Raw genomic sequence first — 1,128,668 nt, 5'->3', positions numbered from 1 at the left:
CTAACCCTAACCCTAACCCTAACCCTAACCCTAACCCTAACCCTAACCCTAACCCTAACCCTAACCCTAACCCTAACCCTAACCCTAACCCTAACCCTAACCCTAACCCTAACCCTAACCCTAACCCTAACCCTAACCCTAACCCTAACCCTAACCCTAACCCTAACCCTAACCCTAACCCTAACCCTAACCCTAACCCTAACCCTAACCCTAACCCTAACCCTAACCCTAACCCTAACCCTAACCCTAACCCTAACCCTAACCCTAACCCTAACCCTAACCCTAACCCTAACCCTAACCCTAACCCTAACCCTAACCCTAACCCTAACCCTAACCCTAACCCTAACCCTAACCCTAACCCTAACCCTAACCCTAACCCTAACCCTAACCCTAACCCTAACCCTAACCCTAACCCTAACCCTAACCCTAACCCTAACCCTAACCCTAACCCTAACCCTAACCCTAACCCTAACCCTAACCCTAACCCTAACCCTAACCCTAACCCTAACCCTAACCCTAACCCTAACCCTAACCCTAACCCTAACCCTAACCCTAACCCTAACCCTAACCCTAACCCTAACCCTAACCCTAACCCTAACCCTAACCCTAACCCTAACCCTAACCCTAACCCTAACCCTAACCCTAACCCTAACCCTAACCCTAACCCTAACCCTAACCCTAACCCTAACCCTAACCCTAACCCTAACCCTAACCCTAACCCTAACCCTAACCCTAACCCTAACCCTAACCCTAACCCTAACCCTAACCCTAACCCTAACCCTAACCCTAACCCTAACCCTAACCCTAACCCTAACCCTAACCCTAACCCTAACCCTAACCCTAACCCTAACCCTAACCCTAACCCTAACCCTAACCCTAACCCTAACCCTAACCCTAACCCTAACCCTAACCCTAACCCTAACCCTAACCCTAACCCTAACCCTAACCCTAACCCTAACCCTAACCCTAACCCTAACCCTAACCCTAACCCTAACCCTAACCCTAACCCTAACCCTAACCCTAACCCTAACCCTAACCCTAACCCTAACCCTAACCCTAACCCTAACCCTAACCCTAACCCTAACCCTAACCCTAACCCTAACCCTAACCCTAACCCTAACCCTAACCCTAACCCTAACCCTAACCCTAACCCTAACCCTAACCCTAACCCTAACCCTAACCCTAACCCTAACCCTAACCCTAACCCTAACCCTAACCCTAACCCTAACCCTAACCCTAACCCTAACCCTAACCCTAACCCTAACCCTAACCCTAACCCTAACCCTAACCCTAACCCTAACCCTAACCCTAACCCTAACCCTAACCCTAACCCTAACCCTAACCCTAACCCTAACCCTAACCCTAACCCTAACCCTAACCCTAACCCTAACCCTAACCCTAACCCTAACCCTAACCCTAACCCTAACCCTAACCCTAACCCTAACCCTAACCCTAACCCTAACCCTAACCCTAACCCTAACCCTAACCCTAACCCTAACCCTAACCCTAACCCTAACCCTAACCCTAACCCTAACCCTAACCCTAACCCTAACCCTAACCCTAACCCTAACCCTAACCCTAACCCTAACCCTAACCCTAACCCTAACCCTAACCCTAACCCTAACCCTAACCCTAACCCTAACCCTAACCCTAACCCTAACCCTAACCCTAACCCTAACCCTAACCCTAACCCTAACCCTAACCCTAACCCTAACCCTAACCCTAACCCTAACCCTAACCCTAACCCTAACCCTAACCCTAACCCTAACCCTAACCCTAACCCTAACCCTAACCCTAACCCTAACCCTAACCCTAACCCTAACCCTAACCCTAACCCTAACCCTAACCCTAACCCTAACCCTAACCCTAACCCTAACCCTAACCCTAACCCTAACCCTAACCCTAACCCTAACCCTAACCCTAACCCTAACCCTAACCCTAACCCTAACCCTAACCCTAACCCTAACCCTAACCCTAACCCTAACCCTAACCCTAACCCTAACCCTAACCCTAACCCTAACCCTAACCCTAACCCTAACCCTAACCCTAACCCTAACCCTAACCCTAACCCTAACCCTAACCCTAACCCTAACCCTAACCCTAACCCTAACCCTAACCCTAACCCTAACCCTAACCCTAACCCTAACCCTAACCCTAACCCTAACCCTAACCCTAACCCTAACCCTAACCCTAACCCTAACCCTAACCCTAACCCTAACCCTAACCCTAACCCTAACCCTAACCCTAACCCTAACCCTAACCCTAACCCTAACCCTAACCCTAACCCTAACCCTAACCCTAACCCTAACCCTAACCCTAACCCTAACCCTAACCCTAACCCTAACCCTAACCCTAACCCTAACCCTAACCCTAACCCTAACCCTAACCCTAACCCTAACCCTAACCCTAACCCTAACCCTAACCCTAACCCTAACCCTAACCCTAACCCTAACCCTAACCCTAACCCTAACCCTAACCCTAACCCTAACCCTAACCCTAACCCTAACCCTAACCCTAACCCTAACCCTAACCCTAACCCTAACCCTAACCCTAACCCTAACCCTAACCCTAACCCTAACCCTAACCCTAACCCTAACCCTAACCCTAACCCTAACCCTAACCCTAACCCTAACCCTAACCCTAACCCTAACCCTAACCCTAACCCTAACCCTAACCCTAACCCTAACCCTAACCCTAACCCTAACCCTAACCCTAACCCTAACCCTAACCCTAACCCTAACCCTAACCCTAACCCTAACCCTAACCCTAACCCTAACCCTAACCCTAACCCTAACCCTAACCCTAACCCTAACCCTAACCCTAACCCTAACCCTAACCCTAACCCTAACCCTAACCCTAACCCTAACCCTAACCCTAACCCTAACCCTAACCCTAACCCTAACCCTAACCCTAACCCTAACCCTAACCCTAACCCTAACCCTAACCCTAACCCTAACCCTAACCCTAACCCTAACCCTAACCCTAACCCTAACCCTAACCCTAACCCTAACCCTAACCCTAACCCTAACCCTAACCCTAACCCTAACCCTAACCCTAACCCTAACCCTAACCCTAACCCTAACCCTAACCCTAACCCTAACCCTAACCCTAACCCTAACCCTAACCCTAACCCTAACCCTAACCCTAACCCTAACCCTAACCCTAACCCTAACCCTAACCCTAACCCTAACCCTAACCCTAACCCTAACCCTAACCCTAACCCTAACCCTAACCCTAACCCTAACCCTAACCCTAACCCTAACCCTAACCCTAACCCTAACCCTAACCCTAACCCTAACCCTAACCCTAACCCTAACCCTAACCCTAACCCTAACCCTAACCCTAACCCTAACCCTAACCCTAACCCTAACCCTAACCCTAACCCTAACCCTAACCCTAACCCTAACCCTAACCCTAACCCTAACCCTAACCCTAACCCTAACCCTAACCCTAACCCTAACCCTAACCCTAACCCTAACCCTAACCCTAACCCTAACCCTAACCCTAACCCTAACCCTAACCCTAACCCTAACCCTAACCCTAACCCTAACCCTAACCCTAACCCTAACCCTAACCCTAACCCTAACCCTAACCCTAACCCTAACCCTAACCCTAACCCTAACCCTAACCCTAACCCTAACCCTAACCCTAACCCTAACCCTAACCCTAACCCTAACCCTAACCCTAACCCTAACCCTAACCCTAACCCTAACCCTAACCCTAACCCTAACCCTAACCCTAACCCTAACCCTAACCCTAACCCTAACCCTAACCCTAACCCTAACCCTAACCCTAACCCTAACCCTAACCCTAACCCTAACCCTAACCCTAACCCTAACCCTAACCCTAACCCTAACCCTAACCCTAACCCTAACCCTAACCCTAACCCTAACCCTAACCCTAACCCTAACCCTAACCCTAACCCTAACCCTAACCCTAACCCTAACCCTAACCCTAACCCTAACCCTAACCCTAACCCTAACCCTAACCCTAACCCTAACCCTAACCCTAACCCTAACCCTAACCCTAACCCTAACCCTAACCCTAACCCTAACCCTAACCCTAACCCTAACCCTAACCCTAACCCTAACCCTAACCCTAACCCTAACCCTAACCCTAACCCTAACCCTAACCCTAACCCTAACCCTAACCCTAACCCTAACCCTAACCCTAACCCTAACCCTAACCCTAACCCTAACCCTAACCCTAACCCTAACCCTAACCCTAACCCTAACCCTAACCCTAACCCTAACCCTAACCCTAACCCTAACCCTAACCCCTAACCCTAACCCTAACCCTAACCCTAACCCTAACCCTAACCCTAACCCTAACCCTAACCCTAACCCTAACCCTAACCCTAACCCTAACCCTAACCCTAACCCTAACCCTAACCCTAACCCTAACCCTAACCCTAACCCTAACCCTAACCCTAACCCTAACCCTAACCCTAACCCTAACCCTAACCCTAACCCTAACCCTAACCCTAACCCTAACCCTAACCCTAACCCTAACCCTAACCCTAACCCTAACCCTAACCCTAACCCTAACCCTAACCCTAACCCTAACCCTAACCCTAACCCTAACCCTAACCCTAACCCTAACCCTAACCCTAACCCTAACCCTAACCCTAACCCTAACCCTAACCCTAACCCTAACCCTAACCCTAACCCTAACCCTAACCCTAACCCTAACCCTAACCCTAACCCTAACCCTAACCCTAACCCTAACCCTAACCCTAACCCTAACCCTAACCCTAACCCTAACCCTAACCCTAACCCTAACCCTAACCCTAACCCTAACCCTAACCCTAACCCTAACCCTAACCCTAACCCTAACCCTAACCCTAACCCTAACCCTAACCCTAACCCTAACCCTAACCCTAACCCTAACCCTAACCCTAACCCTAACCCTAACCCTAACCCTAACCCTAACCCTAACCCTAACCCTAACCCTAACCCTAACCCTAACCCTAACCCTAACCCTAACCCTAACCCTAACCCTAACCCTAACCCTAACCCTAACCCTAACCCTAACCCTAACCCTAACCCTAACCCTAACCCTAACCCTAACCCTAACCCTAACCCTAACCCTAACCCTAACCCTAACCCTAACCCTAACCCTAACCCTAACCCTAACCCTAACCCTAACCCTAACCCTAACCCTAACCCTAACCCTAACCCTAACCCTAACCCTAACCCTAACCCTAACCCTAACCCTAACCCTAACCCTAACCCTAACCCTAACCCTAACCCTAACCCTAACCCTAACCCTAACCCTAACCCTAACCCTAACCCTAACCCTAACCCTAACCCTAACCCTAACCCTAACCCTAACCCTAACCCTAACCCTAACCCTAACCCTAACCCTAACCCTAACCCTAACCCTAACCCTAACCCTAACCCTAACCCTAACCCTAACCCTAACCCTAACCCTAACCCTAACCCTAACCCTAACCCTAACCCTAACCCTAACCCTAACCCTAACCCTAACCCTAACCCTAACCCTAACCCTAACCCTAACCCTAACCCTAACCCTAACCCTAACCCTAACCCTAACCCTAACCCTAACCCTAACCCTAACCCTAACCCTAACCCTAACCCTAACCCTAACCCTAACCCTAACCCTAACCCTAACCCTAACCCTAACCCTAACCCTAACCCTAACCCTAACCCTAACCCTAACCCTAACCCTAACCCTAACCCTAACCCTAACCCTAACCCTAACCCTAACCCTAACCCTAACCCTAACCCTAACCCTAACCCTAACCCTAACCCTAACCCTAACCCTAACCCTAACCCTAACCCTAACCCTAACCCTAACCCTAACCCTAACCCTAACCCTAACCCTAACCCTAACCCTAACCCTAACCCTAACCCTAACCCTAACCCTAACCCTAACCCTAACCCTAACCCTAACCCTAACCCTAACCCTAACCCTAACCCTAACCCTAACCCTAACCCTAACCCTAACCCTAACCCTAACCCTAACCCTAACCCTAACCCTAACCCTAACCCTAACCCTAACCCTAACCCTAACCCTAACCCTAACCCTAACCCTAACCCTAACCCTAACCCTAACCCTAACCCTAACCCTAACCCTAACCCTAACCCTAACCCTAACCCTAACCCTAACCCTAACCCTAACCCTAACCCTAACCCTAACCCTAACCCTAACCCTAACCCTAACCCTAACCCTAACCCTAACCCTAACCCTAACCCTAACCCTAACCCTAACCCTAACCCTAACCCTAACCCTAACCCTAACCCTAACCCTAACCCTAACCCTAACCCTAACCCTAACCCTAACCCTAACCCTAACCCTAACCCTAACCCTAACCCTAACCCTAACCCTAACCCTAACCCTAACCCTAACCCTAACCCTAACCCTAACCCTAACCCTAACCCTAACCCTAACCCTAACCCTAACCCTAACCCTAACCCTAACCCTAACCCTAACCCTAACCCTAACCCTAACCCTAACCCTAACCCTAACCCTAACCCTAACCCTAACCCTAACCCTAACCCTAACCCTAACCCTAACCCTAACCCTAACCCTAACCCTAACCCTAACCCTAACCCTAACCCTAACCCTAACCCTAACCCTAACCCTAACCCTAACCCTAACCCTAACCCTAACCCTAACCCTAACCCTAACCCTAACCCTAACCCTAACCCTAACCCTAACCCTAACCCTAACCCTAACCCTAACCCTAACCCTAACCCTAACCCTAACCCTAACCCTAACCCTAACCCTAACCCTAACCCTAACCCTAACCCTAACCCTAACCCTAACCCTAACCCTAACCCTAACCCTAACCCTAACCCTAACCCTAACCCTAACCCTAACCCTAACCCTAACCCTAACCCTAACCCTAACCCTAACCCTAACCCTAACCCTAACCCTAACCCTAACCCTAACCCTAACCCTAACCCTAACCCTAACCCTAACCCTAACCCTAACCCTAACCCTAACCCTAACCCTAACCCTAACCCTAACCCTAACCCTAACCCTAACCCTAACCCTAACCCTAACCCTAACCCTAACCCTAACCCTAACCCTAACCCTAACCCTAACCCTAACCCTAACCCTAACCCTAACCCTAACCCTAACCCTAACCCTAACCCTAACCCTAACCCTAACCCTAACCCTAACCCTAACCCTAACCCTAACCCTAACCCTAACCCTAACCCTAACCCTAACCCTAACCCTAACCCTAACCCTAACCCTAACCCTAACCCTAACCCTAACCCTAACCCTAACCCTAACCCTAACCCTAACCCTAACCCTAACCCTAACCCTAACCCTAACCCTAACCCTAACCCTAACCCTAACCCTAACCCTAACCCTAACCCTAACCCTAACCCTAACCCTAACCCTAACCCTAACCCTAACCCTAACCCTAACCCTAACCCTAACCCTAACCCTAACCCTAACCCTAACCCTAACCCTAACCCTAACCCTAACCCTAACCCTAACCCTAACCCTAACCCTAACCCTAACCCTAACCCTAACCCTAACCCTAACCCTAACCCTAACCCTAACCCTAACCCTAACCCTAACCCTAACCCTAACCCTAACCCTAACCCTAACCCTAACCCTAACCCTAACCCTAACCCTAACCCTAACCCTAACCCTAACCCTAACCCTAACCCTAACCCTAACCCTAACCCTAACCCTAACCCTAACCCTAACCCTAACCCTAACCCTAACCCTAACCCTAACCCTAACCCTAACCCTAACCCTAACCCTAACCCTAACCCTAACCCTAACCCTAACCCTAACCCTAACCCTAACCCTAACCCTAACCCTAACCCTAACCCTAACCCTAACCCTAACCCTAACCCTAACCCTAACCCTAACCCTAACCCTAACCCTAACCCTAACCCTAACCCTAACCCTAACCCTAACCCTAACCCTAACCCTAACCCTAACCCTAACCCTAACCCTAACCCTAACCCTAACCCTAACCCTAACCCTAACCCTAACCCTAACCCTAACCCTAACCCTAACCCTAACCCTAACCCTAACCCTAACCCTAACCCTAACCCTAACCCTAACCCTAACCCTAACCCTAACCCTAACCCTAACCCTAACCCTAACCCTAACCCTAACCCTAACCCTAACCCTAACCCTAACCCTAACCCTAACCCTAACCCTAACCCTAACCCTAACCCTAACCCTAACCCTAACCCTAACCCTAACCCTAACCCTAACCCTAACCCTAACCCTAACCCTAACCCTAACCCTAACCCTAACCCTAACCCTAACCCTAACCCTAACCCTAACCCTAACCCTAACCCTAACCCTAACCCTAACCCTAACCCTAACCCTAACCCTAACCCTAACCCTAACCCTAACCCTAACCCTAACCCTAACCCTAACCCTAACCCTAACCCTAACCCTAACCCTAACCCTAACCCTAACCCTAACCCTAACCCTAACCCTAACCCTAACCCTAACCCTAACCCTAACCCTAACCCTAACCCTAACCCTAACCCTAACCCTAACCCTAACCCTAACCCTAACCCTAACCCTAACCCTAACCCTAACCCTAACCCTAACCCTAACCCTAACCCTAACCCTAACCCTAACCCTAACCCTAACCCTAACCCTAACCCTAACCCTAACCCTAACCCTAACCCTAACCCTAACCCTAACCCTAACCCTAACCCTAACCCTAACCCTAACCCTAACCCTAACCCTAACCCTAACCCTAACCCTAACCCTAACCCTAACCCTAACCCTAACCCTAACCCTAACCCTAACCCTAACCCTAACCCTAACCCTAACCCTAACCCTAACCCTAACCCTAACCCTAACCCTAACCCTAACCCTAACCCTAACCCTAACCCTAACCCTAACCCTAACCCTAACCCTAACCCTAACCCTAACCCTAACCCTAACCCTAACCCTAACCCTAACCCTAACCCTAACCCTAACCCTAACCCTAACCCTAACCCTAACCCTAACCCTAACCCTAACCCTAACCCTAACCCTAACCCTAACCCTAACCCTAACCCTAACCCTAACCCTAACCCTAACCCTAACCCTAACCCTAACCCTAACCCTAACCCTAACCCTAACCCTAACCCTAACCCTAACCCTAACCCTAACCCTAACCCTAACCCTAACCCTAACCCTAACCCTAACCCTAACCCTAACCCTAACCCTAACCCTAACCCTAACCCTAACCCTAACCCTAACCCTAACCCTAACCCTAACCCTAACCCTAACCCTAACCCTAACCCTAACCCTAACCCTAACCCTAACCCTAACCCTAACCCTAACCCTAACCCTAACCCTAACCCTAACCCTAACCCTAACCCTAACCCTAACCCTAACCCTAACCCTAACCCTAACCCTAACCCTAACCCTAACCCTAACCCTAACCCTAACCCTAACCCTAACCCTAACCCTAACCCTAACCCTAACCCTAACCCTAACCCTAACCCTAACCCTAACCCTAACCCTAACCCTAACCCTAACCCTAACCCTAACCCTAACCCTAACCCTAACCCTAACCCTAACCCTAACCCTAACCCTAACCCTAACCCTAACCCTAACCCTAACCCTAACCCTAACCCTAACCCTAACCCTAACCCTAACCCTAACCCTAACCCTAACCCTAACCCTAACCCTAACCCTAACCCTAACCCTAACCCTAACCCTAACCCTAACCCTAACCCTAACCCTAACCCTAACCCTAACCCTAACCCTAACCCTAACCCTAACCCTAACCCTAACCCTAACCCTAACCCTAACCCTAACCCTAACCCTAACCCTAACCCTAACCCTAACCCTAACCCTAACCCTAACCCTAACCCTAACCCTAACCCTAACCCTAACCCTAACCCTAACCCTAACCCTAACCCTAACCCTAACCCTAACCCTAACCCTAACCCTAACCCTAACCCTAACCCTAACCCTAACCCTAACCCTAACCCTAACCCTAACCCTAACCCTAACCCTAACCCTAACCCTAACCCTAACCCTAACCCTAACCCTAACCCTAACCCTAACCCTAACCCTAACCCTAACCCTAACCCTAACCCTAACCCTAACCCTAACCCTAACCCTAACCCTAACCCTAACCCTAACCCTAACCCTAACCCTAACCCTAACCCTAACCCTAACCCTAACCCTAACCCTAACCCTAACCCTAACCCTAACCCTAACCCTAACCCTAACCCTAACCCTAACCCTAACCCTAACCCTAACCCTAACCCTAACCCTAACCCTAACCCTAACCCTAACCCTAACCCTAACCCTAACCCTAACCCTAACCCTAACCCTAACCCTAACCCTAACCCTAACCCTAACCCTAACCCTAACCCTAACCCTAACCCTAACCCTAACCCTAACCCTAACCCTAACCCTAACCCTAACCCTAACCCTAACCCTAACCCTAACCCTAACCCTAACCCTAACCCTAACCCTAACCCTAACCCTAACCCTAACCCTAACCCTAACCCTAACCCTAACCCTAACCCTAACCCTAACCCTAACCCTAACCCTAACCCTAACCCTAACCCTAACCCTAACCCTAACCCTAACCCTAACCCTAACCCTAACCCTAACCCTAACCCTAACCCTAACCCTAACCCTAACCCTAACCCTAACCCTAACCCTAACCCTAACCCTAACCCTAACCCTAACCCTAACCCTAACCCTAACCCTAACCCTAACCCTAACCCTAACCCTAACCCTAACCCTAACCCTAACCCTAACCCTAACCCTAACCCTAACCCTAACCCTAACCCTAACCCTAACCCTAACCCTAACCCTAACCCTAACCCTAACCCTAACCCTAACCCTAACCCTAACCCTAACCCTAACCCTAACCCTAACCCTAACCCTAACCCTAACCCTAACCCTAACCCTAACCCTAACCCTAACCCTAACCCTAACCCTAACCCTAACCCTAACCCTAACCCTAACCCTAACCCTAACCCTAACCCTAACCCTAACCCTAACCCTAACCCTAACCCTAACCCTAACCCTAACCCTAACCCTAACCCTAACCCTAACCCTAACCCTAACCCTAACCCTAACCCTAACCCTAACCCTAACCCTAACCCTAACCCTAACCCTAACCCTAACCCTAACCCTAACCCTAACCCTAACCCTAACCCTAACCCTAACCCTAACCCTAACCCTAACCCTAACCCTAACCCTAACCCTAACCCTAACCCTAACCCTAACCCTAACCCTAACCCTAACCCTAACCCTAACCCTAGCCCTAGCCCTAGCCCTAACCCTAACCCTAACCCTAACCCTAACCCTAACCCTAACCCTAACCCTAACCCTAACCCTAACCCTAACCCTAACCCTAACCCTAACCCTAACCCTAACCCTAACCCTAACCCTAACCCTAACCCTAACCCTAACCCTAACCCTAACCCTCTAACCCTAACCCTAACCCTAACCCTAACCCTAACCCTAACCCTAACCCTAACCCTAACCCTAACCCTAACCCTAACCCTAACCCTAACCCTAACCCTAACCCTAACCCTAACCCTAACCCTAACCCTAACCCTAACCCTAACCCCTAACCCTAACCCCTAACCCTAACCCTAACCCTAACCCTAACCCTAACCCTAACCCCTAACCCTAACCCCTAACCCTAACCCTAACCCTAACCCTAACCCTAACCCTAACCCTAACCCTAACCCTAACCCTAACCCTAACCCTAACCCCTAACCCTAACCCTAACCCTAACCCTAACCCTAACCCTGAGTCTAACCCTGAGTCTAACCCTAACCCTAACCCTAACCCTGAGTCTAACCCTGAGTCTAACCCTAACCCTAACCCTAACCCTAACCCTAACCCTGAGTCTAACCCTGAGTCTAACCCTAACCCTAACCCTAACCCTAACCCTAACCCTAACCCTAACCCTGAGTCTAACCCTGAGTCTAACCCTAACCCTAACCCTAACCCTAACCCTAACCCTGAGTCTAACCCTGAGTCTAACCCTAACCCTAACCCCTAACCCTAACCCTAACCCTAACCCTAACCCTAACCCTAACCCTAACCCTAACCCTGAGTCTAACCCTGAGTCTAACCCTGAGTCTAACCCTAACCCTAACCCTAACCCTAACCCTAACCCTAACCCTAACCCTAACCCTGAGTCTAACCCTGAGTCTAACCCTAACCCTAACCCTAACCCTAACCCTAACCCTAACCCTGAGTCTAACCCTGAGTCTAACCCTAACCCTGAGTCTAACCCTGAGTCTAACCCTAACCCTAACCCTGAGTCTAACCCTAACCCTGAGTCTAACCCTGAGTCTAACCCTGAGTCTAACCCTAACCCTAACCCTGAGTCTAACCCTAACCCTAACCCTGAGTCTAACCCTAACCCTGAGTCTAACCCTAACCCTGAGTCTAACCCTAACCCTGAGTCTAACCCTGAGTCTAACCCTAACCCTGAGTCTAACCCTAACCCTGAGTCTAACCCTGAGTCTAACCCTGAGCCTAACCCTGAGTCTAACCCTAACCCTAACCCTGAGTCTAACCCTAACTCTGAGTCTAACCCTGAGTCTAACCCTAACACTAACCCTAACCCTGAGTCTAACCCTAACACTAACCCTAACCCTGAGTCTAACCCTAACACTAACCCTAACCCTAACCCTAAGCCTGAGTCTAACCCTAACCCTGAGTCTAACCCTGAGTCTAACCCTAACCCTAACCCTAACCCTAATCCTGAGTCTAACCCCTAACCCTAACCCTGAGTCTAACCCTAACCCTGAGTCTAACCCTAACCCTGAGTCTAACCCTGAGTCTAACCCTAACCCTAACCCTAACCCCTAACCCTGAGTCTAACCCTAACCCTGAGTCTAACCCTAATCCTAACCGTAACCCTAACCCTGAGTCTAACCCTAACCCTAACCCCTAACCCTGAGTCTGACAATAACCCCTAACCCTAACCCTAACCCTGAGTCTAACAATAACCCTAACCCTGATTGTAACGCTGAGTCTAACCCTAACCCTAACCCTGACTCTGACCCTGACCCTTACCCTGAGTCTAACCCTGAATCTAACCCTGAGTCTAACAATAACCCTAACACTGAGTCTAACCCTGAGTCTAACCCCTAACCCTAACCCTAGCCTCTATCCTGTCCCGAATCCGGAACCCTGATTCCAACACCAACTCCTAATCCGAATCCTAACTCTGACCCTAAAACCCTTACCCTGACCCTGACTCTGACACTAAAGCCCTAACCCTGATCATGACCCTTTGCTCCTGATCCCTGACCCCTAGCCCTTGACCTTGTTCTGGTTCTAACCCTAGCCCTAATCCTAACCTGTTTCATAACCCATAACCTTACTTGTACCTTAAACCGTACATAACCCATACCCTAAACTTTACCTTTACCCTAATTCCTGCTCTTACCCATACTCTAATCCTATCCTGTACCCTAACCTCACACCTAAGCCATTCCCTAACCCTCAACCATACTCTGACACTGTCCCTAACACTAACCCGTTCCTTTACCCTACCCCTAATTTTGACCCTGACCCTAATCCTTAATCCCAGTTTCTTGTAACAACCTAGTACTATTCTGATGGTCAAATCCCATGAAGACATAAGAAAAACACATCAACTAACCTTAAAATAGAATCCTCCACTTACCTGTATATTACTACTTACCTGAAATTAACAGCACAATAGAAATGTGTGTGCACCTCCTGCAAATGTCTCCAAAGCAGATAATCCAATATTTTAACAATGTAAGCCAAGCAATGTCATAAATTATTACATAAAGCTAAGCAATGTGATAAACAGCAATTGTACAATACAGAAAACTCACATCATCCCATCCACTTGATTCACCACAAGCTTTAAACAAATTCCAATCCTACTTCATGGCATAAACACTCGTGAAAATAGGACTAGGAACAAATTATTCAGTTGATACAAAGCATTATAAAAATCTCATAGTAAATGTCAATCATCTGGAACAAGGCCCAGAGAATTCCTTTCACCTCTGTTATTCACTATTGTACAGGAAATTCCAGGCAAATCCAGGATGAAAGAGAATAAAGATAAAATTGTTACATATAAAAGGATGTCTATTCACAGACACAGTTGACATCATTTTACATACACATCTTGAAAGCATGAGCAATTCATTGACTAGCTCAATTTTTAAAATGTGAGCAAGTAGACAATACAAAATATCAATGTATCAAAATTTGTTTACATGGACACATTGACAATGAATAATCTCAAGAATTTAAGAGAATTGTATTTTACATGATGTCAATATTACTAAAATTAAGAATTAACTTAATCCAGGTACAAGACTAATAAATTGAAGTGTAAAAGATATCACTAAAAGAAATGAAATAAAACCTTAAAAAAGGAAGACATCCCATGTTGATAACAAAACTAAACATGGCACAAGTGCCCAAAGCAGTTTAGGGAGTCAACGTAATTTCTATGACAATTTTGGAATAAACACAGAAGTTGATTTTAGCATTTGTATATCATTTTAGGAACCCCAAAAGACGAAACAAACTTGAAAAAAGAAAACCAAAGATAGAGCTTTGTGTTTTCAAATTTCATGTCAGTACAAAGCAATATAAAAAATATGATATTTTCATAAAAATGTATAGATAAATGACAATCCACAATTAGCCCACACATAATCCCATTCACTTAGGATCAATACATTTTTGACAAGCACAGATATTTAGGGTTTTTTTTTTAATAGTCTTTTCCACAAATGGTGCTGGGTAACTAGCTAACCACAAGTGTGGGAATAAAACTGGACCCTTACCTCTCACCACATATACAATTAACTCAAACTACATACATTGGGATATGGCTGATGGTTTTATATTACTGATTGTAGTTAAAAAAATTAAAACCACCAAGAATGAAAGAGACACCTACTAAATACATGGAGGGCATGGATAGGTTGGCAGAGTCTCCTACGTGGCCAGATTGCCAGCTAGAGGTGGATATACACATGGTTCAACAAGTGCTGGCACCCACTTCTACTTTTGATGATACGAGTAGGTGTAAGAATGATGGGAGGAATTGTGATAAGCTGCTATCATTCAGTCAGAGCAATGCTGTATTGAATGCCCCAATTATCAGTGGAACAAGTCAGTTTCTGGGTCCTCCAACTGTCCTTAGTATAACTAATAAACACATGCACAGGGTATGCATACTACAAATGCATATGCTGTTATGACTACATCGCAGATTTCCTCATCTCTAAGGAGTGTTCCAGGTCTCTGTCTCAGCAGGGATTAATGAACTTACTGCAGTGCCTACTATTTCAGCTCAAATAATATTGTAGTGATACAAAATGCCAATCTTTGTGACTTGTTGAAAGTTGTCAGTGGTTTGTGAATATAGGTGAAGTGGTTGAGCAAGGCTTATACTATAAATCTAAAGATAGAGGTTTTGCCCCTTTGGGGTCAACCCCCATGGTGACTCAACATATTTAAATGCAAATTCTAAAAAAATCAGCTTCAATTTTGCTAGAGCTTCTCCTGCAAAATTTTTCTAGATGGCTGGAGAAATACCTAGAAGACAATTTACTGGAAGATTTACCTGTTAACTAAAATGTCCTGTGGTGGAAGCCCACCGATCTACTAAGTATTTACCTTAATTAAAGTGTTTCTTTTGCATTCAACTGATGTAGTTCAATCTCTTATTATCCATATTTTTAGAAATTAAATTGGACTTCCTTGAACATTTGAAAGCCCTGGGTGTATATTAAGCTGAACTCCTACTCCAGCTCTGATACAATGGGCGTTAAGGACAGTAATGGTGTGACTATCAGGATTAGTGATCATCAGATGGTTGTTTTCTATGTTTAAAATCTCATTTTTTAAATTTATTCATAAAAATAGAGGAAGTGATATGGAGAATTTTAGCCAGATGTACAAATCTATGTTGAACGGCGCTGTGAGGATGGTTAGTGCTGGTGGGTTGATGTTACTGGGTTTTGTTGTATCTCAAATGATTGCTCATTTCAGGAAAAACCCTGATCCTGGTGAGAGGCCTCCTAATAAAATACGATGCCAGGGATGAGGATCGTGATGGGAAGGTTTATTCCATGTGTGTGATAACGACAGAGTTGTGGTCCACGAGCAGAGCATGGATAGCAAGACGACACTGTGGACTGATATAAGTTAGTACATTCAGGCTTGTCATGGTTGGACTACACACTGGAATAGCTGTCATCCGTCCTCTAGGGATGACTGACGAGCAGGCTATACATGTGGTAGTGGAGTTTTGTTAGTCTGCCTCGGCTGCTGACGATAATTCATAATACGCCTGTGAATAATAGTATGCTTGGGGGGCGGGTGCTGAGATTTGCTGTAACACTTGGGGGTACACATTCATCACATTAATTGCATTGGCCCTGCTGTGTGGGGGATGCCCTGTGTAGCTTCAGTCACTCAGGAAAGACATGTGAGAAGCCCAACTTTGTGACTAGGGCTGTTGTTTAAATGGTGGATCCTGTTGGATAAAAAAATTTTGTACTTGTCCATGGTTGGAGTATATTAGATTAAAAGTAAAATCCCACATGAATAGTATGGATGTGGTGGGGTTTGTTGGAGAACAGTTGTTGGGTGCTTCTATAACTTGTGCATTCAATTTTCTTATTAGAATGGAAATACTTGTACAATGTCAGCTTGCTAATAAAATCATGGAATGGTCAGTAGAATGATAGTGAAAATAGGGTTTATTAGCATAGTAAGGATATCAAACAACACTGATAGCAGAATGTGGTGTAATGTGGCAGCATGAACACTTTTAAGTTCTTAACGGAACGATCAATTCCTGTGATTCTAGGAATAAGAGTTCTTAAACCTCTTTTATTTACCGTTAAGATAACTCTTTTGTCAAACTTATCAATGTTTTGGTGGGATGACCGATGCACAGATGGGTAGTGAAACATACACAGGGCTACTGTTAGTGTTAATTTTTTTTCATAGGAGATGTATAAGTTGATCATCTCAAAATTGTGGGTAGGCTATTCAAAGCCCTAGGAAGGAGGTTGTTAGGAGGAGTGTTTGAATGACAACATGGGCTGCATGTAATTGGCCTGTATATAATTCTGTTATCTAGGGATTTGAGATGCTCCTAAAAAGATTATGAAAATATTTATTATCATGATATAGACCTAACCTGCTATAAAGGCCAGAGAAAATACATACTACATATGTAAGCTACATACTCTACATTGAAGCTGGATACAACTTTTGAGTCTCCTTCTGTTAAGTCTAATGGAGCTCCGTAGATTTTTGCTACAGTAGAGGTAAATAAAAATCTGACTAGGAGTTGGGAGGGGACAATTAATCAGATATTCATGTGTAATAACTGAGAGTACAAATGATCTATTTATCAGTAGGAATGATAAACCAATAACTGCTAGTTTACTTCACATGAGATTGTCTGTGCTGCTGCCCACAGAGCTCCAGTGAGTGTGTATTTTTAATATGAAGGTAATGCAGATCAGGGGGTGGAATACATGGCTAGGCTTCATACAGCCAGTATGAGAAGTGTGCCTAGGTTCACATGAGCAGACAGTGGATAAGGAATGGGAAGAGGAGCTCCTAATGTGGAAGCCATGGTTAAGGCCAGCATTGGTGCAACTATATATATATAATGTACATTGATGTATTATATATAATTTAACACTGTGTGTGTGTGTGTGTGTATATATGTGTGTGTGTGTGTATATATATATATATATATATATATATATATATATATATATATATGATGATTGGGCCTCTCCAAATTTCCAGAACCTAGGACTTCCCTTCAAATAATATGAGAAGTGAAACATGGATTAAAACTGTAATCATTAGTAAAGGAATGGAGGTTATAACCCTATTCTTAGGAAGAAGACTTAGACTTCAGGAAATAAAGGTTTTGTTTTCATGCAAATGCTGAGATCTGCTACCCTAACAAACCATGTTCTACTGTAGAGTATGTAGAAATTATTTAAATTGTACTGTATCACCAATTAATTTGAAGGTGTTTTTGTAAAGCGACCCTTAACTCTGCTGTCCTCTCATACTGGGACAAATGTATAAAACAGAAACCAATCGAGATTACTCCAGTCTGAACTCACATCTCACAGAACTCTAATCATTGAATAAATCATTTACAGCAGTTGCAACATTGGGATATTCCGATCCAGTTCTGAGGCTATAAACCCTATTGCTGAAATGAACTGTAAATTTGGATTGAACGGTTATCCCTAGAGCACCTCGTTCTGTTAATCAATGTACTGGATCAACACATGCCACAGCATTTTCAATAGCTGGTCTAAATGTTAGTCACTTGCAGTTTGGAGTTTGTTTTATTCACTGGGGCCTCCACAACCAAATATTTTAAGCCATTAAAAGCTGTGTTATTCCTTAATATTCAGTTACTTACTTTATAGGTTAAGTGCCTAAAGCACCATAGGATCTTCTCATTTTATATGGCTCCCACCTCTTATTGGGAAGGTCAATTTCACTGATGAAAAGAGATACTATAACCTTGTGGGGCCTTCCTCCCAACTCCTTATGTGGAAAACAAATGATCATGCTACCTTGGCAGGGTTGGGGAACCACAGCCACTAACCATGCCCGTGGTCAGGCAGTGCCTCTAAGACCAGAAGTGCTAGAGGAAATCTTCCTGGTAAACAGGCAGGACTTGTGATCACCATGTTCCTTTTACTTTTTTTTTAATCTTTCCTAGAGATTCATACCTGTGTTAGATTAAGAATTGCTTTTATAAATAATTAAATATTGATTAGCATTTTTTACTGTAAACTATCAGTAACTTACTCATTCTGATATAAGCTTATGCAAGGAGAAATAGTTCTCACTGCCTATATGAAGAGTATTGCTTTTACTAATAGATTAGTCCAGTATTAAATTATAAGGGTTTTCTCTTTTTTTTCCTTCTTTTCTTTCCTTTTTTTTTTTTTTTTTTTTTTTTTTTGCTTTTGGTGTTGTGAATACTTTCTTAATGTGTGGCTGTTCTTAAGCCAGCTGCAACATTGTTTATACTGATTCTCTAGAGGTTTTATCCTGTAACTAAAAACCTGTATCTTTTAAAAAAACATTAAAAATTATATTAAAAGTTATATTCTTAATAATTAAAACTGAACTAAAGTCTTTTCTGAACAACCTGCTGTCAGCAGCCTTATTAGGTATATTACCTCTACTCATAAATCTTCTATTTTACATATAGATGAGTCTGTTCCACTGAACTGTTCATAATTACCTCTTCTGGGTTCAAGATACTTAACTTATTTCATCATTCCCTAGTGGTGCTTTATACAACCAGATTTAAATGTCTCTCTTCTATACTTTAGATGTTAAATGAATCTTTAATTATGACAGTTAAATTTGGTAGGAAGCCTCGGCTAGTTTTAGTTCAAATCTTTCATAAATTATGGAATCGACTGGGTGTAAATCAGGTGCTTTTCTTTAAACTACACTTTGATGTACCCAAGCACACTTTCCAGTGTGCCCACCTTGTAATGACTCCTCTCCTCTTTAATGTCTACTACTTCTTAATGGGTTATGAAAATTTATCGCTATTTGAGGAGGGTGACAGACTGAGTGTGCCTGCTTCATGGCCTGACTGTATTAGGCACTCTTAAGTTACAGCTAAGTTCTCCTTTGGTATTTCATCACAATTTTGTATATATTATTTTGTACTCAAGGTAGAAAATGAAACACTTATCTTCCCATCCCGTAGATTACACCTAGAGCTAATTTTTTTATATCTGGTCATTATGATCACTATTCCTCCTTTTGGGGGTTTGCTGAAGATGCTGGTACATAGACATACAGACTGTGTTCATGAGAGTGGTGAGGTTTATCAGGTTTTGTGGATTATAAACACCATTGGAAGCACCACAAATCCTTTTAGTTTTTTTGGATTATGCTAGTATTCATTTGGCCAATAATTTTGTTATAATCATTTTATTTTGATCTAAAGATATGTATAGTTGGATATCTATCCCCTTACTGACACACAGATACGACTTTGAATCTTTACTGACCTGTAACAAGGAATGTTAAAGTCATTTTAGTAGCTCATTTTCACTTTAGCTATGGCTTTGCACACCATAGCTAGGACTTACCTTTATTTTGCAATACTCTTTAGCACACGTCACACTGACTTTCTATTATTTGAGGTTCATGTTATGACAGTGGTACCTGGTGAGACAATTTACCAACCCTAATTAGTTATGATAACCTAGTCAAACTTTCATTTATGGCTTAATTTTTATCACTGCCACTTCCCATAGGGGCATGGGTCAGTGAGGCATTGAAAGATGCATCCAGGGTGCTTGATATCTGCTGATTTTACTCTTTTAAAATATTTAAAGGGTGTTCTCACGGGAATGCAGAAACTTGCATGTGTAATTTTATTACAAGTTATTAGAAAGGCTGGAATGAAATCTATATGTTTATGGAGTTAGTAAATTCATCCAGGCATTTTCACTGCCTTGCTTTAATTATTGAAGCTACATCAACAGGTTGAGTAGGATTTTCGACATGAGATTTCTGTATTTGTCTGAAATCTTGGTATTTGGTATAGTACTCCACATTGTGTTAAAATTAGTATTAAATATATAATATTTATTTTGGAAACTGTTACAGTGCACTGTGTTTTTAGTTTTGTTCAAAGTAAACAGCAGATCTAGGGGTATGCCTATCGATATAAGCCTTATATATCTAAGCAGTTGGCGGATACAGCTAAAAGGCTACTTTGTAGTTATAGTAACTGGGTGGGTGAAGTAAGGGCAGTATGTTTGTTAGGTGAGTCAGTTGAATCTTACATAGTTACATCCTTTGCCTTGTTTGGAGGGGGTTGGCAAGGTGATAAGGACAGACAAAGTATGAGATTAAGCAGTAAGCAGGGGGTTGATACAGCAAGCTATGTATTGATTTGCATGTGGACGCGGATGTGTAATTTCTGAATGTCCTGTGACCACTGACTCAACACATTATGATGGTCGATGACGTTGGTAAATACTATTCAATTTAAGCTGAGCTACAGGTTACTTGGCTGTGTTAAGGTCTCTGATGATCATAACTGAGTCACAGCTTTCCCCCAACGACTATCACTTGGTTCAGCAACTTCCCTCTTATACATATACATATATGGCAAAAAATTTAACACAGGTGTCCAAACAAAAAATGCTGCACTACACTAATAGTCATGGCAGCATGATTTGAAACAGCTCAAAGGTAGAAACTATTCAAATGTCCATCAATGGATGAAAGGATATGCAAACTACAGTGCATCAATAAACTGTCATATAATTCTGCCATTGAAAGGAATAAAGTAAAATGGTGCAGCCACTGTGGAAAACATCTATCACCTGTTGATTCAACTTCAGAGTATAAACCCAAAAGATTTGAAAGCAGGGACTGAAAAACACATTTCTACAGCCATGTTCATACCAGCCCTATTCACACTGGCCAACAGACATAAGCAACCCAAGTGTCCATGGATGGATGATTCCATACACAAAATGTAGTATATACACATTGAAATAGGATTCAGCCTTTAAAACAAAGGTAATTCTGACACATGCTACAACGTGGATGAACCTTGCAGTCATTCAAGGGAAACAAACCAAATCAAACCAAAAAAGGACAAACGTTCTATGATTCTAAGATGAGGTATCCACATAAGTCTAATTCAATAACAAAACATACAATGTACTTGCCAGGAGATTAGGAATTCATGTCTGATGGATACAGTTTCACTTGGGGAAACTGAAAAAGTAGTGGAGATGAGTGCTGAGAATATTTCTACAACAATGTAAATGTAGTTAATATCCAAAAACAACGTGACATGAATGTAATGAAACTATATACTTAAAGCAGTTTAAATGGTACATGTTATATGGAATAGATTTAATCACAATGAAAAACATGAAGTACTGATATTTGTTACAACATGGATGAACAATGAAAACATCCTAAGAAAAAGAAGCCACCCAGATCACACTCATCGTGTGCCCTTTAATTCAATCAAAGCTGGGGAAATAAGGGAAAGTCTCGAGAACAGTTCCAGGAAACAAAAAAAACACTGGATCGGATTCAGAAAACCCATTGCCATACAGTTGGAGCAGGTGCCGACAGTGGAACTGAGCCTGTGGACTGCATTATGAAGTGAGAACCATAATGAATCCTCATTTGGGTGTTATGTGGTGACACAGAGAGAGTGTCTCTACTCAAGTTTAGAACACACTAGAGACTGTCATGAGAAGTGGCATACGTGCTACATCAGTGATGAGTGAGAAACCTGAGCTTACAGATGAAGAGGACATTGTACTACTTCTGCACATTTTCTGTACGGTTAACATTATAGGAAAGTAAATAATTTTCTAAATCAACCATGTCAAAATCAATACAGGAAAGCAGAGAAAACATCAAACTTCACTGTAGAGCCCAAGCCTTCTCCAGTTCCAGTTGATCCAAAATGGTTCAGCTGATCACCCTTGCAGGAATCTACATATTATTGAGAGACACCATAAGATAATATCATAACCCACTGTGTCTTGGTTGTTGTGAACGACTTGGATGTGATTTAAAAAAAAAAAAAGCGGCAATTTTGAATTCTACTTTTCCACATCAGAATACAAAAAAAAAACTGTTAAAAAATAATAAATAACTTTAATAAAGCTACATGATATAATATCTATACACAAAAATTGATTGCTTTCTATACACTAATACAGAAGTTTCAAAAAGAGAAATTAATATAGCAATCCCATTTAACAATTGCACCAAGAGAAGAAAAAAACCTAGGAATAAAATTAACCAAGAATGTGAAAAACCTGCACATGGAAAGTTAGAAAACACTGATAAAGAAATTGAAGAGGACGCACACAAAACAAAAGCTGTGCTCGTGCACTAGAAGAACATCACTGCAACATTCACAAAGCCTAAGCAGTGCACACATCAACTGCAAACTCTACCAAACTCAAGTGGCATTTTTTTCACAGAAACAGGAAACAAGAAATCCTACCATTTGTGTAGAACAAAAAGGAACCTGGAATAGCCTGAGCAACCTCGAGAAGGGAGAACTCAGTTGGAGGCGTCTCCCTCCCTGGCTTCACACGACGTTAGGAAGCCACCGTCCCCAGCAGAGATACAGTAAGACATTGGCACAAAAACAGGCACATGGGCCAGAGGAACAGAACAGGGAGCACAGGAATAGACCCGCCTTTAGGGTGCCAGTTAGTCCACGGCAACGGAGCCCAGAATACAAAGTGGGACAAGGACAGTCCCCTCCATAAAGGTGCCAAGAACATGGGACACCATACCCCCAAAAATGACACCAGACACAAGTAAATTTGAAAATTTTCCACATCAAGCCCCTGCTGGATCCTCTGAAAATGGACCTCCTCAGTTGCAATCACACACAGGAGGCCTCCCCCAACTTTTTCCTCACCTTTTACTCCCACAGTGATGCCTCCTGGTGATCCTTGGAGACGTCTGGCTCCTGGCTGGGTGGACTTGGTTGGTCGAGTGTTGTCCTGAAGCTGAGACCACGGCAGGTCCTGAGGAGACCCAGCCTCCACCAGCACTGCAGGAGCCAAGTTCCCACAGGAGCCAACCCCCACAGTGAGACACGTGCACCTTGAGGGTCAGAGAACAGGCGTGGTGCCACCCGCTCGCCAGCTGGGAACTGCAGGCCACAACCACTCAGGTTTTACCACTCACACCAAAATGTACTCTAAATTGTCCACAGACAATTATATAATGCACATCTGGAATTATTCTAAAAGAAAACATGTAAGAAAATCTATATAACCTTGTCTAAGAGATGAACTTTTACAAAAATCCCCAAGTCTATCCACAGAAGTAAAATTTATATCATAGAATTTTTAAAAAATTTAAAATTTAAACTCTGTTAATGACCTTATTCAGAAAACCTAAAAACAAGTCACATACTGAGAAGCATTAATTTACAAAACACGTAACTGATTAAGGATTTGGACTCAAATTACACCAAGAAGTTTACAACAAACAGCCCCAATAAAAATAGGTAAAGATCTTAACAAACACCTCTCCAAAGAAAACACACAGATAGTAAATACGCATATAAAAATGTGCTCAAAAATCATACACCAGTAGGAAATTGCAAATTAAAACAACGATGATGTAACACTGCACACTCATTAGAACCACTAAACTCCAAAAAGTGACATTACTTGTGATTGATGGAAGATGAAGAAAAAGAGGAACTCTCCCTCACTGCAGGTGGAATGCGTGTGTGGCTACTTTGAAAGACAGTTTGGTAGTTTTTTCCAAAGCTAGTCAATGCTCACCTGAGAATCCAACATTGCGCCTCTAGTATTTAGACAATTGCTTTGAAAAAACATCCAAACAAAAACTAGCACGCAATTATGCACAGCAACTCAACTCATAATGGCTTAAAACTTTAAAATATGAGGATGTCCTTCCATGCATGAATATATAAGCAAGTTGGGGTACACCCATGTGAAAGAGGGCAAATGACACCCTAAAATATATCTCTTTGGCAAGAAGATTACAATGGGCAGATTTCTTAAAAAATAAGACACATAAGACTCTATGAAACCCGATTCAAAATTGCCTTTTGTGAGGCAAATTTACATTTATAAGGGAAATCTACATTTGAAAAGTAATCTCCCTTTCTGTACCAGGAATAAAAGAAAGACTAAATCTCAAAAAACTGATCAATAGAAAAGGCTAAGATTTAAATCTATATGATGAACATAACCTTCCTTTCTTTTGGTGTTACAGAAAGACGGTATTTCAGGTGATGTCTTGGCCATTTCAGGGAATTACTCAATTTCCTGGGCATCTTCCATGCTTAAAGTAGGCACACAAGTTCTTGAACTTGTTTGTACAATTATATAAACGTAGTTAATACCACAGAAATGTGTACCTGAAATGATTTCAATTAAAAACTGTCTTATGTATTTTTAATCACAGTGAAAATCATGTAGGGATGTAGAACTGATACAACTTACACCATTAAAAAACATTGAAAAGATCCCTAGTGAAAAGAGCTGTAAAGAAAAGTTCTCCCAGATCACATGGTCATCGTGTGTGCTTCACATCCATCAAGGTTGTCACAGTGAGAGTCTCAGTAGCAAACCCAGAAACAGAGAACAAGCAGCTGGACCAAACGGTGGCAGCTGAAGGGGCCGGCGGGTCACACAGTGATGCAGAAGCCACACGGCTTCTTCACTGGTGGGTATGTGATGGCTCCTCAGGAGACTGCCCCTGTTTGGGGTAAAGCACTCTATGGTATTTTGTATAAAGGGACAACTGTGGGTAGTTTTTACCATCATAGAAATTACTGGAAAGTCCACTACTTTTCAAAACAACCATATCAATACCACGGCAGAGAAGCTGATAAGACAGACTTCCAACCTTGTTCTAGAAGCCAAGACTCACCCAGACCGAGGTCAGCCAGAGGTGTGATGCTCATCGCTCTTGTAGGAGTCCACTTGTTATTAAGAGGCACTGTGGGAGGAGTACACCCGTAGCCAGCAAGTCTTGGATCCTGTGCACAACCTGGGATGAGGAGAAACAGTGAGATTTTAAAATTACAAATTTCCACAACACTTAACACACAGTTGGTAAAATAAATAAATTCAGTAAAGTTCAATATGAAACCAATGTACAAAAATCAGTTGCATTTCTATACAGTAATAATAACCTATCAGAAGGAAAATTCAAGGAAACAATCACATTTATAATTGTAACAAAAAGAACAAAATATCCAGGAACAAATTTAACCAAGGATGTGAAAGACCTGTACTCAAAAAATTATATAGCATTGAGTAAGAAGTTAAGGAAGACACAAATATACAGGAAAATATTCTGTACTCATGGATTGGAAGAATTACTGGTATTAAATTATTGCTTCTACCCAAAGCTATCAACAAATTCACTGCAACAACAATATAATATTCAATGATATGCTTCATTGAAATATAAAGAACAACCCTACTATTATTATAGAACAACTAAGGACCCTGAACAGCCAGAGAAGTTCTAAGAAAGAAGGACACAACCAAAGGCATCTCCCTCCCTAGCATCAAACTGTATCACGGAGCTGTAGTAACCACAACAGTGAGGAACTGGCACAAACACAGACACACGGACCAGAGTAACAGCATAAAGAGCCCAGAGATAAACCCACATGGCTGTGGTCAGTTAATTCAGGAAAATGGGACCAAGGAAATACAAAAGGGGAGGAGCACTCCCCTCAATAAACATCGCCAGGAAAATGGGACACCATGCACCAAAGAACATCACTGGTCACCATCTCCACTGCACACAAAACCAACTAAAACCCCACAGTTTTCCACATCAACCTCTTTCTGAGGTTCCTCTGAAGACAGAACTTCCCCCGAACAGTCAGCTGCACACAGGAAGCTTCTCCCCACTTTGTCTTTTTTCCTCTTATGATGCCTTTTCACAGTGATGCCCAAGAAAACTCAGCCCATGTTAGCATGGACACAGCCCCACTGTCTAGAAGACGAAGCCCTGACAGTCCTGAAGAGACCAAGCCCCTGTCGGCTGTGCAAGGGGCCAAGTCCATGGGCAGAATGCACCTGTGCCCTGCTGGTCAGAGGTGGGTTGGGCGCCCCCCTGTGGACCATAAGAAAAGTTCAGGGGACGCTGAGTTCACAAAGCCCAGGGACCTCATCCTGAATGCAGTTCTGCTCTACGAAGTGCCTTTGGAAATCCAAAATGAAACACAGCCAAATAGCTCACTATGCTGTCTCAAAAACTGGCTAAGGATCAATTAATTAAAAAACGTATAGAATGAAGAGAATATAGACACAAACTTTGCAACTGATAGCCAAGTTCACTCAAGATTACCCATAGACAAATTTAAATGACAAAACTATAAAAATCTTAAAAGGAAAAGGGAGAAAATCTGTAAGACCTTGGGTCTGGTGATGAGTTTTAACTCACAACAACAAATACCTATCTACAGATCAACACAAAATTAATGACGTGGACTTTATAGAACTATAGAGTCTACTCTGTGAAAGGTCTTATTCATAAAAGCAAAAGAGAAATCACAAACTAGGAGAAAGTATTTGCAAAATGCGCATCTGATAAAGGATTTGTACTCAAGTTATACCAATAAAATGTAAAACAAACAACCCCATTAAAAGTGGGTAAAGATAGAAACAAACATCTGGCTAAAGAAGGTATACAGATAGAAAATAACCATACAAGACTGTATTCAAGATCCTAGGGGAAGACAGGTGCGGCCAACTTTGGAAGACAGTGTGGCAGTTTCTTCCAAAGCCAAACAGTCTCAACTTAGAATCCAAAACAAAATCATCTCTTAAATTTAGACAACCTCTTTGAAAAACTGTTCAAACAAAAACTAACATCAAGTAATGCACAGGAGGTCTATTCATAATGGCTTAGAAACTCAGGTGATCAGTATGTCCTGAATTATTTGAGGCCAAGAGTGCAATAAATAGATAATTTCTGGCAGATAGACAAGTTTCTGGCAGATGTTCTGGGTGGCTTCATCAGGTCAAAACTCAGGATTTGATTCAGGCTGAGAACTGATAAGGTAGGTCACAATTTCTGAATGGGCTCCTGGCTCCATTGGACAGAGCTCTCTTCTCAATACCAACTCCGCATTGATTTTCCTTTGACAAGTGAAAGAATCAGTCTGAAGGGGCTACATATGCACTATGTGACCCAATTTATATGAAATTCGGGGAAAGAGAAAACTAAGAGGTGATAAACAGCTCATGGAGAGGTTTTGAAATATTCCATACAATACTTAGTGATGGACATTTGCCATTATGCACTTGCCTAAACCCATAGGTTTTTATGACCCAACAAGTCAGTTTAAGTGATCGAATAAGTGGTAGTGTCACAGGATGGAGTACAAGATGTAACACAGGATCTGTATTAGAAATGTGTGAAAACACTCACTGCTGCTGGTGGAGAAGGGGCCAGCCTCAGTAACTGCAGGAATGAACAGACTGTGTAGCCTACAGGGAAAACATCCTGCACATAAACAGTGGGATCTGTATGATCCATCCCACAGGGGCAGGAGCTAAGAACGCTGAAACCACTCATCTGTAGTAGAATCAGAAATGAACTGAATGGGTGAAAGCTGGTGGGAACCAGGATTCTACTGTCTGACTGGGAGTTACAGATAAGCGGGGGGAGGGGGTACACTGTCCATATGATAATGGATCAAGTTGGAGGCATCAGTATAAACCCGTCTTCTGCTTCATATGAATACAGACATTTCCACATAGAAATCCTTATAATTAGGAGTGTATACTATTGGGGAGGGGGAAATTTCACTCTCTCTCCCTCTTGACTTCTTGTGGCTGGACTAATAATAAAACTAACAAAAGACAGAGCCACAGGAGGAAAAGACATTTTAACTCCTACACACACAAGTCTCATAGAAATGGGAAGTGAGAGGTAGTGAAGACAGGCCAATTTTATACATCTAGAAAACTATAAATTTGTTAGGAATTGACAGCCCAAAGAAATGCAGCTTTTGGGAATTCAATGAAGAATCTAAACAGAGTCTGGGCTTGGGGTGGGAAATTAAAGGAGCTACAAGTTATGTTTATATGCACCTCTGAACCTTTCATGTGAGACTTATTTCTGCTTTTAGGGAGATAGAGCAGGGGTCAGAGCGTCCCTCTTGCTTTGGCCATTTCTCAGTAACTTTAATTTAAAACACTATGTGGTTGTGGCAGATGGATGGGGGATGGTGGTCCCTGAGCAACAACAATACACTGAGGTGGGAACACATGTCCACATTTCCTTGCATTGTCAGCTGAGAACATTTTCCTTCCATACGTAAGTTTTTAATACCATTCTCTAATTAATGGAATCAGGACTCTTTGAAGAAAAGGACTGAGACAGTCAATATATGAGCCAGGATCATGCTGAATCTTGTATCAGAAAGTAAGGAAGTTCCAGGGCAGAAAAAACCCAAAATATGGAATGATCTCAAAGGAAACAGGAGCCAATGAGAGAGTTCTCAGTAGCCAAAGCAGGAATAAACTGAGCAACCAAACCTGTAGTGCTGGATTATAACCAAAAGATTGAAATAACTATCCAGATGTCCACAATGGTGAAGTTAAATGATGACTTTTTTAAATTTTAATAAGTGGGATTGACTAGAAATCTATGCAGAAGAATTCCTAATAATCCATGACATCCATCAAAGAGGTGGAGCTAAAGCCCCCTCCCCTGAAGATCCCACTGCTGTGCACGTATCCAGAGCAACACTCTGATGTGAAAAGACACATGCACTGACTGATTTTTTTTTTTTTTTACCACAGTGGGCAACATTAGATTGGGGGGAAAATTCTGTTTTCAACAAACGGTGCCAGGCAATTGTCTATCCAGTGAAACTTTTTTCATTTCCAAGAGAAATGAAATTGGACCCTTCCTTCATACCACTTGCAAAATTAACTCAAGATACATAAAAAGCTTACATTTAAAGAGTGGTAAAGTGACAATCAGCCCTTATCTGCTGACCCCACATTTGCAGAATCAGTCACCTTCAGATTAAAAAAAATAATAATTTGAGAAATTTCCATAAAGAAAAACTTGAATTTGTGGCATGCCAGAAACTAAATAACATTACATTTTCTTCACAATTATTTACGTATCATTTACATTGTATTATTTATTATAAGTGATCTAGAGATGATTTTAAGTATACAGGAAGCTGTGCTTAGATTATTTGCAAATACTACACCATGTTATATAGTGGGCTTGAGCACCGACAGATATTTAGTATCCATGGGGCATCCTGGAACCAATACCTCACAGATAGGGAGGGAAGCTGCATAAACTCTCAAAGAAATAATGGGGATGAGTCATCACGACCTTGGATTTAGCAATTTCTTTAGATCTGATAGCAAACACAAGTAAGGAAAGAAAAAAATAAGTTGCCTTTCCTCAAAATTAAAGACTTTGTACATCAAAGATGCTATCCAGAAACTGAAACAACAGCACACAAAATCAAATAAAACATTTGCACATTATATACTTGACAAAAATTTATCAAGAATATATCAAGAAATTTCATAACTCATAAAAAGACAAAACAAATCCATTTTTTAACATGGTAAAAGGGCTTAAATGGGCCCTTCTCTATATGTAACCAAAAAAAAAGTACAGTATATTGTATATATATATTTACATGCAATGTAATTTATATGTGCAAACAGTAATAATTCTACCTAATAAAATGGCAAAGAAAAACACCAATAGATTTAAAAATTAAATTTATTTTTTAAATAGACCCTTCTCCAAACAAGACAAATAGTCAACAAGCACATGAAAGGATGTTAAAAATCAGCCGTGATGGAAATGTAAATGAATACCACAATGCCGTCCCTCCCAAGCACACTGGAAGCCCTGCAGTCAAGACAACTAAAACAACAAATATTGGCCAAAATGTAGAGAAACTGAAACTTTTAAGAATTACTTGAAAAATTGGAAAATTGTGTAGCCCATGTTTCCAGTTTGTCATTTCCTCAAAAAGACAAAAACATACAGTTACCTTATGATTCAACAACTCCACTCCTAGATATAGACCCCAAAACATAAAAAGCAGGTGTTCAAACAAAAAAAGGCACACAAATATTCACAGCAGCACTATGCGCAATGACCCCGAAGGTAGAACAATTGAAATGTCCATCAAAGGCTAAAGAGATAAACAAACAGGGTACATCCATAAACTGCCATGTTATTCTCCCATATAAAGGACTAAAATGGTGCAGCCACGGTGGAGAACCAGACAGGAGTTCCTCAAAACCTTACACATGGGGTTGACGTGTGATCCATCAATGCCACTTCAGGATATATGTTCAAAATTGTTGAAAGCAGGAACTGGAATAGAAATGGGTACTCCCGTATCCATGGCAGCACTAATCACAACAGCAAAAGGTGGAAAAAACTCACCTCTCCATCAGCGGATGAATGGATAAAGTACATGTGGTGTACACACAATGGGGTACTGCACAGCCTTAAAAACTAAGGAGATTATGACACATGCTGTAACGTGGATAAATCTTGAAGTCACTATGCTAAGTGAAATAAGCCAGACACAGAAGGACAAATATTACAGGATTCCCCTTATACAAGGCATCCAGAGAAGTCCAATGCGGAGACAGAAAGAGTGTCACTGCCAGCGGCTGAGATGAGTTCGTGTTTACTGGATACAGGGCTTCACTTGGGGAAAATGAGTAACTTCTGGAGATGGATGGTGAGGCATCTGTCCAACAACATGGATTTAGTTAGTACATACAACTGCATAAATGGGTTAAATGGTAAATGCTATGTTCTGTATTTTTAATGACAATGAAAAATGTGAATGAATCACTAATGATTCAACTTGGATAAAGATTGAAAACATTCTAAGTGAAAGGAGACACACAGAAGAGGCCACTCGGATCGTATTCATCTTGTGCACTTTAAATCCATTAAGGGATGAAAAAGAGGGAAACTCTCAGTAATAGTTTCAGAAAAAGAAAAGTGGCACAGAATGGAAAAAGGATTTCCATAAGCTGGGGCAAAGGGGAAGGCTGAAGCGGGCCTGTGGCTGGGGTTACAAGGTGAGCCATACAATCTCCTCACCTGGGGTTTATGTGCTGGGTCCCTGGGGGAGTACCCCAGGGTTAGGCAAGACCCACTGGAGTGTTCCATGTGAGGGGGCAAATGTGAGTACTACGAAATGCTATTTAAAGTATTTTATATGCAACTTTATGACAAAGCTTTATAAGAAACTTTGTTAGAAACTATATTACTTTTGAAAACAACCATGTCAACACCACACCAAAAAAACAGAGAAGACATCAGATTTCCTCATAGAGGCCCACCCTTAACGTGATCCAGTTCACCCCAAGTGCTGATGCTCGTCGCCCTTGCAGGAGTCCACATGTAACTTAGAGGCACTGTGGGAAGATTAGGAGCCGCTGTGTCTTAGGTGCTGTGGATGACCTGGATGGAGTCCAGAGTGATTTCTGATTTCTAGTTTTCCACATCAAACCATCAAAAAACTGTTAGAACTAATGAATCATTTCAGTAAAGCTACAAGGGACAAAATCAATACACAAAAATCAGTTGTCTTTCTATACATTAATAATGAAACATCAGAAAGAGACTTTTTTTTAAATCCCATTTACAAGTGCATCCAAAAAACACCTAGGAATACATTTAATCAAGGCTGTGAAAGACCTGCACACTGAAAATTCTAAGACACTGAGGAAAGAAACTGAGCAGACGCAAATAAATGGAAGAATACCCTGTGCTCGTGGACAGAAAGCATTAATGTTGTTAAAATGTCCATTCTACCCAAAGCAGGGTTCAAATTCAAAGCAAGCCTCGTCAAATCACTGTGCCCCACACCAGAAAATAACAGAAAATCGTGAATTGACTGCACTTCAATAAAATAAAATAAACTTCAGTGGTATTTTTCACAGAAACAGAACAAACATTCCTAACTTTCACGTGGAAACACAAAGGACCCTGAACAGCCAAAGAGATTCTACAAAAGGGAAACCGGCTGGAGGCCTCTCCCTCCCTGGCTTCACAGGGCATTACAAAAGCACAGTCACCAAAAAGGTGTGGAACTGGCACAACGACAGGGACGAGGACCAGAGAGAGTCTGCAAACAAACCTACGGGGATGTGGCCAGTTAACTCACAAGAAAGGAGCCAGGAAATGGCAGTGGGGGAAGGACAGTCGATGAATGGTGCTGGGGAAACTGGACACCACACGCCAGAGAAGGACACGGCACACTCTCTGCCCACAAACAAAACCTGACTAAACCCCACCGCATCCCACATCCGGCCCTTCCTCTCCCGGGGCCTCTGAGGAGGGCCTCCCCTCAGCCGTCAGCCCCTCACGGGAAGCTTCTCCTCACTTTCCCTCACTTTTCCTTCCTCCTCACCTTCTCTTCAGTGCAGCACCTCCTGTTGGGTCCTGAGGAGACTGGGCTCCTGTCAGCGGGGACATGACCCCCTGTTGTCCCGAAGCCCCGGCAGGTCCTCAGGAGACGCGGTTCCAGGCAGCTGCGCAGGACGCCAGATCCTCAGGCAGAACGCACCTGAGTTCCCGCTGCAGGTGGGGGAGGTGGGCTCTGGGCCCGGCCAGCCAATGGGAAAGGGCAGACCCAGCCGCCCTCACAGCCAGCGGAGGCCCCGCCCCGACAGCGGCTCTGCTCAGTCCTTTAAACTGGAAATTCAAACTGAAATAGAGCCCAATATCTGTAACTTCTCCAAATACTTACGAAACAATCAACTGGAAGCCATATGGAATGAAGTGAACGGAGACAAACTTTAAGCCTGACACCCTTGTTTGCTGAGCTTTCATGATAATCTGCCATCAATGACTTCCTCCCTCCCTGAGGCCTCGCTTTTGTTTTTAGCTGAAGGTGATACTTCAGGTGATGCCTCTGGCCATTTCAGGGAGTGAGTCAGTGTTCCTGGGTGTCTCCCCTGTATACAGGAGGTATACATGTTATTAAACTTGCTTCTTTTTCTCCCTGTAATCTGTCTTCTGGGGGGGTGTTAACCAAGAACCTAGAAGGGGAGAGGGAGAACTGGTTTTCCTCCCCCACACACGCGGTGGAATACTCCTCAGCAAAAGAAATTAAACCGTCAACCCGCGGAAAGACACGGGTAAATCTTACTTGCATGTTACTAAGTGAAAGAATCCAGTCTGAGGAGGCTGCACACAGTAGGACCCTATTTATGACAATTCTGGAAAAGGCAAAACTACATGCATAAGCAGATCGTGGGGTGTGGGTGGCGGGTTGAAGTATTCCATGTGAAACTTTAGGTTGGTGTCACTATGATTGTGTCTAACCCCATACTTTTGCACAGCCCAAAGGTCAATCACAGTCTATTCAAGTTTAGTTATTTAGGGTGTAGCAGCATCACAGGATGGAACACACAATGTGACAGAATCTAACCATATTAGAAATGGGTGTAAAAACTCACAGCCGGTGGTGGGCAAGAGGTGCTGATCTAAGTTAACTTTGGAAATGCACAGAATCGTTCTGCAAAGGCAGAACGGACAACTGTTAACCTGTGGGCTTTGTATTATAAAGTTCTTTCCGGGGTGTAGTGGCTAACAATTCTGAAACCACTGTGAATGTAACCTGGAAAAGAGAAATGAGTTGATAAAGGGCAGGTGGTGGGAGCCAGGCCCCTCGCTGTGGGAATAGGAAGTCACAAATGAGCAAGGGGAGAGCCTTGGCCCTCGTACTCCTGGATCTGAGTTTCCTAGGTGGGTGATGTGGGGAGTGGACTGGCCAGGGGAAGGCACAGCTCTTCACCCTGTGAAGGTCCTGCAGATGTGGGAACCTCACACCCCTTCCTTCCCCCCATTCCTGCTGGAAACACTCCGTACCTGGATCTCTGACCGGCATGTCAGAGCAAGGAAGAAGACCAGTCCTGAGGGCAGGGGCCTCCTGAAGTCTGTGAGCCTGGTACTTTGATGGGGTTCATTCCCTTTGGGGATGTGGGCGGGGCCTGCAATGATTCTGTTTCCCACCTAAGCCCCTTGGATGGAATCAGGGCAGAACTGGACTCAGGGATCCCCTGGCAGTTTCTTAAACTCTGACACAGTGGCTTTATAAAGGAACAGGAGAGTGATGCTGAGCACCTGACAGCCAATTCTCTCTGGCTCTGAGCTGCTTCCATCAGGACCACAGCATGGAGTCTCTTGTAACCCACCTGCCCCCAACTGGGCTCTCCCCTTCCTCCATGGACTCCACTCTGAGGCCAGATACATCTATCCAAACACTGTGTCCCCCTCTCACTTTGGGGATAACATGTCTGCTGTAACCCACCAGCCCCCACCCAGCCTCTCCTCTTCCTCCCTGGACCCCACTCCCAGGCCAGATGCATCTGTCTAACCACTTTATCCCCCTCTCACCTTGAGGCTGACAGGCCCCTCACAAGGGTGTGATCCTGCCACTCCCCACACCCCAGGAGGCAGCCCCACCTTCCCTGGTTGCTGAGTCCCCCACTTTCCTTGTGCCCTAGTGACTGTCAGCTCTTCCTCCCAAAATCCCAGGTGGTGTTTTGCAGAAATTGACAACCAATCTAAAATTCATGTGGAAAAGGCAAGGGGCTAAAAATAGATCAAGGAATCCTGAAAAAGAGGAACAAAGTTGGAGGTATGGAAATCCAGGTAGAACCCTATAGTTGGTATAAAGACACTTTAAGCTGAAGCTACCTGAGTTGTAATAGATGCAGAAAAAAGCCTCCTTGGAGCTCCCCTTATCTGAATAAAAGCAGAAAATTCTGAAGAATGACTATAGTTACCAATTACTTAGAGTGGCTTCGATTCCCAGGAGAGAGACCAAGAGTCAATCAGTTGAGTGAAGGTAGATTTATTCAGAGAGATACATTGAAAGGCAAGAGAAAGGCCATCAGGTGTGGGGTTTGGGTGCTAGATGAAAAGTAGGTACACACTCCACAGACAGAATGCGGGCAGTCTCCAAAGAGGGAGAGAGAGGGGCGGCCTGCGGTGCTGTGTTGCTGGTTTTTATGGGCTTGGTGGCTTCACATGCTAATAAGTGGAAGGACCAGTCTAAGCAGCCTGGGGAAGGGGCTAGGATTCCCAGGAAGTTGGCCATTTCCCACTCTTTGATCTTTTGTGGCCAGCCTCGGGACTGCCATGGCGCCTGTGGGTCTGTTATTCACCAAGTTAATATATTACAATGAGCATATAATGAAGCTCAAGCTCTGCTAGAAGTTAAATCTCCCACCATCTTGAGCCTCAAGGCCTACTAGGAGTTGAATCTTTCAACATTTTGATGTTAATCGCTGTAGCATTCCTTGAACGGCTGTGTCTTGCCCCCTTCTTGTCTCATTTCCCCTTTACTATTACTTGAATTTCTAAAATAATTATATATAATACTATGTAAGTAAATTCATATAACATGAAGCAAATTAGTTGATTTCACTTCCCATAGTAAGCATTTCATATGACTTCTTATTTTCTTAATTTCATGTACAAGTAACTTACATCTGTGCGTATTATGTACACAAAACGTAATTCTAAGAACTCTCCAAAGTTATCTATTAATGTACTTAATGAGGAAATAAAGAATACTGTGTCACTTAACGTAACGACACCGGAGCTCTGAAGGTGAAATTATCAGTTCTTTAATCAGGCTTCTCTCAATTGAAAAATAAAAAAGCAAAGAAATGGACAAAAGAACCCACCACATCCCCCCCCCAAATAACAACCCAGAAGGAAGAGAGCACACAGAGATTTATACACCAGGCAGAGAGTAGTCATTCTGGACCCTTTTGGACAACAGAAAGACCTCTAGAAATCGTGGGGCACAACTGGGATTATGATCTAAGTGGCCAGACAATTTACAGTCTAGTGCCTCTGCGAGCTCAACAACCCTCCCCCCTGCAATCTGTGCTACTTTGTTGATGGGTCTCATGGCAAAGTTCCTGGGAAACTCCTTGGAGGGTCAGAGTTTCCTCCTGGGAGGAATGGTCAGAACAAATAGTTTCTCCCTTCAGAACTCTCATCTCCCCAAGGTGTTCCTCTGCAGCTTCCCTTCCCCGGGCCTACATACAGATTTGGTGGCTGAATGGACGCTGTGAGGGAGAACAGTTAACTTGGTTAACCTGGTGACACTGTTTGAGCCACACATCATTTCAGGGGACGGGAACAACGACATTTGTTTTGTCATTGTGGGGCTTCTTTCAAGCACAGAAACATTGCATTATTGGAGTTTCTGTAGTGTTGTTCCATCATCACAGTCTTTAAAATACTGAAATGCCAAATTGCAATGATTCTATGTCTCTTTGAATTCTAATAAATAAACTCTTTATAAGACACAGGCTGATTATAATTGATCAGAGCAACAATGCCCAGCAGGTCTTAAAGGAAGACAGGCAAGAGAGAAGAGAAACAGTAGGGAAAGTCTGTTAACTCATCAAGAATTGAGGGAGTATGAAATATGTGCATTATCTCACCAAACTACTGAGCTAGCAAGTTCTAAAAGCCATACACAAAATAAATAATAGATTAACTAGGCAGATTACTTTTTATTTATAATAAATATCAGTAATGTCAAGATACAACAGTTCTATTATGGTATCATAATAATGGTGATTAAATCTCTTTTACCTCAAGGTATATTTTATCGAATACATATTCCCTTGAAAATTTTCTGTTTCTCATGATCATACTTAGGCTTCAGAATCACTTAAAGTTCTTAAGTCTACATCAAGATATTAAACTATAGAAAGATTAAGTGTAAAATTTATTATATTGTAATTACTGCCCAGGTTATTTTTCTTAGTTGGAGGACAAGAATTACAATCTTCCAAACAGTGTCTGAGGAGAACAAATATTTCCTTAACTAGCCAGAGGCAAACAATTGTAAGGCTATATTATCCAAATGGCAGTCACTAGCCACTAAAATAAAATTAAAAAATTAAAATAAGTGAAATTTGACCTTCAGTCCATTGCATGTACCGGCCTTATATCAAGTGCTCAAAAGCCACATGCGTCTGGCTACCATATAGGACAGCGTGGATACAGAACATTTCCATCATCACAGACAGTTCTCCTGGCCCTCGCTACTCTAAGGAGAAGCCTCTGAAAAAGAGGATACAGTAGATTAGTGGGGAGGGAAAAGAGTTCAGTGAGTATGTCTCCTCGATGTGCAGCTATGCCTTTTTAACATCAGTTTCACCTCATTGTTTAGGAAGAGATCGATGAATGTTTCTCTCTCTTTCAGTGTTTGGAAAAAGTGTTGCTTGCCCTGTACTGAGCGCTATCAGAAAACCTGAATCATGACGATTCATGAACAAGATGTGGTCATACAAGACTCAAACAAATGCAGTTTTTAGGTATTCTAAACAACCAGTTTAAAACTAACAGCTAATGAGGACATGAGGAATCTAGATTATCAGAGAAAAATATGCCCTTGACAAACCGGGAGAAGGAGAAGTTTTCTTCAGCATTTTAGTGATCTCCTAAACATCTATGATCTCTTCCAACAAAAAGCATCAGTAAGATTTATGAGCCTTCAAAGGTCTCTCCATGACAAACGCAGGCCATTTTTAACTGCTGCTGTGCAGGTTCAAATAGGCACAACAGTTCTGGAACAGAGATGGCTTAAAAAAAGAAAAACAAGTTTCAGCTGAAAACTTTAGGACCTAAAGGAGACAAATGTATTTACACTAAAACATAGCCAGAACACAGAGGAAAAAACCCACCTATTTCAGAGGAATTGATATTGAATCTTTAATGATTTTATGAAGAAGAATTTGTACCTAGGCCAGAAGATTATGTTTCTTCTCCTGCCGCTGCTAGATAAACTAGGGGTGTGTGTTTTCATTACAAAAGTACTCCTTCAATTAAAAAAGTACTCAAGTCAGTGTACCTAAATGGAAAATACCCATAAAGTGCTTGTGTTTGTGTATGTCTTTAAATGTGAATGAAACTGTTCAGAGAAGGCAAACTTAAGTGAAAGTCTACAGAGTTATTGATAAATGCTCTAGCCTACATCACTTCACCTCTAGAAAGATTCAACAGCCAGGTGAAAATTGCAGAGCCACAGTTGCTGACTGGCTTTAAGAAGAAGTGAGAACAAAGTAACAAAGTGAAAAAAACAGAAATCAACTATGTGAACCTGGAGGGAAGTTGAGAATAACCAGGTCCATACAGCAAGAATGAAATTTTAAAAAAAAATTTCTGGATGAAAAACAAAAAGGGAAATAAATATGAAATCACATTTCTAATCCCTTCTACCTTAACCAAAAATAAATAATAATAAAAGAAGATGTAATCCTTTTAATTCCCTCTGGAAATTGGCATAGTTCCTTATACATAAATATAGAATTAACTTTCTACTTTATATTGATATAATCAGTGTGGTGCGTTTTAAATTGAACATACACTCCCTTTAGCTTAAAAAAGAAATTCACCCCACTCCCAATATCTCTGTGAAAATCCTCATATGGAAGCAGGGGAAGATGATTGAGGTAATTCTTTACTAGAATTGGTAGTATGGGCATTTTAACTACGCCAGCTACTAATTTTCCTCAGTGATTTCTTTTTTTTTTTTTTTTTTTTCCCTCGGTGATTTCTGACTCCTCCCTCTATCTAATCTGGCAGAAGTGTATTGTCTTGAGATTTAATTCAAAATTGGTTTCTTCTTCCATGACGTGGTTACAGACCTTTACACAAATCTCAGTCTGAGAAGGCCACCCTCATAACCACTTTAAGTAATACAGACCCAGCTAGAAATTCATTCCCCACTTCCTGGGTTCCTCCACCCTGGCCTGAGCGGGGCTGATTCCTGCACCAGGTTCTCAGGACCTCTGACACTGAAATCTCCCACTCCAGGGTCCTGGCATATCCACACACCCTTCCCTGCCCATTTCCCTGACTGGCCCCAGATTGTTCAGAGAATATACTCATTTCTACTAAAGGCAACCAGCTGGGTGAAGAGGCTTCAGGCAAATACTTTCTGTGAGTAAGACACTGAGCACAAAATTCAGAGTCAGCTGGTCTCAGTGATCCTTAACCTTCTGATGGAGACTGCTCATGTAAACTAGTTGGTCTGATTTTCCTGGAGATGTGACAGGAATGGAACAGCATGAAGGCTTGTGGACATGCTTCTCTTCTTTCAAAAGATAGAAGGAGGAAATGAAGCAAGAAAGACAGGCTTATTCTCTGAGTGCTGCTCCCAGATCTGTTCATTTTTGATAAAGAAACTTAATTCCATTGGAATATAGGGTGTTTGTAAGGGTGAGCCACCAGTTCCATAAATGCGCCACCTAAGAAACTATTTTGGCTCCATGGCTTGCCAGGGGGTATATTCATTCAAAAGCCAAAGCAGGCATAGCTAATCCACTCTCCCAGCAACCACACAGCAGGCTGCAGGGGCCGCAGGGCCATTATTCCCTCCAGCCAGGCACAAAAATGCAGGCTGAGTATACAAGGAGGTTTGTTTAACGTGTGACCAAGGCCCACAGGGACCCAAAAGAGGGAATTCTTTACACTATGTGGAGAGAGCTCCTTCTGAGAGATGAAGCTCTTTAATGCACTATCAGTCGTTGAAGAATTTTGTTTCTTCAGTTTTTGGTGAATCCATCGCGTTCATGTTCAGGGTTAAGCAGATCTGTGACACACTGCTTTAACAGTGATTACTTTCAAATGAAGAACTTGAAATTTAACTTTACACTAATTTTATCAATATACACGATAAATACATTTATTTCCTTCTAAAACACATTGTTTGACAGGAATATATTTTAGTAGAGAAAAGCTTTCCAATTCTCCTTGGTAAGCATTGCACCTTGTGTGAAATGAGCACAAGATGCAAGAGCTCGAGGTAACCTTTGCCTCCCTGCGCAGGGTCTGGAAGAGGGGCTCACTGGCCCTGCAAGGATCTAAGCCACATACTCGGGTAAAAGGATTGTAACGCATCACAATCATACAAAATGAGTGAAGGAAGGCTTCTGATTAGGGCGATGCAGTGAGTAGGTGGCTGCCACTCATGAGTCAGCTCAAAAGGCAGCTACTTACTCGGTCTCTAATGACCTAGCAATAAGAGAAACCCTTTATCAGAATAGAAGCAGTTCAAATGTGGGAATTTATTTCTGTTTCATGTAATTACCTTGTCTGAATGTTGGAAAATATTCCCTGGAATAAAACAAAAATGTTTATTTCATAACGAGTGGGGTTTTTGGCACCAGCACTTCACTCTGTGAAAATGACATACGTGAAATGTTCCTCAATTGAAATAGGGTTTTGCGTGCTGGATGGGAAAAGTGTTCACCTTTCTGAAATTAGTAAAAAAAAAAAATACTGTATAAACCTTATATTAGCTTTGATGCTTCATCAGACACACTATTCTAACTTGTTTCTCAGTAATCTAAGTTCAGTGATTAGAATTATTATGTTATAGAAAAAGCTTGTTTTATTTTTAAACTTGTTGAACTTTGTATTTGCACACACTGGATTTAAAAATTTTGTAGTGATATCTGCTAACACCACTTTTTAGAAGTCCTAGGACCAGTTACTGTTCTTTTTCTGTGGAAAATGAAACTCCGCATTCCCTAGGGAAGGAAACAAGCGCTGAAATATTTCACTGACTTGAGTGACCATGTGAAATAGGGGTTGTACTATTTCTAAAGTACTTTTTAAAATACTTCCTCTGAAAGTGTTATATAGATGTGAAACTCTGATACTCAGTTTCTAAATTACCAATAAATTGCCTTGGTGAAAATTAAGAGACATGCATCTCATACCTGAACACGGGTTTCATGTTGTGAGGTCTCTTCAGAGCTAGGTGAGGACAAGACTGCTGACACGAGGGCGAAGGCCCTCCCTGCTGTGAGCTGGGGTCACATCTCTCTTCTCAGGGGGCTCTCCTTTTGGCCATAGGAATGTGCTGCTCAGACTTTCTCATCTGGGAAATGGGGTCTGAAGGAAGGGCTGAGAGCAGGGTAGTTGTTCCATAGAACCCAGACCTTCAGTGGCCAAATGCAGAGGGAACAGTAGTGAGTGTGGAACCAGATATCCGTCTCACTCCTGGTCATATTCTGTAGTTTTCACATCAGTAGCATAATTATGAGGACTTCTATTCGGTGTGATGTTCTCTAAAACTGGGATTATGTGTGTGAGCTGTCTTAGTTACATTAAAGAAAAGGTGAACAGGAAGATAGTTTAAAGAAAAAATATTTTCTCCTCTCTCATTTTACACAAAGGAAGCCGCATAGAATTCTACATAATTTTGTTGCTTAGGTTTTAATAGCACTTTGTGTACTTCCTCAGATCGAGGTGAAGGAAACCTGATGCCAAGGGCACTCTGAGCAAGCCTCCTGAGAAGCGGGGTCCAGATAGACGCTGGTCATTGCTGGGCACCGGGCACAGCATGGACTCATGTGCATGTCTCCTCTGACCCAGTAAACCACCTTGGACATGCACACACCATCTCTGCCCACCCCACCTAGACAAGCCCTTCACAAACCACGCCCCCCCATACAGGATCTTGTTCTAAATGAAAACTGCCAACAAAGGGAATGAGATCAAAAAAGTAACTTGTCTATTAAATTTCAAGCTTGTTTTTATGAAATTATACATTAAAAACACACATTCTAAACAATTTAACTTTTAGAAATTTCAATATCTTTTGTAAACCTCCAAAATCTAACTAAATTCTAGAACACCTTTTTGCTTTCTCATTAGTCTCTCACCAAACCATAGCATACTTTGTAGGCTGACATGTGACGTGGTAGAAATTGCTGAAGAGATAAATATAGGTAGTTAAGAATTTAAAAGGCACAATATTGTACGGAATCCCTTTCCCATGTGTTCATTGCATCAAGCAGTTTTATTCATGAACTGCATCTGCTTAACATAAATTTGTATTAACTAAAGTCCTATTTAGTTTCTACCCAAAATCACTTTTCCAGTTCCCTCCATTAACAAAAAGACAATGGTTTCAAGTTGTTCCCCTGGATGTTCTATAACTGAGCTGTGCTGAATTGTGGCCATTGCTGTCCCAAAGACCATGACAGACACTACTCAAAAAAAAAAAAAAATCCAGCAAATAGAAAAAATAGAAATACAAGCCAAGTTTGCTGGTTTAAGACTCTACTTCAACCACTGGTAGAAGAATAAATTAAAATGAATAAATTGAAAACACGTTTTTTTCCCTATCTGCAACAATATCTGGAGGCAAGGAATTTCCACTATGTCAGTTGTTGAAAGACGACGCATTGCTGATTTGGAATGTCCCTGCAACGAAGTGGACAAGTAAGTCAGTATGAAAGTAAAGCCTAAAAACTGGACAGGGATTCCCTGATTAACTTAACTGAGTCCAATAGTAAACTGAAACTTATATTGTTTGTTACATTTAACAATACTTAAATGCAATGTTAGGTTCAGAATACAGTCTCTAAGGCAGGATATCAGAAGGGATATAGGACACTAGAAAAAGTCCTTCATCACATGTTTCTCCTAGTGCACTGCCACTACCCATGGTGGAAACCCAGGAAAGCATGTGTGAGCACATTTCTGGCATCTCTCTGATGCTTGCATAAACACAGAATAAATAGTCAGCATTCTACCCTCGACACTGATTAATTTCTTCAACACCACTGTTACCATTTTTGGGTCAACTTAACACTGAAATGAACCTCTAAGGTTTATGAGATCCTTCTACCATAGTCACTGTCTGTGAGGTTAGAGTCCTTAAGTATAAGATGGGTATTTCTCTGCACTTCTGTTATGAGGCACATACATTTTATATATTTTTTGGTTTTACTGAGATGTAGGAGGAAGCTACCAGATATATTAAGAACTTAAATCAGAAATCCAGAAAGGAAGATGCCATGGTTAGGGCAGCTGGAACTTGCCCCACCCCTCTGCCATTTTGTTTAATTTAGTGGAAACGTGGCTCCTGTGTCATATGAGGCACTTGTGTGCCTTTTTACATGAGTGCCAAAGCACCTTGGGAATGATGCTTCTCAAAGTAAGAGAGATTAAACACTGATGACCCCTTCCTCATGCTCTCATTTACAACAAGCCAAAAAACTAGAAATCCCTGCTGAGTGCTTGTTCTGCACAGGAGAAAAAGAAGGATGCAAAAGAAAAAAAAACTCACTTATGTTGTGTTTTTAATTAATTTAAGCAAGGCCAAAAATTGCATTTCGCTGTGTCTGGTATATTAATGTTTAAGTATGATGCCTTGCTTTGCTTGGTACCTTAATTCTGAAACTTTGTTAAAATATCCCACTCAGGGAATCTGAAAACCAATACCATTAGGTTGAACAATACAGAAGTGTCAGTATTCAATTCCTTTGACTTAGAAAAATATCTTATTTTCAGAGCAACTTTTAAAATAAATTTTTTATAATTGTGAAATGAAAACAGGATCAAGAAAATAAAAATATAAAAAATAAAAAGTAAACTACACATAATTTTACTTGCAGAGATTAATATATTTAGTATTTTATCATATTTCCTTGTCTTTTTTCTATTAATATGTATTTTATATGGTTGTGATCATTTCCTCTAATAAATATCATACTTTTTCACATAACTTAGAAAAATAATCTTTATCAAGAGCTTCTTTAATGGTTACATAAATCATATCTATGAATAAATCACAATTTATTTAGACACGCTGCTATTGTGTGTATGTATGTCTGTGTGTGGGTGAGAACTTGCTGACATAATATGCTGTTTACATAAAGGATTCCAAAATGTGTTTAACACGTAACAACTAAGCACCTCTAATAGAAACTCTTGGTTAAATATCAACTAGAAATAAATATGTATCCATGTAAAACAGACAGCAACTTTTTATTTCAGTGATAGACTTATCTAGATTGGAGGCATACACAAAAGAGTATTATAATTAGCATTCAGTACATTAGCAACTATATAAGAAACTCTATAGTTATCCCTAAATCTTGTTCTTATCTGTACATTCAATCAGCTTCTCTTTCAGCAACTATCCTTTACAAGCTAATTACTAATAAAAAACCAAAACTGTGCTGAGTTTCACTTTCTTTCCTCATATTCTGGAGGAGTTTTTGAAATAGCAATAAGAAAAAGAGAAACCAGTACGAAGAAAGACACTTCAACTCAAGTGACGTGTGTGAAAGTTAACACAGAGCTTCCCCAGTGAAGAGGGAGGCAGAAAAAGTTTCAGCTGCGAGAGGGGCCTGTTGGACTGACTCTGGGCAGAAACAGAAGGAGACATGTTAGTTTCTGCACGATGCTGTCGAGGAAGCAGAACTTCCTGTGCTTGAAATTCTGTGTCTGCAGTTAAATAAAAAGAGAAAAAGGAAGTACATAGTGCTCTCTGAAGCATTTCTCCAAATGTATCTAAATACTACATACGAGCAAAAGAGACCATCAAACTGCAGGTGTAGAGGCAATGGCCAACTGATTCAGGAAATATTTTTGGACTGTAATAATTTTTAAGAAAGTTTAATTTAGCACTACAATTACTTACTTTTCGTGTTACTATTCCCCTAGATTTTTACTTCCTACACATTCCCCATGCGAGACTGAAAATATACATTTTCTTCAGTTCTTTACAGGATTCATCACTGGGCAATTCAGGGAGATATTTTCCTTCAAATACTAGAGAGAAGAACACAGAAGAACATTTTATATTTCACTACTCCTAGAAAACAATTTTCTCGTGAACTATTTCTTTAGAATTGTTATCTCTAGTGTTCCTGTCCCCTAAGGCTTTTAAAATTTTCTCTCTTTTGACACAACATTGTAAAATAACTATAACTCAATAAAGAAAGTTAAAAAAAAATTTCTCTCAACTCTGTTGTAAACCTGAAACATACATAAAGATAACATCACTTTTAATATTGTGTCAATTATCCAAATCTGAAAGAAAGTTTCTCTAAATTTAAAGAAAAGGAGGAGTCTTCAGAACAAGATATAATTCTAAGGTCACCAACAGAAAATACTCTGACATTTTCTTAAATATGAGTTTGTGTGGGAAGCAATGGAACTGTCCAATCACAACTATCATGAAGCTGAAGGGATAGAGTGGAAAAAAAAATCAAGGAAATCTTAAATACTATACACCTCGCATTACTGGATTTTAAAGAAAATGAATATTTCCCACAGGTTCTCCCTTGTCAGGCAGCAATGAGCAAAAGGAATTTCTGTAAAATGCACTGAAAGGACCTTCTGTTCATAGTTCCATTTGATCAAACGTGTTCATCTGCTATTACCGAGTGTGAAACCCTTAGTGATAACAGGTACGTGCGGGCGATCCTATTTTAGCATAAACTCACTACAAAATTCTTCATAAGATGATGGTATAGAATGGGACTAAATTCTGTCCTCCCTAAAAAGTGAGATGATATTGGGAAGGAATCCCTGAAGAGAGACTGGACGAGGTACTTAAGGGTGTAGGTGTGCGTTTCGGGTGTTTTCTGTGTGTAGATGAAGAAGGAGGAGAGAGGCTTCCACCCAGAGCCCATAGATCTAATGGTGTCTGTGCAGAGGCCAAGTATCATTTTACAACCCCCCCCAAAAAACAACCAGAATGGAGGAAAAAAGAAGAAAAACCAGGGGTGACGAGAATAAGGGTGCACCAACAGAAAGAGTGTCTGATAAACAAGGTTTCCTGGGGGTCCTCAGAACAGCAGAGACAGCAGGACTTCCAGGAACAGATGCGAGGGTGGCACTGGAGATCCCAGGGCCGGAACCTTCTTGCCAATGAAAACCCGAAAAGGCAGCGAGTAAACCACCCTCATGTACAAGGGAGAAAACTGAGGCCTGGAGAAGTTGCAGCCAGCCCTCTGTAACTAGATGGAGGAAACGCTAGGGGAAGTGGCTGCTGGGGTCTATGCAGGCCGGATTTAACCTTCTGCTTCTGTGTGGCTGTTAGGGTGGACTTGGGAGATCAGAAACACAGGACCCCTTCTGGGGCTTGGTCGGTAGACCTGCAGGGCCGGTGAGGCCAAGGGTGGAAGGGGGGCGGCATCTGTCATTTACCCTGCTGATGCCCTTTGGTACTCGGGTTTCCTCGCTTTTATTGTCCTCTGTGCCCAGCTCTGGGGTCATGGCGAAAGGGAGCACGTTTTACATTTTTCAGCTCACTTAATATCTGTCTTCACCCTGTGAAGTGGGTATAATTTTCCCCAGTTTATGGACGACAATAACAACAATGTCTATAAATTATGAAGCAGTTATTCCACTCAGGCACTGTTAGGAGAACCATACATGCATTTTCTCATTCAATCCTCACAATGACTCTAAGAAATAGGATAATAGTATCATCCCTATTTTACACATGAAGAAAATGAGACATAAATTGGTAAATAAAGTGCCCAAGGCCAACAGCTAGAAAACGTTGGAGCCAGGATTCCAATCCAAGCAATCTGAGGTCAAAAACCCATGCATCTGACAGACAGGGAAATTGAGCCTCAGAGGGTGAAACCCCTTCCTCAGACTTTCATGATGAGTTGGAATTTGAACTCAGGTGCTCAGATAACAGAGCCCATGCTCTTCCTGTTATGTCATGCTAGAGAAGAGAGACAAAGGTCTAGGATTCCAGCTTTGGAGAGAAAAAGGAAACACACATAGACAAACACTCTTTCATCTTGTATGATGAGCTGCCTGAGAAAGACAGGACCCTGCTTTCCTTTGAATGTCCTGAAGCGTGTTAGCCAGCTTGTGGAAGGACCCACTGTGAGCAGGTGCTCCTCTTTCACGGACAGGAGAGGAGTTTCAGGAGCCACATGCAGGGACCCCTGACGGAATGCCTGAGCCTGGCGCTCAGACCCAGGGCTGGGAGTGGAAGGCGCGACCTGCGCTGTCCCAAGCAGCCACTCATTTGGTGGGGAACTGTGCTTTCCATAGAAACGGAGCTCTTATTTTATACTGGAAGCTTCTCAAGTTAAAATACGCACAGTGCCTGCTTCAGGCCGAGCACCAGAGGATGGTGACTTCAAGGGGTGGTAGTTGCCATTCCAAGGTTTGGGCCACAACTTTCTAGTTTCAAAAATGTGATTTTTATTCAACCAGAATTCAAGCAATTAGGCAACACTAACTAAACTCATTTTATAGTAATTTATACCAGAATGCTAATTTACCTTTAGAGAAGGTAGAAACTATGTTCATATCCAAAATATCAATATGTAATACAAAAGACTATGGAAAAATCCAATCAGAAGTCAGAAAGGTATGGAATGAAATCAAAGGAAGTCTGTAAAAGCAAAGTTCAGTCTTAGAAAACACGTTATTGACCCCTGAGATACTGCCACTCAGTTCCAAGGCCACCAGCCTCACTTTTCTTCTTTTATTCGTTAATGGTTCTTACCCTCTTTTTGTGTGTGCTTAGGGGGTGCCGGGGTGGGGGTGCTGTAGCACATGCAAGAGATGACACTCACCTAGGCCACACATTCCCATGGATGCGAGTTCTCGCTCCATACTTTTCTCTCCCACCAGGAAGCATCTCTAAAGGCAAATGGATTAACCAGGAATAAACTTCAGTTTACACTCATATATAGTCATTTGCAACAGTTCACACTTCATTACTAGCAACTGACTGCTTGTGGTAATATCTCACATTGCAAACCTATGTTTTATACTACTGAACACAGACTAATCCTCACTCCTTGATTCTCCTTTTTTGGGTTGGTGTTTTTCAAAATGGGTGCTACTGAGCCCTGGGGTTTCTCAGAGATCTCAGAGGTGCTGTCTTTGAGGTCACCTCTCCACTGCTCTTTGTCTGCTTTCTACAGTGAGTATCCAGGTAGGCTTCCATGCCTTGTGATTGTGACAATATAAAGAGTGTGCAGTAATAATTACTTATACTCATTTTAAATAAGATAGGATTTAGTCTCATTGATAACACCTTTTCTTAAGGTGATCTGCTTCTGTGATAACTACCCACATATTTTAACATTCGTTTTTATTAGCTTCAGTTGTCCGATAGTTATATTTTGGGGGTTTTTTTATAAATTTTGAGATGTGAGCTATGGCTAGATTGTAGCCACAAAAATCTCTCTATACGCTAACTAAAGAAATCAATGCAAAACAAGATTTTATGCAACTTAATTTTACAGTTAGACTTCTGAAAATATATATTATTTCAAGTAAGGAAGACACAGTGTTGTTCAATACACGCAGAACAAGCAGTCTTTTAGGTTACTATTATTAGTAAGGTTTTTCATAATTATGAAAAAAATTTTTTAAAAAAATATTTGTAACCCAACGAAATATGCATTGTTAACATTTTCTTCCACAGTATTTCCATCATTTAAGAAAATGGAACTCAATTAGCATACGTGTTTTTATATTCCTTTCCAATTAACAGTTTCTAATGCTGGATTTTTATCTTATTTTCACTTAATTTTATTGATATTACAAAAACAATGTGATATATTTCATTCATTAATTCATCAAATAATTTTGAGTGACAAATATTTTTGACTTCAAAATATTTGGGAAAAAAATGCCTAACCCTGGACAGTTATACACCTCACTACCAACTTCCTGCCTCCTCCCACTCCCAATTTCATCCCAGCCCTGACCCTGGATGGTGGAGTTCAGGTCTGCTATGCGACTTGTTTCTAAAAATGTTAAAGAAGGAGAAAAAGTGATTTAGAGAATTGTGCTATCCCTTAACAAAGCCTTGCTTGCAGCCCTTCGTCCTGCTGCAGATTCGCATGTCTTGTTTGGGGTGTCAGCCACTTGACATCAATTTTCCATATAAATTCTTGCTGTGCCAATCCTAATGTCCTCCATGATACGTGGATTCTTTGGGCTAAGTAGGGATCTTGTGCGTGGAAATGCAAAGAGAAAAGCGTATTAATCTGCTTCAGAAACATCACCTCAGGTATGTATACATCTTCTGTTTCACACAAACACTCACATGCACTCGGGCATACATGGCCAGAGAGGACGTCACTCGGCTCTCCCTGGGGCTTGAGAGACCTGCATTTACAAGATCATTTACCCCACAGCCTTGAGTTATTAACCTAAGTATAACATGATCTAAATGACATGTAATTTTGATTAATATGCATTGAGAAGGACTACAATACTTGAGTGAGAGACACTGGTCTTATGCTATTTAAAAGCAAAGTACATATATCTTGATAGATCCTCACGAGTGCTATGACACTACCAATTTGTTTGTGGCATTTTCCCATTTAACCATATTTATCGGGTATCTGGGTGTGCTATGGAGAACAAATCCTCTTGTTAGTCTATAAACACTAAGGTAAATACATCATTACAAATAACCTTGTTTTACGGAGGAAAATAGTGAGGGACAATTTAGATTGGGGCTCAGGACGGTCCTTTTGGAAGAAGTGACAACTGAACAGACACCTGAAGAGTGAGCAGGATTACCCCCAGGGAAGTAGGGGAGAACGTTCCAGGAGGCAACAGAACTTGCGCCATCCTGAGATGGGACAAAGGCCAGTGAGGCAGGAGCGAGATGTGTGATGAAGTTAGAGTTAGAAGGTAGGCAGGGGCCTTGTAAACCAAAGGTCAGGGTTTGATATGATACAAGATGCAGCAGAAAACCATTGAAGTTTTCTAAGCTGGGAGGAACTGTCTGTGCATACATTTTTGTCCATCTTTCAGATGATATCCTTAGGAGAGGTTTTGCAATATGGATGTCTGGGCTTCAAGATATAAATGGTTTTAAGACTCTGAAGTTTCAAGAGCATTCGTACCAGTTCAATTTCCTATCAACAGTGTATGAAAGTGACCATCTCGCTGACCCTCAATAGCAGTGTCACTGAAGAAGAATTCTGCCCTCCAAGAAAAGCAGTGTTGTGCTATTTTGTCATTTTATTACTAGGGAATTTGAACATTCGTCAATATTCATGAGTAATTTAATCTCTTCCTTTGTAAGTTATCCATGGCTTTGGGTTCCCTTTTTTGGTGGTGTCTGTAGTACTTATGTTACTGATGTGACGTAGCTTTTTATATTTAAAGACTGTACCCTCGTTCTTATGTCTTGTGTACATGAATTATACATATATAATACATGTTCCCCCGGCTTGTTTGCCTTTTAATTTCACTTGTACAGTCTTCATCACCTTATAAGGGTAATTTGTTATAGAAAAACCATTCTTGTAAGTTGAAAATGCAGGTACTATCACTTTAAATTAGAAAAGTGACATATATTCCTGAGTCCCCGTAAATGAAAAACACCAAATGTCATTGAAATGGACCTATTTTACTTCACTAGTTCACATTAGTTATGATAACACAACATTACAATTTCTATTCACTGATGCCTGTATAATGCATTGTTCATCTGCATCCCTGAAGGTTTTTCATAGGTATGCTGTAGGTTTTCAAACAGAGCATACATACAGTACTCAATGTTTATGTAATTCAACCCTTAATGCAAAACAGAAAGATAAAATCTAACTAACAGCAAATGCAACAAATAAAAGCAAAGCCTTTCAGGAGCACACCCGTGGGCTTATTATTGCTACATACTAGTGAACCAGGAACACTCTGAGATGGGAATTTAGCACGAGACCCTAAACTGTATGCAGCTGTGAAGTGGCCCTCTCTAAGCCGGTCCTAAAAAAGTCTGAATTGGTCCTCATTATGTAAGAAATGGGAAAAGGCAGATTTGAAGAAACTGTGCAATAAAGTGTAAAAGTTATAACCCCAATGGGCATATTTTGAAATAGGTCTATATTTGTTTTTGACATACAGGATTTATGAGTTTTTATACAGTTGAATTTATCACTTTTTTATTTTCTGATACAAATTATTGCTTTAGAGCTTAGGATATCTTCCCCCATCCTAATCTTAACAAATATTCACCTATATTTTCTTCAACCTTTAGACAAATGATTTTCGGTTTCTAAAATTGCATTATTTAAGTCATTTGGATTATTTTAAAGTGTGGAGTGTAAGGTAAGAATATGATTTTTTTTTGAGAGACAAATATTCGACACTGATTTGTTGAATAATCCATGCCTTCTCTATTTACATAGTATTTTTAAAGCAGGATCTGGAATATGTAATATGCTGATCCAATCAGGAATTAAGTGTCCAGTGTTGGCTGGGGTTAGGGAAGAATTAGGGATGCTGTGTGGGTTCTTCTTTGGGTGGTGCTAAACCTCTGAAACATGGCCAAGTGGGTGCAAACCATTCCTCACTGCCCACCACTCTTCCTTTTCCCTCTATCCTTGGCACCTCAGTTCCTTGCCCTCTCTCTACAGTTTGGCAGAATAATTCATGGTATAATCTAAGTTGTATGGAAATAAACTTCTGGGTCTTCTGAATCTCCCCTCAGCTCCCAATCCCAAATTACTGGGCGCCAGACCATACCTTCCCTGCCCCATATTCACTCTGCTGAGGGGAAAACGAGGTAAATAAAACTGTTCTGAAGGGAAAATAGAGCCAAAGGTTAAAGTCTAGGCAAATCCAAGGTAGAATGAGAGAGGGTTTCTGGGTACAAAAATTAAAGCGATGCCTAAAACAGTTAATTGGAGAAAAGTGTAGTTATGCAGTCACTTCTTTCCTAAAATGTAAGTTTATTTTTATACGTATATGATGTCTTGCTTGAGTGGTCTCCGTGAAATATATACAATCATGCAATCTTTTTTATAGATGACTTCAAAAAAGATGATTCATTATTAGAATTCCTGGTTCAGCATTTAAACCAGGCATGGCTGGATTTTTTCTGACATCCTTTAACCCCTTTGCTGGATTTCAATGGCATATATTTAACCACAAAATTAACGTGAGTTACAATTATTTTGTGATTTCTCTTGAGATAACCAAAGCTTCTCTAGGATGTATCAGAACCAGGGCCGTGAAAGACTTTCTTTGACCCGTGTAAATCGTAGACTCCAATTCAAGTACCACCCATTTCTAAATTCTAACTTAGTCTTAGAGAATAGTTATGAAAGATTGATGAATTGGATTAGAATCCCCAAATTTCTTGGACAGGTGTCTTCGCACTGATTTTCAGGTATACGTGTCCAATGAAACTTAGGGTAACAAATTTTGGCTGATAGGTCTTCCTTCCAAACTCTCAGTGGAGAAAGGTCATTAGGGAATACACGTGAAATGTATAGAAGTATGTTCACCTCTGAGACGTTCCTAAACCACATATTGAGATCTTCTCTGGTTAGATCTCGAATTATAAACTAAAAAAGATAACTCCCTTCGCCTTACACAAATTGGTAGTGTTTTTGCCAAAACGATAGTGGGTGGTCCGTTCTTTCTGAAGTCCTATTTGTTGTGTATGGACTGAGGAATTCATGTTCCCTCAGTGCTTTCTGAAGACAGAATTAATAAGGTACTAACACCATTTCCCCGATTTTGCTTATTTACAACCTAATGCCTGTCCAAGACTTGGGCATCCGGCGGTGACTCTCGGCAGGCGCAACGCGCGCGGCGGCAGGCGTCGGCCGGGCAGCGCCCGCAGCCGCGGGTCCGAGCGGACGATGCTGCGGGCGCCGGATCTTTGTGCGCTCGGCTCCCGGCTCCCGCGTGCCCGCACGTACGTAGCCTTCACGTGTGTGTTGATATGAAGTGCATGTGTGGATATGTGAGAATATGCTCAAATTTGGGGAGAGGCGCGGAGCACAGAGCGGAGGGAAGGTGGGTGTGGGCGTGCACGGCGGGCCGGGCCGGGAGGGAGCCCGCGCCGAGCCCGGGCCCGAGCCCGAGCCCGCAGCGCGGCGGGCCCGGAGGGCCACACAATAAAGCCCGGGGGCGGCGGGCGGCGAGGAGGCCGGGCCGGCGAGCGGCCGCCCCGCGCAGCCCGGCATGTGAGCGGCGCCGCGGCCTCGCAGGACGCAAACTTTCCCGGTGGCGGCGCCCCAACTCCGCCCCTGGCCCCAGCCCCGGCCCGCCAGTCGGCGAGGAGACCCCGTAAGTGCGGCGGCGGGGCTACCGCGCTTCCCTCGGCCGGCGCTCGCGAGTTTCTGTGGTGGAGGCTTGTAAACATGGCGCCCCTGAGGCGCCGAGCCGGGGCGGGTGGCAGGGAGGAGGCCAGGCCCGCGGAGCCGGAGGCGGGGAGGCCGGGGTGCCGGGGCGGGCGGCGGGGAGGAGGCCCGGCCCGCGTAACCGGAGGCGGGGAGGCCGGGCAGCCGGGGCGGGCGGCGGGGAGGCCGGGAGACGGCAGCCCCCCCGCGCCCCGCCGGCCCAGGTCCGGAGGAGGCGGCGGCGGCGGCGGCGGCGGCGGGAAGGAGGCGGCGCGGGCGGCGGGCCGGGAGCGGAGGGGGAGGGCCGGGCGCGGCGGCGGCGGCGGCGACAGCGAAGACCGGAGCATAATGGTGGGAGAAGCTCGGCCGCGGTGGCGGGGCGGGGGCGCGGGCGTCCGAGGCGTGGGCACCGCCGCTTTGTGGCGCCCGGGCCCGGCTGCAGCCTCTCGGGCCGCGGGCGTGACCGCGGCTCGCCCTCCTGCGAACGGCGCCCAGTGGCCGGCGGAGCTTTGTTTGCGGCGGGCCGGGGCCTGCGGGGCTCGGGGGTCCCGCTGCGCCCCCCGCCTTTGGCCGGCCCGTGAACAGAGGCCCCGCAGGCGGAGGAGGCCTCGCAGTGGGAGGACCGCGCGGGGCCTGCTCGGGCTGTGAAGCCGCGGAGTCGCGTGAGCGCCGCCCGCCGGGCCGGCCCTCCACGCGCGGCCAGGCCTCGGGGCCCGCGGTCGGGGTCGGGGTCCGCCGGAGCGCGGCCCTGTGAGTGTCCGGGTTGTGGGGGCGTCTGCAGTGGCAGCTCGTTGTTGGGGGCGATGACCGCGGCCGGGCAGGGCGGTCCCCAAGAGCCCAGGCGAGGCTCGGTCCCCGGGGCCGAGCGGCAGCGAGGCCTTTGCCTCCTCGGCGGGTCCTCCCAGACCCCCAGGACCGCCTGCGTGTCCGTCACCGGTCCCGTCGGAGCTGTTAAGTTGGGGCCCAGTAGGCCGGCCAGGGACCCTAACTTCCGCGTGTACTGCCCCCTTAACGCCTTTCTGGCCCAGCTGTGGAGGCGCTCATGGTGTGTCGGTGGTGCCCCATGTTATGAACGATGGGGGCGTGATAGCCGGTGTGTCCCTGGTGCTCAGGGTTATATACCGTGTGGGCATGGTGCCCGGTGTGTGGATGGTGTTCGATGCTGTGTGTCCGTGGTGCCCAGTGTGCACCTGGTGTGACCATAGTGCCTCGTGTTAGCTACCGTGGGAGCGTGCATGATACCTGGTGTGTTTTTGGTGCTTGGAGCTGTATATGGTAGCGGTATGATGCTTGGTGTGCGCGTGGTACCTGGTTGTCTGTAGTGCCTGGTGTGTGGGCACGTGATGCGGTGTTCCATACTGCGTGTCCATGGTGCCCCGTGTGTGCTTATGGGGTGTGTACATAGTACCCTGGGTCCCATGTGTCTGTGAGCTCAAGCAGGTACGCTGTTAAGGAATGAGTGCCTGAAGGTTGGAGGTGCCTGCTTGGGTCAGATTTTTAGAGGCCCACTGGACTCCCTGAGGGTTCTGGGGCCTCTGGTCTGCCTCACCCTGGTGTTCTGCACCCTACAGTAAGCAGTGTCCTGTGGAGGCAAGAGGCTGCTTAAAAATGATTTAGTCTCTTTGTTTAAAGGCAGAAAGTAAGATGTTTATTTTTTTTTTTAACACGAAATGTAGTAGTTGTAGCTTTGTAATTATGGGATGCATAACCTCAGATTTTGGGGTCATTGACTCTAATTAATGGTTTGAGGTTATCAGGGAGAGAGTCTTGATTGTACTTTAAAAGTTTGAGTGTTTTTTGGTAAGCTAGGTCATCTTTGTGACTTTTCTGAATTCTAACTTGTACCAGCAGGAAATAAAATATTAATTTTGTACATTCATGTTATTTTCCTTGTCTTTGGTTTTGGTTTTTATTTTGATGGACTCTTCTGTATAATATGACCAGGTTAGAGAATCAGAAAACGTGGGATGCGATAATGACAGAATCAATAAAATAGTTTTCTTGCTTAATTCCATATATGGTTCACAAAGGATCTCTGTCGTTTATGTGATACATTCCCCCCAGAGATGTTCATATGAAAACCGAATCTCTTTTACATTATGTGAATAGAGCAGTTTATTTTTTGCAGTTACCTGCTGCAAATTGTTTCAATAAACATACATGTAACTGCTCCCACCTTTACAAAGAAAAGTCAATTAAAATGTTGAAATTATCTCCTTAGTTCATAGGAAGTATTCCTAGGATATTATTATGTTGGTACTTTGAGTCGATGTCATCTTGTGTGTTTCCATGAATTGACGTGTTTATTTCAACTCTCATTCGTTTGTAAAAGTACCCCCTTTTTCCTTTGAGTGTTATTCAGGTAGTGTACAATAATAACATGTGTACCCTTTTAGCATACCTAAATGAAGACAGTAATTGAAGCTGATTAAGGATTTTAACATTTGTAATAAAGTATCAAATGCTGTCCTACTACTGCTTAAAGCCCTAAACCGCTGGTGTCAGCTTTTGTTTACCTACCTTTACCATCCTTCAGTCAAATTCTCCTAGTAGAGAACAACACTTAAGCAAAGAAGATGTATCTGGAAAAAAGTTAAGGAGAAAAGTCAGACTTAAACTTTTCACTGTTTGAAACCTTAACTTGGATTTAACATTGAGGTTTTTTTACAGGATGATTAGATTTTGAAATTCTATTAGAGGGATAGCATAGCAACTTGAGTTTAAGGCCAGGTGCTTTGGGTCTGACTCTTGCCTCTGTCTTTTACTAGCAAAGTGACTTGGGGCAAATTCTTTAAACTTCTCATCCTTGGTCTCAGTGTCCCCATCTGAAAAAGGAGGTGATAGTACTTGTGCCTATCTCGTAAGGTTTTTGACTCATAAACCATTAGGCTACTTCAGTTCAGTTGAGTCAAATTCAGTTTGGGTTAAACGAGCGTGGAAAGAGATGAAGCTCTGAAATAGCAGCGTGCCGTGTCTCACTAGTTGCTGTTTACCTGTTGTAACATACCTCTGAATCTCTTTTTCCACTTTAGTTAACTCAGAAGTTTGGGAAATAAGTATTTGTTATATTCCTCAATATTACTTGATGCAATATTAAGGATCTTTTTATCATTACTTTTTAAAAATAGTGGTTGAATATACATAGCATAAAATACACCGATCTTAAGGGTATGGGTCAGTGGTATTAAATACATCTACACTGTTAATGCAACCACCCACCTCCATAGCTCTTTTCTTGTAAACCTGGAACTTCATGCCTATTAAACACTGAACTCTCTACCTCCCCCTCCCCCAGCCCTGGCAACTGCTCGCTGTTATTTATCTTTGATGAAGAATATAGGTAACTGAAGTACGCAGTGTAAGAGGTCTTGTTTTAACCATTGGTTTTAAGTTAATATTTCTCTCTTTTCCCACATCTGTCACCCTGTCTGTAACCCTGAAACATATGTTTTGTATTTGCTTGAAGCAGATAGACTTTCTGAATGAAGAAACACTGCTTGTCACCTCTTCATTTGATCATTGTGGAGCTAATCCCTAACCAACATTCTTACTAGGAATTTTGACAAGAAGTAAAAAATAACTGATGGGAGTTTAGTTTCTACCTGTATCTCTCATTTGATAACTTTCAGTTACTTTGAGTGGCATTGTCAAAATTCCAAAGCAATTTAAATCTGCTTTGGTATAGTGATTCTGTGAAGGTCAGTAGTGGTGAAGGTACTTCTCATCATCAGTGGTCTGTCCTTTGGTCTTGATTTTTGAAATGTTTTGATTTTTACAAGTTTATAACATAAATGAGTACCATGATAAAAAGATAAAATTTATTGTATGTTTACCAAGTCTCAGCCATTGTGCAGAGTTCTTTGTATGTGCTGTTCCACTGTAAAAAAAAAAATCCTACACATGATCATCTTAAAAGCACAATTGCCCTCTTTTTTTCCTTTTAATTATGGAAGTTTCCACCTCCTAGTAGCACACCCCAGTCCCCCAACATTCTCTAGCGAGAAGTAGATGAACTAGGAGTTTTTTGAGAAACTGTGATCCATATAACATAAAAGTTTAAGAAGCCCTGTGATAAAGGGGAAAGTGATAGAAGTGAACATAATGGGAGGGAAATAAAAATTCAAATCTAAATAGCCAGCAGTATGATGTAATATCTTAAACATATGCACTGCCTTAAGGAAAGATCTTTCTGTTCGTGTGTGAACTTGCTGTTGCTGATTCTCCACTTAGAAAATTCGTAGAAAGCTATTTTCAGGCATACCTCAGAGACACTACAGGTTCTGTTCCAGACCACCACAGGTAAAGCAGATGTCACATTAAGCAAGTCATGTGAGGTTTTTGATTTCTCAGTGTATATAAAAGTTATGTTTACACTATACTGTGTGTAGTCTGTTAACTGTACAACAGCATTATGTCTAAAAAAAATAAAGTACATACCTTAATTAAAAAATACTTTATTGCTAGGAAAATGCTAACCATCTGAGCTTTAGGGAGTTGTAATAGTAAGATCAAAGATCACTGATGGCAGATCACCATAACAAACATAGTAATAATGAAATTGCAAGAATTACCAAGATGTGACACAGAAACACAAAGTGAGCAGATGCTGTTGGAAAAATGGCACCAATGGACTTGCTTGATTCAGGGTTGCCACAAACCTTCGATTTGTAAAAAGTATTTGTGAAGGGTTATAACATGAAGAACAATAAAACTAGGTGTGCATGTAGCTTGTATTGTGAAAATGCTGTACAATATTTAATATCAAAATACTTACAAATTCAAATAAATAGCATTTAAACCAAAAAAAATTACTTGGAAAATAAGAAAATATTTGTATAGTCCATTATGTATTTAGTAGGGAAATTTAGCAACTTGTTAGGCTAAAGTATTTAACTCAGTTTTACAAAGAATCTAATTTATGTGGAACTAGTAAATATTTAGACATTTAGCTAATCTTTCATTGTAATTATTGGCTATGTTTTCTATTCAATCAATAAATAAATGGCTGATTGTTTGCCTAACTTTATGTGAAATTTAAGAAATACACAAAGATTAATAGAAATGTCAAAGGTAATTGAATACTGTTTCATGCTAGCACTTTTAAAGGATCTTATTGACTCATCTGTTCTTCAGAGATGAGAAGAATATATGTAGCCTCTTATATAGTAGTTGGAATAAATGTGTGTTGCTGCAGACTTATACACAGTTTTTAATTTTTTTGTAAACTCAGTAATATTTAAATATAGTAAACTTGTTTTAAATAAATGCTTTTTATAGTTCAAGTTAGTTCATAATTATTTCATAAGATCATATTAAAATATATTTTCTTATAATATAGATTTTAAATATTGAGTTCATTAATTAACATTGTTATTTATTGAAACTGCTATGTAATGGATACTTGCTAGGTAACGATTACTGAAGCAAGTACAATAAAGTGTAACATAAGAAATTAAGTACATGTGCTATGGAACAATATATGTGAGTTGATCTATTTGAGCTGAGATAGCTTTAGAAGTCTTAACACTGATGATTTAAAATTCATTCTATTTTGGGACTTTATGATTTTACTATATTAACTACTTGAGGATTTTTGAAAACAACATTGTTTTAATATGCGTATGGAGTACCTTTTCATGTACTTGCTGTCTATCTGTATGTCATCTTTGGAAAAATGCCTATTGAGATCATCTGCCCATTTTTAAATTAGATACATACTGTTGAGTTGTATGAGTTTTTGTGTATTTTTGATATTAAACCCCTATTAGAAAAATCATTTGCAGATATTTTTCTCTCATTCTGTAGGCTGCCTTTCTGTTTTGTTGATGGTTTTGTTTCATGTGCAGAAACTTTTTAGTTTGATGTAGTCTCACTTTTCCTTTGTTGCCTTTGTTTTTGGTGTCAGAAAAAATCCTTGCCAAGACAGATGTCTGTTGAGCTTACTTCCTATATTTTCTTCAGGTTTTATGGTTTCAGGTCTTATGTTCGTCTTTATCCATTTTGAGTTAATTTTTGTGTATGATGTAAGATAGTGGTCCAGTTTCATTCTTTTGCATGTGGCTGTCCAGTTTCTGAGACTGTGCTTTCCCCATTGTATAAATTATGTTTTAATTTTCACTGTCCTAATGATCTCTGTTTGTAAACAATTAATTTTAATATAGTTCTATTTAGCAATTTAGTATTTGTATGTATGCTGTGTAAGAAATCTTTTTCTATTTTGAGGTCAGGAAAATGGTCCACTATATTCTCTTCTAGAAGCTTATGTTTGTATCTGTAACCTATGGAGAATTCATTTCGTTGTGTGTAGTAAGGGTTGACTGACCCCCCCCCCCCTTAGGGATATCTAATTTCCAAGCATTGTTTATGGAGTTATCTTAAATCCATTTCTCTGCAGTGCCATCTTTGTCACGTAAATCAGGTGTCCATATATGCATGAGTCTATTTCTAAATTCTCTGTTCCTTGCCATGAATTTATGACTGTTCTTGTCCCTGTTGGACGCTGTCTTATTAATTACTGTAGCTTTACAATAAATCTTGAAATCTTGCATCAGATCTTCCAATTATATCTTGTTACTTATTATTCATATTTTATTTGTTCCTGGCTGTTTACATTTCCATATCAACTTCAGAATCAGTTTGTTAATTTATACCCCCAAAAAATCCACTAAGATATTGATTAGAATTGATCTGAATTTATAAATCAGTTTGGGTGATAATTGACACTTTTACAATATTAACCTTCTAGTCTATGAATATGATATATTCTTCTATTAATGAGTTTTAAAAATTTTTTCTCAATGTTTTAAGGCCTGTTTTAAGGCTTTCTGGATAGAGATCTTGCATATCTTTTGTAAGATTTATGACTAGATCTGACTTCTTTGTGTGACATTGTAAATAATACCTTAAACAAATTTTAAATTTACTCATTGTCACTACTGTTCAGAAACAAGTATTCTATATAGACCTTCTATCCTCTAATATTATTGAAGTCACTTACTAATTTTAATAATTGATCTGTAGATTTGGGGAGATTTTCTATAGATAGAAGCATATCATCTCTGAATATAGATAGTTTTAATTTTTCTTTTCCAGTTTGTATGTGTCTTATTTTTCTTGCTTTATTGTACTGACTAGGTCCTCTTGTACAATGTTGAATAGAAGTGGCGATTATGGGTATGCTGTTAGGCTATTGTGGTCACATACTTAAATTCTGTATGTTACTTTAAACCTAGAAGACGTCATCGTTACTGTCTTACAAGAGGAATATTTACCCATAAATTGGGAATAGATTTACCGGTATATCTACCCTTTTCATTGCTCTTCGGTTCCTTTTTGCTGTTTCACTTTTAATAGGGAATTCTTTTACTGTTGCCTGAGGAATATCTTTAGTTTTTATATTGTGGAACTACTGGTGATAAAGTATTGGTTTATATAAACTGTATCTTACTCATTTTACTTTTTTGTGGGCAGAGTTTTTGATTGGAAGTTGTAGTCTTTGAGTACTTTGAAGATACCATTTTGTTATCTTTTGCTTCTGTTTTCTTGAGAAGTCAACTTGCAGTTTGTATTATATTGTTCCCTTGAAGACATTATGACTTATCTTCTGGTTTCTTAAAATATTTTTCCGTTTTGTCTTTGTTTATCAGTAGTTTTACTGTGATGTGCTGAGGTGTGGTTTTCTTTTATTAACCTAGTGTTGCTTTCTGATAATGATTCTTGAATCTGTGGCTTGATGTCTTTTGTCAGTAATGGAAAATTATCAGCCACTGTCTCTTTGAGAGTTAATTCTGCTGTTTTTTCTTTACTCTCTTCTTGGGGTTGTAGTGAAATGTAAGTTACGCCTTATTATATCCATATGTCTCTTACGCTCTTCTTTTCTCCAGGCTTTCTTCTGGATACTTTCTTATGAAAAGAATCCTTAGGGTCACTCATTCTCTTTCCATCTGCATCTAATCTGATGTCAGCTTCATCCACTGCATGCTTTAGTAATTGTAGTTTTTTGGTTTTGTACTTCCCATTTAGCTTCTTTTTATTGTTTGTTGTCTCCTGGAATTAACTTTTAATTTCTTGAACATATCAAGCATAATTATTTTAAAGTCTGTGTCTAATAATTGCATCATCTAGAACTCCCTCCTGTAAGTTTGTTTCTCTGTTTGTCACATACGGAAAGTGGGCAGCACAGATGGTTTTGGAGGTTCTTGAGGGAGTGTAAGTCGTCTTAAGACCTAGTAGTCAACCATTTACCATTATTATAGACTAGCTTTATTCCTTTTCCCCCTACTATTATTATTTTTGTTTTCCCTCGAGATTTATTGGGGAGTGGATTCGATCAATAACTGTTTGTTTAGTGTATAGTTTATTGTAGAAGTTGTTGAGGACATAAGGAAGGATTAAATGTTGGGCAGGTAATACATATGAGATAATTATATAGCAATCAGTGACAACATGGAATTGATTAAAATTACAGTTTTTATATATGTGATTTGTTATAATAAATAAGCTACAATGAGTAATAAATCAATACAACTTGGTAATTATAACTAACTTAAGAATAACTAAGAAGACAAGTGATAATCAAATTGTGGGATATTAATAGAAGACCAAACTCATCAGAGACACTAATGATAGTGTAGATAAGAATTTATTGTATGATTTAGGAATATGTCACATTTCATTAGAGAAGAAAGGAATCTTTCAGGAAATTGTGCTGGTAAAATTGATTGCCTCTTTGGAAAAAACCTGTATTTTCATCTAATTTCATATTCTAAAAGTAATTCCACAGTTCCTGATTGGGCATATAAGATGCTTAGAAGCCGCCACTCTATCCTAATGACAAGTAAGGAACCAAACAGCTGTAAGATCAGCAGATCTACTGGGATCCATGAGAGAAGTGAGGCCACAGGACAGATGACTGCCACAAAAGTTGGAGCGACAGAAAAGGCAGATACAATGACAGCTTACTTGAACAAAAACCCACCAGCGGAAACCTCCACAGGAACCAGTGCTGGGATAAGAAACCCTGGATACAACAGGCAAATTGCCAGAGCCTCAGGGTAGACAAGACTGAGTTAAAAATCTGGGGGGACCCAGTCATTGGGGCCCCCCTCCCACTTTTGTGAGAGTTTCCTCCTGGAGCTCCACCAGGTTCTCAGGGGAGTATCGGAGAAAAATCACCTCATGAAAAGGAACCAGTTTAAAATGTGCCAGAGCACTCTGTTCTTAACAAGGCCTGCTCCCTTGAGAAACTATTTTACAGGAGCCTAACTGTCTGGCGAAGGCAAATACTCAACTCCGGCCCAGTGCTAAAGGCCTCCTTGCTGCAGTTCTTTCTACCCAGTGCATCATGTCTTGCTTTCCAGAGAAAAATACTAGCCATACTCAAAGGCAAAAACAGGTGGAAGAGACTGAATAAGCATCCAAACCTGGATCCATGCGGCAGGGATGTTGGAATGGAATGATAGGAACGGAAATTTTTTGATTCATATGCCAGGAGTTTTAATGGAAAAAGTAGACAACATGTAATAAAGTAATGTAATAATGAAACAAATGGAAACTCCAAGAAAGATCAAAAAGAAATGCTACAGAGCAAACTTACTGTCATGGAAATGGAGAGTGCTTTTGGTGGGATCGTTGACAGGCTGGAGACAGCCAAGGAAAGAACGTCTGAGCCTGAGGGGATGACAGCAGGAACCTCTAAAACTGACGTTTAAAGAAACAATCCTGAAGAAGCCAGTAGAAAAGAACACCTTACCTATGGAGAAGCAAAGATAAAAATTACATCTGACTTCCGAGAAACCATGGAAGCATGAGATATTTAGTATTGAAGGGAAAAAAACTCACCAACCTAGAATTGTGTACCCTGTGAAATTATCCTTCAAAAGTGAAGGGGAAGTACTTTCTCAGACAAACATTGATGGAATTTGTTGCTAGAAGAAATGTTCAAGTTTTGCAACTGCCTTACAGCAGATGTTAGTTTTTTAGAAGGAAAATGATACGTCAGATACTCAGGTCTATAAAAGAAAAAAGAAGTGATGAAGAATGAATAAGTGAAGATAAAATAAACTTATTTTTCTTATTCTTAATTGATCTAAAAGATAATAGTTCAAAATAATAGCAACAAATATTTTCAATTTTGTGTGTTTATAAGCAAGTACAGTTGATTCTTGAACAATGTGGGGGTTAGGGGCACCAGGCCCCACACAGTGGAAAATCTGCATATAACTTTACAATTGGTCCTCTGTATCTGTGTTTCCATATCTGTGGATTCAACCATTTGTTTGTCATGTGGTACTGTATTTACTGTACAGTAAATCCATGTACAGAAAAAATCCATGTATAAGTGGACCTGCACAGTTCAAACCCATGATGTTCAAGGGTCAGCTGTATACCCTTATGTGTGCTTATGCATAAGTGAAAGGAATGACAACAATGATACAAAGATTGGAAGAGAGGAGTTAGGAATATTTTGTATTATGAGATAACTTGCACTACCTGTGAGTCAGAAAAATAAACATGAGTTAGTTGTAAATGTATATTGCAATCTCTAGGGCAAACACTACAAAATATATATATGCTGAGAAAGAAAAAATGGACATATAAAAATGATACGAGACAGATCGTGTGGAAGACTAAGAACAAAAGTAACAGTACAAAACAGTAACAAACATGAGAGAGATTAATCCATCTATATCAGTTACCTTAAAGATTAGTGGTCTGAAACACCAATTAAAAGATGAGATTCAGAGTGGATCAAAGAACAAGACCCAGCTATGTGCTGTCTATAGGAAACCCCTTTTAAATATGAAAACACACATAGATGATAAGAAATGGGATACAGAAAGATATGCCTGATCACATAGGTATACTAGCTTACATACTAACACTAATCCAAAGAAAGTAGGAGCAGCTCTACTCATTTTAGACAAATCAGACTTCAATGCAAGGAATGTTATCAGGGATAAAGAGAGGCTCAGTACTCTAAAGATACAACAGTCCTTAATGTGCCTGACAACAGAGCATCAAAATATGTGAGGAAAAACTGATAGAACTGCATGGAGAAATAGATGAATATACTGTTATAATTGGAGGTTTTTCACCTCCTATCAGAAGTGGATAGATCCAGCAGGCAGAAGATGAGTAAGGACATAGTTGAATTCTAACAGTAATATCAGTGAACTGGATATAGTTGATATCTGTAGACTGCTTCATTCTGTGACAGCAGAGTACACATTCTTTGCAAGCTCACATGGAATGGTCACATTCTGGGTCATAAAACACAACTTAATAAATTTAAAAGAATAGAAATCAGAGGAGCGGGTACAGCTCAGTGGTAGAGCGCATGCTTAGCATGCACAAGGTCCTGGGTTCAACCCCAGTACCTCTGTTAAAAAAAAAAAAATCACTTAATGTCTGTTGTTAAACCACAGTGGAATTTAACCAGAAATCGTAACAGAAAGAGCTCAAAATCCTGAAATACTTGAAAGTTAACACACAGGTCAGAGAAGACATCTCAAGAGAAGTTTTTTTTAAACTTTTCTACTAAGTGATAATGAAAATACATCTTATCACAGTTTGTGGGATGCAGTGAAAGTAGTGCTTTGTGAGAAATGTATAGCATTGAATATTACAGAAAATAAGAAAGATCTAAAATCAGTAATCTAAGCTTCCATCTTTAGAATGCAAGAAAAAGAACAGGACATTAAACTCATAGTAAGCAAAAGAAAAGAAATAAGAATTAGAGCAGAAGGCAGTGAAATTGTAGACAGGAACTCAACAGAAAAAATAGTAAGTCCAAAAGCTAGTTCTTTGAAAAGATCAGTAAAATCAGTAAGTCTCTAGAAATAGAAGAGAGGCAGTCACTACTGATCTTCTGGACAATAAAAGGATAATAAAGAAATACTAGGAAAAATTCTGTGGCCACAAATTTGATAACTGAGATGAATGGACCAATTCCTTGAAAGGCAGAATCTGCCAAAACTCATGCAAGAAGCAGACAATTTGATGAGGCATATATTTTTTAAAGAAATTGAATCAGTAATTAATAATCTTCAATAACAGACAGAACCATGCCTAGACATGTTCACTGCAAATTCTGCCAAACATTTATGGAAGAAATTATGCCTGTTCTGTGCAGTCTCTTCTGGGAAGTAGAAGCAGAGGGAATGCTTCCTAACTCATTCTTTGAGGACAGCACTACCCTAATACCCAGACCAGACAAAGACACCACAAGAAGAAAACACCACCACCAAAACAGACCAATATCTCTCATGAGTGCAAATGTGAAGATCTTCAGCAAAGTGTTAGCAAATTGAATCCAGTATCGTATAAAAAGCAATATACGCCGTGACTAAGTGGGATTTATCCAGGTGCACAAGCCTGCTTCAGCATCTGAAAACCAATGTAATCTATCACATCAGTAGGCTAAAGAAGAAAAATCACATGATTATTTCAATAGATGCAGAAAAAGCATTTGACAAAATTCAAAACCCATTTGTAATAAAAACTTACAGAACACTCGGAATAGAGGGGAATTCCCTCAACTTGATCATCTACAAAAAACTCTGCATTAACATTACACTTAATGGTGAGAAACTCAGGTTTCCCACTAAGGTCAAGTACAAGGCAGGGTATCCCCTCACCATTCTTTTTCAGCTTTGCCCTGGAATTCCTAGCTTGGATGAGAAAAGGAAATAAAAGTATACAGATTTGGAGGGAAGAAATAAAGCTGTCTCTGTTTGCAGATGACATGATTGTTTATGAAGAAAATGTGAAAGAATTGACAGAAATCTCTTGGAAATAATAAGCAATTAAAGCAAAGTTGTGGGAACAAAGTTAATAAAATAGAAGTCTATCTATCACTTTCCTATGTACCAGCAGTGAACAAGTTGAATTAGAAATTAAAAACACATTGCCATTTACATTAGAACCCCCAAATGAAATACTTAGGTATAAATCTAACAAAAATTTTACAAGGTTTATATGAGGAAAACTACAAGATTTGATGAACAATATCAAAGAACTAAATAAGGGGAGAGACAACTCTTGTTCATAGGTAGGAAGACTAATGTCAAGTTGTCAGTTCTTCCCAACTTGATCTGTATATTCAGTATTATCCCATCAGAATCCCAGGAAGTCATTTTTTGAATTTTGATGGATATTTGTGGGTTCTGAAGTTTGTATGGAGAGCCAGAAGGCCCAGAACATCCTGCTCGGTATTGAAGCGGAAGAACAAAGTCAGGGGAGTGATACTGCCCAACTTCAAGACTTACTATAGAGCTACAGTGATTACGGCAGTGTGATGTTGGTGAAGTACAAGCAGGTCAATGGAACAGAATAGAGAGCCCAGAAATAGACATATATATTAGCAATATATATTAATATAGGTCAGCTGACTTTTGACAGGCAATGCAATTAAGCAGGGATAGTCTTTTCATCAAATGCTGCTGGAACAACTGGGGAGACACACACACACGCACGCACGCACGCACGCACGCACGCAAATGAATCTAAATACAGACCTTATGCCCTCAGCAGCATTAAACCCAAAATGGGTCATAGACCTAAATGAAAAATGCAAACTGTAAAACTAGAAGAAAACAGGAGAAAACCTAGATGGCCTTGGGTATGGCAATGACTCTAGATGCAGTACCAAGACAACACCAATGAAAGACATAATTGATAAGCTGGACTTCATTAAAATTAAAAAAAACTTCTCTGTGAAAGACAGTGTCAAGAGAATGAGAAGAGAACCCATAGACTGGTAGAAATAAAGAACTCTTCAAACTCAACATTAAGAAAATGAACAAGCTGATTAAAAATGAGCAAAAGACTTGAACTGACACCTCACCAGAGATGACATACAGATGGAAAATAAGCATATCAAAAGATGTTCAACATCATATGTCATCAGAGAATTGGAAATTAAAACTACGTTGATTTACCACTACAAATCTATTACAATGGCTAAAATCCAAAACACTGTAGCACTGATTGCTGACAAGGATGTGGAGCAGTAGGGATACACATTTATTTCTGGTGAGAATGCAAAATGGTACAGCCACTTTGAAAGACAATTTAGGACTTTCTTACAAAACTAAATATACTCTTACTGTACTTCAGCAGTCCCACTTAGTGGTATTTACCCAAAAGAGCTGAAAACTTGCACACAGAAACCTGCACAAGGGATGTTTATGGCAGCTTTAATCATAATTGTCTAAACATGGAAGTAACTAAGGTGTCCTTCAAGGTGAGTGGGTAGATAAACTGAGGGGTGTCTAGACAGTGGAACATTATTTAGCACTAAAAAGAAGAGTTGTCAAGCCCTGAAAAGGCATGGAGAAATGTTAAACACATTACTAAGTGAAAGAAGCCAATCTGAAAAGGTTACATCCTATATGATGCCAACTATTCGACATTCTGGAAAACGTTAAACAGTGGAGAGGTAAGATTAATGGTTGCTAGAAAACTGGGGCGAGCACAGGGAAGGATGAATAGAGGGGGCATAGTGAAACTGTTCTGCATCTTACTTCAGTGGTGGATACTTGTCTTTATGCATATGTGAACACCCATAGTATGTACACCACCAGCAGTCAGCTGTGGACTTCGGGTGATGATAATGGTGTGTCAGTATGTGTTCGTTGATTGTAACAAGTGTGCCCTCTGCTTTGGGATGTTGACAATTGAGGAGGTTGTGGATGTGTGGAAAAATGGGATTCTATTTTCGGCTGACTTTTGCTGTGAAACTAACACTGCTCTAAAAAATAAAGCTTATTAATAGCAATACTTTAATAAAAGTTATTCCCAGATGTATTAAGAAGTCAATATTTTTTAAAATTATTTTCAAAAAACCTGCAGGAAAATACTGTTGACTTTTTCTGACCCAAGTGTGGAAGGACATCTAATCACAAAGGCAATCATGAGGGAGTACATAGCTAGATTTCAGTATAATTTTCATTTAATGTTCATTAAAAGACAGACAAGTTTTTTGAATAACTTTAACATATAAAGAAGGTAATATGTAAATAGGAAAATCGTATGAATAGACTATCAGTAAAAAGTAATTTCAAATTGCTAATAGACTTTAGGGAAATGTTAACCTAAGTCACAAAGAAATGCACGTTATACAATGAGATTAATTTTTAAATTTTATGCAGTATTTTATTTAAATACTTCAAAATATCTATATATTTATGTTAGGTAATGTAATAATAAAACAAGAACTGGAACCCCTCCACCAGAAGTAAAAATCAGCACATCCTTGACTCTGGCGGTGGCTTTTCCTCGATGCAGTCTCTGCTGTGCCCTCAGCCGTGCTCACCCTCCTGGCACGCTTGTCATTCCCTTGCAGTAGAAAGTTTTCCCACGTATGTATGTGTCACCAAGTAACGCACCGTCTAATTTTGCATGTTTTTAGGTCTCCCTGACTTGTTTTCTCTTTTGTTCTCTCCCCTCCGTAGCGTTCGTGTGAGAGGAGTAACAGGCGCTCACGTGGGTGTAAAGGCTGTGTTAATTTGGGCTTGTAGGGTTGGGGAGTGGCAGCACTGTGTGAGGGCTTTTGCCAAGGTTGCTTGGACCAGCTCACTCCCATCAGGGCAGCTAGAGTCAAAAAAACGAAATTTTAAGTGTTGAGAATGTGGAGACACTGGAACCTTTGTGCCCTATTGGTGGGAGTATAAAATGACGCCGCTGCTGTAGAAGACAGTATGGTGGCTCCTTAAAAAATTGGAAATAGAATTACCACGTGATGCAGCAATTCCACTTCTGAGTCTATGCCGAAAATAGTTGAAAGCAAGATCTCAGAATGTTTGTATACACATGTTCATGGCAGCATTATTCACACAACCTGTCCATCCACAGATGAATGGATTAGCAAAATGCGATGTACACGTGCAGGCAATATTATTCAGCCCTAAAAGGGAGAAAATGCTGCAGTACAATACGACATGGGTGGGTCTCAGTGAAATAAGCCAGTCACAGATGGACACATACTGTGTGATTCCAGTTCCTTGAGGTATTTAGAGTCGTCACAGTCGTAAAGACAGAAAATAGTGCCAGGGGCTGGTGGTAGGTAGTGGAGTGTTAGCGTTTAGTGGGTATAGAATTTCAGTTTTGCAAGATGGATGGTGGTGACAGTTGCACAGCAGTGTGACTATATTAACGCCACTGAATTGTACACTTAAAAATGGTTATGATGTAAATTTTATGTTATGTGCATTTTACCACAAGAAAAGAAATTAGGAAAATTCTTCAGAAATTTTTGGTTTTGTGTATTTGTTTTTTCAACTATAGGACTATTGAGAATCACCACCCTAAGCAGCTATTCTTCCTGAAGGGAGTCTGTCATATTCCTCAGATGTATTGGAGCAAAAAAAAGATTGAGGACTATATTAAATACCTGTACAAGTTTTCTGATCTTTCTTTTTAGTATCTTAATCTTTGGTAAAACCTAAATGAAGGCTTTCTCTGGGACTTGTTTGTATAACATAACTGGGAAAGTTGAATTTTGTAATTCCATATCAAAAATTTATCATGTTCATAAGTATGCTGGGCACCTTGGAAGACAGGTGGAAAATAAACATGTCCTTCCTTCCTTACTTGTAATTTTTTTTGGAATTTTAAATTAATTTTACAAGGCAAAAAATTTGTAAGAGATGTATAAGGAAATTACAGTTAGAATACACATGAGAATTGAGTTTGATTCTGGGGGAAAGGGTTGAGCGGGAGCATTTGCGTCGTGGAAAGCCCTCCACGGAACAAAGGGAGTTTTAGTAGTTAGTACAGAGGCAGAGAGAACTACTAAGAGCTACTGAAGCAAAGTTAGAGTTACAGAGTTTTAGGACATACTTAGGAATTTTGAGTAGTTCCGTTAGGTGGTAGCATATAATATACATTTAGGAGAAAACAGACAAGTTTGGTTTGGCCTAATCAATGAAGACCTTAAATTATAAGCTGTCTGCGTAGAACCTAGGAAATTTGTTTTCTAAGATTTTCTTCTTATTGATAAACACCTAAATTGCTATTCTTGTCTTCTATCTGGCCATGTTACTCATCAAATTTACTAGATAATGTAAGGGTTTTGTCTGTTTACCTTATTGCTGTATTCCCAGAGCATAGAATAACGCCAGACACACAACAGGCATGCCTGCAATGAATGATGTTAGATTTCATAAGAACAGAGAATTTCAGTGGTTGTACCTTAAAGGGATCTTGTCCTGATAGGTCAGGCTGTTCTGGTACTTTTATAACCTGCCTCAGGCTTCGCTGTGTTCAGCTGATTTGGGTTTGCACCTTTGCGGTGTTCCTGCGTTCCTGAAACTACATGCGTCTTCCTCATGCTGCACCTTCATTGCAGGGCATGTCTGCCTGTGTGACTTGATGTAGGTAGATCTCAGTAACCTTTGGGTTTAACTTTACATACGTTTTCCTGAAGTGTAGCATTGCTTAATTCTTTAATCTTGATTTTAACCATTTCTAGGAATCAAGTGACATCATTTTCAGAGTTTCTGCTACTAGTCTGTACTATGTTCTCCTGGTTGTTGTGTGAATAGTTATATTTACTGTATATTTTAGTTTTATTTTTAAATGTTAGCTTTGTTCTATATTTTCTGTGGTTCTGAATAAATTATTCTTGATTTTACCTATACGTATTTTGAAAAGCATCTTTAAGTTGACTGTATGTCAGCTGTACCTGTTTGTATTCTTTAGTGTTTATTCCAGGGATTATAATCTGCATCCTCAATTTACTATACTTCACCTTGAATCAATATGATAAATAACACTTCACATAAAATGTAAGAATTTATAATGTTATAATTACTCTCTACCCCTTCCCTCCTTTGTACTATTGTTGTCACCTGTATTTTATTGCTACACGTTGTGAGTCTAATGATACCTTACTGATACTGTTTTCATTGTAGCTGTAAACAATTATCTTTTCCAAGAAATTAAATTTTATTTTATATTTTCCCATATATTAACCATTTTGTGGTGTTACCTAAGCTACAAGTAGTGTCTCTCTTGTCTGAATTCTCACGGCATATATTTTGGACCATCCATGTCATATATGACATTACAATTAGTAGTTCCATGTATATGTCAAATTTCCTCTGCCAGTTTTATGTTGTTTTCTGTCAAGGATTAGAATTTGTACATTTTAAAATTCTTCATTATGTTTATTAGCACATTGCCTTACAAAAAATAGGCAACTATTTGGGTTTTTTTTTAAGTTTTTTCTAAAGTATTTTTTTTTAAAGAATGCCTGAAGTTTTGTTATTTTATCTGAGTATTTGCATAATTTGACAAGTTGCATTATTACAGTTCACCATTAGATGACACTTGCTAACATTTTATTTTCCTGCCAATAAGTTCCTTACTATAGTGCTCATCAGGTTTGGAAAGTAGACACTCCTATACAAGTGCACTTAAACTGAGAAGTTTCTGTACATTTTGAAGTGGTTGCTTTCTAGAAGAGGTATATTCATAAATTACAATTTTAAAGTCTTTGAATTTTATGGCTGAGTCTATCCTGGACCAACTAATTTTCCTTAAGTTTTCTTTAAAACTTGAATGCTGGCATTATATTTTGATCCTGAATTGATTTTGTAATTCTGAAAAACACCTTCTTAATTCCAGGAGCCTAACTGATCATAGACTCACCAAAAGTAAGTCTCCAGTTAACCTTTGATAGGAGCTGCTGGTTTTATTTGGGTTTGTTGGAGGAAGGAGAACCGATTTAGCTATGAGAAGAAACAGAGGTGAAGAAAAAGAGATTCATAAGGCACTGCTGGCCAGTCGTGGAACACAGTAGAGTGCTAAGAATGAGTTTTCCCCATGTATCTCTTCCCTTAGAAGGTAGGAGAGGTCAGGTCAAGGAGATTGCAGCCATCCCCAAAGCTCTGATGTTTACTTCATGCCCGAGGGCATCAGCGTCATAACCTGTGTGATTCAGGGGTCAGGTGCCTCAGTGGCCTGACAGGGCCCCCTGTGCCCAGCGCAAGGGGGTCCAGGTGTGTGGCCTCTTTCTGCAGTACCACTGCTCATCAGACATCCAGGCTGTGGCCCCGTTTTTTCCTCATCTTGCCAGGACACAGCTGGTGGCCGTTTTCCTCAGTTTATTCAGAATATTGAAATTTGAATAAATCAGCAGTGTTGTTTCCTAATAACATAATGAACAACCAACACTTACTCCAAGCATGTGAACGTTTCTAATAATGTGGGTCCACCCATGCCATCTTCTGGTATACTGACCCCCCCAGCCTTTCACACCTCAGCCAGCAATGACTAGTCTGTGTTTTCTGTTTATGATTTATTTTTTTAAGGAATGTTTTCATTTATCAGTATGGTTGTATTACATTGAGATATTTAAATTATGAGTGTAATAAAGTACCTAATAATTGGGACATTTAAAATTCCATTTTGCACTGATCTGTCAAATTACACATAATATAATATCAAAAAAATGAATTTTATGTTTTAACATTTTTGGTTTAGAATACATTGTAAAAGTGTATTCTTTGGCATATTGGTATAAGGTGGCCACTTTCTTGGGAAGACCTTTTTAACTGGTCTTACAGTGTCATTCTCGTGAAGTGAAAATTTTTATGGAGTAATTGGTGAGACGGATGGTAGAAGGCACAATTGAGAGTTGGCTATACTCCATACATAGGTGCTGGGTAGTGTTACTCGCTTATGCTGATGACAGTTCCTTTTGTAATCTGTGCTTTCCCTTACATTTGTGTATTGCTGCAGCTAAAGGAGCACACAGGTCATGGCACGCTTAACAAAGAGGCGGCAGGCGGATACAAAAGCTATCCAGCACCTTTGGGCAGCCATTGAGATTATACGGAATCAGAAGCAGATTGCCAACATTGACCGTATTACAAAGTAAGTAATTTATACAAAAAAAACCTGTAAAATTTTATAGTAAGTCTTTGGGGAGAAAAGTTCCAAAGATAATTTATTATAATAGCCAACATATACTACAGTCACTTTTTGCCTTGCAGGAGTATGTTTTTAGGGGAACAAATATCGAAACACAAGCTACTTTGGTTTAGAAGTGTATAAATGTATATCAGATAAGTACATATCAATGTGTGCTGTTTCTAGTAGTACACTAATGGATTTTTTGTTATCAAAATTTTTTCAACTCTTGAAAACAAGTCTCTGTCTTTTATTAAAAAGGCTTTTAATTAATCACTTGCTTTTATGGAAACTGTCTCCTGTTCATCATTCACTGCAGCATGGTAGGTCTAGTAAATGATATCTAAGTGGTTTGTAACACACTAACCAAGAATTTTTAACAATTTAATCCTATATGTTATTAGTTATATTAAATAAATCTTCATTTAAAAGAAGAAAGTTTTGTTTTCTTGTTCCCAATGCTACTTAGCTTGGTAGCCCAAGATGCAGAGGAAAAAAATAGATTACTTTATGAATACTTTTTTAGTGTCATATGCTAATTATAGTGGAGTCTTCAGATAACCCTTGATTTTGTTTTGTTTCTCTGGTATTTCTAAAGGAATGAAGCTAAATTCATCTTTTAAAAACGTTTGAATGATAGCTTTTGGTAATTTAGATCAAATTTCTTCATACTTATTCCATGCATTCTTTAGATGCTAACCTATAAAAATGGAAAACAAATGACTTACCAGAGCTCATTTAATTAAGTGCTTATTTTTATCCTTATTAATAAGTAACAAAATTAAGTACCATATGTTTTTTGTCCCTTAGCCATATCGTGGTGAAGAAGATTATAAAGGTCACTTAAGAGGGAAGGGACGGGAGAAAGAGGAGAGTTGTTGCTATATGTTGCTCTAGCTCCGTGTTTCCCCTTGGAAAATTTCGAAATTGCCTATGTACAACTCCTAGCTCCTATAGGTGAATAGAAGGGGGAAAAAATAGGTAACAGCTATGTGGAAAATAAGAATGAAATAAGCAGTACATAATAATTAAATGACTTTTAATATTGGTGATAATTGGTATGAAAACATTTTTTTTAAAACCTCAAAGAATAAAAAGCCTTAAGTATTTTCCTATGGTTGGGATTTAAAAACAAACAAACAAACAAACAAACAAGCAAACATAGTTTATGTGTATCACAAATTACAGAAGAATGTGGAAATAAGATACTCTATGTACTTAATTTTTAAAAATTTAAGTCGTTTAAGCTTGGCTGAACTTCTTCAACTTTTCAGGCTATTACTTCTTTTTGAATCTGTGACATCTTTCTCTAAAAGCTCTAGGGACATTCTCTGGGAAGCTATGGGAATCTCCCAGGTGAGATGTACATGGTGTGGCCAACAGAGTTGTTGACGTGGGTGTCAGTGGTCTTTGGATGATGATGACGGGTGTTTGTACATGTGTAACATGTTGGATTGTGAGAGACACAGAGGCTGTTGACAGAATTGCACGCCTCTTCTTGGTGTACACGATGAATTGTCCACACGCATGCTCTCCTTTCCTCATCAGTGCAGCCTTAAGGGTGCCGAGGCTTATTTTCCTTCATGTCCTAAGGTCCATCCATATATCTTAAGATAAATAGGAATAAATTCATTCACCTGCCAAATAGTCATCGTTTTGTCAGTCTTATCTAAAGATAAAAAAATACTAAGAAAATCAGAGGGTGAGAGTTTGAGTGTTTCCCAGTGTTTTCTTCTGCCTCATCTCATCTGAGAATATGCCATATTCCTCTTTATCACTGGGGTGTATTCATAGCATCTTGTGCTGCTTTCATAACATTACTCACGTGTGTAATTATTTCCCTGCCAGACCATCAGCCCCAGGAAGGAGCTGTCTAGATAATTGCCTAGTCCGGTGCCTTGGCTTCTCAGCAGTGTTAATTTCCTTGCTCGTAACCCTTGCCAAGGTAAGTTAGGAAGAAGCATTGGACCATGACAGGAAGTGAGATCTTTTGCTGTAAAACCTAATAATCTTATTCTGTATTCTAAGTAGGTAAATACTTTTCAAGCCTTACATTAATTTTAAATAAAGTTGTTCTGCTAAATTACAGCCAAGTCTGAACACAGAAGTATCTTTTAATCTTTCCGAATATCTTAAGTCACTGAAGGCTTTGGTAGAGTTATTGTAAAGAATGTATATACAGTCGTTAAGTTTCATTCTATATTTGACTGATGAGTGACTCCCTTATAAAATTAAAAGCTATACAGCTTCAGTCACTTAGTAAAAGTTTTGGGCTTTGGGGTCATGTCAAAGCCTGATATACCCTAAACACTATAATTTACTTCTGTATGATGTTTTAATTCTGCTTGTTCTTGTTTGAAATGTCTTTGAAGTCACTTTCAGTCCATAGGTTTCTCATTCATCTTTCTGTTGTTGTTGTTTTCCTTTGCAATTTGTGTATTTAAGGAACTGGTTCGTTTACTCCGGTTTCTCATAGTCTGCCTTTGCTGATTGTATCCTTGTGATGTTCTTTAGCCTGCTGCTCATTCCTCTGCATCTCCTGGAAACTGATAGTTTATGCTAGAGGCGTGGGGGAAAGGGTGAGACTTCTTCATGGGTGTTCTGCCTCTTCTTATCCAGTGAAGTTGGTACTAAGGCTGGTGCACAGTGGCTCAATCCAATAATTCAGTAAAAATTGCGGAATAGTGATAATGTAATCTTATCTTTTCTTTTTTAACTGGAATACTTCTGTAAGGACATAAACTTCCCATCATATACTGTTTGGTTACCACGTGGTATGGTTCGTATCAGAAAAGTGGAATTAACTGATTTTTTTTACTTAAGCTTTCAAAATAGCAACCTCTAATGGTAAGCAATTAGTTTTGTTGTTGTTGTTACTTGGAATTCATGCATTTAAATACATTTGGTATATTTCAGTCCATTTCTAACGTAATCCCTTCTGGTGCTCAAGTTTTCCTTTCTTTGACTAATTGGAGCTTCTTCACATTGGGTTCTAAAGTTCCTCTCTGCTTTCTGATACAACAGAATTTTTGCAGGCTCATCTAGGATACACTGTGCCCCAGTGCTGGCACCACTGATTTCTCTAAGGGACTCTGGTTTCTCTCAGTTAGAAATTGTGTTCCATTAGCACTTTCTGGCCCTCAGTGTGCTCAGTGCCACCAGGTCGGTCTCTGTTTTTCGACCTGTGTTTTTCAGAGGTCAGTTGTAAATGTATAATTTATAAATTACTATCATCTTGTTTAGTTATTTATTGGGGCCTTCTTTTATGCTCTGTTGGTTTCTTTTCCTGTCTTCTATATTTGTAATTTTCAGTTTTAGCAGTTAGGAATAAAGCTGCTGTCTATTTTTAGTTTTTAATGTTTTCTTTCTTTACGACTACTGTTCATGACATTTTCTGCCAGGTACTCACTTTTGTGTGCCTTCGAGTTTAGACTTCACTTCTGAAGTGGTTTTTTCCATTTATTTCTCGTGTTTAGGTCATTTCTGAGCTTATCTAATTCTGACTTATACTTTCCTGTATCTTATTTCACTGTCTTACTGTCTTTTCGTGTGTTTGACACAGTAGTTCCAGGTTTCATCTCTTGTGGGCACATCTCTCAGGCATGCTTTCATTCCTAAGGAAATTCTGCTCCTTCAGCCACAGCCCTTTTGTGTTGGTCATTCTCACGTGAAATCAATTTTTCTGAACTTGCATCAAGGAAAGGTGGCTGAGAACGGTTTTTCTACATACGGCTTTAAAGCACCTTTAGTCATTTTTATGAAGTGCTGAAAATATGGCCTCGTATTTTCCATGATTTCCTGCTTTTTCTGTAGCTTTTTCCAGAACCACAGTTTCTTCTGTACCTATTGTCCTTACACTGGAGATCTTTCTGATCTGACTTAGTAATGTTTGATACTTTTATTACAACAATTTCTCTACACTGTGGGGCTCTGTATCAAAAGAAAGCTTTGGCTGATTAATTTTGAGTGTTCATAGGGCTCATTATGCTCCAGCCCCTTAAAGCTTTAACATGAATTTATGAATTATCATCCCTTACATGCAGATGGGAGTGTGTAAACCCTATCTGGTTTCAACTGCTGCTCTCAAATTGACCCACTTTCTTTCCAGTGACTACCTGTTGGTTATTTTAGCCTCCTGTACTCAGTTCCATCAGGGAATCTGTTACGTCCCGCTGCTTTCTCCCTCACAGGTGTCAGTATCGGTTGGGATTGTAGCTTTTGGAGATTTGTCCTGCCCTGCTCAGACTTTGGGATTCATGGAGATTCTCATCATGTAATTTTTTTTGTTTTATGTTGTCCAGAGGTGGGACTGTCTCTTTGTCTTTCTCTACCTTTTCCAGTAACTTTGTCTAGGAGGTTTGGGAGACATTAAAAATCATGTTACTGTTAGCATCTTTCAGCTCACAGCAGTCTTGTCACTTTTCTTAAAAAAAAAAAAATGATAAAGGCACTGTATGTTTTCTAAAGTCCTAAAGCAGAGCTAACAGCAATAAAAATTCCATCTAGCAGAGGCAAATCCAAGGAACATTCTTCATGTTTGTATATAACATTAGAGACATCAAAATCTGCAGCTGTATCCTCTTCAGTGGATCATTAAAATGTTAAGACTTGTATTGAAATTTAAAAGGATATTTCCTGAGTAGAAGCCTTAGAACCGCAAAGTTAACTGAACGGTTAGGGATTAGTAACAATTTCTGGAACAAAATCGGAAAACTTTTCTGTGTTGGAGATGTTTCTTCCATGTGACCTGATGCTATGTAACCTTCAGGGCTCATGGCAGTTTCCTCCTAGTAGTTGTCTCTTCACCTCTCTTGGAGAGAGTCCTCAGCCTTCATTTTAATTTCTTTTAATTTTACTTTTTTTTTTTTAACTGTTAGTGTTCTGTTCAAAAAGGAGTAGAAAGGTACTATAAGTTAGAGAATCGTTGAGATTTACGGAATATTTCAAGTATTTAAAACATTTAATTCAGGGAAACTTCTTTACAAATTCTATTATATGGGGATGGAAAGTATTTTTACAAGAAAGAGTCCATTTGAAATCAAAATATATATATATATATATTTGGGTTGAAATTTTATTTTATTTTTTTTAATTAATGGTTAGTGGCATGGGAGTTATAGCTCAGTGGTAGAGCAACTGCTTGGCCTTCACATGGTCCTGGGTTCAATCCCCAGTACCTCTGTTAAAGGAAAAAAGAAAATTAAAAAAACAAACAAACATAAATTAATGGTTAACCTGGGCCTCTGATTGAGAAGCTCGTGTTTATCAGTTTGATTTAATGATAACATAAAATCCCATACATGTCTTCCCTTGGAAGCTATATAAGCACAAAGAAATTTTGGCACCTCATTTTTAGAAACTGAATGTTGTTTTCTGATGTTTAATCATAAAATTGAAACAAATGAGTCATTTTATCATAAAAATAAAATGCATTAGTCAGTATAGATGAAGATATGCATAGGCAAGAGTAGCTTCTCTCTTAGTCTAAAGGTCTGTAAATGCTAAATTATAAGTAGCATGTGAATTCATCAATTTTATGGAATTTGGATAGATGTCATGAAATTAAAGCTTTGAAATATTTCATTACTTAGCATTTATATAAAACAAGTATTTGTAACGTATTTTTATGCTTAAAGTCATGACATTAGCCCTTGTTTAGTTTTTAAATGAAGGAGCAGAGATGGAGTCATATGACAACAGAATGAATAACAGAAATGCAATTTAAACTTTAAACCTCTACGATTCCCATTATGATTCATAACTCGTGTTGTTTTTCTAAATGTCACCTATATTTTAATATCCAGTAAAAATAAATTGCATATGTCATTTTTTTCCACTTTAATCCAAACAAATTATTCCAAACACCTAGTTTGGATAATTATAGCATTAGAGTTTCAGTATTCTAGGTAATCGTTCTAAGATAATTTAAAGACATGCTTTTGAAATAATTATGAACTTTATATTAGTCTCTGCCAGCATTGTTGGCTAGCACTATTGGTGTCATTGGGAGAGGTCAGTTGGCTCACATAGTAATATGTATAAAATTGAATTTTATTATTTGTTACAGCCTCTTACGATCTTTATCAGTATTTCTGCTTCCTTTGCTGATTGTGACGTCTTGAGGGTAGGGCATACATCTTTCCTATCTTTGGATCTTAGTGTGAAGTGTAGTAGCTGAGACAGGGCACTGAGAAAAGGCTTCTTAATTGTAATATTCAGTTGCATTAACTGAAGAAGTAGTTTCAAGGAGGATTATAATAATTGAGAACATTGAGCCATTATTTTGTGACAAACACAATACTTCATATGATTTCTCATGTAGTTTTCACACGGGAGCTCCATGAGGTCTGTTGTCATGATTCTTATCTGAGTGACGTGGATGAGGAAGCCTAGGCAGGTGACATAAAGTACATAAAGCCACACAGGTTATTGGTGGCAGAAGTGAGATTTGAATGTATATCATAGTCCAAATTGTTAACCATTAAATGTTTTCTTTTGATATTTAACAAATTTATATTTGTATCCTTGCAAACTCTGAAGTTTTTAAGCCACTGTCATCTACTTGGTGCTTCCTCATTATCTCATTTCACCCTGACAGCTACTCAGACGTTCAGATTAGCCCACTTTATGGGTGAAGGGCATGAGGCTATCTGAGTAAATTGTTTGTCACAGGTTAGGTGTTAGAATTAGGGAGAACTGAGTTCTTCAGAATATAATCTGTGTTTTAAAATGAATTATTGATGATGCTGTTTAGGTTTTGAAGTTTATTACCTTTTTGTTCAGTGCAGTTTTAAAATAAAATACTTGTTGTATACCTGTCCATCTATAAAGCACCTCGTGGCAGATCATTATTATCTTTATTTTTTATTGTGGTAAAACACATAATACAAAATTTACCATCTTAGCCATTTTTAAGTGTACATACGGTTCAGTGGTTTGGGATACACTGATGGTGCTGTGGTGCTGTCACCACCATCCATCTTGCCAGCTCTTCTCATGCTGTGAACTGAAACTTGTCACCTATTAAGTAGTAACTCCTCCTTCCCCCTAGACCCAGGAAACCACTATTCTACTTTCTGTCCCTATGACTGTGACTACTCTAAGTACCTCACGTAAGTGGGATCACACAGTATTAGTCTTCCTGTGAGTGGCTTATTTCACTTAGCGTAATGGCCTCAAGGGTCATCCATGTTGTAGCATATTGCAGAATTTTCTTCCTTTTTAAGAATGAGTAATATTCCATTGTGTGTATAGGCCACATTTTGCTTAACCATTCACCCATCGATGGACACTTGGGTTGTTTCCACATTTTAGCTATTGTGATCAATGCTGCTATAAACTTGGGCTATGAATATCTCTTTGAGACTCTGCTTTCAGTTCTTTTGGGTATATACACAGAAGTGGGATTGCTGGATCATATGATAATTCTATTTTTATTTTTGGAAAACCATAATGTTTTCCACAGCAGTTGTACCGTTTTACTTTCCATAGTGCACAAGAGTTCCAAATTTTATGCATCCTCATCAACACTTGTAATTTTCTATTATCTTGATAGTAGCCATCCTGGTGGGTGTGAATTGTATCTCATTGTGTTTTGATTTAACGTTTCTCTAATGATTAGTGATGTTGAGCATTTTTTCATGTGTTTATTGACCATATAAATATCTTCTTTGGAGAAATGTCTGTTCAAGTCCTCAGCTCATTTTTGAATTTGGTTGCTTGTTGTTGAGTTTTAGGAGTTCTCTGTGTATTCTGGACACTAATCCCTTACAAGATGTACGCTTTTTGAATATTTTCTCCCATTTGTGGGTTGCCTTTGTACTCTGGATAGTGTTTCTTGATGTAAAAAATTTTTAAATTTTCATGAGTCCAATTTGACTCTATTTTGTTTTCTGTGCCTTTGATGCCATATCTAAGAAATCATTGCCAAATCCAGTGTCGTAAAGCTTTTGTGCTGTATTTTCTTCAGAGAGTTTTATTGGTTTTGGTTTTACATTCAGGTCTTTGATCCGTTTTGAGTTAATTTTTGTGTATGCTGTTAGGCGAAAGTCCTCCTTTATTCTTTTGCATATGGGTACCCAGTTTTTACGGTACCATTTGTTGAAAAGACTCTTCCCCACTGAGTAGTCTAGGCACTCTTATCAAAAATCGTTTGGTGGTTTGATGCAAGGGTTTATTTCTGGGCTGTCTGTTATTCCATTGGTCTGTATGTCTGTCTTTAGGCCAGTACCATACTGTTTTGATTATGGCAGCTTTGTAGTAGGTTCTGAAATCAGGAAGCATGAGTCCTCTAGTTTTTTCTTGTTCTTTCAAGATTGTTTTGGCTGTTTGGGGTCTGTTGAAATTCCATATGAATTTTATGGTGACTCTCTTTGGTTAATACTTTTATGGTTAATAATTTTATGATGATTCTCTATGGTTAATAAGACTATTTGGGTAATACTGACATTTTAGTAATATTAGTACTTCTAATCCATGAACATGGAGGTGTTTCCATTCACAGTTGACCCTTGAACAACACAAGTTTGAACTGTGCAGATCCACTTACATGCAAATTTTTTTCAATAAATATGTACTACAGTACTACATGGTCTGCAGTTGTTTGAATCCATGGATTTGGAACCTCAGATACGGAGGGCTGACTGTAAGGTTATATGTGGATTTTCAACTGTATGGGAGTAGGCGCCCCTAACCCCCACCACGTTCAAGGGTCAGCTGTATTTGTGTCTTTAACTTAAGCAGTGTTTTGTAGTTTTCATTGTATGAGTCTTTCACCTCATTGGTTAATTTAATTCCTAAGTTGCAGGAATGCTGTTGTAAATGGAGTTATTGTCATGATTTCCTTTTCAGATAGTATCTGCAGTGATCTTTCTACTTTTTCCTTTCCAACTTAAATGCCTTTTGTATCTTTTCTTGTCCAATTGATCTCGCTAGAACTTCCAGTACTGTGTTGCAGTGGTGAAAGCAGACATCCTTGCCTTATTCCTGATCTTAGAGGAAAAGCTTTCAGTATTTCTCCCTTTCACCATTAAATGATGATTTCTGGGGGTTTCTCATATATGGCTTTTGTTATGGTGAGGTAGTTTCCTTCTATTCCCCATTTGTTGAGTTTTTTTTTTTTTTTAATCATGAAAGGATGTTGTATGTTGTCAAATGCTTTATCTGTATCTCCTGAGGTAATCATAGGATTTTTATCTTTCATTCTGTTAATGTGTATCATGTTTATTGATTTACATAGTTTGAAGCATTCTTGTGTCAATAAAGCACCTGCTAGTGGAGCATTACTGTTAACCATTTTAAAAAAAATTTCTGCAAGTACCATGACCATATTGTAGGATACTTGCAAAATAAAAGACAGACAGATAATCACCAGTCGTTTCTTTACCTAAATTCCAGCAAGGGACCCATTTTGGTTGATTTCTTTCCAGTCGTTTTCCACACGCTTGTTATCTTCTCGACATTATTGAGCCTTTTTCCTTGTTGTTATCAGGCCATCATAAGTTATCACTGGTAATGGCCGTGTAGTATTCCATCTGGGGAGCCTGTTCTGTGGGGAGGAGGGATGAGTAGTAACATAAACATTTACTGTAAGGTTACATCATGTTACCATGCTCACCTTCAGAACAACCACAGGGGTGGATGCTGTTAATTTTACTGCGGAGAAGTTAAGTCCCTTGTGCAGGGTCGGGCAGCTAATAAGTTGTAGAGCTGGCATTTGAACTGAGATCTGGTGACTTAAGAGACCATGCTTTTTCCTCTTTACTTTTGTGTTGCCTCCATATGCCATTTATTTAATTCTTATGAAAACTCTTAAGTGTTTTAATTATACAGATAGTCAGTAATGTAAGTAATGAAGGTGGAAGCTTAGAGGATAAACAGTGGCTGGTAGAGGAACCATTTGTGTAGATTGGGCTAAGTTCTGGGCACTGGGCTAATAGCTTTACATTCATTACCTCATTCAGCTTTTATTACAACCCTGTGAGTACATATTATCATCATGCTGCCCTTGCTTAGGTAACTTGGGTGTTTTCAGTTTTTTTTTCACCAGTCTCCAGGCGTTATATCCTCTCCTTGTGCTTTGAAGTATTTCCTTACGATGGATGCTCAGATTGTCTCCACTTCCCCTCCACATTACAAATAACCACACATTGCTCCAACTCTCCACTATGAAAAGCAGATACCAGTTTGCTTTTTGACCTATACGAGGAACTTGTTGGTGTGTGTATCCAGGAACAGAATTCCTCCTTGACTATAGGATATACATCTACTTAACCTGACCAAGATCTGGAGAGAGGATGCCCATATGCATGCTTCTTGGTGCACAGGACCCAGTTTCTGCGTCTGCACATACTTGACGTCCAGTTGCACGACTTTTGTTACTGAGATAATTAGTATGTGTTTCTGTCTTTATGGATGAGAACACCAGTTCCTGATGTTCATACAGGTTTTGGCCTTTTCTGTGGATGCCTGTGCTTATCCTCTGCCCGCTTTCCGGTTGGGGTTGTCTTTTCCTGTTGATTTGCAGAAGCTCTTGTTGTTAATTCTCGGGTACACTTCCTGCTTTGTAAACATCGTTTCTTATTCTCTCATCTGTTTATTAAATTTTCCCGTATTGTTCTTTGTTGAACAGAAACTTTAAATTTTTTTTTTAATTTTTATTTATCTGTTGTAGGGGGAGGTAATTAGGTCTATTTATTTATGTATTTTTAGAGGAGGTACCAGGGATTGAACCCAGGACCTTATGCATGCTAAGCATGTGCTCTACCACTTAAGCTATACCCTCCCCCAGAAACTTTAAATTTTGATGTGCTCAAATTCAGTATTTTTTGCTTAATGTTGTGTGCTTTTGAAATCTTATTTAAGGATTCCTTCTTCTTTATTAACCCGCAATAATATTCTCCTACATTTTCTTTTATTAACTTTATAGTTCTACCTTTCACAGTTAGGTCTTTATCTGTAGTTCTCTCTTTATGTGGTGGTAGAAAAGGATCCATTTAAAAAAATTTTCCCCTCTATAGTGAGCGAGTCTTCATTCTTTAGAATTTATGCTCTTGTGGGAGCGATTTTAGGGGCCCTTACAGCACCCCATGTAGCTTACTTTTACATACTTAGCAGTACCATTTTTGTTTGCCCTCGGCCCCTGCAGCCTCTTCCCACCAATATGTAAGCTTCAGAGGTAGGGATCTTTTTCTGCTTTGTGTATTGGAATGTGCCAAGCCCCAAAAAATTGACTCACGCATAACAGGCACTCAGCCGTCTCGGCTGCACTTGTGAGTGTAAGTGTACGTCACTCTTCCACGCGGCCAGCTGTCCTTGCCACAGAAAGCTTGAAATCTCTACTAGAACCAGGCTGTTTCTGTGGTACAGAAGATGTCCTATTAAGTAGGCATGTTTTCTTGGGGAAGTCGCTTTCCTTTCCTCATCTGCAAATTGATGCCCCTGTGTAACCAACCGCCATCTCAGTCAAGACACAGAAGGTTGTCGTCACCCCCAGAAGTTCCCTTGTGCTGCTTTATGGTTAGTACTCCTGCTCCCCAGCCCCAGGCAGTCCCTGACTGACTTTCTGTCGCAGTGATTGGTTGATCTTTGCTTGTTCCAGAATTTTACGTAAATAGAATCATACAGTATATTCTTTTTCATGATCACCTTTTCTTGGTCAGCATGTTTTGAGATGCATTTGCTACATATATTGGTAGTTTATTCATTTTTGGTTGCTAAGTCATCGTCCATTGTATGGATATATGGCAGTGTTTAGAAGCATTCACTTGCTGCGGGCGTTTGGGATGATGACAGAGCTCCAGTGTGCTTTGGGCACTGGTGTAGATGATGTGTGTTCAGGTCCATCCCTAAGAGTAGAATACCTGTAACTGGGGCAATAAAAAAGGATGGAAGGTGGATGGGTTTATTTTGTTTGTTTGTTTGTGTTTTTGCAGTTGAGTTTTTTTTAATTGAAGTACAGTCAGTTTACAATGTTGTGTCAATTTCTGGTGTACAGCATAATAGTTCAGCCATACATTTACATACATATATTCACTTTCATACTTTTTCATTATAGGTTACTACAAGATATTGAATGTAGTTCCTTGTGCTATGCAGTATAAACTTGTTGTTTATCTATTTTATATACAGTGGTTAGTATCTGCAAATCTCAAACTCTCAATTTATCCCTTCCCACCCCGCTCTCCCCCTCTGGTAACCATAGTTTGTTTTCTATGTCTGGGAGTCTGATTCCGCTTTGTAAATAAGTTCATTTGTCTTTTTTCTTTTTTTTTTTTTTTAGATTCCACATGTAAATGATATCATGTGGTATTTTTCTTTCTCTTTATGGCTTACTTGCTTAGAATGACAACCTCCAGGTCCATCCATGTTACTGCAAATGGCATTATTTTATTCTTTTTTATGACTTAGTAGTATTCCAACATCCATCTGTCTATCTGTCTATCTATCTATCTCACTTCTTTATCCAGGCATCTGTCAGTGGGCATTTACGGTGCTTCTATGTCTTGGCTATTGTATATGGTGCTGCTGTGAACATTGAGATGCATGTATCTTTTTGAATTAAGGTTCCCCCAGGATTAGGATTGCTGGATCATATGGTAAGTCTGATTTTAGTTTATGAGGAATCTCCATACTGTTTTCCGTAATAACTGCACCAAACTGCCTTCCCACCAACAGTGTAGGAGGGTTCCCTTTTCTCCACACTCTCTCCAGCATTTATCTTTAGGTGGATAGTCTTTAATTTGTGTGTGTATATTGTATTCATTTGTGTATCAAATAAATGTATACAGTGCATTTTATAAAACTTCATTTTGTTCCAAAAATATTTTGGAGACGATTAGAGAAAGAGTTAAGTAGAGTAGGTAGAATAAGGTAGTATATATCCAAAGGAGATGAGAAGGATGAGGAAAAGAGAATGAAGTTTAGGACACAAAATAGAGCTAGGAATAAAGCTGTTTTCCATGAAACCCCACAACTTGTTAAGGGTGGATTACAAATCTTGGCTTGCAGTTTTCTGGTAGCTTCTCCTAAGCTGCAGTATTTTAATCACGTCCATTAGAAAACTGTTTGCTGAGGTGAACCACAGCTATTTCCAGTAATACTAAAAGCAGAAAGACATTTATTCCTAGGGTTTTCAGCGAGGTAACCGTTTTATATTTTTTGCAAAGCTCATGTCAGATGGCAGAGTCTAGTCCTGGGTCTGAGTAGTTAGGCTGAGGTCTCAGAGGCAGTTTTAATTAAAAAGTTGTTGTTATGTAAGAGTGTGCCAAAATGGTACTCTGCTGTTGCCTGTGCTCTTTCTTCCAGCTACCAAGGAAATTAAAACATAAAACTTGGAATATACTTTAATTTCAGATATGAAATAACAGCAGTCTTAAACCCGTGGTGGTTTTTGCGTCATTACACAGATAATGTATTTTCGTTAGTTGTGTCATTGGTATAAACTGATCAGCAACGTTTTTAAAAGTTGGTAAAATTGTGAGTTAGGTCTGATTTAATAATGTAAAAAGAAGGAGCAAGCTGTTAAATGTATTATTTATCATTACTGAAATGGGGACTTACTGAATTAAAAATTACTCTCTTTTTGTAAAATGGAACCAATTTAACAATGAAATAAGTAGTATATGTGTCACAGGATAAATTATTTTTCCCCGAAGTGAAAATTTTGCCTGCTATGGAAGTGATGTCTTAGTTTCTACCAAACTTTGAAATAACTGAAGGTTCTGCTTCAGTGATTTTAATTAGAGTCACTGCCCCAGTAGCAGAGCCCTAGGTCTGAGGTGACAGTTCACAGTGTGCCGTTTGGGGCAGTCAGTCAGGATGGAGCAGCTTTTCAAAGAAAAAGTATTTTTAATGTCTTTACTGTTAGTGAGAAAACAACAGAAAGATTCTTGCTGCTGTTGCTGCTGCTTTATGGTTGTTGGTAATTAATCCCTGAACATCTTCAGGGTGTGTCTGTATTCAGACCACTGTGAACGGTTTTTAACTAGTTCAGAAATGAGGGAAATTAAGACTTGGCAGTTAGGATTAAACAGGACTTATGAAAATGGTGTTGACAACTACTAGCACACTTCACCTCTCTTTGATGGCTTTTTCCCTAGTTAGTCACCATGGAGGTCTGTGATGAATAAGTAGTTCTGTGCCTAGTATTTATTAGTAAGAGGGCAGAACTATGTAAGAAGGATTATTACATTCTGGCCTACCACCTGCAAAACAAGTAGGTACTTGCCTGTTGCGTGTTCTTGCTACTCCTACGTGCCTGGTCTTGCTGTGTGCCGGGTGTTGGGGTGGCGCGTCGCGGAGGGGAGAGAGGAGGAGGCAGACGCCCAGGTTCTCGGGTGATGCTGTCTTCCTCGAGACACTCGTGCTAGCTTCCGATAGGTGCAGCCATGAGTTCAGATCGCCTCGGCCTGACTGGGAATGGCTGTGAGCTAGCGCCTGGTGCTGAGCATCGACGCTCGGGCACAGCTGAGTCTGGGTTTTCACCAGGCTCCCTCTTCCCAGGGAGTCTGAACTGGAGTTCTTGTCTCCCTGGCCCTGCGATGTTATCTGCTTAGCTTCTGAGGTTCTCGGTGGCTTCTTCAGAACTGGCAGACCCTCCTAAGTTAAATGAATTGTTTTTCAGCGTTTGATTTGTTTCCTCTAGTTTTCAGTGGAAGAATTGATCTGAATAACCTAGTCAGCCATTGTTGGTAGCAGAACTCTCTCTCCCCTGTGTGTATATACTTGTATATATTTTAAAATCTTGTCCTTTTTATCTTTAATATTGTGAGCATTTTCTCACACTTTTGTTTTTTAAAGCATTAATTTTATTAAGTGCATTGTGTTCTATTGGTTGGATATACAACATTTTATATCCATAATTTATTTTACTATTACGGACATTCAAATCCTTTTTTTTTCCTATAAAAATTCATGCTGTGAGGAACATTTTTTTACATAAATCCTGTGTCCTATTCAGGTTGTTTCTATAGAAGTGGAATTACTGAATCAGTGAATGAGGGTCACTTACAAAGTGTTAATACATGATGCGAAAATGCTTTCCAGAAGGTATTTTCAGCAACTCTGTGTGGAAAGTGGCTGTCTTAATGCATCTTTACCAGCACTGAGAATAATTCTGAGTGTCTTGCTCACTTGACAGTGAAATAGTTTTCTTATTGTTGTGGTTTTGCGTTGTTGTAGTCTTTGTCATATTTGTGATAAATATATTCCATTTTACTGTTTGCTTTTCATTTGCAGAATGGAAGTTAGCGGTAATTGCTCCATAGGCTAGAAAAAAACCGAGTTTGTGATGTTTCATGTCATGGAGAAATTCCACATTTCTTAGCTAGTCAGATATTTTGGATCTTTTGTGTTTTTCCCCTAGCTTTTATACTCAGAATGTCCTTTGACATCAAGAGATTAGTGCAATTATTCACTTAAATTTTTATCTCAGATTTTATGATTCTAATATTTTTGGCTGTGTCTTTTTTAAGCCTCTGAGCCAGTTCCCAGAGGCCAGTTGGTAGCCATTAGGTACTAAAATTATGGAGCAGTACTAACTTTATCCAGATCATCCAGAATACACTTAAAATACGTTTGTTATGTTTCCATTAGAGTGGAGGCCTCTAGCCTCGATGACGGTGCGAAGCTGCTGGTAGGGGACGGGAGGACGGCACGAGGTGTCGTGATGCTTCCCCTGCACAGACAACATGGCGGTGCACTTTGTGGTGGTCCTTCTTACACTGCTGTGGTCACACTTACCCTGTTTTCTTTAGTGTGCTCATTTCAAACTGCATGACACCAGTTTCTGAGATTGAGTCATTATTAGAAGGGTTAAAGATAATTAATTTCAGGAATTATGACACAAGATTTCTTACTTCTGTAAAAATGTTAAATTAGCGGTGGCTGCTACCATTAACTGTTTTTTTTTTTTTTTTTTTGGTCTTGGAACCTGCAGAATTATCTCAGGGGAGGTGACACATCCTAGCTTCTGCAGCCTGTTGCTGGGGCACGTGTCAGTGCTCAGCAGCCATTGGAAAGTAGCATCCTAGGAGAGACACTGGGAGGAAAATCACAGGAAAGGAAATGGATGGGATGGGAGGAATTTTAAAAGCTGTTGGTAAAGTTCAGAGAAATTGAATGTAACTTTTAAGTAGTGACATTTGCATACTATTTCATGGTTTGTACTATGTGAAATTAAAGTAGGAGACTAGATGGCCACTGTAAATGCATCTCAAAGCCAAACTGTTTTTACCTCCTCATTTGAGGAAGATCAGCCCCTGGAATGGATACGCAGCATGTGAGAAAACAAGAGCTGGCGTGCCCCTAACCTGAATTGTTAGCGGAAGTATTTTCACATGAACTAAACCTCGCTGAGTACTTGACGATCTAAGAGAAGGAAAATGTGTTGAGACCCCTCATTATATTTAAGGTATTTTGTACGTCACTCAGTCCTTCAGGATATATTTGTAGGTAACTCGGGATGGTCTTGAGGCTTATCAGACATACTTGTAATGCTCAGTGAGGTGATATTAACTCCTCATTTGTTTAACGTCTAGAGCACTCTGGTTCAGTTCTACCTTTTAAGAAAAATGGGAGAGAATGAGTATTTTTATTTAAGGAAAAATAGGGGAAAAGTAAGGTGTTGCTCAAGTTTTGCTTTGTGAGTTTGTGCTTGTTGCCTTTTCATTGGTGATTTCTATCACAGTAACTGTTAAACCAAATGTCTTACATTGCTCAAGTAAGTTTTGGGTTTATTGCATAGGCCACATACACAAAAAGAAACCTCTAGAACATTACATGTGCTGATAGGTACATATTTAACCTTTTGTCATATTGATGTCTTTTTGTTAATTATTTGTTTCCTGTTCTAGTTTTTTTAGTCTTATATTTTGCAGTCTTAATTTTATGGGTTCATATCTGTCTTTTCCTGTATTTCTTCCATTGTTCTAATACATAATTGGTTCCCCAAATAGATGAGGAATACTTTGTTCTAAATTATTCTTATTTTTCTGTCATATTTAACTATTTAAGTCATCCAACTGTAAATATAAATTGGATCTAAATTATTTTTATCCAGATTGCATTTAATTATTCCACTATCACTTGCTAAAAACTGTTATGTTTTCCCTTCTTTTGTAATGCTTACCATAGACTTTTGTGTATTTGGACCTGTTTCTGTGTATTCTGATCTTCTGTGTTGTTCTTTTTTTTGAGTCTTTGTTTCTACTACATTGTTCTAAATTGTCAGCACTATGGCAGACTTCATGCCAGCCTTGTTACTGCCGCTGCCATGATAGAGTGCTTCATAGTAATTTCTTTTGGGCAGGGTTAGTCATCACTCACTTTTCTTCATTATAAGAACATTTTTTAATGATAATTATTTCTTTAATATTTGGATGTTTCTTAAGCTCATAAAATCACATGTTGAGAGATCCTGAATTGATCCCTGGGACAGGAAAAGAACAGTTGAAAAGTGGTGAAGCCTGAATAAAGTCAATAGTTTAAAGTACCAGTGTACTATCTTTACTATCATCGATTAAAAAACTGAGAAATGTTCGGATGTTACCTAGACTTACTGTGGTGATCATTTTGCAGTGTATACAAATACTGAATCATTATGCTGTACACCTACTCTAATATAATATGTCAGTTATACCAAATAAATGCATAAACTTAAAATAGAAATTAAGAATCTTTGATAATTGTATTGTTTTCTGTAAGATGTTAACATTAGGAGAAGCTGGATAAAGGGTATGTGGGAACTCTACTATTTTTGCAACTCTTCTGCAAGTCTGAAATTAAAAGATTAAAAGATCACATTGAAATTATTTCATACTCATTTATATATTCAACAAGCATCTTCTGAGTGCCCCTTTATAAGAGACACACTCTGAAACGACTTGTCTGCCCCCTCAGCTCTTCTCGCTGCAGCTGCAGGTAGGTCAGCACGTGGGTCCTGTGATTCTACGGCCCTGAAGGGAACAAATTCAGATACAAATATAACAGCTGTTTTAAATAGTGAACACATGTTCTTAGCCTTTAGACTGTACTTTTAAACCCACATCGATCACCCACTGTGGATCGGGGGCCCCTGGGGAAACGCAGCTGTCACCCAGATTTGAGTGATGTGGCGACCAGCGCGTTAATGCGTCTTAGGTCACTTGCTCTTCATCCCAATAAGCCTAAACCCCCTTTTCATTCAGGAAGCAGAGCCCTCCCTCAGCGCTGTTCTGCTCCCAGGCTGTAACAGTGTGAGGAGGAGGTGCTTCTTTGTAACGCTGCAGTTCCTATGTTCTAGTTAGAAATAATCCTTCATCCATTCCCTCTTGTGATCATCCTGCCCTGTGAAAAGGGCTCCCTGAGTCCTTGCTCCTGTACACATCTGTGGTCCCTCAGGACTGGATAAATGGCTTTAGCTGACTTTTTTTCTCTTTGAACTAAGGAGGATGCGCCCACCATGCTGTCACTACAGAGAAAGGCCAACTTCTCTCTACTGTGCCTTCGTCCGTGCCCCACTGCTGCTGGAGTACACGGTGGCCAGGAAGACCTATTTGTGTGGTGAAGTTCAGGGGATTAAAATATATCAAGGAATAATAACAGTAATGCCTTTCTTGTTAAGAAAACAAAACGGCAGACTGGGACTGGAAAGGTCTTTTCTTTATGAAAGCTACCAGTATCCTTCAGCAAGCATCATGTTTATATTTACATTTATCACTTAAATTGATAAAATTTATCTACTGTAATGGTGAGCTATTCTAAGAACCCCTTGCAAGATCTCAAACAAGGATACACATATTACTACCTAAGGTGTACACTGTACTGGAAGTCCTAATTAGAGCAATAAGAAAAGACAAGTTCAATGGGGTTACTTAAACAGACAGATCTAAAACTAATGAGGGTTTATTAAGGTTCCTCAACCTTGCTCTACCAGCAGCTGCCGACCAGGAAATATTATATTATATAAAGTTCTCTTTTCAGAAGAAACCAAAAGCATGCAGTATCTAGGAAAAACCCAAAAGGTACTCAAGAAATTTATGGAGAAAAATTATAAAACCTTATTTAGGACATAGAAAAAGTTATAAATAAATATAGATGTACAAATTTCATCAGTGAAAATAGTTAATGTATAATGGTATTTATTCTCCTCTAATTAATCTGAATCTCAGCAATGTTTTTCTTTGATCTTGGCCAACTGATTGTAAAATTATTGTGGGTGTTAAGGACCAGGTAGAGCTAAGAATAGCTAAGATGAGTTTGAAAAGGAAGGAGGGGACCTGCCCAGGATTGGTGAACTTGTGTGGGAGAAGGGAGCTTTTGTACATTTGGAGGGATGGTAAATGGTACCTACTTTTTTTTGTAAAATTAGTTTTTAGCTGATAGATATGTGAACAAAATTCAAAAGGGAGTACCGTGAAAAAACGCCTTCTTCCTGTTCCTGCCTGCTGACCACTGTTCTCGGAAGTAACCTCTTTTGACAGTTCCTGGAACATACCTCTAGAACTCTTGTACATATACAGAAATAATTTTATAAGGTCTTTGAGAAATTGTCCCATTTTATACCATGATTTTTTCACTGATTCTCTTTTTTTAATTGAGGTCTAAGTGAAAAATAAGATTGTACTAGTTCCAGGTGTACGGCATGATGATTCGGTATCTGTATGCACTGCAGACTGAGCACCATGACAAGTCTAGTCAGCATCCATCGCTGTGTATAGTTAACAGAACAGTTTTTTTCTTGGGATGAGGAATTTTAAGATCTGCTCTCTAAGCAACTTTCAAATGTGCAGTACAGTGTAATTAATCACCATGTGGTACATTGTATCTCCAGGAGTTACTGATCTAATAGCTGGAAGTTTGTACCTTTTAACTACTATCACCCCTTTTGCCTACTGCCCTCCCCACCCCCCACCTCTGGCAACCACCAGTCTGTTCTTCACATTTTTTTTTAACTTCACATACAAGTGAAATCATACATTGTTTATCTTTCATATATATATATATATATAATCACGTTTTCTTTATCCATTCATCTTTCCACGGATACTTAGGTTGCTTCCATATCTTGGCTATTGTAAATAATGCTTCAGGAAACATGGTGCAGACATCTTTTCAAATTAATGTTTTATTTTCTTCAGCTAAATACTCAGAAGTGGAATTTCTGGATCATGTGGTAGTTGTATTTTCAATTTTTGGTGGAACCTTCATATTGTTTTCCATTGTGGCTAAACCAGTTTACAGTCCCACTAACACTGTACAAAGGTTCCGTTTTCTCCATATCTTGCCAACACTTGTTATCTCTTACCTTTTTGATGGCCATTCTGATGGGTGTGAGGTGATAACTCACTGTGATTTTGATCCGCATTTCCCTGATGATTACTGATGTTGAGCATCTTTTCATGTACCTGTTGGCCAACTGTGTGTCTTCTTTGCAGACTGTCTGTTCAGATTCCTGTGCCTGGTTTTTGGGGGTGTTTTTAGTTGTTTGGGTTTTTTTTGCTATTGAATTGAATGAGTCTTTATATATTTTGGATATTATCCTCTATACCATGATTTTAAAACATAATATATCTTAGAACTTACATCATCTTAATGTCTGTGACACTGCTTCATGTATTTTAATGATTATATAATAATCCTTGGCATGGTTATGGTTATGTATTATACATTAGCCAGTATTTCTTGGATGTATGTTTAGATGTTTCTGATCTTCTTGCTGTCAACAGTGCTAAAATGAATTTCCTTCCTTGTGTGTATATTATGTCACATGTGTCTAATTACGTCCATAGGATGAATAGCTAGATGTGGAGTCACTGGGAAGTTCGTTTAATTCTCCGTGAAACTTCAGAATCAACTTGCCTACATTGTGGTGGTGGTTAGTTAAATGATCTTAGAGGCAATTTGGATTTTGTCGTCTTTCATCTAAATAATTGGCATGTCTTTCCATTAGCTCTTTTTTTTTTTTACATTAGAAACTTTTCAAAATTTTCTTCATACAGATCTTGTCATTTCTTCTATTTATTACGAGGCATTTTTCTTCTTGTTGTTATAAATAATTGGGGTCTTTTAAATCTGCTGGGTTTTTTTGGTATTTATGTATGAATGCTATTAATTTGTGTATTAGTTTATATCCAAACAAATAATTGATTAAATTATTTTGATTAAAAATAGCACATCAGCTGATTTTGGGGTCTTTAGGTATATGATCTGCAATAATGGTCATTTTAACTCCTTATCAACTTTTATACTTTATCTCTTTCTCTGTTTCAGCTGTGCTGGTTATTACCTTCGGCAGAGTGTCAGAGACATCTTTGAATATTCCCAATCAAGTTGAGGAAGTGTTTGCTCATTCCTATTTTGTTAGGGGCTGGATGTTAAATTTTAGTAAATTTTACTAAAAAATGTTTGGAAAGCTTTATTATTTCTCACTTTCGATCTATTAATTGGGTGAATTATATTTCTAGATTTCGTAATGATAAATCTTCCTGGAAGTCCTGAAATTAAATACCTAGTTATGGTATATTATTCTTTTTATATTTGAATATATTACTATATTAACATGAATTTATGTTAATATTTAAGATTATGCTGCATATTTGAATATTTTATTTAGGAGTTTACACCAGTGTTCTTTTGGGAGAGTAGTTTTCTTGTTCTGTGCTATTTTTGTGAGGTCTTGTTACCGTTATTTTGCTGGATTCCTTGCTTTCCTCTATTATGTAGTGGGAGAGTCTAAATCACATTGGAGTTACGTGGTCATTAAAAGTTGATAGAATTACCTTGTGAGTATGTCCCTGTCTGGTGTTTTCCTGGGCAAGCTCTTTGCCAACTTGTTTTATTTCTTTGGAAATTGTCCTTTTTTAAGTATTCTCTTTTTGCTGTGGTCAACTTTTGATCATTTATATTTTCCTAGAATATCATAGTGTTTATGTTATATTTTTGCACAGAAATGTCAAAGCAGTTGCTTACAACTGTTCTAGTTTCCCTTTCACATGTGGCTATGTCCCTGTAGGCGTTTCTTAGTCTGTGTTTTCCGCACTCTGCGTCTTCATTGTTCGCTACATTAATGCTGCCTTCATTTTATGTTTCCTGATAAGGAGCCTTGGATTAATATTGTTCTACAATTTTTTTTTAACTGGCACTGTTTTAGCATTTTAATTATTATTTTTAGATTTTTTGCAGTTTTCAGGTTAACCTTTTTGATTCAGTGGTTTATGAGTATTTTAGTTTTGTTATTAGTAATCTGGTTTAATTTCACTGCAACCAGCAAATGTCTGTTTAACTTTTGGACTTTATTGTCATTTTGGTTACCGACTTCATGCTCAATTTTAATGAATGTTTCTTGAACCTGTTGATGGGCTTTGGGGGTTTTCAGAATAAACTCAACTGAATCTGTCTTATAAATTAGGTCTTCTGTATCCGTACTTAATTTTGTTCACTAGACATTTTTATGGACTGAGAAAAGTGAATTAAAGTCTCACGATTCTGTATTCCTGTCAGTATTTCCTTTATTTCTTACAGTTTCTGCTTTATAACAACCTGTGCCACATCTGTCTTTTTTAAAAATGATTTTTGCCTTGGATTCCAAATTCTAGCCATTGCAGTGTCGATCCCTGCTTCATTTGGACTGCGTTGTTATATGTCTTTGCCCATTTTGTTTTCAGTCTGAGTCCACTTTAAGTGTGTTTCTTGTAGACAGCATATTTTTGGTTTTGTGAGTCAATCTTTCCTTTTAATTGTCGAGTTCAGCCAATCTATATGTATTAGAAGGACGAATTTGTTTCATTTTGGTCTTATTAAATTCAATATGCTTTCTTTTGTTCTTCTTATATTTCACTTTTGCTGTTTTTGTCTTAGTACATAATGTGTTTTTTTTTGAGTTTCTTCAGATAACTTAGAAGTTTTGTATTTTTCTTCTAAGGGTACCTTTATAAACGTAAATGCAGTGATGTGCTTAATTCCTAAGAAAATTTCTATTGGCTCCCTATTGTGGCCAGACCAAATTAGTACATTTTCACTTTTGCCCATTTTCCTTCCCCACATTCCAAACTTCAGTTGATTATTTTTGTTGGTATTGACTTTTACATGTGAAAATATATTTGTACCTCTGCTACGTGGTTTGGCGGCCTTCACTGTCAGTCTGTGGACTAACTCCCTTGTCCTCTCTCACATCTGTCAGTCTCCATCACTTCCTTCTTAGCCCTTCAGTTACTGCATTGGCAGAGAAAATAGAAACTTTTTAAAGTTCCGTATCTCCTAAACAGCAGTTCTCTTCCACAAATGTAGATACAGAAGAAGGGAAGGTCTGCAGTCTCCTGCCAGAGTTTACTCTTTATCTTGGTTGAAATTCATCCCATAAGTTTAGAAGATTTTTCTGTGATGAGTTCTTGCATTTTCAAAGTGATTTGTTTTGAATGCTTTGATACTTAAATGAAAGATTAGTTGGATGCGGAATTCTTGCCTTGCACTGAATCTCTGTGCTAATCGTCGGGTACTGCTGCCCTGTCTGCTAGTGCAGAATGTTTCTTGGGAGAGACTGAGGCTAGCCTAATTTGTCCCGTAATATGTTTTTGTGTCAGGATACCCTAGTACTGGTACCAGTACCTACTGGTGGAGGGTGTTGGGGTTTGATTGGAGGGGAATGGAAAATGGCACAAATTCAGCTGTATCCATAACATTTTATTTCCTTAAAAACCGAAAAAAGATGTGAAGCTGCTGTGCCAGGATGTTAACATGAGTTCAGTACAACTGGTGAATACAAGAGAATCTGCAGTATTATTCTCTGTGGTTGAAATACACTTTCTTAAATTAAGAAACGTGCCATATAACTGTAAATCAAGGAGTGCGCTTACATGCTTTAGTGATCCAATTCAAAATATGTTTTACTGAAAATCACATTTTTGCCTTATTGATCACAGCATGCTTTCTTGTTTTCTTTTTATTTTGATAACCACTCATGTAATTCCTATATTTGGTGTCATTTCTGAAGTTTTGAGTGGAAGTTTTTTGTAGTCTAATGTCCTATGGCTGGAGATTACAAAATTCTAGATTCAGAATCTGCGGAGTGGACGTTAATGGTACTTGCTGCAGAGGCTAGAACTAGACGAGGAGTTTGACTAAAATCTGTGAAGTGATTTATATTTGCTGGTTTGGGACTGTTTTGAACAAATATTCCCCTAAATATACAAAATAGACTTGAGGTTTAAAATATCATGATACTGAAAGAGTTAAGTATTCAGGGTTCTTTTTTTCCAGCAGGGCTCTCATAAGTACAAGTCACAATAAAAAGAGAAGTAAATCACCTCTGTTTTCTTACTTTTATTTTTCAGTACTGAGGGATTTTAAATTTGTTTTTCCTTTGTATTCAGGTATATGTCTCGAGTCCACGGTATGCATCCAAAAGAGACCACCCGTCAGCTGAGCTTAGCTGTGAAAGATGGTCTCATTGTGGAAACGCTAACAGTGGGCTGCAAAGGTTCAAAAGCTGGTATCGAACAGGAAGGATATTGGTTGCCAGGAGATGAGATTGTAAGTTTATTTTATTTTATAAAGTTGGAGATGCTGACTCTAAGTTTTTTAACACTATTTAAATACAACCTATAGAAATTCACTTTGAGAAGCTGAGTAATATTTTACTTTGACAGTTTTATTCACATTAAGGACCTACGTTGGTAGGATGGATACTTTCCTTCTTGATTCTTTAGGAGAAAACTCACTTTTACTGTTTTTACTGCTTTTTCTGTCTACGTTACCTTGAGTCTGAAAAATAGAACAAAGAAAAGCTCTTTTAATGTTCACACGATGGTATTCCTAAGTGTTTTCTTCAGTAAATAGTAGTAAAAAAAGAGTTTCAATTCAGGATAACGTTAATGCTGTCCAGGCAGATTGAAGAGGATGTATACTGTTATACTCAAGGGCACGAATAGTAGAAGTACATTTTCTTCATGTAAAGATGGGTTTAGTGTGTAATATTTCTGTCTTCCTACCTTTCTTGCTTTTGCTTTTTCTGATACCTTCATCAGAAGTCTTACTTTTTGGAAAGGGAAGGTTTCCAATATAATAAGCATTAATTTTGTTTTAGTTCTGAAAGGAATAGATTTAGTAATTAGGTGTGTTGTAATTTAGTAATTGAGAGTGTTTTGTCATGAATTCTCTAAAATCTAAAATTATAAATATGACACATAATCTTAAAATTGGTTATTTGTGGGACCATTTCCCCAAAACTTTGCACTGTCTTTCCCTTTCTGGCTCTGTAGCAATTGAGCCAGTGCACACATGCACTCCCCTGTCAGTTCTGAGAGTAGTAGTGAGCTAACAACATGTTTTCTGTGGGGAGCTGGTCCACAGAGGCAGCTGTAAGTTCTGTAATTAGAGAAGTTATTCAGTTTTAACACTCTTTGTCAGTTTAATCTGTGCCTTCAAAGTTTCAGGAAAGAAAATTCACATTTTCTACAAACAGAAAACATGGAAGAAAAAATGTTAACTTTCATTGGTATCATTTGATTTGTACACTAGAAGTATTCTTGAAAACTTCAGTGAAAATGTTTATATCAGCATACTTTTTTATTGACGTCCTTACAGAAAAGTAAAGCTTGGGGGTGGGTATATAGCTCAGTGGTAGAGTGCGTGCTTAACATGCACGAAGTCCTGAGTTCAATCCCCATTACCTCCATTAAAATACATACATACATACAACTAATTACCCCCCCAAAGGAAAATAAAAAAGAAAAGTAAAGCTTTTTGATGATCAAAAAAAAAAAAATTTGGGTTGCCAAGCCATAATAATAATGTCAAGTGACATAAATCTGTCTACAACAGAACACTGATCATTGATAGATTATTGTACGTCCGAAATAATCCAGATAATATAAAAGTTCTAATCCCCAGGCATTTAGAGACTCACAGATTTGGTATGGAAGGCTCTACTGATCATTTCTGAGACTTATATAGTAATTAACCAATAGTAAATGCAATTTAATCCATAGGACTTTGGTTTGTGGGTCATGTGTACATTTTTTCATTAAAGTGATTTTATTTCTCCTTTTTTGATTTTTAGGTTTGTGCTTTTCCGTATGCTTTCTTTCCTCTTCAAGTTGAAGTTTCTTTGTTCAGTTTAATTCAGGAAGCAGTTAATGAGTTTTATTATGTGTTCACCACTACATTAGGTTCTATATTCTATTTTTTATTTTTACACGTTCTTACTGCATGTATTTTTATAGCATCATCCTTTCTTTTTCTTTTTTCTTTTTTTCTAGATGAATTCTTATATGTAAATCTAACAACCAGTATACAGATTTTATTAATTCTGGTTTGTTCTTATTCACAAACATTTTATACCAAGTATGCATGTATGACTCAAGTATAACTGAGTATATAAAAATTGTGCCTAGCTTGTGAAGTATGCAAATGTTAAAAATGCATAGGCATTGTAATGTAGTAGGAAGAGGTAAGGTCATACATGTTATAGGTGATGGGGCTTTGAAGCCCATCTCAGACACTTACTTAGTTGTGTGACCTAAAGGAAATTTCTTCATCTTGACCCTCATTCCTCAGTTGTAATCTGGGCATGCTAGTATTGCTTTCATTTGATTGTTTTGAGGATTAAATGAGATTATCTATATAAAGCATAAGACTATGTACCAAAGCAATTTTTTGACCAGTGAATAAATATGCTTAAGACAAGAAATGTCTCTATATAGTGTAGCAAAAGCATGCAGATTTCTTACTAAACAGCAAGCAAAAATTCTCATCATGGTCTTTTTACTTTTAACCTATAACCTCAAACATAAGATTTGTAAAGAGGTTTTTCCTTTAAGACGCTGGATCTGTATATAAGGTGTAGGTATAAATGATGAGACTAATTAGATGTGTATCTTATGGCTGTGGCTGGTGGACCACCTGGCTACCCAGGGGCTGTCTGTGTGCTATGATTTTCATGCCCTAAGAACACTGTAGAAGGACACGTAACTGCCACGTGTCGCACTTGGCACAGCGCAGGCTTCTCCCAGTGGCCAGCTCTGTGTGTTTGCAGGGACCGTGTGGCCTGTGCATGAGGGCTGCTGTGTGTGGGGGCCAGCTGTGAACTGCCCAGCTTAGGAAGTACCATCTACTCCCCAGACATCAGGTACTCAAGTGTTCATTCAGCAGTTCTCTAGCACATGGCAGAAAAGTGTCTTGTTCTAACAAGATCAGTCTTAGGAAAGAGGACTTTCTGATGGGCACAAAGGTACTCTGTGGGCTGGTGCCAGCCCTGCATGCTGGCGTTTGAGTCTGGGACGCTCCTTTATAGTTTCTCCACCTTGTGTATAATATGGTGCCTCTAAAAGCTTGAGTTTTTAGATTGAAAGGTATACATTATTCATCTTGTTGACTTTCTACTCAGTATCAAGAGAAGAAAAAGTGAAGTAGGTGTATATGACCTTGGGAAGGAAAGGGATAGGATTGTTTTTGGTCATTAATTTTTTAACCTTTGTTCAAAATTACAAACATTCTTTACTCAGCAAGTTCTGTCAGTTTAAAAATGGGTCTTCTTTTCCTTCTATAGCCTCTATAGTAGTTGATTTCTCTTGGTGAGTCCCACAAGTTACGTCCCCTGAGATACCTTGTATTAGCAGAGAGGCTGGACTCTCCTTATGTTCACTTCCACGATTGTGATGAGGAGGAGGAGGGAGCAGGCAAGTGTGTCGTTTCTTTGGGCCACTCAACCATCATTGAGCAAAGTCTGTTGTGTCATGTTTTTATTCCACCTCACTACCTTTTTTTCCAATGCTTATTTTTAAAAATTGATACAATTGAAAAACATGCAGATCTTCACCAATATTATTTTTATTAAATCCAGCAATCATGTGATAAAAGCCTGACTCTGACACTATTTCAGGACCTGAGTATACACGCTCTGTCTAGGAGGAAGCCTGTGTGAGTCAGAGACGACAAGGCTTTACTTTCTACTAGGACTGGAGTGATTTTTAGATGTTTTGAGATGCTGATCTCAGCTACCTTTTGTAGTTCCAGTGAAGTGATAGCTCATTTGGAGAAAGTATGATAACAGTTTGGCAGTAGATGAGAATCTTCATGGTGACATTTTAAATATGTCCATTTGAGATAGTAGCATGAAAAATATAACTATTAAAAATAAAGCATCTCTCAATTTTAAGTGGCTAGCTTAAATATTAGTAAACAAGTGAAAGTACATGTACAAAAACTTTTTAACACGACAGGCTTGCTGAACCTGGGCACCATTTCTGTAAGTTTCCATGGTAATCTTACATTTTAAGATTTGTGTCATTGATACTCCCTCATATGATCCAAATAAATCTTTTACAGATCACTTTTAAAGCTTTTGAAATTATATTCGCAAAAGGCACAGAGTGAACCTTTTGTGTTATATCAAGGACTGTTTCTTTTGATTTTATAGAGAAAGAATACACATTTGCATAGATTGCTTCATCTGCTTGCTCGAAACTCATGTGCATGGATACATTCAATCCATATTTGATCACAGAATTTCATGTCCTCTATTCTAACAACTTGAGCAATATATTTCTTGGGCAGAATTTTACAATTGCTCAGCTGAGTTGAGTTTGGTATTTAGTAGCTCCCTTTGCAATAAATACCAGTTAATTTCTTAAGAGTTAAACTTTTAACTCACTAAAGATAGGAAGGTCTTAAAAAGGTATTTAATGTAATGCAGGCGCACCTCATTTTACTGTGATTTATTGAGCGTTTTTACAAATTGAAGTTTTATGGCAACCTTGTGTTGTCAGATGATGGTTAGCATTTTCTTTTTTGCAATAAATTAAGGTCTGTACCTTTTTTTAGACAATGCTATTGCACACTTAATAGATGGACAGTGTAGTTTACACAACTTTTATAGGCACTAAGAAACCAAAAAAATCCCTGTGACTCCCTTTATTGCACTAACTGCTTTACTGTGGTGGTCTGGAACTGCATCTGCAGTGTTTCTGAGGTGTGCCTGTGCAGTAGGGTGGGGAACCCTGAGTTGTGGATCATGCAGATAAAACTTATCAAATATGTGTTTTGATACTGAGGCAGTTGATACTGTTTGTTTGGTGACTTTCAACTTGATTCACAGTCCCTGACAGAAAGCTACAACTTCCCTATTGTTTGACAGATACTTTTTATCTGACATTAAATAAATAATTTGGTCAGTAGTATAGAGGATGACTTAAAAGTGTAAAAAAGTGATGTTTGATATGAAATTACATCTCTCTTTTTTGACCTACCAGATCTGGACTCAGGGTCTTATTTCTTCTTGCACAATTCTTGCCAGCTCAGAAGTGAAGTACCAGCTTAGGAAACATTCCAGTTAGCGTCATGCTACCAGTCTTGCCGCTTATGGTTCGAGAGCAGCTGCAAACGTGACCTCAGGTCTTGGCTGGGAGATCTGGCTTCAATTTCAGTACCTTTTACATAATCCAGTTTGTCCTGCTGATAAGAAGGACCTCATACTAGTTTTAAGGAGACCTAAGTGAAAAGGTCAAATTCTTTTCTTCTTTTTTTTTTACTTTTTCTCACTTATTTAAGGTTGATACCTTTTAAGAAGCAGTAATTAATGAAAGTCCAAATTTTGTGGTTTCTTGAAGAGATTAAAATGTTTTGGGGATGAATGGATTTAGCCTTAATCTACAGAGGGGCAAAGATAGGCAATTTTCCCCCTCTCCCGATTCAGAAGGACCAGTCTGAAAGAAACTATGGTTAATATACCTCTTGAAACTTAGCTAAGCTCACGTCTCTTGTGTAAGAGGTGGTACGGGGTCTGTGTCTTGTCTTCAGGAATCACCTCTTTGAACAGCCGTGGCAAGTGGTGCTCCCCTGCTTTGTTCTTGACGAAGTATTGAGAGGCCTGCCGAGTTCCAATCCCGTGGCTCTCCTGGCCCACTTCATGAATGTAGCTTAGTGAAGGAAGAATTTCTTTTAAGTTTGACTCTGCATTTTTCTTGTTATAGTTGTCAAATTCATCAGTCATATGTTTTACATACCCTAAATGCAAAACTTTATGCCCCTTGAATTCCATTGATTTTTTTTAAAAAATGTGTAGTACATTTTACTATATTTATGTTAATTATGTGCAGAACTACACATTTCTTCCCAAAGTCCATTACCTGTCTCAGATACAAAAATACAAAACAGTTCTTTTCTTTACTAAGTACAGTATTCAGTAGTACCTAAATTATTGGTGACTGTTAATTAGGAACCAATTATACTATGGTTCTGTGTGCAAAACAGACTGTAATGTAGTTAAACTTAGAAGTTATTCTTGCTTTGGTGAAGATTTTCCATTTTATTTAATAGAGTATTTTGGGTCATGCTATCCTGTTATATTCTTAACAGCTTGTGTGTGTGTGTGTTTGTGTATGTGAGAGTTCTTTTCATTTTTCGCCCCCTTCCAAATCTTATTTCACTAAGCAGTGTTTTAGTATTTTAATTTTAAAATAATATTTAAAATTACTGAAAATATTTAATCATCAAATTCTTACCTCAATGATTAACTGAATTTATTAACAGAATTAGACTAAACCTAGAGTTGTAGAGAATTAATTTTACATTGTGTCTATGTTAAAAGACCACATCAAACACATATTTGATAATGTAAGCTTTATCTGCACACCATGTAGAAATAGGGAATTGACTTAAAAGCTGGAGTCTTTTGACTGATGAGGGTGGATAGTTTTGGAGGCCCTATTCAGGCACAGTTTTTCCACTGAGCCCTCTTGCTTCAGTGTTATCTCTAAACCAAGTTAACAGCTTTTCTTGCTCCATCTGGCTTACAGAAATGTTGGGAGAGCAGATGTCATAACAAACTTAAAGTCCTGAAGACATCTGCACGTGCACAATCACAAGGATCACGTCATTTTGTGACATGTCAGTTCCTGATTGTGCACTGTAGCAAACAGACCGTCTAAATGGCACCAGCTACCAGGTACCAAGCATAGTAACTCGTTTGGTCCTTAACAAAAACCCTGTGAACCAGGCACTGTTATTTTGTTCACTTTCGTGGTGGAAAATGATACACAGAGAAACTAAGTGTTCTGCCCCAGATCACACAGCCCGTGAGCGCAGGAGCTCGGGTTTGAGCCAGTCTGGCTCCAGAATCTTAACAAAATGCTATAAATGGTGACAGAGACGTGAATATGCAGGCTGCTTCTTGCTGGTAGAATGTTTTCTAATAGGTTCTGAGGAAGCCTGCATAACCTTCACACCATAGTCACATTCATCACTCCCAGTTTATAAGAAAAATCCAGCTTGAACCAGTTTCAGATCCGTGAGACACACATTCATGGTCTTGTGCAAATTCTTAATGACATTGAATTTGTTAGTAACATGTTTTTCTAACATCTTTATAGGTTTCATGGCACATGAATTCCTAGAGAGAGATTTTCTCTATGTCCATTTGTAGCTTTCATGTTAGTTTCTGAAGTTTCCTGTTAAACCAGTGATGACTCTTGAGTTTGCATGCTACTGTCTTTTCATTAATGATTAGAACATTCATAGATTATCAGTTGACATCATCTGCTAAATAATGTGTCGTATAGCAAGTAATAAACAGTTTGGCCATGTACAAAATCCCTTTAGCTCTGTGTATTGCCTGATACTGAGAAAAGTTACAGTAGAGAGATCAAGATTATTTTGTTTTTATTTTGAAAGGCCTACAGTATGTAGCCTTTCTCCAGGACAGCAACCCCAAACAAGGTGAACTAATTTTGTACTATGTCATTTTTACTTTAATTCTGCTTTTTTTTTTTGTACTACATTTCTATCTTTCTTTAGGCTAGCTTAGTTAACTCTTGCTAGAATTGTTCATTAAAACCATACTATCTTTACATTGCTTCTAGTTTGGGATTTTGTGCTAGTAGGTCTGCTTTTTAAAAACTTTATCCTATTGAAGTGGCATTTCACATATCATGATGTTGTTCAGGCTGCAGGTAGAGTAGTTGCTGACCTCTGGTGAAATCCAGTGAAAATACAAGCGTAGCTTTTTGGTGCACATTGGTCAAAAGCACTATATGAGTGAATTCTGTTTACTAAAAGACAGTCTGTAGGCAACTCTGCCTATAATAAACATGTTTGTATCATTTATACCTCAGAAAAATGTTTCCTGGATTCAGAATGTAGTAACTTTTGAACTTGACTTCTATATGTTTTGTGTATTCTAAACAGCTTTTGCAAAGATTGAAAGAATGGACAGCACATATGCTCCCAGCCAGCACTTTCTTTTATATCAGATGACCGTTAGTTGTATGCCATTATATAAACATACAGTCAAATACTTCTCTACTTTTACTTCATTTGAATTACACTTTCATTTCTATAATTTTCATGAAAACCTAGGTCTAGCATTAAACACCCATTGAAGAAAGATCCGTTTCCATCTTCCTTTCATAGGTGGATGGGAGAAGGTGGTATGGGGAGGCTGGAGCTGTGCACCACAATTGCCCTCTCTTGCTTCCTTTTCTTAGTTAACCTAATAATTACCATTTTGAGAATCACAGGAAGATGAATTAATGTAAAAAAAATCAAATGATGCAGAATGGCAGTTTCTTTTGTTAATAATGAGTAACATATAAGCCACCAAAAGCCTTAAAGATGTTTCTGAACAGCTGTGAGGAAAATATTCAGAAATATTTTGTTTTAAGCTTGGAAAGAGCTCTGTTAATTAAAAATAGAACAAAATGTCTCTTCTGAAAGCTAATTTATCAATGATTTTTGATAGAAACATTGAAATAGCTAAAATACAGTTTACTTCTGAGCTGTGTGCAGTGGTGCACCAGTCATTATCATTTCAGCACAGCCAGGCACCCCACGCTCACTGTGTCCCTGTGGCACTGCCGTGCCACACTTGGGGGTAGGTTTTTTTCTACCATGTGCAGAGAGGGTTGTATGTCAAATCAGTATCTTAATGAATGTTTAAGCAGTCTGACTGAAATTACTTCTCCACAGTAAGTTAGAGACTTTGTACATGTGCAGCAGACAATGAAAAATGGTTGTGCTTTTTTATTATTTGGTTGGTAAAGACCAGCAGTTTCTTACTAAAAAGCAAACCAGTAAGTTTACAGTTTTGCAGAACTTACTAATGTACTGTAGCCATGACTCTGAATATGGATTGGAAGATGTGAATTTCAGAACATTAGTAACTGTCTTCCCTTTTGAAGGAGAGGATAGTACCCTCTCATGTGGTCTAGCAGTAACACATTTTAACTGTAGGTGCCACGGAGTCGGTGCTTCTTAGACGAGTGCTGTGTTAAAGCCCGTTTACTGGGGGCGTCACTGACATAAGAAGGAATGAAAAAGCTGCTCGCCCTGGGAAGCAGAGTGTAGACAGTGGTTTGTAAAAAGAAAAATGATGGCAGAGCCCACGTTTGGAATTTCAGGATCCCATTGGAAGTGACCTTGGTTACGCTAAATCTGGGTTTAACCCTTGTTCGCGTAGCTACCACATCTACAGAAGAAGACTGAGAATTATCTGTCACTCTTAACATAGGTGTTTTTTGATAAAAGCTAAGAGTGATATTTAGAAGAATGAATTTTAAATTAAGAGAACTTACACTGTCTTCCTGATTGTGTTTAACCGGCTGTACAAAAAGAATGAACAAAAAAGAAAATGTTGAGGAACACCTATATACCTGCAGTTATGTTCTTTTATTTCCAGGAATAGTTCCAATAAGAAAATAAGCCTGCTTCCTTTTTTGTTTCTCTATGGTGATGTCCTTTGGAGAATGTGATTAAAGCTTTAGTTTCACATTTTCAATTTATTTTTCCAAATTCAACAGACCCTGAAAATTTGACAGCCTATCAGAACATGGACATTCTGATTAATGGTTATTTTCAATAAGGCATCCAAACCATGGATGAGAAGATAAGAATAGTGAGCATCACCACTTATTGCTCCTCTCTGCTCCCAAAGTGTGCTAAGTACCTAATGATATCTTTTAAAAATCAGAACAAAACAGAGGTTTGTTTATTTGAAATACTAAGTTATAGATGTTGCTTTGGGGTGTTCCATTTACTGAAGACATTATTCCATAGATTGTGTAAACACTGAAAGATAATGTCAGAACTGGGAGTGGCTTTGGACTTACTTCATTTTGGACTGGTTTTGTTATCAGATCATCTTAAGATATTTCTGAATATTAATATGTTTAGGAGAGAATTAAAAATTTAAAGAAGCAAATTTCTAGGTATTTTTCCCTCTTATTTTAATACAGTAAATGTCTAAAATTGTTTATAATGCCTAACCTCTGATGGACTTTAGTTTCAATTTTGTTCTTAGTCATTGCAGATATTGACAAACTGTCATACGAAATTATTTTGTATTTTTTGTAGGACTGGGAAACAGAAAATCATGACTGGTATTGTTTTGAATGCCATTTGCCTGGAGAGGTGTTGATATGTGACCTGTGTTTTCGTGTGTATCATTCCAAGTGTTTGTCTGATGAGTACAGGCTTAGAGACAGCAGTAGTCACTGGCAGTGCCCAGTTTGCAGGGTGAGTACCTACGAGCTTTAACGTGCTGGTCAGAGGGTTGGAATTCGTTTCTAATAGCTGCGCACAGATATCCCAGGTGGTCTTGCCAGGTTAATGGATGAAGCCCTGGAGGGTGGGGGTTATCTACTGAAATGGTGGTAAATGGACATAGAACACTGATAAACGGATGTCACAGAACCCATATCATGTTCAGGTATGGATTTTAGAAAGTTTTAATCATGTGAAAATATATTCTCTTCTCTTACTTTACAATTCCCTCTGGATTGTGTGACTTCTTTAATGGATAGCCTTTGGGAATCAAGAACCACTCTCCCGTACCAAGGTCTGTTCAGTCAGTCTCTCTCCTGCTCAGAAAACACAGGTAGCAGAAGGCACCTTGTTGGAGACATTCTGTATTTACTTCCCATTGTATATCCATGTAATGTTCCCCTATTTTTTGTCATATGATGGGTTTAGTTTCTTTCTTTTATTTGGAGGGTGGAGGGATGGAACAGTTGTGTATAAAGAATTCTAATTATTTAAAGCAAAGTGAAATAGTCTGGTAGGTAAAATAGGTATTTCCCACAAGGGTTGTCATTTGTGTATATCCCCACTGAAAAGTTTACCTGGCTGTGGTTGTTGGTTGCAGATGCGGGGTTTGTATGTGTGTGTGAGTGATGTGTGTTGCCTAAATTCTACATTACATATGGCATTGATGGTGATTATTGGTAAGCAGTTATTTGATTGCAACTGTTGTTCTGTACTTAAAATTGTTAAGATACTTACTTGGAACCATGCAGTTTGCCTAGATTACTCATGTGTCCTGTTTGTGAATATGTTTCGTAATACTTGAATAACTTAAATATTCATTTAGTCTTCCAAGAAATGTTTTGTCTTCATGATTATCCCCTCTTTGATATCAGCCAAAAATTTCCGGGCTCATTTGCCAGTATGATGAGCAAAATACAGGATCCATTCTAGTCTCCCCTTGGTGACTGTGGCTTTGTGTTACCTGAGGACACTACTGTCCATCTCCTGTACACACAAAGAGGACAGTGGGATAGCATGGGAGGAATGTGTGGTGATGACTTAAAATTACATGCTACATAAGTAGTAATAAATCCTTACATCTGCATAGATCCTTATCAAGCCTTAAGGTATAGACCCACTCTTTGAGATCTGCCAGAATTTATGATGGCTACAAGAAATCTGTGTAATTGGTTGTGTGGGAACTGCATTAATACTCATATTTTACTCTCATGGATTTGGATTTTAAAATTCAATATTTATCTCCTGTTGTTTTCGGTAACAATTTATACTAGAGGAAGTGAAGAATTAATGAGATCTAAAGAACTAAAACATTAAGGTAGTGAAAATATGAAAGAGGTGTGGTCACTGATCAAATAATAGGGACTCAGGGACTTAGGAAATAAAATTCTCAGCACACCCACTTGTGTCTTTACAGCCATAGCTTTTTAATATCTAATACTTAGTTCATATTTTCATAGTAAAACATTTAAACAAAAACATGGGATTTTTGAGGATGGATTAGACTTTATGGCAGCTGTTTTATATTCCTTTTATTAAGTATGGAAATTGAATGATTATATCTTTGAAGAAAATGTGAATACTTTCTCCATCAGTATTCACTATCAAGTTGTCAGTGTCCATTTTCTAGACATGTTTACTCTTTACTGATAGGATGAAATTTTAAGAATTTCGGTGAGTTGCTAGCTCACGCAGAAACGTGGTGGCCAAAGCAGAGTGTAGCTGATTCCACCCTGCCTTTCTTTTCTCCCCTTTGGTTTTGGTTTTGTCTCTGTCAGCCTACATGCTCTCACACTGTGGTGTGATTGTGCTTCTGAAAGGGTGCTGTGACCCACACATTCGTGTCCTAGACTGTGAGCTTCTCTCTCTTCAGACTCAAAGAGCCTCTGTCTGGGTTGGGGATGGTGAGTTTTGCCTTGAGCTTTATAACTTCCAAAGAAATAGTTATTTCTGTGTTAGATCTGTCCTATTTTTTAAATTGTTACATTCAAGAAAAAGATAAGTGCTAACAATTTCTTTCCTGTGAGAACAGGCAATGATAACCTTGAATTCTAACAGGATTTTAAGTATCTTTTTTGGTTGGTGTTTGGTTGATTTTTTTTTTTTAAACAATGTGTCAAAACTTCAAGTAAAGCTTTTTTATTATGAGTGACCAACTAGATTTAAATATTCTTGTACTAAGAAGACTGAGTTTATACACTGAAACTTAAGAATTATGGTTCCAAATCAGCATAATGATCTCTAGTTTTCTCTTTAACTAGTGTTTGGAAAGATACATGTATATATATTAATTAGATATGCTAATGAGGAATTTTAAAGCTAAGATGCCAGAGCCACATTTTAATACAGGTAAAAATAGTGGACGGAAGTCAGTCACTACTATCTAAAATTGAAGATGAAAACATTTCTAATGTTTTATAGTGATAAGAAGACTATTTTGATTTTACATGACCTCTGTCGCTTACAGTACTGAGCCGGTGTCTCTCACCCAGCTGTCAGCCCTGTTACTAAATTTACTTCAACTCAAGCAACTTTATCTCATGTATCTGACTAAATCCAAAATATTTTAAGAGGGCAGTGATGGGAATTTTCCCCAATTTAAAATAATGCAATCAACTTTCATGGTAAGTCTCAAGAATCTCAGAACCCTGAGGACATTTCTTTGGAATGTCTGCCTTTCCAAACAATAATTAAACTATTACTTTACAGATATAATAGATTGTTAATGAAAAGTAGCCTTTGAATATCAGGTTAGTATTTTGCTCCAAAAAAAATGTTCAAGTAATATCCTGTTTCCCACTCTTGTTACTGAGATCTCTTATTAATTTTTTTTAAAAAAAGGAATTTTAAATTAATTCTTAAAGTAAAAACTTCAAATAATTTAGAGGAAGATAAAGCAAAAAAAAAAAGAGAGAGAGAGAAATCCCAGAAATGCTGTCACGTGGCAGGTGAATGTTTTCACAGACCTCTCCTACGTGCACACACTCTCCAGTTCATTTGTATCCATCTGTGTAGCTCGATGGAGCAATGGCTACGTAAATGACTGGGTGCAGCCAGTTTGCTTCCACTCAGCAGCGTCCCAGACATCTCTCTTCTACGTGTCACACTGTGAAGGGGCTCCCCTGATGTACATTTACGTTGTTTCCCTGTCCCGTCTGACCAGCAACATTGCACTGAAACTCCCCTGCTGGATGGGACACTCACGTAGCCATGTCCAGAGCAGTGCCGCGCTTCCCACCTGGAAGGGCAGTCTTCTCATTATAACTAACTTCTGTATGAAACTGAAGCTTATATTTTGTTGTATTTAGACATATTTGAATTTTATATTCCTGAAATAGCCATGAATTTTCCAGGGGAAAAAAAGAAAACCATAACTTTTAAGTGATGACTGCTTCAAGGATTTTATTTGCCAAAAGGATCTACCTTTAAAATAAAATGTAATCAATTATATTTTTTAAAAAGAAAGAAAATTAATTTTCACACATCTACATAATTCTGATCACCTTCACAGGATAAATTCATTGAAGTGGAATTCTTAAATTTAAATAATAAGCACATTTCAACTTGTGACAAAAGTTACCGAGTTGTCCTCCAGAAGATTATACTGATTTATACCAACATTGAAAGTATTTTCCAGTTTTTTTGTTACCAGTATGATAGGCTACAAATGGATGTCTCGTTCTGATGTTCCTTCATTTTCATTTATATAGTTGACGGGTTACACAGGCATTTTATCCTTTGATGCTGTGGTTACAGAAGGCAGGCCTGTGTGTGTGCACAAGAGCATATGCGTGTGTGTGTGCCTGTGAGCTCGTAAGTGTGTGTGCATGTCTGTGTGAGAACGTGCATGTGTGCATGCATGTCTGCACTGTGCACATGTGTGCGTGTGCACGCACTGCACACTTGCTGGCCTCCACCCTTGCTGGTGAGCATCATGGTACTATTTAAATGATACGTACTTGGGTTTTTAATACATGGGCAAGGTGATCTGTTACAAAAACCCCCAGGATCATCCCCGAGGCTGGCACCATGTTGCCTTTTAGATTATGCTGTCTGATAGGTCTTTCTGTGGAGATGGGAGTGTTCTGTCTGTGCTGTCCAGTAGGCCAGCCAGGGGCCACTGGGCATCTGGCTTGGCGATCCAGGAGCTGGGTTTCAGCCTGGCACATGTGCCTTATGGCTACTTACTGTGTATAAGACAGTGCAGTGTTATAACTGCACATCTAAATGCCTGTACTACTCCAAGAGAAGCACGTTTGGTATCAGATGTCAACCTCATAGGTGGCTTGGCATTTGTTCTCCCCCTCAAGCCATAGCTATGACTTGGAAGAATTCTAAAGGCAGGGTGCAAATCGGGTTGCCGCTGCTGCCTTCCTGTTCCTCGTGTGCACGGCTGATTGTATAGCACGCGCTACACCGCGGCTGTGTGAGCCCCAGTGAGATGCGGTGCGATGTGCAGAGCGCAGGTTACTGGCTTTAGTATCCAGCAGTGCTGTGTTTGCTCCTAAAAATCAAAAGATTAAATGCAGGGAGAAGAAACTGTACAGGAAAGCAAAATAGTGGGCACTTTCCAGCTTAACAATTCTGAGACGACAGTATTTTGAAAGTGGGCCCCTATTTCCTCCACTCTTTTAGTATGTTCGTGCTCCTTACATAGGTGAATTTTGTTTTCATAACTTTGAGGAATTTTAGACTCATGTAATTGCTCCTTTTAAATTCAGATAAGTGGAAATTTTATATTTGGACTCCCGTGTGTCATTAGGGAGCAGAAGCTGGGCTCTGAACTGTGCACACATAGAAAGTACTAGGATGGGAAGATGCACTGACCTCCTTGCCTCCGTTGCCGGACGTGGGTTCCAGTGAAATCCACCCAAAGATTTTTTTTTTTAAGTTGGGGTGTCTTTTTTTTAAATTATTGAGGTATAGTTGATATACAGTATTATGTAAGTTTCAGGTGTAAAACATAGTGATTCACAGTTTTTAAAGATTATGTTCCATTTAGTCACTATAAAATACTGGCTTTCTTCCCTGTGTTGTGCTGTGTCTCCTGTAGCTTATTTATTATACATTGTAGTTTGCACCTCTTACTTCCCTGCCCCTGTCTCAGCTTTTTATGGTTGTCTTCTAATAATATGAAAATGTTATATTACTATTCATACTCTTTAAGTCATAAAAGAGAAAGTACCATTCTAGGTATTGGACAGGGGATATATTATTCCAGTATGTCTTTAAAAGCTATAAAATATTCATCTGCCCACAGATGTTTCAGATGGCATTTTTCTGTTTAAGGATCCCAAATTTAAAATTTTATGTTATATAAATTATATGGTAAATCAACTTGACCCACTAATAAAATACAGAAACACAAGAAAATGAAGATACGAAAATGAAGAAGAATTTATATGGGAGAATTTTATGTATTTAAGAACACTTTGGTTCTACATCTAATCTGAAAAGCTCTCCCAAGTTTGAAGCTCCTGATTCTCTGATCCCTGATTATTAGGCATCTAAGGAGAAGGGGGAAGAGAGCCGCACTCATAGGAATTACTCCTAAAGTCTCCCTTCTGTTGAAAGTTCTCTTTATAATGTTTAGAATGATGTTACCTATTTTACAGGAAATTTAACAGATACACAGAAAGAAGTCTATAGAAAGCATTAAAAGTTAACTGCACTGGCTGTAGAGCCCCAGGTACTATGTTTTTTTTCACGTGGGGAACAGTATACTCATTAGGCAGCTCTGAAAACGAAGGAATTTAACTGGTTAACTAAACTAAACCAAGGCTAAGTTGCCTTTAGGAGGTCACCACAGGTACATACTGACTTGTCAACGTCAACTTAGTTCTCGGTAAGTTAGAATTGAGTCATTTGCATTGTTACTCATGATGAAAGGTGTTTTTTGAAACTGGAGGTGAAAATTTACTTCTAAATCCATTTTTCTTTCTTTAAGTATGTAGGCAGTACATTTTTAAATTTCAAAATTAGGGAGAAGTCTCATTTACTGTTCAGAATGAAATGGGACAAAATGCTAAATGAAAATATTTTTAACATGTATTCTATGTTACAGGTCTACTGTGAAACTATTCTTGCTTTCTGATTAGTCTTCCTTTTTTGGTGTGGTAAATTTATTAATATTTTCATTCTGAAAGTTAAGTACCTTTACCTTCAAGATTCACATTAACAAATCGGGAGTGAAGATTTGATTTTTAAATAAGCTAGAAGGAGAAGCATTTTTTTTTAATGTAGACAATCATAGTATTGAAAACTTCAAATGAACATTCATGAAATGCTTTTTACAGTTTTTAAAGACAACTGGATCATATCATTTTTATACTCACAAAAGTAGAAAGTTAATTTTTAAAAAACATCTTTGAACCAAGTATTTCATAAAGCAGATTTGCTATTCATATCAGGCTTTACTAGAGGAAAAGTAATGGGAAGATCGATAAAGAATTTTTTAAATTGGATCTAAGCTATAAAACTGTAAAATCTCATATATTATTATCTCATCTCTTCATAAAACTGCCTCGATCCAAACAAGCAAGAAAAAAATCCATGTACTTCCCACATTGCCTTCCCATGATGAGTTTGACAGGTTATGGTCAGAAAGGCTTATACATGAGTATTACGTGTTCTGGGTGTATTTTGTCCTCACGATGCATCTTTTTATGGCTTATTTAGAATCTTAATTGAACTCTCTTTTATTTTCAACTCTAAGAGGTTAAAGAGGTAATAGTTGGGCTGGTTCCTATATCAAGATGGTTACACCTTAATATAAACATACAGAAATCTCACTGGTATTTCCAATATTGATGAACTGAAAATCCGTAAGAGTGCACACGGTGTCCTTTTGCCTCCACAGATGCACAGGGTGGGAGGGGAGAGACTGGGGCGGGTGGGCAGATGGTGTTCTCATTGGCGGTTGTCGGCTTCGTTAGGCAGAGAACACGTGATGCTCATTCCATGACCCAACACACCTACGTTATTTTCAGAAAAGAATGGAAAGTCTTACTCCATTGAAGAATCCATCCCTGCTCTGCCTGTGGAATCTTGTTTTTCTTTAAAGACTAGTGTTGGCAGAAGAGGGAAGGAGCAAGTCCATACAACCTGTGTCACACAGACTTGTTCTGAGTGCCCCTTTCATGTTCTTGGGTCCCTGTAACATGCTGCAAAAGAGCTTCAGGTCACCCCCAAAACTACGATGAATCTTGACGATAGAAGTCCTGACGCATCAGGGCGAACGTAACACCCTCTTCCTGTAGCTGCATTTTAGCAGTTTCTTTGTGACTGTGTCGATGTAGTGCTTACAGGAGTAGATAAAGAAATGCTACATGTTTTCACGTTACCAGTCAGTTGTGTGGCCTGTAGAATTAATCTGAGACTATACTTTAATACTTTATAAATCACCGTAGACTGGCTGATGGAAACCTGGTTATGTCATCAGAGCCTCCCGACCTCGGAGAGCAGAGTTGACCTTGTAAAGATTAGTAAATACAGATACAGCTGAAGTGGCATTCAGCGCTGTTTTGTAAATCTGTGAATGAGTCTGGAAACCTGTATGTTAGTGACAACGCAGGACCAGCGTCTCAGGTAGGGAGTGCACGAGGGTGCAGTCATGTTTGCAGCACACTCCAGAAACCTGCCTCGAGACATTCTTTGTGATTTAAATTATCCTCCAAGTTCAACTTTTACCTGTGAGTAAGAAGGCATGTTCGTGACAGTTTAAGGGAGGTTTTAAAAGTTGCTCTAAGTTAAAAAAAAACAAAACAAAACATTGCCAGAAACCACAGTGTGAATGGCTGTTGCTGGGCTGGCCATGGGACATTCAGGCTGGAGCTGGAGGTGTCGTGTGCTCCAGTGTGACGCACCCCCAACGCAGAGCGAGTTGTCCACCCTCAGCGCTGACCACCGGTGTGCCACTCTGCTCTTCCCTGGTGGAGGAGAGTTAACTTCAGTGTGTTGGTCCTGGTGGTGGACAGGCCTGAACTTAGGTATATTTTTAGAAAACTGCCTGAGAAGAAATTGTCACTACTGGGCTGCTGGGGTCCCTGTGGTGCAGAGGAGAAATGGCAGGGCTTGCGGCCACGCCCAGCCGACCAGCTCTGCTGCTAAAGCCTCGGATGTTGGGTTTCTTATAAAAATTTCTTTGATTCCTTTGTATGTCATCGTTACAGGTCGTAGAGAACTCTGTAGAGCCCCCGACTTCCGTGACAACACAGGCAGTTTATGTGCAGCTAAAATTGATTGTGATTCTTTTCTGTGGTTACCGACAGACATGGAGGAGGGCTTGGAGCTTCCTGATTCCCCAGACAGTGTAGGTAACTTACAAGGAGATTTGTGTTTCTGCAGTGAGCACCTGAGGCCATCAGTACCAGAGGCACCCGGTGTGGTTGTTGAGAGCACATCCTGGGGCTGAGGCTCAGGAGTCTGCTTTCCCGCAAGTGCCCCAGAGGACTGTGAGCCCAGTGGTGCTCCGGTGAGCCTCTGGCTGTTAGAGGCCAGCAGCCATGTTTCTGCGTCATCTGGCTTGAAGTGGTGCACACACCAGAAGTAAACAGAATGGTTTATGGTGGCCTGGATGTGCTAACGTGGCTTAGATGTAAATAAATGTTTCACGTTTTGGAAGGATCTCGTACTGGTGGAATGCTTTTCTAACAGGCAGTGAAGTCGGTTAGTGATGACTGCCGTCAGTTCAGTTCCGACAGTATTTACTGAGCATTGACTGTGTGGTAGATGCCGTATGGGCCCCAAAAGGGACACAGGACTCGCCATCGTGGGCCCTGCTCTCACAGAGCATACAGCCCAGGGGTTGGCAAACTGTGACCCACAGACCGAGTCAAGCCCACCACGTATTTTTGTACTTCTCAGGAGCTGAGACTTGGTTTTGTACTCTTTAAGTGGTTGAAGAAAAGGCAAAAGAGGAAGAGTATTTTTGTGGTGTAAAAATTGCAAGACATTTACAGTGTCAGTATCCGCCAGTTTTACTGGAGCACAGCTGCTCAGGGAAGAGTTACGTCACTCACAGTGCGCTCGCGCCACAGTCGCAGAGCTGAGTAGTTGAGACAGTCACTAACCAAGTGTCCTCAGAGCCTAAGGTAATCACCATCCAGCCTTCACAGAAGTTTGCCCACCTCTGGTCAGGCCCGCTGTGGGAAGAACATTCTGGGTACTGGGAGTCCCAAGACAGGACGAGGCCCTTGTTCATAACAGACTTGGAGGCTCGGCTTTGGTGAGGTGAGCAGCATGGGTTTCCTTCATCTGAGGAAAAGACAGCTGGATTTCTGATTTCATGTGTCTTTCTTTCTTTTGAGTACTCGGTGTACTGAAGTAGTACTTCCACAAGTAAATTCTTCGCTAAAATAGGTTTCTACAACTGAAGAGCAAGGCCACTGGGCACATTGAGAGCTCCAGGCTGTTCAGCCCTGAACGTCCCTTCGAGTGACGGTGCTCGAGCGTCGTCGCCAGTGCTCAGCTGTGGAGAAGCCTCCTCGCGCCCCAGGCTTGCTCCTGCCTTCTTTCGCCAAAGCCACTGCGAGGCCCTGCGTGCGGCCGAGTTTCTCCACTCACGTTTTGTCTGTGGTGTCCACCTAGACTCGTGTGATTTGCTGTTATCCAGCAGCTGTCGTTACTGGCTTCAGAATCCCTTACTCAAGAAGATATTCGAGACTTTCTGTTGTTTTTCTCTTGAAGGGAAGCAGCCTCTCAGTTCTCTGCAGTGTCCCTAAGAGCATCTCACGTCAGCCGACGTCTTGCCCACCCTCGCAACAAGGCTTCAGCCGTGTGATTGTTGTTGTCTAAAAATGGCCGCAACAACTTTGTGGCGTAGGCGTGTCCTAGGGAGTGTCTCTCTTTATTCCTTGTAGATACTGACCAGAGTCACTGCTGTGTGCTGCCAGGCGACATGAGCAGTGACCAGAACTGACTCTGGACCCTGAGCTATGTGTGCACTGTTACAGAAGGGCCTTCACTGCGGAGTCCTGAGTGCAGGTGGGGGGCGGGTACAGCTCTTCAAAGCCTGAGAGAGAATTGAGCTGAAATAATCCACAGATTTTATACAGCATTATCTTCGGTTTTTCTGACCTTGTTTGCAAGAGCTGTCTGCTTAGTTACGTTACAGACAACATGGTTTACCTTAGAAGCTACCCTAATTTCTAATCATTACAGTGGCTTTTTCTCAAGCCATCTAAATGTCCTGGTTTGCCTAGCAGACACGAACTCCACTGGGAACGTCAGGTAGGGAAGGTCACAACACGTCGCCTGAGAAGTCCCCAGAAGTCAGGGTGCAGCCCTGGACAGAGCTGTGTGCTCTTTTGTGAATTACCAGATCTCTGAATTATAACCGGGAAGTGTCAGAAGGCAAGCCCACAGGTGTGGCAGACGTGAAAGCGTCTTACAGCAGATGCTCTGTCCCTGCAGATTGTTGGAGGAGATGGTGCATCTGCTCGGGGTTTTCTCCTTTGTTTGCTCCCCTTCCCTGAGCAGGCACCTAAGCCTGCACGTGGCAGGCGGGCTCCCCAGCCGCCAGCACACACCAGGGGGTCCAGGCGGCCGCTGTCCTACCAGCCCGCGTGTCCCTGTGCAGTTCTTGTTGGGCATTTCCAGTCGATCCCAGATTTGTCACCAGAAAAGATGTATTGGGAAACAAGTTTAAAAAAAAAACTAACATAAAGGCTTTCAACAAAATAATCCTTCTTGGCCGTGAGACTTCTTTTGGTGACTCCTGTAGCACCAACATCATTGAGGTTTTCAGTGTATTAGCTGAGAAGAACCAACAAATAGTCACGACCTAGGAGAGGCACCTTTCTGTTTGAGCTGTGGAGGGAGGGACTGACAGAGCCCGTGTCACTGCTGAGCAGTTCCTGCAGCTGTGCCTCTGGACTCTGCTCGCCCGGCGGAGGTTAGCTGGGCCACGGCATGTGCTTGTGTAAGGGAACAGCCCGCGGTGGTTCTCATCAGGACCGCCCGCGAGGAACGCCTGGGGTGCTTGGACTGCCAGGGCCCAGCCCCCTCCATGAACCAGTGTCGGCGCGGCGCCGTCTCCCCGCAGCACTGGACGGTGCTGGCTCTCCTCTGAGGGAGAGTCTGCATTGCAGCGATTTGCACAGGGCTTTGCGTGTGCCACGTGAGGGAGGGACGGATGCACACAGCTGTGCATCCAGGCCCCCCCACGCCTCCCCTAGCTGGGCATCGCTCTCGTCCGTTCCCATCAGATATGGTGCGCCTGTCTGGGAACTTCATATAAACCGACACGGGTGCTTTTTAAAGGCTTTCCTCGGTGGTTCTGATGCACACCCAGAGTGGGTCAGCCCTGGAGTAGGATGTCTAAACCTGAGTGGCACTTTATTAAGCGGGTAGAAGACTTTCTGGGGTAGTAACATTTTGCCGGAGTTGGAGCTGTGAAGGGTGGAGGGTGGGTCACATCTGTTTGGCCCCAGAAGTCGTCCATCCCCTTTGTTTCCTTTTCCTTTTGCTGAAATAGTCATTTTTTCCCAAGCTCATATCACCACTTCTGATTGCACATTGAAGAGGGGGAACACTCTAGCACCTTACGCTAAGCAAATTTAAGCATGATACAAAATCTAATTTTCATCCTCTTTTTTTTTTATCATTTAGTGTAAAATTAAGGCCCTGGGCCTGACCTCTGTGCATTTAGTTTTCCCACAAAGAAAGAAATGTTGTTGCACATGGTTATGCTAAGTTAGCAATTCACCTAAAAATGTCTAAACAGATGGAACCAAAGTCAGAGTCTTGTGAGAGCCTGCAGTAACCACGCATTTCGGGGATTCTCTGTGGGGAGGAAGTGGGAACTGGAAATAGACCTTCTTTATTTAAACTGGGGAATTGTGTGAACAATGTAATACACAGGTGCCTAAATTTAAGCCAAGTAAAATAGGGTTTTCCCTACTGTTTCGAAGAAAGCATGATCTAGTTAGGGTGTGTGAGCTCTACAGGCATACCTCGGAGATGTTGCAGGTTTGGTTCTAGACCGTGACAAAGCAAGTATCACAATCAAACAAGTCACAGAAATGTGTTGGCTTCCCAGTGCATATGAAAGTTGTATTTACAGTGTACTGTGGTCTATTAAGTGTGCAGTAGCATTATGTGTAAAAAATGTATATACCTTAATTAAAAAATATTTTATCACTAAAAAATGCTAACCATCACCTGAGCCTTCAACGAGGCATAGTCCTTTCCAAGCAGTAACATCAAAGATTGCTGATGACAGATCTCCCTAACAAATACAATAATCATGAAAAAGTCAAAAACAGTGTGAGAGTTAACCAGATGTGACGTTTAGACACAAAGTGAGCAGATGCTGTTGGAAAAAGGGCGCCGACAGACTTGCTCGACGCAGGGTTGCCACAAACCTTTAATTTGTAAAAACAAAACAAAACAGAAACACAGTGTCTGCAAAATGCAATAAAACCAGGTATGCCTGTACAGATACTCTGATTCTAGCATTGCATGAATTTCAGCCAGATAGAAACACTGGATTGCTTTATTTTCTACGACTCTAAATCCAGACGGGGTTGGAATTCCCGTAACCGTGAAGTACTTCATAGGTTGGTGTTGAGAGCACAGAAAGGAGAGAAACACACTCCTGTGCGTGTGTGGAGGCAGAGCAGCGCGCAGCAGAGCCCCTGTCTCCACCGTTGCCTCTCAGGTGGCGGCAGACGCCCCAGCACCAGTGGGGTGTCTTACTGCCCCCGTCGAGCTTGAGGTCCTCATTCAGTGGGAGGCCCAGAGAGGAAACTGCACCCCCCCCCCCCCGCGTAGCTGGCCGGACATGGAGTGGGCGTGGCAGTGACGCGTCAGCCCTGCTGCTGGTGGTGGTGGTTTCCCCTGAGTAGTGCGTCCCCCCACAGGTAGTACTGCGAGACTTCTGACCCGATGTGGGTTGCTGACATGCCTGATTTTACATGCATGTACGATTTAATGATCAGATTGATACTTGGGATATCAGTCTTAACAGCACACCCAAAGTACTTCAACGTTGGCACGACAGAGCACGTAGCTGGAAGCATTTGTTTTCATTCTCTTCTTAAGGGAACATAGGTTTCCCAAGAGCTGAGAAGAAAGCAGCCTTCTTGGCCCTCCTACCCTTTCTCTTCCGTGTACTCGACAGATCACCAGGCTCTTCATTTAGCATAGGAAGCGGTGCACGGAAGGATGCCCTCGCTAGAACGTCCATGCAGGAGCGTTTGCACGAAAGCGTTAGCAGTTGATTGTGTTTCAGAGCCACTGAGAGTGTCCTCTGTTTTACTCTGACATACGGGGAGCAGGCAGCTAACAGTTCTCACAAGTCTGTGTGCCTGGGACTCACTGGGGATTTTGTTAAAAATGAGAATTTACAGCTACATCAAAGTCCCTTTCCCCAAAGATTAGAAACCTGGGGTCCAGAAAATATGATTGCATTTTAAACTCCACGTCTGCACCATCAGTACTTCGTCTTGCCATGTGCCACAACCACCTGAGGAATTAACAGATAAATGAATGAACAGACAGATGCAGAACACAGGACGACCTCCCCTTAGAAATTCCAAACGCCCCCACCCCTGCATTTTACAAGAGTCAACCAGTGTCCTGGGGTGCGGCCAGGGTTGAGAAAGGCTGCTTCTGTTGTAAGCGTGCACAGGTCCTGGGATCCAGCCGGGTGAGAAGAGCACAGACCGTGCCCTGCCAAAGAGTCCAGGTGTGGAGGGAGGGCGAGGGCTAGGGTGAGTCCTCAGCTCAGGTATTTTACTGTTGTGTACGTGTAATTAGTTTGCTTAAGCCATCGCGGGGATTTCTCAGTTACGTAAAAAATGTTTGCTCCTCCCTCCAGCTGTACTTAACATACTGAGTTGACTTCCTGTGTATACAGTTCTTTGGGGAGTAAGAAGTAACACCACGGGGTAGAGAATCGTAATCTAGTGGCCTAAGGAAGTTAAAGCACCCATTAAATAGTGGCCCAAACGTCCCCACTTGGCTGCAGGGTCCAGTGTCTGCTCAGGTCCAGGCTCTGCCCTGGAGCACTGCTCCTTGTCTCCTAGCTGTCTAGAAATGATGTAAAAGCAAGAATCCTGTCCCTTTTTCTTCATGTGAAGTTAAATTTTCTGAGAGGTAAATTGATGAGCCTCTAATTAGCTTTTAGGCCAGACCAACGGAAATTGAAATTGTCACTGAACAGATCCGTAACACTTTAAAACAGATACATAGGTGTGTGCAGCTGAGAGAACATCACTCCTTAAGTGACACAGACTTTTAATAACCTTTTTAACAAAGAATAAAGTGATGTTGACGTTCCCACTCAATAGTGAATGCTCCCTATGGGATTTCAGCCATTGATTATTTTTATAAAATAAGTGATTCTACTTTATATTGTTACTGTACCATCATTATTTTGTTATTGTCATTATTTTCATGTGAAAATTGGTTGAAGTTTCAAACACCAATAAAAGAAAAAATGTGTACTTCTCTAAGGTATTAGGCACAACGTAATATTTTCCAGTTCCTACCTTGTTGCATTCAGTGCTATTTTTGTGATGTAAATTTCAGAGATTTCTCTGTATCAAATGTGTTAGAAATAGTGCATCCTTTAAGAAAATCTTTGCATACTGTGATCTGTTTTATATATAAGTCTTTTATGTGGCGATAGACTTATACATGACCAGATTTTAAATCGGCCTTCTCTGTTTCTAACAGAGCATCAAGAAGAAACACACAAACAAGCAGGAGATGAGCACATACCTGCGGTTCATCGTCTCCCGCATGAAGGAGAGGGTGAGTCCTGGAGGCGGCTGCCAGAGTCTCACCAAGTGGACTTCACTCGGTTTATTCTTTCAGAGTTAATGACTGACAGGTGACAGGCATGTGTTGTGCAGCGTGAAGGGTGGAGGCCACTGCTGTCACACTTCTTTTGTGCAGTAAATACTTCCGTAAAACACTTCTAGATTTTTTTGTCTTTGTTTTTGACACAGGCATTTCTTAAGCTGCATGAGATAAGCAGCGTTTACATTTTTTTAAGTTCCAGTCATCAGAATGAACATTGTCATTGATAATGTGTTTAAAGTGAAATTGAATTTTTCAAAATAACTGTTCTATCAAAACCGCAGTGCCACGTTAAAGTATGTAGTGCATGTGCATTTTTCATTAAGTTCTAAGTACTTGTTTAGAAATCAATGCTTCATCCCTGTCTCTAGCAACATTTAAACGGCTGTTTCATGACCTTTCAGGCTATCGACCTGAATAAAAAGGGGAAGGACAGCAAACACCCCATGTACCGGCGGCTGGTGCACTCGGCGGTGGACGTCCCCGCCATACAGGAGGTAACCCCAGCCGCACAGCCCTGGTTGTGCACCCACTGCTCTTGTGAACGTCACGTGCTCCCTCTAGTGTTCACCAGGGATCATCTTTTGTTTTGTTTGTGTTTTTTGGGAGGTGGGGGAGGTAATTAGGTTGGTTGGTTGGTTGGTTTATTTAATGGCAGTACGGAGGATTGTGCACGCTAGGCACGCACTTTACCACCGAGCTCACCCTCACCCCATCAGGGGTCATCTAGTTGATTAAAGAAAAAGTACGGCCGCCTGGTCAGAGTGATGTTTGGGGTGGAGGCAGTTAACACCTGGTCTTGGTTTCCTAGTTTTAGCAGCAGCGCTGAGGGGTTCCTTTCAAGGGAGGATGAGAGCCTAGACCTGATCTGAATCTTGGGAAACAATGACACAAGCTCTAGGAAACAGATTTTTAACTAGAAAGCTCAAGTTTTTAGTTTCACCTGTTCTAACTGAGGATTGTTAATGGGCTTGTTAATATTTAACTGTGGATTACAGTAAAACCCAGCGAACATGTTGACCCGTCTCCAGTCAGGGCTGCAGCTTCACCAGCTCTGTACCCACGTGTCCTTCTGAGGCTTTAAAACCTTACAGTTGTGGCTGTAACAGGGAGACCACAACAATAGACTGGAAGTGTGAAGAGAGGGATAAATGAAGCTTGTTCATAAACACAAGCAATTTTAATTCTGCCTCCTACCCCCAGACTGCACGGCTTCAGGCATGGCCTCTTCTCCTGACTCTGGGCCTCTGAGGACGAGGCCCGGCCCAGCTGCCCCTCTTGCCCTCTCCCTGCATGGCCCTCCCCACATCCCCCGGTGGGTCCCTTTGGGTCCATGGAGCACACTAGCTAGGTTGATGGTGCCTTGTTAGCAAGTGCTGACCATGAGCAAAAGCTTGTAAAGAAAATAAAGAGGAAGGCACGATTTTTATGCTTTGAGGAGGTTGCAGTCCAGACCAAAACACAAGCTGTGACGGTGCATCCGCAAACCGCAGAGGTGCCCGGGGGCTGGGGTGCGGGCACGGTTGTCCCCGCCTGGGTGTGGCCAGGTGGCCCAGAGCGCCCCGAGCCCAGGACAGCATGTCCAGGGCGGAGTAAATACCTGTAATTCATAGAAGAGCCTGCGACCCTCGGTGCTGGGCAGGAGGCAGCTGTTGCCTCGCGCGTAGAGCACCTGGGACCTGATTTTAAATGATTCATAAGTCAACACTTAGTCCCAGCTGAGAATTAAAACCGTATCTTCTCTGTGGCAATGGTTAATTGTCACCGAGGCTAACAGCTCTTTCTTTTTTCAACCTTTATTCTTCTGAGTTACAAAAATGGTAGGTGTTGTAGGTAGGGTCTCACCAGCCCCACCGACCAAAGCCTAACTTACTTACAGCGCTTAGCAGCCGCTTTCATTGTTGTTACAGAATGAGATGGAGGCTGCGGAGTTCACGCTAGTGAATGGACACGAGTACAGCAGTGGTCGCAGGCAGGACTGGGGTCCGCCTCAGCCCTGGAACGGTCCAGCTGCAGAGGCGGCTATGGGCTGCTTTAACCCGCGTTCTGTCAGCTCCTTGGGACACGGGCGAGGTGGTGGTGTCATTCTGGAAAGTTCTGCTGCTTCCACACTCCGCCGTTGAGAACATAATGCAGACAAGCGTTTTCACTGTTAACCCTTTGCCATTTTGTGTTTTGCTCTTGGCAGAAGGTGAATGAAGGGAAATACCGAAGTTACGAAGAGTTCAAAGCTGATGCTCAGCTGCTTCTCCACAACACCGTGATCTTCTATGGAGGTTGAATATTTTTTGTTTTCTCTTGTGTACTTTTTTAAAATACCGGTTTCATTCCTTGTCAAGAAATATCTTTTTTAAAACATTACATTAAAATAATACCAGTGGTGGGGGGAGGGTATAGCTTAAGTGGTAGAGCACATGCTTAGATGCACAAGGTCCTCGGTTCAATTCCCAGTACCTCCCCTAAACATAAATAAATAAATAAACCTAATTACCCACCCCCCAAAATAGAATTTTTTTAAAATAATTAATACCTTAATGATTTGTAAGTAAACAGTTAGGGTTTAAACTTAAAAATATTTGGTAATGTAGTTACAGCTTATAGAACTGACTGGCCAAAAGCAAAACTCGTATACTAAATGATAAAGATACTATTATTACTCATAATTTTATGTATAAACTTATCTACTTAGTTGAAAGGCTTTTTATAAACACTTTGATTAAGTCTGAGTTTTCCCGTCATTCAGAGTTACTGAGAGAGGCCAGCCTATACCTGAAGTACTATGTCACGTTGGATGTAAAATTCAGCTGCCTGTGGAATTTCATTTTACTACTTGGATTGTATTTAAAGTGCGCGTTTTTGTTAAGTGGCGTATGTCCACTCGTGTTAACCTGGAGGAAACTGAAACGGCAGCATGAGTTTCCAGGCTGCTGTGATAGGTGGCTTGTCTTTCATTGCAGCAGACAGCGAGCAGGCTGACATCGCGAGGATGCTCTACAAAGACACGTGTCACGAGGTACTGTCCTGCCTGGTAGCTCAGCTCTCGCTGACTCCAAGTGGATGCACTTTAGAATTCCACTCTTCTTACGTACATTTTAATTTTGACATTCCCTTTAAATTTAATTTTAATTTCCCAGGGAATTAATGCAAATAGGCGGGAATATTCTAGCAGAACTGTCCTCGGGGAGGTCCTGGGAGCTAGACTTAGTCACTGAGTAACTTCTGCAAGGGGACTGTCTGTAACCACCCTTTCGAGTATTAGGTATGTAAGAGCACGTGACTGTGTTGCACTGGGCAGGCTCTCAACGACTGTTCTTTTTGAGGGAAAGACTCAGATTTGAGTTCTTAGGAGACGATGCAGGCAAAAAAGCAGCCAAATAATGCATTCATATTTGTACAGTAAATGAGACACGTGTTCAGGGAGGGTTTCTGTTGGGCTTACTTGAAACACTCACCTGTAACCATACTGTGTTTGCAGAAGTGTCTCGACGTATAGGAAAAAGTTCTGTTTCTTGATTCTATTTCTAATTTAACTTTAAAAAGAAATCCATCAAACATACACTCATTGAGTGTCTGCTGTGTTAGGGGGAATACAGCGGCTTCCTTGCGGGGGTCTGTGTTCTGAAGAGGGAGACCCACAAAAGGATGAGGCAGAATAGGTTTCCTTACCAGTTGTGACAGAGCGTTGTGAAAGGAAGCAGGACTGAAACGGAGAGTGAGGCAAAGTCAAGGCTGCTTTCCCTGGCAGTGGGGGTTGTGCACGGGCCGATCAGGAAGACGTGGCTGAGGAAATGCCTTTGACCTGAGTGCAGACTGGAGCAGTGCCAGGGAGGCGGGAAGGTGGCGGTCGGGTGCGCTGGGCGCCACGTGCTGTCTGGGACCTCAGGGAGGCTCCAGCAGGAGCGCGGCAGGCCCTCCCGGTGCCACTCACTGGAAACTTACAGTTTTAAGCCCAAGACTGTACACGTGACAGGACGTCACTTTGTGTGGACTTGATTTGGGTAGGCTGAGGCGCGCGTGTGTTCTGTGTAGGCTGAAACAGCCGCTTTTCTTTTCCAGCTGGATGAGCTACAGCTTTGCAAGAACTGCTTCTATTTGTCAAACGCCCGTCCTGACAACTGGTTCTGCTATCCCTGTGTATGTGACATTTCGAGATTTCTGGTTTTTTACCTCTTCGGTGTCTGATGTACTGCTCTATGAAATTGTATTTCCAGTTTGCTTTGAAGAGCATACTCCTTCTAAGTATTTTTCTTTGTATCGTAGTATGTAGGGTTTTAATGAGTGTAAACCTGAAACACAGGAAAAACATCTTGGGAACATTACCCATTTCCGGCCTTTTAACATGAGGTCCTTAAGAATGGGAATAAACCCTGAGTCCCTCTATACAAATGACGACTTGCTTTTCCTCTCCCTCTTGCATAAGAAATCTGAGTCTTTATACATATTTATAGCTGTGTGACTTCCCCTGGGATGGCCTGGTTTAGGGAGGGTGCTGACCAGAAGCCTGTGAGCCTCCCAGGGGCAGCCCCCCCAACACAGGCCAAGAGCCCGCCTGGGAGGCCCCTAGTCCCTGAGACTTTACGGTGTTTCTCAGTCACTCCAGGATCTCTGACGTGGTGGGTCTGGAGAATGGCCTGAACTTCTCCTGTTTCCTGCGGGCTTCCAGGGTCAGACTGTACTCGTGAAGCCAAGTCAGGGCGTTCTGTCTGCCACTCCAACTCACCGTGGCCCTTGACTTCATTCAGAGGCCACCGGCTGACAAAAGATTATTTTCACTGTCTCTCCTGAGAAGTGGAGGGCCACATTGCTATGCAAATTTCAATCTTTTCGGTGTTTTTCTTGGAGGCAAAAATCATTCAGTCCTAGGGTGGAGGTGGGGTAGATCTGTGTGTTCAGGAGTTAGAAAAGAAATATTTTCGAGATAATGTATTATACTTGTATTTCATACTTTAAAAGTAATATGACAAGGTGAAACATTTTATTTCCAGATTCCTAATCATGAACTGGTTTGGGCTAAAATGAAAGGTTTTGGATTCTGGCCAGCCAAAGTCATGCAGAAAGAGGACAATCAGGTTGACGTCCGCTTTTTCGGTCACCACCACCAAAGGTAATCACGGCCTGTGTGCAGCCGTCACCTGGGCCTCTGAGAGTCCCGGGGCCGGCACAGGCCTGCTGTTCCCAGTGCTCTGGGGGCTTCGCCGTCAGAAACAGCGTGAAGTGTACTTTAAATTGAGGAAACAAATCAGCGTGTGACTTGACGGGGCACCTGACAGTGCTTCCTGTACGTGCTGTTCCTGGGTGTGTGTCAGTCACTCAGCAGGACGAGGTCAGTCGTTGGCACTGCTGAACTCGGACGCATGTTAATGCTGGTGTTGAGTGCATGGTGGCGGTGGAGCGGAAGGCGTCTTAGGGTGTGTGTCCCTTTTGTGGCACTGTGATGTCAGTGCAGTCGTTTTAACCATCTTTTCAAGGCTCTGTCAAAGCCGCAGACAAAAATAATCAACTCAGGAGTACAGGAGATCTTGTGATCTAAGAATGTGTATGAGGGGAAAGTTTGATTCAGTTTTTTGAATTTCATTAAATAAAAGTTAATTTAGAAAAATGAAGAATTCAATTATTTTTTTTAAAACTACACTACCAGGTGAGAACAGTCTGATAGAATTTTTTACCTGTATTGTCTTCTTTGTCAGTGATTTTAAAACAACGTGATGGTATCTTCAGCCACGAGTGGTCTCTGATTAGCAGTGTGAGTGGGTTTGCTTCACACCGCCCAGCGCACTGCACAGGCAGGGGAGCAGGGGCGCGCTGTGGGCTCCTTGGCCTCCAGCTCGCTGAGCCGCTTCTGCCCTGCACGTTTCCAAGTGCTCAGGGCTGGCGGGTGGGTGGGCGGCCAGATTCGAGTCTGCCTCTGTTTGTTAGGGTTACTCCAGACTGTCAGGTGCTTTCTGTTTGCCTTTTTGTTTTTTGTGTGTGGATCTCAGATTTCATACCCAGTGTTACTCCTTCAAACTGAAATCTGATTATCTGTGGTAACGGAAAGGATTAAAGGAGAACAGGAATGTATTTATGAATTGCCTTGAGACTTCATTAAGTCTCATGCTGAGAACAGATGTGGATCAGTTTTACCATATCCACGTGGTAAATAGATGAGGAAAAAATACTCTCCTGAGTCACAGGTTTGTTCCACATAGTCAGCAGTGTTTATAACTGAAATCTCTCTCAAAACACACTGCATTTAAAAAGTGCTTTAATGCTTTTATTGATTGACTGATACCTAATAGCGCTCAGTAAATGTTTGTTGACTGGAAGAGTAAATACAAATACAAGGTTTAATGGCAAGGAACTCTTCCACAGGCAAAATTTCATCTGCACTCTTTCAAAGTGCGTTTACTTAGGTCTCTAGTAAAGCACTGTCAGGTGAGACACGTTGATGTGATATTTATAAATATTCACATGGCGGTTAAAATTTAACATTTCAGCTATCACTACATGTAACTAGGTTATTATATGTTTAAGTTGTGCTTTTAAATTCTGGAGCAGATGGCTTAGTTTGTACAAGCGAGCTAGAAGTCGACATCTATGGCTTAGGCTCACGTGCCAGGGTCTCTAAGATTCCTTCAGAACAGTAAGATCTAGTACTTCTAAAACCCCGCAGTTAACAGGCCAGGAGTGAGGACCGGGGCGTCGTGTACATCTGAGCAGAAGACTGAGACTTAGAGCTGCACCCCAGCTTGTATCCTCTGCTCCAGGAGACGTCTCGCTCACTGTGGCTCGTGCATCCTCACAGCTCCTGTCTCACCTGTGACTTTCTTTTTGTTGGAAGTCCTCCCCTCATAAGGTCCCATCAAAACCAAGCCCGAATGAAACCTTGTGACCACTCACAACCAAATGAAACCTGCTTCCTCTCCGGATTCACCGACTGTACGCTGCACTGTCTTATCACTGGGTCTTGGTTGGGCAGTGGCCGTATTCATGGAAATGCCAGCCTAATAATTAGGCACAGCGAGTGCCATCACTGGGTTCCAGCTACTAGTTCATAGCTTACGTAATCCCATCAGCTGCCACCTGGACACGGCAACGTCTCCTCCAGCTGTCACGTGAGGCAGGAAAAGTCGTAGGTCCCCTGCACTGTTGTGCTTTGCATTGCCATTGGTCGAACAATAGGCACACGGTCAGCCTCAGTCTGGTTGGTGCAGCCTTCCAGCTGGAGGCTAACCTAAGGCAGTCAGGTGATGAGCACCCAGGAGAGTTCTCTTGAATTTCTGGCTTCTCCCCAGTAGAACCAAATACAGTTTTAGATCAACCGTGTGCTCCTGCTTGATCACTGAATGGAACAAACACGTTTCCATTCGTTAACCGCGGCTCGTCAGATGAACAGGGCTGTAACGTAAACACAGTCACTGCGTGGTGGTCAGGGGCCCTTGTTGTACCTGTAAGGATCTCATGAAAATTTCTGGGCGTTTTCTAATGATTCTGTGGTTCTAACATGCAAATAGCTAGATCTTGAATAGCTGACAGAGTTCAAAACAATAAGAGAGATTAAACACTTTTTAAAGGACTTGTGAATTACTCCAATTCTGAGAACTTTGCTTTGATGCGTGAAAAACAAAAGTCACCTCACCTCTTTTCTACTTGGTAAGTTTTTATTCAGACCACAAGTTGTACTTTACAATAGGTAGGGTTTCTGCCATTTTGGAAGTTTCTAACTACCCCTTTCAACGCTGCTCACAGGGCCTGGATTCCTTCTGAAAACATACAGGACATCACGGTCAACGTTCACCGGCTGCACGTGAAGCGCAGCATGGGCTGGAAGAAGGCTTGTGACGAGCTGGAGCTGCACCAGCGTTTCCTCCGTGAAGGGAGGTTCTGGAAGTCCAAGAACGAGGACCGAGGGGAGGAGGAGGCGGAGTCCAGTATCTCCTCCACCAGTAACGAGCAGGTGAGTGGTGCCCTGCAAACCACCTGTCAGGCGCTGTCCTGCAGGAGCCCACGTCAGCTCACGCGCCTTGCTTTATTCTTCCTTTCACGTAACATTTGTGAAGTGCTCTGCGAAAGAGACCAAACCAGCTCCAGTAAACAGACGAGCCTCCCCCGACCCTGACCCCGGCCCTGCTGGCTCGTGAGCTCTCCCGAGCCCTCGGCCTGAGGACTCATCCCGTGAAGGCCAAGCACGTGGTCTTGAAGGAGCTAATGCAGAGGGCACAGCGCTCGCTCCTCACCCGGGGGCGAAGCAGTGTTTCATAGGCTCTGGAGTAACGTGCTGTCACCTTTGTCATGCCCACAGCTGAAGGTCACTCAAGAACCGAGAGCAAAGAAAGGACGGCGTAATCAGAGTGTGGAGCCCAAAAAAGAAGTGAGTCGGCCGCCTTGACACGTCCAGGTGGCAGTTGACCAGGAAGTGTTTTCACAGCTGTGGTCAAGGCAGCGCTCCTGACAGGTGCTTTCGGAGCGCGTTGCCATTGGTCGAACAGTAGCAGCCAAGCTGGGCGCAGCGCTGTCGCATCACCAGAGTAACGCGCGTGGGGGGAGGGGTCTCCTTATCAGCGAAGCAGCACGGACCTCGTCTGGCTAAAGGGGAGGGCACTTGGCCGCGTTTCCTCCAACTCTGGTATTTTCTCATAGCATTATTAAAAAATAAAGTCTTTATCCAATAAATCAATTAGGCCAGCATTTAAAAACTGAAAGAAACTATGACTAAGCTCAGCCTTTTAAAATTATATAATCCCTGCATATTTTAAAGCCAGGTGTGAATTTGTGCGTGGTCCAGACACATACTCGGCGAGAAGCGGTTTAGGATATTTGTTAATGAATCTACTCCAAAGAAGTGACGATAAATTGATGATGATTTCATATGATAAATTTTTTCCTCTGGTCTATATTAAAAGAAAAAACCATAGTATTAGTATGTAATGAAATTGTAAATGAAGTTCCTGTTTAGAATTATTATACCTAATAGCTGCATGTTTAAAAATTTTTTAATTTATTTTTAATTGTAAAACACACAGAACAATTTTCCATTCTCTAACATGGTTTGTGAACAGCAGTTTGCTGTGTGGCTGTCTACGTGTATCAGTCCATCCTTCTCCTAACAGAGCTTGCTCTTGAACTAGGAAATTCTGTGGCACTTTCTTTACCCTTCAGGAACCAGAGCCTGAAACGGAAGCAGTAAGTTCCAGCCAGGAAATCCCCACGATGCCTCAGCCCATCGAAAAAGTTTCCGTGTCAACTCAGACCAAGAAGTTAAGTGCCTCATCACCAAGAATGCTGCATCGAAGCACGCAGACCACCAGTGACGGAGTGTGTCAGAGCATGTGCCACGACAAATACACCAAAATTTTCAATGACTTTAAAGACCGAATGAAGTCTGATCACAAGCGGGAAACGGAACGAGTTGTACGAGAGGCCCTGGAGAAGGTAACGCAGCCCCGCGGCCAGCGCCGCCTCGTGTGCCGGCCCGATGAGTGGGAGGGCCTCCAGCTCTCTAAAACCGGACAGGCAATAAAGTGTCTCTGTTTTCATCAGTAGCCATACTTTGCTCACCTATTTTTATAGCCCTTAATGAAATGGAGGGAAGAGGTTTCTACCGTTCAGGTAGAAACTGCGTATGAAGGCTTTTGCTTGGTGGTCTGTGTAAATTATGAGCTGACATTGTGGGTTAATTTTTCTTCATTTCAGCTGCGTTCCGAAATGGAAGAAGAAAAAAGACAAGCTGTAAATAAAGCTGTAGCCAATATGCAGGGTGAGATGGACAGAAAATGTAAGCAAGTAAAGGAAAAGTGTAAAGAAGAATTTGTAGAAGAAATCAAGAAGCTAGCCACACAGCACAAACAGCTGATTTCTCAGACCAAGAAGAAGCAGTGGGTAAGCAACACTGTTTCCTTAGGATCTGATTTCTGACACAGTAACATGGGTGTGATGAAAATTAACTCAGAAAGATACATATGGCGTGTGCAGAAATTATTCCTGAAATAAGATCTAATGTGAAATTGTCAACTGTCACTAACTTTTAAAAATTTTATCGAAGGTCTGTAATCTCTCGTCTCCAGGTCCCACATGACAAGTATCGCTCGGGATTATTTTGTTACATTAAGGTGCTGATACTTCAGGACAGAACATACTTAGTACCACTGATCTGTGTCTTCCCTTCTACACAAGTGTTTTATTTGGAAAAGCTGGTTGGCCCTGACTTCTGCTAGTAACTCCTGGTGGTGATATCTAACTTGTAAAATCGTAAATGTTAAGTATCGTAATAGCAAATTAAGCATTTTTCAGATTTTTACTGCGTTTAACATTTATGCATTAGATTCTGTTAAAGAAATCAATTACTTTTACTTCATAGCAGTAACATCTTACTGGTCTTTAACTTCACTTAAACACTGACAAATAGTTCGTTTTTTATTACATTCTGTTTGTGACTCTTGTCTCCCACCTGTTTTAGCAGCTTCTGAGTAGACATTCTCCGCAGATCTCAGTTAATTGGCAGGGAAAAAAGTTTTCTTCCCCAAAGCTCTTAACTTGGTTTTAATTTTAATGAATTACTGTATGAACTTTTGTGAGTCTTCATTTGATCCAGACTACTTTCTGAAATATCTTTAAATACATGTGAAGTCAATGTTTTGTGAGGGAAGTAAACATAAAGATTGTGATAAAGATTTGACAAGGAGGAAAGAGAAACTTAGATATAATTTAGAATAAGAAAACTTAGAAGGAGAAACAGATGAGTAATGAAATATAAATACCGCTGGATGGGAATTAATGTGTTCTCGAGGTGGTAACCAGCAGCGCCGTGACACCAAGTCTGTAATTCTGCCATCCCACAAAGGTAAGAGGAATTGTAACAGCTGGACTTCAAGAAGTGGCCGTAAATTTACTAACGAATCAAGGAAATGGGAAGAGGGGGCTGTGATAATTACGCTGCTTTTTGTAATGTCTTTCCATTTGTGAAATAGCTGAAGTTGGTATTATTATACGTGTCTGTTTGATTCCACACATAAATGATACCATGTGGTTTTGGTCTTTCTCTGACCTGCCTCACCCAGCATGATTCCTCAGGGTCCATCCACGGTGTCACACACGGCAGGATTTCCTTCCACCGCGTGACTGAATAACCGTCCATCGTTATCGTCACACGTCCATGTGGCGTGTCTGTGTGTGTGTAGTAATGAATACACGTACACACACAGACACGCCACATCTTAATCCATTCATCCACTGATGGACACTCAGGTTGTGTTTGCTTGTCTTGGCTGTTGTAAATATGCTGCAGTGAACCGGAGGGTCCCTGTTCCCATTTCCTTTGGGCAAATACCCAGAAGTGGAATTGCTGGATCGTACATGGGCGTTCTATTTTTAATGTTTTGAGGAATCTCCACACTGGTTTCCATAGTGGCTGCACAAATTTACATTCCCACCAACAGTGTAGGAGGCTCCGTTCCCTTCACATCCTCGCCAACACTTGTCTTTGATGGTGTTCATTCTGACAGGTGTGAGGTGTCTCATTGGGATTTTGGTGTGTGTTTCCCTGATTGTTAGTGGTGTTGAGCCGTTCATGTGTGTCTGTTGACATTCTTTGGAAAAATATTTAGGTCCTTTGCCTGTTTTTAAAAAATTTTATTGAAGTATAGTTGATTTACAATACTGTGTTAGTTTCAGTTGCACAAAAAAGTGATTCGGGGGTGTGTGTGTGTGTGTGTTTCATTATAGGTTACTACAAGATACTGAGTATAGTCCCCTGTGCTCTACAGTAGACCCTTCTTGTTTATCTGTCTTCGATACAGTAGCGTGTGCGTGTTAACCCTATGCTCCTAATCTATCCTGCCCCCCACCCACTTACTTATTTTTAATTGTGTTGTTTGGCTTTTTTTCTCTTGAGTTGTCTGAGTTCGTTATGTATTTTGGTATTAACTCCTTACTGGATGTGTGGTTTGCAACTATTTTTTCCCATTCGTAGGTTGTCTTTTTATTTTGTTGATGGTTTTCTTTGCTGTGCAGAAGCTTTTTAGTTTGATATAATTCCACTTGTTTACTTTTAACTTTTGTGGCCTTTGCGTTTGGTGTCAAATAAAAAGAACATCGTTGCCAAGACCAGTGTCTAGGAGCTCATCTACTGTTTTCTTCTAGGCGTTTGAGAGTCTCGGGTCTGTAATCTGCTTTGAGTTGATTCTGTCTGTGGTGTAAGACAGTGGTCCCGCCTCACTCCCTTGCATGTCACTGCCCAGGTTTTCCCAGCGTCACTCACTGGAGAGACTGCCCTTCCCCCACGGCATATTCTTGGCTCCTTTGTCATGAAGTCATTGACCGTATCCGTGTGGGTGTATTTCTGGGCTCTCTATTCCGTTCCATTGATCTTGGTATCTGTTTTGAAGCCAAACTATACTGCTTGATTTATATCCCGGTTTTTTAGATGAGGAATTTGAGGCTAATGAGATGAAACAGAGTGACTAGAAACCCACTTGGCAGAGCTGGGACTCACCCTCCTAAGCTACTTCTGCTCTCATTTCCAGGAGACTAGTGACAGATTTAGAATTATTCGTGTATTATAATTAAACCTTGCACTATTGTAAGAAATAGCACGGTACTGAAGGACAGAGTGTGTGTAGCTATGTCAGATGCCAAAAAAATAGATGTTAAGATGGCATACAGCCAAGAGGAACATAGGAAGAAAGACACACCCTTTAAATACATCCACAAAGAAAGGAAGAAATACAGAGCAAACGCGTAAGTAACAGGATAGTGCTGCCCAAAGTGTTACTTAAAAGTAGGGAAACTAAGAAGCCACGTAAGCTTGGTCTAAACTCACAGGACCGACTAACGCAAGCCCAGATCCAAACCCAGGTCGGACTCATTCCAGTTATTTCCAGAATTAAAACGGGCCATCCACACTTTGTAAATAGTAACTTTACTGAAGCTGCAGTTGTTGACAGAAGATCACAAGAAATACAAAAGTAATTTCAACAGGTTAGAAAGCACAGCACGTGCACTTAGAGGGTAGAATTTTAGGTACGAAACGTAGGCGGTTTCCCCGGGTCCCACGCCCAGGACTCTTACCCTCAGCCGTCAGGTCTAGGTCTGTCGTCTGCAGAACTCACCTGTCTGAACAGACCCATTCTGAGGGCTCACATCCAGACGGCCTCACCCTCCTTGCCTGTGCATCCTCGCTGCGGTGTCTTTCTGATCCCATCACTCTTGTGCCAGCTCGGCTTGAAACCTCAGCTTTTACCCTCTTACCTTGTCCTCCCCAGATTCACATGTGTCCCCCCTGTTAGCCAGCATGTCCTCGATGTGTGTCTGTGTCTGGAGAGTTTGGTCTGTAAGTTCGCAGTAGTCACTGGCCAGGGGCTGACTGCTGTCGTCGCGGTTTTTGTCCTCCACACGCCCTGCACCATTTGTGTCCCTCGTCTCATACGTTCTAGTCTTCTTTTGTGTTTAGTTGACTTTTTGGTAGTGAAATGTTTAACTTCCTTTCCTTTTGTTTATATTCTGTTGCTGTTTCCTTTGTGGTTACCATGGGGACTATATTTAACATCCTAAATTTATGAGACTAATTTGAATTTATAGCCGTTTAACGTCAGCAACACATAAAATCTCTGCTCCTTTACTGGTGATGCCGTGAAATTACGTCGTCATTCACTGTGTACCCAAAAACATAAATTAAAAATTACTTTCTGTGTAGAAAAAAAGATTTGGGATTACAAGCTACTTTACAGTAATAGTATAAAAGCTAGTAACGACTTTTTCCTTTAAATCTATTAGTTTCTCAAATCATGCAAAAAACTGAACGTGCAGTTACAAGCCCTTGTTGGCATGACACCGGCTCTGTAACTGCCCACGTGCGCGCCTTGACCGAGCTCCTTCTTGCTCCGCCTCCGCCTCCCCTGCACGACCGCCTCGAGCACTTCCTCTGTGGCAGGTCCAGTGGTCCTGCAAGCTTTGTTTATCTGGGATTTTAAAGTTTTCTTCCTCATTTTTGATTTTCCAAGGCCAAGAGCTTCCTTTTCCTTTTAGCACTTCGGCTGCATCGGCCCTCTGACGTCTGCCCCCGAGTCAGTCTCTGACATGCGCTGATGGTTACTGACGGCCCTGTGTGCGTGGCCGCTCCCATGAGTCCTGGTGGTTTGTAGACAGCACGTCTCGGGGGGGGGCTCTCTCTGAGTTTATCTTGCTCAGAGTTTTTTGAGCCTCTTGAGTGTTTATAGTCGTCGTGTTCTCTCTGCTCTTTGCTCGCGTCTCCTGCTGGGGCTCCCTCGGAGCACAGCTTGGTCCTTGGGATGGTGTCCCACAGGTCCCTTTAGCTGTTGGCTTTTCTCCAGTCTTTTTCCTGACGTGTTGAATTTCATTGTCCTGTCTTGTGCCTGCTCAAACCTGCCTTTGAATCCCTGCAGTTTTTCACCTCAGTTAACAGGTTTTCTTTTTGGTTTCTGCTTCTTACTGGCATTTCCATTTTGTTCATAACATTGTTTTCTTGACTCTCTCCACATCATCCTTTATTTCTCTGAGCTTCTTCAATAGTTGTTTAAAAGTCTTCATCTAGTATATCGGCCAGGATGTCTTTTTCATGGACAGATTCTGCTGATTTTTTTCCCTTTGAGTGGTCATGCCTTCCTGTCTCTGTGTGCCTTGTGATGTTTTTGACGTTGAACACTGGACGTTTGATTCTAATAACAGGGTTACTACAGCTCATTTTCTCCCCCTTTGCCTAGTTTGCTCGTTTGTTTTTCTTTATGGTGTGAATCAAATGCCGTCTTAGATCTTCTCTGAGCCTTTCCTTGGGCATTCACATTTCACTTCCGAATTTTCCCCATATGTGCAGTTGGTTTTGAATGTCTGGCTTGCAGAAGGGGCCCTAGAAGGGCCCTGGGCCTTTAACTCTTCTGGACGTCACTTTGGCTGGAGGAAGAGGGGCTTGCGGCCGTGAGGGAGGTGCAACAGCAGTGGCTGCCCCTGCGTGTGGTCAGAAGCAGCCGGCAGCAGGACAGAATCCTTGCTGCCCACCGGGCGCATTGCACCACGCAGGAGCCTGGGGCTAAGCGTGAGGATGGGTGGCTGTCCCTGTCCTCAGAGCTGGAACTGACCAAAATTAACCATAATTTACTGTTCAAGCCTCCTGCTGAAAGTTGCAAGCCTTCAATAGACTTCAGAGTTCCAAAATAGTTATTTCAGACAGATTCTACAATAGAGTTGTTGTCCAGGTGGGAAGACAGATTCCTGGTGCTTCCTGCTCTGCCATCTTCTCTATTTTAATAAAATAGAAGTTACTTGTGTGTGCTGATGGGAATGACCCAGTAGAGATGAAAAAAGTTGATGTGGTACCACGTTTGCTCACCAGTGGCTGTGTGCTGTTTCCTGCCATCCGTAGTCCGGTGTCTTGGTGATATGAGTTTAAGGTTAAGCCAGAACGATCTGTAAACACACAACATCCAAAAAGTCCACGATTGTAGCCCGTTTCCTGTGCGTTTCCTCCCATCTAACGCGGGTCACGGTTTCTCGTCTGCAGTGCTACAACTGTGAGGAGGAGGCCATGTACCACTGCTGCTGGAACACGTCCTACTGCTCCATCAAGTGCCAGCAGGAGCACTGGCACGCGGAACACAAGCGCACCTGTCGCCGGAAAAGATGAAGGCTGGTTCTTCCTGGAGAATCACTGACGGTTATTCTTCTCAGACACAGCGGTTTTTGTTTCCAAGAAGCCAAAATTGTTTAGAATTTGCTTCCCATTTTGCACCAGCCTTTAAACACTTTTCGTGAAGAAATTTTGCACAGTAGTTTAAATCTTTTGTTAATGCTCCTCTGGAGTTTTTCAGGGGGTAAAAGTAACATCAGTGGAGGGTATTATTTTAAATAAATTTTAATTGAGAGTTTGTTGCATTTTCAGCAAATTTTAAAACATTTTTAGGTTTTACAGAGATTTTAACCTTTAAACAACAGATCTTTAAAAAAACAGGTGAACACAAGTGAGTTTAACAAAGAAACATTTAAAATAGATCTGAATGTAAGAACTACAGAACTGTTTCAGAAATAAAACATACTACCTTGATGTGAAATTTATTTCTTAACCTTGTTGAGCTGGTTTTGTTCAGCTTATGTTGCTGTTTAAAGGCATTATCTGTTGGTTATGCCAGTGGGTATGTGATTGAATTTAGGGAACAGGGTTGACACAGCAGGTGCTAGTCCTGCATATTTTTTCTGAAATATTTCCCAATTGTGTTTTTCATTATTTCTTTTCAATATATAACTTTTATAACAAATTATTAGCTTTGATCTTGTAGTTTTAAATTGCAGGGAACTGGGGTAATCTTTTACTGAGCTGGATCTTAGAGAAAAAATATTTAAATTTTAAAGTTTGCACATTTCATCTTTGTCCTAACATGAGTGCTTGTAACAGAATAAACAACAAAAATAAAAAAGCCAAAAGCCACCTTTATCCATACGTGAAATTATCGATGAGGCAAACAAATTTCTTCAGTGCTCCCCTTCCCTCCCCGAGTGTCGTCTGATCGCCTGTTATCTGGTGTCACCTCACATATTCTAAGTTAATACTAAGAGGAAAGAAAGCACTTAAGTTTCACAGAAGCCGTTGTTTGTAGTAATGGATCATTGCCTACTAATGGACTCCATCACTGTACACAGAATGAAGAATAATGCATGTTAATTTTCTTGTATTAAAGATGCCGTGATTTGTAAAAAGTCTGTATTTTGCGGAATGTCTGGATTAAGAAGCATTACCAATAGGAATGGATCGATAGTTGAATAATTTTTTTTATACATAGATATATAAAATACAGCCAGGAAAACTTAAATTACTTTTTTTAAAAGAAAAACTCACAATTTATGTTCTTTCAAAGACTGATCTTAGACCAAGTCAAATTCCCATTTATCATTTAGTTATTTTTTAAGGTTAGAGAAATAATTTGTAAATATTTATTTAGACCTTTGATATTTATTAAAGCAATTACACACAGTGGAAGTGAAAGAATCAGGAGAAAAACCTTTTAAAAAGTTTTCTCCAGGTTTGTCAGGGTCACTCTAAAGATAAAATGTAACTAGGTCTTCTGTGAAATGATCACCCACCCAGTTCCGATGCTGTTGCAGATGATGGTGACACAAGTTAACCGACAAGCTGCCGCCGGTGGCTGCAGGGACTGCGCGGCAGCCCCACATCACACCCGCCCTGAGTCACACAGGGACTTGGCGTTCTCACTCCCGCCTGGTCGCCCTGTGATTAGTCAGTGTTGCCATGGTGCCGTGGTCTGATTGAGACGTCGTAACCAAGAACACTTACCTTCTCTGATTGTTTTCCAAGTTTTAAAACTTCGATCCACCCCTATGAGAGCAAGTTATTGTGGAAATATTTTTGGTGTAAAATCATTCCAGAGTGTGTACTATTTACCGATAGCTGCATGAAAGTAAGATTCGTGTTACTTTGGCTTTTTTTGTCTCCGTTGACACGGTTGCACATTTCCAAGTTACTACAGCGTGAAAACTGTGTGTTAAAAAAAAAAACAAAATTAAAAAAAGATTGTGGCCTGGTTTTGTAAAAGTTTTAGGTAAAATTACAATTGATTGTTTTAGGAATCATTATTATAAATTTTCTGCAAATCATAAAGCGATACCAACGTGTTGAGCTTAGCCACTCTGCACATTGTAATTACTCATTGTGGCTGTCCAGTGCTACGATGCATTCTGGCATTTTGTAAGCTGCTCTGACTAGCAATATATAGATTCATTTAATGTGTTAACATTGGTTAATAAATGTATTTAAAAAAAAACTGGCTTTAAAAAACTGTTGATTTAGTCCATTTCTCTAGACCAAACCAAACACAACTCTCTTACACAGTGACCGCACACTTCCTGTGGCCTGTCCCACTGGCGACTGCTCATATAAAACCAGTGTGTTGAATAATTCAGTGAAAATAACTCATTCACTTAAACAGTTATTTAAGTTGAATTTACTTTTACCAGTCGTCAAAAAAATCAGGTTTGTTTGAACTACAAAGACTGTTTTCTTAACCCTTATGCTAAGCTGAACATACAGACAAAATTACTCAATAAACATTTGAAATTCATCAGTATCATCAATTTCAGTACATCATCCCTCCCTGTGTCACTCACTTGCCCAGCCAGTTCACGTGATGCCAACCAACCTTGATTCAGGCCAGTGTCACCCTCCTGACCAGGCCACAGCGCAATAGCGACTTCTTCTCTGCCTTCACCCCTGAGCCAGTGGCCCGCACACGTCCGACGTCAGGACCTCCGGAGAGCTTGTGAGGACCCTGCTGCATCCCACCCCCAGGACTTTTCATTGCTAACAAGTTCCCAAGTGTTGCTGTGAGGCCATCCTTTCAAAGGAAAAACAACAGACCCTTTCTTAAGAAACACATAGACATGCATAAAGTGTAAGTGTTTGACAGGTTCCTGGGGCCCACCTGTAGACTTCGCACCCCCAGAAGGATCCAGGCCCCTCAGGTTAAGGCCCCCTGATCCAGCGGAATTAGAGAAGCAAAAATAAGATAGATAAGGAAAGTCCTGTCACTGTGACCTGATCAGAGCCTCAAACGTTCATGTGCACACAGGTCGCCTGGGATCTACTTAAAATGCATGATCTGACTTGGAAGGTCTGGGCCAGATGGAACTGGTGATTCTGCAGTTTCTCATAAAGTCAAGTCCTGCTGGACAGGGGTTACACCTGAGGCAAGGTCTTAAAGGATATGTTAATCACAGAAGAATAATTCCTACCACACTAAATTATAAACTAAACAGTGCTATTGGGTGACTATATATGAGAGGCATATACATTATTTAAGATTTTTCTAGTCACCATATTAAATATTAAACCACTAAATATCTAATAAACATTTAATGCTAAACAGAACAAAATCAAATAAGCTAGATAAAATTACATAAAAACCATTAAATACTATCTAGTAAAAACATAGAAAGTAGTAAGTCATATTAAAAAGGGACCAATTAAATCAATTATAATAATATATCCTACTTAACCTAATATATCGAGAATATTATTTCAATATTTAAAGAAATATTTTACATTCTTGTTTTGTAATAAGTCTTCAAATCCAGTGTGTGCTTCCTGCTTTCTGCACGTCTCCATTTGGACTTTTCGTTTACGTGTGGCTGATGACACCCACACTGGACAGAGCAACCTGAAGATGAGCTTTGTCCAAGTAAGTGCCCCCACCAGCATCCCACCTGCAGTCAGGACTCATTCATCACATGTGTATTAGAGGGCCAGCTGATACCTAGGAGCTGATAAGAAAAAAACAAACCATTTTTTTTTGCCAGAATTTGACATCTCTGAGGGTAGGCTCTTGTTCTGTTTCAGAGTCTGAGATTTGAGGGCTTCAAGTCAGCAAGCTCTAAACTGACATTTCAATTGTGCAGCCCTGGGAAGGGGCCCTAAGGATCCCTGTGGCTCCACAGGGCAGTTTTAAAACTTCGACCCAGTCCAACTGCATAACCTCACACTGGGGAGAAAGCTGAGACCCAGAGCTACTCAGAGTCAAGAGCCAGGTCCCTGACATCACACGTCCTCTTCCGCAGCCCCATGAAGACCGTCAGTGGCTTACTGAGGTCCTGCAGTGGTAAGAAACAATCCCTACCCTCCAGGGGCAGGACAGTGTCACTGAAGGTATCGACAGCTAAGTAAATTTAGAAGGCACAGTGTGAGCATTAACTTACTCATTCATTTAACAAACACTTGAGCTCCCACAGCATGTTAGGTGCTGAGTGCATGAAAATGAGAACAGACACACTTCCTGTGTCTTCCTGTAGCTTACAGTCTAGTGAGGGCGCCAATCAAGTCAGTGCAACTTTAGTTATAACCCAGAAGTGGTGCAATGAAGGAAAAATACAGGACTGTAGGATACAGAGAAAGCATACACCGGAGGGGAAAGATTAGGGAAGGCTTAAAAACCTGTATGGAAGCTGAACCTTGAAAGGTGAGCAGGAGTCAGCTAGAGAAGGGCAATCCAGTGGACCCAATGCCGATTTGGGACGATTGATTTTTCTCGTTTATATTTTTACTATGAACATAACTTTTAAAACCAGGAAAAGGAGTTATAAAAGAAACAAGTCTCGGCTAGAGAGGTCTGTAGGGTTAAGGGCTACAGGAGAGCAGTTCTTCCCAAGCACGGAGAGAGCTCTGACGTGGGTAAGGAAGCAGGAATGGGGTGATGCCGGGAGAGCACGAGGGTAACTGGCACCAGGGCTGAGGGGACAAGGCTCGGTGCACACGACAGATGATGAAGAAGTGAAGGCTGAAGGAGACTTCTCTTGAGAGCCGTGTCAGTGAACGGGAGAAGGGAAACACTGAGGGAAATCACTTTTAGGCCAAGAGGGACATACAAGTGATGGTGGAACACACCAGCATCATGGCGGCGTGAGGTTTTCCCCCTCTTGTCCTTTTTCAACAAGGAATCGGCCTGCCATCCATGAACAAAAGTGCCTCTGTGGTTGCTGCCATGTGCCCAGAGCCTGTGAGGGGTCTTGCCCACTTCTGCGTCCGGTAATGGTCAGGCAGACCTTGATACAGGCTGTGGAACCCAGGGGGCAATGAACTTGCCCAGCCCTCTGGCTGCGGCTGAAAAACCTGGAGAGTGCTGACCTGGGCAGAAACCCACAGAAGACAGAGAGATGGCAGAAATCCAGCCTCCCCCGGGGGATATTCCAGAGTGAACCTTCTGGAGAGGGAAAAGGTTTGCATACAGTGGAGACGGTCAGGAGGACTCCCAGGGCTACACCTCCCCAACCCGGCCCCCTGAGCCAGGAGTCACCGCGTACCCCGGATCTATCTGGCAGCGGTGACCTCTTTCACAGGAGACAGGAGAACAGTGAGCGAGCCCCTAGCCACACAGTGGTGTGGGAAGCAGCCGGAGAACCAGTTTCCCTTCAGGAGCACTGAGTACTGAAGCAGGACCTCCATGACTGACAAGAGGGAAGCGATCAGAAAGAGGCAGATAAAAATACTGAAGGTCATTGCAGGGTAATGTAGTTCCTGCTAACTGCACCCAGCAAGAAGTCCCCCCAGGAGCCTCCGGGAGTGCCACCCCTGGGACCAGGTCCCCGGGCATCCCAGTGCCCTGAGAGCGAAGCTCACACCTCCTTCCACCCCGCAGTCCGCGTCTTGTGCGTGCTGCCGAGTGCACAGCAAGAGAAAGCTGCAGCAGACAGTGTGATCAGAGAACCGGTCAGGGCCTGTGAGGGAGGGAGAAATGGGAAACTAGATCTGTAGCACCCCCTTCTGGAAAACACAGAAGTGGCTTCCAGTAGCCCGTCCGGTGAGCCTGCAGGAACCAGAAAGGACAGATGTGCTTTAAAAGTCTACCACAAGAGGAACAAGAAGAGTGCAACAAGTGTACCCAGACAAAGGCAGAGTTAGTAACAATACCCACAAACAGAAGACCCCAGCTGAAGGCAACCGGCAAAGATTCAGGGACAAATGCAACTGCAGAACACAAAACTACAGGGAACGCGAAAAATCAAGGAGCCATGTCATCATCCAAAGATGGTAATAATTCTCCAGTAGCCAAACGTAATGGCATGGATTTTGCAATCTAGTTGATAAAGAATTCAAAATAGCTGTTTTGAAGAAACGCAACAAGCTGCAAGAAACTCAGAAAGACAATTCCATGAAATCATGAAAAGAAAAATACTGGTTCAAACTGAGACATTTACCAAAGAAACAGAAATCATAAACCAGAACCAAGCAGAAATTCTGGAGCTGAAAAACTCAATGAGTGAAATGGAAAACCAGCAGAGTAGAGCACGTGGAGACAGAGCGCGTGCGTCAGAGGACAGAGACTCTGAGGCAGCCCAGCTTAGGGGAGGACCAAGAGGAAGAGTGAAGAAGCCCCTGTGATCCACAGGGTTCCAGCGAAAGGACAGGTAGGATAATCAGGGCTCCAGAAGGTGGGGAGAGAGAAGGGGCAGAAAGTTTATTTACAGAAACAATAGCGGAGGATTTCTCAAACCTGGGGGGCAGGTGCTGGATACCCAAATTCACAAAGCTAGTACATCACCCTATTATCCCCACGTAGAAAGGCCTCTCCAAGACACGTTATTTAAAAACTGTCAGAAATCAAAGAAGAAACACTTCCAAGAGCAGCCAAAGGGAAAAAAGATGGTAGCCTACAAAGGGATCCCCATCAGTCTATCAGCAAACTCCTCGGCAGAAACCCTGCCGGCCAGGAGGGAGTGCAATGGCACAGTCAGAGCACTGGGGGGAGGAGCCTCCCGGCTGAAAAACGCTCGCTCAGGCAAAGTTATCCCTCAGATATGAAGGAAAGTAAGTATCTTCCTAGACGAACAAAGGCAGAGGGAGTTCATTACCCTAGACCTGCCTTTCAGGAAACGCTGAAAGGAGTACTTCAAGCTGAAATGAAAGGACACTAATCATGTGACATGACAATATACAACACACTGGGTAAGGCAAATACATAGTCGGACTCACAAAACTCTAATTTGTAATAGGGAGGCATGCCAATCATTTAACTACAGAGTAAGAGTCAGAGGGAAGGTATCAGGAACGACCGCAGCTACTACAATTCGCTGCTGCCTGCGCAGTATAGAGAGAGGTGAGTAACGGCTCACAGAACAAACAGGGGGAGGCCAACAGGCACAGATTCTGTCGATGATCGAAGTCAAGCTGCTGTGAGCTTAAAGAGGACTGTTTCATCTATGAGAAGTCTTATGTAAGGCTCATGGTCACCGCAAAGCAAAAACCTAGAGCACGTGACAAGCAGGGAGGCGAGGCAGAGAGCACTATCACAAAAAAATCACAGATTTACAGATCTCTGTACGGAGAAACAGGGGGAAAAGGAATAATAATAATAAATAATAATAATAATAATAATAATAATAATAATAATAATAAAGAAATGCAAAACAACCATAAAAAACTAACAAGGTGGCATTAAGTATCAGTAATGATGCTAAAAGTAAATGATTGGATTCACCAATCAAAAGTTACAGACTGGCTGACTGGATTGAAAAAAAAAAAAAAGACCAGACTATATACTGCCTAAAAGAGCCACATAAACTCAAAGTGAAAGGTGGGAAAAGACACTGCAAGCAAGTGGGAAGCAGAAGAGATCAGGGATTGCTGTGCTTCTACCAGACACAATAGACTTCAGGCCAAAACAACAGTAGGAAACAAAGACAGTCATACTTTAATGATAAGGGGGTCAAGTCATCAGGAGGATAAAAACAGCTGTGGAATACAGGTGCTCCCAACATCAGAGCACCTGCATATATTAAGCAAATAGCAGCAGATCTGCAGGAAGAAGATAGAAAACAATACAGTAATAGCAGGGGGATCCAATACCCCGCTGTCGGCAATTGATAGATACTCCACACAGAAAATCAACCAGAAGACATCGAGCTTAAACCATACATTAGGCCAAACTGGACTAACAGACACGTACAGACATTCCGTCCAGCAGAAGCAGAGCACACGTTCTTCTCAACTGCATGCCGAGCGTTCCCCAGGACGGATCACGAGATAGGACCCAAAACAAGCCTTAGCAGATTTAAGCCTGAAACCCTGCCGAGTTAGCTTTTCCAAGCACAATGGTATGGAACTAGACGCCAGCAACAGAGCAGAGCAGACACATCTATAGATGTGCGGAAGTTCACACACTCCAGCATCACCAGCGGGTCGAAGAAGAAATCAGAAGAGAAGTGAGAAGGTACCCCCAAGTAAATGAAAATGGAGACAAAACACCAAACCCTGCGGGATGCTGCAAATACATTTCTGAGAGGAAATTCTCCACCAATAAATGTGTATAGCGAAAAGACAGGACGCTCTCAAATAAACAACTTAACTTTGCACCTCAAGGAACTAGAAAACAAAAATAATAGAGCCCAAATTTAGCAGAAGGAAGGCAACAACAAGAATCAGAGCAGTAATAAATGAAACAGAAAGAAGAAAAATAAATGAAAAAAATCAATGAAACCAAGAGCTGGTTTTCTGAAAAGATAAAATTTACAAATCTTCAGTGAGATTAAGAAAAAAGAAAAAAATACTCAAATAAATAAAAGATGAAAGAGGAGAGGTTACAACTGATAAGGATCGTGAAGCTATCACGAACAACTGTATGCCAACAAATGGGGTAACCTAAAGGTCCTCTGTGCTCTTTCCAGTCATCTCTCCCCACCACCACTGGCAACCACTAATCTTTTCATTGTCTCCACAGTCTTGCCTTTTCCAGAGTGTCTTATTGGTGGAGTCACACAGTAGTTAGCTTTTTCTGACTGGCTTCTTCCCCTCGGCAATGGAGCACTTAAGGTTCCTCCACGATTCTCATGCTTTGATGGCTTATTTCTTTAGCCTGAATAATAGTCCATTGTCTGGATATACCTCAGTTTATTTATCCACTCACCTACTGAAGGACATCTTGGTTGATTCAAAGTTTTGGCAACTGTGCTACCAACATCTGTGTGTAGGTTTCTGCGTGGACATACTTTTTCCTTTGGATAAACACCAAGGAATGTGACTGTTGAATTGTATGGTAACAGTACTTTTTGTTTTGTAAGAAAATGCCAAAATGTCTTCCAAAGTGGTTGCATCATTTTGCATCCCCACCAGCAACATATGAGAAGTTTTGCTGCCCTGCATTCTCGCTGATATTTCGTGTTATCAGTGCTTTGGATATTGGCCATTCTCGTTAAGGTGCGTAGTGTTACCTCATTGCTGTTTTAATTTGCATTTCCCTGATGACATACGATGTGGAGAACCTTTCTAAGTGCTTCACTGCCATCTGCACGACTTCTTTGGTGGGAAATCTAATCAGTTCTCTGGCCTGTTTTTTAATTGGATTGTTCATTTTCTTATTGTTGATTTTTAAAAAATCTTTGTATACTTTGGATAACAGCCCTTTGCCAGATGTGTCTTTTGCAAATATTTCCTCCCTGTCTGTGGCTTGTCGTCTCATTCTCTTGACAAAGTCTTTCACGGAGCAGATACTTCTAGTTTTAATGAAGTCCAGCTTATCGATTACTTTTTTCATGGATCATGTCTTTAATGTTGTATCTAAGTGTATCGTCTACGTCTTCTCCTATGTCACTTTTAGGATTTCACAGTTTTGTATTTCACGCTCTGCTGTGAGAGCATTTTGAGCTTATTTTAAAGACGAGTGTGGAGTCTGTGTCTAGATCTCTTTCTTGCATGTGGGTGCCCAGTTGTTTCTGCATCACAGCTGCAGAGAATGTCTTTGCTCCCCTGTGCTGCTTTCGTTCCTTTGTAAAACGTCACTTGGCTACATCTACGAGGACCTATTCTGCTCCACTGACCTACTGTCTGTTCTTTTGCCAGTACCACACCACATGCTTTATAGTAAATCTCGAAGTTATGGTGCATCAGTCCTTCAGATTTGCTCTCCTCCTTCAATGCTGCGTTGGTTCTTCTGGGTCTTTTGCTTCTCCATGGAAACTTTGGAATCAGTTTGTCAGTATCTACAAAATAATTTGCTGGGATTTTATTGGTATTGCATTGAGTCTTTTTTTGGATCAAGGTGTGAAGAGCTGACATCTTGACATTATTGTCTTCCGACCCGTGTCATGGAATATCTTTCCACTTACTTACTTCTTTGATTCTGTCCGTCAGCGTTTTGCGGTTTCCCTCATATGGCTCTTCTGCGTGTTTCAGGCTTAAATCTATTTCGTTTGGGGTGTGCTACAGTAAATGACACTGTGGTTTTAATTTCAAGTTCCGCTTGTTTATTGCTGGTGTATAAGAAACTGACTGACTTTTGTATGTCAACCTTGTATCCTGCAGACCTGCAATAATCACTTATTAGATCCAGGAGTTGTTTCATTGATTCTTTTGGATTTTATACATAGATGATTATGTCATCTCTGAACAAAGCAGTTTTATGTCTTCCTTCCTAATCTATACTTTTATTTCCTTTTCTTGCCACAGTGCATCAGCAAGGACTTCGAATACAGTGTTGAAAAGGAGTGGTGAGAGAGGATATCTCTGCATGTGCCTAATCTTAGTGGCAAAGATTTGAGTTTCTCACTATGAAGTATGATTTTAGCTGTAGGGTTTTTGTAAGTGTTCTCTATCAAGTTGAAGAAATTATCCTCTGCTCTTAGTTTCCTAAGAGTTTTTATAATGAATGGATGTTGAATTTTGCTGTAAGCTTTCTGTGCATCTAACGACAGGATATGATCTTTTCTTTTTCGTTCTGCTGATGGAATGCATTGCACTGATTTTTAAGCACTGAGGCAGTCTTGCCTACGTGGGATAACCCTCGCTTGGCCGTGGTGTAGGGTTCTTCTGTACTGTTTCAGATTTGACTTGCTAGGGTTTTCTTAAGGATTTTTGCATCGATGTTCATGAGAGATACTGGTTTGTAGTTTTCTTTCCCAATAAAGTCTTCGTATGATTTTGGCACGAGGGGAACACGGGCTTCATACCAGTACTGGGAAGAATGAGTTAGGAAGTACTCCTTTCACTTCTGTCCTCTGAGAGATATTATAGAGAATGTGTGTAACTTCTTCCTTGGACATGCCTAGTGGAATCCAACAGCAACCTCGTCTGAGCCCGGTGCTTTCTATTTTGAAAAGATATTAGTTGTTGATTCAAATTCTTTAACAGATACAGGTCAACTCAGACCATCTGATTCTTCTTGGGTGACTTCTGGCAGATGGTAACTTCCAAAGGACTGGTCCATTTTGTCTAGGTTATCAAATTTGTGGGCATAAAGTTGTTCACAGTATTCCTTTATTATGCTTTTATGATCCATGAGGTCTGTGGTCCTCTTTTACTTCTGATATTGGTAGTTTATGTCTTCTCACTTTCTTCCTTAATTAGAGGAAAAGGCTAGAGGCTTAAGGATCTGACTGATCAAATTTTCAAAGAACCAGCTTTTTGTTTCATTGTTTTTCTCTTCTTCAGTTTTAAAACTGATACAGAAGTCAAACAGTTAAAAAGGTGACGCACTGAGAACAATCCAGCCATTTAGTTCTCATTATCAGAGACAACCACTGCCACCAGTTTCCCTAGGATATCATTGCACAGAAATGCACAGATAAGCATTCACCACCACACTGGCATCTGAGAAAAGTCTAGCTCACATCTTAAACACATTTTAATGCGAATCACATGTGTGTGTATATGTAATATACATGTATGCACACGTGTACATGTGCGTATACCAAACATCAATCTTTCAAACTTTAAAAAAGTAAAGTGTAACCAGAATGTACAATAAATTAAAAGAAAGAGAATTCTAGGAAGATGGCAGAACAGAAAGCATCATAAAACTGTCTCCCCTCCTAGACCACAACTGCACTGACAGAATCTGCCTAACGTACCCGTCGTGCTCCCTGAAGTCTACTGAAGGCTTGCAACTTCGAAGGGAAGGTCTGAGTGGTAACCTGCATGTAATCTCAGTCCACCTCTGCTGTTAGCGCAGTAACAGCTACTCCTCTAGCCATGTGGCAGGCGGCTGCACACACGTTCTAGAACTTTAAGTCGAAAATGGTTAAAAGAGACAAAACAGGACACTATATTTTAATAAAAGGTTCAATACAGCAGGAATATACAACAATTATGAACACGTACGCACCCAGTTACAGACCATAAAGGTATATGAAGAAACACTGACAGAAATGAAAGGAGAAACAGACAGCTCTGCAGTGACAGCTGGAGACGCCAGCACCCCACTCACAGCCATGGAGAGAGCAACTAGATGGAACCTAAGTCAGGAAACGGCGCCCTTGAGCTACACAATAAAGCAACCAGGTCTAACAGTCACATACAGAGCACTCCACCAGCAACAAGAGCATCGCCACCTCAGCAGTGCTGCCTTTGGCCCGATGAACAGGCAGCATTTCTGTTTAGCTTCTTTCAGGAATGTTTTATGGTTTTCACTGTGCTCAAAGTGATCTAGAGATCCAGTGCAATACCTATCCAAAATCCAAAGATATGAATCCTAAAATTTTTTAAATCTGAAGGGACCCCAGATAGCAAAAACAATCTTGAAAAAGAGGATTAAAGGTGAAGGATGAATACTTCCTGATTTTAAAACTTACTACAAAGTTACAATAATCAAAACAACATCGCACTGGCATAGGAATAGAATAGAGGGCCCAGAAACATCCTCCAGCATATACTTTCAAATGATTTTTGAAAAGGGTTCCAAGACCACTGAATGCAGAAAGGATAGCTTTTTTTTTTTTTTTAACAAATGGTGCTAGAAAACGATTTCCACACTGCAAAAGAATGAAGCTGGAGCGTTATCAAAATCATATACAAAAATTAACTTAAAATGGATCAGATCCTCAATGTAAGCCTTAGAGGAAAACACAGGGCAAAAAGCTTCATGACATTGGATTTGGAAGTGATTTCTTGGATATGACACCAAAGGCACAGGCAACAAAAGAAAAAATAGAAAAACTTAGCTCCATGAAAATTATTAAATTTTGTGCATTGAGAGATACTACCTACAGAGTAAAAAGGCAGCGGAACCCACAGGAGGGGGAACATGTTTGTAAACCAGGTATCTGGTAAAGGGTTAATATTCAGAACACACAGAGAGCTCCTAAAGCCCGACGGTAAAAAACCAGACAGCCCAATTCAAAACTGGGCAAAGTCCTTGAACAGGCCCTTCTCCAGTGAAGACACACAACTATCCAAATCACATGAAAAGATGCTCAACATCATTAATTGCTGGGGAAACGCATCTCAAAACTGAGATACAACCTTTCACCCAACAGAACGGCTACCATCACAACAGAAAACATGTTGGTGAGGACATGGGAAAACTGGAACCCTTGTGCGCTGTTTGTAGGAACGTAAAATGGTGCAGCTGCTGTGCAAAACGGTACGGTGGTTCCCCAAAAAAGTGAAAAACAGAATTTTCAAATGACCCAGAAATTCCCCTTTGGGGCATATACCCAAAAGAATTGAAAGCAGAGTTTTGAAGAGATATTTGTATACCCATGGTCACCAAACATGTAAGCAACCCAAATGCCCATCGGCAATTGAATAAATAAAAACATGTGGTCAGACGCCAGAGGCATCTGACGTGGCACCAGTCACGAGAGAGAAACGCCACGAGAACAGACCCTGAGTTCCTGTCGCTCAAAACTCTGAGCTGGAAGTCCCGGGGGTCATCCAGAGACCAGGCAACAAGGAACCCCGCCGAGAGGCCTGAAGACAAAGGTCACTGCGTGGATCCCAGGACCCCCTCACCTTTATCCACCTTTATCCACCTGCAGAAGACACGCTCCCCATGCTCTAGAAACTCTGCAGAGGACGAGCAGGAGGGGCAGGGGTTAGATCAAAGACGCCGTATGCTTGTCCAGGAGAGACTGCACGTGACCTGGATGGACTGATTCTGTAACTGGCTTGGACCAAGCTCTCCTTCGAACCAAGTCTTCTCAGTGAGTGAGGTCTCGGAAGTGGGCCAGATGAGGTTCAGACAAAACAACTGTACATTCTCTGCTTAACAACAACAACAGAAAGACAACCCACCCTCTTCTAGCTCACTTTCAAAAAGATCATAAACACTAAGATTAAGCTATAATTCTTACAATTTCTTAGTAATTCCAGCAACCACATATCTGCTGTCGGACTAGGAAGACAAGACATACCTTCTCCGTTTGTTTGCTTCCAGACTAAATCTTGTGATCTCTGCTCAGTCCGTCCACCAGGAACCACGTCCACAGGCCTCGGAATGTGGGACATGCTGTAGTGAAGCCAGGAGCGACCTTCAGACTCGGCTCTGACACGTCTGCACTTGGCGATACTTCTCTTCCCACATCCTTTCTCCCCGAAGAATTCTGCTTGAGACGGTCCCATGAGACTTTTTTTTAAAACAAATAGTTTTACGCACAATCAGAGGTCAAAGCAGAATCTTCCCTGGGCTGGCACTATTAAGTAGGACAAGGAAAGTGCCAGAACCCAGTGTGACACACACACCAGAATGACGCTCTCAGGCCCTCACTCGTCTCAGGCCCCGGAAATCTGCTGAGAGACGGAAAGCTCGGCTAAGCAAGAAAAGCCACGTGTGCCCAAACCAGGCAGTCTCGAGAGCCACACAAGGGGGATAAATTCAGCCACGTGAAAATGAAAACGCTCGCAAGAGCTCAGCACGGCAAACAAGCAAGTGTGAGGAAGAGGGGCAGAACGGGAAGACACACCTCAGCGCGTCGCAAAGGGCCGATCTCCCTCACCAGCAGTCACAGCCGTCAAGAGGGAGCGGACAAAGCCAGAGGCACAGCCACCACGACTCCCAGACAGACACACAGCAGACACGCACCGAAGCGCACACTCCGCCCCCAGGGAGGAGGCAGGGCGTCACGGCTGGTGCAGAGGAGGGTTCTAAGAACACCCCAGACACAGAGAACAAGGAACTCTGAGGCGAAGTTACCAGCGGAGGGAAAGAGGTCTGCCCACAGGGGGACAACCCGCAGTCCTGCGGGCAAGAACAACTCGTATTACTGTCAGCTTTCTGCAGCTGACAGGTTGCAAAGTAGCTCGAAGCCAGTGAAAGGCAGAGAACCCGGACAGGTGAGCTGGACAGGACATCCGATAATTTTTTTTTTTGTCTTTTAAAAATCATTCACAGTATTTCCTGACAAGTTCATAGTTTAAGGGGCAAGTGAAAGATGGACGTGGACGCCCTGGCCACACCTGCGAGTGACGGACACGGCTCCCGACTCACCAGCCCACGTCCGGAAGGCTGTGCATCAGACACGCCTGCCCACACAGGGAATGCACTGCTTTGGTTGTAACAAAACGCGACTGGAAAAAGGCCAAGTTCCACCAACAGGAATGGAGTCAGGGCAGAAGGAAGACTGTGCTGCCTTTTTGAAAACAGCCACTCTCTGTGATAACCGTTGAAGAACCGAGCACACGGCAGGCTTCCTTTGGGTTAGAAGGAGGGGAAGGTCCGAACTGGCTTGTGTCCACACAGAGACACAGCAGCAACCGGCAGAAGTGGTGGCCTGGCACGGATGGGGCTGGGGGCAGGGACAAGACTGGAAGCGTGACGTCCGTGCTGGGACCACGTGACTGGATCACCTGTTCCAAACGTGACATCTTCTTCAAAATGCCGATTTGGGTTTTCCCAGCAGCCCAGACCATCAGCGGTGGGGGGCGTGCGCAAGTGGCTGGGATGCTTCCTCCCTCCTCCAGGCGTGACGCTCCTGACGGCACCAGACCCCGCGCTGTCTACCACCAGCTCCATCAGGCCCCGTGCCTCCTGGACCCTGCCCCTCCCCAGTCACGTGCTGCCAACACAGCGGGCGCTCCTTAAAGGTCACCAAATGGACTTGTCATCCTTGTTCCGCGGACAAACAGGTGCTAGGATGTTTCCTGGAACAGAGACGTCTGGAAAACAGAGGTGGCCACGGGGAGAAGGCCCTCCCTGCGGCAAACCGTCCTCCGCAGGCCGTCCTGTCACACGACGAACGAAACATCTATTAACATGTTGACACCTGAATATTTGACTTGGACTCTAAACAGACCAAATGGAGGGTTTAATCACTCACATTACAGAGAACTAGGGGTTCTCTAAATAGCTGCTGCAGTGTTTTTCCTCACATCTCGCAGCTTTTGCTAGTTAGAAACTAAGAGCAAACGTGCTGGCCTCTCCTGATGGATGATCAGTCAGGCACTAAGGACAATTCTGTTTAAAAAGAATCCGGGCATCCTGGGGACTTTGGTGTCGACTTCAGGAAATTGGAGCACCGGGTTATCCTGTTTGGGCCAGGACGCCAGAAACCCCTCCTCTGACGTCACACGGGGAGGAGGGAGAGGCTGCGCCTGTCGCCTTGACTTTTTGAGACCCCAGCAGCCTGACAGGGTAGATGGCAGAGCGACGCCCTGACCCCCGAGGCGCCCCCGCCCCCACCCCGTGAGGGGCACACAAGCTGGTCCTACCCGCACAGCCCGCTGCTGCGCCTGGAGGCAGGCTGGTCACGGCAGGTAAACGGGTTGCTGGCCTCACAGTCACATTCTGCCGGAAGGTTAGTCTGGAGAACAGTGTGCGCAGGGAAGTGAGGTCTTTGGGGTCGCCTTGTCTCAACCCCTCTTCACGGGGACAGGAAAGCTGACGTGAGACCAGGACTAAGCCCCAGCCTCTGGCTCGGAGCCGGAGGCCTGCTCAGGCCTCACTGCCCTTGCTGGACACGAACCCAGACGAGGAGTGGACGCCTCGCCCAGTTCATCCCAGCAACTACCCAGGTTGGTGCTCAAATACTTGTTGACTGAATAAACGGACGAGACAGAAGTTGAAAAATTTAAAAATTTAAAGCTCAAACTATCAGACTCAAACCAATTCTTTTTGAAAAGAAAGTCAGCGTCAGAAGTTAATTCTCCAAAGTTTGCCTTTCTCCTTGTGTGTCTCAGAACAGGAGCCAGCAAACTACAAGCCCAGATCTGGCCAAATCCAGCTACTACCTATTTTTATAGAGCCCGCAAGCTAAAAATAGCATTTACACTTCCAAACTGTTTGAGAAATCCATAGAATGACATTTCACAAGGGGAAAATTACACGAAGCTCCCACTTCTGTGCCCACAAGTAAGGTTCTACACGACCAGATCCTTGCTCACTTATCTGAGGGCTGCGCCTGCGTCACAGCAACAGAACTGAGTGATTCAGACAGAAGCCACCTGGCCCTTCATACACATCTGTCACCCTGGCCTCAGCAGGCTGGTGATGATCTGGTTGAGCCCTCACACGCCCTGTTACCTGCCCTCATGCACTCTTAACCGAACGAACCCCAAAGCCCATCACCCAGCCCCCGTCCCACCTCCAGGAACAGTGGGCTGGTGGCGCACGGCCCCGGTTTCCATCCAGGACACCCCGCAGTGATCACACAAGTCGCACGGGTCTGACAAGCGGGGAGAGCTCTTGTCTCAGAGAGGCTGCTGCTGGCTTGCACCAGCCGGAGGTGCACAGCTGGCGCATGCTCTCCAGCTCCAACACCCTTGATGCCGCCGGCCCTGCGGGAGGCCTGTCTGACGGTGGGCAGGGCAGGGTCCCTGTCCCCTCCCTGTGAGTCTACGTCAGTCTCCTGAGGGTGACCCGACGAGGCGCAGGTGCGTCTGGCCACTGGACAACGTTCCTCCGGCAGGCAGGGTCACGCCAGCTCTGGGTCCATTCGTCCTTCCTTGGGCACCAGCTGGGGTGCGGGCTCTGACCACATCCTCCGGGGCTCGGCCCGGGGAGAGCTATGGGGACCATGGTGCTCGGGGGACACCTGCCCTCTGGTCCCAGCGCCCCAGGTCCCTTACTTGCATCTCCTGAACGCCCGCCCTGGGCCAGGCACCATGTGAGGCAGGCAGATAACACACACCCTGTTCCCCACCGGTCCCCCAGCCCCCGGCCAGAGGCCAGACGGTGCAGGGACGGTCACCACACGTCAGCATGACATCAGAGAACAGAGCAACCCAGCAGCAGGGCCAAGACCAGGCCTCCCTCCCTGTGCATAGGCCGCCAGCACCGCCTGCCTTCTCGCTTCACTTTCTACTCTTCTCCTGAGCCCTGCCAGCCCCTCCTGGGTCTCCGGCTCCTCCAGGCCTGCCTTCCAGCACGATGGCCACTGGGGAGGCCACTGGCCCAGCTGCAGAGGGGGCCAGCTGTGTGCCAGCCCAGGTGCAGGCCACACCCCTCCACCCTCGAGGGTCCCAGCCCGGTGGGGAGGAACCAAGGGGTCACCGAGACCACAGCAACCGGGGGAGCCAACCGGGGTGAGCACTGCCCAGAACGGCACAGCCGCCCAGGTCTCTCCGTCTCTCCGAGTTTCTTCGTTTACAGATTAACCTTAAAAACTGAAAGACAGTAAGAGGTAGACTGCTGGACGGGACCCAGTGTGCCCGCCTGAGGGAGGGAGAAAGCACGGGGTAAACCCATCCGTGGGGGCCGGGGGTGTGGGTTCTGCCGAGAAGATGTTAAGTAGAGGCCACAAGTCACAGAATACGTGGGTGTTAAGGGAGCAGGACTTCTCTCCTCAGGAGCAGAGTCACCAGGTCCCTCGCGGTGGGCAGACCACCCGGCTCAGGGCACCAAGACGTCAGCGAGGACAGTAAGACCCAGAATGATGATCGACCAGCCCACCGACTCCTGACTGTGCCCCAAGACCTCAGCGCCAGGGAAGAAACCACACACGCGCACACACACACACGCTGCCCAAAGCACGCCACGCGGGGCAGTCCTATGTCCGCAGTGTTCTGAGTCACTCAGTGACCCCCCTTTCACACCCCTAATTGGTGTGGGACAGGCCGGGACAGGAGTCGGGGGCAGGGGACAAGAGGAGTTTGAATACAAGCACTTAGGTTAGGCCTGGTGATCTGTGCACAGAACTTCGGTTCTACCAGTTTTCATGTGTACAAAACGTCCTTTTCTAACCATTAGGCTGGAAGTCCGTTAACCCCGTTAAATGCTTTCCAAAAGACGAAGCCAAGACAAAACCAAAGACAATCTGGGTGGGAACAGTCAGCGAGACCTATGTCCCGACACGGGAGCTTCTTGCCAAGAGCTGACAGAAAGGATTTGCACACCGGACTCACACTTACTCTTTGTCCCTACAAGTCACCAATAAGCTGTACACTTGCAGCAAATGTGAACAAATATATTTAGATATATTTAAAAGAATTAAAAAAAAACATTTCACAAAACATTTGTTGCCATAGGAATTTTTTTAGCAATAAATGCCCACATCAAAATTTAAACATTGTTCAAAGTGTGATCATCTGTACTGATAAGTAACGCAACAGATTATGTAAACAGAGTCAGGTACATTTCCCGGGAGGAGTCGCCTCCTTCCTGGGATGGAAGCTGCCCAGTTTTCCAGGGGACCAATTAAGAAACCGCTATTTTCAGAGCAACAAAAATAAAAGCTTTTATTTGTTCATCTGAATATAAAACAGGCGTCATCACAGATGCACAAAGCTCACTGGCGTTTAACACACGAGAAGGCTGCTGTCCTTCGCACATGGGGGTTCTGTTTGAGACTGCGATTGGCTGAGTGCATGAACCTCTCTGACCAGGCACCACGCTCTATGCAGCAACGCTGCCAGCCTGCCCCTGGTAAAGGGAGTTCCCCTCCGGTAAAGTGTCGAGCAGGATTAGATACAGTAAACAAGCACCATGAGGAAACCGCCTGTCGGGCTGGTCGGAGCTTCCAAGATCACTGTCCACCCTCTCCTGTGCAGGCCGACGGCACGGCTCTGTCTGACATCAGAAGCACAAGGTCACAAGACAAACACTGGTGACGCTCCCTCGAGTGGCTGGTCCACGGCACAACTGCCACACAGACGGTCCTCCTTTATTGCTGAAGCGGGTGGTACTCAGCGTCTCCTTCCCTTTTTCTCGCACAACAGAACTCGAATCCCAGTAACCCCAGAACTTGAGGCCCTCTGGACCTCAGCGCTGACAGGATGACAGGACGTCACCAACGGCCCTCACGCCACCTCGCTGGACTGCGGGGTCCCCCGCGGCTGTGTTTCCTCATCGGTGTCTGATCCGAAACCTCGACCCTCCCCTCTCGCTCGGTGGGCGTGTGAACGTGTCTCGTCTGTGTGTGGCGGGGCACCCTCTTGGGAAACAGAGCCTTTAGGAATGTGTATCTGAAGCATGTGGAGAAATATTCACACACAGCAATGAAGCCCAACAACGTCTTAAAACTCAAATGCTTTGTGGAGATGGAGGGGTGCGCCCCACATGCAGACAAATTAAAAAAAAAATGTCACTTAAACTTCCAACAACAACTAGCCTTGGGTCTCAGAAGTCAAACAAAACTCGTCGCAACAAAGGGCTCGCTGCCAGCACACAGAGCAAAGGCCGACAGAGACCACCGCACGGCCCACTGCCACCATGCGGCCCGCCGTCACGCCGGGACAGCCGGAGGGTCAGGCTTGCTCGGACTGCAGATTCCTCTCCTCGGCGGGACACAGATGCCAGTTGCATCCAGAGCGAGGGGCTCTGACAGCCGTGTGAGGCGGCGGCGGCAGCAGCAAGAGGAGCGTGTCTCGGCGGAGGTGAGGGGGCGGCGGGGCCCTCCGGCTCCTGCCAGTGGCTCCCCGGCAGTCACACTGGCTCGGGAGCTGCGGAGACCTGGCCGTGCGGACACTGTCCACTCCACACAGAGGCCATCTGAGGGAATCAACACACACCAGCGCAGGGTGACATTCCTTTCCATACCGAGGACCAGAAGGGCGACAGTAACAGGAGTGACGGAAACATCGTACAACGGAGTCTTGCAGCCGAGAACGTGCTGTTCGCCACCCGCCTCCCAGGCCAGCGCGGAGGGAAGGTGCACAGTCAGCGCCAGTCCCCACCGGGAGAGGTGGCCCCTTCACCGGCGGGGCTCTGGCTCTGCGAGGAGCGCACAGGCTGGGCCCCGGCCGCAGGACCGCTCTCGCGCTCCCATCAGCCAGGGGGGCGAGTCTCTGGATCTACAGTGCAGTGAGGGACACCATGCAAGTGACAGGCTCTGCGTTTTAAACTTTAAAATCTCCTTTGTTCTTAGTGAATTTATATTTCATATATATCTGCTGGGATGCTATCCACGCAAGATAATACAACACTTTTTATATTAGCAAACATTACAAGACTTTAATATTCTTGAATGTTTTCTCTGTTATACTTCTAAAGAGATCAAAATAAATTAAACGTTTTGTACATAATTACATATGAAGTTAACTTATTTTATCTTTTTAGTTTAGTACAAAGATATCTGCAAGGTAACTGCCGAAATTCACCGTATTTATAACGTCTCACTCTATGCTAACTTCACAGGCCGCGTATCAGCCTGTTTCCTCAGCACGTTTCTGACAGGAAGCTGCTAAAAGCTAATTGGAAGGTGTACTCGTACCTCAACAGACTTTCCTAGAAGGATGAGCTCTAGCAATGGCTTAAATAGTAGCAGGTCCATGTCATTAAGATATTATGACCATTAAAACAGAGAAAACAATTCTTTGTCACACTACATAAACTGCTTAAAAGAACCCATCGGGAGGGCAGAATGTTTTAATTGCTATTTTGGCTTAACAAAATACCACGTTTACGAAGAAAGCACTTATTATCCAATAATTAAAAAAAAAAAGGAAAAAAAGTTTTGAAATGGGCTTTTCCAACAAACTGAAGGCAGCAACGCAAAGTCCTTCTGCGCCAACTTCACGTCCCATGTCTCATCCCGGTGCCCACCAGGGCGCTAGGAGCTCCCAGCGCGAGGCTGAGGCTCCGGTCCAGGAGCCTGCGTGCGTCTCGGGAGTCTACATGTTGTAGGCCACGTAGATGGGGTCCAGCTGGTCGGCCAGGAAGCCGTCCCGCAGGTGCATGCGCTGCTTCTCCCCCCGGGAGTTGATGGGGATGACGCCGATGTCCACCACCACCACCACCCCCACCACCAGGTAGTGCTCCTCCAGCACCACGTTGGTCACCAGGGGCACCAGGTCCAGGGCTTCCTGCTCGGACCCGTCCAGCTCCACCACCACCACCAGCAGGTTCGTCCAGGTGAACACAGCACTGGAAGAGAGAAAGAAGCCATCACTGTGCAGGGGGGCTCGCAACCACCTGGCTCTTTGCGGACCTGCCTGAGCACTGGGCCTCCTCAGGCCTGCTGGCCCCCGACCGTCTCCACACCCCCTACCAGCCGGCTCGGGCATCACCCTGGCACAGCCCCGCCCCGCCCTCCCGGGTCCGCACGCAAGTAGTCTGTCCTGTGCCCTGGTTGGCAGGATGGGGGGACGGCTGGGGCTGGGGCTGGGGCTGACTCGCCTGTGCCACAAGAGAAGACAGCAGGAGGTGAACGCTGGCCCTCAGGCCGGCCACGCCAGCTCAGACCGCTCAGCCGTCACCACAAGCACAGAGCATGGAACCGATCACTGCTTGAAGCACTGAATTAAGGACGAGGCAAGCTGCACGTGGGGGATAGCTCCTAGAAGACGTCAGAGACGCACCCAGAAGTGTCCTCCCTGGGTCTTTCAGTGGGAGGGCCACGGCAGTATCGTGTCTGCTGTTTGTAGAAGCCTGGACCTGCGCTTCACATTGCAAAGCCACGGAACCTCACAGAGGCCCTGCCCCGCACCCCACAGGGGCGCTGGGACCCCACAGGGGCACTGGGACTTGCTTTCACTCGCCAGACACATAGGAGGTTCCTCCTCACGGGCAGGAAGCACTTGGGAAAGCACTTCTGAAGCGTGCAAGGACGTCTACTAGGAGAAGACACGTATTTTGTTCAGCCTGGCCCCTACACACAGGTAAACGCTGCAGAACGTGTCCAACAGACCCCTCGCTCTGGGCTTAGCTTTGGGACGTGCGTGTACACCCGAGGGAAGGACCTGCTGAGAGCTGCTCCAGCACCGTCCCAGGACACGAGCCCCGGGCATGGGGACGCCCTCGAGCGCCCACACGTGTCACTCTCAGCCCCCCGGGCAGCCTTATTCTGGCACGTGAATCCATCGCACCACATCTGGATGGGCTTGGATTCCGTGGTGCAGAGGAGGAGGTCTGCCAAGAAGCCAAAGGCTGTCACTGCCACTTTCTTTCCACGCGAGCTGACAAGCTGACGCAGACATCACTGGCGGGGTGGGAGGGAAATGTCAACAGAGCAGCTCTGCTGCACAGAAACCAACGAACGGATTGAAGCCTGTCGCAACAAAACCATGGCTCTCCGTTCCTCCTGGGGCCACAGGGGAACAGATGAGGCAGAGGCCTCACGGCAGGGACAGCAGTGACACTCAGAACAGACACAAGGAACCCACGAGGGGTGCCTCTGCCGCACACTTTTAAACTGGAAATAACACTTTTACAACTAGACAGAAAGTACCTGAGGGAGGAATGCAAGCCAGTCAGGCTTATTTTCCTAAAAACACAGCACACGAGGCTGTGACTGGTATTTGCAGCTACCGGGACAGGTACCGAGGCGGCGGGCCCTCGCCTTGCCCGTTTCTGGGCTGGGCTCCCATTGTCTCCGCGTTCACTCAGGTGGACAGGCTGCTTTGGCAGCTGGGAGCTCATGTTTCAAACCAGCCCCGGCCTGCCTGTTCTGAAAAACAGGTCGCCGCCAGCTCTGAAGCTTGCCCATTCCCCTCGGACCCCTGTCCAACAAGGCCTGTGCGCAGCTCAGTGTGGCCACAGGCACCCGCCTGCATTCAGTGACGAGATGCTGCCCCCGCTCCTGGACCAGCCCACCCACTAGGAAGGCTGCTTCCGAGATTCAGACGGTGCCCTGCCGGGATCCTGCCCTGGTGTGCAGACCGTCTCCACCAGGCCTCTGCCGGCTCAGGGACCACGGGAGCAAACAGGCCTGTACCCAACAACCGCAGCCACCTTTCATCCTCAAACGTTGCATAAGAGGGACCCGAGAAGGTGGTCACACTGTAGCCTTCAGGCCGGCCCACAGTCTGGGCCCACGTGCACATCACAGCCAGCCAAATGGCCGGGGAAGGGGAGGAACAGAGCCCAGCCCAGGGGTGAACCAGGCCCCCCAGACCTCTTGCCCCCAGGGGAGGCTGAGATGGGCGACTTGTCACCCACGGCCCGTGACGCCAGGGAACACGGCCTCTCCTGGGGCCTCAGGCTCGCTGGGGCTATGCTCCCCACATGGGCAGTCTCATGTGGCATTTCCCGTGCCTGTCATGTATGAATGCAGTCTGTTTTCCCCTACAGAATGCTTTCCTTAACAGAAAACCAAGTAAACGCCAACATGGCTTCCTGGAAACGCTGCCCGGCCGGAAAAGCACCGAATGACCAGGAGGGCTCCTTCCAGCTGCTCCTGACCCCTCGAGGTGTGGCTCCCCCTGGGAAGCCTGACCCCCAGGACCCCGTGCCTTGGGCCAGCTGCCGCGCCTCACCATTCTGTGACGCTCTTGTGTGCTCTGATGACCGAGGTCTCGATGTCTATCGGGTGGTACCTCATGCCGCGCAGCTCCATGGCCTCATCCAGGGCCCCCACCACATAGAGGGCGTCGTGGCGCTCTGCTCAGGGGACAGAAACCACGTGAGCATCACCACAGTGCCGCTCAAGCCACTTAAAAAGAAAAAGATGAACACTTGCCCCAAACGCAAAAGAGACGCAAAGAGAAGACGGCTGAGCTCGGACACGGCGTCCCCCCACCAGGGCCCCTACAGCCTGAGGCTTGCAGGAGCAGGCCCTGGGCCCTGGCTCCACCTGCACGTCCCCGTCCCCCGTGCTGCTGTCGGCTGCCACCAGCCACCCCTCAGTGGCCCCGCACCCCAGGGTCACAGGCTGAAGACACGGTGCAGCCAAGACTCCGCCCACCCCTCTGCTTCCGTCACACGAGGCCTTAAGTCTGAGCGGGAAAAGAGCGCGCAGTCCCCAAGAATGTGCGAGCACAAAGCTTCCCTGAGCTCGTGCGGCTGTCACGCTGATTCTCATCAGTCGTTCAGACTTGGGGTAATGACAACATGCAGTCTGAACGTCTTTCCTTACTCTTCACGGTGGTGAGTGTGGCAGGGCGGGGCTGGGAGAAGTGACCGGCATAGAAAACACCAGAAAATAAATATTTTCCAGTTGAAGTCAGATGAGATGGAAGCGTTTACTTGCTGGCTTCTGACCAGGGTGGCGGCGGGGAGCCCACCGGTCCAGCCACTGGGCTCTGCAGGACGAGACCTGCCCTGTCTCCTGGGGGGTCTGGGTGTCTCCAAGCTTGGTTCTTCAAGGAGCTGTGACAGCAACCTCAAATAAAACAGTCCACGACTTTCCCAGATTGGAAATGCCTGAATGTTTCTGTACCTTTCCCCTAAATTCATGCCGGTTCGGCCAGGTTAGTGCAGCCGCCCCCTCGCAGGTGGGTCAGGGGGCCTCTCTGACGTCTAGAAGCTCGTCTCCTGGGGTTCGGGTATGGCGGGTCTCACCAAGAAACCTCAGCCCCCATTCCTGTCAAATACCCAAGTCTTGCCTCTGCTTTTGGTAGAATAAGGAGCGGAGAAGGGATTCCAGAATCAGCAAAGACTTTCTGCTCCAAGTACCACCTGTGCCTGGTGCCAGCTCCTCCGAGCTGCCGCTCCTCCGTGGACACGGGCCGGGCCCAGAGCTTGGGAAGGGAACCCCAAACCCCAGATGGATTACCAGGGTCTGGGGACCTTTCTGCAGCCTGTCTGGACTCTCACCTCCATTTGCATCAGTGAGTTCAGTTCTCCGCAGGAACCCCAAATAGCCTGTTCGTGCCCAGACTGTCTGTGTGTCTCCAAAACTTAATCTTGAGTTGAAGTGATCTGACTGGAGGGATTCATCTCCATAAATAGTGAAATAACCACTGGCGTTGTGGGCACTGTGAACCCAGATCTGTTGAGGAAGCAAAACACAACTGGATAAGGTAACTCGAGTGGTGGCCAGGGCAGGAACGACTAGTATAGCTCAGCAGACCACGTCCCGAGCTACTGAAAGTGCCCTGGCCTGCGATAACGAGGCATTCGGGTTTCTAGGGGACACTGGAGCCACAGAGTTTACTGAAAAGAAGGCGGGAGAGCAAGCTCATGGCTGAGCAAACAACTAAGCACGGCCTATGGAGAGCTCCATTAGAGCAGACTGCCTGGGGGCTTTCAAACCGAACACAGCCAACGGACAGAGCTGTGTGAGCTTCCTTGTATTTATTCAAATGAAGTGACTGTTTCTAAAAAGCAGCCTCGAAAAATGTTGAAGAGTTTTATGATTTATTTTTCCCTTTCACCTGGTCTGCATACTTTTGTAAATACGTTGTAATAAAACAACACGACAGAAACAAACCAGGAGGGAAAGCACGTAACATCAAAAAACAGGGAACCCGCCCACACTGCTGGTAGGAATGCAGTTTGGTGCAGCCATTATGGAAAACAGTATGGAGATTTCTCAAAAGACTAAATTGGACTTACCATATGACCCAGCAATCCCACTCCTGGGAGAGGAACTCCTAATTCAAAAAGACACCTGCACCCCAATGTTCACAGCAGCACTACTTACAGTAGCCAAGACATGGAAACAGCCTAAATGTTCATCAATAGATGACTGGATAAAGAAGTTGTGGTATATTTATACAATGGAATACTACTCAGCCATAAAAATGATAAAACAATGCTATTTGCAGCAACATGGATGGCCCTGGAGAATGTCATTCTAAATGAAGTAATAAGCCAGAAAGAGAAAGAAAAATACCGTCTCACTCATATGTGCAGTCTAAAAAAAAAAAAAAGACAAATGAACTTATACATAAAACAGAAACAGACTCACAGACATAGAATACAGACTTATGGTTGCCAGAGGGGAGGGGGTTGGAAAGGGATAAACTGGGAGTTCGAGATTTGCAGATACTGACTGGTATATAAAATAGATAAACAAGGTTATACTGCAGAGCACAGGCAAATATATTCAATATCTTGTAACCGCTTACAGTGAAAAAGAATATGAAAATGAATATATGTATATCCATGTACGATACTGTGTTGTACACCAAGAATTTACACAACATTGTAAGCTGACTACACCTCAATAAAAAAAAAAACTAAAAAACAAGCAAAAATGAAACAAAACAAAAAAAAACATTAAAAAAAAAAACCAAACAGGGAACCACAATGCCCAAGTGTGGTATTTGAGGAAACAAGAAGGAAACATGCTGACACTGAGTGCCGACCGAGGCACCAGCTACGCCGCCTCGCCCCTGAAACGCCCTACAGCCGCCGTGTGTGCAGTGTGGTCAGAGGGGCCGGTCTGGACTGTGCACCCCATGCCCCGCGGAGCAGAGTCAACAGGAAGGAAGCCCTGCATCCAACAAGGAGGGTGAACACTGTCTCTGCTCTCAGACACAAGGTCTCCCATTGAGTGAAGGGGATTCCCCAGCACATGGCTCTCAGGCCCCGGCGAGGCTGCCCACCGTGAGGACAGCAGGGGCTACAGCCCATTTTCACTCTTAGGAAGGGGTTTAGAGGAAAAACTCTGTACAGACCTCATTTAGGAATTATCATCTCAGTTCTGCTTGTCACATGGGCAGAGTCGAGTCAAGTGAGAGCCCAGAATCAGCCCAAGAAGACAGGGTGTGGAGAGGGTGCGGCGGGCAGAACCCGGCCCCCTCACGTCCTCACTCCTCCACCCACTGCGCCCGGCGCCCACGGCAGCGGGGCTGCTGTTCGGGAAGACAGTGGGATGCCAGCTGCGGCTGCGTTTTGTGTGTGGCGGCAAGGGGTCAAGGAGGGGGAAGCTGGCCACACAGCGGGTGGCCCTGGGAGGAGGTCTGGCAGGAGGGTCGCTGTGTGCTTGGCCTTGGAGGGGAAAACGGAGGGGAAGGCAGATGTGTTGGAAGAAGCAAGTTAACCAGGGAGAGTGGAGAACCTTGGAGAAGGCAGAAGCATGACATGGCTGGCTGGAGACGGGAAGGCGAGCGGAAGTGACCTTCTGACCCAAATAAACCCCTGCTGTCGCCCGCCTGCCACTGCTGTGGACACGGCTGTGACCCTAGGTGGTGGCCCGACCCCCTCCACACACTACTCCGCCGTGTTCCCGAGGAGGCTGTCACAGCAGAGGAGGCAAACCTCAGTCCACACGCTGTCTTCTCTTCTCTCAAGTCTTTGAAGGGAATTATACCCCTCAAGAAGCTTCTGCCCCGTAACCCGGAAAGCTCACGGGCCCCTCACTCACCTCACCCAGGTGCGAGTCTCCCAACGGCCCTTTCGTTTCCGGGTTGGCAATTATGATCCGAACACCCGGCAGGATCTGCGTGGGAGAACGTTCTCGTCAGTGGAAGGACAGATGGGGATGTCTTCATGCCACGTGCCTGTTTGCCTTTCTAAAACGGTTTGGAAGGTAGATGGCTCTAAATCACATACACAGCATGACGGAATCACACAAAACACTTACAATGAGAGAGCCTGTGTTAAAGTGATCCTAAAATTAAGAATTTGAACAAAAACATGACAAATGATATAATTTAACACAGCTCGATGCTTGCAGACCAGGACTCAGAGGCGTCACTGCCACGTGGCCTGGGGCACCACGTCCAGCTCCGTCTCTTCACCACACCACCCACTTCTCCCGCCGTGAATGTCTTCCAGCGTGATGTTGACATTAAGCACCGCCTTCTTAAAGGAAAGTTAGCTTGGAAGTGCTCTGAATTCTATTGAAACCATATTTCGCAGGAAGTGAGAGCTGCTTCTGGAAATTCAGAACACAAGCCGTCTCGGTTTGGCAAAGTAACGCCGCGTGGTCGAGGTCCACGGAGACATCTGCGGAGAAAGCCCTGGGAACCTGTCTGACTAGCGGCCCACCAGGCTGAGCTCTACCCTAGAGCCAACTCAGAACCAAGAATTCTGATGGGTGGTCAGGCAGACAGACTATAAAAGGTCCAGAACAGCAGAAGACGCTTTCAGAACCATGTCAAGTGGAGAAGTCGGACAACTGGCTCCAAAAGAGTCTTCACTGAGGCTTAGGTCTGCTCCTTGCCCTTTAGTTCTGCACACGATGCCACCACTGCGGCAGGACTACTGGCTGTCCCTGGTAACCCCCACCCCCGGTCTTCACTGTGCTTCCACAGGGAGCCACACCCTGAATTTCAGCCAGGCCCCCGGGTGTTCAGAACCGGCACAGGACCCCCAGCCTTCCTGCCAGCTGGGCGTGACCATGCCCAGTGGTACTTAAGTGTGAGGGAACTTCCTGACAGCCTGCCCCTCCTGCTCCTCCTTTTCCTGCCCCTCTTGCTGCAGGACCGTGGGAAGGAAGCCAGGCCACTTCAGACCCCGAGGCTCCCTTGGGTGGAGTGGCCACGTGGAGCAGAATAAGATAGAGGTGCCAGCCCGGTGATGTCCTTCACACGAAGGAAAACTGACTCATTTAAAACATTGTAATTCTGAATTTCTGTGCTCATGGCCAAAATCAGTCCTGAGATATTACATTAAAGAAAACTTTTTGGGAAAAAAATTCCGTAATATTTTTCTTAAATTTTTAAAGCTCAGAAATTAAGACTCATGTTTCTGTGAAAATATATATGCTTCCTTCAATACTTACTTTTCCCGATTCCATTAGCGGCAAACTATGAGGGGATCCTCTTTCTACTAAGCGGACTCTACAAAGGGAAACAGAGGGCGTTACTGAGTGTGTCTCTGCGCCGGTGCAGCCCCGTCCTCCACGCTCAGCTCCAGGCCGAAGCCTGGCAGCTGCACGGGGAACATAAATCTGTGGGCGAGCACAACTCAACCCAAAGACAGGCCAGGAGTCAGAGAACAAGCAGGGACAGCAGAGAGCAACTGTGCTCTGGCAGGAAACGGCCACTGTACAGGCCACGGAGAACAGAGCCTCATTCACCAACCCTCAGAAAGGCTGTATCTGCGGGAGAAAAAAACAAGGACACAGAACGAACTGTGGTCCTGAAAGAGCCGCCACCCCTGGTGATAGTGACTCCTGGTCCTGAAGCACTCACAGCCTACAGCCCTGCCACCACAGGCCACGGGAGGGGCCCCAGGCCACAGCCCTGCCTCTGCAGGCCACGGGAGGAGCCACACGTCATAGCCCTGCCACCACAAGCCACAGGAGGGGCCTCAGAGGCAGCAGCATAGAATCCACCTCCTAAACCGGGCTCAGTGGGGCCCAGCGGGGAGAGGACAGGCCAATTCAGACAGCAAAATCTACCTTCAAAAAATAACCTCTTCTCAATTAAAAAACTACTCAATGTTAATTTTAAGAACTCTAGAGGACGCTGGTGCCAGTCACAACCTGAGGTGGCCAAGTCCTTCCCAGCTGCATTATGCCAGGTGTTCTGTGGCCTCCAGGGCTGGTTTTACATCTCTGCCATGCTGTGTTGAGACTGTGATGTGATCCTTCACCGACAGGCCGCAACGTCCGGCTGCAGAGGGCGGAGGGCAGGGCTGTCAATGCACCACCGTGACCTGGTCTTCGTATCAGCACAGATCTGCCCCCGTAACTGACAAGTGCTGCTGAAGGGGGGGCCCCCGAGAGTCAGGGCTTGGTGGCCACGCAACATGAGGCCCCAGGGTGTGGGTGACCACGTCGGCATGAGGCAGGCAGGCAGACAAGGTGCTGACAGAGGGCCGCTGTGGGGCTCCCAGCTCTCAGCAGCTAGAAAGGTCTTACTTCCAGGCAGAGGACGCCCTGCCTCCCACCTAGGCTTTCGTGCGGTGCCTCGTGTTGCTGAGACAAGAGCAGCGGAGGAAGCCTGGCAGGCGGCTGCAGCAGTGATGCGACGGGGCGGAAGAGCTTCCTGCAGCAAATCTGGCGGTCTGATAACCACTGAGCCCCCGGTGTTTGTCCCAAGGAAGACCCAGCTGCAGACAGCGGGAGGGGAGGGCTCTCGAGGGAAAACGACCTGCGTCTGCTCCACTTAAGCCCAGACACAGGCGCCCCTCGTCCCCCGCGTTTGGGTCAGCGTGCTTTGCAGGTACCGTTCTTTCACGAGTCGCAGGTTTGCAACAACCCCACGCTGATCAAGTCTATAGGCGCCATTTTTCCAAAAGCATTTGCTCACTTCTTTTCTCTGTAGCATTTTGGTAGTAATTCTTGGCAATATTTCAAACTTTTCATTATCATATGTATTTGTTATGGGGATCTGCAATCAGTGCTCTTTGATGTCACTACTGTAATTGGGGCTCCACGAACTTGCCCACGTAAGATGGTGAACTTAACAAAAGTCATCTGCTCTGACTGTTCCACTGGTCGGCTGTTCTGCTGTCTCTCCCTGCACGGCCTCCCTATTCCCTGAAACGCGATGATCTCGAAATCAGGCCGCTTAATAACCCGTAATGTCCTCGGAGTGTTCAAGTGACGCTCTTCTCAAGGAAAAGCCACATGCTTCTCATTTTAAATGAAAAGCCAGAAATGATTAAGCTCAGTGAGGAAGGCACGCTGAAAGCCGAGATGAGCTGAAAGCTCGGTCTCTTGCACCAGTTAGCCTAGTTGTGAATGCAAAGGAAAAGTACTCAAAGGAAATTAAAAGTGAACACACGAATGGTAACAAAGCCAAGCACGCTTACTGCTGAGATGGGCAGAAGACCAAGCCAGCCGCCACAGCCCCTCAGCCAAAGCCTCGCCCAGAGCCAGGCCCCGGCTCTCCAACCCCATGGAGGCCGAGGGAGGGGAGGGCGCTGCGGAAGGAGGCTGACGCCAGCAGAGGCTGTCCCTGAGGTCAAGGAGAGAGGCCGTCTCCACAACACACGAGCGCAGGTGAGGCAGCCAGAGCCGAGGCAGACGCCGCAGCGCTGCCCTAGGTCCCGCCCAGGTCTCACGATGGTGCTGCACTAAACCACACATCTTCAAGGCAGATGAAACAGCCTTACGTGGGAAGGAGATGCCATCTAGGACTTCCACAGCTGCAGAGAAGTCTGTGTCTGGCCTCGAAGCTTCACAGGTCAGACTGACCCTCCTGCTAGGAGCCAACGCTCCTGGCCATTCCAAAAGCCCTAGGGCCCTTGAGAATGAAGCTACGTCTGCTCTGCCTATGCCCTCCAAATGAACCACAAAGCCTGGATGACAGCACATTTGTTTACAACATGGTTTACAGAATGTTTTAAGCCAACTGTTGAGACCTACTGCTCACAGAAAAAAAATCCTTTCAAAATATTACTGTTCACCGACAACATGCCTGGTCACCCAAGAGCTCTGATGCAGAGGGACAGTGACATAAATGTTGTTTTTGTGCCTGTAACACAATATTCTTTCTGTAGTCCACGAGCAAGCGGTCATTTCAACTTCAAGTCTCATTATTTACAAAATATATTTTGTGAGGCTCCAGCTGCCACAGACAGTGATTCCGCTGATGGATCCGGGCAAAGTCAGTGGAGAACCTTCTGGGGAGAGCTTACAATCCTAGGTGCCACTACGGACATTCATGATTCCTGGGAAGAGGTCACAGCATCAGCATTCACAGGGGTTTGCAAGAAGTTCATCGGAGCCGCTGTGGACGACCTGCAGGGGCTGAGGACTTCAGCGGAGAAAGTTACCGCAGATGTGGCGGAAGCAGCATGAGAACCGGGCGCAGAGCCTGAAGATGTGACCGAACTGCTCTGATCTCAGGACACAACTTGAGTGGGCGAGGAGCTGCTTCTTATGGATGAGCAAAGACAGTGTTTTCCTGAGAGGAAAGCTACTCCTTGTGGAGATTGTTGGAATGACAACAAAAGATTGAGAATATTACAAAAACTAAGTCGATGAAACAGCAGCAAAGGTTGAGAGAATGGACTCAAATTTGGAAGAAGCTCTGTGGTGAAACGCTATCAGGCATGCTGCACGCTACAGAGAAACTGTTCTTGAAAGGGAGAGTCACTTACGGTGGCAAACAGCCACCGCAGCCTTCAGCTACCGCCATCCTGATCCGTCAGGCAAACACCAACACTGAGGCAAGACCCTCCACTAGCAGAAAGATTACTCCTCCCTGAAGGCTCAAATGATAATTAGCATCTTTTAGCAGTAAGATATTTTAAAATTAAGGGGTGTGCCTTTTTTTTTAAAGACATAATGCTATCACACACTTAATAGACTATCATATAGTGTAAACGTAACTTACATGCACTGGGGAACCAAAACATTCGAGTGACTCACGTTTGTGTGTTTTTGGGGGGAGGTAACTAGGTTTATTTGCTTATTTAATGGAGGCACCAAGGACTGAACCCAGGGCCTCGTGCCTGCTAACCATGTGCTCTACCCTCCCCACCACGTGACCCGCTTTACTGCGGTGCTTGCTTTACTGCGGTGCTTGCTTTACTGTGGTGGCCTGGAACCAAGCCCACAGTATCTCTGAGGTCTGCCTGTGTGCTGATAGGCTTAAAGGTGTTACCTGCAAAAGTAGATCACTGGCTGCACTAAGACAGAATTAAAAGGAACTTAAACTCCTCTATGCCCCAGGTAGCGTAATGCAGTTTAGGGCAGGTTACCACTCACAATGACCACCTGAACAGTACTTAGGATCTACGGAGCTTCACCCGTAGCGGCTTTCAGACAGACGTGATGCTCGCAGGAAAAGGCAATGCTGGGAACGATGACTTCCATAGCCTGTGGGGTCAGGAGGCCCTGTCTGTCACACTGAAATAAAACTAGGCTGATCTGAGCAGTCAGATTAAGTGAAGAAGCCTGTGTCCAAGGGCTGGCTGGCCAACTGGGGATTCTGGACATTGGCAATTGGCTGCAGACGGAGAAGCAACAGAGAAACAAGGCCAAGCTGGCTGGGCAGGTGGTGGGCAGGCAGGGGCAGGAGCGAGGGAAGAGGGGAGAAGGAAAGAGGAAGGGGCAGTAACGGCTGGCTAGGCCCCCAAGCGGGGCTGCTGTCCTCTGGGGGGTGGGCAGTCAGCCAGCGTGTGGGCCAGGCGTCCTGCAGAGGCCAGGCGGTCAGGCCAGGGAGCAAAAACTGTCAAAAATGAGGGCCATTCTGGACAAGCTCCACTCTGCTGGCTGTCCACTCACTGACACTACTCCCTGAGGACATTCCAAACCCCTGCCAGGTAGCTCTGGTGGCCGCGTTATGATGGGGACGGCTTCTGAGTGGGCACCTGGTGTCAGGAATGGAACCAGACCACTCAGGCCACAACGGTGGGAGTGAACCCCCAGGGCTGCGACCCGCACCCACACCCACGCCCCTCCCTTCAAGGTTCTTGTCAGCACTGGGGTGAGCCCACGGCCCGGGCTCCTTCAGCAGGGGAGCTGCTGGCCCCGTGTGCTGGCCAGCCTCTGCTGCTCTGACCAGCAGGCCTCCCTGCCCTCTTCCTGCCCTTCCCTGCTGACCCTGGCCTCCGACGCAGGCAGGCGCACGGAGTCTCAGCTGCAGAGCTCATCTGAAGTGTGGGAAACCAGGAGCATCTATGGCAGGAATCTCCCGGCTGGGCTGCTGAGGGGCCGGGGCAAGGGTGGAGGGCAGATGTGAAAAAAGAAAAAGAAATTTCTTCTCTGGTCAGTACGCAAACGGTGCAGTGCGTCAGCAGTCCTGGGAGAGCAGGGGCGGGGGTGCCGGACTCACTCAGAGGCGGCCCTGCATCCACTCGAGAAGACAGACGTCCACAGCGAGAAAACCACTCCAACAGAAAGAGGCAGAGACGCGTCTCCCGAAAGAGCCGGCGACACGCACAAGCAGCAGGCAGGCGGGGCGCTCAGAAGCACGGGCCGCACTGAGGGAGACAGGGTGGCTGGGGCCTCTGGGCTAGGAGTGCAGCTCGCCCCTCCGGGCAGCCGGTTCTTGGCAAAGGGGGTGAGCGCTCCCGCCTCCCGGGGCCGCCAGCCCCTCAGCGGATTGTCACCATCGAGGGCACATCACCTGCTCCGCAGCAGTGCTGGCCCTCGCCACAGTGGCTTCAGAATCATGGACAAACCCAGTGCGGGCATGTCCTGGCAGCGACACCTCTGGGGGTCAGTAAGACCTGGGGGATGAGCCCTATCTGCACGGCACAGGCAGGGGGCCGTCCACCGTCACAGAGGGGCCCAGGCAGCGCAGACGCGCTGCTGAGGGGCCAGCGGGCTTCGTTTCTTCTGCTCAGGACGAGTGTTCGCTGCCGGGTGGCAGGGGGACGGGTCTGACGCGGCACGGCTCAGCAGGGACATGACCTGTGCAGCGGCAGGAACGCAGCATGTCCCGGGAGGTGGGGGGCAGTTATTCCTTCAAGTATGACACTGACTTCAGGTTTTTCTCTCTCAGTTCCCAGGCGTAGATGACACCAGCTCAGTGACTACAAAGAACGTCCATAGAAATTCTGAGGAACGGCTTATTATTCAGTAATTCTAGAGCTAAACAGGGACGCTGTTCACAGCATTCGATTTCTGCTTCTTCTGAGCACGTTATTTTCCTTTTTCCTCAAACGGCAAACGTGTATTCAGTGCTAACTCTGAGCCAGCCACTGCCCGAAAGATCCTCCCGCGCACGCGCTCACAGCGGGACAGGCTGCAGTGCTGCGGCTCCGGGCTGGGGCCAGCGCTCCATCCCCGCCACACGGCCTCCCCGAGCCCGCGCTGCCCTCCACCCACCCGGGGTTTTGCTCCCAGCGCTTCTGTCTTTTGTCTTCTTTCTCTTCCATTTTTAAGAACTGAGGTGTAACAGCAGTGTCAGGTGCACGTGACAAGGACCCGGTGTGTGCAGCCCCCCCGAGTGGTCCCCACGGTGAGCCTGGTCACCTCCTGCCGTCACACGTTCATAAACGTTCTTCTTTTCCTCCTGTGACGAGGACGCTGCCCTCTTCTTAGCAGCCGGCAGACATGTCGCACGGTGCTGTTAAGGCTTGGTTATCTCATAACCAGGGGCTTCCTCCTTTCGACCCTGTCACCCATTTCATTCACATCCCCCACCGAGAGTCTCAATTACACATTTAAACTACATCTTCTTCCCAAAATAACCTGAAGCATCCAAGAGATCCAACATAACAAGTACATCTGAACACATTTAAAAAATCCCAAGAGATGGGATGTATTGGAGTATTTCAAAGACTGAGGTCAGTTAATCCAGCTGCTGAGACTGAATTTAATTCTCAGCTTCATGACAGCTAAGGCAAAGAGAGAAGAGGAATGAGATACATTTTACTGTCAAAGTCTGGACTTTAACATCTGGCTATTTCCTTTGCTGCTAGTCAAACATATAAAAGAAAAAAATCGCTAGAAACATAAGGAAAAAAATCCTACTTAAATACCATCCCAAACTGGAGCAAGACAACAAAACACACCGCAGGGCACTGCAGTTTCCAAGGGAGGCGCTGAGCAAAAGCTGCCGTCACGTGCCGCCCAAAGCAGCGAGGAGAGCCCGCAGCGGCGCTGGCCGGCCGGACGCCCGCGCGCTCACGCGGCCTTCTCCTCCCGAGCCACAAACCAGCAGCTTCTTCCCCACCACCCCCTCAAGTCCAGACTCTGTGAGCCTTTTCTCCTTTCCTTCCTCCGGCTGAAGGGGACCCTGTTGGTGGATGCCCTGGGGCGCAGCCACGTCCAGGACTGCCCAGGCTGCCCTCTCCTCACGCCTCTTCTGGACGTGCCCACAGGCTCCCAGCCAGGACCACGCAGCCCGGCGGCCCTCGGGTCCCTGAGGGCGAGTCCCGACGAAGATGTGACCCGAGGTCCTACTCCCGCAGCAATAGTGGGGTCAACTCTTCACGCTTCCCATCCATTAGTAAGCTTGTGATGGGAAATTCACTCACAGTAAACTCAGAAAAAGCTTCCGTTTTCAGACCTCCTTGGCTTTTCCTTCCCATCAACAGACCATTTTTGGAAGCGTGTGAGGCTCACAGAAGACCTGTTCAGACAGTGAGGACTCCCTGCATGTGGCGTTAACTGCATCTCACAGCACTACCCCACAGGGTCAACGTGGGGCGGTCCTCACGGCCCACGGGTCAGGGTCAGTCCTGTTTCTCAGCTTTTGCCTCAGGACCATGTGTCCTCCTCTCCCCCCAAGAGACCTCCTCAGCTGACGCCCCTTTTTGACAACCTTGACGGTTTTGAGGCAACATGTCCTGTAGGTGCCCCGGGTCAGATCACGTGACGCTCTTCCTAGGTCCGTGTGCCCCGATGTCCCTCCCACACTGTCCTCTCAGGAAGGAGGCTGCTTTGCACGCCCACACGGGCCTCGTGGGGTTCTGGGAGGCCCAGGTCACGTCCCAGGACGTGGTCATCACAGGGGACTCAGGCCCATCGCAGAGCACGCCAGCTGGGCTGGCCGGGGTCTACCGGTTTCCCCACCGCAGCTCACGACCACTCTCCCCCACCCTCTTGTGCTGGGAGGCACCACGTGAGGAAGTGTGGACGGAAGCACGGAGTCTGGCCGTCCAAATGTCCACCAGCACCTCCACCCTCGCCAGTCGTGCCACAGAAACGTCAGTGGAGGGACATCTCCACATCCACACCAGAGAAGTGGCCTCATCAGTGGGGCGTCTGTAGGAAAATGCAGGATTTTCTCTGCCCTTCAGGAACCAGGGGGAGCCCCTTGCTGGGGCAGAAGCTCCTCGGAAGAGCCCTCACCCTCCCAACTTCCCTTCCTTGAGGTGAAACTGACACACACCCACCAGCAACATCCCCTCAGGCTGCTGAGGAAGCTGCACAGAAAGGCACCCTGACCTGCATTGTGGTTTTTCGTGGAAATACCTTGACAGAACATTTCAATTCACACAAAGAAACGTGGGCTGAGTGTTGGTATTTCATGAGGTGCAAAGCGATGCCTGACTGAAATGCTGAAGAGAAGGACAGTCTCCCGGGCAGACCGTGAGGACACGCGGCCTGGGTGTGGCGGCTCTGGGCCGACCCTTCCATCCACCCTCAGAGCAGGGCGGGTGCCCCCCGGGGCGTGAGCGCCGGGGAAGCCCACTCCCCGGACCACCCAGCCTGGAGCAGACCGTCCCGCACTCCTCTCTGATGCTGGGGCCACAAACACAAAACCACAGTACCTGTCGTGTCTCAGAGCGCGCATGTCCACGTAGACGGTGGTCGGGTCGGGCCCCGAGGTCCCCTGCAAGCAAGGACACGGTGCGGTTAACCCACGTTTGCCCTGAGAGCTGTGTCTGCACGTTCCCCTGGCTGGGGAGCATTTCTCCGGTAACGTCTGAAACCGAACCAAACCCAAAGCAGTAAAACCGCACCTCTCAACGGATAACCTAACTGACAGGAGCGTGTTATTAATGCTGGCCTTTCCCACAGCTTGCCTCTCAGTCACGTCTACGAAAATCGGAAAGGGGCATCTTGCCTAATAAAAGGCTGGCACTGCTGAGGCAGCGTCTGGCAAAAGCAGGCCGCTGAGGACACGAGGCCTCACGGCTGAGAGGTGCTTCACCACACGCGTCCTGAAAGGTGAACGCTTAGACCTCGACACGTTGGAGCAGAACTCGTGACGTGAGCCGACAGGATAAGGAGGGAGAGAAAGTACTGCCGGTCCTCCTGGTTCTCCGTGTGCCTCAGCTTGCCTCCAGCGAGGGGGCAGGTCAGGGAGACTGTGTTCACCACTGGCTGCCTCGGCCGCGCCCTGTGGTCCGAGCCCCTACTTATTTAACAAGGAGTCCAGAACCTCACCTTGGCGCTGCAAACCCCTTCAAAACACAGGACGGGCTGACTTCTGGACAGTGATCTCTATTCACGAAGAACCATGGCTTTAAAGCTACATTACCAACCAAAATTCTATGTGAATTTCTTGGGCAGGTAACGCCAAACCTTGGGTAGAAAAAGATGGAAGCTAACAAAACTGTGCCAAAAAATAACGGAGACTGAGAGTTTATTTGAAGGACTACACTAAAGTTCCTCAGGAGAGAATCTTAATCTTGTACCAAAGGCATGTTTAAATATAAGAAAAACATAAAAATAAAGACGCCTTCATCACAACATACTAGGCCACCCAGGAGTCCCCCCCCCGAGAAAGCACATGCAGTCAGCCTGGAGGACGGGGCTGCCCTGCAGTGAGGCCACCGCGTCCTCGCTGACCTGTGCCTGTCAGTGGAGCTGTGCTGCAGACCAGCTCTGAGTGCGGAGTGATGCAAAGTGCATACCCAAAGAGGCCAATCAAAAACACAAACCAGGAAGCGGGTCACTAGAAGTGGAAAATGGAGTGAAACAGAGATGACTGCAAACTGGCCAAGACACCACTGATCGTGTACAACAGAAGCACAGCGTTTGCCACAGATGCGAGGCGTCAGACGAAGTCTGAGAGTGGACATCACGCTGGCCGTCAGCCCTCCTGGCTGCAGGTGGGGAAGCCCAGCCAGTCTCTGCACTCACTCCCGGGGCCAGGGTCGGAGCCGGTGGTGGGCAGGCACCGGTGTGGGTGAGCGGAAATCCCTACCTGCTCAGCCAGCGTCCACAGCCGGTGGGGCTACAGCGGCAGGAGGAGGGAGCCGGGAAGGGAGAGAACACCAGACCGACGAACACGGAAAATCAGGGACACACAGACACACAAACACACACCCGACAATCAAAGTGGGGTGAAGAAGGGGGGTGGGGGGAGAATGCAAAAAGCAGGGAACAAAGTAAAAAGAAGATCAAAAACAATGCCAAATATGGGAATTGTTAAAATCAATCACTGTACCACTAAAGGCTAAAAAAAATCTGAAAAGATGTCCACATGTCCACAGAGCGACAGGAGAGAGAAACGGATGGCCAGGCAGGGACACGTGGACCTGAGCGAATGTCTCTGACACACACGGTCAGTGGGGCTGGTCCTGTGGTACTTTCCTTTAGTTTCTTTTCTGAGAAAGTGGTGAGCATGACTTTCATTGGCTAAATCTGCTGAGTGGTCCTCATTGAGAAGGTTTCAAGTTTCTCAGCACAGTAACGAAGGGGAGCCTGGAAACTTGTGGACCTGAAATCGGGGTGTCTAGCCCTACTCGTCCACAAGACTAGGACAAGAAAAGAGGCCAAAGGCTGTGTGAAGCACGATCCAAACCCCGCTCAGAGACGGCCCAGCTCAGCAGTGTGCAGAGGGAGTGTCACCCCACCACTCTGTCCCCAAGACCCTCTCTCCTCTCCTCTCCTCTCCCACCGTCCTGGTGCCCACCTCTACCTGCCGAACCGTCTACAGGGGCACAGTGGGAAGACTCCAGAAAGCAACCTGGGTGAGCTCCTCTGATGCGGTGTACTGTCCCCAGGTGACTAGGTATCTTTCCCAGGTGCTCCTAGGAACCTAGAACCAGCTGGAGGCGCTGCACGGGCACAGTCCTGTGAGTACAGCCCTGTGCTGCCCCACCCTGCAATCGCAGTCACCAGGTGGGCTCCAGAGATGACAGTGGCAGCAACGAAAAAGGAGTCTTAACTTGGTTTCCCAAGGCTGCAGTTTGGGAATAAACACGGCCAGACTGAAAAACTACCATCACTCAACTTGGAGGCACTATGAAAGCTACGACTCGCCCCCCTCTCTGTGACACCCCTTCCCCATGGTTAACCACGGCCACTGCTCTCGGCATCTGTGGGTTTGGGAAACTGAGGCAGGTCTCCAGGAAAGAGAACAACGGGGCCAGGAAAGGTGTGTGCACCTCAGAGGCACACAGGACTTTCACTGGGCCTCTTCAAGCTGAATGCAGTGATTGACATAATTTCCCTCACTAGTCCTTGAATCCCAAATGTTAACTGGAGCAAAATTAATCCATGTTCTCTCTAAATTATCTTAATTCACAAATTTACTATAATGACTCAAGGCAGTATCAAGAAAAAATACACGTGATTGGGAACGCATCTCCCATCTTGCAGACGCACGGAGGAGCTGCACCTGTAAGGGAATGCGAACAGCTGATGCACAAGGTGTTTCCAAGTTTCAAAAATCCAAGGTACAAAAATCTGAGATTTCAAGGCACATAGCAGGGAGCACACATTTAATAAAATCTTCACTTTGCCAAAGAATGTAAGCTGGAATTTCTTTAAATAAGGAGATCCATAATGCTCCCCAGTACTTGCAGAAACGATGAGCAGGAAAGCAAAGACACCTGTTCCAACCAAAGCTTATCAGAAATGAAGACAAACATGTTTGATACTGCAAATCATATTAACTAGAAAAGAGGATTAACTTTTGAAGTTCAACTGTATAATAAAAACGTTGCACATGGACACACAGTAAAAGTCATTTTTTTTCTTACTGTTATAAAAGAGTTAGGTACCGAGGACTTAGTAAACAAACGAGTTATGTTTAACCTCCAGCTGTAGATACGTGGACTCATGTCCCGAACACAGCATGGACAACCCAGCGCAGTTCTTGTTTGAACCCTTCAGCTGAGTGGTGCTCTTCCACCCAGCAGTTCGCCCACCACAGCATCAGCACGATCGGGCGTCAGCACCTGACTCTCTGAACCTAAGTAGCACGTGCCAAGTGGAAACGTGCGATGTCGAGACAAGTCCGAAGCACTGATGTCGTGCTGGGTGTCTGAGGAGTCGAGGTGGTTCCCCACAACTCGGGCCACAGGAGGCAGCTCTGCAGCACTGGACTCCGGGGAGCTACGCTCAGAGTGGGCACGGCAACGGGGTTCAGCGATGGGCCTCTTCGGCAGCTGAACTTCAACCAGTGTTTCTGCCTACAGGGCCCCAAGCCACATCCGTCAGTCTTCCTAGCAGATGTGTGTGTTAATAATACTCTTTTCAATATTTTAACTGAGGCTTAACTTACGCACAATACACAGGCTTTAAGTGTTCACTTAGATGCATTTTGACACCTGTATACTTACATGTAACTACCACTCCAAACAGCATATAAAAACTCCTTCACCCTGGTAGTGAGTGGGTCAGTCCATCCCCACATCCCCTGATTTCTAGCACAAGAGTTCAACCTACTCTCAGGCTTCACGTAGATGCAGCAGTACAAGGCGTGTCTGTCTTCGCTCACCGAACACAGTGCTTTCACTATTCATCCACGTTCCTGTTTGCAGCAGCAGCAGGTCCCTTTAGGTTCTGACAAGTACCTGTTACACTTGCACATCACAGTCTGTTCATCCCTACTGCTGGTGTTGGACATCAATCTGCATTACTTCCGGGTTGAGGCCATTATAAAAAAGCTTCTATCAACAGCTTCTTCTTTTGTAACTGCAACAAATATGCCTGTAGACATGTTTTAATTTGAGTACATGCCTAGACATGTAGGTTCACAGGGCTGGGTCACAGCACACTGAACTATGAGAAACTGAACTGCTCTCCCATCACAACGCGTAAGGGTTCGTGCTGCTCATACCCTCATTTGTATTTAGTTTTGTCAGCCTTTTTGATTTTAGTTGCTCTAGAAAGTGAGAAACGGAATCACCATGTATTTTTTGGAGTGAAGATCACTGTCTCAACACTGGGTACCACACGCTGTGCTCTGACGCACGTCATTCCCGTGGAACTAACCGGCAGAGTGGAAGGACCTTAGGGAACTGCTCAGATTGTGAACTCTCAGGAACCTGCGTGCATCCTTGCTCTGGGGCCACGTGTGCCCCCTCCGCCTCGCTCAGTGTGGGTGTGCGTGCTGCTGAAGCGAGCACCCCACGTGGCTGTACTTACCATTTTCCTGATGAGTCACGATGCCGGGCAGCACTTCACGCACTTACTGGTCGTCTGTGTCTCTTCTGTGCAACGTCCATCCAAGTCTTTCATCCATATTTTTTCATTAGGTTTTCCTTCTATTGTAGTTCTTTATATATTCTGGATAGAAGTCCTCTGTCAGATATAGTATGACAAATATATTTTCCCAGTCTGTAATTTTCCTATTAATCTTAGGTACATTAAAATTAATTTTAACTTTGACGAAGTCTAACTTTTGTTTTTCTTCTATGGTGCTTTTCTGTATCCTAAGAGATTTTTGCCTAACCAAGGTCACATATATTCCTCTTATAGTTTTTTCTATGAGCTTTATTCTGGAATTTTTGTCATAGACACTTAGGTCTACAGTCCATCTAGAATTAATTTTTGTGTACTGAATGAGGAAGGGATTGAGGTTACTTATTTCCCCTTTAATCTTCAGTTGTTTCAAAACTATTTGTCAAAAAACCTTTTCTTCAGCTACTGAATGAACTTGGTGTCATGATGTGTCTATCTCTGGATTCTTTTTTTCCTTCAGTTTTGCTGTTTTTCTGTATTGGTCTCTCTTCATATTGTCTCGATGACCAGAGCTTATACTGAGTGTGGAAATCAGGTGTCTAAGTTCTTCAACGTTCTTTTTCAAAATTGGTTATTCTATTTCCTTTGAAATTCCATTAAGAACTTCAGAATTCTCTCACCCACTTTTACAGGAAAGCCTGCTGTAATTCTGACTGGGACTGCACGGTAACTACTGATCTGTAGTCAGGCTGACAATCTATGCCTTTTAACTGGTGTGCTTATTAGCACATTTACTTTTAATGTAATTAATGACACGCTTGACTGTTTTTTATTTATCCCTTTTGTTTTTGTTCTTCACTTCTGCATATTTTTTCAGGAACAGAATATTTTCAGTATAACATTTTATCTCCTCTATTAACCTTCTTTGCGTGCATTTTTTAGTGGCTGACACAGAATTTGCATCATTTAACACATTCCACCTTTAAGTAACATTGTGCTTTATGAACAATGGGAAAATCTTACAGCAGAGTATTTCCATCTGCTTCCCCCTCCTGCTCTTTAAAGTTGTCATTTCATGTTACTTCTATATACGCTATAAACGCCTCAACTATTACTGTTTTTGCTTTCAGTAGGTAACAGTCCTTAAAGAAACTTTTAAGTATTCACTTATCTATACTCCTCATCTCTTCCTACGAACTGTAGCCCCATCCCACCATCATTCCTCACAGTGCACGTCTGCTGACGGTGAATTCTCTCAGCTTTGCTCTGTCTACAAATACCTGGTTTTGTCTTCCTTTTTGAAGATATTTCTGCTTGATAAGCAGTTCTTTCAGTGTCCTGAACACACCATCCCACTGTGTTCTGGCTCCCACGACATCTGCTGTCAGCTCAGCGTCGTTTTTATTACTGCCCCCCGTATGTAATGCATCTTTATTTGTAGCTGCTTTAAGACTGCCTCTTGGTGGCTCTCAGCCTTTGGTGACATGTCTATTGGTGTGTTTTTAGCTCCTCTGCCTGGAGTTCACTGAGATTCTTGAATCCGTGGGTTGGTCTCTCTCATCAGTCTTGGCTGCTGTGTCTTCCGCCCCATCTTCTCTCACCCTCCTTCTGGGACTCCTGTTCATGCACGTGAGCAAACTGATGCTGTCTCACAGATCCCAGAGACAGCCTATTTTATTTTCATTCTTGCTCTTGTGCTTCAGTTTAGGTAATTTCTGTTGATTGGACTTCAAGTTCACTCACTGATCTTTTTTCTTTTTGCATTCAATCTGCTATTAAACCATGAAGAATTTTTATCCCTAACACTGTGGTTTTCATTTCTAGCCTTTCCACTTGGTTCTTTTTACGGTTTCTGTCTTTCTCGGGTATTCCTCATCTCTCTACGCGAGGTGTACATCTTTCCAACTAGAGCACTTAACGTGTTTATCCCCGCTACTTTAAAGCCCCTGACAATTCCCGTGTCTCTTCTACCAACTCTGTTGACCCCTCCTCTCATGGCCATGGATCACCCTTTCTTTCTTCTTTGCATGTCTTTTAGGGTTTGATTTAAAAGCACAGTAGAGACGGAAGTAAAGACGACTTCAGAGTCGTCTGGAAAAGGGCACCCTTCCTTCTGTCAGGCCCCTGTGTGGGTCTGAGGGAGCCTGTGCTCTGGGTGAGCTTGGTCTGGGCTTGGTGGCGACATTACTTGGACTTCACTCACGCGGGCCTCCCGTCCCTGCGGGCGCGGTCAGGACTCTGGATCCCTCTCTGTGCTTCACAGCCTGGAGACCTGCTTTCCAAACCGTGTGAAGCCCCTTTCTGCTCGTCAGACTGGCCGCCAGCTCTCTGCATGGCTGGCTGCTTCTCCTTCTCTCCGTTCTGCTGCCTGACCTCCTTGGAAGGCAGACACCGCCCTTGGTGAAGGCCCTGGGGCCTCAGAGAGATGTACTCAGCCTTCCTGTCCCCCTCCATCTCTGGAGTGCGAGGACGGTGCGCCCAGCGATCCGGGGCTGCCTGGAGAGGGGTCTCAGCTTCCTTCCAGTCACTGAGGAAGTGCTTCCACTTCCTCAGCCTGCCGACAGAATCCCTCAGCTCCCCTGGCCTGCTTCTGGCTCCCGGTGCTGCCCTCCAGAGCAGGGGAGGCCCGTGGAGAGTCAGGGGTGGGTCGCAGAACGGCTGCGCCGGGGACCCCTGGGATCCTCACCCTCCCCACCAAGCTGGGCACCACCGTTCAGGTTCTCCAGGAAGTGTGGTTGGTTCCTGCACCCCTGGAGAGTGAAAACAATTGCTTTTCCCTGGAGGAGAATTTAGTTCTCTGAGATTTCTTTGAATCTTAGCTTTCTGATGGATTTTAAAAACTATGATTTTGTGTATTAACCAGATTGCTTCAATAGTTTGGATTGGAAAAATAGTCTCTTATGACTTATGCATCCTAATCAAAACTAGAAGTCCAGAATCTTTTTTAATAAAAGCATTTCTTGCTAAAATCAAACTAAGCTGGTTTCTGTGGTTGGCACCTCGACTGATTTAGAAATTGGTAGCAGGAGTGGCTGCAGCACATGTTGTCAGGGAAACAGGGATCTGAAACTGACGAGTCGGTTTGCTTGGAGCCACAGGCGGAGGAAACCCAGCCCGTTCGCTGAACTAGACTCTGCAGAGGTCCAGGCCATGCCCTAGCAAAACGGTTAATTAATCACTTTCACAGAGGTTTCTATGAAGTCTTCCGGGAACACAACCTCGTGCGTTCATTTACACGCTGTCTGTTTCTGCTTCAACAGAGCCGAGTCCCTGTGAAGAGACCATACGCTGCAGGCCCAGCTCTTCACTCTCTGACCCATCAAGAAAGAGGCCCCGAAGGCTTGTTTCTGGGTCCACTGACCCGCAGGACAACATGAAAGCCTGAAGAGTGGCACAACCCAAAGCAAAGGAACATCTGACTAAGAGACTTGTGAGTTCAGCACCCCAGTCCACTAGCGGCCCAAACTCTCCGTGGTTGTTTCTGAAGTTCCTGAATATTCAGATGCAGAGATGTGCGTCACCCCGGGCAGGCCTGGCACGTGACACACGCCTGGTCTCCGGCTTACACGTCAGTGACGGAAACCCTGGCCCTGGCTCTGGTCATGGTGGCTGCAGAGGCCTCAGCTAGCCTCTTCTGGACACAGGGAGGGCACAGTGTTGGCAGTAAGAGTCTGAAAGCGGCACTGTGGTGGGGTCCCCGTGGGGGAGGCAGGGCAGCGTGTGAGAATTGGGTGAGGAGCATGTGCTGGTGTCGGCAGCCAAACGGATGGGCTAAAGTGGCCACTGGCCACTCCTTTTTGGCCACCAGGCGTCAGAACCCTTTTCCTGTATTTGGGGACGTCCTCCACTTCTGGGGCCTGGTGGATACAAAATCCCTGTGCCCCGGAGAAACTGACAACGCCCGCCTCTCTCCTGTCCAGCTTTCCTGGCGGCCAGTGTGTGGGTTACCAGCCTGCCAGGGACCTGTGTCCATTCATGGCACAAGGAAGCAAAGTGCTCTCGCCCTTGGCGGTGGACGTATCTGCAGCAGGGTCTAGGCTGGGACGTGGAGTCAGTGGAGGGGCCCGGGGCCAGCTGGGTCGGCACAGTGGTGCAGACTCCCACGTGCTGGCGTCTGTCCTCGGGAGGGCAAGCTGGGCCCAGGCTGCTCCCTGCTGCGGTCTCCTCCACTTGGTCCCCAAGCCCCTCCGTGCTTCTGGGAACAAACCGATGACGTCTTAATGAATGCCTTTCCATAATCGCCAAGGAAGGCTTCTGCTGCCTGCACATTAGGACTCTGACTGACATGTGGGTCACTGAGAAGACAGGCCCCACGCTATGGAAGCCGCAGCAGGAAGGAGTCTAAGGTAGAGAATGTCCTTCAGTGTGAAACTGCCCAGAGGGGAGTGAGAGATGCTCCAGGCTGGAGAAGACCCATCGATGAAGAGTATTCTGGGAAGTGAAAACAAACTCTGTATTTATCTCCGTGTAACTGCACAACCTCATGCATCGGACACGTTTCAGTGCAGTCACAACCACCTGCCGCCTGTGTGACCTGCGCTTCCCCAAAGACCAGGGACCACTCCCAGAGCAGTACCCACGGACGCCACGAAACACGGCCCTTAGAGTGCAGCCTGGAAGCTGCACGCCGCTGGGCCGAAGTCCACTCCTCGTTGGACAGCGTCATCCCTTGCGCACCTGCCTGCCTTCTCTGAGCAGTGGGCTCAGCGTCCAGTCAAGGGCCCCGAGTGAGGATGTCAGACAGCCCTGCTGGGAAAGCATCCTCAGGCAACAGCAAATCAGCTAAAGCAAACAGGCCGCTCGCTGACTCCACACACACTGGTAGTTCTGGTGTTCCACGAGGACACGGTGTCAACTTCTCAGTGCCTTTAAACACTTAGGTACAGGGTTTGGAATTTAGGGAGTATCTCAGCATTTTTATTTTTGATTTTTTTTACATCAAGGGATTAATGGTGATGATCCCTGGACAGATGGAATTATGGGGGCTATTTACTTACTGGCTAGTCTGTATTTTCTGATTTTTGTATCCTAAACTTTCCTGTGTGAAAAATTCAATCTACAAAAAATTCATAACTTTTCAGGTTATCTTATTTCTTTGTCTAAACATTCTTAAAAATTCAGTTTTAGTACATTTAACAAACACACGTCAGGCCCTGTAGAAATACAGCGGGAATATGAGACATCGATTTCTGTCCTCAGACCTCAAGCCGTGCCTGCTGTTTGTTTGGGACCATAATCACAAATTTTTAAATTTTGGCAGAATTAATAGTTTTGTAATTCTTTCACTTCACAGGGCACTGTGCCGAAATGCCACCCCAGAGAGGCCTTTCTTGGACGCCCTACCTAGTACCGCCTCCTGCGTGTCCAGCTCACTCTTTACCCTCTACTTCGTGTTACAAAGAATATTCACTTGCTCACTGAAAAAGCCACCTACACGTTTACTGTCCATCTTGTTGATTTACAAGGTCACGTTTCATGAGGGCCGCAACCGTGTCTTGAATTTATTTTGAGTAAAATTTGACTTAGGCTGACATGAGGCCACTCAAGGGACTGAACGTCCCCCGAGACGCGACGCGTGGGACTGTGGGGCGCCCCCACAGCTGCCGGGACGCTGCATCCGTGGCGCGCGCTGCTCCAGCCCTGCGTGGGAGGATGTGAGCCTGCACTCCTCTGGACGACGCACTTTAACTTACTTGATTTGTCTCTACTATCAGACACATTGATAGTTCCAGCTGTTTTCTTATATTGACCATTTGGAAAAAGAGAAACTGGCTGAAAATCAGTTGAGAATAAAGCACACAAGTACAAAAACTTGAAATATACAAACATACTTAAAGGTACTGCCAAGATCCCAAAACAGCAGCGTGACCCGTGACTGCAATGTCAGCTTCGGTCTGGGCCTCATATGATAAAACCGTTTTCTATAAAAAAATGTATTACTTCTCGTTCAGAATACAGAACTTCATTTACTCAACACACATTTATGAAGTACTTCCAAAGACGGGCCCTGCTGCAGGTGTTAAGGACGCAGTAACAGTGGAGTTTGTATTTGAGGCCACACACGTGGCAAACAACCATGTGCTGAGCTCATTCTTGGCTTCTTAGGCCTTCTTTTTGTGCCACTTCTATCTTTTCAATTATCTTAGTGTATTTTACTTTGCCTTCTTAATCTATTCCCTCTTTATAAACCTGAAAACATTTTGGACCAGGTTGATGGAAATAAATAAAAACCGTAAATAAAGAGGTAAATAACCAAAGTGCCCCACTCTAGTATCTACAGATTCTCCGCTTTGTGCAACAGTGTTGTAGGACCTGTCCTGCTGCCTGTACCAGCGGCCAAGCGCTGACTGTTGCGTTAACGTGGGGTCTGCTCCATGCCCTCTCCCTTCACCTGTCAACCTTCTGAGAGAGAGAGAAAACGCAGCAGCACCACTGTGGCCAAGAGCCCGTCTCTAATGGACCAGGGTTTCCCCACTGCTGGGAGGAGAAGCGAGTGCTGCATCACCCACGGCTGAATTCGCTTCAGAAGTGGATTTCTGCATTTCCATTTCTCCCCATGGAACAGACAGCTAGAAACGTTTAGGCAGAACAGATAAAAGATGAATGGGGGGAAAAGTCAGTATCTAAAGGACCAGTTTGGCGTGGTAAATCCAGTCCTTCAGATTACCTCTCGGAAAAAGGAATTCACTTCAACCAGAGAGCAAGGTTCAACTGACTCTTGAGAGGACCCCGATAGTTCACAAAGTTTTAAAAATGGAGCCAATTCAAAGAAAAGAAAGATAGCAGCAAGGCACAGCCAAAGAAAATCATAGAAACGCTTCCTATAGCTAATCTTTCTGAAAGGATCTCGTCAGACTGGTCCCATGGAGGCCCTCCCTCTGCCAAGGCCACCGAGTCCACGAGCCTGGGGCACTCCCGAGGTCCCCCGAGGAGACCTGCAAGCAGCATCCTTGGGCCCTAAACGCGCAGAGATGGGAGCTGGGAGCTGGGCGCTGGCTCATGTCGATCACCCTCCTCCAGCACCTGCTGTGAGTCAAGGTTTTGTCCTCCGAACACGCGTGAAGACAAAGCCTGCAGCTGAGCCCCGAGCGGGCTGTTCTGGGTGAAGCTGCGCAAAGGGCACCGAGGAGAGACTCCTACCGGGCTTTCCCTTCCGCGTGGCCTGGGTCCCATGTCAGGAGCTCAGAGCAGGAAAGAAACAGGGAAGATGGTCAGAAGGGGGCTAATGAAGAGGAGAAAGGAAGCACGTGTAACACAAGCTCTCTTGCAAGGGCAGCCTCGCTCACACGCACACCCTGGGAACGCAGCAGTAAGTCCCACGTCTACACTGCAGCCACAGCAGCAGACTCCTGAACCTGCTTAACGTCCTGGATTCCTCCTGCAGAGCCCACTGTCTGTACACAAAAGACCACAGGTTTCTCGCCACAGTGAGGAATTTGTCTAGTGTCTAGTCTTTAAAGGGCCTGACTTCAGAGGTCTGGACAAACTGCTACTTGTGTTCTAACACTTAGAATGTCCCAGGACAGAATAAGCTCGTGACTGCTAATTATGAATGACGGTTATTGACAAAAATACAGGCTGTAATTAAAAAAGAAAAGAAAAGAAAGTGTGCACCAATCACCTGCATTTGATTGAAAGCTATCCTCTCAATGAGGTGAGCACCAGTGGAGGAGCCATTTGGAGCCATGGGCCCGTCTGCAAAGGCCACTCTGACTCGAGCACGCCTGGCACCAAGGAGACTCACCTGCAAGCAAATGGCCAGGTTCACCCGACAGCCAAACGAGGTGCTAACGGCCCGTGGGTGGAGGCCCAGGTCCTTGAACAGCTTTGAGAAGGACTGGGTGAGTGCTATCCGGGGCCGCTCTTCCGCCACCACCACGCAGGTCCGCACGCGGGACAAGTCCAGTCCTCGGGCCTAGGAACAGTGACAGCAGGTCAGCCTTGCCAGCGCTGGGGTGCGACCAGCAGACCCGCACAGCAACAGAAACGCCACTCAGATACTCACTCCCAGGGCTCTCGTGTCCATGCCATCAACTGAAGGCTCTAGGACATCTGTGTAAACAAGCCCACCCACACTGGATTGTCAGGGATGCCGTTAAAAACTTGTTTTAAACAATACAAGAGCACGAGGAGGAGAAGGATGCAGGAAGGCAAGGTCCTGGATAGCGTCACTCAAGGACAGGGTTTGGGGAAGAGCGGAAGCAGCGGCAGACACCCGCGAGCACGGACGAACAGGAGCACGCGCCGGAGGGGGTGAGAACCCTGCTTTCAACACAGGAACGAGGAACTAAGGTGTCTGGCGCTCCTGAACACAGCTCTCTTTTCTTGTCCTGAGATGAAGGACACCTCAGTTCTGCACCAAATGCCATCAAGTGGGCAAAATGGCCAGACTCAGAGGAGGGGAGCTGAGTGCGTGAAGCACAGCACCGCCTGGGCGGCACCGAGGGAGAGTGAAGAGGCCGCGGCCTCCAGCTTCACGCAGGACCGTCGCCCGGCGGGGCGTCAGGCAGCCCGGAGCGGACGAGGGCTCCTGGGCTGAGCAAGGACCCAAGTTGAGGTAACGACGACACTGAAACTTGAAACAGGTATGAGCTCCTACGTGCACAGCTACACGGGAAAACTGAAGTCCCAGAGCACAAACGGTCCCTTACACACGAGTGCGTCTTGGGGCCGACGAGCCTGGGCTCCGGGATGGTGGACCTGGGGCCAGGGATCAAAATTTGGGTCCAAAGCTCAGCAAATGTAAGGACCCGGAAAGGGTGCTTCATTTCTCTGTGACCCAAGCTTCCTCATCTCTGAAGTGCACACAGCAGTGGTTTCTGTTTCAGAGAGCTGCTGTCACGTCTAAGTCAGTCAGCACGCGAAGTGCTCAGACATCTTAGTTCACTGGGTTCCTTACAGATGCACAGGCAGGGAGAGTTCATGAAACGTACTCAACCATTTCATAACATAATACAGGTGGACGTGAGTAATGATAATGTTTTATGTATTCCTTTCTCTGTATAAGTATGTAACTTCAACTAATTATACACTTACTCATGTAGCTTAATATCAAAGTTATCGTGCATTTTGCTTTCTTGTTCAAGCTCAATGCATTAGGTCTGGATAGGAGAACAAACCTCAGAAGAGATAAATACACTGCTTTGCTGACGGCATGTTCACAGATAATGTGTGCGTGTGTGTCAGACAGGTGACACGTACCTAATCACATGAACAGTGAACAGCTGGAATGCAAACCCGAGTGGGCTGTATGGTTACTTTCTCCTGGTTACTTGGACAAGAACCCCCTAATTTACCATGAAAATAAGTCTATCGAAGTGTGTTTGGTTTAAACGAGGGAAGTGAGATCGCTGTCGCACACGGGGACTACAGACTAAGAAACAAAGCGGGCGCTGCTCGCTGAGCCCGGCCTCCCAGTCGGGGTCTCCAAGGAGGATGCAATCAGCGGTGAATGCAGACCTACAGCTCGAGCCCAGCCTTGGAACAGGACCAACAGTGCTCAGGAACTGACTCCACCAACAAACGAAAAAGCAATCAGGGCCCTCTGAGGGGCTCCAGCAGAACTGAACATACCAAAACCAGACACTCAGACCTGTAACTCTGTGGCAGCGAGAAAGTATTCATGTTACAGAACGAGGTTTTCACGTGAAAACAATGTTGTAAACTTCAGGTGACAGAGGATCCCAGTCTGCTTCCCTGAAGGACCAAGTAACCTCAACACCCTGCTGACCCCCCGACACTGCACTTTCCCAGGATGCTGGCAAGTGCCCCGGGCACTCTGAGGGCTGCTTACCTTGAGGGATTCTGTCTGCGAGCCCAGCCCCTTGGTACAAAGTTCCATCACTGAATAGGAGCAAAACGTATCCCGGACCTTGTACTGACTCACGGCAAGAAGCCACAAGGCAGGGTTGGTCTCCAGCTCTGCAGGCGGGATGAGGATGGACTGGTGCCCAGAGTACACGCTGCAGAGAGAGACGCGAGGGCTTGTGAGGATGGAGATGGGACCAGCCTGCACTGTCCATCTGCAGGAGGGGGACAGTCACGCCAACTCTACTCTCAGGTATTTGTAAATACAGTGTGTTTACAAAAACATTCTGAAAAGCTCAAAAGACTATGGGGCTGTGACCTACAGCCGCCGCCACTCCGAGCACTCACTGAAACACCCCAGAGCTGCGATGCTGTGAGGCGTCTCTTAGAGCTGCTGCGTTTACAGACTGGGCTCTCTCCCAGTGGGAACCAGGACTGACTCTTGATAAAAAGGTCTGGAAGTTCAGAATAGGAGTCACACTAGGTGCTGCCTGGTTTTGTAAATAACGTTTTACTGGGATGTGGCCCTCTATTCCTTCAAACACCACCTGCGGCGGCTTCCCCACCAATGGACAGAGCTGACCGGTCCCAACAGAGAGCACGGAGCCCGAGCATTTATCAAACTGCCACATGAGGGAAAGCGTGCCCAACCCTGGTTCAGAAACCTGACTTCCAGAGTAAATAAAAGGAAACTAAAACAATCAGAAGAATTAGGTTTGTAATTCTACTTCAGAATGATTCAAACAGATCACCAAATGGAACTAAGGAAAACAAAATCATTCTTTAATCTTGCCTTTAGAGAGCACACTGAGAGAACCCAGCGGCTATGTATTTTGATCCACCACTAATTGATGAGGCAAGTGTGGTTCCAAAATAATGAAGTATTTGCCAAACTATATTCTTAATGGTTTTAATTGTGTATGGTTTACGACTACAAATCGACGTGAATAAAGGTCATGTGCTAATAACAGAATATCCTGCATAAGCCACCTTCTAAGATTTAAGTAAAGGGAACTTTCTAGCTATAAAAACTCTCATGGATGAAACAGCACATTAAGCCCCTTGACTGCTATGCTCTGACCCTAAAGCCAATTCTTCTCTAATAAGGCCAATCTCATTTTTTAAATTTCAAAATTGTTTATTAACAAGTGAATCCAACTGGTTAAAAGAAGGAATGAAATTAAGTTGGCTTACAAAATCTGCTTTAAACAGAGCCCTTAGAAGGAAAACTATCCTTCAGGGAATGTGACAAAAAGCATTTTGGGGCAAATTTCCATTTCTTTCTTTATTCCTCTGTTCCAAAGTTCTGTTTATTTTTGTCAGGAAGAAAGACAGCAAATGTTGGCTTTTTCTGTGATCTTTTCATAGAGCAACATTATTTGAAGACCAGGAGATGAGTCACTAAGGGAGGTGTCCATCCTCAAGTATTACTCTACTGCACGAGCGGCTTGTTTTTGGTCTTCGTTTTAAAAATCCTGCTGTGACAGGGAACTATACTCAGTATCTTGCAGTAGCTCACAGTGAAAAAGAATATGAAAAAAATGTATATTCATGTATGACTGAAGCACTGTGCTGTACACCAGAAACTGACACACATTGTAAACTGACTCTACTTCAATAAAAGAAAGATTTAAAAAATCCTATTGTGGTAAAATACACACAAGATTTACCATCTGACCATCTTAAACGTGTGCTTCAGTGGCGTTAATTATATTCACGATGTTGTGCAACCACCACGGTATTTACGTCCAGAACTTTGCATCATCACAAGCAGAAGTTCTGTGCCCATTAAAACAAACTCCCATCACCACACCCATCTCTGGAGACCTCCCATCTACTCTGCTTCCGAATTTGCCTATTCCGGATATTTAGGGGAAGCACAATCTCTGTCCTCTTCTGACTGGACCGTTTCACTCAGCGTGGTCTTCAAGGTTCTTCCACGTTGCAGCCTGTGTCAGAGTGTCCGTCCTCTCCAAGGCTGAGTGACGCCCCAAGGAGTGCAGACGCCACGTTTTGTTTATCCGTTCATTCCTCAGTGGACACCTGGGTGGCTTCCACCTTTTGGCCGTTGTGAATAACGCCATGAACATGAGTGCACAAGTATCTGTTTAAGTCCCTGTTTTTAATTCTTCGGGGTATATGCCCAAAAGATCATACAGTAATTCCACATTTAAGTTTTTGAGGAACTGCACCATTTTACATTCCTGCCGGCAATTACAAAGATCCCAGTCTCTCCACATCCTACCCGACCTGCCAGTTTCTGTTTCCTGAGTTTCGCCGTCCCAGCTGGGGTGACGTGGCTCCTCCCTGTGGGTCTGACTTGCACTCCCCTGAATGACCCGTGATGCTGAGCACCCTGTCGTGTGCTTATTGGCCACCTGTACGTTGTCTCCGGAGGGATCTCTAATCAACTCCTCCGCCCATTTAAAAATACAATTGGCTTTCATTGTATCACTGAGGAATCTTAAGGCATCTGTTGAAAACGAAGATTCAGAAGTGTAAAAATCCACCCGCAGCGGGTGGTTGGCCCTGAGAGCTGGTGCTGTCGTGCTGCTCTGGTCCTCCCTTGAGTCATTACTTGAAGTTGTGTAGGCTGCACACGCCGGGAATGCTCATTATTCTGCTCTCATCTGAAGGGACGACAGAGTAAGTCAAAGAAGATGTTGCCACGTCACTTCAACAACTCTGTGCTGGAGAGCATCCACCGCACGGGCTCACCGAGTCTGTTCAGGCGTCTCGGCACACTCACATGCCACGGGTACGGCAGAGCAACAGAAGCCCGTTTACACCGCTGTCTCCCCTGAAAGGAGAGGCTTCTTCAAGGGAGGGGCGAGTAAGGGGCGCAGAGCAATCACACGCCTGCAGCTGAAGGTTTTCTGAGGTTCTGCCCACCTTCCCGCCACCACCCTGGGGATCCCAGCCGAGCAAGTGAAGATCACAAGCAAGAACTGCGAAAAGCAGGTTCTCAGACTACGTCTGTACATACAAGTAACTGACATGCTCTTTGGATACATCAGAATAAGTACCATGTTTTCCCTTCATACAAACGCCTTAGCTGAGGAGGGGCGGGAGAGCCCCTCAGGTGTCCCTTCAGGAAGGAACAGCCTGTGATGCGAGGTGGGGGCTTGAGGCCTGGCCGGCAGACCCCCTACCCAACCCGTGGTCCTCACTCCCTCGCTCAGAAGCTCTGCATGGGGCTGGCTCCCGGGCGCACCCTGTCCAATCCTCTGCTCCTTTTCACCTCCACAGGTGTGACCCCGACAAACCTCTCCCGCCAACCCCACCTCACGAGGACCTTTCTGGTTCGCAAATGGAAACACTGGCTTTCCAGGGGTGCTACGCTCCCCGTCTGGAGCACTGTGAACAATGCAGTCCTTTCAGGGAATGAAAGGGATTTACTGGCAGACATGTTCTAACTTGGGTTCTAAAGACGGGTTCCACAAAACTTAAATCCAAGAAGCATGTCTAAAAGCTTCCCATTTCTAGTATTAAAAGGAGAAGGCAAGATGTGGAACCACACACAAACTACGACCACAGCTGTGAAGCAGGAAGTGCACAGGAGCAAACACACCAGGAGGCTAACAGGGGTGGGGCAGGCACAGGACACAGGCATCCCTCCCCCCGCCTGCCAGTTCTCACAACACTCGCTCCCACAGAATGTCACACACACACACTCCTGTCCTGGAAAACCTAAGTCATACATTTGCTTTAGATTCTCCTACTGGAGTTTAATATATCAAAACATCAGACGACCAACCACCAATGTGTGGGGATGAAACGTAAGTGTTATTCTAGGAAGCATGCTGGATAATCAGGTGGAAATTCTGTCAGTGGGGATTTGGGGATTTTTTGGATTTTACTTAATCCTTCTGAGTAATAAAATTTGATAATCTGAAAACAGGGACGCCTATATTTAAAGAACTAAGTGAAACTCTAGAAGAGAGTAAGAACTGGGTCTCAATCGAGTTCAGACGCACTTCAAAGAGCTCTGAGGACGTACTGACTGCTCTCAGTAATCAGGAGAAGGGATTATCACGCCCCAGACTTCCACATTTCCTGAGAAATCCTGCTGATGTGAAAGTTTTGTTAGGCACATAATATACAAAACTGCACACTCCAATGGAGCCCCATGGAAAGGCATAAAAATTATTTGTACGGTCAATGTATAAAAGTCAGTAAGATCCTACTCCAATAACTGTAACTCAAAATTCTGTCAACTTTTCTCTAAGATTCGTCCTTGGGAAACTAATTTAGGCCTTTAAAGATCACTTACTCAAGAGAGCAAATAATAGTACAACAAATACATCTACGTTTCAAAATACTGACACTCTGGTCAAACAACTGCTTACTGAAAGTAACACCCTATCGAACACACTTGCATACACGTTCAGCTTAGCCCTCGCAGCTTGTGAAAACAAACTTTCATCCGCAAGTCCTTGTGTTCCACACTGAGGGGCTTTAAAATCAGAGCTGCCATCTAATTGAGAAAGCCAGATGAACACCAGCACACTGCTCTCAACCTTCCAAGAACACACCTCGGGCCCTGAAGACAAACTGACACCCTTCAGCCCCGACAGTGCATCCGGGGCTGCCCCTCACATAGAGGTCCTGCGGGCCATGTCTGGACACGTCGTCTTTTTCCAGGGGCCATGAGAGCTAAGAGGGACCCAGCACTCTCCCTTCGGTCGCAAAGACCCCTGCCTCGAGAACCCTGGTGCAAGCACCGGTGTCCCCGTGAGGACGGCTCCCCGGAGGCTGTGCTCTGCTCTGCTCCACAGGGGCAGTCTGACCCTCTGCCCTTGGCAGCACGGTCCTCAGGAATCAGTCTGCACACCACATCTGCATGACCCCAAGTTAGAGCAAACTGCAATCAGAAGCCTCGAGGCAGCATTAAGCAGGAAGAAATAAAAATAATGGAAAATTTACCTCTGCGGAATGGTTATTGAAAGAACATCCTGAGTCAAAAATGGGATCGTAACACCAGGTTAACAGCCCAAAATCTAACAAACCTGAGCATCACATGACATATAAATCGTAATTATCCACCGGGAAACATGCCTTTTACCGCTGGCAAGTGTTGGGGCACGGTTTTCTGTCAGCATCAAGTGTTACTCAACCCGTTCATGAATCAGGGTTAACAGTAACACCTGAATTGCATTTCCCTGCATGACTTTTATTGCAGTGCCAATTTACATAGCTACTCTGTCATCCAGGATTTTACAGTTTCAGGCTGGGACCAAATCCAGTTAATGACATTGGAGCCCCGTATCTCAGGGAGTCAACAGTGCTAACAGTCTTCTTCATTATGACTGCCTATCACTTTCATGTGATTCCCAGCGTTTTACTTTGTAAATACCATCATGAGGAGGTCCAAGATGAAGAAAGCGAAATACAGATCACCCACTGCCAGCTTTCTCAAGAACATACATCAGGGTAAGTGACGTCCTTGATCAGACCGTCAGCACATGAGAGGGCTGGAGCTCACGGCTGGAGAACAGAAGCACACCTGTGAAAATCAGACACAGCTTCACCTCCTTCCTCACGCTCCTAAGGAGGATGGAAGTCAACGTTAAAAAAAAATCATTAAATCCTAATAATTGAGGACAAACAGAAAATCTGACTCATCAGTTTTCTACTTGCCTGTTTTTGGCTTAATCCAACAGAAATTGACTCGTTGTTTCCTTTATTAACCAACACTGATCTCTTGGCAACGAACACCCCCCCACACACACTTAACGGCCGGCTGCGCACAGTGAAGAGTATCTCCTGTGACTTTCTGGAACCTGAGCTATCCTAGTTTAGCTCTTAACTTCAAAAGCAGTAAAATAATTTAAAGAGCTCTTTGGAAACGCTTTCTCCAGGCTGTGGCCTGCCTTTCTGTTCTCTCAACAGGGTCTTGAACAGAAACGTGTCATTTTAGCGATGTCCTGCCTGTCAGCTCCTTCTTTCGTGGGCCATGCCTTTGGTGTCATGTATAAGAGGGCACTGCTGAGCCCAAGCTCGCTGAGACCTCTCCTAGGTGACCTTCCAGGAGCTGCATAGCTTCATGCTTCACATTCAGGTCTATGGTCCATTCTGAGCTGACTTTTGTGAAGGCTGTAACATCTGCATCTAGATTCATTTTTTTCCATGTGGATGTCCAGTTGTTCCAGCAACACGTGTTGACAAGATCATCTTTGTTCCACTGTACTGCCTTTGAGCTTCTGTGAAGACCAGTTGACTGTTCACACATGGGTCTATTTCTGGGCTCTGTGCAACCCCAAGCGTGAACCCCGATGTAAATTATGGACTCTGGGATGGTAATGCGTCAATGTAGGTTCCTAGATTGTAGAAAATGTACCGCTCTGGCGGGAGATGTCGATAATGGGGAAAGCTGTTGGGGGCAGGGCATGTATGGGAAATCTCTGTACCTTCCACTTAGTTTTGTTGGGAACCTAATACTGTTCTGAAGAATACAGTCTAGATGAAAAAAGAAAAATAAAACACGGTTGACCAGGAGAGGAAAAAAGACATTTTGGTAACTAACATAAATTTGCACATTTGGAACGATTCAATGATTTCAGAGTGTTAGCCTAATGAAACATACAAAGATAGGTACTACTGCAGCTTGGGCACCCTGAGCAAGGCAGTCGTGTGACTCACGATCACACGTCACCCTGCGGGTGTCACGTGGGTCAGCCTCCTGAATTGGCAGGCTCGTGTGGGCACCCTGCACTCCAGCTACCGCAAGGAAAGGTGTTTTCTTTTTAAAAATTCTTTTACTTAGATGTAATCTGCGTAACATAAACCTGCCCATTTTCAGCAGAGAACTGAAAGAACTTGGTCCCCACAGCCACCGCAACGCAGCTGTGAAACACTCCGTCCCCCTAAGGTGCGCCTCGATTCCCTGCAGTCAGCCCCGCGTTCAGCTCTGGCCAGTCAGCCGGCCTGCTCTCCATCTCTACGGATCTGCCTTTTCTGAACATTTCCATCAACGGCACCATGTGATACAATCACATCATACGCGCTTCACGTGGCACAATGCTTCTGAAGTCCATCCATGCTGTAGCTGAATCCCACTGTGTGGGTACGACAAACCCATCCACCAGCTGGTGGATATTTGGATTGTTTCCTTTTGTTTTTTTTTTAATGAAGGCTGTTATTAACATTTCAAGCCTCTAGCCTGTATGGACATACGTTTTCCCTTCTCTTTGGTAGATACCCAGGAGAGGAACTTTTTGGTCATGTGGTAGATTTGTTTAATTTTTAAGGACATGCTAAACTGTGGTTTCACTATTTTCTATTCCCATGACAATGTGTGAGAACTGCAGCTTCTGCACACCCCTGGTTACCATGCTTTACAGCACAGTTTTGAAAGCGTGGAATCTGAGTCTTCTAACTTCATTACTTTTTGTCTTTCTGGTTACAGCCTTCAGTGGGTGTGAAGTTGTATCTCACTGGCTTTAGTCTGCCTTTCCTAGTAAGCGTTAAGAATCTTTTCAAGTAATTATTGGTTTTTGCTATTTTTGATAAACTATCTCCTGACGGATTCCCCACAGACAGCTTCTGGGAATGGGTGCAGACTGCATCTCTGCTGGCCTCAGCAGCTCCACGGAGGACATGGAGACCACAGCCAGCGCTCCCCGGCACCCTGGGAGCAGGGCTGAGGGGAGGCCCCATTGCAAGCAGCCCCTCCTGCAGGCGGCGGCCCTCCCCAGACACTAGCATTCCTCCACAAGTGGTGTGGAAAAGGTTGTGTGGTGTGTTTATCACTGTAAAGACCCACAAGAGGAAACTCACCTGCAGAGGCACCAGAGCACAAACCCGAGTCCACAGTAAGGGTCCAAGCAGATGGCCACTTCCCTAGAGGGGTAGAGCTCACACTGCAGCTTAATGGAACGGCAGAAGGCACTGGTGGCTGCGTGCGACATCTGCAAGACAGCAAGGCCGCATCAGTGCACAGACACCCACTCAGGGACACCTGGAACAGAACAGGCCACACCAGGTGCACAGGACCTGGCGTCCGACGCCCACAGGTGACTCCAGAACAGAGGGCCACTGTGGCCAAGCTTTGGCTCTGTTAGCAGAGAGCGGGCTGCTGGCATTCTCATTAGTCTTCTCACTTTCAACCAGCAAACCACAAGCAAACCTTCCGGGTCCCTCGGCACCTAGAAACCCTAGGAAGCGAAGTGAGGACGTCTTGCACTTGAGTGGCGGTCCTGCTGCAACGGCCCCTGCACCCCATGAAGTCGGGGGTGCACGAGCGTTTGCATCCCTCTCCGCGGCCCACCAGCACCGCACCCGCTGTGCCACAGGGGCGCCAGCAGAGCGCACTGCACGTCCGACTCCCGTCTCAAGGATCAGGAAACGAGGCTCAAAAGGTAAAGGTCTGCTGCAGACCACACACGCCTGTGCACTGAGGCGTGCCGGCCATCCGACGGCAGCAAGACCCAACCTCACTCCCTCTCCGTGAGGCCACAGGAAAGAGCCTCTCCGATCCCAAGAACCAGTCCCACTACAGTCAGTATGTGATGGGAATTCTGTTAGAGCACTGTAAAATGAAGCCAATGAAAACCAGCTTTCTCACAGAGGCTTTCTAGTCAGTAGGATCCGGGGAGGTGGGGAGAGTCAAGGTAGCGCAAGTTCACGGTCCTGAACACGCTCCCACCAGTGCGGCGTGCGCCCCCCGCCCCCAGGGCTGGGCTGCGGAAGGGACCAAGGTGGGGCAGCACAGAGTCCCGGGAATCCAGCCACAGGCATGGGAGAGCGCTCACCAGCCACTGCAGGGAAAGAGAAGAGAGACCCAGAGCTGCGGAGAGACATGCATCCTCGCTTGTCGGGTCGCTGTGCGAAGCCCTGCCCAGAAGACAGCTTCGTCGTGGATATTTTACTGAGTTCATACAAGGCAATGTAAGATTACTCTACAATCTAACACATGAGCAGTTCTTTTCAGTTTGTTTTCAAAGCCACAACACTTGTTTAAAGAAGAAATGAGGCTAGGTTTATCAAACATTCCTCCAACCTACTGCCTGCAGCATCAGGAGGAGTCAGTAAGATCCCAACTGCCAGAACGATCCACATTCTCAGATCAGCATCTGAAACAGACCTTCAGTGAACCCTGCTCGGTGCAGGTGCCACTCACAGCTTGAGAAATGAACTCCAGCTCAGCTCAGCAGGCACTAACATGCTGCCAGAGCACTTGTGTGCGTCGGGCACCGGGTCAGCGACTGGGATGTGGAAAGGAGGACGTGGCCTCTGCCCTCAGGAGCTTGCCATCTACTGGGAAGTTGGGAGACCTGACAACTGCAGGGCCGGCGAGTACCAGGTCAGAGACAACAGAGGGCCATCCTCACCCCCCGGGGGTGGGGCTCAGAGGTGTCTGGGCTCTCAGGGGCAAGGATTTCAGTGTAGTGACCAGAAAGCTAACAGGTTAAGAAAAAAGCAACTAGGAAAGGTGAATGTTGATCCCTGAGTTCATTCCAATCTTGGACCTGTCAACATCACAGAGCCCAAGCTGGAATGCCTTTCCAGAATCTTTTAGTAAGAGAGACTCCCACAACCTTGTACTTGGATAAAGAATTAGTTTTCCAAAAGCCCAAAACAACAAACTCTAACACTGCTCTGAAGGAGACACTGAGAGCAGACACATCCCTGAGAGCAGGTGGAGGAGTCAGGGATGAAGCCAGGATATTTATTTTAAGGATGTGTCTGTGACGCTTTTAGCAGGTTTCCCTGCCACCACGGTCCTGCTTTGGCTGGCGTGGAGTGCCCACGCCTGGGGCACACATCGGCTCACACTAGCTGCCGTGAGCAGGAGCGTGCTCCAGAAGCAGACCTGGGAAGCACTAGGACATCCTGCAGGGATACTTGTAAATCGTTTATCTGACAAGGGAGTGATGCCCATAATACATAGGGAATTTATAAAACTCAACAAGGAAACAATGCATTCAAAATGGCAAAGGACTTGAACAGAAATTTCTCAAAGAAAAGATACAAATGGCAAATAATCACATGAAAGGATGCTCAGCATCACCAATCTTCAGTGAAATGCAAATCAAAATCACAATGTGATGCTATTTCACATCCATTAGGATGACCACTACTGAAAAAAACAACAGAAAATAAGTTAAGTGCTGACAAGGATGTGGAGAAACTGCAACTGTGCACTGCTGGTGAGGCAGTAAAATGGGACGGCTACAGTGAGAAACAGTATGGCAACCCCCCCAAATGAAAAACATAACTACCCTCTGACCCAACAACTCCACTTCTGGGAATGCATGTAAACGAACTGCGCAAGGTCTTGAAGAGACGTCTGTGCACCCACGTTCACAGCAGCATCACTCACAACAGCTAAAATGTGGGAGCAACTCAAGTGTCTGTTGACGGGTGAACGGATAGCAAAATGTGGTCTGTATGTACCGTGAAATAGGAACGCAGCCTTAAAAAGGAGTTGATATATACTTCAATGTGGATGAAACTTGAAGATACCACACTCGGTGAAATAAGCAGATGTGAGAAGACATGTATGAGTCCACATACGTATGGTGCCCAGAACAACCAAAAACAGACAAAAAACAGAGCGGATGTTGCTGAGGGAAGAGTCAGTGTTTAGTGGGAAAGAGATTCAGCTCCATAAGATGAAATGGCTTGTGGGAATGAGTGGTGGTGACAGCATTCTGAACGTATTTAGCACCACTGAACAGTTCGCTTAAGTGGGTTAAGTGGTAAATTTATGTTACGCGTATTCTGCTGCAATTTAAAAATTGGGGAAATGTCAATGAAGTAAGAGAACTAAATGAGGAAAACTATGCGAACTCAGCAGTCAGAACTCGGAGCCGGGTAATAGGGAAGGGATTCCTGAGGGCAGAGAACTTGTTGACGGTCCCTTGACAAGGACATCGCCTGAGCTGTCAGGGCCCTAGTTCTGGTGGCACACACAGCGGGTTCCAGCTTCACCAGGAAGAAGGATCACTGCGGCCGCAACGAGCAGCATCCTGGCGAGTTACCATGAGATCCGCGTTAAAAAGGCAAGGACTCCAAGCGTACAGAGTTTTGTAATAGACAGGATAGTGGGATTTGAGAACCAGCAAGAAAGAAAAACATAAGCAGTTTTTCTTATCAGGGACTAGTGAGGCTGTGTTCACAAAGCAGTTGGAGCATTTAGAAGGAACCAGTCAGCCTCGCTAACTACTGAAACAGTCATGCATTTCATGGCTCAAACAAAACGCACAAGTGTGCCTCTCTCCATATTTTGCTGCCAGGCCCCACCAGAGCCCCATGTGTGTAAGAATGAAAACTGACCATCACCGTGTGGTCTGCTAACTACACGTGATGCAGACTGCATTTCTCACCTTCACTCCAGCTAGCATCCCAGTTGTGGACACACTAAAATCAAGATAGGCTAGCGTGTCTGGGTTGGAAGGTTTGTAGATCTGGGCGGGCCGCTTCTTTGGCAAATCATCTGGAGAGCAAAACAAAGCTGTTAGCATCTCTGACTTAACAGAAAAACATTTAAGCAAACAAACAACTGGGCTAGTTCGAGGACCAACCTGTGTCCAGTATGGGGGGCCACGCCCTGACATCTACGGCTGCAGCTGCCTCCCTGGACCGCAACAATTTACAGATCAGTTGTGTTGTCATCAAACAGGCAGAGCGGCTCACCTGAGGGTCAGAGAGCAAAGAGCGGAGAGGTGGGGGTAAAGGGCGGGGTGGGTACAGCTCCAGATGGAGGCCGGGCAGCTTGGAGGGGGCTCGGCCCGGCACCCAGCTGCCGCACAAGGGCTGGTGTCGGCCACCAGAGGTACACGCGGCCAGGAGCTGGACCACCAAGCACACGAGCAGGGCTGGTGGGGGCCGAGCCCCTGCGGTTCCCAGACCTGAGCGGTGTCCACACTCAGAAAGCAGCACCCACACTCGCTGCTCTCACCGCCAGCTCTGTCCCACCAGAAGTGACACATTTCCATGTACACCCTCAACACTTTCTATGGGGAGTAACGGCCACAATGCTCCTCCCACACAACTACAAAGAAGAATCTGCCGTGACGTCCCTCGTGGTTCCTCCTTCAAGGGGAAAAACATCTAACCCTCTTTAGCTTCCCTAGGCCAAAAACATTAAAACAAACCTGTACTTTCAAAAAGGCACAGGACACTTCTAAATCTTGAGCAAAGAGCTTTCTAAAACATATGGCTTCTCCACCTGGTTTGGTTTGGTCTGTTCCTTGGGTCTGGTGGGGAAACTCCCAGCACCCACAGGGATGCCCTGTCTGGGGAGCTGCCTCGATTCCGCAGCACCATGGCAAAGCTGCCCGCTAGTTCTCACTTCCAGGCACAAGTCTCAGTCTTGCTCACAGAACTAGATGGTGAGCTCCTTGAGGGAAGGAGCTGTGACTGCAGGCTCTCATGTGACCCCACACCCGCGCCTGGCCCTGCCGTGAGAGCCCAGGCTGTGACCTGCAGGCCCACACTCAGGCCACGTTACCTCCACGATCATCTTCACTGTAGGCAGCGTGGTTGCGATGTTCTGCGGGTGTGGAGGACGGACGGTTATCGGCACACACCCTGCGTACAGGCAGCCATAAAATGCAGCAATGAGGTCTATTCCTACATGGGGGGAAAAGCAAAAGTTCTCACTTGAAACAAATCCAGCTGTTTAATGGCTGTTGTGCCCGTCAGCAGAACCACCGTCCTGGAAAAAGCCAGACGGCTCACGGGTAACGGAGGCCTTTAACAGACCCTTTCCTCACCTCGCAGGTTTGTTAAACTGCGGGGACGACTTCCGCTCGGTCCTTTTCTTTTTAGGCACAAGATGCCAAAGCAGCCAAGAAGCTACTTGCTGTCATTTCTCTCAGGACTACTCAACTCTGAACTACGGGTTAAACGAACTCCCTCAAGTATCTAATAAAACAAATCTAGATAGAAAAATCTGTGTAAAATTACTGCTTTACCTGTGCCCCCGTTACCAGTCGTACAGCGCGCAGCACAGTCCCAACTGACAGTGAGCAGACACAGGGAGCCAGGCAGGAGCCGGCGCCCACTTCTGGTGCTAACACGGCAGCGGCACCCAGCACTAGCAGGGGCCTGCTTCTTACCGGGTGGGTAGACCAGAGCAACGTGGTCCCCGTCCTGCAGGTGTCCCCTCTCCATCAGCATCACGGCTATCTTCTCAGCCCGTTTATGCAGCTGGACACAAGTCAGCGAGTTTGCTATCGTTCCCTGAGTAGCACAAGAACAAGGAGGGAGGACTTTAGAAACAGACCAGCTTTGTTAAGATATAGTTCATATACCATACAACCCGCTTGTTTAAAATGTACAGTTAAATGGGTGCTAGTGTCTGAACCGAGTCGTGACCACCGCCACAGTCAGCTTTATAAGGTTTTTTGTCACCCCCTCAAGAGACACCATCCCATTAGCATTCACTCTCCTTTCCCTCCCACCAGCTAAGAAGCACAACACTGAAGAGGCATCTAGAAATACTTGTATTAACAGGACATTTAAAGAAATAATTATTTGACCTCAAAAATAGCTAAAACTTCCAAAGGAAAAATCAACCTAGTCATTCTGGGACTTAAGTGTACCTGTCATGGGCAATACAAATTAGCAGTAAATCTGTAGGACTCATACTATGAAAAATAATAATAATAAAAATATTTTTAAGAAGGACCACATCAAAAGTCAGGGAGGTCAGAAAACAGACAAACCTCCAAACAAGCAACAGGCAAAACAAAACGAAACGAAAAAAAACTACGAAAGAAAAAAATGAATCGTCAAGTTTATCTAACGTAGACTTTTCAAACATGCAGAAGCAATTGTAAAGCACACTTAGATTGAAAGGCACTAATAGGGAAAATCAGTAGCAAAATCGGTACTAAGAGATACCAAAATACATATACTTATTCTTTATACCAAAAAGAAAAGCATGAATAAGCTGCAAGTTATAAACACGTTAAGTAGCCAGAGAAAGTTCCTCCTAAGGACGAGGCTTTCATTTGCGCACATTCCCGGGAAGAAGAGGGCACTGTCCAAGCTGTTTAAAACTGCTCTTCATAATCACATCCCACTTCACAGGGATGGACAGGGTGAACGACCTTTCCTTAAGCAGCGGGCGAACTGGCCGGGAGCGTCAGGTCAGCAAGCCCAGGCCAGACACTTTTATTAGGTGGGGAGCTTCCAAGGAGCGTGAGTGAGCCAGTGGGGAGCTGTGGAAAACACTGTCCCATGTGCAGAAAGGAGCCTCAAGGAGCAGCTGGTCATGCGGGAGGAGAACATGTGGACAGAAGAGCCCAGAACCTTCAGGGCCATTAAGGAACACCGGGGACCCGGTGGCGACGTGTGGGAAGATACAGAACTCCCACCCAAACGGAACACTTGCCTGGCGGGAGGGACCCGGAGGGAGGGAGAGCCGGTCACAAGGCATTGGGACAGAATTACCAGTGCCTGGTGTTACTCCCAGGGTCCCGGGTGGCCGCAACCACCCTGGGAATCAACATGCGGGGCCCTCGCTGAGGGAGGCTGCCAGGCGGCTGTCCGGCTGGCTCCAGCCCTGTCCTGCTGTGCCAGGACCGGGCCCTCATGTGGTGGACAGGCTGAGCTTACACATCTCGTCCCTTAACTGTGTTCCTTCTGAGTAAGGTCTAAAAATAATAGCAAGAGATACATGAAGTGGAAGAGCCAGAGAGGAGAATGCGACAAAGCTGGGTCAATACAGAGAGACCTCCAAGACTGGTGTCTAGAAATCTAGCCCAAACGCTGGAACACGGCACCTTTCACCTCGGGAGAAATGCCACTGCTTTTCAGCTACACACTTTGTATTTTCCACTCGCTGTCACGACAAACATGAATGTCACAGGGGTCCATGAAGTAGTGGGATTTATCCTTAGGTTACTGGTTGCCTTGCACCCTCAACATTCCTGGGAGAAGTCGGATGTCCCACGGGGAAGCCCACTGCCTAAGGAGGTGGCTCTACGGAAAAGTACCTCACAGGAAATTAGGGCTGCATCTTCCCAAAAGAGGTCTTGGTTGGTGCCATGACAGGGTGGCAGTGCAGGGTCATCTACCACGTGACCCCTGTTCTGACGACAACAGCTTTCAGCGTCAACGACTGCCAATTTAGCACCATTTACAAGTTTTATATTAAATTAAATAATGACAACTGAAAATATAACCAAGAATGAAGAAAAAGCCAAGTTAAGGTTTACATTTTAAAATCCCAAAGAAGAAAAAAAGGTTTAGAGTTGGCTGGTGTTTCTCTTCAAAAAAATAACAGATGCTCCTTTGTATGAACTAAGTTCCCAGGATGCAAGCCTTCCATGATTTGCCATGAATCACGTCCCCACCCCTACTGCAAATCTCACACAACTCTTACCCCCCCGACTGCATTGCCAGGGAGGAAACCAATGCGTGCTACCGTCTGCAACAGGCAAGAACCAAATGGGTCCCCGTTTTAGGTGAGCCATGACCAAGCTGGGGAATTCACAATCGACGGAAGGAGCTGTCCGGGGCAGCGGAAGCCTGGAAGAGCTCTGGGGCCACATGCTGGGGGGACAGTGTCTGAGTTTACTGACTTAAGTATAACATTTCAGAATGAATATCACTTATTTCTTTTCGCCTTTTTAAAATATTGCTTTTAGAAAACATTACACTGGGGTGCGGCTTGTGTTTTATTTCTGTTGGACAGTCCTGAACTAGAGGGTTAAGTGGAAACCACACTGTAACGACCATGGACGTGATGCTCCTGACCTTCGGTTCCGGCTGGACATTTGCTGTAAGCGCACACAGCGGGTCAGAGAGGGTGGGAGTGAACACAGATGTCTGGCTCTGATCTGACCCTTCCAGGTGGTCAGGCTGTGGCCGCCTCCACGTCAGGAAAGCCTCCGGAGACAGAGGCCACTGTGGGCCACACGATCTCGGTGCTGACCTGAAGCAGATGTTCTCACAGCCTTGAGCTCCACAGCTCACCCCGCTGATCCGCGGATGAAGCGCTCTTCAGAATACGAGTTGTTCCCAGTGACCACGTTTCCCCTAACAAGCAGTGCCCAGCTGGAGCAAAGGACCATGAACACAGGGTCTGGGAATGGGGACACAGGCCCCACAGGTCACACCTGCTGACAACAAGCCGGGTGTGCCTGCATCACCCTACCGGCAATCTGAGGTCTGCCCCGCTGACGGCAGATCCCCAGGAGAGACACAGTCAGAGGAGCTCTGTCGCCCTCGTTCCCTCCCACTGACGGGATGTAGTGTGTGAACCTGCCTGAGTCACTTTCGGGTCTCTGTGTCCTGGGTGGGGCAGTGGCTACTATTTCCTAAGCGATCGCTTACACTCCAGAGTATCTGGGGCAGGCACGGCGGCCTTCCCCTCGCCCAGCCTGAAATATGGCAGTGACCCCAGCCTGACTCTCGCTGCTTGCAGGTTCCAGAGGCGGCACGCCGTGTGTCCGGGCCCGTGTTGCCGGGCAGCGCCACTGCACCGCTCAGGGAGCTGAGAGGAGGCCATCTGAGCAGGCGTCCTTCCCAGGGACTGGGGTCAGGCTGGAGTGCGGCTCCAGCTGCCACCCTGCAAGTGCTGCTGGAAGCCTCCCGAGGCCACGAGAAGCTCTGGAAGAAGAAGGCAAAGCCACGAGCAGCCTCCAGGGGTAGTGCTTCGTGCAGAGGACGGAGGAGTCAGAAAGGGCGACGCGAGAGAAACACAGGAAGTGTCAGAGCTGAGGGCCAGCTGGGCAGCAGAGCCAGGGAAGTGGTCTTGTCCATGTTCACAGGCTGAGGAAGGGGCGGAGGAAAGACAAGGAAAGCGGGCGTGTTTCAGACACAGGGCTCCTAGCAACCACGTGGTCCTCGGGGTTCCTGCCGTGCACCTGCGAGCCCGAGGGACAGCGGGAGCCTTAATCCTGGGAAGAGGGTCCATGAAGCCCCAGGGTAGGCACCAAAAGGTGGGGTACCAAACTCTCCTCACGGGGGCCAGGGTGCAGGAGTGCTTTCTAAGACCCTCCAGGGGGGTCGCCCTGAACAGACACAGCGAACAAGGACCTGCTGGGATCAACTCAGCTTGCAGGGCAACTCAAGACAAGCTGTGACAGAGGAGGATGGGGTTACTTCTGTGAACTAAATCACACAAACTGGTCAGAAAGCTGGATATCCGAACTAGGGATTTGGGGAGTAACTTATATTATTAGCATTTCTTTTTACTTGACTTTAATCTATTGCTTTAAAAGGCAACAGATGCCTTGGTGCACTGAGACTTTGATATTAAGAGACTGATTAGCCATCACTTCCTAAAGTTGCAAGTAGCCTTACTGGTCAAGAAGACCTACATTTTAAACCCATTTTCCAGGCTTTATTTCCAAAGTAAATGAAAAGTTAACAAGCATATTAAGATTTTTGCATTTAAATTTCTTGTTGATACTATCTGCTTGTATGTTTAAGGCCTCCTTCTTGAACACTATTATGCAACAAACACCTGGTGAGTTTGCTTCTTTAATCTGAAACGTGAACACATAAACCTCAAGGATAAAATAGAAATGATTTTCATTCCTAAGAATGAAAGCCTGTAATTAAAACATGACATCTTACTTATAAAAATGTAGTTTAGTAAAAAAATAAATAAATAAAAAATAAAGACATTAATACCTCATAAGTCTGCAACTGTTCTCTGTTGTAGGCATTCAGCAACTCACTTTGGGGGGAAAACATTGCAAAAAAAATTGCTAAAATACACTATACACATACGTCCAGATGCTCAAGCCCTTATATTTAGAAGCAACCTTCCCTAGGTGAAGAGATCTCAGTCAAAACAGCAACAAACAAACACATAAATAACAGGAGTCAGGGAAGGCTGCGGTGGAAGGTGTGGCCCGAGAAAGAGACACAGAAGCTCAGGCACGTGCTCCCACGGGGACGCCCAGGGCCTCACCCTGCAGTTCAGCAGCGTGTACAGCACGTGGTCAGGGGTGGTCTGCGCCCTCCACTGCAGGACCTCCGAGAGGAACAGGAACTGGAACAGAGCACAGCCGTTAGGTCCAGACTGTCCCGAGAGCCGGGCTGACCTCAACATTTAAACAGGCGTGGTCTGCCTGAGTGCTTTCAGGGTGCCTTCACACAGCGAGGGGATCATCCCTGACGAATATAATCGGCAGAACCAGCAGGTGCTTACGATGCTTTCCTGGCAGCGACCTGAACTCACCGTGCCTGATTCAGACTCACAGGCCAGAGGGCTGGTGCCCTGCCTCCATTACGGAAGAGTTCTGAAATCTCCCCATGGACGGGAAGACTCCGTTCACTCCCCTCACAGACAGGATAACTGACACAGAAAACCCCTTCCCCTGGGCTTCCAGAAGATGCAACAGTGATGTCTGGGGGCTGCAATGACAGAATCAGATCGACCCTGCTTCAAGAATGGAATCTCTTAAATTTGTTTTTCAATGGTCATCCCTGAAGTCGTTCAACAGCACTGCAAAGCACACAGCTTGTAGGCACCAGGCTGACAGTCTGGTGACAAGGATGGCCCTATTTCACGCCAGGACACAGCACTAGGGTCAGGATACAGCAAATACCCACATATTCACCTTAATCCACGACTGAAAGAAATGCACTACGAGCTGGGGAACATGGTGATCCAGTGCTTTCACTGAACATGTTATCATGTGTTACCCAATTGGCATTATCTTAAGTGACTGCTTTGTCACATTTCCTGGGAGCCCCCCCACAGCAGGACTACCTTTGGGAGAGCGGGAGGAGTTCTGGGGCTGAATGGTCATCATGGGGACTCGCAGCCACACGGGACCAGTTTTCATGTTTACATGGAGTTTCTCCCACAGATCCCAAGGCTGCTTTAAGAATGTCTGCCTCCCAGACCTGGGTTCTGAACTGATATTTTCTTGAATTCCGACAATCAAAGGACTGTAGCTTCGCAATAATGTGGCTGTGAGGCAGCCTGGGTGTCACATCAGGGCTGTGGGAGAACCAGGAACAAGTGCTCAGGGGATAAAAGGACAGGAAGGGACCCACACTGGCCGCAAGCCTGCCAGTCCTGGGACTGTGCTACTGTCAAGCGTCCCCCAACACTGCATCTCCCAACAAATGCGCTTTCCTTATAGAGCCACATGGTGTCGCTTGCGGGACCAGGAGGGCAGGTGGAAGGTAGGAACACAGACTGGGCTGGCAGAGAGGGAGTGGGAGTCGATGACGTCTGTGGTCCGGCCCTTGGGCGCCAGGTGGAGAGGAACTGGCGAGGTCTGGCTCTCCATGCTCACCTTCCGGGCCTGGTCGTTGTCTTCTATCTGGCCCAGGTCTCTGCCGCTGGCCTGTGCAATCCGCTTCCCAGACACCAGGTTCCCCACCATCACGGAGGCAGGGCCGATTTCTGGAAAGAAGCAGCGGCACACACGTGAGGAAAATGTGATGAAGTTCCTGAAAACACGACCTCCCGCTTCGGTACAGAGCTCACTCTGGAGAACCCTCCCGAAGCCCCAGCTTTGAAAAGTCTCACGAGAACAGGGCTTCAAGTCAGCCACTGCGACGACAATGACAGCAAATGTGAACCAGCCCTGACAAGGGTCCACAGAGCCACGCTCCTGCAAAACTTCCCGGGCTCTACAGAGTCGCTGCCTTTGGTTTCCAGCTGGGGGGCTGCTAAGACCTACTCATTCCAGTGACGATGAAAATACCGCAGAAGACAAGTTCAGAACTTAGCACGTGACGTGTCTCAAAGTAGGTAAAGATGTGCGTCTTGCTCCTGTTGTTATCACGTCAGCGAGAGCTGACCATCAACAGCAACAAAATACCGTGTGTGTTTAGTAAGTGCTTCTTTGGATGAATTCAAGGAGTAACACGGCAGAAGGGGGAGGACACAGTCACTCACTCATCACTGTGAAGGCTTCGGGGTCTCCGGGCAATAGCAAACCAACCCGCGCCCGCACGGCCCACACCCCTCCTAGTCGCTGTTACTGACTTGACCACCAACGCTCACTCCAGTCTAAGAAGCATTTCAAGAGGGAAAAGCAGATACAATCCATCCTGGCAGCTTTTCTTTTTTAATGAAAGAAGTTTCTTAAAGAACTATAGAAACTCTTTCAAAATTTCTGATTGCAAGAAACCGTAGATACCTTTCTCATATTACCATTCATACATTTTCATTACACACATGCATAGAAACCAAGACCTCAGGAGGAGGTCAGACGCTGCAGAGTACAGGGCCGGTGTGTGAGTGTGGGTCAGTGAGGGGTGGGGGGGAGCAGGAGAGGAGGCTGGGAGAGCTTCACTGAAAGAGCCGCAGTATAAGATCACAAAGATCACGCGGTCAACTTGGGTTTCATCCCTGGCTTGATTAAATCCATGCCGAGAGCCACCTTGTGTCAGTCCCAGTGCTGTTCACACCCAGAGGCCAGAGGAGACAAAAGAGGCTATTTTTCATCCACTTCCTAGGCTCACGAAGGACAAGCTGTGTCTTTCAGTGGCTTTGCCACTTGAAGCAATTGCCCGTAGAATAAAGAAATGGACGGTTCGGTCAGACGTGACTCTGGTCTACACGACACTCACACAAGCCAGGGACTGAGAGGGTGCAACAGAGGTGAGAGCAAAGAAGTGGAGGAGGAACATTAGTTAAGGAGTCAGAACACAAGAGAATAATTTAAGAGGAAGAGCAGTGTTTATCACTGTAAACACAAACCCAAGGTGCCAGGAAAGCAGGCATGCTGTGACTGTCTAGGTCTTGCGCCGGGAGAGGATCACAACCACCCCATGGACGCTGTGCTCAGAGGGCACAGCAGCGAGCGGCCTGGAGTCAGAGCCCCGGTGCCCACGCTCCTCCTCACCTGAACCCTGGCGGGGCCGCCCACCCCATCTCAGCCAAGCTCCCTTCCCGGGGGTGGGCTGGTTCCTACAGCCACCACCAACTGCACTGGGACCCGTGCCCCCTGACCACCTCTAGCTGACTCGCCCCTAAACCTGGCCCCACTGCCACCCTATCGGGGGAGCAGACAGCCGTCAGGTCTGGTTCTGTCTCTCCTGAACTCTGGCCCCACAGCCTTGGGTCAGCTCCTGACCTTGCTGTGGCATAGCTTCCTCGTTTCCTTGTAAAATCTGTGCCATGTACGCATTGTCTGTTGTCCTAGCACCCTGGCCTGAGGGCGCCCTGCCTGCCTGAGGTTGGCACGTCAAGCTGGAGGCCGGGACCCCGTTCCTGCACTGGCGGAGGGGCTGCTCCCCCACCACCCATGTTCTTGCAATAAATTCCTCTCCACTGACAGCCACGTGCAGCCCGAAGCGCAGGATGATGAGCTGTGTGGAGGATGACTCGGAGGTGGTGCCCACGCACCCCAAGTGGCAGAGCAGCGCAACTCCTCACAGGCTTCCACGTGCTTCCCGCGTGTCGACTGCTCGACTCACAGAACATGGAAGGAAGCCTCATGCTCATCTGGGCACGAGGGAGCTGTGACCCTGAGAGGTTCTGTGCCAAGGGCCACCCAGGAGATCGAGGTCTGAGCCCCAGCTGCACCCAGAAGAGATGCCACATCCCACCGCACCCTGGGGAGAAGGGCTGCGTGGGAGGGAGCTGAGTTCCCCGGGAGCGTGTGATGGGAGGCCGGAGGGGAGGCTGAGGCCTTGCTGGCGGGGACCCGGGCCTGCACGACCTCTGGACATACCTGGCTGCTTCTGCCGAGGCTTAGGCAGGTTGGTGACGCACGTGTGGGGGCACATCAGGACGTTGCAGGGGTGAAGCGAGCCCTCCAGGAAAAGCTGCTTCGTTTCGGACAAATGGATCCCCCCGAGTGGGGTTTTGGGGAGGGTGTTGGCCGGAACCAAGGCCAGACAGTAAACCCCAACTTGATGTATGCTGTCGATCGCCTGCAAAGTCACAGAGAGGAAACTGTGTGAAACCAGGTGTGACGGACAGCCCTGGAGCAGATCCTCAGATGTGCAAACCCAGCACACAGAAGCTGACACAGCACAAGGGGGGCCCCTGGCTCACCACACCTCACTGAGCAGAATGCACCGCAGGACATGTGGAACAGCACGCACGTGCTCCAGGTCATAACAGAAACGTCCCCTCGAGACTCCACAAGCAAGTGGGAGCCAGTTCTGCAAATCCCCGAACCCTGACCCGAATCTCAGTCTGTACAGCCACCTCCCTAGGACGCAACTGTGAGTTCACGGTCAATACAGCTGCTGGGTGAGTGCGGGGATGACCAGAGAGCACAGCAGCCACACCCCCAGAGGTTAGGGGCGCAGGGTGGGGGGTGCCAGGAGGACTACCTGCAGCACCCTGCTCATCCACTGGAAGCTGTCCTCCTCCGTGGAGTCTGGCCTCTGCTCGGCCACAATCACTATCCTCTCGTCGTGCAGGACAGTCACCGAAAACACGGCGATCCTGTGGGGACAGACAGGATAGCGCAGTGAGCACGTGCTGCAGATGCTCACGGAAGCACCAGCCCTGCTGGAAGGAGCTTCGCAGCTGGCTCCCAGGGCGACAGCGGCCTCTGGAAGGAAACCGCAGCTTCAACTCCCATGCGCTCAGCAAGGTAAGCACAGCTCTGGGGGAGGCCTGGGGGCGCCAAGGGGCAGAACCGCTCACATTTCCCGTGGAGCCCGCCTGTGGCTCTGGGCACCGGCCTCTGCCTCTCAGTAGACAGAAGGAGCCGTTGTCAGAACAGCTGAAACTTGGCAAGCCGTGCAATTCACATCTTGAGTTTGCACCTGTGAAGCAACTCTCTCCCATCAGCAGGAAGCTGTCGTCTGGGAGCTAATGTGCCAGTTTTCCACTAGACGTGTCTGCCTCTCAGAGGAAGTGTGGGCCGTGGCAACCGGACCTCTGGGGTGCCCTCTGCACATCCAACACTCAGCTTCAGCTCCTCCCACACCCATTTCCTTGGCAACCTGAGTAAGATCCACAGCAGCGATCATGCCCTCCAAGTGAGCAACCCCTCAGGAGCCGTGGACAGTGGGTCAGTGCTGACCATGTGCCAAGGTGGGCGGGGGCACCGCTGGGTCGGGGGGAAGCCCAAGAGCCACTTTCTAGGCAGCTGGGGCTCAACCATCACCTCTGGGTCATTTGAAATGAGCTGCAGCAAGAAATGCTAGGCTCTTTCCTGTGTAGCTACTTACGAAAAGTACGTTTCTCAAACGGATATTCTTATTTTACTCGGAAGGGAAGTTGCTGGAAATATATTTATGGGCTCAGGAAAGTTCCGTAAAACTGGACATTCAGAACCTCGTGGAATCTCAGAAGTCATAGACTCCAGTGGCTTCACGTCAAAGAGGACAGGTCGTCCCGTTAGAGCAATTTATGAGCGTTATCTAGAAAGTGTGGTCTGCGGAGAAGTGCGCTCACCTTCCTCGGTAGACGAACTTCATGGGCTCCACGGCCAGCGCGGTGGCCACGATGTCGTCGGCGTTGTGTCTGCGCCCGCTGACCACCATCAGCCCGTCCATCTTGCCCACCGCGAAGACAAGCCCCCCAGGGCCAACGAAGCCCAGCAGGCCTGTCCTCACGAAGGGGTACTCGCTGACCGGGGCCCCCGAGCTCGTCACCGGGAACACCTGGGGACAGGCGGCTGAGTGCCGGGGGGGCCCACCCACCCTACCCACCCTACCCTCCACCCTCCTCCAGGGGGGCTCCTCACCTGGACCCAAGGAGGAGCCCCAGCCCCTCTTAAGAGGACTGTGGTGGTCTAAAACCAACTAATTCTTTTGCTAATAAAACCACAGCATTAAAGTAGTGAGTGGAGAAAAAAAGTGCCTTTTAAACAACATCTGTCAGTTGTGAAATGCTCCCTATTCATTAAAATCCTATTTTCCCTTATTGAAATGCACTGGAAAGAAACACACAGAGGAAGCAAGCCCCACCACAAGTTCAGACTCGAACCCAGTTTCCTCCAACCCGACAAGTAAGTCACACAGAAAAGACCAGTTTTGGTTAGACCGTGTCTCGCTCAGTTTCAGGGGCGTTTTAGAAACTTAAATCCACGTTCAGCAACGCTGCATGGACCAGACACCATATTGCACGTGTTCACATCCAAAATCTGCATGTTTAGAAATTTATCCCCAAACAATTCTCATTTTCTCACACACGACTTAGTCAGAATGCGCTCCTCCCAGGGTCGCGAATCACATACCTTCTGAGGAAACTGGGTGCAGCGCTGAGGCTGAGCCCACTGGCCTTACCCCCTAGCCTCCCACCACCACGCTAACCATGCGCCACACCTGTGCGCACACATGCACGCACGCTCGGGTGGTGCAGGCAGTCACCTGTGCAGTGTGTGTGTCTGTTCACACCCGGCCAAGTCTGGCTCCGGATGACAGCCCTGAGGGGCCGCTGCTCCCGGCCCTGCAAGACCAAGCCTGCACTGCAGGCGCCCAGCCACCCACCTGTCTGTCAGCTGTGCTCGTACTAAACGGGCAAGGAGAGCAGTTTTAAAAAGGCCCCTTTCAAAGAAACTGTACTTGCTTTTTCCAACTCAGCCACGTTTACTGAAAACCATAAAAAATGGCAGGAGAAAGTGCAGCTATTTAAATGACTGTGAATGTGTTTTATGTTTCTCTCTCACATGTTTCATGCACCTGGTAGTGGCCATTTGTCACCTTCCACCTACCTCGAAGGTGTTCTTGGTCATCCCCGAGAGGCCGTAATAGGATGTGCCTGTAGCAACTGCACACACGCAGAGCTCCCCGACCTCGTCCGTCCGGCACAGCTGAGGAATCCCATCCGGCTTCACCGAACACATGATGGCTGAGCACAGACAGGCAGTACGGGGAATGTCAGGGAGGCAGTGGGGAGGAAGGGAGGCAGAGAGAAGAAACAAAAGGATTCAAAAGAGAATGCAAGTGCACAGAGCAGCGTTTACAGCAAAACATCAGATCTCACAGTTGTAACATCAGGAAATAATTCCAACCGCTTTAATTTTAGTGTGTAAATCGTATTTAAGGGAGTAACCCTTTCTGCCATCCAGATACGAGGGTGACACTTAGAGTAAGCCTGACGGTCACTGCCACACACTGCATTTCATTATCAAGTGCACAGCCCCCGGGACGCAGCCTGAACTCTGAGACCGGAGAGCACAGAGCACCTCTCCAGCTCTTCTAAGCAGACCACCTCCCAATGGCCATGGGCAGCCTAGTCTTCTCTCAAATTCCCGCAGCACACACTGCGCCCATGGTGACCCGCAGAGCACGGGCGTGTTGGGACGCAGCTCAGGGAGGCGGCATGAATGCTGCGAAGGCTGAGCTGCAGGAAGAGCTAACAAGGCTTCCTGTGACCCCGTGGTTGGCACCGAGGGGAAAGGACGTTCTGCGTCAAAACCAGCCAGCTGAAACGCAGGGAGACAGATACTCAGCTCACTCCTGCTAAGAGAAGTTCCAGGAAACATGACACTGAAATATCCTTCATCCCTCAGGTTGGTGAAAGTCAGAAAGTCTGAAAGTGTGCCAGGGACGAGGGAGCGGATGCAGAAGGAGGGTACCCCTACCAGTGGCAGGAATGTGAATCCCGCAGCCGGCCTGGGGACACCAGGGGTTGACAGCTCCGTGGGCGTGTGCCCATCCACTCTTGGCTCACCCGTCTAGAGACAGGAGCACAGACGAGCTATACCCTGCGTCAAACACCCTGCAGCTGCAAAAAGTGGGAAACTGCCCAACAGGGAGGGTTTGGATAAACTATTACATGTTCAGACAGTGTAACACTACTCGGCCTGGAAAGGAGCCTGCGAGCTCTTCACATGCTGCTGACAAATGAGCTTTAAGATGCAGGACCTAAGGACACACAGGGCTCGATCATCACATTAAATTAAAAAAAGAAACAGGAAAAAGAATATGCGAGTGTGTGCATGTCTGCACATGTATGTGCACACCTGCACGTGTGTGCATGTCTGTACGTGTATGTGCATGCCTGTATGTGCATGTACACGTCTACAGTGTCTGCGTATCCATAAGTCTGTACACGTCCACACGTGTCTCCGCTGCGGTTGCCTCCTGTTGGAAAGGAGGCTTTTTATATTTTATAATCATCTCATCTTTTGAGGCTGGAAACCTGGGGAACTATTATTTATTTGAAAAACAAGTGTTTTTTAAAGCAAGAAAGGAATGGAGGCCAGAGGCCTGGCCAAGGCAGCAGCAGTGCGGGCACGTGGCCGGCTGCAGGGGGTTGCATGTGGATGCAAGCCCCTCTTCCCCCGAAAGGTGAGACCACACCTGAGAGCACGAGGACCCTCAAGAGGGGAAGGCCCAGATCCTGGAGGAACTGCCCCAGGAACACCAAGTGGGGAGCATGGGACAGGTCAGGGCCCCTTCAAACCAAACCGGGCTCTGTCTCCCACCAGCAAGTTGCAGGAGGTGCCCCAGCACAGGGTAGGGGAAGGCAGAAGGGGTTCAGCAAGGAAGGCCCTTCTCCCGGAGCCTCACCTCTGCTCAACAAGCAAATGGTCTGTGACTTTTTAAAAAGGGCTCTCGTGCTGAAGGCAAACCCGGCGAAGGATCCAGGTGCCCAATGTGCCAGGATGACCAGTGGGAGCCTGACCTTTGCTCAGGGGCCAGCCGCCCAGGTGCCACTGCGAGTGCAGGGCAGCACCGGTGCCTCCAGGGGTCCCAGGGCGCACGCGGCATAGAGGCCCTTCCTCAGTTTCGCGAACATTCTGGGTTTTCTTCTGTCAGGTGAGGTAGTGTTATGGAGCAGCTTAGGAAACACTTGAGAAGACTCCAGGTCAGGCTGGGGGCTGACCTGCATGCACACACCGCCTGCGCCTGGGGCCACACTCACCTCCAGGCATCACGAGGCCGACGTCCTGCACAGTGAGTACAGACAGCTTCTCTTCCGAGTCCACTCGGATGACCCCGTAGGTCAGGCCATGCATGGAGAGGACGCCTCGGCCCGGGGGCTGGTTGCTGTCGTCTGTGGGCCTGTAACAGCAGTTTGCATCTGATTAGAAGCGCGCCAGCTGTCAGAGCACAGACACGTGTGTAAACATGCTTCACGCAGACCGGGGCTGCACCCTTGGTCTTGAAGGCCTCTGAAAGCCAGCATGGCTGCCACGTGTCCCCGTACTGTTCTTAGCACCTACTCTCTGGGGGACACTAACGTCGACTCATCTACATCCAAGTGCCTCAAGCATGAAGACCCTGCAGTGCTCTCTCACCACCCTGCCTCCACCGCAGACAGCCCATTCTCCATTCCCCACTCCCTCTCTCTGCAAGGTCGGATTTTCCAAGTTTGAGAAGTGCTAGGAAGGGGGAGTCCCGTCCCCACGAAAGAGGGTAGCAGTGAGGAGAAACGGCGGCTCAGTGCATCCAGCCTCCAGGCCCGATGCACACTGTGTAGGCACGTGCTCTGTTGTACCTGTGAGAATTGGGAATTGTCTGATGAGACGAGCTGTGAGTGTTGGGGAAAGCACAGTCCCGCCACTCCCAGGCTCTGCCTTCTCTGCTGTCCCGGCCTCGCCTCCACCCTGTTCCTCCTATGGCCACGTGGCATCCGGCCTTGCTCTCCCTTCAAGCCCCTTGCTCTTGCCTCTGTGGAATCTTCTTCTGGCAGGTGGCCAACTGGCTTTCTACCTCACTGTCCTCCAAGGTGACCCCAATATTTCACTGCTCATCACCCCACCAAAATAGCTCTGCCCACTGCTGTCTCCACAGCAAGCATCATCTAACCATCCGTGCAGGCCGCCTCCATCAGGGTCTGAACTCCCTGCGGGCAGCAGGGTTTCCTTTTGGTCACTGCTGGACCCCACCCCTGGCATAGTATATCGCAATAAACGTCTGCTGACAGTCAGTGAATAAATAACACATTTCCAAGAGCATGGACTTTATCCCTGCAAACTAAGGTTTCTTCAATGTGAGCAAGGTTAGAGTGCAATTCAGGTAAACATCACATTTCTTTCTGTAATTTTCCACATACAAGTCCGTAATGTAGTTTCAGGATGTAAAATATGGACTTAAAATAGAAGTTTCCTATTTGGCCTTAAAATATCAGCAAGGTTTATAATGAAATGAAAAACATAAATGGGAAACATAAAAGTTAAAATTTCCAAAAAGACCTCATTTGAATCAAGTAACTGGTGCATTTTAGAAAGAAGTGTGTGTCCAATGTCAATTACACCTCAATTAAAAAGCAAAGAAGCATAAGAAAGTCTGAAAATAGAGCTTTTCTGTCTGTCACAATCAAAAAGAACAGCGCTGACGGGATATAAAAGAAGTCTTCTGAAACAGTAAGACCCACGTGAAAATACCTGGAAATGTGCCCCAAACACTGGAATCGATACTGATCCCCTCTTTGGCTTTTTCTTTTCTAAAGACCCCAACAAATCGACACTTTGAGATGGAAGACAGAGGAGCCAGGCAGGAACCCTCTGCTGCCAGGACTCCCTCACCCCCGTTCTCAGTCAGGACTCCACGTCAGAGTCAGAAACCTTAACCCTCAGTGTCTGCCGTGGGTTGGCTTGTGTCCCTCGCAAAGGCGTGTCCCAGTCCTGACCTTGCGAACCTTAAGTGTGACCCTCCTGGGAAACGGGGCCCTTGCAGGTGCGATGAGTTAAGATGAGGGGCCCTAAATCCAATGACTGGCGTCCCTCTAAGAAGAGACAAGGGAGACAGACTTGGGGAGAAGGCAGGCTGGTGGAGGCAGAGCCCAGGCGGTGCACTCGCGGCAGTGGGAGAGGCTCCTGGAACAGAGTCTCTCTCTCTCAGAGCCCCGGAGGGAGCCACTCTGCGACACCTTCACCTCAGACTTCCAGACTCCAGAACCAGGGCAGTGAACTTCTACTGTTTAAAGGCTCCTAGCAAACGAATACTCCAAGTAATAATTTAAAAGTACACCTGTTTTTATTTGTAAAAAGCCACATGAAAGCAAAATGCTGGACTAGCCATGACACACGCCAGGTATGGGAAGATTTAAGAACTTAGGTTGCACCTGAGACGCCAGGAGGGGAAGTTTTTTTAAGACCCAGCACCGCACAGTCTGCTGGCTTAGTCACGAGGTCCACTTTCCTGCGTTGGTGATAGTAAGAAGCAATGTTTAACCCACAGCAGAGCCTCTGCCCAGCCATCCGCCCCCTTTCTCAGCACTGCCCCTGCCTCTAGCCTAGACGACCAAGCACTTCTTAGTTTCCTGGGAGCTTTCTTTTCAAGATATTTTAAAGTAAGTGACATGAGTAACACGTGAGCACAGCAAAGCTATGGACAAGCCACACGCTGCAGGAGGACACCGCAAAGGCCAAAGCCCCTGCTCACTCCCCCGCCCTCCTTCCTCCTCTAGGCAGCCCGACCCACACGTTAAACCTAAAGCTCCAGCCTCTTTAATATGCATTTCTATAAGAAATGTGCACACACACGTATTTACATCCCAAGAAAAGCAGAATCACATGCACATGCTTCTGCAACTTGCTTTTCTCACCAAACAGCTTGCAGATCCTCCCACGTAAGTGTGTGCATGTGAGCATGTAAGGCGTGTGTCCTGGACACACCTGTGAATTGACCCATTTTAATTGTTACATGGTATTCAGCGATATGAATGTTTATTTCATTTAGTTTCTAAGCATTTGGAAACATTTCGGTTAAGATACATACCTAGAAAGCGAATGGAAGACTCAAAAAGCACATGCATTTAAAATTTTAATAAAGCCCAAGTACCTTCCCAAAAGACTGTCACGTTGCAGTCCCACTGCGAATGTACGCATAGTATTACTTTTTCACTCACTAGACGCACGTACCGCACCATGTACTCAGAATGCTGCTCCAGCATTTTGTTAGCGAACCCACTGCTCACGGGAACCCCCGGGGACAGGCACCACACTTTCCCCTGCAGACAGGAAGTGCCCCGCCCAGGCTCCAAGTGCGGCTCCGCATGCCTTCAGACCCCACGCCCCCACCTCAGGGCTAGGCTGCCCTGCAGCAGTACCCATTTCTGCAGGCTCATGCTGACGCTGACCACCAGCCTTACAACTGCTCCTAATGTGATGAGTAAGATGCATTTAATCTGTCCTTCTGTCATTATTAACCAAATCAGATGATCTCTATCTCTGTTAACAACTTCCCAGGAAATAAAAAGTCCAAGTAGTAGATTCTGGTTCCTGGTGCCATATTTCCTCATCAATTTAAATTGTTATAGACTTTAAATTTCTCATTCAATCAAAGTAAAAAGTTGCTTCTGATACTTTAAAGATTTTCAATTTCTCAGTCTGTTAGTCAGGAGGTCTGATTAATGTCACATCAATAAACATCTGAAAGCATCAGAAGGCGTCTCTTTTAAGGACAATTTTCCAGTGAATTTTTGGGAAGCCAAATCTTTTAGTAAAGAGAGCAGAACTCATGGACTTTGTGCACAGAAAGGTCTGTTGTCCGTTCTTACAACGGAGCACCCTGGTATGACATGAACCAAACCCTACTGAGACATAGAACCCAAGGTGCTGAAGAGTAAGTTGTGCACAGGCTGCAGGCATCCCTCCCCACGTTAGTGTGGGTACCTGGGAGCTGCCGACAGTCAAAGCGCCTGTCCAGCCCTCTCACCCCAGGAGAGGTGCGCTCCCACAGGTCATAACCACGGATCGGCCCTGACTGTCCCCAAGGGCTCTGAAGCAGGTGGTGATACCACAGCAACCTAGGGGCCAAGGGCACTGAGCTTGCTGGCCTTGGCAAGAGCACCCCAAAGCCCAACCCCACGGGGCCTGAGATTCCAGGCCCAAGAGCCCTGAGGTGCTGCCAAGCGGCTCAGAAGCTCAGAAAACCAGTTTTAGAAGTGCAACATGTGCAGTACTGTAGAAGGCAGACGATGAAGAAGACAACGTGAAAACCATGTGGCAAAGGGCATGGGGTGGCCACAGAAATTTTGCTTCATCTAACATTTACTCTGCTCCACACTTGAGTTAAACCTGGGCCTGATAAAAAGCAAATGAGGACACAGGTGACCAGCCAGGACAGATGTACTGCTCCTTGGGCCTCGGACAGACTCCCACGCACTCGGGAATTACTGCAAATCTCGAGAGCGAGACGTGTCCCTGTAACTAACGTGTCTCGACTACTTCAGAGAGCCCACTCTAGCACATACGAGAGCAACCTCATCTCGAAAAGCTGTGCCCTGCTCGCACTCATGCTGAGACAGCTGTGATGACTGCCGGGCCTCTGCCAGCTGCTGAAAGACACCGCCCCCAGGCCACCCCCTTGGAGCAAGGTAGCCAGTACCTCCGGATGGCCACAGTGAGAGCCTCTGGTGAGCTGGCACAGGGACAGATGACTTCCTGGCGTAGGCCTTTACTCTGGAAGACATTGAGAAATGCGTCGCAGGATGAGATAGACCCTAGAGTGAAAGAGGGGACGGTCATCAGACGGTGGAAGTGTGTGACTGGTTAAAAATATCCTGTAATACAAAGTGCTTTTAAAGTTAGGGTTTGGGCACATGAGGAGTTAGGCAGCATGGAAAATACTTCATTTAACATAATCTATCATTTATGTTACAATGAAAGATAGCACTCTCAAACACAGAGCTCAAGAATTTAAAAAACGCAAAATTCTACACTTAATCAAAACCGTTTTGCTGACGGATGAAGTTCAGTAACTTTTCTGAGACTTACTCTACCATTTTCAATATGCATGTTTGTTCCAAGAGATGGGTAAGTCTTAACTCAGCTAAATGGAAACATACTCTTCCACGTTAATGTGAGGGATGAGATGAAGGAGTGATTAGTAGGAACCGATCAGCTGGACTACTTCCTGATACTGTCTTCTTGATTCCTGCAAGACACACTACTCTGCAGAATTACAGGTAAAACCAACTGTGCAATAAATAGCCCACAATTTATGGACTTATTCTGTAAATGGGAGAATCACTTACAAAACTAACACGTAATTACCTGTTTGTAAGTCAGCTTCTCCCTGTGAGGTGTGAAGTGGATGCTGCTTTAACTTACAAATACACACGCTGCAGGGTTTACACATGTGGTCAAAACCAAACAATTTCTCATTCAGTTCACTGTCCTCATTCACGCTGCGTGTGGCTTGTGTTCTTCTCATTAATAAGCTAGCTGCGTTTTTGTTCCGACTGAGTGAAACAGTTCTCAAGGTATATTAATAGCTTTCTGTGGAACTGCTCATTTATTTTACCTACGTAATTTCTGCTACAAGATTTGATAATCAAATTACATTAAAAAGGACAAGCTAACTTCCTGGTCAACACTGCTATAGACCATAAAATAATAATAGTGTTTCTTGAGCACCTGTTATACCGCAAGGGGCTGTACATGGGCCCTGCTTCACTTAAACCTCACAGAATGTGAAGATCTGAGTACCACCTTGCAGCTGACAGAGAAGAGCTGTAACAAGTGAGTTACGTTCTCTTCAGAATCAGGAGGTGCAAGAGGCAGGACTCAACCCCAGGGCTGTCTGGACCTTCAGGCCCTGGTGCCCAGAGGCTACGGTGAGCGATACTACTTGGTTAATATCTCACGACAACTTCCTAACTAAGGTAAAGACTAGAAAAGGGGAAATTAAAGCACAGAGAACGAAACCTGGAGAGTGAGGCCCTCTCCTGCCTGCTGGCACCGTCACTTACAGGGGTTTGCGCCATCGGCCACGATCAGCATCCGGAGAGAGGAGAGGTTGATGTCTCTCTGGTCTCTATGCGCCACCAATGCCCAGTGCATGTCCCTGGATTTGACACAGGCCACTTTTGCTGAAGGAGAAGTAGGCGGAAGTGAGTTGCCAGGTGCCCTGGCAGACGGTGCGAGGTAAAGGGGCATCCCTGCAACACACCTTTGTACTGGCAGACCTTCTGAATCCAGGACAGCGGGTTCACCTTCATCAGCGAGTAGGGGATGCTGATCACGTGCATCATGTTCATGACGCTCTGCAAGCACGACAGGCAGAGGTGAGTGGGGAGGGGCTCCGCCCGGACGCGGGGGTGGGGGGACCCAAGTAGGCCTCTCGCTCAGAATTGCCCTTTAAGAGGCTGTGGGAGTGGAGGTGACTTCTCAAAGGATGTCTAATCCTCCCGACTCCTGCCTCTGCTGAAACAACTAAAGAACCTAAGCCTAAATCCTTTTCTTATAAAAACTTTAGTTGAATGATCATTTTTTAATGGCCTTTCATAGTCTCGAGGCTTAATTCTCCCTTGTGTATTCTACTAATTTTTATGTCACAAAATTAATTTCCTTCATTAAACGTTACACTGAGACACCAGGAGCAGTGGAAAGTTGTCTTGCGAATGTAGACCAGTACCCTTCAACGGTTTATTTCTTTAAAATGGAGGATCAAAGCTGTTTACGTAATGGTCATCCTCGCACGCTGCAGCTGGGACTCATACACCTGCTTGGCTGCACTCACAGAGCTGGCAGGTGAGGGGCCACAACTGGGGAAGCTGCGGACAAAGTTCCCCTGTCAGCCCTGCCCCTGCTGTGGGTGGAGGGGGAGTGAGAGGGCGCAGATGCGCTGGGGGGCGCCCATCCAGCTCAGAAGCTCCACAGGAGACGACCACAGGCACCCGATCCCCAGGCGTGAGCCTGCCGACCGCCAGCCTGTGCCCTCAGCTCAGGCTTGCTCCCCATTCAGGCTGGGGGTGGGAGCATCTTTCACCGTAAAGAAGACGCCCTGGAAGGGTGGGCGCTGTCTAGCCAGAGACCTGCCTTGCTCTAGAAGGTGCAGCAAGAGAGACTCAGAAACTGCCAGTTTTGGGGCAGAATCCAGGGCAACGGTGATCAGGCGGGTGACAGTGTCAGTAAGGTCTACCCCAGAGCCCTCAAAACCAAGACGGTCACAGGGTAACTCTGATGGCAGTGGTGACACCAGCTCTGTCAGTTACGGAGCAGGTGGATGGGCTACGTGCTCATTAAACATCAGGTCACCTAGTTCTCACAATGGGTCATCCTTTCCCCTGGACAGATAGGGAAACTGAGGTGCAGAGCAACTTGGGCAGCAGACGATTCTTGGGCACAGGCGACCTGCCTGGAGCGACAAGCTACAGAAGGAGGGACCGAGTTCCAGCCAGGGTGCGCGGTGCCACGCTCTCTCCCCGACGCCAGCCGGCTCCAGAGTGCGCGTGCGGGCTGTGCTTGTGTCTCACTGACCAGCGTCCAGATGGTCACAGGGAAAGAAGCCGGCTGGGCCGGAGCCCCAGCTTCTGCCTGTGCGATGCCTGCGTGCTCTTATTCTAACAAATTCTGGTTTATCAGGAAATAACAAATCCCACTTTCTGTATTTATGTTCCTATCACTCACATAAAACAACTAGAATTTTTTCCTTCAGAAGAGATACTTTCAGCATAAGAAACTTAAAAAGAAAAGTGGGTGAGTGGAAATTATCACGTATAGATCAGACACAGTGAGCGTCTCGGCAGCTACGCCACACGCTTCCTGAGCTCCGAGCGTGTGGTAAGTAATAAGGTCGCCCCTCCATCAAAGATGCCTGCGGCTCTGAGTGGTCATCACTGCACAAGTGACACTGGCGACAGCGAGACACATTCCACACAGCTCGTGCTGACGTTGCGGCCAAGGGGAAATCGTGTGAGGTGCTTTTCCCCTGCAGCGTAAGGAACAGCAGACTACTGACATGTTCATTTATCGATGACTCACAGGCAATACAAACAAGAACATGGCAGCCAAAGCAGATGTACGGGAAGAGTGACCCACGTGCAAGACGTCAGCAGCACTGCTGTGCAGTCTTCAGTGCAACCTTGGGGAGAAAGACGCTGAACTTCCAGAGGCTGAGAAAGGCCCTTGCGGCCACAACCTCAGAGTGCGTGCCCAAGACTCAGGCGAGGAGCTACTGACTCACCGGTTTGCTGTGCTTCTGGGAGTTGTGTCAGCTGACAACTTAACACTTCTAACAATGGCGGCTTTTCTTTATAACGGGGGAGGAAGGGGCTTCCTCAGGACGCAGCGCACACAGGTCAGAACTCTAACCCCGACACTGAGCACATTCAAAGGTAAACAGGACACAGCGGGGCAGGCGCCACACTTACTGTTAGGATTCCATGCCAGAGCCCAACGTCTTTCTTGAAATCCAACACATTCACAATCGTTTCAGCTATACAAATAAAAAGAGTCAAAGATTTTTACTCACAGAAGATGAGCGCAGACCAAAGAACAAAGAAAACCCAGCACCACATCAGCGGGAAATAATGGGTTTTGGGAAAATACCATTTCACTCTGTCTTTGCATAAATGCCACAGCCTCCCGTCAGAGCCGTTTAAAAACGCTGGCCTGGCTGGAAAGTGCTTCCAGGTGAAATTCTGACACGTAACCTAACAGCAAGGGCTCGTCACACCATCACTTAAACACCCTGCTCCTTCTCTTTTTGCATATTTGCTTTCCTCCTCTCTGCCCGTTCTTTTTTAAAAGATTCTTTTCATTTCCATCACACGTGCAGGAAGGAGAAGGAAACGCTGAGTACTCGCAGGAACTGGTGATTTCCAGCAAACGCTCGCCAGAACGCTCACCAAAGCTTCAGTCCCGAGTGCCTCACCCCCCTTGGAGAGAGACGTTCAAAACACACAGCCTGTGTCCTATTTTATGTGAGGTTTTTTAAAGTGGAGAAACAGAGTAAATACATGTATCTTTCCTCCCCGGCCCTTCAAGAGTGACAGCCCTGGATCTTCAAGAAATTAGGGCAAGGAATACAGGTCGTGAGCTTATAAGAAAAGCTGGGGCTAAAACTGAATACACTGACACAAGGGTGTGATGATTAGAGGAGCCATGTCTCGACGTGTTGAAAGCATCTGGGAAACTAGTCCAGAGAACAAACATCAGGAGAACATCTCTGCGAGACAAGTGAACTGTCCCTAAAAGGGGAGATGACAGAGGGATGGAGGGAGCGAGAGAAAGAGAACAGCAAAAAGAGGGAAGCCTCTCCTTCCACAGCGTGTGACAGATGCCACACCAGCTTCCTCTGCACCGCAAAGCTTCCAGCACGGTGGGCGCCTGCGACGTGGCTCAGGCGGCGCCCTGATCCCAGACGCTCCAGCAGAAGGAGCGGAGGGTACATGGCCTGGCCCTTCCTTCCATGAGCCCGTCAGCGTTGTCAACCTGGTTACCTCTGGTCACCCTAGCTCTGGGCCCGCAGGACCATCCCAAACAGGGCAAAAAAAGCACATCAAGAAACCAATTCTCTGACCGTGGAACCCAGCCCCAGAATCCCCAACTCAGCTGGTAGAGGGCGGTGGCTGAAGCGTGGGCACTTTTTTTAAAACTCCCGAAGACATTCTAACCTGCACCCAGGCATTAACACATACCAATGGTGTCAACTGTCTATTAGAGCCTCAACTGTTTTCTCCCAAATTCCCACATTGAAGCCCCAACCCCAAGTATGTCTGTGTCTGGAGATGGGGCTCTAAGGAAAGAATTGAAGTCACAGGGTGGGGGCTGATCCAAGAGGACCAGGCTCCTTCCAAGAAGAGGAGCAGACATCAGAGCTCTCTGCGCGCACACACAGCAGAGGCCGTGTGAGGACACAGCGAGGAGGCACTGTCTGCAGACCAGGAACCAACCCTCCAGCCCTGGATCTCGGACTTCGGCCTCCAGACTGTGAAACAGCCGTGTCGGTTGTTTAAGCCCCGGTCTGCAGTGTCCGTTACCCACCAGAGCAAAGATGCTAGCTGAATAATCCGACAAACTGACTTTCCGTGCAGCCGGGTGCAAACTCATCACAACTCCCCATTTGTAACCAGTGGGAACAATGCACATCCCACGGGGCTGGGGTCAGGGTCCCACAGGAGGGGTCCGCCCGTACCTTCCGTGTAGCCACAGGCCTGGGTGAGGGCCTGGCAGTGGGTGAGAAGCGCGATCCTGGTCACAGTCACCCCGAGCACGCTTCCGTCCTTGCACGTCTTGTACTGCAATGAGAAGATGGTGGCGGTAGCGTCCGGGGGTGAAGCGAGGGCTCACACCACCGGTGACCCTGGGCCCTGACCCGTAAGAGTACTTGTTGCTCAGTTCCTCAACCTCATCCAGACCCAGCAACTCACCTCGATATATGCAGTGTCATTATTTGCATCCTTAATGTGCGGGAACCAATCTCGAGGAGGTTTAGAGAGATGTTTTGACTCTGTGACAAACCATAAGAGCTTTGGCCAACCTTGGGAATAAAGGACAAATTCCTGTCAGACAAGCATCTCCAGAAGACAGGTGTGACCACCACCTTCCTGCTGGCTGCCCGCTTCACAATGCACAGCCAGGCTGACCCCCGGGGTTTCCACTAAGTCTAAGACCATGCCCACGGGCTGCAGCCCCGGCAGCAGGATCTCAGGGCTCGGGCTGAACGCACACAGGATGCTGGCAGAGAACTCGTGCGGGGGTGGGGGGCGCGGGGCCGAGGCTCACCTTTGAACTGTGGGATCTCCCCAGTCGGGCTTTTTGGCAGCCCCTTGTGGCAGGCGTCACTCGTCAAGGCTACCGTCACCCCACAGCTTCCCAGCAAGAACCCGATCTGCTGGCTGCCCGCGTCCTGGGAGGGCGGCAAGGGGGGAAGGGTAACAAGCAGCGGTGGAGCTGCTCTCCCAGCAAACCCGGCTTGCTCTTGGGCCCTGGGATGCACAAACCTCCCTGACGACAGGGACGCACCTGCCAGCTGTGACCTGCGTGAACAGGGCACTAGCTTGGCCCTGGCTCCTCGTCTGTGCCGTGAGGGTAAAGCACAGCCATCTCCTGAGCCTGCTGGGAGGGACACGCCAGGAGAGCCCACAGGTGCGCGGTACAGGCTGGTGCTCCCTCCAGCTGTGCAACATTATGACTGCGGGACAGAGAAAGTCCAAGAACATGCCTCTGCACCCCAGAAGGTCTTTGACCACATCTGGCCTGGTGGGCTGGACACCCACGTGGACCACAGACGTGAAGAGCACGCCCATCCTGTGGAGTGAGGGCTCTGGGGCACAAGCCTTGGGGCCTCTGCGTGGCCAGCATGTCTCGGGGCGGGTGCTGTGGGAACCAAGTGTGCTGGGGCTGATGGAGCACAGCCGCCCACAAGCCAGCTCAACGCACTCTCCTCGCTTCCAGCACTCCCAGCGGCTATTCTCCCAGAGTCGGAGAATAAGATGAAGCAGGAAGCAGCCAGCACTCTTAGAACAGAGGCGTCAGGACTCTGAGCTGACACCGTCTTCCCCTCACGTGAGACGGCGGTTCTCACCTGCGTGAAACCGGCAGCCTCAACATCAACCGCTCGTCCAAGGGGCTGCTTCCCACCAGTCTCACCGACCACTTAAAAGCCACGTCTCTCCACGTGGAATTATCACAGCCAGCCCCCCACGCCCTTGCAGCCCTGGCACTTGGCGGGCGGGGACTGTGCCACTTCCGGGGCCCCTGGAGCACTTTTCCTTCAAGCAGTACTTTTTCAGTCACTCCAGCGTGAATTTGGAAATCACATCGCCAAACGCCATGACCTCAAAAAGGGGCAGGGAGACAAGTTCTGAAGCCAGGGTCAGCGGCAGGAGGGCGCTCCTCCGTGACTGTGAATTTCCGGGACAGTCAAGGAAAGACCACTCGGAGTGGCTCAGGAGAGGGAGCACAGGGGTGGCTGCCAGGGCTCACGTGGAGGCCTGCTGTCCCCTGGGCCTGTCTTCCTAATGTCTGCCCCAAAGACCCTCAATTACAGAGGAAGGGATGAGAGCAGCGGCGCCCAGACCCGCAGGTTCTGGGAACCTCATCTTCCACGCCTGCTCCTCCCCGTCCTCTTGGTCTGGAAACTCCCACTTGGAGCCCCAGTCAGTCACCAGCTTTGCAGAAACAGCCCCACCCACCCACCCCCGTCGGGCTGAGATGAGACCCCGCCCTGGCTCTCAGAGTGGCCGGAGTGTCTCCTGCCTGTACTGGGATCCCTGAAATTTAACCCAGCTTGACCCCAGAACCTGAAGCAGAGCCCCCGTCCCAGAAGGGACCTGGGGACAGGGCCCTGAGCCACGATACGCGAGGGCCCATGCCACCGTGGGAAAGACTCCCTCCTGGGAAGAACAGGAACAGCCCCTCCCGGCTGGAGCTCTCGGGCCCTGACACTTCCCGCTGCGTTTCCTGGGTGCCTTTCCCGGGAATGGCTTGTTTCTGGCCTGGGCTGGGGGCCGGCCCTTCCTCTGAAGAGCTGAGCCGTCAAGGACCACAAGTTCTCACGAAGGACTCTTTTGTTGTTCACAAAGAGCTGGACCACACCTGAGTTCAAAGCCTTCTCTCTCTTCCAATCGTTCTCCAGTACAGGAGCTGCGTCAGTAGGTCCCTTGCCAGGCAGTCTCTCTGCACCCGCAGGCTCTGCAGGTAACTTCTGGGGCACTCCACTGTCACCCCTGCCCCTGGCTCCGTCTGTCTCCCAGACAGAAAGCATCAATCCTACTGTGAAAAGGATTCTCTCCCTAATAAACGTGAGGTGAGTTCATGGACAGTCTCGGTCAAGAACTCGTGGCCCCACGACTACCAACTGGTGCTCGCTCAGTTTCGACCCCTGTCCGCCCAGATCCCCGACCTATCAGCTGGCAGCCTCAGGGGGTGGGGGAAGACAGCAACACAGAGACGAAACGGAGAGCTGAACTCCAGACGCACTGCCCTGCAGGGTCTGCACAGGGCAGGCTGGAGACCAGTCAGTCTGAAGATCATTATGGTCACACAGCCAAGTGGATCAAAGAAATCTGACACCAGGAATTTTCTTTATCAATACCAACACAAGCATGCCATTAATGTATTTTTTGCCAACTAACTTAAAACTTTTTATTTATAATGGAAATTTCCAAGCACACACAAAGGTAGAGAAAAGGAGAAAGAATCCTATGTATCCATCACTGGCTTCAACAGTGATCAACGTCTGGCACACCAGGTCTCCTCTCTTACCCCAAACACAGGCACATATGCAGACCGGAGACTTCTAAGATAGATCCCACAAGCACATTCAGCTGGGCGGACCTTCCCCGCCGGCTGCCCCATTCCCTTCCCTCCCCGCCGACTCCCTCTGATTTCCTGCAGGAAAACGCGCTCCTCAGGGAGGGCTCATGGGCTGCTTCTCGTGAGGTTGTAAGTATGGGACAAGACGTCACTGTTCCTCCCTCCAGAGATGTTCCACTCCAACAGGGTATGTGAAACCCTTATTAAAGCAAACAAGTGGGCCGTGTGCTAGAATCTAGGGAAGACGATCTCCACCGGTGCAGGATGGTGAGCCTCCCAGAGGCGGTGCCTCTCAAAGGAGACTCCCCTGAGCAGAGGCGTCCTGCTGCTACAGCCACACAGAGGCCAGCGCTGATGGGCCAGGCCCTGCCCGGCTGGACGACTGTGGCCTCAGGGCCCCCGTGTCTCTGGTCCTACTGCACTCAGAATACGCACGACCGCAGCCCCTGACGGCCTTGCTCCTCCCTGGGGGGTGGGGGCAGAGGGAAATCTGCTTGGCCAGCTCAAGAGGACTGGCTGGCCCTGTCCAGATCTGCCCATCATGGCACTGACGTCTGCTGGCGCCTCTCTCGGCCCTGCCGACTACACAGCTCAACTGTTGGAGGACCCCTGACTTCTCCTGCTATGAACTCCTCTCACCCCAAGAATCAGAACAGGGAAGAACTACACGTACGTGGGGCTGGAGACTTTGGTGAGGGTCACTAAGCGACAGTTAGGACTTGGAAAATTTGGTTAATTTTAGGCCCTTTATTTTGAGACAGGCCTGCTGGGCACAGGACAGGCAGACAGAGGAGCCATATACTTCTTCACCTGTGCTCAAGTGCACACCTTAGCCCAGGCTGAACGGTACCCACACCCACGGATTCTTTTATTTAAAAATATGAAAAGTTTTCTAAGAATGAACGTCGTCTCTGACGCCATTTCTAAGAACGAATGTTGTCTCTGACATCACAGACCGAGGCCCAACGCACAGCCTCCGGTTCCCTGAGAATCTGGCGCCTCTTGCTCTGTCCCAGCACAACGTTAGGGAGAGGGGGCCGGGGGGAACCGCCGTTTCTTCCAAGAGGGGTTTTTTGGTCCTGAGGTCCAGAGTGACACAGTGAAGGTGTGAGTGGACCTGGGAGGAGAATGAGACAGAGCCAGCTGGCAGGTCACAGCCTGAGATGCCAGAGACGGCTGGCAGGCAAGTCTCAGAAGCCTAGGAAGCACCTGTGAGACATACCGGGCCTGCCCCCAGGACGCTAGGCAGGTGAGGTGCTGGAGGCAAAGCTCGCAGATACCAGCGCCTCCCCCTCAGGGCACTGGAAGGGTTCTGGGGTCCAGGGCTGCAGGGCTCACTCTCCCCGCTTCGGGGGCCACCCGCAGCCCCGCCTGATACTTGCACACGCCCAGGAGGCCACGCACGGAATGTGCAGATTTCGTACCCAGGAAGCTGATACAGCAACCGTTCCATAACCACTTTCTACAGGAAAGTGGCAGCAGGAGGCGTGCCATTCACAGGGACAAAGACACACGCACTGTTGTGCAGGATGTGCACAAAGTTCGTTCCTGACACTGCCTATACTGTAACAGCAAGATTAGTCATTTATTCTAGTTACAGAATAAGATCTGACAAATCACAGGTGAGCCTGGGACTTGACGATGTCTGAACACCTAAACAAATGCAACAACCGTCACCCCTGAAATAAAAGTAAGTGAAAAATCCCTCGTTTACCCAGGTTTCAGTGGAGTGACATGGAGGAACGAGATCCTGGAACCCGTGCTCACTGGCGGATCACTTAGCTCAGGCAAGGCAGGCCCACCTCTGCTCGCCTGGCAGCTGAGCTACGCCATGGTGTCAGTGCTGCCCCTCTGCTGAGAACCAGTGAGACACCCTAGGTGTCTGACCCCACAACAGAACGTTCCGGCACAGCTGAGCGGACATCCAGTTCTTTACCTTTCGAGTGAGGGGCACTTCGATGGGCACGGGAACAACTTCAGCCAGCAGGCAGCCATAGAAAGCCACCATGGAGGCTGCAGGGTCGTTGTTGGGGAATACCAGCGCCACCTGGAGCGACAAAGCAGGAGAGATTAACCACGGACATGGTGCCACTGGAACAAAAATTAGGGTCATTGATAAAATACGTGTTTTAGTAAGTAGCAGACGCTCCTCCTCTGACTTATGTGGGAGGCACACACCTCACCCAGGGCTATCTCTGACACACACTAGGCCGCAACTGCCCTTGCTGTTTGCACGTGATCCTCCACAATGACACGTTATTTCCACAGATAACACTACCCTGCTGCACACACTTGGTTTTTCGCTGTTCCCACTGGGCGCTATGCGTGTCCTTGCACTTCCACAGAGCCTTGGCGATCGTGACTGAATGCCGCACACTTCCTTATTGATGTGCGGGCTGGTAGCTGACTCTACTCCGATCCCCAAGCCTTGGTTTTCTTACCTGAAAAGCGAGAATACTGGTAGAACCTACATCCTAGTGTTGCAGTAAAGGTCCAACGAGAAAACGTGTGTAAGTGCTCATGCCACGCCTGGCACACAGCGCGCAGCCGTGAACCCCACCGCCAGCCCGGCTCAGCCTCCTGGCGCTGACAGGTGGGGCTTGTCAGTCTGCATCCGCAGCACCCTGGCTTCCCGCCCTCCCAGGGGAGGCTTCAGTCAACACCTGCCCTCGCATCTTCCAGCCGGGCATCGCCTCTCCAGCTCAGCTCTGAAGAATGAGGAGTACTCACGGAGTTCTAGAAGGTTCACTTAAATTACCATCCAAATAACCAAATAATGGATAGTATGATTTTTTAAATGTTCTCTGTAAGTCCTTAAGAATATCTTAATGAAGAACAATTTTCCATCAGATGGTTTATATTCCTTCTTCCTTGTATGAACTGTTTCTCATTTCCTTGGCCTATGTATTTGCTCGTGTTTTGACATTTCCCCTAAAATCTGGGTGAATTTTAAATATATTTCATAGTATTAACTCTTACATTTGATGCAAAGACTTCTTGATATGTTTTCTGTTTCACTTTGTGCATCCAGTGTCATATGTAAATTTGTCAAGCTTTTCCCCTATGTTGTCACCTACTGTTTGGCGAATACTTTATCCAATTTAAGTCATGTGGCGCTCACGTTGGTGTCCGCAGCGGAGCTACCGTAACTCAGGTCCACTTGCTATCCTGCCGGAGCAGTCCCTCCAGCTCTCCAGCTTTAGAAGCACCCTCCAGGAAGTAAGAGCAGCCCTGCTTCCAGATTCCCCCTGAAGCTCCGCAGGCCTGCTGCTCCTCTCACACGGGCTCCTCCCATGTGCCGCTGTGGATCGGCGTTCCTCTTCCGTGTTGATCGTCAAGTACGTAAATCCCATGATTTAGCATATGCATATCATTTTTACATTACTTTATTCAGGAATTTAATCCATTTTTTTCTTTAAATATGCCCTAACTAGACGTTACTAACCTTGTCACGAACAGTTGGGTAAGACATCCTCATCACCTCAACATCTAAATATGCAGGTTGCGTAAAGGACTCAGATGGCAGCTGAGGACAGAGTGACTGTGTCTCAAACTGGGCCCTGTTGGTGCCTTACCAAAACAAGATACTTGGTGGAAACAAAATTAAGTCTGGGATCACGTGAAGATTGTCTTTCGACGTGGCACTCCCACCGTTCACTCAAATCAGCTAAAGGAGAGAGAAATGAAACTGGGAGGCCAACAAAAAGCCATTCAGCACTGCTGCAGAGTTTTGAGAAACCCAGAGTTGATTCTGAAAAAGCCTTTAGGTATTTGACCCTATTCACTACTTCTATATTCTTGAGAGCATGTAATGTACAATTTTATACTCTGCTTTTATTCATTTAAACATAACATTTCATCGTGTTTTAACCCAACTCTGCAAGGCTCAGTGATGTGGCTTTATCAGCACGAACCTGAGTGATCAAGTAGTGGGAATTTTAAATCCTGCTTTAAGTTGCCCTTCCTTTGAGCAGAACTGGGCTAGGAGCCCAAGTGGAATCTCCTCTTGGAAATAGATTGACCCGTGCACTGTCTGGCTCTTGATGAAGACGCCTGCCTGTAGGATGGATATTCTGGGAGGGCTAACAAGTCAGTAGTTAACTAGTCCTCTGTTGGCCATCAGTTTTGGATGGAACTGCAACATCTTCTGCATTTTCTCAGCGCCTTCTGCTTTGGTCTGCTTCAGGGAAGGAAGATCTGCAGCAGTGGTGCCCTGGCCCCTTACAGACATTTAATTGAATATTGTGGCTTCATCAGATCCAGATTTAAAAGCAAAGCTGTCAGATCTCCAGCCACCAGTTGAAGGGAGAGCACCTGAGGCCAGTGCAAACTCAGATCATCTTTTAAATAACTGGTTGTGGTTCATATGCACAGACAGACAAATACATCTTTTCATTCTTCCTTGAAAGTCCTACTATTCGTCCTGTTCATAACTGGCTTATTTCACTGAGCATGTCCCCAGGGTCCACGCACATTATAGCCAGTGTCAGAGTCTCCTTTCTTTTTAAAGCTGAGTAATGCCACACCACATGAATACACCACACACCACATTCTATTTGTCCATTCATCCGTCCATGGAGGGCTGGCTGCTTCCACGTTTCGGTTTTTGTGAACAGTGCTGCATGGCCATTGTTGCAGACATACCTATTCAAGTCCCTGTTTTCAATTCTTCTGATACTGAAGTGGAATTGTTTGATCAAATGTTTACTTTTTTAAGACACCATCACACTTTTTTCCACTGTGGCTACACCTGTAATTCCTACCAGCAATGCACAAGGGTTCCAAGGTCTTCACATTCTTGCCAATACTCCTTAGTTTGTTTTTTGATAGCAGCCATCCGAGTGGGTACGACGTGTTATCTCACTGTGGTTTTGATACATATTTCCCTAATGATTAGTGATGTTGAGCACCTTTTCATGGGCTTATTTAGCTATTTGTCAGTCTTCCCTGTGAAAAGATCTATTCAAGTCCTTTGCCCATTTTTTAAATGTTTTTTTCTTTTTGGTTCGTGTTGAGTTGTAGAAGTTCTTTATGTATTCTGGATACTAATCCTTTATTACATATATAATTTGCAAACATGTTCTCCCATTCTGTATGTTGCCTTTTCATTCTCAACAGTGGTCTTTGGTGCAAAAAAGGTTTTAATTTTAAATCCAATTTATCAATTTTCTTTGTTCCCTGTCCTTTTGGTGTCATATCCAAGAAATCAATGCCAAATCCAATGTTAAGAAACTTTTCCCCTATATTTTATTCTAGGAGTTTAGGTCTTTGATCCATTTTGAGTTAATTTTTTTATATATGGTATAAAGATTCAATTTTGTTCTTCTGCTTGTGGAAATTCAATTTTCCCAGCACCATCTGTTGAGCAGACTATCCTTTTCTCCCATTTAATGTCTTAGCATCCTTTCTAAAAGCCATGTGCAGATTTATTTCTGGGCTCTCTACTCCTTTGGTCTAGGTCTGTCTTTGTATAAATACCACACTGTTATGATTACTGTGACTTTATAGTAAGTTTCATAATGAGGAAGCGTGAGACCGACAATTGACTTAAAAGCCAGAGGTCAAACTTGTTCATTAAAAAAATCAGAAAGAATTATAGCCCACCACAGAATCCTGGGGCTGCAGTTATCTTATTAAAAATTCCCCATAATGGGCCCATGTCTTTACATTTCTTAAGTACATCACAGCTTGTGCTCTTGTTGGTTTATGGTGCACTACAATGATATTTTTATGAAATTCATTTGGAGTCCTTTGGGGGCAGGCAGGATAACCCAGTCTTGGGGAATCTAAGGTACACAGCAATATATAGGGGGAAAAAATCACTACAATTAAGGCAATAAAACTGGGTCCTATACCCAGATCACATCTAAATCAGGTATAAAGCTTGCAAGATTATTAATTGCTCTGGGGTGTAACATTAAAAAAGAAATAGTAGTGTCTGTTCTCAGTAACTTAGCAGATTACAGTGAGAATAAAATTCTGTCTTTCAGTGAAAGACAGTGGCCTATATCAAGAAATTTAGCAAAATGGAAAAGGGAAGTATCAGCAGGGCTACCCGAGCTGTCAGTTTCACTAACACTAAGAAGTTCTAAACACACTGCCCTGCCTGCTCAGCGAGACAGCGCAGCACATTTCCAACTAGGAGACCACGTACCTCTGGGGTTAGGAACACAGGCTTTGGGTTCATACAGAAATGGCTGCGAGCGCTGGCCACACCACTTACTACGTATGTACCTCCATCTGATACGATTCCTACACTCTCAAGTTCTAGGGTCCTCATGGATAAAATGTGAGAAATACTACAGTTAAGCTCACTGAGTCACTGTGAAGATTAAACGTCACACTGCATAACTGCTCCTGGTTCATAGTAAATGTCAAGAAAGCCTGATTTAGTAGTGTGAGTATTAGAAGACACTGAACTCTGCAACCTTAAAACAGTAGGTGTCTTTTCCACATAAGGCCGTGTATCTTGCAGACGCGGTAATTTAAATTGCACTTACCCTATCTCCAGGTCGCACCATAGGTTCCTGTTTTGTACCTAATTTGTGCAGAATGTTGTAAGCAACCTTCATACTTCTTGTCCACAGTTTGCCTGTCAATACAAATGATAAAGACACGACTAATTGGACATATGCACTCTCTGTTATGTACCTGTGTGCACATTAGCCTATTAGAGAGTACTGTATTTTTTCATTTTAAGTCTTCAAGTTATTCTGAGTCCCTGGAATCAAGATGGGAAGCAAAGCCAGAAACTTTGACTCATAAAATCTGAGAAGCCTGAACACTAGAATAAGGTCCTAAACACAGAGACTCCTAGGGGGCTAAGAAGGTACAGCAAACCACAGGAACGTTCCCTGCCATCACAGACGCAGTGGGGGGGTTTCTCGGGAGTTCAGTCGGGCAGGGACCACGGCAACAGTGAGTCACTACCACTTCACGTTGTGCACAACAACACGTATTCCTCTGCTAACGGGTCCTGCCCTGCATGACTGCAGTGAACGTGAAGGGTACTTAGGACAGGCTCGATCCCTTGTGCTCCCCAAGCCCTGAGTTTCTCAACTTCAACTTTTCCTAACTTCAGAGTTCTAGGATTTTTTTTTTTAGTGGAATCCTTAAATTCAGACAAAGATTATGGTAAAACTTTCGAGTTTCCCATTTCTGTCCATGAGATGCTTAGGGCCCCATTTCTGTCCACGTGCCTCCTGGACCCACACCCACCAAAAGGCAGGACTACATATTTTAACGTAACACTGGGCTCTTGACTTCCACTGACGATGGAGAAATCGAATTCTTTCCTACCTGCAGTTAGAGAAGTATTATTGTCAAAAAAAAAAAAAAAACTGAAAGTTAGAAATCAGTAATCTCACCTCATACACGCAGATACAATTGGGGCCATTTTGGTCTTTTAGTTACGAAGCTGGTTTCCTTGCAAAACTGCAGCAGGGAGTGTGAAAATGACCTGCCAATCTGCTTTCTCGATGGCCCCTTATCCACAGAGCAGAGAATAAGGAATCTCTCTTGGTACAGTTAACTATTTCCAAAAGTTTACAGACAACATTAATAGTACTGAATAAGGAATTAAAGGAAACCTTGTTTCTCTTGCTTTTTGAAAAAGCCCTTTGGAACAGATTTTTTTTTCTGAGTGATGTAGGTCAATGAGTTCTGATATATTTTAACTACTGACCCTTCTTGAAAGCATTTAATGTTAAGACTATCACAATACCTTCCAAGAGGTAAAATCCAACATCTTACCAGAGTTACAATCTAATTTTTTGTATCACTTTCTGGATTTTATTCAAAAACATTTAACAAATAGCTTTTCATGCAAACCAAACAATTTCCCAAAAATATTTCCTTTCAGATTCCATTTATTTCCTTACTGGAAACACAGGGCAGAGCAAATATGAAAGTGGCAGTTGTGTGCAGGCCCAAGGAGACACAAGGTGGATGATTCCCCAGGAAGGAGACCTGAGGCAGGTGACCCCACAGGAAGGAGACGTGAGGCGGGTGACCCCACAGGAAGAAGACAGGAGGCAGATGACCCACAGGAAGGAGACGTGAGGTGGGCGACCCCACAGGAAGGAGACACGAGGCGGATGACCCAGGAGAAGGAGATACGAGGCGGAGGACCACCAGGATTACCGTAAGTGAGGATGTACAGAGGCTTCCCGTTCGTGTCCATTGTGGTCAAGCATGGGGCCTTCGGAGAGATGGTCCCCCACCGCTGTAACGCAGCTTCTAAGGATGGGGGCCAGTTTGTAACCACACCCAGCTGCTCCCCACGCATCGCCAACATCTGGGCTCCCTCCGGCTTTGGCTGGTTTGGATCTGGCTGTTGAACTGAATACATTTGAACACAAAAGGTTTTCAAGAAAAAGACATCCGTATTAGCACAATCACTTTTTTATCCTTTTTAAAGAAGCCAGGAGACTTATACTTAAGGTATAAACAATTTATTAGTGGGCAGAAAACATGCACATATGCTTTCCTGGATTATGGCTATGACCTACATACAAGCCTCATGGATGTAACAAAAGCAATTAATTCTTACAATTTCCAAGGCAACGTCTGGATGGGCAACCTAGGGAGACCCGAGCGCACTTACAAACTGACAAGTAAAGCTATGCGTTTTAACATGCCTGGAGTCTAGGACTGCAATAGCCACATTTAATACATCAATTATCAACATACAGTAGTAATTTTAGATTTCAAAAGGCTCAAAACTCACTGAATTTTATTTTGCCCTTAAATGCTGAGATATAAACAAATTTGATGTAACTACTATGAATAACTGGCACAGTGCATATTTTCTTCAGTAAAACGAAAATAAATGCCTCCAATAAAAAAACAATTTGTCCCACTCTTTAGATAGGTGAGAATCTGAGATTACTCTTCTGACTTCTGGGGAAGGTTTCTCTCATGATTCATGACTGACAGTTTTCCTGGCTGGCTAGAAAATCAACTATGTCTTACTCACTTGTGGTATAAAGAACAAGAAAGTAAAGACTTTGGGTTTGACACGATAAGCGGTACTTTATCTCAACTTTAAATTATTTGTGTTAAAAGGCTCATGAGTGTTCAGGGGTTGAGACACCAGTTTCTGAATCTATAAAGAGAGTCAGGAAGGCTGCCAGCTCACCTCACATCCCTCTTGAGTTTGTCAGAGAGAAGGTGCTGCTGTGAGCTAAGGTTTCGTGATTTACTTGTGTTCCTATAACATCGTGGCATCCTTACAAAGAGGCCTGGCTCATGGGACAAAATCACATGCTGCTGAGGGTGACACATCAGTGGTCCATTTGGGAAAATACCCAGCTGTGTGGGGACTGAGCACAGGACAAGGGGGGACCAGGGGCCTTGGGGAACAGTACCTACAATCTCTAGATAGTATTTCTTCTTCTAGTGAACACCAAGAGTATTGTTCTTAAGAAGTAAAAACAAGGTCACAGAAACACTGGGCAAAGAGGGTAGGACCGAGCTCTCTCACCTTCGAGCAGTTCTTCAAAGTCATCAACAAAGAATTCCCGTAATGGTGGTCGTTTGGGTCTTTTGAGGGTATTGACAAGCTGTTGGATTTTTGCTGACACCCGGCTACTTACTGGCACTCCTGAAAAACAGAACCATGGGGCAGATGGTCTGACTGCCAGCACATCCCAGCGTGAACGAGCAGTGTCAGTAGTACCGGCCGTCACACCTGCACGCCCGCCCCATCTCAGCGTCACCTAAGACGACAGCTGCTCTGGGAGAGCACTCCGAGCATCCCGCAGGCGGGCAGGCCCAGTGCGTGACCTTGCTGGGAAGCCTCGAGAGAGGGCAGAAGAGTAGCAGAAATGATTCTCTTTCGCACCCTAAGAGTTGTCCTCCTCTGGTGACACTGGGAAGAGCCCCAGACTGCAGACTGAGCTCCGGGTTACCTCTATTCTAAAACAGGGTTACCTCTATTCTAAATCTGTCATCTCCGCATTCATAGTGTCTTGGGGTTCCCTCTGTCTACAGGGATCAGAGAGCTGATAGAGCAGCAAGACCCTCCCCAAATCCCAGTCTCTCCTGAGACCACCTGTGCTCAGCCCCTAGCTGCCGTCCCCACACTTCCTGATGAAAGCAAGGGGACTGGGGTCTCCAAGTGCTGCCAGAAGGCCCTGTCCTCCTGCAGGTGACAGCCGGGTCAGATCCCCCATGTGTCTCTCAGCCACATTCTTCACAGTGAACATTTAGGCAATGCATTCTAGAAGCATAGCAGTTAAAAGTCCCTAAGTATTATGTCTGTAATAACACAGAACTAACACATATTTATCCACATGTTCTAAGAAAAATAAACCCCATTTTATAACAATACACTTCCTACAACAATAAATGTGACATCGTTTAGAAAAATGAGTAAGTGAAATGATCACTGAGAAAGGCATGAAGTTTAAAATTTTTCAGTGAGTATCTCAAATGAGTGAACAAAAGGAGCATCAAGGTGCTGAATCTCTCACTGGATCAAATGCACCCTACGTGGGCAAACCTCACTCCTGCTGAAAGGCGCTAGGTACCCTACACCTGGTGACTATGGGTTTGGAAACCTTGCAGCTCACAGCCTGCAGAGCCACGACCCACGGGGTCTTTTCCGCAGTGACCCAGGTGGGGCCCTTTTCTGCAAGGCACAGTGTCACAGAAACAGGACTCAGCTTTTGGAATGAATGCGAGAGAATTCAAGGAAATTTTTCTATCAAATAAAAACCATTTTATTGGGTAGTCTCAAAATACCCTATGGGCATTTTCAGAATTGAGACATCAAATATTTTACAGTCTTAAAAATATATAAAAATAGACAACCCAGAATTCCCAATATATGAACACATTATTTCCCCACTAAACAGTCTCACTCAATTTGGTTCAGATGACTTAGAGATCATTTCACAGGGCCACCGGTTCTCCAGCTCAGTTTCGACAGAAATGAATCATCGCAGGACCCAGCCCAGAGTTTCTGACATGCTAGGTCTGAGGTGTGGCCCAGAATCTAACAAGTTCCCCGCGTGGTTCCGATACGAGGCCATCGCACCACTGGACTGGACATCATGCGAATTTACCTGGCGGAGCAGGTGAAGATGATGAACTTCAAAGACAACAAAGCTACTAAACGGGGATGACAACAGTAATGACCAGCTCAGCAAACAATGAATTTAATACAGAACTAAATCAAACACTGAGACTGAGAGCATTTCAGGGAAACCAGTCATACGGAAACTGGAGGGACTTCAAATGTACTGACGGAGGACCCAGGACAGGCACCTCTGCGCTCTGCCCACATGCAGCGGCGTCTGCCTGAGAGGCTGGTCCAGGCCTCATCACCTCTGCATCATAGTGGCATGGATGGCACGCTAGGCTATTCTGGTCGTCTTCCAAGAAAACAACATTTTATGTCATCGGGTTCTAGTCTAAGCTTCGTGACCCTGGGAGATTAAGGAAAGCATAATAAAGCCTGAGGTTCAAGCTCAAGTCCATTACTCTAGGTTGGGTAATAGAAATGGCCACTGTAGTCACAGCAGACATATTAAGACGAAAGTTTTGAGGAATAACAGAGAACCCTAACGGGTGTATTTACCAAATCACTGAGACTTTGACCCTCTTTCTTCCCAAGTCTGAAGCATCACTGCCTGTCTCTGTCAGTTATTTTGGTTGCATTTAATTAAGCTCTATCTTGCCCTTCCAAGTAACTGTTCACAGTCTTAACATTTGCACAAATTTCGTAACTGTGGCACCAACAGGAGTCATTCATTAGGAAAAAACCCAGCAGAATCTTGCAAAATCTTTTTCTTCTCATGACTAACGTCCTACGACGTGGACACTTTTCCCACAAGGAGTAACTCTTGGCCCGTGGGGAGACAGTCTGCACTTCCTGTGACTGCCCCCTTCTAGGGAGGCTCCTAAGGACCATGGAGAGCTAATGAGCTGACGGTGCCCCCAGGGGCAGTGCGGTGGCGCTCACGGCGGCGGAGGGAGCACTCGCGGGAAGACATACCGTCGCCGGTCTCCATGAGCTCAGCGTTGCCGTACTTCGGGGCTGTCCTGGATGTCGTGGAGCCCTGCGGCCTTTCTACCGGTACCGCGTGTTCTGAGGTGTAAGTGGTTACGTCAGGGGGCGCAGAGTGATTTTCTGTGAAAAAGCAAACAGTCCGTTTTCTGACTATCATGACAGAGTTACTCTGAAGGCTAAGCAAGCAACAGGGTTTCAAAACTGCCACATCCTAAGAAGCCAAGATTGTGAATCACAGACAACCACAGAAGTCTCAGCATGGCACCACGGCGCTGCACGCCAGAGACTGACACAACGCTGTAAACTGACTGCACTTTGGTAAAGTACAAAGTACATTCAAAAAGAGGGTCTTTATAATAACTTCTACTACTCAACATGGAACAAAGGTAAGTAAAGCTTCAGACATAGTATCGTAACAGAAGTCATAACAATGAATCACTGCAGCATCTTTATTAAAATAATGTCTTCAAGCGGCCAGTGGAAAAAGAGATATTGCAAGTCATGTGTTCACCAAAGAGTAACCTTGTCTGTCACAGAGGCAGTTAGGAGCTCAAGCTTTAGAGGCAGAGAGCTTGGGGTTTGAATCCCAGTTCTGCAAAACTGTTAAGATCTTGGGAAGTGTTTTGACCTCTCTCTGCCTCAATCTCTTCATCCATCAAATAGGAACAACAGTGACTACTTTCTTGTAAGGTAGACAAAGTGAGTCAACGTGTAAAGTTGGAGCATTTCTTAATGGAAGCTGAACATGCAGGAACAGAACTAGTCTATCACCTGTTTCAGCATGAGTAACACTTAACTGTCCAATCATTTCCAAAACACATGTTTAACCTAATGGGTATGGGGTGCCGTGTTCTGCACAATCAGACGACAGCAGTCCTTCCCCACAACATTCCTTGACGATAAAGTTAAGCACTTAAACGGTTAAACAGGAACAGCACGCTTTTGTGTTTATTAAATAAGGCACGAAGGAAAGTATGTCAAGTGAGACTACCGGTGGCACTTTCTAGGTGCTAAGCTCTAGTAACGGGTAGTACACTGCTAGTTTTGGCTTGTTAATCCTCGCTAGATAGAAAGCTGTCGAGATCCCACAGTTCCACGCGACAGAAGCACATTACCTCGTGCTGCTGAAGGGGGAGCAGGCACTGGAGGCCTTCTTCCTCTGAACGCTGGCCCCCTCAGCACTCCACACGAGGGCTGTTCTAAGCTGGCATCAAAGAAAAGGACAAGAGGAGGGACACAGGGGCCTCGTGTAAAGGACACGTTTATGGGCTGTGCTGAACAAGAAGCCAGAGGGTCGCCCTGCTGACTCTGCTGGGAACCCGCACGTCAGGGACTCAGATTTTAGTCATTGTGCAAATGTCTGGAAACGACCTGGAGAAGGCCCACGGGTACTAAGTTTAGGCTGAAAATAATTTTAACAAGTAGGCGGGCTGGCAAGTACGGAATCTGCCAGGAGAGACGACTGCCTTCCGTGGCAGTGAGCCCGCGTGTGCTGAGGGGCCCACACGAAGGAGACATGAGGCCGCAGAAGAGCAGTCGGTGATCCCAGGCAAGTTTCAAACGCAGCAACCCAGCGTGACCAGTGCATCCCGGGTGCTTGGACTCGGGAGTCCCCTGACGCCAGGCACCCTGATCAGCAGGTGTGTAAAAGTGTGCACAGGCTGCGGCCGTCAGGAGTTGCCCAGTTGGTCCTCAGATCCAACGCTCAGAGCTGATCACCGGGGGCAGTTCCCTGTCCTGTGAAAGGAGGTGATTAGGGGACAGTGGCAATTACGCAGATAAACAGACACTGGCACTGCTGTCACTAGGCACAGAGATGTGAGAGGAGAGAATACAGGCCTGGGCCGCTCTCCACGCTAGAAGCTATCTTTCCAGGTCTGAACTGCAGATCTCTGTAAAGATAACAACCCAAACACGGCCCATCAGTGGGGAGCCAAGGTCCCCACCTCACATCTCCTTTTCCAACAGTGTCCAGCCTGCTATGGACGGAACTGTGTCCCCTCACAATTCACATGTTGCAGTCCTAACCCCGGGCTCTCAGAAGGTGACTGTGTTTGGAGATGCGGTTTTTAAAGAGGCAATTAAGGTACAGCGAGGTCATTAGGATGGGCCCTACTTCAACCCGCTGGTGTCCTTAGAAGAAATGAGGACACAGACACGCACAGAGGAGACGGCCGTCTACACGCCTAGGTGAGAGGCCACAGAAGAAATGGCCGACACCGTGCTCTCAGACTTCTGGCCTCCAGAACTGTGAGCCTATGAACGTGTGTTGTGTAAGCTGTGTTTAAGGTGCTTTGTTGTGGCCACCTGAGCCAACTGACACATACCCTTAGGGGCAATTTCTTAGCTCTTAACCCAGAAAAAGAGCACCTGTCGGAGGGAGGAGGGTGAGGCTGGGACTCTATCAGACCACTGAGGGAAGAGTAAGAGGGAGAGAGGAGGACCTCGCAAATCACCTCTTTAATCAAGTTTCAGGCACTGAATCCATCCTTTTCATCACCCCTACCAGTGCTTTCACCTAACATTTTGCCACGTGTTTCAAAATAATCTAAGTCTCTAGGGCTGAGCAGCAACTCACTGGGGGCTCGTATTTCAAATGAAAACATAAAAATGCCAACGTGTGATGAGCAAAATGTCAGATCAGTCACACAAAACCAGGGCAGCTAACACACCCGCTCGCAGTGTCTCTTCTGTTCCACTCAGATTTACTTGTATTTGTGCTGTGCTGGAGCCACGTCGACGGTGAGTCTGTGTCAGGTGGCAGAAGTACTGCGGTGTTTCTACTCTGAAGTTGGGAAGAATAGTAATTCCAACATATCTGGTGATTAACAAATAGGAACAGTGATGGCTGCGTGACTTCAAAGTGCTCTCCCAGCTTATTTATATGCCAGCCCGCCCCTCAGACTCCCTGTGTATGCTGTCACTACAGGACTACAAACCCAGCAGCTAGCTGGCCTCTGTCGGAAGTCCCACGGCACCGGTACACGGTGCCCTAATTCACTCCAAGCATTTAACTCAGTTACCTGTCTGTGGGAGTATTTAAAGGACATCTGCATGTAACAGATGTTCAAGAAACACCTGTTGATGGGTAAGGAAAAGGTAGGGTGGGGCTGGCAGTGCAGGTTCAAGGTCTAAGTGCTCACCAGTCCCAGGCCCGAGGCCAGCCAGGCCCACGCACACCAGGAACATTCTGAAGATACCTTCTGTGCCAGGGGACCCACTGTCCCTTAGATCAATCTCCCAGTGCTTTTAAAATCAACAAAAGAATGGCAGCATCCTTCCGGCCACCTGTCAAGTGTCACCTCCACTGTGACCGCCCCTGAGCTACTGGTGACACCTTTGCATCTGCTCCCACGTGGGTGGATCCCATCTCATCCACCCCTGCATGGCTTTTGCTCCCAGCAGCTGACACGGGATCCTTAAGAATCGGGAATAAAGGCACAGGGTCTTGGCGCCATCAGTACCAGGGGTCCCACTCACGCACCGCACCCCGCCCACTCTGCGTTTTGGTCTGTTACTCTTATCTTCGATCTGCCTCTTGCTGACAGCTGTTTCCGGCCATGATTGTTTCAGGACACTGGTTGGTCTCCCTGCTCAACTCTGCCTTGGAAATTCTCTGCTTCCCTGAACTAACCCTTCCTAGACCCCTGCTCTTGTGGGCGTCCGCTCAGTCCAGCCTACTGTGTCCCACGCAGACGCTGCCGGTGCACAACACACAGCCCACATTTGCGTGTGCCGAGCAAGCGCTGGAGGAGCAATTCAAAGAATGAACACGTTAGAGAGCACTTGCCGACCAGAGGTAACATGCTTCTGTTCCAACGCCGGCTGAAGAGCAGCTTTCTTTAATTCCAGCTGTACAACAGGGAATCTCGGGGGTCAGTGATCACAGAGACCCTACTTTTCACAGCCTGTTATTATTAGTCCCCAGATGACTTCAGTGGAGAGAAGGCAAACAGGAAATCTGGTTTTCACGTGAAGAAAGCAACGTGCTTATGGTGGGCTGACGGTGGCTGAGGAGGGACGTGCTGGCGGGAACCCAGCCTTCCACACGCCAGCAAGGGCCCACCCAAGGCTCCCAGTCAACCCTACCTCCACTGTCTGAGCCGGAAGTGACACAGGCCCTAAGACCACCTGCCCGCCGAGCTTCCTCGACGATGGGGCTGCGCCCTCCACGCAGCAGCGGCAAACTGGGCTCCTCAGTGAAAACGGGGAGGTGACACAACGCTGAGGGAGGGAGGAGCCTCGCAGAGCAAGACCGCTCAGGCCCACCCAGCCCACCTCCCACGCGCAGCTCGCCAGACGAGCGGGCCTCCGCCTCGGCGTCACCAGGACCGCCTCCTCTCGTGGCTCCAAGAGGGAAGCGCTGCTGGAGTCTCCCCCAGGAGTGACGTGCGACGATGCTGGAGTGAGGGTCTATCTTGAAAGCGTCTGTAATCACTCGGGGAGAGAGTCGCACAGCCCGTCACCTGCGAGAGTGGGAGTGGGAGTGTGCAGCGCTGCTAATGGCGACTCACAGCTGCTCTTCAGGTTTGCCGGCAATCGTGTGCAGACCAAACCTGGAGATGGTCAGGCGGGCTGGCTGGCTCTACGTTCAAACGTCTCTCCGGCCGAAGCTCTGAGAGGTTGACTTGAGCAGGATTACACGGGTCTCAGACCTGGAACTGCCTCCCTCCCACATTTATGCCACAAAAATCCCATAAAGGTGGATGGTGACCATCAGACAATCTTCGGACGTTCAGTATCAGAATAGGAACCTCCAGCTGCAGACAACAGCATCCTGGTTTTCATGTCCACAAACTCCAGTTCATGACGAAGGGCTTTAATCTTCACAGGCCTGCACAGACCAGACTCAGCGGGACTGTGACAGGGACACTGAAGTTTTTATTGCTTATGCAAAGTCTAACTGCCCTTTGGTCTGAAATGATCTCTGTTTTTAACAAGCAGGGCCAAGGCTGACCAAAGGCGCCAAGGAGGGAGTGAAACTGGAGTGTCTCAAGCAGGAAGGAGTCCTCCATCGGGCAGGTCTGTGTATGCTTCCTGCTGACCGCTCACTGGCCAGGTGCCCTGGGCATCACCTCCACCTTCTGAAGGCACAAGAATGCCGCCGCTAACTTCTCACCATGGCCGAGGGCACAAGTGACACCGCGCCCTGACACCCTGCAGTGTGGGGACCCTTTCCTCTCCCGAGTTCCAGGAAAGAATCTGTGAAACTCACAGCATAAAGCGTGAAGGACTGTGTCGCTACTTTCTGAGTCAAGTGCACTTGAACACTGGGAAAGAGAAGGACTGAACAGGCGTCTCTCTGTTGTGTGCACCAAGGTGCTGCAGCCCAACAAAGTCTCCTGCAGCACGGGACACACACCATACCCAATGTCAAGGTACTTGAGGGTGCAGAAATCATTACTTTGATTCTAAGTATGAAATCCCAATTAGCAAAATCAGTTTTGAGCAGCAAAAATTTCAAAGCAGTTTTTGGGAAAAGAGGAGCAGATCTGTCCTCTAATAGCAAGAAGGTACAGGACATCGTGAAAGGGACAGATACGAGGCTGGAAGGGGCTGCAGCAGTCCAGGTGGGAGGTGAAGTGCCTGGACCCAGGAGCAGTGATGGAGGGGAAGAAGGCTTGCAAGACACGTGGCAGCCACACGCCCAGAACAGGGACATGGCTGGTAGGTGGGAGCAAAAGCCAAGGATGGCTGAGGGCTCCTCATCAGATGAGCTGACCTCAGGGTATGGGGGGCTGACGTGCAGGGGCAAGAAGCAGTCTGAAGTGTGGACTGGTGAAAACAGGGCAGACCTGGAAGTCCTGAAAGAGCAGGCAGCCCTGAAACCTGTGGGCGTGGATGAGACCAGCAAGCAGAGACGGTGGGGGGAGGAGCCACCAGAAGGAGAGGCAGGACTGGGGGCGGGGGACCAGGCTGTGGGGCAGGCAGGCGATCCAAAGCTCCGGTTCACCAATGGGGGAATGAAGACACAGAAGAGAAAAGAGGTGAGCTGGCAGATGCGGGAGGAGCTGGGACCCAGGATGAGGATGAGAAGGTGACCCCTGGAAAAGGAGCTTTCTTCTCTGCAGAAGAAAGCAGCACAACATGAATGGAGAGAGACGCGGAAACATCGGAGTCAGACAAGGATCGGTGGTCAGAGACGTCTGACGAGCGGACGGGAAAGACCCACGGGCGTTCATTCAGCTTCAGCCGAGTGTACCCGTGCAGCCCTCGGCTGTCCTACCAACCGACCAAGACGAGGCAGGGTTCCGAGCCAGACAGAGACCTAACCAGACATTCCCAGTCACGCCGGCCGATGAGAAAGCCAGGCTCCTCCGAGTACTGAAATCACCCAAGGAGCCCGAAGAAACGCGCAGGAGGAATTCACGGACAAGTCTCCAGTCGGCCACGTGTTGTCAAATGCACTTTTTCCCACTTACTTTCTCAGCAGTGTGGCTTCACAGTCTCTAGAAAATGAGACGGCAAACTGTGGATCCTGGGGTGGCCTGCTACCTGCTTTGATACAGTTCTGCGGGTGCACAGCCAAGCCCCCTGCTCACTGTCTACAGCTGCTCTTGGCTAGAAAGCAGAGCTACAAAGCCTAAAATATTCTCTGGCCTTCACTGAAGAAATTCACCCACCTGCCTTAAGAATTATGAAGCTCTAGCTGCAGGGACGCCCGGCTGGGAGGGGAGGGGAGAGGGTGTGGCATGGAGACCCCAGCCCCAAGTGTGCAGGCCTTGCTGATATAATATCACCATCCTCGATGTGTATTTAATCCTTTAAGACTGTAAATGTGTGAAAAGTACTGGAAGAGAGTTTATAAAAGAATTCTCTGGTGCTCTGGATGATTACAGATAAATAAGTTAGGGAAATCTATCACAGTGGTAGCTATTCAAGTCCTCTGAACAAATTCCCTGGAAAACTGGAATCCAGACTCAGGCGCAACTGCCAGGCTCCATGACGATCACGCGTCAGGCACGGGCGCACATCCATCAGCCCAGCAGGATTGGATGCAAGCGACCTGAGGAGAATGTCCCTGCTGATGCAAACAGCACACACCAAAAGCAGCATTCACGCCGATAAGTTCTGTAATATTCTGGGAACGGCAGTTACTTCTACAAATATCTGGTTAATGACAATAAACCCCCAACACATGCAGATGAAACCCTATGACGTCTCAGATGTGTCAGTGACAAAGGATGACAGAGACCTTACCAACACATCTGTAACCACAAAACAAGAACAGCTCACGCAGAAGTCTCTTTAATTTTCTGAATATACACACTTTGATCCTGAATGTAGGTTATCTATTCTGATTTGTTCTTATTTCTCAGTCTCGAAATGTATTAAGAGTTTTGCTGCAACTTCTCCACTTTTATGTAGCTAATTCCTATAATATTTTACTCTCATGCCTGCTACAAATATGCCTCCTGAAGTTTCAAAGTATTGCTATAATTCTCCTGGTTATTCTCAATTGTGCTCCTCAACTTTTGATAATGATAAAATATTTTAGAGGTATTAATCCTTTCTTTTCAAATTGTCTGAAGAACGTGCCATGCACAGAGGTTCTGAGTAAACACTTTCTGGTTCTCGCTGTGGGGCAAGGGCCTTGGATGAGCGAGGGCAGTCCTGTCTGAGCTGCAGGGAGCCGCCGTCTTGCAGACAAATCCGCGGTTTCAGGCCTCGGCATCTCAGGGAGGAACGTCTTGAGCCATCGTCGTCAACGTCTTTGGTGTGAAAAACATCACGCAGAGCCAGAGACAGAAAGACCGCCCGGCAAGGGCCGCGTGGCCCGGCAACCAGCCTGGCTGGAGGTGCGCATGGAGATGCCCGGCCGTGTCGTCACGAAGACCCCACAGCAACGGCAGAGAACAGCCCCGAGTGGCAGACGCATCGTGGTCTTTACCCGCTTGTCTTCCTCCCTCACTGGGAAGAAGTGTCTACAGACTCTTCCCAAGTACCTCACCTCGAGGGACCAGACCCACAGGCGGTGGTTTACTGACCCTGAACCTCTTCACACACACACACACACACACTCCCTCACGTGTACGCTCTCAATGACCGCGACCAAAGGTTGGATTATTGCCAGTTCTGACTTTGTACTTCTTCTGCTTTGCCACAGGAGTAACGTATTTTAATTCTCCTTTCCTTCCTTTATTAGTTTGCCACTGCTTTCTTTCAAAATTTCTTTCACATTTATAGAAAATTTCCAGATATTCTAGGAACTTATGTTTGTGCCAAATTAGAAATTACTGAACTGTCATACACTCAGAAGCTATATTGAGGTTACTCTGAGACTTCACGCACACGAGCAAGGCAGCCTTTTGGTCTGGATAAATTTAATTCTCTGTGCTATAATTTCCTCCAGTATTCCACGTGTAAATTCACAAAAGGGGATCCAAAGGCAGAGAGTAATTTGCTTAAAATTATGTGTTTCTCTTGGTAAGATTCTCATATTTCCTTAAAAGTTAACTGACTCAGGCTCCAAAACACACACAGGAAGAAATTTTAGTACCTAAAAACGTTTAATGGTCACACATTTCTGTTTTTATTATGTACATAGTAAGATTCTTACTGTGATTTCAAGCAGAAGTTCTCAGTGCACATTAACCAGTGCCTGGTACCGAAAGCATTTTAAGTTGAAATTTAATAGTACCACTTTGCACGTGAGTGGTACTTTAAGAACTGTGAAGAATCTTCTTCTTTTTACTCATAATGGAGAGGTACAAAGGAAAAAATCACCTTCTCTTTCCACCAGAAAACCAAGGCAGGAAGAAGTGACTTCCGAAGAAGCCAACAGCCGTTAGCGTGCGAGCAGGGACCAGACCCAGCTCTCCTGACCGGCTGCCCGTGTCCTGCAGGTGGACAACCGGTCTCCTCGGTGATTCTGAAAAACCTCAACTTCATTCTGAGCGAGTGCTGTTGAGGCCAAGTCCTAAGAAGTCGGTCTGGAATTCCTGACTCTGTCAAGTAGCCAATAATCTAGAAGTAAGTACTCTGTGAGTCTGAGACGTTCACAAAGTATTTAACACATTCATCTCACTTACCCGTTTTCTACAGTGGATTTTTCGGATATGAATTCAGATGTGAGAGGACAGTGTGCCCCTGTCCTGTGCTCAGTTATCAACCACTGACCCTAGTCCACGCCGTTTGAATAGAGAGCATACTGAACCATCTTGGCACCACATTCAAAGCAAGTAATTTATGACTATTTTTATTATTGAAATATTTAAAAATCTTAATCCACAGCTGGAAATGGGCCACAACAGATGTGGACTGCACACCTGATGAGCGTGGCACACTGAGCTGCAGGCCTCAAGCAGAGGCAGAGAACCCTGGGCGGTACTCACCCCATCTCACAAGGCCCACTGCCATCCAACAGGCCTCTCCTCTAGTGTTTCTTACCTAGTCTCACTTTCACACTATTTCCAAACGTGGTGCCAATGCTAACTCTGCTTTTTCAATACAGAGGATCTCACTCATCAGGGACGTCACACACGAAGTAGCATGAACAGCCCCAGAAATCCCCACACCCACAGCAGAAGACCGCACAGGCAGCAGTGATGAAAGCTTCCCCTTCCTCAGTGACCCCCACAGTGAGGGCAGGCTCACTCTGAAGTCCCCCACCTTGTTTACCAGCACAATTAAATTTTCACTTAAGAGCGTATTTTAGCATAGGTGAGTCTAAGAAAACATACAACCAGATACGGCTGCAAGTTTCCCTAGTGAACAAGAATGCATTCTTCTACTAGCAGAAAACTCCTGAAATTACAGTGGTAGCACGTCTGGGCCCAAAAAGTGGTAAAACCAAGGGTTTCACACAACAGAAAACCGCCCGAAGGCAGCAAAGCAGCCCAGGAGAGTGAGCGGGGCTGAGCTGCCTTCGGGCGATTCCACGGCCATGATGCACAGACAGGGAAATCCCAGAGAAAGGGCCCAGCTGCCCCGTAGCGCCCAGACCTAAAAGGATGAGAAGACTGCGGACAAGGAGCCCCGCAGGGCACTCACCTATGTGCGTCTGGGCCATGACGTCAGCCAGCCTGTGGGCGGCGCCGCTGCCCCCGCTCTGGGTGGAGGACGACGAGGTGGTGGAGGTGGTGGAGCCGTGGATGGCCTGGCTGATCCAGTGCTCCATGTTGATGCTGCCCTGGCTGGAGGTGGGGGTGCCCTGGGAGTCACCCTGCACTGAGCCTTCGTCTTCCGAGCCGGAGGAGGTGTCTGTCGAAGGAGAAGTGATCTGCTGTGCGTCGCGGAGAGAAGCATGCCCGGGCCAGGCCCTCTCCAAACGCCCAAACGCAGGCCCACCTCACACTCCAACTGGTCAACAGCTTCTGCTCCGAACACACCTGAAAACTTACACTGCTTTTCAGACGACAAAAGATTTTTTTAGTATACTCAAGTCTTCATCCAAAACGTCTTAAATATTCTATAAAAAGTTTTTACACTCTTGGACAAAGACATACTCACCAATTTTCTCCACTCAAGAGTTTGGGGAGAAACCAAATGTTTTCTGTGCACCTTAAAAAGTCTTTGCCTCATCCTTTGGGAAGGACAGTAACTCATTCCATTACACAGACTACACTCTGTGATCAAACTAAATGCATTCATTTTTACTTTCATTTCCTACACAAAATTTTCATTATTTATTTGATTTTGCTATCTATGAAAACTGTATATTTTGGATTGAGAAAAATATGTCACTTTTTTCATTAAAATTAATGGAGGTAGTATTCATTTGATAACTTCTCACCTAGAAGGTTTTCGAGACTAAATTACTGGTGTACTTGTTTTTTAAACTTCAGTGTAAGAATAACACTCAGGACCCTACATATAGGTGAGTTACGTGAGATGCCAGGAGGAAGAACCGATGGGAGTCGGTCTAGAACACTTAATGAGAATAAGAGAGATGGTAATTTGTCTTAAATCAAGACACACAACTTTTTCTTTAACACAACAATGTTTGTAAAGGATACTTAAACCAGTATTTTGTTATCACAGTGATGTGGCCTATGCCGCCCAGAACTTTTTAAAGTTTATTTGTGAGAAATCTGTTAGAGGGGCAACAACAACATTAGGAGAGTAACCAATTCTCTCCCCTTGCCCTGCTTTTTACAATAACTTAGAATTATAATTTACATAAGAAGAAAATGTATACTTTTTGTATTCAACCTAAGACTTTTTTCAATTTTTTAAATAATTGTGGTAAAATACATTTAACATAAATTTTTACCATTTTTAAGTATACAGTTCATTGGTATTAAATACATTCACACTGCTGTACAACCTCCCCATAACTCATTTCATCACCATCCATCCACGTTAACTCATTTCATCTTGCAAAACTGAAACATTTAACAATTAAACAGTGACTTTCCAGTGCCACCTCCCCCACCCATGACAAGCAACCTTCTACTTACTATGCAACGTTGACGACTCTAAGCACCTCATGCAAGTGGAATCCCACACTATTTGTCTTTCTGTGACTGGCTTATTTCACTTGGCATAATGTTCTCAGGTTCATTCATTGGTAGCATGTGTCAGAACTTCCTTCCTCCTTAAGGCTGAATAATATTCCATGGTGTGTACAGACCACATTCTGACATTCATTCATCTGCCGTGGACACTTGGGTTGTTTCCATGTTTTAGCTGTTGTGAATAATGCTGCTGTGAACATAGGTATATAAGTATCTCTTCAAGATCCTCCTTTAAATTCTTTTGAGTATGTACTCAGAAGTGGAATTACTGGATCATATGGTAAATTTATTTTTAATTTTTTGAAGAACTGCCATATTGTTTCCACAGAGGCTGCACCATCTCTCATTTCTACCAACAGTGCACAAGGGTTCCAGTTTCTTTATGTACTTACCAACGCTTGTAATTTTCTGGTGTTTTGATCATCACCGTACTCGTGGGTGTGAAGCTATATCTCACTGCAGTGCTGATCTGCATTTCCCTAGTGATCAGTGATCTTATGTATTTCTTCATGTGATTACTGGTCACTTGTGAATCTTCTTTGGAAAAATATCTATTCAACTCCTCAGATTTAAGACTCTTGAGAAATGTACATAACCACGTATCCACACTTCACATCACCACCACCCCCAAAGTTTCCTCACGTTCCCTTACGAATCAGTCTTTCATTCATCACCCCTTCTTTTCATAAGAAAACTACGGAACAGTATCACTCATGATACAGACACAAAAATTCTCAAAAATACTAGCAAACAGAACTGAGCAACATATAAAATGTACAGGACACCGTGACCAAGTGGTGACCAGGATTATACATATGAGAGTGAATTAAGGTTGATTTGACACTCAAAAGTGAATTAATGCCATATACCATGTTAGTAGAATAAAGAGAGGAAAACGGTAAGTTACGCTTAAGTCACAGAAAGAATATTTCCTAAAACTTAACACGCACTCGTGATAAAGCCTCTTAACAAGGCAGGAACAGAAGGGAACGTCGTCAGCCCCGTGAAAGGCATCGTGAGGACCCGCAGTTGACACTGCACGTAAAGGGAAATGACTACACACATTTCCCCTCAGGTAAGAATAAGGCAAGAAGCCCCCTCTTGCTACTTCTGTTCAACGTTATCCAGCAGGTTCTGGCCAGAAAAATACAGAAGAAAGAAAAAATTAAAAGCATCCGGATTGGAAAGGAAGTGGTAAAACCATCGTTATTCACAGATGGAACACACTGAAAAATTACTGAATTACTAGATGAGCTAGCCCTTCTGCCATGTAAAGACTCAGTGAGAATATGGCCAACCACCAGGAAGAGAGCTCTCACCAGACACCGAATGCCAACACCTTGATCTTGGACTCCTCAGTCTCCAGAACTGCCTTTACATTGCCAGAGTCATCAACATGCCCAGCGAATTTTCCAGTCCTCTTTAAAGACAGAGGTGGGCTGTAATGAAAAGCTCTGTGGAGCTCCCAAGAAAGTTCCTTAATGGGGGCTGCCTCCACTGAGAAGACTTAGGGACGGTGGGACAAGGTGAACCTCTGCAGTGGGACAAGCACACACAGTGAGAACACCAAGGCGTCACTTATCAAAGCAGACACACGTCAACACCCTCAAACACACACTCCCTTTTCTGGCTGGACAGATTGCAAATTATTCCCATCTCCCAGAGAAAAAGCACATTTTGATCTAGTGGCCAGAAGTCAAAACCCAGCCATCCAACCAGTCAGCATGAGCTGTCACTACGTCAGGTGAAAAGAGCTGCATGGTTATTGGTTATACATCTGACTTCTTAAATTCACAGGACCACCAAACAAAGAAACAGAATATCTCTGTACAGATACCAGCACTGAACAATAAGGGAATAAAAATAAGAAAACAATTCCAGCCCCAACAGTATCTGAAAGAATGAAACACTTAGCAACATATCTAACCAAAAACACAAAGACAGTACCTAGTGAAATCCTGGGAGACTTTGTGTTTTAGGAAATTGAAAGCTTATTCTAAAATTTATTTGGAAATGCAAAGGACCGAGAAGAGCCAACATAATTTTGAGAAAGACGGAGAACTTCACTACCTGAAATTAAAACTTACCATAAAGTTACAGTACTCAAGATAGTGATACCAAAACATAAACAAGCATGTGTATCAATGGGACAGAACTGAACCCAGAAATAAAGTTCTACATTTGCAGTCGTGGTCAGTTTATTTTTGACCAAGGTCCCAAGATAATTCAGTGAGAAAAAGATTATCTTTTCAACAAATGTTGCTGGTCAACTAGCTGTTCACTTACCGAAAACCAAACCAAGCAAACAAAAAAACACAGACCCTTACCTACCCTCACAAACAAAAATTAATTCAAAGTGGATCAGAGAGACCTAACTGAAAGAACTATGAAACGTCTAAAACTTCCCCTAGCACAATCCATAAAATAACTGATGAACTGAACTTCATCAAAATAAAAGACCCTTAAGCTTCAAAAGATGCAATTATTTTCCTAGGGGATAACAGAACAAGTCACCACAAACTCGGTGGCTTACAATAGCGCATGTATTTATTACCTTACAGTTCCAGAAGCCAGAAGTCTAAGATCAAAGTGTCGGCAGGGACACATTCTTCCCGGAGGCTTTAGGGAGAACTGCCTACTCAAGGCCGCCTGCGTCACCTGCATCCCTGGCCCACGGCCCTTCATCTGTTCTTAGTGTATCGCTCCCACCTTGGGTTCACCGTCTTTTTCTTTTCTTTTCTTTTCTTTTTTTTTGGACTCTGACATTCTTCCCTCTCTAAGGATCTTTTTCCCCTCTAGTTTTATTGAAATATACTTGGCCTACACCACTGTGAGTTTAAGATGTACAGCATAATAGCTTGACTTACGTATATTATGAAATAATTACCACAGTAAGTTTAGTTAGCACCCCTCATCTCATATAAAATGGTGAGAACTCTTGGATTTTATTAACAGCTTTCATATGTACCAGACAGCAGCATTAGCTACAGGTGCCACACTGCACATCACACCCCTCATACTTACACCTGGAAATCTTTACCTTCTGCCTACCTTCCTCCAATTCCCCCTCCCACCACCTCCTGCCTCTGGTAACCACAAATCTGATCCCTCTTCCCATGAGTTTTTTTTTTTTTAGATTCTTCATATTAGGCAAAATCATATAGTACTTGTCTTTCTCTGTATGAATAAGGACCTCTTTGACTGTAGTGGACCCACCTGGTTAATCCAGGATAACCACCCTATTTCAAGACCCTTCACTTAATCTTATCTGCCAAATCCTTTTTACAATGTAGGGTGATATGTTCACAAATTCTAGGAATTAGGACATGGATATCTTTGGAGGGGGCCTTAATTTTGTCTATCACAGACAACATTAAGAAAAGACAAACCACAGTTTGCAATCTGTGTATCTGAGAAAGCACTTGTATTCAGATTACATAAAGAACCCTTAACCAGTGAGAGGACAGACAACTCGTTTTAAAAATGGGTCAAAAATTTGAACAGACACTTCACCAATGACTATATGCAAGTGGCTAATAAGCAGATGAAAAGATGCTAATTGTCATCAGTCATTAGGGAAACAAGAACCACATGAAATAGTACTTCATATCCATTAGAATGGCTATTAAAAAAGTAAGGGCAACGCCAGGTACCGGCAAGGACGCTGACACGCTGGAATCTTCATGCGTTGCTGGTGGGAATATAAAATGGTGCAGTCATTATGGAAACAACTGAGCAGTTTCTTACAGGTTAAACATAAACTTACCATAAGACTCATTACTTCCACTCCTAGGAATCTGCCCAAGATAAATAAAATTACATGTATACACAAATATACGCACATAAATGTTAACAGCAGCATTATTCATAATAGCCAAAAACTGGAAACAAGCTAAATATCCACCAACTAGTGAACGGATAAACAAAACGTGGTGTATCTGTTATAATTCAACAAGAAGAAGGAAGGAGCTACCAATGCTACAGAATGGATGCTCAAAAACATGCTAAAGAAGATACAGAAGGACCTATTTTATGAATTCATTTACAAAACGTCTAGAATATTCACAGAGGCGTGTAAATCAGATCAAATGCCCCCTAGTGCTGGGTGAGAGGATGAGAATTAACTGCAAATGGGCGCAAGGAAACTTTTGGGGGGTGTGGAACTGCTTTAAAACTGCATTGCAGGAATGACTGCACAATCTATTTATTTACTAAAAATCATTAAATTACACACTTACAAGGTGCTAAGTTTTATGAGATGTAAATTATACCCCAAGAAAGGTATTCAAAAGGACTGTACGGTTGCAATAGTTGGGTGTAACACTCTGTGAGCATCAACTGCATCAAGTTGGTTGATAGTGTTGTTTTGGTAAATTTACGATTATTTAAGAAGGGTATTTTGTGTTTAAAATTTTATGTATGATGTACTGTTGTTACGTAAGAGTGTCCATTTTAAGGAGACAGATGACAAAGTATTTAGATGTGAAGTGTCAGGATGATTGCAACAGTGTGTGTGTTTGTGTGTGTGTGTAAAAGAGCACAGATATGGCCAAATTGTTATAATTGTTTAATTTGGGTGAAAAGTATACCTGTGTCAATTTTACTTTCAAGTTTTCTGAAGGCTTAAAATTTTTAAAAATAAAAAGTTGGAAAAAGAAACACACAAAAAAAGGCTATTTTTAAATCTCCAACTATTAGCTCTGATTCTTCTATTTTCCCTTCATTGTGCCAGTTGCTGCTTTGTAAACTGTAACGCTCTATTTTTAGGTATATGAGTATTTATTGTTATGTCTTCCTGGTGAACTGCTCGCTTTCCACTGTGCAACAGTCCTCTTTGCATCTTGTACTGCGTCTTGTTGTCTACCTTGTCTGATGCCAATACAGCTTTGTTCACTTTCTTATGCTTGATGTTTCCAGTGCGTATTTTTTCATAATTTTTAAAACTATCCTTGTTTTTATACTTAAATTTGTCTCTTGTGGACAACATACAGCTGTAGCTTCCTGTTTTTTTCATCCAGTCTGACAAACTCTATCTTTTAATGTGGGCATTTGGTCCATTTACATTTATTGTAATCACTGATGAGTGGCTTTAAACCTAACATTTTGCTACTTGTTGTCTATTCATTCCTCTGATTTTTATCTTTTTCTGTTGATTTTTCCTTCCTTTTGTTTTTTTTTAACATTTTTTAACGAATTTCATTTTATGTCCTCTATTAAAGTCTTATCTCTACCTCTTTTCATTTTTGTAATGGTTGTTCTAGGGCGAAGAATATGAATCTCTGATGAGTCTACATGGGGTCAATAATGTAACTGCTCTTCAAATCTGACATTACAAACTTTTTCCCCACTTGTACTCACATCACACCTAACACTATTCATTTCCTTCTTTCCACATTCTGCTTCCTACTTCAAAAACATAGTAACTATACAACAGTATAATTCCATTTGCCTGGCCTTGTCTTCTGTGCAGTTGTTGTTATAAAGAAAATTACAAGGGAAAAACAGAGTGTTTTATGTTTCCCCAGCTATTTACTGCTTCCAGTGTTCCTTCCTTTCCACAGATGCAGCTTTTACCTGCCATGACCTCCCATTGCCTGAATGGCATCTGGTTTGCAGTTCTGGGGGCAGCACATCCTCCCAGCTCTCAGGCGTCTCATTGTGCCTCTGTTTCACCTTCATGCATGAAGGATACCTTCACTGAGTATGAGTGGACAGTTTTGGTTTTTTCCTTTTAGCACTTTTAAAATGTCTTTCCATCATCTTCCAGCCTTTACTGTATCTTCACATAAGTATGTATACTTCATACGATTGTTCTCCTGTAGGCAACGTGTCTGTTTTCCTTTGATTACTTTCAAGGTTTCCTCTTAATCTTCGGATTTCAGCACTTGGACTGTTATGAACTTAGGGATGGTTCTTTCTGTACTTCATTTGTATGGGATTCACCAAACTGGTATTTGTGAGGTGGAGTCTTACATCAATCTGAGAAGTTTTTGACCCTTATTTCTGTAAATAGTTTTTCTTCCCTTTTCTCACTCTCTTTTCCTTCTTGGATTCCAATTACAAGTATGTTGACATATCACAGATGCTGGAGGTTCTGTTAAGTTTTCTTTAATCTTTGGTCTCCCTGTTCTTCAGTTTAATTAATTTCTTCTGATCACTCTTCAAGTTCACAGACTCTTTTATTCCACTTCTCCAATTTGATTTTAAACTGATCCAGTGAATCAATCCAGAGAATTTCATTTTTTTATTATATTTTTTCATTTCTGTAGTTTCTATTGTTAAAAAATTTTTTTTCCTTTCTCTGCTCAGTTCAAGTATTAAGACTACATTTTTATTTAGTTCTTTGACATATTTTCATTTGATTCCATGAATGAGGTCCACAGTGTACAAACAGTCGTCTGATTTGTGCAGTTTTATAGTTATTTATGGTGTATGGGTTAGTCTGGTTATCAGTTATTTCTTTATGGCTGGAAGCAAAAGTGCTGACATATTCTTCTATTTTATATGTGAAAAACTACAGCAAAGTTTCCCCTATAAAAGAATAGCACTGCAATAATCCTAATTGTGTCTTTCCCAGAAACCATGATGCTAATCAGCAACCAGTCACTTCATAAAGAGAATATAAACTTCAGGAATATTCTCTGAAGAGAACTGGACACGAGATGAGTTCTAACAAATGTTATCAGCAACCAAGGAAAACAGAATGAGAGAAAAGGAAGCTAAGCCAAGATTTTGTTCATGCAAGCACAGTCACAAGTATGTAGACCACTGCTAAGCACAAAATGGGCTGAGTAAAAGTGCTTATGATGGTGTTGGCATTTATGACCGTACAAACCTACCCCGTGTGGTACTGTCACTAGGACTCCCGAATGACAGCTTACAAAATGTATTATACGGTGTGCATGAAAATAGTCAAATGCAGATGTTTCACTGAAAACGTTTCCAATAATGTTCTTCTATATTTTGCAAAGACATTTGTACAAAGTTTGTTCTCCTGAATGTTTTGTCTTTCATCATGCATGACACAGTCACATCGCTGAGGATGAACACGTGCGGAAAAAACACATTGCACCTTGTACTTTAGATGCAGCACTTCCTATAGGAAGTGGCTCAGAAGAATGTCCACCTCCCTGAATATTGTTTAGTTCCAAAGATTTGGTTAGAATATTTTAAGTGGCTTTGTTTTCCTTGTTAAGTCCATTCTACTTGTTATACAAAATACATACAAAATTAAAATTTTCACATTATAAATTTTGGCAAATTATAACCATAAACTAAACAAATAGGATTAAGCATATTAATTATGCTGATTTTAAAACAGTCCAAATTACATTTTGTGGCTCAGTATAAAGAAAGGAAAGAGAGTAAGGAAATTGGCAAAAGGACTCTCTTTCTTATTAGATTATTATATTCTTGAGATGAAGAACATTTGTTGTATTATGTACTAATAAAAAACAAAACAACTAAGCTTTGTACTATTTAAGTTCTGTCTTACAAAGCTCAGGCCTTTCCCTTTTAATGCTTGTAAGGTTGAAGACTTAGGGGTTGTCTGAAGCAGTGCTGAATATACTTGACCACATTCCGAGTTGAAGTGTGTGCTTCTATTGCTCTCACTGGCTCGCAAATACTCAGGTCTAAACTTCAAAAGACTCCAAGAAGTGTCATATATTCAACTATTCTTACTGCACCTTAGGTTTCTCTTGTGAACAAAAGTGGTGTGCCAGGTAACTTAGGTCTGCAGAAAAGACAGAGTGGCAACAACAACATGAACAATGTTGGAACCAGAATAACACACAAAACCCATCAAGTTAATTAGGCTCAATCCTTCGTATTTCTCATAGATACCTGAACAATTTAACTGTGGGCTTCACTTCAGTTTTGAAGATCATATAGGTTATAATTATTTGGGCAGAGTTAAGCAGAGATCTTAGGTAGCTGTATAAAATTCAAAATTAAACAAAAAGCAGAAATCTAAATGAGATATTACCTTCAATCATTTAGATCAGAGTTTGGCAGGTCTGTGGACCAAACACTCTGCCTGTTTTTGTGAATAAAGTTTTACTGGCACACTGCCACGCCTTTAACTGACGTGCTACCATGGCCGCTCTTATACCACAGTGGCAGAGCCAGCAGCTGTGACACCTCAAAAAACCACCTGCACTTTACAGGGAAAATTGTTTACCCCAGATTTGGGTAACTGTCTACACTTTCCAATTCATTCAGCTTATTAATACAACATTACAACTTACTGACATTTTTAAGACTTGAGAATATGAATGTATCAGTCAGTCTAAGCAGAAGAGAAGTCCAACTTCAGTTAGTACAACGGATGTACAAACTCTTCTCTTGCTATGTGAAAAATAAGATAAAATTTTACAGGATTTTAAAAGTCTGTATCGTATTTCTAAGTCTAAAGAAAAGTTTAAAACACATATATATAGACATATACATAAATGATGTAAATTTTCTGTCCAAATTTAATTCAGAGCATTTATGTTTCTGGACTTCTGGTTCTCAAAATCTGTACTACAGCACCACGATTTTGAAAGCTAAGAAGACTGCTGTTGCTGGCAGTGGCTTAATTCTAAGGCAGGCTGGTCACGTCACTTCATGAAGCAGACAGGCCTGCTGCTCACCTGGGGGTGTGTAGGCATCCATCGAGGTCTGCACCACCAAGGACCTGCGTTTGGAAGGCATAGGCACTGCCATCTTCCTCTCTTTGTGTTTAGCAAGCGCAGCCTGAACAGCTTCTGTGTGGACATCTGAAACAAAGAGCGAGCTCAATCACACCACTGCTCAGGGACACCCTGAAGGCCCCAAGCTCTTGTACTTTCCTTCTGGCCCTGTGAGACAGTTTGCCTCCCAACAGGAGCTGTCGCCAGTGGACGGGCAGAGAAGGGAGGAAAGTGAGTGCAAACCTGCTAGTTTGAAAGCTTCAGGAAAAAGGCATTTGAATTCATTTGCAGACTATAACTATTCAGTTATTACCCTAGAATCTGTATAAATAATCAAACACTGGATGTAAATTGCTGTGAATTTTTCGTTTCTTAGAGTGAATGGACCTCGATCTTCAAATATTTCTTCACAGGCCACATGTTTAAGCTTCATAATTCATTTCAAAGTTCTATCAAGGGAAGTTATGTATACCCACTGGTTGTTAGGTCATGATTTAAGCTAACACTTTCCAAGCATCAGTTATGGGGTAGTCGCCGTTTTAAGCACCCTGTACACATAAACCTGTTACACTAACTCCACTAACGTTTAATACCCACTTTGTGAGGTAGAGCCCTCAGGCTGCAGACTCAGGTAGACAAGGTACTGTGTCTCTCGCAGCTTCCTCTCTAACTGGTTGAAGACAGACAACAGACAACCAAATGGGGCAGGAATGACAATAGGACAAAAAGACTGAGTGGCTCCTTGACTGTGAAGCTAGGGAAGAGCTCCACAGGGTAAACTAACTCTGGAAGCAAACGCGATTTCTGTACTTATGCCTCATCTGTAGTGCGTAGCAGAGTGCTCAGTATACAAAACTATTCACACATTTGCTGAATGAATGAATACTAGGATACAAGGCCCTATTCTCAGACACTGATCACTGCTATGAATCAGACTTTAAACTGTCACCAGCATAAAGTCAGCTTCAAGGATGGGTTCAGAAGGTGAAGTTTCTAGTTCATACTTTCTCTCAATTCTTTATTTAAAAAATTACATTTTTCAATTCTCATAGGAATGGTTCTCAAACTCTTTGACCCAAAGAACACCTTAAACTCAAAAACTGCTGAAAACCTTCACAAGTTTCACTTATGGGATTAATACTCTGATATTTACTGCACTAGAAAGGAAACTGTAAAACTTTTTTAAACACAAGACTTCACAATCACAGATTCCACTGGCTGTCAGAATGATAACATCATCACGTGTCAGGCAGCCTCTGGAAGAACCCACTGTTCATTCACAAACGAATGAGAATGAAAAAGGCAAGTAACGTGTGAGTGTTACTCTGAAAATGGTCTGACCTCATAGACATACCAGAAAGGGTCTTGAATCCCCCACAGGTCCCTCAACTCTCTTGAGCTCACTGTCCCAGGGAAGACAGTCTCCCTGAGATGAGCACAGGCGAGACCAGGATGCCTGAGCTGAGAGGCAGGTGCTCCTGTCCAGGCACAACACAAAGTATGAGATGTAGGTTTTCAAACTGTTCCTAACCTCAACCAAACAAAGCAATCACTTAAAACACAGGAAATCATATGTCGCATTTTAGTTTTAATAGTCTTTCTTGTCATAGTCAGTCTTAGCTGGAATAGAAACAACACGAGTCTCAACGTTTTCTTTTCTAAGGTTTTTGCTCGAGAGGAGAAGGTGTTAAAAATAGTTAGAATTTTTTAAAGCTCAAACTAGACTTTATCAAGTAAAAGTAATAAAGTGCCTAATACAGAGTTTGACATTTTCGAGGTACTCAGTAAATGCCTGTTCATTTATTCATTCACGTTCCAAATCAAATTTAAGTTTCCAAATTAAGTTATTTAAAAGGAAGAGAGGTGCACACTACTCTGAAGAATTCTCGTGCAAGGTCATTACAATGTAAAGCCAGGGTTTTAGAAATGAAATGAAAACATATAGCCATGAGATATTAAATTTGAGGCTGTATCGTTGACAAGACTATTAATTAGGTCAATTATCTGAAAGATAATAGAATCACTTCTTGGCTGATACAATTTGGTCACTGAAGCAACTACGTAATTCCACTGGTCAAAGAATCTTAGAAAGCAAATCTCCCAAGGGCCACAAAAGTTCTTCTCTTGAATGTCTTAAATCTTCCATGGTGGCTTGGGAGAAAAAAACCCCAGAAAATCCTGAAACACGTACACCAGCACAGACCAAAACAAGCTTTTAAGATTTAATACATTTTAAAAAATGACACACGAGCATCAACACTAAGAGAAAGCGACTTAACAGTACGTCAGTGAAATGTCTAAAAGAAGAAAACTGACTAGAATATCTTAAACACAGGAAACAGCAGGTAAACACAGTGAGCAAGGTACCGAATGAGCCCCAGCAACGTCCCACAGACCCCCCCTTCTGGGAGGCCGCCGGGCTACACGAGGGGCGGTGTTCTGATTCGGCTCAGAAAATGAGAAGCCAGTCGAGCTTTCACAAGCATATGAAGGATCTTCTGAATATGCTTGCTCCTTATGTAAATTAACCCGGCATCATTTATTCAAAGTCAAGAAGCATAAATTTTAAAAAATTACCACAGTATATACAGAATAATATTTTTCACATCTTACATGACACTTCAAGGAACGTCTACACAATTTCTCAGAGTATTCTCTGTACGGTAAGTGAACAGCTGAGGCCAGTTTCACCACCTTTAACCTTCAGGCGGAAACCTTAATTCTCTAAACAGAGGCAGACCCAGAGACCATCGTCTGCAGAGCGATACAAGCTAGACGTCAGGAGTCACCCCAATCCCCTCTCCCACACCCCCGCCCTCATGTCCTAGAGCTATTCTGTACCATCTCAAGAGTCACTGGCACTGACTCAGCTCCTAAACATGTATCGATCTCAGGTTTTCAGGTCCTTCCAACTCCTCCATTTCTACTCCATTCTCCTCAATGCTACCAAAGTAATCTCCACATGGTGCCCTATCATCTTCAGGATAAAGCCCAAATGCCAAGCACAGCATATAAAAGACCTTAAAATCTGGCCCCTCCTACCTAATTTCTTGCTTTTCCCCAGATGTGCCCTCCTCCCTCATCAGCCTCCTTTCATTCAAAAGCCATTAACGGGGCAGTATTTTAGATGCCTGGCATACACAAATGAACAAAACAAAGATCCTTGTCTCTGTGGGCCTGACATTCTTATGGTAGGTAGTACACATGAAGGCAGACAAATGACGGGAGGTGGATGGACAGACAGAGTGGAGAGAGACAGACGACTGGTAGATGACAGACAGATAACAGGTGACTGACAGACAAATCGGGGGATAATGACACTCATGAGAAGCTAAGTGACTCCAACGTAGGGCCTGAGGTGGGCCAGACACGACAGGTCCAGTCCCCTGCTCAGAGGGCTGTGCTGGCCGTGTCTCTGCTGACCGGTGATGGTCAGTCCCCTGAAGTCACCCTCCACTCTGCTCCACAGCCACCCGACTCAGTGCCTCTGCCCACGTCTCCTCCGCCCACGAAGGGGCGGCACAGGCAAGGGGATCCGTGCCTGGGCACAGAGAGCTCCACCTCCGCCTGCACGCTGGCGGCCTCTCTCAAGGTTTGTACTCGGAAAGAAAAACACCTGTCTGACCTATTTCCTAAAAGGACGAGGAGGATTTGGAGAAGACAGCACACCTTACCAAGGATCACACAGACTAGAAGGGCCTATCGTCCCCTACCCTCATTGTCAGGAAAGATATCTAACGTAGAAAACAGATGGTACCATGATTTAATTTACATCTAATTAAAAATTAACACTGAAAGTTACAGGTCAGAAATGAATACAAGACATAATCTTCTATGAAGTAAGAAGTCAGATTACAGAGCTAGACAAAGCTAGATTTGCATCCTGTTTGATGAGTTAATTATCATTAACAATCACATACTTCACTGAACTTCAATTTTCTCATTTACAACACGGAAATAAAAACACCTGACTAGTTTCTGTGAGAACTGAAGATACGGATGACAGTAAACATGCATCTACCTGTGTGTCTAAATGCATGTCTACATACATGTCTGTGTGTGTCTACTGTGTCTACGTGTGTGCTGCCTGTGTGTGTCCCAGTGTGTGCACGTGTGTGTGATATGGAAGCATTCCCCAGCACGTTTACAGCATGTGTGTGCGCCTCTACTCTCCTAATGATTTGAAAGGGGCCTGCGAGACATTTGAATAAGATGGGGTCTTGTAATGTGCTAGGTGTTAAAATACCTCTGAAGAAAACGGAAGGTGGATTTGGGAACCAACTCCTGCCTTCATTCCACCCTCACATGCTGTCCCAGGCACCAGGCCTCCTGGGAGGGCCAAGAAGGTAGAAGGAGCAGCAGCGAGGCTGCTCTGGGCCTCTTCCTAGCGTCTCGAGTCCATTCTCTTGCTTCAGCAGATAAAGATTCCCGACGCCATGGACATCTGTCTTGCCCCTTCTTCCCTCCCAGAAAGGAGAGCAGGGCCATGAAGTCAGGCACACACCTCCTTGGTGGAGACCGTGGTGGTGTATCTTGGAAGCATCCATTAATGGAAAGATCCACAAAACACGGTACTGAGAGGTTTAAAGGGCTGACCCATCCAGCCCTGGTGAGAGCTGACTGAGCCATTTCACCTCCTGTAGCCTCAGCTTCCTCTTCTGCAACATGAAACTGTCAGAAGCACCTCACCTTTCTGTTATAAAAACTACGTGAGATAAGGTCCTTGCAAGTGCTTTGCAAAATGTGAAGTGACACAGAAATGCTATGCTTTGGATTGTCATCGTCCGCAATCCACACATGCCCTGAACTGCTGCATGCCAGCAACATTTACCGCGATCTTCTCTTAAAGATTGTAGTAGGGGGGCAGAAAAAAGCAACTTTAATCTAGATGCTGGGAAAAAAAATACCTCAGACAGCAGTAACACAATACAAGTTTTCTGATGCCAAATTAGTGAAAGAAATTTAAGCCAGGTGATGACTGCAATAAAGCGGAACAGCAAGACAGCATTCTTACTCACATCATAAAACGCAAAGGAAATAAACAGAGAACATACAAAATATTAAGGATTTTATTTCTTTTTTGAAAATTGCACTTTAAAACCAGAAATCACTGAGATTAAAAGAAAGGGAAAAATTACTAGCAACCAAGTTTATACAAAGTAAATCCAAACTTTTCAAGTGACACCTAAAAAATGAGCAAAATTTTGCTTATAAGAGACTTATTTCAAAATTGTAGAATAGATAAACAAGATTACACTGTATAGCACAGGGAAATATACACAAAATGTTATGATAAATCACAGAGAAAAAAATGTGACAATGAGTGTGTATATGTCCATGAATGACTGAAAAATTGTGCTGAACACTGGAATTTGACACAACATTGTAAAATGATTATAAATCAATAAAAAATGTTAAAAAAAAGAGACTTGTACTGTTTAAATTACTGTGAAATTCTAAATAATGGACATCACTATCTTTAAAAATATTTTAAAAAGTCACGGATTTACTGAATTTTCCTGTACTCTAGAGGGTGTATTTCTGTCTGAGGTAAGGTGTCATCTGTCAATCACACCACCACCAAGACATCCAAATTCACTGCACTGTGATCACACAGCTTCCGCAGATGTGCACCCACTCATCCACTCCACCAGTACCACGTCACAGACCAGCGTCAGTGGCTTCCCACCCACATCTGGCGCCTTACCCGACCGGTAGCGCTCATCTCGTGACCCTGAGGACCGTCGGCGGTGATAGCGAGAGGAAGAGGCAGGAGTGACAGGAGCCCGGCGCTCTGGAGGCAAAGCCTGATCCACCCCTGGGTGAAGGGAAACAGCAAAGTCAGGTGAGGTTCACTGGCAGCAGGAGTCAATTCACTTCGCGAAGCCAATCACTCGGCAGAAGAAAGGCCTGACCCGCTGCTTTCCCACAGCCAAGCTGGAGCCTGCCTGGGAGCGGGCACGGAGGCTGCACAGCAGGGATGCCGGACAGGAAGGCAGAGAAGCGTGCAGGGCAGGCCGTGGCTCACGCCCAGACACCACAGCCTTTAGAGACCCAGTGCGGGCTCCTTCATGCCCCAAATGTCTGTTACGTCATATGAGGACATGCAGAGTCAGCCACAAGCAACAAGTTTTTAAAATTACATTTATCATTAAAGGTACTGTAAAATATGTCGCATAGGATACTTTGACGATATAACTCAGGTAACCAGGATTGAGCATGAACTTCCATCTTTTTTCATTCAAAATGTCAAACTCTGGACTCTTACTTCATTTGATGCTAAGTTATCAAACAAATTATATTTCGATATGGTTTTGAAGAATTACCAAAACTGTTAACACAGTCAGATAAAAATGATTCAGTGGTGTCGGTCAAAAGCTGACAGAACGCCGGAGAGCGTGATACTAACGCAGAACCAGGGCAGCCAAGAGCACCTGTAGACACAACAGGGGACTATGGGAAAGATTTCATCACTATAGTGTAGAAATCTAGTAATTCTGAGCAATGAGCATGAAACATTAACTGTTGCTTTATCCGAAAAGGGCCGATGGTGCTGGATAGAAAGTAAACCAGAGATAGCAGTTTAAACAGAAAACCGTCCAGTCCCCGGTTTTCCAGGACGCTCTGTGGGAGTCGGCCGCTCACCCCTGAGACGTGCTCCTCCTCCTATGCTGGTGGCTTCTGCACCTCACTTACCGATGGAATGCCTGTGGGCCCCACTTAGCAGGTTAGCTATGTTGGAACTGCACCAAAGACACCCACCCTGCAGCCTTATGTTGGGTTCCATGAGTTCTTCATCTAGCAAGCATGTTAACATTGTTCATGGTTTTTGTCACTGAACTGTTTACAGCGCCAAGCCTCCTCGTTATGTCTACAAATGATCTTTTAAAAAATTACTCTGTATTGTTATCAAATAGATGCACAAAGTTTATGAGATTTGAGTACTGGCAAGTCTTACAATGAAAATACTAGTTACATGGTATTTGCATGTATATTTATAAACTGGACCTTAGAATTCTAAGAAAAATTACTTGTAAACTTAAACATTTTTTAATTTGTATAAACACATTTATTTGAAATCTGTGTTTGTTGCCTTCCATGTCAGTTACTATTGCTGAGAAGTTAAATTATTAAATGTCATCCTGATGCTATAATCTTTATATAAAGTCTGTTTTTTTTCTTTTCTCCTCTGTCAACTTTTACAACTTTTTCTTTGTTCCCACTGAAGGAGCTGCAAGTATCTCTTCCTACGGCAGAGGCATCACTAGCTCTACGTTCCAGTAGGCCCTTTTTCACCCGGGCTATTCCATTTGCTCAAAGGGCCCTCCAGTCCTGTCTTATGACTAAACACAGGGTCATCGCTGGGGCTGGAGCTGTTCTCAGCCTCCAGCGTGTGTGCTCTGATTTACTGCCCTGGGGCACAGTACTGCCCACTGTCCTGGCCCCGGAAGCTCTTCATTCCATTTCTACAGAGAGCAAACACGGGTCAAGGGGACGATGTGCCTCACCATTTCCTAGAGGCCGCACCCACCCCTGTGGTTTCGTCAGCACTGTCTTCTGTCACCTTTCTCTCCTTGGCTCAGTGAGGTGCCTCTAATCATCCACCTCACAACATAGCTACACTTCACTGTTTCTCCCGTTCTCCTGTCCTGGGGATTCATACTTCCTCCATCTGCTGACATCGCAGTGCAGCTCTGGGAAGAAGCAGAGCTAAACTAAGCACACACTTTCGAGCTGCCGTGGGTAAACAGTGCCTGTACATACAGACACTCGCGTTTATCTTTCAATCTCAATCCTGTTACCCATCCCTTTTTTTCAAATATGCTTCCTGGAATTAATCTCAGCCTTAACCCCTTCCAGGCCCCTGGGTGGCCGCGTACTTCCTCTGGGAAGCGTAGTCACAGCACTCACATACGGCCCAGCGACACGGAGCTGCAGGCAGTGCCCACCTGTTACAGACCCCTCACTCCTTTCCCCAGAAAACTGTTTACACACAAACATTGTGCACATTTACTCTCACAGGCTGAAAGACAGACTTTACAACCCAAGTTTTCAATAGTTTTAAAAGGAATGAATCAATTCAATAAAAGGAGAATAGCTTCAAACAACAGAACATTACAAGAGACTAAAATACAAGTGTGCATATTTCAATCATTAGTTTCTATCTAACGTCACTGTGAATGAAATTTGAGGTAGCTTAAAGGTATGTTCCAGTAACAAAAAGCCATCAATAAAATATGCAACTGCAAGTTAGCATGACCTGGTACCACAGGAGAAGCCAGGGTAGTGGCCAAGGCGTCCTGCTCGTGACCCACAGGCCCACTGGAAGCACAGCCTGCTGCTGCTGGAACGGGCTCCTTCTTGGTGCGGATAATCACAGGCAGTTAGAGAAACACACAGCGACACTCAGTGCTGGCACTGCTGAGGTCCCACGTCTGCAGGACCGAAAACCAGCTCTCACAAAAGCCAGAAGACAGCCAGTGTCCAGACGGAGCATGTGGGCGGGTTCACAGCAGTCAGCAGGAAGGTGGGTAAAGGTCCAGAGACATTCAAAGCAGGAAACAAAGATGAACTCTCCTTAGGCAAGAACAGGACAGAGATCAAGACTGGATCTCTTCCCCAACATTTATTAAGCACCACTAGCTTCAGATCCACGTGAACTGAGGGGAAATGCACTGGGGACACTGCCACCCTCTGGAGCTGGAGATGGAGCCATCACCATCTGAGACCCTGGGCCTCAGCTTCCCATCTTCGGGCAGGACTGGTAAGATCAGCCAACGCTTTAGAGCACTGGTATAAGCACTTTATTCCCATTAATTAGCATAACCATATGAGACAGAGTTCTGCTGTCCCACTGAGAGAAAACACAGGCCCAGGACTGGGGCTTGCACTCAAGCTGTCCGAGTCGCTCTCGGCAGTGCCCTTCCACCTGTGATGGGCGACCTCTCCTGGTGCCCCCAGGCACCCTGCTGTCACTCGGAGCCCAAACAGAGGCCAGCCCTTCAGGCAAAGGCCCTGTGTGGATTACTGCTGCACTCTGGGTACAGCGATCACCTGTCACACGGACAAAATCCAGCTGGTACTCTGAATCCATGAGGAGGTCTTTCTGTGACCTCATCACGAAACTGCTCTTCAACAGCAATCTTACAAGCAGAGACGGAAACTGGGACAATTCCAGGCTGCTCCTGGGAACAAACTCAGATCAGCTGCAAGCTGCTGAGGCCTTTAACAGGACGGTGTGTGCATCAATCCCTGCTTAGGACACAGCACGTGAAACGCCCAGATCGGGCAAAGACTGGCTGTCTCCCCTGGGCCAAAAGGCTCGTGGGAGGGGTTCAGGAGGTACTGCCGAGACAGTAAGTGAAAACCTCAAGGCTCGTGCAGAGGGCTGTAACACGTCCATTTATAAACGACACTCCTGCTGACTTTCTGTTTCTGCTAGAACTGCAACGGGACTGTAAACAGAACCCTTCACCAGGGGAAGGAGACCGGAGACGTGCACGAGGAAAAGAGGAAACAAAAGGGGACTAGAGCAGAGAGTGAAACACCTCGTCCGCCGCCGGGTGCACCCTCCAGGGACTCCACTCTTCTGCAAGGGGCACCCACGCCCCACATCCCTGGACACCTTCACCCCCGTGACTCCTCTCTTCCCCACCCGACACTTTGTCCTCAAGGTTAGAGGAGCCACCAGGCTGCACGCTCAGCCTGCCCAGGCCCCTGCCCACCACCGGGGCCATCACAACTCCCGAAGTTCAGGTTCTCTTCAGGCTGAGCAGGGCTCTGACTGGTTCACGTCTGCATCCTGTGGACCACAGAACAAAGCCCTGACTCCCTCACCTGGTCCTCAGCCTCCCTCATCACACCCACCTTCTCCAGCCCCCTTCCACTCGTGCCCCCAGGTTTCAGGCAGACACAGTCACTGTTCCCAGGTCTTGGCCCTATCCCATCACTACTCACTCCTCCAAATGCCTTTTCCCCTCCAGATGTGAAAACTTCCTTTAAGCTCAAGGGGGAGAAAGCAGAGAAATAAGCCATTTTTATTAGAACTTCAAATAATTACTTTCAACACATTTCAGAAAGGGTCCCCCAAACTAACGTAATACTTGTAAATCAACTATACTTCAATAAGAAAAGAAAGGTTCCCCAAAGAGAATTCCTAACAAGATGTTTCTGGCACCTACACAATCCATCAGTTTCAGATTATGAAGTAAACGCAGTCATTTCATTAACGCTATGGTAAACCAGACACTAGAAATCACAATAATCCTCCTACGTTAATCTAAGAACAAGGTCCACGGGTGCCAGTCTACCACTCTGACACAGTAGTGTGCTACACGCCAGGAGACCTGCAGTGCAGGAAACATGGTTTACTCAGAACGTTAAATATTCTGGAAAAAGTAAGAATATCTCAATTCAGACAGTAAGAGAAATACACTGAAAAACTTTGGCTTTCAACATATTTTTGAAAGAAATCATAAAGGATATGTAAAAGATACCTTGAATAAAAATGCATGTGACAGTTAAAACCAAAAGATCTTGGTCCAAATTCTGGTATTATTCTCAGTAATTGTGGAGCTGGACAAATCACTCAGCCTCTGAACCTCGCTCCCACATCTCTGGGGTGTGGGTGTGGACACGGTACTGCACGAGGGGCTCTGCTCCAAGGACCTCACTCTAGGTCAAGTCTGTCTGTCTGTCCCTGTGCACAGCAGTCTGTGGATCTCACGTCAGTGAGAACAAGCATCGGGTAGTTCGTGAACCTGTCGAGGCTGTTTCCATATTTCAAGTTCGTACAAAAACAATTTCTGAATTGTCCCCTTCTCTTCTAGTACCTGATTACACTCTCTCACACAGCAGCTCTTACTTCTAAAATAAGTGCAATCAAGGATTTTGCCAGAAAATAAACAGTACCACTGTGTATGGATAAGAAACTTGCTACATTCGTTTTGCACTGACGCAGATGAGAACAGCACAAAACCGACAGGCATTCCACCAGCAGCACGGTACCATCGACTTAGGTCCATGCTAGCCTGCCTCAGCCTCCGCTAGCATAAAGCCTTGCCATAAATCAGTATAAATCTGCTAGCCGTTTTCCTCTTCATGTCTGACTTTTTTCAGGTACTCACGCCTGGAAAAGTGTTGATGAGCTGGAGCTTCAGGGTTTCATGGGAGCCCCATATGCCGCTGCATTTGTGTCTGATTCCCACATCCCAGCCACCAGGCTTCGTTCACCAGGTAACGTAAGTTTACAGGCAATGGGAGTACATGTAGGATTGAGGCTTCAAATGTCTGCATCTTTCTCACACTTCCCACAAAAACCTGTATGAGCCAGTCCCAAGCAGACACCACTCCCGCTGTCCAGGTGGACACTCAGCAATCCCACGCCCAGCTCTGCCAGCTGCAGGAGCGGCTCAGCTGTTCCCAGTTAACTACTGCTGCCTGGGGAGGGACGCCTGATTGGTTCAAGGACACTGAAAGGAACAAGACACTCATGCATCAAACCAGGAGCTGTGACTGACAAAATAAAAGACTTCTTAGACACCTGAGAGCAGCAAGTTGTGTATCAGGATCGTGACCACGGCTGATGAAAGTGCATTTCCCATAGCAACTCAGTCTGGAAAGGACTCATGCAGACACAGGGCACCCTGATTTAAGTACTCGTATTTCTCTTCTTCCGGCATTTAACCCTGCGCCTCACAGCCCACCCATGACGAACAGATGGCACGGCATGGCTCCTGACCTGAGGAAGTCCCCTGGGACCAGCTCTGTGTCCCTACTGCCCCAGTCAGGGTGGGCATCATGCTTTTGTGCCCAGGGAAGGGAGGCTGCACTCTGGGAGATCAAAACTCCAGGGCAGGATACAAACACGAACCAAACTGTGCCCCTGGCACCAGAGAAGCAGTGCTTAATATGCAGAACCAGAGGCAACAAACCACAGCAGTGCCAGCAAGCTTCATTTTCTGAGGAATATAGAACACAGTGGCCTTGGACTCAGGTTTATGTCCTTAAATATAAAACAGTTCATCTTGCATGAGACCGAAAGTGCAAAATTCACAAGCTATACTCTGCCAACTCCCCCATAACCCTCAAACAGGAGAGTCTGCACCCAGGTTGCAGATACAGCTCTCTCCATGCGGGCCATTCCCAGGAACAGAACTACATCAGGACAGTGTTTCCTCATTTACAGCAATAAATACCAGGGTTTTCAAGCTGAACTCCCAAATTAGTAATAAAATAAAACTCAACTGACTGGAATATGCTGAGGTCCAAAATCACATTATCCTTTGACTTTTCAGATATGGAAAAATGATCAGCACTTACATGTTACCACTGCATTTTATCAAAATCAGAAATCAAAATAAAACTGATCACATTGTACAACACATTGTACAACGCAGGGAATATACAGCCAATATTTTGCAATAACTGTAAATGGAAAGTAATCTTCAAAAATTGTATAAAAATGTTTTTAAATTAAAAAAAAAAGTTGTGATCACAGACAGAAGATGCCCGAGGCAGTAAAAGGTCTGTTTGCCTGAATGCGCAAGGCAGACCTGAGCACCACACAGCCCCTCTGCATGTACCCTCCGCTGGACTGGCTCTAGGAAAGATCCCCCGCTCTCTCAGAGTGAACATGGCACCTGGATGGACACACTGGCCTCTGCACACATGGGGCCTGTGGGAGGATGTGAGTGGGCAGGTAATTCGGGAGAGCTGCCAGATGGCCCCCCACCACAGGCACTGGCGTAGGTGGCCTACACTCCAGCCACTGGTCTGTACGTGCAGACCATTCCCAGTTCATCCCTCAGTTAATGTCTGGGAGTTGTCACTTGCTGTGGAAAGGACACTGGGGCTCCGACTGCGGGTCAGGGTAGGGCAGAGATATCAAATATTCCACAGCTCCATACACCTGCAACTGTGCATTTCAGAAGTAGGATGCCATAAGACCAGGACAGGAGGGCCTGTCCTAACCCCAGGGATCAGGGAAGGAACCCCTGGGGAAGTGACACTTGCACCGAGCTTTAGCCAATCCACGGGTACAGGCGGAGGGGCAAGCACATGCAGAATGCCTTGTGTGCAAACAGCGTGAACATCAGATAAAGGCTGGAGGAGCCGAAGAGAGGCCAGGCTGCTGCGTGTGCGGCCCTTCTGATGCAGATGGGTCTACGCTCCCGGCGAGGCCACCTGCCATCTCCAGCCAGAGCAAATGGGGACAACAGACGTGCCCTAACCAGGAGAGGCTCCTTCTCTGAGGAGGCTGTTCCCCTGGATCCCACAGCCGATTCCCAGAGAGTAGGAAGGAAACAGAGACTGCCCTCTGGTCACCATAGCCAAATTCACCAAGATTTTCACAATGACTCCATCCCTGTAAATCCCTTTAACTGAGCACAAGCCACCTGCTGCTGGGGGAGAGCCGAGCTGGACTTGGAGAAGACTGGGTCTACATAACTCCCCCCATTCAGCAGCGTCTGATGCCAGCCATGTGGAAAGCAAGGCCTGGCCAACACACACCACTTGAGAGGGAGGGACTATATTTGGTCAAGGAAAGCTTTGCTGTTTACGGTGAGGCTGAAATTTTACCACCTCACCTCAGCACGGCCTTGTGATAAAAGCACTGAAGACTCAGTCACAGAGGCTAACATCGTTCATTAAGATGACCCTCAAGACACTGCTGCTGAGTGGGTTTTATCTCCTACTTTCACCAGTGTGGTCAGGCTAAGAGATCAGTGCAAGAACTTACAGCCAAAACACTGCAGGAGAACCAGCATCAAAGAACGCAGTTCTCCCGAAGAGCATTTTCTCTTTGCAGAGGACTTTCGGTATATTCTTTCTGACCCCTCCTTCACTGAATACAGCACCTTCATTGTTCTGTCCAGCTCGGCACTCTGTTCCTCATTCAGACTTAGGTGAGCACTCGGCGCTGCGCTCCCTAAGACAGCGTGTCTTTGACTGGGTTCCCCAGGCACCCACCCCTGCACAGAGAGGAAGGCCAGGAAACAGCCGGCTTCCCCAGGGCCTTCCCGAGGATGGTTAATGCTTGACATCTCCAACTCGGGGCTGAGCTGTTGCCGAAGGCTGTACAGGGCATCCTAATTCATAATCGTGTGTCCCAAAGAAATCCCAAAAGTTCCTTTGAAATATTTCAAAAATACTTTTTAGAGAAATCATAGTATTTCCTCTAAATAAAAATAATATGAAATAAGAAGTTCATCAAAACACAAACCCCTTTTAGACAAATTTATGGCAGAATAAGGTGACTGAAAAGGAAACAAGAAGTTTCTCAGGAAGATCCTACACCAAAAGAATCATTTCTAAGACCGAGCTAGTCCAGAAAGCTCTCTCAGATTCACAGCCGTGGGCCCTCCTTACTGCTTCCCAGGGGCAGTTTTACGTAACGAGTGACTGTTCACCCAGGCAACTCCTCAGAAATAAAAGATCAGTGATAAGAACTGCAGAACCGCCTGGGCATGTGGTCTCCCCATCCCCAAACCACAGGTGAGCCTGCCTTCTCCTTCCCATGGGGATGGCGCGGCCCACGAGGCCCACAGAGCACAGCAGCCCTCTTGGCCTCACACTTCAACAGGTGCATGAGGCTCACAGAATGGTGACGGGGACCCAGAGCTAAGGCCCGACTCCACTGCCCGCCCGTCAGCCCTCCGTCCTACCCACAAGGACACACATCACCTCCGTCATCAAGCTGTCCCGGGGAGGGGAACAGAGCCACGGCTGAGAGACCAGGCCGAGGGCCCTGTTCTGAGATCCTGGGGGCTGACAGTAACACCAGAGCTTACCCACCACCTGCGCATGATTCTCACGCAGTGTCTTTTATGTGAGGTAAAACCCTGAAGCTTCTACATGCTTATTTCCTTACTGTACTACAAGTTGCACTGAACACATCTTTTTGGGCATCTTACATTCAAAATCTGCTCCCAAATAATTCTGACCTCTTAAGAGGATCATGACCTCAAAGAATACACTCTTTGATTAACTGGTTCAATGTTTGTATTTCAAAACGCCACAACTGCCCTTTGGAGAATGCCCCTAGGAACATGACGAAGGTGCAGACCCTTCTCTCTGAAGCATATCACAGAGGCCAGGATTCATTAGAGTTCATCCTTCACCTAGGTCTCTGGCTATGAGACAAAGGTTAGTGGAAGACCAGCAGTTTTTAAGAAAAACTGTATAATTTGTTATGTATTCCTTTTTCTTAAGTGTTTTGAAAGTGGTGCTCCAACAGTGAAAAGAGGGTAGTAAAAACAGAGTATTATATTTTAATAGGAAAGACTCAGAAATGGGCCCTGAGTCAGTGGGACAATCATGATCCAGGGTCTGTGACAAGCTCTGTGACCGAGGAGCACTGTGGCCTCAGTAAGTCACATGAGCTCGAATGGAGAACAGGGGCTCAGAAACAGGACCTTCTGGGTGCCACCAAGGCTAAGCCCTACAACGCTGCTTAGAATGGCATTAGCTGGACAGTCCATTTCAAACGCGTGCCTGTCTTGGGGTCTCTCTCTCATCTCAGTTAAGTGCGCTCACCGAAGCGAAAGTAAAACAGCGGCCGGTTTCCTGCGGTGCTGGCCACCCGCTCTCTGACCGCGGCGTCCCGGATGTCACACACCCCGATGTTGCCCGCCTGCAGCATTCTTCTCGGGGCTCCTTCACTGTGCTGCCGTCTACACCGGACCACGGCAGCTCCATTCGCTGCTGTAACAAGTTGAAAAAAAACTAATTAATTCAAACTTTAGTTTTTTTTAAATTTGTTACAGCGCCGAGCAGAGCTGCCGACCCCATGCAGAACAGCACACAGAACACCAAAGGGACCATGCCACACAGGGCCACCCTCAGCGCCCAGCCGACGCGGATCAACTGTGTCCTCAGCCCTGCAGCGGCTCCAGGCCCATCTTCCGGAAACGCACAGAGCTGCTTCAGTTTCACCTTTGTTTGCTAAGGCCCAGAAATTAAAATCCAGCAACACGAGCGCCTACTGTCTCCCTGCCAGCCTTCCTCTGAGACCAGGGGGGCCACCTGCAGACAGAAATGCACGATAATGGGCCATGCGGACGGCCGTCCCCACAGCAGTCCTGCTTGAGGTCGAGAAGGGAGGTGGGAGACCACCTTCGAACGTCTGCCCATGTGTGCTCAGGGTCAGCCGGCCAACACACTGACTTTTCGTTCACTCAGACAGCGCGGCTTCTTCCTTTTATAAACCAGAGAGCAGGAAACTCAGGCCGTCATCAGGGCAGCCCACACAGCGGGCCCACCTCCATGTTAACTTTCTCAAGTACCGAGGAGAGAAAGAAATCACATGAAGTCAAACAAAGCTACACAACAGCAGAAACTCAACACCCAAGTTCAATGCCCTGGAACGTGAGCACCGGCGAGGACGCACCTTCTGTGCCAGCGCAGCACTGGAGGGGCGCAGCCTGGAGGGCACGGCCTGCACTGTGCAGGCGTGTGTAGACCTAAACCTCGTCCAGCAGAGCCTCGCAGCTCTAACTGTGCCCCAATGTGATCACTGCAGAGTCCCTTTCTGCCGCTGTCCTCCCTCCTCCTGGAGGGCCTGTGTTAGCTCTGAGCCTTTCTTAACCCAGAAAATTCTCAAGGTCGCCCTCAGACTGCACTAAGCTTCCCCCAGAACAGAGGTGCGACAGCTGCAGCCCGTATCCTCTTTCTTCCCCTAAAATGTACAGAACCCAGCTGAGCGCAGAGAGTCTACAAATCTGCACATGTGAAAACACTGGAATTTAATAGAATGTGTACTTGGGAAGAAACCATAACATGGACAATCACATTTCAAAATACAACCAATCTTTACGATTTCATAATCCCAGGCAGGATGTTACACTGTTTTCTAGAACTGCCCCCACCAATGACATCAACAAAAACCTTGGACTGATTAAGCCATTATCAATCATTTTAGCTCACGAAGCCAAAAGTCATGTTTAAATCACAAATGCTCATATTTTTTATGATTATAGCATTTCAAAGTAATCAAACATACTACTGCCCCCTACAGATGAAACATCTATTAAATTTATTAGGCAGATTTATAGAAAACCTCTATGTTTCTTCTCCATTCACAGAACACCCTGCAATCACAGGAGGGAGCTGGATGTGGCTCACGCCACCTCAACATCGTGATCTACATGCAGACCAGGGACCGCAGAAGGACCTGTGCTCAGCTGTTCTCCTGCATGTGGCAGTTAACTTTCAAAGCTGACGCTTCATGCTATTCATCAAGGTTTACGTACTCGGAGGCTGGGGCAGATAGGCGCCAATCAATTTCGATCTCTTCTTTTCATATCCTTTTTGTGTGATGTCACCTGTAAGAGAAGGAAAGGACAGTTCAGAATGGTTCCAAGGGTAGAGCTGATCACTCAACTAAGAAGAAACAGTCACATCTATGTGTCTTCTGTTTCCTTATGACTGTAATTTAAGAAGACTTCACCTTGACTTTTCCTCTGCCCACAAACACACACTCATAAAATCCTCTGCTAGGCACACACTCGTCCCAGCCCTTCCTCTCAGGGTTTCAGCTCTCATGGGGTCCAAAATTAGATTCTTGCAATCTCACTCGCATCTGCAGGGCAGGAAACCTCCCCGATCCACACAGCTCTCATTAACTTAACCAACAACAGACTTTTGTAGACATCTACCCCAGTAAGAGCGGGCCCAAACCGCCACTGGTTAGCATGTTCCCTATCAGGTGTGTCAGTCCCACGGACTATACACTGCTATGCTATTTCTGAAAGTAAATGACTAACGCTGAATAAAACAATAGATAAAAGAAAAGCAAGAGAACATAGGACCTATGGAATCCAAATATGAGAAAGGTATTTATCATTAAAACAGGAATTAAATTGCTAAAGCCAGAGATTCGAGGGCCACAGCTAGGCTGACGTTTCTTCCTGAATGCCAAGTTCCCGGGACAAACCATCTCTATAATGTGCAACAGCCTTTCCCAATTACAAACTCGAACACACCCCAAATGCTGATTTGCATCCTTGAATTTTCTGTAGTCTGTTCATTTTCCCCCTAATATACTGATCAAATCATCAAAGTACTAAACTCAAGCTTTAATAAAAACATAGCAAACAAGTGGAAAGTTTTATGGGTCTTACACAAGTCGGTAAATCTTTCCCTAGTGACGATGCTCACTATGTCTGATCAAACCACAGGGCACCCGACCCGACCAGCTCACGGCTCACTGCACAGTCTCGACAGTCTTGAAAGGCATGACGAGTGTGTGCCGCTGCAGCCGTAGACAACACGGACACATGAAAACGCTTCTGCCATTGACTGTTGAGCATTCGGGGTGCTAAACAGACTGACCGCTCTTTGAAGATAATGAACCATGGAGAAAACTAGTTTTTGTGTTAATTGTTTTGCTGCTCAGCAATTTAGAAATTCAAAACCAGTTTGCTTCCTGCAGCTGAGGACGCCCAGACCAAAATGAAAGCAAGCAACAGGGAAAGGAGCGCATGTGTGAGGGTGTGCTGGTGGGAACGTGATCCATAAGCACAGGGTAGACACCCACTGTTTACCGGGTATTTCCCTCCGGTGCCCACCCCTTCCCCGCCGGCCCCATGGCTGCTCTGCACAACCCTGCACCGAGTCCCAGCCCTGGTGAACCAGCCCTTCCAGCTGTGCTTCACCAGAATCTCAGCTCAGCTTCTAAGGAGACCACGATGGCACTGCATCCCATGAGCAAATCAAAAATACCTCTGCACGTGGAACAATTCTCACTGAAAAATGACTGGAAACTGGCAGAAAGAGTCCTGCCTGACCAGGTTGGGGGGGGGAGACCCACAGAGAATCGGGCAGGAAAGGAAGAGAAGTGGGGAGGTCGGAGCCTGTACCCCTGGGAGGAGACTCAGAAAAAAAGGGAGAGCCTGGGCAGAGCTCCTCCCTGGGGAGTGAGTGTATCGAGCCACAGCCTGGGCACCCTGGTCCTGGGGTCAGACACAGTGAAGGGACGAACCCTCCTGAGTGGTGCGCCTGCTCCCAGCTACCCTGGCTCACACACAGCCAAAGCCGAGCCGCTTCAGCCCATCGGCTTCACAGTGGGAGGGCCCGTGCATCAGTAGCCCTGCACAGACAACTCTGGGAGGGGATCCTGGTGTCAGGAGGGGGAAGAACATACACTTAAAGGGAATGGAGCAGGCTTGACCTGACCCTCAGGGATTCTGCTCCTGCAACTTGGGACCCGACCCTGTGATGGCCACTGGGCAGCAGGGGGCCCAGCTCCCACCTGGCTCAGCCCCTCCTCCTACCAAGATGACCACTGCCAGCACACCCCGGGGGAAGACATGACCTGGGCTCACAATAAATAATAAAACAAAAATTAACAACTTACCAGATAAAGAATTCAAAGCATTAATAGTAAGAATACTAACTGAACTTGGGAAAACAGATGAACACAGTGAGAATTGTAACAAGGAAGTAGAAAATTAAATGAAAAAAATGAAACAAAAACCACTCAGAACTGAAGAATATGATAACTGAAATGAAAAACACACTAGAAGGAATGCAAAGCAGACCAGATGATACAGAAGAATGCATCCGCAATCCGCAAGACAGAACAATGGAAATCATGCAGTAAGAGCAAAAAGAAAAAATTTTAAAATGAGAACAGTGTAGGAGATTCCTGGACAACATCAGCTGTACTAACACTCACAATCCAGGCGCCCCAGAAGAAGAGAGAAGGGGTCAAATATGCATTTGATGAAATCATGGCTGAAAACTTGCCACTGTCAAGGAAGAAAGATATCCAGGTACAGGAAGCACAGAGGGTCCTAAACAGGATGAACCCTGAGACACCCACCCCAAGGCACATCGTAATTAAAATGGCAAAAATTACAGACAGAGAACTGTAGAGGCAGCAAGAGAAAAACAGTCAGTTCCAGGGAACCCTCCCAAGGCCGTCAGCTGGTTTTCCTGCAGGGACTTTGCGGCCAGAAGCAAGCGACCCAATATATTCAAAGTGCTGAGAGGGAAAAACCTGCAGCCTAGGATTCGCTGCCCAGCCAAGGCATCAATCACCCAGAACTGAAGGAGAAAGAACTTCGCAGACAAGCAGAAACTAAAAGACTTCATCAGTACCCAGCCTACCCTAGAAGAAATGTTGAAGGGTCTTCTCTAAGTGGAAAAGAAATGCCTACAACAAGAAGGAAGAATCTGTAGGAAACACAGAGTAAAGGCTCAGAATCACCTGCTTAAATAAGCTGGTACGAAAATTAAAAGACTAAAGTTCAGTCAAGTTTTAAAAATTCCTCAGATGAGCATTAAACTAACGTTGGGGGTGGGGGGGACAGTTCCCTTGAAGCCACCCTCAAAGGATACCCACTCCTCCCTCTCACTTAGAATCTGGTCTTTCTTTGGAATGCTCCAGTTAAGACCTGGACTAAAGGGAAACAGGCACTTCCCCCTGAAACCATGGCTCCTCTTAGAAGGGTGGTGTCACCGTGAGCCGCATGGGGTGTCCACTCTAGTTCCTGACGCCGGGACCCAGGAGGGGCTGGTGGGGTCGGAGCCAGCACCCCACATGGGCGACACAGGTGCTCAGTGCAGCTCCACTGCCAGCTCTGCCACTGAGCAGTCAGCCCGGAGAACCTCCGGATGCCACTCGGAAATCCAGGCTTGCATCCTCTCTCGAAACCCAGAAGAGGGGAGATGCTACTGAGTAACTTCTGTGCCTCCCAAACTCCATCTGAATCGGGGGCTGGCAGACTGCATACCCAGCCTGTGGGCTATTCCTGCAAATACAGTTTTACCAGCAGACACACAGCCGTGTACCTCGTAAGCACCACACACACTGTACGGCCTGCAAAGCCAGAAGCATTTACTCCCAGGCCCCATCCTACGTGTCCTAAGTCATCTCTTTTCATTCTTATAAAAACTGCTACTTTGGTAGGAAACTGAGGCACAGACAGTAATTACGCTTCTCACCCAGGGCCCCGAGTCTGAGAAGAAAACAGTCTCTGTCCAAGTCCTAGTCTGTTACCGTGGAAGCCACACCTGGAGTCTCCACTCCAGCCTCCACCACACAGTCAGCTTCTCGCCACCTGGGTGTCCTGCTCAGCACGCGCTCCCCAGGGACACCCTCGCAGCCCACTGCCTGCTTTCAGCCCCCCAGACCCTGTCCCATCTTACTACCATCCCTGCCCTGAGCTCAGGCCACACGGAGTCTCGCTGGTGGTTTCCTCGTGAGGCCTCAGACAGCTGCTTCCAGTTTACTTCCGTAACATGTATGAGTGGCTTATTTTCAGAGACAGGTGTGACACCTTCATGAGTAGGTGCACTACAGAACCAAGTGACCCCTCTGTTTTACAGACCAGGACTGTGTGCTGAGGGAGTTAGTCACAAAGGAGTAAAGGACACAACCATACGGAGGGACTTCAAGGAAGTCACTGGGCAGGAGCTGCTTTCCTCACCAGGGCCCCCACCTGGTGGTCATTTAAATGTTCAGGGGCCACGTGGGGAAAGGGCAGAGGGGAAGCCAACGTCGGTTCCATCACTAAAGTGCTTGTGTGTTACCCAGAGCACCCCTGTTCCTTAGGGGCCGGAGCATCGGGGCTACCGTGGTGCCCTTGCTGCGTCTCCTTCTCCGGTCACTCTAACTCCGGGGCTACCTTAGCGTCTTGTCGACAGAGACCCAGCAGATTACAGCAAACTCATCGTGAAGTGGTACAAGTAGGGGTCTTATGTTCTGAAGCAACCAGCGAGGACTTGGGGAAAGCACAGCAGTGAAGACTGACAGGTTAGACACATGTAGAAAGACGACGTAAACTGAAAGGACAATGACTGATGGACGGAAGGAAGAGGGATGGGAGACGGAAGCTGCCTGGCTGGCTTCAGGCACAACTCTATCCACCCAGGGCGCCTCCTTGGTTTCTGTCTGAGGCTGGCTGGCATCAATGCCATGCTGTCGCCATGGAAACAACAGTGTTTCTCCTTTGCTTCCCGTCAGTTCAGGCTAAAGGATCGGCCGGTTGTGCCTCCCCCTGCTCCTCACTCTGGGTCTGGAAAGAGCAGTCTTCAGGGTGAAATGCTGTAAACTCAAGGAGAGGAACCCTCCTCCACATCTCACATTTCTAAGAAAGGTTTTACCAAAACCCATCCATCTGCAAAGGCTGCTCCATGGTTTAGAGCGGTTAATCAGTATTCTTTCAACCTGGAAGCCAAAAGAACATGTCAAGGAGACATGCGGATCGCTTCCCCCATGCTGCATCCACACAATTCCGCTCCTTGAAGAGCAGATGTTGCTGATGTTGAAGGACCACAGGACCCCTTGTTCAAGAATTCCCCACACAAAAGTCCGAAGAGTGTACTTTCCATGCTTCAATACTCAAGATATTCACTTAGCTCTCTTAATTTTAGGAATAAGAATGTATAACAGAAAAGTAAAACGCAAGATGGTTTGTAGCCTCAGTGAGGGGAAAATGTAAGTGGTCTTTTGAAACATTTTCTCCTTTATCAAGATGTTATTCATATCATTATCCTCGGACAAAGAAGTTCCTTAAGACTTAGAATTTCAACAGTAGAAATTAAAGTTCTCATGTGTTCTGTAACAAAGAAAGAGATTTACAGACAAGTCATAAATTTAGGCTGAAAATGCAAGTCAAGTGAAACCCCCAGACACCAATGAATCTCACTGAGATGGAGACCTCCACTCCTCCTCCCCCAAGGAAGAATTCTTCTCTCACTCATACTGTAGTCCAGAGCTTCCGGGCAAACCCCGAGTCTTAGAAAAGTGAAGGAAAAACAGGCCCAGGAGATGCAAAAGGGGAGGTGACACTGCAGCTCCTCTGTTTTTCCTTCCTGGCCTCACGCTGGCAAACTCGGACCCCACGGGAAACTGCACAGAGCCCTGTGGGTGTCTGGTCAGAATGGGAAGTTCGCAGAGCCGGAGTGCCCAGGAGTGGGGTATGTGCCCCAGAGCCACCTCCACAGCTGGCTCAGCACAGAGTGAAAGACAGCCTCGCGGGGACGGTTTCCATTCTTGGTGTCGGGAGTTTATTTTATTATTCAAGGCTGGAATGAATGCTTTACATAACAAAGCAATCATTTCCATGTTTGGAGTTTCATGGCTGTCAGGAACCTTCGGAACACTTCTCTCTATGCCAATGGCTTTATAAGGCTCAGGGAGCACCACCGACGGCCCTCTCGGCTGCTGAGGTGCGTTAGTCATCTCTGGGACAAGGTTTCTTCTCTGCAGAAAGAAACTTGCTGTCCTGGCAAGAACCCACCTGTCCAGGGGAGAAGAAGCAGGCAGACCAGGGATCTCTCCCTGCCTGAACACTGGGTGGGAGCCCACGTGTCAGCTAACTTCTTGGGTTTCATCTTTCTTGGAGATAAAACAGATAGTAACACCTGTTACCTTCTGCCGTAGTTGAAAAGATCACACACATGGAGGGTGAGATGTCTCAGAAAGCATGAAGCAGGTAAGGAAATGCAGTTTAAAAACCCAGTACTCATGTGGCATCCATTACACGCTTAAATCTGTGCATGGCTCCAGCTCCAGAGTGCCTCCCGGCTGGGCCAGCAAACAGGAGAGAGGAGGAAACGCTGAGCACCCACCTCTCGGGCGTCCACCCGAGTCTCTTATCCTCAGGGCCCCTGACCCCAGGTGCCATCAGCTCTGGATCTCCGTCTCCTCCATCTGCCACCCTCTGGGCGGCCAGGCTGAACTCTCGCTAAGAGGGCAACCAGGCCAAGTGACTCACTCCCCAGAGCCTGTCCAGGGCGGCTCACTGCTTTCAAGGTGGGGCACAAAGCCAGCAGCAGGGCCTAGAGTCTTTCCAGAGCCTGGGCCCACATCGCACCGGCATCACCCCACTTCACAATTACTGTTTTCCTTCGTCACTGTCTGTACTGCCGCATTTATGGTGCTGTCATTTTCCTTGGGTTTATGCTGCATTTCCAATGTAAAAATTTAGACATTTGAATTTCATAAGGATGTTTTAAATAAGGGAATCAGGATAAATATAGACCTTTCTCTAGGATTATAAAATCACCAACATTTACTCAACTACTTAGTATGATGGGAAAAAATTCCAAAGAACTACAAGTTAACATGAGTGGGATTTTTATGTTTACGTGAATGACCATAAAGTTCCTTAAAATATTTAGTTAATGGCATGATTAGAAAGAGAAATGTATATATTTTAAACATGCCCTGTGTTGAAATCTTGACTGCAGCCACTAAGGTCCGGGTACTGTCACTTCACTCTGACCCCTGTGAGAGTCAGGAAGAGCGAGTGCAGGGCCACGCCTCCTGCCTCTCTCACCTGCAGTTCGCTTTTTCAGACCCATTTGAGATGGTGCCCTGAGGGCCTGCAGCAGCTCTGGCCTTTGCTCCCCTGCTTTTATTCCAGCACCAAGGAGTCAGAGTCCCAGGATGCAGCCTCAGAGCGCGGTGCTCGGGGGAGACAGGCAGGAGCCGGGGTCCCAGGCGATGAGGAAGCCCAGACCCCAGCAGTCCCTGCAGACAGTGCGTCTGCATCTTCGCCAGGGTCTGGTGTCACTGCTGCTCTCACTTCTGCCAATCTGACAGGTGCACAGGGACTCTCAGCAGTTTTAATCTGCTTTTCCCTAAACCCTCCCTAACCACGTGGAGCTTGTCCTCACGTTGTCTCCACCTGCACGTCCTCTTTGGTAAGATGTCTGCACGTGACTGTGGCCTGTTTTCTGCCTGGATTTTTGGCAACACTGTTGAGTTCTGGGAGCTCTTTGCACACCGTGCATACAAGTCCTCTGCTGGGTGTGTGGGCTTCCAGCTGCTGCATCTTTTCATCCTCTTCCAGGGGCTTTCCCAGAGAAAAACCTTTCATCTTGATAAAGTCCAATTCGATCTTCCCTTTGAGGGATTGTGCTTTTAGTTTCGATTTAAGAACTCTTCACCTGGTCCTCAGACGAAGATCTGTTTCTTGTTAGATGTGTTGTAGTTTTACATTTTACACTGAGATCTCTGATCCTTAAGTTAATTCTGTATATAAGGTGTGGGATCCAGGTCTAAATTCTTCTTCTTCTTCTTTTTTGGTCTATGGATATCCAATTGCTCCAACATGATTTATGGAAAAGGTCATCCCTCCTTCATTGAATTGCTTTTGTTTCTTGGTCAAAAATTAACCGGGCATTTTGTGTAGATCTGAGTTCCCCACCCCATTCACTCAACTGTGGGTCTATCCCTCCCACACTCTGGACGACTGTGGCTACACTGTAAGCCTCAGCCCTGGGGGAGAGACTTCTCCCACTTTAATCTTCTTTGTCAAAGTTGCTTTAGCTATTCCACGGCTCTTCCCTTTCCATATAAATTTTAGGAAAAGCTATTTCTACCAAAGACTTTGCTGAGCACTTGACAGGAGTTGCCTTAATTCTGTAGGTCAGTTTAGGGAGAACTGACATCGATACACATTGGGTCTCCTGATCTATGAACATGGTATTTAACTCTGATCTCTTTCACCAGCGTTTCGTGATTTTTGTCATCCTGACCCGCAGATAAAGCACATGTCCACGTGGAACCTCGATTCTTAGGTTCCCAAAGAAAACAGTAACTCCACATCAGCTCCAGAAAGCATGTGCCTGGTTCATCCCCTTTTGGTCGTTTCAATGACACCCTCTGAGCCACCAGCTGGGATGGAGAAGGGAGGGCCCGCCCCTGACCCCAGGTAATCCTACAGGAAGGGCCACCATGGCACAAGCAGCACAACCCTGTGTCGTGGAGAAGACACCAGGGGTGGGTTTGGGAGGTGGGAGCTTGGTTCCAGAGGTCACTTCCCTGTCGGTGAGCCTGCCTGGATCACAACCTCCCCAGCCCTCAGTTTTCCCACTCGTGCAGTGAGGATCCCGACTCAGATCTGCAACGTCCCAACATGCTCGGCAGTGAGAGCAGGGGTGCAGAGCAGACCCAGAGGGGAGGGGCTGACCACGAGGGCTCCCCACTGAGAGGTGAGACTACAGAGACATGACATGAAGGAGAGGAAAGCACACACGAGAAGGGACAGAAGAAGCGCCAGCAAGATGGCCCAGGAGCAGGTGGGGTCCAGTCCTGCTGAGACTGGCAAGGCTGGGGTGAGGAGGGGAGAAAGGGAATGCTGAGAGGACCGGGGATTCAACATGAGGACGCAGGGGGTTCACCACCAGATCATGAGAGAATGGGAGGGAGAAAGACAAGAAAACGCAGCTTACGGAAATAAGATCATTTTAATTAACCCTAAAATTATAGGAACAAGCACAGTGAAAAAGAATGTGAAAATGAATACAAGTATATTCATGTATGATTGAAAAATTGTGCTGTACACCAGAAATTAACACAACATTGCAAACTGACTACAACTCAATTAAAAAATAAGTAAATAAAAATAGGAAACAAAAAAATATATATAGGAGCAAAGCATGGTTTAAGACTCCCCTTTGGGTGTGTGGCAGTAGGTTGGTGACTAGGGTGTCCAGCCCACAGTGAGGGGTGCTTTCCTGACGTCCGGGAGGGGCTGCCATCCCTGCCCGGCATCCAGGAAGATCCCCCCACCCCACCTCAGGCCACCAAATCCTCTTCTTAATCAGAAGTCCAGTCTCCTCCCTGTGCCCACTGTGGGGTGGTCTCACTGCCCCCACCAGGAGCCCGCAGTCCCGTAAGGCCACGGCACGCCAGGTGAGCCCAGGCCCAGGTTCTATGCACCAGCTTCCTGGCCCGAGGCAATCACACTGCCCTTTTACACTTCTACTTTCTTGTCCCCCCATAATCAGCAGACATCACAGAGTGAACACAACCACCACACAGAGCCTCGACAGTGGGGACCACCCCTGGCCTGCCCCTTGTGGGTGGTAGAGGAAGGGCGCCCCCGCAAAAATCAGACAACCCTTTTATTTAAAGGCAGAACAAGGGCGAAAACTGTGCTTCTTTTGAGCAGAGACAAGGCACTGTTACCACAAGATTTAAAGAGCAGCTGCATAAATTGTGTCACCAGAACTCACATGGACTACATGCAGGAGGACATCGAGCCACTGCACTAGCTGGACATCAGGCCACTACACCAGATGGACATCGAGCCACTGCACCACTGGGTAAACCCCAAAGACCCCCTTCCTTTGTGAGTAAGTACTTAAATGCACACTCACACACACTTACTTTCTCATTTATGGCACAATGAGCTTAAGTGTTTAAGCGGAAGTAAATGGGGGAGAAAAAAGCCCCCAAACAACAATCCACCGTGTGAATCCTTCCCTCCCCACCCCTAGAAACTGTTCATAAATTTTGAATATCGATCCAGTGGAAACAATTCTGTATTTTTTCAAGTAAATGAATCTTTCACTGAAGAAAAAAAACAAAAGATACTCAAGTGTATCTTGCAGATTTCTTTTAAAGCTTCGCAGGCAAGGAGACAACACACATTTTGTCTCTTCCAGTCCTTTCCGGTCGTTCCTCTCTGGCAGCTACTTTTCTTTTTACAGACTTCAGTGCAAGTCCTCACCAACAGCCATCTCAGCTTGTAAACCCTGTTTGGTGCTGCGGTCAGCTGACTACTCTGTCTTCTCCCCAGTGCTTACACGCTACAGACTTACACGTGATCAACCCTGGAATGCACATCGATTACGTGGGTCTCGGTAAACCTGGTTTGTGGAAGCCAGATGCCCAACACCCCTCTAGCGGTCACAGTGGTAAGACGAGCTTTGCTATGACAGTCCTCGGGGAGGGGTTTACACCATCCAGGGAACATGGAAGGAGGCAGAGATGGTATTTCTTGCGGCAACTATCGTATATTGGGAAGTGGAATCTCAGAAGTGCCACAAAATTAGTTATTTTGGAACAGGCTAGGAGAGGGAAGATAACTGTGAAGACTTTTACACACCCTTAGGTTTTCTGACGTCCCACTGTCCAGGTGACTGACTTCCCAGCAATCTTTTCTGTACCCTTCAGGCCAATATCCCTTCTTCCTTCACTGAAGGCAGGGAAAGGAACAAGACATCTACAAAACGTTGTGTCCAAGAAAGGATTCTTGGTCTGAACACGAGATAATCAACTGAAGGAAAGTCTCTGCAGCATTTCCTCTGAACCCCACTGTTGTAGGCAGGGGACTTCTGTTGCCGGCTGGGTAACTCACTCTCTGACAGCCTGCCAGTCCCCATTCTCGGCCACCTCCTACTCCTGCAGGATGTGGTAACCAGCCAGAAAGGCACTTTCTGTCCATCAATAACTGTTTGACTTACATTTTATTTACCTGAAATTCAATTTCTGCCCATTTCTTCTCAGCTCAATAAAACTCTTCAAGTAGGAAGTCAGCTCACCTTCCGCCGTATCTTCCCGAGTGTTTAATCTTCCATCAGCAGCTCAGTGCCAACTCACACTTTACCCCAGGGACAGGTGAAGCCAAAAAAAACTATCACTGTGCCACTGAGTTAAGGAGCCTGTGAGAATTTGTTGAAATCTACTGGCTAATAATTGACAAAAATTTTTGAAACTCCATGAACGATTATTAAGTTTCTCTGTACTGTATGATTTACTTGCAAACTGATTACTTCTCATGAAGGCTACCCAAGCTCACAAAGAACTGTGGACACATGGAGAATGACTTCCTACTTTCATGGAAGGCATTAATTCTGGAAAAGTCAGTGTAAACAATTTCCTCCTTTCAGTGAGCCTGAGACACTGGTCAGCATCCAGCCTGTCCCAGGCACAGGAAGCCTGGCTTTCCTCCTTGAAATGAGGCTTCTTCTAACAGAGGGGACAGAACACTGCATCAGAGGTGGCACTGTGACCTGGGAATCCAGGATCGGAGGAGCACACTGCTGCTGCCCAACAATGAATCACATATGAAACGGTTACAAACACACTTTCACTCAGCCTTGCTGAAAAAGCTTCACTCATTCCTAAGCTTTATCTCAAAATTCCTGAACACCATGGAAGGAATCCTGACTTTTACATTCATTCATTCTCTCATCCAACAGATACTTATGAATACCTACTATGTGCCAGAAACAGACACAGACCCTATCACTGAACATTTGCTGAACGAAAGATTAAATAGGTTATATTCTTACTTTTAAAACATTTTTTAAAGGTTGACATAAGTTGGTGCCTAAATTAATGATTGCAGTGACTTTCTTAAACAAATTGCTCCATCCAGGCAAGTAATGGGAATAAAATGGAGACAAAGACTTTATCAGAAAGGTAATAATGACTGAATATTATATCCATCTTATAGCTTTCAAGATGCAGAATATACTAGGGTTTTTATATCATTTTATCTTCAAGTTATATATGTATTTAAATACTTACATACACATACACTTAAAAATCTTGCTTACTTTCTAAAATAATGGTTCTGTCCTAAAAAGGCTTGCAGTCAAAGAGGGTTTTGTTTTTTGTGGTTTTTTTTGGAGAGGGGAGGGTGGGAGGGCAAATAATACACTAGAATTCACGTGCAGCAGACCAGTTATTTTGAATGAGTTTGTACAATGGTTATTTCCCTGTGAGACCAATGAGCTGCAGGAATTCTTCCAGCACACACCCTGAGGCCTCCTGTGCAAAAACCACTTTCAAGGTCAAAATTACCCTGAGCTATTGGGAATAGAATACCTGGACAATCCTGGCACGTAACATGTGATAAAATTTTGACGAATCTGCTACCTAATTAAATAATAACAACCATGATAGCACAAATCTCTATCTTATGGAAACACTGTGCTTTCTAAATATCTTGCCCAACATTGATCAAGTGGCAATTATTAATAATACCTTTTATTCAAAAGGTAAACAATACAGCGTAATGTATACAATCCTCTAACCACTGATGCTTTATTAGAGGCGGAACGCACTGTAAACAAAGCTCTCTCCTTTACTGCTGGAACCAACAATCTCTGCTGGGTATTCAAGTATATGTGTGTTTAGAGGAAACCTTTACAAAGCACCATGTGTATCACAATATATGCACCGCACAGCCAGAGAATAAGGAGGACAGGGGAAAACTTTTCATTTAAAATAAGGAAAAACCATGAGTCATCAAAGCCTAAACCAACGTACAAAGACAGCCTGAAAATGTGGTGTTGCAAACTGGCCTGGACAGCAAAGCAGTTCAGACAAGCCAAGGATGAGGTGGAAAAGAACACCGCCTCAGGACGGACAACAGGTTTCGCCCACTGAGTCCACAGTATCTCTTCCACACCTACTGTGTGTCCAGCACTGTTCCCAGTACTTGGCACTTAAGTTCAAATTCCCACACAGCAGTAACTTTCATGTCATCACATACCAGACATCAACCATATGCCTGATAAACTCAGCTACTCTTATTTACTGGTCAAGGCACAGAATGTGAAAATGTTACGGAGCAAATGCAGAAAACAAACCTACACAAATTTTAATCTTGATCAGTAGCTAAAATGAAATTTGGAAAAACCACAAAAATCTGCCCTCAAAAATCTACACTCAAAAAGCAAACTGGTATCACTAGCAGAGCAGTGATCTAGAAGAAATCTGGGTCCCTGCACAACCTAGTGGGGCCAGTCAGCAGCCTTGCGTGAGGGAGAAGCACTTCTTGGTCCTTTAAGCTGCTGTATTATGGAGCTTCTCTGTCCCAACAGCCCCACTTCACCCTAGTGCACCCACTGTTTGTGCCCTTGTTTAATAACACCATTATTAAGTAAGAACAAACTACTAAAACATGCCTGTGTACTATGAATGCATCTTTACAAAAACCCACTGTACATGACCCAGCACTCCCACATGGGGGTGTACACCCAGGGGAGCTGAAAGCAGGGAGGAGCAGACCTCAAGCACTTCTGGCTACTCCCACCCCGTGTCCATTCTCTTCTCTGTGGAGTAACAGAAATCGCACACCTCAAATTCCAGCCCAGTCTACCACTACTCGGCCACATGACCTCAGACACTTATTTCATCTCTCAGTATTTCTCATCTGCTGGGTGATCTGCGATTTTAAATTACAATCATTCTCAAAAGCCAAATCTATAAGAACAGTAAGAAGCTAGTTTTGGGTCGTGGGGAGGAGGGAACCTTGCCCACTGTTCTGTTCCACACCCACTTCCAGGACAATGCGAAGCCGCCTCAGAATCCTGGGGTCCACAGAGCAGGCCACAGGATCAGAGCACCTTTCAAGCCTGCAGTATAGGCAGCGAACTGCACGGGTTCGGGGAAAAAGGCAGCACAGCTCAAAAGGGACCGTGTGCCTGAGGGAGTGCTTCTCACGAGCCTCCTGGCCCCCCAGTAAAGCGTTCTGCCCCCAGAGCCGTCCCCCTTCCCTGCCCACCCCCGATCAGAGGCAGGCCTAGAGAGAAGGGAAACAAATGCTGGTATGAGAAAGGAGCTGAGAAAGTCACTGACGCTGACGTGAACCATCAGCTACGCCAACGTGCCTGCCAAACCCAAACTTCTCACTGGCCACCTGACCTGAATTCCTCACGGGCATTTAAGCTCAGCACTAAACCAGCATCGTCCAGAATTCCTCGCAGCACACACACTTCCCAAGGAGGCCAGCACTTGGTGGTAGTATCCTCTGCGTTCCCTGGGCCTTCTCTTACATATTTCATCCTGAACTACAAGTGGTCAGTGTGCTAATGTTCTGCCACTGACGTGCTGAGAGTCAGTGTGACCTGACGACAATCTTAATTGCTGATCTTAATGCTCAACATAAAATGATTCAGTCTGACAACACAAACATTGGTGCCTACAGGGGCTGTGGTCCGAGTCACAAACTCCCACTCAAACCTTCTCCCTCCATGGCTGAGGAGAGCATGTGGGCTCACACAGGCGTTTCCTGCACTAACTCAGGAGGTGTGACACCGTGTATGTCCATGCATATGCACAAGCACACGTGTACGTTCTGTGCCTCATGTGAACTTCCGTCCTGAGCACTGATGGTATGCAAACAGCATTCTCAGACAGACGCTGTGCTAGTTTCCTAGGGCACCATGACAATTACCACAAACTGTGGCTTAAACGATTAAAGCGTATCTTCCCAGTTCTAGAGGCCAGCAGCCCAAAATGAAGGTGCGGGCAGGGCCGGGCTCCCTCCAGATGCCCTGTCGGAGGAGCCTCCCTGACTCTCCCAGCTTCTGGCTTCACTGGGCTTACAGCCACATCCTTCCCGTCCCTGCCTTGTCTTCACGTGGCCTTTTTCTCTGTGTTTCTGTCTCAAAACTCCCCCTCCTTCCTCTTAGAAAGACACCAGTCATCGCACAGAGGCCCCTTCTCAGGATACTCGCATTGGGAGACTTCCACCTGTGAAGACCATGTTTCCCAGTAAGTTACATGCACAGGTAACAGGATTCAAGCCTATCTTTGGGGAAGACACAGTTTAACCTACTACAGATGCTGAAACAGCCAAAGGGATTGCAAACTCTTTCATTCTAATCCCAGGGAGCTGTGGAGGGGAAGCCACTGGGAGAGGGTGCTAAGGCAGAGGCAGCCATGAGTTATTTCTGGAAGTCTAACCAGTTTCCACTGATTAATCCCTCCTCCCAGCACATCGTTTCTATGTGGACAGAAAAGAAGAAGAGTGAAATTCAAAGCAGGAAGGTAAAGATCTGAAACCACTTTCTTTTTCTTTAGTAACCATTTTCCATTTTGAAGTATTCCAAAGGCCTCATTTAAAAATCATCAGATAACACATCAATCTTTCACCCTTCCCCCCCGGAATGGATTACCGTGCCATTATAACACCACTCCTTCTGTGCTAACGGAGATAAACCGACAACGCTCAGGACCCAGGTACCAGCCCTGAAAGCGCCCGCCTGGCCTTAGGAACGTGCCCTGCTGAGGGGCTTCCCTTGCTGCGTGTGATTTACCCAGGGGGTGGGGCAGGCCTACAAGTGAGCTGATGACCCAGATCACACTGAACGTAAGGCCACACGGAGGATGTAACAGGGAGTCAGGCTCCCATGGCTGCCCTTGAGCCCAGTTTGGAGCAGACTTTCTGAGAGGTCTGGAAAATTTACATCAGAATCTCGCAGGTACACTCTCTCCACTGACAGGACCCTGCAAAACCTCTCTAAAAGCCCCCATCATTAACGAGCAGGAACTATCGCCCTGGCACAGACTTCTGGTCCTTTCGGGGCCAGCATATTCTCTGCTAATGGCCAGGGAAGCAGCATGCCTGGCTCGGGGCAGCAGGCAGCCTGTTCTAAGCACTCGGCTCACACAGTGCCTGTGTGGCCCACTGGCCTGGGCATCATCCCCATCCAACCAGGTTCCCTGTTTCGCCCTCAAATATGACTCCCCAAGACACAGACAGGCCCAGCAGAGCCGTACCTCTCAGTCTCCCTTAAGGAGCGAGCAGGCCTCCAAACCGTGAAGTAGTTCCAAATTCTAAGCTCTCTCTGTCCCCTGTCTGAGGGTCCTCTGGGGTTCAGATGTGGCCACAATCACAGGGTCCCTTCCAAAGAGTGAAGGGGGATGATTCCTGAGGAGCGTCGAAGCTAAGAAATCTCTAGGTGGAAATGATCGGGACGGGCAGCCTGCGCTCTCAGATCTAGGTCTGGCTGACCTAGTGGAGGGGTCTGGCCCAGTGCTGGGTGCGTCACCCGCACTGCTTTCCCATCCTGTCCGCGGCTCTCCACACGTTCAGGTCTTCACCATCAAACTCAGCATCTGTGAGTAAACTAGATCGCTAACACAAGCCACAGATGGACAGACACACAGAAGCATATGCTGTTCAAGAAAGGAGCCCATTACCAAACTTAACACCACGACATCATCCACACACAGGTCTGTCCTCCAGAACCGTGCTGTCCCACACAGAAGCCACTGGCAACACACGGCTAGATGAAGTTCATTACAATTAAACAAGAGCAAAAGTTCGGTTTCTCCTCTGCACTAATCCCATTTCAGATGCTACGTACCACGTCAGGCCAGCTCAGTGACAGTTTTCCATCTTACAGAAAGTCCTACTGGACAGTGCTGTTCTGGACCCTCTCAGTACCAATGTATGGAAGCTGATGATATTTGTGTACTGTAGATCTTAGCCTTCTTCCCACAAGAGATAATCAGGGCTATGACAGCATCGCCTCCGTACTGACTCTGTCCCTTGAAGTCTTTCCTCCTCCTGCAAGACGAGCATCTGCAGAGCATCCGCACTCCACCCCACACTTACGGACGACAGGAACCTGGAGTTCTAGAAAATCAGAGCAAATCAAATCCCTAGGCCCCTCCACCTGTAATTTGCTAAAAACTCCTTTAACATTCAGGATAGTCACCACAGCAGCAGTAAACAAACTTCTGCAGGACACCTGGCGCCAGGGAAGGAAGACAACCGGGCTCCCTGACTCTAACCCACCGTGGCTTCTACCCTCCTCAGCAACAGTCACGGCTCAGGTGCTGCTCCTTCCTCTGCCCTCCCTTCCTTTACCTCTGGGAAGAGCTTCCCTGTCTCTTCTCGACATCGATCAGCACCACTGCAGGGCTCACTGCCCTTCCCTGTCCACAGCCCAGTGCTCAGCAGTGCCCCTGACCCATGGTTCCCAAACACTACCCGGAATACTGTTCACAAGGGCTGGTTCATGCCTCCAGCTGCAACACCACAACATTCTGCAGCCAGGGGTCTGGCCTCCTAACTCGAGTAAGCATGAGCAGATCCTGAGTTCCCTGTGAACTTCTCTCTTTAAGGGAAGGCAGCCTTGGTTCACGACCCTACACCTGGAGCTCCTGCCTCCTGTTGGACTGAATCAGGTCAAGCTCTGATGAACGTTTACTTCGAGGAAGCCCTCCAGCCTCCCAGGGACAACGCAGACCCACAGAGAGTGATTAGCTCGACATCCACACAGCAGCAGCTGCTGAGCCCAGATCGTGTTGAATCATGTTGCGTATCATGCCCTACCGAGCATCTGCTGCATGACTATCAAACATTTCTAGAACATTCCAAGTGCTAAAGTTCAGTCTCAACTGATCAGGAGCATCTTCTGGGAAAACGCATGCATGTGGGCTGCAGGGAGAAGTTCCTGTGTGTTCACCACCTAGCACGACACTCAGCAAAAAACGTGAACAGACTCGAGATCCCAACGGCTGTCCCGACATACACCCATTGTCCCCCCGCCACGAAATGGTCAAGTATAGACATATAGCCACCGCTCAACTATCAGAGGCAGAATTAACCCCAAAGTTCTCTCAAGGAGCAGTTTTCTTTGGTCCCAGGTTTTGGGTTCACCTGAAGTGCCCCTTCACCCAGATATGATGACACCACCCAGGAACACCCACCCTCCACACGCCTCCAGGAAGGGTGGGCCCTCCCGACCCCTCCAAGGTGTGTGCAGCTGCTTCTGTCCCAGGACAGCCATGTCTGGGAATGAGGGAATCTCTCTCTACAGAGAACAAACAGCTGCTGCTTCTACAACTTTGGGAAGGTGCCCTGAGTCTTTGTGCCCCAGGTTCAGTGCAACCTAGTGACAGCTGCAATGGTGACACGTCGTTTTGTGACCGATGGAGGCTGTCAATGGCAGTTCTATAGAGATAATTTGAGATTTATTCTCCAGACCTTCTATTGAGCTTTCAGAAAGACACTACCATGAAGTTCTAGTAAAAGAAAAAAAAATCCTCTGCAATCTGTCACACTGAGACAGTAGAAATTTAGCTGGATTTTAACAGGGTCGGTCTATTCCGAGGAACAGATGGGACTATTTTAGGAGCAGTGCTTGCTGGCTTTTTGGAAACATAGTAAAGTCTCTGCCAAGTAAAAGGATGGTTTATGATACTGCTTTGGAAACAAAGAGTTTGGAAAAGTCCTTCCTTATTATTGTGATATATTAAGTATTTATGTATTCTGGTATACTAAATATATTAATTATTCAAAAATAAACAATTACATTTGGTTTACTTCATTCTTGAAATGCAATTTCAAGACAGAGGACCCAGCATCCTGAATCGGTTTGGCTCCTGCTGCTCTGTGAGCTGACAAAGGTCACAGGGTCCAGCCTTTGTTCCACAGCGGCCATACACACTGCCATCACTGAGGGGGGAAGCCCACGTTGGCTACTTCATGGATGATGCTCAGAGGACATTACATTTTGCCTCCAACTCAGAGCCAGGAACCATCTTCCAGAAGAGGGCTCAGTGCTACTAAAAGCCCTTTCCACCAAGTTCCTCGCTCCCAATCCTTTGATCCAGGGGCACATAACAGGCCTGGCCAGGGGTCTCCTTCCACAGGATGCCCAGGCTATCAAAGCCCCTCTGAGGGGCACCAGGAGCCCCTGCCTTTCTTCTCCCTTCTGTTCTGCTCCTGGATCCTTGTGGGTGCCAAGTGGTGCCAGCAAGATACACGGTCAGTTCACATGAAGCCTCTCCCATGCAGGAATGGTCCACAAAGCAACGCACTGTGTGTTCACGACAGGGGCCTAATGTGCATGGACTTGGAGACACTTAACAATGTAGGTGCTCTGTTTATGTAGTGAACCCAAACTACAAACCACTCACTTTAGTTGTTCAATTCTTCACCCACCCTGTGCGAAAGCCTAGTTTACCCAGAGGACTGCAAAAGTTCGAGTTCAAAATTTTAAGTTTAGCATGATGCATTCAGAATTCACATAAAATATCCAGCTACCACTTGAATTTCTCATTTGTCTGTTCATTCACTGAACCAGTGTCTAGAGCACGTACAAGGAATGCTGTGGAATTGAAGAGTAAGATTTAGCTCATACCTTCAAGAAATATACAGCACACACACAAAACTACATATACACACACTTGTAATGACAATATTATGCAGAACCAAAGAGAACCTCAAAAGGGTCACAGATAAAGAGCGCCAGGATGAAGGGGAAGTGGTCATTTCCATCCGTGACAGATGAACACTGTTTCTACAATGATGCTTGCTTTTTGCTGTTTAAATTTTGGCCTTATCAGACACTGAATTACTGTGTTCCAATATCATCTACATAAAATGCACCATTGTGTTAGTTACCATTAAATGTAATGTTACCATTAATGTAAGTTACCATTAAATAATGTACATGCTTCTTGCCACCTTAAGTGACACGCAAGGGGTGAGGAGGGCAGGGACGGGCATCTCCACTGCTATTGTCCTGGAAACAGGAGGGCATGGGCCCCCAGGCATCCTTCCCTTCCAGCTCTCACCCTGCAAGGCAAGGCAACAGAGGAAGTGTCGCCAGAAATAGTGCCAGTAGCAGGGTTCCCGGTGCCCAGGCCAGATTCTTTCCATCCCATGAAGGGAAGAAAGGTTTGTGGAGAGACCACCATGGACTGCAGTGGGTAGAGAGTTTCTTCCCTGAAGAGCCTGTGCCTCCAGAAGCAGGACAAAGGAGGAACCACTAGGAAATCATCTGGGTGATTCCTGAAAACTGGGCACAGAGGGGTGGCAGTGGAGGGAAGCACAGACAACATGAGAGTCCAGGACAAAGAGCAAGCAGGGCTGGAGCACCGGCTGCAGCTCTTCCTAACTGGACAACCGGGACAACTACTTCAGGCCTTAAAGCTGGAACACACAACCCGGCAGGGTTGTGGTGAGGAAGCTGACATCGTACCTGGATACCACACCCCTGAGGCGACTGGGAATGACGTCCACACAGATGTTCTCTTGTTACCACACAGGAAGGCGGTCCTTACGTGTTAAAGACTTGTGTTCTGGGCTTCCCACTTAAAATACGCAGCTTCAAGGTGCAGAAATGTCACAAAGAGACTATATGTAAATATCTCCAGGATCATACATAGTATGTTCAGCCTGGGTGATTTTTCTGCATGTTTCTCAAAGATGATGTGACTTCAATCAACTAATGCAAATTCAACAAAGAAAAGATAAATGTGAAAATACATGCCTACAAAACGTAAACTATGACCTCTTTACCCACAGGATACCCGAACTTCAGCTTACATTTCGTTACTAATTCATTGCTGCTCACACCCTCTCATTTGCTACGTCCCAGACTGCTCTCTCTTCCCTCCCCTGCGATGAACCCAGCTACTCCTCGAAGGCCCTTGCTTTCCTGTGGTCTCTCACGTCTTAATAGCACCACTACTTCCCAGTTATGTTTACGTTTCCCTGGAGAGGGGTATCGCTGTGCGTCAAAAAATCAAGTAACTGAACATTATGAAAAGTGAGGAGGAGGGAATGCTGGGCAGAGAGATTCTCAGCCACTAGATCTCTAGCCATGGGCACAGAAGTCGGCTCAATCACTATTTTAAAGTGTGGCCCTTCATGTACTTTACATGACCAAGAAACCGTGCAAGTGTCCACAGGCCAGAGGAGGGACTGACAGCAGCAGTCGAGCCAGAGGGGCAGGTCCCCTATCGGTGGACACCACAAAAACACTGGCCACTTGGCTCTCTCCACTTGGGAGGGACCCTCGAGAAGACACATTTACACCCTGCTTTGTTAAACTAGCCCATGACACAGACAGTTGACTTGCACAGAACTTCCTTTTACCAAATATTACCTTACTTATCCATTTCTCTCATTCAGTTGGAACAGAAGTACTGATTTTCCTTTTGTTAATCAACTAACCCACAAGCCAAAGAGGCAGGCCCTACCCTTCCCACCTTGCTCCGTACAGGTCAGAGGGAGCCCTTCTTCACCCTAGCCCTCGGACCTCCATAGAGAGTACACGGGGATCAGCCCAGGGAGAGAAGTCACCTTTAAATGCATCTGTCTCGGTGTACTGGAGCTCAGGTATCACAGGGTCTGCTTTCTCCAGAAAACCTCACTGGGCCACTCCGTCTTCCCTGAACCCGACAGGCCCCAAGGTCTCTGCATGTCTCCCCACATAACTTGCTCCCAGGCTTCCATCAGCTCTGCGCTCAGCCACTGTCAGGATGCCTTTCCGAGTATGTCACGTGAAGCCGGGATGCTCCCACTCTCAGCACGTCCATCTTCCCCCACTGGCTCCCCCAGCCCGTTTGCTTGTGGAGACGATGTACTCACACCCCAGCACACCAGACACAGAGAGGCTCCCACATGCACCCCCGCGCTCAGCCAGCTTCTCAGCAACAGCCAGACAGGAGCCCCTGAAAGTGGAACTTCACCTTCTCCATCTCTGCAGCCCAGGATCCAGCAGAGTACCTGACACAAAATTAGGTCCCTAGTAAAAATGTCTCAGAAAGAGAAAAAGCACACTGTTGTTACAACTGCTGACAGAGGCTCTGTAACAGGCCGTGCTCTGGACCTCTGTGAATCACTGCTGAGGTCAAAACCCTCACTTTCACACACAAGGAGTCCCAGACCCAGGGAGGTGAGGCTGTCTGCCCAGGTTGCAGCCCAGTGAGAGGAACTGGTACCGGTTCCCGCCTCGTGCCCGTGTCTGGCCGAGAACCACTTCTCAGGCAAACAATGACTGAACGGCTGGCATTTCCTACCACTTGGCCACATTCATGTGATTCTACTGTCCAGCTGAGTAGAATGACTTGGAGCAGAGGCTACTCCCCTGGGACTGGTCCTCCAGGATGGGGGTAGGGGGCAGCCTGGCCTCCCCACCACAAGCCGAGGACACCACAGGGCCATGTGGACGATGCGCTCCAGAACTGCAACAACGCGACTGAGGACACCAGGCAGCCCTCCTTCCCACACCCCAGTGCCCTCCTGCTTCACGGGCCCTGGCCACCGTCACTGCACCCGCCAGCCCAGGGTCCTCACACTGTGAAGCCATCAGCCTGGGAGGGTGGCTGCCCTTGGGGAGCTTCCTCAGAAACCCAGTCAAGAGCAGGAAACACTTGCCTGACTCCAGACTCCAGCTGCCACCCAAGGTGGGCAAGTTGAGAGCCCCAGCTTCCCGCTCAGGATAAAACCAGGCAAGTCCACACAGAGGCAGCCAGGAAACAGGACAGTGGGCACACTGCTCTCCCCTCCCTTTAGCTCCATCTTCCATCCCTTCATCTCCCAAATCCTCCTCAGAGGACTGTCATAGGTCTGACCTGGGAACAATTTTCCTCAAATTCAACATTCTCGTTATTTTTTCCAGGCAGCTTCCCCCCACCCCCTCTGGCTGCTTCTCTGTCCCTGTCCCTTCTGCTTCCCTCTCCCCCATCTCCAGCCCCGTCCATGTCCTCACCCCAGCCCAGTCCTTCCCTGAGAAAAAGATCCCTATCATCAACCAGCCACTGCACATCTCTGCAGGGAAACCTTCAGGAACTTGAAAGCCCTCAGTCTGCCCAGGCTGAGCTCAACCTTGTGCCCCCAAAACCACCTCGGAAATGATACCACCATCCACCTGGCGACTCCCTGCTGTCCCTCTATCAGGCAAGTGGACAAATCTGCCCACCCCACAGCCCTCCTCTCTGAGTCCTGCCCCTCCACTGCAGTCACATGGTGGTGACTGCCCTTCAGGACACCCCACTCCTCCTAGGGTCACTGGGACATCCCCTAACCAATCCCCTACTCCCACTTTATTAAAAATCATCTTTTTACTGTAACATCAAACAAAATAAAGAAGACTACGCAAAAACAAATGCACGCCTTAATGAACTACTTAAAGGTGAATCTTTTAACCATCACCAACAGAACTGTGACCCACCCCAGAAACCAGTCCACAGCCTGCCCTAGTCACAGCACCTTCCCTCCCCGAGAAAGCACCCAACGCCCGCCCACTTTCCCTCTTTCATTCTCCATACTGCAGCCAGATTATATCAATTTCCTCTTTAAAATCCTTTAAGATAATGTCCAGAGTCCTACATGGTCTGGGAGCCAGCACCAAGAAGGCCCCAGTGACCACCCCCTGCCACCCCTCGGTGCTCACACTCTTGCATACTCCCTCCCACACTGTGACCTCCAAGACTCGATATAAAGACTAGCTCTCTCTCGCATCTCAGCTCTGGGGAGCCCACTGCCACGTGGCTGGGGAAGGGTCAGCTGTGAGGCCCTGAGGCCTCCTGCCAACAGCCCTGCGAGGGGGCCGTCCTGGAAGCAGAATCTCCAGCCCTAGTCGAGCCTTTAGATGAGTGCCGCATGGCCAGTATCTCGACCACAATGAGACAAGCAGAGGCAGACTGCTCAGCAAAGCTGCCCTGAGCCCGTGACCCACAGAAACTAGATGATAATAAATATTGGTTTGGAGGTATTTTGTCACATAACTATACATGGGCACCAGCCCCTGTGTGACAAGCCTCTGCCTGCCTTCCTGGTCTCATCTAGAATCACCCTTCAGGCTCCCTACCCACCAGCACTGAACTCATCTTAGCACCACAAAGGCTGTCAGATTCTTTTTTTCACAGAGTACTTAAAGACATGAGAAAATATTCAAAATACAATACTAAGTGAGAAAAAGCAGTATGCAAAGTACATCGCATGACCCAACGCAGGCAGGAAGGCACTGGTGTGCACACACGTGTGGGTGAATTCTCCAAATGCTGACCCTTACCTGGGTGCCCAGCCTATCAAGACTGGGCTGGTCCCCCAGCACCACACACGCCATCCCACGCACCAGCCCTTCTCCACCTGCCTCTCCGGACAGGGGCTGCTGCCAGCGCACAGGCTGTGCCTTCTCTCCACCATGCTTCCAGCAACCAGCAGAGACTGGCAATAAATACTCATTAACCAAGACTTGTTATTAAACAGGATTCTGGAATTTTTATCAGAGACCATGTTATTGTTTCCTGTAATCATCCTGTGGTACTTCTAAATGCTTGGTGGGAGAGCTGCCAAGAATATCGATGTGCTCAGGCCAAGACCCTTGCAACTAGAGAGCTCTGACAGAGGCTCCAGACTCAGATCAGGCAGAGAGAGTAATTAACATTGATTCTGTTTTGACACTTGCTTTTTATACTTAGATTAAAAGGAGAAACAAGATGCAAAAGTAGCTCACATTCTATTTCAACTCCCTGTATTTCTGTAGTAACTGGACCCTTTCCCTCTGGATTCTCAGCCAAGTGTTAAGAAGGGCCAGCTGGGAAGTGTTAGAGTCTGGGCCTGTGTTGTAGTAGGAGGGGGACAGAGAGATACTGCGATGGAGAGGGGGAAGAGACAGAGAAAAGACGAGACAAAGAGGGAGAGGGAGAGATAGAGACACAGAGGGAGAGAGACAGAGACCGAGAAAGAGCTGAAGAGGGAGAGAGGAAGACAGAGGGAGAGAGGGAGACATGGAGAGAGGGAGTGCGGAGAGACAGACAGATGGAGGGGGAGAGAGTGCAGAGAGTCATGAAGAGAGGGAGAGATGGAGAGAGAGATGGAGAGGAAGGCGGACAGACAGAGAGGGAGAGGTAGGAGCAGCCCAAGGAGGGCAGGGAAGAGCTCCCGAGCGACACAACGACATCTCCACTCGGCTGGGCAGTGCAGACCAGCATCACGGCCACCACAGCTGCACTATGTTGATACGCAGCAGGACCGAAGTAATGAAGGTGCTTAAAGAAGCACTTTAGCCTAGTTTTTGTTTAGGGGGTTTTTTTAGGTTAGGGTTCTTCCTGATTTACTCTTTCCCTCATACAATTTCCTATAAATTGTAAAGATACTGCATGTTGTTGTGAGACACACAGTTACCAAAACACTACATGTAACGCAAGCTAGACTGCACTTGAGGAGTTGGTGTCGGCTGCTGTGTCCCTGACAACAGCCCTCTCGGCTGGGAAAACCTCCCCTCGTTTTCTCCATCAAGAGACAGGTTCAGACAGAGTAAGCTCCCAGGGTGCAGAGCCAACACAAAACCCTGCACCTTCCCCTTCTCACCTGAAACAAGACCTGAGCCATCTGTGTAAGTCATCTGAACAGCTATGCTTTGCAGAATTCCAGAAATTCACCCCCAAATCTAAAAATCTCTATTGCTCAGAAATACATAAGGGAAGATACAATTACGTGTTCATAAACTACCATATTACTCTTGGTCTATATTTAATTTAATTTCAAAGAGCTGACCCTCCACAGCCCTCCCAGCTGTAGAAATCCAAGGTGGCTTCAGGCCCCTCTACTCAGGACCACACTGCCATGGGCAGGCTGTGGAGGCGTGGCCTGCTAGGTCGACTGGAGTCTAGATTTGGCCCCTGGGGATAAACGTGTCAGTAGGACATGGGTGACCACAAGATGGGTATCTGCCAGCACTAAAATCTGTCAACCTTTGGGTGGAAGACTTGCATCAGGTGGTAGCAAGGGGAGCTACAAAACGGAAAAGAGTCTGTCGTCTCTTGAAGCTGCACGCCTTCATTACTGAGCTCCACTCCACCAGAACCTCGTCCATTCTGAGTCAAAGAGCACCTCCGTCTGCACCCACTCACGGGGCCTGACCAGGGACAAGGCCTTTCCCACCTCATCCATAAAGAGGCTCAGGCAGGTATACAACACTCACCTGGACACGCCTCAAAGTTGGGGACTAATCGCAAATCTATCCGAAGTAAGATCAGAAATGGTAATAAATGTCTGCATGTAAATTACGCCGTTTGTCACTGCTGGATGAATGACAATGGGAAGTGACAGATGCTGATTTCATGAAATAAATTAGTTCTTCAATGTGGCTTTTCAAGGGAATCTCATTCTCCAGCTATTTATAAAACTGGAGTAAACTATTAGTGCTTTGCGAAACGAGCCTTATGCAAAGGTCCCCAGTACTGTTTTTCATTTTACACTTAATTCCATCAACTGCTCAATGTTTGATTTGGCTTTTTATGAAAACATTTGTTTTGAGTAACATTTGTTTACTCTAAATATCCTCTGCAAGGGGTCAATATGGCAACTTTTTCTATGAAACAGTTTCTTCCATCTTCTATCAACCACATTATTCCACAAGTGAGTGTTTCTTTTAGATACACTCATGTACATAACACACATGCATTTAAAGTCCTCAGTTCATAACTCAGTTACTTACAAGCCGGCAGAAAACAGGGCGAATAAAGCCTGTGCTCACACAAGGAATTCTGGAGAACAAGTTTTCTTCCTGACTTAAAAATGACAACATCATTCAGTCGCTTGTAAATGTTTACCAATGCCCCAATAAACCAGTCGCTGTTCATAGGCTAGAGGCCAGCTCTCAGGAAGCCACTATTCTGGTGGAAGGAAGGAGCCAGGAGGAGGGAGGAAAAGGCAGGAAACAATACAAGATCAAGGCTGGTAACTGCTAGGGTTGAGGTGGTGAGGCCCTGGAGTTGCTACTTTAGATCAAGTCCTCAAGAGAAGTCTTGAGTCGGCAAAATCTAAAGATCACCACCCAGAGGTTCAGATGGAGGGCAGAGGCAGGAACAAGCCTGGCTGGGCCAAGGCCATCTTCTGCCAGACCACCATGGTCAAGGAGAGTCGCTCTTCCTCAACGTGAATCTGAAAGCTTAATGTGTGTCCCTGATACAGGTAAGCACAAGTTAACATTTCAGAAGTTGATCATTTGTCGGACAGTTATGTGTACAGCATGAAGGCTGTTAAGTCTTTCCCAGCTCTGAAACCCTGTGAGCTTCCTCTGCCAACAACAGTCACTCTTTAGAAAGCATTTTAGGCACAAAGAATTCCACTGGAATACAAAGGTGGGGCCCTAAATTTATCTGTGTCTGATAGATATTATTTTTCTAAGTTAATTGAGGCAACACTGGAACAAAATAATGAGAAATGTCAGTCAATCCACTTGGCCAGTTTAACAGTTCAATATGTGTAACAATGCTCCCCCCAAGACTGTGTCATTAATGATGTAAAGGGAAGAATCTGTGGGAAGGAGCAGAGCCCCAGCCCTGCCAGGAGCCTTCACTGTGACCCTGAAGAAGTCAGTTACCTCTTTCTTCAACTTCCTCCTGGGAAGGAGAGTAAAGTAGAGAGATCAGATCTGAGATTCCAACAAAGAGCCTGAAAGAGACTTCCAAGATTTTGAAAGTTTAGCAGGAATTATATGTTTCCATCTATGATATCACACAAGCTAAGAGTATAATTTCTCCTTCTCCCAATATTATACTCAACTGGATGTGATAGCACTGGCTGTATTTTATGCTGAGCATAAGTTCTGAGGCAGTTCTGTGTTTCAGATGAATAATTTTAACAATGAAGTGCCTGGGCACTTGGTCCCAGATTGCCAGACACTGAAGACGATATGTAACTGGGAAAAAAGCCTGGCCTAGAATGTCTGGTCTTTACTGAGGAACTTCAGAGGACAGAGCCAGAAAAGGGCCGCAGTAAACCCAGAGCAAGTACTGCACTCCCATATAAAGGTAATCAGCACTGAAGGGCAGCAGAACATGCCACCCCAAAACACAACTGCAGGAGTTCAAGACACACCACCCTGAAATGAGCCACTTTGCTGGATTATCCTGAGCTGAAGGCACTGGCAGGGCAGCAGATCCAGGGAGCACATCCTTTGAAGTCACCTCACCTGCCTGAACACAGAGCCTCCACAGGAACTCGGGTGTCACAGGTCCCCTCCACGGGAGCTTCACCACCAGGAAGACTGACTCTGGTCACAGAAGAGGAGCCTAGAAGTGGACCCCACACCCAGACTGTCACAAACTGCCATCCTCCCATCCGTCCTCTGAGGGCCCACTCAGCTTCCCTAAGAATCCTTCCTTTCCCCTAGGAGCTGCCTTCCGCCTCCCCTTCACCTGTCAGCCTGAATTCTAAGCCACTCTGAGAGTTACTCATTTTCCTGGGCATCTCCCATGTGTACATGAGATACACATGTTAATAAACTTCTGTTTTTCTCCTGTTAATCTGTCTTTTATTATAGGAGTCTCAGCTAAGAACTCAGAATGGTAGAGGGAAAATTACTTTTCCTCTCCCATACAGCATCAGCCACAGAATTTTTTTTTTAACTCAGGAAGGAACACGTTAGCCCCAAATAAGTGCTACTACCTGAGAGCCCCTAATCCCCAGAGCCTCCACGACATGGCCAGGTTAACTCGCACCCTTCATACCAACAGCAGCAAAGCCTATACACACTTGCAGGTGCAGGTAAAAACCAAGATTCCTCTTTGCCCTTTGAGGAAAGTTCCAGCAGGGGAAAGTCTCCAACTACGATGAGCTCACAACTCTGCCCAAGAAGAGGCTTCTGACACCCTCTGGTCCCTGTGCCCTCCTGTACTCAGGCCCTCCTACCTGTTCACCCAACCTTATGAGATTCCCCCACAACCTGCAGAAGGGAGGCAGCGGAGGAGCAGGTATGGCTACAAACCCCTACAGGAGTTGGGACCCGGGTGTGCCACGTGGCAGTCTGGCCACACCAGAGGAAACATCTAGTCATCTGACCAATTAGTCTGTTAAGTGGAGACAGAAAACCTGAGGCTCTTACTTCTGCCCTTAACTAAATTCTCCTGTCTCAGTCTCAGTCCACCCAGCACCCCGCCTCTGCTGTGCCCACGGCTTTTAGAATCAGATTATGATTTTAGAAGCTGGGCATTACAAACAAAAAGAGTCATACCAAGTAAGTGGTTACTGAGCACCTACGGTATACATGACACAGGTATGGGCTTCCTTGAGACCCTGAAATCTGTGGGGGAAAGACACACGTGCACAAAGGAAGGCTATTCCCTTGGAGGGAATGCCAGGAGACAGAGCAGGGATTCAGGAAAGGGAGAGGTGACTGGAGGACAAAGTTAAGGGTTCAGTGGCTGGAACTGGATACAAATAGAAACAAAAACCCACAGTGACATGTGAGCTCTATAAACACTGGTATTTGCAAGGAGATACCTACCTCACCGTTAATTAAGAGTCAATCAAGACTTAAGTTCTCACACCACTGGACGTACCAGCAGGCAGGCTTCTCGAATGTCTCGCTCCCTGGCAATAAGCCCTTGAATCAGTCTTACTGAAGAAGTGCCACTGTTTCCTTGAAACACCACTGGTTCTCAGGCTGGTTTCAAAGTAAACTTCCCTTTTGCTAATAAACTCAATAACTGACATTCTTAAACACCCAATGACTTCCAAAAAGATGAGCTGACTTAAGAATACAGTAATTAACTATCACACTGGTCACTGTCAACATCAATAACCATCACCTTCTGGTGTCTTTTCATAAGTGTGTGTCCATGTTTTTGGAGCTAGGGAAGGCTCACAATTGACAGAAGGAGGTAACCGTCCTGCTGGACAAATGCCTCCCAAAGCAGGACTGACGGTCAGCCTCTGGCCGGGGGATTCCAACCCCCTGAAAGAGATGTCCTTTCACCTGAGTGTGCGCACACGCTCTTGTCTACTGGTAGATCTGTACCTGGTAGGGCTTCTTACTTCCAAATCTCAATAATAAAACTCTTAAACTTGATAAACATCACAAAATATCTGTCAAGGCTTATTCTGTATTCTTTTTCTTTAGCTTCTGCTGGAGTTTATTCCTCTAACAGTCACAATGGGAGCACTCTGACACTGGGAGGATGAGTTGGTGGCCCAGCATTTCCTTTAAATCTCCCCAGGTCTTGTACCCAGAGCCTTGGCTCAGTTCCTGACAGTGTTCTTGGAGTCTCACTGGACTTGAAGGCCATCTCCCTGAGAAGGGCATCTCTTCAATCAAGTGACCACAATACCTACTTTTGGTCCCTTCTAGAGCTTTCTGCTGCAAAGAGAGGACTCCTCATTCCAGAGATAAGAAGAGGTTCCACAGAAACAGGGTTGTAACCACTGTGAAATTGATGAACACTCTTCCTTCCTTAGAGACTCTCTAGTTTATTCTCTTCTAGAGATTAACAAGGTCATCCACCCACATATCACCACGGACATGGAAGCCATGTCGCCAGGCTCTGTAGCCACCATGACCTTCTTCATCTGTGGAACTGCCTCCTCATGGTCTCCCACACCTCCTTAGGTACCACGGATACTTCTTCCTGCTGCCTGTGTACCTGCCCACTTGCTAGGTCATGTGCTCCAACTGCCGCTTTCAATGGCCTGCAGGCAGAGAAACCAGTAACCAAGGTTACTACAATTCAAAACTAAGCTGAAAGTTTGGTTCACAAGAACATTTCTTTAACAAAAATGCGGAAGTTTTACTGCATGCAATCTGCCTCATCTTTTGAACTCAAAAGCCTTCTTGTGCTTTCCCAAGGTTGTCAACAACGATCCTAACAGTTAACCCCCAATTACAAAAGAAGGGTCAGCAGGCTACTTTCTAATGTTTAAAAAACTGTATGGAGGCATCTGTATTAGAGAATCTGCCCCTGGTCACCAGTATCACCAAGATAAATTTTTAAAAGTGACAATTCCCCGTCCAGAAAATTGGGCTCACTTGATAACTAACACAATGCGTGCTCTTGACAAAGATCCATATGAGTATTTTTGTAAATGAGTTATTCTAAGAAGAACAAGAGCTCACAATTTAAAGAAAACAAATAACTTTTTTGTAAAGAAACGTGATTTACCATTTTTTAAAATTTGTTTCTTCTATGGGAAACACGAAGCCGGGGACTTCTACTTGATATAAAATCTCTACCAAATAGACAAAATTCCCTTTTTAACTGACAGTCACACTCATTCTTTCACTCCATATATGTATACTATGGCCATAATTTAAAACTGACATCCCAGAGGATTTCTACATTAAAGTGCTTTCCATTTTAAACATTTATAACAGGATTTGTATGAACAGTTTTGCAGATATTTTTCCTCACTGAAAATAAATATATTCCAAACCATATTCTCTGCTTCAACCAGCTTTTCATATTTTCATCAATAAATAATTCACTCTGGAATATTCTAAGAACTGAAAAATAAGTTTGAAAAGTAAATACACTCGTGACAGACCAGAAGCATTGTAACAACAGGTCAGAATCAGCAGTGATGAAGAAAGGAGAAGCCACTTAGTAATTTAAAAATGAAACAGAACAAAACAACCTGACTGCTTAAAAGGAATAAATACAGGTCAAGACTGACACATGAACTTTGATTTGCACACAGCCTCAGGAAACCCTACCACCTGGTAGGGTCCCTGCCAGCCTGTGGGCGGCTCCCACCAAGGCCCTTCTCCCCTGCTGCCCACGCACCACTTGACCCCAGGACCCACTGGACAACCACACAGCACTGCCTCCACACCAACTGTGTCTACACTTGGGGAATCCCTCCAGGATGCAGATGTCCTTGCAGCACCCCAAATTCTAAGTCAAACCCCTTATTATAATTCAGCACACACATCACTCAGGGCTCAAAGGCCAATGACAGTGTCCAGACTGCTCTTCCAGAGCATCCTTGAGGCCAGCTATCTTTAGGTGTGCTGTGGGGCTGTTATGCTTTCTTCTTCCCCATCACAGATGAACACAAGCATTAAGATTGAAAGCAGTGCCTACTTCTATATTTGTTCCTTAATGGGAGTAAGAGGAGCACTTTTCAAATTTCCTGAATCCTAAAAAAAACCTCTTGCCAATAGCAGCTGTATTTCTAATCCTCAGCACCCGCCAAAAAATAATTAATAATAGAACTTGCCAAACTGGGTTAAGTCAATCCCCAGGAGAAAATGATCATACAAGTAGATTAAAACTCACTTTCTCAAAAGTCAGTCTAAGTGTAGGGTTAGCAAACCACAGCCTGTGGCCAGAGAACCCAGTCTACCTCTCGTTCTTCTTGCACAGCCCATGAGCTGAGAACACTGTACATTTTTAAATGGTGGAAAGAAACTCAAATTAAGTGTCCATAAAGAACCTTCTATTGGAACACAGCCAGGTGCCTTCACTGTGTCTCATGTGACCACCCTTACTCCAGGGTGGCAGAGCTGAACAGTCGTGAACACTGGATGTGCCTCATTATGTCACAGGGCACCTGGCAAACCATCAACCATGGTGATGCAGCCATACTGGACAGTGCTTTGAGTGACAGGTGAATCCCCTGCAGTGACTATCTTATTCTATCATGTCAAATTAAACAAGAGAAAGGTAGACTCTGAATGCCCACTTTCAAGCACAGTAGCATGCAGTTTAGTTACTGAACCAAGGGCAAAGCAGTGTGCTCATTAGGCAGTGAGCTTGGTAGCTCTGCGGAAAGAACCCAAGATACGTAAACGTCACCCAAGCAAACACTCACCACAGTGTTTCCAACTCACAGGACAGCAAGTTAAAAAAACTAGAAAATTTAAAATTTAACATTCCATCACAGTGGAATTTCACAAAAGTAAAAATGAAGAGAATGCACCCCAAGTTTCTGAGGTTCATTAGCCAGAGACAACTGTTTACTGATGTTAAGATAATTCAGCTGTATCTGATCACAGCAGCTGAAGACATGTATCCAGAGGAAACGAAGTATTTCAAAGAGTAAGCAGCCTTTCGGCCAGAACAGGTACTAGAAAAGCTGAGAACACAGGACAACATCAACAGCCAATTAAACAACAAGGACTGAGTACGATTCCATTGTATAAACATACCACAGCTTTTTTTATCCAGTCACTCAGCCATAAAAAATAACAAAATAATGCCATTTTCAGCAACGTGGATGAACACGGAGAATGTCATTCTAAGTAAGACAAAAAGAAAAATACCATATAATATCACTTATATGTGGAATCTAAAAAAAAAAAAAAAAGCACTTATTTACAAAACAAAAACAGACTCACAGACATAGAAAACAAACTTATGGTTACCAGGGGAGGAAGGGAGTGGGAAGGGATAAATTGGGAGTTCAAGATTTGCAGATACTAATATATATAAAATAAACAACAAGTTTATACTGCACAGCACAGGGAACCATATTCAGTATTAGCCTCAGTTTCCACCTCTGTAAAACAAGGGCAATAATAGTATTTGCTTCCTGGGACTTTTGTGAGGATTCTTTGAGTCACTACATCTAAGTGCTTAGAACACTGCCTGACACATGCTATTTGGACCAAACACTGGTGGATTTCACTGTCTGCTTTGGTATCTCACAAGCACACAGTTAGAAAACAACATTTTCCAGCCTGACTTACTGGAAATATAATAAAATTCTCATTTGAAGGTCACAGATATTAACTGATGTTTTCAAGTAGCAGCAATAATTAACACTAATTCAAACTGCACAAACTTCCTGGGCTGATCAAGACAGACTTGTTTTAAAAAAGGAAAGGAATGGTAAGTTTTATATGTGCTCTTTACCATAAAAAAAGGAAGGAGACCATGAGGGAGGGAACTAGGACCAGTGACTACCTGTGCTCAAGACTCTTCTAGGGTTCCAGGTCCCTCTCTTTACAAAACAGAAGACTACAGCAATTTAAAGTCTCCTTAAGAGACATTCAGATTTTACAGCAGCGAGGATCTCAGCAGGTCAATGCTCTTTCCCAGGAGCATGTGTGATCCTTGCAATGACACAGTTCTCTCAGAAAGAGAGTACAGGCCTCAGTGCCCTGAAATCTGAGAGCAGGAGGAGGATCCCAGAGGAATGATGTATGAAGGACAATCCATTGGGGCAAGAAACAGCAGCTGTCAGAACATGGAGTGAAGGGCACACTTATCCTTTCCTACCAGTAAGCACTGCCACACAGAGACCATGCCCTCTCCAGGCTGAGGGGAGGCTCATGGGTGCAGGCACCACAGGGCATATTTCCCTTCAGCCTGATAACAGAATGAGAATGTGCACCGAGCAGGTTCTCCGTGCTGGGAGAACTCAGGCTGGGGGAACAAACACACCGAATGCCAACACCATTTTCAGAAACACACAACAGTGAGACACAGTCTTCTCCTATCCATTCCTCCTCCCTACCGCAGTTAAGAGCGGAGTTAGCATTTTTATCAGGCGCACCTCAGACTTTGAATCATCTCGCATTTTCATCATGTCAAGCATTCCCCTCTCCTAACACAGATCCTAGTTCTGGAAGCAGATGTGTTCATTCCTACAGGGCTCACGAGCCATGTGCCCAGCTGCCATCGGCTGTGACGACTTCAGAATGCACATTTGTCTAACACAAAAGTAATGGAAATTTTTTAAAATTAAACTGCTATATACATTTGCTGGCCCATATTCTAACTACACTACTCTATTCTAAATACGCTAAGACCCAGCAGTGTTCAACACTGTTCAACACTTGAAATATCCAATAAATGTCTGTGAAATGGACTCAGTATACTACACAATGAAGGTTTTAATTCATAATTACAATCATTAGCCATGACAATGCTGTAAAGCAAATGCAGACTTACCACAGATTAAATCATATTTTAGTATTAACTGTATTTAATCATAAAAGACTTTCACAATTGTTTGCTCCTGTTTTGAAAGGCAATGTTAAAAAGTGGCTGGGACAGTCCACAAATTCCTACTCTCTCTAACCTCAGTTTTGTCATCTATAGTTTCTTCAATAATAATGCTTCTTAGGAAAAAAAAGTTTATATCGTATAGCTCAGGGAAATATATTCAAGATCTTGTAGTACCTCACAGTGGAAAAGAATATGAAAATGAATATATGTATATTCATGTATGACTGAAAAATTGTGCTGTACACCAGAAATTGACACACTGTAAACTGACTTTAACTCAATAAAAAATAAAATAAAATAAAATGGAGTTTAAAAAATAATACTTCTGCCTCATAAGGCTGCTCTGAGAATTAAATGAGCTAGCATGTAAATTAGCCAACACTGATAATGTTCCAGATAAATGTTTACTTCAGTTTACTTTCTTTCCAGTTTAATGAAGCCAGATGCTATTAGAGACCAAAAAACAACAAATATGTTAGAATACAATGTCACAGAGATCCACCTTCATTCAGTTCATGTCCATGTTCCATTTGTGTAAGAGTAAAAAAAGTGTTAACTGGCACATGATCTATATATAATCTATATATATTTTCACTGATTGTGATCTTGTATATACTTCGGGCATTGCTCAAAACATTTAAGTTGGAACTAATCACTCTTGCACCACAAGTGCACCAGAAGCAAAAGATGAAATGTTTCCATTTCATAGAGGAGCAAATTCCAGTAGTATTTGGATGCACCCAGTAGTACTTCATAACCCTTCGACAATGTGAAATTGAACCATCTTTTGACAAACCACTGGCACCTATCAAGGAGAATGGCCTCCAGTTAAACGAAAACATCACTAGACTGAGTTTCTCACCAATTCATCAGTGAATAGCAACAATTTTTCTAAGTTAAAAAAATCATCAGGATTATAAGTAAAAATTAATAAAGGCAAAAGTAAATATGAAAAGTTTATCGCATCACGTCAACTCCATTTTCTATGTGCCCATAATAGTGTGCACACCTGTTTTTCACACTTTGTCACCCCAGCTACCAATGTGCTCTCTAAGTGTGGTGAGAGCTCCACCAGTTAAAGGAGGTAGGATTCATCTCTGTGGCCTCAGGAGCTAATACTAAGCTTGGCACATAACTGTGAATGTCTGTCAAGGAATAAATGGCCAGAGGAAGGATTTGCAACCATTAGCCCAGCAGTTACAAAAAGTAAAAGCCAAGCTCTTGCCTTCCAGGTACTTACATTAACTAGTATGAGATTTTACGTGATTTATTATAGTAATTAGTAAGGTAAACTTGGCTGACACTAAACCCAAAGATTTCTTTTTAACCACTGAAGAGAGAAAAACTGAAAAAATACCTTTTAAGAAGTTGCAAGCAACACCTATTCCTTCAAAAGTAGAACGTACAGTTTACCTTTGAGACAGCCTTTTTTTCCCTGAAAAATCAGATTATTATAGCAATAGTCCAACAAAAATGAAATTTCCTAAGAAATGGCAAACAAATTACTTAAAAATCCAAAACTACAGACAACCTAAGATTTGAGGCATCTTACTCTCAAACCCCACATCTGGACATGCTTTGCACAAAGTTCTTATTTTCATTGTTCCCTTAAACACTCTATCCTTTTTCCATCTTAAATGTCTTCTTTTTTATCCTTCCAAACAATACCTAAAAATGAACTCAAACATCACTTTCAATTTTATGCTACTGTGATATCACTGTGAAACACTATGATACTGTGTTTGTTTTGAACTGTATATATTGGCAACAGTAAAAGGATTCTGCTCTGTAGCGACAAGACCACCCTGCAGTCACTACTCTATGAAGATAAACAGCTGAAAGATGAACACATATTTCCTGATCGATGGCAACGTCCAATTTATGAACTAAGTGGTAACAAAGGCTGTGATAAGGAAGTAAATGAAAGAAAGACAGTTAATATGATGGTAATGTTATTTTGAAGTTTCCTTTCCTTACACAAGTCACCAGTAAATCTGTGTTCTCATCTGGGGATAAAACCTACTTTACAGAGCTGTTGTGATGATTAAGTGCACATGCATGTCAATGAAATGTTTAGTTCCTACTTTACTGCAAAGGTCCAATAACTTGCCAAATTTCACATACTATGCAACCACGAACAAATGTTTTCACCCTATACTCTCTCCATGTTAGCCAAATGGTCCTTCACTGGAAGCCTATTGAAGCTGGATTCTTGATACTACACACTGTACAGCTATATCTCCACATACAGACACACATACACAGTGTATGCACATATATAGTGTATGCATATAGTGTCCATACACATATGGTTTATACAAAATATACCTATATATCTCCATACAGTGCACAGTTTACATACATACATTGTCCATACATATACACATGTAGTGTATACACATTTATAGTATGTACATATACAATGTCCACACACATATACACATATAGAGCGTATGTGCTTATGTGTACATATATACAAAAGGACATATGTGATCCATGTGATGCATATATATAGCATGTGTACATACAGTGTACATATATTCATGCAGTGTGCATACGTACAGCATAGTGTATATGCATGCATATACAGTGCATGTGTACACAGGTACCATATAATGTACATATAATGTTCAATGTACACAGCATACATGTACATAGTGTATATGCATACAATGTACATAGTGTACATATATATACACATAAAATGTATGTAATACATAGCCATATGGTACATATACAGTGTACTTATATAGCATATATACAGTATACATGCACACAATGTGCACAAACAAGTGTACAATATGCATGTAGTATATGTGCATACATACAACACACATGTATAAACACATATAATGTACAGACCATGCTATACAGTGTACTTCTGGTACACATGCACGCATACAATGTTCACACATATGTACCATATTGATTCTTCTGATCCATGAACTCAGGATATCTTCCCATTTCGTCTTCCTAAAATTTCCTTCTTCAAAGTCTTACACTTTTCATTGTCAGTTATTTTCCTTTCTTGGTTAAATGCGCATGTATGTACAACACACATCATACACATGATCATATATACAATGTATGTGCGTGCAGGTGAACATACAATATGCCCATATGTACAATATACATGTGGTACACATGCATACATACAACGCCCACACACAAAGTGTACAAACACTAAAACCCTAACAGGGCCTTGTGGAACCTCGTCTTTTAACGCTCCAGGAGTGCTGCCAGTTCCACCTGACTGATTTTTTTTTTCAAACTACAATTCAGCATTTAAAAAATAATTTTAATGAATACAGCTAGTGACAAAAAGACAGTAAAAACTGTAAAGCCACTTTCCTTAGAAATGTGACTTGATGACAGAGATCAGCCATCTCCTAGTGAAGTGCATATAACAGGCCGATTAGCAACAAAGTTATCCTTTAAAAAACTAGAAAAGTGTGGACCTTCTCCAGCCACCACGTCGCCACGTCACGCAGTGCAGCCCAATGCCAGCAGATTCTCTGCTGCAAAACGTATCTACCACCCAGCCAACAGAACCTTTCCAGTGTAATAGTTGTGCTATTCTATTTACATTTTTCTTTTTTTTAAAGGTAAGCTGAAAAAAGAAATAGCCCATGTGTTTGTTTAATTAAAATGACTTTCTAAATGAAAGACTGTTATTTGTCAACAGCACACCAAAAATCCAACATTCAGTGAAGATGTGGCCCCTGGGGAATACATAAAGGCACAAGATTCTGTGATACAGAATCAAGGACATCTACCTAAGGAAAATATAATCAAACTGCTAAAGCTACTCAAACAGATACTTACAGATTATTTTAAAAGATTTTTTAATAGTAAGATATCCTATGGGGGAAAAAATTAGGAATGAAAATACCAGTACCTGGAAGATATATACAAAATGATCTTAACGTCTCTTCAATAAGGTTAAATAAAACTGTATTAAGTAATGTACTCCGTTATTCTTTATCTGAAGCTGTGGGTAGAATTAATAACCAAGAGGCGGTAAGTGAATAAATAGTAGGGTCATGTTAAAGGATAAGAAGAGTAAGTCAGTGGCTAAATCTAAGTAGAACTAAGTTCAGGGTCAGTTCTATCCCCAGTCCCCACCATACTGCAGAAGAAATGAGGACCTGTCTTTAGAAGCCCTCAATTTCCCACCTGCCTTACTTAATCCTTTCCAATTTAGCTGTTCCATGTGAAACTGAGCCCAAAAGTCTACTGACATCTTACGGTTATTAAAGTGTCCATAGTTAAACAACAACCTCAAAGGAAGAGGTCTAGACTTCATGTTCTACCAAGATGCACGCAAGCCCAACAAACCCCAGCACACCATACCCCAAAGGATGCTGTTACCCACGTGGTCAGAAGCAACCTGAGGCAGAGCTCACTGTCTTGCTAATTCTCTTTGGACCTGATCCAATTCAAGATAATACATAAAATTCTCTTTTAAAAAACCCACAGTACATTCACTACAAAAAGATAATGAAACCTGGTGACATTCGGGCAAAGGAAAATACCAATGTTAGATGACTTCTATCTGGAAGAATGTGCTTCCAAATCAAGTCTGTAACCATCTGGCCACAGAATGCTGCCCTGTCCTTGCAAACCACTAACTAGACCACATGTTTTACACCTGTTCTTGTCTTTTATACAATAGAGCCCAACGCTGTAATGACAAAAAAGAGCTACGAAAAAAGACTTTCTAATTACCAAAAAGCAATTATTGTATATGTAAGTGCTTGTGATTTATTTGTAAAGCAATGAAAGAAGGTTCTACTTTGCAGAAGAAAACTTCTGATGTGTATCGCAACTCTCAGCTTTTGGGAAAAGTATGACTTTTCTTTGTAAACAAAACAATATGTCCATAAGACCATTTTGCCACATATAATTAAAGGCATGTATGATATTTTATCAGTCGCCCTGTCTTCACAGACATTATCATCTGGCTGTCTTACAGATTTGCAAAGTCTTGTAGACTTACAAAACTGTGTGAGGGACCATTTTCATCCCCCACAAAAGTAACATACACCACACAGAAACGCACAATCATACTGCCTCCAAAGGAACGCTCGGCCATTTAAGTGCATTAATAAGAGTAGAACTGTATTAAAAGTGTACCACAAACACAGTATTTATTTGCTTCTGAAAAGCCAAAACATACACTTCCTCCAGACCCTTTCAGTATTTTCCAGAGGCTATTTTGCACATCCAGTTTTGCCCATGACACAAGGAGCAACACAGGATTCAGGGATTCATTAGGAACCCATGAAATGTGAGGCAGGGAGGAAAATGTGCACACCATATCCTCTGAGGAGGAATTCGGTGTCTGTACCAAAAGGACTGAAAATCTGCATACTTTCCAGGCCAGTAATTACTCTCATTTTTATCAAATACATCTACAATCATATACAGTATAGGAAAAAAGCAATTTTGATTACATGCTGTTAATATAAGTAAAACACTCACTGCAACGTCCACTCCAGGACAAAGAACTAAGTCATCTTTTTTTTTTTTTTTTAACTTAGGAGGAATGAAGGAACTTCTGCCAGAGGTGGCTACACTTCATGAGCCAATGACAAGAGCTGGACTTGGCCAGGCCATCCACTGCTCTTGTAGGGAAGGTCTTGTTCTGTGTTCTGCTTCCCAGAGGTGTCCAAAACTCAGAAAATAGGAAGATGGGCAAGAGAGGACCTGGGGAGTTGAGATAACCCACCCAGAGCTCAGCACTGACCAGGCCACTGGATGTGCACTGCTGTAGGCAGTGAGGAGCCGCCTCGAGAAAACTCATCCAAGTGACCATCCCAGGGGATGGCTGGGCACCATCGACTGCTCTCCCCAATACCTGCCACCTCCCCAGAGCCCACTTCTCCAAAGGACACAAACAACTCTTGTTCCAGGCCTTCAGGTCCATGGTAACTGCTTTGGGGCCCTGATTCAGGATTTTTTCAGAATCAAGAATACACCAAACTGTCAAGAAGCCAGGACTGCAGAAATGATGTGAGTATAAGGTAGATGCTGAGCTAAGAAAGCTGGCAACTGGCCAGACACCCAGATGCCAGGGTGGCAGTCAGACAGCCACCAGAGTTAGCCAGGTGCCTGTCTCAGAAAGCCATCAGAGGGGCTCCTGTGTGCATGTTTGTGCACCCCACATGTGTGCACATGCCCTCACACACCACACACATACCCTCAAATACTTGCACACACAGCCACACATCCAAAGCACAACCACACACATGCACACATATCTGACACATGCCAGCCTAGAAACTGTCACTCCTCAACCACAAGTGTCGCATTTTTCTCATGTCATTTCTCTTCCTGTGTTACACCAACATACAGATTCCCAACTTGGTAACATCTGACACCAGGAAGCCTCCTTCTCTTAAACAGAACTGCGGTCCAAAGTCAGTTTCATTTAGGCGTTTTTCAGTCTCCGCCTCATGGTCCATCAGTCTACACTGACAAAGGTCTGCAATCCAACACAACTACCAGGTCTCAAAGCTGGAGAAGAAAACAGGAAGGCTTCTCAGGACACGTGGAACATGTGTTTCTCTTACACCCATGGTCCTGCTTATCGTGAGGAAGAAGGCAGAGGTTGGATGTTTCCGGGAGGAAAAATGTCTTTCAATCAAAGGGCAAAGTACTTGAAATCTTACCTTTTGAATGAAACAAACCTAACAATGGTGGCCTGTATCACTTCTGCACCAGGGACAGCGAGGACACTCAGCTGCCCAATTCCCGTGACAGTCCAATGAGGGGGATGCTAGTAGCTATGTCCTACAGCTGAAACACCTGAGACCACAGCGGTTCCAGGGAGGAGTAAGTGAGGAGTCAGTACTGAACCCCACCCACCTCCAACGGAGTCCTGACATTAAACAGGCAACTTATTGCTGCTCTGTCCTTAGCTTTAAACCATATTGCAGAGAAAGAAGCAAGATGGTGGAGTAGAACAATGCTTGTAGCTCACCCTTTCCCACAAATACACCAAAACTCACATCTACGGACCCACTCAGCCAATCAGAGCACCTGCGGAACTCCGACAGAACATCGCCCTCTTCAAAAGACAAAGGCGCCAAAAATCTGGTACGAGAAAAGGAAAAAAAGGCAAAACAGTGCAGGATCGGTCCCACGGGGAGGGAGCGGCAAAGGAGGAATAGCACTCATTCTCTGAACCTCCCCCTCTCCAACGGAGAGGCCAGCGGGACCAAGGGGAAGACTCCGAGGCTCAGATCTGCCCCAAGCACCTCTTGACAGACAGAACTAAGTTAAACAGGCACAAAGAGTCCCCATGACACCCAGCCCGAGATGCTAGCTGGCAGCTGGGGGCTGGGACAGGCTACCAGAGCCAGGTAGAGGACTGGGGCAGCAGCACTGATGCAGCCCCAGGGGGACTGCAGAGTGCTACGAGCCGTGGCTGGGAGGAGATATGGAACAGAACAACTTCGGTCCCCCATAAATTGCGAAAAAAGCAAAGCAACACAGCTGGTGTGCCCTGAGGGGAGGGGCACCGTAGCCTTTCTCACCTCAGACCCACAGCGCCATTACTGGAGCTTCTCGCGAGAAGAGAGGCTGTTGCCATATCCTCCTGTGGGCAGCACCCAGGCAGGCGTGGGGCCAAGACCTGAATCTGCATTCCCAGGGGGCTCCACGACCTCCTAGGCAGGACTGAGATTTGTTTACAGCCCAAGGCAGATAGGATCCTTCTGCCCTGGCACCTCAGAGAACTTGCACTGCCAAGACAAACAAGGAGCTAAGATTTGGCACAGAGCAGGGGCGGGGCTGTTTCGCGGTCTTCCCCGAGCCTACCTACAGAGCACCAACCAGAGGTGGAGTGGGCAGCTGCACAGAGCAGCAGAGCAACCCACACTGGGAGAGGCGGGTGGCCACCCGCCTTCCTGGCAGGAACGCAGCACCTGACCTCAGTGCTGGGAGGGGGCGCAATCCGCCCACCTGTCTCATCCGAGCGCAGCATCTAACTGTGACATTGGGAGGGGGAGTGACCCACCTGCCCACCGGTGCCAGAGAGCTATGAGCAATATGAAGAAGCAGAGGGACCAGTCCCAATTAAAAGATCAAGAAAAATCCCCTGAAAGCACGATCAAGGAAATAGACATTGACAGCCTACTAGATCAAGATTTCAAAAAAGAAGTGATCAAAGTACCGAAGGAACTAAAAGAAACTGTGTTTAGAGATGTCAAATATGTCAAAAATGAAATAGAAGCTATAATGAAAAACCAATTAGAACTGGTAAACTCATTGGCTGAGATGAGAGCTGATCTAAAGGCTGTACAAAGCAGGCTAGATAATGCAAAGGAACAGAAAGCACCCAATCAGAACAGCTGAGAGAAAAACAAATAAAAACCAATGAAAACAATATAAGGGACCTGTGGGATAATATAAAGCATGACAATCTATGCATAATAGGGGTTCCAGAAGGGGAAGAAAGAACAAAAGGGATTGAAAAGGTATTTGAGGAAATCATGACTGAAAACTTCCCAAACCTAAAGAAGGAATCAGATACCCAAGTATAGGAGGCTCAGAGGGTCCCAAACAGGAAGAACCCAAACAGACCCACACTAAGACATATCATAATCAAGATGGCCAGAGTCAAGGATAAAGAAATGATCCTAAAGGCAGCAAGAGAAAAACAGTGAGTTACAAGGGAACCCCCAATAAGGCTCTCAGCTGATTTCTCTACACAAACACTATAGGCCAGAAGGGAATGGCAAGATATATTCAAAGTCCTGAATGAAAAACAGATGCATCCTAGGATACTCTATCCAGCAAGGCTACCCTTTAGAATATAAGGAGAGATAAAGAACTTCACAGACTAGCAAAAACTAAGAGTTTAGCAACACTAAACCCATGCTAAAAGAAATATTGACAGGTCAACTCTAAATAAAAAAGAAGCAAGATGCTACAAAAATGAGAAACTTATAACTGGAAAGGTGATAACTACCATGAATTAAAAATAGAATAAACACAAAATTGTAAAAGAAGGTGTCTTAATCACTAAGAGTGGGAGAGGGAAGCAAGGAAAGCCACTGTGGAAAACAGTATGGAGATTCCCCAAAAGACTAGGAATAGACTTACCATATGACCCAGGAATCCCGCTCCTGGGCATATATCCAGAAGGAACCCTACTTCAAAATGACACCTGCACCTCAGTGTTCATAGCAGCACTATTTACAGTAGCCAAGACATGGAAACAGCCTAAATGTCCATCAACAGATGACTGGATAAAGAAGAAGTGGTATATTTATACAATGGAATACTATTCAGCCACAAAAACCGACAACATAAAGCCATTTGCAGCAACATGGATGTTCCTGGAGATTGTCATTCTAAGTGAAGTGAGCCAGAAAGAGAAATAAAAATACCATATGAGATCACTCATATGTGGAATCTGAAAAAAAAAAGAACATAAATACAAAACAGACTCATAGACATAGAATACAAACTTGTGGCTGCCAAGTGGGTGGGGGGTGGGAAGGGACAGACTGGGATTTTAAAATGTAGACTAGATAAACAAGATTATACTGTATAGCACAGGGAAATATATACAAGATCTTGTGGTAGTTCACAGCCAAAAAAAAAAAATTACAATGAATATATGTATGTTCACGTATAACTGAAAAATTGTGCTCTACATTGGAATTTGACACAACATTGTAAAATGACTATTACTCAATAAAAAAAAGTTTTTAAAAAAGCATACTGCAATTATCAGCAATCTTCTTGAATACTGTTCCTTTGGACTTCATAGCAGGTAATGTGAATAATCAAACAATCTTTCAGAAATATTTTGCCAAGTCTTCTTTCAGATATAACTGTCATGAAATTAATGAAAAACTGAGCTATGAAATAAACCTAAGTTCATACTGAAATGAATCACAAAGGAATTCTTAATTTGAAGAACAGAAGTGAAAAAACAGTATTCTCTAAATCGCACCAGCCAGAAGAGCCATCATCTTAAACTACAACTGGCTCTGTATGCTTAACAATGAATTGTACAGAATAACCTCAGATGCGACCATGAGCTGAACGTTCATCTTCATCACCTGAGAGCTCTCCTGCTACAGTAGGAAGAAAGAAAGGCATCCTTGTAGACAGTTTTAACTGGGACTTGCAACACTGCAGATCTCAGCCGGAAGTTTACTGGGCGGTATTCTGCAAGATGCAATGAATAGAAAAACACTACCAACCTGAGTACAAGCGACTGCTTCTTTGCAACAAGGAGACAACAGCAGGAGAAGACCACAGGTAGAACACTGCAAATGTTCAAAAGGAAGGATACAACGGAACAGAAGAATCTTCTGTTATCAGTCACAGTTTATTTAAACTATTAAAAAATACATAAAATAACTGCATACATATTTCTGGAGATTTTTCTTCTGAATTTTCTCACAATTATGTCAGTACTCAGAAAAGGAGAAGGAACAATTTAGAAGAATAAACTTGATGAGGCAGTATGTTGATGTGAAAACAAAACAGTAACAATTAGGTTAACTACTTTAAACACTTCCTAGGAGTTCAAATAAAAAATTTTTGTCCCACTGGCTTTGTACCACTTTAAGTTAAAAAAAGGTTATTACCATAGCATAGAAAGCAAGCTGATATAGCTCAAATCAGATTTCACGAAAGAGTCCAACAGGTTCCTTCATTTTGTTTACTCTAGTTTTAAAAAAAAAAAAAATAAGTTATACCAACTGCTCTTTTGCAGTTTTGCTGGTAGAGACCCAATATGAACAAGAACTATCACTGTGGAAGTAAGCCTGGGGTGAGGGTGGGAAACCCTGTACACACAGAGGGTTTTAAAATAAGTATTTCACCTAAGTTTATTTTTCATTACGTAATAAAGAACTTTCAGATAGACTGTTCTATCTCCACGAAAAATGTAAAGTGGACTTCATCCTAGTATTCTATGAAAAGGCACAAGAACGAATGGAAGCAGAGAAATAGCAAAGTACAAAGTCAGTCAGACCAGACGCTAACAGACATGTTTAGACCAGGGGACTCGGAGAGCCAGGAGAGCATGGCTTTCCACAAACTGAGCTGTCCATGTGGTGAGGGCACCCATCACTATAATGACGCTGGCCGTGATTCAGGAGGAAGCGTACTAAGCGCCAGCCCACTTCACATTCACAAACCCACCTGCTTTGAAACCTACACAACCTGAGTTCACTCGGTGAGGAAGAGCCACAGTCAGTCTCTCCTGTTGGTGGTCAGTGTAAACACACCAGGCTTTGTCGGGAAAGAGAGGCTGCAGCCAGAGAGTGGTAAACGGGTTTCAATGAAACTATTTCCACCTATTTTACAGTGGAGAACAATGGGGCCTGCCTCGAGGACTGGGGTCAGTTAAGCACAGGTCAGACCAGCGTACAAGGTCCCTCGTCGTGGCTGTTGTCTCACCACTCTCATAGTTGGGGCTCCCTGGACTGACCCTCATGAATGAAGGAGCCTGCCTCTCCAGAACAGAAAAGTGCCACCTCCTCCCTCTCCTCAACCCTTAACTGACCCATTCCCGAGGCCTACTGTCCTCAGCGGCTGCCAGCAGAGTTAGCAGCCCCAGGAGATGGGGGTTGGGGGCAGGCTCCTGCCCAGCTCCCCAGCCACTGCTGCAGGACAAGCGTTGGTCAGCTTCCCTTTCTTCTTCTCTCTGGTCTCTACACATCCACAAGCAACCCAGGCTGCCGCGTGCACCAGTGACAAACACAATGACACACGCACTTCTGAGAAAGTCACTGCCCTAAACTAAGCTCTGCTTCATAACCCGAAAACCCGCTCTCTGGGAACCTCTCATTTCCTTAATTCAGGAATAACCACAAGTCATGCAGGCTCCAACACAACCAAAGAAGGGAGTTCTGGTACCCCTACAGACTGGACAAAATTTAACTGCAAGTTCTTACCTAGTAATTTGAACATAAAGTCATTTCTCAAAACATGCCTGTTTTAATGAGCTACATTATAGGCTGAAAGCATACACACACAAACTATCTGAAGAAAACAGAACACACACAAACCATCTAAGGAAAACTCTGTGCTTTATTTCTTTTTCCCTGTGAATAAAAACAACTTGGATTCGTCATCCATCTCCTTCTTCTGATAAGGGAGAAAACAAAGAGAAATATTTTCTGTTGAAACACATCAAACACTCATTTTAAGACAACGAGAGGTTTTCCCCTAGTCTTCCTGGAACTTGATATCCGTAATGGCTTTTTCAAATCAATGCATAAGAATTTAGAAATATGTTATTTCTTTGCACCTCTATTTTTTGTTTCCATACAGGTAGACACCAGAGCCCTTAAAACAAGTATTTTTCAGTTGTGAAATGTGATTTTTCTGTTCCTAAATCATAAAACGCTGCATCTACTAAGATGGTAACAGAAGGGCAGCTGTGGTGGTAACTAAAGGATTGTTTACTGTCTAAACAAGAAAATAAAATAAATAAATAAAAATATAATTTATAATTAAATTGTAATAATAAAATTTTTCCCATTTATTCCAAAGCTCTTTACTAGAGTGAAGGATTACAGAAAGTGCTGCCAGCCTGATTTCATTAACATGTTCATCTCACTGCATTATACGTGGTAAACTTGACAGATATGTGAAAGCACAGTTGTGACTAAATTAAAACAGATTTTAAAAAAATAAAAAATAAACTGGGCCAAGAACTTTACCTACAGTATCTCATTTAACCCTCACAACAGTACATGATTGTCATCATCCCCATTTACATATGGGTAAACTGAGGCTCAGAAGAGAAACGTCCTTGCCTGAGTTCCCTCCGTGTTATCGGCAGAATAGGTCTCTGGACCCTATGCTCCTATTTCATCTTCTCAAGTCTGAGCAATAAATTAGATATTAAAGGATGCTCTGTGCTGCTTTTTCATTATGTCTTATCATGGGGTGAAAAAAATAGTTAAGTCTTACTGTTATTATTTATTAATTGATTCTAATACCAGCCCAAATCAGGAAGGGGTATATGACAGTACTTTCCTTCACTAAGAGACCCTAAACAATTCCAAATAGAACACAGCATGAACAAAGATTTACTTTGCCCTGACTTTAAACCATTATAAAGGGATACTTTTTTAAACGCGAACTCTTTCTGCTAGTGTCTTGCTCTACTCCAGCCTATTTAAAGAGCACAAAAATGAAGGAGAGGGTTACCATCCTCTGGAAGTAGTAAAGCTATACAGAACAATGTTCTTTACTTCCTGTCTGGCATGTAAACCCGTGTCTCCAAAGGCAAACAATTACGTGCTGCAATGCTTTGAGTACCTTAACATGTGTCAGAGACACTGTCATCTAAACCAAAATCTGAGTCGCACAAATCTAAGAAATCAACAATTCTGAATGTGGCCTGGTGACGCCATCCCCAACAAGACCTGGAAACTATCCCGCATCCCTTCAACTTCGGGGTGAGCCCTCCAACATCCAACAGTGGCGACAATTCCTACTTTACACCTGTATGCTGTTAACACAGTGCTGAAGGCAGGGGCACACTTCAAAGACTCCTGAGGAGGAGACTTGTGTGCAGTTCTCAGCTCTGTGCAAACCTTTCACTCTCCACCAAGACCATCCCCACCTAACAGAGCAGGGGGACCTGATGCCCCTGATGACGATTTACTGAGGAGAAAGCAAAACACCAACAAAGTGAGAAAAAGTTTCATCCACTTAATGTTTTCTATTCTTAATTCGTTAATTCTGTTTACCTTCCATTAAAAGCAGTAGGTGTAGGTGTGTACTTGCATGGAGGTATCAGGATCCAGCCTCCAAGCTCCATGAGCTTCAGAGCCGTGACAAGAAAGGGTCCCGGGCTTACTTCCGCTGAATCAGCTCATGACAGACCAGGTCAGAGGGCCTGCTAGACACCTTCCGCCCACACAACATGAGTCTGCAAGTCTGGGAACACAAGGCCAGTGACAACCATCCTGGCCCCCCTAGAATCAGAGACAGGAACACACGGCACTAAACACAGGGCAAGAGGCAGACAGAGGAACGAAAAGCTAACCCATCTGTGATCCCCTGAAACCCGATCCAGCTTCTTGGCAAAAGGGAAGCAGAAACGGCGTTGAACGTGTATCCCTCCAAGAGCTGGTCTCCTTTTCTGCTCAGGAGTCACACAGACCTTATGCTTACAGGCAAGACTACTTCACTACGTGCACAAAGTACTTTCCGAATTTCACTTTAAATTCTCAGAATGGGGACTACATCTAGCTATCTCTCTTAAAGCGCCCCCTCTCTTGTGGGGAGAAGAAAAATCCATTGAGAAAGAGGTATCAAACAAAGGCCATAACACACAGCCCCCAATTTAAACATTAAAAATTAATAATGCACTTTAAGTTGAAGACGAATAGTTACATCCTAAACACTTAAAAGCCATGCAGCCTCTGGTGGGAGAGGAGTGTGCAGCACAAAAGGCTAGTTCTGTGATTACCCAGCTCAAATAATGGCTTCAGGTCCAAACCCAGTGCTTCCTTGCCCAGAAGCTGCCGGCTCATTTCGGCAAGGGACGGAGCAGGGGCCCTTGTGTGGGCTGCGGCCAGCAGCCCCATGCCCCCCACACCCCACGACGTACCAGCAGCCCCATGCCCCCCACACCCCACGACGTACCAGAGCACCCCGAGAACCCCGCACACTTGCACACCCCTACACCGCGTGCCCCCACACCCCGAGCCCCAGAGCCCTGTGCCCCCCGCACTCCAAGCCCCCCCACACACCTGCTCCCCCTCACATCCCACAGCCCCCACATGGCCCCCCCACACACACACCCGGAGCCCGAGCCCCGCGGCCCCACACTCCGAGCCCCCCACACCTGCTCCTCCTCACACCCCACACCCCAAGCCCCTAGAGCCCCGCCCACCCCGCGACATACCAGAGCGCCCCCCAGAACCCCGTACACTGGCACTCCCCCACACACACCTGCTCCCCCTCACACCCCACACTCTCCACCCCCGAGCCCCACACACGGCGGAGACAGAGGCGGCAGGCGGGAAGCCGCGTGCGTGCGTGCTCACCGGGACGAAGGCCCAGACGACGCCGACTCTCAGGCACCGTCAGGCCGGAGGGCAGATGCCGGCCCACGCGCGCCGAGGCAGCCCTGGCGAGGGAACTGCCGATGGGTCTCCTCAGCGGCCACTGGGTCTGCGGCCCTCAGCCCGCCTCGTCCCTCCCGGGCCAGAGGCTGGGCGCGCGAACCCCAGCCGACGGACGTGGTCCCGCAGACGCCCACCGCCCTGAGGAAAGCGGCGGGCCTCCCCACGCGGGGCTCTAGTGCGCGGGCCTTGTTCTTTCACCTCCGGAGAGACCGGAAGGCTCGTCACACGTCCTTTCACGGTGGTTAGGACCCTACTTTCTCTCACAGTAACCCCGCGGTGTTGCAAACCCGGGGGACGCAATCCCGCCAGTTCATCGAGCAGCGGCCAGGGCGCACGCTCCGTGGGGCGGGGGTAGGGGTGGGGCAGTGCGCGTGAGACCTAGAGCGCATGCTCAGCGGGGCGGGGGTAGGGGCGGTGCACGTGAGACCTAGAGCGCATGCTCAGGGGGCGGGGGGAGGGGCGGTGCACGTGCGGCCCAGCGGGCATGCTCCAGATAAATGCACGTCAGAGGCAGGGGCTTGCTGGGAATAGTGGGAACAGGTGTGAGGGAGGCTTAGGTGGGGAGGGTATTGGGAACACGTGCGAGGTGGGTGGTCAGCTGCAGGCAATCAGGCCCGTGGAGTCCAGCTCACATGAGGAAAGGCCTCAGGCAGTATGGATATTGAGGACTGAATGTGTCCCCCAAATTCAGATGTTGAATCCTAACTTCTAAGGTACTAGGTATTAGATGGTAGGGCCTTGGGAGGTGATGCAGTCATGAGGGTGGAGCCCCCTGATGGGATTAGTGCCCTGATAAAAAGAGACCCCCACAGAGCTCCCTCCATGTATCAAGATGCAGAAATGCCATCTGTGAACCAAGAAGTGGGTCCTACTCAAACAGAGAATTTGCTGGTGCCTTGAACCTGGACTTCCAGCCTCCAGAACCCTGAGAAACCAACCTCTGTTACACCCCCAGTCTGTGGTGGTGTTATAGCAGCCCAAATAGACTGAGAAAATAGCCTGAAAGGGGAAGGATGAGAATAAAAATTCTTATGGCTTCAGACAAAACCAGAATTTGGGCAAAGACTGACAAGACCAACCTACAAATTTCCAATCTACATGTAGACAGAACTAAATATAGCACATATGCAGAAAATGACAGGTAACCTGTCACCTCAGAAATGATCCTGAAGAACCAAACATAGATCAGGTTCAGCATCCCAAAGTCTCTCAGGCACTTTTATTTTCAATAATCCTTGAGTGCATAATTCTATAAAACCAAGAATCACAGCCTTACTAGCTCCACAGACCAGAGATTCAGCATAAGGTGATGCACACCCTAAAATTCTGATCATAGGTTAAAGCAGAGGCAGTGAAAATCAAGTGCAGTCCACAGGGATGCACAAAGACTGAGTAAACTAGATACTTCTAAACCAGCAACACCCTAACTTCCGCTGGGCTTACACAATGACTTTCCAAGGCACAACTAGAAGAATGCCATTCAAACCTGAGGGGTAATTACAAATAGTAAATGCAAGGCCAGTGATAACACTTGTGGCCCTTAGAGAGAACTTGATCTACACCTAAGTACACTAATCGCCATACAAAAATGTAGGGGAGAAGGGCTCTTGTTTCTTTGCTTTGCATTAAACATTCCTAACTGCCACATGAAGGGGAAAACAACTTGCTCAACCAGGAAACAAAGCTCTTTAAGAGACCCAGAAAGCCCCAGGGAGACAATACCCTCAAAGAAGGGTTATGAAATAAAAAGCAAAACAAAACAAAACATTGATACCACGATAGAAATGGCCCCACCACTTGAGAAAGGCTAGTGTTTCTACTACAACTACAAGAGTAAAATAGGCCCGAGGTCCAGCACAGCACCCTAACCCTATGTGGGGTCTTTCTTCAATTTTTTTCTAAGTTTCTACCTAATTAATTCTCAGAATGTCTCTGGGAGAGAAAAGAATTCAATTGTATTGCACTTCTTTTAACAAGTACAGAAAATGAATGTACAGAGGTAAATTTCCACAAAGAGGTTAAAGATAGGGGTCAAGTACAGTACTGTATTGTTACAACTGTGAACTTTCTTCCAAATTCATCTAAACTGGCATGAGATTAGAGTGCAAGAATGTATTACACCTATGAAAGTAAGTCATGTCCAAAATGGCGAACTCTTTACCCAGAACCTGCACAGCCAGAGCTCTGAAAGCCTGTATTGGAAGCTGCCGGTGTGACCAGCACTACAATGATCTGCTCAGGGTCATGCCCCAGCCACTTGAAGAACCCAACCACATGAGAGAGGCTCAGGACGGACTAGCTCTCCAGTGAAGTATGTTCTGTCGTCATCTGTATCCAGGCAAACTTCCAACACCTACGTGATCTCAACTGCTCATCACAAACTCATCCACTTGTGCTGAACCGGCCAGGCTATGGGCTAATGTTTGCAACTCATACACTTGTGTGGTTCTAAAAAAATTTTGGAACAAGAACCCCCAAGATCAGTTTCTGTTTACATAATATTTAGTAAACAAATTTTCACAAGTAAAATTTTTGCTGTGAAACATGAATTTTCAGGAGCCCTGATGAAATACAAAATGCATGCAAATCCACAGAAAACTTGTATTTAGCTTGGTTCCACATTCCAGCCACTCCAGTTCCCAGGAACGTGTAGGTCTCAAAATAATAATAAGGTCCCATACACTAATAGTAAGCCTTTGGTCCCATTTCACAAACCATAAAACACTGCCTTGAAGCAGAAAAAATCCACACCCCCGGGGGCTGGAGGATGGTTAAGAGCATGAATTCTAAAGCCAGACTGCCCAGATCTGCCTCCCTGCTAACTTGAGACAAGTGACCTTAAACTCTCTCAACTCTAATTTCCTCACTAGTACAACGTGGATGATGACAGTACCTCCCTCCTGGAGTAACGGGGGATAAAATGCTGTCAGCGTGGAACTCACCGGGGAATGCACAGTAAGAGTGCCAGCCATGTGATTAAGTACACAAAATCCACATCAAGGATTTACCAAAAAACAAACAAAAGACTTACCCTTCTATAAAGATCACTGCTCTTACTCACCTTTGAGGTATTTAAACAACAAACACTGTTGAGTAGGCATGTGCAAAGGATTTGGTCTGTGACTCTCCAACTTCTCAGGAGAACCCCCCTCATCAAGCCTTCTCCACGTGACCCCTCCAGTCTCCAACCCTAGCCATGCAAGATGATGATGGACTAAGGGCTAGGGCTGCATGTCCAGGATTCAAATTACACATATTAAGTCAGGGAAATTAGTGCTGCTCAAACCTCACTGTGCAGGTGACTCACCAATGATCTTGTCAAATGAAGATTCTGTCTTCATGGGTCAAGAGCAAGATCTGAGGAACTGCATTTCCAACAAGCTTGCCTAATGCTGCTTTGGGGTGAGGATGGGGGCTTGAGTGAAAACATCACAGGAACTAAAACTAAATTCAGGGTTGGGGAAATGGGTTGCCTGAGCTCAGGCTCCCAGACCCTCTCCTCAGAGAAATCTATGCCTAGACCCCCTCAGGAAAGATCCTACATACAGAAACTGCCCTACAGGTAAGGTCCCCCGGGAGGCAGATCCAGACACACAGGTTTCATGACCCCAAATCCTGGCCACTGCAAAGGAGGAGGCCAAGGCACTGACAATCTTGAGCAGACAGGTGTGTCTGTCGTTAATACCCCCAAGCTGCTGGTCGGAAGCCTTCTCATTAAAAAAAAGACCAGTGCCTACCAGTCCCTCCAAAGCCACAGGCTCACATGCAGCCCGAGGCTGAGGCTCCCACCCACATCACTGACAAGAGCCCCTCCCAGCTACAAAGCTGTGTTTGCATCACACTCCAGAGCGTGGGGCCAGCTGCATGCCCCTAGACTGCCCAGTTCACAGTCCCACTATTTGTTTTCGGCTTTTCTTTCAATTCAACACATCAAAACATAAGAATAAAATTCAACACAAAGTTATACTAAGGAAATCAATTTTTTCAGAAAGTAATTTAGGATAAATTTTCCTGGAATTCTGCTGTTTCTGTTTAGAATGATTTTTTTTAATTTGTGTTTTAAAATTAGCTTTTATTATGCTGTCTTTCCAATCTACTAAGACTCCAGAAGAAAAATAAAATAAAATCATTACGAAATCCAATTCCATTTTAGGTCAAGTCAGAAATATGTTTCCTGAACATTATAAAACCCTGATAAAAGAAACTGAAGACAAATAAGTGGACAGATATTTCATGTTAATGTATCAGAAGTAATATTGGTAAAATGTTCATACTACCCAAAGTCATCTATTTAATGCAATTACTATCAAAATTCTAATGCACTTTTCATAGATGTTGAAAAAATAATCTCACAAAACCACAGAAGACCCCAAATAGCCAAAGTAATCCTGAGAAGGAAGAACAAAGCTGGAAGCATCCTGCTTCCTAATTTGAAGCTATATTACAAACTTCTAGTAATCAAAACAGTATGTTTTTTGGCATAAACTCAGACGATTGACAAATGGAACAGAACTGAGAGCCCAGAAATATACTGAGGCATCAACTAATATTTGACAAAGCAGCCAAGAACACTCAATGGGGAAAAGATAGTCTCTTCAACAAATGGTGCTGCAAAAGCTGGAAATCTACACACATAAAAATGAAACTAGACCCCATCTTGCCCCACTCACAAAAATGAACTCAAACAGCTAAAAGACTTAAATGTAAGAACTGCAACTATAAAACACTTAGAAGAAAACACGGGAAAAGCTCCTTGATGTTGGTCTTGGCAACAAATTTTTGGATAAGACACCAAAAGCACAAGCAACAAAAGCAAAAACAAACAAACAGGACTGTATCAAATAAAAAGCTTCTGCACAACAAAGGGAGCAGTCAGCAAAATGAAAAGGTAACCTATGGAATGGGAGAAGACATTTGCAAACCATCTATCTGGTAAGGGGCTAACATCCAAAATATGTAAGGAACTCATACAACTCAATAGCAAAAATAAATAAATAATCCAACTAAAAGTTGGGCAAAGGACTTGAACAGACATTTTCCTAAAAAGACATACAGATGGCCAACAAATACATGAAAAGTTGCTCAACATCACTAATCATCAGGGAAATGCAAATTAAACCCACAATGAGACATCACCTCACACTTGTTAGATGCCTATCAGTAAAAAAAAAAAAAGTGTTGACAAGGATGTGGAGAAAAGAGAACCCTTATGCACTGCTGGTGCAAATGTAAATTGGTGGAGCCACTATGAAGATTCCTTGAAAAAGCTAAAAATACAACTACAATATGATCCAGAAATTCCACTTCTAGGTATTTAACTGAAAAAAATGAAATCACTTTCTCAAAGAGATATCTGTACCCCCGTGTTCATTACTGCATTATTTACAATCACTGAGACGTGGAAATAACCTAAATGTTCACTGAGAGCTGAACAGATACAGAAGATGTGGTGTATATACACAATGAAATGTTACTTAGTCATAGCAAAAAAGGAAATCCTGTCTTTTGCAACAACATAGATGAAAACTTTCACTTATGCTAAGTGAAATAAGCCAACAGAGAAAGACAAATACTGGATAGTCTCACTTAGATATGCAGTTTAAAAAGGCAAACCTCATAGAAATAGAGTAGAACGATGACTGCCAGAGGCAGCCACTGATCTGTTCTCCATTCCTATGGTTTTGTCTTTCCCCAGAGCATCACGTGGTGGCACTATACAGAAAGCATTGTTTTGAGACTGGCTACATTTACTCGCCCGGTGCCACCATGGGGGGGTCATCCAGGCTGCCATGTGCATCAATAACTTGCTTGTTTTTACTGCTGAGCAGTATTCCGTGGTATCGATGTGCCACAGTTTATCTAGTCATCTTTTAGGGGAAAGTAAATAGAGCTGCTATAAACATTCAAGTACAGGTTTTTGTTGATCATCAGTTTTCACTTTTCTAGGGTAAGTATCCGGGACTGGGGACTGCTGGGTCAAGTGTTAAGGGCATGTCTTCTTTTCTAAGAAACTGCCAAGCTGATTTCCAGAGTGGCTGCACCATTCCACACCCGCCAGCAATGCACAAGCGTTCCGGTGGCCCCCACCTCCCCAGCACTTGGTGTTGTCACTGTTACCTTATGCCACTCAAGTGGGCATCTCATCATGGTTGTAATCTGCATCTCAGTAGGACTAGTCACACTGATATATCATGTCATACTTATTTGCCAACCTGATATCCTTTGCAATGAAGCATCTGTTCAGGTCTTCCGTCCACTTAAATTGTTTGTTTTCTTAGTATTGAATTTGGGGAGTCCTTTATATATTCTGGATATAAGTCCTTTGTAGAATATGTGATTTGTAAATATTTTCTCCCCATGTGTAGTTTGTGTCTGCATTTTCCTTAACTATCTTTTGCAGAGCAGTTTTTTCATTTTGATGAACTCCACTTATGTTTTTTTTTATGAATCATAATATCATGTCTAAGAACTCTTTGGCTAACCTAAGGTAAGAGTTTCTGAAAGTTTCAGAGTTTTACATTTAGAGCTCTGATCCATTGCGTTAACTTTTGTATAAGGTGTGTTTCTGTTTTACTCATCTGGATGCTTGATGCTTCCATCACCATCTGTTGAAAAGACTGTACGTTTTTCACTGAACCACTTTTGCACCTTGTCAAAAATCAACGGCCATCTTTATGTGCTTCTATTTATGCACTCTTCTGTCTATTGACCTATGTTGATCCTGAGCAAATTATAACTTACTACTTACTTTAGTAACTGTTTCTTTGTGGAAAAAAATTTGTCTGGAAGCAAAAACAAACCAGTGATACTTTGTATGATGTTATTCTTCTTGTAAGGAAGGTATGAGGCAGCGCAGCCCCAAGACAGATCAATGCTTTAACAGCTCCCAGGCAAGTATACATATAAAACTTGAACATGTCTAAGGGGAGAGCAATTGTTTTCAAAATAGCTTCCAAAGGCTATCAGTGTGACACCAATTTCTCCATAAAAACTCCAACAATTTAACAACAGAACAACATTCATAAAGAACTACTGAATATACTTTAATTAAACTTATAACACAAATGCATCCTCAGGTTAAGATGGTTGGATCAACACTGACCAGACAGTAAGTGCCTTCAAGGTGCAGCACAAACAGGTGAAAAACTGGGGCTAGTTTCCAGCAGGGAGACCCCACACAAGGATCTAATCTGCTGGAAAGGCAGACACTTTAAGCGGCAGATCATGAGAATGATGCTATGACCACAGTGAGATGGGCTAAGCTTAGGACAAGACTGGTGGCCCAGGGCCTGCACATGGAGGCTTCAGACCAGATGGCTCTAGCGTCCATTAACGAGGGGGCCCCATGCTGGGACCAGAGCAAAAAGGTACGTAATTGTTGGGGGGAAGCATAGCATTAGTGCACGGTGCAAAGCAAGCATCTAAATATCACAGTGCCTCGTGGGCCACACTGACCCAACAGACAGGTTCCTGCAGACACCCAGGCTCAGTTATGCAGCCCTGGAAAGGCTGGAATTACTAACTCCCACACTGAGCGGCCTCTCCCGGGGACAACCCTCAGGGGACTCAAGGCCCCACAGCTCCTTTCCCCCAAGAGGTGCTGTGAAGAACTTGGATGCCGACTCCCTCTCGTGGCATATGCCCCCTTCAACCCAGTTCACCATAAACAACACACGCTCCAGCTTTGATTCATTCAGCTCTAGGTTAAAGAAGACAACCCACGCTCTGACCAGCGAAGAGAAGGGTCCACTGCAGCCTGTAAACAAACACAGAGAAGAAAGACGCTACTGTCTAGTCTATGAGGCACACAGCCCCTGCGAGTTAGATGGGTTTTATCTTCCATTTCTTTGCCTTCAGAGTACTAGAAATCAAACTAAAAATAGAAGGAGAAGGAACCTGGAAACTCGACAAAACAAATGAGAATCAAATATCTGGCAGCAGTCATCTTGATGAAGTATTTATTAGAGGGGGAACATTCCTACCTTAAGGCAGAAATATACACACATCAGCACACACCAGCTAACATGATCAAAATGTTAGTTTGCTGAATCCTCTTCACTGCACCACCACAAACTAGCACAGAATGAAATGCTGACCATACGGTGCAAAACCCCACAGGACGGCCGCGTTTGGTAACAAACACACAGAAGGTATATATTCAAAGTGCTGTCCCTTTTGAAAGGGCCCAACAGAAAATTCTCCTTTCATTCCAATGAATTAATGGCATGGCACCAAACATTTCTGGAATGTTCTTTATGCAACTTTTCCTTCCATCTAAAGTGGCCTAACAAAATTCACAAAATTCTTTGAGCTGGGAAAGACTTCAGAGATCTCCTTATTTAACCATAAATCCTCTCTGCTCAGGTAGGAGGTAAAATAAATGATTCCCAAGCCAATGGTCTTTTGACATGTTGTACCTTGTGTCTAATAATGGTACATCCTCATCTATGAAGGGTTAAATTTTGTAAGTAGTCCAGGGTGAGAGAGAACTCTTTCTGGAATTAAACACCAGGTATGAATACAAATTAACGTCCCTGGCTTTCCATTTATGGTGGATAAACTAGGCAAAAGGAATGACAGATGGGAGGAAACTGACTCCTGTGACTCAAGAATCTGACTCCTCTGGGAAACTGGACTTAAAAAGGGAGCAAACTTTGGGTGTCATGGGAGGGGCCGGAGCTCGGCCAGCACTGCTCGTCTCCCCAGGGCTGGAAGCACAGACCTGGTGCCCGAGAGACCAGCTGCAGCAGTGGGCTCCTCGTCACCCCTTGGACCCTAGGGGAGGGGAGGTGGTGTAAAACCAGTGCCTTCCTGTTCCTCCTGCTCATCCTCATCTGTACAGCAGCCCCCCCCCAAAACTCCCTGGTTCCCAGGAGCAAAGGCAGCTGCCTTCGGTGCCCCGGCCCTCGCAGGTCCTATTCTGGGGGCTCAGTAAACAGCAAGAGCTCCCTGCTCGCTGCCCCTCAGGCCACGCCCACTTCCGAGATCATCTGCAGGCATCTGAGGAGGGTCAGCCTACACGCAGAACCTGGGCAGCCAGAAGAAAACATCCTCTCCTCCAGCTGGATCCACCTGGACCTGCAGCCATTCTCCCTGCTTCACTACCTGCTAACTACACCTCAGTCACAGAATTCCTGCTCTGTCTTCAAAGGGACCCACAAAAACCATCTACAAATGGTATGACTCAAGCTGAAAAAAGTGTCCATTTGAATCTTTCACTGGTAAAGATCAACACTGCAACAGGGACTCCATGCACATCACCATGAAAAATGAAATAATTAGTTTACCACCGATGATGCGGGTGCCTTTCCATTTTTTTTTAAATTGAAGTATAGTTGATTTACAGTGCAGTGTTAGTTTCCAGTGTCCATCATAGTGATTCAATTTATATGTTTTTGTGTGTGTATATATATATACACACATATATACACATACATATACACACACACACATACATATGTATTCTCTTTCATTATAGGTTATTACAAGCTATTGCATATAATTCCCTGTGCTCTACAGTAGGGCCTTTTGGTTTTGCTTTTCCATTCTTGGTATAATTTGTAAGCTGACAGCAGCCGCCTGCAACCATCCAGCCCTTGCTCAGAATCCAAACTTCAAGAGTGATCGATCATTACTAGCAGTTGGTAAAGGCTTCCCCTCAGCCCTGAGACACACCCTCCTGGGCCACGTGTAGAATTCCAGCAGGAGACACCGAATGACCAGGACGCACAGAGACAAAATGGCACCAGTTACAGGAATGAGAACCATCTTACGAAGTATCAGCCAATAAACAATGTTTGCCACGAAAACTGATAATAGTAAATATATTTTTTAAATTTAATTGAATTTGTCCCATGATTTGCAAATGACACAGGAGACATCATAAAAATAGGCCTATTGATGATTATGTAAGTCTTTAAACGCCCTTGAACTATTTCTGTCCCTTCATATTTTTATACCAAATACGCCTAAGGTTAGAGAAGTATAAATAATATCCCTGACAACAGCTGGGATGTCACAAGGACAGAACTTACACCCATAGGGACTGACTGACCCCAGTTTCCCTCCTTTCTCTGTATGAAGACACGGAAGGAACTGTGAGCGAGGCCTGAGTGTGCACCTGCCCAGTGTCCCCGAGGGTCCCTGCTGATTCCCTACACACGCCCTGCAGGGCAAGGATGCCCCTCCTTCAGCCTCACCCTGCAGCTCCAGAGAGCCAATGTCACCCCACGGGCCACAGCAGGCCTCCTCCCCGGACCCCTCTGCACCCACGGTCAAGGCAAGGCTGGAAGAAGCTGACCTAACAGGCAGTCACCCCCAAGGAAAACTCCACGTGTCCTTCCAGACAAGGGGCCAAGGCTGCCCGGTGAATCAGCTCAGGGGTAGTGTTTTGTTTCTACATGAAAACAAGACAGTGGTGTTTGAGCAGCACTGACTCAGGGATGCCCCAGGTGGTCTCCCATCTCGCCCCGACAAGGGCAGCTGGAGCAGGGTCCCTGCCTCCCAAGATGCCAAGAGACCCTAAATTGAGCATAAGCCTTTGGTTCAGGCCTTAAATCAATGAGCATCACAATACGGACTTTCTCTTCCTTGATACAAAGGGCCACCCTGCAAAGCACACGCACGATTATGACACGCATTTCCCCTGGATGATGATCAAATCCTGTCAGGCACCATGGGGACACAGTCAGCGGAACCTGGGTTCCTCGTCCCCTCCTGCCCCCGCCCCTGCTGTGCCTGGAACCGCCCGCACCCCCGCATCCTGATCCTCTGCTCTGGTCTCACAGGCTCCTTCCTCAAACTCAAAGGGGCTTGTGTTTCACTTTCTTAAGTGTGAGAATACCCAGGGGAGAATCTTCACTGCTATCCAAACGTGACAGCACGTAAACCGAGCAACGTGCCTGCAGTCAGGCAGGGAGTGGCTGCAGGCATCCTTGGCATGGCTAGTGGGTTTGCAGTTTATCTCAAACTGTCACTGGCAAAACACCAGCCCAGGGATGTCTGCCTTTCTCTCAGGGCAGGCCTCCCCCATGGGCACTTTGCAACGCCTTCAAAGTTTCTGCATCAGAGGCAAGCATGATCCCATGTCCCTGCTTCTTAAAACAAAGTGACAAGGCCCTGTGAAACCAGGACCCCAGAAATGAAGTAACTGAAGGAAGGACAAGCCAGCCCAAATCAGGCTCCACAGAGCACTGCCTCTCCTGGTAATAAACTGGGTTCAGAGAGCAGAAGCTGACTTCTCCCCGTGGCAGGGCTAACCCTGGCTCTGGGATTCCAGCAGAAGTGACGCTTCACTGAAATGGTTAGAATTAGCAGCCACGCACACAGAACAGGCAAGGACTTACCAAGACACCCTGTCTGAACATAATACGTGGCAAAAGCAGAAGTTAAAGCAATTCATGGAAGGATCAGCTTACTCGAGAGGGAGCCCCCCAGTATCTACGAGATCCTCGAAACCAGTCTCCTGGCCAGCTCCTGGGCTCACGAGGAACGTCCCACACCATAGGACAGCAAGACCAGGATGGCAGAAGAGGGACAAAGCCACGTCAAGGCAGTCTCACCACCCTCTTCAGAGCTGGAGGGAGGACCGCACACCAGCTGACCGCCAATGGCTGCTCACCAGCAGGTCACCCAGGGCCACACAGAAGTGCCATCCTGAAAGGGCTGAACGGACCTCCAGGTCATGTAATCCAGCTGCCTCATTTGACAACCGCGGGCCCATGAAACCCAAAGTCCAGCGTGAAGACCTCTAACCTACATGCCCTACCTCCTCCCTACCCACCTCCCACAGTGTGCATGAACACTGAAGAAATATGAATGCCATGAACTTCCAAACAACACATTTAGATTCCAAGCATAAGATGCAAGCTAAAAACGTAAAGATAAATGGTAAGAAACTTTGGGAATTAACCTAAAGACTGTTCACTGAATACCCAAAGGCAAACGTCATCTTCTAAAAGGAGATCAGATGAATTCAGCCTCAACTATTTCTGAAATTTCACTGAGTATCTGGTGGGATCTACTTCCTTCTTCTCTTTTAACACGATTAACCCAACAACTAGTTATTTTATTTCAAGGAAAAGGCTAAAATCATTTTTAAAGGCCCTACCACAAAACACTTATTGTTCATCTGTTGTATAATAAAAGGGGTATTCAGCTTCAAGTGTCTACAACACAGGTTTTGTTAAACAGCGTTTGTGTGAACAGACACGAGAACATGAAGAGACCCTTGGCCAGAGCTCTCAGAACCCGCAGAACACGTTTCAGCAGCAAGAGGAAAAGACACTACAGTGCGGGTCACCTGGAGATTCCTTGTCCTCATTGAGAAAAAGCCAAGTAAATGCCCTGTGTTCACCAGAAAACAAGGGAACGTATCCCTCAGAAGAGCCGTGGTTTCTGCTTCTCTCTCATCGCCACCGACCAACAAAAGTCTGCAGGTAATCCCAACGCGTTCAGCCTGTGACGCCCCAGAAATTAGGCTGAAGACTTTACCAACTTGGAGATGTTGTTTCTACAATCCAGGCGTGGGCTCTGATAGAAGAAAACACCTTTCATTACTGTGAGTGAGGACGCTAACCCCTTCCAGAATTTTCTTTAGGGGGTAAAACCATAGTTTGTGGCAGTTAATCGCACCCTTAAAACTTCACCGTCACTGCAGAAACTGGGCAGAGACGCACGCCCAAGTTCTCCTCTCAGAGACCAGCCTCTTCTTAGGGCTCAGATGTGAGTATGGTGGTTGTCTGGTTTTTGAGATGAGAAGAAGGGACATTTTCAAAGCATAATCAAACATCTTTTTCATGCAAAAACAACACTTGTAAATGGACAGTGCTACAAACTTGCCTCACACAGGTCAGCCCCAAAGCCAAACCCGCAGAGGCAGCGGTACAAGCCCCGCTCAGGGCGCTGCGAGAGTCCACGTGCGCCTGCGCTCCCCAGGCTCCGATGGACGGGCAGATCCAGCCTGTGACCCACTCCCAGCGGCAAAGGGGTGTGGACCCCTGCTCTCAGAGGAATGTTTTGAGACACAGCCCGCCGTGGTGACGTAGGACCAGAGGAGGGAGGCGGAACTGAGAGGGGGCCATTTCATCACATGCAGTGACCTGAGGGCAAGAGAAGCAGCGAGCTGGCAGCCAATCTGGAGACCTTCTGTGTGTGAGCAGGGCTGGCAGCTCTGAAGACCACTTCCAAACCCAAGTGTCCACAACGCCTACACCTGCTGGTCTCAGACTCCACTGACCCCAACATCCAGGAGGAAGGGCTGGACTAGGAAAACAACATTCTCCGAGGGCAGAGGTGGAGGGAGCAGTTTCAGTACAGAGCAGGCAGTCCCAGGGGAGACGGACCAGAGCCAAGTGCCTGCCAGGGAGCCTGAGGCTGACCAAGGGAGGAGAACGTGCTCGTGGGGGCAGGCGGCCAGAAATCCCTGAAACCCACCCCTCTGGCGTCACCCGGGAACTGAAGGTCTTGGTAACCCCGGGGCTTGGTCGTGTCACTTCTACCTAGTGCTTTTGGTCCTTGGCAAACGCAGCTCAGAGGACCCAGGGTGTTGGGTTCAGAGCCAACACTCCAGGTAGCTGCACTTCGAGTATCTGAATAATGAGCAGAATGTCGCAACTTGATGGCACGGCAGGAATATTCAACACTGAAGGGTTTTAGGCAGGAGTCAGGGTCGGGTGGCTTTCAGGGACCTCACTTCTGCCCAGCACGTGGAGGTGACAAGACGCTGTCACAACAGTCCTATGCAGGGACGATGGACAGGATCTGGTCCACCTCCCGGGACACGTGTGATGAGGGCCAGGCAGCAGCTGAGACTGACGGGGCTTCTCGAAGTACTGGGCGGACGCCACTGCTATTCCAAGAGGTGGAGAGGCGCGAGGAGCAGGCGGGAGCATCTCGTGTCCCGGCTCAGATGTGAGCTGAGACCCTGGGTTCCAGCCTCACTGTGCCATGTGACCCCTCCACCCCAGACTCGCACAGTCCCCAGGGCCACGTGGCTGCTGCTCCCAAGCAGAATTTTACTCTTTATTTAAATTTCACTAACTTGCATTTGAATGGTCATGCTGGCTGGTGGACTGCCGGTCCCACTTGGCCTACCCTCCCAAGGCCAGTTTCTCTCCTATCAATGGGTGAAGGGCACCAGCCCCCGTGTCCAGAGGATCAAGAAGGTACAGTGGGCTAGCAGTTGGAGACAAGCACGTGCCTGTGCTGCTCTGGGCCCCACATTGCTGTGCTTCCATGAGCCGGGCTGGGGGTCGGGCAGTGCCCCCCTCCACGGCTCTCAGTGCCTCCTCTCCCTCCCCTCTCTCATATGGCCAAGGACACACTCCTCTCCAGGACTCAGGAGATCTGCCCCCTTTACCCAAGACCTGCCATGATGGAAGAGAGTTTTCAGGGTCACAGGACAACAGCCATGAAAACAGGGAAAGTTCCCAAACTGCTGTCCCTGAAGTGCTGCACCCTGAGGAGCAGCTGACGTGACGGGAGGTCACCTGAGGCAGGTGGAGCAGACCACAGGCCAGGCTTCCTTCTCAGCCACCCAGAGGAGGTGCCTGTGCTGCGGACTGAATGCTGTGTCCCCTAAAATCCACATGTGGAAGCCCCAGCCCCAGTGTGATGGAGTCAGGAGGCGGGGCCTCTGGGAAGCAATGAGGTCATGAGGGTGGAGCCCCACGATCGGATCAGTGCCCTTGTAAGAGGAGGCCAGAGAGCCGACTTCAGTCTGTCTGTCTTGGTCTGTCTGTCCCTCCCTCCTCACCATGTGAGGACACCACGCGCAGGCGGCTACCCATGGACCAGGAGAGCCCTCACCAGAACTGACCACACCAGGGCCCTGACCTCCAGAACAATGAGAAATGCCTGCTGTGTGGGGTACTTTGTTATGGCAGCTGAGCTGTGACGCCTGGAGGGCCCTGTGAGTGGGGAGGCCCCTGATCCCAGTGACGCCTCCTCCCCGGCTGGCCACGGCACCGCCACACCAGGAGCCCCAGCTGACCACAGACTCCTCCTGGGTCCTCTTCCTCCTTCTCCGACGACACTCTCCTGGGAGCAGGGAGGTTACTTCTTAGGCAGGTTCTGTCATAATCTCCCTTCTTCCATTCTCTCCAGCCCCAGAGAAGTGCTGCTAACAAGATAAAACAGCTGGAGGCCTGGCAATGGCTCAGGGCGGAGACACCCCGCACCTGGGGCCGCTCACACCTGCAAGGGCTGAGCTACACAGCCTGGTCTTGTGACTACTCAGCAAAGCCTGGAGGATAAAAACCAGTGCGGACGGGCAGACGCCAACCGGCACACAGGAAAGCGATTCCCCAGACCGAGTCTGGATCGGATCCCTCCCTATAGCAAAGGTGGGTAACGACTGTGAACTTCGGTTCTCCAAGGCTCATTAAAAGGTCTCCCAGGTGTGACCTTCCTGTATGACAAACAGCATCTCAGGCAGCAGCTTTACCAAAACGCAGGCACGATTCAGATTAACATGTGAGGCTGGGCTCTGTGGGAAGCATTTGCAACCTCTCATGTGCCCCCAAATGAAGTTACCACTTTGCTTTACTTCATGTGCCTGAAAAGAAAAGAAAACAAAACGGCTGGCTTTTTTCAGCCAATCACCTACTTTATGCTTACATATTTTAAATTATAACAGTTGATTGTTTCCCAGACAAACGCTACACAAATATAACTGATATCATTATTACCACTCCAAATATTCAGTCCATTTCCAGATAATCAGGCAACAATAAAAAATAAAGCTATATTAAGGTTTACAACACTCAAGAATAATTTAAAAATACACTCATGCTTCAAAAATCACTATTCCTATTTTAGATGCCAAAATGCATATGAGAGAAGTAGAAACACTCTTGATTTTTAAAAAAACTTACATGGAGATGACCACTTTTTTTTTAAATTTTAAGAACCAACTGCTTTTAGAACTACAACAGCTTATGGTTCCAGACCAACGCTGAGGATTGGCCCACTCCGTGTCTCTTCCATGTGAAGCTGGAAAACTAGAAATACGCTTTCCAGACACAAGGGTTCCCCATGGGCTCAAACACGTCCGAACGCAGTGGGCAGAGGAGTCCCTCCTGCCCACTCTGGCTGGTCTCCGCTGAAGCCACATGTCACGTGGAAAACAAATGTGAGCTTGGAAAGGAGAGACTTTATTTGAAGCCTTACTGCAGCGGGGAGAGGACACTCCTGCCACCGGGGGACAGAACACTGTGACCCCAAGGCCTGTCGGCTTCTGGGGAGGAGGGAAGGAGTCAGCAGGGCCGGGAAGGAGGCATGTGGGGGTGAGACAGAAGGAGGTGGGTCAGACACGGGTCAGGGGTGTCACCAAGGCCAGCCTGCTCCAGGGGGACCATGAGGAGGGGCCGCACGGCCGGGGCAAGGACCTGGGGAAGGAGAGGAGCTAACATCCTGCTCCCTCCCACCAGTCAGTGCAGATCATCGCAACTTCCCCTGAGGCACAGACGTGACTGGGAGGGCCTCACGGGCCTGTGCCGGGTTCCCCGGGGCAGCAGGGCCTCGTCCAGCTCTCACGGAAAGGGGGTCCCCTGTGGTGAGTGAAGGGGGTAGGGGGACCCTCAGTCATCCTGCCTTGCGGACTCAGGGTGCAGGAGGGGCACACATCCCGACAGCCCTGGGTCCCAGGCCTCCCGCTGAAGTTCCCGGAGGGTTCTGCATGAACCCCGCCCGTGACTCTCCACACTTGCCCTCACAGCACACAGAGGCGGCCGCGGTTCGGCCACACACACACACACACACACACACACCAGCCCCGACGCTGCCACAGAAACATCACCCCACTGGTGGCCCCTCGACGGGCCACAGGGCTTCCCGGACTCCCCACGGGGTGCTCGCAGAATTCCCTGGAAGGCGGAGGAGTGTGGGTGGTGCTCTGGAGACTTCCTCAGCCCACTTGCCACCCCACGGTGACAGCGGTGGTGGCGAAACCCACCAGGCAGGCTATGGGCGTTCACAGTGCTGACGTGAGGGTGGTTTACTCAGGAGCAACCAGCCGGGGCTCGCCCTGCCCCCTACATAACGAAGCAACAGCAAGCAAAACAGACCTGCCCCAGGGTGCCCCACACACCAGTCTGCTTGGGAAATGCTTCATGTTCACACTCTAAGCTCCGCCATGTCAATTAATGTATGAAATCTATGCAAACGTCATTTGTTACAAAGCACATAAAATCACAAAAGAAGAACACGCGGCAAAGGATGCAATGTTACTGCTCCAAACAGTAAAGTGGGGGAATTCTGTGTCTCAAACCTCAAACATGGATTAATGCTGATCTAGGACTTTCTTCTATGTCTGAGATTACTTTAATTCCTTATCCTCACAAGCAATGCATAATAATTCCCCAGAGAGATGTGAGCAAGTGTTTCCAACACAATATACATTATTAACAAGGCCAGACTATGTGACTGTAATGTCATTTTTTTAAAAGGCCCAAATAACAGATCCAAAGAAGACATACTACTTCTGTCTAATTTTCTCTTCCACCACAGTTTATAAATACCTATCATCTCCTAGAAACACTTCTCACTATAATTTAAGGCATTTGAAAGGCTGATACAACGTGGTCATTTCTAAAAGCTCAGAGACAATGAACAGAAACGCTGTATTAATTTCCTACTCCTGCTGCTGTAATAAGTTTACAAATTTAGTGGCTTCAGACACCACAAATTTATCTCCTACAGTTCTGGAGGTTAGAAGTCTCCCTGGGTGAAGGTGAGGCAGGGCTGCCTACTGAGGCTCCAGGGAGAGTCTGTCCCTCATTCTTTCCCAGCTCCTGGAGGTATCACACCACCCTGACCCCTGCCCCCAGCACATCCCCTTCTTTGACGTGGACCCTCCTCCTCCCTCCAGTAAGAACCCTTGTGATGACTCAGTTCCACCCACATAACCCAGATCACCTCCCCATGTTGAGATCCTTAATTTAGTCACATCTGCAAGGTCCCCTCTGCCACGGAAGGTGATATATTCTCACCAGTTCTGGGAATCAGGACATGGACATCTTGGGGGGGGCATTATCCTGCCAATCACAAATGCTGACAAGTAAAAATTACTTATAGAATGTCTGTGATTAATTTTCTACTTAACTTTCAAATTTAAGACCCAAATATTACATCACATGACAACCACATTAATCATTAACCAGTCACAGGATGTCAACCAACATGACTTAAAAAAAATCCACCAACCTATAAGTACTGAGGGCCCAGTGTATTTCCAGAGCTACGTGGTGTAACAGAGAAAATGTGGGCGCACGCACACACACACACACCCACACCCACAGGCACGCACGTAGACCCAGACACACACACAATCGCATTCCCCTAACAATCCCAGCATTCACAACAGAAAACCAACCCTTGTGTCATGGGCCTAACTCCCCTATCATCGGGCTCTGCTGTCAGAGTCACATCCACAAAGCGATGTTGCGTCACAAGAGGAAACAGTAAGGACACGTCCAGCTGTTCTGACTCACTGTTCTAAATTTAACATAGAGCAGCTAAAAATATCAAAAGACAAATAATGATTAGAACAAATTTAACAGCCTCCCCCTAACTTCAGGTTTCTATTCAAGCACTTGAGCTTTTGTCTCATTATACGAACTTTTCAAAAGCAAACTCCAGAATTCACAAGATGGTAACGTCTTCTGGTGGTGGAATCAGTAAGAAATGGGTGGAAGGCTGCTCCCTCAGCTGTCAGGAGCTCTTCTTCTGCAAAATGCCCAGAGGGAGAAGGGGCCCAGGCTCTTTAAGGTCACTTCCAGTCTGGCCAGCAGTCCCGAGGCCCGAGGTACACTGCGCCAAAGCCATTTCCCCAGGGAACTAAGCACCCACAGCAGCTTTTCAGAATTGCTTCGTACCACCTGCTGCTGAATTCAGAAACAGCGTAAGTTGTACTTTCATCTTTGAAGTAAGAGGATCGTTTTTCCCCCAAAACAGTTTCCCTTTCTCTGAGATGACATGGTGTCGTCTGAGCGTATTGAACACGATATCCTCCGTCCCTTGACTCATCAGAAGATGACATCCACACCTCTCCACTACCAAAACCTTACCTGATAATCCCACAGTTTAGCCGGGCTCAAAAGCATCTAAAAGGGAGTAAAAATCCAGCTGCAGGTTTGGGTGTGACACAGCCCTGTGCTGTTTCCACCTGGGCTGCTGCTGGCTCAGGTGCAGCCAGTGCCCGAGGGAAAGACAGAAGCCCACCGGCTTGTCCCTACAGCTGCCCGGGCACTCCCAGAGGGGACCAGGGCCCACGCGTTCCCACTCACACTCCCCAAACAGAACACAAACAGCAAACGGGGCGGGGGGGCATGCAGGGGGAGGGGCATTGGGCCCCGGATCGACAGACGTCAGCTCAGTCGGTTCCGCCTGCTTTCTAAGCCCTTGGCCAGAATCCCCGGCTTTCTGCCTGCCACGTGTCAGGCAGAACGGTCTGTCCCCTCACTGGCCCAGCACAGCCTTTCCCAAAGGGGCCCTGGAGCCCCCCCATCACAGTCCCTAACACGTCCCCTCCACAGAGCCTCTTCGGATTCAGCAGCAGAAGAGCTGAGCACTTCCTTTAATGTCACTTATTCTCAACAAGAATACATTTTATGCTTTCTATTCAGTAAAAGGAACACAAGCAAGGCACCTGAGGGCAGGGACGAACCCTGCCTCCTCCTGCAGGGCCCGGCCCCTCCAGCCCCTCCGTTCTCAGCAAACGCCCATCTGGTCGGTTTACTGTTCCTGATACTACGTCCAGAGGCTGAAGTGACTTCAAACAGCCCGGATCCGCCCACACGGCCAGCCTCACTCCTCCTCACCCACACCAGGGGCCCCACTGAGAGACCCCTGCCCATCCTCAGCACAAAGGATTATGACTCACACGCCTGCTCACTGCTTGGAACACAGGGGCAACTTCCAGGAACTTCCAGAAACAGAAGAGATGCTAGTGCTCCAGGGAGCCAGGTATCTGCTCTGCAAAGTCAAAAAGGGCCGCTTTCACGAGGTACATGGTTTAGTTACTGAAGGAAATGCTTCCATGCTGGTTTCAAACTTAAATAAATTCAGAATTTTAAAGGACTGCGCTCTCAGCAGGTGTGCACTTGGAGTTGGTGGCCGGAGGGACAGGGTTTAGCCACATGCTTTCCCTAGTCTTGCCTAAAATGCAACACACCACACCTGTGCATTGGGGTCAAAGGACAGGGCTCTGGAGGGTCAACAGCAGAGTGGTGGCTCTCTCATCTGGGCAAGAACACTGCTCCCACTTTCTACAGGAAATGGATGCAAAATTTCCAACAAATGAGTTAAGGGCTCACAAGAGATTTCTAATTCTGTTCTGTAAGAACTTGAAAGAGCAGGTGTGCGGGAAATAAGTGCACCTGCTCCCTGCCAGTACCTGGGCGGATAGGGGTGTGGGCAGAGCCAGGACAGGTGGGCAGGCACCAGCGTCTCTGAGCTGGAAACTGGCACCTCAGGGCCCACCCAAACCCAGGGACTCAGAACTGGGCCCACGGGCGAGTCTCAAACATTCAGGTTTCCAACTGACCGGCGTCAGGGCCTAGGGACTCCCAGGAGCAAATAACAAGAAAATACCCCATTCAACATCTCCCTCCATGGTTCTGCTCAAGCTGCACCAGGAATGGGCACTCAGTTCCTGAAAAGTGTCCCCAGACAGGACACATCCCAGCATGGCGCCGGCTGAAAAGCCAGAAAGAAACCTTAGCTTTCCCACCAAGTAAAGTTATGAAATGACTCCTGTAAAGGATGCCATCCACCCCCCAGATGGCCCACGTCTGCACATTTTGCCTCAAGTGAAAGAGGCCACGAAGGGAAAATGCATCAGTGGGGAGGCCCATGGCCTCCTTACTAAACTCTCCGGGCAAGGCCCCCAGACCAGCCAGCAAGGGACAGCCTGCTTGTCCTGTGACTTGAGTGAGGTCTGTGCACGCCACTCCTGCAGGAGGTGCACACCTCTCCCTCATGGAGAAGATTAAAAACAGCGCTCAACCTCAGCTTCCACACCCACAAAGCACCAGCTCAACAGACACAACACTGTGGTGTAACCTGTGTGAGCAGTCTCTCATCCTGGCATCGGAGTTACATGCCCACCAGACCAGGAGAGGTCGGCACCGTCTGGCCCGGGAACTGACTTGGAGGAAATCAAGGCACCGAATGGTCCCACGGGGCTATGTTCTTGGCAGAGCCAGATCAGCAAACAGCTGCGTCAGCATCCACCTCGATAGCTTTGATTTCTGCTTCTTTTAATAAATGCCACTGTTTCCAACTCAGGATCATTCGAAGAGGAACGTAACAGCAGGTACTCAGAGCAACCACACCATCTGCTACTGAATTACAATGCCACACATTCCTAATAAAAGTGGACTTTACACCAAGCACTGTGGCCTGGAAATGGGGCCCACCAGACCCCTTCCCGTGGCTGCCTCAGGTCACAGCCCCTGGAGGGGAGCGGCCTGGACCCTGGCTCGGTGATGCCTTCACGTCTGCCCTTCACCCACCCAAACCAGCCCCCTGTCCCTGGCTAACTCCAGCCTAAGATGCTCAGGGCTTTTTTTCCTGCATAGACAGCCAGGAAGCCTGGGTCATCCCAAATCAACGACTGCATTCTGAGCTGTCCAGCCCATGGCACCCTGACGGTCACCGGGGACCAGGAAAGCTAACTCAGGAGCTCTCACTTCAAAATGCACGTAGGTCTGAATTCAGATTAGAAACCACACATCTTTTTCCACACAAATAGCACAGACAACTATTCAGCTTCCACATCTGGCCAGGAATCAAAGCTGAGTCCCACCTGTGCCCACAATTCAAGATCAATTCGACAGGGAATTCTGCCATTTTCCCTCAGTGTGCAGTGTGCACGGTGGGACACAAAGTATCCTGGAGACTCGCCGAGACGGGGCCTGGCCAGGGACCCACGGGGCACCCATCGCCCTGAGGCCACGTGCACCAGCTGTGAGGTGCTGGCACAGGGCCACACCCGCTGGCGCCCCCAGCCCCTGTGAGGGCCCCACGTGGCCTTCTGCGCCAGCCCTTCCCCTGGGACAGCCCACCAGGAGCACTTCCACGATGACAGAAATGTCCCCGATCTTCTCGGTCCCAACAGAAGCCAATGGTCACCCGAGGCTGCTGAGCACCTGAAAGGGGCAGGTGTGACCTGGGGACAGAAGTTCCTGTTAATAAACTCATTCTCCAGATGTATTTAATTCATGTAACTCAACTTTAATTAAATTTACATTTGAAACAGCCATGACTACTGGCTACCAGAGTGCACACCGTAGGTTGAGGGAGAACGTGCGCCCAGAAGCTTCTGCGGGCTCTTAAAGGCACTGGACACATCGTTGTGCAGAAAATCACTGGGGGAACCTGGACAGCAGGTGCACGAGATGCACTTGGTCTCCAGGGCTGGACAGACCTGTCTTTGACCCCAGCCCTGACGTGCGTGACTTCCGACGTCTGTTCCCTCCACTGGAAGTGGTGACAGCCCCCCCGGACAGGCAGCAGGATGGGGTGACAGACTGGCCCAGCTAGCCAGGCGTCACCCTCAGGAAAGAGGGGTGATGAGGGGAGGTGAATGGAAACCCAATGGCGGGAGCGCATGGGGCTGGAGCAGCTGCTGGGGGCCCTTCACACACTGCTTCTGACAACAGTCCGGGGACAAAAACACAAGTCGTGTGAGCATTATTTGCATTTTCTTTCAGGAGAAATCACTGCACAGCTGTTAAAAAGAAGATATCGGATGGTGTCTGTCTTTAATCTGACCCCAGGGCCACCGTGGCTACCTCTGCAGGACCTGGACACGTGCAGGTGTTCTCACGGGGGCGGGTTGTGTACAATGGAGAACAGGTCGCTGTGCTGAGGGCTGTGTCTCCTCGGGTACATTGAGCTCATCCAACTTTCACCCCTGAGACACTGAGGTCATTTATAGTCAATAACCTACAACTGCAGGTGGGAAACAGGAAGACGGTGTCACCAAACGTCATCTCCCTAAGACATGCCCCCCCCATCAAACGTATAAATGTTCATAAAAGGTCCCTTTACTTGGGATCCTGGGAGAGACACCGCTCACAGCACCTGTCCTTGGCATTTCCTTCACTGGAACTTTTGACTCATCTGGAACAACGTCATCGACAGGTGTTGTCACAGACGGAAACATCCACTTGGAAGAGTTCTGGGCTTTGGTGCTGAAAACTCGTCATGCCCTGGGTCACAGGACCCTCCAAGCAACAGGAGCTGTGATTCACGTCATAGCGTCCAAAAGCGCTCTTGGGCAGGAGCCCCCCAAGCACCACCGCTCGTTCTGTCTCCCAGCTGAGACGTCTCGTGTGCGGGTGGGCTGTGCTGCTCACTGCGTCATGTTCCACGACCGCCCGAGAGGTTCGGGGCCTGAGGGGAGGAGATGGCGGTGGAGTCTGTGCACACCCAGCGGTCTTTCCTCCCCGCGCCATCGTGGGGGCCGCTGGCACTGGTGCAGGGCCCCTCCTCCTCCGGTTAACAACTCAGGCTTGAGTCCCCACCACTGTGTCCACCCCTCGATGACAGGCTACTGTGGGAAAATCTGTTCTTTTAACTTTGGGCTCCAAAACAAGTACAAAATTTCTAACAATTTTGTCAATTAAATTAACAAGCAGCAGCTTGTAATCTGGACCACAATGTGATGCAAAATTCACAAGTAATTTGGGCGGCAAAAATAGCTCCTATTATGTTACAGACAAACACAGATGACAACGTCAACTAATCTGTATCTACTGTTTGTGGGGCCAGTCTCGTAAACAAACCAGCTATTCAAGCAATGAGAGTGTCTTCAGTCAAATCCAAATTAATTTGCTTCCCTCATAAAAGATTTTTCTTTTCCAGTACGAACTTTGAAACCTATGGTCGCAGGGGAAATGTCCTAAGTCTGCGCTGCCCCTGAGCAGGTCTGTGTCCTTGCCCCTCAGGTGGGCCACAGTGAGACCCCGCTAAGCCTCCCGTCAGTGAGCCCACTGATCACAGCAAAGCGGCACAGAAACCACACACCAGACCAGGGGACAGGCCTGGAATCAAGCCTGCAGCACAGACACAGTCTGGCCCAAGGGTCCCACCGACGCAGGCACCCCTCAGGGTGGAGGTGAGACTGATGTGATTGTGCACATGAAGGGCCCACCAGAGTGGACACGTGGCCAACAGGGCTCCTCCTGTGACGGAGCAGCTCACCACCACGGGGACAGGTCAGAACCACTTCCCTGGCTTCTCCAAAGTATTCAGGCCCAGGGATGCTGCAGGGTTGCCTGGAATTTGCATTTTACTGTGATTCTATGGGCACGAAATTTGGAGCCATTGATAAAAGGTGCCACAGCCTCCGACTGGCTTCACTCATCTTCACAGGCTGGAAGGACACTGATTCTCACATAGACCAGATGGGCAGGGCCGGGAGGCAAAGGTGAGGGGAGACAAGGTGTGCACCGAAGTCCCCACACGCTGAGGCTCCAAAGAGAGGCAGAGCCTGAGGGGAAAAATGCACCTGCCCGGCGGGGAGTCAGAAGGTCCCCCGAAACTGAGTAACTGCTGAAGGCCAAGGGTGGGCAGCCTGAGCACAGACCCTTCACAGTCCATCCTGCACACTCGGGATGGGGCGCTGGGAGACATGGGCCTGGGGAGGGGCGGCCACTCCCACAGGACAGTGTGATGAGGAGAGGCAGGACCCTCACCCCAGCAGAACGGCACCTTCAGCCACTGGCGGGGGGACAGCTGCCCCCCATGGGTCCCCAGGGCACAGGGGAAGCCCACCACCCCTGGAGGAAGGGGAAGAAAAGCACCTCCATTCCCGCAGGAGAGGCAGGAAACGTCTCCTGCCAACAGAACCAGGCAGAGCCCGGACGGCATGACGGAGAGGGCTGATGCCACCCCACAGCCCCACAAGCCCTGGACTGGGCGCCGAGGGCGGGTCAGGCCGGGAATGGCCCCCTCCATGACCACTGGGTCTCCCAGGGCCAGCGCCGGGCATGGAGAGACACCCCAGCTCTGACCTGAGGCGGGGTCAGGAGTGCTGAGAAAGACTGGCAACCCCAGCCCAGGCACGAGGTGGGGCTGGGGTCTGAGGGCAATGTGACCACAAACCCAGTCCCACTCACAGCCTGACCACAGGGACTCAGCCTCCCACACCGGGGGCCAGCAGAGGAGCAGGGCCATTTCTGGCACAGATACCCTTTACCTCAATCTCCGCTCTCCTACACTGGGGTCAGGTGTCCAAGCAAAACATACCACACACAAAGAAAGAGAGAAAAAAATCCACTGTCAACAGACAAAGCAAACCACAGAACCAGACTCAGAGATGACTCAGATGTAAGAACTATCAGGCTGCAAAATTTTCAAAACAATGACTAACATGTTACAGGCTATAACAGAAAATGTAGAAACAATGAGGAACTTCAGCAAAGAGAAGGAAGCTATGAGAAAACATCGTCAAATGTAAATTCAAAAAAAAATAAAAACACAGCAACAGATGAAGAATGCCTTCAACGGGCTCATCAGCAAACTCAACCCAAGTGAAGGAGAAAAAAAAATCAATGAACTTGAAGATAAATCAACAATTACCCAAAGTGAAACATAAAGAGGACAAGGGGGGGGGATCAGAGCACAGGGTCCAGGAGCTGTCAGTCTAAAAGAAGGAAAAGGAGGGAATGGGGACAGGAAACTCTGAAGAGATGATGACCAAGAATTTCCAAAATTAATGAAAGACATAAAACCACAGAGTCCAGAAGCTCAGAGAATCCTGATCAAGATAAGCTGACCCTTACTGTGCAGATTCTCAACACCAAGACTCTCCCTCCAGGAAAACACATCGGGATTATCCAGAGAGCTTTTTAAAACTATACTCACCCTAGATTCCCTTTGCAAACTAACTAAAAGCAACATCTATGTCCTTCAAATATGTTGGAGGAGGGGAAATGGGTAAAAATCACTTATTTTGATCCATTCAAATCCAAGCATTTTGAAGCAGGAGTTGCAGAAGGACACACAGCTGTGACCCATCACAGGCAGAGGCACCTGGACACACACATGTGTTCCATGCCTCTATCCACAGAGGACTCTGTGATGGACACTTTTTTTAAATCTAAGATGGCAGTCACTTCCCCCAGTAAATTATTTTTAAGAGCCATCAGCTACCTGTGTGAGAGCAGGTTTTAAGGACCTCACTTCACAGAAAGGTGTGACACCAGGCTCACACACCTGTGTGTGGTTTGTTCATCTTGACTGATAAGCAGTCATTCTGATCATTTTGAATGACAGCTGAACAACTGACTGCTGGTGACCAGAGACATTCACTCCCGAGTGAACGCTGACGCAGCCTCAGCAGGGCCGCCCGTGGCACCTCGGTGGCTGCGGCAACAGACGTTTTCAACCTTAGTCTCCCCCCCGACCTCCCCGTCTCCTCGGTGGGTGCCTGGCCCACCCTAAGCGTGCATTTCCACACTTCCCTCCTGGACTCTCCAGCCCCATGCAGACACTTCCTGCGGGTGTCAGCTGTCCCGTGCACATGCGTGCCCTGAGAAACAAGCAGACGCCAGCTGCACGTCTCTCCTGGGAGGTGCTCCTGTCCAGAAACACCCACAGTCCTCCCTGCCTCCTGTCTTCCCTCCCATCCAAACCAAAAATCCATGTCTCGCCCTAGACGCGCTCGAGGCAGCCGCCGGGTATGGTCTGCTTGCCTTCCTCATGCTCACAGACGTCTCTTCCATCCATCCCCACAACTTCCAGCCACTTTAGTTACTTCCCTGACCTGCAGTCGTGAGGAGCCCCAGCCTGGCACCTCCCGCCCCAGCTCTGGGGTCACCCTGCTCCGAGATACAAGTCCTAGCTACCACTAAGCAGCAGGGGGACCTTAAAGACGTGCTCTAACTCGCCTCAGTTTCTCAAATGTAAAATGGGAGCAAGAATCAAGCCCACCTCAGGGGGTTTTGTGACGGTTAAATGGGGTCACAGGCAGCTGCTGGTCACTTGTAACACAGGGAGCTGGGGTGTGCAGGCTCCCGCCCACACTGAAACATCGCCAGCCACGGTATGTCACAGGTCACGTGGTTCACGCTACGGTGCAGCTGATTCTAATACCATAAATTACATGTACTTACAGCCATGCCTACTGAGTAGTAATTTTTAAATCATTACAGTCTGTTTGCTGTTTTGCAGCTAAGCTAGAAGACTATCACTCAGTTACAGACTTTGAAACCACAGAATAACACGTGATTTGGGAATAAAGCCTCTTTCGATAATTATCCCAGTGGCTGCCTGGGGACAAACAGCCACGTCCACGTCCGTCAGGAGGAACAGCTCAGAGCCTGCGGACGTGCACGTGGACGTGCACACGGACGTGCACACGGCCGCACACCCACTGAGCACTGTCCTTCGTGGAAGTTTGGGCCAGCTTTTCACTTTTTCCAGAACTTGAAGTCTAAAAGGAGGGGCATATGTAAAAATCACCAATATCACAAGGACGTCCAGTATTTTCCTCAGTTCAGAATCCAACAAGGGCACAACCTTAACCGTGTTCTCATGATGGCCCCTTTTCCACGAAATGGAGCAAAATCAGAACTCTAGTGGGTGCCTCCCGGGCTACGTGGAGACGCACCCTCTCTAACAGCTACACTTCAGTTAGTAAGAAAGACACACAGTGACTCTTCACTAAATAAGACAACTCCAGAGTTATCACACGATCTGATTATGTTGTTTACCCATCTGTACTCTGCACCATTAGGCAAATTTATTTCAGCACGTGTGGCTCAGTGTACTCGTTTCCTAGTGGCTGTAAGAGATCACCGCAAACCTAGCAGCTTAGACCACACAGACTTACCTACAATTCTGGGGGTCAGAAGCCCGGAGGGGATCAAGGGGCGAAAGTCAGGTGTTGCAGGGCTGCTTCCCCTGCGGCTCCAGGCCTCTTCCGTCCTGGAGACGCCTGCTCCCTGATCTGCAGAGCCAGTGACGGCCGGAGTCCTGGCCCACCCGGGTCACATCTCCTCCGTCTGACGCCTCCCTCTCTCATCTTCAAGGGCGCTTGTCCCAGGCCAGCAGGGCCAGCCTGCTTTGGTTACCTGATTACCCCCGCCAGGACCCCGGCACACCGGCAGGGCCCTGGGGTTGGACGTCGACATTTGGGGGCCACCATCCTGCCGTTCTCAGTGACAGACTTCCAGCAGGGGCTGCCCTTCAAGGACTGCTGTGTGCCGAGCAGACATGTCCTGGCGCTCTCCAGATGGAGGGCTCTCCCACAGGGTTCTGGCCGCCAAAGGGGTGGGACCAGGAGCACGAGGAGGGAGGACAGCTGGGTGACCCCAGGCACCTCCCGAGGGGTCAGAGCAGGACACTGTGTGCGTGTGTGTGAGACATCTACCCAAATCACATCCAAGGGCACTCACGGTGGACACATCTCTGTCTGACGGCTGCACCCAAGACGGCTTCAGTCTCTACTGGCAAAACCCCAAACTGAACAGAAGAGACCACCCGAGGACTCTGGAAATTGACCAGCCACGGGAGACTCTGCACGTGTGCCACAGCAACCGGGGCAGCCCGAGGTCGCCAGCAGTCCCACCCTAGCCCCAGGATCCGGAGCTAAGCGGCGTTCCTGGAAAAACCTACGACATTCCCGACCCAGCAGACAGGGCAGGCCGGAGCTCCTCCGTGGCACGCAGGGACAGAAGAGCAGGCCATGAGCCAAACAGCAAGCCCAGCACAGCCACCCGCCACCCACTCCCGCCCCGGTGTGGAGCCTGAGCCACAGTGCTGGCGGGTGGGCCCCCTGGGCCGGCCCTGTCCCTGCAGCAGACGGCCCTGGTCAAAGAGGCAACTTCAGCGTCAGCCGAGCATCCACTCACTGACGGCGCGGCTGCGCTCAACACCGACTGGGTGGAGGGGCAACACACTAGAAGTAACCCTCTGCCCTCATGTTCATGACGTGGACGCCTCCATCCATCAGCTTAGGTGGCACTGCTTTAAATAAATCACCTCAGCCATGCACAACTGATGTGTCTGCTTGTCCAAGCTCAGCACAGCTCCACGATGAGTACTTCCAATCAAATGTAAATCAGCGTCCTTTATTCTCAGGGTCACGCCTGGCCAAAACCTACTTACGTGAGGGTTCGAAAGTCGATCTGGTCAGACTGGATGTATTTTCTGCTGTCTGTTTTTATACACCATTTACCTGAGTGTTACTAAGTGTTTACGGCGTTTCCCTCCTGTCTGTGCCGCGGGGGCGTTTCCTGCTCTTCCGACTGTAGTGGTGCGGCAGCCACAGGCTGCTGACGTCCGTGTGCATGTGTGCTTCATGGCCACACACTCGCACACGAGCAGGGCAAAGACACACCAAACCAGGCTGAACTTGAAAACAGCACACGGAGTTCCGATTTCCAGGGGCCCTCCTGGGTGGGCCGCAGCGTCTTTACGCTTTACACCGTGTAACTCTGTGCAGCAGACTGAGAGACTAACTAAACCATGAAGGAAACCACTAACTTCCGTTTCTCCAACACAAGCCTGGAATCTCTCTCGACTGAACGGGTAACTGGGGGTGATGAGCAGATATGAAAAGAATAAAAAGTAATCTGCACGTGTGGAGAGAAAAAATGGCCTTTTATGTTCTCCTCTGCTTTTTACAAGTCTCCTATCATAAACGTGAATTTAGAAGTTTTACTGCTTTTGACGGATAGTGATTCTCAAACCCTGGCCTTTAAGCAGAGTAGAAAGGCTCAATCGTGTCAAAGTTTAACAACTGAATCCTCCAACTCTCAAAACCACTCTGCTCGGTTTGAATTTAAAATAAATATGTCTTACACTGACTCAGTTTATTCACTGGCTTATCCAATAATTAATTGACTGGTTTATCTCACGGTTTAATTATTCAGTCATGCTGGCAAACTGTTTCAGTTTTTGTTTTGTTTTTCCCATTGAATACGTATGTGACCGTTATTGTAGTTTGCAGTTAACTGGTTCTGACATTTGGTTCTGAGGAGGCCCAGGTCCTTAGAGATGAAGAATCAAATTCAAAATTCAGCTTTGGGGAAAGAGAGAGAGACACAGGGGCCAGTGGGCCAACGGTCCAAAACCAGAGCAGGACCAACCTGAGTATTAGCTGCTATGAACAGCGCAGACACGCCCTTGTGCACACACTAAGCACAGACGCTCGTGCACCACCACAGCCAGGGACACAGGATGAGTGAGAGAGACCCTGTCGAGTCCCCGCCCCACCCTCACCACCGGTAACGAGACCCACTTGTCACGTTATCTGCCCTTCCTGGGCCTCAACTTTCTGTCTGTAGAAATGTGGATAATGATGAAGCTGCCCCAGCATTGCAGGGAGGCCACACAAGTGAAGCCCAGAGCCGGGGTGGGGGGCACATCCAGACTGTGACCAGGCTGGTGCAGCCAAGAGGATGTCCCTCGTCCACACCCGAAAACCAGGAACTTCTAGCCTAAGAACAAGCAGAGAGAATGGTTTCTTTTTTTAATGCCATATTCTGGTTGTTTTTAAAAATGATTTATCTTCTTCAGCATAATTCAGAAAACACATTTTCTTTTGATCAGAAAAAGCCCAATAAACAGACAAAATCAAAGAACTACACGCGCAGGTGTCTATTTCAGCTCTGCGTGTCCTCCAGGCTTCCGGCACGCTCTAAGACACTATTTTAGGGTCACACTTCCTGAGACACCTGCTGGGGCTGGAAAAGCAGCTGCCGATTCCGGCTCTGGGATCGAGTGTGTGGATTCCTGGAGGGTCACCTCCTCCCCACTTCCTTCCGCTCAAGAAAAGAAAACAGAAAGATAATGCTCTCCAGCCAAAAGCAGTAATGCTGCAACCACTGGTCCACAACGGCTCTAAGCTTGAGGTCCTTTCGATTAAACACTCAGTGCCGACTGGAATTACAATGTTCAGAAACCTCTCACCACGTTCAGACAAGCGGTCATGTTCTGACCGCTCAGCGTTGCTCGGTGACTGGCCTTCTGGTTCCATGCGGGGACACTGCGTTGGGTTAAGTTCAACAACACGATGTCAACAAGAAACCGTGGGGCCGGGAGCGCACCGCTGGGCACCAGGAATTGTAAATGTCCTCACCTTAAACTCCAGGACAGGTTTCTACAGTCCTGAAGATGATCACCTGACTTCTGCCCAACAATTATGGTTCTCAAATTCATTGTTACTCTACTCCAATTCAAATTTCAAAGCACCAACATTCCTCAAGTAATTATTCTATTTGGAATATGAGCAGCCAAGAGGAAAGGCTCCAGTAAGAACGGGACACAGGGACCGGCCACCCCGTGGGGCCAGCAGAGCCTGGGAACAGACGGAGCGGTGATGATGCAGTCAGGGCGTCACCCAGACACGTGCGACTGCAGTGGAGCAGGGCTGTCATGGGGGCTGCCTGTGAGGGGCAGGGGCAGGGCAGACGTGGTAGGGTCCCTTAGGCTGGCGGGGGGGTGTGGGGGACTCACAGCCGCACAGACCAGAGAGGACAAGCCATCCGCCGCCTCCTCTTGCCCAGAGAGAGTTCCAATGGATAAAAGCAGCGCGCAGGGCAAAGGGACTTTACATGAATGCATCACAGAACCAGGAAGAGCACTTCTGAGTTCCTCTGGTTTCTGACTCAACCTTCAGGGGGCAGATCCCAGAGATGAAGCCCGACAGCGCCCAGACCCCGGCCCCCATACTGGGGGCCCCTCACAGCTCCCTGTGGCCAGGCAGGAGGGTCGAGGGCCTGGAGGACCTGGTCCTCGGCGAGTCATCACATGACAAACTGACGTGACTGTAGTGTCACAGATCCTGGCACCTAGGACTGAAGAGGCCTCTGAGACTCACTCTGAAGCTCTGTCCCCTCCCTGTCACCAGACCACAAAGGAGAGGCTCTAAACTGAGTCAGAAGATCAGGCCAAAGATGGGAGCCTTATCTGCTTCACTCACCGGGCACTTCCTGGTCGCTGCAGGGGGCCCAGTCTCAGGATCAGGCGCCAGGGGTCTGAACGGGATGCCAAACTCAAATGCCTTCAGGAGCAGCAGGTGGACAAACGCGGGGGTCTGCCGTGGATAAACTCCTTATGACACAAACTCAGAAGTTTCTTTTCACCTTTACTGAGATGTCCTGGAGACGTGACAGATGTTGTGTGGGTTTAAGGTTCACAATCTGAGACCTGATACGTTTACATACCGTCATACAGTTACACGATTACCACCACAAGGTCACAACACTGCCACCACCTCACACTCTTTCTCTTTTTTCTTTTTTTTTTTAGCCACAAGGACATTTAACATCTATTCTCCTAGCAACTTCCAAGCATATGACACAGCCCTGTCAACTACAGCCCCTGCACTCCGTCCCCAGAGCTTACTCACCGGACAACGGGAAGTCTGCACCCTCTGACCAGCGTCTGCCCATTTCCCTCCCGCAGCCCCGGGCAGCCACCACGCCACTCTTAGTTCTGTGAGTTTGGCATCTTTAGGTTCCACATATGAGTGGAATTATGCTGTATCTGCCTTTCTCTCACCTACTTCACTTAGCATAACATCCTTCAGGCTCCTCCACGTTGTTGCAAATGGCAGGGTTTTCTTCCTTTTACGGCCGCACGATGTTCCATTACACACACACACACGGTATTGTCTTTATCCACTAACCACCCGATTTCACACCTAGGTCGCTTCCATGTCTTGGCTCTTGTAAATAATGCAACAAGGAACATGGATATCTCTTCAAGATCTTGATTTCATTTCCTCTGAATAAATACCCCGAAGTGAAACTGCTGGATCACGTGGTAGTTTCACTTCACACGTTTTGAGGAACCTCCGCACTGTTTTCCAGGGGCTGCATCAACCTACGTTCCCACCAGCAGCGCACGAGGGTCCCCTTTCTCCGCGCCCACACTGGCACTTGCTACCTCTTGTCCTCTTGACAGTGGTCATTCCAACAGGTGTGCGGCGGCGTCTCACTGTGGTTACGACCTGCGTCTCCCTGACGAGCAGAGACGCTGAGCACCTCTTCATGTGCCTATCGGCCATCTGTATGTTTCTTCAGAAAGACGTCTGTTCGGATCCTCTGTCCATGTTTTAAATAGACTGTGTGTGGGTTTGGTCTTGTGTTTTTGCTGTTGTATTGTATGAGTTCCTTATTTATTCAAAAGTTTTAAAATCCCATGTTGACCAAACAAAACCCAGGACCGACTCCAGGTCTGAAATCCCACGGCTTGCACCTGGCTGCCTGTGCTGAGTGAGTGAAAGGAGACAGAAAAGGGCCACTCTCTCGTGTTCCTGGTTGACGCCACATTCCAACTGTTTTGGGATGAAACACCTCCTGATAAGGAAATGGCTCAAAGCCGACACATTCTTCTTTAATTATTAAAGCCTAATTTTAAGGCTGTATCATTTTAGTCTAAATCTCCAGCACAGCACCTTCTACATAGCAGGTAGTAATTACGTCTTGGTTCGTTTGGCTGGACAGATCTAGACCCAAAGCCCAGAAGCCCTCTCACTGGACATCTGGCCTGGCTCAGGCTCGTGTGGGGTTACCACGTACTGTTACCCACCTTCCTGGGTTCATGCCCTGTGTTCCCAACTCTCCTGACCACGTGGCAAGCTCTCTGAAAGGGTCGGGGCCTCTGTGCGTGCCGAGCTCCTGATACCAGGCTCTGCGACACGGCCCTTTTACCCAAGACTGTATCCTCTGGGAGGCTGGCCCTGACCAGCCTAACCCTACGGCAGGGGTTCTCAAGCCTCATCCTGCATCAGGACCCTGAGGAGCCTTGAGGAAACACAGGTGTGAGGGTCCCCCCACCAACAGTTTCTGATTCAGCAGGGCTGGGCTGGGGCCCCACATCTGCATTTGTGACCATTTCCCCCTTGACAATGACACTGCTGACCCCCGACCCGCTCCCTAGAGCACCCCTCCCTTGGCACCGCGTCAGGGACGAAACTAGGGCTTTAATTCAGCCACTTCCTGCTCCTCCTTGTGCCCTCCTGGGTCTGCACAGGGAGCACCAACTGTGTGACAAGGCTCCCTCACTCCTTCCAACAGCGTGGCCCCACCTGCCCAATCTAAAACAGACGTGCTCGTGACTCAGATGTGCTGCACAGCACACAGCCATTAAAAACGACATTTGGTAAGAATACTTGTTAACACGGGGATTTTGCATGATATATTACTACCAGAAAAAACAGTAATAGAGCTGTATTTCAAAATATGGTACAGATTAAAGTACAGATGGGTGGACGGACGGATGGGTGGTGGATGGAGGGGTGGATGGTTGGATGCATGAATGGGTAGTTGGATGGGCAACTGGATGGATGGGTGGAGTGGATGGTTGGATGCACGAATGGGCAGTTAGATGGATGGATGCACGAATGGGTAGCTGGATGGGCAGTTGGATGGGTGGGTGGATGCTTAGCTGGGTGGTGAACAGGTACTGAGAAATCCCTGGAAGGATGTATGCTATAATATTAAGAGTTTATTTCTGGTGGTGAGATTACTTGTGTTTTTTGCCAAATAATTTTCAACCAACACTGCTTAACAACAGTGAAAAAAACTAGCTGCTTTTAGTCTGTTTGAAAATGTTTTAGGAAAAGTATGCTTTCTTAATGCTTCTGCTTGGATTGCTTTTACTGGTTATGTTCATTCTCCTCTATCCCAGAGTCAGGGTAAGACAGAGGGAAGGTGTGTCCTCCGAGTCCACAGCCCTAGTCGCACCTTCACGTCTGTAAAGTGGAGGCCGCACCCCCTTCCTACTCCCACAGGCCATAAACAGCACATGCATCATACAGCCGAGGAGTTCCCGGAGCCTCGAGCACTAACACGAGGTGAGGACAGGCGTCAATTTGGCTCCCGCTGGAGACTCGGCTGCTCCCCACTTAGTGTGTACCTCCTTCAAAACGCACAAGAAATGCTGTGTTAAACTTTAAAATAGCTGCATTTTTATAGAGCATGAAGGCAAGAGGAGTGAGACCCTGAGGGTCTGGAATCCACTCCAACCAACAGCAGGTAGGTGCACGGCTCCTGCCAGCCAGCGAAGATCAAAGCCCCGCACGCACAGCTCGGCAAGGCCGCCCTCCAGGCTCGGCTGGAAGCCTTGACCAGCCCGTCCACAAGGACTTGACACATCCAAACTAAGGAACACACTCATTCAGGAAGGACTCAGAGAGCAGACCCCAAGCAGGCGTCGCTCTAGTGGGTATGTGAGAAATGACAACACGGCCTCACCGGTGCTGAGACGGAGCCGTGGGCACATCGCCACGACAACCTGGAGACAGGCGGGTGGGAGGGTGGCCCGGGGAGCCCATGAAGCCTGGAGGCCCTCCAGCCCCTGCGTATTCTCTGGGTGCACAGGCTGCACCCACTTCACCCTCTGAGGTTTCCAAGAGCACAGCCAGCCCCAGAAAGGCCTACTGCCTGTCTGACAGCAGACACCCAGGCAGGGTCACCTTGGGCTGTGCCTGTGCTCGGTAACCTCCTGCATTTTAGATCCAGGGGCCCGACATCGACTCTGAAAATGAAAACACGTCAACCCGCACTCCAGGCGCTTCTTCAGCAGGTCACTGTTTACACTGACGATAACAAACCGCTTGAGCTCCACTGCGACTGGCAGACAACAAATCCTCTGTTACCCGGGCCAACTGCCATGGGAGGCTCCGGGCGGCGCCCCTACCTCTGCCAGCTCCGGTCAAACTGACACGAGTCCCATGACGATGACTAAGAGGCAGTCGCACATCAGCTTCGGCCCAGAGGAAAAGCCATGGAAAAAGTCAAACTCGTCACAACAGCGGGCAGCTGGCAGGGCCGGCTCCCAGACTCAGCACCGCTCAGAGCAGAGGGCGCCCTGGGCCAGCGTGGCTCCGCGGGGAGGAGACCGTGCAGCCGGGCTCTGCCGGGCCTGAGGGCTGACTGGCTGCCGGAGCTGGGGAGGCCAGAGGAGTTAGAACAGCATGGGAAGGCCTGGGGGGAGGGGGGGAGACTCCTAAACTCACAGACGGCGTGCAGCCAGGCAGGGCCTCACGCACGCCTGCCACAGCCGTCGGTGAGGGCCGCCAGTAGCTCTGAATGTGTCCAAATGAATAAAGACCTCCTTTTCAAGGTGTATTGAATCTTCTTCATTACTTACAAGAGGAGAACAGTTGCCTGAAGTCCTCCCCCCAAAAGAAAGGAAGTTAACCTGAAATTGTATGTAGTAAAGTTTATTTTAAGATGACAATGCTTCAATTTAAAAGAATTAAATGCTGAAGGATATTTCATCAGATGGGAATAGAATAAAACAGAGAGGATTCTCACAAAGGCCCCTTGAAAAGGGCCACTGAGTGTTGAGATTTCCATAAACTGGAAACGAGGAAAACCACGTGTAATGACACACACGATAAGCTGCTAGATTCAGTCTAAAGTAGCAAACAATTTAAATTATATTCAAAAGTGAAGCAAGCTGGGGGGAGGGTGTAGCTCAGTGGTAGAGTGCCTGCTTAGCATGCTTGAGGCCATGGGTTCGATCCCCAGCACCTCTGTTAAACAAACAGCAACTAATACTAAGTAAACCTAGTCACCTCCTTCCCCCCAAAAAATAGAGCAAGCTGATAAACTGAGCAAACGAGGAACCAGGGTTTCGGTGGGATGCTATTTCCAAACTCCAGCCATGTAACCCTCAACGCTGCCAGCCTGGACAGTAACTAATGGGCGCCACCATTCACTGACTGCCCAGGACACGCAAGGCTCTGTTTTAAGCATGCAAGTGTGCCTTGTGACTGAGGTAGAGCCATAGTCCCCCTCCTTTACAGACGAGAAAATGAGGGAGGCAGGGAGCGGTCACACAATCCGCCCGAGGCCACACAGCTGGTGAAGGACATCAGGTGACAGCACCAGAACCTGGGCCCATGCATCACCCTCAACCCGAGCGCTGCCCCCAACAGCTCTGGTTCAGCCCCCAGCGCCAGGCACTCTACAGAGGGGCCAGGGTGGAGGCCCCCATCAGCAGCACCTGGGTCCCCGTGTGCCCTCCCCCATCTCCACTCCACACACTTCATTCTCCTTCCCTTCATACATAGGCCCCTCGAGTGGTCCAGCACTGCCCCCTGGTCAGTCAAGACCGGACACGTGCGGGAAAGCGCCCGAGCAGGGCAGGAGCCCGAAGACCACCTACTGGGCCTCCACAGCCCTGAGTCCGGCTGAACCCGTTCGTGCCCCTTCATGGCAACCCCCATCCTTGACCATTCGAGAGCCAGTTTGATGACCACCGCCAAGAACCATTCCCCCACTCCTCGGGTCACAGACACCATCCTCCTCCTGTGAACAACCCACAAGAAATGCGATCATAGCCTTATACCCTGTAGGAAACGCACCTCTGTCCTCCTGTCACTGAATGCAGCTCTAGTCATGTCGTTCACTGCGCTGGATCTCTGTGCTGAACCAGGAACTCCAGCCCTGCCCTGTGGGCAGCGCCCCTCAGGGGCCCACACAGTACCCTGCCCCGGTCCTCCTGTGGCCTTCCTCCTCACACAAGAAGCCGCTCTGACACCAGACATCACAGCCATGTCCCGGGCAAGAAGAGAGAATAAGAGGGCCCAGAGCTGTTTGGGTTCTATCCAAAAAGGGACCAAAAAGGGACTCCCTCCCCAGGAATCCTCACCATCTCATTCTCCAGAGCCTGTCTCCCAGCCGCTGCTCGCTGCAGAAGTGAGTTTTAAGCTGGGCCCACTGCTTCCCAGAGCAAAACTGGGGATTCCTTAGTGAAGAACAAGGGAAAACAGGTATCTTCCTGGCTCATCACAGCACGAAGTCGCACCCTCCACCCAACGGTCCCGGGGGCACTGGCTGCCACCTCCCGACGGCACCCAAGAAGAGTGGGTTTGCCTCAGGAATTAGACGTGATCTGTGTTGAGGGAAGTCCTCAGCCTACTCAAAGACCAGGTGAGCCGGGAATGAGGTCACCCACCTGCCAGCTGGCCTGGCCCAGCCTCAGCGTGGCTACCGCCCAGCACAGACACCACGGCATCTCTCAACCACCAGTTACTAACCTTCGCAGGAATGTCTCCTGGGCTCACCACGCACACGGGTGACCGCAGTCCCACCCGGACACAGCCGGGCACCAGGCTCCCCTCATCTCAGCCGTCGTTCTCATCTCAATGTGTGCTGTGTGCGCAGCTCTTCCTTTTTCATGTTTCGGGCTGTACCAGACACTAATGCGCAGTCGGAAACCTGATCACCACCAACCACCTTCCAGGTACTGTGCTGAGCACCTCACAGGCAACAACTTGTTCCCACATGATCGACGAGGAAACCAAGGCACAGAAAGGTTTCAGTAATTGCGGAAACTGTACAACTGCGAAGTAGAAGACCTGGGGTTCAGGACAACGTTAACCACGTGCTGACCTACCCCCGTAAGCTGAAACAACACCCAAAATTTACGAGATAGAGCATCACCACGGAAACTAGCCAACGTTGGCCTCCACAGAGTCTGGCCCTGGGCGGTTTACGTCACCGCAGGCTGAGACCCGACAGCTCAAAAGCCTGCTAGCTCCAAACTCAAACTTTCCCACATCCGGTAATTTTTAAACAGCCCAAACAAGCACATTCTAGCCACAGAGAGCCTGCCGCTTTGGCAACAATCAGACCTCTGCCCTGCGGACAGCCAGCCTGCAGGAGCCCCAAAGGATGGAAAACACTAACCAGCGAAGACAGGAGGAGAAGGGAGCCTGTCAGAGAAAAGGACAGTGTGACTGGGGTGGGGGGCAGGAAGCACTGCAAGTGTCCGGGAGCCGTCACTGGTGCTCTTCAGCCCAGCTGCCGCTTTGGTCACTGCCACCTCGGTCACTGCTGCCTCGGTCGCTGCCGTGGGGGCGTCCTCTGCACTCCAGGGTGTGTGGCAGCATCTCTCTCTCCCCGACAGATGCCAGCATCACCCAACCACAGTCCCAATCATCAACAGTACCTCCAGAAATGCCATGCATCCCCTGTCCTGGGGCTCAGGATTGCCGAGGCGGGGAACCACGGAGCCAAGCAGGTGGACGAGGTGGATGCGTGGGGTGTGGGCTTGGAGGGCTCTGATCAGATAAACAAGAAATTTCTTTCCTGCCTCTGTGCGTTTTGACCCCAGGAATGGCTTGATCAGGGCTCTCCTTGGAAGAACTGATCTGAGGCAGAGGGTGGAACAGACGACAGAAGAGGGTGACCAGCTGGAGCCTCAGCTGGGGTCCGCAGAAAAGGAGATGGAGGCTTGACGTGTGAGGCAGCGGGGATGTGGGGAAGAAATGGGTCACACATTGGCTGCTCTCAGTTACCTGGCGCAGGGATTTCTCCATGAGCTGAGAAGTAGTTGTGACTGTCCCTTCCTCCCGTGCAAGAAACTGGTCCAAGATCCACAGGATCATTAATCCCCAAGTCTGGGTCCTCCAGAGGATCAAATGTCGGGGTGAGGATGGCTGCTGGACACATGGACAACTTGTAGATGGACTCTGTGCTCAAAGGATGACGCTCACGCCTGATGATGTGGGAAAGGGGCCCCCATGCAGTGAGGCCAGCCACCACGTTGCCCTTCAGCCTCGGTCTTGTGCTGGGCTACAGCCTGGAGGTCCTGGGGGTATCCTCAAGGAGGGGCTGAGACACAGCACTTTATGGAAAACAAAGCACCAGTTCTGCGTTGTCCATTCTTGCCAGATCTGGAAAAATCCTCCCCAATGTATAGTCTGCTGGGGAGAGCCCTGAGCAGAGAGGAGGAGCTGGTTTTGGGCCAGCAGAGCTGCCACCGGGAGCTGCCCTGACCCCGTGCGCCCCCGGGACGGCCCCCGCTCCCCTCGGGCAGCTGCGTGCTAGCGTTCTCATCCACAAAGCAGCCCAGCTGGGCCCAGCCATCCCTGGGCTCTAAGGCTCGGCTGTAAAATCAGAGGTGCTCAGAGACTCAGACCACATCTCTAACCCAAGAAACAACACAAGGTTACCAGGACTTCACAAGGACCAGCTGTCAGAACATCACCGACCGCTTCGCTTTTCTAGTTTCTCTCGTTGTTTAAACAATCAGACACCTGTACACCTCGAAAAACTGCACTATGGAACCGAACCAAAAAAAAAAAGACAACAATTTTCTTTCTAATTAAAGACTTTAAAATTCTTCCATATACTTTTTTTAATAGTTGTAATTATAGCCCTATTTAATGTTAAGCAAGTCATCCAAATGAGAGGTTAATTATACAGACTCAGGTAATTATGAAAAGTAAGATAACATATGAAATGTCATAATGAATAATTAATGAGACCCCTGATCCGCTTCAGACCGGGGGTGCGGTGCTAACAGGCTCGCGGTGTCTCCTTGCTATGGGGACTGTCTGAATAAGTCAGATACCTGGTTCCAAAAGCAGGAGTTCATAACAAGCATTTAACCTTGTCTTAAAAACAAAGGTGACACAGGCATAGTAATCAATCTTACGGTTATGGGGGAAGGGAGTGGGAGGGGAAAAACTGAGAGTTCAACATTTGCTAGTATTAACTACTATACATAAAATAGATTTAAAAAGCACATTTCTGCTGGATAGCACAGGAAACTATATTCACTATCTTGCAGTAGCGTCTGATGAAAAAGCATATGAAAAAGAATAAATACATATATATACATATATATATTATGACTGAAACTTTATGCTGTGCACCAGAAACTGACACATTGTAATTGACTATACTTCAGTAGAAAAATAAAGTATCCAAAAAAAGGTGAAAATCTCTGATCAGTTTCATACTGAAACAGACACCCCAACAGGGCGGCATGGTGCTGACACACCTGAGCGACAGGACACGGACGACATACTTGTGGCAAACGCTCTGGAATTCTCCCCTACACCCTGTGAGACTGTGTTCAGGGTTGTCACATCACATCAAACAGGCACAGGTAAACACCAAAGCAGGGAGGGACCTTCCCTCAAAGACCATTAAGTCTTCTTAGAGGGTAAAATAATTAATCATGTAATTCAAAGTGATCGTTAAAGTTATTTTCTATGTTATTAATTTAAATAAAATAACTAAAATGAATTCAAACAATTCATATAGTTAAAATTATTTCAATGATGAATCTACTTAAAATAATTAAAATTAATGCAAAAAAGTTGTTTAAATTATTAACTTAATTCATACAGTAAAATACCTCAGTGTTTTAAGTACCATCAGGTTTGGCACTTTCTATTCACTGTATTTTCCAGTTTCTAGGGGAAGCCATAGTGAGTTCTCCAGGATCCTGCTCTCCCAGGTTTTTCATCTGTCCCTCAGGACATTCAGAGTTTTGGCACAACCTCCATTTTGCTTTAACCTGCACAAGAACGCATCAGCAGCAGGGACTCAGATTTGCCTCAGGAGGAGTGGCACCTGGGATCATCGGATACGCAGTTAGCTACCTGCACCAGTACTGCCTAGGTGTGTCACCCAGCAACTATACCCACAGCAGGACAGCCCCGGGAAGGTCCCGAAACACTTCCACAAGAGACTTCCTTAACAAGCGGGCCTTTAGCGGGCGGGCTGAGGAATTTTTAGAACTAGTTTCACGCTAGGACAAACCTTCATCTGTCACTCAGTGCTAAACACCCCTCCCCAGCCATCCTCTAAGAGAAATCCAAAATTCAGGAGAGGAGCAACCGCTTCCAGCGCATCCCTCAGTGACGCATTCCCAGGTCGGGGCCTCTACACCTCCACGTTGCTAAGTATGAAGTTCCTGAAGGCATTTTAGTACTTTCATCCGGTCCACACTAGACACCAAGGCATCGCTTCCACTCTAACACCCCACTGAAGGCGTAATTTTCCAAGGAGTAAACCGCCAGTATTCCGTGGACTTCTGAGACCTTTGGAAATTAGTACGTATCATCAAAGGTCATTTCTAGTTTCTGAGGGGAAGAACCTGTATCGGGGAACAGAACAGAGAGTGAAGCATGAAAGCACAGCATTTAATTAAAAGAATAATGGGATTAATAAGAGAGATCGCATAATTCTAGAAAGCAACACAGAAGCAGGTTTCAGAAGAGGCAGAGGGAGGTCATAAAAACACGGAGGGTCCCTTCTCTATCCAGGTCTGATACAGGATAAACTATCACAATGAAGAATGCAGAGGGCAGGGCGAGTTATGACTCTAATGTCAGTAAGGTAGTAATGACCAGCCCTTTAACTTGGGCACCATGAAGGGCAGGGAGGAACGCAGTTCTGGGCGGCTTCTGTCTGTGAGCTGCTCCAACGAGAACCCCAAACACTGAGAACCCCAAACACTGCAGAAACAGTCCTGGAGAAGCACCTCCGCATGGCCAAGCCCACAGCCCGCCCACTTCCGAGGAGAGCTAGCTCGTGATGGTCTCGTTATCTGGACACTTTTAATAAAATGCTTCATTCTGAGATGCCCCTACCCTGCTTCGCGTTCCCTCAGAGTCTGGTACACACCCCGTCCCTGCTCTGGGTGCCCGTGTTCAAGACCTGGGTCCACGTGGGCTCTGGGACGCAGACACCAGGCAGGAGGAGGGAACACGGATGACAGCGTCTCCCACAACGTTTGGTGAAAAGAAAGGAGAGGACATTCTGACAACAGTCAACTCCCAAAACAGAGACCTGTGAATCAGCTCCTTTCCTTAAAGCTTTCTTTCTCCTTCTATTTTTAAAGACTCACTCCTGGCTTCGCCTTTTGGAAGGACATCCCCATGGTCCCGGCAGACCGACCTCCTTCCAGAAAGCCTCCCCCGTCTTCACTACCTCAGACTCCCTAGGGTTTGCCTGGCCTGAGTTCACTGGTGACCAGACTTTTACTTATAAACTCTGGGAATCAAAGAACTTGCAGCCTTCCTATCTGGGCAGTCTTATCTCAGCAGCCAAGTTCACAACCGTTTATCAGAGGAAACACTGACAGCTACCAGCATCTCCACGCTGCTGCCTTTCAGACACTCAGACTTCACACTGACAGCAGGTACAGGGAGCTGCCTCGTCCCCTTATTTCTCCTGCCTCTCCCAACGTCGTGCGGCTCTGAGCATCACGGTTCGCCCCGTTCCACCTGCCCGCAGGAGCAGCAGCACTAAGCTGCCTCTGCTCACAGTGGAATCAGCTCATGAAAGCCCACGGTGGCACAGAGAGGGGAAGGTGGCAGTTGGAGGTGTCCCCCTCCCCTTCCTCCAGGGGTGCCAGGTGAGGCCTGACATGACCCTAATCTGCGTTTCTCCAGGACTTAGGGATGTTTTTCTGGACCTATTTCCTACATCACTAACATGCTGAGCTTCCTGCAGAAGGCAATCACCTGATTGGTAAACGTTCCCTTCTCGCTACAAAACTTGCCTGGAGAGAGAGCAGAGCCAAGGCTGCGGGGCCCCCTCCCCCATTCATGGGACGCACAACCACAAAGGCTGACACGGGCGAGCCGCAAACAGCGGGTCTTCGGGTCTTCGCTCTCCACAAGGTCTTTTCCCCCCGGGGATTTGCAAGATCTCCTTCCAGCCTTCAACAAAAGGGTCTCAGTGTGTGGCTACGGTCAGATTTCATCCACATTGTGTCTCAAAACACTTCCATATTCCTACTCCAGTATTACCTTTGCTCCGTGACACATTACATGATGCTCATCGTAATAAGTGTCAAGTTTAAAACATGGGGCAAGAACCACGTCAGGTCCCACTGGTTCACAGACTCCAGACCAATTCCCGTCCAGGGAAGGAAGGGGCAGATTCCTCCTGGACGTCCGAGGCAACAACACGAGGCAGCAGAGGTCATCACCCAAAGAGAAAGGCCCTCAGTTCACCAAGGACGAGGCCTGTGCTTCTGAGACGTCTCAGGACGACAGGGAAGGAAAGGGGCTTCCCGGAGGGCACCCACCACTCCCATCCAAGACTGCCCAGGGCGCCTTGTTAGCTAATCATAAATTCCTGGGTTCCCGTTTCACTGCTCAGAAGGCCAAAAACCACTGTTCAGTTCATTTCCTCCCTTTTCCAAAACTTAACAAGGGAGATTCACTAGCAGAGGTAGTAACCGAACTAGCAGGAAATAACCAAAACTCTCGCCCAAGGACTAACCCCCCTGCGTTCCGAGAAACCGCGGGCACACGGCCCAGGCTCGGGCAGAAGGACAGGTGTGTGTGCCGGGCAGGAAGGGCCTGCCACCACCTGTGTGCCAAGTCTGAAGAACGTTTTCTAGTAAAAATAAAACAGAACTGCTGTGCCAAAGCATCTTGCTCAGTTGTCTCTAAGCCAAATCCAAGCGCATTCTTACTTCAGAGCCAGAGGCAAGTAGCTCTTCAAAAATATGTACGAACAGGGGCTGGGGAACCAGGACCGAAACATTCAACCCATGATTGATGGATAAATGAACTTCAAAATTTACGAGAAGAGCATGTGCTATTTAGGAAAATGCTATACAATTTGACATCCTAAACATACAGCTGCTGCTTCACACTGACAACAGATTTTGCTTCAGTTAAGAAAAGGTAAAAACTTCTAATGAGAAACCAAAAGTCTTCACAAAGAGCAAAATCTCAGTGCAACTCAATTGCGCACGACAATTTAGCCTAAATATTTAGATTCCCAAAGCATAGCTCTTGCAAAACAAGACATTAACAGGTATAAACATATCACCTTTAGCAACACAAGAAAATACAGCTCTAGAAGGGCCAGAGCTGGACTGTGAGCCACAAGACAGAGCCCTTCCAGGCAGAGGCCACCTGGGGAACAACGTCCACAGCAAGGGCACCTGGACTGGGTGTTTCTAGCACTTACCCTCCCAGGAAACTGGGGGTCGGAGGCCGGCAGGGTGTGCAAGTGAAAAATCACGAGCCTCCCACGCTCGCCCGCGGGAAGTGCCACCCGGGCTACCGAGCAGATTCTGACTCAGTCTCTGGGTTATTTTGCAAAATGTACTTGTTACAGACCAAGGGCTCCAATGTTGTTTCGCTTCCTGCTTCAGAAATGCTTCTGTCTCCTCAGGCATCACCTGCTGCGGGAAGCTTGGCTGGAAACGAAGGGTGACCAGGCCATGATGTGGCCACTGCTGTGGGTCACAACAAAACACGGAGAAGCTAGCTTAGTCTCATTATTGTTTCTAAGGTAGGTTTTAAAGAAGCGATAACGGTGTTGGCCCCACTGCCTGCTCGGCACATGGCCACCCTCAGCCACAGAGCGTCCCTCCCCCACGGCCTGGGGACCTTGCAGCAGAGGCCTGGCCCGCCCAGCTGGGGCACCAGGCCTTTGGAGCCCCACGGTCTTCGCCTCGATCCTGCATCTCCACAGAGGGAGACAGGCCTCCACACGGGCGCACAAAGCCATCTCTGGAAGCCCTGGCAAAGGAACACACCTCAACCAGCCCGCCTCACCTCAGAAAGTCAGCTGGTGGGAGTGAGTGATGACCTTGACCCGCTGACCCAAGAGGGGGCGGTGGCAGGAAGACAGAACTGACAAGGCCTGACTCGGACAGCGGCCCCGCCGGCCACAGGCCACAGACCACAGACGCCGAAGTGCCGGCGTCAGCGCACAGAGAGCACGGGGCCACCAGGTGCCCCGCCTTACCTGCCAGCAGGGCCGTGGCACGTGTGTGAGACTAAGTTCCAGCCAACAGGCAGCGTCATGTAATCCCGTGACTCCATTTACTACGTCCCAACTGGCACATCGAGACTTTCTAAAGATAAGGCATCCTTCCTCCCTTCCTACAAAAAAGGAGGTTAACGGGCCCAAGACCCTTCCTGGCAAATCACTGTTAGTTGTACTTGAAAACTCTGTTCTAACCTGGAAGGATCTCAGGGTCACATCTCACCCCTCTAGGTCAGGCCCACGACAAGCCCTCACCTACCCGACACCTCCGGCCCTGTGTGATCGCGGAGGACTCACTTGGAAGGATGGTTTGCAGGAGCACCTGAGGCTTGTCTGTGCTCTGGGGGCACCTGGGCTGGGGCAGGGCGGCCACCCAGCAGTTGTCTGTCCTGCTCACCGGGGTCCACGCACTTCCGGCCTCTGTCCGCAGACGGATCCCAGGCACCCTGCAGACGGCACCCTCCTACCAGCTCTCAGTGCCTCCTCTCCTGCTGGGCTCCCGGGAGACTGTCAGTGGCAGACACTCTGAACGACAGACCCACGTTCTGACCTGACGTCCTGCTGGCGGAGCTCAGCCGCGGTAGCGGCCTTGCTGGTGTGGAGTCCCGCTGGACTACTCGTGGGGAAGGCAGCGTGCACTTGAACTGCCCAGGGTGAGCAGCTCCACAGCCGGCTCCAACGAGCAGAGACAGGAGGTACAGAGTTCACTAGTTCCACATGGTGCCCACAAATTTGAAATCTTTCCTAAACGTGAGAAAGGAAACCATTTTTCCTACCGTGCCTGTTTTAAGAAAACGTCTCTAGTTTTCTGCTGCACAAAACTGTAACTAGCTATTTCAAAACTGCCTCTTTGTGTTGGAAATTCAGCACGCCGGGATCCCTGGCAGCCAGTGAACCATGGTTTCTGAAACGTGAGCTTCACCAGAAGCACCCGGAGGGTGTGTTAAAGGCTGGCGAGGGGCTCCCTCCCCAGAATTTCTGATTCTGAAGGTCTGGGTGGGGCCGGAGTTTGCATTTCTAACAAGATCCCAGGAACCACGCAGTAAAGGAGGCAGCACGCCTACAGGGCACACCCCAAACACCTGCCCCCAGCGCCAACTTCAATACAAAAGCAACGAGCAGGCCTCCCTGATGGGGCTCACGTCCCTTGTGATCTGCACGCCTCCCTCCACCTTTAACGTCTTCTCACTTTGGACCTCTGCTCCTCCTCTGTCCAGAACAAAAGCCCCAGGCCCAGCACTGACCGAACGGTCCCCGGGCGGGGCGCGCACACTACGTAGGGATCCCAGAGGGCCCCCTGAGTTCCTGCAAGACAGGACAGTCGCTCCGCCTCTGCGCTCGGGGCTGCAGCTGGTATTCACCGGGGCTAATTTAGGAAAAGAATGTAATACAGACACATGTGAATTCACTGTCTCCACACTCAGCATGGTTTCCAGGGGAGGAAAGTAAAAAGGATTTAACAACCCAACAGGGGAGCCACGGAATAAACCGCCCAGCCGTCCCGGTTGGTTACGCGACACGTCCGTGCCGCGGAAGGGCCTCAGACCGAGCTCACCAGACTCTTACCGTTCTGACCACAGAATATTCGAACTGGGGGGACCGGTTCATCGTGACCCTTCGGTCAAGTCCACTTCGGTCAACCAATATGCACTGGGCCCCCAAGGTGCAAAGGGAATCCCACACCCCAATGCTGTCCACTCGGTACGTCAGAAATTGTGTTGAATTTTGGCTGCTTTGTAATGTTACACGTATCAATACTTCTTACTGTTTATCCTCCAGTTTTTAAAAAAATCTCTTTTGATTCTTTTGCTTTATTAAGCCTCCTGCATGCTTTTAAGTTGAGGGGACATAAGAAGCAGAATGCTCCATTTGGGGAGGGGCCAACTGGGAGCTGCTCCCAGCAGCAGCATCCCCACCCGGGGGCGCAGGGCCCCTGGCGCCACTCACGCCGGTGAGTCTGCGCAGGGCTCAGCCAGAACAGCGTCCAGCTGGCACCCCCAGTAAAGCTCCCCACGTCTCAAAGCCTCAGCTGGAAGCCGGTAAGCGAGGCGCTGCTGTGGAGAGCCAGGCTGCCAGAGCCCACGCCACACGAGCCTGGCAGCCGAGAAACAGAATCCAGTGCACCTGGAAAGGGGGCACCAAATATGAATGGCAGTGAGGTGACAACAGGGACAGACAAGGAAGGGCTTCAAGGACACAACGTGGGGCTGAAGCCTGAGGGGGCCTGTGAACAAGGAAGGCCACGCCCAAGTCACTCTCACCACCAAGAGAGAAGCCCAGCGCTCTCGCTCTCGGGAGGAAAGCAGGCGTCTCCCACCGCGAGGCAAGAGCAGGCCGCCCCAGGCGGACTCTCCAGGACGCCGAGTTCCCAGGGAAGCAATAGGGCGGGGTCTGAAGCACGGCTTGGGGGAGTGGTCAGCGGCCCCCTCCTGAAAAACTGTGATCGACATGGAAATCAGAGCCCAGGGCTGGCAGGGGTACGGTGCAAAGGGGGGTAAGGTCTCCACTCACCGGGACCCCAGACTCAGGGATTAGCTCACACAGACTGATCCAGGGTCTTTTCCCTGCGGGCCTGCGGCCGGCCCCACCCCCAAATCCAAGCGCTTAGGAAATCATTTACACTTCAGGGATACAAGAAGACCAGTGACATGTTACAAAACATCAGTGACTCTGAGTTACAGGTAATTCTTAAGCAAAAAGATCTCAAGCTTCCACAACAGACACCACCCAACAGCTGAAGAGCTCTCTGAAGCACACACCTGCCAAACGACCACCATACACTAAAATGGGGCAGCCAACGCTAGACACACACCACCACCCTGACGACGCTTCTCTCGGTGGAGGACGCTTTCCCCCGCTTTCCTGTGGCGACAAGTCCGCTGCTTTTGAAACGCAGAAGTGCAACAAACTCACCGTTTAGGAAACACCGTCAATCACCCGCACGTGAGCCCCCCTCCTTCAAAATGCTACCCCACCCGTCACTCTGATTTTATTTTTTAAATCAACTGGGCTTTTTCCCTAGAAAGTAGCACAGAGCGTAATAATTTTTTTAATTAAAGTGAACTAACACTCGTGCTGACTTGAATACATCCTAGAAAGGGGATGGGCTGAACGTAAGTCCAGGGAGAGGAGCCCACCCCACCCTCCCAGCTCTGACGGACACCCCAGCAGCACTGAGGCCGCCGTCCCACGAGCACCCGGGGCACACACAACCCGCCACCCCTGCCCCGCGCTGACCCGCCCCCCAATAATCACGAGGCAGCGACTCTCCACCCACACCCACCTCCTCGCCCAGGAGGGAAGGACCCCGAGACTCTCCCCAGCGGCCCAACTGAGGGTGGTGGGTGCCCCCCCTGCGAGCACTCAGAGGTGTGCTAAGAAAAGGCAACCTCATTACAAAAGAAATGTGTGCAATTTTATCTCTGCTGGTAATTTTACAATACGTGGTTATAACACACAATTTTTGTAGCAGTAACTAAAACAATTCACGATGCATTCTCCACATTAAGCCTAGTAACTGAAAAAACAAAGTGCACAAGTGGAATTTTACAGGGTTGTAACACTGTATACTAGACTGTCAAGTTATTTTCAGCCAGAAATTAAGCTAATTAAATCTGATTCTCAAGGTGGGGGCACACACTAGGGAAGAAGTTTAAAACCTCTGTTTTACTTCCGAACTTCGCACAGACTCTCAGTTGAGAATTTCCATGGCTGGAATTACGTCCTACCCCTTGGGCTGAAAACCACTTTGTTAACACTTACAAAGCTTCTGTTTTTCATAAGCAAACCTGAACACAAGCAGCGGTGTCACAGGTGGGGAAGGACAGGGAAAGGGTGAGCAAAAGTGCTTTTTAATTAAAATACATGCACTTCCAAGTGTGTCAGCTATGCTTTTATGAATTTTCAGGTAAGCTTACATCTGATAAGGAAATAATTCTTACTGGAAAAGGAGAAAATTAAATGAACATAAAATAATGTACTCCCTTAAAGCAAAACACCACAGAACCAACTTTTCCTTTTCTCATGTTGCCCAGTAACGCTCAGATTCAGAGTCTTGTCATGTTGCAGCAAAGGCCACGAATCAGCAGGAAGTCAGGCACCAGAGAATCCCGTGTGTAAGTGCCACTCGAATTCTCAGCGAGTAATGAAGTCAAAGATCGCGCTCAGAGTGCTGTGGGATGAAATCACTTCACTTTCAGTTTAAACCAAAATCCCAGCTCACTCGCCGAACGACCCTCTATTCTAAATGAAGGACAGGTTCTTTCTGGCAGAAAATCACTGCACTTTACCTGAGGTTAGAGAAAGCCTTCTCACGTCAAACGCGCTCACGGCCCTCGTAGGCGACCACCTGCCCGATACTCAAGTGCGGCTCTGCTGTGTTAACACACCATTAACATGTCAAAATGGAGAAGTTTAGCTGTGCGGGACACACACCAGGAGCCACAGCCACCCTGCCCACGACCGAGGACCCGACTTCCTCAAGGCTGCTCCACACGCACAACTGCCCGCCCCACAGCCAGGCCGGCCCACCCCTCAAATCTAACTCTACCATTCACTTTGAAAAATAAAGTTGCATAAAAGTAACACACAAGTGCCCCTCCACGCACTCCCGAACCCCCTTCCCCTCCCAGCATCTTTCTGTACATTTTCCACATTTACAAGAGCACAGAACCCATGGCAGGAGGACGTGCCTTTTTTTAAAAAAAAAAAAAAAACCAACAGAAATGGGATCATGAGAGATGATCCTTTTGCTCTGTTTCTTCACATTCTCGGGCACTTTTCCATGCCAGCAAATACACACCCTGCTCTTTTTCCCTCAACAGCTCCAGGTGGGACCAGGCTGCACTGCGATTTTTGTGCTGCTAAACTCCGAGGATGCCCTGGGTGCCTCGGACCCTTGCTCTGTAGCAGGTCACGGCCCTGGCAGCCCCCTGCTGCCAGCTGTGGCATCCAGACCTCTCCGGCCACAGGGGGAAGCCCCAAGGCCCCCAGAGCCCTGCGAGGCCTGGACAGCGAGTCACAGCGCCGAGGGGCATAGAGTTGACATTCCTTAGGAGGGAACAAGAGGGTACAGGTGTGAGGTCACGTCCACAACGTCTCCGCATGCTGGAGGGCCTTCATCTGTCACATTGCATCCATGGGCAGCAGGCTGCATGGGGCATGAGGAGGAGACCCACGGCCAGCCCTGCCACAACCCCGGGTGGTAACGTGGCCCGTCCACCCCATGGGCTCCCCTGCAGGACTCACAGTCCATCATTCACAGTCTGGGGCCACTCATCCTCTTCTTCTAACACAAGTGGTTAATCCTGCCCTCCCGCACAGGGTATGAGCTGAACCCCCACGTGCTGCCGCCAGACTCGGCTCCCTCTGATAGGGTCTCACAGCAACGGGTGGGGATGTGGCCCGGCACTGCCGCTCAACACGGAAGACTTCCAGCTTCGGGCTGTAAGCACGTCGCTGACAACCATCGTTCATGTTTCCTCATGTCAGGAACCACTCATTCTGCTTAGAAAGCCACGTCTGGATTCTAGAGGCTGAAATTTTCCAGGAAAAATGTTGCTTAGACTCGAAATGCCAAGACCAGGCTGGGGGCTGGGGAGTATGCGGACCCGTGGTTTTGTGCCTCGGGCCCAGAGAGAGCGCAGCCAAGACGCTCCTGCCGTCCCGCAGGCTTACCCCAGCTGGCTCGGCCGGGACTGCGTCGGCCACAAGTCACATCTGGTTACTGATGGAGGGTCCCTCGCTGATGCACATCGGAGATCCCAGGTCCCCTCTGACCCCAGCAGGTGCGACGCCATCTCCCTGGGCCTCGGCCACGCAGAGGAGAAGGGGCAGAGGCCCTCCCTCCGTGACCCCACGGTTCTTCCCCTTCTGGCGAGCTCTCGGTGCCTGGAGCTCAGGAGACCCACCCCTGAGCTCCCTCCAGCCGCACCGGGCAGCCCACTCTCCCCGGGGGCACCAGAAAGGGGCACATTTCCCTACATCTGGGCCTCCCGTCCTCCCCGGCCTGCCTCCCTGTGCACACACCCCCAGTGCCACAGCCTGAGAGGTGCCCCGGTCGCTTCCATGGTGTTTCAAGGATGGTGCTTTGAGACCTGTCGGCCAACCACCGTGGCAGGAGCCTCCCTACTGACTAGTTAACAGACAAGCAAGGTAATGTGTACAACCTGCGAGGGACACCTGAGGAAAGAGGGAAGAAGATGCATTCAATGTTTTTATTGGGGGCACCAAGATGGGGTGTCAGGTCGAGCTCTGGACTGAAGTACATCCCTTAAGCCAAAGGCCCCAGGAATTCCACGGGGCCCCAGCCACTTCCTCTCCTGATCCGGCTTCCTCCCAGGCCCTGCAGAAGCAACAGGGCTTCCCACAAAGAGAGCTGCACAGAACCCCAAAGAAACCCCGAGATGAGCAAGCAAGACTGGGGTGCCGAGAGCCGCCCTGGATGCCAGACAGCAACGGGAGTCCCACCCCAGGGTCCTGGCTCCTGCCACGTGAGGACAAAAGTCACGGAAAACTCGAGTCCATTCTGTGACCTGAGAGGACTTGGGGAGGGGGGCCTCTGGGGAACACGTGGGATTTAAGGTAAAGCATATCTACTCCCCGCCCCTCAGTCACAACGGGCCTTGCACATCAGTCGTGTCACAGCCGACGCTCAAGCTTGCTAGAGTCGTCGTGAGTCACAGTTCTCCCCATCACTGAACTCCCTGGCTCAGAAGTGCCAAGAGATTATTTCTTTGGATGAGAGTCTTACACCAGGATGGGGACGCAGATGTAACAGTCTACCTGGACAGTGTTCCCAGCAAGGCCAGCAACTCAAAAAGGACATTAAACTGTTCTTTGATTAATTCTTAAGCCTGAGAAATCAAAGTTCTCTTTGCGAAGGACTTGAGAAAGGGCAACACCAGAAATGGCTCAGAGGAGAGGGTCCTGGCTGCCCCCGGAAGGGCCCGGCCAGTGTGTCTGGGCCCGCGGACACCGGCAGGCGGGTCTCTTCAGACAGGGTCACGGCCGCCAGCTGCACGTCTCACGATCCTCGCGGGCCGTCCCACTTGCTCTGTCCAAGGAGGGCTCCGGCCAGTGTCCAGTGAAGGAGCCGCAGCCAAGGGACCAGCCAGGGACAACGGCAGTCCCCGTGTGGCAGCCAGAGAACATATCCTGCAGCCCGACGGCCAGCGGAGCTGAGCGCCCCCGACGTCACCACTGATCACGTGCTAACTGGCGCATCTCCAACAGCAAAGGGCTTCCCTGAAAGGACAACCAGAGGCGAGAGGGGAGGAAGGACCAGACAATCGGAAACCCCTTCCAGGCAGCTGGGCAGGCACAACCACTCAGGGGGGAATGTCCAGAGGGCCCTGTGCCCCGAGTCGGGGCTGGTGTGGGGGTTTCCAATGTATTTCTGCTTTTGTTAAAATGAAACCACTGGCCTTTAAGTGACACAAACACTTCCAGTTCTTGCAGAGGGGGCTGCAGGGCCGGGGAGAGGCTGTCCAGTGATGTGCCCCAGAGAGGGCCTCACCGACAGATCCACACATGCCTGCCCACATGTGTGTGTACACACTACACACACCCCACACACACACACATTCACATACTTAGGAGTCCCAGCCCTTCACTCCCATAAGCACTGGCCCACTCCCCCAAATGCACCTTCTTGAGACTTAACAAGCCCGCCTGGCTGCAGCTTCCCCTCTGGATTGACGAGGCCTCCCAGAGCCGCCCCCTCCGTGTTCTGAAACTCAAATTGAGATAATTCTGCTGATCACGCTCAGACTCCCAGAGGGGAGATTCCAGCCTCAGACCAAACGTGCTCGCTGTCCCGTCCCCGGGCGACCAGCCACATGGGGAGCACAGGGCCACCTGCTGCCACCTGTTCGCAGGATGCCCAGGTCTGATCCACTCAGGTGTCCTCTGTTTGAGAGAGCGCCTCCTCCCTAGACCACGAGCTGCCCCTGCCTTCCTGCCCCTCCTCTCCACACCCTTCTCACCACCCTTTCATCATCGGGGAAACGAAATCACAGTTGTCAAAACTGAAGGCAAAGAGCGAGCCTTGAGAAATAAAACCACAGCAGAGTGAGCCAGAGAGCAAGGCCTGGTCCCGCAAGCCAGAAAGCACAGATGCGGCCAAAACGTCACTCGGCGTGGACCTCGGTGTCTGAATGAAGACTCCATGTTTCTGGGTCACCATGTTCTGTCTCATGCAGCTGTGGCCAAGGGACATGGAAGAATCACAGGCAGAGGAAAAGGAAGCAGGTAACCCGTAAATGCAGGTCTGCTCCACAGACGGGACACGAGAGCCGGAGAGCTGGGGCAGGACACAGGCTGCAAAGAGCTGGCGAGCCCGCACCTGGAGGACACGGCAAGGGTCAGGCGTCCTGCAGACATGAGCGTGGCCAGGGTCGCCCCCGGGTGCACAGACACCACCCACGCAGTGTGGAAGAGGCGCCACAGCCCGATTTCTAGGAATCTAATTTTACATACCTCACAGCGAACAAGTCGCAAAAATAGTGTTCCAAATGCTGTAACACAAGTGCTAAAAAGCACCCAACCAAAAATAAAAGTGGCATTTCAGGCAAAACCCCAGAACCAGAAGAAGAGAAGCTATATCCTGAATTTATCCCAAGCCTTTTTCCTTTCTTCAGCCACATTCACCCCAGTTCCCATACAGTGATGACAATCACGGCCACAGTCACAGTATTTAAATAACTCGGCGAAGAGTCCATGACTCGCCTTTCCCTGAGGACCTACTGTCCCCACCGTGAAAACTGCACATTTCTCCCCCTGGGCCAGGGGTCACGTCCCCCTCGTCCCCCCGGGGTCAGCTCCCGCCCTCCCTGCACCTCGTCCTCCACTTCTCGTCCGGGGCATCACCCGCTAACGCCCATGTGTCCCGTCAGCAGAGAGGAGGGGACGAGCAGGGCAGGGCACCAGGTGCACCCTCCCTGTGACGCTGCTGCCCCGGAAACGGACACCGATGACTTGGGATCACATCCCAAGGGAACTGCAGATCTCTGCTGCCTCCTTCCGAAGGCAGAGCCGGCAGGACCGCCAAGAGCAGGCGTTGCGAGGGCACTGGGCTGCTCCGGAGACACCAACAGAAGACTCGGCCACCGAGCGCAAACCCAGCCAACAGCACGGTCCTGAGAAGCCCAGCCAGTCCTCAGTTCCATGTGACGCGGTCACTGCGACCCTGGACACAGACAACCATCCACAGCCGGGGAGACCGCATCTGTCTGCAGGCACCTCGGCCCCCACCAGCCTCTTCCCCCCGGAGGTGCCGTCACCCTCAGACTGCCCCCTCCAACCTGATTGCTCTTCTCATGAATCCGCTGCCCCACCCGGCACCTCCCCGTGCCCGACTCCCCTTCTAAACATCCAGACGGGCACCTCCTCGGCCCCTCGCCTTCCACCGCTGTTCATCCACTCCAGCCACCTGCCTGAAGTCCTGTGTCAGCGTCGCCCGGACCACCCCAGGCAGATGTCCCCCAAAGTTCCCAGCCTCTCTGCTCATGTGGTATCAGAGTCTCAATGTCATGTCCAAGCTGAACTCGTCACCACCTCCCGCACTGTTTCCCACAAGACCACCGACCTCTGCTCCTAAACTCCAGTCTCTTCCTGCCTCCCTCTGCTCCCTCCTCTTCAGCTCACGTGTTCCCACGCCCCCTCTCCCAGTCCCCTGTGCTCACCCGTCACACGTGCAGCGTGCAGCTGGATCAGCTGGGACTCCGCAGGACCCTTCCTGGCTCCCAGGAACCCGACAGCTGAGGACTTCACATTCTGGCACCCCTGCCAGGCTGTATGCACCACACCTGCATTCACTCCTAGGCCCTCAGGTCTCTCTACAAGTGCTGCATGGAACACCTAAAACTCTTACATTTTAGGTGAACATTGCTCTTTAAAATACCTCTTCTGATAATTTTGTGACATTGCGAGAAACAGTGAACAGCCACGAAACAAGAGCTCAGGACCACGAGTGCAAAGAGCCTGCCATGACCAGCTCAGCCCTGCCATGAGCTGCATCCCCCCATCCCGGCCACAGGCCCCCCCAGGCCACAGCCACGGGGCCTCCCACTCACATCACAGTAGCTGAGTGGCCGCAGACCGTGGAACAGGTGCATCTGCTCCTAATCTGTAACTACAGGTCACGTCACCCAATAAAATAGGGCTCTGAGAAAAGAGTGGCTGATTCCATGAAATCTAAGTGGGGCGACTTGCAAAGACTTGATATAGAAAACAAACAAGAAGTTGCCTTCAAATTAGGTGTGGGCAAAACAATGATAAAAATACTATGGGAACTAATAAACGTTTTAAAGCTAAGACTCTAAAGTGAGATTGTCTCTCAAACATTTGCTTGTTCTTTCAGAGAAATCACACCGGCAGCAAGAGGCACTGTCACAGCCACAGTCACGCAGGAAAGTCACCCAAACCAGGGCAGCTGCTCAGAGGCACCTGCCCGACGTCCAAGGACGGGACCCCACGTCTCTGCTCTGAGCTGAGGCGTCCACGTACCATCCTGGAGTCTGAGTTAAGGCCTCTTGGGTTACCTCAGCAAAGGGACTCTGCTCACATCAGACAAGTGGGCTTCTACCGTCTAGGGCAGACTTTAAACACCCTGAACCCTACTGGGGGCAGGGCGGTGATCACCACTAGGCGGCATGCTCTCCAAGGGACAAGCGTGGTCTGATGGGAACTTTGGGGTGAGCCCCCCACTGCCCTGCATGGGCTGAGTTTTTGCTGTAATTCTAGAAAAATGAAATTAGATTTTCAAAAACCAGAAACCGTTATTAAACAACTAACGCACACCTGCATATCTAAGCAGGCCGCGGGGAGCGGGGACCCTCGACCGGGGCGATGTGCTGGGTAGGTTGCTGATGAGCCACTGGGCAGAGGCGGAGACGACACCAAACATCTCACGACACAAGGACGGCCCCACACAAGGAACTTCAGGCCCAAGACGTCAGCCGTGCCAAGGCTGAGAAACCTGATCTAAAGGGTCACGTTCCCCAATTTTATTGAGGCATAATTGACAAATATAATTGCATATATTTAATCTGCACAACGTGATGACTTGTCATACACATACGCTGTGGAGTGACCACCAAGATCAAGATAATTAACACGCCCAGCGTCTCACACTGTTAACTCTGGGCCTGGTGCTGAGAACGCCAAAGACCGCTCTCAGAAACTTCCAGGTACAGCCGCCACGCTGCACGCCAGGCCCCTGTTCATCCCACCCCAGAAGGCCGCTGTCTCTGACCAGCACCTCCCCATCTCCCTCAGCAACCACCATTCCACTTTGTTTTTATGAAATCAGCTCTTTTCTTTTTTTTAAGTTTTCACATATAAAAGATACCATGCAGTATTTATCTTTGGCTAATTTCGCTTAGCATAATGCCCTCAAGGTCCGCCCACGTCGTCGCAAGTGGCAGGGGCTGTACTCCGTCGCACACACACTGCGGCTTCTCTGCCCAGTCGTCTGCTGAAGGACACTTAGGTTGCGTCCACATCTGGGCTGTTACAGATAATGCTGCTATGAGCACGAGGGTGAAGGTATCTTTTCAAGTTAGTGTTTTGGGGATTTTATTTTTCAAGTTCGTGTTTTCATTTTCTTCAGCTACATACCCAGGAGTGGGATTGTGGGGTCACAGGATGGTTCTAGTTTTAATTTTTAAGGAACCTCCATACTGTTTTCCACAGCGGCTGCACCAATTTACATTCCCACCAACAGTTCACACAAGGGCTCCCTTCTCTCCACATGCTGACCAACATGTTATCGCTTGTCTTTTTGAAAACAGCCATTCTGGCAGGTGTGCAGTGGTGTCTCACTGTGGTTTTGACCCGCGTCTCCCTGATGATTAGTGATGCTGAGCACCTCTTCGAGCACCTGTTGGCCATTTGTAGGTTTTCTTTGGGCGGAAAAATGTCTGTTCAGGTCTCTTGCCCATTTTTCAATCGGCTTATTTGCTTTTTTGCTCTTGAGTTCTATGAATACAATGGGGAAAGAATGGCTTCTTCTATAAGCAGTATTTGGAAAACTGGGAAACTACAAGCAGAAGAATGGAACTGGACCCCACCTTGCAGCACCCACGAAAACTACCTTGAAATGGATTATTGATCTAAATGTGAGGCCCAAAGTATAAATCTCCTAAAAGAAACATAGAAAAAAAAGATCCCTGGCCTAGGTCTTGGCAGTGGTTTCTTGGATAAGACACCAAAGGCACAGGCAATAAGCCAAACTCCAGCGGGAATACGGCGACCGAAGAGCCCCTGCGCAGCAAAGGAAAACCGTCTACGCACTGGAAAGGCACCCTGCAGAGCAGGGGCACGCACCCGCAACCCTCTTGCCTGACAAGGGGTTAACAACCAAAGTAGAAGGAATTAAGTTTTTACGTTTTCAACATCGTTCAATTCAGAGGCATCTTACCACACAAGCTTTCTTCTGCCCCACCACCAACGTTTTTTAAAAAACAAAGTGTGGTACTTGCAAGAGACAAGCTTTTATAAAGCACAATATAAGACCCTAGCAATTTTATTTTGCTCCAGGAGGGAGAAAAGGACTGGTCTGGGGAGGTCCACTGAACTGTTGTGAGTTTTTGACTGGCAATTACCCAGCTGGCAGTCCTGGGTGTGGGTCCCCACCCACTGTCACCACCAGACCTGGGCCAGATGTTTAACCTCGAACCCTGCTTTTGTTTAGAAAAAAACAAAGACCTGCTTCATGTGGTTAATGAGCCCTGCAATAGAACAATATGACACATGTGAAACCTTGTTATAAACCAAGGGCATCAACACTGTTTCATCATTGTTACACTTCTGGCCCGATTAACTTTAAAATGGCATGGAGAAATAAAATGTATCCATACTACTTTGAACTGTAAGTTCACAGATTGTTTTTCAAATCTTTGTCCCAATTTTATAGTGCTACTAATAACTTTAAAATGTTAACTTATATTCTAAAATAATATTTGTGATGTTTTAAAGTCATAATGTATCAAGCATTTGAAACTGTACCAAACATATATCTGAAAATATATAGGGCATATTTTCATAAAAGTTAAGGCAGAAAGAATTACAACTCCTAATTCAACACATTATAGCTCAGGGTAGCAGAAAAGTCAGTTCTCACAGAGAAACACACAGTAATAAAACTCAGAGAAGTATGTTAGCAAGTTTTTATAACTGTGATACTTTAAGTTATCAATTAATGAGAAAATATCTGTTGAATTATGGCTGGCAAATGCCAAAATCATCTTTCTAGCACATACACGTTTTACCCTGGGGCTGGTGAAGACAGACGTGGCTGGAAGTTGACCTTGAAAAAGTAAACACAGAGCTTTGAAGACTTAGGTTTCCTGGATACAAAAGAAAATCTTCGTTACATTTCTGGACCAGTGGGTTCCCTCAATCTTTTTCTTTTACTTTTTTTTCTTTTGAAGACATATAAAGTATGTGTATATATTTTAACTGTGTTTTTTAATGTTGCTTATCTGTGCCCTTTATTTCGTTACTAACTTCATTCTATAACTAAATGGTACCTTTTTCCAGGAAGAAAAAAGGGAAGGGGTAGATAGTAACTACGCAACCTAGAACAGTATTTTTAGTTGCACAAGTCCACTAGTGGTATCACCTAGAAGGGAAAACGGTCATTTTTAACAGTTTCAGAAAACTTCACATGAGAGGAACCAAGTAAGCTTTTCAGAAGAAAGACATACATAGGCATTCAGAAGATTCTGGGTTTTCTCTGAAAAGTCTGTGAGATCTATGTTTTGACCGTTCTGACCACCCGTGACAAGGTCTGGGAAGATGGGCGTCGCCCCTGCCCACCCCCCTGGGAAACAGCCCTGAGCAAGGTCCTCACACCGCTTCCCTGGAAACCCCTCACCACGGGAGCCAGGTGGCACCAGGGGAGAGCAAAGTAAAGCAAGAATGAGCTTCTCCCCTCCAGGATGTGACGCCGGGACAGGCCACGGCCCTCACCCCGGACTCGGCGCCCTGAACAACCTGCTGGGACAGGTGAGCAGTCAGGGGTCCCACACGGAAGCCCCTTCCTCCCCATGCGGAGGCTCGGGCTCCACCTCCGCTTTCCCAGCCCTGCCACGGTCGTGCACCTGTGACGGAGGAGGGCTGCCCAGCTCTCAGCACCTCCCCCTCTGCACTAATGGGGTTTGGGGGGTGATACACATTTGAGATAAAAGTTCACATAACGCAATTTCAGATTTCAGTGTCCTGCAAATCAGCCATCTACAAACACTGAATCCCACCGTACCTACCAGGAAAGTTGAAAATAAAGCCAGGACACCATTACCTGCCCCCAAATGCTTGCAGAGTCAAGACTCAACTAGAATTGCCTGCCACCTACTTCTTTTCCTTCCACTCTGATAATCTTGTACCAAGAAACGTATGACTAGTTTCAAGTAGGTGGGCGAGGCCCCACCAGCCGGCACTGCACTTGCCTGGGGACCCACGCCCCTGCCCCCAGCACTGACCGCCATCGATGTAGGAGCTGGGGCCAGACTCAAGCTCCCCGGTGACCGTAGTGAATGCCAGCTTCCTGCAGGAGGGAGTAAACAAGCGGTAAAACACGGCCTGGACGTCAGCACAGTGGCTGACGGCTTGCCACACCTGTGCAAGTCTGAGAGGTAGTGACAGTCACTGGCCGAACAGGCCTCCTGCAGGCAGTTGCCAGCCTCAGGTGCCAGGACACCAGCCAACTGGTGTTGGGGGCTGGGAAAAGGTGCTGGAGCTGAGGCACACGGTCAGAGCTAGGGGACCAGACAAGGGGAGCCCCCCAGGAACTGCACCCCAGGCGCGCCCGCCCAGGAAGCACTGCGCTCCCATGCTGCAGGCAGCTGGGGGCTCGGCCCCAGGACTGCAGGAAAGGACACCAAGCGGAAACAGGTGGGAAGGAGCAGGGGCTGCTTCAGTCATCTTCCTCGTGGGAAGAAGGAAATTTGTTTGGAAATTTGTGCAACTAGGAAAGTTGCACTTCGTTCCTAGTGATCAACTATTGTTTTGGTTTATACTGCCAACAATTCCATTATTACTTCAGCAGATGTTATACCATAAATCACAATTTTCATTCTCCTGGAATACAGAGGTTCTTCATTTAAAAATACGTATGGAAATGTGTCAAGGGGGAAATGCTCCCCAGCACCCCCCACACAGGCCCCAGGAGCAGCTTCCAGACTCCTCCCAGGCAAAGTCAAACTTCCTGCTGACAGGGGTGGGGTTGTGATGCGCACGGGGTTCTGCAGGAAGCAGGTTTCTCACGAAGGACACTGTCTGGTTATCACATTCGACAAAATGAGGTCTTTTGTGGTGCGAGGCAGGTAGCTGACACCTGCACTGGGATCCACTTTTACTTTGTGTTGATCCCAGTGAGAAGCACACGGGCATTTAGAAAGAGGCCTCAGCAAGGTGTCCTCAGGAAGGGGAGGCTGAGAGGAGTAGGGGATGGCATGGGGCGGGGGTCTGGCCCAGAGGGCGGCAACGCCTGGAGGTTTGGCCACAGCTGCTCCATCGTCCTCCGAGACTCGGGACCAAGACAGAGGCCACACCACTAACCGCCCTTTTCATTTTAGAGACTTCAGTGTTCACACACCAACTATTTCTAAGCTGAAGCCCCACCTGTCGGGGCCAACGTTCATCCCTGCAAGTCAGCACTGCTCATCTGAACCCTGCAGCCTTGACCGTAGGCCCAGCAGCCACAAGGAGGCCGCCCACAGACCCCCACCCACAGATGACACAGCACATGGGCAGCAATGCCTCGAGACAACACTTTAGCTCTGACCCAGAAAAAGTGAAACCTAAGACGTAAAGCATGGATATTCCTAAAAGGAAACAGAAGAGATTGTCTCTGATCTTAAAAAATAGAAAGTCTTTCTGTCACAGCCTAGATCATGGAAAGTTTACACCCTCTCATGGTCACAGGAGCCACTGCCACCCGGGTGGTCCAGGATTGGGGGGTGAGGCCAGGCCACCTCAGGCACCAAAATCCATCTACAGCTCCCCATCGAGAGACCTGCATCACAGCAACGAGCAAGCATGCAGCTGGGGAGGACGTTTACACTTCCCTCTCCACCCTAAGTGCGGCCTGGCACCCGGGCAGAGGGGCAGGAGGGTTCCCAGAAAAGGAGCAGGGGCTGGAAGCCAATAACCAACGCAGCCGCTGCCTGACGCCCGCAAGCTCGGTGCCCCTGCGGGGACCTCCGCACACACACACAGCACACGACACACCACATGCACTGAACCTGAGATGCGGGCGACGGCCCTGCGGTGGGTGATGTCCACCCACCCCACACCCCTGGCTCCTGTGGAAGCCCAGTCACTGGGGTGTGAGGACCCCTGTGGCGAGGAGACTGCAGGCCAGCAACCTCCCGAGTCCCCGGGTGCACGTGACTGTGCTAGCTGGACGTATGTGCGAATGCTCCCATCTACACACACACTCTTCCCCCTAAACACACACCAGCAAGGGGGTGGGGCACGTTCAGCCATTTAAAACTCCACTCTACTTGGTACTAAGTAGTAAACAAGAAAAATGGCAAACCTAGTCCATCTAAATCCCCAGAGAGCGTTATTACTGTAAAGTAATTTACCCCCTTAAACAAGCAAGTCTCTCCTTTAGGAACTGCAGGAATTCTAAGCGCAAAACAGAAAACAGCGTAAGCACAGCTTTCAAGGGATGACGAAAGCCAGACGCCTTTTTCAAAAAGGTCACCCAACATCCAAACCAAACGCGTCCAACTTTCAGCTGCCGTTCGGATGAAAGCGCCTTTGTCATCCACTCTGAGTGACGGGAATACTGTGATCAGCTTCACTGCTCACATCCACTCCAACGTGAGGTGCTTCGGAACAAAGGCCAGGATCCTAGGGTCACTCACAGGAGCGGAAACAATCCACGCTCAAATTCCAGGAAACATTCTTACATAGCAACATGTGGCTGCTCATTTCTAGAGCTCTGTTAGTTTGCACATAACCTGTGTTGAAACAGGCATGCAGAGCTTGAGCGCACGTGACCAAGGCGGGGTAACTGGTGGGGCGGAGGAAGGCCAGCCAAACCCCATAAGAAAACAATTAAAAGTTTCCACAGACAATCCACAGAATGGGTGATATTTAAGCAACTAAAGGTTCATTCAGAGATGTAGAGGTGTCTGGCTCAAAAAAAATCCTTTCCACAGGTAATAACCAAAGATTCAGAGCAGTCAGGACCCCCCACACACACACACACCAGAAAGTGAGGGTCTGTGGGTCAGAAAGACCATAAAACAGAGGAAAGGGTGGAGGGCGAGGTGAGAACACCACTGGAAGGGGCGACCAGGAGGGCCTTGAACTGGGAACAGAGTGGGGAACGAGGACTAAATGTCCGGCTGTGTGGTTCTCTCAGAGAAACGGAAGTCAGTCGAAGTCACAAGCAACGATGTTGACACTTTCGCCAACAGGTCCTGCCTGCAGGTCCATCTTCTGCATCGACTCCACGTTACACAGAAACTAAGGACAGTTAATTCACAACACAGTGGAAGGATTCAGCCTTAGATAACCAAATTAATACAACCCACCAAAAACAAACTGTGTCATGCTCTGAGATTGGGTTACTATGCAGAAAAGGAGTGGCTCAGGATTTAAAACAAACTGGAAACTATCTTGTTTCCCTTAGTTCTACAAGCACGGCCCCAGCTCAGCAGAGGCTGAGGGGCTTTCTCAGCTAATAGAAGAGGCACAACCATAAACACACAGAAACAACCTGAAGACAGAATACTCCACATTCTCTGTTTCAACTAATCAAGCAATTTTTAACAAGTGGGTGAAGATTCACAATTTTTACAGGAAAATCACAGTGAATACACAGTACACAAAACCATCTTTGTTCTGGGATTTGTTTACCGTAACACGAAAAGTTCAGGGCTTCCTGATAAATTTACATTTGTTAGGAGTTTCGAGAATGGAAGTTGTCACTGTCCAAAAGCACTATTCAAATGGCCCATATCACAGCAGAAAGGCATGATACATGCACACACGTGTAATTACCGTCTTGGACACACGGACTCGAAATTCTGGTGCAAATGGGAATAATCGGGGGGGGTGGGGAGGGTGTAACCAAGTGAGAGCAAAGATGGCTGTTCTAGGGTATTCCCTGAGATGGTCGCCCGGGAAACCACGCCACACAAACCTCATCTGCTTCAAACACGGTCATTCCTGCCAACATCCACCTGGATTAAGTTTTTTGGTTGTTTTTTGTTTCCTTGTTTGTTTTACATAAAAGGAAGGAAGACACAGATTTGTTCCAGCAAGATTTCTCTGATCACTAGATTATTCTCATAATTGTGAGTAATCACTAAATAGCTTCCACTCAAGGATCTAAAGGAAACAAAAGGAAGCCACAATCTTGACAACTTTATCAGGCATATTACAGTTGTGAAAATAAAGGATCTTTTTTTGAGACTGCAAGCTCCTTCATGGTACTATGTATTAGTAAGGGCTGGTGACTAAGTTGATTGTTATATTAGGTGGAAAAAAACATATCATTTAGGGTTTGTGAAGATAGTATGTAAAAAGGAAAGCTCACCACACCTGCCGTGAAACTTGGTATCTCTTTAAACACCCTGTTTCCTACTTGGGATCCCCAACTCACCGCACGAGGGTGGCCTCCAGCGAGTGAGGAGAGCTGGTGTCCGGTGCAAACCAGGCAGACTTGTACCTCCTGCTCAGCCACATGGACTCGGCAAGCTAACACGCTCCCCTTTTTGTGAGAAATGCCCTTTACAAAGGGTAGTCTGTGTAAGACCTAACACAGTGCTCGGCACGTGGGCACAGCCAGGGAATGCTGGCCTGTGATGTGAAAGCGTCCTCCCTGTAACAGACAACAGATTTCGTTCCCACCAAAAAAAGACATCAATTTGCAACATCTGATTTAAAAGTCCGAGTTACGCACTGTCCACTCCTACTGACACGACTGTGGTTCTCTGGGGACCAGGGATGAGCGTGATTCACGTCCATTAGACATGGCCCCCACCCCTGCAAGGCCTGGAGATCAGTCAGGCTCTCCATTTGGAATAAAAGCACTCTGCATAAGAGACCTAAGATTGATTGCCGCGTCAGTGACTGGTGGCGGCTTAAACACGATCGCCATCATCCTGGTTAGTAATAGCAAGCTTTGAGAGAGGGCACTCTTGTAGAGGCACTGAAGAGGTTATTTCTGGAACCTCGTTTAGAATATATTTCCCGGAAATGACACAGGAATTAGCAGCATCATTGTTTGACTGAAATGATTAAGATCGCTGATAAATCAAACCATATCCAGCCTCCTGATTCTAAAGGATGCTGTTTATCTTCCATGAGAAACAGGGAAACTTCAAACACACAGAAAATACACAGCTGTACAGTGAAAACCCACACATCCGTCCCCACAATGACAGACTGGGTCTTAAACGTAAAGTTTAGAGGCAGCCGGCTAAGAAAGTGAGCAGCACACCCCTCCACCCACCACAGCCAAGTGCAAGGGCAGTGCGACTGCTGGGAGAGACTGCGGGGAGGGGCGCCCCCTGCTTCCCCACCAAGGGCACCCAGGACTCCACGAGCTCCCTCATGCCGGTCTCAAGGGGAGAAGCCAGGATCCCCAAGTGTGGTTTAAAAGGAAGGCAGGCTCTTGAAAGCCACCCAGCCTATCAGTTCACTCGTGAAAGCGCTAATGTGTCAGGAATCCAAGATTCCAGTGCTTGATGGGTTTCTAATTATTTGCAATCTAGTATCCTCATCTGTACAAAGAAACTTCCCCAGAAAATATTTTTAAAGAACTAAGAGATCAATACGAATGCCACTGAAAGCTCTAAGGCATCCTGTGATTTATAAGGTTTATTTCATACCTTTTTGTTTCAAGGAATGCTGGTGTTTAAATATGCTCCCATCACTCTTCCAAGAACAACAAATAAGTGATAGTTATCAAACCTGCCCTATGATCCCACTGATGCAATCGCCAGCAAGCTTCCCATCGCAGTGAGAACCCCAAGAGCAGACCTCCGTCTCCTGCGGAACAGCAGCCCGTCCCAGGAGCTTGTGCCCACATTCCTTCCCCAAGCCCTTGCTGCTCTGTATCTGGGGGAGGTGGAGTACAACACTTTCCATAAAGGGCAGATTTCAACCAGAATCCTAGTCATGTCAACCGCAACAAGTCGTGAAGGAAACAATGTCAAGGCTCCTTCCTGCCCCGTGTATAGGACCAGATCTCCCTGATGACAGAGAAGCAATCCTAGAATGCCAGGAGGCATTATAAAATCCCTTACTGTGTGACAGCTGAGTGAGATAATTCAGCACCATCGCAGGTGCGGGGAGAATTCCACTTCCTTTTCCTTGACTTGTGCACCAGTACCTGAGATATTCTCCAAGTCCAGACTCTAAGATCAGTAACAAAATAACCCCAAGTGCTATTTCTCCTTTGGCCCCCATCAGTGTTGTGCTGGTGGCGGAAGCCTACCTTCCCGGCAGCATGCAGTAAGACTACATTCATCCGAGCTAAAAGCAAGTGAAACAACAAAACCCACTCGCACACCAAGCCTCACCTTTACAGACCTTCCCTCCAGGACACGGCGCTGCAACTGTAACTTGTGGGCAGGAGGTACATCGCAAGGTATATTAGCAACAAAGTTCCACCTGGCAAGTTGATACACTTTTCCCCTGGTTTTAAATAGGTGTATCTTAATGACATAAGTTTAGCCAAAGTTCACCCTTGTTTAAATAGCTCCTTGAAGATTATATTAGCAAATCTCAACAGCCTTCAAGCCCCCAATACATTCATCAAAATAAGTAAAAACAAAAGATGTTTTGAAGCCTGATGGCATTCACTTGAGAATCTAGCATGAGTGGAACTGCTTTGCTGTACACCTGAAACTAATATTGTAAATCACATACGCTTCCATAAAAAATAAAATTAAAAAAAGAATCTAGCATGAAATACAGCTTCACCTTATTACTTCATGTCACACAGTTATTATGCGTAATTGAAGCCATAACTTTCGATACTATTAACTTCATGGTGGGGGGGAGGTCAAACTGTCTCTGGTTTTCATTTTAAAAGAAGCAGCTCATGCAAGTCGGTAAGAAAAAGATCCCACTCACACTCACAAAATCCAGACGGAACTCAGCCCACGTAACTGCCAGGGTGATCAGGGGACAGAATTCCAGGACCTTTCACGAGTGCCGGGCAGGTGGGCACGGAGCCTCGGGTCCACTGCCGCAGCGAGCCTGGCTCTGACCTGGCCTTGCAGAGCCACCCCGCCCATGCGGCCGGTCCAGCGGCATCCACGTGCACATCACCAGACAGAGGGGCACAAGAGGGGTGCCAGCTTCCAGGAGGAAGATTCCCGGAGTCACAGCTGGCGGACCCTGGGCTTCGTCTCCAGCAGAGAGCGGAGGGTAAGGCTGGAGACATCCAGGCAGCTCTCCCAGGAAGCTTCGGGACTGACGCTGCCAGGAAGCTTCGGGACTGATGCTGCCAGGAAGGCCCACGTGGTCCCGAGAAACATGATCACAAGATTCGACATTCAGAACCTAATAGGATGGCCTTCTCAGCCACACCTGGATCAGAACCTAACAGGACGGCCTTCCCAGCTACACCTGGACTTGAATCTGAGCTAGGGCATCCTTCCCCCACTTTCCTATTAAAAATTAAAGGGGCTGAAAACGGGGCTTCCAAGAATATAGACTTCCAAGAATATAGATGCTGCCGGAAAGAATGTTTTGTCTTTAAAAAAAAAAAAAAGGCATCGCAATGCTGAAGCTAACCCCGTGCCCGGGTGGCATCTGCTGAGAAGTGTGCCCTCCAAGCAGAAGTGAAACCCCTCCCCTCCACAGCTCTCCTCCCAAGGCCACTCCCAGGACCACTGTGACCTCAAATCACCCGGATGAACTGGGGCGGGGAGGGACAGGGAGGGCAGGAGACTTGTCCCAGCAGAGCTGGATGCTGACCAAGCAGACACTGTGACACCGCCACCTTGATCCTCGCTACAACCCTGGGGTGGGTTATCAACCCCCCCGACAGCCGAGGAAGCTGAGGCTGGGAGGGACCAGCCAGCTCAGCAGAGGTGATGCCAGGACGGCAGTGGACGAAAATCAGCCTGGAGGAAGGTGTCTCAGTGGACATTCATGAGAAATCTCAAGATCCTCACACAAATCTCTGCAAACAGGATTTAGAGAAAGACCCAAGGAGATTCAGGAAGCACAGAAGAAGGTCACCCACAAGTTACAAATGGATTCTTGAGCTTTAAGTTCCCGCAGCACCAAAATCCAGACCCTCAGACTGATGATGGCTCCTAAGTGAGCCTGCCCTTCCTAAGGCGCTGGGCCGACTCCAGATGTCACCTGCTCCTGTCCTCCGATGACACCCAGCCCGGCGGCCACTCTTCTCCCCCGAGGGTTTATAAGCTCATGTCATCAGACACGAGGAGCTGTAACATGACGTCCTGGGCCTGTGGTGTCTGCATTCTAACACACGCTCTCCACCCGCATTACTTCACTCGCAAAGACCCAGAATCTGCTGATATGGTTAACTAGTAACACCGTCTACATTTCCATTTCCATCCCAGGTAAACTGGCCAACAAATTCCACTGTGCGCAGGAAGCACTTCCTCGGCGAGGTGGTCACACAGATTCACGCCACCTCCGTCTTCAGCTTGGAGAGAAAGGCGAGGAGGTAAGACCGGGATCCCACGTGAATGTGCGTGTTTTTCTGGGAGTGAAGAGGTCCAGACACGTGCTCCATCCTCACGGGGGCACAGCCAGAACGAGGCCGCAAGTGCGGGGGACCCAGCATCTGACCAAGGAAACCAGGCTGCGAGGGCCTCTCCCAGCCAAGACCTTACATGTTCTGTAAACTCCTGACACAAGGAGTAGCCTCACGCCTGCAGCTCCGGAAGACGGCTCCTCTCTGCCCAGGACTGAGTGAACAGGGCTCAGACCTGAGGCTGGTGGGTGTGAAACAGCCCGTGTTGAAGAGGGGACGTATTTACATGTTGTTTGTTTGGTTTTTTTTCATAATTTTAAAATGTTATAGTTTCTCTAGCAAATAAAATAGAAAAATATGTGACTTGACTAACCAGATAATTCAATAAAATAAATAAATAGATTATGCATAACTGTGGAGAGGCGTGCAAGGAATCACTCTCTGGGGCTGAAGGAATTAGTCTGCATCCAGCCCACAGCCTTCAATCTTTTCATTATGACACAGAGTTTCCTACCTAATAAGCAAAAAAAATTATTTAAAACCAGCAGCCCAGAAGGAGGTCTATTTAACCCACCAGCAATCGCAGAACCCCTCTGTCCCTCCCTGTCTTGGACAGCTCTTTTTCCTGATTTTTCATACCTGTTGTCCAAAGCACTTCAGTAAAGAAGTACCTCAGAGTGCAGTTGTCACAGCACAGAGAGCACGTTTTAGTCTCCAAGACACTCAGCAGCAGCAGAACCAAACAGCATCCCCTCCCACCCCCACCAAACAGGCTGCTCGCTGAGGTGCTGACGTCTGCAGCTCAGTATTTCAGCATTTTCCCACTTTACTGCCTCAAGGGCTTATTAGCATTAACATCCCGTTGGTTCCTGAAGGAAGTGCCTAGACGCAGAGCACTCGCTCCTCTGGCAAGCCGACTCCTGCGTTCTCACCCCACGCCAGCTGGGGTTCCCGATTAGAGCCTCCCCTTTGAGAGCACTGGTTTTTATCATCACAAACAAATGGATGCAACTGCTTCTTCCGAGAGTGACAAGTTTTCGACCTTCTCAGCAGAAAGAGCAGAGCACTGGCAATACCAGTAGGTGACCTCTGCAGGGCACACAGAAAGATCATGAAAGAAGGAAAACCAACGCTGGCAACCTTGAAAGTGGGTGTGTACAGGAGGAGAGACTGGAGGACGACAATGGTGAAACCCAAGGTGACACAGGGTCCCCTGCTCCCAGGACAAACACCAAAGTTCGAAATGAAGCCAATAACCAAGCATCCACATCTATGAAGGTGCTTGAGTAACGACGAGAACTGGAAATGATCTTGATACGACCAGGCTTTGAACTGGTGAGTCAGCCCATACACACGACATCAAAACCAAGATTATCCAATACATTCTCTTTGCAATTCAGAAGAATGGTACAGCTCATCCGATAAATCACTGCTTTAAAAAAAAAATCAGTTCTAAAAAAAGGGACAACCCATCTGAAAAAGGCTGGGAGGAGGAAGGCAAGACGTGACTCATAACGTCCAACAGCACAAGAGTATAAAGCCCGCGGGCCCAGCATGAAGCCAAACAGTCGCCGTCACAGCTGTGACCTCGCAACACTGGAGCCGAGCGAGACTTCAGCACCACACACGCCTCGTGTGCACCGGGAACAATCTTACACGTCAGAGCCTTTAATGTGTATGTGTTTCCCTCCGTAGTTTCCTGACTCAATTTGACATCTATATTTATTCATCGAGAAAAGATCATTCAAGTCTTGCTATTTTCATAACTGAAAAACTGTTAAAATTCAGGTCCACACATTCAAATCCCACACACATCCATGCTGCCATTTTGCAGATTTTTTAATACAGGTAACAATCGTCCAGGTCTATCAAGCCAAGTACTCCACTCCACTCACCACAATACCTACAGCGACGTGGGACAGCGCTGGGGCGGACGCCACAGGGTAAAGAGGTTTTGCTGACAACAGGGAGGTCCGGTTCCAGGTGGAGAGGCTCAGATATTATTCCCTGAATCTGCTGACCCCTTCAGCTTCCCCTCCCAATTACAACAAATTATCAGTGCGACTGTGGAAGAAAACACTTTTTCACATATTTGTTTTCCAGAGTCCACTTCCTCCCTGCAGTGAGGAGAGTGTGTGGGTTGTGTTAGAGACGGCGGGTCTCCTCTTGCCAACCCTGGAAGGTGGTCCCAGGCTCTGCGGCTGCAGGGACCTCCAAGAAAAGCACAGGGGCTGCGGGGACACAATGCAAGTTCTGGAGCTACGTGCACCTGCTACCTGAAAATTCCACCCCTCCCAAATCTACACACCTTCCAACTGGCCATCTCTCAGGTTTTACTCTGGTGACGGTTATGCCAGCTGCGTGTGAACTGCTCAGCCGCAATTGAAGAAATTATTGGTTCCTTGAGCAGCACTAAGAACTGATATTTAAGTTAGCATCTACCTCCTTCCTTGGGCAGCTTCACACTCACTAGAAAATGTTAATCTGGACGCGATTACGGAACATAGCTAATACCTGCAGTCATTTGGTACGTTGCAGGCTAACTCCTGTGAGCAAAAGGCCGGTACTCAGTAGTCACGCGGACAACTAAAAAGCCACAAAGTGTAAAGCTAACAGACTTCTGCAAACACCAAACAGCTTTCCCAGGCCAGATCACAAGGCAATTTCTCTACGTTCTACCAAAATAGGAACGTAACCACTCCCAAGAGAGCAGGGTGTGAGCTTCTGGAGTGCAAGTCCAGTGTGTGCACTGCCTGGGATGCAAGGCATTGGTTAACAGAAATTATTGCTGAATTTCAATCAACAACTCAATTTTTTCTTTTCTTTTTTTTAACAACTGATTTTTTTTAGTAAGACATGAGTCTGTCTCTATTGAGAACTTTTCTGTTTCCTCATTGCTTTGCTGGCATTTCCATTTAAAGTTTTTCCTCCAGCCAAGTAATGTTTATTCACGTATTCATGAAACTACTTTGGGGCCCTCCTAAAGTCAAATAGAAAACTGCAGGATTCCAAAAGGCAAGAATGTAGGGAAAGGAAGAAGAAACTGATTCAGGGGAAAGTGTGTGGAGAAACCGCTCCCCCCGGCACGTAGCAGCCCTGCTCCCTGGTGTGGAGGCCCCTCCGTCTCACGTTCCATCCCAAGGAGTCACCAGAGCGACAACCCCTGGCCCCACACCAACCGCGTCACCCAGACACGCGGCCTGGAGGCTGTCAGTGCCCCACCTCCCACTCTTTGCTGGCATCGTGGTTCTGCAGGGACAGGGAAGTACTGGTTATAAACAGACAAGTGGAGAGAAGAGGCAGCCACCAGCCAGGCAACACAGTGGAAACCTGAGTTCTGCAGCCAAGAAGTCAATCTGCAATCCTGACCAAACAGAGACCCGTAAAATGGAGCAACGTTAGTGTCTGCAACAGCCCCGGCAGACAGTGCAACCAAAACTGCTCCAGTGCCTTCAAATCTAGATAATACACCACCATTAAGCACTGGCAGACCACAGAGGAACTTGGAGAGAAAAGACTACTCTGTTTTTTCAACCTACCTTATGTGCTTAAAATGGAATTGTTTTTCCATCCTCCTCTGTAGGAACTGAGCACTGGCAAGTCCACCCATGTTTCCACGATACTTTCTGACATTTTAATAAAATGATGAGGACTAGTGTAAAGAATTATCTCCACCTGAACCTTGACTGAAGGGAAAATATGAAAGCAACACACTTAAATAACTTGGAATTAAAAGTTGTTTGAACTTTTCGGTTTGAAAGTTGGTATGTTGGGGGATTTTTTTTAAGTCCCAAAATGTAAAGAGACAAGATTTCTGATCCAACCATTTTTTGGTTTCTATTAAGCAATACTGGAAAACAAGTTGATTCACCTAACTTAAGCCAGTAAAACTACTTTATGTGGTCACAAGACACAAAATTCCAAATGACCTTAAAGAGAAACCCAATCGACTCAGCACGGACAAAGCAAGTCAAAGAAGACACAGCTAATGGGCGAGCCCTCTGACTCTTACTCTGCTGCGTTCCGACAGGCCTGGCAAGGTTGAGAGAGAGAGAGAAAAACAAGAATGCGCTTCCCGCATGCAAACACATACCTCTTTCCCTGCCCAGACACTCAACAAGAAAGGCATTAAGCCCTTTTTAAAAACCTATAGGGACAAAGGTGTTTGCAGAGATCTGGGTGGAGCACATCGTGGTCTAAAGCGGTTTGCCATCCTCTAAGCAACAGGCACACATTCCAGGAGCGACTGATGGTGACAGGTGAGTGCCACCTAGCAGGTGAGCGTGCCTAAGTCCATGTTCACGAGTGGCCACTCCCACCAGGGGCCAGGAACTGCCCAGATGCACAGAAGCAACAGTGAGCCCATCCCAGGCTGAGGGGGAAGTGGGCTCAGAGGGCCCCTCACTTTGCTAACACAGACGAGCGCTGACACTCAACATTAGAGTAACAAAGAGGTAGCAGAGTGCTTGTTCTGAGATGATGCGTGAATGATGAGGAGCTGTAAATAATACAACAGTGGTGCAGAGCTACAAGGAGCTGTGAGGTGAAGGGAAACCATCTGAACATCGACAAAATCAGAGAACTTGGGCAAACGTGTTCTGATGGAGACTTCATCCTTCCCAGCAACCTGTCCACGCGGCACACTCACGCACAGGTGTAGACCTGAGTACTGCCCCCAGCAGAGCACAGCACTCTCGTTCTCAAGCCTGCAGAACAGTGTCTGCTGAGCACAGAGCCCAACAGACAGTCCCCTCCTGGGGGACTGCTGGACATTACAGAACGCTGTGGAGCCCACATGTGAGGCAGAAGCATCTCTCCCGTCTCTGGACGTCTGAAAAGGCACCCCAGGCCAGGCTCCCACCTGCACCCCCTCTTCACCCTGAAAGTGTTAAGGAAAACAAACTTACGGTCAGCAGCAGCTCCTCCCTGCTGATGAAAACTGGCACGAGCGAATCCACTTTCTGGCTGCCAGCCCCGCAAACCGTTACACACACACACACACACACACACACACACACACATACACAAGTCACCACTAAACTGCTCCAAATAGAAATCCGAGAGCGCCGGCCCATCCCCACCCCCACAGCGTATGAGTGGCCTTCCCAGGGTGAGCCGGGGGAATTCTCAATCCATATTAAACATTCAACATTTCGGAACTTTAGTGGCTATTTTTTTTAGGACGTAGCAAAACCCGATCTAAAACTTATGACAGTCGAGCACATGATTCCACCATTAAGAGCAAATAGGAAACCGTAGATAACACCCCATGAAATCACTGTGGCAAATCTGTCACAAATCTAAGTACGAGCCGATGGGAACCCGCACGAGCCCGGCCTGAGGGAGGAGGCTCTCCGTTTCAGCAGCCTTCACGTCCCAGCCCACAGGAACAAAGGTAGCTCTATCCCCGTCCAGCCAGGACGGGCCTCGGACCCCGGCGAGCAAGCCCTCAAGTCCAACGACAAGTTTCGCATTAGAACGAGGCCCGCGGCGCATCAGGCCGCGCAACGCGGAGCCGCCCCCGGCCCGGCCGCGGTGGGCAGCGCTCGGACGCGCACCAAGGACACGGCCCCGTCCGCCAGGCCGCGCGCAAGGCCGCCCCGTCCTGCGCCCCGGCTGCGCCCCAGGCCCGGCGGCCCCGTCCTGCGCGCCCGGCCCCGCGGCCCCGTCCGGCTCCCCAGGCCCCCGGCGCGGGGCCCGCGGCCGACCGCGCAGAGCCGCAGGGCGGGGGCCGCGCTCGCACCGGCGCCGGGACCCCCGCCCGCCCTCCCGCCCGCGCCCCGGCCCCCGTGACAGCGCGGCCGGCCGAGCGCGGGGCCTGTTACCTTCCGACAGCTCCAGCTCCAGCTCGGCCAGCCGGGCCCGCACCTCCAGGGGCAGCGCCATGCCTTCCAGGCTGCGGTCCGCCATGCTCGCGACGCCCCCGCCCCAGCCGGCCTCCCTTTGTTCCAGGCCGCGGTCTCGCCGCTCCTCGCGCCCCGCGGACCCGCACCGAGCGGCGGCAGGCCGGGCGGCGGCGCAGCGCGCTCCTCCCCGGCGCCTCCTCCGCGCGGCCCCGGCACCGCGGCCTCGCGCCCGCGCCCCCGTCCCCCCGGAGCGCGCCCGCCGCCGCTCCACCGGGCAGCTCCGCCGAGCGCGCGTGACGGCGAGGGGCGCGCACGGGGTGGGGGCGGGGGCGCGATGGGGACGCGCACCGGGAACCTGGGCGCGCAGCAGCCACGGAGGGCGGGCCGGCGCAGCGCGCGCTCCCGGGGCACGGGGGGCGCGCACCGGCCCCGCGGGGCCTCCCCGCCCAGCCCAGCCCTCGGCTTCCCCGGGCCTAAGGCAGAAAAATACCTGCTGGAGCCCGGATCTAAGTGTTCTGGGTCTTCGAGGGCTGATTTTTGTCCTTTTTGAATAAATACGTGTGGGGGTGGGGAGTGTAAAAGACAGCGTGGGCCACGGGAAGAGGACTAGGTTTGGAAGTTCCTAATTTTGAATCTGTAGCCTGCTAGCCGGTGCCCTGAGGCTGTCATCAGTGCCTCTGCCTCGGCTCACTTTCCCACCCTTGAAGGAGAGAGGAGACACGGGTCACCTATCTGCACATTCCCAGGCAGCCCAAGCGCCCACGCGCAATCACCCAGCCCCCGGCCCTGTGTGCTCTGCAGGTCTTCCTTCCCTCTAGCGGACATGGCCCTGTGGCTCCGCCTGCGCCCACTTCTCTTCTGCAACAGAGTCACCTCTGCGGGGGTCGCCAAACCTGGGCCTCTAGTCCTGACAGTTTGGAGGGGGCTATGTCACACCTGCACCTGTCCAACTGAATAACCTCACCCAGATGCCCCCACCCCAAGCCCCGAATTCCACAAACCCCGAATTAAGTCAGCTCCTCCTGGCTTCCAGTGACTTGCACCATTTTCTTAATAGTCCAGTCTGGAAAGAGCTCTGGGCGACTTCTCTGTCTCCCTGGGTCTCACACACCCTCTGCTTCCCTAACTCCTCAAGGCCCCACACAGTCTTGGTCATCTCACTTACTTTCATTCAGGAACCACTCTTCCCAGTTCAGCGACTGCTGCAGACCTGGGGCATTCTGATGACCTCCTGGTTGGTTCCCTGCCACCATCTACTCGACCCTGTGGTGGGAGTGGCCAAGGTTGGCTCCCCAGAACAGAGTGGCACTTATTCCCTTTTCAAAAATAGGCAATATAATACTTACTGCATGGTCCACTGAATACAAGTCCAACTTCTTAGCCAGGTACTCCAGACCCTTCACCACCTGGCTGTAACCCGCAGTCCCACCCCATGCCCCACAGGCTCCTGTTCCTGAAGACCTGGTGTGCCTTCATCCCACAGTGCCTGCCCTGCTTCTCTGCCGACAATCATCGCTAATATCAACTCCAGAAAAACCTCTCCTCCTCCCTGTCTGTGCTCGCACTACTGGCTGCACTAACCTACTTGAGCTGCTGTCTATCTTTCTCATTAGCCTGGGGTCAAAGACCACGTCGTCTTTGTCTTTGTACTTCCGGGCGACCCCAGAGCTGGAGGCATTTCTCATACAGACCTCGTGATCTCATGTGGATCAATGACGAATCTGAAATGGCGAACCCCAAACTCCTGTGCTTTGTGTTCTCAGGTGTAAATCTCTTAGACTCCGGGGTCACACCTGTGTGGCCCCACCACGGACCCCTTTCCCACCATACACAGACCACTGAGGTAGAGAGCCCTCGAGGGCAGCTGGTCCAGCCCCTTCATGCTACAGGTGAAGGCCTTGGAGAGATAAAATGCCACATAACCAGGGTTCACATTCCAGTCCCCAGAGCAAAGCTCCAGGCTCACTTTATTACTGCCTTTCCCACACAACAAGTGTATCAAGTCAGTCTAGGGCCAGACAGTGTAAGAGTAAACGCACAAATTCCCTTTTAACTCGTAGGCGGGACTTGACCGCTGTGCCTGACGCTGTAACTGAGGCTGGTTCCAAAGAAGACCACCATTTTGCATTAGATACCTCGATAGTTACTCACATTCTGAGCTGGGGTGTCTTCATTTCAGTCCTGTATAAGGACTAAGCACACAGGGAGAGGGATCCTGGCGTCACCAGTGGCCTGAGAGACAGCTTTATCTGAAAATCCTGCCAAGTCCTCGAAACATGTCATGTCCAAAATCAAACTCCACTTGCCTGCCGGTCCCCACTGTGGTTGTTGCTCTGGAGTAGATGCCCTTTCTCCTGGCTTCCCTGCTTTGAGTCATGCCTGTGGTCCAGCTTCAGCAACATCCACCTCCAGCATTTCCCTCACACCTCCCTCCTTCCCTGCAGTCCCACTGACTCAGGCCTCTGAGCCCCCCACCCTGTTCCTTTCCTTCTAGTCTTTCCCACCGTGGCTGCCAGCCACTCGGGCTGGGTTACAGCCGCCTTGCTCTGCAACCTGTAGTGATTCTCTGCCTACAAACCAATGAGCTCCTTGATTTGACATCAAGGGCTTCACAGGCGCAAAGCTTTCTTCCCTACTTGCTATCCCGCAGCTCCGGGTCGTAAGGTGGGGAATGCTTACTTGTCTGTGGGAGCCTCCCCCTTCCTATGTCTCTTTGCTGATGTGTCCCCCTCCCGACTCGTGGTCACAAGTTGGATCAACTGTTCAAGTCCGGGTTCAAATGCCCCTTCTTCCATGAAGCCTTCCTTCTGAGTCTCCTGGTTAGACCCCCCGACCTCTGCAATGACACCCTTCTTTTCCCACCTGTTCTTCCTGGGGCTGTAGTTCACATGTGCCTCTCACTGGACAGCTCGTTTACCTGTGGCTCTCCCGCTGTGCTGACTGACACAGAAACAGCATATTGTCTCTCAAAGTGCAGCCCAGCTCCCGTCCTGGCTCCCAGAGAGAAAGGCTCCCAGCCAGCCCCCGGCCTGCACGAAGGTGGCCAGCCAGAGGCCGGTGGCCTGGAGGGACGCCCACACAGGACACAGAGCTGGCTCTGCTCCTCCACAGTTTCACCCAGATGAGTCCTGAGGACAGTGTCTTGAGTTCCATGGAGGGGCAGCTGCCTGACGATAATGAATTAATTAATCACTGCGCCGGGCAGCACCTGAGCGCCTCTGCACTCTCGTGCTTGACCGTCTGCTGTGGGTAATTTGTCACCACTATTTGCCTACCTGCAGCACCGCACCTCTATTTTTTTTTCTGTTTCACCAAATCCCAAGTCAATTCTGAACGAAAACCTGATGACACACATGTGACTGGGCTCCAGACGTCAGAAAATCTGGTTAGGGTAGAAGAAAGTGGTAAAGAAAGGTTCTAAATCAGGTGTGCTGATGGTGTCGGTGCAGCAGGCGGGCTGGCTTATTAATGAGGAAGCACCCGGGAAGGAAGCAGGGTCCGCGGGGGGACCGCGCCCTGCAGAAGCCCTCTCAGGTCGCACCTACACGCCCCGAGTCTCATTGCTGATACGAGTTGATCTTCTCCCTCCTTACCAGGTTCTGTAGAATTTGTTCATGCTGTGCTCTCTCCGATGAACCCCAACTCTGTGAGATTCCTACCTTTCCCAAAGTGGCCAGGAAGAGCTGGTTGTAAAATACAGCTCTCGGATCCTCCACATGCTGACATCATAACCCCACGGCCCTGCTACGACAGGACCTTTGTAAGCTGACACTTCCCTGCAGCACCATGGCTGACAATTAATGTTTTTGGTTAAGTTTCATGTTGGTCTTACCATATTACTGGAAATCCAGCTTGGGTGGAGCAATAGAGAAACAACAGAAGTGAACAATCTGACACGAGAAGTTTGGGTTTAATTAATTAGTATTAAGAAAGCAGCTTAAACCCTTGAATGAAGCCAGTCTATGCATGCAAGAGGTCATTAACACTTTCATGACTTTTCCCCATATCATTATAGAGTTAATTAAAGAATGCAAATGTGGCTGAATTTGGTGAACCGCATATGCATTTGCATTCATGTGCACGGTCATTACCTTCCTCTGGATATAAGAGCTGTCCAACCTATTCACCCAAGAGCAAGTGTACCCACAAAAGAGAAGAAGCAGGAAGCAACCCTGCAGAAGTGCTGAGAACTTAACAGTGAGTCAGAGACATCATGATGGAAAAGTAAGTGTATGAAATTTATCCTGGACAAATGATAGCCTGAGTGTCTCTTTGTCCATATTATTATAGATCAATTTGCAATTACCAATAATGTAATTACTTTTGATCATCCTAGCGAATTTTTAATCACACGTGCTAACAGTGATATGGAAAGCACAAAACACACTACCCAAAAATTAATACTGTTTCGTCTTAAATTGCATCATATCTTTATAGCACATTTCCTTTGCAAGTATGACTGACTACTGACTAGCTTAATTAAGCTAATGTTAAAATTAATTGTCACTCCCAGAACATGTATCAATTAATGGCTGAGACAAATGACACATAGACTTCTTTTCCCAAAGATTGTTCAAAGTGTTCTAAGATATAAGACTTTAATGGATGTTTAAAGCATAAGCATTTGAAGTAGAAGAAAAAGGAATGAGTGGTTGAGGACTGAAGTTTTGCCATCACAAATCCACACTGTGGAACAGCATCATAAAAGAAAGTCATAAAACTGACCTCATGCCTTCAAAATGGAAACACAGAGAGAGAGGGAGAGTCGGGCACATTCCTAAAGGGCCTCTGCTGCCAGGAGGCGCCCCACTGCAAAGTCCATAAAGTTCACTTGTGTGAAATGCAGAACCTTGTTCCTGGGAAGGTAATTAGAAGCAGTGCTGTCAGTCCACGCAAGCTCACAGACACTGAGTGTACGTACATCAAAATAAAGATGGAGAGGCTGACACTGTCCCCCACGGACCACATGCTGGTCTGAGCGTCCCAACAACCCCAGGCCTTGGGTTCCCAGCCAGCACCCTTCCCCAAATCAGAGGAGAAGCTCGCTGCTTTGAGGGTGAGACTGGGCGGGCCAGGAGAGCCTGGGTGACCACAGAGCAGCCAGAGCCGGGCTGACTCAGTCGGGGCTGGTGCTTCAGGTCCTGGCCGTGATCCCAGGCGTGTAAACGGACGATGTGATCAGGCGGGTTCCCAGGGAGCAGAGCTGAGACGAGGGTCCAGTGGCACGTGCTTTACTGAGGATGTGCTCTTAAAAGGTAGAACCTGTCAGGGGTGAGCACATTGGGGCAGGAGGGAAAGGGCGGGCCTCAGCAGCCTGATCCGTAGGTCGGTGGGTGCTTGGCTCTCCAGCAGGAGCGCACAGAACCGATGGCCACCTTGGTACCACTGCACCTCCACCATCAACTTGTCCCTCCAGGGAAGTGAGAGGCAGTGATCCATTAGCACCAATACTCCCAGCAGCCAAGGGATGGCACACCCAGCCTGTACAGGGCTCAGGCGGCACCATGTCCCTGCCTGCATGTCCATGGGGCAGACACTTGGGCCACCCACCATGAAGCTGGTCTGTGCAGACAGGTCATGGAAAGTCAGGAACCTGCAAAGTCTCAGGTGGGAAAATTGGGCTTAGGCGATTGAGTGTTTTGGATTTATTTTGTGTTAATATTTGGATAATTTTGTATGTTAATATTCCTTGGGGTTTTCTATTTTTATTTTTAATAAGCCGAAGAATTATTCAAAATGACTTTGTTGATTTTGCACGGGCTCAGAGTTTCAGATGATGCCAGTGATTCACGTAAAGCTTTACGATGTGATTGGTGTGAAGCTCGGTGCGGGGCCACGTAGATTTGACTCAGCCTTCCAGGGGCGAGTCCTGTGGCACGTGGCCCAAGTCAGAGGCACCGATGGAGACCGTCTCTGCGAAGCCTGGAAGGTATCCCATGTTGTCCATAGACCAGACTCATGGGAGACTTGCCCGTCTGTACTGCGAGTGCCTCGGCCTCCAGAGCACAAAGCAGGCCCCTCTCTGGCCCTTCTCCAGCCTCTCTCTGGCCCTCTGGGGCAGCTGCAGACCTGGTGCCCCGTCTCCCCTTCCGAGAGGCTGTGCAGCTGGCATTTGCCTCCTCGTTAGACCTCAGGTGTTGGCGTGGGGAGACCCTGGGCCGGGGCGGGACTGGAGCATCCTGCTCTCTCCGCAGGCTCCCGGGAGATGGATCCGCTCCTGTGCTCTCAGCCCCCACCCTGGCCCGGAGCCCCCAGTTCTAGATGCAAGAATAGGAAAACCTCACCACTGCCCCCTCACACAGCAGCCCCGTCCAGGCCAGGGCCTCCTGAGGGTCTGGCCTGAGGTGGGAAAACCATGACCGTGCACATAGTTCACAAAGTTCTAGACTCACCATTGGCGGTGGTCACCTCCAAACACCCACACTTCCTGGGCAGAACCGGGGGGCTCTGTCCCCACCTGACTGCCCCAGACCTCTGGTTCCTCCCAGCACCCTCTCCATCCCAAGCAGGCATCCCCACTGAAGGATTCACGAAGTCCCTCAGCGGTTTCAGACCTCAGGAAGAAGAGGATACGCATGCAAATCACTGCAGAACAAAGAATTTAATAAGTGCAACATGGGCAATGTGTTTCTGAAGAAGATACTTCAGGAAGTTTCACTAAATCTCCCTGGGTGGCTTTGATCCCCACCTCACGGAAGCTGTGTACCCCGGGGACCCTGCTCCCTCCCTCAGATGTACTGCCATCCTTCCTCTCTGACCCCGATGCCCACAAAACCAAGTGAGCCAGAAAAGGAAGATAATGAAAGACAGAGGATACAAACAAGGGGTGGAGGATGCGGCCAGCAAGGGACGGAGGTGAACATACAGACCAGCTAATTGTTCAAGGAAAATGCATCCGAGGAAAAAGAACAGCATTAAAACAGAAAAGAGGTTTCATGGAAAAAAACACAAACACAGGCAGACAAAAAACTCATGATTTTCCAGATATGATAAACCAGATAAAAGTTTTTAAAATAGAGAAGCAAAACACCACGCTGAGCTGCAGGCTTGGAAGGCGGATGCATGTCAGACCCTCAGGGCCGCTGCCACGACGTGGCACAAACTCACGGGCTTGGGTGGGAGAAGGTGCTGTCTCACCATCTGGAGGCTGAAGTCTGAGCCCAGGGTGTGTGCTGGGGAAGAAGCCCCCACCACGGCCTCTTCCTGGCCCCTGGCAGCTCTCAGCCTGTCCTGCGGCCTCTGACTCTGTGGTCACCTTGCATGTCTACATCATCTCCCGTCTGCCTCCAACCTCCGTGCTTTAGGACACCAGCCATTGGACCAGGGCCACTTGGGTGACTCTGCAAAGACCCCATTTCCACAGGAACCTCCTCTTTCTGAGGTATGGGGCTGGGACGTCAACATACGTTCTTTTGGGGGCCACGGTTCAACTGAACATGACAGCTGTTGCCATGGGAGAGAACAGGTCTAGATAAAAATTTTACGTCTTGAACTCCAGAGAACTACAAAGAGCTAAGCTAAGGGAAAATTATGAAATAAACAAACCAGAATCACGAAGTGAAATTGAAGCAGTGAAAGAAATCATTAGGAACAGGTATATATATATATATATATATATACAACTTAAAAATATTTTGAATAACAAAAAATACTAAACTAAAACAAGAGCAATGAAAGATGATTGTGAAGAGATTAGTTTTACTTCTAGCACATGAGAAATGGACAGCACTCAACAACTGTCGTCAGATGACTGGTAAACTTCTTTGTCATCTAAGTGTTTCATTTTATATCAGCATATTTTAAATCACCTGCTCTGATACAGCCTCTGATTCTACAGTATTTTAGGGGACCAGACATTCACTTTTATTATAACAACACTGTTACTGGTGAATGTGTCTCACTTACATCTGCAGACCCTGGGAGTCCCAGAACTGGGCCATACAAGTGCCCTAGTGCAGGCAGCGTGGGGCTGGGCAGCCAGAGTGCCCCCTGGTGAGCAGCGTGCGATGTGTGTTCTCTCCACACAGCACCCACCTGACCCCAAGAGGAACAGAAGAAGCGCCTGGGCCCTGCTGTGTCTTCTTCATTCTCACTAGTCAGACAGGACACTTCACCTTCTCTAGGGCAGAACATGTGCACAGGCATGTGTGCACGTGTGTGTGCCTGTGTGCGTCTGAGTTTATCAACGCAGAAAGCCTAGGAGTGTCCCACTAACAGAGTTCCCACCACATGGAGGAAACATGAGGTGTGGGGAGAAGTCTTCCTGCAAAAAGTTAATCATGGAATTTATTAACAAAAAGTTAATAATGGAATTGACAGATTAATCGATGTGATTGCTATTGCATAAAATTTTACGAGAGACTGTTGTAAAAAATGGGAAAAATTACCAATGGTTCCCCAAAAAGCTAGTCTAATAGAAAAACATTAGGCAGTTAATTTTAGGAAAAGCAAAAAGAAAGGCTCTGGGTTCGGAGCACACCATAATGCTCAACTGTGAACAGCACTTGCTGGTGATGGAGCGTTAGTGCAGCTGGATTTCAGTCTGCCGTTCTGCGGTTTGTTTTCTGTCTTTTGTTTCTCTGTTCCTCCTTTCCTGACTTCTTTTGGATGAATCAAATGTTTCCTTAGTATCCATTTTAACTCCTTCACAGACATTTCTCTGTGCATCTTTGCATTGTTCTGGTATTACTGTCATACATGCATATTACAAATACATATACTACAAATGCCATAAAGCAATGGGATAATATTTTCTTTGCCAGTCATGTGTCTTCTTAAAAATTAGGAGAAGAAAATAAAAAGATGTGTAGTCTTTTGTGTTTATCAGTTTGATGCAATTTGTTTATTCTTGCAGATCGGAATTTCTATCTAGAGTCATGAAGAACTTCCTTTGGAAATCCTGTAGTGCAATTGTGCTGGCAATGAAATCTCTTCACTGCGTTTTCAATTTTGAATGGTGTTTGAGAATTCGCTGGAGTTAGAATCTTGGGTTGATAGGTTTGTTGTTTTTTTTTTTCTTTTGTCACTTTGCAGTCTTGTTCCATTGTCTTCTGGCCTCCATTGTTTCTGATAAGAAATCAACTGTAATTCATACTGTCACTCACTCGTACAGAATTGTCTTTCTCCTCTGGCTGCCTTCAAGTTCTTCTCTTTACCTTTGGTTCCAATACTGTGACCGCGATGTGCCTGGTGGTGTTCTCTTATGTTTATCCTGCCTGGGAGTTTACTGAGCTTTTTTGATCTGCAAGTTTATACTTTCTACAAAATTTGGGTAATTTTTGTCTGTTCTTCTGGATTCCTCTACACGTACGTTACACTGATCAGTACTGTCCTACCGGTCAATGTGACTCTGCCCATGTTTTGTTTTGTTTTGTTTCCATATTTCTTCTTTCTGTTTTTCAGATTGAATGGCTCATTGATACTTCCTTCTAACACCTGTAATCTATTCTTAAGCTTATCCTATTAATTTCTCATTTCATATATTACACTGTATTTTGGATCTTCAATTCCAGAAACATGGCCTGTTTCTACATTTGTGCAGGTTTTTGATAATGTCTTTCAGTAAAGTTGTATAATTTTCCTCCTAAAAGTCTTTCGTGTCATTCTTTTATATTTATCTTCATTACTATTTTTGGATGCTTTGTAAGTGGTATATCTTAAAATTACATTTTCTACCTGTTGCCCTTATATAGAACTACAATTGAGTTTTTATACTGATTTCATTTTTGGTAACCTTTTATAAACTTTCTTATTAGTTCTAGTATTTTATCTATAAAAATGTTTTATTTAATATTTATACAATCATTTTATTTGAAAACAATAATAGTTTGGTTTCTTCTTTTCCAAAATTAATAGTGTTGTTTTTTTTATCTTATTTTAACAGCCAGGACCTCCTATTCAGTACTGAGCCACAGTGCTGGTAGTGGTGTATGAGGTGTCTTTTCTTGTTCATCATCTCAAAGGGATATTTTTCAAGCCTTTTAAAACATATTTGTTAAATATGGTGTTTATTGTAAATTCTTGTACCCTCTCTTTATCTGATTAAGAAAGCCCTAGTTTACTGAGCTTTTAAGCTAATGCTGAATTTTATCTTGCGTCTACTGGGATGGTTATGCAATTTTTCCTGTATTAACCTGCTAATATGGAAAATAATTGACTGATTTGTTAAATGCTAAATCAACCTTGCTTTCCTTGCACAAATCTGACTTAGCCAAAAATGTGTTATGCTTTAACTACATTGCTGAATTAGTTTTACTATGTCATTAAAACTCATCAATGTTTCCCCCCAAATAACCTGAAGTTGAGTGACAATTTACTCTGTCTTTTCTCAGACAGAGGCTGATGAAAGTTCTTAACCTCTCCAGGGCTGGTGGGGGGACCAGGGCAGCTGCAGGTAACTGGCTACTTCTTGGGAGCTGGAGCAGTGGAGGGCAGGCCCCTGCACCTGGTCAGTGGGTTTCTAACATCTAAGGCAGTGTCTTTGACAGCCAGTCAGAGTCCATAGTGACGGCACCAGTTTACACTCCCACCAGCAGTGTAGGAGGGCTCCCTTCTCTCCACATTCTCTCCAGCATTCATTACTTGCAGACTTCTTGATGATGGCCATTCTTACTGGTGTGAGGTGATACCTCATGGTAGTTTTGATTTGCATTTCTCTAATAATTAGCAATGTTGAGCATCTTTTCATGTGCTTGTTGGCCATCTGCCTGTCTTCTTTGGAGAAATGTCTTTTTAGGTCTTCTGCCCATTTTTTGATTGGGTTGTTTGCTTTTTTATATTGAGCTGTATGAGCTATTTGTATTTTTGGAAATTAATCCTTTGTCAGTCACATCATTTGCAAATGTTTTCTCCCATTTCATAGGTTGTCTTTTCATTTCGTTTATAGCTTCCTTTGCTGCGCAAAAGCTTTTACGTGTAATCAGGTTGCATTTGTTTATTTTTGCTTTTGTTTCCGTTACTCTAGACAGATCCAAAAAGGTGTTGCTGTAATTTAAGTCAAAGAGTGTCTGGTTACGTTTTCCTCTAGCAGTTTTAGACTATCTGATCTTGCATTTGGGTCTTTAATATATTTTTGGTTTATTTTCATACATGGTGTCAGAGAATGTTCTAACTTTGTCTGTGACATGTAGCTGTCCAGTTTCCCAGAGCCACTTATTGAAGAGACTGTCTTTTCTCCATCGTACGTTCTTGTCTCCTTTGTCATAGCTGGAGACCTAACCTCACTACTTTAGTCTGCTGTTTCTGGAAACCAGAAACCACCATTTAACTTCAAAGTATTTTTATTCATTACCTTTATTAAATGAAACTAAAGTGAAAGAAAGACATGAACAGATGTCAAAAACATGGGGACTGCAGAAAAATCCCGTACGAGATGGACATGGAGCAGAGAGTGACTCTATCGAGAGTGTGAAGTGAGGTGTCACAAAGAAGATATTCCAGCTGAATCTTGAACAGTTAGAAGAGAAGTCCAGACAAAGACAAAAGACGTGGGCACAGCAGGCCGTGGAAGTGGCAAGTGCAGAAGCCAGAGGATGACAGGGCTCTGTGCTCTGCTCAGGGAGGTGTCACGGTGGCTGTCACCATGCATCCCCCGGCCGAGGGCGAGGTGCCAGCGCTGCAGCCCTGGTGCCTGTCCAGCTTCCCTCCCGCTCTGTCCTCCTGAGGTCCACCTCTGCCCTGCCCACCACTGATGGAGGACCCAGCTTCCACGGCAGTCCTGAGCCTCTGTGATTTTCACTCACTGCCTGGCTCTTTCTGGTCCTGAGTCCTTAGTTGGTTTCCAAACTAAATTTAAAGCCCTGGTTCCAACCAGTCTGCATCACTGTGACCCCTCCTGTGACTACCGATGGTGCTAACCACCAAGATCCAGAAGAAACTAGGAGAAGTGGGTTTCTGAGACATGATACGTTAAATCTGAAGCATGGAGAGTTTGAGAAACCAAACATTTCAGCAGGTTGTGGAGATACAAATCCAGCATTAGATGCTGGCCCTTAGAAGTAGAGATAAAAGCTTAAGAGCAATTAGCATCTAAGTGGTAACCGAAGCCTCGGGAAGGACGGGTTACTCTGCTGGTTCCCACAGAGAGAGCAGACCAGTGATCCAGGAGTGAATCTGGAGGGAACACTTAACAGCTGGTGAGCAGAGGGGGATGAAGATCACACGGCCAGCAGCACGGAGCTTCGAATTGTCACTTCAGTTTGCTCTGGATTACGGACTGTGGGGGTTAACACAGTTTCTTACATGCCTAACTTATTACCAGGATGATATCTTGGGCTCTGCAAGAATCCATTTCAACAGCTATTAAAATACATTCTTCTCTTTGAATAAACACCATTAGAAAAGTGAAAAGGATTGTTTCATAGGTCTCCAGATCCTAGCTGGCTTTTTTTTATTTCTCTATTTTTAAATAGTTGGTGGAATTAGGATATAGCAGTTTAGATGCACAGCCACTGAATTGCATTTTGCCAAATTTCTGAAGCTGTGGAGCATCTTCACGGCGAACATGGAAACTGGAATGCCGTACGGGCAGAGAGCTGGAAGGACCTTAGAGTCTTTCTAAACCAACAAACCGATGACGTTTTAAAGAAACAGAAGAACGTCAGGTCAGGTGACATGCCTGCCAGGCAGTCTGCAGCGAAACGGCAGAGCATCCCGTGCAGCTCGGCCCCTCCACCCAGGCCGCTGTCTCAGAGCAGCTGGGAAGCTCATCAGGTTTGTTGAGAAAACTCAGACCACGCCGTTTCTCTGTCTGATCCCCACGCCCCCGAAGCCCAGAGGTGGCACACGTGGCCCAGCGGCGGCTTAGCAATGCCTCAGGGACCAACTGCTGCCTCCCCGCTTGCTGAGGCCCATGGGGGAGACAGTCCACAGGTGCTCTCCTTACCACCTCTGAACTAAACGCTCGATAATTCTGCCCCCGACTTTAACACTGGAACATAACGTCCTTGCTTTCTTTCAGTGTTATCACGGTGACATTCGCAAGGGTATACTGACGACTGTGTGTGCAGTGTAACCTGTCGTGGTGAATCCGGCCCCTGTGACCGCCACCTGGAGCAGGAGGGAGAAGGTTCCCACCTGCCCCCTTCCCACACCTCCCCCCTGGTGTATCTGACTCACTTCAGTGATCGCGTCTTGCTTTTCCTTAGAGTTTTACGACACGTGCGTGCCTCCCAGAGCACGTGCAGTTTAGTGTTGTCTGCCTTTGAATTTTATGTAAATTGAATCACACTGTATGTATGTTTTTGGGACTTGGTTTCTCTCCTCGATACGGTGTTTGTATGATTCACCCTTGTTGTTATCTGTATCTAGCATTCATTTATTTTCATGGCAGAATAGAATCGCACTGAGTAGATAATCTTCAGTTCATTTTTCCATCCTGCTATGGTGGGACCCTGCGGGGTGAGCTCCCTTCCCCCGGGGAGGACAGCTACAACCTGATGCACCACAAGAGCAAGAAGCAGCTACCTGAAGGGACCAGAGGGAGGCCAGAGGGAGGAGGGGATGGAGAGCTACGTGATCAGCGCCTCTTCCCAGCGCTTTCAGCCTGGGACATGGTGTGCTCTGCACAGCAAGTGCAGTGAAACGTGTGGAGAGCATCCCCAGGGAATAACTTGGAGTCTTTTTGGCATGAGGACCAGAGACATGAAGCTGAGATGCGGTCTGGATGCTGAAGAGAGTGGTGAAACCCCACGTGAGAGAGAGACAGACCACGGGTCCCACATGCTGCCCCCCTCGTGACGGGCTGCCCACCAACCACACGCGCGACATCTGAAGTCCCCTGAAGACAAGAGATCTGAATGGACTGAGACTGTCCGCGCTCCATCCCAGCCAAGAAAACATTTACCACGCAAAGGAAACACCACCAAGGAGAGAAATAGAGAACTCTGGCTGGGAGAGGCTACTTTCCACTCGACCAGGATACAATCTCAAACCACTCAGCACGTGAGGAGCCAGGGAAATAGGACACGTTCTTAAGGGGAAAGAAATCCATCGTCTGACTCCAGGTTCCGTTCCAGATGTTGAAATTTACATTTCAGTCTTCTGCTTCTCTATTAATTTTTGTGTATGTTGTTCGTAAGGGGTCTGATTCCTTTCCTCCCTTCCTTCCTCCTCCACTTCCTTTCTCCTCCTCCTCCACTGTTTGGTTACTCAACTGTCCCAACCCCATTTATGGAGAAATCCTGTCCCTGCCCACTGAGCTGGGCGCAGCCTCCCCTAAGCTTTACCCGCTGCGCGTCCGGGACACGGGAACCCATTTCCAGGTTTTCTGTCCTGACACACTGTGGTGACTCAGCGGCAGGGGTGATGCTGACACAGCAATCTTCCCGCCTCATTCAAGGGGGTCCCAGCCTCTTGCGTGCTTTGTAGTCCCACCCATATCCTAGAGGAAGCTTATCAAGCTACACTAAAGAATAAAGTGAACAGAAACCTGATGCAAGAGTGACTGAGGCTACTTGGAAACAGGCATCAAAGTGGGAGACTCTGGACTACGGTGTTGTGGCTACCAGCTCACGGGTGTTCTTACTTCGCCATTTCTTTTGACTCTTAAAATGTCTCACGGTAAAGCTTTGACGTTCTCCCTGTAGAGGTCTACTACGAGACTTCTGAGTGATGTTTATGGGGCTACTTTAATGGTATATTTTACAAATGTTCATTTTTCGTTTCTTTCTTGACTATAGAAATACAATGCAACACAATATGCAACATGTAGTATATTCAACAAGGCAAAGCTCACTCCCTAGTTCTAGTGACTTGTCCACAGATTGCTTTGGCTTTTCTATGTGCACAGTCACCTGTGAATAACCATAACTTAATTTCACACTCTTCATGATGTTTGTTTCTTTCAGTACTTACTGCCCTGGCTGAGACTCCCAGCGGGGGGGGGGGGGTGTTGCCCGTCCTCTGTCCACTGTCCGGCAAACTCTGTGCATCTCACCACGGAGTACAGTGCTCGCCGCAAGCCTTCCAGGGCTCCTTCATCAGATAAGGGATTCCTGTCTGTTCTTAGTTTGCTAAGAAGTGCGCTTTCTTAAAAATTACAAATGCAGGGTGAGCTCCACCAAACGCTTTTCGTGAGCCTCAAGGTGGTTGTACTGTTTTCCTCATTTGGTTGTCAACACAGTAAATTTATTGACTGATTTTCTGCTGATAATCTACTTCTAAAGCAAACCCACCCTGATGAGGAGGCGCTTTCTCTTCCTTCACTGAGTCCAGTTAGCTAACATCTTGGGGTAGGTTCTGTGTCCACGGTCATCATGGAATCTTCCTTTCTGGTTACATCCTCGTCTGGTTTCCGTATCAAGTTTGTGCCAGTCTCATACAACGAGCCAGGACGTGTCTCTTCCTTTCCTGGTTTCTGAGCTCGTTTGTGTGAGACCAGCGTTAATCCTGGAAGGCTTCCGAGACCTCAGCAGGCCCAGCGCCCCTCAGAGCAAGTCGTCGGCAGACTCCGGGGGACAGCCTGTCTCCCTGCCTCCTCTGCTTGGTGCGCAGCCGCGGTGCTCTCCTGGGGGCCCGCAGGGGTTCAGCAGGCGAGGGGCTCATCTTGACGCGGGCACGTCCCCCACAAGGCTGACCTCACGGCTCCAGGACAGTCGGCTGTGTTGCTCTGCCTCCCCCGAACCTTCCCGTTTTCCGCCAGTAACTGACCCCGGAGGTCCTGCTGCCACAGACCCTTGGTGCCTTTGTGGCACTTTCTTCCCCCAAACACAGTCTTTTCATTCCATTTCCCTTCAGCAGGAACATTCAGCCCAAGGACATCCTCAGACAACAGAAACTCAGCTACCCTTCTCCGTCGCGTCAGATAATCCTCGCGGGGTGGCGGGGTGGGGGGGGCTTTCTTCCTTCTCTACCGAACAAATCAGCTGTACCCTAGAGGAAGGGGCGGCTTCACAGTCGGTCGCACATTCCACCCAGGTGGGCCTCAGCCACGAAGCAAACTCAAGCTCACATTTAAACACTTCTCGAGTGAGCACAAGACTCAGTGTGCTTTTTAAATGAGTGAAATGGAAACTTCGTTCTCCATCTGTCTGACCCGAGGCAAGTCTTACAACAAATGTCTTCGAGATGCACATCTCAGAGGAACAGGGCAAGAATCAGAGCCCTGCCGAGCAAGCCGGAAGCACCAGCAAAGCCTGTGACCGCACACACGCTCACGTGCTGCAAGGGGAGCAAGAACTTCCGGCTCTGCCTGGTTTTGGTCAACGTGCCTGCCAAATTTTAGCTCTTTCCAATTTCAGGGTTTAGTGTCTATAACATTTGCGATTGTCAGTGTTCTTTGAATAAAGAAGGACAAGACCTGAACCTCTGCTGCGTTTTGTGGCTGCACGTGTCAGCTGCGGTAAAGCACCACTCTTTCCACTACAGGGGAAGATGGACCTTCTTCAGTCTGGGCCCAAAGTCATTATTACTTTAACAGAGAGAGAGAGGAAGGAGACTCTCTGAAGTACATGCAGTGGGTTGTGGCACTCAAAACCCCATCTGCGGAGAGCCTCTGGGTGAGCAGTTTACACCCCAGACGACACACCGTCCACCAACTGCACCAACACCTAAGCGTTAGCCAGCAGGGACACCAGAACAACTCATTCCAGTCTCCAAACTTCCCAGGAAGTGGACAGGCGAGACTCCAGAACGTCTTGGCAGCTTTGACCATCACTGTCACCGGTAATTGCACGTCTGGAAGCGGCTGCAGAGATCTGGCCTACATCCTGTCTCGGTGGTGCTCCCCTTAGCTGCCTGGGAAGCAGAGGGCAAAAGGACCAGGCTGTAGAAGTGAAATTCAGGACTACCTTTTTGTCACTGGCTCACAGACCTGCAAGTCTAAGTGGAGAAATTATCAGACAGCGCAGATGGAGGACGCTCGCTGGTGGGTCAAGAAGACGTGGGCTGGACCCTGTCTGTCCATGGCACCAGCATCAGCAGTCACTGAAAGAGATTATCTTCACCCATAAGTTTACAGAGGCTTGAATTCATTCTCTGAACTTCCACTCAAAGGTCACAATCATTTTTATGTTAAAAAGCAGGGGAAGCTTTTCTATTGTGATCAGAAATAAACTTCTTTTAAGTATTTCACCCTCGGTACCACAGAAGTAAGAGTGGCATTTTGTGGAAACAAATAAAGAGGTGGAAATACAAAGAGCCCTCAAGTGTAGCCCAGTGGGCACCCGTGTGCAGATCACGGAAGGGCTGAGCCCCGTCTGCCACTGGGCAGGGCCACCTCGTCCCCTGTTGCTGGGCCACCTCCTCACTGGCCCTGACTCCATAACGGGTAATCTGAGCTTCGGTCTGTTCCTGGCCTGAGGTTGGCTCTGGCTGTCGTGGACCCACATGTCTCTGGAAGACCAGCCTGGGCTTCTCCCCACATGTCTGGACACCAGAAGTCCAAGATGGAGCATGAGCCCTGCCCCAGGTCAGGGGTCCCACTGGCTTGTTCCGACGTGGGCAGGAGGGGTCCCACAGGACAGGGGTGCAGGTGGGAGTGGCTCACTGAGATGGGTCTTTTCCTGAAGATCCCATCCCTGCGGTGCAGAGAAGGGCTCAGTGTGCTGCTTTGACTAGACCAGGACCCTCTGTAATTTTCTGGGACATTGTCACAAACTGCGACGTCCACGGGGAGTGGAGCGGACAGATGACTGGACAGAGATGTGGTAGATACATGCAATGGAATATTATTTGGTCATGAAAGGAGCCAAATCTTGCCATTTGTGACAACACAGACGGACCTTGAGGGTATTATGCTCAGTGAAGTAAGTCAGACAGAGAAAGGCAAATACTGCATGATCTCACTTATATGTGGAAGTAAAAAAGCTTATAGAAGCAGAAATCGGATTTGTGGTTATCAGAGGTGGAGGCTGGGGGCAAGGGGAGTTTGGAGGAAGTTGGTCAAAATGTACAAATATCCAGTAATAAGGTGAATTAAATACAAGGAATGTAGTGCACAGTGTGGTGTGTTATATATGAAAGATGTTTAAAGAGAAGATCCTAAACGTTCTCATCACAAGGGTGTTTGTAACTATACGAGGAAATGCATGTTGAATAAATTAACTGTGATAACCATTTCGTAACATATTTGTGTCAAGTCATTGTGCTGTACATCGTAAACTTACACAGTGCTGGAGGTCAACTATATTCAGTAAGATTGGAAATAAACTTACAAATCAACTGAAAAAAAATAGTTATTTGTCTTATTTGCTTTTAAGTGTAATAGTAACTCATGGTCATTATTAAAAGTCACTCCCCTAAACACAGCTTCTCAGAATTTACGAATGTTTTTTTCTTTCCATTTCTCTATAATTTTACAACTGTATTTTTTATATGTTATTATATTATTCTTACTTCTTGGCAACATTTTTTTACTTAAGATATTAAACATTTTTCCATACCAACTTATATAAATCCACTTTATTCTTCTGAATAGCTACATGATATTCTCTTAATAAGACATAATTTATTTAATCATTTCCTACTGATAAAAATTTAGAATATTTAAACAATTTTTCTACAACAAATAATGCCTTCATGGACGTCTTGCAAAGCCACTAGTTCTTCTGTTTTTTCCCAGAAATATAATTGCTGGGTTGAGGGTTATGCATTTTAAAAATCTTGATGTGCTAGGCCTATTGCCTTCTGATTCAGTTATTTCCTTCTCCAGTAATGCTGCATAACCAAACCCCACTATCCTTACATTTAATAATCTAATAGCAAGTGCCTCTTGATCCTGTGACCCCTCCTTGCACTGCTGGTCTTGGCTGGCCCACCTGTGTGTCTGCAGTCAGGCTGAGTGGGGGATGTGGCAGCCCTGGCTGGGAGGTAGGGTCCTCTGCTCTGCTCAGACATGTCCTGTCCTCCAGCAGAGCAGCCCGGCACGTTCTCCTGGTACATTCCCCCGGTACGGGGAGGGGGCAGAGAGAGAGGCACATGCCTTTCATGTCCCTGCTTGCACTCTGCGAACACCCCAGGGGCTGCTGCAAGTCTCACCACCAGGTCATGAGGCAAGGGGCTGATTTAGGGAGGGGTGCAGAACTGAAGACGTCTGAGCTACCCACCAGCTACACCCTCCAAAGAGTGGGAGCTCACTGACCGTCCTTCCAACATCAGATGAGAACCCTTATTTCACCACAGGCTTACTAACATTGGATGTTATCAATTTTAAAACTCTATGCTAACCTGGGAGGCAAAATACTACATTAATCATGGCTTTCATTTTATTTCCTGTGCCAGCAGTGGGGTGTGTCCATTTCCATACATACACTGGCTATTTGCATTTCTTCTGTGAATTGCCTCTGCATATGCTTTTTCCATTTCTCCATTGGTCTCATTTTAAGAAAATATTTTAATATTTTCTTCAAAAAAGCAAAGTCTCATTTTTCCTTTCCTAGACCACTATTTTATTCATAAAGTTGAACTGGAGGCTAAAACAGGTAATTCAAGCAAATAAAATCTTTATTTTGCACTCAATTATCTGGATATTCCCAGGGAAAATTTTGATATGAATAATCTTCATAATTTCTTTAATTCTCTGCTTTACTTTCCAGTTTCAGCCAAGAAAAAATTAGATTATTTCTACTGTACTTTGGAGAATTAAAAAATGAAACACTGTTCCACTTTGTCCTTAACAAAACAAAAAAATCTAATACTAGAAATCAACCCCACCTTTCTAGACTCAGCAGGTGTTTTTAACAAAGCCTTTCCTATTGTTTTTTGCCTAAAATCTTCCAAAGATTTCTATTGGGCACACACTCTTTTTGGTCATTTTGGTTGAACTGATGAGTCCAGTTGTGGAAGAAAAGAGGGCTCTCAGGTCAGCTCTGTTCAGCCTCCTCCAAACATCGCCCCATCCTCAGGAAGGTCGGCAGGACCCCGGGACGGGCAGTGGGATGCCAGCCAAGGGTTCAGCCAAGAAGACAGGCTATTCCAATAAGAGGAATAAAAATGATAACGGTACAATCATTATTTACAGAAGCTACAATTACCCCTCTGGAAATTAAAAAGAAATAAAATTAAAGTTATATTCTTGGAAAAGTGGCTGCATGTAAATTCAAGTTTTAGATTTCAGTAACAGGCCTACATACACTAGCAACAGTGACAAATTAGAAAACATGGAAAGAGAGCGATATGTGTGCTACCATTTTTGACAGGATCTAAAAGAATGAAAGTCTTTGAAAAGTTTAAAGAAAAGGGTGAATGGCATATGTGACAACTACACAGTATTTTTATGAGATAAGGAAGGTTCTCCATTTCTAATAATGACTAAAAATACTAATATTCATGACTGCTGGACCACTCACTTGCAGGGAACAACTACAACATCCAGACATCACACAAAGGCAGCTGCCTGCAGGTCCAGAGAAGCCCATGGATTCAGGGGTGTCCACCCCAGAGAAGGGCACTTGTATAGGTCAGTGCCTATCTCTGTAGCTCTTAGACAGGACCAGACACGATGGCCCTTGTGCACAGGGGCCCACAGGGGCTGGTGGTGAAGGCGTGGAGAACCAGACAGCAGAATCCAGAGACCATGACCTCCAGAGGGAGCAAGGGAGAAACTCCTATAAGGGAAATCCAGAGAGGGGATCCCCAAGTCCTGTCTGTCTCTGAGCTACACACATGCGGGGCAGACTCTGAGAACAACCACTCAGGAGCAAAGATCTGAGCGAGGCAGGTTCTGCAGCCCCACAGGACAGCTGTCTTCTAAACCTGAGAACCAGCAGAGGAAAGCAGCAGAAGCCTGAGTCTTCACAGCTTAATGTTTTGAATGTCCACAATTTCCAAAATTATCTTACAAACAAACAGAAAACCCAGGGAAGTGGAACTCATCCTCCAGAGAACAGAAAATAAATTGATATCAAGCCTGAGATGACTCAGATTTGTAACTAACAGGTAAAGATTTTAAAGTAGATATTATAACTATCACCAGTGAAATAAAACATGTTCACTGAGAAATGGAAATGACAAAAAAGGAACCGAAAGAAAATTTCTAGAACTGAAAAAACTTAAATAAAAAATTCACTGGACGGACTTAACAGCCAAACGGAGTTGACAGGAGAAAGAATAAGCAAAACTCAATCAATAAACAGAAATGACACAGTGACAAGAACCAAGAGCATAAGGATTCATTTAAAAAATATGGAATCCTGAGGGACCTATTAGGTGAGATCAAACAATCTTGCACATGTACAACTGAAGACCAAGAAGGAGAGGAGAAAGAATGGGACGGGGAAAGTATTTGAGGGAACAATGGCTGAATTTTTTCATCTTATAAAAGACATAACTTTACAGATTTAAGATGTTCAGTACAGCCAAGCTGGACAAATATAAGAAGGTCGTCCTGAGGCTCTTCACAGTCAAACTACTGAAGCTGAACTGGAGACTAACTTGTGAAAGGATGGAAAAACATAACACATTAAATATGGGGATGATAATTCAGTTAGTGGCTGATGTTTCCTCAAATGTGAATGAGGCCAGGAAAAAGGAAGCTGTTGACCCAGAATTCTCTAGTGAAAATATCCTTCAAGAATCAAGGCAAAGTTAAGTTTATTTTTGCAAATAGGCAGCTGGGAACTTCCGATTTCAAGCTCCACTTCAAATTCGCCACTCTGTCTTAACAAAAAGTAAAACACCAAACAGAATGAAAAATCAGCAACTGTTCTTGAATCTGAAAGAGAGGAAATAACACCGGGCAAACCGCTGCCCCCAAGACTGGAGAGACGTACCGGCACAGAGAATCACAGTTACCGAGCAGGAACCTGGGGCAGACAACACCATGGGGAACAATGAGGGGAGGAAAACCTGAATGTAATTGATGAATTCCTGGAGGCTCTGTGGGGACCCAACCATAGGGACTCCACACTTTGTGTGCTTTATCCCCAGGATCTCTACCAGCCTCCCATGGTGAGTATCTGAGGGAGCTCCCCTCAGGTCTCCAGCAGAGAAAGGGGGAAAGAACCACTTTAAAATACTCCAGAGCACCATGTTCCCTTAACAAGGCCCACTCTCAGGGAAAACTAGTTAACCTGAGACTAAACTGCTGGAGTATCATCAGAGGCTAACTGACCTAGGGAAGGGGAAATGCACTCCAGTCTACTCTACCCATCCTGTCCCACCTACAGGAGGACAAAGAGGGAGAAACACTTGTGAAGTTCACAGCCCAGAGGCACAGGCTTCACTAAAGGATCTAGACCCAAGCATAGGACTACAGAACACTTCCTCTCCCCCCACGCTTCACCACCACATCACCAGCAGCCCATCTGCAGCAGTTCCTGTTAATCAGTACAATTTGTTCAGACACCAAGAAAGCACCATGAGACAAAGGCCAAAACTCACAATTGGAAGAAACAGAGCAAACATCAGAACCAGACATGGCAGGATGTTAGAATTATCAGACTGGGAATTTAAAATAACTATGATTAACATGCCATGGGGTTCAAATTGGATAAAGTAGACAGCATGCAAGAACTGATGGGCAACGTAAACAGAGAGGTGGGAATCCTAAGAAAGAGCCAAAAAGAAACACTAGAGATCAGAAACACTGGAATGAAGAATGCCTTTGATGTTCTCATTAGTGTGTGTGTGTTTGTGTGGGTGTGGGTGTGTGTGTGAGATAGATGCAAAATCCTCAACAAAATGTTAGCAAATTGAATAAAAACATGATTTAAAAAATTATATACCACAACCCAGTGGGATTTATCTCAGGTATGCAAGACTGGTCCACTACTCACAAATCAATTAATGTAATCTAGCACGTGAATAGTCTTAAAAAGAAAAATCATTGGTCAGATCAATGGATACAGGAAAAGAATTTGACAAAATCCAACACCCATTCATGATAAAAACTCTCAGTAAACTAAGAATAGAGGGAAACTTTCTTAACTTGATACAGGCTCTCTATTATAAAAACCTATGGCTAATGTCATAGTTAATGGTGAGAAACTTGAAGCTTTCCCACTAAGCTCAGGTACAAGGCAAGGATGTCCCCTTCCACTACTCTTCTACATCATACTGAAAATCCTTGCAAATGTAGCAAGTCGAGAAAAGGAAAGGAAAGGAAAGATACACAGTTTGGGAAGGAAAAAATAAAACTGCCTTTGTTTGCAGATGGCATGACTGTCTACATAGAAAGACAGTCCAAAAGGATCAACAACAATGAAGAATCTCCTGGAAGTAATACGTGATTGTAGCAACACTGTAAGATACAAGGCTAATATACAAAAGTCAGTTGTAGGGGGAAGGGTGTAGCTCAAGTGGTAGAGCATGTGCTTAGCATGCACAAGGTCCTGGGTTCAATCCCCAGTACCTCCACTAAAAGTAAACAAACCTAATTACCTCCCCCTACCAAAATAAAATAATTAAATGATAAATAAATATTTTTTTAAAAAGTCAATTGTTTTCCTGTATGCCAACAATGAACAAGTGAAAACTGAAATTAAAAAAAAAATTTACATTAGAAACACCCAAACTGAAATGCTTAGGTACAAATACAATGAAATTTATAACTATAACACTCTGATGAATAAATCAAAGAACTAAGGAGAAAATATTTCATGTTCATGGGTAGGAAGATGCAATATTGCCAGGATGTCAGTTTTCCCCAGCTTGATCTACAGATTCAATCAATCCCAATCAAAATACCAGCAGGTTATTTTGTGAATATCAACAAACTAATTCTAAATTTTATAGAGACCCAGAAAGGACAGCACATTGCTGAAGGAGAAGAACAAAGTTGTAGGACTGACGTCACCAGACTTCAAGATTTATTATAAAGCTACAATAATCAAAACAGTGTAATGTTGGTGAAAGAGTAGACAAACAGGTCGATGGAGCAGAACAGAGAGCCCAGAAGTAGACCCACATGAATACAGTCAATCCATCTTTGATGAAGGAGCAAGGCGACATGATGCAGTGAAGACAGTGTCTTCAACAAGTGGTGCTGAAATACTGTGGACATACACACTCAAAAATTTTAATCTAGACACCAGTCTTACACCTTTCATTAAAAAATAACTCAAAGGGATCATAGACCTACATGTAAAAGGCAAAACTATAAAACTCCCAGAAGGTAACAAGGGAGAGAACCTAGGTGACCCTGGGGATGGTGATGCCTTTTTCGAAGGTGATGCCTTTTTTGATACAACACCAACGACACGATATATCAAAGCAAGAATTGATAAGCTGGACTTCACTGAAACTTAAAACTTCTGCTTTGTGAAAGACAATAACAAGAGAATCAGAAGACGAGCCACAGACTGGGAGAATATATTTGTGAAAGACGTATCTAATAAAGGACTATTGTTCAAAATATACAAGAACCCTTAAAACTCAACAATTAGAAAACAAACAGAAGTGGGTCAAAGACCTGAGGAGACATCTCATCAAAGAAGATACTCAAACAGCAAAAAGCATATGAAAATATGCTCCACATCATACGTCATCAGAGAAATGCAAATTAAACTGACATAACACTATGTACCTTTTAGAACGTCCCAAAACCCAGAACACTGACAACACCAAATGCTGACAAGTACGGGGAGCAACACAACCGTCACTTGTTGCTGGTGGGAATGCAAAATGGTGCAGCCACTTTGGAAGACAATTTGGCGGTTTCTTACAAAACTAAACATACTCTTTCTTACCATACAATCCAGCAATTGTGCTCCCGGGTATTTACCCAGATCAGTTGAAAACTTATGTCCTCACAAAAACCTGCACGTGGATCTTTATTTATCTGCAGCTTTATTCATAATTGCCAAAACTCGTACAGCCACTTTGGAAGACAATTTGGCGGTTTCTTACAAAACTGCACACACTCTTGCCATGTGATCCAGCAATTACACCCCATGGTATTTATCCAAAGGAGTTGAAAATATATGTCCACACAAAAACCTGCACATGGATTTGTAGCAGCTTTGTTTATAACAGCCCAAACTTGGAAGCCACCAAGATGTCCTATAGCAGGTGAGTGGATAAATAAACCATGGCACATACAGACATTGAATACTATTGAGTGCTAAAAACAAATGTGCTGTCCAGCCATGAAAAGACCTCAGGACACTGTAAGTGTATATTACTAAGTGAAAGAAGCCAACCTGGAAAATTACGGACGGTATGGTTTCAAATTTATGACATTCGGGAAAAGGTATAACTATGGAGAAAGTAAAAATATCAGTGGTTTCCAAGGACTGGGCACGGACAGGGATGAGTAGGTGGAACAGAAGGGACTTTTAGGGCAGTGACACTACTCTGTAAGATACTATAATTGTGGACACACCTCACAATGCATCTGTCCAAACACATAGAACATACGACACCAGAGTGAACCCCAACGTAAACTTTGACCTCTGGGTGATTGTGACGTGTCTGTGGAGGTGCATCCTTGGTAAACACACACATGCATTAAAAGTCCCACTCTGGTAAGTGGTGTTTGTAATGGGAGGGACCATGCAGGTGTGGCATCAGGGGGTATGTGGAAATTTCTGTACCTTCCTCTCAACTTTAATGTAAACCTTGAACTACTCTAAAATATAAAGTGTTAAAAAAGAATCAAAACAAAATACCTTCTCATATAACAGAAAATACTTTGTTACCAGCAAACTAATACCACAAGGAATGTGAAAGCAAGTGCTTCAGAATGAAAGGAGTTGATGTCAGATGGAAACTTGGACTGTCAGAAGTGAATGAAGAGCATAAGAAATGGTACATATCTGGCCAAATACAAATATGTTTTATTTGCCTTTAATTTATTTATACTACATATGACTATTTAAAGCAAACACTATAACATACTCTGTGGAGTTCATAATGTGTATAGATAAAATATATTTTACATCTATAGCATAAAGAATGTGGGGTGGGAGAAGTATGGACCTATAATTGCAAGATTTCTACATTTTATGTGAATTATTAAAATAGCAACTGTAATAAGAATGTGAAAAGTTACAAGTGTAAAATACAGGTTTCTCTTTTAATGGAGTAAGCACATTGCTCCTTGTCTCTCCACTAAATGCAGCCTTATGTATAAAAAACAAAACCTGAATACAATGCATGGGGCAAATAATTGAGGTCCCTGAAGATAAACAGTAGCAGGCAGGCTGGAGAAGAAGAGCAGAGTTTGAAATGTCACCAAACTAGCAGTGAGTTTACCATATTTTTCCTTCAGTGTGATCTAGCCTGGACGCAGTGTAGTGTAAAATCCTGAGCACACAGTACGGGATAGAGGCTCCAGAAGAGGCTGCCCAGTTATGGGCTGAGTGATGGGAAAGGATCTCCTAACACTCAGAAATCTCCCATTTTTCCTTCCATCCATTCATGCACATCCCAGTCTCTAAGCTACATTGTAGTAGCAGCACGTGCAACAGCAATGACCAAGGTCTGCCCACAGGAGCTTGAAACTGGAGGCAGCAGAACCACCCTCTCCACTTGGAGGAGCTGTGGTGGAAAGAGGGAAGCATGTATCACTGCTTGCTTTCTCTCTCCTCTGGTCGGTTGGGCCTGGACACCTGATCAGCTGCATGAAGTGTAAGCAGAGGAAGGTAGGTGAAGCCCCAGTTTCTGGCTGAGGAACTGAAGTGGGGAGCTTCAGGGAGCTTGAAAAGTACCAGGGAACTTGTGGAGAAGTAGGATCTCAGGAAAGTGAATCCATAAAGTTGTTTATGAACATCTGGGATCACCCTTGAAGTGTGCATGCATAGATCTGACCTTAAACATATATACAACTTCCATAGGATTTAAATAGGACCTAGAGTCCCATAACATGATATTCAAATTATCCAGGATACAATCCAAAATTACTGGACATAAGAATCAGTAAAATCTCAAGTTGGATGAGGGGGTGACAATCAACACACGATGATGCTGAGATGACACAGGTGTTGGTATTACTTGACAAGACTTTAAAGCAATAAAAATGCTCCAGGAAGTAAGAGTTAATGCTCTTGAAAGAAAATATAGAAAGTGAGAGAAAAGAAGTAGAAGACATAGTTAAAAACTAAATGGAAAATTTATAACTGAAAAGTACAGTCATGGAAAATTTAAGACAGTCTCAACAGCAGAGTGGAAATGATGGGAGGAAGAAGACAGAGCCGCTGAAGAAGGATCAATAGAAACTATTCAATATGAACAATGGAGTGAAGAGATTGAAAAGAAAATGACATTTCCAGGGACTTACATGGCAACATCAAAATGTCTAACATTTATGCTACCAGAGTCCCAGGAGAGATGAAAGAGTGTGGTGCAGAAAAGGCATTTGAAGAACAGTGGCTGGAAAATTCTGACATTTGACAAAAGACAAAAACTTCCATGTCTTTTGAGTTTTAAGAGACTCAGTGAACACCAAATAAGAGAAGTCTAAAGAAACACACACTCAACCACAGCATAATTACACAGCTGAAAACTAAAGACAAAAAAAACTTTGAAAGCAACCAAAGTAAAATGACACATTACTCACAGGGGAACACAGATTCAAATGAGTGCAGATTTCTCATCAGAAACCATGGAGGCCTGAAGAAAGTGAAGCATTTTTTTAAATGCTGGAAGAAAAGAACAGTCAACTCAGAATTCTATATCCAGTGAAAAATATCCTTCAAGAACCAAGATGAAATAACCATATTCCCAGATGAAGCAAAATTAAGAGAATTCATTGCCAATAGGTCTGTTACGAAATAAATTCTAAAGGGAGTTTCTTTAGACAGAAGGAAAATGAAACCATAAAGAACCTTGGAACATCTGGGCAAATATTACAGACTGTTCTCCTCTTGAGTCCTTGGCAGTATGTTTGGCAGTTGAAAGCAAAAATTAAAACATTGATTGGTTTCTCAGTGTATAGATGTAATATATAAAACAACTGCAACATAAAGGGTGGAAGGGGTAAAGAAACCTACGTGATGATGAGGGTTCCACATTCCATTTGAAGTGGTAAAACGGTGGTTATAGCTTGACTGTGAAAGTTAAATATGTGTATTCTAGTCCCTAGAGCATTTCTTAAGGAGAGAAAACTATACAAAGAGATAAAACCACATTGGATAAAATAAATACTAAAATGTTCAAATAAGAAATAAGAAAGCAGGGAAGGGGAAAACAGGAACAGAAACCAGAAGGAACAAGCAGAAAACAACTAATAAAATCTTGACCTAAATCCAAGCATATCAATAATGACATTAAACATAAATCCCCTAAGTGCACCAATTAAAAGACAGACATTTTTAGAATATAGGAAAAAACGACCTAATCATATGCTGCCTACAAGAAATTAACTTCCAATATATTGATATAGTAAGTTTAAGGGTAGAAGAATGGAAAACATATGGTATGAAAATGCCAATCAAAATAAAGCTGGAAAGTGACATCAGTAAAATGGTGGAGTAGGCAGAACCAAGTTTGCATCCTCCCGAAGAAACACTGAAAAACCAGCAGATACTGCTTGAAAACACTACAAGTCGGACTACCAACACACAGACATTTGGGGTAATTCCTCATTCAATGTCCTCATTCAAGTGCAGCTGTGCATACTGAGGAATTTAGAACACAGTGCAAATGCTCAGGCAAGATGCATGCTCAGAAGAGACCTGAGGAGACCCTAAATGTTCACCTTGGGCTTGTTCTTTACAAGCACAGCTAATAGTTGAACGAGAGTCCTGGCACAGAACCAATTTTCAAAGATTGTTAGAGGTCTGTCTGTCTGTCTCTGCATCTCTTTGACTCTCTATCTCTCTGTCTCTGTCTCTGTCACTTTTTCTGTATCTCCCTCCTCCACCTCTGTTTTTGTTCATGTTCTTAGTTCCTGGAATTCCAGGAAATCTCTGTCAAAACACTAGTTGAACACAGCTGAGGATCAAAGACTTCAGCATACACATTAGCAGGGAATACAGTCTTTGAAATAACAGTTTGGGAAAGTCTTAAAACAAATAGACAATGTCTAACAACCAAAAACCTAGCAAGCCCTAGGAAAATCAGGGAGCCTGACTTCCAGGGTAATCACTTTATAATACTCCAATGTCATTTTTAGTAGCAGCAGTGAAAACAAAAGGCATACAAAGACACAGGAGAGCATGGCCCATTCAAATGAACAAAATAATCAACAGAAATAATCTCTATGGAAGCCCAGAAATCAGATTTACCTGATAAATATTTTTAAATAACTGTTTTAAATATTTTCAATGACCTAAAGGAAAACATAGACAAATAACTAAAGAAAATTAGGAAAGTGATGTGTAAACAAAATGAGAATACCAATAAAAAGATTGAAGAAACATAAAAAGGAACCGAAAAAAATTCTGGAGCAGTATACAATAATAAAAATGAAAATTTACTAGGGAGGTTCAAGACCAGGTTTGAGCAGACAGAAGAATCAGCAAACTCAAGACAGAACAAAGAAAATCATTCAGCATAAAAAAGTAGAAAGAAAAAAGAATAAAGAAAAGTGAACATAGCCCAGGGGACTTGGGGCAACACTGTCAAGTGAACCGGCATACACATATGGAAGTCCCAGAAGGAGAGAGAAAGTGAGGAAAGAATATTTGAAGAAATAACAGTAAAAAAAAAAAAAAAAAAAGTCCCAAATTTGATGAAAGACATGAAGCTACAAATCCAGGATGTTCAATGAACTCCAACTAGGTTGAATTTAGAGACCTATGTGAGACACATTATAATCAAACTGTCAAAAGACAAAGAGAAAATGCTGAAAGTAACAAAGGAAGAGTGGCTCATCAAGTACGTGGAATCTTCAATAAGATTAACAGCCAATTTATCATCAGAAACCTCGGGAGCCAAAAGAGAGAGGGTTGACATTTTTAAAGTGTTGAAAAAAACCAAACTGTCAACAGAAAATTCTATATTTGGCAGAGCTGGCCATTAAAAATGAGGTATAGACAAGACATTCCCTGAAAAACAAAATCTGAGGGAACTCATTACCACTAGACATGCCCTATGAGAAATGTTAAAGGTAGTCCTTCAGATAGAAATGAAAGGACAGCAGGTAGCAACTCAAAGCTGTATAAAGAAATGAAGACTTCCAGTGAATGTAAATACATGTACAAATATAAAAACAAGTATTTCTGTATTTTGGTTTGTATTTCTACTTTTTTTCCATTAAATTAAAATATATATTTATGAATCTATATTATTGGGCATAAATGTATAAAGATGTAATTTTGTGACAACAATAATATAAACCGGGGAGAACAGAATTGTATAGGAGTAGTTTTGTATGCTTTTAAATATAAATTGGTAAGAACTCAAAATAGATTACTTTAAATTTAGGATGTTAAACATAATCTCCATGGTAACCACAAAGAAAACCTCTTTAAAAATAAGATACACACAAAAGGCAATGAAAAGAGGATCAAATGGTTTACTATTTTAAAAAAAATCAACTAAACACAAAAGAAGACAGTAGTGGAGGAAATGAGGGCCAAAAAAGATGTAAGACATACAGAAGACAAAGAGCAAGATGGCAGAAGTAAATTATTTCTTATCAGTAATTGCTTTAACTCTTCAGTCAAAAGGCAGATGTAGAATGGATGAAAATCCTCATGATTCAACTATATGCTGCCTACAAGAGACTCACTTGAAGTTCAAAAACACAAACAGACCGAAAGTAGAAAGATTGAAAAGACATTTCATACAAATAGTAAGCAAAAGGGAACTAGGGTGGTTATATCAGACAAAATAACCTTGAAATAAAAAACTGTTAAGAGAGACAAAAAAAATACATTACATACTAATAAATGCATTGAACAAAAGAGCCCCCAATATATGAAGTAAACAATTGATACAACTGAAGGGAGAGATGAACAGTTACAAATAAGAGCTGGAGACTTAAATACGCAAGTGCAATAATGGATAGATACGTATACAGAAGTTAACAATGAGACAGAGAACTTGAACGACACTCTAAACCAACTATGGGGAACAGACAATATGGAACACTCTACCGAACAACAGAATACACACTTCTCTCAAGTGCACTGGAACATGCTCCAGGATAGAGCATATGTTAGGCCACAAAACAAGTCTCAATAAATTTAGAACAACTGAAATCAAAGTATCTTTTCTGATCACAGTGAAATGAAGCTAGAAACAATAACAAAGGGAAACTGGAAAGTTCACAAATACGTGGCAATTAAACAACATAGTCTCACAACCAGTGCATCAAAAGAGAAGTCACAAGGGAAATGACAAAATACTCAGGGATGAATGAAAAATAATACAACACACCAGAACTTACGGGCTGCAGCAAAGCCAGTGCTCAGAGCAAAATTTATAGTTGTAAATGTCTAAAATTAAAAGGAATATCTCAGATCAATAGTCTAAGTTTACTTTTGAGGAACTAGTAAAAGAAGAGGAAGCCAAACTGAAAGCTAGCAGAAGAAAGGAACTAATAAAGATCAGAGAGAATACAGATAGACAGCAAAACCATAAAATCAATAAAACCAAAAGATGGTTCTCTGAAAAGATCGACAAAGTTGACAAATCTGGATTGACAAAGGAAAAAGAAAGAGAAAATGCAAATCAACCAAAATCAGACATGAGAGTGGGACATCACTGTTGATCTTACAGAAATAGAAAGGACTGTAATAAACTGTAATAAAAGAACACTATAAGCACTTGTATGCCAACAAATGGAATTGCCTTAATGAAATGGACAAACTCCTATAAACACACAAATTACCTAACCAGACTCATTATGAAATGTTCATGAAAATCTCAACAGACCTATAACAAGTAGAGATTGAATCAGTAATCAAATATCTGCTAACAAAGAAAGTCCAGGACCAGATGGCTCCACTGTAAATTCTACCAAACATTTAAAGAAAAACTCATCAATCTTTCTCGAACTCTTCCAGAAAATAAAAAAGGAGAGAACACTTCCTAACTCATTCAATGAACCTCACATTACCCTGATACCAAAACCATACAAGGACATCACAAGAGAAAATAAACAACTACAGACCAATATCCCTTATGAATATTGATTTTTAGAAACTCAATAAAATATCAACAAAATAAATCCAAGAGCATATTAAAAAGATTATACACCACATAACCAAGTGGGATTTATACCAGAAATGCAACAGTGGTTCAACATAAGAAAATCAATCGATATAGTACATCTCATCAATAGAACAAAGGAAATAAGCCAAAGGATCATCTAAATTGATATAAAAATGCATTTGAAAAAATTTAACACACTTTCATGATAAAAATGTTCACAAAACTAGGAACATAAGAGAACTTCCTCAACATATAAAGGACATTTACTAAAAACCCAAGCTAATATTATACTCAATAGTGAAAAATCAAACTATTTCCCCCTAAGACTGAAAACAAGACAAAGATGATCACTTTTAATTTTTCAGCTCAGTATTATACTGGTAATCCTAGCCAGAGCAGTAAGAAAAGGGTAAGAAACAAAAGGCATCTCAAATGGAAAAGGAAGAATTACCTCCATTTGCAGATAACATAGTCCTATATACAGAAAACCCCCCCAAATCCACAGTACAGTTACTAAACCTCACAAGGGAACTCAGCAAAGTTGCAGGGCATAAGATCAATACACAAGAGCCAGCTGTATTTCCGTACGCATGCAATGAACAGTCTGCAAAGGAAATTAAGAAAGCAATTCAATATGTAATAGCATTTAAAAGAATAAAATACACAGCAATAAACTTAACCAAGGTGGGGAAAGGCCTGTACACTGAAAACTACAGAGTATTGCTGAAATAAATTAAAGAAAACCTCCATAAATGGAAAGGCATCCCTTGTTCATGGACAGAAAGACAATATTGTTAAGATGTCAATAGTACTTGAAGTGGTCTGCAGAGTCAATGCAATCCCTATAAAACTCCAACAGACTTTTTTGCAGAAATGAGAAAGCTGATCCTCAAATTCATGTGGAATTGCAACAGGCCCTGAAAGGCCAAAACAACCTTGAAAAAGAACAAAGCTGGATGGCTCATCCTTCCTGTGTTTTTATACACTGAGCCTGTAAGAATTATCAATTTATTGCAATCAAGCTTGACGTAAGGAAACCAGCAAAGATCTTGAAGCTTTCTCATTACCAAAAGACTCCAAATATTCTTGTAGACAAGTGAGTTACAGAAAATGTAGTTTCCCTAGACAAGTTATTAGTTTGTATAGCCCCCAAACCGTTACATTCCACAGGAGATTAAGTATTTGAAATTAAATATTTACAATCCAGATGACACAAAACGGCACAAAGTGGAATTTCTAGGGAATAAATTCTCCAAGTCATGAGGATAAGATCTAGAATGGGTATTAATGTCGACACAAAAGGACCCTGACCCAACTTGGGTTAAGATTTACTCTCTTACAGATTCAATGCAATTGCTGCCAAAATTCCAATGACATTTTTTGCAGAAGCAGAGAAGTCTACCCTAAAATTTATATGCAATGTCAAGGGACGCAGAAGACCCAAAACAATCTCAAAAAAGAACAAAGCTGAAAGTCTCAAACTTCCTCATTTCAGAAATTACTGCAAAGCTACAGTAATTGAAACAGTGCAGTACTGGCAAAAAGACCAGTAAAACAGTGGAAGACAACGGACAGCCCAGAAATAAAGCCTCGCATATGGAGCCAAACGAGTTTCAACAAGGGTGCCACGACCACTAAGCAGGCGCAAGAACAGTCTTTTCAACAAACGGTGTTGAGAAAACTGGATATCCACAAATGAAAGAGTGACATTGGACCCTAAAATATTACACACAAAAATTAATTCCAAATGGCTCAAAGACCTAACTGAAAGAGTTAAAACTATAAAAACTCTTAGAAGAAAGCACAAAGGAAATTCTCATGATTTTTAATTTGGAAATGATTTCTGTATATGACACCAAAAGCACAGGCAACAAATGGGAAAAAAAGATAAACTGGACTACATCACAATTTAAAACTTCTGTGCATCAAGAGACACAATCAACAGAGCAAAAAGGCAACCCCTGGATTGGAAGAAAGTATTTGGAAATTATGTATCTGATAAGGAGTTAATACCCAGAACGTATAAAGAACTCCTACAACTCAGTAACAATGACAAAAAACAACCCAATTTAAAAATGGGCAAAGTCTTGAATAGACGTTTCCCCAAAGAAGATATATAAATGGCCAAAAAGCACATGAAAAGGTGCTCAGTGTTACTGGTTATTAGGTGAGTGCAAATCAGAACCACAATGAGATACCACCTCACACCCATTAGGATGGCTACCATCACAAAAACAGAAAATAAGTCATGTTGGCGAGGATGCAGAGAAATTGGAATCCTTGTGCACCGTTGATGGGAACGTAAAATGATGCAGCTGCTGTGGAAAACAGTATGGCGGTTTCTCAAAACAAGTTTTAGTATCAGCATATGATCCAGCAATTCCATTTTTGTGTATGTACCTAAAAGAATTGAAAGCAGAGATTCAAACAGATGTCTGTTCATTCATGTTTATAACATTATTCACAACAGTCGGAAGTTGAAAGCAACCCAAGTGTCCATCAGTGGATGGATGGATAAACAAAACGTGATATTATATGTGTAACGGAACATCATTCAGCCTTAAAAAGGAACAAAATTCTGACACAGGCTCCAACACAGATAAACTTTGATGACATTATGGTAAGTGAAATAAGTCAGCCCCTAAAGGACCGATGTTGCATGATTCCGTTATATGAGGTAGCTGATGTAGTCAGGTTCATGGAGACAGTAGAATGGTGATCGCCAGAGCCTGAGGGCAGGGGAGAATGGAGAATTACTGTTTAACGGGGACAGAGTTTCAGTTTTGCAAGATGAAAAGTTGTAGATGTGGATGGTGGTGATGATGCACAACTACGTGAATGTATCTAATGTGAGCAAACTGTACAGTCAAAAGTAGTTAAGATGATACATTTTAGGCAGGAGGGTATATTTAGCTCAGTGGCAGAGCGCATGCTTAGCAAGCATGAGGCTCTGGCTTCAATCCCCAGTACCTCCATTAAAAATAAATACATAAACCTAGCTACCTTCCCCCCATAAATAAATAAACTTCATGGTATGTATATTTCACCACAATTTAGAAAAAAAACAAAGATGTACGTTCTTGGGATCTTTACATGCTCTACAAGTGTTTGCAAACTTTATCCTTGATTTCTTTTCCTACCTGAGTCAACAATCCTTATCTTCCCAAGTTTCTTGCTCATAAACGCTGATAAAAGGTTCTCAATCTCTGGTATAGGCTTGATTTTTTTTTTGAGCCAGGCTAAATGTAAGTTTATGGAACTTATTGAATATGTGACTTCTTGAATCAAAGAATGTACGGTTTACAGTTTTGTTTCCATAGTATTTCTGGATAAACTCAGCAAACGTCATAATGAATGAAGTAGTGTTGAAAAGCGTTCTCTTTAAGAATCAGAAACAAGACAGATCCCTGCTCACTCTGCTTCTATTCAGTGCTGTTGAGGCCCTTGCACTAAAGAAAAAGCAATACAAGGAGTAATGCTGTAAAAGAAAAGACGAATGATCCCTACGCACAGCTGGGATGGCACGCTTCAAGATGACCCCCAAAACACACAGACAAAGCGTTAAAATTAAGGTGAAAACTTGTCAGAGTTGCTAGATTTAAGATCAATATGCAAACCTCAACAATTAAATTTATATATATAATAATAATATACAGGAAATACAACTTGTTAAAAACACTTACAACAGCAATTAAGAAAAAGTTATCTAGTACTATTGTCACTGAAGCTGATCTTCACCCTCTGTTTTTGGCCCAGATTTGCTACTTGGTGTTGGCTTTGGATGTGAAAAGGTCAGATGTCTACTTTCACGTCGTTTCTTGGATACCTGAACCTGTGTGTGACCACAAGACCATGCGGGTTACCACTAGTAATACAGACAAAGCATGCTATTAGATTTTATTGCTAATATTAGTCTTTAATTTACGAATATAGGCGAGCATTCTGCATATAACTTGGAGGGAAAAATCAGGTTCTTCCCATGTTGAAATGTTGGTTGTAATGTAACTGTGTATTTATTATTGTAGGAGTAAAATTCCACAACCATTAATGATGATTGTGAAAGTTAATTTTACGCAGAAAAACAATGATACAGAGCTTCCAAATAGCTAAATAAATAAGGGAAAGACTACAGGTTAATAAGAATATTAAGAGAATGCATTAGTGAGATTGACTTAGGATGAATTATAACATTTTTGAACTAGGAAATGTTCCTAAAACTTTTGCAGTTATACAAGCACAGAGCTAAGGATTAGATCGTGTAATTATTCTAGTTATCATAGAAGTGTTTGACATACCAGCACTCATTACACTAAACAAAATAATCTTTAACCTGCATTTAATTTTCAGTTACTTAATTTCACTTAAAACATGAGATCTTTGAGAAAAATTATTGTTTGGTAATCCTTCACACCTCATGAAGATAAATTTAAAATACATTGTTATGTTTGCCCCTTCAGATTTTCTCTAGGAAAAAAATATCTAGCCAATAAAGCATAAAAAAATGAAGATAAAAGTCTTAGAGAAGAAACTGACATTCCTCAAAAACGTCTTGCTTTTCCCTGCATCTCACTTGGAAGTGAGGGCACTGCCAGCGGGCCGTTTGTGAGCTGTGGGAGCAGTCTAACAGTTGTCGGCTCTGCGAACTGACTGTTACTGCTTTATAGTATCAAACTTAAACTTTCTGTACCAAAGTTTTATTATAAAATTGAAATATTTTTTCATAACATGAATTTCCTGATAAAATTTTATATTTATGCATGTGTTTCAGAGATTTAGTTTTAGTTTACTTTATTCAGTTTTCTGAAATCAGATTTTTTCCATGGCTTTGGCCAAATATCTGTTTTGGCATTTGGTTATTCAGCATTTGGCAAAAATGTACTTGACACACTTCTAGTAATGAAAAAATTATTTGTAAGACCATTATGGAGAAAATGTTGACATTTATTTGAAGACCATTCAAGAATACCTTAAAGAAATATATTTATGAATAGAAAAACCCAAGATTATACAGATTTTATTTTCCTCTATTGATATATAGATTCAATGCAATTTTTAGTAAGAATCCCTAGAGGTGTTTTTGTGGAACTTGATGAGTTACTTATACAATTTCTATGGAAAGGCAAAGAACCATGAACAGCCAAGACATTCCTGAAGAGAACACAGTGGGGGACTTGCCAAATATCAAGACTTACAAAGTTACAGGGATCAATCCAGTGTGGTGGTTCTGGTTCATGGATGGACCAATGGAACAGAAAGAGAGCTCAGAAACAGAACTGCACATATCTGCAATTTTCAGTGTTTATAGTTTGTGAATATGAATACCTATTGATGACTAGGATAAAGATATGAAATTACCTGAGTCATAAAAAATGGAAATTTAATAGGCACAATAAAAAATATGCCTCAAGGAAAGAAGATGTCTAAATATTAGCCCTCACTTTACCTTACCTCCCACATAATTCGGAGGTTGATTCCTGTTATAATGAATTTACCCTCTATGATTACCAGACCAGAAGCAAGTCTCACGTTCACTCTTTCAGGAGTCCTAATAGCTATGTTACCAAAATACTACAGTAACAGGATCGACTGTCTTCTGCCAGGTGTCTTAAGTGAATGAGCTACCGGTAGGGATTCTGAGTTTGTTCAGGCTCACCTTAGCAGCAGGACCAGGGCAGAGTTTGATGTTCAAGTTAGGCAAAGCAACCTTTCAACAAAGAGAGTCGAAGCTTTAAAAACCCCAGAAGCCTGGTGACTCATCACATCACTCCAGCCCTGTGGGATCTCTGGGAGGTAAATCTCGAGAGAGCACAGAGTTCAATTCTTCTTGGTCTGTGATTCTACTTTTTAAAAAACCATCTTTTCCATTTCTGTACGTGTTCTGCGTGCAGACGGCTAACCCCACTCGGTGGACTGCTTGTCTGCACCTGGCTTTGCCACCACCCTCCTGACAGGCACAGCACTTCTCTCTCCTCCCTCAAGCACCGCTGCTTCTTTTGTGCACATTGCAATGTCTAGGGTGGTGTTAGCAGTGCGATAGGCTTGACAGAGTTTTGAGGAAGAGGAAGAGTTGGAGGAAAGGACAGAAGTAGGGAAGGAAGGCAGGTGCAGAGGGGTGTGTGTATGAGTGACAGTCTCAAGGCTGCAGTGAAATGGGAGAAGACTTGTGATATAATATTAAATGAAAAAATCAGGTTATAAAACAGTACATGCACCATCATTCTATTTTTGTAAGAAACAAGCAGTGTGTATGCAGGTGCACTCACATTCACACACACGTACTCAGGACTCTACAGAAGGTCACGCAACCACAACGATGGTCATTTTTTGTGGTGAGTGATTTCTATTTTCACTTTTGTGGCTACTTGTAATTTCAAATTTTCTAAAATGAACACGTGTCATTTTCATAATTAAGAAAAAATTATTTTTTAATATAAAACCAAATTTTCCACTTCTGGCTGTAAGGGAGTAACAATGTCAGTCTTATCTTTCCACTGAATATTGGACATAATATGTTAAACAAACCATCTGCAAAATAGCCACGGGACATAAAGTTGTCTTCAGATGTTAAACAACAGGCAGTGAAGGAGTGTGATCCCTAGGAGAGGGGACCAGCAGGGATGGGCCCTTCAAGCAGCCTCGATCTTGGCCTGGAGGCACCTCGCGATCTTGGCACAGGTAGGGAAACAGGGACAGGTGGTTCATGGAGTTGAGGAGGCTGAGGCTGGAGCCTGGGGAGGCTGCGGCAGCTAAAACCTGTGGGGCAGAGCACTGGAGAGGGGGAAGGAAGTCTCGCAGGCAAAGAGCTCAGAAATCTGCATGGGGGTTCTCTTGAGTCTTCAGTTGGAAACCATTTGTTCACGATCAAGGAACATCTCCTTGGTTTGCAAGAGCAAGTCCCAGGGAAAGGGGAGGAGCCGGGAGCTACAAGCAGAGCAATTTCCAGAGCTCACACGGGCCAGGAAGTGTCCATACTCCCTACACCCAGACCTGGAGGAATACAGGGGCAATCAGAAACTCCTCAGTAGTGCGGCTAAGGCAACTCTGTAGGAAAGCCTAACCTGTCTTAAAAGAGCTTTGAAACAAACCTTAAAAGAGCAAAGCAGAACTGGCAATAGCTCCCATACTCTTTAAAGGCATACAACAAAATGTGGTATTTACAGTCTAAAGTTCACAGTGACTGGCATCACTAATGCAAGAAAGCGTGAAGTATGAGCAGAAGAAAAATCAGTCAATAGTAACAGACCTAGAAATAATGGAGATTCTCCACAATGAAAGAGGTCAGAATTTATCCTCAAAAGGGCCACACGTAAGTCCTCACCGAGACTTTCTAATGATGCACTTTTCCAAGTCCTGAGACATGCTTGCAGTGAGAAAGGCACAGAGAGGGGGACAGAGAATTTAGAGCCTCTTTCACAGCCATGTCAAAGTCAAAAGTTGGAATTTCACCTGAGATTTTTGTACCTCCCTTCCTTTCCCTGTAACGCGGACATTTCTTTTTTAAATTTCTTGAAAATGTCATCGTAGTGGGAGCACTTAACACTGGATCTACCCTCTTAGGTCTCAAGTGTTCAAGCCCGTGCTGTTACCAGCGTTTCTTACGGATTAGGACTGGAAACCGATCGAACTCTCTCTCACTGTGGAAGGCATCCTCTGACATGTGCGTGTGCATTCTGAACAGTCCTCCTGGTGGCTGCCTGGGGGGTTGCTGTGGAAGGAGAGAGGCAGAGAAACGGAGGGGGCTGCCCCCGACCCTGACTGGCTGCCCATCCCCGTGGGTTACAGGCACCTGAGACGCAAGTCTCCTGGCAGCTCCACAGGCCCTGGTCCACGCCAGGCATGCTCTGCCCAGGTGTCAGGTGACCAGCAGCCCTGGGCTCTGCTGCAGACGGGAGGACCAACAAAGCCCACCATCACTCAGGCACCTGCTGCCCGCAGGGCCGGGCCCCACAGACCCCACCTCTTGGGGCAGGCGTGGCCACGTGAGGTACCTGCCTGGGGCTCTGGCCAACCTCACCTGGCACCTGTCCTCAAATACGTGGGCAGGGGAGGAAGACGCTGGGAGACTGCACTGGAGGGGTGGCAGGGACGGTGCTCTGGCCCTGGCCCTGTTACGGGAGAGGAGGGGCTGGGTGACAGACTCTGGGGCCAGGACGCAGGGACTGTAGGTGATACAGCCAAGACGAGGTGGGACGGGCTGTCCACGTAAAACACGAGGTGGTACGAAGAGAGGGACACTGTGATCTGTCTCAATAATAATTTTTATATCACCAGAAATTGACACATTGTAACTGAACATACCTCCATTAAAAAAATAATCGTTTTATACTGATTTCATGTTGAAACGATATCGTGGATATGGTATTTAAATATTATCAGAGTGAATTTTACCTGCTTCTTTTGACTTCCTAAATGTGGACACGTGGAACTTTTGAACGCCCATCTGCGTCCACGTGCCAGGCTGCACAGAGGACGCAGGTTGACTGGTGATTAAAGGCTGCAGCAGCCTGGGCAGCCCTGGGCCCTGCGCCAGGTGAGCTCAGGTGACTGTGTCTGAGCCAGGTGACCCGAGGACATCCCCCGGGGCCTGTCAGGCGGAAACTGAGGTGGATCAGCCTGCTCAGGTGACACAATCCCTGAAAAGATCCTGAACCTGGCGAGATTTAATAAAGGGACATAGGCTAGTTTCCACACAGAGCTGGCCAAGATGGCACAGACGTGGGGAGGAAGGCGCAGCTCCTGCGACAGGAAAGAACCTGGGGCTCGTCGTGCAGCAGCCGAAGTATCATATTTGCTGCTCTTTCACTCCTTCGACCACCAGTTGCTGGGCCCCTGCCTGTGCCTGGGGGTCAGGAGTGACGGGCCTGGGCCTGGCTCTCAGCAAAGACGGCACGTGGAGGTGGGTAAGGAAAGTGGTGCAGGAGGGGACAGAGAGGGAGGACGGGTCGGGGTGACTCTGAGTGGGGGGGAAGCTGCGAGACCAGCTGGGGCTGAGGGGAGGGGGAGAGGCTGGGAAGGGAGCACACAGGAGTGGGGGACGCCCTCTGTGCTGTCGGGTGGTGAGCTATGTAGGTGGAGGGCAGGCTGGCCCAGAGCAACCCTCAGGAGTCGGTGTTTCTCCAAAAACCCATCCAGAAGTGGCAGGAGACCTAGACAAGCAGTTCTCCAGTGAAGACATACAAATGGCCAATAGACACAGGAAAAAATGCTCAGTATCGCTAATTATCAGAGAAATGCAAATCAAAACTACAGTGAGGTGTCATCCCACATCAGACAGAATGGCCATCATTGAAAAGTCCATGAATGATAAATGCTGGAGAGGCTGTGGAGAAAAGGGACCCTCCTACTCTGCTGGTGGGAATGCAGTTTGGTGCAGACATTGTGGAAAACAGTATGGAGATTCCTCAACAAACTCAAAGTAGACTTACTTTATGATCCAGCAACCCCACTCTGGGGCATATATCTGGAGGGAACTCTAATTAGAAAAAATACATGTACCCAAATTTTCACAGCAGCAATATTTACAATAGCTAAGACATGGAAACAACCTAAATGTCCATCGACAGATGACTGATTAAAGAAGTTGTGGTATATTTATACAGTGGAACACTACTCAGCCATAAAAAAAGAATAGAATAATGCCATTTGCAGCAACATGGATGGACCTAGAGATCATCATTCTAAGTGAAATATGCCAAAAAGAGAAAGAAAAATACCATATGATACTACTCATATATGGAATCTAAAAAAAGAAAAAAAAGAGGACACTAATGAACTCATCTACAAAATAGAAACAGACTTGCAGGCATAGTAAACAATCTTATGGTTACCTGGGAAAGGGGGTATGGGAAGGGATAAATTTGGAAGTTTGAGATTTGCTAATATTAGCCACTATATATAAAAATAGATTTAAAAAAACAAATTTCTTCTGTAGAGCACAGGGAACTATCTATATTCAATATCTTTTAATAACCTTTAATGAAAAAGAATATGATAACGAATATATGTACGTATATGCATGACTGGGACGTTGTGCTGCACATCAGAAACTGACACATTGTACCTGACTGTACTTCAATTAAAAATAAATAAAATAATAATAAAAAAGAATTACTCTTAAATAAGAGCCATCCTCTTAGAGACTCAGATGTGAATTTTCTCCAAAAAGAAGTCAAGAACTTGTAATGCTCTATTTTCAAAATTCAGATCATTTCCAAATGCTTCTAAAAGAAAAGAAACCTCTTTTCTATCATGCCTCATAAAATAAAGCTAATTCACTAAGACTTTAACAACAACAACAAAGAGTCGTCTGTGTTTCTGTGAAGGGGGAGGCGGACGGAGGCAGAGGGCAGGGGCTGCGTGAGCTCTCCCGGGTGGCACCCAAGGGGCCTGCGTCCCCACGGGGCAGGCGGCCCCTCGAGGCCCCTCACACTCGGTCTCTGTGAATTCAGGGCGCTGGCCTGAGAGTCCACCCCACCGCAGCTCAATCCACGCTCTGGCCCAGCAGTCAGGCTGGGCGTCCCTGCGGGTCAGAGGTAACCACAGTGGGGCTGGGGGGCCTTCTCCAGGTGGCGGTGGCCTGGGGACCCTGGGGACCTAGGGCCCTGGATCCTGCCCCAGCCCCTCAGAAGGGACCAGAGGAGGGACTTACAGCAGAGGAGGTTGAGACCGAGGTGGGCCCAGCCAGGCCAGCGGTGCGTCTGTGGCCAGAGGCTGGCCTCTCGTGCTGGCTGCGCCCGGCTGGAAGCGTTAGGCTGCTTCATGGGGGAGGGCAGCTGCAGGCGAAGCAACGGGAAGCGCACGACCTTCACGCCCTGCACCTGTGGCCGAGGTGGCCAAGGACTCGGGCATCGACGTGGCTGGAGGCATGTGTGTGTGATTTGGGTGGTTTCCTCGGTGGACAACAGCCCATCTGCCACCCCTTAATTTCAGAAGGTTGCTTTTTCCTCTGGGACCTGATTATTCATTGTTTTGGAAGTAGAACAGGGACTGCCTGACATCATGAGGGTTTGGGATACTGAAGTATGGAGGGTGGAGGGGAAAGATGAATGGAGCTGTCGCTGAGTGGAGGAGTTACTGCTGCGCAGGAGGCGAGGCCAGTGAGGAGGAGAGAGGTGAGTTCTTTGACGTAAAGCAGAAGGCAGAGCCCCCGGTGCCCCAATCAGGCAGGAAGGGAGGGAGGGGGAGGAAGAGGGGGAGGGGACAGAAGGGGAACCAGCCCCCTGCCTCCAGCCAGCCCACCTCAAACTCTACTGGGCTGGCAGATCACCTGGAGACCTGGCTAAACTGCAGATTCTTACCTGGCAGCTGGGGTGGGGCCTGAGAGTCTGCACTTCTGACAAACCATCTCTAGGCGTTTGCTGGGGACCCGAATCGAAAGGATGCTCCTGCCTGGGCGGATGGTGGGGGTGGCCCAACAACGGGTATGTTTCTTATCCACGTGGGGCTCCCGCAGAAGCAAGTCTGACGGTGGAGAGGAATAAAAATTAACTAGTCACACAAACAAATGTAAAAGGTGATTGCATTAATCACATGAAAGAGCAGCAAAGAAAGTAGAGATTTCCCTAGTCAGAGAAGTCAGGGAAGGCTTCCTGTAAGAAGCAACATTTGTGATGAAATCCAAAAACAGCAAAGAGGGTTGCAAGCAGAGGAAACAGCAGTGCAAAGGCCCTGAGGTCAGGGAGCTCAGTGAGCAGAGGGAGCAGGAAGCAGGAAGGCAGTGGTCTGAGGTTGGGGTGGGGCATGGAGAACACAGGGAGGCCCTCAGGGCACTAAACAAGGTGGTGACAGCATCATGTTTAGTGCAGGGGGCGGGGAGGGGGGGCTCAAGGCTTAGCAGCTGGTGGGGCCTCTTGGGACAAGAGATGCTGAAATGAAACCCACTCACAGCAACTCCTGAGCCTGCAAGGCCCCCACCACGGGGCAGAGAGTATCCCCTGGGCGGGCCTGAGGTCAGTTAGGGTTGGGGTTAGGGTTAGCGCTGTAAAGGAGGGCGGCAGACACTCCCCGCCCCGACGCCCTTCCGCTGCTGCCCTGACACATCTGGACCCCACGCCCCAGAGGCTGCTGTGTCAGTCGACCCCCCCCCCGTGCCGTGACGGCTTTGGATAGCCCACCTGTCACCCCTACCTGCACGGGGCCATGGGGACGTCTCCGGAGTGGCCTCGTGCTCAGGTCCGAGTCGGCCAGTGCCCGCTCGCTCGGCGCCCTCGGAGAGCGCGGGAGCATCCGGTGTGGTGGGGGAGCCGGGACTCGGGCGACCCTCCGCCCAGCAGCTCGCGAGGCGCCTCGCACGCGGGCGTGAGGCCTGGCGGTTGCGCAGGCCGCTGGCGGGGCCTCAGTTGGCCGCCCACCTGTAACTGGGCCTGTCCCTCCGGAACCCCAGGTGAGGGCGCCAGGAAGGCGTCGGGGGCCCGAGGGTGATGGCGCGGGCCGGGGCGCTCCTGCGGCGCCGGGGGCGGCCCGGGCAGCTAGCCTGCCCCTCTCGGGGCCCTGACGGATCGGCGCTCCCTCCCGGCCTGGGGGTTCGGCGGGAGCCCCCCGGAGCAGGGCCCGGGCGCCGACCGCGAGCCGGCCGGGGCTCGGCTCCTCAGAGGAGGGTCCGCGGCCCCGGCCCCGGGCGCCCGGCCGTCAGGCCCGCAGAGCTGCGCCCCGGACACGCGCCCAGGGAGCTTCTGGCGGATTCCGCCGCGCCGTCGGAGAGGGGCCCCGGCCGGCCCGGCAGCAGCGCTCGGCCTCCAGCCTGGTCAGTGCAGCCCCGGCGGCAGGCCCCTTGACGGCGTCCCCGAGGCCGGGGAGCTCGGCCCTGCACTCGGGGCCCGCCCGCCCGGGGGAGCGCGCCCCTGGGGGACTTATGAGGCAGGTGCTGAGCCTCCAGCAGCTCCCTCCAGGCCGGGCAGGCAGCCCGCCGGCACCCCCGGGGGCTGGAGGCCGGGCGCGCTTCCCCCTGGGGCGGGGCGCCCGCGGAGCCGGCCTCGCGGCAGCGCGGCACACCTGCGGCTGGGCGCCTCAGGGCCGGTCTCTCCCCTCCCTGCCCCACCGCACGTCTGTTCCCGTGTCCATCTTCCAGCGTGGCCCGTGGCATTTCCCGAGCGTCCTGTGAGGACGCTGTCAGCGCGCCCTCCTGTTGCCTTGACGGGAAGAGGAGGATGGTCTGACTGAGGCTGGCGGACGGCTGAGGCACAGGAGGGGGCCCTGCGGCCGGCCGGCATCTCCCTGCGCTGCAGGAGTGGCCCCCAGGCGGAGCTGTGGGTAACACCCCAGATTGCACCTCCGGGGACCCCAGACCTGCCCACGCCAGCCCAACGGCGGGATGAGGTTCCTGGGTCTGCCGGCCCCCTGCCCGTCTCCCCAGCGGGCTCTTCTGTGACCACCTCGCAAATGGACCACATGCTTGCGGAGAGGCCCCAGCCCGAGTCACGCGCACGCGGACTCCTGTGTGGACACCGAGGGGAGAGAAGACGGAGAGGAATGAGTGGGGCCGGAACCCCAGAAACGTAAGCATATTTGTTCTGGGCCTGGGATTTGCCCTGACTGCCGGGCCCAGGCGGCACCCTCTCTCCGCATCAGTCCAGAGGTATCATAGCCCTTGGCGGCCGGAGGGTCTCTTGCAGACCCGCCAGCTGCCACACTCACTGGGAAGCCCCTCCTAGCTGGGAGAAGTGAAGAGCTCTCCTCCCTCCCGGACAGGGCACCCTCCTACACTCGGACCTGCGGGGGCTTCCCTGCCCTTGCCTGGGTCGGGACCAGCCCAGACTTGGCATTGGACTCCTGAGCTGGGTCAAAGGCGCTTCCTAGTCCCCCGTGCAGGGAGAATGAGTCATTCCTCTTCCATGGCAGGGATGAACCTTCCAGATGCCTCCTAACCACCGGCTCAGTGCTCGGAAATGCCGTTTTTAGAGCCTCACCGAGGGCTCGGTGCCAGTGAATCAGAACTTCCACTATTGAAATATAATTTGCAGAAAAGCTATTTCCCAGCAGGCAGGGCAGGAAGTGAAGGCTCGAGCCCACGCTGTGGGATGAGGCCTCCCACACAGGCCCTGTGACCCAGCCTCTCCCAGGGGTCAGTATACGAAGGAGAGTCCACATGGGGAGGGGGCCCAGGTCTGCACAGATAATGGGTTGGGCCTTTTGTGAGCATCTGAAGGAAGCTGTGGGCCAGGCCTGCTGGACTGTAGTGAGCAGAGTAGGTGGCCATGGTCAGCCACTGTCCTGGGCACCAGCTCAACACCCCAGGTGACGCCAGCACCCACCTGCCCTGACTCCCTCCTGCTGGGGCAGGTGCACCACCGTGTCTCTTCTCTGACTGCTGCTTCACGGGGCTGTGGCTGCAGCTGGGCAGGGAAAGTACTGCTGTCCTGGGAGGAAAGCCAAGGGTCAAGCCCAGGGTCTGAGTCCAGTTGAACGGGTTGCCCTCAGAAGTCACACTCAGCTGAGGAGCACACACAGTGAGGGTTGTAGCGGCAATCCACAGCCATGTAACAAATGGGCCTTGCTTAGCAGATCAAAAACCCAGCCAATTATTACCTACACGTCCAGCTTAGGAGTCCCGGCGTGGCTTAGCCAGGGACACCATCTCTCTGTGACCTGATTTTGGAAGTGACCGTCCTGCATAAACATTTCCCATGTTTACTTTCTACTCAGGACTCGGAAGAGTCACTGGTCCAGCCTGTGCGGGGAGCGGGGCTGCAGCACGAGATGCAACAGCCAAGCCCTGTTCCCCGGCACCAGCACAGGCTCTTCACCACACTGAGGGGCTGACTTCCCCAAGCAGATGCTCGGCTAGCGGCTTGCCCGTAGGGAAGCACTCAGACCAGGGGGGCTGGCAGCAGCCTTCCTGTTTCAGACAGACGGATGTGCTGAGCCTGGATGGGAGGACAGGCCAACCAGAGTCAGGTGGAGCGGGGCATGGGGGGCGGTGCCTGCTGAGGTCCTTGTGGGGCAGGCAGGGTCCCAGAGTGCTGGGCAGAGGTGGGAGCCTGGGCTCCCCACCATACTAGAGCTAGACTGTGGGCCCCATGCCCCCAGGCTGCAGGAACAGCTGTGGGTCCCTGGGCCAGCCCCAGGCACTGTAGCCAGCACAGCATGGGGGCCCCGCTGGGCTGGGGCCTCAGGGAGAGCTCAGCCCTTCCATGATGGGACGGCACGTTGGGCTGCAGCCCTGTCCCACCCCTGCTCATCCAGCCTCACTTCACCAAGGACCAGGGACCATTCCCGCTGAGGCAGGAAGGGTAGGGGTACCGCCAGGCCTCACAATGGGGCACGACCCAGGACAGACCATTAGGGACACAGGCCAGACTCCCTGCCCAGCACGCTCCTGACTCTGTCTCTGTCTCTCTCTGTCTCTCTCAGAGAATTAGTCTGTGTAGGAGGTGGGTTGAAGCTATGGGGCACAGGGCAGGAGGAGTGGCCAGGCCTGGGACTGGGTGGTCCTGGGGGAACAGGTACTCCTTGTGGGGTGGAGAGGGGAGGGGAGGGGGGTAACCTGCTGGGGTTCCCCTTGCTCCTGATCTCAGCATTTTCATGCCATCTCTGTCAATGCTCTCAGATGACCCCACAGGTTGGTTCTGTTTCCCTCATTTTTGAGGTGAGTAAAAGGGGGCTCAGAGAGGGTAGGTGACATGCCCGAGGTCACACAGCTATTAAACAATGGAGCAGAACTCGGACTTCCTTGGGCCACTTGGGAGCTGGTGGACACCGGAGCCCCCAGAGCTGGGCACAGTCCAGGGCTTGTCCCTTGTAAGAGGGGCTGGGGCACCTGCAGCTTCGTTGTCCCCGCCTCAGCCAAGGAAAGTGGCTCCAGGGCCCGACCCCATGCGCTCCACGCCTTGAGCGTTCTGGATGGGAGAGCCCAGGCCAGTGCATTGCGGTGGGTCCTCAGCTCCAAGGGGCATCTGGCCTGAAACCGCAGAGACAAAGGGGTCTCGCTTCCCAGATGAGCCCCAGAGACCCTCCAGGGAGGGGGACAGGCCCAAAGCAGCTTCACTCAGTTCAACGCCTTACCCGAAGCAGCTCACTGGAAAATGAGCAGTGCTCTGAACACCGGTCCCCTCACACTTCATCTCCCTCACTCATCCACGCACACATACATGCACATGCAGATCACATGCGTGCACGCGCATACATGCACATGCACAGCTTTACCTACAAAGAAACCGCTTCCGCCCACCACCCACCCGTCACCTGCACACGCTTGCTTTTTATGTCCCCCTCAGGCATTTCTTCTCAGGTTGGCCCTGCTCTGGCTGCTGAAAGCCAAGGTGGCTCTGCTGACCTGCGGGGCCCTCAGCAGCCCCCACTGCCTCGGCCCTGCTCTCGGTGGAGCCACTCCTGGCCTCGGGAGGGGGCAGGTCCATGAGCTGCAGGACCTGTGGTTTTAGACCCTCCCAGGCCGACGAGACCTGTGTTGTCCAAGGGTGGCCACTGGCCCTGGGCTGCTGGTGCGGGTGTGAAGCACATCCACCCTCCAAGGTGAGCGTGAGCTTGCGTGGGTAATTGTTGATTCTTGTTACCTGTCGAAGTGGCAGTGCTTTGCACGTAGTAAGTGAATAAAATACATGAAAATCGAGGTAGCCTGGCCACTAGGCAACTTAAAGCCACATCAGTTTCTCACGTTACACTTCTGCTGACGGCGCTCCCAGCTATGGGAGGCTGACCTGCTTCTCTCCGTGTTGGCGGGAGGACCTGCCCCAGCCGCCTGGGGTGCATTTGTGCAGGAAGCCGGGCTCTGGGACACTCATGGCCCTCCCCGCCGACCCCGCACAGGCCCAAAGCCCGTTCAGCCTGTCCCTGGTTCTCAGACTGGAATCCAATCCATCTTTGTCGCTGAAAGGAACGTTAGAGGCTCTGAGATGCTGGAGCCAGGCCGTGGGTCCCCCTCCTTTACGCAGAGGCTCAGCAGCCTGGAAAGGGGAGGCCGCCACTGCCCACTCACTGCCCCCAAAAGCCAGCCCAGGAACCCTCCTCCCTCACCCGGTGTGGGCACCGAGCGGAGCCCTGCAGGCACAGGTACATCGCCAGGAACCTGCCCTGGGCCAGAGGCACAGGGAAGGGACTGAGTCATTACACCCCCCTCAACACCCCTCACCCCCCCCGCCCACGTTGCAGAGAGAAGGGCTGCAGCCCTCAGGGTCAGAGGCGCGGCCGAGCCTCCTGCAACGGCACGCGGGTCCAGCCAGCCCCACGTGACCTCCATGCCCCGCTCCCCTCCCATCCCCTCCTGCTGCTGCGCCTGCGCCTGCGCTGTGTTCTGAGCTTCCGGAATCACTGCTCCTGCGTTTTCATTTGTCAGCTTCTGCTGCAGGACTGGGGCTGGAATCTCCGCACTTGTGTCCTCACTGCTCTCCCGGCTCCACTCACCTTGCAGCGCTGTGTACGCAGCTGCACTCCCTTCCTCTCTTGGAAACCAATCCTCAATCATTTCAGGTTTGCAATAAATTGTGCGACTTATGGAACGAGGCTGTTTTCTTCCCCTAGAGCTAATGCGTGTGTTCAAAGAGCAGAGAACAACGCAATTATAACCGTGCACCGAAGCAGTTATTTTTTAGTGTTTCGAGGCCGATCTCTTTTCTCCTCATTCTGTATTGTATACTCAGCTGATTAGCTCTAATGAGCTCCAGAGAGTAACTGGCAAAACATTAGAGGAATTCATCGCCCATAAATGGGGGGGAAGATGCTGTCTGTGCTTGGAAGCGGCTGCACTCAGGTGGCGCACGTCCAGGAAACACACCTGATGCTTCTGAGCACAGAGCCCGGATGGAACCGGATGGAATGTGCAGGCTCCTCACCCTAACAACCGAGCGTTTCCCATTATGGAAACCGGAGCCCCTCCCAGCTCCGCGAGGACCTGCCGCAGAGGAGGCAGGCTGTGCCAGCCGTGGGGCACCTGCTCCAGGCTGTCATTTCTGCTGTCAGAGGCCCGGGTTTAGTTAGGGCAGCATTCCCAAGTTCACCCGCAGCTCACCCTATCCTGCCAACCTTCTCCACACATACATCACTGGTCCCGATCAGAGAGAAAGCAGGGGATTTCATCCACGGATGTAGACAAACGCAGCAATTTAACGTGAGCAGATGTGCACATGCCACGGGATGTGCACATGCCACGGGATGCAGTGCAGACCCTTCAGTTCCTGAGGTGGGGGGACAGTCGGGGTTCTCGGATTCAGCTCCTGTGCAACACCCATGGTGTGGAAGAGCACGCCCTGGCTGGCCCACTGACGAGACGCGCTGGCAGTGAGTGGTGTGTCCCAGAACCCAGTGCCTGCCCACCAGCAGAGGCATACACCTGCTTGCAGGTGCAGCTGGCCTCCAAGCTGAGCGTAAGCCTCAGCGGACCCTGACGTGTGTCATTTGAAGCTAGAGTTTGGGGATGGTCACATGGAAAGTGCAAATCAAAGCTTCACCCATTTCCCCCCAAATTTCTAAGGCCCATGCCATGCGTGGAGAACAGTCGACAGACACCTCCCCAAGCCAACAGGTGTTCACTGAGCATCGACTGTGCTGCAGGCAGAGTGCCGAGACTGAGCCGGGCTGACCCCCACTTTCAGGGAGCACGTTCCCCCATCTTTGTGGGGAGTCCTAGGAAGGAAACCCGTAGGAGTTTAGACTGATGGGTGAATGCGAGTCCACGTTGTCAGCAGAGATTGACCGACACGCAGAGTGGAAGAGAGTGCCTAGAAAAGGCTGATCTGCAAAGGGGAGAAGTCCGGAAGTAATGAGGGTGGGGCTCACGACCATGTGATACGAAACTTCCTACGTGATGAAGAGGACACCTGCGCCCTCACCTCAGACCACACAGGCACGAACACGTCAGCCAACCCCAGGGGACCACACAGGAGACTGTCTTTGTGACCCTGGAGGAGGGAGGCTTCATAAACAAGATCAAGACACTCGAACCACAAAAGAGATCCATGTTTTACTACGTAATTAAAAACTGTAAGATAAAATTCGCTAAATAAGGTTAAGACAGCTGGTAGGGACTGAGAGGATACGTAACAAAGGATGAACAGCTGGAGACAAAGAACATGGAGCAGAAAAGCGGGAGAGGCTTGCAGACCAGCTGCCCCAGCGTGCCTGGCCCCGTGTCACCTGCGCTCAGGGCTGAGTCAGCCACCCTGCTCTGGAGGCTCACCCAGGGTTGGACACCGCGCCCACCACCCCCACCCCACTCTCATGACACAGATGGGAATAAAGTATCTTTTAAAAAGACGCATTCTTGGAGAAAATTTTAATTTAAAAAAATCAAAAGAAAAACCAGTGCCTAAATCTTTATTTTTCATAACCTACATTTTTTCAAATTAGACAGTTTTACACTGAATTGACACAAAAGGAAACTTAAATTACCAATAGTTTACACGTAAGCTTGATTCCAGTCTCAATGAAAAGAAGCAGAACAAAAACAAAAGCTCTCGGCCAAGCATCCAGCCCCTGGGGAGCTGGGCTCCGGCCCCTCCTCCAGCTGCGATTGTCACTGCTCCCCGCGGACACTTGCCCGCCCCGCTGCGGCCTCCCCACGGCCACGGCAGCCACCCCGGCACGGCCACAGAAGGCGCTCCTGCCGCTGGAGTGACCAGCAGTGATGCCATCACAGGAGGCCTGGTCAGAACAGCATGGCACTGACTGCTAAAAAGCAACTACGCTGCTTGAAATTCATGTCTGGTGAGGCGCCAGGTTCTCACCCTTACACTTCCAGGTGGTGCGGGTCGTCACACAGCTGAACAGGTGAGAGCGCCGTTGTGACTGCAGTACCTCTGACTCTGCACCTCGAGGCACTACGGCGGGAGGAAGAGCCACGCAGGCAGCTGCGCGTGGCGGAGCCGCCCTCCCAGCTTCCTGCCCTGCACCTTCCGTTCTTTTCTGAGGAGGATCAGAAAAGTGGGGGCCGTCGGGCAGGCGCCCTGGCTTAATTAGAAAGGATGCTGCAAAAATCACCCCCGAGTGGGGTCTACTCTAGAAGCCAGAACTGCAGAGGGGGCAGTGAAGGCCACGGCCGCCACAGGCCACCTCCGCCCATCCTCCAACGGCAGCAGCACGGGGCCAAGCACATGCCTCCAGGGCTTCGGGCTCCAAGAGGGTGTGGATCCAGGCGGTGACATTCGGGGGTGACGGTGGCTGGCGACATCCACCCCCTCCTCCAGCACAGACTGCGGCGTCAGGGGATCCTAGCACTGGGAGCTGGCCTTTCCGACTCCTTCTACAGCACTCACCAGTTTGGGTGCCGGAGGCCAGTTATTTCTGATCTTTCAGCCAGCAGTCTCACAACCACAAAGAAGCAAGGTCCCCCGTTCCTTCCTGGGGCACCGGCAGCACGGCGCTGTGCGGGCCTCGCGCTAGGACAGAGGCGCTGCTCGAGGGAGATGCCGTTTCCTCCGGCGGGCGGGTCGCGCGAGCCACCTGTGATTCTAGGTAGACTCATTTCTTACTTTCACTTGAGATCCTGCCAGTTTCTACCTTCTGGATTATACCTCGAAACCCTTTCACACTGGCTGTGATTAGTACATATTTACATACTTTTAAGAAGAGCATAAAGACATTCGAAGGTTTAATAAGACTTTTCATCTCCCTTTCGCAGCAGCAAAGAGGCAGAGTCAGCCCAACACACCAGTACAAGAGAAAAAGAAAAAACCTCAACGAATTAAAATAATGTTCAAACCACAACACTGAGTTTATCTACATCCAGCTCAATAGCAACATTTATAATATATCAGCTTTTATCAGATTTTTCTCTGTAGGGTACCTTTTTAATATGTTCTGATTATTTACAACTGTACAAGCAAACCACACACTCCCAAGTGCACATATTTAATACAGTATCAACTATTTGCATTTACAGGATTTCTCAACAATCTGAAGACCAACTGCTTAGGACCTCCCAGGTGTCACAGCACTGCCGCCAGGTCCTGTCCTGCAGCACGCTCACTCAGCAGCCCGAGCGACACAGAGCCCACGCGGCTGAGCAGCGGCAACCACTCGCGCCAACCCAGGGGCCGGTCTCATGGACTCTAAGCTGTCCTATACAAAAGTTAAGGCAAAGTCATTTTCAAGTTTAAATAAAATTCAAGTCTTTAAATATTGGATGGAAATCATCTTTAAAAAAAAAACCTCAGGCTTGTTAAATAACATTTTGTGGAATAAACTGTATGGTTACATTTAGCAGGAAATAATCTTATTTTAACGTCTGCTGCTTAGAACACTTAAAGGAAAAATTTAGGTATTTTAAAACAAAATAACTTATGTTTATTATCAACTGCTAGCTTTAGTGCATGCGTGTTCTTCTGAGAGCAGCACTTCCAGAAGGGTCCACGAGACCCTCGTCTTGGGAAGAGAGCGGGAACCTGGTCGTCCACCACCAGACGGGCACCACAAACACCTTCTCTCACGATTCAGGAACGTTCCGAGCCGCGCGCTGGTGCGGAGGGACGGGGAGGCGCCCCGGCAACGGGCCGATGTGGGAGCGGGCTCCACACCCTCCCCGCCAGCTCGCGGGAGCAAGACAACATCAGGGTACAATTTCGCGATAACATGTCAGTGGGCAACAAAGTTTATGTTCTCATGTAGGTTCTATTCACAATGTGCTTTGAGTTTATCTTACATAACAGCCACTTGAGACTGGAGTGAGAAGCTGGTTACTTGCTGGCAGGACAGGAGGGCTCTCGGGGCGCTCTGCAGGGCCACTCTGCCCAGGAGATCAAAACGGGCTAGACTTAAAAAAATGCTAGAACCCTTGTCAAGATTCTGAATGGAAGGACAACTCCAGGCCAGCGTGCGGCGCCCTCTGACCCATCCCTCCTCCGGGCTACACTCAGCATTGCCCCGCGCCTCAGTCCCACTGTCCTCAGCCTCATCTGTCGGTCTGGACATCTTAAGAGATACGCACTTGCTAACCAGTTATTTTAAAAAATGAAGTAGCATAGTTCTGCTTAATTTAGAAAAACTCACTATATATATAGCTTGCATTCATAGCCACATGGAGGCTTAATAAAAAATATCAATTTGTTAGGATAAATGCATTTTCTATCCTGAAAAAAATCAGACTTATGCATCACCTCCAGTTAAGCACCAACCTAAAATAAGGTTTATATTAATTAAATCCTGAAAAATAGATTTTTTTCAAGAGAGGGGAATCCGACTCAGAAGAAAAATAACTTGCAGGCACCTCGGGGGCCTTGTCTACACTGCAAGCTCCTAACCAGCGGCTCACTCCTGTCCCGAGAGGGACAGTGCTTCGTTGTGGCGACCCCAGCTCCTTGCAGCCCGCCAGACCTTGGCGCTCACTGAGGGGACCTGGGGGGGGTGCTCTGTTCTCTGTGCGGACGCCGCCCTGCAGCTGGGGGCGAGGGCCGGCGCCCCGGCGGCCTCCTCTGGTCTCTGGGTGGTCCCGGGCTGGACTTGGGGGCGGGGGGCTCCCTCTCGGCGAGCTTCCTCTCCTCCTTCCCACAGCCGACAGTGTTTGGCTTCTGCTCTTTTGGGGGCTGCAATGGGGACGGCGGCGGCTCCCTACTTATCCTCTGACAGATCTCTGCGTAGCTGGGTTTCCGCAGTTCCTGGGAAGCAGACACAGCTCTGGGGTTACAGGACAGTACACGAAGGTCAAGGTCACTTGAGGTAAAGGTCAAAGAGGTTCAACTGTAACTAAATCTCCACACTCAAAAGTACTGTTACTTTTAAATAAAAGGTTCCCACATTTCAACAATGAGTTTCCGCTGTGGCTCATCTTTCCCTTCAAGATAGTCTAGAAACATCTGGTAAAAACAGGTAGAACTGGAAAAAGTGTGGGGATGCAAAAGTGCCGACTCAACTCCTTCCAGCCTCTGGCCTTCTAGTGTGTCTGAGCCACATTCCAGCCCGAAAGGAGGCGAAGACACCAGACGCCCAGAGAAATACAGAGGCAGCACGTGCTTCCGCGCCAGACACCCTGTGCAGCCCAGCGCGAGCCTCGGGGATGCGAGGCGGGTGAACTGCAACACAGCTCCAGGGCATCTGGCAATGACCACGGGCTGGGGCTCAGGCAAGAGCTAAAAAGGTTTAAAAAGTGAGCGGGGCTTGCAGGTAAGTGGAGGATGAAGGCTAAGACAAAAGAGAACATTTAAAGCTACGTCACCTCCATCAACTGCTTATTAACTTAAAAACAACTGTAACTTATGAGAAAACCTAGTGGACAAGAAGCGCTTAACTTCCAAATCCAGGTGATTAAGGCCCACCCAGCATCAAGCTGAGGACAACGCAGATCAGACAGAAAAAGAGTCGGGACCGGCACCCAGGGGAGGAGACAAGAGGAGGGGCCTGTGGCCTGGGGCGGGGCTGGGCCAGCGGCCCTGGTCCCAACATGCTCAGGTGGCCGGAAGCCCCGCGGAGCCCGGAGCTGCAAGCGCCGGGCCACTCAGGAAGGCAGCCCCGCTCTGGAGCCCGAGGCCGGGAGACCCTTGGCCATGGCAGGAGAAATGAGCAGAGCGGGCAGTCACGAGTGCCAGCACCCTGCAGGGCGCCCTGGACAGAGCACAGCGCCCAGCGGGGCACCTACCGTGGCGGCGCCGTTCACCTGCACCGATTTGCTGGAGGTTGTACTCAGGGCAGGAGGAAGTCTGTCCACATTCGGGGTGTCCCTCTGCTTCTCCGCCACCTTGGGATCCCTGCAAAAGTGCCACCCCACAGGCCCATGAGTGCCCCGCCCACAGGCAGCCCAGTGGGGACCATGGGGATGGGGACAGGGTGGCACTTACTCGGGTGGGCGGGCGGGGGAGGGGGCGCGCTCGAAGGTGGCAGGGGTGGCGCAGGGGGCCGGCAACGAGGGTTCTCGGGGGACTACCGTGGGAAGAGTGTTCGTGCTGGCATCTGCGTTTAGGCTCTGAAAACCATCGGAAAAACAGCTTACAACCAGTAGACAAGCGTCTGTGAGATCTCAGTCGTAATGATAAATAGGTGGCTGTCGGTGCTGGGAGCCCAGGTGTGGTCCTGCCCTGAGGACAGGTGGGCTTGGCCCAGACCAGAGCTGGAAACACAGCCAGGCCGCAGCCGCCCCCATCCTCTTGCAGCCGTCGACGTATCTCGTCCCAGGCCCTCTTCTGTGGTCCAGCACCACCAGCTGCAGCCCTCCTCCCCACTGAACAGGCATCAGAAATCCTCGGCTCACCCTGACAGCAAAGTGCCCAGCACAGCCCGGCATATAACGAGCTTCCTGTGCATGTGGAAGCGAGCAGGTGAGCAGAGAGCCCACGTAGGTGCTGGGCAGGTGTCAGCGAGTGGAGGGTGGGAGCTGGGTCTTACCCTTTCTTTGGACGATCCCGTGAGCAATCCAGACAGCCTGTTCTCAAACAAATCCTCTGTCTTCAGATGCCCTGCTGCCCCGGGCAGCGGGGGGAAGCTGGACAGCCCTAATTCAAAGCTAGGGGACGGAGGCCTGGGTGGTGTTGGAGACTGAGTCTGACTCCTCTGAAAGAGAAGAACACCGTGAAGTTGCCTGGGGTGGACGGGCAGGAAGGTGCTGAGAAACACAGCAGGTGAGGGAGGCCCACGCTTGGTCCCCAGTCTCCTGGAGTCCACACCTGCCTGCCAAATGGACAGCTAGTCCAACCATGCCAAGCCCTGGTCACCTGACTAGAGCTCGTCTGTTAGGCAAGAGCTCTTCAAGGGCAGAGCTGAGAAGATGAAACCTCAGGGCTGTTGCAGCCACGGTCAGAGATGGGGGTTAAGAGCCGCATCTGTACGGCCACTAAGACCCTCTGGCAGCCGACACAGACCAGCAGGACACAGCAAAGTGCCAGATGCAGAAGAGCCCGAGTCCAGCCTTCACCTTCCTCACTCCTGACAAGTTCCGTGTTATCACAGCAGAGTCTGGAATCTAAGTCACAAAGGAAACAGTAAAAGAAAAACAGAGGCCACTCTCTCAGCTCCCTACAACTTTTATAAGAAATGTTAGAGAGATTTCCTTTAAAAGAAACAGTTTAACAGAAAAAGGGAGGGGGCTTCAGTTATCTGAAAACTAACTTACTGAAATGCCCTGTATTTTAATCAGTAAGTAGAAGCATGGTATTTGCCAAGAGTCTCATCACGTCCCCTGACTGCAAGACAGTGACTCAGCACAGTGATATCTGAGCATGATTTATAAGCCCAAGATCTCAGGAGAAAGGCAGTGACGTATTTTTACTGAAACACTGTTAGTCATCCTGCTGGATGCTGTTCTGTAAGCACCCCGCTCCTTGGCTGAAAGGGACAAGGAGCAGACAGAGAACCGCGTCTGTATGCAGTAGAGCAGGGGCGTTCGCGGTGAGCAGTGGGCCGTGGGCCCTTTGCGCTCTCACAGGGCCCACAGAGCCTGAAAGGGACAAGGAGCAGACAGGGAACCGCATTCGTATTCAGTAGAGCAGGGGCGTTCGCGGCGAGCAGTGAGCCGTGGGCCCCGTGGGCTCTCACGGGGCCCACGGAGCCTGAAAGGGCCAACCTGTCCCAGAAACTTACACCAACAGGAAGACCATCCCCGCAGAAGGAAAATCTGGAGGAGACTCTGTTAGCACTCAGGGGAGAGCAGGTGAGGAGGAAAGCGGACCCAAGCTGACGAAGCCCTGTCTTCCGGGCCCCCTGCCTGCATCCCCTCAGTGCCACTGGGGCCCGCGGCAGCCCGACTCGGGCAGGCACGAGCCCTCGGAACGAGGCTGCTGCACACTCTGAGTTTCGGCAAGCTCGTGCTCAGACCCCACCGGCTCAGAGCAATTTTTAGAGGCTTTATTTTAAACATCTGCATGTTTCTGAGGTGAACTCAGCTTTTTAGAAAATACACATTTTTAGGAAAAAATACTTGAAAAAAATTTACTAAGTCTCAATTTCCAGGAACGAAGGAGATGTGTGTAGCATTTTCAGGGTCTCAACAGCGTTAGGAGAGACACAGCGCTGCCCCTGGTGCCACGGGCCGGGCTGGGCCTCGCCTCCCGCTCACACAGTCTGGGACCCATCGCTGGTTTCTCAGGCCCTCAGACCACCCAGCGCAACAAGAGGCCCACTCTTGAACACACACATCTGCGCCACGTGCTGGGCTTCTAAGTGGCTCCAGGTCCAAACATGGGACCGGAACGCAAAACAGAATGAAATGGAAATGGCAATGGAAAATTAGTGTCACCTTTGAAGGTGATGTAGCGACTGAAAGGTAACGAGTGTCTGAGGAGACATCAGACACAGACTTGTTCATCCAAATGTTACAGGAATTCATTGGTTCCAACGAGAACCAAGACATGAACTGCCTTACCAAAGGGTTCACCGAAAACTGGCCTGAACTGACCAATGTGATAGAATTAGGGGTGTTCATTTTCTACCAATTTGCCCTTTCCAAGCTCCAGGCAAATACCTGGTACCTTCTGTGTGGAGAAGGCACATGCTCAGTGGCTCGGGGTGAGACCAAGAATCTCCCCAAGGTCCTTCCCTGCCCTCTACAACCAGCGTCCAAATTCATGTACCCCGTCTGGCCATGTGGTGATGCACGCACCCACCCCAGAGCCCTGCAGAGTGTCCCCCACGGAAGGAGCCGTTCAACTACCCCCAGCAGACACGCCCACGCCTCAGGTACCCACCACCTGCATAAATCATCACTCATTTCTGGGTCTGTCGCGACCCAGAGTTATGGCAGGAGGCAACTATGCTCCCTACATGGTGGGGACAGAGTAAGCTACTGTGAATCAAAAACACTGATGAGCTAATTCCTACGGGGGGGCAGTCTGTTCTGCGTGTCCAAACTCGTAACTCCAGGGATTTCAAAGTAGGCAACCTGGTTACCACACAGAAAGAACCCAGCTAGACACCTGTGGACGGACCCCACTGTGCCCACACCGCGCCCTGGCTGCGCCTGTGACCTGCACAGGACACGCGGGCACCGGGGGCTCCTCAGGAAACCAGCCACCACCGCCTTCTCTTCAGAGCATCAATACCGTCCATTATCATCTGGCAGACGTCGTAATATGAGGAAACGGCTTTTGAAAAGCTCCTTCTCGTGCCTTAATTGACTGAACTGCACTTCAAGTCTGTTCAGTGTAAACCAGGCTCAGTGTCCCGAATGCGGCACGATGTACTCACTGTGAACTTCTCCTCTCTCTTCTTCCGGAAACCAAAGGAGTTTTTCCTAGGGAAGAGGAAAGCACAGGACTGTTAGATTTTTCCCCTTGAAACACATTTCACTGAGCACATAGGCAGTGCACGTATATTCAGCCTTTATACAGATGATGTCTGATTCTGAATTCCCAACCCTAACGAGTGTAAGCAAAACAGGTATCTTACAGTAACGGACTAAACCTGAGGTCTAGCAAGGTAAGTAAAACACACACTGAAAGGATTTTCCCATTAGGAATTCTGTTAGTGTGTAAATACTCGAGTATCCGTCAAGTTGTAGAAGACGTGTAAGATCTGATCCTGAGCTACAAAGAAAAACCATTAAAGAGCGGTGATGAACGCCCATCCGCGTGCTCGTCACCAAGACCCCAAGCAGCCGCGGGCGCTCACTGCCCCGGCCTTCATGCTCTGGGCCAACAGCCTTCACTGGCTGAACCAACCACGCAGGTCGCGGAGCCCCTGTGCTTTCTACACCTGTCTGCCATCCTTACACCCCCATTCTGGGCTCCCAGGTTGCAGAGTCACACCCGCAGGCAGCAGAGCCGTCCCACACGCCGCAGCCAAAACCGCAGCAACGAACACCTACTGGGTGGTGCCCGGGCTTCCACGGCCTGACAAGCCACATACTAATTCCAGTTCATAATTTTACTTTTATTTACTTATCCATTGTCATTTCACTGAAAGCAAAGGCTCCCTAAGGGCCGTATTACATAAACTATAAAGGAATTTAGAAATAATCTCGACTAATTCCTTTATTTCTCAGAGAACCTCCCAGCAGCCTTGCCCAAGATGGCCTAAGGTGTCAGAGTGTGACCCCTGTGCTGAGCAGGGACAGCCTGGCCGCCCCGCTAGGGGAAGCACGGTGCAGGCCTCCAGGACTCTGGCCCAAAGCCACACCCTCCTGTAGAAACTAGTCCAGAAATAGCCCCCGGTTTTCAAGGGGCTCCCAGCAGACGGAGACTACATGCCTGCCCACAAGCCGCCGCAGGACTGAGGAACATTATGCCCGTGGTGCCCGGGCACAAAGTCACAGACGGGCGTGACTGTGAGACCCCCACCCCGACCGTGACAGAAGCAGCATGTCTCCGCCTGGGCTGCCCCCCTGCCCTCGTCCACATCTGTGGCCTTGGGGTAGTCCCTCTGCGTCTGAACGACACTCCACCGGAAAAGCCCTGAAGAGCCCAAGGCCTGGTCTGGAAACAAGGACCATGAGGGCGTCCTGACCAGCCCCTCCCCGCCGGCTTCACGTCCCGGGGCACCTCAGCTGACCGTTCCCCCTTCCTGATGTCTGGCTGGTGGTGGATGAAGTCCTGGGGTAGACTCTTTGCGGGGAGCTCGATCCCCCACTGGAGGGGGTCTCCACAAGTTAGACAAACCGCATGCATCTTGCTGTGGTCTGAAGCCGGAAGTGGTGGCAGGACTGCCTGAGATGCGTGGACAGAGCAGGCCTGCTCCCACTGTGGAGATGCTGGGAAGAGGCTCTGCACCTGAGGGCCCCGCTCCACGCCCAGGAAGACGGCGAGGCCCGGGAATGGGTCTTCCTGGTGGCACTTTTCCTGCACCATCTCCAACCAGCCCTGACTGCGCCCGGGGACCACCTTTCTGAGGGCCTAGCCTCAGCTCTGCAGGCCCTGCTCCAGGCCCCTCAGTCTAACAACCCACACCGTTTCCTCGGCAGCAGCTGCTTCCTGAGGTCGCTGCGTCTGCACTTCCTTGGTGTCCCCTCTGCCCCTCAGCCCTCCAATGCCTGTCCAGCCAACTTCATGTCCAACTTCCTGATGCTACGCAGCCCCGGCCACGCCAACTCCACCTGGCCATGGCGAATGGGGCATCCACACTGCCCTGGGTGCACAGTGGGTGCCTGACGGAGGGGCTTCTGTGTGTCAGACATGGTCCTGTCTGCTCTGTACAGAACACACTAAGAAATTGTTCTTAAAGTTTTCCAAGTGGGTAAAAAAAAAAAACCTTAGGCAGGTTGAACACGTGCTGGTTGTGGCTTTGGGTCAGAGGGCAAGTCCTTCCTGGCAGCCCGTTTGGAATTAACCGCTGAGGGAAGTAAATGGATAAAGCCAGCCTCCACCTGTCAAGACCGTGCCGGACATCACTGATGAACCCTTGCACCCCTCCCCGTTCCCATCTTGTCCCCCAGTGAAGGGTGAGTGGCAGAGGGCGAGACAGGGAGTGGCACCCATGGAAGTGAGCGGGGAGAGGGCACGAGGGGCAGGCTGTGCAGGACCTGCCAGAGCCATGGAGGGGCAGGCGAGACCTCCCCTAAATGTGGCCAGCGGCACCACGTAACTGGAACAGCTCTTGTTTATAAGTAAGCTCAATATGAATTTAAACTCTGTTCTGCCCGCCCACACAACTCACTGCCTGCCTGCCATGTGACTCTGCACTGGGAGAGGAGTGAGGCGGGGCGACCACAGGCTCACAGAACATGGAGTCTGATCAATTCTCCACAAAGGACGACTGGGACCTAACACGGTTCAGCCCACCCCCAGTCCTCACAGGACGCTGTCCTATCACCAAAAAGAGGGAACCAGCAAGTCTCTGCTCTGAAAGTTACCCTCTGAGGAATCACACAAAACCTCTGGTGGCTACAGCCTTCAATGTGATTTTCTGTGATGGATTTGAAAATAATGATTGCAGAACACACCTAAATGAATGGAACCTGAAACTACAAACAGTTTATAGAACACCAGGTGCCTGCCCAGCAAAGACTAAGCACTCACCTTCCTCTACCTAAGCCAGGGGAGGGCTCCAGACTGCTCGGCTCCACGCGCCCCAGCCCTGCGTCTCTCTTGGCGAAGGTTGGAGGGTTCTGTGCCCGTGCTCGAGGCTGACCTGCCGGCCTCGTCTGCGGGCTCCGGACACCATTAATCAGCTGATCCGCAGTAAAGGTAAACATGGAAGGACTTTCCAGAAGCCCAGGCCCCCTCTCTGCACTGGGGATGGCGTGGCGCGGATGAGACTTACTAGGATTCCTATAAATAAAAGTGTTTATGCAGCTCAGCTCTAGAACGGTCACAGCGTCACAAAATGAGCATGCTAATACACAAATGTCTAGGCAAAAGTGTTCTTTCTATTTAGGAAAAAATACAAAAAGCGTTATTTAGCATTGTTAACTCATAGTATGTCTGATAATGCCAATCTGAACACAACATCAATGCTCTGCTTGGCTGTGGTCTGGGTCCCCAGAAGCCTTTGTCTCCCATGAGCCTGTCCTTCCCGCAGCCACCACAGCACACATTTGAGGGTCTAATCCTCAGACAGCGTGATCCCACACTTCTGGGTGTTTCACATCTGATGGACATTAACGCTAGTCAAATCTATCATCAGCGAGTGTCAGGGGGACTCGAGCATGTGGTGAGGACTGCCAAGGTTTTCCACGTGTCATGTTTCTGCTCTGCTCTGAAAGCACACAGTATGGCAGTGACCTCATATTACTTGCCTGCTTCTTGGAGGGTACTGTCTGAGGGAGGCCAGAGGAGACGCTGCAGGTTTGAAGGTGGGAGACGTGAACCCATTTATAAATCCAGCATTTGGAAATGGAGTTACCTAGGTTCATTAAGAACAAAGAGACTTCAGTTGGTTAGTGCTGCACCTTGTGGCAACCTGGGTCACTTCTGTTCCACGTTCTGCAAGGAACGTCCACTCCGAGAAAGGCACAGCAGGGTGAGGCCCGCTGGAGTGTCCTCTCCTCGGCTGCACTGCTGGGAGCCCACTGCAAAACCCTTCTCAGATGCACCCCCTTGCACTCCTCATGCTCGGAAGTGCCCCAGCTCTCCTTGAACGTGGAGTCACATTCTGCATTGTACGAGGGACTACGCAGCTTAGGGAACGCCAGACAGGAGGGAGGCAACCTGGGCAAAGGGCTGGACCACATCACACAAAACGCTTTCAGTGTGTGCAGCCAGCCCCCGCGCCTCCCAATAAACTGACCATGAGGGCTGCTGCGCTGGGGCAGGTGTCCCTGCCTGAGCCCCACGTGAAGCTGGACTCACCAGGGGCGGGTCGAGATAGCTGTGTGTGGCTGACCAGGCCTGGGGGGCGACCAGGCTGTAGAGAGGGAAGTGCTGCTGGGCGCTGTAGACCGGAGGCAAGTAGAACGAGGCCGCGTAGCGCTGCTGCGTGTAGAGGCTGACGTCCAGGGGTCGGAAGCCGTTCTTTGGCAAAAACGTGTTTATAGCTATTGCCTTTGCTTTTATCCGCGCCTGCGTGAAAACAGTAAGCTTCTGGGAGAATACTAAGGAACACTGACTCGCACACAAAGTACAGCCAAAGGTCCCGCTTACCTTAATTGGTTTTCCTTGGAAAGTTTTGACTTCTTCTCGCAGATATTTGTACGCCTGAGGGCAAGAACCATCCGTGATACCAACGTGTTAATCTTACGAATAAGACGAACTGACAACTCAGTGCCTCGAATAAGGAGCTGTGTACTTAACACACGGTGGACGTGACCAAGAACAGTACCCCTTGACCTTTTTGGGTCACACTCCTCAAAAGAACCTGACAGAGGCTACCGAACTGTCAAAAACTCTCACGAACAATATCTGTATACAGCTTTCTAAGCATTAACAGAAACCACAACAGCATCCCACAGATCACAGGCTAAGAATCCTCACCCAGGGAAACAATGACCCAACGTGCACCTGGAATTACACAGACTGGGAAAGAAAGAGTGAAGATCACAGTGTTCAAGTCATTATTTACGAACCTCCTCCTTCTCCGCACGTGCCCCACGACCCCGAGGGCCCTGAGCCGCCCCACGTGGGAAGGAGGGCTCGTGCTGCTCCAGCCAGGCTCTCCCCACTCCCACCTCTCTGTTCCTGTGAGGCCCTCTTCCCTTCACCCAGTTAAAACCCAGCTTTCAGACCCTGGCTTCTCTGCCCGAGCCCCAGCAGTCTCGCTGACAACATCTGGTATCACATACAGGGCGCTCCCTACGCGGGTACACGTCTCCCTGAGGAAGTCTTCCTTTACGGGAAGGGAACCCCCTGAACTCCTTGTTTCCCACAGAGAGCCTCTCGATGCTTTTTCAAGGATGTTGCAATGCGACATTGCCCTGCAAAGTTAGGGTTAGGTTCAAAACCCCCAAACATTCTTCTAAATATTCAAACCTTTTTCTGCACAGATGAAAGAGCAGAACCAGTTTTCCTACGCTGTCAGCCTCCCACGTCCTTAGGAAGTCATGCCTGCACTTTCCATGTTGCTACAGAACTGTCTGCACACACACCTGCTCTGGTTTGCTCTGCACCTATGTTCAAAGCCAGCACCGTGGCACGAGAGCGGCCCGCAGGCGCAGAGTCCCACTGTGTACTAACGGCTAGAGTGCTCCAAGGGAAGGGGTGGGGTGGGGGGAGGGAGCTCACCTGTTGTGCGTCTGCCTCTGTCTCAAATGTAATAAACCAATTATCGTTATAGGCGAATTCACAGTTTATGAACTTCGGTAAGTTGTCTCCTTTAAATAGTGCTTCTACTTCCTACAGGAAAGAGGTCAGAAGTTAATTAAATTCCCAGCTGTGCCACCGTTTGTCCTCCCCAAACAGAAATGACACACCCCGAGGGACAGATGCTTAGAAGACAAGCCAAACACACCGATGTGTAGAACCCTCCCAAAGTGGCTAGGCGTTCAGTGTGGCTTCCAGAGTGAGGATCCCACTGCCACAGGAAACAAGCTCACAACCTACCGACCTCCAATGTACCACTGACTCAATTACCGTGAAAATACCCTTTTATCTTACCAGGAGGCCAATAACCACACAACTGGGGGAGGAGGGGAGGAAGGTAATTCAAGACACTTAAACATTGGCTGGGCTTTCGGTTCCAGCTAAGATGGACCCAACTTACTCTCCCACAGGAAACAAAGACACAATATAAGAGAGAATGGTTTCTGAGGCCACACAGGAGCACAATCCCTGGGGGACAGGTGTAAGTGAGCCCGAGTGCCCAATGAGGGCCTGGGGTTCCCAGGCCATGGTGCCAGGAGAGTGAGCACAGGCCAGCCCAAAGCTGCAAGCTCAGGGGCACCCCAGGACCCAGCGTGCAGGAAATAGCCACCTGACGAGAGGGACCCCTGAGCTCTCTGGGACACATGACTGTCCCTCCCACCAGCCTCCGCCGGGAAGTGTCTGGTGCATCTGCCCTGCTCTGCTCCCCTGCCACTGACTGAACCTCAACACAGAGCCCAGGAAAACACCACCACTCAGTATAAAGTGAACTCCAAAGTGCCCGGCATGCATTCAAAATTTACCAGGCAACACAAAGAAACAGAAAGATATGATGCATAATGAGAAAAAAATCATTGTTCAAATTGGCCCCAGAAAGGCGCTGAGGCCACACATTGGCTCGAACCAGCACATGCACACTGGCGCCCGTGGCGGCCCTCTCCTCAAAAAAGCGTTTGATCCAAAAAATTATTTAGCGTAAAAATATGTTTTGTCTCAACTTGTGGGTTTATTATTCTTATTTTAAAATGAATAAATATTTAAGCCTTTCTCCTTTTAATTTCTAAAAATGGAAGTTACCATAAACTGTTCTTTTTTAATGTCAAGAGTGTACTGGAAGTCCCAAGACCAGAAAGTTTGAGAACCACTCTCACTCTGAGTGTGTAAATCCTGGGGAAAAGTGTTACTTTACCTACTCATTCTTTAAAATACGTCCTCCAAAACCCACAGAAGCAAGCAGAAAAGCCACACAGAGAAGTGCAAGTACCCTTCGGAGCAGAAACGACTTACCTCTACAGGGGTGGACTCAGAGACCTCGCGCAGGATGACTATGCAGCGGTTCTGGTTTGGCCTCACTTTTTCTCCCTTCTCGTCCACTTGGACTAAAGGTAAAGCTGTGCCGAGAAGGGAAAAGGACGGTGCATAAAATTAAAACAAGTCAGCCATCTGTATTTCATTACGACCACACAGATACCCCAGGGGGACGTGTTAGACTGTACTACTAACTGCGCTGAAGAAAGCTGTGCGACAGGGAAACACCAGAAGTCCTGACAGTTCAACACAAACTATCAAAAGGTTTTGCACCTTTGAAACGGGTCAACACTGCCAGCACCAGTCAGGCCTGACTCAGGCCTCACCAGCTCTTCCTGATCTCCTTTCGGTCAGGTTTTGCCTTTTGGTGTCACTCTGTAAACTTGTATCCCATGCAGAGTCAGGTCACAGCACATCAAGGTCACTATCAGAGCTCAGGGCCATCCACCACCACGACGACATGCGTCACCAGCTCCAGGAAGGAGGACATAACTTCACTCTGGTTCTACTGCTCTCAAGGGGGCAACGAGGGAACATTATGGAAAAGCTCCTGCTGCAAATCCGGCAACTTCCATGAAACAGAAACAGTCCCTAAAGCACACAGAGCGTACCGAAGTGTACTTTAGAAAAGAAGAACATTTTCTACACAATCCTATCAAACATTCAAAAAAACAAACAAAAACAAAAAACACACCAATTCTTCAGTACAAACTCTTCCAAAACACTTCAGAGCACTTTCCAACTCAACCTACAAAGCCAGCATTTCTACACCCAAACTAAGCAAAGACATCACAAAACAAGAAAACTACAGACCAATATCCCTCAGGAAGACTAATTAGAAATTCCTATCGAATTTTGCCAAATTGAATCCAACAAAGCATAAAAATGGGACTATATAATGACAAGTGGATTTTTCTCAGTAAATAAGGCTGGTTTCCAAGGAAAATTAAACAACGTAATTCACCATATTAATGGACTTAGAAAACAAACAAAAACACAATTACCGCATAGACACAGAAGCATCCGACAAAATCCAACTTGTATTCCTGATAAAAAAAAAACTCAGCAAACAAAGCAGCGGAAGGCAAACCTCCTCACTGACCAAATGCCAACATCCGGCACTACTCATGCCAGCAGATGGGTTAGGCAAGCATGCTGACCCCTACTCTATTCTGCACAGCCCTGGAGGCCTCAGCCAGGGTAGTAACACAAGAAATAGAGATTACATGCATGCAGACTGGGTGCAGGAAGGTAAACCTTTTCATTTGCAGATAGGCTGAGCTCTATATAGAAAGCCTGATACAATGTCCATAAAACACTACAATTGTGAGTCTGGAAAAGGTTTACGTATAAGATCAACACACAAAAATAAGCTGTATGGCTACATACTGGCACCAAACTATCAGAAATTGAAATAAAAATATTTAAAATTGTGTCCAAAATATGAAATACTTAGTTATAAATCTAGAAAGACATGAAAGACCTGCACATTGGAAACTGCAAAACACTGCCAAAGGAAAAAATTTTTTAAGACTTTCCTTAGTAAATGGAAATATATTCTGTCAGTGGATTGAAAACTCAGTATTGTTACAGTGTCAATTCTCTCCAAATTGATTATTAATTCAATGTAATCCCAATAGAAATACCAACAGGCCCTTTTGAAAAACCAAAATGTTAATTCTAAAGTTCACATGGAAATGCAAGCATTTATGCAAAATGCAGAGAGCCAAAGCAAGTGGAAGACTCTGCACCTCCTCTAAGACCTACTGTCAAGCCAGCACCACCCGGACACTGCAGGACAGGTGTCAGACAGCCCAGCAGACTCAGGCCGACCCCCAGCCGGAGAGGAGCCCCCACCTGTGGAGTAAATGACTGAGAGTGGCACAGGCAGCATAGTGGGGAAGGCCGAGCCTTTCCGACAAGGGGCGGGAGCAGCCGCACACCCACACCCCAGGGGGTGGGGACTCAGACCCACCTCCAGCCACACACAACAATGAGCTTATGGGGATCACAGACCTGAAGATGTAAAGCTAAACCCAGAGACATCTAGGAGAAATCACTTGTGGCCTGGGATTAAGCAAAGATTTCTTAGGAACAGTACCCAAAGCAAGCTCCGTGAAAGAAACAAGGTAGTCAGCTGGGCTGCCACGGGGCGTCTGCAAAGACAGGAGGGGACAAGGTGGGGGCGCCCGGGAGAGAGAAAATGAAGCCACATGGACACACCCACACCCGCTGGGAAACCTGACGCGGAATCGCCGGAAACGCTTGCCCTGGCCACGGCTCAGCACTCCAGAAACAGGCAGCAGCTTCCCAAGCGCACGACACCTGCCACCTGCTCCGACCTCCCACTCGCACCAACCTACCCAAGAGAGGCGGGGGCGTCTGTCCACACAGACTCACACCAACGTTCCTGGCAACCTCATCTGTAATGGCCAAAACCTGCCATGACCTAAGCGTCTTCCGATTCGGGGGACAAACCAACTGTGCTGTATCTACTCGATGGAGCATGACTCGGCGATAAAAAGCCACAATCTACCGACACTAAACAAAATAATCACGCGAGTGAAAGAATGCAGACACTCCCCAAAAACAGACAGTTCATGACTGATTCCATTTATATACACTTTCCTGAAAATTTAAGCTAATCTACAGTGACAAAAAATGAACAAGCAGGGTAGTTGCCTGGGGCAGGAGGAAACTGGTGGGTTGGGGGGGTTGGTGGACATGCGCATCATGTTGATGGTGGCAGATTCTCAAGTGTACAAACACGTCAAAATGTACCAGATGTACACTTACACCATGTGAATCTGAAGTGTGTAAACTCCACCTCACCAACAAGGAAAGCTGTAAACCCATACAAAAACCAGGCGGTGGCAAAGCACTCCGTGCCCTCCCTCCCCGCCTCTGCCAGTCTCTCTCCCCGCTTAGCTGCCCCCAACACGCTGAGTCAGCAGCTTCAGTCCTATTCACGTGTTTATGCTCCTACCCCTTATCTCTGAATCCACAAAAACACAGTTCTGTTTACACATGCCGAAACTTTATACAAATGGTATTACCTTGTACGTAATTTGAAACACCCTTTTAATCAACATTATGACCTTAAATTTTATTCTTGTTGAAAAACATGCCGAGTTCATTTTATCTGCTCTAGCATTCACTGTGTGGCTAGCTCACAGTGTATTTATTCACACCCTGATGACAAATGTTTTAGAGTTCTTTTAAATTAACAATTTCAATTAAATTAACTATAAATACAGAGCACTTGAATTAGATATAGTGTGACATGCACTATATACGTATTGATTATAAAAAGTCTAAAAATGTAATTTATGCAACTCAGTCGACATGAGAATATTCAAATTAAAATAAGGTATTACCAACTGTCTGTGGTGCATCTGATTCTATGTTAGGTATTTTGGGGATGGGGATAAGACTCAAACTTAAGAAGCCTCTCTGCTCACCCTCTCCAGAATTACAATAATACAGTAATATGCTGACTCTGCTCTGATCATGTAGGTTATTACATCGTACATATATTTCTGTCCAAAAGTTAAGTGAAAACAGACGATCAGACAATACCAGCTGAATATTAATGGACAGACAACAACATTCCAAACCAAGGACCCGCACAAAAACAGTACTGGAGGAGGAAGTGGGAAACAGTAGGGGAGAGCAGGGCTGCCCGGGGCAGAAATGGCTCCTTTAAGCAACTAGACAGGGCTACCAAACATGCTCCCAGCCACCAAGTGTCAATGGAGAAATTATCCTCAGCAGGGCAGCCAAGTTTACAAGGATGGCCTGAAAGGAATAACTAAATCTGGGATTCTTAACAATAACCAAAGATAACCAAAGACTGTTAACAGAGTAAAGAAAGCTGCTGGTCAGATGGGAACCAAACTCAGCTGACACACAACAGGGCCTGCTCTCAACGGGCCCAAGAGACAGAGCACCATTGGAGGCACAACACTGCCTTGGGAAAAAAACGGGGGTACAATTTTCAGAACTCAAACTTCATGGATTTCTATGTTTGCCAGTGTTTTTAATTAATTTAATGGCCTTATGACATTTACAGAGGAACAGAAATAGAGAACTTTTTTATGCGAACAGAAAATCCAACTAAGTTCTAAAATAGGGCATTCATCTTTTTCTACTGCTGTTAAGTCAAATGCATGTGAGAAAAAATCTTCACTGTCAGCAGCACAGCTAAGCTGGGAGAACATGAACACCCTGCGTAAGAGTCAGTGATGGAAAGTCATGGCGGAGACACAGAAAGGTGGCTTTAACTCGGGCACCCACCACTGCATGCCTCACGAAGGGTGCCCCTCAGAGATGCTCAGAACTGTGGGGGCAGAAACCACCAGCTGGTACTTGTAGCCCCATCATAAAAAGTGCATCTTTATAAAGAATTAAACATCATCCCATTTTAAAAAAAATCCCACACAGCACACATTTACTATGAAACTAACACCTGTAGAAGCCATCCCGGGTGGGAGGGGAGAGGCGCAGCGTTACGGGGCACGAGGAAACTGGGTTTCACCAACATACATGTGGGTCCAAACTGATCCAACTGTATACTTTGAACACACACAGTTCACGGTGTGCCAACTATACCTCAGTAAAATGGTTTTTACAAATAACAAAATGGTTAGGTTGTGAGAAGCCTGTCTGCAAAGCAAACCAGGGCAGGTCACACTTTAAATACCCACTCTCCCTGAATCCCTGTGGGTCTCGATATAATGTTTAAATCTTCCTTTGATGTTGCCAAATGTCCAAGGAACAACTTAATTCACAGAATGTTTTTAAGGAAGAATGCAATAAACCCAAACAGAACTTCAGTAGGAAGCTGAAATTTGAAAAACTCTTTCAGCAGCTGGCATGCTAATCAAAATGCACACGACTCTACTCTGAATACCGCTATTTATTTTTCATGAATGGCACAGCTGTTAACCTCTCCATTAGCCTTTTCTACCCCACAGGCCACAATCTAAGATGCTCCTGAGGGCTGTCATGGAGCACCATCAGTGCCCCCGCGCCATGCACCTCACCAGATACCAGGACTGTCAGAAACACCTGGGAGGCAAGGGGAGACTCCACTTGCCACCGAGTATCTCCACACAAACAGCTGAGCACCTGATGGTCACGTCAGCAAGAAAGATGCCGTCTGGGCCACGTGTGCCTCGCCGGCTGTGGCCTACTTACACCTCAGCACTTCGACAATCAAGTCCATGTCGGTGCTAAGCTTCTTGATGTGGTCCAGGTTAGCAACCGTGGTGATTGGCACGTACTGATCACTGTCCATCTGCGATATAAGGTACATGTCACTAGCAAGGTTCTCCCTGCAGAAAGAAGACAATCTCTCTTAATCGATAACTTCTTTAAAAGGAAGCCTCGCAAGAGGTACGAGTGTGGTTCGGTGTTGCTTTGAAGTTTTCTCTAAATTCCAACCCCACCTACCATTTGCCACCTCTCTTACCTTGGGACAATTTTTTTCAAAGACATCTGGGGAGGCAGAGAGAGCAAAAGTGAAAGTATGCTGCACTTTGTACAATCACAATCGGCAAGCAGGTAAATCTTTCACAAATGTGCTTATAGCTTATCTCTGTCCCAAGCTTATTAAAAACAGAAACCCAACCTTTTAAAGTAAGGAAATCCAGTGAGAGAGCAAAAGAAAGAATAATGCGGAAACACCAGGGAAGGCTGGTGCCCAGAGTGCCTGTGGCTCAGGTTGGACACCTGCAGAGGCCAGGACTCTGGCTCTGGCCTCTCAGCCCCCTGGAGCGGCCAGGGTGACAAAGCCGTGTTGTGGCCAACCACGTATGCCACGGGGCCAGTTAGACCACTGGCAGCCCTGGAGGGAGGAGGGCAGGTGTCCCGGGGAGTTTCCACAAAGAGGACCACGCACTCAGAAACCCCTCAGCACCACACACAGCTGAACTCTGGTCCCCAAAAGAAGGCCCAAGCAGCCCCGCAGGGGTGGGCTCCGCCACAGGAGCCCAGGCAGGCCTGCGGGAGCACCTCCTCCCAGGAGTTGATCAGCAAGCCATCGAGGTGGTGTCCCAGTCTGGGCTGCACAGCGCCCCTCCCCGCGCCCTCACGCAGATGCACCGGACACCTGCGCGAGATCTGAGAGCAGAGGTGGCCCAGAGGAACAACCGGAGAACTGCCCTGACTGACAGGGAGCGTCTCACCTGGCTTGTCTCCTCACACTCAGCCCCACCTCCCCACACACCCGGGTCCGCATCGCGACCCTAGACATTCTGCTCTATTTAACAGAAAAACCAAAAATATGACTGCTACACAAAGAAAAAACAGCTTCACAGTGCAGCGCTTGGCACACTTTGAGAACTAATACTGGAAACGTGTCCTCGAACTTCGGCGTGCTAGAAAATGTCTCTGTGAGACTGACCCCGCCCAAGGCTCCTCGCTCACAACCTGAGGGTGGGTGGCGGGGGGAGGAAGCCGAAGTTCAAAAGCAACCCAGGTAACGATCACGACGCACCTGTGGACAGTGGGCAGCAGGTCAACAGGCTCCATTCCCTACCAACAGATGTAAGACACAGAGACTGACAGCCAGCCTCTCCTCCCGTGGAAAGCACCCCATCTGTGTGTATGGTTCCAGTGCACAACAAGGTACCAGAACAAACATGACCACCCTTACCTGGACAAGCAGAATTCCAATGTTTTCTTAAGTACTTCCCGGGGGTCTTCCTGGCTTTCTGGTTGAGATTCATCTCCTCCTACACAGAAGCAATGATAAGCTCAGTGAAAATGGCTTAAAATGTACCAAGCAGACAATTCTGTACAACAATGCTCATGTTTTCAATATACATATTAATTCATCTGCACAATTAAGATAGAGAAATAAAAAATGCTATTTTACAAGGAAATCATAAGCAAAAACAAAAAAAAACCCTTCTCCCGCACACAAAAACACAGTTTCAAAAAAACAGCCTGAGAAGTAGTGTTTATTAGCGAAGTTTAGGAGGTGCTTTTTATCACAAAATAAATATAAGCTTATTTAACGTTTTGTCTCAGTTCTCAAGAGATTTTCAGGTAGCCTAGAAAAACACAAGATACTAAAATGGCAATAAAGGAAAGAATCAAAATAGAGAAAAGATAAATACAGGCCCTTCAAAAATCAAGGCTGGGGATCCTGAACACAAGCGGTGGTGAGGCCACGCTGTGTCTGCACCACAGCCAGACACACCGGCCCTTACCCTGCCGGGCAGGCAAAGGGACGAGGCAGGCACTGCGGGTGCTGCGCCCCCACCAGAGAACACTAAGTAAACAGATCCTCTAGTGGAAACAGAACCTGGTACTAGATTCTGGAGCGCCCTCCTAGATGTCAGACGGCACATGCGTAGCTTCCGTGTGGGGGTCACACGGAGCACCTGCCGTGGACCGGGGCCTCCAGGACGGTGCACTGAGCTCAGCGCCAGGCCCCGGGCCCTCCCCAGCACTCTGCTCACCAGGTCAGGACCCCATTTTAAGGTGGCACTAGGAGAGGAAAAGCACTGAAATTCTAAGGGCTAAGAGTTTTTTGCACACTTAAAAAAAAATCTTTAAAAACTGAAGAGCAGTTGATTTATGACGTGTTAGTTTCTGGCTGCGTGCTTCTACGTAAGTTTCATGGCACAATAATACATGTGGAACTTTCTAACAAGAGACACTGGTATTTTAACAGTCAAAGACCAAGCACGGGCATTCACAACAAATAAAGACAGTTTGTTTTATATAAAGAGCTTTAACAAAAACCACCCCCACCAGCAAAAGAAAACAAGACAAAACAAAACCAGTGGACCTGATGGACTGAAAACTAGAAATGGCTCTTGAGGCCACAATCTCATTTCAGTCCTTCATCCAGAAAGGCCTGTCCTAAGTACCCACGTGAATTCACATTCCACACCCCACGTTTCAGATATTCGTACATGTCTCCTGCGTGCCAGGCACTGTCAAAGCTGTTTGTTCAGCCTCAGTGAGGCAAAGCCTCTGCTCTCAGAGAGAGGCAATCAACAGTTAAACAAGCAAACAGTAGACAAACAGTGTCAGGCAGACTGTGACACAGTGGAGGAAACCACAGGGCACGGGGCCGTCGTGCCACCCAGCCACTCCACATGGGGCTGGAGAGGGAGCCTGAGGTGCACAGAGACAGCTGGTCCAGGTGATTCCGGAGAGTTCTGATGGGGGACACAGGGTGTGGAGGGCGGCTTCACTGAACATGAGAGAGGATACGACAACATGGAAGGCTCCTGACACGGCAGGTGAAGGGTCTGGGGACGGAGAACTGGGACATTCGAGGTGTCACGGTGTGAACTGCTCTTCCCACAGCTCGTCTCCACAGTAAGACAGGAGGTCGTCTGCTTCCAGGCAAGATGCGGAGCAGGGCCTGGAGTTACCTCCCCTCACAGAACCACCAGCAAACCACACACACCTGTTTCCAAGAGTTACTTAGTCATCAAAACGAATCAACCTATGGAGAAGAGACAGCTTGGAGATAAACCTACATGCTTCAAAGGATTCTGACAAAGGCACAGAGGCAGTGCAATGGAGAAAAGAGAGTCTTTCTGACATGTGGGGCTGGAAGAGTGGCGTGCCCACGTAGGGGAAAAAAAAGAATTTTGCTTCATACCTCACACACTACAAAAATTAGCTTAAAATGGACCACAGATCTAAAAAAACGTAAAATTTAAAACTATGCAACTCACCGGAGAAAACCTTAGTGACCTGAGATTAAACAAAGATTTCTTAGGTACAACACAAAAAGCAAGATCCACAAGACACAAAACAAAACAAAAAAACCTGATAAACTGGACACAATTTTGAACTTTTGCTTTACAAAAGATACTGTTAGAGGAGAATAAAAGACAAGTCAGACTGGAGGGATGTATTTGCAAATTACATATCTGATAAAGACTTGTTACCAAAACACACAAAGAACTCTCCACTCAATAATAAAGCCCAACAAGAAAATGGACAAAAGACTTGAACAGACCCTTCACCAAAGACGTGTGCACATGCAAAGACGTTTGACACCATCAGTCATTAGGGAAATACAAATGAAAAACCACAGCAAGATCCCACTACCCAGCCTTGAGAATGGCAAGAAAGGCTGCCTACATCCAGGGCTGGTGAGGACGCAGAGCCGCTGGAGTCGGATCCACTACTGGTGGGATCCAGAGGGAACGGCTACAGAACACAGCTTTAGTCGCTCTGGAGAGGACGAACCTGCACCTAGCAGATGATCCGTCCATCTCATTCCTACGTATTTACTCAAGAGACAGGAAAACATCTTATGTACAAAGCACTGCTTACAAACGTTCATGGAAGCTTTATTTGTAGTAGCCAGAGCTAGAAACAATCCAGGTATTCAACAGGGGAGTGGAAAACGCACAGTGGTATCTAGTGGAACAGGACACTGCTCAGCAATAAAAAGCAAAGGTCTTAAGTGTGTGACATGTACGCATCTCAAAATTACTAACCCATGTTTAAAAGGCCTGAAAGAAGGAGCACGCTCTGTAAAAGTCCATTTACATAAAAATTCTAGAAAACCCAAATGGATCTACAGCAACAGAAAGCACATCAGTGGTTTCCCAGGGCAGAGGGAGGGCAGGGGTGAGGCGCAGGAAGCTTTTCGTGGCGAGGGATACGTTCGCTATCCTGACTCGGTGCTAGTTTCTCAGGTGTACACACATCTTACCAAATTTGGCAGAGAACACAATGAGGAATGCAAGAGTCAGCAAATTAATTCTGTAAGGCACTGAACACCGTGCTCTGAGCTGAGGAAAATAAAACTCACATAAACACTAGGATATACCAAATACATGGTGTTCACTGTGTATCAACTGCGCTTCGTTCATGCTCTGTATTCAAAATACAAAAAAGAGAACAGTGCCAGAATCAGAGGAGACGGGAGAGTGAGACGGCCATCCAGAGGCATGGTGGGGCCATGTGGAGGCCCCAAGGACTGTGCCCAGGCCACAGCACCCCTGTGTCTGTCCAGCCACACATCGCCTACCAGCTCAGGGACAGGCAAACAGCAGGTGGAGAATGATATCTAAACAGGTTCAAGCTATCTGCTAGTGAGCAACTATGATGGGCATCAGATGTGAGGAAGGAGCTAAAATGATGGTCCACATCATCCTGGCAGAGTCAGAGAGATGTGAGGGCCAGGCAGGGCCAGGTGAGCGATCACAAGGCCAGTGCTGGTCAGACGAGGCCTGCACGGGGCTCTTTTAGTGGAAGATCTCCAGACACTGGAGGCCACTTACACAGCGCTGACTGCACACCTCTCCAGGTAACCCGACACCGGGTGGCGAGAAGGGAGGCCAGCCTTCTCAGTTGTGTCACCTTCACTAACCCGAGCGTGTCGTGCACAGTCATGGGAGGCCGAACACGCTCCACGTGCTCTGCTCACCCCCAGCAGCCAGCTCGGGGGGGCTGCCTGTCCAACTGTTAATGGTGACAGTGTAGCCTACCCTTCAGGTCTGCCTGGGTTTTACAAAGTGTCTTGTCTTTAGATGAAGGCAGAAACAAAACCAGAGACGAGCAATCAGGGTCCCACTACCTACAGGCATTTCTACATCAGCTCACAGCCTGGCCCCCAAAAGACAACTGCTCTCTTCTTGCTCTTTTCTTTCTACAAAGAACCGGCTCCATTTGGGTTTGACTCTCAGTCTCAACATCACTGCGCCCTCTCTGTACTTTCGCCCATGCTTCGCCTGACACTCAGGCTTCTGCTTCTCCTACTTGAATCTGCTCAGGTCTGATGCTCCCTGAGGCCTCTGGATCAGAACCCCTCACCGCTGCATCAACGTAAGGGTCAGCTGAAAGAAGAATCAAAGGAAACAGTGAAAGGCACATTGCTTTGGGAAAGATTTAACAAACTGAATTCAAAAAAGCACATAAACCTCTGAACAGGCTGCAGTTGGCCACCACTGGTGGCCATGAAGAGGATGGGAAGGGCCTGGGGCTGACTGGCTCATGCTTCCACCTGCTGCCCCCGGCCCCAGCCCCTCTGCTCCGCTCGGGCAGAGGCACCACTGCCAGGCGGGAGGCGGGAGTACACACATTTAGAGGGAACGAAACCAGCTCACACTCAACCCTGAGAGCTTCTGCTCCAGTACCTTGGGCCCTGCCCCAGTTACCTGTTTCCCCTAATTTCATAGAGACATAGAAAATCAAACAAAATGAGAAGAAGAGGAATATGTTTCAAATGAAAGGAGAAGGAAAAACCCTGAAAAAAACCCTAATGAAACAGAGATAAATAATTCACCAGATGAAGAATTCAAAGCATTAATAATGAGAATGCTAACTGAACTTGGGAAAAGAACTGATGAACACAGTGAGAATTTTAACAGGAAATCAGAAAATCTAAAAAAGAACCACTCAGAACTGAAGAGAGTAAGTGAACTGAAAAATGCACTAGAAGGAATGAAAAGCAGACCAGGTGACAGAGAAGAACACACCAGTGAGCTGGAAGACAGAATAATGGGAGTCACCAGTAAGAAGAGCAAAGAGAAAGACAGATTTTTAAAGACGTACAGATACATCAAAGTACACTAACATCCACATTACAGGGGTTCCAGGAAGAGAAGAGAAAGGAGGGGGTTGAAAACGTATTTGATGAAATTATGGCTGAAAACTTCCCAAAGCTGAAGAAAAAAACAAACATCCAAGCACAGGAAGCACAGAGGGTCCCAAGCAAGATGAACCCAAAGAGGCCCACCCCAAAACTCGTCACAAGTAAAAGGGTAAAAGCTAAGATAAAGAGAGGATTCTAAAGAGGGGAAGAGCGAAAAAAGTCAGTCTCAAGGCTGAACCCCCACACGGCCATCAGCTGGTTCTCCTGCACCAACTCTGCAGCCAGGAGGAAGTGGCTCGATATATTCTAACTGCTGAAAGGGAAAAACCTGCGGCCTAGGATACGCCAACCAGCCAAGGCGTCACTCAGAACTGAAGGTGAGAGAAGGAAGTTCGCAGACAAGCAGAAACTAAAGGCTTCATCAGTACTAAACTGACCTAGAAGAAACGTTGAAGGGTCTTCTCTAAGTGGAAAAGAAGAATTTACAGGAAAGGGAAAAATCCCACTAAGGCAGGCAGAGGACTAAAGATTACTTACACCAGTACGTAGATCGAAATGCAAAAAACTGTAAAAGCAACCATAACTGTACAAACAGTAAAGGGATTAACACAAAGATGTAAAATGACATCAAAAACAAAAATATAGGGAAGGGGAGTAAAAGATACAGGCCTCTGGGAGTGTCTGAAGCTGAGTGACGACCAGTTTAAAGCAAGCAGCTCTAGCTACGGTCAACGTACACAAACCCCACAGTGACCACCCCTCACACCCACAGCAGACGCACACCCACCAGAGAGGAACACAAGCACGCCCCTAGGAAACCAGCAAACCACAGGGGAAGAAATGAACGAGGGACTGGAAACGCAGCGCGAAAGCCCATCCTCCTACGGAAGTGAGTTTATAGGAGAGCCTTACCCGTCTCACTGTTTCCAGGCGGCGACTCGTACTCCGAGTGGTCCAGACCCAAAGTGCTCATGGCTGTCTGGTCTGACTCCTGCAAGTCTGACAGTGCTGCATTCTCATGACTTTTGTCACCGTCACCACTGGTGTCCAAACCTGCAATTGTGAATTTCATCCAAAAGTCAGGGTTACAAGAATAATTTTCTCTTAAAACAAAAGCTTACACCTATAGTTATTTCACATTTTTAACTTGACTATAAGAGACCTCTTGGCTCTTAAATACTGTCACAAACCATGACACAGATCTTAGTCAATCAACACATTCCCAAAGAGGAACTGGAAGGAAACAGAGGCAAAGCCGAGAGCAAGGTCCCCCGTCCCTGTCCCACTCACCCTCCTGGCCACGGCCGGGCGCCTCCTGCCAGGCTGCACGCACGCCGCCATCCGCTGTGCTACTTGCTTCCAGGTATAACATATGAGTGCCCCATACTTTTGCATTAGGGTTTAGCTCTGAAACCTTGGCTGTTGGTACCTAAGAAAAAGTGTGATATATACATTTGTATCCAAAGTCCAGTGAAATGCAATTTTACTTATTAATTCAGAGTTAAAACACATCTATGTTACCATTAAATTTTAAGTTCTTACTAGAAACAGGAATGAAAGCATCTCCGCCCTCCTGGAGATTTCTGTAAATTACCAGCAGTGTAACTGCTAAATAACTAGTGATCCAATGATCATCTCTGTTCCCAGACTACCCTCTGCAATTTGCAGATTGACAGCTCTGAACAGAGATGGATAAAACTTTAAAAACAAAGCTCGAACACTCATAGAAGCAAAGGCTGTAGAAAAATCAAAGTCCTCACAAGAGTGGAGGTCTGCTAAATCCGTCAGGGAGGCGCCTGGGGCCGCACTCTGACTGCACCCGCTCCTGGTTGCGGGGACTCCTCGCTGTTCCAGACACACCAGGCACTTCTGCTCTGATTCTTGTCCAGAACACTCTCCCAGATGCCCACACGGCTGGCCTGTGCCTTCACATCCTCTGAGGATTGCTGAGGTCTTTTCTGCTGTACCTACAACCACCCTCGGATTTCTCTTCTCCTGCTTACAAACCCTGAGTGGCTCCCCGGACCTAAAGAAAAGCTGAAGTCTAGGGGCACCTGCACCGCAAACTAATTCTGGTTCTGCTGCCAAAATTCTTAAGCAAACCTAGTCAAACGACAGGCCTTTTCCCAGGTACCACAAGCCTTGAGCCGTTGTGCAGGGCCTGAGCTTCCACAGAGAGGGACAAGAGTCCAGGTCCCAGGAGCCCCAGGCACAGCCGGGCAGGAACGCTGAAGGGGGAGCAGCCTCCCTGCACAGCCCCAGAGAGGAGCAGGTGTTACTCAACGCGTCTCCTCAGTGAGACGGTCAGGATGTCCGTTGTGAAGCAGCAAGGAAACGCCGTGTGGATGAACAAGCTTAAAGAAAACCATTTGTGAAACTGAGAGATGAGGCAGGTGTGGATAAAACTACAGAATGTGCTTTGCTCACACCTAGGAGGCCTGGGCAGGAAGCACCATGAACACAACCCCAGGTGCCTAAGTGAGGGCCTGTTTGGAGTCCCCATCGTTCCTTAAGTACTGGGCGGTGCAGAGGGTAGCTCCCTCTCTCCTCCGAGAACACTGGCCTCAAGGAGCACAACTCTTCAAGCTCCCCCTCACCTGACATCTAAACTTCCAGCTCATTTCTGGCCTCTGCCTCTGCACACGCACGCACCGACCTCCCCAGCAGACACCCGTGATGCCCTCCCTGGGCACTGCGCGGACACGAGGGCGGACAAGTGACGCAGAGGATGCTCTGAGTCTCACGAGCGTCTCCGCCTTCCTCAGTATCTCCACCCTCCAATCTTGTCCTCCTTAAACTCTCCTCTTTCCTATTCTAATACCTGTGTCAACCACCTCCTCTGCTCAGACCTGGTCTCTCCACCAGGTAACACGTCAGCTTTCCAAGCCATGAAGACTCACCCGACTCGTCCACGTGCTATGCGCTCTCAATTCCCAACCCAGCTAACACCAGTCTTTTGCACCTGTGCACCTCTGCAGCTGATGACACATCGCATCACGACACACACTCCGTCGTTTCCGAACACAGACACACCTCATCCCAGCAGCGCCCCGAGAGCCTCCACAGCGTCCGGCCCTTCCCATGGGCCCAGACTCTGGGCTGGCCCTCGTGTTCACCACTCTGCGGCCAGCAAACACCCAGCATCCTCAACTCAGTACAGAGCTGCCTGAGAAATGTGCCAAAGGAATGAATGTTTAATAACATCATGACCAAAAATTCTATTTTCCACTCCACAATCTGACAACTGTGCCAGGTTTCATGACACCACTGAACAGAGCCTGCTCCTGACGTAACTGACCACCCCTTAAGTAGTAAACCTTCAAATCCCAATCAAGCATTAGGGACTGAACACAATTTTAAGCAGTTAACCATTATTCAAGACGTACTCTGAGGTGAGATGTATGACTTAGAGCGAACAACTGGACAACTCACACGGGAACCCCGTTTGGTCAGGACACCCTGGGAGGTAGTGGCTGTCACTCCCCCATTTCACAAGTAAGAAACCTGAGGCACAGAAAGGTGAAGCAACTTGCCCCCGAAAATGATGGTAATTAGAAAACTGAGTTCTAATATCAGGGAAAACAAAACATTTATCAAGAGTTCATTAAGTCCTTGTAATCTGCACAAGAAATAACTTGTACTAAACGTATTTCGTTAACATGCAGTTACTCTCTTGCAGTCGTAGGGACCTCCAACCGATTATCAACAACTCAGGTTCATCTGTGTGCCTACTTAGGTCTTATTTTTCCATTGAAAAATCATGGCTAAGCAACGGTTATTAGAACCAGAATTGAGCTGGCCATTAAATGGCCATGTTCTGAAGCAATTCTACATAAATGACCACTGCGACTCCCTGAAGAATGTAGTATCCCCAAACTCTGACACTCTAAAGAAACTCCTCCAGCTGCCCTCCCCCAAACGCTATGCTCCATCAAAGAAACAAGTAACCTACCAATGTACACTTGCGTTTCCTGGACACAAGACAGAAGGGTCCCACTGACACGTTACTGGGTAGGAACTAGAGTAACTAGTAACCAATCAAGAGAAAACGCAGATGGAGCATACAGAACAGGTGAGATGCTGGAGGAAAGAAATACTCGCTTTTCAAATTTTAAGTTATCATGGACTCTTCCTGGATTTGCTAGTAAGTTCAGTAATGCAGAGTAATTCGTTTGCTTTTGAGACACAACTCTGGCTTTTTATTTGTAAAATGGAGTAACAGCTGCTACAGAAAATTAATGTTAGAAGAAAAGTCTGTCCAGGCACTTTGAGAAGTGGAGTTCTGAACAGAAAGTACTAACACTAAATGCAGTCGGTCAAATCAGAATACTGCTGGGCACGTCTCACAGCTGGAAAGCTGGTTCAGAACAGCGCACACGCACCTCACCTCCAGAGGGGTGGCCGTGTACACCAGAGGCCAGCTGCTCAGCACGCCTGCTCACAGAATTGATTATGTACTGTTGTGCCTCCACAACTACTCAAGGAACAAAACTGATCCACTTGAATTTAACTTTTTCTGGTAAAACTCCCAAATGTGGGCATGGAAAGGAAAGAAAAGAAGTTAACAGGTAATTCCCTAAATCATAGGATTTAATTTCTACCCGTTCATTTCCATATAATAGGCGTAACATTTGAGCCACATCTATCTCCTCACTATTACCATTTTTCTTGTCTAGCGCAACAAAAATCACTAGAAATAAACTACTGATTGGATAGAGATTTTGCTATTACAAGTACACATGTCCAAAAGGGCTGCTATAAGAATAAGATGAACTTTCCTCTTGCTGAATATTCCTGTCTATTATTACAGAATTCCTAGAAAGATGCTCAAACGAGCTGCACATCGCAGGCCATCTGCAAAGGTCCTTCCAAACTAGCAGGGACTGAACGTCGTGGTCAGAAAGCCCTGCAGGTGCTTCTGACTGAAAGAACCAGAACCAAGATTTTTGGAGCCAGTTAAACCCAAGTTTTACCTCCCTTAGACAAAAGTGGTTACCATACAAAAGCAGTGGAAAGCACAGATCTGAATTCCTCTGCATTCTGCAAGTGTAACCTCTCAGAAATGACTTTAAACACCCAGGGGGTCAAATGCTTGTTTTGCCCCAACAAGGGGCTGGGGGCACGGATGGACGGGCACTGGGCACACACAGGCAGCCTCCGCCAACAGCCCACCTGTGACCAGCACACAAGGTTTAGTACCAACAAGAGCTGACACACAGACTCTGGCTTAAATCAACTGAACAGGGAACTGAAGTCACACTCCCCAGCTTGGAAATGGTTAAACTGAGGCTGTACTTACACCTTTACAACAACATTCAGACGACTGTCAGTTGTTTAGAATAGATCGTTGTTAATTCTGAGTCAAGTGCAGGCAAATCAAAGCGCAGCATACTCGGCACAGTAGTGAAAACTGATGAGCATACTTACGGACTGCCCACCTCTCTCCTGCCGTCCCCGCATGACACCGTCTTCTGCCGCTGCGGGCTGACAAGGGGGCTGTTCCATCCAAAACCAAGTGCTCTCTAGGTCCTGTGGCTTGCTGTGCGGGTGCTCACTAAACACTTCACCTTCCAACACGTCTCTTGTGATTGTCTTAGTCCACGGACAGCCCACCTGGTATCCACAGCCGTCTGCCAGTCCCTCAGAAAAACTGTGACTTGCCAACCCTCCCATCGGGTAACAGGAAAGTTCATCCAAAAACTGGAAGTACAGTTCCTCTGGGAAGCTCTGCAAATCCCCCTCTGAAGGGTTTTCAGATGTGAGTGACAGGACAGGGTCCTCCCCACCTGGTGCAACGACATCCTTGCTGTCACCTGGGGTGACGGGAACCACCTGCAGGGCACTGTGGGGAGCAGCCAAGCGTCCGTCTGCTGGGGCAAGGGCAGCACCAGCCAAGCAGGCGTAGCCTGCACAAGCGTTGCTGAACTCCATTCTTTCAGAGGTTACCCCCGAGCTTCCCACAAAGCTCACTTCCCTGCTGAACACAGGGCCCTGCACGGCGGGCCCAGGGCCTCCCCGCGAGGAGTGGTGTGCACGCCCATCTGCCCCGCGCCGGCCCTCAAGAGGGCCAGGGCTGGGATCACTGCTGCCTCCCTCTGGACGCAGTGTCTCCTCCTCTCCTCCACAGGCTCGGGCACAGGCTCGATCTGGTTCACTCACCCACCATGCGCCTCCTCCAGACGCAACGGAAACTTCCTCAGCTGATTCAGAGAAAACCCGCTCCAGTCCCGGACTCCCAGCCCCATCCACAGAGCTCACGTCTACTGCTGACTTCTGTATACCTGGACTCCAACTCCGGTTTAAAGGGGGTGCAAGGTTAAGCTCTCCATACCTGCCCTCTCTCCCTCTAAGGGTCTCATCATTTTTCTCTATTTGATTTATTTCAAAATCAGGGTTTCCCGTTACGCGAGAACTGACACAAGCCAGTACACCCTGACCAGGCACTGCCATGCATCTTCGCACACTGGTCTGCGGGTCTGACCTGACACTTCCTAGGTCATCTGCACTGGTCTCCCTGGGACTGGCTCTCAGTCTGTGAGGGCCCCTCCCTGGGTTCTTCACACACGCTCCGGCCTCCAGCTCACCCTCCTCTTCAGTGCAGGTGGAAACCAAGTCGTCTAGAGGCACATGCTCCGAGTTGCAGAGCTCCCCCCGGGCGGCGGTTCCCCGCATTACGCATGAGAAATCACAGCTGTGGGCCTGGGGCTTGCTGGCTCTAGTGTCTGCACCCAGATCTACCTGACACGGAGATCCCCATTCAAACGCCCTCTTACCACAACCTTCATCTCCAAAAATGCTCATCTCATCCTCACCTTGATAAGATGAACTATTCTGAGACTGCAAAGACAGTTCTGCTTTGTTTGCAGGCTGGCTGCTCCCACTTCCCACGCTGCAGTCCCCCAGGTGCTGTTCCTCAACCACTGCCAGCCCGAGACCATCACTTCTGTTAGAGGCTGAGTCTCGGAAATTCGCACGAATGGGAAGACACTCACTTCCAAAGCTCAATGAAGTGATACATCTTTTTGAAGTTAAGTTAATTCTATCTAGACCTATGGAAAGGAGACTACTACTGTGAGAGCCACGAATATCTAAGGTCAAACAATCACTGACTTTTAGTGGTTCTATAGAGTCATCTTCTCCTTCCCTTTCAGAGATGAAACTCTGATCTACACTAGCTGTTACAGCTCCAGATTCACCATTTCCTTCAGCATGTGACGTGTCAGTAAGTAAATTCACATGCAAATCCCCCACCGGCCCTCCCAGTCCTGCACTGCAGCTCTCTCCCCCTCTGGTGTCTGTGCTAATATTTAAAGTGGGGAGGATGCCAACACTATGTAAGGTACTACCATCCATGCAATCTTTAGGGACCCTGGTGTAAGTGTCTGCCCTGAAGGGCTCAGCCTGCAGGTCACTAGTGTTTACTTTACAGGGTGGGTCACCACTGGTCAACAGTCCAGAACTAGGTTTGATTTTTCCAGCCACCTCACTTGGCAGTGGCACGGCCTGCAGGGACAGCTCGGCCTGAGGTGCCCTGAACTCCCCTGGCCGCTGGGCCCCTCCACAGATCCCCTCGAAGGTGACAGCTGGATGGCTCTTGGGAGCTGCAGCTGCTCCGCACACACGAGCACACAGCTCGCCTCCAGCGTCAGGGCCAGCAGGGTCCAGAGCACAGACCCGGTAAAACCCGCTCTCTTGCCAACTCCTGCATCGTCCATGGTCAACACACAGAGGAACATCACCGTTCCCCTCCACACCGGACACACCTAAGGAGTCACCGTCACTGCCCTCCTGAACCTTCCCCACCCTTTCGTTCTCTATTACGGAGCTTTTCCCAGTGGTTGGGCCGTGGCCTTGAGGGTCAGCTACCAGGGCTCCCCCTTGCCCATCTGACAGACGCCCCGCACCTTCTAGGGCACCCCATTTCCTGCCAGCGCCTGCATTTTCGCAGCCCAGCCCGGCAGCAACAGCAGCCTCCCCGGCAGTGTCGCGCCTGCTTGACAGCCCGCAGCTGGGAGAGGAAAGCGAGGGCAGTGAGGGCCCCGGTGTCTGACCCTGACTGTGCGCGGGCCTTGCGACAAGCCAGGCCCACACGGTCGCTCCATGGCCAACGGTGTCATGCTCCTCGCCTCCAAAGCTACCAAATAATGAAGATAAAGTTCTACTTATCTTGTTCTCCGCTGCCTGCTCCTCCAAAGATTTCTGTAAGAGGCCAGTTTTTTCACTGTCAGGGTCGCTACTTAATTCTTTGCTGAAGCAACAACCCATGTCTGAAAGTCCAAAAACTCACGTAACAATGCTTGTCGCTTTCCGAGCCTCCACAAGCCCATCTCACACTCACTTTCTATGGTTTCTGATGAGAAGCCAACGCCCAGACACCAAAAATAACCCTTGCACAGCAGTCACATGTCCCTGCCACTCAAGTCCAAACTCCTAATCACAACAGACCTGCCTACAAGACACCCCAGGCCTCCTCACGTTGAAACCCAAACAGCACACGGAGTTCAGACTCAGAACACAACCATTTTCATATTACTTTTCTTATTCTCATAAACTCAGTAAAAAATAACTAAAATGACTGTCCCAGCCAGAAGAGGGGATTTCAGACATCAGCATTCCCAGAACCGTACATCACGGCACAGCGGCAACTAAAGGAGCCCGCGTGCGTGCTCCTGGAAGGGAAACAAAAGTAAAGGTGTTCTGTGAAATCCACGGGTGCTTCTAGCTATACCCAGCTTTCTGTTTGAGAATTAATGGCTGTGGCTTTTCAGGGACAACGTGCTGGTGTCCACTGGGGATGCACGTAGGAACGAGTACAGTGGCTGGCACGCCATCGGGGATGTGCTTTAGAACAGCCCTGGCCTGCGAATAAAGAGGTAAATACATACAGACATGACACTCTTTAAACTGTGTGTGCAGAAGGGAAGAAAAGACAAAACAAGCAGCAGAATGTGAGGTGGCAACTGCTCAGGTTCAGAATGGGCGAGCTGCGGTTCACTTCACTCTCCACTTCCGCAGATGCCTGAAAATTCTAGTTCAGAGAAAAGAAAGAGCAAGAGAAAAAGAGAAAGAAGGAAAACCTACGCCTGCCAGTCCAGTACAGGAAGCCCCTCGAAAGCTCGCACGTGAAGCCGCCTCCGTGCAGCATCTGTGCAGTCACCTGACCCCACGTACAGGACCGCCACACCTAGGATGGGCCCGAGCTCACGCCAACATCTGCAAGCTTTGTTCGCAGTAAAGCGCTCCTTCTTACGATTTTGATACATTTTAAAATTAAATTAATTCTGTTAACTCCTCTGTGAGCGATTTTTCTGTCTACTTTAGTCTATAGTTATGGCTGGTGTACTCCTAACATTTTATAAAACACTGAGGGTTTCTGAGGACAAGTTTAGAATTCTATTTAATTAAACATGAAGATGACAGGAAGCCCTGTGAATGTACCTCAGCTCAAGCACTGAAATGACAGTGGATAATGATGATGATGCTGATGACGATGGCGGCAAACTCTTTCTTTCTCCGGCGCCACGTGCATAAGACTTGAAGGACACCAGACCCCCCTGGGCAGATATATGGACCCATCCTGTAGATAAGGCACGGGAGGCCAAGGGCTCCACTCCACATAAGGTGACCTGCTCTCTCTCTCACTAGAAAATTCAATATCCACAGGAAAAAGGATCCTTCAGCCCACGTGACACAGCCCTTAACCTCTGTTCCACAGAGTTAAGTGCAGGGTTAAATGGAGCAGCAGTTACGGGGCAAACCCATGAGCTTTTCTGCCAGGTCTGATTCTCAGTTCTGACCACATGTGTAAGCTTCGGCAAATTACTTAACCTCTTTGTCTCAGTTTTCTCATTTGTCTAATTTACTTAAAGAGCTGTGGTGAGGTACTAAGTAAAATATTTAAAATAAAACCCCCAAATCACTTCAAAGTCCTCATAATCCGACCCCAGCCCACCTCTCTAACAGCCTCTCTTTCTAAGATGCCACCCTCCTCACCTTCTTTGCCTCATCCTCAAAAACCCCTAGTGACCAACCCTGGCACACCCTGTCTTTGCTCAGAACCCTTTATCTGGTCTCACTCCCCCAGTTCCCAAGCCTCACCACCCTTCCTGAGGCTGTGCCTCTCAGCTCTGAGAGAAGGCCCTCTCCTGTCCCCACGTGCCGCCTGCTCACCCTCCGTGGGTCAGCATCTGTACCCCTGACTCTCTCAGTGTGGGCTGTGGTGCCCTGGGGATCTGCAGGCTCTCCAGAGAATTAAGACGCAAACACAGAGTTTTAAAGATTGGCCATGTTTGCATACAGGTTTAAGAGTGCAGTGGTGGCATGTGACAACACTTAAATTGACCTAAGCTACTGGGAAAAGAGTTGGATCTAAGACTTCATAAATTCACTCATGCCCATTGAAGGCCAGGTGACATCAAGGTAGGCCACAGACACAAACCGGCAAAAGAAGTGGGAAACTGTTCACCCCGCATTCAGCAGTTTAGGTTGTGGTAAACTCAAAGAAATTCTCGGTAACCAGTATGAGAAGTACTCGGTGAAGCAGCTTTAGTTTCAGCAAATCATCATCTGCCAGACTAAACAAATACCATTAATTTGTACTTTACAGGTTTGCACAATCAAGTTTTATATTTGTATTAAGAATTACATACCATAAGAGATTATCAGTAGTTCTACAGTATTAGAAAAACAATTTAAATCAACAGCAACCTGGAGAGAGCTCTCACTGAAGCAGTTTTGAAAGGTCAGGCAAAGTGGTGAACTAGGGGGCTCCAAGCTCTCAGTCACTCTCATTTCTCCACAGAAATGTGGAAACACCCAGAAGCTTCTGAACCAACTTTACAGGAGCTCTGAAAACCAATCACAGGTTACAGCTACTAAGCAAACACACAATCAGGAAAAAGCTGCGCTCAACCCGGCAGGAACGTTTTGGGGTGTTGTGGGGCCTTGGTCTGGGGTGGGCAGCAGCCTGGGTCCCAGATCCCTCCCTGGAGCCAGAGGGAGCAGGGCAAACCGTCCTTGCCGATCAGTGTCCCCATCTGTTCTGTTCTGGCTGGAGGCTACCAAGAGGACTGACTTGCCTATCCTGTCTCACATAACGCTGAACACAAGCGGGTAAAGTGGCAGGCACCACTCATGAAAGCTACAGGGGGACCAGAGACCCACATATGCCAGGGCACAAGGTGACAAGTGGAGACATGCAAGAACCATCCAAAGCCTGGAGAAGAGGCTAGGGTGCAACTCCTGGAAACAAGGACATTCAAAAGCAGCCACACATATGGGGATCCAGGAGGCCACATCCAGGCAAGACATGTGCTCACCGAGGTGTTTCACCTCGGGCTGATCCCTGGTCTCCAAGCAAGCTGCGTGAACACAAAGCCCGCCTGCAAAGACTGGGAGAGGCAAGGTACTTCCTCTCTGATCAGGCGCCGGTCTGACTGTCAGCTTCAGCTCAAGACATTCAAGAAAATCTTTGTTAAAATATTAGGTGAACACAAGCAAAAAGGAAAGCGACTTCACTCAATACACATGACAAGGAACAGTCTTCATAAAAGTGGTCTGGAAAAGTCTTAAAACCATGAGACTACTGTAGTCTTAAACAACAACAACAAACAGGAAACCTGGGATAAGGAGAGAACCCGACGTCCATAGTTACTATGTTACAATCGAATGCCCAGTTTTCGAAAACAACAAAACCGTAAGGCATACAAAGAAACAAGAAAACATGACTCATTCAAAGGAACACAAGTAATTGGCCCTGAGAAAGTGAAGACATGGGACTTACTAGATGAAGACTTTAAAACAATCATCTTAAATATGCTCAAAGAGCTAAGGCAAATCATAAACAAGGAACTGAAGTTAATCAGGAAAATAATAAATGAACAAAATGAGAATATCAACAAAGAGGTAGGAATTATAAAAAAGAACCAAACAAATACTCTGGAGCTGAAAAGTACAATAACTAAATTGAAAAATTCACTAGAAAGGTTCAGTTGAAGAACTGGACAGGCAGAAGGGGAACCAGCAAATGTGAAGACAAGACAATTAAAATTACTGAGTCTGAGGAGCAGAAGGAAAAAGAATGAAGAAAAGTACATGGGGCCTAAAAGACTCAATGGGGCATCATTAAAGGGACCAACACACACATTGTGGGAGTCCCAGAGCAAGAAGAGAGGACAGGGAAGAAAGAATATGTGAAGAAATAAGAGCCAAAGATGCCCCAAGTTTGACGAAATCCATGAATTTACAAATATCAACAGACTTCAAGTAGGATAAACCCAAAGAGACCTACACCAAGACACATTATAGTCAGACTGTCAAAAGCAGCAAGAGAGAAAAAAGGACTCATCAAGTACAAGAGATTCTCAATAAGATAATCTCCAGTTTATCATGAGACAACTTGCAGGACAGAAGGCAGTGATATGACATACTTAAAGTGCTGAAAGAAAACCTCAGTTGAGAATTCTTTATCCAGCAAAACTACTCTTCAAAAATGAAGGACATTCACTTCATTTGTGACATTCCCTGGGAAAAGACATTCCTCGATAAACAAAAGTTGAAGGATTTAAAAGGGAAACGTGTAAAAATAAGTATAAATCTACGGTATTGGGCACACTTAATAAAGATGTAATCTGTGACACCAATAACAGAGGGAAGAAAATTTTATAAGAGAAAAGTTTTTGTGTGCTATTGAGGTTAAACAGGCATCAAATTAGATAGTTATATCTTTTCGATGTTTTTTGCAGTCCCCATGGTAACCACAAATACACACACACACAATATACATAAAGAAAAGTTTTTAGAATAAATGACTACACTATCAATTATGCCATGTTGGTGTTAAAGAAATTTCTTTTCGGACACTTCCGGGCAAGATGGCGGAGTAGAAGGACGCTTGTAAGTCACCCTCTCCCACAAATACACCAAGACCCACATCTACAGACCCACTCAGCCAACCAGAGCACCTGCGGAACTCCGACAGATCATCGCCCTCTTCAAAAGATAAAGACGCCAGGGATCTGGTAGGAGAGAGGGAAAGGGGAGAGAACGGAAGGCGGAGCAGCGCGGGACGGGTCCCGCGGGGAGAGAGCGGCAAAGGAGGACTGGCGCTCGCTCGCTGGGTCTCCCCTCTCCGATTGGGAGGCCGGCGGGACGGAGGGGGAGCCTCCGGGGCTCGGATCTGTGCAGAGCAGCCCTTGTCTGACGGAACTAAGTTGAACGGGCGCGGAGCGTCCCCCCGACACCCAGCCTGAGACACGGGCCAGCAGCCGCGGGCAGGGCCAGGCTGCACAAGCCGGGCGGAGGACGGGGGCGGCTGGACGGAGGCAGCTCCGGGGGACTGCAAGGGGCTGGGCGCCGGGGCTGTGGGTGTACAGGACAGAACAACCTGGGCCCTCCATAAAACAGCAAGGTTGATGTGCTCTTGGGGGAAGGGTGCATACCCCCATCTCTGAAAACCCACGGAAACTTTTCAGGGGAAGAGGGGCGGGGCCCAGGCAGAGCCGCCATATTCTCCGGCGCTGAGCACCCAGGCGGGGGCAGAGGCGAAACCTGCGTCCTCACCGAAGGGCTTAGCAGCCTCAAGGGCCAGACTGAGACGGGCCTACAGCCCTGGGCAGATAGGATCCTTCCATTCTGGTCCCCCAGAGAACTTGCTCCACAAAGACAAACAAGCAGCTGGGTCTTGGCTCGGAGCAGGGACGAGGCTGCCCCTAGGTCTTCCCCGAGCCCACCCGCGGAGCGCGACCAGGGCGGAGCGCGACCAGGGCGGAGCGCGACCAGGGCGGAGCGCGACCAGGGCGGAGCGCGACCAGGGCGGAGCGCGACCAGGGCGGAGCGCGACCAGGGCGGAGCGCCGGCCAGGGCGGAGCGCCGGCGCAGAGCCCGCAGCCGCACAGAGCAGCGGAGCTACCGGCGGCGCAGGCAGGGGGAGAGCGGCCCCCCGCCTGTCGGGCAGGAACACAACCCCTGACCGAGGTGCTGGGAAGGGGCACAACCCGCCCTCCTGCCTGGCCAGTCTGCAACATCTGACTGCGGCATCCAGAGGGGCAGTGACCCGCCCGCCCGCAGCAGAGGAGAGCTGCATCTGACCCCGTGTTAGGAGGAGGCGCGATCTGCTTGCCGACAGGTGCTGGGAGCAGCACAGAAGAGGGCGCCAACGGAGGGCCTATGAAAACAAGCTGAGCTTCCAAAACAGGACGAAGACAGAAGGACATCACATTAAAAGCACACACACTCCAGGAGAACACCGACAACCCCCCCCCTTTTTTTTTTTGGTTTTTCTTTTGCTTTGTTTTGTTTTTTTGTTTTCTGTTTTTGTTTTTGTTTTGTTTTGTTTTAATCTGTTTTTACCTGTTCTATTTTCAATTACTCTTTTAATTTTTACTTCTTAATTCATTTCTATTTCTCTTGGGTTTTGATGTCCTGTTATTGATTAGACACAGGCTTCAAACACATATATTCATCTCCCCACCCCCCCTTTTTATTTTAAAGGTTTTAAAAGGACGTCTCCACCCGATTAATACGCTGCTTCAACCCGCTCTTCTATTATTCATTATACATTGTTTTCAAACCCTCTTTCTCCCTTCTTTTAAAAATCTTTCTCTCTCTCTCTCTTATTCTTTTCTTTTCTTTTTTTTTCTTTTTTTTCCCTAAGTTCTATTCCTAAATAGGCATTAGATAGATAAAATCCTTAAGATCCAAAATAGACAACTGATACTCCATAAACCACAGTGCCAGAGAGGTATGAGCAAGATGAAGAAGCAGAGAAACCTTTCCCAATTAAAAGAACAAGAGGAATCCCCTGAAAGAAAGCTCAATGAAATAGACATCGATAGCCTACTAGATCAAGATTTCAAAAAAGGAGTGATCAAATTGCTGAAGGAATTAAAAGAGATAATGCTTAGAGAAATAAAATATGTCAAAAATGAAATTGAAGCTATAAAGAAGAGCCAAGCAAAATGGGAAAACTCAATGACAGAGATGAGGAATGATCTAACAGCTGTGCAAAGCCGACTAGTTAATGCAGAGGAACGAATTAGTGATCTAGAAGACAGGGCAACAGAAAGCACCCATTCAGAAGAACTACAAGATAAGCAAATAAAAAATAATGATAATAGCATAAGGGACCTATGGGATAATATAAAGCGTCCCAATCTTCGCATAATAGGGGTCCCAGAAGGGGAAGAAGGATCAAAGGGAATTGAAAAGGTTTTTGAAGAAATCATGACTGAAAACTTCCCAAACTTAAAGAAGGAATCAGATATACAAGTACAGGAAGCTCAGAGGGTCCCAAACACGAAGAACCCAAATAGACCCACACCAAGACATATCATAATCAAGATGGCCAGAGTCAAGGATAAAGAAATGATTCTAAAGGCAGCAAGAGAAAAGCAAAGAGTGAACTACAAGGGAACCCCCATAAGGCTCTCAGCTGATTTCTCTACACAAACACTACAGGCCAGAAGGGAGTGGCAAGATAGATTCAAAGCCCTGAATGAAAAAAAGATGCAGCCTAGGATACTTTATCCAGCAAGGCTATCCTTTAGGATAGAAGGAGAAATAAAGAGTTTCACAGACAAAAAAAAGCTGCAGGAGTTTAGCAACACTAAACCCATGCTAAAAGAAATATTGAAAGGGCTAATAGAAAAGCAGCAGGATGCTACATAAATGAGAAACGTACAACTGGAAAGGTGATAACTCATGAATTACAAATAAAGAAAACACGAAATTATAAAAGAAGACATACAAATCACTGAGAGTGGGAGAGGGAGGCAGGGAAATATAGAATTTTTTTTCTTTCTTTTTAAAATTTTTTTAACAGTAGGATGGGTTTGAGATCATGTTATTATCAGTTTATTAAAAACGGGTATAGGTTAATAGATTTACAAAAAAGGGTAACCACAAGTCAAAAATTTACAAGGGAGTCACAAAAATTAAATAAAATCCATGATAATACAAAGGAAAATTACCAAACCACAAAAGGAAGAAGAAAGGAACAAAGAGGATATACCAATTCAACTGCAAAGATAAGTTCAAAATGGCAATAAACACACATCTATCATTAATTACTGTAAATGTTAATGGACTAAATGCTCCAGTCAAAAGACATAGAGTGGCAGAGTGGATAATAAAGCAAGAACCTTCAATATGCTGCATACAAGAGACCCACTTTAGGGAGAAGGACACATATAGATTGAGAGTGAAAGGATGGAAAAGGATATTCCATGCAAATGGAAAAGCCAAAAAAGCAGGTGTTGCAGTACTGATTTCAGACAAAATAGACTTTAAAACAAAGGCCATAAAGAAAGATAAAGAAGGACATTTTATAATGATTAAAGGAGTGATACAAGATGAAGATATTACACTCGTTAATATATATACACCCAATATAGGAGCACCTAAGTACATACAAGAATTACTAACAGAGATAAAGGGGGATATTGATGGGAATACAATCATAGTTGGAGATTTTAACACTGCATTAACATCACTAGACAGATCTTCCAGACAGAAAATAAACAAGGCAACAGAGAAATTAAATACTACAATAGAAAAACTAGATTTGGTGGATATTTTCAGAGCTTTACACCCCCAAAAAATAGAATATACATTCTTTTCAAGTGCACATGGAACATTTTCCAGGATCGATCATGTACTTGGACACAAAAGAAACCTCAACAATTTTAAGAAGATAGAAATTATCTCAAGCATCTTTACTGACCACAATGCCATGAAACTGGAAATCAACAACAGAGAAACAAAGGAGAAAAAAAGAAAAGCATGGAGATTAAACAATATGTTATTGAAAAAAACAATGGATCAATGAGGAAATCAAAGCTGAAATTAAAAAATACCTTGAGACAAATGATAATGAAAGCACAACCACTCAAAACCTATGGGACACAGCAAAGGCAGTGCTAAGAGGGAAGTTTATAGCGATACAGGCCTTTCTCAAAATAGAAGAACAATCTCAAATAAACAAGTTAACTCACCACCTAAATCAATTAGAAAAAGAAGAACAAAAAGCCCCAAAAAGCAGCAGAAGGAAGTAAATAATAAAGATCAGAGAGGAATTAAATACAATAGAGATTAACAAGACCATAGAAAAAATCAACCAAACCAAAAGTTGGTTTTTTGAAAAAGTAAATAAAATCGACAAACCTCTGGCCAAACTCACAAAGAAGAAAAAAGAGAGAGCACAAATTAGCAAAATAAGAAAGGAAAATGGAGAAATTACAACAAACAAAATAGAAATACAGAATATCATACGAGAATATTATGAAAAACTATATGGAACCAAACTGGATAACCTAGAGGAGATGGACAAGTTTCTGGAAACATACTGTCCACCAAAACTGAATCAAGAAGAAACTGAACACTTGAACAATCCGATCACTAGAAAGGAAATAGAAATAGCAATTAAAAACCTCCCTACAAATAAAAGTCCAGGACCGGACGGCTTCACCAGGGAATTCTACCAAACATACAAAGAAGAACTCATACCAGTCCTTCTCAAACTCTTCCAGATGATTGAAAAGGAGGGAATACTCCCAAACTCATTCTATGAAGCCACCATCACCCTGATACCAAAACCAGACAAAGACACTACAAAAAAAGAGAATTATAGGCCAATATCACTGATGAACATAGACGCCAAAATCCTCACCAAAATTTTAGCAAATAGAATCCAACAACACATAAAAAAGATTATACATCATGACCAAGTCAGGTTCATCCCAGGGACACAAGGCTGGTTCAACATACGCAAATCAATCAACGTAATACATCACATCAACAAGAGAAAGGACAAAAACCACATGATCATCTCAATCGATGCAGAAAAAGCATTTGATAAAATTCAACACCCATTTATGATAAAAACTCTCGCCAAAGTGGGTATAGAGGGAACATATCTCAACATAATAAAAGCTATATATGACAAACCTATAGCCAGCATAGTTCTCAACGGTGAAAAACTCAAAAGCTTCCCACTAAAATCTGGGACAAGATAAGGATGCCCACTATCACCACTCCTATTCAATATAGTCCTGGAAGTCCTAGCCACAGCAATCAGGCAAGAGAAAGAAATAAAAGGGATCCAAATTGGAAAAGAAGAGGTAAAAGTGTCATTATATGCTGACGACATGTTACTATATATAGAAAACCCTAAAAGGTCCACAAAAAAGCTACTAGAGCTGATCGAAGAATTCAGCAAGGTAGCAGGTTACAAAATTAATGTTCAAAAATCAGTTGCCTTTCTTTACACTAACGATAAATCAACAGAAAAAGAAAGTAAAGAAACAATCCCCTTTAAAATAGCACCCAAAGTAATAAAATATCTGGGAATAAATCTAACCAAGGAGGTGAAAGAATTATACACAGAAAACTATAAACCATTGATGAAGGAAATTAAAGAAGACTTTAAAAAATGGAAAGATATTCCATGCTCTTGGATTGGAAGAATCAATATTGTTAAAATGGTCACAGTGCCCAAGGCAATCTACAGATTTAATGCAATCCCTATCCAATTACCCAGGACATATTTCACAGAACTAGAACAAATCATAATAAAATTTATATGGAACCATCAAAGACCTAGAATTGCTAAAGCATTACTGAAGAGAAAGAAAGAGGCTGGAGGAATAACTCTCCCAGACTTCAGACAATACTATAGAGCTACAGTCATCAAGACAGCATGGTATTGGTACCAAGACAGACATATAGACCAATGGAACAGAATAGAGAGCCCAGAAATGAACCCACAAACTTTTGGTCAACTCATCTTCGACAAAGGAGGCAAGAATATACAATGGAATAAAGACAGTCTCTTCAGTAAATGGTGTTGGGAAAACTGGACAGCAGCATGTAAAACAATGAAGCTAGAACACACCCTTACACCATATACAAAAATTAACTCAAAATGGATTAAAGACTTAAACATAAGACAAGATACAATAAACCTCCTAGAGGAAAACATAGGCAAAACATTATCTGACATACATTTCAAAAATTTTCTCCTAGAAGAAATAAAAGCAAGAATAAACAAATGGGACCTAATGAAACTTACAAGCTTCTACAGAGCAAAGGAAACCAGAAATAAAACAAGAAGAAAACCTACGGAATGGGAGAAAATTTTTGCAAGTGAAACCGACAAAGGCTTGATCTCCAAAATATATAAGCAGCTCATACGACTCAATAAGAAAAAAATAAACAACCCAATCCAAAAATGGGCAGAAGACCTAAACAAGCAATTCTCCAAGGAAGACATACAAATGATCAAAAAACACATGAAAAAATGTTCAATATCACTAATTATCAGAGAAATGCAAATCAAAACTACAATGAGGTATCACCTCACACCAGTCAGAATGGCCGTCATTCAAAAATCCAAAAATGACAAATGCTGGAGAGGCTGTGGAGAAAGGGGAGCCCTCCTACACTGCTGGTGGGAATGCAGTTTGGTGCAGCCACTATGGAAAACAGTGTGGCGATTCCTCAAAAGACTAGGAATAGACTTACCATATGACCCAGGAATCCCACTCCTGGGCTTGTACCCAGAAGGAAATCTACTTCAGGATGACACCTGCACCCCAATGTTCATAGCAGCACTATTTACAATAGCCAAAACATGGAAACAACCTAAATATCCATCAACAGGTGACTGGATAAAAAAGATGTGGTATATTTATACAATGGAATACTACTCAGCCATAAAAACCGACAACATAATGCCATTTGCAGCAACATGGATGCTCCTGGAGAATGTCATTCTAAGTGAAGTAAGCCAGAAAGAGAAAGAAAAATACCATATGAGATCGCTCATATGTGGAATCTAAAAAACAAAAACAAACAAACAAACAAAAACAAAGCATAAATACAGGACAGAAATAGACTCATGGACAGAGAATACAGACTTGTGGTTACGGGGGGGGCGGGGTAGAGGGTGGGAAGGGATAGACTGGGATTTCAAAATTGTAGAACAGATAAACAAGATTACACTGTATAGCACAGGGAAATATACACAAAATGTTATGATAGATCACAGAGAAAAAAATGTGACAATGAGTGTGTATATGTCCATGTATGACCGAAAAATTGTACTGAACACTGGAATTTGACACAACACTGTAAAATGATTATGAATCAATAAAAATGTAAAAAAAAAAAAATTTCTTTTCAATTTAACTAAAGTATGTCTTGCAGAGAAGTATCCATGAGCTACATTACATAGCTCCTGCCCAAATGGGTCTTAAAACTCCCAAGATAAAACACACACTTAAAATCTTTAGAAAAGTAATGTAATACATAATTTCTTATATAAATTTTAATCAAATAAGGAAGTAATATAGGTGACTGTGAAAAAGATGAATCAATGAAATTTTAACAGTTATAGCTGAGAATGCCCTTGAAGGATGTAAAAACTTTCAAGATGGACAGAAAATTATAGAAGGGAAAAAAAGTATTACAGTTGATTTTGTTCTAAATGGCAACTCAGTTACTTCTTAATTATAATTTTTAATTTTAGGTAACTCAGTTACCTGATGAACATACACAATAGTAGTTTTAATGGTCTCTTCTATACAATAAACATAGTAAAACAGCTACTTGTTTATTCCAAATTTACTTCTCAGGCCCTAACCTCTCCAGTGAGATCCAATTGATACGAGTGACCCACTTCACTGCTCATCCGAATTTCTACCAATTAGTGGATTTTCCCTCTACAAACCTTTACTTCTTCAGTTTTTTCCACCTCAAAATAAATGAAACCACCAGCCGTCAAGTTGTTCAACTGTCCTTGATTTACCTTCTCCTCACCCCAACGCTACATCCAATCCTGACCTGGTGCAGTTGGATCCACCTCCAGAGTGAACCTGAAATCCATTCAGTCTAAACTACCATCATTTCTCTTTCGTTACTTAGCAGTTTTTTATCTGGTTTCTCTGCTTCCATTCTCGGCTCACCACAACACATTCTATTAAGATAATGAGGTCAAAATAATCTTCCTAAAATGTGTAAGTCATGCTACCCCCACCTAAAATCCTATAGCTTTATCCCAAATTAATGTCAGCCACTCAGAGACAATGCATAGTTCCCGAATGCCTGCAGGAGCTAGGTTTTGTTTCTGGTACTGCTTTCTCCTTGTTGTTTCTCTTTCTAAAGGTAATAACAGATGTCAAGAGGAAGTACTCATCTTGAGCTGGCTCTGAAGCCAGGCTGCCTTGGTTCAAATCCTAGTCCTGCCACTTTCTAATAGAGCAATCTTGGGAAAATGACTTAAGCCTCTCTAGGTCTCAGTTTCCTCCAGTTAAGAATCACTTTTCGGAGCTCACTGATTGGCTAGATTTGTAAATAGTTACTACTCGACATGGATTTTTTTTTGGGGGGGTGGACTACAGAATAAACACCTGATAGTACCACTGGATACATGCAAACCTGCTCCTGAACTATTCAGACATCACTTCAAAGATGCTCCTGCTACCTACAGTGCACCTAACTCAAGGGAAAGGCTGCATCTTACAGAGACCAGTTCCTAAATCAGACTCACTAACCGACTGTAGCAACTGCAGACTACCAAGCCACAACACCAATTAAAACGTCCACACACTTAGTTGCACCATGCACCATGCCAGTTAGAAAACATTCAAAGCAATGCCATTTATAATCACAGGAAAAAAAAAAGGAACAAGTTAAATGTACCTCAAAGCCAAACGGCTAAGGAAATGATGGCATCTCAACAAAGAAAATACTACAGGGCAAGAACGAGCAGCTATATCGATGAGATCTGCTATGCGGGAAAACACAAGGTGGAATATGTGTATGTTGGTATGGTTACAACTATATAAAAATGTGTGTACTCTTTCTTTTCTATCAAGATGCTCGAGTCTGTTATAAACTTTCAAAGAACACACATGTTGTGAGCCCAGATGGTCTCTAAAGGTACCTTCCAGCTCTAGTTTTCAATGATCCAATGAAAACCTAAAGTGTGCAACACCCTGAAAACCTGGGAAGCAGCGTGTCCACGCTTTACAAATCCCGCTGTTAGAGATGAGATCGGCCCAAGGGACATCAAGGGTACCGAGCAGCAGGGCTGGACCAAGAACGAGCCACGTGATATTCTATCGCAGGAAATTAACTCTTAAAATGACGAAGACAAAGAAAGCATGTGTAGGCAGCATTAGCTGCACATTATTTCTCCACAGAAATGAAATACTGAATTCTGGCTCTAGTGTTACACTTCTTCTCTACATCGGCCGTATCTCAATTCTCACCTACAAAGTAATTTTAAAAAACAAGCAAAAACAAAATAATAGAAAAAAACCCATCCATCGAATCCAAATATCTGGTTTTATGCTCTACAATAGGTTTTAAAGACATCTGAATATTATATTGGACTGCAAATTAATCGAGAGGAGGGAGATTTGGTCTAAATAAGAATCTTTTAAAATCCTTCAATGATTTCTATATAATTTGCCTCTTAGTCTACTAGAAGTCTTATATTTGGATTTTAAATTGCTTAAAATATAACTCATTTAAAAAACCAATGTAAAATACAATATGCAAAAAATTCTACATACATTATAGAACAACAGGGAAGGTCTTTCATTATTTAAAATTCTCCTTTATCATGAACAGATCAACAATCCAATCCCCACCTTGAATTTTTACATGAACTCTTATAATTGGGGGGAATGGATAAAGTTGACTACAAATTTTGCACGATTACTTTTAAGAAGACTTACTTTTAAAATTCTGTAGGGTTTATGAGATCACTTAAGAAGACTGCCAAGCTAACTGCTCCTGACTCCAAACGCACCTGACACAGGCAAACGCAAATGGTGTAAGGCAGGACTTAAAAACCAGCAGGTCTCCATTTCCTTATTCTTTCATTAATCACAGCTAAGATGTGAGCCGATTTTCTTAGTAAAAGATTACTATAACTTCTGTGCTTTACGGAACCAAAGCTATCACAATGTAAAGTTAATCAGACACATACAACAGACACTCAGTGACCCGTTAACAATACTGCAATGAACATGGGGATTAAACCAGTGCCCACGTACACTGTCATCTGAACAGATGCACACGCGAGCATGGGAGCCAGAGGAGACTGCACGCACTGGCAGTGCCTGTGCCCAGGGGCTGCCCCCACTCCCTTTCGGGGAACACTGGCATTTTCTAATTTTTTTTACAATAAACGTTTGTTGTAAGGCAGCATCTATGAGCCTCAGCTGAGATTAATCTCGGAAATGAATTACCTGACTCAAAGTTGGGATGGAACTTGTCTGAGAAGTGGTTTGAGGTATGGGACCATTCATCTGTAAAATTGAAAACACCAAACACATCAATACAATGTAAAGAAAAAAATTTTCAAACCACAACAATTTAGCAAAACAAAACCAAGAAAAGCTCATTGTTACATGACAAATTCAGTAAGATACTCAGAATGATGCAGGAGCCTCAAAATTGAAACATTTTGAAATTCTGACTGAACATCGTAAGCAAAATTCCTCGAAAAATTAAGAAAACCTATATTTCCCAATGCATTTAGAAACTTTAAATATTAATGCTTGACATGATAAAATCTTACAATAAACAAAGGCAGTCAAAATTAAAAATCTATATTATAATTCTAATCCTTCAAACAAATATCACTACAGTGGCTATGTTATTAAAGTATTTATAAATCACTACAATTTTCTTGGTGATTTTTAAATCTAGACCTTTATGTATTCAAAGCTGAAAATGCCATTTGTTTTCCCTCTCACCTAGAAACTTATCATTTCCTCTACGAAGCAACTCCTAAGGGTGCTGAGAATATCACACCTCTGTTTAAGTCATGAGACACGCCAGCACTCCTGTTCTGACTTCCTTACTAAACCCGACGCAGAACCTGCATGGAAGGGGAGAAAGCGCGCCAGGCCAACCCTGGCCTCGGAGACACACTCACCAGATGAGCACTGTCCTTCCCTTCCTGGACTCGCTGGCCCTGCGGTTCAGCCACGACCTTAGCGTCCTGATCAGAAGTCATGGGCTGTTTGCTTTGTGGTCCCACTGGGAGAATGTTAACCGTAGGAAGCTGTAAAACAATAAAAATAGTAAAATCAGTAACTGGAAGTGCAGAGTGTAACTGATCCTAATACAAAATTACTAATCAGTCTTAAAATCCTCAAGTTTCCAGGACAAGGGTTTAACCCCTCTGGAGTCCACACAGTTTAAAGACATCTCCCCATAACTTCCACCTGACTCACCCAAGAAATATTTATTTTTTAATAAGTTTCTTCTTCACACTAATTTGGTAACCACGATAATATCCTAAGACTTAGAAGCCAAACGTTAACACATACAAACCCACTCACATCCAGAAACTCATTTTTTAAAAATACCAAGTTATGAAATTAATAGAACTCCAAACTGGGGATTGATGAGTCCCAAATTTATATATATGTCATTTCTGACTGACTCCATTAATTTTATTTTGTTCCAGGAAACGGTTGTTAGAAGAAATAGTAATAGTTTAAAAGGAATCCCTACACAATCCTGAACCAAAGAAAGCAAAAGCCACCCTGACACAGGGCACAAGTATGGCAAGCAGCCTGTACACACGCTGACTCAAGGGCAGACACTGAACTTCGCACACGGTGCTCATCTCATTTCCCCAAGTGCCTACGAAGCGACTTGGGCTCAGAGGGTAACAGTTTTCGCGACTCGGTATCAGGAGCAGGATTCTCAGACGTCTGTCTAGGTCTGGCTTCAGGGCTTCCCTCCTTTCACTGCAAGCTACACTGCTTCACAAGACAAAGAAGTAGATTTAGCCCAGGTATCTTTCCAGGCTCTTATGAAAACACATAGTATCCAAGTGCCAAATAAAGAAACCTGAAAGCTAACGGTTTTGGTCTCATGTGGGTTTTTAGTTTCTAAAAACTCCCTATTCTCAATAATCTGCTTATGATAAATTCTTAAAACCATTGATAATGGAGTAATCTGATGATCAAAGGTGATCTCATTCTGTTGCCAAATGTATCATCAATCAAAGCACAAAGTCACTTAAATGCTGTAAGACAAGTACAGAACTGTAAACAATGGAGAAAAAAATGCCTGAAACAAATAGAATCAGTTTCACAGAGATCAGCGTTTTCCACAGTGTAGAATGAATGGCAAATACATTCAACTGTAATAATCTGTAATGGGCTAAACTGTAAAAACTGATTATCAATTCTTCCAAAACCATCAAATCCAGAAAACAAAGATGTAAACTGGCACCCAGACTGACGAGTCACAGAAGGCAGTGTAGACGCTTTTACCACTATTAACTTCTGATTTTTAAGATTATCAAAAAAAAAAGTTTGAAAACCAGATATGATAGCCAAAAGGCAGAAAAATCAGCCACAAGAGTCCTTCACTTACACACACTACTCATTTCCCAGACAGTGAGAAATCATGCACCTCGCCATGGGAAGAGCACCACCACCAGACAGGAAGCAGCCTCGCAACACAAACGACAACCCCAGGATGTGATCTCAGGACAGACGCAGCAAACGTGAGCACAGAGCAATGCCACCCGGCTCTGTGATGTCAGCACCTCACAGACAAGGAGCCCGGCTTCTTCAACACAAAAGGACGCAAGACACACACATGGCCAAATTCTGGCTCTGTTTTGTTAATACGACTTTATCTGACTCCCATACACTGAAAGAAGACAATCAGCGAAGTAACAGTAACAGGATATTTGGTGGTATTAAACAACACCTGTAGTTTCTTAGGTATGAAAATGATGTGGTTATGTTCAATAAAAAAAAAGAGACTATCTACCTTTTAGAGATGCACACTGAAACATCTACAGGGGCAACAACACTATGTCTGGGACTTCCCCCGACTACGTGGGGCAGAGACATGGGGGCTCACAACTGTTCCTCCTGGGAGAGGGTCCGGAGGTTCCCAAGACGATCCTGCCACCTTGTGTATGTGTGAAATGTCCCATAATAAAAAGTTAAAAAGGCAGCACGGCTGTCTCTCAGCACAATGGAACCGTGTCCTGATCTGACCCACGCATCCTACCCCTAAAAAAGTAATCTTTACACCACACCACACCACATCTCTTAATTACTGACCCCCCCCCACACACACACTTTAAAAGTCCTACAGCTGGAAAGGTTGCCAACACAAGGGGTTGCTTTCTGTTGTGGAGGATGAGGAGATACTCACCTCATTAAGCAAGCAGTACAAAGACACAAAGTATCACAATTAGACTTTATCTGGAATGTCTGAATCTAAAATGAGACTGAGAACATGCCAACGCAGGTACTGAAAACATTTTCAACAAATAACAATAACTTTTTCATTATTGTTAAAGAAACCAAAACTACTTTAAGACTTAAAACTAAACAAACTATTGCATGGCCAAAAAGTAGGTCTCTAGGGTGTGAAGAGAAACACACACAGGACAGACCTACTATCAAAGCAGAGTCCTTAGTGGCTTAAGGCCTGGTAACTGACAACCTAATAGTGTTCAGAGGCAGGCTTCACAAAGCTGTCATGAACTGGGCAAAAGGAGTCGTCTTCCCGACCTGATTTCATCTCTCTCCATGTGAAAAAGCAGAGAAACGAAATCAGAGAGTACTCCCTCCTACCTAGTGGTCTCTCTGCCGGCAGTACACCATTAATCTCATCTGTCAAAACTATGCCTAGAAGTTCTATTAATCTTATTAAATACCTGGGAGAGTGTAGTTCTCCTAGTTCTGTTTGTAAACAATTATCACACATACCAGAAATGTTTGTTTCATAATTAAACATTCAGGTCTTTTTGGACACTCAAAGCAACCCTTAAAATTATAAATCAACCTCAAATAAACTTAACTGTTCACCAAGTTGGTGGCATACATATCCAGAGAGTTATTCTAAGTGATTTCAAAACAGTATTTGCATACAGAAATCCTAAAAATTCACCAAGAAATCTTAAAATGCACTCAGTAGACGTGCTCTTGGGGTAAGTGTTGGTATTATTTTGAAACTACCTTACATATTATACACACACATATACACACTATAATAGGACACAGTAAGAATTACATTAATATTCCATACTCAGATTTGCAGCATAAAAGGAGATACAAACATAAAATCAAATAAGCTGAGTAAGATCTATATGATCTTTTTTAAAAACTGAAAATGTTAACTTTTTAAACTACAGTTGACCCTCGAACAACATGGGTTTAAACTGCGTGGGTCCACTTATATGCAGATTTTTTCAATAAAAACCTTCTACTGGACTACAGGACCCGCAGCTGGCTAATCCACAGACGTGGAACTGGGGAAATGGGGGGCTGAATGTGAAGTTATATGTGGATTTTTGACTGCGAGGGTGTCAGTGCCCCTGACCGCTGCGCTGTTCAAGAGTCAACTGTGTACATTCTCTCTGGCTTTTACTAGTTTCTCCACTTCTGTCCCCTTTCTACTCCAGGACCCAATCTTGCAGTCACTTCTCTCTAGCCTCCTCCAACTGTGACAGCTCCTCATCCTTGCTCATCTTTCATTTACTTTCTGAGACTGCCGGTTAGTTATGTTGCAGAGTGCTGCTCATTTGAGATAGACCTGGAACACATTTTCATGAAAACGAGGAAATTATCGAAGACGCCTGTCAGCACGTGACAGGAGCAACAAGGAAGGAACTGACAGCCAAAGTCAACAACATGAGGGGCACAAAGAATGAATGGATACAAACACACAGAAATCCAGGACGGTCCAAGCACCACTGCCACACCAGGCACCCCAGAGGCAGGGATGATATCCACTCTTTTCCTGAAGATTTGCACAGGGAAACAAGCCTCAGCCTGCCTTCCCTCGACTATTCTGGCATAACCATCAGGACACATTGTTCACTATACAGGAACCACAATTAAAAGCTGAGTCAACGACAGAATTAGAAAATCGAGGTGTTGCAACATCTAATGAAATGACAAAGGTAATGATAATTGATGTTGCTGAAAATAGAGGAAGAGCTGACAGGGAGCTTTATATTTTTATAATGCTTGGATCGGACAGACGGCGGCTACTTTTCAATCTTATCTGCAACTACTCAGTAAGTATCACGCTTCTTAATGGGACCAAGAGCATCATCTATGAAGTGTTCTTGTCTAAAAACCCCAACAAACTTGTATTTAATCAAACCTCTAGATTCAATTTCCAATTTAAAGAAAATTCAGGGACAAAAATTGTGTCAAATAATGCCAACAAAAAGCCAGCAGCTAAACTTGAGATGTGGGGCATTCTACACACAGGCCCTCATTTCTACAGCAAACCTAAGACATGAAAAATATGGAGATTTTTATTGCTACACAATGCAAAAGCTTTAACCAAAATAACCTTATGTAATTTGAGAACTGTATCTGGATCTCAATTCAAATAAATTAAGTCTAAAATGACATTTCTGACAGGAAAACTTGAATGTTGCCTAGGTGATAAGAGGTATTACAGGACGATGCTTAACTTGGTTGAGTGCAGTCAAGGTGCTGTGCCTGTTTATTTTTAAATGTCTTATTTGTAAAAGATACAAACTAAAAGACTACAGGTGAAATTGTACATCTGGAATTTGCTTTAAAATACGTCAATAGCTTTTTTGGGTAAGTTTAAGGGAAGAGAAGCAGCAATACAAGAGTGCAGCAGGCGGACGGGTGCCGAGCACTGAGGACCGCTGCACTGCCCTTTCTGCTCTGTGGTTACAACGTCCAGAATAAAAGTTAAAAAGAAAACTTCAACTGGGATAGTCTCTGTACGCACCTGAAACTTGCCACACACTTACTTCTATTTAAAATCTGTGCTAATGAAGCAACACGGCAGTGTGTAAACCATTTGTGAACAGTGTCAGCTGCAGCCCCCAAAAGGGGAAACAGAAACAATTAACTACAGGAAAGCAAAAACAACGCAATACATCACAACTGTTCATAACACTCACAAAGGCAACACGGACTGAAGACGAGCAGGCTACAGAACTACAGACTGCTACATGTACTAGTTACAACTACGCTCTTAAAATACACATAACTTTGTGAATATTTAAAAACAAAAACAAGAGGAAATATTCAGATGACTGAACAGTGTGTGACCGAGCACTGCAACTCGGGGATAGTGTCCTACTTTGTTTCACAATTTTTGGAATAACTCATTTGTATAATCACACGTACTCCACAGGCCTCATCAGCCTGCTGACTCCACATTTACCAAACCGCCACCGAATCCTTCAGGGCGGAAAGGAGTCTCTCCAGCAGGGAGAGCAGGTACTGACCCAGCAGTCTGTCCACACAGCTAATGAAACTGCCATTCAGTCACCACGTCATCTCAAGAAACCGCATGGTCAGGCTTGTCCTATGAAACGGTCTCAAAGTGTGGTCTGGGCTCCATCAGGCGTCCCAGAGGCCTTACCTGGGGCCACGAGGTGGACACAATGAATGCTGACCCTTACTTTCTCCTCACAGTTGTGCAATGGAGTTCTGGTGCATGACTAAAGTTCAAGGTTACAGGAAAAGACTATCAAAACTTCCTCACTCTTCTGACCACGCATGTGTGAGAGGCCAAGTTTCCCTCCTGCACTTCAACCACAGTAATACATTACTAACAGAGCAAGTGCAGAAGCAGATGAGATGCCAGCTGAGATTCTATTAAATCAGTCGCTAAGGAGCTTTACAAAAATATAAAACAATGCCACTTTCCTCATTAAATTACTTTTTGTTTTTGGAAAAGACTGCTATTTTTTCACAGGAGATGTTATTTATATTACATGTAATGGGTTTGCTGTTATTATTAAAGAAAAATATTTTTAATTTTTAAGTCTTAACTTTTAATACAAATATAGATAGAAATAAGCCATATGAACAAAAGTTCTTAGCAATCTGCAATGTTGATGGCCAACACTCTCCCCAAGTTGATCAACAGAAGCAGCAATGCATTCCCTATCAAAATCTCATCTGCCTTTTTTTGCAAAAATGGATGAACTGATCCTAAAATTCCTATGGAAATGTAAGAGATCCACAGTAGCCAAAACACTCCTCGAAAGAACAAAGTTGAAGGATGGACACTTCAGAACTTCAGATTTCAGAACTTACCACAAAGCTACAGCAATCAAGACAGTGTGGTGCTGACCAAAAGACAGACACACAAACCAATGGAAAAGAAATGAGAATCCAGAAGTAAACACCTATCCTTACGGTCAGCTGATTTTTGAAGGGTGCCAAGAGCATCCAATGGGGCAAAAAAACTCCTTTCAACAAATGGTGTTAGGACAACTGAATATCCACATGCAAAAGAATGCAGCTGTTCCCCTAACTCGCTCCACATATAAAAATTAACTCAAAATGGGTCACTCACCTCAATGTAAGGGCTAAAACTGTAAAACTCAGATGAAAACACAGGAGTAACTCCTCGTGAGCTTTGACTAGGCAATGGTATCTTAGGACACCAAAAGCACAAGCAAAAACAAAAAATAAATTGGTATTCATCAAAATTTAGAACTTTTGTGGCTCAAAGCACACCATCAAGAAAGTGAAAAGATTAATATGCGGAATGGGAGAAAATATTTGCAAATTATCTGATAAGGGACATACATCTAGAATAAAGAATTCCTAAAACACAGTGGAACAACAACAACAAAATAACGGGGGGCACAAAGAGATTGAACTGGCATTTCCCCAAAGACATACAAGCAGCCAGCAGGCAGGGGAAAGATGCTCAGCATCAACACTCACTCATCAGGGAAATGCAAATCAAGGCATGGGCCACCACGTCACGCTCAGCAGGATGGCCACATTGCTGCTACGGACAGTAACAAGTGCTGGCGGGAAAAGCAGAAATGGGACTCTCCCTGCACTGCTGGTGCGGATGTAACGTGGCACAGCCATGCGGTAAACAGCCTCAGAATGTGTTACCGTATGACTCAGCAACTCCAGTCCCAGGTCATGCCCCAGAGAACTGCACACATACATCCCCACCAAAGCTTAGACATAAGTATTCATAGCAGACGTTATTTATAACAGCCCCTAAGTGGAAACAGCTCAAACAGTAAGCTGTTAGAGGTCAAGAGCCTCATTTTCATACACGTGCCTGGCACACCTCAGCAGATTTTCAAATCGCAGTGACAGAATCACAGTTTGAGAATTTGATAATTTCTAAAATAGTCAAAAGAAAGATATCATTCTCCCAAACAGCATGAAATTACTTCTCTTGGTATAAAGAGGTGATGTGGAAACATGGATGGTTTGTCTATGGATCAGAAATCTAGAGAGGGAAAGAGTCAGCACTCGGGTCTCTGCTGTGCAAGTAGTCTCCGTGCTTTACGTGGTACTAAGTCAACCTCAGTTCTGTTAGTTAGGTCTCCTGCCCACCCAGCAGGCTGGGAAACCGAGTTCAGAGGACACTGAGCCAAGGCCACAGTAAGCCCAGTGAGCTGGACCGCACGCACATGCAAATTCTGCTATTCAACGCCACGTGCTTGAAGGGAGCTTCAGCGCTGCAGGCAACTCACCCTATTAGTCACGCCAGCTGGCAGACGCCCCCTGGGACACAACCCAAGAAGTACCTACCTTTGTTTCCTTCCTTGGTCTTTGTTCCTCTTCTCTTTGATAATACTTATTTTGCACCAATGTGCAGATTATGATTCGGGCATTAAAAAAAATCACAGTGCTTAAATATAAGCCAAATATTTCACCTTTCTTCACAACAGAAACGGTGATCTGATTCAGTGTCAGAATAAACACTTGTGGTGTGTAGAGATGATACACTGCATTTTGCTGGGGAATTTTCAACTGTACAGATAATTTCTGCCTTATGAGTTTACCCTTAAAACATTTACATTTCACATAAGGTGAGATTCCACTGTATGAGTACCAAACACAAAGCCTCTTTTCTGAATCTAAAAGCACTATTCTGCAGTAAGGAAGTCTGGACAAACTGCTCCCCTCCCCCTTGCTCTGTACTCAAACCCTTCAATACTTCTGGGCCTTTCTTTGCATCCTATTCTCGGGGACTGCGATGCCCCTCCCTCTTGAAGACAGCCTTCCGACAGCCCTTCTCTTCTCCTTCCTTCATGCTCCACAGCATCACCGCTCTTTACAGCAATGACCATGTGAGCCTCTCCCCTACTGTCCTGAGTTTCTCTACTATCCCAAGTATCCACGTGTTTCTTCTCATGTATCAGACACAACAGAAATCTATATTCCAGAAATGATATGTTACAACTACCCCAGGGCTCCCTTTGTCAGTAACACTCAAATCCATGTGGTTTCATCACCCTCCTGTCTACGTATTCTTTCTGCATTTGCATCCACATATGCTAAGGTCTCTTCGAACACTGCCTGTGATTAGGAATGATGGGTTAAGGAACAGAGCATGAGCAAAGGAGACGGACAGTGTAAGATGCTATCAGATAGACGTGTGTTCTAAGAACCCAGCATAACCACTGGGATCATTTTATGCCCCTGCCGCCCCACAAAAAACCCAGCAAATATTCAACTAGAAAAGTAAACAGTTTTACCTAAACATGGGAACTGGGCTATTAATAACTCCAGAGATTGTCTTAAGTAGTATATGATCGCCTCTGAAAGTCAATTAGAAAAGTCAAATTTTGTTACTTTCAATGTCTAAACATACTTTGTAGAAAGAGATTTTACCACCAGATTTTGAAACTAAATAAACTCATTAGAAAAGACAAAAATAGTCAAATCTAATCATTAAAGCACAATCACAGCACTTGGGACTGGAAGGACATATGTAAATGACAGTAACTTTGTTTTATGAACTCAATATGCCCAACTTTAACAGAGAGGTGTAGGGATCACAGCTCCTCACTTATCTGCCCCGCGCTGCTGGCTGGGTTATACTGTTTATCTTGCAGCTGTTGTCATCACTCTGCAGTATCTAAAATGCAGTCTCGTGGCAGAATACTTTGTGAGTACTTCAGGGCAGATTAGTTACATACCTACACAGCACCTTGCACAGATGATACACACAGCTGAATTGAGAGGCCTGAATGGCAGGAGTGTCTGCAGCGCACTGGTTTAAGAGTTAGTATCTCTACGACAGTTCATTCTTCCCAAGGAGTCTTCTCACAGTAATGTCACCCAAAGACACTGATGAGCGACAGAAAGCAACCCAATCTCGTCAAGTGTTGTTTAATTACACATTTAAACTGGCAGCCAGTATGGAAACACGGATTCTTAAGCAGATGCTGTCAATTAACCGAGATTAATATTTAAAATTTCCTTTTATATATGTATACCTGTAGTTCTACTGAAAAAGACAACAGTAGGAAAAGGTAACTCTTTTTCATAGTTTGGCTGGTTTGGCTCGTAGGGAGGGTGTAAAATCAGACATAACACACAAAAACTTATTTCTTAGCCAAACAGGAGTGGAGAAGTATAGACATGAGGAGTATACCCCAAAAGTTACATTTACAATTTTCCCACTATTTGCTTTCAATTTAGAACTTTGATTCCACACAAAAAATCAAAAAGGTCCCTTCCAGCTTTAAAACTTATAATTGGTTTATGATATATTATCTTGTCCTGGAGCAGACAATTATTTGAAAAGATTATTTTGCTAGGATTCTTATTAAAATACAATACAAAACAAAACAGAGAATTTAAGATCATCTCATTAACCCTCTGGCTAGGAGAAAAGTGTTTAATCCACTAAATCTCTGACAAACTCCAAACAACCAACTCCAATACTTGGTTATAAAGAATCCTAAATCAAATATTTGAAACAAGTGAAGCAATGTGAAGAAGATCAAAAAATCCTATCTCTTGCTCTGCATGTGATAACGGTTGGTTATCCTGTAAACATGCCTGTAAAAGTAAGTGCCAAGTAGAGGCAGGGAATCACATCCTTAGAGATACAGCCTCTCTGGCCTCAAAGCATGATTTCTTGCTCCTATCACGAGCCATTCCTTCTCCAACAGAAGGTCCTCTCCTGAAACAGCCACACACTTTTCCACCCGAGGGAGAAGCAGATGAAAAGTGCAAGCTCTGGAATCCGCGTGTCCTTCTGAACCCGGGGCAAGGGCTGGGGCCCCACCTGCAGCCCACGCAGGACACGACACAGCACATCTACACCGCTCAACCTACTATGGAAGGAGTAAGACAGATCAAGAGATATTTTTGTTTTAACAAAGAGGTTCAGTTTCATAGTTGAAAAGCCAATGGTCCTGAGTCCAGCCTGTTTTGAATGTATTCTGACGTTCATTTGTCTGTCACCATCTTTTCCGGTGAGAAAGGCTCCCCAGGTGGAAATGCCAGCCCACAGTGCCTGGCCCAGCGAGCAATCTGCCGTGCTGGGAGCCCGCCCAGGCCCTTCTTGCCCCCTCAGGTCTCTCACTTCCACCCCCAAGTCCTTTCCCGACCGCTCTGTGAACCTGCTGCAAGGCACTCTGTCTGAGTCCCTCTCTCCTTAGCCACACACCAACCTTGCTGATGGAAAGCACAATGTATCTACAGTCCAAAGCAGGAGAAAATCACCTCACTGCTGGCTTTTCAGGTGTCCTATCACCTTCTGGACAGAGCAGAACTGCATCATTCAGTATCTTTCATAAATTACTTTTACTTTAGGGAACTGCATGCATGTAGTTTTTTAAAAAACTACACAGCTTTGTTAATTTCATTTTGAACACGTGATCACTATCTTGAAATCACTGTTACTCTCCATACAAATCTTCACTTTCCCTCATTTACATGTGAAAACAAAGAATGCCGATGGCCACTAATAGCCATTAGTAAACACCGCACCACCAACAGTCAGAGTCCAGACCACAAAGGTGTCTTTCAAGAGACCCGGAAGTCCTTTTCAAAACTGAACTCTAGACAGCACGTTTCTTCAACTCTTTTTAAGAAAGCCTCTCTTCATCTCACCCTTCTCAAGAATCTTGCATTTCTTCAAGGACCGTCACCATGTTCTGTTGTGCTTTCCAATTTATGATCACATGATGACAGTTTCTCAGCTGAAAGAGTATAATACTTAAAAGTAAGATGGAATGGTGGTGAGCAAACTTAGAACTCAACATTTTAAAAGACAGAATGTCAGAGCTGGAGAGCATTTTGGAGCTGCTTCAACCCTGTGCTGCTCAAACTGAGACTTGCTTATTCCCAGGAAGACACCAAAGAATCAGAGCAAGAGGTGGTAAAATTGCTAAAGTCCTGGAACTAGACATAAATGTACAAATTAGGGGGAAAAAACTGTACACCTGATACTGATAGACTATTTTCACTTCTTCACCCTGTAATAGATCAATTTCTTTTAATTTTTTTTGAGGGGAAGGTAATTAGGTTTATTGATTGATTTATTTATTTTTAATGGAGGTACTGGGGATTGAACCCAGGACCTCATGCATGCTCTCTACCACTGAGCTGTACCCTCCTCCCCCAGACCAATTTCTTACAGCACTACCAACATGTAGATCTCAAGTATGTTAAATTAAAAGAAAAGCTTTGCTGTGGGGAAAGGCACTTCTGATCTACATTAATCAACTAACCAATAAATCAAAACAAAGCAAGAACATTTTAAACGTGTCATGATTCTCCAAAGGGAGGACAGTAAAGTTCAGCGAGTCGTGGAGAAATTCCACAGGGTCTGCAGAGCTGTGAAGTGGTCAACAGCTGCCTGATACAACCGGTGGCTGGGACATACAGGGCAACTTGTCTTCCTCAAGCCCTTACGACAGTCCTACAGGTCACCCCTGAAGTCTTGTTATCTGAACATGCAATTCAACTTCCTGAAAAATTACAAGCCATTTAACACCTTCATAAATGGTGGTAACACATGCCTCATCTCAAGATCTACGTTAATGTGCATCTTTCCTGTCTTGAATTTAGTATTCCTAACAGATACATATATTTCTTAGCACTGTGGTAAAAGGATAATTTTCCATAACAGTTATAATCTTACACAGCTCTTGAAAACCAGACTTCGTAAGTCAAGGCAAGGAACACAAATACAGCCTGAACCTAAGACAATTTTTTAAAGCTTCATGAAAATGAGTGTTTTTCAATCCTGAGAAAGAAGAACAGAGGTGGAGGAATCATGCTCCCCAACTTCAGACTATACTACAAATCTACAGTAATCAGAACAGACACAGATCAATGGAACAGAACAGAGACCAGAAACAAACCCAAGCACTTATGGTCAACTCATCTACAACAAAGCAGGCAAGAACACACAATGGAGAAAAGACAGTCTCTTCAATAAGTGGTGCTGGGAAAACAGGACAGCCACATGCCAAAGAATGAAATTAGAACATTCTCTAACAACCCATACAAAAATAAATTCAAAGTGGATTAAAGACCTAAATATAAGACTGAATACTATAAAACTAGAGGAAAACATAGGCAGAACATGCTCCAGTATAAATCACAGCAAAAATAAAAGAAATAAAAGCAAAAACTAACAAATGGGACCTAATTAAACTTAAACACTTCTGCACAGCAAAGGAAACCAGCAACAAAATTAAAAGACAACCTATTGGCGAGCGGGTATCCATAAGGCCCTATAGCTCAGGGGTTAGAGCACTGGTCTTGTAAAAGACAACCTATTAAATGGGAAAAAATATTTGCAAATGATAATACAGACCGATCCAACTAATGAATATAGTAATAAAGAAGCGGACTCACAGATGTAGGGAACAAACTAGTGGTTACCAGCGGGGAGAGGCACGAACTACCGGGTGTAAGATGGGCTCAAGGATGGACTGTACTACACAGGGAATACAGTCAATATTTTGTAATAACTGTAAATGGAAAGTAGCTTTTAAAAATTGTATTAAAAAAAAGAAAACGAATGAATTTTTCTCAGCAGTTTCTACAACAAAGGAGGTCTGGAGGGAAAAACCACCTGTTCACTGGAGGAGCATGGGTCTTTACCTTATGGTCTGGGTCCCATTCCCTGCTCTTTTCCTTTTCTCCAACCTCTTCCCCCATCACTGTTGCTGTCTCCAAAGACACTGCAAGGGAGGGAGTCTGGAGGAGAGAAAAGGACAGAGAAGCACAAAACCACGGGCTGGGGGCTTCTGGGCAGGGTGCCGCCTCTCCAAGGTCACCGCTTCTCCCAGGACGGCTGTTGCCCACGCCCACCGATGCTAGATGGACCAGGTGCTCCTTTCCTCACCTCCTTGCTTTTCCACTGCTCCTGCTACCTTCCCTGGATGCGCTTCCTCCCCACTAAGCACAGTAAAAGCCCTCTCCTCCCACATGACTGTAACTAACTGCAAAAGTGTGAGAGACAATTCTAACACCAGATCCCTGAATCCTGAACCATTTTAACTTGTATATATTCATCACCTGGGCCTTTTTCTCAGACTGAGTCAATCTATTAGACGTTCTTTTCTTTCCTTCTCATCTAAACCACATCCTAATGAATTACCTAAGACTTTCACTTTCTTTCTTTAAAGTGCAACTTAGATACTTAAAAAATAATCTGGAAAAAAATTTGAACGGCACAATGCTTCTAGAATGATTATTCCCCAATTTTTAACAGTTGTCCTATCCATCTACCTAATTCAACAGCAGTTTCCTTGGCGATTTGTTTTTATTGAGACACTCCAAAGTTTTCAGACTAGTTTTCCTATGAGTAACTGTTTTTGCACTATTTTTATCAGTTTGCATCAGTTAAATCATGTAACTGCACTAGTAAGTACAACTGCCCTGAACAAGCTGGGGGGAAGACTGAAGTGGCTTCTGTAAGTAAACAAGCCAACTGGAAGGAAGACAGAGAAAGAGCAAGGAGAGCCCGGCCCAGCACTCTGCTGCCCACAGGCAGCTGGCTCCACCAGGTGCGTCACCCCTGCTGTCGGGGGCTCAGCCTTTCCCGGCTTCAGTCAACAGCAATGCTAACTCTCAGGGCATCTGAGCAAGTATCTGGTGAATGTTTTCACCTACAAACTCCTGAAAATCAACTGTTTGAAGATTCCCCCCCCCCCCAAAAAAACAACAAAAACTGACAATCCTTTGACCTCCAGGAAAGACAGTAGCGTATCATCTACCCAGCTGCCCAAACCCGAAACCTGCAAACACATTTTTAATCCCTTCCTCGCAAATAAGCTTGGCCCTCATCATGTCTACTGTCACTAAACTGTTTCGATAACCATCATCTCTGAACTGAACTACCACCCCAACCCCACCACCCTTCCGCAGAATGACCTTGTCTCCCACGCCTCGGCTCACACCTCTGACGCCAAGCACTCAGGACACCCGGGACACTGACAAGCAAGGCCAGCTGAAATGTCACACCCCGTCCTCTCACCAAAATATGGGTCGCAAACACACAGCGACACAACCATGTCGAATGAGTCCCGTCTCTCCAACACAGGGAGGGCAGGAAAAAGTCCACCTGCTCGAATGCCGTACTCCTGATACAGTACCCAGCCCCACAGAGAGGAATCTGCGTTCAGTCGTTTTCTCTCTCATGCGGTAAGCACAGGGGAAGAAATTCCTAGTGTTTAAAACACAAAGCTCAGGAAGTGAGATGACTCCCAGTGAAAGCCGCTGCTGTTCCAAATAATGTGCTAATGTGGAAACGCAGTATTTTTAGGTTAGGGTAAAACTACTTGGAGTTCACTTTCATTTTATTTTCGATTGTCTCTACATTTTGTATATGCATCTGTGTGTGTGTACGTGTACGTGTGCACCTGCGGTTTGAACATACAGAACAGTCAAATACAAACTGATGTTGACATTAAAAAAATAACATTTAACTATCAAAAGAACTCACAGAAGAAGTGCCTAAGTGACAAACAAGGGAAACTATTTGTACTGAAGGTGGAGGACAAAGATCCTTTTAAAAACATGTTCAAAGTTTTGAGTCCTTTCACCGGAAAGATGAGCATACACTAGAAGCATTCAACATTGACTCAGGACTTCAAGGACCCCCAGGTCTGCCTACGATCAGATCGTCAGGCTGGGAGTCTGAGGAAGAGGTTAGGGCCGGGCTTGAGGCAGCGCTGCAGGAACCACAGTGCCCCACTCCAAGGGGGTGATGCTGGCTACTCCCATTTTACTGGCTCCACCGAGCACTTTGAGGGCGTGCCAGCACAGAGCACATGCTCCAACAAGTGCAGGCATGACCCCAGCCTCAGGGAGCTATGAAATACAGAGATCTCTGTTACTCCGACTCACTTTAGGCCTACGTTAGTACCTGTTTTCGCTAACCAACAGATCTGAAAGGGATTTATGCTTCTGTGAAAATCAAAATGGCTTTCAGCATCTGTTTTGCCGTAAAGTTCCAGAGACAGTACTCACCTGAGCAGTGAGAGCGCCCGCCCAGCTTCCTCCCCAGAAACACACTCAGATCTCAGGATCCAGCTGCCACAGCCCTGAAAAGTGTCCGTGAGCACCTGTGCTTTAGCTCCATTTGTTCTGTGCCTCCCTTACCCAGATGTGCCCGAAGGTAATTTCTTTTCGCTTTACACCATGTTGGCTTCCGGAAGGTTGCTCAGGAGGGTCTACTTCTGGGCAGCAGGGGAGTCGACACCACACTGTACTCACCGACAAGCACAAACTCTAACCATAATCCTCAGATGCTAGGTATGCCAACTGAACACGCTTCCATGTTCTCCAAAATGACCGCAAATCAGTCAATACTAAAATACACTGGGTACCTGCTAATATGAAGGGTTCCTAGCAAAAGCGATACCACATTTGAAAAAAGAATTTGTTCTACAGTTATGAATTCAAAAACGTATACTACTTTGGATAATCTTTCAGTGTGATATTCCAAAGGGTGTGTGTATCCTAGGCATAACCCCATCTCCATTTGACAAGTAACTGGATCACAACTACTAGGCTGTTAGGATTATAGTTCAACAGACGATGATACTAGCAACAGCACCATCGAAGTTCCAAGCAAATGATCGGAATCTGAATCAGCACTAACAATTCTGAATCACTGCTCAGCAAAGTAAATGAACTTCTGTCAGTCTTGTGTTGGGGGCTACCCGTAACCTCAAGAATCATCACTACAGAACTACTATTAAAGCTTTCTAGTTAAAGCCAGCACTTCTGATGCTTAACTATGCTGTGTGTGTGGTCCCCAAATCTATCAGGCTACTAGACCTAAGACACCTACACTTCCCAGGAATCGGGCGCCATTTGCAATGGACTTGGAAGCAGGAAGTTAGATCTCATTTTCTGCTCCTCTGTCATTGTGTGACGTATGGCAACTGTCTCCAGGGTGCAGTTTCCCAAACAGTAAAACAGGTGTTCCAAGGAGCAAGTAAAAGGGGTGGGGGGAGCAAGGGTTCTGGGTCATCTGAATTATGAGCCAGATACACCATTGAGGATGGAAACTGTTACAACCTGCACCCCTTCCTCACGTTCTGTAGGAAAGCTGCAGGCTGTTAAAGTCTGACATCATCGCAAGCACAGCACAGACAAGCAAGAATGGTCGCTGGAAGGCCGAGAGAGGCAGGTCAGTGCTCAGGGCAAGTCACCTTCTCTGGAGTCTGAGCTCCTCTTCACACAAAGGTGGTGGCCATGAACGGAGGTCCCAGAGCTTCCACAGCCTGGAGGCAGAGCCCCATACCAGCACAGGTTTAAGGAGCTCTGAGTGCTTTAGGAAGGAAACCACTGAATTTGAATGAACTTCACTTAGACTCTCTCTCAAAGACGAGTCTGAATACATGATACAAATTGGAAGACCTATTAGTGCTTTCCTAAATGGATTAAAGCTAACAGGGTAAACTATCTGAAGTGACAACAAAACTTAATTTTCCTGGAATAGATGTTAATTCAATGTTTTAAAAAGTACAGTTTACTTTAATGGTTATTTTAAGAATCTGCTTTAAAAAACAATAAAATGCTGACTTAAAATTCAATAGCATACATAAAGTTAACACTTTCACCAATTTCAATTTTTCTTTTGAAATTCCATTGGTAAGGGTGTAACTCGAAAAGTACCCCACTGAGTTCTATGAATAGGGCTGTGGAACACTTAGCTTAGAGAGGAGACCAAAGGTAGAGTCCTCACTCTGCCAACAACCAACTAGCTGTACTTAACATTATTGACACCCCTGTGGGTTTCAGCTTCTGAGTCTTCAGGGCTCTAAAATCCTCAGACTACAACGGCAACACTACACTTTTCCTGGCAGTTATTTTCAGAAACTAGTTATCAAATCTCAGTTAAGAAAATGATGTAGACCAAAACTCAAAATCTCAGTTCAAAGTGTTACTTCATTCACACCAAACATTATGATAGTCAAAAAGGATCAAAGGTTCCCCTCCCAGTCTTGCAATTCCTGACAGGTAGCAATGGCACTTTAAAAACAAAACACTCCATGCAACTGGGTTAAGGCTGATCACGTGCACTGCTGCTTGTTATTGAATAGTTGGCACACTTATTCTCTGCAGATCATCAGTAAACCCACCTAACCACACTCCACAGACCAAACTGTAAAGCGAAATTAGTAGCCCAGTGCCCACTCACAGGATCACCCAGCATAGGAGTCCCTCCTGATCCGCGCTTTGCTCTCCACACTTTTGGTTACCTGTGGTCAACCATGGTCTCAAAACATCAAACGGAAAATCCCAGAAATAGAACAATTTGTAAGTTTTAAATCGTGTGCCCTTCTGGGGAGCATGACTCAACCTCGCACTGTCCCACCCAGGATGTGCATCACCAGGTCGGCATATCCCATCCACTCCTCACTAGGTGGCCGGCTGGCCGTCAGATCAACTATCACAGGCCGCAGTGCTGGAGCTCAAGTCACTCTGACTTGCTTAATAACTGCATCCAAGCACAAGAACAGCGATGCTGGCAATTCAGACCACCACAGAGAGGCCATAAAGTGCTTCCTTTAAGTGAAGGGCAAATGTTCTTGACTTAATAAGTGAAAGAAAAGAAATCACATGCTAAGGTTGTTAAGATCTACGGTAAAACGAATCTTCTGTCTGCGAAATTGTGAAAAAGGAAAAAGAACTCCGTGCTAGTTTTTCTATCACATCTCAAACTGCAAAAGTCACAGCCACAGTGCTTGATAAGTGATTAGTTGAGAAGGAAAAGGCATTAAATTTATACAGTAAGATATTCTGAGACTACATTCACATAACTTTCATTACAAGATATTGTTGTATTTTATCATCAGTTATTGTTCACCTTTCATTGTCTAATTTGTAAATTACACTTCATCCTAGGTATGTATGTATGTACAGGAAAAAAAACAGTATATACAGGGGTCTGGTATTATCCACAGTTTCAAGCCACCTCTGGGGGTCTTGGAATGTGTCCCCCACAGATAAGAGGGGACCACCGCAGTACAACTTACGGCACTATGACTTCGGGAAAACATCTGCTCTGTGGCTTTTTACCTTGAGCCATCACCTTCTGATTTCACGAAAAACTGTAACTGAGTTAGCAGATTAAAAACAACCACAGAGGCAGGGCGCATGCTTGGCCTGCATGAGGTCCTGGGTTCAATCCCCAGTGTCTTGGGTAAGGGGGAAAAATTAAAAAGTGAAATAAAATAAAAAACAAAACCAGCACAATGACAATCAAACACACTCTCATCATTCTAAGCTTGAAAAACAGTATGCCAAGAATGTCCACGACTGAAAGCACTGAAGCAGGGTCATTTAGGATCTCCAGGCCCTCTTTTGCAGGAAAACCTTTCACTGGCGACGGGAGCTTCGCCAGGTCGCAGAGACTTTCAAATCCTCCTGCACTTGTGTTTGCTGATTCCATGTTCTACTTCCGGTCCTTTCAGGATTAGGGTTACCTCTCCTGCACTGAGTCCTGAAAGACAACGATTTCAGAATAAAGGCAAACTCCTCAACATACACAAAGAAATGGGAAGTGCTGTGAAAAACTAAGGGACACTCACACAGACAGCAACTACTGTGACCTGCTTTATTCACCACGTCCTTTGGGCTGCACTGCCTGCCCTTCCCCTCCCGAGACGTTTAAGGTGTGAAGAGCAAATACTGCTGATTCATAGTTACTCATTTGTGCAGTGGTCTGGACTACAAGTGACCCACTACAGGGAAATCGGAAACAGCTTAATGTGATGTAAGTATCACTGGAGATACAGATTATTAATCAAAAAGGAACACAGACCTTACATTAATGCCGGAAAAGTTTTATCCAAAAGGGTTTTCACACTGAGTTTCTGCACTAAAGGACAACCAGCATACCATCAATTGTTTGAATGTTTTTACCTCCTAAAAATACAAGTCAAGAGAAAATGTTTTTGCCTTCTCAACGTCCAGATTTTTAAAAGGCAACTCTCTCCAGGGACTTCAAGTCTGCTTTTAAAGGTTCCTGGTACCCCTGGCCACAGGAGTTGTGAGAAGCCAGGCAGCAATGGATTACAGCACATCCTATATGCAGTGTGTCTGTGTGTGTACATGCACACACACATAGTTGACCCCCGAACAATATAGGCTGGAACTGCACAGGTCCACTTGTACACAGATTTTTTTCAGTATATTATGCACTATAAAGTACTACACAGTACGAGGCTGGCAGAATCCACAGCTATAGAACTGCAGAGACAGTTCAATTATCAACTGCACACAGGGGTTGGCGCCCCTACCCTGGCACTATTCAAGGGTCAATTGGATATGGCAAGTAAAATCTCAACAATGAAATACAGAAGTGTAAGTAACCAACAAAGAGAAATAAAAATAACATTCAGAAAGCACAGTCTTTAAAGAACGGGCTTAAAGGTTAGGATTATTTCCAGAAAAAAATACTTGAAAAGAGAATGTTTAACATATTCAGAAAGAGGTAATAATCACTGAGGTGACTTGTAAATCTATATCCAATCGTTCACTATGTTTTTAATCCCTGTATTTTTGAGCTTTGACAATAAAACAAAGCTTTGTGAAATCCGCAAACAAAATGTTCTCATTTTTCAGAAATGTTCCTAAAAAAGGAATCTGTTAATTAGTCTGCCTTAATAAAAGCTGAAATAACAAATATACTTTAAACAAGTGACAAATGCTAGCAGATTTAAAGCATATTTTAAAAGTATCTTTTAAACACACATGATTATGTGCAAAACAAGTGAAAGGGGTTCTAAGCAAGCTGTCTTCCTTAGACCAGGGCTTGGACTGGTCCACTGCGATAAACAGACAAGCAGGCAAGAGCGCTGGCCACCCTGGGGCCCAGTAATACCAGTCTGTGGACGTCGTCCTCCCCTGCACGCACTCTCCAGAAAGCAGAACGATCGCTTGAAAAGGCAATCCTGGTCATGAATTTAAAATCCTCTGACTGTGTCCCACTGTCCTTAGGACAGAGAGCACAACTCTTCACCCCTGCCAGGAGCTCCAGACTCTGGGACCCAGCTGCTGCCTGACCAACCCCCGCCCCGCCCCCTACCTTTCCAAACCAGTTCCTAGCTCCAGGTTTGCATGCCTACCCTCTGCCTACCAGACTCTCCCCGACCCTACCCTTCCCTTCCGTAGGGAAGCCTCCAGATCCCTGAAGGCCTATAAGATAGTCTCCCAGCCTCAGTGGACAGAAAGCTCCATAGAGGAGGGCAACTGATCCCTTCTGTTCACCATCATAACCCTGGGGATTACTCATCAAATATTTAGTGCCTACTGTGTTCTAAAGTCTGGGCTCATATCAATGTACGAAGAGACAGAAACCCTCCACTCTGCAGTTGACATTCAAGTACAAGAAGACAGAAGCCACATAAGGCAGGAAATTCTGTGCACGTTCTAGTGTAGCAATGAGTGCTACGCACAAAAATAAGGCAGGGAAGGAAGGTGACGGGTGTCTGCCAGGGTGCACCACAGTAAAGGGGATCTCCTAACAGGCCTGCCCAAGGAGTGTGAAACCCATGTATAGAAGTGTCCAGAGTACAGATGCCAGTCTACTTTACTTTAAATAAAACAGTTCACTTTCTTAGTTCCTTCTAGACCACAAGCCTTAGAGAAAAGCTCTGCTATCGTTCACTTTTGCATTGCTAGTATCTGACTGATCGAAAACACCTGCTCAAGGAGTGCAGGACCCTCCTCTCAGTGGCCCAGCTCCACACCAGGCCCTGGAGCAACAATTCTCAACAGCGAATAAAACACTGAAAAATCCACTGCAATTTAGAAATACATTTTCACTACTGTAATTGCTTTGGTTTTGGCCAATACAATTTGTTTAAAGAAGGTAAGAAATATTCACTGTTACCAAAAGGGGCACATTTTTAAAGACTGAGAAAGAATATAAAGGTCATGTAGTTAAGTCACTCCATCTAAAATACTGTAGGCACCAGATGTAGCTATCAAGTCAGTGAGCACTTTGAAAATGTAATTTTTATGCACTTTCTATTGCATCCTTTTCTTTTTTTCCCCTGCTCTCAGTAAGTTTATTTATTTATTAAAATTTAAGTACAGTCAATTACAATGTGTCAGTCTTTGGTGTGCTGCACACTGCATCCTTTTCAAGTAAACATTTTCATGTTTGTTTAGGAAAGTATGTACATAATTCCTCTAAAGCTGAGGTGGGAGGTGCCTTATTCCTCCAGTGGAACAAAGCTGACTGAACATCTATAGTTCACCTTGCCCTGGGCTGGGCAAAGAGGTTACAGACACAGAGGACACAAAAGGATCTTGCCCACAAGGAGCTTACATTAATTAATTAGGTGCAATGCCTAGGGGTGTGATAGAAACAGAGGAGCACTCAGCATGACCTTAAAAACTAAGGCAAGGATTCCTGAAATACTTTTATAAGGATGGGTTAAGAAGCTAAGTCAAAAAAAAGGAAAGGAAAGAGAGAGAGGGAGGACATTCAATTTCAGGCAAAGAAATTATGAGACCAAAGGCACCACCGCGGCTTTGGGAGGAGGGCAGTGGTGGCCCAGCCGGGCAGGAGGAGGCAGAGGGGGCAAGGCCCCTGGACAGTTCTTATTTAGGCAGAGGAAGACCTAACAATCAGGATGAGCCTTTAAAGCAACTTTTGGCTGTAATGTGACCAAAAAGGTGTGCGTAAATAAAAGAGAACATTCTCTTCTTATCACACAAATAAATATACCACCCTAATTTATCGATTTTTTAAGCCAAAATTTTTGCATATCAGATAACAAAAAGAACATTTTCAGTGGAGACTAAGTCTCGCCTCAATGACTATCAAATCTAAGCATGAAATGTCCTCCATATTACAGAATGCACTCCGTGGCCCAGGTCTCACGAGTGGGGAAGTGGGCTGACACTAAAAGGGAACCAGACCATGACAGAAGCAGAAAAAGGGTGGCATCACTCACCTGCAACCCTTCATGACTACACAGGAACCATGACCACCTCACCAGAAACATGGGGAAAAGACAGTTTATAAAGGTACTGAAAGGACAAAGGGTATGGGGGTTGGGGAGTCGAGGGTGAGACAGGAAGGAAACATAAACTGAGTTAATAATTTTGCCTGATTATAAGGAAGACATTTATATATGGAAAAATACAGTGTTCAAACATTAAGGAAAAAAACTTCCATGTTGGAGTTATCCTTTTCCTTTTAGTAAGAGAACCTAGTAGTTACCTATTCTACAATTCCATATTCTAAAAAAGAAATTCATTTTCTAATGCAGATAACACTAAGAGAAATAGTTTCAAGGATATCAACAAGTGCAACAATTAGGAGCAAAAAGTTCAAACTGAACTAAACTCAATGAAAACCAGGTCTAGTGAGTTTAACCCTCTCAGAAAGCAGTGCCTCACTGTGTACTCTAAAAGTAGCTCTTACAGAAAAAGGATAACTCTTTACAGGAATAAAGTTTTACAGAAGAGCATAAGGACCAGTGCCTGTTTTTTTAACAACGTATTTTCCATCAACACAACTTCAGTGCTTATTTTCTTCTCTCCATTAGAAAAAAGTTGAGCCACTGGTCTTATAGGAGGAAATACAAGAATATATCCGATTTTCTTGCATTTACCAATCTGAAAAAAAAAATTCTTAAGTACAAAAGAACTCTGCAAGAGTATAGTAAGAATGTGTTATGAAAGCATATTTGAAAAGCATGCCTTCCACTTTAAGACAATAACAAATGTAATTTAAAGTAACATATCTATAAAGCTTTCTGCAATCTCAAGGGACCATCATAAAGATGACACAAGTTACTAAAATTACAAGACCCAGATTATAATCCTGTTATCACTGTGGAAAGTATGAACTCCAGCATGGCACTCCTAAATAACAGGAAAAGGAGTTTGTCAACCACTTCTTGGTTGGTACCATCCATCAGAGCTCTGTCACTGAAAAAATTGGTAACGTTATTGCAAATCTATGCAGAGTACCGGGGCTCTCTGAAGGCATTGTTTGCTGTTATTTCTATTAACAATCTGATGTTCCCATCTTGCACTTAAGTACTTTAGAATTGTTTTATGATATATGAAGACTGTTTCATAAAAACAAGTGACTAAGCAAAATATTTGTTTCCACAGAGCTTTGTCAGAATTTTGTTTATCTGTGGAGAACCATATTAATTTCAACAAAGTCTCCAAATCTCAATTTTTTTAAAAGCACAATCCTTAGGAACATCAAATAAAATCATAATTTCCCCTGAATATGCTGCCACTTAATTTCAGCTACTCTTCAACAAAACGTGTAAAAATGAGCACCAGGAAACTTCTGTACTTATGTTATCATCTATTTTCTCTCTGGTTCCCACAGAAATTCCTTTCTCCAAATTTCTGTCTTCTGAACCTGCTTTCTCTGCCCAAATACATGTGAAAAAGCAAAAAAAAAAAACAAAAAAGTTCTGTTAATAAATTAAAATTGACAGTCACGGAATATTGAAAATAGTAATAATGCAAACTATTTTCAAATTTTTAGTTAAAAAACTCAATAATTAAAAAAAAAAGACTAAAAACAGCCAACACCAACATGTTCCAACAGTCCTGCCAGGCCGATGTCATTCCTATCCCCCTCTTAGAGATGAAGAAAGTGAAGCACCAAGAGGGGAACTTTTAATCAGTAAGAAGTCATGCCATGCTTTCACCTCAAAAAGTCAACGCACATTAACTTTTCAAAATACAGGATGAAATTTATTTCTAACTAAATGCAGGTTTCAAAGGCAAGTACACAAATCAAATTTATGGTTGAATAATAAACTTGCTAACCTGATGCCTCTCAAAAGTATTCCACTTTAGCAACTCATGCAAACTTTTTTCAAGCTATTTCTTATAGCTTGGTTATAAAACTAACTTTCAGAATATTAAATACAGAGAAGAGTTGAAAAACCACAATCATTCCAACTTCTGTAAACTACCAAGACTGTAAATTAGAGGGATCCAGGCAGGTGGGGAAGTACAGAAATTGCCCACTGCGCATACTATCTGACCACCACAGAAGTGAACATCACTCTTTCCCCCTGAGGTCTTTGCAAACTACAACTTAGCACCTATTTCAAGAGTATTTTAAATATTTAACACAAAATAAGAGACCAACTAAATATTGTAAGAGAAAAAAACTTTCAAAAGGGAAAATTATCTTGGATGCTTACAACATTCGCCTTCAAGTTGATACTATCTTTTTAAAAAACCCTCAAACTAACTTTCCTGCACAGTCCAAAGAAATTTTCCCGTTCCTTCAGTTATCCAAAACTTCAAACTTCCACAACATTTAGGACAAGTTACAGTGCAGCCAAGGAAAGGGTCTTGAACGTGTGGGACAGCTACCTCACAGTTAATCTTCTTTAGTTTCATCTCAGGCAAAACTAAAGACCGTCTTACGTAGAAATGGCTGGGGAGGGGGCACAAAATTACACTGAAGTCTGAACAAGTCTTAAGTTTTTACATTCTGTTTGGACACGACTGAGAAGCAGGTGGTAACAGATTCCTGACTGGCCTCTTTCTCCAACACAGGGCATCTTTAGAATTTTTTCCTAATTGCTCCAGAATGTGCCTCTGCTCTAGCCTCTCGGAGGAGAGCAGGAGCTCAAGAGCACCCGGAGCCAACAAGACCCACTTCCTGGTCCAAGTGACCTGGGCCCTCCCCGACCGGCCGGCCGCGGTCCCGGGCCCCGGCGGAGAGCAGGGCGAGGTCGCCGCAGTGCGGGCCGGACGGCGGCGCTGCCCGGCCCCTGCCCCGGCCCGGCCTCTGCTCCGCAAACCTCGGCCCGACCCGGCCCCAGCCCTGCCCCGCCCGGCCCCGACCCACACCCCGGCCCCTCTGCCCGCGCCCCGGCCCGGCTGTGTCCGCCCGCCCCAGCCCGGCCGCGTCCTCCGGGAAGATGGCGGCCCGTGACAGGCGGGCGCGGCGCGGGTCCGAGGCGGCGGTCGGGCGCGGCACGGCGGGGGCCGGAGGGGAGTGAAGCAGAACCGAGCGGCCCGCCCGCCGCCGCGCTCACCTGTCAGCGCCGCCGCCGCCCGGCCGCCGACCGCCGCAGCCCCGGTGCCCGGCTACCGCGCCACACGCGGACGGGCCGTGAGGGAGGGGCGGGAGCAGGGGCGCGGCCGGCCCGGACGAGCGGCGGGGGGCGGCGCGGCGCGGGCTGGCGGCGAGGCGGCGGCGGCTCCTTCCCGTTTCGGGCCGAAAATGTCTCAACCTCGCGACTCCAGCGCCCCAACGCTCCTTCCCGTTCGCATGAGAACACACAGCTCCCGCTTCCGGGACCCGGCGGAAGTCCCGCCCCGCGCGCTCGCGCGCCCGCGCACCCACACACTTACCGTCTGGCCCGCCGACTGGTGCTCAGCGCCCGGGAGAGCCTTACGTCATGGCGGTACCGCGTTCCGATTGGCCGTTTGCGGCTCCCGGTCCGCCCCTCCTCCTGGCGGCTCGGAGCGCGTGCCCCTCCCGGCAGCGCCTGTGATTGGCGCGGGCGCGCACGCAGCCACGCCACGCCCCACGCACGCAGCCCCCGCGCCATCCCGCGCACGCTGTGTGCTCCACCCCCGCCGGGACCTGAGGCGGCGACGCAGCCGCGGGGGACCGCGACCCGCCCCCTTTAATCCGGGACCAGGATCCCCTCCCTGCTCACCGCGGAACCGCGACTCCCGCTTCCCCTTCACCTCAGGACCCCGACCCCCGCCCCCTCTCTCCGAGGCCGCGACTCCCGCTTCCGCTACACCTCAGGACCCCGACCCCCCGCCCCCTCACTCCTGGACCCGAACCCCCTCCCCAGTGCTATCTTGCTGTCCCGCGTGGTCGGGGTCAGAAGAGCCCCCTGAGCGCGCTTGGGAGAAGAAGGGAGAAGGCGGTGTCGCCTGTCAGTGGAGCAGGTGCCCTACATTGTCCGCGACTTCAGGGGAAATGCTGAAGACTCCGGGCGTCTTCCCAAAGACGGGCATGGGCTACCCTCCCCAAGTGGGGAGAAAAAACTCTAAGTATGTTCACCTCCTTTTGGCTTGCTGCCTGGTTCCCTGTGTACCTGCTCCTGCTGGTTATTGATTGTATAGACATACGGATGAACTAGAAAGGCTTCTCCCGTCACTTCATTCCAGCCTCATCCGTGCACCTGTGCTTCTTACCTGTTCCTCCTGAGTATCCAGATGCCGGCAAGACTGTGCTTTGGACTTCCGTGTGTGATTGCCTGGGAGGATCACAGATTGCCTTCAGTGTTGGGTGTCTGCTGCTCTGGGATACGTTTTCACATCCTGGCTCTGAGAAACTTGCAAGTTCAATAGTGAGATTCATAGCAATGTCTTTAAAAGACAATCACGTGAGACTGAGATTTCCTCTAATATCAAAACCACGTACGTATTTCAGGAAAAAAAATCACGTTAGAATGCATTCTCCAAGAGAAACCGTTGGATGTGTTGCAGAGCCCCTCTGCGGTACCTCCACTTGTAACTGCTCAGACTGAGCGGCCTGCTCTTGGGTCAGGAAATTGGCCAGAGGCCCAGGGATGTGGTCCACGTTTGAAAGATCAGGAATTCTCCGAAGTTGGTAAGTTAGACTTCCATCTTTTTTTGCTTCTGTCCACATTCTGGCAGACATGTCGATACACAGATAAGTTCCTAAGTCACAAAAGAGACTGAATGGTATCAGAATACTTTATATTGAAACGACGTCTCCTTTTGTTTAGACTGTGGGATCCGTCCTGAACAATCAAAACTGGTTTTTTGTTACCTGTGATTTTTTGTTTGTTTGTTTTAAAAGAAACATCCATTTTCACCTTGGGATGCAAAGTTATAATAAATCAAATTTTTATGGCATTTCTACTTAGAAAGAAAAGAGCAGGTTTTGAAAACCACTTCCCATGTCAAGCAGTTCCAAGTTCTGCCCCTCCTATCTGAAAACGATTTCTTTCTCCCACGCACGATGGTTTTGCCTGCTGTTACTTCTCTCCCAATTCGCTTTCATGGCATCCCAGCTGATCTCTGCTTCCACGGCCTCACCACACCAACGCCAGCACACATTTCCTTTAAAGCCTCTTTGCCATTCCTTCTGAGTCAGAACTTGTTGGTTGCCCCAGAAGGAGAAGTTCAAGTGTTTTGTGGACTGAAAGGCCCTTCACAAACTGGCTGGCCAGCCCCCCACATCTCCTTTTCTGTGGTGGGGTTAGACACCCTAACCTTCCAATCACAGTCTCCTAACAAGCTTTTCTGCAGACCTTGGGGTGGTCTCTGTGTGTGGCAGTGAGTGACACGTGGGTTTGGCACTCTAGGACAGAGCTGTGCACTGCAAGGCCAGGAAACTGGCAGTTGCTGCAGCGTATGACAAGTCCTGTTAGAGAAGAGAGAACAGGATGGGGAGCACTGGCCCCCAGATGTCGGCTGTGCGTGGGGTCCTGTGTGGAGGTCTCCCCGTGCCTGGTCCCTGCGCACTTCGGCCTTTCCTGTCCTTCATCTGTGCTCTTCCTTCTGCCGGAAGTGTCCTGCCTCTGCTTCCACTTCTGGTAAAATCTGACTTATTTTTCTTGTTACAGCTCGGTGTCAACCATTTAAATCTTTTCCTTTCAGAGAGTTGGTTTCCTTTTCATGTCATCATAGCACTGTGTTCGCAGCTCTGTTAAAGCTGTTATGATGCTCCATTGAAGACTGTCACCCTGACCAGTGGTGATTCCACAGGGGCAGAGACCACCATGGTGACATCTAGCACTGGTGTGCGCGCACACGCATGCGTGCACAAGCACACACGTACGTGGGTAGGCATGCATAGTACCTCCTTGAAGATGTCTGTTGAATTGAACAGTGAAATAGCAAGACATTTTTCTCTTAAAGGCCTGAATTTCAGCTAATATCTGAGGACATTGTTTTCTTTAATTCTACTGCCATTTTCTGTGAAAAGTAAATACTTTTTCTCCATTGTGTATATCATCATTCAAAATTACCTTATCTGGATGTTAGCAAACTCATTTGTAGCTTAACCACACTGCTCAAACTTTATTCCTAATGATTTAGAACTATAACTAAATTGTCACCAAGTCCACCTCCCCCTCAGGGGCGGTACTGAGTGCTGGGGCGACGGCACACAGCAGCACAGACGTGAGACAGGTGAGCACTAATGAGGGATATTGAGGAACAAGGACTCCTGTGGGGTGTGCCAGCCTGAAAAGGAAGCAAAGAAAGTGGTGACTTAAGCCAAGACTAAAGAGGCAATAGTGGAGGGGCTGCCAAGAAAGCTTTCAGCAGGGAGGGAGAGGCCAGTCCTGATCAGAGAACAGAAGTATTTGAACCTGACAGAGCAGAAAACAAGTTGGGGAGGAGAGTGGAGGGCACAAGAGCCTGGAGGGGTAAGTGAGGCAGGGACCCAAGGGTCTTGTAAGCGCTTAAGATGTTTAAATGTGATAGTGAGTCGAGACTTTATTAAGAGGGACAAGGGGGCTCACTAGGTTTTAAGCACTATTATCTCTGGCCTCAAAAAGCCATCCAAGTAGAAATGCAATAAGGAAGTAACTTAGGCAGATTAGGTGGAAGTACCAAAATAAAAATGGCAGTAATACATTAGAATACTTTGAAAAGGAACCCGTGAGTTCTTACTAAGCATTATAAGTAAATAAGTGAGGTGAGGAAGGAAAAGCGAAGGCTGTGGTTTACAGCAGAACGCTGACAAATACACGGAGAAGAAATTACTTTTAAAATTACCATGTTGCAACTGTCGTAATATTGATACTGGCAGGTGTCATCAATGAACACTAAAAATCAGTGGGTAAAAGTTGTTAAATAACAGGCTGTGTTTCCCACTTCCCCGCTTATTAGTTGCTTATTGCCTATTAATTTCAAAGGGGGAGAAGGTATTTTTACAGCAGATAAATGTGGTGGACCCCATCCTAACTGAGGGATGAAAGTTTGTATCCCCAGTAATGGTGGCCTGCCAGCCTCACATGATGTCAGTCATGTGGTGTCCACAAACTACCTATGGGGAATAATCACAAGCTCAGACTAAGGACTTTCTATGAAACAGTGGGCCCATACGCTTCAAAAATATCAAGGCCATAAAAGACAGTGAGAGACTGAGGAACCTTTCTAAATTTAGGGAGACTAAGGATCATGACAACTAAATGCAGTGTGTAGTCCTGGGTTAGGTCCTTGATCCCAGAGTAAAAGTTGCTGTAGTGGACATGGTGAGAATTTCGATATTCCAGTCTTCTAATGAAGGTTAAATTTCTTGAATTGGATTTATTTTATCGATGGTTGTATGGCTCTGTAAGAGAATGTCTGATCTTAGAAGCTAAAAACTGAAGTATTTAGAGGTGGGGGGGTCAAGATATCTTCAAGTTTCTCTCAAATTACTGAAATATATACACACATACTTGCACAGAAAGAGAATATAACAGAACCTTGATTGATGAATCTCGTGGGCTGTGTAAGTGTTTGTAGCTTGCCTTTAAATACAAAGCTTTCAGAGTTTTGGAGATACATACTGAAGTATTTATGAGTGACATGATATTATGTGTAGGATTTAATCCAAAACCACTTGAAGGGAGGTGGTCGGTAGGAATACGTAAGAAGTATGGGGCAAGCTGGTGTGTTGAAAATTGTTGAAGCTGGTTGATGGGTAAGTGGTGCTTCGTGAAACTCTTCTCCCTGCTTTCGTATATATTTTAAATTCCTCATGATAATAAAAACATAGTGGTGAAAAGGAGGGTTTTAATTCATCACAAATATTCCATGAACATGTATTGCTCAAAAAGTAGTCACAGAGAAAGACTACGTTTTCAGGGTACTCCACAGCCTTCCCACTAGAAGAACAAAGGGACCTGGGGAAACCTCTGGGTCTCAAAGCTGCGTGGCCAGGAGGGTGGGACAAAGTTGTGTTGGCAGTGCCAGCCCAGGGAAGGAGGCCGAGGACCTGCAGGGGAGATGCAGGGTTTGCATGGATATGGAATTTTGGAAAGAGGAAACATATCGAGAGACAGTTTCTGAGAAAGTTTTTTGTGTAGTGTGCTGTGTAATACCCCGAGGCCAGCTCATTTATGAAAACCCACAGTGAAGGCATAGGTCAGTCCTTCAGGGCTTCTGTAGTTGGATTGTGTTTGCTTTGAAAGTCACTCCATTCGCAGCCCCGGGTGCTGCCTGGGACGGCAGCTTAAATTCATACTGTTTCTGGGAGCTGTCCTCTGGGATCATTGACCTATATGGTGCCTGTCTGCATCGAGGCAACTGTATCCCGCAAGGCCTGAGAAAAGATTGCGTTTTCACCATGATTGCCTGCTTGTAGCTCTCAAAGAAAGTAGTTGATGAGTCATGAGACATTTTGGAGAGACTTCCCAGTTTGGATGTTTCAGGCAGAGAACCAGATTTAATAAGCATGTTGTTTTTATTAGATTGAGAAAGTTTTAACTTCCTGGAGACCTGGCAAAATGGACATTCTTTTTAGTCCAACGTCCATGCACACTCAGAGTCATTCCTCTAACAGGAGGGAAGGTTGATGTCTAGACATCCTTGCCTTTCTCCAGAGTTCTAGACTGTGCATGGCAACCACCAAACACGCGCCTGTGTTCTTCTACACAGTCACTCCTGCTTTCCCAGCCCCTCTTCCCTGGGCTGGAGCTTGGCCCCAGGCACTCTAGAGTGGGGGCACCAGGGCCGAGTGCCCTGTGGTGGGCTCACAGACGTCTCCTGAGAATGTGCTTCTCTCCCCGGGCCCCCTCTCCCAAGGACACTCCACCTCATTGCCTTAAGAAGTGGACACATGCACCCAGTAATCCAAGGTGGGCAGCTCCCGCTGCTCCGAGGTGGTGGAGGTCTGTCAGGTCGGGGAAAGGAGCCCTGGAGCAACAGTGGGGCTCCATTTTGAACATGAACCACAACCAGCAGAAGGGGCTTAAAGTTTCCCTCCCCGATCCCGGAACTGACTGGAGTTCCCCTAGGCTCGCAGAGCCCCTCCACCTCTGTGTCCCCCCGACCCCGTCTCTCCCCACTTTCTTCTGGCCAGCTGTCTTCCAGGGTTTGCATAACTTAACTCAGACACTTTGACCTCCTTCAGGAAGCCTTCTGTGACTGCCTCCCCACATCCCGTCCCTGGCTGGATCACGGCCCATCCGGGGTGCACCTGGGTCTTACTCTGTTGTGCAGGAGCGCCAGTTTATGTGTCGTTTATCTGCTGCTCGTTATGAACTTCACAGTCCAGGACTCAGTTATCCTCATCATTTTCCACAATGGCTGGTCAGTGGTAGACGTCTGCTGAACTGAGAGCATCCCAACTTTGCTAGCTCGCCTGCCAACCTTTGATAGGTTTCTATCAATTCTTAGTGAGCTGCTTTTATTTTCAATACCATTCACTATAGTGAATCCAGTAGACTTGGAATTCTTATCATTTGTAGTTTTTTTCCCTAGATTCCAGTGATAGCTATTTTTATTTCCTTGTTTCTTTGTTTTGACATTATAATGTTAGATACTATATACTAAAGTTGAGTGAATGGTAATTTTCCATATGTCAGCATTTTTACAATCACACTTTTGTCTGGGTATATTTTAGTCACTTTGATTAGACTTAGGAAATACTGCTTCCTTGATCTAGTTAATGAAACACTTAAGTCTCATCAGAAACACATCCATCACCACATTTGTAGTTACCACTGCAGAAAGTGAATCTAAAGCAGTTTATGTCCATACTTTTTACCTTCAGTTTCAAAGGATAACATTTTCTGACCTTATCCCCCAACTCTAGGGGTGTTACCCTGTTTGAATGTACAATCTTCACAATTTGTTATGTGAACAAATACATAACACAGGCACATGGAGACAAATATGCATTTCAAGTTTTTCATTAGGTCAGATACTTGAATTTATCTTTTTCTTTGGTCGTATCTCCTCACATTTTAGGTTTAGAGTATTTCTCTGATGCTCGAGCTCCATCAAAGTCCCAGAGTTAGTGAAATATCTATCATCTTATGGGTGGGAAAAGTGAGCTAATGTGTGGTTTTCATGCTTTTTAAAAAAAGTAAGATGTATAGTAAGAAGAACATTTTGTTACAGCCCACTACACACACACACACACAGCACGAGTTTCATGAAATATTGTTGATGGTGGCACAACTTTGTGAATGTTCTCAATGCTAGATTGTATGCTTAAAAGTAGTTAAAATGGTGAATTTTATGTATATTTTGCTACAGTTTTTAAAAGTTTCATGAAGTAAAATTTACCTTTACTTTGTGCAATTTTTTCTGGTCCCGTCTGTTTTGTTTTTGTTAATTCTAGTTGCAACCCTTTGAATTGATTTATGACTCACCATGGTCACAACCTGCCCCCGGTGAAACGCTGACCTGAGGGTGAGGAAGCTGAATTTATTCACTAGATTTTCACACAGCTCACTGGGCTCTTTGGTTTTCCAAAGCATTTGAAACAGTATAATTAAAAATAATGAGTAAAAGGAAGCTAATCATTCCCCATATATGTGTATATAATTCGCTATTTTTGAAGGCCAAGTATGGAACCATATTTAGAAAATCTGACTTAATTGTGTAACTAAATTGTATCTAAATTTGCAAATCTTTCCTTCCTTAATTTGGGAGTATGTGATTCTGTCAACTGCTATTTTTGTCTTTAGTGCTAGAGGTTACAAATGCAAATGTCTTTAGGGACCAGACCATTAGCAGAAATGTGTGAACTGCCTGGAATGATAATGGGGAACTTGCCCAGCCTGGAGGCACCCACTTTCTGCTGAAAACAAACACTCAAAGTGTTGTATCCACAGAGTTTATGTGACCCACTGGCTGAGTTTGAGAACCCAGTTACAGACAGTTGTTTAAGAGGTGTGACCATAAAGGCCACAAAGGGAAGAGAAATAGTAGGATCAAGGAGTGACAGCAGATATTTTTAAGATGGGAAGGACCTGAGTGTACGGAATGGAAGCATGGAGAACATGACAGCAGTGGGTGAAAATGCTGCGATCCTGCTTTTGAATCTGTAATACGAGTATAGATGAAGACTTTATTTGTAGTTTCTATCAATATGATAGGATTTTATCCAGCAACCCAAAGTGCTTTTCTATTACGATGTTAGTAATTGTGACTACCGCTTCTTTACCACTTTGAATTTGTAAGATGTTTTGCATATACAGAATCTCATATCCCTAAAATGACCGCTGAATGTGAATAATCACCATTTCCATTTTATAGATAAAGACGGTGAACTCTGAGATGCAAAACAGTCTGCTCAAGATTCCCTTGCTAGTATGGAAAGCCAGACTAGAGCTCCAGATTCTGTGCGTTTTCCATCCTCCATAATGTGTTCCGTGTTCTCTGTCAGCAGAATGGAAGTCCCATTGTAGAAATATTGCATTTCACTCAGTGGAAATTTTTTTGCTATACCTTGCTTAACATGGCAAAGTGGAAGACAAATCACTTTCTATATAAAGAACTAACCAGACTTAATATATTGCTCTCTGATGAAATTCAGTCGGACTTGTGACATCTTTGCTCAAAGAATAGCTTTGTTTCTCCTGGAAGACATTAACGTGTCTGCAGGCCCAGTTCCGGTTATGTAACCTTTGCTGAATGAAGATACGAGTTATTTTAGATCTATATGAGATTAGAATTCTTTCTGTCTTGAGATCTTGATCCTATCGCCATATCCTGGTGGGTTTGCAGGTGAACATGGCTCTTCTTGGTATGCTTCCCTGACCCCCCAAAAGCAGAACTCTTCAGTGAGCACCTATGAAGTTCCTATTTTGATCTTCAGCCCAATGTTATTTGTTGAGGGGTATACAACAAAATGCTTAGTTTTTATAAATATACAACGGAAATACTACATATGATAGGGCTGCATTCTCAAAGGTATTACAGTATTTGGGGAGAGATGAGACATTTATGAACAAGACAATATATAACAAAATTCTAGATAATCAGAAGGCAAAATGTGTTATGCTGAAACTAGGTGCTGTGAGTACCAGGGTAGGGAAAAGAACTTAGCTAGTAGTTTGGGGACTAAAAGGATTGACAAGAGTTCCCTCAGCCAAAAGCAAGGAGGAAAGTATCTGAAACAGGAAGTGAGAAAAGCAGACTGGATGGGTCAGGGAGTGCACGGCAGGGAGGAGTGAGCAGCAACATGAGACAGGCAGGTCAGCTGGTCCCAGGCTGTGACTCAGCACCAGACTGAGGAGTTCTGACTGGATCCTAAAGGCAGTTGGAAGTCTTTGGAAAAACTATGTTTCAGAGTTTCACTTAGAAATTGCTGAGTTTAGGTCATAATTAAAAGTCCACCTAAATACTGCAGAGGAAGTATTAAATGTTTGGTGGAAAATTGGGCCTTAAGATCCTGACAAAATAATTGGCCTAATTAATAGGTGGAGAGGCTCGTGTTGGCAGAGAAGTGGAAGCTGTCCCTCTGAGGCTGAGGGAGCTCAGACCTGAACTTCAGGTCAGGTTGTTTGCTGAAAAATGAGGTTGCCAGCAAGCTGGAGAAGTGAGGGGGGTGGGAGGGCCTGTAAGAGTGGTTGTGAGGAATGTGCTTGGAGGAAGATGAGTGTCAGAGATGCCCCCTTTGTTGCTAAGTCAGTTGTACGGATTATGGGGACGCGGCCTGCTCTTCTCTCCTGGCTCAGGTTGTCATGTTCCTCTTTGTGGAGGTCCTTCTCCTCCCCTGTCTGAGAATCGATGAGCAGGGAGATTCCCAGTTCCCTGTAACCATGCTAGTCCTTTCAAGCATCTACAGTTCCGGTTGGTGTTGTGGTAATCCAGTAGTCCGTGGTATGCTCAAAGACCAAAACAGCAGTGCCTTTGTGTGTTATATCATTTCAGAATGTATTTTTTTTTTTGAAATCTTGAATGTATGTCTTGAACTATACCTAGGGAGTTTATACACAGATTAAAATCTTGATGTAAAAATCATGCTGATGTTTAGAAGACATTCTGACCCTATCCCTCCACTGTTTGACGTTCTCCAAGGAATCTACTTTTGCTTTAACTTATATTTCTTATGTTAACTAGTGTATTTGAGCACATTGTTGTATATTTGTTAGTCATTTCTAATTTTCCCTTGGTCAGTTTAGACTCAGATTTATTATGAGAAGTCTCTGATGGAAACAGCTTAGAAATGGAGGAGGAGGGATAAAATAATTGTGTTAAGGAACACAGGAGGGTATGGTTGGAGAAATAGGGAGGTAAAGGTAGAGATGGGGAGGGAGCTTCCCAGATCAAACTCCTAGACCTCCTGGAAGCCAAACCCCCTCATTTCCTCCAGGACCAGATTCTATGCTCTCCCCACTCCCTCTTCTTCTTTCTGGGCCAGATCCATTTCCCTCTCACCCCATTCCTTCCAAATAATTGATTTTAACAGGACATCCTGTTTGTACACACTTAAGCCAGAAGATCGAAAGAGCCTTTGTCCTGGAAGTTAGTTCTCTTCCAGAAGGAACAGACTCTGCAAAGCATGGGTCTTGGAATGAATGGGTTTAGATTTGCATCTCAGCTTCCATGCTGGCCTCTGCCCCATAACCCCTGATTCTGTAACAGTTCAATGGAAAGGTGCCTGTCATTCAATCGGTTGGTGGGGGGGGTGGGCGGAATGGACTTCCCTTCCTGCCAACACTGGTGCTTTTCCTTTGATTCTTGGCCCCTCCTATGTGGTGTTGACCCCGCCCTGCCCTTGGGCTGCCTGCCATTCAGTTTGCCCTGCTGGCCACAGCTGCACATGTTCTGACTTTAACTCCCTGTGTCTGATCTTGAAGTGCTTTGTTCTGTTCCAGATTCTGTTTCTGGTACTCTTCTTTGATTTCTAACTACAATTAGCCCATAAACAATTGATAAAAGTTAGTATCTGAAGGTTGATTTTCTGATGCTTTAAGCTTCAGTGGGTATATAATAGTTCAAGTTGTATGCATAATCAGTGGGTAGTAATTGTTGATTAAATGTGACAAAATTTGAAATTCAGTAAATACTGTTGATTCTTATGTTTATGCATTATTAAATGTTTTTAGTTTTTCGTGTATTATAAAAATAAAAGTATATATTAACTATGGTTATAAGCCACAATTTATATGTTTATATTCTTGAATGTGAAAACATTTTAGCATTACTATCTGTTATGGATTGAGTATGTTCACCCAAAATTCATGTGTTGAAGCCCTAACCCCCAGTGTGGCTGTATTTGGAGGTGAGATGTTTAAGGAAATGATTAAGGTTCAAAGTGGCCATGAAGGTGAGGCCCTGATCCAGTAGGATTGGTGTCCTTGTGAAGAGGGACACCAGAGAGCTGTGGGGTAGCCTCTTTCCTAGGTATGACTGAGGAAAGGCCATATGAGGACATGGCGGCCAGGAAGTGGCCCTCACCAGAAACAGAATTGGCTAGAACCTTAGTCTTGGACTTCTGGCCTCCAGAACTGTGAGAAAATAAATTTCTACTGTTGAGGCCACTCAGACCATGGTATTTATGGACAGGAAAAACTCAATTATGAAAGAATTGATCCCTGGGAAAAAGTCTCTCTAAATATTACTTGCTTCCTGGGACTTTTCCAGATGTATCTGTCTCAGTTAACACCACATATAGAATACTGAAAATCAACTACTAAAAATAAACTTCTAATTTCCACATTATATATGAAAATTTCTGAAAAGATATTTACCTCCCTTACCCTCCTCATGGATTGTGTGTTTTATATCAGCTCTTAGATTACATAGCTGGTTTTTAGATGAAAATATAAATATTTATAATGATTTTTAAGTTGTCAAATGAGGGAATAATTGTTATTTTTTATAAATAAATACACGTTTGTCCAGAAGGGTATAAGAAGGTGAGCAGATTACTTTTCTGATAACTTTTAGGGCAGTTACCATGGTAGTCTCACCAGTTACTGAAAGAATCTTAGAAGGTTAAGGAAATAAACATTTCCTTTAAGGTCTGTCCTCTAATTCAGCGTGTTAGCATGATGGAAGGTGGTGTGCGTGCAGGGAGTCCAGGACTGTGGACCTCATTTCTAAATAGCATCTGACAAGTTACTTTAGCTCTTTGGTCCTCACTTCCTCCATTTGTTGAAGCAAAGGATTGAACTAGAAACTATACTATGACTAAACAGAGCAGCTACATTAGAAAAACTCAAAAAATATTCTTCTTAAAAAAAACTAGGGCTAAGGACTTCAGTCAAAGCTAACTGGAAATTAAAACTGGTATTATTTTGACTCTGAAATACTTTTATCTGCTGAGCTCCAGAAGTAAACCTGCTTCAGGGTGAAAAGGAAGTAGAAGCCAACATTTCATCATCAAAACCAGTATATCTTGCCAATTTGCCAACAAGCAAACAAACACCCGTTTTGTTCTGCTTCTTTCAGCCATGAAAAAAATATGACTCAGTTCTCTCTGGCAGTACAAGTGGCAGAGGTGCTGTGGTCCTCTGGGCAGCAGATGGCCAGTGAGAGACCCACACATACCAACTCACAGGCTGTCAGCCCACCGCCGTCGTTAGTGGCGGTGCATCCTGTCTTAAGAGGACCGAGGGAAGGAAGTCCGTAATCTGCTAGAACCCAGGAGGAAACAGTCTGTGGCCCTGGAAGGGGAGGCTGAAAAGTCTTAGACCTTCTTGACTGACCGATGAATCGTGGTTTCTTCTTTAAATGTTAAAAGCTCCCAAATCATGAAGTTAATTATACAGTTTTTAAAAATTAACAAATCAAACAAAAGCGGCTTAAAACTTGACATGGCAGAATGGCTGGCAGCGTGACAGCGGATGGAAGAAGGTCAGGAAAACGTCTGGAGGGCAGGGTCTATAACAGTACATTTCCTGTTTCACAGGCGGTTCTCCACTCTGGCCATACTGTGTGCAGCAATACAGTGAGAAAAGCCCCTCCAAATATGGAAGACACACTGCCTTACTGTTTCTAAATTAAACTTTTAATTTTGAGGTAACTACAGCTTCCCGTGTGCTTGTGAGAAGGAGTACGGAGAGGCATGTTAGTGGTACTGGTGGCGTCATACACCAGTGGAGTGCAGCGTCCCAGCCAGGTCCTGGTGTTGATGCTGTCAAGATACAGAGCACTACACACCCACCAGGGTCCCTCCGGGTCACCTTTTAGAGACACACCCACCTTCTCTTAATCCTGGCAGCCACTGATCCGTCCTCCATTTCTATAATTTTTCACTTCAAGAATGTCCTATAAATGGAATTATACAGTATATAACCCTTTCGCATTGGCTTCTTTCATTCAGTGTAATTCTCTGGAGAGTCATTCAGATTGTTGTATGTATGTATCAGTGGTTCATTCCTTTTTTATCATGGAGCACTATTCCATGATATGGATGGACCACAGTTTAACCATTCACTCATGGAAGACATCTGGGTTGTTTCCAGTTTGGGCTATTACAGGTAAAGCTGCTATGAACGTTTGTGTACAGGTTTTTGTGTGAACATAAATCTTCATTTCTGTTGGGTAAATGCCCAGGAGTACAATTACTGAGTTGTATGGTTAGTTGCATGTTTAGTTTGCTAAGAAACTGCTGAACTGTTTTCCAGAGTGTTTGCACCACTTTTCATTACCACCCGCAGGATATGAGTGATCAGGTTTCTCCCCATCCTTACCAGCTCTGGGTGTTGCCAGTGTTTTTATCTTACCCATTCTGGTAGGTAAACAGTGATAACTCATTGTGGTTTTAGCTTAATGGTTAAACTTATTTCCTTAATGATTCATTATATTGAATATCATTACATTGAACATCTTTTCATGTGCTTTTTTGTTATCTGTATATTCTTTTTGGTAAAATATCTTTTTATATCTTTGCCCATTTTCTAATTGGATTGTTTGTTTTTTACTATTGAGTTTTGAATGTTCTTTATATAGTTGAGATACTAGTCCTTTGTTGGATATGTAGTTTGTGAACATTTTCTCCCAGACTGTAGTTTGTCTTTTCATCTTCTTAACATGGTCCTTTGCAAAACCATGCAAAAGATTTATTTTTTAATTTAAAAAATTTGGGAGGGGGTATTAATTAGGGTTTTTTGTTTATTTATTTATTTATTTTAATGGAGATACTGGGGATTGAACCCAGGAACATACTCTACCACTGAGCTGTACCTTCCCCCCCAAAATATTTATTTTTGGTGAAATCCAATTTATCATTTTTTTCCTTTCATGTATCATGTTGATGGTCTGAAGTCTAAGAAATCTTTGCTTAGCCCTAGATCCCAAAGATTTTTTTTTTTCCTGAAAGTATTATAGTTTTGAGTTTTACATTTAAGTCTGTGATCCATCCTGACATAGAATAGACTGATTCGATCACTTTATTCTTTTTCAGAATGGCTTAGCTCTTTCAGTTGCTTTGTCTTTCCATATAAATTCTAAAATTTGCTGTATCTATTAAATATCTTGCTGGCATGTTGACAAGAATTGCATTAAATTTGTATAGTTGTATTATATCAATGTGAGGAAACTTGCTATTTTTACTATGTTAAGCCTTAGAATCCATGAACACTCTGTATTTCTCCATTTATTTAGGTCCTCTTTGACTTCTTCCATTGACATTTTGTCGTTTTCAGCTTATGAATCCTGTTCTTGTTTTGTTAGATTTACATATATGTATTTTATTTTCTTGAGTGGCTATAAATTACATTGCATTTTAAATTTGAAGTCTATTCATTGCTAGTATATGTATACATTATATACATACATACATACACACGTATGTACTGTTAACTTTCGTATATTTACTGTGTATCCTGTGAGCCTGCTGAATCAACTTTATTAAGTCCAGGAGTTTTTGGTAGGATTCCTTGGGATTTTCTTTGTAGATAATCATGTCAGCTGTAAATAGGGACAGTTTTCTTTCTTTCTTATAGGTATGCCTTTTATTATCTTTTCTTTCCTTATTGCAGTGACTGGGACTTCCAGCACCATGTTGAATAAGAATGGTGAGAGCATACGCCTTTGCCTTGTGCCTGATCTTAGGGAAAAACATGATCTTTTACCAGTAAATATATTGTTGGCTGTAGGTTTTTTGTAGATTTGTTTTATTGCTTTGAGGAAGATCCCCTTTATTCCTCTTTTTCTGAGAGTCTGTTTTTATCATAAATGGGTGTTAATTTTGTCAAATGCCTTTTCTGCATCGATTGATATGATCACGTGACTTCTTTAACCTATTATTCGTGGTATACAACAAATGTAAATACAAACGGAACATTCACTGAGAAAGCTCTTAAAGTAAGACCGTTGCTTATTATGAGATTCCTTCCTGGAAGCCAAATAGTTCCAGCAAGATACGTTGATTGGCTGCTGCCACCATTGTTTCCACATTTGGGAAAGCTCAAGAATGCTTTCACTTGGAAAATCACTGGGAAATCTGACAAGTACACAGCCTGCACAATTTGCAGGGTTTTTATAGTTGCGTACTCTTTCCAGAAGTCCAGAGTGAAGCCTCCTGTGCCCTCTTTGCCATGAGATTGCTGTCACGTGTTCTTGCTCTTCTGAATACTGAGGGTGATAAACATTCTTACTTCCTATCACTCCTTTCTTAAAAAACAATGAAACCCTAATGTGTGTCTGTTAATCCCCAACCCCTAATTTATCCCTCCCCACCCTTTCCCCTTTGGTAACCATAGGTGGGGATTAACAGACGCACATTACTATATGTAAAATTGATAAACAACAAAGGCCTATTGTATGCCCAGGGAACTATGGTCAGTTTCTTATAATAACATATAATGGAAAAGAATCTGAAAAGAAAATATATATGTATGTATGTGTATAACTGAATCACTTTGCTGTACACCTGAAACTGGCATTGTAAATCAACTATACGTCAATAAAAATTTAAAAATAAATAAATAAATAAATAAAACCCTTTATATTTCTTGACTTGAAAACACCCCTCTTCCTCTACTATTGCCCAATGTCTGGGATAGTCTTCAGTTACACGTTCTCCTATTTCTTTTCTAACCTTCACGTAAAGTACTCGGATTTGGTGCTTCTGGCAGGTCAGCTCGCAGAACATCAGGAACTGCAGGGTTTGGGCTGAGTGGCTCTTCCAGAGCACTGCCAACGCTGGATGCCTGGTCTCAGCCCCGCAGCCGGGTCTGCCACTTCAGGAGGCACTTGGGCTCCGCCTGCGGCTCTAATGAGTGTGCATCTGAGAACCACATGCTCCCAACTCTGTGAGTGACACTCTGGTGAGGTCACGTGAGCATCATGCCCACTGCAGTGGGTCCCACATGTGGATGGGGTCTCGGACTACTTTCACAATCTGAAGGAAGTAATGGACCCTTTCCCGTGATCTTTTTGTCATTTAGCGTGGCACAGATAGACCTAAGGCCTCTCCGAACCCACACCCCGGGAGGGCCTGCGGCTGACTGGACACACGACGCCCACTCAGCGGCGGCAGAGCTTTGTTCGCTGTCCTTTGTTCGCTGTGCAAGTGGCATATTAACCCAGGAATATTTTCCTTTTCTTCCCGTTTATCTGTCATATTTTGACTTTGACAGGGATTTTACATGCTGGCAGGTGTCGTGTCTGGTGAGAACCCGCTTCCTGTTTCAGAGACAGTGTCTTCTGTGTCCTCGTCTGGAGGATGGGGGGAGGGGGCTCTGTAGGGTCTCTTTCATAAGGACACTGATCCCATTCATGGGGGATCCACCCTCGTGACCCAGTCACCTCCCAAAGCCCCTGATGCCAGTTAGGTAGGGTACCTAATACCATCATCTGGGGGATTAGGAGTCAACATATAAATTTGGGGGGGACACAAACATTTGGCCCATAGCACTAGCTGAAGGTGTGAGGCAAGAGGCTGGGGCTGTGAGCTGGTCTCTGGTCACTCACGGCCTTAAGCATCTCATGGTGAAGTGTTTGAAGTGTATTCTGCATCCAGTAGGGAATCATTGAGTGTTTTAAATCAAGCGAGTAAAATTATCTGTGTAGGATATAAAACATCATTACTTCATGTTTCTTCTGTGCAGAAAATGGGTTGGAATAGAGCAGAGGTTCTCCATCCACAACCCTGGAGGATATTTAGCCCTGTCAGAGATGTTTTTGGTTATCACAGCTGGTAGAGGGTGGGTGAGAGGGCTCTGCAGGCATGCAGTAAGGAGGTGGAGTCCAGGAATGCTGCTCAACACCCTCGAGGGCCCAGGGCGGCCCTCCCCACGCCGTGCCCCAGCCCAAAGGTCAGCAGTGCTGCTGCAGGAGGCAGTTGTCCGGTGGACTTGGCCGGCCGGCAGCCCCTGAGCCCGCGGACGGACGGCTTGAGAGTACATCCTGAAGGTGGGGAGCAGGACTCAGGCGTTGCGAGGGTGGGGAAAGGAGGCAGAAGTAAATCAGGAGCCCCAGGTGTCCAGACAGCCATGTGCACAGTGGCATCGCCTACTCAGATGGAGGAAAACCAGGAAGCTGAGTGGTGGGGGAGTTGGGATCTCTGTCTGGACATGTTTGGTTCGAGACAAGCTTGAGACACCTGAGTTTGGAGGTCAGGTCAGCTGTCTGCAGCTCAAAGGGAATGGCAGGACTGCGTGTAAAAGTGCTGGAATCTTCAACACGTGAAGGGCTTTGGAGCCTTCAAAACTGATGAGATTGCTTAAGGAGATTAGAAGGAGAAAACCAAGAATCATGCAGGGTGAAGCCCTGGACTTCTGCTGTAAGTTCATTAATACATACATTCTCTAGATTTTCCTTTCTGCGATCATAGTAACCAGAAAAACTCTTCGAACTCTGAAATCCTCAAAGCCCACAAGAACGAGTATCACTACATTACAATATAATCTTTGATTTTAAAAACCATTCTCTATTTTTTAAAGCTGCATTGTGATCCTCTTCGCCCAATTTCTAGTATCAGGAACACTGGCGTTTGTTAGAAGAATCAGAAGACATCCACTCCAGTCGCCTGTAGGACACGTGGCCCTGCTGGACTGTGGACAAGGCTGAGGGGAGCTGGCAGACTGGCAGAAAGCTGCTGAGCCAGTGCGGTCAGCGCCCTGGCCTCCTCAGGCACAAGGGGCTTCCGCTGCCGCTGCGGGTCCCCGCGAGGTCAGCGGAAGAGTGGTGCGTGCTGGGCCTGGTGTTAATTCTGAATAGTCATACCTGTGAGCACGCAGTTGTATTCGCTCGTCGGAAACTCTAGCCCTGCGTTGTGCCTAAGGAGTACAGGCTTTCAAGGTAGTGAGAGCAGGCAGCTCCGTTGCAGCGGGGCCTACCTACTGAAAGGCAAATTCGGCCGTAAAGAAGGGTGCAGCCAGGGGCTCTGCCGTGCTCTGGAGAAGGGCGGGGAGGCCCTGGGTGGGAGGTGGAAGCATCTTGGCTTAGAGTTCCTCCAGGAACACACACCACACTGCCTTGGGGATGCCGGGCCTCTGCTACAGGACGTCTCACTGGACAGACCTTATGAGAAGTCAGCGTCTCCTCCAGGGAGGCCCAGGTGGTCCGGCTCGGGGACAGCCCGGACTCCGGGCTCCTCTGTGCTGATCAACTGTGAGCCCCTGGCTCGGGAGCCGGCCTAGTGGGCGTTGCCGCAGAGCTGCCACTGTCGTGAACAGATGTGGCGTGTTACGAGAGACTGTAGTTTCAGATAAAACCACACAGAACCCCTCCCGTTGACACCTCCACCCCGGCCCAGCACCGCGCTACCTCCCCTGGTGCGCAGCCAGCAGTTGTAGAGGTTCAGGTGCTCTTGGCCACACTGTCGGAGTGGGACCTGTTGAGAGGGTAGCTGCGAGGAAAGGAGCACTTCGTGGTGGGGACAGTGTGGCCAGCGCGGGAGAGGGACTTGGCCCAGCAGCCCTGATGCGTCACATGGAGACATACCTGCCGGAAGGGTTGGGGCAAAACGCTGAGCCCGAGCCCAGCTCTGCATAAAGGGGACTGAGGAACTCCCTCCCCTGGTCCCCATGTCTCTGAGCTGCACGGCCCCACCCACGGGACCTTGAGGTAGGGCTGGGGCATCGCTGAAGGCTCCATGCAGTGAGCAGCAGGGCCTTACTGGGGAGGCCTGCTTTGGCTGCTGACCTTGATGGAGAACTCACCAAGTTGCTTGTGCTTTGCAAACCTCAGTTGACTCATCTGTGACGTGGGGATCATGACATCTGCATCACGGGGCTGCTCAGGGTTACGCAGTCACTCAGTAAATAGTAATTCATTTATTCACCCCAAGGCAACATTATAATTATCTAACTCAGCAGTCATAATTCAGTATCACCATACGTTAGATACTTGGTGTGACTTACGCACACAAAGATATTTGAAAAGATACAGGATTTGCCCTCAGTTGTGCTTGGTGGGTCAGCTGGGAATTGAAATACCATTGGTGACTTTATTCTGAATATCATACATGGATAGCTTGACGACCCCAGGAACAGTGTGTCAGGAAACACCACCTTCAGAGTTAGAAAGAAACTCAGTGAGAGGATGCGTTCATCCCCACTGAAAGCAATTCCGTGTGAAGTGACCACACACAATCTTCTGCCTTGGGCCGTGTTTATTCCTGGAGAATAGTGACTCACCAGCTGCTGAGAATATTGCTACTTTGGAGTTTTGTGACAGTACTCTACATTTCCCTTCCTGCAGTGCCATTTCATTTCATTATAGAATAATAGTGAACTGCAGCGTTCCAGTCCATTCGCACTGAGCAGACACATTTGTATTTTTGTTCTCGGGGCTGCTTGAAGAAAACGTGGTAGAGTTCTTGCAGCTACAGACAAACAGCACTGCTCTGTAAAGGCCCTGAAGTGAGCTCCCCGGGATCACCTGCCTTCTCTCCGCCCAGCTCTCCAGCCAGTACCGCCCCCTCCCCAGGAAACAAACGTGTCCGGAGAGAACTGTGTGCTGCAGCAGTCTGAGTGGATGGTGAGGTACAGGAAGAGCCTCTTCTTTCTTTGTGTTTACACCTGCCAGCTGTGACTGTTTTTTCTAGAATCCCACCTAAAGAGAGAAAGAGTAGAGAATTGAAACATAAATGCTGACCCTTTCATGAGCCAGAAACGCTTACCTCAGAAATACACCGAACTCTAGTTTTGTCTTTGGGTGTTTTCATCTATTTATAGTTTCATCTTTGCCTGTAGTTGACTCGCAGGACCAATGGAGAGTGGCCCTCAAAGTGAAGGTAAGACTGCCCTTTAGACTGGAGTGAGCAGGAATGCAGATTGCAGATGTGACGGAGCCACATGACTGCAGAGGCCGCCACAAATACTGGTGACCCTTGCTCTTCCTGTGTAAACTTGGACGGACCTCCGGGGCCTCCGAGGCTGCTCAGACATGTAAGGGCAGAGCTGGAATAATCAGCCCCGGATACAATGGTGCCAAAGTCAGAAATAGGGAAGAACATTAGAAATGTTAAACTAACAGAGCATTCAGGGACACCCAGGACCGTACTGTCTATGTAAAACAAGAGGAGACTGCCAGGAGGAACACCAGTACAAGAAGGAGGTGCAGGGGATTTTTAAATATAATTTGTATTGTGTGTTTATTTTTTAAACTTTTTATTATAAAATTTTGTTTATTTTTGAAACAAAGGTTTTATAGGTTATTTTTGCAACCTTCAAAATTAGTCAACTCTTGGTTTGGAAAACAACAAAAAACCTTCTGTTATAGACTTTATATTAAACATGAGGAATGGGAATAATATACAGTTTTTAAAGAAATAAGTTACAAAATTTAAAGGACCAACTGAGTAACAGAACGGACTCGAGTGCATAACCTGCAGGGACAGTGTGTGCGTGGAAATCAAGAGCGCACAGCGAAGACTCAGAGATGGGGAGAGGGTGTCTGCCCCCACTGATGGTGCGCCTGGTAACCATGACTGGCCCCCCGAGAACACCTGAAGAGGCGGCATCTTCCGGCTCTTCTGGAAAACATACATACAGGAACCAAACGAGATGGGGATCTGCTTCAGCTCTCTGGTGTTTGCTGACCCATCTGGAGGAGGGGCTGAGAAGGTGGAGCTGACCTTGACCTACGAATGAGGGGCCCAGGACCGCAAAGGTGGAGCCCTTTGCAGACTTATCTCAGGGCTGAATCTCGAGGCCATGGTAGCCAGGGGCAACTCAGCCTGGCAGAGGCTGCATCCCAGCTGTGCGGCCTTGGGCAGCGCTGGATCACTGTGGTCTCCGGGACCTCAGCTCCTTTGCTTTGTGAGCACAGGAGGATTGAGAGGTGGCCCTTTAAATCCTAGTTCACCCGGCAGGAGGTCCGGCTTCATGCAGCTCACGTGGGGACAGGAAGTGAGGGCTGTCTACGCCGACTAGCAAAGAAGTACAGTGAGATGATAACTTCAGGTGGTGATAAGTGCTGTGGAAAGCAAAATGTGGTTGAGAGGCCGTGATTGAGGGGAGCGGGGACTCGTCTGGACTCATGGGCAGAGGGGCTCTCTGAGCAGGAGTATGGGGAATGAGGCTGTGCAGGGGAGATCAGGGCCCACACGGGGGTGGGGTCCAGACAGCCTGGAGGGTGAGAAGCAGGGTTGGCCCACGGTGGGGGTTCAGGTGCCGACAAAGGACCCAAGAGGCCGAGAGGCCGAGACGGAGGCTGCAGAGGCGAGCATGACAGGGCCAGAAGCTCAGCTCTTCCAGCCGCAAGAAGACAGGACACGGCGTCCATCAAACGTCGGTCAGACACACTTCCTGGGGCAGGTTTCCTTCCAGGAAGTTGTGAACAGTATCTCCCATCCCAGGTGCTGTGCCAACCTCACGACACGAAGACACAGCGACACAACGTGTGGTCTGCATCCTCTCCCTCTCGGCCCAGGCGGGTCCCGACGATGGTGAGATCACGCTGCCCCTTTGCCCTGCAGTTCACTGCTAGAAGGTGAAGCGGATTCTCCAGGGCTCTGGCTCTGGGAACCCCTACATTCCTGCACAGGCCCCAGGACGGGCGTCAAGGCCTGACAGACAGCCAGGCTGAGCTCCCAGCCAACAGCCAGCCTCTCGTGTGTGCACGCCCCGGACTCTAACAGCGCACACCTGCACGGAGGAGGGCCCGCCCAGACTGCAGATTCCTGAGCTGAACACCGGCTGTTTTGTTTTAGGCCACTGGGCCTTGCAGTGGGTTGTTAGTACCAGTAACAGCAGCACCTCCTCCCTGCCACCTGCAAGGATGCCGTCAAATAACACAAACGGGAAGCAAATGATTCCCAGAGGCGCCAGGAGACGCAGGAGGCCCCAGCTCATCGGTAGCCGGACCCAGTCTGTTTGTGCGTTATGACCAAGCTGGTGGGACGGCTGGTCCCTGAAATGGCCTCTTCCTCTCCCTGGTGAAAGCAGCCATGAGCCTTGTGACTCATGATGCCCCAGCTCTAGTAGCTCTGAAAGGCTGGGCAGTGTTGTTTGATTCCATATTTCATAGATCAGAAACAAACACCGGGGCTGGCTTCTCACTGTGCAGGCCGAGACAGAAGGGACAGTTTCACACCTGCTACAGAAGCGATGTCAGATTTGTGATGGTGGCAGGATAATCGAGGTGCTCGTATTTTAAATTAACCGTTTTACTCACTGTAACAAGAAGGAATTGGGGGAGGTCACGAGGAGATACCGGTGGGCAGCCAGGCAGGTGAGTGCAGGAGGGCTGCAGAGTTTAGGGTGTTGGTAAATTTGAATGTCAGGTGCACTATAGTATGAATATTGCATGTCCACTGCAATATTTTTCACCTCTGGTTTTTGCTGCATTTGGCAACTCTACACAAAGGACTAACTGCCCAGTTCAAAATGGGAGTAAAGCGCAAAGAGTAATTCAGCCTGTTAAAGAAACTGCTCCCAGAGTCTTGTGCTGGGGACATAAGCAGGTCCGTTAATGATGGTCATGGCTGTCGTAGTTCTGTCACAGTAAATGGAGTATTTACCACGTGCCAGAAATTTAGCGGCTGGCAAACAACCGCTAATCCAGAAGCCCAGCTCTCATCTGCACGTCAGAATCTGAAGAAGAATGTTCCACTCGGGTCCAGCAACGACTGCTGAGCTCACCCTGCCCCGTCCTGTTTCCTCCGCCTTTTTTTTCAAGTAAAAATTACATACATTTAAGGTGTGCTATGTCATAGATTGATACGTGTACACGTTGTGAAATGGTCACCGCAGTCATGCTGAAGAGCCGCACCATCACTCACAGGACCACCTTCTTCTTATTGTAGTGAGGACACCCCATCTACCCTCTTAGCGGATTTCAGGTGTACAAGACAGTCTCATTACCCAGAGTCACACTGCAGTACTTCAGATCACCAGGACTTACTCATCTTAAAACTACAACTCTGTGCCCTTTGACCAGGTCTCCCTGTTTCCCCCAACTCCTGGCCCCTGATCACCACCAGTCTACCCTCTGATATCTTAAGTTCGACTTCTTTAGACCCTATATGTGAGTGGGATCATTTCGTGTTTGCCCTTCTGTCTGGCTTAGTTCACTTAGCATAAGTCCTCCAGGTTCATCAATGTTGTTGCAAACGGCAGGAATTCCTTCTTTTTTAAGGCTGAATAGTAGTCCATTGTATGTGCATACCACATTTTCTTTATCCATTCATCTGTCAGTGAACATTTAGGTTATTTCCATGTCCTGGCTATTTGTGAATAATACTGCAATGAACATGGGAGTGCAAATATTTCTTTGTGATGCTGACTTCATTTCCATTTGACATACACCCAGACATGAGATTGCTGGATCAGACGGTAGTTCTGTGTCTAATTGTGCTGGCATATGAAAATTGATCATTGTTGTGCTTTCATCATCAAAACTTACGGTCTTGGTCTTTCCTTCTTGCCTTTGTACAGGGCAAAAGAGTGATGGTGGCTACTTTAATAACCTTAAAGCTGACTCCAAGAATGTCACCAACAGCATGACCTTTGCAACCAAATCCAGCAACCAGAACTTTATCATTTTCCTCAATAAAATTGAAACAACCATCATTGGCTACAGAGGCTGTGATTTTTTTGCCATTCTGGATTAGATGAACCCTGACACACTTCCTGATGGCAGAATTTGATTATTTTCATTTATGTGCAGAAGATTTTTTGTTTAGTAAAATCCCATTTGTCTGTTTTTTCTTTTGTGGCCTGTGCTTTTGGTGTCATATCTAAAAAATTACTGCTTAGACCAATGTCAAGAAACTTATCAGGAGATGTTTTGTTCTAATATTTATATGATTTCAGGTCTTATGTTTAAATCTTTAACCCATTTTGATTTGATTTTTTATACATGCTCTGAGATAAGTTTCCAATCTCATTCTTCAAATGGGTATTCAGTTTTCCAAACACCGTTTAAATGGGATTATCCTGTTTCATTTCCTTTTTCTTACCACCCTTGTTGAAGATCAGTTGACCATAATGTACAGATTTATTTCTGAGCGCTCTATTCAGTTCCATTGGTCTATATATCTTTTTAATGCCAGTACCATACCATTTTGATGACTATAGCTCTGTAACATATTTTGACATCAAGAAGTGTGATGCCTCCAGCTTTATTCTTCTTGCTCAAGATTGCTGTGGCTATTTAAGATCTTCTGCAGTTCCATTTAAATTTTAGGATTTTTTTTCTATTTCTGTGAAGAATAACATTTAGATTTTGATAGAGATTGCAATGAATCTATAGATCACTTTGGGTAATATGGGTATTTTAACAATATTAATTCTTCCAATCCATAAACATGAATGTATTTCCATTTATCTGTGTCATCTTAAATTTCCTTCATCAATGTTTTATAATTTTCAGTGTACCAGTCTCTGATTAAGTTTGTCCCTAAGTGTTTTATTCTGTCTGATGCCATTGTAAATGATAACTGTTTTCTTAATTTCCTTTTCAGATGGTTCTTTGTATATAGAAACATCACTAATTGTTGTATGTTTTGCATCCTGCAACTTTACTAAATTTATCCGTTCTAACAATTTTTTTGTGTGTGGAGATTAAGAGTTTTCTACTTATATGATCATGACATTTACAAACAAAGAAATTTTTGTTTCTTCCTTTCCAGTTTGGATGCCTTTTCTTCCTTCCTTTCTTCTTTCCTATTTTTTTTTTTTTTGTCTAATTGCTCTGGCCCAAACTTTCAGTACTATGTTGAACAGAAGTAGCAAGAGTGGGCAACCTTGCCTGGTACCAGATCTGAGAGGAGAAGCTTTCAGTTTTTCCCCGTTGATCATGAGGTTAACTGTGGACTCTGCATATGGGACTTTCAGTATGTTAGATGAGTCCCTCAATACCTGTTTTGAGATGTTTTATCACGAATAGAAGTTGAATTTTGTCAAATGCCTTTTCTGCATCTATTGAGATGATCATACATTCTGTTAATGTAGTTTATCACATGATTAGTTTGTGTATATTAAACCATCCTTGCATGCCAGGGATAAATTCCACTTGGTCATTGTGTGTAGCCCTTTTCCTGTGCTCTGGAGCTTGGTGTGATACAGGGCCATCTCTAGGGGATGGTGAGCAGTGGTCCAGCTCTGAAGGGGCACAGTGGTGTGGGCTCTGGTTGTCTCTGGCGAGGGCTGCAGGATCCTCAGTGATGAAGGCTGCTGGGGTCCTTCTGCTCTTTTGCTCCCTGTGAAGGAACTCACAGTGGAGGTGATTCCTTTTGGCACTGAGATGGGCCAATCTGGGAGATGAAGTGACAAAAGTAAATGATCTCTGTGCCTTTTCTATGTGACCGTCCTCAGGTTCTGTGCTCCCCTGTGTTGCTGCAGTTTCTTAATTATACACCAGAGCCCTCCCAGGGCTATTATCATCTGTGGATAGTTGTTAAATTGTTGTTTCTGTGGAGACACAAGGGCTGAGCCTTCCTGTTCGCCATCTTGCTGATGCCAGATGCACCCCTGCTCTTACATCCACCTACTGGTACTGTAGCTAGTGGGGTGTTGCATACATGGGTATCAGGTGTGCTGTGTGATGGAAGCTTGGGCAGGTATCTAAACACGCTGCCAGATTTTTCTTCCCTGGCCCCCAATTCCTCCTGAGATTAGAAGTGTGTTTCTGGCATGTCTATGTTTCCTGAGATGACTCCCCTTTCTGTGGTTTTGATGCTGACCAGATAATCCAAGTATCTGAGAAACCTCAGTTTACTTATCTCATAATTTTACCACTCTTACAGTTATGTACGACTCAGGTCATTGTATTTTCCATAAAATACTTTACTGCCTAGGCAACATGTATCTTTACCCATTGCCTAGGACGTGTACCTTATGGTTTTCTTACTCCATGGGTTTAAAAGAGCTTTTCCAGCCTATAAGGCATATTGCAAAATCTGAAAAGCTTAATACACTATCTGCTGTAAGTTGTAGTGGCAAATAAGCAAAGTAAACACTGTTCTCTTAGCTGGAATAACTTGAAGCTGCACTAATTTTTTTATAGATATATAATCCTTTGTAAACCCCGACAAGAAGGAAAATGTGTGAGGGTGTGGAACCTTGGGTCTTAATTTCTCCGTCGTAATGCTGCCTGATGCAGCTGTTCCTGGCTGGCTGAGAAATCTCTCCCTCCCGACTGTGGGCCCCACAGCGCGCCTCTCCCACCTCGTGTACACGCTGTGCTGCCCAGCAGCCCTGCAGAGATGGGGATCACATATGCCACTTTGCAGGAGAGGAGGCTCCAGGCCAGGTTTCTGGTCTACCCACTAAACCGGAGGCCTCTTTGTACAGCTGCCCCGGGAGCTGACTCAGACCAACTTTCTGATCTCAAACTGCTGACCCCATGAACCCTGACAGATTGAGTCAAATTATACATGCAGCAGCCCTACAGCTAAACGTAATAGCAGCTTTGAGCTTGGTTTGCACCACAACTCCGTAGTTATGCCGCCAGAGTACTTATAGGGCTCCTATCTACATGCCCAAGGCTACAGCTGCATCTGAGAGGCACCAGGGAGCACAGTCTAACGCAGAGAATCGTTAACTATAATTTCGTTCTGCCCAAAATGATAGGAACTAAGCAGTTTCCAACTGGACTGCTTCCCTGTCGACGGTGGGCGGTGCATTGCAGGCAGCCCTGCCGAACTGCTGGTGGAACCTGGCCCCTTAAAGGTGGCTCGCAGGCTGGGGAGTGTGGCTTGGAGCCAGGCACCATGGGTGAATAAAAAGCACTATGATGCTCTGTTATTTAGGATGGGGATCAAGGAAGGTGATGGAATGAAACTGATGTGTAAACAAATGCGAAAGGAAGGACTTAACCTGTTAAAGATCTGGCATTTACATTTCTGTAGCTTGAGCTATATATATTATAGTCCATGTTTTGTTCCTTTAGAGTCTGTGATTCTGTGACGGGAATAAACTGCAAATCAAAATACAGCTAAGCCTGAAATCCCAAGCCTAACAGCCCCTCAGACTGTTGGTAAACATTTTTTCAGTGGGAAAGTAGCACTGGTCCTTCTGGCGGATCTGGAAATGTCCCCTCTCCTCTCTCAGCCACAAATCAGCCCTCTTGGTTTCCTGCATAAATCACTGCATTAGCCCCTTGACCTTGGCGTTTCCTCCCTTTCTTTGGAATGCCTTTTATTGGATTTTTCTGATTAGAAAAGCAGTACATATCTATTGCCATTTGTATGGAAAATACAGAAAATCCTAAAGCAGAAAGTAATAACTTCCTAAATCCCACCGTCAAGAAAGAAACACTCTTTAGTTGTTGCTATAAGCCCTTCCAGTGTCGTGCGTGTGTGTTTATAAAAGTGGCGTATGAAGCTCGTGGCTTTTCCAATCTGTGATAACCAACAGAATGTAAGTGGGGCAAGTTGTGTGGTTGTTTCTGGAAGCTTTCCTTACAGGTTCCTTGGACCAGGAGGGCAAGGCCACGTCAGAAATGTAGACGGACATCGAGGGAACCTGGGTCCCGGCGATTTCCTGGAGCAGCGACACCAGCAGCTCTGGACGCCCACCTACCTGCTTCTCCAGGAGAGAGACTGCGTGGTCCAGACCCCTCTCATTCCGCATTTCCTTATTCACCTCAAGCCTCATGCTGTTACTCTGCTGTCCTTGCCTGTCACACGCACAGGAACCCCAGCCCCTGACCCCTCAAAGGTGTGTCTGCCTCTTCTCTTTCCTGGTCCAGGGCTTCACTGCCCCCACTTCTGTTCGCGGCTGCTCAGGCCCTGTGGACACACCGTAGCAAGCTCGCGTGAGCAAGCTCAGCAGGACCCATCCTCCTGGGTTCGCATGCCAGAGCAGCAGGCACTGCATACGCGAGGAGTGAGGTTGCCTTGGATACTGAGGAGGGCAGTGAAGTGGCCACAGTGGGGGGGTGTTGCTGTCCTATTACTGCTGAAACGAATCATCACAGACTTAGTGGTTTACCGTTTTACAGATCTGGAGGTCAGAAGTCGGCAGTGGTCTCACTGGGCTAAAATCAAGCTGTCTGCAGGGCTGCGCTCCTTTCTGGAGGCTCCAGGGGAGAACTCGTTCCCGATCTTCTGGCCAGTCGGTGCCACCCGCGGTCCTGGCTCCCACCTCTGACCCGTCTCCAAAGCCAGCAGTGATTGTACTGGGTCTTCCTCGCACCCAAGCCCAACGACACTCACTCTCCTCTCTCTTTTCCTCTTAAGGACCCTTGGGATTACCCGGGGCACCCAGGTAATCCAGAATAATCCTTCTATTTTAAGGTCAGCTGATTAGCACCCTTAATCCATCAGCTACTAAATTACCCCTTACACTATGCAGTAACATATCTGGGGTTCCAGGAATTAGGAGGTGGCCATCTTTGGGGGCAGGTACCCTGCCTGCCATGGGGGGAGAGAAGCAGAAACCCAGAGACGCAGCGTGTCCTTGGTAGGATGGTGGAGGGAGACCTCCCGGAGGAGCTGTGTCTGGCTGAGAAGCATGAGCAGGCCTGCAGGTGTCTGGAGGAGGAGCATTCTAGGTGTGGGGAGCAGAAAGCGCAGAGGCCCCGAGGACAGAGCCTGCCATAGTGAGGGACAGGTCTGGGGAGCAGTCCAGGGTCAGTGGGAGGTGAACAGAGTCTGAGATAAAGTAAGAGGTGAGCAGGGGGCTGAGAGGCCTTGAATTTATTCTCTGTGGAACTGGAACCTACTAGAGATTTTGAGTAGCACAGTGATGTCACTTAGCACATGGTTTAAAGATCCCCTTCTTGCTGTGTAGAGAACGGCTTGTCTGTGGCTCCAGAGGAAGGAGGGAGAACCATTCAGGGGGGATTGCAGTAATAGAGGTTAAAGACAGTGATTTAAGGTGATAATACCACCGGGTTTTGCAAAGTGAGAATGGATTCAGGGTTTATGTTGAAGATACAGACCACCGAATTTGCTAACGGATTAGCTGTGGGGCATGAGGGAAGAAGAATCAAAGATGAGTCTGGAATTTTAGCTTAAGAAACTCGTTGGCTGATAGTGTTTACTGAAAAGCAGGAAAGTGGGTGAGAAATGGATTTGAAGTAGGAACGAAGAGTTCTGCTTTGGTTATGTCAGGAGTGTGGTGTCTGTAGAGCTCTGACTGAGGCTGTAAGTTTTTCGAGGCTGGAGTTTGCGCAGGTCTGCTCAGGCTGCCGTGACGGGCCACCTTGGCTGGGGCCTTAAACAGCAGCATTTACTCTCTCCCAGTTCTGGAGGCTGGGTGCGGGAGAGCCTCCCTTCCTGGCTCATAGATGGGACCTTCTTTCTGGTCTTCACATGGTGCTTCCTTTGTGCGTGTGGAGACAGAGAGAAGTCTCCCCTGGCCCTTCCTCTTGTTGTACGGACACCAGCACTATCAGATTGTGGCCCCACTCTAATGACCTCGTTTAAACTGAATTCCTCCTTAGAAGCCACATTTCCAAATACAGTCATGTTGGAGGTTTGGGCGTCACCCTACAAATTTGGGGAGACACAGTTCAGCCCATGAAGGAGCCCAGTGGAGAGGTCAGGGCCTGCGATGCAAATCTGGGCTTCTTCTGGACACAGCTGACTTTACCCAATGACCCCCCTCCTGTATAACCCCTTCCCCCTGAACGTGGGTGGAATCTGTGCAGATGATGTGCTGTCACTCTTAAGCATATGCCACATCATACGGTAAGAGGGATTTTATAGGTATGATCAATGTTCCAAGTAAGCTGACTTTGAGTTACTCCAAAGAAAGATTATCTTGGGTGGGCCTGACCTAATCAGGCAAGCTCTTTGAAAGCAAAGGTTTGTTTTTTTGTTTGTTTGGGTTTTTTGGCTGGCCTCAGAGGAAGACAGCAAGCACCTGTGCTGAGGGGCGCCTGCCTGTGGAGAGAGGTGGCTTCAAGGAGCCGAGACTGTTCCACCAATCAATAGCCAGCAAACCCAGCGACGTCAGTCATACAACTGCAAGGAACTGAATTCCACCAGCAACCAGAATGAACTCAGAAGAAGGCCCTAGCCCCAAAGGAGGCTGCCAGCTTTGCCGACAACTTGACTGCAGCCTTGTGGAACCCTGAAAGAGGACCCAGCTAAGCTATGCTCAGAGCTGAGGTGGTGAATGGGTTTTGCTCTCATACCAAGTTTGTAGTGAACTGCTGTGCAGCAATGGGAAGCGAACATACTCCCCCTCTCCTGAAGCTGTCGGGAAGCCACACCACCTCAGCTCTTCTCACGGGGCCCCTGCTCCCCAGGCCTCATCGTCGTATCTCCACTGTCGGAAAGGTCTCAGCCCAGGCCGAACCCCACCCTGCCCTCCCTGTCCTCCTCCAGGGCTGCTGCACGTGTGCTGTTGGGGGCTGGTGGCCTCGGAGACCAGAAGCCAGAGCGAGGGTCCACTCAGCCCCGCCCTGCTGCCCGTGCTCTCCCCATGCTCCGTGACGCCTGTTCAGCCTTCTGTGTCTTCCCCTAACCACGGAGCTTTCCCGCAGCCTCACCCTCGGCAGTCAGCCTTGTCCTGTATTCTACTGCATAGCCCTTGCTCAGGAGAAATATTTAATCATGGACTTTTAGCAATGGATAGAAATCATTGAGTTTCTCTGTTTCCAAGACCCTATCATCCTTTGGCATAAAAACCTCATTAAGTTGGAGCCTGGTAATTTGTAAAAATCACTCTGGGCTCAAGCTGTAGTATTTATTCCTCTGAGCTCATAAAAGGCTCTTTAAAGCAAGTAAGGCTACTTGAGAACAAATGGAGGTCATAGACGTAGCATTCAGACAATTTGTATAATAATTAAAGGGGTTCTTGGAGAAGTTTCCAAAGAAATTTTTTTCTACTTAGCAACCCTTGATCACATATTTTTGGTAACTAAATGTATTTGACTTTTCACTAATTCCATTGGCCTTTCCTCCAATTAGCCTAAGTGGACAGGGTTTTGCTCCATGTGGGCATTCTAATCTAGATGCAGAAAGATGTTAATGAGGCTTCTCTAATCAGAAGCATGTAAAGACCGGTTACTGAGGGTGGAGACTATAACCTCCTAGACAGTGGCTTTTCAATCTGATTCTCCTAAAAGCCCAGCATCTGACAATTTCACTGGCTTTGCTGATGGTCTCGGAAAGCTGAAGTTCCTTCAAACCACAAAGAAGCACTTGGCTAATGAACTGCAGTGATGGAGACAGTTGGGGAAAATGGCATCTTCTCTCAGAAACTGTGGGGGCGGTGGAAGTGAGCCCTTGCAGTGTGGCCGTTCTAAGTCAGCAGGCACACTCTGGAGAGAGCGCTGGAAGAGACTGCGCGGTGGGTCTGTCTTGACGGCGTGTTCAGAGGGGCCATTGGGGGGCATGTCTGGGGAGGACACTGGCGTTACCCTAGTGCCCAGAGCAGGGCTCCCTGGGCTGTCCGTGCCCTGCCCGGCTCAGGCCACGTCTGGCCACGGGGTCTTGGCCCCATACTTTGAGAAAGGCTTGAGTAAATAGCAGCAGGTTGAGATGGGGATAAAAAACCTGGGGACTGTTTTGCAGGGAATAATTGAAGGAAACAAGAATAGTATCTAAATTGGGTAGGATTCTAGGCAAACACGAAGGATATTTTCAAATATTTAGAAGGAAATTAAGAAAATGATTCAGCCTCACTAGGTGTGGCAGTTACCACTTGCATTTGATCTTCCCATGTTTACCTTCCTTATTTGTCTTCCCCGCCACCCACACCCCGTTTCAGCCAAGTGTTCAGACTGAACTTCTGGGGTGTTTGCAGGGAACTTGATGACAGCACTCTTCTCAACTGTGATACAAGTGTGGAAGAAATTAGATGCAGGTTTCAGTGGTAGGGTAGGGAAAGGAGTGGCCCTTCTGAGACTTGGGAGAAAAAGTGGGATTCTGAGAGGAAGGGAGTGGGCGTGGGTGACTTGCCCCACAAGTAGAGGCAACTGAGTGCATTTCCAAGAAGGTGGGGGACCTCAGGGACACTGAGCAGCGTGTCGGGAGCTGCACTGCCCACATCAGCCCCACACAGGGCCTGGGAGGTACGGGACCATGTGCAGTGGTGATGGCAGGAACGTCCTGAATGTTGGGTTCTGCATTGCCTCCGGGACCTTCTGTTGGATAGCACCTGGGGTTAAACGCTGCCACAGCACTGCCAGGAGGAGGCTCAGATGTGGATGCAAGCTGACTTAAGAAATTACAGTGTCTTGCATATTTGTGTTTACCAGTTAGTTACCTACATTGGCAGAGCAAGGACCAATGAGAAGAAGGTTCTGCAAGGAGGATTTAGGTTAATGCAAGAAAGAGATTTATAACCGTTGACGCTGCCTGGCAATAGGATGGACTGACTGGAGAAACGGCACGCTCTGCTCGCAAGTGGAGACCTGGTCTTGATGCCTGTTCAGCTGCGTGTCTTAAATGAAAATCTCGGGAGGGGTGGTGCAGCGGGATTAAGTGATCTCTGCCTCCCCTTACCCACCTGGAGTTCTGCAGGTCTATGAATCATTCGGACCCCTGGCTCAAACACGGGGGAAGGACTGAGAGTCTGAGGAGTGTCTAAAGAGCTGGTAAATACTTACACAGGTGTCCTTTGAAAGCAGTGACAGGGACTTCTGTATCCTGACACTTGCACTGAATGACACTGAAGTGCTGATGTCGTTCTAGCTCCTGGAACCTGCAGCTGAACCCCTTTCACGGGTGGAAAAGACAGCTGTGTCAGCTCTGCTTGTTCTCGAGGCTGGGGTGTATCTGTTTCTTCCTTGACGCCTGGGGAATGTGTTTTCCTTTCTTTTTTATGGTGACTGTGAGACTATACTGAGAATCAAGAGAGAAGAAATTCGCAGTAAAAGCTGGAAGCTCAGCGGGAAGAACTGGGACAAAGGAAGGGAAAGCCCGAGCCTGAGCAGAAGGAGCGGGACCGGGACCGTCAGGCGTCGCCTCCAGGCCGCGCTGACAGGCTTATCACAGGATGTCTTCGCGCTCCGAGTGCTGGGCGTGGCTTGCCTGTCCTCCGCGAATCGCTCTGCATGTGTCAGATGAAGTCGTCAGTGTCTGCAAAACCAAGTAAAGGGGCGTTAGTGCACACGCACGCACGCTCACACACGTGTGCACCGAGCGGCCCACTCAGTGTTCGTGTCCGGTTCTTTGGCAGTTATTCAAGCCCAATTATCATTTGAAACAAAAATTTTTTCTTTAATTTTAATTATTTTTTATTTTATTGAAAACTTCAAGAATTCCATTAGTTCAATTTTTGGTCCAAATATCAAAACGTAGAAAAGTATCTTTCCCTTTCTATTTTTAACAAGCTTATAAAAGTTATTTTTAAATTGACACAACATTGTAAACTGACTATAATTCAATAAAAAATATTTTAAAAAAGTCATTTTTGTCACTCTTGAGTGGACTATTATTAGCAAGTTCTATGTAAGGTCACAGATATTAGACACAGGGAAAGAGAAGACATAAACGAGGAAGAAATGACTCTGATTTATTGTTCTTTGGGTATAGAATGTGTCTCTAACTATAGGATGTGATGACACGCGGATGCAGAGGTGACCGGAATTACTCTGTAGCAACAGTAGGGAAAGTACTTTTCCTCAGTTTAACAATGTCTGATCTTGATGCCATAGATTCCACACCTGCACTCTGGCAAAGCATTTGGAAAGTCTGTTTTAGGCCGTGGTGCAGTTGCTGTTTTAGGACTAAGTCTCCTGCTAATAACAATCATAAACTGTTAAATATTAAGAACAGTAGTTTGAAGATACCAGAGATCAAACAGAAGCAGACAGAAACTGGAAGGACACCATCCTTGGAATAAGGGGAGCAACCTAGTGCATGTAGTTGTCACATCTTTCTGACCTTTTTCCTGAGGGCACTTGTCAGTTCGCTCAGGGCACGTAAGAACAGAGTTCAAGCCAGGAGCAGCGGTTTTACTGAGATGGAGAGACAGAATTTGGAGGTTGAAGCTGTCAGGGTTTCTGGAAACTGAAGACAAATCCCCGCAAGGGAGGGTTGCACAGAAAGGGCATCTCCTGAGTTTGTGTAGAAACATGTTTCACAATCTTGGTGGCTCTTAACTCACATGTGTGGGTGAGACTCCAAGGACAGCCCCCACCCCCCTCCGGAAATCAGCTGGAAAGCTGAAGGGCTGAGGGGCACTGGGCTGCCCAGGGCAGGAGACACGGTGCAGAGCCATCAAACTGGAAGAGCTCAGTCAACAACGTGACTTCTGGAAGGAATACCCTTTGGGATACTGGTCACATTCCAGGACTAAGGGTGTCCTTTTCGTGATGGTCAAAACGTAAGATGCGGGAGAAGCTCAGGACAGAGCAAGATTCATTGTGCTCATTGCCCTAGAAGTGGGAGGCATGGCATGCTACGTGGGGAAGACACCAGGGCGGCCAGGGTGAGGGAGAAGCCGAGGCCAGGACCTGTACTAGGGTTTCTGTGGGAGGAGGAGGCCACACAGAACAGGGTAAACAGCTGAGGACTGCATGGCTGGACTAATTCTGCAGACTCAGCAGTAGGGTGGTCCCTGGCTCTGATACGACGGGGGCAGAGGACTGTTGCCTCCAGGAGTGCAGGGCCCGGAGAGAGGAGGTCTGGCTCTGGACTGGTCTGTTTGCAGATCAAAGACATGTTTCGGCCTGAGCCTCTTGGCATCTTTAAGAATTGGCTAGTCCTGGGAGAGGCAGTCTCTGCCCAGCCAAGAAGGTTTTAAAGATGTCAAAACATCATAATTTATTAAAAATTAAAAATAGAAACCATACGAAAGGGTCTACTCCAGAGCAAAGAAGAAAACCAAAGCAGACCTGTCTAATAAGGATTAAAACTGACCTCCACAGGATCAAGATAATCTGCCAGTGATTTAACTGCCTGCCAGGAAAACAAACAAGTAGATGTCCATTCTTTGTAGCTGAAGGTAACACAGTCCAGAGTCTCTGCAGTGTGTCACTCACAGCGCCAAGTATGTGGTGCAAAGCCACTAGAAGTGCCAAGAAATGTGAGCCGTAATCAAGAGGAGAACCAACAGAAGCAGGTCAACAAATGCCCTGCATGTTGGGATTAGTGGATGGAGACTTGAACACAACTGCTATAAATATGAAAACAATTTAAATGGAAAGATGGATAGAATTGGTGAGCAGATGGAAATTCTCACCAGAGACTTGGGGACTATAACAAAGAAATGAAATGAGAATTCTAGAAGTGAAAAAATGCACCATCTGAAATGAAAAATTCGATAGACGTAACAGCATAATGAACACAGAAGATAAAGGATCAGTTAATTTGAAGACACTTCAGTAGAAAGTATCCACATTAAACACAGAAGAGAATGAAAACAAAAAGGAATATACAAGATACGTGGAATAATAAAGCGGTTAAAAATACTTGTCAGTGGAGCTCCAGAAAGAGAGGAGAACAGGAATGGGGCAAAATAGAGAGAATAGAGAGATGGCTCTTGAACTTGAAGGGATCATATAAATCAAATCATTATGCTGTACACCTTAAACTTACACAGTGCTGGAAGTCAGTTGTATCTCAATAAACCTGGAAGAAAAAAATAATAAATTTTAAGAGATAATGGCCAAAGTTTCCTGTAACCAGTGGAAGACACAAACTCAAATCCAAGAAACTCTGTTAATCCCAGTTGGAATAAACACAAAGAAACCACTCACAGGCATACGATAGATGATGAAACCAGAGAGAGAGAGTAAATCTTACGTGTAGCTAGAGAGAAAGTCCCACTGCATCTGGGTGACAACTGTAAGGTGATAGCTGACTTCTCATCAAGAACAATGAAAGCCAGAAGACAACGTACCGGCATCTTTTAAGTTCTAAAACTACTTACTAACAAAACCCCTAACAGCCTAAACTTACACCCGGTGAAAATATTCTTCAAAAGGAAGGGAAAGTGACGTCATTTCAGAAGTAAAAGAAAGCTCAGAGAACCTGGCGCCAAAGGACTACAAGAAGTGCTAAGAGTTCTTAAAGCTTGAGGGAAGTCACCCAAGATGGAAATCTAGGTCTACAAGAAGGAATGAGGGGGACCAGAAGTTCAACGCATAGGTGTCAGCAGCCTCAAGTGAGTAGGCCGTGGGACCCAGGCCACAGGTCACAATAACTTGCATGTGTTTGAGGTGAGAAGTAAATGTTAGCATGCGCTAGTAGCGTGAGTAAGCATTATGAACAATACGCACGTGTGGGCAGAATGTATAAAAAGGACAAGTGCGCCATGCCGGGGGCGAGCCACCTTGTTGCACTAGAATGAAGTGCTGTTTCGCTCCATGTCGGCTCTTTGCGCCTCCTTCCAGTTGGGGCAGCTCACCTCCTCGGATCCCTCTTCAGCCTCCCTCGGCTGACAATAGGTCAGTGTAAAAGATAATTTTTTCATAATTTCTTTGAAGTCTGTCTGCTTATAGCAACAGTAATAATGGCGGATGGTGGTGGTGATGATGTATTGTGGAATTTATGACACGTGTAGAATTAAAACACAGTAATACAATGTGCTAAGAGCTAAATGGATGTTACACTGCTGTGAATTGCTTACACTGAATGTCAAGTTTGTAACATTAATTTAAGGTAGACTGTGATAAACTAATGACGCATATGATGATCATTAGAATTACCATAGTGGTTGGTGAAGTAAACCAAGTATTCATGTTTGGATTTCAGTGTCACAGTTATGACATGGTTCTTAAAAACCATGAAAAGATATGTTTGAGGGAAAGCAATAAGTATCAATAGGAAAATTTGATACCTATCCTTATAATTTTTGCAATATTTCACCCCAATAAGGGATTTATTGTAAGTAAGCTGAATTAAATATAACTTTGTTTTGAAGTTTTTGGAGGCTATGTTGGTACCCCTTGAAATAACTGGAGTGGCATCTCTAGGTGTTACAAAACTAGGGATCAGAAACACTGTTTCTTAATAAATACATGTGAATAGGTGATTGCATTTTCCAGAGTATGCCAAATTTAATTATGTAGAAAGGTATATTCACCCCATCCTTGGAATGTTTTTTAAAAGGCTAGGATTTAAAAATTCACATTATCAAATTACCCTGGTACCAAAGTCAGATAAAGGCACTACAAGAAAGGAAACTATAGACCAATATCTCTTATGAATATTCATGCAACAACCCTCAGCTAAGTGCTAGCATACTGTATTCAGCAACTTACTAGAAAGATCACACACCGTTACTAAGAGGCATTTATTCCTAGAGTGCAAGAATGGTTCAACATACAAAAATTAATCAATGTAATATCATGTTAACATAATGAAGGAAAAAAGCCTTCATGATCATCTCAGTTGATGCAGGGAAAACATTTGACAAAAGTCAGTGCCCTTTGATGACAGAAACACTCGCCATTCACACTGGAGGCACGGCACGACTGGAGGGGAGGATGTGGAACAGACACACTTCTGTTACATAACATCTACTTAGAGACTCATGGGGTCCTCCGTGCCCCTCAAGTCTGCACCGCAGCACCTGTGGAAATTATGTCCACCTGTTACAGGCGTGTTTAGATTACATGCAGACAGGCATTAGGTCAGTTCTCTGCTGAGACTCACCTCCCTCCAGAGGTGAATGTGAGAGGAGGGAGAATGGACAGAGGGGCCTGCTCCAGGCAGCGCTGAGCCGATCTCGACTTGGAGAATGAGTACAGAACAGTGATACGGGTGCTGGTGGGGGTGGAGCCTGCCTCCTGCTCTAGAGCCAAGGTCCGGGAACCCTCCTCCCCAGCCCCTCTTGCAGCTGGAGGAGGCCCACCTCCCAGGCGTGGCGCCTGAGGTGCTTTGGGCTCAGATGTGATACAGGAGTTGGCATTGGGGTAGAGGGGCTGGTGTGAGGCAGTGGTCCCAGGGGCACGACGGTCTGGTTGATTTGGGCTGACGTCAAGGTATGTGTCCTTCCCGTGGCTCGCTCAGACTTAGGTGCCAGCCTTCCAGTGACCAAAGGCCACATGCACTCTCGGTACACGTCTTGTCTGCTACGTGATAGAGTTGGTCCCACCGCCAGGCACCGAGCCAGCCAGGTCACTGTGGAAACATTGGAAATTTGGCCAAATCCAGGGGCAGCGCAAGAAGCCACCTGCCCCCACTTCTTGCTGGAGAAAGGAGGCTTAATGGGACGCCCCCTGTGAAGTCACTGCTACTTCCCAGACTTGAGGAAGTGGTTTGAGTCCAGGGGAGAAGCTACCTGCTTCTCGCCTGGTCGAGATTCTGTGGGGTGTGGCATCCAGAAAAGCATTCTCACCCTCAGCGTCCTCTGGTCTTCGTCCTGGAGGCTCGGCAGCACCTGGGCGGTTTGGCGGTTTTTCAGACTTCAAAGGACAGCTGTGCCCAGAGGCCGGGCAGAGCAGCATCGCCTCGGAGCTGCGCCCGCTCACCAGGCACCACTCTCGCCTGCAGGACCGCGTGTGGCTGGTCACGGAGGCCTCTCAGCACACACTTCGGGCTAACTCTTCTCTGGCCAGCTTTGCTTTTCTTTACCTTTGTCCTGGTTTTTCAGTGTTTCATACATGGCTCATTTTATGGTAGAGTACATCTTCTGTAACTTTCCTCAAGTTCCTTTTAGAATGGGACCGGCTATGCATATGTAGGTAAGAAAATTAAATGATGTGATGGATGTGCTGGGTTGCTCTGGAGTTGGCTCTGCTGGGTTCAAATTCTTGCTCTGGCGCCTGTAGCTGAGGGACCCCAGGCAAGTCACTTAACCTCTTTGTACCTCAATTCCCCGGTTGGTGGAAGGGCATAATTATAGGCTTGATGTGAGGACTGAAGGAGAGACATGAAGTCAGCGTGTGTGCACTGCCTGGCAGGACAGGAGGGCGCACAAAGGGCAGAGTGCAGCATCGTGCCATTACCCTTGTAAACGGGCTCCTGCGTCTGTCGGCCTGGGTTTAAACCTCAGCTCACCACTTTCTTGAGTTGCTTCGCCTCCGTGAATCCCAGTTTCACCTGTTAAATAGGGATACAACTTATTTCACAGGGTTTTGTAGAGATTCAGTTAGAGGAGATCAGAAAAACATTTAGCAAAGCTCTGGGTGCACCTAGTGCTCAGTCATAGCCTTTCCTTCCCGTCCTTCCTGCACCATGGCATCGTTGGAGCCCATCCTTAGACCCCTGTGCCTCCGCCACAAATCTTGCTCTTGCAGACACCAGGAGAGCTGTCACCACACTGACATGGTAAAAGGGTCCTAGGCCCAAAGATCCAGAGGTCACCCTGGTGCCCAGTAAGAACACAGCAGAACATCAGCGGCACAGGAAAGACACCAGAGCAGCCAAGTGTGTTCCTGGCAAATCCGTTTCCTCCCCGCTCAGAACCAGCCCGACTCCAGACCCCTGGGAGCAAGGGTGGAGCAAGGCGGATCTCAGGACTCCAGCCCAATAGGCGGAGGGTTGAGGCCAAACACCAACCCTGGGCAGGAGCCAGAGTGCTGGGCAGGAAAAACTGAACAGAGGCTCACACTTCCTGAGGCCAGGCCAGTGCAGCCGGGGTGGGGGTCCCAGCCCTGAGCGTGGGGTCCAGGGTGTACCTCCCACTTCTCCATCCTCACTCTCCCTCCCGCCCCCTCCCCCATCCACTTCTCCCTCAACAGCCTAATTCCTTGCTGAGACCATAAAAGAGGCTGGGCCCCACCTTCTGGATTAAACTCTTACTTCCTGTTTGGTAGTTTTGGGAGCACAGGTAGCCAATAGCTTGGTAAGTGTTAAAAATAAGATACAGGAGTTTTCCAGAGTCATTCAGAAGAACCATTTACTCTCAAGGGAAAAACAGATTTACATAAACTTCCAGAAGAAAGTCATAGTTAACACCAGGATTTAGAGATAATTATTTGATTCACATCTTTACAAAGTATTTACCTGTCAAAAATATCAAAATGTGTCTATTAACTGTTTTTTAAAAATCTATCAAAATTGCTGTTTTTAAGCAATTGAAATTTAGTTCTGATTCTATTGGAAAATGTGGTTGTTAAAGAGCCACTAGAATGGAGGGCTTTAACTGGGAGTGGGTACAGGTTCGGAAGCCCAAAGGCAGATTCCTGCTGAGGGTCGGGCTTCCACGGCCACCTAGCACCTTTCCCTGAGGACAGAGACAGAGGTGGGCTCTGGGAGAGGAAAGGTAACATCTGCATTATCAGAGATTTCAAACTGGGGCTCCAGAGACAGGAGGCTCGACCCCTCGTCAGCAGGGAGCCCCTGGCTGCTTTCAGGGTTTCCGATGTCACCTGCGATCTCCTGGAGTCCTCTTCGTCCCTTCGTGCATGTCTCCCTGAGCTGCCCCTCAGCCCACTCCGGAGCAGGCCTGCGGCGGGGACTTCACGTCACTTGAGATCGCCTGCTCTGTCCCGCTGCCTGGGTTCTCCCTCCTACTTCCCGACTCTCCTGGAGTGCAGCTCAAGCCAGGGGCGCAGTGGGTGTGCGTATACTGTCATCAGGGATGCAGTTCCCTCGTCGAAAGCTCAGAAACAGCAGAAGAGGAACCAGCGAGTCACCGAAGCGGTGGCTGGTGAGCACGCGCTGTGCCCCACCGAGAGGACAGCCGACAAGCGGGCGCTCGCACCTCACGCGGGAGGAGCTCGGGGGCGTCTTGCTACAGAGCAGCTCATCCAGCGAGAAGGCGGGACTGTTCATGCTCCCCAGGGTGGGTTATGATATTAGAGTTTCCTTAAAGGGCAGAAACCTGGTCAGTGGTGACCTCAAACCAAGCTCAGGAAACAGGTTAAGTTTAGCCTGAGACAAGAAGTGACCCGGGTCAGGTCAGTCTCACAAAATAAGCTGAATTACGCTTTGCTTGTGTGGCCGAACTGGTTTTGTCTGCCCGGGGGGTTTTCAGGCCTCCGCTGAGCTTGGTTTTAACAAGCCGAAGTGGATCCTGGGTCCGAGGGACCTCCGTTGGGTGAGGCCTGTGCACTTCAGTGAGAAGCTGCGCGCCGCTGAGCCCGGGCCCAGGTGGCTGCCAGTCATCTGGGGGCTGCTTGCCCAAGACCCCAGCCCGTCCACAGCCAAGGATGTCCTCCCTTAGGGAGGCTTGTCTGGCCACCCCGAGTCAGTGACAGGGGTGTCAGGACCTCAGGGAGCGGGTTGGCTTAGGCTGGCTCCAGGAAGACCCGTCGTTCCTGTTCATTCGTAGTCCTTCTGTCCACAGGGATGGACTTTGCAGTTAGGCAGTCGGGTCTGAATTCCAGTTCTGAGTTCTGATGAGTTGTGTGAGCACAGGCAGCTTACTTAGGTGCTCTGTGCCTCAATTTTCCCTTTTGTAAGACGGGGTTACGATGGTACCCACACATAGAGAATCAAACTATTACCATTTGTGAAGCAGTTAAAACAGTGCGTGGTACAAATACATTGTCGTATAATGTAGCCGAGCACATTTACTCATTCAGCCAGTACTGATGAAGGCTGGACTGTGGGCTGACGTCAGAACAGCCCAGCGGGTTCACCAGCTCAGCGGGCAGCACCCCCGGCTAGTCCCCTTTGGACAAGACGTCCACGGTGGCTCCCGAGTGGGCCGGCAGAGGCTGCCTACGGTTAGCAGAGTCCAGTCATGGACCCTCTTCAGCAGGCCTCTCCTGACACAAGCCCGGCTGGCCAAGAGACTGGGGTCAGGACTGAAGCAACCCATTACTATCCTGCTGACTCAGTTCTCAAGGCTGATTGTTTCATTTTTTTAAGGTTGAAGTGTATTAGACAGTTTCTGTATTAATCTGCATTCAGCAAAGCTGTATTAATGACTTTTGAAAACTGCTTTGTGTTTATCTTGGTCTGTGGTGAAGCAGTTAAGGAGTTAGCCCACCCTCGATTCACCAGCAGTGGCTGTAAGAGTGACTTGGTTGCACACACAGACGTGCCGCCTGTGCTGGGTGTGTAGGTGACTGGACAACAAAGTGGGCGGTCCAGAGTGTGGAGCCACAGTCCATGACCCCAGAGACCAGGTCTTTGGACTTCAGAGTGGGCAGAACACTGCCCATGAGAAGTTCGCCCAGAGGCCTGGCACTGTGGGTGCTGGCTTCTTTGCCTGATAACGTAATTTGAACTGCCCACACTCTTAAACCGTCATGGAGCTCTGAGGAGCATGTCAGGCTGCTGCTTGTGAGGGCAATGCTCTCACTGCCCTCCATGGGAGGGGGCATGTCCCTGCTGCGCTCACTCCTCTGTGAGGCCGACACCTGTCCCGTGGCTGCACTTCAGATGCACTGAGGCCCACAGAATCGGCTGCAGGCTGGCAGGCTGGTGGGCACTGCGTATACTCAGTGGCTGCATTAACAAGATCCACTTGCTAAGTGCTATGGACCTAATGTTTGTGTCCTGCCCCCCAAATTCATATGTTGCAGCCCCCACCCCCAATGTCAGGGTATTGGGAGAGGGGCCTTTGGGAGACGATTAGGATTAGCTGAGGTCATGACGGTGGAGCCGCCGGGATGGGTTAGTACCCTCCCATGAGGAGGAAGAGACACCAGCGTTCCTCTCTCCACCACGTGAGACACAGCAAGGAGGCGCCCTCCACGAACCGGCAAAGGGCCTCAGCAGAAACTCCACGTACCGGCACCTGGCTCGTGGACCCCCGCCTCCGGACTGTGAGAAGTGGGTCTGCTGTTGAAGCTACTCTGTCCGTGGTATTTTGTTAACAGCAGCCCAAGCTAAGACACCAAGTAATGTCGTTAAAGTGAGATTCCTCTTCTCCTCAGTTTCCAGTGTCGGACAGGAACAACCACGATGAGTAAACCTTTCTTCTCTTCACCTTTCAGTGAGTTCTTGTCCTACCCAATCACTTCATCAACTGAAATACACACACACGCAGGCCTCTGTTGTGTGGACTGGCTCCTGTCCCCTGGTCCAGCGTCAAGGCACCATTGACTCGTGCCAGGAGGCTGAGGGTCAGGAGTTAGGGGGTCAGGAGGCCGAGGGTCAGGAGACTGGGGGTCGAGAGGCAGGGGGTGGGCTTGGCTGTGAGGTGTGTGCCCCTCGAGCCTGCTCCGTGGGCAGCAGGTCTCACTTCAGCACGGACCGCTGGGTCAGCAGTAGGTTTGCTGCCTGCAGGCTTCTTGGGGGAGAAATTTGCCTCTCAGGATCTGGGGGTGCAGCCTCAGAGCCTGAGGCCCTCTGTGTCTGGTCACCCCAGGGGACAGGCTCCCTCCCCGTGCCTTGGCTGGAGCTGTGAAAGCAGTGGGACTGCCTGCTTAGCACAGACGCCAGAGTTCAAATGTCATATCTCAAACCACGCCAGCTTTCAATCAGCTGAGCCCCACAGTCGTTGTTGAATGCTCAGTGCAGCGCTGCTTGCTGGGAGACCATCAGACAGACCAGACACAGCCCTGCCGTCAGAGGGGCCACCTCCTGGGGAAATAAGACAGACAAAGGGAGCTCCCAGACCGCAGCCCTGAGCAGCTCGTGTTCGTGCCGAACAAGGCGGCCAGGACACAGTTTCGGGGACCCGGGCAAGGACTGCTGGACGCGCTGGTCCTAACACCTTCTAGTATCGCAGGCTACCCATGGCTAAGTGGCTAATTCCTGCACAAAGGCTCCCTTTAGTCAAGAAATTTGGTCACATTTCCCTGGTGCAGACTCTGCTGCAAGAGGTACTTTTCATCAATCAGAATTACAGCAACAAGAAAGTAAAGCACAGGGGACCAATTCCACAAAGTAGAGAGTCTGAAAAAGAAGCCCATTTGCCATGAGAGCCCTGACAGTCAGAATTCAGCAGACACACCACTGGGCGCCCTCGAGAGGTCCGTCACCACGGCCAAGGCTACCCTTTCTCCATCACCAGGCTCAAACTCTGAGGAGTTCTGGTAGCTGAGACATCCTCGACACTGTCAAATTCAGGTCAGGAACTGGTGATCTGCCCTCTGTGCTCCCCCAGGAGACCAGCAGCGCGCGTCCGGGGACGAGCATCTGGGAAACATACCTGCCCCCAGGAAGCCGCACTCAGCCAGGCACGGCGGAAGCCGAAGAGGGGAGAAGGGTGATGCTCGGTACCGCACCGTGGGCAGGCAGCTCTGGGCCCGCGCGATCAGACAGGCCTGGTGGCCGAGCAGCTGAGAAGCAGGTAGCTACATGCGAGGGTCTCGTTACACAGACACACATGAGGGGGCCTGTTTCTACGTCTCTTCTCTTCTTGTGCAAGTTCGCATCCCTGGAAAGCTGGCAAACAACTCGGGTTCTGCGTGACTACGGGACTAAGGGATGCTTTTATTGCCACATGTGGGAACAGAGAATCCCTGATAAGAAATTCAGCATTTGATACACTTCATGGCAACTTCAGATCACGACCTTGTGCCGACCCAGTGAGGTTTTCATATAAACTTGTGATAATGACAGTCATTACATGAGTACATCTTACTTTACACCTTACGCTTTGGCACACATCTTAATTAGCCCCCCCCGGACAATCCTACGGGGTGCGCGTTATTCCCTCCGCTTTGTGAAAGAGGAACGAGGGCTCGGAGGGGCTGTCACTTGTCACAGCTCACGCAGCTGGAAGGTGCAGGGGTCTTCACCAGGATGAGGGTTTATTAAGTGGCTTAGGCAAATGTGATTCAAAATTTGTGGGCAAATAGTAAAAATATCAAAGACCTGTCAGTTTTTCCTTGATAGGACTTATAAAGTCCTCTAACATGATTATTTCAGAGGAATGTTAATGCACTTTCTCTTCTTCAAGGGTCTTCTTAGTTTAACGAATGGTTCCTCTTCTGTTGAACAAGTAGACTTAAGCTGTGCTTCATAAAACCAAGAAAATCACTCATTTATTATCATTTAAAAAATTCTGTCCTTTCCACACATTGCCCAATACATGGTTGTGTTTATGAGACAACTGCAAAGACCCTGGCCTGCAGCAGAGCCTGGGTCCTGCTTGTCACTCGGAGCGTCCTTGGGGAGAAGCAAGCCTCTGAGCTTGGTTTAGTGCCACGTCACAAAGTTGTTGAGAATATTATTAACACTAAAGAGTAAAGCACTTTTTAAATGTTGAAGTCCTACACAAATGTGATTGTTCACTTATTCCTAGAGTTAAGAGCTAGAGAAAGGCTAGTGGCTTGCCTGTAGCAATAGATTGGCCGAACTTACTAAATACTGTATTTAAAAAAAAAGAGGAACCGGCCATATAAGAATGAGGTGGGGTGGGAGAGCTTGAGGGAACACACAGTCCCTGAGGAAGAGAGGGTGTGGGCCTGACTCGGAATCTCAGGGATCGTGGGCAGAGTTGTCCAGGGCTTAGTAAGTGATGAGAGTGAATCCTAATTATCCCAGAGGCTTCCTCCAGAAGTAAAAGTGCCACAGAGACACCGGGGCTTCTCTAACCGATGACACAAAAACGGGCAGTACAGTTAATAACAGACGAGAGAGTCAAAATTCAAAATTGTTTTCGGTATTGGAATTTTGGGAGTTTGAGAGACATTTTCACGTAAGAATGAGAGGACTTGTTAAAGGGATCTGAGAAGTTGAGGGGACCCCAGATAACTGAGCAGCAGAGTGGCTGGTGGTCAAGAGCAGAGGCTGGGCCAGGCCATGGGTTCAAACCGCTGCCTGTTAGCTGCATGACCCTGGCGAGCTCCGTGCCCTGCTGTGCGGGGGTTTCCCCACCCACTCCACCATGTGGGCCAGTGCTCTGAACAGCGCTTGACATCTGGTCGCAGAGGCGTAAGGTTACCATGGGATGTAACTGACGGAGTGGCCACACCATTAGCAGAAGCGGTCAGTGTCCAAATGCCCTCTCACTCCAGAGGGCCGTCTGCACCCGCCGCCTGTCGCTCCCAGTGCACCGAGCAGAGCTGACTGCAGCCTTGTCCTAGGCGGGCTTTTCCTCCCCTGCCCTTTGTCCTTGGGAATTCCCAGGTCTTTGGGGCCATCTCCTTTGGCTTGACCTCACGTTTGCCCCGGACACCTTGTCCCTTCTGCTGTTTCACGCCTCCAGCGGGTCAGCCCCACTCTGGGCTGGGGGCGGTTGCCGGCCTCCCGGAGTCTCCGAGCGAGTGGGAGGCGTTGTCCTCCCGCACAGGGCAGTGAGGATGGACTGCCTTAGAGGGAGACGGTGATCAGCGGTTGTCATGTTCAGAAATGCTGCCTTTGGCATATCTGGAATCTCGCAGTGGACATTGCACAATTGATTGGAAATGTCTGTTTCATCAGCATGGTCCACACGAGGCATTCGGTGAGACTCTGGGGAGGCAGAGCAAAGCGCGAGGGGCAAAGGCCACCGGTCGAGCTCCACTCAGGGCGAGGCGGCGGGGTCAGTCAGCCAAGGTCAGGGATCCAGAGACACTACAAGAGCCAGAATAACAGACGTGAGGAGTATACAGGGGGCTTTGAAAGGAGCTGGAGAAGGGAAAGTGATGACTGAGAGCGGTCCTGAGGCCTAAGGCTCAGGCCAGGCAGGGCCAGGGCCCCAGGGGTCGAGAGGACGGACTCAGGCCGGCGGGGAGCCGCGTCCCTCTTGTGCGGACGACTCGGCCTCAACGTCGCGCTCTCAAGCGGAGAGACGGCGGGGCGTGGGCGCACGAAGCGCAGAGCCGCGCGCACCGCCCTTCTCCGCGGCGCCCGGCCCGCGCGCTCCCCGCCAGCGGCCGCGACCCGAGACCCGCGGGCCCCCAGGCCCCAGCCTCCCCGGCGCCCCGGGGCCTCCCGAGCCCCTCTGACCCCCGAGCCCCCTGGGCCCCCGGGGCGCTGGAGCCGGTGACCGTCGGGGGCGCACAGACTCCAGGCAGGCTTGACAGAACTCCTCCCCCCTAACCCGGCAGGGACTGAACCTCGCAGCTGCCCCCGCGCACCCTCAGACCCAGGCTCCGAGACCCCGCCCCCGGCCGGGCGGGGGCGCTGTGCGACGCCGAGGCCGTGCGTGGACTGACTTGGGGAGCTCCCGGAAGTGACGGGAGCCGGCGGAAGTCCCGCCCACCCGCCGTCCCTAGGCGGAAGTCCGCGCCGCCGTCCCTCGTGGCTGGTCGCCGGCATGGCGCACTACAACTTCAAGAAGATCACCGTGGTGCCGTCCGCCAAGGTAGGCGACCCCAAGGAGGCCTTCCGCCCTCGGTTTTCTCGGCCGGGTCGCGGGAAGGGGTGTCCGGTCTGTAACTCTGGGCGGAAAGGGGTCCGCCTCTCCCGCCAGGCCCCCTTCCTAGGCCGCGTTCTGTCGGGCGAGGGCCTCCGGGTTAGGGGTTCCAGGTCCCCCCCGAAGGTGGGGGTCCTTTTTCAGACATCAGGGCTTCCTCGGGGGTTAGGGCCTTTCCTCAGACGTTAGAGCCTTCAAGTTGGCGATGGGGGTCCTTCAGAGATTAGGGCCCCTCGGGTTTTTCTGTCCTTAGGAAATTGTAAGTAATGGGTTTTAGTTTTGTCTGTTATTTTATGTACTTTCAAAGCCAAAGATACGCAAACTGCTTCTCTTTTCTAAATATTTTCTCTGATTTATGCTTGAGTTGTCTGGCTACTTAGGTTCCAGAGGTTTTTAGGTGTTTGGAAATTAGGAGAACATCAAGAAAGTGTGGGATAAAATTTATTTAGCAGCCGTTTGCTGAGTGTTTTTAAAAGGCCAGAAACTATAATGAAGAAAAAAGTTGTTCATTGCAGATTTAGTCAGAAAAAAGTGTTTGTAGTTTGCAGTTTAAAAGATACGGTATTACTAGATACTGATTTTTTATTAAGGTTTCAAATAAGTGGATGAAAGTAGATATTTTTGGTGTAACTATGTTTTATTTTGTTTAACTTCAGGACTTTATTGACCTGACATTATCGAAGACTCAACGAAAGACTCCAACAGTTATTCATAAACATTACCAAATCCATCGCATCAGACATTTTTATATGAGGAAAGTCAAATTTACTCAGCAGAATTACCATGACAGACTGTCACAGATTCTAATGGATTTTCCCAAACTGGATGTAAGTGACTGGGGGGCATAAATGGTTATGTGAGTATGAACCTTCAGACAGTCAGTGTTAAGCCAGTTGGTCTACTCATTGGACAGATAATGAAGGAAAGAGAAAATAACTGACTTGTCAAGAGTTTACAGAGTGAGTGAGTAGCAGAAGTGGGAACAGAACACAGGTGTTTTGTTTCTTTATTATTCTTCGTTTTCCCAGTCAAACTCCATCTAAGCCCAAAGCTTTTGTCTCGGGCTTTCTTTGTCAGCTGGGCTCGCAGGGCTGACCTGAGCTCTGAAAGCAGCCGAGGGTGAAACCTGAGACCCTCACATGGTTATGGTTCTGGCGGCTCCCCTGCTGGTCTGAGCGTCCTCTCCCTCCTTCCAAGGCTCCTCTTCTGGTGACCTCAGGTGGGGCCCATGGCTTGAAGCCCACCAGTGTTTGTGATCTTGTTGCTTCATCAGCTGATGGTGGTCTGTGTGATTTCTTCACTGGCAAGAGAAAGTCTTGTGGGGAGCCCTGAGCCCCCATTGTTGAACTCTGCAGTCTGCTGCAAGGTGCAGTTTGCCCATGTATCTGGCCAAGGGAAGCAGGAGCGGACATTGCCCGTTAGGTCCCCATGTGGGGTCCCCAGTACAGTGTGAGAGCCTTAAGTTTGCCGCTGCCCTGAAGTAGTCCTTGAAGGCAGGTTATGGCAGAGAGCGGAGGTTGGTTTACGCGATAGAAATTGGTTTCACAGACTTCCAGGGCTTGACAGGGGCTCAGTGACACTTATTGGATGAGTATGTAAGTTCTTGGGGAAGTACAGTGCTTCAGAAAGTACCTGAGGACGAAAAAGGAGTGAGAATGTTTCCTAAACTGGCGAGACTAGAAAACAGCTGATCTGAGCAAACAAAACATTTTGAGCTAATCAGTACCAGGTTTTTGTGGTTCTCTGGAAGTTTTATCTTTTTCATCCTTGGTATCCTTTTTGAATACATTAGAGGTTCAAATTTATGAACATTCTATTCCCCTTTTTTTGCAAACTAAAGAAGTTAATCATCGGAGAAGAGTTTTAGAGTAGACTGTTGTAGGAAGTTGGCATTCATCAAATGACTGCTCGGTCGTGGGTGCTGCCCTCAGCGCTAGGAGTGCAGCAGCAGTTTGACAGGCCCGTCCCGCCTGGTGAGGGGACTGCGAGAGTCAACATGAGAGTACGTGCGTGTTGGATGACGAAGGAGTGGAGGGGGCCAAGCAGGAGGCTGTAGCTGAGACCTGGAGGACGTGAGGAGGTGGGCATGCGGCCATCCAGAGAAGAGCACTGTGGGCACAGAAACAGTGATGTTTTCAGGGAACAGGAAGGTCCAGGAGGAAGAGCAGGGGTATGCGACGGAGGGGCCAGGAGGTGGGGCATGGAGCCCGTGGGTGGGGCCAGGCGACTTGTGGGGAACCTTCAGGACAAGCCTCGTGTTACTTACCTTGAAGAGGAGGACTGGCCTGTGGGGTGAATGCAGCCACCAGACCCTGGTGGTGGTGACAGAGCTGAGAAGCGGCCACCTTCAGGGTATCTGGTGAAGGAGGAACCAGTGGATTTGCCCTTGGCCGTGATGTGGAAGGGGAGCAGGTCTGTGGAGGAAACCTTTCTTCATGACCTTCGCCGGGAAGGAGAGCAGAGAGAAGGAAGGATTGTGGGTTCAAGGGAGTTTTAAAACTTTTTTCTAGGTTTTGGGGCAGTAATAGCCTGTTCGCAGGTTGATGATCATGGCCAGGTGGACAAGGAAGAACTTCTGGGGCCCAGTTCCTAAGTTTCCCGCTCAGACAGGCTTGGTGCTCATGTGAATCTGGGCCGTGGCTGGGTCTGCACAGGCCAGACGGGCAGGTGGAGGGGCCGTTGGGCTTGGCTTCCCTGCTGAACCCTTTTTTCTCTGTGAACTGAGCAGTCGTTATCTAGGGGAGAGGACCAAGGAAGGGACACTGGGGGCTTGAGTAGAGGAGAGGGTGTGATGTGTTTCCCTGGAAGTTATTCTTCGAGTGTTATTCGCACATCGGCGTGGAAAACTGCTGTACCAAGGTGACCGCTTTGTTTTTCTCGTGATAGGACATCCATCCATTCTATGCGGATCTGATGAACATTCTCTACGACAAGGATCACTACAAGCTGGCTCTGGGACAAATCAATATTGCCAAAAATTTAGTGGACAAGTAAGGCATTTTCTTAACATTATGTCTTTTAAGTTACTGTTAAAAGTGATGGAAGCCTCACACGTCTCTCCTCCTTTCTCTCAGCGTTGCTAAGGACTATGTGCGGCTCATGAAGTACGGGGACTCCCTGTACCGCTGCAAGCAGCTGAAGCGTGCCGCCCTCGGGCGCATGTGCACCATCGTGCGGAGGCAGAAGCAGAGTCTGGAGTACTTGGAACAAGGTACTTGTGCATCCGCAAGAGCGGTTCCCAGTGCATTCCACCGCGGGCCTGGTCCTTGTCGAGAAGTGACTTCTGAGGTGTTTTATTTATTGTTTTAATTTGGAGATGAGAGGGTCAAACTGTTTTTCCTGGCCCAGCCTCTAAGAAATTCTCATAGGCCAGATATTGGAAAAGCAACTAGCACTTATAACGCTTACAAATTTGTAGCAGCGTTAAGAAAACTTGTTTTTCAGATTTAGTAGGTAAGGCGTATGTGTTATAAATCATGGGGAAATACCAACACACATAAAAGTAAAGAAGTGATCCATAGTTTTACCTATTGACTTTTTAAGTCTTTTTGAAACACATTTGTTTGTAAAGTATGTGAGCATCAAACTGCTCCTCCAGTTTTGTTACCTTACGGTTTTATTCAGGAGGGCAGTTTCTGAGTTAACACAGGAAGATTTTTATTGAAACAATTACCTGCTTTTTATGTGCACATACTTTTACACTTCAGATGTTTTTAACTGACTGACTTTTGATCCCCCTTCCCCAGCCTCTTGCAAATAAGTTGGGGCCAGATTGTAACACCTGGCTGCTTGGACAGAGTTTCCGAGCTCTGTTCGGTCATCAGGGTGGCCCGGTGCTGTCTGCTGCTGGAGCAGCGTGCATGCAGACGAGGCCCCTGAGCTTTACGTGGAAGGAGCCTGCCGCCCAGCTGGAAGTGCTGGCACGCGCACTCGCTCTGAGAAGGCTTTTCCGCATAATCTCACTTTTAAATGCGAGTCATTGGGTCACGTGGCTGTGGCCTCACCCTGGACCTGTGGGATAGAAGTGCCGTATTGCTAGGGCCTGGGAACGGGGTTCTTGGTGCAGCTGATTTGGGAATGCTCGTCTGCCTGCCCGGTGCCTCTGCAGCTAAGCTTTTCCCATTCGTTCATATTTTCTCCATCACTTATGTTCTCAGTGTTGGAGCTGGAGTATGTAGCTGAGTTGAGCAAATCTTAACTTTGAGTTTCTGGATTTTTCTCACAAAATTAAGCATGTTTAACCTCACCTACTCACAGTGCGTCAGCATCTGTCCCGTCTGCCGACTATTGACCCGAACACAAGGACCCTGCTTCTGTGTGGGTACCCGAATGTCGGCAAGTCCAGCTTCATCAACAAGGTTGGTCTGCCCAGCGGTAAACCGGGCACCGAGCACCTGACTGGGCTGGAGGTGGCCGCCCTGCTCGTCCCTTAGTTGGCGCTGCCCTAGGCTTGAGACACTCTTTTCCTCGAAGGGAGGATTGGCTCTGAGCCTAGGTTTATATTGCTGTAACAGAAACCATTTTATTTTTGAGTCTTGTACGTGTCCGACAAGTCTCTAAGGGGTTTGAGACGTTTAAGTACGTTTTATTAACTCGGGAGCATGCTCTCTTGGCCTGTTCTGGGCTAGTGGTCCCAGCGGGTCACTGTTGACTGTGTCGGACCGTTTGCGCTTTGGAGAGGTAGTGAAGCGCGGGCCTTGCATGACGGAAGCTGTGGCTTTGTTTTAGGTGACGAGAGCGGACGTGGACGTCCAGCCCTACGCCTTCACCACCAAGTCTCTGTTTGTCGGGCACATGGACTATAAGTACCTGCGTTGGCAGGTGAGAGCTCGTGACAGGAACAGATGTCTTGCCTTTGTTCACGGAGTTTGATTTTGGTGATTCCCAAGAACTAGTGCCCGTCCCCGTCCCAGTGCGCTCAGAGTCGCAGGGAAGACTCGGGGTGGGAAATGGATTCCCGGCTCACGTCTGGGAACAGCCCCGCGGAGAAGAAGCTCATGTGAGCCTTGGGGCTGCATGAGGGCTGATCCCGCCTCTCGGGTGAGATCAGGAGAGCGACCAGCCCCCACCGTGGAGTCTGCGTTCTGCATTACGCTGAGCACGGTGCTTGAAGGTCCTGTCGGTGTGTCTGACCTGTAGTTAGAAAGGCAGCCTGTTTCCGTGGTTGGATTTCGTGTCATAATGGGAGGATGACTCTAACACATGGGGAGTTGGCTAGGTTATGCCAGTTTTTCTGTTAACGTCCTCTAATGGACAGAGGAGTCCTTGTCAAGGTCATTGGCAAGTTAGTTCCTCAGTACCCTCTGCAGGCCCCCCGACCCCCCAGTATTTATTAAAGAATGTGTAGTTTTCCCTGGCTGCTTTGTTTATTCACCCCGGTCAGTTGGGAAGCCTGCATTTCTTCTGCCAGTTTTGTTGGGGCGGATCTGGGATTGTGAACGGGCAGAGGTCTGTGAGGATGTGTACTTCGGAGTAATGCGTCTGACCCTCAGGTTGTGGACACGCCGGGGATTCTGGACCACCCTCTGGAGGATCGGAACACCATCGAGATGCAGGCCATCACGGCCCTGGCCCACCTGCGTGCCGCGGTTCTGTACGTGATGGACCTGTCGGAGCAGTGCGGGCACGGGCTGCGGGAGCAGCTGGAGCTCTTCCAGAACATCAGGCCCCTGTTCGTCAACAAGGTGAGCATGGCGCCAGGTCACAGCTGGTGACCTGCTGTGGGGAGGTGGTGACTCCTCTGTCTTCCTTCCCTGCCGCAGCCTCTGATCGTCGTCGCGAACAAGTGTGACGTGCGGAGAGTGGCTGAGCTCCCTGAGGACGACCGGGTGAGTCCTGCATTTCTTGCTACTCTGAATCTCACCTCCGACAGCCGCGGTTTAGAGGGAACTTCAGCAGGGCTGGCCCGGTTCTTGCCCTGCAGTTGAGAGGATACCCTCAGTGGGTGAGCCCCACGATGTGATGGAAACCCAGTAGAGGCAAACCAAACCTGGAGTCTCCCGATTCTGGGGAGATGTGTGCGTCTGGTCCGGACACGCAGCCTTTGGGAGACGAGCTTCCTTAGGAAGCACCACCTCTTACGTCGGGGCTTAAAGCAAGCCAAGCCCCTCGAGGTCCGCCTCCCTCCCGGGCCTGGGGTGGCCAGGTGCCTGGAGCAGCGCCTGCAGAAGGACCTTGCATGGGGGGAGGTTGTCAGGTGTTACTTCAGTGCTTGGGCACAGGCTCTCACGAAACACCTGGGACTGAGTGAGTGAGGTGGAGGAGCGTCTGCAGACCATGGGCATGGGGTCGCATGTGCTGTGCTTTTCCAAGAGGCCGTCAGGCCGTCAGCCCTGGGTTCTCTGGCACTCTGACCCTGTATCCATCTCTGAGGGGCGTTCTCCAGGATGAACGCTTGGAGAAGGTGTGCCCGAGTACGTGCTTCTCTGTCACGGTCCCCGACGCTGCTGTTCCATGTGTTCCTTGGTGCCCGGGCTGCCCCAGGGTGCCCTGGGCCGCTGGGATCTGGCCCTGGGAGGCGGGGCGCGTGCTCAGGTTCGAGAGCCGCTCTCTAGACCAGCAGACTCGCCGGGCCGTGTCTCTGGGCGTCCCCTCCACCAGGTCTGAGTAGGGGGTTTCTAGGGGGACTGGACTTCCTCCTCTGGGTCTCTGTGTGCTCTGGAAACTTCATCCTTGGTAAGAATTCAGTGTCTCTAAACAGCCGTTCTGGTGTCCTGGGAGCCCTGCGATGTATCCCTTAAGTTACTAATGAGACAGACGCTGCTGTCCCAGAAGTCTCTGGTCTTTGAAGGGACTGTTTTCCAGGCTGGAAGCACTGGAGCGGAGCTGCGGGGAGGGTTGGAGACACGGCAAGGTCAGGGTGAATGCTGTCCCAGGAGCTGGGGCTCTGAGGTTGGACGCGCTCGAGTCCCAGCCTCCTGCCTGCAGCTGTGGCAGGTGCTGTGCGGCTGTGCGGGTACGCGGTCGGTGGCCTGTGCGGACCCCCAAGTCCCGGGGCCGTGGTGCAGGTGTCTGGTGTGGGCCCTGTGCTGCCCAGTGGTCTGATTGCTGTTTCTGGGGGGCTTTGCGTCATGGGTCTGGGCACCTGCAAGTGACCGTGGTCACGTGGCCGTGCCTGCAGGAGGGGCACAGATGCAGTCCCTTCTCAGTCCTGGTGACTCAGACGGAGCTGGTTTCATAAACGCCACCGTGCTGTTTTCTGAGGAACTGTCTGAGGCTGTGGAGACCGAGTATTTTGGAAGAAAGAATGTAGGAAACATTCCGCATGGGTCCCACGCCCTGGCTTTGCTGAGGCTCTTCGGAAGGGGAGGTGTTTCAGTGTCCAGAGAGCCTCTAGTTTGCCTGCCTGTCTGGTTTGATCCTCCTAGGGCTTTGTGTTTTCTTAATCATAGTAGAATTTGGGGAGAAATTGGTAACTGTTTTGGGTAGCTGTCTTTCAAAAGAGGTAAACCGCAGGTGTTGTGTTAATTATGATTAGCATTTATGGCACCCGTTTGAGGAGCAGTAAGATTGTTCGTGGGGAACTGGGAATAAATAACACTCCTCGTTTTCCCTTTGTATTCCTAGAAAATATTTATCGATCTGCAGGCTGAGGGGTTTCCTGTGATCGAGACCAGCACCCTGACAGAGGAAGGGGTTATTAAAGTGAAAACAGAGGTCAGTTCTCTCACAGGCAGGGGCCTTTCCTGTCCCTCTTGTTTGGAGAGTGCTCCTAACACCGAGCCCATAGCAGCGGGCAGGAGGGGCTCCCTGGGTCCCCCACACACCCAGTGACTGTGGGGTTTGGAGCAGTGTTTACACTCCCACCCCAGGGAACCTTCACTCAGTCTCGACACCTGGGGTCCTGCCTCGGGCTGACCTGGCCCGGAAAGGGAGAGACGCTCCCTTCCTCCCAGTCCCCCCTCCCTCCCCCACCCACCGGCGCAGGCGGTCAGCCCCAGGGCAGTTACCTGAACCTTGGGGCCCTGAGGACTCGGTGTCAGGTGCCACCACTGAGGGGACTGGAGCGAGTTCCAGACCTGGGGTCGCTGGCTCCTTCCAGCCGCAGCAGAAGGCCGTGTGGGATGCCCTGACCGGTGCCGCCGTTTCTCACCTGCTTAGGCTTGTGACCGGCTTTTGGCTCATCGAGTTGAAACCAAAATGAAAGGAAATAAAGTGAACGAGGTGCTGAACAGATTGCACTTAGCTGTTCCCAACAGACGAGATGATAAGGTAAGGCCGCCGTCCGAGCCGTCCAGGTCGGGGTGCGTGGCGGGTGCAGGTGGTGGGGCCCCGCGAGCCGGCGTCCAGGCTGTGGGTTTCACGGGTGGTGGTGCTTCTTCCTCAGATTAAGAATTATGCTGTGTGTATTGGAAAGAGTCAAAAAGGTCAGAGGGAGAGGGTTTGAAGTCCGAGGTGAAGCCTGCTTCTCATGCCACCAGAGGCTGTCACTGTTAACTCTCGTTTATCTTTCCAACAATGGTTTGGCATGTAAGCTTCTTAAAAAAAATTTAAACATGGGAACACGTTATGTTCTTTCAAATTTTTCATTTTCTTGCCATTGGAAACCAGTGCTCAGGGGTATGTGTTTATATGTAGGTCTTTGTCTTTAACAGCAGGTGTATCTGTGGAGTGAACTTTCGGGCACAGAAGGTGCCACTGTCCTCCACTAGGTGTTGCTGGTTCATACTGCCTGGACGGTTTGAGAACCCGCACTTCTGTTCTTAGTCTAGTTTCTTCTTTCCTTCTTTTTTAATGTTCCCTGTGTTTCATCCGTTCTTCAGCGATGATTCTTGGTGCCCCGCTTTAGGCGCTGATGAAGGTGACTGTTAGTGACGTTGTTGTTAGTGAGTTTTACCATGTTTCTTCGCAGGAAGTTAAACCAGTTCTCAGTGTAATTTTTTTCAGTACATTTTTCCCCCAAAGTGAAAGTTACCTTGTAAGCAGCGACGTTTCTGCACTGCAGCCTCAGGCAGCCACACCCACTGGTGTGTTCCGCGTGGCAGTCTGCTTGGTGGTCGTCATGTGGGGCAGCGTGTGTTGCAGTGGCCGGCACGGCTGAGCGGTTTTAACCTGCTTCCTTGCCCTCTCACTTCTCGGCGTTGCCTCGTGTCCCTCGATTTGTAACTTTTACGTTAAGGAGATCAGCCTCTTGCGTGGTCTGTGCATCGTTCCCCTCTCCTCACTTGCTTTTCCATCCTGGGGAATCCCTGTTGCCTCAGAGCGTTGACCCGGGTGAAGCTGTCAGTGCGTGTGCTGCTGTTTACCCAGTGGCTGCTGAGCTTTGTGTTGTACATAGAAAGGCCTGCCGTTCATTCTAAAAATACTATTTAAAGGTATGTTTTTATTCCATACTTTGGTGTAGGTTTTCTGATCTCACCTGCTTTGAACACAAGGCTTCGCTGAGTCGTGGGCTTCTCTGGGCCTCAGGAAGCTCCTCGCTCGTTTTGGGACTGATGGCTGAGCGGCGTCTCCCCGCTGCGTGGCCGTGTGCTGGGGCTCCGGTCTCCTTTTCTCTCGTTCGCGCATCTGCTGGATTCCTCATGTGCTGCTTTCCTCACCTGTAGTTTTTCTTGATAATCTTGCCTTTGTTTCTCTAAGGAACTCCGTGCCCAAACTGGCCCTGCGTCTGCCCTAAGTCACCTGGTGGGTTCCCGTTGGTCTGGGTGTGGTTTTGCGTTTCCTTTGCAGATGAAGGATTTACTTACAGGTTTTCGCTTCTGTTTCTTCTGTGAGGCGTTCACACAGTTCTTTCCAATGATGTCTCCTCCAGGAGCGGCCCCCGTTCATCCCGGAAGGCGTGGTGGCGCGCAGAAGGCGGATGGAGCTCGGGGAGCCCAAGAGGAAGCGGGTAGGTGATGGGGCTCCCACGGGCCTGCTGTTGGAGAGCACGATGGGGCCTTGGCCGGGAACCCCTGGGTGCAGACGACAGGTCCGCCTGTGGCGGAACCACAGACGGCGCTGAGCCTCGGCCCAGAGGGTTGGCCCTGAGGTTCGAGAAGGGGTGACTTCACAGGGACGGGAGGGGCTTAACAGTTCTGGACCCGAGAGGCCACGTGGAGCTGAGTAAAGCTGTTTTTTCGTTGCAGGAGCGGGATATTGAGCTGGAAATGGGAGATGATTACATCTTGGATCTTCAGAGTAAGGGCTCACATGTGACAGTTGCTGTGTGTCAGGTTTTCAGAAAACTGTGCAAGGACTGAATGCTTGGAAGTCTTCCAGCATCTTGTTGCTTTAATTTCCTAGAGATGAGAGGTGGCCTGCCGCCAGGGCCCTGAGGGTTCTCCCTTCAGGTAGTGTTCTGTCCTCTCAGGCTGAGGCATGATTCTGCAGCTTCCAGAGTGTGTAACTCTGAGCAGGCTGTTGGCGTTGATTCTGCCGTCCGTGCCCCTGGCTTTCCTCCCCTGGGCACTGGGTCCTGAGGCCCCAGCAGGCCCTGGGATGTGTGTGGGGCGGTCCTCCGGTCATGTCAGCGTCTGCTCACCTGGTGTGGAGCACAGGCTGGGGCTCGGGCCAGCGCGTAGTGGCTGACGACACTGAAAGCCGTTGCGAACGCTGTTTGTTACGTTTCCAACCTGTAGAGTACTGGGATATCATGAATTCATCTGAGAAGCACGATAAGATACCCGAGATCTGGGAGGGCCATAACGTAGCTGACTACGTCGACCCCGACATCATGCAGGTCTGTGTCCCTTGTCCCCTTTTGTGACCCAGGAGGTGCAAGCACGGCTCAGCTCACCTGTGCGGGGGGGGGGGGGTCCTTGTCCCTCCTGCGCCCGAGCCTCCCTTCCGTCCCCGATCCCGATGGCCGGTCCCGCTGAGGAGCGAGCCCGGGCTCTGCCTCCGGGGTCTGCATGCCGGCCGGCTGGACTTTGTCCCTCCTGGGCCTCCTGCTCCGTGTGAGGCGTCCCGGGTGTGGGCGCCCTCACCCCTGCCTGCACCTTGTCCACCCCCCATCCTGCCCCATCGCCCACGTCCTCCTCCAGTTTCATCTCCTCCCTGTTTGCTGTTTCCTGACAAGTGTGTGTCCACAAGGTTCTCATCTTTTTTTCATAAACAAAACTTTCTCAGACCCTGTGTTCTCCTGTGGTTGCCATCCTGTCTTTCTCTCTTGAATCAACCTTTTAAAAAGTACAAAGTATGTGCAGTGCATGCTGCCTCATTCCCCCGAGATCTGCTCCTCGGTTCTCTGACGCTGCCCTGGAACTGTGCGTCCAGCCCTGCGCCCCCTGCTGGCCGCCTTCTGCTTCTGTCTGGCTGTGCAGCGTCCAGTGTCCTCAGTCAGGTTCAGGCGGCCGTGGTCGGCCTGCCCTGGCCTGTCCCTCTGCCTCCCTCCCTTTGACTGTAGGTTCCTGTCAAGATTTGTTTGTTGTGTTTGGGACTTTCCTGGGCAGACGGGCTGTGGTGGCCCAGGACCTGTTCACATTGGTGTTCTCGCTCTTCAGGAGAGAGATGCTTTCATGTCCCTGCTGGGGGCGAGGGGAGTGATGTCGGCACGTTTCTGAGCCATGGGGTTGGGAGTGGTGGTTTCTAAAGAAGAGCTGGCTCAGGGCTCGGGGCAGTCTGTGCGGCCGCCTCGTCCATGTGCCGGGGCCTGACTGCGGGCGCTGAGCTGTGTGGCCTGTGGACAGGGCCCACGTGAGCCTGTCCCCAGTGTCTGCTGCCTCCTGGACAGCTTGGGGGGGAGTCCTGGTTCCTGTAAAGGTTGTTACATCTATTGATGAGTTTTCATTGCTGGCTTTGTTTAATTATGACTCTTTTTAAAGAAATTGGAAGAGTTAGAAAAAGAAGAAGAGCTCAGAACCGCGGCTGGAGAGTATGACAGTGAGTCCGAAAGCGAAGACGAAGAAATGGCGGAGATCCGGCAGCTGGCGAAGCAGATTAGGGAAAAGAAGAAGCTGAAGATTCTGCAGTCCAGAGAGAAGGACACGCAGGGGCCCAGGATGCCTCGGACAGCCAAGAAGGCAAGCGTCCCGTCCTTTCCAGGGCCTCGCCTGTCCTCGTGTGGGAGCCTTGCCTGGTCCTTCCGTTGGTGTATGTTGCCTCATGGGGCTGGTTGAGTTTGGGCCTTGCACATTCTAAGGACTGAGCCCTCTCTCGGTGACTCTTGCTGTTGGACTCGACCCCTTTGCAGCTGGACAGATAAAGGTTTTTGATTGTTTATCCGTCAGGACTCCTCTTCTGCAACTTAGAAACCAAACCCAGTCTGCCCTAAAGCCAGAGGTGATGGAACTGGGTCTGGTGACTGGTCAGGACGGGAGTCACGCTCTTGCACAGGTGGAGCGGGTGACGTCAAGGCTCCTTCCTGATCCCAGGGCTGTCTTTGTGGGCATCTTTCCCCCACTCTCCAGAGAAGGAGGCTGGTGTGTGGTCAGTCACACTGAGAGGCAGGGAGGGGGCTGAGGTACTGGGCACCTCTCCATGGAGGAGAAACGGTGTCGTCCTCCGTTTCCACCATGTCTGTGTGGTGGCCGGTGCCAGGCGCGGCCATCGTTGTATCTCCCCGTGTGCCTCGGTGCACTGGGGAGGAGATGCTGGCCTGGGGTCTGCGTGTGGGAGTCCCCTGGGAGCTGTGCAGGACCCCAGGCCAAGACGCACGCCGTCCTGCACGTGACAGTTGCCCAGGAAATGTTCGTTTCCGTGGGATTCACGAGCCGTCCAGGAGCATGAACATGAGCCCAAATAAAGGAGAGAATTTCTAAAAAAAGTGTGGTAGATCGTTGTAAAAGGTACATTTTCCTTTGAATTCTTTTTACTGTTTCATCAGACTCACTTTGCTTCCCCTCCAGGTGCAGCGCAAGGTCCTGGAGGATGAGATGCGCAGCCTTGGCGTGGACATGGACGACAAGGAGCACGTAAGTGGCAGGGGTGGCCTGGGGGCTGTCTTGGGAAAGCAGGAGCCGAGGAAGGAGAAGTTAGGACTTCAGGGTTCGCTGTGCAGATGGGTGGGTGTCTTCCGTCCTGGGTCACCGTCGCAGGGAGGGCCCGGGTGGCCTGGCCGCTTCCCTGTGCGGCGCTGCTGCCCCCCCCGCGCCCCCCCCCCCCCCGGTGCCGTTTCAGGTCATGTCAGTTACATGAGTGCTCCGGTCCATTTTCTTTCTTCTGTGTTCCTGCTGTTTGTCAGTGTTATGTTACACAAGTGTGTAAATTACCTTCCATTCCAGGTTAGTGGAAAATTCGGGAAATAGCAGAAACTAGGAAGAGACACGTCCCTGTGCTTGTTCAGCACGGAAGTGAGCTGGCTGGTGCTCGGTAGACGCCGTTCAGCTGGTGTTCGGTGCAGAGGGCTTCAGGGTGTATTTGTAACCACTTTCTTCACGTGGCACCTCCCTGCCATTGTGGTAGAACTTTTCATTTTAGCGTAATTACCTCACATTTTTACTTGAATAAAAATTTAGTTTATCTTAGGCCAAAAATATAAGATGACTTGTAAGAAACATACAACGAAACAGAAGAACGTACATTCAAATACAAACTGGAGAAGAATGTCGAGGGGAACAGGCATGTTTATTTTGTTCTGCACAGTTTCTTTACTTGAGCTGCGACTTGGCTTTGCTGACTGAAGTCTGCGTAGTGCTTTAGTCAGCTTCAGTCCAGCTACCGAGTGACCACAAGGTGTGTTTGGGTCTTTCGGCGTGAGAGGAACGTGGGCTGTAAATGTTCAGACCTGCTCCTCTGAGCCTCGCAGTTAGAAGGCGTTTCACCTTTTTTTTTTTTGCTTGATAAATGATGCCAGAACACATCTTTTTGTGCAAGAGCTCCTTTACGTTCTGGATTATCTTCTCAGAATAGACGCCCAGAGGTGGAATGATCACAATCAGATGGTGTCGCTGTGTTAGACTAAGTGGAGTTTGGTCAGAGCGTGAGGGTGTCCTGCGCGGGGAGTGTCCTTATTGTCGCATGTGCCTCTGACGTGGGGTTGCCCTCGGGTGCTGGGCCTGCTGCCTGCGCGTGTCTCTGTCATGTGAGCATCTTCAGGTGGTAACTCGGGGCGGGGACTGCAAGCAGGGAGCGGCGCCTGTCCTCGGTGCCCGCCAGCTCTGCTCAGCCTCGGGTGAGCTGTCCCGCGGCTGTCACCCCATGTGCGGGGGACAAGCCCAGGGTGCGGGGGGGAGGAGAGGCTGCTCTTCACGTCTGATGTGTACATTGTGACACTAACATGGTTGGACAGGCAGCTCTAAGTCAGGTTTTTTAAATGGCATTAAAATCAGCTTGGCATCATAAAATGGCTGTATGAAGTGAGAAAGAACATTTGACCAAGAATTCATGTGAAATTAATTGTGTTTTAAAGACCCTTAGTAGTCTTGTGATGGTTCTGAGAACCCCGCCACGTACCTCCTCCCCTAGTCGGAGTAATTTCATGTTTGTCACTGGAACCCTGGGCCCTGTGCGCTGAGGGCTGCTTTCTGTGCGTTTCAGGCCCACTATGCGGCCCAGGCCAGACGGTCGCGGAGTGTCACCAGGAAGAGAAAGCGGGAGGACTCCGCTCCGCCCACCTCTGTAGCCCGGAGTCGCAGTTGCTCCCGGACTCCACGCGATGTCTCTGGCCTCCGGGATGTCAAGGTTGGTCCCTGTGACGAGTACTTAACAAAAGGCAGCCCTTGATGCTGACAGGCGGGCTCTGGGCGCACAGCACAGCTGCCTTTCGACACGGGTCCTGCAGGTGGGGTTAGTGCGTCTGCACCGAGAGGCTGGCTTGGGCCACCTGGGCCTTTGCCCTCCAAGCACTGTGGGACTTTCTCGGGGGTGGACAGCAGCAGGGTGTTGGGACAGCACCAAGAGGCTGAGCCTCGGCCCTGAGCTCAGGCGCGTGCTAGGACCTGCTGGGAACCTAGAGCCCAGGGCCCTCGCCCACCACGAGCCCGCGTGGGGAGCAAGCCCAGAAGGAGCCCTTCTCAGCAGTCTTTCGGGAAAGACACTTTGGATGTCCACAGTCTCTTGCTGAAATGGTTAGTTTCAGCATTTTGAAAATCCAGGTAAATGGGGAAGTCTGTATCTAAACCGGCAAGCAGTCTGCTCATGGGAGCCTGAGTTCCGTTGCACGTGCGTTCTCCAGGCAGGAGTCTGGATTTCAATACCGGCATTGCCTCCCGTCAGTCAGATGTGGGCACAGGTTCGTGGCTGGAATCCCAGTTTCTCTGTTGGCCTAAGAGGGAGTTAGGACAGTGCCCCCTGACCTCTTGGTCTCAGTGTGTCTGGTCCGTGTGGACGTAAGACTTGTCCAGGTGCGGTATTCAGCTCGTCTTCATCTGCGGCCACGGAAGCTGGTCCACAGCTCACATGTTTGTTTCCTCCTGCCTCGTAGATGGTGAAGAAAGCCAAGACGATGATGAAGAACGCTCAGAAGAAGATGAATCGCTTGGGGAAGAAAGGGGAGTCGGACAGACACGTGTTTGACATGAAGCCCAAGCACTTACTCTCGGGAAAGAGGAAGGCTGGGAAGAAGGACAGGAGATAGGGCCCTTTGCGGCTGGCACTTCCGTGGACTGTTTCCTGGTTTGTTTTCTGGAATTAGTCACGATCTACAGACCGAGCGTAATGATGAAATAACTAAAGCACTTGTCGCTTTGCTGAAAGCTGTGGTTCTCCCTTGACGGTGCAGGTGTGGGACGGCTGTGTCACGTCACTGATATTCTGAGTAGGTGGTAGTATCTCATGGAGTTTTGGTTGCTTCAGACTTGCAGGACTGGAAAGGTTTGAGGTTGTTGGTTGTATTTTTGATGCAGAGAAATCTTACTCTCTTGTGCAAGAGGTAACTTCGGTTCACTGCATGTTGGTAGTCCTGCAGAGAAAACACCTCCACTTGTGGGTGTGGGCAGAAGGCTGCCAGCCTGCCCTGCAGACACAGGAGCCAGTGAAGGTGGACAGGTGTGTCAGATGCCAGCACGAAGTCAGTTTCCAGTCTTCTTGGACAGTGCACCATTGTAACCTGTCTTCAACTGTTTCATCCAAAATAAACTTCCTAAAGAAAGCAGTTTTGATTTATTTAGTTGGTTTTAGTTCGGTTACCAATCATAGACAGTTTGGGCAAATGAAAAGGGAAGGAAGTAAATGACAATTCTTTTTTGTTTTCAAAGCAAAAAAATAGTTTTTAGTGGAACAGAATGTAGCTTCAGTTACTGCATCAGTTAGACACAGGCGTCTCTGTCGGTGGTCCACTGCTGGACGTGGCTGTCTGGTTAAAACACACGGGACATCCCACACTGCCACAGGCACTTTCTGGGGTCTCTTTTATTTTAAATGGGAATCATTGTGAGTTACGTGTTGACTCAGAGCCCCCAATCACAGTAAAATGTAGGAAATTAATATGTTTGAATATTAAGTGCGTAAAACATCTCTTGACCACAGAACCACCACGGCCACTGCTGTGTGTGCAGGTTCAAACAGCCCCTCTGCTGACTCAGCACTGAGCCCCCCTGCGTGGGTTCTGGCGTCTAATTCAAGACTTTCCTGCACGTCAGTGCGTTTTAAAAGTTGTACTGCTGGGAGGGAAGACAGTAGGTGGGTCCGTGTCTCCCCTGGACCCGCTGCCCCCACACTGCCCTCCCGCCTGGCAGCGCTGGTTTGCTTTCTGTACCTGTGAGTCTGTATGTCTGTTCAGTTGTTTTTTAGATTCCACATATAAATGAAATCATGGTATTTGTCTTTCTGACTTAATTCACAAAGTATACTAGTAAGGATCCATTCATCTAGTTGCAAGTGGCAGTATTTCATTCTTTTTTATGGCTGTGTAATATCGCATTATACATATATCACATTTTTATCCAGTCATGTCGACAGACTGTTCAGTTCTCATTTCTGGAGGGAACCATGTCTAGGCTGAATTCAAGAGGGTAAATCTTGTGGAAACCAGTTCCTTCTGAGTGAGCTCAATGTTTTATAACTTTTATTCATCATCATGCTTTTTTATGAAAAAAAAAAAAAAACCTTTGGTAAAATAATATTCCCTGAAACATAATGGGTTGTTACTGAAACAGATGATGTATTGTTTCCTGGAAATACTGAAGGATAAATGTGCATGACCCACTAGAAAAAAATGTCAAAATCCGACCAAGGGACAATAAAACATGAGTAAATGGGCAAAATAAAATATATACAGGTGGCAGGTCTTACAAAATTAACCTTCACAGTTTAATTACATTCTCAATCCTGTTGGCATTTTAGGAAATAAGATTTTATTTTCTCTTGAGAAAATTGCACACACATTTGCAGTAAAAGCTCTGGATGTTTTGAAAGTGAGAGTAATAGGGCTTGCTCAACCCAGCACTGGAATGTGAAAATGATAATGATCAAATCGGCGTGCTGCTGGAACCCAAACATGGAGTAACAAAATAATAAACAGGCAATGTGTTTTGTGCCACAATAACCATCAGGAAACTGAGAAGATACAGGCTTATTAGTAACAAGGTGTTGATACTGTACGGGGCACCTGGGGCTACGCAGTGAGGTCGAGGGGGAGAGTGCCCAGGCCGGGGCTCTGCAGGCCCCCTCTTTGCTGGTGAATTTAAAACAAGAGTAAGAATTTAAAGGTTGGTAAGAGAAGCAAAAACAAGTGGCCCAAATGGTTGTTGAAATCAACGCAGATCTCAAAGGTGCCCCAGTCTGGCTCTGTGTCTGTGGCTGCAATGTGTTTTCTGTTTTGGAGACTGAATTTTAAAGCCAGCCAGTTTTAAGGAGGTAAAGGAGTCCTAAGGAGTTCATCAGGTCAAAGAACAGGTTTCCGAGGGGCAGCAGTCAATTCCAGCCCTCGCCGGGCACTTACGAAGTAGCAGGCAGTGGTCCAGGGCTCCACTGTCCGGTACGGCAGCCACTAGCCGCTGGAGCTACCGAGTAACTCGGTATGTGTGGCCTTCAGACTGTAAGGTCCTAGTAAAGAAAACTGAAGAACTAGAAATAATATTAAAAATGTACTTTGAAGTTGTGTGTCACTTGTCACATTCAAGCTGCCAGGGGCAGGTTAGCATCTTGTATTGCAATATAAACAAACTAGACAACAGCATCTAAATGCTTTTATTTATTTTTGTTTTTATTTTTCAATAAAGGTAATACTTGCTACAGTTTTGCCTGAAATTAACTGTTCAGGGTTAACAAGAAATGGATTTTTTTTTTCTGAATTTATAAAACATTTAGCTTTGTAAGAAAAATTTTTTTTCTTCATTATTTACCATTGCATAGCATTCGAGGATAGTAAAGCTGTTTTAAGATTTCAAGTCTGAGAAATCTATGGCAAGAGTTTTAGTAAAAAGTACATTAGTTGAGGTGCAATTTAAACGTTAACATACACATATTCCACAACCCAAACCTATTTAGCATTAAATATCAGCCTTTCTGGTATCCCCTCCCCTCCCTACAATAGGGCCCAACTCTGGAGAACAGTGGTTCTCAACTGGGGGACGCTGTCCTCCAGGAGACATTTGGCATCTGGTGTCATTGTGGCTATCATGGGGGAGGGGTGCCAATGGCATTTTGGGGGTAGACATCCTACAATGCACTGGATGAGCCTCGACAACAGAGTCACCCCCCCCAAACACCAGCTGGACCCAGGTTAGGAAACCCTGCTGGAAAGTATGACCCAAGTTCCGTTTTACAAGTAGCCTGTCTTTCCGCAGTAGCTCTGAAAACAGACTTGCTAATTGGCAAAGACCATTTAAATGACTAAACCCAGCCAATGTCTAACCAAAAGCAATGTTTGACTTTAAGTGTCAAAATACTTCCAGAATGCTTAAATCACAAAATTAACTTAGAATGACAGAAGTCAGGACATGTACCATTTAATTCCCTTGAACCTGTTCTACTGTATTAATCTCTTAACAGGGACAGTTCAATTTGAGCTGTTTTGAAGCAGACAAATAGTTTTCACTGTACACTTCTGCACGGATAAAAATTTAAAGCTATGTCAAGCACCTGGCAAACAGCAAAGTGCTCTCTAAAAATGTTTATGACGACATATCAAAAGTGATGAACTTCACTTACTTGCTCAAATTTGTCATAACCATGTGTTTAGACAGATGAAATTAAGTTTATTTGCTCTCTCTCTTTTACAATAATCCCTCATAAATGTTTTATAAATAGCAGTGCATATATATGCGTGCGTGTAACAGTGCATATGTATGATTCAAAATTGTCTTCCACACAAATTCTGGTTGTAAAGTATCAGTCTTTTGAGTGAGAGTTCCAATGAGGAACCAAATTTTAAAAATAATTCATTCTAAGTTTACTAAGAAATTATTCAGTACTTTAGTAACCATTGATCTCCACATTTACATTCTGTGTATTTTTTCATGGTCAACAAACGGATTCAAATGATTCAAGTTATCCCACCATTTAAAGAGAAAAGTCTCTGCAATAATTTGAAACCATGGAGTTATCTTAACTTCACCGCTGGCTGCCTTTTTCAGAAGTTCTTTTAGCTCTTCCTTTGACACGTAACAATGGCTCTTAATCTCATTGGGATCTGGATTCAAAGTCACGTCCTTCTTCACAAACAAAATGTAATCAATTTCATGTTCTCCCCAGATATCATCCGATTGAGCCTGGTAGTGAATTCGTGTTAGATAATTAATTTCTTCAGGAGGAACCTAAGACAAACAAAACCAAACACATCAACAACAAAGAAAGTAATCCGAATTAACCCACCACAGTCCAGGAATACCGTGAAAGCAGAACTATAGTTTCAGAATTAAAGCTTTTGAAATTCATCTCCTATTAATTACATATGGAAACAGTATTAAATAGTTTCAAGTGTCTGAAAATTTTCCCATAGGACCAAAAACAAGCTGACTTACTGAAAAAAACTGTATTAAAGAAGTCACTCAAACTAGAAGTGTGACATTCTCCCTCACATCTTAATATTACTTTATGAGAGAAAAATAATTACCATTTTTAACTAGATGAGAGATGCTTTATTTATTTAAAGGAGAAAATTCTAGCAAGAGAAGATTATGTCAATTCACGTAATCAAATCTGTAGTTCATACACCTAAGGATTTCCACAAGAAAATACTCAACTCTGACCTGATCAATTATAAAAAATAGTCAATTTATACACTGGTTAACGTATTGATCCCCTTTGGCACTGAGTTAAATACTGACAAGTATTACGGAAAACCAACATTTAATCTGTATTCAGCGTGCTTTCTTGGGCTAATAACTCAGCGTTTACACAGCAGCGAGCTACACTTGAACTTAGAATTTTATTAAAAACATGTGTGTAGATTTCAGCTGGCAGCGCGGCTGCAAGGAACTGCTCACCTCTTCCATGGGGATCCCCAGCTCGGCCTTCAGACGTCTCTGCGCTGCTCGCCGGACTCCGATTGCGTCATTTTCTTCCAGCTCTCCCGGGTTACTTAGGGGATGACTGCAGCAAGTATTAGTAAAACAGCCTGGAACACGTCAACATAGAGGAAGGTTAACTTTTCTTCAAAATCTGTCTGAAAAACGAAATCTTCACGTTTCAAAAGTGACAGGAAAGTAAAATGACTCCTAAATCCCTAGAGATAAGGATCTCTAAGTCTGCTACAGTGGGCTCTCAATCACCGTTTTGTGAAACAGGCAGGTGTAGGTAAGGTTTGATTAATAGCGCCTTAACCAAAATGAGCAAAATGTGTGTAAGGTAAGCTTCTAAAGCTTACACGAGCATACACACATGCCTAGCAGTTCCTACCCTTCACTGCTGTTTTATTAGGCTGCGCTCACTCTCTAAGGTGGTTCTACTAATATAAAATTAAGTCATTCCTAAGATTTCCTTTTTGACTTTGGCTGCCAGGAAGTGACAAAGTCAAGTGAAATACAGTCGCCCCGAACCACTGTACGTTGAGCTTACGAACCTGGAAAAGTAATCTTAGCGTCTGATCTTTGTTGTAGCAGGAGCTTGTTTTCGGTGTTGAATAAGAAGACACTAAAAGCTCGATGCAATAATCCTGAAGGCAAAACAGACACGACTCTTACTAGTTTTACAGCCCAGTTCCTCGCGGGATTCTCCGTGCGGGGACTGCGGGCTCCAGCGGACAGTGAGGTGGCGCGAGACGGAACTCCGCGGACAGACGGGTGCTCCCGGGAGGGCCACCCTGGACCCCGCCCCCCAGCCCCGCACCCCGCTGGGTGCTGGCGAGGTGGCAGTTCTTCGTCTCCGCGCCCACCCGGCCCCCCGCCCCGCCCCTCGGACCCCCGCCCCGCAGCCCCGCGACCCCTGTCCGGCCCCGCACCCTGCCGGATGTTGGCGTTCAGGTGGCAGTTCTTCTTGGTCTCCGCGCCTACCCGGCGGTCATTCTCGTCGATGAGGATGCACATCTCCGCCAGCAGCTGCACCTGCCGCTCGTCCAGGGCGTCCGTGCTGACCTCGGGCATCGCGGCCGTGCGTCCCGGGGACCTGTACAGCGGCGAGGGGAGGTCGGCGCGGGTCTCCGCGGGCAGCCGCGCCGGGCCCAGGACCCGGATCCACTCCTCTGGCCACCCCTGTGAGGGCCCCGCCCGGGCGGCTGCACACACGGCGCCCGCGGGTTCTCTCCCCGCCCCGGGCTCACATGGCGCTGGGCCGGAAAACCCGCCTCTCCCCCCGCGGAACCCTCTCCGTACCTCCGGCACCTGCCGTCTGTGGGATGCAGCTCCCGAGCGCGCGCCTCCCGCAGGCCCCGCTCCCCAGCCTCGGCCCCGCCCCCGGACCAGGCCCCGCCCCCCGACGCCGCGCTCCCAATCGCCCGCGCCCGCGCCACAGCACGCCACATGCCCGCTGGCCAATCGCGCGCCGGCCCGCGCCTGACGTGACTGTCGCGCGGTGGCGCCACGCGAGAGGCACGTGGCGCCTCCTCCCTTCACCGTAGGCCGCGGAGCCGCCCCCAAGCCGAGGCGCAGGTGCTCTCGGCGCCCTCCCTATGCCGCCGAGCGGAGGTCCCTTGACTACGGAGCGGAGGTCACTCGACTGCGTACCGGCCTGATAAAGGGATGGGGCGGGACTAGCGGTCGCCCGCCAATCGCGCCCTCGGCCTTGGCCGCGCCAGCCAATCGGTGCGCCTGAGGCGCTGCGCTTGGGACGTGCTGACGTCAGACGTCCTTGGACGCTCCGGCTCTGTGGCGTCGGCACTTCCCTCCCGGAAGTGGGGACTTCCAAGTAGCTGGATAAATCGGTAAGCAGGATTTAGAAAACCTGACGTTACCGTTCTGGAATTTACATAGTCATGAGCACAAATACAAATTTTATCTACCCTTTAGTCAACAGTGTTTGGGGGCGCATATTATGTGCCAGGCACTTTTCTAGGTCATGGGGATATACCAGTGAACAAATTTTTAAAAGTTTTTGCTTTTATAGAGTTTACGGTCTAGTAGAGGAAACAGTAAACAAACACGAATAATGTCAAGAGGTGATAAGTTCTCTGAGGACAATGCAGTACAGTTAAGGGATAGTGATGGGGTATGCCATTTAAAAATAAATGATGAAACATCTGTAAGGTGGTATTTGAATAGAGATCTCAATAAAGTTATAAATATGGAGTTCTTCAAAGTGTAGTATATGATAAACACACACAGACAGAGACTCGTAACTTGAGGTTGACTGTGAAGCGACCCGTCAATCAGCTCAGAACCCTGCGGTACAAATACCCAGGCGTCTGAGGCATAAAAGATAATGTGATGAAGCACGTGATCCAACACCCAGCAAACCTTATTTACCTATGGAACTAGGCTCATAATCCAATTTTACTAATTTCAGCTTTATTTCCCTTCTGATGGGGGTAATCGTGCATTTTTCATGGATGGGCGGGTTACAGGATAGAAACTGTTTTATGAAAAGTGTACCCCTCCCCAGCTTCTGCAAGTGTGTCACTGGATACCAGGATTGCAATCACAACGGCATACAATTTAGGCTAGCTGTGTGTGTGTGTGTGTGTGTCCCATTTCTTTAAATTGCATGGAGTTATTTCAGGATACAGTATATTATGGGTAGAAGTGTGTCCCCAAAATTGTTAAAGTTCTAACTCCCAGAACCTCAGAATGTAAACTTATTTGAAGACAGGGTTGTTTAAGATGTAATTAGTTAAGATGAAGTCATAGTGGAGTAGGATGGGCCCCTAATCCAATATGAACAGATAAAAAGAATGACAAGTGAAGAGACAGACCGCGCACAAGAAGAACCCATGTGGAATTGGGAGCTATAGTTGCCACAAGCCAAGAATGCGATTGCTGGCACATCACCAGAAGCTGAGGGAGGCATGACATTGCTTCTCCCTCACAGTTCTCAGAAGGAACAAACAGTGCGGACCCCCTGATCTTGGACCTCTGATTCTTATTTCTATGGTTTAAGCCATCTAGTTTGTGGTATTGTTACAACAGCCCTATGGAAGAGACATGGTGGAAAATGTGGGCTTTGATGCAGACCTGTATTTTAATCTAATCTTTGCTCCACTGCATAATAGCTTTTTGACTTTTGACAGGTAATTTTAACATTCTCATACTTAATTATAATTCAGTTTAGAATAACTTCCACTCTACTGTTTTCAGGATTAAACAAGTTACCAGATATGTGAAGTGCCTGGCACACAGCAGGCCCTCAAAGTGTTGCGTCCTTTCCTTAGTTTTGTGAAACCTCCATGTAGTCGCTACTTACAATGACTTTTGTGGAATCCTAAATATATCAGGGAAAAGTTTACCTCAATTAGCAATATCCTAAGTTTCACCCAAACTGTGGATGCTGTGCTGCAAAATAAAACCACATATTAGCACAGGAATCAGTTGGGAGATGATACCGTGGTTCTATCTGCTCCCAAGCCCAGCAGAATGCGTTGTGCGTATTAGGTGCTAAATGAAATTGTTACTTGAATGTTTGTCACAACCTCCAAGTTTGAAAGCCTTAGTTCACCTTACAGAATTGATTCTAATAATAAGCCTTTATTTTACTCAATGCTGAAGTCACTTCAGGCTTTACTCTACAAACTTTTTGGTTATTTGGATGCCAAAATCCGTCAAATTTGTTTCTTCTGCAACAGTCGTACTAGTGCTTCTTGGACCCGAATGATAAGCTTTATTTTATAAAAGAAAAGCGCTCCCATGCGTCTGATTTGGTCTTTACGTAGCGCTTCAAGCCCAGCTGGTTGTCGGCAGCGCGGAGGACGGTGGTTCACACCAGGGCTCCCGCGTACCGTGTAATTTTCCCACCCTAGACCAAGGACGAGGAGGCCTTCAAGTCCCACCTTCCGCAGCGAGCGGCCGACTTCGTTTCGTCTTCGTAGCCAATGGCGAACACACATCTCAGACAGGAGGCTGCAGGGGGTGAGTCACCCTCCGCAGACGCCGCCGGGCTCCGCGCAGCCGCCTTGCCCGCGCCGCCCCGGGAAGCGGCTCCCGGCAAACGCGGCGGTGAGGACTGGGGCCCGCGGTTCCGACAGCCCCGACCTGGGTCCCGATGGACGCGGACCTGCGCCAGCCCGGGGCGCCGGGACCCCGCCGCCGTGAGTACCCGGGGGCCCTCAGCGCCCCCGCGCCCCCGGCCTGCCGGCACGGCGCGCTCCTCGCGGGCGTCTTTACACGGGCGTCGACCCCTGGGGCGAGACCCCGGCGGCCACGGGCCGAACACCACCACTGTGTTTGTACCGTCGCCGCGGCCCACTTGGGGGTCCCGGCCCGCGGGGGCGACGCGCGGGACTACCGTGCGGGGCCGGACTTCCGGCGGTGCCGGCGTTGGGGCAGAGGCGGGACTTTCTGCCGCGCCTGCGTGTGAGGGTGCTGGGCGGGATTTCCGGCGCGGGGCAGAGGCGGAGCCCGGACTTCCGGCGCCGGAAATGCGGAGCGTCGGGCTGCCGGGTCGGGGAGCCGCGTCAGGGTGGAGACTCGCTGTCCTGCGTCTCCGCGTCCGTCCTGGGCGCCCAGTGGCTGGGGAACGACGGTGGCAGCGCCCGGCCCGGCTGGCACTGCGCGGCGGCGGGCTCGGCGGCGCCGTGACAGGTGAGTGCCGGCCCGCCATCCTCCGCCCGGCGCCCTCAGTCCAGGTGTGGGCGGCAGCGTCCTGGTGCCGGCGGTACGTGCCTGGGGGGACGGGCCTCCCCGCGCCCCCGACCCCCAGCGCGTCCGGGTGGTCGATGTGGTTGGAACGTGCGCCCCTCGCCCAGGGCGGCCTGTGAGGCGCGCCCTTCGAGGCGCCCGGGAGTCTCCCGCCGCGAGCGCACAGGGGCCCCGGGGCCGCGTGTCCCAGGCGGGAGTGGGCTGTCGGGAGGGGCGCCGCGACCTTGGGCAGCAGCTGCCCGCGGGTCCGTGTCCAGCCTCGCGTCCTTGCGAGGTGCTGGCAAGGAGGCCCCGGGGAGTGCCCTTCCTCCTCAGGACTCCGGGCGACCGTGCGCACCTGCCGTGTCCTGGCTTTGAGCCCACGCGCGCTAGTCCTTTCCCAGGGGTACTGACCGCTCCCTGAGTTCTCCGGTCCTGGTTTTTCTAAGATGAAAACTTTGCACTTATACCTTCATCCTCGACTCGCGCTCATGCTTTTAACAATTGAGAGCTTTTATCAGTCTTGGCTGTTTACTCGTTAGAGGTGCCTCCAGCCCAGTCTCATCCCCGGTACTGGCGAGCGGGTTCCGTGCCTCCTGGAGGGTCAGCGACTCTGAGCAGGTGAAGACAATAGATACTTGAGTTCCTGGGCGCGGCTTGTCCTCTGCCAGGGCCGGGTGTGGAAGGGAGAAGTGGTGGGCCCAGCGAAGACTGCTGGGAGCAGGGAGAGGACGTGAATCAAGAGACAAGAATAACATTTTTTTTTAAAGTTTCAGGAAAAAAATTAAGACAAGTTAACAATAGGAAAAAAAAAAGAAATTTAAGAGGCTTGAACTAGAGGAACCCACAGATCTAATTTTGGAAGCGTTGTGAGCTGTAGCTGAAGAAGTTACAGGAAGAGGCAGAACTTGAATTGGCCAGATAATCTCTGAGCGTTAATAGCATAGTGTGCGGCATAGGCGTTATGAACCCATTTTTGACGTACGCTTTCACAGAGTTTAGAAAGTTACTAAGAGATAAAATCACTCAGAATGAAAAAATTTCCATTTGAGACCAGATTCGGGGGAGCCAAGGCCTCTTCCAGATTCATAATTGTTTGAAATGTATATATTTGGTTGGAAATTGATCACGGACAAAAGATGCCCAGTATGTTGACTCATTTGTGAAGTGACCAACAGAAACAGGCAAAGCCCAGAACACCACCATGGGGTTCATGAAGACGCGGGAGGGGTTAAAGGCTCAGGGAAAGGCAGGTGAGGATTTTAAGTTAGTTGTGAAGCAGACTGTTTATTTGCCACGGAGGATACAGAGGCTGGAAAAGCCGGCGGTGTGACACTTAAGGGAGACAATCGTATATTAAAAAAATCTACAATTTTGAGATGGATGCAGTTTTCTCACTTTGCATAACCAACTTGTAGAATCTTTGGAATGCTTTAACTCTCCCATTTATACTTACCAGGGAGTTTCTACTGATGAAATTATTATTTTTTTAAATTTATGTGTGTATTTTACAATATCATATTTTTTAAATTGATGAGTAATTGATGTACAGTAGTATGTGTTACAGGTATACAATACAGTGATCCACAATTTTTAAAGTTTGTACTCCATTTGTAGTTAGTATGCAGTATCGGCTCTATTCCCCATGTTGTACATCCTTGCACTTACTCTATACCTGATAATTTGTACCTCCTACTCCTCCACTTCCATCTTGCCCCTCCTCCTTCCCTCTCCCCCTGGAAACCACTAGTTCCTTTTCTACATCTGTGAGTCTGTTTCTTTTCTGTTATATTCACTAGTTTGTTATATTTTTTTTTACATTTTTTAGTTATATTTTTTTAAGATTCCACATGTGATATCTTACAGTATTTGCCTTTCTCTGTCTCACTTACTTCACTTAGCATGATGTCCTCCAAGTCCATCCATGCTATACACCAGAAACTGATGCATATTATTATTATTAAAGTACAGTCAATTACAGTGTGTCAGTCTGTGGTGTATAGCACAATGTCCCAGTCATGCGTATTCATATATATACTCATTTTCATATTTTTTCCATTCAAGATTATTACAAGATATTGAATGTAGTTCCCTGTATTATACAAAAGAAACTTTAAAAAAAATCTATTTTTGTATATAGTGGCTAACATTTGTAAATCTCAAACTCCCAAATTTATCCCCTCCCACCCCCTTTCCCTGGTAACCATAAGATTGTTTACTTAGTCTGCCAGTATGTTTCTGTTTTGTAGATGAGTTCATAGTGTCCTTTTTTTTTTTTTTTTTTTAAGATTCCACATATGAGTGATATGTGGTATTTTTCTTTCTCTTTCTGGCTTACTTCACTTAGCATGACATTCTCCAGGCCCATCCATTTTGCTGCAGCTGGCATTACTTTATTCTTTTTTATGGCAAATTAGTATTCCATTGTGTAAATATACCACAACTTCTTTATTTAGTCATCTGTCAGTGGACATTTAGGTTGCTTCCATGTCTTGGCTATTGTATATAGTGCTGCTGTGAACACTGTTGTGTGTTAATACAACATTTTAAATCAACTGTACTTCCATTAAAAAGCAAACAAACAACCCATTTAAAATATGGGCAGAAGAACTGAACAGACATTTTTCTAAAAGAGGAAATGCAGATGGCCAACAGGAACATGAAAAGTTGCTCAACATCACTAGTATCAGGAAATGCAAATCAAAATCACAGTGAGATATCATCTCACAGCTGTCAGAAAGGTCATCATCAAAAAGAACACAAATAACAAATGTTGGCAAGGATGTGGAGAAAAGGGAACCCCGTACACTGTTGGTAGGAATGTAAATTGGTGCAGCCATCATGAAAGACAGTATGGAGGTTTCTCAAAAACCTAAAAATTGAACCACTATATGGTCTAGCAATTCCACTCCTGGGAATATACCTGGGAAAAACAAAAACATTAATTCAAAAAGATACATACAGGCCACGATTAACAGCAGCATTATTTATAATTAAATCTAAGATTCATAATGGTAGCATTTGTTAAAGGATGAGATAGATTTGTGAAACAGTATCAAAGCACACATTTTGCTTTTAAAGTATCTAAACCAGCCCTATCCAATACTAGCCATTAAAAACAAACAAACAAAACCTTTCAAAGCACTTTGCAAAGTTTTTTAATGCAAATTAAAAGTCAGTGCACTAAATTCTTTAGCTTTTTCATGAAGACTCCTCTCCAGTGCCTCAGTTCTCTAGCAAGGTCAAGCTGTTCTTATTTGATACACCCACTGGAACTCAGGAGGCTGCAGGGCTCCCCAAAGGCAATGAAAGAAGCAAGAGCAGGAGGAAGCAACTGCCTCTTTAATTTAAAAAAGAAAAAAAAGCTAATTTGTCAGTGGAAGCAGCTGATAAAGGATATATATCTCACCTGCAGAAGACTCTTGGCCTAGGACATGTGGCCCGGAGGAGGAGGTGCTGGCAAGAGCAAAACAGCTGGGCATACTGATGAAATTCTTAAGGGAGGAAAGAGAAGTTCTTTGCTATTTTATTTGCTTGATTTAAATGTTTAAAGATAAAGTCTTTTTTGTTGAAGGTTTTGATACGTCTTTTCATTTGTAAAATGTAATTTATAAACAGGTAATTATGGTATATCTCTCTGTTGAGGATCTTGACAACTGAGATGCTTTAGAAGCTAATAATTTAATATGTGTAATCACTGAAAAAAAAGAATGATAGCCACCTTCTTACATGTTTATGAAGAATGTAACTTCTGGATAAGATTCCGTTAAGTCAGTTTGACTTCCTGGTCAACTTTTATATATGGCATGGTTAAATACTTTCTAAACGTTTCTATTAAAAAATTACTGAAATACTTCAGTGGAATCATACGAATTGTTTAACAGTATAGATTTGTTACATTCAAATACTTCAAATTTGCTATGAATATAATCTTTTTGTGTCTACATAAAATTCTGCCAACCACAGATTCTATCATTGTGACCTTTGTTCATACCTTTGTTGCAACTGTCTCTAATTTCTATAGCTAAAATTTTCCAGATCTAAATTTCTTCGAAAAGATTTGTTTTGCCATGTTTTGGTCAAAAATAAGTTTTCCGTATGCCATTTAAGGGACTGTCAATTTTATTTTGTGTTGTCTATTTCTACCAGTAACAACCTTTTTCTCCTTTACAAAGAAGAGTAACGCTAAGGCGTAGGATCTGGAGGTGTAATGGGGTCAAAATGCCTGTCTTTACTTTCAGTGTAGGCCTCTCCCAGCTTTCTGCTTGCAGCCCAGTTCTCTCTTCACGTCTAGACCACCTGTCTCCTTGTCTTTTAGATATTCAGAGGCATTGCGAAAACATAGTGTGTTCAGTGTTTAGTTCTTGACTTCTCCAGATCTGCTGCCTCATCTCCGTAGTCTGACCTCTGGTTCACCTACCTCTTACCTCAGAAGTGAGGGCTCTCCTTGCTACCTCTCTCTCCTTCCCCGCTGGCCCCCACCCAGTCCATTCACCTGCCCTCTAATCTTAGCTGTCACCACTTACTGCCTAGGCTAATTCAGTAACTTCTTAACTGGCTTCCCTGTTCAGAGTCATCATAGGCCTCGTGTATTTTTCACATAGCAGCCAATCTAATGTTGCTTGTTTGCTTAAAAGCTCCTTTTATTTTAGGATAAACTGTGAACATGGAAGAGCAGACTCTCAGCCTGTCTCTGCTTATCTCGCACCATTCTCTCCATTGTTCCCTGTGCTGCAGCAGCCGTATTTAGTTTTTAGCTAAAGCAGTCTCACCCCCGCTCAGGGCATTTGCATATGCTGTTCCTGTCCTTCAAATACCTACTTCCCTGTTCCCTGTGGTTAGCTGTTAAGAATTCTTCAGTCTCAATTTAGATGCCTTTTTCTCAGAATGACCTTCATAACCCTTTAGCTAATATCGGGTCTTGTAATAGTTGCATGTTTTTCATAGCACTCATCCCAATTTATAACTTCTCATAAGTTAAGAGGTTCTGGATTTCATGTCTGTGTTTGAACTCAACTCTAAGGAACTTGAAGGTAGGGACCAAACCTGTTTTGTTCAGTACAATGTTGCCAGTACTCAGGCCGTTACAGATGAGAAGAATGTTGATGAGTGACTTAATGAAATAATGTTATTTTTCCTGCTTTAAAGGTGACAAAACTAAGCTTTGGGAAGGTGGTAAGTACCTTGACCAAGGCTTCATGGCTTGTCAGTGGTGGATGTGCCATTCATTCATTCCTGTTCACTCACACATTCATCAGATGTTTGAGGATGTGTTTGTCAGGCCCAGCAAATACAGTAGCGGCCCCAGCTGAGTATGTTCTGGTCCTCATGGTGTTGATGGTGTAGTTGGGGATACAGTAAGTGAGCAGACCGCAACTGCAGGTGAGATCTAAGGACAAGTGTGGGTGAGGCTCATGAAGCGCTGTGGCTCGTGGTGGTCTGGGGAGGCCGTTTTGAGGAAGGAGCTTCTAAGCTCGAGGCTTCGTGATGAAAAAGAGCCAGTCCTTTGAGGAGTTGGGGGTGGGGGCTCAGGGCTGTGTGGCTCCAAAGCTCGCTCCTGAGCATTGTGCTGTGCTGTGGATTTTATTCTGAGTGGGATGATTAACTTACTTTGATTATTTTTATCTGTGTAACACCACTAAATACCTGAAGTGACAGGAAGCTTATTTCCATTCACTGATGGGTTCTAGAGAAGCAGATTGTTACTTAGTGTGTAGCCAGAACTTGTGAGTGGACTCAGGAGTGATGGATACAGAGGGCCACAGATTCTCATTCTCCCAGCAAGAGGTGAGGTCTGTCTGTTCTCCACTTGAGTCTAGGTTGGCCTTGTGACTTGCTTTGACAAACAGACTATCCAAAAAAGTGAAGAGAATGGAAGATTTAAACCAAATGAAAATTTTATAGATTAAAAAGGCATTTATTTTATTCCTATTTTTGCGTCCTTTTAAAAAAAGATTTGAGAGTTAAATTTTGTCTATTTAATGCGGCAGAAGATAAATGATAATTTTAGTGAATTAATGGATTTCAAACACACAGAACTAATTTACTGTGTTGTAAAATAAAATATGACTTTTCTGTTGCCATTTAAAAGAAGCCCTAAACATGCATAATTTGAGACTCAAAAGACGTGTGGCTTTGGAGTAGATGTACCTTTCCTGTTCCTCCCACTAATTTCAGCTAAAAACACGGCCATTATAAATAAAACAAACCTGAGACTGACAGTGCAGAGAAGACAATGGACTGGCTCAGTAGGGGGTCCTGAGAAGTGACACAGACGTGGTGTCCCAGAGCAGAGTTTTCTTTTTGCTCCGAACATCTCAGCCTTGCGCCTGGAGAGGCCAGCAACCCAGCAACTCCAAAGGGCTCAGACAAGCCCTAAGAAAAGCTTGATCTCTAACTGAAAGACCAGGAAAGGGACAGCCTGCCAGACAGGACATGTTTAGGAAACGTTGTCGCCCCCACCTCACCCTTACTGTCATGGCCAGCTGGGGAATCTAGACTTCCACCCTTGACAAGCTGTGCTGAGGCGACTCTCTGTGCCTGGTGAGATCAGAGGCCTGGTGAGGAGCTGGGATTTTCATCTGTTGGGTGGTCGCAAAGAGCATCCTCCCTCTTCCTGTTGGGTGGCCTCAGAAGAAGCTTAGTAGAGATTCAGGAATATTACCGTCACCCGCTGGTAGTGAGGCCGTGTAAGTTGCAGTAACCAGGCACCCCTGGTTCGGCCTGGGTGGTATGAGTGGAGGCCAGGGAAGAGGCTGAACTCTAACCCCGCCCGGCAGTAGTGGGGAGGACCTCCACCCTGGGCCAGCAGTGGTGCAGTGGGGAACCCTAACTTCCATCTCCACCCTCACATCCACCTGGCGGAAACAAGGCAGCACCCTTCTTTGCCGGCTGTCTGCTGACATGGAGACTTAAATCGGTTCCCAAGTCTGGTCACAGTACCCACAGTGTTGAGACTTCAGTTGATAATCAGATTTCCCACACAAGCTGGGAAAATCTCAACTTGAATCAGAAAAGACAGCTGACAGCAACACCGGAATGATGCAGATGTTACAGTTATCTGACAAGGATTTTAAAGCAGCCATCATCAAAATTTTTCGATGAGCAGATCCTAACACTTGAAACTGATGAAAAATAGGGAATCTCAGGAAGGAAATGGAGGATATAGGTAAGAAACAAATGGACGTGTTAGGACTGAGATTCAGATGAGTTCATGGATGGCTCAGCAGAATGGAGGGACAGGAAGGAGGCCGTGACCTTGAAGCTAAAACAACAGGAACTATCCCATCCGAGCAACAGAGAAAAAACACAGACTGGGAGAAAGCAGACAGTCAGGAAGCTGTAGGACTGTAACAGGAGACCTGCAATTCTTGTCGGAGTCCCCGGAAGTCCTCATATTCTTCAACATGGATTTGAAGAAATACTGGCCGAATATTCCCCAGATTTGGCAAGCCTGCAGATTCAAGAAGCTTAGTGAAACCGAGACAAGATAAACTCAAAGAAATCCATGCTTAGGCACATCATAGTTGAGCTTCTGAAAACTGAAGATGAAAAAGCAGCAAAAGAAGAACATCACTTCACCTGTGGTGGGTTTCTCATCAGAAACTACAAAGGCCCGGAGGAAGAAGCATGCTTTTCAAGTGCTGAAGGAAGAGAACTGTCAACTCAGTTCTCTCTCAAGTGAAAACATCCTTGCATGATTTGTCACCAGCAGACCTACCCTAAAACGATGGGTAGAAGAGTCTCTAAACAGGAAGTGACGTAAGGAGGTAGGCGGGCCAGGAAGAACGAACACACTGGTAAACTCCATAGACATTTCTCTAAATTAGATTTGAAGGATGAAGCATAGCTGTCTGCTGTGGCTCTTAGTGTAGAGGAAGTACTTCAGATGATTGTCAGTGGGGGTGGGGGTGCAAAGGGGCAGAGGAAATAAGGTTTCTACACTTTACCAGGAACTGGTAGGGTGTGGACAGTCAGTGGACTGTGGTAAGCTGTGAAAAGATAATGAAAAACTAGGTTGGCCCCTAAGAAAAGTTAGGTGAAAGAGAAACTCACTTTAGGTAAATCAAAATGAAATTCTAAAAAATGTTCAAGTAGCCACATACAAAAGGAGAACAGAGAATGAATTATGCACCATGCCCAAGTGAGATTTATTCCATGGATGTAAGTTTGGATAAATATTTGAAAATTACCAGCGTAGTTGACCTGTTAGGAGGCTGGAAAAGAAAATAGAGTAGGTGATGCCCAGAACCTGCGGCTGAAGTGGGTGGGTGTCACGTGTAACTACATTGCTTAGAACCATGTTACCCAACAGGGATGTGACTGTCTTGGGGGAGGACTTGGTAGTTAGAAGGAAATGATCAGATCATGCCCAGAATGGGTGAATGAAAGTGTTCAGGTTGTGCAGATGTTTGAATGACATGTAAGGGCAGCCCTGACCGTGGGCAGCACTTGGAGTGGGGCTGGTTCCCAGCGAGCCACATTCTGAGCATGCAGGAACATGCTGGAGTTTGGAGGCAGAAATACCCTTAGTGTTTTTCACGTTGACGAAAATGATATTATTTTATCATTGGGTTAGATAAGTCATTAAAATTTCTGTAATTTTTACTTTTTTTTTATTGTGGCTACTAGAAAATTTATAGTGCATGTGTGGCTTGTCTTGGATTTCTCTTGGACAGCGTTGCTCTAGAGTCTGAAGTCTGGAATGTGCAGTTAGAATGGGTTCCATCTGAGGAGCAGGCCTGGGTGTGGAGAAGATGGGCTAAGGGAGAGCTGTTCTTTATTCTAAGCCCTTCTTTGCTGTTTACTTTTTAAAGCATATTAATGAAATTTGATGAAAAGTTACCTCTTTAACAAAGGCTATAGTCTCTACCTTAAAACGTTAATTTATCACATTCTAATTGACATGGTAAATGTTGATATAGTAAGGAAGTTTGGAATGAAAAGCAGTAATCGCCTTGTTCATTATGTTTCCTTCATTTCACTTTGCTATATCAGAAATAAAGTACCTGTTTTTCCTGCATCTGTTCAGCTTATTGCAGGAGTGACCAGGACATCGCCTTCTTGAAGTAATGCCCACAGAAAGCGGGAGTTGTTCAACTGCTCGCCAAGCAAAACAGAAACGCAAATCTCATAGCCTTTCTATACGAAGAACTAACAGCTCGGAGCAGGAGAGGACGGGTCTACCGAGAGAAATGTTAGAAGGACAGGTGAGTTGGTGCTGATCGTGTTTGTGAAGTTTCAGAAATAGCCAGAGATACACAGGTCTCCAGAGCAGGGAAAAAGTGTGGGTTACCAAGCAAACAGCACCCCTACGTAAACCAGGTCGAATTGCACAGAGACAGAATTCGTCCCCAGGTTAGTGTGTTTACCATGCTTAATGAAGAATGTGGGTGTGATGGTTTGGGTTGGTTTTTATTCTTCGCACAGGTATCTACATTCTTTGCCAGTGCAGCTTTAGATTTTTTGTCTCTGTCTCAAGAAGAGAAGAGAATCAGGTATAGTGATCTCTGCTCTCTGGAGAGCTTTTGGAATCCAGTCTTTCAGTAGCTTTTCTTGGGTTTATTGTGTGTCTGCTGTACTGTGTATGTTTTCTGTGGTTTATTACATTGTCTGTCTTTCTGATAATTTAATGTCCCCTTTAATTAAGTGATCTGATGTTTTGTTGATAGGGATAAGTTTGCTTGTAGTTTTCCTTTTTGGGAGTGGGGGTGGTAATTAGGTTGATTTATTTGTTTATTTTTTCATTTAACTTTTTTTTTGATGGAGGTACCGGGGATTGAGCTCAGGACCCTTGTGCGTGCCAGGCATGCCCTCTACCACTGAGCTATACCCTCCCCCCACCCTGAAAATGTGTTAGTTTTAAAAGAACATTATTGTGAAGCCTAAATAAAAGTATATGCTATAGTAAGATAAATTGTAGGTATATCTGTTACATGTTTACATAGGTGTAAATATGTACTATAATGTATGTATAAAATAAAAATATGTGTAAATTTATAACCATTCCTTCACAATTAGAACTAATTCATTGGCCGTAATGTTACAGGGGAATATGGCTTAAATCTGAGGAATTGGCTCATTTGAGTATTGGAGCACCCGGCCCCTGGAAAGGCAGCTTCTGGGGAGGCGGCAGCGCACAGTCAGAGCCTAGCACCGTGGCTGGCACGTGATCACTGTTCAGCTCAGACCCTGTTACATATTGAATGGATGAATAAATGAAATGATTACATTTTAACTTGAGTTTGGAGATGAAATGATAGATTTTAAGGAGCCTTCAGGATGGCGTGGACAGTCTAGTGAGCCCTGCTGCCGTGACAGCAGCACAGCTGGGCGCTCAGCTGGCAGAGGGTCTGGAGGCAGGAAGTTGAAGGTCAGGTGTGGGCAGGGCTGGTGTCTCCTGGGGCCTCCCTCCTGGGGTGTTGGTGCCACCCTCTCCCTGTACCCTCACGAAGCCGTCCCCCCGTGGGTGTGTGTCCTGATCCCTTCTTGTGAGGACGCCAGTCATACTGGGTGAACAGCCACCTATAGGCTTCATTTTGCCTTGCACCTCATTTAAACCTTTACTCCAGATGTGGTCACACGCTGAGGTGCTGGGGGTTAGGACGTCAGCGTGTGAGATGGGGGACACAAGTCAGCCCACAACACTTAGGAAAAAGAATGTTTGAACGAGTGCTGTGCCATGGAACTTCTGTGATGGAGTGTTCTAGGTGTGTGCTGCCACATAGACACGTGGCTAGTGGGACTGAGGAATTTAAACAATTAACTTACATTTAAATGTAAACAGTCCACTGTGGCTGTTGGCTGCCACATTGGACAGTGCAGGTAGTCCAAGGTGCTTTTTAAAAATGGTTAGACTTCCTTAAATTTCTAGCAGTGGAAAGTCCACAGCCACCTGCTGGCATCTTCTGGACTTAGCTGCTGTGAGGGGCACTGCGCTCCCAGCCTTTTGCGTGCGTGCATGCTCCATTGTGATGTAGAGCCAGCAGGTGATTGCATCTCCAGGTGAGCCTTTATGAGGGCTGTTCAGAACCCTGTTCAGAACCCGGCCCTGGCCTCGTTTTCGTGGCGGTGTCTCCTGGTGAATGCGCAGCTCCGCAGGCTGGCGCGGGCCTCTGCTGGTTCCGCAGCAGCAGGAGGCAGTGCCGCGCTTGACACAGGCATGGTAGGCGTGGGAGGGCCCAGGTGCAGTGCCTCTGGGCAGGGTTGGGAGCAGGGTCAGGAAACTGAAGATGGGTGTGAGGAGCTTCTGTGGTGATGTCGAATGTCTTAGATTCACATCTGAAGTGTTCCAGGAAGTAGTGCTCGGTGCAGAGATGGGAGGAGGCCCTTGTTCAGAAGACAGCTGAGTCTGCGGGAGCGCTGGCTGGGCCGCTGTGTCTTCTTACACGCTGTGATCAGACAGATTCTTTTAAAGGCTTTGCTGAATCACAGTAGCTTTTCTGTTTTAAGTTTTCTCAAGTGGTATCAGACGTTCAGCACCTCTGACTCAGGGGCCTGTGAGGTCGGACGGCACCAGGGCCGGTTCCGTGAGCACAGAGGTGACTGTGCGGAGCTCTCCCACTTGCCTCGGGTGCAAAGGTCTCCTCAGGGCCGGTCTCCTTCATTGATCATTTTTATTTTATCAGGTTAGATTAACGTGACATCTCAGTTCTGACTCCCGTCATAGTTACATTTTAGATGAAGATGTATTTACTGTTCATGTGAATGTAACATTTCAGTTGCTGAATAGTAGGAGCTGAAAGCATTAAACATGGGTGTAGGTGAGTAGGAACTGATATGCTGAAGAGGAGGTTTGGCCTTGGGAGCGGCCCCTGTGAGGCAGGCTGGGTGGATGAGGAGTGCGGGCAGACGTGGTGTTAGGTGTTAAGTAGTGGTTTATTTCAGTTCCACTGTTACTCTAGGTGGGTGCTCATTGGTGTTCAGAGGAGTGTTGAGAGGCTTATTACCAATTCTGCCAGGTTCAGTTTTTAAACAAGGTTTCATGTATCTCTGTAAGTAGCTGGTAAAATCTACCTTCCCTTTCTGTAATTATTGTAAAACATGTTGCTAAAATGTTTGCATCATTAGAGATCATTTTGCCTACGATTTCTGTCTTCCTAAGAAGTTAATCTGAGAAGGAATTTAATAAACATTGTGTATCTTTTTTTATTTGCAACTCATTAAACATCAGAAAGTTCACTCTGCATATAAATTTGAGAAATCACTTAGAAGATTACACAGTAGCAGTTAACTGTTGAAACATTATTTTAGAAATACCTGCTAAGAATTTTGTTAAATTCTCTGAGTGCTTGCGGGGAGGTAGGGGCCCACACAAAATATCCTCTAGGCCACGCCCCGAGGAGGTTAGAGCAGAACATGGACTCTTGGCCTCCCGACGCCAGCGGCATCTGGAAAGTAGTGCTTGTGAACGCGGCTGGTGCCCGGGTCGCGCACCCGCACGTTCAGCCCCGGTGCCGCTGCTGCTTGCCGCTTCCCCACTCCCGGCAGGTGAGGCGGGCGCACCTGGGAACCTGTGCCTATGTTTTCCTGTGGCTGACAGCTGAGAGTTTTCATTTTTCCCTCCGCACAGCAGTGTTTTAGGTATTAAGCAGAGTTTACAGGAAACGATCAGTTTCTTCTGCTTGGAGCACAGCAGACGTGAGGACTCTGAGACAGTCCTGTTAGTAAATGGCTTATTGTAGTGAGTTTGCATACCATGTGGTGGGACTTAAAGACTGTCTCCGATTTCGTTTGTGGGAACTGCTTTCCTTCTGTACAAACTGGGGAGTTTTTGCATGAGGTGCACTTGTTTCTCCCCTTGTAAAAGGGAAAGTTACATGTTTTGAAGAAGTACCATCCTGGGTAACCGTTGATACAATTTGATTTCAGTTTCACTTGTAGAAATTTGAAACTTTAAGTTCTTTGAGTGTTTATGTATAAGAAACAAAATACGTAAAGGCATAAAGCGAAAGTTTAATTAAGGTAAATGATAATTCATTTTGGAAAAAGTGTGTGGGTGCTTGGTGTCGGAGTTCATCATTCGTTCGTTCATTTTAAGCAGAATCTTCCTTTTCTGCAGGATTCTAAACTGCCTTCCTCGGTTCGCAATACGCTTCTGGAGCTATTTGGTCAAATAGAAAGAGAATTTGAAAACCTTTATATTGAAAACTTAGAATGTGAGTATCTCTTATTTTAATAGCCTTTTGTAACTTTTTGCTTATCCATATGAAGATTTGAGAGTTGAACTTGTGGCAGGTGTTCACCACTGTGTCCCTTTCAGTTTTGACAAACTGTAGGGCTCAGGATAGCGCAGGCGTTGTCCTGCAGCCTCGCACCCTCACATCAGGGTGTTGGCAGAGCTGTGCTCCTTCTGGGGGCATCGGGGGGGACTCGCTCCCACTTGTTTGGTTGTGGCGGACTCCACTTCCCCTCAGCTTGAGGACACAGGCCCCATCTGGCTGGCTTTCCTCCCTCTTTACCGTCAGAGCTGTCAGCGGCTCCTCATGCATCTCTGACCCTCTCCTGGGAGCACGTGGGAAGGATGGGTCATGCAGGGTCATCTCCCATCAGAGGTCCTTCCCTCGGTCACACCTGCAAGGTGCCTTTGCCACGAGGTCACACGTACAGCTTATCTCTGGGGCAGGCAGTATTCTGCCAGCCATCCCTGCCAATCCGAGTTAGGATTTTATGAGGAACAAATGCATCTTGTAACTTCTCCTATACAAAGTATACTGTACATTGAGAAACTGTTGATTTGTTTTTCTTTAAAATATACCATATTTAGAGAATTTTCTAAAATGTATGTGTTATCTATTTGACTTGTTAAAGGTAAATCAAAAGAATTTTAAAGTAGCCAGGCCTTTTTTTTTTTTTAAATTTTAGAAGCAGTGCTTTCATTTGCTTAAGCAACCATAAGTATGAAAAGGAAAGGTTCCCTTTCCCCGCCTGTCAGCTCATCCCACTCTGCAGAGGAAAGCGTTTTCTGCATTTCTTGCTTTTAGTTTTCTCATAATTATGCTTGTAAATTTAAATGAACTATTTCAGCTGTGCCAGCTTCAGGCTGCACACATTCATGCCTCACTGACAGTGTTAGGAAGTGGACCTGTCCTTTACCCCATCTCTGCTCTAGTACTTTCAGTTTTTGTTACTTTTAGAGGGCTTGTGTTTATGGCTACATTTGTCTAATGCAAATTTTATTATCGATCTTTCACGCTTTGTAAGTTGATTCCAAAAATCAAATACTGACAAACAGCATTTGTGTTGTGAAGATACTTTTCACTCTGGAGCTAAGTGTTTGGTGGTCCTGTGTCATGTAAACTTTGCTGATGCACAATTTAATGTTTTAATATTGAATTCTCCTTAGAAGCCCACCTTGAAAATCTACAGAGTGAGAAATTATTTGAACTTTTTACAAAAAATAAAAGTTAGATCCCACGCGCTGCACCTGGTTTTCAGGGTTAGGTGTCAGAGCTGCAGCAACTGAAGCACTGTTGATTTTCCACTGTGATCCAAGGCCCTGTGTTTTATGAGTTGATGCAGTTTGTTCAAGAAAAATTACAGGTTACAAATGACTAATGCTGGAGGTACTTGGAGTTTCCAAACTGTCGATTGCTTAATTGGTGGCTTCCTGCTGTTTGTGACCGTGTTGAAGTTGCTCAGACTGGGTCTGTTCTGAGTCTTTCTTTTGCCCTCAGCCTTCGTCCAGGCTGACCTCGCCTGTGCTCCCTGCACGCTGAGCAGATGTGAGTGGCCCTGGGAGGCGGTGTGGCGTGGCTGGTGGCAGGCACAGGGCCTTAGCACTGGCCGGATGAGTGGCCAGGCCAGGGTCGCGCTGCATCGGTGCTTTGCTCGTGTCCGTGGGCGAGCCCTTCCGCAGCTGGGCCTCCTTCCTCCTGCCCGTGGACAGCGGCCTCCATCTACAGGTGGCCCTGGGCCTGATGCCGGGAAAGCACAGCAGCGTCAGCTTCGTCCCTGCAGTGTCTGCTTCTCCTCGTCTTCATGACGCCTCCGTCCTCTTCGTTCCCCATTCCCTGTGCTTCTGTGCTTCCTGTTCACTTTTCCTTTTTGGGGGAGTGGGGGTGGGGAGAGGTAATTAGGTTTATTTATTTAAGAGGCGGTGCTGGGGACTGAACCCAGGACCTCATGCGTGCTAAGCACGTGCTCTAGCGCTTGAGCTACACCCTCCCCGCTCCTGTTCACTTTTCTTAACTTCCCTTGAACTTTTAATCGTTGAGGTGTGTAACCCTCTCTTGGTGCTGTGTGCCAGGCAGTAGCCAGTTACATTGATTTTTGTGTGTTTTTATCCCCCGGTTTCAGTGTTCTCAGCTAAACTGTGAATATTTCATTGAGTTTCAGACAATACCGGAATAACATTTTCAGGTGTGTAGAATAAAGTACAGAGGAAGGGAGGAAACTGTGTTGAAATCCAAGAGGACCCGGTAGCATAATGTCTTCCTGGTGCAGGAAGGGCGTTGGGGCTTTTATTCTTGGAATGACGTCTTTGAGTTTTTTGAAACTTAGTGAACATGACCTTGTTGATTGGGGTGTCATTTGTGTCTTTGTTTAGACGATAATAAAATGTAACATTTTTATGAGCTCAGTTCTGGGCTTGGTGAGTATATGTAAGAAGTACATGTTTTACTTTTCAGTGAGGAGAGAAATCGAGACTCTCAATGAACGTTTAGCTGCTGAAGGACAAGCAATTGATGGGGCAGAACTGAGCAAGGGCCAACTCAAAACGAAAGGTAAGGCTGACTGCTCGCGCAGGGGTCACACTACAGGTTAGTGTGGAGGAAGTTCGGAATTTGATGGAGGACAGTATTCACTTCCTCTTGCAGTTGGCAGGACCCAGAAGTACATCATTCAGGTGCGGGTATAGGGGAGAGAGGGCCCAGTCAGCCTGGGTTCCTGCTCTGCCCCCTGTTCTGTCAGTGCAGACTTGCCCTCAGCCCGCGCTGCCTCCATGTGTCACAGGGCAGGCGGGGTGAGGGGGCTCCATCTGCCCCAGCCCTGAGTGCTGCGGCTCTTCAGTGTGTGATTGTCCTGATTGCTGATTCTCTGTCTCTGCAGCCAGCCACAGCACGAGCCAGCTTTCTCAGAAGCTGAAGACCACCTACAAGGCCTCCACAAGCAAGGTGCGTGTGGCGCTTGGGCCGTCACGCGGTGTGCAGGGTGTGCAGCTGTGTGTGGTGGAGGGAGACGAACCGAATTTCTGGAAGGAGCCTTGTCGGTGACAGGTGGCCACAGTGCATGGACACCGGGCATCACCTCTGCTCCTCAGTGAGCTTGTATGTTGTGTGTTTGTGAGTGTGGTCTTTTTTGAGAGAAGGTACATTTTGTATTGTTATTTGGCTTAATAAAGAGATTGAATTTGGAGCAAGCTGATAAATGGGTATAAAGCAGTGGAACTTAGGTTCTGAGCTGTGGTTATGTTTCATTCACCTCTTCTTGGGAGAGGGTGTAGCTCAGTGGTAGAGTGCGTGCCTGGCATGCACGAGGTCCTGGGTTCAACCCCAGTACCTCCATTAAAATAAATAAATAAACCCAATTACCTCTCCTGCCTCCAAACACAACAAAATCAGACAAACAAGTATCCACCTCTTTAGTTTTCTGAGTGCAATCAAGAAGTGACAGTCTGTCTCCAAGGCCAATAGGGGCATTTGTAATGTTTTGCTTTTTCTTAAGTTGTTGTGCTGTGACCTTCTTAAAGTGGCAAGGATTTAATTATTTGGGAATTAATTATCTGTGGGGGAATACACTGTGAAGTAGTATTTTGAGGTAGCTTTGTGTGCATCTCCACTTCGGAGTATTTGAAATAAACAAAAGATTAATTAATTACCTAACCTTCCTGAGTGCACATTACTTTTGCTACACCTTAGGGAGCTGTTGAAATTTGTGGTGAGTCGGGTGGGAAGGTGTAAGTAGTTATTGTTAGCTTTTTATTTCCTAGTTTGTTCCCTTGAAGCTCAAAGCCATTTACCTTGGTGCCCACGGCGAGACTCCTGCTTTCTTGAGATGCCTTGGAAGCCTTCTGTTTACAAACAGCCTGAACATCACTGACATTTGCTTGTGTTTCTTTTGAAACTTTAGGGTGTAAGCGGCTAATTAAAAATTACTGTGTTCTGTGTTATCCAGCTTAGGTGCAGTAGTTTTGAAGTTTTTAGTAAATTAACGTTGAACTTCTTTAAAATGCCATGTGAGGTTATGTCTTCCTCATCTAACTTCTTGTTACATTGTTTTGAGTTGCATTGTTTGTTGCACTTTATGTATACAGTGTATGGTCTTAGAATTCCAGTACTTTCTGGTTATTTTGAGGTAGAGGAAGAAAGGATTATGTAATGTTAGCCCTTAGCACGAGTAGTAAAAACTAAAATTTGGGCAAAGGTAAAGGTGTATAGTAATTGCTTTAAAAATGTATTGGAGATATTGAAAGCTGCAGTCATTTTAGAGACTAAAAATTTATCTGCGTTTGTAGGAAGTGTGTGACTCACGACCTCCGTGGCGTTGCGTGCAGTCTCTTTTGTTTGTTTTTGTTTGTGGAGGAGGGAGTTATTAGGTCTATTTATTTATTATTAGTTGCTTTATTTTAGTGGAGGCGCCCAGGACCTCATGCCTACTGAGCAGCTCTCTGCCATTGCATTGTGCCCAACCCTAAAGGGAGACCAGGAAATTCGAGGGGTGATCTGAGACCAGGGCGCACCTGGCCCGGCTGTGGCGTGTGTTCTCGAGGTGGAGCTGAACAGGGTGTAGGCTCCTCACTGCCCTCTGCGGATCAGTGTGGATGGCCTGGACCCTGTGTGGGGAGAAGTGTGCTGAGTGACCCGCTGACCTGCCCCTCCTGGGACTGGTGTCATGTCTCTGAGGCCCATGGAGGGGGCTGTGTTCTGGCCGCAGACGCTTTACAGGAACTTGTGAAACTGTTCACACATGTTTTTATAAAGATAAGATTCTTTCACTGAGAAACCTCTCCTGGTTTTTAGTGTACTTTACATTGTACCTTAGTGAAGACAACAGTCAAGAAGCACCCTGCTTTGTCACACGTTCCCTTGGAGTAATTCAGGCGACTTGTGGGCCTCTGCAGTGTGACTGAGGCTGCATTTTTAGAGCAGACAGGGTTACAGGCGATCAGAGCGTCACGGGCACCTGGAAGCCCCGCACGAGGCGGTGCAGTATGGTAACCACGTACTGGCTTCTGGAGCGCCGGCAGAGGCACGGGGGGCCTGGACCCTCTGTTCCCTCTGATGGAGGGGTCGGTGAGGAAAGTGGGTAGCAACTCTTTTCTTGTAACGGGGGCTTTGTGTTGGAAACGCCAGAGCCTTCATCACCCTGGCCTTGTTCTTTGACTCCTCCTCCCTCCGGACAGCACCTGGCTGGCCCCGAGGCCGAAGGCACACTTCCTTGTGGACCCAGAGCGTGGCTGTACTAGGAGGACGGAGTGTTCAGGGGGAGAGGGTGATAGGGTCGAGGAGGAGCCTCTCTGTGGTTCCTGTCAGTTTAGACTGAGCTGGGGGCTGTTTATTTCCTGTGGAAGGTCAGTCTCTCTACTGTGCGTTTGTTTGAGTCTTTCGCTGTATCAGGAGTAATTTGCATGCTCAATCTAAGTTGATGGAGCAGTGGATTGGGTTTTAAGTGTTCATACTGAAATTTAGCTTCATTTTTAGGGCTTTGCTAAGTCAGTGTTTGAAACGGCTGTATAACCAGTTTTCTTCACTCGATTTATGGTTTCAGTCTGATTAATACGCGTTATTCTGATTTGCTTAAAAGCTGAGAGCCATCTTGTATCTGAGAACAGTTTAAAAACCAAACCCTGAAGAGTTCTTTGAGTTTAACTAGTGTCTTCCTCACGCACTTCCCGTGTAAGAGAGAGTGAGTGAGTGAGTGATGGCGCGTGACCACGTGTCCCTCCGTGTCCCTGCGGGACTGTGTGCTGCCGAGGCCACCGTCTCTCCGCTCTGTCTCCCTCCTGTTTCCGTGCTTCACAGCCCACGCTCAGTAAACCTTATCTGTTACAGGTGTTGTCTTTGGGTTCATCCCTGCCTGGGACTCTCTACCTCCTAGTAACACGTGGTTGGTGTAAGTTACAAAAACAAACAAGAAAAGACCCCCAGTGATAAGAGTAATTAGTGTTACAAGTTTGAGGTTTACCTTCCTGACTTTCCACGTCCTCCTAGCTCTTTTTAAAAAGAACATGGAGACTGTGATGGCCTGGACTTGTGGAGAGGACTCGAAATGCACACGCAGGCCCTCCTTCTGCGGTTGGCCCCGGACAAGGCGTGGGAACAGTGGGCTTCTCTGAGGCCTTCGTGAGAGCTTCATTCCTGCTTCCTGAGATGTGGCTGGATGAGGCCACTCTTTGCTCTTGTATTGTTTTAACTTTTAAATGTTCTGTTCAACGATTATGCATTTTCAAGACATCTTCTGCCTTACTTTTTTTTTTTAACTTAAAAACCTGCGCTCGGTAAACTGTCTACTTCCCCTTCCCATCACAATTCCAGATTGTGTCCAGCTTCAAGACTACCACATCCAGGGCCGCATGCCAGTTGGTGAAGGAGTACATCGGCCACAGGGACGGCATCTGGGACGTCAGTGTGGCGAGGACGCAGCCCGTGGTTCTGGGGACCGCGTCCGCTGGTGAGCCCACAGCTAGCCACGCCGCTGGCAGGAGGGGCTGGGCAGCAGTGGGTGCAGACAGCTGGCCTCCAGGAGCCGGTGGCAGGGCGAGCCCTGGAGCCCGCGTGGCCGGGCAGCCTCTGAGGCCACAGCGCTTCCCTGGACTCCCCGGCGGGCCTTCTGCAGCATGAGTGTGGTGCCGTGTCTAGTGGGCCCTCCGTGTGTGGAGTCACTGTACGGTGGAGCAAGTCTTGGTCACTTAGGTATTTTTCACTGGCTTTCCTGTTATCCACAGTCGTTTGTGCATTTGCTTCAGATGCACTTGTCACATTTTTTCCCCACTCGTGAGATCCAACCAAGGGACGTGCTGTGTGGTCCGGTCACGCCGGCCCAGGGCTGAGGTGATGGGGGCTGCAGGCAGCCCTGAGTTCACTATCAGAGAGATCCTTTTCTCCTCACTGGGGAGAATGTGTTTTTTGAAAGCTATTTGAGGTGCATAACCTAGTAACTAACCCTTGAGAAGAAAATTGCTAAAATGAAAAATGGTGCTCGCTTGTTAAAAATGATTTCACCAGCTTGTGAGAAGTTACTCACTAGATTCTGCGTTTTAAGGTGGAAATAGGAAATACTAAAGTAGAGTGATGAAGAGTTCTTTCTTTTTTAAAAAATATGGTCGTATGTGAGCATCCCAGATTATTTTGGAAATTACAGGTAAAAAAGGATACAAAGACCCTTTTCTGTTGTTTCTGAAATCTCTCTTGGATAGTTGGCAGCTTTTTTCAGGCTTCTCTCAAGTCTCCTTTATCTTTTCATTATTATGCCCAAAGAAGTCAAATCCATAGGAACATACGTTATCACCGATAATTTATAGCAGAATTTGGATGCTGCTTGATTTGAATATTGCCTGATGTTCTGAAAAGTCTCAATGTTTCAACAAAATAATGAGCCCTTGATGTGGGTGACCCTGTGACCTAAGTCGCAAGCCTGGTGCAGGCAGTGAGTGCCACAGTGTGTAGGAGTCAGGTCCCCAGATTTCACTGGCCTGTCCCCTGGCCTCGGGCAGGTCACCAGCTTCTCCCATCCTCTTGGAAACGTTTGTTTTTGAGCAGTTGAGTTACGGGGTAGTCAGAGCAGAATTGCAAGAGGAATTAGTGGTAATGTAACTTACCAGTGTTAGGGTTTTCTCTTACTTTTTGTTAAAAAGACCATAAAATCGGCAACAGCTCACTCGTGTTTGTTTCAATCTTGCAGATCACACAGCTCTGCTTTGGAGCATAGAGACGGGACGGAGTCTCGCCAAGTACACGGGTCATGTGGGGTCAGGTGAGCATCCGAACTGCTGGGCATCCTCTCCGACGGACGGGTCTTGGCCTCTAGCTGTGCGAGCCTCATGAAGGGGCATCTCAGCTTCCTGGACAGTGTTGTCCAGAGTGCTGGGTGGAGAGAAAGCCTCACATACTTGGTTTGGAGCTGGGACGCGTGCGCTGTTATTAACAAATCCAGTGTGGCGTGTGTGTTGGGCCTGCGCAGAGTGCTGTCGGCCCTGGGCTCCTTGCCGGCAGAGCGCAGTGGCTCCTCCTGCGGCACCAGTGCGTAGGCCTCCCTTGTTCCTCCCAGCGCCCTGGGTTCCTTCCAGCTGGAGTGCTGTCTCCAGTCTTGTCTGTGATGCTGCCCACCCACCGCTTGCTCACCCCTCACAGCCACTGCCACGCCCTTACCTCTGCAGGGGGACGCAGGGTGCCCCCCACAGACCTGGGCTTGTGGACCCGTCTTGGTCCCTTGGTGGAGGGGAGGAGGTGCCTCGTGTCCCGCCGGGGCCGTGGACCCAGGCTTCTCCCTCTTCTGGGGCGCCACTCCGTCAGGCACCCCTGTTGTCCACTCTCCTCTGTCTGGTCCTGCAGCATGTGAACCAGCTCCTCCCTTTCCCACACAGACGTCTCCCCAGGCCCGTGTCTGGGGGGTCTGCTGGTGCCTGGAGTGGCTACAACACCAGACTTTGTTAAGTGAGTGGTGTGGACTGTCTCTGCTTCCTCACTTCAAATGTACTCTTCAAAAATACTAAAAAAGTTAATATGTATACATAGCCTCCAAATTAAGAAAGGATTAGGCAGCCTGCGTCAAAGTGAACAGCAGCCTCCTGCCTCACCCCTCCTCACTCTCCATCTTCACTTCGCAAAGCAGCATCTGTCTCTCTCCTTACCTTTTGAGTTTTAGAGGAAGAGGTGACTCTGAGGGAGCGTGAGGGTTTACTCACTTGCTGCCCCCGTTCTCCCGGAGCCCGTCCCGCCCGGCAGTCCCAGCGCGACTCATTTCCGTGGGTGTGTGGGTTTCACCTGACCGTGGCTGCTCTGCATGGCTCCCGGCCCACCGTGTACCTGCCGTCCTTCAGTGCTCAGTTTTGTTTTCTGAGGGGAGTGGTGGCCTTTTTCTTTGGCCTCGTTCTGTACCTGTCTGCCCGACGTGGGGCGTCCCTGCACGTGAGTGGGCTCAGCGGGGTGGGTCCCTTTGCTGTCACCCTCGGCCCCTCCCTGGAGCCTTCATCCCTCTGACCTGTTGGCACCCAGGCCTTCCGTATCCCCTGGGCTTTCGTCCGTTTCCTCCTCCCTCTTCTGGGCCCTGTTCCTCCTCCTCCTCTAGGGAAGCCTGTCTTCCGTGGCTTCCTTATTAAAGGTGTCTTAGAGGACGGCTTTTGAGACTTCACGTGCTGGAAAAGTGTATTTCACCCTTACACTCGATCGGTTGGTTGTCTGAATGTAGTTTTCTGTACAGGAGGTACTTTTATTTGGAAGTTGAAGGCAGTGTTCTGTTGGCCTATTTTTGGTAGTTTTTAGGAATGAGTAGAAGTCGAACGCTCTCTTGACTCTTGGTCCTTCTCGGGTGATGGGATGTTTTTCTCTTGCAGACTGTAGGACTTCTGCTTTGTAGGTCTTTTTTGGAAAGAATTATGTTAGGCATTCCGTGGGCCTTGGCAGCCTGTAGATGTCCCTCCTCATGTCCATCGGTCACCTGCGGACCCCAGTGTTTTCTGGGTGTCTCTTCTCATTCTTGTGCATCGTTCACTGTGGCTTTGTGCATATTTCCTTTGGGACTCATGCTGCGTTTGGAGGAGCTCCAGGAGAACAGAGGGACGCTGCCTCGGCACCAGGCTGGTGTTGCCGTGCGCCTGCTTTTGCTCTTCCAGTCGGCAGTGCTCTGACCGTGACCGAGGCTCCTGTGATGAGGGGAGCCTGAGCCCCTGGGGTCTAATCAGTGCAGTGCACTGAAGATGGTTTGACTGTCCATCGCCTGCCTTGTCCCTCTTGGATCCCCGGACAGGACGCCCACTTGTCGACTGGCCCCTCTGCCCCAGGAGAGGAAGTGCCGAGGTTCGCAGCTCCCCTGGGCCTGACAGGTGCATCTGGCCGGGCAGTCCTGTCTCCTCTGCTGCCTCCTCCTCTCAGACCGCAACTCCCGTGCCTGTTAGTCATGCGATCGAGAGACGGCGTGTCTCTGGGGCTCGTGGCCAAGAACTGCTGTCTCTGGCACCCTCTCCTGCTCCACACGTGGCTGCTGGACATCAGGTCAGCCGTGTCTTTAAAGTAGGTGCTGCTGGTGCTGTGGGCGAGCCTGACCTGCTGGGTGTCGGCTCCGCAGCCTCACTGCCCCTGCATGGGCCTCCGGCCCTACTTGCCAGGCGTAGGCAGCCTGTGTCCTGCCCCGTGAGTGGAAACAGTTCCTGGGATAAACGGCCGTGCTGTTGGCGGTCACCAGGCTCGCCCTGCACCCTTCACCTACACCTTGGGGAGCCCGTGAGCAAGCGCTGCCGAGATTCCCACCGTCGTTACGAGTGTGCGGAGTTTACGTGGACGCCGAGAAGTGAAAGTCACCCTTGGAGTTGGGAGCAGTACTGCCGTTTGGTAGCAGCGTGGTCGTAGTTTAGTTGGAGCGGTTTTTCTTGGTTGACCGTTTTTCAGGCCGTCACAGGCTTCACCAGGCCTCCAGTTACTTGAAGGTGGTAATAGTGAAAGAGCACCGTCTTGGTTTTCCAGTTGTTTAGAAAAATGTAAGTCTAACGGCGTAGCTGGAGGAGTCTTAGTGCAGGGCAGTTTGCTGCGGTTTGGTGATGCTCCCCGTCCGTTCTGTGTCGGGCTGCCTGTGTGCGCTGGGTCGGCCCTGTGTCGGGTGGCAGGAGCTGCTGACGGGGCAGGGCCTCTGCCCATCCTGAGCCCTGTCGTCTGCCCAAGGAGAGCGTGGCAGGCAGGAGGGCACAGGACCGGTCTGTCCCCAGACAGTGTCGTGGTGGGGCTGGGGTTTGGACTCCGAGTCCTTGGGCTGCCCGCTGTTCACCTCACAGGGCAGGGCCCATGGCTCGGGCACCACCCTCCTGGTTCTTGCTGGTTATGCAGAAAAGCAGAGCCTCCCCAGAAGATTCCTGCATCTGGAGCGAAGCCCCGGGGCGCATCTCAGCTGTCCTCACCTGGTCCCTAGCTGTCCCGAGCTGTCTGTCCCGGAGCCGGCGGGGTCTGCCTTCCCTGAGTCCCCAGCTCTGCTGGAGCGGAGCAGACTGGGTGTCTGGACGCTGGGAAGGAGGGAGGCGGGCTTGTGGTGTCCCCCACTGTGACCTGCCTCTGCCTGTTAGAGTTATGTTCTCTTTTTTCATCCTGGTCTGCTTTCAACCCTAGACGACCCTATGTGTAAAAAACAATCAGTTGTTCACATTCTTTTCTGTGTATCCCACTCTTGAGCAGTTTGGTAGTTCAGGTTTGGTGTTTTTATATTGTATGTCTGTTCTTTTTAACTTGCACATTGATTCATAGTTTGAATGCAAAGATTCAATGTTGAACTATCAATGTTACAGTTCTAAAGTTTTAAAATTTAACTTTGCAGTATATGCTATAGTTGTAAGGAATATTGATGATACGTTTTTAAACTTGTTTCTTTTTTTATTTTGCAGTAAATTCGATAAAGTTTCACCCGTCGGAGCAGCTGGCTCTTACTGGTATGTTGATTTTTTTTCTTTATTGAACAGTTACTTGTTGGTCTTAGACAACAGTCATCTTTCCTTTCTTACCCAGGCCTTTCACAGAAGTTAGTCGTTAGGTATTTTACAAATTACACAAGAAGTGAATAAGGAAAAATACAGTGAGGAGTGCTCTTCTGAACCAGCATGGATTGCAGGTTAGGTGAGCTGGACTTCAGGGTGAGAAGGGACTCGATTGCGTCTTCCTCGACGTCTTCACGAAGCCTGTCACCACCGCCCGTTCTCCGTGCTCAGGCGGGACGCGTCTCGGCGACGTGCCCAGTTCTCTGAAGCCCTGTCAGTTCAGAAATGAGAAAATCAGCAGCCCTGAGCCCCGGTGCTCTGCAGAGCCAGCATATTCACTCCTTTCTGAGGAGCTCTCCCATAGAGAGCTGTGGTAGCTCGTTCTGTCTGAATTTTACGTGGTGGGTTTAGAAACATCTCACTATCGTGTTGAGGGGTTTCCCCGTGAAGTTGCCTGACGCCTGTGCACCCCGGGTGTTCTGTGGACACAGATGGTAGTCTTGAAGGATGTGTCTGTCTAGGCCAGAGGTGGGCAAGCTTTTCTGTAGAGGAACAGAAGTAGGTATTTTCATCCTGAGGGCCGCACGGTTGGGGTCACAGTTGCTCCGCTCTGTTTCTGTGGAAGCCCAGAGACGGCGCGGATGACTGGACGTGGTCCGGGCAGTGACCCTTGTTTATGTTTACTGGGTGGGCAGCGGCCTGGGTCCGGCCTGTGGGCCAGGTTTGTTGACCCTGAGATAGAGGACAGAATTGAGGCTGACTGGGCACTCTTACACGCAAGTGGATCAGGCCGGAAGGTCAGTTTGCGAGCCCTGTTTTAACAGGCCTCGGCCACGGTGGCTCGTTGATAGCTGGATGAGCACTGGGCGGGTGGAGCAGGCGAGGAGTTGGAGCCTTGGTACGTTGACCGTCTGTGGTGGGAAAGTGGAGGGAGACCAGTGACAGCTGGAGGTTGGAGAGGGGATGGAATCACGAGACATGTCAGAAAGCTGCTGTTGGAAATGACCCAGAAAGTCGTGGTCTGGGGAGGGCAGTGCTGGATGGGGGTTTGGATAGGACGCTGATCTGGAGGGAAATGGGAGAGTCAGGCAGTAGGTTCCTTTGACACCACCAGACACGTGCCACCACCCGCCACTTTGCTGAGAAGGTGGAGTTCAGTTCCCCTCTCATGAGGGGAGTTGGGGCGTCCTGTCTGTGCCCCTCTGCCACCCTCTGCCTTCCCAGGCCCCAGCACTGCCTCGCCAGCTTGGCTGGGGCGTGTGAGGGCACGGTGCACGGCTGCCCTGGGCTGTGAGGTGCGTCCAGGTTGAGTGGGCGGGAAGTGTGTGTGGTGGTGTCCCAGGCTGTCAGTTTTCGTAGGTTACGAAGATGGAGGATAGAACCTACAGCGTGTAGATACTCTCTGAGCCTTCACAGCTCTGTACCCTAAAACGAAGGGCGGGTTGTTCTGTGCACTGCTGCTGTTCTCAGTGGCACACTCAGTCTCAGGAGTGGCTGTTTAGGTGACGGTCAGGTCTCGCTAGGGAGGGCTGGCACCGAGGCACGGAGCTCAGCTGGAGCCCGGCACCTGCACGTCTGCACCTGGTGGTAATTCTCCCGTTTCTCTCTGCAGCTTCTGGAGATCAGACTGCTCACGTCTGGAGATACGCGGTCCAGCTGCCGACGCCTCAGCCCGTGGCCGACACTAGTGTAAGCAGCGCACTTCCTTACCCTGAAGGCTTAGCCTGGGGTGTGTTGGTGGGTTCTGGACGCTTGTAAGTTTTAGGACAAACTTAGAGTAACTGTTACGGACTGAATGTGTGTCTCCCCCCACCCCCCAAATTCATGGCGTGAAGCCTTAAGCCCCAGTGTGGCTGCGTCTGGAGATGGGCTTCTCCGGGAGTCACCAGGGTCTAGTGAGGCCATGCGGTGGGGCCCTGATCCAGGATGGGCGTCCGCATGGGAAGGGGCTCTGGCACAGCCCCCCCTGAAGTGAGGAGGGTGCTGCCCCTGGTCCCGCACTGCCTGGCACTTTGTTCTGTGGCCCTAGCAGGCCGGAGCCGTGTCTGAGAAGGCCCAGCCCTGTCTGTCTGACGTGTTTGCCTTCACCCACTTTCCACACATGTACTCGCTCACGTTAGTTCTTCTAAGTTTGATGGTTAGGTTGTGTTGCTTAATTTTCTACGTGTTTGACTTCAGATGGCTTGTCTGACTTTCACACGAGATGAGCCATGTGAGACAGTGGCGTGTGTGATGCCGCCTTTGTGTCGGGACACTTTTGACATTGGTAACAGGAGGTGTTGCCTGCTGAGGGGGCGTCCACGACCAAACTGTTGGGTACGGGTGCGGCAGCCCAGTGCCTCCATGGGTGGCCACGCGGGGTCTCAGTGATCCGTCTGGGCGACCCCGTCCCCTACTCTCTGCCCAGGGCGGCTCTTGCTGGAGTCCGCACAGCCAGCCCTCCTGCCCCTCCTTCCAGGTGGACGCGGTCTGCCAGGCGGAGCGCGGACGGCGTTTACGTAGTCAAGCAGGAGTTTCATGAGCATTAGAGGTGGTGGTGATATTCTACTTTTGGTATTTCTGCCTTTGAGTATTTCTTTGCTTTTTTAAAGACCTCCTAAACATTGTTCTGTTTGGAGACAGACTAATTAATACATTCCAGTGATGAGTAAAAATGAGTTTTTTTAATTAAAAAGCATTTTTTTGCTTGTTTTTTTGTGGGGAGAGGATTAATTACATTTATTTATTTTTAATGGAGGCACTAGGAATTGAACCCAGGACCTCGTGCATGCTGGGCACACACGCTGCCTCTGAGCTATACCCTCTCCCTGAGCTTTCTTTAGTTGAGGTCTTAACAATTTGTTTCTGATTGATTGTATTACACATTCTGTCGTAACAGTTTTTCCCCGTGTGAAGTGACCAAACTGTCATGTGCTCTGCTTAATGCACGTGTCCACCAAAGACACGTGAGCACTGAGGGAGGAGAGGGCAGAGATGAGGGTGAGGGTTAATGCTTAGAAAGTTTAGAAAACGAGTTAACATTGTATGTATTTTTTTTCCCAAATAAAATTTTAAAAATACTAATTTTGTCAGAGGGAAAATTACGTACAGTACTTAGACTAAAAAAACGTAATGGCCTACTTACAATGTAAAGTTGGCTTTATTTTCTTTAGGATTTTGCTTGCATTGAGTGCAGGGACTCTTTTGGCTTGATAGTTGCTGCCTCAGGGTTTGGGAGTCCCTGGGGGTCCTGGCCTGAGTTAGGGGCGCGTCAGAGCCCTGCGGCTTCTCCTCTGAGGATGGCGCTGTGTCGCTGCCACTTGTCACTTCCCTCCGGAGTGCTCAGCGATGAGCCCGTTAGGGACAGGCTGTGGTCTGGGGGCAGCGGTGACACTGTCAGGAAGTTTGAGGTTACCTTCCACTCGTCCCCTTTCCTGTCTCTGCTTCCACCCAGCCCTTGACACCTTGCTGATCCTGGTTCCTCAGTGGTGCTGCGATCCACTTTTGTCCCCCTCTGCGGAGCATCCCCCGTTGGGGTGGGGTGCGCAGGAGCTATGGCCCACCTGGCACTCTTCTGCACTTGCTGGCAGAGCCATCCAGACTTCCCTGCCCGCCCCGGGGCCAGGAACCAGTCCAGTCCGAAGGAAAGCCTCGGGCCGTGGCGTTCCTTTCAGGAGTTTCTGGTGAACTGTTGTTCCTCCCCACCCAGACAGGCCTTCCCATCAGAGCTCAGCCGAAGGGGAGGGTCCTGTGACCTGGCTGCCATCGCCTCTGGGCCAGGTCCCTGACTCAAGACTGGCTGTTCGTCCAGTCTCTCCTCTCTACGACCAGGGTGGGCCCTCTGCCGGCCCGCCATCCTTGGTGCGCTTTCCTGCCCCAGCCCTGCTGGACACTCCTGCTTCCCTTACCCCGTGCCTCCTCCCCCTGCCCCACCCTTGGGTGGATCTCGCAGAGCGGGTCCTTTGTAGCGACTTGATGTAGAGAACTTGACACAGCTCATTTCTGCCTAATGTTCCCGTGGGTGGTGAGCTCTCCTCTCCCTGGAGGAGATGCGCACCCCTGGTTACGTGCAGCTTTTTCTGTCCCCTCCCTGGACGTGGAGTGGTCTGTGCAGGGCAGCCCACACCCCCAGTGGCTGCCTCATGGCCCTTCCTTTCCGCAGACTCCCCTCCCTCCTGCAGCACTCAGACCCAGCAGCCATCCTTAAACCACGCCAGCCCTCCACCCTGTGGCCCCCTAGGCCCCGTGTCATGGCTCTTCCTGTGCGACCCCAGACCTTCCCTCCCTGGACACACGTCTTGGTCAGCTGTGTGTCCCTTTGCAGCCGGGCCTCGCTGGTCAAGTCCCCCACGTGGCCCCCAGCATGCACTGTCACCTGCTCCTTGGCTTCTCTGTGTGTGTACACATGACACGTTTCCTTACACTACATGTGTGTACCTGTGGCATGTGTTCCCACACTGTTGTATTTGTCTCTGTGCACACGCATGCCCACGGGTGTGATCTGGCCTCTGTGCTAGCATATAAGCTCTGTCTCTCCCGGCCGCAGTGCCCCCCCATCACCTGCCTGCACTTTGTTCCACGTGGACGTGTGGGACAGCGGCCGTCTCCCCATCTCTGCAGTGTGACCAGCATTCGGTCTGGCGCTGTGTAAGCACTGGATGAGTATTTATTGAATGAGTAAACATATTTTCTTACAGACTGGAAGCCTAGGTGACTGTTAGGTTTTTAGTTTATCCTCAGCTTTGGGTGAAAGACTTTATTGGTAACTTAGGAAAGTAAAGTGGACTCTCTCATGTCTGTTGATACAGCAGCAGAATTCTAAGTGAGTTTTAAACAGGCTCCTGAGAAGTGGAATGTTCCTGTGTTTGATTGTGATAAGTTACTGACTTTCAGTTGTTTTATATTTGTACTCATCTGTGATGGAAACTTAAAATGTTGAAAATGATTTTATTTCCCTATGAGTTTGGTTAGTGGAAATGAACTGTGGCTTTTTTGGTGTCATAGCTGCCTTCATTCTTTTCTTCCTCTGTTTGGCCCTGGGTTTTAGCCAAGTAGATGGTTGTGAAGTTGGTAAGCGGTCACTGAGCACCACTCAGTGTATTGGTCATGGCGGTGATTAAGTCCTGGGAAGATGGCAGCAGTCAGGCTGTGTCTGGTGCCCGGATCCCCCAAGATCCCAGCGGACCTGTCTGCTCTCCCCGGCAGCAGGTGTGCGGTGAGGACGAAGTGGACTGCTCTGACAAGGACGAGCCTGAGGCGGATGCGGACGTGCCCAGTGACTGCCCCACCGTCCGGGCACCACTCACGTCTCTCAAGAGCCACCAGGGAGTAGTCATAGCCGCCGACTGGCTGGTCGGGGGGAAGCAGGCGGTGACGGCCTCCTGGGACCGGTCGGCGAACCTGTACGACGTGGAGACGTCCGAGCTCGTTCACTCGCTGACAGGTACTCGGACGCTTGCGTCTCCCGGAGTGCTTTCCACCCAGGTGCGCATCTGTGTCTTACCTCACGCGTCCCTCCTGGTTTGGACTGTTTCTCGTTCTCAGAGACCCTTTTTAGTTAACAGAACTGTGGGCAGTTAAATCTGTTTTATTTTGGGGGGTTTAACTGCATGTAGATACATGTGGCATCTGGATATTTGACATATGGTTGGTGCATCAGTTTTCTTTGTAACAAAGTTCCACAGACTTAGTGTCTTAAAATAACACGACTTCATGACGTTACGGTCCCTGAGCCAGGACTTCTGGGCGCCTGCTTGCTGTCCCTCTTCTCAGGGTCTCGTGGGTGGAGTGATGTCGGCGGGGCTGAGCCCTCACCTGAGGACTGGCAGGAGGATGCCTCTCCTTGTGGCCCCGACTCAGATCTTGTTTTCCTGCCGGTTGTCAGCTGGGGACGGTTCTCAGCGTCCACGGGCTGCCCTCAGCCCCTCGTGGCCCCCCTGGGCATTTCAGCACATGCTGTGGGCTTTTTTCCAGGCCAGCAGGAGAGCATCTCTGCCCTGACCCCTTAAAGGGCCCACCTGATTAGGTCAGGCCCACCCAGGACAAGCTTTCCTTTGATTAACTTAAAACCATTGATTTAGGAGCCTTACTAGCTAGATCTTAGTTAAATCTGCAGCATCCATTTTGCCTCATAAATTACCAAGATTACCAGGATGCTGTCTCACTGCAGGCTCTGCTCAAACACAAGGAAAGGTACAGAGGGCATGGACTCGGGGTGAGCGTCTCTGGGCCGTTTTAGAGTTCTGCCCACTGCAGGCATGCAGACGTGCGCTTCCTCAGTGAGCGACAAAGATTGTGCTTTACTGAGTGCTCCAGACGTCTCATCAGAGCTTGCTCTGGAATGAGGAGTTAAGAATTAATTTGTTTGCACACTCAGCCTGTTGGAGACTTGCCAGACCTCTAACTGTCGGGGTCAGGAGTGGGTCCCCTCACCTGTGTCCTGCTCCTTCAGGACCTCCAAGGGGAGGTGGGCTCCTCTGCGACCCTCAGGGTCACTTCTCCGGGAGCAGGGTGGTGGGACCGTGTGTTGAAGGCCTCGCTGTGACCGCCTGCCCCGTCGTCTTCATCGCAGGGCACGACCAGGAGCTGACGCACTGCTGCACGCACCCTACCCAGCGGCTGGTGGTGACCTCCTCCCGTGACACGACTTTCCGTCTGTGGGACTTCAGGGACCCTTCCATCCACTCCGTGAATGTTTTCCAGGGCCACACAGAGTGAGTCAGTTGTTCAGCTGTTCGTGAAGCAGTTTTGTGGATGGATGTTAAAGTTCAGTGCTAGCTTTAAATTTCAGCGTTAATTTCCAACTCTGCTGTCTTACCCAGTGGCTGTTCTTTCCCAAAACCTTTAGCTCAGTTTTGGAGATTTGAGGGAATTTCAGAGACCGAGAGGAGTACCTGATGATCCCTCCAGAACCGGTGGGACAGGAGGGGCTGGGGGCAGATGTCACTCAGGGAGGTGACACCGGAGCAGCTTGCAGCCCTGCAGGGTCGCTCTCGTCCAGTGCTGGTGGTACACGAGCTTGGGGGCTGCTCCTTCTGAGAGGAGACACGCAGACACTGACCCTCGTCCCAGCAGCCCCCACCGCCAGCTGTTGGGTGGCTCCTTGGGCAAGGCCGTGTCCTAACAGAGCCTTTTCTTTCCATGAACCTGTTCCTCCCCGTCTGACCTTCCCAGTGAGCGATGTGGCCGTGTGTACAGCCCACAGACCTCCCTTTGCCCCCTGGCCCCATCGGGCCTGCAGGCAGGACTCCTGTCCCGTCACACCTCCTGGGCGTGTCCGGTCCCGGCAGCTGCCCCTCCGGTGTCCCTGTGTCCCTCCCGCAGCCATCTCTTCAGGTGCTCCGTCTCGGGAGCGTGAGCTCAGCTCCGTTCCCTCTGTTTCACCTTCTGCTGGTTAACCTCGGGGCTGAGCTCTAGGTTTCATGTTCAGAATTAATGCACGTTTGACAGGAGGCCAGGGCAGGGCTGCTCAGGAAGCGGGAGGCTGGAAGGCAGCTGAGGTGGAGACGGGGGCCCTGGGCCCTGGGCCCCGAGGTCTGGGTGCAGCAGCCGCTCGTCCTGCCGCGGGGAGGCGTTATGTTCAAATACCTGTTTGATTTGTGGCCTAGCTTTGCGGCCGGTGGTTGTGTGAAATGGTGGCTGCTTTAGGAAAGTGACCGGGTCCGAATGTTCCAGTGGGATGGTCTCTGGTGGGAGCAGGAGCGGCTCAGAGTGGACAGGGCGCCGTGTCCAGCCCAGGGCCTTTCCCCCTGGGTCCCCCAAGACGTCGGTTCAGGCTGGTGTGCGCTGTCACCCCGAGGACGGGTGACCTGGGGGTGAGAGTGGAATGCATGTGAAGCACCGCTCTTACTCAGCGTTTACAGGCTTTCTTCTCTTACGCGTGTTAGGGTGAACTAGCGTGTTGTGTTGGTGTGTAGACACAGAAATGAGTCTCAGGACGTTCTCTCTTTGGCACTAGTTTGCTGTGGTATCAGGGGGAAGCCTCGCCTTCTTTTATGGCTGTGGGATTGGCGGGGCCTGGCGGGGGTGGCTCCCCCATTCCCAGTCATGGCCGCACTGGGCCCCGCAGGCTGCACAGAGGCTCATGCCGCCTGGTCAGCAGCGGGGGCTGCAGGCCGCGCTGGCCCTTTCTAGGCAGCTTTCCCGCATTAGGCCAGCAGTCAGCCCCTGGAAACACATGGGTGTCTGAGAGACTTTGTGCAGGGTTTCCGCCCTGGGCTCTTCCTTGTCAGTGTTGCCTCCTAGGGTTGGGCGTGGTCGTCTGGGGTCGAGCCATGTGACCATGGAGGCCCACGGAATGCAGTCCCCTTGCACATGGGCGTAAGTGTGCACCCCCGCAGAGGCCCCCAGCAGCAGAACCAGACGCATGAGCCCACGAGGGCCTCTTTCCAGAAGGAGAGCAGAGGCGGGGCTGCCCCTCACCCACGGTGCTTGGCAATCTCCTGCCTCCCCGTGCTGTTGGGGATGGATGCCTGGCGCCCTGTGCTCAGTCCTGCCCGCATTCAGCCTCAGGCACAGAGCCTGTCCTCTCCGGAGCTCGCTCCTGGGCTGGGAGGTGACTGCATTTTTCAGGGATGTTTTCTTGATCCTTTTAACTTGATTCTTTTCTGAAGGTTGAAGGTGGCACTCAGATGTGCTGTTCTCAGGAGCTTACGCTGTTCTTTGCTTGTTGGTGTTGCCCTGAAAATTCCCCGTGGCATGCTTTAGTGGACAATTGCTAAAACAGAGACAGTATTTCTTAAAAATACGTTAACATGGTGTGGAACACACTTTGCAAAAGCTTTTCTTAGGGTGTATTTCTATTTTTAGGGACTCAGTACAGACTTGAGTAAATGCTAGACTCTTATGTCTTTTCTAATGTGTGTGAGTCTCTTGACTATCCAGGAAATTTGAGTTTTCTGTGTTGGGTTTTTTGGGGGAGGACGTGGCTTCAGCATCGATGGCTTAGTTCTGTAACCCTGTTTCTCTGGGAGCAAGATTCTTCCTCCCTTTTTGTTTTCTCTTTCTGTTGCCCTTGGACTTCCACGTGGGTTCTGCCCCTTGAAAAGTAAGTTTGCGGTGTGGCCTTTCACCGTGAGATGGAATCCGTAGCCCGACGGGTGCCCTGGAGGTTTGCGCTGCATTGTTTTTGCTGGGAGGAGGTAAGAGCTCCTTGGTGGGGCTCTGGTTTATTTTTTCATTGTAAATTTTTAAAAAAGACAAATAAGCCCTTTTCTTTTTTGATGTGACACATTTATTTTCCCTTTGTGTCATGAAATTTCCTCATTTTGTTAGGAAGTTTAACACAGTAGATTTACTCAGTGGGTGGCTGGGTTACTTGACCTGCTGCTAGTGGCCCAAGGTGAACCAGTTTACATGAAAAGCGTAATTTTACGTATCTTACTCAGCAAACTGTTTTCCTAGTAGCGGGAGTGAGAACTTAACAGTGCGCACTGTTCTTGGAAATAACAGAAATGTTTAATTGGAAAACTTGGGAATGTTACAGGAATTCATCTGTTGGCAGTTTATTTCTTATATATCTCTGTCCGCGTCAGGAGCGGGAACTGAAACCCAGTGCTTTTTATCCAGAATGAGCTGAATCCTTATAGATGCATGTGTTTTCCACCTGACAGTGTAACTCTGGAAGTGAGCGCCTTCAAGACTTCTTGGCGGGGACAGTGTGTGTGGTGCTCTCTTGGTGGGGCTGGGCTCTGGCCATGTGGGCTGCGGATGCAGAGACGTTTCGGCCAGCAGCTCTTACTACAATGAGATCTGTTCTTGGGTTAAAGCCGCGCCTGCCCTTTGAGAGACCCCCATGACACGGTCCTCGAACAGAAGGCCCAGACCCTCCTCCCAGCACTGCCGCCTCCTGCAGAGCTTCCTGGAGTCCTCACCCTGCCGTTTTCAGTTTTGTTTTGTTTCAGTTGCTATAAAAAGGGCCTGACAGTTGAGGCAGTCACTGGTCATTAAGCTTCCCCTGTGGGTGGCCAACGACTGCAGCCTGTGCCCAGCTGACAGTGTTGACACGTGCACGTGAGCTCTGGCGTTGACACCGGCTGGATACAGCTCAACGCGGGGGGTGTCTAAGAATGCAAAGTGTTTTCCTTTCTGCTTTGATTCTTTCCATGATTGTAACTTTTATCTCCCAAGTGGGAACTTGAGCGCTTTCTTTTAGGGAAGGCGAGGCACCACATCTAACCAAAAAAAAAAAAAAAGAAAGCTGGAGACTATAACGTTGCTTTAAAGTTAGGACATTTTTGTATGTGTTCATTGCTAAATTCCCAGAGGAGATAATTAGTGCTAAGCACTGAATTCTAGATCGTATGCTTACCAGGGTGAGAGTAGCTTTGAATTTCGTGTTGTGCTGTTGACAGTTTTCTTTACGGTTTTAAAGAGAAAAAGTGTTCTGACAGCATGACATTTTTAACTGGGTGGTGGTTCCACTGAAGTATTGAGTTCTGTGCTCAGCAACACAGCTTGTGGTGGGAGGGGCCGACTGTGGGCGCACCTGCTCTGGCTGGAGGTTGGTCACTCCTGTTGGTCTGAAGCACAGGAGAAACGAGTGTCCTGCTGTGCGGCTTCCTCCAGGGCCTGGAGCAGGCTCCAGATGTGCCCCTCGGGGAAGTCACTGCTGCGGAGGGAGGGGCCCTGGGGCATTGCAGTGGCTGTAGAACTTGAGCCTCATCCTCTTCCCCCCGCCTGGGAGTCTGCTTCTGTTTCTCTTCATTTAGATGGATCGAGAACAGTTTCACTCGGGAAAGTGCAGAGACTTGTGTTCCTGGTGATGGACGGTTGGCACCTGGGGCTGCCGTGACACCAAGGCTGGCCGTGCGAAGTCCCAGTAAATTGCCCCGTTTCAGGTTTTCTCAGCTCCGGTAGCCTGGAGAGTCTGCTCAGATTCATAGAGACCTGGACGGCAGCAGAGGTGGTGTAGGGCGTGTTTCTGGGAGTTCTCCTGGTGTGCATGAACGTTTGTCTGTCTTGTGGTCATGGAAACGGCGAGGAGGCACGAGCGTGGCGCGGGGAGGTCTCGGGGTTCTCTGTGTCGGCGGCAGGGGCTGCTCTGCCCGCCCCCCCTTGGCCGCAGCTGGTAGAGTCCGAGGAGACTTAGTAGCGCTCCACTTACCCTTTTACAGAAGTCCTCGTTGGAGAAGGGCTGATAGTAACTAACAAAAACAAGGACTTCAGGGAGGTCAGTGAGTGTAGACCCCTCCTCTCTTTCACGAAGGGGACCGGACAGGGCACAGACCAGCACCCGCCTGGCTGGTTCTGGCGCATTTCTTCAGAGGCACATCTGGACCCGGCTCGGGGATTGGAGAACCGGCCGGGGGACTCAGTGCTGAGCGTGGGAGCAGCTGCCCGAGGCGGAGCCGGGTCTGGGGAGACAGTGGTGACGCGTCCGTGCCCGGGCCTAGTCACCGTGGGGCTTCCCTGTGTCCTCGGGGCTGCCGTGGGCACGTGGGGGCTCTGCGGGCCTCCGCAGCCTTGGGTGCGCGTCCGTGCCTGCGTGCTGTGCCCTGGGCTCTGCGCCTCCGCTCCGGGCGCGTTGGGTGCGCTTGTTTTCCCGCGACCCCATGGTCGCTTTGTGCCATTTGTGCTGGGGCCTCGTGTTTTCTCTTTTTCTTTGTTACCAGATCTCTTCTCTCTCATTGCTCCTAATGTTTAACTGACACAGCAGTAAAACCAGCCCTGCGTGGACACCCTGGGGCCATTCCTGTGCAGAAAGTCCCGAGTCCAGCGGCTGTAGGAGTTTCCTCTGCTTTCCGAGTTAGTCACGTGCACACATCTGAGGAGTGTGTGTGGGACCCTGTGAAGGAAGAGGTTGTGAACGTGGTCTGGGTGCCTGAGTAGCCTTGGTCTCCTTGGGGAGACAAGACCAGTACACGAGACGGAACAAGCCAGGAGTATGTGGAGCGGAGGGCTGCACTTAGTCCGGAGGACGCGGGACCGAGGGTCGTCACCCACCTGGTCTGATGACTGTGGCTCGTCCAGGTGACGGGGCATCTCAGGGCCACATGGGCCGCTGCAGTTCCCATGCTTTAGTTTTGTTTCCCTGGACGCTAGAGCGGCAGGTGCAAAGTGGCCCCGGGACCGGAGGCAGCAGGTGCATGTGCTCAGCTGTGCAGCCGAGCCTGGAGCGCGGACTGGGCGTAGCAGGTTGTGCTGCTTCCCGTGAGTGCCGTCGCCGTGGTGGGGGCTGAGCTGACGGTGGGGCTCCGTCCGCAGGCTGCGCTGGCTGCTGACACATTTCCCTCTTTTGGCTGCAGGCTCCCCAGGTCCCCTGCCTGCACACGGGGCCTGCAGTCCTGTGGCTTCACTGAGTCTCATGTTCCTGTACCTGGACCTTAGCTTGAGGATTGTATCTTGACCAGAGCGTAACAGGCTGAGGAAAGGGTTTTCCTGTCGCAGGATTTTGCAGTTACTTCCCTTCCTGTGCAGTCACGTCTGCCCTGGATCTGGGGAAGGGGCACCTGTGCTCCCTGGGCCAGGCAGCTCTCCTGTATGTCTGGCCTGGCGCCTGGTCCTCCCACGCCGTGGGCAGCTCTCGGGACCCAGAGTCAGCCCTCGGGTGACCGCACACCGTGTGTGACTTCTGCACAGGCGCCGACGCCCTGAGGTGGACGAGGAGATGACAGGGGTGGGCGGCTGTGCTGGTGACACGGCACTCCCCAAGGCCGGGTCTGCTGTCAGTCGCCGTCCCCGCCTCCCTGGGGAACCACGGGTTCGTCCTGTGCCCTCACCCCTCCATCTGGGCAAGGTATGCAAACTGCTGTGGGAAGCTGGCTACTGATGCCACGGGCCCGTCTGTGTTCGCAGAGGTCAGCCACGCTTCCTTTCACACGTATGGGAGCCTGCACGTCTGCATACGTGTTGCAGTCTGTGCAGCCCGGGTCACTTCTCAGGGGCTCGTTGCCTGGGCGCCAGGCATGTGTGTGTCTCTACACACCCGATGTGCTCGGGGGACGCGGGTCTGGGCGCAGCAGGTCTGGCTGGGTGAGCAGTGGTGCAGATGGGACGTCTCTCCTGATCCTGAGGAGGGAGGGGCCCCCGGGGAGCAGGGCCTCCTCCTCCAGGAGCAGCTGGGTTTTATGTTGAAGAAGAACCTGTGATACGGATTTGATTTTTCCTTTGAGTGTTTTTCCCGTAGGGTCTGCTGTTTGGGAGCTAGCCTTTAAGGGCTGTTGAGAAGTGTTTCATTTGGAGATGAGTCTTCTGTTTCTTGGGTGTCTGAAGTCTTGAGACCCGGGCTGATGAGTTGCTAAATCTGAGGGCCCTCGTGGAGGAAGAGTACCTGCTCTCAGGGTGTCTGCCTGAGACGGCTGTGTCTGTGAGGCCAACTTCTGTGCCTTGAGCACGCAGCTCAGAGAAAGGTGGTCGGGAGGGGCCATGGGGTCTGACCCCGGGCCCAGCGGGTTTCCCCTGCGGGTGGTGTGGGCACAAGAGGCGCTCTGGGCCTTCCCAGGTCTCCCTTCACAGGCGGCTGAGTCCCTGTGAAGGTTCACGAAGATTTTTTTTTTTAAACACAAACTTCTGTTGTATTTCAGTGTCGTTTATTGAGGAGTGAATGAGGCCACTGCCAGACATGCCAACGACACTTCACGTTGAAGGGCTGGAAGCTGAGCCAGTGCGTTAGCCTTCTGGGGAAAAAAATCGAAAGTGACATGAAGTAGCGCCTTCATACTTACCGCTGTTTTTGTCTTCAGCCTCTCGTCAGTTTTTGGATCTACTAGTTTGCTGGGCAGAAGGCTTCTTTCTACCCTACAGAAAGGCTCACACTCCAGTGAAGAGAGTTAACACTGGTGTGTAGCAGCTTGTGCTAAACATCTATGCTGAACTGGTCTTAACAGCTGTTTTGTCTTAAATTTCCTTGTATCTAATGAGAAAAGTTCATCTTATGCCCCTCTCCCCTCCGTGTGGGTGGGTTACACACTGGAAGAATGGTCTTCGGGGCTGCTGCAGGGCTCGGGGGGGCCACCCCAGGGGTGGGGCGGAAGTCCCCTTCATGCCGTCCTGAAACTCAGCCTGCGGCTCTTCCTGCTGCTGTGGCTTTGAAGGAGAACGGCCTACACACAGCTCTGCCGTTCTCTTTTGCTCAAAAACAAAACAAGAAGCCTAAACAAAAGGGTGAACGGTTCTTTGGAGCTGGTTTTCTGGTGGTGATGCTAAGGCCTGGGCCCTGCTCCTGGAGTCTTGCTCGTCTGGTCTGTTCTTCTGGGGTGAGTGTTACTGTGGCTCGTTGGGAGCCCTGCAGCCAGGGCCCGACGCGGTGCCAGAGAAGCCCACCGCCTCGGCGTTTCCTGGGCGGCCGCCTCCACATCATCTGGTTGTTTCCTTAGCCGTGAAATTTTGGCAGATTGTCATGCAAAACAGCCCCGTGTCCCGCGTGGCTGGGCCGGCAGCTGCTGGTCCTGATGAGGAGCGTTAGCTGGGGCCTCCGCTGATGGGCCACAGAGGGAGTGGAATGTTCCAGGCCGGGCAGTGGTGTGCGGCGGGGCGGGCGCGCCGGCAGCCGGGGCGCACACTCGGCTGCTCCCAGCGACAAGACAAATGAGGCGCCATGGTTTGGCAGCGGCTGAGCTGCTCCAGGAGCGGCAGTGGTGTACCCGCCCCCTGAGGACTGCATCGGAGGCCCTGGAACGGCGGCTCTGCGCCAGCTTCTGCCTTTGATGCCCCACAATGCCTGTCAGGACGTGATTTATTGAAAACCTAACGTCTTTCAGCACTTCATTAGCATAGGGCTCGATGGTCTTTTGTGGAGACTTTTTCATTAACTCAGCAGAATGGTAATGGAGATTTACCTGGGCCAGACCTCCTGAGGCCAGTCCACAGAGACGTCTTCCCTGGAGCCCGCCTGTGACCTTGGCGGAAAGGAGCACCCATACCGCATCTTCTGTTGTCCTCGGGCTCACCCTCTTGTCCCCCTTTCTCCTGGTGGCACACATGGCCTTTGGCTTGGACGACGTGTCTTCAGGGCCCGTCCACGCCGGCATGGATGGCAGCGGTGCCTTCTTCCTGGCTGAGTAGCGTTCCATTGCACACAGGCTGTGTCGTCTATCCGCACATCCGCTGGGGGACACACAGGCTGCGCCCGTCACTTGCTGTTGAGAGCAGTGCTGTAGTGACCATAGGTGCGGGTGTCTTTTTGAGTTAGTGTTTTTGTTTTCTTTAGGTGCAGACCCAGGAGTGGGGCTGTTGGGTCACATGGTCAGTCCATCTTTAAGTTCTGAGGAAAGTCTGCACTGCTTTCCGTGGTGGCTGCAGCAGTTTGCATTCCCACCGGCAGTGCAGGAGGCTCGTCTCTTCACAGGCTGGCCAGCACTCACTGTCTCTTGTCGCTTTGCAGACGGCTGTTCTGACTCATGAGCTGGTCTCATTCATTTCCCTGATGATTAGTGGTGGTGAGCATTTTTTGTGGGCCTTTTGGCCACCTGTAAACCTTCCTTGGAGACAAGTTTGTTGAAACCCTTTTTAAAAATTGTTCTTGTTGGAGTGAAATTTTTTCCAGTGTTTTGATTAAATTGATTGAAAGTTGCAGTTGGGGTAGGTTTTTTTTTAACTGTCTGCTGTTAGGCACGAACACATGGAGATTGTGGCAGGTTCTCTGTAGCCTGGTCCATCTCGGTGGTGGCTGCTCTTTGCTCCTCTTTGCTGGAGAAGGTGGAGTGGAGCAGGAAAGCTCAGGGAGCAGGCTAGGCTGGCGGAGCCGTGAGCAGAGCAGAAGCCAGACGACAGCTCCCTGGCTCTGGTGGCTCTGGCCTCCCTCCACCTGCTGGGGTCTGTGGCAGCACAAGGGTGTTGGTTACGCGGTGTGGACGGGACCTTATTTATGCCCTTTACCCACAGTACCGTGACCTCTGCCGTGTTCACTGTGGGTGACAACGTCGTTTCTGGCAGCGATGACCGCACTGTGAAGGTCTGGGATTTAAAGAACATGCGGTCCCCCATCGCGACCATTCGCACAGACTCTGCCATCAACAGGTGAGGCTGCGGCTCCTCACGGGACCCCGGGGGTGCCTAAGAGGGTGGGTGTAGCGGGCGTCTGCTTCCTGTAAGTCAGCGTTACCTGACGGAGCCTTGGGAAGAGCGGTTCAGACGACTCCTGGGAAAATATTTTTTATTGATCCTCTACTGCAAATTCAGTATTCTGTAAACACTGGAACGTAGGAATGAATTCAGGTTGGTGTATTGAGCTTTCTGAGAATCAGAACGAGCCGTCTGTGGCCAGGTGTTACCATGTAAGCAACGGAGGTGACTCGGTCTGTTTTCTGGCGGCACCTGTGGTTTGCTGCTGTGCTTTGCCTTGAAGTGTGGATGCTACGAAGTATCTTACTGCATTGCGATCTATAAGCTCAGGAAGTTGTGCTGTCACCGTTTGTACACAACCGGCTTTTGTCTTTGCAGGATCAACGTGTGCGTCGGCCAGAAAATCATTGCCCTCCCCCACGACAACCGCCAAGTCAGGCTGTTTGACATGTCGGGCGTGCGGCTGGCGCGGCTCCCCCGCAGCAGTCGGCAGGTACGTTGGGTGCCCCGTCTCGTCACGGGAGCCACAGGAAGAGCCTGGGATGTGGGCCCAGTCGTCTCTGACGGGTAGGAACACCCTGCCAGCTCGGTGTGAGTTCAGGGCCCCACAGCCCTTCCCCAAAGGAGGATTTTAAATAACACTCACAATATGATCAGTTTAACCAGAAATGCCTGAAATAACGTCACGTCAACGTGTAATCAGTGTGAAAACACAGACTGTACAATGTTATTTTTCTTGCTAAGTCTTTGGTTGCTGGGTTTTCACTGGAAGGACTTGACCTGTACCCAGATGTCCTAGAGTTGAAAGTTGGCTTTCACCGATGGCTGAGCTGAGTGTCAGTTCTCAGGTCTCACCTGATACGAGCCAGGCTCTCTGTCCACAGTCTCACGGCCACATCCTGGAACTGAGTGCTGGCCGGCTTGGCTCGCTCCCTGGCTGGTGTGTGATGGGGCAGCCGGCACGGCTCGGGGGGCGTGGAAGCTCTTTGGGAAGGAGGCACCTTTCCACGGCAGCTGCTCCTCCACTCAGGTGCGCTTTCCCGTGGGTCAGGGGTCACTTCTGGTTCTGCGCAGGTGGTACAGTGCAGGGGCTGGTCAGACTGGGGCTGACGGTGGTGGACTGGGGCCCCGGGTGATTCCAAGAGCAAGGCCAGGCTTGGCGCCTGTGGGCCGCGGGGGAGCTGTGGTGGCTGCAGCGGCGCCTCCCCGCTCTGCTGTGAGCCCACACGTGGCCGTGCCTGCCCTGCATTCCCAGCGGTAGCTGTGCGGCTCAGCCAGGCCCTCGTTTCTGAGGGGCCGTGCCTGACCCTGAGGTTGGCATGGGTACGCCCCGGCCTCCTCTGCCTCTTGCCTTTGTGTACCGCTCCGCCTCATTTGGGCCCGTCCTGCCTCGCAGCAGTCGCCCAGCTGCGGGTGGTTTTGGAGGTGGGTTGGGAGGCTGGCAGCCATCGCAGCCTTACCCCTTCTCTGGGGGGCTCCAGCCTCCAGGAGGCCCGTCCTTCCCAGCGCCGTGCCAGCCCTCCTGTGGCCCTTCGTGGGCCAACCTTCCTAAGGCCATGACGGACGGCTGCTTGTGCAGGGGGCTCACTCATGATGCACAGAGCGTGAGCGCTTCTGCAGGCGACTTTGCAGCTCTGGGCACTGTTGGCGTCGCTGGCGTGGTCCCGCCACCGCACCCCAGCCCGGGCCCCCGTCCCTCTCGGGGGGCCTGAGTGCATCACATGCACGGCCGTGCGGCCTGGAGGCTGAGCCTGGGTCACCCCATGGCTTTGGGAAGAGTCTTCCTCAAGAAAAGAGGAAGTTCTTAGTTCTTGGTGGTACTAACTCCACAGAGACGATTTCGGTTTTAACTGCCGGTGGACACACAGCTTTGTAGGAGCTGTAGGGTCCTCTTGTGTTCGGAGTAACCTCCTCTGAAGTAGGTGAAATAGGCTTATTTTTAAGAATAACAACACTTCATTCTGAACTGGCAGCCCTGTCCGAGATAAACGTGGTTTTCAGTGTCGCAGAAGCACAGCTGAATTCCCTGGCTCACCTTGTCCTGGTGCCCTTCAGGTGGCGGGCCTGGAGGAAAAGCGGCACCAGCTTGAGCTCAGCAGCCAGGCGGGCTGGGTGTGGAGCGCCGAGGGGCTTGCTCGGGGGAGTGCGCTTTGTGCAAGGCCGGCCCGTGCTGGGTGCTTGCGAGGTGGCGGGTCAGCGTGCGTCAGTGCAGAGCCCGTGAGGCGCGCGCAGCGAGCTGGTGTGGCTCCCGGCTGCGTCTGCTCCTCCCTGCCCGCTGCGAGGCCCCTGACCCCGGGTTGTGCTGGTAGGGCCTTGGTTTAACTGCTGTGGCGGGCAGTTAACGCCTTGTTCTTTCCAGGCCCTTAATGGGGGTTCTTTGTCCTTGCGCCTGGTCGTGGGCGTCACCCTGGCCAGTGCTTGGTCTCTGCGTCTGTGGTTCCTCGCTGTGGAGACGGCGCTACCCGCGTGTGAACGTTCGCAGAGGGACCTTTTGTGCGGTTCTTTCTAGAGTTTCTTTTACTTGGTAAATTTCTGTCTGCTTTTCTGAGTCCTACTTCTGGTACCTGGGAACACGGTAGTGGATGCACTATAAGCTTTGCAAATAGTTGCAGTATTTTTTCCAACGTTCTGATACTTACCTGAGGTTCCTGAAGGTGCAGCAATCTGCTTGAAGGCCCTTTACCTCATCCTTGTTTTATTTGGCAGCAAAGGTGTTTTTCTAGCTCCTTTATTACCTGCGCTGATTATGTGTTGAAGTGGTAATTGAGGTCTTTGAGTGGCTTCCATTCAGCTTGCCTCTAGATATCTGGCCTCACTTCCTCATTAGAACATTTCAGAGTGACCGTCTGTGTGTTTCTGTCGACAGTAACCTGATCCATTTCCTTAGAGGAGACCCCTGGGTGCTGGAATCCGTCAGTTCTGCCCCCTTCTCCAGCAGCAGCTCCTCGCTGAGCCAGTCACTCAGGGCGCTTGTCTCACTTTGACTAATCCTGTCAGCTTTCCTGTTTTCCGTTTCCACTGGGTCGTGTGCGTGGAGCCATGGTTGGTTTGGTCGAGCCTGGGGCGTCCTGCACTGACTGCCGTGTACTTGGTGACAGGGCCACAGGAGGATGGTGTGCGGCTCGGCCTGGAGCGAGGACCACCCCGTGTGCAATCTGTTCACCTGCGGCTTTGACCGGCAAGCCATCGGCTGGAACATCAACATCCCCGCGCTGCTGCAGGACAAGTGAGGGCGCCGCCTCGCGCGGCTTCCTTGGTGGCGAGGACCATGACTGCCGGCCCTCATCGTCCTGGGGAGCCGGACCGGACGGCGACGTGCACGCCCTCCCCAGTGCGCAGCCTGCATGAAACGCACAGGGTGCTGTGCTCCTGTCCCCCATTGTCGTCTGTGTGTGTGGGCATCGCTGGTCGGTAGAACGGAGCCCCTCCCGCTGCCGCGTGTTGTGAGTTACTGGTGTGTCGGGTGACAGGAGGGCATTGCGTTCGCATGAGTGGGAACCGTGCACTCCCCAGGAGGCATAGGGCGTCTCTGCGTCTCTGGAACAGTGGTCTACGCCTGCTGCGTACCAGGAAGGTGGCTGATGGGTGGCGGGAGCGGCGTCTAGGGGAGTCTCACTGCGTGCTGTCTGCGCGGCCTCTGCTCTGTTCTGTTACAGTTCTGGGAAGTCAACCTGGATGTGAGAAGTTTGAGAAAAAGCATAGAATATTGAGTTCACAACATTAGGATGGTTTCTTTTGAAAGGAGAAGTTTCTGCTCTTTTTATAGAAAATCATTTCAATGTGCTGAGGTCTCATGCTAGCAAATCTAAAATATAATGATTCTAATCACTGATTTCAGATTTTAAGCGAAATTTAAAGCACTTTAGTTTATAGCCATGGTTATAAACGATTTTTAGAAGTTTCAGATTTATCCATTGAATGTGACTTGACCTTTCTGGAAAGCCCTGCTACCTGAAAACAAACCTTATTTATTTTCTACACGTTGGGTTTGCACGTTTCAAGTGGGTTCACTTCCCTGGTGGTATTTGAGAGCCAACAATGCAAATATCTGAGCACTACCTCGAAACAAGTCTTTGGGGGCCTCGGGTTTCACTGTTGCCTGGTTAGCGCCCTCCTGATGTGGCGTTTCACTCAGGAGGCGGGGGAGTCGGTCGTGGCCCACGTCACTGGCGGTGAGGGCTCCCCCTCAGCGGGGCTGGTACCCAAACGCCCTCGGTGCCCCCGCTGTCGTGAGCCCACCACCCTCGCCTTCTGAGGACACCCGGGACCACTGTCTGAGTCGTGTCCCGTCTCGTGTGCTGACCCTTGGAGGCCAGCCGGGAGGACGGGGGGATCATGCTCCGTGTGCATGGAGACGTGGGCTGGAGCCTGCGGAGCTGAGGTTGAGGGCGGTGGCTTCCGTGTGGATGTGCCTCACCCGAGGCTCCGCCAGCTCAGGCCCTGCGCCGCTGGGCTCAGGACCCTCGGCCCTGAGTGAGTGGGCTGATTCCGAGCTGGTTTCCACAGCCTGGAAGGGAAGGAGGAGCCAGCAAGAACCAAAGTAAGCAACCCACAGCAGGTGTTTTTGAGCAGCTTTACTTTGAAAGCTCAAGGACTTGTCGTTGGTGAGTCTGGTGTCCCCGGCCGGCGTCTGAGGATGAGGCGGCTCGGCCCTGCTCTCTGGGCTCGGCGCCAGGTGCCTCCCCTGCTGCCCCCGTGCTCGGGCTCCTTTCCTGCTTCGGTCCGAACGTCTGAGTGTCTTAGAATCATTGTTACGAACGTTGGAAATGGTCTACAAGTAGCTCAGCCAGATTTGAGAACCAGGTCTCCGCCAGAATTAAAAAATTGGAAGTTTCGAAACGTACATCTGTGCTGGCGTTGAGTTCTGTGCCAGATGAGCACGCTCTGCGGGCCGACCTCCTCCGTCCCTGGAGCCTGGGCCTTCTGGGGAGGGGGCCTGCGGCTGCGGCGGCCACAGGGGTGTTTCCAGGAGCTGCGAGGGAGACGGGGGTAGGGATGTGCGTGTGTGCGTGTGCCCAAGCGTGTGTGTGCGCATGTGCGGTGAGCAGCCATGTTGATCTCGTCTGAAATGCTGTTTGGAAATGGGAGTGGCTTTGTCCATGATGCCGACGTGTCCAGAATTTCTTCTAATGAGAGAAGGAAACGTGTGGTTACTGAAAAGCGTATGTTGATAGAGAATTTCACGAGAGGTATGTTGTTGGACGAGGCAACACCCTTTCTCAGCCACTGCACATTCGTTTCTGTAGAATCAAAATCCTGTACATATTTTGGAATCTGAAGAATCCTATGTAAATCTTCTGTTGCTTAAATCTGTGAAAACCAGGTTTCTTTGGGGAGAACGTATGCATTTGTGTCATGTAGAAGCAGGTGTTTTTATTGTATCGATGTAATTGTTTTTAAGTGTTCAGTGTCTTCAGTTGCAATATGAAATTCATTAAAAATCCATGTTGCGTATATTACTCTGTAAGTGTTGTGTTACTAGGAGTCTCTTCTTTATTATTTTGCTTTCTTTTTTTTTTTTTTTAACGTTTTGCTTTGGTAAAACTCTGTCGGCGGCCCCCGGGCATCATTGCCATGTAGCAGCAGAACAGGTGAGTTGCAGTGTTGCTGCTTGAAAAAGCTTAATGTTGGACTTAGAGGGTCAGCTGTGCTGAAATTAAACGGTCTGTGCTCCGCTTCTCTGTTGCTGCATCACCAGCCCAAAAATTTCTGAAGGGAGTTAACAGTGGGACAGGACACAGACACTTGTCCCAGTTCCTCAATTTCATGAGATGCTTGTCCTGTGCTTCCTGTAATCAAGCCTGTTTGAAGGTTGAGAACCATCACAGTTACAGTCAGCCGGCTTTCTGTGGGAGGTGCGAGTGGGGCTGCCGTGGCCTGCTCGCCGCCCGCTCTCACCCGTGCGGGTGGGGTGTGCGCTCGTCGTGGGGACTCTGCAGGTGCCAGAGCCCTGCCCACCGGCCCCCATGCACCACCGGCCCTGCTTGGACTAGCATGGCTCGCTGCCCGTGGTGCGTGGGCCTTGGGTGCGTTCAGTCCCCAAAGGGTCGGAGCTCCCTACAATTACTTCCTCACCTTACGCTTCAGAAATGTGACTATTGTCTAAATTTCATAATTATGTTCCTAGTTACATTTGGAAGTTAACATGTTAGTGTGAAGAATCAAGAAGGCAAGACTTGTTTGCTTTGATTTTATCAAAATGCCACTGAGATGTGTCTCCCTTACTATCCGTAGATTTTCTGTTTTACTTAATGAATTAGAAGTCAAGGAAGGCACTCCAAGGATCAGCAGGTCCACGTGCAGCCTGTGGTGTGCCATCCGTGTTGTGGGAGGGAGCTGAAGATGAAGTCGCGCAAGTACTGTGGATTTAAAGTTAAGCTTATTAAAACATTTTTAGCAGTTTTTGGCCAAAACAAAGGTAGGTTAAGCAGCCTTGGCCCTGAGAGCTGTAGGCGGGATGGGGGCAGGGGCTGTGCTCACAGTGCGGCCCAGGAGGCGTCTCTAAAGAGGTGAGGTTCGAACTGGAGCCTGAAGGTTGCCAGCAGTGTCAGGAGGTGAAGGGATGAGAGGGAGGGAGGCTGCCTCGGGAAGTGTCACCGAGCGCGGGAGTTGGGGTTGAATAGGCCTTGGGAAGAGCAGGTTTGCTCCACGTGCGCAGAATGCACAGGGCACTGGTTCCGTGGGATCTGCAGGGCCGTGCTGGGGCGGTGGGACCAGGAGAGTGTGGGCGGGCAGTCCCAGTCAGGACGCTTCATGGGCTCCGTCAGTGCATGCATGCACATGGGTTCCTGGTCACCTGAAGGATGCTTCAAGCGCAGCCTGAAGTGTGTGAGCAGGACCCCCTCCCTACATGGTAACAGGAAGTGTTGGAAAGTTTCAGTCAAGTTCAGAGACTGTGATTTGTAACCCAGGTCGAAGTTATGTCCTCCCTGGACCGCTGGGCCCTGGCAGGGCCACTCCAGCAGCACGTCCTCCCACCCAGGCAGTCTGACCCAAACGGGGCTGGCAGATCCTGCCTGGAAAACGTTGGCGCTAGGACTGAGAAGGTCCGCCTCTCTCCATTGGTCCTTTGGAGTGAAAATAACGCCAAGTGCTTCGAAGTGAGCAGGGGAAATAACTGGAATTCTGTGCTTGGCCAGGCTTCCTTCCAGAGTGAGTGTGGAACAGAGATGACTTGGGGATAAACAGAAGCAGTTTTCACCGGTGCTTCTTCCCCAAGGGAGCTTCTTAAGGAGATCCTGTGAGAAGGAAAAGCCGCAGAGGAATGGTTTCAAAATCAGCCGACACGCCAGCAGACACCTGTGCCAAATTGTCTGTTTGGAGCTGGTAGTTTAAAATGCCTGTTTTTGTTTGTCTTCGGGCTGGAAATATTGATTAACTTTGTGTTAGTAAATATTTATAGTGAAATTTAAAGGGTAACCACAAAGAAAAAAAAACACGTGGGAAAGATAAAAAAAGATTAAAAATGGTTTCTGTCGGAAGCTGGGAAATGTGGTAATTAAGAATTAGGTAGAAGTGACTTTTTACTGCATTTTGTTTTATAGTTTTTAAAATTTCAGAACCACTGAAGTATATCACCTTGTATCTGAAAAGTTTCCACTGTATACTCTCAACAAAAACCCATGAGGGACCTGGTGGGGAAACATGATGAGATCATCCGTGGGGATATTTAAAACGTCAACAGACTGAAAGAGAAGACAAGTAGAACGAGAGACTGTCTTGCTCATTCGTAGGAAGAGTCAGTGTTGTGAAAATGTCTGTTCTGCCCATGGACGAAGGAGACTCAGGGAGACTCCAGTCTAGATCACCCCAGGGGTTTTTGAGGAATTGGACGGTCTGGTTCCTAAATTTATTAGAGCAAAGGCCGGGATTAACACGTTGCCCAAGAAGAGAAAAAAGGAGGGAGAGGAGGAGAAATGAGTGGTTCCCCCCAGCCCGGCAGGGCTGCAGCCAGTGTGTGTGGGGCCCCCACAGGGCGGGAAATTGACCAGGAGAAGAGAGGGGTCAGGATTGGCCTGTGCATGTGCAAAACCTGAACTATTTCAGCTCGTATTCACAGATCAGAGGGGAGAAAGTGGCCTATTGAATGAATGGTTCTAGTGGTAAGTTAGTCACGTGGAAGAAGATAATGAGTTTGGATCCCTACCTCACACCGAAACAAAATGAACTCCAGCGTTTTATGTTGAAGGAAAAACGTTAACATTAAAAACTTTGTTATGACTTTGTGTTTATTAAACAACTACCCCAAAATGCATTAACCATACTAGAAAAGATTGATGCGTCCAACCACACGGAAATGAAAGGGTCTGTGTGTTAAAGGGCCCCTTGTAAGGTGGAACAACCAGACGTAAAAGCCACAGAGGATTGGCGTGCAGGACAGTGCACAGAATTCCACGTGTCTGGGAGAACTGGGAATTGGGCAGCAGACATGAGCAGGTATGTCACAGAAGAGGAGACTTTATAACTATTGGTTTGGATGTAAAATGTTACAACAAGTTGGAAAACACTGTGTTTGAAGTCTGGCACGTGCGTGCCTCCCTGCTCCAGCAGCCACTAGCGTACAGCAGGAGCCCGGTTTGTTAAAGCGGAATGTGTTTAATGCCTTGCATGTCTGTTAAAATGACGATTCCTGGGTCCAGCCCCAGCGTAGAATCTGCATTTTACACGAGCTTTGTTTAAGCTCCTGCCCAGTGTGAGAACCGCAGTCCTGGAGAACCTCTTGCACGTGCACACCAGGGAACACATGCAGGGTCGTAGCACCCAAGTGGGACCGACCCAACACAGGTCGACAGGGCCTGGCAAGCAACTCATGGTACATCTGCACAGTGAAGTGTCACGTAGCAGACACTGGACGACCCGGTTGCGGCCTGTGCAGCCATTCATCTTAGGAATCTGGTGTTGGGTGAAAACACCAGCACAGTGTGAAACCTCGTGAGGCAAGAGCCAGCCCAGCCATACACGTGTGATTATGGCCACGTACTTACGGCATGGGATGAGAAGCCACCATTCCGCAGGGTCCTCTCCGGGCCAGGACGGGGGTGGGTGGGAGGCTGAGGGCCGGGTCAGGAGGAGCCCAGAACGGGCAGTGTCCAGTTCCTGATGTGGATGGTGGGCACACGAGTCTGTGTGCCAGTTTTCACACTTCATAACGTAAGTATCTCTACAAATACTCCTGTACTGTGCCTAATCTAACTACAACGGTAATAAAAAGTTTTACGGAAAATTGTGTGCTATTCCAAAGACAGATCAAGTGATGCTGGTAAAATGGGGGCATTGTAATATTTTTGACTACACTAGTTTCAAGCTTATCTTTGAATCATCGCATTTTATTCACTGAAGATACTTGTCATTTTCCACTTAGAAACATGTAGTTTTATCCTAGAAAGCCTGGTTTTCAGTCTGTGTGTATATTGCATGAAAGGAAACACAAAGCCAATTTTGTTCCAAAATAATGTTCCTGAAAAAAAATAGCCACCAAGGAAATTGTCAGAAGGCAGTGTGTGAAACTGTGTCAAAATTGGGTTGTTTTCAAATACATTTTTGGAGATCCTAGCTTTAACGTGGGAAGTGTAATAAGGATTTCATTTACCAGGTGTGATCGTAAAAACAATAAAAGATTTTCTTGTGCTGCTTTTACACAGGGAATGAAGATTATTTCAAATCCAGGAGACAATCCAGAAATTGTGTTGAGCAAAGACCACGCATCAGAATAAGGATTTTTATTCTCACAGTCTGTGTTTTGGGGAAAACAGCATTCGTTTGGCTAAGTGGGTGGGTTCTGGTATATTTTGCTAAAAGTATAATCATTTTCTTCAATGCGTATGCATTATTGATGGCTTCTGTCCTGAGTTGATTCTCAATAAATAATATAAGTAAACTATTTTTTTCTCAGTGACAAAAGTAACTGTATATGTTCTATAACCAATCCCTCTCCAGTGTTACGTGAATCTGATTTTTCTTTTTTTAGAAACAACTTTATTGTAATATAATTGACTGAACGTGTGAAATACACTGAGCGTATCTGCAGTGTAAAATCTGATGAGTTTTGACGTATTCTTTGATGACATCATCACCACAATCAAGACTGTGGTTCTCGCCCAGGAAAGTTCCCAACATGCCTGCTTCTCTGCAGCCGCTGGTCTGCTCCTGTCACTAAGCATTAGTTTGCATTTTCTAGAACTTTATATAAGTTCAGTTTTGTGGTGCATACTTACTTCTGTCTTTCATTCGGAAAAAACCGTTCTGAGGTTAGTTTGCGTTGCGTGTGTTAGTAATTCCTTTTTATTGCCGAGTAGCAGTTCACGTATGGATGTATCACGTTTCTCTGTTTGCCTGTGAGAGGAGATTTAGATTGTTTATGGTTTCTGGCTGTTGCAAATAAAGCTGGTATGAACATTTGTGGTAAGTCTTCAGATTTATGTAGACTTTCCTTTTCAGAGTAGAACGGCTGGACCATGTCTTAGAGTATTCTTGACTGTTTAAGAAACCTCCCTGCAGTTTTCCAAGGTGACTGTGCTGGAGACTCTGGTTTCTGCTCTGACACATGAAGCTCCTGGAAATTGTCTCTCCTTCCCTCGTGGCAGGAGAGAAGGTGAACAAACAGCTCCGTGGCTTTACTTAGGTCTGTTAGAGGGTGAGGTCAGAAGGCAGACCACTCCTAAAACTGGAGAGGCAGACAGGCGATCCAGTGTCACAGCTCAGAGGAGCGGCTGCTGCTGGGGCGTGAACTCGCCGGGCCCTTAATGGTGATGAGCTTAATTGTGGAGGCTGGTGTGGGCTTGCTTGAGTTACAGACTCCAGGGGCCACCGCCCTTCACCGTCTTGCTTCCAGGAGCTCCAGGTTCCCATCGTGAAGATCAGAGGAAGGTTCCCTCACCTTTGGCCGTGAGTCCAGAGCCGTCCCCAGCACAAACAGCTCTTCGCCAAGGGAGAGGCCTCACCAGAGCCGTGTCTGACTTGGGGAAGAAGGAGGACTCAGCCCAGGCCTCTAGCCTTCCTGTCTCACGTAAGGGAGAAGAAGAACAGGTGTGCTTGTGAAGGCCACTGGATGACAGACCTAATGCCAGGTCTCCAGAAGGCTTCCCGCCCTGCACCTGACCACCACGTTGAGAGGACTCTGTCAAACAGCGGTAGACTTGGACTCGGCAGAGATGCTAGTGTTATCACACCAGGGTTTTAAAGCAACTGTGATTAACATGCTGAGGGCCCTAGTGGACGGCATGCAGAGCCGTTGGGTAGTGTGAGCAGAGGTGTGGAAACCGTGAAAATCAAAAATGCCAGGAATCAAAACCACTGGGACAGGAATGAAGAGCACCTCGAACGAGCCTTTCAGCAGGCTGGGTGTGGCTGAGGAGCGAATCCCGCAAGATACCTTCAAGATGAGTCAGGAGGAACTTCCCACACTGGGATGCAGAGAGAAAACACTGGGAAAAACGAAGCAGCACATCTGGGGTGTTAGGACAATCGCAGAGGGTATAACATTCACATACGGGAATACCAGGAGAAGAGTGGGGGGAGCAGGGAAGAGATTTGAAATAGTAATTGTGGAGAATTTTCCAAAATTAATGACATAAACCACAAGTCAAGAAAGCTGAGGGGATACCAAGTGGATAAGTGCCAGAAAATCAGCACGTGGGTGCGTGACACTCAACCTGCAGAACACCAAGGACAAAGTCCACTGTATCTGCAGACCTCTCGTCAGGAGCCAAGCAGGCAAGAAGAGAGTGACACTTAGTTTTGCTTTTCAGTGTGTGTGCAAACCAGTTATTTTACCGTGTTCATAGAACCTGTGGTCTGGAGTTGGGAAAGGGCGCATGGAAGATGACTGTTTTGTCTTCCACAGTATCTGGGAAGGCTGGACAGCAGGGAGCAACGCAGTCACTGAGTTCTGAAATTATCCGTAGGTATCTTCACGAGCGTGTTGGCCCCTGAGCTGGGTTTACATGAAAGTTTGACTCAGCGCAGAAGTTGACTGTCCGTGTGGACTGGGTCTCCTCACAGCACAATGGCCTTGTGGCAGTCAGGCGTGGGAGGCACTTCTGTGGTTCTGCGAAGACTGAAGCAGCTGCAAGCCCCGTCAGACTCAAGGAGTGTGATGTAGATTCCGCCTCGCAGTGGCAGGGTGTCAAAAATGTGCATTCATCTGAAGAACGCAATCAGCCCTCTTCCAGTAAATTATTTCTGCTCCATCCATGTGTAAAATACACTCACCCCTTTCTAAAATCCTCCGAAATTCTGATCTCAGTATGGCTTCAAAAATGTTAAGTCTTGAAAGACTGTTGATCTAGAATTTGTATCTGGGGAAATTACCCTTTAAAAGTGAAGGAGAAAGAAAGATTTTCTGAGCCAAACAAAAACTATGGGGATTTGTACATTTATCTTGTATCCTGAGGGTTTTCTAAATTCACCTATTCTGATAGCTTTTGTAACGGATTCTGTGAGATCTACCTGAGCGTTCACGTCACTTAACGCTTTTTTCTCCTTCTTGCCTTATTGCTCTGGCTACGGCCTCTAGTACGATGCTTAGTGGAAGTGGTAACAGAGGACCCGTCTTCCTTCTGATGAGGAGACAGCATTCATGTTTCTCCTTCATTGTGGTGTTGCTGTGGTTTCCAAGAATGCTCTTTTCCAGGCGGAGCTTCCCATCCTCCCTGGCTGCTGGAGTTTTTATCAGGGATGATGTAGGAATGTTTTCAAGTGCTTGTTTTTTGGTGTTTGAGATAATACAATCTTACATATTGAGATGTTGTAATTTTTCTCCTGTTGTTTAACGTAATGATTTACATGAACGGATTTGTAATTGTTAAGCCAGCCTTGCCTTTTGGGATAAACCACATGTCGTAATGTACTGTTCCTTTCTGTACTACTGGGTTAGATGTGCTGTTAAGGATTTTGGTGTCTTGTTTGTAAGATTTCTTGTCGGTCTGGTGTCAGTGTCAGTGTCGGTGTAATGCAGACCTCATGGGCCGATTTTGCACTCCTTTCTCAATTTCTTGGAAGGATTTGTGGAGAACTGCTGTTGTTTCTCCCTCAAATGTCTGGTAGAATTCACCAGTGCAGCCACGAGGGTCTGGAGTTTCCGTTGTGGGAAGGCTTTTAACTGTAAGTTAAATTTATTAAGTAGACGTGAGCGTATCACCGGTTATCAGCTTCTGCCTGAGAAAGCTTTGGTGGTTCATGTTTCTCGAGAATGTTTCCTTCATCTGAGCTGAGTTTATCTGCATAAAGCTGTGGGGATGGTTCTCCTGTTAACATTTAACGTCTGTGGAATCTGTAGTGACCATATCGACCCTCCCTCCAAACTGCTGTTGCTGTATTTGTTACAGTTTTACCCTCATGTCCACCCCAGGAACCGTGGCGCCAGCTTAGCTCTCGCTGGCCCTTGGTGCTCGTGGGCGAGTGGGTGATGAACAAGTGGGTCTCCATGTGACCAGGTGCCCCGCACCCCATCGCCTGGCCTCGTGCGCCGACGTGCTCTCCTGGGAGCGTCCACCCCGGGACCCTGGGAGCCCCAGGCTCTCCTCCCGTCCACCCCAAGCCCAGGTGCCACAGCTCCCAGCTCAGCTCTGTCCCCCCTGCTGTGTTCGCCACCCTTTCCCCATCCTCAGTAAGTTTCTCTAAATCTTGGAGAACGATCGTTAATGTGTGAAAGCCGCAGCCAGCGTTTTCAGCTTCTGCCTGGTCGGCAGCCTCTCTGAAATGGTTTACGTGTTGGTGTGGGACACTGAGGCCTGCGATGTGTCCAGGCCGCACCCCTGACCACAGGCAGCTGTGAGATCCTGGCCTGGGAGGCGGGTGCCGCGGTGGCTCCTGGGCAGCGGCTGCGCCTTGGGGTGGGGGCCTCAGGTCAGCCTCCTCCCCAGCCCGACCTGAGCAGGAGGGAGGCTTCAGAACGTCCCGCCACCTCCACCTCTGCCTGCTCCTGAGATCTCACACCCTCACTGTGGTTAATGGGAAAGAAGTGTGGCCTGAAGCAGTTTATGGAGGAGGAGTGTGTGTGAGGATTGCAGTCTGACGGGCGAGGCGAGTGCTTTACACCTGCGATCGTCACAGAGACCTCAGCACACCAGCCACTGCCCTACAGGCGACTGTGGGCAGCAGCAGAGTGAGGACTTGGCAGTGAGAAGACGGGGCGGAGTCTCCATAGTGAGACTCCGAGTCCGGGCTCGCAGGCGTCTCCGCTCCCAGCCCCCGAGACATTCTGCGTGGCTCCCGGACAGCAGACCCGCAAGGGTGACACCAGGCTGGTGCCCGTCCCTCCACAGAAGCCGTGCACAGCCAGCAGCAGCGAGGGCTTCGGGGTGGACCTGGCCGTTTCGCTGGAGACGCAGACCCTGCCCGGACTCTGAGCCCCTGGACTCTGCTTGATGAAAACGGCCCAGCACCCCAGGGAGGCACAGTCTACTGGGTGTTTTTATTCACTTAACAGAAACATTCACTTATCAGATCTCACTGAAGTGCAGTTTACAGAACTTAGAGGCAAATTAACATGTAAATTCAAAATTTAAGGTTTTGGATTTTTTTTCTTTACAAATATTACAGATGTACATCCATTGGTGCAGTATTGCCGTCCACTCATGCTTTTCACGTACATACCTTCACTTAGGAATTACTGTTAAGTTCATTTTGCTTAAAAAATGCTGCAAGTTAACTGGGCCCTGGGAAGGTCATTTCCCTTTTGTTCCTGACGCATGTGCTGTAGAGTGACGGAAGTTAGTGCCTGTGTGAAAAGAGGCCCTGCGATCTAGATCGTCTGTCTTTATCCTGAGAGGATGTTCCGTGCCTCCAGCTCTGACTCTGGAATGACAAGGTAGGAAGTGGGTACTGCCTGCACGTCCCTGCAGGAGCGATATTGTTTGGTCTAAATTTCTAGGTATGTGGCATCGGTGTCCCTTTTGGTGGAGGTCGGACAGGGCAGGCCCCAGGGGTCTGAAGGGTCGCTGGCAGGTCCCCCGGACAAGAAGTCAGGGGCCCCCTCGTGCTGAAAAAGCCGTGACCACGGCTCAGCCAAGTGGAGCTCGGCCGAGACCCGCCCGAGGTTCACGTGCCCGAGGCTGGGCCCTCAGTTGCACCAGGGATCAGGAGTTCAGGACGAGGAGGGGAGGGAGGGGAGGGAGGAACAGGGGAGAGAAGTTGGAAGAGGCAGGCAGAGCGGCAGGAGGCCCCGGGGGTGGCGCCCGTCCCCCGCCTCCCCAGAGCTGGGGGGGGGTGCTGTTGGTTCCCTGCGGCGGTCTCTCAGGTGGCCTGCCTCTGCCCGTGCTCCCTCCTTCCCGCCCCTCACCCCCACCCTTTACTGGATCTGAATCAGAATTCTTGGGGCAAGTGTGCCGAGCGCTCCCGGAACCTGCGGTGCTGCAGCCGGGAGGGGCTCAGGACCACGGACAGCGGCCGGTGCCCCAGCAGGCCCCTCCCACAGCCATCGTGTGTCTGCGGGGGCATCCGCCACCAGCAGGACCTGGGAGGGTGGTCACCCAGCCAGGTGCTGCCCCTCCTGAGCCACAGGGCCTCGTGTTTCACTGCACCTTCCAGGACCCAGAACTGGGACAGCCCTTAAAACATGCAGGACTGGGGGTTGGCTGGGTAGCAGGCTCTGCTGAGTGTACACGAGGCTTTTGCCAGGAAAGGTCATAGCCTCAAAGGTGGTTCGGAGAAAGGAAGATTTTCCTAGCTTCCTTTTGGTCTTATTAGAAAGTGACATTTATTGTATTGGGCCAATTAGAAGATTCCATTAGAATGGCTTCTTAAAAAATGGGTATAGAAGTTTCTCTAAATTAAAAATGCCTACTTAATTTAAGTTTCAAAGATCTTTTTAATTTTTTTAAACAAGATACTATAGACACATCTTGAAATTTTTAATCTAAAAATAGGATTTCATCAAAATACTCTTAACTGTTCTATCCTGGGCATTGACATACCATGTATTTACTGTTTATGGCTCTCCAGTCTTGATAAACACTATACCCCCCCCCCCAGAAAAAGCATTTACCTTTATTGGTAAGAACAGATTTCAGTGAAAAAGAAATTATGTGGGAAAAATATGAGCTGTGTTTGCTTGAAAAGAAACTCAAGCTGGCGTTTCTGACCAACAGCAGACGTCACAGCATCGGTTGTGGCGAGATGGGGGTGTACAGATGGGGAACCGCAAAAGCAGAACCCAGAGAGACCCTAAACACAGGAGGTCGCTGTCATTCGTCGTTGGGACCATGGGCTGGTCCTGACCCTCTGCGGCCAGTCCTGCACGGAGGCTCACACGGCCCCCGCTTTTTGGCTGAGAACCAGGTGGGGAACCTCGCGCTGCTCCCCCCCATGCTTGCTTGGGAGGCGGACAGAGGTGCTGTGGATTTTATTTTGACTTTCCTGGGAGGAAGCTGAAAGCAGAGGATGCTGGGCCCGCGAGCAGTGCAGCACAGAGGTGCAGGGTGGTCATTTTGAGGCAGATTCAGTGGACGGGGTGGGGGCAGCCCCCCTTTTGTTGGTTCCATCCTGTCTTCAGGGCAACTCAAGTGTGTTCTCCTTACAGAGGCCTCGGGTGGTGAGGTGCGTGTGCTCCTCTGCACTCTCACTGATCTTTCTAATTAAAAGATTCCGTCAGACCCCCTGAAGCAGTCTGGGGCTCCCGTGGGACTTTGGAGCAGAGCAGATGGGCCTCATCCCTGGGCGGACCTGACTGGAGCCCGGTGTTCCAGCCCCGGGACCTGCCTCCTCTCAGCCTCTGCTCATCCCAGCCCTCCTCCCGCCTTTGCCCTTCTGTGCCTGGAGCTCGAGGTCCTGTCCTCCCCCGCTCTCTCTCCGTCTTCCCCTCACTCGGACCCCCGCATCCGTGGCAGAGCGCCGGGCCCTAGGAACTTCCTGCTGCACTAGAAACCCTCCCTTTGCGTCCCTGCCAACTGGACACACCGACCCCTAAGCCAGTGCTTCAGACGAGAGAGAGCAGCCAGCCTCGTGCCGGGCCCTGTGGAGTGTTCCCTGTGGGTGGGTGGGCGCCTTCCGCCCCTTGAGCCCACCTGTTCCTGGCATCCCCCCCCCGGGGCAGGAGCATGTGGACACAAAGTGGGGCACGCGTCTCCGGGCAGCAGCTCAGAGCGCTGGTGAGCCGAGGTTCCGGGCACAGGTTTCAGCCAGGGCTTGCCTGTGCCTCCAGCGCCAGTAGCTCCAGACACCGGTGTCCAGAGCGTCAGTCACAGCCACCCCTCACGGTCGTCGGTTCTCTGAGCTTCATCCTGGTGATGCGTCGGACTGTCAGAGACTAACAGAAACTGGCCTTTTGACCCTAGCTTTTGTACTGAATTAAGCTCCTATTTTATTTTTAAAATTTTATGAAAGATTCATGTCATCTATTTTCAAAAACATTTTTCTATCTCTTGAAACTTTTATCCTGAAGAAACTGTCTACTTCAGACCTGTTTTCTCTTCTAAAAGCAGTGGACTGGTGAGTCTGACCTTGTGCTGAGTCTCGGGGCAAGTTTCTGTTTCCTTACTGGTCAATCTACTTGGGCTCTGGCAACAAGTGCCTACAACTCACTCTGTCTGGCATTTGCCCCTTTGTTACGAGAGCTGTAACGTGTCCTTGAGTGTGTATGCGTGGTGACATGCTGGCGTCCCCTGGGTCAGGTGAGGGGCCTGTGTCCCCAGAAGGATGTGCGCCCGGGGTGGCTGGCTGGACTCCAGGGTGGCGGCCTGACGCTGTGCTATTTAGCGCAATGGATCAGATACGGATCTTTTAATTGGAGGGACGAGAGGCAGGTTAACTGGAGCGTGGAACCAGAAGTGAGTTCTCAGCGATCAGGCACCTCAAAGCATGTGATGGACGGGATGTGACCGGGTGCTGCCCCGCTGCGTGGACAGGGCGTCTGCACCGGCCCCAGGGCTAGATCCCAGGCGGCCTGTGCCCGGCTGTGTGTTGGAGGACCTGAAGGTGGCAGCGCCCCGCTTCTGGCACTTCTGCGGCTGCTCTGAGTGAGCTTTCTTCGTCGTGCGGCAGGGAGCAGAGAACCCCTGGGACCAGGGAGCTGGGGGCTCCTTGGGCCTGAAGGGAAGGTTGTGTGTGTTTCTGTGCTTGTTCCCTAATAAAAGTTTGATCAGAAAGTCAGGACTCAGTCTAGGACTCTGCTTACTCGTGACCTGGTGGGGTCACAGGTCCGTAGGCTGTAGAGGACCCTGGAAGCTCTGACCTCGTCCACGGCTGGCTGGCCGTTACCTGCCAGAGGAGCAGCTGTGGGGACGGGATGGGCTCGTCCCCGCGACGTCTAGCAGTGGTGTCTTCACACGCTGGACCTTGGCCCGTGGGCGCTCTGGGAACGGTTCCTCTGCTCTGCAGGAAGGGTCTCGTTCCCTGGTTCTGCCTTGGGGGTCCTTTAATACTGTGCATCTCAGACCCTCTTGAAAGGACATGGAATACAACAGAGTGGCCATGAGCACAACAGCGCGCTCACTGGCTTCTCTGGGGGAGCCCATGGCTTCTCTCTTCACTTGTGGCTTATCCTGAATATCGTGTGCGCTTCTGCATGGTTGAGCGGGAACCCGGCACCAGAGGTGTGTGGGGGAGGGGGCGTCGGGGATGGTGCTGGATTCACTCTTCCCACAGGAGCGCTCCGCACCACCCTGCAGGTGGCCACTCAGACCCTGCAGCCCCGATGGAAACTCCCTTCGGCACCAGGAGGAGGCAGTCCCTGGTGCCTCGGACGGGCGTGGTGGCTGTCTTGGTCCCAGCACCCTGGGAGCAGCCGGCAGAGGAGCAGCATGTGCCTAACTCAGGGCTGGCTGCTCACCGAGCTGTGCACACGTGTGTGTTTCTGGGACACCAAAGGGAAATGAATGCACGAACGGACCAGCCCCGTCCCGACACGCCCCACACACCCACCCTCGCCTCGGCCAGAGCGGGCCCGGGTCCAGAGACTCAAAGAGTTAGTAGAAACTGGTCCTGCTCTGGTGGCTTCCTCACCCAGGTGCCCAGGCCCGCCTTCTGGAACGCCTTGAACAGCTGCTGCTTGACAGACTGGTAGGTGCAGGCCCCTCGCTTGGCCTCACAGTACATGGATGGTGTGTCCCCGTGGCTTGGGATCCGTGTGCTCAGCTGTGGGATAAAGGGAGAGGGAGGGGTGAGCCCCTGCTGGCAATGGGGCCCCCCAGACCAGCAGGACCCGCCGAGAGCGGGGCCCCCCGGACCAGCAGGACCCACTGGAACCGCGTTGGAACACGCTGAGCTGGCTCTGGCTCCTGGCCCCACCGGTAACTTCCTTCTCTCTTCCTTCAGACGGAAAAGCAGCGTCATAGTGACGCGTACCTGAAATTTGCTAAGACACACACTGATGGCAGCGCTGTGGTGGTGCCAGATGTCATTTCACAGTGTATCAAATTATCAAGTTGTGCACCTTAAATATATACGTTTGTGTGTCCTTTATGCTCAGGAAAGCTGAAACAAAAGGAAAGTATCTGTTCTCCCTAATTTGACCTATGATAAATAAAATCACATTTAAAACTCCCCTCCCTGCCACCAAAAAGAAGTAACTATAGAAGTTTCCAGGTTCTGCCCGGCAGTTCTGTGATTCCTCAGAAAACCTAGTTATCAGGGGACCGTGCTTCACAGGAGGTGTGACGATTAACACAAAGATAAGCACATAACCTGCTGCTCCTCCAAACTCGAGCTGCACGGTGGGGAGGAGGGGCTCAGGTAGAGCGGGGGTGGGGCCGGGGAGGCCTGGGAACAAAGGTGGGTCAGGGTCGGAAACAGGCAAACAGGCGGCTCTTGAGTTACCTGCCAGCCTGGCAGGGGACCAGGAGGTGCTGTGTGCTTGTCAGGGTCCTGAGCTGAGCAGGACGCGCTGGCTGGTCCATCTCACTCACTCACTGCTGGGTAACTGGGGTGAACCTAACTTCTCTCAGCATGCGTGTCTTTATACCTCAACTGGAATGATACTGACGCTGAAGTTTGTATGGACTTTTTGAGCAGGTGGCCCTGCCCCGGCCACAGCCCTTCACAGTGAGCTCCTTTTCCACCTGTTTCTGGGACCCGACTGCTGCTCGTCAGGGGCCCCCACTCAGAGGAACCGCACCTGAGGCCCAGGGAGTGAGCTGAGGGCACAGGGACCAGTTTTGCAGCAAGTGTCACCCCCGCTCAGACCCAGTGGCGTTATTCTGCCTTCTGCCCCCTGCCCCCCACGAGCCGCACCCACCTTCCCATGGAGGCGCGCCCACCGGGCGGACAGCCTGCGCTTGCAGAGCCGGGACGAGCGGCCACAGCTCCTCTTCCCCGTGGTGGCGTCCACCACCTCCACGTCCGCGGCGCCCACCACCCAGTTCACGCTGAAGTGCGGCGACTTCCCGGGCTGCCGGGCCTCGGCCTGACTCACTCCTGGGGAGGGAAGCGGCGAGGCCGTGAGGTGCGAACACTCTGTCCCAGGTGGGCTGTGCAGCCGAGGCTCACGTCCCAGGAACCTTCACCCAGAGAAGGATGCGAACGGACCAAGACCCTGGGTTGACGGGGCCCGTCCTCGTCACATTCAGGGAAGCGCTTTTGTGGTCTGAGCACACAGAACACAGGCATGTGCCCACCAGGGTCCCCCAAGAGAAGGTCCCTGAAGAAGTGGACCCTCATCCCTCAGTGCCGGCACTGCCTCCGTTCAGGGTCCAGGGTCTGCGTGGACGTGTGCGGGGTCCTCCACAGACCACCTCCCTCGGCCGGAGACCCTCCAATCTACCCCGAACCCAAGAGCGACCAACCCCGCCTAGTCTCCTGCCGGTGTGTCCACGAGGAGAGATCACGCTCGCATGCGGCGCTGCGGTGGTCCCGCTGCCAGGCGTGGTGGCCTAGAGGACCGTCCCCTCAGCCCAGAGCCTTAATGTGATCACACCTGCAGAGACCCCTTTCCAGGTAAGACGTCTGCAGGTTTTGGGGGAGCAGGACCCCCCCGGCACTGTGCTCCTGGTCTTGTACCGCCCCTGCCGCCACCGCTCAGAGCCACGAGGGAGCATCCACTTGCCTGGCAGATAGTTTTATCAGTGCTCACCAGCTGCTCAAAGATGCTTTACTCTGAGAAAATCCCCTTCTACCTTTTTTAACGGTGTGTGTGTAATAGACACGACAGCGTTTCTTTTAAGTATCTGTGGGCCCACTTTGTCTAAGGTGTGACTCACTCTCCCCACACGAGATGTGCACACGACATTCAGGGTGTCATTTTCACGGGAGCTGCGGCAGGGCAGGTCTTGCGTACAGGGCGGCCCCGCGTGTGGTTTTGTGGAATGAATGAAGCAGTTTCCAGATACACCTGGAATCGTGAAGTGGCAGGAACAGGAGGGCCGCCTGAGTTTCTGCACTGCCCCCACCCTGCGGGTCTCCTGGGCTTGCGTGCACTCGTCACACCCACAGGTGCAGACGGCACGTCACACAGGCCACGCCCCACACCCCCTCACTCTGCGCACACACTCCCGACGGACATGGGCCGGTAACACGGACGGGTGGATCGGGGTAGCTACTCCTGAGTCTGTGCTCACATCACTTTCATGAGCGTGGGCAGCGTCGTAACAGTGACTTCCTAGCTGTGGTCCTGTCTGAAAGCAGCACGTACAAGGGACGACACGCAGGGGGCAGCGGGGCCTGGACCGTGAGCTGGCTCAGTGTGCGGCACGTGTCGTTCTGCTGTCCCAGGAGCTGCAGGTGACACAGGGGAACGCTGTGCAGGGCCAGGTCGGGCTGAGCAGCAGCGTCTGAGCAGGGGCTGGGGCCTCCACTTCCGATGAGGGTTCCCCTGATGTCCGGAGACTTCCTTCCTGGAGTCAAGGGACGTGACCTGATCTGTGATCAGAAATGACTGAGGTCCGTGCTCCTCGTAGTTTAACGTGCACGTGCTCCCAGGATGCTCCAGGAGATGCGCGCATCCCTCCGTGGCAGGAAAGCCGAGTGCTCCCTCCTCCAGCCTGGTGGTGGTGTGGGTCTGGGCTCCTGGGAGGACTGTTGCTATTTCAGGAGATACAAGGCAAAGGGACTTGGGCAGAATGTGGCTGATTTTGCTTGAAATCACGTATGTCCACTGTCGTCACGTCTCACCTGTTGGGGGCGCATGGCCCCCCTGCTCTTGGCCCCGCAGTGTCTGTCTGGGGCGTTTTTATTATGCACAGAAACACAGTGTTTCGGGGGCCTCGTTTCTCTGGAATGCTGTCTCTCCTCCCCTGAAGGATACTTTCACTGGGTGCAGGGTTTTGGTTTGAGATTAACTTTCCACAGCATTTCAAAGACGTCATTTCCTGTTTTGTCCTCTGAGGTTTAGCTATCAGTCTGACCTCACGTCTCTGAAGTTGACTTGTCTTTTATTTACTGGCAGCTTTTATGATTTTCTTTTTATTCTTGTTTTTAGCGATTTTGCTGCTGAGGGAGGACTGGAACATTCTTCCTGAGGTGCAGCACGCTTCTCATGGTCCTGGGTCGGTGCATCCCCCGTCCTGGGGAGTCCTCAGTTCTCGTGTCCGTAGTACAGCTCCCACTCCGCTTTCCTCTCTTCCTCTGGGACTCTGTCCACACCCATGTTAGACTGTCTCGCTCCGCCTCTCACCTTCCCTTTGTATTTTCTCCTGTTTCCCTCTGCAGTGGTCAACTTTGTGTATCAACTTGGCTAGGCTGTGGTGCCCGCTGCTTGGTCAGACACCACCCACGTGCTGCCGTGAAGGTAGTTTTGATGGGCTGACACTTCGATCAGCAGACTTTGAGAAAAGCAAAGACCCTCCGCTGTGCGGTAGGCCTCGTCTAATCAGTTGACGACCCTAGGAGCCAAGATCGAGGTCCCTCGAGAGGAAGGAATTCTACCTCCAGGTGGCCTTTGGGTGTGGCTGCAGTAGCAGCGTGTGCCTGGAAGGCTGGCCTGGCCTGCAGATCTCAGACCTGACAGCCCCGCAGTGGTGTGAGCCAGTTCTCCGAGACAGGCCTCTCTTTGCTAGCAGGAAGCTGAGTCTGGCCTGTTGGTCCTGAGCTCTGGAGAACCTCGACTGAGACTCCCTGTCTCTGTCTCTGTGCTCGTTCTGGGTGTTCTCTTCAGAATAATGTCCCAACATGCTAATTCTCTCCTCGGCTGTGTTAGTTTGCCTCTAAGCCCAGCCTTTGTTACACAAAATGTTTTATTACCTTTATTTCTGAAATTCCCATCGGGCCCTTTTTCTGGCTCCCCCCCCTCCCAATTTTCCGTCTTGGGCTTTCAATCTCTTTTACCCTGTTGGGCACAGTTACATGAACGTCTGTGTCTGAGAACTGCAGCCTCTGGGGCCAGGGGCTGCCTTCACCGTCCGTGGTTCCTGCCGGGTCTGTCTCCACCGGCACCAGTTTTTTATTCTGTGCTGGTGCTTACTGTACGTGCACCTTTTCTGTAGGATTATTTTGACCTGACTTCTGGTAGGATCATCTTAATCTGAATTCAGGAATGAGATCATTACAAGCTGGGCTCACTGGGTCCCGATTCATCCTGACTGACTTCTCCGTGCACTGCAGTGGCCGCCCCACTGCTGCCTGAAACTGCCCTGAAAGCTCCTCCAAGGTCCACCTTCCACCTCTTCTCTTTCCACCCCTGCATCCTCAGGGTGTCCTCAGGTGTCACCCGGGCCCTCTGACTTACAGTTGCAGGCCACTTTCTAACCCCTTCACTTTAATTTTCTGTCAAGCATTTGTATTTTCTTCGCCTTCTCCCCACTAGAAGGCGTCTGCCTCGGGCGTGGGTTTTCAGTCGTTTGGCTCACTGCCCTAGTCCGAGTGCCGAACTGCGCCTGGAGCGTCTTAAGTGATCAGCATGTACCTGCTGAGTGATTAAAGGCATGCAGGGATTGTGGTCAGCGTCTTAATGTTTGGACAAAGTAAGTGTGTTGACAGCAGGAGTGTTTTCCTTCACAGGCAAAGCTCTCAGGAGGAACATCATCAGGTTTGGTGTTCAGTTCTGTGAAACTGTTCCTTACAGTCGTGGTAGAAATTAAGTGAAACTTAACTAATAAACGCAGTTTTTAAAAGAACTCCCCAGGATACTACAGTAAGATTTCCTGTAATTTTAAATTTACCCTAAGCTACGGGCCGCCTGATTTGCGCAGGGATGTGTGCGGTGGTGCACGGAAACGTGTCATTAGGTGTTTCTTTGTTAAGCCTGACTTTTTTGATCTGCATGCAGAGATATTACGGTTACTTTCAGATTATTCTAGCAAGATCTATAGGGATTTTGTTTTCTACCAGAAATTCCTACAAGGACACCGGACAATAAACTCCCGCCTCTCATGGCCTAGGACAGAGGCCTCCGCTCAGGCATTTTTTTGAAGCTCATGGTGCTTTGTCTGAAACATTTATGAAACGTTTATAGTTTATAATGCCGTGTGTGTAACATACAGACTACTGTCCACTGGCATAAAAGAAAATCTCTGCTGCCACCCGCACTGGGTTGTGTTGCAGGGCACCATTAATGATAATCAATTGCAGAAGTTTCTCCCGAGCTGGAGTCCTGACCACATCAGATTCTGCAGCTGAGCTGGACAACATTTTAGAAATTTAAACGCGCACAGAAACGTGGACGACGGTGGCCGCAGATCTCCTTGCCCTGCCGTCCCTGCAGAGACGTGGCTAGAGTGTGACACGTCGGTGGTTTGGGGCAAAATTTACAGGCGACTGTTGGTGGACATTTCAATAAACATCAAACTTCTTTCCGGCAAATTCAAGTGCTTAGCAAACATGGAAGTGGGAAATGGGCCCTGAAACGCCAGCTTGTTATTTTCACTATTTCAGGAAAAAACACACCGTGAAGCAAGACAGCCAACTCTCTTCTCTGTCACCAGTCCTGTACTTTTCATCACGAATGTAAACCAAGAGTCTTAACTCAAGGTTCTGACATCCATTTCCTGGTCCATCTCTCAGGTTCCATTTCCACTGCCGAGACCTTGCCCTGGGCTGCAAACTCGTTGTGAGTCTATCTTCCACGTGGACTGAGGGTGTTCAGCGCTGAAAACATCTGGGAAACGCCGTTAGCGCGAAGGGCGGGTTTATCTGTCCCGTCCAGATTTCCTCCCTGTCGTGATTCATTCTCCTGATGGAGAAGAGGAAACACTGCGCCTTGAGGTTGGAAGCTCCGATGCCCAGGCCGCCAGCCCGGTGCGGCAGCCCTCAGTCACCTCCTCGTTCACGTACGTCTTTCTAAAAGATGAGTACTGAGAGCACAGATTTTTATCAGTCACCATTCTCACCGATTCCCACCTACCGAGAGCCATGAGAAAGGCGGCCCCTTTGCGCAGGGAGGGTCTCCCGTGTCAAGAAAGCCCGGGACGCAGGCATGAAACAGGCACTGAGCCATCGCGCAGCCCCAAGCTGGGGGGGCCTCTTTGGCCTCGTCTGGACCTTCGGGTCTGGTGCTGTCTCCACGGCAGGACTCAGGCAGACGTGTGTGGTTGGGACTGGTTAGCAGTGAGGTGCTCTTTGTCAAGTCTGTCCTTTGGTTCTCACCCGCCGCCCGCCGTCCCCCAGTACATCATGTCCCCCGATCTAGTTCAGAACAATTTCAGGATCCTGGTAGTAACGCTCAGGCCTGACTCGACACCACACCCCTCGAACAGCTCTTTTCTCTTCCTGTCCTCTCTCAGAGGATCCGTCTGAGGCCCGAACCGGCCAGTCCCTCCCAACCCACCCATCCCCCGCCCCCTGCTCACTGGCCACGACGGCCCCTCCAGGGAGCAGGCACTGCCTCAGAGCTGTGTGTCTTCCTCCAGGCCCTGGGCCCGGGGTACGGGGAGTCACTAAAATCCCCCTCCTCCTCCCTTTGGCTGCAGCTCATTTCCCGGGAACAGGAAAGGCTCCTCAGTGTGGAAGGTCGCGGCCACAGTGGGTGGGAGTGACCTCCGCAAACCGCCCCTCCCAGCGAGCCTAGAATGCTGCGGCCTCCAGGCGATGCGTGGCCACAGACTCCTGGGCCTCACAGCTGCTGGGCTGTGTGTGGGCTGGCCCGCTGCCTGGGGGTGGCTGTCCAGCCCCGTCGCATGGCGGGGGCAGGGAGGACGCTCAGGAGTTTGCTCCCGGATCAGTGCTGGCACAGGGACCTGGGTGGGTGGCTGTGGCCCCGTGTCTGCCCCCTTGCCCTCCACCAGGAAGGCCCCACGGGCGGCACGGGGTGGGGGTGGCCCTGCTGGGCGTGTGCGTGTTCGTGGCACAGTGACTGTTTACTGCAAAGTGACACCATGCCATCTGCTCGTCCGGTGCATGTTCACTCGGGTGTTCTCTGCCCCTCTGTGCAGGGCTGCTCTGCCCCATGGCTCCCTGCGCCTTACATGCTGTTGGCCAGCCTGGCCGGGCCTGCCGGGGGGGGGGCTGTGTCCACGAGGACAGTGCTTACCACTGAGCAGGGGCCGGTTGTGCCGGTACGAGGTGGGCAGCTGGCCGACGTCCTCGGGCCGGCGGCCCATCACCCGGGCGAGGTGGCCGGTGTGGCGCAGACTCCCCACCACGATGCTGTGCAGGTACACGGGCTCGATGAAGTGGCAGAGCAGCGCGCCCTGCACACCCAGCACGTTCCACCTGCGGGGAGAGGGGGTCAACGGCCGGGCTGGGGAGGGCAGAGGGGCGGCCTCTCTTCCGTCCACCCTGTTGTCCTCAGGTGTCACCCTCCCCGTTGTGTTGCTGGCCTGCAGGGTGGCCACGGCTTCGGCGCTGTGGCCACTAGTGACCCTGAGTGCCGTCGGGGGGCTGGGCTGACGGCGGCTTTGCACGTGAATACACGTGGCTCCCTTTTCTGGAAAACGTGTTATTGGATGGAGTTAAATATTCGCTTGGGGACTTAAAATCAGATTTTTTAAAAAGGCGCTTTGTCCCCACAGCAGACCTGAGCTTTCCTTCCTGTTTGCTGGGAAGTACCAGAAATTGAACTGATTTCAGTTTAGGGAAAAACACCCTGTTCCCCTCCCTTTGTCAGACTCAGCATCAGAGGGACCCGCTGAGTTGACCTGGGGATGATGAGAGCCCAGATCGGAGGACAGGGCTGTCTTCTTGGAAGCAAATACAGCTCTGGGTGAGTTCGCTTCTGCCTGCAGAGACGCCCTCACACTGTAAGGTTCCCCCTAAATTTGGGTGATACGAGTATGTTATTTAAGGCAGGCCCAGACTCTGACAGGAAATGACCAGTTATGTGGTTTCCCCTTGGAATGAGGTGCTTGAAGCCCAGCCCCCATTGGTAACGGGCGCTGTGCAGCTGATTTCGTACATCATTGTTCTTCTCATTAACTGACATTTCTCCACTGTTAGAGCCACGGTTGTGGGGCCTCCACGCCGCACGTTTCTTTTCATGATTAATAAGGAGTCATTATGGTTCCCTCTCCTGAAGCAGTCAATTAGCACAGAATTCTTCCCATTAATTACCGAATGCTGGAGCCAGCAGACCCTACCTGGAGAGCAATCTGCTCTCAGAACCTGTGACACCAATTGCCTTAAAAAGTTCTCTTTAAATTTTATTCCAAAAACACAAGCAATTTAGCTGGCGATATTAATTTGCCTCAGAAGCATCGAGGTGAATGAGAAACATCTTTTAATCTCATGCAAGAAGAGGCAGCCATCTGGCTGGCGAGGGTGGAGCGCGCTTCCCCCCCGTAAGTGCAGGTCATTAAAGTAATGTGCTCACCCACATAAAGCGCAAGTGGAATATAAAAGGTAATATTTATATACAAACAGTTTAGTCCTACAATTTAAGCCGTCATTGGTTTTATGAAACGTTTACTTTAGTCTTACCAGATTTGCATAACTTCACTTAAAAAAATAACTGGTCATTTCCTGTCAGAGTCTGGGCCTGCCTCTCAGGAGTGAAGGCTGTCCCCAGGGTCCAAGGAGAGGGCCTACCCGAGGGAGCGTCGGGTTTGGACGGGACATTTGTGGAAGCAGCACAGGCCTTACAGCCGACTGCGGAGACCCCTCTGCTTGGCGACGCCGTTCCCGCCCCGACCTCCGTGTGACCCCACAGGCCAGCCCGGGCCCCGGGCAGCTTCTCCCTTGCTCCCCACTGGTAGCTTGAGAACCCTGACAAGGCCCAGGCGTGTGCACCCCTCCTGGGAAGGACTGAACTCATGGTTCTGAGTGGTGGCTGGGGGATCGGCTCCTTCGCTGAAACCTGAGCCCAGTATCTGCAGGCAGTGCCGAGCTCAGACCAGAATGAGGGGACGGTTACCCGCGTTCAGCACTCTGGACGCCCCCCTCCTTGTGCGAAGAGGCGGGGCAGGCTGGCCGGGGAAGAACCAGGTCAGCGAGTCTGTGTTGCAAGGTCTTGGTTTTCAGGTTCCACTGTTTGCGACCCCAGCGTGGGCCGTGCTGGGATTGGACGTGCTGGTGAGGGCGGCTTTTCCGGCCGTGAAGGGCCCGGACGTGGCAGGTTTGCAGCTACGGCCGTGGGTTCTGGGGCGTCTGTTGTGTCTCAGACAGTGGCGTTTGAACGTTTCTCGTCAGTGCGCAGCAGGGAAGTGGACGTCTCTCCCATCGACAGCAAAGCCCGTTCCTGAAACAAGCCGTCTCGAACGATGCGTTACTGTCCGGGGGGAAGTTCCTGGGCTTATGGCCACTCACGGGCTGGCTCTGAACAGAACTTCTGGAATGCACTTGAGTGGCTCTGATTCTGTGGGACCGTCTAAAGATAAACACGTTCCGTAGCTGGTTTCCTCCTAATAACCTTTCCAATAAAGGGACAATCAGCCCTCTCCTTGCCTGGCTGTAGGGGTTTAAGTTACTCAGCTAAGACCATCAATAAAGCCGCTGCCTCCCTGAATGTAAACCGGAGGGTTTGCAGCACTCAGGACTGAAGGGAGAAACGCCTCTCCTTTTGTTCAAACAGCCGGTATCACTGCCATGTTGACAGAGAAAAGTCCCATGTCTGGTTTTCAATATAGATAATCCCTAAGTAAATGTATTTTTGTTCGTCAGTCACTGAAATACCAGCGTAAGTGAGGGAGAGCTGCTGGGGGAGGCGCGCCGAGGGGGCTGTCCCGGGATGGGCCCTGCCCTGACCGGCACCCCCCGCCCTGGGGCGTGAGTTGGGAGCGGCGGTCACTGGTGTGGGCGCAGGGGCCCCAGTCTGCTGTGTTCACCCTGCGGCGCGGCCGGGAGCCGCGGTCCCAGCATGACGGTGAGGTCAGCACCGCGGGCGCCAAGCATCTCAGAGGAGCCTCCTTTCAACCCCTCTCCGTCTGTGGGCAGGCTGGCCTGTGGTCTGGACGCACAGCCGCCCCCATTGGGGAGGCCCCAGGCTGCGCTCAGGCCTGTCAGGTCCCCGCCGAAGGGCTGGGCGAGTTGGGCTTCGAGGTGCTGCTGGGGCTCCCAGCACTGTGCACCCTGGCTCATCTGGGGGCCTTGGGAACCGCCTGCTGCTGGTAGGGGTGCAGGTCTGGGTGCACCCAGCCGCTCGAATACAAGCCGGGGCGAAGCGGACAGCACAGATTCTGGCGTCCAGAAAACCAGGCCTGTCTCTCCTTGTCACTTGGCCCTCCCTTCTGTTTTCCGTCAACGTCCGTGATGTCCCCTGGTCTCCTAACTACTAGTCGGTTTTGCAGAGATGGTGCTTCCCAGCCCCCTGCGGCGTCCGGGGGCTAGGTGGGGGGTCGCTGCCGCCTCAGAGCTCTGTCGGCCCCACGGTGTCGTTGCAGGAGTCACAGAGGTGGCAGGAGCAGAGGTGGCAGTGCTCGCTGTTGCTGTGTTTACGTTGGGTAAGCATTCCTGGGTCATCACTGGGATCATGTGGAGGCAGAGCCGTGGGCCTTGAACCAAGCTGCGAGCGTTTAGCAAGAGCTGTTGTTTTAAAAGGACCTACAGTTTGAGACTTGGGGAGTGAACACCCTCCCCCCAGTTTCAGGTAAATCATCTGGCTGCCAGCCACCTGGGGAGGGGCTTGTTGGGTTCCCCGCGGAGGTGGGGTCTGGGGCCACAGAGACGAAGGGCCCGCCTCAGGAGGCGTGGAGGCGCAGGCCCCACACTCAGGGAGGGCTCTCCCAGCCTGGGTCCAGGACGGGCCTGGTTCCCCAGAGACAGCCTCACCCTTTACGGTTTATTTTCATGGAGAAAGTTTTCATCTGTTCATTTAAAGACACACTGCAATCAATAATCAAGCTCGGGCACTTAAAATTAGAAACCATATCTAAAGGGACATTAGTTCCAGGAGATTTAGAGTTTTATATGCACTCGGCTCTGGATTCTGAGGTGAGAGCCAGAACCCGCTCTGGCTCCCCGTCCTATCTGGGGGCCGGCGCGTGCCTGTTGGCAAGAGTTCAGAGCTGCTGCTTACAGCAGAACACCTGGCCGTGCCCAAGGGAGCACGGCCTCACGGGGACACTCATCACCTGGTCTTGGCTCTGGAGGCGCGGGGCTGGTCTGTTTCATCTCTTTTAGCGGAAGGAAAATCAGACCACGCTTTTGTGAGCAGGCCAAGCTGACGTGTGGTTTTGAAGGTCCGTTTTCATTGCCGTGCGAAGCAGCCCGCGTTCTGCAGTTTCACTCAGTCCGCGTCAGCCTGGCTTCAGTGGCGGCATCTCAGGAACAGGTTTCACGGGGCCGCTCTCTGGCTCTGTAACTTCCCCAGGGCCGCCTGAGCCGGGCCAGGCAGCAGTACCTCGTCCCGGTTGTGTCAGTTCCCAGGGCTGCTGTAGAAAAGCACCACAGACAGGGTGGCTCAAAACAGCGGACTTCCCTGCCCACAGCGCCGGAGACGGCAGCCTTCAGCGGGGGTGTTGGCAGGCCCCAGGCTCTCCCCCCGGCATTCCGTGGCTGTGAACACATCTCTCTGGGCTGCGCCCCACCTCCGTGGCCGCCTCTGGGCGTCTGCTCTGCGTCTGTCCTCAGCGCCCCTCTCGTAAGAAGTCGGTAATGGCATTCCAAGCCCACCTGAGCAGTCCTGGAGGAGCACTTCCTCTCGCCATCCGTAGCTGAGTCAGCGCTGCGAGTTCAGGCTCACTGCCTCTGGGCTTGGAGACAAGGACGTTTTTGGGGGCCACCGTTCAGCCCAGGCCAGCCGCTGGGGCCCACGGGGGGACCTCGCTGTTCACCGTGTGCCGTGGGCTCCGCGACTCCACCGGGGAAGACTGTCCTGAGTACCTCCTCGGAGGTATGGAAACAAGCTTCTGAACAAAGGTGTCACAGGGACCGTGACTCACAGAGCAGTCACCTGGAAACGCCCAGGTGCCCGGTGGCGGGAAGTGTCCCCACAGTGCTGCCCCGCGTTAGAGTGCACTTGCTTTAAACTGGGCCATGGTGACGGCGTTCGGTAACAGACGGCAGGGAAACTGCTCTGAGCAGCAGGGTCTGACCACAGGCAGAGCGTGCGTCTGGGGGAAAGAGGGGCGCAGACAGCCCCAGGCCCCTGCTGTCCTCCCTGGGCACCTGCTGGCTGTCTTTCCCATGTTCCACATCTCCTACTGTTTCTCTGCCGTGTTTCGTGTCTTAATGGGAAGACCTTCTAAGGCGAGATGCCACGCCCCGCGGCTGATTCCCAGCGGCAGGTATGATCAGACAGTCCCATCACACCTTCCCAATCACCTGGACGCACAAGAAGTCCGTCCTCTGGTGGACTTAGGATCATGGTGGCCATGGAGATGCAGAGGCTGCAGCTTGGTTCTGGTTTTGGCATGAGTGGCCCTCCCCCGAGGGCTTGGGCCTTCCACCTGGAGATCTGAACCAGCGTTTATCTGCAAGATGGCATTTTGCTCTAAGCTTTTAAGTAAAATTTCTTTTCAGCCAAAAATCTAACTTTCAAAACACTTTCGCGGCCCAAGAATTTCCCTGGGAAATCCAGTGACTGTTCCAAGCCAAAGAAATCAGGTTTTGTTTCTGTTGTGTCAACATCAAAACTGTGTTAAGGGAGAGACAGTGTAGCTGGCGTGTCCCTGCGTCAGGCTTTGGGGTCCTTCCGCTGGGGGAGGGAGCTCCCACGTGACCGGGGTGTCCAGCCAACGTCTGCTCCGCCGTGTTGGGTGTTCTGGCTTTGGGAGCAGGTCAAACGTCTCCACCCTCCAGAGCACAGTGACACCCGGGTGTCACCTTCAGACATTGCTGAATGTGACATCACTCAGGAACCTGGGGACGTGCTGTGCTCGCCGAGTCCGTCAGCTTTGCAACCTGGGGGAGCAGGCCTGGCCTGGCAGCCTGAGTCCCGGTTCCCACACCGTTGAAGGGTGTTTGGCGATAATGACCTTCAGGTAACGCGGTGGCCCTTCCCTGGGACAGCCGCCTTGACGGCTGGGCTTCTGAGAACGCTGTGCAGAGTTTCTAGCTGCAAGTGCGGCCCCGTCCAGGCTCTTGGGTCCTGGGTCAGGTCCTTTCCAGCCACTTGGCCTGGGTGAGTTCTGCTAATTGTCCAGTGTGGCTACCCTCCACCGCCCTGTCCTTGACAGCCCTGCTGGACTCTGTGTGTCTTCACAGTCAAGCCTGCCTGAGTCCCCTCTGTCCAGCCTCGCGCGTTCCCCACAGAGCAGGACGTCCCCTGTCCCATGGGCCATTCTGCTGGGCCTGGGCCATGTACAGATGCCACCTGAGGGAGGGGACCCCGCACTGCACATGGAGGAGTGTGGGGCCACTCAGGTTACGGATCCTGAGTCAGGGCACACAGCTGGACTGCAGCCCACTGCCTCAGGGCTGGTCCCCGTGAGCCCCCCACCCATGGCCACTCCATGTCTGTGTTTGAGAGTGTGGTGAGTGTCACGGGAACCCGCTGCTCTCGCCAAGCAGGCAGTGGGTGACCCTAGGCTCACAGGACGGTGAGGGAGGCCCCTGACAGGGAGGAAAGCTGCCTCTCTGGTCTCTGCACGGGGCTGCCCTCCTCAGATGGGAGAAACTAGCTGTCAGGTGGTTCCTAGGAAGTGTAAGGTCTCCTGAGAAAGGTTCTGACACCGACCTTCCGGTAAGATTCTCACCCTCTTCGGAACCGGGACCACCCAAAACCCCGCCCCCGCCCCCCACGTCGCCCCGCAGACTAGGCGACTGGTGCTTTAGGGCTGAAGAAAGTCCCCAAAAGAGAGAGGGCCGAGGAGACGGTAGGTAGCATTCACGGGAAGGTGAAAAGTCACCCCGTGACGGACTCCAGGAAGCTTCCCATGTTTTATGGCTCGTTTCAAACCACTGGAAGCGTTTCAGACTTTCTGTGACACGTTTTGCTGCAAACCTCCCTCACCAGTGACTTTGTAAAGTGAGCTCAGTCATTCCTCATGGAATTCCATGCCCGGGAGAATGCTGGTTATGGCTATATTTATATTATTATTCAGGTGTTACTGACCCAAAAAGTGATACTTTCAAGCTGGAGGCGGGAAATAATGCAGCCGGGAAATAATGCAGCCGGGTTGGTTGCTGAGAACTGTTATTCTAACTGGCCGAGTTCAGCTTTCATTGACACCAAAGTGGGGTTTGCAAAGAGAATGACAAGTTTCTCCAGCGCATGGACTTTCTCCACCTTAATTAAAGATGCAGTGTGTTCACTTATTTTTATTTGAATTCATAAAAATCTCACAAAGCAGGTGATGAGAAGTCAGACCTTTCTCTTCCGAGGCCGCTCTGACAAAACCACCTCTATCACTGGGGGTTCTAAGTTCCGACGGGCATGTGGCCGTGGGCTCCAAGCTGCGTTTGGGAGAAGAAGGAATCAGTCACAGCTGGTTATGCACACATCCCTAAAATTATGGGCAGCACGAGTAATGATTAGCTCTCACTCCTGAGGAGGACGACAGCTGGGGAGTGTGGACAAGGACCTCGTTTTCACCTTCCACGAGTCGTCCGCGTGGGCACCGGAAGGCTCGCTGGCCTTCGTGATTTCTGGTTGTCATGCCGTCGTTCATGTTTGCTGGCCCGGGTGCAGAGACGTGGTGTATGGACGCCTGGTCAGACGGGGCGGCTGGAGCATCGTGCCCGGAGCCCGCGCCCTGGCGTCTCCCACGTTCTGTCATCGACGATAATCTTGTCCCTGACGTGCCTCGTCCACAGCAAGGACGCTGGTTTTCAGCTCTTGCCCATTTCTCCGGGGTGAGGGCCATCCCTGCGGTGGACCCCAAGCGGCCACGCCCCCCGAGCATTGATGTGGTGGGATGCGCGGGCCCCATGTCTGGTGGTGTCTCCACAGGCGGACATGGTGGGTGTGAATGATTTCAGGAGCAGTTCTTAACAGTTGTGGTAAAACAGAAGTGCTTAGTTTGGAATACTTGTTGTTTTTGTTTAATGTAACCTATTTAGTTGTGAGTTTATGTAATTTAATTTTTAATAACGACTGTGTTTGACAACTGACTTAAGAATTGCCTGAAAATAACCAGCTCTCGCAGCCGAGTGGGTTTAGCTGCCCGGGGGCGGGTTCCGGGGGTATAGGTGTATTTATGGCACGTGTCCCACGGAGAGGGACCGCAACTTCCACATCCTCGGATCCTAGGGCCGCGCTCTCCTTGCGGAGCCTGGAGCGGTGTCAGTTCTGGAGCTGCGTACTTCCTGTGCATTTGTGTGCGCAGGGTGCTTGCTTTTGAATTAATACTTAACCCTTGGTTGAATTTTTGTTTCTAGACCGGACAGGAAACAGATGAACACATCCATCATCAGATAGTCGCTCTGCGGAGCCTTTGCACAGAAATGCACATTAGAGGTGCTTGTGGTCCTGAATCAATAGCGTAACATATGTGTTTTCACCTAAAAATGGTAGCAGTGTCTCCGTCCTGCTTTGGAGTGCATTCTGCAGGGCTAGATCAGGGCAGACGCATCCACGCCCTTGGAGGAAGCTGCTGGCAGCCCTCCCCACCCCTCTCACCATCAGCGCATCAGCCACTCCCTGCGAGCCAGCGACCCCGAGGCTGCGAGCTTCGAGCTTTGAGCTTCGGTGCAGGAGCAGGAGGTGTGGGTGAGGACGTTCCTGCAGTTTCAGTGCAGAGGGGCCTGGAGGAGAGGTAAGATGCTGGGCTTGTCCAGGGAGGACAGATCAGGGGGAGACGGGAGGGAGCAGAGAGAAGGCAGGAGGTGGCCCCTCCTGCCTGGTGGGCTCCCTCCCTCCACACCACCCACCTGGCCGCCAGACTGGCGACCAGAACTAGGTGAGTGGGTCAGTTCCCGGGCGGGTTCGGGGGAACTCCTAGCCTGCCTGGAGCCATGGGCATCACAGCGTCCCCTCCAAAGCAGTCTGGAATTCTCCTCAGCCAGGGATGTGATGTGGACCATGTGTTTTAGGTGGACTTCGACGTCCATCAGTGATGCTCTTTTTAACAGTTCCCCACATCGCGCAGGTTTTGTCAAGACCCTGAGACAATGAAATGTAAGTTCTGTAGTGTTAATTGACCAAGCTCTCCTAGGGAGCTGGAGCTCCTTTGGAAACCCAGTGCCACCGGAGGCTGCCTGCTGCTCTTCCCACTTCACGCAGAGACGAGGCTCTGCGGAGGAGGGACGTGCTTCCTCTGAAGCACGAAGTCAGCTGAGGACCACGGCTGGTCCCTCTGATACACACGTCGGTCCTCTGGTTCAGCCTCGTTAGGCCAGGAGCCATCACTCCAGGGATGGAAGTGGCCCTATTTGTCCTGCAGCCATTTGCGAGTTTTCTATGAGAATTCGGATCCCTGTTCACAGTGGGCTGAAGTTTTACCTGCCTGTAGCCGGGGAAGACGCAGAGCAAGGCCCCTGTAGGCGGGGTCGGGGTGGGGGGGTCCCCGCCAAGCCCTCTGATGGCTCTGCTCTGCTTCCCGGGCACAGGTGGTGAGGGGACGCATGCAGAACCGAAGGCGCTCAGCCCTCGTGTGTCCGGGGCTGCAGGCGGCCACGTGGTGGGAGGGGCTGAGCGATGACCCGCCCCACCCCCACCCGGCCTGAGGCTCCCGTCAGGTGGACACCCTCCCCCTTGCTGTGCTGAGATGCTCCACGCACGTCCGGACATGCGCCCGCGGAGTGGCACCTGGGGAGGGGGTGTCCAAGCACGTGGGCCGAGGGCAGCGCTGACCGCTCGGTGCCGCCGCCCGCGGGGAGGACCTGACCGCACCTCCGGGAGGACCTCAGATGCGCATGTCCGTATGGGGTGGTCCGCCGCCCCCTCCCCCCCGACAGGGCAGCGCTGGCGCCAGGGGAGAGAGGGCCGTTACCTGGCGATCTTGTCCGTGCAGGACATGGTGACCAGCTGCTCACCCAGCAGGACGCCGTCCCACGTCTGCACTGCGGCCGGGCTGCGCACCGGCACCGTCCCCTCCCCGGACTCGATCTTCGTGCGCAGGTGCCCCCGGAACTTCCTGGCCAGGGGCTTGCCGCTGCTCACTAGGGGACGAGAGCGCGGGAAGGGGCGGGGGGGTCAGGGGCGCAGAGGGGCCCCAGTGCAGGGGCGGAGGGGAGGGGGCACACCCGCAGACACCTCGGGACGACCTGCCGTGGTCAAGGGTTAGGCCAGGGGCTCGGGTTTTGGAGGTCAGTGCCCGCAGGGGGCTTCTGCAGCCGGCTCAGAGCCCCTTTCCACCCAGCTCAGCTGGCTGGCGTCTCAGCAGGGGGCCCTGCCCTACCCCCTGCCGGGTGCTGAGCAGGGCCGGGTGTGGAGGGCCTGCGATGGTGACACTTTGCTGCAGACTAACGTGTGGGGTCTACATCATTTTCACCCTTTCCAGCCATTGAAAACCGTGAAGCCACACCCAGTGCTCAGGTCACACAGACACAGGGTGGGTGGGCCCTGGAGGATGGTGGTCTGTGAGCCTGGCTCTACAGCTGCACAGCCTTGAAATGTTAAAACCACTGGTGCAGCTGTTTTGTCTAAAATGGGGACAGTGATGGCCCCTCTTAGCCTGAGGGGCCTGAGTGAGACAGGACGCGTGAGCGAGCCTGCTGCCCCCAGAGGCTAGGTGAGGCAGGCACGCTGCTCCCTGACAGGTGAGGGAGCCCCTGGGGGTCCTTAGTGCACGTGTCACCCGACCTCCCTCCTTGCCTTCCCAGAGCCCCACCACACACACACTTACTTGAAGAGCTAGCTTGAACAAGAAGAAGATTAAATCTGCTTCTGTTTTCTTTAAAAAAGTTGTGTACATTTAGTCTGGATTATATTATAGAAATTGTTAACTACTTTGCATAAAATTATACATAAAATAGCATAGTGATACCAGCATTTACATGCACTTGGTAACATGGATGAATCCTAAATGCTTTCTTTAAAAAGTGTCTATGTACTGTAATTCAAAAGTTCCATGCACCCCCAGCGTTCACAGCAGCACTATTTACGATGGTCAAGACATGGAAGCCACCTAAATGTCCACTGACAGATGACTGGATAAAGATGTGATATACTTATACACTGGAATACTACTCAGCCATAAAAAAGAATGAAATAATGCCATTTGCAGCAACATGGATGGACCTGGAGATGATCATACTAAGTGAAGTAAGACAGAGAAAGATAATTATCAGATATCACTTATATGTGGAATCTAAAAAAAAAACACAAATGAACTTACTAAACAGAAACAGACTTACATAGAAAACAAACTTATGGTTACCGTGGGGGAAGGGGGTGGGAAGGGATAAATTGGGAGCTTGAGATTTGCAGATACTAATATATATAAAATAGATAAACAGTATGTTTCTACTGAATAGCACAAGGAGCTATATTCAGTACCTTGTAGTAACGTAAAATGGAAAAGAATATGAAGAGGAATGTGTGTATGTATGACTGAATCACTTTGCTGTGCACCAGAAATCAACACATTATAAACTGACTATATAGTTCAGTAAAAAAAATTTTTCTATGTAAATTATTTAGAATTTGTAGAAACAGATTTCTCCCTCAATTACCCTCACTGAAGGCACCAAATAATGACTAACATTTGGGTTTATATGGGCACCTTCTCTTCCAGATCTCAGAGTAACTTCCAGTATAGTTTATCATGGTTTCTAGGAACTGAAGTTCTCTTACTGTGTATTCATAGTACCTAACGGCCTTCTCCTGGGAAGAAAATTGCTGCATTCCTTGGAGAAAGTAAACTTTTGAGAGGCCTGAGTTTTGGCTGTGGTACCGACCCCGTGCTTGATGAGATCGACTTTGGACAGGCCTCTGAGTCACCCATGGAAGGAAAGTCTGAGCTGAGAGACTGAGCCTGGGTGCTCACGGCCTAGGAATGCCCAGCCCTCCCCCAGGGAGAGCCTGAACCTCTTTTTGGCTGTTACCTGGCATTAGGGATCAGGTGGTGATGGTGGTGGTGCTGGTGCAGATGGTGATGCTCGTGGTGGTGATGCTGGTGATGACTGTGGTGGTTTTGCTGATGCAGGTGACAGTGTTGATGGTGATGACGGTGATGGTGATGACTCTGAAGATGGGGATGGTGACACTGAGACGATGATGATGATGATAATGATGGTGAGAAATTGAACAAAATATTTCATGACTCAAAAACACGTGAGCTCAGCTTTGGTTTAACCTGACTTTTCCACTGCTGGGGAGGGTCTTTATCATGTCAGCCTCCCGCGGCAGGTGCACTGAGAGGGCGGGGGCCAGCTTGGCTAACAGCTCCCACCGTTTGCTGCACGTTAGGCACTGAGGTCGTCTGTTGGGGGGATATTTTCTCGGGAACGTGGCACTCGTTTCCCTCTCTGATGTGAACGCATTAATTACCAGATGTTCTCTCTGCAGCTGTTATGCCACTTTCCAGACCTTGAGCTTTGCCTGTCACGCCGTAAAGCTCTTCTGAATCCCCACCCAGTGCCCGGTGCAGCTGCCTTTCCAGGAAGCAGACTTTGCAGCTTGTTAGCGCCGTGACAGCGCCGAGGCCTGGCTTGATTAAAAACTGGTTTCTCGGAGTTAACCTCAAGTTTTCAGGTAGATTAATTTTTCCTGAAGAGCCAGGTGCACAAGATGCTCCTGAGAAGTGTTTATCTTCAGGGGCGCTAAATCTCGGGCTGCCATCACCATGCGCCCCTGCCGAGCACCGTCAGCCCTGGGGTCTGAGTGCTGCAGTCCCGTCTCCTCTGGCTCCTCCTCGCCTGACTGTGAGAGGCTGGAGGGAGTCGAAGATGCCACGTGAAGCAGAACAAAATGCCAGTCCAACCAGAAAGTGCGGGGAACTGACCTTCATAACCTGTAGGGCCCGAGACAATGGTGTGGGACACTGCAACCCCGCCTGCCGTGGACACAGAAATACTCCCGGGCCCAGAAGAACACGCTCCTCTGACCCATCCTCCAGGGCCCTCCCTGTGGTGCTCATCTGCCTACAGCGCTCTCCGTGGAGACGGACGCCGTAGGAACCCTTTAGAAAGTTATTCAACTGACTTTCATTTTTAGGGGAGAGTCAGACGAGATGGAGACAATGGCATTGAGGAAGGCCGCCGAGGGAGCAGAGCTTCTGAAACGGGTGCAGGGGTGCCCTGACGGGGTGGGGGGCGAGCCAGAGTGGAGGACAGTGGAGGACAGCGGTTTAAGCCCCAGACAAGCGTTCAGTGTTCACCTCATCTTCAGGAGGGACGGGGCCTTTGGGTTCTCTCGTCCCGGCTGACCCAGTGGGGAGGTGACGCAGGACTCCTGGCTGACACTGCATCCCAGGGACGGCTCGGCCCGTAGGAAGTGCTGGCAGAGGCAGCGGCCGGAATAGCTCGGAGCAGCACAAAGTGAGCAAAACGCTGCGTTTTCCCCTCCTACCTGCACCTGCTGCTTCTGAAAAGCACCACGAGGTGAAGACACCTGAGTCTGGAAGTGAGCCCCAGGGCGCACGGGGGAAGGTAATCTCCTAGATTACCAGCTCTGCAGGCTGGAACTGAGGGCCAGGGAGGCCGCAGCAGGCGCCGTGCGCAGAGACTCACGCGGGAAAGAGAGGAGCCTTCACTGCCCCTCGGCAGGGACCGCGGTCGGGGGGCGGGGACGGAGTGGGGACCGAGGCCCCGCTGGCCTCACTCTCCCTGCGGCCCCCGAAAGGAGGCTGAGAGTCAGGGCCTCGCCTGCTCTGCGGGGGTTTCCTCCCGGCTGAGGGCTGCTAGGCTGGGTCTTCACCACGCGAGACTTCTGAGAGGACGCGCAAAGGTAATTCCACGTAGGTGTCCAACGGGCCCCATCTCAGTTCTACGTGCAGGTCCAGCCTGATGAGTGCCCCCAGAAAAGTTAGGTCAGCGCCACACGTTCTTGTTCTGAGGCTGCATCGCCCTGAAGGAACACTTCGCGCAACGCCTCGGCGCCCTCAGAGGGCTCCCTCCTGGTGAGGATGCAGGGAGAGTCACTGTCTGCACCGCCCACCAGCAGGGGCTGTCCCCCGACCCAGAACCTGCCGACCCCCTGAGCTGTGGGCACCCACCGTCTGTCATCCACAAATCCCAGCCCGCGGTGCTGGGCAGGGCAGCCCGGGCTGAGGCAGCGATGTGGGTGTTACTGGGACCCCACTGCAGGGGCTTCCGTCCAGCCGCTCCCCAGGGGGAGGCCAGGGGCCTGGAGGAAGGTTGGCACAAGCAGAAGGCACTTTTCTGGGCCTGCATCCAATCTTAGCGTTAGAGCAGTAGGTTCCGTCCAGGCGGGATCTGTAAAGAGCGGTCCTCCCTGGCGCGTCTTTGTCTTCGGCGGAGGCGCCATCACAGCAATCAGGGCGTGCTCCTCTCGCCTCTCCTTGGTGACCGGAGCAGTCACCTTCCAGGGGCAACCAGGGCCCAAACGCGCTTCGGTGGCTGTCATCTGCTGCAGGTCCCCTGAGCGCCAGATGGAGCCTTGGGCTCTTCAGCATCTTAGTTGGGACCAGATCCCTTGTCACATAAGGTGCTCGGTGTCACGGCCTACGTCAGTGTGTGCATGTGTGCACTCGAGTGTGTAACTACACACGTGCCATCAGTAACAGACCTTCCCGATGGTACCTGGGAGACACCAACATCACAAGACCCGCGTGGAGGAGCCAGCGCGTCCTCCCCACTGGAACTCGGTGTCACCTCCTGGGCGGGGGCCCCTGCTCTCATGGGATCCCAGGAGGGGAGGTCCTGCCCGGGCGTTCGCACCAGCTTTCTGGGTGACGCCAGTTCCCGCCGGGCACCACCCTCTGAGTTAAGAGGCTGCGCTTTATTCTCCCCCGTGTCGCGGATGGAGGTGGACACAGTGCACCTGAGCCCATGCCATTCGAACGCCATGTGATCCTGGTTTGTGTTCCGCTCAGATTTGCCCTCCGTCCTGGACACAGTGGCTGCCTTACCTGCGGGGGCCAGGGTGCCTGGCCATCCCAGCACCTATGGTGGGGCCAACCGACGTCCTTCCAAGTCCAGCGACCCCCATCCCTGGGCTCTCAGAGGTCTGCCTGCGACCTCAATAGGTACAGTATGTTTGTTACTGGACGCGTTCGCCCTGACAGACTCATAGCCACAGGCAACGCCTCATCTCACAGCAGCTCAGCCCACCTCACCAGAGACTAAACCCCACTGCCCCTCACGGACCCCAAACCTCTTACCTCACCTGCAGCAATCAGACACTTTGCACAAGCCGATCTGGCACCTTGTGACCCCGCCTTATAAAAGGCCCCAACAGCTGGCGCTCGGGGCTCACACGGGCACCTGTCTCCCGTGTGGCTATTGCTGCCTCTGGCAGTGTAACTACTAAACCCCTTTGCTGTCCTCTGTCTCCAGTAAATTCTTGTACCAACCCGCGTCACCGGCCCACTTTTGCGTGGTCCCACAAGACCAGTTTTACGTCTCTGGCTGCTCCCCTCCTGGGGCTGTGGGGACTTCAGACCAGTGTCTTGGAGGAGCTCATCCCGCTGCTGAGACCCCGCCCTCTCCACCCGCCCCGTCAGCGGTGTCTGAGCGCAGCCTGGACCTGAGCCCGAGTGGGGAGGGGAGGTGGGCCGTTTGTGTAAAAAGGGTAGAAACGTGGCCTCTTACGGTCTGTGGTGATTTCGTGGGGCGAGTTGAGCCGTGCGTCTCCGCAGGGGGATGTGCTCACATACAGGTGGAACTGGGTGTCCTCCCGCAGCCGGTAGCCGCCCTCCTGCGACCGCACGAAGATGGAGCGCTCACCGTCCTCCCGCCGCTTGCTGGGGTGAGACAGGTCGGTCAGTGCCCAGGAGGCCATGCCACCCCGAGCCGAGCTGTCCTCCCCAGCCTCTGCCCTCGTCACCCCTGTGCCGGGTTTTCTCATCGTGAGAAAACTTGTCGCCTGGCTGGCGGTGCAGCTGTGTCTGCACCATCCCCGCCGGCCACTTATCAGGCCCACCCTCACCAGCCCAGCTTCCTTGTATGTGTGACCCTGAATCTGTGTGTGTGTAACACACCCATTCTGTGGACCACAGGGTGTGCTCGTGGTCCCTGTGAGCCACACATTCTGCATCAGGAGGACAGGGACTGAGGAACAGGGCTCAGCCGCAGCCCCGAGAGGAATCCAGTGCACAGTTCCCTTCTGCATCGGCCAGGCTCCCCCACCTCCTGGCGGCGAGGAGGCCCCGTCATGCCCTGGGCGAGCCTGGCTGCATCCCCTCCCAGCCCTGGTCCCCACCAGTCACAGGCGGCTCCTTTCTGCCGGTCTTGCTCTTTTTACACGTTCTGCCCCATTGGTGATGGATTCTGAGATCACAGAGGCAGCAAAACAGACATTTTCTCCCCAGGAAACCCTGGAGGCACCCCACCAGCCTCTCTGCTTCCCTGCCTCTGCTCCATCTGCTGCCAGCCCCTCCCTGGACCTGGAGCAAATGCCTGGCCCAGGCTCGTCCCCCTGGACCCCCGAGGGCAGGGGCCCGACACACAGTGCCAGCACATGCCAGCCCCTCAGCCGGCATGACACACGTGGAGGTGGGGGTATTTGGAAATACCTCTGACTGGAAGTTGGTATTTAGAAGAGGAACCCTTCCCACACTTGGATACATTCTACCTCCATTTTCCACTTTCTGTGTGCTCGTTGGCCTGGACCATGGGGGGAACACCCACTGGGCTCAGCTAAGAGCCAGCCACATTGCTGAGGCATTGCTTTCCTTGAGCCTGCTCGGCGCCTCCTGTCCCCACCTGCGTGGCTGCTGCACGTGCCCAGGCCGCACGTGTCACTCCTTGGACTTTCCCACCCCCGCAGAGAGCCACAGCAGGGGGTCTGACGGACGCCGCAGTGAAGGACACGGAGGGACAGTGTTTCTGGCGGAGACGCCCCACTGTGCAAAACACCCTGCGTGTCCGCTCCCAGGTGGGACGTTGTTGAGGGAGGTACCCCCAGGGGACAGTAGAACCGACAGCGCTGGGCATCTGACATCCGGGCACAGGGCTCAGGGTCTCCATCACAGGCCCCCCCTTAACAGGCAGACACGCAGGAGGGAGAAGGCAAGAAGCCGGGAGAAAGCCCATCGCCGGTCGCCTCCATTGTGGTGCCTGGGATGAGGTGCAGGACTGGGTCTCATGGTGGGGTGGGGTTCATGGGGACACAGTGGGGGCATGTCCGGGTCATGGAGTCCAGGGGCCCCAGGACTAGGCCTGGGGTGGCAACAGACACAGCCTAGCACCTGGGAGGGACCCACGGCCATTGTGCAGAAACCTGCCTGGTAAGAAGGTCCCTTGGCTGAGAAAGTGTCAGGACCAGGCCGGGGCCAGTCGAGGGTGCACAAGCTCTCCCACACTTCTGTGGTCAGATGCACGAGGAAATACCAACCACGGTCCCCCTGATGTGGCTGGGAGGAGTCTGCATCACTGTCTGACCCACCCCGGCTCCCTCGGGGACCCTGCCTGTTTTGGGGGGACAGGCCCAGCTCCCAGGACAGCAGCCTTTGCTGGTGCTGGGACTGGCAGCTGGAGGCCATGCAGGGAGGAGCCCCGGCCTCACTTAAACCCTGGGGGTGGGGGTGGGCAGTTTAAGCAGAGCCGGTGGCTGTTCCTCTAGGGGACATCTCTGCGCCCCTCTGCCCAGCCCTGCCTCAGGGTGTGGGCGGTGAACCGGGAAACACTCCACTGGTCACGGGCAGCTGTGCTGACCCCTCACCCCCTGAACGGCCTCCTTGACATGGGGTGCACTCTGGCCTTTGTTCACGGGGCGCTGCCGTCGTGGGGACGCCACCCCACACGGCCCCCCTGCTCTGGGCAGAGTGCACCCCAGACTCGTGTGTTGAAGCCCCAGCCCCTGTGTGGTGTCTGTGAGGGTGGAGCCCCCTTGATGGGACAAGCGTCTCTGTAAGAAGAGGCCTGTCCCCAGGTGGGGACACAGAGTGGGGCAGCTGCCTGCCAGCCCGGAGGGGGTGCACAACGACCCTGGACTGACCCTGCTGCTCCCTGAGCCCTGATGCCTGGCCCCCAGGCTGACAGCAGCTGTGACCGTGGCTATGGCACCTGCGCCCTTCTCATTAGGATGGGCCCGTGACATGCGTGTTTGTGCGTGTGGGGGATGTGACCCGTGTAACGTGTGCGCACCTGCAGACCATCTGCTGCAGTCACTCGTGGGCCTGTGGACGAGGCCCAGCCCAGAAGCAACGCCTGACCAGAACGTGGCTTTCGGGGGCCTGGCTGTCAGCCGTGCAGGTGGCTGTGCATCTCCTGCCCGGCGCCCCCCACCCCGGCCCGCTTACCTCAGGTGCAGCTCCAGCTGTGCGTACAGGAAGTGGACCAGCGCCCTCCTGGCCACGATCTCTGCGTGGCAGTCGTTGACCACCAGCCCCTGGTCGTTGATGTGGTCGCCACTGATGCACTTGGTCCCCGAGGACAGGACGACCACCTGGGCTTGCCTGACGTCCAGGCCTGTGGGACAGAGAAGGCATTAGGACCTGCCGCTGCCCGCCCCCTGGGCTCTCCGCTTCGCCTGAGCCAGGGTTCACCTCCCTGCCGCCAGCCAGGGCACCGCCGGGGGCACCACGCAGCCAGGCCTGTGCACGGGGCAGGTGCTGGGGGAGGCCGAGTGCGCTGCTCGGCTGTGCTGCCCAGGGGTCGTGTGGGACGCCGCTCACTTCTCAAAAGCAGGTCGGGCCCCGAGCGCCTTCCAGCACCAACTCTGTCTGATAGGCATGGGCGCGAGGGCTGCGTCTCCCCATGTGTGTGACCCAGACAGGGTGGGACTTGCCCCCAAACAAGCCCGGCCCATGGCGGGAGGAGGCCTGGCCACTGACTTCCACCTGCGGCTCCCATGGGCTGAGCGCAGGGCCCTCCCGGCCACCGACCTGACTCCGCAGACGAAGCCCGGGAACCCTGTCCCCGGCCTGTGGTGGGCGGCCAGTCACCCCTGAATTGGAAGATCGCTGATGGGGGCTGACAGCCCTTCCTCCACTAGGAAGGCGCTGTGCCCAGGACAGCAGGGGCGCCTGTGAGAACCGGCCCCTTGCCTCGGCGGCTCTCCCCCGAAGCAGCACAGCCCTGCCTCTGGGGGGCGAGCCCAGCGGTGAGGAGTTGGAGGAGCAAGCGCCACACCCAGCCACCCATGCCACGGCTCCTGGGAACGTGCAGCCGGGCGGGAGACTGCAGGACGCCTGGCCCAGCGCGTCCGTCTCCAGACCGCACCTCACAGCTGCTGCCCAGGGTGCGGGGCCCTGGCGGGAGCTGCCCAGGGCCCTGGCCTCGTCTCTAGAGCTCCAGACACTCAGCCTCACCCCCAAGAACAGTGCGCGACGTTGCAAGGCAGCGGTTGCAGGAAGCCCTGCGAGTTTTCTGACTCGACGCGCAGACTTTCCGCAGGGCAGGTGCGAGGGAGTGACGCCTCCCGTTCCACCTAGCACCTTCCGTCCTGAGACCCCTTACGGCCCCACAGGGGCAAAGGAGGGCAGCCCCACCGTGTCCCCTCCCCTCCTGGGCTCGCCCAGGGCTGTGCACAGCTGTTTCCTGGCAACCTCATGGGTCCGTGGTGAGAACTAGCAGCGAGGCTTCCGTCCATCTGTCTGGTGTGGCCGTGGCTCGGACCCGCTCGGGGAGGACCAGCCGCAGGTGCACCCCTGCTGTCGTTAGTGTCACACGTGCTCTTTGTTTAAGAGCAGTCGGTCCCGAGGTCAGACTCACGAACAGGCCATTTTCTGACTCTGAGCCCAGGTTCCTGGCCATGGAAGCGGGGTGATGTTCGCTGTGGTGTAGAGACCCCCTCCTGCCTGTCTTGGCCTCAGTTCCCTTCTCTCCCGATAGGCCTGACTCCAAGGCAGGAGCTGGTGTCTCCTTCACATGAGACAGCAGTCAGAGGCACCTTGTCAACAGAAAGGATGTTCTGGAAAGAAAGGACGACAAACGAGAAGGCCGGACGCTGGGTTTCTGTGAATGTCTCATGGGCCGCCGTGCTTGGGGGCCTCCTTTCTGCCGACCTCACAGGTCAGTGAGGGGAGCTGCATTTTTCTCCCCGCTCGAGGGCAGGAGCCAGAATTTCCACAAACTATTCCAGGAAGGGCACCAGGAGAGGTCTGGGCGGCACCCTGAGCTGGTGACAGTCTGAGCCGGGACCTCCGAGGATGCTGCTGGCGCATTTACCTGCTGCGGCTGCTTGTTCCCAGTGCTGGACTCCGGGCTGCGTGTGTTCTGTCTGTTCCTGACAGTTTCATAGCCAGTTTCTCCAACAAGTCTGCATCCGGGTCATTTCTCTGATGAGGTGGGATGCAGACCCCAGGCAGGCGAGAGTGCAGCTTCTGTTTTTAATAAAAGTTGCTTCCCAAAGGCCACATGGTGCTAGGCGTGTGGTCAGTTCTTTATACGAGCCTGCTGCTCTGAAGTGAAACTTCCTACCCCGAGAACTTGGTTCTAAGCCCAAAGACGCCACTCCTCCTGTCCCCACACACGCTGGCTCTTGCTTTGCGAGATGAGGATGTGGGTGCTGGGGGGAGAAGTGGGGACAAGCCGCTGCCCCGAGACCAGCAAGCAGGATGCGAATTCAGGACAGAGGTCTGCTCACCAGCCTTTCGGGGTGGACCCCAAGTATGCACGGTGGTTACTGGTCACCTCCTTCCTGATAAAATGGGTAACGAGAGCACGCTGTTTCCCCGTAGGACAACGTGGGAGATGGTCCTAGAAACACACCATAGCGGTCCCACGGAATAGACAAAAAAAGTGATCAAAGAGCTCCTCCCCGCCAAATCCCCGAGCCCAGTTGGTTCTGGGGGACGAGTCTCCCGGCTTTTAAGCAGCAGACGACTTCAAGGCTATTTAATGAGTTCCTGGGCACCGTAAAGATGAGGAAACGTCCAGTGGTTTTTATGAGGAGACGCCCATGTTACCAGTCTACCCACCTGACTATGTCACACAGAGAACTACAGAGGACCCATACAAAATTATGAATAAAATACTACCCAGGCATCAGAGAAACAGGGCAACACAGTAATTACTGTAATGTGGGTTTATTCCAGATATGCAAACATGGATTATCTCAAAAAATTAAAATGCAATACAAAAACACGGTTATAACCAAAGACACTGAGAGGCCATCTGATATAACCCAACAACTGCTTTTGATAAAAACTCAATAGAATAGGGTCTCCCCAGTGTGATCTCACACACACACACACACACACACACACACCCTCCAGCGTCAGGCTTGATGGAAACACTGAGGGATTTCTGACTCAGGAACACAACAAGAATGCTGCCTCTGTAGCTCCGCTGTGTAACGTCCACCGAAGCTCTCAGCCAACACAGCAAGAGAGAAATCAGAAGGACAACAGTTGGAAGGGAGCGGGTACCATGGTTGCCATTTGAACATGTGTGGTTGTACGTGGGAAGCTCCCAGGAGCCACTCTAAGTGTGCCGGGTAAGGAGGGGCACCGGCTTGGTGCAGAGAAGTCAGCGCTTTGTTTACACACACGACAGACTTAAATGCACATGCCTAAGTGCAAGAAGCCAATTACACACTGTGATTCCAACTCCGTGGCATCTAGAAAAGGCACAGCTACAGAGACAGGAAGACGAGTGGCTGCCGGGGGGAGGGGGGAGCAGGTGGAGCACAGAGGGTTTCAGGGCAGTGACGCTACTCTGCGTGACACTGGAATAGTGGATTCATGTCATCATACATTTGTGCAAACTATAGAAGGTACAACACCAAGAGGGAACCCTAATGTAAGCTATGAACTTCGGCTGATTGGAAAAAAAAACCTAAAAAAAGAGAACATAAAATGCACTCTTTATAAATTCAGTGGGTGAAGACCTTTCTAATTGTAAGTCAGAGTCCCAAGCTGGTAAAGATGATCAAAATCAAATGCATGAGAAGAAAAACTATTTCTACACGGAAAAACACCTTAAAGACAGTGGAAAGACAATTAAAAACTGAGGGAAATTATAATTTGTATCAGAAACAAAGCACCATTTCCCTAACATATAAAGAACTTCTAGAAAAATAAATTCCTCGGTAGGATAATGGAAAAAGGCCAGGTAAAAACAGTTCACAGATAACACAAATGGTTCTTAAATATCTGGAAAAGTGTTGTCTCACTGAAGAAATAAATATAATCATATAAAAATACAGTGAGATGTAATTCTTTGTCTATCAGATTGGCAAATGTCCAAAGGTTGATCAGTGTGCAGTTGGAAGGGCTGTGGGGAAACCGCTGCGCTCACAGTGGCCGGCGGGAGTGGGCGTGGCTGGCACACACCGGAAGCATAACGCGGCAATGTCCGATCACGGCATCTGAGAGCTCATCCCGCCCCGCGTGTGCGCAAGTGTAGGATGATGTATGCGAGGCAGTTTGCTGCAAGTGTCTGCGGGTGGAATGATGCAACTGACTCGCTGTGGCCCATCCCTGGGGGACTGGGCGAAGCACAGCGTGTGCGTCTGGTATTGGGCTTCTGTGAGCTGGACGGGCAGAGAGCTTCCCTATGGGGACAGACTTCTAAGGGACATTGCTACATGAAACAGGCTGGCACTGTTGCAAAGGCGGGGTGAGAGAGGACACCCGCACAGACGCCCTGGAAGACAGCTGGCAGGGCTGGGACCCCACCCCAAGTCCCACAGTCCATCGGCCCATTACTGTCTCAGGGATGCTGGCAGAGGTGTGAGATCCCTGGACCAGAGACCCAGGCATGTGACTTAGCACTGCAGGCAGCAAGAGCTCCCTGCTTGCTCTGGGGTCCTGGCCCACCTCGTGCAGCACGTGCGGGGGGACCCTGAGCTTGGGGAGGGAACCTCTTAATCGCAAGTGGTGAGAAAATCCCAGAGAAAAATAGTGCCTCACCCTCAGTGGATGATATGACACTATATATAGAAAATTGCAAACGTGCCACACAGAAGCCACGAGAGCTGATAAGAGAACTCGGCAAGGTAGCAGGATACAAGATTAACCTACAGAAATCAGTTGCATTTCTTTACACTAGCAATGAAATGTCAGAAAAAGTAAATAAGTAATCCCTTTTAAAATTGCATCCAAAACAATAAAAGACTTAGAAATAAATCTGACCAAGGAGGTGAAAGACTTATACACAGAGAACTACAAAACACTGACTAAGGAAATTAAAGAAGACTTAAAGAAATGGAAAGATGTCCCATGCTCTTGGAAGAATCAGTATCATTAAAATGGCCACACTGCCCAAGGCAATCTACAGATTTAATGCGATCCCTATCAAATCACCCAGGACATGTTTCACAGAGCTAGAACAAATAATCCTAAAATTTATATGGAACCACGAAAGACCCAGAATTGCCAAAGCATTACTGAAGAAAAAGAATGGAGCTGGAGGAATAACCCTCCCAGACTTCAGACAACACTACAGAGCTACAGTCATCAGAACAGTGTGGTACTGGCATAAAAACAGACATATGGACCAATGGAACAGAACAGAGAGCCCAGAAATGAACCTACAGACTTACGGTCAATTAAACTTTGACGAAGGAGGCAAGAACATACAGTGGACAAGAGACAGTCTCTTCGGCAAGTCATGTTGGGAAGACTGGACGGCAGCATGTAAACCAGTGAAGCTAGAGCACTCCCTCACACCACACACAAAAATAAACTCAAAATGGCTTACAGACTTAAATATACAACAAGACACTGTAAACCTCTTAGAAGAAAACATAGGCAAAACATTATCCTACATAAATCTCAGCAGTGTTCTCCTAGGGCAGTCAACCCAGGCAATAGAAATTAAACCAAAAATTTTAAAATGGGACCTCATTAAACTTACAAGCTTTTGCACAGCAAAGGAAACCGTAAGCAAAAAAACGACAACCTATGGAATGGAGAAAGTATTTGCAAATGATGTGACTGACAAAGGTTAATTTCCAGAATGTATAAACAGGTCGTACAACTTAATAACAAAAAAAAACCCAGCCCAAATCAAAAATGGGCAGGAGTCCTAAACAAGCAATTTTCCAATGAAGACATACAAATGGCCAATAGACACATGAAAAAAATGCTCAGTATCACTAATTCTCAGAGAAATGCAAATCAAAACTACAATGAGGTATCACCTCACACCAGTCAGAATGGCCATTATAAAAAGTCCACAAATGGCAAATGCTGGAGAGGCTGTGGAGAAAAGGGAACCCTCCTACACTGCTGGTGGGAATGCTGTTTGGTACACCCACTGTGGAAAACAGTATGGAGATTCCTCAAAAGACTAGAAATAGACTTATCATATGACCCAGCAGCCCCACTCCTGGGCATATATCCAGAGAGAACCTGAATTCAGAAAGACACCTGCACCCCAATGTTTATAGCAGCACTACTTATTACAACAGCCAAGACATGGAAACAGCCTACATGTCCCCATCGACAGATAAAGAAGCCGTTGGTGTATTTATACAATAGGGTATGACTCAGCCATAAAGAAGAATAAAATAATGCCATTTGCAGCAACATAGACGGACCTAGAGATTGCCATTCTAAGAGAAGCCAGAAAGAGAAAGAAAAATACCATATATCACTCATATGTGGAATCTTAAAAGGAAAGAAGAAAGAGGACACCAATGAACTCATCTACAAAACAGAAACAGACTTGCAGATATAGTAAATAGTCTTATGGTTACCAGGGGAAGTGGGGTGGGAAGGGATAAATTTGGGAGTTTGAGATTTGCAAATGTTAACCATTAGATACAAAAATAGATAAAAAACAAATTTCTCCTGTAGAGCACAAGGAACTATATTCAGTATCTTGTAATAACTCTTAATGGAAAAGAATATAAAAATAAATATATGTGTGTATTTGCATGACTAGGACATTGTGCTGTGCACCAGAACTTGACACACTGTAACTGACTATACTTCAATTAAAAAAAGAATGCCCGCTCAGATGTGTCTGGTCTGTGATGGACATGACTGGACAGAGACTGGAAGGAAAGATTTTCACTTCTGACAAAGGGTGGGGGAGACTCCCCTCTGGGGACCCCATTCACCCTGGGCTGGAAGGGGGACCCTCAGCCCACCCCATCCTTTACCAACTTGTGCCATGCTCCCTATGTCTTCTGCGCTGATAAACTAACCGTGCTCAGGGGTGGGTGGAGAATGGAGCGACCAAATTCTTTACATGATTTCTTTTGGAAAACGTATCCGTTTTGGCTCTGACCCTCAAGCCTCAACTCTCAGCAACCATCAGTGAAACTTGAGGTCCCGGGGGGGTGGGTCTCTGAGTGCGCAAGCTGGGTTGAATGTGGGAGTGTGGGGGCTTATGGCCTGGGCACACCTGAGCTATTCCTGCCTTGGCTCCATGGAGGCCAGGTGGGCAGAGACACAGCCCGCCGCTGCAGGGAAGAGGCCAGGCACTCCAGCAGCCGTGCTCTGATCCTGGCGCTCCTTCGAGGCCCAGCTCCCAAGATCCTGACAGGAGCCCATTTAGGTGTGTGCCCCTGCACTGCAGGGAGGTGCCCAGGCCACCTGCTTGCCTTCCCAGCAGCTTCACCCTGTCCCGCTATGTCCGCCTCATGGCACTGAGCCTGCTCCATGCATGAGTGTCCGGGGGCTGCCTGCTGGCTGCTTTTTTAAATTCACTGGGTACAGGAACCTCTGGGCCACTGTTAAATAGCGGTATGTGACCCCAGCCCCCCCACAATGTGAAAGCCAAGACTTGAATGGAAGCCAGCTTGGAAGATTCCTGCGAACAGTGTGCCAGGTTATCACGGGCGGGTAAGTTTGGGTGGGTGGGTACATGGAAAGCAGATGCAGAATTTTCATTCTCCCGAGTAGCTAACGGACAGACAGCCGGGGACAGGGTCTGTGGCCTGAAGTGGGAGCTTCCGTTAAGCGACTTGGGAGCAGAAACCTCTAACCGGAAGAGGCCGTGTCCGTGCAGCCACGGTCACTGCCTGGCCCGGGTCCACCAGGCTCAGAGGGTCCACAGACACCGGGGACCGAGTGGGTCCGGAGGTGCCGTGGCCCCGTCTGCTGTCGGGGTGGTAAAGGGCAGTGGCGTTTTGTCAGCGAGCCTGCATGCTGACGCTTGGTTTTGTGTGTAAGCCGCAAGCCCAGGGTGTGGAGCGGGCGCAGTCATCACAGGCTCGGTAATTCCCTCTGGAGGAAGTGCTCCCAGCGGCCCGCCTGGCCTCTTCTTCTGGGATCTGCCAGCACTGCCAGTGGTGCGGGCATCAGCTAGTTCGACAGCACCCTGGGCGGGCGAGGGAGGCCCACTGCTCTGAGGTCCTCACGGCACCGAAATATGACTAACATGAAAAATGAACGATCCAGCTATTTCAAAGCTGCTCGCCTTTTCCCATGGAGACAACGTGGGCTCGTTCTGCAGACAGATTCACAAGCAGCCCTGATGGGGACGGGTGGTCCTGACCTGGACGTCACCTCAGGTCCCGGACTGGGCAGGCCTGCAGCTCTGGGGACAGACAGCCTGGGAGGGGTACCGAGCAGAACCAGACATGGAGCTGACCCTGATCCCAGCCCACGAACCACACCCAGCCCCACAGGGCAGCTGGGAATAGGGTGACCAATGGGAGGGGTGAGCCCCACTGGAACTGACCTCCCCCAAGTCCCTGGGCCACAGGAGAGGCTGAAGACTCTGTGAGGGGGAGCTGGTGGTCTTCCTAGGGGTCTGGCCCCACAGGTGGTGTCTGACTCACAGGGGGCTGCACAGGCCAGGCCCCCATGGGAGGCGGGTCTGATGACGTGGGGGCCGAGCAAGGATCTCTGCTGCGCGACAAGGATGCGTCTGGCACCCCTGCCCTGCGGACCCTCGTGTTCCATGCGGTGACCCAGTGACCAGGGCGCCTGGGGCTGGAGGAGCTCCTCCGAGGCACCCCCACTGCTGGCCCGTTGGACACCGGCTCCCACCGTCCCCCTCACCTGGTCCTGGAGACTGCGTGGCACATCTGCAGGACACCAACCTCCTCCCCGAGGGGCTGCCAGCTGGCTGCTACGGCTGGGACAGGGTGAGGGAGAGGCCAGGAAGCATCGGGACGCTGAGGTCCGGGGTGCGGTGCACGTGGAGCTGACAGGCCCCACGGCGGCTCAGGCTCACGACGGGTGAGTTATGTCCCAGCGCCAACACTGAGGGCTCCACGCGGTGGGAATCCGGCAACGCCACACTTAGTACATGTGTTCACCGCCCTCCCTCTTCCTCCCGAGAAAGTGGAATGAGGAGGCACGCTCGCCATCGGCAGGGAGCCGTGCACTCGCCTTCCCTCTGGGGGCTTCCCGGGCTGAGCGGGCACCCGGCCTGGCGGTAACCCGCCTGCCATCTCAGAGGGGCAAAAGCAAGACAGCTGATCTGGGCGACAAGCAGCCTGCTTTTCCTTGCCTGGAGGATGGCTGACAAGACCGCCCTGGAGCAAAGACCAGACACAGGAGAGTCCAGAGCCCCCATAAATAATTCACGGGCTGCGGGTTCGGAAGGCGCTTTCCCATTTCTCGTCTCCGTCTGCTGCTCCATTTCCACAGGGAGGTTGCCGGGCCCCCTGGGAAGGGCCCCAAGGGGAAATCTCGCTCCCAGGAATTCTGCCCTCCGCAGGGCACCTCTCTGCCCACCTCCCAGCACGGCCGCGTCCTCCTGGACTGAGGGATGTGAGGTACTTTCAGCACATGTGGCCGGCGACCATCTGGCTGGGCAGTTAAAACTCCCTGGCTAATGGCTGATGGCACAGGTGGGCTGATGTGGGGCGGGGTGGCGCCTCCCCTCAGCTCCTGTCCCTCCCCTGACCTGTCCGAGCGCTGGCCTGCCTGGAGGACCATCTCCAGCGGGAGTCGCCACCTTCCTCACTTCCGCCCCGCAGCTACGTGACCAGGCGGCACAGCTTTGCCATGTCCTTGCCCAGCCGTCGGCTCGGGGCCAGTGTGCTTTCCCAAGCTCTAGTGGAAAACAAGATAGATGTCGTCAGTGAGAAAAGGGGATTGCAGAAGTTCAAGAAAAAGGAGCAAGTGAAGAGCTGTCAGGTAAATTAAGAAATTTCCAGGAACACAGAGTAAAAGGTAGACTAAAAACAGGGAAGGGTTGAAAAAGACTGAGAATTAACTCAGAACACTGAGAACTCGACAAAAATGGGGACGAAGGAAGAAACCTATTGGAGCAATGACGCCAAAGAACTACACGAGTGAACAGCTCACACGCGCCCGGGACGGCGGCGGGCTCCAGCCACATGTGCTATGGAATCACGTAACATCCAGGTGAAGGGGCCCTTCCCCTCCTGTGGGCACGGCTGGTGCGACCTCTGTCCGTCACACAGGGTGTTCCAGTCAGAGGTATCAGATACAAGATAATAGAAAAATCCCTTCAAAATCCTGAGGGCAGATGAGCTTGAGCTTCAAATCCCCCCGGAAAACCCTTCCAGAAGCACGAGAACTAAGTCAAGACATCGAGGGAGACACAGGTGTTCCTTCTGAGACAGAAGGGATGAGCTTGGAGCTGGAGGCTGTGGTCCAGGAGGCAGGTGCAGGGCCCCCTTGGTTGGCCGGGGTGGAGGCCGCCAGCAACGGAAGTGGGTCCGCGTGGAGGTCACATGACTCAGCTCTGAGCCAAAGGCCGGTGAGAAAAGGAAGACCGGGGGCTTGGGAAGTTGCTGCTTAAGCAAGAAGTCTGTCTGCTTGAACTGACCTTACATGTGACATGCATTTGAGCCGGTGGATGGAGCAGCGAGAGTGTACGTGACCTGGCGGGAGCTGGTGCCCTTTCTGGAGAGACGGTCCCGCCACTGGGAGCCCTGGTACTTCCCACCCCCTGCCTGGGACGGTCACTATAATGCCCTGACCGCGTAGACGCCGCTCAGTGGTCTTCAACCCTGAGACTCACGGCACAAACGAAACACAGACGACTTAATTATGGAACAGAACAGAGGACACATATCGCCAGTTATGGTAACATGAAACTACTCATACGAGTCTGGGGGCTGCTTAATTGACAGACAGGAAGCAGAGAGCACCGTCTAAACTCGCCAGGGTAAAAAGTCAGGCATCAAGTGTCCCATCTACAATTACAAATATTTTACATACAGTGACGAAAAATTCAACAGGGTCCACTTTTAACAGTGTGAAACAGCAGGTATCGCTTAAAATGCGCAAGCTGGAAATCAAGAACCTGCACAGTATTTAGAGTCACAAGAACGAAAGTGAAAAACGACTGGAAGTGACTGCATCGGCCCGGGGGGTGGGTGGAGCACGTGGCTTCTCAGTCCTAAGTTCTCTTCCGTTTGCGTTTTTACCAACAACTGCATTATTTTCATAAAAGCAAACCCCATTCTGTTCAGAAGTGTGTGTTTCTGCCATCATGTTTCTCAGAATGGTGACAGAAGGGTCTCGGCCCCTCACCTGAGAAGACATCACTGATGCAGCTGAGCTGGGATCTCACCTCTGGATGGGGACGGTGAGGGATCATGTTTTATTTCAAAATAAACTTAATTCTGCAGCACTGTGGTGTACGTAACTGCAGAAACTAGAGTGAGACGCCTCAGCCCCTCAGAGCGTCCAAGGCACTGGCTCGAATGCCTGGACCAGAATGAAGATTAAACGCACATCAACTGGAAGTAAATGGATGTGTGAAAATATTCCTATTAGTAATTTTGCACAGTTGTCCCTAATCTCTTTTTAATCAACATGTTTATTAAATTTTCTCTTTCTAACAGGAAAGTAAGCTTCAGCAATTCATTCTTCAATGCTATTAAATTACTAATCAGTGTAGGTTTATCTCACAAAGTCTCACTTTCATGTGATAAATCTAGTTCATATAAATAAACTGCCTGTAGATGAAACAGTGTATTCAGTGGCCACTTAAAAGCACCGTTTCTACCCAAGTCTTTGTAAAGTATCTCTGTTTCCCAAGGGACGTCTGAGAGCAGCTTCCCAGACTCCCCAGAACTGAACTTCCCAGAGAAGCAGACCTGGATGCTGGACAGGCACAGCTCCAGAGCCGGGAAACATTGAAAAATGGCCCACTGGTCCTCCTGCATGGCTTCCGGGGATGGAATCTCGAGCAGTAAAGAAGCAGCACTGGCGGGTGCCCCTCCTTCACACTCACAGGGCAGCCCAAGCGAAATTAAACCACGTCATCCTAGAATCTGTGCAGAGAAACCCACGTGGACACTCCACACTCAAAATCTGCCCAAGTTCATGGCTGTAACCCCACAGTCCTGCCCGGGCCTCTCTGACGCTTCTTTTCACGTGGGGTCTACACTTTACGGTCCTGGGGGCAGCGCCGGGGCTATTCCGTGCGCGGCTGTTTGCCCAGAAGCCAGGAGGCCTGTCGCACATGGAGGCGCTGGGCAGTGACCTACGCATGGGCTCTGGGGCGCCTGGCATGACTGGGGCTGCCTCTCCGAGCGCTGTGTGTATGGGGACCCCTCCAGGCAGGTCTATGTCATCCCATCTCACAGGCAGGGAACCGAGTCCCGAGAGGTTGGCTGGCCTGTGGTCACACCACTGGTGGCAGGGGCCACTGGGGTTCAGCCTGACACCACCCCTACCATGGCCTGGACTGTCTCGTCCCCAGTGGGGTGGCGTCTTTCCCTGGCACCCGAGGTGGTACAGAATGGGGTCCAGCATCTGAAAGTGTCCTGTCGACTAGTGGCTGCCAGTGGCCCCCTGGAAGGAGTCTTCACTGAGGCAGCTCTTAGCCCTCCACTTGGGGCCTTTCTTGTCCTATGAAGGGGTGGAGGGTCCCCAGCGCGGGGGCGGGCCACTTGCCACCAGAGCTGGTGTATCCCTGACAGAACACAGTTACCTTTGACACTACCCCAATAAAGCAGTTTTCACGTTTCAAAGCTTTCATGTACTTTACCCTGCTCACCGGGTTACACCGCGCGAGGCATTTCTACTTCCATTTCACTGAGACGCCCAAAGTGGAAAGGCTAAGTGACATGTCCTCGCGCTAAAACTAAGCCAGTGCCCGGAGTGCTTCTGCTCTGACTCCAGGAGCCTTGGACCGGGTGACACCGGGGTGCAGGCGTCTAGCGGGAGAGGGAAGGTGGGCCGCGCACCTGGCTCTCGGTCGACGTTTCACGTACACGTTTGGGGACATCAGGTAGGCCGTCTTTCCAAGTCTTAGACTTGGTCTACACTCACAGAGGAAGTGTGTGCATGCGAAACTGACACAGCACGAAAGTCAATTTTTTTTTTCACAATAACCATTCTCTGAGAGGTCATTCGGGCATCGCCCGCCCACCCCAAACTCTGGAACTAGAAACAGCTGAATTCAAACAACCAGCCGGTTAGTATTACTAATAGGTTAGTAATGAGATGTTTTCACCAAAACCGACTGGGTCAGACTAAGCACCGCTTTCGCCCAACCTGAGCGGCCGCGGCCTGGAGGGTCCGAGGGCTGTTCCCCCGGCCAGGCCTCGAGGCCGAGGGCGGAGGCCCGTCAGTGAGCGCCTGGGGCCGAGGCCCCCGCGGCGGGAGGGACGGGTCTCCGGGCGGGCGCGCGCCCCGCGGGGCCCCAGGCCTCCCGGGCAGGCGGGGAGAGGGCCTGCGGCGACCCGAGGCCGGCCTGGCCTCGTTGCCGCCTCCTACAAACTCGGCCCTGCCCGCCCTGCCCGCACCGGGGGCGCGCGACCAGCCCAAGGGACAGAGAGCCGGTCCGCTCTGGGGCGACGTCGTGCTGCGCGGACGCGCGGGCTCGGGGTGGCCAGGGCCGGGCGGCAGCCCTTTGCCAGCGTCACCGGGTCTCTGCGGCTTCGCTCCTCTGGGCGCGTCTTCGTGGGACGGAGGGGGGGGCCCTGGTTCCCAGGCCGGCGCGCGCCCCCGCGGAAGGACACGAGGCCTTACCTTGGGTCATGACGATCCCTGCCAGGGCTTTGTGGCGGGCGTGCGCGGCCGCCAGGCCCCCGCTCAGCTCGTGGAACTTCTGCGTGACCAGCTGGGACACAGAGTCGGCGAATTCCTGGAAGACACAAGCAGCAGGACCTCTGTGACGGCTGCGCGACGGCCCGGCCGGCCCCCGCCTCCAAGCGGCGTCCGCATGCGCAGTCGCCCCAAGCGTCGCGACCTCGACGCCGAGACGGAGCCCCACCCCCCGCACGGCCCCGGGGGCGGAGCCTTGGGGGAACCGCCCCCCCCCTCCTGCGGCAGAGCTTCCTTCAGGGAGGACGGCCCGGTGACGTCCTGAGAGGCGCGGGGATGCGCACGCACTGCGTAATCGGCCTGCTTTCTTCCGTGTCGCAGAACCCGTCCTAGACGCCCCCAGGCCTGCGCCTTTCCCGTTTCTGCACACGTGCACACATACAACACAGACACGTGCACGCACACCCCCTGCAGGCCTCTGCACGTGTGCACACACACACACGCACATAGGTTGACAGTGCTGCCACACACGTGTGCACACACGTGAAGACACCGTACTGCACGCACACACACACCAAGCTGATAGAACCCTGGGTGCTGAGTTTTCCAAGTGACCCCTTTTTCTAGCAGCCTCACACGTGAGACCCACAGGCCCGTGTCTCCCAGAGAGCGTGGCTTTGTTGTCACCCCCCCCCTCCGCCTGGCCCCACGTCTGCAGCGACCTGACGCTCGGTGGGGCCAGGGCACCGGTGTCTCCACTGAGGAAACTTCAGTTGGGGGCGGGTCTCTGTGTGGCGGTCGGGGGCTCTGAACGGTACGGGGCGGCCCCTGTGCCCAGCTCCACTTGCCCCACGTGTCTCTGTGGCCATCACTGGGGCTTCCCTCGAGGGGGCCTGACTCGCCTCTGGCCTGCGGTGCGTGGACTGAACACGCGCCAGCTGCGCTGCCCACGCTTCCCGGCTTCTGGGCCAGTTGGCGGCGCCGGGGTGGGGAAGGGGTGCGTCCCCCAGCCCCAGCTTGTTTCCGAGGCTCCATCGGAGCCCTGTGGGCTGTGCCCCGTGCAGAGCGGGCCAGAGGACCTGCAGGGAGGACAGGGACAGCTCCGGCGGCGTCCCGGGAGGCCCCGCCCCTCTGACGGAGCCCCTCTTGACGCAGGGGCTCCGTCAAGACCTTTTTCTTTTTTTAACGTCTCCTCCCCTATAATCCTTTCTTCTTTCTTTAGAGTCCTTGACATTTCTGTTAAGCATATTTCTCAATTAACACTTTATAAAGGTAAATGAAAAAGAAAAAAGCAAAGATTTCTCTACCTTTTCTTACTCTCGCTGGTGGACTATCTGAAACACAGAAGGCACTTAGTCAGCGGGTTAGAATTTATCTCTTTGGTATTTAACCGGTGTGACTTCCTAGGGCGGCTTTGAAAAGTCTTGCTCTGGTTTTGCCAGGGAGAATTCTATGGAATGTTTATGCAGTGACCTGCGACCCTTAGTTTTTCTGGTTTTAAAATTCAAAGGAAGACAAGTTGTGATTAACCGTCTGCACCAGAGAAGGAGAGTCTGTTGTCTCCTTCCAGACCTGCTGGGGCCTTTGAGAAACGAACTGGAGAAACCTGGCCTTGGAGCCTCTGCCCGGGCCCCCGCCCTGCCCTGTCTCCCCCCGGCACCCCGTCTACTGCATCACAGCCACCTTCAGTGGTGGGTTTTACTCAGGTCACACACACGCGACTGCAGCTACATGCAGCTGTCCATCGCTGGATTTGTGTACCTGAGGGGCGCCGCTGGTTACACGGGGTGTTGGAAACTAGGCAGGAACTTAGAGTCACGTGGGGAGATGTGCGCTTACGTCTAATGTGACACCAGTCTTTTTTTGTGTTTTAATCACTTGGGATTTAATATATACAATCAACTTTGGTTACTGCAAACCAGATAAATCAGACCTTGAAAGAATTTGATTTTTCCCCACCTGCACTTGGTTTATGGTAGAACCAGCCGAAGTGCTCAAAAACAAGCTTGTGTCTCAAGTTATTTTTATAAATTCAAATTCCAGGGCATGTCTGTGGGCTGCACGGGGCATCTCCAGTCTCCTGGGATGGAGGCCTGCACCCAAACTAATAGCAAACTACTGAGCGGTCAGAGCATGCGGGCTGAGTGGTACCGCGTGACTTCTTTCTGGAGTAAATAAGACCCCCCACCCCCACCCACCGACGTGAGCCCAGGGCACGGAAGGGTCAGGACAGGCCCTGGCACCCACCTCGGGCTCCTTCAGGGCGGGGAGCACCCCTTCGGCTCCCAGGGCAGGGTCTGGCAGAATGTGTGGAAGGCAAGAAGCCAGCAGGGGCCAGGAGTGTGGAGGGACTCAGAAGGGGCTCTGGAACGAGCAAGCCTGTTGCCCCCTCCCCCAGCCACACACTCCCTAGAGAGTCTTCCTCCCACAGAGGAGACAGGGGAGATGGACAAGGAGGAAGGAGCCAGGCTGAGCCCCAGAGGTGCCCGAGGGCCTCGTGACCCTCAAGGGAGAAGGTGCTGCAGAGACAGAAGGGGTCCCCCAGAGACGCCTGCACCATGTCTGGTCCACTGAAGTCCTTGGTGGGGAGAGGAGGGGGCCCCATAGAGACCCCTCCACCGTGTCTGGTCTGGTGCAGTTCTTGGTGGGGAGAGGAGGGGGTCCCACAGAGACCCACCCACCGTGTCTGGTCCACTGAAGTCCTTGGTGGGGAGAGGAGGGGGCCCCACAGAGACCCCCCCCACCGTGTCTGGTCCACTGAAGTCCTTGGTGGGGAGAGGAGGGGGCCCCACAGAGACACACCCACCGTGTCTGGTCCACTGAAGTCCTTGGTGGGGAGAGGAGGGGGCCCCACAGAGACCCCCCCCCACCATGTCTGGCCCACTGAAGTCCTTGGTGGGGAGAGGAGGGGGCCCCACAGAGACCCCCCATGTCTCATCGAGTCCAGTCCTCAGGTACAAGCAGAGTCCTGGTGGCAAGGCCCCCTCCAGACCACCTCTGGGTGGGGTGGTCTGGCCACCAGGACAATGACAGGTGAGGGTCTGGGTGGGGTCCAGGGTAGGGCAGTAGCGGCTGGACCCCGGACAAGTGAGATGCCAGCTTTGCGATATCGAAAGTCAGATGCAAGTCCTGCACAGAGAGGCTCTGGAAACCCGCTCCAAAAATCCTGACTAATGAGTGTTATTTGCAGCTCGTGTTCTTTGTAAAATCTGAAAAGAAGAGCCCTCCCGCTGTCCTGGCTGCTGGCGAGTCAACACCTCCTCCAGGAGGCCCTCCAGCCTCTCTCAGGGCAGCAACAGCTGCGGGTGGGCGTTTGGCGGGGGGGCGGGGTCTGCACCTGAGGTGCGCGACATCGGTACTGCTGGCGCGCAGAGTGGCCCCACGCCCAACACGCTGCACAGCGTCCGTGCTTCATACAGCGGAGACGTGGCCCCCGCTACCACAGCAAATCACCAGCCCTATGCAAGCAGGAAAAATCAACTAAGTGGGAACACCCAAAGCCTCAAACTTCACTCATTTCCAACACTAATATTTTGAATGGCTTAAGTAAATACAATGTGTTCAAATTTGCAGTCACTGTCTTCAGGGTAAAGCTGACATTCAGCCGAAGTGGTGAGGACATGAGAATCGACGGATTATGGAGGAGACAGCCCTCCGTAAATATTTTCCTGCTGAAATCCTGCCCTCGGGTTTCTGATGCGGAAATATCCAAAAGGTTAGATTTGCATGTGGGTGGGGCCAGGCGGATCAGGACCGGTACCCACAGCCCCCGCTGGTGCACACCCACACTGGTGTGTGCAGCACGTGCTGGGAGGGGGCACCTGCAGGCGGGGCGCGAGGGGCCTCGTGGACGGTCCACCGCATCCACACTGGGAAGGCGGGAGAAGCTGTCACCGAGAACAGTCATCGAGCCCCCGGACAGCAGGCTACGGCCTCAGAGTGACCCTAGCCAAGGGGAGATGCTCCTCCCCAGCTTCCAGCTCAATGTTCCTCGTGTTTCCAGGGAAAAGGCGTCTCTAGGTCTTGGTCATGATTCCTGCTTGCTGACAATGGCGGTAACACCTCATTAACGTCAACACCAGAGACTGGCAAACACCGGTGTCCAAGGAAGTAACTCAGGCTGACTGCTCAGTTACGCTCAACCCCAGATGACCGAGAGGCAGAACGAATTTGCAGGAAGGCACGGAAGATGAAAGGCCTGCCTCCCCCTTCCCACGGCATCGCGGACAGGGCTCCGAGCCTGGAGCCGGAGGACCGGGCTGGAGGTCCTCCCCCTCTGCTCCGGGCTGTACAGCTGATGGGCAGCGACCTCCTCCGAGCTGCCCGGCTCCTTCCTGGGAAGGGGGCATCACAAGAATCACCCCAAAAGGCCACGAATCCGGTACTCCACATGGAGACACCGATCCAGTCGTCTCCTGGGAACACTCTGGATGGCGCATGTTCTTTAAAATGTCCCCAGGAGCAGTCAGACCCACGGAGACCAGGGGCTGCACGTGGACGGGGGCTGGAGAGGGCTGCCCTTCAAGGCTGGCCCTCACCTGTCTGCGGGCCACAGGGAGCCCGGGGACGTGCCACCAGACTTGCCTTTGGGGAGCACTGATGGCGCTGGGACAGGCAGGTAGCAGCACGGGGCCACGTCACAGTGTCCTCGCCTCGGAGACCATCCCGACTGCAGAGTGAGAGGGGCAGTGGTGCCTGGGCTGGCCCCTGGGACCAGCCGGGAGGAGCCCGGGGAGGCCAGCACCACTATGGCCTCCGGTGAGTCCTCTCGGGGGTCCTTGGCCCCCAGATGAGCTGCCTATCCAGTGCCCTGTGGAGCATGGGGCGCCGCACCCCCGAGACCCGCCAGCAGGTGCGTGAGCAGAACAAACGACTGTGGTTTTGAGCCGCTGGGTTTCAGGCTGGTCTGTGACACAGCGCCAGCGACCAAAGCAGACACGGTACACGTGCTGAGAGGCCACGAGGGGCTGCTGTCTGGCCGAGGGCTCAGACCATGCGGGTCCAGACTCAGGTCCTAGTGCTGCTAGCGGACATCACTTAGGCGTGGGTTTCCTCCCTCTCAAGTAGGAACAGCGCCTATGCCATAGGGTGGTTACTGGGGAAACGAGAGCCTGGCCCCGATGCTCAGTACCTGGTCCTCCGGCCTTCACTGTTGTTGTCCAGACTGTGTGGACACGAAGCCTCCTGGACACAGCACAGAGACACCTCCTGGGGATACCCCCCTTCGGCCCCGCTGAGGTCTTCTCAGCAGAAGGCTGATTAAAGGACGCGCGCTTCGATGCCATCAGGCAGGCATGCACACGCACAGACGCACACCACCCCTGCACACATGCCGTGTGCCCCAACCACAGTATGCGTTTGCCTTGGGGACTTGCAGAGTGCCCCCACCCCCGCCAGCTAAGCTGGGAAGGCGGATTTTGGAGCCGCTGTTGTGAAAAGCTCGCTCGTGGTTCCAGAACGGCCTGGGAGAGGCAGAGTGGAGACTCTTTCTCAAGCACTTCTGCTTTCATTTCATCTCTGAACCCATCCCCTGGGAAGAGAATCAATCAAAGTTTGCTGAGCAAGACGCTAATGAAATGGAGACGAAGCAGACAGGGTCCTCGATATAAAAAAGCCTGTAACACAAACATCGCGCAGCCCTCGGTGCCGACGCCCCCTGGGGCTGGGAGCCTGCCCGGTGCCCGGTGCCCGGTGCCCAGTGGGGCATGTTTCCCTGAATCCACATTGTCCTCGAGGCTGCAGTCATTCCCCAGTTCATAGACCAACAAGCTGCGGGAGGCGGTCAACCATGCAGCAAGGGCGCTGGAGAGTGAGCCGTGGACCCGGGTTGACACGCATCGTCTGACCCCAGTGGGTACGAAGCCCGGTCCTGCCTCCGAGAGCTGCTGCGGGGCAGGGAGGACGCCGGGGCTGCGGCACCACTGACACCCTTGGCCCAAATGGGCACGGCCAGCCTAACCGGCGCACATGTGGTCGTAGAGACATGGGCATGGCGAAGGAAGCTCAGCCCCTCCCCCTAGTGTGGGTTTTATGACCGCCCTAAGTCATACAGTGACCCAGGGTTTGGAGGAGGACTTCCTGGAGGAGGCAGGCCCCTTCCCGGATACTCTGGATCAGACCGTCAGGCCGTGCACCCAGGGCTCAGACACTCTGCCGGCACTCTGGTCTGCAGTCCCCACCCGCCTCCTCTCGCCGGGCTCCAGGGGGGCCCCCTTCTCTCTCTTTGGACCACACAGGCTTTCCCCCACACGGTGCTGCTGTGAGACCCCACCACACGCAGCCTCAGAGGAAGACCACCACCCTCACTCCTGCCCCTGATGTGCTGAAACCAGTGGAGAAAATCTCGGAGCAAAACAATGAGGTTCCCCCTGCTCTTGTCTCCCCGGGGAGGGGGTCCGAGCTGTGGACCGTCTGCTGAATTCTCTGCCTGTGGACAAGAAGTCCCCTTAATACGCCAGGAGGGACGGGTTCGCGTCGACAGGGCTGGGGGCTGGTCACATTCGTGATCCCAATTTCCTGGGCAGGAGGTGTTTTTCACCTTGTATCGTTGGCGTTTTTAAAGTTACAGTAAAGAAACAGGGAAAATGAAGGAATGGTTTTCAGAAACTAAAGGATCTGCATAAAGCAAAAGGGGGCGCAGTTATGTGAATGGCTGTTGCTCTGTTGGTGACAAAGGTCTGGCTGTGTTACGAGCTGGCCTCCACCTGCCCCCTGCCATGTCTGGCAAACACATGACACCCTCTGCTTTTTGCTATGTATTTCACGAATTAGCCCAGCCATTTTCCGGCTCACCAGTGCCTCCAGCAGAGAGTGGGTGCAAGACAACAGGGGCCCCCAGTCGTGGGTCACCACGAGCAGTGCAGGTGGGAAGGAGGGTGGACCCAGCCCCCACACAGCCAGCCACGGGGGGAGCATCTATGGGTGTGGCTGGGAGAGGCACGCTGCCCAGCCACAGTGACCCAGCTGGGCAGGGCGGGGGTGGAATTCAAATCCAGATGCTTGAATTGAGGGCTTTTTAATAACTGAGGCTTTCAGAAAAGCCTAAGGTAAGAGAGCCCATGTTCATTACTGGGGTAACTGAGAGCTGAGGGCAGTGTGCGCGGATATCTGCACGTCTGCGTAGCCATTAAGCACGTCTGTGGTTCTTCACAACCACCTACGTTGTTAGGCAGCCACAATTTGTTCACACATGTTAACAGTAGTTACTGCTTTAACGATTAACTTAAATTGGAATACGATGAAGATGTAGAAAATGCACTAAAGCCGCACTGGCAAATGTAGTATTTCTGTTTCTGTCAAACTGGTGCTTCCTGATGAAGCCGGGAAGATACTGTGCATCTGGGTTTAATTAGAATCTTTAAATTCTCATTAGTGTGCCCATATGAGGGCACTAACAGATGACGTCCTCTGTTTGGGTTGATTCATGGCTGTTTGAGTTCATCTGGATGTGAAAAGCCGTAAACAAGAGGAATCATGTCAGCACGCCGAGAGGAAGGATTCTCAGCAGATGACGCAGTTGCTTCATAAAGGAAGTGATGTTCACGCTCTTGGCTTGCGTCAAATTCAAGAAAAGTTTTTTAGCGATTGCCTAAATAACAAGGGGTGCTAACACCTGTTCTGCAAAATTACCAGTGACGTCAGTGTAGTATTCACTTTTAAATGTGAAGGATAAACTCTCAGACCCCTTTGTCTCACCGTTTGGCCCCAAATCTCCTCTCTTTACCCTGAAAGCAGGTTCCATCGAGGAGAGAGAAAGTAGATGAAAATTGTTACCATTCCAAACAGCGCATCTGCAGGGCGAGGCTGTCCTTGTGCGTTTCTTCAAGGCCACAGGGAGGCCCCCCCACAGCTGTTTCCTTGAACATGACGAACAGGGGAGAGACGGCTCAGAAGGCGCCCATTCTCCAGCTGAGCCTCCACTGTCGAGGGGGTCAGTGCCTCCATGCCCTGGACGCAGACCCGCTGCTGCCGGGACGCCTTTGTCCCGGCCCTGGTGCTGGCACGCTCGCTGGAACCAGGGACAAGCCCAGGGCCGGCACACCTGCCACTCACCTGGCAGCCTTGCAGCCACCAGCAAGTGAAGGTCTTTCCCGCTGAAGCCAGTCCTTAAGCCTGGAAGAGAGGACCATTCCTTCAAGGGCACAGACACCAAAGCAGACTTGACGCTGCCGGAGGGCGCGGCGCACTCTCGGGCAGCCCCCGGGAACCGGAGGCCTGTGAGCTTCCTGACAAAGATTTCAAAATAAGCATTTTAAAGAAGCTACAAGTGAACATCAAAGTCAGGAAAACAATTCAGGAGCAAAACGGGGCATTTAGCAAAGAGGGCAGTCATGGCTCAGAATCAAACAGAAATTCCGGAGCTGAGGCACACAGTGACTGCGATGGAAAAAATGCAGTGGAGAGCGTCACCGGCAGACCCGAGTCTGTGCACTCAAAGGCAAGTCATTAAAATTATCCAGTCAGAGGAGAAAAAAAATAATACAGAAGAGTGAAGAAAGGCTTTGGCATTTATGGGACACCATTAGTTGAACGACGGATGCATTATGGGAGCCCAGAAGAGGCAGAGGGAGAAAAAGAGGCAGAAAGCGCATTAAGGAAATAGCGATAAAAACCTTCTTAAATCTGGGGCAAGAAATAGACACACAGACTCAGAAGCCAAAGGATCTCAAGTAGGTTAAGCGTGAAGAGGTCTGTGTCGAGACACACGTAATTATACTGTAGGTGTCAGAGAGAGGCGTTTGAAAGCAGCGAGAGAAACACCCTAAGATCACCAGAGGATTTCTCAGCAGAAACCCTGCAGGCGGCAGGGGCAGGGGGTGACTGCTTCAAAGTGGGAGCGAAAGCAGAAGTCAGTCAAGAACACTACACTTGGCAAAACAGTTCTGTGAAAATGAAGCTTAGAGAATGTCTTTTCTAGGAAAAACAAAGACTGAGGGAATGTGTCACCACCAGCCCTGCCTGACAGACGCTTAAGAGTTATTCACATGCACGCACACTCATGTGCACACACGTGCACACACAGAAACACACACGCACACACGTGCAAGCTGGAATACTGCACACCCTTTAAAAAGGAAAAACCCACTGTTTGCGACAACGTGGACGGCCCTGGAGACACTGTGCTGAGGGAGATGACCAGACACAAGGCCGACACGGCATGACTGCACTTCTGTGTGGAATCTAAGACAGTCAGATTTCACAGACATGGCGGGAATATCTCAGATTTGTTTAGAACAACTATGATGCGGAGATGGCCCCTTTGGGTGTATTCGGGGAAGTATGACATAGACTGTGGGGTGAATGGCAGGTAGGTTTTCATTAGACTTATGTCTGGAGGGGAAGGGAGTGGGGTGGGGCAGCCGTGACGACAAAGGAGCCTGGCTGTCATGGGTTCGGGGAGGCCGGGGAGACCCTCCTGAGCCCCGAGATCGAGGGGGCAGTTTCCCTGGCCAGCGCCGGGGCCTGCCGCCTCCACGGAAGGCGCTGCCGGGCCGTCCCTCTCTGTTACACGCGCAGAATCGCATCCCCGGGGCATTTTCTTCAGTCCACCCGACCTCCTCCGAGGCTGACGCGGGTCAACACCTCTCACGGCCGCAGGTGCACAGGTGCTAAACTCGCCTGACTGTCTGCATCAGGTCGGTGGCGGGGGACAGGCAGTGACCCTCCCTGCGCAGTCACCTCATGGCCATCAGCCCGGCTGTTGCGGGACAAGCGCAGGGCCGGGCTGCTCCACCAGGCGCCTGGGCCCGAGGTCAGATGGCTTGTCCTCTCCGGGGACGCGGCGGGACCGCCGGCAGGATGCTCACGCTGGCCAAGGGCACCTGGGCTCTGGAAAGGAATCTGATTCAAAGTTCCCACTAAGGGCCTTTGATCTGCAGTGAAAGGGACGTTTGTTTTCACGCCTCGGCTTCCTCACGCGGGGGTGAGTGTTCCTCAGACTCAGGAGGAAGAACACAGTGCCCCCGTTGTAGCTGTGGACGCCAGCGGCTTCCTGTGAGCAGAGCAGGCGCTCGGCAGCTGCTCTTGGGACGTCGGGCAGAGATGCCGCCCCAGGTCCCAGCCCCAGGATCCTCAGAGGCCTGGTGGGACTCCACGAGCTGCTTGGCCCCAGGGCTGGGGTCCAGGCCCTGCAGGGCTCCTCCTGACACCACGTATGGCCCCGTAGCCCAGCCCTTGCCTTACTCCCCTGGGACCAGCCGTGGGGTCCCGAGCTTCCCGGCCGCCCCCCACCCACCTGCACCTTCTGCTGGAAGACAGGCTGCCCCGCCTGGACGCTCGCTTAGGGACAGTCAGCCGAAAGGTGGTGGCTGTGCGTGAGGGTCACTCCACGTACTAGGGTGCAGAGCAGGGGGAGGGCGCTGGCCCCGCTGGGAGAAGCTGGCCCTGGGCGGAGGCCCATGTGACCGGGGAGGGTCAGCCGGGGCTCAGCACAGACGCCGGCCTGGAGCAGGAAGGAGGCTTCACATCCTTGTCATTGTGGTGTGTCCTTCCTCGTCCAGGCTTTCTGTCCCGTCACCACCCCTGCCGAGCGCCGAGGCTTCCCCGAAGGACCTTCTTTGTCCCCTGCCCTCTGTGCCGTCTGCAGTGACATCCCAGGAGGACGTCTGTCCTGGGTCCCCAGACTCTCACACCCACCTCGGCCCCGGGGTTAGGCCTCCACTTGGATGGTTTTATTTCTGATCTCAGCTCCAAGTGCAGCAGCCCGGGGTCCTGCCTCTCGTGGACACCGTCCTTGAACAGCCCTCCCAGCCCAGGGCGCCAGCATCCGTGCTGTGCGCCGTGACCCATGGCCACGCTCAGCCTTCACGTCCACACACGCCGTCCCTCCCGAGAGTCCTGCCCTGCCCTGACGGGAATCAGCCAGATCAAGAGAACCTGCAGGACCAGGGCGCCTGCACTCAGTTCCCACGGGGCATGGGAGCAGCGGAGACAAAAGAAATGATTGTCAAAGTGAAATGCTTAGAAAAAAATGCTGTAAGTTACTCTTTCAATCACCATCACTTTACTGTGAAGCCTGCTTATCCCCCTAATTAGACAAAGGGCCGAGCTCGGGTCCTTCTCCGTGACGACGGCTGAAACCGTCATGTCCTTAGAAAGTTGGTCCTTTTTTCTGCCTGCGCTGCACAGGAGGAAGGCGCGCGGCAGCCAGCCTGCAGGTGGCGGCGGTGGTGGGTCCTTGCCCAGAGCTGCCCCGCAAGACGAACACAGGCCTTCCTCGAGGAAGTTGTGCCTTCCGGGAGGACGTGACCCAGGCCTCGCGTCTGAGGGTCTGGGCCACAGCCACCGCTGGCTGTTAGTCCACTCACAGCACGTCTGAAACCCGAGGGCCCCAGGAAAGGACCGAGAGCCGGAGGGGTGAGCCGCCAGCCAGGGCCTGTTCTCCAAATAAGGGTCCTTCCTTGTTACAGTGATGCTGACACGAGCACTCATCCTGGCTTTTCTTCAATAACTTGTGGGGAGAAAAAAACCCCAAGCCTTCTGGTAGCAGGTTGCTAAGAAACCAGAATTCTTTGACTGAAAAGTTGGGCCTTTTTAGAGAAGTCTGTGTCACACCCAGAGACAGAGAGATTTCAGAGCCGTCTTACTGTTCGAGGGGCTGGTTTTATTCCCTTCCCCTCCGACTTTCTTCTTGTGCGCATTTGAGAAACTGATAATAGGTTTTGGGGAGCAAATCTTGCTTTTGTTGTGAGCATCTCAGATTTTCCTTTTGTATTTTAAGGGCACTCCCTGGGACGGCTTGGAAATGCCAAACTATATGCCAGTAGAGGTCTGTCCAGTTTCTGATAAAACCAGAACTGATTTATTTCTGTTTATCCTCCACTGCCTTTGACAAGCTTCCTCCTGAGATGTGTATCTTCATTCTCAGCTCCTTTGGTTTGTCATCTTTTTTTTTTTTTTGCTTTGTTTTGCAACTAACAAGTGGAAAAAAAAAAACCCGACACCAACCTTGGAAGATAGTAGTGCATTCAAGACTTTGTTTTCCTCTCAGATCTCATAAAAATCTTGCCCCAAACCACGTCCAGCCTTTCCAGCAAGAAGTCCAGACAGCTTGCAGCCTGTCTAACAGGCTGTACTCACTGATGCTCTGCAGAGCGTCAGCAGGGCAACAGTGTCTTACTCGCAACATAAATGCAAAACAAAAGGCAGCGTCTGTGGCCCGGCCGGCTGGGGCGTGGAGGGGCCGGCGGTCGCCTGGGAGGGGAAGTGTGGACAAAGAGAGCTTAGAGCCTCTTGGACGGCAACCTCCTGCGAATGAGGATGCTGTCCGTGGGCTGGTGGGGTGAGGAGGGATGGCTGACACCAGCCGCAGATGCTGCAAAACCCGGCTTATCTGAGACGAGGAGGGGCTGCGCTTGCCTCCTGCTGCAGGTGAACGCTGGCTCGTGCCGTCAGTTCAGCGTGTTCGCAGCGTCCCTGCCCCCGGGGTTCCTGCAGCGGCTGCTCTGTGCCCGCTGGAGGCTGCTGTGCTGGGTGCACCGCGAGTATGGGGAAGGGGCAGGACCATCTCCCCGGCCTCTCACTCCTCACCAGCATGAGCGAGCTTCCTTCTTGCCCTGGCCATGCAGTCATCTGCACACCTAGCTGACGAGGCCTTTGGCCCTGAGATGCCTGAGGGCTGACGTTCTAACCCGCAGCGGGAGAGACGGACCGAGGAAGGGGGCACGCGCCTCAGGGACGTCCCTCCATGCCCGGCCCAGGGGTGCGCTTTCCTCCAGCTCCCCAGCTGCCTCCGCTTTTCTCACTAACGTCTCAAGACCCCATCCAACGGCGACACCACAGAGCAAAGCTTTCTTGCCTTCTTCTCCCCTCTCACTCCGCATTGCAGAGCTTTGTGGAGCGCACAGTGGTACCTGATGGAATTCCACGCAGCACATACACTCCACCTAGTCGAGCATCACCTGGCCCACACAGCCATCCCGAATGAGCTCCACCCGACTCAGTGTGTGTGTGTCTGTGTGCGCACGTGCACCACGGCGTTAAGTGGTGGGTCTTAACTGTCTGCATATTACATTCTCCTGGGAGATTTAAAACATTCCAGGGCCAAAGCCCCAACCTGGGCCATTACAACAGCATGCCCGGGGGCAGGGCGGGACGCCTCCGCTCTGGGGCAGATCCCAGTGGCAGAGAGCGGACAGCCCTGCCTGGGCGTCGGTAGCTCTTGCCAGAACAGCCAGTGAAAACGTCTGAACGTCGTCACCATCTGTGTCCCTCTCATTTGAGCTGTTTAAACCTCAGCGTCCCTGGAGGGCCTGCACAAGGTCTGTCTGGAGTCACACCTGAACGTTTAGGACAGGGGACACGGGGACAGTGGCACGAGCTGACTGATGGCCCCGGCCTGGACGTGGCACAGGAGGGGAAGTCAGAAGAGTGAAAAACCGAGAAACCGCCGTCTGGCCGGCGGCAAAGTCACGACTTTTCAAGCCGCTTGGGGTCTCTGGCCCCAGGTTTGTTCTCTAAGTGAAATGGCTGCACAAGACAGGGCCTCCTGACACGACTAGACTGCCCGGCGCTGGTGCTCGTGTCTGCCTGTGTGTCTTCTGTGGTTGCTTCTGTCCTCCTCCCACACCGAATACTGACTGAAACACACGATCCAGTCAACAGCGCCCCCGCCGCGACACGTATGTCCTTCTGGAACCCAGACTGTAACCTTATTTGAAAATAGGGTCTTTGCCGATGTTACGAGCTGAGGAAATCGAGCTGGATCCAGAGAAAGCCCCACACCCAGGACCGGCGTCCTCCCCACAGAAAGGCGAGGGGAGGGGCGCTGTCAGCCACGAGCCCGAGGTGGCCTCCGCACGGCCCCGGGCTGTTCTGCATCTCTGCGGGCTGAAACCTGTCAGCTCAAAACCAGCCAGGGCCGGACGCAAAATTTCACCGGTTCAGTAATTTAAAAATAGCACCAAACAAGCAGATTTTGAGATGTCTGGTTGGCTTGAGCCTCAAGACCTTCCTGGCAGCTGTCACTCTTGCATCAGGTCAGATCGGCCCTGAGCTCCCCTTGTCTCTGACCCAGAGACCCCCAGACAGCTGAGTCCCTTTGCCAGGAGTGCCCTCACCTGCAGCCCCGTCAAAGTTCTGCCCAAGTGACCTCGTGTGTGTGGCCACCACCCCGTGGCTGTGTCTTCTCCCCCAGCAGCCCGCACACCTGGGACCTCAGATGGACACAGACACCAGCCCGGAGGAGGGGACATGTGCCCAGTCTGCAAGCTCGGGCTCCCCCAGGACCCAGGAGGACCAAGCCTGCATTTCCACATCGAGAGGTGAGTTCATGTGTTTTAAGTCCCTCAGCGTGTGCTGGTTTGTCACGGCCGCCCAGGCTCATGGAGGTGAATGACTCTGGAGTCCTTTGTCCATTCAGTTCCCAGGCCATTTAAAGCCACTGCTCTGATGGAAGTTTCTTAAAAAACTAAAAACAGAACCACTGTTTGACCCAGCAATCCCACTCCTGGGTATTTATCTGAAAAAACTGAAAACACTAATTTGAAAAGATATGTGCACCCCAGTGTTCACAGCAGCACTATTTACAACAGCCACGACATGGATGCAGCCTAAACGTCCATCGACAGGTGGGTAGATAAAGAAGCTGTGGGGATAAACACAATGGAATACTACTCAGCCATAAAAAAGAATAAAATAATGCCATTTGCAGCAACATGGATGGACTTAGAGGGCATCACGCTGACTGAAGTAAGTCAGGCAGAGAAAGACAAACACTGTAAGATCACTTAGACGCGGAATCTGAAAAATACAACAAACTAGTGAATAAAACAAAAAGAAGCAGACCCACAGATACAGAGAACAGACCAGTGGTTCCCAGCGGGGAGAGGGAGGCAAGGGGTGACATAGGGGCAGGGGATTAAGGGTTATTATGGGATTGTATGAAATCATGTGCATGGTAACTTTGAAAATAGTAAAGCACTACAGAATTAAAAAAAATGAGAGCCACTGGCTCTGACGTCCGAAGCCCACATCCAGGAAGGCTGGCACCTGAGGGGAAGCCCACGCCTGGTGGTGACAGCGGGAGGGCCCGTGGATGCTTTCCCTGCACGTCCCGAGCACAGAGCCAGTCGCCAGGGGACAGATTACAGGCCCCGTGCTGGTGTCACAGACACCAGACACAGGCACTGAGCTGTTTATATAATTGCATTAAAAATCGACACTGGAGCCACCTCTGAATGTCCAGACACAGACGCAGTTAAGCGGCTGAGCAGCAGCGCTTGCTCTGGCCACCCACAGAGGAGGACGGTGCTTCTCCACACGGGGCGGGTCAGGATCGGGCGGGTGGATTTCAGAGCCTAAACTGACGAGAGAGAGACAGTTAGGGAAGTCATCAAGACAAAGGCTGGAACGTAGAAGACCAGTGTCCAACACAGGAAGCAACCCGACACAGACACAGCGCTCTTTCCTGATGCTTCTCTCTCTCTTTCTCCTCAGGGTTCATTAGTTTGGCTGATTAAATACCAGGGCGAATACACAGAATCTAGAGTGAGTATCAGGCAACACTGAGAGATCATCACAGAATTCCTCGTGGCTTATTTCTTCTCATTGAGTTTTGTGCTGACGGCGCTGGTGTAATCCTGTCTGGTGACTCTTTCTTTTTTTTTCTCATGGACTTTATTTTCAGAGAGTTTTAGGTTCACAGGAAAATCGAGAGGAAGGTACAGAGATTGCCTGTGTATCCCTGCCCCAGACGTGCAGAGCCGCCCCACCATCAACACCCTCCGCCAGCAAGATCCCCCCCCAGGCGGGACATTCGCTACCCCTGGCAAATCTGCACTGATGCGTCGTCAGCAGCCGGTGCCCACAGCTGACATCCGGGCCCCCCCGGTGCTGTGCATCCTGTGGGTCTGGGCACGTGTGTGATGACAGGTGTCCGTCACTGTCGGATCAGACAGAGCCGTTCACTGTGCTGCACCTGCTCGTCCCTCCCTGCCCCTACCCCCTGGCAGCCCCTCATCTTTTTACTGTTTCTGTAAGTTTCCCCTTCCCAGAATACCAGAGTCGGAATCACACAGGTGCAGCCTTTTCAGATGGCCTTCTTTCACTTAGTGATGTGCATTTAAGGTTCCTCCATGTCTTTTCATGGCTCGATAGCTCTTTTTTCAGCTGAATAATATTCCACGGTCTGGATGGACCACAGCTTACCTATCCATTCACCTTCTGAAGGACACCTTGGTTCCTTCCAAGTTTTGACAATTATGAATAAACTGCTGTAAACGTCGACACCATTTTAGCTCACTTGGGTAATTACTGCAGGAGCATAACTGCTGGATGGCACGGTTGGAGTACGTTTAGTTCTGTAAGAAACCACCACCCTGTCTTCCAGGGTGGCTGCACCACTTTGCCTTCCCACCAGCAATGCCACATTCTTGCCAGCGTTTGCTGTTGTCAGTGTCCCAGTTTAGGGCGGGGAAGGGGGATGAGCTGCTGGGCTGCGGTCTCCGGACCGCAGGCCGTGTTCCAGGTCCTCCTAGGCTCTGGCTGTGCAGCTGGGGAGGTGGTGTCCGAGGTGGAGTCGGCCCCCTTTCAGGTCCCCAGCCCCTGGGTGTCTCACTGCAGCTCTCACGCCTCCTGGTCCCTTCCTGATGGCCCCAGCCTTCCCCCAGATCTGACCTTCTGCCAATACCGGTCTCGACCCTGCGGGTCAGAGTGTAGAGGGGGCGTTCCTGCTGGGACCTCCGGCCTCAGCCTCTCTGTGCTCCAGAGCCTCGTGTCTGCTCTCGTCCGAGTCCGTGTGTCCCCTCTTCACTGCCTGGTTCTTGGTCCTTGATTTCAGAAACCCCCCGTGACTCCCTGCAGCTCAGCTGATCAGTCTTTAACTCAGCAAACGCTGGCTGCGGCCTATTTTGGACCAAGTACTGGGTACAAATAGAAATAAGGTGGCTTGGTTGTCATTTGGGTGAGAGATCTGAAGTCGTTCACATTTACATGGTGGAACGAGGTCTGATTTCTGCAGTACCGAGTGACGGGAAGCACTCCCAGAGGTTAGTATCTGCCAGTTCTCAAATTCAGCCTCAAGCAGGGCACTGTCTGCTTGGAGGTTAAACGCTTCTCATAAACTTACGGAGATAAAACAACCAATGGGGAAAGACTTCTTATTCTCTCCGTGTGCACATACGGATGGCTCTTAAAAATTTCCTTGAATGAAAGAAAAAGGAGAAAGAAGAAAGAAGGAGATGGATCAGGTCCTCCGTGTGGCCCAGGACTCACCCCTTGAGAGCAGCTGGGTGTGCGTCGTAAAGACAATGAATAACTTCTGGCCACTTGGTTGACCAACCTAAAGTCAAAGGTTGAATCTGCTTGGTGTTAAGTTGAACCTCACGAAATTGGCCGCATTTTGACTTACAAGAATGTCAGGTTCCTTTATTTCAGCCCAGAAGCTAAAATGAGCGCCCGGGAGAAGATGTGCCTCTCAGTTACTCAGGCCAGGTCGACACCGGCCCATCAGCCCTCCAGTTCTGTCTCTAAGTGAGCTGAAACGGGACAATCCCATCCCAGAGCAGGGCGGGCGCGAGGGGACCGGTCACGATGGGTCAGTGGAAGATCTGAGCTTGCGTCCAGGCTTTCTTCACGGTGGCGGGACTGTCGCCCACCTGGGCCCACGCCTGCAGGCAGGGAGCATGGGGGAGGCTGCAGCCCCGGGGGCCGCTCCCTGGGGCCGCCCCTGCCCAGTCCCCCAGCCCCCACCCAGGGTCCACACCAGCGTCTGTGCTGTGGCCTTGTGCTTGCTGCTGGCGTCGGCTGCGACGCGCTTCTGGGTGGACGCCCCACGTGGGCTGAGGTGCCCCTGCTGATCCTGCTGTGTGGGGGGAGGGGGGCCCGGTGCCTCCTGTTCCAGCTGCTCCCTGAAAGCGCGTGCACAGACCCTCGGGGGGTCTGCCGGAGAGCAAAGAAGTCAGCCTGGAGTCCTGTTTGCGGGGAGGGCTCTACACCCAGAGGCCACGCCCAGACGCCAGGCTCTGTGCAACTCGCTCCACACTGCGTGGAGCGCTCCACGCAGCCCCTCGGAGGAAGAGGACCCGACCCCGAACCTGGGCCGTGCTCGCCCCGAGATGGCGAAGCGTGGTTAGTGAAGTTCCCTCTGGGGCCAGCAGCCGCGTCCTAAGCCTCCTGAGGACCGATGTGTGATTTACTTTAGAAACTGGAAGAAATTGTTGAGTTGGTGTCCTGATCCCCTGAGAGCCCGTCCTCACTCCACTGAGCAGCCTGATCCCCACCATCCACCCCCCGCGCAGACATCGTCACCAGTCTCATTCCTTTGCTGCGGGCGCCGCCTGGGTAGCATCCGTCGCTCAAATAAACTCGTGTGAAAACACAGCAGCGGAGTCAGCGATGCAGCCTGGAGGTGAGACGGAGCTCCTGGGTTCTTGGGGGGCCCTTTGTCTCAGATGCGGGGACCTCCACTTTCTGTGCCAAGCTGTCCCAGCCTGGGGGGCACTCGCCACTCTCAGCTCCGGTCAGGGGCCACGTCAGGAGGGGGCCATGGTGGGAGGGGGCCACTTCAGGAGGGGGCCATGGAGGAGGGGGCCACGGCAGATCTGGGCTGCGCTGCTGCCTTTGCCTTAACTTCTTCACATTTCTGTGTCAATCCTGATGAGATTTCAACGCTTTGTTGACATTCACTACGTTGGACTGAAGTGTCCAGCCCGCACGTGGACGCCGGGGCCAGATCACACTGTTCCCGGGTTCCCTCAGCTGTTTCCGCAGAGAGGAGATGGGTCACCCGTGTGTCGCATGGATCTGGGTGGGGGGTGTTCACAGGGCCACGTCACAGAGCACTTAGGGAGCTGTCGCACGTCCACCCCGTCCTTCCAGGAGGCAGAGTCCCTGCCGGCCAGCTACTGCTGCGGGGATGGCCAGGCGTTCACCACGGCTCTTGGCACTGATTTCCAGGGAACAGGGGAAATCCAAGCAGGTGGCCCCAGGCAGCAGGGCCTCGTTCTGGCCCCCTGGTCCAGGAAGGTGTGGACACGGGGCCTCCTGAGACCACGGGCGGCTGCATCCAACAGCCCAAGAGGCTGGACCCCATCTCTGCGAAGCTTTCACAAAGCCTTGCCGCCTGCTTCTTGCCAAGCCTGCGCATTCTCTGCATCGCCCGCGGCTGTCAGACCGCGGCGCGTCCTTGGCTGACTGGTGATACTTCTGAGCACCGCGGCCTGGAAGCCAGTTATCTGCAATGTTCCACGGGGTGATTTCTAGTGTCAGCCTGTGGCGCGGAAAGGAGAGCCAGGGAGTGTGGTGAGGCCGGAACTCAGGGAGCTTCAGACCAGGTGCTGGTGACTTGGGGCTGTTACACCCCTGACACCTTGGTCCCACTTTTCTCAGCAAAACCGAGAAGTAGCTGTTTTCTTGGACTCCCCCTTTCAGCAGCGACGTCTTCCCCACACGCCTGGTGCCCACCCAGTGGAGGCCACTGATGGCCTGGGAGGAAGTGCTTCCACACGGGGAGGCTCCCATCCCCCGGCATCCACCCAGGGACTTCCCTGCCCCCGGCCCTTCCTCCCAGGACACCCTCCCCCTAGGCCCTGCTGTGTCTGCCCCCTCACCCACCCCGAGGGCAAGGCCCGGGTAGGGGGGTGGTGGGCTGCAAACCCCAGGGGCGGACGTGCAGCGTGCAGAGCGCAGGACCCCCCCTCGTCTGACCTGAGCCTGCCTGGACGTGTGGGTAACCTGCTCCATCCTGGGGACGGGAGACGCTTGCCCACGAACAAGCAATACAGAAACCATGGAAATTCCTCCAGATGCTAGGAAGGGTCAGAGGTTCCTGAGGAGACACACCCGAACCCAGTGGGCCCCACGCCTGGGCTGCTTCCCTGGGGGGCTCAGGGTGAAGCTCACGGGGCCTCTGCTCCTGCACGTTTCACTGTTGGTGCAGAATTTTCTGGAGACTTCTTCCACCTCGGGATGAAAAGAGGGGAAGAAACGTCCGCCTGGAAGGACGAGGGCGGGGACGTCTGCTCTCCCCGGCCGAGCTCCACCGCGTGGAAACCCCACGGCCCTCCCCCCTCCGCGCCTCAGAGAGGCGGGGGAGGGGGCTCTGCAGTCCTGGGGCGTCTGCCACAGGTCCCCACGCACCTGTGAGCTGGCGGGCAGTGGGGACCGTCAGGCCTGGCCCGAGCGCAGGGCACAGGGTTTCCATGCTGCCCGGGGCCTGGGGCACCCTGGATGCCACGTCGGCCTGGCTGAGGTCCCTGCAGCCACCGGGCAAACCACACACTGTGAAGTACTGACATGGTTCCACCAGAATTCGACCTGACATTTGATTTACGGCTTCAGGTGTTCTTTATAAATTCTAACAGTCGATGAGGGATCAAAGGAAATGTCACGTTTGCGGGGCTGAGCCCAGAGGGAGGGACAGCTCCACAGCCCCCTGCCCAGGTGGGGCTCCGAGTGGCCAGTGGTCAGGCCCGAGGCCCCTCCCCGGCACCCCCAACCTTTCAGATATTTATCACATTAAATATCAGCCTCCAGAATATTGCCTCTGTTTAAGCTTTTCACGTCCCAATGATTTTGTATTATTTCCATCGACCAAAATAAATGAAGAGAGTGTTTCAGACCACTCTCGAAAGCTGGTAAAATCAATAACTGGATTTTAAAAGATTTAAAATGTCTTGAATACATTCATTTTCAAACATTTTCCTCTGATCTTTAAATAGCTTTTCTTGGAGCATAACATTTTTTTTTAAAGTCAAATATGGAGCATTAAGGGTATAATTACCATTTTAATTACAACTCAATCATCCTATCTGCTTTGCATAGAAATTAAAGCTTTTATGTCAGGATTTTGGGTACTCACAAATGTTCAGGAGCAATTAATGTTAAAAGTTTAATTTTTTTTAAACCTGGGTGTGAACCTTTATTTCATCCTTGCTCAGACGTTCCCACCTGTCGTTTTGTTTCTAAAGTGAATCCGCTCTGCGTAGAGTCAGTTCCTGCGTTCCTTCCAGAGGCCGGGTGGCGACGGCTGTGCCCTGGAGCCAGGCTGGGTCCCCGCCTGGCTGCCGGGGGCTGTGGGGCCCTCAGAGCGGCTGCTGTCCGCCTCAGTCTCCCCGTCTGTAAAAGGGGCCACACCTGACTCGGGGACGGCTGCAGGACGCACGCCGGGGGGGTGCGCGCTAGGGTTGCCCTCCTACGAGCCCCCTGCCGTCGGGCTTGAAGTCTCCCCAGACACGCTGAGACACTGATTGTCCTCCCGCCGCACAGAGGACTGTTGCAGAACGGTGGCACCTTTGAATCCGCTGTGTTCCGGAAGCAGAGGCTGCTTTGCTTAAATCCCGAGACAGCACGAAGCCTGAGGGTCGCAGGGACGCGGGTCCCGTGAGCCCCGCCCAGGCGTAAAGAAGGTGACGGGCGGAGCTTCAGAAGCCTCCGGTTGCACTGGCGGAAGCACCGCTTGGCTACAACTCAAGTGGGCTTCCACTGCCTTTAGCCCTGAAAGTGAAACACGGAGCGGACAGATTTCCGGCCGTTTGGCCGCGAATGAGGGATGTGCTGCGCTCGGCGTCCCGCAGGGAGGTCCGCGTGCACCCGGGCCGCGTGCGCGCATGTGCGCGGGGCGCGGCCCCACCACTTTCCTCCCAGTTGAAGCCGCAGCCTGGGAGCTGGTCCGCTTCCTCTGGCTCAGGCTGGAAGGAGTGCCACCCTCACGGGCAGAACGATGTGGCTCCAGCTCTCGAGCGTTGGTGGCCGCCCTCCTCCCAGCATCGTCGCTGACTGCCTCCCTCCGTCCGCGTCTCGCTGGGCCCTGCTTCCGTGGCTGTTTTTCCCCCTTGTGCCTACGACGCACTTTCCTGCTTGACCGGGAAACGGCAGTGGAGGCGGCAGCCCTGGCCTCAGACGACGGTGGCGCCAGGCAGCCTCCCTGAGCCGTCCCACTGTCGCCCCGCTCCCGTGCCCTGAACAGTCACACGGCCACGGGCAGTCCAGCACAGGAGGCAGCCGGCTTCCCAGGACTCACATGCCTGGACTTTTCAGGTTTTATTATTTCCAGGGAAGGAAGAATTAAAAAAAATTTAACTCAGAGTCCACGTGACTTAGAGTCAGCGGCACTGTAAGATTTTGTATAAGCAAGTCCACCTTTCAGGAAACGCCCCTTCCTGGGGCGCACGCTGTGAATTTGGGTTTGGTCTGGGGGCTTTTGGTGCCCTGGAGGGACCCTGAGTCCCGAAGCATCCCTGGGGATGTTCATCTGCCCACCGCCTCTCCTGGGGTCGGACAGTGGGGGTGGGCGGAGCTGGGGGCCTGGGAAGGGGGGTCTGGCCTCTGTGGGTTGGCAGCCCCCGACCATTGCTTCCCCAGCCCCCCACAGTGAGGTGAAGGCCCGTCCCTCTGAAGCCCCTCAGTGTCCCTCGTGAGAGGGCAGGGTTCTGCTGACCCCACCCGTGGAAACAGGACTGTTAGGAGAGGGCCCCACCCCACCTGGGCGCCCCTGAGGCGTTTGCTGCCTGCGCGTCTACGGTCTGCCCGGCGGGGCCACTCACTTGGTGGAGAGTCCACCACAGTTGTGTTAGACGCAGTATAATGTGGGTCGCCTCCCAGTGCTGCTCGCTGCGAGGGTTTCACGGGAGCACAGATAGCAGACGCAGACCTGCCCGCCGAGAGGCCAGAGCCGGCGGCTGGGGAGACGGAGCCAGGGGCACGGGTGGGGTGCACCTTCATCTCTGCAACCTGGGGCAGCCCGAAGCCCCGGGAACTTCAAGTCCCGGCTGCTCCCCGCCCGCCCAGCCAGGGCTGAGGCCGGTGGGCCCCGCATCAGTGCCCTCCCTCCCGCTGGGGCAGCCGTGACCACGGATCTCCTGGTGGTCAGGACGGGTGACAGGCTCCCTCATTCAGCGCGTGGATCCTCTGGTCACTGCAGCAGAAGAGAACAGTCCGGTCCCCCCCACCGCCGACCACGGACGAGTCTCCCAAGTTCCCGCGGGGCCACGGGTATCCAGCCTCCACGGACGCCCATCTTAGTGGAAACTCACGCAGAACAGACAGGGTGGATTCTGAGGGAGGAACCAGCCGGATGCTGGTCTTCGGGCCATTCGGGGGCCCGGCTGGCAGAGCCCTCCCGGCCTCGGGCCCGGCCTCGTGCGTGACCCGATGGGAGGCAGGGAGGGCCGACGCCGCGCCGTGGCGCAGCAGCCCCTGGGGAGGACCTCTGACCCTCCCTGAGCCCAGCTCCCCGAGCCTGCGGCCCACGGGCGGGCGTGGTCTGCGTTCTCCCCGTGACACAGGCAGTTGGCGGGCCGGTATCATTCCATCCACGCAGTTCTGCCTCCTACGATGCACGGCCAGTCATTCGGGTAGAATCTGAAGTGGTAACTGAAGTTGGCTGTATTTATGTTTCTCTCATTCAGGAAAACAAGCGAGAACAGAGTATTCACACGAGCACGAGGCCCAGGGCCCCTCAGTTCACGAGCCGCGCGGGCGCCCTCCGTGGGCCGCTGGCCTGGCAGCGCTGCCTCCGCCCCGGACTCCGGGCTGGGGTGCCCCTCGGGGAGACTCAGGTTTCCTTCCAACTCCTCCACGAAGAAAGCGCACCAGGACTGGTACAGCTCCGAGGCGCCACACTTCTTAACACACACGCCTGCGGCTGCTCTGGTGCACCGAGCACGTTTGCAGCCGGGCAAGCAGCTGTTCCTTCCTGAGGTGACTGGTCCTCCTCGCGCTCCGGACCCCCGAAGGGTGAAGGCTTCCAGGGCTCGGGTAACGCGAGCTCTGTACGTTTAATCTACACCGTTTGCTTTGAAGACGTGGTTTACTAATCAAATTTCTCCCAGAAAATCATTAGTAAAGGAAAGGCAGTAAAAAGTTAAAATAGTAGATAAGCAAAAAGTAAGAAATTCTAATCTTGGGAAATTGAATGCAGGTGAACTTGGCCGTTTCCATTTGGTAAACTTATCCATTTTGGTGTCTTGAATCAAAGCGATGGAGAAGAATAAACCACTTCCTTGAGTTAAAAAATACACTTTTAGGAGCTACTCGGCATAAAAGGCTGAACAGGTACGAACTCGTAGCTGGTTAATTATCGTGCTGGAAGGAGTGCTCTTGGCAGCTGCTCCAGTGTCCTCACTTGAAAAATACCCAAGTCATGTGGCCCCAAGTGAACCGACAGAGGAACAAGACAGGACTGTTCAACGGTTTGAAACCGTGCTGTGAGGTCGGAGAAGTGGTACGGGTGATGGAGCAGGGAGCGTGAACCCGTTCAGGACCACGCGCTAATTCCAGCTTGGGCACTGTCTTACAGGACCTCTCCGCTGGACTCTTCTGGACTCTGGTTCCACGTGCGCAAGTTAACTGTTCCTACAAAAGCAGCAGCAGAAGAGGAAGAGGACACCGAGACGAGAAGGAGAAAAACGAGACCAGAGGGAGACTTAGGGCCCTCCTGCCGAAGAACGTTTGTGGAGCCCACTCTTAATGCTAAGCAGGATGCAGACGCTGGGCTGAGAGGTGGGAGTGACAGCCTCTCCTGCCCGGAGGACACGACACGGGCAGGAAAGCAGATAACGAGGACACACAGGCCCAGGGACGGACGTCGAGGGAGCCCTGGGGAGATGCAGACAGTTGAGGGCTGATGGGAAGGTGACGGGAGGCAGGTTGGGAGTCGGAAAGGAGTCCAGGCGGGGGAAGGGCCCACCGTGTCTGAGCAGAGCATCTGAGTCGGGGGACCTCCAGGGCCGGGCCCCTCACTGGGCAAATTCACGGTCCCTCTCGTCTGGAGGCCGCGCTCTGAGTCCCATGGGCCTTGTGTTTTGTGATGAGAGCATGGGGAGGCGAGGAAGGTTCTGTGAGCAGGTGAGACTCGAAATCAAAGACGAGACTTGGCAGCGTGTCCGGCTGCGTGCTGGGAAGCAGGACCCAGTCCCAGGGCGGGGGACCTGCACGCGTGGGAAGGTGCCGGGTCCCTGGACATTGAAGAGTGGACTCCAAGGGTGTTGGAAGGACCGCACGTCAGGACGTGGAGACGAGTCCTTACGGCTGGGTGTGCTGCATCCTGGGATGAGCTTGGGGACCCTGGGATTCGATAGTGAGGGATTCAATGGACGGCAGCCCGAGAGGGGGTGGGGGCTGCACACGGCTCAGCCGCACGGACGGGCTCTGGGAGGTGGCGGGCAGGGAGAGGGCCCTGTCCAGGTCGAGCCTCCAGGAAGCAGCGCCTACGATGCACCGTCAGCAGTAAACACACCAAGCCAGGCTCCGTCCTTCCGGACCGTCCAGTTTCTGTTGCTGTTGAAGGGTTCGAACCTCGTTACCTATTTCAGCGATGCTGTTGCCAGCCTACTCTGCAGGTGCTCCCGGCGCAGGGACGGCTCCCCCGACTGTTTTCACCATTGGGGGGGGGGCTGTGCGGTCATCTCCAGCACCGTGTCTGTGTTAAAATCACCCCCAGAGCGTTGCACATAGAACTCTTACCTCACGTTGTTTCTCAAGCAGCAGCGCGAGCGAGCAGGGGCTCCAGAAGTCTGCGCCGTGCTAACGTGTGACACGTTGGGCTCATCGCTCGGGTTCAGAGCGGAGTCCCGCACTCCCGCGTGCAGCCTGGGCGGCTCTGTTGGTGAAGGCGCAAACAGAACACGGCGCCGCCATGTCCTGCGCCACGGGGAGCTTCTGGGCAGCTGCCTCGTGCTCTGTGGCGCTGGTGCTGCCAGCTGAGATGGGAACGCCGTCAGACTAGCTCTAGGTGGAAACCCGGACGTTAATGGTAATGAAAGTGTGAATAAAATAATAAGAAAGACCTCTGCTGTTCACTCTGTTCTGTGATTCTTAGAGGGTCTAAATAATTAAGGCTATTAAAATGTACCACGTGTTCAAAATATCTCAGACTGGAAATGGAACGCCCTGACACTCTCAAATGTTAGACACATCGCCGACCTGGCTGGGGGGCTCCAGGCAGCAGGATGTGGTGGAGGCTCCTCACGCGGGCTGTCCGGGCTTCCCTCCGCCCGCTCCATCGTCCACACCCCTCCTGTCCCGTTAGAGTCCACCTGACCCCCTGCTCGGCACCCTCGCCAGGAAGGGAGGGCTCCGTGCACAGCCTGCTGGATGTGCCAGTAAGTGCTCCCCATTCGCCGCCTCTTTGCCCCTTTAAGGTCTCCGCACAGCAGCGCAGAGCCAACAGCACCCAGCCCGCACCTGCCCCGATTCCAGGGGCCAAGGGCCAGCGGGGCCTGCGTGGGGAGCAGGGCCCGCCCCAGGCTGGCTGTGCCGACGTGGGGCCACTTGCTCGGGGGCTCAGGACGGAGGACCTGGGACTCGTCAGGCTGCGGCCGAGAGTCCACATTTTTCTTTTGTTTTCCCCAAACGCACAGAGATGCACCCGGAGTGTTTCTGGGACTGAAGGGGCACGTTCGTGGTCTCCGGCCTCGAAGGGCACCTTGCTGTTCGGGGTGTTTCCACACCAGGAGGAGCGGCTGGATGATAGGTCAGTCTTACCTCCGTTCTCTCACATCCTTCAGGAAGGATGGCTGCATCTGGGTCTGAACAGAAGGCAGCAGCAGGGCCCTTGCAGTGTGACCGTGAGGGGGCCTCCCCAGGGTGGGCTCGGCTGGCCACCACCCCGGCCTTGAAGATGCCAGGCTGGACCCAGTGATCCCCACACCTTCCAACTGGGTGCGCTTATGCTGGAAGTAGTTTTGAACATTCACCCCCACGTGCAAACTCACTCATGTGCAGATGGTATGAAGCACCCTATTCATGTAACGGATGCAAATGTGAGACACCCTTCCCAAATGGACGCAAATGAACTCATCCACAAAGCAGACAGACTCACAGACACAGAAAACAAACTTGTGATTACCAACAGGGAAAGGGGGGTGAAGGGATAAACTGGAAGTTCGGGATTTGCAGACACAAACTACTGTACATAAAATAGATACACAGCAAGGCCCTGCCGTAGAGCACAGAGAACTGTATTCAGTGCCTTGTAACAGCCTGTAATGAAAAAGAATATGCAAACATATATATGACTGAATCACTGTGCCGTACACCAGAAACCACACAACACTGAATCGACTACAGTTCAATAAAAAATAAAAGGAAGCAGATGCGGTCAGAGGTTGGCACCCCGTGTCTGCACCATCACGCTGACCCCAAGTGCTGCCAAGACTGCAGATTCGAAGGAGCATCGAGGCAGCCCAACCCCTGAAGCCCTGCCTGCCGCCTCCACCCCCAGCTGGGTGGGACGAGAAAAGGGACCTCCAGCACCCAGAGGTCTTTACAAGCACAGATCCACCTCGTAACGGAAGCGTTCTTACGCAGGTCACTGTGACAAGCGGGGACTAGGCGGGACGCATCACGGACGTTACCTCTGGGGACCGTGCCTGTCCTCTCTGGATGGTGGCGCCCCGACCAGCCTGACCCTCCCCTGTTCAGCCCTCCTGCGCCGACCGTGAGCGGGAGACATTCTGGGGGGGGCTGGGGTGCTACAGCAGGAGTTGAGTGGATCTCCAGCAAGTGGGTTACTTTCAGTTTCTTATTGACCCATAAATTCATGACATGTAGTAAGAAAGCGATCAGGCTTCTTTGGGGCCAAATGCATTTGAAAATATTTTAGGAAATGCCTTGCTTGCTGGGACGGCATCAGTGCTGGGGGCAGGAGTCCAAAGGCGGCACGTGAGCCCCGAGGGCCAATCGTCTGCGCTTCCCGAGGAGGGTCAGTACACGTGCCCGCGCCTGCGCACATGCGACAGCTTGCATGTCACACATGTGTACGTACACAAAGGCACGGTTTTAACTCGTACCTGCCCATCTGGTTACCGCCACGTGGGCTGTTTTACTAAAGTTTGCAGCCGTAATAGGTGACTCTTTAAGAGCTCAAGGTGGGCTATCTTCTGTGATTCTGAAGCTTCCCTTTCACCAAGCCAAACGTCGTCTAGAGTTGGCAAGAACTTCTTGTCTCACCATTGGCTTTTCCGCGGGGTACGTGGGACTTCTCGCGCGGCTCCTCTGTAGCAGGAAAGCTGCGCCCTCCCTGCGCGCGGTCCTTCCTGGCGGGATCCGGGGTGCCCTGCCTCCTCAGGCTTCTGAAACCCTGCACGCATCGCTGCGGCAGCACAGGAGGGGTGATGCGATTATCTCCTCCTGTCTAAACCCTCCCCCGAGTTTAATTCTGAAATCTTAGCGTGACTGAGAATTGTCCAGTTACTTGATAAAAACGTGGCCTGAGGCAGTCTGATCTGGTGCGAGGCTCAGGGCTGCAAGCGTGGTCCCAGGCAGCCCTCCCCACGGAGTTACTGGGCCAAGCCTGGGAAACCCAAGGCCAGCTGCAGGCAGTTCTCAAGGGTTGGGGCTTACCTGACACGCGTCTGTGCATTCCCAGCACCAGACACGTTCCCCAGGGCAGAGCACTGCTCGTTGAATATTTGCAAAATGACGGAGGAATGGACCGACGGACGCACGGATGGATGGACAGACACATGGAAACCAGTCTCCCTGCCAGGAGACCTGCTGTCTGCGAGCTGCGTGGAGCTCTGGACACACTGCAGTTGTGTACGCCCTTCCTGAACCTTAAGAAGCATCCTGACATGTCGTAAGTCAGAATAAATACACTCCAGCCTAAGCAGGAAATTCTCTGTCGCTTTTCTTGGGTTTCAAAAGTCGTCAAAGCAGAATATGCCCTCCCTGATGATCTCGCTGTCTTGGCAACTGGCTCCTGGCCCCTTTATTCTGCTCAGTGCATGCAAGAGAGAGTGATGCCTGCATCACAGATAGACTGGCTTCCACGTCCCCCAGCACGGAATTTGGATTTGAACAGTGCTAAGTGGGTCCTCACATTTGGCTGCTGTGGCTAATGTGACCACTCATAGCCCGTTTCCGCGCATCTTCGTAACAAACGTAAACACAATTAGCTCTTGTTCAAAAACAGCTTGGTTGTAAAATCCAGTGATTTCTAAATGTGTCACCCATTTTAAGAAACTCCAATATGCAATCATTCAAATTTACGGAATGCATAAATTCAGCCCCAGTTCATTTTAAATTTATTCTTTGCTTTACCAAAGAATTCACAGCAGGGGGCCGCCAAACAGTAGGGTTCCGTGAGGCATTTAAATGTCACTCACTGCTACTCAGACGAGACTCCTCCACCGAGGCCGTAGCCTCGTCACCGTGTCTGCCTCGCGCTCACAGTGACTTCCTGAATGAGTTCTGTCGTGGTCACCCTTGCTTCTTCACGTCCTGAGTACCTGGTGCCCGTTCAGTGCGCTGCACGTTTAAAGGCTGCACTGGACTCTTGCACATCCCTCTGTCCCTTCAGATTCTCCGTGGGATACGTCGTGGGGACCCGCCCCACCCCCACCCCGAATATTTGTTAAGGGGATATCCCCGCGTAGAAAGGCAGGTGAGTCTATATCACGATGTGTGGCTACTGCACGGCTGGGGAAGGAAAATGAAGGCTTTGAAAGTTCCTTAGGTATTTCTTCTCGTTATAAAGTGAGAATGACCTTTGCAACTGCATTTAGGGTCAGCTGCTTATGAATTACGAGGAATTCCTCGTGGAGAAGACATTTCCTATCGCCTGCTCGCCCTCAGAAGACCACAAGGGTTCTCTGCAGGAAAAATTACACTTTCTCAGTCCACGGAGGGTTCTCCGTGTCAGGCAGTTTTATTCTTGTCCTTCGTGCTGTGAAGAATTACTTTCGGGAAGTTCCAGCTCATTACTCCCGGTCTCCATCACCCGTTCTCAGGGGCGGTGGCCTTTGCGGTGGGCGGCAGCACCCACCTCTGCACTGTGGCCCCCCCGACCCGCCGCAGAGACAGGGCAGCAGCCTGGCAGCCGAGCGCGACTCAGGACACAGGAGTCGGCAGGCGGGAGACTGAGGAGCTGGGTAGTTTCAGGACGAATCCAAGACGTTTCCCCCTGTCTTTTATTTAAAGATCTGCTTTGTGAGTTTTATCCACAATCAGGAATCGACTTTACAAAGTCAGTTAATTACTGGGAGAGAGAAAAAGCAGATTCACACAGTCCGTGTTTGTGAGCACGTGGTGTAGGGGTGTGTGTGCTTTTTTGCAAAATAAATCCCAATCCTTGGGCAAATACCCAAGAATCGGGGAAGACAAAACGCTGAGGGTGGTTTTCACTCAGGAGCGACTCTGACGGCGCAGCTGAAGGATGCGCAGACCTGGCCCTGTCGTGGCTGCACTGGGGGTTGGCTGAGTGCCGGGCGTGCCGCTGGGCGGTCCAGCTCCTCTGTGCACTGGGGCAGAGGCTCACGGCCCACCCCAGCCCTGGCTGTGGGGCGCCAGGGTTAGAACCGAATCTGACACCCTTCCTTTTGTCGAAGTCGTTCCAGTGATCCGCACTGTCTCACCTTGTTGATGTCATCGTTTCAAATGCTCTGAGAAGTTCAGAGCGTGAGTCGTAAACCTTTCAAGATAACTGGTCGGACTACAAGAGGGGCGGCCCTGTTCTCAGAGCTGCATAATCGTGGTGTCTCCTCGAGACACCCACCCGGGCCCGTCTTCGGGTCCCTCGGCTGCACAGGCAGCGCCGTGGGCCGGCCTGGCGCTCGCTCTGCCTTGGGGTTCCTGGCACGGGGCTCTGTTGTTGCTGAATCCAGCTGTGGGACTTCGCAACGTGAGCAGGAATCGCTGGTGTGAGTTACGATGTCCTGAAACAAGAGCACCTATTTCAAATGAGAAACACTCGCTGAAGCAAGTCCAGGGGGAAGAGACGTTGAGGAAGAAACACGTCCCCAAACTGAACGGGCAGTTCATCAAGAGCAGGAAGAGCACAGACCTGTGGCAGGCGTTTCTCCCTCCGGTCATGCTGGCTGGTGAGGGCTTCGTCAAACGCGACTTCGGAAGTTCAGCCTTACATATTTCAATTCAATCCACCAAAAGTTTAGCTATCTTGTGCTGCGGTTCCAACCGACTGTTCCCAGTTCACTGCTTCTGGTCCCTAATAACTACTCTGCAGATTAACTTCATTTTTTATCATTCTTTCCCCATTTCCAATTCTCCCCTTCAGATCTCTGTCAAATAAAATGTGCGGTTTTAGCCATGCCCTCCTTCTACCCGCCCCCCCCCCGGAAAATGCTGAAACGAGAAAACCAGGTTCCATTCTTCATCGGAAGCGCTGACTAGAACAAGGCATGGATTTCCCGTCCAGGACGGCCTCCCTGAGCGTGGGTCCTCGGACTTGCGCGGGGGACAGCCCCCTCCTCTGGGGCGGCTCCCTCCCCCCAGGCCTAAGAGTTAGAGGGCACAGGGTGGCAGGGAGGTGACCGACCGCGAGAGCCGACGTTTGGGCCCAGGAAGCAGCGCTGCAGGACAGGCGGTTTTCTGGTTGACGCTGATTGGATTCCAGACCAATTTGATTCTCCGCCTGTCTGGGGCCGCAGAACAATCACACGTACGACCTGTTCCCTTTCTGCTTGGCTACAGACGTCCCTGCTGTCTCAGAGACCAGGTCCTGCACAGACGTGGGGCTGCAGGAACAGCTCCGACTTGGGCACGAGTCACATCAAAGGGGCCATCCCAGACCTCTGTGTCTTCGGACACTTTGTAAATGCTGCCCGTGGTCTCTGGTAGGTGGGTACCTGTCATAGACGACACGCCATCTGTCTTAGAAGGACCAGGACATCCCGTGCCCACAGAAACCACTCATCTCTGACGCTGGGAAAGCCCTCTGTCTCAGCGAAAGGGCTGACCTGGAGAATTTTCAGCTTGGCACAAATCCACTCTGCCCTGGACTGGTTGATACTTTTGCTTTGTTTGGTGGTGTCTGTTTTTAATCTCTTTCATCATCAAAGCAGGTGGGCATCTTCACAAACTGTAGGGGAGCACATGGTGGCTCTGTTGGCTCCCCGAGGACCGTGACCTGCTCTTCCAGGGTCAGGTCAGCAGAAGGTGCGGTCGAGAAGGCGTCTCCGCCCTGCCACAGACTCGGTTGGGTCCATGTCTTCTCTCGGCAGCAGGGTTAGCTTCGGAGAAGGACTGTGGGGGTGGGGATGGGGGTGTTTCTGCAAACACAAGATTTCAGTTGGCTGTGTTCTCAGCCTGGGTCAAAATCTGGGTCTTAGATGGTGGATCTCGGGGGGACGGAGAAGGTGCAGTGCACGTGGTCTGCACGGCACCAAAGCCCAGGGTCCGTCACTGTCTGTCCAGAGCCGGGCAGCACCAGGGGGTAAAGCTGGGGGAAAAGGCACTTCCAGGAAGAGGAATGAAAGCCACACCGAAGACAAAGTCAGTTCACGCTTTTCTCACTGCAGAGTCACTGACAGCCCCTCCCGCTGGTGGGAGGGCCCCTCTGAAGCGGCGTCGGGACCCGTCTCCAACCTCCCCCCGCCAGCCTGGACTCGCGCAAGACTGGAGCTTCCACACGGTCTGGGGGTCATTTCTATAAAAGAAGGGGCTAGGTTAGGGTTTCTAAAACTCTGCAGTCATCTGATTTACTGGCCAAACCAAAAGACCAACAGTGAGAGGCGTCACCCACAATCCTGGGTGACCCTTGGATCCAGGGGGACCCGTTGGGGTCCGATGAACATCCCTGGACTCGGTCGTCCACCGAGTCTGACTGGCCAGTGTTGGAAACAGGCCGCTGTTGGGTGGCGTGTGTACCTCCACTGCCAGAGGAGGAGAAGGGCCGGCGGGTGGGTCTTCAGGGACCTGCAGGGTCGTAAAACCTTTCAAGATAACTGGAGAGTTATCCAGCGGAGAAGGGAGGCCAGGAGCCCCCAGTGCGTTCCGTGTGCCTCCAAATCACCTGTGGGGTCAAGGTCGCCAGCCCTGCTTCACGACCAAGAAGAGAGGTCTTGGACCCTCGCCCTTGGTCTTGCTGGTGACTGACAGGTGGGACCCAGACTGCGTGCAACAGAGCAGGACCCGATGGGGCCTTCCTGGGACAGATCCCCGCACCCCCATGTTCCCCGCCTGCCAGTTGTCTGCACAAAAACTTTAGCCAAAGAATACGTTTAATCAGAGAAGTGAAAAAATTCAGAAGCACAGGAAAACAGTCAAGCAAAAGAAACACTAATAGTTTAGCCATTAGACAAGGTCACGGACCTTTAGTTCCTCCTCAGGGGCTGCTGACAATATTCTGAGCCACGTCCTTGAGCTGTTTTGCAGAAGCTGAAGCCACACACCTCCCTCCAGGAGGAGACGTTAGCTCCACAATGACCAGACTGTAGCCGGGACAGAAGCTGGCACAGTTCCGAGAACTGGCCTCAGAGAGACGGGAACAGACCCATCCTGGGCCTGGAGATTAACTGCACTGAGCACAATCAAGGTCAAGACCGGCCAGTGACCAGTTTCAGGAGGACTGTCGGCGCTGACCATGCTGCTCACACGTGGCCCCTCCTGCGCCTGTGCACCCCCGAGACTCCCCTGTAAAGGGCTCTTGCCCCTCGATCCACAGTGGGGAGCTGGCTTTTTGGGACAGGAAGCCACTTCTCCCCAGGTTGCTGGCCTCCTGAATAAAGCAGCCTTTCCTTTCTACCAACACTTGCCTCGAGAGCACAGGCTTCAGAGCGGCGAACAGCTGGACCTGAGCTTGCTGACGCAAGGGCTCCCCGGGGCCCTCCCTGTCCGGCCCCGCTGCGCTTTCAAGTTCCATTCCCCACTCCCCCGTGACCCTTTCTGGGGCAAGAGACCAGCCAGACTGAGGGTTGGGTCAAGAAGGCACACAGGTGAGTCACTCATGGCTGCTCACAGTTGGACGGTGACCACAGCCGGGGGGAGGCCCCCCTCACACCCCAGACCCAAGCGCCCTGACCCTCCCCACCGGCCCCAAGGTCACATCAACATGCACGTCCATAGGTGCCTGGTTCCTCGAGTCTCAGTCTCACACTCTCAGCCCCGGGGGCGCCCCAGGCAGCTCCTTCGGTCGGCGACGCCGCCCTCGTGCCAGGGGGAACGCGGTCACCCACAGTACAGACAAGGACACCAGAGGCTTGAGTGAGCTGCCAGGGACACCCAGCTGTGAAGGTGGGGGCTGGCTCGCTGGCCCCAGTGTGGCTCGGTGGCAGGAGAAATCCTCCCGGTCGTCCCACATCAAAACCAAACCTGGAGTTTCTGGCCACGCGCCCCCCCCCCCCCCCCCCGTCCCATCGCTGCCACTTTGGCGTGTGATCCCGCAGCCTGCGTTCTCGGGAACCGCCCCTGCCCGCTGCCTGCCCCTCCCAGCCGCATGTGGCAAACAGCTCCCCGGCTGTGATGGTCTGCCCCCTGCCCTCCTCCTGCTGTCCCCTCCTCCATGGAGGCTTCCCTCCTGAGTTCCATCAGAATTCACCCACCCCCACTTCACAGCCCGGCCGCCATGACAGCCGCTTGTTCCCCTGGGGCCAGTCCTGGCTCTGGGGCCCTGACCCACGGCCTCGGGTGGCCGGGCCGCCGGGCCCGTGACCGAGAGCTGCCAGGAAGCCATGCCGCGGGAAGCCCTCGGTGCCCCACTCCGCCTCCGCCGGCCCGGTCGCTGCAGATTCCAGTTTCTGGGTGTTGAAGCCCACACCCACAGAGGCCGCAGGGCAACGTGAGCGCTTGATGGAAGCACGTGCTCTCGGAATTCTCTGCTTTGGTAACAGACTGAAACCTCTACCCCAAGCCAGGCAACCAGACTCCTTTGCTGAGTACCTCCCCTCGCGGGAACACGGGCAGGACACGGAGAGACGCCCCTGCCCGTGGAAGCAGCTTTGATCACCGATTTATTTTAATCACGACCTCGGGGAAAATGCCCTGGATTTAAAAAAAGCCTCTCGTGCTTGCTGTCTGTGTGGTGATTACTGTTCTGTGGGCTTGTAATTTCGAGTACTTGAGTGACCTCCTAAGTCCCCTGAGTGCATTAATTCAGAGAAACACATTTTAAACTAGTTTAATCGTGCTGTTGTCACAAACTGTTGTTCCCCTTTCTGAGCTCCGTTAGGCTCTAGCGTGCAGGGGGAGGGGCGATGGAGGTCTGGGAACGTGAGCACATCTCTGCCCAGGTGGAGAGGGACTCCCCTCTCCTGCGACATGAAGGACAGTGACACCGTGAACACAGGTCCCCCTCCAGCGGGGAGAACCCGTGGTCACTGCACTTGACTTAAAACTGCAGCCGAGGGAGGGGGAGCTGATCCTCAGGGACGAGGGTGGACATGCTGCCCTCGCTCCTCCGGGAGGTGCCGGGGGTGGGGGGATACGTGTCCCCTCAGACGCCATGTGTTTAAACAGGGCTGACGTTCAGCTGACCTCCGATCCTCACAGAGACGCTCAGCTGCCTGGAGCAGAAGGCAGAGGACCAGAGGGTTCCCCGGCCCCTGCCCGGACACCCCCGAGATAAGCGCATGTCCCTGCCCGCACACGGCTCCCAGGGCGCCTCCTTCCCGGGCCGTCAGCTTCTCCCTGGTCCGGGAAGCCGGATCCTGATGGCAGTGAGGAGCAAAGCTCTGGCTTTGCCCAAGCTGCCGGCCACACAGAGCGGCATCAGTGCTGCGTGGTGAGCCGGGGTCGTGGGTCGGGTGGGCACATGGGCGTCTGGAGCCCGAGGGCCTGTCAGTGCCACCCAGGGGGTCCTGGCTGGTCCCCACCCAGCCAGCCTGAGCCAGCCCGGTGTTTTAGGAGTCCCTCCCCTCCTCTAGTGGGACCGAGCGTCCTGCCAACTAACCACGCCGCGGCACGTCTGCCCACCCGTGCTGCCCGACACGGCGTCCTGGGACGAGGAGGACAGACCGCCTTGTGCAGGTGCGTGTACACACGTCACAGGTACTGACCACTCCACCGGCCCCACTCCGTGCAGTGACACTTTTATCACCAACCTGCTTTACAGGCAGAGCCAGCCCTCTCCACCTGGGGCTGCGCTCACCTCCCCGACCAGGGTGGGAGGCCTTGCCACCTGCCACCTGCCCGAGGGGCAACCACTCGGGTGGAAAGGCCGCAGGACGGCGGCTGGACCCGGGGGCACCTCCGCCTGCACGTGGCACGCCCCACGTAAAGGGTTGCTGACGCGGCACTCGTGTGAGTTTCCTCCCCCATCACGCGTGTGCACCAGGATCATAAACGTGGGAACAGGGTGGGGTTAGGGCCCCTGAGAAGTAAGATGGAAGGAAGAGAGAGAGGTTCTCGAGGGACCACCATGGCCTGCTCCAGGGACAAGCTTCCTCAGAAGGGGGCCTGGGGGTCAGGGTGTGGGTTCCCCACATGGGCCTGGAGGAGCAGAGCTCCAATCTCCTTCAAGAAGACCCTGCGGGGTGAGTGGGGCCCCCCAGGGCCTCTGAGACTTGCACAGTACGTGGCCGAAGCCACGCCATCCTGAAATCTACAAGCCCCCGGGGCCGCGGGGGGTCGGGGGACCAGGGTCTGAGTGGAGCACCAGTGGTGCCACCTCCGAGAGCTGTAACACTCAGTAAAGCGCCTAGGACCACACGAGGCAGGACGGTGCCCGACACGCCGTGGCTCCTCCTCTCGTCGCCCCGGGGCTGCGGGCTGGAGAGCACGGCTTACAGACTCTGCGTCACGGAGCGGCAGGCACGTTAACTACATCTGGAGACACCAAAACTCAGCACTGGGGACACAGAGGCCTAAATACGTACTTAACTTTTTAAACCTTAAATTGTACCAAACTTCTTCCAGTAGGGAGTTAGTGGGGGGGAGGCTACTGTGTAAGTGCACATTGTACACCGTGTCCACACTGTGTACGTGTGGACTGACTGGCGTGCAGACACGGCGTCACTGTAAATCACACTGTACACACACACACACTGCATGCACGCTGCGTCAGCACACAAGCGTGCTGCTGGGCGTCTACAAAGCGTCTGGCCCCCTCACTGCAGGGCTGGAGAGCTGCCCACGTGGGTGGGGACCCATCGCTGCCACTCTGGTGTCAGTGCGTCTCCCGAGCAGATGAGATGTGGGGAGGGTCAGGGTCGGCTGGACATGCGGGAGGGAATCTGCTGTCCTTCTGTGAAAGGCTTCTTCCCCCTCGCGGACCACAAGAGGGTGTATGTGGCCGCGAAACGCAGATGGAGCGGCGGTGCTGAGAGGAGGAAGGCTGCCTGACCGACGAGGGCCTGGACGCAGGCAGAGCGCCACAGCGGGGTGGGGTGGGGTAGGGGAGCAATCGCGGGGACCCAGGGACCTGGGGACCCCAGCCGCCAGAGCTGCGCAGGCCCGCAGCTGGGGTTCCGACCCTTGCTCCAGACGCAGGTCCGGGAAGTCTCAGTCCGATGGGCCCCTGCCAGGTGCTGGAGGCGTCTGCCCGAGACGCTCATCTGAGGCAGGAGGGCGGCCAAAGAGGGTGGGGTCTGACTGTGCGTTCTGGGGACTCCTAGGTGGTGACCACCCCAGAGCCCACTCTTATGAAGGTGCCATGATTCTGGACAAAAGAGCCAAGTGCTGCCCCCTCTCCTCTCCTCCACACCAAAGGACCAACCTGACAGCCGTCCACCCGCAGCTTCAAGGAAACAAGCGCCCTCAACGGCGGAGGCGTCCCCCTCTCCCTCCCAGAAAACAGAAGTGCTGCGGGCGTCGGGCCCCTAAGGGGCCGGTTTCTATTCTCGCCCACTGGACCCTGTTTTTCCCTCCAGATGCAGGTTTACACACACACATATGAACGTGCAGGTCACGCATGCGCCGGGCGTGTATGTGTGAGAGAGAGAGAGGTGAGAGTCGCTCTGAATTTCACTCTGTGCCTCAAAGAAGTGGGTTCATCTCGACTGGTTGACTCCTTGTTAAAGCCATTAACAACAACTGGACACAACGGGGTGTCTGCATGGACTCAGTCCTGTAATTTCTCAGTGTTGGGCGGAGGGCAGCCTCCGCATGCTCTCCCAGCCCCCACGTCCGGACCGAAAGCCACCGGCACGTGTAATAGGCAGGACACGTCTCGGTTCCCCAGGGCTCAGGGACTCGGCAGCGCCCACATGGATCTGAGGTCACGGCGGGGGGGGGAGCTCCGAGCTCCTGATGGGAACATTCTACATCCTCCACGTCTGCGTCCCCTGATCTAAACTCAGGGAACCCGGAACCAAACACATGCTCCTCGGGGCCTCTCCCACGTGTGGAGCAGGAGGCCGGCAGCACCGCCCCGCGCAGGACAGTCACCTCCCCTCATGAGGCCGAATGTCGATGGAAGGCGTTCTGCTGTGAAACAAAGGTTTTTTTGGCACTATGGAAAGGCACTCAAGGAACCGTTCCTTCTCCTGAAACCACTGAGTGTGGGACAATGGGAGCAGGGGGCGTGGCAAGGGGTCAGGGCTGAGCCTAAGAAACCAGAATCTTCAGATGGTGGTGTTCTTGGATGCGAAGAGGTCCACCCTGCGAGCTGGGAAGGCTGTGATGTCAGCGAGGTAACTGAGCCTGCTCCCCCGGAAAGACAGGGCCAGTGCGCCCTGCACCCCCAGCCCCACTGTACACGTTGCATCTGGGTACAACCACGACAACGCAGCAGCCACGCTGTGGGTGGAGCCCCAAACCCCGCTCCCTGACCAGGGCTGTGGGGGAAGCCCCCGGCCCCATTCTGGGTTGAGACTGGGCTGGCTGGCCGAGTTCTGTGACACCGATTCAAGTAAAGCCCTTTCTTCCACGATCAGTTCCTGAGACACGGGTTTCCTTGATGAGATTCTGGTCCTGCTCACAGGGGCTGGGTCTAAACCAGGGCTGAGAGACCCATGGTGAGATTCTTTTCTTCATTAACCGTCAAACCACTGCTTAATCTGCTGGCATCCTGCCCTCTCCGCTTCCTGACACCGCATTGCAGGACGGCAAGGGGGGATGAGACTGGAAAGGCCAGTGGTCAGCCGGGCGTGGGGCTGGGGCGGGAGCCGGCAGGCGCTGATTTGAGCTGATTTGTTCCGATGTCAACGATGGCGCGTAAACATACCCCTGGGCTCCTTTCTGGTTAAAGTTGCGGATTAACAGGTTGCTCCAGACTGATGAGTGGCCCCCAGATCCGTGTGTTGAATCCTAACCCCCAAGGTGATGGTGCCAGGAGGTGATGAGGTCAAGAGGTCACGAGGGGGAGCCCCATGCCGGGGCGAGAGTCCTTACACAGGGAGCCCAGCGGCCTCACCGCTCCTCCAGGCGAGGGCTCGGGAGCGGCCACCACCCGTGACGCAGGAGGCGGGTCCTCACCAGACGCGGGGCCTGCCTGTGCCTGGGTCTCGGCCTCTCAGCCTCCGGACCCAGGAGGACAAATTCCAGCGGCTTACTGACCGCCTGGCCTGTGGAATTCTGCTGGAGCAGGCTGAAGGGACGAAGCCAGAGAGACTTTCTTATGAGTCCGGAATCGCTGAATTTCAGTCTTGTGTCTGAGAGGGAAGCATGAATATCCCAGGCTCTTTGTTTTCCCACTAATTTGGTGGAAGTCTTTCCAGGAAAGGGCCGCCCTTGACCCTGGCTCTCACTGACCACAACCTCTCCATGCTCGCTGCACAGATTTCTACTTGTTCTTTACACTCGAATGTCACCAAACCAGCCAGGGCTGAGATCGCCTGTCGGGACGATTTCCACGGGAAGTGGAAAGTGCAAAGTGGTGGTGAGGGTGCAGGTCCAGGAGGAGAAGGGAGACAGGGGAGGAAGGCGAGTGCTGTCTAACCCCCTCCCCACCGCCCCATCCGCCAACGCCGCGAGGCCCAGAGAGGGTCTGCAGAGACGCGGGAGTGTCGCTCATCTGGAGACCCATCAGCCCAGCCCTCCAGTTCTCTCCGTGGACAGAGCCGCTCTCCTAGTCTGCTGTGCGGGCAGGTGCCTGGACATGGTGGGCCCCGCCCTGCTGCCAGCCCCAGCAGGAAAACAGCTGAGAAAGTGCAGCCATGAGGAGCGCCCTGCTGCAACCGGGAGAAATCAGCCTTTTCCAAGGAAATAGTTGGGATCCAGAGCAGTTTCTTCCTACCTGTAGAACCTGCAAAGCAGCAAGTGTCCTTCGGAGGTCATTCTGGAATCCCCGAGCTGCCGGGGGTGGGGGGGCGGGAGAGTGAGGACCCACGGGGCGGAGAGGAGGACACCGTGGGAACGTCCACTGCTGTCTCGGGGGGGCCTTGGGTGAAACGTGGTGGATGGTGTGAGCCCATCTCAGAGCAGAGTGATGTGAGTCCCACAGCTGTGTGCGTAAATCTGAGCCCATTTAAACCCGAGGAGCGCTCCATTGCTAACTCATTATAGCGGCATCAATCAACACTTCGCGTTTGGCAGGGGGCCCGCGGCCTCTGCTGGGGGAGGGGGTGGTTGGCAGAAACCCAGCCTGTGAAGTGGCCAGAGGTGGCTGGGGGTCACCCTGGCCTTGGACGGAGGACAGCGGGTTCGTGCGCACAGCTCCCCGTGCCCCGCGGTGCGGCTGTTGAGAGCGCGGTAACAGGCAGCCCCTGGTCTGTTCTGCAGCTGATCCTGGGGCAGGTTCCTGAGACGGGGTCGCGCCCGGCAGCTCTGATCCAAATTTGCCCTAAAACGTGGAAACTCCACAGGCACTGCTCACTTCCTGTGGTGTGTGACCGGGGCTGCCCCCCCGGCGGCGAGAGCCGCGTCACCTGGGCCAGAGCAGGTGCGCCCCAGCAGGCTGCACACCTGACTGAGCGAGAGCGAGGACAGGCCTGGGTGGCCGCTCCCCGGAAGGATTCCTGTCCCCAGATGGAAGCGAGCAGCCGCTGTTCGTTTTAAAGGCGGCCCCTCTATCCTTGCGGATAAAGTGTCTCAATTGCTCTCAGTCTTTAAGACACTATTTGAGCTGCTGGAGCCTGACATGGAATTTAAAAAAGTCAAAAACAAACCAAAAGGGGAATCACTGAGGGTGAAGGAGAAGCTCGCAAGCCAGACAGGAAACCGGCCGTCCCACCCAGCGGCGAGTGTTCCCGCCCCCTCCCTTCTGTGTCACCACAAGTTTCCTCCGTTTCTTTCTTCTCCTTCACAGGACTTCCTGCTCCTCTCTGGCCGGTTTCCCCGCGGCAGAAATGCCCAGAGATGAGCCTCTGGCCGAACTGAAAGCTGTTATGAATTCAAGTCTTTTCAAGCCGGGAGTGGGGAATAAAGACCACAGAGACGCAGATTTTGTGATTTCTTTGTCTTTCTTTCCTTCCTTCCTTCCTCCCCCCTCCCTCCCTCCCTTCCTTTCTTCTTCCTCTTCTTTTTTCCCCTTTTAACAATGATGCCTCCAGGTGATGAGTATTTCTGCTCCTACACACTCTCGTTATCGCTTCCAGGTTTCCCGTTGACCGAGGGGTCCCTCGCCAGCCCAGATCCAGGACGTCTGAGGACGCGGGCCAGCCCTCCCACCAGCCCCGGTCTCGGCGGTCACCGTCATCAGCTGGTGCTGGCAGTGTCCCCTCGCTCGGGCCTGCACTGTTTCAGAGGATTTGAGACAGCACGGCCTCGTCGCTCTACCAAAGAGACCTGATCCCATGAAACCGAAGGACCGAATCAGCCTGATTCTGAGAAGCACCCGGGCGGAGGAAACTGGAAATCAGGTACCGAGGAACTCGCAGCCGGTGACTGATGCCTTTACTGAGAGTCATTTTGCAGAACTTACTCTTTGGGGATCGAGGCTGGAATAAGTCTAAACTAATTGTCTTGACTGCTGGAAAACGGCTTCTGGCCTGGATGAGAGCAGCGGTCCCTGTAGGTCTCACACGGGGCGTCTGTGACGGGCGAGCCCCCGGGGTCTGCTCTGCAGCTGAGGTCCCAAGAAGCCAGGAACCCGGTAGCGCTGGCCTCTGACACGCCTGGCGGGACTTGGCGGAGCAGGCGCCTGGCCCCGGATCTCCCGCGGCTGGGCCCAGCGCGCTCCCCATGCGACTGCCGAGTTGGAACTTTTTCACCCCTAGTGATGGCTCTGGAGCCTTCGGTTCAAAGTGCTAAACACAGACATTGTCTCTGCGTCTGCGGGACCCAGCGGGGGACTCTCAGAACCCAGACTCCTGCACACCAAGACAGGACTTCGGGTAGAAAACATTAAATTCCGAGGCTGAGACCCAGGCTGCCCCAGCCGTGAGCACGCTGCCACCCCGGGGGGACTCGGGCAGGGTCCTCCCGGCTCAGCGGTGGGTCCTGCCCTTTCTGAGAGTGTGAACGGCGTTCTGGGCACCCTGCTAGGCCGGGGTGCCTGGCTGGCCTCCTGGAGCAGGTGCTGATGGCGCAGGTAAACGGCAAAGGTGGGCCCCCCGGGAGCAGGACCGGCCTGAGCGGGATGCACACTGTGTAGACGTGTAGGCGGCGGTGGGCGGAGGAGGAAAGCGGAGCAGAATTTACAGGGAGCCTTGGAATCTTTTTTTGAAAGCTCAGCCCCTGAATCCAGACCAGGCGCACGGCAGGATTCGAATTTAATAAAGCCGTGAGGTGGGGGCGCCTGGTCCTGAGCCCTGACCTGCCCGGCCCCGCCCGGCCTGGTAATGAGCCCAGGACAGACCTTGTGTGATGTCGGCATGTCTGGGGTGATGGATGGCCCGCAGCCCTCCCGCCGCTCCGCGCGCTCCATCATCCAGTGGGGTGTTAGCGGACTGTCAGAGAGAAATAATTTAGCGGCGGTGGCTTTAACTGATGTGCTGCATTCTGGGGTCAAATGACTGTTACAAAGCAGTGGTGCCGCCGGGCTCCTCCGCTGCGAGGGCTCATGGTGACAACATGAAAGGAAAGGCCTCATGGCTGGGACGCACTGACATCCTTCACCTTTCCCGGGGCGGGCGCAGCAGGGCCAGCACAGCGGGGCCAGACGAAGGGCCTTCTCACTAAACAGCGGGGGGGAGGGGGGTACCCACAGCCCACGGGGAGGGGACCTTCCAGGAAAGGGGGCGGGACACAGGCCACGGCCACCTGGGGCCATCCTGCCGGTAGGGGCCAAGGGGCTCCTTGGGGGCCACTGGTGGTTTGAGCTGCAGACATGGGTGGAGACGCTGTGCAAGGAGGACGAGGAGGGGAAGAGATGAAGTGGGGGCGTCAGGCAGGGGCAGCGGGACAGCAGGGTTTCTGGCGGGGACTCCCCACCATGGCCTAGCTTTGCAAACGCCCCTCTTCGCCTGGACTGTGTGTTATTTGAGGGTGGGTCGGAAGGCAAGATGCGTGGAGATGATGGGTTAAACTCCTCGACCTCGTGCCTGGAACGTTTAGTAAATATTTGACAATAAATGAAGGACTGGGGGCCAGAGGTGGCAGGAGAAACAGCCGCCCCTATTGGGGTTCTCTGTTCTATGGTCTCTGCCCTTCAGGCAGCAGAGCTGTGGGGAGCAGGCCGATGTCTGTGCCGGCGCGTGCTCTGCACCTGCCAGTCAGAGGGACGTTCACTGAATGAACGGATGATGGATGGATGGAAGGACGGGTGGGCGGGTGGATGATTGCTCCTGGCTGTGATTCGACGTGAGGGGTCTGTCCTAGTGCATTTGTTTGATCTGCTGTCCAGAACCCCCCGAGCTGCCGAGTCTCGGTGGCGTGCTGACTTCTCCAGCGGATGCACGACCTCCTGAGGCAAACAGCGGTTTCCACCCGAGGTGCTGCAAGGTAAGGACACTGTGCTCGTAGCCATACCTCACGAGTGCCTGGCACTGAGCATGGACCCTGTGCTGGGCCAAGTGCCTTTCACCTGCAGAACGGTTCTCTCCTCCACTGACGTCAAAAGTGAATAAAGATAACTTTCTGCATCTGATACATCAGTGATGCCTGCAGAGTCCTCAAAACGGTAAGAGGAAAGACGATTTGCATAAACAAGCAGTTACGAGAGTGGTGAGGGTGAGGAGGTCAAACAGCGTACGGTCAGTTCCCGACACAAGGACAGTTCCTGGAGTCGGGACAGTAAACTCTGAGGAGGCAGACACCTGGATTTGTGTGGCGAGGCCCGAGAAGCGACCGTGAGGCTAGGCTCCCACCCCATCCCCTCTGAGCCCCCGACACCGGCCGCTGCCTCAGCTGGAGCCACCGAGAAGGAGTGATGCACGTGCGCCTGGTTCCTCCAGCCTCCAGAGCCAGACACTCAGCCCAAATGGTCACCTAGCACACACTTGCCTGCAGGCTCCCCGCCCCAGCCCAGACCAAGGGCCTTCCCACAGGGCAGTCCTCGGGGGACAGGAGCCCTGCCCCGTCCCCAGGAGCTGGCGATGCTCCAAGACAGCCTGCTCCCTGGCTCTCCCTTCATCCCTGCTAGGTCAGAGCCAACGTTCTTTCTTTCCATTCACAGGTGAGGAGCTCTCTCTCCCCAGAGCCTGAGCACGGCTGCCAGCGCTGGGCTGGGAGGGGCGGAGCCCAGCTCGTTGGGGGTGGACGCCCCCCACTCACCGGCAGGGTCTCCCCTGGGCCCCGCCCTGCTGGCAGCCCTCCTTGAACTCTCACCTGGGGCAGGAGGTGGCCTTTGTTCCTGCTGGGGACGTGGCCGGGCAGCCGGATGTCGAAGAGGGCCTGGAGGGCAGCCTGGGCCGCCTGGCCCTTGGCCAGCTTCTTGCTGCGTCCCGAGCCTTCGAATGTCCTCCCGTCCACGTTCACGGCCATGACGAAGCTCTGGGCGCGCTGCTTCTCAGGCTCCGAGAGGCACACATACCGCAGGCCCGAGCGCAGCTCGTTCAGCAGCACCACCGGGTTCCTCTCGCCCGGGGCTCCGGTGCCCACCAGGTCCAGCGGCCGGCACAGGAGCCGCCCCCGCCGGCAGGCTGCAGACAGGCGCTCAGGGGCGGCAGGGCGGCGGCCGGGGAAGGCCTCGCTGGGCGCCGCCGGCTCGAACTGCTTGAACAGTGTGTCCGGGAAGTCGGCCTGGTCAGAGGTGAAGTCCGGGGACGGGCTGGCGCCGCTGCCCAGGGCCAGGTGGGCCTGGCAGGCGTTGGGGAACTGCACGAAGGACCTGAGGGCCAGCTCGGCTGCCCGCATCTTGGCCTTCTTCTTGGTGGGCCCGGTGCCCTCGAAGGTGAGCCCGTTCACCTCCACGGCCACAGCGAAGACAGGCGCGTGCACCGGGCCGGTCTGGGACACTGTGCGGTACTGCAGGCCGGGCCGCAGCTCGTGCAGCTGGACCAGTGCGTTCTTGGGTGCCACGGACCACGAGAGCCCCCTCCAGAGGAGGTGCAGCTGGCGCAGGGGACCGCCACCGCCCTCCTCCAGCGGCCGCTTCCTCTTCAGGCCGGGCGGGCCTCCTCGGGTCCGGTCGCCCACGGGCAGCGGCCGCGCCTCCAGGTTGCTCACATTCCGGTTTTCCTTCACGTCCGCGCTGCTGGTACCTGGAGGCGAGAACAGACAGCCATGACCCAGGGCTCTGGCAGCTTGCGAGACCCCCGGCGCGGGTCCTGGTGACCCGACCACACAGTCCAGCCTCCAAGCCCGAGATAGCCACCAGCTTGGCAGCCCAGCTGTGGGACAGGCTCTGGGCTGGCACCTGCGGGAAGGGTCATGGGGAGACCACCCGAGCAGTGCCCCGAGTCCGTGGGCCAGCAGAACCGGCAGCCCCCCGGGGGTGGGGTCCTCGCTCCGGCGGGCACAGCCCTCAGCAGGGCCTGCAGTGAACTACGTGAGGTGGGCCTGGGCCGGGGGCGCGTTCCCTCAGGGCCTCTCCCACTTGCTGCTCGGAGCGCCACGTGTGTGGTATCAGGGCTGCGGGTCAAGCACAGGACCCTGTTCCCCCACTGCTGCCCCGAACCAAGCAGACACACAGCCCTCTCTTTCCAGCAGCTCTGGGCAATGCTGAGGGCCTCCCCTGGAGTGGAAAGTGGTGGGTTGGGTGCCGTCAGGCCCTGGGTTGCTGGATGGCGCTTACACTACATGGGGGATCTCAGAATTACAAGGTGGGACAATGAAAGCAACTTGCAAAATGGCGCACAGAAGCTCTTTTCAATGTAAGTAATAAAGACACAGAGCTGACCCAATGCGCTGTCTGTGCCCCCACTCACGGGGGTAAAGCTCAGACATGGACCCCTCTCCGGGAGAGGGGGAGCGCGGGACATGGCTCAGAGGGTGGCTTCATTTGTGTCTGTGTGGTTTCATGTCTTTTCACAAACTGATGTAAGTAAATTCAGCAAAATCCTCATTTGCTCACTGCACATGAGGAATGCAGGTAGAGATCATTTAACTGTCTGGCCTGGCCCTCTTGGACCACTTTTCTCCAGCAAAGCTGTTCTGCTTAGAGTGGCTGAGCCGTGCACCCCACGGGGCCCAGAACAGTGTCCACGCTGCCCGGCCGGATGTGCTCCCGGAAGGTGAGAAACTCCGAGGATGGCGGTGATGAGCAGTGGGCTAGCTCTCACCAAGCCCCTCCCACACATTCACTTTGGCACCTCCCTCATTCCTAAGAGCCACTCGCAGTGGGTCAGGGCACCGCCTTCTAGGGGACGAAACTGAGGGTCACGGGCTGGTTAATCCATCCAGGAAAGGCTGTGGAGGAGGCTTTACGGGAGCAGAGGAGCTCAGGGTCATTTTCTTGTCCGTTTCACAGACGCGGGCTGCCTGGGGGTGGAGCTGAGGAAGTCTGCTGATGGCGTGGACCGACAGGTGAGGAGGGGCTGGGGTCCCGGCCACACAGGTGACCTTGGTGCCCTCAGGTTTCTCCACGGGACCTGGGACTCACAGTTTTCTTTTTCAGCAAGAAGAAACCTGAGGTAGCGTTACAGCCAGCGCAGCTTGGGAGCAGACTGACTGTGTCTCCCTCCCTGCTGCCCAGAGAGTCAGCAGTGGGAAGACGTGCCAAGTGGGTGACCTTGTCCTTGTGGGGCTGCTGGAGAATTGTCACAAGTACCATTTCACAGGGCCCAGGTGGGGCCAGCCCTCCCGGCCAGATCCCCGCAGGGAGGAGCCGCCCAGCGCCCGCAGGAGGGTGTGCCCAGTGGGAGGCGGAGGCCGGGCTCCCAAGGGCTGTGGGCTGACTCTCAGCTGCTTGGCTGGTGAGGTGGTCTGTTAGCACTTCTCATGGTTGGCTTCTGCGAAATGGTAGGCTCGCAGCAGGGGCAAGTCTGAGCGTTCGTAAGTCAGAGGGGATGGGGGTCATTCACAGCCCATCTCAGCAGGAAGAGTCACTTCCCCAACAGCAGCTCTGGACCAGCCCCTCCTGAGGGGCGCTGTGCATCCTGGACCAGACCCTCCTGCGGGGCGCTGTGCATCCTGGGTGTGCGGCAATGGGTGCTGCTGTCTGGGGTACCTCGGGCCAAGGCTGGTAGGGGGCACCAACCACGCAGTTTCCCAAATGGAAGGTGAAGATGGAGAAAATAACAGCAGTGCAGCCTCACGGCCGCCCGCCAGATTGCCCAGAAAGTCGCCGGCAGCGCTCTAATTTCTTATTGATTCCTTGCGATGTGGGGGTCGAGTGAGGCTGTGCGTGTGATTAAAGTGGCCAAGATATCAGATGGCCTTTGTGCCTTCTGAGGGAAAAGGTTTATCTTGGAGGAACAGGCCCCGCAGACCCACGCGTCCCCCCACCTGCAGAGAAATTACGTCTGTGCCCTTCTCCTCAGCACCTGACTGTCCTCATTACAGCTTCCCAGGGCCTGAGCCTCGGGCATCAGACGGTGGGGGAAGGCTCCTCCCATGCCCGTCAGTAATTAACAACAACCGATGGAGGCAGCCGCTGGCCCTCTCCTCCTACGCTCTCTGGGGGTGACGTGACCCTCTGGTTTTTGCGAAGTAGCAGATTAAGGGTTCTACTCCCCTCACCACGGCCCAGATGCTTCGGTTAACTGGACTCCTGAGCCTGCACAAAGTCGGGGCAGCTGCAGGATGGGGCGGTGGTCATTAATGGCTCCGGGGTCAGGCAGGTGAGAGGTCAAAGTCCCCTCCAACCTCGGGGTGTGTGTGGCCTTGGGCAGTCCCTCCACCTGCCCAGACTCCATCTTCTTAAGATGGAAGATGAGGGTTTTGATGGCACTCGCCTGAGGCTGAGCTAAAGGACCCACGTGACACTTAGCAAAATCCCTGATGCTCAGCCAAGTCTGGGCATTTCTGTGAACAGCGGGAAGAGGGACACCGACACGTCCTCTACAGGCCCAGCTTCACTGCTTATTTTATGAGCTGGGCTTCCCGATGAATTTTCCCAGAAAGGAGACGTGGGGCCCCGCCCCTCTCCCAGTGCGCCTGTCTGTGCGCAGTTTCTGGGACCAGGTCTGAACACCCACTACCTGGTTGTGGAGCCGTGGTCTCCACCGTGCACCCCAGACGCACCCCGCTTCCCTCCGGTTGGCAAGGCAAACACTGGTTCTTACAGAGACCAGCCAGGATGCCCTGAGCCTCAGCCTCCAACCTGTGGTCCCCGAGACAGGCAGAAGCGAGAACCAGCCGCTGCCTCGCAGACGCTCGGTCCCGTGGGAGGGACACGGGTCTCCTGTGATGCAGTCTCGGGCCAGGAGGGGCGGCAAGCAGGGGACCCTGGCCTCTGGTCTGGTGCTGCCTGGACTTGCCAGCTGGGTCCTGCCAGACCTGACGCAGCTCCACGTGGCCCTCTTACGGAACTTCAGCTCCAACTTCACAAATTCACCTTCCCTCTACCTCAGCCCCTCCCCTGACCCAGGAAATGATTCTCATTTCCCCCCTCCACTTATTTAGCAGGTTTCACACACCCCGCTGTCGCAGGGAATAACCCAGAGATGGCGTGCTCCTGCCAGACTGGAGAGGCTGCCACCCCACTGCGTGCCCCCTCGGGTCCAGGTCTGGGCATACGGGACCTGAGCTCCTCCTTTGTTCTCTGGCCCGTGGCCTGTGCACCTGGGGTCACCTCCGCAGCGGGGGCAGAAGGGGGCCTGGTCTCCACCTGCGCTCCTGGCTTGGCTGCTCCTGGGGTCCCCCTGGGGCAGGTTGCCAACCTTTAACTCTACGTCATGCACCCAGGCACCCTGGGTTGTCCTGGATGCAGCCTAGCCCGGCGGCATTAATTTGGAGGTTTATCTTTGAACAATGCGTGAAAACAGGGTTTTCTGAGTCAATTAACAAAAAGCAGCTATTACAAAGGGGATGACTAATCCACTGATAGAAAGTAAGGTTCCCAAGCATTGCAAAGGCACTTTAACACGTAGTAAACAATTCAAAATCATCTTTATCTCTAAAGTTCCACCTCTTAGCCACTGAATTAGGGAAAAGCCTGATTTCTCGCACAGCCAGCCCTGCTCCAGCACTGGCTGTTTCTCTGGGTCCTTCCCTCAGAAGCCCTCACGCGCCCCCCACCCCAGCTGCAGCTGGGCTGCTCTCCCACGCACACACGGGGCACCGCGGCTCTGAGCGATGGGGCTTACGGCCTAAGGTATCGGGCTGGAGTGTGGGGTCGCATCCCAAGGCCCTGCCCTCACACCGGCTCCCACACTTCCAGTTGGTCCAGCACCAGAGTCACAGGTGCCCTTGGTGGGGAGGGAGCTCCTATGGGGGACTGGACTCGGCCGGGGCCCCGGCAGCTCGAGCGCGACAGGAGGAGGCGGCAGGGGAAGACTTCCCTCCTCCAGGCGCCCATTCCACGTGCTTCTCCACCAGCCGTGTCCACGCGTCCAGGTCGGCTGTGGGCATGTGTGTGTTTTCACACACGTATCTCTTTGTTCGTGCATGTGTGCATGCACACATGTGTGTGAACATTTGGGCGCACCTCGGAGATGTGGTGTGCTGAGCCCTGACCACTGCGATGAGGCCAGTGATGTGGATTTTTGGTTTCCTCGTGCAGGAAAGTTACATTCCCCCTAGACTGCAGCCTATTAAGTGTGCAAAAGTGTTACTTCTAAGAAAGCAATGAACGCACCGTAATTAATACATAATGTTTGTGAAAACGTAGCATCTGTGATGCAATAAATCGAAGCACTGGAGAGTGAGGCGTGCTGTGTGCTCCACGTTTCTGAAGTCGCCGTCAGGAAATTAAGTCTAGAAAGTTCCAGGTTTGGTCCTGAGAGGACAGAGCTTTCCTTGGACCGTGTTCTCGCGGGGCTGGGCGCTGACTCAGAGCACTTCCTCCTCATCCAGAAACGGGGGGTCAAGGACCGGTCACTGAGGAGGCCCTAGTTCTGACACTGGACGGCTCTGTGACCTGGTTCTGTGTAACAGCCCAGGGAACTAACTCAGCTCCCATCTTGTCCACAGTCACGTTTTATGGGAGGGGCTATTCGGGGGCCATCTGTGTTCCTTACAATCTGAGGCAAAAGGGACAACCTTCCAGGGTGAGTCCTGCCCATCGCTGCTTCCTGGTCAAACCAACAGCCCTGGTGACCATCAGCGCGCATGGGCCCCTCCCAGCCCGCGGCAAGCACGCCCTCGCCTCCTGCAGGCTGAGGGGTGACGCTGAATGCAGGGGGTGCCCCTGTGTCTGGGGGCTTTCCTCCCCGCTTCCACACCACAGACCAGAGGGGCTGGCACCACCTGACACACACGCCCGGATTCTCCCTCACACACACCACGCTGGCCCTTCCACTCCGGGGTCTCCTCCAAGGACTGGGCAAGGGACAGTTTCCGCCCGAGGCACCACCCTCCAGACACAGCCCCAGCAGCCCCGGGCCCCACCCGGCATGGCCTAGGTGCCTCCCCAGTTCACGTGACAAACAGTTCTCTGGGCAGCAGGCGCCCATCCAGTTCTTTCCTTGTTAAGTAGTTGTATGAACTGCGTCCAGAGAGACTGCGTTAATTTTTCTTTTTTTCTTTTTGGTTTGGAGGGCAAAAATAAAGGAAAGAGAGGAAGGATGGTCTGAGAGAACTGGTTTTTTTGTTTTGTTTTTGCAATATCTGGAGTTCTCAATCATGCAGTCACTGCTAGTATCTCCCTACCACCCAGGTGGGGGCGGGATTCCAGGTGGGGAAAGGATCCCAGGTGTGGAGGGGGTTTCCAGGTGGGGACAGGTTTCCAGGTGGGGAGGGGATTCCAGGTGGGGACAGGGGCGGAGCCTCCTGCTCTGGGAAGCCCAGATGGCGCCCTCCACCACCCAAGGGTCTCAGCCTTTGGGGACAATGGGGTGGCCCCCTCTGCATGTGGGCTGGGCGTCCCGCACTCTCGGGGAAGGGAACTGCTTACTGAGATTGTCTTCATCCTCTGTGTTCGTGGCCCCTGGGCTCAAGTGCTTGAAGGGAGCGACGAAGGCTGACAACGTGCTTACTTTGTCTGGAAAGAAAAGAAGAACAGGAAATGCACTTTTGACATCGAGTTTCAGAAAAACTCAATGCTTTCATATGTTGTTATTACTGAGGGTTTGGACAAGGGAGGTTGAAAGGTCGTTTTGGTTTCAGCCACTTCATTCTGGTTCAGCCTTTTACTGAATTTCTGACAGCATTCTATCAAATGACCCTCTCCATTCAATCTGAAACATCACCATTTCCATCTTTCTTCTTTTCTTATTTTTGGCATCTCCTCTCCTCCTTCCATGTCCCTCAAAACTTGAAGTAACCGTCTCCAGGGCAACCACCTTGCCTGAGCCTACAAGATGCTGGCGGGCAGAGCCTGCCTGACGGAGGTCACTGCATAGCACAGAGAGGAGCTCAAACAAGCACCAGCAAGTCCTCCACTAGGTGAGCCCAGACCACCTCTCCCCGTCAGTGGAGAGCTTGCTTTGTGGGCTTGAAGTGCAGGGTGAAGAAAGACTTAGGAAAAGTGTAAAAGATACTTAGCATGTGTTTGGCAGAAGCAGAAGACGGGAGAAGGAGGCACGGAGGAGGAAGCGGGGCAGGGTCCTGGGTGTCCCCCTGGAGAGGAGCCTGGACTGGAGACTCCAGGAGGGACCGGGGACGTGGGAGGTGGAGGCGGCCAGCATCTCGGGTCCAGACACCTCAAGTACTGCAGGGAGGACTACGGACCCAGGAGGAGGTCCCTCTGGGGACCAAGGGGCTTGGCCACGTCCCTCTACATGGAGGCCAGGGGAGTGCAGGTTGGAAGTGCGAGCGGGAGAAATGAAGGAACGCCTCTCAGAGGAGCGAAGGGGAAGCCCCTCCGTTTAGACCTTCCGCCGACTAGACCCAGCCACGAGCCAGGAGCCTCGTCCACAGGAGAGCTCGGCCCCTCGGAGCCCCCTCCTCAGACCTGCCTCTGGCGCCTCGGCTCCCCAGTGGGTCGCTGGATTCCGTCTGAATCCTGACTGTATTCTTGGATAATTACAGAGGGAGGCTCTCCACTGCGGGGGCATCAAAGGCGTCCAGGGCACTGGGTCAGGGTTATTTTGCCATGAGGGACACTTTCCACTTCCCTGGGTCCCCCACGCCTGAGGTGGGGCTCAGAGCGGACCTGTCTGACCCTGCGGCCTCGGTGGCAGCAGGAGCTCCGTCCGGGCCACGTCTGAGCGTGACTTCTCGTGGAAACATCACCCAGCTGTTCATCACGTTGTCGGCCCTGGGTGTCCAGACCCGGACCTGGACTCGCTCTTTCTTTCCATTCTGAGCCCGTTTGCTCCTGAGCTGAGCTTCCTGGAGGCCGGCAGGTTCACGCTGAAATTCATTCAGGAGCCTGTTAACAGCTGTTGTTTGCAGCAGGGACGGGCAACGACACAACGCTCGCTTGGAGAACAATAAATAACTGGAATGCATAGCGCGGCTCCCTCTCCATTCTACCGAATGAGAGGAGAAAGCCCAGGACGGGCCGACTCCCCGATGCCGCGCGGCCGAGCTAATTTACTGCACAGAATGAAACCACTTGTTTGAGTTGTAATTTCATTAAGGGAGCCCCGTAACGCACCACAAAGGGGGCGAAGCTCAAATGATTTAGTCTGGAGCATCTCAAAATGAAATTACGATTTTCTCATAAAGCAGGGCTACCAGCCAAACACCCACAAAAACACACCAAACCAGTTCAGAGCTCACCTGAGCCAGATTGTGAAATATTTAAAAATTGCTTTCCATCCATTCAAGTCCTCGACTTCTAGGCTGGCCAGATTCGTCAAATAAATATTCCAGACACCTAGTTAAAATTGAGTTTCAGATACACAGCACTCTTTTTTGTATGTGTACATTCCTAGTATTGTGTGGGACGCCATATACGAAAAGATTCCTTCTTTATCTGAAATTCAAATTTAAGGCAAAAGACTTGAATAGACATTTCTACAAAGAAGATAGGCAACTGACAAATCACCCACGAAAGGATGCTCAGTGTTGTGCGTCACTAGGGAAATGCAACCCCAAACCACGGGGAGGTCCCACCTCACACTCAGGAGGGGGCTGCTAGAGGAAAAGCCTGGGAAGTAACAAGCTGAGAACGCGGAGAAGCCGGGACCTGGTGACTGTGGGTGAGAACGTAAGAGGGCTCAGCCACCGTGGAACCAAAAACTCCTTTCTGGGTCACCCCCGAAAGAACTGGAAGCAGGGACTCGAAGGGACACACACTGGGCACCCAGGCTCACGGCCGCATTAGTCACACGAGACAAACGTACAAGCAACTTGTGTGTCCATGGATGGACAGCGGACAAAGAAACGTGTCCAGATGCAGTGGGTCTTACACGTCCTGAAAAGGAATTCTGACACTGGCTACAACATGGATGGACCCCGAGGACAGGGAACCAAGCCAGTCACAAAAGGACAGCACTGCCTGGCCCACCCATGCGAGGCCCTGGAGGGGTGAGGCCGACAGGGACGGCGGGCAGGCTGTGGCCTCAGGGCGGGGGAGGAGAGGCAGGGGGTGTTGTTCAGTGGGGCCAGTTTCAGTTCGGGAAAATGCGAAGGTTCTGGAGACGGACGCGCGGTGGACATACGTACACGGGCTTATGTCACAGAGCCAGATTCTTAGCAATGCGAACAGGGCAAGTTTTGTGTTACGGCTGGTTTACTAACACTTAAACAAGAAACAATAATTCAAATTCAGCTGGACAGCCTGTATTTTTTCGGGCGACCTACCCCTCTGTGCCCTGCTGCCGCCTCCGGGGCGGTGGGTTCTGGTTCCAGGGGCCGGCTTGGACCCGCCAGACCAGACGAGACGGGAGCCAGCACGGCCGCTGACCTCCGCCTGCCGCGAGTCCCCGCGAAGTCGCACCAGCGCCGCCCGCCACGCGGCTCCGCCAGGGGGACACTGCGAACCCTGAGTGAGAAGCGACGGTCCCAGGAAGGGCAGGCGGCGTCTTCGGAAGGCCATCGGCAAAAGGGCGAGGAATCAGGTTTCTTATTTAGAAAAATGACAGGCCCACTTGCCTGACGTCAGCGCCCTTCTCGGCAGCCGTTTCCTCGGCCCGCGCCTGGCGGGTCGGCACCTACTCCAGCCGGCTCCGTGTGAGCAGAGCTCCGACATCCGGCAGCTCTGGTCTCTGCGTTCATCTCAGTCCGCTTTTGAAGTCCGGTTTCACACGGGTCGCTCGGACGAAAAACAGAGGCCAGGCTTTGGTTCCTCTCCACGCCGGACGTCGTGGGTGCGCCGAGAAGCGGGACCACACACGTCCCGCGCTCCCGCGGCCTCCCCAGCCTCTCAGCGGGAGGTCTGAAGGGGGAGGGGTGTTCGTCCAGGGACAGGGGCCGGAAGGGGCCGGCGCTCCCCTCCCCGCAGACGCTCCTGCCCGTGGCGCCTCCCCTCGGCCCAGAGCACCCGGTGAGGACCGGCTGGGCTGGCCTGATGAGTTGAGTGACCTGGACCGGCCCGGCCCTGGTGAGGACGGCGCCCCGGGCAGCCCTCCAACCAGGAGTTGTGTCTGGGGAAGCTCCGGTTGAGGCAGGAAGCCCCATAAAAAGACCGGCAGGAGCCCTGGGCAGGGCGGCTGCTCTCCTCCCAGCACCGTCCGGGTCCCTAGCGCAGAGGCTCTATCTCACTTTTTGCCTCTAAAGCGGCTAACTTACACCTAGAATTCTATTGGTTCCCTGAGCTCACTTTCCTTCACTCCTGATTGGTTATTACTCTCACTTCTGATTGGTTATTACTCTCACTTCTGATTGGTCCACTTCCCTAACTTCTGATTGGTCCATTTGTACTACTTCATTTGCATGGCGCTCACTCCTGATGGGGCTATTTCTACAAAGCTTGTTCTTGGTTGGTCAACTTCTGTTGTACTTTATTTGCATATGATGTTGCAAAGTGTAAAACTGGCAGCCTATAAAAGGCCTGTGTAAATCTACAAGTGGGGTTCGGAGCTTGCAGAGTTAACTGGTCTGGGCTTTCTGGTGTAATAAGCCTGAGTTCTCCACTGTCTGGGTGCTACTGTGTCTTTTGCCTGGTTACAGGTTGACGGCACAACTGAGCTGTATCTCCAAGCTGTAATACATTTTTCCGCAACATGGTCACTGTGAGTCACGCTGACAACGTTTAAATGAATTCTTTGGACTGATCCAGGCAGTTGTATTATACACCTTACTACTAGGTGCAAAATAAATGGTTTTGGCCCTTGTTGGAGTGAGTTCATATGGTTCTGGTGGGGAAGCATTTTCAGGGAGCAGAAGCCCTTTCCTGGAAACATGAAATCACATTGGTTGAGAATACTGGTAACAAAGAAGAAATGCCGTTACGTAACAGCATAAAGATCGATAACGGGGGCGGGAAGTACAGGGTTGAGCACCTGCTCGGCAGGCACGAGGTCCTGGCTTCGGTCCCCGGGACCCTCAACAAAATAAATGGATCAACCTGATTTCTCCCCCCAAAACAGACAAACAAAAGATGGGTAAACGGAAAAATGGAACAAAGTAGAGGGCTTGGAAATAGAATCACACCTGTACGATGCACTGATTTTCAACAAAGACCTCAAAGTCATACGATGGGGAGAAAGTGTCTTTTTAAAATACAGTGCTGAAAAACTGCATCATGGTGGAAAAAGTGAATTCTGAGCTCTGTCTCATGCTGTGTGTGGAAATTATCACAAAGTGGATCATAAACCTAAATGCAAAACCTAACACTATAAAACTTGTAGAAGAAAATATAGCAGATGACTTTCGTGATTTTCATGTAGGCAGATTTTAGACGGTATATAAAAAGCAGTAATCATAAAGAAAATATAAATTGGTTTCCACCAAAATTAAAAATTTCAGCTCAGTGAAATAAACAGTTAAGAAAACAAGAAGCAAGCCACAGATCAGGATAACATACGTACAATCCGGACAACTGATTTTCATCTGAAATACAGGAAGAACTCTTGCAACTTAATAATAAAGGACAGAAAATTCAAATTAAAAAGTGGGCAAAATGCTTAAATAGAAACTGGAGGAACATACTCCAATAGCCAGTAAATAAACACATCGAGAAGCACTCAACAGTCACACACATGAGAGAAATGCAAACTAAACCAGAGAGAGAAACCAGGTCACCCCTCGGAATGTCTGAGACTAAAGGGACTGAAGGGAAATCAGGAATTCTGTCCACGGGGATGGCAGCTTTGGGAAATGTTCTGGCTGCGTAAATGGACACTTAGTCTATGACAGCCACCAAAGCTACTTCCAGAAATTTACCCAAGATAAATGAAACGTGTTCACGAAAAGACCTCATTCAGAACGTGTAGCTCATTCTGTATTCATGACAGCTCAAAACTGAAGCATCCCAACGCCTACTAACAGAAGAATGTGCAAATGGATTGTCTTGAACATACACAATGGATGCTACGGAAAAACAGGACTGAAGGACTAAAGTACATTATGAGACGGATGAATCTCTAGAACACCATGCTGAGCAAAAAAAAAAAAAAAAATCTAGGCATTTAAAAAAAAAAACATGCTGTGTGATTCCGAACAGGTAAGACTACTCTCTGTTGGAAGAGTTGAGACGGGGCTGTCCCCAAGGGTCAGGCAGCGCAGCTGGGAAGGAGGAGGGTCTTTCTGGCGTGACGGAACGTTCCGTTTAGACAGAGACACGTTGTCACTACAACACACAGTGTGCACAGTTTTCTGTATATAAACTGTACTTTGGTTATTTAAAAATGTTAAAAGATAAAACTGTGACTGGACAAGAAAATAAATAATGTGAAGTAAGCATCAAAGCATTTAATCTAGAAAGGAGAAAACTTCAGACAGAGAAAGGCAAATATCTTATGCCATCACTTCTATGTGGGATCTCACAGAACGGCACAAATGGACTTACTTAACAAAACAGAAACAGACGCACAGACATAGAGAACAAACCTACGGTTACCGGAGGGGAGGGGAGGGATAAGTTAGGACTCTGGGATTAGCAGATACACACCACTATGTATAAAGCAGATAAACAACAAGGCCCTACTGTGTAGCACAGGGGACTGTATTCAGTATCTTGCAATGGCCTATGATGGAAAAGAGTATATACGTGTAACTGGGCTGTGCACCAGAAACTAACACAACATTGTGAATCAAGATTACTTCAACACAAAAAAATTTAAAAAGTGAAAAATAGAAAGGAGAGAGTTGAGGCTGACGTATTAAAGAGTGAACTGTATGTGCAGCTGGGCTCTGACTGGGCCCTGGCTTGCTTTCTTTTTCTCTCTTATTTTACAGGTTTGAAACTTCAAATGCACCAAAGAGGCTTTAACGCTGTGGCAAAGAGAATCTCATGTGAAGGTCCTTGGGAACCGTCCTCGGACCCAGGGCGCCTGGATGTGTGCAGGCACGGGGTGGGGGCGTGTGAGGGGAGACAGAAGCCTCAGGAGGTGGGACTGGATTCGGGCGGCGAGCGCCACCCCGGCCGTGCAGGTCGCGGAGCCTGGGGACCCTCAGCTGACCCACCGGGGGACACGAGGGGCCGTGACAAGGTCCCCCTTTTCTGAGCCGGCTCTGGTGAAAGCTGTGTTTGCTGTCAGAGAGTGCTTTGCTTACCCACAATTGATGAACCCATTTTTACTGAGGAAGATGAAACCTTCAAAACCCACTTTGGGGCACGAGCCCACGTCAGGCATCGGGGCAATTCATCTGTGGGAAGTAACACATTTCCTGGAACTTTCATTGAAAACTGCAATCGCCAAACTGTCTGCAGATTTGATCTTATGTTCGCCTCCTGAAAGGCATTAAAGAGTTCGAGGTACAGGTTATTCTCAAAGCACTGGGTAAATGGGGCACTTTGGTCTTGCCCTATTTCCACAGTTTAGCGTGAGGTTTTGCCCTTGTGTCTTCTGAGTTTGTGGGCCGCGCGCTGCCATGTCCGGCACGGCTCAGCCACGTGGCAAGAAGGAGCATGACAGCTGGGGCCGCGGAGCGCTCGGGGCCTCTGGGCTGCAAACCCCGGCCTCCTTGGTAAGTTACCTCCTTGCGTTTTCCTTTTGCCAAAACACACTCTGACAGATGGCCGCCCCCAAGCCTGACCCACTTTCTTCCCGCACCAAACCCCTACTCCAACCTGGGTCTGACTTCCACGGATGCTGCTTCCATCTGAACACGGACGCAAGGCGGTTCGAACAGGTGCGTTACCCCGGGAAGCAAGAAAATAATTAACCTCCGGGCAGGCAGGAGAAGGGAGCAGCGTCCTGGAGCGAAGACGTCTTCTCGCAGATTTTCAGGAACACGTATTTTAAGAGACTGTTTTCAAGCTGCCATCTGTGAACAAGGTTGTTCAGGCAAAGAGAGATTCTGGGTCTGCACTGAGCTCTGTCACAGGAGGGGCTTTGGTTCCTACAAGGGGTGAGGGTTTCTCCTGGCAGCTTCCAGGTGGGTAAACCCAGGATCTGACTGTAAATGGTGGCCAGCCTATAGCTGGTTCCTTGGTCACTGCATGGGCCGAACTGTGTTCTCCCCAAAATTCACCCTGAAGTTCCGATCCCCGGGCCCTCAGAAGGTGACTGTGTTTGGAGACGGGGTCTTTAAAGAGGCGATTACGGTCAAAGGAGATCCTTGGGTGGGTCCTAATCTCACACGCCTGGTGTCGTGGACTCAGAGGGACGGCCATGTGTGGCCACGGGAGTGGACGGCGCAGGAGCGGGGCCTGCATCTCAGAACCCAGCTGCCAGAACCATGAGAAATGAGTGCTTGTTGGCTAAGGCCATCCGTAGTCCTTCATCAGGGCGGTCCGAGCTAAGACAGTCACTCAGCGAGCCTTTACTGAAGGCAAATGTCTGCGCCGTAGTCAGTGGTTCCACACACTGATGCTTGAAGGGGAGATGCCAAGAGACCTGGCCTGTCCCGGGGGTCCAGGTGGTCCGCGAGGAGACCGCAGGAGGTGCTGACTGACGTCCGCCACTCCCTGAGCACAAAGGCCGCCTCTGGGCAGGAGGGCCGGCTCCAGAGCAAGCGCCCATCCATGGAAATTGTGAGTCAGGGTGTGTCCAAGCTCAAGGAGGGGGTTCTGAAACCTGGCTGCTCTGTCTGGGGGGTAACCAGTACCCAGGGCACGGGGCCTTGATTCTGAACTGGGGGCCCGAGGGGACCTGAGGGCAGCACACATGAAACTTGCGGATTGTGAGGGATGAGCAAGGGGTGAGAGAGAGACAGAGGGACAGAGACAGAGACAGAGAGAGACAGAGACGGGGAGAGACAGAGAGAGCTCTCACCCAGGAGGAGCCGGACACACGGGCACGGGCCCCTGGAGCCACCACACCCCCCCTGCCCGGGGAGAAGCAGCACCTGAAACCTGAGCTGGAGGACGTGAGGCCAGGGCGGGCCTCCGAGAGGACACCCTGCAACCGGGGCCCGGCCCGCAGAGACCCTCCCCCCGTCCCCCTGGATGGGCTTAGACTTGGTCACGAGATGCTCAATTTCAATCCGGGCTGGACTGGGTTTCAGAGATTGGAAATGGCCGGCAAGCGAGGCCCAGTCTCGGGGTTCCGAGGGGGGCTCGTGCGGGGCTGGGCATGTGTGAGGGGCGGGGCGCACAGAGTAGGGCCTGCCTTCCCTTTAAAGATTCAAAGGAAGTCAGGAGATACACAACGCCTAAACTCCCCTTCAGAGCTCCCAGATTCCGTGGATGTAACCTGAAGCTCAGCAGGCGGGCAGCCGGGAGGACCACCGACCAACGCGGCTCCCAGCTCCGGGGGGCAGAAGCCGTGGCTCTGCGTGAGCCGCTGGGGACCAAAGGTCTCTCAGGGATCCACCCTTCCTCCTGGTTTACTTTTTCAGGCAGGTCATTCTCCTGGGAAGCCTCCCCTCAAAGCCACAGCACGAAGACACCCCCACACCAACGGGGGCACCTCCAGGTTGGGTTTTGACCAGACCAGGATCATGGGGCCCTGAGTGGCCTTGAAGACCACGCGGACACCTTGGGCTGGTGTGCGGGCCTGTTCCAGCTGCACCCGGATTATTTTTGGAGGCGGGGGGGAGTGGGGAGAAGCCGCAAAGCAAACCAACTCACAACAGATTGCTCTGCGTGAACAGCAGGCCAAGATGCAGACGGCGGGCAGGTGATGGGCGGGGAGGGTGGACCGGGATGACAAAGTCTGCATCTGAAGGGGTGTGCTCACACTTCACTGAGAGACCCGTCTCTGCCAAGGTGCCCAGGGGCTTTGCAATGTCTAACTGCTTTCTTCAGTCTGCACCCCTCTGGGAGGTCAAGGAGGTGCCCCACGTCCCCCACAAATGTTGAGTTGCGGGCGCAACCGTGGGCTCTGTCCCCACGGCGAGGAGAGTAGGTCAGTCTGAACAAGGGCCTGTCAGAGCCACCAGCCACACAGCCCGGACGCGGCCGTGTGCCCTTCCCCACGCGGGGCAGAGGCGGCAGTGGGTAACGACGGTGTGGAGAGGCCTTTCCAGGCTCAGAGCCCACGAGGGGGCCGGCAGCTTCTTCCAAGATTGTCCTGCCGCGAGGTCGGGGCTCACCCATCGCTCCTTCAGCAGCAACCCCGAGTCCGTCCGACACGTGAGCGCGTGGCCGGCAGGTTTGGTAGCAACTGCATTCCAGAGTTTCCTGGGCAGAGTTTTACCCAGGTTGAAGCTTATTTCTCAAATGAGGAAGCAGACGTGCCCTTGCTTTATTTAACTCCCACACTGCCAGGTGCACGTTCCGGCCCCGGGCCTCTGGGGGAGGGCGGTGTCTGTCGTGGGACAGTCCCTCCTCCGGTCCCAGGCTGCCGGTGCCCACCGCGGGCGAGGCTACGTTGGCTCCAAATGTCTGAGGTTGAAGGAGCCACCTCTCACCTTGTGGTTCCCTTGTGTTTGTCCCTGACCCCGAAGGCACTGTCTCCCTTGCGGGACAGTTTCTGGGAGCAGGGCTCCGAGCTTAACCACCAGTGTCCACCAGGATCGTGGGAAAACCACGCCGGCCTCACTGCAGAGGGGAGGGGAGGTCTCGCTTCCCACCGTCCCAGTTGAGAGCTGAGGCCCCAAACTGCCCTGGCCCCGATGGGCTCAGCCCATCTTCACCACAAATCGTTGGAAAGCAGGAAACGGAGGAGGCGGCCCAGCCAGTTCTCACGTGCCCCACCTCCATGGGAGGTGTCCTGGCCTTTCTCGAGGACGTTAAGTGTGTCCGCCGGGAGGATTAACCATGGCTGCCCGGCCGGCAGCACCAGCTCCCCTTCCTGGCTCTCCAGGCCGATGCGCAGGTTGGGGGGTGGTATCAGAACAACCAAGATTCCCAGTGACATATTTTCCTAAGTCCCTACCTGATCTACAGTGGTGCCTGAGATTTTCTGAACCCAAAGCCAAGAATTTGATGCTCTGTTGCTCCAGGAACTGTCTGCAGAGTCCCAGAGCCAGGACAGTTTCCCAAATCTGCGGGGACCGTGGGGCCCAGCCTCCGGCCGGGGGACAGGCCTGCTAGGAATCGCACGTGCGGGTGGGGCTGTGTTCTGGACAGAGTCTCGCGTGGGAGCAGCTCCGCCTCCCGCCCAGCTGGGCCCCGGGCTTCGTCCTCCAACCCGGTGGTCCATCCACCCTCAGGCTGCTGTGTGCAGGGAGGCTGCCCCAGGGCCCAGACCACGCCGGTGCACAGGAAGGGCCACCGCCGTGCCTGCCAAATCCACCCACAGCAAAAGCTCATCTCTGCTTTTCTGTGTTTTCGACTGAAGTTTGGAAGCTGCTGCTTTATGACTGTCAGTGTCATTTCTCTACTCTAAAATTTCTGTTTGAAACAACTTTCACCTGGGATCGACTTAAGAACTCGGCAGAAATGGAGACCCCGACAGAGCTGATCCCTTAATTTCTGCCTTGCTTTGGCCAAGTTACCAGGAAACTTGAGGAAACTTGTTTTCTGAGAAATTGTCAAGGACTCCGAAGCAGGCGTTTCAGGGTAAAGACAACAAGTGAGATGCCTGTCCCTTGTCAAGGGCCCTTGTCTCCGGGTGAGGCTGGAGACGCCCGGGCTGCCGCGCCGAGGGCTTCAGTCTCAGGCAGCCCTCGGGCCTTTAAAAGACATTTAAAAATGCTCCCGAGAGCTGGACGTCTCTGCCGTCTCCTGCAACCGCCTGGAGTGTCTACTGGAAAGGGGGCCCAGGAACGTTTGCTAAAAGGAGTGTTTGCACAACTAAGAAACCTTAACAATCTCTACCCGCACATTTAAATTACATTTGAGCTTTTGCTCTGTGGATTTGTGACTTCGCTCTTGATTTAAAATAGCTGTCTATTTCTCTTTACAGCTATTAGATCTAGAAATTCAAAAAAGTCCACAACAGCAGAAAATACTTCTTCTGAGCTTATGTATAAACCCCGCGATAATCCTGCCTTCAGAGAGAGCGTGGAGCAGACAGAACGTGGCGATCAGCTCAAGAGCAGTGGAAGGACCTGGAGTCACAGGCATGGAATTCGGCCAAAGGGCAGGTCCTGGGTCCCCCGGCTCCGGGCGGGTCCAGTGGTCTCACCAGACACAGGCCCGGCTCTCAGCCTTGCTGCCGGCCTGGGCCCTCCCTCTGCTCCTTCCCCTTCGTGCGCCCAGGCGTCTCTACAGAGAGCAGCTGCCCATACACTGTCGTGAGCATTGAACACGGCAACTGGTGGCTCGTGTGCGCAGGTGCATATTGGGGTCACTGACTCTTCATTTTCCTCCATGCACACACCTGTCTCCACCACTCAAGACCAACTCCACAGAAAGCGGGACTTGCCCACTGTCTTGGGCCAATGGGAGGGTGGCTGGACCCTGGGCATGGACTCTAGGGGACGGCGGCACGACTGCTTCTCAGCAGGTGTGCAGCCTGGACAAGATCCCATGCTAAAGAGGCTGGAATAGTCTGGGAGCATCGGAGATGCTCTGCTCCCCCTGAGGGGCCAGGGCCAGGAAGGGGGATGTTAGAGTGAACCTGGGGGACCTAGCAAGACCCTGTGTGACATGGAGGCTTGCTACTATATGGACTTGGGACTGGGCAGGAGAGTGGGCGTCCTGGTGAAGGACGAGTGGACGGGTGGGTGGATGTATGGATGAGTGGATGGATGGATGGATGGAGGGGTGAGTGGACAGGTGGGTGGGTGGATGGATGGATGGCTGTGTAGACGTATGGATGGATGTATGGATGAGTGGATAGATGGATGGAGGGGTGAGTGGATGGATGGATGGATGTTCTCTCTGAACTGGGCTCATCTCAGGACTGGGATCACGTGGTACCTCCCCGGCCTTGTGGGTTCAGGGAGGGTCTGCAGACCGCCTCTGGACTGACCGTCCTGGTAACCACAGCGCTTCATTAAATTGTCTGCAAAACACTAGCAGCCCAGTCCCACGCGGGGGACGGTATCCTGAACTTCAGATCACCTGTGAGAATCTGTGAGGCTCCAGGACAAGTCTGGGTTCAGGCTCAGGGCTCACGTCTGGACGCACCTCCCGGCCTTCTCGTGGGCTCTCACTGTGTCCACACTGGAGGAGCCTCTGGCCGGGACCCCTAAGGCACCACATGCTGGAGAGACGTGACACCCACAGTCGCCTCTGCTCGTCAAGGAATCAACAAAACACTGAAACAGCTTTGGAAAGAGAAAGAAAAAGTCTGCCTCGTGCCCGGGCTAGTTTTAGGTTGAACAACATTGATAAAATAGTTCAAAATAAAAGAGCACAGAGAACGTTCCAGATTGCTGTAAACACACCAAAGCTTCTCGGAACATGTGGAACCCCCCCCAGGACGCTGGTGCTGCCCAATGACGCAGTTTCCGTTGTTCTGTTTCCTGGGATCCTTCAGACACTTCGGGGGAGACACACCCACATCTCATTCTTATTAATATTTTTGGGGAAATTTCCCTTTTTTGTCGCATGTCCCGTGTGCCGGGCACCAGGCACGTACGTCCTACATTCCTTTTGTAAGTGTAAGCACAGAGCCTGGGAAGAAACACCTTCACCTGGAACCCTGGCTCTTCGTCATGTAGACAAGGTTGGTTTTAAGAAAAATGAGACCAAAGCAGGGATTTTATAGAAACACAGAGGTGCCAGGTGACCTCGTTTGGTTACTGAGCATCTCACCTTTTCAGTGTCTCGGGATCGACTCTTGACTTAATACAGAATTTAAATGTAGAATTCTGTGTGTGGAGCGTGGAACCTCACTGTAGCGCACAGATAGTCAAGTGGGAATCTGTGAGAGGTTTGGCCTGGCTCTCACGCAAGTGGGCTGAGTCCGAGGAAAACCAAGAGCCCGCTGGGAGGGAACAGCTTTGCCAGTGAGCCCAGAAGGTTGGCGGTGCGGCCCCCGCATAAGTCACGGGTGATACAGGAGTGCTGCTGGCCCGGTGGTTTTATGAACGTCTCGTTATGCCTCCAAGCAGTTCTTGTTAGAAAACCGGTGAGTTATGCTGTCCAAGGTTACCGCTCAGATAGCCTGCGGAAAATGGCGGTTTCCTCTTTTATCCCTGGATCTAAATGTTGACTAAGTGCATGTTAGCTTTTTGCAGGGATTCATTAGCCCTTCCATCTCTGGTATGTGCTTTAAGAGTCTTCAGATTAAAGATGAATCAAAGTGATTCAGTTCTGCAAGTTGGACTAGAAGCCAGTGTCTCTCTGGACATCATCCAAGTGTAAAACGTAGCACAAATTGCCTTTAAAAATTAATAATTCACAGAATCTATGGGCTAAGCCCAGTCTGGCTTGAGAAGATAAGTAAAATAAATATTGTAAAGTCAGTTTTTAATAATCTGTGGCACGGAATTTAAGCACAAGAGAAAACATTTAGCAATTAGGCAGAAGCAGTCGGTGCATGATTGAATGTGAATAATGATATTTAAAAGCCCCGGACCTCACTTGCCATCAGGAAATATCGTCTCAGGTTCTAATCTGGTCCACGGCACAGCTCCTACCATTTCTCGGTTTAATGAGGTCCTGCCTTGAGAGGCGCAAGTTCGAGCAGTTACTTCTATAAGCACCTCTCCGCGGACAGCTCTGTGCAAGGCTGGCGCCAAGTGGCAGAGGCAGAGGTCTGATGGGGGCGTCATGGACGACGGTGTGATTGGACCCGTCTCGAGGCTGGTATCCGGCGGTCGGGGGATCTGTCTGGTTATTGAGACGTGCATTCACATCGAGGGGCTTTACTGTAAGAGGTTTATGAGATCTGGAGTGAAGGCTGATCTGCCGACTCCAACCAGCAAATAGAAGCAGCTTCTGGCTGCAGTTTTCACGATGGAGAATAAACCCTGATGGATGATGGACGGCAGGTCCTTGTCGCCCAGGAGGAGGCGTCGACGAAAAGGCAGAGGAAAGGAGGCAGCCTGACTGAGACGGTGGGGACGCAAGCACGCACGGCGGGGCCCCGGAGAGGAGACCCGGGCCGCAGGGATGGATTCCGGAGGCCACATCGGTGACCGCCGCCCGGCACCCAGGGCACAGTCCTGGGGGAGCAGGACAGAAGTGTCCTCTCCGTCGGCTGTGCGGTCCCAGCAGCTCTCAGCCTCTTCCGCAAGTGAGTGTCCGGCCAGAAGAGGCAGGGGTGGAAGCTCTGTCACCCTAGGTCACCTGCTCCTTCCTCTTTGCTCTGCTGGGCTCTGTGCACCCCACTGCTGCCCACCCACTGCGTCAGGGAGGCCACCAGCGTCCAGGAGGAGCCCAGAGCCACACAGCCCCCACCTCTCAGCAAAGCACTGGTGAGAGTCAGGGCCTACGACGGGAGCCAGGTCACAAGGGAGGACACTGGGCGGCTCATGTCAGTCACCCAGGAGCCATGGAAACCCTAAGCCACAAATACATACCCGTCTCCAAAAAGCTGATGTAATCACCATGTGGTGAAAGAGGGCCAGGGAGAGTGGCCGCGAGTCCACTCACGTGAACTGGAGAGCACCGGCCGGAGCGGCCCGAGGGGCACCCGGACGAAGGACTCAGAGTGCTTTCCCTGACCAGACAGCAGGTCCCGCCCCGTTTCCTCCCCGTCCCCAGTCCATTCTGCAGAGGGAAGCAAGCCAGTCTTCCTAAGAGCAGCCCCACAGAGCGGGACGGCAACCACACGCACCCCAGCATTTACCGCATTTACCGCCACGAGCCCTGTTGCTAAATGACCCTGAGATGTGGGCAGGGCATGAACATCTCCCCACTTCACAGAGCCCGAAGGGGCGCCCTGACTTCCCGTTTGTTCTGGAGCCTCCACCGGCAAGGACACCAGGACGAACCCTGCCTCTGCTCGGAGTCCCTGCGCCTCCCCAGGGTAGGTCTCCGTCTGGCCCTGGCTCCCCTGCCACCAGACCCCGGTGCGGCGCCCCCGCCCCGTCCCCTCTGCAGTAAGGCCCCGGTGCAAGTCTGCGCTCCCGGCTCCCATGCTGCTGCGCTCCACCCCTCCTAGAGTTTCTGCCGCTTTCTTTTCTCCGCTAGTCCGAAGCCCCTCATCCCTTAAGGCCCAGTTCAGTCCCTGTGTCCTCTCTGAGGAGCTCCACGAGAAACCTCTCCGTCCTCCCAACTCCTAAAACGCTCATGGCCCAGCCTCATCATGGGGTGCTTTGCTCTGGTGGGGCTCCCTCGTGGGCTGCATTGAACTCAAGGGGGCGCCCAGCCTTTCCAGGAATTCTTGACTCCCCTTTTATGTTCTCCCTTGTACCTAGTGGGGTTCTAGGTACACAGTAGGTCCTCAAAGACTCTGCTGGCTGATCTTAACCGAGAAACATGGGAGAACATTAAAAATTTACTTTGCAATTTTTCCCCCTTTAACAGGGGCACTGGGGGCTGCACGCTGAGCACACGCGCTACCACCAAGCTATGCCCCCCACCCTGAAGAATATTAAAAATGTTCATGTGACTTGGGGACAAGAGGAGCCCAGGGCTCCTCCCCTCACTCCCCACTAGCCTGGTGGACGCTCTATCTGCCGGTCTGGGGACAAAGGGACACACTGCGCATCCTGTAGTTAGAGCCGTGGTTCCAAATCTCATGAGAGGCTGAGCTCTCTGCGGCCTCTTCCTGGAGTCTGCAAACTTGTGATGAAGCTTCGTGTCCCAGCGGGGCGTTTACCAATGACTTTCATCTGCCCCGGAGGCTCCATCACTGGTTGGTCTCATCTTCCTGGAACATCTCCTGGGCGAGTTTCAGATGCGGCAATGAGGCCTGCTTCCCAATGTGCTCATCCGTGTGCATGCCAACTCAGCGCTTTGTACCTCGTAACGGCGCACCAGGAGGTTGAAGAAAGAGAGAGTGAGAGAGAGATAAATAAAAAATAAAAGGCACAGATGGGGCACGGACAGCTTCTCATTGCTGGTTCCATACGACAGAGCTCAACACATCTGGTCTGCTACGGAAAGCATCTTTGCACTAATTTGTTTGTCAGTATCCAGCGAGAGGGCGATCTGTCATCCTGTCGCAGTCTGGTTGCCCCGAGATGTTTGACGACAGGGCTAGCCACAAATTGGAACTGTGGCCGCCCGGGAGTGAGTGGCGGAAACCACCAGCTGTTCTAAGTAACACTGACTGTGATATTTTTTAGGCTGAAATTTCAACCTAACCTCTCCAAAGGCATTTAGCAGCTGCACGAAGAAAGCTAATCACTGTAACAAGGGGATGAACCTATTTCTCCCCGTCCTGCGGTGTGTGCGTGCGTGTGTGTGTGTGTGTGCGCGCGCACTCGTGTGCAGTAACCCCTGATACCTTATTATTGACTGGGAAAATAATAGAACGCGGTGGTCAGAGTTCAAGGAGAATGGAACCTCTGTCTTGCTCCTTGACACATGAAGCCTTTCTGGTCAAAGGAGACACAGCATTGTTCCATAATTTGTCTTGATTTGCAGAAACAAGAATTGAGATTTCATTGTGTTGCTTCATTTGGTTTCATGACAGTGTGAACCGGTCACAGCTTCCTCTCCCCCGTCTCCACTGCACCTCACTCGCCACCTGCTTTTCAGGACGTGTTATGCTAAACGGCATTCATTTGTTTAAATTTCTGTCTCCCCGAGTAAGTTTGAATCTTCCCAGAGCACAGAGACTACGCTTTGTCCGGGAGCACAACAGATACTCGACAAACGTTACTTCGGTTGGATTAACTTGAGCATCTTCGAGCAAGGCCTGAAGCGTGCTGATCCACAGCGCGCTGCGTTCAACGTTCAGTCTCCTCTGCAGACTGTCCTCTGGCTCGCTCGGCAGGTCCCTGCGGGGAACCACCGGGGTCTCTGACAAGGAGAGCCTTCCTTTGCTAGAGCCATTTGATTTGCAGAAACAAATCAAAGGTCCTCAGGCTGCTGCCCACTGAGAGCCAGCTTTGCCCGTGGCTTGGTGACCCTTCAACTCCCGCCTCTCTCCCGCATCTCCATCTGTCGGCCTGAATTCCATGGTCGAGCTGGGTATGTTTTAATCTCCGTGAAGACCTTGTGGAGGTCACATGCTGGAAGAGACTAGCAAACGCTGACTCCCGCCAAAATCCCAGCCTTCCAGGGGCAGGTCAGTCGGCAGAGAAGGAGGTCCGAGGACGCCCAGCGAGGGGCGGGCAGCGTTGCTTGGAAATGCAGAAACCAGTCTCAGGGGCTAGTTGCCTCCCCCCGGCCGCAGGCCCTGTGAGCTGCGCTGCGCTGGTGAGAAGGTCGTGCGTATGTTTTACATCTGACCTGACGTGACAAACAGAACTAACACAAGAAGGGCAGTCAAGCCCTGCCGTGTCCGGGAGCCCGCGGCTTAGCGCAGGGAAGCGTCCTGGGCTCCCGGGCAGCGGCGGGACGCCAGGCGCCGGGCAGGCAGGTCCACAGGGCGGGCGGCTCGGGAGGGCTGCGCAGCCTGCGAGACGGACCAGCCGCTGTCCGTGAGCGAGTTGGGCGTCGCACAGGACAGCGACAGACGGGAAAACCTGCCGCGCTTCTCAGCCTCCGCCTTTCCCAGCCCTTCCCCGTCCGCCTTCATTTCTCCGCCGCCACCGCCACTGCCGCGAGCGGGAGACCCGCCTGCCCGCTCGGCGGGGCCTGACAAGCTTGGCCTGCGCAGCCCGCTCCTGTAGGTGGGGTGAGGCTGGATGACCCTCCTGTCCCCAGCCCTGCAAGTCCTCCGGTCTCGTCTTGCTCCCCTCCAGCTCCCTGAAAGCCTGCTGGAGGGGTGGAGGGAGAGGAGCACCGCCCCAACCTGCACCCCAAGGAGAGGGGCTGAGTTTATTGTACTTAACTCCGTGGGGACATGTGGCACCGGGGCCGAGGTCTGAGCCCGGCGGAGCAGGGACACCAGCTCAAGGGTGGGAGCTGAAGAGAAGGGAACTGGAGGTCTGGCCAGAAACGCCTCGAGGCTGGGGTGTGGACAGGCTGTTCTGGTCAACACGTCTGCCCACACTGCGACCATCTGTCCCTTTAATGGCCTCATTCTCCCAACAGACTAGGAGCAGAGTCTTAAACAGGCAGTTCTGTGGTGGCCACAATACAGAGGTGCCAGTGAACTAAGGTGGCAAAGAAGAGCCGGCGCCCTGACCAGTCCCCAGCACCTCTGACCTCGACCCTGCATGGTAATGACAGGCCTCTCACGGCCACTCCCACCTCTGCTCCTCCAGCCCCTGTGGTCAGCCTCTCAGGCCCCCACTGCCCGTGTGTACCGGGGACGTCCACACACACCCCAAGAGTCACCAGTAACTGAGTAAGTGCACGAGTCTCGACCCTCTCGGCGACCCTGGGAGGCAGGTGGTGCTATGCCCATTTTACAGATGAGGAAACTGAAACCCAGACTCATTTGCTGAGCATCACCAGCTAGTAAGTGACTGAGCTGGGGGGAAGCCCAGGTGGCTTGCATCCATTCTTCTTCCACTCTGCCCTGCCTCCTCCAGCATGAAGAGTGCTCGATATTCTTGTTTGAATTTTGGTCTAGGAAGGACGTTCCCTCTCGTGCGCAGAGTTCAGGAGCTCTGATCAGACGTCTGATGTTTGCCAAGGACGCCAGCGCCGCAGCTGGCAGACTCGGCTGTGTCTGTGTGCGGGCAGGGTTTGGTTTTGCTGCTTTGCTGTTGTCGGCAGGCGGCTGTGGCCGCATGGCACCGCACTGAGCTACAGCTGTTCGCCTGCCCTGTCCTGCTCCCTTCTTTACAGATGCGTAGCCCAGGCCCATCAAAATGGAATTGTAATAGAGGGGCGGACTTAAGCCCCAACATATCAATAACTACCTTCAGTTAAATCACCTGAAACGTCACTTAAGCAGAGATTTGCAAAGTGGGTTAAAACAACAAAAAATAAAGCCCTGACCAACAGTGTGCTGTTTACATGAATTCACTCCAGTTACAGCCACTGACACAGAAGGTTGAAGGTAAAAGGATGGGAAAAGACGTGCCACGGGGCCGTGATAAAAACCAGGAGTGGCTACTTGAAGATCAGATGAAGCGGATCCCACAGCAAAGAAGACTACGAGAGACAAAGAGGGAACTGCATAACAGAAACGGGATCAGCCCACTGGGAGCGCATAACCAGCCTAAATGCGGACTCGTCAAATAGCAGAGCACCAGAACAGAAACCAAAACCTGATGGACTTGAAGTGAGAGAAGCAAATGCAGCGTTACACTTGGGGACTTCGGCACCTCACTCTCGGCAGCTGACAGCACGACCAGACTAAAGTCAGCAAGTGCAGAACTGAACCACGCTGCCCACCAATGGGAGCGGCTTGACATTCAGAGAACATTTCAGCCGACACCACGCAACACACACATTGTTCAAGTGCTCGTGGTGCAGTCACCAAGACAGACCATAGCCTGGGCCATAAAACAAATCTCAGCAGATTCCAAAAACCTGAAATCCTACAGAGTGTGTTCTCTGAACATGATGGACTTGAACTAGAAATCAGCAACTTAAAAATATAATAAAATCTCCAAACACTTGGAAATTAATCAACACACTTCTAAATAATCAGTGCATCAAGGATGGAGCATCAAAGGAAGAAAACGACACTGCACTGAACAGGAATGAAAGTGCAACATCCCCAAACACGCAGGGTGCAGCTAGGGCTGTGCCAAGAGGGACACTGATAGCCTTAAATGCTCGCATTAGACCCTAAGGAAGGAAGGTCTCAAACCAGCAAGCAACTTCCTACTGTAAGAAACCAGAAAAAGAAGAAAAAACCCAAAGCCGCCAGAAGAAATGAAATAATAAAGAGAAGAAATCAATGTGATTAAAAAGAGGAAAACAGAGATAATTCATCAAAAGAGCTTCAAAAGATCCGTAAAACTGACAAACATTTTGCAAAACCAAAAAGACAGAAAACATGAGTCACCAGCCTCGGGAATGAAACCAGGGGCATCAGTGCAGCTCATGCAGTCACCACAAAAATTACAAGGGAATATGATGAACAACTTTATGTCCACAAACTCAACAGCTTAGAAGACAGGGGTTCCAGAAAAATACAAACCATGGAAACTCAACCAAGACAGGAGAGCTGCAAACCTGTAGTCTTACAGCCATTCAAGGCAATGCATTTACAATGAAAAATCCTCCACGAAACAAGAATTCCGGCCCCCGCCCCGTTCCACCACTGATGCAGTCAGGGGCCGCTGCCAGCCCCCAGAGCTCCTGCCACTTTCCCGAACAGCACTCATCACAGCTCGTAACACTCTGAATCGTACACACGGTGCTGTACTGATAGGGTTATTTTATTCAGGTTCCTTTCTCTAAATCCTGTAAATTCCACAACTATGTTGCTTTGTTACCACGTGTCCCCAGAGTAATGCTGGACACCTCGTGGGAGGTGCCCGCCCATTAACTGAATGAATGAATGAGATCTCTGGATGATAGAGACTTAACTGTTCGGTTGGCTTATGTACATTAGGACATATTCAGAAATTGCTTGAGAGCGTAAAGATTGATTTTAATTGCAGGTCTTTGTCACTGGCAGATGTCGGCTAACGGGGACAGTCGGCCTCTCCAGGTATTTAGAGCAAAAGTCAACAGAGGTAAGAACAAAGCATGTGCCCCTTAACTCTCCAAATTTTTACAAAACACTGAGTTTTCTTTTTCATGATGTTTTACTTAATTACTGTGGTCTTTACATTTGCACTTTTGCTAAGGGCTTTTTTCCTGAGTGTGTCTTGGTCTAGCATGCTCACTTACTTTCCCAAATGCAAAGGCCTAGGTCCCAGAGTTGCCGATCTCACGAAGGCCGGGGTTGCTATCCACCGCCTCTGTCTGACAGCAGACCGCGCTGTCTGGCTCGTGGGACAGTTTAAGACATATTCACTCAGAAAAGAATGGGAGGTTCCCAGGGGTCCCGTCTTCTGCTGTGTCTGACTTGCTGGTGGCCGTGCCTCTTGAGCCGTCGTTCTGGGGCAGGGAAGGCTGGGCTGGGCATGGAGCCCCGAGGGCAAGGACGGGTCGCAGGCTCGCTGTCACACCCCAGAACCTAGCAGAGCAGAGGCCCCCAGGAAAGTTCTCGAACGAGTCCCAGAGGTGGTCCTGGGTGGAGATGAACCTGGCTGGTATACATGTGTGAAAGGGAAGGCAAAGACAGAACAGGAAAAGCCCTTTGCTGCCACCTCAGCCCAAGTTTGAAAACCGAGTCTTTTATTTTCCATCTGGTCCAGAAAGAATTCAGGTTTGCATCTCGCCTCTGATGTAAGCATCGAGAAAGGCAACGATCGCAATCATAGAGGGAGTAACACGAGAGGGTAAAGAAAGACGTTGTGCAAGAGGAAGCTGAGCCTCGGGCAAGAGACACAAGGTCGCCACGACCACCGCGCACTCGGGACTGTGGCAGATTTGAGTCAAATTAAGACTGATGCATCTTAATTTGTATGTTTTGCATACAGGGTAATGCAGGACTTTAAAATGTCCTATTCCTACTGCTTAATGAGCCCGATTGGAGGCCATATGTGTGGTGGAGTTTTAGGTGATCTGAGGGGAAGGGGAGGGAAGGGCATCTCAGAGCGCAGCCAGGGAAACGGGTGAAACGCACGGGTAAGCGGCCGCACCCAGGTCGCGACCACCCCGCGCAGAAAGTCATCACTCCCGTCCTACAGACGCGGACACCAAGCGCTTCGACCACATTCACAAGGACTGCGGTCCTAGTCCAACGGTGCCCGGCCCTCCACCTCGACGTCTTTCCTCTGAGGACCGTGAGTGGCGTTAGTGCTGCTGCCCCCGACGCCGATGGGGAAATCCCGGAAGAAGAAGAGAGTCTGATCCCAGCTCAGGGAGAAGCCAAAGGATGGGGTGTGGGCATGTGTGCACAATGTCTGAAAAGCTGAAACGATTCCTTGAGAACGTTAGTTGTTCTATAAATACAAGACTAAAGCAAATTTAGAAAATGAGTAACATTTCTGCTCGGACAGAAGCCTCAGTCTGCCTCACACTGCAGCATGACTGTTACTCCGTTGTTATTTCATTACTGGACGAGCCGATGCACGCTGGACAGATACGAAAGAACAACGTGGCTATTTTAACATTCAGATACTGAGTTTTTTTTTAATCAGAAGGAAGACAGTCCTATTACTAAGAGGATGCTTGGATCAAGCTGTTAGACTGAGAATAAGTTGATGATGAGAGAAGATTTAAGAGACACAAACAGGTAATGTTAACAGAGGGGGTGTCAGGAATTCTCATTTAAATGCAATTAGGAAATGTTTTACTTAACGCTGTTTTTATCCCTTTGAATGAATATATTCGGCAAATGTTCATGGACAGCTTGCCCCACGCCCACGTCCAGCCCCTGCGGGTGACTCCAAGGTGAGGCGACACGGCGCTGCCTGCTCAGGCCCCCGGTTGACAGGGGTCATGTCAGGCCCCAGGAAGCTAAGGACCAACATGAGGGCTCCTGCAGCCCACCTGGGAGCCCCGGGAGCACAAAGGTGGGCTTGTGGCCATCCTGGGCCAGGATCTGGGACGCCTCCAGCAAGAGGACCGTGCCAGCGGGGTGGAAGCAGCAGCCGGCCAGAAGCCCTCGGGGACGTGCTGCCTGGCGCGTGGCCCGGGAGGAGTGGCGTCCTCACCGTGTGAGGCCTGCGTGAGCCGCTGCCTTCGGGTAAAACTGACTTGTGGGAACCTTCTGAGGCTTTGATCCTCCCAGGGTATTTCCAGGAGAGAAAACCAGCAGAGACCGTGTGATCCCTGCTGGCATGAGGACCAGGGCCGGGGGCTTCCGGGGCCACTCTGAGCCCTGACCCCGGCCGGCACGCGGTCCCTGTCCCCTCACGGCCGGAGCGCACCCTGCCCAGCCCCACGGGCTGACGTCGCGTGCCCACCTGTCACTCAGGGCGCTCTCGCCTCCCGCCGACACCGCCAGTCACCAACGTGGGATGGGGACGGACCACAGGGATGGTGTGCGACCGTATCGTGCACAACAGGAAATTCAGCAAAATGCGTAACAGTATTTTAAATGAAACCCATTTCACAAGACGTCTTTATTATAAAGCCTCTGTGGTTGGGACATGCTGCCAGTGAACACCGCCAGGCCCGGGACGGAGTTTGTCTTGTTAACCGAACGGACGTTGGCTGTGGCGAGGGAACGACCTGCCAACCAGAGAGGCCAGGGCGTAGCTTAGGTTCAAACCCTAGCCACCGCCTTTTGCGATGTCACTTCATTTTGTAACAGAAGCCACTTTTACAAGGTTCTCACTGTGTGTGCGCGCGCGTGTGAATGGAATGAATGACCTTACATGCACAGGGCAGCCCTCGGAAACCACTCACTGCTGTCAACTGTCTGTTCGTTCTCTAGCATTTTCAATATGGAGGCTCATCACGAGGAAAGCCTATAATTTCCTAACAGCTGCTATTATTTTTTTCACTCCTTTTGTAATTAGCCCAGATCACTTTTTGTTTCAAAGAAACTCTTTATACTGATTTTTAGTGAACGCATTTATTTCTCATGCTCAAAAGCTGGTAATGCTGGTGGTTTAAAAGGCAATTATGCCGGGCTCTTCATTCAAACGCTCCTTTAATATTTCAGAATAATGATATGTGACAATGTCAGGACTGGAGTTGTGTTACTCTCCATGTAACTCTTTGTGGCGTTGTAAACACCTAGACAATAACAAAAAATGCACTTACATCAGGAACACTTAATTTCTGTTTTCTACAAATTTCTACCTTCCAAAGCTTTTAGGGAACAGAACACTGAAAGATTTTAATGCACACAGACGTGTCTAAATGTTCCTTGGGGAGAAGCCACCTTAACTGCCATTTCAACTTTTACATTTTTTCTCTAAACGAGTGATTTCATTTAAATAAAAAGGTCTTATTTTCTATGATGGAAATTCATCTGCTCCGTGTAACTCTGACGCATCTTGATTTACTACTGACTATGCTCTCTTTCAAGGTGAATATTCTTCCAAAGACGTTATGCAAGGATCCTTCTATTTCTTACTCTTTGACATTTTCTATTAATCTCACCATATCTGTGTTCATGCTATTTGGATAAAGAATTAGAGACAGACACTAGCTACGTATCTGGATAAATACAATCGTGAGGGCTAACACGTTCTGCTCACCTGTATGCGCTTGCTCATCACAAGCCAGCAGCTGCGTTAAGGAACTCAGAGTTAAGAAGAATTTTCGCTGGAGAGCGGAAAGGCATTGGGGAAATTCTTTTTCAGTACTCCAGAAACAATGTATAAAGTTTGTGAAAATAAATTTTAGTAAATTGTTTTTCTAAAAGATGTAAATAAGGAAACATTTTTTCTACACATTCGTACGGACACACGCCCCAGTATATGTACACGTAGCTCTAATGTACACATATATACACGGTTTTCGTTTACACACGGGAACAGTTGCTCTGTCTCCGTAGTGGGCATCAGTACGTTGCAGCTCACGCCTCTGCAGTCACAGGGCGTGCACGGCCCAGGAGGAGACCGCCTCCAGCTGGGACGTTGCATCTGACGGTTTATGAGCCATGGGAGCCCAGCAGCCTCTCTGGGCAGTGTTTGTGTGCCCAGCACTGCGCTGACCTGAAAGCTGATGACCTAAAGGACGTGCTGGAATCCATTTCCAGGCCCACAATGAGCTGCCTCCACCCGGGGTGCCCATCAGCAGACAGAAACTTCAATTACCTTCCTGCCCCTGCGAATTCTCCGCGCGACCAGCAACGAGGACAGCCAGCCCACCCCCTCAGGCCAGACCAGCCCCGGGCCTTCCCACCCCGATGAGGTGTGCCGCGTGGCCCAGCGATCACACACCATCAGTGTTTCCCCTCCTGGTCCTTCTCCTTATCCCATAAGCTCCCCCCTTCTGCCCTACCGCCCGGTTCTCCGAGAGCAGACTGTCCGTGTCTGGAAATGTTCAATAAAGTCTGTCTGCATCACCTGAATTGTCTTCTTCGGTCACTTTAGCGGATGTATATGAAATAGTCCTGCTGTTAAGAAATGTGAACTTGAAGAGAAGGTGACTCCCCTGAGCAAAGTGGAGAATTATTAGCAGCGAGAAACAGGTGAAGACGGGAACTCGGAGCTCACCTGAGGGCTGGGAAAGACCTCACGGTGGGGACGTGATTCTGATACAAGCCCAGGGGGACGTGAGAGGTTTGGGACACTGACATGCGTCCTGTGGACAAGCAAGAACCTGGGGATGGGGCAGCGGCGGGAACAAAGACTGGGAAGTAAAAATTCACAGGGAAGGCGCAGGGAAACAGAGAAAGGTTAAAACGAGCCAAAGACAAGACGCCTGTTATAGTTTGAGGAAGTAAGAGCCAAAATAACCCTGTTTCGTTATTTTGAACAAAACTCCTATTTTCCTTTATTTTTAATGTGAGATTCTTGACCTGAGCTCTAACGTCCTGTACGTGGAACGGCCCATGGGACTCCAGTCCATGCGGGAGGACCGAGCCCCGTGCCAGCGCCCCTGGCTCACTCTCCCCTGCTCTCTGGGTGGGCAGACGGGTTCGAGCCGGAGCTGCTCTCTGGAGCCCCAGAGGAATGTCCGCTCTGGATCCCGGGCAGAGAGCATCTCCACCTTTTTTTAAATGGACGGAGGCCATCATCCACTCCTGGATTCCTCTGGTCTCACCACGCAGTTACATCACCGATGGGCATTAGGGTTTGCAGTCACGATGAACCACATGAAGCCAAATAAACACGACAGACTGAGGTCCAAGCTGGCCCAGGCCCCTTGTGTGCTGGGCGACCTTCGGTCAGTCATTCTGACCCTCATGGGTTGATCTTGCCTGCTTTACATGTAACGCCCTGTCTCGTCTCTCTAACGCTCCATCATCTTCCCCAGCGCGTGAGGCATTTCCGTCACTCCTCCTCCATTTCTTCTTCTCTTTTTGGTGCATATGCTACGTTCCTTTAAAATATGTAGCACTTGGCTTCACAGGTTGCTTTCTGCAGCCCATCAGGCCACAAACATTTCCCCAAATTGTAGCACGATTTTGGTGTCGTGATGATGAATGGCAGCTATAGATTTTACTTTCAGTTTTAATTTTTAGTTTCCCACAGTCTAATTCATTCCTAGCCCACCCCAGAGGCTGCTCGGCACTGGTTTCCTCAGAAATGGCTACACTCTAACACAGATCAGCCGGGAGCACGCGAGAGCTCAGTCCAAGGCAAACGAACCAGGGACCAGATACTGACTGTAAGATGCTGCCTGATGGAGTCTCCAGAGTCTGATGGGAGAAGCAGCGGGATACCAGGAATGGGACTCCATGTCAAATCAGGAAACGGGGTCTTCAGGAAAACACGAGCTATGAGGGTCAGGTGGGTCTCACACAACTTTCTGTGCTTTCGCTGAGGCTGTGGAAAACCCAGCAGTGCAAACTCATGTGCAAACACCGCCCACCAGTCACCGCCACACCTAAGGGGCTGAATCGCTTGCGAACTGCAGGAATATTCTGCGGTTGTACTTTCTTCTTAGCTCGATGGTGGGCCGGTTTTTCAGCTCACTTGATGGTATCACCTGAATCGCGTTCCTAAGTATAGCTGTCAGGTAGACCAGATGCCAGCTGTCCAGTCCCATTTGCCACTGGGCAGTTCGCAACTTCTGATCCCTGGACGCCTTTTATCACCCAGTCAGTGAAGAATAATTTAGATTCTTCAGGGGAAAACAATAGGAGAAATATTTCTAGAAGATATTCTTTCTCCAGTAAGCTAAACTGTCTGAAAAAATTGTTTTCTGGGAAAGCAATAGTCCTGTCTTTTGTTTTCAGTATTTTTCTCACGTGCACTGCTTTTAACATGTGCCTCTCGCACCTGAAAGGAAGAAGCGTTTGTGCGATCAATCTTTCAGAAGAAAGATGCAACTTCTCTCAGAAAAGTTGCAGAAAGTTCATTGTTTTCATACAGTTCTTAGTTTCTGAGGGTAATTTTAATAATGGCAGTAACAGCGAAGACTGTTTCCTGAGTCCTTTACACTTATCATCTCAGTGGACTCTCGTATTTAACCATTATTAGTTGGTATTATTCTTCATACATGTAAAATCTCACAGGAAGTAATGCCAATTTTTTTAATTTATTTCCATGAAACTTTAAGTTGTACGTTTTTTTTTTCCTGTGGCAGATTGTTACTGTTGCAATAATCGAAAAGGAGCTTAGCATTTGCTGGCGTGCTAGGTAATTCGTGCAGGTGGCCTCCTTCAATTTTCAAACTGACGCTGACAACAGCATTTTGCTCTCAGCATTTTACACAGATGAAGGACCTGGGCTTAGAGAAATTAAGTAACTTGTACTAATTCTGTTCTTCTGAGTTCTCTTTTTATACTGTGGAAGTGACAAGAAATCATTCACCTGATTCTACATTGTAAGTCAATTCCTAAGTGAATAGCGTGAATACTTAACATGTCGACTCCATTAACACTGAAAAAATGAAACAAAATTCAAACAAACGGCAGGTTGAATTTTAAGCAATGCTCACACAAAAATTCTTGAAATAGGAGCTTTCCATAACTTTCTCATCAATGTGAAGCTGAATACCCCATAGGGATATTATATTAGGCAAATGAAATTTAAATTACATCATTATATAGCATCTGGGCTGTTTCATTTTCCAGAAAAGCCTTTCTCCTCGCTGCCCGGCCCAGCAGGTACCCCCCCTTTGCTCGCTGAAGCCCTCCTGGGGGATGAGAACGAGCCGGGGGCTTCCCTCTGGAGTCGGCAAGGTTTGCTCGCGTTCTCCAGTCACACGTCACCCCGGTTGTGTCCTATCTGTGTCACCACGGCTACATCTGGGCCGGTCCATGTTTTGATCTTAGATTTCAAATCCCCTCTGTGTGTGTGTGTGTGTGTGTCGGTGTTTCCTGTTTCAGCCACTGCTCCCACCACAGGCCTGGCAGGCAGGGCCATGCAGGCTTGAGCTGAGCTGAGAGACAAAACCAGAAAGAAAAGCAACACTTCCATCTGACAGCTGCTCTGCTGGCGCAAATCATGACAGCGTTATTCCAGACGTATGCCTTCGCCGGCCAGCCGGCCAACTGCGGCTGTTTTCATAAAATGGAGCCTCCCTCTTGAGAATGAGGCACTCAGTCCTTGTGAAATAAAACTGGAAGATCGATGAGAGCTCAGCCAAACATTATGCTGGACGTGATAAAAACACAGAAAACAGAAAAGTTTAGTATAGTGCATCGTCTCTTTTGTTTCTGTTCCTTACAGAACTCGCAAGGAGGAAACAGAGAACTCTGGTCTCGTGTGAAATGGAGACGGACGGAGAGACGCTGGGGGAGGTGCCCCCGTGAGCTGACTGGGTGACGAGGGCAATGGGTCTGGACGTGGGGGTTGTGTCCAGCCCGTCCACTTCCCGCACAGAATCCCTGGGGGAGACGTTTTGTCCCTTGGAGCCTTCGTGTCTCCACTGAGTGTTGTGAGAACAGGGGAAGGGCTCTGCACGGCATCCGAACGGCCCGCAGAACACAGCGACGGTGTGAGGGCCGCACCGGCCGGTCTCCGCTGGGCCCTTACTGACCAAGGACTCCCCGTGCGTTAACTTAGTTAATCTTCACAACTGCTCCACGAGGTGGACACCGTTGCTGTTAGTATCAGTCCCTCTGCGCAGATGAGAGCGCGGGGGCAGAGATGTTGGGGTGCACTCCTGCCCGCACGCCTGGGGGCCATGGGGGTGCTCTGCCCCCGGGGACGGCACTGGCTGTGGGGTCAGAGGTCAGGGCCCCACGTCCGGCTCGGCTGCCGCTCCCGGAGCTGGAGTTCGTGCTTTGGCTTAAAAAACAAAAGTAGTCATTCGTATCCATCCGATGCTGCTCTTGGGGTCCGATGCTAACATACGCGGTTCACCTGCTGCGGTGTCGGGTTCATGGCAGATCTCGAGAAATGCTGCTTTCTTGCGTATTTATGCATTCTACTTTTTTCCACCCCTAATGCTCCTTACAAAGCCTCTGACTTGTACCTCTGTCTGAGGTTTCAGCCTATGTACTTGTCAATTGTTCTACTTCATTCTTCACAATTCTTCTCCTTATTTAATTATAGCACTTGGTTTCTTCGAGCTCCTGGCTTCATTCGAAAAATATGTGAAAGTTGATTGTTTAATCACTTAATCGTAAAACACGAATGGAATCAGGTGGTGCCGGGAAGTTGTCAGCCGGCCTCCAGGAGCGACAGCTCCACCCAAACATCTGGAAAGTACATTTTAGGTAATTTAACTGTTGTGGAACTTAAAGCCTTACCCGAAAAGTAAAGTCAAAATGGGAGCAAGACAGAGTGGAATGGCAGGTGCCGTGGACTTGGAGGAGGCAGTGTGAGACCCCCGGCCGTGGCCCCGCGCCGGGGAAGGGGGCTGAGCTGATTCTCGCTGCCCAGAGTCCTTCCACAGGAAGCCCAAGGGGCAGTGACCCCCAGCCCCACACCAGCCGCGCGATCCGGGAGCTCCCGTCTGGTGGGTGGAGAGGGATCACCTTCCAGCGGGCTCCCCGGTGGCACGCAGGCTTGAGGATATGGCCGGCGGGTGGTGACAAGACGCGGGACCATGGATCAAAGTGGCCCGACCTCGGAGGTCACTGGGGGCTGGGAGGGTTACAGTCCTGACTCCCATTTCACGTCAGAGAGACACTAACGGTTACACACTAAGGAAGCTAGGGTCCCGTTTTCACTCCCAGGTGGGGACAAGCAGTCTTCTGAGCGAGGAGGACGGCCGGGACTGGACGCTGTCTGTTCACCGGACGGCTTTTCACTCCTCTTTCCTGTGTCAAGAATCTGCAGCCCTTCCTCGGGGCTCTAACAGAAGTACAACATGTCAAACGACATGCCGTGGGCACTGTGTGACGTGTCGGACAGACGGCCCTTCTGCGTGCTCTCCGTACGACTGGACACCACGCGAGCAGCCGTTAGCCTCCCAGGGGAGCTACACGCCTCACTCAGAAACAGAGGAACAGCGGAGAGAAAAACGGGAAAGACACGCAGGAAGCGGGGGTGGTATTTCCACCGTGCGGATAAACTGCAGCCCAGAAAGCGGGGAATGTGCTTGGGGTCACGCGGCGGGGGACGCGGCAGGAGCGGGTTAGCCACTCATAATCACAATGTTTCCAGGGTTTTACTAAGAGGAAGATGGGGGCCCTAATCCAGGGGAACCTTCCGGGGAGCAACGCTGTGCTGCGTGAACACCCTGCTTCCTGATCACCCTGGAGCCCCCACCTGGAACTGGCTGTCCCCTCCCTGACCGTCCCCTCCCTGACCGACGCCCCAGCCCTCCCTTGGTGACACCACATGACATGCTGCCACCTGCCCGTCTGCCCACCTCCTGCCCTTCGTCCCCTCAGCCCTCGCGCCTCTCATTCCCGTCTGCCGCATGTGGAGCCTGTGCCCCTTTAGATGCTGGTGACTGTCCTTCATCGTCCGTGCTGCTCAGCTGCCCTTTCATCCTGAAACTAAAGCATTAGGAGAAGTCACTAGTCCACTACCTCATCGGTTTCTTCCCCTTCCCCCGTGCCCGCCTGTGACCTGTTTCTTCTCACTTCACGCCTTCCACGACCCCCTGCACCAGCAAAGCCACAGCTCAGACTCCCGGGGCAGAAACCACAGCTCAGACTCCCGGGGCAGAAGCCACAGCTCAGACTCCTGGGGCAGAAGCCAGGTCTTGGCCAGAGAGAAGCCTACGGCCGATGTGTAAAACAGGCCCCTGTCGGCGGAGATGAGAGGTACTAGGGAGAAAGAGCGGCCGCCCTGGGCGCTGCGTGCCAAGCAGCCCCCGCCTGGATACGGACAGTGTCTCAGGGGCAAGTTCATTTCTGTTAGATGCTCAGCGGCCAAAGCAAGAACTTTACAGACACTGAGTTCAGATTCACCTGTAACTATTAACCTCGAGTAAAGTCATCCTTTCCCGTGCAGAGAAGAAACACTTGGGTGAGTTGTCCACCAAGGGCGGGGACGGGGTGGCCTCTGCCTTCTGACCGCGTCGCTCTGACCTTGAGACGGCCTCAGCCAGGACGGGCTCGGCGGTGACACCGTGTGGAAGCGGACGGGGCTCTCGGGGACCTCTGTGCTGAGTGCTCGAGTCAGGGGGTGAAGGGGACCCCGCTCTTCCCTTGGGGGGCGCCCCGTGCAGAGCCTTCATCCTCAGCGATCAGCCTGTCTTTTTCCTGCCCTTAAGAATGGGTGACAGTTCACCCTCTTCTCTTAGATCACCACCCCCCATACAGGCGGCTTTCGCCGGCTCCAGAAGCATCTCACTGGGGCCTCCATCTGCCTGGCTTCCCGCGGCCAAAACGACGCCCCTTCTCAGCTGCCGTGTGCGCTGGCCGCATGGAGCGTGGGCCTCGGCCCACCGGTGATGCCTCGCAGGAAGCGTCCTGGCCGCGTGCTGGCTGCCGCCCGTCTCCGGGACGCAGCCTTTACCGGGTACTTCGGCTCTTCCCCACTGAGGTCGATTACAGAGGGACTGGACGAGAACCCACTGTCCTAGATACTCCCCCAACAAAGCACATTCGAGACGAGGATCCGAGTGCAGGTGGACCGACTGCAGAGGCCCCACTGGGCTCGGTGGGGTGACGGGGAGGGGACAGAGGAGAGACGCCGGGCGTGCCCCCGGGGCTTGACCCCCAGGCCTGGGAGACAGACTCACCCCCTTGCTTCTGGGTGGACAGGAAGTGAGGGCTGGTGGTCGAGGCGCCGCTGGGGTGGTGGGCACTACTGAGCCTCGAGCTCGTCTGCTCCTGGACACAGTGCGCCCAGAACCTACGGTCCTCATGGAGAGGGTGCGGGGGGCGAGGGGACGAGCTGGGCCAACAGTGCCGGCCACATGTCCTCCTCAGACTGTCCTAGGAAAGCAAAGATAAAGACGTGTGTTTAAATGAAGTCGGAAAATGATTATATTCTCACCTCTTGGAGAGTCTCAATGTTTCTTAACAAAGGCTCTGAGAAGTCCTGCAGTGAAGAAAAGGACCAACCTGTGTGATTCTACTTAATGAGTATTTCCTGGAAAGAGTTTGTGATGGGACACTTTTCTTTAGGCAACACCTGGTAAGATTACATAAGACACTTGATGAAGTGACAAACCAGTGATGTAAGTGAACGTGACCCCCCTTTTTGTGGGAAAGATGATGGATCACATAAAAACTGGGTGTTTAGGGACATTCATCCTCTAGGGATGGAGACAAGCAGTCAGGTGTGCTGTGCCTTACTCAGGAGTGGGCATGCACATCCATGGAACCAGGTGCTCACAGGCCACAGGAGGGTCACAGTCCAAGTGCAAACGGCATGGACTCTCAGGTCCACACGCAGGGTGGGAGCCACGATTGTGCATAGGGAGGGGACAGGTGCGCAGGTGGAAGGGACAGGTGTGCAGGTGGAAGGGACAGGTGTGCACAGGGAGGGGACAGGTGTGCAGGTGGAAGGGACAGGTATGCATGGGGAGGGGACAGGTGTGCAGGGAAGGGGACAGGTGCACACGGGGGACAGGTGTGCACAGGGAGGGGACAGGTGCGCAGGTGGAAGGGACAGGTGTGCATGGGGAGGGGACAGGTGTGCACAGGGAGGGGACAGGTGTGCAGGTGGAAGGGACAGGTATGCATGGGGAGGGGACAGGTGTGCAGGGAAGGGGACAGGTGCACACGGGGGACAGGTGTGCACAGGGAGGGGACAGGTGCACAGGTAGAAGGGACAGGTGTGCAGGTGGAAGGGACAGGTGTGCACAGGGAGGGGACAGGTATGCAGGTGGAAGGGACAGGTGTGCAGGGGAGGGGGTTGCAGACGTGGATGAAGAGCACGGTGGAACATGCAGTCATTACAGGAGGACTCGCTGCAGAGTCAGCCCTCGTTTCTGTACCACAGGTGAGACGGATGGGAAATTGAGGCATTTTGCTTACAAACTTATGGAGAAGAATGACTCTGGCTTTTGTATTTTTCAGAGAGAGGTCACAGATGATCTAAGCTGCTTGTTAAAGGACAGATGCCCGGAAAGAAGATGAAACAAGAAACCTGGATTCATAGACAGCGGGAGAGCAGAGTCCGGTCCCCGGCGGTCCGAGGCAGGTGCCTGGCCTGCAGGCAGACAAGGGCCTCCTTCAAAGGCAGCGTCTCTGGCTGTCAGACAACAGAGTGTGCCTTCATCTGTGGTGGAAACTTTCCAGCTGCAGAATTCCGGCGGCCTGATGACTTAGCACCTCCACAGACATGACGGCCGTGAAGGCCCTGGTCTGCTGTGACACACACCGCGAACCCCAGCCTGTGCTTCCACAGAGATCACGTCTGGGGCCCACGTCTGAACAACTAAGGGGGGAATCTGGCTTTCTCTCTCTCTGTATTTTCTAGTTCTTTTCCTCACCGTGGAGAATTTCTAACAAACGGAAGTTGATGGCACAGGCGCTCAGACGTTAGCCAGGCTGCTTCACAGTCACCCGAAGGCCCACTGACCTCCCCAGAGAGCCGGGTCCAGTAGGGCAGGGTGGGCCCCAGAACCTTCACCTCTGGGCGTCCAGGTGACGCTGGCACAGGTCCGCCCAGGGTGCGTGCTGGGCACCGCTGCTCTGCGTGACCGTGGCCCTCAGCCAGGAGGACAGAGGGCCACAAATTCCACAGGAACTCCGCATTAACTGCAACAAGCTGACTGGAGTGGCTCAGGAGGCCGGTCAGGGCTCACAGCAGCCAAGCGCCGCTCACCCAGGAGGGAGCCCCACGCCGCGAGCAGGGCGGTTCTGGTGAAGGAGGAGCGTGGCTTGTCTGGAAAGACTGATTTCTGTCGCATCTGAACCAGAACAACTCCCAACCGATAATTCTATATCCAGCAAAACTGTCCTTCAAAAACGAGGGAGGAATTAAGTTATTCCCAGAGAAACAAAGCCGAGAGAGTTCTTTACCACCAGACCTGCCCAGAAATAAATGCTACAAGGAGCACTTCAAGGTGAAATAAAAAGATGCAAGGCAGTGGCTTGAAGCTATGAAAACAGGAGGTTCTCCACTGAAACTAAGCACGTGGACAGAAGTAAACGCAGTGCCGTGCAGTTCTGCTTTGCAAATTCCACTTTTCATTCTTTCACAGAATTTAATCTACCTTAATGAGGACCTGATAAATAGCCAATAACAAAGTGCGGAGGGCAGGGCGATCAAAGAGCAGAGCGTCCGTGTGCCCCTGCAGCCAGGCTGTGAGTTTAAAGCACCTTGTTATGACTCTGCGATGTTTTACGTCATTCCCACGGTAACCACGAAGAAAGTGTGTATGAAACATACACACAAGGAAGTGAGAAGGGAATCAAAACTTGTCACTAGGAAACATCAACTGCACACAAAGGAATGCAGTAAGGAAGGAAATGAGGGGCGAACCTGCAAGACGTACGGGAGGCGAACAGCAAAACGACAGACCTAAGTCCCTCCCTGTCAGCTCTCGCTTTAAATGTGAATGGATCAGACTCCTCGGAGACACAGAGCGGCAGGCCGGATAAAAGAACAGTATCCAGCTGAACGTTGTCTATAGAGGGACTCACTTTAGACATAAGAACAAAATTAAGCTGACAGCGAGAGGACTGAAGAAGACACTCCATGTCAGCGGGAAGCAGCAGAGCTCGGGAGTGGCCAGCCTGGTCTTCGACAAAATACGTCAAAATGCCGTGAGAGATGAAGAAGGACATTATATAATGACAAAAGCTCAACGCACCAAGAAGATACAATAATTATAAGTACGTGTGCAATAAGCCTCGGAGCTCCGGACGCAGGGAGAAAACGTCGACAGGGTTGCAGGGAGCGAGAGCGAACTACACCAGCAGAGGAGACGCCGAGGCCCCGTCTCCAGGCATCACCAGAGCAACCAGACGAGGATCCGCGAGGAGGCAGGGCCGGGCTGCAGGCCAGGAGGACCTAACAGACCCCACCCAGCAGGAGCAGAGCACACGCTTTCTCAGGCACGCGTGGCACCTCCTCCGAAAGTGACCATGTGCGAGACAAAACAAACTAAGTCTAAGAAGACGGAAGTCGTACAAAATATCCTTTTTTGATCACAATGGAATGAAACTAAAAGTCCACAGCAGGTGGAAACTATAAAATCCAAAAATATGTAGAAATTGAACAACATACTCTAAAATAACAAACGGATGAAAGGAAAAATCACACGGGAAGTTAGAAATTATTTTGAGACAAATGAAGATGAAAACACAACATAACAAATAGTAGGGACGCTGAGAAAGCGGTGCCCGGAGGGAAACTGACAGCTGTTACCATGTGCGTTAAAAAACAGAAAGACCTCAAGTCAACAGCCTAACTTTACACCTTCAGGAACAAGAACAGGAGAACACACTGAACTCAAAGGTAGTTGATGGAAAGAAATAATAAGGATTTGAGCAGAGGTGAAACAGAGGCTGCAAAATTTGTAGAAAAAGCCAATAAAACCAACATTTGCTTCTTCTAAAAAAAATCAACAAAATCAACGCATTTTTAGCTAGACTGTCTGGAAAAAAGACTGAAATAACTAGCGCCAGAAATAGAAAGGGGATGTCGCTACACATTTTACAGAAATAAACAAGATGGTACAATTACACACAAATAGGATAATCTATATGCAGTGGAAAAATTCCTAGAAGCATGCAACTTACCAAGATTGAATTATGAAGAAACAGAAAATCTGAGCAGATTTGTAATTAGTGAGGAGATTAAGTCATTCATCAAATAACTCACAACAAAGAGAAGCCCAGGACCAAATGGCTTCCTCGGCGAATTCTACCAACATTTTAAAGAGAAATAATACCAAATCCCTTTCAAACTCTTTCAAAAAACTGAGGAGAGAGTATTCTCTTAACTTACATGAGACCATTATCATCCTGACACCAAAGCCAGATGAAGACTGTGAGAAAACTGCAGACCAAGATCCCCGATGAATATCGACGCAAAAGTTCTCAGCGAAATACTGGAGGCCACAGTCCAATAGCACAAGAAAAGGGTAACACGCCACGACCAGGTGGGACTTCCAACCGGAATGCAGGGACAGACCAACACGGGCAATCAACTGGCAAGATACGCACCATCAGCAAAGTGCAGGTAAGAATAAGGCCCAAATGTGCTCTTCAGCTGATGCAGAATAGTTGTTTAACAAAATTCAAAGCCTTTTCGTGATAAAAAGCACTTGGCAATCTCGGAATGAAAGGAACCAACACTGACTAACAAAGGCCGCACGTGAAGAGCCCACAGCTAACATCGCACTCGGGGTGCAAGGGCAGCGCCTCTCTGTGTTAGGAGCAAGGCGAGGATGCCTGCTGTCGCTACTGCTACGGAGTCCCGTACGGAGTCCTGGTCAGAGCAACCAGGCTAGAAAAACAAGAAGCATCCACGATTGAAAGGAAAAAGTAAAACATCTCTTTCCCCGGATGACACCTTACTGTCGACCAGCCACAGGGGACGTTCTAAATGAGCTTAGTCACGTTGCAGAGCTTGGCCTGCCATGCCCGGCGCTGGAATCAGGTTCTACGGAGCTTCCTCCCCTCTCCACGGGGAGAGGCGCTCCGCTGTCCCCGAACTGCGTGGCGTTCTCTGGTGCAGTCTGTCTATACGCGAAGCCTCACTGCTGCTCACATGCACCAGGAGTCAGCAGGCGCTTGTGAGCAGGGCCTGCAGGTGAGGAGGAGGCGGTTTGTTAAGGAGCAGATGCTTCCCTGTTCTTGCCAGATGCAAATCCAGCGCCACCTGGAAGAAGTTTAATCATTCGATATGTATTTAATAATAGCCGCTCTCTGAATTTAAAATGTTAATTTATAATGATTATGATGAGCAAAATAATTAGGAAATAAAGATTTGCTGGCTTAGGGTGCCAGCGACTTCAGATTTTGATAATATTGAATCACTTGTGTGTCTGTGGACTAAGCCAGACCTGAGTAGATAAAAATGAAAAAAAAACAACAACAACAAAGAAAACAGAAGCAATGATCGAATAATAACTCACAGACAAAACCAATCTGACTTCTTTTATGGGAACTTAAGCTTTGGTCAGAGCTAACAGTATGTTTGGAATTAACCTTTTTATTCTCTGAAAACATTTACCGTGTTGGATCCAACATTTCCACAGCATCAGAAAAGCTTTTTCAATTGGGATTGTCAATGTTTAAAAATTAATATTCTTACTATTTTTTTAAGGAATTGGGTCATTTATGATTGCCAATTTCTCAATTTCTTCATGGATACAGACCTACTTCTAGTTCATCCAATTACAGAATTCACCAAAAGCAAGCAGTGTTTGCATCTGGGAACATTCACCTTCTCAACCACCAGCACACAAACGCGCGTTACGCGAATGCAAGCGACAGAACCCAGTCCCGTAGAAGAATTCTGTTTTCTTTACTACGTGTCACTTTAAGGACTGCGCTGGCTTGTAAGTGACCAGCTCCTTCGTAAATGAGCGGTTCTAGACTTTCGTCTGTAATAGGACGTTCAGAATAAATCATTTTGTTATCATCATGTGTGTAACTTTTCCTGGCAAATTAACTGAGCTGAGGTAACTGTATAATTCCAGGCATTACCAGGTATTTCAAACCAGTATAATCAGCATCGTCTGCGGGGTCTTCTGGGGGAGACTCGACACGATTACCCAACAGGGTGGAAAAGAGGCACCGCCGGTGATAAAAAAGGCCACCGCAGCCCCTTCTTGCCGCCCCCTCAATGTGCACCGATTTAACCTTTTACTTTGGGTGAGATGAAAGCTCGAGACGTCTTTAGGAAAAACAGGATGCACTGGGCGCCCGAGAAGGGTCAATCCCTTTTCTTGAGAAGAGACTGCATCTCATGATTCCCGGGAGCTCTCAGGCTTTTGCCCCAAACACATATTGCCTGAATGAAATGAAACCAAACTACCAAAAAACTGAAGAGAATAATTTTCTGGCAACTGAAATAAAAATAAATATAGAAAGACGCAGGCCTGAGCTTTGCTGCAGAAGGTAAGTCGCCAGGAGGGCCTGTTCGAGTCATGGAAATCTGCCAGCGCTACCCCACGTCAGGGGAGACTCTGATCGGTGAGGACGAGGGCCCCCAGCTTGGCCGGACTCTCTCTTCTGATGCTGCCACTGTGGTGCCTCCTCCAGTCAGGACGAGGACGAAGCCACACCTCATTAACCCACACGCAGAAAAGCTCAGTGCTTCCCGGCGGGGCCTCTGCTCTGCTCCGACGGACACACATTTACGTGTTTATGTATCCGCCTGACTGCCAGCCTCTGCGGGGAGGATGGAGGCCACATCCAAGGTTCCTGCGGACACTTCCGCCTGCGAAGCACACGCTTTGGCCCTGGTGCACGGTCGTCATGAATCTTCTGGACGCAGCGACACGCTGGTCCCTCAGTGAAAGTCCTGCACAGGGAGCCCTGGAGTTGCTCACAGACCACGTCTTCCCTGATTTAACGGCGAATCCGTGAAATCAGCCTCTTTGCTTTTGCGTATTAATTAATTGCATGATTTTATTCATTACAGAAGCAGCACAGGGAAGGAAGCTGAGTCAGCCCTGCTGGGGAGCTGCGGTGGCTCTCCCTTCCCAGTGTCCCCAGGAGAAGCTCCTGGCTGGGGGCTGGAGGCCCCACGGAGGGCCCTTTTCTTTCTGGGCTTTGACGCCTGTCACTGGTCCTGTGGAGCCCTCGTCCCTGGATGCCTGGCCTCTCGCCAGCACTGCCACCGTCCCCACGTCTGCTGGGTCTCCTCTGTCCAGGCTCCACCCTTCTGCTCCCCACTCTTCCTCCACCCCCTGATTTTACTCCCGATTACGGAGTGCAGTGCATCGAACCCAGCATCAAAGGTGGGAGGTCCAACCCCGGGACCTCAGAATGTACATGGAGACAGGGCCTTTAAAGGTGTGATTAAGTTAGGAAGAGGCACATGGGCGGCCTGAACCCATGAGACTGGTGGGTGTACTTGTAAGAGGGGGTTAGGACACAGACACAGGGGGGCCATGTGAGGACATGGGGAGAAGACGTGTCTACACCCAGGAAAGGGGCCTCGGGAGGAAGCAGCCTGCGAACTCCCTGACCTGGGACGTCCAGCCTCCAGGACAGTGAACGTCTGCTGTCTGAGGGCTGTTGGGGATGCTCGTTACAAGGCTGGTGCTGACCTGTGCAAGCCAGAGGGCTCGCTGAGTGTGTCATCCCAAACACTGACCACTGCCCTCCGCAAACAGCCCGCCTCCCAGGAACGTCTGAGCGATTCTGCCCTGTCCAGTCCCCACAGGAGCCGCCTCTGCTCCATGATTCTGGCCCCTTGCAAGGACACAGTGGCAGCTCATCTGCCTTCCTGGAACATCCCCCATCTTCTCCTGCCGCCTGCACTCCACAGCCCCAGGGACCTGGCCCTGATCAGGAGCCCCCTCTGGCGGAGGTTCCCCCTTACATCTCCTGCCTTCTTCCCCTCACTGCTGAGGACCATCTGTAAACCCTTCAGTGACTGGGAGACCCACCTAAGAGAACCTCATGGAGAAAGCTCTGCGAAACGAAGAACTGCCTAGCAGCGCACGCAACGGCTCCTCAACGCACAGCTCTTACAGTGTAACATCAGATTCGCTTAGAAAGGGAGAGAACCCAGTACCCGGTGGACCAAACGTGAGAAAGGTAATTTTGCATACAGTATGCCGACAGCTTTTGCGGCCATACTTAGGTGCTAATTTGAACATTCTATATTCCATTGCTTCGATTATCTTTACAAAGACAGAGGAAAGGGGTTATTCTTGACCAACTGAATCGGCTCCTTTAAAATCAGAGTCTGCGTGTGTCACGAAGGCGCCACGAAGAAACCGCTTCGGCAACAATTCTGCACTTCCAGCCTCGACAAAGAGACGCTGTAGGGACGGCACCGTGAGGAAGGCCTCCAGGCCCGAGGACTTCTGAGTCAGAGCTGCTCACGGCAGCTCCGGCTTTCACGGGCCTTTTTCCATTTCAAGTATCTCACCCCATTGTCTTTATAAATACACGTGTTCTTGTCAGGTCAGCTGTCCTGGCGTTTGGTTCAGAAAATATGGTCCCTGTAATTACAGGCCTTCCCAGGGCGAGGGAATGAAAACCAACCCATAATCCTTCCAGCGCGGAGCACAGGATTTATCTCTCGCCAAATGAGAATGGAGAAATTTCAAGGGCAATTTATCTGATTCTCTCCCTGCATGTAATTTTTTAAACGAAATTTGCCCTGATGAGGAACAGTAGGTTTTTAAGGGGGGTTCTTTAAAGATGCGGGTCTGTCCTGTACCCCTGGCCTCTGATCGACTTTAAATAATTGTCCCAATTAAGCAACAGGGCGATTTCTAAGTCTGTTTCTCCCTTGAAGCAGCTTGGATGATTTTGAAGTTATTTTGATAATTATTTTGCCATCGAGATCCTACTTTCCAAAGCAAAACTGTTCAGTTTTCAGACCCACGTTTCACGGCAAACGTGCCGTCCTCTCTGCCGGCCCCTGACCCCCCAGGAGACCCCTCGGAGGTCACCCGCGCTGCCCCCGGGCTCTGCCAGCCCCTCTGATGATGTGCTCACGTCATGTGTATATTTCATGTTGGCTCAATGTCCCCAGAAAACCTGCTAAATGGGGGCTGTAAGGGGCAAGTAAAATACTGTGCTATGGACTGAGAGTTTGTGTCCCCCAAATCCGTGTGTTGAAACCTGACCCACGGGTGATGGAGTCAGAGGCGGGGCCTCTGGGAGGTGATGAGGTCATGAGGGCAGGGCCTCACATGGGATTAGTGTCCTTGCAAAGGGACCCCAGAGAGCCCCCGCCCCTCCTCCAGGTGAGGACACAGCCTCTCCTGGCGCCGTGATCCTGGACATCATCTCCGGACGGAGAGGACGCAGTGTCTGCTGTCTATAAGGCGCCCGGGGTGTGTGTTTTGTTAGAACAGTCTGGGCGGACAGCACCCTGCACAGGTGATCACAGCTTTCACAGAAGCCGGGGTGGACGCCCTGACTCCAAGCCACTGCCATCGTCTCAGGCTGCACCCTGACCCACGCCTCGTGGTGACTGCAGTGACTTACAGCCCGGGATACAGGCCCATGGGACGGAGGACAGACCACCTGTGTGCGCGTGGATGTAAGTGTGGCACTTATGTACCATGATGAGTGGAACGGCTTATAAATACGAACGCATCTCACAGTGAGAAACAGACCCACAGGTGCTGTCTGAGCTTCCGCAGCGTGCAGTTGGCAGATCTACTTCCTGATGCCCCCACCCCGCCCGCCAGGGTGTCCCACGGTCAGTTCTGCAGAAAGCACCTTGGAGCAGCATGTGTGGGGAGCAGCTGGGGGCTGGGTGGGGGGCTGGGCACTTGGGGAGGGCCTCTGAGGTTAGGGCCCTGGGCCTCTTCAGGGCACAGTGGGCGTCCCAGCAGGTGCAGTCACTGCTCTCCCACTGAGGCAGTTAATCGGGGCTCAGGAAACGTAAGTACTCGTATCAGTAATGAGTCATTTTACACCTGATTATGATTAATGAAATGCCTTCAGTCTTGTCTGGCATAGACAATAAACAAATGTTCTGCTTTATTTTTTATCATAGACCAAAATGACTCCTTCTGAACCTGAGTGATGGAGAGAGTTCTGGGCACAGGTCCACTTCAACACGCAGCTTAGGTAAATCAGACTGCGGCCCCGTAGCAACTCGTGTGCTCGAGGTGCGCTTTTAAGCAAACGGACACCCAAGTCACAGAAGGAGAATGTATCTGCAGACCGCGGTCCATCAGAGGACCAGCGTCCGAACACCTGAAGTGCCCAACTCCACAGTAAGGAAAGGAATAAGCCGAAAAGAAACAGAAGGGATCTGAAAAGACACCTCACTCAGGAACAGACTGGAGGGCAAATAAACACACGTGAGGATGAGGCATCACGAGTGATCGGGGGTGCAAATCCCAGCCACTCCGAGGACACTACGCCCATCAGAACAGCCAGAAACACATAAAACCGCCAGTCCCACGTGCCAGCGAGGATGCGGAAGGAGTTTCCCTCTTGTGTGAGGGGCCTGGAGATTCACAGAGACGGTGGCAGGTGTGGGGGGCAGCACCGGGGGCAGGTTTGAGTTATTTCCCTCTGTCTCTTCCTCCCCCTTTCCTGCCATCCCACGGTCCAGTCTCCCAGAACAGGAGCACCCCCTTGGTTTGTATCCACCGTACAAAAGTTATGATACTGTTTGTCGTCTCTGTCTGTCATTAACAGTTTAAATGCTTATCACTTTAACTCTTGGCTCCGATTGGAGAGACTCAGGCCTTGGGGAGAGCATTTGTATAAAAAGGTATTACTGGTTTTCAAGCTTCTGTCACTTCTTCAAAGCAAGCATCTTTCTGAGTGAATAAGAAAAAAATGTGTGGTTAGGTTTTCAAGAACTAATTAAGGCCTGCCAGCTTTATAAGAAATGACTTCGTCCTTCTCGGGGCCTTGAAAATTAGACTGAGCTTGGAAGGCACGCTGGAAACTGTCGCAACTGTGTTTCTGTTTGGGCTGCATCAACATGAAACCTCCGTGCTCCTACCACGGGCACCTGAGCGAGATGCCGGATGAGAGAGGGGGACGTGACACTCACAGGCGCCCCGTCACCTTCTGTGGGAGTAAAGCCACCGCTGAAACAGCCCCTGCAGAGCCAGCACACGCTGGCTCCTAACTGGCCAGCTTTGTTCCTGGGGCACAGGAGGCTCAGAGTGGCCCACGTGAGCATCCCTGGCACAGCTGTGGCCGCCCTGCTCTGGGAACAAGAGTGCATGTTTGTGCTGGCGAGTGGGAGCGCCTCCTGCTGTTCCCTTTACTCCACTCCGAGCTCTGCAGCAGAGCACACCAGGCTCATGGGGCTGGCTGCTCTGACGGTGCTGGGTCCTGCTTCATGAACTGGGAGCAGCCTGTCTGACCAGGACACCGTGGCTGGGGACATATGGGCCCCGGCGGGACGGCAGCTCTCCTGCCATGATCACAGTGGAGTCAGACTTAGCACAACGTCCTCAAGCTGCATCTCTGTTGTCGCATATGGCGATGTTTTTTTCTTTTTAAAGGCTGTATACTATTCTGTCATATCTATAGGCACATTTTCTTTGTCCATTTACCCATCGGTGGACATTTAGGTTGTTTCCGTACCTTGATTATTGTGAATAATACTGCAGTAAACATCTTAAGCTCTTCCAAAAAAACTGATGAAGAAGAAGGAACACTTCCAAAGAAATTCTTTGAGGTCAATATTATCCTAATACCAAAGCCAGACAAAGACACTACAAGAAACTACAGTCCAATATGCCCCAGTGAATATAGGTGTAAAAATTCCCAATGAAATGCTAGCAAACTGAACACAAAAGCACAGTAAAAGGATCATACACCCAGGTCAAGTGGGATTTATCCCTGCGATGCAGCTATGGCTCAACAGAGTCAATAAGGGATACATCATATTAACAGAATGAAGGAAAGAAACCAGAGGGTCATCTCAACAGACACAGAAAAAGGGTTAGACCAGAGTCAACATCTGTTCACGATAAAAACGCGACATACTAGGTAGAGAAGGGATTTATTTCAACATAATAAAGGTCAGGCATGACAAGACCTCTGCTAACTTTGTGTTCAATGGTGAAGAGCTGAACGCTTTTTCTCTAAGACCAGCAGTAAGGCAAGGGTGCCCACTCTCGCCACTGCTGTTCAACACAGTACTGGAAGTCCCAGCCAGAGCAATCAGGGAAGGGAAAGAAGCAAAAGGCGTCCAAACTGGACGAGAAGATGTAAAAGTATCTCTGTTTTCAGATAGCATGATCTTATATGTAGGAAATCCCCAAACTCTATGAAAAAACTTAAAAATATTAAATTTAGTAAAATTGCAGGATACAAAATCAACATACAGATACCTGTTAAGTTTCTGCACACTAAGAGTGAACTAGCCAAAAAAAGAAAATTAAAAACCCAATCTCATTATGTCAAAAAGAATAAAACACTTAGAAATGAACTTAACCAAGGATGTAAAAGACCTGTATACTGCAAATCACTGATGAAAGAAATTAAATAAGACACGAATAAATGGAAAGATATTCCATGTTCACGGATGGAAAGACTTAACATTGTTAAAATATCCTTACTACCTAATTGATAGAGCAATCTCTATCAAATTGCAATGGCATTTTTACATTTTTAAAAATCCTAAAATTCATATAGAAACACAAGAGACCTCAAACAACTAAAGCAATTTTCTTTTTCTTAGGAAAGAACAAATATGGAGGCATCACATATTCTGATTTCAAAACATATCACAAAGCAACAGTAGTTAAAACAGTATGGTGATGACACTTGGAGACGAGAATGGACAGGACTTGCCAGGGGAGTGACAAGCAGCGTAGTCTGGACAAAGCTAAGGCACTTCACATGGACGTGAGCCTGAGCAGCGTGGACCCTGTCAAGGCGACGCCATGCTGCCGTGGACACTTGGCACCGGAAGGTCCCGTCAAGGTTACGTAGCAAGCCTTCTCCCTGATGCACAGACACTGTCTCCAACTTGCTCAGCACAGTCTGCTTAGCAGGGCAGGGACCCTGAGCCACCCACCAAACTCATTTCTGCTTGTGTGCAGCAAAGCGGCTCAGATACAACCACAACTGTTTCCAATACAAGCACATTTGAAGGGAGTCACGTGCTTTTTCCTTTATCAAAAGGGTGACTGATTACTCATATTTGGGCTGTAATGCATGTGTCTTTCCAAGTCTAGAGACTGGAAGTTACAAGCCAAAATACTGCTGGTGCAAATATGCGTTGCCCTCCACCACAGGAACTGCAGGACTAACCAGCGACAGGAACAGAGGTGACTGCAGATGCTAACGCTGCGTTAACAGAGCTTTATCCTCAGGAGGAAGAGCGTCAACCCAACACCCGGATCGGCCCAGAGGGGCACTGAGGGCGTCCCCGATATGAACGTTCCTTTCACAAACTGCAGGGATCTCATTTACCTTGCCTGTGCGTGTGTGTGTGTGTGTGTGTTTAAAGGAGACTTGTAACAGTCACCGTTTATCATAAACACATGCTTCCAGGCATTGCTAGCTCTAGAACACCCATTTTTCATAAATTTCATGTCATATAGTGGATTATGTGTAAATAATCTTTAGATGTAAATACAGATACAAATCCATTGTAGAAATTGCTTCTGAGAACCAGAGAAAAGAGAACCCATAAAGACAGCCTCACATTTCCTAGCAGCCGAGCACCCGACTGCAGAACGATCCCAAAGGCATAGTTTCAGCCTCAAAAGGATGTGAATTCACCATCCCACAGAGTGTTTCACTCCACACTCAGAGCTCTCCCGAACGGCTTTCTTCTTCTTATCATAATTTACATCTTTGGAAAATACACCCACTGTCCTCCTTCCGAAACCCCACAGGGCTCGCAGACTTCTACTTCTAAACATCCTCAATTATCGGAAGAAAACTATTAGTTCTTACTCTGTTTTTCCGTTTTGGCGGTGGGGGGCGGGGGGGGCGGGGGGGCGGGGGGGAGGTAAAAGTAAGATGCCTTCTCTTTAAACTTTATGTTGCTTGGTCTCGCACATTGCAGCAGCCTGGTGAGATGCCCTGTGCTCCAGGCCTCCCACCCGCTGCACCACGCCTGCCTTCCTGGCCGCTGTGCCTGCAGGAATTTATGATCTATTTCCACGCCTAGAAGCACTGAGTAAGACAGGACCAAGGACAGCGCCCCGCACCTCGCCGCTGGACATCATTCTTCCGGGGAACGGCAGGCTCTGGGTGTTGTCATTCCAACAAAGCAGTGGTCTCTGGTTGTGGTCGTTTAGGTGATTACAAATCAGGTTTATTTACGCTATAATTCAACACACACTTCGTCACCTAGCCCTCAGCGAAAACAGTCCAGGCTCAGAGCTCGGCAAACGTCCTGGGCAACTACCGTGTGCGGGTAACGAAGTTACCAGAAATTAGTCAAGCATAACTTCGTCTTAGTAAATCTTTGCAATCTCTTTTTGTCTAAGTACTCACAAATAATCTGTGTGACATTTTTTCTAGAATTTTTTCCCTGAGATTGACATCATGCCCACTGAGCTTTCACTCTGACACACGAATTTTTGTTTCCTCCCAGATCCAGGTGAAAAAGCATTCGTCTTGAGGACAGTTAAACATGACTGTGAGGAAATTCTCAGCTGCTCTGAAACCAGTGAAAGCACTTCACATCCCCAGCAGAAGAAACGGGCTCCGAAGGTGAGAAGTTGTCACCAGGGAGGAAGGAGAAACCTCTGTGAAAGTAAAACTCCCTCTGGTGTGGGGCGGGGGGCTCAGAGACAGAGACCGCCCGGGGGGTTCGGTGGGGGCGAGGACGGGCTGGGCCGAGGTTCAAGGGGCAGCAGAGGAGAGACCGGCCACGTGGGCAGTGGGGCCGGAGGGGCCCCGGCCACCTGTCTGTGTGGCTGTGCTCGCGGAGAGCAGGACCCTCCCAGGAGGGACCCGAGGCCCAGCGGCCACCACAGGGGGACAGCTGCGTGCCCAACCTGGCCGGTTTGCAGGGTCCTGCGTGGTGAAGGCCTCATAAAACTCCTGGGTCTGACACCTGGGATAAATTTAAGGCTCCGCAGAGGTGGCTGGACGCTGCCTGACAGCCCAGAGACCGAGGCCGGGCTGCGCCTGGCGGTGGATCCTGCTCCTGCTCCCATGGAAACGCACAAGACTGGGGGAGACGAGGTGCGGGTTTTAATGACAGCCTTCTTTTTATAACTTCCCTGCCTCATCCTCTTCCATCTGACCGCGTTCCCATGGCAACCGGATCAGAAAGGCCATCGGCAGCTGGAACTCCTGTTTGCCCAGAGGATTTTGTGCAGCGCGAGGAACGCCTGGCTCAGCCCGGCGGCCTTCACGCCCCGAGTCTGCCGGATGGAGCCCACTGGAAGCTTCCTGGGCACTCAGCCACTGTCATGACGGGGACCGCAAAGGCTGCATCCCCGGGGCCCAGCTGTGTGTGGCCATGTTACACCCACACCCTGCAGACAATCACAGCCCACAGCTAACAATTAGGGATAACAGTATCGGGCTGCCCAGGCGTTGAAGAGTTGTAATCTTGGGCAAATCATAGTAATTCTCCCCAGAATGCTTCCCCAGCACACGGGTCAGGAGTCGAAAGCAGCTTTTATTGCCGCTTGGGAGCACGCGGCCCAGGACAGGCCGCCTCTTTGTCCACCGGCTGCAGGCCCCAGGGGGCGGCCTGGTTTCCTGCTCTGCCCAGCGCAGCTCCTGCCCTTCCCGGGGCAGGACCACTACCTGACCACGGGACGGCGTTCCCGAGGGCAGCGAGGAGAAGCAGGAAGTACGCAGGTCGTCGCCTTCGAAGTAAACACGCAGAGACCAGGATGAAGCGCCCCTGGGCCTCCCTTTTTGGATGAGAGCACGACGTCGAAGTTTCAAGGAGCGTCTGCTCTGCTGCTCAGACTTACATGCAGGCTGGGGCCGTGTGTTCACTGTGTGCTGGGTTAGATCTAACCTGGGACTTTGGGGGGACCACAAATGTCTTTGAAGGTCTCAGACAGGATGGGCCTTCTCCCCAGAAGCCTGGGGCAGGCGCGTGTGCACTGTCCATCCACGGGGAGGGGTCACTGCTCTGGAGGCTGTCGCGGGGAGGCCCCCATATCAGAGGACTTTAGAATGGCCCGCGGGGGCCTTGGAACGCCACGCAAACCGTGTTGTGTGTCTGGTTCTGTGTGTGAGGTGGAGACTCTGCGAGCCTGTGAGTAAAGCTCTGGGGGCACAAAGATGCCCCAAATGGGTCTGTGCTCTGGGTGCGTCGGCTCCTGGCTGGTCCCGTGTCATCCCAGTTGTGTGCAACGTTGTACCAAGCATGTCACATTAATTTAACGTGATTATTCTCCTTTTCTCAGCAGAACTCTGAGCTACGTGGACAGTGCAGTTGAGCCCAGGAGGGGATGACCGTAAACCTCGGGCTGAGGTGCCACTCTCGCCTCTTGGCCGACTCAGACTCGGAGCCGAGGGCTGGACACCCAGACGTGAGCAGGGTGCGGAGAGCCTCTCCCGCGGCTGGTCCCTGCTTTCCCAGGTCCCTGTTTGAGTAACAAGGTGCCTGGTCCAGCCTGTGGACATGTCACATCCCTGTACAGCACACACTGCGTCGTGTGGAAGATTTCCCCACACATGGTGGGCATGTCCACCGGCCGGGAGCCCCGAGCCCACACTGGGCTGTCTGACACGCGGGCACTAAGCGAGACCCTCAGAGGAACAGGGGCTGTAATCTGAGGGTCCCCGGGGGACAGTGGTCTAAGAGGCAGTGCCGAGTGAGAGGCTGGTCAGCGCAGCCTGGGGGCTCCGCTGTGTGGGGTGTCCTGTCTCCGCGCCTCCGACGTGGGACAAGGACCCCTCCTACTGGGGTCAGCCAGAACTCCACAGCTGTACCTGGGGGTACAAACCCATTTCTTTCAGCAGGACCCAGGGGAGCGGCTGGGACCCCACTCACAGGCACTGGGTTCAGGGCAGGTTTGGGAGGCAAACGGGGACCCAGGCCAGCCACCTGCCCTCAGGCCCAGGGGACTGGGAAGAGTCCTGATGTTGGCAGGCGTGCTGGAATCTTGGCCCTGGCAGATCACCCAGGACACCGGGGATGAAAGCCAGGGACACCTGGCCCTTTCAGACCGCCCCCCCTCGGGAGATGCGACCTCATACACAGGCAGGCTGGTTGGCGCTGGCTCAGCGCCTGTCTCCTGTTCGCGGGGCCGTGAAGTGGGGGTGGGACACATCCTCCTCCAACAACAGAATTCGACGTCGGTGCGTCTCGTCTCCTCTTCCCACGTGAACATGAGGACACTTAGGTCACACCTATTTAACGCCACTGACTGCATGCTTGGAACGGTTAAAACGGCTGAGTGTCTGTGTGTGTATGAAATACATAAAACATATTATGTCACAATAACAAAAACGAAGGACAAACTTTACACCGAAGTCATGGGACTAGTCTGAGGTCACCGGCCTTGACCTTAGGCCAAACAGAACTCACAGGACTCGTGTGCAGTTCGGGGTGGCGCCTGTTCTGGGCTGAGCTGTGCGGAAGCCCTAACCCCGGACCCTCAGAAGGCGTACTTGGAGATGGGTCTTCAAAGAGATAATTCAGTTAAAATGAGGTCACTTACAAGTTAAAATAGGTCCGAATCTAGTATGACTGGTGTCCTTACAGGAGAAGGCGAGGACACAGACACACAGGGACGCCCTTGTGGGGACACAGGAGAGACGGCACCCACACACCAGGAGCGAGGCCCGGGGAGGAACCAGCCCTGCAGACGCCCGACCTCGGACCTCTGGCCTCCAGGGCTGGGGGAGGGTAGACTTTGTCTGCTGGTCTGGGCTCCGGTGCTACGGCGGCCCCGTGAACAGAGGCACAACCCAAACTGGCGGGAACCAAAATGACGAAGGTGTAGATTCTGCCCCGTGTAGGGTCTCGCTGGGGAGCAACGCACGGACATTCTGGGCCTTCTTAGTTCCCACTCTGTGCCTGCGCCTCTAGGCACCGGGGGTGATGGATGGGAGACAGAGCGTGGCCCTCGAGGTCTGGCCCCCTGGCAGAAGGTGGACCCCACGGGATGAGTTGGGGTGGTGGTGGGGGGGCAGTGTGGCCGGAGCGAGACTGAGGCAGGGACCCTCCCTCCCACGGGACCTGGTGAGTGGGACTCGCCCTGCTCGCCAAGCCCGCAGGGGTGATGCAGGCAGAGGGGCCAGTCAGGGCAGCGGCAGGGGAGCTGGGCCAGAAAACGGACAAAAGCAAGTATTACGAAGGGCAGGCCCCAGCTGCAATCCAGAAGGTTCAGGGAAGGAGGACAGTTAGCGTGAAGTCTCTGGGGAAGACTAGACCCAGAACACAGAGAGATGCCTGCAAGTCACAAGCATCAACGGAGGACAATTCAAAACGTGGGCACAGGACCGGAACAGGTATTTCTCCACGGAAAGTATACAAATAGCCAATAAGCCTGTAAAAAGACGTTCAATGCTGCTAATTGTCAGGGAAGTGCGAATAAAAATCGCAGTGAGATACCGCCGCACACCCATCAGGATGGCGATTATTAAAAACAGACAAATAAACCCTGAACCAGAAAACGGTCATATTGGTGAGGATGTGGAAAATAGGAAGCTTTGTGAGTTTCTGATGGGAGCGTTAAGTCAGCGCCGCTGTTGTGAACACAGTGTGACAGCTCTTCAAAAAGTTAAAACAGAATTTGATTCAGAAATTCTGCTTCTGCGGAAAAGCCCCAAAGAACTGACAGCAGGGACTTGAGCGGAAACTCGTGCAGCTCAGTTCACAGCAGCCAACACGCGGAAACGAGCCAAGCGTCCACTGCTGGGCAGCGGGCAAGAAGGCCGTCCCCCCGTCCCACGGAACGTCGTTCAGCCTCCACCCAGAACGCGCTTCTGCCCCGAGCACCATGGAGGAACCGCGGGGACATTCCGCTCAGTGAAGAGACTTGGCTCTAAGGGAAATACTGTGGGATTCCACTTATCTGAGGTTCCTGAGTGACCAAGTTCATCAACACAGAACGTGGAACAGTGGTCAGCAGGGGCTGGGGGAGGGGGATGAGCGGAACTGCGGCCAGCGGGGGCTGGGGGAGGGAGAATGGGGACTTAGTACTAATGGGGAAGAGTTCCAGTTCGAGATGATGACGGTTCTGGAGGTGGAGGGTGGTGACGGTCGCACAAGAGGGTGAACGTGGTTACTGCCGCAGGCCTGTACACTGGAAGATGGTTACGATGGTAAACTTTATATTATGTATATTTTAGTACAATAAACAAGCACAACAAATAAAGAATCAAACACCCACAGTCCCGCATGCTAGAAGCTCTCGGGGAGTACTCTGGTCACAAGCGTTGACGGGTGCCTTGAGGCTGATCCCCGCCGTGCGGCCCAGTGGAAACTCGCTCACAACCCCTCCTGGTCTCTGGTCTGGGCTTCCTCCGAGGCACTGCTGTGCTTTTCATCCCTAAGAGCAGCAAGTCCACAAAACTGTAACAAGCTCGTTTCACTTTGGCTGTGAGGAAGCCCAGAGCTAAATGTGTAGCTCAGCTTAGAAACTGCATACCCGTGAGTTCTGACTTACAGACGAAATTATCCTTCTCTTTTATCCTGTCCCTGGATGTGGTTTTAGCGTTCCTCTTTCTCTGTTGTTACACTGTAAGCATTCCAACAGCCTACTTCCATATCCTTACAAACCGAGGTGGGCTAATTATAACGAAATGTCTGAATCTCCAGTACATCTTTTTATCTCTCTCCTATTTTCTTTTCTGTAAAAATCTTGTAGAATTTAAATTATAGATTCAAATGATGCTAAAAGCAAAAGCTGAGAAAAATCATAAATTTCAAAATGGCATTTTTCAATACTCTTTCCTACTCCAAATGACACAGTTGCTTAGTTATTTCTCTGGGCACCGTTAGCTGTAGGTCTTTGGGATCCAAATTTCCCCATGACTGAAACAACAGGATTCTAATGGTGTGACAGGATGTGGCGTCCTGACACCTTTACAATGCAGCCGTGATTCCAAGAAAACGTTGCAGTCGCTTTGTCCGCGCAAATGCCTGCAGAAGACAGCACTTCACTCTCTAGTGGGCCAGCAATTTTCAACAGCTTTTTGCTTGAGAAGAAACAAAGGTCTGCCTGGAAAAATCCACCGAAAGACATGGTTTTTCTGATCTCCCACTGGTGTTTTTAATAAGGTGACACCCTGAAAAGCCATCTGGATTACTACGTGATAAGCAACAAAAGTTTTTAAAAAGACCTGCCATCTTCCATCTCCAATGCGGGGAAGCTAAAGACAAAGCCACACAAACGAGAGCACACAGCCCTGAGCTGCTGTGACCCCGGGGACTCGAGGACGCCTCCGCTGTCCCTGACGTCCAGGAGTCGGGGCGTCCTCGGCCGCTGCCTGTCCCCGAGAGCCCTGATCTGCACGCGTCGAGGAAGCCAGGAAGTTCCCGCCCTGGCAGCTGTGACCTGATGGCGTCTAATCAAGGCAGAGCCGAGCTTGTTCCAACCCGCTCAACTTTCACCCAGTTTACAACCCGAGGGGGTTGGAATGACTGAGCCTCCAGTTTCAGATACGACTTGACTGCGAAGCAACGTCATGAAAGCATCTGTCCTTGCTCCCCCGACGTCAGGGGTTTTCCTGGTGCTGAATGGAGGAGGCAGCCTCCCCTTTACCGACACCGCGGGCGCTCATCACGGCCCCTCCGGATCTGTCTCTCCCCATTTACTCCGCCTTCCTAGTTCTCCACCTGATGTTTCTTGTTTAACAAATTGCTCTCCAGGTGACGTATTTACAATAAGCCCGTAAGCACCGCTGAGACACAACTTCCTGCTAGTTTCAGTCAAAATACATTAACCCTCTGGACGTTTCCCTGGACAATACTGTCTCTCATGCGCAGACTTCATTTCCCATTTGGCTGCAAAGGAAACAAATCCTGGGAAAGTGGTTCAAAAAGTGACACACAAAAAAGTCAGGGCTTGAAACTACTGGTGTGGGGAGTTCGCCTTAAACACCTGAGCTTGCCAGACACCATCTGTCGGACGCTCATGCGTGAGGGGCACGAACAGCGAGAAGAGCGAGTCACAGCCGAGTTGCGGGGCGGGCTCCTCCGGGGTCGCAGGCGCCGCTCCCCTGCCCCCGCCAGGTCCTCCCAGTCACAGCCCAGGGAGATCCAGCGCCACCCGGGACAGGACGCAGGCGGTGAAATTGCTAATAAACTCGGGCCTCTAGGCGGCTGATGCCCTGACCATTCATCTGGGGGGACTTGCGCGGACCTGCCCTGCAGAGCTCGAACCACGGCAGCCTGCCTCTGCAGGCGGGCAGGTGTGAGCGTTTCCTGTATGTGTGTGTGTCCAGATACCGTGTCGGTATGCATGCAGGGAGGTGTGTGTGGAAGTAGGAATGTGCATGGAAGGAGGCACATACGTGTGCACGTGTGATGGCGGGTGCACGTGGAGACACGTGTGTAAGCAGAGATGTAGGCAGGTGTCAGTAAGTGCACGTGCGTGGGCACACCAGTGTGTGTGTGAAGGTGCACGTGCAGGTACCCGTGTGAGAGATGTGTGAGCAGGTGTGCGGGCACACATGCAGTTGTGTGGCCGGCGGGTGTGCAGGCAGACACGGGAGTGTGTGCAGGGAGGCGGGTGTGCGCACCTGTAGGCACAGGTGCAGGCAGGTGTCACTGACTCCCGCGCACCCGCCTCTAGCTCCACCTGCAGGTGGGGGGACCAGGCACCCGCCCTCGGGTCCCTGAGGTGCAACAGACCCGTCTCCCGGTCGTGACGCACCCTGCTGGGTGAAAGGTGCCGCATCTCACAGGGAACACTGGCTTCACACAGCGCTGACGAGAGAGTAAAGGTGGCTACGGGTCCCCGTGTCCATCCAGCGGCACCCCTGCCCGCCCCGTTCCAGGACCACGTATGCCTGGGCCCACAGCCCATTCATGTTCGACTGCAGCAGGACACGGGGGTGGGATGGTGGCCTTGGCCCCCACACTCAGGTTTCTCTTGATGAGAAATAAAAGGTAGGACCCTCCCACCCCCGGCTGCACCCTCTGACCCCAGCAGTTGAACGCGTGGGAAGGCCTGGCGGGGAATTCAGCTCTACTTCTGCTGGAGAGAGGGCCAAGGTGCTGTGTCCCCGGGACATCGAAGGCCTTAATTAGGGAGAAAAGGTGCGTCTGCTGACCATTCACTGGACACTGTGTCCGGGCCCGTCCCCCCAGACTGCAGGTGTGAGAGAGACGTGTGTGCATACGTGTGCGTGTGAGTGGGTGTGTGTGTGTGCGTGTGGTCAGGGAGCACCAGAACACATGCAGTGGAAGCGTTCTGCTGGCGACCCCGTCAGCAATGTTCCCTGCCATCTGAGGGACAGCAGGTAGGAGTCTGGAATATGCAAAGCTCTCCCTAAATTCCAAAGCATTCCATTCTGCATAGGTCAGTCTAGATGGACAACTGGGTAAATCACCCGACGCACTGAGCAGTGTAACAAGACATCTGAAAACTTCAGGTCGAGGGTTTAAAGACACACGCCTGCAGGGACAGGCTGGAGACGCCTGCAGTCAAGGCTCCGGGTCTGCAATGCAGATTCGCTCCAATTGTGGTTAAACAGTAGGACTGCCCGTCTGCCACAATGGATGTTCTACCATGCTTCTCTTGGTCTGTGTTTTGTTTCCTTATTTTGAGAGCGACGTGGGTGTACAGAGCCATCAAAAGCAGCAGTGCAGAGGGAGCACCAGTTAACACAGGGCCTGGTGGGGGGGGCAGTTAGCGAGGCCGCCTGTCACCACAGGGGCGTGGCCAGAACTGCCGGATACTCCAGGGGAAACCAGAAATCTAGATTTAAAATGCCAAGAGCACAGCGAAAACTGCTGAATTTAGATCCGTGAAGGTGGGCGTGGAGGTCTGGGGCTGGGTCGGGGAGGAAGGGGGACGCACAGAACTTTCTCTTAGTTTTCAGCTCAGCCTGTGCTCACGGGGATTTCTGGCTCCCAGGCCTCCGTGTGCTTCAGAGTCACGTGGGGCGCGGGCTGCAGAGGCGCACACCGCCCTGCAGGCGGTGCTGCCGAGCCCCGGGGCCGGCGGGTCTTGGCTCCTGCTCCCTTCGGTCTTGGTCCGCACCTTGGGTAGCAAACCTTCAAAATCAAACCCAGTCGCTGAGCGGGACTCAGGTAAAAGGTTTTAAAAGTCCTAGGTTGATTCTGATGCAAAGTAAAGGCTGGGAAAGACTTAACACTTAAATTACTTGAGCTGTTTGGTTGCAAATGGTTTGAACGACGAAAAGAAAAAGAAAACAGAAACACCTCGCTAACTAAAGCTACTCTGCGCACATCACACACAGACACACCACCATGCGGTGAGCTGGCCGCTCGCTGTGCAAACCCACGGCGACAAGGGAGAGTCCGGCGCAGGCTGTGGAATCTCTGAAACTCTCAGGAGCAAGGGCGGAGGGGCACTCGAAGCCCGGGCCTGGCCCCTGCTCGGACCGCCCCCAGGCTGACGGACTGTAGCTGCTGAGCTGGAGGTCACAGGACTCCGCCGTGACCTCTGACTTACTGCTGAGACACAGTCCGACTTAGAAAGAAAACAAAACAGGAAAATGCACGTAGTATACTGTCATAGGCAAGGTTCAGGTAAGCTGTCTGAAGATAAAATGTACAGAAGGACGTCTGTAGTTGAGTCCACATGTTAACCAGGCGCAGGTGCGCACCCGCAGACTCGAGAGGCGTCAGGGAATAAAAGCAGAGGCCGTGGCCCTCCGCCGACTGTAGGCGCAAAGGGCAGCCCTTGGTGTGAGCAGAGCCAGCTGTGACTCCAGAGAGGAGGACGGAAAAATGGAAACAGACGGAAGGGAATTCACTGAATTTAGAGCAGACTGGAATCTTCCCACTGTGCTAATTTAAATATTAATCTATCAATTCATTTTTTAAAAATTGCAGAAATTATAAGAGAGGTTATATTTTTGTTTCTTCATTTGGGTCATGAAAACATTTAATGTAAAGTATCCATTCCTTTGTATATATAAAACTTCTCAAATGTAGGATTAATCCATAATTTATAAGATATTGTATATTTTTGAGGCAAATTCTTTTAAAAGATACACTCATCTTAGATTTGGTGAAAAAAACGCATGTTCAAAAATTCTGTTGGCGCTGCCTTTTGACTCATACTCAGAAACGATCCAGCAAGATGAAGTCGGCAGTGTCTGTCCACAGCCCCCGAGGGGGGCTGAGCAGCGTGGCGCAGCGTGGCGTGCCGCGGGCCCTGCACTTGGCCGCGGGTGGAAGTCTTCACGTGGGCCTTCCCTCCAGAGAGCCCTGGGACGGCACTGCCAAATCCCTGTAAGCACAGACGAAGGCCCGGTGCCACCAAACTGCCACCCGCGACACCGTGGGCCTGTCAGATACACACTTCCCTCCGGAGACTATGCTGTCGTCCACGTGGTCAGCCTGGTGGACCCGTCTGTTACCGTCACCCTTGACCTGCGGGGAGGAAGATGTTAAATGGGGAAGCAGAGACGTCCCACGTCTCACTGGCCGCCAGCTCTATCTGCGGGTTCACGGCCCTGACGGGGCTGACTGTGTGGTCCACGGTCCCTGAGCCTCTCCTTCTGCCAACTGGGGATGCGGTCATCTGCTGCCCGCTAGGTGGGAGACACGTGACGTTTCGGGGGTTCTTGAGGGGCCGCCTGACAGGCCTGTATTTCAGGAGGTGGTTCCTCCTTGGTCAGGAGCGCCCTCTGGCCTGGTCGCATGAGCTCGCAACCCCCTGTGGAGGAGATGGGGCGGCACCCTCTGCTGGGTTACACACAGGTGGACCCCTCTGCTCAGGCACCAGACCCCTGGCAGCGAGCCTCCTGGGACAACCTTGCAGCTCAAATCCTGATCTTTCTCTCTTCCAGATTTCTTGGGGCTGTGCGAGCTTTTGTGGCCAAATGTTTCCCAGTCTGCTCACCCCTAGCCAGACGCATGCCCTGATCTTGTAACTCAGAGACACCTGAGCAGCATCCCATTTACTCAAGGAGCCCCACAGATCCAACGCCTTTTGGCGGGATGTGACCACGTAATTCTGTAAGATCTGGCCATCAGGGCACTAGTTCTGGCTACATCACTTGGTGATGTTTGTTCATTGATCCAGTAAGGAGATGCCTCAAAAATTAAAAACAGAACTCCCGCAGGATCCAGAAATCCCACCTCTGGGTATTTAGTCAGGAAATGCATCCTTTGGATTTAACCAGCTTTACGATCTCACTGACGTGCTGCCCCCGAGTTCTTACGTAACTCCTGTGAACACGGGGAAAGGGGCAGCCGTCGTGGTGCGTTCCCACTGGAAGCCCACCCTTTGGTTCGGCATCTTGTCCCCTCAGCTGTCTTTCTGCCTGACAGTGAGCAGGGCAACCAGTACAAAGCCCCAAACTGAGATGTGAGTTTTACAGAGAACGAAGTGGAGTGAACAGGCTCAGACTGGACGGCTGCACGACCTCCCCGGACGTGGGGTCTACATTCGTTATCTTTTCCTAAAGCCACGCGGCCCTCCGTGAGGTGAGGAGCCGGCCTGTGATCGTAGCTCAGGAGAGGAGAGAGGGGAGACGAGAAGAGCAGAGCAGAGCCGCGGGACGCTCCCCTGCCTGTGCCGTCCGGACCAGAAAGCTGACAGTACCTCCTCGCTCGGCCAATGGGCTGGTGTAAAAATCACAGGAGAGGCACGGAGAAAGCTGGTTAAATCTGTGAAATGCTGCCAAGCGAGGGTCATTGCTGCTCCTGTGCACGTGTCAATGTGCCACCAGCTCTCACACTGTCAGCAAGTTTACTTTGTGATTCAAGCACCATCCGTTCATTCTGTGCCTGCTTTTGGGTCTCCCGTTTTTCTAGGACCTGAGCGGAGAGAAGACACAAACGGTTCTCCCTCTCCCGGACTTTACAGTTTTGCAGCAGAGACAGAGTAAACCGGGCAGGTAGGTGAGCGAGGGGCAGTGGGGCAGAAAGTCCTGCACAGCGAAGGGAAGCCAGGCCACATGATGGGACCGGGGGTCCTTGTATGGAGTGGCTGCCATGGGTGGAGCTGTGCTCCCCGGGAGCTACGTGGAAGTCCTGCCCCCAGAGCCTCAGAATGTGACCTTATTTGGAAAGGGGGTCACCGCAGATGGAATCAGTTAAGGGGACAGGATCGCAGTGGAGGAGGGTGGACCCTGGTCCAACACGACTGACGTCCTTATAGGAAGACACAGACACAGGAGACCATCCCGACAGGATGAAGGCAGAGACGAGGTGATGTCGCCCACCCCCGAAGCCAGGGTAGCGGGAAGGACCCCCCAGGGCTTTGGGGGGAACTGTGCACCCTCTCCAGGTGGTGGGGAGAAATGTGACTCAGTGATGGTGGCTCTCCTGAGACCAGGCTGGGAAGGGAGGTCATTTTGTGGATCAGGGACATTGTCCCCCACGCTGGTGGGCATGCGTGTGGTGTGTCCCACCAAGGGAGGTGCAGGGACAGCGGGGGCGCAGGGAGCCGGAGTCGGGGCAGGGAGGGGGCTCAGAAAGGGAATGGGACTTCCGCGGGACGAGAGCAGGTGTCTGGGCTTCATGCCAAGGGCCACAGTGTCGTTACACCGAGCTCAGACCGACGGAAGCTCGTGGCCAGACCAGACCATCCTGGCTGCTCCCAACACGGTGTGGCTTTGATTCACGAACACGGACAGGCCACAAGGTCGTGACACAACGCAGATTTAAAATCATCCGAACCTTCGGTCCGTGCCGCCGTGACTGCCTCGTGCACGTTATGGCTAAGTCACAACCCTGGCTCCGGACTGAAGCATCAGGACTCACGTTTTTGGCGACACAGCACGGATCACGGCATTTCCTTTGCTGTCTGACGGTGGAAGTGATTATGCAGCCCCAAGTGGTGTGAGTGAGAGAAGAATGTAAACTCCTTGTTCTTCGCTAATTCCTGGGTGGGTTTATTCCAGCTTTTGTTCATTTCTGTGGGTGTGCTTTTGCAGCAAGTCTGCGTGTCCTGCCTTAGACCACGACAGATTCAGGTCAGAGCAATGACCACGTGAGCGTGCGGGGCCGGGCAAGGTCAGGGTGCCGAGTGCCTGTGAGTCACCAAGGACGGAAGCAGGAGAAGGGGCGCGCGCCCGCACTTCGCGGTGCCTGCTCGTGCCCTCAGTGGCCCGTCGGACCTGCTTCCTCATGAGCTGACTGGGTCGCTCAGGCACCCGCAGGCGTGCACGCGGTGCTCGTGCGGCAGGGGCGGCCCTGCCCCGAGTCTGCCCTCCACTCCGCGGTTTATCCTCCGACGTGCAGACTCCAAAGGCTGGGGCGGACTGAGCGTATCTTTCCAGACGGCAGCCGTGCCTCCTGAAAACCAGCGCTGGGGCCGAGGTCAACCAGCTGCCTTTGAAACAGCGCTGCCGCCCAGCCTTCTGCTGCTTGTTTACCTGTAAAATACGTGTGCCTGTGTGTGTGCACGCCCGCAGTAAACTGAGACCCTGCACTGGCCAGAGAACCGCTGTTTCATTACGAAAGCCACAGTAACAGCCCAGCGATGAGCGCCCAGGGGAAACGACCCTGTGTTTTATTTTTTAAAATCCGTGGACTAAGACAGCGCTCCGGGGGCAGCGGCCCACGCGGGAGACTAAAGCCTGCTGACGGTTGCTTCCGGCTTGGCAGAACCCCAACTGCCAGGGACCCTTCCGCGCTGCTTCTTCTGAAAGAGGGCACCTTGCTGCAGCCAGGTGACCACAGCAGAGTGTCCTCTCACAACGATTCAGTGACCGTACAGACAGAGTGAGCTTTGCTCCCACTCCTGGCCAAGAAATGCAGGCTGAGCCACGGGAAGAGACAGGGGCCCTGACCTCCCAAATGCCCGCCATGCACCCCAAGTCACATTACAATCTCATAAAGAGTATGCCCGGTGGGTGAGTTCAGCTTCAAGACAAGTCACCTTTTCTACCACCCCCACCAAACCAGAAGCCTCTGCTGACTGAAATCCCTGAGCGCGGTTTTCTCGGCCACTCCTGCGTATCCGGCGACCACCGCGGACGTGGAGGTGCTCCGTGCGGACAACGCAGCCTCTCGCCAGAGCCTACAATACGGATTCCATCTCCTCCAAGAAAATTCCATAAGTAAGCGTGTGTTTTTACATATGTTGCCATTAAAATTCAGCAACGGCGTCTTTGGGAAAGAGGATGTCCACGGTGTCACGGCCTCAGGACGTCTGGAGCATCTGGAGAGCCCTCAGGTCTCGCCCCCACACGGTGAGGACAGCACGTCTCTTTGAGCCATAACCAAGCCCAGCTTCTAAGCAGGTGCAGTGCCATCTCCTCGTATCAGCTTTTAGTAAAGCTCAGTGCTTAGTTAGCTACCAGCACACAATGAAAACTTTCACAACGAAATGGCAAACGTATAGAATGGAGTCAGAAAAAAAGTCTGGTTTAAACTTTTCAACCGGCTTCTAAATGTCGTTAGCATAAGTCATTGAAAAAAATACACGGAACTCCCTAGTCCTGACTTCAAGATAAAATGCGACTGGAAGACAGTAAGTCCTAGAGACTATTTTGCAGTAATGAGAAAATCAAGTTCTTCCTGGTAGTTTTCAAGACACCTTTTAGCACGACGTCTCACAGGACGCGCACCGTCACAGCGAACCCGAGTGAGTAGCTCCTCCGTGGTTCTCCCGGGACTCGCCTGACGGGTAAGTGCGGTTGTGTAGGTCTGGTCTCTCCATGTGATCACAGGGCAAGACCCCATCCAAGCCAAAATAAACACCCTGGTGTAACATCAGTTTAGGAAATAATACAACACCTGTAGTTTGAAATCCAGACAGTGAACTCCTCCGGTCCCCTGTGGGCCGTGAGTCCGCTGGCCCTGCAGACGCCGCCCCGGCCCTTCATGCCGGGCCCTCCTCTGCCATCATGCGTCCCTCCCCTCTGGTTTCTGATCTCCCATCGCTCACTCTCACACGGGCCTCTCCGTCCACACCAGGAGGTGACCTCTGTAGCCTCCTAGATATTTTAGATGACAGCCCACACTCGCTGTGCGTTTTACGTGGCACCGTGCGCTCTATTTGGATGTGTCTGCCTAAAAAGAGTTTTGACTTCTTAGAAAAACTGCAGTTAGTTGTCGTTCCTCTGTCCCTACTTCTTAATCATGACTCGTCCCAAGTCCAGATCCCAGATCCGGTTCCAGCCGCCGCTCCACCCTCTGTATTCACACACCACACGGCCTCCCTCATGTCAGGTTGCCTGCCTGGTGCCTCTTGCTTTTGGGGTTTTCCTCCTGTGCTCTGCAAAGTTTTTAACCTAATTACGTGTTACATAAACCAAAATGCTGGTGTGTTTGTCTCTTTTCTGCACGTCATAGGGAGTGGAACTGGCTCTGCTGAGCCGTGATGGCTCCAGTAGAAACTCCATTTCCATCGTGATCAGAAAGGGCTATGACACAAATGATGGTGAGTCCCAAGCCAAGTCTTGCTACCACTATGCCGGTTTTAACTACTAATGGGTTTGCTAATTCAAAATAATAATTTAACTGGTTATCTCTTTCCTCTTTCATAAATACAATACAAAAAGATAAAAAATTTTTGAGTAATAGCAAGGAGAAATTGGACTAGGCCAATAACATAGGAGCCACACAGGTGCACTGCAACAATGTGAACATCCCGTCCATCAGCTGGAGGTGGGTGCACAGTTAGTTAGAGAAGAGCTTCCCTGTCACCAATGCAAAGAAATCACCATCTCCAACAAGATTTACAATAATCATAAAATAAAAGCAATCTGCTTCTTCTGGAACAGCGCTGGTCTTACTGACCTGAAACCTGGAGACAGATTTCTAGTGTGTCCTCTTAAATGGGCCAAGTGTTTGGACGGCCTAAACATTTATGCAACCGAGGGTTTAATTTGACATCCATGGGGATCCTCTTGATTCTCTTGGAATTGTGCTCAGAGTTTGGGGTGTGCATGTACTAATTTTTCTAGAGTTAGAATCCAGAGCCTCCTCTAGGTTCTCGGAGGCGATCTTTTTCTAAGTGTCACCGCAGACCCTTGGCATCAGAATCACCGTTAACATCTTGAAGAACGCAGGGCCCCCGGCTCCACCCCAAACAGAACCACTGGCGGAGACGGGAATCTGCACCTTAATAAACGGCCCTCGTGAATCCTCTCCCGGCACCAGCATGACTTTTTCTACACACACATGCACGCACCAAACTCACGCATTATCTGTTTCTCAAAATTATCCTTCATTCAATTAAAAACAAAAACCAGTGCAGAGCAGAGCACAAAGAAGCAATTCCACGGAGGGCCCCAATCAGGCAGCTCAGATATATCGCCCTCCCGCAGCGCGTTGTGATCCAAGGGTAAATGTAAGCCAGCCGGGGGAATTTATGGACTTCGTGTCCTTCACACAATCCTCCATAAATATCGCTTCTCCCCCCTGGGCATTTCAGAAGGGTTAGGAAACAGAATTCAAGGTTTTCTTCACTGACGAGAATCTGGAGGCCAGAAATTCAGTGTCTCAACTAAGGACAAAGCCATTTGATTTGTTAATCAGCTGGGCCGAGGGCAGGATTAAGGTTTTATTCTCTTCTTTCTAAGAACTCTGCCCATTGAACAGCCATCACCCTCCCTGATACCAAAGCTGGCCCATGAGAAATGCTACACTTTGGGTGTAGCCTGGTGAGATCCGACACGGAAACCATAATGTGAGGCAATTCTGGGGCTGACTCGATGGCTGGCAGCCAGGTGGATCGGCAGGCGGGACGTGGACGGTGCCTCCTGTGAGTCATCGACGACCCACCCACATCCAGTGCTTCACAGAGAAAGGCTGTGGCTGGGTCACCAGCCCCAGCTGGGGGTGCCCGGTGGTCCCTGCCGTAACTCCCGCTCCCTGCTGGGCCCCGTGACGCGGCACCATCGACCCCTGCTGGCCCGGCCACGACGAAGCGCACTGCCCCTGAGAGGTTTCACACGGCATTCACAAATTTATATCTCATGCATCCACAGCAAGAAAGAGGATTTCATTCGGTCCTGTGGAGAAGTGTGTGCACACACGTGCACATCTACATCCCAGTCTCTTTGTCTCTCTTTCTCTTGAGAATGTGGTTTTGTAAAGTGCGTGCCTCCTTCAGATGCTAACGTTCTCTCCGAGGCTCCCTGTCACCTCCTCCCAAGGCTGAGACTCAGTCCCCGCAGCCCCTGGGAGAAGTACGTCTGCTCAACTTGCCTCTGCAAAGGAGGCAAGCTGCACCCACCCCAAACTGCGAGCCCCGTGCCCGCGTCCTGACGGCACCGTCACGCCCGTGGTCACACGGCGTCTGAGCTGGTCTCACTTCAGCGAGCTCCACCTCGGGGAGCGCTGACAGGTTTGGCGGTTCGAGTCACCCCTTTCCCACCCCGTACGAACTCCACGTTTATTTCTTCCTCACAACCCCTGCCGAAAAGAAAAAGAAATGGGACCACGGTGTCAGGTTACTGCATGAAAGTAACTTTTACGCATGTAAGAAGGAACTGTTTTTCAATACATTTTGCTAGGAGTCTGTGTTTAGGGTAGACCTCGGTAATGGCAGAACCATATGGTGCAATTTCTTTTCTCTCACTATTCGACTCATTTCGTATTTTTTTCTGCTGCAATCGAGCGTATTATCTTAATTATGTTTTAAATAAGGTTTGGAGAAGCACCAGGAAACGGCAGTGAGATTAACCCTAAACGCACACAGAACGTGCACATTCCGCAACAAAACCTGCAAGAGAGACCCTTCTCCATGGCCATACCATGAGGATTTGTACTTATTTTTACACAGTGGCAACTTGTATTTGTACTCAAAATTTTGATAATTTTTGATCAATTTGGATGATTATCAAAATTATCGCCAGGCTTCCAAGTCAGAAACCGCGGAGGTATGTTCAGTACGCCTATGCTTCATCTGTCTTCAGGGGTCCAGGACGACGCGGTTCCATCCAGCTCCTGGCCCTGGTGGATGGCTCAGGGGTGACCCTAAGGGAGCAGGTAACCGGAGCCCCAGTGCGAGAATTTGGGCTGTGTGCTGAGGCAGACCCAGACAGCACCCGCTCGAACGTGACCCCGCCCACCTGTGTCCCCTGCAGACTCCTCCCATTCGGGGGACTCTCCCGAACCCCACCTGGTGCCACCTTCCTCACGCCCTCCGTCTCCTTGGTCCCCGTCTCTCAGGTGCTGGTTTCCCACATCATCCACGCGTCCTCCTTGCAGGCAGGATTCCCTGCTGACGCTCATGGCACTGCGGCTTCGGGAGGACTCTCCTCTCTCCCCATGTCTCCACCTTTCACCGCAGCCCCTTGTTCGGCCAAGCTCTGGTTCAAATGACCACATTAGGATGCTCCTTCCGGAGCCTCCCTGTGCCACCAAGAGTCGGGAGGAGCCTCATAAAGCAGGAAAGCAGGTGCTCCACCCTAGACGCGCTTCTGACAACCAGGAAGTACTTCGTGTAAATTACATCTTGTTTACAGAGCACGTCTTAGTCCCAGCTGCCAAACGGCTTCTGTAAAGGGCCAGAGGCAGCTGTTTTTGGCTATTCTTTCTGTTGCAACTGCTCACTCGGTGCCACGGTACAAAGGCAGCCTAGGACAACCGAGCGGGCGGTGTGACCGTGTCTGGTCACTCAGGTCCGCTCTTCCTTTTCTTGCTCCAAGTCCTAGATCTGCTCTGTTGTCCACCCCCGCTTCCCTCTACCTTCCTTCAAAAGCAGGCTAGTGACCCGCCTCGGTCCTGGTACCTCCCTCAGGTTCTTCAGGAAGCATCTTGCCCTTAGATCGCCCTTTTCTCACCTTACAGAAGGACGTAGTGATTGCATTCACCGTAAGAATCAAAATGATACTAAAACCTGACGTCCAACAGCCCCCGTCCCCCCGTGTGTGGTGGCATCTCTCCATCCAGAACAGCACCCTGGGCCCCTCTGAGCCTCCCACAAACCAATCCTACTGCTTCTCCCATCAATTCAAGCCCCTCCCTTTCTCCAAAACTCAGCTCAGGTCTTGCTCCTCCCCCTGCTTCATGAGAAATTGTCCCTCTGGCTCTGAGACTTCCGACAATAGCTTAGAGCTTATCTCTTTGCAAGCAGGCAGTTGTGTACGTCTGACAGCCAGGAAGACCCTGTTTTGAGCCTCTCACCGCCTCCCACGGCTGGGCTGGCTGTGCACAGTCGCATCCACACTCCGTGTGTGTGATCCCCACCACCCAGCTCATGCTCTGACTGTGGGACATTTTGAAGTGCCTCCCCACTCCAGCCACGTGGGTGGGCTGCTCCACACCCCGAGTCTGCAGGCAGTGTCCATCAGTCTGTGACGAAAGGAGAAGAACAAGGACACTGAACTGGAGTTCTTAAAGGACTACATTTTCCCAGCACCTCAAGCGTCTTTAAAATGTTGTTACTGTTTATTTTTGCTACTCAGAAGATACCAGAATGACACAGCCTCATGTTGGGCGCAACATTAAAAAAATTGTAAACAAAAAAAAAACTGGACTATGCAATCCTCAAAACACACACACGACACATCGCGAACAAACTCACTGTGTGCCACGCGCTCCCCGTCGAATCCCCCGAACCCATGTTCTGCACAATCAGGAAGTCCGTAAATGACGGCGGCCGCGAGGACGGGGCACACGCAGGGGCTACGAAAGTGGGTCTTTCTTGTGTCTTTTGGGGGCAGTGACAGCTGACTCAGACGCCGCCTTCCCTGCCGGGGGAGTTTATGGTCGGGAAGCTGAGGTGCAGGGAGGTTAAGTGATCTCCCCGTGGCATCTTGGACACACACACCTTCCCCCTGAAAGCTTGTTCTGCATGAATTGGAACCCAAGCACCTTCCAGCTCCGAGCCATTTGCTCCAGCTGCCAACCCAGGGAGCCCGCCGGCTGGGCCGCCTGCCCCCCAGCACCCTGGCTCTGCCCCCTCCCTGCCATCGTCTGTCAGAAGACACCTTCTTTTGTTAAGCAGACCCCGAACTCTCATCCTCTTTCTCTTTTTGTATGTGTGGCACGTTAAAAAAAAAGTAATAAATAATTTTTCAATTGTATCTATTTTCATGACTCTTCTCATTTGTGGTATCAGAATCAGGACACAGTCTGATAATTATCTAATTGTTAACAATTATGTCTTTTACTACCAGGTAACATACACTTAGCCTCGTTCTGATAATCTGTATTACCACGTCCTGGGGCAAAACACCGAGTCTAAGCCATCAGGTGGGCTCGTTGCTGAGAATCTGCCAGGATGTTTTTCACAAAAAGATGAATAACACGGTGCTATTGGTCAGGAAGTTTAATGACACACGACTTTGTTTATAAAAGTTTGAACCTGGTCACACGGCTCATTTCAAATTCACAGCCCACAGTGCTTCTGAAATAGAGAAATTCCGTCCACAGTATTTACGGTTTCCGGGGGAAAGGGCCAGAACGCCTCGTGGAATCTCCCGAACGATCTGGTCTCGGGTGCGGAGGTGCGGGAGGTCACCCCGCCCGGCTCCCCTGAGCTGAGGGCAGACCCAGCGGCAGTGTCTCCTGTCTGAGACCAGGTGTGGACGAAGCTCCCGTCTGCTCTTGGGACAAACGGGGTGATGCTGACCCGCAGCCCTGTGATCCTGGCGCACTGACCACGCACCCTGGGCTCCCCCAGGGCCCTGGGCGCGGGGCTCCGTGTCTGCTTTACAGAAGCAGAGTGCACACTCAGGAGCAAGGGGACCTCTGGGAAGACCCCGAGGCTGCAATCTCCAACGCCCGGGGCTGAAGCCCTTTCCTCGCCCTTCAGACGGTTATGGAGGGACTCTGACCCCGGGGTCAGGAGACAAACAGTGAAAAGTAACCACGCAAGTAAGTCTGGGGCTGGGATGGTGGAAAGGAATGCCTGCGGGTGCGCGTGCGTCCCGGGTGGGGGCGAGAAGTCCCTGCTCAGCCCCGCGGTCAGGAAGGAGCAAGGCTGGGCCAGCCGGAGACACACACACAGCGCAGGAGTGCAGCGGGGATGACCCCGCTGAGGTTCTGGGGGGCAAATGCTTGTGATCTCCTCCGCACCGCAGTCCCTCCCTTCCAAACACGGTCAGCACCTGCCCCCGGCGCCTCCACTCCTGATGCTGATCTGACAACTGTGTTCCCTGAGTGTCTCCCAGCGATGCTCACACTCCATCAGGGTGACAGTTTCCACCGGGAATTAGTATCTGCGGGAGCAGCGGATATTTCCAGCATCAGCTTGTGCAGGGCAGGGACACAAAGACCCTGGAGTGTCCCTCCCACCCACCCCGTGGGCTGGCCCGGAACACAGGCGAGGAGACGGGACCTTCTCTGAGGGGTTCCCAACTGGGTGTGCGTTGCCTGTGCCAGACACGTGGCCAGCGGGGACCAGGGACAGGTGGGGTGTCATCAGCCCGGGAGTGCGGGCACCCGCTCTCCTCCAGGGCCCAGTGGCTGGGCAGGCGGGGAGGACACGGTTTCCATCAGCTCCTTGGTGGTTCACACTAGTCATGCGGTCAGAGCTGTCCTCTAATTTTAGGTGTTTGATCCAGACTCCACTGAGGCGGGAAGCCCCACAGAAAGACCGGCAGGACCCCCAGGCAGGGCCACTGCTCTCCTGCCAGCACCATGTGGTTCCCTGGCCCAGGGGCTCTATCTCACTTTCTGCTTCTGAAACGGCTTATTTATCCCTAAAATTCTATTGGTTCCCTAAGCTCACTCCTGATTGGTTATTTCTCTCCCTCCTGATTGGTCCATTTCTACAAAGCTTGTTCCTAATTAGTCAACTTTTGTTATACCTCATTTGCATATGATGTTGCAAAGTGTAAACTGGCAGTCTATAAAGTCCTGTGTAAACCTGCAGACGGGGTCCAGAGCTTGGAGTGTTAGCTTTTATGGGCCCGCTGGTGTAATAAACCTGAGTTCTCCAACTCCAAGTGCTGTTTGGTCTCTCGCCTGGATCCAGGTTGCTGTCACTACTGAGCTGTAACACGGAGTTGTAACATGCTTTTCTGCAACACCACGAGTCTCTGAAATGTGATGGCTCTAGACTTCAGGGTTTTCAGGGTTCTCGATGGCACAACAGAGGGAAACACAAACACCCACACTGCGTGGTCTTCAAGGTCGAGGGAGGGCACAGGCACCCGGACGAATGGCCCATCCCAGCACAGCGAGCCCTGGAGAACATCGCTGACTGCCGACTGGATGGAGGGTCGTCTCTGGTGCTGGGACTCTCCCCAGGCCTGGGGCGGGGTGTCCCCTGTGCGGACGGAGTGGGCGGCGGAGAGAGGCTGGTGTTCCCCAGGGTGGCCTTGTCACAGGTGAACCTCAAGCCCCAGCCCCCACCTCCAAGGTGCGGAGAGTCCAGCCAATGGCCCGGGCTCGCTGATCGTGGCTGTGATCTGCATCCACCGTGGACACGTGGACGTCGGGACTCTGTAGAGCACCGAGAGTCCTCTGGGAACTCAGGCCTTGCTGGGGGCGGATCCATGCCCCGCCATGGGGTGAGGACGCCGTGGGCCGTCGGTGCGGGGACAGGCAGGGCGTAGGCGTCTCCAGAAGAGCCGCCTATAAACAGGCCTCGTGTCCGAGCACCCCAGGAGGAGCCAGGTCTGTAAAGATCCCATATTTGGCTTGTTTCCTGCTTTCATTGTGTGCCAGGCCAGGCGTTTGATGATTAGTGTGTTTTTCGGGCCAACGACAGCAGCCTGCTGAAGTAGAATGCCATTCCTGGAAAAAGCGGTCCATCTCTCTGACTTCACCCGTAAACACACCCCAGCGGGGGGTCGCTAATGTGCTTTTATGGGCTCCGTCGGGGGGGACCATCACCGCGCTTGATGAACTATTCTTCGGGGGCTTCCTTTTAATTTTATTTTTTATGCAATCATGGGCGACCATAACCAATAAATTGAGCCTGCTGCGTTCTCACTGTTAACTAATCCCGGAGACGCCCTCTGGGGTCCGCCGGGCACAAACCCTTCAAAGAACTCGTGCAGGATATTGGAAGGATGTGCGCCCGGGGACGGAGGTTTAAGGATGAGCCGCTACTGTTTTCTTTGCCATTAGAGTTACAACTTGGCTAAATGTCATTTAGGCAAAACGCTGCATTCTGCGGGATTTGCAGACGGGACTGACTATTTGTCTTTAATAAATTCATTGACTCGCAGAAGAGGGATTAGACTGTTTGGCGAGAGGACGGGCCAGCGGCGGCAGGCTGCAGGGGCTGGAAGTCTCTGCCGGTCCCGCAGACGCGGGAGTGCTGGAACCCAGACAAGCTCCAGGGCCCTTCTGGAAAACACGGACCGCTGGGAACGGGGGAGGGGATTTAAGTGAGGCGCCCGACCAGAGATGGAGAGGGGTGTCGGCCTACGCCTTCCCGGGGTGCGGAACCACAGGCACGGCTGCGTTCCTCCTTCCTCGAGTCACGGGCGAGCCTTTGAAAACTGTACCGCTCGCACCGCCTCCTAGCTGCACCGTCCGAACGCCCCTCTCGCGGGGGCTCTTTCTGTCTCTTCAACCACTGGACACAGCAAATGAGGGTTTTCACCCCAAAGCTCAAATGTAAGAGATGTCTTGAGCTAACTGTGGATACGGTTTCCCTTTGGAATTTCATATCAGTAAATCCAGCTGGAGGTCTGGGAGGGGCAGGGCACAGTCGAGGCCACCGTGAGGCCCCTTACGGTCCTGCTAACCACTGCTGATCCTGGATCAATAATTCTCCTCTGTAGCGGCCCCTTCTGCACGAGAATCTGACCTAAATCTGCACTAGAATACTAAAACCTTTCGCCACAGAATCAGTGATAATCAAGTATTGTCGCAGAAGGAACTCTTAATTCCAAGAGTCTTTTCTCTTGCTTGTTTTACTTGCTTGTGGCGGTTGGGGGTGTCGCGTGGTGCCACTGTCGCCGTGCATGTGAGATGTCGGTGAGCTCAGCTGAGTGTCTGGTTTCAGGAGAGAATATTTATGGGAAGGATTTGTCATAGTTCATCCGATGTTTACTGAGCACTCATTTAGCAAAAGGGTTGGGGCTCAAACTCAACACTGAGACTCAAAGGCACAGGGTTTGCCTCCGTGATTCTGCTCTCTGGCCGACGACACTTTGTCGCAGGCCACAAGCTACAGCTGTGCACGGCTGGGGTCGCCAGCTGTCCCAGAGAGACGGGGCAGGACTGTCCGCACTCTCAGGGGCAGGTGCATGCCTGTTATAGCGGAAGACATCCCTGGTCCAAGCTGCTTTCACGTTGTCCATCACAGAGCCTTTCACACAGTGGACATTCAACAAGGACTCGCTGAATAGAAGGGAAGCTGCCAAACCGACTGCTTTGAAGTCCACCTGATAGTTTACCTGGAAGTTCACCAGCACCGAGGAACCCGTTCCACCTTGAGCTTCGAGAAACCCACTGACCAATGACCCAGACGACTCAGCACGCCCCGGTGGGTGCTCCGTGCTGGGCTGGCTGGCCCGTGACCCTGCGGGGGCCCTGAGACGGCCCCGCCTTGCAGGTTGCCCTGGCTCAGCGGACGACTCGGGGGCCGTTCTCTCTTCGCCTGTGTGAGTTTGGGACTTTGGTTGGCTCTGGCCATTCCAGGTGTGGTTTGTAAGTAAGCGGAGTGTCCTCCACTATGAAGCGCATGCCTCAGGTTCCCTGGCAAGAGGAACACAGTGATTTCATAACATCCGTTCGCTGTGACTGTGTGAGAGACGTGGGGGCGGGGGCGGATTCGCTGGGAGGAAGAGCCACGGGAGGAGCAGTCTTGTCACAGCGCTGCTGAGAAACCCCGGCTCATCGAGCCCGCGCCGGCGGCTGGGAAGCTCCGTCTGCAGGTAAAGCCCTCTACCTCTTGAGCGCACTCCTGCGTCCTGCCCTCCCTCTGGCTTCCTTTCGCTGTCTGGCCTCGGTGGCCGCCCCGTGGTTCTCACTCTGTTATGTCCATTCGAATTAGCCACTCACATTTTTTTGAATGAGATGATGTGTAAACAAACTAGCAAAAATACATAAATGCATCAAATCTATCCGACACTCCTGCCACAGAGCAGTCCTGAGCACGCAGGAGGGTGGGCTTCACACGCTGGGACGAGGCCGGGGATCAGTCCAAGGTACGTTTGTACATTCTCTACTTCAGCGGAGCAACCATTAATTCTCAATTGCTTTTCAGTGATTTGAATAAGAAGTGAATTTGGAATTTTACTGTCTCTCAATGGCCATTTTTTTTCATGTCTATTATCTGGAAAATATTTTCCGTCAAAGATTCGCCGTTCAGTAGATTCACACTGCGGTCTGGACCAGCGCTACAAATAGAACTTCGTGCAGTCGTGGAAGTGTTATGTCCACGTCGTCCACTGTGGTAGCCGCCAGCCACACGTGGTACTGAACACTTGAAATGAAGCTGGGGAGACCGGCACTGAATTTTTATTAAATTTGAGCAGCCACATGAAGCTACCAGCTACTGCCCTAGCGCACGCCTGAAGGGTAACACCTGAGACTGGCCCCAAGAAGGGACGTCCGACCACCCTGCAGGGAAAGGCGGAGCGCGCCGTGCTCGCCCGAGGCCGGAGGAGAGCACGGCCTCCGTGCTTCCTACAAGGAACTCGGGGAACTCCCATCTAGAGCAGGAGGCGACTGTCCTGGTCACCGCAGAAGAGAACAGAAAACAGTGTGAAAGGGAGAGCAGGACGAAAAGACCGTGACGTGACCAAGGGCGGGTCGCTTGCAAAAATTCACTCCTTGGTTTCATAGCTGAAAACCAAGTCTACCAGCCACGTTAGAGCGTCAGCTGGAAGCTCTTAGGAAAAGGCAGCAGCCGAGACAGTGAACACGGGGGGATGGGAGCCGGGAGCGGGCCGTCCTGGGCTGTGGCCCTGCGCGGTGTGAAGGGAGGCTGCTGCCCCCCCCAGCCTCTTCCCGGGAACGGGAGGCGGCGTGAGGGCGGCCTGGATGCTTCACAGCCTCGTGGCCCTTTGTCAGGCATCTGGGCACTGGCCCCTGAGCGACTCTGCAGAAATCCCCTCTGTCCGCTGCCACCAGGACCAGTTCTGTCCCAGCTCACAGCTGGGAAAACGCCTGTCACAGAACAGCAGGGACGTCCTTCCAAGGCCACTGTGCAGCCAAGACACGGGTTAACAGCCCCCAGCTCCCTAGACACAGGTACCGAGCAGGTGTCACATGTGGTGCGCGTGTCAGGACCACGCCGAGGAGCGAGCTGGGCGGTGCAAGGGGAGCAGGGACAGAAGACGGGAGGTGCCTGTCATTAAATCCGCCAGAGGACCTACGATAACGTCACGTTTCTCGCTGTCAAAAGGATCAGGCAAGGGCCACTTAATGGCACTGCACACTGGCCTCGCCGGAGCGCAGCCCCCGTGGGTGCCCATTTGTTCAGCCGGCTGGGCGCTCGGCGAAGGAGCAGCAGGAGAGACCGCCTCTCCCCACGCGGGCATGCGGGCGGGTCGGCGCTCCCCCTTCTCATCCCGTTGGGTGGGCGGGTGGCGCTGCGAGGAGCCGCATTCCATCCCAGCGACTCCCGCTGCCCAGACCCTGCCCGTTAAAAAAAAAATCATCCTAGCAACGAAAGTTATGGATACAGGATTCTTCAATCAAACCAGAAAACGTCACATTGACTGATTTTGGAACCTCAGTTCCTCCGAAGTAGCAGCAGGGGTTCAAAGAATGAGCTCACACAGGCGGCCACTCATCCATGGAGAGGGAGGCCACTGCCCACCTCACGAGGAGAGCAAGGAACAGTCAAGTATTTACCACATACAGACACCAAGACGCAAACCTTTCAGGTGGCTCCTTGGCCTTTTCCATTCCAGAGAATTAGGCAAGACCACAATTTAAACCAAAACGCTTAGCTTGGCAGAGTGCGAGTCAGAAGATCAGACGATGCATCTTGGTCCAGCTACACCTCTTGACCTCGTTTGGATCCTGTTGGTTCAAAACCGTCTGTGCAGATGCTGGGACTCACCGTGGGCACTTGGTGTCACCGTCCAAAAGTGCCCAGGGTGTCTTGTAGGCTGAGTGTCAGTGGCTGTAAATCACACATACGTCACGAAGACTGTTTGTCGCAGGAGGAGTTCTGCTTACTGGGTGTGCAGTGTTACTCCTTTCTGCCACCACAGAGGAGGTGGGTGTCCCGGGTGACGGGAGACGCAGTGGCTAAGAAGAAGGGCTTGAAATCCAGCAGCCCTGGGAACGAATCCTGACTTAGCTACTCATGACCTGAACTGTCTTGGGTATCTTTTTCTAATCTTTGTAATTCTCGGCTTTTTCATACATGATCCTTAGTTTAAAATGTCTATCTCATATGATTGTTGAGAAAAATCAGAGGGTTTTCTGACAACCACGTGGTCGCCAGGAGCAATCACCCATGGTAATCACCCTCGTCAGGACGCGTGGTGAGATGGCTGGTGCTGTGGCAGCCTCAGAGGTGCGTGCTACGTGTGCGGGCACGTGCACTGGTGGTAGCACAGTTCCTCTTCACACGGATAGACTGACGATCAGTCTGAGTCCCCACAGATGGTAAGAACCTGAGAGACACAGCCCAGGTCACCCCTCTGGGACAAGAGCTCTAACCGAGCAGGGAAGCTGGACGTGGGGCCTCTGAACCCCGGACATGCCGGGTCAGTGACCCAGGGCCACACTGATGCCCGGGGCCTTTCGTGTAAACCAGTGTCCATAAGGACAGCGGGTGGAGGAGAACCATGTTGTCACCGGGCGTCGTGGCCAGTCAGCTCCCATAAATCTTCGAGCTCAAAGCTCCTTCTCTTCTTACGACTGCTGTGAATTTCCCATCTTCGAATCTTGTCAGCTGCTTCTCTTTCCTTCTGTGTGTTTCCTTGCAGAACGGGACTCTCCCCTGCTGGTGAAGGCCCTACAACCATTCCCCGCTTTTTGGCAGTCAGTTTTCTCCCTCCTTCGGACGTCCACACATTTGTTACTAAACTAGTGGATTTTAACCCCGGACTTCTGTGCCTGTGGAATGTTCCAGCTCTGCTGCTCAGCACGTTTACAGGTTGCATTTGCGCCGAGACACGGTGAGGCTCCTTTCCGACATCTCATCACTGCTCTGAATGAGACGCCTCACTTGTGCCTCCTCCCCGCAGCGCCGGCCACTCCTCAGCCTGACCGGCGTGAGGATTACAGGGTTATTGGTTATAAAGCCTTTAAGCTCTCGTTCAGCTGTGTCTCAAGTCCTGATCTTCCTACGGCAGGCAGGGCCCCAGCGGCCCCGGGCTGAGCGGACAAGGCGCGGCTTCCCCGCAGCACCCACCCTCCACGTTAGTAAGTCCCCACTTAACGTTTCCGTCAGCAAATCAACAGGTGAAGGGACAAATCTAAGGTCAGGGCTGTTACTCACCCTCGGATGTGCGCCTTCTTCACCGGGGCACAGTACGGCTGTCCTAGACAGTTTTGGGGGGAGGAGGTAACTAGGTTCATTTATGTTTGTTTGTTTATGTTTACAGGAGGCGCTGGGGCCTGAAGCCAGGACCCCGTGCCTGCTAGTCACACGCTCCACCCCGGAGCTGCACCCTCCCCACTAGACGGATGTTTCTGATCAGGTGGCGAGCTGGCTGATGGAGATAACAAATGACTGTCAGCTCAGATATCTAAGTTAGACGCTGAAATAATATTTTATCATTTTAAATTAAAATCACAGATTTCAAGTATGTAAGCAGAAAGATGACGTAGTCTGAGTGTCCCACATTCCAGATGCGCGAGTGAAACGGCAGCACGCCAGCGGCCCTGGGAGGTGACGCGCCCCGCGTGGGCGGAGGGCAGAGGGTCTCTGGCGCTCGGAGCGGCCTCGCCCCCCCGCTGGGTCGGCTGGCACATCACACCAGCGCGCTGTCTCTACGTGACGAGGGCCGGCGTTTTGACTGTAACCCAGTTCCAGCATCACAGAGACATCTAGATCCTCTGTTCTCCACCCCGTGTTTCCCAAATTACCAGTCGCTCTTCCCTTCTTGGAAACGACCAGGGACACCAAGGTCACGGGAGTGGGTCCAAGCGCTCTGCTCTGGGCTTCATCCCCTCAACAAGTGAGTCAGAGGCACCGCGCCCGGGCCTCGTCACCGTGTGAGCCCGGGTCCCGAACGCCCCATGTCCGGTCTGCTGTCCTGCCCTCCACTGTTCTGTCAGCACCGTCCTGTGTCCTACAAGCAGTCACTGTACGGCGTCCACGATGTTCCATGTAATCTGGTTAATCTGTTTACTCGTCGTCCATCCACTCATTTATTCCTTCATTTTTATTAAGTTTTCATGCATTTATTCCACACCTACTATGTTCCAGACAACGTCTGGGGAATATGTGGACAGATGACGGACGGATGGATGACAGACACGCAGACAGATGATTGGTAAAAAGACGCTTCACGGCCACGATCCTTATGGGTCACACAGTTTTGTAGGCGCGCCTACGATGGACAAGTTCTTGAGCACAATGGATGTGTCTGGTGCAACAGAGCAGAAACGAGGTCGGGGCTTTCTGATCACCGTGCACGTGAGTCCACGGATGATTCCTGCCTGTGGAATCACGAAACACGAGCCCTGCTACGCGCACAGCCATTTGCTCCTACAACCCAGCAGCAAAGATATAAGATAAAATCCACATTTTCAGGGTTCCTGATTCATCTCCTTTTCCACCACAAACCTGCATCCATTTTCCTGGTCTTCTTGGTAATTTTTCAAACCCACCCAGGTCTCACAATTCTGAAATTTTGCCAAGTTCCTCGAACTAGACTGGATTAGGGGTCAGCAAGAAAGCAGCATTTATGAGCCTGGAGCCTAAAAGCTTTGAGCCATGGATCTAATGAAAAATTTAATATCCGCCGCGTCCTCGCTGTATTGCCTTTTTGTTTGGTTTTCACGGGAATCTCCTTCTGAGCGTTTGCTGCAGGCAGATGCTCTCCTGGCCCCTGATTAAGAGAACAGTGCAGCCAGGTGACCGCCTGCAGCGAGGTGGTGGGGAGGGGCCGGGGCGCGAGCACGCGTGTGTCCATGCGTGGCGTGTGCCCAGGCGTGATGTGTGCCCAGGTGTGATGCCCGCGTGTGCGCTGGGGCTCCAGGAAGGCAACGTGGAGGCCCGTAATTCCATGCTGAACATAAAGTTTCCAGTCTCGGAAACTGCAGTCTGGCTGACAGGAAACACACAGAGAATCGAGCAGCCGAATCCACGTTCAGTGATTGAAAGATGATTTATATCTGCAGACACGGGAAGCTGCCCCCTTTCCCTTCCCCCTCACAGCCGGCTCCCCTGCCTCGGTGACGGGCTCTGGCAGTAAAACAACAGCAACTTCCCGACAAGGCCTAGGTTTCACACGTCCCCACTTTCGCATCGGGAACCACCTCAGCAAGCAGCACGTGCTAGTAGCTGTGGAAGCGGCAGACACGTGACGTGAATAATTTCTTCCTTTTGGGTATTTTGGGGGAGGAGGATTTCAGATTCGACTCATAATGTGTCCACGTCAAGTTACAAACATTTTCATGGAACTCATTACTCTGAAATTCTGAAATCATCCAAAGCCGCAGAGTGAAAGGAGACACGCCAGCACTGTTAGCTTTTCTTCAGAAATCTCGGAATTCCGTCTGGCGGAGAAAACCTCAAACCTGAAACCACGTATTTCCTCTACTACAGTTCTTCTTACCCTGAAGCCTTCTCCCATCGCTCCTGTGACTTTTCTGAAACATTTCCATCTCAACTGGCATCAAACGCTCTGCCTCCGTTTGCGGCCCTTTCAGACCACGTGGGAGTCTTTTTCACAAGCCTGGCCGCATCTCAGCTTTCTTTATACCACGCACCCGACCTATAACGTACGCAGATCTTGGGCAGTTACTTGTTAAGTCCTTCCCACGTGTTGAGCACTCAGTTAAGACTTACACAGATGCTGCATTATTCATCGATTGCCTGCAAGAATTCTACGAGGTTCACATTTTATTCCCATTCCTTGGATTAGAAAACTGAGGCACAGAAGCAGCAAGCTGCCCGCCTGGCCAGCAGGAGCAGCACGGCCTGGCTCTGCACCCATCTGGGCTTCTCCTGGCTTTTCTGTCCACGAACACAAACAGCCCCCTCGTCAGGGCAGGTCTGCAAGTCTCATGCCTTTGGAGCGAGGAAAGTCCTTCCGTGGGCAGGCAGTGCTCTTCACTGTCAGAATTTGGAGATGCTGTCCCATCTGGTGACAAGCTGGATGACCGACCGTAACAGCCCAAGAGGGAAATGTTCCCTCAGCTCCTCCCCAGACCCAGAGCTTCGAGTGTTTCCCTGATGCCGCAGGTCCCCCCTGTCCACCTGCCGTCCTGAGCCGCAGGGGGCCGGCCTGCCCAGGGCCTCCACCTCCTCGATGTCTGCGGCCCAGATCCCGGTGTCAGACTGGTTCCGATGGGGCCCTTGCCTTAGAGGCGGGTGTGATGTGGGCAGCCTGGCCACCCCTACGCCCTCCTCCCCAGGCCCCTGGCGAGCTCTTCTCCAGCGCAAGTTCTCCGTAAACCTTCCTGCCGAACGGCCGTGCCTGCTGTGTCCACACCTCCCGCTAAGGACCACCCTCGGGTGGACGCGGGAGCAAGAGACCGGGGACCCTGTGCTCCCGGGGCACCAGCACCCCACGGCAAGCCCGTCCTGTCACCTCTCCGAGGACAACCATCCACCCAGGGCCGACGCCGCCCTGGTTCCGGGTCCCCGGCCCCCCACCCTCGCAGTGGAGCACCGCCTCCCGCAGCCCTCCGCCTTCTCTCCCTCAGCTGCGTCCTCACCACCGCCTGTAAGTTTGTTCAAGTCTCTTACTTGACCCTCATGACTTCGAACTCAGCCATTTCAGGGGGAGGGGGGAGGGTCCCCCTGGGACATCTGACCATGTCTGGAGACGTGCTTGTCACAGCTTGTGGGGGCACCCGGGTGGAGGTCAGGAGGCTGCTAGACATCCTGCAACGCACAGGACAGCTCCTGGCGACGGGATCATCCAGCAGCAACGGTCGGCGGCCCCAGGGACCCACCCGGGTCCGCAGAGCCACCTGCCCCACTGTCTCCTGCCCGTCCTCCTCTCCCGCCCACCTGCCAGCACCACTCCCAGGCTGGCAGGGACCCCCTCTCGGCCCCGGGACGCGTGGACACGAGCCGGCCTCATCCTGCCCACCTCCACAGCGAAGGCGTCACACGCCGAAGCTCTTTCCCTCCTTCCCGAGACCCCCTCTTCCTTGGCTTTCCTCACCGCGTCCCCACAGGCTCCGTCGAGTCACCGTCACTGACGCGTCCCTCCTGCTCCCACCCCCCCAGTCCTAACAAGGCTGCTTCACCTGTGTCCTTCCACCACCTCCTGGGCTCCGGCTCACCTTGCCAGCGCAGTGGCTCCAGCTGGTCCACCCCGTTATGTGCCTGCCCTCCGGTCTGCCCCCCAGTGCAGCCAGAGTGCACTCTCCTGTCCCCAACCCCCAGGACACCCTTCCCTCACAGCCCTGCAGTGCGCCCCATGCTCTCAGGTGGCTCTCCTGACGAGACCTGCAGGTCCTGTGCCGTCTGGGGGCCCCAAGCCTCTCCAGCACCTTGTCCTTCGCACGTGTTCACCACGGGGCCTTTGCATGTGACACGCTCCTACCTCTGGCTGTACCTGCCCATCCAGGCCCACGGTCAGCTGTCACTTTCTCAGGGAAGCCTCCCGACCACCTCAGCCTCCCCTCAAGTTGTTGGTCAGATCCCTGATTAGAGCCTTTCTTAGCGGTCTTCACGCTGTAAGCAGATGCGACGCCGTCGTGCCCGCCGGGCTGTGGGCTGGCTCAGCACACCTCGCGGGGCCAGCACCGTGCTCCTCGCGGGCGGGGCACTACGGCGACCACCGCACAGTGCACACACCAGCGGCCCTGGTCTTGAGAGGCCACGGGCGAGTCTACAGATCGGACGTCGCAGGACAAACTGACCAGGAGGCCGTGTGTCCCACACTCTCCCTCCCAGGGAGGGACACAGGTCTCTGGTGTTCCACACCGGCCGCATCGCACTTAAGGATCTTACTCACTGAGGTGAGAACTGTGCCAGCTGACTGTTGTCTTAGTCAAGGAGTAAAAGCACTTCTTAAATCCAAGTTTTCTTTCTTAAAAAAAAACTCACGCCCAGCTTCCCATCACCTCCCGTTCCTCCCAGCCCGCTGCACTGTCTGCGTGCTGTTTGCAGAAACATCGCAGAACATCTCAGGCTGCAAACTTACAGCAAGTACTTTTATGCCTGCAGCTTGAGTTAGAGCAAAGCCCCCCTGGGCACCGTCCCCAAAGGGTTAATTACCCACGCTCGCACCACGTCCTCCCGCAGGCTTCCTACCCCAGCAGCCATCTCGCCCTGAAGACACGTCGCCCTCTAAGTGCGATGCAGACGCCCGTTTCCTCTCCAAGATCCTCGTCAGTCTCTGATTCCTCCTGCTGGCTTTTCTTTCTTGAAACCAGCAGAATCAGTATCAAGAGCGCCCTTCACCCACATTCTCCGAAAGCACGAGGCCCGGCCTCCCCACAGCGCTTCCTGCCCCGGCCCCGGGCGGGCAGCCACGGCCCCCGGCGTCCCCGGGAGAGGCAGTGGCCGCGGCCTCCATGCTGTCGTCCCTGTGGCCTCTCCCGGGGGCGCCGGGCTCCGTTTGCTTCTTCGCTTCATGTTTGCGCTTCCGCATGATTGCGAGTGCGCTGGCAGTACGTCTTGGAGCTCGCTGGACGCCCTCAGACATGTCTGAGGGCACAGCTGGGGCCACTGAACTAACGTGTGACGTGCTAGGCCTTGCGGTGCTGCCAGCCTCTAAGGGTCTCCGTCCAGCCAGCGTCCTGACCCCCTCCCACCCCGAGGGGCCACCTAGGATGAACCGCGCGCTCTCCCCCCGCTCCACCCGCCAGGAGCTCTGGGGTCAAGGTTACAGTGTCCATACTCAGGTAACAGGGCTTCCTGAAGCGACCCCGGCAGCTCTCATGGCACATCCCTGCGAGTGCGTGGGGTCCTCCTTGGGGAACCTGCTGGTGGGGTGCGTCGTGTCTCCTGGGAGCCCCAGGACCTGCCGCCCCACCCTTTCCCGGGAAGCCCACCCGGACTGGTCAGCGACGTGATCCGCGGCAGACCTGGGAGGGCCACGGCAGGGCCCCCGGGACGCGGGCCCTCCATCTTCATCCCTCTGCTTTGTTTGCACCCATCCCCACCCCTGCTTCCCCCATTGCCTCCAGCCTGCGAGCCCGTCCACCCTCAGTGTCTTCCACTGGAGCGTAAGCCAAGACTTGGAGGCCTGGTGGCACAGCCAACGGTGCCCTCGAGCAGGCTTTGGGGTATGTCCCCGGGGCCCTGAGCCCCGACTTCAGGTACTGAAGGGTGAAGTTGGACCACGTTTAGAGGGCATGGCGGAGAAGCTGGCGGTGCGTTCAGAGCCCTGGCTGCCTTGAGGATGCTGGTTCTTCGGGCAGGAAGAGCTCTAGGCATCTGGCCCTATCTGTCCGGGGTCCTGGTGGAGGACCTGGGACGCCTCTGGGATTCCCACAGAGCTGCGGGTGGACGCATGGCGATGCCTCCGACAACTCCTTCCCATCACCGTGGCTGGATGCTGTCGCCTAGCAGACGTCCCCAAGCAAGAGGGGCACAAATGTCTGCTCTCCAACAACAATGAGGTGGAGACCACGGGTCTGCGTCGGGCCTGGGCCTCACCCTCCACAGCACAGGAAAGTGCTACATCTGGGCCTGGGGAGGGTGGTCCCCACACCTGGGTGGGGCGGGCGGGGTGGGAGGTTGCAGTTCCAGCGGCCCAGGGGCCTCACCTCAGTGGCCCACATCCTCCGGGGCGCCTCGCAGGGCACTGGGCCTCCTGCCTGGGGTCTGGGGAGAGGTGAGGAAAGGGACCTGCAGGTTAGGGGAGGCACCACCACTTGTGAAACTGGCTTTCGTCGTCTTCCCTCCAGTTACAGCCCCTCCCTGGAGAAAGAATGAGCCCAAATTCCAAAGCTGCCCCCCGGCCCTCCTCAGCGCCACAACCGCCTCTCCCCGGGCACCTCCGTCCTGCACGTCGGGCCCATCTGGCCTCGCCCTCCCGCCCGGCTCTGGGGTATTTCGTGCAGACCCTCTGGGGACCCTTCCAGGGGCGCTCGCAGGACTAAAGGTGAGTCCAGGAACCCGGGAGGCTGCTTTCAGCACCACCGACCTGCACACCTACCGCCGGGCCTCCCTGACACCAGGCGCGCAGCGGCGGGTTAAGTGCCTCGATGGTGGTCTCTGTCCCTGTACCTACACGTGACGCACGTACACGTACGGTAACACACACACACAATACGCGCAACAGCCTGCGGCTCTGCTCTCCGGAGGACCCTGACGAACCCGCAGACATCACGAGGAGACTCCTGCCCCCGAAGGCTGAATTCTCTCCTTCCTGCTGCGTCAGATGTCCCCTCGCCCCGCCCCTGCCGTGTCACCGTCCAGTGCTGGCCGGTCGGGTGTCAGCCTGGAGGGACCGAGGAGCAGGTGTGTGTGAGAGGACAGGGCTCCTGGCACCAAGTCTGCCCCAGTGAAAGCCACACAGGCCACGTCAGCGTGTGTGCAGCTCAGCCCCGGCCCTGAAAACGCAGAACAAGGTGCTCACCGGCCGCAGGGCTGGCACCGGGCTGCCGGGGGCCCAGACACGGCCCTGGTCCGGAGAGGGACAGCGTGTCTGCTGCGCCCACGAGCCACAGTGAGGCCCTGGGGGCGTGACACGCAGGCGCTTGCGAGGAGTCCAGGATGAGCTGGGTCTCAGTAGACACGGATGCCACGGGGAAACGGGCAGATTACAGCGGCCGGGGTTCTTGGAGGGGATTTTAGGCACAAAAGTGGGGTGATCAGATAAACACTGGGCTAGAGTTCGTGGGTTAGGGTTAGGGTCGACACAAAGACGTGAGGGGAAGAAAAGCACCGAAGACCATGTAAAGGGATCTTAGGAGACACCACCCCTTGTCAACTTGAACCCGACGCTTCTGGGGGGCAAGTACTTGGTGCTCAAGGCTCGATATTTAGTGAGTGATGGGGCCAGAACCCAGCTCAGGCCTCCCACCCCAAGTCCACGCTCTTAACTGACCTGTTATTTTGTCATATTCACACGGGAGTTCAAAGGGTCTGTGGATGGCGGGGAAACTGGGCGGAAGAGACCCAAGTTCAGGGAAGCAGCCAGCCCTGAAGATGCCACCAGACCAGCCAGGGTGGATGGCGGTCGCCACACATCAGAGTGACTATCTAAAAGCTGAGACGCTCGAAAAAGCCACACGACGGTGCCAGGCCCCTGCTGGGCGCCGCACCCGGAGCTGGAGTTACTCTTGAGGAGGGAGGCGGGGGTGGGTGGGGGCGCCCTGGGCCACGTTCAGGCTGGAAGAGTGGGCGACCTCGGGGGACCATCTGCATGACGTTCTGGGTGGGGCCCCGAGAAGCAGCACGCCTGGCCTCAGCCTCCTCGTAGCCCACCTAAAGCAAGGAAGGCAGTTCTGGAAGGTCACGGCCCCTGGCTCTCAGGGAGTCATGGCCTGGCCACCGCTGCCGGGGAGCCCGCAGCTCAGAAGAGACGCCCACACGTGGGTTCGGGAACCACCAGCCGAGAGCTGGCAGCGAAAGGCGCCAGGAGCCCCGACAGAGAGGACGTGGGGTGGAGCCGGGTCCCACCCTCCTTCCCCGGGGACGGCACACTTGGTGGGTTCGGGTGAAACGCCGCTCCTCTTTCGTCCTCCGTCTGGGGCGGGGCACGTGTCTGGGGGGCTGGGAGGCGGGCAGAAGCCCAGGCCTCCCCTTCCCCTGGGGGACGGGGGAGAGGGCCCTGCGGGAGTGGGTCCCGCACGCGGTGAGAGGACCCCTCGGCGAGAGTGAGCCTGGGCTCCTGGTAAGCACGACAGACAGAGCCGACACCGCGCTGTTTCCTCAGATTAAATGCATCTCATCCGCAGATTTATACGGCGCTTTATGGCTTCTGCAAATGACTGCCTCAGCCCTGCAAAGTAATTCCACCCTGTCATATTTGTCTTTGGAAATTGTAACAAATTACGGTGATTTATAACATCAAACTCAACTCTCCCGTCTGTCCCTGGACGGCTGTGTGGCTGGCGGGAGGCTCCTCGGCCATCCATTTGTCCTGTGTGGAGGGTGACGGGGGACGTGTTTCATCTCCCTGTGACACTGCCTTTCCCTTTGAGGGGGCCTGTCAGCATAACTCAAGCTGTCACCACATGTCCACGGGGCTGAGTCTGTCCAGGCCCTGCTTACCTACGGCCTCTTAATGAGGTGTGACTTCCCCACGGGCGGGATGGATGGCCGCCTCCCAGAGCCTCCTTGCCTCGGCCCCCAGCCAAGGGTGGAAGCCAAGCCCCGGTCTGTCATGGTGGGAGGACAGTGCAGGACCAGGCCAGCCTGCCCTGGACAGCCCCCCCAACAGTCCCGGCTCTCAGTCCACGTGGAAGCAAGTGTCACCTGCCCTCGCGGTTTCCCAGGCAGCTCGGAATCCTGGCCTCTAAGAGGAAAAAGAAAATGGAGCGAGGTGGGCCGTGCAGGCACAGGACACGTGCGGGGCTGCTAGCGCACGGACTGCGGGTGGGGCTCGGGTGGAACGGTGGCCCCAGACCCAGTGTTGGGGACAAGCCCGGATGACCGCGTCAGGAGGCGCTGAGCCTCCACCACGGGACTCGTATTCTCGCGAAGGGACCGCCAGGGCCCCCGCCCCTCCCTCCAGGTGAGAACCTGGGGAAAGATGCCATCTGGGAACCAGCACCCACCGTGCTGGCACCTTGACCGTGGGTTTGTGGCCCCCGGGATGGTAAGAAGCAGGTCTGCTGCTAGTCTCCACCTGGGACGCTCAGTCCCCGTGGCCACTGCTCCCGGCCTAGCCTCCGTGCGGTCAGCGGCCGAGCCCCCAGCAGTGCGTCCCCGGCAGCTGCGTCCCCGGCAGCTCCCTCGCCCTCACCGACGGCGCCCCCCGGCAGTGCTGGCCCTGCGTGGTTTCTGGGTTGTTCCGACAGTGACGGTCATCCGTGTGTTTATTCCACACAGCAACTAAGTTATGTGGCTCAGGACTCTGACTCTGAACTCCAGATAATAAAACATTTTTTCCTCTTAAATCATCCTGAGCAAAATGAGGAGAGTAAACATTTCTTCGACGCTGGAAGCAAGTTGGGAACTGGCAGCAATGGCTGCTCCGGCAGCAGGGTGGCTGCACAGCCAAACCTGAGCCCGCACTGACCGGGCTGAGGCACGGTCAATGGGAGACCCGCCCCCACACCCTCCGAAGGAAACTGGAGACTAAGACGTCAGCACAACATCCTGAGATGCCGAGGGCGCCAGCCGCTCAGCTCCCCTGGCCCCAGCCGGGGTCTTTCTCTGTCTCTGTAGCCTCAGGGCGGGAGTGCGGGGTGATGCTGGCCGGGTCCTGAACGGGGCCAGAAACTGAGAGTCTCGGAGCACAAAGCGCGTGAGTCCCGCTCCCTCCCCTGTTCCCCTGCGAACACGTGCACTTCGCGTGCCACACACGCGGGGTCCAGAAACAAGTCAACTCCTGCAGGTCCGGGAGAGGAGAAAGCCAGGGTGGAGGACACTGGTGTGAGTTTCACCCCAGAAACACAGGTGCCACCAGGAGGACCCAGGGGTGGGCTCCCAACCCCGACTGGACGTAAGGCTGGGGGCCGGGGCCCTGACAAGAACCTGAGGGAACAGATCTGTGCGGACACAGCTCCTGCGGCCGACGCTGACCTGGGCTGCGGTCGCACACAGCGGGCATGCGTCGTTTCTGGAGGGACTGCCCAGCCCACGGTGCATGACGCCGGGGGACACGCGTCTCTGCCAGTCTCCTCTACAAAGTTACAGCAAAGGGGAAGGACGCTAGGGAAGGGAGCCCCGGGGACAGCTGGGCGCAGTCGGAGAGGCTGCTCTGGGGCCTCGGTGTGCGACGGCAGGTTCTGGGGCTCAGCGTTTTAAACACGTTTCCGTGTTCAGCATCCTCCACACGTGCTGAGGGGAGACCAAGGGGATGTCCTCCCGTGCGGCACGTGCTCACTGGCCAGCAGCCGCGGGCCTCCCTGTCCCATCCGGCCTGGGGTAGGCACGTCCGCAGTGAGGCCAGATGTGAGGCCTCCAGGACGACCCTGGCTGCACCGGCCCTGCTCTCTGCAGCCGAGGGCAGGGAGACGCAGCCGGTCTGTGGGCTCCCGTGGCGACGCCCCGCCCGGGGGGGCTGGCTCGGCCTGCCCTCATCTCGCCCAGAGGAGTAACACGCCACCCTGGGGACAACGCTGCCTGGTTTACAGGGGTCGCAGCAAACGTGTATTTAGATGATGAGTGCAGGGTGTCACCACCAGCCACATACAAAGTGGTGACAAAAGAAATCATTTCAATAAAATTACATCATGTACAACAAATCATTGAAACAGCCACATTAGACCCGATCTGCAGGCAACAGAGCATTATACAATTTCTGACACTCTGCAGAGAGGTATGAGGTCTGAAGTAACTGCGCTGAGAAAGCAATTTGCAGACTTTCTGTTCTTTTCGCTGGTTTGAAAGCAGTGATGATTTTTTTTCCGGTGGCTGACAAGTGAACAAAAAGCAATAATTGAATAGTACTATTTCACCCGGAAGGCAGGCTGATAATTAGAGGTGTAGCAGACAGTTTGGATTTTATCTGAGCGGCGGCAGCTCTGACTCTTTTAAAGGCTGAGAACCAAGTCAGGGCCCCGAACGTCAACAGCAGTGACGACAGGGCTGCCTTTCCATCCTCACTCCTGGCGGACACATGCTTTCTTGTCCCCAGGGCAGGTCTGAGGGCCCTGATTCGGAAAGTGGGCATCCACAGATACCCTGGGAGGCGGGGGGTTGTCACCAGTCAGCGTGGACAGAAATACATCGTCAGTAAAACCAGTTTATGCCGCTGGCAGGGCTGGGAAACCTGTCCTGAGACCTCCTGGCCCTGCCTCCTTGGGAAACACTCCCCTGGACGGAATCCCCGCCTGTGCGTCTTCAGGGGAAGGTCCCGGGCCCGGACAGGTTTCCACCTGCCGCCACAGGCCCCGGCCCCTGAGCCTGGCACGAGGGCCTGGGCCGCCGTGGGCCGTGAGGAGCCCGTGCTGCCGGGACGGCAGGGCGGCTGGGGTCACAGTGCAAGCGTGTATGGTCCATGCTCCTCTCCTTCCTCTGTGGCCCCAGCGCATCCTTAACCTGAGAAACACGAGTCAGGTGCGGAGCCTGAACAGCTGGCACCCGGGGTCCTCCGCCCCCTTCCGGCCCCAACTCCTGTCGCTGCGCCAGGTCTTTCAAACCTAGAAGAACGCTTGGCCCCAGGGCGGGTGTCTGCGAGATGGCGCGGTGGCCAGAGTCGGCCCGCTCCAGTCAGGGTGCTGGGAGCACGGTTTAAAACAGCTCCCGCTTCCTATAACAGCAGCGCAGACGGAAAGGCCTGCCGTTTAGTGCTCCGGTTTTGACAGCTCATTGTATTTAAAAAGAGATCAATTAAAGCTCTTGCAAACCTCCCTCACTTAATGGGAGGACAATTTAGGCATCAAGGCCGCACACAGGCCGGGCCGTTGCAGCGCGTTTATTGTCTTGGAGCTGCCTGAGCCCCCGCAAACCTCTGCAGACGAGCAGTCACACTGGGAGAGACACGCTCGCATCACAAGGAAGATAAACTGTCACCAACTTCATTCTTCAACGGATGAAGGGACCCTGTGAAATAAAAAGCGCCCCTGACAAATGACGTGATGGGAGCATCGGTGCCTGTGTTCTCCGAGCAGCCACGGGCTTGTCTCCATCATCCGTCCTGTGGGGAGAGGGGCCTGGCGGCTTCCAGGAGCAAACCACACGTGTGTGAGCTTACAGCTCCTCTGCAGATGCGGGAGGCAGAGCTCAGGTCAGAAAGCTCAAGCTGGTCCCAGGCCAGTGGACTGCCTTTATTTCAGGAAGTTCTCTCTTGCAAAATGGGGCTCGGCAGTGTTTCTGAGGAGCCCAGGAATAGCTCGTGTTGAAAGCAAGACTTGAAAGAGCACAGAGTTGCTGCCTTGTGGACGGCTTCCTGGTGGAGGGTAGAGCGGTTCTCGGAGGGAGGTCAGACCAGGGCAGGTCCTGCTGTCCCGGCTCAGCAGACTCCAGGGACCCCCACCCAGGACCCTGGGCTGCAAGGCCTGTCAGAAGGGGCTGGCACGCGCGCAAAAGGGGGTGGGCCTCGCCACTGGGGCTGAACATGACATGGAATGTGTATAACATGTACTGTTCACGTAACATGATGGCTGCGTGGCACGTGGAGTACGTGTCACACACGTACAGACACATACATAAAAGTCTATACACACAGAGCAGGCGTCCGAGGGCTCCCCTGGTGAATCCACGTCTCATGAACCCTCAATTACAGGACTGAAAAATCAGCCTTCGCCTCTCCCACTGTCTCTCAGCTCTTTGCCCCCAAATTCTGTGTGTGCATTTTGGGGTGTCCCGTCCACTTTGAAGAGTGTGTAAGACGGTGCACCGTTACCGCCTGCTTCGTACAGAGCATCGGTGATGCTGCAGGGACACTTTCCAGACCAAACGCGGTCACTGAGACGGACGTCCGCGTGCGTCTTCTGGGAGGCTGTGTGTGCTGCAGCTCGCTTCCTGGTCCTGTCAGGACCGAGACCCACTAGTGCTGGACAGTTGGGGTAGACTCAACTCCCTGGAGGTGAACAGTGGGTGCTCTGGGTGTAACACAGAGATGAGCAGAAGAGGACGGGTGGCCTGGCAGGCCAGGCCCGGGAGCCAGAGCAGAGAGCAGGCCTGGTCGGTGGGAACCTCCTGTCCCTCAGGCCGACCCTCTTCTCCCTCCTGCTCCCTCCTTCCCTGAGGGAGGGCGGTGCTCCCAGGGAGGGGGCGTCGCTCTATCGATGGGAGTCCTGCAGACACACCTCCTCTGGGCGGGGGGAGGGCATCTGGAGGGGCTGGCGGGCTGGCGCCGACCTTGCTGGCCTTTATAAGAGCAACAACAGGACCCCGGACGCCCCCAAGCCCAGCAACCGGGCCTGAGCTCCCGCGAAGCCCTGCAGTGACGGTGCCTCTGAACAGCCTCACGGGGCGCCTAGTCTGCTCCCGGCACACTTGCGTGCTTGGAGAATCAGGCCACTACAGCTGCCTACCCGCGCAGGGCTGGGCCCACGTTTGCAGCCCAGCCTCCAGTGAGCGGAAATGTCCCGCCTTGTTACCATCACAGCCTAGACCGGCACCCAGACCCCAGGCTCTTTGTGAACTTCGCCCCTCCTGCACCTCCAGCCCCCGCCCAATCCCAGACAGAGGGGCAGGGGTCGGTGGGGGGTGTTACTCCAGCTGGGGAAGAGGGTCAGTTCCCTTTTCAGCTCTAAAACTGCCACCTGCCGCGCACACTTTGAAAGCCTGCGTGTCTGTGTCCTGCTCTCTGGATGAGCGGAGGTGGGGAACAGGCCGCTGGGTCACGCGTCCCATACCTCACCTCCAAAACAAGAGCTCAGTTTCTTAAAGGCCTTGCTCCACCACTAAGGTGGACACTAAAATCCCTGTCAAGAGGCGCTTACAGCCAGAGGAAGGAAACGGCGTTTAGGAGACCACAGCGGCTCAGGGCGGAGGTGATGCTGGAAGGTCAAAAGGGTCCAGAACCCATTACGGATCTGCTGATAGCCGGTCTGACAGAAGGGCCCTGACAAATTGCTCCCGCAAAGCCGGATAAGCCCTTGCGGTTTCCCAGGCGATGCTGCGCTCCCGGGGCAGGGAGGGGGTCGTTACAAGGGGGGTGTGCTAAGTGCTGACCACTGCGCCCCATCTGGGAAAGAGCGAACGGCTCCACAACCATGACGAGCCGGGCACGGACAGAGCTCTGAATGATCTTGTTAAGTCGGGGGCACAGAAGGCAAATGGCTGCAGGCAGGCAGGGTCAGCAGAGGCCGTGAGTCAAGGGTCAGGACCAAGTCAAAGGTCAGGCTCCATAAGAGCAGGACATGGAGCCAAGATGCGGGCCACGCTGGCCACACAGGCAGTATGAGTAAGGAGGCCGAAAGCCAGGACCCTGGACAGCACAGCCCGCGTGGGGTCGAGGGGTGCAGGGAGGTAGCGCTGTCCCAGGTGGAGGATGCGCGCCCCCTCCTCCAGTGCCACCCCTCAGCCCTCTTCCTGTGAGCGCGGCTGCGCTCGGCAAACACACACGGCTGGGCTTGTTTTTCCTTCCCACCTCTGGTCAAGTCTCCCAGCCGCACGCTGCTGCTCTGTTCTCGCTGAATTTCCCAGGAGTGCTACCCTCTGTGCGGAGACCCCTCCTTGCTGCCCTGCTGGCCAGCTGGCTGACAGCAGCACCTGCTTTCCAGGAAGGCGCGTTCTTCCAAGGGCTTCATGCCGCTGCACCAACTCCCTGGTTCTGGGGATCCTGGTGGCACCGTGGGGCTTTGAAAACCAAGAAAAACGTGGCAAAGCGTTTTCTGTAGCTGGAGACGCTCTGGAGGGCACCTGCCCTCTGGCTGGGGGCATGGGCGTCACACCGCTGCGTCCCAGAGGCCTGGAGGACTGCCCCTGCCCCCCAGCGTCTCGTCATGTGGGCGCGGACAGGGCGCACTCGAGGGGGCCCTGAAGTTACACGCTTTGTCTGTGGGACTTGGTAACTGCGTTCACAGAGGGAGTTCGACTTTGTGGAACTTCTGGAAACATCCTGACTTTACAGACAAGAAAGCTGAGACCTCAGGGTCCATCAGGTAGAAAGAAAAAGGCTGAAAGAAGGCAGGCTGAGGACCCCCCGCCAGCCACGGTCTCCCCACTCAAGGCCGAGCTCTTCCCACTTGTCTGTGGGCCACAGGCAGGCGAGGTGAACTCAGGGACTTCAACACACTGTGTTTTTAAACTATGAAAACAGTTGTAAACAGGAGAGAAGTGTTGTGCTGTGGGCTGAGGTGTGTTCCCCCAGCTCTGTATGTGGGGTCTCAGTCCCAGGACCTCAGGATGCGGCTGCGCTTGGGGAGGCTGTCTTTACAGAGGTGATGGGGTCAGATGAGGCCATGTGGGTGGGCCCTGCTCCAACGGGACACGGACACGCACAGGGGACGACCCTGGGAGGACACAGGGAGACGGCTGTCTACACCCAGGAGAGAGGCCTCGGGAGGAGCCAGCCCTGCCGACACCTGGACCTCGGACGTCCAGCCCCCAGGACGTGAGGAACCCGCAGGCGGCATGTGTCATGGTCGTGGGAGCAGGAGACCCAGGCCCACGAGGCATGCTGCGTTCGCTCTGAGAGAGGAAGGCACGCTGCCCAGCTTAGGTCCTGGCGTGGAAGCCTTCCAGCCCGACTCCTCAACCATCTAGGAGACGCCAGAGCGGGCGGTTCAGATGAGGAAAACGACGCAGCCACCACCGCTTTTCACTTCTCCTTTCTCACCAGCACCATTCTCCATCCCCACCCCCTCCACCACGCAAGGTAACCTCTCCAACACCAGAGACTCGCAGGACCTCGGACACAGAGTCGTCTCAGAGGCACCCAGGCCTCCTCTTCACCGGCGGCTAACTGGGCCCCCTAGGCCCAAGCTCCCTGTCAGGGAGGACGCAGACCCTCTGCCAGTCAGGGGACACCCAGGGAAGGAGCGCCACTCACACACACCTCAGCGCCATGGGCCATCAGCCTCAGAGGTCTGGTCTTGCAGAGAGCAAGCTGCCTGCGGTTTAGAACTGTCTGACCACGAACAAGGACGGAAGTGAATGGATTTCCCTTTTCTGCGCATTTCTACAGAAAGGACACCCTCCCTCCCTGAGCCGGCGCTGGTGGTGTCATAGCTGCTGGCCGCTCTTTTGCCATGAAGTCCAGCCACGTGCGGACCTCAGACATTTTCTCTCTGGCAACGGACTTAAATAAGGCTGGGTGTCCTATTTACAGGAATGAAGAATTCTCACTGCTCGTCACTGAAGGGGCAGTCGGGGGAGAAGTCAGGGGCACGTGGCTGCCCCCTCCCCACCCCGGTCTCTGCCTGACTCTCTTCTGGGCCCAGCGATGGGCCCTACTGCCCGCCAGGCGTGGGCTCTGGAACTTGTTAACTTTTATCATCATTTCTAAAGCAAGTTGCCTGCCTTCCATGAACGGGAGGGGAAAATAGAGCGGGAACCCCGGGACACACCAGAGGGCTCCCAGGCCCGAGAGCTGCGTGAGCAAAGCTCTCTCGGCCCCTGGGTCGGGTGGAGGAGGGCCGGAAGCTGCAGAGCGCAGGGAGTGGGACGTGGACCCGAGGTCAGGCTCAGGGGCCAGAGGACAGCTTCCTCACAGCCGTGACCGGAGCCACAAGGAGGAGGCGACTTTCAGACTCCCCCGGGGGCAGCCCCGGCCGCAGCCACGCCTGGCCCACGAGCCCTCGTGGTCCCTGCAGGCGCTGCCGCTGGTCATACTGCCCGTTCGCTGCCCGTGGAATCGAGCCGCTGACGCCTTCAGTTAGAGGCGCTCCCTCAGCAAACTCTGGCGAGGGTTTCTGAGGCAGACGCTGCACAGGCTCCCGGGCTGTGCCCGTCCCGCCTGGAACGCTCTGGGCAGAGATGGGGCAGCACCGCCCCGGGCACAGAGTGCTCGTTTGGGGCCCAGTTTGGGACCCTCCCCACCACAGGAAGTGCAGCTGGCCTGGCGAGTGCGCCCTCTAACCGCCACCAGACACCAGGTGGCTGCGAACGTGGGAAATTACTGCTTTAATCATTAATTACTGAATAAATGTCACTTCGCTGGCACAATATACGCAGTGATTTCTGTCATAAATTGACATCTGTAAGTCATAAATTGCTTGGTTTTAGCTGCTTTTAATTGCTGTCTTTTCCCGGGCTACGAGGCACATGCATTTTGGATGTGGTTCAAACCTCTCTGGCACCCGCGCTGCTGAGAACTGGCGCAAACGCTGGATCCTGAGGGCTCAGCAGAGCGAGAGAAGCCAGCCCTGTCGGAGCCTCTGGCCTGATCTAGGGGGAGGGTCCGGGAGGCAGGAAGGACACCTTTAATCAGAGAGGAGACTTCCGCCAGGCTCAGGAGTGCGCCTCCCGCGTGGAAGATGGAAATCAGTGGGAAAGATGCCCCACCGGGCTCGAGGTGTCTGCGCTGTTCAGAGCACCCCTGCTCCCCCTGTTGGATCTCAGACAGGCCACTTCCAGAGCAACACACAGGCCTTCCTACCCAGAGGCCTACAGGTGCATGCGTGCGGGTGGTGGGTCAGGAAGAAAGAAGCACTTGGAGCAGGGCCGAAGAGCTCACGGTTTCTCCTTCTCTGCAGAGGGGATCACAGGACGGGGCCCTAGACCCCCATCACATGCCTGGGAACCTCCGCACCCCCCACCCAGCCTGGTTGTGGATGAAGTCCCTGCTCCCGAGGAGCAGGAGAGCTTTGAAGTCACACAGGTGGTGGGCAAGGAGGCAGCCAGCAGCCCCAGTCTGAGAGGGAGGGGCAGGGGCACCTGCTCCTGCAGTCCGGGGGGCCGATCCTGGGGGGGGGAACCTGGCTCTGCTCCCCCTCTGACCAGCCTCCCCTTGCCCCTCCTCGCTGCCTTGCAGCTGGTCTCTGGGGTGGCCCAGCTCTGGGTCCCCAGGCCAGGCTCCAGGGGCTTCTTTCTCTCGGCTTCTCGGCCCCTCCCCCGTCCAGGAAGGACTCTCTGCTCCCATCCCCTGTTTCAGTGCTCTGGTGGCTTTGCTCCCTGTGGGGCCCTGACGGGGGCCGTCAGTGTGCTCTGGCGGGGCTAGAGGTGGTGCTTCCATTTAGGAGCATGACCCCAGCATCCGCCTGCTGAGGCCGCCTCTGCCCTGTGCCCAGCGGACCAGCACCGCCCACTCCAGATGGTGACCTGCACCCCTTCCCCCTAACCTGCCCCTGCTGCCCCCGCCCCCTCGGACTCCGGCCCCGCCCTCTCGTGTGCTCCTGGCGACAGTGCAGAACAGCCTGACCGGACGTCCCGGGCCCCGGGGTTAGGACGAGGAGGCAGAGCTCATGGTTTTGTGAAAACATGAAAACGTATTTAAACGTACCCGCGCAGAGCTCTCCCCTGCCTGTATTCCACAGGTTCCACGTTAAGTGAGGGCCCAGACCCTCCTCTTCCCAGTGTCCAATGTGACGTCAGGGGTCAAAGTTCACAGGATGGGGGCGCAGACAGCATGGCTTGGGGGCTGTTCGCTCTTCGTCCTCCCCAGGAATGTCGCCAAGACCCCTCCCCTCCACCACTCTTCTCTGAAAACTCCCTCAGTGGGGGCAAATCCCCTCTGGAGAGCGCTGGGAGCGGGTGGGGACACAGGTGGTCTGAGATCTTGCATTTCTCATCCTACCCTCCTCCACCCTCCACGCTGCTCCCTGAGGTCCTGACCCGCTGAACCCGCCACCAGCCAACGTTCCCCTGAACAGTCTCTCTGCCTCCACCCTCCCCGGTGCTCCCCCAGCTTCACTGTGCGCCGAGTCGCCGGGGAGCTTGTTCAGTTAGGGCTTCTGCTCAACAGTGGGGAGGGGGTCAGGAGCTGCACTTCTGTGAGGCTGCGGAGAGAACACAGAGCCCTCGTCTGGGGCGCACCCGCTGGGCCCCAGCCCCGCCCCCTCGGCGCTGCAGACTTCCTGCGCGGCTCCCTCTCACTTCAGCACCGGGAACAGCGCCTCTTGCCCTCCCCTCCTGTCCTTCTTTCTGGTGACCTTCATATCCATGAAAATGAGAATCAGGTCTTTAATTCTGTGAACTTCCCCCGTCCATAAATCTTGTCCTTCATCTCACCCCACCAGTGAGGCCCCATAGCCATCCCCCAAACCTGTGCCTCCTGGGGACCCGCAATTCTGAGCTGCTGAGTCTCAGTGCCAATCCCCCCCCCCTCCACCCGGCCTCAAGTCCGCATCTCAATCCAATGTCCCGGCACCCTCCCTCTGCACCACCGGCCTCCAGTCCAGGGCCCGGGGCCACTCGGCTTGCCCGTCAGGCTCAGTGGGAAACACCCGACCTTGGAGTCACCCTGGGCCTGCCTGCTCCAAGACAGACTCGTCCGGGTCTGCACGGAGAGTCTGCAGTCTGGCCGCAGAGCCTGCTGGCGGTGTCACATAAAGCCGGCAGCCACAAGCCCGCAGCAGGTCCTCGTGCCCCCCACCCCCCACTGACTGCACACTTATCTCTGGCCTCGCCCTCCTCGAATCCAGGCTCGCGTCCCCGCTGCACCCGCGGGTGTGGACGGAGTCTCCGCGCCCACTCCCCGGGCCCCCCCACGACGAACAGTGACCCCGGTCGCCTCGTAACTTAGTGAACGTTACCCTTGACTCACCCTCGGTTAATCTCGCTTCCTCTCACCTCACATTGGGAGGAGGTGGGGTTTGCCCATGGTGGGCGGGCCCAGACCGAGGATGCGGCTCCACTCCTGGGGACACACGCGCCCTTGGTTAGACCAGCCGGGACGTCGGGTGTAGATGCCGCGCAGCACATTCTGGGCCGGATTTGGCAGAGATGGGCCCGTGTGGAGGGATGGTTTCAGGAAATCTAGAAAGCTCATAGCATTCTCTACAGATCTGACCATGCTTTCATCTTGAGGCAGGAGATAAAAGTCACGGGCCCAAAACAGGGAAAACCAACGGATAGAAGGTAACAGCGGGTCTGGCAGGAACCGTCGCTGCCTCAGCTTCCTCGTTAGGACGAGGTGCCGCCCCTCGAGGGCCCCGGGCGCCAGCGTGGGGGCTGGAGGGGACGTGTGTGATGGGTGACAGCTGGTGAGACCCAACAGGGCCCGTGCCCTTCAGCTCTCACTTACAAAAACAGCTTCAACCTCCCAGGCCTTCCCCGAGTTCCAAAACCCAAATTTAATTAAAAAGAACACCAAACCAAAGAAAAACAGTCAATCAAGACAAAATGACCCTAGTGCAGCCATAAACCAAAGTCAAGGATCTTTAGTTCCTCCTCAAGGGCTATAGATAAGACCCTGAGCCGTGTCCCTGAGCCGTTCTGCCAGTCCTGGAACCCCCACCAGGTCGGGGAAGTTAACTGCATGCAGCCCACAGTACGCAGACCCCAGGCCACCGGAGCCAGAAGGTAGGTTGTGTTGACTCCCGGTGACCTCGCCACCAGCTGTCAGAAAAGCCCACGAGCCGATCATGCCCCGCGCCCCTCCCTCACCTGCCTTTAACACCCTTCCCTGCAGGCCCCCGGAGAGCTCGAGGTTTGGAACATGAGCTTCCTGCTCTCCTTGCTCGGCCCTGTGCTAGAAAGCCTCACAGGGAACGCCCTCCTTTCTGTCCCCAGAGCCTGGTGTCGCGACTGACAACTGCGGGTAGGCAGGCGGGCACACCCAGGCGGTGCCTTGACACCGGCGCTGCTCTCTGCACACGGCAGATGCACAGCAAGGGACCTCCTCCACAGAGCGTCCCCGGTCCCCTGGCCAGAGAGAATCCCGTCCTTTGTGACCTCTCCTCTGTGCACGGTCTCCTGTCGGCTGTGGGGACAGACACACCTGCCTCACCTCCCGCCTCAGCTTGCGAGCCCTTCGCTGGAAGTAGCCCGACCTGATCAGTTCTTAACCCCCTGCAGCCACTTAACAGTGAGATGGAGGTAGCAGAAGTTTGCTGAATGCATGAAGGATCACCAAAACTGTTGGGCCGCTTTGTGGAGCAAACAGACTCCTGCCCGTGTGTGCACACGTGGGGACAGACAGACAGAGAGACAGACAGATGGACAGAGACAGAGAGGGAGGGAGAGGGCTCTCCTCTAGCTCTGGGCGACACAATCTTTTTAAGACTTAATTTCCTCTACGTGTTTGGACAAGCGCACGATGACACGTGTCTACCACTGCAGTGTCACACAGAGCAGTATCACTGCCTAAAAGCCCCTGTGCTCCCCCCACGCAGCCCTCCCGCCTGAACCCCCACCTCCTCCGGTCCTTCTACTGTCCCCACAGCTGTGCCTCTTCCGACGTCACAGCGTTGGAACCACACAGTGTGCAGCCTTTGCACAGGGGCTTCTTGCGCGCAGAACGTGCACTCAGCCTTCCCAGGTGCAACACTGAATCTTAACGCTGTTATCGTTGGCCTTTTCTTTCCATCTTTTTGTTTTTCCCAGGCCAGTGGTCTGCAGGGAGCATCCAAGGACCCAAGGTCTTAATCACCTAATTTTGAGAGAATTCAGGGGCCAGGCCTCCTCCCGCCCTCGCGTGCCCTGCTTGCAGACAGCGGCCCAGGCTCCTCCCGGTTGCGGGCTCGGCCCTCTTATCTGGAAAGTGTCCGCGCGTCCTTCCAACCTGCGGATGCCGGACCCCAGCGACAGCATTCCCAGGACACGTGGGGCTCCGGTCCGTCTGCCCGTCATCACCCGCACGTTTCTCAGTCCGTGTCTTTGGATCTAGTGCGTGAGTCATTCTGGCCTCGTGACACTCAAGCCTCTTCCGGTGTCCACTCACCTCCTCGCAGAGACGATCTCTGTGCACAGCACAGGCTTGGCGCCCTTCGCCTACTGACGTGAGATGTGGCCTGAGTCAGACCCCCTCCACCCCTTCTCTCCACGCACCCCTCCCCGCCCCGGTCCTCTGTCATCTCACATCCGCCACGTCCTCGGAACGTCTTCAGTGGATTTCAGGCGCCTACATGGGGGAAGCGAGAAGGGAGATGGGACGATCTCCGCAGTCATCGCAGAGCACTTGTGGAAGACGCCTGCCGCCAGACAGCACGGGGCTGGAGCCGCAGCCCGGCCGCCGCACTGCGCAGTCCGTCCCGGGAGGGGGACGGCCTGGCTCTGCCTTTGTTTTTCTCCATCTTCCGTGATTCAGCCAGGCTGACCGTGAATCCTATTTGCCGCACACCAGTGGCACCTATTTCGTCCAAGCATCAGAATTATTATTATACAGAGAAATACACAAAACTAAAGAGTATATGATGCTCCGCTTTCTGTTCAGGACGCAGACTGCCGAGCCCAGAGTGCCTTCAGTTCTAACTAACGGTTTGGGGTCTGTCTCCTCAGCTGAATCAGCCATCTGCTGCTGGAAAGCGAACATCGCCGAGGTGCGTGGCCGCGGTTTTCCGGGGCGGATGCGCCGCGTCTCCCTGCAGCACCTCTCCACCGACTGCGAAGCTGTGCCCGCATTTGCTGCTACTCCTCCCTCCTACGTGCACAGCTACTGCGGGAGCCGGTGGGAATTCGTGGGACCTGGTCTTGGAAGTAGCAACTTGGGAAAGGAAATAAAGATTGCCAAAACAAACAAATTACATGGGCGCAAGGGACGCAGACTCGGTCAGTCCCCAGGAAACCAAACAGCCGGTGCCCGGCACGCAGGGATGGAGGGCGAGAGCCCCACGTGACAGAACCCAACCCTAAAAACAAGCAGTAGGTGCTTCCAGCGGCTACACTCACGTGCCACAGCCGTCCTTGGTTTCAGCAGGATAATCTCATCCCAGAGGAGGAACAGCGGTCACAGAAGTACTGAGCTTCCTTAGCTCTGCTGTTCTTGGACCAACCTGCACAAAGAGGTTGAAATCCTGGCTTTGTCCTTGTGATCAATGGAGCAGATGGAGATGCAGGGACTGGGGTGGGAGATCTCGGGGGCCCGTGGAGAAGCCCGTGTGAGGTGCAGCGCTCTCCAGGATCAAAGCCTGGAAACTCCTCTTCTGTCCTGGAATCTCTCTGTCTCTGTGTCCCTGTCTCTCCCCCTCCCATCATGGACATTAGGGAGCTAAAGTGTCCAGAGTTTAACCGACGTTGGGAGAAATGAAGTCTCAAACGCACTAGATTATGCCAGATGTTCTTAGCGACGAACTCAGAAGACAGAGGACAGAGAGACAGCGCTAGAGACAGAAACACAGGGAGACAGACAGAGGGAGACAGAAGGACAGAGACAGAGTCACAGAGAGATAAAGACAGAGACAGAGAGTGAGAGACTGAAAGAGGGGGAGGGACTCTTCTGCGCCCCGACGGTGACAGTTAACACCTCCCACCTGCTCCCCCGCGCGGGGCTCTCCACACAGCCCATCGCTGAAGCCCTGGCTTGTAAGCCATGGAAGGCGGTGGGCCGTGGGAGCAAGCCTTCCCAGTCCCCAAGGGCGCGGGGCTGCTCCCGACGCGTGCACCCCCAAACGAGGCCGACAGAGGCTGCCTCCAGGGTCTCACACGGTCTACTTCCCAGTTTCTAATTCTATCCCTAACCTCCATTCTGATGAGCTGCCGGGGAGGAGGCTGCAGGGAGTGAGTGCTCTTACCGCAGCACCTGCCTCCTTCTAGGAATTAGACTCATCCATTTGCCACGTCGTCAAATCACTTAAGGGTTTAATTGCCTACGAATCTGATCATTTCACCTGAGTTCTCTAGACACAGAAATCATATTCTAAGAATAATAGGTTTTTCTTTAAAGCACAAAAGCGCTGCTAGTTTTGTAAGCTAAGAATCTGAAGACTTTCTTGTAAACAACTTTCTGAAAGAACGGCAGAATCGGGGGGTTGTGTTTTCAGCCCTACGTTTGCATTCTGCTTGGGGACGTTGGCAACTACTGTTTAAATCAAAAAGAAACTGAGAATAACTGACATCATTCATCACTCTTTCCTTCCTTCAGATCACTAGCTCTCCACGGAGTGAGGTGGGAAGCCCCATAAAGACCGGCAGGGCCCCCAGGTAGGGCCACTGCTCTCCTGCCGGCACCACACGGTTCCCTGGCCCAGAGGCTCCAGCTCACTTTTTTGCCTCTGAAAGGGCTTACTTACCCCTAAAATTCTACTGGTTCCCTGAGCTCACTCCTGATTGGTCCATTTCCCTAATTTCTGATCGGTCCTTTTATAGTATTTTATTTGCATGGAGCTCACTCCTGATTGGTCCATTTCCCTCACTCCTGATTGGTCTATTTCTTCAAAGCTTGTTCCCAGTTGGTCAACCTTTGTTATACTTTATTTGCATACGATGTTGCAAAGTGTAAACTGGCAGCCTATAAAAGCCTGTGTAAACCTACAAGCGGGGCCCAGAGTTTGGAGTGTTAACTCCTCTGGGCCCGCTGGCATAATAAACCTGAGCTCTCTGACTCCCCGAGTGCTGCTTGGTCTCTCGCCCAGATCCAGGTTGCTGTCACAACCTGAGCTGTAACACGGAGCTGTAACACATTTTTCCACAACAGGAGAACTTGGCGTGGGGAGGAACGGTTCACTGTGTGTGTGGAAACCCCAGTACAATCGCGTGTGGCGCACATGTGTGACTTAGCCCGACCTCCCAACCCCAGGGTGACGCACAGGCTTACAGATGCAGCCGTTTGACCCATTTGTTTGTAAGGTCTGGTTTGTATTTGTGACGCTGGGAGAACCACTCCCTGAAGACATTTAAGGCTGGGCTTTCCTTGAAGACTGATCCTTTGGTGGGAAGTGTTGGAAACGCATGTTCCCCCAGCTCCTCCCCGGACGGGTCAGCCGCTACTGTCACTTGCTCCACCTCTGGGGTTGGGGGGAGGTTCCTGGCTCATGGGGTACAGGAACAAAGGCAAGGAGGAGCGGGAGACAGGTGCTCAACACACGTTCCGACCGGCCTCCATCCTAAACTTTCCGTGTTAGCTTGTTTCTCCTGAAGACCACTGTCTGATGGAAACTCAGCACCTCTGACACGTGGACGGCTGCGACACTTATCCAGTCCCAAGGCTGAGCACAAAGTCAGTCACCCCCACAGGAGAGACTCTGGGGGGATAGATTAGGCTGGGGCCAGTGAAGGGGGGATGGATGGGGACCAGGTGGACAGACACGACGGCCAAGGCAGGGGTGCTCAGCTGGGGGTGGGGGTGGGGGTGGGGGTGGGGAGGTCAGGAAGTGTCACCTCCCTCCCTGGAAACGTAGCCGTGTGATGTTGGAGACAAAGACGGAGACCAATGTTGCTTGGATCATACGATTTAAAATGTAACATGATGATTCTGGACGCATAACTCAGAACAGAGGTCCACGGAGATCTGGGGGGAAAAACCCGCCTCCCAGATGAAACAGGTTTGGGTTCCTCCCAGTTTAACGGAACTGAATTAATTCTATTTCTGCATTCCAATAAGTAAGTGCTGACTAATGTGTAACAACCCGAGTTTCCAAGAACAACTTCACATATGGCCCCAACGGAGGTGCATTGAGGAGAACAGGTCCCCAGACCTCTTCCTGGGGGATCTGCCCGACGCCTGTCCACACCCTAGAGGAGGAAGCCACCTGCCCGCTGACACGGCGAGCACCCCGAGCCGCTCTCACGTAACACGGGGCACTTTGGAGGGTGCAACTTCTCATCTGTTTTTACATTTTTCTTAAACCTGTGCTGCTGGCTTGTCTGCGGCCCTGGAAGCACCCCCAGGGAGATGCTCACAGGCCGGGGGCTTGTCTTCCTGATGGCTTCCTCAGAGCTTCCCTCCCCACGTCCAGGAAACGACACCCCGAAGAAGGCCCATTTACATCCAAAGTGGCAGAGCCGCTGGGACCTGAGCCGCGCTCCTGCCGAAGGTGAACAGAGCGGAGGTGCCTCAGCTCGAGGGGGGCGAGCGGCCTCTCTGAGAAGCTGCAGGGCCAGGAGTCGGGACTGGCCTGCTGGCCCCCCGCACCCTCCAGCCGCTGCGGGGCCAGGGCACGGGTGTGGGGTGACCAGCTCCAGCCCCACGGCCAGTGGTGCTGCATCTGAGGCTGGAGCCCTGAGCTTCGCTGGACTTACTCTTCTCTTACGTGAGAGACAGGACAGAGCAGCGGGGCGCCTGGCTTGGGCTGCGGTGGCCTGTGGACGGCCCGTCAGAGGGCTCGGCAGCCCCAAGGATGGGGCAGGGCGGCCAGGGCCAGAGCTGAGCACATCCACGCTCGCTATCGGTGACGGAGACTGCTGGGGCCCTGGGAAGCCCATGGCAGGCTCTCATTGTGGGCCTGACCCCGCCCACTGCACCCACCCAGCTGCCCTGCAGGGCTGGAGCAGACACAGGAACAAACAGTGGACCTGGGGGTCGGGCTTGGGTTTGGGAAGCCCCCGAATTAGGAGGAAGGCCCGTCTGGAAGTGCGCGGTGGGGCACAGATGTGGGCTCTGCGTGGCCTGTCTGGTGAGGGGTGGCCGTCAGAGGGCAGCCGGGGGTGGGAGTCGGGGGGCAGGGATGGTGAGCTTGAGGTTCAAAGGATTCTTGAGAAATCAGCCAAGAATGCTGGCATCTTAATGCAACTTTGTTCAAGCTTCAAATGCACAGGACTGAACGGCCTGCCACGCACACCAGACGGGAAGGAAGCAGAGCGGCTCAACTAGGCCCTGGAGGACCTTCGGGCTTCTGGGCCGGGGAGGCCAGACTGTCCATGCAGGGGTGTCTGGTGACCCCAGCAAGGCCTGATGAGCAACGTACAGACTCTGGGTGTGTTGGTCAGAAACCCAGACACGGTCCAGGGAGGCAAGCGTGGACTAGAGAGTTCAAGCGGGAGGGACAGTGGGCCCTGGGGGAACGAGAGACTCCCCGGCCTTACACGGAAGAGCGCTAGGGGCCTGGGGTTGGATGCAGAGGGCGGTGGGAGGCCAGGGGTCCGCAGGGCTGGTTCCTCCTGAGGCCTCTCTCCTTTGGGTGCGGACGGCGTCTGCTCCTGTGTCCTCTGAGTCTGTCCGGATCCTTCCCTACAGGACACCAGCCCTGTGGGCTCAAGGCCCACCCACCTGATCTCATTTTACCTTCGCCTCCTCTTTAAGGCCCCGTCTCTAAATATGGTCCCACCCCGAGGTCCTGGGGGTCGGGACACCCGCGTATGAATTCAGTGGGGACACAACTCAGCCCACCTGTCGTGAGGGAGGAGGGAGGTGAGTGGGGTGTTCTCCGGGGCGCGGGAGGCACAGGCACCGCACTGAACTGACAGACACACAGACCCAAACGAGGAAACAGGGGGAAGCCGTATTTCCACAGCAGCTCGGGTTCCCCGCTCCCTTTACAAGGCACTACGCTGCACTAGTTTTGTGGGTGAATTAAAGTTACTGACGGAGCTCGCGAATCAATGGCAGTAAACCCTTAACAAGCAGGCTAATTAATTCACCCCTCACGAAGCAGTGGCCCAGGACTGGATTTTACGAGCAGAGCAATTCCGCTGTTTGGTTTCTTAAGAAAAGTGAAAGTGAACACGTTCCCCTGGCTGCTTAAGAAGCTGCTGTAAATTCGGGGCCAGCCCGCTCGGCTTGTTACCAGGCAGAGGTCTGACCCCGTCTCAGGCGGGTCACTCCCCACCGGGGAGACACGAGTGCGCCCTGGTGCCGACTCACAGGAGGTGGTCCCGGGGCCAGCGGGCCGGGCAGATGGCGAGAGTGCGTGTCACCAGAACCTGCGGGGCCAGAGGGCCCTCAGCGCCTGCGCTCACACTTCCCATCTGCACACGTCACAGGCACTCGGTCACCCTGTAACACACGTCGGGGGCGTCCTGGTTTGGGGCTCTGTGCTGACGTCAGTCCTCCTCCACAAGCTGACACCTCTCCTTGGGGCCTCCCACACGTGGGGTCCTCGGCTGGTGGTGGGCGGGACCAGGGGTCAGTGTGGGCACCGTGGGGCCCGGGCTCTGGTGTCTGAAGGTCACCATGTATGCCCTTCGGGCACATGCGTCCTGACGGGGCAGGACAGAGGGGGCGCCCCTCTCCAGGTGCCCTGAGGAGCCCCGTGGGGACCCCGACTGGGGCACCGGTCATCTCTGTAACCCCCCAGAGGAGTCACCCGCTGAGCGCAGAAGGCGCCCTCCCCACGGTCTCCTGGAGCTCATCAGATCTGTCACACAGACGCCAGGAGCTGCGCCGCTTCCTCCAAGCTTGGAAGGTGCTGGCACACACAAACACACACACACAGATGGCAGTGTAGACACACGTGTGCATGTATGTCCAGACACACACACACACGTACACAGATGGCAGCCATGACGACCAGCTGTGACCAGATGTCATCATGGTCCTTAGCCCCCTCCGCGGCTTCACAATCAGGTCAGACCCAGGGCCTCCCCAGCTCCGCACGCCTGCCAGTTTTATGAAAGGTCAGCAGGGGCTCCTTTGAAAGCATCATAGCCCCTCACCCCGTGCCTCTGCGATCAATGTCTCTCTTCTTCCTGGGGCGCTGCTGACCCGCCTCCCACCACCAAGTAGCTGTCGGGTCGTGTGAAAGATCCGCCAGAATTACAACCACCGTGGTTCCTGCCTTCCAACCCTGGTGAGCCCGCCGCCTCCACAGAGGCCGCATTTCACCCTCAAACGTGCTGAAGCGCCTGCATCCCGGGGTGAGAAGTGCTTCCCAGCGAGATGGGGCAGGGTCACGCCTCACAAAGGGGACAGGCTCTCGTGCCCCGACAGGACCTTCAGGACACGTGGGCTCTGTCCTGGTCTTTACAGCTGCCGGGGCAGGGTTAGAGCAGCACCTCCCGGACTGGGACAGGGCGGCCGAGAGGGAGGAAGGGACTCGCCAGGATCACAGACGAGCCACGAAGCACCCGGGACTCCCGCCCAGGCTGTGGCTCTCCATTCCTGCTCCAGCCCCCAGAGGGACGGGCCAGCAGGGGCCCGGCCTGGGGGACGCGAGGCCAGGTGGAGGCAGGGAGCAGGGTGAGGCGCCACCGAGTCCTGGACGTCAGGAACTCAGGCAAGTCGGTGGGACAGTCAGGAACGGCCTCGATCTCACTTCACAGCAGAAGGGAGTGAGGCCGCTCACACGTGAAGGCCAGCAGGGTCGATACCTAGAAGGTGCCCCGAAACGGGGCCACCGTCCGGATGTCACTTTCCGCACAGTCACCTAGTCCCAGGGGTTAACCCGCCCGCCCACCCTCCTCTGTCAGACGGAGACTAGAAACCTTCCCACGACCCTCATCTTCCAAGGGAAAACTGGAATCGATTCTGCCTCGAAAGCCAGAAGAACAGACTCCCTCCTGCACAAACACTGGACTCCCGGCTTCTCCTCGACGGCTTAACATCAGTTAGACACCATCAGCATTCCGAGCGTGGGAGGAGAAAGACGAGTTGCACGAACGCGACTTCTATCCAGAAAGCAGCCTGGCTTTGTAAGTGCTGTGTAGGAACACATAAAACAGCTCCTTTATTAACTCGTTGAAATGTGAAACAATAAACAGAAATGAAATACAATGTAATGAAATCAATATATAAGCTAGGTTTACTTTTAATTATAACTTAAATTAACCAGCATATCTCCATTGTGGAAGAATTAATTTCCAAAACAAAAGTGAAGCCTATAAAAGTATACTCAGTTGCACTGGGGAACTGCAAATTTTCTGTCTCCTGGTACTCAGAAGACTCTGTCTCACGGTACTCAGAAGACTCTGTCTCACGTTGCGGTTAGAATCATCACAGCGACTTGCACACGCACTTCCTTACCGAGGGTTCTCAGCACCTTTGTTTACCCAGAATTTGGCTGTAAAATTGGCTTTCCCCAAGCAACGGTTTTGACCCTCAAAAAAATAATGGCTTCTGGTGAAGACTCCAGAGTATTAGCTGAGTCCCTCGGACCCTCAGGGGTCTCTCTGGCACGAGAAGGGACTGCTGAATCTTCAGGCCTCCCGGAGACGCCGGGGCCCCATGGAGGGAGGGCGGGTGGCCCACTGCCTGTGCTGGGCTTCGTGGGCGCCCATCTGGGCCGAGGGCGTGGTCGGCCCATGTGCCACAGGCGCCCCTCTGGGCAGCAGGGTGGGCTCCTTCCCAGGGACCAGGGAGCCCCGGGGGTTTGCGGAAGAAATCAAATCACCTCTGGAGCGAAGAGCTTATTAGCAGAGGCAGCACCAGAAATACACTCCCAGCCCTGAACTAAATTCTTCCATCACGTGAGGTCACGCGCATCTCCGTGTTTCACGTAACTTTTCTGGCCTCAAACTTGAGCTGAAGCGATGCGAGCCTGTTTCTCTTTGTTGTTTATCCCACTTAGTCTGAACATCCACATCTTCCAATGCACACGTTATTAATACGGTTCCACAAACTCCACCGGGGTCGCATTTCATCCACACTGTTTTCCTTTCTTTCAAATCTGAGAATCTCCCAAGTTCTGAACTCTGAATGCACTGGGAGCAGTGGTGGTGGACTGAGCTTTTAAGTCGTTTTTCCTGACTGTGTCAGCAAACCAGACCCCATAGGCCGTCGGCCCAACGGTCTACCAGGGTGAGAGGGACGTGTTACTAGAAGGTCCACGTCACACCAGTAGGGGTGGGGGTACTGGCTCCCTCAAGACTTTTCCTGTCTTTCGTGGCTTCCAATCTGCCTCCAGCACGTCCGTCCACGTGCGCTGACCAGCTGCCCCAAGCTCCGTCCCCGTCCGCTGGTCCCCACCCTGGTTTAGAGGATTCCTGCTCCCCTGCCTGGGATCGGGGAGCCTGGTCTCTAGGGCCCTGGGCTCAGGGTCAGTCTTGGGGGGCGGAGGAGCCCAGAGGGGTGAGCGTGGTGGGTTCCAGGGACACGCTATGTGAGGACACGTGGTCTCAGGCTTCCGCCCTCGTGACAGCGCGTCAGGGCCAGCCCGGAACATCAGGGGCCGGCGGAGGTGCTGCTCGCCCCTCCTTCCTTCCTTCCTTCCTTCCCCCTAAAGACACCACGTGCCACCCTCCAGCTGGTGCTGCAGTCCCGTCAGCGCCGCTCAGGTGCCAGTGGGCGGGGCGCCCTGTTTGCATTTGTTGTGAGCGAGCGGACCCAGGCGCTCAGGGCTCCAGGCTGCGGCGTCATGTTCTGGGGCGGGGTCCTCACGGGAGCCTCCTGGGGTCACTGCACACGCGGGCGGGTGGTCTGCCCCCTTCTGAGCCCCAGTGTCTGAGCAGCAGACAGAGCTCAGCCTCCGCCTGCTGTTGTCTCTCCTGCATTAAACAAACCTCGGATCTCCGTCTCTGTCTGTTTGTCTCTGTCTGTCTGTCTCTGTCTGTCAGTCTCTCTGTCTCTCTGTCTCTCACACACACTCTCTCTCTCTGTTCGGGAATCCTGCCCCGTCCTGTCTGATGCAGCAGCAGAAGTGAGGTGAGCTTGTCCGATGTGATTGCACGGATGCCCTGACATGGAAAACTCCTTGGGGCAGAAACTTGGTTCAGCACAATTTCATCTATTATTCTGTAATCTCTGTGTAGCTCGGAGATCTTGTAAGTGATAAATTATTATAATGAGACAAAATCTGCTCGCTGGTTAGTCCTGGGAAATGCAAGATCAAATCCTTCCAGCCGACGTTAGTCACCATGTTCATGAGCCCCAAGGAGGGAAGTTCTGCTCTGTGTCTACCCTGCACAGACGGTATCTCACACCTTCTTGTCTTCCCCGAATTCTCAAATCGTAGTGGGATCGCCCTGCAGTGAACCTGAGACCCCATGTAGGAAGGCTCGGGAGAAGACGCTGAGAGCATCGGACGGCCGGGTGGGAGTAAAACCCTTCAGGACAGGACAGGACACACTCAGACTCCCCCCGTCGGCGACAAAGGATACGCTTCCGTCTACACAGCCACAACTGTCTCCTCGCTTTTCTCCGAAGCCCTCAGTGATGGGGATCCTTACATCTCAGCTTCCAAAAGTGGAAGCTTTCTTTCTGCCAAGTTTGGCTGGAGAGGATGGTGGCACGGACGCCTGCTATGAGCTGATGTTGCTAATTACTTGCCAAGTGGCCCAGACGCTCCGGCGGGCCGAGCGCCCACTGCTCAGACTCTGAGAAACGCCAGCATGGAGACTCTGATGACGGCGGAGTGATGCCGTTCACGCTCCTGGAAAGGTCCGCTCATTTTCTTGGTCTACCAGAGGAGCCCTTTCCAAAATTACCATGTAAAGCAGCTTAAGCCACTGGAGCAAGCCGGCGTCGGAGTGCGGGGGAGAGAACGCGAGAGGCCTCGGCTGTCCCGCAGCAGCCAGCGAGTCTACACCCTGAAAACCTGGGCGGGGGGGGGGGTGCTCTGGGCAGTGAGCCTCGGGGCCAAACTGAGGCCAGAAAATGTGTGGCCTGCCCGGGACACGGTGGCCCTTTGTCTCTCCATCCGTTCACCCGCTGGTGGAGCAGGGAGGCTTCCGGGCAGGCCACGCCTGCGCCGGCTTCTGGGAAATGAGCAGATGTTTGAAGCTGGAAGGACAAGACTCCGCCCTCCGAGGAAAGATGGTGTTTACAGTCCAGAAATGCTCGAGGCTGGCCTGTCCGCAGCTGGCCCATCGTGCTGGGGGGGAGAGGGCCCTGCGGTGGGGACAGGAGGCTCGGAGGCACTTGGGGCGGAAGGCTCTGGGGAGTGAGACGCGGACTCGGGCTTCGTGCGTACACAGAACCTCACAAGAACGCGCAGGTTCAAGAGGGATTGCCAGCCTTGCATTAGCCAGACTCGTGGGGAAGGTGGCTCAGACGGAGGGGCCGGCGTAGGAGGGTGGGGCTGGGAGCCACTCCTGCCCTCGGGGTGGAGGCTGAGCCCATGTCAGCTGTCGCCATGGAAATGAGGCGCTGGGAGAACCCCCACTCCCGGTCTCCGGTGTCTTCCCTGCAAACTTCCCCCAGATCCGTGGGACCCGTGAAGACTCCGGAGGGAACAGAGGGGAGTCTCAGGTCGGCACCTGTCCTCACGAGGCTTCCAGTCCAGCTGAGAAGACAAAGATCCCAAGGGAGATGTTTTTGAAACACTGTGCGGCACGGGCAGTGGCTGACACCAGCGTGGGCCAGTGGGGCTGCTGTGGACACTGAGGTCACTCTGCGTCCTGACCCTCTTAACAGCCGCTGCCGGGGTCCTCACCGCAGGGAGCGAGCACACCTCCATGAGCCGCCGGTCCGCAGCGCCCGCCGCCCCGGCGCTTGCTGGTGGCTTTGCGGTCCCGAGCCTTAGCGGTGTCACGAAGCTCTTGTGCCTGCGGCTTGGCAGTCTGTTTGCACGTGCAGTGGTGCCTTGCTGGTAACCCTTCAAGATTCGTTGAGAGAAATGGGACAGAACGCTAAAGTCGGGCAGTGATCACCAGGCACAAGGCAGTTCAAATTACAGGATTCCATGGACCAGCTGCGTTGCACACATTGTTTAGGATTTTTGTCTCTAAGAATTCATAGTCAGAAATGACAGTAAGGGTCTGAGATGGTACCCAGCGGCGGTGATGCCCTCAGACAAGGAAAACGTCATGGCCGCGAATTCCCACATTTGGCCGCTGCCCTTACACCTCATGTTCTTGGAAAACAGGTAGAACCACAACAAGTCTATCTTGTTTGGGACAGAACGGCTCAGGTACAGAAGAAGTGCTGGGTATAGAGTCTGCCTCCCACGAGCGCTGCCGCCCTGAGTGGTTTACTAACACTGGTCACGGCGTCAGTGCGCAGGACAGTAAACCTGACACCAGGAAAGAGCTGTCACCTTTGTGCCACGAACTGGGCAGAGGTGGGCGGAGCCTGTGGGGCGGCGGGGTTTTCGGCAGGAGGAGGGTCTGCTTCGCTGCCCAGAACCAGCCCACCCAGTGACGGGTGACGGGAGGTCAGCCCCAGCGGTGCTGGGGGCGGGTGGGAAGGGGAGTGGGGGGAAGAGACGGCCACCAGGAAGAGGGGAGGGTCAGCCAGGCCCGAGGAGCTCACAGAGGACAGAGGCCCACCGTCAGCTCCTGTGACAGTGGGCGGCCCCAGGGACCAGGGCAGAGGGGACCTTACGCATCCTTCCTTCACGCCCCATCTCTGTGCCGACAGGGTCAACACAGACCCACGTGGATGGGGGGATCCTGACACCACCGTCCCAGGCAGGGCCTCGGTCAGAGGTGAGGTGGCCGCCCGCCCAGGAGCTGCTGGACCGTGAATGTCACCAGGACCGACACTGCGCACTGAGGAGCTATGATTCCATAGCAAGCCGCATAAAGCGATCACACGCTTCGCTCGCGGGCTTTCTCCTGAGGACGTGTGAGGCTGCGCTAGGGCGCACGGCCACAGACGCAGCGGTGAAATGAAAGCAAAGCCTTTCAGTCAAGCCCCCGGGTTTGCCTTTCTTATTCCTCCTCTTCCTTTTTTAGGGATGTGTATGTAACAAACATAAAGCAGATTTTTAGGTGAATATGATAAAAATTAAAAAATAATTATCTTTAGAGCAATTTGCCATCACCCAGTCGTGCTCGCAAGCCCATCGGCAGACAGGAGCCCCAGAGGTGAGTGGTTTGTGGTGAATCCCTTGGAGCTGCAGTCCCCAAGGTCCTGTTTCTCGGAGCCGGTGCCACCTCTGTGCTGAGGAGACGCCACAGCCGCCCGGGGCCGGGGCGCCGGGGCCGGAGCAGGGAGCCGCTGGAGGACGCGTCCACGGGGACACCGGGAGCCCAGCCGTCACTCGGCGGTCACTCCCTCCCGAGGGTCCCAGCGGGCCAGCCTGGGCAGGAGGTGGTGGTAGGGCCAGCAGGCTGTGCGCCGGGAGCGGAGGTGGGCAGGTGGACGAGGTGCCCAACAGCCGGGGCACACGGACGGTTCGGGGAGCCAGACGCCAGGACACGGTCACTCGGGGCCCAGTGCTTCTTCTGGCGCCGCCCACGCCATCGTCCTGAGTGACGGGAGGTCTGCGTGCTGGACACGCTCCTTCCTGGGCTGCTCAGGCCACGAGCCCGACATGGGGTGATGACAAGTGAAGGGCTAAAACAGTTGTGCTGCTAAGTGCAGGACACGTGTCCTACAAGCGAACAGCACACGTGGAGCGTCCCAGGTCTGGACCTGGCTCTGGCCAACCTCCACCACCGTCCACCGGCTGGGCAAGGTCCCAGGACCCAGGGAACGTGGGAAACAGACCTTGGACGGCCACTGAGGACTCGTGTGTATCATCAGCAAAATGAGGATGACAGGTCACTGTGAGGACCAGGGGAGCACACAGAGTGCTGACGCGCGCTGACCTGTGAGCCACGGCTCCCACTCCCCGCGGTGACGCTGCCGATCATCACCGTCATGGCCCGGGCTGTGACCACACGCGTGCCCAGACACGCAGGCGGCGTGGAACGTCCGGGCGGTGCCAGCTCTCGTACTGGGAGGGACCCCTGATCCTGGGGAGGTGGGCCCCCCGACTGACCCCATAGTCACAGCAGAAAGATGGCCCGCCCCCCAGGCTGTCGTGCTGGGTTCCACATCACTGACAACGAGAGCCACAGTAGCAGTGAGTTAATGTGACAAGAAGCCAGCATGCTGAGCTTTCTCCCACTGCGGGACTCAGACACTGGTGGCAGGCACACACCCGTTACACACCAGTCCCTGAAGACGGTGCTGGATCGGGGACAAATCATGCCTCAAATTCTGGTTAACGTTTTATGTTTCTGAACAGATTCTGCCCGTGAACTTCACGTGGTAGAACGTGCTCACTCATTCACAGCTACAAACTCATGCGTGCATGGCGTGGACACTCCAGGCCGTGTAGCGGGGCTCAGGGACGTGGCAGTCCTGCCCCGTGTGGGGCTGGCGGTCTAGTGCAGTCACGTGGAGGAGGGGGCAGGGCACCATGGTGACCGTCCCCCCGCGGGCGGGCAGGAGGGCGGGTCACATGGGCAGACAGCTCAGAACCTGGAGCCGAGGGAAACAGACGCACCTCCATTATCAGGGGAGTAATAGATGGGTATCGGGTGGCTGCCAGGTGGCCATCAGGTGGCCATGAGGTGACCACCAATGCGTGGCCATCTGAACTAAGTCCAGGCCGGCAGCCTGGGTCCTCCACGGCCCGACTCGAAGCCCCCTCTCTGTCTAGTCCTGCTGGCACACCTGTCTCCACCTCTGGCCTCATTCACACCGTTCCCTGTGCCCTCGGTCATTTCCCATATCCGCCCCACCAGGTGCTTTCAGTGTTTCTAAAACAACCTGATCTAAAGCCTCACACCAGTCAGAATGGCCATCATTCAAAAGTCCACAAGTGATAAATGCTGGACAGAGTGTGGAGAAAAGGGACCCTCCTGCACTGCGGGTGGGAGTGCAGTTTGGTGCAGCCCTGTGGGAAACAGGATGGAGATTCCTCAAGAAACTGAAGGTAGATGTACCGTATGACCCAGCCATCCCACTCCCGGGCACACATCTGGAGGGAACTCTAACGTGAAGAGATCCAGGCCCCCAGTGCTCACAGCAGCACTTTTACAGCAGCCAAGACATGCAAGCAGCCTAAATGTCCATCGACAGACGACTGGATAAAGAAGCTGTGGTGTATTTATACAGTGGAATACTACTCAGCCATAAAGAAGAAAAATGCCATTTGCAACAACATGGATGGACAGACCTGGAGATTGTCATTCTAAGTAAAGTAAGCCAGAAAGAGAAAGAAAGAAAAGTGCCATATGAGATCACTCATATGTGGAATCTAAATGAAAAAATAGAAAAAAGACACTAGTGAACTCATCTACAGAACCGAAACAGACTTGAAGACACAGTAAACCATCTGCAGTTCCTGGGGGAAAAGGGGTGTGAAGGGATAAATTTGGGAGTTTGAGATTTGCAAATATTAGCCACTATATATAAAAATAGGTTAAAAAAGAAGTTCCTTCTGTAAAGCACAGGGAACTATAGTCAATATCTTTTAATAACCTTTAATGAAAAAGAATGTGAAAATGAATATACGTATGTATATGTATGACTGGGACATTGTGCTGTGCACCAGAAACTGACACATTGTACCTGATGGTACTTCAATAATAATTAAAAAAAGACAACTGTGACAGGAAAGCCTTTGAGCAGGTGGTTGGCGACACTGTCCCTTTTCGTATGGAAGTGCACGGCACCCTCTCTTCACTGTACGCACCAGGACACTAACCCGCCCTCGCCCCGTTAGCCCACTGCCCCCGGGGCTGCACCTCCTTAACGAGGGGGGCTGCAGCAGTGCATCTGCGCACCAGCCATGGCATCGGTACATTTCACTGGCCTCTAAATTCAGAGGTTGTCCAACCATTTCCAGTAATAAGTTTGGTGGGAAAGTTTGTGTGCATCAGGCTCTGAATAAAATGCCAGTTTCCCCAAATTTTATCATTTCTGCTACACTGCAGAAGCTGGGCGTTTTTATCTGCTCGCTCTCCCGTGCCCCCAATATCGCAGCGAAAACTCAGAAGACGGAGATAAGAAAAAGGACCAAGCGGTATGGTCAGAGAAATCAGAAGGCACATTTTCCATGCAATTATTTTTGTAATAGCAGAATAAACACATTGATATAACGGGGTTATACTAATACACAGCAGATTAATTCTCCCAAGGGAAGGTGACGAGAGGTGATGGAAATCTCATCCGTACAAAACCGGGTTCCATGGGCAGCTTCCAAACAGATTCCAGGGAGAAGAACTGCTCCCCAGGCTCTGTCCCTTCCTGCCTCTCCTGGCAAGCCCAGCCTCGTCTCTGTGCCTCAGGGTCCCCGTGTGCCTCCTCCCATTAGCCATGAGTCGGCGGCATCGCCCCAGGTTTGTGGCCACTAATTCCATCGGGCTTTCTGATGACGCAGCCCCTACTTTGTATTAGCAACACTGGGGGGTGGGGTTGCCTTTCTTCCACTCTGGCTGGAGTGGGCGCCTCCCCCAGGGATGTGGGTTCAGTGAAACCTCCGGGGCCGTCACTACCTGGGAGCCCGGGCCCCAGGAGCAGCGCTGTCCCTGGTTGATCAAGAAAGAATTCTCTGCAACTGGAACTGGCAAGAAGCCCTGCCCTGACTTGTAACTGACCGCTTATCTGTCTGAGGTTTCACTGGGGTAGAGAAATATACTCTGTCCACTGAGGTCATAGTAACCTTTGGTTATTACGCGCATTTTCCTAAGCATCCCCACCTAACGTGCGGCACGGGCCGGTGGCTAACGATCCTGCGCTGCGGTCTTGAGACTTGCCAAGAGAGCAGGTCCTAAGTGTCCTCATCACACCAAGAGAACAGGAAAGGCGATGGTGCGGGTGGGCGTGTCCGCCAGTTGCCGTGGTGACCACTTCGCGTGTACATTTACCGAGCGGCCGCACTGTGGACCCTGAACACGCACAATCTTTACCTGTCACTAAACCTCAGTAAAGCCGGGAGACGACGACGAGGGCCAGCCTCCACCGGGCACGAGGACCCCAGAGACGCCTGGCAGCCGAGGGGGCCCTCGTCTTGAGACAACTGCCGTTTCCACTTGGGGAGGGGTCTCGGCAGCACGAGGGCGACGCGCAAGGGCCTCTGTGTGTTAGGGCCCAGAGCGTGCGCGTGGGACGAGCTAGGCAACCTTTCGGGGAGCACAGCCACGTGCCAGGTTTGCCCCTTGTGTTTGCAGCCTTTTGGGGTACAGAGGTCCTCAACCATCTCCTGGGGCTCCTTAGAGACGTCCCCTGAGCTGGAGCCTTGGGGGCAGGCCCCCCGTCTGTGCTTGCCAAGCCCTCGGAGTGATGGGGGAGCCCTGGGCTTGGGGGTCTGAGGCCCCCTCCCCACCACGGGGTCTGGGATTGCTGGGCTGACAGCCCTTCGGGAGGGAGGGAAGGAGGTCTGGGGCCTGTGGGAAAATGAAGCTTTCAGGCAGGAGGCCGACTCTGGACTGGCGATGAGACGGACCCTCCAAGACCCCAAGACCAGGAGACGGTGGGGGGGCCGTGGAGCCCCGACAACCATCACGAGAGAACGGAGTGGCTGAGAAGAGACAAGAACTCGCTTCTCTCCAAATCGGAGGCTGAAAGGAGAGGCCCACGGGGGGCCTGGGACGGGGCCCGGGACAGGGCTGGGGAGCTGCCCGGCGCCCTCACGGCAGCCGGAGGGGACGGCGCGGGTGGGGGCCAGCGAGGGAGCCAGGGCCCCAGGAGTCTGCCCGCCCGCCACGCACACATCTGCCGGGGCCCACACCACTGCGGGGAAAGGACCTGCGCTCCGTCCCACTTTGTACTGCCTTCCCGTCTGTGATCGTGAGGGTTGACCAGGATGAACTGTTCCGCGCTGAAGAAACTCAAGGGCCTTCTAAGGGGCGGTGACAGTTATTAAGCTAAAAACACAAAACGATAAAACCCTGAGTAAGAGGCGTGTGACTACTCACCGCTGACCTGCACCTTCAGTCTACGCACCAAGCAGGGGGTCCCTGACGGAAACCAGGTCTTGGAGCGCTGACAAGGAACAGCGGGCCCCCCGACCCCGGCCCCACAGCTCTGGCCCCTCTGAGGGTCCGCTTGCTGCCGTCCTACGGGGCCGGGGGAGGGTTATGTGGAAAAGTGGCCTCTGACTGGTCGGCAGTGGCCACGTCCTAGCTGGGTAATCTAGACCCTCTGACAGGAGCGTAAGGATGGAACCTAACCAGCTCCTGAGGCGCTGACCCTGTCACGGCGGGGCCCGGCCCACACGTGTCTGTGGAACGCGGATCTCCACAGTGGGGCATCTGAAAGAAGGATGAAGGAACTTCTGCCACCAAACCATTCACGGCCGTGCGTGCGAGGCAGGACGGTGCAGACGGGAAGGGACCTGTGCGGGATGTGGTTTAACACCCAGGGGGAGTCCACACGCAGCCCCGAAGGCCTGGGATGCAGTGGGAGGGGCATGTGGGAGGACATTCTGCATCTGCCCCTCAGTTTATTCCAGGTTTATGCTGATGGGGTCCCCTCCCAGAGCTAACGGAGAGTCAGCTCGCTGCGCTCTGCCTGCACTGCCCGTCCAGGAGAAGTGAAGGCTGATCTCCGGTGGGGATTCTGAATGTGCCTCAGTCTTTCCAGTTGTGCTGGTGGAGGGAGGGGGGAGGAGGAGCAGGGGTTGGGGAGAAGGAGGAAGGAGGGACCACAGACAGCCCTCAGCTGAGCCACGTCCCCACTGCTCGTGCCGAGCCCGTGTGGCTGTGTAGGCGGTTCTGACCCACGTTACCTACAGCTCTCAGTAATGGCATCTTCCCTTTGAGGCCCCCGTAAGCCGTATGGGTGCTCGTGGAAGAGGTGGGAAGCATGAGAGAAGGACAGAAACGCCCCCTGTGAATTACCCCGAGGAGCCTGGAGGCCTCCCAGACGGGGGCGGGCCTGGGGGGCCTCAGATCCCACTCCCCTCGGGGCCTGACCTCGTGCCCAGAAAGGCACATCTCGGATTTGTCAGGTCACAGGCGGGATGGAAATGAGCCTCTGTGCCTCAGCCTCGCACATCCGGATTTAATAGACTTTTTTCCACTGATAAAAGACCACTAATGAGTTCATTTTCAAGCTATTAAATCGGCTATAATAGCTAGCTCTGCTGATGATTGCAGGAGGCCTGGTGGTCACACTGGGCTTTGTCTCGCGGTTAACCGTTGGCTGCCCGGGCGCTGCGGGCCGAACAAGCAGTGAGGCGGGGCTCTGGCCCAGCCTTCTGTCTGTGCACCTGCTTCTCACGTCCGCAAAGCCCGCACGCCGGCTGCACGTCCCTCCTCTCCTGCACTCGTAAAACGGCTAAATCGTTTCACCCCTGTTAGAAATCTGTAGTGTGGAGCCGGAGAGCTAGCTTCCTGCGGTTCACAAAGGAGAGCTGCGTATTCACCCTGGACACCCCGGGCGCGTGCCCTCTGAACGGCGTGCTCTAAAAGACGGACCCGTGGGATTTTACCTGTAGTCGTGGAAGGGCCCGGAAAAGACACTTGGTTTGAATGTCTTCATCTCCTTGGGCTGCTGCAGCATGGCGGGCGGGGCTGGAATCCGCGCTCGAGCTTGTGAGGACGGCGGGGCTGCCGTGCAGCTGAAATGAGTTTGTCCCCAAGTGCCTATGGTCATTATAACTCGTGCAATTACTGACGAGCCTCTCCAGGTGTCTGGTTTAAATACACTTCTTTAGCGTTTAAAGGCCAGTAATTAATAGCAGGGCTGCTCATGCCCCACCTGCCCTTTTCATTACGAGTGTAGCGGGGCGCCTTCAGAGCCGTGTGGAGCACATCCGTTTATTATAATTTTGTTTTTAGCCATTTAAGCAAAGGTGCCCAGAGACCTTCAAGCTTGGGCAGCCACCAGCTGAATTGATTGCTGATTTTTATTATTATTATTACTGCCCGTTTTCCTTTTAAGACTGTTTTATTAGGAGGGGCCCTACAGGTCAGAGACGTTCACGTGCGTGGTGATAAACTGTACTGCGCAGCGGTTAATGACAAAGGCTCTCCAAGCTGGGTGGTGGCTGTGGTCGGCCGAGCCCTGGCCGGGGCGTGTGCGGTGGGAGCGGCGTGGGCACAAGCACCTCACTTACATGCATTTCCTCAGTCTCCCTCTGAGCCAACGGCACCGGTGTCTCAGTGGAGCCAGGGCCGCCTCGTGAAGGAAACCCTCAAACGAGGTCCTTTAACCCAGCACAGCTCTTCCCACCAGCCAAGCTAGAGGAGGCAAGTCGGTAGAGAGAGAACATGCCCCTGTCACCTGCCTTCTCAAACCTCTTCCCGCTTCATTGGATGGGCTTCACTTCTGCTTGGATGAAAAGGTAGCCTCTGAGGCCATCTTCTGGGACTGGTCTTGGAGTCTGGGGCCTGGAGGGGGGTGGTTCTGAATGAGAAAGGACTGGGACGAGGACGCCCTGCCTGACCGCCCCTCCTCAGCTGATGATTCTTGCGGTCCTTCTCCAGGTCCAGGGTCCCCTCCCGGTTTCTTCTGTTGTCCGGGAAGCCCTGCTGGACCCGCCACGCAGGGCACTCTTCCCAGCATGGCTCTCTCTGCACACGTGGCTCAGAGAACAGGCTCTGTCTTTCTCTGTAATACAGTCGTGTGTTCCCTTCCCCCACTCGTCCCCCACGTCCTGAGTACAGGACCGCTCCATCCTCCTCTGGCCTCCACACCCAGCACGGTGTGGGGCTTTTTGTGGACGTTCAATACACGCCTTTGCAAAGAATGGGAGGAGGGCCGTGTTCAGTAATCGGTGCTGCTTTTCTGGGTAAAACAAGCTGATGAAAAGCAAAGTGTCAGGACCCCACAGTTTACTCGGGGTCGAGTCAGAGCTGCTCCTGGTTCTCCCCTGCTGTGGCCGGCGCTAGCCAGGCCAGAGCTTGCGGCGTGGCCACCCCCCACCCCAGCGAACTGCTGCCTCTGCGTCTGGTCCACGTGCTCCTCAAGGTCGCAACCCCTCTCTGCGGGTACCCCAGTGCCAGCGGGGCCCCTGGACAGGTACAAGCGCCTCAGCACACGGGTGCCGACCTCCTACTACAGACTCAGTCAGAAGCAACAGAACAGCAGCCGTGCAGAGCCACGCGAGGACGCCTCACGTGTGACACCGTCACCACCGTCCTGGCCACAGAGCCTCCTCGGGGCCCTTTAATTGTCATGACTGCGGTGGTGGTGGTGCTGGTGGTGAGCACACACGAGACCTGCGCTCTTGCCAAACGTGAAGTACACAGCACAGTGCTGTTAGCTAGTCACCACACTGTCCTTTAGTCTCTGGAATTGGCTGATTTTGCACAACAGCAGCCTGTGCCCTTTGACCAGCATGTCCCCCGTCCCGCCAGGCCCTGGCGACCGCCACGCTGCTCTCTGTCTCTGTGAGTTTGACTGTTCTGGATTCCACGTGTGAGTGAGGTCATTCAGTGTTTGTCTCTCTCTGACTTATTTCACTTAACGTAATGTCCTCAAGGTCCCCCCATGGTGTCCAGAACGGCAGTTTCCTCCTTTTTTACGGCTGAGCAGTATTTACACACACACACACACACACACACACACACACACACACCCATATCTTCTTTATGCACTCACCTGTCAATGGACTCTCAGGCTGCCTCCATATCTTGGCTACTGTAAACAGCCCTGCAGTGAACGGGGGGCTGGCTGCACAATCTTTTCAAGGCACTGACTTAAATTCCTTTGATGCTTCTACACCCAGAAGTGGGATCACATGGTTTCACGAGTGTGCACTTACCCCCAAACTCATAGAATTGTATCTGTTAAGCAAGCACAGCTTTTTATGTGTCAAAAGGAAAAAAAGTTGAATCCTTTATTTGTAAAGTTATAAAACCTACCAGAAAAATGCCAGAAGCAGGAGGAGCGGGGGAGAAACCTTTCTCGTGAAAAGGCGCTCTCCTAAGAGGCCGGGGAGAGTCCCAGTCTGCGGCTCTCACTCAGGCCGCGCTGGAGGCCCAGATGAACGACCGCACGTGGGAAGGAGCTGACTTCCTCTTCCCTCTGGACGGCGCGTGCCCACGGCCCATAAACCGGCTGGCGCTCCCAGGCGCTGCTTGGAACCTATGCTACTTGGTTCCTTTTTCAACTTACTCTCAGAACAGATAATTTATGACCCTCGACAGTCGCAGTATATTCGATCCAGCAGAGAAACCCACTCCTGGTCCTCGGAAGCCGCCCGTCTGGATGACGCCCTCTGCCCAGTAATTGCTTCTCTCCTCTCTGCAGCGTCACGAATCAAGGCCTGCGTCTCCTGAGCGCCTCGCTCCCCAAGCGTCCCCTGACCGAGGGCCTCCCAGGGTGAGAGCGCGGCCCCATCTGTAGCTCTGCCACCCTTGCCTGAACGCCCCGTCCTCCCCTCTCCCTGGAAGCAAGGCTGTTCTCCTGTGACAGTCTTAAGACAGGACTATGACACGTACATTAGGCTGAAGGAAGGGAAGGAAAAAATAATTTTGCCTTTGGTGTAATTTCAGCCCAGAAGGATAGGATTCATTCCAGACGACCTCAGCTCAAGGTGACTTGATATATTTTCCCAGCAATGAGATTTCGTGTGTCTCTCACATCCACCCTTTCCTTTCTGGGAGAAATCCTTGCAGTAGGTCAAAAAAACCAAACCAAACCAAAACACAAACAAACCATCCTCTAAACTAAATAAATACAGAAAGAACGAACTGAAAAAGACAAGCCCTGGAAACGCCTGGTCCTGCGTCACCGCAGGACTGGGGCCCTTCTTCTGTTTTCCCTCCACCCTGAGGGACGCCAGTCTCCAGCATCACGGAAACCGAGGAAGGCCACAACCCCCAGGGCTGCAGGGCGTGTGGGGTTCCTCAAAGCCAGCCTGCGGTGAAGCCAGGCCTTTTCAGGCCTGAATCACCCCGTCCCTCCCGAGGGCCAGCAGGGCCTTTGGTCTGCAGGGGATTAGCTGCGGCCTGGACTGCAGGCCGCTTCCAGAGGCAGCTCTGAGTCTGGGCTCTGCCAGCCGGTGGGTCTCAGGGGGGCTCTGAGGTGCACCTGCTGAGGGGAGAGGAGGCAGGCGTGGGGAGCTGGCTGAGGGCCCCACAGGGATGAGGGAGCCGGGGGCCCTTCAGCTCAACCTGAACCGCGGTGAGGGGCTGGGCGTCCACGCTTCCACCCCAGGGCAAGGCAGCTCCCCATCCAGCAGGAGCTGCTGGGACGTGCTGTGGCTCCCACCATGATCAGCACTGGCCCAGACTCATGAAAACAGTGGGAGGTCGCATTAAACTTTGCTGAACTAGGACTTCAGAGCAGTGCTGGTGGCCGTTAGCAACACCACTCATCTTCGCAGTGCGAGGCGGCCACCCTCTCTGTCCCCACTTGCAGCTGCAAAAACCAGAGCTGAAGGCTGAGAACCCTGTCTAGGTGAGCAGCCAGGACCCAGCGCCGGCCGGGGTGAAGGCAGAGGCTGGACTGTGACTCGGGGGGGCATCCTGCCCGAGGCTCGTGCAGACCGAGGTCAGCAGCCGCGGCCCCCGGGCTGAATCCAGCCCCCGGCCGGTTTTGTTCTGTTTGTTTAGGGGGGTGTGTCTGTGTGTGTGCATTTTATCGCCTGTAAGCTAACAAGGGTTTTACATCTGTAAGTGGGTACATTTAAATAGTTACATAAGGACCCACATAATATCTTGATTCTGCCTTTGACGCCCAAAGCCATTTACTCCCTGACTTTGAGGAACAGTTTGCTGGACTCTGCTTTAAACTACTGTGGGGGGAGGGGTAGAACAGGAGTTTGGGATTAACAGACACACGCTACTATATACAAAACAGATAAACAATAAGGACCTACCGCACAGCACAGGGAACTATATTCAGTTTCCTGCAATGAGCTATCATGGAAAAGATTCTGAAAAAAAAAGTATGTATGTGAATAACTGCACCGCTTTGCTGTACATCTGAAACTAACACTGAAAAACGACGACGCTTCAATAAAAAACAAGAATTAAAAAACAAACTGTCGTGTTGCAGTGGCTGGTAGCCGACAGAAGTTTTGCTCTGGATTAGAGGAGCGTCTGAAGTTTTGATGGAAGCCACTGATAACGAGGTGTGAACTTTGGCATTAACCCGTCATGGCCCAGACTGATTAAATGACTTTCAGCAAATCTACGGAGTTTCAGAACTATAAAGCTCTGATGTCAGCTGTTCCGGACATGCACACAGAGATGAAGTATCTTTGCTGTTACGCTTGTGTCTCAAGAACAGGGAAGCACTGAAGGGGAAAAGTGCGGGGAAAGACAACTGCAATTAACTGACGAGGCTGCAGCACAGTTCCTGGAAATCTCTGGGGCAAAGCAAGTGTTGATCACAACCGAAATGTGTGTCCTGGGTCCTGGTCAGTTGAGTTACCCAACATCACTCCATGAAAAAAGGCAAAATCATGACTTTTATGATCCTCCAGCAGGATGCCTTTGTACATGCTTTCTGTTTTTCTTATCTTTACTGTTTTGATGCTGATATCCTCAAAGGCACCCTTCACACCTCAGGATTACCTGTCATTTCAAAGAGAAACTTGAAAGTCGGTTGCAGCAACACTCTGGAGCAATCTGTTCAGAATCTCAAGGAACACAGTGCAACCACTCGAAACAAAAGTGACTTTTAAAGCAGGTGTTGGTTTTAATTAATTTTACTTTGAGTAATGCATTAACACTGAAGTGAACCCGGTTCACATGCTATAATCTCGCCTGTCCGTGAGCTGGAGCTGGACTGGTCGCTGTCTTCTGGTGCAGGCGTCAAAGGGAGAGCTGCGCGGATGTGCTCCTTCCCAGCCTGCTGCTGCCACTTGCTGATTAAGCACCGTGGCTCCCTGTCCTCAGCTCACGAGCAAGATACTCCCCGGCCCGTGCCGGGCGCGCCCGGACAGCAAGCCAGGGGTTAACCGCGCTCAGCGGCGCCAAGACTCAAGTAGTGTATTTCTCCAGGCTTACAAATTTGATTACTATGGAGCACAAAGCTATTAAAAATGTGACCTTTCTATTTTTCATGCCTTGGCAAAAAGCCAGATAATAACTTTGTTTGACTTGGTTGATATGATAGAGAGCTTATTCAGATGGAAATAAAATGACTTTTCTTTACTGGAAATTATACCTTGAAGTCCAAATGTCCATCATCGCTGTAACACACAGACAGACACGTTAATTCAGGCTGGAAGGCAGCCGAAGCTGTTAGAGGGAAAAGCATGGCGTTTCCACCTCCTCGGGGGGGAAAATGAGGGCTTCTGGCCAGGTGTCAGCGACCTGAAGTGCTGGAGGGTAAAAACCATTGTCTGAGGACAAGTAAAGAAAGTTGATTTCACTGTTATCATCAGAGTCCAGATGAGGCTCTCCTGCAGCCTCAAAAGGGAAACAAACGATACTTGGTCATTAAACCGCTGTTTTCTCCTCGGGACTTTAAACAGGCAAGCAAACCGCGTTTGGATGCATCAGCCCTGTTTAAACTGGAACATTATCTAAAAAGCAGTGATTTTCTTTTCCTAAGTGATGGATCAACATTTGAATGTTAATAAAACCCCAAAATGTTGTGATCAGGGTTCACAGGGAGCAAACCCACCGGGCTCCTGCTGTCCAGGCCTCACAGGAGCACAGCAGAGTGGGCTCCCGGACTCGTGTCAGCAGGGGGAAAATGTGTCTGTGCTGGGAATGCGTGGGAGAACTTTATAAAACGCCCTTTCCTTTGGTTGCAGGCAAACACCCAGACCTCCAGGGTCACTAAGGCCTCCCACAGGCAGCCTCCTCACGGAGCAGCCGCTGGCCCCCTTACGCTTCCATCTACTGAGACGGGTCTGCGGAAAAGTGGTGTTAAAAACAACAATAAAAGTACTTTTTTTCCCCCTGAGGCCTAATATTGTGTTTTCATTTTGTTTTTTGTCATTAGAAAGTGGTGCGAGGCTGGAACGGTCAAACAGGGTGGAGGGGGTTCCAGCGGGCATTGGACGGCCCGTGGGCTCCCACCTCCGGGTCTGCTCCCCGCAGCCCTGTCCCCACGGCCGATCCCATGGACACGCCCTCCTTTCCTGCGAGGCCCGCCAGCGACAGGAGGCGTGGCCCCAGGAACGCCGGTGCACGCATCACCCGCGGCCATGGAGGCGTTTCCCTGGAAGGCTACCTTGGGGTGGTCACCGGCACCGTCAGTGACAAAGGACGTGACCTCCTGCCAGAGAAGACGCTACGACTCCCTTAAACAGGAGGTGGGTGACCTTCCTTCACGGATGCTTTCAACCCCTCAGTCCCCAGACCACCTGGCAGAGAAGCCACTGTCCTGAACACATCCCCTCACCAGGGCCAGGCCTGATGCTGGGAACACACGGGACCCACTAGCGCTCTGATGTCCATGGAGGTGGAGACCGCCCAACAGGCAGAGTGCGGGGGACGGGACCGCGGGCGCGGCAGGGGCTGGCGAAGTGGGAGGGAAGTTTCCCACGGTTGGTGGCGGAAGGAGAACTCCATGTTTAGACTCTGCTCTGCTTCCAGGGGCAGGATGCGGCAGCCAAACTGTATGCTGATTAATTACACCTCCCCCGCTTCTCCTGCCACCAGAGCAAGGGCCCTGATGGCAGCTCACATTTCAGCAGGTGGTCCCAGTGGGCTGTGAAGTCATCCTTCAGAAGTGCCCTGCTGGTGGGACTTTGTGTCCCCCTGGAACAAGGGGGAAGGCAAGGGAGACGATGGGGTCAGAAGGTGCGACCCAGTGCTGGATGCTCCACCTGCCTGTCCAGGGACCACCCTGGGCTCTGCTCCGCATCCCAGCAAACCCACGTTATGTCATCTCACCTCTGCATGTGGCCAGACGCGCTCATGGGTCGGGGAGGCCGGGGGCTGTCTGACCAGCCTCCCTGGGCGGTTGCTCCGTCCCTCCCTCTGGGCAGGCTTGGCTCCCCTCCCCAGCAAGATCTCCGTGTGCGCAGACACAGCGCCCTCCCTTCCTGAAGCCAGGGCTCCGTCTGCTGCTCTTCCTGGGGGCTTCACAGCCTCTCAGTCCCCTAACTTACTGACGCCTCCGACAACGGCCCCTCACTACCTTTCCTTATCTTTTCTGATGAGGACGCCATCGGTTGCCACCCAAGCTGTACAGCAAAGCTCCCGTGTTTGTTCTAACACGTGCCTCTAGGCCACTCGTATAACTGCTCTGCAAATCTTAAGAAAAATGGGCTTTGTATGAACTTCTCTCATTTAAGGTCTTATGATTCTAGCTTTATTTACAAATGTCCATCACTGGTAATTACTAGCACTCCTTTACACCATCAACAATTAAAATTTGTAATTGTTTGATGGATATTGTAACATGTATTGTTCATCAACTTTTAGAACAAGTCCTCTAAAAGTAGCAAACCAGAGAGGAAGTGAGAAGATCCTGTCAATCCTGAAAATTCATAAACCTACAGGAAATGCTGACATGTTCGATCAGAAAATTTTGTCATCATTTCTTGAAGTAATTTTTATCTCTAACAAGTCATGTTTTTCCAGGTATCAATGTCACTGAGGTTTTAAATGAGCGAGGTCATCTACCAAGGTTGAGGTAGTTAAAATCTGTGACTTGGTGACTGACAGTTGCTCAATAAATTAAATAAATAGATGGTCTGAGGGCATTGTTTTACTAGAGGGAACGCTGTGGCAGACTCAGAATCAACAACAAACAGTAAAACCACTAAAAATAAACTGCAGGCAGGGCTTCTCGCAGTGGCCAGTGGAGGAGATCAACAAATCCTGCCCTCAGAAGGCAGCTGCAAAGCTGAGTACAGCCCCCTCCCTGCAGCTGATGGAGGACCACCCGTGAGGACCCGTGGCCTCTTGGCCGTAATCAGTGGCTCACTGCATCTGGAGCAATGGATAACGTGACATAATCAACAAAGGAATGAAAGCAGCACTCTCAGAAAGAAAAAAGGCAGGAGAAGAATGGAAAACAAATAGCAAAATGGCTAACAGAAACCCAGCCGTATCAATAATTACATTATATATAAATTGTCTAAACACTCAAATGGAATGGCAGAGATGATAAGATTAGCTCAGCTGGAAGGATTTAACTGTAAACTGTCTACAAGATACACAACATAGATTCAAATAAGCTGAAAGTAAAAAGAATGAAAAAAATACAGTAACCCTAAGAAAGCTACCTTTGGTATATTACTAACTGATTGAACAATTAGATCGAAAACTGGAAAGTATATAGAAGACTTAAACAATGGCATAAACCAACTCAACCTAAATGACAAACATAGACACTCCATGTAATAACTGCAGAGTATATATTGTTTTCAAGCAGAAATGGAACATTTTACAAGGTAGACAACATGCTAGGCTATAAAACAAATTTCAATAAATTTAATAGGATTGATATCATACAAAATCTGTTCTCTGCCCACAACAGAATTAAATTAGAAATCAACAAAAAGGAAGAAATTGGGAGGTCCCCAGATATTTAGAAGTCAGTGCATTTCTAAGTAACCCATAGTTAACCCTAACCCTAAACACAGATCAGTGAGGAAATCACAAGGGGCATTAGAAAATACTTTGAACTGAATGAAAGCAAAATTATTGCACATCACAGTTTGTGGGGTGTAGCTAAGGCATTACTTACAGGGCAATTCATAGCTTTAAGCACATCAGAAAAAAATAAAGGTCTCAACAACCTAAGCTGCCACCTGAAGAAAGTAGAAAAAGCAGAGCAAAATACCTGAAAGACATTATAAAAATTAGAGCAGGAATTAATGAAGCAGAAACTATGAACAAAACATTAGCAAATCCAGCGCAGCACCATGTTAAAAGGGTGTATATCAAGACCAAGGGAGATTTACACCTGTAATGAAAAGTCAGCTTAAAACATGAAGATCAACTAACGCACAACACCACGTTAATCAAATAAGGGTCAGTAACAACTGACCATCACAGCAAGGGCAGAACAAAGTATCCCACAAAATCCAACATGACAAAATAGCCAACATGACAGAATCTCTCAGCAACTATGAGCAGAGGAGAAGGGAACTCTCTCAACTGAAGCACAGATACGAAATACCCACACCTCGCCGTGAATGATCGAGTCCTTTCTCACAAGGTCGGAACAATGGAAGGACGTCCACTTTCACATGTCAGCTAAACATAACGTTGCGGTTGTAGCCAGTGTGATAATGCATTTGAAACCCAAAGACATAAAGGCACCCAGATACAAAAAGGAAGAAGTGAAACTATTTGTGGATGACATTATTACCGACTATGTTGAGAACCTGATGCAATCAGTAGAAAAGGTACGAGGATGAGTGATTCCAGCAAGATTGTAGGAGGCAAGAAAATGCAAGCACACCAATCGTATTTTTATATACCAGTAACAAACAATCTGAAAGTGCAAATAACAATAGTTCCATTCATAACTGCTTCAAAAATAAATAATTAGGAATAACTTTAACAAAACAAGTGTAAAACTTGTATCTTAGAAACTATAAAATGTTGCTGAGATAAGTTAAAGACCTAAGTAAACAAAGACACATTTCATGTTTGTGGATTAAAAGATTCAATGGTGTGAAAATAGCAATTTTTCTCAAATTGATCTACAGATTCAGTAAAATCTTAGTCAAATCTCAGAACACTTTCTCTCAGAACAGCCTGAGCCTAAAAAGTATATGGAAATACAAAGACCCTGACAGCCAAAACAATTTTGCAAAATAAAACCACAGTTGGAAAATTTACACCATCTGATTTCAAAACATACTATAAAAGTGACAGTAATCTAGATTAACTGAATAGAATTGAGAATTCAGAAATAAATACTCATATTTATGAGAAAATGATTTCTACGAAGGTGCCAAGACAGTTCAATGGGTGAAGGAAAGCCTTTTCAGTAAACAGTTCTGGGACAACTGTGTTATCACAGCCAAAGAAAAGGGCTGAGAGCCTTACCTCACACCACACACAAATACCAACCCAGGATAAATCACAGACCTAAAGGTAATAGCTTAAAATTTAAAATGTCCAGAAGGAAACAGGAGAAAATCTTCATTAGTTTAAATTTGCCAAAGAATTATTAAATAAACAGAAAAGCTCTATGCCCCTAAAATTGAAAAATTACATTTCATCACATTTTGAAACTTTGAGCTTCAAAAAACACCATCGAGGAAGTAAGTCTCAAACTGAGAAAAATATTTTCAGATTATATATTTGTTAAAGGATTTGTATCCATAATATATAAAGAATCTTACGACTCAATAAAGAGAAGACAAAAATCCAGTTTAAAAAACGAGCAAGATGTTGAGTATTCATGGCACCAGAGTGATACAGGAAAGCAAAAAGAACATGAGAAGGTGCTTCATGTCTTCTTACCTTCGTAAGAACCACAGTGAGATATAACCACCCGCCCACAGAGCAACTCCAGTCACAAAGACAGAAACAGCCAGTGTTTGACGAAGGTGGAGAAGCTGGGATTCTCACCCATGCTGCTCAGCTCCTCTGGGGGACAGTTCAGTAGTTTCTTAAACCGCTGAACACATACTCGCCACGCGACACGGTCATCCCAGTGAGTCCCAGGAGCCTGTCGGGGGAGGGGGAGTGAGGGCACGTGACCACACACAGACACCAAAGGGGATGTCACCGGAGGGCACCGCCCGCACAGACGAGCGTGGGCGTCAACAGGCACGCCCACCAGCGGGGGGGGGGGGCAGGTGGAACAGACGCCTAGCCCGCGGGACGCTGTGCTGCCAGCGAAAGGCGTGCACCTGTGCGTGCTGGCGCCCTGCGTCGCCCGATTCCGTTCACGTGAGATCTCCGGGAAGGGGGACAGAGCCTGGAAGTGGGCCTCCTCTGGGTGGTGATGGCTGCTCAACCCTGCAGACTTCTCAGCGGCACAGAGCCACGCCCTCACCGCGGTCCGGAAGTGAGATCTCAGCAACCCCGCAGCAAGCGAATCCCACTCCACTGCTGTTCTGTTTGCTGCCGGCCTTACTCTGTGTTGCCTGAGCAAGAATATGAACAGTGTGATCTGGGGAACATGTCTGCTGCAAAGCCGGATTTCACAAAGCCCACTGGAGCCTCTACGTCTGTCACTACCCACAGAGTTCCATCTTTCGCACCAAATCCCACTCGCCCCCCCTCCGCCTGCCGTATTAGTGCCGAGCGAGGGGTCTCCCCCGGGACTTCTGGTCTGCACTGTTTGGCTCTTCTCTGTCGTGAAATAACGTGCAATTTTAGGTAAGTGCTTCCTGCATTGTGTGTGGCTCCCGTGTCTCCTTGGATGGACTGAAGGGGCTGTTGAGCGCCCAATGTCCTCACCAAGGTCTGCAGGGCCTCCTAGATGAACAGGGCTCTCGGTCCCCAAACAGCCCCACGGGGCTGACACCACTGTTCACCTCACTGTACGCAGATACAAGTGAAGACCAGCAAGGTACGATGATCTGCCCGTGGTAGCTCGTTAAAGACTTCCAGTTTCTCCCCACAATTTCTCACGGAACTCCGGGCACCAGGAGCTTTCCTGCCGTGTGGCTTTTCCACAGGTGATCTGAATCACGCCAGTCATATGAGCTGCCAGGCTGTCCTGCCATCTCCGAATGCAGGCCCAGGACAGTCTGGGGCGTGCTGTTCTTCCAGGCACAGCTGACAGTTCTCGGAGCAGCCAGGCACACGTACTGGTGGAGACTATGATCACAAACCCAGTGAATCTTCCGAGGTTATGACAATTCTCCACCTCGGAAAATAACATTGATTGATATGTTTTTAAGAGACTGACATATGTAACTCTTTATTAAAAATTTATTAAATAACTCCTTGAAATAAAAAGGCAGCCGTGTAATTAATAGTTATGCATGGCATGACAGCATAATTATTCATTACCAAAATGCAGCAGCAAAATGACTTCTAATTTCATCCTCGGAGTCTTTGAAGGTAAAAAAGTACTTTAAAAGGAAGTAAGCTAGGAGGGGAAGATGGCTTTTGTAAGCACTTAAGATCTTTCTTGACTTGGAATTTAAAAAAAAAATCTAAAGCTGAAGTGACAGATGAAGTCAAGCTGTGTTTATTTAAGGAGAGGCATGTGACTAATTAAATAAACACAGCATACCTCAATAAAAACAGATTTTAAAAATGTACACATCCAGGGGTTTCCAGCACTTTTACTCCCACTGTTGTTTTAGCTACAGATCATTTTTTTGAGCTCTCTGGAAAAATGCGAATTTATCTGTGTCTGGAATCAGCAAAATGCTCCTGTGAGTTATTCAGAACCAGTGATGAGTCCTGAGACCTCAGCCCCAAGAGACACTTTTACGGCTGGTTTCCCGCGGCACGAAAGGGAGCCTGGCACTGACTTAGCTCAGGCACCGGGTCCAGGTCCTGCGCTGGGGTTACACTGAGGCCTCGGCCACCTCTTTACCCTCATTTGGGGAAAAGAACTCTTTTCCATGATCAGCCAGGACTTGGGCCGTAAGTGTAAAACCAGCCCAAGTGACCCTCCCAGGTGAGTGAGGTGACTGGGGGCCCGCAGGGACGAGCCGACAGGGACTGTGGTCTGGGTCGCCGGCCGCTGGTTGGCAGGGCCGTGGGCAGCAGGGGGCAGGTCTCAGTAAGGAAACAGGACTCAGGAGAGCTGGGCCGTGTTCCCGCCAGGAAGCTTACATCATGGAGTCCCCAGCAGCTTCCTTAGGGATCAGAGCCCGTGAGAGTTGTGGAGTGTAATCAAGCTGGCATTCGGCAAGACTGGGCTGGCAGTAAGATACAGGATTGCCCCACGTCACAATCGGACAACAGACTCCATCTTGGATGATGGCCCTCAGAAGTGTGGGCCCAGATGGCCCGGGTCAAAAGTCTCAGTCCCCATCTGACCGCCTACATCCTCTCTGGTCCCAGCAAGGCTGGCTGGCGGCTCCCAGCCCCGCATCCTGGGATGCTGACCCCTCTCCGCGGTGGCAGCCTCTCCTGCTCTCTCGGCTCATTCTTTTGTGTGGATGCTGGTCTGGACTGGACTTCGAGCGTGACTCTGCATCTGGCCCTTCAATGTGACCTCCACTTCTGCCCTGTGAACTCTTCTCTGCAATGCAGAGACAGGAGCTGGAGGCCACCAATGCATGGAAGACTGGCTTCAGTGCAAAACATACTGACTGTCTTTCGTGGTTTTCTGGGGCCACACCCAGGCTCCACAGGGAAGAAAAACAGACGATTTGCTGGGGCCGTGGGTAAGGTGGGGCTGGGGCGCCCGTCGCCATCCTGGCTGTCTGTCTTTCCTGTGACCCATTTAAAGTTATCTAGGAAGTAACCAAATGTTCTGAACTCGTGTGACCATTTTCCAACGTCTCCGTTCTCGTTCATCAGAATCCACCGTGCTCGAGCAGCCCGGCCCGCCATCACCCCAGGCTCCACTCCGCGGCGCCGCGCTCATGCTGCCCGGTCCGTGCCGCGGGGCGGGCTCACCACTCGTCCCGCCTGCGGCGCCTCAAGGACTCGGGCTGAGCTTATGCATTTTAATCGCTCGACGCGCACAAGACCAGGCTGAGGAGCTCCGGATTGAAGTATTGATTTAGAGGCTGCTCTTCCAGCCCGAGTGACTGTGATTAGAGCCTGGGAGATCGTATCACAGAGTCCGAGGCGCGCAGGCACCCGGGATCACGAGGCCCTTCACCCCGCCTGGAGGGCAGGGCCGGGCTGCGCGGTCGGGGTCGTCTCCGGTGAAGGACAGAAAGGCCTCCTTGTTCTTTCTCCTGATCGTCTTTCTGTCTTAATTTCTTTTCTATCTCGCCGCCGTCTTACATCTGTTGGAGGTTAAAGGGCAGAGCCCAGGGTCTAACACAGCCATCTGACTTTGAACTAAGAGCTCAGTCTTTGTACAGACCTCACGATCAAAGTTTAAAATTACAAAATGATAAGCTTTGAAAATTTTATGGAAAATTTAGGCACACGTACAGCGCCGAGACTGAGCAGGCTAAGTTCCTGCATTTCTTATGGGATTCGCTTGTCTGTCAGTTGCTGTGAGGCTGAAGACACGAAGGCGCCGTGAATTCACAGAGTGAACCCGGGCTGGGGGGCAGGGTCTCCTTGGGGCTCCGCTGCTCTCCTGCTGCCCCATTCCCTTCCCGCGACCCACCCGCTGTCTAAGACTCCACCTGGAATATAAACTGAGCAATCGATGGTCTCTGAGCACGTTTCCCCTGCACACCGCACAGCACAGCACGGGGAACACGTGGGGCCCCGCACTCTGGTCCCGGGGACGTCCCGTTCGCAGGACTCCCTGACGCTGTCTCCTTCTCCACTAGCCCCGTCACCTCTCTCCCTGACCTGTGTCCCCACCTCTACTGGCCCTCATCACGTTGTGTTTTAATACTATGTTGCGTGTTACACATGTACCGTGTTAACCTACAATTGTAACATAACTGTGTCTCCTCTCACTAGCTGTGACCGCCTGGAAAGCGGGGACCCTCACCAGGACCCCTGTGCCCCCAGCTCCCTCCCACTGCTTCCTGCCTGGGCCCAGGTCTGGAACTGACCAGTCTGAACTACATTTAATATGATGCTAATTCACTGTCATATTGTTTTCCATAAGTTGACAACAGTCATCCTGTTGAAGGAAAAACCAAGTGGAGGGGGTGGGGCCCCCCATCAGGAGGCACTTTTGTTTCCAAATCCTCCTTGGGTACAGGCTGGAACTCTGCTCAGCTGTGTACGGTGAGTCGGCTTTTCTGACGACTCCCTGTGGAGTGGTCAGCGTCCACCCTTCAAGTGGACGCTGCCCAGGAGCACGGAGCTGGCGGACCAGCTGGGACTCAGCCGTAAAAAGGAACAAATCCCACTGCCTGGTGGCCTCCCCCAGGGCTCCCCCCACCAGCTCGGCCAGCAGATGGAAGACCTTCCTGAAGCAACAGGGACCCTTGGTCCTGTGGGGCCCGGGCCTGGCGAGGCCAGCGGTCCATGTGCTGTCACACCCGAGGGAAGATCAGAGGCACCGATGACTGTCCGGGACACGGCCCTGGAGAAGACTGGTGGGCAGGGCATAAGGGGGTGTGAGAAACACATCAGGAAATCGAGGTCTCAGAGCCTTCCCTCTGCTCGTCTTGGTGTGCTCGGGGGGGAGACGCGCTTCACACACGTTGTAAAGGGCCAGCGGGGCCCTGTCCATGCTTGGCGAGAGCCCAGCGTGGGCCCCGGTGCCGGGCAGCCCCGCGGTGACTGTGCTCCATTGGCCTCGGCGGCGCTGCTCTCAGAAGCGCACGTCCCAGCACTGGCCAGGCTGCTGATCACTGCTGTGTGGCTCGGAGGAATGTTTTCCAAACATTTTAGAATCTTGCTACAGTGATGGCACAGGGAGGGATCCGATAAGCCACTGTTCCACAGGAGAAAGACACACAGATTTTTATAACATGAAAATATTTAATTACGGCTGCTTCTTTCCAAGCTACTGCTGACAAAAATGCACTTCTCACCTCCCACCGCGTGTCAGCAGCGACCGTCACCCTGGGCTCTGGCTTTATTCTGCACACAGTGGGCAGGAACCCTCAGGGCTACGGGAGGGAGTCAGGCGAGACGGAAGGGACTCGAGCCCCGAGATGCTTCAGCGCAGGTCTTCACGTTCTCGCTCAGACACTCATTTCCAGCCTTCCCTGAGCTGGGTGGGTGTCAGAAGGCTTACCCGGTGAGCCTACCTGTCTTTGGTAAATAGTGGAGAAATGAAATCACGTCCACGCCCCTTTCCTGAGTCCGTCCCCCCGACACGGGCGTCTAGGGCTCACGGCGCCGTGCTGGCACTTCAGGAAATGGGCTTTGACTCAAGGCCAGTTCGTGCTCCCTTGTCTCCTGCGAGCACCAGGCAACAGCTGGGCTTCCGTTTTGTTTCACGAGGGTCCTGGAGACTCAGATTAGTACAAAGCACAGGAGAGAAGCGCACGTTGTCCAGTCTTCACGGTGAGCTGGTGTCCTCGACCCAGGGGAGCTCCTGCACGAGGAGACAGAACCAGAACCGGCCCGAGCTCCTCCCAAGTGCTTCCCTGCAGGCGTCCCTAAAACGTGAAGGCCCCTTTGTCTCAGCTCGTCTAGCTGTCGCTTCTGTTCTCAGCTTCTGTTAGATCTTTGTGGCTCCCTGGCCCACCTCTCACCTTGACTCACGTAGGAGGATGGAGCCCTGGAGACCTCAGCTCTGAAGCCGGCAGGGACACTGGGCCGGGACGCACAGCCTCTGTCTCCCACCTTCCAGTTCTTCCCATGGTGTTTTGCAATTTTTTAAAAAAGCTGAAACAGTTGTGGGTTTATTCCCTATAGTGCTGTTCCTCTGGAAGAGGCGGGACTCTCCTGGTCACGGTGCTCAGACAGCCACGTTTAGCTGCTCATTTATTTTCTCCAATTTCATTTGCACTGGCATCCAGCCCCACTGCCCCTGCGAGCCGTGGAGGCGGCTAGACGTTCCAGGCCCGTTTCCTCCGGCCGCTCCACGCATTTGCGGACCCCATACGGGGCCCACTCAACCCTACCTCCTTTGCAAAGCCTCCCCAAGCTCTTCTGTTCCAAACTAACGTCCCTGTTTGCTGAAGCCCTCTAGGCCTGTGATCTGAGACACACAGTTGAGGTGAGTTCGGGGTAGGAGAGACGGGAGACACTGCCGGCTGTGTCCCTCCCGGGAGGGCAGACGGCGGGATGTGCGTGGGCTGGATCCCACGGTCCGCACAGGGCCCTGCTCATGGGCTCAGGGAGCACCTCCCACCAAACAAACACCAAAACAAAGTACGAGGTGGGGTGGAAGACAGAGGTTAGGGAGCCACAACCACGTGCCTGTGCTTCCGAGTGAGCCCCGCCCTGCGCTGGGGGATCGCCCTTCCTTCCCTCACTCTGTCTCGACTCCCTTCTCTTCTGCACGCTTACCCAGCACCCGCTGCCCCCAAGCCCCGAGACACAAGCTGGGGGCCCTCAGGGGGCACTGAAGGGCGTTGCCTCCCAGGCACCCAACACGGGGCTGCTCCTGGAAGTCACAGCCCTAGCGACCAAGCGGCCTCCTTCCAACGTCCTGGTTAGAAGGCAGCGGGTCCACTTCACACAGAACCACAGTGAACAATGGCCCAAAGCTGAGCTGGAAGGAAGGGAGGGAGGGTGGATGGATACACAGATGTACAGCTGGATGGATGGACGGATGGAAAGGCAAGACAGACAGACCTGCTCACTTAATGCCTTGTTAGTGGAGAGTTTGAGTAAAATGTAACACAGCTGTGACTTGCAACAGCAGGCGCCTTCCATTCTCCTCGCGCTACTCTTAGCTTAGAAAATGTGACTCTACCCACACACCTTTATAGAGGAGAATACTTAATTTTAAGTGGCGATTTATAAAAGCAGTTGTGAGATTTAATCAGATTATTCACGTCATTTTGGAAGCATGTTGTGTCACAGAAATTGTAAATAACAATTATTCTCTTCCTTAAAGCCATAACCTTCCTCTTTGGGAACTGCCACCCGGAGGTGTCGATGAGCCTGGTCCCCCAGGGACACGCTGACCCTTTGCAGAGAAAAGTGAGGTGGCCAGGGGAGGGCCGAAAGACCTTTCGGCGAAGAGCTATTGATTTCCAAAGTTATAAATCTTAGAGACGTAATGGATTTTACCAAACACTGTCTCTGCTGCTCCTAAGGTCATAAAGGACCCTAACTCGGATGAGAGACTCCTATTAAATACGAAGAAGCGCGGCACAGAGACCCAGCCGCAGACACACACACAGGTGCACCCGCACAGGTGCACACGCGCACACACGAGGCAGGAGACCGCCCCTCCCCACTCCGCTCCAGCCCCCCGGCCTGGCCAGCCTGCATCGCAATCAGATTGCAACGGCCAACGACTCTGAAAGGAAGCGTCCTCAACAGGCTCGTTTAAATTTTAACCCAAATACGACAGGCGTCGACTTCAGCATATTTTGCTTGAAAACCAGGGGACGGCCCCAGCACCCTGAGACGCCATCTGGTCAAAGTGGAGCCAAGCCGAACTGCAGCAGAGCCGCTCCTCTGGAACTCTGTGTCCCTGGTCAACGCAGGCGGGCCACACAGTGACCGGATGGCTGGCAGTTCTCAGCCTTGTTCCTTTGGGAAGACGGGCCCATCAGTTACACGCGGACCAGACGGCGCGCGGCCCGAGCCCAGAGCCCTCCCTCTGGCCGACTCCCTCCGCCCGGGAAGAACTGCCTGCCCAGGTTTGCGGGTTAGAATCACTCCAGCTGCAAAAGGTGAATCTGCCAAGCCCTGTCGTGGCCTCGGCGACATTTCTGCACTGCTTGTGTCTATGACAGTATTTCAGAGATCACTTTCAAAGCTTTAGAAGCAACACACTATCCACTCTTTTTTTTCCAGTTGATACACTTGAAAGAAGTACGTGCATGTGTAATAAAAATACTTTAATTGAACTTGCTTCACTACTAGGATCACCAATACTGGTCAGCTGAAAGCAATGTGTGCAAGAACTCACTGCTACTCCAGCCTTAACTAGCTCAGTCAGAGTTTCGCAGAAACCCGCAGTCACTCTCCAGAACAAGAACTTCTGGGTTTTTCTGGCCTGTTCTCACTTTGCTGAAGTCACTGTCACAGTTGGATGCAGCCAAGTAAACGAAGCTGCCTTTATAGAAGCCAACTGACACCCGTGAAGGCGGGTATAAACTTAAACATGTCTCCAGGACCCAGTATATATTAACTAAAATCAGTGCATTTGTGAAACTGAAAAGATTGTAAGGCACACTGAATGAGCTTCTGGCGTTTTTACTGCTTTACATTTATCTTACGTTCACTAACGCTTACATCACCCACGGTTGTTACGGTTAAAAACATGCATAATTTTAATAGGTTGTCTTGAGAAGGATCATCTCTGTTCAGTATTTAAACCTCTTCTTGGCTGGAACGTGACTCATTCATGGAGAGATTCTGGAGTTGTCCTCTGTGAGGAGCTGTGGGGCGGAGTAGTGCCTGGCTGGCCTGGTGCCTGGGGGTGTGACCCACTCGGCGCCCGATCAGTGTGTCACGTGTAACCCCTACGGCGCCTGAAGGACCCTCCCCTAGACGGCCGTGTGCCTTCCATCAGGGCGGCTGCAAGTCTTCATGTCAGACCGGCCCCTGGGCAGAACCCAGTCGAGAGGTCCTTGTCAGACACGACCTGCCCCGTCCGTAAAGACCTCCAAATAAAGACCTCCGTGTGGCGTCTGCTGTGACCCACCCCCCCGGCGTCCCCTCCCCAGGGACATCCTCATCATGAGCTCCCAGCCCTCTGCTGTCTGCTGGCCACGTCTCCCCCGCAGAATTCAGAACCGCATCAAGTCTCTGTCTCTGCCCCCTGTGTCCGTGGTGATCTGGCCCCTTTTACCTGGTTCTCTCTGACCCCTCTGTCCTCACCCTTGGGCCACTCCCGCTGCTGCTGTGACGGTGCCACTCCAGTTCCCCGAGGGGAGGCCTCTCGCCCGGCGGAAGGGCTACCGTGGACATTGTGTGGAGTCCTGACATCACGAACAGGAATAAACAGCCTACCGGCCCCCGCATGGGAGCTCACACGCTGCTCCCGGGGCCCCGAGGCAGGGCTGGAGCTCTGTGGGCCGTTCTTCAGTACGGCTTTATTTGGGGAATGGCCTTCCACATAAACTGTGTGGAAAACAGCTCATCAGAACGTGGGGACAGGGACCAGCGACAGCAGGGCTGGGGGGGAAATGAGAAGCAGTTGGCGAAAGAGGACTCAGGGCTTGACAAGCACAAGAGAAAACGTGGGGTCACGGGCACGGGGGGTCCCGCTCACAGCACAGAGACGCGGCAGTCTGCACTACGGTGAACGAGAGGCAAAGGAAACCGTGAAGACGATGTTTGAACTCGTTCTACTTGAATATTCAGATACCATATATATGTTATATATATGATATTTTATAAGAACATCCAACCAACAATTTTTGGTCCCTTTTGTTTAACTTTCGGCACTTAGAGGAACGGGTATTTTTCCCTGAAAAATGTCGTGATGACTTAATGCTCTCTCATTATTGAAAGGTTGTTATTTGAGCTCTCATAGGAAGGTGTCCCCAACATGACCGAGCAGAATGGGTCACTGCCGAGTAAGCGGTTTTATTTAAAAATGTTGAGGTTGCTTCAAAACAGCTCCGCTACAGGTGACATCAGACAGCGCCACTGATGACATAACTCCTGTTTCTACGGACCCCTTAAATTCCGTGTCTGGCCAACTTCAGAGCAGAGCAAACGAGTGGAAGAGTCACGGGCCCCTCCTCTCGAGCTGCCGTCACAAAGCCTCGTCCCTTCGGGGCGCCCCTCTGCCCCGGTCGGAGCTGTAATCACAGCGCACCCCACTCTCCGCTTCCTGCAGAGGAACGCGGGTCCAGGGAAAGCCCTCACACTTGTGAAGAGCAAGTGTGCCTTCCTTGAGTCAGCGGGGAAGAGCTTTACTTAAATAATTACACTCGACTTAGGGTTTTCAAGTTTTCGAGCACTTGCGCATCAACAAGCTCCTTTGTTCCTTGATACTAAAAAGCTGAACAGAATCCGTGGCGGGATGCAGAGGAAATACCACGGTGGGGTAACCGCTGTCCTCTACCTGCGAGCTCGTCTGTTAAGGCACCCCCGCCCTGACAGGGGTACAGTGTAAATCTGCTGCCGTTCTGGAGCCACGGGTTCATGTGACGATGCGCTGCTGTCACTCAGGGAGTCGCCTCGGTGCCCAGTGGAGGGGCCGGCAGGGATCCTACAAGCAAAGCCAGACTCCGTCCGTGTGGACGCTTCCTGATGCTCTTTGGCTTTTCTCCAAAGATTTTTTGTATCAGGGGTGCCAGATGGGAAAACAGAGGTCAAAATGGTGAATTTACTGGTCTGGCTTTGAAAGAACGCCAGCCAATATTGTTACGGGACAAAGGACAAACAGGGCTCCTCCCAACAGCAGATAAAGCCTCTGGGGTCTGGGCAGAGAACAGGTACTGTTTTTTATTGGGATGACACTGGGTTAGAACATTATACAAGTTCCACATGTAAACGTATTTCTTCTCCACACGGGAGGCTGTTTTGCAGCAGTGAGAAGCGTCCTGTCCAGCTCCCACCAGTCCCCGTCGTGCTTCCTGAATTACCTGTCGAGTTCAACGTGCAACATAAATGAAGCAGCTTTTAATCGTTCTGAGGAGAGGCACGTGACAGACGTAGATATTACACTTCGATGTATGGAAAGAGCCTCAAAATGTCATTAACTTTTGAATTAACAATGAGCCTTGATTGTTTGAGAAAAGGTGACCTATTTCCCCATTTAGAGTTTGGGACAAGAAGTTAATTTAAATGCCAAAAGTACATAGATTTGAGTAACATGATGTCAAATAAATCTTTTAGCATTAATATAAAAGTGGCACTTATAAAAGCCATAATGAATGTAGCCAAAGGCACGTTTTCTTAAACAGTCTTACTCGGTGGAGACCCTGCAAAGCTTCAGTCTCTTTTTCCCCTTTCACCAGTGTGTTTCGCAGGCCACTCATCGTAAAGGAGACCTATTCCAGGGTAACGTTCTCCGAGCTCTGACTGCGGGACCAGCCCCGAGTGCACCTGCCAGCTTCTTACCAAACCCCAAAAGGCAGACCTTCTTGCTACTGTCCTTTTCCAGGGGAGGAACTGAGCCTCCGGACTATGTATTTTTATACGAAGGGACCCCGGTCCACTCGGCTCTCCCGAAAGGTGCAGAACCAGGAGCCACGGCCCTCTCTGGACTCAGGGTCCACAGATGAGGCGATCAGACCCGCCTGAAGCCGAGACACGGGAAAAGCCGCGTCCCCCACACGTCCTGCCCATCACCGCGGTTGCTGGGCTCGTGTTCCCATGCCTGTTCCCCTGGCAGTGGCCTTGGGTCTGTGTCCGCGGAGGCAGAGGCAGTGTTGCTGCCTGGCCCTCGGCCACAGTGCCAGTTGGGGAGGGATAGTCTCAGTGACCTTCTGTTGTGGAATATCAGGGCTGTTATCCCCCATTACGGTCAAGGGGATCCTGCCTCTGGGACAGTGTCAGAAAGTTCTAGGACCGTAGGAGGGGCCACGGCCCTACGGACAAGCTGCCGTCCCTTCCGTCAGCCCGCACGCCGTGGCCCAGGCTGGTGGCTGTGCAGCCGGGCGCAGGGCCTGTGCCACGACACTGCCGGCTGGAGACCGTCCCCACCAGCAGCAGAAGGTCTCAGGAAGCGCCATCAGCTTTGGTCCAAGCTACCTTTCACCAGCCCTTCCCCCTCTGCCTCCTGGACCAGCTGAGAGCAGCCTGACGGGGAAGTGTCTGCTCCACACAGACGGAGGAAGCTCGACCTCCACGCCCGCCTCTGCCCAGCCTCCCAGCCCATCGCGGACACCAGGAGCCCTGGTACAGCCGCAAACCCTCAGACTCGCCCTTGGAACAGGGGCCTGTGACTACCTTGCAGAGAAATGGGGACTCCATCAGGCACCAGGGGAACGTTTTAAACACCCTGTTCACAAAAGCTCAGACGCCGCTGGCTGAGGGGCACGTTAGCCACGCTCACCTCCCGCAACAGGGAACCCACTGCCTCCGACGTGTGTTTGCAGTTTCTCCTGAGGAAGTCCATTCCATCTCTCAGTAGTTTGTTGGAGGTTTTTTTTTTTTGTAGACACTCAGCTTAACCGTCTCCCTAATTTCTGTTTGATAATCAGTCTAACTGCTCAGAGTGATGGGGCTGGACGTGAGCTCAGTCCTTGCAAACTCTTGGCGCGTTTCCCCTGCAGTATGGTAATCGCTGGCGATGTGTAAAAGAAGGTGGGTGAAAAGTGACAAATGAGTAAAAACTCCACCTTCTAGTAAAGGTTAAAAGCACGCGTCAGACCTCGCAGCCTCTCACAGCGGACGGCACTCAGGCGGGCCGTTAGCACTGCGCCTCGAAGGGCGAGGAGAACACAGCCGACAGGAGAGCGGGGAAAAGCGGCGGGGGCGCTGGACTCGACGTGCGAGGCGAGCCGAGCGCTTCGGATGAAGGGCCGACCTAAAGTGGGTTCTGCTTCTTGCCTGGGAGGCTTACACGGCGTGTGAAAATTCTGCGTACGTGTTTCATATGTGCGCGTGCGCGCGCACACACACACACTCACTCAACACACTTTCAATAAATACTTTTTTATGGGAGAGCTTCTGACACGCTACTCGACTATAAAGTTTTTTTCTGATTTCCTGCCTTGTCTTTGTCAGTTGAAAAATACATTAGTGAGGAAATTACTTTCTAAGAGGAGACTAATGTCAGACGATGAATTTTAGTAACAGAAAGTAAGGGATAGGGACGGGATATCCAAACGAGACAGCGTGGTAACGGGCTCCCGCTGATGGGGAGGAGCTGCCCCGCGTCCCTGCCTGGCAAAAATAACAAGGTCCTCAAAGGTGCTCTCAGCTCCAGCTAACGTGTACCGTGACCCCAGGAAGAGCTGAAGCTTGCTTTTACAGAAAAAAATAATTGTTTCTAATTATCTTCATGCTTAGGTACTCTTGTGAAAGATAAGAAATTTCAACAAATCACAAACACAAATTCAAAGGAAAGACATACCTGTTAAGACAGAAGACATACGTTACCAACGTGAGCACTCATTTTAGTTCACCCTGATATAAAGTAATTCCATACCATAATCTCAGGGCACTTCAGTCTAAATCAGTGTTGACAAGAAATGAAGAATCGCCAAAAGGGTTAAAAAGCCAGTAAATTTCACTCAGAGCAGCACCAGGAGGTGGGTTTGCCCACTCTGGGACCTTGCGCTTGCTAACCTGGAGTCACCGAGTTCAACCATCACCGAAACTTCATGGAAACTTGATGGCACAACCCAGCACCAGTTCTTAAAGCCAGGTGGGGCGCTGTTTGAACCAGTGCATTTTTTAAGGAAAGAAAAGGTCCATGTTTCTTTCGAGAGCATACGGGCTATCGGACTTCACACTGAAAACGGTCTACATGAGCAGAGCCGCACCAGCCCCCCTCCGCTGGCTCTTGGGGAGTGTGGCTCTCAGAACCCGCAGCTCCCCGACGTCGCCCTCACCCCGCGTGGGAAGCGCTGGTGGGAGAACGCCGCCCGGAACGCGAACACGTACGCCAGCAGCAAGGGCCCCGCCCCACGCCCTCCCCGTCCGCCTTCTACGGCCACTGCTCTGTACGTGTAACAGAGAACAAATCTGACTTCATATTGGATCTGTTCCTTTGGCTTTAACCCTATGCCCTGTTTTCTAGGCTTAGTCTTGCTAGCTCTGCACTCACGTAAAGATAACAAAGTTGCAGAATAGAGAATAACCTTTGTTTAGTTGGAGATTTTGCTGAAGCACCATGAGCCAGCCCAAGTGGACAGCTGGAGGAGCAAAGAATTCCTGCACCACGAAGTCTGCAACAACCAACCACACCCCTCCCGGTTTTTTTTTTTTTTTTTTTTTTTTTTTGTATAAAAGGAGCCTGTATTCTGACTGGAGCAGGATGGTTCTCCAAGTCATGAGTCTGCCATCCTCTCGGTCTGCCAGCTTTCCGAATAAAGTCGCTCTTCCTTGCCCCAACACCTCATCTCCTGATTCCCTGGCCTGCCGTGCGGCGAGCAGACCCAGTCTGGACTCGGCGACGTAAGTGGTGAACAAACCTGCTCCAGATCACCACACACCACTCCTCCACGTGGAAAATGGGACACTTATTGTCTGTTTCTGAGTTTTTAGACCAAAGGGTCTCATTCTACGTATTTGTGTAAGAATGACAACTTTTTTGAATAACTGGCCCGACAGCTCATAAGTCAAAACCGGAACGTGCCTGAGATCACAAACGCCCAAAGGGTGTGGGTTCTGCCTGCACTGTTCAAACGCACCTGAGCGACACCCGGTGCACGGCCGGTGCTGAGTGACCACTGAGTGAGCAACCAACCTGCATCTTTTACCTCTGAGTCTCCTTGAAGCCGGGGCCCTGGCCCCCAGGACGGCACGTCAGGCCGTTCAGTTTCCATGTGGGGTGATTAAATATTAGTGAAAATGGTCAACGGCTAAAGGCAGCAACATGCTGATTTTGGCAAATTTATTATAATTAACGAATAATTTATTTACTATGATTAATGATTATACATACATTATATTTTACTATAATTAACTTTCCCAGGTCTCTTTCTCAAGTAGTATATCACTGCCGATCAGATTTTTTGATCAGAATAAAAACATCACGCTGACAAAATTCACACAAAGTGAACGCAAGAGGAAAAACACCTATCAGCGTTGGCCTGCTCCAATAAACACAGTTCACCAGATCCGCCCAACGGCACCTTCCCCAGCACGGCCGAGACCTGGGGTCCCTCCTGGGGAAACGCGGGGGCGGACGGGCGGCAGCGCCAGCCCCCAAAGCCAGGAAAGTGCCGCCCTGCCCGGCCGTCACGTCCGCGGCCCCCGTCGCCCAGCAGGAAGTGATCACCACGCGTGGCACCCAGAGCTGACAGGCTCCCACGTGGCACCTCGGTCAGTCATCGGGGTTGAGGAGGAAGCAGGAAGCCGTCTCCGTTTACAGACGAGGAGACTGAGGTGCCCACGCACCAAGGCCACAGAGCTGGGCGGGGAGCTCAGCTCTGACAGACGCTGACATGTGCTTTATCCACATGCTGCCTCTGAGTAAGACCCGCTCTAAGAAACAGCAAAAAATAACATAAAACGAAATCCTGCAGGCAGGGCATCAGTGATTTCTGAAGTGTAGTTACTGAAGTCTCCCTTTTGCAGAGTTTTAATACCCTTGCACCTGTAAATGCAGCCGTCTGGAGGTGGAAGGGGAGTGACCGCCCCCCCGACACACACACACACACACACACACACACACACACACACAGGCTCTGCGTCAACCTCCACAACCCTCTCATGCTCCACATCTCCTCCTCCGCCACCACTGGCCTGACCAGCCCGGAGACAGAGGCCGCTGCAGAGGCCAGGAGACGGGGGCGGTCCCTCTGCCCCCCCCCCCACAGGCTGAGGACAACAGTCAAGTCCCACACCCACCACAGGAGCTTGGCATGAGCTTTAACCGCAGGGAGCATTTCTCCAGGGCCTTGCCAGCCTCTCTGGGGTGCAGCCGCCCAGGCGGCCCTGCCGCTGATTCACTGTGCATGGTGGCAGCACTCCATCCATGTCCCTGAGCTGCCACCGCCGCCGCCGAGCTCTCCCTGCTCCGGGCAGCCTGCTTACTGGGGAGAATTACTCACTTGCTTGTATGTTACATGCAAAACAAACTGCTCTTCGCTGCCTACATCTATCACCGCGCCGGCGATCACACCGCCTGGGGAGCTGGGGGAGAGGATGAGGAGGTGGGGGCGGGAGGCCTGTGGGAGCCAGGTGGTGACTGGGTGATGAGCCGTGCAGGCTGACCTTGTCACGGGAGCTCTGCCCCGTCCCGCCCGCACCAGCCGAGCGGAGGTCAGGGCGTTGCCGGCGCTGTCTGCAGGAGGGGCTGCCACCGGGGTCTCTGGAGCTTGGGACTTCCACTTCTGTTTCGTTAATGTTTTCATTTATGACTGAGGTTCCAATGAGAAAAAGAGGACGCCTGGAGAGTCTCCAAGTGCGCCGTCAGGCTGACATTCACGGCCCCTTCAAAACTGTGGGTAAGGTCCCTGCAAACACATGAAAGCAAGACCCACGCAGAACGAGGCTGGTTCCAGGCGTTTAGGAGATTCCCCTTCTTAGCGAAGGGAGAAGAGGAAGATACGTGGCAGAAATCTCAGCCCTGAGAACAGACGCCTTCAGAGGCTAAAGAAAGTGACCAACAGGAGGAGGGCCAGCTCGCTGCTAAGTGGACGCGCAGCTCAGCCAGGTCTTTGCATGGCCCAGCTGATGGAACTGGTCCTGACCCGACAGCAGTGCTCAGTACGGCCCCCGGGGGAATGGATGGGCTCAGGGCGGGAGGTGCACACTGGCTGACAGAACCTAGGAGCACGGTCCTCCACCCACCAGCAGAGCTGGCAGAGAGGCGAGCCTCCAGCCACAGGGAACATAGCCCTGGGGTCGGAGGCCTCCCTGGGGTTGAGTGGACTCCTCCGACTCCAGCAGCCATCCCTTCTGTTCCTAAGTCTCCTGTTTTAATATCTGGGGGGAATGGTGAAGTGCCCTTTGAGGTGCGACAAGCTCAGTGCAGACTGGGGGTGAGGGTCTGCCCGGGGCCCTGGGCGGTGACGGGCACTCAGCCTCCAGGTCATCCTAGGAACACACTGGGGCTGGGGTGTGTGGGGGGATCTGGGGAGGAGAAGATCCGGAAGCTGCAGGCCACAGCCCCCTGCCAGCACTCCCGAGGCCTCCACTGTCACCTCCACTGTTATTTATTGCTGCTCCATGTTCCTTTTGAGGCGTAATTAAAAAAGATAAATAACTGGAGAGACCCTCACCAAGATAAATGGATAGTTTGAGGCCTTTTCATTTCAATGCCTTTCTCAGGAACATTAGCGAGAAAGCACGTGCTTTAAAGGCTAGAAGCTTCACGGGAAAGGACAGCGCGGCTGCAGGTGCTGACACCTGCCGTCCTGCGGCTCTGGCTCCTCCTGCCACTGGCCCCACGTGAAAACAGAACACGTATTTCATTTCATTTTATTTAGGGTCTGTCCAGAACTGGAAGTTCTAATTTATGAACCCGAAATACCATTAAGCTGATGGAGGAAATCTGAAATGAGTACATGTCTTCTCTGAGAGGAATAATTTAGGGAAATCCAGCAAGACTGGAGTTTAAAGACATACAGGCATGTTAGAAAGCTCAGGAAACTGAAAACACACATTTCCTACAGGTTTAGAAAGCTGCTGCTTCCTTTGTGAGGAGGGCAAAGCTCTCCGGCCTCCAAGCTTCTGAAGATGACGAGAGGAGGTTTATTCTGCTTCTGTGCTGCACTCAGGCCTTTGCTTCCTAAAATAATCCCTCTGCCTCAGTAACAGCCTCTTCAAAGCAGGATTCATCTCAGGCCCTTTCGCACAAAGCCAGGCACAAAGCGACTTTCCTCAGCCAGAAGCCCTGACGTGGGGCGGGCCACAGAGCAGGCTCCACTTTCGGCCTGTTCCTCAGCCACCCCAGGACTCTGCATAAACCAAGTCAATCCCCACTGCCCTGGACACACATCAGGCCCCGGTGAACAGCTTACTTTCAAAGTATATTTTTTTCCTAGGAGATATTTGTTCCACTTTTCCCACTCATGCTACTTGCCTGGTTTTACAAAATAAACACATTATGCTTAAAATCACCTCTGCACTCCCCAGAGAGCTATCAACCTAGAAATGACCTGCGTGCCTGAGAACGGCTCCACGCTGGTCTCCAGCCTGGAGTTTTGGCCTTTCTAGTTTACATGTTCACACAGGAGGTAAGTCTACAGTCACAGCAACTAACAAAACAGCACCAGCGAGGCCGACGGCTCAGGGCTACGGAGATGTCCAGTGGTGAGTGCCTCCCAGAGCTGTCTGCGTGGAGAGCATCTTCCCTGTGCTGGGCGCCATGCGCCCAGGAGGCCACTGCTGTGGGCCTGTCTGCAGGGGCACTCAGGCCCAGGAAGCTGTCACACAGGTCCTGACCTTGCCTCCCAGGCTGGGTCAGCTCTCACAGTCTGCATTTCCGCAGAATTTTACTAGGACATTATTTATTTGGTGGTTAGAGCAACCCCAAGGAGGCAGATACTTGGATGAAGCTCAGAGTCTGAACAAGGAACCCAGATACGTGGCTACCGAATCACAGGCCCAAACCACATCGACCTGAACCTCCCACCCACGTTTGCTTGGATCAAGCTAAGCGGCCTGCATGAGATGCGTTTCAGAGAAGAGGGAATCCCTATATGGCCTTGAAATGTCCCCAGTATGTGTCTGGTTTGAGATCGTCTCACAAATTAGTGCCACTTACAGATTTTCTGAGTCCAGCACGACTCAACCTGTCTTGCCAGCACTAAGTCACACAATCTTCTGCAGGAAATGGCCTTTCCCTGTCCCTCCCCACATCTGAATCCTTCCTGACACTCTAATCTGCAATGATTTCTCCCTTCTCGTCTCCACTGCTTGTCTGGTGGCAAGCATGCCCACTCGTACCGTTTCCGCGCATTTTAGGGCTCAAAGTGCTTCTTTACCCACTATGCACAGGTCTCGAGTGTTCAGGCCCACAGGAGGAATTCTAATTTGTTGATTACTTTGCAAGAATAGTCCTATAGTCCTATAACCAGGTCAGCCCAGAGTGGAGGGCTCGTTCTGGTTTGAGGAGACGGGGTCCCTGGGGCCAGCCAGGTGTGACCAAGCTGCTGGGCCCCGGATGTGGTGGCGGGACACCCGCTTCTGGTTTCCCTCCCACTTCTAGCTCCTGGAGCCACTGGCTTGCTGGGTTTCAGTTGTATCGCTGAAAAAGCATATACTGACACAGGGTAGTGTCAAGTTCTGCGGAAGCTCTCGCCTCTGTGATCTGCACAGAATTACTCCCCAGATCACCCGCGATGAGACAGCGCCTGGAATCGGGCAGATGCAGACGCCCTGAGGGGCGGTAACCGCAGATGGAGGAGGAGTTTCTCATCCACCCTCAGGGGGGAAGGGCGGATTTGCGGCTTGCTGGGCTCAGCCTACACCTGGAAACATTGTTCCCTTTCATGATAAAGCACAGTTACAGACTCTCCCTGAGGGTCTTCACAGCATCACACGCTGGTGGACGATTAAAGCCGCATGCACGTGCTGGAGCTGCGCAGAGACACTGTGACCCTCTCTGGGACTCTCGGGGTCACCACTGTGGTTACATTGTTTTTTGAGGCACGGGGCTAAATGACAGCTCGACACCGAGGGCTTGTAGGCGGGGCGACATGCCTCTATGGGTTCACAGCCCCCATCCTGTCCTTGTGGGCGGCATCACCTCCCCACGCAAAGGAGTCAGATGCTGGTCCACCTGCATCAAACCCGTGCTTCCCGCCCCTCAAATGTCCAGTTCTTGACTGTCTTAAAGTAAATTGGCACCTTTTCCCCCTGCCCGTCCACAAAGACCCTTCATAGGGGCGCTGCCCTCTGCGGTGTGACCCGCCTGGTGTTGGTTCCGTGGGGACAGAGCCCATCGTGACTGAAAAGAGCATGTGTGTCACGGATCAGTGACCACAGGCCGGGTCCTTTGAAGGCGGCCTCTAGCAAAGGCTTAAGCCCCGAGCACTGCGCGGGGCGGGAGGCACGTTTCCCGGGTTAGGAGAGCCTGCAGGACAGCTGCAGCCTGACCTCCCAGTTGAGGCCACCGCAAGGACACCAGGGGGCTGTGTCCTCCTCCGTCCCGGCAAGGTGAAGCCCACACGCTTCAGGAGTCCAGCTAGTCCCACGCAGAACAGGCCGCTGGGCCGCCCGGCTCTGGGGCGCCCTGTGCGGTCACCGCCGCAGGATGACAAATCACCCGTCTGTGGGGCTGGCACTGTGGCAAGGCCCCAGCACAAAGGCAACTCCATCTTTTGGAGATCTAAGTCAGACGTGCCCAGAACAGGAGCCCCCGTCCTCAGGGGCCTCAGGGGCCCCCAGGCCCCACTCTCTCCACCTGCCTGGGCTGTGCCCTGCGTGCAATTCACCCCTTCCGCCCCAGTCCCACAAACCTCGCCTCCCCAGGGCTCATCCAGGGCTACCCCGGCCCGAGACCTCGGGTCCCCAGCCGGCCCACCGCGGACACCGGGGGAGGCTGCTGGTGGTCCTTGAGAGACCACCGCCCCCGTGAGATGCTGTGCCCAGCGGGGCCAGGGCTCGGGGCCTGTGTCCTCGGAGCGCGGACGCGGGGCTGGGCCGTCTCCAGGGGCGTGTGTCAGCGATCCGCTGCGTCCGCCCACCGTGCCCTGAGGGCGCCGCGAGAACGACGGGGTTGGTCTCCAGACAGACACAGGGCACAGCCTGCAGAAAGGGGAGCCCGCTAGGGACGCGGCCTGCGGGGCCCTGGGCGCCTTCACCCACGAGGGCCCGGCGCGGGGGCGGGGGCAGGCGGTCTCTGCAGGGCTCTCGCCCGGAGAACGGCGGCCGTCGGGGGGCGGCCGGCACCTCCTCAGCGGACGTGTCGCGGCGACTAACCCGCCACTGGCCGGCTGTCTGCCCCCGGACCCACCGCCACACGGCCTGCGCGTGTCGCCACCACGGCGGAGGCGCCCCAAAACCGCCCCCGTCTTCCAAGAGGCCACCCGCTAGGCCAGAGACAGCTTCCGACCGACTCTAGCGAGGACGTGGGACACGGCACGAGCCCACGGGCGTTGCAGGGGAGTGGGGCGCGGGGAGTGGGGCGCGGGGAAGGGCCGCCTCTGCAGGGGACGCTCCTGCAGGCGCCACCACCGCCGGACTCGTGGCCGCGCGGCCCCTGGGCGCCCGGGGGCCGAGCCTTCCAGGGCCGTCTGCCCGGAGGAGCCGGGGAGCCAGGCACCCCTGGAGCGTCTGCTTTCCGCGTGTCCCTCCCACGCGGCTTAGGCCGCAGCAGCGGGTTCCCACACACTTACTATGCAGGAAGCTGTGAGCGTCCGTCTGAGGCGCAAATCGCACACGCACACGTGGACACACACACGACGTGTCACTCGTCCGCCTCTCCTCCATAGAACAGCGCACGGATTTAACTTCCCAGATCCTGAAGAGCCCACGTGAGCGTACAGTCTGTATAAACATCAAGCATTTGTACCAACACGCTTCTGGCACATTTTACTCACGTCTCTTCACGTAATGACTTAAACTTTTTAAGGCACGTCACTTTTTTAAGGTCATCCGTGTGGCTGTCAGTTAATACCCTGGAAAGTAATTTTAAGATACTTCCCTTTGGGTTAATAGGGCGTTCAGAACAACCTGTGCTTATCTGAGAGTGCCAGACGTCCTCAGACCAGGGGTTCTGCACACACCACCCTCAGCTCAACCCCTGCCACCTGTGGACTGGAGACAGAGACGGAGGGAGGGAGACAAACAGACCACAAAACCCTGCTTCTCTATATAAGATGCCTGGCTCTGTATTATATATTCCTTATTCCAGGAAAGGCCTTAACACTTGACATCGGAACAGGACTGAACTGCGTGTGGGGTGAGGATACAATTTCCCTGGAACTAAATTTCTTTAGGCAACTGTGCTATATGGTGCCAAATTAATTGTAATAATTATAACTAATAATTTACAAGTTATGCACTTGTCACACGGGCATCTTCAAGTTACCCTCAGGGTGGAGCTCTCCGTGGCGCAGGGACCCTGACGTTGCTCCCACGGCAGGAAGCGGAGGCGTCAGGTCAGGCAGAGAAAACTAAAGCCAGCCTACGAAAAGCAAGGTGACGGGGAAAAAGAATTCAGGAACCTTCTCCCCCTAAAGCAGTGCTTTCTGTTCGGTTTATGTTCGGGGCACAGGTGCTGGAGAAGCCCGATCTCTGTCTAACGGGGGTTCACGCCCTGCGTGTGATCACGGGACACCCCCAGCCCGTGCGCTGTGGAGACTGTGACGAGAGAGGGGTGCCACAGGGGCCTTCAGATTCCGCTTCTCCCAGTGGCGTCTCTTCAGATCCAGACTTTGAAAAAACATGAAAGCAATGAAACGCTATTAATCAGAGCTCGACGGTGTGTCTCTGCTTGGATAAGCTGTGTCTGGTGGCACTGCCGTTTTTAATTAATGACTCGCTGGCTGCAAACAGGCAACGAGACTCAGCCCTGGGAAAGGGAGGCAAGAGGAGCCACGGAACGTGAAACTCCATTTCCTTTGTGCTGAAAGTCCGCTTCCTCCTTCAAGAATCACAGTAGAAGGCATACGCTCTGTCTTACTGAAACTTCTCATTAACTCTGCCTCATCTCTGGCCTCTCCTCTCACCTCCAAGGCTGCAACTTCCAGGACACGTCTCCTTTCTCAGAGTCTGTGGAGGTCGGACAGCAGGCGACGTGTCCTGGGCTGAAAGCAGTTCCCAGTAACAGCCCTCGGCAGGCTCCCAAGGGTGTGAGTGCACTGTTTACGCAGACTGGACAGAAACACTTCAGGACCCCAGGGTCGCAGAGCTGCCCTGAGCACTGCCTTTGACTGGGCGATGCTGAAGGAAGGACGGCGGGGCTGGGAGCTGCCTGGGGCCCAGAGCTGCACCCCACCCCTGGACTCCATCTCTGTCTCTCCGTGTGTCTCTCTGGCTCTGACAGCTGAATGCAGCACTTGTGAGGATGAGGGTCTCGGGGACCTGGGTTCCCAGGCAGTCCTGCATCCAGACCCAGCCACAGACCGAGCGTGCGAGACCGTGAGTGAGGCCCCACCTCAGGAGGCGGACACACAGCCTGTGTGGGGCCCGCTGGCCTTCAGCTCCCCACTGAGCCTCTCCTGTTCCAGGGCCAGGGCACACCTATTGTTCTGCTGTGAAATCACACCCAGCTCCCACTTTTCTGTCTGAAGTGCCACGATGCCAGCCAAGTGGGGAGAAAAGGTTCTTCTGAGATTGATTTTTTTCCCAGACACCATGGTTCTGTTCAATCGAATTCACTCAAGTTGTGGTTAACAGAAGCACGGCGGGGAGGAGGACATGTCAAATTAGCAGCTTTGCAAATCTCCTGTTAATTGTCAGCCTAATTAAAAAATTGCTAATTATAATGTTTATAACTTCAAATAACTGCTCAGCTATAAAGTACGGCCTGTCAGGTGTAAACAGGGGACTGGAGGGAAAAATCAATCGACATCTGTTAATTTATCAGCGCGCACGCCGCACTGAGACACGGATCTCCTCTGCACTGTAAGTCTGTGGTGTGATACAAAGACCAGTTCATTCAACACCTGCTTAATAAATGATAATGGCCGTCTTTGCTGGCGGCCCCGGGCGTCTGCTTATCACACCCCCATCCTGTCAGAAGCCCGAGCGCGAGTGCCAGCACACAGGACTGGCGGGGGGTGGTGGGGCCAGGGGGGAGGCGTTTGACAAAGCAGCGGCCGGTTTATCAGAGAGCACAGGCCCCCGCAGCTCGACTGGAGGGAAACGTCCAACATCTGCTGCGACGTAACATAAACAACAAAAGCAAAACCTCAACACACACGGGGGGAGCACTCTCTTTTCCGGGAAGAATTCTGGAACCCTGAATTCCCATTCATCCAGAGCGTCACTACAGGGTCTGTCCTGGGACCAAGGAGGTCAGAGGACAGTGACATCCATTCTAAGATCTGTGCATGTCCAGTCCCACTCTGTCCTCTGTAAACCCACCCACTTGCCCACGTCTGCAACCGTGTGTGGCCGGGTCTCACGTGGGGTCACACTCTCACCCTCAGGTCCCCACTCTCTCCAGGCGCCAGGGGACCTCCCGCTCCCTCTGCCCTCGTCCCCCTGCCTCATCGCAACGCTCCCACACACACCTGCTTCCTGGCCTTCCCATAACTCACAGCATCCACCAGGCTTCCCAGAGGAAAGTCACAGGTCAGCCATCACGAGGTGTCTATCACTGGGGCGTCTCCTCCTGATTCAGCACACTTTTTTGGTAATTTATTCTGTGCCAGGAGTTATATTAAGACTGATGAAACCCGGAAGATGATAAAAGTGCTGTCTTCTGGGGGCTCACAGCCCAGTGGGACGACTCTCGGGACTGCATGTGACAGGCGTGGCCGCAAAGACCTCAGGAAGGTTCTTCCCAGGCTCAGTGCCCGGCTCATGGATCAGGTGGACCCCAACAGGGGCCCCAGAAACAGGGTGGGTGTCTCAGGATGGCTTGTCCTCACAGTTTCTGGGTCCCTCATCTGGATCCAGTTTCACAGAGGAGTATGAGGGCAAGGGCAGACAGCAGGTGGGGACACAGTAGCCTGCCTCCCGGCCGGGCTCCCTTACTTCCTGATCGCAGCACCTTTGTTTGAACTTGGGATCCAGTTCAGCCTCATCTCAGCAGCCCTGCCCAGGTCCATGCTTGGTCAGGGCGGCACCTCCCCTCCAGCCCCTGACACGGAGCTAGAGGGATGGACGTCCACCACTCACAGAGGGCTCGGTCCCGGGGCTGTCCCTTCCTTCCAGTCCCTGAAGTCCCCTCGCCTCCCCTCCCTGTCGGAGGAAAGTTCTGTCTCAGCTCCTGTCTCCCCATCTGAAGAGGCACCTCTGGCTCGGGGCTACCCTGCAGACACAGGAGAGCAGGGATCGGAGGAGAAGCCCACCCTGCGGGCCGCCAGAGACAGAGGACCGTGTGTAGTGACGGTGCCTGGGCAAACCTGCCTTCTCCGTGTGCCCGGAACCTGCATTCACAACACCCAGCAGGTGATGTCAGGATCCTTCCATTCACAGTCTCCCACTTGCCCTGAGTCTCTCAAGAAGAGGGATGGAGGGAAGACGTGGGCTTGGGGGTGCTGGGGGAGCGGAGGGTCGGGAACAGGGAACCAGCCTGTCCTGGGTGAGGACAGATGCTCTGCTGAAGCTCACATCAGCCCATGGCGGTAAGTGGGCAGGGCGGCCCCCAGCGGCGTCCACACCCGAGTCCTGGTGGTAGAATGTGGCACTTTAGGTCACTAGAGCTTTGCAGATGTAACAAATCACAGACCTCGAGAGGGAGGTGTCTGGATCACCCAGGCCCGATTTATCACCTGTAGCATCAAAGCAGAGAACTTCCTTCCACTGAGGCAGAGGGACGCCCGGCTGCAGGGGTCAAACCCCAGCCCCTGGAACACAGACTGCCCCCCACTCCCTCACCGCCATCCAGCCAGGGAGGGCCGGGGCTCGGCGCCCCAGCCTCAAGGAGCTGAAACCAGCCATCGACCCCGGGAGCTGGGAAGGGGATGGAGTATGAGCCCCGGAGACAGTCTGGCTGAGCCTGGACTTCTGCCTGTGGGGTGGGAGGGGACGACTGGCTTGTTCAAAGCTGCCGAGTGGTGGCACTTGCACCACAGCCCAGGGGGTAAAACAAGTCAATTTCTTGCTCAAGGGGCTGTCAGATCTAGGTGGCAGCCCCTCAAGGTGACTGGAGCTGGGCGGTCACCCACGGGCCCTTGAAATCCACTGCTTCCAACTGGTCAAAGAAGAAAGAACACTCTGAAGAGCCCCGGCCTGGAGGGGCTCACATCCCTCTGCTCCTTTCCACCCATGGTCCGCCTCGTGACCACACGGGGCTTCCCAGGGCTGGGACCTCAGTCCAGGCTGCAAGGCCACCTCCCAGCGGAAACTGCACTCGGGAGAAGAGTCTTCCCTCCTTGGACGGCTGTCCCTGCTGCCCGCCCGGCGCCCTGGCTGTGGACGCCGAGGGTACTTGGTGCGGGTGTAGGCGGAGCAGCAGCAGGCCCCGGGCGGCGGGTGACCTGGAAGTGCTGGCGCCGTCGGACGGAGGGGCTGTGATGCACGAGGAACAGCCAGCATCTCTGTCGGGAAGTACTGCGGCAAGGCTGAGCTCACGTCCACGGGGCGTGCGTGTGACTAGTTGTATGTTCAGTTTAACATCTGAGCGATTCAGTTAATAAATTATTATAGTGTGTAAGGATGCGTTTTTAAACCTATAGACCATTTTTAGAGCAGGTAGCTCAGGTTTACAGAAAAACTGAGCAGAAAGCACAGACAGCTCCCTGTGTCCCTCCCTTCCCACAGGCTCCCCTTCTATTTACAGCTTGTCAGTGGAGGAGGCAATACTGACACATTATTGTCAACCAGATTTACACCTGGGCTCACTCTCTGTGTTGCCCAGGTCTCCTGGGTCGTGACGAATGCACATCTGCTACGAAGGTGCCACCCAGAGCGTCCCTGCCCTGACGTTCCTCCCTCCCACCCAGCTCCGGCAACCACGGAGCTTCTTCTGTCTCCATAGTTTTGCCTTTTCCAGGACGTCACGTAACGAGTCACAGAGGTGTGCCCTTTCAGACGGGCTTCTTTCTCTAAGCGATGTGCATTTAAGATTCGTCTGTGTCCTTCACGGCTTCATAGTCCCTTTCCTTTTCGCTGAATATTCCACTGTCTGGACGGACCACAGTTAATTTATCCATCACCCCCTGAAGGACAGTTTGGTTGCCTCCAAGTTTTGGCCTCGATGAATAAGGCTGATATAAACATCTGCGAGCAGGTTTTCTGTGGACATAAGTTTTCAACTCCTTGGGTGAATATCACGGAGTGTGACTGCTGGGTGTGACGGTAAGAGTACGTTCAGTTCTGTAATAAACCACCAAACTGTCTTCCACGGTGGCTGCACCACTTTGCGTTCCCACCAGCAGTGATGAGAGTTCCTGTTGCTCCACGTCCTTCAAAGACCTGGCTGAGGCACCTGTGCGAAGCCCATCGCAGGGCTTCCCTGTGCAGAGGGCTCAGCCCAGAGAACTGCACTTACTCAGGGACTCCAGGCAGCAGATGTGGTCCCCGCCTGCTCAGCGCAGGCCCTGCACTGGGCATCCCTGTGGCCGTCCTCACCCAGCCGCCTCAGGGCTTGCTGGGCACCTGCCTGCTCCAGCGGCCCCTCACTGACGGGAAACTGAGGACCGGGGAGGTGGGGACCCTGCAAAGGTCCCAGCCAGCAAGCAGCGATCAGAGGCTGAGACGCGTGTGGCCTGCTGCCTGCGGAGCCCAGGGGCTCTGCCCACATCCATGTCACTCACGTGGAACTCGCCCGGAGCTCAGCATCCAGGGTGGTGCTGGGCACAGCGGGCCCACGTGGCCTCAACTGCGTGAAATGAGATGGGAGAAGAAACAGATGAAGAAGGAGGAAGACAGGTCACGCTTGGGAGGGCGGTCAGGGAGCCCGGTCTCCCGGTGCGCACACCTCACCGGGCAGCGTGGGCGGAGCCCAGCGTTCTGCTGTTGTAAGCATGAGAGGAGCCTGGCCTTCTTTTACTAAGAGCTCCTCGTCTTCTGCAGGAAGCGGTGGAATCATAATAAAAAAAGAAACAGCCTAGATCAAGTCACTGCTGCTTGAACATCCGTCATCTCGGTCACGTCCCCGGCTCCTTTGCTCACTGCCCAGATCGTTCCTGCACACTGAAAACCCTGCATGCAGTTTACATGAAACCTTCACGCTGTCTCCAGCCACTTGAGAGAGCACGGGGGTGGGGTGGTCCCGGGGGGCCAGCGAACTGGCGTGAGGCTTGGACGTGGGGTGCCCTGGGGTGGGGGAGCTGGGCGCAGACCCCTGCGTGCTGGAGCTGGAGCAGATGCTGGGCGCCCTCTCTGAGGCGCTGCCATCACACAAGTCAGCTGAACCTCGCGTGGGACGCGGCGGTCCTCACCGGGCAGTGGAGGGGCCGACGCTGCACCTGGCCGCCTGGACCCCCTCTTCCAAGTGACCGCCGGCGACGAAGGAAAGTGTCAGCAGCAATGAAACCCAGAGAGCGACCCCGCTCCTCGTCCCGGGGAGGCCCGGCGGAGGGACGGACGTGTGGAGTGACTGCTGGCGTCCCACGTGCTCCAGGGTCACGTGGTACTTCTGGCAAAGATGTGTGCGCTTACATACCTGCAGAATTCGTGTGGACTCTGAAGAGGCCCATCACGATCTACTAACAGCACAGGGTTTTGTTTTGTTTTTTCAGTTATCATCATAGGATTATCTGTATTAGCAGTTGAAGTCAGGAGATGCTGTTGCATTTACAGCAGGTATGTTTGTGTGAGAAGTTATCTGCTGAGATTGTCCCAAATAGTTTAACCTGAAACCGTAGATTTCATGATCTCGTCCCTTTGGGAAGTCCAGGCCGATGACTCAGTGCTGAATTAAACGCCACGTGGTCATTGGGCGGGTGCTGTGCGCCCAGGCCTGAGATCTGTCTGGTCCCCTCCCTCTCTCTCTCCCTTGGGCAACCAGGACTGAAGCGTGTTTTTGTGAGAGTTATAAAACATGTGAACATTCCATTTAGCTACTTTTTAAGGACCAGACAGACAGTCAAATTTGGTATGTTTGAGCAGAGCTCACATATCATGCGGGGTAAGTAAAACTGCACGCCAAATTGTAAAGGGGGTTCTCTGTAAACATTTTCACCAACAAAAGCATATTCATTTTGCAGATAATACCGGCGATGGTCCCGGGGAGATAAATCATGCATTTATAAACAGCGAGTGCTTAGAAGAAGCAAACTAAGCAATTTCCTGGTCTCCACTGGAACCAAGGGGTCCTTGTTTGCACAGCTGAATATTCAAAGGGCTGTTTACCATAATTGGAAGACACTTGACAGTTTAAGTAGCCCACATTTAGCGGGCTTCAAAATAGGTCCTAAATTATTTGTTGCAAGCCCTTTAGATTAATGAGGGAGAATGCTGCTCAATTGCCCCCCAAAGCCACCAGTCAGAGGCAATTCTGGGTTTTCCTGAGGGATTCCTGAGGTGGTGACGGAATTCTGAGTGTCCTCTGTGTCCTCCTCGAACTCCACAAGAGCCACCTTTCCAGTCCAATAACCTTTCATGAAAGCAATCTAAAACTGCCAACAGGAAACCGGGAGCCCCACGACGGACCAGGGCATGCCTGGTGGCCGTGGGGCATGTCGGACTGAAAGTCGAGGCCTCCCCTCGTCCCCTCTTTGCTCTGACCCCTCGGGGCCCCTTCTGGGCCGGCACCCTTCCTGCCAAGCCCAGTCTCACCAAGAGTCGCACTGAGTCAGTCTACAGAGGACCCCCACCCCTGGTGATAGCCGGCCAGGCCCCTCTTCCCAGACCCTTGACGCCGGACCAAGTCCCTGCTGTGCCTTCCCTCTGCTCCCCGACCCTCGGTCCGGCCCCATTAGGGTGGGTGCAGTCTCTCTCCCTATTGCAGTGGACCTGAATAGAGCCCCCTCCTGCTTAACTGGCCGGTGAGATTTCCTTTCACACTCAGGACGCCATCAGAATTCAGCTGCATGACACTCAGTTTATCCTGAACGAGGCGCTAAAAACATCTCAATTGTCAAAATAAACGTCTCAGACTTCAGGCTGTTAGTTCAGTGGGAAACCCCTCAGATACACATCTGGAGACTGCATATATATATGTATGTATTTTTTTTAACTTATATTTCAGGTAAGGCACCCAAGAGGCTTGGGTTCTCAGTGTCCCGGCTCCCAGTGCATCCTACTCCCTGACGAGAGGCAGCAGCAGAGTCTACGAGGAACGCTGCTAGGAGGGAAATGGGTCGGCCGGGTGCCACAGCTGAACACAGCTACAGAAGGCTCAGGAGGAGCCAGGGCGAGAACGGCAGTTTGGGCCACGTAACGAGGGGACCAAGACCCGCACAAACGTCCGAGGCCAGTGCCTGAGGCTCTGCGGCATCTTCCGACGGCGGATTTTCATAACCATGAGCCTCTGTCTCCGAGGAAAGACTGTTTACGTCTCTGATGCGTTTTTATGTGGGCAAAAGTCACTTTAATCTCGGGTGTTTTTAAAGCAGGAGATCTCTCCCTCTTTGCTGTTTGCAGGGCAGTTCTCTTGTGTTCAGGGAGACACATCTTCTGGAGCTCCTGGCAGCAAGGTTCTGGCGTGTGTGTGGGAGCTGATGGGGCACCACGCCCACGCCGCGGCTCTGGGGAGGTCAGCGGCACGACCACTTTATCTCGGATGGGCTGCTGGTGGCCGTGCTCACTGGAGGGCAGTCAGGGGAGGAGCTGGGAGTGGAGCAGGTGTCTCCAGCTGCCAAGACCCAGGGCGAGGAGCCTGGTGAGGAGGAAGGAAGGCAGCGAGGCAGCAAGACTGTCTTAGGGGATTGAGGGGGCCGTGGACCAGCGTGGACCCTCCCACGGCCTGAGGGAGAAGAGGCCCCGTACTGGGGTTTCTCCTCTCCTCTCGACCACGTTCCCAGCCTGTGTGGGCATCACAGCCATGCAACTTCAAGCCAGGCTGGGCACCTACCAGCAGTGTCACATCTCCAGTTTGCTCTTGGGTCCTGCTTTGCGGTCTCAGTGTCAACCTGGAGAGAAGTGAATCCTGACCCAGGCCCTGGGGTGGGAGGCAGACGGGTGGTGAGTAGGGGCAGACTGAGGCCTGCCTCCAGTCCCTCCCCTGGGGTGGGCTGGGCCCTGCTCTGACACCTGACAGAGCCCCCACAGGGGCTGACAGCCCTCACGTTCAGAACTCCTCTTCCTCCCCTTCTTCTTGGCCGACACCCCGCAAGCCAGCCCAGAGCCAGCCCTGCTGAGGTCGGCGTCCTCTCAGCAGCACCAGCGAAACCAGAGCCGGGGGTTCCCGCGCCTGCGCACCTCGAGCTACACGCAGCTATAGGGCGTAACGTCCGTCCGTCAGGGTTTGGGGCAAGTCTAACAGCAGGAAACTTTCGTCTGTGCTGCCAGCCACGGATGTGGGGCTGGCTGCTTCATCCTGGGAAAGGGAGGTCCGGGGCTGGCCCTTGGGGGCTGGTGGCCTGGGACAGGCCCAGCCTGAGGTCCAGGCACCTCTCTTACTCTGAAGAGTGGCCAGCTTGGGTGATGATTACACCGGCCCCCGTTTCAAAGCAACCTGTGTTTTGTGCCCCCACGGCCAGGGCAGGCGGCGTCGCTCCCGCCCATCCCACACCACTCACATCTGTGCAGGGGGAGCTGATGAGAATTCCGCATACGTGGAATTACTAATGAGAGATTCGCCCGCGCGCTATTATTTTGCCTTGGTATCTGTCCTGAACGAGTGGCTGATTACAGTCAAGGGGACAGGCCATCACCCAGTGCAGCTCCTGGACCCTTAAAACCTCGTTTTGTGTGACCTGGTTAATTGAGGCGTTTTTCTCTTAATGCCTCATGACAGCCACTGAGGGGAGAGCCTCAGTTACAGTGTCTGGATCATGCTCCACCCCGACCGCTCTGAACTGATTTTAGAGCCGCGGGTGCTGCAGCGCACGCAGCCTGCGTGTCACACTGCGTTTATCCAGGGTGTCGGGAGAAGTGCCCCGAGGGCCCCGGAAACCGGACCCGGGGACGCGGGCTCTTCACCCAAATGTCCTCGCTTCGTCCCTTGCCCGGCTTCCCTCTCCCACTGTCCAGTGTTTGACAGCAGGACCCCTCCGCACCCGGCCAACCACCGCGGGTGTCAAGGAGTTGGGGGCCGATGGCATCAAGTAAGCACAGCGTGTCTGCCCAGCGCTGAGCCCCGCTCTGTGGACCGTCCGCAGCCTGCCCCTCCTCCGTTTCCATGAAACGCATTCATCTGCACTTCCTTTCCCGTGCGAAGTCCATAAATCCGACAAAGTGCTTGCGGCCGGTCAATTCTGGACAGGCCTCTGCTCCCAACTCTGCCTTCTTTCTCCTGTCCCCTCCCCGCCCGCCTTTGCCGGTCCGGGGTCCCTGCACGAGGAAGGGCTCTGCCGCTCCCGCCTGCGCCTTCACCAGGGCCGCTGTTTCCCAGGCGGGGCTCCCTTCCTCCTTACCATGCGGTGCCTGCGCTTCCTAAGGCGACAAGAACCACTGTGCTTCCCCCAACAGCGCCCGGTGCCAAGGTCCCCACAGGACGCGCGAGTGAGTGCGGGACTCGCCCCCATCAGAGAAAACCTAGTCCTCCATCTACTGCCTCCCCCGAAACTCAGGACCTTCCTGCCTCCACAGCTCCGGGTGGGCAGGCGGTGGACTGGCCAGTACGGGTCCTTCGCCAGAGCTGCCTCAGAATGAAGGGCTGCTGGGCTGCGCCGGGCGCTGGGCAATGGGCGCTGGGTGGGGTTTCAGGACACACAGATGTACTTAAACAATAAAGGTTTCTCTATTCTAGGAACTTTATAACTGAGGATTATACCTCATCGATCATACAATAATCTTAATTTTCTCCAGAAGAGCACAGTGTTCCCTTGCAAATGGCGATGGCCGCGGGTCTGCCTGCTAGGGGATGGGGCCCCTCTGGAACAGTGCCTTAGAAACAGCCCACGAGAAAGCGGGAAACGCCTTGCGTCACGGCGTCACCTGGGCGGGGGTAACGTGAAGCTTGGGAAGCCCGTCTCACGGATGACGTGCAGTCTTCTCGTCACCCTGACCCGTGAAAATAAATCCTGACTGGCTTTGCTCAGAGAGGGAAAGTCGGCCTTGCCACAGCACTCAAAGGAGCTTTATGTCCACGCCAGGCAAAGCAGGACACGCTTTTCTCCAGTTCACCTTCCCTCGCGGTCCCTTCTGCACCAGAACACACCCCGTGTGCTCTCTGTGTCCTTCTCCCCAACAACTCACAGGAGACAGAGCCACGGAAATCTCATCGTGACGGTCACTATTTCATTTCTCTCTGTCACAGGGAAGTCCAGGACTTAAAGAGGCAGAGTAACAGAGTTAAAAACCAAAGAAGCCCCGAGCCAGGAATCAGGACAGAGATTCCAGCCCTGGGTCTGCAGTAAACTGTGTCTCTCTGAGCAAGCTGTTCGCCGGGGCCATGGCACCTGCCCTGTACGTGAGGGGGTGGAATCGGACGGTCCTGAGGCTCCCAGAGCGGCAGCGCCCAAGACCCCTGGCTCCACGCAGGGCGTTCTCACCCCACTGGCCCCGCTGCCGTCATGACCTGCCCCGTCACACTACCTACCCCAGGGGCTTGGGGGCTAGGCCTCCTTCCCTGCAGACAACCCTCCCAGCACCGAGGCCCCAGGAAGGGCGGCGGCTGAGCGCCGTGGCTCCAGGGCAGGTGGGGGCATCACGGGCTTCCGTGCCGGCGAGGGAGGGGCTTCCCCAGCATCTTCTCGGGCGGGAGTGGCGGCAGGACGAGGGTTCCCGGGCGTCGCGCTCTCAGCCTGGGCACGCAGCCCCCCGGACGGCACCGCGGAGGCACGGAGCTGCAGCTCATCAGGTTCATCGGTGTTAACAGCGCGGCCAGCGCCGTGCACTTAGTTTTGTGCACTTCCCACCAGCTCCCGGGTCACAGCTGGGGACCAGGATGTCAGTCAGGGTCGCACAACTAGTACAGGCAGCACCAGTGCTCCCACGGAGGCGCGTCCGGCCCCAGTGCAACGCGCTTCTCCATTCTGACTCGAGAGCCCTTTGGTTCCAAACCAAACGTATGTGAGAACATTGAAGGGGTTTCTCGTGTGGGGCCCAAACCGGCCCGGCTGATGGCACTCTGGGCTGTGACTTCAGAGCAAAGACGCGGGGAACGACACCACGACCCCATCAACGACATCTCATTTGTTTCCAGAGAAGGGAAAGGGTGGGTGAGCGTAGGTCGGGTCCTGAACCTGCCTCCGGGCGGGAGTGTGGCTCCCACTGCTTTCTGGTCCGTGGTGCTGAGGAGCTCGCTGCTCCGGGTAAGGGCCTGAGGCCGGCTGCAACACGCAGAACCCACGGGATCGGGAGTGAGAAGTGGGATTGGTTTGTTCTCAGATCCACTGATTTTGGGGAAAAAGCTTCACCAACTGGAAGCATGGAGTCAAGAGAGATCACGTGCTGGGTTAACGTCATACAAGTGCCACATTTTGAGACAGAGGAGGAAGGAAAGGAGAGAAAAAGACACCATCCCCAGAGAAATGGCAGCCTGGAGGCGACGACTCAGTCTGGGTGAGCAGAGAAATGCAGGGGGACAAACGGTGACGTCCCGGGACTGGGGAGACACCGTGGGACAGCCGGAGACCAACGCATTTTGCAGGGCTGGTTCTCCTGGCGAGGGGACACTGCTCTGCACTGGGCTGTTTCAAAGGGCTTATGTCGAGCACGTTAGGTCAGTGAACATCCTCAGTCCACGTGTCAAAGTCCGGGAGCTCCGTGTGCTGTGCTCAAAACGGCAGCTGCTGATCGCGCACTTCCCTGGCAGGACAGAGCATTGTAAGACCCTGAAGAGCGTACATTAATGACTTAACTACGACAGGTAAACGTCTCAATGCTTCTTCACAGCACGGAGGCCAGGCCTTCTGCGGGGCTCCCAGACCCCGAGGCCGAGATCACGTCCTGAAATCTGTGACGGAGAAACAGGCTTCTTCTGGAGTTTTCGAGAAGACAGTGAAAGCTGAAGACATCCTTCTCAGCTACTAAAAGGCTTTTTTAAAAAGCTTCAGAACCTCTAAAAAAACCTTAAAAACACTCTTCAGATTCAGAAAAGCAGTAAATGCAAAGTATTTGTCATAAGATTCAAAGCAGAATTTGGTGCTGAAAAATGTACCCATGTACCCATGTGTGTGTGCACACACAATGTGTGCACTCACACACGTGCACACGGACACATGTGATGCACACATGTGCACATATGTGTATGTGTGCACATGTGATGAGCACACATGCATGTACATAGGCATGTGCACACATGTGCACGCATACACATGCATGTGCCTAAGTGTGCGTGTACATACATGTGTGTGCACGTGTATCTCAGGGGAAGGAGTGAGTGCAACATAAGGACACTTTGCTTCTGATACTTCTACTCAGACGTCACCAGGAACAAGCACGAGAACTCAGGACTGACTGCAGAAAGTTCTAGAGTTCCCTTTTCTCTTGCCCCTTAACTGAAGGTTTATGTATCTGTCCAAATGGGAGTAGCTTTTTACCACTTCTTAGCTGCTCTTAATTATTTTATAAGCCCTAAATTGCTGATTTCTTTGCTGTTTGTAACTCTTAAACGGTGTAGGCCCAGCCAGGCTTTCGTCAACAGTAAAGGCTGATTTCTCCAAAAGGTTTTCCAACGTGAAAAGTCCAGGTGGAGATTCTTTACGGAGGAGCACCCAGAGGCCGAGGAAAGGCGCTCCCTCTGCGTCAGGCCCCTGCTCTGGGCTGACGGCCGGCGGGGCGCGAGGATGGCGGGGCGCGAGGATGGCGGGGCGTGAGGGTGGCGGGGCGCGAGGGTGGCGGGGCGCGAGGGTGCCCCGGCGAAAGTGACAGCAGCCTTGGGGACAAAACGCTGCAGCTCAGGGAACCTGGCTGATTCCTGCTAAACAACACGCAGGGACTGAAGGGATCTGAGAACAGTACGGTGCGTCTGTCTCAAATTTTCTCAAGGATCTGGCGCTTTAAAATTTTCCCTGAACAAATTTCAACAGATTCTCATGGCCTCACAAAACCAAACCCAACCTGTAGCTCGGGGCGCTCGCTGCAGATGTGCTGTCTGTTTTAGCGTGTGCACGAGCCTCCTGCCCTCCGTCTGCAGCGGGAAGCAAGGGGGCGCAGGAGGAAGCCGTCACAAGGGTTTAGCTGTAAATACAGCAGCTCTTTAGAAAAGTGTGGGTCCAGACAGCCCACAGCCCATCGCCCCGAGGAGGCTCCTGGGGGGACCGGCACATGAGCCATGCAGGCCTCCCCGCACTGCGGGGCCGCTGGCCCGTGACCGGCTGGTGGGGGCCTGGTGGCCCCGGGTGGGACCTGCAGGCTCGGCCGTCCCTCCAAGCCCACTGAGGGCGGCTCAGCCTTCACCTCTCCAGCTTCCTTCCCTTTTAGTTGCGTCAGGCTGAGGGTAAACAGTTAAGTGAAATAAACCTGGCATCTGAGCTCCTGGACTTCTCACCTGCCTCTTAAAGCCGTCCCTGCAGAAACAAAACCCGACCTGAGGGAAGCTGGTCAGTTGGGACCAAGGGCTGGAGCAACGCTGTGTCACCGGGATCCCTGGAGCAGGACGGGGCGCTGGGGACGCATGGGGGGTGCGCGGTAAGGGGAAGGAACCGGCGTGGACGCACATGGTGGGAAGGAGCTGCGAGTCAAACAAGGTGGGACCGTGTGCGGGAAGTTAGGACCAAGCAGGTCCCACGCAGTTGCGGTCTGAGAGGTGCAGCCGCTGCACGTTCTGCAGCCGCGGGACTGACGAGCCGTCAATCTGCGCGAAGCCACGGAAGGGTCCAGTGGGTGGAGGTGATGGGACACCGAAGCTGCAGGACGCCCAGCGGCGCCCGGCACGCGCCAGGAACGGGGCTCCGTGTGGCTGGCAGGCCCAGGCCCCCGGCCGCCCCGTGGTGAGCGCTTCTTCACCAGCTGAGCTGTGTCCTCGTTTGGGGGGGGGGGCACATGACACGGTACAGAATTACGGTGACTAAGGACACTGTCACTCACAGGACGTTGACATTAGCACGTCACTGTGGCTCGAGTTCGTAGATGATGACCGTCCACAACAGGGAAGATTCTGGACCTCGACATTCCACAGGCCCAGCTAACTCACCGCGATCAAAGTCAAAGTGAAGCAATTAAGCTCGTGTTTACGTACGTTAACATCCTGCTGCCTACTTCTGTGCGTCTGACATAGCTGAGCCCAAGGTGGGGCCCCCCGCACCTCCCGAATCGCGGCTGTGTGGGCGCCCCCCACGTCCGTCTGCGGGGAGAGCCCCCGGAAGCGGGGCTGTCCGTGGAACTCCGTACTCTCCACAGCCAAGGCTGAGCCAAGTCAGCAAAGTCCAGTGGGCCCCAAAGCTTGCGCAAGAGTAAAGCTGCTGACGGAGCAATAGTAAGAAAAAATAACAAATAATACTCTAATAAAGTTGCTAAAATCCTCAGCTTTAACATTTGCTCCTACAAACACACCTGCATCGTTCTCCTCGACTGACTTCATAAGGCGGCAGAAGTTATGTTTGAGTCATAAAATGAATTTATAATAATAAATAAAGTATGTGTTAAATGATTTAAATAATAATACCATTCTCTTTGTCGAAGAACTTTTTTTGTGACAAAGCTGCCGTGCCGGGAATTTAAAGACCCGGGTCCACACTGGCCCCTGGTGGTGCCTGGGGCCGCTGACCGTCCAGAGCTGCGACGGGGAAGCTGGGGGCCTGGGGGGAGACTCCTGGTTACAGAAGTCCACCCCGCATTTGCCTCCTCGATCTTCCAGACTGATGACGTTTGAATAAGAAAATACAATGTGGCTGGTGGCACGAGGTGACAGCTCCAGCTGGAGCAGCTTACATGTCTGCATGTCACACGTCACTCACACACACAGCCTGCTTTTAAAAGCGCTCCGAGCAGATGGCGCCGTGCTCGTAACATGATGATTTTCTTCAAAGACGTGGGAGAAGAATAGCTCAGAACTGAAATTATTCTAAACAAAACCATGTAACTTACTCCCACCACCATGAAGCCCCTACGAGGCCCGTCTGTCTGACTGGGAGGCGGGGGGAAATGAGGAAGCTCTGATCTGGACTTTGGGGCAGAAACTGGAGGGAGGCGGGCTAGGGGACGTGGCCTGAGGGCCCTGTCCAGCTCAGCCCAGCCAGTCTCCCCACGGTCTGGGCGGGGCTCCCCACAGGGCCATCCTCATGGCCCTCCCAGCCTCGCCCTGCCCGTCCAGCTGTTCAGTCCAGGTGGGATCTGATTCTGAGCTGGACACTCAGGTGGGTGGGGGGCCACACGGTGCCCTAAAGCCTGAGCCGTCCTCCAGGTGACGCCCAGATGTTGAGCCCTGGGCTGGGCTCGCGGCACCTGCCGTATCGGAAGAAGCAGGTACTGAGGCCTGGCCAAGACCAGGGTGGAGTGGACACCAGGGACCCAGGCGGGGACGGTCCACACTCCCCTCCCTCTCCCCGATACCTGCTCCGTCAGCCCCACTCCCTCAGTCCACGCCCTCCTCCAGGAGAACCAAGGGAGATTTCTCATTAAACGACAGGCCGGAAAGTGTGCTGTGCCTTCCAGGCTACTGGTTCGACCCGAAACGGGGACTGTGGCGTGACTCAGCCCTGCTGCTCCTTCACCCGCCCTGCCCTGGCTCCCGAGCCTTCCTGACGTCACAAAGTGCTCCTCAGCTTTCACACTTTCTGCTCCTCTTACCGAGGTGGAGGGGTGGACAAATCTTCCAAACTATCTTAAAGTCAAAAAATGTAAAAACTGCAAACTGAAGATGTACTCACACAGAATCAAAGTGTAAACAGACTTAGAAAAGTAAGTCGCCCCACACCTCGGTGCCTCTCACCCTGGAACTAATGTCCGCATGTCTCGTGCCCCTCCCCGGAGTCCTCTGTGACACAGGGTAACCTGAGACACAGGACACGTGACATAAAGCACCACCCTGCAGCACGCTCACCAGCACACCCACAGAAGGTTCCACACCTGACCTGCCGGTTTCAGGGACCATGGAATCCACGCTCCGGCTCGACCACAATGGGATTCCGCCAACCGCATCCTGCCAGGCGAGCGACCAAATCTCCCCTGGGCGGCATCTGGGCTGTCTTCGGCCTTCAGCCGTGTTCTGCCATCACAGGCAATGCCGTGAACACTCTCCCTGGAAACCTCACCTGCTTGCGTGTACGTGTCCACGTGCAAATGTGACGATGGACCAGGTGAGCCACAGGCTGAGTGGCTTTGGCAGAGTTGAACTGACCACTGAGTGACACTCACAACAGTCTGGCAGGTGTCCGTCTAACTACATCCCTGAAGTTTTTTTTTTTTTGGTAAGTGCAATTGGAAACTCCATCATTAAAGAATCGATGATTTTAGGAAGAAAACAAGCATTGCAAGCTAATAGGCTAGTTATCCTCGGACAAAAGACACCATAAAAAGCCACACGAAATGAGAGATTAGCTCCCACTGGGAAGCCACGGCGAGTGCCACGGGGCGGGAGTCCCAGCTCGCGAGACACGTGCAGCTGGAGTCTGACTGGAGGTGTCTCCTGCGGAAGCAGCAGCACCAGAATGCCTTGTTCTGATATCTAATTAAGCACAAACAAGCAGTTTTGGTGTTAGCGGCTTACAGCGTATCTGTGTCAGGATATTAAACACGCGCTGTGGGGGAGGGTGGTGGCCGCTGATCTGAAGTTAAGACCAGAGGCCCTGGATGTGGCGGCGGACGGGGTGGGAAGTGTGAGGTCCTGACAGAAGCTGCAGGTTCCAAACTCTGGGTCAGTCACTTGGGTCAGCTTAGCAGAGATGGCTTCTTGTTCCTGGTCCCTCCAGCCCTCATGGTTTCCTGAGGGCTAGTGGACAAGAAACAGAGAGAGAAATGGAAGGAAGAGACGTGGAGACAGAGACACACGCTTGTTTCTTCTTCATCCGCATCCCCTCCTCACGCCCAGCGCATCCATGGCACTGACCAGCCTGTGGACCACACTGCCCCAGTGTCCCCCACACCGTCTAGACCCTCCATCCCTCCAGTCCCACAGACTCGCACAGGCTTGTCCCCTCCTACACCCTCCCACCTTTGCAATCCTTGCCCCATGCTGCAGCCAAAGATCTTTCTAAACACACATCTGATCTTGGCCGCTCAACACTCCTGGAGGAAACCTGGTGTGTCTGGCCCCCCACCCACCCCCCAACCGCCCTTCATGCCCCTTCCCACCTGCGTAGATGTGCCCCGGCCCCTCTGGCCACCCCCCCCAACTCCAATGTGAAGCCCTAACCCCCAGGGTCTGGGCCAGCTGCAGACTGGTAACGCAGCATCACCTCCCGCCAGGCCAGGGCGCAGAGCCGCAGGCAACGTTCAGATGGGTCAACCTTGTTGAGGCTATTCTGACATCGAGGGAACTGAAAGCAGGGGGGACGTTGGGCAGTCAGAGAAACAGGCCCAGTACAGGCACGGTTCAGCCCTGTGGGGCAGGGCCCTGCGGGGAGGGAGCTCTGCGGGCTGAGGCGGCTCAGTGGGCCTCTGGACGGTGAGGTCCCGGTGGGGAGACGTCCCGCTAGAGCGGCAGTGTGCCCCCGGCGGTGGAGGGTGGTGGAGAGCAGATGGCCCTTCAGGGGAGCTGCTGGGGGTGGGGGGCTACGGCAGCCTCACTCCTGCACACGCCGTCTCGGGCGGCGAGGGCCAAGGGGGTTTTCGGGGTCACAGACCCCGAGTGTCGGCTAAGCACCCTGGGACTCCATGTGGGGGAAAGAGCAGCAGACTGAAAACCAGGTCCAGACAGGCTTTCACGCCAGCCCCGAGTCCCTGCACTGTGGTTGAAGCCCACTTCCCAGCGCCGCATCCTCTGAGAGGACCTGGGCGCCCGGCCGGGGCAGCTGTCGCAGGAGGTGTGCCCAAGGACCCCCAGCTCCCGGGGACGGAGCAGCACAGATCAGGGTCAGGGCCTGGACCTGCTGCAGCCTCCGGCCACTCCCCCGGGTTTTCCTCTTTGCTTTTTCACTTAAAGAGAAAGAGCATTTCAAAACTTGAAAGTGGGTGTTACCAGCGATGCTGAGGCCATCTTCGCACCTGGAGGAAGCTGGATTATTGGGTTGTGAAACACAGAGAGTGGACAGCCCCTTGCTCAGACCCCTAACCTAAACAGCATCGTCTGTGAGCACCGCCCATCAGAAGGGGCTGCAGCCCGGACAGGTGCGTGAACGATGCCTCCGCCCGCTTCCCTGGGCCCTCCTCTCACCGATTTGCCGACGTCTCGCGAGTGCCCTGTCACCAGCACCCAGTCCTGGGGCCGTTTCAACATGCAGTTAGCGCCCTCCCGAGTGGCCGCCCACCCTGGCTGACGTCGCCCCGAGGCCCCGAGCGTCCGGCAGGAAAGTGCTGCGGCTGGAAGTCCCGTGACCCCCGGGGGGCGGACTTGCTCTCGGCACCGATCCTCGCAGATGAAGTAGTTAAAAGCGGGGTCTGGGGCTGGAACGTGACTGAACTGTAATTTCTGGGGAGTCAAGTGAAAACCGTTTTGAGGGCAAATGAACTTTCTCTCTCTTTCCCAATTTTTTTTTAACCTGGTTTTGTCAAGGATGATACTGGAGTAATTTTAAACAAGAAATGCCATCAGTCAGGGATTTATACACCACCACCTGCACCGATTCTGCTGAGCTGGAAGACCGGTCACTTTCCAGGACGTTGTGCTGGGTGAAGGGGGATGTGCTCGGCTTGGGGGAAACGGGAGAGGGCGGTGGGCACGAAGGATGGACCAAGAGAAGGAGCTAGGAGAGAGGAGTCAGGCTCAGGCCTCGCCCACCCGTGCGCAACCCTCCTGTAACGGGACATGAAAGCTGGTGTCTCCCTAGGTAACCAGGGCTGAGAGCCCACCGTCCAACGGCATAAGACTGCCTTCTGTCCGGAGCTGGAGAAGCACTCAGGCTTTTACACACAGACTCGAGCGCAGGGAGATGGACACCTGCACCCGCTCTGTAAGCCAGCGTGTCTGAGGGCACCGGGCCACCAGCAGCCGCTCGGAGAGGGGGCGGCCCCACGGGTCTTCCAGCTCTCCTCTGCCAGGAAGGCTGCGGGTGCGGGAGGAGGCCTGGGCACCAACCTCTCTCCCCTTGAGGCCCTGAGGGTGGCGAGACCCCGAGGGACCAGGGTTTCCTCTCCAGCCGCCACCCCTCCCGTCTCTCCAGCACCCCTGACTAACATCCAGGCTGGACAAACGAAGGCTGCTAGCCCACAGAGACAGCGCCTCTTCCCCAAACTCTCTGAACCCGGTGACCCCTCTCCTGCCAAAGCCCGGTAAGATATTCCGCTCGGGCTCCTCCAGCCCTGAGCCCCGCACTTGGGAGTGAACTCCCGTGCCCGCAGGGTTCTGGGTGACCCGACGGGTTTCAGACAGGATCCGCCCGAGCATCGATGCACTCTGGCCCTCCCTCCATCAGAAGAATACTTCATGATTTGTGACGATGAACATAAGGTCAATTCTGAGAAGCAGATTAAACGCAGGACACAAGGTGTGAGCCGCTGGTTACAAAGTTACAAGCTTTGAAAAAAGACTGGAAGGAGATGAGGTAAAACCTCAGCGGCTGTTACCTTCATGGGCAGGACGACAGCACATTTCAATTCTCCTTTCAATACTCTTCTATATCTTCATAAATTTCTGTGATGAACCTTCAGTGATTTTACACTAAGGAGAGAATAACACGGATGCAGAGTGATTCTGCACATGAGATGGCAAGTCCCATGGGAGGCAGATGCATTCATGGACCCACGACACGGGCACCCGCGAGATGCCAGGGCCTGTCCCAGGTTCTCCAGACACAGCCATCCCAAGAAAGAGAGAGGGACACTCCTGTCCCAGCAGAACTAAAAATTCTCAGCGGCGGAGAGCAGGGACAGGCGCTGCAGGCACAGAAGTAAGTAAAGAAGGATTAGGGCTGCGGGCTCAGACAGGGCGTCCGGGCGTTTGATTTAAAGTAGCATTTGCTGAACTTGTTTACAAAATAGATACAGACTCGCTGACATAGAAAACAAAGTTATGGTTACCGGAGGGGAAAGAGAGAGGGGTGGAAGGATAAAGTGGGAGTTCGGGATTTGCAGACACACACTACTGTACATAAAATACATAAACAACAGGGTCCTCCCGTGCAGCACAGGGGATTATATTTGACACCTTGCAATAGCCTATAAGGAAAAAGAATATGAAAAGGACTGTGTGTGTGTAACTGAATCACTATGCTGTGCACCAGAGATTAACACATTGTAAACTGACTATACTTCAATTTAAAAAGAAGTAGCATTTGGACAGATTGAATCCTCCGAAACCATTTGTTTTTTACCGGCATACAACTGGGTCCAAGGGTTGCTCAGTGTGGCCAAGCGTGGGTCATTACTGAAAATCTCACGTGGACCCAACCATAAAAAGCAGTGTTCCGCCAGGGGTATGACCTAGAGAGCCATCACCGATTTTGCTTATTTGTTACTGTCTGCTGCTGTGTGACCAATTACTACAAAACATAGCAGCTTAAAATTGAGCACTATTACAAAGGTATAGTAATTCTGAAAGCATCAGACTGGTATAAAGACAGACATACAGGCCAAGGAGAGAGAATGAGAACCCAGAAATAAACTCTCCCACGTATGGGCAAACGATCTTTCAGCAAGGGAGCCGAGCACGTTCAGTGGAGAAAGACACTCTTCCACGAGAGGCGCTGAGAAAACTGGACATCCACATACAAAAGAATGAAGCTGGACCCTTATTCATGCCATATACAAAAATTAACTCACCATGGATCAGAGACCCAGATGCGACACCTGAAACTGTAAAACTCTTGGAAGAAGGCACAGAGGTAAAGCTTTATGACACTGAACTTAGCAATGATTTCTTGGATATGACACCAAAAGCAAATGTTAGCAGAAGTAAAATTAGGCAAATTAGATTTCTTAAAACTAAAAACCTTCTTTGCAACAAAAGACACAATCAACAGAGTGAAAAGGCAGCCCACAAAATGGGAGGAAACATTTACAAATCGCACATCTGATAAGGACTTAATATCTAGAATACATAGGAAACTCTTACAATCCCCCCAAACCAAAACCCTGATTAAAATATGGACCTTTGTCCAGAGAAGATACAAGTGGCCAAACAGGCACTGAGAAGATGCTCGACAGCTGGGCGTCAGGGAAACGCAGCACCCTACACAGCGAGGCACCACCTCACACACAGCAGGACAGTCACACGTGTCGATGAAAATGTGGGAGAATCGGAACGCTTGTGCCCGATGGTGGGAATGTAAAACAGTACAGCCGCCACGGGGAACAGTCCGGAGGTGCTTCAGAAAATTAAACGCTCAGTTGTCATACGGTCCAGCAAGCCCCCCTCTGGGCACACACCTAAAGGGGCTGAAGTGGGGTCCTGAAGAGGTGTTCTCACGTAGCAGCACTATTCAGCTAAAACATGGAAGCAAGTTGCATGTCCACTGATGGATGGGTAAACAAGATGAGACAGACGTGCAACAGAACATTGCTGAGACTTCACATGAAGGAAATTCTGATCCGTGCTACACTATGGTTGAACCTGGAGGACAGTGTGCTGAGTGAAGAGAAGCCAGTCCCCCAACCCCCCTCCAAAAAGACAAATATTATGTGATTCCACTCAGATGAGGTCCTTACTGTTTTAAATCCACAGAAACAGAAAGTAGGAGAGGGGTGGCCAGGGGCTCCCATTGCTCAGGGTTAGGAATCCAGGAGCCGCCCAGCTGTGTCTCTCCCCTAGCTGAGGTCTCACTGAAGACTTGACCGAGAAGGATGCCCTTCCAAGCTCATTCCTGCGTCCATGGCAGGATTTGCCACAGAGCGAGAGTCGGAAGGGCACACACAATGGAAGCCACAGTCTCAGAGTGGCCTCCCCCCATTCGGTCAGTTTGCTCACCACAAGTGAGTCACTGGGCCCATCCAGCCCCTACATGGGGGAGGGTGTTACACTGCACATCTAATAACTCATCGTCAGCTTTCAGTTCAGTGTACGGCTGTGTTCTCTCTATTCTTTGCTGTGGATGCCTGATGTAGACAGAAACACTGAAATGCAGATGACCACCTAGTCACTATAATATAATTTTGACTTATTCTGAGCACGATGTTTGGTGTAAGAAACACATTGTACATTTTCTTGTGGGACAAAGCCACTGGACAGGAGTAGTGCCTGCCCTGCACCCTCCTTCTGGGTAGAGCACCCCGTCCATCCACGGGCAAGCTCAGCTGCTGCTCCTCTGCTCCACGGGCGCGTCATTCCACTAAACCAACTTGATTCCTTCCCCAAAAGATCAGAAGCATCTGGAGCCCCTGATGGAAACTTAAACTGACCACGGGTGGTGGATCCCAAGGGCTGCCTCGGGTCCCTGTTATTGCTGTGTCTTCTGGTTGTTTACCTCCAGCTTTGCTCTCATTCCCCACCCAGTTCATTTCCAACAAATTGTTCATTTAAGATATTTACATTGGACTTCTGTTGCTTGCCAACAAAGACGCAAAATTGGTATAAATGCCTCCTCCATCCAAGGTACCACGCTGTGTGTTGGGAACGCACGATGAAAGAACACAGCGCTGGCAGTGGGGAAGACCACACACAGACCAATAATTAGAATACACGGTGGTAAATCCTATAAAGCAAGTGTCCTAGTTAAATGTGTGGCCTTGGAGAGTCAATGGAAGTTTTAAACCAAGAATCGGTAATTAGATTAAATCCCAAGAGGAGGGCACAAGATTGTCAGGAAGGAGATCGCAGAAAAAAGAATTTTCCAAAGGTGGAACAGAATGCAAACTACCAAAGGATCCAAACTGCTTTGTTTTGTTTTGCTGTCTATTTTATTTACTGATGCAACCACTAAGCCTGGCCACATATTCTGCAACTGAAAGCTATTTATTTGATAAACACACCAGGGCACAGAGGCACGATGGAGGCAGGACAAAGCTGGTGGCCTGTGCTGTGGGGAGGGAGACGGGGGACGAGACGGCCCTGAGGACGGATGGCTGGGTCACGTGGTGCAGCCCCGAACCCACCACCAAGGCTGGAGTCGGAGTCAGTCAGCAAGGGGAGACCACGGAGTATCCTGAATCCACAGACGTGGTTAACTGTGCTCTCTAACAGGCTGAGTTCATGAGCAGCAGAGGACAGGCTCTGGTGGGAAGAGCCCTGAGGCAGGAGCCCCACCGTGGACGTGGTCACCTGGTCTGGATAAGCTAACAGTGGGGCCTGATCTCCATTCCCACTCTGGCAGGAGCCCCAGCGCACGCCTGTTCCATGTGTGACGTCATTGCAGTCTCCCCTGCAAGCTCCTTTAACAGCTGAAAAGCAGACTCACGAGGTCAAACAGCTACAGTCACGGAGCCGAGTCTGTGGCTCTGGGACCCACAGGCACACCTGCTGAGGCTTCCTGGTGAAATGGGACCGAGCGCCAGGCACACCGGAGACGTCTGGTGGAGAGGACGGACCTCAGGGGAGGCCTGGGGTTCGAGGGGTAGGTCCTAGCAGCAAGTTGACTATGAGAATTCCGAGAGAGGGGGGCTTTCTCGTGCAGATCACTGAGCGGTGAGTGATGACGGCCCACAGGCCAGGTCAGTGGGACCCAGCCCTTCCCCTCCCTTGGGTGCAGTGAGCTGCGCTCCTGGCCAGTCGCTCCGAGTCAGTCAGACACGTCAGCCTTCACGTGTCCGGCTCTGGTTCATCTTTTCTCTTGTGCTTAACTCTCCAGCTCGTCGCCTGCACGGGACGAGAACAGGCGGAGCTGGCGAGTGTGCAGACCAGCTGCTTATCTCAGCGGCGCCCCGACTGCGAGCACAGATCCACTGGTCAAGGGGCTGAGAGAAAGCCTTTTGAATTGTCTCATTTGGAGTGAAAAAGTTACACTTGAAATCCCACAATGTCATTAAAAATTAAGAGACAAAGTTACATTAGGTTTTCCACTATTGATTAAAATTTCATTTTCCAAACTCTTCCAGCTTTAGGATGCTTTTGACCTGACTGCCATCTCGATTTAATAAAATGGTGATTTCAAAGCTTTGCGGCCCAGAGGGTGGGTGCACTTTGAAGGGCAAGGTCCGTGTCGGACGCTGATTCTGCGACCCGGGAAGGTGGACTGGGTTTGGGAGAGCTGCCGGTGGGATGGATGGGTGGGCGAAGGGCTGTGGGTTGGGTGGAAGGACAGACAGGAAGGACCACTCTGCTGCTCTGCGGGAAGCCCCTGGGCTGGGGACCTTGGGGGCGGAGGAGGTGGGGAAGTGTGGTGATGGCTGGGGCGGGGGTCTCTGCAGGTAAGCAGGGGCCAGGAGGGGTCAACAGAGGGAGAGAGACAGTTTAAAGGGCCGTTTGTACAGAGGACGGCTATTAAACTGAAAACTTACAGCTGTGCCCCCAAACTGAGGAGGGCTGGAAGTGCCCCCATTCCCCTGCACGATCTCCACCAGACAGTCCTCCACTGGTCGCCCTTCAGCCACTCTCACCTCTCTCGGCGGCCAGCCCTGACGCCTGCATCCATGTCCCGCCTCCGGGACACAACAGGGGCACGCGAGAGGGCTGCAGGTGAGATCAACTTTTGGTTTGATTCTTCTTTCTCTTAAACGTGTCTTCCTTAGATATTACTGGATGAGAGTTACAAACACTGCACGGGAGGACCTCAGGGACGGAATGCCTCCTTTTTAAATGTATATTTGCCACTTTATCTGACTTTCTGTTCTTTATCTGAGGTTCTGGTTCCCACTAACACTTAACCAGCCATTAGCTTTTATTAGTGGAGCTAACGTGATGGCACCAATATGAGCAGCATAAAGCGTCGACCCACTTTCACTGGATAAAAGGAGAGGACTTGTGGGACAGCTGGGTTTCCCGCTTTGTCTGTCTGGGCGGGGTCGTGACTTGTCGCTGAGATGCCGGCGTGCCCTCAGCCTGCTCGGGGAGGCAGGCGGCTCCTTCACGTCCTGGATGGGGCCTGACCAAGTCCCAGGCACACTTCCTGCATCTCTGGTGTCATCTTGCCACTCAGGAGCGGTCGGACCTGTGTACCATGAACGGGGGTGAGAAGTGGACACGGACAGGACTGTGGGGAGGGAGAGGCGCACACAGGGTCAGTGTCCCCACCCCAGAACCTTGTCTGCCTGCTGCCTTCTCATGGGCTTATCTTCCTCCTGGAGCCAAGACGAGGCTGTCGTAGGTACGTATGTATTTAGACAGTAAACTTGGCTGCCATCCTTCCTCCCTCTGAAGACAGTGAATCCCAAGGATGCGCCAGTAGCAGTGTTTTCCATTCCTCTGGGTTCTCAGAACAGTTTGGTTTCAAGGAGAAATGGTCCTACTTTTCAGCAAGCTGGGCGTCATGTCTCTAGGTTTTCAGCTGTACGACCGTCTAACCTTACGCAGTGACTGCAGAATCCGGTCCCTCTGTTCCTCGTGCATCTGAGGTCATGGATCTCGCTCCACCAAATAAACGCACAGGGAGGGTCCAGCCAGAAGCACGCGCGCCCTGGCATGCGGCCGTCCAGGCCAGGACCAACCCTCTCCCCCGGCGACGGGTCCCCTGGTGGCAAACGCTCTCCTCCGGGCAGCCCACTACTTAGCTGCGGGGCCCTCTCTCCACACACCCCCCAGAACGAGCAACACCAGGCAGTCAAACGTTTAGGGTTTTTCTCGTTTCACTAAATGGGTACCAAGATTATTTTCATCCAAACGAAGATTGCTTCCAAAGACACGCTGTCTCACGGGACCCCTTTCTCCCAGCTCCCTTCTCAAGGTCCCCGGTCCCGACAACTTCACAGGTGACCGCGCTCCACCTCGGGCCCTGGGGGGCCACCTGCCTCCCCATGTGACACCCCTTGTCTGTTTCCCATCATTTCTGCCACGTCCGAGGAGGCTGAGGGGGCCCCGGGGGAGGAAGATGCAGCTGTGCACCAGGGTTCTTCACGAGCTCCTTAGCCCCACTTCCCAGATACTCTTCTTTCTGGAGACGTTTGCATGACCCAGCGATGCCACACTTTAATCTCTGATTTTAAGTTTGCTCAGTCTTCTATCTGGGTGCTTTTGTATCACCGTTCTGACTCGGTTTCATAACACTGTGTTCTTCGGCCTTCATAACCTCTGGTTTGAAACATGCACCGCCTTGTCATGCTATTAGAAGTGTCCGAGCCCTCTTCAGGCTTGGCCTGTCTAGCAAGGGCCACGGGAGGCTGGGGCCTCCCTGCAGGACAGCAGGCTGAGTCAGCAAGCGCACACGTGTGCAGTGTCTTGGTGTGGCCTCTCTAGAATTTTCCAGAAGAAATATTTCATCTTCTCTTTTGGCTGTAAACCAGATAGACGTCTGGCTCAGAAGACCGTCGTGTTCAAGTTCAGGATGGAAGCCCTGGTTTCTACAGCAGCACAGAATGCAGGTTTTCCCTGATTTATTCTCCCCTCCGTGGTGGAAACTGGGACAGACTGGTCAGCACAGAGGATGGGCAGGGACTCTCGAGTTAGTGACTAAGATGCTTCCCGACCAAAAGCCCCGCCCTGAGCGTCTCTGCTGCTCCGTGCGCGTCGGGCCTCTGAGGACTGGGCTCACGGCCGGATGGACCTGCTGACATGCGGTCTGGAAACCACGCGGCTGGGAGTGGCTCCGCCTGGGCTTCCTGGGGCCCCCGGGGACTTCTGCTCCTGGATGGCAGAGATTCTACTTGAGTTCACGTCAGCCCATGCCTTGCACAAAGAGGAAGAGAGAAACTCACGACAACCCTGTGTGGGAGGCGACGTGAGAAACTTACAAGTGGTGAAGGGAAGGGAACCTGGCTCCGGGAACCAAGCCACTGATGTGCAACTTGCCCAGAGGAGATGCCCAGCCAGGCTTTGGCCGGGAGAGCACAGCCTGCCCCTCACAGCTGATGAAGCGGTGTGCTTGTGTAAGGGGTACGTGGTGGCACAAACAGGCCGCGACTGCAGGAGGGGTCACTTACACAGAGAGGGAGTGTGGGCGAGTTTACCCCTCCCCGCGCAGACCCTGCAGGAGGCACCGTGCGGACGCACGCCGAGAAGGAGGACCCGTGTGTCTGGGACGGTGGCCGAGCACGAGTGCAGCTGGCAGGGCTCTGCCTCTCCCTAGGCTTCCAGACGCTCTTCCTTCTCAGTTTCCCTGAGGCACAACTGAGACACAAGGAAACACACAACCCGATGTGCTCTGTGTGGTGAGTGTGGACACGTTAACCCGCGGCAGCACTGCCACAGCCAGGTGAGAGACATCCAACGCCTCCAGAAGCTTCTCCGAGTCTTCCTGCTCTTTCTGTTGTGTGTGCAGGTGTGTGTGGGGTAAGAACACAACATAAGCTCCACCCTCCCGTCCAAGCAACGCCCTCCTGTCGTGCACAAGGCTGGCGGCAGCCGTCTGGAGCTCTCCTCGCAGCAGATCTCACACCCTTTGAGCAACTCCCTCTTCCCGCCCCCTGGCCCGGCCGCCGCTGTCTCAGTCTCCGCTTCTAGGGGTCTGACTAGTTGAGACATTCAGATGAGGGGAATTGGCAGCCCCGTCCTTCTGCAACTGGCCTATTACACTTGGCATAATGTCCTCTAGGCTTATCCATGTTATTGAAAATGGCAGGATCTCTCCCCCCCCTTTTTTTTTTAAGGCTGAATCATATTCTAACTTATTTCAAGATATGGGTCATTTCCATATCTTGGTTATTGTGAGCAACAGTGCAAGGGACATTGGTTTGAGTTCTCAACTTCATTTCTTCTGGATAAATACCCAGAAGTGGGATTGCTAACATACTGAAGTATAAAAACTTGAAAGCTTTTCCTCTGAGATCAGGAACAAGGCAGGGATGCCCACTGTCACCACTTCTATTCAACACAGTACCGAAGGCCTCTCCAGGTAAACTGAGCAACAGAAAGAGTTAGAAGGAGTCTAAATCAGAAAGAAGAAGCAAAATGATCTGCATTTGAAGATGACATGACCCTATGTTTAGAACCCCCCCCAAAGACTCCACCAAAATTATTAAACACAATAAGCAAATTCAGTAAAGTTCTAGGACACATAATCATCATACAAAAACCAGTCACATTTCTACAAACATCGAACCATCTGAAAAGGAAATTAAGAAAGCAATCCCATTTACAATAACATCAAAAGGAATAAAATATTTACAAATAAACTTAACCAGAAAGTGAAAGACTTGTACACTCAGAACTACAGAACACTGATGTAGGAAATTAAAGGAGAGAGAAACAGATGGAAAGACATCCCATGTTCATAGATAGAAAGACTTAATATCACTAAAATGTCCAAGCCCAAAGCAATCTGCAGAGTCAATGCTACCTCCATCAAAATCTCAACGGTGTTTTTTTTTTTTGTAGAAATAAAAAAAAATCATAACATTCACATGGAACCACAAAAGACCCCAAACAACCAAATCAACTTTGAGAAAAATGAACAAGCTGGAGGAATCAAACTTCCCGATTTCAAAATACATGACAAAGCTACGGTAATTAAAACAGAGTGGCGCTGGCATAAAGACAGACACACAGACCAGTGTGACAGAACAGAGAGCCCAGAATGAAGCTCACGCACATGCAGTTGATGAGCCTTTGAGAAGGTCCCCAGGAATATGCAACAAGCGAAGGACAGTCTTCAGCCAGCAGTGCTGGAAGCACCAGACACCCCTGTGAACAAGAATGAAGTCGAACCCTCATTGGAACCAAAAGCACAGTTTACAAAAGTAAAAACACACAAGCGGGACCACATCAAACTAAAAAGCTTCCACACAGAAAAGGAAACCATCAGCAAAATGAAAAGGCAGCCTACATAATGGGGGAAAGTACTCACAAACTATGTATTTGAGAAGGGATTAAGTTCCAAAACATATAAGAACCTCCTACAATTCAACAGCAAAAACCAAGTAACTGATTAAAATCTGGCAAACGACTTGAACAGACATTTCTCCAAGGAAGACATACAAATGGCCGACACGTATATGAAAAACTGCTCAAAATCACTAGCTACCAGCAGATCAAAGTTCAGTGAGACACCACCGCACGCCTATTAGAATGGCTATTTGAAAAAAGAAATCAGGAAGTGTTGGTGAAGGTGTGGAGTGAAGGGAACCCTGGAGCACTGCTGGCGGGGATGTAAAATGGTGCAGCCCCTGTGGAAAGCAGCCTGGAGAGTCCTCAAAAAACAGAGCTGCTAACATTTTGTCAGTGTTTCGGGAAGAAGGTGTGAGCTCTGGGAGGCAGTCTGCTGTCCTGGGAAAGGTCAGGCTCCAGTTCTCCTTTTGCTATATTCTGCATCACTTAAGGACCTGGTTTTCCCTTCTTGCAAAACAGGAATAAGAGCATCTACCTCACTGAGTCACTGTGAGGGTTTAATGAGAAGATTTCTATGAAAACATTCAGTTCTTTCTTCCTTCTTTGGAGAGTCACTTGTACAGTCAAATCCTCAGCCCGTGAGCCACATCAGAGAACACCCAGCACCACGGGCCCATCTGGGAATGGACCGGGAGGGTCATGTGGAAATAAGAGTGCCGGCGGGTGGAGGGAAGAGCTGGGGGGAGGAGGGGCTCAGCCGGGACGTGTCAGCCCGGAGGAAGGAGTCACTGCGCACCCAGAGGCCACCCTCGCCCTCAGCCTCTGACAGCACTGATCTCCTAAACCAAGATGGACGTCCCGCGGGCGTCTCCTGCTCCTGCGCCCGGCTAGTGCCCCCCGGCTGCCCCCTTGCTGTCCGGACCCTCTGTCCAGGGGCTTACTGACCAAGCTCACGAGGCGACAGTATGGACTTCCTACAAACTGCTACAATGTACACATCAGGGGCCACTAATTAGTAACAGAAGATGGCTTTGACAAGTTGCAAAGGGTTCCTTGCCCAGACTAAAGGGGAGATGCTGCTTCGCTGTGAAAAACTGTAAACACGTCTTCTCCGTGTCCTGCCAAACATTTTTTTTTCACTTGGACAGACAGACTTGTGATCTACGGGAAGCTATGTTATGTTTCATTAGATGAATGGCTCTCGGTACCCAGCTAGTGACATGGGATCCCTAGGCAGGGACAATGCTAGAGGTGTCTTCAAAGATAGAAAGAGAGACTGGGGAGCATTAAGGGATGCCACGCACTCCTCGGTGTTTTCTGTCCAAATGTGTACGGTCACGAGCCTGGTTCTGACAGCAGAGGACCCTCTACCTCGGCCAGCAGCGACCTTGGCAGCTCAGCTGTGCTACTGAAACATTTCAGGGTGAAATTTGTTTTTCCTCACTGAACTTTAAGCAGAAATTCAAGTGCCAAGTCTCTGAAGCCGAGTGGCGCTATTAAGAGATAATTACTAATTATGCTAATTTGAGAAGTAGCTGCCTGCTCCTTCCCCGGTCACCTCGCGCGCGCCCTCTGGAGAGCGCCGTCCCGCCCAGGCGTTTGCTGGAGGACAGCGCGTCCTGAGCATCCCCGCTGCCTCTGCTCGTGCAACTGCCGAGTGAGCTCCCCTTTCCACGAAAATAACTGAGAAAGCGGCTCCTCTGCCCGTGTTATTGTAGATTTACACGTGTAGCTCCCACCTTCGTGAGGAACAGAAGGAGCCGTGGCTCTGACGTGTTGGGGTGACTGCAGATGGCGGTGGACTTCTCGCAGCCGCCGAGGGTTTAATACAGCTCAGAGCTGTGCTTTCGCACCTCCAAAAGCCTTCTGGTAAGAAATGAAAACTTCGAGGCAGTCTCCGGAAGTCTCATCCATTCATGTTAGACAGACGTTTGGTTTTGGATTTCCCAGGATTCTCGAACTGCCCAAGATTTTGGGGATGCAAAATACACCCTTTACAAAAACAAATTTCCAAATTATGTATGCCTAAGATCCAATAAGAAAATTCCCAGAACAGTAATGTTATAAACTGTGTTTAAAGCAGGTGTCTGGAATTCCTACCCGTAAGTTCCTCCCGGACAGAGCCCACGCTGACTGCTGGCTGGTTCTTCGCACAGCCCGACACACAACAGGTGCTCAAAACTGTTGCTTTATGCAAACTGGCCATTTTCCAAGCAGAAATACAACCGTTTTCATTTTGTACAAATTAATACGTTTGGAAGGAATTCACATGCTCTTATATAAGCAAAAATGACATATGTTTGATGGATTCTGTTTTATACAAAGGTAAGAAATCACCAGGTGTATTATATTATTCATTCCTTTCCTTTCTTTTTCTTTGCAAATGTTTTGCACGAAGGGAAAGGGATGGGCGTGGAAAAGCACTTCACAGAAGTGCACCATGTACTCCCTGCCTGTGGAGCCGGTGGCCGCCTGTGGGGTGTGACGTGGGGGCCCTGAGAGGCTCCCCTTCACCCTTCCCAGAAACATCTCTCTCAGTCTTGCTGCTGCTGACCAAAACCACTGTTACACTACGTGTTCCACAAAAACCGCTTTCCTGCGAACACGCAAGCTCCTTCATTGTAACCTTTTTCACTTGTACTTTTTTCGTTCATACTTCCCTGTGAGAGTCTATCAAATCATTGCCAAAGCCAACTGGGTGACATCAGAGTTTTAAAAGTGACCGTCAGAGGAAAATGTGTAGCTGGGAGGAGGCAGGTGGGAGTCTGGCATGGCCATGAGAACTCAGACTGGAGATACTGGGCACCTGGGAGGAGGACGCACCTGGACAGGTGGGCCGGCGACTCGGGCGATGGGCAGAGTTGGCACGGGCTGGTCTGCTTTGCAAACACTTCAAGCGGAACAGCACAGAGTCCTGGGGAAACACGGCGTCCTGACCGGCACTCGCCTTACCTGCAGATCCGTCCTGGCCGCGTGCGGCGTTAGGGAAGAGAATTGGATCAGGCCACACTGAGCTCGGGGTTTCTGCAGTTTGATGAGCAGAAGGCTGGGGGCAGAGCTTGGTGAAGGAACAGGGTGCTTAGAAGTGATAAACATAAACACAGAAATGCAAATTGCACGTGTGTGTAAATGTGCACAGCAGGACTGCCCTACAAGGGCTTCTCTAGAAGGTTTCTAGCTGGTTTCAAAGATCATTTTTAAGGCCCCCAATACTCTTTAATTTGGCCAAAAAAAAGAGAATTCAGCATTTCAGGTGAGGCGCGGCAAGAAGAGGTTGTAGGTGAGCGTCTCCTGTGTGGGAGTCTGTCAGCAAGGTGTGGACCAGAGCTCAGAGCCCGGGCAGCACTGAACACCCTGTTGGGAAGGCCTGTGCTGCAGACCTCAGGGGGAACAGGAGGGAGGTGGCCGGCATGCTCTCGTCCCTTTCCAGTGGGCCATCCATGTGCTCTCATTACTCGCTTCCCGGAGGAGACGGAGGACGCCAGTGGGGAAGCGGGATCGCAGCCCCCTGTGAAAGGGGCTCACTGCAGGCCCACGCCAGGGCCCAGCGCCAGGGCCCAGTGCTCGGTCAGCCGGTGGTTTGCTAACTGTGGTTCCTAGACTTCGACCGGTTCACAAACCCGAGCTCTTTCTTTTGCGTAAGGAGAGCCACATGATTTCAATTTAAAGATGTTCCATTTTTTAAAAAAGTACTTGACTAGACGTGGTGGAACGGTCTGTGTGAGGGAAATTTAAGAGAAGGACAGTCCTCCTTAGGCCAGAATGGTAGTTTAAAAAAATGAACATTTAGCCAGTTTGCAGATACAGCTGGAGGCCAGGACCTGACAGCAGGGGACATCAGGGTCCAGGTCAGCTTGCTCTGGGAGGAGGGTCACATGATTCAGACTGAGTTTACAGCCTTCGCCAAGTGTCTCTTAAGAAGGGTAATGGTGTGTCCAGGTGGCATGTGGGCACGCCTGTTGTTCGGCGCTGATTCGACCTGATGCCCATTTCAGTGCTATTAGCATCCCAATTTAGATGGTTGATCAGTCACACGCCCTTACAAGACCATACTGACCATCACTACTCCACTAAGTACTCGAGGACCCCCCTCATGACGTCCCTCCCTCCTTTGCTATATTTCCTGAACTACATCACCCGTACGTTTGCGGGTGTCGTGTTTCTGCTTTACATTTGTCTAATTCTCACTAAAGTATAATACAGCACTTAATTTTTCATGTTATTACAATATTCTTTCCAGTAGACCCGTGGTGTCCGTAAGAAGTAAGTACTCAGAGCTGTGTGACTGTTAAGTCGGCCGGTGCTTTTGTAGCAGGACACTGCTCCCGCAGAATGGAGTAAAGCAAAATTTCCAGGTGAAGTTCCAGGCAACATGCAAGACTTTTTTTTTAAGTCTGGGATATCCTGATGTACGTAAACTCAGCAGTTGCTTTGCTGGGAGACTCCAGAGTCCAGTGCATCTTTTGAGACTGTCCCAGGTGAAAAGCATGTGGTGTTTTCTAAACTTACTTCAGCCTTAAAACCTTTGGGGGAAAAGCATCACTGCCTCGCTTCGCACCAGCGCTCGGTGGCCTGCAGCTTAGGGGGCGTCCAGGTGATTGAACGCGTTGAACGTCTTCACAGACTCTGCTGCCGAGTGGCCTGTTTACGATCTTGAATCTGTCTAGAGCTTCTATTTTCTTCCTAAGAACCGCCCATTTCTTAGGCCCCGTAACACCTTTATTACTGTCACCAGCCGTGCTGGACGTAGCTGCCCAGATTCAGGGTTACTGTCCTTACTCTGAGCAGAAGTCACCTTCCTGACGCGGGAAGCCAGCGCGGCCGGTGCCTTGTGTCTGGAGCCTGAGCGCTGGGACGTGACTCGGCGCCCAGAACCAGGGACTTGGGGCACCTTCTGCAAAGCAGAATTGGCCGCTGACCAATGTGATTGTCCAGGACGGCGTCCAGAGCCTGGTCCAGCAGCCAGAGGAGGAGGGAGGCAGCAGTGATGGAGGGGCCCACTGTCCCCCCACCCAGCTTGGAATCTTCCTCGTTATCTCAGCCCCCGGCCCGTCCAGTCTCGGATCTGCACTACACGTCTAATAAATGCTGTTTTTGCATAAAATGAATGGGTTTCGTTTCAATAGCTTATATATAAATAAGAACTAGCATATTATTTTCTTTTCAGGACCTTTTAAAAATAATAGAGCGAGGCAGAAATGGAGAACCATCCGTGAGAAGCGGCTGTGGAGTCATGGGCCAGGTTGCCTCCAGCTTCGTTGTTGTACTCCTGCTCGCAGGGGTTAGGAGACAATTAATTTCAGCATCAAGATACTCGCACATTCCTACATTTCCTGGATCTTTGGAGTCCATTTTCATCCACAATTTTAAAAGAATTACGTTATTACATTTATATGAAATAACCTTGAAAATTTCTCAACCAATCAAAATCTATTATTCAAAAGTAAAAGATGCTAAAGAACAAGTATTGGAAATAAACTTTAAAGCCATAGCCCATTATGAGAGCACTTTCTAAACTGGCCCGCGCATGTTTTACTCTGAGAGATTATATTTACACTAAGCGACCTGGCTGTTCTGTTTCAGTACTTGTGCAAAGGCACACGGGTGCACCCACACTCACACACACACACTTGAAGACACTCAGGTAAGGGGCAACTCCTACTGTGAGTGAGGTGAGAGCTGGAAGACACTGCTGCAAACGGAGTTTTAGGCGTTGTTCCGGCATCAGCAGGGAAGTCCACAGAAGCCCATTGGAGCCGCGAACACCGACCGTCACCTGCGACCCGAGTGCCAGGTATGATCTGCACCAGACCGGCTCCGGGTCCCTTCCCTCCCGTCTGCAGGGGTGCCACCTGCGTTTCCACCCCTCCTCAGCTCCTCCCGGGGCCCCACCAGGGTCTCCGACAGCCCCACAGAATGAGCGGGGAGGGTCTAAAGAAATCTGCTCGGGCCACTCTCCTCTCCAGTTCACGGCATGAGGCAGCCTCCCACTCTTACCTCTGGAGAAAAGGGAAGACTTCCGGGCCCACTATAAACACAGTGTCACCCAGAACGGGTGACTGGTTTACAGAGGAATTTTAAAAGCCCGGAAGTCTACCTGTGTGTTTCTGTAAAATGGTTTTGTAAATGAGATACTGAACAGATGGGAAGAGCAGTTTTAGTCTGTGCCCGGCTGCAAATATTCCCTTACTGTTAATTTCCCTTTGTTGCGTCCTGGGAACAGTCTGTTTACTCACGAGGGTCTCCGTCATTTAACTGTTCTGTTGCAAAGGTGGCGCTTCCAGGGTCAGGCATCATATGCTGCGTTCAGATGTCCTGTGTGACCCTTCTCTCCCCAAGCTTGCTTTGCAATCCACTTTTCATGCGTTTGCTCAGTGAATTTGAAATGCAACCTACATGTTTACCTGCAGCTTTAAGTAGATTGTGACTTTGTATCACCAGCCCAGACTCCGAGCTGGTTTAATCTGGGAAACTGGAACATTAAACTCATCCTTTATGCAGGAAAGTGGGTGAAACCTGTCCTGTACACAAACACACACGCAAGGTAGGACAGAACGTTCTCATTTTAAATCCAGATGCACAGTAACCGAAAGGGTATTAAGATACGATGAGGGCCTTTTATAGCATTCAGATTTAGTTCCAGGGCTTCACTGAATGGAGAGCAGGCTTCATGTTTGCTGCAAAATATTAACTGCACTGAGCGTCATTATAAGCCACGCGCTCGTCCAGGTACACTTGTCGTGTGCACTGTGCGTGCAGAGGCTGTGTATGGACAGCACATAGGCTATTTTTGTATTTGATTTTTAAAAACAGAATTTAAAATTTCCTCACCTCCAATATTAACATATTAATTCAGTGTAGTTCTTGAACATTTTTATTTTGTGCAACAACTAGCATTTATTTTGGAGTGAGTATGTATTAATAGCTGTCTGAACAATGAAGACGTTGTGTCCAAGTTGGTCGCACCGTCTAAGAGTTCCTTTAGCCTTCAGATCAGCCTGAAGAGGCTCCTTCAGCAAACGAAAGCCCCCATACATGTGTACTTACACATATGCAAATACACCTACACACACACACATACACGTTACAACGTCACCAGCTGCTTTTGTGTTGTTCAGCGTCTTGTCTTTATGAAGACAGACGCACAGAACCTCGGGGTTCCCCCGTTTCATGGCTCCACGCCGCGGCGTTTTCGGCACTGGTGACAATCCTGAGACTCTGTGTCCACAGGGCCCCTGAGTGGCAGTGAGCCCCTCTTGTCACCTCACCCTCGGGGTCCCCTCCTTCCCACGACGTGCACTCACGGGATGACTCTCGGCGCCTGTGCGCTCAGTTCCACACCCGGGAGCACCTGACTCTAACCCAGTGCCCAGCTTTAGGGAGTGGCCACCTACCTCTTTGCATCGCTGTCTCATCCAGAAACACAGAGAGAGGGCCCTCAGCTGACGAGCCCCTAGGCTCCCCTTTACCCCAACAGGAAACACAGGGCCGACCCTGCTCCCTAGGACAGAGAGCCCTCAGCGGGGAGTGGGCGTGGCCTCCGCCCTCTTGCTCAGAGTCACGACAGTTCACACCACCTTTAACTACAAACGGGGTCTTCAGAGGGGCTGGAAAGTAGGAGACCAAAGGCAGAAGACCATCAATCCACAGAGGTTCACAGCACCACGTCGGAGGGCATTGCTCACGACAAATAATCAAGAAGAAAAAATACGGACGTTATTGAATCAAAGCTGGTGTTAGTCCAGCTCTACTAGTACTTCTCATCCTCGAGAGATTTCGGGGTTCATCTGCTAGAGGTACTACGGTGAGGAAATGGAACATGAATTTTCCAGCCTGACTGAGGTAGAGATGACGTTTCTGGAGAGAGGCCTCTGATACAGGGCAATATGCTTCGGTTTCAGGGAACTTCTCTGAAGGTGAACAGACGGTGCTCTTCTGCGTGCCCCCAGATTCTCACGCTGAACCCCCAGCTCCCAGACCCTCAGAACGTGGCTGTGTTTGGAAACGGGGTTCTACAGAGGAGATGAAGGTAAAATGAGGTCACTAGGGAGGGTCCTGACCCACAGGACTGGTGTCCTTAGAAGAAGAGGCAATCAGGACACAGACATACACAGAGGGGAGACCAGGTGGGGATGCGGGGACAGAGGCCTCGGGAGAAACCGGCCCTGCGACACCTGGGGCTCCCTCTCCAGCCTCCGGGACTGGGAGGGAACACAGCGCTGCTGTGGTGTTTGTCAGAGTGCCAGGCTGACGAGCACACGGTCTCTCCACGCTTCCGTGCACAGTTACCTTAGACTAACAAGTACAAAAAGACCCCTCTGCTCTAAATTTTATCTTAAAAGTTCATTACAGGTCACCGAGGAACGACAGACGTTTTGGTACTTGCTGTGTACATGTGTGTATCTATGCACACATACATGCACCTGAAATGCATGTGAAACACATGTCCCTCTCACAGTCTTATGTTTCAAATGCTGTTCCTATTTTGCAGATAAGGTGATGGTGCAGCAGAGAAAAATTCCTGGGGTAGAACAGGGAAGTCGCTCATTTATTGAGTGACTAGTTTTTGGTTCTTATCATCAGGGGCCAAACGGGCGGTTGGCTGAGTGGCCTCATCGTGGCTGATTACACTTGACTCATCAAGACAGCTGCTGAAGGCTCATGAGCAGAGTCTCAGCTAAACGACTCTTTCCGGATTTGTCCTCCCCGGTGTTTTGTTAGCCTTTTGCGTGAGGCCAACGTTCTGTAAAACAGACACATCCCGCCCCGTGACTGTTTAGCTCATGGACTTCGCCTGTGATGTGGGCAAACTCAGCCTCCCCTGCTCCTGGACCAGGGGGTCCAGGGACCTCACACAGGCTGCGTCACGCTGCCTGTTCCTAGTTACTTTATCAAGCGTGGGGGCTTGCTCCTGCCGTGAACCCATAGTAGAAGGCCATTCCGTCTCGCAGAACTACAGCGGGGTAAGTCACTTAACGTTGCTCCCAAGTTGGAGAGAAGATCACGGACCAGGAAGAGGACGGCCTTCCTGGGGCAACACCAAAAGGGCGCTCCAGAGGGAGACACTTGCTTGAGCTGCAGGAGGTTAACGTCTCTGCTTCGGATGTGAACTCTAGGCATTTTCAGACACAGAGGTAGCTTCTGATACCAGTGATGAGAACCCTACATAAGGAAACGATATTTCAGGGTAGACAGACACAGTGGAGGGCCAGCTCAGCCTGACCTCCAGGAGCAGGAAAGTCCAGGCAAGTCCAGAGCGAAGACAGATTCCTTGACCCCCTTGGATTAAGGGTGAAGCAGGTTTCAGTGAAGAGGCACGAATGCTAATACAAGATTTCTGCTGTGTATCATTTACAATCCATTTTGCACAAATGTATACAAATGGGATGTAGCATTAAACCCTTTGTACGGTTTCAGTTTTATCAATTTGCGTTTTTAGTTTTTCCCTGATGTGCAAGTTTGAAAACATCCCTAAGTGTCATCACCGAGAGAGACTGAGCCCAACGCACGGCAGCCGGAGCGGGTAGACCATGAAGGCCCTGTGCCCAGAGCTCTGTCTCCTGGAGACTGACGTGTGTGAGACGGAGACAGAGGATGCGGCCGGGGGAGGGACAGGTCTCTCCAAGGTCATCTAACAGGTAAAACATAAGAAAGACCAGGAACAGGGGACAGGCTCAGCGCTGCGTCTTTGTCACGACGAGTCCTGCGACCACAGAGCTGAGCGACGAGGTGGTGGGCACAGCCCCGGGGCTGCTGGGACCTCCAGGCGGAGAGGCCGCCCTTGGCCACGGAGGAGGCCGAGGCACGTCACGAGGCAGGCGCCTGGTTTCCGAGTTTGCCGGACCCGGTGCGAGGCCTCTGTGCTGCACAGACGCGCCGATGCTCACCCTCAGCAGGGGACAGAGGGGGACTTCTGCGACCCGAGATGTAGGACGCAGCTGTCTGTGGGTGGTCTCGGAGGAATCCAGGCACGGGCTGCTGACGGGGGAGGACAGACGTGCTCCCGCTAGGCCGGCCGCGACGGGCCTCCGTGCCCAAGCTGGGGGCACGGGAGGGGTGCCAGGCTGTGGACACGAACCTCTGGAATTCGCTTGGTCTGAGGTCCATGTCACTCCACCACACCAACGCCCGTGAGCACACAGCACGGCTGGTTTGGCCAACAGCTGGTGTGTCTTGCCAGCCTTCTGAAAGGGGGTGAGATACCTCTGCAGCAGACTCCGGGAAGCCAGGACCACAATGAGCTGCAGCTTCCGGCTCTCTTAGAACGTTTTCTGGAGCTTCTGCGACCTAAATCCTGCCATTTAGCCAGTGGCTGACACATAAAGCTGTCCATAAATGTTTGCTGAATGAATAAATTCAAATTTACATAGCAATGACTTATAAATAAGTCAGTCGGTGCCCTTTATACATTTTTGGTCTAAATCTGATAATTAACTCTGCAGGCACCACTCATTGGTGGGGGACCGTGACAGAGCCTGTGCGCTAACTTCTGGAAACACAGCGAGCACACCTGGCCCCACCCTGGAGAAACCACCAGGCATGCAGCCCCACAGCCGCCAGTCAGACCTGCAGACGGTTCCACAAAGCCAGCGCGGGAGAGGCCCCCTTCCCGAGCGGTCGTCACCCCCAAGGGGGCCCCTGAGACCATCCCACTCACAGGCCCCCCAGTGTTTGTCCCCTGTGTAAACTGCAGCAGCGCAGTCTCCTTACATCTTCCCTTTCACTAGGTTCTGACTATTTTTTTGCACAACCCTTATTTCAAAAATGAAATCAGTTTTCTCAGTGGATTTTAACTGAGCAGCTACTATGTTTTGACACTGTGGAAAGAACGTAAATGCTCAAACCTAAAGGGGTCTGTATTTTACTGATTTAGTTTTGATATAGGAGGCTTCACCAAATGATAAAAGAAATACAACAGAAATTCAATTTCGTAATATGTGTGACAACACTGTGCATTTAAACAAATTCCCATAGGGCCTCACGGCACTGGGGTCGCGGTGGGTCGTCTTTGTCTGATTTTACGTTTGTTTGCCTATAATCCCCAAATCCAATATAAGCTCAGAGAGGATCCTGCCGACTTTTTTCCTTTGTGTCTTCTCAGCTCTGAGCTGTCACCCAGCCCCTGGTAGGAGCCCAAGGAGACCCAACTGCGAATGAGTGAGAGGTACTTACACACATCAAACAGCCCCCGTCCAAACTGACATACAGTGTTTAAGGCAAAGCGCAAACAGAGCAGATCCGGACCTCATGCGCCACGCTTTTCAACAAGGCGCCCCTCCTGTTTCGGAAGATACAGAAAGTAAGACGCAGGCAGAGGAACTCTGCCCTGAGCAGAGGAAGGAGGAGACTCGCAGGTTACTCCCCGCCCCCTCCCTCCCCTCTATTAAGACCCCTTCCTGCCGCCACAGTTTCTGTTTCTGTCTTACGTTACGGTGTAAGAGGACAAATTAATTTTTATTAGAGACAGAGACAAAAAGATTTATTTCACTTCATGGAATTTTAATTTTTTTAAATGATGTTTTCCTTAAATTGATATTTTCCTCCATACTAAAAGGCATGATGATAAACCAAAGGGATTTTTTTCACCATCTCTCAAGGAGTTTCTGATCTCAGTTTAGTCAAGATTTTTTTTCTATACGTGATTTTTAAAATATTCATTTAAAAACGAGTATATATTAGACATCCATTGTTCCAGATAGCTGATGGAGAATCTTAATACTTCAACATTCACTATTTCAATAAATACTTAAATGTATTTCAAATCGTGAGTCTGTCATCTGTATATACTACATGCATAGATTAAGAATCTCCAGAAAGTACAATTTTTAATGACTTGAATTCTATTCATTATCTACATGCAAAAGCCTAAATTATACTTTAACTTCTCTAAAATTAAAACACTCAAGTGGTAACAATTAAATTATATAAACGTTCCCACTGTTTAGATCTTAAAAAAACAGCCTCAGAGTCCTAAATGCTCGTGAAGAAAGTGTTTCCCTGGGTTGCAAGCAGTGCTGAACAGACACCGCCTGCAGCCCTGCCAGGCCTGGCGCGGGCCTGGGCCGACACAGGCACTGCTGCCAGGGCCACATCGGACAGCGCGGCGCCTGCTCGCGGGCCACACCGTTCCAGGGCTGTCCACGTTAGTACGTCCCCGCGCTGCTGTCTCCGAGTGTTTACAAAGCTACTATTTACCCTAGGGACATGGCAATGATTTTTATTTCCAATTTACTTCTTCTTTAGAGAGAAAATTAGCAGCATGGATGCATTTGAATTTTTAAAATTTCTCCTTGAACCGTTACGTTTTGAATTAAAAAGTCACTTTCTGTTAGAGCCCGGATGGCCCTCTGCAGACTTTCACCCGCAGTATTAATATTTAGAGTTGAAACACAAATAAAATACCTCTCTGTCTATGGTTAAAGCAGGCCTTCCATGCTTTACTCACCTAAGGAACAGTAAAAGGTATTCTACTTAATGCTCTTTTGCTCAACACCCAAATTTATAAGGTATCTCTTCTAAACTGTACCTGACTGTGCCTGGGCCGCCCGCCACGTTTCGCAGAAAGGGAGCGTGCTTCCTTTAAGGACGCAGAGCGCCACCGCCATAAGCCAAACGCGGGGCAGCATCTGCTGTAGACAGGGATGAGCGAGCCCAGCCAGACCTGCGGGTGGGGGAGGTCAAAATCCATTCTGCTGACGTTTCTGTCATGTTTATTAAATTGGACTTTTCCAAAAGCAATTAAACTTTTAGGAAACACTGCATTAATTTCAAAGAAAGGGCATCTGTGCACTTCCGACGGACCTAGACTGGCAACATTGTTTTCCGATCCATTATTGCTGTCCCAGGTGTCTGCTGCGAGCCACTGCCTCAGGATTCGCAAGTCCTGCTTCTCGTCTGTTTCTAACGGCAGGAAGGGTACGACTTGGGGGAGCATCTTCGACCGGGGACAGGCTCTAGCTCCAGAGAGCCGGGTCGCGTCCTATTTTGGGGCCGTATTTGAGAAGTCATGTGAGACATCCCAAAGTGACGAGGCAGCTCTTCCGGGTATCGGCAAGGGAAACAAGAATTAGAGATTTCATCTCAAATAAATGGAGCGGCAAAGATTAATTAAATCTATAAAATTCTCCAAAGCACATCCCGGTTGAGGTATTTAAAGGACCCCCTCTATTGCGTGCGATCACCTGGAGGCCTGAGCTAACAGCTGGGTTTAAGAGTCACCTGCATCTAGTAGAGACCAGAGAAGAGGGTTCACTAATACGTTCTGAGCAATACTAGTTTCACTTACTATCCCAATGGCGAAACAGCAACCGAAGCCTTGCTCTCTTTGGTGACTACGTTCCCTGTGGGCACTGTTCTAAAAGCCTTCGAGGAACGGCTTTACCCAGAGTTTTGCCGAGTTGAACAGGTAACTGCACTGTAAATGACAGCTGTCCTGTCCCACCTTTTGTCTACACCGCCAGCTCCTCTCCCGAGTCATGGGGGGTTTGGCCCTGGCAGGTGTGGACACGAGCTGCAACTTTTCAGCCTGAGTCCAGCGACTGTGAGAGCTCACGCTGGGGCTTCGCTAGCGGGTACACAGACTGCCCTCTGCGGCGAAGCCACCCCTGGGGCCGCCTCCAGTCCTGTGATTCTGAGTGAACACAGCTTTAAAAAGGCTTTTAAAATTTCATCTCTTAGGGATTCAGAAGAAACGGGTCTTAAAATCTAAAAGTCACCTGAGCATTTGTATGTCTCTTCCATCTTAAACATGAATGCTACTTTTCATCATTATAAACGCTCTGTTTATTGGGCGCTATTTCTTAATCAAGCACAAAATGCCCTCTTTAGTACGAACACAAAACTTACATGACCTGCTTGCTATTTTTTGAAATTTAAAAAATTCCGACGTTAACTGTTGATAATTTCCACAATTTAAACAGATGGCAGTGAACTTGTGTGTGTGTTTTATGACACAAAGGACACACTTACTAGCCACTTGCTTACCAGCTGTGTTCACTCCTCACCAGTAAGTAACAAAATGAAATTATTTTGCAGCCCTTCAGACTTCACTCCTGTAGCTGGAGTAAGAGGGAACCCAGGCACTCAGATTAACTCATTTTCAAATAGTCATCGTTCTCCGGAAGAAGAGTCTGCTGACTTTGTGAGTGGCCACATTTGCTCTGGGGAAGATGACTGACATCTTAAAAAACAAACACAGCCCCTTCCAGGCTGCTGTTTCTCGGGTGCGGTTCCCCGGAAAATGGGTTCGCTCACAGATCTGCGGATGGAGGTTTTGGGCTCGAAGGGCTGCATCTGCAGTGACGCTGCTTACACAAAACCAGGAAATCGGACGCAACAGCCCCCTGCCCCCGGTTCCTTTTAAATAAACAAGGAAATAAAATTTCAGTCACCCAAGAGGGGTGTTTGGAACCAAGGCAGTCACACGCGCGAGCACAAGAGTCCTCACATTTAAAGATTTCTAAGTGTGCCCTCCCCTTTCCGTCTCCTGAAGTCCCGCAGGAGCATATCAGATTCACGTGTCAATCAAGAATTAAGCAGATGTTTCCCCTCTTTTTGCAAGCAGTGTCCCTTTCTTTGATAATGATACATTCTGAAGGGAATTATAATATATTAATAGCTAGCAGTAAACAATGCTCTTTGCATAATCCAGTATTTAACAGCATGCACATCTGTATTTCACTGCAGGGGCCATACAACTAAAAAGACAGGGGTTAATTCAGCCTCACTCGACTTCCAGAGACTCGGCCACACGAGGCGGGTCTCGCTGCACGCAGGCAGCCGGTCGCGGTGTGGCTTTTCCTTGGGATGTCCAAGCTCGTGGATGTGCCAACACGCAGCAGTTTGAGTGTTTTGTGAAGGACAGCGTGCTTTTCATGTTTTACTTGGCATTCATCTTTTTTCTTTTTTCAGTGTAGGAATGCCATAATAAGTGCTTTTAAAATCTTGCTTTCCACGTGAAAATTTATCCTTTTAGAAATCTTGTTTGCTAGTAATTAAGAGCCCCGTTTACCGATACAGCGTGCATTTAGAAATAGTATTTTTAAATGATGAAGAGTGTAGAATTATTTTTGGTTTTAGGATTTGTTCAAAACTGTCTGTATTACAAAAACAGTGGCATTCATTTTCTAACATTTTAGAAAAAGAAGCAGGCAGACATAAAAAATGCTCTGATGTTTCAGCTGTCTTCACTGCGTGTATATGTGTACATGTACACACATACAACAACAAACACTTACGGCTTTTAAATTGAACACGGAACGCTTTTGGAGCATAATCTGTCTCTCTGTGCCTCAAGAGAAGAAAAATGTGATTTCCTTATTCTGCATTTCCTCGCGTAACGCTCTTCTGGGACAGCACTTCGGCAATAACCGAACCACCACTATTTAGCCATGGATACGTGAATCTCATATTTTTATTCTAAATTCAAGTTCACTCATCATATCTAATGCCCTCAAAGCAATCTCAAATTACTGCTATTACACGGGTCACCAGAAACCAGAGGTACTAATACAGATTTTAAAAAGAGGAAGGAAGAAAAAGCCCTGTGTGATTAGATGACGGCGAACAGTTTCATCAGTTTAATTTTATCACTAAATCCAGCCCTTCCTCTGGAGCCGTCGGCGAGCGAGCAGGCAGCCGGCGCAGAGGCTCGGCTGCGATGAGTGCAGGCGTGGAAGCCCCACCGGCCAGCCTGAGACCTGCCCGCTGCTCTGCGGCTGCAGGGGGCTCGGGGCCACGGGGCACATCTCTCTGCTCCGGCAGCTCCCCGTGGACCGCGCTTCCCGGCGAGCCCGCGCCTGCCGAGCTCCCGTCCACGAGCAGCGCTGTGCCCGGGCCAACTTTCCTCCGGCTTCGCCCCCCGCTCAGCGACTGCGCGCCTGCCTCCTCGCCACCCCCGGCTCACTTCTGTGGAGCCTGTGTCAGAGCCTCCAGCATTCACCCTGATTGTCTGAAACTCTGTGTCACTGATCTGCCTGGAAAAGATACCTGAAATTCAAGCATTAACTTAGTTTGCTGTCAAACGCCTCAGAGAGAGCGGGGTGGTGTGCTGATGCGGAACTCAGAGGGACCGACCTGCCGAGCGCGTGCTTCCACAGCGTCTAAGGCGGGCCCCAGCTCCGAGGCCCGTCCCCCCTCTGCCTTAATGACTGCCGCTCGCCGCCTAAAGCCCGGTCCTCCTGCTCACCTCCTGGAACCAGCGGAATTTGTATCGGCTCCCAGTCCATTTCCTAACATGTTTCTGGTGAAAGAGCAATCTTTTTTACCCCCCTTAATTTCCAGAAACCTTATTTATTTTATACATTTTGTATACTCATGGGTCAAATATTAATACTTTATTTACAAAATGCATTTCACAACTTCTTCTAGGAAAACGACACTCACCAAAGAAAGACCAAGAGACACAAAACGGAGCAGGTGTACTACTTGAAAAATTGAAACTCCGCCTGTGAAGTCCCTCAAGCGCGTCACCGTGGAGGTAGCCAGCGGGTGAGAGGCTAACTGATGGAACTGCAGGTGGTTCATCCTGAGACACGACACTGCGTGACAAACCTCCCTCTTGTGCTGCCTGCTCGAGCTGATGTTAATTTAAGAAGCCTTCGACCTTTTCCATTTTGTGTTAAAACACACATCTTTTACAAGATTCCGTCAGGTCCTTTGTAATGCAGGCAGGCACCACCACTCTGATGTGACCTCACGGCACACTTGGCCGTGCGCAGTCGCCTTGCAGGGGGTTACCCAGCACTGCGGAGGGAGGCGCACCCCCGGGCCTCTCCGAGAGGCCGAGCAGGTTGGGCATCCTGCGTGAGCGCCCAGTGCTGCCCGGACTTCCACAAAGTCTCCTGGTGACACAGAAGCAGAACAAACTGGCGGGTGTCCCGTGTGACACGGGGTCGTGAACATGCCTTAACCACGTGTGAGAGAATTAGGTGGTAACCCTGCTCCTTTCACAGCTTTTTTTAACTGCCTGTTTTCTCCCCCACAAAAGCCAAAATTGGACATTTCTTGTTTGCACAGGAAATGTAAGTCATTCCTAAGTCATTTCTAAGAGAAAGCCCCAACCAAAAACCAGTACACAGAGGAAACGCAGCAGCGGGCCGCACGAGGTCCTAACAAACGAGCAGGAGGGCTGGTGGGTGGGGGCGTGCGCAGCCCATCCCTCCAGGTCTCTCAGAGGCGAACGCAGGTCTGGGCTAGTGAGTAATCTCCGTGACTAAGTTTTATTTTTATTTTTATTTTTATTTTTTCAGACTTGTAAAGCTATAAACTACTCTGTGTGGTACAGTGACTAAAACATGCCTCCTGCAGGAAAAATTTCATTCCCGAGATGCTGGGCCATATGTCACCGTAACGGGAGCATCAGAGCAATCCCACACTCACACGGCAGCCACAGTTCCGCCTCCGGTGCCCGCAGACTATTCCGACACTAAGACGACACTGGTGAGAGTCACACGGAAGCCACTCTCAGAGCACAGAGAGCTCACAGCATTCCGGCCGACGGCTCTGAGAAACTAAGTTACCATGCGGCTTCAAGATGACCCTTGTTCATCAGAACAGGGGGAAACCCACACAGCACTGGCAAACAAGGTGGACACTAAAGCAACTGATCTAGTCACATATAAAAAGAACTCCCCGTGCTCATACTCAGTGGCTCTACCTAGCACTCAGCAGAGCCTCACTAAGATCCCTTAGCAGCCGTCAATACACGTGTGGGTTTAAAATTGTGACAAATAAAGGGTTTTAATATTGGATAAGTTTAAAAGCTGAGGTGATTCTATTCAATTACTTCTGTTAAGATTCATGAATATTAGAACATAATTTACAGTCACCGTCGTCCTGGTAGAAGAGGAAAAAAAGCACCTGCAGTGACCAGGAATTCTACATAAACTGATCCATTCCCAGGAAAGTGCAAATGAAGAGCTAAAGTGCCCCATAACTGCTGTTTTCTTTTCATTTGATCACTTACACTTAATTGCTAACTTTTCCCTAAAAAAGTGGATATTTGGCAGTTAGATGTGACTTCTACCACGGTAAGCTGTCAGCAGATGCCCCAGGAAATTCCACCCCACAGATAAATGCACGCGAAACAGGAATCAGTACACACACCCTCGTCACCCTCCCCGCTTCAGGTTCTGGTATGAAAATTAAGAGACTTGGTGTATCCAAAATGAAGCACAGAAATATGTCATATAAATTTTTCAGTCATTACAGTTTATAGCCAATGAAGTCTTCTTTCAGATTTCTTGTTTTTCTATCCAAAATTGAATGCCTTCTAACCTAGCACGACTGACTGACATTTAAAGGTACAAAAAATGAATTTGGAGAAAAGCACGAATGTCCATTAGCTTATATTTTCTTCTTACAGGTTTTCTTTATTGTAAAATACATTTCATACTTCTCAATTTTAAATATTTAAATATACTAAACCAAAAAATTAGAAAATGAACACTTAAAGTATTTCCTTTTTATCTCTTTTAAAAGAGGTTAGCTATTAAATTCTGTGATTTTTTTCCAATATCATTATCACTTTTTGTTAGCCTTATTTTTGGGTGACATCACAGATGTGTTTCAGAGTGAAATTCGCAGACAACGGAGCAGCCGCTGCTCATCCTAGCAGCTTGAGAGCTGACCTGGACTCACAGAATCATCCCCCGACCACCCCCGACCCCGACACGGAAGGCTGTGCAACCCGCCTGGGAAGTTGGCACCTTGCTCCCAGCCATCCCGACATGCAGTCATAACCAGTGACTGTGTGGTACTGGCATTTATGTCTTCAAACCATACGTCTGGCTAATTTCTATTATCAGAAGAAGTCGAGAAGGACTCAGGGAGAAGAGGGGTCAGGAACGTGCCCTCGGCCGCGGCAGAGATGAAGATTCTGGACGAGGACTTACGGCCCCAACCACACCCAGCACGGCACCCTGCGCTGGGGAAGCCGCACCGCCTGACACAGCTCAGCTCTGTCCTTCCAACTGCTCCTGACGGTTCCTTGGCCACTTTGAAAATATCAACACATTTCAAAGAACAAGAACTGAACTTTCTCCTGCAGACTCAGGACAAGGAGCTGCTGATCACAAGTCCCTCCCTGGGCAAGGGCCAACGGCCCTGGAGGAACCCTCTGTCCTCCCGCGGGAGCACGCGGGCTGGGGCGGCACTCTGGGACCCGGCCGCGCTCACAGCAGCCCTGGTGTGGGAGCCTGGGGCCGGCGGGGGGACCCACTAACTCCAGGGGCTCAGCTCCGAGGTGTCGGCAACAAGGCACCAATCTGACAGGGTGTCCGGAGCAACCTGTCACCCTGCTGCTGCCTCTCCATTTCTGGTTCGCAGTTTCTCACTGTAACGAGCCGGAACGCCTACTTCTCCTTTCGCGTACTAATTTCTGCTTACTCCCCCAGACAAGCCGTGTTCCCTCTGCAGGTCCCAGTGTTTACAAAACAACAGGCACCACTCTGAATGGAAACCGCCAGCCAACTGGGGAGGCGGCTGCCAGGGTTGTACCCACTGCTTTCTCCAGGACAATTTGGATGGAGAAGCTGGCACCGGGCCCCGTCCCTCGTTTTTAGGGACGCTGGCTTGAGCAAGTGTTTCCTTTGGCTCTCGGGCTAGTGTTGCCTCCGCGAGGGTCAGAGGCAGTGCCGGCGGCGGCGGCCCGGGGAGCGGGAGTCCGGCGAGGGCGCCAACCTCCAGCCAGAAGAGCAGCGCGGCCCCTTCCTCCGCGTCTCTCCTCTGCGGGGCCCTCCGCTCGGCTGACCGCCCCCGGGCTTGCAGAAGCCCCCAGCACTTACAGAGGGACGGGACTCCAGCGCGCTCTGCTTCGTGCGGCCGACCAGCAGCCCCCAGCGCCCCGAAGCGCGGCTGCTGGAGCCGGCGAGCCCGCAGACCGAGGCCGGCGCGCGAGCGGAGTTGGCGGGGGCCGCGCGGGAGCCGGCGCCTTACCTTTCCTCTTGGACCGCCGCCGCCGCCGCCGCTTGGACTTGCATTTGAGTTGACCGCTCAGCCCTCCGGACGCTCTGCTGGTCCCCAGGACGGATGCCATGGCCGGGACTCGGCGAGTGGAACGGGGCACGGATCGTTTCGGAAACAATTTCACCTTTCCTGCTCCTGCCGCCGCCGCCGCCGGTAAGCGCTTCTGCGAATCAGGGAGCGGGTTCACTTTTTAGGACTGAGCACTCGCGGGCTCTCCCCCCTCGCTCTCCAATTGTTTTCTGTCACTTGTCTCCAGCTGGGCTGAGAGCCTGTGATCTGAGCCCAGCACGGAGCGCTCCAGGGCCAAGGGGCTGCGAAGGGAAGGTGCGCCCGGCAGCCTGGGCTCCGGGCTCTGGCCTCCTCCCCTCCTCCCTCCTCTCCTCCTGCCTCTCCGGAGCCAGGCTCCAAACGCAGGCTCCTACTTTGGCACCTCTGCTAGTTGTTTGGCACCAGCCACTTTGAAGCCAATCACGCAGGGAGCCTGTCTATTTGCTGCTGCAAAGTCTAATTAGATCCAATCACGACTGTCTGCTGGCTCTGACATCAGCACCACCAGCCCTGTGCGTGCCCTGTCAGCTTGCAAACTCAGCTCCCGTCTGGGCGATGGAGCTGCCCAGGACCGTGGACAGGGAAGGAGCCGGCGCAGGGCGGGGGAACCGCGGCAGGCAGAGCCAGCTTCTCCCGGAGAAGCCCGAGGGGCAGCCTGCCGGCTCCCACCGAGTGGACGCGGCACTGCACTTCCACACACTCAGAAGCATGCAGGGACCGTGTCTCCAGCCTCACGGTGTTTTACTAGTTAATCCATGAGAATGCTTGTGTGTCAAGGGGAAATCTCTCTCTAAGAAATCCCCAGCTCTCACTTCCTCAGAAAGGGGCTAAGATTTGCGTTCCCCGGAGACAGCCTCTTAGGGGTGTTCATTTTTCAGAGGCCTGCATGTTGTCTGTCTGCTTGTTTGCTTTGCTTTTTCCTTCATATCCCTTTGCAAGAAAGAAAGACTGCATAGAGACGGTGGTGCTCGGGTCTGAGTCTGATTTTTAAGGCGAGGGATTTCAGGAGGCTGCTTTATTTGGGGAACAATGAAATGAAAGGCAGAGAGGGCTTCTGTCTGATGGCTGTACTGCCAAATGTACATTCGGATGGAACAAAGTAATATTTACAAGAAGGTGGACTGCAAACTGAACTAGTTTTGAACAGTTTTTTTCTGGGTTATCCTATTTTTTCAAGACTATTTATGGAGCCCTACAAATCTACTGTAAAATACAAGAAGGCAAAGAATCCAGCCATCGTCATTGCATTTTGCATTTAAATCACACAAGCTATTAATTATAATAGTAATGGTTTGGGAAAAGACCACTCTCACGGCCATCAGCGAGCATTAGCACGAGGACACGAAGGCGGCTCACAAACGCTTCTGTCTCCTATGTTACAGGCACCTTTTTCTAGCTCCTTATGGACCCGAAATCTCCAGATCATTCTTTATGTAAGAAAAAATAGCCTCTCCAGGGAATGCTGGCAGCTGGGTGAGCTGGGCGATCCTGGCTCGGTTTTCACTGACAAGAGGGAGACAGGAGGGTGCCCAGCTCCAAATCCTAACCCCACTGCTCTGACTCTGGGCAAGTGACGTAAACTGCGCCTCCGTTTCCTCATCTGTGAAATGGGGGGGGGGTCAGGGAGCAGCCTCACAGGTGCGTTTGGGCTGAGAATCAGCACCAGCCGACCGATGCGGGGCTGCTCAGGAGACCAGTCCTGCAGAACATGCACAGGAGCGAGCGCCTTCTTCCCGGGGGCCTCAGAAAGCAGGGCCTGTGTGTTTTCCCTGCAGGATGTTTAACTGGCTCACTTCGGGCTGGTAAGTGCAGTCACACCAGGGTCCCTCCTCTGGGCCAGGTTCCACCACTTCCGCCCACTGACAGCACAGCTCGTGGGGAAGTGCACCGCCCGCCTCCTTGCTCTCTGTGATGTAACTGGTACCTGAGCGCGTGAACTGTAAGCCGGCCAGCAGCTGTAGGACTCCTGTGTGGAACTCTGAGCTTCCACAATAGGAACCCAGAGTTTCCTGATGTAGGCTTTTGCTGAAAATGGTTCTGAGTTCGGAAACCAAGGGAGAATGCTTCAGGGAGAAACACACACAGATGCCCCTTCCGGACCGACTGCGTCTACGAACGACCCCTCGCATCCCAGCACCAAAGGCGTGGCCTGTGAGGCCTGGGTACAGCGACCCTCCTGTGCGGGGGCGCGGGCGCCATCATGGGGCAGTACAGCTCCCAGCGTCAGTGAGTCAAGGCAGCGGAATCAAACCCCGGAATTTCAGCACTTAATGTAGATCCTGAGTTGAAAGTTGGTCAAGTTCAAGGCCTTGGCTAATCTTTACTTTTCTTAAAGTTCCTCCCATTTCTTTATTTTTGGAGTCTAATTTATGCAAACATGATTTTTGCATACACAGGGGCTATTTTCTGTATTTTATTTTTGTTTATGTTTGGGGGGAGGTCCTCGGGCTGTTTGTTTATTATTATTATTATTACTTTTCGTGGAGGTACTGGGGACGGAACCCAGGACCTTGTGCATGCTAAGCACACGCCTAGCACTCCAGCGGTGCCCTCCCCAGGTTTCCTGCGTTTTACTGGTTTGCACACGACGCAGGTGACACACGAGGCAGGGATGAAGCGGTGGCGGCAGCGGAGCCCGTGTCTCCCTGGAGGAAAGGCTTCTGAAGAGGGGGCTCATGGTCACAAGCATCCGACTCAGGATGGCAGAAAATGATCAGTGTTCACAGGCTGCCGTTCCCCCACGGAGCCTTTCTGCCTTTTGTCTGTTTCTGGATCACTTCAGCACCGCTTGGCAGCTTAAACCACGGAGCAGAAGCTGGAAGAGGACCAGGCGCCCACGTCACCTTCTGCCTGCCAGGAGACGTCGCTGCTGCATCTCTGGCCGGCCTGAGCCGGTCCTACGCTTCCACAGAGTGCAGGGCGGGGCGCAGGGGTCCCAGCCGGAGCGGGCCGCCCGCAAAGTCGCAGGGACCACACCGACCTGTCGGGGGGAGTGGGGCAAGGACACAGCCGAGGGTTGGAACAGCCTGGAGGGAAGCAGTGATCCTCGCATCCAGACACCGCCTTGTGCCGGAAGATGTGGCCTCAGGAAAGGCTGGATGGGGCCCCGTGGGCGGGTCTGCAGCACCCCAAGGCTGCCACAGTGGCTCCTATCAGGACTGCAGCCACACAGCCATCCTGCGTGGTGGGTTTGCTCGTTTCTCTGTGCCTCCCCTCCTTAGACCGTAAGGACGTGAGGGGGACCTGCGTCCCGTCCATGGTCAGAGTGGGTGCCTGGGGCCGGCACGGGCACGTCCCCGGGATCCACCGTCCATCTGCCACTTGTTTAAGACACATGACTGAGTCTTCACCGAGTCTGCTGTGATCTTCACAGAACCCTTACAGGCGTGGAGCTGAAACTGCATTCTTTCTGCCCACGAGGAAGCCGAGGCTCAGAGAACGTACACAATGGAATATTCCAACGTCCAGCCTGGGGATTTTTTTTACCACTTTGCTCTCCTCGTCTCTACTCTGGAGTCTGAGCGGCAGTAATTTGGTGAAGTTCTACGGGCCCCGAGGTAGCTGAGAACGTGCTAAATGGTGACTGAGTTCAGTGTGTGCGCGTGTGATTTATGAGCAGATAAAACACATCAGCAGCCCCGCCCGCCCCGCCCCCACACCCAGACCTGCGCGGCCCTCTCGCGGGCCCCAGGCTACCAGGTTTCCACGCACACATGGGTGAGGAGCTGCTGTCAACACCGTGATCTGCACACTCGCCGAGGACAGCACAGCGAGCGGTGAGCACCTTTATTCCTCCTGAGGACTCCTATTTCTCTTGTTTCTCAGACCAAACCTGGGACGTGGACAGGAAAGACCGCGTCCTTCACATGTTCCCCCGAGATCAGGAAGGCTCAGAGTGCTGCAGAGTCTGGACCAGTGTCGTCTTCCCAGGCAGGGGCGGAGCCAAGGTGGCCTGAACGTTCCAACGTGTCTCAGGAAGAAGGTGCATCGGAAACCTCACAGCCTCACACAGCCGACCTGACGCCCCACTCCTGTAGGAGAGGAACCTGAGTCCGCACCAGGACGCAGGGACAGCACCTGCCCTCCTCAGCCAACAGGCAAGTCCTCCTCCCGCCCCGTCTCCCCAGGACCCCCGGTGGATGCCCATGACTGCTGCACTTCTTAATTCATCACAGTGTCTGCCTTTCCCACCAGTTAAAAGGAGAGTTACCTTGGTTTCTTACAGGTTCCAAAAACAAGAACTCCCACGGAAACGAACGTGACTTATTCAGAATCCAAATCTTAGGTAATACCTGCCCCCATCAGTTTCCACCAGGCAGAAGATGGCAGAACTGGGTGTTCCTCGGGGCACTCGGGCTCGCGGACTCACGACTCGATCACACGTGGCACGGAATGATCACCCCTCACAGACAGACACAGCCCAACAGGGCTTGCTCACTCTGTCATCTGCAGCCATTGTTCTTCAGTTTAAATAACCCACGTCAGAGAACCTGGGCGTGAGCCCCGGAAGCGCTGAGGAATAACACACCAGGACAGCGCCGGCCGGGGCCCGGCCTTCTCACTGCCATTCTCACCCAAGGACGTGGAGGTGGCGCGGCCGGAGCGGGAGGGCAGCGGAGAAGTCACAGCACAAAGAGCTCTGAATGTGCGGACGCTCTTCGCGCAGGCGGCTACTAGAGCTACTTCCTCCCTTTGTTCTTTGTCTCCCTCTGAGGCAGGCCTGTGGTTGGAGAGGAGGCCAAATGCATTCTTACCACCTTCCTGAATGAACGTGGTTAGGGCAGGTGTGCAAAGTCTTTTTCGGAGTTCCACGTGATACGACTGCCATTTCTATCCGAGTCCCTCTGTCAAATAGTCCTGGCGCAGAGTTTTCTCTCCTGGTCGGGGTCACAGGTTTTCACTTGGTGAAGACCGTCACCCAGCTCACCCTTCCCTGGGCTCTGCGTTACTGTTTGAAGGGCGCTGCGTGGGAAATACTGGAGAGGAGGAAGCAGGTCCCAGAGTCACTGCCACCAGGCCAGACCCCACCCTGGACGTATCTGTGTGCGGCATCTGGGCTTGGAGACAGCATTGGACCCTCCTGCGAAGTGCGGGGAAGGGACATGGCAGAGCTGCTGGGACATCAAATTAAGCATGAGCTTGTGAGGTTCTCCATGAAATGAACAGGGCAGTGACTGTGGTCACCGACCTCCCAGCACCCAGGACTGGTGTGCAGATCACAGGGGCCCTGACAAGACGGCCTGCCACTGCCCGGATGGCGTGGGCACCCCAGGCCCCGTCTACAGTGCCGGCCAGGGGCCCCGAGTCATCAGCCTTCTCTCCTGGCTAACTGGAACATGGAGTCATTCCCTCCTAGGGTGCTGGCTGCTCTCCAGATGTGCTGCCACACAGATGTGTGCAGGACAATGACGCCCAGAGCCGGTGTGTTATGGTCTCTGTGACCTCTGGATAGAGTGTGGTAACGTACCACTAAACATTTGTGCAGGATATGAGAAATAACGACCCGAAATAATCCTTTTCCACATTACAGACAGGTCCAGTTGCTTACATTTACATTTAAAATGTCCTTGGTTGCCAGTTTCTGAAATGTAAACCTTAGTATTTTATTGAATCATCAAGAACGACCACTGTTTAAAGCTTCCTTAGTGCACACCCTACCCTAGATTCCCCTGTGTCTGAAACCAGCACTGTTCAAACAGTTAATTATTTTTCAATGTTCCAAATCTTCTGTTGAAACTGGTGATTTTCAGAACGAACAACGTCACATCCCCAGAATGCTGTGTGACAGCATGAACAAGGGAAGAAGACGAAACGCAGATGGAATTAATGGTTTGGGGTGCTGATCAGTGCAACAAATTGAAAGGAAGGGACGGGAGCGTGTCAGGAGGACATTTCGGCTGTTGAACTGGGGTGGGCTGACGTGACAGCCTTACTCTACCGGGATGTTTCAGGTGGACTTCACCTCCTCCTGAGACACAGGCTGCACACACATAGTTTGTTACTTACCTGGCCTTTTCTCACCTCTGCCGACAGCAGTCGGGAGCGGAGAAACGGACGGAAAGCGACTTGTCCTTGGCTCAAATGGTTTGAACCAGGGTCTTTCCACTGTTCTGGAAGTAATTTTTAAGCAGCTGCCTTTAGATTCCCTGCTTTTGGTCAAGGCAGGGAGAGTTGAGGTAGGGAGACTCTGGAAGCAAGATGAGGTGGATTTCTTACTGGGGTCAGAACATGGATGGGCACTGGGGACAAGGACGGCCCCGGGTGGCTGTTTCCAGGACCCTGTGCACCTCTGTCCTGGTCTCTCTGGACCTGGCTCTGGGAAAGGTCATGAAGACCCTCAGCCCAGGTCCCACCCCCAGTCCTGCCCCCTGAGCCAACGGGTAAGCAATGTCGGCAGTCACAGCAGACAGCTCGGCTGGGATGGGGGTGTCACCGTGAGCAAAAAGCACTTAATGTGATCTCATCACTGGGCAAAAGTGGTCCCTGTGAAAGGTAACTAGACATGTTGGCAAGAAATGCAATTTGGTTAGGAGAGATCTGAGCGAACAGCACATGACAAAGTTGACGCCCTCAGGCAGCCAGCTCTGTTGTCACCTGTCAGTGTGGGATGCGTACTTGCAGGTCATGTGGCTAAATTTCATGAAATTCAGTGTTACTCTTATTAATGAAAAGCCTGGACCCAAACAGAACAGCCCTTGCTCTAGGACTATTATATGCTGGGAAAACCAGTCATCCCGCTCATTTCCATGGAGAACGGCCCCACCCTCACCTCCCCAGCACGGAAGAGACGCAGGAAGCCAAGGAAGGTGGGGGCAGGGCTGCCTGGGAGAGTGGCAGCAGGGACCCCTGCCGAGAGCGTGCAGGGGACCACAGACGCTTCACCTGAGTCTCCCTCCTGCCCCAGAGTGAGACAGAGAAAGCTTCTCGAAACCTCCCAGTGAAGCCATCTTCTCAGCCCAATTCTGGAAGAGCCGGGTTCCCATTCCGGTCCCCAGCTTTCCAAAGGGACGTCTGGGGGATGCTGCCAGCATTCTCTGAGCAGGAGGCTGTCCTTCCAGGGCTCAGCAAATCTTTGCAGGAACTGTTCCCATGCTCTCTTCTGTATTTTCAGTGCCCAACCAAATTATTTACAAAGCTGTCGTGACTTCCACTTCACTTGAGCCACTGACTGGCTGTGGGAAACGGGGCAAATCACATGAGACTGTGGGTCTCAGTTTCCTCACCTGCAAAATGGGGACATGACTTTGACTTCAGGGCTTTGTGCTGAGCAGGTGAGGCAGTTAACGCAGCGGCTGCGCTCTCAGGCTCTTGCTGTGATGACTTAGGGGGACTTCGCGTGTTACAGGAAAACGGGGGGCGTGGCTACCCACGGCCTTTACTTTTGGTGACATTTCCCTTCCAATGAGTAACTTCAACATAGTATTATCATGGCAAAAGGGACGTCCAGCACTGCCACTTCCTAATTCTGGTGAAAGCTCGTCCGAGGCAGCGGCCAGTCCTAAGGGCGCTTTGGCACTGTGACCCTTAGGAGCAGCCTGGCTGTCCCCTGGGAGCGACACGGGCCTGTTTAAAGTCACCACGGTTTCCATCGGACACTCATGATGGCCCCTGGTTCTCACCATCCAGCTGCCAGCCCACCAGAGGGACACGGGATTTTCTCAGGACCTTTGACGGCCATCCATGTAAACTGCAGCCTGAGTGAAATCAGCAGACGTGACAAAGCACGCACGCCGGCCCTGGGAGAAGGTGGGACCGGACGCGCTCAGACAACGCCGCGGGGAGACTGCAGGGCAGGGCGCCGGGCGAGCGCAGCGGGGTCCTGGCGCTGTCCCCGGTAATTGTTAGTGGCAGTGGAGTCTGCACAGCAGCCGGGTGGGGACTCAGCCCCGTCTCAGTGCAGCGCGGCTCATCGGCCCTGGCAGGGACCACCTCCCAGTGGACAAGACACCACCGAAAGTACCAGGCCTCCCCGGCCAGAGTCAAGGGACCCAGCATCAACGCGGCGACGAACCCTGGGGGCTCTCCTGGAAAAGACTGGCATGGAAAATCACCTTGGGCTGTTATTAAAATGTTTTCAGTTTCCTCCGTATCCAGGAAACAGTTTGTGATAGATGAAGGGAAATATGCTAATGAGGTGTTTCTTTTAGAAAGGGAAAATTTGAGAGATGACATTTGAAAAATTTAATCTTACGTCTACAATCTACATGTACAATGGTATTTCAATAATTTTAACATTGAACGTTAATAATTTTGACATGTGGGTTTTTGTGACTTCTATCATTTGTGAATATATTTCTATTTCCCTAAAAGTATGGGTTTTTTGAAAAAATTTTGGTAGAGCATTACCAGGTGCTGTCATAATTGCACTTTTACAAGGGATGCACGCGTTCATGACCGAAATAGCTATTTATGTCCCTGAAAATTGCTGTATTGATAATTAAATGTACTTTTTAGATTCTTTAAATCTTTAAATACAATGGAAAAATAAAATCCTTTGATAATTAAGTCCTAGTAATACATGTATTAAAAAATCAAAAACACTAAAATAAATGGGTTTGGATACTGAATGGGATAAAATATTTACAAATGATATGATCAACAAGGTTAATATCCAAAATATATAAACAGCTCACACAACTCAATATAGAAAAAATTCAATTAAAAAAATGGGCAGAGACCTGAATAGACATTTTCCAAAGAAAACACATAGATGGGCAACGGGTACACGAAGAGGGGCTCAGCATCACTAATCATCAGGGAAACGCAGATCACAACCACGGAGAGACACCACCGCACACCTGCCAGGATCACTCTCATCCAAAAGACAATGGGTAACAAGCGTCGGTGAGGATGCGCAGAAAAGAGAACTCTTGCACGCTGTTGGTGGGAATGTAAATTGGTGGAGCCACTATGTAAACAGTATGGAAAAAAAGGATGTAAAACTAAAGAGCAGAACTACCATATGATCCAGCAGTTCCACTCCTGGGTATTTACTCAAAGAAAAGGAAAACATTCATTTGAAACGATACAAGCACCTCAATGCTCACAGCAGCATTATTTACGACAGCCAAAAAGTGGAAGCAACCTAAGTGTCCATCGATAGATGACTGGATGAAGAAGCTGTGATACATTTATACAGTGGAAAACTACTCAACCATAAAAAAGAGTAAACATTTTGCCTTTTGCAACAACATGCACGGACGTAGAGGGTACCGTGCTTAGTGAAATAAGTCAGAGAAAGACAAATACTGTACAATATCACATATGTGAAATCTGAAAAATGAAACGAATGCATATAACAAAACAAAGACTCACAGATACAGAGAATAAACTAGTGCTGGCCAGTGGGGAGAGGGCAGTGGGCAGGGGTGAAGAGGTACAAACGTTTACATATAAACTGGGTAAGATACAAGGATATACTGCACAGCACAGGGAAATACAGCCATTATGTTGTAATAACTTTAAATGGAGTATGATCTATAAAAATACTGAATCACTATGTTGTACACCTGAAACAACAGAATATTATAAATCAACTATACTTCAATTAAAAAATTTTTATAAATAAGTGGGTGCAGTCCCTACACTCAAGCCAGTCACATTCTCATGACATATAATCACAAACCGCGTGGCAACCGGAGGTCAAACTGGAGGTCCCACCTCAGCTTGGAAGCAGGGTAACCCCAGGAAAGCAGGTGGGAGGCCCCCTGACTCTCCTGCCCTTTCCCAACGACTCGACATTTAACCCACGTGTTCTGCCCCTTGGCTTTGCTTTTCAAAGAACAGCTGTTGATAACAGCCTTGCATATACTGCATTTTTCCAAACACAGATTTGCCCATGTGATTAAGAAAAATATTTCAGGGAGGCACATGGTGTCATATTCATTAACGAGCATTATTTTTTTCACATAGGCACAATGGAACGTCCACTGGAACACAGCAAATCCTCCACAAGAACTATCTTCCTTGGTAAACAATACCCGCCGTTTACACTCATAACGAAATGCATTTTGTGAGATTTGAGCCCACGCTCCCTGCGCATCACGACGCCGCAGCGTCCACGCACCTAAGTGGTGTCAGCACCCGCGCATCTGCCTTTCTCTCCGACAATTCTGCAGGTGCCCGATCTCTCAAAGGCCCTGGGTGGGACAGGGGATGAGCCGTCACCCCGGGTCAGGACCAGCCCTGTGCCAGACCGTTTCCAGAGGTAAGCAGGACTCAAAAGGCACTTTCCAATTTGTCCAGAAGAATAAATCCAGGGAAAGCAACCATCCAGCAACAGCACAGAGCATGCTCAACAAGGCCCGCCTCAGCGGGAACTGGCCCACCTGAGCCCAGCCTGCCAGTGTTCTCGGGCCAAACCGCCCTGGGGGATGGGAAACCCAACTCCAGCCCACTCCTGGCTCCCCATCCCACCTCGGCGGGAGCAGTGAAAACACACAAACTGAGAAGCACTGTGAGGGTCACAGTCTGGGGTGCGGGCTCCTCGAGACCTGACCCTAGTCCTGGGACTTAGAGCGCCCCCACTGCCCCGCCACCACCACGTAAACAGGGCTCCCACAGAATCACAGGAGACACACCTGAAAGAGATCTCACTTAGGAAACGGTATCTAGGGAAACCCAAAGATGAGAGGAGGCCAAACCAGGACACCTGGGGAAACTTAAGCCTCTGATTCCTGCAGCTCCAGCAAGCAGCAAACCTGGCCTAACCCCGGGCCGGGCAAGCATGAACCCCCACTCTACAAGTCTGTTCACCTCATTTCCCTCTACTCAGTGCATCGTGTTCAACTTTAAACAACAAAATACTGGGGCACTACAAGCCAAAAACAAACAAAACGACCACACAGTCTGACGAGGCAACAGGCATGAGAGTCAGACTCGGATTTCGCAGGGGTTGTCCGGTGGGAATTCAAAATCTCGGCGATTAACAGGCTGAAGGCTGTGACGAGGAACACAGATGACGTGCAGGGACAGATGAGAAATGCCAACACAGATGGAAACTGAGAAAGAACCAAAAGGAAAGGTTAGTAACGCTGTGACAGACGCAAAGATGGGATGTGGCTGAGGGAAGAGTCAGTGAGCGTGAAGACATGCTAAGGGAAACTTCCAAAACCAAAATGCAGGGGGAGAGAAAGAGGAAGAGACACAGCAGACCATCCAGGAAGTATCGGACAACTATAAACGGTGTGATGGGAATGCTGAAAGGAAAAGAAATAAAGAGAAGAAATGTTTGTAACAATAATGACAGAAGTTCCCACAACTAACGCAGACACCAAACCACTACCAGGAATCCCAGAGAACACCAGTTAGGATGAACACCCAGGCTCCTATGTGAGCTGCAGAAAACCAGATGGTTTTAAAGGAAACCGAGGGGAAAAAAATACACCTTACCTACAGAGGCACAAACGCATGTGCCTCTGACTAACGTTCAGAAACCATGTGAGCAAGAAGAGAGTGAAGTGAGACATTCAAAGTGTAGGAAGAAAAAGCCCCACCGACCTAGGATTCTGTCTCCAGCAGCATTATCCTTCAAGAAGATGAGTCCCTGACCGAGAGACAGCGTCTGCACAGCGCTTACCTAGTAAAGGACTGGTCCAAACACACACGAAGGACGTGAGAGGAGACGCTCCACACCCTACGTCATCAGGGAAATGCAGGTGACAACACCGAGACGCCGCGACACACCCACGAGAAGGGCTGGATCCCGACCCAACGACGCTGCCCAGCGCGGGGAGGGCGTGGGGCAGCGGGGCTCGCAGCCCTGCGGGCGGTACGCGCCGCGCTGCTGCCAGCTCGGAAGGCAGTCAGGGGCTTCTCACAGAGCAAACACACATTCCCGTCCGGCCCAGCAATCACTTCTTGGTATTTACTCAAGTGGATCGAAAACTTGTGTCCACACAAAAACCCGGACGTGGGTGTTGACAGCAGCTTTGTCCATGCTGACCAAAACATGGAAGCCGCCGAGATGCCCTCAGTGAGTCAGAGGAGCACAAGAAGTGTGGCCCGTCCGGACAGCCGAGTACTATCCAGTGACAAGGAGAGGGGAGCTATCGAGCCATGAAAATGACGCAGAGGAAACTTAAACACATGTTACGAAATGGGAAAAACCCCAATGAGGAGAAGACAGACACTATGTAATTCCAACTCTGTGAAATTCTGCAGAAAACAAAACTATGGGGGTAACAAGATCTGGGGTCCTAGGGGCACTGGGGGGCGGTGAACAGGCAGAGCACGGGGGTTTCAGGGCAGGGACACTCCTGTGTGCGAACCTGTTACAGCGGGCACAAGTCATGCTACATGGACTGCACACCGCGGAGAACTGACCCCAACACACATTATGGGCCTTAGTTAACAATAGTTAATTGTTAGTTAATTAGTAATATTGGCTCATCAGTTGTAACCAACATGCCACCCTGATGCCAAACGTTAATGACAGGGGAAGCTGGGGTGGGAGGGTGATTACACAGGAACGCTCAGTAAAACTTTTCAGGAAATACGAGGCTGCTATTTAATTACGACCGTGTAAAGGAGTCGGAAAGCCCTCTCACTCAGCATCTCAGATGTGTATTCAAGCACAGCGACTGTTCCTGTCTCAGAGGCGCTGGAAAGGAGGTGCCAAGTGTGAGTAAATCGGACGGGACGCTTTCAGTCCGCACCAGCGTTTATGACGGGAGACAATTCTCTAAGCTCGCTTTACAGAGAGGGTCATTCTGCTGAAAATGAGGCCAATTATTCTGTGACACTGGACACCGAGTCCTCTTGAAAACGAAAGTATTTCAAATTAGGCACATATTTAAACATACTAGGTAACACTAGTTATCTCGACTGCTGGTAGATGACACTAGCCACCCAGGACCTGCATTTTCCATAGAATCCTAAGCTAGCGAAGTGTAGCAGAGACCACTGACCTCTCACAGCTCAGCTGCATTTAAAAGGAACTCTGACCACGAGAGCCTTCGCCAGCTGCAGTGACTTTCAGTGCTTAACAATTAGAAACCACAGAAAAGGCAGCAACAAAACCCCAAACTGGTATCAGAGATTTATTAAAATTCAAAACATCTTTTAGATAGTTCCTGAGGTCACTACACAATCAGATCCACATTCACGCAGTGATCGTAACCGTGGTTACTTACTACTGTGGTAAATAAAACACAGGTGTTAACGCCTCCACAGAAGACAGGAATCAGAATTTCTGAAGGTGGAGCCGAAGCATTAGCAGCTTCTAAGGCTCCTCAGGGGAGGGAACGTCTAGGCAAGTGAGGACCCCTGCCCCACGGCGCCCGTGGTCAAGCGAGGACCCCTGCCCCACTGCATCTGTGGGGAAGTGAGGACCCCCCCGGTGCCCGTGGGGAAGTGAGGACCCCTGCCCCACACCACTTATGCAGGACAGTCTCCTGAAGGACAACTGTGAGTCATTATTTACCAAGTTTGAAAGGAAAGTGTCTGCTAGTTACTGAGCCAGGGAAGTTTGACTTTTATTTTTAGAACCACTTCCAGTTTCACAGCTGGAGAAGCAAAATGATGCCAGTCTCACCTCAATTAAATAGACTTTGGATGAACCAGGACAACTGTTACAAAACCATTCTGGTCAAAAGCTTCTCCGGATTTACCCCACCCCGCCTGCTCCCCAGCACCCGCCGCCACTCATTCCGTCTTATTCCAAGAGTCATGGTCTGAACATAAGAGCCAGCAGAAGTTTCACTTAAACACTGAGAAGCAGCACCTGTGCCGCAAGAGCATTGCTGTGCTGGTCCTCCTGCCACGAGGGCCGCTCGCTCACTCTCAGACATGCACTCAGTGAACCACAGGGGCAGGCACGCCCGTGCTCACTGGGTACATGATATTGACTTAACTGGTCTTCACCTTAAGGCATGTTCGGTAATGAAGGCAAGTAACAGTTTTTGTAGAATGTGTTAAGTGGAAGGTGGGCTCTGAAAGCATAAGGCGTCCAAAGAAGAAAGTGGGGAAGTGTGTGTGCTGGGAAACCTCCGGACTTAGAGCCTCTGCTCTGGGGGCCATGCTTACATTATTGATATGGAAGAGGAAGTCGCTGTGTATTTATTTACACTGCCTGCTAAGAAGCCCCTGAGGACTGAGGTGTCATCAGCTTTGCTCTTGGGACATAGACGGTTAAGAGAAATGCTTTGGCCACGGAACAAGCCATGGAAGCTCCACCTACTTGGCTGTGCTTTCAAATGCATCGCAGCCTTTTTCTTCTGAGAAGGTTCACGATGTGACAGCCACAGTCCCTCTCGGCATGGTCTCCCAGAGGACTAGGAGAGGAGGCAGCTTTCTAAAAATGGCAGTGAGGAAAAACAGTAAACCCACATCTCTATAAACCCCAAATATTTCCAAGCAATACTATTATATGTTACAATTCCTGCAGTTTGTGAAAAAATCCGCATGGGATTTGACTCCGGTCATATCTGGGTGTGGCTACTAAGCATCTTGTTCTAAATACCTGTCCCAAAACCCAAGACAGAAATTTTCACAGCTTGCACGTGTAAGAGGATGTGGCTTATTCTTAAAGTTCAATTAACACCAAGCATTCAATTCCCCAGTGGTTTGTTTCACATTTGTGTTACATGTTTTACTTTTACCTACTCTGTCTGTAAAAGTTTTTTGGTGAAAATGGGGAAAAAGGATATGAAAGAGATCTTTCAAATCTCTCCACATCCAACATTGATCCAAATCTTCAAACTTAAGGAAATGATGTCTGTAAATTTTGCTCTAGGCTTCCTACGTATTCTAAGTATGTAAAATTCTGGGTTTCCTTTACAATTTTTGCCTTGGCTAGAGAGATTTCATTGCAAAAGGATTTTGTGTGTATCAGCCATCAAAGCTGTAATAAACAACGACTGCATTAAAACCACCCTTCAGTGTGTGTCTTCACATGTGTTAAAGTAAAGATGCTCAAATCCACTTTCCAATTTTCACCCCTGTGGAGAGTTAGGTAAGGATGACGACCAGAGCTTTTTTTGGATTCTTGCATCATCTGTGTCTCATGAAATGAATCCTAAGGTAAGCTGGCAGGAATCAGGCTCTTTTACAAAAGGTAAATCAGTTTTGATACTTTTCGTGGGGCTCTTGGTTAGCAGAGGGTGTGCAGTGCTGGTCACCTCTGCTAAAAACAAAGTCACTGTGTAAACACGATTTTCTTTTCTGTGGCACAAACGCGTGCTACACTACTTAACATTTCATCAGCAGAGCTGGAGAAGAGAGAGTTCCTTTCTGGGTTTGAGGCAAAGGCCATGCTGCTAATGCTGACCTCTGCCAAGTGTAATCCATGGGCCGGAGGCAGGGAAGGCACTGCTCTCCTGTATGTGTGAACACAGATCTGGGGGAGTGATAACTCAAGCCCTGTTTGCCTGTGTCAAGCTGGAGCGAGCTGCCGGGTCAGATGTGCCTACCCTGTCGGAGGGCAGCCTGAGACGTGAGCAACGGGCTTCAGCCAGCACGGCGTGGACTTCGGTCGGGCTGGGGGTGGTTGCAGAGAGGTTGTAATGACCTCAGGTTTCCTGTTAGCTCCATACTCGTGGAAGATGGAGTGGGATCTGTTTTTGATCTCTGAAATACAGATTTTATTGGAGCCCTGAGCAGGCAATGACAAGGCGAGAATTCTTCTGATCTCTGCTTCTCTGGCTCGCTTTCCGCATGCAGGTCACCCCCCTCGGCGCCGGGCCGGCGCACAGGGGGTTAAGTACCCCTCTCTCGGCGCCTGTGCACCAGGCGGCTGGCCTGGATTTAAGGACGCTGCAGCCTTAGGGCTTGAGTCAGCTGTCAGCGCTTCGAGGAAGAGGGGCACAGCACAATAAAACCAACAGCCGAAAACAACAGGATGAAACAAAGGAAGACACCGGAAACAAGAGGGTCCCTTTGCCGCTACTTGTCATGTGCGCGCGACACGCTAGCTGCTCACCTGCGCTCGGCAACTAACGAGCTGTCATGGCTGAAACACGCGACCTCCTCTGCGTCCTTGGAGTAACACGCGCATGTCCCCAGCACAGCTCACCCCTCAATGCACCTCCAGACGGAGCACTTTTCAACCCTAGATGTTCACCATCACCTGAGCCTAAGGCCCGAACGTTGCCTATTTTCTGTCACTGGATTCTGAGAAGAAGGCCTCTCCGTTTCAAAGAGCCATACTTTCGGGCTAATGCAACTCATCATGAGATCTGCCTTCTACCTGCTCTCTCCAACCCACTCACACGCACACGCAGACACACCTGCAACCTGAGCCCCCAGGGCGCGGGACACGGAGCCGAGTCTCCCCGAGCAGCCACTGGGGGGCAGTGCAGAGCAGCCCAGGTCCCGCTCAGGGGAGGAAGCCCTCCGCCCCCTGCCTTTCTGTGTCCACGAGAGCATCTTGCACGTCTCAGAAACACTCTTGCTTTGTCCTAGAATTATCTCACAGAGAGCAGGGCTTTTTAATGAAGCGAGAACATTTGAGGGGAATTTACTCCCAAGGACTTAATAAAGGCGAACGAGATGCACAGATAAATCGTCTTGGGAAGATGCCTTCTCGACGAAGTCTGCTGTAAACGGCAGTTTTGGTGGCTGAGTGCCCAGATACTGAGTCCCAGAAAAGAGAGGCAAAAAAGTGCCAAAGAACTTGGCCTTAGAAAGAAAAAAAAAAAGTGGTCTTATTATTTGCTAGGGGGGTCTCTAGAAGGAGAAAAAGTCCACACAAATGAATGGACGTAACACCATCGTGCTCAGAGGGCAAATCTGAAGAGTGTGACTACTGGGCCTGGTTTAGTAACAGGACATTGAAAACGGACAGGCTGGACCTAAAACCTGAAGTGAGAGAAAACTGTCTCTCATTCTCTGGAATAACCTACGGAATCGAACCAACGAGCGGAGCACTCCAATCTGACAGGCGTACCTAACCCTGGGGGGCCAGATTCCTGAAGAATGGGAAGCTATGCACACACAGATGCAGGGCAAAAAGGGAAGCTTTAAAAGAAGAGGGAGGAGTCCCTCTGCGCTAGAAAGGCAGGACCGGCTTCTGCGTCACCAGCCGCGTCATCCGCATTCACGGCGGAGGGAGAGCCATCAGTCACCGCGTCCCGCGTGCCCGCTGCAGACGCGGCGCGGCTCGCGTCCTGCGGCGCGCGCACCACCGCGCGGGGCGCTGCTCCGCTGCATGGGGTGGGGGGGGCGAGATGCTGAGACTCGGGAAGTTAACTGACAACTCACAACAACCCTGAAGTAAGTTCGGGTGGGACTCTGATAGAAACACGACGAGATTACGAGTCAAGAACAGACACCCCGGGAGCGGTCTGAGTACCCTGCATTCAGTGCGCGTTCTCATTAACCCGGGCACGTCACCGAACGTACAACAGGCCTCCTGCAGACAAGGGCCTTCACTTGGCTTTGCGGGTTTATGTGCCTGAAGACGGGAGATACTTCAGGCAGAAAGGGATCGGAATGATCTTCCTTCCCCAGAGATTCTGGGGAAATCATTTTGCCATACACAGAATACAAGAAATAGCAGGAGACACAGGCTAGACAAACCGAGAGGGGTTCCTGCAAGGCTTTTAACAGGAGGATCAAGACTTGACTTTCATTTTGTGCAGACGCATGGAAAACATCTCAGTGGAAGAATGGTCGGCTGTTGTGAACACAGCCATGATCATCTGCCTCAGAACCCTCTCTGTGATGCTGTTTATTTTTAGGAACCCACCTCCCCTCTTCTGGCTCTAACAGGTGCCCCGAACAGGAGCCTCCCAGAGCTCGGGACGAGGTGAGGAGCATGCGCGTGGCCCGCGCTGGTAAGCTTCCGCGTCTGTCGTCTCTTGCTAGCCTGTGCTGCATTAACAAATAGTCCCAGGATCCGAAGGGCTTACAGTAATAAGGGTTCATTCTCCACCTGAGTCTTCCTCATTCTCAGGTCAAGGGTCACGACAGCCCTTGCCCAGCGCACGGCTGTGCCCACGGTGGAGAGAAAAGAATCATCGGCGCAAGCCGGAGATGACTTCCAAGCCCTGTCCTAGAGGAGGCTCCCCGACACCCAGTCTGCTGTAGCCAAAGTAAGTGGCTCGGCCCGCCTGAGCTCAGTGAGGGCGAAGCAAACCCTGCCCCAGGAAGGGACAGAGGTGCCAGCAGCAGGAGGCGCCTCCACCTCCCCGGACGGGAGGACCGACCCATGGACACGCAGAGCCACGGGACTTAGACCCACTCTCCGGACTTTGCTTAGTCTTCTGCTCTCTCCTGCGGCTTGGGCAGCGGGGGAGGCCATGGGGAGGGCAGGGGCTCTTCTGCGGGGCGTCGGGGAGGCCATGGCATCAGAGCCCATCACCCAGCACCCTGTCTGGCTGCTCCTGGTCCAAGAACCGTGAACGTGGGAAGAGCCTCCACGATGGAGCCGTGTGTTCACTCCCCAGGCTGCCCTCAGCCACAGCTGCCCTCCAGTCTGAGTCCCGGCTTGCGTCCCCCTCTCACTGCTTCTTCCAAGGATGCTCTGGACATGGCCCCTGAAGGGAGGACTGTGAGTTTACTGCTCAGCCCAAAGGAAATATGAAAATTCAGAGGGAAGTAAGTAGAAGCCTGTCACTTAATAATAGTAAGGGTTGAAATTCATGTTCCTTGAGGTCGTAAATACAGCCTGAAATCCCAGCTCTGGAGAGAAAGTTACCGTATGTCTCCAAGTATAATGATAATGCTGATGATGAAAGATGTGTTAAAATGACCTCATCTCCTTTCCACAGCAATTTCGCGGCTGCACTGGTGACCAGTCATATCTAGCAAAAACCAAAAATTTTATGCAAAAAGTTTTTAAACTTTACAAATGTCAAAGATAATTTGTTGTTCTGCTATAGTCATACCTTTAATTAATGCTGATTTGATTCAATGTGAACAGCCCAATAACAAAGGAAGTTTTCGTATATTTAGAAGCCGTAGGGTTTTCTTACCAATGTACAGCCAACATGATGAGATGTGGGGACATTCTGCTCCTAAACACTGACCATCAGATTAGTAAGATGAAAGATGTCCAAGCTGCATAGTGATTCCTGTGCCCTGGACCACGTGCATCCTTGTCAGATAATCTATAAGCAAGTTTTGTATCTTATACACATTTTAAAATGCCCTGAAAAGTTAAAACAAATACTTCATGATAAATAGTGTTTTTTCAGTTTGTTTTTCTTGATTCAGGTGAAGAACATAGCAGGATTACTGGAAATCCCGAATGAATTGTTTCCAGACCCCAGCACGCATCACAGATTCCTACGAAGTCTGTGAGAGGGCGCGAGCTGTCCCGGACGCCGCCCGCTCCCGCGGGACAGGCTCTCCCCCACCTCACTGCACCTCCCCGGGAAACGTTACCACCTTCCAATGACAGTACTGTATTGTAAGTCTGTCTTTATTGATTCCTGTGCTGAAATTTTACACTGTGACGTTTCTGTTTGTCGCCATCGCTCTCGGTCTTCCCGTCTGCGGATCCACCCACTGAGGAAAATGGGCTTGTTACCCCCGCAGCTGCACCAGCGGGGCCTGTGCAGGGGGTGTCCCTGGATGTGCACACAGCGGACAGAGTCCAAGGGTCCCAGCTGAGGGTCTCCGGGTCAAGGCCCTGCCTTCTTGTTTCAGACTGTGAGTGAGAGTCCTTTTTGCATTTTTGTGCTTTTTGTTGGTGACTTGGCTCTTAAAGCGGCCCAGCCGGTGCAGGGTGCCGGCCGCTGCTTCCCAGCTCAGGAGGGCTGCAGCGCGCCCCGCAGAGAAAACGCCGGTTTGCCGGGTTTTGTTAGGCAGGAATGGGGGCGCGCCTTCCGCAAGCAGCACAGCTGGACGATCGCTGCTGCAGCCCCTTTTGGAAACAAACAAACAAACAAACAAAAAACCACCTGCTCTGGTATCGATTTTGTCCCAAACGACGTGAAAGGGTTCTGCTCGGGGGAAGAAGGCTCTAGAAAGGGATTCTGCTTCCTGAGCAAAGGGGTTCAAGTTAGTAAGATGACCCGGCAGCCCTGAGGGCATGCACGCAGGAGCACAGGACACCGGCAGCACCACGAGTGGCAGAGCGGGAAGACGTGAAGGCACGGGTCCCCAGTGACTCGGGGAGGCACCGGCGCGCCAAGCAGTGCGTCCCTGCGGCCTCCTCGTTATGTGCGATAATCAAGAGCTTCATATGTACAGACACTACTTCGTTATACTTAATATACACAAAGACTGCTGCTCCTTGCAGCTGAGTACGGCTTTAATTGATTCACTGTGGCAAACACAGTCGTCCCTCCATGTCCGTGGGGGTTTGGATCCGGAACCCCCAAGGATACCAAAATCCACAGACACTAAGTCCCACATCCTCCCCGACACTTCACGTCACCCCCAGATGACCCACGACACCTAGTGCGATGCTAACGCCATGTGAATAGTTGCCGGCACATGGCAACTTCAAGTTTTGCTTTTTGGAACTTTCTGGAGGTTTTTCCTGAATATTCTGATCCCTAATTGGTTGAATCTGAGGAAGTGAAACCAGAAAATATGGAGGGCCAACTGGACTGCTGTGCCTTTTGGAATAAAAAGACTCGGTGCCCCCTGGCTCCTCAGGACTGGAGTGTGGTGGGCCCGGGTCCTCTCACCCGTGAGCTGTGATGGTACCAGGAGTGTCACAGAAATGTCACACGGGGTCAAGGGACCTGCGATGCTCAGACGGTACCAGGCATTTCCTCTTTGGAAAGTGCGGCCCTCCCGGTCCTCCTCCTGGACTCACCCACTAACTAATGACAAACCACCCCAGAACTCAGGCACTTAAAACAGCACAGTTCATTACCTCACGTACTCTGAGGGTGGGTCTGCGCAGGGCTGGTCCCCTGGTGTTGGCCACAGATGCCACCTGTGCAAAGACCCGACTGGCAGAGGACCTACTTCCAAACTCACTCAGGTGGTGCTGGCCGACCTCAGGTCCTTGATGGTCGTTGGGTGGGGACTTCAGTTCATCACCGTGTGAACACCTCCATAGGCTGCCCAAGTATCCCTGCAACATGGCCGTGGGGCTTCCCAAGAGCAGGTGATGGAGAGGGAGCAGACAGAGAGCAGGGATGACAGACAGCAGGAGAGATGGGGGAGAGAGGGCGAGACGGGGGGAGAGAGGGAGGGAGCACCCGGGACGGAAGCAGCAGCAGTTTGAGTCCTTTGGGACAGTCTCCGAGGAAACACTCTGTACCCTCTCTATCTGCTCCTGATGCTCCTGGTCACACCTGGTGCGGGCGGAGCACCGAGAGTGGAAGTGTCTGCGGACCACCTGGAGGCTGCCCACCACAGCCCTCAAAAGATACTTGATTGCAACTACGACTCATTCACTTGAGTAACAGGAAACATGAATTAAATTGATCCCGGGAGAATAAGAACTTCACAGTGACCACAGCCTGGACCAGCGCTGCCCAAAACAAATAATGCAAGGCCCAAATGTGAGCCAGCAGAGAACCACAACCTTTCTAGAAGCCATGGAAAGATCACAGCCTGGACCACTCTCTCCAGCTCCGAGCCCCAGAGTCCCTGCCTGTGCTGGGGTCAGGGGTGGGGGTCTGCGGCCTCGTTCTGGGGCCTCGCGAAGACTGCAGGGGAGGCCCCGGCCACGGTGAGCTCCACGAGGGTCAGGATTCGGGAGGACCGGCTGCTGTGTCTGGATTCACTATGGATTTGGCGCTTGTAGTCACCATGAGAGGCAAAGCAACAGAGTGATCAGTTTGATGGTGGGCTGAGGACAGGCCTAGAGGCGCTAGAAAAAGTTAAAAGCTGTGACAATCATCACAGCTGTTGCAACAGTTCTGCCCTGAACGGAAAACTTATTGACAAAGTTTAGCCCCACAATAACTTGTAAAAAAATCTTGTTTTCTAAAGCCACATCTTCCCTGCTATGATTCCACAGCCCACCCAACGCACAGATTTCTGAACGGAGAGCCGGAATCTCTATTGCTGTTGTTCCGTTTGTTACTCAGGAGGCTGTAAGTCTGTAAAGTACTGGTTTCTTCCAACGCTAATACCGCTGAATTTGAGTTTAAAAGTACTGTCAACTTATAGTGTTAAAAATGCAACTTTATGACAACTGTTACCCGTCAGCTCTGGGAGTGTGTGTGTGTGTGTGTGTGTGTGGGAGAGACAATTTTAATAGAGGGCAGTGACATCATGTAATCTTGCTTTTTATCAAGTGAGTTTCGAAAATATATTTAAAATTCTCACCTCTCTACTTCCTTCATGGCATATTTGGTTTTATGCTAAACTGAATTCAGAAGATTCTATTAATGAAGACGGTCTAATGCCTGTGCATTATTATAATGGACTCCTTTGTTCTCCAGTTTCTCCCTGTGTCACAGACTAAGTCATTAATCAATGGGTGCTGAGAAATAATTGTCTGCTTCTAACAATCGCCTATTGTTGAAACATTTGGAATTTTAAGATAAAGATGTACAGGCTGTTCTGAAAAATGGTCCAAGATTACCCTTCATGGGACTGTGGACATATTGTTGGAAATGCCGAGCAGCTGACCTGGTTTTAATGCATCTTTGAGCCCCGCTGTTCAACTGCCTATTCAGATTGTGCTGGAAAAGTTGACTTCATTAATGTCAGGAAATAATGATTTCATTTTTTTTATTGAGCTGGCACAATTATTAAATGCAGAAATATCATAGGATTTTTCAGCGTTTTAAAATAGAGGTGCATGTTCATAATCATCATGGCAACTTTCTGTCCATTTAACATCATTTTCTGTACCCGGCACTCCCATCCTGGACACCTGCTATAAATAAGAATCCTGTATCTCTGAGTGATTACTATTCAGCAAGAAATATATGACTACACCATGCTGTTTTAGTAGCTCAAAATTAGATACCTTTCTCATTGAAAATGCTGTAATTTGAAATGTCAATAAATACATTTCATGGCATCTCAGACTATAACAGATTACCACTTAAATCTGTCAAGACTGAAGTCCAACTCACAACCTGGAAGAAATGTGAATTCTAAATTGGGAGAAAATGTGTGCCTGACTTTTTAATGTAACTCACCTTTATGTAAATCTCTGTATCACTGCATATTTATTTGATTATACGTCCAACTCTCCCCACACAGAGCATTCTCATGGACAGTCTTTGGTTTAATTTATTTCTGGTGCATTGCTAACCTATTACAGACTAAGTTAATAATCCTACGTTGGCTTTTATTTAATGAGTGCCTGAAACAAGTGCTATTTCTTAACTGGAGAAGAAATACTGTATTTCTCTTGGTATCTCCACTCCAGTGGGACTGACTGTAGCGCATCTCTCCTTTCTTGTCCCTCATCACGCACTACAAACGAGGCGCCCTCTCCTCTCTCTCCGATGTGTCTTCAGCGAGTCTCCACAGCTGTTCATGTGGGAACAGAGCCGCCATGAGCGGGGCCCTTCCACCCCTTTAAAGCCTAGGGGTGTGAGACCTTCCACGGGCGCCTGACTATCTGAATAGGAAGACCTGTCCATCGGGAGCTTTCTTGGGCAAATCACCCCGCATGCTGTCCCGATTAAGGAGACAGGTAACCACAGATACACAAGGAAGGAAACAGGCGGAATGACCCATCCGCAGTCCCGCAGGGAGAGACGCACAGCGCCAGAATGTGAAGCCGTTCCGATTCCAGAGCCCCAGACTCCTCCATTAGGATCCTTGCACTTCTTCAGTTGGCCTCAGTCACTGACGGCAAGTTTTATCTTATATAATTACATTTAAATATATATATTTATGCAGGTGTGCACACACGTGTATTCATGCACACACACTCCATGTGATACATCATATACACAACGTACAGTGCCGTGTTCCCCGTTCCTCGTCTGAGTGGCTCACATCAGATCTATTCTACACTCACGTGCTCAGGCAACAAGGTAGACTGTATCTTACTGGGTTGAACTTCCTTCTGACTGTGTAAGTATTCTATGTATTGAGTGATTTCCTATAAGTTTTACTGTCTACAAGTTTGCTACCCAGTAATCCATCTTCATTCAGCAAGAACACGGGCACAAATCAATAGTTCTAATAAAATCATATGGATGATTTAGATGAAACAGGATTTTAGTGGTTATTCTACTTACTGCCCACATTATAATACTTGACCGTTTCCCCTAAGCCCTATTAATCTCTGTTCTGGCTCCGCCCATGTGCCCTGGGACAGCCTCCGACCCCAGATGAGGGCTGGGCCAGGCTGCGCCCCTCCCCCAGCTCCATCTCGGAGCAGGCCTGTGGCTGTGTGGAAGCTCATCACCTCACAGGGTAAGTGCAGCTTTAGAGCCGGAAGGAACATTTGAGAGGATGCGTTCCGAGCCTGCACTTTTAGGTGAGAACCCTTTGTCCGGAAGAGACATTATTCCCGCTCTTGGGGGTCTGAGCTTGGACTAGGACCCTAAACAGTGACATGCTCTTCTGGACTCTGCTGTGTCACTGTGACCCTTTCGGTGTCCCTCCAGGCAATGTGCCCTCTGATACGCCTGGACTCCTTCAGAGCAAAACTTCCAGCTCTGGGGGAGACGCCGGTGCAAGGGACAAACAGGCAGCTCTGCTCGGTCACCCACACCAGCTCACTCAACACCAGCAAAACTGGACGACTGGCATTTGCTGCCGCCACGACACCCTCATAAGCAAAGATTATCAAATAACAAACGTGCACTGACTCTGTTAAGAACGTAAAACGTTAACTGCCGAAAGTAAAGGCGCCAGAAATCTATCTGCATCGCAGGAAAGAGCGGTAGTTACTTCAGGAGGGTTTTGTCTCAAACGCAGAATAGTGCTGAACGCCGGCCCACGAGGGGTCCCTCCTGTTCCTTCTGGATGAAGCCCGGTCGCCCCCGGATCTTGGTGTGTCCAAGGACAAGCGGAGCAGGAGCCAGCCTCTGGTAAGTGCAGACGAAACACCTGTCCTGGCAGACGGGCTTCATACCCTCCGCTTAACGATCGAAAACTAGAGAGTGTTTGATGTGGTTTTTATTAAAAACACTCTTTTCATTCAAGTGTACTGATGTCAAAATCATACGGATCCATGCAATGCACTTATTTACACGGACAGTCTGAGAGAGCAGGTCTTGGTGTCTGTCCAATCACCATGACCCAGATTCTGTGGAACTTAGAGCCCTTTCTCACAGCTGATAGGCACTCAATAAACACACACTTTCTGCCCATAAATCAGGACATTCTGGGGCACTGTGTTTAGAAGAGACGGTGCTAACCGCATTGACATTCAACTTCGTGGTCAGAGGTGAAGCGAAGCGGTTCCTGTACGCCGACACACCAGGACTTGTGGGTGAGAGTCTTCAATTCCGGGCTGTGGCGGGAGTGTCCTGCCAACACAGACTGAGTTTCTGAGGGGAAAAGGCTAGAATTCATCTGCTTCTTGACTTTCTTCTGTTTGGGAATGACTTGGAAGCATAAATTAAAGCTGTCCTTAAAAATATCAGATGATTAAACAAATAAAAGAAAATGAACAAGGGAGGAAAGCAAACCCAAGGCTTGTTTCCATCGCAGCTCCTGAGAGCGGGGCTGTGCCTCTGCAGGCAGAACGGCGGCCTGCCGCCCAGGTGCTCCGCGAGGGGAGGTTCCGGGCATCTCACACTGTTTGGAAGGAAGACTATTCAAGTCTTGGAATGAGGATTTTTTTTTCTCGTTACTTTACTGGGCAGGGACATTCATTGAATGAAAAATCCCCCTAGACTTATGTGAAATTTTAAAATAGAAACATAAAAATTTATAGTAATAATAATGATGCAAATCTAATAATTTTTAGTCTATTTACTGCTGTTTAAGAATTTTATGTATTTTGAACTCCTCTCCTAGAGGCCTGTCATAAATAAAGGGCTTGAAAGTGATTATCAGCCAGCTGGGAATACATGGGCACATAATTCAGTTTTAGTGTCTAATGTGGGACAGAGAATGCGTTAGGATCAGTTTATTTTTATGTTTCCCTCTGCTCAACTGGCATGTCTAAAGCCACGGAAACCCCGTGTTGGAGATGCGAGACAAGTGTCTTTGCTGAGAGAAACTCTGCTTGTCACAGTGAGCATCCTGGCCTTTCATAGGCAGAGTCAGTGGGCACCTCGCCCATCTTATAACTGGGCAGAGCTGGAGAGTCGTCCCCTACTTCCCCCAGGAAGTGTCTAGTTTCACGTGACTTTCACCGTTGACCCTGTCCCTGAAATCAGCGTTCCTCCCCACTTACCTGGGACCTCTTCATTCACACTCACGTCTCTCAGATGTCCGTCTAAGTCCTCTGCCTGCTTTTACACCATAGTCTTTCTCCCTCCCCCTGCTCAGAAACCCAGCAGGTTATCGTGCTGGCCCAAGGCCAAGAAAAGGAAGGTGACAGGGCTCTGTGTGAAGGCGCACGTCTAGAGAAAACAACAAAAACTCAGCCGCCGAGGTCCGGGTTTGGGAGCCCTCTCCGGGCTCAGTCCACGTGGGGGTCCCCAGGAGGGGCTCTGGAGCGTGGGTGACCGCAGAGCTTCTGTCGTGGGAGAGGGTGGCTGGTCTCCCTTCCAGCGGGCTCCCCCGCCCACGGGCCACTCCCGGAGACGTGGCTTCTGTTGGCCAAGGGCATCTGAGGAGGGTGCAGCAGGGTCGCACTGAGCTCACACTCAGAGCAGGGGTGGGACTGGCTCACCTGCCCAGGTAAGAGCACCCGGACGGGGACGCAGCTTCCGAGGGTCTCCGGCAGACACACTGGCAGCAATATTTGGGCTGAATAATGATTCCGTTGCTTGGACTTCTGAATTAGGTAGTTAATTCCCAGCTCCACGCAGCGAGACAAGCGCCTGCAGCTTCATTCAGCAGAGCTCCGGAGGGACGGCGCTCGCACCGGCCATCAGGACCCCGGGGGCAGACGCGCTCGCACGCCCGCAGGCCCTTCGGCTCGCGTCCCAGGCCGCTGCCTCCTTCCCGCGCCCGCCCCAGCGCCCTCCGCACGGCCGCCCGCTCCCGGAGGTGGGGCCCGACGGGGAGGTTCGGCCCCGGCCCGGGCGCTGCCGTCTGAGCGTCGGCAGGGCTGCTGCCCCCTCGCGTCTCCGCGTGCTAAACGGGAAGGGAGGCTGCTGCGGGCGCGGCACCCGCGCACCCGCGCGAACGCGCGCCTCGCACACGGCGGGCGCCCGGGGGGAGACCGTCGCCGCGGCTGTGCGCCCCCGTGCGGAGCCGGAGCGCTGCGTCTGCGCGTGCGGCGCGCCTGCCCCTCGGCCCAGCTGCCCGGCGGACCTCACACCCGGCCCCGCCTCGCCAACGCTCCCAGGGCCTGCAGTGCGTGCGGCCTGCTGTCCCGGCATGGCCATCTCTCCCGCTCCGAGTCATGAATATTGGACAGTCGCAATCCATGCCCTTCTCACTGGCCCTTCATAGCAGTTTCCTGACGGGCTGAGAGGACGTGATTCCTCTTGCAGGTACGGCTGTATCTAGGTGCCATGCTTATCCTGTGAATTGCCTGATCCAGGCAACGCCTTCCTCTTCTTGGGACTGGCTAAGGAACAGCGGATGGTAACACACTCCGGGGATTTTAATTCTCAGCCTCTTAAAACAATGCAGTGATGTGTAAAGGGCTGAATCTGTGAACTGCAGACATGAAGCAGAAGCATTTGACATTTTTATTTTAGAATACTAACCATATTTAGCCAATACAAGTTAGTTTGCAAATAATACCGTAGCTGCCTATGAATAAACCCCTGAAATAGGGATTTGTCTCCTCCTTGCAAGTTGGATGTACACTCCACACTCAGAATCAAAGGAAAAAGGAACAGAAAACTCATGCTGACGTCAGAATGACTTTCATCAGGAACTGAATTCAAACTTTTTTTCTTAAAAGACCCCAATGGGAAAAGGAGGTGTTCTGTACAGTAGAAGAGACAAGAAGCCCAGCCGTGTTTGGGGATCTTTGTTCTTGCTCTAAATTATGGTGTCACAATAAAAATTTAAAATACAGTCAAATATCAGATAAGAATTTGAACAGCCCTGTGTCTACACTATTTAGATATGATTATAATTTTTCAGTATTTCACTAACAATAAAGTCATATTATGACAGCAAGTCATATTAGCATATGTATGATGTTAGCCTCTGTGACCGGCCAGGAACTTGCGGGCCCCTCGCTGGAGCAGTCTTTTCTTTAAACGTAACCACCTTCCTCTGCTAACAGCACTATTGACCCCGATGTCCGGCAACACTATCTACTCAGTAATTTGCACCAATAGCCTCATTGTATTTCATTTAGCAGCATGCTTATCAGAGAAAAACAGGAAGAGAGAAATGCGCAGCTCTTTGTACAACAAATGGAAGTAAGAAGAAGATGCCAGGACGTCAGGAAGCAGACGGGGAGAGACTGTGGACAGCTGACAGAGGGACCCGATATTTAGTCGTTCAATGGCGGTGATAAACCAGGAATGTCGCTGGGCTGCCCTGCCCCTTCCACGAGTGGCTTTGGGTGGAGAGTGTGGGGGTCACAACTGAGTCCCTGCTCTAAATCTGAGGTGTCTAGCAAAGCTCACTTCTGGTTTTAGGTTTGAAATAAAATGAATGTAGTTGCTTAAATAATACAAGGCCTCTGAAGCTGCGAAGGGAGCTCCTCGAGGAACGGACTGATCCTTCCTCCCTCCAGCAAGTCCTCGTCTAACTTGTCGTTTGTGTCCAGTTCTGGGGGGGCCCAGGCTCAGGGTCCCCAGTCTACTCCGAGCTCAGGTCTTTGTTTGGCAGGGTCCTGCAGCAGCCAGCAGACTGGCTCTGGAGAGAGGCTGCTGTGTTCAAACTCCCATGCCGCCCTTTTGGGGCCGAGTGGTCCCATGCGCCTCCCACTGCTCCGTGTCCTCACTGTGAAGTGGGGATGGCAACAAGACCTCCCTGCCGGCGAGACGCTGACCACACAAATGGGCAGCAGCCAGACAACCGAATCATGGGGACAAGCCGAACTCTGGCCCACGGTCCCGCCACCAGCTGCAGAGGCCAACCACAGCCTCTCCTGCCAGGGGACCGAGGGTCGGGACTTGACCTGGAACAGCAGCGCCTGACTTTCGCTCCTGCTTCTAACCCAGAGAAGTCACATCTGCTCCCGACGGAGTCCCGTGGGCTGCCGTCCCTGGCAGGCACACCTGGACCCTCCTCTCTCCCCTGCCCCGCCTGCCTTGGGTCTCTTGCTGCCATAGTGCTAGGCGGACAGCGTGCTTGGGCTCCCTGAGGTGGCCTTGTTTGTGCCCTGTGTGCGGGTGGTGCTGCCTGGAACGCAGCAAGCAGCGCGTCAGGTTAGGGTTGGAGGATGGTGCTCAGATGTCTACAGACATTCCCAGAAACCTGCAATTCATAGTTCCTGTGTATTCAGAAGTCCATGCAGAGACGGTGGACTCCTACCATGAAAACACAGGTAGATGTGAAGGGAAACAGAGAAAGAGAAAAAGCGCTACTTAAAGCTACAAACGCCTCTAGCTGACCCTCACCTAAGGCACTCCTCACCTCAGCTCGCTACAGTTCAGATGGGAGCTGATCAAGAAAGAGAGTGCGCAGACAACACCGTTAATGTGAAACCTGCTAAGCAGGTCCACGCGGCAAATAGCCGATGGTGATGGGGTGGTCCCAGGGCACCGGGGGCTGAGACGCTCCGCACAGTGAAGGACATGCGGGGGCTTGGCAGCCGAGGGCTGGAGTCACACAGAGAGAAATGCCCAGGTCGACACTACGTTCAGGGAGCCCCGAGTTCTCTGCCTTGTGACGCCACCTCCCTTCCTGTGTCTAGAACTTCATTGAAGTCTGCATCAGCCTACGTGCTTGGTATTTGGGAAAAGTCACATAAGCGGGGGTCGGGGGGGCGCATCTCTTACCTTGGCATCACTGCCAAGAAGAGAGGGAGGTCAGATATGAGGGAGGCTGAAAAGTTCCAAGGGGACGAGAGCTGCAAGGGTGATTTCAGGATTTGTGGGTGGGGGGCCACATTCCCCAGTCCCCTTCGGCGGAAGGCTTTATCCAGTTTTACTTAAATCTTGAAGGACAAGGTGACCCCAACAGACAGTCAGCTATTTTTAAAATTAAAAGCAGTATAATAAAAAGAAAACTAGGTCATATACGGCAATCATTTAAATTAAAGCCAAAGCTTAGCTCTCCGCTGGGCTGTGTGTGTGGATGTTTAAGGCCACAGTGAGTTTTGATTCCTGGCTATTATTTCTCTGCTGCACTCAAACCACAGAACTTGCTACTGACAGAATTGCCTGTAAATAGTTAGTTACGCATCCATCAGCACACGGTTACGCACAACCTGAAACACCATCGTGGATCCTCCCAAGACCATTAGATTATGGAAGGAAAAAGGTGAAAAGGAAACAGAACAAACCTTCGACTGCACACACACATGCAGGTGTACACACAGGAGAGGCTGCTTCACTCAGAGCGTCCTAGGTACCTTTGATGATTTGTGATAATGCCATGTTGCCCAGACAAAAACTGACATTTGGCAAAGCTTTTTTGGGGGAAGATACCTTATTTTGGATTTTTTTTTTTACGACCATGAGCAATGACCGAGAGAAAGTTAGAAATGTAAGCTTTCAATGTCATTCTTAATTTTTCGGTCAGAAATTAAACGGCTGCATGTAGTTGTGGGTATCTGAAAACGGTGGGGCAATAATTTTAGAAAATGTCGGTGGAACTAATGCGGGACACTGTGCGGTAAACGTACACAAAGAGGACCCCACAGGAGGAACCAGCGCGAACGGGCTTCCCCGGACTCAGACTGGTGTCTTCCCTTGTGAACGCAGAGGCCTGGGCCGACTTCCCGCACCTCCCGTGTGAGGACAGAGGGACAGTCTGCATCCAGCACACGCTGAGCCCGGCTCAGCGCCCGCGCACAGACGGTAGCGGGTGGTAGCGACTTTGTTATCGCCACTTGCTGTCACTGTCATGACACTGGGTGACAGGCTGGCCGACACTGACCTGGGTGGTCTACTGTTTAACACCAGCTACTTTAAAAACGCCTCCGTATTCCAGGTTAGAACGTCCAGTTAACCTCACCGAGAGGAGGATCTGGGCTGGAGGGTGGGGTCGCTTACATGTAAGTGCTCACACACTGCTGGTGACGGTGCTGCTAACCTGGGAGAGGGCCACTGCGGACGCACAGGGCCTCCCTGCTGGGAGGACTTGGGGTAATTCTTGAGCCCTCGCACCCACCCTCCCAGCACCCCCTCCAGCACCATGTGGTGAGGATACTAAGGCCAAGAAAGAGTACCTTTTCCGAAGCCATGCGGCTAGTAACGGCCTGCAGCAGAGCTAGCCCAGGGACCGGGTCTCCCGGCAACCGCCCGGGGTTTACGGCTCCCCAGACCCAGCACAGACTCGGGCTTGTTAGCATTACGCTGAGTGTTACAGCAGCCTTTCCTGGCAAATCAGAAAAATGTGCTGTAACAAAAGTTAATTACACATAACCAGCCAAGTAAAAAAATCTCACACTGTAATTCATGGAAGAATCTTTGTGGTTTCCATGGTAATGGGAGGTTGAGTGTTTTCAGATAGAGTAATCTTGCACAAGGAATGTATCTGGTGATTTTCCCGACATCTCATAAGTGGTTAATCAGGCCAGAACCATCGTGATGTTACTGGGAGCCGATGTCAAAGAAAAACACGAACTGTTCAATCTGAGCCTCGCACTCAGCCCTGCTCCGGGCAGCGTGATCCTGGACAAAGGAGGAGTGAGGGCTCCCTCCTGGGTGCTCAGGATGGGCTGGGAGGGGTCGCCCTCCAGGGGACACCCTGTCACTGGTGCAAGGGTCCAGCAGTACATGCAGAGGCAGCTCTGGGGCTGCATCCAGCAGCTCCCAGTCATTCTACTGACTGAATCGCCAGCAGAAAACAAAACCAGAACCCAACAACTGGCAGAAGCTTAACAGCAGCAAAACGCGCCCGTTTTTCTAGGAGAGGCTGAAAACGACTGCGCTGCATCGGCGCAGCGGGCTTCTGCTCACTGCCGAGTCTCATTGCCTCCCTCCCTCCCTCATAAAAGCCTCTTCTGTTACGTCTTGTGAGTGGTTTCTGTCTGTTAGTTCTGTGCGCCGACTTTACAGCATGCTGCTTGCAGACTGCTTTGTTTTTGTGCCTTACGGTAGCGGATTTCCATCAATCCCTCTGGTGTCGCCTGATACATAATTCTATCACCTGCAAATAAGAATGACTTTCTCTCTTTCTCTTCAGCTCTTCCCCTACCCTAACTTAGGAACGTGAGATACGCAGCACGTTAAAGCAGAAGAGCTCGTGCGGAAGAGCTGAAGCGCTGTCATCGACGTGCTGATACTGCAGCGCCTCTGTGTTCCCCCTTGTCAGATCCATTAGTACTTAACAGGATGGGAGATTCAGTTTGTATGTTATAGACGATATATGCAATTATGTTAATAGGTGAAAAATGGCATGGAGTTTTTTTTGTTAGCACTTTGTCAGGCTTGTGGATCAATATTTTACCTTCTTCCTAGAAAAAAATTCGAGGTCTTACCTCCTTTTCTATTCTCTGGAATAATTTAAGTGACACAGTGATTTTCTGACACTTCAAAACATGGTAGAATTCTTCTGCAAATCTATCTAGACCTGATGTCTTTTTAATTATAATTTTTCTCTTTCTATGGTAGTTTGCCTGTTAGATGCGCTAATGGGATCAATTTTGTTAAACTGTGTTTTGGAAAAGCTGTGTTTTTCAACTAGGTTTTCAAATATGTTTTTATACTGCACATTAACCTCATAATTAAAAAAATCTATTAAATGGTTATTTCTGCAGGTGTCTTTTCTGTTCTTGATATTACTGCTTCTCTTTTCCCCCATTTCTTTAAGGGTTTGTTTTTTTTTTTTGCACTTCGTTGAATTTTTCACCTATTTATTCCTTATTATGTTGTTTTATTTGGTAACTATTGATGTTTTCATTTTCTCAATCATTAAGTTTTCTTTTAATTCCTTCCTTTTGCTTTTTATTTTGTCTTGTCTTTTTCTGGTTTTTGTGGTTGGGTGATAAACTCACTTATCTTCTTTCTGTCATTTCTATTTATAAAACTATTGTACACTATACATTTTCTTCTATTTGGTTTCAGCTGGATCCCCTGAGTTCTTGTACATCACATTTTCACTATTATTTTCAAGAGTTTCTGAAATTTTGTTTTGAATTTCCTGTTTGTGCCTCAAGTGTGTGTTCGATTCTCCCACCTCTGGGTCCTGGTTTAACTTCACAGTCAGAGGAAGTCAAAGGAAGTCCTTTTTGTTTTAGACCCCGAAATCCACTTTAAGTTTCAGTATTTTTGCATAATGATCAGGGAGCATTGTTTTTATTATTTTTCTCTAGGCCAGTGTAGTTCTGTTTGCAACCCAAGTTATTCCAAGCTTCGAGAACGTTCCAAGTGCACTTACGCGCTCTTCCGCCGCGACGCAGCCCCTGCTCTGAAGCAGAGTGCGCTTCACAGCGGCACGAACTGCCCTGCTGACCTGCTTGTGTCTTCTCTGCTCTGTTTTTGTGTCCAGGCTGTTTTGGCCTGAGACAAATACATGAAAGCCTTTCATGATCGTCTCTCTGTCCATAACTCTGTGTCCTGTAGTTTCCGCACTGGAGACATCACTGCTGTTTTATCTGGTGTGTCCCTTAACGACTGCGAGGTCGTTACTGTTAACTGCATCCTCAGCGCTGCGGAGTCAGCACCCTTCTCTGTCTGTTAAGTGCTTTTCCATCTGAGTTTCTTTGCACACGTGCCAGCATCTGTCACACATCAAGGTGTGACACCTGCTTCGTTTTCATTTACATTCACCTGGCATAATGATACTCGCTTTTTACCTTGAATCTCTCTAGAATATCCTTACTCGTTAGTGTTTCCTCTGTAAGCACTGTATTATATCACCAATACCAGAAATGAAAGAGGACATTTTACTGCAAGTTTAATAAACATTAAGGAGAGAAAAGATAACATTCTGAACAAGTTACTGTCAACAAATAAGGCAACTTAGATAAAAGGGATGCATTCACAGAAAAGTAAAATTAACCAAAACTGAATGAAGATGAAACGGCAAATATAAATAGCCCTATGTCAATTAGAGGAATTTAATTAATTATCAAAAATCTTCCTACAAAGAAAACCCCAGGCCCAAGTGGTTTCACTATGAATTCTCTCAAACATCTAAGAAAGGAATAGCGCAAATCTGACATTCCTTACTTTAAAAATGAGAGCAGAAGGGAACGCTTCCCAATCAGACAAAAAAAGGAAAATATAAGAAGCATATTCCTCAAGAACATTGACCTAAAAACCAAAATTACTCATGGGCATAGATGCAAATATCATTAATGATTTATTACCAAACCAAAACCAGCAAGATAAAAATTTAACATACCACAACCTAATGGAGTTAATCCAGGAACATGTTGTTTGAACATTTTAAAATAAAAGAATATAATTTACTACACTAAAAGAATGAAGGGGAAGCCACAGAGTCATCTGAACAGATGCAAAAAAATTGACAAAATTTAACACTCACTAATGCTGAACACAAGACTCAGCACAATTCTCAGGGAACTCACCTGACCAGGTGAAGGCTGTCTATGAAAGATGATAGCCAACCTTGCATTTTATGTGGAACGTGGCTTGTTTCTCCCTAAGATCATGAATAAGGAAGGTATCTACCCTCACAACGTTTATCAGCCATTGTAACAGAGGCCGAGGCGATATTACAATAAATAATGAAAAGTAGATAAAGGGCAGGAGGTTTGCATGGAAGAACTAACTCTACTTTCAGAGAATTTTTTATGTGGAGAAAAATTCTAAATAATCCACGATAAATGTGATGATAAATCACTGAATTCAGGAGGTTTCAGGATACCAGGTCAGTATAAAAAAGACACTTGTATTTCTAAATATGAGCAACCAAAAATTGAGAAATGAAATTAAAAAGATCATTCCATTTACAATGCTTTCTGAAAAGATAAAATACTTGAGAATACATTTAACCAAAGATGTTCAAGATCTTTGTACTGAAAATTATAAAATATTAATGAGAGAAATTAAAGACCTAAATAAAGGGTGGGTTTACCATGTTCATGAATTAGAAGAGTAAATTTTAAGATGTCAGTTCTCCACAAATTGATCTACAGGTTCAACACATTTCAAATAAAAATCTCAGAAGACTGTTTTGAAGAATGACAAATTGATCATAAAATTTATATGGAAAAGCCAAGGACAGAGACGATTCAAAAACAGTCATGAAAAATAATAGCAAACGTGGAGCCCTGCTCTATGGGTGTCAGGACTCACCACGGGTCACTGCAGTAAGACATTGTAGAGCCGTCAATACTGGCAAACGGAAGCAGTAACAGCACAGAGGACCCAGAGACAGACCTGCACCCAAGCAGACAACCGATTTTCAACACAGGTGTCCGACCCGTGTGACAGGCAAAGTAAAATCTCCCCCATACATGGTGCTGGAACGGTGTATGGGTCCTAAGTAGGCTTCACCTTCTGGAGCTCGTATGATACACAGAAATCAATTATGGATGGAAACATAAAAGGTAAAAATATAAATCTTCAGAAAATAACATAAATGAGTATCTGCATGATGGGGGTGGGCAGATGTTCCCCAGACAGATCGCCCAGACACCAGGCATGGCAGGGGTAAGTGATGAATTAGTTTTGTGAAAATTTAAAAACTTCTTCCCAAAGATATCATTAAGAAAATGAAAATGCACAGTGGGGATGAATGTTCGTAGAACACACATTTGAGAAAGTGATAAAAAAAAAAGAATAAAATAATGCCATTTGCAGCAACATGGATGGACCTAGAGAATGTCATTCTAAGAGAAGTAAGCCAGAAAGAGAAAGAAAAATATCACATGATATCACTCATTTGTGGAATCCAAAAAAAGAAAAAAGAGGACACTAATGAACTCATCTACAAAAGAGAAATGGACTTACATAGTAAACAATCTTATGGTGACTGGGAAAAGCGGGTGGGAAGGGATAAATTTGGGAGTTTGAGATTTGAAAATGTTAGTCACTATCTATAAAAATAGATAAAAACAAATTTCTTCTCTAGAGCACAGGGAACTAGATTCAATATCTTGTAATAACTTTTAATGAAAAAGATTATGAAAATGAATATATGTATGTGTATGCATGACTGGGATGTTACGCTGTACACCAGTAACTGACACACTGTAACTGACTATACTTCAGCAAACACACACATACACACCAAAAAAAAAAAAAAAGTGGCATCCAGCATGTGCAAAGGTCTCCTATAACTCAGTAACCAAATTACAAGTCGCCCAATCAAAATGGGTAGAGGTCGCCATGGAAACCTCCAAGGAGGACAAGCAGGTGGGGAGTGACCACTGCAGGCTGACAAAATCGCTGCAGCGGGAAAGCCTGAAATACCAAACGCTGGTGCGGATGAGAAGCACCCAGAACTCATGCAGCTTTGGTTGGAGTGTAAAAATGTTGCAGACATTTCGGAGCAACTTATCGCAGTTTCTCATAAAAGTAAACATGCAACTACTCCAGGGGCCAGAAACTCCACTCCTGGGGTGTTTATCCAGGAAGTGAAAACAAAAGTTCACAGAAGGATCTGTACAAGGGCACTCCCGAAGCCCTGTGTGTAACAAGCAAAACCTGGAGACAGCCCAGGTGATCATCAGTGCAAGGATACATGAATGACCTGCGACGGCTCTTGATGATGGACACCAATTAGCAACTACAAAAACTATTGATACATGCAACAGCACTGGATCTCAAAAACAAATATCTGAGTGAAATTATTAATAAAAAATCACACTGTGCAGGCAGTATCTACGTGGAAATGAGAAATGTGAACGTTTATGCTGGTGGTGGTCGTGGGGTGGAAGGAAAGCTTCTGGGTAAAATGCTACAAAGCGCTCAGTAAGATACACAGACCAAGTCCACAGTCTATTTCACGTGCTCGCCTTCCCACAGAAAGGAGGATTCATGAGGAAGACCAAGGCACCCTAGGGGAACTCTACCGAGGCTGTCCCAGAACGTCTCCTCTGAGGACGCATCATAATTCAGGGAAGCGCCTTCCTGCTGCTGTATGTTCAGGCTGTTTCCAATTTGTATCTTTACAAACAATGTCATCACAAACATAGTTGCACAAACATCGTTGGATGAATCTCTGGTTAGGAAGGTGAAGTTGATTCCTAACACAGAAGTAATGAGTAAGAGGATCTGAACCCTAAAAGATGTCTGAGAGACACCCCAGAGCAATTTACAGCGTTCTAACACCTGCATTCCCGTAAGCGGGGTATGGCAGCTGGCGCTCCTCTGCGCTGTCGCCAACATTTAGTATTCTCATTTAGAGGCAGGTTATGCCCTTTGATATGTAAATTGTATCACCTGATACATTTTTGCATTTTGTTGTTTATTAGTGACACTGTCCACATTTTTATATATTTATTGACCTTTTCTTCCTCTCTAGATATTTGCATTATTCCTACTTTCCTGTTCATATTTTATTATTTATTTGTAAGAATCTTTATATGTTAAGGCTCTTAACACTATAATTCTTGAAGCAAATAATTTTCTGAGTTTTTTTTTTAAGACAGAGAGAGAGAGAGAGACAGAGAGAGAGGTTTAATACCATTTCCTTTCTTTGACTAGTTTCCTAATAGACTTACACACTGGCCAATGTTTGGCCCTATTTTAAGTGTACTTTTTCAGAGTGTAAAATTTTATCATGTTTGCCCAGTATTTTAGTTTGTTTCTTGATGTTAGAAGTACCATCAATGGTTACACCTAGAAGAACCGCTCATAGTGGTTTACCTGTACCCAGTAACTTGTTCACGGATTCAGTGTAGGTATTTCTCATCATGCTACAAAAAGGCAAAGACTGCATCAATCTTTTTTTTTTTCTGGATGTGTGGGATGATTTACTGACAAAACCAGTTTATAAATTGCATCTACCAAAGAGGTATTTAGGAAGGGAGCATTGTGCATGAATGTCTACTTATTTTTACCAGAAATTTGAGAACCTGTTTCTTCCACTGCTTATTCCTAAGGAACCTGTGCTCCCTCTGAGAAACCCAGGCAGCCCCGTGGACAAGGCGCTAAGCGACCAGGAGGCGACGTGAGGGCTCAACGCACGGTACTGCCAAGAGATCCGAGGACTCAGAAAATGAAAGCGTGTCCTGAATCACACCTGAGATGTCTTTAACTTCTCAGGTAATTATGACACAAAAAAGGCAAAAATAAACAAAGGCACACACAGTTTTGAGATTTCAGAGAAGGGTTCCTTTGAGTCTAATCTGAGGTCTGAGAGCAGAGGCTTGTATGGACATTTCAAGGAGGTGGGGATTCTTACGCTGGTAAGAGCCTACCACTCGACACCTTTAGTAACACCCGTTCTGTCCAGCCAGCACACAGCAACGTGACATCGCTCAGCCCTGGCCACTGGCATCTGGGAGAGCAAATGTTTCAGTGCAGACGACAGACACACAAAGAGACAACCACAACACACCCCATCAATACGGTTAACAGAGGGATTTCAAAACAGCTAGCCAGAGCCTAGAAGAGACAGCCGCCTGCATTTAAGGAGCCGGCAGACATTCAGCAGGGGACTGGCTTCTGAGCTAAAGGATAGAAGACAGTGGCTGTGTGGCCAGTGGAGGTGGGGAGGAAGCCAGGGCTGTGAAGAGCCAGTGCACCAGGGCTGTGTGGGCTGGTGTGTGAGCACAGGCTTGTGCGTGAGTGTGTGCACGTGCATTCATGTACGTCTGTGTGTGCGCAGGCAGGTACATGTGTGCAAGTGTGCGCTGTAGGCATGTCTCTGTCCATGTGTGTGTGCGTGCACATGTACAATGTACCTGTACGAGTGTGCATCCTTGTGTTCGTGTGTGCGTGCACACGTGTGTGTGGTGATGAGGACAGCTGTGAGGGACCAAGACCCCAGGGGCAGGCCGGGTCTGCTGCAGTCAGAGACCAGCGAATCTTCCATCAGAGCTCCCCAGCTCCCACGAGTAGGCACGCGGTGCAGGTTTTGGAAGAAGACAGAGAACTTCCACTGCACAGATCCATCTGGAGAGAAGTGAACACACAGAGGTGCTTCTCAACATGAAGTGCTGAATGGGGTGGACTCGGAAATGCAGCTGCCATTTGGAAATTGTGGAAGAAATTCGCTCACTGCCCTTCTCATTCATCTTGCTGGAAATCCTCAGCAGGCGAAATATAAATTAGAGTGTTTTGTGAAAACCCAGAGAAACTCTATTGTGATTCTTTCATGTGATAAGCTTTAGCCAATCTGTTTCAAGTTTTCATTTTCTTAATATTTAATCTGTACTTAAAATTAATTTATATCATGAAAAGCGACAAAGCTCCTCACTAATTCATGACTCGGTTCAACAAGATAACCGCTGAATAGGTGAACTTCTAGCCTTTGTTTTCATAGCGGTTAGACTTCAGTAGACATATTTTTTCAACCTAATAATAACGAAAATTAAAATGACCTTTTAGTGTTACTTTTTACCAGGGTCTACAGTTCTGTGATTTCACTATATTCATGTAATGAATGTTAGAAAACTTTTATATTAAACTTTACGGACAATGCAATAAGATGTGTGAACTGCAAGAAAACTTCAGACTGACGAGAATACAGAACTGCATCTTCCTGCGTTGATGCTGTTACGCTTCCTGGTAATTGTGTAATAGAGACCAGGGATTTTTTTTTCTTTTGTTTTAAAATTTTTTTTTAAGTGGCAGTTTCTTTTTATTTTGTTTATCTGAGGGGAGAGGCAATTAGGTTTATTTATTATTTTGTTAAATGGAGGGACTGGGGATTGAACCCAAGACCTTGTGCATGCTAAGCACACACTCTACCACGGAGCTATACCATCCCCCAGAGACCAGGGATTTTTAATATAGAACTTTTTCAATATATTTTCACTATCTTTAAGTCATGCTTAGAACTACAGCTTCACACATTTTATTCAGAATATAGACATGATTTTACCTTCTATGAAATCCTGAAACGATCTTTATGGTTCACTTCAGTCTTCCAATGCCATACATGGAACATGTTAAGAGAAAGGCTCTCCACTGGAAGTCAGGTGTCACGTGTCCAGTCCTGCCTCCGCGGCAGACGCCGGCCCTTCCAACTCTCCAGGGTTAAGCTGCGTGATGGGGCCCTTGGGCTGTTTGCTCTCTTAGGTGGCTCTCGGCTGCAAAGGATCAGAGTTCTCTGTGCCTCTGTGCAAGGAATTCGTGAGTTTCCCATAATTTTTGTGCAAACATGTATTTAAACCTATGAAATACAGTCTTTGGCTTATGTACTGGAGTTAGAAGGAAGACAGTGAGCAAGAAGCTCCACTGTTAGTCGCTGGTGATTTTGCCGAGCTCAGGTGAGGTACGCATGCACCGGTCACCGTGCTAAGGTCACTAAGGGACTGCTTCGCTTGGGGAAGGGACAGATGATCGGTTCAGCACTGGTTCAAATGGTGCCATCATTTCTACTGACATAATGTAAGTGAGCACATACTTTTTGGCCACATGTGTTGGTCTATGGTTGGTTTTCAGACTCTGGGACTCTGTTTTAAGCATAAAACATACACTATTTTCTACCCATGACAATGGGGATGGATTTGTAGTCACATTTCTTGATTTGAAGGCACCATGGTGCCTCTGAACATGAAGGTGGACGTGCCATTTTTAATTGACGTGTAGTTCATTTCCAATCTTGTGTTGGTTTCAGGTGTACAGCAGAGTGATTCGGTTCTCTACACATGCAGATTTATATACATAGATATGTAATATTTTTGCTCTTTTCCATGACCATTTATTACAAGACAGTGGATGGGACGTGCGTTCTAAGCTGGGAGACTGAGCCACATGGCTCCTTCTGCCCGGAAGCGGGCACTCGATCCCCACATGGCACGTGTCTCACGGCAGCAGCTGCTGACCCCACTGTCATCAGTCCCCCAGAAAGAGACACCACTCCTGGTCTGACCCCGCCTCCAGACCGGGTAACACTCCAACTTAAGAATGGCACGTCTGAAACAGATGCCCAGGGATTGCTCAGACGGAATTCCAGCCGCATTTTGTTTTTCAACTTTATTGGGATATAACTGACATGCATCTACCTGTATATTCTAAAAGGTAGAATTCGGTGAGTTCTGGCACATGTTTACACCCAAGAGACTATCACCTAGTCAAGAAAATGAATGTACATGGCGCCGTCCAAAATTTCTTGTCTCCTCAACCTCCTACCCCCAGGTAAGAATTTCTATTATTTCTTCCAATTTGCTCACTTACAATTTTGTTAACTGTTTTCCTTTCTTTCTGTCAGGACAGACTGAACTGTTTATGACACAGGTTTTGTTCTGAGAGTCAGTGATCCTGGGAAGAGCTTGTTCTGCAACATATTGGCTTTTCCTCTGTCTTCCCACTTTTTCCATTTCACTCTTGCACTTTGCAATCTAATAACGAGTGAGCATGCCCTGCCCAGCTGATCGTTTGTTCCAAACCATGGAGCGCGGCGACCCGGGCAGCATCTGCTCTCTGGGACAGGGCTCGCGGAGGCCGGCTTTACTAGATGTTGAAGGTCTGGTTTGCAGATGTTAACATGAAAACCAAAAATACAGTTATTGGGAAAGTAGTGGATGGCTTTTTCAGTATGTCAGGAAAAGGCAATGTGATGTTTCTAATTTATGTTGATTTGTCTGCTCTGAACTGAAAATGGCGTAAGACAGCCTGATGTTTTTCTTTGAAGGTTTTTCAAATATAAGTTTCGCGTGTTAAAGACGTAGCTATAAACCCGGGGTGCAACGTGGCTTCCTTGGCCCTTTGCCTGATGAGTCACTACGAATCTAATTTTAATAATAAATCAGTTGAATTTTTTCCATCAGAATCTCCTCATGTTCACATCTCACTTGCATATAATTAGGATCAAGTATCAAACAGTGGATTCTGGGTTGGTTAGCCCAGTTTCCTGGTAACTAATGATTCCACTGGGTCGGTTTTTTTTCAGATCCTTTCTCAGTCCTTCTTGTAAATCTTCTGAACATCCTTTTGGAGCTGACTTGGTTGTAAAGTCAAGGCGTGTCTCATAGCCCCAAGTCGTCCTTTACTAGTTTATTCATTTTCAAAATGAAGCTATGCGGTAGTTCTAAGCATTTCATTTAGGTGTCAGCAGGGCCCAAGGCTCGTGTGCGAAACACACTTCTTATCAGGTGACAGGAATGTGAACTCAGATTTGAAGAAGGACTTGTGAGCAGAGAGGATGAGCTGGGCAGAGGCTGCGCGGAAACCGCTGAGGGCACAGCCCGGCAGCGGGGACGCGGCCGGCAGCGGGGAGGCAATGGAGGCACCTTCCTCCTGGATTAATAGGGGCAGGAGTTCTTTCGGTGGCGTTGCGTGGTGACACCAGTCCCCTCATTCAGGACGAGTTAAGTTCCTACTATGAATACAAAGGAACATTCTGAGACCGCTGCTAGTCTTGGCTTTTCCTAATTGTGCAAAGCCTCATAGCATCAACATTGAAAGTGCGTGGAACTTGCACCTACTCCACATACAGCGGAGGGACCCAGGCCAGGGCAGCACGAGCGCCGAGGCGGGGTGCCTACTGTTCCCGAGCAAGCGTCTCAGTCCCATGCCTTCCCACCATGCTGCGAGGGCTTCCAGGGAAGGCAGGGCACTTGAATTCTATTCTGCTGATGGTGAAAACAAGAATTTTAACGTGCCTTGCTGTGAAATGAAGTTTTTCAGTTTGAGAGAGAAAAGTTGGCAATGTCTGCTGTAAACACAGGAATGTAAGGAGGGGTTCATCTCAGTGCTTCCTTGTGCTTGGCTCTGCCCTCGCGCGCTGTGCACACACACCTTTGTCGGGTTCAGAGTCTGATGGCTGGTCGTCCTTTACGTCCCTGCCAGATTCGCTGAGGAACTGCTGCTCGGCTCCCCTCTCCTTTGCCCACGGCTGCTTCTCCCTGGCACAGCTCCGCCCTCCGTCACGTGCACGTACCTCTTCACTTACCAATGCTATCACTCCTTTACCATTTTCCCTTACAATGAGCCAGTGCAGCAGAGCTGTTCCATTGTTCTCAACATTTCTGTGTCATTTAAAAATATTTATTCTTGAAGGAGTATATGGTTGAAAGATGCTGTTTAAATTAATCTGAGATTGTCTTATTAGAAGAACATAAACTATTTACACTTATTGTCAATATGGAAATTGTTTATACTGGTCCAGTCACAGCATATTGCATTTTCCCTTTGTTATACATCTTGTTGTTTTCTTATATCATATTGCTAACTGATGCTGATTAACAAAACATTATTGTTTCTCATATCATAATCCTAATAGTCCTAACCTTCTAAATTTTAATAAATACATTTGAACTTTTATGTCTTTAGCAACATCTGTAGAATAGAAAAATTTCTGTGGCTTCCATTGATATAAACTTGCCTTTATTTCTCTCCTAATTCTACTCTACCACAAATATCGAGGTTTTTCTTTGAATGGCCTTTAACTTCAGTTTTCTGACAGTAAGCATCTTTAACTCTGCAATAGGCATCTTAATTTAAAATTTAAACCATTGCATTAAATGTTATAAAACACATTATCAACATTTGTACCTAACTCTGAATTTTACCAGAGTTAATGGCTACCACTACTTCTTCTACTCTATAACTTCTCTTTTTAATCTTTCTTATTCTTACGTTTTGCTTGTTTGACTGTGGGGAACCCCCACATCTGTGGTTGGCATTACTGTATGCCATTGACTTGAGTATGTGAAACTCAGAATTAGGGTCACGGAAAAGGCTGGCCCTCAGAAAGAAGAATGGAGGTAAGGAAGAAGTGTTTAATTGTGGGGCTTGGAAGCGAATACTATGGGGAAAAACTGCTCTGATGTTTAAGCTATCCAGGCAAGGCTGAACTATCCTGTCTCCATTGTGCTGCATTCACCCCACTGAGTCACTCAGCTCTGCACGTGGGACCAGTCCTTGCTGAAGCGTCACCGCCGATGCAAACAGGCCACCTCACGTCCCTTTTGGAGCTCACTCTTCTCCAGGAATCAGACCAGATCCCCACAGGCTCCCTGCCCTTCATCATGGCTGTTTCAGGAGCCTCCTGGGTTGGCTAACATATGCATCTTGCATTTTTTCTTCCTCAGAGACTTTTGGTCCTTACACGTCCACAGAGGACACACACACGCCTTGCCTTCTCAGTGAACACAAACTGTCACTGTTCTGTCTCTCTCTGAGCTTCTGTAATGCAGTCAGCTGCAAGCCCCTCATAACCTCATGTCCACTGTGAATTTTATGTTGCCTGCAGCAACATTATGCACTTTTCTCTGAGTCCATGTCTTGTGCCTCAATGTTTGTCATCCCACGGCGTCAAGTACAGGGCCCTGCAGAGAACGGATTCTCAGTGACTGTCTGTGGATGGAGTGACTGTGGTGGATACTTTAGGGGCTCCTTGAGAGGCACGGGCACAAGTGCAGCGTCTGGGGGAAAGGACAGGGCACTCCCTGTGGACAGCTTGCCTGTACCTGGAATGGGGTTGCATTTTTTCCTCATCATTCTTATATAATGAAGCAAGATGCTTGCTAAAAATACAAGTTTCAGAGATTTTTTCCAGTTGGATTGGAGCTGAATTGCTTTGCACATTCTTTGGAGAAAAGACTGAAATCCTGTTAGTGAGCATTGTGAGTCAGCTGTCTGTATTTATGGCACAGATTTTGTGGAGTGCATGAATTATTAGGGAATGGTACCCGAGGGAATAAGGAAATCAAGATGGATGTCGCAGACTGCCTCTATGTGGTACCTGAGCACCAACGCATTCCACCAGATCAGGAAAAAATCATACAAGCGTGCAAGTTAATTGCTTGGAATTCTGAGTGCAGAAAACCTGAGAGAATGAGCTTTTCATTTTTCATTATTTTTGCTTAGTGTAGAGACCATTGAAATACTAAGAATGACATCATACCTTTAAGCCAGGTACATAAAAACTAGTTGCCATTCTGACATTCTCCATCTTTCACACTTACTTGTGAAGTGGCTCCACAACAAGCATCAGAATTCCTTTTAGGGGGAAAATCATTGGGAAAATGTTTTCTACCATCAGTGCAGAGCAAGGTAAGACCCTGGGTGCTGGGGTTCCCCAGGGCATCAGGGAAAGGGGACGCTTTGTGGCCTCACGAGCCAACCTGAATGTACTCACTGCTCTGCAGAAAGAAGGAGCAAAAGGGCAAGAGAGGGGGTGGCTGGACCACGGAGCCAGCAAAATCATGTGCGACAGGCACTGCCTGGGGCAGGCGAGGAGAGAGGGCAGGGAGGCCAGTTGGACTTGGGGACGAGCAGCGTCGTGTGGACTGGCCCCTTGTCGGGGTCATGGTCACACTCGGATCCTGTGGCTGTCAGCACACTCTTCCAAGTGCCCTCTGCAGGTCGACTCTGCGAGGCAGGCCTGGACTGATGTGGGGGGATCTTGGAGCACATGCAGAAGTAGGCACTTGGGGGGGCAGGGGGGCAGAGAGTTTCCCTGGCAGAGAAATGGGGGACCTGGGGAGCCCCTACTGCAGAGGAAAACCTAAATTCAAGTTCTATTTTCATGAATAGAACGAACTGAATACTAAGGATAGTATCCTATTAAAACATGTGACAGGTTTTGGTGTCAATGTGTAATCAATTCAACAAACCCTTTCCACAGAAAAGGCACCACGGCAAGCTCTGTGGAGTGTGCCAGCAAGGCTGGAGGAGCCCCGGTGCACCTGTGTACAGAGACTAGAACAGGGAGATGTGCTGAGTTAAAATAGAGAGAGCGAGAGAGAGCAGTCACTCTGGGGTAGAAGCGGGGAAGATTTCTCTGCAGAAACTGAGAAGAAAAGATGGGAACGGGTCTGGCTTCTATTGCGGAGGCACAGACATAAACCAGGGGAGGGGGCCTGCCCCGCATACACCACATGAACGTGACATCAACAGTGCCCACCAGCTACCAGCAAATGCCATCATCGTCTAGGGCCCCAGAAACTAGGTAACCAGGACCTGAGGCTGTGCCTCTCCCGCTGCTCCCACAGACCTCTTCCCTGAATCCAGTGCGCGTCCCTCTTCAATTCCTACGGTCCTGCCACTTTTGCCTCCAGAACTGTGAGTCAAACATCAGCAAAATCTCCAATTCTCAGCCCTGCTCTGTGTTTTCTCTTCCAGGCTGTCAGGAAGCTGGGTCCGCCCCAAGGGCTTGGCTCCTCTGGGGTCTGGTTCCTCCCTCCGCCCCTCCCTCCATCTCTCCCAGGTGAGAGTCCACTCTGCTTCTCCTGTTGTGTCCACCTGGCTCCATCTCCATTTCCCCTGACGTCTCTGAATGTCTTGAGAGGGTCTGTGCATCATTCGTGCCCCAGCTCTCCTTGAGGTTACCCTCATCCTCCCCGACAACACTCCAGCCCGCACCCGTCACGTCCACCTGGAACGCCCCCATCTGGGCCTGGCCCTCTCTCCCCTCCTCGGAAAGGCCACCTGCAGCCATCCTGCCTGTGGGCCAGCTCCTTCCCTGACACATCCCTCTCTGTCTCTCCTGCCCCTCGTCCCCACGCTGCTGTGTGCACTGTGCTAGCTAGTTCATGTCTGTTCTCTCCCTGAGGGAGGGCAGAGCCCCCTTCTCTGTTTACTGCTCTGGCTTCAGCACCCGGGACAGCTCCTGGAAACGCTCCTTCAGTCAACACTTGTTTCCTGAATGAATGAAGGAGTGTTTATAAGACTTCTGAGGCAGCTCTTTAGAAAGAGAGATGGGTAATGGCTTGTTAACCAGTCTGCTGGGCTGGAGGGACAGCTCCAGCCTTGGTCAGTCTGGGCATTTCTGAGTCTGCATCGACCAGTCTGCAATGAAAAAGGCTAATGCATCCCAGTCGTCATTCCCACGTCCAGAGGTATTTTGTTACAGATGGAATCAATGAAATGGTTAACATTTCCCCTTTACATTCAAGTAAAAGGTGCAGCATGAACCCAGATGACTGTTTACCCATGACACAGCTTCTCTTCCTGTGTTTCAAGCTTGTAAATGCACGTATGCATTTATACCTCCTCTTATTATTCTAAACAAACACACTGAAGAGATGGGATTGTGCAGGAAATAAAAGCCACAAAAGGAAAGCAGTACAGGTGTCACCTGTATTTACAAGTGCATTTTCTTTGGGCTTAATTGGTAAAGTACAATTTTTGCCTGCACAACACGGCATCTTTTCCAGCTATTTTTAGGGTGGTGCCTGGGGGGCTCCAGGAGCCAATGTTCCATCCTACTGCCTTTTGCAGCTTCTGCCGGTGCTGCCACGCTGGCTGAGCGCGCTGGGAGGCGGAACCCTGAAACGGCAACGTGTGGGACAGGACAGCGAGGGGCCGAGGCGCAGAGCAGATGTCTGGGGGAAGGCCCTTCTCTGTGGGTCCGGCAGCTGTGCTGGAGTGAGGAGTAAATCTCTCCTTCTCAAGAAATAGCCTGTGAAACTCCTCTCTGTAGGAGACGACCTGTTGATCTTTTGGGAAAAAAACCTGACAGACTTTCCTTTATGTAGAAATTTCTTGACAGCCATTCTGCATGATTCTTAGGGGATGAAGACGCCGCCCAGGAGAACTGGGGGTCCTCTACACGCCTGCTGGGGTGGCTGGTCTCCATCTGAGAAGAGCTCTGACATTAGCAATAGGCATATGTTATCTTTTAAGAAGTGAATCCATGGCTGACACTCCAGACGAACTTTCTGGGGCTAGACCACTGAACCGATTTTGACCATTCTTTGTCTTGTTCATTAAAAAAAAAAGATGGATGAAGAGAAGGATTTGCTGAATATACAGCTGCAGCAGTCAGAGCTGGGGCAGGGACATGGAAGCAGTGAGCCAGTCAGTTCAGTGAGGTAGATACAAACTTCTGAGTCAAAGCGAAGCCCCAGACAAGCGTTCTACACAGCACCTCTCATTAAAGGAAAAATACACCCACACGAGTGCCAGGGAGACACAGCTCTGCTGAAGTGCCCCACTGCGCCGAACAAACGCAGCTCGCATACTTCCTGCACGGGTGGCTCGTGGATGATATGCCACAGGGTTAGTTCTGAACACGGCCTTCGAAAGACAGTCTGTTCTTAGTATATAACGCAACCGAAGTTCTTTATTTTTTAACAATCACGTATTAATTTTATGTTTAAGCTCTTTTATGATTATTTGTTATATCAAGGCTGATGTGGTTCTAAATACCCTACTCCCTATAAATTCCTGTTACATTTTTTCTATTTTACCAACTGTTCGTTTCATGCATTTTGGTGATGTTTTTTCAAATGTTTTTAAGACCCAATATGAGATTCATTGTCTTTTAGGTGTTTTCTTTTGCTTGGGTTTTATTTCATTTTTTCCCTAATCTTTTTTTTTTCTATGTTTCCGTGCCAGTAATTTGGAAGGAAAATACAAAACTATTCCTTCTAATTAGTGACCCATTTTACTTTCATCACCTCTTTAAAGACTCCATCTCCAAACACAGTCACATTCTGAGGTCCTGGGAGTCAGCACCTCACATGTGCATTCTGTGGGGACACAACTCAGCCCACAATGGTGCCAGTTTCTGCAGCCAGAGAATCCACACTGTTCTGCCGTGTAATCTCTGAGGACCTCAGCCCCAACCTGTTCCTGCTTCAGAACAGCCCAGCACCCCCAGGCCCATGGTCTGCTCACGGTGAAACTGAACAAAAGGGGTGCCCACGGTCTGTCTGCCTTTCCTCCCCAGCTCCCTAGGCTGCCAACTCCTGAATGTATGAATTCACGACAAAACACACTTCCACCTTTGGGAAGAGGATGGGGTCCCAGGTGTCCCATGATGATTTTGAGAGCCAGCACACATTTGGTCAGAACGGCACTCAGATGCAAAAGTATCTATCTTTTCATGAAATCATGCAGATACGTAAATAGCAGGCGTTTCTTTAAAAAACCCTAACATTTCTCATGCGAGTGTAGCCGGAGATGAACACTGGCAACGACAGTTGGAGACTTCTTGTAACAAACATTGGACAGGAAGGAATAAGCACATGTACTATTCAATCTAATCCATTTCAACCTAAAACCAAAGCCAAGGTGGGTAAAGAGAATTGATTCATAGAGGAAGAAATTACTTATAGAGAGTATGTGTATCTTGCAAAAATGTATCTGTTAGCAGTGACATATGGGCTTCTCCTTAAAAGCATACGTTTTTTCAGATCCCATTAGGCATGTATTTTTCTAAACAGTTACCCTTAAACTTCATAAACAAGCCAAAGAGCATATGGAATGATTATGATCTGCATTAACTATGATGAGGGAAATGCCCCATAAATTTGCCCTAAGCTTGTTGCACACTTTCTTTTTGGAAACAACAAACTCAAAAAAAAAAAAAAAGGTTTCACTTCATGATTACATTCTTCCCCTGACCTTTCTGTAACTGACACCCCCTGCTGCTCCGGCGAGGTGCTGCACACACGCTGCTGGGGCTGAGGGAACCTATTCCGGTCACAGCTGATACCCCGAGTCTATGACGCTCTTCTACGAGAGTAAGCGCCCTGGCCCTGCGTGCTTCTGTGGTGCTGCGCTCACTACAGTGTGTGTGCGCGGCGACCTCGGGAGGCACCCGGAGCAGACTCTGTGGTGAGTCCCCTGCTGCCGAGAGGGGACCATCCTGTGGGTCGTGTGACAATCGTACATCACCTCCCCCTCCCCCCAGGGGCAGTGAAAGGAAGCTGTCTGTGACGGTGTGCGATCTCCATTACCACAGGTGTAATGAGGGCACGGAGCGGCCGCCTCCATCCTCAGGCTGACTTCATCCACTCATACAAAAGTCTACGAGTGCCAGGGTTTCCATGCGGCCGTGTACCTCTGTGTTCAGGGAGAGTCTGGAGGGTGTGGCAACAGGGAGGGCAGGGATGGTGAGCCTGAGTCCATGCAAACCTTGACCTTCATCTGTGTCCATTCACCCCTTCTGTACCTTCTCCACCAAACATTCCTTGAGGACAACCAGTGTCGAGCTCCCTGCCCTGTGACACCACGCCGGTGAGTGAAGCCAGGTCTCCCTGAGCAGTAGGGAGGGTGCCGGGCTCCACCTCTGTTCCTGCTGTTTCTCTCCAGAGTTCCAGTTTCAGAGAGGTGCCGTGTTTTTGAACAAGATGATGTGCAGGGAAGCACTCTGAAACATGCACAGCACTTAAAAATTTAAGGGGCTCTTATTCTATCTTATTCATCATCAAATTGATTTGACTTTAGACAAGACTCTGCCATCAGAGCCCGAGAGACACCTGCAGGAGCCTCCAGAGACCCTGCTTCCAGGCAGCGCTGAATGACGCCCGGGACAGGCCATCCCTTGCCTCCTCTACTGTCGGGACAGCCTGCCCTGCACCTGCCTCTGCATCTGCTTTGGGAAGTGCATTCTGACTTCAGTCTCTGATGGCCCTACTCCATCTCAGTGGTTTTTAAGCATCAGCCATTTATGTTGGATGGAGCGCCAGACTGGTGATGAGAAGACACCACGTGGACACTCGTCATTTTCATATTGGCCTTCTTCTTCCATTTTATTGTCTTCATTTCAACACCAATGGAATTACTACCAGCGTTATGTCCAGTATGTATGGACACACTTGGACAAATAAGATAGCTGCCACTAAAGTCATTCCCAGCACAACAAATGGGCTCTCACTTCACAGAGTTCTAACCCTCATAACCTTCGCAAAGCAGACTCTAAGGGGCTGCGGTGACTGCTGGCACACGGACCTCTCCTATCACAGAAGGGAAGACAATCTCCAGTGTGGAGACGGACTCAGGTCACATCTGACATCAAGATGTGATCCTGTGCCAGGAAGATGGAGTCCTGGACAAACTCACTTCCACCCACTCTGTTTTCTAGATGCCTGTCTGCCCACCAGTTAGCTTTTCTGAGCAGAGCACTGCCCACTCCAGCCAGCAGTGCTGTACCGGGAAAATCTGTCTGCGTCCCTCGGCTCTGCTGGGCCAGGTCCGCCCAGGGTGGGAGGCAGAACCTTTTCCTCCTGAGGCGGGAAGCCCCATAAAAAGACCGGCAGGACCCCAAGGCAGGGCCACTGCTCTCCTGCCGGCACCACCCGGTTCCCTGGCGCAGAGGCTCTATCTCACTTTTTGCCTCTGAAACGGCTTACTTACCCCTAAAATTCTATTGGTTCCCTGAGCTCACTTCTGATTGGTTATTTCCTTCACTGCTGATTGGTTATTTCTCTCCCTGCTGATTGGTCCATTTCTACAAAGCTTGTTCTTAATTTGTCAACTTTCCTTATACCTCATTTACATGTGATGTTACAAAGTGTAAACCTACAGAAGGGGTCCAGAGCTTGGAGTGTTAACTCCTCTGGGCCCGCTGGCGTAATAAACCTGAGTTCTCCAACTCTCTGAGTGCTGCACAACACTCCAGGGCGGCTGGGAGCCTGGAATGCCATGGCAAAGGGCCCTGTGCAGTGGCAGAGCTTCTCTGTCTGAGGGCTGAGACTGGCCCCCGAATCCCACAGCCACTGGGCCCTCTGGCACCTAAGGAGATGCGGGCAGCCTAATCGGGCTTTGATTTCCGCTGCGTCTGAAGTTCTGGGGTCTTGCCCTGGTTGGAGAGGAAGCCCCAGGGCATAGAGGCCCCTCCTGGGTCTCTTTAGGACAGACGCCCCCCCAGACCTTACATCAACAACCGCAGGTGCGGGGCGGTGGCCACGCCTCAGGGAAGCCAGCTATACTGCTAGCTGCCCAGAGACCGAGCAGAAGCAGGCAGGGAAAGCGAGGAGGAAACAACAGGACAGGTGTCCAGGGGCCTGGAAGTGAACAGCGAGGACTCAGAAATGGTGGCTCCAACGAGAGAGAACGAACCACACCGGGCAACTTGAACAACAACAGCCGGTTACGGCCTGAGAAGGACTTTCCAGAGCAACATCAACAGGCCCCAAAGCTGAAAGTGCAGTTTTCTTTTCACAAGGCCATTCCCTCCAGGGGAGCTGCACCGTCAGGCAAAGGCACTCGTCTGTCACTTCTGCTCGTTAAAAATTTAAGTTTCCTTGGTGTTTGTGACCTGGAGAAACTTAACAACACTCTGAAACATGAGCTACACTCCGCCACTGCCTTCATCCACCTGTGTCCCTTTATGGGAGTGGCAGGGAGAAGGGTGGGAAAGACAGCCAACGTGGCGGGGGCGTCTGTGACCTGGTCACGGAAGGGGGAGTAATGGGACGATGGTGGGGGCTGAGGGCGGAGAAGGCAGACTCGATGCAGGTGTGAACCTGCAGGGTGTACAGTGTGACCCCGTTTACAAGATGTGCGTGCACTTGTGAGCAGACATCAATCCTATGGCGTCCACCACACAGGGGTCAGATTTTTCATGAATTAGTCTTTTCTGTCTTATAAGTTATTCTGTTTTTACTTTCTTTTTATTTATTTTTTACAAGCATATGTTATTCAGACAATCAGAAAAAAAAACACAAAAAATGAAGCCTCGTTCTCTGAATAAGAATGAGTATCCATAACAAGATTCAGCTGTAGTTTCCGGAGAACTGTATTTTCTCAACCTTTGTAGTTAATAGGATGTCTAGCTGCGTGCTTTCATGTGTGCCTTTGGTAAATATTTCTGATCAGTTCTGGGATCTAAAGACATTAGATATTATTTACTATAAGGAACTTCATTCCCATGAAGATGAATGCCAATTAAAGGTACTACCGTCAATTTTATAGAAAGAAAAAAAGGTAAGGAAAATTTAACAAGAAAGATTTAGCATTAAAAATTTTCTTGGAATGGGATATAATGAACCATCACTATTTACAAAATTCCAATTTTTATTAGAAATATATCTTTTCACATTTTATGACATTTTTACTTTACCAGTGTTTCTATAAATAATTCCTTAAAAATGGCTTCTCCAAACATGTCAGAGTAGCCATGGACGAGGTGAAGCAGCTCTTGCTGCTTCAGGTGGGTGTAAGGAGGGAACATGGTGGAGGATGTGACTACATGTGCTTGTCCCATGTCTATTTAAATCCAGCCACGCCAGGAGCTGCCTAGCAACGCAGCACAGACACAGGATTCAGGCAGAGGGGCAGCATTTGTGACAACGGCAAAGAGAAAACACTGAAAAAATGAGGGTCTTAACTGCTGACTTTTTTTAAGGAAAAACATGAGAGATTAACTTTCAAGTTAGGTTTGTTGTATAAACTCAGAGGCCCAAACTAGCGAGCAGCTCCCGTGTCACATTCTAGGCTTGGGAGACGGTCTCACCGTCACATTTAGTGCCCCCAGGTCTCTGCTGACGGTAACGGCCAATGGCTTTCCTCCAACCAGCAAGGGCTGGGGGGATCTGTGTCCTAAGCCACTCCTGGGGCTCTGGGGGTGTGTGTGCATGTGTGTGTGCGCGCGTGCGTGTGCACAGGATGGATATTCACACGTGTATGTACGTGCTATATGCACATCAGGCACACATGCATCTGGAAAGTGGAATACATACATACACACACACACACACACACACACACACACACACATACATGAGAGAGAGAGAGGGATTTATTGTACGGAATTGGCTCCCGTGACTGTGAAGTTGAGGAGCACCAGGGTCTGCAGGCTGCAGGCTGGAGCCAGGGGAGCCTACGCTTCAGTCTCAGTCTGGTCTGAGTCAGGGGCAAGGAGGAGACCAACACCCCAGCTCAGGGCCAGGGAGCAAGTTCTTGCTCATGAGTCTGTTCTGCTCAGGCCTCAGCGTGCACACTGGGGAGGGCCCTCTGCTCTGCTCAGTCCACAGAGTCACCTGCTCATCAGTCCAGGAGCATCCCTCACAGACATGCCTAGGATAATGTCTGAGCAAATATCTGGGCCACCCAGCTGACAGGATATTAGTCATCATTCTATACCTACATGTACAGGTCCTGGTGTAGGTACAGACGTGGGCGGACACAGATGGGGAGGTCAAGGGGGCTGCACAAAGACCCTGGAATTCCAGATGCAGCTCTGTTACTGACCAGCTCTGTAAATTTGGAGATTCACTAAACTTTCAGGGTTATATTTCCTAAATTACACACAAAATATTTTTTAGGCTTATCCATAGAAAGTCAAGTAGAAAAAAGCCATTTAACCAATATATACATGCACAATATAGCAGCTGAATCATTTCTAAAATATGAGGCAACCCCGAGGAAATAAGCAAAAGATAGTCACTTCTGTCTAGTTTTGCATGATTTAAAACATGGTTTTCATGTTTTTCCCGTAATACTCGAATAATCATAATGTTTTTGTGAGTGGAATGGTATTGTCAGTTTCAGTACATAGAAATTCAAGAGCAGGCCCAGTGATTTGTCTGCCCCGTCATTTCAGAAAGAGTTTGTTAGAACATTCATTAAAATACGTTTCCATCTCTGCATTTGATTTCTGATAACATATTCATTCAAATGTAGCTATGCACATGCATTCAAATCTGCAGGTCGAAATTTTCTTGCCGTATACACGACAGGAGGGAACAGAGGAAACAGTATGAACTACATATAAGATATACATTACATGATAAACGTAAGTGACATGGCACAAGGGTCCTGGGACATCTAGAGTTCCTTGACTCCATAAAGCAAATGCAATGAACCTAACATTTTAGAAACAGCTTTTCTTCTTTATGTCAAGTGTAAGTAAATTGAAAGTCAAAGGAAAAATAAAATCTTAATTTGGAATTTAAGACACTCAGTCTGTCTAGAACGGGTAAGGCTGTGCACACCTACACCTGCAGACACACGTGGGGAATGGCTCTTAGTGAGAACTGTCCTTTACAAGTGGATCACCACGGGCCCTGCTCGTGCGCTCACAAGGCCTCCGTGCAGAGCGCGCTGTGCTGGGACATAAGCAGAGACCATGTGGAGTGGTACTGCTGTGTAAATCGTAAATCGGCCTGTGGTGAGATGAGAAGCCAAGATTGTGTGGCTTTTACCCCTGACCGTGGCGTGACACTGCCTTGGGGCCCTGTCTCTCGAGTAGAGATGCAGGGAAGGGCTCCGTCCCCAACAAGGTGAACATTTTAGGGCTTTGTGTTTTGGAATTGCTCCAAAAAAGGAACATTAAGTTGAGCCATGTGAAATTAATGTGTTTACATGTCAAAAATGATGAGCTCTTGGTGGTTCCCTAATGCTCAGCCTAGAGAGCTGCGCAGTAGAGTCAGTGTCTGCGGACTGAAGGGGACAGGGGAGAGGACGCGGGTGCCCCTCAGACTGGAAGTGGGGGCTGGGCTTCCTAACAGTGCTGTCTAAAGGCACATACCTTTTGAGGTTGGGTAGGTAACAGAGATTTTTAAGCAATAAACTGAACATTATTCAAACAGAATGTAAACGAGGGGTGAGAGAGAAGATACGAACCCTGTGTGGCACCAGAGGGCAAACAGTGGTCAGCGGAAGCACCGGGGCATCGCGTTACTGAGTACCACTCACACGGCTCTCACCCTGCTTCTAAATTATCTGCCTACCCTTCCTCCATCACTTTTATTGTTTGTTCACATTCCAGCTGTCAACTCTGTGAGTCTACGAGTCTCAAGAAACTGTGATTTGTACTAACCACACAGTTTCTAAGTCCTATTATTTTTAATGGCTTACACCCGATTTCTTTTTGGTTCTATGTCAGGCAAGTCCTATCCATCTTTCATGCCCAAAGCTCAAGCCCCACTTCTCCTGAAATCTTTCCTGCTTCAAATATCATATTTCTCAGCTTATCAGACACTTCTGAACAATATTTTCTCTGCTCGACATTTATAACATAAATATTATCTTTTATTGTACATCAATCTCTCATATGTTTTACTTCTCCAGTTAGACTGTACGGTCTTTGAAGTCTGGCTCCAGTCTTCACCACTTTACTTCCCAGAGACGCACATACCTTAATAATTAACTAATAATAACTTTCTGATTAGCAACTCTGCCTATCAGACACCTATAGAAAACACGACCTAACTACATGGGAATATGTATTATCCTCAAGGACAGACCCCAGTAGAACGTAAAACCAGCCCCAATAAATCTAAAAGACTGAAATTTTAAGAAGTACGTTCTCCGACCATAATGGCATGAAATCAGAAATTAACAACAGAAAGAAATTTGGGAAATTCACAAATATGTGAATAGTAAACAACACATTCTTAAAGAACCGCTGGATGAAATAAGACAGCCACAAGCAAAACTTCCAAACACTTTAAAAATAATGATTTAAAAATACTTCGAAATTAATGAAATGAGGGTACACCAGGCCAAAAATTATGGGATACAACCCAAGCAGTATGTAAAGAGACATGTATAGATAAATTCTTACATTAAGGAAAAAAAAATCTTAAATTGAGAACCTAACCTTTTACCTTAAGACACAAGGCAATGGACAGCAAACTAAACCCAAACCAGTCCAAAGGAAGAAAATGATTAAAATCATTAATGAAACAGAAAACAGAAAAACAATAGGAAAAAAATCAACCCCCAAGTTAATTATTTGAAAGGAGTAATAAAATGGATAGAGTTTCAGCTAGACTGAAGAAGCAAAGAGAGGGAGAAGGTTCATTACTAGAAGCAGGGATGAAAGAAGGGCCCTCTCCGCCAGCTTACAGCAGCAACGCACGGCATGAGGGGCTCCTGTGAGCAGCTGCGCGCCAGCAGCTCAGACCGCTGAGGTGAAGCGGGCAAGTTTTCAGAGAGATGTGAAACTGCTGAAGCTGACTCAGGAGGAAACAGAAAATCTGAGCAGCCATAACAAAGACACTGAATTAATAAACAAAAGCTGCTCAAAAAGAAAAGCCCAGGCCCATTTGGCTTCACTGATGGATTCTACCAAATGCTTAATAAAGTATACCCATTTTTCTCAAACTCCTCCAAAAGCCAGATGAGGAGGAAACACCTCACAGCTCATTCTAGGAGGTCAGTGTGACCGTAATTACAAAAGCCAGAAAAAGTTACAATAAGAAAGTCAAATCATAGAGGACTGTATCTTATGAACATAGACACAAAATCCTTAACAAAATAGCAAACAAACAGCCACGGGCGTACACACGGCTCATGTAACATGGCCTGGGAGCGTTTATTTAGCAATGTAAGACTGGATTAGCAGCCTAAAATCAGTTAATGCAGCTGGCGGGTCAACAGAACCAAAGATTAATGAAAACCTCAGAATCATCTCAGTAGACACACGACAAAGCATCCAGTGAAATACAGCATGCTTCAGGATACAACAGTTAAAACAGTAATAATGAAAAGGCTTCTCAAACTGATAAATGTCGTCTGCAAAGCACCCAGAAAAGGGCTTGCCTATTCTCCATATCTCACGTAAGTAGAATTATGCAAAATTTGTCCTTTTGTGTCTGGTTTTTCACACTTGTGTTCTCAAGGTTCATCCAGGTTGTAGCTTGCAACAGTATTTCCATCCTTTTCATAGCCACAGGACACTGCATTGTGTTGAAACTCAGCAGACCTTCATTACTTACGGATTCCGTATTTGCGGATCTCCCCGCTCACTGAGTTTTATTTGTAACCCCGAACTCCAGACTGACGGTGCTTCCGTGGTCATCTACAACACACTGAGTATCGAGTCATACCACACTCATGTTCTCATGTGAAGCTGAACAATGCAGCATTCTGTTCCTCGTTTCAGCTCTTAGACTATACACAGGTGTCCTTTGCATGGTCTATTCAGTGCCCTATGTTTTGGATTTTTGTGCTTTTTGTTGGTGATTCTGCTGTTAAAATGGCCCCCAAGCATAGCGCTGAAGTTCTATCTGGTGTTCCCGAGGATAAGGAGGCTGTGATGTGCCTTACGGAGATCAGCCTGGTTCAGACATGAGCTGCGGCGCTGCTGGCCATGAGCCCAGGGCTAATGACTCAACAACATGGCACACACAGAGGAAAGAAGAGGGGGCTTGTTCATCTGTGAGTGAACCCACTCTGGGAGCATCTGCAGTGTGTGATGAAACTGGAAAAGATAAAAAAAAAAGTGGCTAAATTCATGGATCTATGAAATGACAACATATAAAAATAAAGTTGGCAGCACTGGTTGTGAGACTGAAAACCCAAGAAATTTATGGTTATGTTACCAGGGGTCAGGGAAATGGCAAACCCTTCCCAGCTAGTGATGGCGCGCTCGCAGTTTCAAAAGGCTAAACAGACAGAAAAATGTTCATTGTGCAGTTGAGCCAGGTGCTCAGGAAGATCAGGAGTATGTGGAACAACCTACAAAATACCTGCTAAGGGTTATGCAAGGCAAGGCTCCGTGGGAGAGCAGGCTGGTAACGCCGATGGGACTGACTGGCTTTACAAGGATGTTGGCAAATGAACCTGTGTAATGCTGATGGCTTCCAAAGTTACTGTCTGTATCTTGTTCTTATTAGAGCCGTCCGCGCTCGTGTGAACTGCACCTCACTGTGGTTTTGATTTGCATTTCCCTAATGGCTAATCATGTTTGGCATCTTCTCATGTGCTTATTGGCCACTTGTTTACCTTCTTGGGAGAAATGTCTCTTCGAATCCTACGTCAGCTTTTAAACAGATGCATTTTTCCTCTATTGTTGAGTTATAATTTTTTTGTTTTTGCAGTATTCTAGATCCTAGACGTTCACCAGATATGTGATTTGCAAGTACTTTCTCTTATTCTGCAGGTTGCTTTTCCTTTCTTGATAGTGTCCTAAAGGATTACCAAACTTCAAACACAATTTTTTAAAAAAGATTGTGATGAAGCCCAGTTTATCTGTTTCTTCTTCAGCTGCTTGTGTCCTTGGTATCTCAGCTAAGGAACTGCTGCCTGATTCAGAAACTAACAGATCTATACCTACCCTTCTTCTAGTTTTAGTTCTTACATTTCAATCTTCTATCCATTTTGAGTTAATTTTCGTATACCGTGTGAGGGAGGAGTCCAAATTAATTCTTTTGCACGTGTGGATCTAATTGTTCCTGTACTATCTGTGGAAAAGACTGTTACTTCCTCTTCTAAAGAGCCTGGCCCCTTCGTTGAACATCAGCTGATTAAAAAGCATGGGTTTATATCTGAGCTCTTAGTTTTACTCCATCAATTTGTTTGCCCACCTTCACGTCACATCACCTTGTCTGGGTCACTGCAGCTTTGTACTAAGTTTTGAAATTAGGGAGTGTAAATTCTCCATTTTTATCTTCTTTTCAAAGATGGCTTTGATATTTCTGGGTTCTTTGAGTTTACCTATGCATTTTAGAATCAGCTCTATCTCTAAAATAAGGCAGTAGTGATCTCGACAGAGACTGCCCTGAAACTATACGTTAATTTGGAGGCGGGTAGTGCAATTGCAACAGACTAAGTTCTCCAACCCATGAAACGGCGCACCTTCCCATTTTTTGGATGTTCTTTAATTTCTCTCATCAATGCTTTACAGTTTTCAGTGTATAAGTCTTGATCCCCTTTGCTTAAATTTATTTCCAGGTATTTTGTGATTCTGGTGCCATTGTAAATGGAATTGTTTTCTTACTTTCATTTTCAGGTGGTTTATTTCCAGTGTATAAAATATACAGCTGAATTCTGTAGATGGATCTTGCATCCTGAACACTCCTGACTCATTTTTTACCTTTAAATGTCTTCTTTCTTATTTGCTAGGGTTTTCTGTATGTATACGAGACCGTCACCTGCAGACAAAGATGACTGCTCTTCCTGTCTCACCTGGACCCTTTCCACTTCTTTTCCTTTCCCAGGTGCTCTGGCCAGAAGTCCCAGTGCACTGCTGGGCAGGACACACACGCTGCTCTTCGCTGGGGGGAAGTCTTCAGTCTTACACCATCAAGTATGACCTTAGCTGTAGGATTTTCACAGGTGCCATCTCAGCAGACTATGCTGTTGAATGTCTCATCACAACGGAGAGTGTTGAATTTTGTCAAGTGATTTTTCTTCATGCATTGAGATGATAATAAACTTTTTTACTTTATTATATTAACATGTTATAGTGATCGATTTTCACATGTGGACCCAACTTGGCCACAATGGGATAAATCCCTCTTTAGTCACAGTGTATAATCCTTTTTATATGCTGCTGTATTTGGTTTGCCCGTGCCTTTTCAAGAATTTCTTCATCCAAATTCATAAGCAACAGTGGTTTGCAGTTTTCTTGTGATGTCTCTGTTGGCCTTTGGAAACAGCATAATAGCGGCGTCAAACATAAGCTGTGGAATCATCCACTCTCTCTCTTTTTCAAGAGAGTGAAGAGAATTGGCGTCAATTCTTCATAATGTGTTTGGCAGAACTCACCAGAGAGGCCACCTGGAACTGCGTTTCCTTTCTGGGTAGCTTTTGGATTATTAACTTCTCTCTTAGGAATTACAGGTCTAATATGATTTTTAAATTTCTTCTTGAAACAGATTTGGTAGTTCTTCCATTTCATCTAAGTTACCTGATTTGTTGGCACTGAGTTCTCCATGGCATTCCCATATAATGCTCCGTATTTCTGTAAAGTTGGTACCCGCTTTCATTCTTGATTTTAGTAATTTGAGTTCTCTCTCTTTTTCCCTTGGTCAGAATACTTAACGTTTTGTCAATTTTATTGATATTTTCAAAGAAATAACATCAGGTTTCACTGATTTTCTCTATCAATTTTCAATTCTCTAGTTATTTTTTTCCTTCTAATATTTATTACTCATTTTTTCTTACTGTTTTGAGTTTAATTTGCTCTTCCTTTTTTTGTTTCTTAAGCTGGAAGTAGATTATCTGTTTGCAATTTGTGGGAACCGTGTAAATATATTGGAATTGGTTAAAGAGAGATGACAAAATAAAAAAATAGAGAGACAGCAAGAGTAATGAAGATACAATAGGTTCCACTTCCAGGAAAAGATCAAACAGAGGATATTCTCCAAGAAAATCACCTCCAGAGCGTAAGTCTAGGACTCCAGAAAGGAAGATGAGTGAAGATACTTGTACATGTGGGAGAAATTCAAATTAGCACAGACGGTGTGATAGGCTGAGAGAAAGACACATCCCATCACCCTTCCCCCAAAAAGATGCGTCCAGGACCCAATCCTTGGAACACAAAAATGCTGTCTCACGTGGAAAAGAGTTTTCGAAGACGTAATTAGGTTGAGGAGGTGAGATCGCCCTGGGTATCTCAATGCCCTTGCAGGAGCCCTCACAGGAGCGGGAATGGGCAGCAGCTGGAGAAGCTGCGGGCCGACGCTCAGCGACCGCAGGAGGCAGGGCCGTGGAGCCTCAGACCTCGGCAGCGTTCCTGAGCCGCAAACGGCTCAGATGGATCGGGCAGCTGCCAACCCAGGGCCGGGCGCTGCCCCGCACCCTCTGCAGTTCACAAACATAAACCTAACCAGCGGAGCACGCGGCGAGCACGTGAGCAGGCACGGCATGAACCTGCCCTCAGTCTTGTAACGGCTGACGGCTGTAAGGGGCCCTGGGAGCGGGTGTAGGACCAGGTGAATCCAAGGTGGCACTGAAAGCGTCAGCAAGCAGTGGGCCAGAGGTGAGCAGGGCGACCCGAGTGTCTGCACAAAGGGGTGCATGGGGAGACCCCAGGCCCTAAAAATGAAAAGTGAACCCCCACAAATAAAGATGGTTTTAGATCTGAGAGCCCGGAGCCCCAGGTGGGGTGGGGGCTCCGGGGCCCCACGGACAGCTGGCAGGGCAGCGGGGAGGCTCAGGAGGCAGGGCGGGGTGGGGGCCAGCCCCGCCTGCCCGCAGGTGTTCAGGGTGATCTGGAAATACTCAGTCCTCAACAGCCTGGACACTTTGGAAAATGTCCAAACTCCAAGTGAAACTGGTAATCTTTCCTTGCACTGATCTCCTGGTAACACGCTTTATGTTTGGCCAAGAACCCTGACCCTGGGGGACGGTTCTCACTCCCAGAGGAGATGAACGGAGTGGGACCCTGTGCCCCCACTTGCTGCTGCACCTCTGGTCTTTGCCTGAGTGTGCAGATCCCAAAACTCACGTCTGAAGAGGCGATCTGATGGATGAACCTGGCCTGAAAGCTTTGGCCAAATCCTTATCTTTGTTGACGACTTTCCATCTTAACAGGGTGCCCTTTTTGCCCTGCATACATGCAAAAGTTACCTCTCACACTCTTCCAGATAGAATTTTTACATAGCTCCTCACTGCCTCATTCGCTTTCTCTTTCCGTTTCTCTTTTCAAATCCTATTATCCCCTCAAGCACTGCACATAATTCTTCTCTGCTTGTTAGCGCACTGCCTTGTTAACTCCGCTTCTCTATCCACGCAGGGCGTTTGTTCCCAGGCCCGAGGCGGCGCCCACGGCCACCAGCCACGCCCTCTCCACGGCCCCAGCTGCTGCAGCCCAGCTCCGCTTCGTCTAGCGCTCCGGATCTGTTTCCTGTTTCTCGATTCTGGAAACTGTAACTTGGTCACGCCGTCAGCTAAACACGAGGCATCAAATATCTGTCTCTCTTTCATAAACAACCTCGGGCTTCACGTTCAGCTGAGACTCAGGGAACTGGTAGTATCTGCACCACCTCTGACAAGGGCGTGCACGCAGCCGGCCCTGTCCCAGCCAGGGGCTGCGCCCCAGGTGTGGGATGCCCTTCCTTCTCCACGCTGCGGGGAGCAGCTCTCAGAGCTCCGTCCCTAGTTCAGCATTAGTCTCCCACGTCTCCTCTGAACGTCCTTTTGCTCTGTCCTGGGTGAACGTGTATTTTATTAGGACGTGAAAGCTCCCCAGTGACCCAGGCCTGGCTTGCTCTTCGTCTTCCCCCGGTCGCTGCGGAAGTCCCCCAGCCCAGCACTGCTCGGCGGGGTCCCGGGATAAACGCAGACCCGATGCAAGTCCAGTAATTCAGGGGAGGGAGTGGGCGAGAAGGGACCGTGGAGATAATATTGATCCTCTTTGGTTGATGGCTCACACGCACCCTCTGTGTAAGTGACAGACTTCAAAAACACAGTGAATTCAGAGGAAGTAACGCAAACATTCTTAGGAATCCACATTCCATGTTAGGTCTTCAGATTCCAGAACAGAAGTTCCAAATGCTCTGCGATGCTCTCTACCCTTGAGTAACTGTACAGGCATGGTTTTTGATTCTTCTTGGGATAATAATCGTGACTTGCAAATTTTTGGCTGAGTTAATCACTAACAGTAACAGCTAATACTTATTTAGTGCTTAATACGTGCTTAGAATTATGCTCAGGGCTTTAACTATTGTCTCCATGTAATTACCACAAGAACTCTATGACGTGGATCCAATGACTACGCCTATTTTCATGAGGAAACTGAAGACCAGAGAAGTCGGGTAACTTGCCTGAGATCGCACAGCTAGTGAGTGGTGGATCCTGGAGTCGAAACTCAGATAACTGACATTACACTCATGCTTTTAACCATGAGGCCACACAGATGGTAATTCACCACCTGTCCCTGGTCAGGACCTCGGGAACACCTTCAGCTGGCCTCTTGAGTGACGGCATGTGGAGGTGCACTGTTGGTTTTTCACATATACTTTTTCAGATTTGTCTTAAATTCATAGCTGATTTGAAGTTAGCATAGAAAATCTCTTTAGAACAAACGTAGATTAAAGCAAAAGGAATGCATGTCTCCTGTGAGAGCATTTCTCACCTCAAAGGTTGAGTTCCTGAACTTGAACTTGAACTCTTGGCTGACAAGAGAAAACATGAGCTCTTCAGTGAGAACCGGCCTGTTTCCAACCATCTGGGGAGAGATTACTCAAAATGCTCTCTCTCAGTGGAAGCGGTCCTGAGCTGTGTCACGTCTATTTGAATGCGCCTATATTAACGGGCACATTTGATGGTCTAATCTCTGGAGAGTTAACATTCCATGAAGAGCTCTGAAATGAGTAAATTGTGCCATCTCAAATTGAGTTCTGAGGGTTCGATTTCTACTGGGAATCTCATAAGAAAACAAGCAGATGTTTCTCAGGAAATAAATGTACTGTTAATTCAATAGAGAGTAGAAAGTTATGTCTTTGATTTGCTGTAAAGCAGTAAAATTCTCTTTTCATATTTGCATTAGCAACATTATAATTAATACAGTAAGTAGGGGGCAAAGACAGGAAGTGAAGCCATGTTTTAATTCTGTTTTTATGGCAAAAAAAAGTTATGTTATTTTTCTAAACAGAGGCAATAAGTGTGAATAATAGGCAGAGTTACCTTTGCCCCTTTTCCTTAAGAATTTGAAATGAAGACGAGAAAATGTATCCAAAGATGGTATAAATATTGATCAATAATTTTCAGGGAACACTCTTGCATTGCAAGAAAAGGGTACACGAGGAATAAGGTGCTCCTTCCATGATCGACGTCCTGTTCGCCACCAGAATGCTCTCTGCGGGAGCAGTAATTACAGCCTGCACAGCGAGGGCACAGGCTAATCGCTACCTGCAAATGTTTACAAATGGAAAGACACACTAAAAGAGGTGCAGCGACATTACCTCAGAGGTAGCCATTAGCGTCCTCTCAAAATTATCTCGTGGTCATTGAAACATGTGGCATTTTTCATTTCCCTGCCATTTTTTTTATGTCTGACCCTTAAATCAGGGTATCGAGAAGGTCGCAGGGAACTAAATTCCTTCATGATCCTTCATGACTCAGTAACCTGGCTGATGTTCTGCCTTCACTGTTTGTCACTGGTTAGATGTGGCATTTTCACCCAGAGTATTCCTTATCCCTAAATTATTCATCAAAGGTCCTCTGACATCTACCCAAGTCAACATTTCCTCTATAAAGCTTCCTGCATCTGCTTTTTCCCCCTTCCATTCTCAGAGGTGAGAGTTCCGTGACTTTAAGCGTGGCTTACTTCAATAATGTGAATATGTTCATGAGCAAGCACACGTTGGTGGGTCCACGAGGAGCCAGGTGCCTTCCCCAAAACAAGAGAAGTCAAACTCCCAGCTTCAGAGAGCTCGCTGCTTCATGGAGGAGATGAGCACATAAACACACAAGTGCAAACACACACACGAAATACACACACACATGAACATGCAGACGCACAGAACACCTCTCACACCCCCGCAAACATAAACACAGACTTGTACGTACATGCATTCACACGCACGCCTGAACACCCACATGCGGCCACACACACGACACACAGAGACACACGGATGCGTAAGTACACACACTCCGTTTCAAGTGCTAATCACGGTCTGGCATTTAAGGCATTTCGTGACCTGGCCCGAAGCTCCCTTCCAGCCCTCCCTCACCACTTGTCACACAGCCCCAGCTCCAGGACGTTCCCCCGTGCAGCCCTGGAGGCTGTGGACTGCCACCCGCTCTCGTCTCCTAGAAGAGCTCGTGTTCAAGTCCTGCCAGAGCGCCCGCGCCTCACTGAAGTCATGCCGTGTGAACGGGGCACGTGGGGGGGCCGCCCGCTTCTGGGCCATTCTCTCTGGGTTCCGCCAGGCCTTCTGCATGCAGCTTAGTTTCCAAAGATGCCCTTTGTTTTATATTCGAGGTTGGACTTCAGGTTAGAAAAGATGAGCCACCAGAAGCACACCCCTGAAGAGAGGGATGCAGGCAAACAGACACCTCTCGTCATTCACAGCGGACGCAGCGCGGCAGGGCTTCCCTTCGGCTCCTGCAGCAGCGCTGCCCAAGGACGGAAGGTTCTCCGCTCCACCCCGTCCTGCACCGGGCAGTTACAAGCGGCTACTGTGTGGCTGAAATGCGCTGAGTGTAACTGAGGGAGGGAACGTTTGGTTTCATTTAACGTAATAAATTTAAACATAAATGGCCACACGCGCTTCCCATGCCCCTGTCCGGGAAGACAAGCTCTCCCGCTGGAAATCGGAAGCCGAGATAACAGCTCACTCAGCGGGAAGTGGGACACCGTCGCTGTCACTCTACACTGGGCGTGATGAGAAACGCCACGGTGCCACGTAAACACGAAGTGCGTCTGCTGCTGCCAAAGAATTTAACACAATTGAAGATGGCAGATAAACCCGCCGGCGGTGGTCACAAACAAGGAAAGTATTTATACGTGGACGTCTAGAATTTAGGATGGAAGAATGAGGGACGAGTTCACAGAGCGTTGGTGTGAAATCAGTTCACTCACAATCCAGCCTCTTCCGAGTCCGTGCTGGCTCCTGGGCACCCGCCAGTGCCCGGGCTGTTACCTGAGCATGGAGGCTGCCTGTGGTGGGAACAGGGGAGGCGACTACAGGAGCACAGCTTCGTGAGTGACCCACACACTTCCTGAGCAGTATGTCGCGGGCTCCAAAAAGGGTCGCCCCCACGTCACAGGGCATCACCAGCCCCCGTCCCTGTCCCCGTCCCTGCTGCTCACCTGCGTGCCAGCAGCGGGCCGCGCAGCTCCAGGACTCGTCACGGGCGTCCCCGCTTGGAAGCGTCACAACAGCCTGGACTGGGAGACCTGGAGTCTGAAGCCACTCAGCATTTCTCAGAGGGACAGGGGCTCTGGGAAAGGTCACCAGCGGGAGCAGTGCTGGTGGAGAAAGGCAGCCCTGATGCCTGGCAGCGGCTTACGGGGGTGGGCGGGGAGATTCGACATGTGAGGCCCCAGCAGGCGGAAGGTCCCATGCGACGGGGAGGCGGTACGTGAGCATCCCCAAGCGCCCACACCACAGGCAGGCCAACACGCAGAGCCGCGTTCTGGCCTGACCTCGGGGAAAGCCTCCATTTCCACAGAAGGTCGGTCCTAGCAAAGCAAGTCGCATCTGCCCACCTGGGGTCAACCCAGCACGGGCTCAGGGAAGCACAGACTCGACAGGGGCGGTCGGGGCTGAGGGGCCCGAGCCCTCAGGTGGCCCGTGGGCACATGTGCGCGGGCGCGACTCCTTGCCAGGCCCCCCAACAGACTGCTCTTCGCTTCACGGCCCTTCCAGAAGGTTGTGATTGTGCATTTCCATCTTCTCCCCAACAAACTGCACCCTCCACGCGGTGCGGAGACTTGCCAGGCTCACTGCAGCATCCTCGGCCTCACGCACAGCCCTCAGCAAACATCTGTCAACTTGTGTCCAAACATAAGAAAGGACCGGTTGCTGAACCTGAACGAGGCCTCTGTGACTCCCCTTACGTAGGGCCACAAGTCCAGGTGAGTGGAGTTGAGAGATGTTCTCCTGAAAGTTCTAAACTCTCAAGGTCTTTTCAGCTTAAAAAATACAGCACCTCACATAAAATCAAGATGAAAGCAGTAGGAATTTGATCGCCTTCTTTCTAGAGAAAGTAATGATCCTTTCTGAGAATCACATTTCCATCCCTGAATGTGAAAGTTAGCAGGAAGAATCATGAGCCAGCTTATCCGACTCATGGAACAAAGGCTTTCTCTTACAAACGGTGGGTTCACAACGCCTGGACCTGTGTGCGCTATCTGGAAGAAATGCATGGAGAGCGCACAGCACACACACACGCACACAAAGCATGTTCCCCACGGAAACTACGCACGTATTTTTTAAGCACCTGTCCTTGTGGAGCTTAGATCTGGTGTGGGAGACAACAAACAGGTAAGTAAAAGGCACACCATCTGAAGGAGTGCCAGATGCGACAGAGAAAGATAAATTCTTAGAAAGATACTTTCAATTTTAAATAGTATGATCGGGAGAGCCTTTACTGAGAGAGCTGGATTTTAGGGGAGCCCTCCAAGTGGTGAGGAACGAGTGATGCAAACATCTGGTCAAAGAGGCTTCCCAGGAGCGGGAAGAGCAAGTGCAAAGTCCTGAAGGCAGAAGGGCGTCTGGTGAGTTGGAGGAATGGGGCAGGACCCATGAGGGGGCGGCAGGAGGCCAGATGGGAGGAGACGCTCATCTTCAGGGGTGTGAGGGCCGCTGCGGGTGCAAGTCCTTAGCGCCGGCCTCAACCTGAGGGGCCCAGGTGGGTTTCAGAACTCAAATTTCCCCAGATTTGTATAAAGTTAATTAACCTTTACAAAGGCAGTTTTCTAATTAGAAAACTTACTCATCGGTAAGTCAGGAAGGCGACACGCTGGGATTCTGGTGCCCCGCCCCACCGCCCCAGGGTCAGTGGTGCAGGCACCCTGTCATCCCCACACTGACAGGGCTGAGGGGAAGAGACACGCTGTTCTCACTCGGTAGGAAGAGCTTCGTGTCGGCGCAGGTCACATTTTGCTACGCCCAACTCTGAGTACTCGAGTGCTGGGGAAACTCCGAGGTACGGAACGGGACCAGGACCTGCCCTGCAGCTCTGATTCAGAGTAAGATGTGGTACGGCTGGGTCTGAGCAGAAACGCCCAGGAGCCGACAGGTCTGAACGTGTCCCGCAGCTGTGCTGAGATGGACAGAACAGCCCTGGGCTGCCTGTTACACACCCCAGGTCCACGCAGCACTGAGAAGGTCCTGCTCTCCATGTAACTGAGACACAAATACCACACGGTGACTGCGTTACGGATAATTTGCTCAGTGACCATTCCTTAAATTTCTGAAGTTTAATTAGCTATTTCCCCTAATTAATTAAACATCATTTAATTAATGCTAATTAAAGAATACTTTAATAATAATTAATTAAACAGTATTTAAGTAGCTATTTTCTGTAAGGTCTTTTTTACACTGGGTCCCTCACAGTCGACAGACCTACAAACATTACGGGGGAAGTACTTTATTGCTTAACTTTCATGTTTCCCTGGTATTTCCTGAAAACCTCTTATTGTTTATATTACATGGCATGTTGATACTGTATTATCTGTGGACTATTAAATATGTCTATTTTGAGCACAGATAACGGTTGTTTCCACAGTTATCTTGTTGCAACAGCTAATTAAACAGTGACATCCCAAACTATCAGAATGGTATCTGCACTCGACAAACTTCTAAACGCCGACTTCAGCGGGGAAGGTAGCAGCCCAGCGGTAGAGCGCGTGCTGAGCATACACAAGGTCCCGGGTTCAATCTCCAGCACCTCCGTTAAACGGAAAACGTGAAACGCTGATTTCATTCTAACATGTTCTTTCTGCTCAGGGACAGAGTTCTGCTCCGTGTCTTTAACGTCCTCAGCAGGAATTAAAGGCTAGAGTCACATTTTGTTTTGTTTTCTCTCCTTTTCCTTAGTGTAAAGTTGATGATGTCAGCATTTTCCCCAAAATGCAACATGGGGACCAGGTCCCATTTCTTGCTTCAGGAGAGAATGCACCTGACAAGTTGCTTTAGGGCCAAGTGAGGTCCCCAGGGGGTGGGAGGAAGGTCCGCTGCCCGCCTCACCCTGACCCGCGGGGCGGCAGCTGTCCTGCAGGGCTCCTGCAGGACTAGCCATGGGGTTATCTGTAAGAAGCAGCGATAGCACGGAACTGCTTCTTTTTTCAAGCAAGCAGATTTCCATGCGAGTTCACTCTTTCAGATGGAAAGGAGACCGGCCCGAGGACGCATCCTGGAAGAAGCGTGGGGAGGCCAGCCCTCCTCTCGTGGGCGCTCCTCCGGGGTTGTCTGTTCTGCCTAAACACAGTCCTGGGTGCTGCGCCAGTGGAAGGGCAGGGTAGCAAGCCGAGCAGGCCCCGCCCCCGTGGGCCCCGGCCGTCCTCCCTCCGGGGGTTACAGCAGGCGTTGCTGACGTCCCAGGACACACCAAGCTTCCCTGCTCTCTCCTCCGAGGGCCTGACGTCCGAGAGGGGAGGCTCCTCCTGTGCTGCTTTTCTGAGCGCAGGTGTGCTGTGCCTGCTGCCTGGTCTTTAGAATGCCAGTGGTTACTTCAGTGGGGCCACCGTAACTGTGACTCACCTGGGAACTGACACGGGTCTGCTCAGCTCCAGGCCTCCCTCCCCACAGCAGCAGCAGCTGTGCTGAGGCCGAGATTCGAGAATTCCTCTTGTGCTGAGAATGCCCGCGGAGCTACCACAGCCAGACTCCACGGGGTCGTGATCATTTCGGTTTTTTTCCCCCATTTCTCACGATGAAACTTTCCCCCAATAATCACCATTTCACTAACAGTAGAGCATTAACCAGATATATGGCAGGGCAGAATTAGCTGTCTTGAAAATATAAATATTCAAACAATAACTGAACAGAGGGCACAAAATCAGTTTTCAAACTTGTCTGGTTACTTCTGAATCATTTACCAGAAGTAGCAGGTATTTTGAAATAATGTACAATCAAGATGTTTTAAATGCCCCATAGGCCTGCTTTTCTGTGATGAATAAACAATCAAGTTTTTAAGACCGAAGACAAACAATTAGACATTATTCCCTCTGAACGCCTGGTTTTTTCCTGAAGGCCGAGGTGACACCACTCTCTGTTACTGGAACATGTACTTGGTGAGGAAGCAGGAGTCTCCCAGAGCTCTGAGGCCCTTAAACAAACTTATCAGCCCCTCCTGATCTCTGTTTCCCTAGATGTGCACTGGAAAATTAAATGGCAAGACCTGCAGTGCCTTCCCCAGCTGGAAGACGCTGTGGTTTTCCACCCTTCTCTTTGGGCTGCCATCCCAGCAATGAGACACAAGGGGCCGAGGCCTTTCAGTACCTGAGCCTTGATTTTGCAGGAAGGTGCCTGTGGTCGTTCTGAGGGAGAAAAAGTACAAAACACAACTCGTACCCTCTAGGAACTCCCTTTGAGAAGTAAGACAAAAATGAATGAATGAGTCAATGACAGCACACAGACGGTATAAAGCCACACGTCACGGGGGTGGTGGAGACGAGGAGGGTCAGGGTGAAGGCCACTGTGTCCAGAAAGATCGGGGAGCTCCTGGAGGCAGAGGAGCCTGACTGAGCCCGCCCAGGGCACCCGGGAAGCGGGATGGCCTTCGGTAAATGTTAATTATACGGCACAAGAAGAAACAGATGGTAATGGGTCAAGAACACAGAAGCAATTCTGAGTCTTCACAATGAAGATTTAGCAGGATATTGTTAAGCAGGTGACAGAACAGACCGACAAGCCAGACATGGGACGGTGAGGAAACCGGGCCCTTGCAAGGCAGGAAGAGGCCCCATACCCACCCTGCAAGGGGAGCTCAGGGCCCATGGCTGAAGTCCCTGCCTCTCCCGTTTGCGCTGCCCTTTCCTGGAAATCCGCTGCCCCAGAGCCTGCAGGGGAGGGGTCCCGACGGGTATGAAGGGGAGCAGGTGCTGGTGTCTGCGGACGCCCAAGGTGGGCGTTACGCTTCGCACAGACTGCAGGGGTACATCCTGCCCCGTGTCCTGTGACATACATTTTAAAGAGCAGAAAACGTACATGTAGAAAGATTACGCAACTTTAATGTGGTTGCAAAACTACTAACTGGAAGAGGGAACAGTGGGTTTTGTCTGACTCTGAGTCCTCGCTTTCCCCCTGGAGGAGCGGGGTGCCCAGATGAGCGGGTGCCAGTGTGAAGCAGTGATTACTGACAGACCATCTTTGCTGGCCTGGAGTATCTGGCAGCACATGGTACATTCTAGGACACGAGGGAGTTTCATAGAGAACTCTGGGCATAAACAGGAGCCCCACTGGCCACAGCTGCTAAGACCACGATGGATGTCTCACTGCGTGCTCTCTGGGGCCAGACGTCTGCTGCTGCGTGAGACAGCATCAGGGAGGACTTCAGAGGGCTGCACGTCTAACACTTCCGAGGGAACGTTCCAGAGAAGAAACAATGTAACGAGGAAATCAAGTCTGTGCGCATGACTCATCGTGCGGTTGAAATGTAACGGCCTTGCAGAGAGTTCTGCACGTTATTGGAATGGTGTCACCAACTTCGACCACAATTAGAACGATCAATCTCAATTAATTTTTATAGACCAGTTCCTCTTCCCAAATGCCGTGGTAAGGTTATCTGCTGTTTCCTGAGCAGGGCCCAGGTGGTCGTCTGACTCCCACTCCCACTTTCTCTCTCATTTTCTGTCCTCCGAGGAGCCCGTCTACAGCGTATGGGGAAGGGCGTGTTTATCACTCAGCATTAGACATTCCCAGTAATTGTGCTGCATTTACGTATCGAGCACAAGAAATGTTTACGCTTGCACAACGTGTCTCTTGTCCCTGCCCAGGTCTCATATGTCAGTCCCCAGCCTGAGTTCAGGCATCCAGGGTCCTGCCTGGGAGGGGAGCTCTGAGGAGGACAGTTTCACTTAACTCTTCGAGCAGCAGTGAATGCTGGTGGTAGGAAGGGATCCCCGTCACGACCTGGAGCAGCAGCTCATGTACACACACATACACATACACATACACATGTACGGGACACACGCACATGCACACTACAGGCCTGGAGCTGGAGATCGCAGTTTATCCTCAAAGCTGGTTCTGATTCAGAGTGTTCACTGGGGAGCGTGTGACAAGAGTGCCTGACTGATACCAGCAGAAACGGCTCAGAACAAGAGACACCACGGAGCGCCCGGCACAAGGGGACAGCTGCTCTGCATCCCCGCTTCCCTCCAGCCACCCTGCAGAAACACGCCTTCCCTCACACACCCTTCAAGATCTTCAGGGGCCCCAGCTTTGCAGTTAGATCTCATAAATCAGGATGCTTTGGGTACATTTCTCCTCAGCGGCTTTTTAGAACCAATAATCAGCGTTTCAAAGACAGGGGTTAGATATTAACAACATGGAAGAGACTCGAGTCTGCGATGCACAGCACTACACGCATGGACTTATTTTTAGCTTCTTAAAAATGCTCTCATTAAAAATAAGATCATGACACAAATCAACTCATCAAAAGTCCGTGTCTTTCACCAGGAGAGTATTTATGCCTGTCTTCCTCTTGACACAAGGGCCAGATCACTGCAGGCTTATTAGCGGGAGGATAGTGAAGGGGAGGTTATCCGTTAGTGGCAGAACGCTACCTGGGTATCAAAGAGCTTCCAAGTTCACATGAAGTCTATAGACGGTCAGAAAACTTTAAACGTCTAACTGAAACCCACAATTAAACTGGCTTTTTTCCTACTGCTTATTTTAAAAAAGAAAGAAAATGCTAGAAAAACAGGCTCACTTCATATTGACATTCTAGATTATTAAATGCCAAGGTGTGTGTCCCATGTAATTAGTGAAGAGCCTGACTCCTCAGCTCATGCACCACCATGAAGCGGCTTTACCATGACAGTCGAGGTGACACATGACTGCCGGTCATTGAACATGCTTTAAATTCTTTCCCCAGGAATCAGAACTTTCAGAAATATTTTCGTCAAGGACACATGCATTTTTCCTGGAGCTTGGGGACCTCTAGATTCTAATCTTAGCTTTGTAGCCAACAGCCAACATAAACTCCGGAGATATCTTAAGTATCTGTGGCACAGTATTGTCAACTGCAAAATAAAAAGCGAACACTGAAGTTTCTTTCTTTCTTTTTTTTTACACCCAATACCTCCCTCCTTTGGGGAAATGGTATCTTGCCTCTGCTTCGGCCACCGAGTTCAGATGGGAGCCACCAGCATTTGGGGGCCCAGCCGTCACGGCTTCCTGAGCTGGAGGTGGCTGAGGGTGGGCGCTCCCCCAGGTCTTATCTAAGTTGACTGCTTTTGAAATGGACCTGGGGAAAGGCTTTCTTTTCTGCTCATGAGGTCCTCAGATGAGCCCAGGATTTAAGCCCACCTCAGGTAAAGGCTGGGCGGGGAGGGAGACCCCAGCACCGGAAGCGGCCATGGAGAGCCCCAGATTCCAGGCCCTCCCACCTTCCCCAGTTCACCAGGAAGACCCACCGCTGCCCAGCCACGGTCGCGCTGCGTCTGTGACACGGCAGCTCGAGGGTTTCTCAGGCACAGAGCTGAATGGGCTTTGAAATCCTGTCCACTTCTGCAGTTCCATGAGTTTACGGTCTGGTAAATGAAAGTAAAGGAAGATTTCTAGGTAAACCTCAGTTAATCAGAAAATTCTACTAGCCAGAAGACTCGGTTTCACAAACCTTTAAAGGTCCTAGAATAGAACAGCGTCCAACAAACACCGGGACCTGCACGACTGTTACCTGGCTGTATCGTTGGTGGTGGAGCCGCAGGATGAGATGATTCTGAGGTTCGGGTGGATGCGGCACAGTCGTGTGTGTGTTTGTGTGGGGTGTGGCCTGCACGGTACTCACTGGGCACAAAACGGTCAACACTAAACCCTCTACACTCCCGCGCGAGGCGGGACACTCAGCACTTCATGCACAGGCACTCTCATGACGTCTGCATCCTTGCCCAAATGGGGCATCAGTTCCGGCTGAGCTGGAGAAGTTCTGCTGAAGCAGAGGATACAGGCTTCCCTTCAACAGAGTAAAACAAAGGAATAAAACAAAGACGGAAGGAGGCGGCGGGATCACCACTTGGCAGAAAAACCAGGCCATCTTCCAGAGTGATGACAAAGCAATCAAGGCGCTGTAGAAAGCAGATCTCTGCAGAGACCCCCTGATAAGCTTGTACCTAAGATAAGCCTTCAGAAAATTTATAAACTGAAGCTGAGGTGAGAGCCTGGAAACCAAGTACGTGACACCCTAATGTAGATCAAACAAGATGAAGCAGTGTAGAGCCGCCGATGATCAACACAGCCCACATAAAGAAAGAAGAAAAACACACAAGAGAACCCTAAGAAGTTCCGCCGGCTCTTTAGTAAAGAGAAAATGGAAACGGGCACCTGCTTCACGTCGTTCACTCCTTGGTCCATGCGAGTGTGCACGCGCTCCTTGGAGGACAGAGCGGACTGCACTCAAGCATGTTGCTTTCATCTCCCAGCAAAGGCAGAGCCGTCCTCCATTGGCCGATGCTGTGCCCTGACTGGTCTGGGTGTGAAGTCTTGAAACTAGAACGCAGATCATCGACAGAGACTTCTGGGCTGCATGAGACCTGAGAATTTCAGTTGGTGTTCTGATTCCAAGCGAAACATAACAGGGATGTGTCCCCCATTAACCCTGCTGCATTTATATGGTCTTGTTTTCCACAGAAAATGTGGTCACCACCATCATCACCATCCCAGGGTTGTGCCCAGAGGGCTGCCCCTGAGCCTCACCGTAAGAATGCACGTTCCGGCTTTGTGCTGCGTGAGCTGGTCCTCCTCACTCACTCTCCAAACTCTGGCTCTTCCATTTGTAACATGAGAAGAGTGCGGGCCTCATGCCAGAGTTGCTGGACGCAACAAACCGCTTAATGAAAGTACAGCTCTGACAGGGGTGCCCTGGGTGCCAGAGAAGCCCTCACTGAACGCGAACTCCCTCCTTGCCCTCTGCACCGCCGTGACGTCGCCACCGCCACAGGCACTGCAAAGCGGAGCTCCTGTGCTTCCAATTTCTAACGACAGACACTAAGCAATTCCTGGCAGATAAAAACATTTTGAATTTTTTCTCTTTTTTGAGAGGAGCGGGACAACAACGTGTGCACGGAGGAAGATGATGAGAGTATCAAGGTTAACTCGCAGTTAACCTGCCGTTTTGCGAGTGAGCGGCCCAGGAACCAGTGTTCTCCCAGCGAGAAGCCTCCCGGGAAACCTGGGAAGGAAGGGGAGACCCAGGGGAATGAGAGGCTCCCTGTCCTCTGTCACCTCCTCTCCTGGGCACCTCCTGCTGGGAGCTGATGCCATGTAGGGAAGCCGGTGACGGAATGGACCCTGATGGTCAGAGCACTGGTACCTGTGGGCCAGCGACGGACACCACCCTGTCCAGTGCTCGTGATGCAGGTCACTGGGATGCTGGTTTTGGCACCGTGCTTTCTCCTGAGACCTGCGAGGAAGGTCACGTGTGCCGGGTAGAGAACTCTGACCCTGGAAGTTTTCACGACACGCAGGAGCATACTTACTCCAGTGCTAGTGACCACGTGAATGATGTGGAAAAAGGGAAATTTTACCTTTTTCAGTGTGAACCTCAGGAAATCAAAGTCACTTTTGTACACTGATTGGCCGTCAGGTTTAGGAGTACTGGGAAACGGTGCCCTTGGCTTATACTTGAACACCGTGGTGGCAGCCCAGCGCCCTGTGATGTGCCACCTCACAGGACTCCCCGCCGTGGTGGTCCACGTGGACAGGAGGGAGGGGCGGCGCTCTGAGAACACAGGCGGGAGACTGCCCTAGGAATGGGGGGCCTGGAAAATGCAGTTAAAGTTCCATATACAGGTGTGTGCGTGTGTACATAGTACATATACTATACATTATAACACAGTATATATTAATATAAGTATATGTATTTCCTGGTTCAACTGACCTGAAATGCATTCTTCAAATTTAGGGCCTTAGAGTCTAATGCGTGTTCTTCAGGATACCCGGAATTAGATGCTTCCCGTGGTGATGGTGATAACGTAACATCAGCTAAGAGTTAGTTGTCTCTGTGTCCAGCTGCACTTGTCATCGCTGTGATCCACCTTCATCACTATCTGTCTGTCTGTCTGTCTATCTATCTTTCTTTCTTCAATCTGTCTTCAAACCACGCATGAGTAACCTGGATTTATGGGCAGGATTTGAGACAGAGAGGAAGCAAATGCTCCTGACTGACAGAGCACAAGTGGTGTGGAGTCTAATTCAAATCCAGTTAATCTAACTGTAGAGCCTGGATGCTTTATGTGAGTGGAAAACAAAGCAGAGCGAAATCCTTCAGTTAGTGACCACTTTACATGGATTACCAGAGCCTGTGAACACGTATCAGTAGCTGAGAGCTACAGAATGCTGCTCCACACTGAAGAGTGTTCCGTTAAAGCACTTAACCAAGTGAGGAAACCCACCTGGTCACCAGTCTCACGGAGGCCCCTGACCGTCAGTGATCCAGCTGTCAGTCGGGAGGAGCAGGAGGTTAAAGCCCCAGGCCTCCAGAGCACAGAGTCCATTAGGGAGGGAGCTGCAGGGCTCGCCTGGGAAGCAGGGAGGAGTGAACTCGCCCAGGGAGCTAGAGACGGAGGCGGCAGGCAGGGCGGTGACCACTCGGAACACAAACATGGATTTCAGACCAGAATAGCTAAAACGGGGTTTCTGTGTGTGTGTATTTCTAAGATTAGTTAAAATCTTCCTTTCACAGATAAAATTTGAATAAATGCGCAGACCACACCGTATTAAAATAATCTAATTGTCACAGTTTTTACCTCTCCCAACAGCTCTGGAAAACACACCAACTTGACCATTTATACAAAGCTTCTTGAGAAGACTCTAACAGACTTTTCATAAGCAAATGAACTGAACATGCTGGCGCTTTCTGAACTGCACTTCAAAGGCAGCACAAAAGTCTGTAAACAACGAAAAAAGAACTGTATCACATTTCATGAACTGACTAATAATTTGAGGGTGTCTGAACAGTTTAATCACAGAAGAATTCACAAACCTTTATAGAAATTAAAAAAAGAGAATCTTAACCCTACAGTGAATGACCTTTGTGATTCATTTGGGGGTCATTTCTTTTCTGGTGAATGCTTTGTGGTTTATAGGTATAAAAAATGAGTGGAAAATTCTGTATTATTCATTTTGAAGGCTCTTTTTATTAAGAGAAGAAATGAAGTTCAATGAAAATCATTTTGCTGATAATTACGGTGAAATATGCAGTACTCTGAATGTATTCTATTGCAGACAATATAGAAGAAATGGCTCTGTCTGTTCACTGTCTGATTTAATGGACTGGCTGCGTGAAGCTCGGTCCTGGCTCATTTCTACATGCAGTCCTCAGAGTGACAGCTGGTGAGGCTGCTTCCAGAGAGGGATCTGGTCGGGAAGACCAGGAGAGTCAGGACAGTTTTGTTTTAACCCCCAGAGGCTTACGCGTTTGTGAGTTGCTATTGGACGGCACCAGCCAGCGGCGGCAGCTGTGCCTGTGATGTAGTCTGGGCTGAACGTCCTGGCGGCCACAGGGAGCAGAGAAAGTCATGACTTTGTGTCGGACTGAGTTCAGGGCTACAGCCACAGGCCATGGTTTTCAGGGAAGAAACAAGTGGGTACAATCAACAGCAGTTATGGTCAAACAATCCTCACAGTGTCTGCTTCCACATGTTGGCCCCTCATGTTTTATAACCTGCCTAATACAATTTGCCTCTCTCTTCCTTCCCTCCTTCCCTCCCTCCCTCCATTTCTTTTCTCTTTCTTTCTTTTCTTTCTTTCTCTTTCTTTCTTTCCTTTCTTCCTTTCTTTCCTTTCTTTTTCTTTCCTTTCTTTCTCTTACTTTCTCTCTCTCTCTTCCTTCCTTCCTCCCTTCCCTCCTTCCTCTCTCTCTCCCTCCCTCTCTCTCTTTCGACTAATGATGATACCAAACTCGGCTGGAGTAAACGAAAGCAGTAGTGAATTAGTGAAAAATTTTTACAAACATGTCGAGATACAGTTTTCAGACACACACACAGCGTCTAAAACCAGAGGCTGCCTTGGAGGGGACCACAGGCCGCAGCTCCTGCACCTGACCTGGGCTGCTGAGCACCAACACTCGGTGCCCACGGACCGCGGGGTATGCCTTTCACCGCAGTGGTGCGGCAAGCACGAGGCAAGGCCTTTAACATACGTGGCTGGAAAATCACGTGCAGTAGCTGCACTTTAGAATTCAACTGACCATTTTAATTATAAATAATGGGGTTGAGAGCCTTTTGATAAGACAAATTAAAACCTAGAATATACGTTTTTAAGACCAACATAGCTTTCATATTTAGTGATGTAGATCATATACAAGCCAATCTCTTACATATTTTTAATCTAATTAGTTTAAAAGTGAGACTTAAATTCAGAATGATAATGTAAAGGCCCAAAAGAACTTTTTTAAAAAATTCATTTTACTGTTTTCATTAGATTCTATTTACAATTCTTCTGTTGGAACACACATCATCAGTTAAAAAGCACACCTTCTGTATTAATTTATGATAAAATCCACAGACCATAAGATAAGCCGGAAACCTCATCAATGGTAGTATTTGGATTTGACAGTCAGCAGTCCTGAATGTAGTCCCTGTGGCTCTCAGTTATGCCACTGATAGAAATGGGTCTCATCGACCATTTATTAGATGCGGGTCCCCAAAGTTACTTGCGTGTTCTTATCTGTAAAGTGGAGGGAACAGCGATACCCACATTGCATGGTGTGTCGCAGGCTGGAAGAACAGAACACACACAGGCAGGCCAGTTTCCACAGTGCCAAGAAGCCTGTGAGTACGCACAGACGCTTAGCCATCATTATGGAAAGCATGGTAGTGAGAAACCTGAGTGATGCAACTGAAACACAGATCCACACACAGAGCATGAGGGTGACGTCCATAGGTAAATCGGTTTAGCCTTCCTTACGTCATTGTGTATCTACTGACACCTGGAGATGTCAAGCCAGTCCGTGCATGTGGGTTGTCACTGAATTCCACTGAACATGAAACGCTTTCATTGGAGGGAAAGTTGGAACTCATGGAGTTCTGAAAGCAGGGTAATACAACTCCTGGTCAAAGACTTCCAAGGCAACTTATAAATCAAGAGAGACAGTGAGGTGGGACCTCCACGTTAGCTCACAGAGACATATCACCTCACGCAGCCTCATCCAGGCAGTCTGGGTTCTGCGGCAACATCTCAAACATGCTGAGATTTACTGGATTTGTTTTATCTTTTCAGGAGTCTCTGATTGTCACTGCAAACCGTTCTAATCTAGTTCAATGAAGATAAACAGGTTGGAAACACCTGGGATGGAAAGGCTCTGTTAGATTTACAACCAGGAAGATGGAAGCCTTTCAGCTTACGATGCACTGACGTGATTTAAAATATGCAAATGTTGGAGCACTTCTGTTTGATATGGAAAACCTCAAATGAAAACCAAAATCACTTTGTCTGTGTACAAATGATTTAAAAAATTATCAGATAGATCCTTCTTGAATTAGTTTACTATGTAAAACATAAGGAAAACTCCCAAGAATGTGAATTTACTAATAATCTTCCTGTACATTCAATATCTGGTCCATTTTGGAGATGATCTTACACATGTGCCACAAAATTCTCTTTGCTTAGATGCAATCAGCACCCAAAAATGACATCTTTTTCTCATTTAGATATGAAACTAATTTTATGCAGTGTGGAATGTCAGTACCAGAGAAAGAGCTTATAAAAATGAGGGAGATACAGTCAAAATTTCTCAGTATCCCACTGTTAGTGGGAATGTAGTTTGGTGCAGCCTCTACGGAAAACAGAATGGAAATTCCTCAAAAACCTAAACAGAGACTTACCATACGATCCAGCAATCCTACTCCTGGGCATATATCCAGAGAGAACTCCAATTTAAAAAGATACGTGCACCCCAATGTTCATAGCAGCACTATATAAAATAGCCAAGACATGGAGACAAACTAAATGTCCATCAACAGATGACTGGATAAAGAAGTTATAGTATATTTATACAAGGGAATATTACTCAGTCATGAAAAGAATAAAAGAATGCCATTTGCAGCAACATGGATGGACCTGGAGATTGTTCTAAGTGAAGTAAGCCAGAAAGAGAAAGAAAAATACCATATGATACTACTTCTACGTGGAATCTAAAAACAAAAAAAGGACACAAATGAACTTATTTACAAAACAGAGTAAGATTCACAGACAAAGAAAACAAACTTAGCTGGGGGGGAAGGGAGTAGGAAGGGATAAATTGGGGATTCAGCATTTGTACATACTAACTACTATATATAAAATAGATAAACAATAAAGTCCTATTGTAGGCACAAGGAGCTATATTCAATACCTTGAAGCAGCCTATAATGAAAAAGAATATAAAAGGAATATATTAAATATATAAATGAATCACTATGCTGTACACCACAAATTAACACAACATTGTAAATTGACTATACTTTAATTAAAAAAAAATTTCTCTGGAGAAAATTTTTGCAAATGATGAAACTGATAAAGGCTTGATCTCCAGAATATATAAGCAGCTCACACGACTTAATAAGAAAAAAAAAAACCCAATCCAAAAATGGGCAGAAGACCTAAACAAGCAATTCTCCAAGGAAGAAATACAAATGATCAATAGACACATGAAAAAAATGCTCAGTATCACTAATTATCAGAGAAATGCAAATCAAAACTCCAATGAGGTATCACCTCACACAAGTCAGAATGGCCATGATTCAAAAATTCACAAATGACAAATGCTGGAGAGGCTGTGGAGAAAGGGGAACCCTCCTACACTGCAGGTGGGAATGCAGGTTGGTGCAGCCACTGTGGAAAACAGTATGGAGATTCCTCAAAAGACTAGGAATAGACTTACCATATGACCCAGAAATCCTGCTCCTGGGCATATATCCAGAAGGAACCCTACTTCAAAAAGACACCTGCACTCCAATGTTCATAGCAGCACTATTTACAGTAGCCAAGACATGGAGACAGCCTAAATGTCCATCAACAGATGACTGAATAAAGAAGAGTTGGTATATTTATACAATGGAATACTATTCAGCCATAAAAACTGACAACATAATGCCATTTGCAGCAACATTGCTGTTCTTGGACAATGTCATTCTAAGTGAAGTAAGCCAGAAAGAGAAAGAAAAATACCATATGAGATCACTCATATGTGGAATCTAAAAAAACCAAAACATAAATACAAAACAGAAACAGACTCACAGACAGAATACAAACTTGTGGTTGCCAAGGAGGAGGGGGGGTGGGAAGGGACAGACTGGGAGTTCAAAATTTGTAGATACTGACCGGCATATGTAGAATAGATAAACAAGATTATACTGTATAGCACAGGGAAATAAATACAAGATCATGTGGTAGCTCACAGTGAAAAAAAAGTGACAATGAATATATGTATGTTCATGTGTAACTGAAAAATTGTGCTCTACACTGGAATTTGACACAGCATTGTAAAATGACTATAACTCAATAAAAAAAAGTTAAAAAAACTGAAAAAAAATCAAAGGAAAAAAATTTCTTGGCACAAATCTAGCCAAATTTGATGGTGTAATTTACCACAGCCTTAAAATGTCTCGTCCATCCTTTAAATTCTCATGTGAAATTAAGAAAAAAAATGGAAAAGAAAATGGTGTTAACTTTGTATAACTCGAGCTGTGCTTTAATGTCACTGCAGTGAGCGCATTTCACCGTATTGCTGTGAACCCTGGCCTGCTTCTACACAGCTAATTTAAAACAGTTGAGGCCGATGTCAGGAACTGATCAAGGTAGGAAGTGAAGAAGATTTGTTGTCTCCTTGCATTTTAACTGTCCAGGATTTCATGCATTTCAAATCCTATTAGTTTATTTGGTGTAAGCGACCTTCCCAGTAACCTTTCTCAAATACAGGATGCTGGGGTGTGTTTATCATCAGCAGGGAGAGCTACGCCAAATGCGACTTCTAAACCTATTTTCTGATTCAAATTTAGTGGATCTAATGAAAAAAAATACCTTAGGCTTTGCAGCTGCATCCATTTGTACATGCAAATTTGGTAATTGCTTATATAAATTGAGTAAACTGTACATGAAAACAAGCTTTTAAATGTTCAATTAATCAGTTTGCAAAAATTTCCTAATGTTCTTGCTACCAGCAAACTCTTCCACAGATCAGCCCTGGGAGCTGAAAAAGAATCTAATACTTCATCTGCACATGTGGCAAGCTTTCTTATTCCTCAGTGGTTGGCTCTGGCTCCTTCATTCACCACTATGTCCTACACACGTGTCAGGCACAGAGATTCTCTGGTGAAGAAGACAGGCAAAACTCCCCTGTACCTAAATTATGCTCATTTTGTAATGCTGAGTAAACAAGGAAGATTTAAAATTAAAGTTGCTTCTTGGTTTTGTTTCTCAATCCTCTTTCCTTCCGTGTGGCCTTCAAAAGTAGCAGAATTATCATTCTAAGGAAATAACGCAGCACTGAGATTCATTTTTCAGCTTCAAGGATTTGAATTTGTGGAAATTAACGTGTGTGTCTTTTGACAATTTCCTTGTGTGTAAATGAGGGGGTTCAACCACATACACTATGTCTCTCTCATCTCTCTGATGCTCTGCAAGCCCTGTTCTGTCACCCACTTCCTCACCCATAGCGTGGTGGTCCAGACGGTGCCACTCAGACGTGGATGTGCCCATCCATCTCTCGGAGAAGGGACGCCTTAAAAAGCTGACTCTTAACTAAGCAGGTCTGGGAAGGTGGAGAATCTGAACTCTCAACATGCTCCAGGCCACGCCGGTGTCCTCTGTGCCAGGGAGGCGCCCTGAGTGGCCAGGGCACAGCTGAGGCTGCGCTCCACATCTGCTTCTCCTGGCTTCCCCTTCTAGATTGGTCTTGGAAATAGAGTACAGTTAGAAAGAGGAAGGCATCTTAATGAAGGTGAACATAGGCAAGGACAGTAGCCTACAGCCTGGTGCGCATGACACGAGGAAGGCAGAGGTTACAGAGCCCGTCTGCAAATGTCCCAGGGGTCTGATTCACTCTGTGGTGTCACAAGGACGGAGGCCCATCGTCTTCCTCACAGGAAGTGACAGGAGCTCCTGCGTGCTGCCCACCGGTGACAGTGTGTCTTCTGAGCTCTTCTCTACACCATTACAGTGGGACCCTTGCACTGCCTGTGTCTGACATAAGAAGACTGAGTCCTAGAGCCGGAAGGTAATTTCCCTCTTCCATGCAACTAGTAAATGGTGGCGCTGCGAGGCTAAGGCAGTTCCGTGCAACTCCAGAGCCTGCGCTCTGCAGAGCCCTCCAATTATCACTCAGCACCGTCTCCTTCCATATCTTGATGCAATTACTGGTTTCGCGGTAGAAGGCACATTATGCAGAGAAATGAAAGAACATTGATTTTATCAGCTTGATATTATTTAAAACATCAACATTTGGCATAATTCACGTTTCCTGAAATGATGACCTATTCAAGAATTTGGATTTTTACATTTCTCAGATATAATGAAGATATAGCTCAATGGATACAGCATTCCCTGAAAGCCTCATTAATATGCATGTGTAACAGGAAAAAAATGTCTTGTCAAGTGCTCAAGACGTGCATTTGGATATGGGTTTTTAAGAATCTTTTCTAAAGTAAGGAAATAATCTATTCATAGCATTTGGGACAGAAAGTTCTGAGAATTATTTTTGTTATCTACTTCCTTTGGAGTTGAAGAAACTTTATTTTCTTAACAGTCTTAAGTTTCTTAAAAGTAGGAGTACGAAATAAAATGGTATTCTCATTTTTGGACCTTTTCTTCCTCCCCTATGCATGTAACCTTTTTGAAGCAGATGAAAAGCTTTGTCTCTGGAATGCTTCTCAAAATATGGGGAGATCTAATCACGTTCATCACCTGCTGTGATGTGATGGTGTGTGGTGACCCCACTGAAGTGACATTTACGGAAGCACAGGTTGGGAAGAGACTGATTTCCATTTACCAGACAATACTGGAAGATGTTTGTTTAGTTTCAACGTCATACATTAAGAAGGACATAGACAAAGTGGGATTTTTTAAAGCAGTGGCCAGAATGGCGAGTGAGTGCTGAAAGAGCTGGGGAGGCCGGCGGAGATGTGATGAGGTTTTCAAGCACAGGAAGGGCTAACCTTTGGAAGAAGAGGGCAATTCATTCTATCTGACCTCTGTTTTCAATCCAAACCAACATGTGATGCTCAAAGCAGCGGATTTCAGCTCCACATGAAGACCCTGCTGCTCTTTAGAATGTCTGAGGGTGAAACGCAGCCTTAGGCACCTGTGAATTCTGGGAATTGGTACAGGGGCTGGGCCCCCAAAGCAGGATGCTGTGCAGGATTTCAAGCATCAGAGGAGGACTGGACAAAGTCGTTCCCAAGCCCCTTGCCCGTTTTCAGCCTGGGGCACTGTGGTCTGAAGCCGCAGGCGGCCCCGGCAGGAATCAGATTGATATAGGCAGGGAAAAACTCAGGCAAATCCGTGAACTATCAGGACTTGATTTTTCAATTTCCTTCCCCTTGTGAGCCTCTTTCATAGGTGTCCTCTGTTCCACTGGCCACGTTCCTCTATCCTGATGACGTGCTCCATCCTGCAGCTCAGGTTGTTCCAATGACTCTCACTCCGAATCACCAGACCTTTGGCCCTGACGACCCAGGCGAACGTGGGCCACAGGAGCGACTGGAGGGGAAGCGCCGCCAGCACGTGGTTGCGGATGAATCCCCAAGCATGTTAAGTATCTGGTTACTGTAGGAGTTTCAGTCACAACACAAGCCAGCGAGGGTCCTCTTTTAGGACATAATACTCAGGTCAGCAGCAGAGGCCCGTCTGTCCTCACTGACTACGGTCCCTGAGTGTGAGGGCAGACGGAGCGATAACAGGATTCTGGTCTTAGCAAGCCAAGATTGTGAGACCGGACGATGCAAACCACAGCCCAGCAGCCCGGACTGACCACTGTCTGGGATGAGTGGTCAGGCCCGTTCTCCTGTCAGGAGGGAAAGACAGCTTCACACACTGAGCCCAGAACGTGCAGAAGTAAGAGTCAAGAGGAATTTCAACACGTTTAAAGGGAAAATAAATATCAATCTCAAACCCACCTTCTGAGAGAAAGAAGGGCAGTTTTATAAGTTCACAGGTAGTATAAACATAAGGACACTCACCAGTTAAAGTTCAAACAGACCAAGTAACCACCGACGAGGTTTTTGGAATGCCTTCGCATTTTCAGAACTCATATTTTGTGTTACAGTGATTATTTTCTGAATCCTTTCAGGTCTATCACTGCAAATTTGATTTTTAACTTATTAAATGGTCTCTTTAGTTATCAATTTTCCAAGTAATTATAATGCAGAAGAATTTTTTTCATTATTTATTTGCTGATATGTGACCTGGTTTGGGGATGAGAAGCAAGAAGATTTATTAAGAAGCATCAGTTAGAACATTTATCCTTAATGTGTCTCTTGATATAGTTCCTAAGTTGTTCAAAGCTGTCAGTTTTAATATTCATACCAGAAATTGCTTTAAAATTGCATTAAACATGTGTTTGCATGTATGTATTTTTATTATACATTTGAAAACTGTATTAAAAGTGTAAAGTATTATTTTTGAGAGACTTAGGTATGTATTTATAAGCAAATGTGTGTGTTAATTTTTAACATATTCATGTAGGCCGTAAAATAAGGAATGTTACCATGCAAAGAGAGGTATTTATCATTATTACATAATAATGGAGAGACAATTCATCAAGAAGAATTAATGTGTATGGAACTAATCACAAAGATCCCAGCTACCTGACAGCACTGAAAGGGGAAGTAGGCAGATCCAAAATGACTCCTGGAGGGTTGAACAGCCCTCAGCAATCGACAGAATAAACAGACACAAAACGAGTGCACAGAAGCCCGAACAGTCCCGACATCCCGGCATCTGCAGAGCACCCGACCACCTGCAGGGAGTGCACGTCAACTGTCTGCAAAGACAGACCCTCTGCTTGGCCGGAAAACAAGTATCAGCACGTGTACAGGCACTGAGACCAGACGAAGGGTGTTCTCTGAACACAGAATTAAACTCAGAGTGTCAGGAACATACAGGCATCTTGACAATATCCAAATATTTGGAAATTAAACAACCTTCTTTTACATCATCCAACAGCCAAAGAAGACATTTCAGGGAAGTTATAATCTATTTTAATTGAATACAAGTAGAGCAGAATTCTTTGAACTGGGTCAGATGCATCTGAAGCGGTGCCCAGCGGAGGCTTTAATTCATGACACACCTGTACTAGAAAGTAAAACAGGCTCACATCACTGGTGCGGGTTTCCAGATTTTGAAAATAGAAAAAAAAATCCAATTAAATTTCAAGAAAATGGGAAAGGGAAATTATAACAATAAGAGCAAAAATCAAACATAATACAGAAAATTAAAGAAAATCAATGAAACCAAAACTGACCATTTGAAAAGACTAAGAAGATTATTTAAAGTCTAGCTAGTGTGATCAAGAAAAAAAGAAAGATACAGATTTCCAGTAGCAGGAATAAAAGAGTGAGCTCACCACAGATCCTAATGACGCTAAAAAGATAGAATATTTAAAACACTGTAAGGCAATATATTTGATAGATTAAATAGAAAGCATGTAATGTTACCCAAGAAGAGAAGGATAACCAGCATCAATCACCATGAATTCACTGAAGAAATAAAATTCTAGTTTCAGATGTCTTTCCTGGTGAAGTCTACTGAAGGGTTTACGGAAGAAATAACAGCAACTGAGCACATAGTCTTCCAGAAAATAAAAGAGAACACATTTCAACCCGTTTGGTAAGACCAGAACTACTCTGAAAGCAAAAGCATAAAAAAAGACAAGAAAAAGTGCTACAAAACAGTATTCCACATAAACATAGATACAGCGACCACTGCCAAAGCTTTAAAAACCAAATCCAAAAATATGAGAAAAATGTATATGACCTATTGAATGCATTCCAGGAATGTAAGGTTGTATCAACATTTGAAAATCAGTTGCTGTGATTCCTATAAAGTAGATTAAACAATAAAAAGTATTTGATCATATCACACGATTCTAGACCAAATCTATTCATACTTAAAGGTAAAAGACCTCCCCCTAAGGTTAAGAACAAGGCGAGGACAGCCTCTCTCACCTCTCCTATTCAAACTGGTACATACAACCAAAACAATAAGGCAGAATGAGGACTTTTTAAAGGTTACATATTAAAAAGGCAACACAAAAGTGCCTTTATTTAAAGATTAAATAATTTACAAAGAAAATCCAGAAATTCTGAATAACACAACTAGAATAGAATAGGTTTAGCAAATTCTCAGGAACATGCTCAAAATACAGAAAACCAACAGTCCTTCTGCAATTACCAATAAAGAATGAAAATTAAAATTAACAAAATACATTAGCAATACCATCAAAATTATGTAATACTTGGAGTTAAAGCTAAAATATATGTGTAAGAATTCTCTGCTGAAAACCATAAAATATTGCTGAGAAAAATTAAAATCTAAATAAATTTCTAAATGAAGAAATATACACCATATTTATGGATATAAAATCTCAATAATGCAAAAAGGTCAATTCTTCCAAAAGTTATTTATAGATTCAACACAATCAAAACTGTAACAGCTTTTTGAAATTTAAAAGCTCTTTCTAAAATTTATATGGAAAACAAATGACCAAGAATAGCAAAACGATTTTGAATAAGAATAGTATCTGATTTCAGTACAGAGTAACGGAGACAGTAAATATTGGCATAATGATTGAGATCTACAAATCAACAGAACAGAATAGGAAATTTCCCACTGAGTTGTGACAATCGCACAAACAGTTCAATGAAAAAGGACAATCTTTTCATTTATACATAACACTAGAAAAGAATAACTGATAAGTTAAACTTCATTATATTAAAAACTCTTATTTTTTGAAAGACACTGTGAAGTAAATCAAAGGAGAAGGCACAGGTTGGAAGACGGTATTTGAAAAACAGGTAGCTCATAAAGAACTAGTAACAAAAACTTAAAAAGAATTTTCCAGACTCCATAATAAAAGACGAATGAGCCAGTATATAATGGACAAAATATTTTAAATCTTTATCAAAGAAATTTAGATGTTCAGTAAAAACATGGAAGGGTATTTAGTCTCACCAATAATTAATAAAATGCAAATTAAAACCACACTTTGATACCCTACTCTTCCACTAGAATGGCTGAAAGCACAGAGACAAATAAAACTGACAAAACCAAGGGCGGGCTGGCGCAGGAGCCCCCGCGCGCTCCTGCACACGCGGCCGGCACAGACGCAGAAGGGCGCAGCCCACGCGGAGAGCCGCCGGCGGTTCCCCGCGGACTCACACACCCGTATCAGAAGGCCCAGGGGCTCCACGACAGGCGCTCCCTCGAGCGAAGTGAAGACCAAGGACACACACAGGAGTGTCGCAGCCGCAGCGGCCGTAACCTCCAGCGTGTGCGGGGGGAGCCCACCGAGCCACCCTCTGCGCCGGCGGCCGAGCGGCGCGGCGCGCAGCCGCAGCGGAGCGAGACTCAGCGCCACGTCGCGCACGGGGCTCACACGCCGCCCCGACGCACCGCAGAAGTGCGCTCGCTTAGACGGGCCGGACGCCGAAGGCTCCGTGGGCGTGGGGGGCGACCCCAGGGACAGGCCGTCCGGCCACGGCAGCACCACGGCGGGAGGCAGCGCCCGCCGCCGAGCGGGCCGCCGGCGGAGCTGCGTGGGGCACGTTCGGGGACGGAAACGTCCCGTCCCGTTTGCGGCTGCGGTGTAACGGTCTGCAGGCACGTCTGTGGACGCTCACTGCGCTGCACCCTTAGAAAGGGTGCACTTTACCATTTGTCACCGAGGCTTCCAGTGAGCTGACGGAAAAGAAAACGAAAACGCTCACCGTAACTCTCACCAAGGCGCGGCTGGTGGAAGCGAGCGAGGTGGGTCGGGCAGCGAGCGTGTGCAGCCACCCCGTCCAGGCCGACGATTACACGAGTTAGGACGCGCACTGCGGCCCGGCCCTCCGCGCTTCTGCTAACATCAGCTAATTCGTATGCACGTAGGAGAAGACCCCAGAACACGTGTGCAGCCTCCCAGCCGAACACGCGGAGCCCACGAGGTCACCTCAGCTGCGCCGGCGGGTTTCCTCCGTGGGTGCCCCCGCCCCCGAGCAAACAGCCGCATGCGAAGGTGCCGCGCCTGACTTCGGTCCCCAGGGGCTCCCAGCCACAGCCTCGGGCGAGGACAGGAGGACTGACCTTGGCGCCCCTTCCTTCTCTGACTTACCGGCGGTGTCTCCAGGGACGAGGCGGGAATGGACTCTTCCGCCCCCTGGGGTTTAGATACTTGATAACGGACGTCCTTCTAGAGTGACCTTCCCATCTAGATCTTAAGTGACTTTCGCCCTTTCCCCAGTTTTAGTCAGAACCCTTTCGCATAAAATACTTTTCGTCTTTCCCGGAGTTTGCCTACGGAGCCCCCGAGTGTCCCCTATCCCCCGCCACCTTCATCCTCGGAACGAGCCCGGGCTGACGGGCGGTGCCCGCCCTAAAGCTGGGACCCCCGCCCACGACGGAACCTGTGACGGTCTGGCTGCGCTTAAAACGTCGGATGGAAACTCAGCATCCTCACAATTGCTTTCGCCCTTCCAGGAGCCCCGAATTATTCAGGAATAACTGCGCATCTCCCCAAGTGACACAGACCTACTCCCATGAGCCGAAGCAGGCGCGCGACGCCAGGTCCGCGGGGAGACGCCGGCCGAGCACGCAGACCCACGCTGGGGACCGCCGCTTTCCCCACGTGCCCACGGCTGCGCCCTCGCACCTGGGCAGCGTAGGGGAAGCGCTGCTCCCCGCCTCCCACCCCGCAGAGCTGTTTCCCTGGGGCTGGACTCACACACACAGGGTCCACGTCGGCGGCAGAGCATCCGTCTGCTCACGTCTGAAGGATCATGAAGCCGGGAACCCTGGGGCCCTTACCAGTGCAGGGCCGCTGGCACCTGTGTTTTCGAAGCTGTCGCCCCTTCAGGTAGACGTCGATCGGTCCTGCAGAGAGGCACACTGGGTGTCCAGATTCTTCAGCCTTCCAGAAAGCTGCGTGACTTCCTCTGGGGCAAATCCTGCTCCCCAGGGACATGTCGAGGAAGCTTATCAAGGTGTGATGTTGTGGGGACAGTCTGGCTTTAAACCTGGAAGAAGCAGGTTAGAATTTCAGCTCTTCACTTAATTGATAACGCTCAGCCAGCTATTCTAGAATAGTAAAACAGCATAGTAACAATTACCCAAACGTTTTGCTATTGGGAGGATCTGAGGCAATACCTCTCAAGTTCCCAGCACAGTGTCTCACACACAGAAGATGCTTTACGAGTAGTAAGTAGGTACTGCTGCTTCCATCAACTGTGTGTGGGTCAATTAAAATGATATTTAAGTGATATCCGTCACATCTCAAGAAATGTAATAGTAAAAAAACACAACGTGGTTTTTAGTGGGAGAACCATACTAGATAATTCATTTGTATACACTGCTTGGGGGCATGGGGCCAGAAGGACCCAGGCAGACTTACTGTCACTTCAGCTGCCTGACAAGTGTTTATGAGGCACAGAGTCTTAAGTGTGAACACTTGTCTGTGTCTGCACCTCTCTTGACCATATCTGGGGTCCCTTCGGCCCCTTGGGAGAGACTAGAAAGTACTGGACACCAGAAAGCACGTGGGCGATTAGTTGGCCTCACACTCAGACTGCTTCTTCCTCCTTTTATCCGCTGCCAAATATCTTCTCTGAAGAGGACCATGCCACAGCCTCGTGAGAGGTCAGAGACCAGGAGTCTCTGTCGCTGGGGGTCTGGCATTTGCAGTCCATTCTGATGCTCTAACAGCACACCACAGACTGGACAGCTGACAGACAACAGGCCCCCACGGGTCTGGAGGCCGGGCATCCAAAATCAAGACTTCACGGAAGTTCGTGACCAATGCCCTCTGCGGGGGAATCCGGGTAACTTCATGACATAGGTGACATCTGAATTAGATCTTGAAGGATCGGTAGGAATCTGACAAGTAGAAAAGGTCGATCTAAGGAGGGGAGGTACGTGTGCCGGAGTGAAGACTGCTGACACCTGCTGGGCCCCAGTCCTAATGGGGCACAGCAGGGCTCTGGCCAGTTCCTGTTCTTGGGACAGAGGACAGGGGCCAACAGGGCAGGCGGCCAGTGAACTGCGTGGCGCACCATGGCCCTGCAGGAACAGGAAGCAGATCCAAGCTGAAAGCTGAGAAGCGTGTCTCTGACCCAGCGCTGAGACACTGGCTTGGCTCTCACAGGAAATCAGCTGCTCGTGGGATTTCCTCTGAGAGTCGCTAATTGCTTTGCAGGTCTGAGCATCCCCTGTGGTGTTGTCAGGGATTGCTGTGGACAGCCAGCTCCATTCTGCTAAACAAAACCAGCGCTTTGGAAAAATCACAGCCCTGGATGCTGCTGTTGGCACTACAAAACACCCTCCCTTCTGACTGTTAAAAAAGAGACAAAACTGGTTGGCGCGCCAGACCGGGAAGGCCTCCTTGTCAGTGCGGAGCGTGGTGCTCCACTGGAGGGGAGGTGAAACAGAACACCGTGCACATGGATGATCTAACCGAGGACGGTGGCATCTTAGAAGGTGGTGGCTCCTTTCTCAACAGTTATGGTGAAACAAAAATGGCACGTTCCACGCTGCAGAGCTGACCACATGTGAGGACTGGTGAGCACTTGTCCCCAGTGGCCAGTCCTTCTGAGGAGCTGGCCGGTCACGAAACGGACATTGACAGGCCTGGGGCTCCTGCCTGGGACCCGCACTCACACAGGCGTGTGAGAATCTGAGCTCTCAAGTCTGAAGTGCGATGCCGAGGGTCAGCCCGATTTTGCCCCCTCCCTGAAACTGGCCTGACAATTTGCAGTTTCTGAAAGGAGGCATCTTGCCTCAGAAGCTCTTCCGTCTGATCTTTCTTAATATTCTAGGTACACATCGCAGGAAGAGGAACAGCTGGAGTGCAGATACACGTGCCCCCCCAGAACGCGCACTGCTGTTTGGTGAACACCTCCTCTCGGCTGCAAGCACAGACAGGGGGCTCCAGCTTCCCCACCGGACACAGGAGAGAGTGAGCAGGGTGACAATCTGAAGACCTGGTGTCTCCTTCATGACGCGCTTGCTATAAATAGTAACAATGAGGACCACACAGGCCAGTCCTCTCCCTCTGGGTCTCTCAGGGGCGTGGCTGCGCGGGCTCAGTGGTGACTCAGCTTCTCAAACCAGCGCACAGCAGGTGCCTCACACCTGCAAGCCTGGTAAACACAAACCAAGACCCCCAGATGGAGTCTGTGGTCACAGCTGCGGGTCAGGTGGGCCGGAGGGACGAGGCTGCTGTTTCTTCTGTGCGACTGTCTTTCACAAGCTGGGAGTCAGCAGTTATGTCTCTCCCAACACCTTTTAATTTTCCACGTGACTTTTCCCCCAGACTGTTCAGGCAGAGCTTGTCTGGTGTTGCATCTAGACACAGGCCACCCCCGTCTTGCTCTGGAAGCATTCCACGTCATTGGTGCGGCTCTTCTAAGAGGCTGAGGTACGAGGTCAATGCTCTGGATCAGGCGAGAGAGATGTGGGCCTCCGCGACGGCGCCCGCGCAGCTGGGTGGCCGGCACTCGGTCGTGCACTCTCTCTTCCGGGGGTGGTGGGGGGACGGACCTCAGCTGTGCTACTGGCAAAGCCGGGCTGCTCCCCGGCCTCCTTCAGGGCACTCAGTCCTGTGTTTTCGCTCCAGGGGTGTGTGGAACTTGTCCCTGGACCCCTGGACTTCACAAGGGCTCTCGAGTCCACAGGTGATTGTATAGGTTGGTGTTCTTTGGGGGGCAGATGGCAGAAAACTCTCTGCCATGCTGATGGTGTCGCTCCTACCTGTGCGCTTTGATTTGAGGCTTTGGAACCATCCTAACTATGGATTTCAGTAGAACAAGGTCAGCACACAGTGAGTGAAATACCCAAATAAATGGGAAATCAACATGAAGGCATGGCAAATTGCATTTTTAGGACTAAAGACTTTTGGGCTTACACGCTAAACCTTTTGTTTGGATGGAACCAGCTGTGGTGTCAGATAGAGCTCTTTGGGGAAACAGTTTCCAAAGAATTGTTTATAGTCAAAAAAAGTTATTCAAACACAAAATGAAGTTTATAGATTCCTCCTCAGGAGACCAGATGGCCTGGGACTGCAGCGTGGTTGACCTCGGTCAGCTGATGTCTGCCCTCCGTGCCACCTGCCTGTGCAGGACCTCACTCACGACCACATAAATGCTCAGGAGTGGGCTTCAAATGATGCCATTTCTTACCGTTTTAGTTCTGCGTAACTAAGCAGGTCAGTTAAGCAGAGCAAAACATAATCTAAAATAGACTCATGATACTGCCACACGTTTGTCTGTATGATCAAATGTGTTCATACCCTCACCCTCAAGTAACACGGAGGACAAGTCAGGAGGTCTTATGTCCGATGGGGACACAACGTGCTCCTGACACTGGACAATCAGGCACAGGCCTGACTCACAGGTAGTGCAAGCTGCTCGGCAACATGCACTCACCGCTCTCGCGCTCTCATGGTGCTGCCTGCTTCCCTGACCCCACACCTCCCTACCTGCCTCCCAGGCTTCCTGAAGTTTTCCATGCTATCTTCCACATCTCCCCCCCAACAACGAGTGCTCCCCGTATTCACGAGCCCTCGTCAGAGCACATACCAACCTCGTGTCTCACTTCAAACCTGACTCTGCTCTGCAGCTCTCCTGGACCTGAAACCAGCTGGTGGCTCTACATCCTCCATATGCGTCCGTGTCCAAAACCAGTGTGTGTCTTCACAACTCACCTCTTCGTGAAGCCAGACTTTCCACCCTACCCTGTGCCTACCGTCTACATGATGTAACCCTCATCATCCAAGATGCTGGCTTGTGGTCCACAGTTTTCTTTACAACCTGTGTGTAGCCACTGCTCTGTGTGGTCTCAGTGCCTGGAGACAAACCACTGCACATCCCAGGTTCTAAGGGCAAACACCTCCAGTAGCTGCCTCACCCGTCCCGTGGGGACGTCTTGGCCCTGTGACTCCTCCACAATCCTCCTCGTCTGAGCTCACTGCCAGACCTCTCTTCCTCCCAGGCTACTCCTCGGTTAGTCCCATCCCAGCCCTCTCCAGTGGGGAGTCTGCTCCGTCAGAAACTCTTTTATCCAATTGACCACCACTCTCTTCTCTCCCTCTTCCTCACATTTAGTCTGTTTTGATTGTGGTCATTTCCTTTGACTCCATTTCTGGAAGTACAGGTGGGTAGAGAGGTTCACTTCCCATTTCAGTGTCTTCATTGCATCTTACACTATGATCCGTCGAGGAGATGAGCTGAACCACCGCTCTGGCAGGTAGATGGCTCTGAAATTGTCCTTTTACGTCACGTGGTTTTTTCTCCCCTGCTTTTATGACAACGACTGCCATGACTTCTCATGATAACTGCTGGGAGAGTGGGGCCACTAAACTGTTTCCACCAGTGGCCTAGGGAGCGTGCACATGAGGCAGCTCCTCCCCCCAGCCACACCTCCCGCCCCTCCTGGCATGACTTTCTCTTCCCGTCACCACTGCCTGCACGAGCGTCTTCTGCCGCTGCCCCGAGGCCCAGCTCTCACACACACTGGGCTGATTGCTGTGCCTCCGGTGTGATGGCCACCCGGGGTGGAGGACACCACCCTACTCATCCAGACGGGAGAGCGGACGCTGCGAGGCGCAAGTCGGTTGCCAAGGGCGTCTAACTCTGCAGTCTGAGAGTATGCACTTTGGGAGCCAAGTCTGCTTCTGGAACCCTGAGTCGCTCTGCTCTCCTGCCTTTCCTACAGAAGTATCCCCTGGCTTCCTGGGGACAGCTAGGTACCTAAACAAAATGGAGCAAACAAAAAAAAAAACACCCTGCCCTGACTCCAGAGTGGCTGGCTCCTGGGAAATGAGCGTGTCTGCACACAAGTAACGCTCGCTGCTGGGCTAAAACCCTCCACCAGTCTCACCAAGAACCTGATTCTCCAGCGTGTCATGTTTACTGATAAAGCTGGGAGCTACGATGTCTTTAGGGGAAATGTATACAACTGCAGCTAACAATAGGAATTTATCTGATTCTTAAAACTGGCACCTGCAGCCTCAGTACCCTGGGCCAGTCTTACATAAATGATTTCAAAACAGTAAAACTCATGAAGCACCAAAACAGTCCAGTGAGTGACAGCCCAGGTTCTGTGTGCTCCTGCAGGGCCTCCTCAGCTGCCTGCCTGGCCCGGCGGGCTCAGACAGGCAGAAACCAGACGGACGGGCCGGGCAGCGCACGGGCCCTGGCCGGGGTCCCTCGAAGCTCTGCAGACCTGGTGTGCCAGGAAGCAGCTAGGGATCACAAGCCAGCCTCTCTGGGTCTCTCCTTCCTCGAAGGTGGAGTGCAGCATTGAGACGGTGCTCTCTCAAGCTCATGCCAGACACCAGATTTAGACTCCAGACACGTGGAGGTTTTTTCCCTTCCCCAGATCGAATTTTAACTCAAGGACGTATTGGTAGAAACAGAATGCATCCATTGCTGGTCCATTGTTTGTGTCAATTCCGTTAAGTTATCACATTAAAATTTTGGCACAGTCTGCATTCTCAAAAGATTCTTTCTGGAAGTAATCCTACCCACTGCACCTGACCAGGACGGATTTCTAATTCCATTATGCAGTTTGGAGGGCACAACTCACCCCCACCCTTGTCGTAGGCTATTCTGTCTCGACGGCCTCATGTTACAGTTCTGCTCCCAGCCTGTTTGTGCGGTTGAGCTGAAGCCCAGTGAGGAAATGCAAGTACGGCTCAGGTAACTGTCCTCCTGACGGAGTCTCGTGCTCTCCTGGTCCACAGCCCTCCCTGTGCCTGAGTCCTCCCTCGTGAAACGCCTGGTGCAGAGGTTTCCACGCTTCTGGTGCAAACCTGACGCGGCAGGAAAGGGAAACTCCTCAGAAGCAATCTTCTTGGAAAAGCTCTTCTTTATATGTGGCAGGTGAAAACTACTTCCGTTGTGAGTAAATAAGACGGAAAAATGAAATGGTTTTGGGAAGCCATTAGGTTTGTTTAAAAATTGTAAGATGGTTCTTAACTGTGAAATAAAAGGGGAAAGGGATGCTGCTGTGAACAGCTGAGGACCCACAGCCCAGAAGTGACGCTGCTTATGTATCGGCGTTCCAGTTCAATAAAAGAAATAAAATACATGGGTAAACTCAGATTCTTCAGTGTAGTCATAGGACACCCTCGGAAATAAAGGGAGTTCCCTCTAATCCGCAGGGAGCTCCCTCCCTCGTATCTGCCTATCAGTCGTCTGTCTGTCTGGCTACTGTCTGTTTCCATCTGTCAATCCTCTACCTCTACCTACATCTGTCTACATCTACCGCTGTCCATCTGTCCATCTCTCTCTCATTTACCTGTATATTAATGGACCTTGGCACACACTTATTGGCTGTACCGAGATGATCTGGGTCAGATAATAAAAGTGATCTGGTCACTGAGGTCTCCCACATCAAGCACCTGAGACGTTTTACATTCCCACCACTGCCTGGCAGAGCGTGGGGTTACATCACATGCAGGAGGCATGCAGGGAACCGTGCTTGTCTCGCTAGGCTCTGCGGCTCGTCTCCTGTGAAGAAGGCTGAAGGGCCTCGAATCCCAGGTCCCTGCCAGTTTCCGGTAACCCCGGACCAGCGTTGCCAGTCACTTCTTCACCTGGTTCTTTTCAGACCACGGCCCATCCAGGAAACGTTTCCTGAGGAACCCAAGGAGCTCTGCGCGGGGAGGCAGACCTCAGGGAGCCCCGCGTGCAGAGCTGGGTCTCAGACGTAGGTTCCAAGGCAGGGTCTCAGCAGCTCAGTTCTGCCTCTGGGACGCCGTGGGCAGTGTCCCTCCCTCTCTGAACTGCACCCTCGCCGTCCCAGTGCAGATGAGTGCTTTCCAGTAAAGGTTTGCTGGAAACCTGATGACGAGGGAGGGCAGAGCAGTGGAGTAACAGGGGCAAATGACATGGGATGGCAGAGTCATTTTATTAGACTGCTGGACCAGAGAGCTCTCAGGCCTGCACCTGTACACAGACCAGGGGAATAAACTCCCACAGAATTCAAATCTGAAAGAGAGAAGCCTTGGATCCTGTCACTGATCATTCCTTTTATCGAATCCTGTGACTTTTGCTCAGATGGTTTTCCAGCCCCTCCTGCCCACCTCTGCTCCAGGTAGAGACCTACGCCCTTCAATGAGCCGTCTCCTCAGTCTGCTCCACTTCAGAGAATGCTTAAGTTGCACTAACCTTTCTGAGGAGCTCGGAAGATCTTGGAGCATCAGTATGGTTCTTGCTTCCCTCTTCAATGCAAATTCCATTTCTGTAATATCACAATAAAAGTCAGGTGAGCATACCTTTCTACTGTAGCAGACATACCTGTCTAGCGCGGCTAACCGCCAGCTTTGCATGTTTATTTGAAACACCGGCCCATGTAGTTCCGAATGCTGTATGTCCTTGTGTTTACAATAGATTTCATTGTTTACATTTCAAATGTTCCTATTGTCTCATATTTCATACTGCTGAACAAAATGCACTTTTGTTTCTTTTTGTACTTTACTTTCCTACCATTGCTTCCTACACGTCCCACGCAGCAGTTGTGGTAGGAATAGGGAGTCATCACGAACATAAACCAAATAAAGAACCATGAGGCCTTTCTTGTTCCTTTGTAGGTAATGCAGTTGGCTTCAGAATCTCTTGATTTACAGTGTGAGGTAAAAAAGTACTAGTTCTTTTCTGTGTTAATTTATAGTTTAAAAATTATGTTGGGAGACCCATCCTGAACACAGCAAGGATGAATAGTCATTTCTTGCATGTGACGAGTCATTTTATACAAAATCATTTTCTTCCAGCCTGATACCTTTCGTCATTACATAGAGTGTCTCCATCACCTTAAATGTAGGATCTTTGACAGGATTATTTTATGAGCTGTCAGATTATCTGATTAGTTTATCCTGTAAATTGGCCAATACTGTGACCAGGTTCCACTGCATCATGATTCAGTTATGTTAAAACTGAAATGCACTGAATATGAATTATCCAGATCTAATTCACTTCTGAGTTTGGATTTCTGAAAATAAAGACTCAAAAACTAATTTCTACAGTTTCTGAAGCTAAATCTACAGAACTGTGCCTTATCCCAAGTCATCAAATTCCCATTAAGCTTTATTCACCGCTCCCTGCCTGAGGAAGAAAGCTCTGCTAACACAATTCCAGCAACACAACAAATGCTTATGTTGTGTGGAAACTACACTTCATCCTAATCACTAAATACTAAGCATAGAAGGTCTGCAAACTAAATAAGAGGGGATTGCTGGTAACTGGACGTCACTGATGAATCATTTCTGGGCACTAAATGGTCAAGACAACAGGACTTAATGTGGTTCCACCTGAGGGAGGACCACGTTGCAGGCAGGAGCGTGAACGCCGGGCCTGGACCCCCGTGGCACCCGGCCTGCCCTCACTCTGGGACCAGCCGGGCAGGAGGGGACCTGCACAGATTCTGGGATCCTGGGAAGAGCAGACACCTGCTTCCACTCGCAGCTCGAGGACTGAAGCGATGTACCACGGGCACATCTGAGCTGAACAGGGCAGGGACGTTTACATGACCCCCTCGCAGTGAGGGAGGAGAAATTTCACACGCAGCACTGAGAGTGATGCAGCTTTGGGCCCAAGGTGATTTTCTAGCTGTGCAAATTGGGAGTTTCATGGCTTTAATTTTCCTGAGCCTCCTTTCCTTCGTCCTTGACAACAGGGATGACCCGCCCACGGTGAAAGACGCCGGGGCTTGCTGGGAGAGCGGGATATGCCTGCAGGGGGTGGGGTCCCAGGAGGCCAGCAGCAGCCCGCCCTGCAGAGGAGTCCGCGTGGAAGGGGCTCCGTGGGGCCCCCTCCTGCAGCCGCTGTACTGACGGGCTGTGTCACCTCCACTTCACAGATGCAGGAAGCCAGGTTTGAAGCTGGCCACTGACTGACTGGTGAAGCAGGATGGGGCCCTGTCCTCCCCACACCAGGAGGCGGCTCAACCCCATCACAGCAGGAGTTCCGCTGTTACCGGGCTCCGGGGCGGCCGCCAGCATCGTGCCTGGAGAGGAAGCTGTCCAGTTACCCAACCCTGGCATCTGGTGGACTGCTGCCAATGGCACTCGACTGCCACACGCGGTGACCACTCCCAGCAGACAGACCTTGCTTTGCTCTTTGTTTTATAAAGGCGAGCTCACTGCGAGGAGCTGGATGAAGCCGAGGCTGGCAGGCGGGACCGTCAGGAGTTACTGAAACATGAGCAGGTGACACTGACAGGGGCGGTGTGTGCGGGAGGATGTTTACAGTCCCTTCAGAGACCAGGCACTGTGGACGGCGCGCCTCTCGCCTCAGTTCACGTGGTCGTCCCAGTTGAGGGATGACGAACCCGAGGATCAGAGTGTGTCCGTCACTTGCCCGCATCTGCCCAGCTGGCCAGTGGGCTGGGTGGCCTTAGACCCGAACTGTCCACTCTGGTGCTCTTTCAATTTCATCCAAATAGCAGTAGTAATGCTAATAAATAACACAGGGCCTTCTAGACTACATCCACACATCCTTGAGTGCAAACTCAATTAATATAGAAATAAGCTGGCTCTTTTGCTGTGTTTTTTCTGCTTCCCTCATCCCTCAGGCCCCCGTCTCCTCAGCTGCCTGGGCGGCTGGCTGAGCTCCATGCTCTGGGCCATCGCTGCATCCACGAAGTGGTGTCAATTGTTTTACTTTTCACGACGCCTCTGGTATGTGATAGGTGAGTTTATTTAACAGAATGGTCGGCACTAAAGGCTCTGCTCATCTCCTGGACCTAGTCTTCTTCCCAAATGTGCAGTTTGGAATTCCTCAACAGTGGGCACCAGGTGATGCGTCTCTTTGTCTCCCTCCGTCTGTCTGTCTGTCTGTCTCTCTATACTAATTCTAATTTAATGCTGCATTTATTTGTAATATTTATGTATTTATACCTGTATGTAAATTGTATGCCTGTAACTTCAGAGAAAACTTTTCAACTCCTTTCACCTTCCTTACTTAGTATCTACATCGCGTGAACAGAATAGGATGCTTGACTGCTGCACAGACAGGTGCTCCCGTTCCAGTTTAATAGTTGCTCCTAATAGTGAGATGAGCTTGATCAGGTACATGAAGACATCACGTCCAGACACGGAGAGAAATTAAATGTTTCTGCCGTGTGCAGTCCCACAGGATATGGGAGGGCGGCCAAGGGTTATTATCTAATAACCTTCTCTATTTCTGGAAGTTCTCTGTTAAAGGACATGTGGTTAGAATCAACTTCATGAAAAAAATGATTTATTATAATCGACATACTTCTTCTTCATTTGATTGGAAATACCCCAAGTGTAATAAATGCATACCGTATGTTGCATATAAACACCACACCACAGGGCAGTAATGTTTGCATTCATCTCAAGGTCATAGCAAATGCACAATCATACAATTCACATTTTACTTTCCTCTCATATACTGAGAAGCCTTCTTTATGTTTAGTCAGCTCAAACTTCTTCTTCTAAATACTTAGCAAATATAAAAGCAAAACCAAAAACCTTTAAGAAACATCTTTCCACAAATTTCTTTTTCCTAACTTTTTCGGGATGTATGAAATTATTAGGAACCATTAATATATAGTCACCAAGGAATGTTTAAGGAATCTGACATTTAAGATACACGGTCATTTAAAAGTATGTTTAGACATAAATGTTTACCTTTTCTATCAAAAGTCAGTTTTGGTAAATGAACGCGAACTAGTCTTTTCATGGACATTTATCTGAATGCAAACTGAGGTGCACCAAAGCTCAGCACTGCGTCTGTCACCTTCGTTTCTGCCAGCACATCAGTCCCCCTTCAGAGTCTGTCCCGACACACGCTCTGCCGTCGACCTCTGCTGTCAGCCTGTTCCACCGGGGAGCGCGCCACAGCCTGGACCTCCAGGAGTGGAGCTAACGGTACAGAGCGAGGCCCCTTGTGGTACGTTCGCTTTTCAACAGACGGCACTTTCCTTAACGCTTACCCTCCCCCAGCCTGTCTCTCCTCTGCTCTCTCCGAGCACCCCCACAAGTGCTCACCTCTCCCGTGATCTCTAATGGCCTTGGTACTGGAGTAGAGAGAAAGCCCCCTGAAGAATCAGATAAAACACATGGACTGCTCCGGTCCCCGGGCTCCGCCACAAACCTGCGCATCTGCGTCTCAGGGCCTGATCAGTGTTTCCCCACCAGGCCTGAAACACACAGCCTTTCCCTGAGCCATGCCGATGGTCTCACTGCAGGACTGGTCAGCACAATGGCCCCAGTGATGTCACTGTGACCTAATAATATGTTTTCTTACCTGAAGGGCCTTTACAGAAGGGTCTTCGCAGACGTGGTTAAGGTCATGGACCTTAAAACAGAGACATTATCACACTAATGCCATCTAATCATGTGAGCCCTTAAGAACAAAGAACATTATTTGGCTGAAGCAAGAAAGGCTGACAGAAGGGAAGTCCTAGGGGCTCCAAGAATGAAAGGACCTTGACCTCCACGGCAGGAGGGAGCCACACGGACACCTGAGGAGACATTCGGGTGGCCTCCAGGAGCAAAGATCAGCCTCAGCTGAGAGCCAGCAAGGAAACCAGGGGCCTCTGTCCCGTAACACAAGGAACTGAATCCCACCTACTGCTGGAAAGAGCTTGGAAGCGGATTATTCCCCAGAGCCTGAGCAAGGAACGCTGAGAAATCACTCTAGGAATGCTACTCAAGCCAGTAGACGGTATCAAAAGTGATGTCTTCCATTCTGAACTCAAGTCCTCCATGGGCTACACACATCTGTGGGCCTCACCAAGGTAGAATTTTCTGCTAAAAGGCACAGAGAGCTTCCACAGTCCCTAGTCTGCATGGTAGTCTGATCTGGACCCCGGGCATGGTCTATCCTCAACAACCCATCGCCTGGCTTCTCTTACCACTGTCACTGGCTGGCACCCCAGAGGCTGCAGACACCAGTTCCAGCAGCGTGGTGCTTGGTGTCAGAGCCCAGTACATGTGGGCAGACGCACAGCCACCGCGGGATTCCCACTCCTGCCCCTGGGTGTGTGGACCCCGCTGGTGCTGCCCCAACGCTGGGCGCCGACGTGGAACTTCCTCCACCTTCTCCTTGCTCCCCTTCCGCACCACGTCAAGATGTGGATGTCTCTGTGTTTGCCCCAACCAGGCCCAACTAGGTTTTGATGTTTTAAGGGAAAACACAGTATTTTGGAATAGGACATTTGAGGATGTTTGTTATCAAAGAGAAAGCCCGCTGCCCAGAGCACCGTGTGTGTGCTCCTGGCGTGGAGCCCGGGACTCTGCAGCTACAAGTGTGTCCAGGAGACTCGGAGTGGCTGGTGTGCAGCTGAGAACCACACGCCAGGTGCTCCTCTGTCCCCTCGGAGCCCAGTCTTCAGCATCTCCCCACGGGCTGGAAGCTATGTGCTTATCTGATGGACCCAGTTCACCCTCAAGTACAGACAGCTGACGACTTGCTAAAACTTGTTACTCTTCACCCCAGAAATGAACAAAGTGTCATTTTCAGCTGCAAAGAGGTGACAAAGCCTTTTCTGGCTCCTGACAAGCACTGGTGCACAGTCTCCCGCCAGCACTCAGCCTGGTGACCTCTGCCTGGTTAGCTACGACCCGTGGCCCCCAGCCTGGGAGGGACACAGGACTGAGAGATGCATCGCCGAGGCTAAACTGGACATATTTATGTTCAGAGTAGCCTGCCTATGGGGACCGATCCTCTGAAATTGGATTTGTTCTTTTTTCACTGACAAACAATAAAATGGACAGTTAAAAATCAATTGGATGCTTGACCCGCATGTAAATGAAACAGACCCGGGTCCCATCCCGTGGGAATCGTGCCCTTGGGTTAGGGTTGAAATTGCTTTGTCGTAACGTCGCGGACACTCTCCTGTGAGAAAACCTCATTCCAATTCTGCACGGAGACAACGGGTGTTATTGGTCTGCACTCGCTGCAGGGCTGATCTCAGTTTGCCGTCCCCCTCAGCCTTGACACCGTTCTCGCTCACGATCGACAGTTCAGAAGTCGAAGCACTGCAGCGTCTGCAGCTGATAAAACCCCGGTTGGCAGCGATGGAGCCAAAGTGCGAAAGGAAGTGGCAGCCCCACTTCTGCCCCAAATCCTGCCTGGTGACCTGGTGACAACCCGGAAAGCTGTTCCCGAAACCCTGCCTCTGCTGCCGAGTTCGCAATAAGTCAGTCTGCATACAAGGGCTCAGAAAAAAAGGAAGAAAAGGAGGAAGGGAGGGAAAGAAGAAAGAAGAGAGAGGCTCAGAGACAGACAGAATGCTCGCCTCAAGGCCGCAAATACCCCGAATACTGCCCCCTCAACTCACGTCCCCTGGGCACCTGACACCCACCCGCAGTTTGACCTGCATTATTTGAGCCACGGTGACAAAAGGGATTCCCACATACAGGTAAATGCACAGGAGGTGGGAGTTTCCCACAAGGGCACTCAGAGCCCGGCCATGCGTGGGGGGCCCTTGGCTGTGTGGGGCGTGGATGGAGGAGCCCTGCCCACTCTGGGGAGTGGCCCACATCAGCCAACGTCTGCTGAAGCCCCAGTGGCCAAGGTGCTGTGGGTGCTGGGATAAGGGGGAGGGGGAGAACCTCTGTCCCCCCCCAGAGCTCAGATCCAGGTGAGAAAATGAGCACGTGACAGACCACCAAGAAAGGGCGTGTAAAGGACAAGCGAGGAGTGGACCCCAGGGCCGAGGAACCAGATGGTGAGTGCCGTGAGCAGGGGCTGAAGCAGTCAGAGCTTCTAGTGGGGGCCTGTGCAGGACCCCTCAAGTTCTTCTGAGAGAGAGGCAACCTTAGCACAGTCTAGGACCCGTACCCGCAGGAGACGGCAGTGCTGGGACACCCCGAGGCTCAGACAATGGTTCTCTCCAAAGATGTCTGCAAGGTGGTCATGCTGTGGGGACGCATGTGTCAAAGGAACACTTTCAAGAACAGCTCTGGATTTCAGTCTCAGACACACCCAGAGATGGTGAACACAGATGAAGGGAACCTGTGCGTGGAGAACTGCACTTCATTTCATTGTGTACAAATAATTACAGCTAAGAAAACTGTTTTTCTCCAAAATGCATTTTCCTTAAACGTGTGGGCAGAGGAAGAGTAAATCTCAGGGAGAACCTGTATGGCTTTTCCTTGCACGTGTATGTGAGTAATCTGTTAGCTGAGCTGTAAACTGAGGCCTATGTTTGGTATTCTTCAGAAAACAAACCACTAGCATATTTAAACTTTAAGAGGGACAGTTAACTACAAGGAAAACAAATGGGAACACACACTACCCAGAAGAAAAAGCCACCCCGAAAACGCAGTTTTCCTGGCTCCTCCTCACCTTGACGTCCAGTGGCCCTCCGCGCGCTGTCCTGGGAGAGGACAGTGATCGTCCCTCCTGAACGCGGTGACGTCGAGGTGATTGACAAGGTGCATTATTTTAAGTCCGTAACGAGCTAGCGACCCTCTGGCTGGGCGGAGCTCTCCAAGTGGGGTCACCATCGCTGCTGTAGAAGGAGATGGTTTCCAGTGATGATCCTGTCACCTTTGGCTGTCACTACACTGCAGTCAGTCAGACGTGCAAGAGCCGGGTGGCGTGTCCAGGAGGCCGCCACCCGCACACTAACGTAACGGGCTCCTGCCCCAAGTGGCCGCCCATCTCACGCTGCAGCGTCCACGCGATGTGGGCCGAGGACGTGGCCTGGTGGGTAGACCGATTTGTCAGGTGCTTAAGTGGCCATGCCGGGACAGACATCTCCTGAGGGGCATTTCTGGTGAACTTGTTTCCAAGCAACAACGATGAGCTGGGCTGGTTTTCTTCAAAAGCAGCTGTATTGATTTTTCATCCCCACCAGCAACAAATAAGCGTTCCTGTTGCCCCAGCCCCGGGTGTGCGATGCTGTCACCCTTTTGGACTTCAGCCACTCTCACGGTGTGTACTAGTACCTCCCTACTGCCCTGAATTGCAGCTCTGTAATGACATACGATGTTTCATGTGCTTATTTTCCTTTTGCGTATCTTCAGTGATGAGTCCTTTCTGATCTTCTGCCCATTTTTGAGTCTTCTGTTTTATTAATTGTTGAATTTTAAGAGTTCTGTGTATATTTTTGATACCAGCCCTTTCTCAAATACTGTTTTTTGCAAGTTTTTTTTTTTTTCACAGTCTGGATGGTTTCTCTTTTCCTTTTCCTAATAGTGTCTTTGGTAAAGCATACTGTTTTAATTTTAATGAACTCCACCACCTCCAACACTTCTGAGTTACTTATAGGAAGTCGCGGCCGTCCCCAGGGCCCCCTAGGTCTACTCCTGTGTTGTTGTCCAGCAGTTTCATAGTTCTGCTTTACATTTAGAACTGGGATCCATTCTGAATCAATTTTTGAAAAAGCTGTGACGTCAGTGTCTAGATCCGTCTCTCTGTCTATCTCTCTGCAGGTGAGCACTCAGTTGCCCCCGAACCATCTGTTGACGAGACTGTCCTTGTCACACTGAAGTGCCTTTGCTCCTCTGTCAGAGCCTGGGTGACGGCATTTATCTGCATCTTTTCCCAACTCTCTATTTCACTCCACTGATCTACTGGTCTATTCCTTTGCCGATACCACACTGTCTTAGTCCCTGTGGCTTCATGGTAAGTCTTGTAGTCGGCATCAGTCCTCCGACTTTGTTCTCTCCTGCGATGCTGCGTTGACTACTCTGACTCTTCTGTTTCCTTATACAAACTTTAGAATTCATTTGTCAATATCCATAAAGTCACTTGCTGGGATTTTGATCAAGTTTGCATTGACTCTATAGATCAAGTTGGGAAGAACTGAAATCTCGACAATATTGAATTGCCTTTTTTTCTTTTTTAACTTGTGCTATGGACTGAATTTAACCTACTGCTCCAAATTTGCACTTTGAAGCTCTACCCTCCAAGGTGATGGTACTTGGAGATGGGGTCTTTGGGAGGTAATTTGATTCCGATGGGGCCCCGTGATGGGATTGGTACCCTTTGTAAGAAGAGACCCCAGAGCTCTGGGACTCTCTCTGCCACATGAGGACACAGCAGGAAAGCAGTCCCTGCAAACCTGGCAGCGGTTTTACCAGATCGCAAACCAGGCCAACACACGGGCCTCCGACTTGCAGCCGCCAGAACCGCAAGAAACACGCTCTGTCATTCAGGCTGCCCAGGCTATGGTACTTCTATACTTTGGCCCAGACAAGCTGAGACAGCTTGCCAAGAGGCAAATGTGAGCTTCATAAACTGAAATTATTTTTAAAAATTTTGCATTTCCTCAGTGAATTCTATACAATTATTTTCAGACTACGTCAGACTTCTTTGGGCTTTTTAAATACATCACATTAATTTCTGACAACTTTCATGTGAATTATAGTGGAATCAACTGACTATCGTTCATCGGTACACTTTTTTTTGAAGAGAATGCTTTAAATACATTCAAGAGGACCTTTTAACAAGAGAATGATGAAGTGAAATGGTGATTCTCTAAGAAACACATATGTTTTCATTTCGTAAGAGCCTTATGTTACACTGATTGAGATTCTGAATTTTCTCCACAGAAGTACTACAAGGGTATTTAAAGATCAATGTAAGTAACTGAAATTACAGTGTCTTTTACAAAGAAAAGAGTCTGTTTTGAATATAAAGGGCTACTGGTCCTACCGATAAATTCAAATAATCTATTTTTGAGCAGATCTGCAAGATTATAGCAACATTTACCTTTTGCTGGAGTAACCCGTGTACACTCTGACTTCAAAGACCCGAAGGCGTGGGTTCCTGTTACCTTCCGCTGTGCCTGCGTGGCTGGCACTTTGGAGCACGGCGGTCACGAGACCAAGGCCGTGATGAGGACCCTGAAGACCTTAGCTGCTCTCAGTTCTGCCGCCATCCTGCCTCTCGGAGCAGGACACAGCACCCTGATGGCTGTGCCCGAGGGCAGACGCAGGGGTGAAGGGAGGAATCCAGGCACGGGGGGATGAGGTGGGGGCTCGGAGCACCGGCTTTGCTGAGTGATTCAGAAGCACTGTGTGTAAACAGAAAGAAGTACACTGACTTCTGGGCTAACTCTCTTGAAGCGGGATTCAGGCTTCTTCCATTTCTCACTTTTACTCCAGCCTGCTAATTTTTATTTTTTAAGTATGCTTTTTTGAAATTTCTTTTTCTTCATTTTATTGCCTTCGATTTAGTCAATCTGGTGTTCTCCGTAGTACAGTAAGATGCAAGCAAGCATCAGCTTGATATTCAAACACTGAGTTGGTTGCTGGGTAAAACCAAATAAGGATTTTCTGTCACATCTAATGTAATCGTATCATGTTTTCCCCTTTGATGTCACTAAATTGGTGCATTTTTAGTGCTGTAGGTGTAAAAAACAAACATACTGCTTCATTGTATTTTTATGTTTTTAGCTGTTCGGTTTTAAAGTGCTGCATAGTTAAAAGCTACCTGGTCAGCCACAAAATTCTCCTGCCAAAAAAGAGAGCAGAATGAAGGGGCAAATACTTTCCCTGAGAACACACCCCTCCCCACTGTCAACAATGACTGATCTTCAGTGCACTTAACAACGTCTGCAGTGACCAGACATGTACTGAGTTAGACTACATTTTTGCCCAGGAAGCCTTAATTGGAGAGAAAGTTGTGAAAATGGGAAAAATAACAGTAAAAAGATGAACACTTGAAAGATGGACACAGGGAATGAAGCCCACAACTGTCCGAAGGAGCCCATTTTCCACTGGGGTTTGCCTGAAATATGCCCCAGAACTTTGTGCGTCTCAAAGGCAACTATTATTTTTAAGCTAACGGGAACCATTTGTTATTATAATTTTGACAGCCATTAGAAATACAACCATTTTAATGTCAAATCAATGCTTTCATCTGATTCACAGTATCTCTTAAAACATATCGAGATGTGAACTTCTCCCAAACAAATATGAAACATACTAACAGTTGCCAGGCAACAAATTCTTAACCACTTCACTCACACAGAGGTTAGCGTATCAACGTTCATTATCTTACAGAAGTTGACTCTGGGGGAAAAAAAAACAGGCATCACACAGGAACCTGTTAAAGCGAGGAATGTATGTTTTGATTTTCAACTGAAGTGTAGATGCTGCCGTGAGCTTCACAACATTTCAAAGTATTCCACTGCTTAGACACATGCTGTTTTTAAATAAATTCATCCACGCCCTAAGTCATGATAACCTTCTATAGACAGCAGAGTGGAGATTTTCCTAAGGTTTACAGTAGAGGAACAAGTTGCTTAAAGTTCCTGTCCTCCCACTACACCGGCCATGTCCACCCTCGTTCAGGATTTCTGCCACCTGTGTTGTTTTGGGTAGGTGACAAGAAGCAGGAAGAAAGAACAGAGAAAAGCTTCGCGTTAAGAAAGATGGAGGAAGATACGACACGGCGACCATTCAGAGTGTTTCTACGTGGAAGTATAAACCAGCACCACACGGGTGAAGGGCAGGTACCGATTTTCAGTCACAAAATGCATGGGTCGCAAGGATGAAACGCACAGTGTGAAGGGCACAGTCAGTGACTTGCTGCCTCTGAATGGCGATGCATTTTAACTATACTCATCCTAGTGATCGTTTTGAAATGTACAGAAATGCATCAGATTGATATTTTGTGTAACAGGAGCTAATGTAGTATCGCAGGCCAATTATACTTCACAAACAAACAAACAAACTCGTAGAAAAAGAGATCAGATTCGCAGTTACCGGAGGTGGGGGTCCGGAGAAGGGGAACTGGATGAAGGCAATCAAAACGCACAAACTTCCAGTTATAAGACAGATAAGGACCGGGGTGTAACGTGCAACACTACTGTAAGTAACACTGTGGTACATTGTACATGAAAAGTCCTGGACTTAACTTGTAGATTACAAAGCCAGACAAAGACTTTGCACCTTCTGCCATCAGGAAGTGGGGTCTTTTCTCCACCCCATGAATCTGGGCTGGCCTTTGACTTGTCTTGACCAATCGCATGTGGCAGAGGTGTTGTCTGGAGTTCCCAGTCCAGCCGCCCTGCGTGGCAGGGCCTCCTCAGAGCGCTGGCGCCACACGGAGACCCGTCTGCTCTGCTGGTGAACGAGACGCCTCGCGGAGGGGAGCCGAGTCTCAGCTGACCAGGCCTCACGGACTCCGAGCTGCCCTCAGACACATCACTGACCCTGCTGATAAACAGTGTCCAGATAAGCTCAAACCAACTGAATTCATAGCTGTTGGTCTAACTCACCGAGTCCTTGTGTGGTCTGCTACTCAGCAAAGGTGAACAGAAACTGGTGCCTGGGAGTGGGGTGCGGAGAACAGCAGTGAAAAGCTGAACTCATGATGCTGGCCCGGGAATGAGCAGTGAGTGGAGGCTGGGGGCAGCGGCTGGAAAAGCGACCAAAGATTGGCGGCAGCTCGTCAGACGGACTCTACATAAAGCTGGGGAAATAGTGGCTGGTGTTATGCAGATGTGAAACCACTGGGAAAACGTCAGTGACAGAATGTGCATCTGGTACACGTGTGGACTTTGCCAAGGCGACGTCCAGGCAGAATGTGGGCCGGGCCCGTTGGCTTCTTTCAGCTACTTACAAGGAGATACAGAAGAGCGAGAAGGACTGAAGGAAAGTTACCCAGTTCTGCACATGGGATTCTGAGTGAGCAGAGTAGGCAGGGCTCGCTGGTTTGGAAACTAAAACCATTTCTCTTTCCAAGGCTCCACAGCTGGTAAAGGGTTCTTACAGTGATGCTCAGATCAAGTGTGACCCACGGGACCCCTCGTCAAGCTCTGAAATGCTGACAGTGGTGCTCAGCAGACCTCCTCCGCCACACCAGGACTTGCATGGTTTCCCCAGGGTGCAGTCTCGCTGACACTTACTCACAGAACAGCTGTAGGAACAGCTTGAGAAGCACACGTCTCAGGTCACTGAGGGTGCAGCCTGACTTGACTGAAGAGAACCAACTTGTACTGTATGAGTAGCCCATGTAATTTAGGAAAGTTCTACACAACACTGTGACGCCAGCTTGCACTGCAAGAGTCCAAGCAGAGCAGCCTCTGGGGTCCTCCTACGGGCAGGAAGCAAGCTGAGAAAGGTGACTACCTGTAACTTAGCCACTCCTAATGGTGAGGAAGGCTGTCTTGGAGGACAGATACAAGAGCCCAGTACGTGAAGCCAAGATCCAGAAAGTGACGGACAAGGGAGCCTCTTTCAAGGCAGAAGGAAACACAGAGCTGGGGTTCCCTGCAGACTGATGACTTGAGGGTCACTCCAGGGAGCAGAGCAGGCCCAGTCGGAAAGGTTGCCAGCCCTGCAAAGGGGCACATGGTGCCTGTGCCAGGGCAGGGCTTCAGGGTCACTGTGGACCCAGAAGGACAGGGCACCTCCACTCCTCTACTTGAGTGGAGTGTCTGATGCAAGAACCCAGTCCCCTCACTGGTTTCCAGGGTCTTAGACCCTAGGTCTCCGAGTCAAGAGCGGCTGCATTCAAGGAGGTGCATGTGCATGTGATGTGATGTCAGGACCCCAGATTTGAGCTTGACACCATGATCCCATGGTCTGTGGCCTATGGATGAGACACTGAGCCCTCTGGTTGGGTGAGTGACTCTTACAACAGGGAGGGATGTGGGTCACTTGGGCCAGTCACTGACTGTCACAGTAATGGTCCTGTCTTGGTCATATCTCATATGGTGTGACCCACACTGAATTAGGGCTTGGCCGCTGAACTGCTTTGGCCAATGGGACAGCAGCACATCTGATGCAAGCACAGTCTCAAGAAGTGTTTCCCAGTGCAGCACTGCCACTAGGCTAGTGTGACCGATGGTGGAAAACCCATGCGTCGGTCCCTCCCACTGCCCAGCTGATGGCCAGCCAGTGAGTAAACATGTCAGAGAGATCACAAGGGCAAGTGAAGGGCATCCTAATGCCATGAGCAAAACATATTCTGTGTCAAGGACAGGACTTCACAGTAAGATGCTCTGGTGACTTTGAGATAGCCATGTCTTAGACTATTTCTTTAAGTCTTCCTGCTCAGAAATAAATACATGTTCTTTTAAATTTGTAATGTGGTGAGAAATACTGCTCCTTATCTTTGTGCCTAGATCTTGCTTGGGCAAAGATGACACTGAAGGTATGATGTTCAAGTTAAAGAACTAGAAAAAGGGTCTCTCAGGACCTCTTGTTCCTTGCTGCTTCATAAGGTTAGGCCTGGCATGTGTAAAGAGCAAGGATTTACCTTAATTCTGCTCCAGTTCTTATTGAAAGTTGTAATATTTCTTTATCTTTATCTACATGAAGACAAAACCTGTATGTTTGAGCAAAATGTGCTGTTTGTTGTACTATTTGCTAGTGTACTGGTAGAAATATAAGTATGACCAGACAGTTACGACCCATTTTTGTAAAGCTCTCACTCCCAGGTTCTGCAAACACTTGGACGGTAAAATCACTGAGCAGGGAAATGACAGGGAGAGTCAGGCACATCGAGCAACGTGCCCTTCCAGATGGACACACCTCACCGCACCTGGTGTCACACCTTTTCGCTGCGGTCCTCTGAATGCTGTCATTCTGTGGTTATCATTGTCATTTTGGAAACAGGGCAACATACACTGCCAAGGGCCCTAGCTGGAGATGCCCTGAAATGTGTAATTTTAAACGTTCATGGGCTTCCTGTGACTGGCACTGGCTGGCTCCCTGGCTGTCAGTGTCTGGCAGGGCGCTCCCAGCAGCAGGTGTTTCTGGGCCTCTTCTCCACATGATCTGTGAAGGCTACACTGCAAGAGACACATGTGCCTTCTGCATTTTTGTTTTTAACCACAATATAGAAGCATCACACTTGCTGGGAGAAAACAGTGTGTCTCTCATGAAGTACCCGTTTATGTGAAAGGTGCTCAAGAAGGTTTTGACTGTGCTCCCAGCTGTGATGCCGGAACTGGCACAGGGCTAGCTCCTCCCGTCCCTGACAGCCATGGCACTGGACAAGACGCATGAGGCCACTGTTTTCAGGCTTTGGATGAAGACAGTGCAAGGCTGCCATCCATTCGATGGCATTTGTTAGAACTGAGAGGCTCATGGCATGAATTCCACAGTCACACTGGTTCTTGGTCTGGGACCATTTCCCATCAGAGGACAAAACCTGGAGTCCAAGCAGAGTGCCCGTGACCCCGCTGAGCTGAGAGTCAGACTTCGGGGAAGTGCGGAGGATGGATCTGTGGGTCTGTCGTGGAGACCAGGAGCTGCCCAGGGCAGGGACAGAGTTCCGGGCTGTGAGCTGGATTCTTATGCTCAGGGTAGGGGGCGGCAAATCTTGTCAGGAAGAAAAGGCTGCTCCAAGGTTAAGAACTGAACTGAGATTCTGAGGGTCACGCTGGGGTAGGGTCTGCAGGCGTTTTAGCCCAGCCAGAATGGAGAAAACGCAACTCTCCTGAAAAATCTAGACATCCAGGTGAAACACAAGCAACGCCACAGTGACGACAGCACACGGCAGGGTGGCCGGCACTGTAACCGCCCGTCCACCGCAGCGGCAACTTGTGTGGAGACAGTCAAGCACAGCCTAGGTGTTACTGGGGGAAAGTACACCCACAGCACACACAAGTGTGTGATACTGTCCCAAAGAAGTGCTGAGAGGAGATCGATACGCACAAGGGCTTATGCTAGAAAAGAAGAAAGCTTTGATGTCAAGGGAAAAAGTGCATACCTTAGTGACTAGACCAAGAAGAGCACAGCACACACGAGGCAAGTGTGAGGAAGGAAGCTATAAAGAGCAGAAGTCAACTCAACTGAAATAAGAAAAACAACAACAAAAAAATAGAATCCGAAAGCTGGTTCTTTAAATGGTCAATGAGATGGATAAATCTGAACCTGTAATAATTAATAAACGAAGAAAGGAAGAGTAAACTGATTACTACGCCTGGGAATGAGGTAAGGGGCATCAGATCTCACAGCCAATAAAAGAGTGACAGGGGGTGACACACAAATTCCTTGGAAGACGCAGATTACCAAAGCTCATTTAAGAAAAGAAAAGCATGAATAGCCCTGTACCTAGTAAGGAAATTAAAGTTCTAGTTAAAATAGCCCCTACCAAGGAAGCCTTGGCCTACAGTTTCAGCGGTAAAACCTATCAAACCTACAAGAAAGAAATAATAGCAATTCTATACAAACTCTTCAATTTATAACGTCAGCACTTAGCCAGCATAAAAACAGGAAAAGGTACTGTAAGAAAATCAAATCATCAAAACCCATTATCCTTCATATATACAGACTCAATTTTTAACAGATTCTTTTTTAGGACAGTTTTGGGTTCATAGTGAAATTGAGGGGCGGGTACAAAGATTTCCCATGTATCTTCTGCCTACACACAAGCATAGCCTCCCAGCTATTAAAGCTCCCCACCAGGTGGTACATGCGCAGCAGTCACGGGGCCAACGCTGAGACGTCACATCACTCAGAGGCCACAGTCCGTACTACGGTTCATTTCTGGTGCTGTGCATTCTATGGGTTTGTACAGATGTGTAATGAATGGCCTGTATCCCCCATTGTAGTGTCACACAGAGCGTCTTCACTGCCCCCAAATCTTCCGTGCTCCACCTTTTCATCCTTCCCCACCACCCAACCACTGGTCTTTTTACTGTCACCAGTTTTGCCTTTTCTAAAAGCATCATACAGTTGAAATCATACAGCGTGTAGTCTTTTCACATGGGCTGCTTTCACTTAGTAAAATGCATTTATGTTTCTTCCATGCTTTTCCATGGCTTCACAGCTCTTTCCTTGTGTGAATGACATCCATCATCTGGATGTACCACAGTTTATTTTTCCTAGACTCAACAATCTTTAAGGAAACACTAGCATACAAAACCCAGCAACATGTAAAATACATCATGACCAAGTGGAATTTAGCCCAGGAATGCAAGGTTGGTTCCACTTTTGAAAATCAATCAATTTAATTTGACCAAATTAGCAAATTTAAAGAGAAAAGTTACATAACTGTGTTAAAAGCTCGAGAGGAAAAACATGAACAGAATTCAATACATATTCACTAAAAATCCTCTTGGAAATCTAGAAACATAAGGGAACCACATTAGCTTCAAAACCTACAGCTGTATCACACTAAATGGTGAGACGGAATGACTTCCCTCTAAGCAAGAACACGAGAATGATACCCGCTCTCACCCTTTTTATTTGGATGATTTTAAAAAGTACAATAAAGCACATAAAGCACAAAAAAAACTTTAAAGGAATAAACCTGACTTAATTCACAGGTGACATGATCTTTTCAATAGAAAATCCCTAAGATTCTACCACCACCACCAAAAATAATAATCACAAAACTTATAGAGCCAAAATCAAGCTTGGCAGTGTTATAGGTTACAAGGTCAATATCAGAAATGAGCTGCATTCCAGCATATTTATTCTGAAAAAAATGGAAATTGAAATTTCCATTTTCAGCAAGCAAATGCATTAACAAAAAGATCTAACACATGAAATCCTTAGGGGTAACTCTATCCCAAATGTGTGCAACACATGTATACTGGGAAGCATCAAACATCTTGGAGGGAAATTTAAGAAGATCCAAATATATTTAGAGATTTACCATATTTATGGATCAGAAGACTCAATATGTTAATTCTTCACAAATTAATATATTCAATATAATGTCAATTAAAATTTCATCAGGCTTTTTATTTAGAAATTTATAAGCTGATTCTAAAATTTGTATGATAATGCAAAAGCTCTAGAAATGGTCAAAAAAAATTTAAACAGAGAAGACCAAAGCTGAATGATTCATATTAACTATTTTAAAGACATAATATAAAAATCCATTAATAAAGACATGATAGCTTTTGTATAAAGACAGAAGTACATAGATTGAAGAAACAGAATAGGGAATCCAGAAACATCTAAGACCAGTTGATAATTAACAAAAGTGCTATCTAGTTCAATGGAGAAAGAATTGACTCCAACAAATGGTCCTGAAAAGAAATATATACTGAGTATATTAATTTGTGAAGAATTAACATATTAACATATTGAGTCTTCTGATCCATAAATATGGTAAATCTCTAAATATATTTGGATCTTCTTAAATTTCTCTCCAAGGTGTTTGATGTTCCCCAGTATACATATGTTGCACAAATTTGGGATAGAATTACCCCTAAGGATTTCATGTGTTAGATCTTTTCTGTTAATGGTTTTGCTTGCTGAAAATGGAAATTTCAATTTCCATTTTTTTCAGAATAAATATACTAGAATACAGCTCATTTCTGATATTGACCTTGTAACCTATAAACACATAAACATATGTTAATCTTTACTTCATATCATAAATATAATTTAAAGTGGATCATCTATCTACATGTAAGAGTTAAATCAATAAAACTTTCAGAAAAATACATAGGAGAAAATCTTCATGGCAAAAGAACATTTTTGTTTTGACATAAGAAGCAAAAATCAAAAAATAAAACTCAAGTTGAACGTCAACAAAACTTTAAAAAAAATAGAAAATGCTATTCTTAAATCACTTTTAAGAAATGAGAAGCCACAACACGGGAGATATTATTTTCAAAATATTTATCTAAGTAAGAACTGTATCTAGAGTTTATAAAGGAACTTTTCAATTCAATAACAATGTTTTAAATGAGCAAAAATTTCAAGAGAATCTTGAGAAAAGAAAATACAATGATGGCAAATAAGCACATGAAGAAAACACTCAGTATCACCAGTGACTTGTTAAATTTAAATTAAAATCACTATAGATAGTACTAAACACACTCTACAGCTGTTACCATTCAGAAGACACTACCAAATCTTGGAAGAGTTCATGGAATGACTGGAAATCTCATAAACGGGGACTTAGAAGGCAACGTAGTGCCGTCACTCTGGAATAGTTTGACAGTTTCTTTCAAGGTTCAATGTTAAACATACATGTAGCATATGATTCATTTGCTAATGAAAACAATGTAACTCAAAACATTACTGACAAAAGACTCAAATTTGAGTCTTTATGACAGCTGTTTTCATTATAACCAAAATTTATAAAGAAATCCATTTTCTATCAAACTGATAAATGGCTGAATAAATTGTGATGTATCCACAGAAAATAATGCTGTTCAGGAGGAGAGAATCAAACTACTAATAACATCCAACAACCTAGAATTTTTAAAATATGCTAAAACGAAAGGATCAGATATAAAAGACTGCATGATTTTTATGTACATGAAATTGTGTACTGTACAAAATTACAGTGATAAAAAGCAGATAAATGGTTGCTTAGGGCCAAGTGGGATGGCGGGAATTAACTGCAGGGGTATAGGATGGAAATTTGAGGGTAACTAAAATGTTCTATACTATGATCGTGTTGGTGGTTACATGGCTGAATATGTTGTCAAAACTCATCAAATTATAAACTTAAAATTGATGAACTTTAATGTAAGTGTACTATACTCCAAATAAAGCTGATAAATAGAAATAATAATTTTGTCAGAAAAACAGAAGCTGAGAGAAAACATTGCCAACAGCCCTGCACTGCAAGAAATGCTATAATAAGTTATTCATGCAAAAGGAAAACTACACCAGATGGAAACTTATATCAACAGAAAAAAATGAAGAGCACCAGAAACTGCAAATATGGGCAAGTATATAAAAGACATTTTTCCTAACTTCTTCAGCCTTTAAATGATTGTTGACTTTAATGAAAATATAACGCAATGCACTGTTCTGTTTGTAACTTATCTAGATTTAAAATGTATGGCAGTCATAGCAGACAAAAAAAAAAACCCAAAAAACCTCCCCCAAAAAACCCAAAAACCAGGACTGGGGAAATGGTATATAATGCTGAAATGTTTCTACACTTGCTGTGAATGTCACCTGAGATAAGTTAAAGGTTTATGCTGTAAACACAAGAGCTACCACTAAAATGTAAAGAGATATAGCTGTTATGCCATTTGTGGAGGTAAGATTAAATTCTAAAAACCCTCTAATTCAAATACAGGCAGGGGAAAATAAACAATGATCAAAAGAGACAAACAGAAAACACAAGACAGTATAGTAGGTTTCAATCCAACTATTGAAAGTCACATCAGATATAAACAGTGTAGGCAATTAGTAGGTGGACATTGTTTGGACTGAAAAAAAAAAACAATGAAAGATTACTCAAAAACCAATTTGAACTGCTTACACCTATTAAATAAGTCAGATTCAACGTCAAATTTTTTTTCTACAAAGAATGTTCCAGTCCCTGTGGCTTTACTGATTGAGTTTAGCAAGTAAAGAAAATATACCATTTTACATAATTTTTTCCAGAAATTCACTATGGAACATTATTAAATCCATTTAATGTGGCAAGTATTACCTGATACATATACACATGCATCTATAGCTATCAATCAATCAATAGAACGCTAGACATGAATACAGCAACAACCCTTAAGAAGTAGGTCATCAAATCCAGCAATATATTAAAGTGATTATACATCACGAGTACGTTGATCAGAGGAATGCAAATTTAACATTTGAAAAATCACTGAATGTAATCTACATATTATTAGGCCCTTAAAGAAAATCTACATGATTTTCTCAATAGTTGCATAAAAGGCATTTGAGAATCAAAACTCATTCAGGATAAAACCTCTCAACAAACTAGAAACAGGTTATTTCCTCAACCCGATGAGTGATATCTATGGGTACCCCACAGCTAACATCAAGCAGTTACATCTCTCCTGAGTGACAGTGCCGGGCAGGGATATCAGTTCTCACCACTTCAATTCAGTATTGGAAAGTGGTTCCTAGCCAACATGGTACGTCAAGAATAAGGAATTATATTTATAAAGATTGGAAAGAAAGAAGTAACTTTATTTACACATTATCTTAAGGTATAGCCAAGAAAATTAAAACAAAAAAAACTTAACTAGATATGGTAAGTGAATTTAGAGAAATTCCAGGACAGAAGGTCTTATACAAAGATCAGTTGTGCTACTTTGTGCTAGGAATGAACAATGGGAAAATGCCAATAACAGCATTTACAACAGTAGCAAAAACACCAAGCACTTCAAGGAAACTCTTTAATAAAAGCTAAAGCATATTACAGTAAAAAACTACAAAATATTGTTAAAGAGAAAGTAAAAAAAACTTTAAAGACCAGAGTTATACCATGCTCATAAACTGTAAAACTCAGCATTGCTAATATTCTCTTTGCACCAATTATTCTGTACGTACAATGCATCTAAATCGAAATTTTAGCATGCTTTTGTTTTTTGCAAAAATTGATAAGCTGATTCTAAAATTTATATGGAAATTCAAAACACCTAGAATAGTTAAGATAAGCTTAAATAAAAACAACAGAATGGAAGAAGAGAGAATAAAGAAAATTAGACCAAAAAATTAAATATGGAGTCCAAAAACATACCCATGCTAATCTGGTCATCTGATTTATAACAAAGACTTCCAAACAATTCAGTACCTAATGGCAAGTCCATACCAAAAATTTCTGATGAAATAACAGGCTACTGATATAGAAAAAAATTAACTTTGACTCCTACCACTCAGAGAACAAGTAATTTAGTCTTGTAAATCTTGAAGTGTAAATGATCTAGAAGAAAGCAGTGGAAAATGTCTCTACAACCTTTAGTCTGACAATTTTTTAAATAAACAAGACAAGCAACAAAAGCATGGGACATGTGCAGGCAGAAAAGTTTTATTTCTCATAATTAGACACTTTTCTCAACAACAGAAACTGTAAGAAATGGAATAGCAAACTGCGGGTATTTATAATACATATACCTCTCAAAGTTCTTTTAATCATAATATATAAGGAAATACTACTAATCAAAAATGAAGACAACCAAATCTACAACAATTGGAGAAAAGACTTGAGTAGACAGATCACAAAAATAGATACATAAATAGATAATAAACAAAAAGTGTTCAGCATTATTAATCTTCAAAAGTTGCAAATTAAAACCATGAGCTACTACTTCATATATGCTACAGGTAAAAAGACTGAAAATACTATTTAAAAATGTTTTTAAGGGCCTTTTGAAATATCAATGCGTATATTTATAATTTTTTGAGAAACATGGGAAACATTTGTCCTGATATATGACACTGTCATATAATAATTCAAGAGATAGGTTTTAAAGCTATCTGTCCCCTACTCCTTCCTTGGAGTTTTACGTTTTATTTAATTCCCATACCTGAATGCTTAGCAAGTATTCTCTTTTAGCAATATCTTGTTCACTATATTCAGAGATTGTAGACAGAGACGCAATCCGTGTCAAATTCTCATTGCAATTTACAGTATCTTTGCCCCCAGGTGCAGGTGCCAGGGAGAAGCGGTGCCAGCTTAGATTTACGTGCCCTCCTCTGCAAGAGACCTCATGGGCACCACCGTGCCCACCCTAGACTAACTGTGCGATTGCTACTGTCACATCAAGTCCGAGCCAATGCGAGTTCCCTGGTGATGCGATTAACTCCAGGAATTCTCGGCAACAGGGCCAGTGACAAAGTGCAAACTAAGTAATGCTGGAGGACAAGGACGAGGACAGGGGAGGCCAAGCAGCTGGTATGCTGGCCACAGAGCCAAGTGCAATGGAAATAAAAGTTCTGCTAGCACAGTAGAAATGGGGACCTCTTCCAACCGGATTTTGTAATTTTCTTTCCACTTCTCCTGTCCTTTTCTCTTGACTTTAAGTATACTGAGTGGTGGTGGGGGGTGTAGGAAAGAGAGTAATTGTCATAATTATGCAAACACAAAAATACACTAAGTGAGAATAACAATATTTTGAAACTTACAGTCGATGACACTGCTCAGCAGGCAGATGCTTGAATACTTGCGGGGACACTGCAATGGGAGGAAAGCTCACGTTCTCTCTGAATCTTTTTTCCCCGGTTATAGGGAGCGCAGAGGATATGGGCCCAAGAATTAAGAAACTGCTTCTCTGACACTGTTGCCGTCCCCCCCTAATATATGACACGTGGGGAGATTAAACAGAAAAACACAAACAACAAAAATGAAATAAAAATAGCTGATAAAAAATAACGATGCCCATCCCACAGTTTATGGAACTAAGTTAAGAAAAAGACTATCCTAGAATCAAAAATTCATACCTCAAAATTCTCCTACTGAATCCTCCCATGGGCAATCTGAAAAAAAAATGCTCCTTGATTTTTTTAATGGCTTTCTATCGATGTAAATTATTGCTAAATGGCAAAAACACAATAGAGTATAGCCCTTTGCTGGATGTGCTTTAGGAATTTAAAATATATGCTGACATTTCAGTAGAAATCTGTACAATGTTCCATATTAAGGAGAAATGCTAATGATTTTTACAGGCTAGTTAGGAAAGCCAGTAGGACACATGGAATATACTGTTTCATCCATTTGAGGGGTCAACTGCAGAGAAAATGCAAAAGACACATGATCCCCTCCACCTCATTACGTAGTTTAGGACACACTGACCCCAAAATATGGTGTTAGCAGTTCATGGAAAAGGCTCCCAGTAATCCAGCGTCTTTGAACCACATTGTAAAATACATGTGATAAAATATAGCAGAATATAGCCCTTGGATGACTGACATAAAACATAGACCCACTTTGAGCACTTAAATTCTTGTGAAGTAGTGGAAGGCACCAGTCAGAAACCTGACAGCACACACAGGTGGACTACAGAACTTCTGCAGATTCACAACAAACATTTTTATATTACGCAGTGTGGGAACCTATGGAGCGAAAAAACCTCACACTTTGTTAAAACCACAGGTTCCTGCTTTCCCTTTAGTCCATCGGATCCCATTTCAAACGGCATTTTAAATGGAGAAGCATTTTAAGGTGTGCTGGTTCATGGTGTGCATACCTACGGATGGATCTCCTCAAACGGTGCCAGCGACGACTGGCAACAAGTTGTCCTCTTCTTCGGATATTTGTGAGTGTGAGTCCAGCAGCGCTAAATGAACTGCCGTCCGTAACAGTGCTCAGTAAATTCAGAAAGGGCTTTTTGAGATTATTCACAGAAACTCTCCTCCACTCTAACTTTTCTGTCCTAAAGCTAGCTTTAAAGGCCAGCAGAGTGATTCCACTCATGAAGGAACAGGCATTATAAAGGCAGTGACTGGCGTGTGTGACTTCTGTCCACCCCAGGGGGCAGAGCAGTTGGGCAGATGGCTGCCATCTTGGGCAGTGCTTTAGTGTAATTTTTAGATTTATTTGTAATCTTCAGAACATTGTCAGTGCATTAGAGGGCTGTCAGTAAGTCCCAGCTTACGTCTCAAACATTCTCTACCAACCTTGGCCTAGAAATAGAAGAGCTTTGTTGGATTAAGTTGTTAACAATTCACTGATCCGAAGAGATTATTTCAGTCAAGCCAAATTTCCTGTTTGGGGAATAAGAAATGACATTGAACTACATTCTGATGTGGCAGGAAAAAATCCTGTTGCCACAAGCTCTAAAGTGATACATTGGAAAGTGTTTTCATATGTTATTGTTTTGTTGGATCTGTATTTTGATTTCTCTTTCCTTCGGCTTTCTCTGTTCTTAGCAGTCCCATTTGCTTAGCTCAATATGCCCACTGAGCCCATAAAACACACTGAATTCCATCTCCAATTTCAGTTGATACATTGTGTGTATATCCTAGTATCTTAAGCCTGCCATTCTTTTACATTTATAATAAAATATCGAAGCAAAGCCTGATGCTATGTGTCGGTTTAGACTGACTTATTTTTCATACCGGGTGCTGAGCAGCCTGCTCCTCGTACCATCAGTGCAGCCTGCAAGGAGACTCAGTCCTGGGGTCGGATCATTAGAGGTGCTTTAATCCTTCAGAACAATTTTTCAATACTGTTTACACCAGGGACTTTCTTGTACAAATCTTCTTTACACAGACAAGAATAACACAGCAAGGAACTATTTGTCTCTGATCTCTGCAAAGAAGGAGAGCAAACGGGAACCCTTAGGGGGTTTTCCATCTTTTAAACCTACCAGGAGGAGATTAATCAAAGATCTCTATGCTGCCTGATGTACGATCAGTTACTGAGCTGCAGTGCCATTGATCAAGCTATGGAGGAACTGCAGGATCACAGCACCCACCACGGTGCATGGCTGGAGCAAACGGAACAGGTATGTGTCACAAAGAAACATCTGGATGGTTAGTTCACTACCTTCCCCCAAACAGTCGCAAACACAGTGCCTTGAGAGTTTTGTCCCCACATAAGCCTCCCTTAGCCTCCCTTTAGTATCCCGAAAGCCCATCCTGTTCCCAGTCCACAGCTGGCCTTCTCTCCATGGAAGAAGAAGGCTTATCAGCAGCGATTTGCTCACAATTTAGCCAATGATCCTGCGGTACATTCATACACACAGAGGACACTTCCATGAACGTGATCTCATTCAACGCCCATACTGAACCTGTGGACTAAGCCTGAAAGTCGTGAGAGAAAACTGAGGTTCTTGGTCTGCCCAAGGTCCCTGTACATGACAGACTTAAGCATAACATCAGATACTGTGAGTATTTCATTCAGCTCTCATGGTGATCAAAGTCTAAGACAGGTGTTCAAATACTTCAGTCCATGTAAATGCAGAGCAAACATCTCCATGGTTAGAGGACTGAGAAAACGATGACAACCAAAGGCCAGGCTCCGCCACGAAGCTGCTGGCACACATTTCTTTTACTTCTCTGTTCTATGCCCCCTCCACTAAAATGTGGTCCTCTTCAGGGCCCTACACTCCAGTTTTTCTGGTTCTACTGTTCCCATTCAAAGATATAATCACATACTTTAGTTGGAATAAATGTGAAACACATGAATTCTGTTTTATTAAAAATAATTTCTTAACTTAAGGGACTTTTATGCAAGATAAATTTAGAATAATGCACATAAATTAGATATCTGGGGCTAGCCGAAAGCAGAAAGCTATACATTTTATTTTAGCAGAAATTTTTAAGATGAGGAGAGAGTAGGCGAGGAAAATGTAAGTCTCCTGGACTTTCTGAGACAAAGAAAAAAAACACAAGAACCAAACAGATGTGATTAGGAAAAAAAAGCAAAAAACAAAACCTAAAATAACCAGAGGAGGATCAAGTGCTGTCTAGAGATACCTGAACCAGAGGAATTGCATCTTGGATTTAACAAAGAAAGAAGAGCCACCATAGTCCTGTCTCACAGACGGAGAACATTAGTGATGCAACGAAGGGCAGACCAGGCTCCAGAACAGCGACGGCAGAGTCAGGACAACAACAGCAACAGAAAAGAATGTCCTTTAGCTGGAGAAGTGGAAACTGCCCAAGAGCCTCCCAGAAGATTTAATAGGCTTTTCTGACATCATTGCGGGACACACCCCAACAGAAAAGTATCCGAAGTAATATTTTGTAGTATGGGAAGCAGATACATACATTGATTTTGCCAAAACATAGTAAGGAGAGTGAAGTTTTTAAACAAGAAAGACGTATGAGAAAAAGCATGACAAAATCTTTCTGTTCAGCGGTGAGCTGTGTGGTCAGCTGACATGCTGGGGATTCCGGAGATATGGAACGACCTCTAGGGCTTATGCAAAGGAGAAACATAAGTAGCTATATATATCAGCATGGCATTCCTTACTGCCAACTTACTCCCTTTGAAAACTTATACTCTGAGTACTTACAAGGGAGGAAGGAACGGCAGAGACAGGCATTTAGTCCAGGGTCCAATGAAGCCAAAACCAGAAAGAAAAAGGAGAAAAGTTCAAAAACAGAAGAATCAGAGGTCTCAGGCAAAAGTTCAGCAGTATCATCAGATAACAAGTCATTGTTCATAATCACCTACTTAGTTGAAAACTGCTCAATTACAGATACTATTCTTAAAAAGTATTAAAACTAGACATTAGTTCTCTGTTCTAACTGAAATTCAGGTACAGCTGGGATGCTTGCTTTTTCAAAGATCCTGGCACAGGAGAAGAATGACAGGAGGTGACTCTGGTGGCAGCAGTCCTGCAGTGGTCCTCTGTAGGCCGTGCACTAGTGAAAGCAGGCCTGCCTACCCACTGGTCTGGAGATGGCAGGAGAGCATGCCACCAAGATTTCCTTGGGAAGTTATCTTTTTAAGCCAACAGAGAATGATAGGGACCTTAAATAGTCCTTACTCTCCACTCATTCAAGATATCATGAGATATCATTCAATTTCAAACTTAATCGAGAATTGGAAATCATCATCCACGCAAATAATGGTTTAAGTCACATGTGAAAATAAGGGGTATATGTTGAGACTGATCATACAAAAGTTTGAATTTGATGACATTTTACTGGGTTCATGATTGGCGACTCCTTCTGTTTTTGGCATCTATGGTGTGTGGGTGTTAGGTTGAAAAACCCAGGCCCCTTGAGATAAATCTAAAACATCTGTATTATGTTTCACAACGTTTGGGAACTGATTCAGTCACTTGATTACCTAAGCACCTCTTGAAACATAAAACACCTTTTGGGGATAGAAATGTTTCCTGTCCTGGAGGTAAACATGGCTGTCCATGATCTCAGAATCCCTGCTTTCCAAGCCTCACCAGGTTTTTGTGATGCACGTCAGTCAAACCATCGCTGATACGCTCTTCTGGTCTACTTCCAGCACTCAATCATGTTCTCACTTAAAAGTCATTTTTCACATACCTTAGTGGATAAGCCATGGCCATTCTCACTCAGATCTCCTATTCCAAATTTTATGAATTAAACTGAATACACAAGATGGTCTGTTTCAATAAATTTCAGAGTGGGGCCAACAGACTCATCCACGATCATATCTCATAAACCCCTCAACAGCTACTAGGAGGCAGAGAAATGAGCTTGCCACTGGACACACACACACACACACACACACACACACAAAACGAAGAGAGAAAGGTGCAGCATTAAAAAATGAAAAAATCCACACACACAAACAAGAACTAATTGGAAAATTATGAGCAGTAGTTCACTCAAATCTGTGCATCTGCAATTTCCTCTAAATGGCTCTTTTCCTAGGCAACAATTTGTGTATGACGAATTCATTTTTAAAATCACAGAACTTTATTTTTGGGGTGTGCATGCTTTGAGAAGGTACCAAAGGCAGTGAGATCATGAGAGAGAAAAAAAAAAGAAAACGTTTATACTGAAGGTGTCAATTTGAACGCAATTATAGCATATACGCATGAAACAGCAAACAAATCAAGCCAGAACCTAAAACCCTCCCAAGCTTTTGACAGACAAATTACATAATGAGGAGGGATATTCTGATTGGACTATTGTCTTTCTTTTAGGAGATGGGAGAAACTGAAGACAGTGTCTATATGGCAACTTACACATATTATGCATAAAATAAAGGAGCTTTCGGGTAAAGCATCTCATCCCTGTGTCAGACCCTTAAGACTGTGCACAGAACAGACTGGCAATTGAGGGTGGTTCCAATTAAAAAAACGAGACACCAAAAACAAAAATCCCAACACAAAAACCAGTGGCCCTTGTTGCATTTATCATGATGTGAATAGCTGACAGATGACTGGAAACCAAATGACCCCGGAAATGCGGGGTCTCCTCTTCATTTATTTGGTAAGAACAGGGATGCACCAGGTGCTAAGGAACTGCTCTTAAGTCAGGTTGTCAGTCAGAGGTTAGGGCTCTGGGCCCCGGAGTCTCTGCACAACACCTTACTGTTTTTCATTTGGGGGTTTGTTTGTTTACTTGCTTGATATTTATCTTGTGGCATAAGAAACACACAAATTTATATAAAGGTATAAAGTACAGGTGAAAAGTGAATATCCCTTGGTCACTATCCAAGTTCCACCTCAGAAGTAACAAATTTTACTTATTTCACATTTATTTTCATTTACAAACATATGTCTGCATAAAAGTATATTTCTACTTAATACTGCTGGACTGTCTTTTATTAAAATATATACATATACATATATATAAAAGAGCGGGAGTGAGCTGCCTCTTTCCCTTAAATGCTCCCCACTGGGTACACAGTTTTATTGATGCATATAATTTATTTAACAAGTCTTCCATTAATGGGTATTTATGTCTTATCCAATTTGTGTTTGTATTACCAAGCTGCAACAATCTGAACATGCCTCATCTCCCACAGGTGAAAGAAGATCAAAATAATCGCGAAGGAGAAAAATTTTGCTAGATCAGAATTATTTCCATATATGCATACACACACACTAGTTATTGTAAAATTACCTTCCACTGAATTCTACCAATTTATCCTTCATGAAACATAAATGAGACAATCTGTTCTCCTATGTTCTGGTGGGAAGTCTATCCATCCATCCATCCATCCATCCCCATCATTACCATTCAACTATGTGAAGAATTGTCAACTGATTTTTAATTTTTTCTATTATTAAAAGGGAGTTTGAGTATTTCTTCATGTTTAAGAAAGTTGAGTTTCCTTTTCCGCTACATGGTATGTTTAACACAGACAGTATGCATACACGGCACGTCTATGTGCATATGCACACGACCACAGACATAAACTGTAGTTCATACACTGAACACAGCCCGTAAACACGTACACAGCTGACCCTCGAACAACACGGTCGGCCGGGGTCCGCGGGCTCCCGGCGGGTGACGGCACCCACACAGTACCGGTGTACGGAAACGCTCAGGTGCCGGTGGGCCCGCACGCCTCACACCCGTGCTGCTCAAGGGCCGACTGTGCACCCAGTGTGCGGAGGCCGCGCGGACGGAGGGGACAGCGGTTACCTTCGGCCTTCCAGCGCGCTCGCCCCTCAGGCCGCAGCTCGGAGGCGTCTCGCCCACGAAGACCAGGCTCCCGGGTCTGCGGCCTCTCCTGGGCCCAGCGGGCGGGGTCGCTGAAGAACTCCGTCCCCACTGGTCACCCTCTGTGGGACCAGAGCCCGGAGCGCGGGGGCCGCCAGCGCCAGGCCGCAGAGGTGGCTCCTGTCAGGCGCCACAAAAGCCGGGTCCAGACTAGGCCCCCTCCCGCCGTAAACTCCCCCGCCGTAAACCCCGCCCCGCCGTAAACTCCCCCCAGCCGTAAAACCCGCCAGACTCAAACCGGGGGCCCAGACCAAACCCCAGCCGTTACCCACCCCGCCGTAAATCCTACCCAGCTTGTAAACCCATCCTAGTTGTAACCCCCCCAAGACGTAACCCGGGAACTGAGACTAAACCCCCAGCTGTAAACCCCTCAGTCATAGCCCCCGAAGTTGCAAACACCAAGTCGTAAACACCCTCCAGTCGGAAACTCCCCAGTCGTAAACAACCCCCCAGTCGTAAACAACCCCCCCAGGTCGTAAACATCCCCCTAGTCGTAAACTCCCCTGTGGTAAACCCTCCGGTCGTTAACACCCCAGATGGAAGCCCCGGAGCACAGGCCTCAGACGCCCGTCAAGGCCCTGGAGCGGAGGTGGAGCCGGCCAGGCCCAGCGCTCCCGTGTCAGACCCGACGCCGACCCTGGCGACTCCTCGATCCCAGGAGTCTCTGACGGGAGCCCGCTCCTCAGGAGGCCGCGCCGCGGAGGAGCCGCTGACAGGACAGCCTCTGCTGATAGGACGGCCGCCGCCGGTGAGTCAGCGGTTCTGGAGGTTCTGAGAGCTGTGGTCCTGGGGGCGCGGCCTCCGGTGCGGGGGTGCGGGCCACCTCGCTCAGGGTGTGAGGGCCCGCCCCGGGTGGGGGTTGGGGCGGGACTGTCTGGCCTGCAGGCCTCAGGAGCCCTCGCCCTCGTTTGGATTCTCTCAGGCCCCGCGTCCGCAGCGGAGGGAGCGCGCGTCCTCCTCAGACAGGATGGAAGGGGGCAGGGCACAGCCGTTCAAGGAATGCCACAGCGATTAACATCAAAATGGTGAAAGGTTCAACCCCCAGTAGGCCTTGAGGCTCAGGATGAAGGGATGTTTAACTTCTCACAGAGGTTGAGCTTTATTACACGTCCATTGTGATGTATTAACGTGGTGAGTAACACGCCCACAGGCGCCCTGGCAGTCCCGAGGCTGGCCACAAAAGGCCAAAGAGTGGGAGATGGCCTACTTCCTGGGAATCCCAGCCCCTTCCCCAGGCTGCTTAGACCGGTCCTTCCACTTACTAGCATGTGAAGCCGCCAAGCCCGTAAAAACCAGCAACACAGCGCCTCGCGGCCGCCCCCTCTCTCCCTCTTTGGAGATGGCTTGTGTTCTGTCTGTGGAGTGTGTGTCTACTTTTAATGTGAGCACCCAACCCCCACACCGGGTGGCCTTTCTCTTGCCTTTCAGCGTAGCTCTCTGAATAAATCTACGTTCACTCACCTGTGGCTCGCTCTTGAATTCTTTCCTGCGCGAAGCCAAGGACCCACACTTGGCGGGCACGTCCCAGGGGCTCAACCGAGACCTGGGACGCGGCCCTCCTCACTCCCCACATATGTTTTCCTGCACCACTCCTGTGGGGCGTCTGGACCGGAAGCCCCACGCTGTCCGCGGTGCTGCTGGTTTTCTGGTTTTGAGGTTTTGGTGGTGAAGACCGTGTGCGAAGGCGTGTGTATTCCGCGTCTCGCCTGCGTCTTTCCAGTTACCCCTCTGCTTGGGGAGACAGTCTCTGATTTGAGATTACATCACATTTTCTGCTAGCTCTGCTATCATTTTGTTTATTTACCTCCTACTTTGTTTCTCAGCTTAGAATTATTTAAGGTAACGATTGTCCAAATTTAATGTTTTTCCAGTTGGTTCCACGGCAGTAGTTACTTATTGTTGACCATTCCCTCTGAAGGGTCCATTTTGGGTCTGTGTGGGCGGTGGTGTTCAGTGAGCTGCTGGGCAGGTCGTGACCCTGCACTTTGTTTTGGGGGAAGTTGATCCCACAGGGGCTGCCCTGGTTTACATCCCTGCCAGCGCTGCGTGCGGGTTCCGGTTCCCCACATCCCAGGGACACGAAATTTTACACTTACTTAGAGTTTTATGTGCCTGGTTTTTCTGGCTAACTCGCCGGGCGTGAAGGGGTGCATCACTGTGGCTTGAAGTATCTATTGGCCAGGTATATAGCTTTGGATAAGTGCTTACTAAAGTCCTTTCCCCGTATTTTAAGTGGGATCTTTGTCTTTCTGTTACTGAGGTGTAAGGGTTCTTAGTACATTTTGAATGCAAATCCCCTTTACATTTACTATTTGCAACAGTATTCTCCTGTTCTGTGCTTGTCTTTTTTCTGATCATGTCCTTTAAAGCACGAAGACTTTCAATTTTAAAGTCCAATTTATCCATTTTTTTCTTCTGTTACTCGTATTTTGGTGGTTGTACCTAAGAATTCAGTGCCAAATGTAAGGTCATGAAGATTTACTCTTAAGTTTCTTCCAAAAAAAGGTCAATAGTTTTAGCTTTTATATTTAGGTTATTGGTCCATTTTAAGGTAATTTTTGTATGTATTTGAGGTAGGCGGCCCACTGACGTTCTTTTGCGGGGGATATACAGTTGTCTGAGCACTGATTATTAAAGAGACTATTTGAACTCATTGACTGGCATTGCCATCCTTGTCAAAAGTCAATTGGCCATGGATGTACAGGTTTATTTTTGAATTCGCAATTCTGTTTCATTGGACTAGGCTGTCTATTCTTGTGGCAAAACCATACCACTTTTTTATTACTGTAGCCAGCCTTTGGGTATTTTCCAGAATTCTGCAAGTGTTGATTATGAGAATTTTTGCCAATTTTTTGTTGCTTTTGTGGAGGTGCAAATTTTCAGAGGTTATTATACTGCCATCTTCATGGATGATCAGTTTGTATATTTGCAAAATTGTTAGATATTCATTATGTCTTTCAAGTTTCATCATTATAAAAGTGTTCATATCTCTCTCTCTCATTTTCTTTTTCTGTCCCTCAATAAAAGATTGTCTGATACTCAAAATGTTACTCTGGCTCTCTTTTTTTTTTTTTGGTTGCAATGGTTTGTGATGTCTTTTTTTTTTCTTTTTAATTTTGAACTTGGAAATTAACTGCAATTAAAGACATAACCTATTTGTAAAAAATTTTTTAGTTTGCAGTATAATATACATAGAAGTGCAAATATCTTAGACATGTGCCTTTTGAAAAACTTTCACAATCTTGTCACATTTTTGTAAACAGCATCCAGCTCAGTGGAAATTAACATTACCCAAACCTCAAAAATCTGCTTACATTTGCCTTCAATTGTCTCCACTCTTTAAGGGTAACCTTTATCTTGACTTCTAATAGTATAGATTAGTTTTGCCTCTTTTTTTTGTACTGTGTATAAGTTACATAGTCATTGTGTGTTTTCTTCTGTGTGACTTATTTTGCTAGACTTTATGTTTGGATGTCTATGTCGTAGGTGTGTGGTGGTGTAGATCATTCATTTGCATTCTGAATGTTATTGTGTTACGTGAATACATCATGGTTCATTCAGTCTTCTACTGAAGGGCACTTGGGTAGTTGGTATTTTATGGATAAGAGGAACAGCCCTGCCGGGAACATGCTGGTATGTGTCATGGTGCAAGTATGTTTGAGTGTATATTTATTAAGTGTAATCTAGGAGTGTGATTGCTGTGTATGAGTACAAGTATGTTCAATCTTAGGCACGGACAGAGTTTTCCAGCACTTTCCAGTTCATTCATATGCTCTAGAATACTTAGCATTTAGCCACTTTGATGAGTGTTGCTATGTTTCATTGTGTTTTTCATTTGCATTCTTCTGTTAATCAAGTTAATTGTCTTTCATGTGCTCATTTTCCACTTGCATATATTTTTCAGTTGCCTTTGTAGGTCTTCTGCCCACTGTACTGCTGAATTTTCTGTGTTTCCCATAATGATTTGTAGGAATTCTCTACATAGTGTGAGTAGACTCTTGTTGGTTGTATATATGCGTTATAAATGTCTTCTCACACTTTGGGTTTTTATTATGTTTTAATAAAAATGTTCTTAACTTTGAAATAGTCCAATTTATTATTTTTTCTTTGTTAGTATTATCCTTACATTTTAGGAAATATTTGTCAAAACCAAGATCACTAACTTACTGTCCTACGTTTGTGTTAAAGCATTATTTTTCATCACTTAAATCTGCAGTCCATTCATTTTTGTTCATAAGATAAGATGAGAAGTGGGTTTTGTTTATAGTGTGAGAAGGAAGTTTAGCTGCTGCTTCTCCTTTTTCTTTTTCTTTTTTTCTCTGTGGGTATCTGCGAGAAAATTCTGAGATGTCCTGAGATTCCTGTGAGTGGTATCCAGTGTAATCGCCTCTCTGGAGTATAAATCATAAAGAATAATTAGTATGATGGATTTTACTCTTGATTTGGTTATGATATAGAACAAAGGTACAGTGATTTTCCCAATGTCATTAAGGCCCCAATTCAGCTGACTTTGATTTAATTAAAAGGGAGACTATATTTAACTGGATTTGATCTACTCAGCTGAGTCCTTCAGAGGGACTTGGCCCTTTTTGAAGGGAGAGCTTCAAAGCGTGAGAGAAATTCTCTTGTTAGCTTTGAGGGAGTGAGCTTCCATTTTGGAGAGGGGCCCATATGTAAGGGAATAGCAGATGGTCTATCAGCTGAGGGCTTGAGCTTGGCAACCAAAAGGGAGTTAATTCCAACAACAACCGTGTGCCTACAAGAGGACCCAGAATCTTAAATGGGTCTCCAGCCCTGACAGCAAGCACCTCCTGTGCAGCCTTTTGAAGCCCTGAGCAGAGGACCCAGCTCACCTGTACCAGTACGCACAGAAATGGTGAGTATTCAGTTTGGATTGTTTTAAGCCAGTACATGTGTGATAATTTTATTATGGTACCTTAGAAGACTAATGCTTGGTTAACACAGAACTACTTACTGAAAAATGCACCATCTTCCCCACTGTGTTATAAGGCCGGCTTGGCCATCGACCACAAGTAGTTCTGTCTGTTTCAGGATTCACTATTGAGTTTCAGCTGAAGCCATATTATCTTTTTATAGTAAATCTTGGTATCTGGTAGCGTTCGGTCTTTCAGGTTTGTTAATCTGCTTTCAGGTGCCCTTGGCAGTTCTTAGTCCTTTGAGTTTCTGTATGAATTCTAGAATAAGACTGGAATGTTTGAACAATAAATGCAGGGATTTTGATTGGGATTGCACTGAATCTACAGAGATACCTGTAATTCTGTATTTTACTTATAGTTCCTTATTTAATGTAGTAAAAATTGACTCACAGTATGAGCAAGTAGTAAATGTATTTCTATTCCTTTTGTATTCCTCTCTTAATTTCACTACCTAATTTCCGTATAGGAACACCTTTTCCCTACTCTTTACCTTTATGCTAGTATTTACTTATAATCTTTCAAATACATCATCTTTAATTCAAACCATTCATCTCCTTGCTGTCAAAGGTAATGAAATTGGTATGTTTATGCTCTTTTCCTTTTTTCCTAGGTTTTTCCTCAAAACTTTTGTTTTATTCCTGCACTATTACAGCTCATGACCCAACATTCTGTTCTTTACCTATAAATAACATATTTGTTTTAGTTGGCCCTAAAGTAAGTAAATTCCATGATACTGCCATTTTTAAATAGTATTTTTCCAGTCATCTTTTGGTTAGTTGAATTTTATCCTTCTGTTTGTTTTAGGATGGACTTACAGGTTGTTGAATTTAGCTTTTTTTTTTTTTTTCATTTTATTGCTTTTTATTTTCAGTTACAGTTTGACTGTTTATAAAATTCTTGGTTCACACTTTCCCTCCGTACTTTGTATTGAAGCTCCTCTGTCTCTCAGAATTTAATTTTGCTCTGGAGAAATTTGAAGACAGACAGATAAGTTTTTTCCTCCTTTTGGTCACCACTCTTCAGAGAGCTTTTCTCTGTTGTTTCTGCTGCATTTTGCAGCTATACTCAGATATTGTGGGTGCTGATGCAGTTGTCCTTAATTTTATTAGATTAAGATTTTGCATTCCTGACTTCCTTGTTACTTTGCAGTCATACCCGAGTTGAGAAATTGAAAATATTGCTTCACTCCATCCCTTGTCAGCCAGGAAGCGTCCCTGCTACACTGCTCCCTTGGTTTGGTCTCGTGGGTTATAAACGTGTCTTTACAGATATATGTCTCCTTTCTTCTGGTGGGTTTATAACTTCACACTTGAATCAGCAAAATAGATAGCATCTCATAGTGGTTAAGTCAAAGAATGTGCTCTCCACCATTTACTGAACCCGGTTTTGGATGTGACAATTCCCTTGGTTAATAATAATTAAAGCAGTGGTGGCAGCAGCTAACATGTACTGAGTGTGCAAAACAGTTTACTAACCACTTCATGTGGATCGTCACATTTAATTCTCACAGAAGCACTGTGCTTAGGTCACTAATAAGGTCTAGTGATGTAAAGTAACTTGAAAGAAGTCACTCTGTTGACAGGTGATGGAGCAGTGATGGGACCCTATGTTTCTGACCCCAGAGTTTGCACACCCTTTGCACAGGTGCCGCTCAGCTGGCACACACTTTCTTTTTCATGTCAAAATTCAGCATTGTTTTCCACAACACTCCAAATCACATGGAAAGTTAAGTGTATTATTTGAAGGCCTGATACCTTTTTAGAAGGATCTGATACCTGCTGTATAGTTCCAGGGCTGAGAATATCCTCTTTGTTTCTCATCTATTCCAACTCCCTCTTTTGTAGAAAAGGAGAAAATCATGAAAACCGGGTGAGTCTAAAAGACCACCTTTGGAACGTGAAAGCTCAGAGGTCTTATTTAAAGTGGTGTGGAGGTTGAGACAACAGCTCTGTGATTATGGGAAGTTCCTTAACACATCTGAAAATTAGCTTGCTCCTAAATGGAATGGGGAATCCTGTGGGGTGCTTTGCTCCAATCTAGGTAATCTGTCACCTTCAGCCTGCTGCTCTACATACATGACTAGAAGGGACATTGCCAAAGCTATTCTTAGGAAACTGTGGTGTTTCTCTCAAATGTTCTTTCAAGTGATTAGAAAAGCAGGTTTTATATTATGATAGACTTGGATTCTGTTTCCTTTTCTGGCTTTGTAGCTCAGGGTAATTAGTACATTTTTCATAGAGTTATTGTGAGAATTACATAAAATAATTCCTGTGAAAGAGGGTTACTATTTTTACTATTACTCCTTGGTTATATAAAGGGGCAATACAATTATGTGAAAAGCAGAATCAAGCCATGTGATAAGTCTTATGAATGAGTAGTTTTCTTTCACACGTGGAGTTACCAAATCATAGTAGTCATTTTCATTTCATTGGTATGTGATAAAAACTTCAGAATGCAAAAGAAGGGGACTAATATGGAAATCCAGTATTTAAACATAGTCAACAACCAAAAAATTCTTAGCTTCTTTATTTACCTAATTAATTTAATTTAGGAAGGACAGATTGACTGAAATACACCCAAAAAACTACTTAGTGACAAAATCAGTGAAGGAATGAAAATGCCTTCAAAGTAGAAAAAAACAAAAGACTGACTTAATCAAGGTTTTGACTAATGATACCAGAAAATATTTTAGTATAAGTTTCTATGCACAAGGAGTTAAAGGTTTCAAAATGAATGTTCTCTAACCACACCTTGCCTGAGAATCAGGTCTAATGGGCATCATTTTTTCAGATTTAATCAATAGCCTGTTGCACATTGTACCCTAAACTCCTTTGAAATTGCAGTCACCTCATGAAGCAGTACGGTTGTCTACACAGAAATATTTATAATTTGTAGTGGAATTGATGCATGATTACTACAGTGATAAAATGCAGTTGTTTGAACTCCATTCTTCAGAAATGGCAACATTTAAAATTATGCTTATTCCTACTGGTTACAGTGAATTCTATCTCAATGGCTGGTCATTTGTAGGCCCACACACCCCACCCCTCAACAATGTGATCCTGGATTTGAAGAGAGGACTGGAAATGCCAGAAGTTGTTTGGTGTGGCTCCACCTGACGGACACTCCAAGACTCCAGCCCCATCTAGACGTTCTCAAGGGAATAAACTAGAAACCAAGACTACCCTACACAGCTTCTGACAGTTGCCATGTGGCTCTGAAAACACAGGAGTGAAAACTTATTCCTACAATATGTTGTTTTATCAGCAGAAACACTTCTCTAGTGCTTCTTGCTGAAAATCTAATCATTTGTATATGATCAAAATGACTCAGTTATTATGATAACCGAAACACATCTTTCATTTCAACTATTCAGTAGAAGTTCAAAGGAAAAAACCTTCTAAACAAACAAACAAAAACAGCTAAAAGTTAATGGTGAGCAAGAAATGCTATAAAAAGGGCTAGAAGAGTGAAGGTAGGGGCACTTTAATATAATAGCAAGTTATGTGTTCATGAACCTCCTGGAATTACTCTGGAATATTTTACCATGAAAGAGGACATTATTTAAATAATATTAACCAAAGGCTTAAATGTGTAAAGGAGAGATTTAAGGTGGCAAATATTTCTGAGAATGCTTTGATTGGCTTCATGTCAAATCTCTCGTATAATATTCAGTCATTTATTGTACACTTGAGAGTTACTAAACCTTGATAGTGGAACTCCTATCTATTCTGTAATGCTCCATTAATCTGTAAAGTGTTCTAGGATCCTCCTGTAAGGCCCATCTAGGTGATGACTATCTGAGGAGACTCAGAGCTAACCCCCAATGTCAGACTTAATCACAAAGCACGGTTTTACAGAACCATACTACAATATCAGAGCCAGAATACTGATGTTGGTACAACTCATTTACCATATGTGTGTGTGTGTAGTCTCCTGTGACTACTACAGTTAGGAAGGGTGGAAGGGTGAATTCACAAAAATATCATACTTATCAGGAAACCATGAAGGCTCACTTGCAGTGTGTGATCATGGATTTTTAAAATGAGTCATAGATTTGTATTTTTCTCGCCTGCATTAGTGTAGATGTTGCCTAGGTTTAGAGTGAGATTTTGAAACTGTTTAAAAATTTTTTTCCCCAGTATCCTGGCAAAAGGAGACAGGAACAAATGAGTTAAACATGTATGAGAAGGAGAGTTGATAATCATAGTCCATTAAATCTAGTAAAAAACTGGAAAGATGGTTATAAACAACCATTTGAAGACCCAAGAAGATGATAAAAGGTAGACTAGCGATTGAAAATTGTTGCTCATGAGAAACTGCTGCCATGTGGGAAAGAATGACGAGCCTGACCTTGTTGCCTGGGAGCACTCAAGTGCTTCCACCAGCCTTGGACAGAATTAAAGACAGCTTTAGCCATAGGGTTTGGAGAACTTGGTTTGTGCTTGGCACAGAAAGCCAAGCAGTTTTGCCAGCAACAGATAACAGTCTATTTGTGTGAGAGGCAAAATCCCAAAGCATTTACTCATCTGAGGTGTAGGGCTTGTTTCAGGTGAGAGAGATGCCCCACAGCTTTGCCAGCTGATGTTGGCAGACTCCGTTCAGGTGTGCAGCAGATACCCGCAGCTTTTTTGGATGGATTCTAAGGTCTTGTATGGGAGCTGACAGCAGATCCTCTGGAAATGGAACTGGTAGGTCTTGCAGTGAGAACACTATGGAAGGGTTGAAATGAACCTTTAAGTGGGCATCTCAGTCCACACACGGCTCAGGTGGCTGAGGGTAGAAGCCTGCGAGCTCAGGGTATCTAAGCATAATTGCCTAAATCATTGGATGACCCTAAACTACATCACAGGGGAGGCCTCCATGGAGTCAAGGGAGAAAAGGAATGGAAAAGTCAAGACATCACATCCTATATTAGGAGCGGTACTCATGGGCCAGACATACTTGTTTAGATCAAGGCATAATCCTACAATGAGGAAACAACAGCCCTCAGAAGAATAAAACAGAATACCACGTTGTCTCATATGTTATTTATAATGTCAGGTTCTCAACCAAAATCCTCAGATATGCAAAGAAACAGAAATGTGTGACTTATGCTTAAGGAATTAAATGAAAATATGTTCAAATGATTAAAGCAACATATGCTGTTAATCAGCAATTAGGAGAAAATGAAAAGAGAACTAGAATTTACAGAAAAGGAATCAAATGTTAATTCCAGAGCTAAAAATTACTGATTTAAAGGAAAAGTTAACTAATTGGTTAAGAACAGTAGATTTGAATTAGCATAAGAATCAGGGAATTTGAGGATTTATAAATAAAAATTATATAACAATAGTGTGAAAAAATATTGATAGCAATATTGAGAAATATCAAGCATGTAAAAATATGTATAAATGAACAACTAGAGAAGAGACAAAAGGGGCAGAAAATGTATTTGAAGAAATAGTGACCAAAATTTTCCAAATTGGGTTTAAAATATTACTTTATATACCAGAGAAGCTCAGTGGACCTCAAGCAGTATAAGCACAAGGGAACCAAACCTAGACTCATTATTGCAAGTGGTGGGAATACAGCACCTTAAAAGCAAAGAGAAGGACACATTGTATTCTTGGGACAGCAAGAAGGTGAGCATTGATTTCTCATCATCAGAATGGAGGCTCCCGGCAGCAGAAGTACTTATACAGAATCCTTAAAGAAAAAATTCAAATGTTCAGTCAAGATTTTTATATTCTGTGAAACAACCATCAAACACAGAGGTGAAATTAAAGCATTTTAACATAAATAAAAACTGAAAGTATCCATTTCTAGCAGTTCTGCATTATAGGAAAAACTAAAAATGAATAAATCAGGGCAAGTGAGAGTGACAAGAGCTGAATGAATGCAATATTGAATAGAATGGCCCAGCAGGCATTACTGACTGATGGCATTCAGAAACAGATGGAAGTGAGTAAGGAGTTGAGCCACAGAAATACCTGGAGTCGGGGGTGGGTCCAACTTTGAAAATCAGTCTAATGTACCACAGTAACAGAATAAAGAAAACAAAACTATCATCTCAATTAATGCAGAACTACCATTGACTCAACACACTTTCATGACAAAACATTCAAAAAACGAGGAATGAAGAAAACTACCTCAAAAGAATAAAGATCATGTATGAAAAATTGATAGCTAATTACTGAGTGATGAAAGACTGAAAAACTTTTCTTTCAAGATCAGTCAGAAGACAAGGATACCGTCTTTGCCATTTTTTTGTCATATGTTATTACTTTTGTTGACCTGTTTGAGGTTGATAATGATGTGCATTATTGTTTCTGATATTGATTATTTCTGTTTTCTGTATTTTTTTCTTCATCATTGTTCCCAGAGGTTTATTAATTTTGTGAATTTTTTTCAAAGAGCTAACTCTAGGTCCATTTTTCCCTGAAACTAATTACATAAACACTTATCTCAATAAGTTTACAAGGAACAATAAGTTAATTTTAAAGCTTCATATTAAAATTTTGGAAAAGCAAGTTTTCAGTTCAAAATATTTTCTAATATTCTTCATAATTATTCTCTACCCTCTGGGTGATTTAGAAGTAGTCTCCTTAATTTCTGAATTTATGGTGATGTTGTAGAATGGTCAGAAAAAAATATGCCAGAAGGTTTTTAACCTTTGATGTGTGTTGAACCTTGTCTGACATTATTAGGAGCAAAAAATTTTAGTAATACGGTTGCAGATGATTTAGTCATTAAAAAATAAAAACAATGCATATATGGGAATAAACATATTTAAAAAAATCTCTGGTATCTAAAAGTTTATGGATATTACAAAAATAGGAAATGAGTAAGTAAACTTTAGATATTAAATAATTAATAACTGAAAAATTATTAGTGATAAAGTAAAATATAGTTTGGTTAATTGTCAGATGTTTTGAGTGTATAGGATGAATGCACAATACTTTATAAATGGCTGAAATCTAATTTTTTTCTGCTCATAACGTGTATGTGTTCAATTGAGGCAGGAAGCCCCATAAAAAAGACTGGCAGGACCCCTAGACAGGGCCGTTGCTCTCCTCCCACTAGCGTCTGTTTCCCTGGCTCAGAGGCTTTATCACACTTTTTGCCTCTAAAGTGGCTAACTTACACCTAGAATTCTATTGGTTCCCTGAGCTCACTTCTGATTGGTTACTTCCTTCACTCCTGATTGGTTATTACTCTCACTCCTGATTGGTTATTACTCTCATTTCTGATTGGTTGTTACTCTTACTTCTGATTGGTCCACTTCCCTAACTTTTGATTGGTCCATTTGTAGTACTTCATTTGCATGGAGTTCACTCCTGATTGGTCTATTTCTACAAAGTTTGTTCCTGGTTGGTCAACTTCTGTTGTACTTTATTTGCATGTGATGTTGCAAAGTGTAAAACTGGCAGCCTGTGAAAGCCCTGTGTAAACCTACGGTCCGGGTCCAGAATTTGATGGGTTAACTCCTTTGTCGCCGCTGGCTGGCGTAATAAACGTGAGTTCTCCAGCTCTCTTAAGTGCTGCTTGGTCTCTTGCCCAGATCCGCAGTGCTTTCACAACTGAGCTGTAACATATTTTTCTGTAACACAATCAGTGATGAACTATTTGGAATTTGTTGTGCAAGCATGGGCCATGTCTTCTAAATAGGTCTTGTATGTTACGATTTTAAAAAGTGTAGAGAATAGCTCAGAGAGTGAATAGAACAGATTCTTCTGTTTTGGTTAGATTTTATGTTTAAGTAAACATTGGTTCCTACATTCCTGATAAGTGGCCTGGAGAAATCTGGTAGGCAGCAGGTTATTCTGGACCCATTCTAAGAGTGGGAGGGCAGGGATGAGAATGCGACTGTGAGAGGCAATTTGGGAGATAGTGATCATGAAAGCTTACTCTCAGGATTCTAATGGAGGAGAAGAAAAGTAGGAAGAGAGAGACCCCAGCAGATGAGACTTTATCCTTACCTGCCCCTCTATGTTTTGTGTGGTGGACTAGTTGAAGACCATGAAACAGTTGGGTCATTTTCCTTATTTCTGTATATTGTGAAAAATAATTTGTTCTTTCTTACTCCTAGTTTATCTCATACTTTGTAAACAGTCTGATACAGAAGACCAACTATTGGAAGAAAGATTAATTGAATAATACAAAAGAAGTAAACCACTGTGAAAGCTTAGAACAGTAATTCAATCTGATTAAATTTATTGAGTTTAAAATGGTGTGCATACAGGAAATGGAATACTTGTCACTTGACACTGCCTCACTCCAGAATCGAGACACAGTCTTTTTATTAAGTGTACTGCTTTGTTCTTAGTCATCAGTGCACACCTTAGCTAGGACTGGGCAACAGGAAATACGGTAATCCTTAGAGGGCAGTGAGAAGATACTGAATGTGGTGGGAAGTGCGGTGGGTATGAAAATAACTTTCTGATAATGGAAGTTGAAGAGAATGATGTAAGTTTTTTGTTTGGGTTCTTTTCTTTCTGGCATTTTGTCTACAGATTTTGCAAAGGACAGCAGAAATATGAATATTTGGAAGAAGGGAAAAATGAGATTTCATTTAATTAGCTCAGACATGCTCCAAATATCACGAGTCTCCCTAGGGTTCCTTGGATTCTTTTTATTTCATGAAAATATACTGTTTTGCCACAACTCCCAAAACAGATGAAATTTTACTGTGCGTTTGTCAGAATACTTCATTGAAATACAGAAAATATGCTTGCATTGCATAAAACATGGAGATCCTCACTTTACTTCTCTACAAACATCTCTGATGGTCCCTGAAGTTACTCCTCAGTTGCCAGTGGGCCTACTTCTTTCTCTTTATTTCATGTGGTATTTAAATTATCCAGTGTTGTCAAGGGTAAGTTAGCTTTGGCCATTTAGGGGGGAAAATCCAGTAATTAGATCCACAAAATGGATCCACACATTTCCATATCAGAAAGCGTTATGATTCTGTTTCACTGTGTCATGGCCCTGGGCGGGGGTGGTCCTCATCCATAATTTAAGAATATTACCAGATAGTTATTCAAGAGAACTAGAAATTTCTACTAGAGAGTGGGGAGTGAGTTTTGTTTGCAGTAAAATATTTTTCCATAGCCTTGGGTCGTTTATAACTTTTGCTGATTTTATTTTGTTTTCTGACTTACCCAAGCTTGAACTGCAGGATAAAATCAATTTTTTCCATATAAGAGCAAACAATCCACAATCAGGAACAGAATATAAATCAGTTTCTCTTAGAAAGGGTGGGTAAGGGTAATTTTCGAATGCCTCAAGTCATTCTTTCCCTGACTTCAGCTTCTGTGTGTTTATGAGGTCTGAAAACCATCACGAAGTTTCAAACTGATCATAATGAAGCCAAAAAACAAAACAAAACAAAACAAAAAACCCGACCAAAACACAACTCAGCGTCTACAAGATTTGCAAACAGCATATGAGTAATTAGATCTATGTCCAAAATAACAATGATTATTTTTTAATAAAAATAGTAACAATCAGCTCTTTTGCTGATAAACTTGAGAAAGGCTAGCATTGGTTTACCTAAAGTCATTAGGGTGGAAACAATGATGGATTTTCTTTTCACCTCCCCAATATTACATGTAACTTTTCATGAACACATCCTACTCCAAGCGAGGTCCAGGCATTTTGCACTATATTCATCACATGTATGTGATGCTAAGTATTACTGGGACAGTTGGGTGTAGCCACATAGCTGGAGAGCGTACAGCTTCTGGAGTGCCTGTTCACGTGAACCACAGTGAGACTGGCGCTCCCTGAAGGAATCTGCAGATGGTAATTGCTGAAGCCTAGTACGTTGGCATCCCCTATACAGTTGCCACTCTCTCTTTCTGTCCCACGTTAGTGAATATTTGATGGTGTTTATCAATAACATAAATAGCGACAGTAACAACAAAAAACTGTCTGTGAGCCGTGCTTTTGTAAAACACAGTTTTACACCATGTTTACAGCCCTATCACATTTCAAAACTTGACATTCTCCCCTAGGAATTTCAAAGTATCAGGATGCCACAGTAGGACCCATAACATCATTTTGCTTCCTCCAGACCATACAGTTTTTGAGTGTACAATCTTTATATAGTTATTTAATTTTTCCCATAGTGTAAACTATAAAGAACTGCATATACATTTTTTCACATCATTTAGTTTCTAATGAGCAAAATGGTCCCAGAATACAAGTGCATTTAAAAAAGAAAATATTGCCAAAGGAGCCAGTTGAATAAATCAATTTTAGTATCAATAGCTTCCCTGGGCTATTTCTGAAAAGTCATTTCAAAAAGAGATATTCCCTGTTTTTCCCCCAAATGCTTCTTTTATCTATCTATCCGTCTGTCCATCCATCCATCCATCCATCCATTTGTCTGTCTATCTAACCTATTTTTCATCAGTCATCTGTTTTCTGTTGTCTTTTATCTGTCTATCTCCTATCAACTATCATCTGTCTATCTACCTGTCATCACCTGTCCATTACTAATAAAACAATACTAAATTTTAGTGGTTGTAGTACTTTACATTAATTCTCAAGTCATTCCTATATTTTCCAGGGACTGACTTTTTTTAAGAATTGCTGCTTGTGTGTTTCTGTTTGATGTAGTTGTCTCTAGCTGTTATTCTTTCCAGCTCAGTGTCTGAAAGCAGTAATGACTTCAGACTTTTCCATTAGTCTTCCCATGTTTAGTTAATGGTGAACTAAGAGAAATTGCATTAAGATTGTGTTCACATGTCTCATCGTGTTGACTAGCCTTGTGTACCTGAGATAAATCCTAGTTGGTTGTGGTGTGTAATTCTTTTTATATATTGTTATATTTGATTTGCTGATATTTTGTTGAGAATTTCTGCCCATAAGTTCGTACGTTCATTAGAGCTCTTGGCCTTTAAAAAAAAATCGGATCCTGCTGATGTTTCTTGGCTGTGGGCCTTTCTGGCACCCAACTCGTAATATGTACAAGGCAGAATAAAGCCCACAAGCGGGTTACTCCTTGAGTCTCAGGGTCCTTATCTATTTATCTATTTCTCTCTACATTTGGAGTCTTATGTTGATATTATACACAGCACTCACAATTTTTAGCTATAATTAGTGGGAGGAATATGGAGAAATGTGTCTACTTCATTTTTTCTAAGTTGAGAATTCTCCTTTTCATTACATTTTATAATTGGTTGTTTGTGAAATTTAGGAAAGCTACTGATTTGGTGTAAGTTTTTCTAAGCCAAAAACAAACATTTTATTGAATTCTTGTTATAGTTCACATAATTTTTTTACTTCAGTTTGATAGATTTTCCAACTGAAATATAATATGAAAATAATTTTGGTTTTCATACTACCTTATCAATATTTATAACTCTGTTACTGTTTATAGTGTTGGATAGGGGCTCAGGAAATGTTTAAATATTTTCTTTTTTATGTCTTTTAGTATTACATAACTCTATTTCTGTAAAGAAGTAGAGACAAAAATGTAAAATGTAAATCAATATTTATAAGCATATGCTTATGATATGTTAAAAACAAAATACCTCTTATCCATTGTTTAAGTTCTGGCTCAAATTTCATCTCTTCAGAAAGTGTTCCGTTTTGTATTCACCAAAATTTGTTCTCCTCCATCAGAACCATACCTTTGATAGTGTGGTATTTAGCATATAATTTGACAATTAGTAATACTCAAATTATACTCTAATTCCATGTTGTTTGGAATTTTTCTGACTGTTGAACATGTCTTGGTCTTTTTTCTCCAAGTGTGTTTCTTGAGGACAGGTAGTAAGCTCAGTTAATCTCTTTACATCCTTATAGAACCCACCAGCATTCTTGGTACATGGTAGCTGGTCATTATGTGTGTTTGGAGTCAGTAGACATGCCTCATCTCAGGTCCCTGGGGTTATCCAGCTCTTCCGCCCTCTCACAGGCATTAAGAAAGCATATTCATATTTTTTGGTATGAGTTAATCTCTAAATTGTAAAGTTTCTGATGTAGCTCTCTATAAACATACAAGATTCTTTTTTTATTAAGGCTAGAATTGGAGATACATAAATATATTACATACATCATGGCAACAGATTACCTGGATGTGGTCAGAAAATGGGAGGAAACAAAAAATTGAACAAAAATCTGGAGAGTGGCTCCAAAACCCTTTCACTTTTTCAATATTTCCTTTCAGTATTTGTTCTTTCCCTTTTGAGAGATCCAGACATTATCACATGTCCCAGTATCATTTTGTATTTCATGTTTCTGAATTTTTGGAAAAACTAAGGGTGATTTCCCTATATGAAAGGACATCAGTCAGGAAAGTTAGGCTATAAAAAGCCCAAAAGGCAGATTGACACTATATATTTCGCATGTATACCTTTTTTTATTTAAATTCTTGACCTGTCAATTTTTATGAAAACTTCAAGGACAGCAAAGCAGTCAAGAGTTAAATTATATGGAAATTCACTTAAGATGATTTCCTAGTTTTAAGCTCTTGCACCTCTTTCTGGATGGGCATGAGAAAGAGGGTGTGGAAATTAGCTTTTGGACGGCATGGGCTTGAGAAAGATCAGCTTAGTGGGCAAAGCTCTGAAAAGCAAACTTCTGTCTGCCGGAACGTTCACACCAAGGGATGTGGCTCTCCCTAATCCTTTATCCTGGATGCGCAATAATGCAATATCCACCAGGAAATTAAAGCTTTAAAGTGACAGTTATAAATTACATTGATGGATAATAAAGCAGATGATGAAAAATTGCATTTCTGAAAATTATTTTGCAAAGTCTCTTGATCAGGTTCTACAAAAGATGATTTGTGACTTGTAATTACAGTTAGGTGAATGCTCTGGCCCTGTGGTTTGCGGCTGTTGGAAAACACAAACAAAGCATTTAACAAATTAAAGATACTCTCATTGGGAGCTGCGGATACCAAAGATAACTTCAAGGTTCAGCATTTTAACACTCAATTAAAATATTCAGGTTCTCAGATTACATTGTCAGGAAATTCACTGTGAATGTGGTAGTCAAAATTAAATTGAATAAAGTTGCCATATTTAGAGAGATAACAAAAATTTTATCAGTTAGTATAAATGCAATATAAATACAACGAAAAGTCAGGTAGTATATGAAGGCCAGCATACAGCTCACTCCTTCCCTAATTTGTTACTGCCTGAAAGAAATTAATGTTAGGGAGCATGAAATTTTAGTGATTGGTCTTCACACTGGTGATTCATTTGTACAGTGAATTCTTTCATCAAAATTCATAAACTTGGCAATATCAGAATCATTTTTAATAAGGCAAGTAAAATGTGACCTTCCCTAATTATTAAAAAAAATGCCATTGAACGACATCCTGCAAAATCAACTTTATTAAATACCACTGATTCCTAATTGACTTTTTACAGACAATAACCTATTAGCTCTTCTTAACCCACAGCTTGACATTGTTGTTTAATAAAATCATACATGTCATTAGCAATTTTTAAAATTATGCTTTGGTTGTCAGAGTCCATTCTGCCCATTTTCTCTACTTCCAGTCCCACAGGATGTGTGAGTTGGATTAACTCTCAGTTTGATGGTTACATCATTGCTCTACTGCCGGAGCAGCCTCCCCAGCCTCCCCCCGGGTGGGGGCCATAGTCTTGCAGTGGCCGCATTGGAGCCAGCGCGGTGGGGAGGGAAGCCTTCATGCAGAGCTTTAAGTTCCCAACAGTCTGTAGAGACTCAGTAGCCAGGTTGCTTATTTGTGCTGAGACAGTGATTTAATAAAATTGCTTTTGTCAATTACATTTTATAGACATACGAAATTTATATACATGAATATAATATAATATGATTTATACATACATACAGGAAAAATCATCTATCTTACACGTGCAATCAATGTTGGTAAAATTTCAGAATTAACTATAACAATTGGTCAGTTAGTGAATATTTCATTGTATCATCTTTAGTCCCAGAGCACCAATATAAATAAGATAAGTTTATATTTATAGTTCTAAACTTCAAATTATAAATTTCAGCAAGGTTATATAATTGACTGGTTATATATCCTCTGGTGTCTTTTGGGTCTTAAATTCTTTCTCCAACGTATCCAGGCAAATAACTCCTTCCTCCTTCAGAGATTTATGCCCACTGATAAAGAAACTACATCGAGTTCATTTGCCTACGTTATGCATGGGCTTCTTAAATTTCTACTGCATTCTCTCATGCCATGCATCCAAGCTCTTTTGTTTTTTAAATGTCACCTTTCATTGGATTCAGGTAGCCACACTTTCTAACATCCATCATATTTTCTCAATGAATACACTGGGGCAAATACCTCTCCATTGTGTTTATTTTGTAATAAATATTGTTCTTGCAGTTGTTATTAAAGATCATTGGAAAGCTGAGGCTCCATTTCTTATCTCTTTTTATTTCTAGTATTTGCCACAGTGACTTGTGCCCCCATGGGAGTTAACATATGACCTCTTCAAAATACTTGTAAGTGGGTTTGCAATGAAAAAAAAATCTCCATCTTTACGTGTTTGAGGGTCTTAATTGACTGCTTGGAAATGTGGGGCTGTTTTTTCATATTTGTCCTCCAGATCTGTGTCTCTATAAATCAACCACATGCCTTAAATCCTGTGTTTTTTGAATGATCTTCTAAGGAGAGGCCGAAGTTTCTTGGTCATCACAAAGGAGATTGTGCAAATCATAATTTCTCTTACTTTGGCAGAATTTAAGAATGTGAGGAGGGGACCAGTTCCATGGCCTCCACAAAGAGTGCGTCTGTGGCCCAGATGAGGTGATCTTCAAGGTTAGACAGTGTCAGCTTCTACCTTTTACCTTTGTGCCAAAGTGCTTTTACCTGTTGATTCAATATTGAATGGTTTTGAAGACAAAGGCTCTATGAGATCACTTAGGGTTTTTTAAGTTCCAAACACTATGCATTTCTTGTAATGCTTAGTTCAGACGTTTCCTGTTAAAATTGTTATGGCATCGTACTGTATCTCATTTTAATTTTCACACACCCACTGAATAAATCCTTATTTTGTTTTGATACACTGTTTGGATTGTTTGTGCCTGATGGAAAATGTTCTCACCAGAGAAGGCAGAACACCTGTAAATAGGCAAGAACAGAATGGAACTTCAAAACATTTAAAATGTATTCTGCCTGGCAGAACAAGTGCTTGGAGAAATGTCTGTGTCCTGCAGGTCCCTGGAGGTTAGTCCTTCTGCAGGGGGTCGTCCCTGCGGTGCCTGACGTCCGGTGACCTGCCTCAGGCTCACAGGCATGCTGCTGGGTAGCAGCTGCCATTATGTAGGTCGTGTTCCTCCTGAAAAACATCAAGTAGAAAAGGTTTGCCAGATGGATCTTGCGTGACATTCCAAATAGCAGATAGATTAGTGGGGCGTGTGGGAGTCTGACTTTTGCAGGCATCTTACAATATTTTCACAACAAATCATGCTAGGGCACAGTCACTGAGATGTAATTTGAGAAACCAAACCTAAGTGACATCAGAAGACATGTAATTTTTTTTTCTTACTTTTTTTTCTTAATTTCGCCTCTTTCTATTTTATAAATATAGATGATATATATCATAGTATGCTATGCAATATAATGCAGAATATATCAGGTACTGTCAATAATTGTAATATATTCTGTCATCTATTTATCATCCATCTATCGAGAGGTCAATCTGTAATTAATTTCATACTATATAACAATATTTTTTAACTCTTTGGTGTAAAGCAATAACAGATTCACATGGAGTTGTAATAAATAACACATAGGGACTCTATATCCCTTATCTAGTCACCCCAACAATGTCTTCTGTTGCTATAGTACAGCATTACACTGAGGAAAAGACATTGGTTATAGTACCTAGAACTTACTCAGTTTGCCAGTTTTACATGCATTCGTGTGTGTGTTTAGTTCTGTGTAATTTTATCATATGTGTGGGTCTATGTGACCGCGAGAAACAGCACAAGAACGATTCCATCACCGGTTTCCTGTACCGCTCTTTTACGGTCAAGGCCACCTCCTCAGCTGCCCCTCCCTAAATCCTGGCAACCACTGATTTATTACCCATTCTAAAACTGTGTCACTGCCGTGGCATTGTATGGATAGATTTATTCAGTATATAACATTCAGAATTTGGCCGTTTTCACGCAGCTGAATTTTTTGAGACCCACCCAAGCTGTTGTCTGCGTCGGGAGCCTTCTCGCCACTTTTGAGTAGTAGTCCGTAGTATGAATGCACCACCGTTGTTTACTATAAACTGTAAACAGTTTGGTTAACCGTTCGACCACAGAAGGACATTTGGGTTGTTTCCAGTTTGAGGCTATTACAAATAAAGCTGCTTTGAACATTCGTGTGATGTGCAGATTTTTGTGTGAAAATAAGTTTTTATTTCTCTGTTATAAATGTCCTGCAGTGCAATTTCTGAAGTGTACAGTGAGCTCATGTTTAGTTTGTTAAGAAACTGCTATGTTCTTTTCCGGAGGGGCCGTTTCACATTGTCACAAGCTATATGAGGAAGATACGGTTTAAACATAGACACGCCAGCCCTTCTTGTTATCACTATTTTTATTTCCTGGAGCAGTTTTAAGTTTACAGAAAATTTGAACTAAAAGTATGGACAGTTTTATACACTGTGCACCTTTCTCTTAAACACTGTTTCTCCTGTTATTAATGTCTTACATTAGCGTGGCCCCTAGTTGCAGTTAATGAATCAATATTGTCAAGTTGTTATTAACAAAAGTCCATACTTCACATTAGGGTTCACTCTTGATGTACATTCTGTGGATTTTTCCGCAAGCGTGATGTCGTGTGTCTGCAATGACAGTATCATACAGAATTAGTTCCATCACTCTACAGATCCTGGTGCTGCAGCTGTCTGTCTCTGCCCCTGCTCTCACCCCTGGCCACTGCTGACCTTCTTCCTCTCTCCAGTTGTGCCTTTTCCTGGGTCTTGGTCTTGTGTCACGTGCAGTTCCCTATGACCTTGATGTGGAGCGTCTTTCCACGTGCTTACTGATCATCTCTTTACCTTCTTTGGTGAGGCATCTGTTCAGATATTTTCCCCACTTTCTAATGGTTTTATCTTCTTATGGTTGAGTTTTGCAGGTGCTTTGAGTGTATCTAAAAGCCATCATTGTATCCAAGTTCATATAGGTTATTTGCTATTTTATCTTCTAGAAATTTTATGGTTGTGCTTTGTATTAGGACTGTGATCCATTGTAAGTTACTTTTTGTGTGTGAAAGGTGTGAAGTCAGTGTTTGGATTCATCTTTTTTATTGTATGTGTATATATAGTTTTTTTCTGTTACCATTTGTTGAACAGACTACTAATTTTTCATGAAATTGCCTTTGTTCCTTTGTCACAGATCAGTGTAGTGTTTTATATTTGTCTGTTTCTTGGATGTTTGTTCTGTTCTGTTGATCTATTTGTCTTTTCTTTTGCTAATACTACACTGTCTTTTATTTATTTATTTTTTTACTAAAAGACAGTTAATATTTATTTAACTTAAGCTTTCCTATGAGAAGGTAACCACAGTGTCTTAATTACACTGTCGGTTTAGCGAATCTTGAAATTGGTTGGTGTTAGTATTCCAACTTTATTCTTTCTCACTGTTGTGTTGGGTATCCTGGGTCTAGAAATGTTGCAGCTAGTTTGTTGATCTCCATAAAGTTACTGACTGGAGTTTTTATTGGGATTATATTGCATCTGTATATTAAGAAGGGTAGAATGTACAGCTTAACAATATTGAGTCTTCCTAAACATGAACATAAAATACCTCTCTGTTTATTGAGACCTTCTTTATCATTGTTTTGTAGTTTTCCTCATATAAATCTTGTACATATTTTGTTAGATTTGTACCTCACTGGTTCATATTTCTGGAGCTAATTTAACTGTGAGTGTTTTAAAATTCAGATTACATTGGCATATTGCTGGCATATAGGATAGCAAATATCTTTTGTGTATTAACCTTGTATCCTGCTATAATCTTGCTGTAATTGCTTAGTAGTTACAAGAGCTTTTCGTTAATCCTTTGGACTACATAGGAAAACCATGTCATCTGAGAACAAGTGCAGTTTTGTTTCTTCCTTCCCAGTCCATGTACTTTTAATTGCTTTTATTTCCTTTTCTTGTATTAGCTAGGATTTTAGTATGATGTTAAATGGAAATGATGGAGAAGTCATCCGTCTCTTGTCCCTGATCTTGGGGAGGAAGCAGATGTTTTCTCACCATTAACAATGTTAACTGGGTTTTTGTAGATGGTTTATATCAAGTTGAAGGTATTACCTATTGTTCCCAGTTTGCATGTATCCCAGTTTTTATCATATGTTGGTGTTGGACTTTATCACATGGTTTTTCTGCATCTATTGATGTGATCGTGGGCTTTTCTTCTTTAGCCTGTTGATGTGATAAATTACCTTTACTGATTTTGAATGTTAAAATCAAAATCCTTGTATATCTAGAATAAATCCAGCTTGATTGTACGTAATTTTTTGTTTACATTGTGGGATTCCGTATGCTATTACTTGAGTGTTTTTGCATTTACGTTCATTTGAGATATCTGTCTGTAGTGTTCCCTTCTTGTAACTTCTTTGTCTGGTTTTGATGTTAGGGTAATGCTGGCCTCATTTAATGAATTAGGAAGTCTTCCCTCTGCTTCTGTCTTCTCAAAGAGATTGTAGAAAACTGGTATAATTTCTTATTAAGTGTTTGGTGGAATCCCCCTGTGAGGACATCTGGGCCTGGAAATTTGTTAATTGTTTCTTTAATAGATATGGTCTTATTCATATTATGTTCCTCTATGAGTGAGTTTTTGTAGGTTGTGTTTTTCAAGGAATTCATGTATTTCTTGTAAATTAATTATTTTTAAAATCATAAATAGGTATTGGATTTGTCAACTGTTTTATACTGGATCAATGATACAATCATATGATTACTCTCGTTTAGTCCATAAGTATGATGGATTACTTTGGTTAATTTTTTAATAAAACCCATTTGAACATGATATATAATTCTTTTTCTGCATTGCTGATTTGATTTACTAATATTTTGCTCAGGATTTTTGTATTGACGTTCATGAGTGATACTAGTCTGTATTTCATCTTTCTTTCTTTTTTTCTTCATTACTGCCTTTGGTTTTGGTATCATAGTGATACTAACTTTATCTAAAAAAAATCCCAGTGCTCAGTTTTTTGGAAGAAATTGTGTAAATTTGGTTTTCATTTTTTTAAATGTTTAGTAGCATTTTCCAGTGAAACCACCTGGCTGTGGAGTGTTTTGTTTTGTTTGTTTTTTCAGGAGTCTAAAATTACAAATTCAGTTTCTTTAAAGGTACTAGTCTAATCTGGATGCCTCATTCATGTTTGTTGAGATTTTGTAGAATGTTTCTCAAGGAACTGATCCATGTTTTTCAAAGTTATATTTATGAACATATATCTGTTTGCAGTATTCCCTTATATTTATTTTAATTGGCTTGCATTAAATTTATAGGGGTTGTCTCATTTTTTTGATTTTTGATTCTCATTGTGCTTCATAGAGAGGATTATTCTTAGCAACCTTGCAGGGGTTTCTTTTTGTGCATTAAAAGCACTTCAAAAAAAAAAACTTTCTTAACCAACATTTATGTTGAGTCAAGACTGACCCATAAAAAGCCACTTGTAGCCTGACACCATCATTTATTTAGAGCAACTCTGTGGAATAAAGAGATGAGCACTGTTGAATATCTTAAAATATTCTCTCTTACAATACTTTCCCCTCTTACAAAGTGTGTTCTTGACCCTCTGTCATGGCTGCATGAGATCTCCCATGCACTACCATTTTCTGGAAATTTCCTGACCTCCAGTGTACCTCTCTGCCTTTGATTTGTCCCCTTGCCAGAGGGCATGCTCTGTTTTAGATGTCTAGACAGTCTGATAATTATTCTGACCTGTTGTGTGACTGAACAGTATATTTCACTTTTTTTCTTTTTACTGCCAGGTAAGATATTTACATTTTTATTTGATGTTTCAGTGTCAGACCAGAAGACTGACTTTATCTTTTATTTTTTAACATTTTTTATTGATTTATAATCATTTTACAATGTTGTGTCAAATTCCAGTGTAGAGCACAATTTTTCAGTTATACATGAACATATATATATTCATTGTCACATTTTTTTCTTTGTGAGCTACCATAAGATCTTGTATATATTCCCCTGTGCTATACAGTATAATCTTGTTTATCTAGTCTACAATTTTGAAATCCCAGCCTATCCCTTCCCACCCCCCACCCCCTTGGCAACCACAAGTTTGTATTCTATGAGTCTATTTCTGTTTTGTATTATGCTTTGTTTTTATTTTTTGTTTGGTTTTTTTTTAGATTCCACATACGAGAGCGATCTCATATGGTATTTTTCTTTCTCTTTCTGGCTTACTTCACTTAGAATGACATTCTCCAGGAGCATCCATGTTGCTGCAAATGGCGCTATGTTGTCGGTTTTTATGGCTGAATAGTATTCTGTTGTATAAATATACCACCTCTTCTTTATCCAGTCATCTGTTGATGGATATTTAGGCTGTTTCCATGTCTTGGCTATTGTAAATTGTACTGCTATGAACATTGGGCTGCAAGTGTCATTTTGAAGTAGGGTTCCTAAGATTGACTTTATCTTGAGCTTATTTAGGACAGTTTTATACCCAAGAATATCTGAAGGGTTAACTGAAATATTATAAAGGGTTATGTAATTATATCATGAGGTCTCTATACTTTTCCCAAAGCTCCTTTCTTCAGCCAACACACATTTATGGAGCTCATATTAAATTCAAGGCACCGTAATAGACATTGCAAATCAAAAATATGAATGAATGAGTGAGCGTATAAATGAATGGATAACAAAATGTGGTCTTTAGAGTCTAATGAAACCAACTCTGCATAAATCTACAGAACAAAATGTTAGGCCGTGAGTGTTTGTTTGACAGAGTGAAGCTAGAGACTTGTACAGCTGACATTTATTTCAAATTACCTACTGAAAAGTAACAGCGTTAATCACATTAACTAGAATCTGAGCTTCTTGTTAATCTTTGTATGCTGTTCACTAGTATGCTTTTTAGAAAAATGGAGTTAATGTTTGAAAAAAATACAAGATGAACTCAATTGTAATTTGCAGAAAAAAAGTTAAACTGATATCAGAACAGTTATCTATCTAAGAGATATCTGACATATATATGACAAGAACGAAATTAAATTCACCATTTTGCCCTGAAAAGGTTTTTTTTTCCTTCAAATAGTATAACTCACTTTACATTTGTTGCCTAAAATATTTATAAATAAATACATTAAAAGAGAGGTCTCTAATGACTCAGAAAATCTGAGGAGTATAAGAACCTATTTTGAAGTAACTACTAAATTTATGATTTATGAAGCCTCTCATTTGAACTAATCACCAAAACAGCTTTCCACAGTAGGCAGTGGTTGTCTGTTCCGAGATAAGAGGAAGAGAGCACAACACATCTTTTTATACGTTTCATCATGCGACTCTGCTTAAATCATACAATATGCATTGCAGAACACTAACATAATAAACTCACTGTGACCCTACAAACTGCAGGAGGACCATAACATGCAGAATATTTCAACAAATTTCTGAATTAAAGAAAGTTTTACTGTTTCAGCATTGACTGGCAAAATGAAGTTGAGTAAGATACAGCTAAATATATGTTCAGAGAGAGACCAGGAGGGCATGACCCCCAGCAGGACAACACAGAGGCCCTGATCTCTGAAATTGCCAGTTCAGAGTGAGATGTGGTGTGGAAAACAGGAGGGAGGCTTCTCACAGCTGTCAATCTTTACACTTCCCTATTTCAGCTTTACAAACAATATGCTGTTAGCAAAACATTCACAGCTATCATTCCAACCCCAGCAACACAGTGGAGGTTCATCAACTAAGATATTGATTAGAGTGTCTGGGATGAACCGTGGAAGGAAGTTGGAGCCGGTCAGTGTTTTAGAACAAGCCATAATCTGGCATGGGGGATGGTGTTCTCCAGAGATAGTTCAGTCCATGTGCGTAGTCATCATCTTAAAAATGTAAATGATCAGTCCAGTGTAAACATGGTTAAGGACACCTTTAACATAAAATTTAAAATTCATGTTGAGGAAACAGAATTGTTCACAGATGAAACAAAGGAACAAAACCTTCTAGTCTCTGCACTCAGAGGGATTCTAGAAGATACCATACCCATAAAAGAAGAGCTGGATTTTAAAAATAAAAGTACCTAGAAAATGATAAAGAAATTTTTAAAAGATAAAAATAATTGTTAAAATTAAAAATAACTTGGAAAATAGATCTGAAGCAGACCTACAGAATATAAAACTAAAATATAATATCAAGGATATGTGAGAAAAAAATTGAGAGAAAAACCAGTTCAGGGAGTCCAACATTTGACCAACAGGATTTCAAGAAAGAGAACATAAGAGAAAATAAAGAAGAGAATGTTATCAAAAAAAGAACAGAAGAGAACCCTTAGAAGTCACGAGTATTCTAAGAGAAAGGACAGAGTGAGTATTAAGCAAGATTTTTAAAAAGACCCATACAAACCCCGTACTGTGAACTATAGCGGTAAAGAAAAGATTGTAAAAATGGCCACAGGTAAGAACGAAATCATCTTAACTAGAAATGAAGAGCAAACTGGTTGATACTCTGCTTCCCATTGCAAAGCTGGATGATTGTTTAAAATGAAACAACCTTATCAAAATAGTTTCAGGAAATGGTTCTGATACTTGTAGACCCCATTTAAACTATGAAGATCAGAGTGTCTCAAGGCATGTTAGGTTTGGAAGCGAAGACTGAATCTAAGAATTCATGGCTCCAAATCTGGTGACAACTCTGTAGACAGAGACCAGCTCTTTTCTGTCGGAGCAAAGGAAGGGAGGAAGCAGCTGTAAGGTCTCTGTGTGGAGAGTGAATTCCAGAGACCAGACAGTACAGTGGAGGTGCTCGGAGAAGAAGTTAAGAGTATCAAAAGAGTGAAGAATGAAAGGCAATTCTTAAGAAAGAAATTTATGTAAATTTGAAAGTTAAGGAACATTGAAGAAGGTTTTTTTCTAAAAAAAGGAAATTTCAACCTAGGAGACTATTTAATCATTATTCTAAACTGTATACAATACTTTAACATAATGCATTTTCAGCAATTAGAATCAAAGTACAGGTAAAACAGGAGATAGGTTTAAGATTGTAACGTAAATGTGACCAAACTCAACATTGTGAACGTACCGATCATAAAAGTTTAAGGAGAGAGGAGAGAGGATCTAGAAATATGGAGGCAACCTCCAGAGCAACCAAAGAAGGAAGGATTATAGATATTTTATATTTGAAAGAGTTGTGTTCGGTTACATTGGGGGTGGGGACATGTGTGCTGTGTGCAGTAAACCGAAGTCTCTTTCATTAATAATCCTTTAATATAATTTGATTTTAAGGATTATTTCCAAAATATTATAATATGCAAGTTGAACAATGATGGGGACCAATGTATGATTTTTATTTTGTAATAAGAAAACCGAGCCCCACAGTGCGTCTTTGATTTGGTTTTGTCTGTGGTGGAATGAGGACTGTGGCACAGAGTTTCTTGGTCTGGTGCTCTTTGTTCTGTAACTCAGTGCAGTTGGGTGTGGGGTAGCAGTCTCTATGGAGGAAGGTGGTGCTTTCAGATACCTATGAGGATATGCTAGGAAAATGTCAGTGAGTAGGAAATATGGAAAAACCCAACCACACATTGACTTTTTTTTGGCCAGAGGTCAGGCCTGGAGAATTTGCAAGGAAAACCAGTCAGCCTAGGTTTCTTTACACATGTTGTGGGGATTGTTCCCATTTAAAAAGAAATGCTCTGGTCCCACTGAGAATTGAAATAGTTATTATTTTTTCCTTTCCTGCTGAAATAGAAGAATAGTTGGCTCTGGCCAAGGGTCTACTATTCATTTTAAGTACCCAATAAAAGTCCTGGGATAGACTTGAAGTGCCAGCCAGAGGAGAGGAAATTAGAAACCTCGGAAATATTTGAACACAGGTTTGAGGTTATTTGAACTAATAACGACATTTATTACTAATGAGACTGAAGATATGATTAGACTTTCTTTGTGAGCAAAGCACAGCATCTCCTGGCAACCACTGATTTTATTTCAGAAAGGGGTACCTTTATCACACAAAATTTATCTGACTACAGGACTCAATTGTTGGGATATTGAAGTATTGTGACTTACTGTAGTCAAATCTGCATGCAATTTTCTCTGTAAAATAATTGTAAGCTTCCACTGTATTGAAGAAAATGCTTTATAATAAAGAAAACTTAGGTAGGGAAACAATTCACTCAATTCTAAAAGACTTTTTTATTGATAACAATCTAACATATAAAATTTTGAAATAATTTAAGTTTGGGGGGATGTTGTGAAATCAGTCACTATTTCTTATCCTAATATACAGCATAATACTCAAAAATTAGTGCTCCTAGGGGAAGACACTTCAGTAATATGTAATTTATTTGTCTATTATTTTTCTAAGTATCTTTCCAATAAATGGGCAAAGAATGGCCATAAGTGTGAGGACTGCTGGATCTTTTTCTCCTTTCCATGGGAAACAGACCATAGATTCTATAATCGTAAATTTCTGTATATAAAACTGAAGATTGGTTGTAAGAAGATGGAATATAAATTACTTCGTAATTTTTGGTTAAAATATAGCAAACACTACTCTGGCACAAAAATAACGAACAAAGAAAATCAGTGTTCAAATTAAAGAGTGTAAAGATTGAGATACCTGGTAAATATTTATTGATGAATTAAATGTATTATCTGTATTATTTTTATAGTCACATTTGCATTTGTTTTTTAAATACAGTAATGCATACAAATTGTTATTTTATGACTTTAGGTTTTTCACTCATGAGTATCCTGTATATCATGGGCAAATTTTCAGATGTTCTTTCAGAATACATTGCCATCAGATAGTCTTAGTTTGCTTTCAAAATAATGAACATTTTTCTTAAATTTGAAGAGTTTTCAAGATTAAGTAACATTATACTGTTCAAAATATAATAGAAACTATTTGAATGTGGCTCTAGTTTTGGAGATCGTAAGAAAACAAAACATGGGTAATAAATTAAGAAAAAGCTGACTAGAGATATTACAAGTAATAATGAGATAAAAGGAGTATTTTTAAGTTTGCCAGAGTCAGGTATATAATCCTGCTATGGAATTTGAGGGATGTTAGTCTACAGGTAGTAAAAAACACAAGATAACTATTTCTGTAATTAAAACATCAGTCTGTTAACCACTGTATAATCCACATAGAAAGCCAGAATCTGTTTATGGATTTTTAAAAATGCTGTTGTGTTCTCACCCTACTGCCCTCTCCCCCAGTCCCAGAAAGTTTGATGAATACCATGAATATTTTGGAGGCCCTGCCAGCCTTTTTTGAATAACAAAAGACAGTAAGATTCTAAAAGTTCTAAAATACTATTAATTACTACTTTTCCCCAATTATCCCCATAGGTATGACAGGTAGATTACTCGCTTTATTTGAAGCAATAAGTGATTTTCCACTTAATAAAGGGCAGAGACTATTGCCTGCTTATTGTTCTATTTCCCAGGGCACCCAGCATATGAGAAGGCATTATCTGTTGATTTCACTTAGTAATGAAAAGGAAGACAGATGACAGATCACGATGATCACATGCCATGTAGTATTGCTGCACTGGAGACTGGTGCTGCCAAGTCGAAGGAGATGTGAGGGTCAGAAAGGACATGGAATGCGTAGTGGGGGATTGGGGCAGTTGTAAGGGAGGGCGTTGTGAGCATCTGGATGGGAAAGCAGACAAGCACCATTAGAAATGAGCTTACACCTGTACATTTAGTCTAAGAGTAAACTGAGCCAAAATTGTTCAGATGTGATTGTGGAGAAAGACGGATTTTTTTAACAAATAATTGTTAAATGCCTGCTCTGAGCAGCCAGACTCTGCTCTAGGAGTTTGGGTTACATCACTGGATAGAGGTCCCAGATCAGTGGAGCTTTCATGTTGGTGGGGAACGTCAGAGAACAGTAAATATACAAGTAAATTATGTGGGCTGTCGGAAGTGGAGAGAGACCCTAGAGAGTGACAGTAACATAAAAGCAAGGCAGAGGGGAGGAGGGCTAGTTTCTGGTATTAAACAGGGAATCAAATTCATCCTTATCAAATGTGTTGCTCGAACAAGACATGAAAATGAGTGGGTTAGCTGAGTGTACAGTGAAGGAGGCATTCGGGGTAGGAAACTGCTAGAGGAGGGAGCCCAGAGCCCAAAGGGAGAGCTGCCTGAATGTTCCAGAAGCAGCCTGGAGGCCAGTGTAGCTGGAGCAGGGGGCAGGAGAAGTTGGGGTCTGGAAACCAGTAGCTGGATCACGTAGAGCCTTGTAAGCCAATTTACGAGTTTTGCTTTTCCTGGGAAGGCCTCACATGAGCGAAAAGCCTCGGCCTCCCTCCGCCATCCACCATCAGATAGGGTTAGGGGTAGAGTTAGTTGAAGATTGAGCGGCTACCATTCAGTTTAGCAGTGCAGAGGCCACTGGTAAACTGGACAACAGTAGAGTCAATGGAATTGGGGGTAGGGGGCAGCAAAATACCGAGTGAAGTGGATTTGAAACAGAATGGGAGAGCAATGGGAGACAGAAGTAGAAACTACGTCACGCAGAAGTTTTACCACACGCAAAAAGAGTAATGAAATGGAGTAGTAATTAGCCAGCAAAAAGGTATTAGAAATTTTTTTTAAGAAGGGAGAAATAGCAACATTTTAAAAGTTGATGGGAATAAAATACGAAAATAAATTTAAAAGAAATAAATAGAACTTTTGATGTGTTAGGAGAACTCTGGTAATGGCCTCTCGCAGGCAGGAAGGGATATGACTTGGTACACGAACGATGGGGCAGGCTTTGTATAGAAATGTGGCGACCAGCTCTCCCACGGAGACTGGGGAGGCAGCATTCAGAGGTGCAGGTACAGACCAAGGAGTTGACGTGCTCTTGGTTGTCTGGGTGGTATTTCATCTGATTCATCCAAACAGAGGCAGGAAACAAGGACACCAGTTAAGAGAGAGAATGGCGTGGGGATGTTGGAGATTCAGAGAGAGGGTAAGTGGGGAAGTAATCATCCAGAGACTGGAGAGTGACTGCACCCAGGATTTTAGCACGGTTGCCTGGCAACTTCAGGGACCCATTAGGGATCATAGCTGTAGTCTACAAAGTAAGCCATACATGTCCTCATTTTTAATTACAGAGAAAAGGAGTGAAACTTTGCAGCTATTTGGATTGCTTCAAAACCTCTTCTACTAGATTAGAAGCTGCAAAGTGACATGCTAGGTAGACAGAAGCCAAATCCCCTGGAAGTTATTTACATTAAGCTCTGTGCAGCAGTAGTTCGAATTTAATAATATGCCCATAATAAAACTCATAACCTAAATTTGAAAGCCTTTCCAAAACACTTAGTAAGGTGGAACTACAGTGCAATTCTAATTATAAACTATGCAGGGAGATTAATGTACCTCATCAAGTGATTTTGTTTTTTAGAGTGAGTGCACACCAGAGCCTCAGTCCACCAGTTGTCCTGTCCGCGGCCTCTTTATTGCTGCTCCAAGGCTCGCGTGGTTGGGGGTTGCACATTCATTAAGCTGCCTGCGCAGAGAAGCACTTCAGCACATAATGAGTGCATACTGGGATGAATCAGTTATTGGCATCAACTACCACCACAGCCATATGCAGCTCATTTTATTTTATTTTATTTTATTTTTTTGTATTTCTCCAGCCCACCCACTACATTTTATTTGTTTTGCCAAGTTTCTCCCCTATGCTTAGTTTAGAAATAAGTCACAATATTACCCTTCTGTTTTCACACTTAAAACGCAGTATAATAACATGGATTTCTGATCTCCCTTCGGCTGTGTTTGTAGGAGAAAATGATGTGGAAATGGAGAAGGGCCTGAAAGAAGGAGATGATAGAGTCATTCAAATAGATGCATTCAGGTTCCGCAGTATTTGAGACAACACCAAGGCACACCCACAGACCCTGTTCCTGCTGCTGGCTCCGTAGTGCCAGCTTCAGTGCCTTCCCTCTGAAACGGGGACTCCTTTCTTAGGGGGAGGGCCAGAGGGGAAGGGCCAGAAGAAGAGTTCAGAGCAACCCTGCTTTGAGGTGGAGACCCGGAGGGCAGGTGAGAGAATGTTGTGCAGGCTGAGATATTAGCCCATTTTTCTTTGAGTAGAGTTCTCCAGAAAGTCAATTGTGCAAAGAGCCCAGATTTCCCCAGAAAGTTGAATCCATTTGGAAATTTCCCATGGGATCTAGAAAGAAAGGAGTTTATAAGGAATTGATTTCAAAAAGTTGCATCACCAGAGCCTTCTGAAGCCGAATTAGATGCCACTGTCAGTGTTGGAACCACAAGTCGACTCATGATTCCAGAGAACTGAAAGCAGCAACCTGGTCTTCTCATCGACGCTTTCTGCATCAGAAGGTCCCTTATTTGTAAATATGTGGCAAAATTCTGATATTTGACTCAAAGCTGTAAAAATTAGGAGAGGCCTGAAAGTATGAATTTGAATCTTAATTAGTTCCATACACCCCCCATTTTTTGGCTAAGTATGAGCTTCCTGCCTGTCTTACTTCACCGGGTAGGATGTTGACTGTATGACACACGGTACCAGACGTTATTCTTAGGCTCTCCAAGGAACTGATTGGGAAACATGCCTTCAGACAACTTCCTAAAAAATACTAGTGCCAGCACCTTCTGCCTACTTGATAAAAGCCATCATAGCAGTGACTAACGCTAGGGTATAACATCCTTCTCTTCCAAAGACAAAAATCTTTGCAGAGCTAACATGTAATAAAAGAACTGATAGCAAACGTAAGTTTAAAAATGCCTCTCTGTAAGAACTGGAAAATCTGAAGTGTATGAAATTGTCACTTCTGAAAAGAGCAGAAAGTTAACTGGCATTTGAGGAAGGCATGAAAGAACCAGAAGTGTTTGAGGAAAAGATTAACCCAGCCCTTTGTTACTGTTTCTCTAACCAGTTTCAGTTCCACCAACTCCACTCTGCTGTCCTCCCCTAATCCTGAAATAACTGCATTTATGCAGCGAAAACAGGGACCATGCAGAGGCAAATCAAAGCTAAAAAGTCAACAGCCATTTTTATTATCAGGACTTTAGTAGTAAATAAAGGGAAAGACAGGCTTTTTCTCCTGTCCAGTCGTAACTTCTTGGCATTAGGGATTCTTAAATTTATTGCTTACATCTAGATAGCATGTGGTTTGTTTTGGTCAGCAGTAAAAATTTTCTTTTTAATATTAGTGATTAAGCAAGAGAAGGATCACGGTTCAGGGCCATCTTAGAGGACTTACCTCCAGAGGCCAGATAGCCACCTCCAGTGAAGCAGGATGATTTCCCCAACATAAAAGAGACCTATTTAAATGATTAATGTTGTGTATAATTAGCATAATGTTAGAAGCTTCAGATTTAAGAGATCCAGCCAGACCCAAATACTGAGTTCTGCGTAAGCCTTCAGAATTTCCTTGGCGGCAAAGAATACACACATGCAGAGGCCAGATAGTGCCACCCCTAGGCATCTTAAACTAGTTGTGTTCAGAAGCAGTGTAGCCTTACCTTGTATCTGTGCTTGTGGCAAAACAGGATGCAGGCATCTGCTAAGTTTATTTAATCAGATGTGATAAACAACCCACATGTCATGGTTAAAATGATTCCAACATCGTCTACTGAAGCCCACAGCCCAGATCGCTGTAGTCACCTTGGTTTTCAGAGTTCTCACTGGCACAGGGGACCCTCCGAATTAGGTAGGCATCACAGAAACAGTTTGATTTTAGCTGAGCTTTCAGACTCATAAGAGATGAGCAGAGTCCAGGTTAAGAAGAAATTAATCTTCAAATACTATGGGTTTATTATGCAACTAAAGGTACATTGGTAATTAATTTCTCTTATGACTAATGCTTATGGCTTTTGCTGAACTAATTCAGGTTGATCTTTAGAGTTCACCGAATCTATTATTTTTTAAATGTAAGCGTCTCTTACTAAATATTTATTTACTTGCTTTGTACAGGAGTGAATCTCGGTGCCGTGTTGATAGTCTTCTGCCTGCTGCCTGGTGGTCCTTTGATACATGCAGTTAATGTATCTTTTATAGCGACAGGAGTAACGAATGATGAAATCCCTGGCACAGGGGAAACGTGTGTGCCTGGTTATCATTGAGCTTTCCCAGATGTAATGAATAGGAAGATTAGTATTATATGCAGAAAAGTGGGAACACTCAAGCAAATGGACATGTTCCAGCTCTGGTAGATGTTCTAGAACTTACACCCATTCTTTATAGGTCTCATTTAGTGCTAGCTTCAAGATGACACCAGAGATTAGCTAAAGAATGTTTGGGATGTAAACAAAGTGTCCCATCAGCCAGTGAACTCAAGTATGTTGTTACATGTTTTTATTTAAAGTAATACTACGAATATCACTCTTCCTGAGTTTCTTTCTACTTGTTTAAACTCCGGTCATTTGCTGGTATTCTACGCAGAATTAATTCCCATGAGTAAATACCCTTGGGGAATGTGTGCCTCACTCCTGGTTTTGTCAGTCGTCTGTAGGGAAAGCCTGAAGTGCACCGATTCCGGTTCTAAAGTGGGTCCTGAGGCTGGACACCAGAGTTCCTGTCACATCGTCATTGCCTTAACCCCAAGATGTCTCTCTCTCTCTCTTCACTGTGACAATCTGGAAGTCACTTTTTAAGTGAGGAGAAAAATGGTTCCTTCTTCTATTTATAATTGCTGAACGAGAAACCGGAGCTGGTTTCTCCAAAACATTAAAAAATGAATAAACAAAATGAGCTTATGCATTCATTTCACCTCACAGTCACTCTGGCAGGGCAGAGTCGGTGGGCTCGCTGTGCTCTCAGGTGTGGATTGTACGTGGACCCAGTCACTACCCTGAGATCTCAGAGCCTGGGCTGCATCGCAGCCAGGCTGGACTACGTTTGCTCATGGCAGGTACTGTGAGCTGTCCTTTAAGACGTGCTGTTCTTGAGAGGAGTCCAGTCCTTGACCATTGGACAAGTGTTTATAGTTCTGACCATCAATTATGGTCAAAATCCCAATTCTACTTTTATTTTCTGATGAGAATTCCTCAGTCTCTGTTCAGGATATTACACGTAGTTAGGTATGTGGGCAGGGGCTTGAAGGGTACCTTGGTCCTCATCTAAACCCCAAGTAGATGCAGAGGAGAGTGAACCCCACCCAACACCTTCACATCAACAGCATCAACAGCACCTGATCAGAATACGTGAGACTTCCGTTAGTATGTATTATGCATTAATTGTACATTACATGTTACATTGAGGGTTTTTTTTTTTTTGCTGTTGTAAATGTGCAGCACATGTCTTCTGCAATGCTATTGAAAGATAATGCATTGCCTGTCACCATTGTCCAGGACTTTGATTCAGTATAATAAGAAAGTGACTTAGCAGGGAGGAGTGGTGACTTAATTGTCATGGGAAGATGAGAAAAGAACAGAGGGGAAGTTAACACGTGAAGGCTTCTGTCCAAGAGAAAACCAAAGCATATCATGACAAACTTTGAATAAAGGCTTCAGAGTCATTTAAGTATAGTGAAGGGGTGTATGAATTGAGTCATCTGTAGCTCGGGGCTCTCCTGTGGGGCTCCAGGGACAGGCTGTACCCCAGAGCCCTGTTCCTGCTGCAGGTGGACGTGCCTCATGAGCTCATCGTTGGGCTGACCCAGTGGCTGCTGTCCATTAGCATTATGCCTGGTAGAGAACGTTGAGCAACATTTTGTTGCCAGTATGTTTAGTAGATTATGTCAGTAGATAATTGATTACTTTTATTGTGTAAGTTACTTCAAATAATTGTAGAATGTTAAGTAACATTAAATAATGTTGGTCAGCTCTGGTGGTGGGAGTTCGGGGGTGTTGCCGTTTTTTCTCTTCTTTGTATGCTGGTCATTGCATCATGTTGATAGGAGAGACTTCTCCTAGTGTCAAGTTCTGTCTCACGCCTCCAGCTTGCTGCCCCAGATCAAAGCTTCCCGTGTCTGCAGAGTCAGCCCTGCTTATACCACGTCTGCAGGGAGGGGATGAGTGGGGTGTTTTCATTATGTCCCAGTGAACAGACGTATAAAACCAAGTAATCAAAACATGTCCTGAGAGGGTCGCGGGGGTTGGCTCATGAAATGCGTGCTCAGGATGCACTTTTCAAGCCACAGATGAAACATAGTAAGTATTTCCCAGTGCTGCCTGTGTTCCAGGGAATTCTATTAATGATAGGAAATACAAGTTCGGTCCCCTTCTTCCATAGTTATTTTTAAGTGCAGGGCAATATGTCAATATGTTATTGCTTTAAGGCACGTTTCAAAGGAGATATTGTTGCAGTTTTATTCCATAACTTTATTGAAACTATATAAAATACCCATTCATTTTTTGATTTATATTTCTGTTTTGTTTTGTGTTTGAGGGCTTCTGGATTTAAGTCATATGCATCTCAATTACTTGAACGCATTTCTTACTAAAACTTTGAATATCCATGTTTCTAGCTAAATTTCTCCGTTTTGCCCAGTTATTCTAAGTCTTGACTGCATGCAGTAGCTGTATGTTGCTTACATCCATACATGCACGTGTTACATGGGGCCTGTTGCTCATTTTATGAGACCTCGTAGTTCTTTCTTCCCTCCACATCCCTGGATTATCACTTCTATTTTGTTTCAAGGACTTAATTCACTTTTTTGTTATAAACAAGAGAGTCCTGAAGACACTGTTTTTCTGCTTACAGCAATTCCACGTCTGCTTGTAGCTCTATTTGTAAAGTTTAATTAATTCTTTAATCCTTCTGCCACTTTTGTTTCATTAGCTAGTATCTTGAACCGTCTTTAAATGGGTATAAATGTATTCTACTTGTTGACACGCTTAAGTGCCTCTTCTAAGCTGTTCCTACAAGCTACTCACAAATGGAAGACATTACTGGACTACAAAAAGTAAATAATAATGCCTCTTCCTGAGAAATCCAAATGCATCTTAACACAGCTATAAAATGTCCACAAACTGGGAATTAAGTGAGTGTAGGGGAAATGCTACCCCTGATTTATGGGGAAGATATTTATACTGTCACGTGATAAGACATTTTTTTCAAAATTCATTAAACACCAGATTTTTTTCCCTTAGTTGCTCTGGGCTTTTCTTTTATGTTAGGTAAACGTCATACCACGTCTCCCCTACTCTTGGTGGTAATCACAGCGCTGTTTCTAATGATTAGGCTGGGTTCTGTGCTAAGTGGGTCAGTACACGGAGAGGTGGAAATTCCAGTCATGTTCACAGATTTTGTGTGGACATAAGTTTTCAGTCCCTTTTAGTAACTACCAAGGAGCACACTTGCTGGATCCTGTAATAAGAATATGTTTAGTTTTGTCAGAAGCCACCACATTGTGTTCCAAAGTGTCTGTCCCATCTTGCATGCCCACCAGCGATGACTGAGAATTAATGCTTCTCCACATCCCTAGCAGATTTGGTGTTGTCATTGTTGGGTTTTGGCCATTGTGACAGGTGTGCAGTGGTATCTCATGGTGGTTTTATTTTGCATTCCCCTGATGACGATTGATGTGGAACATCTTTTCTTGTGCTTAATTGTCATGTGAATATCTTTTTTAATGACGTGTCTGTTAAGGGCTTTGGCCCACATTGGCTTATTTTTAAACTGTGGTTTTGACAGTTAAGCTTCACATAAGAACTCTGATCAGTAAAGGACTTGAGAATGAAAGCCACTGGTGACCCCTACTCATGTCCCTGGGCCCCAAAGTTGTGGTTACAGTGCATGGTGACCTGGCCTTCAAGTGTGCAGGGCCCATTCTCCCCACTAGAAAAACAGCTGGAAGCCCTGCAGAATGAATGACCAAAGGGAGTTTGCTCATCATCCCTCTAGACCTCATGCACCCCTCTCTGAGTGGATAACTCTGAGCCAAGTGGTCTAGACTGACTTTTGTGGTTCTCCAGCTGAATTGAGTTCTATGTACCCCCAGGGGTGACTCCTGGAGAATGTCCCCGATACTGGCTAACTCGCTTCCTTATGTTTCTTCCCTAGTCTTTGTCATTATGTCCCAGGGCTGCCTCACAAAACAAATGCATACCCTCAAGTCTTTATCTGAGGGTCCACCTCCATAGGAACCTGAACCAAAAGAGCCTTCACACCAAAATCATAAAAGCATGGTTCTGGTTACTTGTTATTGCATATCAACTTAAACAGATACGTTTCTATGAGTGTTTGGTTTGCTCTGTGATTCTCCTGTAAATCAGCATCATAGGAACCTTAATAATATTTGCTGTCTTCTCCAGATTCTCTTCATTATGGCTTCATCTTTCTGGGACAGACTTCTGTAGGTAGATGCACTATTGGCTGCTTAGGAATTACGCTCTTATGTCCCAAGGCATACGATTGGAGAAACACAGGGAAATCCATCTAGTGAGAGGGCAGGGCTCCATCAGAATAGCAATGATATTGACAGTGGTTAGACAGGAGACGGGGAGGGGAGGGCACAAGGAAAGAAACTAGATCTCAGGATTTGCAAGGGTGGGTCAGTGCTCTTTGTCAGTCAGAGAAAAGGATTCTTGCAAGAAGTGTCTTCCTTAGTGAGTTTTTATGTGGACGTGACTGAAGCACATGACATTCTGCATAGTGGCTTTATCCCAGGCAGGCTGAATGGAGGAGTCAGGGGCAAGTGAGACTGACAGTGAAGCACAGCTTACAGGGTGGGTATTTGTGTGCAGTCTTCTCTTTTCTGGAGAGAGATATAATTAGATTGAGTGATTTATAAAGAGATGAAGGTTCATTTTTTTAAACAGTCGGAAATTGTAGGGAAGCCAGAATAGGAAGCAGTATCTTCAGAATTGATTGACTTTCCAACAACAGGGAACTCTGGTCCATTCCAGAGTGTTAACGTCAATCTGTATTAACCCCTTTCACGCTCTTCCTTCATTTGGAAGGGGTATTAGTTTTGTAGGACTGCTGTAACAGGTATCACAGAAAAGGCAGCTTAAAACCACGGGCATTTTACTGTGTCAGGGTTCTGCAGGATGGAAGTCTGGAGTTCGTGCCAGCAGGGCCACGCTCCCTCTGAAACCTGTGCAGTATCTCTCCCTGCCTCTCCGTCTCCTGAGCTTCTGGTGTTTTCCGTCCATCTTCGAGGTTCCTTTCCTTGCATCTCTGCCATCGTTGTCACATAGCATTCTCCCTGAATATCTGTCTTCATTTGGTGTCTTCTTATAAGGATTTCAGTCATATTTAATTAGGGGCCCACCCTGCTCCAGTATGAACTTTTAAATTAACTAATTACATCTACAATGATCTTACTTCCAACAAAGGTCACAATCTGAGGTACTGAGGGCCAGGACTTCAGCATGTCATTTTTGGAGGGACATAATTCAACCCATGACACATGGTAAAATAGAAGAAATGGAATAGTTTCTCTGCAGGAAGAGCTCTATTAACAAGACTGCTAGGTGAAAAACAGGTTTTGACTAATGTTTTCTTATTAATTGAGGAGCAAACCTGTTTTGTTCCATACAGTATGCAAACAAATCATTTAAGAGGTATCTATCCATTCACATTCCAAATAAAGCATATTTTGAGTTATGTTTAAATAGTATTACATTTCAAATTCTGGAAAGCAATTTTCACTGCACAGTTTTATAATAATAGATGTAAATTGTAGTTTATAAAATAATTTAGAATATTGGGCAAATTTACACTATCCGTAGACAATGTTGTTTGGTTATTTACTATCACTTTACTTTTTTGTAAACTGTCTTTTCCCCAAAGTCAAGTTGAAAATAAATTTAATTACGTGCATTATTTGCTTTTCTCCTTCTTTCCTTCATTCCTTCCTTCTTTTTTTATCTTTAATTAAGGTACTGTTTACTGAAGATATTGTTATAATAGTTATCATTGGTATTTTTAAAGCAACGGCTTAGAAATTTTTATATTAGAATATTCCACATTAAGGAACAGAAATTATGCTCTTTCAGTGGAAAACTTCAGTTTACTTGAACAAATTTGAAGAGGTAGAATAACAGCTCACAGGTTTAGAAATCTGTACAGACAAGTTCGTTTTGGGAATTTGTAAAAAAAAAAAAGTTTTCACTAAACTCTGTGCTATGTGAACACAGAGCTTCGTGGTATTTGTAATTTTTTTATGTTACAAAAAAGAAAATATGACATATTTGGGGGATTAAAAAAGTGAAGACTCTTTAAACGGCCTCTGGCAGATACTTAGCTCAGCAAACTAAACTCTGATTTTTCAATTAATACAAAAAGCAAATATCTTTACAGGTAGGGAAGCTTTGTTTTCTAATATTTGGAAATCCAAACAATATCTTATTTTTGCTTTCTTTGTAATTCAGTTTTTAGGTGAATGGTAGTCCTTAAGTGTCCAAATTCTCCACATAATTGAACTATTTGTTCTTCTAGTGTGAAGAAGATACAAGATTATTGCTCAGGTAGACTGCCATGATTGTTCCCTGGCATTTGCAGATGACACAATTCATGGACATTTGCACAGTACATCGTTCGTTGTACATGACCAACCAAATGATGTGGACACGGGAGCAGCGTGTTGTTCCATTGCACAGTCATACCTTTGTTGGCTTCTGTGGCTCAGTTCTGTTCTAGAGGGATGGCCTGTTGTAGGGGAAGAGATCATGACTTGGAACCAAGTGGACTGAGCTGTAGTGAAGTCCAACCATTTAGTGAATGACTTCAGGCAAGTTACTAACCTCCTAGCTCAGTTTCCTGATCTGAACGTGAGGCTGAAACTATATGTGTTAGTGAAGTTTTTGTGAGATTCAATAAGGATACACACACATCACTTGATAACACTACTATAAAATTGCTAGATATTAGTATTTGCTGTTACTAAGTCACATTAGCTTGTAGCAGACAAACACCCTGCCATTTCTAGATTTTTATGTGTCTTAGTTGATAAAGGATTAATAACTTCACCTGACTGAAAGGGATTTAAAATGTTAGCTGTATATTATATAGTCAGTATATCCCTTGATTAATAATGGCTATTTCCCAGGAGCAGAAAGGCAATAGTTTGGGTTCTGCAGGTCTTTGAACAGTCTGTGTTCATTTTACACAGTTAGTGTTCCTTAGAATGAAGTCCATCAGAAATGACAGAGCTGAGAATGGCTTGTTCTTTTCACGTATTTATTGGATTGTTAAGTATAAAGCCAGAAGGCTCCAACTACCTTTGAACAATGTACAGTCTAAACTATTTTCAATTAAAAGTACTCATGTTTGCCACATTGTTTTAGTAAAAACAGCAGACAAATTTATAAAGGTGGCAATTTGACAAAATGTTACATTTTGGGGAGTTTTCTGAAATACTTTAGTAGGACTAGATTTGAAACAATAGAGTAACATGCAAGAGATACTGATATGGTTGAGCTTATGACAGTTCTGCTCCAGGAAGGGAATTCAGGTGGAATTACATGGAATTCTTTATGTCAATTCTTTTATGAGAAGTCTCTCATTCTAGCTCTGGCTACATTTTTCTATAGGGTTGAAGGTAGCAGAGGGCCCTGGGTGTCAGGAAGAGGTCAAGATTTTGGAAAGCCATGAGGAAGTCTCATGCCACTGGTATAATTCAGTGTGTCAGAGCTGGAGCAGAATTAGCGTTGCACCACCCACCAGCAAAGATTCCCCATGAGAAATGAGTGCGGGAAATGTGCTGTATCAGGTGAACCATGTAGTCTAGAACACGCTGACTGTTCAGAAATAAGTGGAGCGGCCAAGAGAAAGAAGACGCAGTGTGGGAGCAGTGGAGATGTTTAGTACCAGGGTCAAGGTGTGCTTGGCCAGTGAAGAAGATGTTGGAAATACTTCTGCCCTCCTGGCTCACAAAGCAGCCCAGCTCTGCGTGACCGTATTTAGCTAGGGGGTAAGGGGAGGTTCGTAAGTGTCCAAGAGCAGGCGACCCTCTTTGTAGGGTCTGAGTGTGTGGCTGTTGATTACCTAGCAGCTGAGTGATCCAGCATTGTTTCTGAAAGTAGGATCAGCTAAATATACTTTACATTTCAGAGGAAAACAGAGGCAGAAAAAAAGAATAACAGCCTTACCCTTCATTTCTGAACCTTTCATATTGTCCCAATACAAGCTAATTATAGGAGAATTGAAGTAAGTTATTTGCAGAAATATTCATGAATTTCTTAACTGCTTTTTGGACTACAAGTGTGATGCCCAAGCGAATAGTCCTTTAAAAACACTTAGCAGCAATAAGTACCTCAAGGTTATGCCCCGTCTTGTTTTCCCTCTTTGTGTCATTTGTAACAGCTATAGTCTCTGACATTTAGTTAATTAAACGTGCCCACAGTATCTGACTTGGTTGCACAATTCCTCTGAGAATATAGTTTTTAAAGGTGGCAAGAAGGTTGGTTAACCTTGGTGAGTGGGTTAGTCAGAGCAGGAAGCTGTTCCAGAAGAAGGAAGATAATTAGAATGTATGTATAATGTTTAAACAGCCCCTAGACGCACTGTGGATGTAGAATGCTTGTAATCCAGATGATGCTTCAGAAACCGGATTAGCAAAAAATGTCAAGTGACTGCATAATTGCAAAAGCTTGCCCCATGCCAACCAGGGGTCTCTAAACACGTTAATTTAATTTATTAACATTTTTTGAAGAAGTTTTACATTTTTTTGTTATTATGGCTGCTTGAATAATTTCCTTTAAATCCATGTCATATTTTTCAATTTTTAATTTGCAAACTTTTCAATATAGTTTTTTTCAGTTGGCAGTTTTTACTATGATCTTATGGAAGTCAGGCAATGCCAACTATTTTATCATTATTTCCAACATTTGGATCAAACTAAAATGCATTTACTGAAGATAATAGATTGAAAGGATGTCAAATTGAGGTATGGATGGAAGTTGATAGCATCTTGTCGGACGGCAGTGAGAAAGTTCAGTGATGCAAGTGGAGAGAAAGTCCTAATGCTAGAATGAGAGACCTGTCAAGGCGTTTTTGAGACAGAGGTTAGGTCAGGGTGAGCCAGACCCACTTGTTGTAGATTTTTTCATATGCCAATCCCATTAGTGTCTGTAATTTTCATGATTGAGGTCCTTACATCTGAAGTCTCATTTGTTTGCTCTGTTTTCAGTCTTACGAACTCTTTATCTTTATCCAAGGATGGGACATCCACAGATGTTGTCCATAACCTTACTGACTCGTTTAAGTTACTGCATTTCAGTTATGCTTTTGTGACTCCCACCAGCACTGACCCTCAAGTCCTGGAAGGCAGAATGACTATGGCGTGTCTTCTAGCACTTGGAGGAACTGTGGAGCAAATGAAGGGATGGCTAATGATTGCTTTTCTTAACTGCAGAGTTAAAAAGATGGTCTGTTATCTGTCTGCTCATAGAATAGAGTGGTCTGAAACAGGGTGAGATCCAGGCTGAGGTATTTGTTGCAATTTGAAATATGTACAGAAATCAGTTTCCCAGTCAGGAGTGCACAGTAGTAGTGCCTTTAAGTATTTCTGACTTTTCTGTTCATGTGAACTGATGGAGAGTCACTGGAGAATTTTGAGCAGAGGTGGATGAGTTTCTCTCCCATTTTACAGGATAACTAGCTGCTGTGTTGAGGACAGCCCTGACAGTGCCACAGTAGAAGGGGTTCTAGAATGGGGGCAGGAATGAATCCAGTGGGAGATTATGGCTTCCATCTGGGTGTCAGTAGGGGTTGTGAGACCTGGATGGATCATGGGAACAATTTAAATGTAGAGAAAACAGACACTCTTGATGGACTGGGTATGGGTGGGAGTAAAAGAGGAAATTCGTGACTGTCACCAAGAGGAGAGTTGCCAACAACTGAAAAGGGGGAAATATGGTGTGCTGGGATTGGGGGCGAGTGGGGGAGATATGCACACTCAGACGCATTAAGTTCAGATATCTACCTGTTACACATCAGAATGAAGACTCAGATCGGCAGGCGGGTGTACAGGGCTGATCAGGAGAGAATTTGACTATGGAGATGTGGATTCGGGCAGCTGGCATGGAATTCAGGCACATGGCTCCTGATTGCCTGTGGTACCATGGGCAGTTCTACAGCCTCACCTGGCAGGGCTCCTGGTGCAGGGAAGCTGCCTCTCCAGGCAGACCCGGTACCCAGACAGTGCTGCAGCCTGCGGAGGGAGGAGAGCTGCGGTCAAGGACGCCAGCCGGCCGGCTATGCGCTTACACGTCTGCGTTCCTGGCCCAGCTTCTCTGTTCCGGGACCTCCTCTGGGGGCCTTCGACAGAGGCCTTCCTCAGCTGCCCCTGCCAAGACCCTAGGGGGAGGGCAGTGGGACCCTGGAAGACACTCCCTCTACTCTCACTCAGGACTCCGTGCTTTTCTTTTTTATTTTTATTGAAGTTTGCGATGTTGTTAGTTTGTTTACAGTGTTGTGTCAGTTTCCAGTGTACAGCATAATGTTCCGGTCATACGTATACATACATGTATTTGTTTTCATGTTCTTTTTCAGCATAGGTGACTACAAGGTGTTGAATATAGTTCCCTGTGCTGTGCAGTATAAACTTGTTGTGTATCTAATCCACATACAGTAGTCAGTATCTGCAAATCTTGAGCTCCCCATTTATCCCTTCCCACCCCTTTTCCCTCCCAGAAACCATAAGTTTGTTTCCGACATCTGTGGGTCTGTTTCTGTTTTATAAATAGGTTCATTTGTGTCCTTTTTTTTTTTAGATTCCACGCGTAAGTGGTATCATATGGTATTTTTCTTTCTCCTTCGGACCTACTTTACTTAGAAGGGCGATCTCCAGGTCCATCCATGTTTTGGAGTGGGAGTTTGACAGGAAATAAATAACACTAGATAATCTTGTGAAGAAAATATTTGTGCTGTTTAAGAGTTGTTCCTCAGAGGGAGACGCTTCAGCTTTTCGAGCGTTGGTCGGGCCGCCCAGCTCTGTGAAAGAGGCAGGTCTGCTACGAGCCCCGTTTGCTCCATCTTGCCCTCCTGCCTGAGCCTAGAGGCTTGGGCCATCGCTTGGCAGTGCACTTCTGTTGGTATTTCGAAGTTGTGGAATGCTTTTTGGCAGAGACTAAGGAACGTTATAAAGTTGAATTTGCATTATGTATTCACTGCTAACTCGGCACCAAGATCCTCAACACTGGTGTTGTTTAACACAGAATTCTATTTACAGAAATTCTATAAAGCTGTCTCCAAGAACAAGTTTCTTGAGCAATAGTATACAAAGAACAAAAATTTTAAAAAGTAGAAAATAGATTCCCACTCCTGAAGTAAAATTCCGTAAATGTATTTGAGAAAAGTGATTTTATTATAAGAACAAGACCTGCACCCATGTGCTGTCCCAGTCACCCTGATGGCCATTTTGAAAATTACAGGCTTCAAATGATATTTTTTCTATGGACTGAATATAAATGATGCACTAAAATACTTCTTTAAATCTGTTCTCTCTTCAAGGGCAAAACTTGCCCTGAAACGATCTCCTAGTGTTCAGAGCAGTTAGCAGAGCACTGGCGATCGAATAGAAGCTTAATATCCATATTTATTGGATGTTATCGCTTGTTCTCCTGCAAGAAACATCACCTGGCAATCCTCATTCTGGACAATGAGTCTGTTCTCTGGGGAATTATTGAAAACAAGTTTTAGACTAGTGATGACGGCCACTGGGGCACGGGGGAGGGAGGGAGAGCTCAGCTGCTGGCGTTTGAGAGGTGCTGAAGGGAGAAGTTCCTGAGCCAAAGAAATAATCCTCCAGGAACTGTTGGGGTAGCTTCAGCCTGAAGAAGTGAGGTGAGCAACGCCTACACCAAATATGATGCTGGTGGAAGACGAGGCCTGAGCCTTGCATTCCAAGCTCTAGCCAAGCAGATTGGAAATGTTAACTAGCAGCTTTGAAATTAGAGTCTTACTGAAGGACAAGAATTAGAGGACATTTATTGTTTGATGCAGAGTGTTGAAGGGTGATTATGACAAAGGTGAAAACTACAATGAAGGTAATAAAACTGCTATATTGATTTTAAAACTTAACCAGGAGATATTTCCATTTCTGGCAATAAGGTAGGAGGCTTCAGTATTCTGAAAAGAATGGCTGCTGCACTCACTCACTCCTGCACACATCACAACGAAACAGATGTCCGGTAACATCAGGGAAGCAAGGAAAATCAAAGCTGGTGCTGCCTATGGGTAAGTGTTCATATGAGATTGACAGCTGATGGAATCTAGTATGAAGAAGAGTCAAATTCAAGCCTTGGACTCAACTTGGACTGGGGGAGAACTGAGACCATTACTATAAGCTGAGACACTTGAAATACTTCATGTCTTGAGTGAAAAGATAAGCTGGAAAAATCATCCTGTGAACAAGAGGCGCCTGTGAAGAAATATGTTGTCACTTTTGGACCTGGGTCAAAATAATAGTAATAATAATAATAATAAAAATAAAAATAATAATAATAATATCCTCTCAAAATCTGTTTCCTGCTATTATAAAGCCTGTATTTATTTTTGAAAACCAGACGTTCTGCATGAAGATGTTGAAAGCCTTTTTCCTGTTACATTAAATGTGAAATTAAAACACATTACATGAGAATCCAAACCCCTAACCAGTGTCCAAAAGTGTCACTAGAATCCAGCAAATCATAAACTCAGTAAATACATAAGCAGAAATTACATTAGGGTATAAAACACCTAAAACATTTCCCCAATCAAGTAAAAAATATTTTGTTAACAAACAGTTGCTTATTGGGCAGGAACATGGTCTCAGCATCAGAAAAGTTCAGGCAGAATATTCAATATTTTTCCAAAATGTCTTCACATAGTTGTGACATTCAACCAATTTTATTTTTAATACAACTCAAGATATTTCTCAGATTTCATTGTGTTCATAATGTATTGAGTTTAGGAAATGTAAACATGTTTTTTTCCCCTATAAAATCAGCCAAAAGTGATGTATTAAGAGGAAAAATATTCTATAAAGTTTTGAAACTAACAAATAGGCATTTTTACCAAGATCGTGTTCACCAGGAAGATATTCTCCAAGGCATGGTTGTCACAGAATTTCATAATTCTGGGCCAGCTGTGGCTTGGGGCAGGGGCTCCACTTTATCCATGTAGCATCAGTCAGTGATTCAGTGAAACAGAAACCATCATTTTAGGTTGCAAGCAGAGGAAGCGTAATGCAAAGGGTGATGTGTTACTCAAAGATAAGTAACTACTGGAAGATGCCATATTGATAGGGCCAAGGAAGTGAATAGATGAATGGATGATTGAAATAGAGTAATATTAGAGTGACTGAAACCGATTAAAGACAAATCTAGCCACTTGGAGGTTGCTGTCAGAAGTGGGCTATTGGAAAATGGTATTTCTGCAGAAGAGCTGTAGATGTTTGCCTGTGGGTCTGGATGTCTGAAATGGAGCAAAATCCAAGATCCTCTAAAGATGAGCAAGGTACCCATCAAAGAGTGTCAGGGGACCAGATCTCCAGTGAGCTCTGGATGCATGAGGGGAAGTGGGCTTATTTAAGCTAGAAGGTGAATATCTCAGTGGAGGATTTGTGAAGGGCTTGAAGGTCAAATGGGGAGCTAAGAGAATGCTCCGTATGCCCTAAGGTCTGGGGTACACAGGCTTGAGAGAGGAAGCCTTCGCCCCGTAAGTGGACTTTGGTGGAAGAGGTGTCGTCTAGGGGAAAATATTTCCTTGAAAAATTAAAGTTGCAGGGATGTTTAGAATCTCCAAAGCTGATATAACAGAGGAAGGGAGGATCCAGGAAGAAGAAACACAAAGCAGCACAGAAAGAAAAGTGGAGATTCCAGGGAGTCACTGGAGGCTAAACTGTAAGTGTGTGTGTGTTCACATGCATATCTGTGTGTGCATGTGTGTGGGCGGTGTGTGTAGTGAACATGGCTTGGAATAATTCTCTGATCTCAAGTTTCAAGATGGATCTGTTAGATTTGGGCAGTGTCAACGAGAGAGGGCTCATTTTGACTGCTTATTGGCAGAATCTCAGTAAGTCTGGGTGATAATTCTCAGGACATAAGCCTAGGATGTTGGTGTTTGGGAAGAATTCAACTCTCTTGTTGTTTGAGGGTTTGGATGGCTGAGTTGTATGAGGTCCTCAGCCAGATAGATCAGAGGTGCCTGAATGGAGGTTGTCGATCTCAGTTAGACTCCCCTGCTCAAAGTCAGGGCTTCTGGTGCTGGGAGGGTTCTGGGGGGGGGGGTGGATGGGATGCTGTGAGAGTGCAGAGAGATCGCTTCCAGGTCAGCACAGACAAGGCGATGCAGGCTTACTTGAAGAATGAACACCGACTTAGGGTGAAGAAAAAGAGTTGAAGCTCAGTTGTTTTTCTCTGCATTTTATTAAGAAATCTTTTAAAAGTTTATTCTATTTTGTTGTCATATTGTAAGAATCAGATGCCTAAGAGATTGAAATACAAAGTAACTAGCTGTGGTAGAGAAAAAGAAAATTTAAGAGATGTTTTGATTCTTTTAGGCTCTGACATAACAATGGGAAGAATGATCAGTTCATTATCATAACAATTGGAACAGAAAAGAACAGTAAGAACAGTTGAAAGCAGGAAGCAGGGAAGAGCCACGGAAGTTAAACTTCACCTCCCCTCTGACTGTGCAGGAAGGAGGATGTAAGGAAACACCTGGATCCATGAGGCACCATATGTGCCCATCGGAGAGCAGTCTCTGTGAAAGCACAGGAATTATGAACTGCAGACAGTCTGCAAACAGTTTGACAAAATGGAAAAATATTCAAAGACATGAATAGGAAAACTAGGCTAGAAAGGAGTGAAATTATTTGTTAAGGAAAGCATGTTGTGAAAGAAAAAAGGTCACACAGAAAAGGTGTATTTGAAGGGAAAGTTACGAAAACTCTTCTGCTACAGAGAGAATTGGGGGAAAGCACACGTTACAACTTGTCTTAGCATGTTTTAGTTTTAAAGCATTTGTTTCATTTTTAGATAAAGATGTGTATTATTGTCTTCGATCTGAGAGTGACTGAAGATTCCACCGAGTTAAGGAAGAGGGACTGGGTACGTGGCAGCTCAGTGTTACCTCTGGCTGTACCGCTGTGACTTTGTGGACTAAGGATACGCAGTAACTTATAAACCAGACCATCTCTGATTCTGATTGTTACCCTGCGTGACCTCATATTTTTATTGTTAACACTTTCCTCTTATTCCAAGTAGTTTTCTGGCACTCGCCTGTTACTTCTGCCTTAGGATTAAATAGATCCTAAGGAGATCTATCAGAAGCTGATGTTTTGACTCTGAGCTTATTTTATCCAGAAGCTCATCCTGCCCTGATCTCTAAACGATTGTTCTCAACTTCATCTCTGGGGCGTGTAGAATGTGTTTTTTACGTGACTAATGCACACAATCCTCCTGAAATGGAACGGTGGCGGGAATCCATTAAAGTATGCTCTCTTCTTAATACTGTACATGAACTCCACCTGCTTTGACTATTTAGTCAGTCACATAGCTACATTTTGCAATATTGATTTCTATGAGCTCATAATTAAATACCTTGTTAATGGCAACACTGTAAGAGCAGAAGCCCATATGCACCGTTTCTGAGGAGATGGGCGTCCTTGGGGGAGATGGAAGCGTGCAGCTCAACCATGTGCAGCTGTGCTGAGGATCTGAATTCAGAGAGGGGTTCTGTGGGGAATTAATTTTATGGAAAATGATGATGTAGTTATGGAACACATCATACTTTACCTCTGTACTGTCAACTATGAGACGTGGGGGCCCCAGAAGTCCTTTAAGTTGGTTGCTATAGATAAGGTGCATATACCAAAACACTGTCAGATTTACTTGGGTGACAAAATGCAAAAAGCTGCATAGGCCAAACAGTTCAAAGCTTAGTTATTCCATCCATGGGGGTTTTTAGCTCCTAGTGAGCAGTCCAGACGGAGCTGTTACGGCACAGTCACAGCCCAGGTGAAGCCCAGGTGAACTGTCAGGGCTATGTAAGCATGTTGTTGCAAATCAGACAGTCTACTCCAGTTTTTGGTGATGATTCCGAACAAGAAAATAGCAGCTTCCTTAATGTACACCAAAGGATGCTGTATGAATTTCAGAATCGATCTTGAGAGTCCAAGTTGGAGCAGAGTAGCAGTTTATCTCAGAGAGTGGCGATGACGTAGAGTGAACAGTTGCTCTCGCATGAGGGACAGTGTGCGCAGTCCCTCGCGTTACTCGGCTGGTCCAGAAAATGTGCTGTGTCACACCTCTGGGCTGCTCAGTATTATGTCAGAGAGAACTTAGCCCCTCTCCCCTTTTATAGACAAATAATTACGTCCATCATGATTAATAGCAATTCTAAAAAGACATTTTTGTAGAGCACTCACTACTTGATAGTACAGTTGCTAATAGTAAATATTCTGCTTCATCCAGTCCGTAAAGCAGCCCTCTGCAACAGGTATTGTTACTACTTTTGTTGTGAAAATGAGGAAAAGAAGATACCACGAAGTTATTGATTTTTCGAGTTTACAAGCCTGGAGGAGCCCTGGGCCAGCGTTAGTGGGGTCTAAGGCTGGAGCTCACGCCTCTGCACTGTGCCGCCTCACTGCGTATCACTTCCTGTGCCTAGCAGTGTAGAATGACTCGCCTGGGGTCAGATAGCTGGTTTTCGGGGGTGTAGTGTTTTTACTTTATTGACACTTAAATTTCATCATCAAGCACTGAGCTCAAGCATGTGCTGGCCTTGGATTCAGATTTTTGAAATAAAGATAAATGGCCAGGCAGCCTTAAGGGTTCAGTGTATTAAACACTGCACAATATATTCAATAATACAGAAGAATCTAGGAGTGGTCTAACTGTATACCTTCATACATGTAGTAGCCCAGGTGTAGGGACAAACCCTGCAATTTGAGAAAAACCTGTTCAGGACACAGATGTCCTTGGTTGCTGCCAGAATCTCCCCTTGACTTCAGACTTGAGACAAACCAAGGAGTCTGTCAGAGTCCAAAGACCACTGAATTCAGAACAGCAGCGACAGAATAGGCATCAAGGAGTTGGCTCCTGCCAGTTGGGTTGTGGGGGCCAGTCTGAAGTGAGCAGGGCTGGCTGCAGGCAGGAAGCGCTGCAGCTCAAGTCCAGGACCTGCAGGCTAGAGCCGCCGTCCAGCGTTCCTCAGCTTTTCCCCATCTTCCAAACAAGTTCCTAAGATGCTTTCCCCAAACAGGGCACACGGCTGTTTCAAGGCTAAGCGAAGACTGGCCAACTTTCTCTCCGCCCTACAACTGTTGCCCTCGTGTCTCAGCTTAGCTGAATAATTCCCACCCCAAATTCTGAAAACCCGCCTGTTAACAAACAAACATTTCTCAACCCGATTTCCAGTGTTTATTTACATATTTATTACACTTGGTGTCCCTAGTTTTCCTGCTTTCCTTCTTTTGACAGTTCCGTTTCCTCGCCTGACACTGGCTTCGCCCCGAGGATGCTGAAGCCATGCAGAAAGGAACTCTGTCTTCACTTCTTGAGTGAGCCCCCTGCGCCTGCTCCTTCTCACTTTACCTTCCCTTTCTGTTGGCTCTATAGATGGCGCTTTGGCAGTTTTTCTATGTCCTGTGGGTCAAATTATTATTTTGAAAAGATTTTCAAAGTGTCTTTTAAGAAAAGGCAGCATTTTATAAGCCCCATATCTATTCAAAAAATCCACTTCCACTTTAATCACTCCCTATAAAAATTTTAATGACCGTACAATCAGCCGAGCTACAGGAGAGTTATTAAAACAGTGCCGTGAATAATCCCCAAAGTCCCTTCTCCTTCCTGAGAGCTAGTGATGGCAACAGATAATAATAATTTAACACACCTCCCAGTATTAGCCGGCTCAGTGAGAAGCCTTCCCATTTGGCGTGCAATCGCTCCTATCACACCTGGGAGAAAACCACACGGAGCTGGCTCCGTGTCGCCCCATCTCATTATGCTGCGGAAGCGGCAATGGGTC

General features: G+C 48.8%; 7 protein-coding genes and 6 long non-coding RNA genes across 54 annotated transcripts; 6 read left to right on the top strand and 7 right to left on the bottom strand.

Moving 5' to 3' along the window:
* Positions 1 to 52,897: 52,897 nt before the first annotated feature.
* Positions 52,898 to 139,128, top strand: ZMYND11 (zinc finger MYND-type containing 11). 17 transcript variants are annotated; one of them, XM_072955308.1, is made up of 15 exons: positions 52,898 to 53,056; positions 73,230 to 73,364; positions 97,748 to 97,907; positions 107,721 to 107,882; positions 122,592 to 122,669; positions 123,122 to 123,214; positions 124,906 to 124,993; positions 125,675 to 125,730; positions 126,774 to 126,851; positions 127,703 to 127,821; positions 130,446 to 130,653; positions 130,999 to 131,067; positions 131,856 to 132,128; positions 132,390 to 132,575; positions 138,208 to 139,128. In XM_072955308.1, exons 2-15 carry the CDS (start codon positions 73,249 to 73,251, stop codon positions 138,328 to 138,330), a joined length of 1,809 nt encoding a protein of 602 aa, XP_072811409.1. In that variant the 5' UTR covers positions 52,898 to 53,056; positions 73,230 to 73,248; the 3' UTR covers positions 138,331 to 139,128. The 17 variants fall into 17 exon arrangements, with proteins under 17 accessions (XP_072811409.1, XP_072811418.1, XP_072811422.1 ...); XM_072955317.1 differs by having other exon boundaries at positions 53,006 to 53,157; positions 125,678 to 125,730; XM_072955310.1 differs by having other exon boundaries at positions 53,007 to 53,157.
* An 18,169-nt stretch (positions 139,129 to 157,297) lies between these two features.
* DIP2C (disco interacting protein 2 homolog C) lies at positions 157,298 to 403,778 on the bottom strand. 10 transcript variants are annotated; one of them, XM_072955125.1, is made up of 38 exons: positions 403,497 to 403,778; positions 279,609 to 279,680; positions 277,894 to 278,061; positions 268,064 to 268,174; positions 262,318 to 262,443; positions 252,216 to 252,425; positions 242,208 to 242,342; positions 239,691 to 239,810; positions 238,349 to 238,546; positions 236,707 to 236,798; positions 232,143 to 232,253; positions 227,672 to 227,795; positions 227,317 to 227,426; positions 227,082 to 227,184; positions 225,316 to 225,380; positions 223,113 to 223,206; positions 222,913 to 223,032; positions 221,547 to 221,661; positions 217,135 to 217,274; positions 214,976 to 215,112; positions 213,715 to 213,923; positions 212,640 to 212,754; positions 212,030 to 212,231; positions 209,639 to 209,748; positions 208,300 to 208,380; positions 203,486 to 203,609; positions 202,876 to 202,997; positions 201,947 to 202,058; positions 201,749 to 201,858; positions 198,198 to 198,328; positions 190,405 to 190,573; positions 188,356 to 188,526; positions 176,021 to 176,082; positions 167,679 to 167,736; positions 166,317 to 166,391; positions 163,820 to 163,994; positions 162,541 to 162,664; positions 157,298 to 160,210 (listed from the first exon to the last, which is right to left on the bottom strand). In XM_072955125.1, exons 1-38 carry the CDS (start codon positions 403,579 to 403,581, stop codon positions 159,958 to 159,960), a joined length of 4,839 nt encoding a protein of 1,612 aa, XP_072811226.1. In that variant the 5' UTR covers positions 403,582 to 403,778; the 3' UTR covers positions 157,298 to 159,957. The 10 variants fall into 10 exon arrangements, with proteins under 10 accessions (XP_072811226.1, XP_072811232.1, XP_072811227.1 ...); XM_072955131.1 differs by lacking the exon at positions 403,497 to 403,778 and adding an exon at positions 329,368 to 329,474; XM_072955126.1 differs by lacking the exon at positions 403,497 to 403,778 and adding an exon at positions 328,063 to 328,084.
* On the top strand, positions 349,369 to 362,177 carry LOC140691388 (uncharacterized). The gene is made up of 3 exons (XR_012067022.1): positions 349,369 to 349,453; positions 352,164 to 352,269; positions 361,717 to 362,177. It is a non-coding gene; the product is annotated as an uncharacterized lncRNA (long non-coding RNA).
* A 4,779-nt stretch (positions 403,779 to 408,557) lies between the features above and the next one.
* LOC140691483 (uncharacterized) lies at positions 408,558 to 447,686 on the bottom strand. The gene is made up of 3 exons (XR_012067138.1): positions 447,621 to 447,686; positions 446,792 to 446,954; positions 408,558 to 408,779 (listed from the first exon to the last, which is right to left on the bottom strand). It is a non-coding gene; the product is annotated as an uncharacterized lncRNA (long non-coding RNA).
* A 129-nt stretch (positions 447,687 to 447,815) lies between these two features.
* Positions 447,816 to 450,129, top strand: LOC140691448 (uncharacterized). Its single transcript, XR_012067072.1, has 2 exons — positions 447,816 to 447,876; positions 448,561 to 450,129. It is a non-coding gene; the product is annotated as an uncharacterized lncRNA (long non-coding RNA).
* A 782-nt stretch (positions 450,130 to 450,911) lies between these two features.
* Positions 450,912 to 452,944, top strand: LOC140691447 (uncharacterized). The gene is made up of 2 exons (XR_012067071.1): positions 450,912 to 452,498; positions 452,782 to 452,944. It is a non-coding gene; the product is annotated as an uncharacterized lncRNA (long non-coding RNA).
* A 1,797-nt stretch (positions 452,945 to 454,741) lies between these two features.
* On the bottom strand, positions 454,742 to 530,483 carry LARP4B (La ribonucleoprotein 4B). 3 transcript variants are annotated; one of them, XM_072955123.1, is made up of 19 exons: positions 530,215 to 530,483; positions 523,654 to 523,670; positions 504,865 to 504,993; positions 504,173 to 504,232; positions 482,208 to 482,346; positions 481,830 to 481,970; positions 475,995 to 476,073; positions 474,536 to 474,672; positions 469,316 to 469,419; positions 467,951 to 468,061; positions 466,874 to 466,927; positions 466,583 to 466,792; positions 466,030 to 466,136; positions 465,311 to 465,562; positions 462,546 to 462,591; positions 459,753 to 459,917; positions 459,209 to 459,333; positions 459,010 to 459,118; positions 454,742 to 458,032 (listed from the first exon to the last, which is right to left on the bottom strand). In XM_072955123.1, exons 3-19 carry the CDS (start codon positions 504,943 to 504,945, stop codon positions 457,760 to 457,762), a joined length of 2,193 nt encoding a protein of 730 aa, XP_072811224.1. In that variant the 5' UTR covers positions 504,946 to 504,993; positions 523,654 to 523,670; positions 530,215 to 530,483; the 3' UTR covers positions 454,742 to 457,759. The 3 variants fall into 3 exon arrangements, with proteins under 3 accessions (XP_072811224.1, XP_072811223.1, XP_072811222.1); XM_072955122.1 differs by lacking the exon at positions 523,654 to 523,670; XM_072955121.1 differs by lacking the exons at positions 523,654 to 523,670; positions 530,215 to 530,483 and adding an exon at positions 523,204 to 523,602.
* Positions 530,484 to 531,016: 533 nt separating this feature from the next.
* Positions 531,017 to 593,398, top strand: GTPBP4 (GTP binding protein 4). The gene is made up of 18 exons (XM_072955328.1): positions 531,017 to 531,752; positions 577,139 to 577,395; positions 578,103 to 578,273; positions 580,333 to 580,436; positions 580,521 to 580,657; positions 581,704 to 581,804; positions 582,175 to 582,267; positions 582,939 to 583,130; positions 583,209 to 583,274; positions 585,013 to 585,102; positions 585,547 to 585,657; positions 587,198 to 587,275; positions 587,514 to 587,565; positions 588,006 to 588,106; positions 589,191 to 589,388; positions 590,214 to 590,279; positions 591,844 to 591,987; positions 592,730 to 593,398. The coding sequence occupies exons 2-18, from the start codon at positions 577,348 to 577,350 to the stop codon at positions 592,880 to 592,882; spliced, it is 1,905 nt and encodes a 634-aa protein (XP_072811429.1). The 5' UTR covers positions 531,017 to 531,752; positions 577,139 to 577,347; the 3' UTR covers positions 592,883 to 593,398.
* LOC116277043 (uncharacterized) lies at positions 575,754 to 577,251 on the bottom strand. The gene is made up of 2 exons (XR_004186513.2): positions 577,169 to 577,251; positions 575,754 to 576,662 (listed from the first exon to the last, which is right to left on the bottom strand). It is a non-coding gene; the product is annotated as an uncharacterized lncRNA (long non-coding RNA).
* A 2,031-nt stretch (positions 593,399 to 595,429) lies between the features above and the next one.
* Positions 595,430 to 599,338, bottom strand: IDI1 (isopentenyl-diphosphate delta isomerase 1). Its single transcript, XM_072955329.1, has 5 exons — positions 598,998 to 599,338; positions 598,628 to 598,791; positions 598,250 to 598,342; positions 597,675 to 597,805; positions 595,430 to 597,002 (listed from the first exon to the last, which is right to left on the bottom strand). The coding sequence occupies exons 1-5, from the start codon at positions 599,144 to 599,146 to the stop codon at positions 596,685 to 596,687; spliced, it is 855 nt and encodes a 284-aa protein (XP_072811430.1). The 5' UTR covers positions 599,147 to 599,338; the 3' UTR covers positions 595,430 to 596,684.
* A 3,504-nt stretch (positions 599,339 to 602,842) lies between these two features.
* LOC140691591 (uncharacterized) lies at positions 602,843 to 613,321 on the bottom strand. Its single transcript, XR_012067346.1, has 4 exons — positions 613,161 to 613,321; positions 611,399 to 611,572; positions 605,800 to 605,884; positions 602,843 to 603,101 (listed from the first exon to the last, which is right to left on the bottom strand). It is a non-coding gene; the product is annotated as an uncharacterized lncRNA (long non-coding RNA).
* Positions 611,462 to 648,438, top strand: WDR37 (WD repeat domain 37). 2 transcript variants are annotated; one of them, XM_006215942.4, is made up of 13 exons: positions 611,462 to 611,599; positions 615,451 to 615,547; positions 618,020 to 618,115; positions 618,441 to 618,505; positions 621,866 to 622,001; positions 623,232 to 623,303; positions 626,914 to 626,958; positions 628,616 to 628,692; positions 632,191 to 632,425; positions 633,554 to 633,695; positions 642,805 to 642,939; positions 643,363 to 643,477; positions 646,083 to 648,438. In XM_006215942.4, exons 1-13 carry the CDS (start codon positions 611,462 to 611,464, stop codon positions 646,212 to 646,214), a joined length of 1,485 nt encoding a protein of 494 aa, XP_006216004.1. In that variant the 3' UTR covers positions 646,215 to 648,438. The 2 variants fall into 2 exon arrangements, with proteins under 2 accessions (XP_006216004.1, XP_006216003.1); XM_006215941.4 differs by having other exon boundaries at positions 632,188 to 632,425.
* Positions 648,439 to 657,378: 8,940 nt separating this feature from the next.
* ADARB2 (adenosine deaminase RNA specific B2 (inactive)) lies at positions 657,379 to 1,077,381 on the bottom strand. 14 transcript variants are annotated; one of them, XM_072955162.1, is made up of 15 exons: positions 1,050,122 to 1,050,253; positions 1,049,656 to 1,049,889; positions 1,046,174 to 1,046,246; positions 1,038,816 to 1,039,024; positions 948,731 to 948,923; positions 751,741 to 751,827; positions 745,131 to 746,005; positions 700,917 to 701,031; positions 687,408 to 687,576; positions 684,757 to 684,908; positions 679,032 to 679,200; positions 669,317 to 669,498; positions 663,155 to 663,333; positions 661,924 to 662,055; positions 657,379 to 657,780 (listed from the first exon to the last, which is right to left on the bottom strand). In XM_072955162.1, exons 5-15 carry the CDS (start codon positions 948,828 to 948,830, stop codon positions 657,697 to 657,699), a joined length of 2,244 nt encoding a protein of 747 aa, XP_072811263.1. In that variant the 5' UTR covers positions 948,831 to 948,923; positions 1,038,816 to 1,039,024; positions 1,046,174 to 1,046,246; positions 1,049,656 to 1,049,889; positions 1,050,122 to 1,050,253; the 3' UTR covers positions 657,379 to 657,696. The 14 variants fall into 14 exon arrangements, 13 of the variants coding, with proteins under 13 accessions (XP_072811263.1, XP_072811262.1, XP_072811261.1 ...); XM_072955161.1 differs by lacking the exons at positions 1,049,656 to 1,049,889; positions 1,050,122 to 1,050,253 and adding an exon at positions 1,077,187 to 1,077,381; XM_072955160.1 differs by lacking the exons at positions 1,049,656 to 1,049,889; positions 1,050,122 to 1,050,253 and adding an exon at positions 1,075,648 to 1,075,914.
* Between the last annotated feature and the right edge of the window lie 51,287 nt (positions 1,077,382 to 1,128,668).

This window comes from Vicugna pacos, chromosome 35 (genome assembly GCF_048564905.1).
Source record: "Vicugna pacos chromosome 35, VicPac4, whole genome shotgun sequence".
Taxonomy (NCBI): Eukaryota; Metazoa; Chordata; class Mammalia; order Artiodactyla; family Camelidae; genus Vicugna; species Vicugna pacos.
Note: the sequence above shows the minus strand (reverse complement) of the source record. Positions and strands in the feature narration are given on the sequence as shown.

What these genes read in the sequence shown, in the direction of transcription:
- ZMYND11 (XM_072955308.1), top strand. Translation starts at nt 73,249, where the DNA reads ATGGCACGCTTAACAAAGAGGCGGCAGGCGGATACAAAAGCTATCCAG. An exon ending in AACATTGACCGTATTACAAA is followed by an intron (nt 73,365 to 97,747) that starts GTAAGTAATTTA and finishes CTTTGTATTCAG; the next exon opens with GTATATGTCTCGAGTCCACG. An exon ending in GTGTGGAGCCCAAAAAAGAA is followed by an intron (nt 131,068 to 131,855) that starts GTGAGTCGGCCG and finishes TTTACCCTTCAG; the next exon opens with GAACCAGAGCCTGAAACGGA.
- DIP2C (XM_072955125.1), bottom strand. Translation starts at nt 403,581, where the DNA reads ATGGCGGACCGCAGCCTGGAAGGCATGGCGCTGCCCCTGGAGGTGCGG. An exon ending in GGAGCTGGAGCTGTCGGAAG is followed by an intron (nt 279,681 to 403,496) that starts GTAACAGGCCCC and finishes CTTCTCTTACAG; the next exon opens with GTGACATCACACAAAAAGGA. An exon ending in GCCCCCCATACTGGACACAG is followed by an intron (nt 201,859 to 201,946) that starts GTTGGTCCTCGA and finishes TTTGCTCTCCAG; the next exon opens with ATGATTTGCCAAAGAAGCGG.
- LARP4B (XM_072955121.1), bottom strand. Translation starts at nt 523,227, where the DNA reads ATGTTTTCCCGAAGTCATAGTGCC. An exon ending in GCCTGGAAACAGTGAGACGG is followed by an intron (nt 476,074 to 481,829) that starts GTAAGGCTCTCC and finishes GCTTCTGTGTAG; the next exon opens with GAGGAGATGAATCTCAACCA. An exon ending in AGGTGAACGGCGCCGCCACG is followed by an intron (nt 458,033 to 459,009) that starts GTAGGTGCCCCG and finishes TCTGCTTCCCAG; the next exon opens with GAACTGCGGAAACCCAGCTA.
- GTPBP4 (XM_072955328.1), top strand. Translation starts at nt 577,348, where the DNA reads ATGGCGCACTACAACTTCAAGAAGATCACCGTGGTGCCGTCCGCCAAG. An exon ending in AGCTCCCTGAGGACGACCGG is followed by an intron (nt 583,275 to 585,012) that starts GTGAGTCCTGCA and finishes TTGTATTCCTAG; the next exon opens with AAAATATTTATCGATCTGCA. An exon ending in GGGAGCCCAAGAGGAAGCGG is followed by an intron (nt 587,276 to 587,513) that starts GTAGGTGATGGG and finishes TTTTCGTTGCAG; the next exon opens with GAGCGGGATATTGAGCTGGA.
- IDI1 (XM_072955329.1), bottom strand. Translation starts at nt 599,146, where the DNA reads ATGTGGCGTGCTGTGGCGCGGGCGCGGGCGATTGGGAGCGCGGCGTCG. An exon ending in GAACGCCAACATCCGGCAGG is followed by an intron (nt 598,343 to 598,627) that starts GTGCGGGGCCGG and finishes TTTTGCCTTCAG; the next exon opens with GATTATTGCATCGAGCTTTT. An exon ending in TGGGGATCCCCATGGAAGAG is followed by an intron (nt 597,003 to 597,674) that starts GTGAGCAGTTCC and finishes TGTTTGTCTTAG; the next exon opens with GTTCCTCCTGAAGAAATTAA.
- WDR37 (XM_006215941.4), top strand. Translation starts at nt 611,462, where the DNA reads ATGCCCACAGAAAGCGGGAGTTGTTCAACTGCTCGCCAAGCAAAACAG. An exon ending in CACGGGTCATGTGGGGTCAG is followed by an intron (nt 623,304 to 626,913) that starts GTGAGCATCCGA and finishes TTTATTTTGCAG; the next exon opens with TAAATTCGATAAAGTTTCAC. An exon ending in AGCCCGTGGCCGACACTAGT is followed by an intron (nt 628,693 to 632,187) that starts GTAAGCAGCGCA and finishes TCTCCCCGGCAG; the next exon opens with CAGGTGTGCGGTGAGGACGA.
- ADARB2 (XM_072955161.1), bottom strand. Translation starts at nt 948,830, where the DNA reads ATGGCATCCGTCCTGGGGACCAGCAGAGCGTCCGGAGGGCTGAGCGGT. An exon ending in CAGCTGGAGCTGCACCTGAG is followed by an intron (nt 684,909 to 687,407) that starts GTAAGCGGGCCG and finishes GTCTCACCCCAG; the next exon opens with CAAGCGGCGGGAGGACGGTG. An exon ending in GGGCGCGCCTCCATGGGAAG is followed by an intron (nt 662,056 to 663,154) that starts GTGGGTGCGGCT and finishes TTTATCCCACAG; the next exon opens with CTGAGCACACGGATCCCAAG.